The sequence below is a fragment of the Hypanus sabinus genome, chromosome 3 (assembly GCF_030144855.1).
Source record: "Hypanus sabinus isolate sHypSab1 chromosome 3, sHypSab1.hap1, whole genome shotgun sequence".
Classification (NCBI taxonomy): domain Eukaryota; kingdom Metazoa; phylum Chordata; class Chondrichthyes; order Myliobatiformes; family Dasyatidae; genus Hypanus; species Hypanus sabinus.
In genome coordinates, this window is record NC_082708.1 from 77,879,124 (window position 1) to 79,032,556 (window position 1,153,433).

Sequence of the window (1,153,433 nt, forward strand, 5' to 3'; positions counted from 1 at the left end):
AACAATTCCTGGAAGAAATTTGTACGTTCACCCATTCCACATGGGCTTCCTCCCACAATGTTCGCTTAAAAGGTTATTTGATCACATGAATTTGATTGGGTAGTGTGGGATCGTTGAGCCGGAAGGGCTTGTTACCATGTTGTATTAATACTTCCTTTTTTTGTTTTCAGGGACATTGGTAGCTATATTAACATTTATAGCTTATCCCTAATAGTCCTTGAGAAGCTGGTGGCAGCCTCCTTGAGCCATTGCGGTCCTTCCAGTGGAAGCACTCCTGCAATACGGTTCAACAGGGAGTCACAGGATTTAGCCCCTGTAGCGATTAAGTTACAGCCAAGTATCTCCAAGTCTGGATGGTGACTTACTATCCTGACTGGCACAGTAGACACATAGAAAACCTACAGCACAATACAGACCCTTCGGCCCACAATGCTGTGCAGAACATTTACTTACTTTAGAAATTACCGAGTGTTACCCATAGCCCTCTATTTTTCTAAGCTCCATGTACCTATCCAGGAGTCTCTTAAAAGACCCTATCATCAGCAGCCCATTCCACACACTCACCACTCTCTGCGTAAAAAATTTACCCCTGACATCTCCTCTGTACCTACTTCCAAGCACCTTAAAACTGTGCCCTCTCCTGTTAGGCATTTCTGCCCTGGCAAAAAGCCTCTGACTATCCGCATGATCAACGCCTCTCATCATCTTATACGCCTCTATCAGGTCACCTCTTGTCCTCTGTCGCTCCAAGGAGAAAAGGCCAAGATCACTCAACCTATTCTCATAGGCATGCTCCCCATCCAGGCAACATTCTTATAAATCTCCTCCGTACCCTTTCTATGGTTTCCACATTCTTCCTGTAGTGAGGCGACCAGAGCTGAGCACAGTACTCCAGGTGGGGTCTGACCAGGGTCCTGAATTGCTGCAACATTATTTCTCAGCTCCAAAATTCAATCCCATGGTTGATGAAGGCCAATGCACCATATGCCTTCTTAACCACAGAGTCAACCTGCGTAACAGCTTTGCGTGTCCTATGGACTTGGACCCCAAGATCCCTCTGATCTTCCTCACTGCCAAGAGTCTTACCACTAATACTATATTACATCATCATATTTGACCTACTGAACTGAACCACCTCACACTTATCCAGGTTGAATGCCATCTGCCACTTCTCAGCCCAGTTTTGCATCCTATCAATGTTCTTCTGTAACCTCTGACAGCCCTCCACACTGTCCACAACACCCCCAACCTTTGTGTCATCAGCAAATTTACTAATCCCTCCCTCCACTTCCTCATCCAGGTCATTTATATAAAATCACAAAGAGAGGAGGTCCCAGAACAGATCCCTGAGGCACACCAGTGGTCACTGATCTCCATGCAAAATATGGCCTGCCTATAACCACTCTTTGCCTTCTGTGGGCAAGCCAATTCTGAATCCACAAAGCAACGTCCCCTTGGATCCCATGCCTCCTTACTTTCTCAATAAGCCTTGCAGGGGGTACCTTATCAAATGCCTTGCTGAAATCCATATACACTACATCTACAGCTCTACCTTCATCAGTGTGTTTAGTCACATCCTCAAAAAATTCAGTCTGGCTCATAAGGCACGACCTGCCTTTGATGAAGCCATGCTGACTATTTCTAATCATATTATGCCTCTCCAAATGTTCATAAATCCTGCCCCTCAGGATCTTCTCCATCAACTTACCAACCACTGAAGTAAGACTCATTTGTCTATGATTTCCTCGGCTAGCTCAACTCCCACAAAAGGGAGAAACACCCACAACCCTCCAATCCTCCAGAACCTCTCCTATCCCCATTGATGATGCAAAGATTATCACCAGAGGCTCAGCAATCCAACTTGATGCTTTCCAAAAGATCCAGCACATCCTCTTTCTTAATGTCTATATGGTCAAGCTTTTCACTCTGCTGCAAGTTATCTCTACAATCACCAAGATCCTTTTCCATAGTTAATACTGAAGCAAAGTATTCATTAAATGCCTCTGCTATCTCCTCCAGTTCCATACACACTTTTCCACTGTCACACTTGATTGGTCCTATTCTCTCATGTCTTATCCTCTTGCTCTTCACATACTTGTAGAATGCCTTGGGGTTTTCCTTAATCCTGTCTGCCAAGGCCTTCTCAGACCCCTTCTGGCTCTCCTAATTTCATTCTTAAGCTCCTTCTTGCTAGCCTTATAATCTTTTAAAACTCTATCATTACCTAGTATTTTGAACCTTTCATAAGCTTTTCTTTTCTTCTTGACTAGATTTTCAACAGCCTTTGTACTCTACGGTTTCTGTACTCTAACATCCTTCCCCTGTCTCATTGGAACGTACCTATGCAGAACTCCACGCAAATATCCCCTGAACATTTGCCACATTTCTGCCGCACATTTCCGAGACCATCTGTTCCCAATTTATGTTTCCAAGTTCCTGCCTGATAGCCTCATATTTCTCCTTACTCCAATTAAACATTTTCCAAACTTGTCAGTTCCTATCCACTCCAATGCTATGGTAAAGGAGATAGAATTGTGATCACCATCTCCAAAATACTGTCCCCCTGAGAGGTATGACACCTGAACAGGTTAATTTCCCAATACCAGATCAAGTACAGCCTCTCCTCTTGTAGGCTTATCTACATATTGTGTCAAGAAACCTTCCTGAACCCACCTAGCAAACTTCACAGCATTTAAACCCTTTGCTCCAGGGAGATGCCAATCAACATCTGGGAAATCAAAATTGCCCACAACAACAACCCTGTTATTATTACACCTTACCAGAATCTGTCTCCCTATCTGCTCCTCAATGTCCCTGTTACTAATGGGTGCTTCTATAAAAAACACCCAATAGAGTTATTGACCCCTTCCTTTTCCTAACTTTCACCCACAGAGACTCAGTAGACAATCCCTCCATGCCTTCCTTTTCTGCAGCCATGACTCTATCTCTGATCAACAGTACCAAGCCCCCACCTCTTTTGCCTCCCTCCCTGTCGTTTCTGAAACACCTAAAGCCTGGCACTCGAAGTAACCATTCCTGTCCCTGAGCCATCCAAATTTATGCAATGGCCAAAACATCATAGCTCCAAGTACTGATCTACACTCTAAGCTCATCCGCTTTGTTCATAATACTCCTTGCGTTAAAATAGACACATCTCAAATGGTTAGTATGAGTGCATCCCTTCTCTATCACCTGCCTATCGTCCCTCTCACACTGTATACAAGCTTTCTCTATTTGCGAACCAACCACCCCTTCCTCCATCTCTTCAATTTGGTTCCCACGCCCCAGCAATTCTAGGTTAAACTCTCTCCAATAGCCTTCGCAAACCTCCTTGCCAGGATATTGGTCTCCCTCAGATTCAGGTGCAATCCGCTGTTTTTGTTCAGGTCATGCCTGCCCCAAAAGAGATCCCAGTGATCCAGAAATCTGAATCCCTGCTCACTCCTCCAATCCCTCAGCCACACATTTATCCTCCACCTCATACGATTCCTATACTCACTGTCACGTTGCACAGGCAGTAATCCCAAGATTACTACCGTCGTGGTCCTGCTTCTCAACTTCCTTCTCAATTCCTTGTAGTCTGTTTTCAGGACCTCCTCTCTTTCCCTACCTATGGTGTTGGTACCAATATGTACCACGACCTCCGGCTATTCTCCTTCCCACTTTAGGATTTCGTGGACGTGATCAGAAACATCCTGCACCCTAGCACCTGGGAGGCAAATTACCATCCATGCTTCTTTCCTGCATCCACAGAATCACCTGACTGATCCCCTATCTATAGAGTCCCCTATCACAGCTGCCATCCTCTTCCTTTCCCTACCCTTCTGAGCCACAGGGCCAGACTCTGTGCCAGAGGCGCGGCCACTGTTGCTTCCCCCAGTTTGGTTGTTCCCCCCCAGCAGTACACAAACAGGAGTACTTATTGTTAAGGGGGACAGCCACAGGGGTACTCTCTAGTATCTGACTCTTGCCCTTCCCTCACCTGACTGTTACCTACTTATCTATCTCCCAAGGCCCCGGTGTGACTACTTGCCTATAACTCCTCGCTCTCCCTGACCAGATGAAGGTCATCGAGCTGCATCTCCAGTTCCCTAACACAGTCCCTAAGGAGCTGCAGCTCGATGCTCCTGGTGCAGATGTGGCCATCTGGAAGTTGTCCTTGTTGTTCCATACAGGTGAAGCCTTGGTCCTTACTGTTGAAATAAGTCACCAGTTTGGGAGGTACTGTCAGAGTAACCTGAGCAAGGAATTGTGATGCATTTTGCTACTGATGCATATTGTAATCAGAGGGAATGTATGAGTAGGGCCACCGGTCAAGGGATTGCTTTGCCTGGATGGTGATAAGTTTCTTGAGAGTTGTAGAACTTGCACATCTAACCAAGCAGAGAATATTCCAGCACATTCTTGATTGTGGCTTGTAAATGGTATCAGAGAATTTAGGGTGTTTGGATTTCCATCATTTAATTTGGCCTTCACAGTGTGCTGGGGTGTATTAAATTTTGTAAAAATATTAGCTGAAAGTCTGAACAATTCCAAGTGACACTTCAATCCTTTGTGAGCTCACAGCATGTAAGGTGTCTGTACAAGTTAACTCTGTAGCTTTGTTAATAGCGGCTGGATTCTTACACTGTAGCTTTGTTAAATGCTTGTTAATAGCGGCTGGATTCTTACACTGTAGCTTTGTTAAATGCTTGTTAATAGCGGCTGGATTCTTACACTGTAGCTTTGTTAAATGCTTATTAATAGCGGCTGGATTCTTACACTGTAGCTTTGTTAAATGCTTGTTAATAGCGGCTGGATTCTTACACTGTAGCTTTGTTAAATGCTTGTTAATAGCGGCTGGATTCTTACACTGTAGCTTTGTTAAATGCTTGTTAATAGCGGCTGGATTCTTACACTGTAGCTTTGTTAAATGCTTATTAATAGCGGCTGGATTCTTACACTGTAGCTTTGTTAAATGCTTGTTAATAGCGGCTGGATTCTTACACTGTAGCTTTGTTAAATGCTTGTTAATAGCGGCTGGATTCTTACACTGTAGCTTTTTTAAATGCTTGTTAATAGCGGCTGGATTCTTACACTGTAGCTTTGTTAAATGCTGGCTGATAGTGGCTGGATTCTTTCCTGGCCTCAAGGCTTCAGTGGCATGAAAAAAAATCATGAAATCGTTTGTCTGTATCTGTACCCCTCACTGTGCTCAACCACAAGCTGCTCTAAAAAAACATCTCACAGGCATCCTACAAATTCCCTCTTGTGGTCCAGCACAAACCTGATTTTCCCAGTCTTCCTGCATATTGAAATCCCCATGACGATCGTAACATTACGCTTATCACATGCTTTTCTATGCCCAGTTGTATTTATATCCCACATCCTTGCTACCATTCGGAGGCCTGTAGATAACTCCCATCAGGGTCATTTTACCCTTGCAGTTTCTTAACTCTACCCACAAGGATTCTACATCTTCAGATTCTATGTCACTTTGAGGATTTGATTTCAGTTTTTTTTTACCAACAGAGCCATCCCATCCTCCTGATTGCCTGACTGTTCTTTCGATACAATGTGCATCCTTGGATGTTAAGCTCCCAACAATGATCTTTTCAGCCACAACTCAGTGTCATTCCTCTAACGGTGCTACAAGTTCCATACACGGTGTACACTCAGATATTAAACCTTCATTCCTATATTCACCACCCTTCCCCATATTTCACTGCAATGCATCCCACTGACTGCAATTTTGCCCATCATCTGCCTATCCTTCCTGACAGTCTCACAGTACACTTACATCTAGTTGTAAACCAACGGCCCATCCTGTGCCCTACCACTCTGGTTCCCATGCCCTTGCCAAACCCCCAGCAGCTCTAGCAAACCTGCCTGCAAGGATATTGGCCCTACTCGGGTTCAGGTGTTAACCCATCCTGATTGTGCAGGCCATACTTTCTCAGTGATCCTGAGATCTGAAACCTTGCCCCCGGCACCACTCCCTCAGCCACTCATTCATCTGTACTATCATCTTATTCCTGCCCTGATTAGTACATGATCCTGGGAGTAATCCAGAAATTCCTACCTTGGAAGTCCAGCTCCTCAGTCTCTTCCCCAAATCCTCGTACACGTATTTCTTTCCCCTTTCCACTATGCCCTTGGTGCTAATGTGCACCACAACCGCTGGCTGCCCACTCTCCTTCTTGAGAACCTTCTGCAACTGTTCTGAGACATCCTGGACCCTAGCACCTGGGAGGCAACACCCATTGTGGCTTCTTTTTCACGGCCACAGAATCTGCTGTCTGTCTCACTAACTACTGAGTCCTCTGTGACTCCTCCTCTGCCTGACTCAACCCTTCCCTGTTGGTCTGGCTGCTGCTCTGATAGATCATCCCCCAGCAGTATCCGAAGGGGTATATTTGTTGCTTGGGGGGGGGGGGGAGGAGAGGAACAACTACAGAGAAACCCTGCTCTAACTGCTTACTCCCCAAGCTCCTCCTGGTGGTCACCCTTCTACTATCTAAAGCCCTGGGTGTGATCACCTCAATGAAAGTGTCATCTGAGGTTTTCAGCCCTCTGATGAATCAGAGCACATCCAGCTCCAGTTCCCTGACCTCATCAGTCAGGAGCTAAAGTTGGGTGCACTTCTTGCAGATATAATCATCAGGGAGACTGTTAGATACCCCAAAATCCCACATCTCACAGGAATAGCTTTCCACTGCCTATATAACAACCCTGTCTACGCTTGTTATGTCTCTTAACCTCTCAAGTTTAAGCTCTAGCTTGCACCTGCTTTTGCCTGTTGAGACAAAGCCTGACCACTCTAACATTGGCCCATTCACACAATGGGCTCATACCTCATTTTCTTTTATTGGCTCCTGCTGAGTGCCTAAAAGATCGTGATGATTGCAGCCTTCAGTAAAGTTTGGAAAAGCTCCGAGCTCTTTTTAAACTTTGCGCAGCCTCGCCAAAGAATGACTTTGCGTGATGACTGCAGCCCACTGAAAATCTCTGATAGGCATCGGGCCTTTTGTAGACACTCCAGCATATTCAGTGATGTCCTAGGCTCCATATCTCAGAAACACAGCAGAAAAAAATATTCCATTCTGTGCCACTCTCAAATAGGAAGTACACCTGCTATGAACTTGGCCAGAGGTTCAGAAAGTGAAGCACTCACTGCAATTGGCCCATGTTCCTGTGCTGGGTTCCCTACAAAACCTTTCTCTTTTCTTTCATCATACCATTTAATTTTTCCCTTTAGGCATCTGCCTCAGCTGAATAGTAGCATAATTGCCTGAGGTAGAAGGTTGTCCATTCGGACAGCAATGCAGAAAGTGGTTCTGCGTGAGTATAAAAGATTGCCAGAGGGACCATACTTTGGTATGTAAAAATAGAACTTCACCTAAGGAAGACCCCAAACCCCAGTGCCATTATTCAAGCAGTAGAGAATTTCTCTTCAGTGACTCGATCAACCTGTAGCAGCGAAATTACTTTGCTAAATATGACTCGATTATTTGGTCTATATTTCTTCAGTGTCAGACCTTGCACATGCTTCTCTGCCTAACATGATAGCTGTAAAATACTTCATGATTTCCAGATTATTTTTGTTTCATCTGTTACATACCCCATAACTGGGTGTCTGACCAGCAGAGAAAGAAGAATCCATTGGAGTCTGGTGGTACTATATTTAAAGGTGTTTATTAGTAAAATAAGCAAATCAATATCAATAATGCAAATATATAGATAATACAAGTTAGCAATAATAAACCTAAAAGTGTAGGAATAATAATAAGCAATAATAAACAAGCTCTATCAATGTCTAGGGGTAAATGAATTGTCATAAAAAAGTATGAAGTTCAGTTCATGAGTGTTGAGGTAGATATGGTTGTTGTGCTGTGAGGGGGAGAGGGGGAGAGGGGGAGAGGGGGAGAGGGGGAGAGGGGGAGAGGGGGAGAGGGGGAGAGGGGGAGAGGGGGAGAGGGGGAGAGGGGGAGAGGGGGAGAGGGGGAGAGGGGGAGAGGGGGAGAGGGGGAGAGGGGGAGAGGGGGAGAAGGGGAGAGGGGGAGAGAGGGAGAGAGAGAGAGAGGGAGAGAGAGAGAGAGAGAGAGAGGGTAACAGCCACTGGAGCCAAACCTTCCTTTGATTTCTTAATCTGTCGCACCTTTGTGGTCATTCAGTTATGACCCCTTTGTCATTCAGCTAGACCGTTCTTCTGTGGAGGACTCATCACTTTAGCATGAGTGCACACACACATGTCCCCACCAGCCCTGCTGTAACACTGAGTTTAACTGACCGATCTCCTGGTTTGGTCTCCGATACCCCCACCTTTCCTGTGGGTTCCAACACTCAATCAGTGTCCACTGGTGTGTCTGAAGGGTGTCTCTCCAGACCTGACTTTTGTCCCTACTCACAGGGTCTCAGCTATCAATCAATTTTGAATGACTGTGTCCATCGAACCAGCCCACTCCTGCAGTCCACTGAGGAATTTTAATGGACAAAATGGTAGAAGATAAATAACCCTTGCAGAAGTCATAATACAGTAAATCAACAAGTCTCTCTCCCCTCTCTTATCTATAGCAGATGTTCTTGCATGTTTTTTTTCATCTCTTTCTCTCATGAGAAAGCATAGCAACAGTAATGGTTCAAGATTCTCAAGGAGGGGGGATGGGTAACTCTGCACCCCATTGTCCATCAGATTGGTTCATCACTCATAACACATCAACACAGGTAACAACTTCATCTTAGAAATTTCTTGTTCAGTGTCTCAAAGAAACTAGAAGAGTCTTAAAAGTATGACAGAAAATTGGAACAACCTGTCCTTACTTTGTGCCTTGTTTTTAGATATATAACCATATAACAATTACAGCACGGAAACAGGCCCCCTTGGCTCTTCTAGTCCGTGCCGAACGCTTACTCTCACCTAGTCCCACCGACCTGCACTCAGCCCATAACCATCCATTCCTTTCCTGTCCATATACCTATCCAATTTATTTTAAATGACAATATCGAACCTGCCTCTACCACTTCTACTGGAAGCTCGTTCTACACAGCTACCACTCTCTGAGTAAAGAAATTCCCCCTCATGTTACCCTTAAACTTTTGCCCCTTAACTCTCAACTCATGTCCTCTTGTTTGAATCTCCCCTACTCTCAATGGAAAAAGCCTATCCACATCAACTCTATCTATCCCCCTCATAATTTTAAATACCTTTATTAAGTCCCCCCTCAACCTTCTACGCTCTAAAGAATAAAGACCTAACTTGTTCAACCTTTCTCTGTAACTTAGGTGCTGAAACCCAGGTAACATTCTAGTAAGTCTTCTCTGTACTCTATTTTGTTGACATCTTTCCAATAACTCGGTGACCAGAACTGTGCACAATACTCCAAACCTGGCCTCACCAATGCCTTGTACAATTTTAACATTACATCCCAACTCCTATACTCAATGCTCTGATTTATAAAGGCCAGCAAAAGCTTTCTTCACCACCCTATCCACATGAGATTCCACCTTCAGGGAACTATGCACCATTATTCCTAGATCACTCTGTTCTACTGCATTCCACAATGTCCTACCATTTACCATGTATGTCCTATTTTGATTAGTCCTACAAAACGTAGCACCTCACACCTTTCAGCATTAAACTCCATCTGTCATCTTTCAACCCACTCTTCTAACTGGCCTAAGTCTCTCTGCAAGCTTTGAAAACCTACTTCATTATCCACATGCCACCTATCTTGGTATCATCTGCATACTTACTAATCCAATTTACCACCCCATCATCCAGATCATTAGTGTATATGACTAACAACATTGGACCCAGTACAGATCCCTGAGGCACACCACTAGTTACTAATCCCTTTCGTGTTCTCACAAAGCTCTTCACAGCTGAAGTAATTCTGAAGTGGACCAATTGTTTTGATATTGGAATGCTTTACTGATTAAGATGAATAAGGAAACACATATTTGCATTGCAAGATCCAACATACAGAAATGAAATAATGGCAGATACAATTTGTAAACATGATGCATTACAATAAATAAGACTATGCAGTTGTGACTTATTGCATGATGTAAAATTCACTTGCATCAAATAGAGCTTCAACCTTCGCTCAAAATAATTCAGTTGTCCATTTCACTATAAAGGATAGCTATCAGAGGATAAGGTTTTAAAACAAGAAATGCATACTTCTAAGTCATTACCTGCATTGTATCTTTAAAAACGAAAAGGATTAGGACAGTCCACATAACGTTATGACGGTGACTTAGGCTGCTCAATGTACTGTGCATAATGATGCCCTGAAAGCAAACACTGCACTATTGGCTTCATTTGGCGCTCAGTTCACACAGAGAAACAAGGGATAAAACCATAAAAATAACAAGAATAATGAAACCCAAGTAAAGAAAACCATTAAATTTGAAGGAATTGTCAAGGTAATTTAGGAGAAAATCTAAAAATGGCAAGTTAAAAATGACAAATAGGATCCAATATGGTGACTGACTTTGCAGTCCTGGTGTTGAAAATGTTGACAATCATTATGAAAACAACAGTGATTTTAGATTTTTCACACATATACGTTTGTCAAACAATGCTGAAACTGCCTTAAGTGATTTAGGGGCCATTCTGTCTACAAACTGCAATTGAGGCAAATCACTCAAAATCAAATGAATTTCCTAATGAACCAGTTCTGCTAAAAGAATATCCTAACATTTTATGACATTACATGAGGTGCCTGAGCATTTAATGGCACACTATATTAATTTTTATTACTTTGTAAGCTCATGTTTTAAAATCTAATTATATGTTTACATGTTGCAATACATCCTTTTCCATAATACAAGTGATATAAGAATTCTAAAATGTTATTAAAAACTGTGGATTGGCTTCCTGCTTGAAATGCAACCAAAGACAAAGGGGCTAAATATCCCATGAGGCTTTGGGAGGACACTGACGAGAAAGATGCCAGGAACCAGAGAGAACAAGCACACACTGAAGAAGAGCTGTAAGTCAACAGCTTGTCAGTAAATCTGACAAAATGGAGTTGTGCCCACAAAGAGCAAAACTTGGACACAGAACAAGTAAATGAGAACGTTTTGGAACTGCCATCTTGCAAGCGAAGCAGTGTGAAGAATGGCAAAAGCACAAACAGGCTCCCTTCAGGAACTAAATAGCTGAGGTAGATGGGGAATGATGCCTGAGAGAATTTGAAGGAGTTGTAACATACTTTAAATGGACGACTTCTTCAGGATTGTATGAAAGAAATGAGCATGCTATCTGAAGAGAAACATACATGTTTTGTTACTCAGTTCATGAATGAATGACAATATGAATGATTTACTTCAAAGTCATGAGGATCCTGGACAGGACCAAGAAGAAAATGCTTTAAGGACCAAAAACAAAATCATAAATGAGTTCTCAGAAATATCTGTAATTACAACCCAGGAACAACCACGATAAGGAGAGCCCTGAGTTCAGAACTCGGAGAAGACCACAATTTTCATCAGAGTGAGTCTGGCCAGCTTATTTCACACAGCTAGTATTCAAGTCTAGTCCAAGAGTCATGCGATTTAATCCCAGAAATGATAAGTTGGAACAGTAAATTAAATTGGACATCGTGAGATGTCAGTGGTATACATGCATGCTACACATTGCGAGAGGCCACAGGGTTGTAGACTCACAACCCTCCCTCGAAGACATCTTCAAGAGGTGATGCCTTGAGAAGTGGAATGCATCAAGGACTTAAAGGATCCAAACTGGACATGGACATGTATTTGTAGAGGCTTAGGAGACACTATGATAGAATTCCCAAGGACTGGGTGGGTAGGAGAGGCTGTATCCTACATAAGGGAGTTTTACCCAGAACTGAATTTGCACAATTGGCTGCACTGGTGGCCCCTTATAAAAGTTTTGGAATTGGGACAAGACTAAGGAGTAAATATCTGTACAGTAATTGCTTTTGGGATAGTATATGTCTACAGTGTTGTGGGCTAGAAGGGATTCATGACTACTAGTTGGGCAGAAGTAGAGAATGTGGACGAGATATGGAAGCTTGTCACTTCCTAAGGAGTATCCCCAGGAAGTGGCTATCATAAAGGTTTAAATCACACATTGAGGCTGTGATGATGCCTTGATGTTTAAGACAACTATTTCTAAAACTAGATATAAGACAAAATGCTGTATCTCACTAAAACAATATTGGTCATGGCAGAGATAGGGCTGAGATGTGGCCAAATATTGCCAGAAATGTATTATCTGTGCAAAGAACAATGAAGGTGGGAAGCGTAGGGTCCAGATGGGCCATCGGCACTGCCACTAGGACCCTGGGAAGACATACACGTCGACTTCCCCAGACCTCTTAAACTTGACAGAAATGTTTCATTTAGTTAGTAATAACCATTTTACAAAGTGGATTGGGGCTTTCGTCACACATGACTGTTCCATGAATACAGTGATTATCCCAGGTGGAGTATGCCAGTACATATTGACTCTTAACAATGGAAAAACATTTCACCAGTAAGAGAATGAAAAAAAAACACCTTCGAACTGCAAACCTTCATCCAGTCAAAGAAAAGATCTAGAGCTTGGGACTGGTGGAGAGAAAACACTGTACCCTAGTGGGGTGCAGGCCAGAGCCATACAGGAAACTGGTAAGGGAATGGTCACAATTTTATTACCAAAGGTATTGTTGAGTTTAAGGGAAACACCTGGAACTAAAACTGGATTAACATTATTTGAGGTAATGACAGGTAATTCCATGAAATTGCCAGGAGGCACAATAACTGAGGCAAGTTAGAGGCACAATTAACTACACTGAATGAAAGAATACTTAGTTAAGAAAGGAGATCAGGGAAAATATCAAAATGAGTGAGAGAACAGGAGATTACAAAGACCAATTTCTGCATGAAAATGTGCCAACATTGCCCTCTATTGGAAAGAGGATAAGGAGTCTGGAGATTCAAAAGAAAGGACTGGGTTCCCTTTGGAGTGGAACAAAACTCCAACATGTGTTTGTTTAAAGGAACCAACTGGGATGTGATGGTCACAGATTAAGGGATATGAAATTAAACTCATCTTTTCAACCCCCCCCCCCCCCAACAGGATGTAACACTCTAAAAATGACCAAGTTTGACTAGACCATTGTTCCATCTACTCTTGAGAACAAAGATAACAAGGTAGGCAACACTCTGGGTCGGGATTGTGCTGAATTTTAAGTGAGAGGAGAAGGGTCTGATGTGTTGTCTTAAGGTGATTAAGCTATTTGTTCCATCATGTCTGCTCTGCCATTCGATGAAGGTTGATTTATTATCCCTCTCAACCCCATTCTCCTGCCTTCTCCCTGTAACCATTGATGTCCACACTAATCAAGAACCTAACAACCTCAGCTTTAAATATACCTAATAACTTAGCCTCCACAGCCATTTGTGGCAATTAATTCCACAGGTTCACCACCTTCCAGCTAAAGAAATTTCTCATCTGTGTTCTAAAGGGATGCCCTTGTATTCTGAGGCTGTGTCCTCTGGTCCTAGACTCTCTCACCTTTGGAAACATCCTTTCCATATCCACTGTACCTAGGCCTTTCAATATTCAATAGGTTTCAATGAGATCCTCCCTCATTTTTCTAAACTCCAGTGAATGCAGGTTCACCGCCATCAAATGCTCCTCATAGGTTATCCATTTCATTCTTGGGATCATTTGCATCCACCTCCTCTGGACAATCTCAAATGCCAGCACATCCATTCTTAGATGAGGGGCCCAAAGCTGCTCACAGTATTCCAAATGTGGTCTGATCGATGCCTAACAAAACCTCAACATTACATCCTCATTTTTATATTTCAGTCATCTCCAAACAAATGCTAACATTGCATTTGCCTTCTTTACCACCAACTCAATCTGCAAGTTAACCTTTTGGGAATCCTACACTAGAATTCCAAAGTCCTTTGCACCTCTGGTTTCTGAACAAGCTCCCCCCTTAGAAAATAGTCAATGCTTTTATTCCTTCTACCAAAGTGCATTACCATACACTACCCTACATGATATTCCACTTCTTTGCCCATTCTCCGAATTTGTCCAAGTCCTTCTGCAGACTCCCTGCTTCTTCAACACTAACTGCCCTTCCACCTATCTTTGTATCACCTGCAAACTTGGCCACAAGGCCTTCAATTCTGTCATCCAAATCATGGACATATCACTTTAAAAGCAGTCCCAACACCAAACCTTGCAGAACACTACTAGTCACCAGCAGCAAACCAGCTCAGGCCCCCTTTATTCCCACACTTTATAAAAGTGAAGAAACCATGGTAGTATCTGTTGGGCAGGGCTTACAATGTGCCACTAGGCTGAGTGTAACTGAATTAACCATGTAAACACATTCATATGAACTACAATCCAGGACTAAAGTGAATGAAGAGGCGCCAAAATGTAAAGTTGAAAAGATAACAGGAATTGACTAAGATGGGGCACCCTGATAGTGACAACATGATGGGGGATTAGATAATTTATTGCTAGATAATTTATTTGGACTGCACAAATAATACTACAATACTGACAGCTGCGCCAACATCACTGACACACTGGAGTGTGATGAGAAGGTCTCAAAAGTGACTGGTCACAAAATGGTAATGAAGAAAGGTAACATTGGTACCATATTATCAACACGTACGAGAGATCTTGAACTTAACTGGTCTTGCGATTTCCACGGTGCCCCATTCATACACGATGAATATTTCAACACTTGTTGAGTGAAGAAATAATGGGGAAAGGACTTAGGAACCAAAGAACCCAAAGCTGGTGAACTAGTAGGGGCAGGATATGCAGCAGGAATATCAACAGTGAACATTCTAGAGAGAGTGGGATTAAACAAACAGATCTAGCAGTTGACCAGTAAAATTAAATGTGAAAGCCCAAGGTTACAAGGATCTGACGGAGATGAGGAGAAAAGGCAGCAAGAGCACTCCTGAACGAGGTAAGGACTCTGAAGCCTTACGAGGAAACCATAAATGATATTATAGATAGACTGGGAACACATCCCAAGAACATAAGGAATGTATGTGCTCTATGTATTCTGAATGGCTACTTTCCCAGTGCAAGGTGGTTTGCCATGATCAGCTGGATATCAGCTAGAAAGTTTAGACAATGGAGTAATGACATTCAATCTGACTGCCACCTTCAAGGCTTAACCATGGTGAGACAGGTGGATCTAGTTTGTCAGGGTTCACAAGGGGAATAGATCATTGGAATAATAATGCAAAATCCCTCACCAGCTGCAAAATAATCCCTTTGCCCTTTACTGAATTCACAATATCAGGGAATATAATCATGGGAATGGATTATAGTGCATGATGTCCCAAACCACACTTTAATAACTGATAGGAAACCCAGTGGGGTGAGATCTTATTTATGCCACCAACAAGGAACACATTGGACTTGTCCAGAGGAAATAATAAACCTGAAAGAATCCATATATTTACCCATTACAATGACTATCGCCTTGTGGTTTATGTTAACACTGATGCCTTTTTCCATCAGTATTGCTTCTTCACAGGAAAATATTACAAAACAACTTTGGTTACTTGGTATGCCAAAGGCGGACTTAACTGTATCCCTCCAGGACATGACTATCTGAGGACTCGCACAACCAATCTCAATCAGAGAGAGGACACCAACGGTTTCAAGGACAGGAACAACTGAGACAACCAACTTAAAGATCAGAAGTAGCAATAGTGAGTTTCTGAGAAAATTTGTGGCTACAGAGTTACCACCCATATCACATCTCCAAGTTGACTGGTAATGATTGCCAAAGGGAGGTAGACAGTTAATACACGAGCAGTCAGAAAGAGAACACATATGCAAATTCAGAAGGGAAGCAGAGGAGATACGATGTAAAAAGACAATGCTTGAAGAGGTTTGGTATTGGAGATTGAATATTAACTTCCACATTTGGGTTGGAATTGCAACTCATATCTTAAATGGTAGTCGCTAGTGGTATTGGCACTTCATAATGTTTGGCTGTTGCAGCAGTAGATATAGTAGATTAGAGTCATTACTAATTTTAAAAAATAAGTAAAAATGGTAGTTGAAATAAACATGGGATTGGAAGAGTATATGGGAAGACATGTTTGGTCAATGCTCTATAAACCATTCTGGAGGTTGCTTGAATTGGTGAGACCCAAAGTCCTGATCAACTGAAAGGGAGAATGTAAAAGAGTGGCCATTGCATCTATTGGCTAAATCTTGGCCAAAAGGGGGATTATGTGCAGGGAATATTAATTTCATTGTAGGGAATAGCAGACACCAGAAAGAGATAGGGGTAAGGACGTAGCACTGAGATAAAAGTGGCCCCCAAGGGATTGGTTCCAGGCAGTGGAAATCTGGTCAGAATCACAAACTGTAGGATAAAATGAACTAAAGTGAACTTGGGCCTGGATAGCACCGCTTCACAAAATTCAAGGATGCAAGCTTGTCATTGCACACATTAAGTAAAAGGGGAACTACACGCAGCTCACGTAGCACACAGGTACTGAAGCTTGACAGTGCACAAGACCAACCTCAGTCTCCAGTATACACTTGTACATGCTGGGTAAAGACAGTGATGGAAGATTAGATAAGAAATTGTATAAGAATAATTAAAGCTTTGGATTGGAGAGCGTTCATTCCAGGAGAATTGACTCCCCTGTTGAGGTCACGTTTTAATAAAAGGATAGTTTACCCTGGACGTTGTGTGAATTCTTTTACCCACAGAATGAAGGTGGAGGAACCTGCAGACTCACACTCAGTTATTCTGAGCTGCTTCTTCCCCTTGCCCTCAATTTTTTGAACGTTCCATGAACACTAACTCATCACCAAATAAATAGTGAACAAAAGGTAATTTATAAACAAAGATTCTACAGATGCTGAAAATCTTGAGCAACATACACAAAATGCTGAAGGAACTCAGCAAGTCAGGCAGCATCTTTGGAAGGGAATAAACAGCTTACATTTCAGGTTAAAACCATTCATTAGAACTGGGAACGAAGGAGACAGTAGTCCGAATGAGAAGGTGGGGGGAAGGGGGCAGGAGATAGATGGAACGGGTGTGGGGGTAAATGGATGGGCGAGGGAGAGGAAATGAAGTAAGTTGGGAGCTGATAGGTGGAAAAGGTAAAGGGCTGGAGGAGGAGGAATTGACAGGAGAGGACAGTGGACTATGGAAGAAGGGAAGGAGGAGGGACACAAGAGGGAGGTAATAAGCAGTTGAGAGAAGAAAGGGCGAGGGGGCACAAGAAGAGGAAATGGATAAAGAATGAGGGGAAGGGTGAGGGAATTACCAGGTTACAAAAATCAGTGTTCATTCCAACAGCTTGAAGCTACACAATTTGAGATTGGCCGCATCATGACAGCAGGGGTCATGGTGCAACACGTCAGAAAGTGAATGAAGTCAAACTGAAATAGCAGCCCACCGTGGAATCCCGCTTCTGCGGCAGATGATGCAAAGGTGCTAAATGAAGCCATCAATCAGTCTATGACAGATCTCACCGATACAGAGGAGGCTACACCAGGAGCACCAGATACACGACCTTGACAAACTCACAGGTGAAGTGTTAGCTCACCTGGAATGTCTGGGGCCCTGAATATTGGTGGAGGAGGAGATGTAGAGGCAGATATAGCAATTATCCTGCTTGCTGCAACAAGTGCTAGGAGGGAGATTAGTGGGGAAGAACATGTGACCAAGGGAGTCATGTAGAGGGACTACATGTAAGCGATAGAGAGTGGGGGGGGGGGGGGTGAGGTGGAACAGTCTACACTCCAAGCCACTTCCCAACTCTTTCTACAATACATTGATGACTAAGCTTGTTAGTTTCAAATTTGCTTGGTCCATTTCTAACCCCTCTCTCAAGCTTTATCTCTGGAGACAGACTATCTTTTATAAATCTACTATCTTAGTGATACTCTTTCTCACACTGTTGCTTGTAAAAATGCTATTCCCTGTTCTCAGCTCCTCTTTCTCCACTGTATGTTCTCAGGATGAGACTTCCCATCTGAGAATAACTGAAATTACCTTTTTCAAAGAATGGAGGTTCCCTTCCACCACCAAAGCTGCCCATTTCCAAACCTCCTCCATTTCCCACCCATCTTTCCCTTTCCTCCCAGCACAACAGAGATAGGTTTCCCTTGTACTTACCTACCTCACCACGTTCAGCACAATTCTCTGTAATTTGTCATCTCCGATGGGATCCTACCACCAGCCCCCCACCGCTGACTCCAATTTCCATATGGATCACTCACTACATGACTCTCTTGTCCACTTGTCCCTCCCCACTGACCTCACTCCTGGCATTAACCCTTACACTTCCTTGCTCGCCACTACCAACAGTCCTTCCAGATGAGCTGCCACTTCATCTGAGTCTCTCAGGGTCATGTACTGTAGCTGGTGCAGCCTCTTCTACATCGCTGAGACCCAGTGTAGATTGGGGGTTGTCTTGTTGAGCACCTTTGCACTGTAAACCGCATTGGGATTTTCTGGTGTCCACCCATCTTAATTCAACTTCCCACTCTGACATCTGTCCATGACCTCCTCTACTGCCAGAGGCCACTCTCAGTTTAAAGGAGCAAAACCTCATTTGTCTGGTTAGCTTCCAACCTGACGGCATGAACATCTATTCCTCCAACCTGGTAATTTCCCCCCCCCTCCCTTTTTTTCCATTCTCCACTTTAAAACCCCTCTCACCCTTTCTTCTCAACTGCCCACCTCACCGATTCTCCCCCCCCCACACACCCTTCCCTTTCTTCCATAGTCCATTGATCTCTTCCAGATTCCTTCTTCAGCTCTTTATCCCTTCTACCAATCATCTTCTCCCCAATCACCTATCACATTCAAGCTTGGACTCCTTTCCTTCTCTCCCCTTACCATCTTATTCCGATTTCTTTTCCTAATCTTTCCAGTCCTAATGGAGGGTCTTGGCCCAAAATGTTGACTGTTTATTCCTTATTCCCTCCCCATAAGCTGCCTGTCTTGCTGAGATCATCCCGGGGAGGGGTTGTACGTCTGTATGCGTACATCAAGTCACTTTTTATTGTCATTTCGTGCATAACTGCTGGTACAGTACACAGTAAAAACGAGACATTTTTCAGGACCATGGTGTTACATGATACAATACAAAAACTACACTGAACTACATAAAAACAACACAGAAAAAACTACACTAGACTACAGATCTACTCAGAACTGCACAACGTGCACAAAACAGTGCAGGCGTTACAATAAATAATAAACAAGACAATAGGCACAGTAGAGGGCAGTAAGTTGTTGTCAGTCCAGACTCTGGGTATTGAGGAGTCTGATGGCTTGGGGGAAGAAACTGTTACATAGTCTTGTCGTGAGAGCCCAAATGCTTTGGTACATTTTCCCAGACGGCAGGAGAGAGCAGAGTTTGTATGAGGGGTGTGTGGGTCCTTTGTAATGCTTTTTCTTTTGCGGATGCAGCGTTTAGTGTAAGTGTCTGTAATGGCAGGAAGAGAGACCCCGATGATCATCTCAGCTGACCTCACTATCCGCTGCAGGGTCTTGCGATCCAAGATGGTGCAATTTCCAAACCAGGCAGTAATGCAGCTGCTCAGGATGCTCTCAATACAACCCCTGTAGAACGTGTTGAGAATGGGGGGTGGGAGATGGACTTCCCTCGGCCTTTGCAGAAAGCAGAGACGCTGCTGAGTTTTCTTTGCTATGGAGCTGGTGTTGAGGGACCAGGTGAGATTCTCTGCCAGGTGAACACCAAGAAATTTGGTGCTCTTAACAATCTCTACCGAGGAGCCGTCGATGTTCAGTGGGGAGTGGTAACTCCATGCCCTCCTGAAGTCAACAACCATCTCTTTTGTTCACATTCAGAGACAGGTTGTTGGCTCTGCACCAGTTGGTTAGTCACTGCACCTCATCTCTGTATGCTGACTCGTCGTACATGCATGTCTGCATCTGCTCAGGCATAATTTATAGTCATTTTATGTCTTTGCACTATGCTGCTGCAAAACGACAATGTCACATCATGGAAGACAGAAATAATATACCGGATTGTGATCCATCTGGAAGATACCCTCTTCACCAACAAGCATTAATAAAGATGAAGTTGCACAAAACCTCAATTTAGGTTGTCTTTGATCGACATGTCAGTGGATACCCCAAGAGTTAATAGGTTCAACAGAAGTCTGTTGGGATTCAGCATCAGCTTAATATCACCACCGCAGTGCAGCAGTGATCCAACAGAATTGACCACTAGGTGTAATAAGAAATTACTGCCACTGAACTTAAATAGGCCTTAGTAAAGAATTCCCACCCCAACCCAACAGGTTAAAGGAGAGCACCACTGCTTTGCCAGGCCAATATATTAAAAAGTAAATACATTTTTTAAAAACCAAACATTTACACAATGAATAAAGCAAAGTTTCATCACAAACTTTTAAACCTTTGGGCACAAATTACAGCAAAGTAATTGCCCATCGCAACTGCAAGTCCATATAGTGGGATGGCAGCACCAAATTTAGAAACTACACTTAAAGATGCTATTAAACATCTTTCAAAGATAATCACAAAGGCAGCATGCCAGCTGCTCTACCTATTAGGAGTTTAAGGAGATTTAGTATGTCACCAAGGACTCTTACACATTTCTATAGATGTACAATGGAGAGTACTCTGACTACTTATGTCACTTCTTGGTATGAAGGCTCCAATGCACAGGATCACAAGAGGCCGCGGAGGACTGTAGACAGCATCCATCATTAAAGACCCTCACCAACTGGAACATGCCCTCTTCATTACTCTCAGGGAGGGGGTACAGTAGCCCCAAGACCCACACAATGATCCAGGAAAAGCTTCTCCACCTAGATCCTATTTCTGAATGGTCCACAAACCTCTGAAAACCACCTCATTATTCCTTTAATTGCATTATTTATTCTGTACTTATAGCAATTTTGTCATTGCACAGCTACTGCAAAACTAATTTCACTTCATACAAGACTGTTAATAAACCTGATTCTGATTCATAGAAGATGACAGCCTGTTGAAAGTTTCAGCCTAGCCACATCATGTAATTCCATTATGTACCAGACAGTTTTTTGGCTTCTATCACCTTTTTTTTAACCAAGAAGTAAATTTATGATTTGAAGCTAAAAGCTCTATGTGGTTGAAAATGTTGATTTTTGTTTTATATACTATTTGGAAAGAGTTGCAAAGAATTGATATTATCACTGAAGCTAGATTTTGCTATTGTACATTTAATGATTATGCTACTAATACATTATCTGAAAACAACTTAAATTTATAATTAATTCACATATTAAGTGATAAATCTCAAGTCTGTACTTATCCCCAAAACCAAACTGCATGCTTTAAAATGGTCTTCAAAATGTGGCATTACTTTGAATTAAGATTTTTAATACTAATCCCTCCAATTCCCACATTCATATTTTTCCTTCTTTCTCATCCCTAATAATTTTCAAGAATCACATTATAATCCTTAAATATTAAATAAATTTTACTGATGAACACAAATAGGAAGCCAAAAATAAATTCAGATTGTAATGAAGCATTTTACTCTTGTGGAATATTGCACTGGAATAATACACCAAAGGCAAAATATTATCACAGTACACTAAGTTTTATTAATAGGATTAAAAATTACATGTACAAAAGTTCTTTATGCTGTACATTTTGGAACTAACATCCTATATTGAGTGTCCAGTATTTTCCTTTGCGCAATACATCTTCATTGTTTGTAAGTCATTCAGCTGGAAACAAATGAAAGCACACTCCACTTCTGCATTTCCAGTTGTGTACCTAAAACAAGGATGAGATAAAAAGCTCACAACCACCATGTGACATCTTCCGCCATCTTTAATAAAGAGCTGTATGTTGGATCATGAGATATTCAAGTTAACAAAGTAGTTTAAACATTCTCTAACCTCCAAGTAAATCACAAATATGAAAGACAAATAGAGATTCTGGAAGAACAGGCAGCGAAGTGGAACTGTAGTTAGAGTGTGCCACACAGCACCAGTGGTATGGATTCTATCTGCATTAAGTTTGCACTTTATCTCTGTAACCACGAGGGTCTTCTCTCATATCATAAGTGTTGGTAGGTTACATGGCTGCTGGAAATTGCCTTCTTATAGGTGGTTGGCATGAAAATTGGAGCAGGGAGGCAGAGGAAATGCACTTCAAGATGATAGGTTACAGGGAAATAGTATTCATGTCCATAAGACATAGGAGCAGAATTAGGCTAATCAGCCCACGGAGTCTGCCACCATTCCAGCACTTATCCCTCTCAACCTTATTCTCCTAACATCACCCTGTAACCATTAACAATGTTATTAATAAAAAAACCTATCAGTACCCACTTTAAATTTACTCAAAATGACTTGGTCTCACCCCTATCTGTGGTAATGATTTCCAGATTTACCACCCTCTAATTAAAGATGTTCTTCCACATCTCTGTTCCAAGGGGACATCCCTGTTCCAGGGGCTCCCAACCTTAATCGAGGGGTCTGTGGGCCTCAAGTTGGGATCCCCTGCATTATTCTGAGGCTGTGCCCACTGGTCCTAGACACTATTATTATAGAAAACATCCTCTCCACTTCCACTCTATCTCCGCCTTTCAGTATTTAATAGGCTTAAATTAGATTTCCCCCTCCCCCCACACCATCATTCTAAACTCTAGAAAGTGCAGGCCCAGAGCCAAATACTCCTTGCACATTAACCCTTTCATTCCTGGCATTGTATATGTGAACCTCCTCTGGACCCTCTGCAATGCCAGCACATCCTCCCAAAGGGGTCAGAACTGTTCACAACATGCCAAATGCAGTCTGACCAATGCTTTATAAAGTCTCTGCATTACACCTTGTTTTTAATATTCTAGTCTTTAAATGAATGTTAACATTGCATTTGACTTTCTTGCCACCAAGCTGATGAAGTTTTAGGAAATTCTGATTTCTGAATTTGCTCTGCTTAGTAAAGAGTCTAACTTTATTGCACAAGACCATAAGACAGAAGAGCAAAATTTGGCCATTTGGCTCATCGAGTCTGCTCTACCATTCAATCCTGGCTGATCCCTTTTTGTCCTCCTCAGCCCCACTCCTCGGTCTTCTCCTCTTAACCTCTGATGCCGTGTCTTATCAAGAAGTCATTAAGCTTTGCCTTAAATACATCCAACGACCTGACCTCCACAGCTGGCTATGCTAATAAACTCCACAAATTCACCACCTATTCCTTCTGCCACACACTACACTGTCGTGAAATGTAATTAAAGTTAGTAATAAATGCCAGTCAGCCTATACCATTTGTTTTTAAGTTTATTCAGCTTCCAATATTTCAAAGAAATCCAAGGAAAATGAATCAGTGCATTCCTTCAGTTATTTGCAAGAACTAGTTTATTTATTCAGATCTATGCTGTGCTTTAAAGTAGTGTGATACTGAGCCCACCCTACACCTTAAATGAAAAGCGATACAAAAGTTTGTCAGTTTGCAAAAGGAGAAACTGTACTCTTTATGCAGACTTCAGCCTGGGCTTGATGGTGGAAGGATGTCTGGTACAAGTTTATAATTATACCTAGAGACTTTTTCTTCATCTTTTATTTTATAATTTGGCGACTTAACTTAAAATCTGGTTTGATTCTATATTGCTTACAGAGTTAATGTTTCCATCACACTTCAGGATAATGGCCTCCTGTTAGGCATATAATGAAAGGTTGTTGATCAATTTTTCACTGCACTGCACAGTGTGTTGCCCAACTTATTGAGTATTTCCAGCGTAGTTTTTAAATTTGAAATTCACAATGCTCTAGTGGGTTTTTTTTATTGGATACCAAAGTTATCTCGAAAAGGGTCCATATGGAGCTCTTGATTAAGGTTTTGATTTCAGTAACTGGTTGACAGTTTATATAAAATTCCCCCAACGGAAATGTTTTCTGTGCATAAATGTGCATTTTCAATACATACAGTTATTTTGAAGCATTACAAGCCTGCAGTTTTTTTCCTGGCTGTGATATTAGCAAACGGTATAATTACAATACCATCACTTTATACTTACGTTAGTTGCCTAGCATATTTTGTTCAACAAGTTTTAAGTTCTTTATACTGCTGCCAATCTGATAACTTATATGTGCAGAACTTAGCTGGAAAATAACATCAAATCAAGCAACAGCTCCAAACTAGACGTGACAAAAGATACCCAGGCTTCTCTTTTCTTCACCCACTCTTTTTTTTGATTTTCTCTCAGATTTGGGACATGAAACATCACATTAATTTCTGGTGGATGCAAAGAATAACCAAGTACCTTGTATTCATGTGACCACACGTCATGGTCTTGTCCTACAGACTCACCAACTATATGCTGAACATGATCTGCAGTGATGCATTTCCACTTACCTGCATCACTTCCTTGCTCCTGGTGGTTGATAATACTGTTGAGTAGGTCTTGTGGAACGCCTTTGTTGTCCATTTCCACCATGACAAAATTCTAATGTATTCTCAAACGATTCTTCATCCTCTTCCTGCATGCATATATTTAGAAGTGCAATCAAACTTCAAAGTTCATATTAAAATACTTACTAAATCACATAAGACACTGATTATTCTTAGGTTCAATTTCTTCTCATTACAGAAAGAGAGAAGGTGCTATCAATTAAACGAGCAGTTTAATTTAAACAATATCTGCAAGCATATTGCACTATTCAATTAGAAAGTGGCCAATTTGCATTTTAGTTCAATCTTCTCATTGCTTTTTTCCACAATCCTTAACAGCCTTGCCTTAGAACAACCCAGCAATAATTGCTTCTGGTGTACAGTTGCAGGAAAAAGTTTGTGAACCCTTTGCAATTACCTGGTTTTCTGTATTAATTATTCATAATGTGGTCTGATCTTCATCTAAGTCACAATAAGAGACAAACAATCTGCCTAAACTATTAACACACAAAACAACTATTTCTTGTCAATACTGAGTGTACCATTTAAACAATCATAGCCTAGGCTCAAAAAGTGTATGAACCTCCGGGTAATGCCTTCAATAAAAGCTAGATGGAGTCAGGTGCTCAGTCAATGAGATGAGGTTGGAGGTGTGGGTTGCAGAGGTGCCCTTCCCTATAAAAAAAGACAAAGTCAGGTTACTGACAGAGTCTGCTCTTCTCAAGAAAAATCTGTTTATGTGCACTATGCCTCGATCAAAACATTCAGAGGACCTTAGAAGAACTGTAGAGATGCATCAAGCTGGAAAAGGCCACAGAAGTATTTCTAAAGATGAGTGTTCATTTGTCCACAGTAGGAGAAATAGTCTACAAATGGAGGAAACTCAGTCCTGTTGCTACTCTCCCTAGGAGTGGGCCCCCTGCAGCCATCATACCAAGAGCACAATCTGAAAAATGCTGAAAAAATAACCCAAGGATAGCAGCAAAAGACCTGCAGAGATCTCTAGAGCTCGCTAAAGTCTCTGTTCATGTGTCTACTACAAGAAAAACTTGAAACAAAAATGGTGTTCATGGGAGGAATAACAGACCAAACCATTTCTTGCCAAAAACAGACACATTCGCACATCTTAAGTTTGCAAAAGACCACCTGGATGTTCCACAAAACAGGGACAACATTTTGTGGACAGATGAGACAAAAGTTAAAAACTTTTTGTCAGAAATATACACTGCTATATTTGGAGGTAAAAGGACACTGCACACCTACATCAAAACCTCATCCCAACCTGTGAAGCATGGTGGAAGGTACATCATGGCTTGGGACTGCTTTGCTGCCTTTGGGCCTGAACACTTGCAGTCATTGGGGGAATAATGAATTCAAGCCATTTTTCAAGAGATTGTCAGGGTAGCAGTCCGTCACAAGAATTTTAATAGGAGTTGGATGATGTAACAACATAATGATCTGAAACAAGAGTAAATCAGCAACAGAATGGTCTCAAACAAAGAAAGTTTGTGTTTTGGAATGGTCTAGTCAGAGTCCAGACCTTAACCCAATTGAGATGCTGTGGCATGACCTGAAGAGGTATCCCAGAAATATTGATGAATTGAAACAGTTTTTATATGGAGTAATGATCTAAAATTTCTCCTCACTGTTGTGCAAGTCTGATCAGCAGCTACAGAAAATGTTTGGTGGAAGTTATTGGTGCTAAAGGAGGTTCTACCAGTTATTAAATACACGGGATCACATTTTCTTCTGTCTGGACTGTGAATGACTAAACAATGTGTTCAATAAAGATATGAAAAGTACAATTGAAGTAAAATTGTTTGTGCGTTATTGATTTATGCAGATTGTATTTGCCTATTATTATGACCTAGATGAAGATCAGACCACATTTTATGAGAAATTAATACAAAAAACACGTGGTTGCAAAGAGGTCACAAACTTTTTCTTGTTACTGTAAATATCTTGACTTTGTTCAAAGTGTTTCTTTTTACAGCCTGAGCAAAAGCCTAGCTATACTTTCCATGTCATTGCCCAATTTATGAGAATTTTTTTCTTCAATACGTATTTAACCTTTTACACGTCAACTGTTCTATTAACCAACCTTCTGCACTCAAAGAATTTGAAGCCTAGTTTATGCAACATGTCTTTGTACTTGAGCTTCTTCAGTCCAAGTAACATCTCAGATTGGGAATCTGGACTGCCCTCTGCCCATGGATTAAAACATTCTACCACAATTTCTGGAACCCAGATACCAATAGTAGTTAATTCCAGTTTCATCTTCCCCTTAAGATGACTAACAGGCCACAAGTCTTTTTCAATAAGTTACACTTCAACTCCAATTTCAGCAATTTCTACACAAACATCTGAATCTCTCTGCTCCTTCATAGTTAATATTTAGAAAATACTTTTCTTTGCATGTATCACACCTGGTAGATTGCAGTTTTACTTACTGAATTCCTGAATATTTCTTCATAACAATCAGTTCACATCAACACTATTTTATGAAGCATACAACACTGGAAGCCTGGACATGTGGCGCTTTACCTACTTAACCAAATTGCTGAAAACCATAACTGCAGTTGTAGTTACATCCATGGAGGATACCATTATTAGCAAAGGAGAAATTCTCATTCACCTGCCGATTAAATACTTAAAACATGAAAGCGAATCTTGGAACCAATTCATCAACTGTACTAATGAAGCACTGAACGAACATCCAATTACTCTACTGTTGGTCTTTAACTCTTGACTAGCTAGTATTGTTCAGCTTCTACACATTTTAAATTGGGACACGAGGATGCAATACAAGTAGTAAAACTGTTTCCAACTGATTGCTCTCACCTAGAAGAAATGCCAAGTTTTCCTTTTGTTAAAAATACGATCTATAATGGATGTGTGACCTTCCAAGCACCTTGCTGTGCTTCATCCAAAGGGCATTTAATTTCCAAAATTCAACTCTAACACCTTAGATCACAGGAATCCCAACCATAGGTTATTTTCTGTATGACTTTTGAGTGAATATCCATACTCTACTTGGCAGCACTAAGTTTAATTGAATAGAAACATTAAAACACAGGACTATCATGAAAAACAAATTTACTCACCACAATATTTTTTCAGTTAAGAAGTACTGATGTTATCCCAATTATGTTTCAGTTAACAATTTTAAAGGAAAACTCACTTTCCAATGGAAGTATAGCAAATTGTAGCCAGCATATTTCTGCAGCTAATGGGTTAAAAGAACTTGCAAAAGTAGCCTCCAATAAAATATTCAATACCGATTAGAAACTGGCACACAAAATACCAGTATTCTAGTAATGTTATATATAACAGAATCACAATATATTTTGATTCTTGTAAAGTAAGAACATTTAGATATTTTGTTGTAGCTTCAAACCATTCTATTTCTTGTACCTTATTTTATTAATTGGGTCCTCCTGCAGCTGAAAGTTCTGCAGGATCCATGCTGTGCAATAATCATGTTGCAACATCTCCATCTCAGTCTAATGAGACGAACATTTGTAAAAATTTGAAAAGAGAAACAGAATTATACAGTATTTTAGAGTTCCAGTTGCCTTCCCTGCCTTCAGAAAAAGGACTTGAGACATATCCAGATATGTCACATTTCTGTCAGTGATGCACAATGGGGAAGACATATGATTGATGCTAATCAACTGCTGGGGAAATGCAATTTTAACCAGCCGATGCAACCACCAACAAATCAAGCTATTCATGTCACACCAAACTTAAAATTTCCTACTCCAGTGACTTGACCAGTTTACCAAGATGCAGTCAACTTCAAGGTTGAAGTTTGAGGCACTTGAAACGCCAGAAGTGACAAATACATTGATTCCTGGGTGATCATATCACCCATAGTGCAGCTGGAGCATCTGTGGAGATTAGTTTGCAGTGTGGATACCATTACACCGGTTGTGGAAGTGCACTCCTCCAATTATTCTGTCAAAATGGATGAAGCCAGGATAACATAGTCATCCATTTTGCAGCAACTCCAGTATCCTTTTCACATATACACTTCAGGAGTTCCACTTCTCCATTCAATTGAACAGGGCTTCAAGGGCAGCACGCTAGGGTCTTCATTCTTCTCTTCAGTCATGAGCTACATCCATTCCCTCGCTGAGGGGCTCTAGGTACTGACCCAGTTACCTTAACATTCATTCAAATATGTAAATGGAATCTGATAGTGCTTCCTCATGAACAATGTAGTCCCAAGATAAATTGTTTTCATTGCTTCTGGATAAGGATCTCATGTTCAAGCAGAGTTCATGAAAAGAAATGAATTGTTGAGATAAAAATAAACAGATGAAACAAATATTAGCTGGAATTTGGCTGAAGGTGTATTCATCAAGAAATGGGTGGGGAGGAGTTATAAGAATAATATATGTAATCTTCCTGTTTACTCTACCAACCACACCATCACAAAAAGTCAACCTACGTTCTTCCACTGAGGTGAATTCCATGAACTCTTCTGGCAATTCTGCACTCCGTTCTCAAGCAAAGCAAGTGGATATCAAATATAAAGAACACTGCATATGGTGAGAGACAGCCAAATGTAAAATGAGTATCATATCTTACATGAACATCTGCTTGTGAATTGGAAAGGTTTGTTGAAGAGGGGGTTAAACAGGCCAGAAGAGATAAGATTTGGCTGCTGCTGTTGGCAGCAGTGAAAGGAGGAAACAGCATGTGAGCAAATCTGAGGTGGTGAAAGGCATCATCATTTGAGACGAAAAACAATGTAAATATTGCTGGAAAAATGAGAGCGAGTTGTAGGAGATGCTCAAACAAGGATGTGTCCTGATGCAGTTAAGACATTTAAATATTTCTTTCACTTAATTCAGGATTTCAGTACTACAATGCTGCTGGCTGATGATCATGGTGATCTAGTTCCGTGACTGTGACAAGAATCGTCATCCTACATTTGCAGAACATTCTATCTCATTACTTTGGCTGTATCAACCATGATTTTCAGGAAGTGCTACTGAAGGCCAACTTTCCACCTTTAGAACACATTCCCCCCCCTCCCCCCCCCCCATGTCAGTCTGTCTATGATTTACAATTCTTTCTCCAAAATGCCAAGCAATCATTTCACGGAAGTGCATAAAATGGCCCAATATCAAGTCAATAACTCCCTTTTTCCCCTCATCTCCAAAATTAAAACTTCAATCTTCTCAATCAAACACCATATCAAAATGCAGGATGCCAATATAATAATGAATTTGTATCCCAGATCTTCACAACAAAAACACAGTTACACCCAAGAATTTAAACATTCTACAAACTCCATGGCCCTGAAATGAAAGAATTCTCTGCAGAAAAGCACTCCACTTCAAGTTCTTCTTCATGCTCAACAACCTGGCTTGCATTTTCCAGCAGATCTCACATTTACTTCAGAAGGAAATGACAGCAACACAAACTGAGCATGCGTTTTCAATTTTTTGGTAAACGCCAAGCATGGGGGGGGGGAGAGAATCACCAACCCAAATTTACTATCAGTCAACTGACAAGTCCTCACAACTACAAACTTCAGTTGTGCATAATACTATGCATTTTCAAAAGAACAAAGATGAAATAAAAATATACAAGAGGGATTGATGCATGCTTCTATTTTGCAATCAGTATACTAATTGAAAAAGTTCAAATTTGGTTAAGCTGCCAACTAAAAGTTTGATATAACTATCACATTCTTCAACTAAAGGAGTACTTAAATCACTCAAATTATACAGAATCCCAGCCACCACTTAGTTTGTCCAGTGCTGTCATCATCTAGAACCTAATATGACTGAATGCTGCAGTTTAGTGTTATAATCTGAGTTGCCAGCAACTTGGCAATTAAGAAATTCAATCATTGACATAATATTAATGATACTCCTTAAAAAGTGAGAAAGTGTACTGTGTACTCTGAAAAATCTCACTAAAATTGAAAAGAACTGATAAATCAGTAATAAAGGATTAGATATTATCAGCCTTAGCAACTTGACAATTGTAGGAACAAAGAAATTAATGGTTTCAGTTTTAAAAGCTTTGGCAAAATGATTTAGGAATATAAGAATATAAAATGGGAGAGGAACAAATATGAAAGTACACAGAAACATTCATACTGATTGGACATACTTTGATATTCAACTAAACATAAGTCAGAGGTAATTATTTTATCTACATCTTTGACATGTAAAAAGGAATGAAGTTTCATTCATTCTTATAGAACTACTACAGAATTCAAGCATAGTAAGCAAAATTTTAAAATCACATTCATAGTTAATAGTGCGAAACAGAATGCTACTCTGAGTGAAAAGTGTTAATGTTAACATTATTGTTTTGTATAAAAATGAAAATATTTCACATGTAAATCTTAATTCTGATTAATTCAGTGCCCAACTTAGCAGTTCTAGAATAATCATTGACCTTGAACATTCATTCTAGGCATTACATTGCTGCTAAGAACAAGCTTTCTTATTAACTTGTTCTAATTCCAATCTCAAAATAAATGCAGAATCTTTCAATTTAAAATTACAATTCTACAATAAAACATTTGACTTATGAATTTTCACTTACATTATCTTTTGTATACCATAAATACACTGAGTATAACTGTACTGAATGCGCACTGACAATAGCTTAAATGAACTGCACAAATTGATTGTGTTAATCTCGCTGAAAATATAGTCCAAGCACAATTTTTTAAATGGAGCCCATTCAAGGTAAAAGAAAAAGACAGGCACTCTTTAGTCAAATCAATGGAATGTTAAAATAATGGTTATTTTCTTTAAAAATTACAAGAACTTTCTATTTCAGTCAGATGTACCCTAAAATTTCTGGTCTTATGAGAGTGGCCTTAAATGAACAGCTGCTCTGCAGCCACCAGAACATATCACAACAACAGACAGATTTCACTTACATCAGTTTGATCACTGAGCTTGTCTACCAGGAAGTCTGGAGTTCAACATAGTTTTTGTTCCAGGGTGCAGTTTGGGAGCTGCGATTCACTTCCTAAACTAGAAGCAGACAATGCTTGCTGAGTATTTGGAAAATTAGTATGTGCAATTCTAAAAGGATTACAATGGTTAGACCACATACAAGTAACTTGTAAGTAAACAAAACTTCAACAATGTTTAATTGTTCCAAATAATGTCGTAGAGTACCAATAGCAGCAAACCTTTGCTTTATATTTTCCAATTGAAGCTGGAACAAAGAAAAATCCTGAACTCCATCTCCTTCATAGTTTCTCACTCCCCTCCACCTATAATCCCCATGAGCCAGCTAAATGATTTCCAATGTGGTCATTAGTTTGATTTGACTCTTCTGGGCAAAATGTGTACTGCAAAAACAAAATAGCCAAACTATCATGTCAGTAGACATTTGTGCTCCAATCAAGGAAATGGAATATGTCAAAACTCCTTGAACAAGAAAGCAAATTTTACAAAGAAAAATCCATGAAGTGTGAGTGCTAAGCAAGCTTTTAGACTGGGCAAGACAGTTGTAAAGGATTGGGAAACACATTAGAATAAATGAAAATGGAAAAGAAGGGATAAAAATGAGGAAAAGATATCTACAACAACCTAGTTATCAAATGAATGAACTGACTAAGGGTTTCAGGAAATAACTTCAGGCCTCAATCTATTGAAGTTGATTGAACTTTATTTTTTTTTATAAGTTAAATTCACATTAGTTGTCCAAGTGATGTGTATTGACAAGCAAACATGCAAAAGAAGAGAAATTGCAAGGAAACAGGAAAGGTTGTGACAAAATGTATAAAACTTTTATTGCAGAAATACATTTAGTACATTTTTTCACTGTTTAAGATTCAAGTTTTTAAAGAGCATTCAAGCTGTGATCTGAAATTGGGTCATCTCAAAGGCTGCAATCGTCGGTGAACAGTCCGATATGGTCGAGGACTAGGGATCCTTCATTCCAATAACGCATTCTAAAATATGGTGAATAAAATAAAATGTTACCTGTTGTGGCCCGTTTTGTTCAACTAGCTTACTGAATGAATCCAAAATGAAACTAGTTGCTCTCAGCTCAGTGTTATTTAGTTCAAGCAGAGAATGACTGGCAGATGTAACCTTGCCAGTTCCCACAATTAAAAGAATAAAAATGTCCTTTAGAATATCCATCTCAATGCTAAAAAAAACTTGCAATCAGCAGAACACATCTGAATGGATAACCAAGCACAGAATTAAGTACAATTTTCAAGAATGTTGAGTAACTCTGCATAGTCAGATTCAGAAACTAGATACTTAAGTACTACTTTCAGATGAACTAAGTTGGAAACTAAAGTGCTTCATTATAGCTCAAGCAACACACACAAAATGTTGGAGGAACTCAGCAGGCCAGGCAGCACCTATGAAAAAAAGTACAGTCGACGTTTCGAGCCCAGATACTCCAGTCCGAAAGGGTCTTGGCCCAAAACGCTGACTGTACTTTTTTATCCCCATACATGCTGTCTGGCCTGCTGAGTTCTTCCAGCATTGTGTGTTGCTTGAATTTCCAGCATCTGCAGATGTTCTCTTGTTCATTATCGCTCAAGAGCTTGTAATGCGACTTGAACATGGCACTAATAATTACATAAGTTCTGATATGCAGAAGTGAGCATTCATCTACCACCACCTCTCATCTTATCAATTTAGTTAGAGATTACTTCTAACTCTTTATGAAAAGAATTGTTAACCCATTATATTGTTCTGTTGACTCAGGAACATGATTTTTCACATGGCAACTTGTAATAATGCATTTCCACACCACTGCCGCAGAATATGATATATAATGTGTACTGTGTTTTCAGCTATACAAAACAAAAACAAAACAATTTCATGATCATGGTCTGAGGCACCACAGTTAACATGATCATGCATTTGTCTGGTGAAATCATAGATGCAAGGATAAATAAAATGGAAGATGCTCAAACTACTCAGCTTGTCAAACTTGCTGGAGGGAGAAACAAATATTTGGAGTAATGACTTCGCACACTAGACTTGTTGAGTATTATGTTCTTATTTCAGATTTAAAGTATCTGTAGAATTTGTTTTTGGTTCATTACTCAAAATCATTCATGGAAAGTTGATGACACACAAGGAGGCTATTATGGTCTATCACTTCAGCACTTACCAAAAGAATCTTTCTTTCAGCATTGGTCTGTGACCCTACCAAGTCCAAATACTTCTTTGAAAGAAATACTTTGTGGGTTTCTGCTCCGAGTTTGTAAGCTCTAGTTCCCACTTTGCACAACCCTTGCACACCACTCCTGCTGCCACATCTACCTTCCACTCACGTATAAATCACACAAATTCCATGCCATGCTTTTTGATCAATCTGAGGAAATTTCATCTGGGTCCCTTTATCTTATGCACTTCATTTGAGCTTCCTCCAACCGTTCCCCATTCCAAAGGAACAACTTCAGTTAATCTAAACTTTTGCTCAAAGTGAAAATGTTTCCTGCCTGGCAACATCTTTAACTTCAACTGCACTATTGCTAGTGCAATTTCATCTTTTGTGTAATGTGGTGGCCCTTAGAGGAAGTGGATGCCTAAGGCTTATGATTGCCAGACCATCCTGTACCATTTCAGTATTTTAAACCTATACACAATAAATGATCTAAGACATGACAGCATATGAAAATAAATTCTTACCTACCCAAACATTAGCTATCACTTCACTTACAAAAATAATTCCAGTCTCCTAAGTTCTGCATCATATTAGTATCCTCTACACCCATGCTACCATTGTATTTCCAAACTCCCCACCCCCCCATCACCACAAACACACACTTTCAACCCAATGGCCACTACATCCAATGACCGGCAACAAGATGTCACCAGCCATTTATTTTAATCCCTTCAGCATTTAAAAGATGACTTTCGATCTGGCAGACCAGTTAGCTTCTCCATTACCCCCAAGAGACCTGTCTATTCCCATTGAAACATTGGAAGATGCAGTAACTGCTTTTTTAACAGCTCTCTTCCCACTACTTTCTTAGATTGAATATCCCAAGGTTTTCTTTCCAATTCCAAATCAGTACAGGGACCTGCCTATTCACAATGGATTTGAATGGTGACTGCTTGGGATAATACTCAGTGCACACATCTGACTCAAAGCTTCTAATACAATCCTTCTAATGAATTCCTTCGTCCATTCCAACCCCCCTCCCATCCCACCTCCAGTCTCCTAATGTACCAGTGAAAAGTAAAATTAAGCTCAAGGATCAGCACCTTTTCTTCCAAAGTGAGATATTACTTCCTCTGTACCCAGTATCAAGTTGAATCATTTCAAATAATTGCCATTTGCAGCATTTTTAGTTCCGATTCACAGAATTCATTTGGTAGTTTCTGGATTCAAATTTTATGTCACTTATCTTGCATAGTTTTCCTTTTATGTCACCAAAGAAACAAATATCTACAGATGTACAGTAGCATTTCTAACTGGCTGCATCTCTGCATTAGTGAGTAGGATGCAAAGAGGCTACAGAGGGTTGCAGGCTCAGCTAGCTCCATCACAAACAAAACCTTTCCCACCATCAAAGGTGTCTTCAAAAAGGTGGTGCCTCAAGAAGGCAGCTTATAATTATTAAAGACCCTCATCATCGGTGACACGACCTCTTCTCGTTAATGTCACTGCAGAGTCCACACACCCACATCATCTTCCTCTCCACCAGATTTCTGAACATCCATGAAAACGACCTTAACTATTCCTCTTTTGAACTTTTTTTGTAACTTATAGTGATTTTGTGTCTTGCGCTGTACTGTTGCCACAGAACATTTCACAGCATATATCAGTGGTAATAAATCTGATTCTGAAGAGATCTATGATGTCTTTTCACCCCATTAAAGAATTTCCCCTTTGCTTACTCCTCCCTTCTCCTCTTCCCTGCAGATAAAGTCTTTATTTTGCTTTATATTCTACCAGTTTTGATAAAAACATAATATCACAGAATACTGGTCTAAGTATTTATACCATTTTCATTTAATATTATGATAGTCAAATCTCAATTTTCTCAGATTGAAAAATAATTCATAACATTGAGGCACAGTGGATGTCTTGTAAAATTTAAGAGCAATTTTAAAATAAATTTGAATTCCTCTGTAGTATCCTACAGTGTAATTCATGAACATTGATACATATCAAGGATAGGATCAATCCAAATGTTAATTGCCTATAATCAACCAGGCTGGTAATCTATATCATTAAGGCTCACACTAAAATGAAAAATCAGTAACAGGCACCAAATTTGGGAGAATATATCAAAAAAAACTTTGCATAAAGTAAAATGCATACAAGTCATTTGTTTTTTTTAAAATCAGCCTCTGTATACAGTGCCTTGAAAAAGAATTTAGCCTCCATCCCTTGCTCCCACAACTGAGGATTTAGATCAACTCAACTGAGAATTTTTATTTGACTCAAAAGCCCAAAAAAACAAGGAAAATGACAGCAGTTCAAAGGTGATGGAGCAAGATTTACCCATTTCTTCTTGCAAAATTGCTCAAGCTGTGCCAGGTTAGTTGAGGAGCAGCGGTGAACAGCTTAAGATTTTGCCAGAGAGTTTCAATCAGGTCAAGGTCAGGACTCCTACTGGATCACTCAAGTACATCAAATTTTTTTCATTTGAAGCATTTCCATGGTTGCCCTGGCAATGTGCTATGGGTTGTTGTCCTGATGAAAGACAAACTTCATCCCCAGGTTAAGCTTTCTGGCAGAGGCTAGCAGGTTTTTATTCAGGATGTGTACTTAGCAGCATTCATTTTCCCATCAATCCTGGATTTCCCGTCCCTGCTACTGAAAAGCATCCCAACAGCATGATGCTACCTTCACCGTATTTACAGTAGGGATGGTGTTACCTGGATAATGTGGAGTATTACATTTAGTCTCATCCAAAGACAAGACCTTCTTCCAAATCTTCACTGTATCATACAAGTGCGCCTTGAAAAGGCTTTACAGGTGAAGATGTTTTTTTAAAGCCAGGGTTGTTTTCCTTGCCACTCCTCCATAACTACCCTTTTTGTACAGGGCATGAGAGATTGTGGATCCATGAACTGCATCTCCAGTTGCAGTCACTGAGTTCTGCAGCTCACTCAGAGTGATGTTAACATCACAGTAGCCTCTCTTACAAATGCCATTCTTCTCTGACAAATTTTAGAAGACGGCCTGACCTAGGCAGTGTGGTGGTGGTGGTTTCAGATTTTTTACATTTTTTTTTAGTGAACTGCACTCTGAGCTATGTTCTGTGCCTTTGAGATGGTGCTATATCCTTCACTAGATTTGCACTTCGCTATTATCATTTCCCTGACTTGCCTTGATTGCTCTTTTGTCTTCATTGTGGTTTGGTCTGTTGACTATCTACCATACCGTTGAACCTTACAGACAGAAGGAGTACTTATTCTTATGGATTTATTGAAAACAGGTGATCCTCCAATTTTCTGCATCAACAAATCGGGTGAGTTAGTAATACGTATATTGCACCTGAGGAAAATTAGCATATTAATTACAAAGGGGATGAATACTGTTTTAGCTTCAATTTTGGCTTTTAATTTTTAGTAAACTAAAAAAGTTTTTGCAATTCTTTTGATTTGACATATTTTGCACAATGTTTTGAAGATCAGCTCAAAAAATCCTTCTTCAGTATATTTTAAATTTAGAAAATGAGACAATAAAATGTGAAGTAGTTGTGGGGGCTGAATACTTTTTCCAAGGCACTGTGCAGCGATGCACAAATGCTTGTTAATATAAGCAAATAACCACTGAATATTTCCCAAATTAAACCACCTCAAATTGAGAAATATTTATTCAGTGGCTGCTTGCTAATGTGGACAGTTGTTTTCCTTTAACCTAAGAATTATTAATTTATTCTTTTAAATCAGCCAATACTCACATGCCAAAAAAGAGAAAATAAAATCTTTCAGACTCAAGATAGCAAGCTGTTCATGGGGGTAAGATTTCAAAATGAACAGTTTAAGAGGATGAGAAGTTTTATTTCCAAAGACATTTGATTAGTGGAGGTAAAGCTTTTCAAACTCCTGGGCTTCCCCAGTTAAATATCTTACTTTGCTCAATTAAAGCACCATAGAAACATGCAACTTTTAGTATGTTATTAAAACTAATAAGCATAAATGCGATTCCCACTCATGAACAGTAATAGTCTCTGCTAAAATAAGAACTTTTTTTTAAATGGTAAAGAGCTATTAGAAGTTTGTATTCAGAGGTCAATGGGTGCCCCTATAAACAAAGCAAAAGTTGACAATTATACAAGCAATTAAGAAGGCAAATAATGTTGGCATTTACTGCAAATGAACTGGTGCACAAGGCCTTGTAGTTATTCCCAAACATGTTTCCAATGCTGCACTTCAATGAAATTTGCTTGCTCTGCTCACTTTGCATAAAGACAGGGAAAAATAGTTGTTTATGTAATTGTATCCTCCTGTTGCAATGTTACCACATCCTCTGGAGGAAGTAAATCATCTTCTCTGAAAAGAAGGACTTTAGTGATGACTTGCCAAAAATCAAAGTGTCCAATTTTTGGTTTGTGTACAGCAGGAATCAGACTTGGCTTACAAACAATGCAATGATGAATCTTATTGATAAGATGATTATGTATCCACCTTAAAGCAGTGATCACACTTTAAAGCACGTTTCTTAAAAGTTATGAGAGACACTGCAGAGGGTCTTTTTCTTTCTTTCCTCCAGCTCCTCCTCTTGACCACCTTCTCAAAAACAAACAATCCCTACACTTCCCTTCTCGTTTAATTCTTTTGCTGCACAATATAGGAGATCACAGCACAACCTTGACACTAGTAGAGTCTTGACAAAGTTAAAGTAAATTTATTATTAAGACATGTACACGTGCTTTGTATATGCAGATGCCAAAAACACATTGTCATATCTCCAGACACTCAATGACTAATGCGGGTGAAATTGCAAGTTCTGTTGCACTTCATTGTTTCAATTCATGAACCAAGTTTGAAGAGGGAATAACTTGAATGAAATGAGGCACTTCTCAGGTGACCTGCCTGGAACAAGCAGCTCTGGAATTTCGAATTGCGGTAACATTAAGATCTAGGGGTAGCTTCCACCTAATCCACAACTGCAACACTAATAAATATAAACTCTTGTAAATCATACAAGCTCCACTGCTACAGCTATGCTCACATTTCCAAGCTCATTTATAATTAATGAAAGGTTGTCCTCTCAGTGGCTTTTCTCAGCATCAGCAAAATTTAAGCATCTGTCAGTACTTGTTTCTTATGAGAAACTACAGAAATTCAATTGTTTAAATCAGAAAGAATGTTTTTGTTTATTAAATAATGTCAATTCTACTGAAATTGTCACTTGGTAGTATAGGCAAAAATGTACTCCTCATCACTACTCCCAACACGGTCAAAAAATTTCAGGGACCGGCACCATCAGAGACACTTTTCTTGGACTATAGTTTCTGCTTCTTCCCAGCCATTAACAGTAATTTTGATAAAAGCAAAAAGTTACAAAACAATTTCAAGGATAGAAAAACCTTAAGGTCAAGATTGCTTCCCTTCAACCTTGCTCGTGTAAATTGGTAATGGAACAACACTGTTCACGAAGCCCGACAACTTGTGAATGTGGAACTGAGCCACAAACTATGCAACGTCTCCTGCAATGCCCATTGCTAGAGGAACACTGTACTGTTGCAGATCTTGCCGAATTCAACAAGGCGCAAAAATGTGTCCAGTTCTGGCTGGGCCATGTATAGACTGTCCTTGACACAGTAAGATGTGAATTGGTCATGCAGTTATTCACTTAGATTATCAATATAATGTGCTCAAACACGTTAAGAATAATTTATCAAATAATAGATAAGATTAAAATAGAACAAACATTGTTTATGCAAATCCATGTCTTAGAATGCAAAAATAAAATCCACTGATTAAGATTAAATACAAGTTCTAAAATTGAGGTCCAGGAGTTAAATATCTTCAGTGATGAGGGAAAATAGACTTCATCATAAGCCAAGGAGTTAAACATCTCCCAAAAAGCAGACATAGTGCAGCACTTGTTCAGTAAATCAAGAGCAGCTCAGTAATTATCATGGAATACCAGCAGCTCACTCAGAGACAAGAAGAAAACCAATGGAGCGAGTCAAAGCTTGCACCTAAATTAGCACCACATATTCAGATTGCTTGAATGAAGGAGGCACAGAAGGGTTCCAATTATCAAATTCCATAAGTATATTAATTAGGCCAATGCAAATTTGGGCCCAAAAGAGATTTTGCATTTACAAGGGAAACAAACTAAAAATGCCATTCAAGAATAAAACTCAAGCTCTCCCTTATTTGCCTTTACCTCAGTTGATTCATTGCTTATTTTCTTTCATCTCCCTTTGTTGAGATTAACTTTCCTTCTCATCCACTCAACTTATACCTCCCAAAATTTACTCTAACACATCCACCGCACCAACAACCTCAAAAGTTATTCCTCTGGCATTCTTCTGTCCTTGTTGTTTTTATTTTGTCTTTAAAAGTATTATCTTTTACTGTATGTTTGTAGTACCAGAAATAATTATTTTGGTACTCAAAGTCAAAAGGTGATAAGGAATTAAAGAAACATTACAATGAGAAGGAGCAAATCTATAACAAGGATTCTATACATGCCAAAGATAGATCACGGATGGTCCAAATGAATAATGGCGTGAAAGGGCAACAAACGTTTTTCGCCAACAGCATTTTTCCACTAATAGCAGAGATTAACAGAGGTTATGGACATAGACTGTTGATAATTTGTTGGCATTTATACTCAGGCCTCATGTAACAGTAATTTATTTTAATTGAGACTGCAATTTTGAGAAGACAAAATGAATTACAAGATGTCCACTTAAAAATAAAACTCAGTTCTATGGATAACAGAGCACCAGAGGGGAGAAAAAAAAAATCACACAAGTAAATACAGGATACACAAAGAATGAAAGGTGTACCCACCCAGAATTCCTCCTGAAGTGGTTTAATATTACTGAGAAGTACTTCCTCATAGTTTCCATAGCCGCTGAACACAACAACTGCTGTCACTCCTGAAGGATGAAGTGCCTTGATGATGGCACGATAAAACTAAAAAAAAGCGGAAAAAAACAATAAAAGTGAAATTTAGGCTAAACAACAGTGTAGTAGTGCAGCATGCACACAGCATTACAAAGCATTTCAGACTTCTCTGTTGCTCCTTAAGCCCCAACTTTAATAAAAATATAGAATGGTAACCCAAATCGGATTACACTGGGACCTTCAGATCTGTCAGAGATAAATAATATTTACCTCAAAATACAAATACACAAGAAATCAAAAAAAAATTGAATAAGCCACCTAGACCTTCAAGCCCATCCATTACGGCTGAAGTATACAAGGTCTGATCTTGTCCGCTGTACCGATGTTCCAGTCTTCAATTTTGCAAAGTGCATTTGCCACCTCTTTAAATACTTTAATACTACAATATTCCACCCAGTATTACAAAAAATTCCTGCACCTCACTTTTAAATACCTCAAGGAACTCAAAGATCAACTTTATTTGCCATGCACATTTACATAGACAGTGGATTCCAGTTAATTTGCTTAACACCAGCTTATTTTGGCCCAATTTAGTGGCTGCCTCAATTATCCAAAGTTTCATGGAGCAGTTTTGAAAAAGACAAATTGCCGTTTTAATGAGCAACAAATTATGTACTTAAATCAAATACAGAACAAATCAGAACACTAACAATACTACTGCAGTACTATAAAACTAGTTCCTAATCATTATCGATGGAGCAATTTGCCCAGTGTATGCTGCCATGTTCTTTTGATTGACTGTACATGAACAAAATCAGTGCAGATGATAGACTGTCTTCACACAATGCTTTCGATGATTGCATGCTCCAAATCTTCATTTTCATTGTAACATTCAAGGTGACTGCAGATATCCTCAAGTACTTCATAGCTCCCAACTTGTAGTAGTAAAATAGTTTAATTTTCAATCCTGGTTGTTTGTGGCATCTCCAGCCCTGAATGCTGAAACTGCAGTGAATTGTCTAACTGCCCATTTCCCATCAACTATCAATGACAAAATTCACTGCTTTTAAAGACATAACTGACACTGTTTAAAAACTATTCACTCTAAACACTAAGCAGTGTACAAAATGTACATAAATAGCATTCATTTACAATGTAAACTTTATAAAAAAGTGGTTTAAAATGTTTACAGTGCAGTGATTAAGATAACATAGCGCGGTGTGGGGACATAACTAGAATGGTTGATCTTTTTAAATGGCATGACACTTTTGTTTTAATAGCCCTATATAGTGCTTTCCAGAAGGGAGCTTTTGGAAAAAGCAGATTGCTAGGTGGGGAATATCTGCAAAGATTTTTCCTGTCCACTTCTTTGCCCTGGGCATACACAAGTCCTGCAGTGATGGTATTCTGTAGTCAATGATATTTTTTCTGCTGACCTGACAGTTTGCTTGTATACTGTGAGAGGATGTTGTACCAAAATGGCTGATATGAGGATGCCCTCTATGATGACAGAGTTGAATTGCATCAGTATGTTCCCCACCCACTTAAAACAATATCCTCTCATTCCAAGTTCTAACCTACTTAGTCAATTAATATCCTGTTGCAAAGGAAGAGTCCAAACCAAAAAGGATAATTTCACATCATTGAAAGGTCCACAGATAGGAACAGTTGGACTCACTTTCAAGGACTCTTCATCTCATGTTCTCAATATTTGTTGCTTATTAATTAATATTTATTTATTTTTGTTTTGCAGTTTGTCTCTTTTGCACACTGATTGAACACTCAATTTGGTGCAGTCTTTCTTCATTTATTCTATTATGGATTTATTGAGTACAGCCACAAGAAAATGTATCTCAGGGTTGTATCCAGTTACATAATAAATTTAATAAATTTACTTTGAACTTTGAGAAATTCAAACCTCACAAATTATAAGTAATCAGTACATTTAACCACATTAGAAACACTGTTCAATAATACATATTATGTCATGGCCATCCAGAGGCAAGAGTTAAAGGTTCCACATTTTTAGTAAAAATGAACGCTTTCAACGATCAAGCACTGCACAAGTTAAATACGTGTACATTGTTTGTTAGTACTACTCCTCAAACTAAAAGGGTTTCTGAAAGAAATTAGTTTGCTGTTCAATATTAAGCTACTTATGTTACTGCATCTAAGCTTTTTTCTCTCTTAGAAGGGAAATGACAAACTGAATGTGTTTAAGGTATAACTCTTCACCTTTCATGATCTTACTCTTTCTTTTATTAAGTGCAATCGTGAACAAAGCCAGATCAGAAATGCTGATCAAGTCAACTAGTTCCCAAAGAGAACTTTGATAGGCCAATCAGATGGTTCACTGCCGCTCATCGACAGAACATTAAAAAATCATATGTACATTTAAGAAACATTAAAACTCTGCTTCATTAAATGCAGAAACAGAAGAGCTTACCAGGACTTGAGCTAAGAATAAAAAGAGGCAACCCCAGCATTGTGCAGAGACAAAAACATCTGCAGTGTCCATGATGGGGTGCAATATTTTGTTGCAGTCCTACAATATACTGAGTGCATCTGAACCACTGAATGAAGGGGGAAAAGAGGATAAACTGATAAACATGCAGGAGATAGAGGAATAGGTCACACCTTCCATCCAAGGATCAACAAAAATGATACAATTCTCAGCTGTTTCTCAAATGCCACATACTTGGTGAAACAATGTTGTTTCAGAACTGTGACCATTAATAAAAGCAGCAGTAAATCACATTTTGGGCAGACCTACTTCTAGCTAATGCATATACTTATGCCCAGATTCCAGAGGGAAAAAAAATTCATGGAGGTTTCATTAACGATAGGAGAGAATTTATGTTCCTTCAAAAACTAACATGATGTGAAGCCAGATTAACCAAACAGGATAGGACAATGAGAAAATTGTTTCTTAACATTCCTGACAAAAACTAATTATCACTGTCCTCCTGAGAGACATGGAAATAGTCAAAGCTTAGTTTGTCTGATGTAAGAAGCAAAGTATGTGCAAAACTATACACTTGAAAAATACAGCTGAGGAATAAGACCTCTGGCCAATGACGTTGATGCCAAATTAAACTGAAACCACCTACCTGCACATAATCCATATCCCTCCATTTCCTGCATGTCATGTGTTGGTGTAAATGTCTCAAACTTATCATGCCTGCTCACACCACTACACCAACACCAAAAAAATCTTATCCCACACATCTTCTTTACATTTACCCATTCTCAGAGTAAAACTACACCATTGAGTATTTAACATTATTATCTTGGAAAAAATACCTTATTTATGTTTCTTTTCTCAGTTTCCCACATAATATAAAACAATTCAAATTTGACTAATCTTTCTAATACTTTCCAATCCAGGCGGCATCCTGGTGACCACTTTTGCACCTTCTCTAAAGCCTTCCTGTTAACAGATGGCTTTAGAGAAGGTAGAAACTAGATCAAAAGTAGACAGAATACTCTAAATATGGCTTGACCAATGTTTAATGCAACTGCAACATGACGACTCAGTGCCCCAAAAAACATAAGCATGACAGCTCTACTTCCTCAGGAGTCTGTGGAGATTCAGCATGTCATCAAAACCTTGGCAAACTTCAATAGATGTGCAGTAAAAGGTGTGCTGACGAGCTGCATTATGGCCTGGCATGGGATCTCCAATGCTTTTGAGTGGAAAATCCTCAGAAAGTAGTGGATTCAGCCCAGTACATCACAGGTAATATCCTCCCAACCACTGAGCCAATCTAAATGAAACGTTGCTGTAGGAAAGTAGCATCCATCGTCAAAGATCCTCGCTACCCAGGGCATGCTCTTTTCTCATTGCTGCCAACAGGTAGAAGGTACAGGAGCCTCAGGACTCACCACCAGGTTCAAGAACAGTTACTCCTGCTCAGCCATCAGCCTCTTGAACAAAAGGGGATAACTACACTCATTCCATTTCAGGAGTTTTCCCACAAACAATTGGTCTCACTTTAAGGACTCTTCATCTTGTTATTTTATTTCATGCTCTCATTATTTATTGCTATTTATTTATATTTGCATTTGTACAGTTTGTTGTTCATTGATCCTGTTTACAGTTACTGTTCTATAGATTTGCTAAGTATGCCCGCAGGAAAAGAAGTTGCAGGGTTGTATGTGGTGACATGTATAGACTCAGATTTAAAAAAAATAATTTGAACTTTGAACTACTCTGGTCTGTGGTGGAACAACTTTGCAGAAATAAAATTGACTTTTCTGCATGTATTTAGCTATGCTATTTTTGACTAAGGGAATATTATTATGATACCGAGCACCCAGAATGGGTACATTTCGATTTCTTTGTACTCTTCACTAAGAGAAGCAGAAAACATTTGTATCTGAAAAAAACTACAAACTCTATCAATTAAGCAAATGTCACGCCAACCAATCCTACCTTGTTATCTTCCCAGTAGAGAGCTAGACAATGATCTCCTGGTCTCCAATCACTCAGTGTTTTGGTTGACAGTACAGGAGCAGAGTTCTCCATTTCATAAGGCTTTCCCCATGTTCTTTCCCGCTTAATTGGTCCAGTTCTTTTCTTTGACACTGAATCATAAATTCCATTATTGCTTGAATATTCAGCAAGCTTTGACTGGACAGATTCTGTGGATTTTATAGGTCCTGTTCTTTTTCTCAGAAAGGGATCTATTTGGCCATTCGATGTATTATATGCACCAATAATCTGCGCACTGTACTTGTCATCAATGTGAAAATTGAAATCCTTTTCATTATTCACATTTCTAGAGATTCCACTACCTATTATTTGCGAAAGTTCCATGGCTTTCTGCTCATTGTAAATACTATAATTATGTCGCTGGTTTTCAAATTTTGCTCTTTGAGTATTGTTTTCCAGTTTATCTTTTTGACTCAGGCCACCTTTAAATTCCATTGAATTTGGACCATCTCCAAATTTACTTGTGTTATCTCCCTTACTCTTTCGAGCTGTTTCATTATCCAAGTGAACAACTTGTTGTCCATGTGCAGCATAATGCCTGCCACCTCTTCTTCCATCATCTACCCAGTTACTGCATCCTGCAGAGGTCTGTCTATCAGGACCTCTGCCCTTCGGTGGCCCACAGTTCTCAGAGGCTTGCTTTGCCAATATATTCTCCCTTTGGAAACGAGGTGGTCTGTCATGTTTCTGCGGCCGATCATTATTCCAGGGTGTATTCTTCTGCTGATAGCCCTTCACAGCAATATCTTTATCAGCACCTGAATGGTGTGGAGGCTCCATCTTTGACTCTACAAAAAAAACCAGCAGAGCATAACTGAATTATACTTTTTAACTTTCGTTCATATTAACACTATACAAATATGATTCACAACATTTGCAGTGTTTCAAGACTTTTCCTCCATCCATTGCCAAAACTATGTGTGAAGGTAATAAAATTATACATAATTTATGTATAAAGAGATTGAGATAGAAATTCAGCTGGGTCAACAGTGTTGAAGCACACATTGGTATAGTATCTGCTCCACCTCTTGTTCAACCACAACATCCTATTCTATAGATCCCTTATATCACCTTTAAGCATTGCCCACTTTCACGTCTACCCAAGCTCAAATAACTAAATTTTTCCCTTCAATGACAATCACTTAACTGCCGAATAAACATGACTGATTTCTGCAGCAACTTAAAGCAATAACAATATGGCGATGGAAGGCTCAAAATTCAGTATTCCAATTCTCAACAGCTTTCCAATATTTAAAATACAAGGAACTGAATCGTAAACTTAAAAATATATGCAAACAAAATACAATAAATATTGAAGTCTTCATCTTTAATATCCTTAAAGCATAATGTTGACCTAATCATAAGGGTTATTTTTATAACACATCATGACTCACATATAGAAATTACTCCTGTGCATTTCCCACCGGCATTCAATTACCCAACAACATCCATATTTAATACAACAAGCTCAATAAATGTTCAGGTGATAATATCCAGCACTGTACTTGTTTGAGAAAATTGGTTACTTAATAGCAAATCTGAAAGATAGTCATATTAAATGTATGTTTGGGTTAAAGACAATTAAAACATCAAGAGGCTTATGACAACATGAAATGAACAGCTCAAATCCACATGCAGTTCTGTAACCTTGGATATGTTGGAGACATTTAGCATGTCATTTATGGATCACTACTATAATTGCTTTTGCATCTTACTAAGATTTCTTCAAAATGTTTTGACAGAAATTCCCACTTTTTATTTTAGTAGTAATTTGAGACGCTGACTTACTTTCTAAATGACATTTGCATCATCAAAAGTTATAGATATAGATAGCTATAGATCGAGACCTCAGCTAAATAAGCCCATTCTTGTAGCACTGAAAGGAGGCACCCCTTCATCCTGCTTTGAAATTATCAGAAAAATTTAAAGGAATCCTGGAGTGTTAGGAACAGCATGTTACCTTAACAAGGTAAAAAGGATCACAAACGATAAGAGACTTTTCAAGAAAGACGAAGAGTTTGGATGTCAACAACTTTTAAACGTATTAGGAAAAAACAAAACTATATTAGGAGACACAGAGAACACCACCACCACTGTTCTTGGTAAAATTTCATGTGACAAAGAGACATACAGGGGTGAGATAATTTGGCCGGCTGAGAAGTGTCACAACAAACTTGGAACTCAATGTCAGCAAGACCAATGAATTGGTTGTACACTTCAGGAAGAGGAAGTCAGGAAACACACATCAGTCCCCACTGAAGGGTCAGAAGTGGTGATAAAGTATGTAAAGGGTTAACACAGTCAGTTAAACATAGCAGGCTGTTTTTCTGAAAGAAACCACTGATGATCATCAGAAGTGCTATTTAATGCTGAGCAATATTTCTTCTCGAAGTTAGCCAGTGTTTCAGGGTCCTTGTTCTTGTGCAATCATGCGCAGAGATAAGACAGCTCCAGTCTGTTTTGTGTATGTGAGCAATTATGCCTATTCTATAATTTGTCTTTCGGGACTATCATGTAGTAGGTAAGTTTGGCTCCAGCCTGTCTTGTGTGGGGGTATCTGAACAACTATATCCATTCTGTAAGGGGAATTATGAGTTAGTTGGTGGACTGGGCAGGAACAGTCACAGATATCAGAGGATCTATCCTGGGCCCAATAGAATGATGCCATCATCAAGGCATGCCAACAACCTGACTTTGTTAGGAGTTCAAGGAGATTTTATGTTACCAGAGTCCTACAAAGTTCTAGAGAAGTACTGTGGAAAGCATTAACAGGTTGCATCATAGCCTGGTGTTGGCCAGACAGAACTACAGTCAACAAATAAGTGAACAGGAATGAGGTAAAGGCAGTGGAAACAGACAAAGCAAAAGTCTGTGCTCTTGCCATGCGGTTACAGGAATGGAGTCAGCCATTTTATGAGACTGTCCTTGCATCCACCATTTTGTGAACTGGTTCTTGCTCAGAGATGGTTATTCAGCAATTGAACTCAATGCTTTCTGCTGATGTGCTAAACCTGCGACCACTCTCAGACAAGAAGTTTTTATTATGTAAAATGGCAGACTTGCAGAAGGGACAACCTGTTCTCTTTTTGGGCCCAGTATTCATCTAACTCAGATGGGCTAGTTTGAACCAGTGATGGAAAGAACAAACGGAATTATCCAGGGACAAGGTAGGAGGAACAAGCCATGAAACAATTCTGCTTGCAGCCTTGGACCACATTCAACGAGAAGCTTACACAAGTCAGTCAGGTGAACTTGAGGCACTACAATTGAAACACAAGAGTTAGTTGGATAAGGAAAAGAATTGGAATGGACTATTTCAGGGGCACAGATAGCAACAACTTTGTGGAGACCAACCGTCACTGAAGCAGATGGCCCCACATTAGAAATGTGGAGATTACAACAGGATCAGTATTACATTGCTTCAGTATTCACTCGGGAAAAGGACCTTGGCAATGGTGGGGATGACTTATAGTAGACTGAAACACTTGATCATATACACATTAAGAGGATGTATTGGAGCTTTTGAAAAGCATTGTTCAGTAAGTCACCAGGACTGGACAAGATATACCCCAGGCTACTGTGGGAAGCAAGGGAGGAGATTGCTGGACCTCTGGTGATGGTTTTTGCATCATCTATAGGAACGGGAGAAGTACCAGAGTATTGGAAGGTTACAAATGTTGATCTCTTATTCAAGAAAGGGAGTAGTGATAAAGCAGGAAATTATACACCTTACTTCAGTGGTGGGCAAGTTGTTGGTAAAGATCGTGAGAGGCAGGATTTATGAGCATTTGGAGAGGCAATCTGATTAGGGTTAGTCAGAATGGCTTCATCAAAGGCAGATCCTGCCTCGCAAGCCTAACTGAATTCTTTGAGGATGTAACATTGATGAAGGTGTACTGGATTTCAGTAAGGCATTTGATAAGGTTCCCCATGCAAGGCTCATTCAGAAAGTAAAGAAGCACGGGATCCAAGGAGACCTCGCTTTGTGGATCGGGACTTGGCTTGTCCACAGAGGGCAAAGAGTGGTTGTAGATGGGTCGTATTCTGCATGGAGGTTGGCGACCAGTGGTGTTCAGCAGGATCTGTTCTGGGAACCACCCCCCCCCCCCCCCCCCACCCTACACACCCCTCTGCAATTTTTATAAATGACCTGGAAGTAGAAGGGTGGGTTAGTAATTTTGCTGATGACACAAAGGTCGGGGATGTTGTGGATAGTCCAGAGGGTTGTCAGAGGTTACAACACGACATTGATAGGATGCAGAACTGGGCTGAGAAATGGCAGATGGAGTTCAACCCAGGTAAGTGTGAGGTGGTTCATTTTGGTAGAGCACATATGATGGCAGAATATAGTATTAATGGTAAGACTCTTTGCAGTGTGGAAGATCAGTGGGATCTTGGGGTCTGAGTCTATTGGACACTCAAAGTTGCTGCACAGGTTGACTTTGTGGTTAAGAAGGCATACAGTGCATTGGCCTTCATCAACTGTGGGATTGAGTTTAAGAGCCAAGAGATAATGTTACAGCTATATAGGACCCTGGTCAGACCCCACTGTGCTCAGTTCTGGTCACCTCACTACCGGAAGGATGTGGAAACTATAGAAAGGGTGGAGAGGAGATTTACAAGGATATTGCCTGGATTGGAGAGAATGCCTTATGAGAACTTGGCCTTTTCCCCTTGGAGCAACGGAGGATGAAAGGTGACCTGATAGAGGTCTATAAGATGATGAGAGGAATTGATTGCGTAGATAGCCAGAGGCTTCTTCCCAGAGCTGAGATGGCTGTTACGAGGGGCAGTTTTAGGCTGCTTGGAAGTAGGGTCAGAGGGGATATCAGGGGGCAAGTTTTTCCACACAGATGGTAAGTGCGTGGTGGAAACTGATACTATAGGGTCTTTAAGAGACACTTAGATAGGTTCTTGCTTAGAAAAATAGAGGGCTATGCGGTTGGGTAATTCTAGGGAGTTTCCAGAGTAGGTTACGTAGTCAGCACAACATTGTGGGCTGAACAGCTTGTAACATGCTGTAGATTTCTCTGTTCTATCAAGAAGAACACCGGCCAGTGCAGACTTTTTCCTGGGTCTTATTCTTCTATCTACTTGGAGCCACAGATGAGAGCTGCTTGGATGCAACTGTAGCCACACGCCTGTAAACCGCCTTGACAGGTGCGCTAAACCAAATGAGCGCAGCTGGTGGGCCTCATACCCCAGTGAGATAGGGACACGCCAGTCCTAGTTTGTGAAGGCAGCTTTGGTGGACGGGGCAGATGAGATCTACAGTGAGATCCAAAGGCCAGGATGGTCATTCTGCAACGCTTCACGGAGCGTGAAGGGCATGACAAGGACATGGTCATCTACCGCAACCAAGGAAGACCTTTGACGACCGACTATTCATGCAACTGGACTTGGACTTCTGAGGCCAGGAAAGTGGAAATGCCCCACTGCAATAGCTTACAACTTTAAAAATTTTCCTGCACAGGTCTCCTGTCATTGCTAGATCTGACAGACAACCACTGCCTTTTCTATTCTTTGACTGGTCATGGAGGTTCGGAGAAAGCAAGTGGGTGTGCACACAGATATTTAGTTTGTAATTTCACATGTTTGTTAGTTCAGACATTGGGAAATACAGATTCTTTGTGCTTAGCTGATCATTACTGTTGAAGATTAATACTTATTATATTGGTATGGAGGCCCCAATGCACAGGATAGCAAAAATCCATGGAGGGTTCAAGACTGAGCCAGCACTGTCACAGGCACCACTTCCCCACCATTACAGACATCTTCAGAAGACGATACCTCAGCAAGGCAGCATCCATCAATGAGGACCCTCACCATCTGGGGCATGCCCTCTTCTCGTTACTGCCACCAGGCGGGCACAGAAGACTCATACTCAATGATTCAGAAACAGCTTCTTTCTCTCCACTATTAGAATTCTGAATGGTGCATGAACCCATGACCAATAACTCGTTATTTTTTTAGAACACTATTAACTTTGCAATTTATAGTAATTTTTCACTCCGCACTGTACAGCTACTGGAAAACAAATTTCACCTCATACAAGTCAGATAATAAACCTGACACTGAAATGGACATAGATGAAGACAAGTAGAATTTGATCACCTCTAAAATTTGCAATATTTAAAGAGATTTTCATTTAAAGTCTTTTTCTCTTTGTTAACTGGCAGTTTTTCAACCTAAAATTAGGTTAACACCATTCATCAAGTTTTAACATTCAATCAATCACAACTAACAACAGTGGAGCGTGAAAGCTTAATGCTCGGCCAAAACTTTTCAAACATTCCTTACCCCCCCATGTCCCCAGCACTTCTGCATAAATGACATGCATGACACTTTAATTTATTCAAAAATATCTTCAGCAAGACCAAAAGTTATTAATTTCTACTCCTCCCCCCTCAAATCCCCTTACTCAATTCTTCAGATAAATACAAACCTTCAACAGTTAACGAACTCATCTTTGATTCCAAGAAGTCAAACAAGGTGCTTGGTGCAGATGGTCTGGCACCTGCTACATCTTCATCATCTTCAGACCTTGACCTCCCTCTACCTCTTCCTCTCCCTAATAAAAATTGTAAGTATGCCAATTAAAACATTAAAATGTGCACATGGATTAAGCATAAACATATTGAAAAATCAACATTGTATTTGAAAAACTCACTGAGGTGCAAGACTGCTAGTAAGTTTCATAGAAAACTATTGCCTTCAATGGCAAAGTGAGTAAAAGCAGCTACCTAGTTCAGAATTTGGTCAGCATCTCAAATACAGGTGGTCCCCGTTTTTCTGAACGTTCGCTTTACGACAGCTCACTGTTACAAAAGACCTACCTGTTTTCGCTAACCAAAGGGGATTTTCGCTTTTACGAAAAAAGGATGCCCACTTTATACTCGCTTACCCCAAGAAAGACTACCATGACCCTGAAGCTTTGTACGGGCAGTTATGTGTGCATGTGTGTACACGCGTGGGTGCGTGCGTGCAGATTTTTTTTCTCCAAATCGATTTTGGCTCGCTCTTCCTGATTCTGATAAATGAAACTACACTGTACATACAATATTTCTACTTTATATAAGCTGTATATTTATCATATACTTCCTGCTTTTACTACATGCTCGTGTTATTTTAGGTTTTGTGTGTTATTTGGTATGATTTGGTAGGTTATTTTTTGGGTCTGTGAACACTCAAAAATTTTTCCCATATAAATTATGGTAACTGCTTCTTCGCTTTACGACATTTCAGCTTACAAACGGTTTCATAGAAACTCTCAACCTTCGAATAACGGGGGAAACCTGTAACCAGTTCCTTTCTCTGCTCCATCTCCAGATGTGACAGCCACAACATGAATGTCTTGCACTTCTACAGATGAAGAATGTGATAAACTTTACAGTCTACACCTCAGGTCACACAGATTCCTATCACCTGCACTCACTGTCCGTCCTGTACTATTTTTCGAAGGTGTAAAATTTAATCACATTTTAATTTTCTAATTTCTTCTTTTTTTTTTCAAGTTAACTCTTCCAAAACTCAAAATCTGCTCATGTTTACCCTTGAATTTCATGAAACATTCATTTCAATACATGTTCAATGATAATAACATGTTGAACGCCCTGGCAAGGAACTCTGTGCTGAGACTTAGGTTTCCAGCAAAAAATTCCCAGTCCAGCAATTTACCAACATATAAAGAATCATAAAAATTTGACCTTTTGAGGCAACAGCAAACTATGTGGATAAACACACACATCTTAACAGGCATTCATCATAAAACACAAAACTACACAAGACAATGAGGAACCTTCATGGACCAAACAGTATGATTACATTACATAAACATTAAACTCATTGTTTGTTTACATATAATCCAAGTGAAAGCATATACAAGAAGTCTTCATCTATATTTTTTAATTTGGTGTCTCAGAACACCAAGTCATTAATCAGAAAATGTCCAAAAACACACAATCCAACTGTGAGCATTTATTAATTTTACCTACATTCAGATCATCCTTGCAATTTAATAACAAAGATGTATAACAAGTCATCGCCCTCAAATACACATGAACTGTCACCTATCCTCACATTTAACTTGCATTATCAATAGCTAATAGTTGAGCTTTGCATTCGACTTACTCATGCAATAGCAGTAAACTGATTTAAGTTTACATTTACCTCAATTTTGCTTGCTTTCATGCAACTTTTAGGATTATCTACTGGAGACCTTCCATAAGTATTAAGGATCAAAACCATTTCCAAAAGTTCTATAATCCACATCTCCCTGCTGTTAATGGTCAACTACTGCTTTCCCTTCTATTACTTAAAAAGTCATTTTTACAGTTGAATCATTTAAAATCTTCTGATATTCACCCTGAATTTCTTTTCTAATGAATTAAATTTTGTGAATATTTGTTTGTATTCAATATTTACTATGTGAAGTTACTGCATTTACCAGTCTTACTTAACTCCTCATCACACAAAAAAAATCACGTTGCCAGTATGCACTAGAGAACTTAAATTTTCGTATTAGGATTCATGTCTCAGAAATCAGAAATCAAAGTCTAAAATGCTTGTTTGAACAAAGCTCTTTCAAAATTTAAGCAGTTTTAACCTACTTAGACATTAATAATTTGATGAGAACCAAAACACCAAACTTAATCCAATTACTTCTCTTCAGTGAAGGAATATGTTGAACGCAGAGATCACAAAAGAACCTGGACGCAAGATAACACATATTCCACAATTAAACCACTTCAGCAGTCATTTCACCTACTTACCTTTAAAGATGCAAGTTTCTAGAGAAGTGCTGAAAGTTAACACTTAGCAGCTTTTTCCAATTTCCTAACTTCTCAGCCCTAATATATCTTAAGTCGCTGTGTACAATTTATCCATTACATGTTCAGAAATCCATTTTATACCAATTGTTAAGAATGTAGCAGGTTTTTCACTGAAATATTGAAATTCAAAGAGAACACCAGCCTTTACCAGAAAGTATGGATAATATATAATTTTAGATAAAATCTGCTCATTAGATTCTAATTTTAGTAATTTGTAAAATATTTAACATTTAAAATATAATCATATCCAAACTTGGAACTTGTATCCTGGTATTTTGTTTTAAATGACTTGTAACATGTTCAGCATTCTTGACTACCCTTTTCCTATAAATTGTTGTTACAGTTCATAAACCAGTAATCTTTCTACTCCCAGATTAAAAGCAAATACTCAAGGTGCAATGAAATCGCAAACTGAATTTGATCTTCATTTCATCACAGAATGGAAATATGGCCTTCAGACTGCCAACTGCATCAACAACCCACTTACTCCAATCCTGCATTTATTTACTTATAAATCACTCCACATCCTTATCAAATTGTCTCATATTCTACCACTCACCTGCACACAAGGGGCAATTAAAAGTAGTTTAATTGGAATGACAGGAAACTAGAGCAACCTCAAACAGGCCCATGAAGAATGCACAATCTCTATACTGACAGCACCCAAAGTCAGGCATCGTAATGAAGCACTTCCACTAGCTGTGCCATGGTGCCACCAATTTTTAACAGTTTCAGATTAAAATAAAGGATGTACATTAAGTGCAAAAGCAGAAACAACACAAGCAAAAAAAATTAAATACTCCTAGCAATTCAATCAGTAATAAAAATTGCCTGGTGATTAATTGTGCTGTACACCATGATTCTCTGAAAATCACAGTTGACAATCAAAGATTGTAAAAGGTAAATATTAGAAGAGCTAGGAAACTATCCGAAATACCAATGATTATTAGGCATTGACAGTAGATCCAACCATATGCAGCTGCATTGAAGAAATAGTTTAAAAAATTAAAGAATATAATAAATGCTCAATTTTATGGTGGGGATTCAGAAATTAAGGAAATTTGAGTCAAACTATAAACATACAATTTGTTTGATCTTACCTCTCACAGGGTTATGCACAGGGGGTTGTGTTTTGCTGCTGTTGAGAAGAAAATTCAATGCATTTTCCAAACTACTGCTGTGCTCCATCAAAGCTTGTCTTGCTTCCTCCTTGCTGAAACCCATCTCAATTATGTGCTGCAAAGCTCGCTCATCAACCTGTGATAGAGAAGACATTAAATGATATAAAATTACTGTACTTCTACTACTGTTCAATAAATGCAACTCCACTGTACTGCTTTTTAATTACTTAGCACATTTGATGGATGTTTATTAAAAACAAAGCTTTTAATCACTTTTAGAAAAGTAATTCAAGTTGTTAAAGCTGAAGATTAAGATACAAGCATACTATGCCTTCAGAAACCTTAACTACCAGGCAACCTAATTCCATCAGACAAAACAGGAAATGCTTCATACTAGTACATCTAGAAATTCTATCTAATTTCTCGAAATGAAAACAAACTCAAATTCAAATCAATAGACCTGTCAACTATTTATTCATTTCCACAGATGCTGCCTGACCTGCTGAGTCCCTCCAGCATTGTGTTGCAACACATCTCAGATGCTAAGCTATTCCATGCACAAAATAATTTAGTTTCTGAAAATGCTGATCCACTCATCCCTTAAACTCTGTAAAACTGCTTCTCTCATTCAAACAGTAACAACCTTTAATCATTCCAAGTGACAAAGAAAACTATCTGAAATACCAATGATCATTAGGCATTTTCAAAATAATCAAAGTCAATTACCTTCAGAAACCATATTAGCTTGCATATTCATGTAACCTGAATCCTTTCAAATTGCGTAGGCATCCAAAAGAATTTGCAATATTTTCAACAAATCAATCTTCGAACAAAATTGTGTTTAATTGGGCATTTTAAAATTTCTTGCAATGAATGACATTTCAAAGATTTCCAATATGCACATCTAGAACTAAAATAGAACTCTGATAATATTCGTAATTCACGATGCATTATTCAGATTCAGTATGGAGTAGGTCCTTCCAGCCGCACTGCCCAGCAACCTTGCCGAATCACGGCAATTTACAATGACAAATTAACTTACCAACCAGTACCTCTTTGGACTGTGGGAGGAAACTCACACTATCATGGGGAGAACACATAAACTCCTTACAGACAGCAGCAATGTCTATTCCCCACTGTGGTCTCTTACCTCTCCGTACCTGCCAATCATCTCTGGTGCCCCTCCTCCCTCCATTTATTGTTTGGTTTTCTTGCCTCAATCAGATTCCTTTCTCTCCAGCCCTCTACCTCTCGTACCTACCCAGCTTTTCACCCATCACTTCTTCCCTTCCCCCACCTTTTTATTTTGGCATCTCCTTCCTTTCCAGTCCGGCAGAAGGGTCTCAGCCTGAAACATTGACTGATTATTTTCATGGATGCTGTCTGACCTGCTGAAAAATCGAGGCAACATACACAAAATGCTGGAGTAACTCAGCAGCACAAGCAGCATCTATAGGAAAGAGTAAACAGCCAACATTTCAAGCCAAGACCCTTCAAAAAAGTAGATCAAGCAAAAAGGTGGGGGGGGGGGGGGGGGAGGCAGAATGAACCCAACAGACTCAAGTCCACTTTGGCAGGACAAAAGCAAAGAAAGCTGCACATAGTCTTATTTATTTAGAGATATGATGCAGAACAGGCCCTTCCAGCTGAATGAACCCCACCTTCCAGCAACCCACCTACTTAACCGTACCCTCATCACAGGACAATTAACAATGACCAATTAACCTCCTAACCAATACACATTTCAACTATGGGAGGAAATCAGAGCATCCAGAGGAAACCCACATGCTCTCAGAAAGAACACGTGAACTCTCTTTTTAAGGCTGATTTATATTTGTGCATACAGGCTACGCCGCAGCCTGCGCCGTAACCGATTTTCACTTCTGCAAGCATGCGTTGGTGTGTGCCAAAACGCTAGTTGGCAGTGGGGTTTCTATGCCACTGCGTTGAGTTTCTTCGTGATCGACATGGATGAGGAACTGCATTGCAAACATTTTTGCATGTCGGCAGGTAGATTTGATGATTTGGTTCATCTATTTCGTATTGGTGTACACATAGCCTACAAACATGGCGGAGAAGAAGCAACCGGAAATGTGTAGGAGGAAATGCGATGCTACCAAGCATACCAATCACAGTTGCTGTGGTTTGCATCGCCCCGACACGAGTAACTTTTCTGGAGAGGCGCACATCACCCTATGGCGTAGAGTACAGCATATGGTACGTGATACCTATGGCGTAGATGCAACGCACAAGTATAAATTAGCCTGCAGAGTTGTAATAGCACCATGCTAACTGTGGTCACCCAGAGATGAAATTATAGGTATCCAAGAAGCAGATCTATCTGGCTGTCCCAGTGCAAGCTGGTATTCAGACAAGGCAATTGATAAAACTAATGGTCCACAATACAGAAAGTAGGGAGTTATTCTTCAGCTATATGAGCATTGATATGATGATATCAAGAGCAATGTATAACATTGGTTGTCTCAGCAGTCCAGATTAATGCAGTGTGGAAAGGTGTTAATCCTTTGGAAATAATTCACATTTGTTTTGACTGACACATGAAAAAGGCAGTTTTTCTGAGGAATGATTAGACAGGTTAAGCTCGTATCAGCTGGAGTTTTGAAGACTGAGGGAGAGCTTAGATGAAATAAGATCGTGAGTCACGGATGTTTCCTTGAAATATGGACTACTGTTTAAAAATAAGACAAATGAGGGAGAAGGTCTTAAGTTCCATCAAATATTTTTTAAAAGAGGTGATCTTTTAATAAGCAAAGGAACAGATGGGCACAAGGATAGGCATGACATTTTCTTGAAAATTTCTACGGTCCAGCATAAGATGTTTTCAAAATCCTTACATAAATAAAAACCTATGCAAATACCCTTTGATAAATGCCTCAAACAAATCTCTGGTTTCCAGATACATGCACGTTATTAAGGAATAGAATAAACATATGAACAAATACCACATACAATTTCTAAATAGCAGATATAAAAATACATATCTTATTTGCTGAAGAATACATTTATGCCTTTGATGTTTTATCTCAATTCAGATTAATATGGAGGAATATCAATTCCTCAATCATGATGCAAAACTTTAAACTATTTTCTTGGTCATATTTAAACCAATGCAATTAGTGCATGCACAGTCTTGAATAAACTTTCAGCATAAGATAACTTCCTGCCCTGAATGCCCTTGTGCTACCATTTCTAGGTATATAGTGCCACTGATGGGAAAGAAACCAGAAACAATAGGATTCCAAGAATATAACCATACCAAATGCTTGTTGGCTTGTCCATCACAATTGTCCCAATTTCAGCTCAAGTTAAAAGATATTAGTGAGAAGGATAAAGATTTTGTATGAGCAATCAAGGCTCATTCCCTGAATCAATACCAGGTAGTTCTTCGGTTTCAATATTACTCACAGTTTCGAATTGTTATGTGACCTACAAGACAGTTAGGATTATCACTGTCACAGATCTTCTATTAAATAGGAATATAATAACTCCTTCTCCAAAACATTACTGAATCCATTTTTTTTAAAACCAAACCTTTCAAAACTTAGCATTTCTATTTCTTCTCCAAAATCATTTAATGGGCTGAATTAAAAATTGGGACACACTTCTCCAGCTTACCATCCATTAATGTAAATATATACTTCTTTTCATTTATTCACAGATTGCAGACTCACTGTCCAGACCATTAAATGCCCAATGGCAATTGGCCTTTAGTCACAGGATTTGCTAGACCGTTTCAGAATGTACTTGAAGTCTAGCCTGGAAGACTAGCACACATTCAGGGTGCCAGATTTTTGCGGATCTGGAGACTGGTTGACTGAGGCATCGCAGGAGAACACAGAACTTCGGGAGTAGCGGGTTAGCTGCTGTGGGCAGTGTGTCCAGAGACCTGAGCCTTTCTGGAGCCGAGTCTCTGGGCACAGAGCTTGGAAAAAGTGATGCAACAGACTTCTAACATCATAAATCACTGAGGTCTTTGTTACATCTCCCCGCTCACTGGGAAACAGGGACATCTCTTTTTCCCTTATTAGGGAGAGAGCGCGAGTCTGTGATATGTCGAGTTACTGAGCAAATGAGTATCTTTGGGGTACTGAAAGTCTATGTCTTTATTGATGCTTGAGTGCTTGATGGGGGCACCGATGCTTTCTTGCTAGTGGGGGGGAGGGAGGGTCGTTGTCTTGCTGCTCCTTGTACGTGGAAGGGGGAGCTGAGGCGGGGCTTTGTGGTTCCAACATAGAACTGTCATTCATTCTTTGGGGCACTCCTCTGTTTTTGTGGATGTTTGTGAAGAAAAAGAATTTCAGGATGTGCATTGTATATGTTTCTGACATTAAATTGAAACCTATTGAAATGTTAGGTCCTTCGTTCAGAGATACACTTCATTCAGGACAAACAATTTCATGATTTTCTAGCATGGAGTTTGGTATCGGTCTTCAGCCAGCAGAACAGGGTAGTACCAAGTTCAAAAAAGTGATTTCATAATTTGTTGAAATCCCACCTCTTTAGAGGCATGCAAAAATATTTTAGGAGGCAAACAATTAATACTTAAAACAAAAACTAAAATTTTGTATAACTTTTACATGAAAAAAAATGAAACCTAAAGCCTTACCAATTCTCGATATACTCCTTCAGGTTTCCCATCCACTCTTTGATTTCTTTCCTCTCTGTTCTTCTGAAAGGTATCCTTGCTTCTGTTACCAACACCACTTGAGTTTAAATTGCTCCGGGCATTGCTCCCACCACCAAATGTCTTTGCCTTGATTACAACACAAGGGAATTAGTTTGCAAAAGTCCTCTTCTCTTGACCATACTTCAATGTAGATTTGAGAAAGTTCTTAAGTGCAAATTCTTAAAAATGCCACTTGAAATTTTGACCATTAGTTCTATGCTGCATAATTTCAACCGGTAAAATGAAGCAATAAAGAGCATAGATCAAAAAGATGGTCTCAAAGGTATTCCATGCTCAAACTAAGTGAATCTTAATCAAGTATTTCTGAAACAATTGAAACTACCTAATTTGCTGAGTGTAATTTACTAAAATATTTTTATTTCAATGATGGGTTCCAAAACTCCAAAGACCACTTCTAGAATACAAAGTCACAATATGACAAGCAGAACTCATGCTTTTGCCCCACTGCCACCAGCAAACCCCTTTTCCAAAGGAGTTCTATTTCTACTGCTGAATGCATTGGAGGACCAGGTCTGGTGCTATCACGATAGTATTTTTAAAGAATGCTTTAAACAAAACAGGCACAGGCACAATGGGTTACCGGATTCTTTGAAATACATTCTCAGTAAAAAGCTTTTTCCCAATTTTACTTGCTTGGTGTGAAGTTGCAATACTCAAAAGTCAAACAGACAGTGCAATGTATGCTGGTTACAAGGTGGATCACAGGGAAATTAATCCAGCTTTCTCTTCTACTGGAGTTGGAAATATTGCCCTCAAGAAATGTAAACTAAAATCTTACTAAAACAAAAAGCACACGAAGCTGCTTTTTTTTCTTCAGTATTTTTTTTACCCAGAATAACTTAGGTTGTTGCCTTTAGAATTTGCTTCTACCTCAAGGATTTTTTGTTACAACTGAGCTATTTCTAATAATAACCAAAAGGCAAAGCAACTTAGATATACATAAGGAATGATGGAGATGTTGAAAAGTACATATTGGACATCCGAAATATAAAAAAAATAAGTTTTTGTGGAGAGAAAAAGTCAATATTTTGCACTGATGAACTTGCACATGTGGCATCCTCTATATTGGCAAGACCAAGAATAGAAAAAACAAGTGATTTGTAGAACACCTGTGCTGTTTGCAGTGGATGTCCTGAGCTCCCTGTTCCATGCCATTTCAATTCCTCTTCCTCTTCCCATTCCCACACTTACACCTCTATCCTCAGCCTTTTCCACTGCCAAGGTGAAGCCAAATGCAAATTAAACCTCTTATTTTGAGCCTGTGTTGTCCACAATCCATGTTCAGATCATTGCATTTTCCATTCTCAATTTACCTCCTGTGCAGCCCATCCTCACCCCAACTCCAAAACAACTTCTCGTCTTTTTTGTTCATTTTCCCAAACTCCTGTTCCAAACAGCCATCAACCACTTCCACACCCCTCCACCTTCTACCTATACATTTCATCCACCATATTCCTTTCCACACCACCCTCTCCCCCAAATCTGGTTCCATCCATCAACTCTCCCTTAATGATTCCCATTATCACCTTGCATGCATCTCAACTTCTAGCTTTAGCCTTTGTATCAGTGCCTTCACCTTCTAGCTCGACTCCATCTTGTCTGTTATATCTATCTACTTGTCACTGTTGTCCAGCTCTATCCCACCCTTCCTCTCTCATACCACCCATCATTATTCACCTTTTCTTATCCTTCCATCACCTATCACCCACCTCATCCCTCCACTTTACTCGTTCCACTGGCCTTCCTCCCTTTCTAAACTCAATCCTGATGTCATGGTCATGACCTGAAATAATAACAATCCTACCCCACCACAGATGCTACTTGATACGTTAAATTACTCCAGCAGTGTTGTTCAGCTTTGAACTTTCATCAATTCTTATGTAAGGTTACTGATACAGATGCTGCCTGAATTCTGATTCCAGTATTATGCAAAAGGCCATGATGTGAGAATGATAGAATAAAACAATGAGGTAGCATTGGATCAAGAGACAAGGAATATCTCATTGTACAGCTTTTGTACAGTTTAAAAGTGTATTTTTCTTGAATGATCCTTGAAACTGGTATTAATTGCAAATCTGGCTCTTTCAGTTGGGGGAAAAGAAAGTGTTCATAGATAAGGGAAAATCTGCACATGGTAGAAATCCAAGCAACACACACAAAATGCTGGAGGAAGCAGACAACATCTATGGAAAACAGTACAGCTGACATTTCGGGCCGAGACCCTTCAGCAGGACTGGGAAAAAAGGTGAGGAGTAGATTTAAAAGGTGGGAGGAGGGGAGTGAGAAACATAAGGTGATAGGTGAAACCTGGAGGGGGAGGGATGAAGTAAAGACCTGGGAAGTTGATTGGTGAAAGAGATTTGGGGCTGAAGAAGAGGGGGAATCTAATAAGAAAGGACAGAAGGCCATTGAAGAAGGAAAAGGGAAGGAGGAGCACCACAGGAAGCAATGGGCAGGCAAAGAGACAAGTTGAGAGGGGGAAACACGGAATGGGAAATGGTTAAAGGGTGGGGGGGGGGGGGGTGGCAAAACCTGGTTTGAAAAATTAATATTCATGCCATTAGGTTGGAGGCTACCTAGACGGAATACAAGGTGTTGTTCTCCAACCTGAGTGTGGTTGCATTACAACAGTGGAGACGGCCATGAACTGACATGTTGAAATGGAATGGAACTGAAATTAAAATGGATGGCCACTGGAAGATCACACTTCTTCTGGCGGAGCGTAGATGCTCGGCGAAGTGATCTCCCAATCTACATCAGGTCTCATCGTTATACAAGAGGCCACACCGGGAGCACTGGACACAGTGTATGACCCCAGCAGACTCACAGGTGAAGTGCCGCCTCACCTTGAAGGACTACTTGGGGCCCTGAATGGTAGTGAGGGAGGTTGTGTAGAGGCAGGTGTGGCACTTGTTCTGCTTGCAAGGACAAGTGCCAGGATGGAGATCAGTTGGGGGGTGGGGGGGGGGAATGAATTGACAAGGAAGTCACAACGATCCCTGCGGAAAGGGGGGTTGAGAGAAACAGGGAAAGATGTACTTGGTGGTGAGATCCCGTTGCAGGTGGTGAAAGTTCCAGAGAATTATGTACTGGACGCAGAGGCTGGTGGAGGGGGTAAGATGAGGACAAGAGGAACCCTATCCCTGGTAGGCTGGCGGGAGGATGTGAAATGGAAGAGATGCAGTTGAGGGCAGTGTTAATGGTGGAGGAAGGGAAGCCCCTTTCTTTGAAAACGGAGGACATCTCCTTTGTTCTGGAATGAGAAACCTCATTCTGAGAGCACATGAAGGAGTTGAGAGAAGAGGATGGTGTTTTGACAAGTAACAGAGTAGGTAGAGGTATAGTCCAGGTAGCTGTGAGCACTTCTGGGTTTATAATGAACATCATTAAATAAGCTGTCTCCAGAGATAGAGACAAAGAGATTGAGAAAGGGGATGGAGGTGTCACAAATAGACCAAATTTGAGGGCAGGGTGGAAATTGTTCATAACTTGTTTAACATGACTGGACACACTGGCTAGAATAGAAATACTAAATAGACAGCCTTCAAAACTCTGGTTTGAGCCCCAAACAACTTTCAGCTCCTGATCCACTAAGGTATCAGTGCATATTAGCAAATACCGACATCTCTCCCAACTGCACCCATGTTTATCAGTAATTCTGCCTTCATTCCATCATTCCTCTACTTGTACCTTTTTCTCTCCCTGGCTTCCATCAAGTCATCCAGTACATCATTCTTGACCTCCTCTTACCACATCCATCTGTTTCAGTGCTATCGACCTCTCCATATTCTCTTCTGCTTTCCTTCTTCACTCATTTCCTATCACTGGGTCAAAAGAAGCTGATACGGTGCTGAAATTTACAAACAGAGGCTGCAATACTGCGGGCATCAACAATGACTCAAGTAGATTTAATCATAATAACCAGATACAGCCACAAACAAAATCACTATTTGGCATTCAAAGAACCAACAGATAATCAAAACAACTGTCTGGTTTATCCATCTTTGTTTCCGATAACTGTGGCAGTGAGGAAGAGGAAGAGGAGATAGAAACCAAAGTACTTGTCTACAGAGGACCACGAACGTAGATCACCAAAACTCTGGTGTAGACAAGTGGGATCAAAAGCAAGACCAGATCAGCAACCTACTGGCTAAGAAAGAGATGGGATAAGTGAAAAATGCTGGAAAACAACTAGAAAGTCTGGATGTAAAATCTCAAACAGGTCAAGGAATAAAATAGGCTGTGAAGAACTCCGCATACATAACCAAATTGGACTACGTACCATTTGACTGGCAAGGAAAGTGAATGGGTATGCTGAAAAACCATGAGGAGGACATCTCAATACCTCTCCAGAGTAATTTCAATCTGCGCAAAATCAAGTTCAACTCCCCAAAGTCAGTGCTGTGATCTTCAATTTATACCCTAATGCTCTATTTTAGATACCTTCTCAGATAGCCTCTCAACAAAGCTAAGATTGCTTGTGAGAGGAACAGGGAATCAGAAAAGGCATCTTTAAAATTTTAGAAGCCCTTCCACCTGAAATCATAAATATCTTAACCAGCCATAGGATATTATCATCAAGAGTTTTACATAGTACCTCTTTATTCTTGCTAATTTCTGCAATAGCAGCAGTCCTTTGCTTTTCAAATTCATCACCACCCACAGTTTTATTTGTACTAGCAACTTGCAGAGTTTTCCTTTTATCAAGATCTCTGCTATCAACTTGATCACGAGACATGCATTTCTGTAAAAAAGATACAATGCAAGATTACATCTTAATCAACAGATCAACAGACTACTTACTAATATAAAATTAATACCATCAATTGTTCAAAATAAAACAAATAATGAGTCGATCAGACCCATTTCTGAACGAATGCTTCAAACAGACGACTATTGAAAATGGGATACAAAATGTCACGCTTCCATGTTATCCCCACATAATGATGGGGAGCAGCAATCAAAAGCTTGGGGTCATGCAGTATTTGCAGATGCACTGAAATGCGAGTTATTTATATTTGATCTTTTTATCAGTTAACATTTAGCAACCTACATGAGCAACAAATTTGAGTTTCAAGTACAACTGGAGCATTGTTTCACCTCAAAAAGTCAGACTTTGTAAAGTAGTTGTTAGAAGCAAACAAGTCAAAAGACTATTTGCCACAGGTAACCACCAACTCAACAACCATTACTAATAAAACAAATTGACCAGAATTTGCTAAACACAAAATTATATATCTGCCGAAATTCATTATACAGAATAGTTTTACTTACAAGATACTATATAAATGCGAGGACTTCGCCTTCAAAAATGATCAACTGAAAAATAAAGCATAATTTAGTCATACCTGTCCAAATGGGACAAAAGGAGGTGGTCCGCCTTCAGCTCCAATATTACTTCTATTGTATTTTGCTAAACTCTAGGTGGAAAAAAAGAGATTATTGTTGCTTTTCAAATAAATAATGAAAACAAAGTTATAGCTAATTTTCTTTTGACAAATTAAATCCAAAATTTAAGAGGCAAAAAATGGACGGCTGAACAGAGAATTAAAATATTTCTAAATATAAAACTGAACGCAAAGTCACAGCTTGTTAATTTGCAGTTTAAAATGCTGAAGCATTGAAAAACTATTTTAATTGATTTGCCTATAAACGGCAAGAGAGAATGTTTTTACATTTTAGTGTGATAAACTACTGACAGTTGCAATTAACTCCTTCAGCTCAATGTTGAGAAAGACAAGATCCATGTGAGAATCATGGCACAAACTAGGATCCAGTAGATTTTTACTCAAATGTTACTTTGTTAATTCTTCAGCAAATAAAACGTGACTGTTCCAAATAAAGGTGCAACACTTACTCGGCAACAGCTACAGTTTTATTGGCATGTATTACTTTCAATTTACCACTTGATAATTATTCCTCAGAGGAAAAAAAATGACAAAACTGAACAACTTCAATCTTCATTGACAATGTACAATTTCATTAAATTATTGGTCCCATTTTTAACTTTTTTTGGCACAGAAACTAAGAATTGCTGAAAGTAGGAACATTAATGTTACTTCACCCTTTGCAGTTTCCATTTTTCAATCAGTTGATCGACGTCACCACCAAGTACAAGAACGTTCGTGTCGTGCAACAACAGAAATCCATTTCTCATTTTAATCGTTCCACATAGTCTTACTTTTGTTCCAGGTGGGGTATTGAGGCTACCAGGAAACAATTTAGCAATAATATTAGACAAGAAATCAGATTTAGTTTTAAAATTTTAAGAACCATTTCAATAATTGGCTCTGTAATGTTAACATATTAATAGCAGGAAAGTGCTTTTTATTATGTCATCATTAGCAGTGTTTCTTACTTCCATTTTTACTAATTGCACAATGTGATCTTAAGCATATAATTAGAAGTATTGCAGTATATGCAGTGCCAGTAAGTAATAGAAACAAATTTAAAATCAATGCGGGCATACTACAATGCAGTCAATTCAAACATATATTGACAAAACATCACGATAGTAACAAAAGATAAAATGAATGTCTTTCCTAAAAGAAAGGTGTACAGCGAAATTTCAAGAAAATGTACCTATCCCAATTAGAACAACCAAGAACAAATAGTAAGGAGATTTTCACAGTACAACCTCCATCACTAATGACATCCAATAGTTTGCTGCCATCATGCAATACACTGCTTTCTCAACACTTCAGACTCTGAGAAACTACTTGTATCAGCAGCAGCCATCCAACAATTAAAATTGTAAAGAACTTAACCCATAAGCTAGCCAGCTCACAAAGTGCAAGGATTAAACACACTTTTAATCTAGTTATATCTAAAGTTCTCAGAACAATTTTGTAATTTGATTTTGTAGTCTCATGATTCAGAGCTACCACACCACATTTTACTTACAAATTTGGAGATTATCCAAGTTTATTACCCTTCAATGTCAAGTTTTATTCACAAAATGTTTACAATACCCTCTGACAACTCTCATTTTATTCTTGACACACTAATATTTAAAATACACTTCCAACTCCAATTCAGTGACAATCCTACAATCAGATGGATTAAATAAAATCCAAATTTTAACTACATTAGTTATTTGCATGGAGACAATGAAAACAAAATGAACACGAAGGTGGCAAGATAATTTCTTCTGACAATGAAGTATCACCATCAGTGCCAGCTTACTGTAAGTGTTCTCATGTAATGGAAGAGAAACAAGTCTTCTCTTGCTCTTCATAGGGTTAAGAAAAGGAATTTGGATCAAAAGTCATTAGCCTGAAACAAACTCTTTTACATCCCCTCGAGAGTTGCTGCCTGATCCAATGCACATCACTAGCATTTTCTATCTTGATGACAAAAAGTCTATTCAATCTATAGCAAATAAAGTGTGCATGTGGGGGAAAAAGATTCGAGATGTAATTTGAACTTGCTTTAATCTCCTCCACATGACATTTATGTTTTCCATTTTTTTTAAAGTTAAATAGTTATCCCAAATTATCAAATATACTACTAAATGTACATAACCTGAACATTAAGAATACTTGGTTATGTTCACAGAAACAAAAAGTCCAAATGTAATCAGTGCTAAGAGGGTTTGTTATCAAGATGCAGAACTGTCAGCATTCCTACATGATACGATGTGAACCTTCACCCTTATGGCAGCTGTATGCTATACCACAAATAATCTGTCTGAGGGTTCAGCCCTTCACTGGTGCTCTCGCATCAATGGAAGTCAAAGGAATCTTATCACCATATTGCCTGGTGGGAAGTAAGCGATCCAGGCAAACTGCAGAGGCTGCATGCAAGGGGCAATCTTGGCCAGTAGCACAGCTGTGAGTTGAGATTCATGCAGACTGGCACGGCAAATAGTGCACTGCAGACAAGCAACCACTACTCCATAGTATTGCTAGACACCCAGAATCCAATGGCCTCCATCAGCACCTCATGCCGCATATACCAGAAACTGCTATCTTCTGTTCTGTCTGGGTGGACATCTCTTTCCAGCAGAGATTTTGGTACAATAACAAGGTTAAAAGCAGGCATTTTAAGTATTGTAATTTGATTGTAACATCTGCTCTACTTTCCCACTTATGCTGGAGTAATCTTCAACTCCCTTGCTTATCGAGAATCGAACTCCAGTGAAGTAAAATCTGAAAGATCTGGAAGATTTTACTTCCATTGCTCTTCAAGGAACTGCGTTCCAAATGGCCCCCACAAAAAAGAAATTCTACTTCTGTCCGAAATAGGTGCCACACTATTTTTAAACACTGACCTCTTACTTCTAAATTCTCCCACAAGAGAAAATATCCTCCCCACATCAACTTTATCAAGACCCAACAGGATTTTATACATTGTAATCAAGTCTATTGCTCTTCTCAATTTCAGTAGATACAGGACAGGCCTGTCCAACCTTTTCTCATAATGTTTGATTGGCAGTTCCAAATTGCCGTTAATGTGCAAGTGAAAGGTAGAATGTGGTGATTTTTGGAACATGCACTACAGTGAGAGGAAAATTTAAAACATGAATTAAGGTGTGATTACTGTAAAAGGATATTTGAGGGTCTACACTGACTTGCTGGACTATTCCCATGCTCTTTCTAATTCACCCATTCTGAGGATATGCATAATAAATTCTCTCCAGCTGCTGCTCATGTATTTACTTCCTTCTTTTAAAACAAAAGTCCAAATGCAGTCTTTCCATTACACAAAGCACACTGCAGACACTGGGGTCAAAGCAACACATACAACAAGCTGGAGGAACTCAGCAAGTCAGGCAGCATCCGTGGAAACAAACAGTCAACATTTCAGGCCTAGACACTTCGTCAGGGTCTCAGCCCGAAATGCTGACTGTTCGTTTCCACGGATGCTGCCCGACCTGCTGAGTTCCTCCAGCTTGTTGTATGTGCTGCAGTCTTTCCATTGCTCTGTGTAATAGAAGCATTACAGCCACCTCCCTCCCCTCAACCCCGCCCAACTCAATTCCTTAAATAGTAATATTTTATTGCCTCTCCCAAATTAACTTGTTTATGGCCTTCTCCACTTCTAGTGTCATCTCTAATCTATCAAAGTCAAATAGCACAGAAACAAGCCCTTCATCCCACCACATGCATACTAGCAAGTACCTTTCTATACGAATTCGTAACAACATCTGATCCATAGTGTTGTATACCTTGGCACATAGTTATTTGAATTCTTAAATATTGCAAGCCTCTGCCTCACCATCCTTCAGTTTGTGTTCCAGATTCCAATCATGCACAGATTCCCTCTAAAGCTCTAATATCCAGTTTTAACCAAAACAGAGATACCTAGCTCAAGCCCTCAAATTACTCGTCTAAAATACCTGACAACAACCATTTATTCAGTCAATTGCTAACTTAAAAAGCAGGTCAACTTTGACCATAATGAGGAATGAATGCTTGATGGTCGACAGAGACTCAGTGGGCCGAATCGGCTGTTCCATGGTGTTTTCAACTCAATAAATAGATATTATATAAAGTACTTACCTTATTTTTGATAGATTATTGAACTCTATGCCTATGCAATTGACATGTCCATCTGTCAATTGTATACGCAACATTCTTGGTGCAGCTTGAGACTCCTCATGATCTTTTGGCGCAGAGATATTCCTGATCTTTTGGATTTGTAAGACACATGGGCCGTCAAGCTAATTGTTATAAAAGAACTAGGATTAAAATTAGAGAACAGAAATTTGAACACAGAAGCTTTTTACTTTCTAAACTAGAAACACTAACTTGAATAGCAGCTTAAACATTCTACATTATACACTGGCACTGATTACTCAAGGCCAAGAGAAACATCAAATACAAAACATTTCTTAGAAAACAAAGAGAAAACCTTCAACAAATTGTTATACAACAGGATACTTAAATAATATTGAAGCACAAAATATTGTGGTGGAAATTGGAGAAGTGCTGCTGGTTGTTACAGGAAATGATGTTGGGGACCAAGTTCACAATTTCTACCCATGATTTGGAAAAGAGAAGTGTAAAACATACTCAAGATTACTGATCATTCAAAGTTGTGTAGTAATGTCGATTGTTCTGAAGATACAGACATGTTTCATGGGAACATGGTCGATTAAGGAAATTAAGGATGATACTAAGGTAGGAGGTGTTGTGGATAATGAGGTGGGTTTTCAAAGTTTGCAGGGAGATTTATGCTGGTTAGAAGAATGGGCTGAACGTTGGCAGATGGAGTTTAATGCTGAGAAGTGTGAGGTTCTACATTTTGGCAGGAATACTCCAAATAGAACATACAGGGTAAATGGTAGGGCATTGAGGAATGCAGTGGAACAGAGAGATCTAGGAATAACAGTGCATAGTTCCCTGAAGGTGGAGTCTCATGTAGATAGGGTGGTGAAGAAGCCTTTTGGAACGCTGGCCTTTATAAATCAAAGCATTGAGTACAGAAGTTGGGATGTAATGTTAAAATTGTACAAGGCATTGGTAAGGCCAAATTTGGAATATTGTGTACAGTTCTGGTCACCGAATTATAGGAAAGATATCAATAAATCAGAGAGAGTGCAGAGACGATTTACTAGGATGTTACCTGGGTTTCAGCACTTAAGTTACAGAGAAAGGTTGAACAAGTTAGGTCTCTATTCATCGGAGCGTAGAAGGTTGAGGGGGGATTTGATCGAGGTATTTAAAATTTTGAGAGGGATAGATAGAGTTGACGTGAATAGGCTGTTTCCATTGAGAGTAGGGGAGATTCAAACGAGAGGACATGATTTGAGTTAGGGGGCAGAAGTTTAAGGGAAACACGAGGGGGTATTTCTTTACTCAGAGAGTGATAGCTGTGTGGAATGAGCTTCCTGTAGAAGTAGTAGAGGCCAGTTCAGTTGTGTCATTTAAGGTAAAATTGGATAGGTATATGGACAGGAAAAGAGTGGAGGGTTATGGGCTGAGTGTGGGTAGGTGGGACTAGGTGAGATTAAGAGTTCGGCATGGACTAGGAGGGTCGAGATGGCCTGTTTCCGTGCTGTGATTGTTATATGGTTATATGGAAATGGGCAAGAATGCGTCAGATTTGATGTAATGCAGAAAAATGCAAGATTGCCCATTAGGATGGGAAAAAAAAATCAGTAGTTCCCAACAAAATGACTAAAGATTGAAAGAGGCTTAGGTATCGCATTCACAACATATTGAAAGTCATTAAGCAGGTACAATAAGCAGAATGTAGACAACAATGAGTAGAGGTATCTTGTTCCAATTACTGAGGTGTCTGGTGGAATTTTGCCTACAGGTCTGAACTCCAAAACTACAGAATATATTTTTGGTCAAAGGACTACAGCAAAATTCACAAGATTGATTTCTGGAATAGCAACCATTTGCTTTAAGCACAAGTAGACCCTGTTCCCAACTCGCTTCAATTCTGAAGAACAAGCGATAATTTCAAATGAAACTTGCAACACACACAAAATGGAGGAACTCAGCAGGGCAGACAGCATTTATGGAAAAGAGTACCATCGACGTTTTGGGCTGAGACCCTTCAGCAGGACTAGAGAACAAAAGATGAGTAGAAAAAAATGTAAAAGTCACCTTTTAAATCTACTCATCTTTTTGGGAGCCTTGCATGCCTTAATCTCCTCAGGAAGTGTAGGTGCCACTGTGCCTTCTTGACTAATGAAGAGCTGAGAGTCCAGGTTAGATCATCCGTTTTGTGCAGAACTTTGTGCTCTTCACTCTCTCCACGGCCGAGCCACTTATGTGCAATAGAGTGGTTAACCTGCACCTTCTTGAAGTCCAAAATCATCCATTTTGTCTTGCTCACATTGAGACTTAAGTTGTTTTCACATTACTTGACTCGCCTTTCTACCTCCTCTCAGTATGCCAACTCATCATCGTTGCTGATGAAGCCAGCCACTGTTGTATCATCAACGAACCTGAAGCAGTTTGAGCTAGATTTCGCAATGCAATTGTGAGACAGCAGTGGGCTGAGCACACAGCCATAGAGTGCACCAGTGCTCAGCGTGATAGAGCTTGTGATGTTGCTGCCAACAGGAACAGACTGATCCTGTTAGAGAGGGGTGTTGAGAGCCAACAAGGACTGAGGTACTCCATTTGTCCAAAGCATTCTGTTCAGACGGGTCCAGTACAGACAACAGCTGAAGAGTATTACTTCTATTTCTGGTATACTGATCTTACTACCCTTCTCACAGCCATCCAGATTTATAGATCATTCCACTGATGAGCACACTGCAAAGTTCACAAGTTGTTTCTGGCAAAAACCGGAACTGTCCATGGATCTACCATGGAGCAGTGCACAGACAAGAGAAATTGTCTGTCATGGTTGTGGTCAATCAAACTGAGAAAGCTGCACAACACAAAGTGCGGAAAGACTGTCATACTCTAGTGACAAATCCTTCTGCTGGCTATTCACAGGAACTTAAAAAAATATATCAGAATAGATTCACTACCTTTCAAATCTGCTGGAGTGCCCCAAAAATCTGCATCCTGTAAGATAACTAATGCATCCATAGTATTTGGAGATAATTCTTCAGAGGTTCGGCATACATGCACAAGAGATAGCGATGCCTTAACTTTTAATACTTGAAATTCTTCAGTTCCTTTTCAACTTCAGTCTGTCGACTAATGATTAAAATGGCATTTCATAAAGATAATTCACGTCTACCAAATAAATAATCTGCTTGCCAAAAAATTTTTTAAATCACAAATTCACAGATTGTAACAGTTAAGCCATGTACAATTTTGCATCGTCAATGTGTATATTCAATATTTTTCAGTGAAAAACAAATATTCTACAATTTGAATGATTATTAAAATTTCCTGTTTAAAAACTGCACTGGCATATGGAACAATATCATTTATTCCAAGATGCCAGGATAAATGAAGTTTTTATTTTAAATTGTGAATTTCAAAGCATAAAAATATCTAGAAAACATTAAAGGACAAGTGTTGCGATACAATGTTATTCACACTGAACTAAAAATGAAATTTACTGGTCTCCACCTTTTAAAACTTTACATGTTTATTTCCTAACTTTCATTTATTATATTGCCATAGATGTTATTATAACTCTGCTGAATATGCTTCAGCATTTAGTTTTTACTTCACATTTCCATATTTGCAATATTTTTGATTTTCCATTAATGCAGTGTTTTCAGTTCATTAAAACTATTAAAAGAAATATTTTGTATTTTCTCAATATAGCTGACCATTTCAAATGCATTATAAAACCAAAAGGAATGAAGAATGACGAAAAGAAGAGATATACTTTTAACCATACATTAATGGAAACCTACTTTACTGAACTGAAGACAAAAGAACAAGCTGCCTGCTATTACAATAAGAAACATTAAAAGCAGGGAGATAATAGAAAAATGGTTCTAAAATACATAAATATGAAGCTAAGCAGACAATACAATGGATCAGATTCAACCTTAGCTACCCCTGATGGAAAAATTCAACTTGTTCACACACACAAAATCGTGGAGGATGGTAGTATCTCTAAAAATAAATAAAGTCAGTGTTTTAGGCCGAAACCCTTCACAAGGACTGGAAAGGAAGGGGGAAGAAGCTAGAATAAAGGTGGTGGTTGGGGGGGGGGGGGGTGGGGAGGAGAGAGAGAGGTGATTGATTGAAGCCAGGTGAGGGGTGGGCAGAATGAAGCAAGAAGCTGGAAGGAGACAAGTGCAAGAGGCAAAAGGCTGGAGAGAGAATCTGATGAGAGAGGAAAGTGGATCATGGCAGAAAGGGGCAGGGGAGTGGCACCAGGGGGAGGTGAAAAGGGATAAGAGACCAAAGTAACAAAATGAAAAAGGAAAGACAGAGAAGGGGAAAGAAATACCAGAAGTTGGAAAGATCGATGTTCATGCCATCAGGTTGGAATCCATCTGGAAGGGATATGAAGTGTTGTCCTCAAATCTGAGTGGCCTCATTGTGACAGAAGAGGAGCCCCCCGATCAACATGTCAGATTTGAGATAGGAATTGAAATGGTTGTCCACTGGGAAATTCAGCTTTTTGCAGTTGGAGCCAAGGTGCTCGACAAAGTGGTTCCCCAATCTACACTGGGTTTCACCAAAGCAGAGACTGCTGCATCAGGAGTACCAAGTACATTAGACAACCATAGCAGATTGGCAGGGTAAGTGTTAACTTACCTGGAAGGACTGTTAGGGGCCTTGAATGGAGATGAAGGAGGGGGTGAATGGGCAGGTGTAGCACTTCTGCCACGTAGCGGGATAAGTGCCAGGAGGGAGATTAGTGGGGAGGGACGGGTGGACGAGGGAATCACAGAGGGAACAATCCCTGCGGAAATCAGGGGAGTAAAGATGTGTTTGGTGGGAAAGTCCTGTTGAAGATGGCAGATGTTGTGGAGAATGATGTGTTGAATGTGGAGGCTCATGGGGTGATAGGCAAGGACAACAGAAACTATCCCTGTTAAGGCAGCAGGAAGATGGGGTGAACTTGTACATCTGGGCATTTTGTGTGTTGCCCTGGATTTCCAGCATCTACAAGATCTCAAGTTAAAATTTCCCATATTATATTACTGTATGGAATTACACCCTTCCTAATTTCTCCTGCTTATGTACATTTCAGCTTTCACTCTCAAACACAGTGCATGTCGACAGGCATTATGCAACCAACATTTAATGGAGAATATTCTGTTCAAATAATTAACTAGCATTAAGTGATGTCCAATTAATCAAATAGCGTAGAGGAGGAAAGCATTCCATTCAGAATTCAACATTCTACAACTGAATTTCACTCTTACTCCTAAAAAAACAAAATAACACAAGTAATACTACAGTGGTTAAACAGCAAAATCAGTTTAAAACATAAATACTGGAAATTCATTTCTTTAAACAGGATGCTGCAATAACCATTAACGATATTTAATAAAATCAAACAAATGCAATTCAATCCACATGTTGCTTCCCATTAAATTTACCATTATATCAACATGGGTACTCTGGCCTGTTTGACTTCAATTACACAAACTTGCTGCACTTTCATCCACTTAAGGTTTCTTCCCCCTCACAGATGTCAGTTATGCCCACTCCCCACCATTCACAATTCTACTTCCACCATCATTTAACAGTCCATCAGAAAAAGCAATCTCTCCCACTCTAATTATCCCACATGAGAACACATTATCCTTTCCCCTCCAGATGCTACTGTCACAATGCTCTCAGTCTAATCAGCTTTTGTAAACAAAGTTCTCCCAATGCCCAAAACTACACTGAGCTCTGTCAGCAATATGGACTGCCCTAAAATAACTTCCCTTATGGATGTGTCCCAGCAAAACCAAAGAAAATCAGTCTCAACACAAAGAGAACACACCACACAGACAGCTGGAACCCTCTCAAATAATGCTAAGGACCAAGTGCTAATAAATATGACAAGTACAGATGGGTGCTTGTCATAACTGATGGGGTGGGCCAAAGAACAAGCTTCCCATGCCATATTACGAATTACTGGTGTATAGTTACACTTACATACACAACTGCATTCTTTGAAAATTTGTGCACAAGACTGAATCTCAGATTCAGAAAATTTGTGCACAAGACTGAATCTCAGAAATCTGAGATTTACCTGTCTGAATCTCAGTGCATGATTTAAACACAGAAACATACAAAATAGGTGCAGGAGTAGGCCATTCAGCACTTCGAGCCTGCACCGCCATTCAGTGTGATCATGGCTGATCATCCAACTCAGAACACTGTACCTGCCTTCTCTCCATACCCCCGATCCCTTCAGCCACAAGTTAGCCATATCTAACTCCCTTTTAAATATAGCCAACGAACTGGCCTCAACTGTTTCCTGTGGCAGAGAATTCCACAGATTCACCACTCTGTGTGAAGAACTTTCTCCTCATCTCAGTCCTAAAAGGCTTCCCCTTTATCCTTAAACTGTGACCCCTCATTCTGACCTTCCCCAACATTGGGTACAGTATTCCTGCATCTAGCCTGTCCAATCCCTTTAGAATTTTATATGTTTCTAAAGGGATCGGACAGGCAAGTTGCAGGATGATTGCTTTAATTTGTTTCACTTGCTTTAGATGTGACAATAAATGGCCTAGTTTGGTTTTGCATTGCTTTCCTCCACGTTCACAGCCATGAGGGAGAAGGATGTAATCTACAAATGCATTATCGAGTCTAATGCTGAATAGCTTTGTTTCAAACATAAGCTGAATGAGGATTGAATTCAAACAAAAACATACCAAACTTGCGAAACATTCCAACGTGTGTACTACAATCTTGGTGTACTGCAAGACTTTGAAATGGGATATTCACAGTTGATAGCACTTTGTCTGGTTCAGTGCGCACACAAACTGCATACTTTAGCACCCTCTGGTGGTAAGATCACAAGTTTTATACTGTACAAAATAAAAACACAAAATGCTGGCAGAACTCAGCAGGCCAGACAGCATCTATGGGAGGAGGTAGTGATGACACAACCTCCTCCCATAGATGCTGTCTGACCTGCTGAGTTCTGCCAGCATTTTGTGTTTTTATTTGTTTCCAGCATCTGCAGATTCACTCGTGTTGCCTTTTATACTGTACAAGTTTCTTTCATCATAAAAGCTGCTTTCCCTACTGATAGAAAAGTACTGGGATATAGATTTTAAATAAATATTTGCTCTAAATTGCTATACCTTCCAATTCTGAAGTGTGGTCAGATGACTGAATATGACTGCAATTTTCTTGAAAAAAATATGGGAACCAATAAACAGAAGCTTTGAAGAGTGCTTTATTTCAAAGAAAAAAATGATGAGACAAAACATTAACAAAGCTCATATACATTGCTGTTTAAAAGTAAACCACATTAAACCAGGCCTCTAAATCTCAGGAGCCTAAATTCTTTTCCAACTCTGCTCTCATTGCGTTCAGTTACTCTCAAATATATATGCGCATATACAAAAGCAAAATCAAGTAAGTTTTTGTTTTACTGACAAGATTTAATTTAATTGCACTGTAATGCTACAACTGCCACAATGCATGATAAATTAAATGTAAAGACCTTGGCAAAAGCAATGAACATTCAGATAAATGGATGCGAGCAGAATTTCACCATGAGCTCAGTTTGTCCACGTTTCTCCATACGTCACTTAACTAGCTCACTTTCACCTTCAAAGATCACACAGAGCTAGTACTCATACAACTGTGCACATATTACAAATGGATCTAGAAGCTTTAAATAAAAAAGCTTACAGTGAGAAAGCATTAACACTTTTTATTCTAACTGAAACCCATTAAAGGGTAAACCAATCTCATTTGTGACAACTTCATACGATGACGATTCTGCAACAGCACCTACCGCTTTCAGCAGTCATTAAGTTGCTGCTCATCTCAATGCCAAAGGAAAGAGGAGGTTGAAAGATATTGGTGTTCAAAGGAACTTGTGTCCTTTGAACAAATCACGGAAATTAAATGAGCACTCGGAAGAGGAAATATTTGAATAACAGAAATGTATTGCTGCTACTGCATACAGCTCTCTATAATCCTGTATATAGGACTGGTCTCCCTATCTAAAGGGTAGTCTTAAGTGCAGGAGTGTAGAGAAGTTTACCCATCTGATTCCTGGCATGGTGGGTTCATAATGTGGAGAGTCAGAGCAAACAGCAATCATATTCAGAGTTAAGGAGGTGATTTCACTGAAAAGATACACAGCTGATATTTCTGAGCTAGGCTGTCTAAAACCAGAGATCACTGTCTAGAAAAGGTTGAAAACAAATATCTTCACCCAGAAAAATGAGTAAAGGGAATTCCCTGGATTCAAGATGGCTGTGGAAGCTCAATAACCAAACCTAATCAAGTTGGCCCTCCAAGAGATCCACACCCTTGCCGCAGTTTGGAGGATTGCATGCCTCAACGACCCAGATAGCTATGCTGGCTAAATTCAGGGCATTATGCTTTGACCTGATGAGCATGGGTAACCCTACAAAGCACCAAAGAGTGGAGGCCAGACGAAGTGGTCACCAGTCCTCCAGGTTCTGGGGTTCAGCTCAGGACTAACAACTGACTGGTCAAACAAAATTGTTACAGAAACAGCAACAAAGAATCCTTTTACATCTGAGTAGCTCAGGACAGACAGATGGAGAACTTTTATTGCTGCCCTAAACACCAGCTGGTGTAATGAGCAGCAAGTTAGAGATCTGTGGATCGTTGGGACATTTTGGGAATCAAGGGACAGAAGGTTAATAAGAATATAAGAAATAGAAACAGGAGAAAGCTATCTGGCTCTGCAAGTCTGGTCTGCCATTCAACAACATCATGGCTGATCTGGCCAATGGACTCAGCACCTAACCCTTAATTACCCTGTTATACAAAAATCTAACTAACTCTGCCTTAAATATATTTAACTGAGGTAACCTCTACTGCCTCACTGAGCAGACAATTCCATACATTTGCTACACTCTGGGCAGAGGCTTCTCCACATCACCACCCTAAATCTATTCCCCTTAATCATGAGTCTACGTACCTGACCTTTAGACTTATTTAACTGTGGAATCAACTTTCCAACTTACCTATCCCTACTAGGACCACTATTTTGCGCATCAGCATCTTTTTAATGATCCTCACCTCCCATCTCAACCATAACCTCTCTTTGGCATACCAGACATGTCCTCCACTGCAAAGAGGACACAAAATAGTCACTTGAGGCCCCAGCCATTTCCACACTACCCAATATTAATCTTCACTTTGTTTTCCAAGGGACCCAAGTTCACATTAGCCATCTTTTTCCATTTTATATCATTATAAAAACTTTGCTCATGCAAATGTAGGAAAATTAAAGAAGAAAAGTTATTCTCACTGAATGGCAAAGGAAGCAAAAGAGGTCAAATTGTTTATTTGTGCTTTTGTTTTGCTTTGATACTTGAACATCCAAATATAACAGGTTTAAAAATACCTTTTTGTTTTCACAAAGGCAGAAACAATTAAAACTCATCTTAGACCATGAGTTTATTTGCAACTATAAAAACCAATTACAGCTATAACTTGCTAAATTCCAAGAAAACCTTTGGTACTGACTTACACAATGGTTAAAATGGTAGGCATTGAGCTACATAGCAGCTTTTCCTTTTATGTAATCCAGAACTATGTCTATTTAACTCTTCAATAATCTTCAGTCAATTTGTACAATATAATGTGCTGGAGGCTACATTATTTTTACATGAACAATTTAAGCCACCGACACCCCATTCAATATTAAGACGTGTAATCAATTACCAAAAAGTCAGAAGTAACCAAACATCTTGACATTTGTTGGAAAAGTTATCAGACTGACCACTGCAGAGATATCAAGGTAACAGTTCACAAAGGGTAACATTTTGCAACAAATAACTCAAGTTTCCCATAAAGATGAGACAAGCCACACACTGATAAACCAACTAATTAAATATTTTGCTCTAAATCTTACCTGTTCCATTCGTCCACTATTGATTTCATTTGGAAGAAACTTTTTCCCAATCGTTCTTAGATCACTCTGAGGACAAATATGAAAAGAAGTTCAAACCACTACATAGAAACGATTGATACTTTTTAATGTATGTAACACTGAATAATATAGCAAAACATGTCCTACCAAATATAGTGGATTCTGGTTAACTGGGCCATCGGTTAATCTCGGCAGCCTTTTATTTTGGACAAATTTTAAAGAACAAAAGCTAAGTTGAGAAAATAGCCAGGATTCCCTTCAATTACTTGGGACACTAGCTTAATTGAGACAGGAGTCTGTTGCTAAACATTTTCAAACTGGTATCAATTGCATGCACTTGTGCAGCTGTTAGGCACTGCACTGTGCTTAGGACGGTCAGTTTTTAAATTGTCAGTTGCGTGTGGTTATGTTCAAAAACCAGTCATAATAAATGTAGTTAGTTAGCGAGAAATAAGCACAAAGACAATTCAGAACGGTTTTGCTCACTTCAGGCTTGGATATACCAGAAATGGCTAGGAGCAAAAATGAAATCATTTCACTACCTTAGTAAATTAGGAATTACAGAAGTAACGACAATCATCTTAAATGTTACAGTGAAAATGACGATCTTGAGGCAATTATCTAAAGCATTGTTTGAAGACAGTCCATTATCTGTACAAATTTTGTTCATTACCAGTCTAAAAAAAACAGACAAGTTCCTCCACTGATAACTACTAGGAACTAACAGTTTTATAGAACTGTAAAGGTATTGGTAGTGTTCTATTTTGTTCAGTATTTCATTTAAATACATTTTTTTACTCAATTAAGCAGTAGTTCCTTTTTTCTACCTATTTTTTCAGTAGTTCCTTTTTTCTAACTATTTCCATGAAACTTCAGCTATTGTGCCAGCCGCTTTATTGAGCCTAAATATACTGGTCCTGCTTTGTCCTAATCAACTGAAATTCACTGTTTTCAGAAGAGGTTCCTGAAGTTAATTAAGATTGTTAAATGCAGGTATTCCAATCTTCTGATAAGTTTTCATTTTTTTTAAATATTAAGATATTTGCAAGTGTGAAGATGTGGCAGAAATAGAAGTGAAAGAAGGGAATTGCTTTTGAACAAGTGACAAGTTGGGAAGAGCAATAGTCAAGTTAACTGAGAGTAATCTGTTGTCAGGATGGGGCTTTCCATTGAACATCTGAGATGTCCTCTTTTTTCCCCCCAAAGAACAGGGGTTTCTCTTCCATCACCATCGATGCTGCACTCACCCACATCTCCTCAATTTTCCACACATTTTCATTTAACCCATCCGCCCACTATCACAAGGATAAGACCATAAGACACTGGAAGAGAAAAAGGCCATTCAGCCCAGAGTCTATTCCACCATTACATCATAGCTGATTTTTAATCCCTTCCATCCATAGTATACCTTGTGCCCCTAACCGCTCACACACTTACTGATGAAGAACCAATCAACATCCTCTTAAATATATAAGTGTGGAAAAAGGCAGCATACATGTTTAGGAAGCAAGGATCAGATGAGGAATATAGGGTAGCAAGAAAGGAGCTTAAGAAGGGGCTGAGGAGAGCAAGAAGGGAGCATGAGAAGGCCTTGGCGAGTAGGGTAAAGGAAAACCCCAAGGCATTCTTCAATTATGTGAAGAACAAAAGGATGACAGGAGTGAAGGTAGGACCAATTAGAGATAAAGATGGAAAGATGTGCCCGGAGGCTGTGGAAGTGAGCGATGTCCTCAATGAATACTTCTCTTCAGTATTCACCAATCAGAGGGAACTTGATGACAGTGATGACAACATGAGTGAGGTTGAAGTTCTGGAGCATGTTAATATTAAGGGAAAGGAAGTGTTGGTGTTGTTAAAATACATTAGGACGGAAAAGTCCCCAGGACCTGATAGAATATTCCCCAAGCTGCTCCACGAGGCAAGGGAAGAGATTGCTGAACCTCTGGCTAGGATCTTTATGTCCTCGTTGTCCATGGGAATGGTACCGGAAAAATTAGAGGGAGGCGAATATTGTCCGCTTGTTCAAAAATGATAGTAGGGATAGTCAGGGTAATTATAGACCAGTGAGCCTTACGTCTGTGGTGGGAAAGCTGCTGGAAAAGATTTTGAGAGATAGGATCTATGGGCATTTAGAGAATCATGGTCTGATCAGGGACAGGGCATGGCTTTTTGAAGGGCAGATCATGTCTAACAAGCCTGTTAGAGATCTTTGAGGAGGTTGACCAGGCATATAGATGAGGGTAGTGCAGTGGATATGATCTACATGGATTTTAGTAAGGCATTTGACATGGTAGGCTTATTCAGAAAGTCAGAAGGCATGGGATCCTGGGATGTTTGGCCAGGTGGATTCAGAATTGGCTAGCCTGCAGAAAGCAGAGGGTCATGGTGGAGGGAGTACATTCGGATTGGAGGGTTGTGACTAGTGGTGTCCCACAAGGATCAGTTCTGGGAACCCTACTTTATGTGACTTTTATTAATGACCTGGATGTGGGGGTAGAAGAGTGGGTTGGCAAATTTGCAGACAACACAAGGGTTGGTGGTGTTGTGGATAGTGTAGAGGATTGTCGAAGATTGCAGAGAGACATTGACAGGATGCAGAAGTGGGCTGAGAAGTGGCAGATGGAGTTCAACCCGGAGAAGTGTGAGGTGGTACACTTTGGAAGGACAAACTCCAAGGCAGAGTACAAAGTAAATGGCAGGATACTTGGTAGTGTGGAGGAGCAGAGGGATCTGGGGGTACATGTCCACAGATCCCTGAAAGTTGCCTCACAGGTAGATAGGGTAGTTAAGTAAGCTTATGAAGTTTTAGCTTTCATAAGTCAAGGGATAGAGTTTAAGAGTCACGGGGTAATGATGCAGCTCTATAAAACTCTGGTTAGGCCACAATTGGAGTGCTGTGTCCAGTTCTGGTCGCCTCACTACAGGAAGGATGTGGAAGCATTGGAAAGGGTACAGAGGGGATTTACCAGGATGCTGCCTGGTTTTGAGTGCATGCATTATAATCAGAGATTAAGGGAGCTGGGGCTTTACTCTCTGGAGAGGAGGAGGATGAGGGGAGATATGACAGAGGTATACAAAATATTAATAGGAATAGAGTGGACAGCCAGCACCTCGTCCCCAGGGCACCACTGCTCAATACAAGAGGAACATGGCTTTTAGGTAAGGGGTGAGAAGTTCAAGGGGGATATTAGAGGAAGGTTTTTTACTCAGGCTATGTCCACACTAGACTGGATAATTTTGAAAACGGCAGTTTCGCGTAAAAACGATAGGCGTCCACATGAAGCATTTTTTAAAATATCTCTCTCCACATTAAAATGGATATTTTGGCGAATCTCCTCCTACTGCACATGCACAGGACACATCTACCGAAAACAAGTGACATGTTTGGTGTCGAATCTTGCCGTGAAATACTGGGTGTGCTTTTGCTCAGTTACAGACTAGAAAAACTTAAATGACGGACAGCTGCTGGCTCTCACGCAGGAGGACTTAAAACTAAAAAAAAACAAATACTGGAGCGTATGGAGGCAACCGACAGGGAGTTCACGGATAGTCTGACCCGGCTGACGGTTGCATTAATAAAGCCCTTTGTTAAATGTATGAAACATGTCTGCATCAGTATTATCTAGTATTTCCATACAATGTCACATTAGGCTGTTACACATCTATTGTCAGAGAAGTACTTGCATAAATAGGTAAACCGCCTTCATACGAGCAAGGACAGAAAACAGGGCAAAGTGAGTATACTTATTTATTCAATAAGTATTTGGTGAGTACATTTCTAGCTCCTCTGGCTTCAGTCTCATTGCTGTCTGTTCTGAAATTGTTAGGTTGTGTTCAAGAAAACAATGAAATGGCACGCTGTGGTCACCATCTGTTCTGGCACGTCATGACAGCATTTTTAGATTTCTCCAGTTACCCCATCCACACTGCTCTACCCAATCCGGCGCTTTCAAATTTACACACTCTGGAGGGCATTTCTGAAAAGCTCCATTTTCAGGGGACAAAAACACTGTTTTAGTGTGGACAGAGGGTAAAAATGAAGAGAAAAGGCTTTGGTTACGGATTTATCTAGTGTAGTGTGGACATAGCCTCAGTGAGTGGTTGGTGCGTGGAATGCACTGCCTGAGTCTGTGGTGGAGGCAGATACACTAGTGAAGTTTAAGGGACTACTAGACAGGCATATGGAGGAATTTAAGGTGGGAGGGATATATGGGAGGCAGGGTTTAAGGGTCAGCACAGCATTGTGGGCCAAAGGGCCTGTATTGTGCTATGTGCTATGTTGTTCTACGTTCTACATGGGCTACTTCAAAAGCTAGATCCTTAAGCATTTTGATCTTATTATTAAGAAAGCCAAACGCAAATTGGCACTGGCATGAACAGACGAGGAAAGTTAGATTGCTTTGACCTAAGTAAAGGGCACTAGCACCAAGACAAAAAGGAAGACGAGGCAATGGCCTCATGTGTTGAAAAACAGTTGTAAAAAATATTAATATTTGGAAAGGAGAAGGGAGGGAACAACAGAAACTGGGTAATGATTGAATCCAGAGTATTTGTAAATAAAATAATTTACAACCAGGAGAAAATTTAAGTGATAACAAAATTTCTCAGCTTTCTGAAGCCAGAGAAATTAGATGATGTTCAAACATACTTTCGTTTTTAAAATATGAAAAGTCTAAGATACCACATTAGTGAACAAGTTTACATGCCCACACCTAACACTGGATCAGCAATTCCAGTGGGAAATCTGCCTTTTGGACGTGGCAAAGTTTCAGTAACTCTATATCATACAGTATATTCCAATGGAGTAAAATGGTCCAAATGATGTATACTTTTTGAATAAATCAAATTAAATGTATTTCATTATTGTAAATGTTTTCATGTTCTTTTAATTTTAAATATATCTAATTTTAGCTATGATTCATTTTTAATCACTTTGAATGTTTTGAAAAAGTAAAAAGTGGATGATGTAAAAATGTTTTTATATTAACAGTCAGAGGCCTTGCCTTCCACCACACCTCATTATTAAAGCTAGAATCAGCAAAATTTACATTTGCTTTGCTTAATACCAACTCAATCTGCAAGTTACCTTTTAGGAATCCTGCACATGAGCTCCCAAGTGCCATTCAAGTGGAACCTGTCCTTTTTGTACAAGTCAAACCTTCCGCAGAAGAGATCCCAATGATCTGCAAATCCGAAACTCCGCCCCCTACACCAATTTTGCAGTCACACATCCATCTGCCAAATCATCCCTTTCTTACCATCACCGGTGCATGGCACAAGCAATAATCCAGAGATTACTACCCTTGAAGTCCTGCTTTTCTGCTTCCACCAGAGTTCAAAATACTCTCTCTTCAGGACCTACCTATATCGTTGGAAGCAATATGCACCAAGACTTCTGGCTGTTCACCCAATGCTTTTAAGACTGCCGTGGACCGTATCTGAGACATTGCTGATCCTGGCAACTAGGAGGTAATATACCATCCTGGCGTCTCTTCAACGTTCGCAGAATTCCCCTGGCCTTACCTACTATCCCTCTATATGCAGCACACCATTCTCTCCCATGGCATCCTATCACTAAGCATATCTATCCCTCCTCCCCCTCCCTCACATTCTGTAGGGATCACTCTGTATTCGACTCCCTTCTCCCTCCCCACTTGCCTCCCTTCCTGGCACTTACCTCTAAAAGTGTGACAAGAGCTACACACCTGCTCCTACACCTCCTTCCTCAGCACCTATCAGGAACCAAATCAGTCCTTCAAGGTGAGGCGACGTAACACCTGCGAGTTCGTCAAGGATCCGGTATTGTATCCGGTGTTCCTGCTGTGGCCTCTTCTGCATCGGTGAGAATCAGCACAAATTGGAGGACTACTTTGTCAAGTACCTTTGCCAAGTCAGCCATAAAAAGCAGGATCTCCCGGTGGCTACCCTTTCAATTTGGCTTTCCATTCTCATTCTGAAATGTCTGCCTGTAGCCTCCTCCACTAGCGTGATGAGGCCAAACAGGTTGAAAAAGCAACACCTCTTGGTAACCTCTAACCCGCGAATTTCTCTGGCTTGGCAATTTCTTCTTTTCTCTTTTTCCATTTTCTAGTCTAGTTACCCTCTCTTCGATTTCTTCTCAGCTGTCCATCACCTCCATCTGGTTCCCCTCCTCCTTCCCTTTCTTCACGGTCCACTGTCCTTCTTTCAGATTTCTTCTAATTCAGCCCTTTACTTCTTCCACCCATTACCTCCCAGTTTCTCATTTTATCCCACCCCCTTTCCCCTCACCTGGCATCACCTATCATTTGCCAGCTTGTACTCTTTCCCTTCCCCACTTCCTTATCCTGGAGTCTTCCCCCTTCCTTTCCAGTCCCAATGAAAGATCTCAGCCAGATAGTTCCCTCCCAAGATGCTTCCCGATTTGCTGAGTTCCTCCAGCATTGTGTGTGTTGTTTAAGATTTCCAGCATCTACAGAATCCCTTCTGTTTCAGGATTATGACTACGTTTCTTAAAAGTAAAAGATTTATCCCATCAATTCATCTGGTTTGCAAAGAAACCACAATAAAAGGATTTCTTAGGTGAGAACAATTTGGTGTGACATTGGTGAAAAGGTCTTGCACAGGTACTTTGTGAGAGCAATCTAGGGGAATTTCAGCTCATTCTTAAGTACAAATCAAAAGGCATAATTAAAACACTAAAAGAAATGACTAATCAAGCAACTAATGATGCTCATGTACATTTTGATCAACAGCAGACAGAAGGATGCAACTTATCAAATAATGAAATGTTAGAGTGTAGAAATAAATCACATAATTTAGTATTAAACAAACAAAAAAAATCAAGTTATGTCCAAGCATAAGTTACTTACATTTAGTGCAATATGAATGATATCTTTTACATCAGACTTTGTGGACAAAGTAATACAGGCTTCAATTCCTTCTTGAGAAAGATACCTGGATTAAAGAAAAAAAAGCACTTACTGAACATTTTATAAACTCCTTTGTATACATACATTGACTATTTTCTAGCAAATCCAATACATTTCCTTTTGTGGATAAAACTGTAAACAACAAACTATTAGTTTGGATATACTGATCAGCTTTCTTAATCAAGTTCTGAGGAATAGATTAGATTAGATTCAACTTTATTGTCACTGTGCTGAGTACAGATACAAAGCCAAATGAAATGCAGTTAGCATCTAACCAGAAGTGCAAAGAATAGGGTTATTTACAAAATAACTGCAAATAAAAAGTGCTACAGCACACAAATACAAAAGTATTGAGACAGTACAATATGGGTGCAATACTGCTTAGCGCTGTGATGTGAGAATCAGCAGGTCACAGCCTCAGGGAAGAAGCTCTTCCTGTGCTTGCAGCGCCTACCGGATGGGAGGAGAGTAAAAAGTCCATGGTTAGGGTGCGATGCATCATTGATAATGCTTTTCGCCCTGCTCGGGCAGCATTTATGGTAGATGTTCTCAATGGTGGGCAATTGGGTGCTGATAATCCACTGGGCAGTTTTCACCACATGCTGCAGTGCTTTGCGGTCCAATACAGGATAATTGCCATACCACACTGAGATGTGGTTGGTGAGTATGTTCTCAATGGCACAGCAGTAAAAGTCCATCAGTATCCTGGGACAGAGGTGAGCTTTCTTGATGCTCCGCAAGAAATAAAGGCACTATTGCACCTTTTTGATCGGGATGGAGGAGTTCAGGGATCAGGTGAGATCCTCAGAAATGTGGACACCAAGGAATCTGAAGCTTGATACACGCTCCACTACAGGTCCATTGATGTAGATGGGGGCGTGAGTGTGGCTCCTAGAATGCCTCAAATCCACAATGACCTCCTTGGTCTTCTGGGTGTTAAGGACCAGGTTGTTGTCAGCACACCACACTGCCAGGTGCTGGACCTCATCCCTGTAGGCCGTCTCGTCATCACCTTTGATCAGGCCAATCACCATGGTGTCATCTGAAAACTTGATTCTGGAGTTAGAACCATGTACAGGAACACAGTCATACGTGAAAAGGGAGTACAGAAGAGAGCTCAGCAAACAGCCCTGAGGCACGCTGGTGTTCAGGGTGAGAGTGGAGCAGGAGAGGTTGTCTAACTTAACAGATTGGGGTCTGTTAGTCAGGAAGTCCAAGGTCCAATTGCAGAAGGATGAGCTGATACCAAGCTGGCGAAGTTTGGCGAACAGCTTGGGGGGTGGGGTAGGGTCACAGTATTGAATGCTGAACTAAAGTCAATGAACAGCATTCTGACTAAGAGTTGGACCAGGGCAGAGTGAAGTGCTGTGGAGATGGCATCCTCTGTTGACCTGTTGGTGCGATTGGCAAATTGATGGGGGTCCAGGGTAATGGGCAGACAGGATTTCGGATATGATCGAACCAATCTCTCAAAGCACTTTGCAATGATGGGGGTGAGTGCAACTGGGCAGAAGTCATTCAGGCCCGTGGCAGCGGAATACTTTGGCACTGGCACGATGGTGGTGATCTTAAAGCTTGTGGGGAGGACTGCACGGGCCAGGGACAGATTGAAAATGTCCGTGAAGATCCCGGCCAACTGCCCCGCACAGACTCTGAGCACACGGCCAGGACCAGCTGCCTTCCGTACATTCACCCTGCTCAGGGTGGCGCAAACATCGGAGGTGGAAAGTGAGAGGCAATTCACCAGGTGGGAGATCCGCTTTGAGGGTGACCTCCTTGTTCCCTCGGTCAAAGCGAGCGTAGAAGTAATTGAGCTCATCAGGGAGGGAAGCAGAGCTGGAAGGGGGCACAGTACTAGGTGGTTTGAAGTCTGTAATGACCTGTATGCCATGCCACGTGCGCCGGGGGTCCAAGGAGTTGAAATGCTCCTCGATTCTCTGTTTATATATGTGTTTAGCCTAAGAGATTCCCCTCCTCAGGTTGGTAATACTTTGCATTACAGAAGTAATTTTGGATTCATCAACTGAAATCAAAATTTAAATTAGTTCAAACATTTTAAATGTTAAACCTTGGTATGGATCTGGCTGAGGAATATTGGGCAAAAGCATTGAATAGGGTTCATTCCTCATCATCATGTGCTAGACTAGGGCTCATACCATTTAAAGTTTTACACAGGGTGCATTTAAGTAAAGCCAGGCTTGCTGACATATATCCCGGGACAGACGCTAGCTGTGACAGGTGTTCCTTTTCTCCGGCTGGTTTAGTGCATGCATTTTGGTCTTGCCCTCGGCTCGATGGCTATTGTGCACTGGTTTTTAAAATTATCAGTGAGGTTTTGGGGGTGACACTGAGACCTTGCCCACTTATAGCTGTATTTGGTGTGGCAGATGATGGTTTGGGTTTAAATGCAAGTCAGTCGGATATCGTTGCATTTACATCGCTTTTGGCCCATAGGAGAATCTTGATGGTCTGGAGATCTGCCACTCCCCCATCTGCTGCTGCTTGGTTAGAGGATGTAATGTTTTTTCTGAAATTAGACAAGATTAAATTCACTTTGAGGGGGGTCTGTGAAAAAGTTCTATTCGAAATGGGGACCTTTCTTGTCATACTTTGGGAGTCTTAAGGAATTACCTACTAGTTGAGGGCATCTGATTGTACTTGGGAAATTGCCTCTCTTTTAACATGCATATGGTTTACCTTACGGGGTATTTGATGAATTGTAATACAAGTATATTCTGGATCATCTGACATGTTGTGGATGTGTGTGGGTCTTCATCTTGAAGTAGTGTGAGGGTATGGCTGCGAAATGTCCGTACTTGTATTTGTGAATTGTTGTATTGTAAATACATTAGCTATCATGGTATGTTTGGGCAGGGAGGGTGAGGGGAGGTTTGTTTAGGGGTAAGGTATATAAGCAAAATGGAGGAAAATGTAATCCATTCTGTATTGTCATTCCTTCAATAATATATTTTAAAAAACATTTTAAATGCTTAATACCAACTTTTAGCATAGATTTGTGACTTTAATTTGAAAACTACTTAAAACAGAAGCCTTGTACAACTTTACAGCATTAAGCTGGCCTTGTGTACTGGCCACAAGAAAAAAAGCCCCGAGATGCTGGCTGGAGAAATGAAACATGGTTTCCAATGAAACAAAGTGATTTCTACTTTGCTATTTGACAAGAGCAACCATTTTGCAATAAATACACATAAGTAAAATAGAAATGCCAATATAATCAAAAGGGCAACCCTGATAACCTCAATTTATGGCCAGATGGAATTGTCAGCATTCACCACCACTAATCAATGAAGAAAAATTATGTTTTCAATATGTACCTATACTGTTATCAAAAATCCAATAGTGAATCCTTGCTCTCCTATAGGAACCATCTCCAACTTTTCAACGATCCTTCAAGTTCTCATGTGGAACAGAATTAAGAGTGCTACCAATTCTGGCCAACAGAATGGCACTTTCACAAAGTACAAGAGAATGTTTCGATCTTAGACTTGAGAGAAATCAAACACGAGGTAAATTGCTTTTTTTTTTAAATTGATGTAACACGCTGTAAGGATTCACTGCAAATGTAATGGCCTCTCTATAATGTTTCACTGCTATGGTAACGGTTTCTCTGAAGCAGCAATGTTTGGGTTATGACTGGAGATAACGGGGGCTTTGGAATGTATGCTAGGCAATGAGAGGCATGTTTTTCTTTTCTGCAGGTCTGGGAGCAGGGATTTTGCAGTCTTTTGTAGGCGAGAGATCAAGAGAGGAGACGTAAGTATAAAGATTTGGTAGACTACTGCACAGAGTGGACGGAACGAGGGTCTAAAGGTCAGCAACGCTTGGAGAAGGTCAATGGGGAATGACTGGATGAATCCATGATCTCCAACATGCACCTTAGACTGCTTCATTAAAATGAGCCCTTTTTATTTTTATTTTCTTTACTAACCCTACAGTCAGGTAAAGATTTATCAATTTCAAATGTTTAATTGCATATGGTGCACTGTCTGATATTTTGCAGTTCAGATTTGTAATCAGGCAACACATCATGCAGCATCTACACAGATGAGATTTCTCAGGCTATCTTCCCCTGGACGAACACATCCTTGCCGAAACAATGGTTACATTGAGATTCCCGCATTTCCAAGTCCTCCATAAGCTTAGTTTTTAAGTTCTGGCATTTGGAGCTAATCTCAGTCATCAGTGTTGCCCAATATTATTGATGAACCAAATATGGAGAGTATTATATTTTTGGATTTTTGTAAATATTGAATTCCAAGATAATGTAATCTTAATGGCAGAGTTTGGATATTAAAAAGTGTATGTTCTCATTTGAATTTATCAGCAACCCACAAAATACATTGAGGCATAAAAATAAAGATCTATGCATTGCAGTACACTCTTCTGTCTGGCCCCAAACACATTCACTCTGACACACATCTATCTGCATGAGGACACCAACCAGGCTGGATCTGAGAAGTGGGAAATAACATCAGCATAATATTGTGACAGATAGGAAATTTGAGGAAGCATTATGATAAACATTGATTCGTCAGTTGACAATGCTTGGGCAATTAGAGCAGATCAGAGGCTGAATTCCTGTGGAAGATAGCTTCTAAATTCTCAAATGTCTTAGCATCACCAAGTTACAGATAGTTAAAAGCTTTCTGTTAAGTATTGAATATCTAGGAACTCAAACCAAATTTTTAAGCGGTTAGTCCGGGGGTCGGCAACCTGCGGCTCCCGAGCCATTTGTGGCTCTTTCACCTCTGTGCTGCGGCTCCCTGTGGCTTTGGGAAATAATTGGTCAGTATTTAATTAAAATGTATTTTATGTTAGTTTGTTAGCTTTTGAAATGTAATTCTAAATTTGAAGATTATGGTGATCTTGTACAATCTAAGTGTGGCGACACATTTCCTGGCACATCCGAAACGGCTCACAATTAGCCAGCATTCCGGCTAAGGGAGATAGCCTACGGGGGTTTGTGAGTACGCGTCTTTTGCAGCATCTGCGTCCATGGGGGCTGGGTTGAGGGAGGCTTAAAAGCAAGGCTGTTTAGTTCGAATAAAGTTATTCGACTGCAGTTTACTGACTGCGTGAGCACACCGCTACAACGTGTTTTTATCGCTATTAATATACGTCACCACTGCCAATACCTGACACCCGCCAGTGCGCGATTTCTTTAATTTTTCGATCCAAGGTAAGCCAACTATGGAGAATTCTAAAAAAAGAAAAGTGACTGAAGAAAACAGAACGTTTAATGATACGTGGACAGATTCATTTGCTTTCACTGTTGACGAGACTGGTTTACCGGTATGCTTAATATGCAATGAGAAACTAGCAAACAACAAAAAGTCAAATGTCGCAAGGCATTTCCAGAGTGAACACGCAGCCTTTGCTCAAAAATATCCGGATGGAGATGAGAGAAAAAAAGCCGTTTCGGAACTGATGCGGAAGGTTGATCTGAGCAAAAATCATTTCCAGAAATGGATGAAGTCTGGAAAATCAACGACATACGCCAGTTATATTGCCGCTCAGGAAATAGTCAGGCACGGGAAGCAGTTTACAGATGGTGAATATATAAAAGAATCTTTCATTAAGATTTCAGAACATCTATTCACGGACTTTAAAAACAAGAGTGAAATTGTGCAGAAAATCAGGGATATGCCCCTCTCTGCAAAGACTGTCAAAGACAGAACCATAAAAATGGCAGAAGACATCACAAGACAGCAAATTAAAGACATCAATTCAGCTGTGGCCTACTCGATTGCCTGTGACGAGTCTAAAGACAAAGGTGATATTGAACAAATAGCGTTGTTCTGCCGGTATGTAAACTCTGCCGGGCCACAGGAAGAACTGATTGAATTGATACCTCTAAAAGACCAAACACGGGGGGAGGACATCTGTGAGGCTGTCTTGAATTGTTTAAGAGCCAAAGGAATAAAGACCACCCATCTGGTGTCAGTAGCTACTGATGGGGCTCCGAATATGACGGGAACGCACAAGGGATTTGTGGCTTTACTGCAGAAGTCGCTGGACAGAAAGCTGCTGACTTTTCACTGCATCTTGCACCAAGAGGCACTGTGCGCTCAAACATTTCCTCCGGAATGCACAGAAGTAATGGATGTTGTCATTCAGATTGTCAATAAAATAATGGCAAAAAGTTTAAATCACCGTCAATTCCGTTTGTTACTGGACGAGATGGAAAGCGCATATTCTGATCTCCTGCTGCACAACAAAGTCCGGTGGCTGTCCAAAGGGGAGGTGCTGAAACGCTTTGTCGCGTGTCTGGAAGAAGTGAAAACTTTCCTGGGCAGCAAAGGGCTCACCTTTCCTGAGCTGGAACAGCCAGAGTGGCTGGAAAAGCTACACTTCATGGTAGACATGACAGCGCACCTGAACACGCTGAACACAGCTCTTCAGGGGAAAGGACGCACAGCCCTGCACATGTTGGAGGATGTTTTGGCATTCGAGCGCAAGTTGACAGTGCTTGCCAGAGATTTACAGAAAGGCACTTTGTCTCACTTCCCCAATTTGAGAGAGTTCAAACAAGGTCACGACATGATAATTTCGGAGTATTTACATTCTGCAATCATCGCAATGCAAACATCGTTTGGGAAACGCTTCTTTGAGTTCAGAGAGGAAAAAAACACATTATCCTTCCCGGTCACTCCCTTAAGCATCGATCCTTCCCTACTGAATACGACTGCATTGGCAGGTGTGAGTCAACCTGATCTTGAGATGGAACTGGCCGACATAGCCGACAAAGACATATGGGTGTCCAAGTTTAGACGCTTGACAGCAGACCTTGAAGATGTTGCCCGTCAGAAGGCCGTTCTTGCTCAGAATCACAAATGGAGTGATATTGAAAACCTTCCAAAACCGGACAAACTTGTGTTCGAAACATGGAATGCTATGCCCGACATTTATGTAAACATGAAAAAGTATGCGCTTGGAGTCCTGTCGATCTTTGGATCCACATATGTATGTGAGCAGGTGTTCTCCAACATGAACTTTATTAAAAACAAACATCGCGCACGCCTCACAGATGACAGCTTGCGATCCTGTGTAAAGATGAAGGTGACGTCATACAGCCCTGATGTGCAGACGCTGTGCGCTGAGGTCCAGGAGCAGAAATCCCATTAACCAAGTATGATAAATATTTTAATTGCCTATTATTTTATGTATATTCATATTTTTTCATTGTTCAGTGAAATAGTCCTTTTATTTTTCAGGCTGACAGCTGGCTGATGTTATTTTTGGTTTGCTGCTGGCGGCAAATTTAAGTTTGGCGTTTTTCATAAATACAAGAAGGACTCAAATAGACGTTGAGTATTTTACTTAAAAGTAACCTTCAACCCAACGTCTTTTTTTCGGAGTTCAAAATGTTTTTGTTGCATGCAGAAATGTAATTTCGTTTTCTCTGCAGGAGTTCATCAATTTCATAAATGCAACACATTATAGTTTGTTTATACATAGCATAAAGGCAAAAAAAACGTTGTATGCAGTGTTATTTCATTTTAAATGTCAAACGGGTTTTGCGGCTCCCAGTGTTTTCTTTTCTGTGGGAAACGGGTCCAAGTGGCTCTTTCAGTGGTAAAGGTTGCTGACCCCTGGGTTAGTCACACAAACTAACTGTTGCCTGACCCTCAAGTTTCAGATTTTATTTGACTATACACACTGAAAACATTTATGGCTTAAAAGGCCTGTACTTGGCCAGGCCATGCCATGTCAGTAAATAACAACACTTTACCAAGGTCAAGATGAGTAAAACAAAAACATTTCAGTATGATTTAATTATCTTTCCAGCCTGAAACATCAATAGCATCATACTTGTGGCCATGATCAGGTGAAGTATGGAAACACTTTGTACTCAGGCCTGGGTTGGGTATAGACTGGCTATGGTCAGGTTGGGTTGGGCTTCAGGTTTATAAATTAAACCTCTACAAACAGGTCAAGCAGTGAGCTATGAGCACAGACACTGTCATATTTATCAGCCTCTACCTAGGCTCCACAACAAAAGTACAGCAACAAATATTACCCTTCATTTACTTCAGAATCCATTTAATATACATCAGCTCAAATGCAAACAAGAAATGTCCCACTGGTTTGCATTGGAGCTGATTAATCACAACTTAGAAAATTCAATGAGGCATAGAACACCTTCTGTGGGGTGGAATTTAATTTTGTATTCTAAAACCTGCAATTCCATCCTGCTAATTTGCTTCATTTATCACCTAAATTCTCAAGTCCATGTGCAACATACAATACCAAAGTCCTATTTAGACATCACCTCTAAGCTCAGCAACCAACATTATAGCTTGGTCCAACACAAGTTCCAGTTTAGGTGCTTTTCCTAGATATCAAATGGTTCCCTCCTCCTCCAAAATCGTCAAGCACCACGCAACACTTCTGACTAAAAACTGATACATCACTCCAAAACCTTAATTATAAACATTTTGTCCGACATCAAAAAATGAAAGATCTCCTCGTAACTGGACAAAATCACTGGTCATCTACGTGGACTTTTGTAAGCTGTTTGACCATTTTACTGTAAAAATCTACTGGATCATGACGTTTCACATTAAACAAAACACCATATATGAGAAGCAGCAAAGGATAATAGTGTGCAAAATTTTAGTGACCAGGAGGGCTATCTATTAGTTCTCGAAGGCTTTGTTTTTGATATTTTAATACCAAGCACTTAAATGTATGAGTCAAAAATCAAGAGGTTTGCTAATAACAGCAAAACTAGCCATGGGAAATAAAGTTTTACCCAGAAAACAGACAGGTCAATTAAATAGGTACAAGCCTGGCAAACAGAATTTAATCTGGAATGCAATCATCTTGATGGTGAGGGAAAGTAAGAAGTAGTAAATAATTATAATACTAAGAAAGCAAAAGAAAAAAAATGCGTGCATCTACAGATCCTTAAAGATTGCAAAATAAAACAAAATGGTAAAAAAACAAATTACATAAAATGCTGAGAACAAAATAAAAAGCAAGTATTGGAATTACTTGGCAGATTAGGCACTATGTTTGGGAAAAACAAATGCATGGCATTTCTGATTTATAATGTTTTAAAGTTTTGATCAGGTGATTACAATACCACATGCAATCATTGGATTAAATGGACAGGGCACAAAGTAAAAGAGCAGAGATGTCATGCTAATTCTGACTTAAATAATAATTTGACCATAGCTAATTGCGTACAATTCTGGTCACCATGCAACAGAAACATTAAAATGGAAGTGCAGACTCGGCTAAAGAACACATGCCCTGGGCAAGAGAATTCTAGCTTCAACAGAGGACGACCAGGTTTGGTGTTCTTTGGAACAATCCTGAACATTGAATGAAGATTTAAATGAAATGTACAAAATTAGTTAAGGACTACACAAGCTGAACAGCAACAACCCATTTCCTTGAGGCAAGGGCAAAACAATTTCACTCAAAGAATACTCTGGATCTACAACAAACTTCTAAAGGAAATTAGCAGCAAGTTCTCTCATTGCATTTAAAGACCTTGAGCACTTGAAGAACCATTATATTCTAACTAATAGTTCAAGTGCTAGCCAAAATATCCTACCCGAAATTATTTGTATGGCAGGTTTGGCTATGACGTTTTATCTATGCTGTGAATTTCCCATAAAGTCTCATCCTCTACCTCACTTCAACATTCTTCACTACTTCTGACCACTGTCTTTGCATGGAAATGAAGAGTTATTCAGGTCTTCAGTACAGATTTTTCCATGTACTAATCTAAGTTTAATCTGTCAATTTGTTTATATAACTATAAAAATAATGATATAATACTTCAATAGAACCACCTGCAAATCTTTCCTTAAACTTCTTTACTCTTAAGAACAATAGTTTATTTCATCTCACTATGAAACAAAAGCATTGCATTCTCCAAAATCATTCTACTAAATCTCCCTCACATAAAGAAAATTATTTTTTTCTGGAAATGGACACATGCTCCCAGTAGGGACTAATTGGTGGTCCAAGGACAAACAAATCCATTATTTTTTAACTCTCACTTTGCAAAAAACATTTACAACTTTTCCTGCATTTCCAAATATTTTGTTAACCCTAAGTACTTCTAAACACTTTTTACATTTGCACAATTTTGTCACTCGTCTTTCATCCATAACTACATCTGCCATGCCTATTGTTTCCACAAATTTGTTGCATGGCATCACACAATGTCTCCAATGTCAAGCTCCAAGTCATCTGAACACCAATTATGCAGAATACAAGCTTGCAGTTCAGATGGGGGGAAAAAATCAGATGAAAAAGGTGTGAAAATAACCTATAGAGGAACACTACTGTACATGTCTCTTCAATCTAATAAACATTTAACCCCTCCTAAAGGATAATGCTACATCACATACAAATAAAGGATGAAACTTACTTTTATACAACACCTTTTGCAACCTAAAATTGCTCACATGGAAGTTACAACAAATTAATCTTAAAGGTGTCATGACAGGTGAAAACGGAAATACAGCAGCCATTTGTGCACACAAGATATTTCAACAATCTTCATGTGGCGAAAACTGTAGTCCATGACATTGGTCACAGGAACCAAATCACTTGCTGTCCAAAATGGTGCATTTACAAGGACAGGTGTATAAAAAGGGCCCATAGGATCATTGGGAACCCAAGCCATCACAACTACAATCTAATCCAGCTGCTACCATCCAGGAAGCGGTACCGCAGCATAAAAGCCAGGTCAAACAGGCTCTGGGACAGCTTCTTCCACCAGGCCAACAGACTGATGAACTCACGCTGACTTGAGTGTACTCTATATTATATTGACTGTTCTATTTATTATAAATTACTGTGCACATTGTACATTTAGATGAAGATGTAACGTAAAGATATTTATTCATGTATGTGAAGGATGTAAGAAATAAGTCAATTCAATCCAAAAAGTGGTGACGACATCAGCACAAATTTTCCTCAATGCTGCACAGGAATGTCAGCTGGAAATAAGTGCTCAACACTGACTACATTACACTTACAGATAACAGTTTGCTTCAGAGTCAATGTTCAAATATTAACTTCACTGTATTTTTCACCACACAGTTGCCTCTTGCATAAAAATTTTAACCTCCCCAGATCTTGAGCTTTCAGAATTACAATAAGAACTTCCCATTCATGCTTCAAAGCTTTATAGTGATTTTTTTTTTAAAAAGGACAAATATGTTTCCCCCAAGAAAAAAATTAATTAATATCCAAAATGGCATTGGTGACCTCTAGTGATATTTTGTGGGCAGTTCACAAAACTACTATATATAATTCTGAACTGTAATCACTGCAAAATGCAGCCTGTAGTTTCCCTTTAAGAAATATACTTTTGAACTGTCTAAATAAACTCGTGATTTTACCATCTCCTGAAGTATACAGCGAACTTGACTCTCAAGAATGCAGGCAAGGCCATTGCTTTCGCTGGACTCCATGCTGAGTCCTGAGATCAGGAAACAAAACTATGCTCAGCTCCGCTACTCTGCGCCGAATAAAACATTGAGCCAGGTGAAAGAGGCAAGGCCCAAGAGGGGAAAACGAACCAGTGTTCAACGTTGTCTAACTGCACTTAACTCATCTTTCCCTCTTCTCGCTACCATCATCAAGCACAAGATACAGGAGTCTTGGGTGCCATGCCCCTAAGTTCAGGAGTAGTTGTTACCTTGCAGTCTTCAGGACCAGCCTCACTCGCCTCAGTGCTGCACTGATTCCACAGCCTGTGGATTCACTTTCAGGGACTCTGCAGCTCATATTCTGTGTATTATTTGTTCATTTTTCTCCCCACTATTTGCACAGTAATTTGTGCTCTTTTGCAAATGGGTGTTTGGCAGTCTTTGTTGTGATCAGTTTTTGGTGGATTCTATTGTTTTCCTGTAAGAAGATGAATCTCAAAGCATGTATATGATATACATGCTTTTATAATAAATATGAACTACAAACTTTAATTTTGAGTTTCCAATATTTTCTCTCGTTTCTTCAGAGTATAAAGAAAGATGTATTACAGAAAATCCTACATTGGTCCAATTGAAGGGTCTCAACCTGAATGACAACTTTCCTTGGAATTTCACTGTCCATTTCCCTCCACAGATGCTGCCTGACCTGCTGACTTCCTCCTGCCACTATTTTGCCAGTTTTCAGCATCTGCAGTTTCTATCTCTCCAATACCAGATTGAATATTTGATGCTTAGCTTTATCCAATGCTTAGCAGGAAATCATTCCTGGGGTTTAACAGTATTAACTTTGTGACGTCACTCTCATATTTTAACAAAAGGCTACTGCTGTATGATAACTACAACATACTCAAGTTAATTGATGACACACTATCGTAGGGTGAATCAAAGGTGGTGATGAATCAGCATATAGGAGGGAAACTGAAAATCTGGCTGAGCTATGTCTTAACAACAACCTCTTACTCAATATCAACAAGACCAAGGAACTGATTATTGGCTTCAGCAGAAGGAAGCCAGAGGTCCAAGAGCCAGTCCACCCCTGATCCTCCAATGAGAAGAGGGTCAGCAATTTTAAATTCCTCAGTGTTAATATTTCAGAGAACCTATCCTGGGCCCAGCATACAAATCCAATTACAAAGAAACCACAGGAGCGCCTCTACTTCTTTCGAAGTTTGCAAAGATTCAGCATAACATCTAAAGCTTTGACAAACTTCTAGAGATGTGTAGTAGATAGCATGTTGACTGGCTGCATCACAGCCTGGTATGATAACACCAATGCCCCTTTACAGAAAATCCTATAAAAAGTGGTGGTACGGTCCAATCCACCACAGGTAAAGCCCTCCCCACCACTGAGCACATCTACACAAAAACACTGCAGGAAAGCAGCATCCATCATCAGGAACTCCTACCAGCCAGGTCATGCTCTCCTCTTGCTGCTGCAGTCAGTAAGGTGATACATGAACCTCCGGACTCACACCACCAGGTTCAGGAATAGTTATTACCCTCAACCATCAGTCTTTTGAACCAAAAGGGATAACTTCACTTGCCCCATCACTGAAATGTTCCCACAATCTATGGACTTTCAAAGAGTCTTCATTCTAAGTTCTCAATATTTATTGCTTATTTATTATTCTTTCTATTTGTATTTGCAGTTTGCTGCCTTTTTCAGACTGGTTGAACACTCAAGTTGATGTAGTCTTTCATTGAATCTATTATGGATTTATTGAGTCTGCCCGTAAGATGAATCTCAGGGTTGTACATGTACAGTACTTTGATACTAAACTTACTTTGAACAAAACAAAGGGAAAAACGAGTAAGGCTACCATCAAGTTCAAACAAGGCAAGGTGACTTCTAGCCGGGTGGAACTTAAAGTCATCCTCCAAAACACTCCAGACAAATAAAGCAAAATTTTAAGCTAAGTATCTTGTCTCACAAGATCCATCAGCAAAGAACAGGTGGGAGTCCTCAACAATGACTCCAGACCAGATGACATGTCATGGTATCAGGTTAAATACAGACAAGGAAAGCTTGTTCTGATCACCAAGTTTCACCTTCACCATCAAACGCTTCAAGGCCTGTCATCTTCTACCTCGACCTCTGACATCAGGCCAAGATAACTTCAAATGGCCAGCATAAGACACGCCTAAAAATGAAGTGCCAACCTGGTGAAGCTGAATGCAGCCAAAAACATCAGAACATTGCTCTGAGCTCTCAATTATCCACCACCTTTAACAAACAACAGATAATAGGAAGGGAAGGCTCCATGAACATCTCAGTATCAGACTTATTCTCACTGAGATACATTATGAAATTTAAAGTTCAAAGTAAACTTACTATCAAAGCACACATCACCATATTCAACCCAGATATTTATTTTCTTGCAGGCAAACACAGCAACTTGCAAAATAAAAAGTAGAATCAAAGACTGGACCCCATAGCATGGACAAACAGCCAATAAGCAAAAGACAAAACTTGCTGTTAGTGACAAAAATAATTAATAATACAAAAGAGGATCAGCGAGATAGGTTCATGGACCTTTCAAAAAACTGATGGCGGAGAAGCTGTTTCTGAAACATCTTCGTTCTCCTGTATCTCCACCCCAATGGAAGTCATGATAAGAGGGGATGTTCTTAAACAAGGCACGTCGCCTTCTTGAGGCACCATGTTTCGAAGATGTCCTTGATGATGGGGGGGATTTATGTCCACGATGGAGGTCAAAGTCAATTGGATTGAATTGACTTTATTTCTTACATCCTTCACATTCATGAGTAAAAATCTTTACGTTACGTCTCCATCTAAATGTGCAATGTGCAATCATAGTAATTTATAATAATTTATAATAAGTAGAACAGTCAATGCAATATAGAGTACACTCAAATCAGTGCAAGTTCATCAGTCTGATGACCTGGTGGAAGAAGCTGTCACGGAGCCTGTTGGTCCTGGCTTTTATGTTGCGGTACCGCTTCCCAGATGGTAGCAGCTGGAATAGATTGTGGTTGGGATGACTTGGGTCCCAATGATCCTACAGGCCTTTTTTACACACCTGTCCTCGTAAGTGTCCTGACTCATGGGAAGTTCACAACTACAGATGCACTGGGCTGTCCGCACCACTCTCTGCAGAGTCCTATGATTAAAGGAGGTACAGTTCCCGTACCAGGCAATGATGCAGCCAATCAGATGCTCTCGTTGTGCCCCTGTAGAAAGTTCTTAGGATTTGGGGGCCCATACCAAATTTACTCAACCATCTGAGGTGAAAGAGGCACAGTTGTGCCTTTTTCCACCACACAGCTGGTACATACAGACCATGTGAGATCCTCAGTGATGTTGGCGCCGAGGAACTTCAAGCTGTTCACCCTCTCAACTCCAGATCCACTGATGTCAATAGGGGTTAGCACATCTCCATTCCTCCTGTAAACCACAACCAGCTCCTTTGTTTTTCTGACAATGAGGTACAGGTTGTTTTCTTGACACCACTGTGTCAGACGGATGACTTCTTCCCTGTAGACCACCTCGTTATTGTTTGAGATAAGGCCAATCAATGTAGTGTTGTCAGCAAATTTAATTAGCAGATTAGAGCTGTGGGTGACGATACAGTCATGGGTGTACAGGGAGTAAAGGAGGTGACTCAGTACACAGCCCTGAGGGGCTCCTGTAAGATACATATACATCCCTACATATCACTGAGATTCACAAAAAAATACAATACAATGAAATAGAATGAAAACAAAAACAAATCATAGATATACAAACTGATAAGAGTTGGAGTGCTTAAAAGTGAGTCCAGATGTTGTGGAATCAGTTTACTGTTGAGTTGAGTGAAGTTATCCATGCTAGTTCAGGAGCCTGATAGTTGCAGAGTAATAATGACTCGTAAAACTGGTGGTGTGGAACCCAAGACTCCTGTACCTCTTCCCTGATAGAAGTAGAGAGAAGAGAGCATGCTTTGGATGACGAGGTTCCTTGATGACGGATTCTATTTTCATGTACCAACATTCTTTTTAAATGTGCTCAATGGTGGGGAGAGCTTTGCTTATGTCGCACTGGGCTGTATCCACCATCTTCTGTAGTGTTTTTCTGTTCCTGAGCACTGGTATTTCCATACCAGGTCATGGTGCAAACAGTTAGAATATTCTCCACTGTTCACATTTTAGATGACATGCTGAATCTATACAAAACTTCAATGGAAGTAGAGGTCTACCATACCTTTGTGATGGCAGTTACGTACAGGTCCAAGAACAGAACCTCTGATACCTCCAAAGATTTAAAATTACTGACCCTCAACTTCCAATCCCCAGAAGAGGACAGGTTCACAGAAGTGAACAAACTTGTTGTTGAAGTGAACAAAAGAGTATACAACCCTCTGCAGTCTCTTTCAATCCTGTGCATCAGTACTTCCATGCTAGGTGATGTTGAAACCAGAATGCTCCCCACCATACAGCTGTAGAAATTTACTAGTTTTTGATTAATTCTCATTTAGAATTAATCTCCTTTAGATCAACATTTTGGAGCACAGGACAATAAGGAGCCATCTTCGAGAAATGTTTAAAATTTGAGAGATAATTGAGGTGAATAGCAACAGACATTTCCCGGGGGGTCTCAAGGAGCAACTTTTTTCATGCAGGTGGCAAGTATATGGAAAGAGCTGCCTCAAGAAGTGGTGGAGGTGGGTACAATAATGTAAGTTAAGAAACACTTGCTTAAGTCCACAGAAGGATGGGAACTGGAGGGGTATGCGTTAAACGCAGGAAATTTGGTTGAGTTGGGTGGATACCAAGGATTGGCTGAGCTAAAGGGCCTGTATCTGTGCTGTACTGCTCGACAACCATGACTCTACTTGCCTCTTCATGTGTTAAGTGGCATAAGGATAACAAAACATGTCTACCATGTGCCAAATTTAATAAACAGCTTTATATCTATGTTTTAAAGCGAGCCACAATATTCAACATTCTTTTGCCTGAAATGATTTTACAAACTATGAGGGTTTAAAATACATCTTGCAGATCCCTTTTTTTGTAGCTATTACTCATTGTCAATATTTCCTGCATTTTGTAATTCACCCATGTATTTCGATAAAGTTCCTCTTGGTAATTAAGATGCATGGGATCCAGAGCAAATTGCAAGCTTTGCTTATTGGTTTGCTCAAAGACAGAAAGTAGAGGTGGAAGTCCGTTTTTCTGGCTAGAAATCCATCATCTGTGGTATTCTACAGTGAGCAGTACTAGAACTCATTTTGAGTTTTATATAACCTTGGATGAAAATGTACGTAGCTGGATTAGCAAATTTGCAGATGACACCAAGATTGACGTAAAGGTCTATCAAGGATACAGATCAGTTAAAAATATGGGCAGAGAAGTGGCAGATGGAATTTAATCTGGGCAAGTCAAAGGCGTTGCACTTCGGGATATAATGGTAGACCTCTCAAAACATTGAATATTGGGATCCAGGTGCACACTTTACCGTAAGCGGCTAAGCTATTTGATCTGATGGTGAAGAAATGTGTGAAATGCTTGCTTTCATTGTAAGGGTTTATGTATAGAGTAGAGAAATTATGCTGCAGCTATATAAAGCTTTAATCAGACCGCAGCTCTGATCACCCCCATTACGTGAAGTATGTGGAGACTGGAGTGGATGCAGAAGAGATTTACCAGCATGCTGCCTGGAAATGATCTATTAGGACAGGTTGGACAAACATGGTTGTTCTGACAGCATTGGAAGTAGAGAGAAGATGTGAAGTTTTTAAAATTATGAGAGGCATAGTTAGAATCATTTCCACGTCAAAAATTAAAGAACATGCTTTGGGGGGGGGGGAGGGAAGGGAAGTTAAAGATAACATAAGGGGCAGGTTTTAATGCAAAGATTAGTGGGTGCCCATAATAGGTTAAAAGGGGTATCGGAATGTTTGGTGGTATTGAGAGACTTTTAGATACACACATGTAAAATGAAGAAAACGGAAGATCTTATTCAACAGTACTATACCAAACCATACAGTAGATCTTATTCGAAAGTTTAAAGTACATTGATTTGGGAAGAATATATTGAAAATCAGTTAGACACAGAGCGAGAATAAACAGGTCTTTCTCAGGTTGCCAGAGTATTTCTAGGGGCACAGCTACAATTTGATTCCAACTATTCATAATCTATATTAATGACCAAAATCAAACAACATTCTCTTTACCTGCTCTCCCACACTCCACGGATTGATCCCCCTGTGTATTTCCTTGTGTATTCATCCTTCCCCACCAATCACCTCGTGGCACCTATCCCTACAAGAAGTGCTACACCTGCCCATTCACCTCCTCCTTCACCTCCATTCAGAGCCCCAGAAGTCCTTGAGTCAACAATTCATCTGCATTTGTAGGGGTTGTCCTCTGAATCTGGTGCTCCTGATGCAGCCTCCTCTACATTGATGAGACTGGACATAGATTGGGGGAAATTGCATTGTCAAGCACCTTTTTTCTTCTGCAAAAATCAGAATATCCCAGTGGCCAACCATTGTAATTCCAATCCCTATTCTCATTCGGACATGTCAGTCCATGGCCTCCTCTTCTGCCACAATGAGGCCACATCCAGATTGGAAGAGCAACATCTCACGTTCTACCTAAGTAGCCTCCAACATGATGGCATGAACATCAATTACTCCAACTTCCAGTAACTTTTTCCCACTTCACGGCTTCTATGTCACACTCTAAACTCTTACCTCTTCTCACATGCCCATCACCCTCTGGTGCCCACAAGGCTTCCCTTTCTCCCATGGTCCATTTGCCTCTCCTGTCAGATTCCTCCTTCTTCAGCCATCTACCACCTATCACGTTCCAGCTTCTTACTTCATCCCTCCCCACCCACTCACTTCACCTGTCAGCTTCCAGTTTATACTCTTCCTCCCCCCCTCCACCAACTTCTTATTCCAGCTTCTTCCACTTCATTTCCAGTCCCAATGAAGGGTCTCAGCCTGAAACATCGATAGCTTATTCATTTCCATAGCTGCTGCCTGACCTGCTGAGTTCCTCCAGCATTTTGTGTTTGTTGCTCTGGGATTCCAGCATCTGCAGAATCTCTTGCTTACAACAGGTATACAAGGGGAAACACCTGTTGTCACGGGGTTAGCTCGTTAATTAGTTTGTTAGTTTTGCTATGTATTCATCTCATGACGCAGTTTTGTTTTAAAGCGGAGTTTTACTTTCTATTTTAAGGTGGAAACATTATTGCCGGCAGTTTCCCCAATCGCTGCCAGTCTTTGTCTGTACACCATTGTTTTACCTCTGCAGTCTAGAATCGGAGAGTGAAGACCTTACCGAAGTACGGGAATCCAAAAGATTGAGTAAAGTTGGTGTAAAGCATAGATGTCAAACTCAAGGCCCACGGTGGAATTATCTTTGGCCCGCGAGATAATATCTAATTACTATTAAAGCTGGCCCCAGTAATCGAAGCACCTATGGCATATGATATGGCTAATGCTGAGTTTATTCAGGTACCAGGTTTTCAGGGTTTTTAGTGTTTATTCGGTTTCCCTGGTTTATTTCCTGAATATCATTAATGAATAATTTTTTTCTCTATTAGAGCTGGCCCGCTGGTATATTGCATGCACCACTAATACTACAAATCCCACAATGCACTGCCAGTGCATTGCTCGCGCTTGCCTTACGTCTACATTTGTGTTCGCTAATGCTTGATTTCAAACAGTTTATTAATGGAAAAGGTATGGCTCCCAAAACAAAGCCGAAATAGCATTGTTTCTTTCTCGTTGCCTACTTTCTTGTAATCTACGTCTGTTAGTTAATACCAATCATAAAAAGAATGCTTGCTAGGCAATCTGCTTCATAAAAAACGAAATTTGTAGAGTGAAACAATTTTAGATATAGCAGAGACTGAAACACATGAGAGAAGGTTGAAAAAATGAAGGCAACGAAAGCTGTGGGAGCACGTGCGCGTGCACAACTGATCCGGCCCGCATGAAGTCGCATTTTTCTCAATCCGGCCCGTGACCGAAAATGAGTTTGACACCCCTGGTGTAAAGGATCAAACTTTTTGAATCTTTGTTCAGGAATAGTGGCCTGCATCTGATTTAACCTCTGTAAGAAAAGGAAGGTTTGTGCAGTGTTCACCCTCCAACAAAAAGGTCAGTTCCTTTAAGCTGTTTTATTTCCCTCATCATGAATCCTTTGGACAAGGCATCTCTCAGCTGGATCAGCAGTAATGTCACGTTTTCGAAGAAATCAATTCTCAGTTAAGTCTCTCCTTACTGACTGTATAAATCACTTGGACTTTTGAATTTACCAGTTTAAGACTGTGTTCAAATTTACCACTTTAAGAACCATTCCAGGGTTTGGCTGTTTGTTAAATTGCCATATAGCAGTTAACTTCTGGTAAGTTAGTCATTTATTTACTTTTTATTTTTGTGGAGCAGAGTTTAATAAATGCTTATGTTTGTTTATACAAACTGAATCAATTCTATAGTCATTGTTGCCGACCACATAACATATCTTACTGACGTTGAGTGGCAGGTTGTTGCTGCGACACCACTCCACTACTTGGCATATCTCATTCCTGTATGTCCTCTTGTCACCACCTGAGATTCTACCAACAATGGCTGAATCATCAACAAATTTATAGATTGTATTTGAGCTATGCCTAGCCACACAGTCATGGGTTTAGAGAGAGTAGAGCAGTGGGCTCAGCACATACCCGCGGTGCACCAGTGTTGATCGTCAGCACAGAGAAGATATTATCACCAATTCGCACCACTTCCAGTTAGGAGGTCAAGGATCCAATTGCAGAGGGAGGTACAGAGGCCCAGGTTCTGCAACTTCTCAATCAGCATTGTGGAAATGATGGTACTGAATGCTGAGCTATAGTCAATGAACATCATCCTAACACAGGTGTTTGTGCTGACCAAATGGTCCAAAGCAGTGTAAACAGCCATTGAGATTACATCTGCTGTTGACATATTGCAGCAAAAAGCAAATTGCAATGCGTCCACGTCCTTGCTGAGGCAGGACCTGATAATCATCTTCACCACCTACTTTAGAATTTTCTGCTAACTTAGCAAGGCCTTGTACATTCTCATCCAAATTATTGATGTAAATGATAAACAGCAAAGGGCATGCAGTCCACAAAACCAACTTCCACCATCAACTTTTGCTTCCAATCAGCAAGTCAGTTTGGTGTACAATTAGTGAGCTCTCCCTGGAACCCATTTGATCTAACTTTCCATGACTGGCTACCACACAAAACCAAATCAAAGTCCATTGAGATGGTATTCACTGCCCCAACCTCACCTACCCTTTTGGTTATTTCTTCAAAACTCAAATCTTGTCCTTTTTCCACCACTTATGGGCCCTAAATATTCCTCCATAACTTAAGAAACAAACACAGATTGAACAACCAACCTTCAGAAACTTCTTCAGATCACAAGCTTCCTGTTGCTTATCACTTTAATCTTCCGTTCTAACCAACATGTGGGGCTTCCTACATTTCCAACAGAGCCACTATAATCGCAATGGAGTATACTTCATTTTCTAACCAGATCCATCTCAACCTTCAGGGCAATATTAAATTCAACTTTTTTAATCAGCTGGCTTTTTCTGTGTGCACCTCAGCTGCTGAAATACATCCCTAACATTGTTTATTTTCCTGCACAAATGTTGCCTAACTTGTTAAGAACTTCCAATAGACTCTTCTATCCACCATCCCCCTGCCCACCTTCCCATTTTAAGATCGGTCGGTGACAACACAGTCAAACATAGGTAGCAAACTGCAAAACAACTTGATCACTCCTGATGAAGGGTTTCGACCCGAAACGTCGTCACTACCTCAGCCTATACATGCTGTCCGGCCTGCTGAGTTCTACCAGCATTTTGTGTTTTTAACTTGATCTTCACTCGTTTTAAGAAGGAATTCTGACCAGGACACAAAACCAGGTGCCTTCAAAATTGGCAAATTACGTAAAGGAATAAAGAATACATACGAAATATAAAAACGTTCAGTTAAGTAAATATTTGCTGGGAAATCAAGTAATAAACCGACTGCTGACTGGGTGAGACGGGAGCAAAGGTGGAGGAACTTTGGCAAAACCCTTTACTTACCACTGCTACAAGAATAACTAAACCAAGCTCGGTTTAACATCACAAAAACAGCTGCTAGCGGAATGTAAACTCACCACCCTAAGTGTGTGTCATGGGAGAGGATCTGTCATTGAGCCAAACTGGCACAGACTTCACGAACATTACAGGAGCAAAGGTCCGCATTCACACAAACAAACTCCGCAAAGATTGTTGCACGAATGAAGCCAACAGCAACGCTTCAGCACCCAATGGTGGTAACGGGGCTGCCGGACGCACGGTGCCCACCGCAGCCCCGCGGCGCTCCTCTCCGCTCACACAGCACTCACCAGCCTTCCCGGGCCAGAGCCGGGCCCACGTCCGCCATCTTTACCAAGTCGCCTCTTGCATGAACGCAGCAAAGCCAGTGCACGGAACGTCGGCAGGCTGCCAGTCACAACGGGGCACCGAGAAGCAACGCGCGAACCTCATATTCAAAGGCAGAGAGCAGGAGGCCGAGCACGCAGGCCTCGGCCCTCTTACCACGTCCCCCCCCCTCACGTCACTACGCAGGAAAACGGCGCCGCACGTCACGGGCGTGATCATGATTGACGGCGAAATTACCCAATTGACGCAGGAGATTTGCACATGCTCAATTACCAGCTGCCCGTTTACAGAGGACAGGCATTGGAGTAAAGGATAGTTAGTGACATGCTATTGGGTGGCTTCCTTCAGGCAGGAAGGGGAGGGAGTAGAGACGACAGGAAGTGACAGAGGTGGTACAGGGTAATAGGAATGTCTGGAGGCAGGAGAATGGCAAGTTTCTCGGGAACAGAAGCGGCCGATTGATAATTGTACTGGCTATCGTTCAATGATGAAGGCAGTAGGCAGGATTGAAATAAAAGAAGGAATTGAAGGTTTAGATGAGTTTTGAATGTGGACCTGTTACTGATGTTAATCTAATTAGACTAACCAAGCATTAGGAAATATCGTGGGCGCAAAACCTTCGTAGTTAAAGAGCTATGGGAAAGGAAAGTAACACCAAGAAACTATATTGAATGGCATTGACTTTGGAGTGTAATCTCTGGAGTGCCATTAGATGTATCCACGCACCAAGTTAAAAATCATTTAGTTGGGGGAATGTTGTGGATGTTAAACGCTTAAAGGGGATTTGTGATGGAGTTAGAACAAACAGCTTAAATTTGGTGGGGGAAAAACGATGTCGGTTGGGATTAATTTAGGTTATGTCCTTCGAGTCTATGTGCACAATCCCTTCTGTTTTCAGTCCCAGAAGTTTGGTCATGTAGCAGCTGTGTATAAGGGTTAAAAAGTAATGTGTTAGATGTGGTGGTGAACATGATAATGGCATTTGTGGAGAAGGCAACAGGCTAAATTGTAGTAATTGTGGAGGAGAACATGGTTGTGCTTACACAGGCTGACCTATTTATAAGAAAGCTGTGGAAGTGCAATATGTTTGGATGGAAATGGATATATATATATATATATAAATATAAATGGAACCTATTAATATCCAGAATACAGATTAAAGATGATGTGTACTGTAAAGTGCATGATTGTATAACAAAGTATTCGCTGATTGTTGATAACTAAAGTTGGTCACTTTCATATCAGATGTGATCAATTGTATAGCGCAAAAAGCAGAGAAACATAGAGGTAAAAGACTTAATTCTACAAGTTATTAATGAAGGAGGAGTAAATAATGTTTAGGCTTTAAAGGAGGGTATTTAATGCTTCTTCTAATTTTACAGTGAAATGTGAGAAGCCTGTTAGCTAATGGTCAAGAATTTAAGAAATTTATTGTAAGATTTACTAAATAATCCTATTGATGTATGTGTACAGGGAACTTAGTTGAAATTGTGTCTGTTTTAAAATACAAGGTTGTGTTGATATAAGGCACAGTTGGAAAATGGGTAATGGAGGAGGAGTGGCCACCTTTGTCAAAAATGGATAGCAGATCTGGAGATTGGGGTTGTTTATGAGTCAATTGTGGTTGAAATTTTGGGGGAAAAACAGATAATTTTTATAACACTTGTGAAGGGTTAACACCTGATATATTGGAAGTGTGTGGTAATGGGGAAAAAAACGAGGTTATATGGTGGGATTTTAATGGACATTGTAGTATAGGGTTGTACTGACACATGAAATGGATGGTGATGGAAGATTTTCTGGAAAACAATACATTTGGTGTGCTTGGATGATGGTAGAAGAGCAAGGATAAATATATTTAACAACACTGCTTCTGATCACTTGGTTTTGGAGGATATTGAATTGAGTAATATAGTCAATTCAATAGAAAATGTCTCAATTTCCAAATCATTGGGAGATAATAAAAGGAGAGCTGTTCCTGGTTGATGTATGAATGTAGAAGAGCTGTGAAGGAGTGGAATAAAGCTTTTCTGAAAGTTAAGCAGTGTTTCTCCACTTCATTTTTCATACAGTATAAAAGAGCTCAAGTTATAGTGAGAAAAGTAGAGAGAAGGGCAAAGAAAATGTATTGGAAAAGTTATTGTGGTAGCATTGGGAAAGAGATCCAGGTTGGGGAAGTTTGGGGTTTGATACAGAAAATGGGAGGGAGTTAGAAAACTTGGTTTTGTATGGTGGTGAGGGAGGTAAATGACTGAAAAAAGCAGAATTACTAGCAAAAACGTACGTCAGTGAATATAGATCAGCCAATTTAAGTGAAGAAGAGAGGTCTTGCAGAGAAATAGTTTAAGCAAGCAATCCTCAGATTGTCAAGAGAAAATAACGTTCCAGTACCTGCTTGGATCTCAAATTTACATTGAATTTAAAAGGGCTAAAAGTTGCTGGTCAGACATCAGCTGGGAACCATGATACTTGCTAGGAACATGGAAAACCTACAGCATAATACAGACTCTTTGGTCCACAAAGCTGTGCTGAACATGTCCCTACCTTAGAAATTATCTAGGGTTACCCATAGCCCTCTGTTTTTCTAAGCTCCATGTACCTATCACAGGCAGCCCATTCCACACTCTAACCACTCTCTGCATAAAAAAACGTACCCCTGACATCTCCTCTGTACCTACTTCCAAGCACCTTAAAACTGTGTCCTCTCCTGCTAGTCATTTTAGTCCTAGGAATGAGCCTCTGGCTATCCACACAATCAATGTCTCTCATCACCTTATGCACCTCTATCAGGTCACCTCTCATCCTCTGTCGCTCCAAGGAGAAAACGCCGAGTTCACTCAACCTGTTTTCATAAGGCATACTCCCCAATCCAGACAACATTCTTGTAGATCTCCTCTGCACCCTTTCTATAGTTTCCACATCCTTCCTGTAGTGAGATGACCAGAACTGAGCACAGTACACCAAGTGGGGTCTGACCAGGGTCCTATATAGCTACAACATTACCTCTTGGCTCTTAAACTCAATATCACGATTGATGAAGGCCAATGCACTGTATGTCTTCTTAACCACAGAGTCAACCTGCGCAGCAGCTTTGAGTGTCCTATGGACTCAGACCCCAAGATCCCTCAGATCCTCCACACTGCCAAGAGTCTTACCATTAATACTATATTCTGCCATTATATTTGACCTATCAAAATGAACCACCTCACACTTAACTCCATCTGCCACTTTTCAGCCCAGTTTTGCATCCTATCAATGTCCTGCTGTAACCTCTGACAGCCCTCCACACTATTCACAACACCCTCAACCTTTGTGTCATCAGCAAATTTACAAACCCATCCCTCCACTTTCTCATCCAGGTCATTCATAAAAATCACAAAGAGTAGAGGTCCCAGAACAGATCACAGAGCTACACCACTAGTCATGGACTTCCATGCAGAATATGACCCGTCTACAACCACTCTTTGCCTTCTGCTGGCAAGCCAGTTCTGGATCCACAAAGCAAGATCCCCTTGGATCCCATGCCTCCTTACTTTCTGAATTAGCCTTGCATGGGGTACCTTATCAAACGATTTGCTGAAGTCCATATACACTACATCTGCTGCTCTGCCTTCATCAATGTGTTTAGACACATCATCAAAAAATTCAATCAGGCTTGTAAGGTACGACCTGCCTTTGACAAAGCCATGCTGACTATTCCTAATCATATTATGCCTCTCCAAATGTTCATAAATCCTGCTTCTCAGGATCTTCTCCATCAGCTTACCAACCACTGAAGTAAGACTCACTGGTCTATAATTTCCTGGGCTATCTCTACCCCCTTTTTGAATAAGGGAACTACATCCTCAACCCTCCAATCCTCCAGAGCCTGGCCCGTCCCCATTGGTGATGCGAAGATCATTGCCAGAGGCTCAGCAATCTCCTCCCTCACCTCCCACAGTAACTTGGGGAACATCTTGTCCGGTCCTAGTATCTTATCCAACTTGATGCTTTCCAAAAGCTGCAATATATCCTCTTCCTTAATATCTACGTGCTCAAGCTTTTCAGTCTGCTGCAGGTCATCGCTACAATCACCAAGATCCTTTTCTTTAGTGAAGTAAAGTACTCATTAAGTATTTCTGCTATCTCCTCTGGTTCCATACACACTTTTCCACTGTCACACTTGATTGGTCGTATTCTCTCATGTCTTATCCTCTTGCTCTTCACATATTTGTAGAATGCTTTGGGGTTTTCCTTAATCCTGTCCTTTCTCTTCTTCTTGACTGGATTTACAACAGCCTTTGTACACCATGGTTCCTGTACCCAACTATCCTTTCCATGTCTCATTGGAACATACCTATGCAGAACCCCACACAAATATCCCCTGAACATTTGTCACATTTCTTCCATCCGTTTCACTGAGAACATCTGTTTCCAATTTATGCTTCCAAGTTCCTGCCTGTTGTAATATGTTTACATGTTTATCGGATTCAAAGCTTATGCCGGTTTTGAAAGTCTTGAATTCAAAAAGGGTTGAATGGTGACTTCCTGCTTCCTGGAAAATAGCAGTTGTCATCCCTATTTTTAAACCTGGTTAGGATCAATCAGATCCTTCCAGTTATGGACCTATTTCACTAATTTCACATGTATATGAGATAATGGAATGAATGGTTATAGCAAGGGTTTCTTATCTTGCGGAAAGTAGTGGAAAATTAGTTGTATCAATCCGAATTTTGTAAAGGGAGAATGATCATGGACGGTGTGTTAAGTTTACAATCTGGTATCTGTAAGGCCCAAGTTAATAAAGAATTAGTGGTAGCAATTTTTTTGATGTAGAGAAAGTATATGATATATTATGGTCATGAGGATTGCTGCTAAAAGTGGAAGAGATGGAAATACTTGGTAGAATTTTCAATTGGATTAAAGATTTTTTATGTGATAGAAAGATATAAATTAGGGTGGGAACAACATTCTCAAAGGAATATAAGACAGAGAATGGGATTCCACATGTGTGTGTGTGTAGCCCACTCCTTTTTATTATTATGATTATGATATTTTCTTTGATGGCTCAGTCATTTCCAAATCATTATGTGCTGATGATGGTTCAGTGTGGAAAAGAGACGTGAATATGAATTATATAATTAGGAGAATACAGACAGCTACTAATGAGGAGGAGGAATGGAGACATTCAAGGGGTTTTAAAATTTCTGTTGCAAAGACAAGTGAATTATTTTTCTAAAAGGAACACTGCATCCACGAAGTTGTCTAATAAATCTCTTAAACAATACAGTGGTAAAGTTTCTAGCTATGTGGATGGATACAAGGCTGAGATGGAAGGTGCATGTGAATAAAACTCTAGAGAAGTGGAAAAAACCCTCAATATGCTTAGGTGCTTGGTTGGGTGTGACTGACTGAGTTGCGATTAGGAGGTCACTTAAGCAAATTTAAACTGCTTTAATTGGTTCTGTCTTTGATTGTGGATGTGTTGCTAATGGGTCAGCCTCACCAGTGGCCTCAAAGCCCCTTGATAATGTTCGAGCTCAAGCATTGAGATTATGTTGTGCTGCTAAATCATCCCCAAATTCAGCATCAATGGTAGAAGTAGGTGAAGGACCTTAACTTTACACAGGTTACAGTCAGCAGTGATTTACTGGGTTAATGTAAGAGGACATAAAGTTGTTCATCTAATACAAGCAACATTAGTAGAGTGTTGAGAACACTGTATTCATAAGGTCTTCAGTTTTGGGTGTATGGAAAACGAATGGCCTCAAGTTTTTGGTTTGTTTAATGTGGATTATAGACCCAGTGTACCCCTTTCTGTCACTCCTCCATGGTTTTCCCTGTGCCTGTGGTTGATGTGGGTCTTCAGGAAAAGATCAAGATGAGTGATTGTTTATCAGTGGCACAGGAAGTTCTGCAGTACATACAAGGCAGATATTCTGGATTCTTACGTATCTGCACAGATGGATCGAATGATCCAGTGACAGCTTATTCAGGTCTTTTGGTTAATCTTCAAAAGTTTCAGATGAGCATAAAGAAAAATTTATCAGGCAAAGTATCAGTATTCACGTCTGAGGTGGTTGCTATCATTTTAACATTGGAATGGGTCAAAGAAGTGCACCCTGATGATGTACTTCTGTGCTCTGTTTTGTTCTCGGTCTTGGCATCTATTAAAACAGGTACTTCAAATTGTCGACCAGGCATTCTTCTTGAGGCTGAACAACACCTGTTGTGGCTGCAGGGTTTAGGTTTGTGTATACATTTCATATGGATCGATACTCATATTGGGGTGGAGGAAACAAGATAGCAGATATTCCTGCCAAGCAATCACTTAAAATTAAGGACATAAATGTAGTGGTGCCTTTGCATAAGGGGAGATGAAAGCAATAATTAACATCAATCACTGTGGCAACAAAATTTGGAAAAAGAAAAGAGAGGATAGCAGTTGTATAAAATTCAAAGAACAGTGAGAACTCGACTGTAAGCTGGGTATAAAAAGAGAGAAGTCATACGTGTACATTTGCATATTAGACATCCGATGTCGAATAATTCCTTGTTCAGAATTAATATGCATGATATGGACAATTGAAGGGAGTGCACTTGTCAAGAAGCGTTGCAGCATGTATTGTTTAAATGCAGTTCCTATAAGGTGCAAAGGAAACATCTAATTGCTAAATTGAGATCTTTGGGACAGACACAGTTTAACATAGAAAGTTTGTTAGGGTGTCACTGCCATTGGAATGTATATAAATGTGTATTTGACATTCTGAAAAGCAATAGACTTTTCAATATTATTTGAGTTTTTTGGGGAGGGGAACTTAATGGGTACACTTCTTGTGTCTTTGCTCCACACTCCAACTCAGTAGGTGGCTCTAATGCACAAACCACAATTAAGCTTTACTCCTTGCATTTGTCTGCTTTAAATTCCATCTGTCATTCTTCAGCCCATTTTTCCAACAGGTGCAGATCGCACTGCAAGCTCTGATAGTCATTCTTACTGTCCACCACACCCGATATTCTCAGTATCATCAGAAAATTTGCTGATCTAGTTAATCATCTTATCCAGATCATTGGGAGAGATGACCAACTGTAATAGATCCAGCACCGATCCCTGCAGCACTCCACGAGTCACAGGCTGCCAGTCAGAGAGGCAACCACATACTGCTCCTCTCTGGCTTCTCTTACAAAGCCAATGTCTGATCCAATTTACTATCTCATCCTGAATGCCAAGCGACTGAACCTCCTTGACCAACTTCCCATGTGAAACCCTGTCAAAGGCCTTGCTAAAGACCATGTAGACAACATCCACTGCCTTGCATTCATCAACTTTCCTGGTAACTGCCTCAGAAATCTCTATAAAATTAGTTAGACATGACTTTATCGTGCACAAAGGCATGCTGACTACCCCTAATCAGACCAATGCTCAAACAGTTTCTTCAATTCAGCCTCATAAGCGGAAATGGATTCCCCTTTTGATTTCGCTTACGAAACCTAAAGTATTCTGCAATCAACAATGTTTTTGGTTCTAAATGTTCCTGCATTACGTTTATGATATCAGCAAAGCACATTTCAGCTGGTTTGGTTGGAGTAGTTGAACTTTTGAGCAAACTGTATGCTTTTCCAAATATTGCGAGCAGTAACACTGGCACTTGCTTTTCACTGGGTATTTCATTTGTTTCAAAATATTGCTCATACTGCTTAACTTATTCATTATACATGATCCAGTTATTTGTTCTACAGTCAAATTCATTTATCTTTCTGATATAGCCAGCCATTGCTCCTATTTATTGATTTATTTGTTTATTTATATTTATTATTGCCTGGTACTTGCTATTTATGAACCCATGAAGTTCAACCAGTATTTTTCACTCAATCATCTTTCTTTTCCTCTTCTGAAGGAAAAAAACATGCTGCACTTTTTAAAAACAAAATTCAAATGTCTCGCTGCACTTCAACAGGTAGGTAGTCATCTCAGGTTCATTTTAAAAGTTACTTGTCACCACTGTTATGTTTTGTAACTCCAGAAATTAATCAAAAGAAAGACATGGGAGCCCAGGATAATGTGTCTACTTTGTTTTTACTTTAGTGACTGTGCGCACTAATGACGTGGTGGTGTAGTGACCTCTGCCATTCACGTACTTGGACATATAACCCTCAATTAATTATGTAAACAACAATGCTAAACAAAACAATAGATTTACAATATTAATAAATATTACTGAAATATTAAATACTCAACATACTTTATTTCCTATGCATTAAAAGGCGAGAAGCCCGAGACAACTGGTTAAATTCTGATTTCAGAACAAGTGATTTCAAGGTAACTGGTGTATAATATAAGAATCTCATTTATCTCCAAGGAATTTGGAGAGTTTACAAAGCGATGCAGGTTTACCACTATAATTTCATCCTGATGGAAATGTTCAGTCAAGGGATCACTTACCACATTCATAAAAACACAAGGAAGAATCACACCTTACTTCTACTAAAAGCAACACCTCGAATTGGAGTAAAATTAATTTAGATCCAATCTCTCTTTCTCTCATATATTCTGGATTCAATCTTTATTGGTATATTTCTTGATAAGTGTTGTAAAACACTATTTTCCAGGGAGATTTTTGATTGACTAATGATGTTTGTTCTTTTCAACTTTTCAGGTCATCCATGAACCACGTTTTGAGAGACCACTTCTAGCTTCTCATCTTTGTGGACTTCTCTGATTTTATGTTTAATTTCTATCACATTTATTTGATAAGCATTGGACTCTCACCTCATGTCTTCCTGAGTGGTATCTGTTAGCCCCATTTCTTTTTGTGGTTTGTATTTTAAAGTGAACTCACAACCTTGAGTGATTTTTACCCAAGCCTTTCATAGTGGCCTTTATCTATAAAGAGACAACCCTTCCATAGTAGAATGGCAAGTTATTCACAGTGCACACCATCTGCTTAAGTTTGTTAAAATGAGTTGCAGGAGATTGTGACACTGATATGCTGCATCTTCTCTCATTAGTTCTTTCAATTTTTCTGTAATGACATACACTTAGTGGCCACTTTGTTAGGTACACCTGCTTGTTAATGCAAATTTCTAATCAGCCTATCATATCAATGCATAAACGCTTGGTGAGATGGTCAAGAGGTTCAGTTGTTGATCAGACCAAATATCAGAATTGGAAACAAATGTGATCTAAGTGGCTTTGACTGGAATGGTTGTTGGTGCCAGACGGGGTGGTTTGAGTATCTCAGAAACTGCTGATCTGGGATTTTCATATACACCAGTCTGTAGAGTTTACAGACAATGATACAAAAAAAAATCCAGTGAGTGGCAGTTCCGTGGGTGAAAACACCTTGTTAATGAGGGAGCTCAAAGGGGAATGCCCAGACTTCGTCAAGCTGACAGAAAGGGAAAAATAACTCCTATAACCACACGTTACAACAGCGGCATGCTGAAGAGCTTTTCTGAATGCACAGCACATCAAACCTTGAAGTGGATGGGGTGAGGGTAATGGTGCTGATGGTGGAAGAGCAAAGGAAGGGGAGAATCAGAAGTAGGTTCATTATCATTAACGTGAATGATGTGGCAGGGCAGTACGTGCAAGGAATAAAAATTACTGCTACAATGATAATAAAGTAAATAAATTACTGCAACAGAGGAATAACAAGCTAATGTTCCTGGTTCATGGACCATTCAGTAATTTGATATCAGAGGCAAGAAGCTGTTCCTGAAACCTTAAATGTATGTCTTCAAGCTCCTGTACCTGCTCTCTGATGGTAGTAATGAGGCAATATCCTGGTCGGTGAGGGTCCTCAGTAATAGGTGCCATTTTTGGAGTTGGCTAAGTCAACAAATCTCTGCATCCTCCTCCAATCTTTTGCATTGGTGCCTCCATACCAGACAGTGATGCAGTCTGCCAGAATGCTCTCCACTGTACATCTGTAGAAATTTACTGTGTACCAAATCACAAACTCCTAATGAAGTACTGTGTATCTGCCATTGTACCTTCTTCATAAATGCATCAACATGTTGTGTTCTCCTGACTTCTCCTACCTGAAGTCCACAATCAATTCCTTGGTATTGCTGATGGTGAGTGTAAGGTTGTTGCAGCACCATTCAACCAGTCGGTCTATCTTGCTCATGTGTGCTGCCTTTTTGGCATCTAAATTTCTGTCAACAGTGGTGTCATCAATGAACTTATAGGTGGTGTTTGAGCTGTGCCTAGCCATACAGTTATGAGTGCACAGCAAGTAGAGCAGTGAGCCAGGAGTAAATCAAAAATTAAAATACGCATAGAAACAGTTAAAACATTGAATAAGCTCGAAGAATGGAGTAAGTACAGAACATTTCAGCAATCCCCACCAGTCAATCAACATCTGTGGAAGGAAGGAAGAAAGTTGCAAGTTTCAGATCGACAGAATCAATGAATGTAGTAATTGATGACCTTTGGTTTGTAACAGTAACAACAAGTAAAATAAAGGTTTCTCAATGTATAGCAGTCATCCAACTGTAATATTAGCTCAGCTTTGGTTCTTTTACCTTTTCTCTTTTCCTCTGGGAGTCGAGGGTTGGCCCAACATTATTTATCTCCTATATCTTACTGCTCTGCATTTAACAACTGCATTCCTTTGTCTATGTCCACAGTCTCTAACTGTTTGTATATACTCATATTTATAGCTTATTTACCATCATCTCCCCAATTTCACCCTATCGGAAATGCCCATACCTCATGCCCTCTGCAATTTAACGAACTACTTTTGTTCTGAAAAAGAGCCTTCAACCTGAAACATTTATTATTTTTTTCATTCTGTGATGTTATCTGAGCTGCTGAATATTTCCAACATTTTCTGGGGTTTTTTAAAATACCAAGCATATGCAGGTATTTTTCTTTCTGCATATTTTTATTTTGAGACCATACACGAACAGGCCCTTCCAGCTCACTGAGCTGAGCCACCCAGCAAACCACCTATTTAACCCTGGCCTAATCTCAGGACAATTTACGATGACCAATTAATCTACTAACTGATACGCCTTTGGACTATAGGAGGAAACCAGAACACCTGGAGGAAACTCACACTCACACAGGAAGAAACCACAAACTTCCTTACAGAGGATGCTGGAATTGAACTCTGAACTCCAGCACACCAAGCTGTAATAGTGTCATGCAAACCACTCTGCTACCATGGTGCAATATCAGGCCTAACCTGCAGAACTGTTGGGATTTAGAGCAACTTCACATTCCAATGGCATATTTACTAGGGCTATCTAAAGCTGCCATTACTGCAATTGTTTACATAAATGAAGGGTCTAAACATGGACAAGGTGATAGCCTTTTTCCATTTGGAGATGCTTTTACAATTGTCTTATTTATGTCTTTCTTCTATTCAGTGTTTCTGCTGTTTCATTGAAACATCTTTTTCACCAACAAACCATTATATGATATATTTTAAGAACATTGCAAGTCATCCAACTTCAATTGTAGGCAAGTTACTGCAGGCAATGAGCTTGACTTCGATTATGGGGGAGTTACTGGAGAGGATTTCTTTGGGACAAAACCTACCGTCACTTCAAGGCCTGATCAGGAATAGTCGGTGTGGCTTTTTGTGTGGGAGGTCATACCTGATGAATCTTTTGCAGTTTTTGCAGAGTTAACTAATGAGATAGGAGAAGTTAGGGCAGTTGTCTGAATGACAAGCCATGGTAGGCTTTTCTGGATTCAGGGTGAGCAAGTGAAGTGGATTCAGGATTGCCTCGATGATAGAGAGTGAAAGGTGATGGTTGAAAGTTGATTCTCCTGCTAGAGGCCTGTGACTAGAGAGCTGCCACAGGGGTCATTTTTGTGACCTCTGTTATTCAATATTTATGTAGATGTTTCGGATGTGAATGTACATGGTATGATAAACATATTTGCTGATAGTGAAGTGGGTTGTGATGAATTACGAAAAGATCTTGATCAATTAGGGAGATAGACTGAGAAATGGCAATGGATTTCAACAGATAAGTGTGAAATGATGCATTTCCGTCATTCAAATCAGAGTACGACCTATACAGTGACTGCCAGTGCACCGATGAGCACTGTGGAACAGAGTACAAGTGCACAATTTGCAGAAAGCAGCCACACAAGTAAGTAGGTTGGTGAAGAGCATGTTTAGCGTGCTGGCCTTCATCAGTCAGAGGGACATCATGTTGCAGTAATACACATCATTAGTGAGGCCACACTTGGAGTATTGTATACCATGTAGGTCACCCTTTTATAGGAAATACACTGTCAAGTTTGGAGAAGATGCTGAAGAGATTTATGAGGATGCTGCCTGGACTATAGGGCCTGAGTTTTAGGGAGAGGTTGGCAACAGTAGATCTTTATTCCTTGGAAGAAAGGAGAATGGGACATGACCTCACAGCAGTTTATAAAATCATGATTGATTAGGTGGTCTTTTCCCCAGGCTTGGAGAGTCCAAAACAAGATATGAGAAGATACAAGAAGAGAGATTTAAAATTGACCTGAGAGGTACATTCTTGACACAGAAAGCGGTGAGAGCCTGTGGCCATTTTTCAATATCCCTAGGACTTGGCCTCAAAGACGAGTGCGCCTTCAGAGTTCTGAGGATTTGCAGCCCTGGGGAACGAGATGATTCCATGTCAGTGAAGTGTCACGAGAGACAATGGAACAGTGGATCAGCTGTCGGGGGCTCTCATTGGTGGGGGAGAGTTTATCACTGATTTTTGAGTCAGAAAACTCAGAAAAGAGCAATGTGGCAGACTTTAACACTGTAAATCAATGAGTTGTTTTGTTTATGTCTCCCCCTCACTGTGAAAGGGTGACACCTCTCTGTCCCTTTAATAGGGAGACAGAGAGAGAGAGCCTGTGGTATGTTGAATTGTCAGGTGAACACCTGGTTTCTGATATACTGCAGATCATAGATTTTCCTGGGGGTTTTGCCTTTGCTTGCTTGGTGGGTGGAGGTTAAGTGGGGAGGGGGAGGGTTGTTACTTTGGTGGGGGAGGGGGTTGGGATTCTAACATTTTTATTGTCACAAATTCTTTGGGGCACTCTTCTGTTTTGTGGATGTCTGTGAAGAACAAGGATTTCAGGTTGTATATTGTATACATTTTCTGATGTTATATAGAACTATTGAAATGGAACTAATAAGAAGTTGGCAAGGACCAGTTGTACCAAAGGGGCTCTTCCTGGCTGTATGACTCTATTACTCTATAACTTGTAGTATTATCAACCTGGATATGAGGGTTTAGATGGAAACATGAAACACTCCAATGAACTTCATGACAGAACATTGGATTTTGTTGTGGTTATATTTGGAATCAGCCCTCGTCTAATAAAGAGTTGGGTGAGGCTTCATATATTTATAAGATACAAAATGTTCCTCGAAGCTAACAACCCAATCCAATGTGATGGGAAAATAATGCAGGCACAAAATACACATGGTGTATATTGCTGTCAAAATACCAAAAGTGCAAGGCTTAGTGGCAATCAGATTATCATTTACACATCTCCAACATTGAACAAAGGGGTAAAATGTAGGGAGCTATCAACAATCATGGCTGAAGTTAGAGTTATTGATCAAGTCGGTCAGGTTGAAAGTACGCTCATTCTGGACTAACTGTCTGAAGAATGTTCATACCACAGCAACTATCAGCTAAGCTGGTGATCCGCAAATTGATAATAGCTTCACTGTTTTGAGAGTAGAGGACTGATTTGTGATCTTAAAGCAGTTGATGTGATTTATAATGGTAGTAAGTGCATTGATAGTATCTGAAGAAGGTGTAACACTTCAATGAAGCTATAAATTTAAGGTGCCTGGCCATCTGTCTTGTTATGTCACAAAATCGAACTTGAGCAGAAAGAAGTTGGGAAAATTCTCATCCTGCACATTGGTTCCTGTGTATAATTGATTCTTTATAACCTTCCTTTTTGTTATTCTAATATTATTTTTCTCTTTCATTTCTCAAGGTTAAGTTTGGCCCAAAACTTAACAATGTTCTCTCTCCCTACAGAGACAGCTGTCATTAACCCTTTATAATCAAGGCTGAAATCATTTTAAGTTTCAGTTGCAAATAATGTTTACTGCAGGTATGTTAGGTTGCCCTTTAACAGAGACTGCAGCTTTTGAAGTGTTTTCTCCCCCCAATAATATGATTTAGGTATTGACAGAGAATAAGCTACTCTGATGGCAATATTACAATTGCAGGAACTATCTATTAGATTAGAATCAGGTGTAGTATCACTGTCAAATATCTTGAAATTTGGTACAATACATAAAAATGAAGTCTATAATGAAATAAGGAGTGCAAAAAACAAACAAAATATTGAGGTTGTGTTCATGTGGTCATGAACCTTCGGAAGTCTGACTCTGAGAGGAAGAAGCTTTCCTAAAATATTGAGTGTGTTTTCAGGTTCCTCCACCTCCTCCTTGATGGTAATAATAAAAGTGCATGTCCTGAATGGTGACACTCCTTCATGAGGCATTGCCTTTTGAAGATGCCCTTGATGGTGGAGAGTGCCCATGATGCAGTTGGCTGAGTTTACAACCCTCTGCAGCTCTTTCCGATTCTGTACATTGACACCTCCATACCAGACAGTGATGCAACCAGTTAGAAATTCTCTCTATGGTGCATCTGTAGAAATTTGCAAGAGTCCAAGAGTCTTTAGTTACATACCAAATCTCTTCAAGTATAGCCTCTGCCATGCCTTCTTCTGTAATTGCATCAATATGTTGCACCTGGGATAGATCCTCTGTGATGTCACCTAGGAACTTGAAGCTGCTCACCTTTTCTACTGCTGACCTCTGTGTGAGAACTGCTGTGTATTCTCCTGATTCCCTCTTCCTAAAGTCCACAATCAGTTTCCTGTGATCTTAAGGACATTGAATCCAAGGTTGTTGTTCAGACACCAGCCAATCTAGATAATTCCTGTGTGCATCCTTGTCCTCATCTTATATTTTGCCAACAACATTTATGTCTTTAGCAAATTTATAGATGGTGTTTGAGCTGTGCCTAGACACAGTCATGAGTGTTGAGAGAGTAGAGCAGTTATTAAAATTTTAAGGAGTAGGAATGACAAATTATTTTTAATTAAGCCCAGTGCAAGTTGTTGGATATTGGGAAGTCAAACTAATATAGGACCTCCAACATTCAGTTTTGGACCCTTGTCATAGGAAAAATTTCATTAAGCTGGTAAGAGTGCAAAGTATGTATACAAGGATGCTGCCAGGTCTTGGTGACCAGTGTTATAGCAATAGGCTAGGATTTCATTTGTTTAAACATAGGAAACTGAGTGGAAAGCTGATCAAGGTATATAATGTGAGGGGTGTAGATAGGGTGAAAACATACAAATCCTTTTCTCAAGGAGAGGAAATCAAAACCAGAGTGCATCCGCTTAAGGCGAGAGGGCAAAGAATTAAAATGGATCTAAGGAGCAACTTCAAACAGGGTGGTGAGTATATGTAATAAGCAGATAGAGGAAGTGGTTGAGGCAAGTACAAGATATTAAAGACACTTGGATAGGAACATGGACAGGAAAGATTTCAAGTGTGATCAGCATGGATAATGAGCTGGAGGGACTGTTTACATGCTGTGTTACTCTCACTGTCTGAGGGAGGGGAGACATATAGACAACAGTGTTTTCCATTTAAATAAAAGTATTTTATTAAAATAAAAGATTTTTACAGGGAAATTAAGACAAGGTAGAAATGGCTGGTAAGTGATTTATTTAGTAGGAAACACTATATGGAAAGCAGATACAGGAGGACTGAGTCAGCAGCACTGTTTTGATAAGAAAAATATATGCTAATTGACAGCATGGAGGTATAGAAAATAGTCAAATATTATTACTCTGATATAGAAAGGCTGGAAATGTTTTCATTAGCCAGAATATTATGTGATTACTGCGCTTGGGTTTACTAGTGACCCTCACACACATAACAACTTTGAGCAATTTTCTACACTCTTAATAAACCTGCCATTGACTTTGAACTCTACCTTCAAGTTCAACCTTTTAAAGTGCATCTCTTTTTCAGATTGAACTCCATCTGTCACATCTCAGCCAAGCTCTGCATCCTATCAATTTCCATCAAAATTGCAACCTAAGTTGATGGGTTAGTTATGAAGTTGTATGGTATGTGGGCCCTCATTAGTCAATGGATTGAGCTCAAGGTCCATGAGATAATGTAACTAATGACAACCTTCTACACTACCATCAATACTACCAAACTTAATGTTGTCTGTAAAATTACTAACACATCCTTCCATTTCCTCATCTAACTCAGTTATAAAAATCACAGAGGTTAGAGGTCCCAGAACAGGTCACTAGCAGAATACTCTCCATCTGCTACCACCCTCCGCCTTCTATGTTCAAGCCAATTCTGGATCCATGTCCCTGGATCCTATACCTCTCAACTTCCTGAATATGCCTGTCATATGGAGGGCATTGGGAGTGGACCCAAATGCAAGACACAGACACTGAACTACCAGGAACAGGACTAGGTGTGAGAAGGAAGCAAGAGAAGAAAGGAAGAAAGGACGCTGGACACGACACAGGCCCTGGATGAGACAAGGACTCCGGGCCTGTGCTAGGACTTGACTAGGACAGAGGAACCAGGACATGGAACTGGGAACTAGGAGCCTGGGCTTGGACTCCGAGCCAGAGACTGGACAAGGACCCAAAACCTGGGTCTTGACTCGGCTCGGACTCCAGAGCCAGGGGAGGACAAGACGTGGCTACAGGACAAGGAGAGGCACAGGACTGGACATGAGACTCCTGGACAGGACAAGGGAATCACAGCACCAGGCTGGGCAAGGTACTCCAGTGCTGGGCAAGGCACATGGACATGATGAGAACACAGATCCTTGGTTCGGGAGGACAGGTACGCAGAGCCCTGGGTCAAGGAAGAGACAGGAACATGGAACACCAAGCCTGGACCCATCCTTGGGTACAGGACGTAGGGCCAGGACTCAGAACACAGAATGCTGATCATGATGAGACAGTTCCCAATGCTAGGTAGCTGCAAAATGGCCGTACCTCCCTAGCAAAGGCATGGACATGGACAGACAGTTCCAAACAGGACAAGACTCCAGGCAGAAGCAGGGCAAGGCGAGGCTCCAGGCAGAGGCAGGGTGAGGCGAGGCTCCAGGCAGAAGTGAGGCAAGTCTCCAGTCAGAGGTGAGGTGAGGCAAGGCTCCAGGTAGAGGCAAGGCAAGGTGAGGCTCCAGGTAGAGGCAAGGCGAAGCGAAGCGAGGCAAGGCTCCAAGAGGAAGGTGAAGAGAAGGGATACAGGCAAGGTGTTTGGACAGGAACAATACAGCAGCCAGAGGCTGAATCCTTAAGCTATTTATGAATAGCTATTTATCAGCAGTCTCAACAGAAACTGGGGAAACCCAGAAAACCTGGAATAAGGAGCATGGACCGGACCACGACAGTGCCTACCATGGAGAACCTTGTTGAAAATCCATATATAGTACATCCACCTTCATCGATTTGCTTTGTCTCTTACTTGAAAACATCAGTCAGGCTTGCAAGGCATGACAAAGACATGCTGATTATCCCTCATCAGACTATGCTTCTCCAAATGCTTGTAAACTCTGACTTTAAGGATCCTCTCCAATAGCTTACACACTACTAATATAAGACTCACTAGTTTATAATCCTCAGAATTATCCCTAATACCTTTCTTGAACAAAGGATTAACATTTGCTGCATTCCAATTTTCTGGTATAGTTTATGGCCAGGGAGAATGCAGAGGTCATTGTGAATGCCCCAGAAATTTCTTGCCTCATTTCCTATAATAATCTGGGACATATCCCATCCATCTATGAGTATTTATCCAACCTAATGTGTTTCAAAAGTTCCAAGGTATCAACATTCTTAAGCTCAACATGCATTACACATTAACTCACACATTAACCTGTTCTATACTGACGTCAGATGGGTCAAGGTCACTATCACTGGTGAACTCAAATGCAAAATATTCATTAAGGACCTCTCCTAGCTCCTCCATCTCCAGGCTGATGTATCCTCCTTTATAGCTGATTGGTCCTACCCTCACTGTAGTCATCTTCCTATTCCTTGTATTTTTCTTTAATCCTACTCACCAAAGCCTTCTCATTTCCCTTCTAGATCTCCAAAGTCCCTTTTTAAGTTCCTTCCTGGATACCTTATAGCTCTCAAGAACCCCATCTGATCTTTGTTTCCTAAATCTTAAGTATGTTTCCTTCTTCCATAGTCAACCATGGTTCCTTCACCTTACCATCCTATACGTGGCTCAATGGGAGAAACCAATCCAGGACTCAATACAATTGCTCCCTAAACAACTGCCATTTCCATTGTAAATTTCCCTGAGAACATGTTCCCAATTTATGCTCCCAAAATCCTGCCTAATAGCATAATAGTTAACCCTCCTCCATTTAAATACTTTCCCTTACCAGCTGCTCCTGTGCTTGTCCAAGGCAATGCTAAGGTCAGGGAGTTGTGGACACTGCCTCTGAAATGCTCACCCACTGAGAGATCTGTTCATTGCCTAGTACCAGATCCAGTATGGCCTTTCCTCTGGTCAACCAATCTACATATTGCAACAGAAATCCTGGCTAAGCCGAACAAGTTCTAAATCTCTTGCAGCAAAGAGGCTGATAATCAATATTGGGAAAGTGGAATTCACCCATAACAACAACCCTGTTATTTCACACTCATCTAAATCTGCCCACTGACCGTTGCTATTGGGGGAGAGGACAGGCTATAGCAAACTCCCAACAAACTGATTGCTCTCTTCCTGTTTCTGAACTCCACCCACACTGACTCAGTAGACAATCCCTCCACAATGTGGATCCTTTTTGCAATTATGATACTACCCTTGATTAGCAATGCCTCTCCCCAACTTATTTTACCTCCCTCCCTGTCCAATTGAAACTTCTAGCAGCCATTCCTGCCCTCGTGACAGCCAAGTCTCTGTGCACCAACCACCCCATTCTCTGCCTCTTCACTTCTGTTCCCATCCCCCTGCAAATCTAGTTTAAACCGTCCCCAATAACCTGAGCAAACCTCCCTCCCAGGATATTGGTTCCCCTTCAGTTCAGGCGCAACCTGTCTAACGTGTACAGGTCACCCCTTGCCCAGAAAAGGTTCCAATGATCCAAGAATTTTAAGCCCTGCCCCTGCAACATCTCTGCATCTGCACTTTCTTCCTGATCTGAGCTTCAATAGCTCATGGCACTGGGAATAATTCAGAGATTACCACCTTGGAGGTCCTGCTCTTCAGCCTCCTTCCTAACTTCCTAAACTTAATGCGCAGGAAAACTACCCCTCTCCTGCCTATGTCATTGGTACCAACATATATCATGACTTCTGGCTGCTCATCCTCCCCTTCAAGAATATTCTACGTCCACACTAGACCTGATGAATCTGTAACCGAAGCTTTTTCTCTTTGTTTTGACCCTCCGTCCACACTGAAACAGCATTTTCCTCCCCCGAAAACAGAGCTTTTCTAAAACACCCTCCAGGGTGTGTAAATTTGAAAACGCCACTTGGGTGAAGCAGTGTGGATGGGGTAACCAGAGACTTCTAGAAATGCTGTCACGGCATGCCGGAACAACCTACCAATTCCAGAACAGACGGCAACAAGACTGAAGCCAGAAAAGTTAGAAATGTACTCACCAAATACTTTGACCCATAACTTACTGAATAAATAAGTATACTCACTTTGCCCTGTTTTCTGTCCTTGCTCGTATGAAGGTAGTTTACCTATTTATGCAAGTACTTCTCTGACAATAAATGTGTAACAGCCTAATGTAACATTGTGTGTAAGTACAAGATAACACTGATGCAGACATGTTTTATACATTTAACAAGGTGCTTTATTAATGCAACAGAGTTTCAGTTTTTCAATGTTCGTCATCAGCTGGGACATACTGTCCGTGAACTCCCTGTCGGTTGCCTCCATACGCTCCAGTATTCGTTTTTTGTTTACTTTTAAGTTCTCCTGCATGAGAGCCAATAGCTGTCTCTCATTTGGCAATTTCCTTTTAAGTTTTTCTAGTCTGTAACTGCACAAACGCACACTTTCACAGCGAGATTCGGCACCAAACCTGTCGCTACTTTTCTGTAGATGTGTCTTGCGCATGCCCAGGAGGAGGAGATTCGCCCAAATAACTGTTTTAGCCCAGATTTTTTTACCTTTTATCTCTGATTGTCTTTGCACTTGCTGCGTTTTTTCATTGTTTTGCAGGCACCTCGTTTGGGATCATAGGAATTGTTAAACTCTCTTTGTATTTATCATGTTGACACAATTTAGGATAACTTCATTACCACAGTATTTTAAATATTTGGAACTCCTACATGCTCTGAGTGCATGACAACCCCTCTTTGTCGGGCCATTGTGGTTCCTTGTCTGGTGAAACTCAGACTGAGTTTTTCGAAACAAAACACACAAAATGCTGAAGGAACTCAGCAGGTCCTGCTGAAGGGTTTCGGCCAGAAACGTCAACTGTACTTTTTCTTTCCAAAGATACTGCCAGGCCTGCTGAAGTCCTCGAGCATTTCGTTTTGGATTTCCAGCATCTGTGGATTTTCTCTTGTCTTGTATCGTGAGTAATTTCAATTCGTCAAGATTCTTTAAGGTTCACCTGAGCACCTGTTAGTTTTTTCTAGCTAATTTTTGTAATAGATGTTTAATTTTGTTTGAATTGCCAAATTCTCCCTGATTTTGCTAGTGACCCTGACAGTATGACCCAAGCGGGAAAAAAAATGAATTCAGCAGGATCCGACATACGATAAGACTTGGCAAAGCAGAACGCCACGGTCAGTAGACGCGAGTAGTAGCTGCGGGAAATGGCCACATCTCTTTCTGCCCTCGAATCGGGTAAGCCACAACCTCAGGGCCAGGGACAGAGTAGCTCTCTAACATCTGCGTAATCCAGAGTGCTCCCAGGAGTCCCCAGTCATGCGTGGGTTTATAACCCAGTGTTCTCTGGTGTTCCAACTGATGCCGCATAAGTTTCTTACCGCCCAAAATAAATTATTCCCCGGTAATGGCTGATGGAATGGGCAATGGCTAAGTGGGAGAGAAAGGATCCCAGATGTTCCTTTATTGACCCATTTATCGGCATCCTAAAGAGTGTATAATCACCTCCTCATCAATGGGCAGCAAGTGACTCCGAGAGTTGTTGGCATAAGGAAGGGGTCATGGTGGACTGTTCAATTGAGTTCAGAAGTTTGGCTGTAGAGATTGGATGGAATGGCAAAGCTCTGGTGGCCATGTTCTACAGAGGACTCAACAACAACCTTAGCAATTAACTAGGCGCTCGTGATCCGGTACCGGACCTGAATGGGCGAATTGATTTAACCATTCCTCAATTTCCCTCGGGATCAAAAAAGTATGTCTGTCTGTCAGAACAGTGGCGAGAGTGGCATCAACAGTTCTCCAACTTCTAACCTCGCCCTCCACCAACCTTGCCATTTCCCCCTACAGAGCCATCGTTGACCTACTTGCTGGTTGCCGTGGGGCCCATTCATTTGGGCAGAACACAATTCTTGGCTGCCACACAGTTTTAACGAGCGATGTTTGTTCTGTGGGGAACTGTGGTATCTTGCCACGTGTCCCAAGAGTGTCCAGGGGGCCGCCCAATGAGGGGAGATCTGTGACTGCCTCGGGACTTCTCCCATAAGTTGTCATATGGAGTTGTTGGGAGTGGACCCAAAAGCAAGACACAGACACTGAACAGCCAAGAACAGGACTCGGCATGAGAAGGAAGCAAGGGAAGCAAGGAAGAAAGGGCTCTGGATATGACAAAGGCCCCGGAGAGACAAGGAATCCTTGACAAGGATAGCGGAACCAGGACATGGAACTGGGAACTAGGAGCCTGGGCTTGGACTCCGAGCCAGAGACTGGACAAGGACTCGGACTCCAGAACCCGGCGAGGACAAGATGGCTACAGGACGAGAAGAGGCACAGGACTGGATGTGAGACTCCTGGACAGGACAAGGGAACCCCAGCACCAGGCTGAGCAAGGCACTCCTGGGCTGGGCAAGGCACATTGACAAGACGAGAACATAGAGCCTTGGTTAAGGGAGAACAGGAATGCAGAACACAGAGCCAAGGGAGAGACAGGAACATGGAACACCGAGCCAGGACCCCTCCTTGGATACAGGATGTAGGGCTGGGACTCATCACATAGAACGCTGAACACAATGAGATAGTTCCCAAAGCTAGGTAGTGGCAAAACAGCCGGGCCTACCGAGCGAAGGCGTGGACACGGACAGACACAGGACAAGGGCAAGGCTCCAGACACAGGTTGCAGGGTGGGGTAGCAAGCAGGGCTTCAGAGGGAAGGAAGGGAGCAGTCCAGCCTCAGGGTAACAGCAGCCATGGTCAGACTTACCATCAGGGGGTAACAGCAAGGGCAGCCTGACTTACCCCATGGAGGCGAAGACAGGATACTGACAAGGCAAACCCCACAGAAACAAGGACAAGATACTGACAAGACAAACCAGCCACCACCAGCCAGTGACCCCAGGGCCACTTATATTCCAGGCCCCGAGACAAGAATCAGGTACCTACTATTAAGGCCAAATGAGACAAGAGACAGCCGGAAGACTCGGAGTCTGGAGTTCACGGACCGGATCATGAGCCGGAACGCAGATTTCACGGACCGGACCATGACGTAAGTACTTTTTCGGGGTTACATTTACCCTGTTGTTTGATAGGGAATCAAAAGGAGTTTCCCATTCGGGTATGTATTGACTCTGGTTCAGCGGGTAACTTAGATTTAGGGGTGGCATGTGGAGTCCCTGTCTCTAAGCTTGATCATCCCCTTACTGGCACTACCCTGGACGTAGACCTCCAGAGCCCGGTAAGGGTTGTTTACATTTCCGGACCATTGGGCTTCTGGATAGAGAGTCACCATGAAACGTGAAAGTTTCACTTGATTCATTCTACTGAGATCTCTCTTGTCCCTGGGCACCCATGGTTATTTCAGCTTGTCCCTGTGTTTGATGAGTCTGGGGAAGATTTACTGGTTCGTCCCCTAACTGCAAGATAGTTCATTATTCATCGGTTTCCCAGAATCAAAGTCGGTGTCACGAGCACTCGAGGTCAAAATGAAGGTCCCTGAACCCGTGTCCAATGTTCCTGAGTTAGAAGTTAAAAAGATTGAGAGCGCGTCCTGACTACACAGATCTCCTAGCAATTTGCGCTACGCCGCTGCCACCCCATCGTAATTACGATTGCGCCGTTGCGTTATTGCCGGGTTCCTGGCACTGTTCTCCTGTCTGGTCCTGAGAGACGGGCTGTGGACGATGACCTGAGAGGCAGATGGCGGAGGGGTTTATCTGACCCTTGACCTCTCCCGCAGGAGCGGGGTTTTTCTTAGGACGGCAGCCTGAGACCCTGCAGATTACCATTAAAAATCGTTACCCCTGCATTTGAGTTACTGCAAGTGGCCAACATTATCACTAAATTGGATCTCAGGAATACCTACCACCTAATTCAGATTTGTCAAGCTGCTGAATGGAAGACAGCATTCAACACCCCTACGGGGTATTATGAATGCCTAGTTCTGCCCTTTGGGCTGGTTAACGCCCCCGCAGTTTTCCAGGCATTCACTAATGATGACTTGAGGGAGATGTTAAACATTTGTTTTGGTGTACTTGGACGGTGTTTTTCGAGTTCTTAGTAGCAGCATGTCTCTCACATTTGTCAGGTTCTTTGGTGTTTATTTATCAAACTAGAAACATGTGAATTTCATGTTCGTGAAGACTCCTTTATAGGATTTATTTCCCAAGGAAACCTATTAATAGATCCGAGTAAAACTCGTGCCGTTCAGGACTGGCCCACTCCCACTTCTGTAACGCAGAGATTCTTGGGGTTTGCCAACTTTTATAGGAGATTTATTAGGAATTTTCGCTCCAGGGCTGCTCCCACGATTAATCTCACCAAGAAAAAGTCGGCTTGTTTCTGTTGTTCGGCAGGAGCGGAGTCGGTCTTTAAGACCTTCAGAATGGTTTTGTCACTGCCCCCGTATTGCACCCCCCCGCCCTGATCTGCCCTTTGTTGTGGAGGTGGGCGCTCCCGACATCGGAGTGGGGGCCTTATTGCCACACCACCATTAAAGAAGTTGCATCTCTGTGCTCACTTTTCGAAACGGCCAACTACCGAATCCAGTGATGATCTCGATTATCGGCGGTTGTTAAACTGGCTTTAGAAGAGTCGCGGCCCTGGTTGGAAAGGGGTGAACACCCAGTATAATTCGGACGTGATGCACCATCAATAAGTCACACTGAGACGTAAGGCGAGATATTGGCTTTTATTGACTGAAGAAGGAACCAGCAGTGAGTGACCATCATATTACATCCTGGAGAATGAGGCAGAGGATCAGACCTCGATCGCCTTTATACAGGGGCCTGTGGGAGGAGCCACAGGAGCAGTCAGAAGGAGGCGTGTCCAGACAGGCACGTAGTTCTCCACAGGACGATCATAAAAATTAGCTGGTATCCGAAATGACAAGAGACGTGAATCATGGCAAGCCCGTACAGCATTTTCATAACCATTTTAATTTTGTCATTATTTGTCTGGGTTCCAATATAGTCCAAAGCCTGGCTCCCTATTTTGGCAATTTAATTCACTCCCCACCCCACCCCTATTCGATACATAGGCCGGAGTGGATACTTTCCGAGAATAAATTTATGGATCTTGACACTTGGGATATTGATTCTCAAGTCAGATAAGCACTCCAGGGGAGTAATGTTCCCCTAGGCTGTCTTTAATAAACCTGATTCTGATTATTTTTGTTGCACCCGAACTTTGGTAGGAGGCCCTCAAATGGGGATATGTGTCCTAGATAACAGCCCAACCTAGAAGTCATGAAAAGACATCATTGGTGGACAACATGTCACTTGTCCAAGCCTGTGACATTTGTGCCAGTTCCAAATAATCCAGTTCTCCGCCTCCGGGTTTTTTGTTTTGACCCACCCCTGGGCTCATCTCTCTCCAGATTTTATCATTGGATTACCTCCTTTGTGTTCTATTATGTTATTTAAGTCGTAGTTGATCAATTTTCCACACCTTGTAAATTTTTCCCCTCACTAAGTTGCCTATAGCCCATGAAAACGATGAACTTTTGGGGCAGCAGGTGTTTGGGGTACATGGATTTCTTTCTGATATTGTCTGTGCCAGTGGTTCACAATTTGCATCCAAGTTTTGCAAGCATTTTCCAAACTTATTGGAGCTACCTCTAACAAACAAATGGTCAGGCCTAGAGGACTAAACAAGATTTGGAATGCACTCTTTGTTTCTTATAACCAGCCTTCTCTGAGTCACCAATTAATGTGGGCAGAGATAGCTCATAACACTTCACATGTCTAACATTTGTTTGACATATCTCCTCTCAAATGTCAATTTAGGTTTAAGCCTTCTCTCTTTCCCAAACAGGATGTGGAAGTTGGTGTTCTATCTGCTAAACAGTTTATCGAGTGCTGTAGACAGTGGTGGCTTTAAGCCAAGAGGACATTGGTACTTGCTTCGGCGAGGCCAACAGGAGGAGGTGTCTGGGCCCTTCTTTTTGCATGGGTCAGCCGGTTTGGCTCTCTACCCAAGATCTCCTTAAACTGAGTCACAGAAGCTAGCTCCTTGCTTTGTTGGGCCCCTTAAGGATTGTTGAGAGAATTAATCCTGTACTTTGTAGATTGCAGCTTCCAGGTCTCTCCAAATCCATTCCAACATTCATGTCTCTAAACTTGAACCCCTACTCTCGTCCTTTAGCTTCCATTCCTAAACCTACCATCCCCCCCCCCCCCCCCCCCCCAAAATGGAGCACCCATTTACACTGTCTGCCGATTGCATGACTCCTGGCAGGTTAACGAGCAGTTCTAGTACGTAGTTGATTAGGAAGGGTATGCTACAAAAGAAAGTAATTGAGTTCCAGTGTGGGATATTTTGGATCCTAATTTGATTATTGATTTTTTTTGGCTTCACTCTGATCGCCCTAAGCTGCCAGGATTCAGTTTTAGAAGGGGGGTGGGGTGGCTCTGTCACAACTAGGAAATTTTAAAAAGAATGTTCTGTTTTGTCAGTACGTGGTCTGTATCTTCTCAGTGTCACCTCATGGGCATGTGCTGCCCTTGGATTGTTTGCCTTTTATGTCCAATTGTTTGTCTTTGCACCAGCTCAGGTTTTCCACTGTTTTGCACGTATCTCATCTGGGATCGCTGGGATTGTTAAGCTCTGTTTGTATTTATCACTTTTACTCAATGTGGGATAATTTAATCAGCATGGTATTTTCAATGTCTGGAACTCCTATGTGCTCCAGGGTGTATTTGGGGGTGGAGGATGGGGCATACCAATCACTTCTTGTTGGGTCATTGTGGTTCCTTGTCTGGTGAAACTCAGACCAAGTTCTTCTGTATATCAAATATTCAAAGGTCAAATTTAATGTCAGAGAAATGTACATAACATACATCCTGAATTGCATCAGGAGTAACTTCAGTTTGTCAAGATTCTCTGTTGCTTGCCTGAGCTCTTGTTAGTTGTTCTAGTTAATTGTTGATATCCTCAATTTTGCTTGAATTGCTGAAGTGTCCTTAATCCCTGCTGTTGAGTTCATTTATGAATCTGACGGGTTTCGATTTCTCCGCAGACCTACTCCAACAGCTCTAGCAAACCTGTCTTCAAGGTCACCTCAAGTTCAGGTGCAACACTCAGCTCCCTTTTTTTTCAACAAATCATACTTTCCCCAAAGAAATCCCAATAATCCACAAATCTCAAATCCTGCCCCTTGCACTAATTCTTCATCCAAACGTTAATCTGCCATATCATCCTATTCTTACCCTCACTCGCACTTGGCACAGGCATAAGATTCCTGTGATTTCAGAGTCTTGACTTGGTTGTGACTGCCTCCCTGGAGTTCCTGTCAATTAAACACTCATGACACATAGCCCACTCAACTCCAGTTCCATAACACCATCTAAGGAGCTGCAGTCAGATGCACCTTGCAGGTGTAGTCATCAAGGAAACAAGATATCCCTCCTCCATCATCGAGGACCACTACTATCCATCCATGCTCTTGCTGCTATCATTGGGGTGGAGGAACAAAGCCTTGGGTTCCATACCACCAAGTTTTGGAATAGATATTATCCCTCCATTCAGCTCCTGAACCAGCATGGATAATTTCACTCACCTCAACTCTGAACCGATTCCATAACCTTTGGACTTGCTTTCAAGGACTGTACAATACATGTTCTCAGTATTAAACATTTATATTTGCAGATTGTTTTTGTCAGTCTTTGTGTGTAGTTTTTCATTCATTCCATTATATTTCTCCATTTACAGGGCCGATGGGATTTGTCCCAGGTTATTGAAGGAATGAGATTGCTGGGGTATCCACGGTATCTTTGTGTCCTTTCCAGCCACAGGTCAGTCCCAGAGTACTGGCTAGTGATTAATGTACCTCTATTTAAGAAGGAAACAAGGGGAAATCTTGGGTACTGTAGACCAGTGAGTATCACATTAGTTTTAGGGACATTGCTGGAAAAAATTCTAAGAGACAGGATATATGAGCATTTGGAAACCCATGGCCTAATTAGGGGGAGCCAGCATGGCTTTATGCAGGATAGGTCATGTCTTACCAACTTGATTGAGTTTTTTGACAAGGTGACAAGAGAGAATGATGAAAGCAAAGCAGTGGATGTTATCTATGTGGATTTTAGTAAGGAGATTGACAAAGTCCCTCATGGGAGGCATGGGATCTATAGCAAATTGTCTGTTTGGATTCAGGATTGGCTTGCTCATAGAAGACAAGGTATTGGTTGAAAAGACTTATTCATGTTGGAGGTCTGTACTTAGTAGTGTTCTGCAGATGTCTGTGCTGGGACCCCTGCTGTTTGTGATGTATGTAAATGACCTGGATGAAAATGTAGATGGGTGGCTTAGTAAATTTGCAGATTTGGTGGAGTTCTGGATCATGAAGAAGACTGTCAAAGAATACAGCACAATATTAATCAGTTGCAGATATGGGCACAGAAATAGCAGATGTAGTTTAACCCAGATAAATGAGAGGTGTTGCGCCTTAGTTAGGAGATAGTACATTGTTAAGGGCAGAGAGATCTTGGGATCCAAGTTCATAACTGCTTGAAAGTGGCTACACAGGTCAATAGATTGTCTAGGAAGGCTTATGGAATGCTTGCAAGACATTAAGTTCAAAAGTCAAGAGGTTATTTTGCAACTTTATAAAACTCTGGTTAGGCGACGTCTGGGATATTGCACACAGTTTTGGTCACCCCACTACAAGAAGGATGTTCATGCTGTGGAGAGGGTATGGAAGAGGTTTACCAGGACATGCTATCATGGGAGCCTGGATAAACTTGGGCTGTTTTTTCTGGAGGCTGAGGGAAGATCTGGTAGAGGCTATAAGATTGAGAGGCATAGAGTGGACAGAGCGTATCTGTTTCTAAGGTTGAAATGTCTAATGCCAGAAGGCATGCATTGGAGGTGAGATGGTTTAAAGGGGGGGGGTGTGAGGGGTAAGTTTTTTTTACTCATGTATGGAATGCACTGCCTGGGATGGTGGTAGAAGCAAATACATTAGAGGCTTTTAAGAGGCAGTTGGATTGGCACGTGGATATAAGGAAGCTGAAGGGATATTGACATTCTGTGGATAGGAGTGATTAGAGTTTGGATGTTTTTGATTTGCTTTGTAGTCAATCAGCACAACACGGTTCCTGTGCTCTACTGTTCTGTTCTATGTACTGTGAATGGCTGAAATTAAAGTAGCCTCAAGGTTGTATATGGTGACATGTAAGTACTTAGATAATAAATTTACTTTAAACTTTGACTTCCCACGTTGTGCAAGGGGAGCATGCACTGAGTGGAGCTCCATTCTCACTGTTCTTCCTAAGCAATAATAAAGAAAAGGAAACCCACTTTGGCCTGTTTGGCTGCACTACTTTGACCACTACTAATAACATTGTGCAATTCTTTTTTTTTGAAAACTAATACCTCTTTCTCATCATAATGGTACAAATGAATCAATAATTTAACTTCCACCATATTTATGATGTACCTAAAACTTAATAATGGACTTATTAATGGACTGCTGGACTCCAATCTCCTTTCACTTTAATTCAAAATTACATCAGATCAGATAAATATTAAGTGGAGATTTGCGGCAAATATGGCTATATAATATATATATATAGAATCTAAAACACATCTTATGGAAATGTTTGATGATGAACTTCAATAAAAAATAACTTACAAAATAAAGAAAAAAAACCAATTACATCAGAAGCAAGCAAATGCCAAATCCCGTCAACATGAATCCGACAGCTGAAATTCCTGCTGAGGGATTGATTACCAGGTTGACCGAGTGGTCAACAGGGAAGGAGAATCCGACAGACGTCATAGCAAGGGTATCACGGTATTCGTCGAATGGTCGGTGGTCCAGCGATGTGATTGGTCTGTGGTCCAGCGACGTGATTGGTCGGTGGTCCAGCGATGTGATTGGTCCCTGCGCCCAGCGCAGGCGGGTTGTGCGTTCTCAGTTTGAAAAAAGCCGCGAACTGGCTGTCGATCGGGGAGTGCTGCTAATTAGCGTTTTTTGGGAAGTTGCTGTGTTTCCGCGTGAGCCGGATGAAGCGGTTGAGCTTCGCGCGCCAGGAGTCGTTGATCTGATCCCGGTCGGGGGTAGCAGCGAAGGCCGCTCGCCTCGTTTGTCCCGCACCCGTGCAGCCGCCGCCGCCGGGCGACTCGCCTCCACATGCACAGGCACCAGGAGCAGCGATGCCGTTCTCCTCAGCGCGGCGACAAGTTCCAGCGGAAAAAGCTGTTAGGAAATTCGGGCGCCTCCAACAGGGAGGCTGCCCTCTGGCCGCAACGCGAAGAAGCAGAAGGAAAAAACAAATTTGTAAGTGAATTAATTTTTTTTTTGTGAGGGGCTGTATGTGGGCAGTGCCTGCACGATCAGGAAAATCTATTCCTAATATTAAACGCCCTGCATGCTAGTAATTTTGTTTTACTTTACTGCTTAAAGATAATGGCCAAAGTTACCCCGCTGACATTGATGTCTACAGAACAAAACATTACTTTGAACAAATTCTGAGACGTTGATCGACGCATACAAAATACATTTCGTGTGTTGTTCCAGGTTTCCAGCATCTGTACTGAGATTTGTGTTTTCCTACCTTGATTATTCAGTAATGATCTTCCAAGATCATTGAATTCTGATCGTGATTTGTGGTCTTTTGGAAGACGTGCACCTCTTTTGCCACAAATTGAAACTTTGTATTTTATTAAAATGGGAAGTGTGATTGCCCAACTCGCGTATAATTACCGAATTCCTTCAGTACAGACAGATAGTACATACGATCGCTTGGCTCAATTTCAAAGACCCGCGAGTTGTCCCTTGTGTGTTAATCAACTAACATCCTTTCTTCAAAGATGTAATCACTGCGATCATGAATCTTGATGTGCGCTTCTTGCACATATGTATCATTATGGCAAGAATGTGAAGAATATGTGACGCTTGTACAGCGTGCATATTTTTTCTCTGCTGTCATACATTCAGTGGCCGCTTTACACGTGTACAGTACACGTCATTAATGTAAGTATCCAACCAGTCATTCCTGTGGCATTGCTGGCATGGTCAAGAGGTTCAGAATGGGGAGGAAATATGAATGAAGTGACCTTGACCATGAATGATTGTTGGTGCTAGACAGGGTGGGTTTTGAGTATCTCAGGAAACTGCTGATTGCCTGAACTTCTCATGCACAAGTCTCTGGGGTTTAGAAAATGGTGTGAAAAACAAACACAAAATTCAGTGAGTGGCAATTATGTGGGTGAAAACACTGTTAGAAACCGGAATGGCTAGATTAGTTCAAGTTGGTAGGAAGGTGACAGTAACTATAATAATCACGCAATACAAAAATGATGTGCTGAAGGCATCTCTGAATGCACATGTCGAACCTTACAGGAGGTACCTAATAAAGTGGCCAGTGAGTGTATACTGAGACACAGTGAAAAATTTGTCTTGCATATTGTTCATACTGACTGATTTCACAGTGCAGTTCTTGTGTTGACAAGCAGAACAATAGTCTTATCCAGATCGAAAGCTTTGGAATTGACATGACAAATTACTTAGACCTCCTGAGGCAGTAGAGGTGTTGGTGAGTTTTCTTGACCATGGCGTTGATGTGGTTGAACCAGGATAGGCATTAGTGACATTCACTTCTATGAACTTGAAACTGATGAGTGAAGTCACTGAAGAAAGTGTGCTATTCATAGCTTTCGGTCATGCTTTCAGTGTCTTCTGCCTTTGTGTTTGCTGTGGGTGTGTTTCCATCAACTTTGGTCAGGTCTGGTGTGGCCGGCTGGTGTTCATCTCTTGGGTTCTCTGTAATGATATGGTTACTGGGTACGCTTGATCTCCTGCTCTGTCTGTGGGAGCAACGAGAAGGTGAGTCGTATGGATTAACCTGAGTCCAGTGTTCCCACTGGCTGCCACGGTGAGTCTGCACAACGACACGGGTATCACTTGTTAGAAGGACCTGCTGTGGTCCTATACATCTGGTAGCAAACCCTGCCCTTTTAGGCAGCACCATCACCATGACTGGGTCACCTGGCTGTGTGAGGATGATCTCCTTTTCCTCCGGCTCTCTGATCAGCAACGTGCTGCTGTTGCTTTGCTCGGCTCTTCAGCACGTTAAGTTGGTTACAAAGGTCTTTCACATACTGTGTCATTCTATCCCTGTAAGCTCCTGGCTTCCCACAACCCGTAATTACCCCATAAAGGAGTGCATTGCTCGACCTATCAATAATTCTTAGGGAGTGAGACCCAGAGTGCAGTTTGAGGTTGCTTGCTGTCTTACCAAGATTCCTGGTAATACATCAACCCACATCTTCCCTGTCTCAGTTATAGCTTTGGCTAAGGTGTTCTTGATTGTTCAGTTCATTCCTGATCTCTGAGGGTGGTAGGCTATATGGGTCTGTTGTCAAACTCCCAGGTCAGTAGATTTCACTTTTCCTGTGAAATGTGCTCCCTGAACAGAGTTCTCCTGGACTAAGGTTCTGCACCCTGGGAGGATTTCCTAAACCAGAATCTGTGCAATAGTGCAGTCCCTTATTGGGAAAGACTCTACCTACCAGGTGAAGTAATCCATAATTACTAGACGGTAGCTTTTCTCATCTTTTGGCAGGGGCCCTGTGAAGTCTATCTGGATGTTTCCCCGGGGTCTCCTCAGCCAAAGCTGCTTTGCCAGCTGTGGCTTTCTGCTCTTACTGGGGTTATGCCGGGCACAAATGATACAAGGGTGGCAGAATTTCTTAACATCCCTGGCCACCACCAGTCCTCTCGGAGGGTCGGGATCACGCTTTGTCTTCCCTGATACATCACAACATGATATAACTTCAGTCGTTTCTGCTGAATTCATGGTGGGGCCACCACGACCCCTTCCTCCCTGTGGGTCCAGCTCCCACCTGGTCCCTCCTTTGCTCCCTTTCTCCTTCTCTTCTTCCTCCACCTCTTCATATAATTTTCCTAAACTGGCTTCAGTCTTTTCTTCCTGTACACTTACAATTCAAATTACTTCTTGTTCCTTTGCTGCCCTCTTGGCACTGATGTCTGCCCACCCATTTCCTTTCTGCTCCTCACTCTCCCCGTTCTGGTGAGCTTTTACTGCCACCACTGCTGGCAGACTCGTAGCTTCCAGCAATTCTTCTATTAGGTGTCTGTGCTGAATACCTGCGCCTGTTGAGTTTGCAAACCCTTGTTGAGCTCATGTCATCAGATAATGATGCATCACCCCAAAGGCGTACCAGCTGCCTGCGTACAGTGGGTTTGCTCGTCTGCCTTTCGTGCTGTGCTTCTACCTGGGCCAGGGGTCAGCAACCTTTACCACTGAAAGAGCCACTTGGACCCGTTTCCCACAGAAAAGAAAACACTGGGAGCCGCAAAACCCGTTTGACATTTAAAATGAAATAACACTGCATACAACGTTTTTTTTGCCTTTATGCTATGTATAAACAAACTATAATGTGTTGCATTTATGAAATTGATGAACTCCTGCAGAGAAAACGAAATTACATTTCTGCATGCAACAAAAACATTTTGAACTCCGAAAAAAAGACGTTGGGTTGAAGGTTACTTTTAAGTAAAATACTCAATGTCTATTTGAGTCCTTCTTGTATTTATGAAAAACGCTGAACTTAAATTTTCCGCCAGCAGCAAACCAAAAATAACGTCAGCCAGCTGTCAACCTGAAAAATAAAAGGACTATTTCAATGAACAATGAAAAAATATGAATATACGTAAAACAATAGGAAATTAAAATACTTATCATACTTGGTTAATTGGATTTCTGCTCCTGGACCTCAGCGCACAGCGTCTGCACATCAGGGCTGTATGACGTCACCTTCATCTTTACACAGGATCGCAAGCTGTCATCTGTGAGGCGTGCGCGATGTTTGTTTTTAATAAAGTTCATGTTGGAGAACACCTGCTCACATACATATGTGGATCCAAAGATCGACAGGACTCCAAGCGCATACTTTTTAATGTTTACATAAATGTCGGGGATAGCATTCCATGTTTCAAACACAAGTTTGTCTGGTTTAGGGAGGTTTTCAGTATCACTCCATTTGTGATTCTGAGCAAGAACGGCCTTCTGACGGGCAACATCTTCAAGGTCTGCTGTCAAGTGTCTAAACTTGGACACCCATATGTCTTTGTCGGCTATGTCGGCCAGTTCCATCTCAAGATCAGGTTTACTCACACCTGCCAATGCAGTCGTATTCAGTAGAGATGAATCGATGCTTAGGGGAGTGACCGGGAAGGATAATGTGTTTTTTTTCCTCTCTGAACTCACAGAAGCGTTTCCCGAACGATGTTTGCATTGCGATGATTGCAGAATGTAAATACTCCGAATTTATCATGTCGTGACCTTGTTTGAACTCTCTCAAATTGGGGAAGTGAGACAAAGTGCCTTTCTGTCAATCTCTGGCAAGCACTGTCAACTTGCGCTCGAATGCCAAAACATCCTCCAACATGTATAGGGCTGTACGTCCTTTCCCCTGAAGAGCTGTGTTCAGCGTGTTCAGGTGCGCTGTCATGTCTACCATGAAGTGTAGCTTTTCCAGCCCTTTGCTGCCCAGGAAAGTTTTCACTTCTTCCAGACACGCGACAAAGCGTTTCAGCACCTCCCCTCTGGACAGCCACCGGACTTTGTTGTGCAGCAGGAGATCAGAATATGCGCTTTCCAGCTCGTCCAGTAACTAACGGAATTGATGGTGATTTAAACTTTTTGCCATTATTTTATTGACAATCTGAATGACAACATCCATTACTTCTGTGCATTCCGGAGGAAATGTTTGAGCACGCAGTGCCTCTTGGTGCAAGATGCAGTGTAAAATCAGCAGCTTTCTGTCCAGCGACTTCTGCAGTAAAGCCACAATTCCCTTGTGCGTTCCCGTCATATTCGGTGCCCCATCAGTAGCTACTGACACCAGGTGGGTAGTCTTTATTCCTTTGGCTCTTAAACAATTCAAGACAGCCCCGTGTTTGGTCTTTTAGAGGTATCAACTCAATCAGTTCTTCCTGTGGCCCAGCAGAGTTTACATACCGGCAGAACAGCGCTATTTGTTCAATATCACCTTTGTCTTTAGACTCGTCACAGGCAATCGAGTAGGCCACAGCTGAATTGATGTCTTTAATTTGCTGTCTTGTGATGTCTTCTGCCATTTTTATGGTTCTGTCTTTGACAGTCTTTGCAGAGAGGGGCATATCCCTGATTTTCTGCACAATTTCACTCTTGTTTTTAAAGTCAGTGAATAGATGTTCTGAAATCTTAATGAAAGATTCTTTTATATATTCACCATCTGTAAACTGCTTCCCATGCCTGACTATTTCCTGAGCGGCAATATAACTAGTGTATGTCGTTGGTTTTCTGGACTTCATTCATTGCTTGAAATGATTTTTGCTCAGATCAACCTTCCGCATCAGTTCCGAAACGGCTTTTTTTCTCTCATCTCCATCCAGATATTTTTGAGCAAAGGCTGCGTGTTTATTCTGGAAATGCCTTGCAACATTTGACTTTTTGTTGTTTGCTAGTTTCTCATTGGATATTAAGCATACCGGTAAACCAGTCTCGTCAACAGTGAAAGCAAATGAATCTGTCCACGTATCATTAAACGTTCTGTTTTCTTCAGTCACTTTTCTTTTTTTAGAATTCTCCATAGTTGGCCTACCTTGGATCGAAAAATTAAAGAAATCGCGCACTGACGGGTGTCAGGTATTGGCAGTGGTGACGTATATTAATAGCGATTAAAAACACGTTGTAGCGGTGTGCTCACGCAGTCAGTAAACTGCAGTCGAATAACTTTATTCGAACTAAACAGCCTTGCTTTTAAGCCTCCCTCAACCTGGCCCCCATGGGCGCGGATGCTGCAAAAGACACGTACTCACAAACCCCCGTAGGCTATCTCCCTTAGCCTGAATGCTGGCTAATTGTGAGCCTGTTCCAATGTGCTAGGAAATGGGTCGCCACAACGTCTTATTTAGATTGTACAAGATCACCATAATCTTCAAATTTAGAATTACATTTCAAAAACTAACAAACTAACATAAAATACATTTTAATTAAATACTGACCAATTATTTCCCAAAGCAACAGGGAGCCGCAGCACTGAGGTAAAAGAGCCGCATGTGGCTCCGGAGCCGCGGGTTGCCGACCCCCGACCTGGGCCATCAGTTCTGTCTCCTGAGCTGAGCAAGCCCCTGACAAGTGCTCCTGAAGCTAATTCTTCACCTGCTTCCTTTACCACTGCCCACCCAATTCGTGGCTTCCTGTCTATGTATGCCTGAGATCCATCTATAAAAAAAATCCCTCAGCTTCCCTTTCCAGAGGTGTTTCCTTCACCCCGATGTCATCTTCTTGCTCTATTTCCATTTGGCACTCGTGAGCCTCCCCTCTGGGATCCTGCTTGCAGGATTCCTTCCAGTGACCCTAACTATCATTACTGTCTTGTCAATAGCTGTCAGTGTGTCAGTTTCTATAGGATACCACTTACTGGGTTTATGTAGGCTGCCCCCTCCCCCCCATTTTAACTGGGTTTATCTTTATTCGACCATGATCTTGCTTGTATCTAGCCCATGCTGTTGGGAGCAGCTGACGAAGTAACTCATGGACACCATTGTGTCTCCAGTCCCTGATTGGAGTGGCTGCAGCTATGCTGGCTATGCTGTATACTCTGGTCATATATGCTCGCTACCCCTGACTTGTCCATATTGTTTTTCCCTTTCCTGAATCAATAACGGCCCCTGCTTCCCTTAGGAGTCTCTTCCAAGGATAGTATTGTCCTTACTTGGACAGACCCAGAAATACAATGGAAGCTGCACGCCACCAATTTTGAGTATCTGTGACCTGCTGCTTTCTGCTTTCAGCGTTTTTCCTTATACACTTGTAATAGAAATAACCTGTCAGGGTGTTGGCGAGGGCTAGCTCAGTTATCGATACCAATGCCCCGTACCAACGTGCATATTGCATTGGCGGCCCCTAACAGTTCTGCTGTGTTCATCCGCAGTCACCAGCACTGGCAGTGGAGGCTGCCCCCTCATCTTTTTCTGACCAAGAAGCTGTCTTCACCAGCTCTATGATCTGATCGACAGATTGATAGACTGGCCCCTGATGGGGTGAAAGATTGTGTGTCTGCCATGACTTTCACCTGCTTTTTTTTTTACTCTGCCTTTAATCGTGTCCTGAAAGGCCACAGCTGTGAATATCAACTCTTTTACCCTCCCACATCCATTCCAGCAGTTCCTTGGTACGTACCCTGGCTGCCGGCACACAAAACAAATCCTCTGTGAGGTCACAGCAGCTGTGCCCATTATAGCACTTCACGATTTCCCACATACTTACTGTGATCTATTGTACTGGCCCATGAAACTATCACAGAGTTGGTCGACCCCTCCACTGTCCCGAAATCTAAAACTTCTTGGTGGATTGAGTTCAGGCTTTCCTTCACTTTTAGGTAGATTGGGTCTTCCCTCCCCGGATTATCCACCCAAGGTGAATACTCTTAGCTCGATATTTGTGTTCTGCATAATCCATGGCTGTCTCACAGTTCTATGAATCAATGCTATTATTGTTCCCCATTACTCTCACCTCCTCTCGTTGCTGCCTCACTTCCACTTTAAAAGAGCGATATCTTTCTTCGTTGCTGAAATTCCTTGTAAATCTTTAGATGAATCTGGTGAATCTTGTAAATCTGCTGAATTTCAACTATTTCCCCGAGTTTGTACCAGAATTCTGAATTCACACATGTGACTAAATGAAGGCAACTCTGACAAAATGCTCTGCTTCTCCCTGGGGGTGAAGGGCTTATGAATGCTTGTAATTGGGGTCAAGGACTGGCTCAGATCATTGGGGTTCTTGACCTGACATTACCTGACCTCAGTTGATGCCATCCTGACAGATATATCTGGGTAAAACCCCTGTCTGTGTATTCCCACATACACAAAATATAAACAGTACATACTATACGTAAAAACTGCAGAGTACATGCTTCTCAATCTGCCATTTTTGTGCACCCAAATGCATGCCTTTGCATCACACTCTCAAAATGCGTATGCTAAAATGTAGCTCCCGCATTGAGTATGCATGCCCCACTGGCATCCTGAAACTTCAATAGCTACCCTTTGCTACTTGTGGCTCCCGCTCACTAAATTAAATGTTAATAATCTGTTCAATGTATTTATGGAATGATCTAACCTTTTCATCTGTGAGATGTGCGATTTTGGAGTACCCAGTGGTCTCCCTGATTCTAAATCTGCAGGAAGTGCACCCAACTTTAGCTCCTGACTGAAAAGGTCGAGAAACAGGAGCTGGAACTGGATGTACTCAGGACCGTCTGTGAGGCTGCAATCATCAGAAGTGAGTCTTAGTTGAGCCAATAAAAAGAAGTGGCGTGTAAGTGGAGCAGCCATTGTATCAGCAGGCCAGTGTTTGAGTGGTCAAGCTTTGGCTCAACGAGCTTTGGCGAGAGCAGATGTAAGCTAAAGGTGGGGAGTTTGAATCATTTAGTTGATTCTAAATTTAAGTTTAAGAAGTTAGAGCTAAAAGTGTAACAAGTGCAGACAGGATGATAGTTAAGGCAGTGGAATGCTCCTCCTGTAAGATGTGTGATTGTAGGGTGCTAAGTGGTCTCCCTGACAACTACATCTGCAAGAAGTACACCCAACTTCAATTTCTGACTGGCAAGGTCAAGGAAATGGAGCTGGATGAATGCAGGACCACCTGGAGGCCAAAAACCATAGGTAAGATGTTTATGGACATAGTCACAACCAGAGTGCAGGCTCCAAAGTAGATTGGTGACCTCTATGAAAAATAAGAGGAGTAAGCAGTTAGTCCAGGGTTCTCTTGTGTGTCCATTCCCTTCAACAACAAGTATACCCCTTGGATACTGCTGGGAGGTGGGATGACGACCCAGCAGGGCACAACAACAACAACAGCAGCAGCAGCAGCTAGGCCAGTCAGAGTGTTCAGTTCTGAAGCTCAGCAGTGAAGGGAAAAGTCAGTCAGAGTGATAGTGATGGAAGACTCTGTAGTTAGGAGAATGGACAGCAGATACTGTGGCTGCGAAAAAGAAGCCAGGATAGTATGTTGCCTTCCAGGTGCTATGGTCCAGGATGTCTCAGTGGCTGCAGAAGATGGTCAAGAGGGACAGTGGAAAGGGAGAAGAGGTCCTGTGCAGTGAGTATAGTGAGTCAGTGAAGAGACTGAAGAGCTGGACCTCCAGGGTAGTAATTTGTGAATTACTCCCAATACCTTGTGTTAGTCAGGAATAGGGTGATAATTCAGATGTCCAGTATCTTTTCTATCTGAAGGAGTGGTTCAAAAGGCAGATCATTGGTAGGAGCTTGATATCAAAGAATACACTTTATATCAAAAGGACAGGCAGAGAGTGTGGGGGTAGCTCTTAAAAATTATATCAAATCATTAGGAAAGAGGTGACAAAGGATTGAGACATGTGAAACCTTGTGGGTAGAGTTAAGAAACTGCAAGTGTGAAAAGTCCCTGATGGGAGTTGTATACAGACCTCTGAATAGAACATGGAATAGTACAGTACATTTCAGGCCCTTTGGCCCACAATGTTGTGCCCTCAAACCCTTCCTCCCATATAACCCCCCACCTTAAATTCCTCCATATACCTGTCTAGTAGTCTCTTAAACTTCACTAGTGTATCTGCCTCCACCACTGACTCAGGCAGTGCATTCCACGCACCAACCACTAATATCCTCTAAAAAACCATCCTCTAATATCCCCCTTGAACTTCCCTCCCCTTACCTTAAAGCGATGTCCTCTTGTACTGAGCAGTGGTGCCCTGGGGAAGAGGCGCTGGCTGTCCACTCTGTCTATTCCTCTTAATATCTTGTACACCTCTATCATGTCTCCTCTCATCCTCCTTCTGTCCAAAGACTAAAGCCCTAGCTCCCTTAATCTCTGATCATAATCCATACTCTCTAAACCAGGCACAGATTAGTTAGTCAGATGTATCAATATTTAAGTGAATTAGAGACATGAAAGAGGAGTTGGTAAAAGTTGATTGGAAAGGGACATTATCAGGGATGACAGCAGAGCATCAATGGCTGGAGTTTCTGGGGGCAAACCAGTTACAGGATAGATTCATTTCCAATGATGTAGTATTATACCGGGAGGATGAGGCAACTGTGGTTGACAAGGGAACTCAGACAGCATAATGGCCAAAGAGAGGGCTTAAACAGCAAAAAAATAGTGGGAAGTTCAGAGTTCTATGATGTGGAAACTTTTAAAAGCTAACAGAAGGCAATTTAAAAAGCCAGAAGGAGAGGGAAGATGAAATATGAGAGTAAGTTAGCCAATAATATAAAAGGGGACACCAAAGGGTTTCTCAGATTTATAAAGAGTGAAAGAGAGGTGAGAGGCCTGCTGAGTTCTGCCAGCATTTTGTGTTTTTTATTTATTTCCAGCATCTGCAGATTCACTCGTGTTGCCTGGAGAGGTAGTAATGAAAGACAAAGGCATGGTGGACAAACTTAACTTGTGCAACACAAACAAATGCTGGAGGAACTCAGCAGGCCAGACAGCATTTATGGAAAAGGAAACAGTTGACATTTCACCCTGCTGAAGGGTCTCGGCCTGAAATGTCGATTGTACTTTTTTCTGTTGGTGCTGCCTGGCCTGAATTTCTCCAGCATTTTGTGTATGTTACTTGGCATAGACTCATTTCTAAGTGGGGAGCAAATTCAGAAATCAGAGGTTGACAGGGACTTCAGAGACCTTGTGCAGGATTCCCTAAAGGTTAACTTGCAGATTGAGTTGCTGGTAGGAAGGCCAATGCAATGTTGCTGTTGATTTCAGGAGGACTAGAATATAAAAGCAAGGATATAATGCTGAGGCTTTTAAGGCCTCGGTCAGACTATACTAGGGAGTATTGTGAGCAGATTTGGCCTCCTTAGTCCAGAGGAAGTTCATGAGAATGATAGCAGGAATGAAAGGGTTAACATGAGCATTTGATGACTGAGCCTCTACTCGTTGGAGTTTAGAAGAATGAGGGGAGATCTGATTGAAACCTATCAAATATTGAAAGGCCTAAATAAAGTGGATATGGAGAGGAGAGTCTATGATCAGAGGGTATATTCTTAGATTAAACGGACATCCATTGTAGTGAACTACATATACCTGTCTGGACATGCCCCCTGCTGACTGCTCCTGTGGCTCCTCCCACAGACCCATGTATAAAGGCGATTGAGGCCTGAGCCCGGCCTCTCAGTCTCCAGGATGTAGTATGGTGGTCAGCCACTGCTTGTTCCTTCTTCCAGTCAATAAAAGCCGATATCTCGCCTTTACGTCTCAGAGTGAGTTATTGATGGTGCAGCATCCATTTTGAACAGAGATGAGGGATTTCTTTAGCCTGGGGGTGGTGAATCTGTGGATTTTATTGCCATGGACGCTGTGGAACCCAAGTCACTGGTTATAGTATTTAAAGCTGAGGTTTATATATTCTTGATGAGTACGGCACTCTCCCATTGGGCAGAAGATACAAATGCCTAAAAGCAGATACCACCAAGCTCCAGGACTGCTTCTACCCATTATGACAAGACTATTGAATGGTTTCTAATACCATAAGATGGCCTTTTGTGCTCAGAATGTACCTCATTATGAATCAGTAATTAGACTTTGAAACTAGTCTTAAAAGCAACAACATATGCATAATGAAACTGGAAGCCCTATTTTACTGCAGTCATCTTACAAATACAGGTAGGTCTTCCACCTCTGCTTTATCTGCAGAAAAAACAGAATTTCCTGGGAGTCAACCATTTTAATTCCTATCTCCATTCCCTTTCTGCCATGTTGGTCCATGGCCACATGTTCTGCCATGATGAGGCCACTCTCAGGTTGGAGGTGCAACACCTTGTGTTCTGTCAAGGTAGCCTCCAACCTGATAACATGAACATTGATTTCTCCTTGCAGTAATTTTTGTTTTGTCTTTCTCTTCCCTTGTCTTCTATTGCCCACCTTGGCCTCTTGCCTCTTTTGCTCAGCTGCCTAGCACCCCCTCCCTCCATGTTCCCCCCTCCTTTTCTTCCCCCATAATCCACTCTCCTATCTGATTCCTTCTTCTCCAGCCCTTTGCCTTTTCCAATTACCATCTCCCAGCTTCTTACTTCATCCCCCTCCCCCACCCATGTGGCTTCACCTATCACCTTCCAGCTTGTCCTCCTTCCCCACCCCCCAGCTTATTTAGGCATCTTTCTCCCTTCTTTCCAGTCCAGATGAAGGGCCTCAGTCTGAACCGTTGACTGTTACTTCACTTCCATGGATGGGCCTGACCTGCTGTGTTCCTCTGCTGCTCTAGATTTCCAGTATCAGCACCATCTCTTGTTTATGGTTGCCTTGTTGTTTTCTTAAAAAGCCTACCAATCCTCTTAGCTTTCCATTAATCTTTGCTACATTGTATGCTGTCCTTTACTTTTATCTTGTACCTTTACCACTTCACCCCTTAATCTGTTATATTCCAGGGAATTAAGTCCTAGTCTATGCATTTCCTCTTGTTAGTTATGCTCGCAAGTCCAGTCCACATCCTAATAAATCATTTCCGCATTCTTTCCAGTTCAAGAAAATCCTTCCTGTAAAAGAGTGACCAAAACTGTACACAATACCCCAAGTGTAGCCTCACCAATGTGTTAGCTACTACAACACAATTTCCCAACTTCAATATTCATTGCCCTGCCTAATAAACAATAGACAATAGGTGCAGAAGTAGACCATTCGGCCCCTCGAGTCTGCACCGCCATTCTGAGATCATGGCTGATCATTCACTATCAATACCCAGTCCCTGCCTTGTAAAGCCTGGTGGGCTCACACCCCCATTTACTTGTGATGCTGCTTTTGGCAAGCTATGCACTCGGACTTGCAAGTCCTTCAATTGCATTACACTCCCCAGGCCCAACCATTCGCTGTGTGATTCCTACCCTGGTTTGATCTCTGTAAATGCAGCACCTCGTTTAACTGGATTGAATGCCATTTGCCAATTCTCAGTTCACATATCCAACTGATTGAGATGTTCTTTTTAATTTTGAATCCTTTTATACTGTCTGCATCACCAGCTATTTTAGTATCATCTGTGAAAACCTGCAAGAAAATTAATCTCAGGTAGAATATGGTGACATCAAGTCAAGTTGCTTTTATTGTCATTTAGACCATAATTGCTGGTACAATACACAGTAAAAACGAGACAACATTTTTCAGGACTATGGTGCTACATGAACAATACAAAAACTATACTGAACTATGTAAACCAACACAAAAACTACACTAGACTACAGACCTATCCTGGACTGCATAAAGTACACAGAACAGTGCAGGCATTTCAATAAATAATAAATAAGACAATAAGCACAGCAGAGTGCAGTAGGTTGGTAGTCCGATGAGTGGCGGCATCCGGGATTCCATCCGTTTCTGTACGCTGAGTATATCGTTGCCACAGATGTTGTCCAATTTAATGTCCATTGGAGAGCAGAATGGATGGGAGAGCTGGCTGGCTAGGACTTGCTTTTTTCCTGGCACGGACTCCTGCCCGCTTGCCTCGCTTCTGCTTCCTCGAACACCGTTTACGCTGTCCCCACCTCCAGCCACTGGCATCAGGCAACTCCGAGGACAGCAGGCCTGATTCTGTCAGCAAGCCAAGGTCGCACAATCTAACCAGCAGATTTTCATGAAGGTTTGTTTTTGGGCAATCTTTGTATTGTAGCGTATCTGGTGATGGTAGATAGTCGCTCTGTTATCCATTGGCCTAAACCCTAATTGTACCTTAAAATTAAATTAATAAAAATTAAATTAAATTAAAAAAACTAAACTAAAGTAGCACCAGATCCGAAAGGCCGCTGCTGCCTACAGGAACATATACATACTACAGGAATATATACATACATTGATAATTACTTCTACTCTCATGTATCCTCTTGGTTATAATCTCAAGATCCCAGTGATACAAGAACTTGAATCCCTGCCCCATGTATCAGCTCCTTAGCCATGCATGGATCATGAGCTATCTTTCTATTTCTACCCTCTCTGCGATGTGACTCTGGGATTAATCTTGAGATTCCTACTCTTGATGCTTTACTTTTTAAGATTCTCATCCCAACTCCCTAGATTCACTGTACAGGACCTTGCTTGTGCCATTTGTAGAAGCATGCACAACAACCTTTGGCTGCTTACCCTTATCCTTCCATTTGAAAATGCTTTGCAGCTGCATCCTTGGCTCTGGCACCTGGGAGGCAAAACATCACATTCCTTTATCTTGTTTCCTTAGCTTCCATAATTTTCACATCATCCTAGCATCTGCTTTGTGGTTAAAAAATGTCTCTCTAACCCATTGAGACTTTTAGTGCCACTAGCTTCTGCTGCTGTGCCCTGAAAGGTTCTTTCCCCTTCCTCCCCAGACACCAGCTCAGTAATATCAAAAAGGGTATACGTGTTTCTGAGGGGAATGGCTTTTGGCCTGCACTCTTTCCCATACTTCATCTGGTGGACACCTAACTATCTGTAGCCTGAACCACCTCATTCATGTTGCTTACAGCATCTCAGATAATTTTAACGACACCCAAGTTCAGCTTCAGTTCCTTAATCAAGTCAGTCGGGAGCTGTGCCTCAGCCCAAATCCAGTAGGCATAGTATTCAGACATGCAGTCTCCCTGATCTCCCACATCCTGTAGGAGGAGTGGAGCATAGCCTTAACTGACATCTGAATCACACTTATTCGGAGCAGTGAATTTTAAAAAGGATTTCCCACCATTTACGTCCTCCATTCAACTGCTTCTCCTCATGAGCCAAAGCTTCAGCAATTATTCCTCAAGTACTGTCACTCCTGCCAATTGTCTTCTTTTGATTGGCTAATGTGTAAAGTGGCTAGCCAATCAAACCACACAGCTTTGCTTCAAGCCTCAAAGCATGCAAGTTCAGGTCTCCTCTGCAGGTCATTCATATTTCTGCTGTTTCTCTTGCCTGGAATATACTTGGTCTTGTAATTGTTATCTGTTAATGTTTCTCAGCTGAACAAAATTAGAGTATGTAATAGTTAAAACATCATTCTTGCCACCAAGAATATGAACATTAAGATCGAAGTACAACGTAAATTTATCAAAGTACATGTATATCACCTTATACAAATCTGAGATTCATTTTCTTGTGGGCATACTCAGTAAATCCAAGAAACGTAATAGAATCAATGAAAGAATGTACCCAACAGGACAGACAAACCTTCAATATACAAAAAACAGTTAGCTGTGCAAGTACAAAAGAAAGAAGTAATAATATCAAGATGAAGAGTCATTGAAAGTGAGTCTGTAGGTTATGGGAACATTTCAGTGATGGAGGTGAGTGAAATTGAGTGAATTTATCTCCACTCAAGAGCCTGATGGTTGAGGGGAACTAGCTACCTGTTATTAAGTCAAGGATGTAAAGTAGTTAAGCAGAAATGCATGAGTAATAGTTTGGAGAAGAAAGACTGATTTCCATTTTGTGTCCAGGAAAGTTTTAAAAATTAAATCCCATTAAGTTCTAGGAATCAGAGCACTTCTTTTAATTGGTGTGATGTGGTAGTTACTACTGAAGATGATCAATCTGGAGAGCTGAGTGTACCAAGCTAACATCTATAAAAAGATGAAAGAGCAGAATTGTTTATTATCATACGTGCAAGAAGAAGAAGAAAGCCCTTAACTTTTGAGTGGAGTCATTGGGATGCCGTTGTGACGGCGTTTTTTTAAAATAGCAGGCTTTCTTATTTTTACGAGGCGTTTTTTACGAGTTGATAGCTCGACGTTCAACCCAGTACGGATGGAAAGTGTGCAAGGGAGCTGGCTGGATTTGAACTCCGGAGCCTTTGCTCCGAAGTCCGGCGCTGATGCCACTACACCACCAGCCAGTACATCATATGCGCAAGTGCAATGACAAATTTTGCAGCTTTATCACATAAACAGCATTCTCAAGAAAGCAATAAATTAAACATAAATTGTGCACAACTTTTACAGGAATGTAATTAGAGCAGACAAAAGACCATTTCAGTGTGAAGTGGTCGAAGTGCTGCTAACATCTCATGATTAGGCTTGTGCTGGTTGGTTGAAGAACTTAAGATTGGTATCATTTCTAAGATTTTAATGAGGTGACAGAAGGCTGGGGAGAATTTGTGGTTGGAATTAAAGCACCAGCAAGCAATTTAGACATTTGCAGGATCTGTAATTAGCAGCTGGACATGGCATAATAGTGAAGTAGTGTATTAAGTGTGCAGCAACAGCTGTGTAGATTTATTGGGAGATCTTAACTTGGCAAAGGCATTGAGCTAAACAGGAATGAGCTTAGGTTTAGCAAATGCAGTGGATTCTGGTTAATTGGGACACAGGGACCAGTACATTTTAACTCAGTTAAATGGCTGCCCAAATTAACTGAATTTTCATGGAAATAATTAAGGTATTATAAAAAGACAAACTACTATTTAACTGAGTTTCAAATTGTTCATTTAAATGAAATATCGAACAAATTAGATCACTGTCAACACTACAGTTGGTTGTTCATCATATCTGTCGATGACAGGACATCTGTGCGGAAGAGTTTTTAAAGTGGCAAAGCTGTTGCACTGGGGCAGTTCCATTCTTTTAACCTCGGAAGTCCAGGTCCAGTGGTATGAGTAGATGTGACAAGTGGGGACTTCCCTGGTTGCAGTGGATGATCACGACTTCTATGCCATGTCAGGCCCTTTGCTCTCCACGGAGTGTTACAGAACCAATTCCCTTCCTGGCCATTGGATTTCACAGTAGGTCTCATCTGCCCAGTCTGCTGTAGCTGATGTCACATGCTAGGTCAGGCATGTCCCTATCTCACTGGGGAGTGAAACCTGCTGGCTACCATCACCTGGTTGAGCCTATCTATTGAAATAGTGTACTGGGGTGTGGCCACTGTCACATGTAAACAGCCACTTGGAGCCATGGGTGAAAGGAGTGTCAGGTGGGGGCAATAGTTAACATTCAAAATGGTGGCCAATATCTTCAAACTAGTTTAACTTGAAGTAGAGATTGGAGTACCCAAAAACACCTTCCTTAATTATGGTCTCCAACATCTTCCCAACCCTTGAAGTCAAGCTTACTGGCCTATAATTTCCTTTCTTCTGCCTCCCTCCCTTCTTAAAAGGTGGAATGATATTTGCAATTTTCCAGTCCTCTGGAAACATTCCAGAATCTAGTGATTCTTGATAGTTATTAATGCCTCCACGATGTCATCAGCTACCTTTTTCAGAACTTTGGGTGGTAGTCCATCTGGTTCAGGTGACATCTTACTTCAGACCATTCAGTTTTCCAAGCACTTTCTCCTTAGTAATAGCAACTACGTTCCCTTCTGCTCCCAACACACTTGAATTTCTGGCATACTGCTGGTGTGTTCCATAGTGAAGACTGGCACCAAATACTTGTGTTCTTTCCCCATTTCTTTGTCTCCTGTTATGACCTCTCCTGCTCATTTTCCATCACACCTTCCCACATAGCCTACACCCCATCCTCTGCATTATTCTGTATACTCATCCTAGAGGTCACAAGTCTACTTTCTGAAGTCTGCACTCTGATTTGACCACCTCAATAAACATCTCACTATGAGGTTTTCAGCCTCCCAGAAGGTCTTGTGCACATCCAGCTCCAGTTTCTTGATTTTTGTCAGTCAGTAGCTGAAGTTGGGTGCACTTCTTGCAGATGTAGTTATCAGGGAAACCATTCAGCACCCTGCAATCCCACATTTTACATGTAGGTTTCTCAGTAATATTAACTGTTAATTGCTTATAATAAAATGGCTTCTCTGTAATGTTCAATATGAGGTAATGTTCTCTGTAGCTGAAATGCTTGGGTTATAACTACTGAAAATGGGGGGACTAATCAGTGGGGATCTTGTTATTTTATCTGTATGTGTAGAAGCTGGGATTGATGTGTGGGAAGTTCGGCGAGGAGAGCGAAGAGGGAGGACGTGTGGGAAGCACTCTGGTAGATTACTATGGTTGGTCCCAGTCTGAGGGTTGTGGAGTTTGGAGGAAATCGAATGGTGGACCGAGATTATTGCGCGAGCTCCAATGTGTGCATGAACTGTATAATCTCTAGTCTTGGCACATTTTTGTTTTATATTTTTGCTTCTCTACTAACCCCATAGAGTAAAATTTATGCAGTGTAATTGTTTAAACATACTTTGTGTACTGATTGATATTTTACGTTGTGGGTTTGTGCTAGGGTGCATACACAGCATCTACGCAAACGTAAGACACAGTTTGGCGGGCAGACGGCAGTTTCCCCTAGATGAACGTGGGTTGATAGAGCTGAGTGTTACATACAGGACGAGCATTCCACTGCCATAGCTATCATCCTGTCTACATTTGTCACACCTTTGGTTCCAACTTCTTAAACTTAAGTTCTACAATCAACTAAATGACTCCAAATGACTCAGCATGTTTAGCTTACGCCTGTTCACACCAAAGCCTGACCACTCACACTGGCGGCTTCCACAATGGTGGCTCTGCTTACACCTCCCTTTTTATTGGCTCAAATACAACTCACTCCCGGCGAGACTTGCTGTTTTCAAATGCCTCCTGCCTTACTCACTACTTCAAACAATGACTATCTGAAACTCTGCCAACAATAGTTGTGTCTTTGGCAACAATATATATAGATTGTGTTTGAGCTGTGTCTAGCCCCACAGTTGTGGGTGTAGAGAGAGTAGAGCAGTGGGCTAAGCACATATTCATGAGGTATGACTGTGTTGATTCTCAGCGAGAAGGGGATGTTATTTCTGATCCACAATTACAATCTTGCATTGAGAAAGTCAAGCATTTAGTTACAGAGGGAGGTACATAGGCAGGGTTTTGGAGTTTGTTGCTTAGAATTGAGTATGATTATATTGAATACTAAGTTGTAATCAGCACATCCAGAGTTGAGCCCGTAAGGCGGTTGGAAGTCATTGAACATCTTTCTAGCAGCTTCTGCAGCCAAGTTGGTGCCAAACGTTTTGCTTCATAAACTTTCCTTTGGACTACTCTGGCATCTCAGGATCTCCATACCTTCTGCCCAGGCTTATGATAATGATCATTATCACCCATTGTCCTCCGAGACAGTCAAATGCCAACCACCACTATCAGTAAGCAGCAGTCTGATGTAGGTATTGCTAATGTCTATGTGATCCTAGGCTGAGTGGAGAGCCAGTGAGATTATATGCACTGTAAACCTATTGGGGCAATGGAAAAATTGCAATTGGTTCTGGACCTTACTCAGGTAGGAGTTGGTTCTGGCAATAACCAACCCCTCAAAGCACTTCATCACGGATGTGAGTGTAGCTGGGCGATAGTCATCAAGGCAGCTCATCCTGCTTTTTTGGGCACTGGTATGATTGTGGTCCTTTAGGAACAGTTAGGAACCTCTGACTGCAGCAGTAAGAGGTTGATGTTGTTATTGAATACTCCTGCCATGTGATTGTCACAGATTTTCAGAGTCTTACCAGATGATGTTCCGATGTCGGCTTCTGAGACGGATCACCTGGTTACTAGATGCTGCAGGTATTGGCACAGGTGTAGATTTATTCTCCCTTTCAAAATGTGCATTAAGTACTTCAAGCTCATCTGGGAGTGAAGTATTAGAGCTATTCTCGTTGTTAGGTTTTGCCTTGTAGTGAACCATGCCAGAGCTGATCCGGATCCAATTCCATCTCTAACTTCAATCAGATTTTGTTTCTCACTCTTAAAATAGCCTTCCATAGGTCGTGCCTAGTTATTTTGTGTAGTTGTGGATCACCAGTCTTGAATACCACAGATCTAGCCTTCAGCAGAGTTTGAATCTCCTGGTTTATCCACAGCTTTTAGTTTGGGTATGTTCAAAGCCTTTAACCAAAGCTCATTTGATCAAGACAAATTAAGCATTTTAAAAGACATATACACATTCAAAACTAGTAAATAAATCTGTTAAAAGAAGAAATGTTGATCACTAGCATATTTCTAATCCAAAATCTTAAGTCACAGCTTTGTACCTGGTTACATGTCATAAAAGTGATCCAACTATTGTTAGGCTGAAAGTAATTAAAAGAAAAAAATTAGAACATCACAATTCTTCATTTTATTTCAATTTAGCTTATGACTTTTTATATCAATGACAATAATAACGAAGATGTGTTTTTTATGAAGCTGCTGCAAGCAATTTGCAGGATACAATATGTTTCATACTCACATGGACTTAAGCTCTGTAGATGATACATCGAAGTGCAGAATATTCAGATCTCCTGCTTGGGGTGTGAGGAAAAAACACTGATGATGTGGATGAAGCCAAGCATGGATCAGTCATCATGTTAATGGAGAGCAGAGCAGTCTGAAAGAACCTGAAGATCTAAATACACTGCTATGTTGAAACCTGAAGCAAAATCAGGAAATACTGAGATAATCAGCAGGTCAAGCAGCACATGTGGAAAGAGAAACAATTAACATTGCAGGTTCAAGACTCTTCCCCACAACTGGGAAAGAGGGAAAAAACAAGCAAGCTTGATGTTGTAGAGAAGGTGGGGTGGAATGGATGAGGGAAAAACAGAGAAGCCAAAAATGTTGATTTTGCAGAGACAGGCATGGTATAAATTGGCTGTGTTCTACTAAGAATATTTAACAGCAAGTTTAATTTGTCAAATTAGAACAAAGCAAACTGTTACAATACACCCCCACACCCCAAAGCATTTGTCAAAAGCTTTTCAATTTATTCAATGGAAATCTTCAATGTAGTTCCAAAGTGAACAGGGCAATTGTTGATGACATTAATGTTAAGAAATTTACGAACAAAATAACTTCAAATGTCTCTGGATTAATTCTGTAGGTGTCAACTTTGGATCAAACTGCATCTGATACTGCCTTTCAACCTACTGCAGAGTATAAAATTACAATCATTGACAAAAAAAAACTATTTTCATTAAAATGCCTATTTCTAATCACGTCTTTTACTGATATTTTAGTTGAATTAGTGACCTCCATGGAAGTTGTATTAACAAAGACAGCTTTCAAAGAAGCCACTGTTCCGAAAGATATCCGAGGGGTGATTTTTAACTTTGTGGCCTAAGGTGAAAGGAGTCAATTTTAGAAAACCTAGCACATTTATTTTTCAAAATAGTCCCCTCCTACATGTACACACTTAGTCCAGAGGTCATGGAGCATTTGCAGAAGTGGTCCACAGCAGAGGTGATTGATAAGTTCGTAGCCTAAGGTAGAAGGAGATGAGTTATAGAGCTCTTGTTACATGCACATGCAGTTCAATTCTTTGAGTGAAAATGCAGAAAGTTTGAAGTTAATAACTCAATCTCCTTTTATCTTAGGCCACAAACTTATCAATCACACCATGCTGTGGACCACTTCTGGAGGTCCAAGACGCCGACTTCTACAAAGAAGGGAACTGTATGCTCCATGACCACTGGACTAAGTGTGTAAACGTAGGAAAAAGAAATGTTCTACGTTTTCTAAAATTGACTCCTTCCACCTTAGGCCACAAACTTATCAATCACCCCTCGTACACATTTGTGTTCAATATCTTTACACTGTAAGTGTGAATGACTGAGCAATTTCAGAATGGTTGGCTAAGTATGTAATTTACTGTAAATAGGTGTGAAACCTACTACCAGCAGAAACAGGTAACCTGTCACAAATATTTTAAAAACTATGATATTTAACACATTGTAACATCAGTACCAGAGGGCCCACCACTAATTTATGTCATATTACATCACAATTTAGCCTTAACAAAATGCTGGTTGGTCATATCTGACAGGCAATCATATATTAATCGATTTTCATGCTTTATGGGATGTAATGCTTTTTTTTCTTAGGATGGGGTGGCTCCACTAACCGATCTCAGTGGGAATGCCAATAATTCAGATAAACCAAATGTTACCTCCACATGGCTGTTTCCAAGTGGCTCTTCAAACACAACAACCCCATTAACTCTACTCCTTACCCAGTCTATTCCATTTACATCTTAAAAAAAAACAAAAACTACACAACCAACCTTGTTGAGGCATTTAAATGTGTGTTCCTTTGATATTTCAAACTTTTATTTATTTTATAGAGTTGCACTTACAGTTTTACAACTTAGTTTGTTTTGACATGACTGCCTAACTCCAATTGTTAAATGAATTTTTATAGGAAAATTGATTTGCTTAATGTTTTTTCAGTTAAAACATCTCCCTGCAACACGTCTCAATGAGCTAAGTGTATCAAATCAATTTCAAAAGATGAACATGCAAATAGGAAGAGAGTCAATGTTAATGATTTGAAAAATGATTAAGTGAAAGCAGATTTTTTTTTGAACAGGCGAAGACTCTGTTACTTAACAAATTTTGTATGTTCTTCATTATTCCCTCTGCAACTTTTTATAACCTGTTGTGACCACTTTCCCTCAAAGAAAGAAAGGTTAACCTTATTTCTCTTATGCATATTGAAAAACTTGAGACATATAGTGAAATGCAATGCTTGCATCATATCAAATCAGCAAGAATAATGCTGGGGACAGCCCTCGAGTGTCGCCATGCTTCCGGTGCCAGCATGGCATATCCACAACCTGCTAACCTTAAATGCAAGTCTTTGGAATGTGTGAGGAACCCGGAACACCAAAAGGAAACCCACTCAGTCACGGGAAGAATGTACAAATTCCTAGCAGACAGTGGTGGGAATCGAACCCCAATCACTGATCTCTGGTGCTGTAAAGTGAATGTGCTAACTGCTACACTACTGCACAAAATCAGCCTCATGTGCATTACCTTTTTTTTTTTGCAATTATTTGTTCCCTAATTATTCAAAAATCATGACACTTGCTTTCCTTCATTTACTGTTTACTGAACAAAAAGCTGAAATCTGAAGACTGAAGTCCACAAAATCTAAGGTATGACTCCTGTTCAATAATTGATGTGGCAGATTTAGATTTATTTATCACATGTACATATAAACATATAGTGAAATGCATCATTTGCATTTATAACCAACACACCCAGAGATGTGCTGGGGCAGCCCTCAAGTGTCACCACACATTCTGGCGCCAACATAGCATGCCGCAGTGTTCAACAGAATACAAACAGCTGCAACAACAGAACTCTGTCTCTCTGTTTGTCTCTCTCTTTCTATCTGTCTTTATTCTGCCCGTCCCCTCCCCCCACCTACAACCCCATGGTGGACCACTGGACCACTATTCTTTGAAAAGACTCACAGATTGAAGCCATCAATCAAGACTGCAATTAATTCTCACTTGTGTATCACCAGATTCATATGCAGAGGTTTGGACTCCAGCCCCACCTCTAACAACTCCACATCCCTGTCCCTAAACCCTAATCTCTAACCTTCTTTAACAACTCCATTCTGTTTTCCCAGATTCTCTATCTCCAATGTATCTGTTCAGATGATGAAGACTTCTTTTTCCTTTAGTTGACATGGCACTCAAATATGTCTCCTTGATTTCCTGCATCAACGCCTTCAAGGACAAGGATGCAGTTCCCCCTCATCTTCACCTTCCATTCCACACCTTCACATATTTCCTTTAAATCTTGGCCAAGGCTCAGTCATTATGACACTATGATTTGTCCATTGTTATTTCAGATACTTTTTACTAAGTCCCTGCCCAATTTACTGTTAGATTCCTTGAGAATGCCAATCATCCTCTTTCCTTAAATATTGATACTGTAATAACTGAACTTTATTAGAGTCAGAGAGAAGTACAGTATAAAAACTGACCTTTTGGCCCATCTAGTCCAGGCCAAAACCATTTAAACTGCCTTCTCCTGACAACCTGCTTTGGGACCACAGCCCACCATATCCCTACTATCCATGTACCTATCCGAACTTCTCTTAAATGTTGAAATTGAGCTTGCATGCACCACTTGTGCTGGCAGCTCATTTCCACACTCTCTCAACCCCTGAAATGAAGAAGTTTCCCCTCATGTTCTCCTTAAACTTTTCACCTTTCGCCCTTAACCCATAACCTCTGGGTGAAGCCCCACCCAGCCTCTGAAAAAAGTCTACTGTGTTTACTCTATATATACCTCTCAATTTTGTATACCTCTATCAAATCTCTTAATTTTTTAAGTTCCAAAGAATATAGTCCTAACCTGTTCAATCTTTCCCTATAACTCGGGTCCTCCAGACCTGGCAACATCCTTGTAGATTTTTTTTCTGCCCTCTTTCAACCCTGTTTACATCTTTACTGTAGGCAGTTGACCAAAACTGCACATGATACTCCAAATTATGCCTCACCAATGTCTTGTAAAACTTGAACATAACATCCCATCTTCTGTACTCAAAGAGCCAAAAGCTTTCTTTTTGACCATATCCCCACGTGACACCACTTACAATGAATTATGTACCTGTATTCCCAAATTGCTTTGTTCTACCATATTCCTCCGTTCACTGTGTAAGACCTAGCCTGGTTGTCCTACCGATTTCTACTTCTATGGAAAGAGTGAGCAGTTTCGTGTTCCTGTGTGTCAACTTCTCTGAAGATCTATCCTGGGCCCATCATATTGAAGTAACTACAAAGACAACATTACGCTGGCTCTTTTTATTGGGAGTTTGAGTAGACTTGGTTTGTCACCACAGACTCTTGCAAATTTCTACAGGTGTACCATGCAGAGCATTCAAACCAGTTGTATCATTGTCTGGTAGGGAGGGTCCGCTTTGCATTATCGGAAAAAGCCGCAGAAGGCTGTAAACTCAGCCAGCTCCATCATCGGCGGTAGACTCCCCAGCATTCAGTATGTCTCAAAAAAGCGGCATCTATCATAAAGGACTTTGATCTATCACCCAGGATGTGCCCTTTTCTCATTATTGCCACCAAGGAGGAGGCACAGGAGCCTGAAAACACACACTCAATATTTCAGGAACAGCTGCTTCTCCTCCTCCATCAGATTTCTGAATGGACAATGAGCATGTGTACACTTTTTTTCTTTTTTGCTTTTTTGCACCACTTATTTAATTTAGTTTTGATATATATTTCTGATTGTAATTTATATTTTTTAATCATATATTACAATGTAATGCTGCCACAAAACAAGAAATTTCATGTGCCAGTGATATTAAACCCGATTCTGAAGTGTTCTGCTTAATAACAAATGTGCATTGCTCATGTAAATATCCACAGAGGCATTAAATTCGATGTGACATAGACTAGATGTAGTCATTGTGATGTGTGTTATCAGCATGACTGGATTTGGCCCAGTTAAGTGTAAGTCCAGATGGAGGACAATATTTGACAATTTGACCCATGCACTGGAACTTTGTCCATGAGATACAGCACCGGTGAAATGTCTAAGAAGTGAATTGTATGGTATTGTAGATCTGTACTGCAGGTGTGATTTGATTTTTACAAATGTGGAAAAATAAACATTGGTTTTGGGGATGAAAATTGGCTGTTAAACTAAGCATTGATAATGGAGTTTCTTTATTTTGTGTAGAAAAGGGCACCGAACAACTGGAGACATTTGTCTGCAAGGAAATTTCACTGAGTTGCCACTTACTCAGGCCAAGATGAGCTTCAGTACCTGCTGGTGTGCATGTAATATTTTAGTAATAGTTGAGTAATATTGTAAATATGTTGTTTGAGTAAGCATACTTGTTCATTTAAGTAATTCATTGCAGGTTACATGTTTAAAAAAACACAAGTGAATTACATTATGCCATGACACTGTCACATCATGCATGTCTGCCTTGCTTGAAGTGAAAAGGAAGACTCACATTCCTTTCAATTAGTTTTTATGTTTTGGAGTTACATAACATAACACTGGCGATGAACTCGAGATGATTACCTACCTGTTGAAGTGCACTAAGTCACTGAAGTTTAAAAAAAAGCGTAGTGAGGAGGGGAGAAAACGAAGACGTTTGAGTTTTAAAAACGGCAGGAAATGAACAAAATTCACAGGTTCATAAACAGTAAGAAGGGGGTGATAATAAAAAAGCAGAACTGACTGGTTACATGAGAAAAAATTGATACATTTGATTACTCGACAGACAACTGGATACAGGTGTCCCCTGCTTCACGAATGTTCGCATTACGCCACTTCACTTTTACAAGAGACCTACATTAGTAACCTGTTTTCGCATTACAAAGAGGATTTTTGCTTTTAAGAAAATTTTCCCATATAAATTAATAGTTCTTTGTTTTACGCCATTTCGGCTTAAGAAAGGTTTCATAGGAATGCTCTACCTTTGTAAAGGAGGGGGCACCTGTATTGTATGCTGAGCAGATCGAGTAGTATTTTAAAGCAGATGAAATAGCTGATGAGAGGACCAATTTTGCTGAGTGCATTGGATTTAAAGGCATACAGTTTGCCTGGAAGTTTGACTTCTACACTCAAACCAGCAGAAATGAGCTTTGTTGATATCATGAAAGTAATACAGGAACATTTAAAACCAAAGTCCTTGTTGATTGTAGAGCACTGTGGGTTACATAAACAGAATCAAAATGAAGGGAAGGCCATTTCAGTGTACAAGCCTTAAAGGTGGGCTTAATGATGCATCAAGAGTTTGTTTACTTTGTAGAATCTTACAAGAAAGCATTCAAAGACGGCTTCTAACTGAAGCACAACATGCATTTAAAAGATCAGTTAAAATGGCTGTATTAATGGAAGCAGCAGTCAGAGATGGAAATGAATTGCCTGGCTGAACAAATTGTTACTGTTGTGTTAGGAGTTCACATACACCAGACAAATGCAGGTTTAAAGGCAAAAATTGTAGAAAATGTGACAAAGTAGAACACGTACAAAGAGCATGTTGGACAGACAAAAATAAATGGACTACACAGGTAAGATAAAAACACAAGTTGCAGTTTCTAAAAGAGCACTAATCTTCATGATGTTGATGAAAATCTAATAATGATGAGTGACGTAGGACTGGGTAGCCTTGAAATTTATAATATGAAAACTAATAAGACAAGCAATATGGCTTACATCAGAAGTGAACGGCAAATTGATTAAAATGGAATTGGACATTGGCTGTGCTGTTTCAGTCATTCCACAAAATGAGTTTGAATGGCATTTCAAAGATATTGAACTGAAGCCTTTTGATATCCAACTAAAAACTGATATTGGAGAAAAGATAATTCTTATGGGAATGACATTCATAACAGTGAAATACAACTACCAACAAGCCACATTGAGCTTTCTGTGGTAAAAACAGGAAAGCCAGCATAGTGAGGTCATGATTGGCTGAGACAATTACAACTTGATTGGAGATCCATCCACCATTTTCAACTGAAAGCCCATGAAGAAAGGAACTGGATGATGCCACAACTGTCTGAAATAGCTGCTGTACACCAACAGAGGACAAATAAGTGTTGGTAGCAAACTTTGTGCCTTTGGTTGGGAAGCATATTGGACCAATGAAGGACAATGCTGCTCAGAACCACTGCCTGTAGACTCAGTCAACTGTTACAACCACCTTGCAGGGGGCCCCAGAACCAGAGATTGTTTAACAGCCTCAAGCCAAGCAGAGTGACCCCCTTGTCGGGAAAGATGTTATCCCACAAGAGTGAGAAATAATTTACAGCGATTAAACCTTTAGACCTGAATGGGACAATTTAAAATTTTATTACACCGTGGATGTCTAAAGAGTTGTTTTATTATATAGTATACTGTATATATAATGTATACAAGTTGAGATGCATTCTATATTGAGTTGGAGTTTATAGCTAAGCAGGGTGGAGTGTTGTGTATTTAATATTTCAGTAATATTTGATTAAGCATTCTTGTTTATTTAAATAATTCATTATTGGTTTAAAAATAAGTGAACTGCATACATTATGACACAGCCATTTGATATGTGAGCCCCTCGCGTGAAGTAAAAACTAAGTTAGACTTGCATTCCAGGCTCTCTTTTCCTTTAAATTAGTTTTTATGTTTTGCAGTTACAAAGCATAACACTGTAATTAAAATGCAAGTTTAACATTATATATTGGGATATGTGCACACAGTTCTGTTATTAACATTGTTTGAATATGCCTCAGCAAAATGTTTATTTTCCTTCCAAGGGGCTTAACATTTTGCTTTGGATTAGGATATCAGTATTCAGTGGTAAATCATGGTATTATTGAATCAAAGTTTATTTTCAAGATTTTGTGGAATTTGTTCTACAGTGTTTAAAATGTTCTGTGAGCCTGTAAAAAATCTATTTAATACAGTAGTTCATTGGTAGCATAGAGACAGGCAGTGGCTGCATAATGAAATTATGTTTAATATTTCAATGATGATTAATTTAAAATTGTAGCTATATATTGAAATGAAAATATGTAATTAACTTATTGAATATGCCGTCTGGACACAGATATTTGTGGACCAAATAATCTGTCATCTCCATGCTATGGAAGTTCATCACCGTGGTGCTGTAATTCAATGACTGGCATGCATGCTGGAGTTCAGGACAATGGTGAGACTTTCTCCTCAAACGGGGTCAAGCAGGGCTGTGTCTTGGCTCTATCCAGTCTGGTGGTTTCTACCATGTTGACTGACGCCTTCAGAGATGATGATGTAGGCACTGGCAAAAGATTCCACACTAATGGGAAACTTCAGGAGGCTCCAGGCAAAAACTAAGGTTATGACAGACATCATCAGAGACATCCTTTTTGCAGATGACTGTGCCATCAATGCTGGTTCAAAAGATGATATGCAGTGCTGTGTTGACAAATTTTCTGATGTATCAACTTTGGGCTTACAAAAGAAGACTGAAGTATTGCATCAACCAGTTTCAGGGATCACAGTCAATGGTCATAGACTTAACCCAGTGAATAGGTTCATGTATCTTGGCAGCACACTGTCCCAGAACATTGTCATTGATGATGAAGTAAATGACAGTATCGTCAAAACAAGTGTAGTCTTTGACAGGCTTCATACCAATGTCTGGAACAGAGAGGCATAAATTTACAGATGAAGCTGAAGGTGCATAGGGCCATAGAACGTAACGCTCTGCTTTACACCTGTGAAACATGGTTAGCTTACCAATGACATGCCAAGAAACTGAATCAGTTCCACACAGTTTGCCTCAGAAAGCTCAACGTTAAGTGGCAAGACAGAATCCTGACTTTGAGGTACTTAGCAAGGTGGGCTGTCCCCATCCTGTGGTATTTTCCCCATCCTGATGTAGTTCCAGTTACCTTGAGCAGGCCACATGGCTTGTATGCCAGACCATTGGCTGCTTCAGAGCTGCTTTAGGGCGAATTACAGAAAGGAAAGCATTTCCATGGAGGCCAAGGGAAATGCTATAAAGACACCCTGAAATTTGGCAAAAAGTGTTTGGCATCAACCCAGAATCCAGATACATGGGAAGATATCACCCAGGATCGGGTTAAGTGGCGTTTTTCCCTTGATAATGGTGCAGTGATGCCTGAGGCAGAAATAACAATTGTAGCAGAGAATCAGGTTTAATATTGCAGGCATATGTTGTGAAATTTGTTAACTTAGAGGCAGCAATACAATGCAATACATTGTGGCGACCTACTTCCTAGCACACTCAAACCGGCTCTCAAATAGCCAGTGTGCAGGCACAAAGGCAAGGTCAGCAACAAAGGGAGAAAAAGCCTGCGGGGGTTTGTGAGTACGTGTCTCCTGGAGCATCTGCGCCTGGGGAGGGCGGGGTGAGGGAGGCTTTAAAGCAAGGCTGTGAAGTTCGAATAAAATTATCTTTGACTGCAGTTTACCGACTCCGCGTCGTTATTCTAGCGCTGCGTGTAGCACACCGCTACAATTGGTGACCCCGACGGTCCAAACGATTTTGGACTGGAGATGACCGACGCCGCATCTGTTCATGTGGTTTCATTGAAACTGCCAAGCTTCTGGACGCTACGACCTCACCTATGGTTCCAGCAAGCAGAAGCCCAATTCCACGTTCGGCAGATAACCTCAGAGGACACCCGTTACTACTACGTGGCGAGCTCTCTCGACCAGGATACAGCGGCCCAGGTTGCGGAATTCGTACAGTCTTCCCCGGCGGACGGCAAGTACACGGAATTCAAAGCCATGCTCCTAAGGACTTTCGTACTCTCATGGCGCGAGCGAGCTGCCCGTTTACTGCACCTGGATGGCTTGGGAGACGGACATCCATTGGCTTTAATGAATGAGATGTTGTCTCTGGCCGGTGGACACACACCCTGCCTCATGTTTGAGCAGGCATTCCTAGAGCATCTGTCCGAGGACATACGCCTGCTGCTGTCCGACGTGGATTTCAGCAACCCCCGGAAGGTGGCAGCCCGGGCGGACTTGCTGTGGAACGCCAAGAAGGTGAGTGGGGCGTCCATCGCACAGATCACCCAGCCACGCGCCCAGCAGGAAACCAGTTCAGGCCCGGCCACAGAACCCGCTAACCCCAGAGGCAGGGGTGGGGAGCCCAACGAACAATGGTGTTTCTACCACCAGTGGTGGGATGCAGAAGCCCGCCCTGCCAGTTCCCGGGAAACGCCAGGGCCAGCCGCCGCTGATGGCTACAGCGGCTGGCCTTCGGGATAGCCTCCTGTATGTGTGGGACCAGTGGTCGGGATGCCGTATTTTGGTCGACACTGGTACCGAGATCTGCGTCTTACCTCCGACAAGTTACGACACCCGCAACAGGGCACCGAATCCCCCCCTGAGGGCCATGAATGGCAGCACAGTAAGGAACTATGGCACCCGTCAGGTGCAGCTACAGTTCGGCTCCAGCCAGTTCACGTGGGACTTCACACTGGCCGCCGTAGCCCAACTGCTTCTGGGTGCAGATTTTTTGCGGTCTCACAGCCTACTGGTCGACCTGCCCAGGAAGAGACTGGTCCACGCCGAGACCTTTCAGACGTTCTTCCTGGGTGCAGCCCAGTTGCCAGCCCCTCACCTCGACTCCATCACGCTGTCCGACAACTACTTCACCAGGGTCCTGGTGGATTTCCCATCGGTTCTGGCACCGCAGTTCACAGCAGCCATGCCCCAACACGGTGTACAGCACCACATCCCGACCCAGGGACCACCCCTCCACGCCCATGCTCGGCGGCTTCCCCCGGACAAGCTCCGACTGGCGAAGGAGGAGTTCAAGAGGATGGAGGAATTGGGGATCATCCAGCGGTCCTACAGCCCATGGGCCTCCCCCAGCACATGGTGCCCAAAGCGACAGGGGGCTGGAGACCGTGCGGCGACTAACGCAGGCTGAACGAGGCTACCACAGCGGACCGCTACCCTGTGCTGCACATTCAGGACTTTGCAGCAAACTTGCACGGCGCACGGATCTTCTCCAAGGTAGACCTCGTCCAAGGATACCATCAAATCCCGATGCATCCAGACGACGTCCCCAAAACGGCTCTCATCACCCTGTTCGGCCTTTTCAAGTTCCTCCGCATGCCGTTCAGCCTGAAGAATGCCGCACAGACATTCCAGCGGTTAATGGACGCGGTGGGACGCGACCTGGACTTCGCGTTCATCTATTTGGACGACATCCTCATAGCCAGCTGCAGTCGTCAGGAGCATCTGTCCCACCTCCGTCAACTCTATGCCTGGCTACGGTCTAACAATCAACCCGGCCAAATGCCAGTTTGGGCTCGACACCATTGACTTCCTGGGCCACAGGATTACTAAAGATGGGGCAACCCCTCTGCCCGCTAAGGTAGATGCGGTCCGCCATTTCCTCCGACCCACCACGAACAAAGGCCTTCAGGAATTTGTAGGTATGGTCAATTTCTACCACCGCTTCCTCCCTTCAGCTGCCCGGATCATGCGCCCCCTGTTCGCCCTGCTGTCCGGTCCGGGCAAGGACATTACCTGGGATGAGGAGTCCGCCGCCGCTTTCATTCAAATGACGGAAGCCTTGGCGAACGCCGTGATGCTAGTACATCCCAGAATGGACGTCCCTACCGCCCTCACAGTGGACGCATCTAACACGCCAGTTGGTGGGGTACTGGAGCAGCTCATTGCGGGCCGCTGGCAACCCCTGGCGTTTTTCAGCAAATACCTGCGGCCACCCGAGCTCAAATACAGTGCTTTCGACTGGGAACTGTTGGTGCTATACCTGACAATCTGGCATTTCAGGTACTTCTTAGAAGGTAAGCCCTTCACCGTGTTCACGGACCACAAACCGCTTACCTTTACGTTCACGAAGGTGTCCGATCCCTGGTTGTCCCGCCAGCAGCACCATCTATCCTACATCTCTGAATACACGACGGACATCTGGCACGTCTCGGGTAAGGACAATGTCGTGGTGGATGCGCTCTTTCACCCTAACATTCATGCCCTTTCCCAAGGGGTAGACTTTGAGGCGCTGGCAGAGGCAAAGCAGGCAGATGAGGAGATCCCGAGTTACAGAACCGCAGTCTCCGGTTTGCAGCTCCAGGACCTCCCCGTAGGCCCAGGTGAGAGGACCCTACTCTGTGACGTTGCCACTGGCCAGCCCCGTCCCGTCGTCCCGGCACCTTGGCGGCGACGTGTTTTCGACTCCATTCATAACTTGGCGCACCCCTCCATCTGGACAGTTGTCCGGATGGTCTCCAGCAGGTTTGTTTGGCACGGACTCCACAAGCAGGTCAGTGAATGGGCCAGAACGTGCATGCACTGCCAGATGGCCAAGGTGCAGCGGCACACCAAAGCTCTGCCGCAGCAGTTCCACCCCACCCACCGGCGTTTCGACCACATTCATGTGCATATCGTGGGCCCCCTGCCTGTGTCATGCGGAGCACTGCACCTCCTGACTATCGAGGACCGGTTCACAAGATGGCCAGAGGCGATCCCGCTCACCGACACCACCTCCGAATTTTGTGCCCGAGCCCTGATCGCCACCTGGATATCTCGCTTTTGTGTACCGGCCCACATTACCTCTGACAGAGGTGCCCAGTTCACCTCCAGCCTGTGGTCAGCTATGGCCAGCCTTTTGGGGACTCAGCTGCACCACACCACTGCCTAACCCCCACAGTCGAACAGACTAGTGGAGAGTTTCCACCGTCACCTAAAGTCGGCTCTCATGGCCCGCCTGCGAGGAGCTAACTGGGCGGACGAGCTTCCCTGGGTCCTACTCGGCATCCGCATGGCGCCCAAAGACGATCTGCACGCCTCGTCGGCCAAGTTGGTGTACGGCGCACCCCTGGTCGTCCCCGGGGAGTTCATACCTGCCCCAAGGGGGCAAGAGGAAGAACCCGCAGCAGTCCTGGGCAGACTACGTGAGAGGCTCGGTGACCTGGCCCCCATACCCACTCCGCAGCATGGGCAGAACCCGACCTGCGTACCCAAAGACCTGCAGAACTGTAAGTTTGTGTTTGTACGAAGGGGCAGGCATTGGCCACCGCTGCAACGGCCCTACGAGGGGCCGTTTACGGTGCTCTGGAACAACGGGTCCACGTTCGTGCTGGACGTTGGGGGGAGAGAGGAGGTTTTCACAGTGGACCGACTGAAACCAGCCCACGTGGACCTGGCACAACCGGTCGAATTTCCGGCACCGCGGCGCAGAGGCCGACCTCCCAAACAGGGTCTGGCCCAGACTGTGGACATTGGGGGGTGTATCGCCGGTTCTGGGGGGGGGAGAGGGGTTATATGGTGACCCACTTCCTAGCACACTTGAACCGGCTCACAAATAGCCAGCATGCAGGCACAAAGGCAAGGTCAGCAACAAAGGGAGAAAAGCCTACGTGTCTCTTGAAGCATCCGCGCCTGAGGAGGGCGGGATGAGGGAGACTTTAAAGCAAGGCTGTGAAGTTCGAATAAAATTATCTTTGACTGCAGTTTACCGACTCCGTGTCATTATTCTAGCGCTGCGTGTAGCACACCGCTACAACATGATAAATATAAAAATAAATTTACAGTAAGTGTGTGTGTGTGTATCTGTTTCTAAGATCCCCCAAAGTCATATGCATTGTCTGGGCAATATTATCTATTCACTGTAGCCTCTGTTGTCCTCTCCTCCTTATCTTCTGTTTTACCCAACATGAGAGTCTTCACTAAGAAATCTTGTTTTCTCATGATGTGGCCAAAATATTTGAGCTTTTGTCTCATAATCAAGACTCCTACTGAGCAGTCTGGCTGTATTTCTTTAAGTATTGACTTCTTGGATCTTCTTACTGTCCAACGAACTCTTAACTCTTTCCTCCAGCATGCAAGTTCAAAGGCGTCAATTCTCTTGTATTCAGCTTTACGTCACAACTGGAAGTACCATAGACTTGACTATACGGATCTTCGTAGACAATGTTATGTCTCTGCTCTTCAGTATTTTATCTAGATTTGCCATTGCTGCCATCTCCAGAAGTAAGCACTGTTTAATTTCGTGGCTGCAAGCACCATCTGTAGAAATCTTTGAACCGAGGATGACAAAATCCGTCACTGCTTCCACTTCCTTTTCATTTATTACCATGGAGTTAGTAGGTCTGGTTGACATAATCTTGGTTTTCTTATTAATGAGCAACAAGCTAGCTTTTTCACTCTCTTCTTTCACTTTGATTAGAAGCTTCCTCAGATCCTCCTCACTTTCAGCCATTAGAGTAGCATTATCTGCATATCTGATTTTGTTAATATTTTGGCCAGCAATTTTGATTCCAATATTGGAGTAATCTAGACCAGCCTTCCCCATGATGTGTTCAGCATATAGATTAAATAAATAGGGTTTCAGTATGTAGCCTTGTTGTACTCCTTTCCCAATTTTAAACCAGCTTGTTGTTTGTGTTCAGTTTTAACTGCTGCTTCTAGATCTTCATACAAGTTTCTAATAAGGCAGATCAGATGTCCAGGTATCCCCATTTCTTTAAGGATTTGCCATAGTTTATTATGGATCACACTGTCAAAGGCTTTAGAGTAGTTAATAAAACATGACGATAAATACTTTTCTGGAATTCCCTCAATTTCTCCATTATCTAGCGTAGGTTAGCAATTTGGTCTCTGGTGCATCTGCCTCTTCTAAAACCAGCTTGTACATCTGGCAGTTCTCATTCCATATATTGCTGGAGTCTTGCTTGCATGATCTTTAGCATTACTTTGCTATAGCATGCAAAATTAGTGAAATTTTTCAGTAATTTGAACATTCCTTCACATTTCCCTTCTTGGGTATTGGGATATAAACTGATTTTTTTCCAGTCTGAAGGCCATTGTTGAGTTTTCCAGATCTGCTGGCAAATTGCATGCAACACTTTTACAGCATCACATTTTAAAGTTTTAAACAATTCAACTTGAATCCTGTCACATCCTGCAGCCTTATTATTGGCAATGTTTTCTATTGCCCATTCGACTTCACTTTCCAGAATATCCGGCTCTAGATTGGTAAGGGTGTCATTGCAGGTGTCTTCACTGTTGGGATCTTTCCTGTACACTTCCTGTATTCCTATCATCTCTTTTTGACGTCTTCTGCTCCTGTAAGGTCCTGCCCTTCTTTGTCTTTTACTATACTCATTTTTGCATGAAATGTTCCTTTGACTTCACTACTCTTGAATAGATCTCTTGTTTTTTCAATTCTGTTGGCTTCTTCAGCTTCTTTGTATCGCTCCTTTAAATGTTTCCTTATCTTTCTTTGCTATCTTCTTGAACTTTGCGTTCAGTTGGAGGTATTTATTCCAATCTCCATTGGCCTTCAGTTCTCTCCACTGCTCAGCCACATGTAGAGCCTCTGCAGAAAGCCATTTTGGTTTCTGGTCTTCTTTTTGTTTGTAATATTTTTTGTTACCACCTCTTGTATAATGCTTCTTACTTCTATCCATAGTTCTTCTGGCTTTCTCTCCACCAGGTTTATTCCATTGAATCTGTTCTTCACCACCATGTCATATTGTTAAGGGATGCTATCAACATCAAACTTTGCTGGTACATTAATTTTCCTGATGCTCTTCAGTTGCATTCTGAATATTGCAACAAGCTAATCATGGTCTGAGCCACGGTCTGCTCCTGGTCTTGTTTTAGCTGACTGTACAGAGCTCTTCCTTCTCTGATTGCAAAGTATATAGTCAATCTGGTTTTGGCATTGACCATCTGGTGATGTCCATGTATAGAGTCGCCTCTTAGGCCGTTGGAAGAGAGTATTTGCTATAACCAGAGAGTTAATTCTACAAGTTGATCTCCTCCTTCATTCTGTACTCCAAGGCCAAAGTTCCCCGTTATTCCAGATGTTCTGTGATTTCCAACTTTGGCATTCCAGTCTCCATTGATAACAAAGTCCATTTAGAAATCAGATGACAGAGAAGAAGAATCTGATCCTGACTCAATGAGCGTGGGCCTCTCGGTTTCTACCTCCTTTCTGATGGCAACAATGAGAAGAGAGCATGTCCTGGATAATGAGGGTACCTAATAATGTACACCATCTTTTTGAGGTACTGCTCCTTGAAGATATCTTGGATATTATGGAGAGAGATCAGTACCCAAGATGGAGCTGTCTAATTTTACAACTTTCTGTAGCTTCTTATGATCCTGTGCCCCCCCTCCCCCCCCCCATACCAGACAGTGATGCAACCTCTCAGAATGTTCTCCAAGGTACATCTGTAGAAGTTCTTGAGTGTTTTAGCCTACAAACCGAATGTCCTCAAACTCTGAAGGAAATATGGCCACTGCCTTGCCATCTTCATCGGTGCATCAATATGTTGGGACTAGGTTTGATCCTCAGAGATCTTGACATTCAGGAACTTGAAATTGCTCACTCTTTCCACTTCTGATCCCTCTATGAGGATTGGTTCATATTCCCTCATCTTACCCTTTCTGAAGTCCACAAGTGGCTCTTTGGTCTTCCTGACATTGAGTTCAAGGTTGTTGCTGCTACATCACTTAACTAGCTGGTATGTTTCACTCCTGCACACCTTCTGGTCTCCATTGAAGATTCTTCCAACAATAGTTTCATCATCAGCAAATCTATAGAAGCCATTTGAGTTATGCCTAGCCACACAATCATGGGTACAGAGAGAGTAGAGCAGTGGGCTAAGCACACATTGCTGAGGTATGCCAGTGTTGATAGTCAGTGAGGAGGTGGTGTTATCAATCCTCCCCGACAGTGGTCTTTGGTTTGGAAGACAAGGAACCAGTTGCAGAAGGGAGTACAGAGGCCCAGGTTCTGGACCTTTCTGATCAGGACTGTAGGAATGATGGTGTTAAACACTGAGCTATAGCCAATGAACAGCATCTTGACATAGGAATTTGTATTGTCCAGGTGACCTAAAACCGCCAAAAGAACCATTGAGATTGCATCTGCTGTAGATCTATTGTGGCGATAGACGTGTAGGCTGGCCAAAACAGCTTGAGCCAGAAATCCCTGACCCAACGTGGCTGCCATCTTTTGTCCACCCTGCCAAACAACTTATTGAGTTGAAAATAATTTGGAAAATATGTAGCTCAGCTAGTTGATGGTTGGGTTGAGTTGTTCTCTGATCTTGGCAATCCATTTGCAAATGTTTCTTCATCATACAAGGAGGCGTCATCAAATATCAAGTGAACAGCACACTGACGATGTCTCCTTGTGTGGTGACAAAATGTTTGCAAATGGATTTCCAAGGTTGGAGAACAACTCAGTCCAACTAACTTTTTGAATATGGGTTGGCCTCTCCAGCCCACAGACTAGTACAGCCCCTGCAAATCGTGGAGGATTAGAGCAGTTCTCATCATTGCACGATGGACAAACCAACATCTTCATTACTGTTATTGTAGTCATTACAAATTTTATGGGTCTCAGTGAATGGTGCAAACTTGCTGTCAGCTGCTAACTTGAGTAATTATTTAATGCTGCTTATGGATTGTGTATATAATTATTTATTTGCACAGTGTGAACTGGAGAAATAATTAAGTCATGTAGAATGGGAATGTTTAAAAACTTCATTTGGGGTGGAAACAATTATAATGTTCATACTTGTATCTGCTGTTTTTCAGTGTTTAATTTTAATTTATAACACTGACTTTTTAATGCTGTGTAATTAATACAAATTTATATCTATTGTGAAGTGACATAATTTTGCCATGAGTGTTAAGATCCAGGAAGCAGGCTGGTTTGAAAAAGTCTTTGGGAGGGTGAGAAGCTAAAGCTAAAGTTGATGTTTTATGTGGCTCAGATGTCCATGTTTTGAGGTAATCTCAAAATGCCAAATTTCTCTCTCTGACTTTTAGGTTACGAATGATAGGAAGTATTAGTGGAATAAAGCCATTTAATCCCTTGTGCCTGCCATGCTCTTCATTGAGATCATTAACTCCATGCAACTAACACTGAGTTTAAAAACTGTCGATTTCTGTCATCAGTATACTCAGCAGATGAATCTTCAGTTGCCTTGGGTAAAATGCAGATAATATTCATTATCTTTGGGGGAAGAAATTCTGTTCCATCCATGAATTTCACTGACTGACCCCCTCTTTATTTTGAAATTAACCCCTTCTGGATATCCCAGCAATTGAAACATGAAATCAGTAAAGATCCAGAAAATCCCCATGAGAATTTTGCATTAATTACCTTTATTCGTGAACTAAATGGAAAATTTGCACCAGTTAAGGGAATGTTGGCATCAGTTTGCTTAATTTCTACTTGAAGTACACTGTCATTCCCAGAGATCTATTTGATGAACCTTTGCTGCACTGTTCTCTATGCAGGTGTATCCTTCCTTGCGAAGACCGGATCACTGCTTGAAACCTGTTGATGACTCGCTCTGTTAATCATTTGAGTATCATTTCATCAACAAGCTTGACTCCTCATACCAATCGTTGGTGGCATATGAACAACCGGGGCTCCAAACTCATTCCTGTCAAAGCATCTCAGCCTAAAAATGAAATGCTTTTTCCAAGCTTTGTTTTGTTTGCTAACTGATCCTTGGTCCACATTAGTGTATCATCCTCAGTATAGTTCAGACTAACCTCGTTAAATAGAGTACTTGACAAAAGATTATCAAATCTTCTTAAAGTTCAAAATTAACATGTTAACTGGATTGACCTGAACTGAATTACAAAATAATTGTCATATATAAGTTTCCCTAAGTCTACTTTGACCCTGTCCAGTTATTATGTTCAAGTAGTGTATTACTGCTTACTTACTAGATGCCAATGTTTTGCTTGTTACTGAAGTTAGGTGAGTTGATCCATTACCTCCCCCCACCCCTGACCCACGTTATCATTCACATTTCTTTAATAGTGGGGTTCCGTTTGCCACCTTCTACTGTTGGAACAATTTTAGAATGTGGAATTTTGGAAGATGATGAAAGCCTGTTTTATTGGGTGCCTCTGGAAATGCGGCTTGTTAGCCTCTAACTCATCGCCACTGGACTCCATGATGAGAAACCCACCTTTCTCAGGCTTTATAAGACTGTGATCCTGCTAAACCCTTGAGATTGGGTGTCGTGCCCACCCAAACCCCAGTTTGTGTGAATGCTGTGTGATTTTCTGCCCCCAGAAAGAAATAACAGATTGTACATTGCATATAATTCTAAAGAAGTATATTTCAGAATGTTAAACAGTTATTAAATGGGAAAAAAGAAAAATGCAATAAGGACCCATTACTCTTAAACAGTAAAATGTGCACTTAAATTGGAGCTCTTGAATTTGTCTGTCACTCACACGCTGGACCCTCAGTCTGCATGAAAGCACACGTAATGTCTCTTAAGATGCACCTCAAACAAATGGGACTCCCTCTGAAATATTGGTCCTTCCTCCTTGAAGCACCTTGGGCATCCTCCGCCATCTTTCCTCCTGTCTTCTCCCGCCTCTCGCTAACCCAGCATTCTCCAGAACCTTCTCCCAATTCCACTACCCTGATTGGCTGGCAGCACATTCCCAGGTTGAACAACAATCTTAACTCAGCTCAAACGCAAACAGGCTGAAAGCAGTATAGACTGCTCTTACATAACTGCTAAAATGAATAACATCCAGCATAACAGTGTAATCCTAAACCAGGGCACTGCAATGATATGAGTAAATCTGTGTTCTCCATGTCTAACATAGAGATTATTACTTCTATTAAAATAATTAATTTCCTCAAAAAATCTAATTGATTTCCACAGTACTGGATTTTTAATCATAATTTATTTGAGTTTTGTGATTACCTGTAGTCCATCACTACAGTATTTACAGAAAGTTCATTGTCTTCCCTGAAGTTGGACATAAACTGTATAATTTCTCTAGCATTTTGTTTGCACTTGTGCTCCCCCCCGCCAGAATTATTTCTTCTGTCACAGTCTGTAGGGGTCCCACATTAACTTTAACTAATCTTTTCCTTGTTATGCATGTATTAGAAATGTCTACAAATGTTTCTTTACTTTCCCTTATCAAGTGGGGGCTGGTAAAATTTAGGACTTGGCCCCATGCTTTCTTTATATCAAAACATGCATGTCAAATCATTAAAAAAAACACTTGATCAATGAGTTTGCTGATGCTATGAAAGTTAGCCTGTGTAGTTTATGGTGAGGCAGACAGCTTTTGACTGTGTTGATGGGTTGGGTCAATTGGGGAGAAAAAATGGCAAGTGGAAATTAATCCAGCTCAGGTAAATTATGCATTAAGAGGCCTTGTAAATTGAGGGGTATACAGTAAATGGGAGACTATTTAATGGTGGAGAAATAAAGGATCTAGTGTGTATTTGCCTGCTAATTATTGAAGGGAGATGGGTTATTAAGGCCCTGCTGACCTCAAGATAAAGAAGGCAGGGATAAAGGAGCAGTATGGTAGTGCTAGAATTATATGCACAACACTAATTTGGCACATCTGATTGCTATAGGAAAGATGTGAGTAGGCTGGATGGGATGTAGAGGCAATGTAAGAGATGGGCCAGAGGTGTACATGACCAAATTGGGTGCAAAAGTGTTGAGAAGCAAGACTGAGATGTATTTTTGTTGGCCAAATAGTCATAATGTAGAAACTTTAAAGTGGTTGGTTGAAAGATGATGGGTAATGCTGTTTTGTATTCTGCCTGGAGTGATAAGAGCCTGGAACCCCTTGTCTGAAAGAGTGATACATATAAATATATATAGCTAAGGTGCCTAACACTTTTGCCCCTTACTGTAGTAATCTTAAGTATTGCACTGAACTGCTGCTGCAAAAGAGCATGTGATGATAAAACTGATTCTGATATGGGTCTCTGTTGTGGACTGAGAGTGGGAAGGGGCGGGGTGGGGGAAGAGGGAAGGATAAAGAGACATTTTATACTGATCAATAAACCAATTGTTTGGAGTCAAGTGACCTCACCTGGTGTCTCAGGGTTGGGTGCGCCTGCACCTGTGCCACACCCCACCCTGGCACTCCTCTTCTGCCAACTGTCCCACGCCCCTCCCTTGGCACTCCACCCTTACCATTCCCAACATCTTTTGTTCCCGTCGGATATACGAACCTGCTCTTTGCACCACTGACAAATACAATACTGTGCATAGAAATTAAATGGACAGAGTTTATTTTTCTTTTTTGTTTTATACGATTACAAGTCATTTTCACCTGTAGCAGATGGCACTGTGAACCATTTTTGAGGTTGCTTCATCCCAAATGGAAAATTGAGCATAACTCTTCCTAGTTTTGGTCACCTTAGTGACTGATTTAATTTTACTATTGAGTACATGAGGTAATGTTGTTCCTGATACACCTTTTTGTTTAGAACATTTAGAAAGCATTGCTGTTTGTTCTTCTGATGCTGTCCCAAACTAATGCAGTGTAACATGTCAACAGTACATTCTGTGTGTGTGTCTGTACTGTTGACAGGTTATACTGCATTTTTTCTGAAATACAGCAAAATTTGCTTGTTGCATCAAAAAACACCAGTTGTTAAAGGAAAAATAAATATTTGTTTATTTAAAATTTTAAACAACTCTGTCATAGTGCATTTTATTCTATATCTCAAATATGTGGATAATGATAAGTGAATTCTGTGAGGGCAAAATTTCTGTAACTTGAATGGCTGTAATGTCAGGAGGGATGTCACCAATATCTGACATCATACCACTGTTATTCACATCAATATAACTCCTGAGTCATTGTACTTCTCATACTGTAATGTGACATGATGCAGAGAAAACCATTTTTCAAATCATTTTGTTTTCATCTGAGCTATTCTTTGGGCACACTATTTTCTCTTTGACAGTATTGGCTAATATACCTGGAAACTTGTGCTCATGATCTGAGTGGCCATTACCCAATGTGTTTTGATGATGAGGTTTATCTTTGGATTTGGATTTATTCTTTGGATTGGCTATATTCTAGCTGTGTTTGTGTAGGAATTTAATTTTGTTCCCAAATAGAATTGGAGAACTGCAATGGCTTTCAATAAGGGCTTCTTTATTAACAAATTTCATGACACATGCCAGTGCTAATAAACCTGATTCTGATTCTTTGGTGATGCTGTATCTTTCCTCTTTACTTGGGGCCCATTTTTTTTTTTAACTTTTCTGCTAATCTGAGCTGAACAGGCCAATTGAGTGATGAACCGGTGTGATAGGTATTCTCATTTAATGTAAGATTATGAGTGACATGGCAAGGTATATTTCTGAAGACGTCTCTCCTGGTGAGGAAATCAAGAACTTGGGTACCAAGTTTTGGTTTAAGTAAAAGGTTATTTAAGACTCAGATGATGAGGGATTTCTTTTCAGAAATTGTAGATCTTGAATTACCTAGTGTGGAGAGTTGAGGGTGCTGATTAACTGGAATATTTTGAAGGAAGAAAGTACTTGAGGAAGAATTTTGGCAATCAAGGAAAATGAACGTCAAGCCAAAAATGTGATCATCCTTGTTCTTGCTGATTGGAGCAGGTTTGCGGTGTGGTGTGCTGTATGACCTGCTCCTGTTCCTGCTTCTGCTTAGTAATTTTCATCAGTTGTTTCTGCAAAATTGTGATTAAAGTTGGATGTAATTTCTGTGGAAATCTTTTGTTTGGTCACACCAATTGAGTCATTGGATTCAAATGTTGGAATCCAGATTTTAATGGCTTCACAGGGCTTTACAGCTGGCCAGTTTTAGCATAATTAAGTTTTTCATTGTGCAAATTAGTTTCTTGTCCTCACTAAGGAGTGTTTTTCACACTTTTATATTTTTCTGCTACTGTAAATGCCTCAGGTGAATGGTATTTTTACTTCTTGAATGCCAATTGGTTCAGCCTTTTGACACGAATTGTAAAACCTTTTTTATTTTATTAGCTGTTTATTGCATACATTTCCTGGACTTACAAATTTAAGTTTGGAAATCTGGTTGCATTTATTCTGCCAGTTTCAAGATGCCTTTGGCAAACTGTTGAAGCTTAATGCAAAGTATTTGAAAGAAGACATGAAAGATTATAGTTTGGATGTGGCTTTTTTCAAAGAGCAGGTTTTTGTATTTGTAGTTTTAGTTCAGTATTTTTTTTTCTGTTATTGTTTGGCAGAAGTTGGTATTTGGTGGATTAAATATCTTATTACAAGAGCACCTAGAAAAGGGGTGGCAAACATTTTTGAAATTGTGTGCCCAAATTGGCGATTAAACTTCTTAAAATTCTCTTGCATGCCATGGTAATTTTGAGCAGAGATTATCAATGATGAATGAAATAGTAACAATAATTATGGATTTAAAGAAAAAATTTTTGCTTTTTTACATGTATTCATCATGTTTTATTATACCACAGATTGAAATAAATTTTAAAACCTGTTCAATAATTATCATTATTAATCTTTTCAAGACAATTGAAGAATAACTTTATTTCTAAACGGTATTGTTTTTATACTTAAGAAATGTGTGCGCAGAAGTGTAAGCTCTGGTGCACTCTCAAAAGATTGAGGAAGGGAAAATAACATTTTATTCTCAGTGAGGCTTTTTCTGCAGAACTAATGATGATAAATATTTTGTAAATGCCCTGCATTTGGTTTTTTAAAAATTCTGCACATAGCACTGATGATAATGATGGCATCCGTCTGGCCCGAAGGACAATAGATAGTGTTACTGGATCAACCTCTCCAGGGCACAAGCCTGGGTGGAAGGTCTTGGGATGTCCACTTGTCCGGATCCCCCTCTCGGCCTCACTGGTGTAGTCCAAAGGAAAGTGAAGCTATAGTTTGGCACCAGCTTGGCTGCAGGAGCTGCTGGAAGGTTGTTCAGTGATGTCCAGCTGCCTTAGGTGCTCCACTGCAGATTTTCTAACTGGGTTTACTCCACCAGCCTTCATCTCTCTTGAGGCTGCCCACAAGGCAGTAGGGCTATTTACCCATAGCGGGGATCTAGAGAACATTGCACTAGTTTCATCACAAGTTTGCAACTATAGTTAGACCTGACCAAGTTCATCACTGAAAACAATGACTCACATTAAATGTTGATGAAAGTACTGTTAATATTGCCATTGTAAGATTTTTCAGTTAAACGTTTTGGGAATGGAGTTCCAGAGCTGTAGAAACTCATAGTATGGATTGTTTAATGCTTTTATCTAGTTACTAAAGGATCTCTTTCAGTATTTTCGAGTTACAGCTCTTGAGTTGAGAAATGTTTGCCTCCAAATTGGGCTGCTTTGTAAACCAATCAATTGCACTTTACAATGATCTAAATCAATCCACAGCAAGATTTCCAAGTTTGTTTAATATTACGCTGCGTACTTTATGAATTTTTCAATTTCCTCAAATGACCTGAATTTCTAATTCAAGATTTTTTGATGTCCAACATGGTTTGTAAACAGATTGACAAAACCTGCTTATTTACCAGTCATACTGGGTACATCATCAGTTGTCACAGAAACTAATTTTGAAAGGTTAACTTGTCGACCAGACAATTCTTTAATTCCTACCTTACACATTTCAAACCCTTTGTGTTCTGGTAACACTACCCAAGTTCACCAGTTCTTGACATATTTCATTATCCCTACAAAATCAAGCAATTCTGAGTAGCTGAGCTGATGTAGCACAAGAGCTCTTGTCAAGAGTAATGGGGGGGAAAAATACACAAACTGTATCTTTTGTTAGTTGTTCTGCTCTGTTTTTACCCATCATTAGAGCATAAGACATAGGAGTAGAATCAGGCCATTCAGCCCATCGAGTTTATTCTGCCATTACATCATGGCTGATCCCAAATCCCACTCAACCCCATGACCTGTCTTCTCACCATATCCTTTGATGGCCTGACTGATCAGCAAATGATCAATTTCCGTCTTAACTATACCCATCGACATGACCTTTACTGCAGTCTGTGACAGAGCATCCCACAGATTCAATACACTGGCTAAAAGATTCCTTTTTACCCCTGTTCTAAAAGGTTGCCCCTCAATTTTGAGGCTGCGCCCTTTAGTTCTGGATACCCCCCCCCCCCATGGAAACATTACATCCACCCTATCTAGTTCTTTCAACGTTTGTTAGTTTTCAATGAAATCCACCTGCATTCTTCTAAATTCCAGTGAGTACAGCCCCAAAGCTGGCAAATGCTCCCATGTTAACCCCTTCATTCCCAGAGTCATCCTCATGAACCTCCTGGACTCTCTCCAATGACAACACATCCTCTGAGGTATGGGGCCTAAAACTGTTGCCAAGTGCAGCCTGACCAGTTTCTTTAAAGCCTCACGATTATCTCCTTGCTTTTATATGCTATCACACTTGAAATAAGTGCCAACATTGCATTTGCCTCCTTTAACCACAGACTCAACCTGTAAATTAACTTATAGGGAACCTTGCACAAGGACCCCTAAGTCCTTCTGCACCTCTGATGTTTGAACCTTCTCCCCATTTAGATAATAGTCTGCACTATTGTCCCTTTTAGCAAAATACATTATCACACGTTTTCCAACACTATTCCATCTGCCAGACTTTTGCCCATTCTTCCAATTCTTCCAAGTCCTGCTACAATGGCATTGCTTCCCCAGGACTACCTACTTCTCCACCTATCATTGTATCATCTGCAACATTTGCCATAAAGCTATCAATTCTGTAATCCAATCATTGACAAACAATGTGAAAAGTAGTGGTCCTAATACTGAATCCTGAGGCAGCCAATCAGAAAAGACCCCCTTTCTTCCCACTCACTGTCTCCTGCCTGTCAGCCATTCTGCTATCCATGCCAGTATCTTTCCTGTAATTATGTGGGATTTTATCTTGTTAAGCAGTCTCATGTGTGGCACCTTATCAAATGCCTTCTGGAAATCCAAATAAATGACAGGAACTGCCTCTCTTTTGTCCACAGTGCTTGTTACTTTTCTGAAGAATTTGAACAGATTTGTCAGGCAAGGTTTCCCTTACACAATCCATGCTGACTGATTTATCTTTTTAGTTTCTAAGTACCCTGAAAGCTTATCCTTAATAATAGACTCCAATACTTTCCCAACCTCTGAGGTTAGGCTAACTGGCCTATAATTTCCTTTCTTTTGCCTTCCTCCCTGAAAGAGTGGAGTGATATTTGCAATTTCCTAGGCCTCTGGAACCATGCCAGAATCAAGTGATTCTTGAAAGATCATGATCAATACATCATTATCTCATTAATATTCTATCTTTTACTGTGTTTCTGCTCACTGGCAAATTCCCTAATGCACTGAATATTTTTTCTTTTCTGGAAAACCGTTGAAATAGAAAGAAGCACACTAGCCATGATTTTTTTTTTCCACATACTCCCTGTCACTGAGTGGTTTTCTATGTTGATCAATAATCTTTGAAACCCTTAATACTTGCAACAACTAAGTTGGAAATCTCAATTTTTGTAGGATTTTTCTTTCATGGTCATTGGTGTTTTTATACCAAGCTGTGAAGCAATCAGAAAGGATACTGACCCCAGTGTATCTACAGAGTTTTAACAAAGTTTTAGAGGACATTCCAAATCTCTGCAAGCTTCTAAGAAAATAGAGGCATAGTAATACCTTCTTTGTGATGGCACTTACATGCTTGGTCCCAGGACAGATCCTCTGATAAGATAGTGCCAGGGATTTAAAGTTACCAACCTCTCCATCTCTGATTCCTTAATGAAAACTGACTCATACACTTCTGGTTTCTTCCTCCTTGAGTCAATGATCAGCACTATGGTTTTACTGATGTTGAGTTGGAAATTGTTGTTGTGGCAGCACTCAATCAGATTTTAATATCTCCTATCTGCCAATTTGTCATCATCTTTGATTTGGTCAACAACTGTAGCACCATCAGCAAACACAAATATGGCATTGGAGCTGCACCTAGCCTCGCAGTTGTTGGAAAGAAATGAGTAGAGCTGGGGGCAAGCGCACAGCCTTGTGCATCTGTGCTGATTGTGGTTGTGAAGGAGGTGCTGTTGCCAATCCACAGTGACTGGGGTCTGAAAGTGAGGAAATCGAAGATCCAGTTACACAAAGAAATATCAAGGCCAAGGTCTTGGAGCTTATTGATTAGTTTCATGCAGACGATGGTGTTGATTGCTGAGCCATAGTCAATGAAGAGCATCCTGATATACACATCTCCACAGTCCAGATGTGCCAGGGTTGAATGAATAGTCAATGAGATAGGCAAATTGAAGCAGATCCAGGTCACTCCTCAGGCAGAAGTTGATATACTTCATGACCAACCTCTCAATGCACTTCATAACAGTGGATGTCAGTGCTATTGGACAATGGACATTGAGGCAGGTTATCATCTTCCTGGGTGCATAGGCAGTGGTATCCTCAAGCAGGGCAAGGTGATCCACCACTCTTGAAAATCTTTGCTGCTTCTATCATTTGAACATTTTTTTTGCTGGTATCTGATATTCTGAACAATTTAAAAATATCTCAAATCAGAATCGGGTTTAATATCATCGGCATATATTGTGAAATTTGTTAAGTCATCAATATACTTATGTAGGGTTCTCAGTACCGGTAACAATGGTGTTAACTGTTCAGGCTAACAAAATGGCTTCTCTGTATTTTATAACGAAATGACTTCTCTGTAATGCTGCAATGGGATCCTGTGTCTCATATGTTTGGGTTATGGGTATTGATAAGGGGAAAACTAACCAATGGAGAATTGTTATGCTATCTTGTCTGTGTAAGGTGAGCGGGAGTTCCGGTCTTTTTCGGGAGGAGAGCGAGGAGGACGGACGTGTGTAGAGCGGACAGCGGTTCCAGAGCAATGGTACTGGACGTCGGCAGTTCAGATGGTGGCCGAAGGCTCGGAAGGTTGTTGTGGAAGGGAACTGGAGGCGTGAACTCCAACGTATTGAAATATGTGCGCAAACTGACAAACTGATTATTACTTTGGCGCCTTTAGGTTATCTGTTTCTACTAACCCATCACTAAGAAATCACTATAAAGTTGCAATTATTTACTTGCTTTTGGGTATTGTCTGGTATTTGTCTTGTGAGCGTGTACGGGGGGGGGGGGGGCATTACACCGTATTTGCACAGAAGTATTACACTACTGGCGGGGCGACGGCGGTTTACCCTAGGCGAATGGGGTTCAACTGGGGGTATGGAGGCTACATTGTGGGGTTTCTCATTCCGGATTGAATTTGTCACATACTGGGTAATTTGCACCAGTTTAAACGAGGGGAGATGGATTCGGATAAGATTGAACTCTGGTGTGAGGTAGAGGGAGTACCGTTTAATCAAGCCTGCGTATTAAGTGGGGTGGACATGCGTATCTCGGACGGAGTGTTAATTAGATGTTTGAGTACAGTTAGAACTATTGGTTAGGTCGGACTCGTAGGCAGAAAGATTGGTAAAATGGGGGATTTAGGCTATGTGTTAGCATGGATTGGTGCTGACGTCTCAGTGGTGGGACTGCCACCGTCTATCAGTGACCTCACTGAGGCGGGGCTATGGGACATACACATTGTCACACAGGAAAAGTTTGATGTGTGTTGGGACACCAGAGGAGTTGCCAGCTGCTGGGGGCGGAGATTTTCGAGAGCGGGTCGGATCGTTTTTCAAGGATGAAGGAAGGGAGTGGTCAGATTTGGAAAATCTCATTGGTCCCCCTCTTCCATGGAAGGGGGAGGGTTTGGAGTTGGCATCAGCCATTAACTCCTTGGTGAACAAGTCAGCGGGTCCTCGTCAGAAGTTAAGAATTTTTTCAGGGCGCACCCCTACCTTGGACAGGGAAGAAGATTATGAGTCTTGGGTAGAGCACGTCTCTCCGCTGCCGGGCGAGTGGCAGTGTTCTGAGGAAGAGAAGTGGCAGAGATTGGTTGACAGCTTGCGAGGGGTGGCAGCTGAGGTAGTGAAGGGCAGCAACCCCTTGGCTACCTGGAGGGAGTATCTGGAAGCATTGGAGGAGGCTTTTGGTCTGACAGGGGGCACGGTGGATCTTTTAGGGGGTCTTCGGGGCCTACGTCAGGAGAAAGGGGAAAAGCTTCCTGAGTATCTTTTCCAGGTAGAGCAAAGGATAAGTTGTTTGAGATGACAGGGGTCATTTCGGAATGGGAGGTGAATAAGATTAGGATAGACCAGGTAGCCCGGGGTGCCTAGAGGCGTGATATGACTGCTACGAGTCTCCGGCAGTCCCATAGATCGCGGGCCCCCCCATCCTTTGTTCAGTTGCTCAGAGAGGTGAGGGAGGAGGAGGACACATTGGAGCCGGAAGAGGGCTCAGTCAGTACGGTGCAGTCCTCCGTGGTAGCCCCTTGTAGTGAAGTGACCAGGGCCAGCTCCAACTGGGAAATGGTGAGGGGAGTCCCTCCGCGTGAGGGGACTGGCAGAGATGGCCCCTCCCTGAAGGGACGGACTGCACAGAGGCCCGGGGGAGGCTGAGGTGCCACGAGATGGGGTACATGTTATAACTGTGGGGAAGAGGGGCACTTCAGGCAGGAATGTGATCGGCCGGGAGCCCCTCGGGGGGAGACTCCACAGATGTCCAAGCAGGAAAGGGGTGGTTGGGAAACTTAGAGGAGACCCAGGGAGGGAACTGCCTGGAGTCTCTGGGAAAACACGTTCCCAGCAATGTGCCACGGGACCCCTGAGAGGAAAGGACCCTATCCCAGAAGGATTGGTGGGACCCCGATCCAGCGTGTCAATCTAGATAGAGGGAATAGATGCAAAAGCCATACTCGATACGGGGCCACAGGTCATGCTATTGTACCGGTCATTCTACGATCAGCATTTGTCGCATTTACCCTTGACGCCCTTCGGTGCCCTGGAAATTTGGGGTATCAGGGCTGGTGATTACCTATACGATGGGTATTTGTCCGTGAGGCTGGAGTTTCTCGAGGCCGAGGTGGGAGTGTCTGAGGCTCATGAGGCCTTGGTGCTGGTTTGCCCGGACCCAGTTGCGACTCGAGGTGTGTCGATTCTGGTAGGGACCAACACCCCTATTGTGGAGACTCCTGGGGGCCTGCAAGGAGAAGGCGGGTGAGGATTTTTTGGAGATCCTGTCGGTGCACCTCGTGTTTCAAGCTGCCTTTAAAGAGGTATGTGGTCGCACCGGGCAGGACACGGCATTGGAAAGAGGAACTGTATGGTGTGCCCAGTAGAAGCCCAGGGTGGTACTGCCCGGTGAAGTAGCGAGAGTGATGGGGATCCCCAGGTATTCCGGAGGATCTCGAGGGGGATTGGAGATTCCCAGCTTGGGGTGCTGGTGAGGCCTGAGCTACAGAAGCTCTCGGTGGTGCAGGCAGGCCGGGTGCTGGTGAACATCAGGAACACCACGCAATGGGAGATCACTTTGAAACGAGGGTTGCCCCTGGCACATTTGTTCTCGGTGACGGTGATGCACGGTGCCCCCGTGAGGATCGTGGGAAGAGAACCATCGGAAAACAGGGATAAGTTGATAGCTGGGGCGTTTAACCTTGGGGCTCGCCTGTGCCGGAGAGTTGGAAGCGGAGGATGGTGGAGAAGATGTTGATGTTGAAAGATGTTTTTTCCCTTGATGAGTTTGATGTGGGCTGCTCCTGGAGCACTTGCCACAGCATCCGGGTGACTGAAGACAACCCGTTTCGAGAAAGGTCGCGGCGAATGGCCCCTGCAGAAGTGGACAGTGTGCGGTAGCATTTGAGTAAGCTGAAGGAAGCTGGGGTAATTTCGGAGTCCCGCAGTCCTTATGCATCCCTGATAGTCATGGCCAGGAAGAAAAATGGGAAGATTCATATGTGTCTGGACTATAGGACCCTGAATAGGCACACCATCCCTGACCAGTATACGGTCCCCAGGGTGGAAGACACACTGGCCTGTCTGAGTGGGGTGAAGTGGTTCAGCGTGTTGGGTTTGAGGAGTGGATATTACCAGATCCCGATGAGTGAGGCGGAGAAGGAGAAGATGGCCTTTATATGCCCTCTGGGATTTTACCAGTTCGAAAGGATGCCCCAGGGCATATCGGGGTCTCCTGCCACCTTCCAGAGGGTCATGGAGAAGACTGTAGGGGATATGAACTTGCTTGAAGTGATGGTATATTTGGACGATCTGATAGTATTTGGATCCACCTTGGAAGAACACGAAGTGAGGCTAATGAAGGTGCTCAATTTGCTGAAGGATGAAGGGTTAAAACTTTCCCTGGACAGGTGCCAGTTTTGCCAGACGTCTGTTAGCTATGTTGGACATATAATCTTACGGAACGGGGTAGCTACAGATCCGAGTCAAATCGAAGCGGTGACCACCTGGCTAAGACCCCAGACTGTGAGCGCTCTGCGCTCGTTTTTGGGGTTCTGTGGATATTACTGGAGATTTGTGAAGGGCTACACCAAGGTGAGCCATCCCTTGAACCAGCTTCTGTGTGGGTACCCCCCTCTGGGACAGGAAGGAAGGCTGGAGAATATTTGAACCCAGCAGAGTCCTTCGGACAGAGATGGGATGACAAATGTGAAGCGGCTTTTAAGTTCCCGAAGGAGATGCTGACTCAGGCACCAGTGCTGACTTTTGCGGACCCCTGATTACCCTATGTGCTACACACTGATGCCAGTCGGGAGGGGTTAGGGGCCGTCTTGTGTCAGGATCAGGGTGCCGGGCTGAGGCCAGTAGCGTTTGTCAGCCTGAGTATGTCACCGTCCGAAAGGAACTACTCCCCCCACAAGCTGGAGTTTCTGGTGTTGAAATGGGTGGTGGTGGATAAGCTGAGTGACTATTTCTACAGGGCAAGTTTGAGGTGCGGATGGACAACAACCCATTCACCTACATCCTGACCTCGGTGAAACTGGATGCCACCTGTCTGCATATGATTTTAACCTGAAGTATCGGCCAGGGAACAGGAATGTTGATGCCGATGCTCTGTCTCGACAGAAGCATGAGGACGAGGAATGGGAGAGCGTTCCTGCATCCGGGGTGAAGGCCATGTGTCAGTTTGCTATCACTGCACAGGCCAAGGAAAAGGAGAGGCCAGATCGTACCATGGACCTGATGACGCCCTGCCCCTAGTTTACTGTGACATGACTGCTCTGAAGACCCAGCAGCTGCCAGAGTTGAGTCCTGGAGAAAGTGCAGCTGCTCAGCAAGATGACCCTGGCATTGGCACTACTTGGGATGCAGTGGGGAGGGGGGACGTGGCCCGGGTGGGGAAGCCACAACACAGCTCAATGTCTCTGTTACTGACAGAATGGCCTCGGTTGAGGTTGAAGAACCAAATGTTAAACCGGGTAACGTCACCCCCGGACCGACCTCAACGTTGGCAGCTGGTCCTGCCTGAGAAGTATCGGAGGGTTGTGATGAAGTCACTGCATGACGACTCCGGGCAATTGGAGGAGGAGAAGACCTATGGGTTGCTCGAGGACAGGTTTTATTGGTCCTGAATGAGGTCAGAGGTTGATGAGCACTGCAACTCCTGCATATGTTGCATATGCCGGAAGACGCTGCCTGTGCCGGCTGCTCCGTCGTCGCGCTTGCAGAGTGCGGGGCCTTTGGACCTGGTGTGTATGGATTTCCTGGCCATAGAACCTGATACCAGCAACACGGTGAATGTCCTAGTCATCACGGACCATTACATCAGGTACGCTCAAGCGTTCCCCACCAAGGATCAGAGGGCGACTATAGTGTCAAGAGTGCTATGGGAGTAGTATTTTGTGCATTATGGCCTTCCCCGGCGCATCCATCGTGACCAGGGATGGGGCTTCGAGAGGAAACTCATCTATGAGTTACTGGATATGCTGAGGATTGAGAAATCGAGGACCACCCCCTATCATCCGCAGGGCGACCCCCAGCCGGAGAGGTTGAATTGGACCCTTCTAGACATGCTCGGGACGCTGGAGATCAGTAAAAAGAGTCGATGGAGACAACATATTGGATATCTGGTTCACTGCTACAACTGTACACGAAATGAAGCTACTGGCTACTCACCCTATTATCTGATGTTCGGGCGCGAGGCAAGGTTGCCCATTGACCTCTGTTTTGGGACGGCCGCGAGTGAAGAATCGCCGAAACCTTACTTGAAGTATGTGGCTGATATGAAGAAGGAGCTGCAAAGGGCTTATGAGTTGGCTGGGGAGGCGGCTGCCAAGCAGAGTCAGGGAAATAAGAAGCGGTATGACCAGAAAGTGAAATTCTCCCAGCTCCTGCCGGGAGACCGAGTCCTCATAAGGAATCTGGGATTGCCTGGGAAGCACAAGCTGGCTGATTGCTGGTCGGGCACTCCCTGTGTGGTGGAGAGTCAGTCTTCTGAGTGCGGCCCGAGGATGGGAGGGGGCCCGTCAAGGTTCTCCATCGGAATCGTCTGTTGCCTCTGGGACGAGACGTACAAGTAGAGCGGGAGCTCGAGATGCCAGCTGCACCTTGTACCAAGACTTTGCATCCATGCAGGGTGGAGGAAGAGCCCACACAGGGAGAGGCGGGCCTGGGCTCAGCCCCTGTGGGTGATACTGACTCGGAGCAAGATGACTTCGATGATTGGTTCATGCTGCCGTTTGCTGATGCCTCCGTGGTGGAGGAGGAGACTCCTGGCCCTTCCCCCACTGGGTTAGACGGGGTAAGGGGGGCTAGTGATGGGCTGTCAGGAGTGCCAGAGGGCATTGGCGAGGAGGATGTGGGGCCTGAGCAAGAGATGGAGGGTTCCGAGGTGCAGAGGAGTTTGGGTGACCGCTCGCTGGAGGGTTCATCTCGTAGTTTCCATGAGCCTTCTGTAGTGTCCGAAGTGGAGGAGTTAGAAGAGGGAGTGCGCAGGTCGCACAGAAGTAGGCACCCTCCCGATAGGTTGGCCTATGTTGCATCTGGGGAACAGGGTGTGATCTCCACTGTTTTGGGGAGTTGCGTCACTGCTTTCTGCACTTGGGTTGGCCTTTGTGTATTGCAGGAAAGGTTGGTAAATTATTTGAGCATCATGAGGGCATGACTAAACTTGGTGGGGGGAGAGTGTAGGGTTCTCAGTACTGGTAACAGTGGTATTAACTGTTCAGGCTTACAAAATGGCTTCTCTGTATGTTATAATGAAATGTGTTCTCTGTAATGCTGCAGTGGGATCCTGTGTCTCATATGTTTGGGTTATGGGTGTTGATAAGGGGAAAACTAACCAATGGAGAATTGTTATGCTATCTTGTCTGTGTAAGCTGAGCGGAAGTTTGCGGGTTTTTTCGGGAGGAGAGCAAGGAGGATGGACGTGTGTGGGGAGTGGGCAGCGGTTCCAGAGCGACGGATACTGGACGTCAGCTGTTCGGACAGTGGCCGAAGGCTCGGAAGGTCGTTGTGGAAGGGAACTGGAGGCATGAGCTCCAATGTATTAAAATATGTGCACAAACTGATTATTACTTTGGCGCCTTTAGGTTATCTGTTTCTACTATCCCATCACTAAGAAATTACTATAAAGTTGCAATTATTTACTCGTCTGGTATTTGTCTTGTGAGCGTGTACTGGGGGGGGGCAGGGTGCATTACACCGTATTTGCACAGAAGTATTACACTACTGGCGAGGCGACGGCAGTTTACCCTAGGCCAGGGGTCAGCAACCTTTACCACTGAAAGAGCCAATTGGACCCGTTTCCCACAGAAAAGAAAACACTGGGAGCCACAAAACCCGTTTGACATTTAAAATGAAATAACACTGCATACAACAGTTTTTTTGCCTTTATGCTATGTATAAACAAACTATAATGTGTTGCATTTATGAAATCGATGAACTCCTGCAGAGAAAACGAAATTACATTTCTGCATGCAACAAAAACATTTTGTACTCCGAAAAAAAGACGTTGGATTGAAGGTTACTTTTAAGTAAAATACTCAATGTCTATTTGAGTCCTTCTTGTATTTATGAAAAACGCTGAACTTAAATTTTCCGCCAGCAGCAAACCAAAAATAACGTCAGCCAGCTGTCAACCTGAAAAATAAAAGGACTATTTCACTGAACAATGAAAAAATATGAATATACATAAAATAATAGGCAATTAAAATATTTATCATACTTGGTTAACGGGATTTCTGCTCCTGGACCTCAGTGCACAGCGTCTGCACATCAGGGCTGTATGACATCACCTTCATCTTTACACAGGATCGCAAGCTGTCATCTGTGAGGCGTGCGCGATGTTTGTTTTTAATAAAGTTCATGTTGGAGAACACCTGCTCACATACATATGTGGATCCAAAGATCGACAGGACTCCAAGCGCATACATTTTCATGTTTACATAAATGTCGGGGATAGCATTCCATGTTTCGAACACAAGTTTGTCCGGTTTTAGGAGGTTTTCAATATCACTCCATTTGTGATTCTGAGCAAGAACGGCCTTCTGACGGGCAACATCTTCAAGGTCTGCTGTCAAGCGTCTAAACTTGGACACCCATATGTCTTTGTCGGCTATGTCAGCCAGTTCCATCTCAAGATCAGGTTGACTCACACCTACCAATGCAGTCGTATTCAGTAGGGATGGATCAATGCTTAGGGGAGTGACCGGGAAGGATAGTGTGCTTTTTTTCCTCTCTGAACTCACAGACGCGTTTCCCAAACGATGTTTGCATTGCGATGATTGATTGCAGAATGTAAATACTCCGAATTTATCATGTCGTGACCTTGTTTGAACTCTCCCAAATTTGGGAAGTGAGACAACGTGCCTTTCTGTAAATCTCTGGCAAGCACTGTCAACTTGCGCTCGAATGCCAAAACATTCTCCAACATGTGTTGGGCTGTACGTCCTTTCCCCTGAAGAGCTGTGTTCAGCGTGTTCAGGTGCGCTGTCATGTCTACCATGAAGTGTAGCTTTTCCAGCCACTCTGGCTGTTCCAGCTCAGGAAAGGTGAGCCCTTTGCTGCCCAGGAAAGTTTTCACTTCTTCCAGACATGCGACAAAGCGTTTCAGCACCTCCCTTCTGGACAGCCGCCAGACTTTGTTGTGCACCAGGAGATCAGAATATGCGCTTTCCAGCTCGTCCAGTAACAAACGGAATTGACGGTGATTTAAACTTTTTGCCATTATTTTATTGACAATCTGAATGACAACATCCATTACTTCTGTGCATTTCGGAGGAAATGTTTGAGCGCACAGTGCCTCTTGGTGCAAGATGCAGTGAAAAGTCAGCAACTTTCTGTCCAGCGACTTCTGCAGTAAAGCCACAAATCCCTTGTGCGCTTCTGTCATACCCATCAGTAGCTACTGACACCAGGTGGGTGGTCTTTATTCCTTTGGCTCTTAAACAATTCAAGACAGCCTCACAGATGTCCTCCCCCCGTGTTTGGTCTTTTAGAGGTATCAACTCAATCAGTTCTTCCTGTGGCCTGGCAGAGTTTACATACCGTCAGAACAGCGCTATTTGTTCAATATCACCTTTGTCTTTAGACTCGTCACAGGCAATCGAGTAGACCACAGCTGAATTGATGTCTTTAATTTGCTGTCTTGTGATGTCTTCTGCCATTTTTATGGTTCTGTCTTTGACAGTCTTTGCAGAGAGGGGCATATCCCTGATTTTCTGCACAATTTCACTCTTGTTTTTAAAGTCCGTGAATAGATGTTCTGAAATCTTAATGAAAGATTCTTTTATATATTCACCATCTGTAAACTGCTTCCCGTGCCTGACTATTTCCTGAGCGGCAACATAACTAGTGTATGTAGTTGATTTTCCAGACTTCATCCACTTTTTGAAATGATTTTTGCTCAGATCAACCTTCCGCATCAGTTTCAAAACGGCTTTATTTCTCTCATCTCCATCCGGATATTTTTGAGCAAAGGCTGCGTGTTTATTCTGGAAATGTCTTGCGACATTTGACTTTGTTGTTTGCTAGTTTCTCATTGCATACTAAGCATACCAGTAAACCAGTCTCGTCAACAGTGAAAGCAAATGAATCTGTCCACGTATCATTAAACGTTCGGTTTTCGTCAGTCACTTTTCTTTTTTTAGAATTCTCCATAGTTGGCCTACCTTGGATCGAAAAATTAAAGAAATCGTGCACTGGCGGGAGTCAGGCATTGGCAGTGGTGACGTATATTAATAGTGATAAAAACATGTTGTAGTAAACTGCAGTCAAAGATAACTTTATTCGAACTAAACAGCCTTGCTTTTAAGCCTCCCTCAACCCGCCCCTCATGGGCACGGATGCTCCAAAAGACACTTACTCACAAACCCCCGTAGGCTATCTCCCTTAGCCTGAACGCTGGCTAATTGTGAGTGGTTCGGATGTGCCAGGAAATGGGTCGCCACAGAGTTTTATTTAGATTGTACAAGATCACCATATCTTCAAATTTGGAATTACATTTCAAAAACTAACAAACTAACATAAAATACATTTTAATTAAATACTCACCATTCATTTTCCAAAGCCACAGGGAGCCGCAGCACAGAGATGAAAGAGCCGCATGCGGCTCGGGGGTCAACTGGGGGCATGGAGGCTACACTTAAATATCAGTTTTACTGATAAAAATTTAAGTTTTTGCAAAAAAATTGATGAACTACTGTACATACAGCATTTAGCATTATTATTAGTGAATGTCCAGTGTTCACTCACAGACAACAAGAGAAAAAAATTTAAGCATGAATGTAAAGCCAGTGCCAATTGGCTGAATTGTTTACATTCCAAGTATTGATGTGTACACCAGGGCTATGAGGATTTCAAAGCTTAACATGCAATGCCATGTGTTCTCGCAACTGTCTAGCTGGTGCTGAGTTGGCATGAGTTGTTTCCTGTGAAAGCACTTCACTGTTCTGCGGTTGTAAAATATTATTTGCTATTTCATTTGATTGACGGTAAAGATAATAATTATGGATCTTTTAATTATGAGTGGTGTTTAAAGAACCGAGAGTCGTAGATTTGTCACTCTGGATATACTTCATTTAATTTAGAAAATTACAAAAGTCCTATATTTTCTAAGACACCTGTAATTGTCTTTTTCTATACCAATGTTTTATCTCCTTAAATTGTGATATTGATTACTGGTATATTTTATATTATCTGCACAAGAAAAGAGAAGCAGGTGATCCTCACATTACAAAGGGGTTGCATTTTTGGAACACAATCTGTGCTGCAGTTTTCTGTAACCTGAAACTCATTATAAATTGAGTTATTTCCTACAGGATGCTTTTCTTTCAGTGACAAGGAAAACAGTTGCTGGTTCATGTGGTTGGGGTGGGGTGCAATTCAGAGATTTGCTTGGAAACTGACAAGGCAATCTATTAAGTGGGTAGAAACTGTGTTTGGAAACACAAGTGAATGTGGATGCTTATCCCCTCCAGCCTTCAGTTTGAATAATGATTTACATGTTTAAATGCATATCAAATAAAGGTAATTCAATTTAATTATATAGCTGCAGGCAAACATCTGGTTATTCAGGTTGATAACCTGCATTTAAATTTGTTGGCCTGTTTCAGACATGCTGAGGTAAATAATGTGTGAAAACCTCTGGAGGAGGTGAGGGCGGGGGAACGAACCTGCTGGACAACAAGACCTACCACACTTAAAAAATACATTATTATCAGCATATGCATCAGAAAACTCAAGCTACAAAATATAAAGAGAATATTTTATTTCTTTTTGTTATCCTCCCTGCACACACTCTGTCAGAGCAAATTTGATTTAGTTTCTTGGAATTTTAGATAATGATTTGTGATTTCTGATAGGACAGGCATCTGCAACCTGAGTGGTCATAATGTGGAGTTTGCCTGTATCCTTAAAATGCATCTTTTTATTGGTGTTTTTAATTTTTATAAAAATTAGGTCTTCAGGGGAAGTTTAAAAAAATTATTTTGTGTAAAAGCAGCAAATTGAATCTGTAAACATGATATAGCACCAGAGCCTCAGGCTGTCAGAGCATCAGCTTCATGAAGCTGATTCCACTCCCAGTAGATATGTTGAAACTATCATCTGAACCTCTATAAAAGTTGTAAAAAATTTTGGTGATTTGTAAAACAAAAAAAAATATCGTTTAAACATGCCACAGGGCTATTTAATTGCTTAACTGCTGAATGCTCAGAGCTTGATATTTTAATTTCTTATGTTTGGTTTAGTACTGGGCTTTTGTTAATGGTGATCAAAATAGTTCATTTTCATTTTAAATTCAGTCCATAAGGTAAATCAATTGTCTTTTTCTGTAAGCACAATTAAATTGGAAGAGCAACAAAGAAAGACAGAAGGTTCTCTGCTCCATCATATTAGCATCAATGCTGAGAATTTCCACAAGTGTGTCTTGCTTTTTGAACTCTGACCATGGTGGACTGAAGAATCCTAGAGAGAGTTCTCTTTGTTCTTGCCTTCTACCTTACTTGCCTCTGTTTACAATTTTGTCTTTAAACTAGGGAGGCCAACTGTTAGTTGGGTGGTGACTTTGCCATGATTTGGTCTTCAGGAGTGATCCGCTGCTTCCTGTTGCCTGCTATTTTATTTCTTCATTCCTTTCCCACTTTAACCAGTTAGTGGCCTTCTGCACTGTTAAAATGAAGTACAGTGCAAGCTTGAGGATCACCACTTTGTATTCTGTTTGGTTGTGTTGCATCATTCCTAACTCAATATTGTACTCTCCAACCTCAGTACCTGCAGGTGAGGAACTTGCTGCTTTTCATCTTTCTTTTGATGCTGGTTTCTAACTGCAGTGTATTTTGAACGTACTGTTTGCTGCCACTATGTTCCCAGTTATGAGTAAGTGAATGCTCAGTCAATGCTGTGTGCTATTCAAGTGAGCTGTTTTGTTCTGGATGGCAGTGATCTGTGAGAGAATTGTTGGCATTGTATTTAATCAGCAGACTATTGGATCACACTCCTGCCTCATGACTTCTGCCTGATGGAGGTAGGTCACTCACCCCTGGATATCTTTGTCTCTGACAAGCCCTGTAGATACGGTACCTAAGTAGATGGTCTAATTGGTTATGGATAAGGATGTGGAAGAAATAATGTTCTGTTAGTCTATGAATTAATCACAATATTGATAAAAGCATATATAAAATACAAATGTCTGACAACACCTTCCCAAGTCTCCCCCTTAGACACTTGTTGAATTGAAACATTGAAAATCAGATTGTTGCAATGATTTCCAGTATATGTTCCTGTTATGAGGTGCTCACCTTTTTGATTTTTGTAAAGAGTTTATGAATGCTACTGCAGAATAAATTGGATATGTGCATGCAACTGAACATTGAAACATGGATAGCAACCAATTTAAATTGTGATTATGTCCAAATGCTTTCATGAACTATTTGTGGAACTGGTAACAATTAGGGATGTGATTTTATTTTTTGATCAGAAAATAAAAAGAGAAGAGTGGTTCCATATTTTCTGTATGTCAAAGTAGCTGATGAATGAGTGAACGTAAATGAGTGGGTTACTGCTCAGTTAAGTCCAGAAAAAGGCTGACTTTTGTTTAAAATGTACTGCCTGCTGTAAATTCCCAGGTATTTTAATTTCTGCAGTGACCTTGACAGCTGAATTTTTGTGAAATAGGTCGACAGCCAGGGAGGTTTAAAAACTAGAATGAAGTTTAAAATTAAAGTTTTATTCAATGCTTATTTTTATTACTCAAATTGGCAATCGTGTTTTGTAACTGAAAGTAGCATTATGTGGTAACAAGAATTTTTTTTTCTCTTTCTGCAGAACATGAATATCAAAATGTTGACTGATGATGTGGTAAGGTTTTTTAGTGCACTTAATGTAGCATCTTTGCTTTGATGATATAATTTTAGAGTTGTAATATAACATGTGTTTGCGTTTTTTATATGACAGCTGTTCTTCTGTGTGCCTTATATAGGGATTGATATTAATATGGTATCATGTATTTGAATCAATGAATTGCTTTGGAATAAATTGTGCAATTATTTCGTTTCAGCCAATCATTTTAACTTTATAGTTCACCAGTGCCCAGATTTACAGCCTTTAATCTCAAAAGTTAGACACTTAATTTGATACAATGTAATTACCAATTCTTTTTTTTTCTCCAAAATACTTTTTAACGGGTTCTCTTTTCAAGTCTGTACGTAAAAAAGAACTCTTTCAACTTTGTGATTCTTTTGAAAAGAAGCATTTTTGACTTCATTAAAATCAAATACTGCACCTTGCATTGAGTCATACTACTTTCTTGTCATATGAGAATGATATTACTTTTTATTATCAAACATCATGCTATACATTTGGCACTTCCCTGGATAACACCCATATTACAATAAAACATCTGTCACTGTGCTAATATATAACTATGCTGTTATTTGCAAGTATTGGTTCTATAAGCGATATTGGATTGTCTTTTTAAGCTCCTGTCAATTTGTGTATCTTTTCTGAAGTTTAGATTTTAATTGACAGGTTCCTAAAACAAGATGAATATTTGATTTCATTTTTCACTTTCTTGTAGCTGGATAAATTTGCAAGTATTCGAATTCGAAGCAAGCGCGGTAGAGCACCTCTTCCAAATGTTAAACAGCCTCAACTTCCTAGGAATGATTGGTCTGGAGTATCCTCCGAAAATGAAAACTCAAATCAGCTGCCAGAAAAGGAAGTTATTTTACTGTTTGAAAGAATGATGGTAAGTTGATTTCCTTTTAATTTAGTAGAACGATGTGCATATTATGTTTTTTTAAATATTGTTATTATTTTGAAAAGAAGCATGTTTGATTTAATTCAAATCAAATATTGCGCCTTGCATTGAATAGCATAGAGCCAATTTGCTAAAGATCTTATGTTTTTACAGTCATGCAAATCTTTGTAAATATTGTCACAGACATGCAAAATTTCACTTTAACCATGGGTTTAAAATGTTTGTGAAATTTGGCAGTTGACTTGCGGACCAGTCTCCTGTGGAATTTCAGTGGTGTCAGTAACAAGTGGTTGCTGAATCTTGTTGATCAGTATTGATGCTTATTTTTGGTTAATCCTTTTTTCATAGCCCTGATGGGTTTTCCAGCAACTTCTTTTGTGGCAATTGCCTTGATCACATCCACAAACCTCACCATAGTCCCTTTCAATGAACTTTCATTCTTTGTAACTGTTGTCTTCCCCGATTCTGACTGACTTGCACTGTGTTTTTAGTATTTCTAAATCTTATTTAGGATGTCCAGCATCCGCAGTTTTTTGCTACATTTATGCTTCTCAATGAATTGAGGTTTGAAGTGGGCAGCTACTGAAAGGTTGATAGCTGGCATGATGTTTGCCTCTTTTTGGGATTGAAAGTGAGTTAAGCCCTGAAAAAAATAATTGACTTTCTGTTGTGAATATGTTCTACAAGCTGGTGTTGTTTGTGTTGCTATTGCTAAGTTATTGTATACATTGAGAACTTCAATATACTTACTGATCTGAATGTAAATATACAAACAAATTTAGCTGTTTATATTTGCATTATATCTCAAAAACAATTGTTTTTCTCCCAGTTGCTCTCCAGTTGTTTTCTCAATGTATTGGTCAAAAATAATCATGTACACTTTCCAGGAATTCTTCCTTCACTATTTATAATGATTTTCCTTAGCCAGTGTGGATGGTTGACATTGCAGTCTTTTCATCATTCACCATCAACACCATTTAACTTCCTTTCCATTTTTGCCTAGCTTTCTGAAGTATTGAATGCTCTGTGGTGTTCAGTTCTTGTTCTGTATTTGGTCACCTTGCAGTCATGTCTCTGGTGCAGCAACAACATCATTCTCATTTATATTTATTTGCACTTGTTAATTCATTTTGTAAATACTGTTCATTAAGGAACGTTGCATTTAGAGTTGTCTTTTTAAACACTTGTCAGATACAGGCAGTCCCTGGGTTACGAACGAGTTCCGTTCCTGAATCCGTCTTTAAGTCAGATTTGTACATAAGTCGGAACAAGTATATCCGGTATTATTTAGCGTCAGTTAGTCAAACGTTTGTCTTAGTATATAGTATATACTTCACCTTTCTATGCATATAAAACACTTAAGAAATGTATGTATTCCAATAATTAAACCACTGCATTGCTTAGTAATAATTGTAGCTTTCATCGGGGCAGGGTCTTTCACATGCTCCATTATTCTCACTTTATCCTTTAAAATTGTTCCGATTGTTGACCGACTGTAACCTAATGCTTTTCCAATGACCGATGGTGTTTCACCTCTTTCCGATCGTTTTATTATTTCCACTTTATTTTCAATGGCGATCGTTTTTCATCAATGGAACAGAAACACTGTGGGTGGCTGTTCCTGATCTCCGCTGGCTCCCGAGGTCTGCTGGGTCCTAAGGACCACCACACTGAATTCTCCGGGTGCAACAGTCCATGGCACTGAGACAGGTTAAATGGGACATGTGGGGGCTGTGCTGGGTTTGGGTATTTGATCCTCCATAATATTCCACGTGGGAATTTAAACTGGAGGAGGCAGTGTTTTTTTTTAAACGAGGGTGGGTTGCGAGCCGGACATCAACCCAGCACGGATGGTACGGGAGTCACTGGATTGACATCAACCTGGCACGGGAACGGTCGGTCACTTAATCGAACTTGGAAACCTCCGTTCTCCAGCCCGGCGCTGATCTCACTGCGCCACCACCCGACTGGAACGGTGGAGGGGGGTGCGGGGTCAAGGTGAATCTTGCTAAGGAAAATATAAGCCAAATACAAAGTTACACATTGAACACAGAGTCAACGGCAACGACTTAAAATGGTGGACGGTGTCGCAATCTGACTTACAATGGCGGATGGCGTCGCGATCTGACTTAAAATGGCGGACGACATCTTCCTTCCTCGGTTCATAAGTACGAGTTGTCCATAAATTGAATGCTTGTAACTCGGGGACTACCTGTATTTCTTTGCACAATGTCCCTCTTAGGTTCTTAACCTTTGTTATTCTGCCTTCCTTTCCCTGTCTTTTGTTTCTTTCATATCCAATTTTTGCTTGCCACAGCTTCCTATGGCCTTTTACAGTGTTATAGGTATCTGAATCCCTCTCCTGCACACCATCTTCCTTTGTCGACAAATTCATACTTAATATCTTTGTATCCTACTCCTTCAACGGGAATACCTTAAGTTACTAACTTTGAGATCTACCTTTTCGTTTACCATAGCACATTCTGTTTGCGGGTTGTAATTTTTTGCTAAACCTGTGTTACCTGTGGTACTGATCGATTATGGGAATTAGCTGTTGTACTTTCCCACCCGAATGTCTAGCAGTTAGCGCCAGAAACGTAGCCCATCATCTGTAGTCTAGTTGGTGTCTGATCTGTTCCCTGTATGACTGATTCCCATCTATTGCCTTCCCACTCTTTTTCCTTTCCTACTGTGTAGCGAATATTTTAGCTTGGGTACCTTCATGATAACTATACGAGTGAAAAAGCAAAGTAATTTTAGATAATGAATATGGGGAAGGGAAGAGAAGAATGTACAGAAAAGAAAAGAATGTCTGTGATAGGAAACAAACCACAGATGTCATGGTGGTAATTATTTAAAAAGAATTGTAGCTGATGATAGCAGAGGAAAATAAAACTAATTGTAACTGAGAGATACTGTCACATCTGTGGTCAGGGTGTGAGGAGTTAAGTTCATTAAATTCAGAATGATGATGCGTTGTTCCTTAAGCACCATATGCAATACACTAAGTTGGAAGAAATGCTACTGAATTGCAGTTTCACCTGGAAAGACTGTTTGGGTTCCTGGCTGGTGGTAAGGGTAGAGTTAAAAATATGGGTATTGCATTTCCAGATGTATGGGCAAATGGCACAAAGAGGGTAATGGTCTGTGGAGGTGGAGGAACTGACAGTATGCTGAGGAAGCAGAAAGTGTTAGCTCTAGAATTGTACAATGAAAAAAGAAAGATTAATTAATCATTCTGCAGTTAATAGGGGAAAGTGATCATATTGTAAAAATCTGCCTGGTTCACTAATGAGGTTCAAGGGAGCTAATATACTAAATGAGCAGTTTCGCTCTGGAGCCGATGAAATGTGTTGTGTTATCAGATGTCCTTTGAGATGACTCTTGCAAACCACTTGGTTCTATCAAATCATTCAATTGCAGTAAAGAGAATAAGACTAGATGGATGACTTGGTATCAACCAAGGCATTGATTTTGTATGTTGCAAGTTTGATTCCAAACAACTCCTGGAAATCCTCCATGGGAGATGGACCATAAAACCTAGGGGCAGAATTAGGCCACTTGGCCCATTGAGTCTGCTCTGCCATTCCGTCAGGGAAATTTTTGCCTTATTACCTTGTTTTGGCTTCTCTGATGTAATTATGCTTGACAGGTCTTCAGATGATGCCGGACTTTTCAGAATCAGGTTTAATATTACAGGCGTTGTTTTGCTGCAGCAGTACATTGCAATACTTAATAAAAATTGCAGTATACATTACAAAAGGAAGTATATACAGTCGGCCCTCCTTATCCGTGAGGGATTGGTTCCGGGACCCCTCGCAGATACCAAAAAATGTGGATACTCAAGTCCCCTATTCAGCCTGTCTCAGTGCAGTGGACATTAGGCCCCAGCAGTGGAACTCTGAATCTGCAGTGTTTCTGTTTGTGAAAATAATCAAGATTGAAAATAAAGTGGAAATAATAACGCGATTGGAAAGAGGTGAAACGCCATCAGTCATTGGAAAAGCATTGGGCTACAGTCGGTCAACGATCGGAACAATTTTAAAGGATAAAGTGTGAAAGGCCCTGCCCTGATGAAAGCTACAATTATTACTAAGCAATGCAATGGTTTAATTATTGGGTTTTGGGTTTTTGATCCTCCACATCAACCAGGCACAGATGGAAAATGCGCTCGGAAGTGGTCTGTCACTGGATCGAACTTGGGAACTTCTGTACCTAAGCCCGGCGTTGAAACATACATTCTTAAGTGTTTTATATTTTTACAAACCCTGTAACTGGGTCACTTACCAGCAAAGATAGAGAGGTCCGTTGAAGTCTGATGATACTATTTTTAACAGTATTTATTGGTAAAAATACACAAAAATAATATCAATGCAAATATACAGATAATATACGTAGTCAATACTAAATCTAAAAGTGTGGGTATAATAATAATCAATAAGAAATAAGCTCTATCGTTGTCTAGGGGATAAATGTATTGTCCGATGGAAAGTTCACTCAGTTCATGCATGCTGCAGCCTTTGGGGACCGCTGTATTTCAATAGTTGGAGAGAGAGAGAGATTTTTGGGAGAAAAACTTGCTGGCTTTTCCTTTCATGATTTCGATCCATCGGGAGTCCCATTGGTGTGGCCGTTCACTTGTGGCCTCTCCTTTAGCTAAAGCCGTTCTTCCGTGGTGAGGCCGCCAAACCCAGGCAAGGGAAGGATGCACACGAGCCCCCCACTGGCTGTCGCTATTAAATGCTGTCACGGGATATCTAGCGTTTCTGCTGGTGCGTCTAAAGGGGTTGTTCCCCAGACCCTCTTTTATCCTTACTCACGGGGTCTCAGATGTCAATCAGGTTGGGATGATGCAATCCCTCAACCAGCCCGCTCTGGTCATCTCCTGAGGGGCTTCAATGAATAGTACAGTACTCAATACACAATTCTGTCTCCAAGAGACGATGGCTGTTATCAGGGGCTTTGTTTCGCTGAGCCCAGGACACATTCCAAACCTTGTGGATTCTCTCTCATTTCCTGGGTCCCAGACCCGAATTAATAGCGATCTTGCGATTCTCAAAAAGAAGGGGGTGACTTTGTACCCTTCGGCCCCTCAGAGTTGTGGCACATTCGTAACCCTTCTGTTTTCGAACCCGGCGCTGAAACATACATTCTTAAGTGTTTTATATGCATAGAAAGGTAAAATATATACCATATACTTGGACAAACGTTTGATGAACTGATGCTAAATAATACTGGATGTACCTGTTCCGAGTTACTTAGTAAGAGAACGTCTGATTTTTTTTTTCCCGATCCTGATCCACAGTAACCGACGCACATCCTCCCGTGTAATTAAATCATCTTTAGATTACTTATAATACCTAATACAATGTAAATAGTTGTTATACTGTATTGTTTAGGGAATAATGACAAGAAAAAAGTCCGTACATGCTCAAACAACAAGTGCTGGAAGTGCACTTCTGGTTTTCTTGATTTGTAGTTGGTTGAATTCGCGCATGCGGAACTTGCGGATAAGGAGGGCCAACTGTATGGAAAAAATAAAATCAAATAAGTTGTGCAAAAACAGAGGTAGTGTTAGTGGAGGGGAAGAAGCTCTTGAAACGTTTAGTGCAGGGGTGGGCAAACTTTTTGACTTGTGGGCCACAAAGGGTTCTAAAATTTGACAGGGGGGCTGGACCAGGAGCAGATGGACGGAGTGTTTTGGTAATACACCTCATAAGAGAAAATAAAATATCATGGGATATGTAGAAAACGTGTGCTTTAATTTCAATTGAAAATGAACAAATGCATTACAACAAAATATCTGTCTTTGAAGTCCCATGGTATTTAGCTATTTATTGAAATGACTTTTAAAACACTGAAAATTAAATGAATAAAATACAGCTTTTTTTTAATAGTAACAGTTATTATTTTAAAGCACTGAAAATTCTGTTATCCTTCAAGATATTATCATCATCACTCTCCTCCTGCCTGTCTTTATTTCAAAAACGTTAGGAGATGCAGGTCTACTTGTCCTGCTCCTTCTTATTCAATTATCCCCTGTGCCAAAACTCAACAACGACCAGCACAAGGACAGAACAGTGACAGCGCGCCAGTATGCGGAGCGCGTTATTTGATCTGGAGTGCATTTTTTATTTTGAGAATGTACATGCACCTGCGCACAACTCATGTCCATCACTTAACAGAAATGACATGTAACATGTAAGGCTTATTGAAAAAAATATTTTCAAATGCATTTTTTACATAACACAATGAAGAAACTTATTTTTAATTTCAGTGGGAACAGTGTTGTTGGTCTCCCTTTTTAGCCAGCGCATTAAAGTCTGGATTTAGTTTTGTTGTGGTGATTCTCAGGATGGATCTGAGGTGTTGGTCAGTTAACTTGGATCTGTGGCTGGCTTTTTTGATGTTCATGACGCTGAACGCCTGTTCACACACATAGGTCGAGCCGAACAAAGAGTAAAGCGCAAATGTGGAGTAATACGCTGCACCTCAACAAAGGTCAATGTGTAGCGGTGTGCTACATTTACGACACGGAGTCGGTAACTGCAGTCAAAGAAAAAAACTTTATTCGAAATCTCCAGCCTCACTTTTAAGCCTCCCTCAACCTGCCCCCCGTGGCGCAGAGGCTCCAAAGCTCTGTGCTCGCAAATCCCCGCAGGTTATCCCCCTTAGCCGGAACGCTGGCTAATTGTGAGCCGGTTCGGATGTGCCAGGAAATGGGTCGCCACAAATGTATATAGAGTGCGTCATCTATTGGGAAAACGCCAGAATTGCGGGGAAAAAACGTTAACAAGGTTTATTAATATAATTTCATCAAGTTCTGCGAGCCGGATTAAAAAGCTTAACGGGCCACATATGGCCCCCGGGCCGTAGTTTGCCCATGCCTGGTTTGGTGTGTGTCTTCAGGCTCCTGTATCTCATCATTGATGGTAGCATTGAGGAGAAGGCATATCATGGATGATGGGAGTCATTAACGATAGATGCTGTCTTTTTGAGGCATCGCTGTTTGAAGCTGTCCTCGATGCCAGTGAGGCTAGTGCCCATGATAAAGCTGGCAGAGTTATAACTTTCTGCAGCTTTTTCGAATCCTGTGCAGTGGCCCCTCCATACCAGACAGTTATGCAGCCTGTCAGAATGCCCTTCATGGTACATCTATAGAAATTTTTGAGTGTCTTTGGTGACATAACAATTCTAAAACTTTTAAAGAAATGTAGCCATTGTCGTGCCTTCTTTGTAATTGCATCCGAATATTGGGCCCAGGATAGATCCTCAGAAATGTTGACTCTCAGGAACTTGAAACTGCTCACCCTTTGCACTTCTGGTCTCTCAATGAAGACTGACATGAGTTCCTTTGTCTTCACCTTCCTGAAAACCAAATCCATTCCTTGGTTATACTGATGTTGAATGCAAGGTTGTTGCTGCAACACCATTCCACCACCTGATCTATTTCGCTACTGTACGCCTTCTCACCACCATCAGAAATCCTTCCAACAATAGATGTGTTGTTGGCAAATCCATAGGTGGCATTTGAGCTGTGCCTAGCAATGCAATCATGGGTGTAGAGAGAGTAGAACAGTGGGCTAAGCATGCATCCTTGAGGTGCCAGTGTTGATTAGCAGTGGGAGGGAGATATTATTTCCAATCTGCACCAGACTGTGGTTTCCTGGTGGCCATTACACCCATGAGACAAAACCACCAGCTGACCAGCACCAGCTTCTTCTCAATGCTACCATCAATGATGAGATACAGGAGACTGAAGACACACACTAAACGTTTCAAGAGCTTCTTCCCCTCTGCTAATAGCTCACAGTGGAGGAGAAAGAAACTGTGCAAGTCCATAACTGAAGATCTGCTGAAAGTGGTTTTCCCCTCTTGTCTTTCAGTCCAATTGAAGGGTGTTCATCTAAAACATCAACTGTCCATTTCCTTCTACACATGCTGCCTGAATTGCTGAATTCCTCCAGCAGCTCGTTATTTATTGTTCACTGTGCTGTTTGCGAGTGGGGGCCGTGGGGGATTGTTATCGTTGTTGTTTTTTCTGCGAGTGAGGGGTTGGGGGATTGTTATTGTCGATTTTTTTTTTCCCTGCAGGAGAGGATTCGTGGATTGTTATTGTGGCTTTTTTCTGCAGGAGAGGGGGTGCAGGATTTTTGAGTTTGCGAGTTTTGTTTTGCTTTTTTGTGTGGGGGTGGTGATATCTTTTCTGTCAACATCTCCCATGGTCTTTCCATATTTCCTGGCTGTCTGGAGAAGACAAATATCAACGTTCTATTGTACATGCATACTTTGACAAAAGAATAAACCTCTAAACCTTTGTATTCTAGCATTTACCATCCTCATTATAAACAACAGCCGATTGTAAGAACTATGGAATGTATTAGTTGTATAGTGGATGAAAGCTGATTTGCATTTAAACAAATGTATTTCGAAACTAGTTCCTGGCCGGATCAGATGCCATGAAATAAATTAGAATTAAATAACAATTTGAATGATGTGGCTCATTCGTTTATGTTAGATTTTGATGATCCTTGGATATTTCCTTTCCTACAATAACACTAAAGGGATCTTGCCTTATCAGGAACGCTTCATGCCAAAAATTGAAAATTTTGCAAAGTTATTTGCAGATCTTGGTTGTGCTACCAGGCTCATGTTTCCCTTTCGTGAAAAGAAATCTGTCATAGCAAGATCTGGTTGCTTCTCTTTATGAGTACTGGTGGTGATTCACGGCAAAAGCATTATTTTGTGTGACATGACCATAAAGACAACCACAGTTGAGTTACCAGCTTTAAAGGTTTATCTAATTTCTTGTAAATGGAATTGGTTTATTATTGTCACTGTACTGAGAAACAGTAAAAGATTTTCAAGCCATCAGTGTAGATAATTTCACAACATAAGTACATCGAGTTAGTGCAAGTGAACAGCAATAACAGAATGCTGTTCAGCTTACAACAGAGGAAGTGCAGTTCAGGTAGACAGTAAGGAAGAAGGTCAGCGGGAGACGCTCATGGAGTGAGTACTGTTTTGGATTCGCTCCACAACCTTTACTTTTTTTTTAACCTTTGATCACCCTTATTCAGCTTATTTTTACCTATATCGAAAGTTTCTTTGTTATTTTTTTTGAACTTACTGTTAAGAGTTTGTCGTGAATTTTTGAAGATATGCAAACAGAAATGTCTCTCAGGTCTAAAGGATGAGAACCTGGACGCAATCCGAACGGTAATGGAAAGAAGCAGGCTCCGCCACAACACACTCAATTAACTTATGAATTGTTTATGGAGGTTTTGGACAAAAAATTTGATGAACTATAACAATTTTTTAAACAAGATGTAAAGGCTTTTCAAGATTACATGGTTCAGACGGATTCAGTAATTAACCAGCAGCAAGCTCTTATCGCATCTCTGTACGAAGATGCACGGAAACGAGATTTGACTATTGAAAAACTGCAACAGGATTTAATTTCGACCATTAAACTGATGGAAGCACTTAAAGCCAAGAGTGACGATTTTGAGAATCGGTCCAGAAGACAGAACCTACGTATACTTGGTCTTCCAGACGGCATAGAAAAAGATGACCCTTTGAAATATTTTGCTCAACTATTAAAAGAAGCGTTTCCGTCGATTTTCCCAAATAACCCTCCTTTATTGGATCGCGCACATAGAATTTGGCGTCGATCACCGAGTGCTACAGATAAACCTTCGGTTGTAATTGTCTGGTTTCACTATGTACACGACAAAGAACAACTTATTCGTGCAGCTCGTCGGGCAGGAATGGTTAAATTTCAAGAATGCTACTTCCGTTTGGTTGAAGACTTTAGTCCTGATCTTATGAAAAAAAGGCTTCTTTTCAAACCGTTGATGGCTGAATGTTATGAGAAAAATCTGAAACCTGTGCTCCTATACCCTGTGAAGCTTCGAATCTCTCCGCCAAATGTCCCTCGTCAGGTTTTCCTTTCAACTTCAGAAGCGAGAAGTTTTCTGGAGAAGAACTTCCCTACTGCTACAGACACCAGTCTCTAATAAATGAACGATTCTGATCGTGTAAGATGGTTCTTGATTTCTTAAACCAGAATTAATCTCTGGTTATTGGTGTAGGTTTATCCGATACTTTATACTTAAGTTAAAGTGTGTTTTCGTCATATCAATTGCTTTGTCTTATACACTTTAACCATTATACTATATTCTTGTCTATTAACTTTGTTCCTTCGAAGGTATATTTTTAACCCTTTGAAGGTGAATTCTTTTTGATTAAGATGGTGGTTTTTTGAAAAAGATTTTTGGTTTTGTTTAAGATGGTGTTATTTTTTTTTTCTTTCGTCTTCTTCCTACAATGCATCGCTTATCATAGCTTAAATATTTTTTGTTTTGTCTGGGCTAGAGCCCGATTTATAAGTTTTTAGTGACTATATTCTTATTTTTTTACAACTAACTATATTTAGAAATATGGTTTTTAGTATAGCGATTTTAATTTTTAAAGTTGGGGTGGTTTTTTTTATGTATCCTTTATATACGGAGTGGTCTTCTGCTGACATAGGGGCAGAATTAGTCTCATTTTTTCCTTTTTCAAGCCATATTTTGGCTTTTTCTCTTGGGGGGATGGGGGATGGTCTGTTTTCTAATTTTATTTTCTTTCCATCAGTTTGTGTTAGTTTTTTCAGTTGGGCTGTTTTTGAACTTCAAATATGTCTGCGTTGTCTGCACTTCCGGGTCCTCTCTTTACTTTTGTTCCTCTTCCGGGTTCATGAGTTTACAAGTTGGTTAACCCTTTCTATACCAAAGGGTTGATTTTAGAATTATGGCTCAGACCATTAATTTTGTGTCTTGGAATACTAATGGTTTAAATCATCCAATTAAACGAAAGAAGATTTTCAAAGTATTCCAAAGACTTAATGCTCATATAATTTTTGTACAAGAAACTCATGTGAGGAAGGAGGACAAACCTCGTTTTTTTAGGTTTTGGCGGGGTCAACAGTATCATGCAAATTCGAACGCTAAAGTAAAAGGAGTTTCAATTTTTATTGACTCCTCTATTCCATTTGTTCAACATGATATCTTTACGGATCCGAATGGTAGATTTTTGTTAATTGTGGGTTTATTTTGTAATAAAAAGGTTGCTTTGGTTAATGTTTATGCTCCAAATGTGGATTGTCCTGACTTTTTTAAGTCCTTATTTACGTCTTTACGCAATCTAAATGAATATAAGTTAATAATGGGTGGTGACTTTAATTGTTGTTTAAATCCTTTGATGGATAAATCTTTATCTATTCAGACTTTACCTAACAAGTCAGCCAATTGTATTAACTCCTTTTTGACTGATAATGGAGTTTTTGATGTTTAGAGATTTCGGCATCCTAACGACAAAGAGTTTTCTTTTTTCTCACATGTCTATCACTCTTATTCGAGAATTGATTATTTTTTTGTAGACACTTGTTTTATTCCATCGGTAATCGGTTGTAATTATGATATTATAGCTATCTCTGACCATGCTCCATTAATACTTTCTATGAAATTTGCGGATACAGTTTCTAATGCCAGACAATGGTGATTTGACTCTACCTTATTGCAGGACTCGGACTTTATAAAATTTATGAAGGAGCAGATCAATTTCTTCTTTTCAACTAATTCCACAGATGATATCTCCTGCGGAACACTTTGGGACACTTTTAAAGCGTATGTACGTGGACAGATTATCTGTTACTCCGTTGGTTTGAGAAAACGTATTAAGAAGGAAACTCTTTTATTGGTCGATAAAATTAAAGAGATTGATAAGAAATATTCGATTACTCCTAGTAAGGAGCTTTACAAACAAAGGGTTGAACTTCAAATGGAACATAGTTTATTACTTACATCCTCGATTAAAAATCAATTAATGAAAACCAGATCTGATTTTTATATACATAGTGATAAATCTGGTAAACTGTTAGCTAGTCAATTGAAGAATGCTTTGGTTAAATGTCAAATCACTAAGATTCGTCAGCAGAATGGGAATTTGACAGTTAATCATGATGAGATAAATAAGGCATTTCAAGACTTCTATACCTCCCTCTCTCAATCTGAATTCCCTCAGGATCGTAATACCATGTGTGATTTTCTTGGGAAATTAAATTTTCCAAGATTATCATCTGATGATCTTTCAATATTGGATACTTCTATTATGGATGTAGAAATTAAAGGGGCTATTTCCTCAATGAATTCTGGGAAAGCACCGGATCCAGATGGTTATACAGTAGGTCCAGCTGGTTATACAGTAGAATTTTTAAAAATTTTTTCCGCTACTCTTTCCCCTTGGTTATGTAAGGTTTTTGAGGAAGCAATTATATAACCATATAACAATCACAGCACGGAAACAGGCCATCTTGGCCCTCCTAGTCCGTGCCAAACCCTTAATCTCACCTAGTCCCACCTACCCGCACTCAGCCCATAACCCTCCACTCCTTTCATGTCCATATACCTATCCAATTTTACCTTAAATGACACAACTGAACTGGCCTCTACTACTTCTACAGGAAGCTCATTCCACACAGCTATCACTCTTTGAGTAAAGAAATACCTCCTCGTGTTTCCCTTAAACTTCTGCCCCCTAACTCTCAAATCATGTCCTCTAGTTTGAATCTCCCCTACTCTCAATGGAAACAGCCTGTTCACGTCAACTCTATCTATCCCTCTCAAAATTTTAAATACCTCGATCAAATCCCCCCTCAACCTTCTACGCTCCAATGAATAGAGACCTAACTTGTTCAACCTTTCTCTGTAACTTAATTGCTGAAACCCAGATAACATCGTCTCTGCACTCTCTCTAATTTATTGATATCTTTCCTATAATTCGGTGACCAGAACTGCACACAATATTCCAAATTTGGCCTTACCAATGCCTTGTACAACTTTAGCATTACATCCCAACTTCTGTACTCAATGCTTTGATTTATAAAGGCCAGCGTTCCAAAAGCCCTCTTCACCACCCTATCTACATGAGACTCCACTTTCAGGGAACTATGCACTGTTATTCCTAGATATCTCTGTTCCTCTGCATTCCTCAATGCCCTACCATTTACTCTGTATGTTCTATTTGGATTATTCCTGCCAAAATGTAGAACCTCACACTTCTCAGCATTAAACTCCATCTGCCAACGTTCAGCCCATTCTTCTAACCAGCATAAATCTCCCTGCAAGCTTTGAAAACCCACCTCATTATCCACAACACCTCCTACCTTAGTATCATCGGCATACTTACTAATCCAATTTACCACCCCATCATCCAGATCATTTATGTATATTACAAACAACATTGGACCCAAAACAGATCCCTGAGGCACCCCGCTAGTCACCGGCCTCCATCCCGATAAACAATTATCCGCCACTACTCTCTGGCATCTCCCATCTAGCCACTGTTGAATCCATTTTATTACTCCAGCATTAATACCTAATGACTGAACCTTCTTCACTAACCTTCCATGTGGAACTTTGTCAAAGGCTTTGCTGAAGTCCATATAGACTACATCCACTGCCTTACCCTCGTCAACATTCCTCGTAACTTCTTCAAAAAATTCAGTAAGGTTTGTCAAACATGACCTTCCACGCACAAATCCATGCTGGCTACTTCTAATCAGATCCTGTCTATCCAGATAATTATAAATACTATCTCTAAGAATACTTTCCATTAATTTACCCACCACTGATGTCAAACTGACAGGTCTATAATTGCTAGGCTTCCTTCTGGAACCCTTTTTAAACAATGGAACCACATGAGCAATACGCCAATCCTCCGGCACAATCCCCGTTTCTAATGACATATTAAAGATCTCCGTCAGAGCTCCTGCTATTTCTACACGAACTTCCCTCAAGGTCCTGGGGAATATCCTGTCAGGATCCGGAGATTTATCCACTTTTAAATTTCTTAAAAGCGCCAGTACCTCCACTTCTTTAATTGTCATAGGTTCCATAACTTCCTTACTTGTTTCCCACACCTTTCAATATCCTTCTCCTTAGTGAATACCGAAGAGAAGAAATCATTCAAAATCTCTCCCATCTCCTTCGGTTCCACACATAGCTGACCACTCTGATTCTCTAAGGGGCCAATTTTATCCCTCACTATCCTCTTGCTTTTAATATAACTGTAGAAACCTTTCGGATTTACTTTCACCTTATTTGCCAAACCAACCTCGTATCTTCTTTTAGCTTTTCTAATCTCTTTCTTAAGATTCCTTTTACATTCTTTATATTCCTCGAGCAATTCCTTTACTCCATGCTGCCTATATCTATTGTAGACATCCCTCTTTTTCTGAACCAAATTTCTAATATCCCTTGAAAACCATGGTGCTCTCAAACCTTTAACCTTTCCTTTCACCCTAACAGGAACATATTCTGTACCCTCATAATTTCACCCTTAAATGACCTCCATTTCTCTATTACATCCTTCCCATAAAACAACTTGACCCAATCCACTCTCTCTAAATCCCTTCGCATCCCCTCAAAGTTGGCCTTTCTCCAGTCAAAAATCTCAACTCTAGGTCCAGTCCTGTCCTTCTCCATAATTATATTGAAGCTAATGCTATTGTGATCACTGGACCCGAAGTGCTCCCCAACACATACATCTGTCAGCTGACCTATCGCCTTCCCTAACAGGAGATCCAACACTGCCCCATCTCTAGTCGGTACTTCTATGTATTGTTGCAAAAAACTATCCTGCACACATTTCACAAACTCTAAACCATCCAGCCCTTTTACAGAATGAGCTTCCCAGTCTATGTGTGGAAAATTAAAATCTCCCACAATCACCACCTTGTGTTTACTACAAATATCTGCTATCTCCTTACACATTTGCTCTTCCAACTCACGCGCCCCATTAGGTGGCCTATAATACACTCCTATCAGTGTTACTGCACCTTTCCCATTCTTCAATTCCACCCAAATGGCCTCCCTAGAGGAGCTCTAGGAGTGGTACTTTTGAGACTTCTATTAAATTTGAAAAGTTATGGAGACCATTTATTCAACATTTTCATATGATGTAATATGACCCTGTGCCAAGTACATTTGATTTCCTAGCTTTTAGCTTATGTATTTTGAGAGGACCGGAAGTGACGGCATTGATGAATACTTATTTTTGCGAGATATTATAAACAGCCCACTTTTTTTTTCTCCTTCTCTTTTGTTTGTTTTTCTTTTTTATATTACTTATTAGTTATAGTTATTAGATTAGATTAGTTAGTTTTGCATTATATAAATTTTTTTTTGTTTTTTTTTCTTTCTTTTTTCTGTTTTTTTTATATTATACATTATGAAATATTTAGATTTACTATGTCCGTACATATATCTTATGGCTTATGTCTTGGTAAACTCATTTATATTGTAACTATTATGTATGTTTTTTTTTCATATGTAATGGAATGTGTATGTTGGTAATTTCTTTATCAATATATCATCTGTATTCTGTCCATATTACTAATATTAATAAAAAGATTTAGAAAGAAAGAAAGAAAGAGGAGCTCTCTAATCTATCCTTCCATAGCACCGCCATAAGATTTTCTCGGACAAGCAATGCAACACCTCCTCCTCTGGCCCCTCCTACTCTATCACACCTGAAGCAACTAAATCCAGGAATATTTAGTTGCCAATCACACCCTTCCTGCAACCATGTTTCACTAATTAGATTAGTGAATAATTAGATTGGGGAATTTGCCACAATCTTTTTATAGAGCTTCCATTTCTCTAATATTGAAGAAAGATAAAGACCCTACTGATTGTGCATCCTATAGACCAATATCTTTATCGAATGTAGACTCCAAGATTTTTTCCAAGTTACTGGCATCCAGATTGGAGAAGGTATTACCCAAAATTATTTCAGAAGATGAAGCCGGTTTTATTAAAAATCGCTATTCTTTTTTCAACGTTAGGAGATTACTGAATATTGTTTATACTCCCTCACATGACATTTCAGAATGCGTGATTTCATTAGGTGCGGAGAAAGCATTTGATAGAGTTGAATGGCCTTACTTATTTAATGTGTTGGAGAAGTTTAATTTTAGTCCGACATTCATATCTTGGATTAAATTGATTTATCACACTCCAGTAGCCTCAGTGTTTACCAATAATCAAAGATCTCCCTTTTTCGCCTATTTCGGGGCACTAGACAAGGATGTCCTCTTAGTCCATTGTTATTTAACATTGCCTTAGAACCTTTGGCAATTGCCATCAGAGAATCACAGGATATTTTGGGTATTAATCGTGGGACAGACATTCATAAGATATCTTTGTATGCAGATGATTTATTACTATTCATTTCTAACCCTGAGAAATCTATTCCAGCAGTTTTATCATTGTTGGCTCAATTTAGTGAGTTTTCTGAGTATAAGTTAAATTTTAATAAAAGTGAATTGTTTCCTTTGAATAGACAGGTCCCAATATATGGAAATTTACCTTTTAAATTAGTTAATGATTCTTTTGTTTATTTAGGGATCAAAATCACAAAAAACCATAAAGATTTATTTAGGTTTAATTTTTTACCCTTAATTGATCAGGTTAAAGGCTTATTTACTAAGTGGTCACCATTATCTTTATCCCTAATAGGTAGGATTAATGCTATTAAGATGGTTATTTTACCTAAGTTTTTATATATTTTTCAAGCGGTACCAATTTTTATTCCGAAATCTTTTTTTACTAATGTTGATTTAAAAATTTCCTCATATATATGGCAGAATAAAAATCCCAGGTTAGGTAAAATATATTTACAGAAGACAAAGAAGGAAGGCGGGTTAGCATTACCTAATTTCAGATTTTATTATTGGGCAGTTAATATTAGATATTTGTCATGTTGGTTGAAAGATTGGGGTGGATCTTTTGGCCCTCATTGGGTGAGTTTAGAAATTAAATCTGTATCAGCTTATCCTCTGGGTTCTATTTTAGGGACTTCTCTCCCTTTTGCTCTCTCTAAATTGCCGAAACGAATTGACAACCCGATAGTTAAACATACTTTACGTATATGGTTTCAATTTCGGAAATTTTTCGGGTTGACTCAATTTGTTTTAAATAGTCCTATTGTATTTAATTGCTTTTTCTACCCTTCAAGCTTATCAAGCTTATTTGGCTTGGAAAACTGAGGGATTGCTAAGATTTTCTGATTTATTTTTGGACAATTGTTTTATGTCTTTTGAGCAATTATCCAACAAATATAACTTGCCTAGATTTCATTTTTTTAGATACTTACAGATTAGACATTTTTTAAGTACTGTACTCCCTACGTTTCCAAATTTTGTGCCTTCAGATATTTTGGAGAGTTTGTTTGAATTAGACCCTTTTCAAAAAGGGCTTATTTCAAAACTTTATAATATAATTATGAAGGTACGTTCAGAGCCCCTTTATAAGACCAAAAAGGATTGGGAAAGAGAGTTTAACCTTATTATTCCTAGTGAGAATTGGGATAGAATTCTTCAATTAGTTAATACATCATCGATATGTGCCAAACATTCATTAATACAATTTAAGGTCGTACATAGGGCCCATATGTCCAAGGATAAATTAGCTCATTTTTACTCTTATATAAATCCTATTTGTGATAGATGTCAATCTGAAATCGCGTCTTTAACTCATATGTTTTGGTCATGTTCATTTTTGAAAAAATATTGGAAAGATATTTTTGATATTATTTCTGCAGTTTTGAATATTGATTTACAACCTCATCCTATTACCGCAATTTTTGGTTTACCAATGATGGACTCACTGCATTTATCTTCTTCCGCCTGTCGAATGATTGCATTTCTAACTCTGATGGTTAGAAGACCTATATTGTTGAATTGGAAGGAAATTAACCCTCCCACGGTATTTAATTGGTTCTCTCAAACTACGTTATGTTTAAATTTAGAAAAAATTAGAAGTGGTGTTTTTGATACTTCTATTAAATTTGAAAAATCATGGAGACCATTTATTCAATATTTTCATATGATGTAATATGACCCCGTTCCAAGTTCATTTGACTTTCCAGCTTTTAGCTTATGTATGTTGAGAGGACCGGAAGTGACGGCATTGATGATGATTTATTCTTGTGAGATATTATAAACAGCCCTTTTTTTTCTTCTCCCAATGTTTCTTTTTTATTCTTCTTTTTTTTTGCTTCTTTTTTCTTCTTTATTAGTCATTAGATTAGTAGATTAGCTAATTTTGCATTATATATATTTTTTTCTTTTTTCTGTTTTTTTATATCATATATTATGAAATATCTAGACTTACCATGTTCATACATATACTGTATGGTTTATGTCTTGGTAAACCCATTTATACTGTAACTATTGTTTATGTCTTTTTTCATCTGTAATAGAATTTATATGTTTGTAATTTTTTTATTAATATATCATTTGTATTCTGTCCTTATTATTAATAATAATAAAAAGATTGAGAAAGAAAGAAAGAAAGAAAGAAAGAAGGAGCATAAGAAATTGATATCTATGCAACATTCTTCTGACTACCCACATAATGACAAAATCATGACTATTTTAGTTTCTCAAGAAAGCCTTTTTATTAAAAATTGACCTGTTCTGAGGGAATTTGCCTAATTCTTTATGAAGGTTTTCAAAAAAAAATGTATGTATTGCAGCTGGCCCTCATGAATAGAGAACTACTTGAATTATTGAATTCCAATGAAGAATTCATTTACCTTGTATCCATCTCTTATTTTAAAAATAACTAACAGCTGCGAGGCCTTTGTTGGATTTCATTATTCTCCGAATTCAAAATGTATCTAGGAGACTCTCATCTGAACCAATCACCTAGCATGTTTGCATTTGAATATGTGGCTTTGTTTTCTCACTGGAGCTCTCTGCTTACCAGATCAATGAATAGCAATTGAAGTGTTGTGTTGATTTTAGCTGTGGAAGAGGTTCTGTTCATGCATGTGGTTACCCAGTCTACTAAATGAGCTAAGATAAATCAAAACTAACGTGCTTCATTTCTCATCACAGTTTAAAAAAAACTTATATTTGACTTGTGCTTCCTCAATAATATTAATGTTATTTGTAAATGTTCAGTGTGGGTTCCATATCTCTTTTGGAGAGAAGATAAAGGGAGCTCTCAAAGATGATGTCTGAAATCACAGCTATTGGAATGTGGAAAAAGAAACCAAAATGAAAAACGAATAAGGAAGACAAGAGGGATGAAATGAAAATAGAAGTATAATGTCAGCAGAAAGGAAGAGTATTTTCTATTCTAAGTTTAGAAGTTTCTAGTTTCAGTGGAGGTGCAAGATAGAATCTGGAACAAAAACAAGTGGTGGGGAAGAACTCAGCAGGTCAGGCAGAATCTGTGGAAAAAAATGGCAGGCAAGTTCCACCAGCAACTTATATTTTGTTCCAGTTTTTGCTGTTTTTGTTTGGACTTTGATAAAGTGAGGATGAATGTGATATAAGTGAGAGTATTATGAAGTGTGAGAGACCCAGAACAGTAATCTGCAAGCAACAGGCAAAAAGGAGGATGCAGTGGAAGTTTATGGAAAAAGGAAAAGAAAATGGATAAGGTATGAGACTGGGTGCAGGCAGTACAAATTCAAAAAGGAAATGGTAATAAAGGAATGGTATTGTTTTGTAGGAAAGTTACAAGTTATGGAGAACAGAAAATTTGTAGATGCTGGGAATCTGAGCAACACACAAATGCTGGAGGAACTCAGCAGGTCAGGCAGCATTTATGGAAAAAAGTACAGTTGACATTTTGGGCTGAAGCCCTTTTGTAGAAGTTTATGAAGAAGGTTTTGGAACAGGAAGGAAGCACTGCATAGATAGAAACTTTATTGATCTCAAAGGAAATTACAGTGTCACAATAGCATTACATGTTCACAGATATACAAATATTAGAAGAGGAGTAGAAAAAATAAAAAATGTTTTCTCAAAATAGTGTAACAGGAGGAGAATCCTCACATCCCTGGCTATAGGTTGACACATAGAGCTTAATGGACGAGGGTAAAAATGAACTCATATAGCACTCTTTGGAGCAGCCCAGTTGCCTTTGTATATTGCTGCAAGTGCTCCTCTGTTCAGCCAAGGTGGCATGCAGAGGATGAGAAACATTGTCGCAGGGTCCTCTGTTCTACCACAGTCTCCAGTATGCTCAGTTTGACTCCTATAACAGAGCCAGCCTTTCTAATCAGTTTATTGAGCCTGTTGGCATTACCCACGTTGATGCTATTGCTCCAGCGCACCACCATGTAGAAGATTGTACTGTTGAGAATAGACTGGTAGGGCATGTGAAGGAGAGGCCTGCATACTCCAAAGGACCTTAGTCTCCTCAGGAAGGAGAGGTGACTCTGGCCCTTCTTGTACACAGCCAATGTGTTGGTGCTGCTCTCAAGTCTGTCATCCATATGCACCCCCAGGTACGTAAAGGTCCTTACCACATCCACATCCTCACCATCAACAGTAACAGGGAGCAGTGCAGGCTTAGTCTTCACCATCTCTTACTGATGTTAAGCTTGTACCATTTGACAAAGTCCTCCACCAGGGCCACCAGGCCGATATATTGCTCGGAGGAAGTAAAAGCCAGTAAGGAGATGGAGTATGTTGGGGCTGAGTGACAAACAGCCGGCAGAGAAATAGGTGGTAATGAAAATGAAGATGGACTGCAGAAGAATGAATGTGCGGGTAGTGAGGCATAGAGGTTGAGTTTAAAATAAGTTGCACAAATGTGGTAGAAAGAAGATTGCAGAAAGAAGGTTAGGAACAAAAATATTACAGAGCAAAGAGGCAAACTTGAACCTAGCATTTATTTTGATGAAGTGTGCTTCAGAAAATGCAATGCAGGTTTAGTTGTGATTGGCAAAAAATCCAGTAATTCAAATGTGTTATTGAAGAGCCTGCAATAAAACTCTGATTATCATGCTGCTCATGACTTTGGTGTTGAACTGGCAGATTTTCTGGATGATGGGGATGATTATTCATATTAGTACCCAATTCTTATTTTAATTTTTAGATACTTCAGAACATAGTAATACCTGTTTTAATTAACTTAATTAGTGGAAAGAGAAGGAGCCCAGTGAGTTGAGGGGGATTACGACATATATTGTCTGGTGGGCCAGATATGGACTTCCATATGTTTAGAAAGTGGGTTATTGGAGTTTGAATGTCTCTCTCTCTCTCTCTCTCCTGCTCTCATTCATTTAAAATAAAATCATTTGAGGGTTTTTAAAAAGGGAAAATAAAAAGCACAAATCCTGTTTTCTTGTTGAAAAGCAATAAATAATTTTGAGACTCAAAATTCTGAAAGTGTGCTTTGACAAATTACCCATCTCATCCTTAATTTTTCAATTGAGGCCTGACTGGAGATAAAATTACTTGAATTTGGAGAGGCATCGTTTTCCTTCCAAGTTTCTTCATTGCTTGTCGCTGACGATAATATTTAGTATTCAAGCAACACACACAAGATGCTGGAGGAGCTCAGCAGGCCAAGCAGCGTCTCTGGAAAAGAGTACGTTGAAGTTTCAGCCCTAGACTCTTTATCAGGACTGGGGGAAAAAGATGAGGAGTCTGAGTAAGAAAGTGGGGGGAAGGGAAGTAAGAATCACAAGGTGATGAGGTGAAACCCGGAGGGGTGGAGAGAGGTGATGTAAAAAGCTGGGAAATTGATAGGTGAAAGAGAAACAGGGCTGTAGAAGGGGAGTCTGATAGGAGAGGATAGAAGGCCATGGAAGAAAGGCAAGGGGGAGAGAAACCAGAGGGAGGTGATCGGCAGATAAGGAGATGAGGTGAGAGAGGGGAATCGGAATGGAGTTCGGTGAAGGTTGGGGTGCCATTATCAGAAGTTCGAGAAATCACTGTTCATGCCATCAGGTTGGAGGCTACCCAGATGGAATATAAGGTGTTGTACTTCCAACCTGATTATGGCCTCATCACGACAGTAAGGGAGGCCATAGACTGACATGTTTGAATGGGAGTGGAAAGTGAATTAAGATGGGTGGCCAAAGGGAGATCCAGCTTTTCCTGGTAGATGGCAGAGTGGTTTCCCAATCTATGCCAGGTCTCCCTGATATACAGGAGGCCACAGCGGGAGCATCATGGCCCCAACAGACTCTCAGGTGAAGTGTTGCCTCACCTGTAAGAACTGTTTGGGGCCCTGACTGGTCGTGAGTGAGGAAGTGTAGCACTTATTCCGCTTGAGAGGTTAAGGGCCAGGAGGGAGATCAGTGGAGAGGGACAAATGGACAAGGGAGTTGCGTAGGGAGTGATCCCTGAAGACAGCACAAAGTGGGAGGTGGGAAAGATGTGCTTGGTGGTGGAATCCCTTTAGAGATGGCTGAAGTTATGGAGTTTGCATCATATACTGGGGAGATCTGTTCAGTTACCTGATGAAGTAACTGAGGCAGATGTCATCAGCTGGTGGGTCAACAGTAGTGGCCAAGTCACTACCCACCTGCTCCTGACGTCCAGCTCAACTCCTCGCCTGCTCCGTATTAAGAAAAAGGCTCTTTCTGCTTCCTCCCCCATCCTGCGAGCTGCTTGGCTTTTGTTTTTTCCCATTATTCAGAATTATGTGCTGGCCACGGAGGCTGGTGGGGTGTAGGCAAGGACAAGAGGAACCCTATCCCTGGAGGGGTGGCGGGAGGATGGGGTGAGGGCAGACATGCGTGAAATGGACTAGATGTGGATGAGGGCAGCGTTGATAGTGGAGGAAGGGAACTCCTTTCTTTGAAGAAGGAGGACATCTCCTTAGTTAAGGAATGAAGAACCTCATTCTGAGAGCAGAGACAGTGGAGACGGTGGAATTGCAAGAAAGGAGGGGATGGTGTTTTATAGGAAACAGGGTGGGAAGAGGTATAGTTTACATTTAGTATTCACCTGCGTTTTGGAATATAATTTTTAAAATGTATTCTGATTTCAAAAATGATTGTAGTTCTTGGTATTAATTTGATGCTGTTTAGCGAATAATGTTGTAAGTGGTTTCATTGCAAAAATGAATCCTTTGTTAAGTAACAGGAGATGATTAAAATCTATGTAGAATACTTTGACTTATTTTTCAGTATATTAAAATTATACACAAAATCTTTTGTAATTGATCAATTGTTGACAAGCCTTTTAGTTACCAAGATCTTATTTTAAGTTAGCATGAACTCAGAACAACGTGTTAAAATCTGGTTTGGGGATTTTAGTCATGAACAAGCTGGTGACCACTTGAAATGGATGGTTTTATGAAAATGCATTGTCTTTTTTGGCCTAGTGTACACTGTTGCACATCCTGTGATAAAATCCTTTTGATTTTATTTTTTCTGCTGCATTAGAATTTTTTTTTAACTGAAAAGCTGCCTAAGTTATGGGCTGCCAAAGGTGGAAAAAGCATCATAAATGTTATTTTGGCAAAATCCTCTTAATCCATTGGCAGGACATGTGAATCAAAGCTATAGTCCTCTTCTGGGCCAACTTCCTCACCACTGAGGCTCTTGTCACACACAAGTTCTTATGGGCAGTCTTTATGCCTGATAGCAGACTTCCTAAATGGGTATTTTGTGCTGTTTCATGAGGACACAAGATTTCTGGTAGGACAGGAGAAACTATAAAGGTGTTTATAAAGCCTCTTTTGACAATGTGAGGAAATCCATGGCCCATAACTTTGGTCCAGGAAGGTGCTCAGCAACTTCATTCTCCTGGGGAGAATGAAAAGACTAAGAGATTATGCCCAAGGGAGTTGAAAATCTCAACCTTTGTAAGATGGCAGATGAAGTAAGAAAATTGATAAGCTATTGCATTTACTCAGATGATGTTCAGAAGAAATTGCAGATTGCCGTGCTGTTTGCTTTGGTAAATATGTTGTGCAGCTTTAAAAAAAACTGAGTTCTGTTTCTGTGCAAGGTAATATTTCATAGCCAAAATCATGAATAGCTACTATGTGCTGACTTCCTTGTGTCTAAATTGCTGCTGCATTTGCCTGAAGTCTTCAGTTGCTATTAAATTAAGAAAAAAAATTACTTTCTGTGACCCGCTTGGAGAATTAAAGAGAAATATATCAGGGCAAATTCTGATTTTTATCACCATGTTTCAGTTCTAGTCAGACTTGTGGAATATAAAAAATCAAATGTTGTTCTTAGATGTGGTCTGTGATTTGGGGTTTCAAAAGTGGAATTTAGGTGATTCAAAAGCAATATACAAAGTTTATTAAGTCAGCTTAAGTGAATCGTTCTCTTCACAGGAAGATATGAACTTAAATGAAGATCGAAAGGTTCCTCTGCGCGAGAAGGACATTGATACGAAAAGAGAAATGGTTGTCCAGTACATTGGTGCATCTTCAAATACCGTGAGTGAGCTTTTACTTTTAACTGTATGATGTGAATTTCAGCATACATTCTAATGATTGCTTTTAGAATTTCATCTGTGTTACTGGGCTTTGTAGATGCCAACTAGTTGACTGTCTTGGCTGCATTTTATTTCAAAGAAACTTGGCTTTCTTTAGATGAAGTAAAGTCAAAGTATCCTGTGTGTGGCAAACATTTCAAAATAATAATCCAGTGTTCTCCTTTCTTGTTTGTAATGCTTTCATTGTTTTGCTATGTTACTCCTTTTATATAATAGAAAAATGGGCATTAATGGTAACTAACCTTTGAATTGAGGTTTTTCAAATGGAATTAAATAATATTCTCTAAGATGATAGAATTTTGGCTAAGAGTAAAGATTTTTTTAATAAGCCAAGTGTTTGGTGCTTTTATTTGTGCAGAGGTAACCTTGAAAGTAAATGGCCATAATGTTTGTGAATGGTTATTATATTCACGAATAATAACTGCAAGGATTTTTCAGGAACTAAAGTAGCATTTGAGCTTTACTGCTAACATTAGTCTATTTCTTTCTAATAAATCTACCTTAACTACAAGCTTGATTGACGTTCAGTGCATTACTTTTTTCCTAAGTGGTACAGATTTCTACTGACTATTTCATCTGACCTGTTAGGTATTTCGAGATGCAGGGGTGAATTTATTACCAGTCCTGATAAACTTTTGCCAACATAGTCTTTTGGTACATAACAATTGTAATTTTACTTGGCTTTATTGGTAATTTTGAAATATTGGCTTTATTAATGTATTAACACGAGTCTGATTTTTTTTTAGTTGAAAAGAATTCTTTTGCATTCCTCATTGATTTCTTTGTGAAAAGAATGAACTTGCCTACCTTTGCTTTGGTCTGCAAATAGTAAGAAAGAAAAGTTTACATTTATGATCTCAAGTTTGAAGTTCAATGCAAATTTATTATCGAAGTACATAAATTTCACCATAAACAACCCTAAGCTTCATTTTTTTGTGAGCATTCATACTAAATATAAAGAAACACAATAGAATCAATGGAAGACCCCGCCAAGAAGGACAAACAACCAACGTGGAAAGATAACAAACTATGCAAATACAAAAAGGTAAAAAACGCAATAAATAGCGAGAACATGAGATGAAGAATCCTTGTAAGTGAGTCCATATATTGTGGGAACAGTTCAAGTGAAGTTATCACCTCTGGTTTAAGAGCCTGATGTTTGGTAAGAGTAATAACTGTTTCTGAACCTGGTGGGATGGATCCTGAAACTCCTGTACCACCTTCCTGATAGCAGCAGTGAGAAGAAAGCATGTTCTCTGACGGATGCTGCTTTCCTGCAACAACACTGTGTGTAGATGTGCTCAGTGGTGGGGAGAGCTTTACCGGTGATGGACTGGGCCAATTGTTTTCATAACCGCTTAATGAAAGAGCTTCAATCAAATTTATCTTTCTCTATGTGGATATAGAACACTACTATCAGTAATTCAATTCAGTCGTTGGCTTGGGGCTTCTCTAATGTAGATAGAGAATTGCATGATAATAAAAATCTATGAAAACATCATAATTTTTTTTTGTTTTTGTTCCTCAAGAAAAAAGCCTGTGTTTTTAAGATTCTACCGTTTTGCATTTATAACCTCAGATTATGGTTATATGGCTAGTACTCAATGTATGTAGATTGCTCTTTTCAAACGTGAACATGGCTGCCTCTTCAAAATGTATAGCATTCTTTGGCTTTTTAAAGTTATTTTGCCTTTTTTAATGTGTCTGATTTGCAAATTCATTGTTCCCAGTGTTCCAGTGGTTCAGCTGTCTGCAGAGTTAAGTTTCCTGTCAAGCTCTGCTGTTGACAAATTTTGAAACTGTGCTGGTATTTCTGCATGCAGGTTGGTTATGCACGTGGTGAACAGTAGTCCTCTCAATTTGCAGATGCAGATAGAGAAGTATAGAGTACCTTAATAAAAATCTTTTTGAATATCCTAATATCTTAAGGTAGAAATTTGTCTTCAGCCCCTAATGCTTAATGTGCAAAATTAAGTCCTATTTATTCAGTCAAGGAGAGAGATTAAATCAAGATCTTCAATCTTATATTTGTAATAACACAGAAAGAATCATTTAGGTCATCAGGTCCATGCAGCTCTTGGGGAATAATCCCATTATTCCCACTTCACTACTTAATTCTTTGTATTCCTGCAACTTAGATTTCTCATGTGAGAGGCAAGAGACTTCCAACAAGACAAAGAAAATGGTCCAACTATGCATCTGAAGCCATGCATTATTCTTCAGTTGATTATGTAGGAACATAAATTGAGATGTTAATGATTAAAAATTATATGCAGAATATAAAATAAAATTTCAGTGAATAACTTATTGGGCCAAAGAGCCTGCATCCATGCTGTATTGGTTTGAGAGACTGGTCAAGGACTACATCTGCAGCATGCTGCCACCCACACTGGATACCCTACAGTTCATCTACCGACACAACCGATTGACAGATGACGCAATCGCCACAGCTCTACACACCATCCTTACACATCTGGAAAGAGAGATGCTTACGTGAAAATACTGTTCTTGGACAACAGTTTAGTATTCAACACCATAATTCCCTCCAGGCTCAACAAGAAGCTCAGAAACCTCCACCTTCATCCTGCCTTGTGCAGCTGGATCCTGGACTTCCTGTCAGATCACCGGCAGGTGGTAAGAGTGGCTCCCTCACCTCTGGACCTCTGACCCTCAACACAGGTGCCCCTCAGGGCTGTGACCTCAGCCCTCTCTTTTACTCTCTATATCCGTGACTCTGTTGCTACCCACAGCTCCAATCTGTTAATTAAATTTGCCGACGATGCTACATTAATTGGTTTTATCTCAAATAATAACAAGACAGCTTATAGAGAAGAAGTCATCACCCTGACACAGTGGTGTCAGGAGAACAACCTCTCCCTCAATGTTGCAAAAACAAAGGAGCTGGTTGTGAACTACAGGAGGAATGGAGAGAGGCTAATCCCTCTTGACATCAATGGATTTGTGATTGAGAGGGTGAATAGCTTTAAGTTCCTTGGCATAAACATCACCGAGAACCTCACGTGGTCTGTACGTACCAGCTGTGTGGTGAAAAAATTGCAAAACATTGCAAATTCAGATGGAGATGTTAGGTGAAGATTTTTACTCATGTATGTAAAGGATGTAAGAAATAAAGTCAATTCAATTCACTTTATAACTCCAACTCTAAGATCAATTTGGGCAAGGTATGTCTTGTATCCCTGAATAAAACAAGATCTCAGTGTGAATTTTTTTTGTATTACTTCTCAGAGTGGTTTGAAAAACAAGCAGTACAGTGCTACATTACCCCATGAGTTCATCTATGAGCTAAGAATGGCTGCTGGAGATGAAAGACTTCTTGCTTCTCTGGAATCGCTTCGTGTTTCATTGACCAGCAATACTGTCAGGTAAGGAAGATGATCCCAGAGGTGCAGTTGGACATTCGCAGAAAACATACAGAATATGATTTAGTCGTTTAACACATGACCAACTGAGTTTGTTAAAACTTGTACTTTGAAATCAAGTTTCCATACAAGGTCTCAATTGCAGTGGATTCCAATTAACCAGGGACACATCAGGACCAGTACATTTCAGCCTAATTAAGCAACTGCCCAATTAGCTGGTTTCATGGAAATGGTTCAAAAGATATAAAGAAGAGAAATTGAGTGAAAAATTGCATCTTTAAATGAAACATGGAACAAATTAGAACACTACCAATAGTAATACAGTATTATAAAACTTTTTTTTTAGTTCCTTGTAGTTATCAACGGAGGATTTCATCCAGTGTATGCAATGAACAAAATCATACAATTCATACAGTGAATTTGGAGGATGATTGCGTCCTCCAAATCTTCATTTTCATTGTAGCATTCAAGATGATTGTCAATACCTTCAAATTCTTCATAGTGCCTAACTTGTTGAAGTAATGAAGTTATTTCACTCTGCGCTGTTTCTGGAATCTCTGAGCCTGAATGCTTGAAACCACAATTAGCAAAACAGTTCTGAATTATCTTACTGCTTATTTCTCGCCACCTTTTAGTGAGAAAAATAACTGCTCTTTGATAACAAAGACACGCAATTGATGTTTTTTAAAAACTGATTACTTGAAGCATTGTTTAGCAGTCCATGGCAATGAATTCCACAGATTCATCACCCTCTGGCTAAAGAAATTACTCCTCATCTCTGTTCTAAATGGATGTCCCTTTACTCTGAGGCTGTGCCCTCTGGTCTTATGCTCCCCCACTATAGGAAACATTCTCTCCACGTCCACTCTATCTAGGCATTTCAATATTTGATAGGTTTCAATGAAATCTAACCCCCCCCCCCCCCCCCCCCAATTCTTCTAATCTCCAGCAAGTACAGTCCCAGTGCCATTAAGCTCTCCTCATACATTCACCGTTTTGTCCTGGAATCATTCTTGTGATCCTCCTCTGGATCCTCTCCAATGTCAGCACATCGTTTCATCGATAAGGAGCCCAAAACTGCTCACATTACTTCCAGTGCAGTCTAATTAATGCCTTATGAAGCTTCAGCATTACATTCTTTCTCTTATATTCTAAGTCCTCTCAAAAATGAATGCTAAACATTGCATTTGCCTTCCTCACCACAGACTCAATCTGCAAGTTAACCCTTTGGGAATTCAGTACAAGGATTCCCTAGTCCCTTTGCATCTCTAAGTTTTGAATTTTATCCCCATTTAGAAAATAATGTAATCCTTTGGTTCTTCTACCAAAGTGCATGACCATACATTTCCCTACACTATATTCCATATGCCACTTCTTTGCCTATTCTATCAATCTGTCTGAGTCCTTCTGCAGATTGCTTCCTCAACACAACCTGCCCCTTCACCTACCTTTATATCGTCTGCTAACTTGACCACAATGCCATCAATTCCATCATCCAAATTGATGATAGATAATGTGAAAAGCCGTCTGAATACAGAACACCTCTAATTACTGGCAGCCAATCTGAACAGGCTCCTTTTATTCTCACTCCTTTCCTCTTGCCAGTTAGGCAATCCTCTATCCATGCTAGTATTTTTCCTGTAATACCATGGGCTTTTATCAAGATACCTCATGTGCAGTGTCTTGGTGAAAGCTTTCTAAAAATCCAAGTAAGCAACATCAACTCATTCTTGTTTGTCTATCCTGCCTGCTATTCCCTCAAAGAATTCCAATGGATTAGTCAGGCAAGATTGTACCTTAAGGAAATGATGGTGGTTTGACCTACTTTATCAAGTGACTCTAAGTATCTCCAAATCCCATCCTTAATAATGGACATCAACATCTTCCCAATCACTGGTCAGGCTAGCTGGCCTATAATTTCCTTTCTTCTATCTCCCTTCTTAAAGAGTGGAGTGATATTTGAAATTTTGCAGTCCTCAGGAGCCATTCCAGAACTTGGTGATTTTTGAAAGATCATTGCTAATGCCTCCACCTTCTCTACAGCTACCTCTTTCAGAATCTTTGGGTGCAGCCCATCTGGTCTAAGTGACATATCGATTGTCAGACTTTTCAACTTCCCAAGCACCTTCTCCTCAGTAATTGCAACTACACTCACTTCTTACCCCCTGACATTCTCTGGCAAATGGTGTCATCCACAGTGAGGGTTGAAGCAAAATACTACTTCAGTTCATCTGCCATTTCTTTGTCCCCCATTACTAACTGTCCAACATTATTTTCCAATGGTACAGTATCTACTTGCCTCTCTTTTACTCTTTATGTCTGAAAAAAACTTTTGGCATCCCCTTTAATATTATTGGCTAACTTCCTCCCTCCTCTCCTTGTGGCTTATTTTGTTGCCTTCTGTTGGTTTTTCAAAGCTTCCCAATCATCTAACTTTTCACTAATTTTTGATAGACTTTATGCCTTCTCTTTTGCTTTTATGCTGTCTATGGCTTACCTCCTGACACATGGATGCCTCATTCTCCCTGTATAATGCCTCCTCATCTTTGGGATGTATCCATCATGTGTCTTCCGAATTCCCCCCCAGAACCTCCAGCCATTGCTGTTTTGCCATCGTCCCTGCTTGTGGCTTCTTCCAGTAAACTTTAATCAGCTACCCTCTCATGCCTCTGCAAATCCCTTTACTCTACTTTAATACTGATACCTCTGACTTCATCTTCTCACACTCAAACTGCAGGGTAAATTCTGTCATATTATGATCACAGTCTGTTAAGGGTTCCTTTACCTTAAGCTCCCTAATCAAATCTGCTTCTCCACACAACACCCAATCCAATATTGCCTTTCTAGTAGTGGGTCAACTAAAAGATGCTCTAAAAAGCCACCTCATAAGCACTCGACAAATCCCTCTCCTGGGATCCAGTACCAACTTGATTTTCCCAATCTACCTGTGTATTGAAGTCCCCCTTGACTATCGGAATATTGCCTTTATTAAATGCTTCTTCTATCTCCAGTTGTAATTTATACACCACATCCTGGCTACTGTTCAGAGGCCTATGTATAACTCCAATCAGGGTCTTTTTACCCTCGCAGTTTCATAGCTCTACCTGCAATGATTCTGCATCTTCTGATCTTATGCCACCTCTTTCTAAGGATTTGATTTCATTTTTTTTAATCAATAGAGCCATCCTGCTCTCTCTTCCTACCTGCCTGCCCTTTTGATACAAGGTGTCTCCATGAATGTTAGGCTCCTACCTATGATCTTTCAGGCATGACTCAGTGATGCTGACAATGTCATACCTGCCAATCTCTAACTGCGCTACAAGATCATCTACCTTATTCCATATACTGTATGCATTCAAGCATAACACCTTCAGTCCTATATTTATCACCTTTTCAACTTGTTTGCCAATTGCCCATTCTCAATCTTATCATTCCAGTTCACTCCCACCCCCCAGCACCTGGGAGGCACACATTATCCTGGTTTCTTTTTCAAGGCCACAGGACTGCTGCCTGAACTATCGAGTCCTTTATGACTATCGCTCTGCCTGACTTTAGCCTTCCCTGCTGAGCCTCAGAGCTGGCAACAGTACCATTGTCCTGGCTGCTGCTGCTGTGTCCTGTTGGGTCACCCCCCCCCGCCTCACTCCCAGCAGTTTCCAGAGGGGTATACTTGTTGCTGAGGGGAATTGGGCACAGGGGAACAGGGACTGATTGTTTACTCTCCTTACTTACTCCTAGTGGTCACCCATCTCTACTGTCCAAAGCCTGCAGTCTTGGTGTGACCATCTCAGTAAAAGTCTCATCTGTGGTTTCCTCATCTGAGGTTTTCCAGTTTCCTGAATGGGTCCTGGGTACATTCAGCCCCAATTCTTTGACCTTGTCAGTCAGGAGTTGAAGTTGGGTGCATTTCCTGCAGATGTAGTCATGAGGGAGACTGTTTGTTATCCTGAAATCCCATATGTCACAAATGGAGCATTCTATTGCCTAAATTACTATTGTGCCTACACATATCATACCTCTCAAGCTCAGGCTCTAGCCTTTGGCTGTTCTCACCCAAACCTGCCCACTCTCACATTGCCTCACTCGTACAGTGGCCGCTGTGCTTGCACCTCATACTTTTTATTGGGCCTGGCAGAGTGCCTGAAAGATTGTGATGATTGCAGTCCACTGAAAAGTTCCAAACGGCCCTGTTTTTTTTAAAAACTCATGCTACCTCACTAACAAATGACCTGCCAAAAGTGTTCTAACTTCCACTGTATTCCAATGTCAGAAGTTAATTAACTGTACTTATTTGCCAAAATGTTGAGTCTGAGTCTCTTTCTCAGTCCATATTAACCATTGAGTTTGGTGGGAAATGCACGTTTTTGAAATTCCCTTTTGACAACTGAGGGAGGATATGCATAAGCAAAATCTAGACTTTAAACTAGAGTGTACTTAGTTCAGTTTAGAGAAGGAAAGAGAAAATATAGATTGTCCATATGTAATAAACTTGAATTTTACAAAAATTGACATGGTATCTCTGTAAATTGGAAAATTCACATGATAATTTGAAATGGTAACCAGAGTGGCATCAGAAGTCATAACTAATAAGAAAAAAATATTAGTGGAAGGAGGTGGAGGAGGGAAGGGACTAGTTCTGTCTCTTGTAGCAATAAATCAGAATCAGACTTTAATCGCCAAGTACCTGTGCACATACAAGGAATTTACTTATTTGTTGTCTCTCTGTTCATAACAATAATAATGATAAATATAAATGAAAATATAGATTATACATACAGGTAGTGAATCCAAGTAATAGTTAGCCGATAGTTAACCGGAAGTTAACTGTTCAGCAAAGTGACTGCAGTAGGGAAAAAACTTCTCCAGTGCCTATTAGTCTTAGCCTGGAGGGATCTGAAGCGCCTACCAGACGGAAGCAGTTCCAACAGTCCGTGCGCAGGATGGAAGGAGTCCTTTGTGATGTTCCCCGCCCCCTTCTTCAACTTGGAAGAGTACAGGTCCACAATAGCGGGCAGGGAGGTTCCAATGATGCGCTCAGCAGTCCTCACTGTGCGCTGTAGTCTGGTTCCATCCTGCTTGGTGGCGGCTCCAAACCACACAGTGATGGAGGTGCACAGGACAGACTCAATGACTGAAGTATAGAACTGCAGCAGCAATTCCTGAGGCAGACCATATTTCCTCAATAAACAGTGTATATTCATATGTTGAACTTTGAATTAAATAATATTATGGAAGCTTGTATATACAATACGTAGGTTGTATATTAGTCAGGTGTTCTTAATGGCTTGTTTTATTTTTAGAGTACAGATCATTTTGTGATGTAACAAATTCTCTCCTTATGCTCAAATAGCCAACTGCTGTTCTTGCTAAAGTTAGAGTCTGGTGTAACACCCTGAGATGGATCCTGCCCATATCTTTTTCTTCCCCCTTCTGCTCTCATATTACTGCTTAACAGACATCTTTCTGAACATCACCTTCATTCCCCTTCAGAGTTTGATCTCACTCAGCTCCTTCTCCCCTTGCTCTTTTTGTTTTCCTATTACTTCTTTGTTTCTTCATTGCATCAGAAGCATTCTGTTTGGTTTATTTTTATAACTGAAGGTACTAATGTAATAGAATTGATCTAAGTTTAGAAATTAAATAGGTACCATCAATATATTCTGACTTTAGTGTGAATCGATTTTAACTGATCTTGAAGTCTTGAACCACAAAAGAGGTTTATTAAATATTAAACTGATAATCTTAACTGTTAATGTTAACTAATTTTCCATCAGACCTTTCATTCATTCATTTCCAGGAAAAGGCAGAATATTGTTGAATCCTCTAATTGAGTTTAGAAAATGGTGTGGTACGAGGCTGGATCTTAACTTCTGTCTGTGTATATGGTGCTTCAGCCTTTGGATAGCAGATCTCATGCATATATCTTCTGTGCAATCCTTATTGACTCCTAATTTCTACCCTGACTACTCAGCCCTGCCCAACATCAAGGAGAAATGATATGGGAACACCTGGGCATTCTTGAGAATTTATACAGAGTAGGTTTCACATTGAGTCCCAACAGAGTTTGTGTCTACTGTGGACAGTCCATGATTGCCAAGTTGACACAGATTCTTTGGAATTTGACCACAGTCAGCATTCCTTTTTCAAATTTCGTCACGTCACCTTTTCTTTACTTCCTCAGAAGTTTACAAAGTTTCGGCATATCTTCCAAAACTTTGACAAACTTGTATACATGTGTGGTGGAGTGTATATTGACCAGCTGCATCACAGCCTGGCATGGAAACACCAATGCCCTGGATTGGAAAATCCAACAAAAAGTAGGGGTTGTGACCCAGTCCATCACAGGTACAGCCTCCCCCCCCCACTAAGCATATTTACATTGAGTGCTGTCACAGCAAAGCAGCATCCATCATCATGGGCCCCCCATCACCCAGGAAATGCTGTCGTCTTGCTGCTGCCTTCAGGAAGGAGGCGCAGGAGACTCAGGATCCAGAACATCAAGTACAGGAACAACTATTACCCCTCAACCATCAGGTTCTTGAACCAGAGGAGATAATTTCACACAACTTCACTTGCCCCATTACTGACCTGCTCCTATGATCTATAGACTCACTTTCAAGGACTCCATCTCATGTCCTTGATATTTATTGTTTATTTATGTATTTTTATTTTTGTACTGCTTTTGCACGGATGTCTTTTGCACATTGGTTGTTTATCTGTCCTGTAGGGTTTGGTCTTTCATTGATTCTACTATGTTTCTTTTGTAATTACTGTGTATGCCCTCAAGAAAACAGTATTTTGCATGATGACACATATATACTTTGATAACAAAATTACTTTGAACTTGGAACTTTAATGTGGTGGTAGGATAGGCATCTCTGATATACCCTTGAAGACTTCACAAAATCAACTGTTAGTACTGATTTTTCTTCAAGATGCAGGAATCAACTGACAGAGGAAATTACATTTGCAATTTCCAGTTCAGTATCCACTGAGACCCTAATGTAGTTGATGAGCTTCAGTTTCTGGAATAATTACATATCCCTTGCTTTGGAAGGACAGATGAAATGGGAGTAATACATGATCATTTAGAGCTTTGAATCAGCTCTGTCCTTTATCAAAGTCATGGCAGATGTTTTATTTCTTGGTGTTTTCTGGCATAATTCTTACATCAAGTTCAAGTTTATTGTCATTTAACCATACACATATATACAGCTAAATGAAACAGCATTCCTTAGGGGTCAATGTGCAAACACAGTACCTATAGCACATAACGTTATGATTCAGCACTTGCAGTAAAAATACTATTAACATTGTCTCTTGTGGCATGGCATGAAGATTGACAGGTTGACATAAAGTGTCAGATGCATGTTTGTTGCACAGTACAATGTTACTCACTCATAATAAAATAAGCAGTAGTATATGTGTAACAGCAATAAAAGATGAAAAGTAACTGGAGAAGTATGAAATTGTGTCAGTGAGTGGGGGGTGGGGTGGTAGCAGGGCATTCAAACAGGGTGTACATACATGTTGGGTGGAAGAGAGTGTTTAAGGTGTTACCCAGCTTGACAATTCTGGTTCTTAGGCTGCAGTACTGTCTGCCCGACAGCAGGAGATCAACGAGCTTGTGGGAAGGATAGGAACGGTCTTTGACAAAGCTGGAGGCATTGTGATGTATGCAGTGCTTCTTATAGACTGTATGTCCTGAATGGGGTGGGGGGGAGGAGTGGGTAGAGAGATCCAGATGAAGTTTTCAGCTGTCCTCACTATCCACTGCAGGGTTTTGAGATCTGATGCATTACAATTCCCATACCAGACGGTGATGCAGCTGGTGCTTTTGTGGAATGTGGTGAGGATGGAGGTTATCCTTGCTTGCCTGAGTCCCTCAGAAAGTGGAAGTGTTCTGTGCTCTCTTGGCTAAAGAGTTGGTGCTGAGAGACCAGATGAGACCGTCAGTAATGTGCATGCCAAGAAACTTGGTGCTCCCGACCCTCCACGGAGAAGTGTTACGTACCCGTGGGTATCTTGTACTTGTCACATGACAGTGGTGTTGAAGATATGCTGGACCTAAGGTAGTGGTCTTGTGATGGTGGTGTGATGTCATTTTCCCACCAGTAGAGGTCATGTGTACAGGTGTTTTTTTTAACAGGGTATAAAAGGAGGACCCCTCCCTGTGAGGAGGGGCAGTTCGTGGCTGGATTTGCCATTTTGACTCCATGCCACTGCATGGTCCAATATTATGATGCAGTTTGGTTGAGAGGTGGAGTTTTATTTAATGCCTAAAGTTTAAAAGGCAATTGCCGGCAGTTTCTTTATAATACTGCCAGTTAAAAATCAGTGGAGAGTGAAGATCGGAGTTCGGGAGTTAAAAGATCGAGGAAATTTGATTTCACAGGTTAAACAGGTTCGACCTTGTTTGATCCTCATTCGGAAAGAATTCGTTGGCTGTGCCTGTGTTAACCCCTGCGAATAATAGCAGAAAGGTTTGGGTACAGTTTTGTAACGGAAAAGTCAGTGCCTTTAAGCCGTTTCATCTTCGTAAATTCTCTGGGAAAAGTATAGTTCGACTGGGAACCGCAGCAACACAACGTGAAAGAAAATTTAAATCGTCTAAAAAGTCTCTCCTTTAATGGACTGTAAGCATTTTGAACTTTTGCAGTACTACTTTGAAGAACTGTTTTTGCAAATTTGCTTTAAGAACTGTTTTCGTTTTATTCCTTTAAGAAACCCTAGCAGAACAACATGAGAGAGGTCTGGAGTGGGATGAGGACCATCACTGGGTTCCGGCAAACTAGCAACAGAGGAGCTGAAGGCAGTGTGGACAGGGCCAATGAACTTAACCTGTTCTTCAACAGGTTTGACACTGTGGCCCCGCCCATCCCCCACATGATTCATCTGTTGTCGGCCCCCAACCAACACATACTCCACTCTCCCCTCCTATCCCTCCTCACAGCCCCCCACCCTCTCTCATGACTACACCCCTCCCCCATCTGAAACCACCACGGTGGGCTTCACAACTGAACAGGTGAGAAGACAGCTGAAACGTCTCCACCCAAGCAAGGCTGCAGGCCCGGATGGTGTCAGCCTTAGGGTGCTCAAAGCCTGTGCCCCCCAGCTATGTGGAGTACTTCACCATGTCTTCAACCTGAGGCTGAGTCACCAGAGGGTTCCTGTGCTGTGGAAGACGTCCTGCCTCGTTCCTGTACCGAAGACGCCGCGCCCCAGTGGCTCCAATGACTATAGACCGGTGGCTTTGACATCCCACATCATGAAGACCGTGGAGAGACTTGTTCTCGAGCAGCTCCAGTCTATGGTTAGGTCACACTTAGACCCCCTCCAGTTCGCCTATCAGCCCTGACTGGGAGTTGAGGATGCCATCGTCTACCTGCTGAACCGTGTCTACGCCCACCTGGACAAGCCAGCAAGCACTGTGACGATCATGTTTTTTGACTTCTCCAGTGCGTTCAACACCATCCGCCCTGCTCTGCTGGGTGAGAAGCTGACAGTGATGCAGGTGGATGCTTCCCTGGTGTCATGGATTATTGATTACCTGACTGGCAGACCACAGTATGTGCAATTGCAACACTGTGTGTCATACAGAGTGGTCAGCAGCACTGGGGCTCCACAGGGGACTGTCGTGTCTCCCTTTCTCTTCATCATCTACACCTCGGACTTCAACTACTGCATAGACTCTTGCCATCTTCAGAAGTTTTCTGATGATTCTGCCATAGTTGGATGTATCAGCAAGGGAGTTGAGGCTGAGTACAGGGCTACAGTGGGAAACTTTGTCACATGGTGCGAGCAGAATCATCTGCAGCTTAATGTGAAAAAGACTAAGGAGCTGGTGGTGGACCTGAGGAGGGCTAAGGCACTGGTGACCCCTGTTTCCATCCAAGGTGTCAGTGTGGACATGGTGGAGGATTACAAGTACCTGGGGATATGAATTGACAATAAACTGGACTGGTCAAAGAACACTGAGGCTGGCTACAAGGGTCAGAGCTGTCTCCATTTCCTGAGGAGACTGAGGTCCTCTAACATTTACCGGACGATGCTGAGGATGTTCTACGAGGCTGTGGTGGCCAGTGCTATCATGTTTGCTGTTGTGTGCTGGGGCAGCAGGCTGAGGGTAGCAGACACTAACAGAATCAACAAACTCATTTGTAAGGCCAGTGATGTTGTGCGGGTGGAACTGGACTCTCTAACGGTGGTGTCTGAAAAGAGGATGCTGTCCAAGTTGCATGCCATCTTGGACAATGACTCCCATCCACTCCATAATATACTGGTTAGGCAAAGGAGTACATTCAGCCAGAAACTCATTCCACCGAGATGCAACACTGAGCGTCACAGGAAGTCATTCCTACCTGTGGCAATCAAACTTTACAACTCCTTCCTCAGAGTGTCAGACACCCTGAGCCAATAGGCTGGTCCTGGACTTATTTCCACTTTGGCATGATTAACTTATTATTTAATTATTTATGGTTTTATATTGCTCTATTTCTTCACAATTCTTGGTTGGTGTGGCTGTAATGAAACCCAATTTCCCTTGGGATCAATAAAGTATGTCTCTCTGTCAAAATCTGTTGTTCATTAATAATTAAATAGATAAGATACAGATAATATTGTAAGCTATGAATTTTTCAGTTTCAATTATAATTCTTTTGGTTCAGGTTATTTAATTGAAATACCTAACTGGCTTAATTCATTTTTTTAATGAGGTAACAGGAGTCACCTATTAACCTATTAACTTCTGAACCCTTTCCAAAGCCTCTACATTCTCTTTGTGATGGGCAACCAGAACTGCACATTGTACTCCAGGTGCAGCCAAACATGTATTTTGTACAACTGCAACCTGACTTCTCATACTCTGCCCCTTGTGTTGAAGGCAAACATGCATTTACCTTCTGAATCATTTTATGAAGCTGTAGATTAGACCCTAAATCCCTCTGTAAATCAATGCTGTGAAAGGTCCTGCCATTTAACTATATATTTTCCCCTGACATTTGACTTCCTAAAGTGCAACAGCTCACACTAACACAAATTAAAGCTGCCATTTCTCCCCCGATAGCTGTAACTGATCTATGTCGTGCTTTATCCTATGATGACCTTCTTAACTCTCTGCAACTCTACTTATTTTTATGTTGTCTAACCAACCCATCTTTGTTTTTATGTCAGTGATTTATCTGCATTACCAACAACAAGGAAACAACTTTTCACTTGCTAGGAGTCTGGAGCTCTTTGCTTTCAAGGGTGAAAAGGTAGAGGTTTCAATTTTTTTTAAAAGTACTTCAATATGTCGATGGAAAGCTGTGATCCTCCAGGGTCTTGCTTAAAGACTCTGGTTCTTTTTAGACTGGCATGATTTGGTTTAATCATCTCTATTGGATTTTCTAATGTTCTAATATTTAAAAGCAGATAGTCCAACCCTATAGGTTGAGTCAGAAAGTTTTTCTTGATTCTCATCAGTGATGTTCTGAGTCCAGAATATATGGCCGCCATGCAGAATTTACATTTTAATTCAGAATGCTGTCCATTGTTTTGAAAGTACAGGCAGTCCCTGAGTTACGAGCATCCGACTTATGGACAACTCGTACTTATGAACGGCCTGCCATAAAGCCTATTACATTGAAAATCTGAGTTACTGTAAATACAGTACAATGGTTCGTAGTAACGAATGCACGCACTACCATGTGACACTGATGAAAACATTGCGTGGCTTCAGCTCTTCTTCGCCTCATGGAAAGCTGTCCTGCCGTTTTAAGTCGGATCACGTTGCCTTTGACACTGTGCTGAGTGTGTGACTTTGTATTTGGCTTAAATTTTTCTCGTAATTACCCTGTAAAGCATAAATCCGATGCAAGTATTGGTGATGCATCAAAGAAAAGGAAAAAGATCATGATTGGGGAAAAAAAAGTGGAAATAATAAAGCGATTGGAAAGAGATGAGACGCCATCGGTCATTGGAAAAGCATTAGACTACAGTCTGTCAACTATCGGACCAATTTTAAAGGATAAAGTGAGGATAATAGAGCATGTGAAAGGCCTTACCCCGATGAAAGCTACAGTTATTACTAAGCAATGCAGTGGTTTGATTATTGAAATGGAAAGGCTATTGTTAATTTGGTTAGACAATCAAAATCAGTGTAATATTCCTATTAGCCTTACATTACTGCAAGAAAAGGCTCAAAGCCTTTTCCATGACTTAAAAGCTGCACGTACAGCAAGTGAAGTTGCTTGTGATGAAGAATTTGTTGCGAGTAGTGGTTGGTTCAATCGTTCTAAAATGAGGGCAAATTTACATAATATTAAAGTGCAAGGTGAAGCAGTGAGTGCCGATTTAAGTGCTGCAAGTGATTTTCCTGAAATGTTTTAAAAAAAAATTATTGAGTAAGGAGGTTATTTGCCAGACCAAATATTTAATGTAGATGAGACTGGCTTATTTTGGAAAAAAATGCCTGAAAGGAGATACGTTTCAAAAGAGGAAAAAAGTGCACAAGAGCATAAGACATCGAAGGATAGGCTAGCGATATTGCCTAGCGGTAATGCACCCGGGGATTTCAAGCTCAAGCCTTGTGTATCGCTCCCTAAATCCGAGGGCACTTTGCCATATCATTAAGGCATCTCTTCCCTTTAGAAGGCAAGTTTAAAGGCTTGGGTTACAATTGCCGTCTTTGAAGATTGGTTCTTGAACCATTTTGTTCCTGCCGTTGAACGTTATTGCTTGGCCAAAAAAATTCCTTTCAAGATTCTCCTTGTGCTTGACAACACACCTGGACATCCAGGCACTTTAGATGACCTTCACCCCAATGTAAAAGTCATATTTTTACCCCCCAACACCACATCGCTACTTTGGCCCATGGATCAGGGAGTCATAGCCTCCTTGAAGGCATATTATTTATGGCGGACCTTCTCACAAGCAGTCAGAGCTACCCAAGATGATGTGATGAGCTTAAGGGAGTTCTAGAGGGATTATAACATCTATGATGCCATCAAAAATATTGCTGATTCTTGGGATGAAGTAAAGCAGTCAAATGTGAAAGGAGTGTGGTTTAAATTGTGCCCCCAGTTTGCGCATGCTTCTCAGGGATTTACAGCCGACGACATCACCAAAGCCAGGCAAGCTGTGGTTGATACTGGTGATGAACTGCAGTTAGACATCAGTGAAAATGATGTAGAGTTGCTCGTCTCCAATGCTGAAGAACTGACCAATGAAGATCTTATGGAACTAGAGCAGCAGATGATAGCGTTTGAGAAAAAAGAAGACTGTGACCTGGGAACACCAGAACCGAAAAAGATTGCAACGAAAAAGTTAGCTGAAGCCTTTGGTCTCATTGAAGCAGGGATGGCAAAGTTAGAGGAGCAAGATACTAATACAGTGAGGTTCGCCAAAGTTTACCGTGCTGTTACCAAGAACCTCAGCTGCTACACGGCCATTTATGACGAACAAAAGAAAAGCTGTGTACAAACCTCCCTCCCTTGATGCCTACTTCAAGAAATTGACTCCAGTAGTAAACCTGCCCTCTCCAGCAGCAGAGTTAAAACCTGACTCTCCAGCATCTGGTCCATCATAATGTTACCTCACGAATGCCCCTTCCGGTATGCAAGGCATCGATGCAACCGTATATAGTTACTTTTATTATTATGTACAGTACTGTATTATTATGGTTAAGGTGTTTTAGTGTATGTATTTGGGTCAGCACTGCCCCCATTTGTCCCATTTAACCTGTTGCAGTGTGGTGGATTTTAGGATCCGGGGCAGCTCAGTTTGAGTCATCCATGGTGTACAGTACAGTACGTACTGTTCCGTATCTGTTCCATTGACGGAAAACAATCATGGTTGAAAATACTGTAAGGTGGAAATAATGAAGCTATTGGAAAGAGGTGAGACGCATACGGTCATTGGGAAAGCATTAGGCTGCAGTCGGTCACCGATCGGAACAATTTTAAAGGATAAAGTGAGAATAATGGAGTATGTGAAAGGCTCTGCCCCGATGAAAGCTACAATTATTACTACACAATGTAGTTTAATTATTGAAATACATACTGTATGTTTCTTAAGTGTTTTTTATGCATAGAAAGGTAAAATATATACCATATACCAAGGCAAACGTTTGACTAACTGACTCGAAATAATACCGATGTACCTATTCCGACTTGCGTACAAATCTGACTTGAAGACGGACTCAGGACCAGAACTCGTTCGTAATCCAGGGACTGCCTGTATACATACGGATGGCTGTCAAATGTATGACAGACATTTATCAACCCTTTAATACCAAACTTTCCTGAGGTACCTGATAAAAATGTTGTGGATTTGTTTCTTCGTATGGTCCCATTGGATAAAGGTTTAATATCTACTATTCGAGATATGTTAGCAATGTTGAGGTGAGCCCTCTTTGATACTGTTAAAACTGCCTGGGAGCATGATTTAAATTTTCCACTGTCTGATGAGGTTTGGGATTCAATTCTCGAGTCAGTTAATTCAACTTCTGTATGTGCTCATCACTGCCTTTTACAGTTTAAGGTTATACACAGCGTCATGTCTAAAACTAAATTATCGCGGTTCTATCCTGATATTAGTCCCTGTTGCGATAAGTGTAAAGGGGGCGATGCTTCCTTTATTCATATGTATTGGGCTTGTCCTAGCTTGGAGAAATTCTGGAGAGATTTTTTTTAACTTTATCTCATATACTTAATTGTTGCTTGGAACCTAACCCTCTGATTGCTCTTTTTGGCACCTCGGGAGAAGTTGACCCACATCTGACTCCGACTAAGCGTAGTACATTGTCTCTCGCCTCTCTTTTGGCCAGACGTCAGTCCTTCTTTGGTGGAGAGATGCTGCCCCACCCACTCGTGCTCAATGGCTCAGAGACATTATGTCCTCCTTAGACCTTGAAAAGATTCATTATTCAGACATAAAGTTCCAAAAGGTGTGGGGACCTTTCCTTGAATATTTCACAATTCCTCCTTAGATTAAGGGTGCATCCCTCCCTTTTTTCTTTTGCATTTAAATCTCTTACTTCCAGCTTCTTTCAGTAGAGATTTATGGTTTCTTTAGATGTGTAAACATATTATAGGTCGGGTCATAGGCAATATATCTTATAAATACAGCTCTGTGGTGATAAAAGTTCTGATTAACTTTTTTATATATATCGTAAAGTTGGCTTGGAGTTGGGCAGTGGGAGGGTGGGGTGGTACTAGCTTTTTATATGATTCTTCTATGGATGCTTTTTCCTAATTGTTATGAACTGTATATTTGATATGTTTGTTTTGCACTGTATAAACTTTTTTTAACTTTTTTTTGTTGCATTGTAGAAACTCAACAAAAATTTTTTTAAAAATGTATGGCATTCATTAGTAGCAGGATGGTTATGGAAAAACACTTGCAACTCTGTTGCCCAGCAGAAATTTTTATTGTAGGCATCACTGGCAGAGGCTTCGCAGTAGTGAATTTAAAGAGCAAACACGAGGGTCTCGGCCCAAAACTTCTCCGTATAGATGCTGCCTGACCTGCTCTGTTCCACCAGGATTTTGTGTGTGTTGTTAGAAATTTTAATCAATAGTATCTGGTATTCAATGAAGCAGCCAACGATTTCTCTTAAACAAAAGTGAGAAATTGTGACTAATGAAAATACTTACAATTGTTAAACTTATTTAATTTCAGATTGCAGAGTTGGCTCCAACAGTGTACATTTGAATAAAGCATAAGCATGAATGATGAAATCCATTTACCTTAATAAGAAAATGACTTAAGACGAGCTTTTGATTGCTATGACAATGGCCCCTTGTGTATTCCTTTAAAATTGGGATAACCAGTTGTCAAAAAGAAATAGCTTGCAGAATCTTCATGGGCAGATCACATTAACCAATGGCTTTGTAGTTATTTTGATTTAGTCACAAACAGACTGAAAGTTGCTTGATTGATCTCTTTGCAAATGGATGGAACCTAGGGACCAGGGAGAAATGAATCCTTAAGATCTTTAGTCTTCTGCCATCTCTTCTAAACTGTCTTTTTGGATATTAAGTTGAGTCATGACATCATTGGGTACACTATATAAGCATTCTTGACTACCTAGGGGATTCTTGGCTTTGCCCTGGTTTCATCCCCATCTTGTCTGGTTTTATGGGGAAATAATTAATATTTTGTTTTCAACTGTAGAAATAAGGCAATCCTTGTTGGACATAATACAGTATTTCCAAAGCTGCTTGTAGAGTGCTTATCAAAGGGAACATTAACTTCCGGGTCCATACTCTTAAAAACAGGAAGATACTTCCTTTTTGTTGCTTTGGTATAATGTATTTATGAAATTTTTATATATTTATGTCTATTTATTGCAGAAGCCCTTGTAAGAGCTTAACACGAGGATGCCATGCTTATAGTTATTTGTTTATAAAGAATTAGTGCCTTTTACAAAAGGGTACTATAATTTGTAAATATGAGAATCTTAAGAACAGAAAAATTATAATGATCATCATTTCCAGATGCATTTGTCACTTGTTTCTGAAGCATTGATATTACCTATCCAGCAGGCACTTCAAGTTCTGTTTGTCAACACCTTGCACATTTAAATTATATGTAATGTATCCAGTTCGCAACTGAGTTCTGCATAAATGGTTATTACACTAAGGTACTACAGTGGATTCTGATCAATTGGGACACATTGGGACTGCTACATTTTGTCCGACTTAAGTGGCTACTCCAATTAGCCAAAGTTTCAAGGAAGAAGTTAAATGATCTAAAGAAGATAAAATATCTATCATTTAACTGAGTTAACAAAATTCTGTATCCTTCTCATATTTGCTCTTATTTGTTTTGTACATTCCATTTATTCTTTGGTAACTGCTATGTGCCATCTACCAAGATTTAAGGAGTGTTCCTTGAACTTGTTAGTCTTTACAGTTTGCTTTGGTTTTAGATTTCTGGTGCTTCCTTTGGTTATTCTCAATGATCTTTATAATTTTCATGGTAATTTTTTTTATGTGGTCTTGTCTAGTTGCTTATTGCTTATTGCTGTTTGGGTCAAGCTTCACACTGGAAAACACTTAAATCAAGACTCTGCTTATACTCTGTAAATAATTTTTATTTTCCTTAGCTTTATGAGATGTTTAATAAAATCAATCATCAGAAATATAATTAACTACAATTAATAATCAAATAGAACTGCAGGATGAATTATTGAGTTAACTGTAAAAATATCTGAAAAGCTTGAGGCATAAAGCAGAGATAATGATATGCACTCAGAGTGGCAGACTGTAAGTGATCATATCCTATAGAATATGTTTAGGGGCTGTAACTCATCATTGCATGTGTATATGACTTGTCTAGTGGCAACAGGCAAGATTACCAATGAGATAAAGGATGCCACAGTAGCGTAATGGTTAGCACAAAGCTCTGAAAGATCAGGCTGTTCCTGAGCTTGGAGTTCAGTTCCAGGATGATCTTTCAGGGGTCTGTATGTTCTCCCCACGAACCGTGCGGTATTCTCCAGGTGCTCCAGTTTCCTCCCACAATCCAAAGATGCACTAGTCAGTAGGTTAATTGGTTATTGTAAATTATCCTGTGTTTAGGCTAGTGTTAAATAGGTGGGATACTGGGCAGTGTGGTTCACTAGGCCAGAAAGGCCTGTTCCATGCTATATCTCTAAAAATAAAAAATAAATAAAAAGATACATGACACTCCAAATAATTTCAATGGAACCATTAATTTCTTGACTGCCTTGATTGGGAGAAATTGTTCATACAGTTCTATTTGTACATTATTGGTTTTAGTTTTCGTGGACCTAAAAAAAGTACTTTCTGAATAATGAAAACTAGACATGATCAAGTAGTACAGGGTAAATCTAGGGTAAAATATTAAGACCATAAGATATAGGAGCTGAGTCAGGCCATTTGGTGCATTGAGTCTGCTTAGCCATTTCATCATGGCTGATCTGTTTTCCCTCTTGGCCCCAATCTCCTGTCTTCTCCCCATATCCCTTCATGCCCCTGATTAATCAAGAATCTATCAACTTCTGCCTTAAATATATGCAATGGCTTGGTCTCCACAGCCACCTGTAGCATTAACTTCCACAGATTCACCACCTTCTGGCTAAAGAAATTCTTCCTCATCTCCGTTCTAAGATGACACCTCTCCATTCTGAGACAGTGTCCTCTGGTCTTAGACTCTCCCTCCATAGGAAACATCCTCACTACGTCCACTCTATCAAAGCTTTTCAGCATTTGATAGGTTTCAATGAGGTCACTCCTCATTCTTCTGAATTCCAATGAGTAGAGGCCCAGACCTATCAAATGCTCCTCTTATAACAAGCCTTAGTCATATTTGTGAACCTTCTTTGAACTCCCTCCAATGTTAGCACATCCTTTCTTAAACAAGGACAGCTCACAATTCTCTGTGAAACCTTACCAGTGTTTTATAAAGCTTCAACATTACATCTTTGCTTTGATAATCTAGTCCATTCAAAATGAATGCTAACATTGCATTTGCCTTCCTCACATCTGAGTCAACCTAAAAATTGACCATTAGGGAGTCCTGCACAAGTATTCCCAAGTCCCTATGTACCTCAGATTTTTGTATTTTCTCTCCATTTAGAAAGTAGTCTACACTTTTATTTCTTCCACCAAAGAGCATGGCCGTACACTTCACGACACTGTATTCCATCTGCTACACCTATGCTCATTCTCCTAATCTGTCTACGTCCTTCTGTAGCCTCTCTACTTACTCAAAACTGTCTGCCCCTCTACCTATCTTCGTGTCGTCTGCAAACTTATCCACAAAGCCATCAGATCCGTCATCTAAATCATTAACATATAATGTGAAAATAAGTGGTCCCAATGCAGATCCCTGTGGAACACCACTGGTCACTGGCAGCCAACCAGAAAAGGCTCTTTTTATTTCCACTCTTTGCTTCCTGCCAATTAGCCAAAGCTCTATCCATGCTAGTATCCTTCTTGTAATTTCTTGGGCTCTTAACTTGTTAAGTAGCCCCATGTGTGGCACCTTGTCAAAGGCCTTCTGAAAACCCAAGTACACAACATTATCCGATTCTCCTTTGTCTATCCTGCTTGTTATTTCTTCAAAGAATTCCAACACATTTGTCAGGCAAGATTTTCTCTTGAGGAAACCATGCTGACTACTGCCTATTTTATCATGTGCCTCCAAGTACCCTGAAACCATATCTTTAACAATCAACTCCAACATCTTCCCAACCACTGCGATCAGACTACTGGCCTATTATTTCCTTTCTTCTGCCTCTCTTTCTTCTTGAAGAGTGGAGTGACATTTGCAATTTTCCAGTCCTCCGGAACCATGTCAGAATCAATGGATTCTTGAAAGATAATTACTAATGTCTTCACAGTCTCTTCAGCCATCTCTTTCAGAACCCTGAAGTGTATACCATCTGGTCCAGTTGAATTACCTATCTTCGGACCTTTCAGTTTCCCAAGAACCTTCTCTGTAGTAATGGCAATTTCACAAACTTCTCTCCCTGGCATTCTTGAACGTCTGGCAGAATGTTAGTGTTTTCCGCAGTGAAGACAGATGCAAAATACTTATTCAGTTCGTCTACCATTTCTTTATTCCAATTACTAGCTCTTCTGCATCACTTTCCAACAGTCCTATATCTACCCTTGCCTTTCTTTTGTACTTTTTTTATCTGAAGAAACTTTTGATATCCTATTTCATATTATTAGCTAGCATCCCTTCATATTCTATCTTTTCCTTCTTAGTGACTGTTTTAGTTGCCTTCTGTTAGTTTTTAAAAGCATCCCGATTTTCCTCTAAGTTTCCATTAATTTTTCTTCTATTATATGCCCTCAATGGTTTTTATGTTGGTTTTGACTTTTCTCTGGTCAGCCATGGTTGTGTCATCCTGCCTTTAGAATACTCCTTCCTCTTGAGGATGTATTCCCAGTGTTCCTCTATAATCAATTTTGGCCAGCTCTTTTTTTTTAATTGATTTTTTAAATGCATTTTCTACAACACTACGAACAAAATAAAACCCAAAAACAAAGTAGGAAATTAGTACAGTGCAAGATAAACATACAATAGTAATATAATACAAAATAAGATAATTGAGAAAGCACCAAAGTTGAAGTCATCTAAAGTTAGTGTCCACCCCAAGCCCCACAACAAAAAAAAACTCCAGACCAACCAAAACAAAATGTAGAAAATATAAATCAGAACATTCAAACCCCCAAAACTGTAAATACACTTGAAAACAGAAGATAATAATGCCTACTACCAAAAAAAAAAGAGCTGAAAGCAAGGGACTGAAAAAAAACTTCATAAAGAGGAAAATTATGAAAATACTCAATAAAGGTCCCCAGACCTTATGAAACTTTATATCCGAATTAAGAATTGAATAATTAATTTTTGCAAAGTTTAAACAGGATGTGATATCATTAAGCCATTGAGCATGTGTGGGTGGGGCAACATCTGTCCATCTAAGGAGGATTAGACGTCAAGCCAGGAGAGAAGCAAAAGATAATATTCATCATTTAGTCGAACTCAAGCGTATATCTGTCTCACCCAATAAACCAAACAGAGCAATTAAAGGGTTAGGTTCTAAGTGGCGATTCAGAATACAGGGTAAGGTTATAAAAACATCTTTCCAAAGTTTCTCTAAGCTAGGACAGGTCCAATACATATGAATAAGAGAGGCCTCACCACTTTTGCATTTATCACAAAGATGACTAATATTAGGGTAAAATCGAGATAATTTAGATTTGGACATATGGGCCCTATGAACAATCTTAAACTGTAAAAGACAGTGGCGAGCACAGAGAGAAGTTGAATTAACCGATTTGACAATCGAGTCCCAAACCTCATCAGATTCAGGGATATTTAAGTCATGCTCCCAAGCCATTCTCATTTTATCCACATGGGCATGCTGTAAGGATACTAACTTATCATGGATAAAGGATATTAAACCTTTACCCAGTGGATTAATAGAAAGAAATAAATCCATAGCATTTTTTTTGGGCATTTCAGGGAAGTTAGGAATTAAAGGATTGATAAAGTGTCTGATTTGGAGATATCTAAAGAAATGGGGATTAGGCCGATTGAATTTAGCAGAGAGCTGTTGAAAAGAAGCAAAGCGGTTATCGATAAAAAGATCTTCAAAATGCCTAATGCCCTTCCTATACCAATCCTGGAATGCTGAGTCATACGTAGTAGGTAAAAAAAGGTGATTATGTAAGATAGGGCTAAAAAAGGAAAAACCATGGAAACCATAAAATTTCCTAAACTGAGCCCATATACGCAAAGTGTGTCTAACAAGGGGTGGCCAAGATTTTAACATCAACATTAAGCAAAGAGATCTGCTTGTACGAGGAACACTCTGTTGGGTCTTTACCCTTTTTTAATAAAAGAATAATACATGCCTCATTAAATGAGGGTGGCAATTTACCATAGTTAAACGAGTCAGATAGTACTGAAAGTAACTGAGGTGAAAGAAGTGAAGAGAATGATTTATAAAATTCTATGGGGAACCCATCAGGTTCAGGAGATTTGCCTGAAGACAGTGCAGAAATTGCAAAAGATATTTCTTCTAATGATATTGGCTCATTAAGTTTTGCTTTAGAATCAGAAGAAAGCGAAGGGATATTCAGAGTATTTTAAAAAAATCAACAGAGATATTCTCATTCAGAGATTCAGAGGAATAAAGCCGAGAATAAAAATTTTTAAATACGTCATTGATTTCTGAGTGATTCAATGTAATATCCTCGTTCTCCTTCCAGATCTTTGTGATATGTTGTTTAGCTTTAGAACACCTCAACTGATTAACTAGAAATTTACCAGGTTTGTCACTGTGAATATAAAAGTGACTCTTACTTTCAAGAAGTTGACGTTCAACAGGTTGAGTAGAGAGAAGGTCAAATTTAGTTTGAAGTTTTAATTCTTATATAATTCAGGATTATTAGTTTGAGCATATAATTGATCTAATTCTTTAATCTGATTAATTAGGTCTAATCGATCTATACGGGACTTTCTATTAAGATTTGCTGTATATGAAATTATTTGACCCCTCAGATATTCTTTCATAGCATCCCAGACAATCTGGGATGACATTTCAGATGACGTATTAGCGTTTAAAAAAAAAGGTTAACTGATCCTTAATAAATTTTAGAAAATCATCATCCAATAATAACGTCGGGTTAAAACGCCAATGTTTATTCCTCTGAGAGAGACCAGGAAAATTTAGAGACAAAGTAATTGGGGCATGATCAGAAATCAGTATACTCTGATAGTCACAAGAATGAACAAATGAAATAAGTTGATTATCAATTAAAAAATAGTCAATTTTAGTAAAGGTATGGTGAACATGTGAAAAAAATAAATAATCCCTCTTAGTAGGATGAAGGAAACGCCATATATCAGAGATACCATAATTAGAAAGAAAAGAGTGAATAGCTAAAGCAGATTTAGTAGATGATCTAGTAACGGGACGATCGATCCAAATTTGGATCTAACCAGCAGTTAAATTCACCACCCAATATAAGAGAATATGAATTTAAATCTGGTAATGAGGAGAAAAAACATTCAAAAAAATTAACATTGTCAGAATTGGGAGCATACAGGTTTGCTAGTACAACTTTAGTATTATATAATTTACCAGTAACAATAATAAAGTGGCCATTTGTGTCAGATATCTTACTATGGAGTTCAAAAGGAATATTTGAGTTAATAAGGATGGAACCCCCCCCCCCCCAGCTTTGGCCGGGAAGGATGAATGAACATGCTGACCCACCCACTTTGACATAAGCCGAGAATTATCAAAACTACGAATATGAGTTTCTTGAAGGAAAGCAATGTCAGCTTTAAGTTGCTTAATATGGGAGAAGACCTTCCGTCTTTTAATCCGTCAATCCCTTTACATTCCAGCTCATAAATTTCAGTGTATTAACCATTATCAATTGTTAATACGTAAAAGGTAGTAGGCATATATAAAATCAAACATTGCAATAACAGCCTGGGAGCAAAAATATAAGCATAAATCAGTAAAATCAGGACAAAAACATGTCCTGAATAACAAGGGAAAACAGAAAAAACAATAAATAGTTTTGGAACCCACCCTCACATCCCAAAACTAGATGGCTACCCAAAAAAGCAGCTAGCTCTACAAAAAAAAAAGATACCCCAAAAATAACTTCCAGTAACGTATCATTGGTCTAGGCTCCGTAAAAATAATATAGCAAATACTAACTAATTTATGCACTAGAGAGCAAAATTACAAATAAGAACAACTTCGTCAGAAACAATATAAAACTTAATACAAAAAAAATCAAACAAAAACTAATCTACCCGCGAGAAACTATGAAAAATTGAAAGAGAGATAAAGGGGGGAAATTTTATATTTAAAGAGAGTACATGTCAGCTGCTTTAAAAAAAAGGCAAGTCTTATACCATAAATCGACAGGGAGGCCTTCAATAAGAAACTCCAAGCCTCTGAAACAAATTAAGACCAATTGTAGTTCTCTATAGTTAAAGTTATTCAGAAGTAGAGTAAATTACACAAGTAAAATCTAAAGTCCGCAGGGAAACATTAAATTTAGATAATCTATTTAAGAAAATCGCACCGTCCAGGAAGAGACTAACTAGAACCCTTAGAATCTCAGTAGTTAATGTCTGAGTTATTCAAGTAGAATCTGAGTTCGCAAAAAAAACTTTAATTCAAGAAGTACTTATCAGCCATTTTAGAAAATCAAACCGGGTCTGAAGAAGTTAAGATGGCTGGAAGATTTCCAAAAAAACCACTCGGCCTCTTTCACTGATTTAAACCACGTATATTCTCCAGTAGTAAGCGTAATTCGAAGATCGGCAGGATTACGAAGAGAAGGTTTGAATCCATGATTAAAGAGCTCTTTCATAACGCCTTTGAACTCAGCATGCATCTTCAGAACCTGGGGGACATAATCTTCCACGATACAAATGGTATTATTTCAGAAGGTCAGAGTACCTCTTCAGCGTGCCTCCATAATCAAATGGTTTTTCACCTGATATCGATGGAAACACAGGATAATTGGCCATGGTCTAGAACCCAAAACAGCATGAGGGACATAAATCCTGTGAGCCCTTTCTAGCTTAGGTGGAGTCGGGAGAAATTCTTTCCCGAAAATCTCACAGAGAAAAGAAGAGAAAAATTCAACGGAAGAGCCCTTTTCGGTGGCTTCTGGCAAACCGAAAATTCGCAGATTGCAGCGCCTGCTCCGATTTTCAAGTTCCGCCATTTTGGAAGTAAGTTTACTGTTTTGCTCCGTTAGGTTGGAGCAGAGTTTCTAGATGTTGAACACGGCATTCTAAATCTTCAGAGGTTAGGTCGATACAAGATAGATGTTCAGTGTGGTCATCCACTCTGGCATTAATCTGATCCAATTTTGACTCCAGCAGACTGATAGAAGCTCTAAATTTAGTCTTGATATCAATTAGAGTGCCTTGTCGATGCTGTTCCAGGATAGAGAGAATCTCAGCCGACAGAGATGTGGGAATTTCTTTTTTCCTGAGTTTAGGACTTTTTGTAGCAATTATAAGATAGACGTATTCGCAGGCAGATAAAAGAAAGCAAATAAAATAATGAACTAAGGTTTAAAAAGGGAGACACATAGTGCAAAGATATGAAGTATAACGGAGCAAAAGTTTGAAGCGACTTAACAATTGCCATCTTACCGGAAGTCTGGCCAGCACTTCTTTCATGCCTCTGTAATTCCCTTTACTCTACTGTAACATCTGACTTTAGCTTCTCATCAGATTGCAAGGTGAATTATGATCACTAGTTTCTATGTGTTCCTTTACCTTAAGCTCTGTAATCAATTTTGGTTCATTGCACATCACCCAATCTAGAATAGCTGATCTTCAACCATGAGCTGCTCTAAAAAGCCATCTTGTAGGTATTCTAGAAATTACCCTTTGCGATCCAGCACCAACCTGATTTTCCCAATCCCCCTGCATATTGTAATTCCCCATGATTATTATAACATTCCTATTTTGACATACATTTTCGATCGTTATAATTTGTAGACCACATCTTTACTGCTGTTTGGGGACAGTTGCAGAAAGTAGACAAAAGCTAGCTTGCTTAATATTTTAAAGCTTTCAATTTAAACTCAATTCAACGAATGTATCTTGTACTTCATTCCTTGCTTATGTTTGGATTTGTTTTTTTTTCCCCTCTCGATTTCCCCCATCAATCAGCAGATTTAAGTCTTCTGTGTCAATATGTGCATGATTTAAAATCAGACTTCTGGCATTTCCCTTAAAAATCCTGACCAATCTATTTTAACACTGATGAGAACTAAACTTCGGGCAGGCTATTTATTGATTTCCAGTCGTCATGGTGATAAGGGAACATGAGAAAGTAAGGCAGAATTTTCAATTTGGTTTCATATGGAGAGTTTCAAAGCAAGCTCTTTTTCCAATTGAAGTAAGCCACATTTTGAAAAAAAAAGATCTGTTCACAGTAAACGCTATTCAATTGTTAATAGTTGACCTTATTGACAGGATGAAGAATCAAAGGAAACTTGTAGCACATAATAATGCTAGTGTATAAAATTAACTGGTAAAGGCTCCACATTTTCACTTAACAGAAGAGCTAGGAAAAAACATTAATTTTTTTTATTTTATTTTATTTTTAATTCAATTTTGCCAAGTGCATGTTGTTGGCGAGGCCAACATTTGTAACTGTCCGAAACTACCATTATGAACCACTTTGAACTGCTGCAGTTTTTCTCGTGGAAATGCTCCTTCAATGTTGCTCGATATGGATTTCTAGAATTTAGAACTAGTAACAAAAGAAAGTAAGAAATAGAAGCTGGGGTGAGCTATTTATTCCTTTGTACTTGCTTAGTTTTTCAGTTGGAGTTTAATTTCAGCGCAAGTTTCTGGGTCTCATTCCTTGATTGCAGCAATGATGAAGAATCATTTGAAATCTGGTTTGGATGTCCTCAGTGACTGAGCTTTGACCATATCCAGGGTAGCTGAGTCCACAGCTTGGCTACACTTCAGTTGAAGAATTTTTTTTTTCCATCTCAGTGCTTAATATGTGACTACTATTTCAGGCTTGGGCTGAAACGAACAGTCCAGTGCGTTCTCCCAGCATTTTATGTGTGTTGAAGCCAGGGAAATATCAGCTCTGATTACTTTGTCAGGCCCATAAGAACTCCACACATCTATCTAAATTTTAATATATATAATAAAGCCCACTGATCAGAGGCATCCAGTCACAAGATGAGTCTTCTGTCATCTCCTCTTCTCCTATTATTAAGCCAATTTTGAATCCACTTTGCCAATTTCCATTGGATATTAATGGCTCCTGCCATTAATCCCCCCCTTATCATCCCCCTAATCACACCCCCATCCCTCCTCATCCCATCCCTCTCCTCTACACCCTTTACTCTGTCCCTACTTTTGTCTACCCTCCGCTCTTCCCCGCCATCTCCCCATCCCCATTCTGCTCCTCCGCTGCTTTGCACCTCCCCCATTTCGCTCCATCCTACCCCTTCCTCTCCCCTTCCTCTCCCCTTCCTCTCCCCTTCCTCTCCCCCTTCCTCTTCCCCTTCCTCTCCCCCTTCCTCTCCCCCTTCCTCTCCCCCTTCCTCTCCCCCTTCCTCTCCCCCTTCCTCTCCCCTTCCTCTCCCCTTCCTCTCCCCCTTCCTCTCCCCCTTCCTCTCCCCCTTCCTCTCCCCCTTCCTCTCCCCCTTCCTCTCCCCCTTCCTCTCCCCCTTCCTCTCCCCCTTCCTCTCCCCCCTTCCTCTCCCCCCGTCCTCTCCCCCCGTCCTCTCCCCCCTTCCTCTCCCCCCCTTCCTCTCCCTGCTCACTTCTCATTCTCTCCCCGTCTCCACATAAATGCTTGCAGTACCCATGTATCTCTGTCAGTAATCTCAACATGAGTTAAATCGGAACAGTCTGGCTATATATAGTGGAAATTAGAGATTAATCACATTTATCTGAGTTCATCTCTAATTGCTCAGTAACTCTAAAACAATTTGAGTAATTTTATGCTCGTTTGAGATTCTTAAACAGGCTTGACTCAAAATGTTGAAGTTTTTTCTTGCTTTTACATACTTCAGCCCAGTTTGACTGAAATCCAAACTTTCCTTTCTCAATTTCAAGCCACAGATTTTTACCAACCATATACAGGTGTCCCCTGTTTTTCGAACGTTCGCTTTATGTCAACTGGCTGTTACCAAAGACCTACATTAGTTACCTGTTTTTGGTAACAGAAGGTGTTTTCACTGTTATGAAAAAAGCAGCGCGCGCGCGGAGCAGCCAAGTTCCTTCCCCGGCACTGTATTCTAGCTGGCATTGCTTAAACATGTGCCTGTGAGCATCTGTGCTTTATGTCGATTTGTTTTGTGCAACTGTTAGCAAGATGCGTTCTAAGGTATTGGAAAAGCCTAAAAGAACTTGTAAGGGTGTTACACTTAGCTTAAAACTGGACATAATTAAGTGTTTCGATTGTGGTGAACGAAGTAAGGATATAGTGAGCAAACACGAGGAAATCTGCAGATGCTGGAAATTCAAACAACAACGCACACAAAATGCTGGTGGAACACAGCAGGCCAGGCAGCATCTATAGGGAGAAGTGCTGTTGACGTTTCGGACCAAGGCGTTGAAGAGGTTTTGGCGTCCCATGACCAAGAACTGACAGATGAAGAGGAAAGGATAACAATTGAAACCACACGCAGTAGCGAACGGCCCGGAAGTGAAGTTGCCCAGGAACTGAACATGAAGCAATTGCGTGAGATTTTCGCTGTGATTGACAATGCTGCAATGATTGCAGAAAAGTATGACTTTAATTTTGAAAGGGTACGTAGGTTTAAGGCATATTTGCTGGATGATTTGAGTGCTCATAAAAAACTATGATAGAGAGATGCGCAAGGCTAAGCAGTCAAGCATACTGTTGTTTTTCAAGCCTTCCACATCAGCCACAGCAGACGCCGAAACTTGACCTTTGACATCGAGACAGGCAGATATAGATGGAAGCAGATGATGATGAGATGACACCCTAGTCTCCCACCACCCCAACCTCCGATGGCTCAGCCTAACACACCATCATCAGTGTGCTCACTGTCTTCCTGATTGCAGTCAGTGGAACTGCACTGGGTGTACATTATTTCTACTTTATATCACCAGATGTGGGTGAATACTGTCGAATGTACCAAAAATAGTTAAAATTTCTTTCCTCAGATGCTGGTGAAGAAGCAATAGTAACAGCTAGGGATTTTACTAAAACAAATTGACATGCATCTGTCAGTGTAATTTTGTTGCTGCAGATAAAGCTTATGAACAAGTTTGTATTTTGCAAAGAAACTGGAAAAGGCATTTAGTCGAGTGTCATTGTTATTCCTATTAATAGTGCTGATTTCAAATTAAAATTTACACTCAGTGGCCACTTTATTAGGTACACATGTACACCTGCTCTTTAATGCATATATCTAATCAGCCAATCATGTGGCTGCAATTCAAAACATAAATTTATGCAGACATGGTCAAGAGGTTCAATTGTTGTTCAGGCCAGACATTAAATGGGTAAGAAATGTGACCTAAGTAACTTCGTCAGTGGAACGATTGTTCGTGCCAGATGGGAATATCTCAAACTGCTGACCCGCTGGGATTTTCACACACAACAGTTTTTAGTGTTTACAGAAAATGATGCGAAATACAAAAAAAACCCAGTAGGCAGCAGTTCTGTGGGTGAAAACTCCTTGTTAATGAGAGAGGTCAGTGGAGAAAGTCCAGGTTGGTTGAAGCTGAACTGAATTGGATCGACTTTATTTTTTTACATTCTTCACAGATATGAGGAGTAAAAATCTTTATGTTACGTCTCCATCTAAATGTGTAATCATAGTAATTTATAATAATTTATAATAAATAGAACAGTCAATGTAATAAAGAGTACACTCAAATCAGTGTGAGTTCATCAGTCTGATGGCCTGGTGGAAGAAGCTGTCCCAGAGTCTGTTGGTCCTAGCTTTTATGCTGTGGTACTGCTTCCCGGATGGTAGCAGCTGGAATAGATTGTGGTTGGGATGGCTTGGGTCCCAATGATCCTACGGGCCCTTTTTACACACCTGTAAATGTCCTGAATCATGGGAAGTTCACAACTACAGATGCGCTGAGCTGTCCGCACCACTCTCTGTAGAGTCATGCGATTAAGGGAGGTACAGTTCCCGTACCAGGCAATGATGCAGCCAGTCAGGATGCTCTCAGTTGTGCTCCTGTAGAAAGTTCTTAAGATTTGGGAGCCCATATCAAACTTTCTCAACTGTGAGGTTGTAAGAGGAACTGTTGTGCCTTTTTCACCACACAGTTGGTGTACAGGCCATGTGAGGTCCTCAGTGATGTGGGGACCTCTCGACCCCAGATCCATTAACGTCAATAGGGGTTAGCCCATCTCTATTCCTCCTGTAATCCACAACCAGCTCCTTTGTTTTTGCGACATTGAGGGAGAGGAGGTGTAGGGACAGGTGTAGCACTTAAGCTTGCATGGATAAGTACCAGGTGGGAGATCTGTGGGGAATACCCACCTGGTACTTATCCCTGCAAGCGTAAGTGCTACACCTGCCCCTACACCTCCTCTCTTACCACCATTCAGGGCCCCAAACAGTCCTCCCAGGTGAGGCAACACTTCACTTGTGAGTCTGTTGGGGTAATCTATTTCATTTGGTGTACCCGGTGCGGCCTCCTCTACATTGGCGAGACCCGACGCAGATTGGGGGACCGCTTCGTCAAGCACCTCCGCTCTATCTGCCACAACAGACAGGATCTCCTGGTTGCCACACACTTCAACTCTGTTTCACATTCCCATTTGGATATGTCCATACATGGCCTCCTCTACTGGCATGATGAGGCCAAACTCAGGTTGGAGGAGAAACACCTCATATACCGTCTGGGTAGTCTCCAGCTCCTTGGTATGAACATCGAATTCTCCAACTTCCGGTAATTCCCTCCCTCTCCCTTCCCCCATTCCACTTTCACTCTGTCTCCTCTTCTAGCTGCCTATCACCTCTCTCATGATTCTGCCGCCTTCTACCCACAGTGCTTTCCCCTTACATTCCTTCTTCACCTATCCTGCCTATTCCCTCCCTGCTTCCCCTCCCCCACCCTTTGATCTTTGCTCTGATTGGTTTTTCACCTGGCACCTTCCACCCTCCCCCCACCTTCTTTGGAGGGCCCCTGCCCCCACCTCCTTTAGTCCTGACGAAGAGTCTCAACCCGAAACGTTGACTGCTCCTTTAAACGGATGCTGCCCGACCTGCTGCGTTCATCCAGCTTGTTTGTATGTGTTTATTTGACCACAGCATCTGCAGTGTACTTTGTGTTTACTATTGATCCAGGCTTTCTGGTTCCCTGACCGACTTCTAGGGGGTGGCGACATCGTCGATGCACTTTTGGATGAAGCATATGACTCCATCGTGTGACTACACAGAAAAGTGACAATAACTCAACCATGCGTTTTGGCGGTAGTGTGCATCAAGGCAATTCTGAATGCATGGACCTTGAAGTGGATGGGCTACAGCGGCAGAAGATCACAAAAATACACTCAGTAGCCTTTACAGGGGGTACCAAATAAAGTGGCCATTGCGTGTATTTCTGTAAAGTGTTTCTTTATGTTAAATCTTAAAGGATGTACAACTAGTATTCTACTGCCTAATATTTGAAAGTGAAGACGGTGCAAGACTCAATAATTGTTTTAGACTTGGGTGATAAATGTCTTTGACAGTGGAGAGGAAATTGCTTTTTGATTTTGTTTTGAAACTGACCTTCTCGCAAAAAATAGTAGATATATTATTTTGTCATGCATTTTGGTCATATACTCCAGTTTAGAATTATACCTTGTGCCTGTGTATCTGTTTGGTTGACGAAATAAAGTTCATTAAAAAAATGGAGGTTCATGTTTGATAACTACGCTAAATACAATTTTGTTATTAAAATATAGTCTTATCTGTTTATTGAGTGCAAAATGAGTGTTTTCCAATGTTGGCATAAAATGCTAATTTTCATTGACAGTTGACTTCATCAAGATGCCTTTTAATATCCCATATTGGAAGGAGCTGTAGTGCAATGTTCCTGAAAATGCACGTATTAACTGAAATGTTTTTTAACAGAAAAAATCAACTCCACTGCCACCCCCCCAAACCCCAAATGTTGAGGTTCTTCTGTCCCAGCAGAACAACACCTCGTGACGTTCATCATTGTGGTATACGCTGATTTTCTTTTTGCCAACATCCCCTAGAAGCTAAAAGAGTGTGTGGCAATATACCTTGTCAGTGTTTCTCCTCATGTTTTTCGCTGTCACCTCAAGCATTCCTTCTGGTGGAGATAATCTAAATCAGGCATTCCCAACCTTTTTCATGCCATTGATCAATACCCTGAAGCTAGGGCTACGTAGATCCCAGTTTGGGAGCTCCTGATCTAATCAATGTACGGGTTGTCTTTGAGTCTGTCATCTCTACTGCAGAACCAAGATAATTCTGTTCAGCATAGAATTGATGGTTGTCCGTAAATGCACACATGGAGATTGAACTCATTGCATTTATGGAAGCAAGTAAGAGAATAGCATTTACACTTAACATTGACAGAAATAATTTAATCAGCCTGCTTTTGTTTGACATTTAAAATTAAAGAATCATCATGTCACCTTGAAAACATTGCAAATCTGGGCTAGTGTTTGGGTACCTCTTATCAATGGCTATGATTGATAATAAAATTTGCCTTTGCTTCAGCACTGCCTTCAGCTTACTTGATGAATAAAGTGTTTGAATGTTAATACTTCCAAGGCCAGCAGCTCTATCCTGCAGTGCTATCTTGGACATAGATTACCTGTAGCAGAAGTCTGTGAGGATAAAGCGAAAGCCAATTTTAATTGAGTTACAACTTATTTTATGCCATGACAGTTTCAAAGTGTCAGGAGGCTGTAAAGTAGTCAGTTTCCCATTTATGCCTAAGCCTATTACCACTTTGTAAGACTTGTATCATTGCATGAATATCACCACAGTTGAGAAGTATCAACTAACTGGGTGTCGGGGTTCGTGCGACATTATTAGAGTACAGGGAGTCGCAGTTCAGAGTTAAATCTTGGTGTCTTCTGTAAGAAAGTTTGTATGTCTTTCCTGTGAAGTGTGTGGGTTTTCTCCAGGTGCTCTGGTTTCCTCCCACAGTCTAGATATACCAGTAGGTTACAAACAAGAGAAAATCTGCAGATGCTGGAAATCTGAGCAACGCTGGAGGAACTCAGCAGGTCACACAGCATGTATGGAAAAAAGTACAGTCGACGTTTTGGGCCGAAACCCAGTTAGTTGGTTGATTGGTTTTGTAAATTGACCTGTGATTAGGCTAGGGTTAAGTCAGTGTGTTTCTGGGAACTGAATGGTTTGTTCTGTGCCGTATCACCAAAATAAAAATAAAAATAAATACTGGGGAGGTATCACTAATACTGTCTCTGCAAAATACTTAAACGTTGTACACAAATATCCACGTCCTTACCAATAGTAATGAGATCCAAACTTTGCCTCTGATGGGCAGGTCACACAGCTGACACTGGCGTCAAAGCACAGATATTTAAGAGTTCATCATAGGAAGAATTTATTTCTATAATTAAAACAGTCAACTATCAAGGGAAGTGGGTGGAATGAAGACCTCCAGTTTGATCATTAGGAGCACATAGCCCTGTGTCAGTAGCTGCAGGAGCATACTACTGTCCAAACTATAGGCACACTAGCCTTGTTGAGCATCATCTTCCCTCACCTCTTCTAGTGTTTGGGAGTCGGATGTTCGTCTCTTCGTCCCTCTTTGAACCCTCAGAACAGGGTTGAAACAAGTCATTCTCGAGCTCCAGGATCTGTCTGAGAAGGAGTTATGCTGACTGGGTTCACTAGTTTTGTATAGAGTTGTGCAGCATTGTGTCTGCAAGAGGGCTATGGCTGACTGCTGGTACGTTAACTTTGAGTCTTCAGCGTTATTAGAAGCTTTTGAGGGGACAGTTATTCAGACCATTGATACTGAAAATTTCTCTAGGAATTAATGTTAAACACTACAGTGTTGATGTCATTTGAGTAAGCTAGACAGCAATGAAACAGGCTTAGGTACATGGAGATCTCTCCACCACCACCCCCCTACCCCCCAAATGCAGTTAACTCTGATTAATTTATACAAAAGTAGTTAATGTTGCAATGCAATAATATTCCTTGTAAAACTTCTTCTTCTGACAGGGACCAGATGATTTCTAGGTCTAGATGTTTCATTTCAACTACTCAAAAATTTATATTCTATAATTATTTAACTATAATTAATTTTTAGGTTAAGCAATCAATTGTGATTATTTTTGTCAGCACATGAACTGTCTTAAATAGTACCATGACATTTTGGTATTTCAGCATCTACTGAGGTCGCATGTACATTGCAGACTTATTTAGAACTCCGCATGATATTTAGTAATTTTATCAAAATGGTGTATGTGGATTCTTTGTCATCAGTGAGGAATATTTGTATTTGACAGCTGGATTATTACTGATGAAATTCAACAGGATGATTCCAGCTGATGCCATATTGCACCATATTGGAGGAGAGGATGAAGTTTTTGCCAAAGGCATTACTTTATCTTTATTAAGAATGCACTGTATAGCCAGTGGTGAGTGCAGTTGTTCTTTTATTGTTATTTGCTTGTACTCTCTCAATGCACTGATGTGATGAACTGTTCTGTATTTATTGGTATTCAAAACAGTTTTCACTATCGCATGTGACATTCATAAACTGAGTTATTTGAATTTAACTTTTATTGCTGACTGCCAATTATGAGTGATTAACAGTTGACCAAATGAGAGCAGCAGAATGGTGAGCGATTGCAAGAACTTGGCTATTCCTTTGTATTGCAAATTGTATTGCTAGTTATCTCTTAGAAAAGCACGGGTGATCTTTTTAAGGACTTAACACTGGACAAGATGAATATAGAAGCAGGCATAGAGAAAATATACTTGAGCGTATTCTGATTGACTGAGCTTGTTGATCTGCAAATATGATTTTTAAATTCCCCCTTAAAGATGTATATAGTGAAGACATTCCTGGTTGACATCCTGAAGGAACCCTCAGTCTGATACATTGTCTTATCATTTGGGTAGCAAAGTGGCTCAGTAGTTTGAGCTATTGTATTATTGACCTGGGTTTAGCCTGTGCGTGCATGTGTGTGGCAGGTAGGAAAATTGATGTGAGTTGATTGGCACATTAGAGAGAAAAGATAATAGCGAAGTGAATAAGGGAATGATATCAATGGAGATGATTTGACGATAGGCTGAATAGCTGCCTTTTATGTCATGGAGAATATGAGGCTGTGAAGCATGTTAGATCATGGCTCATCTGTGACCTTAATCCAGATAATCCTTCATATTCTGATGTTCCCTAATATCTTTTGATGACAATTTATAAATATCTATTGCTATTTTATAAAACTGTCATTCTATTTGGAATTGCCTGTCTCAAAATAACGTCTTTAATAAATGAAACAGCTTGGCATCTTTTCATGTCAAATATTGTAATTCATTACTTATTTTGTCGAGGGACTGGGGAAGGCTGTAATACTGCCTACTTTTATCACTAGAGAAATTGTATTGATGTATTGAAAGAACTTTTATAAGTTTATATGGATCCATATTAATCACTTCCCATAGTGATCAATAGCAATCACTTTCTTTGTGGGCTGTTTCCTGATTTTCCTCATGAAAACTGCACATGCATTAAAAATGAGAGTTGACAAAAATTTAACACGAGGAAATCTGCAGATGCTGGAAATTCAAACAACAACACACACAAAGTGCTGGTAGAACACAGCAGGCCAGGCAGCATCTATAGGGAGAAGCGATGTCGACGTTTCGGGCCGAGACCCTTCGTCAGGACTAACTGAAAGGAAAGATAGTAGGAGGTTGGAAAGTAGAAGGGGGAGGGGGAAATGTGAAATGATAGGAGAAGACCGGAGGGGGTGGGATGAAGCCAAGAGCTGGAAGAGGTGATTGGCGAAAGTGATACAGAGCTGGAGAAGGGAAAGGAACAAGGGACAGGGCCATGATCCCATGATCCTTTCCCTTCTCCAGCTCTGTATCACTTTTGCCAATCACCTTTCCAGCTCTTGGCTTCATCCCACCCCTCCGGTCTTCTCCTATCATTTCGCATTTCCCCCTCCCCCCACGACTTTCAAACCTCTTACTATCTTTCTTTTCAGTTAGTCCTGACGAAGGGTGTCGGCCCAAAACGTCGACATCGCTTCTCCCTATAGATGCTGCCTGGCCTGTTGTGTTCTACCAGCATTTTGTGTGTGTTGTTGACAAAAATTTGTTGTGTTATTGTCATTTTTTCACATAAATTTTGAGAGTGAATTTTATTGAGTTCCTTAAATTTTTGGGAATGGTTTTGTGAATTCTTCAAAGGTGAATTTCTGATGCCTCAACAGTTATAATGCAGGGGTTGCCTGTAAGCATTTATTGATTATTATGATGTCTTCACCAAATACTGAAGTAGAAAAGAGCTTTCATGCAGCTTCAATCTAATGACAGGTATCAATAGATCAGGTTTCTATTGTACACTTTTGTTTGGGAACCATTCAATTAATAATGTAGGAATTTGTGTAATTGTAATGAAACAAACTTGCTTCATTTTAATATACTAATGGGTGGGACAATGATTCAATTTATTTCAAGTGAGAAATTTTGTTACCACATCTCTTTAATTTTTGTGCATTTTTGCACTTTGGTCATTTGGGTCATTAACAAAAATACGTTTCATAATTTAAATTATGAAGGCTTAATCATTCAATGTGTTACCCCTGCGCCCCCTCCTTTTTGAGAATCGCAAGATCGCTATTAATTCAGGTCAGGAGACCCAGGAAATGAGAGAGAGACATTTGGAATGTCTTGGCCCCTCGGCGATACAAAGCTACGGGAAACGGCCGTTGTCTCTTGGAGACGGAATTGTGTATTGAGTACTGTACTATTTATTCAAAGCCCTCAGGGAATGACCAAAAGTGGGCTGGTTGAGGGGAGGCATCCCTCCACCCTGATTGACATCTGAGACCCCGTGAGTGGGGATAAAAGAGGGTCTGTGGGAACAGCCCCTTAGACGCACCAGAAGAAATGCTAGAACTCCTGTAACAGCGTAATAGCGAAAGCCGGTGGAAAAGCCCACGTGCGTCCTTTTCCATTTGCCTCGGAATTGGTGGGTCTTGCCACGGAAGAACGGCTTTAGCTAACGACAAAGGAGAAATCAGCCCCAATGACTCTCGAAGGATCGACATTATAAAAGGAATTGACAAGTTTTAATCCGTCTCTCTCTCCAACCAAAAGCTGCAGCTTGAATGAACTTGAGTGACTTTTATATTTCCATCAGACAATACATTATCCCCTAGACAACGATAGAGCTATTTCTTCTTATTATTATACCCGCGCTTTTAGATTTAGTATTGACAACATTTATTATCTGTATGTTTGCATTGATATTATTTTTGTGTATTTTTATCAATAAATACTGTTAAAAATAGTACCATCAGACTTCAACGGACCTATCTATCTTTGTTGGTAAGTGACCCAGTTACGGGGTACGTAACAAATGTCTGAGCTCATCTTGGTAGAATACTGCACAGGTCCAGGGCTGGCAGGTGTAAGGTTTAGATGGAATCTAGTTGTATCTGTAACTCTCTCTTCGGCTAGTAGTTTAATATAGAGGGTGATAACCCCTGGTCTGGCCAAACTTAAGAAATCTTGTTTTGTTAGATGGTGCGCGATGTGTCCCGTTACAAATCAGTACTCCGAAGATACTAACAGTACACAATATGCGATTAAACAATTAAGCTTTATAATTCTTACTTTGACTATATGGTTAGTAAAGAAACAAAAAAAAAGAAAAGAAGGCCCAATCTTATTAAACAGTCTGTTGCGCAAAGTTGGAGCTCACTGATAAGCCGATCGTTGCTGCCCTTCGGACCCTCGCTCCAAGTCCACCCCGTCTGGCGGTCTACCAACTCTCTCCATTTGTGTCTTCTCTCCTCATCTCTCCCCCGGCAAAAGACTGTGAAAATCCCTCTTCCAACTCACAAGAAAGAACAACAGCATTCCAAACCCCATTATCTCTAGTCATAACCCAAACATTGCTGCTACAGAGAAACCATTACATTATCATTGAAACCTTACAGCATGTTACATATAATTTTAAATGGTTTAAAATATTAGCTTTCTCATTTATTTCAAATTTAATTTAATGTATTTCTTAATAAAGATGAATAGATTTTGAATATTAATGAAATTGGTTATTGCAGAAAGGTGGCATTAAGGTATGCCATTAAATTTTGAATATCAAAAGAACTGAGGGATATGGGTTCATGCAGGGAAGTTGAGCTAAGGTGAGATATTAAATCAGTGAGTTGTTTTGTTATGCCTCCCCTCACGCTGTGAAAGGGGCCAACTCTTTTTCCCTTTATTAGGGAGCAAGACAGCCTGTGGCATGCTGAGTTGTTGGGTGTACAATTACTTTTTGTTGTACATGTTTGTTGATCATGGCCTTTATTGGAAGCCTTGCTAATGCCAGCCTGGTGGGTGGAGGGTGCTGATGCTATATTGTGGAAGGGGGTAAGTGATGTTGCTTTGCTGCTTGTGCGTGAGAGAGGGGAGTAGGGGTACTTGGAGTTCTAATGTTTTTACTGTCACTCAATCCTTGGGGCACTTTTCTGTTTTTTTTGGGATATCTGTGAAGAAAAAAGAATTTCAGGATGTAGTATACATTTCTCTGATATTGACTAACTATTGAACTATTGATATTATGATCTTATTGAAGGGTAAGGAAGTTGTAAAGTGTACTTCTGATTGCCTAATCCAAATTCTTAAGTTCTTACAGAATTGGTATTTTTGCCTTACACAGGTGTCCCCCACTTTACGAATATCCACTTTACACCACTTCGGCTTAAGAAAGGTTTCATAGGAGTGCTCTACCTTTGTAAAGGCGGGGGGGGGGGGGGGGGGGGGGGGGGGGCGGGGGAGACACCTGTATACATTGTGCAGCATCTTTCCTACTCAATTGACTAAGTATTGGAAGGAATGTTTAGAACAATATCCATTCTTTAGACTTGATCTTCTTCTCATATTCATTAAGTGACACTAAGTTGTATATACATGAACCTGAAAAGGGTGCAGTGTCCTCGGGTGTTATAACAGTGAATATTTTACCAGAAAGATTTAGAGAGAGAATGGTTGTAGTCTGGGAAGATTTTAGAGAGAGAATTAAAAATTGTATCCTAGAAAACTGAAGGTATAGCTTATAATGGTGAGAATTATAAGTTGGTGCACGAGGTGAGAAGTCATGGAGCATCCCATCTATACTGTATATTTATCAAAATGTATTTTAAGTGTTGTTAATATATTTGTGTCAATCACCACTACTGGCAGTTCGTTGTATTTACATACCACCCTCAGGTTCCTGTTTAATCTCTCCTTTCTCACATGAAACCTATGCTCTCTATTTTTTTTATTCCCTAACCTTGGACACACTATCCCCGCCCCCAACAGTTCAGAAGTAGGCCATTCGGCCCGTTGCGTCTGCTCTGCCATTCAATCATGGGCTGATCCAATTCTTCTAGTTATCCCCACTCTTCTGCCTTCTCCCCATACCCTTTGATGCTCTGGCAAATCAAGAACCTATCTATCTCTGCCTTAATTGTACCCAATGACTTGGCCTCCACAGTCGCTCGTGGCAACAAGTACCAAAGATTACCACCCTCTGATTAAAGTAATTTGTCTGCATCTCTGTTCTAAATGGACATCCTTCAATCCTGAAGTTGTGCCCTCTTGTCCTAGACTCCCCTACCATGGAAAATAACTTTGTCATATCTCATCTGTTCAGGACTTTTAACATTTGGAATGCTTCTATGAGTTCCTCCCTTATTCTTCTGAACTCCAGGGAATACAGCCCAAGAGCTGCCAGATGTTTCTTTTGTGGTAACCCTTTCATCCCTCATTCTCCTATGCTTCAATGAAACAAATCCCAACTTGTTCAACCTCTGTCCATTAATCTTCCTCATAATGCATTTCTGTATATTGACCAGATTTTGCAAAGCTTTGGTAACTTTCCACTGGGTTAAATGCTTGAGATTTCTTTTCCCTCTTAGCTTAAATTGACAAGATGTCCAAACTTCTGCCATTCCTTCATGTCTGATCATCTTAGGCTGACAATGTTAATGTGGTTTTATCAAATGTGAAATACAATTGAAAAGTTAAACTGCAGCACTTTCAGTTTATAAACAGGGTTCTGTAAAATGATTTATAGTTGATACTATAGATTCAACTATAGCAGCAACTAAAGCTCTGGTTTCAAATATTAAAATACATCTCTCAATTAAGGTCAAGATTAAAATAAAACTTGCTTTGTTTTCATCCTGTAACACATTGGTATTAACTAAGGATAGCTCTTTGTGGAGCCTCATACTGATGATTTTCCAGAATGTGATGATTGGCATGCTGGTAAGCATGTTGATTTTTGTGATTGCTGATGAGCAAGCTGTGAGCCAGTAATGGGCTATACAGGATTCTGATTTCTTGAATGCTCTTGTCAATGCTTTAGACTTGTCAATGCTCTCTGTCCGAACAACTTATTTTTGTGGCATCTTATCATTTTTCTGGTAAGGCTAATGAGACATATCAGAAATATTGATGGTTTTGATCTAAACTTTTTGCTCAATAAATAAGCACATTACAAATTCTGTATTCATTGTGAATACCATGTAGAAATGTACCATTTCAGAGTAGAAAGCTAGAAATATAATGTCCCTTGCTGCAGCAATCATGTTGCATTCCTGAGCATTTAGTCACACATCTAACACAATGAAATTAGAACTTGTCTTCTGGAAGAATCTTTCCACATTTGGTCCATAATGACAGATGGGAGGAAGCTTTTTAAGTTAACAACAGTTTTATTGTGATATACACATGACCTGGAGAATGAACCCAAACAGTCTCACACAGACGGGGGAGGTGACCATCACACACCCTGGTTACAGTTAGGGTGACCCACAAATACACAAGCAAATAACTATATAACCCAAGCTAAAATGTAACAATAAATGATCTGGAACTTCCCACCGTAATCCAACAAAAACATTTTAACCTAAGAGCAATAAACAGTACTGGTCATGAGAAATGCAGGGGCAGGCTGTCGACCATGCCCCCACCCAGAAAGTCACAATATTTTTTAATGAATCTGCGTGAAACTTAAGTAATATCTGAGTTGAGTGCAGAATCAAATGTTTCTTCTTTCATTTTTGTTTGTGATGTTTGTTCATACATTGCAACTTTGCACAGTGCAATTTGATGCTATAGATGCTATCAATTTAAACTTGTGAGATTCAAAAAAACCTTGGCATCAGAAACAAAGGTCGATTTGGAAGATGCTTAGTAAATTTGCCTCAGAAAACATTTCACTTGCATGTAAACCTTTGTAATAAAGCTCTGCAATTCAATTTCATTCCAGGTGAGCAAACTGCATACTACATTTTTAAGTAAATTTTCTTTCTTGTAATTCTTTTATTTTGGTTGAAGCAGTTGTACCACAGATAGCTGGCTGGTGGTGCAGTGGCACCCACACTGGACTTCGAGGGTCCTAGGTTCAAATCCCGTCAGTTCCTTGCACGATTTCTACCTGTGCTGGGTTGCGTGTTGAGCTGGCAACTTGGCCTCATAAAACAAAAGGAGACGAATGCTAATGAAATGGCAAGGTTGAAGTCCGATGCACTACAAGGCATGGAGAAGAACAAGAAGTTGTACCATAGAGAACATATTGAGTTTTGAATTGAAGTATTAGAATTGATCAATTTAAAGATTCTAAAATAATGATTATCAAAGGTATTATGCAGTTTAAAGTATGATTAATCGTGGTGAACATTATATAAATGTCCATATGGCTTAATTCATTCTAACTGAAGTTTACTGAAGTGGAAATATTAAAATTAAAGATTCTTTAAATTTGATGGTTTGAAGAATGTTCAGTTCTCTGCTCTGATTGATTTATTTCACTTTCCATATTTCAAAAGGTTTGTAACTGTATTAAATTTTTTCCCCAGTTGGGTTGAAAGCTTTGGAAATGAAGGTTTGGGTCAGCTGTTGGATGTCCTGGAGAAATTGCTTGATAAAAAGCAGTGAGTACGGGTTTTAAAGTTACATTTTCTTATCTGATAATGTGCATATTGTGATTGTATTTGCTTTCTCAACTGCAATATTTTTTTATTTTCTGCTTCTGACAGTAAAGAAAAAAATGACTTCAAGAGTCAACATAAAGTGATTCAGTGTTTGAGGGCATTCATGAACAATAAGGTAACTGAATTATTCACAAGTTTTGTTGCCCTGACTTTTGAGCTAATTTTAGATTTTCCATATGTAATAACTCATATTTTCCAGATCTTTGTTGTAGAGTAATGCTTTTGCCTTTTAAGGCTTTCAGGTTCAATATTGGCCTTTTGAACTTGATTATATGAAATAAGCATTGTCCATTGAAGAGGAACTGAAAGCAAAAGGCTGTTGGAGGAACCCAACAGTCAAGCAGCCTCTGTAAAGGCAAAAGAAAATAGTGTTTTCGGTTGCAGCCTTGCATCAGAATTGAGAGTTTAGAGGGGAGATAGCTAGTATGAAGAAGCGAGAGCAGGGGGATGGGGGGTGAGGTGAGGCAGCTGATCGGCAAATGGAAACAGTTGGGCTAAGGGGTAGAGTGGAGTCAGGAGACTGGCTGGTAGTGGAGACGGTAAAGAAATAGAAAATGAGGGATGGAGTCATGTGGAGGGAAGAGAGGGTGGAAGTAGAGATGAATGCTAGAAGATGATAACTGGAAGCAAGAGACTACAGACAAGGAAACTGATAAGGAAGGTGATAAGCAAAGCTATATATGGCAGAGATGATGGGCAGATGGAAAAGGTCTGGGGAGGGGAACGGAGTGGGTAGTTCGGGAACGAGAAGTGGAGAAAAATGAGAACAGGGAGCATGGGTTACCTGGAGAACGGTGGGGGGGGGGGGGGGATGAAGTAAGAAGCTGGGAGGTGATGGATAGAAAAGGTAAACAGTTGGAGGAGAAGAAATCTGATAGGAGAGGAGAGTAAAACATAGGAGAGAAGGAATAGGGAGGGGCACCATCGGGAGATAATAGGCAGATGAGGAGAAGTCACAAGTCATCTATCTCCTCCCAGCTTCTTACTTCATCTGTGCTCCCCCATCCATCTGGCTTCACTATCACCTTTCAGCTTGTACTTCTTCCCCTCCCCGCACCTTATTCTGACTTCTTCATTCACCTTTTCCAGTCCTGATGAAGGGTCTCAGCTTGAAACATCAACTGTTTATTCATTTCCATAGATGCTGCTTGATCTGCTGAGTTCAGTTTTCAGTGATACTTAGTAGGCTGTTTAGCTTGATCCTCTTTGTTTCTAATTTAATTTGTAATTTACGGCAATTACACGAAATACTGAAAATATGATAGTCATAGTGAATAATTCTAATCTTTATAATTTATCTTTCTGCATAATTATGTACAGTAATTGAAGCTGATGCTTCTACAATAATAGCAGAAACGAACTTAACACAAAATAACTTTCAGCACTTTGAGAAAATAATGGTATTTAGTATTGATCACAAATTTCAAAGTAATTCTGAAAAGAAATACCTTTTTGACCTAACCTGGCCCCTTGTTAATTTCAGTATGGATTGGAAAGAATCTTGGGTGAAGAGCGAAGTATATTCCTGTTGGCCAGAGCTATTGATCCCAAGCAGCCGAACATGATGACCGATGCGGTCAAGCTTCTATCTGCTATCTGTATTGTTGGAGAAGAACATAGGTAAGTACATGGTTGATTTTTTTAAATTGTTCTTTTGAGTAAGATTCACAGCAAGGACCTTTTGAATAAATTTGTATTTTCATTAAACCGGAAATTAAGTTACAGAGTGATGACGAATATTTATTTTTTGTTTGAATAACTTTTTCAAAAGAAACTATGCATCAAACCACTTTTGGACTTTAGTTTTTTAATAACATCCCATTTTTAATGTATTCTTTCATTCTGCAATCCGATGCCACTTTATTACTCTATCCTGCTTATTGTTTATATATCAACTCCTCATTACAGAGGCTGTTCATGCATTATGATATTGCTGTTTCTGGGGATTTGCTGCTGTATTCCTTGTGTTCCATATTCATGTTATATATGCTCACAACATAAACCATGCTTGCTCTTCCAGCAGCCCATTCACTCACTAATTTCCTGGTAAACATGTCTTTTGCATGTGTCCTTTAACTTTAAACCCAGCCTTTTCCTACCCCTTGATTTTCCAACTAGCCATCTCCACTTTGGGTAATTACATGTTCATTGACCTGGCCAAGTAGCACCCCTTTGCAATGTAATAGGAAATGGGAGCACATTGGGAAAACCCAGGGGTTCACAGGGAGAACAGAGAAGCTCCAAACAGATGCCAGTAGAGTTCAGTGTTGAATGCTGGTGCTGTGAGCCATTTGCAGCTCTACCATACTGCATTGCCAGTGCTGACCATAGGCAATTAAAAGGGTGGCATGGTGGCATTGTGGTTAGCAAAATCACTTTATAGGGCCAGTGATCACACATTGGGTTCAATTTCTGTTGCTGTCTGTAAATACTCTACATTCATCCTGTAACCGCATAAGTTCCTTCTGCCGCATTCCAAAAAGACGTATGATTAGGTTGTGGAGTAAAAACGGCTCACTAATTTTTTTTCTCTATTATTGAGATTAAAATTTGATTCTTGACTGCATCAACAGGAATGTTTTTTGCCTTTTAGTTGAAGAGTGAACAAGTTTCCAGGCTACTGAGCATGTGTAGCTTTTTGGAATGCCTATCAAATTCCATCTGAAAGAAAAGTACATGAGAATCAGTGGGTGGATGTAATTTACAGTTTAAAGAAAAATATAGCGAGTATTGAAAGAAAGGTTGAGGAATTGTGCAAAGTGGATGGGTAGATAGATGCTTTGTCTTCCATGTCTCAACATTGAAAAGTGTTGCTAGTTATCATCTATTTAAATGAACCAGTTATGAATGTAATGTGGTTCTTTGACAAAAAGTAGGGGAAAATAACATTTTGGAAGGTTTTTGCAATATATGTCAAGTAATAGCGTCAAAAATTGAATGGTTAAAATAATGAGCTTCAATAAATACATTGAATGTCACAGGGCTCTTCAGGGTCTCTAGCAGGACATCATATAAGCATGGAACCAGAAGAAATAAAGATTGGGGAAAATAGGTTTTCAGTGGGCATTGGGAGAAAATAAATGCTAATTTGCAAACATGTGGGTGAGATATATAATAAGAAGGGGAATTTTGTTATTTATATAAATGTCTGAATAATTTTTTGTTTCTAGATTGTATTTACTCAACTTCCAATTTGGAAAATGAAGATGATGTTTGTTTTACTATCTACAAAATAAGAAGTGATATTTAGTCTTGAATTATGATCCCTTTCAATTTTTTAAAAATGAAAAAAGTAATGGCTCCTGTAATTCTGCCACCATAACTGTCACCGCTGTAGAGTACTCGGCCTCAGGAAGACAGTTCATTCAATACTAATTTAATTAAATAAAACTATGCATAAGAATGTAAGATATAGGAGCAAGAGAAGATCATCAGGTCCATTGCATCTGTTCCACCATTCAATAAGGTCACGGCTGATCTGACTGTGGACTCAGCTCCTCTTACTTGCCTTTTCCCTATAACCCTTAGTTTGACTGCTATGCAAAAATCTATCGAACTGTGTCTTAAATATGTTTAAATAGGTAGCTTCTATAGCTCCCCTAGGCAGAAAATTTCACAGATATTCTACTGCCTGGGAAAAGCAGTTTCTCCTCATCTCTGCCTTAAATCTAGAGGCCATGTCCCCTCATTTTAGCCTCATTTACCAGTGGAAACAACTTTCCTGCCTCTATCTTATCTATCCCTCTCAGAATTTTATATGTGTCTGTAATATCCCCTCTCATTCTTATGAATTTCAGTGGGTATGTTCCCAGGCAACACTTCTCATAGGTTAGCCCCACCAGCTCCAGAATCAATCTGGTGAACCTCCTCTGCACCATCTCCACAGTCAGTATGTCTTTCCTCAAGGATGAGGACCAGATCTGCATGCAGTACTCCAGCTGTGGCCTCACCAGTGTTCTGTGAAGTTGCAGCATAGCCCCCCTGTTCTTAAATCCAATCCCTCTAGCAATTCTTGATAACCTGTTGCACCTGCAAATAAACTTTTGCAATTCATATGCAAGCACACTTAAGTCCATCTGCACAATAGCATGCTGCAATTTTTCATAATTTGAATAATCAACTGATCTCCTAATTTTCTTTCCTAAGTGGATGACCTTGCACTCCATCTGCCAGGCCTTTGCTCATTAATTTAATCTCTCTGAAGTCTGTCCGCATCCTCTGCACAATTTGCTTTTCCACTTAAGTTAATGGCATCTGCGACTTTAGATATTCTACACTTGGTCTCCTCTTCTCGATTTTTAATATATACCATGAATAGTTGCAGGCCCAACTCCAACCTTGTGGCACTCGACTCATCTCTAACTGCCAACCAGAGACAAGTGCATTTATCCCAAATTTCTGCCTTCTATGATTAATCAGCCCTCTATTCATGTTAATATATTACTCCAACTCCATGCATCTGTATCTTATAGATAAGTCTTTTTACCTGACACCTGAAAATCCAAATATCCAACAATTATCCCTCTCTCATCCACTATGCTCATTATATCCTCAAAGAACTCCAGTAAGTTTGTCAAACTGGACCTGCCCTTCATTAATCCATGCTGTACATGCCAGATGGAAACATTTCTATCCAGGCATCCAATTTCTTCCATAATGATAGCTTCAAGCATTTTCCTGACTACAGAATGACTACAGATATTAAGCTAACTAGCCTGTAGTTACCCGTCTTTTGCCTGCATCCTTTTTTAAACAGTGGCATGACACCTGCTGTCTTTGTACCCTTCGGCCCCTCAGAATTGTGGCACATTTGTGACACACCCTTCCTTCAAAGATTTTTACCATCGGTAAAAATGATTTAATACAGAGTCTTACAGGATTTTAGAATCTAACACAATAGAAAAGAGTTTTTTTTTCACTACAGAGTAATACAGTTATACATTCAATTCAGCATCTAAACAGTTAACGATTACATTGTCACTTCCTTTAATATCTTACCATCTTGTACCTTAATAAATTCTTGTAGCATCAGACTCCAATTCAATAACTACCTATTTTTATTCCTTTTCTTCAGCAAAAAAAAACCTAAAGAGTTGTGATCTTAGCTTACGTGTATACTACAAAAGTTCATGCAAATACTAATCTTTATTTTACTTTCAAACTTAACAGTCAATCTTCCATGGGGGTTGTCTTTATTATTCACATGCTTTGTCGAAATCCCTTAAAACTGGATCCTGTTATTTAAAATGGCATACTATCAACCCTCGCCTCTTTTCCAGTTAACTCCCACGTGGTTAACTTTTATACTAGTGTGGAATAAGCTTTTGTATGCTCCTTTCACAGGAGTTATTTTATCAACAATGTGTTCCAAACTTAGACCATTTTCCAAATCACCACACAATTCTTTAAGTTTAAGCAAGTTGCTAGTTTTCTCTTCAGGACCCTTCATGCTATTAGTTTTCAGTTTAAACTCTGCAAGCGATATCCCTTTGTTCAAACCGCATTTCAAATTCTGCCTCGTCACAGCACTCTCTTGAATAACAATAGTGTGTGGGACACCTTTACATTCCAAATCAACCTGTAATTGATTCGCAGGCACCCTGTTACCAAACCATTGTCTCTGTAACTTGGTTTTTGCTTCTGACATCAATCCAGACTTTAAATTTTCTTCATTCAATTTAGGAACTACACTTTTCCCTTTTCCTTCAATAATAATATTCACCTCACCACCTTTTATCTCCTCACTAACTTTTAACACACCTTTGAACACAAACTACTGGGAATTCTCACTTCCCACTATTACCAAGGTTAACCCTTTCTTCACTGAACCAAGTCCATCTGACCCACAAGGACTGCATTCCTTTTCAACTGAATCAAATACCTCAGACTTTTTATGAGCTCCATTACTAGGTTCAGTACCACGTGCATCCACATCTTGAACGCACTCAAACGGGACATCTGCCTCTTCCAGGCTTTCAATACCCGTACCCTTTTCAAATTCTAAATTCCCCTGATCCTCCCAGTTACTCTCTGGGCAACTTCCTTCCAGAGTAAACTCAACCCTGCAGGCTGAAACAACCTAATCTGCCAACCCAGCAGACTTCTTCAAGGTAATGGCATCCTTTTCATCTAGGGCTGCCCTCATTTCATTATCGGGAACACCTTTAGAATTTTCAACTTCTTCAAACAGTTCTGCCAAGCCAGACAGATCATCCATGTCCAACCCTGAACCTTTTAACAGCCTTATCTGTTTCTCATCTTTACTCCGTGCCTCTATAAATTTCCTCCTGGCTAAGGGCAGGTCTACCTCCTTTCCCTTAATCTCTTTCACTTTCCTATTCTCCGTTTTACCAACCGTCACCACCAGCTAAATCGTTACCCAGAAGGATGGCTACGTCAGTTCTCGGGAATTCTGATCGCACCCCTATTTCAACTGGTCCAGATACCAGCTCACAATTTATAATGATCCTATGCAAGGGCACCACTTCTGTCCCTTTTCCTATGCCTCTCAAAGCCACCTCTCCAGTCTTGCGGCCAAAATCCAGTACCTTACTGCTAATCAATGACAGCTCAGGTCCCGTGTCTCTCCAGATCCGCACTGGAACTGGTGTGTCTCCCTCTCTCACAGACATGGTTCCTTCTGAAATACATTTCTCAGACCCTTCTCGTCCTCTGTCTACCTGGGGTTCTCTCGTCGATTTACTGATTACCACAGCACATCCTATAGGGACTGCTGCTTTCCATTTTCCTGTCTCCTTCCTCAGAGCAAGGCACTTAGATGCAATATGACCCACTTTTCCACAATTAAAACAGGTCAAGCCAGGACCTCTCCTGCTGTCTTGCCTCTCCTCCTCAATTTTACCACTAGCTCCCGGCGGGATCTCTGCCTTAGCCGGCGGGCTTTCTCTACCGTTCCCACGGTTTCTCTGGTAACTTTTATTCGAGGAAAACTTTGTCTTGTGGGATAGGGCATATCCATCTGCGAACCTAGCAAATTCGGAGATGGACTTATTCGGCTTCTCATTCAAATACATCTGGATATCATCCGAAACACAACCTTTAAATTCCTCAATCAGAATTAACTCCCTGAGACGCCAAAAATCTTCTTCCACTATTTCTGCTGCACACCAAAGATCCAAGAGCACACCCTTCTCGTAGGCAAACTCGGTATACATCTGATTCCACCCTTTCTTTAAATTTCTGAACTTTTGTCTATAGGCCTCAGGTACCAATTCATAGGTCCGAAGAATGGCCTCCTTTACTTTCTCATAACTCTCAGACTCCTCCTCCATGGACAACGCCACATATGCCCGTTGTGCCTTCCCTTTTTAACACACTTTATAATAATGCCACCCATTGCTCTTTGGGCCGCTTCTCACTGCCACCTTTTCAAAATGCAAGAAATAACTATCAACATCTGTCTCCTCGAATAGAGGTACTAACCTAAACTCCCGACTAACATTAAACCGCACCTATCGGTCTGACCCTTGAGCTCTTCGCTCTTGCCTTAACTTCTCCATGTCCAAGTCATGTTGCCTCTGTTTCTCTGCCTCCCTCTCCTTTTCAGCCCTCTCTTTCTCTTTTTCAGCTGCTTCCAGCTGTTTTAACTGAATTTCATGCTCCCTTTCAGCTCTTTCCTGCTCCCTCTTCACCTTTAACTCCTTGAGCTGGAGCGCATGTTCCCTTTGCTTGTCGGCTCTTTCTTTTTCTTTTTCAGCCCTTTCTTTTTCCTTTTCAGCTGCTTCCAGCTGCTTTAACTTAATTTCATGTTCCAACCTTAATTTCTCCAACTCTAACTGAGCCGTCCCACTAGCTGGTACCTTTTCAGGGATATTTTCCAATACGTCAGTCGAAAACACATTCTTCACAATATAATACTGAGTTATGGCCCTCCGCACATCCCGCTTTTTCATCGACAACCTCACCTCTGCGAGGTTTAGTCCTTTTGCAATATTTATCAATTCCGACTTTGTGGCCGCCTCTAGTGCCTCCAGATTCGGGTTTTCTATAAATTCATCCACGTCCATCTTTGCTGGTTTCCCATCTGGCTACCCGCGCAACCAGACCCACGTTTGGACTTAAGCCCGATTCACTGGCCCTCCAATTTGGTATCAAATCCCGAGACAAGATCCCCACTTTGTTACGAACCCCGTAACTGGGTCACTTTCCAGCAAAGATAGAGAGGTCCGTTGAAGTCTGATGGTACTATTTTTAACAGTATTTATTAGTAAAAATACACAAAAATAATATCAATGCAAACATACAGATAATATACGTCATCAATACTAAATCTAAAAGTGCGGGTATAATAATAATCAATAAGAAATAGCTCTATCGTTGTCTAGGGGATAATGTATTGTCCGATGGAAATATAAAAGGCACTCAGTTCATTCAGGCTGCAGCCTTTTGGTTGGAGAGAGAGAGAGAGAGATTTTGAGAACAGAAACTTGCCGGCTTTCCTTTATCTGATCTTGATCCGTATTCGTCCTTTAGCGAGGCCGTTCCATGGAGGACTTGTCATCCAGGCAAGGATGGACACACACTCAAGCCCCCACCGGTCTCAAGGGTGTGTCTAAAGGGGTTGTTCCCCAGACCCTCTTTTATCCTTACTCACGGGGTCTCAGATGTCAATCAGGTTGGGATGATGTAATCCCTCAACCAGCTCACTCTGGTCATCCCCTGAGGGGTTTCAATGAATAGTACAGTACTCAATACACAATTCCGTCTCCAAGAGACAATAGCTGTTATCAATGGTTCTGTCTTGCTGATGCCAGGACACATTCCAAACCCTGTGTATTCTGGACGTCTCTCTCTCATTTCCTGGGTCCCAGACCCGAATTAATAGTGATTTTGTGATTCTCAAAAAAGAGGGGGCTACTTTGTACCCTTCGGCTCCTCAGAGTTGTGGCACATTCGTAACACATGACACCTGCTGTCTTCCAGTCTGCCAGAAGCTGTCCAGAGAATTTTGGGAAATTATCCCAAGTGCATCTGCTATAACCTCTATTATTTCTTTCAGTACAGTGGGAGGCATCTCATCAGGATCAGGGCACCTGTCTACCTTCCAGATCGCTAGTTGCTCTAAACTGCCTCTTTAGTGACTGTGATTATATCGAGTTCCTCACTTCCCATTGCATCCATAACATCTCTCTTTGGCATGTTATGTGTGTCTTCCACCATGAAGACCGACACAAAAGAGTTATCCATGGTCAATTAATACCCAATATTAATTTCCCCTTCAGTCACACTAATCTAGTTTATCTAATTATACAACTTTTTACTATCTTTTTATATTTTGTGGTAGTTTACTTTCATAATCTAAATTCCCTTTCCTTATTTTTCCTTAGCGTAGGAACAAAAAAGTGGAGAAGTAATAATGACTTGTGCATGTTGCAGGCATAGATGGGCATTGAGCAAAGAAACGCAAAAACATGGAATGATAACCATTTAATTAATCTCAACACATGTGAACTTAGTTATACAAGTAGGCTTGATTCTTCAGCTGTGAAATGAATGTAAGCCGAAGGAGGCAAACCAGGATCCTGCTCAAAATCTACCCACAGGGAAAAACTTGAAGCCTGGGATTGATCTGTGGTCATATTGAATGGGTGAAGAATATTTTGGGTCTGAGTAGCTGCGCTTGATCTTGTTTTATTGTATTTTTTTGATTCATTCCTTAGTTAGCATTTCCTTATCTGTTTCTGTTGTTTGATGACTAAACTTTATTTGTTAACAGTTCTGCCAAGGGTTGTGGGGTACTAGCAAATGTTAGAGAAACTACATGGGCAGATTTTTGCTTTGAATTTGATGGCATGATATGCTTGAAGTTTATTGGGGTTCATTATTCCTTTTCAGGGAATGAGAAAACATTAGTTGTTTAAGATTCCATATTAAATGAAAGGTTAATCATATTATCATATAGTGAACTTTTGCCAATGAGGTTTTTTTCCCCATTTGACACTGAATTTTGATTTTTCTTTTAGCCTTGAAAAAGTTTTAGAAGCCATAACTACAGCAGGAGAAATAAGAAGATGGGAAAGATTTTACCCCATTGTGGAAGGTCTACATGGCACTTCTGTGCAATTACAGGTTTGTTGAGTCAATAGTGGGGCACAGGCAGAAACTCTCTAGTACTCACCCTTGAGATCTGACTGATGCTGGACCACAGAAGTTCCTGGATCATCTTTTTCTGTTTTTTTTTAAAGTGCAGGACAGACTGTGGTTTATCGGAGGGTTCTGTTCCTGAGTAACCCATCAGTCTGTACCATCAGTAACCCAAAGCTTATGTTAGCTGGAAATACTGTCTGTTGAGATTGCCATCGATTAGATTGCAGAAGCTATACCAGTAGGTTAAATAGATAGTGATCAACAGAGGTATAAGTTAATTTCATGTCTCAATTACTTAATTAGTACAGATCTATACCATAGATCCAGAACATGATAGACCATAAAACACTAGACCAGAGAGTTTCAACCGGTACTGTATTATCGTAATATGCTTATTAGTCACTAATTATTTTTCATGACACAACGTTGAAGCATTGCATCTTAATGAATTTCCATCATCAAAACTTTCACCGAGATGTCAAATGTTCATTGTTAATCCTGTAATTAAGTATGCTTGAAGCTGAATAGTGCACTGTTGAAACATTTCTTTCTTTCTTTCTTTTTCAATCTTTTTATTGAGTTTCATATATACATATAAAAAAACATAACATAATAATGAGTAAATTATGAATACAATAGACTTGAAGTCGCATTAATAATAAGATAACAATATCCTATTAAACATCAACAGAAGAAAATACCTTAATCAATCAAGTCCATATGATTATATATGAAAAAAAAAACAAAAATAACCGTTAAAAGAAGAAAAAATTTAAAAATATGTGAAAAAAATATATATTAAGAAAAATAAAACACTAAACTAAACTAACATGGGCAATAATAATAGTTTACAAGTATATGATAGTGTCAAAAAACTCCAGAACTCCATACCTGAACATGAATAAGCAGAAAGAAGGTCTGAAAAAGGCCAAATTAATTCATATGAAAATGTCGAATGAACGGTCTCCAACTTTCTTCAAATTTAATTGATGAGTCAAAAATAGTGCTTCTAATTTTTTCCAGGCTCAAATAAGAAATAGTTTGAGAAAACCACTGGAATGTGGTAGGAGGATTTACTTCTTTCCAGTTTTGTAATATAGACCTTCTGGCCATTAATGTTACAAAAGCAATCATTCGTCTGATTGAAGGGGAAAACTGATTACCATCTTCATTTGGTATGCCAAAAATTGCATTAATAAAATGAGGTTGTAAATCTATATTCCAAATTGAGGAAATGGTAGTAAATATGTCCTTCCAATAGTTATGTAAAGTGGGACATGACCAAAACATATGGGTCAATGAGGCCACTTCTGAATGACATCTGTCACATTGAGGGTTAATATGAGAATAGAATTGAGCAAGTTTATCTTTAGACATATGAGCTCTATGTACAATTTTAAATTGTATTAAAGCATGTTTAGCACATATAGAAGAGGAATTAACCATTTGTAAAATTTTTTCCCATTTATCTGTTGATATATTATATCGAAGTTCTTTTTCCCATTCTTGTTTAATTCTAACTGATATTTCTGGTTGTATCTTCATAATCATATTATAAATAAAAGCTACTAATCCCTTCTGACAAGGGTTTCAGGTAAAAATCAAATCTGCAAAATCCACTAAAGTTGAATTAGGAAAAGATGGTAAAACTTTATGTAAGAAATTTCTAATTTGTAAATATCTGAAAAAATTAGATTTAGGTAATTCAAATTTGTTGGAAAGTTGGTCAAAGGACATCAAAGTATCTTCAAAGAAAAGATCACGAAAACATTTTATACCTTTCCTTTTCCATATGTTAAAAGCTTGATCTGTCCAAGAGGGTTTGAAAAAGAAATTAAGTAAGATAGGGCTATCAAGAACAAAGTTTTTCAAAGTAAAAAACTTACGAAATTGAAACCAAATTCGTAATGTATGTTTAATAACAGGATTAGATATTTGTTTATTAAATTTAACTAAATCAGCAAGAAGACAAGAACCAAGAACAGAGAATAGAGAATATCCCTTTACCTCATTACATTCCAAATTTACCCACTGTGGTGAATCCAAATCTAGTTTCCAATACATTAAGTTACGAATATTATTTGCCCAATAATAAAATCTAAAGTTAGGTAAAGCTAAACCACCATCTTTTTTAGATTTTTGTAATTGCCTTTTACTTAACCTAGGGTTTTTATTTTGCCACACAAATGAGGAAATTTTTGAATCAATGTTATCAAAAAAAAGATTTAGAAATAAAAATTGGTAAGGCTTGAAATAAGTATAAAAATTTTGGTAAAATCATCATTTTAATAGCATTAATCCGACCAATTAATGATAAAAATAAAGGAGACCATCTTGTAGTAAGTTGGTGAATTTGATGAAGCATAAGTAAAAAATTCAGTCTAAATAAATCTTTATATTTCTTGGTAATTTTTATACCTAAATAGGTAAAGTTATCAGTAACAACTTTAAATGGTATCCTATCACTCAATAAAGTTTGTGCATTTAAGGGAAATAATTCCCTCTTATCTAAGTTTAGTTTATAACCAGAAAAAATACCAAATTGAACCAACAAGGATAAAATAGCGGGAATAGACCTATCAGGGTCAGAAATATATAACAGCAAGTCATCAGCATAAAGTGATAATTTGTATAACTTCTCATTACGGGTAATACCAAAAATATTAGGAGATTCACGAATAGCAATAGCTAAAGGTTCTAATGCGATATTAAATAATATAGGACTTAAGGGACAACCTTGTCTCGTACCATGAGATAATTGAAAAAAAGAGGATCTATAGTTATTTGTAAGAACAGAAGCAACAGGTTTATAATATATTAATTTAATCCCTGATATAAAGTTAGGACTAAAATTAAAATTTCTCAATGTATTAAATAAGTATGTCCATTTAACTCTATCAAAAGCTTTTTCAGCATCTAATGAGATAACACATTCTGGGATTGTGGGTGGTGAAGTATGAATTATATTAATCAATTTTCTAACATTAAAAAAGGAATACCGATTCCTCATAAAACCAGTTTGATCTTCTGAAATAATCTGTGATAGTACTTTTTCTAATCTAATGGCTAAAATTTTTGTAAGAATCTTAGAATCTACATTTAATAGTGATATAGGGCGATAAGATGTACATAAAGTAGGATCTTTATCTTTTTTAAGAATTAGAGAGATATTAGCTTCATAAAAAGATTGAGGTAATCTCTTCTTAGCAAACGCATCATTAAAAATTTCACATAACCAAGGAGAGAGCAAAGAAGAAAAAGTTTTAAAAAATTCTACTATATAACCATCAGGACCTTTCCCTGAATTCATTGATGAGATAGCCTCTCCTATTTCAACCATAGAGATAGGAGCATCTAACAGGCTATGGTCTTCATCTATCAGTTTAGGAATATTCAAATTGTTAAAAAAATTATCCATCATGGACTGGTCACCATCAAATTCTGATTGATATAAAGATTTATAAAAATCTTGAAAAGTATTATTAATTTCTTTATGATCAGTAGTTAAATTACCGTCTTGTTTACGAATTTTAATAATTTGTCGCTTAGTCGAAATAGCTTTTAATTGATTAGCTAACAGTTTGCCAGTTCGATCACTGTGAATATAGAATTGAGCCCTGGTCCTAATTAATTGATTTTCAATTGAAGAAGATAATAGTAAACTATGTTCCATTTGAAGCTCAACTCTCTTCTTATAAAGTTCTTTGGTAGGAGTCACGGAATAAATCTTATCAATTTCCTTGATTTTATCCACTAATAAAGCAATATCTAAATATCTTTGTTTTCTTTTACCAACAGAATATGAGATAATTTGTCCACGGATAAAAGCCTTAAAAGAGTCCCAAAGTATTCCTCTGTCGATTTCTTCAGTATAGTTTGTTGAGAAAAACAAGTCAATTTGCTGTTTTATGTAGGTGATAAATTCTGGGTCTTGAAGCAAAGTAGCGTTAAGCCTCCAAGATCTGATATTATTGGAATAGTCCAAAATCTTAATAGATAACTTCAAAGGTGCATGATCCGAAATAGTAATAGAATCATATTTACAATCAATAACATCCGTTAATAACCGATGATCAATAAGAAAATAGTCAATTCTAGAATAGCTATGATATACATGTGAAAAAAATGAAAATTCTTTATCTTTAGGGTTCAAAAACCACCATATTTCTGTAATTCCCGAATCAACCATAAAAGAATTAATAAGTAAGGCTGATCTATTCGGAAGAGTACGGATAGGTTTAGATCTATCCATCGAAGGATTCAAACAACAGTTAAAATCTCCACCCATTATCAACATATATTCATTTAGATTAGGAAGGGAAGTAAATAAACGTTTAAAAAATTCAGGGCAGTCAAAGTTTGGAGCATAAAGATTAACTAGAACAACTTTTCGATTAAAAAGTGAGCCAGTTATCAACAAAAATCTACCCTGTGGGTCAGAAATAATTTCATGATGTATAAACGATATTGAGGGGTCTATAAAAATAGACACACCCCTGATTTTGGCGGTACAATTCGAGTGAAATTGTTGACCCTTCCAGAACCGAAAAAAACGTTGATTATCCTCCCTCCTGATATGGGTCTCCTGTGCAAAGATAATATTAGCGTTCAGTCTATGGAATACTTTAAATATTTTTTTACGTTTAATTGGATGATTTAAACCATTAGTATTCCAAGAGATAAAGTTAACAGATTTATCCATCATGCTAACATTAGTTGTGTGTATCATAAAAGGTTAAAAAGACACATAACCCATAATTCAGGAAGGAGGAAAATTGATTCAGGAGCAATCGGAGAACATGACACCTCAACAATATTAATAATTTAAAGTCGGCCCATAAACTAAAAGCAAAGAAATAAAGAGCAAAAGCGTGAAAAAAGATCCCTACCCCCTCCCCCCACCCTTTGAAAAAAAGCCAAGCGGCAGGCGCATAATCTAATACTAACATTACCCCCATTTCAAGATGGCAGCTCTATAAAAAGATTAAAAGAAAACTATATAACACCCAGATTAAGATATAGAGTTGCAAAAAGAAAATATATATCAATCAGAATAAAAAAAACTAATATAATAAAACAAACAATCATTAATAAAAAAAGTATAAACATCAAAATTTGAAAGTGTAATATACCTTTAAAAAAAAAAATCCCGTGTTCAAATACAAGAAAGATGACGTTTCAAAAGCAAAGACTTATGGGAAGAAGAAACGCCATTTTGAAAAAGCCATATTACTAAATAGAAATGTGAGTTCAGCAATCTATTAAAAGACAAAATAGGATTAAAAAAAAAAGGATGTAATAAACAGTACAATATATATAAAAAAAAAGACCAAAAATCCAAAACATTCGTCCCATTTCTAAGTACAGGCAAACAAATAAATGCTTACAAAAAACAGAATCTTACGGGAAAAAGAAACGACATCTTGAAAAAAAAAGTAAATCATTATTGCAAAATATAAACGTATATGTCCAAAACAGAAAGAAGAAAAAAAAAGATATTATAAAAATTAAAAGGAACATCTATAAACAATGATGATAGTAAAAAAAACCAGACCCGTAGATCAAAATAAGAAGTTATAACCCAGCTTCATAGGTTAAAACTTAAAGTAAAAAGATATCCTCTCTCCGAAAAATCTTCCACATAACACATAGTTCAAGTTGCACTAGAAGATCGAAATTCTTCAGCAAATTTCTTCGCTTCTTCCGGAGTGTTAAAAATTTGCTGACTGTTGTCGTTCAGCGTAATTCTAAGCTTCGCTGGATACATTAAAGCTTGTTTAAGTCCAATCGAGTAAATCTCTGCCATCACTGGTTTAAAAGCGATTCTGGCTCTCATCACCTCGTATTTGTAATCCTCAACAATTCGAAATGTGTTGGTATTGTAAGAAATCATACCTTTTTTACGAGCTAATCGAATTAGAAGCTCTTTTTCACGAGGATAATGAAGGCGAACAATCACCGCTCGTGGTTTATCAGTCGTAGACGAAAACCTCGCAACTCTGTGAGCGTGGTCGATAACAGGTTTAGTTTGCAAACCTTCATCACCGAAAATTTCCCACAGTAATTTAGAGAAAAATTCAGTTAAATCACCGGACTCAACTCTTTCGGGAAACCCGATAATTCGCAAATTCTGTCTGCGAGATCGGTTTTCGAGATCAGTAATTTTAAACTTATACTGATCTACAGTTTTAAGAGTCGATTGTACCTTCTTATCCAATACTTCAATTGTACGTACTTTTTCAACAATTAATTTTTCAAGAGTCACCAACTTATCTTCATGCCGCTGAATATCCGATGCCTGCGACTGAAGCTTAGTATCAAGCGATCTAACAACTCCTTCAGGTTCAGACATTTTCGTGGTTAGCTTGTTTTCCAAACTTGCCATTTTACTTTCCAGCTTGTTTTCCAAACTTGCCATTTTACTTTCCAGCTTGCTTTCCAAACTTGTAAGTTTAGTGTCCAGAAGATTAGAAATTGCATCGGTAGATAAAGGCTCCTTAGACGATTTCTTACTTGTAGCCATTTTAAGTTCGACAGAGTTAGATCAAATATAGTTTTAGGAAAAAAAAGTCAATCGAAAATATCAACTCATTTGATTAAATTCGAAAAGATTTGATTAAAGGGTGATTATAGTTAAAAAAGTGAAGAGCGCCTAAAAGGCAGGTATTTACGTCGCCATCTTGAAACTCCACCCCAAACATTTCTATCAGCAATGCTTTATTTTCCATCTATTAATTTAAATATTATGTTGTTTTTGTTGTAAAGCATTTGATGGTTTCTACATTTGATGATTTAATTGCGCATTTCATACTGTTATGCCTTTAGGTCTGTTGGGTTTTTAACTTGTGCAAAGGTAGTTGATCTAACGGTACATAACCATTTAGCTATCATGATCTAGATCCAAAATGTAGCTGAGTTTCCCTAGATCTGTTGTAACAGAACACAGTTAGACAGTTAGGGGAGCTCTACATATCCATCCTAGCTCATTACTGTAGGACAGAGTTTAAGACCAAGCCAATAGTGGAACTGATATCGACAACATTAATGCATTGTGATCTTGTGATTAGAAACTATTGGTTTTATTAGCAACATTTCATTACAGTTATTATTCTCTTCCTTTTAACACTGTTGTAGAAGCACTTAGAATCTGCTTTTATCTTTCTTGTCGTTAACTTATATTTGTTGTTTCCTTTTTTCTCTTGAAACATTAAACAGCCCCATTTAAAGTCATGGAGTTGTACAGCATTGAAACTGGTGCTTTGGGTAAACTTGTCCATGCCAACCAAGTGGTCTTTCTGAGCTAGTTCTATATGCCACCATTTGGGCAATATCTCACTAAGCCTTTTCCTTATCTCAATACTTGTCTAAATGTATAGTATATATATATATCTAAATATAATTGTCTGGCATCTTGTTCCATATATCATTTCCTTTTCTATTAAAAATAGCACCTCAGTATCCCCTCTCACCTTAAACCTATGGTCTTTGGTTTGAAAGTCCATTACCATGGATCCCTGGTGATCCAACCTTCTGGAGCAGCTTACCAAGAGGGACCTTGTTAAAGGCCTTGCTGAAGCCAAAGCAGTACCATGGACTTGTCAATCCTCTTCATCACCTCTTCTAAAAACTTAGTCAGACTTGTGAAACATGATATCCCTTGCAGAAGGGTCCTGATGAAGGGTCTCGGCCCAAAATGTCGACAGTGCTTCTCCTTATAGATGCTGTCTGGCCTGCTTTGTTCCACCAGCATTTTGTGTGTGTTGTTTGAATTTCCAGCATCTGCAGATTTCCTCGTGTTTGCTCTTTTCAGCTAGGCCTTTTGTCTCTGCTTGTTCCCGCCCCACTGAACTTGTGCCCTTATATCTTGACTCCATTCTATCCCACTTGGTTCAGTCCTTTCCCACCTCCATCCGCGATACTTCTCATGCTCTCAATCACCTCGCTAACTTTCAATAACTTGGCCTGGACTGTTTCACTTTCACCGTGGATGTCCAGTCCCTATATACTTATATCTCCCATCAAGAAGATCTTAAAGCTCTCTGCTTCTTTCTCAATAAAAGAACCAACCAGTTTCCCTCTACCACCATCACCCTCCATCTGGAAAAACAGGTCCTCATCCTCAACAATTTTTCCTTCGACTCCTCCCATTTTCTTCAGACTCGAGGGGTAGCCATGGGTCCCAGCTGTGCCTGCCTTTTTGTTGTCTATGTAGAACAAACAGTCCATGTAATGGTCTGCTCGCTCGGTCTTCCTCCACTATATTGATGACTGCATTGGTGCTGCTTCATGCACACATGCTGAGGTTGTTAATTTCATCAACTTCGCCTCCAACTTCCACCCTGCCCTAAGTCTATTTCAGACACCTCCCTTCCTTTCTCAACCTCTGTGTCCATCTCTGAAGACAAACTGTCAACTGCCATCATTTATAAACCTACCATAGCTATTTTGACTATACATTTTCTCACTCTGTCTCCAGTTAGAATGCTATTTCCTGCTCTCAGTTCTTTTGTCTCAACTGTGTCTATCCCAGTTTGAGGCTTTCCTTTCCAGGACATCAAAAAACAGGATCTCCCTTCCTCCTCCATTGATGCTGCACTCACCCACATCTCCTCAATTTCCTGAACATCTGTGCTTATCCCATCTTCCCACTGCCATTATAGGGATAGAGTTCCTCTTGTCCTTACCTACCACCCATGAGCCTCCAAATCCAACAAATTCTTTGTAAGTTCTGTCTTCTCCAAAGGGATCCTACCACTAAAAAGATCTTTGCCCCCCCCCCCACTTCCCACATGGATCACTCCCTCCGTGATTCCCTTGTCTGTTTGTCGCTTTCCACTAATCTCTGCCCCAGCAAGCAGCCAATGTGCTACCCCTGCCCATTCACCTCCTCTCTCACCTCCATTCAGGGTCCCAAACAGTCCTTCCAGGTGAGGCAATACTTCACCTGCGATTCTGATGGGGGTTATTTATTGTGACTTGATGGGACCCCCCCTGTGTTTGTGAAACCCACCATAAATTGGGGGACCACTTCATTGAACCCCTCCACTCTATTAGCCAAAAGTTGAACTTCCGTGTGGCCATACATTTTAATTCTATTTCCAGTTCTCATTCTGACATTTTGGTTCGTGACCTCCTCTTGTGCCATGATGAGGCCATGCTCACGGTGGAGGAACAACACATTTAATTCTGTCCGGGTAACCTCCAACCTGATGGCATGAACATTGATTATTCCTTCCTGCAAACGAACAAATGAATAAATAAATAAAAATACTCTCCCTTCCCTCTTCTTCTGCTCCCCACTCCAGCTTCCTACCTCTTCTCACTTGGTCCTTTACTTTTCCTACCCATCTGGCTTCATCCATCACCTAGCTATCCTCTTTCCCCTCCTGCCACCTTTTATTCTGTTACCTTCCCCCTTCTTTTCCAGTTGTGAAGAAGGGTCTCGGCCAGAAAGGCCAACCATTTATTCATTTCTGTCGATGCTGCCTGACCTACTGAGCTTCTGTGGCATTTTTTTTGTGTTGCTTTGGATTTTCAGCATCTGCTGACTTTCTTGTGTTTGTGATTTTCAGTAATTTCTATTTTTCCTGTAATTTTCCATCTTCTGTGATTATTTTGATCTTTCCAAGGATCCAACCCAGAATACCTCATCCTATCACAGCTGCTTGCTCTTTGTAATGGCCATCTGCAAATTGTGACATCAGCATCAGCATTGTGACAGAGCATTTCTGCCTCTGACTCAGAAGGGAAGGGAGCTGTGATGATAGGGGTTCTTTGGTTAGGGGACTGGACAGGAGGTTCTGTGGGCGACAGTGAGATTCCCGGATGGCATGTTGCCTCCTTGGTGCCAGGGTCTGGGATATCTTGGACTGAGCCCTCAGCATTCTTCAGTGTGAGGGGGAACAGCCAGAAGTTGTGGTCCATATAGGTACCAATGACATGGGTAAGATGAGTGTCAAGGTTCTGCTTGAAGAGTTAGGTGCTAAGTTCAAGGGCAAGCCCTCCAGTGTTGTGATCTTAGGATTGCTGTTTGTGCCACATGCTAGTGACGTTGAACTCAGAAGATTATCTAGTTGAACACATGGCTAAAGAGTTGGTGTAGGAGGGAGGGCATAAGATTTTTGGATCATTGGGCTCTCTTCCAGGGAAGGTAGAATCTGTACAGAAAGGATGGTTTTCACCTGAACTGGAGGAGGACTAATATCCTAGTGGGAAGGTTTGTTAATGCTACACAGTGGGATTTAAACTAGAGTTGCAGAGCGGTGGAAACCAGTATGCCAGAAAAGTTGGTGGTGAGGTTATGGAGGCAGATGTTAGTAAGACCTCAGACAGAGTTAGGAATCAAAAGGTTGAGCATGCTGTGACAAAATCAGAAAGGGTGAATACTGGATTGAAAGTGTATCTGATTATGCTCAGCATAGTTGTAGATTGGCAGGTACAATGTTGTAGGCATTACTGAATCATGGCTGAAAGATTATATCTGGGAGCTTAATGTCCAAGGATACACATTGTAGTGTAAGGATAGACCGGAAGGCAGTTGCTCTGTTGGTAAAAAAAAATGAAATCAAATCATTAGAAAGAGGTTACATTGGGCCAGAACATGTTGAATCATTCTGGATAGAGCAAAGGAACTGCAAGGGTAAAAAGACCCTGATGGAAATTGGATGCAGACCCTCAAGCAGTAGTAAGGACGTTGCCTACAAATTACAACCAGAGATAGAAAATGCATGTCAAACGGGTAATGTTACAATAGTTGTGGGGGACTTCAATATGCATGTAGACTGGGAAAATCAGGTTGGTGCTGAATTACAGGAGGGAAATTTCTTTTCAGAGCAGGTTGTGGATGAGCTCACTAGAGGATCAGCTATTCTGGATTGGGCGTTGTATAATGAACAAGAATTGATTAGAGAGCTTAAGGTAAAAGAACTCTTAAGGGAAAGTGATTATAATATGATGGAATTCACCCTGAAATTTGAGAAGGAGAAGCTAAAGTCAGATGTTTCAATAATACAGTGGAGTAAAGGGAATTACTGAAGCATGTGAGAGGAGTTGGCCAGAATTGATTGGAAAAGAACACTGGCAAGGATAATGGTTCAGCATCAATGGCTGGAATTTCTGGAAGCAATTTGGAAGGCACAGGATATATAAAATATATAAAGAGGAAGAAATATTCTAAAGGAAAAATGATACAAGCATGGCTAACAACAAAAGTCAAAGCCAAAATAAACACCAAAGAGAGAGCAAAAAATAGTGGGAAGTTAGAAGATTGGGAAGCTTTTGAAAAGCAGCAGAAGGCAACTGAGAATAGTAACTAAGAAGGTAAAGATGGAATACGAAAGAAAGCTAGCCAATAATATTAAAGAGGATACTAAAAGCTTCTTCAGATACACTCCAGGGTTCTGCATGGAGTGGCTGAGGAGACTGTGGAGGCATTAGCAATGATCTTTCAAGAATCACTAGATACTGGAATGGTTCCGGAAGACTGAAAAATTGCAAACGTCTCTCCACTATTCAAGAAGGGAGAGAGGCAGAAGAAAGGAAACTATAGGCCAGTTAATCTGATTTCTGTGATTGGGAAACTGTTGAAGTTGATTGTTAAGGATGCATTCTCAGGGTACTTGGAGGCACATGAAAAATGGGCAAGATTTTTGAGGGAAAATCGTGCCTTACAAATCTGTCGGAATTCTTTGAAGAAATAACAAGAAGGATAGACAAACAATCATTGGTTAATGTTGTGTAGTTGGATTTTCAGAAGGCCTTTGACAAGGTGGCACATGAGGCTGATTAACAAGCTACGAGCCCATGGTATTGCAGGAAAGATTCCAGCCTGGATAAAGCAGTGGCTGATTGGCATGAGGCAAAGAGTGGGAATAAAGGAAGCCTTTTCTGACTGGCTGCCAGAGAATAGTAGTGTTCCTCAGGGGTATGTGTTGGGAGCAATTCTTTTTACATTGTATGCCAATGATTTGGATGATGGAATTTAATGCTTTGTTGTAAAGTTTGTGGACAATATGAAGATAGATGGAGTGGACGGTAGTTTTGAGGAAGGAGAGAGCCTACAGAAGAACAGACAGATTTGGAGAATAGGCAAAGAAGTGGCAGATGGAATAGTGTTGGGAATTGTATGGCCATGCATTTTGGTAGAAAAAACTTTTCTAAATGGAGAGATAATTCAAAACTCTGAGGTACAAAGGGACTTGAAGTCCTTGTGCAGGCTTCCATAAAGCTTATTTGTAGTTTGAGTCTGTGATGAGGAAAGCAAATACAATGTTAGCATTCAGTTCAGGAGGACTAGAATATAAAGGCAGGGATGTAATGTTTAGACTTTATAAAGCACTGGTGAGGCCTCACTTGGAGTATTGTGTGCAGGTTTGGGCCTCTTATCTTACAAACGTGTTTGTAGAAAGAATGCATTGAAACTGGAGTGGGTTCAAAAGAAGCTCACAAAAATCATTCTTGGATTGAATGACTTGTCATATAAAAAGTGTTTGATGGCTCTAGGCCTGTATTCAGCACAATTCAGAAGAATAGGAGTGACCTCATTTAAACCTATTGAATGGTGAATGGCCTTTTAGAGTGGACCTGGAGAGGGTGTTTCCTGTAGTAGGAGAGTCTAAGACCAGGACATAGCCTTGGAATAGCAGGACGTCCTTTTAGAATGGAGATGAGGAGGAATTTCTTTAGGTAGAGAGTGGTGAATCTGAAATTCCTTGCCACATGCAGTAGTGGAGGCCAAGTCTTTATGTTTTTTTAAAGCAGAGGTTGATAGATTCTTGATTTAGCAGGGCATGAAGGACATGGGGAGAAGGCATGAGATTGTGGCTGAGAGGAAAATTAGATCAGCCATGATGAAATGTCAGAGCAGATGCGATGGACCAAATGGCCTAATTCTGCTCCTATATCTTTGGGCATTTCATTTCTAGCTCCTGTCCTAGCCACTCTATCTGTTTCTCAAACTATCTGTTCACTAGTCTGTCTCATCTGAGTTGCAATTGAAAAAAGGAGGTTGCAGTTTCCGGAGTATGCTGGTTCTTTCTCCCTTGCTTTCCTGTAGGTATTTATGATATGATCATGGCTAGTAAAATTACCAGTTATTATCCAACGTAACTTGCTCTTACAGATGGTACTTGGATGCAGCCTTGAATCCAAACAGTTCTTTGGGTTAAGGTATAGATGCAGGTTCAGCATGTTATAACATCATTTGTTCTGTGCTGCAATGCATACTACAGAGCTTGGGGTCATGTAAGTTTTTGCTCTGAATAGTTGAAATTGAAGGTTTGTTGCAACTGCACTTATTCTGACAAGCAGTGAGTATTCTAACATATTTTTTACTCTCTTGACCTTGGAGAGAGTTTTGGATTTTCTGTTATAGCCATGGCATTTCTGTGTCTGCTGATAGTGTCTTTTTAGTCACTAGAGGTATCAGTTGTTTGTAATTGCTATTTGCTCTTTAACATCTTGGAGGTGTGGATCAGACTCTCCCATTTTGGGGATTGCTATACCTGGCACTAGATTGCTCCAAATTCTGTTTTGGTCATCACCCTGAACCAGAATTTAACTCGTATCTTACTTCTTGTAGATACTATTCTAAGGGATTGAACACCAGGTGATTGTCAATGAATTGTGTGGGGTCTGATTTTTTTCTAGTGTAGGGATGAAATATTGAGGATAATTTTGTGCAAGAAACCATGTCGAGGAACCCTTATAATAAGCATGCAATGGAAATTATGAAGGAATGTTGACGTGCCGTAACAGGGTGAACAAGCTCTAAAGCTTGTAGAGCTAAAGCACTTTATTTGCAGAAATCAATATGTGGTGACTGTGTCTGTTCTGTCAGGGGAAAGATTATTTATTTTTAATTTATTGACATATAGCGCAGGGTTGGTTCTCCTGACCTTTTGAGCTACACTGCCCAGCAACACCCCAATTTAATCCTAGCCTAATCATGGGACAACTTACAATTAATCTACCAAATGGTACATCCTTGGACTCTGAGAGGAAACCAGAGCATTTGGAGGTCATGGGGAGAACATACGAACTCCTTGCAGACAGTGGTGGGAATTGAACCTGGGTCACTGGTACTGTAAAGTGTTGTGCTAACCATTATATTACCATGCTGCCCCACGGTAATGTGCAAATAAAACCAAAACAAAGTGTATGTAGTACGCATGAGGCTCCTGATGATAGTATATTACAGATTTGAGAATGGATTCTCTGAAGTCCTGATCGGGCACAGTAAATTCTTTCAGAACGGCATTAGTTGTTTGTACAACAATATAGTAATAAAGATGCAGTTTTACTAGGTAAAAGAAAAAAGCAACCCCCCCCCCCCCCCCGCCCAAGGCTGAGATGATCATCCTCTTGCAGCTACAACTATCATCCTTTGTGCCATGTATGACTTCAATGACTGAGAGTTTCTTGGATTTCCATTGACTTTTATTTATTCCCTGCTTCTCAATACCTTTCTTAGTCAAATTGTTCCTTCAAATCAAAGGCCGTCACTCACACCTTGTGCCCACTGTGGACCAGCTCTGGTATCCTATCTTGGACTAAGATTTTAAAGTCCTGAAATAAGGAAGTCTTGCTGAAATCAATAAAGATCCTGGAAGAGCATTTGCAAGTGCAACATAGTAGCACAACTGATGGATTACTTTTCTGCTGATGATTGAGCAGATGGCTAAGATGGTATTACAGTAAAACTAATTATTCGCTATTTAATGATTTGGAATTCCTGATGGTTTGGCATCTGCTTCACCAGGTGATGTTTGCCATACTCCCTTCCCACTCACTGAGGGCCCAGTGTGTGGAAAAAATATTATAATAATATACAATCGCAAAAAATAATTAAAATATGTTGAGGTATTTATAGAATCAACATGAAATGCAGGTCAGCACCACTGAACCTCTAGGTGAGCTGGATGATTGAAGTTGTACTGTAGCTGCTATGGATTTTTGTTTTTTTATGCAAAGGATATTTTTGACTACTTCTACATATTGTGTGGATGCCAGTTTGGTAGCTGCGCTGCAGCAGTTTGACAAGCAGTACAGAGCACATGTCTTCATCATATTGCCAGGGTGTTGTTGTGCCATTCTGCTGTTGTATCCAGTGCACTTGTTCATTTCTTGAATACACACAGGGTGAATTGAATCAATATAAGACCTTCTCCTTTTGTCATGTGAAGTCTCTGAAGTATTATCCACTTTAAACTACTAGCTGAAAATTGTTGCCAGTCATTCCTTTGACTCATGTCGGCCTCCACCATAGTTGAGAATAGGGATGGCAATGGAACTTGGTAATTTGTTATTTTAATTCTTTGGCATTCATCAGGATGGAATGTGATAGAACGGAAGAGTTTTGACCTGACACGTTGGTTTTTCTACTGCCTGGTCATTGTATTACAAACAAGCAGGCTTCTGTTCTATATTGCAGACTTGCTTGTGTGGTACCTCATTTTTAAGTACTGCAATTGACAAAGTGTTCTAAATTCATCATTGTATCAAGCTTGTCCCTTGCCTTAATGGAATGAATTTGTTGGGTCTTGATATTTTAGATTCTGCTCCTGCTGATGGCCATTAGCACAGGTATCCAGTTTGGAATTGCCGTATCTGTCCAACTTAATTCTGTAGTAGTAGCAATTAACATGACAGTTCAGTACATACACAAAGAAATTGCACTTGGCTTCATGACAGCTGTATGACAGTGATGATGATTAGTGTTTGATGTTGAGATTAGGCTGCTTGGTCAGAGATGATCCTACCACAGCAAAGCTTGTGATGGACATTGCTGTGCCACCCCGAGTGCTTTCTAAATTCAGCTTTCACCGTGTAGTACTCATTTTCTTCAGAAAGAGGGTGCTGCATATGCTGCTGTCTACATCAACTGTGTTGAGGTTGAGAGCTTCAAGTTCTTAGATGTCCTGTTCCAACCATGTTGATGCTTCGACCAGGAAAGCTCACCAATGCCTCTATTCCATGAATAGGTGAAATAAAATTGGCATGTCCGGTCAACCCTTACCGACTTTTATTGATGCACCATAGAACACATTGTGTCTGGATGCATGACAGCTTGATAATGACAACTGCTCTGCATGTGACCGCAGAGAGTTGTGGACATTAGCTCAGCACATCTTTGGAACCAGCCTCTGCTCGATGGACTCTGTCTATACTTGCTGCCTCAGTAAAGCAGCCAGCATTATCAAGACCCCAGCCACCCTGCACATTCTCTCTTCTCTCCTCATCCATTGAGCAGATGATACAAAAGCCTCGAAATACTTGGCAGCAGGCTCAAAAACAACTATCTTACTGTTATCAGACTTTTGAACAGGCTCCTTGTATGATAAGGTGGACTCTTGACCTCACAGCCTATTCTGATCTTACATTTTATGACTTACCCGCACTGCACTTTTTTGATAGCATTTACACCTTATTCAGTATTGTTATTGTTCTACCATGTTCTAACTCAATACACTGTGCAATGATTTGATCTACAGGAGTATTAAGCAAGAACAGCTTTTCGCCATATCTTGGTACATGTGGCAATAATATACCACTACCAGTTTGTTATTTAAAATCTCTATAATACTCATTGTTTTTCTGAATTGCATCTTATTAATTCAATGACAACAATTGTCCTCAGTACTGGAAAGCTGTGACCTAAGTAGTGTTGTATACAGTTCTAGCACACCTACTTGCTTTTATATTCTATATTTCAGCCAACAAAGGAAAGTAACTTGCAGGTCCTTTTAACCACCCCAGCGCTTTGACCTGCTGCCTTTAAGAATTTATGGACATCAACTTGAAGGTCTTTGTTCCTTAACTACACTATCCTTCCATTTATGATGTATATCTTTGTCTTGTTGCACCTCTTCAAAAGTATTGCCCTTCATTTCTCCAGGCTGAATTCCACTTGTCATTTTGCAGTTTTTCCTCCCAAATTAATTGTATCTGGATCAGGCATCCAGTGTCAGTTGTTAAAGAGCTGTTTAAGTAGCATAGCTGAAGGAGAGATAGCAGGTTTCCTTCTTTCAGTAGCTATGAAGTTGTTTGAAATAGGAATACCTGTTTATCGATTGAGATTTTTCAATCTACCAAATGTTTGAGTAGCTTTTATATCTTTTAATATATTCTTGCTTACTATTACACAACTTGTAATTTTAGTTTGAGCTTTATATAGGTGTACAAATGTATGATGATTGTCCCTAATGCTTTTAGTGCACATAATCATAATGCATACATTAGCTATTTAATTCATGTTACAGTCTGCTTTGTGCATAATGTGCATTCCTGTTCATTGGAATCAAGAAGTGTGCACTGCTGCATTGGAACTAAGAGATAATTATATAAAATATAATCTACAGTGTATTATTGTTTATGAGAATTTAAGTGCAAAGTATACAGGTCACTTAGAATCATAGAGAACTACAGCACAGAAATGAGCCTTTACGCCCTTCTAGTCCATGCTGAACTGTCATTCTGCATACTCTCATTCACTCATACCTGAACCACAGTTCACTGTATCCCTCACATCCATGTACTGATCCAAGATTCTCCTGAATGTTGCAATCAGACCTGCATCTACTGCTTTCGCAGGCAGCTAAGTGAAGAAGTTTCCCCTAAGGTTATCCTTAAATATTTCACCTTTCGCCCTTAACTTATGACCTCTAGTTCTGGTCTCGCCAAACCTCAATGGAAAAAGCATGCTTGCATTTACCTTGCCTGTATACCACTTGTAATTTTGTATTGTTACGTATTCAGGCAACAATAAATATATGAGTTCGGCAAGGGTTTCTTATAACAAACAACACGTTTATTAAACACAGAAAACAAACCCCCCAAAAGTAAACAAACACTACCGTAACCGGAAACAGCTGCTGAGCGGCTGTTCAAACAGTTCGTAAAGTGATATTGCAAAAACAGTTCTTAAAGTGATATTCCAAAACAGTTCTTTAAAGTGGTATTGCCAAAAGTTCGATATGCTCACAGTCCATTTAAAAGGAGAGACTTTACAGGACGATTTAGGTTCTCTTTCACGTCGCTTGCTTCGATCCCCGACATCGAACTTCCCACGAAGAATTCACGAAACAGAACGGCTTAAAGGCACTGACCTTTCTTTCTCCACTACCTTCAATCCTTTCTAGGTAAACCTAGGGATTAACACGAAGATAGTCAACAAAATCCTTCCAAATAAGGATCAAACAAAGGTCGCCCCCGTTTCACCTTAGAAAGCGATTCTCCTCGATCTTTAACTTCCAACTTCGAATCTTCACTCTCCTCTAATTTCCTCGAACTAACAGAATCATAAAGAACCTGCTGGCAATAACCTTTTAAACTTTAGGCATTAAATAAAAACTTCATCCTTCAACTAAACTGCGTCATCTCTTAAAACACGCAGTGGCATGAAGTCAACCTGGCAAATCCAGCCACGAACTGCCCCTCCTCACAGGGTGGGGTCTGCCTTTTATAACCTGTACAAAAAAACCCGTCACATGATCTCTACTGGCGGGAAAATGACATCATTCCACCATCACAAGACCATCACCTCAAGTCCAGTACAGCTTCAACCCCAGTCACATGACAAGGGCTCCACTGTCATGTGTCACGAGTACGTAACAGTATACAATCAAATCTTCACTCATTCTCCTATGCTCCAGGGAATAAAGTTCAACCTTTCAGCCTTTCTTTAGGTCCTCAAGTCCCAGTAACATTCTTGTAGATTTTCTCTGTGCCCTTTCAATTTTATTGCTGTCTTTCCTGTAGGTAAGTGATCAAAACAGCACATAATACTCAACTTTGGTGTCAGCATTGTTTCCCTAACCAACCTCGGCATAGCATCCTAACTCCTATCCTTGATACTTTGATCTATGAAGGCCAATGTGCCAAACCTCTCTTTACAATCCTATATATCTGTGATGCTACTTTCAAGGTAGCATGGATCTGTACTCCCAGATCTCTCTATTCTACCATATTCCTCAGTGCCTTACTATTCACTGTGTATGTTCTACTCCCGTTCGTTCATCATAAGTGTAGCATCTCACACTTGTCTGCTTTAAGTTCCATTTGACATTTTTCAGCTCATTTTTGCAACTGATTGAGCTCCTGCTGCAAGCCTTGATAGCCTTCCACAAAGTCCACTTCGCACCTCACCTCCCCTACCCCTAATCTTTGTGTCACCTGCAAATTTGCTGATGCAGTTTACCACAGTATCATTGATGTAGATGACAAACAACAATTAACTATCCCTAATCAGGCCCTGTCTATCCAAATACTTACATCCAGTCCTTTTGAGTGCCATTTGATAATTTACCCACAACTGACATCAGGCTCACCAGCCAAAAATATTCTCTGTTAATTCTTAAGACTTGAACAACAGAGTAATATTAGCTGTCCTCCAGTCCTCTGGCACCTCACCCGTGGTTAAGGATGTTTGAAATACTTCTGCTGGGGCCTCTGCAATTTCTGCACTAGCCTCCCACAAGTTCTGAGGGAACACCTTGTCAGGCCCTGGGGATTTATCCACCCTCATTTGCCTCAAGAAAACTTGTACCCCCTCCTTTGTAATCTGTATATGGTCCATAACTTCACTGCTGTGCTGCCTTAGTTCTGTAGATTCTGTGCTCGCTTCCTAAGTAAATACAGATGCAAAATAATCCATTAAGATCTCCCTCACCTCTTTTGACTCCATGCATAGATGACCACACTGATCTTCAAGCAGAATCAGGTTTATTATCACCGGCATGTGTCACGAAATTTGTTAACTTAGGCTACGTCCACACTAGACCGGATAAATCTGTAACAGTCCTGACGAAGGGGCTCGGCCTGAAACGTCAACAGTGCTTCTCCTTATAGATGCTGCCTGGCCTGCTGTGTTCCACCGGCATTTTTTGTGTGTTGTTTGAATTTCCAGCATCTGAAGATTTCCTCAATCTTCTAAAATGCTCTCCAGAGTGTAAATCTAAAAATGCCGATTGACAGTGTAATGTGTTTGGGGTAACTGGAGCTTTTTAAAAACTCCGTCATGACGTGCTGGAACAGATGGTAGCGGCAGCATGGCATTTCATTGTTTTCTTGAACGCAACCTCCAACACCACAACAATGGCAAACGGCTTCAGGAGACTGTCCCTGAGCAGAACGTTACTGCAGCTTTGCAGTATGACAGAAGATTTCAACCCTCCACAACTTTACTATTTGAGAACAGATGGCAACGAGGCTGAAGCCAGAAGAGTTAGAAATGTACTCACCAAATATTTTGACCCATAACTTACTGAGTAAACAAGTATATTCACTTTGCCCTGTTTTTGGTCCTTGCTCGTATGAAGGTGGTTTACCAATTTATGCAAATACCTCTCTGACAGTAGATGTGTAACAGTCTAATGTAACATTGTATGGAAATACAAGATAACACTGATGCAGACGTTTTATACATTTAACAAGGTGCTTTATTAATGTATTGCTTGTGCAAACATTCAATAGATCCAATTGTCACTACTTCCAAAATGGCATTTTTAAGTAGTAGCTTATGTTTGGCATAGATGTGAAAATGTTAAGGCCAAAAAAGGAAAATTGTAAGTTTCACTTTTACTCAGGTAAAAACAAAATCACTTTTGCCCAGTAACTCGTTTTATTGCACATGTTAAATACAGCAGAATAATACAGAAAGACATGGCAAAAGTAAAGGCAAACAAATGAGGTAACAGCAAATTTCACTTTTGCCCAGTAACAAGCTTTATTGCATTTATTCGTAGCTGTCATCCCTTTCATTGCTGAAGAAACTATGGCTGTAGGAAATGTTTCCAAAGTTAGTCAGTTTTTTAGTGTTCATCGTCAGCCAGGTCATTAACTCCCTGTCGGTTGCCTCCATATGCTGCAGTATTTGTTTTTTCAGAGCTAACTGCTGTCCATCGTTTGGCAATTTCCTTTTAAGTTTTTCTAGTCTGTAACTGGACAAACGTGCTCCAAGTCTTTCACGGCAAGATTCGACACCAAACATGTCGCTTGTTTTCTGTAGATGTGTCCTGCACATGCCCAGTAGGAGGAAATTCATCCAAATATCCTTTTAATGTGGACGGAGGTATTTTCAAAAATGCCTGGTGTGAATGCCTATCATTTTTACGCGAAACTGGCTTTTTCAAAATTATCCGGTCTAGTGTGGACATAGCCTTAGTAGCAGCAGTTCAATGCAATACATAACATAGAAGAAAAAGATAATAATAAATAAATCATTTACAGTATACGTATATTGAATAGATTAAAAATCATTCAAAAAAACAGAAATAATATATATTTAAAAAGTGCGGTAGTGTTCAAGAGTTCAATGTCCATTTCGGAATCGGATGGTAGAGGGGAAGAAACTATTCCTGAATTGCTGAGTGTGTGCCTTCAGGCTTCTGTACCTCCTACCTGATGGTAACAGTGAGAGAAGGGCATGCCCTGGGTGCTGGAGGTCCTTAATAATGGACGCTGCCTTGCTGAGACACCGCTCCTTTAAGATGTACTGGGTACTTTGTAGGCTAGTACCCAAGATGGAACTGTCTAAATTTACAACCCTCTGCAGCTGCTTTTGGTCCTGTGCAGTAACCCCCACCCATACTAGAATGTGATGCAGCCTGTCAGAATGTTGTCCACGGTACATCTATAGAAGTTTTTGAGTGTATTTGTTGACATACCAAATCTCTTCAAACTCCTAATGAAGTATAGTCGCAGTCTTACCTTCTTTATAACTGCATCGATATGTTGGGAGCAGGTTAAGTCCTCAGAGATCTTGATACCCAGAAACTTGAAACTGCTCACTCTCTCTACTTCTGATCCTTCTATAAGGATGTCTGTGTTCCTTCGTCTTGCCCTTTCTGAAGTCCACAATCAGCTCTTTTGTCTTAGTGATGTTGAGTGCCAGTTTGTTGCTGCGACACCACTCCACTAGTTGGCATTTCTTGCTCCTGTACCAATCTTGTCCTTTGCTATCCTTTTTCTCTTAATATACCTGTAGAAGCCCTTTGGATTCTTGTCTGCTTGAGCAACTTCATGCCTTTCTTTATCCCTCCTGAATTCCTTCTTAAGGCCATTGTTACCAATGTGGACCATGATGTCTGGCTGCTTCCCCTCCCTGTTCAGAATGCTATGCATTCGATCCACGATGTTCCTGATCCTGGCTCTTGGTGTGTGGGGGGGTGGGGGGAAGCAATGTACCATAAAGGAATTTCATTCTTGTCCACCGAAACTGCTGTCTCCATCTGACCAATGAATCCCCACCACCATTACTGCTCCCTTCTTATTCCCCTTCCCTTGTGAATCACACCTAGACTTAGTGCCAGAGACCTGACTGCTGTGGGTTTCTCTGCTAGGTTCCTTACCACCCCCTCCCCTAGTTATATCTAAAATAGTATACTTGTTATTCAGGGGAACCACCATAGAGGTACTCTGCACTGCCTGCCTTTCTCCTTTCTCTCTCCTGTCGGTTACCTGTTACCGGTGTCCTGCTCCTTAGGTGTAATTAGCTCCCTGTATTTTCTGTCAATCAACCCCTCTGCCTCTCAAATGATGCAGAATTTACCCAGCTCCAACTCCAGTTCCCTAACACAGTCTGCAGGAAGCTGCAGCTGAATGTACCTCTTACAGATGTAGTTATTAGGGACACTGGAAGTCTTGCTGTTCCCACATCCCGCAGGAGGAGTACTCCTCTGTTCTGACTGCCTTTACCAGTACTCTAACTGTGCAAGAAGAAAGAAAGTTACCAGAAGCTTATCTTATACTCTGCCCTTTCTCGTTAGAACTTGAGCCAAAGCCTCAGATCCCCATTCTAATGCTGGCCCACTCACATTAAGACTGCACCCACAATGGCCATTTAGCTCAAACCTTACTTCTTTTTATCAGTCCAAGTGCTTAATAATCCAAATGATCTCAAACTCCACTGGGAGTCCCAACAGGTCCTGCTCGCTTTTTAAGCAGGCTTACTCACCACAAGCAATAGCTCAAAAGATCTCATGCTCCACCAAACGAACAGACCCTTAAGTGATTTTACATCAGGCCTTTTAATGAATGATGTTCAGGGATTTTTCTGATGAAGCCATTGTGAAGAAACACTTGCTTGATTTTCACTGTTGTGCAATAACTTTGCAATTGGATGACTTTTAAATCAAGTAAAAGAAAATCTTGAAGAAACCCAAATTTCTCAGAATTTTAAAGATACCGAGGTTTAAGTTGTGCACTTTAGAGTGAATTATATTGGTTCCGAGCTAATGGTGTTAACTTTGCAACTGAAGTTCATTTTCAAATGCATAAATTGACTGTGCCTGTCTTACAGCTCTCCTTGATCCACCTACAGATCTTACAGCTCTCCTTGATCCACCTATCACCTTGGAATCTTTTCTCCCAACTTCCTCCTCCTCTTCATGCTGGCCATCAGGCCTCTTCACTGTCAGTCCTAATGCAGGCGTTTGATCTGAAACAGTGACAGTTTCTTGCCTCCTGATGCTGTATAATACAGAATTGGAATTAGTTTCATGTCACTGGCATGTATCGTGAATTTTTTTGTGGCAGCTGTACACTGTAATATATAATAATTAAAAACTATAAATTACAATAAGTATATATAAAAAAAGAAGATTAAATTAAGTAAGAAATGTGAAAGGAGAGGGAAAAATATTGAGGTAGTGTTCATGGGTTCATTGTCCATTCAGAAATCTGATGGTGGAGGGGAAGAAGCTGTTTCTGAATCATTGAGCGTGTGTCTTCAGGCTCTTGTAATTCCTTGATGGCAACAATAACAAAAGGGCATGTCTGGGTGATGGGGTTCTTAATGATGGATGCCTCCTTTGTGAGGTATTGCTTTTTGAAGGTGTCCTGGATGCTGGGAAGGCTCATGTCCATGATAGAGCTGGCTGAGCTTATAGCTTTGACATCCTTTTCTGATCCTGTGCAGTGGCCTCTCCATACCAGATTGTGCTGCAACCAGTTAGAATGCTGTCCAAGGTACATCTGTATTCTTCTCAAACTCCTAATGAAATATAGCTGTTGCTGTGCCTTCTTTGTAATTGCATCATTATGTTGGGCTCAGGATGGATCTTCTGCGACCTTGACAGCCAGGAACTTGAAACTGCTCACCCATTCCACTTCTGATTCCTCAGTGAGGACTCCAACACATCAGTTTGGATTCTAGCACCTGTAGTCTCTTGTGTTCTCTCCCTGTTATCAGTTGATTTTTAACTGGGAGACTAATCAAAACAGTTTGCTCCATTATATCTTATAGAGATTTTGAGAAAGCTCATGACACATCTGTGTTATATATGTGCTGTGAAGAGTTTGTACATTTAATTAAGGAAGGCTGAAACAGGGTGAAGTGAACAGTCAACAAGCTTAGATTGAAGAATTAAATGTGGTGTGATTTTCCCAACTTATGTCAACAGTTTTAGTGCTGAAGTATTAAGCAGTATTTTAAACTTTTTTTTGGAATGAGAAAAGCACATTTATTTTGATTTTAGTTTGGCTTTCATATATATTTATAAATGGGCAACTTCTGCACTTTGTATTAAAATTGTGTAAAATAGGTTACAATTTTAGCAGGACTGGACCAACAAAGACTGATAAAATTTGACAGGATAATTTGAAATGCAGTGATCACTCACACTTTAGCTATTTAGCTGAGACAAATGAATTTATACTGCGAATTTACTGGCTTAAGATTGGACAGATATCTGGCAAGACAGAACTGACAGGACAGAAGTTTTCTGTTTGATTTTCACTCATGTTGGTCAGAGTGTAAATCTGATGTGTTACAGTATGTGCTCTTCTTCATTTATTCTGCAAAGAGTAATCTAGAGCAGCCTTTCTCAACCTTTCTGCCCTGTAGGAACCCTTGAAATAATTTTCAGGTTTTAGGGAACCTCTGCATAAAATATCTACAGCTCACAGTATGTTAGCGTGTTCAGTAAATTGCAGATACAATAGAACAAAAATAATTGTCAATGCTCTTTTGAGTAAAGAATGACTTTTTAGCCAACCTCTCTTGAAAAACAAAACATTTAATTAGTTAAGCTTAACTTACCTTTCTTGAAATTAATCTCTTGCTTTCCCTTTTATACATTTAAAAAAACTCATAAGGACAATATAATAAATTTCTGTTAAATAACTGGCTTAAGCCAAAATAGGATTTAATCTAAAGGCAAGCTCGGTAGATTTAATTTAAGTAAAGGTTGTAAATTGATTTTAATTAAGGCTATTTACAACATGAAAATTTATCGACAATGTTGAATAAATGAAGTAGTTAAAAACCATAAGCCAAAGCAATATGAATAAAAATATAGCCTAAGACACAATTTTATATGAGACTTTGAAATACATTTTCTTACTAAGTGACATGATCAGGCTCAAATATAGGCTTAGCATGTGAAACCTGTGCTTGTTTTTTGCTGCATAAATGCTCAATTCTGGGTCAAACCAGATAAGCACACATGGATTTCACCTTCAGCTGAAATTAGACAATTTCTATCCTTGTTCTTGATGCTTGTTAAACAAGAAAAAGTTTGCTCATACACGTAAGAAGTTGAAAACGGCAGCAAATGTTCATTGCTTTCTATGAATGGCAGGATACTCTTCACGCACAGAAATCTAGAACATGTCCAGGGGCAGGTCAGAATCTCATCTTAACTGCATGATTAGAATCCAGCTCACAACATCTTCCTCCTCTCTCAAAATCAAGTTCTCAGGCTGAGCCAAAAATTCAGAGAAAGGGTCCCTCACCCAGTCATACACTTGTGTTGAAAGGGAGGGAAAATACTGTTCAATTTGCTGTGCAGTTCTTCCAGGTGGTTTTCAGTAAGACTCAATACTTACAAATATTGTTCCTCACTCTCGAGCCCACACAGCATTGAAAACATTTCAAGGTTTCCTTTTGCAACATGATTTGTCTAAAGATTTAGTTTCCTTTTAAAACTTAGAATCTTGTCACTTGAAGTCAAAACATTTTATTCAGGACTTACAGAGACTTGTTCTACTGGTTCTTATGATGAAAAATGTTTACTCAGTAGGCTAGTTTCTGCAGCCATTCTTCATCTTCAAAACACTCAGCAAAATCTGGCTTACTATTTTCTTGTAAGTACACCTGCAATTCACCTTTCAGCTCAAATGCCATGTTGAGAACTCTTCCTCTGCTAAGCCACCAGATTCCTGTAAGTAGCAGGAGACTGGTGTGCTCTTTATCCAGGTTTTTACACAGTTTGTTAAACATTCTTGAGTGAACTGGTCGTCGTTTAATAAAGTTAACCATTTTGTAGCGTCATCCAAAACTTTTTTTCATTTAATCTCCCAAGAGTTTTTGACATCAGCACCTCTCTGTGAAGAAAGCAGTGTGTTGTGACAATGTCAGGATTTCCTTTCTTTACAAGAGAGACGAAACCTCTCATAGAGCCAACCATTGATGGGGCACCATCAGTGCAGATGCCAGCACAGTTCCTCCAAGACAGGCCTTTTGTTTCCAGATGTGAAGACAAAACATTTAATATACCTTGGCCTTTGCTTGTTTTGGGCAGCTCTTTGCAACAGAAAAAAAATTCTTGAATTTCATCATAATTTACAAATCTTACGCATGACATTTATTGGTGAAATCTGTCGACTCATCAACCTGGATAGAGAAGCTGTTGTTGGTCAGTTTATCACACGAAACCTCTTCAGCATAATGTGACATGTCATCAACATGTCAACTTATCGTACTGTTTGAGAGTGAAACTTTTCAGTTTCCTGTACTGCATCTTGTCCTAGCATTTTACCCACTATAATTTTATATGATGGCATTATTAGATTCTCACCAGCTGTGTGATTTTTCCTTTTCTGGGTTAAAAGTTCTGTTCCTAAATAATTTGCTTCCTGAATCTTTTTACTGACTGCGACTTTATTAGCAAAAGCATTTTTCTGTTTGTTTTGAGATTCCAATAGCTGTTTAAAATAATCAGCACTTTTACATGTCATATGACTGTGATTTGTAGTTTAGTGTCTTTTCAACTTTGCTGGAGCCGTTGTTAAATTTGTACATTGTTTCCCATAGACGGGGCACAATGGAACAGGACAACTTGGATCACCAGTCCCTGTAAAACCCATTGACAGTAGGTTTCATTGTAAAGATGGGACTTGTTTTTGTGTCCACTGTTGCACTAGTGTAGTGGAATGACTCAAGATTTTAATTCTTCATCATTAGCCTTATCAGAATTGTCCATTGCCCTAGGCCTTGGCCTAAAATCCTGCTCTTCCATTTCTCACTTTCATTTCAAAAATCGCCACATTGGAACTTCTATAGAATGAAAATTTCCTTCCAATTTTCTACTACACTGGTAGAGCTTGTTCACTCTCTTAAGTCAGTCAGTGGCGCGTAAGGGGAAGTTGGTGGAGAAAATTTGGGAGGTAGAGGACTCAATTAAATAACCATGATCCTAATGTGCACTGCCATACTGGGCTGAGAGACCTCTAGCGCGATTGGTAATGGGGGTTCAATCACTGCGAGCACTGACTGCATTGTGTGAAGTTCAAAAAGCAATTTATTTTTTATAATCGCAATCTCTCGTGGAGCCCCTAGCGATCTCTCATGGAACCTTGGTTGAGAAGCCCTGATCTAGTGTATGGCTATGTATTTCTTTTGACCATTGTGTGATTGGACATGCAAAAGCAATCATCTTCCTTTTTTGTATTAGTTGTCCACCTATTATTTCATTATATTTGTTTATTTAACAAAGAATATAAGGTGATTATAAATTGTTGACCAACCACCTGTAGGGTTGATCGACCTGGATTGTTCGTGGCATAGATTTTCTATTCTGTATAAGCAAAGTACACTTTGAGTCTTGCAGCTATGCCAATGACAAGCTCATGCTTTCCTTCAATTCAAGGTTACCTTGCTGATTGTATGTTATCTCGTTATTCCTCACGCAGGTCTGTTTCTTATCTGTTAATAATTGCTCTTCCAGTTTTCCTCATTTGTCTATTTTTTGTATTTCTTAATGAACTGCACAAAGTTTTGCAGAAGTGGACTTCTTTATCCAGGCTGAAAGGAAGCCCTGCTGAAGAGTTTTGGCCTGAAATGATGGCAGTACTTTTTAACCATAGGTGATGTCTGGCCTGCTGAGTTCCTCCAGCATTTTGTGTACATTGCTCGAATTTACAGCATCTGCAGATTTTCTCTTGTTTGTGAAATAGCTTGAAGTTCCTTTCAATGCATATCATCAAAAATTTCATATGGTTCCTCCATATTGACATGGTGACCAGGAAAGCACATCAGTATATTTCCTTTCTTAGGTGTTTGAGAAGATTGTGCTTGTTTATGAGGATTCTCCTGAGTTTCTACATATGCTGTCTAGATCCTGACAGACTGCATCTTAGCCTGGTAGAGTAATTGCTCTGTTCTGGAATAATGGATTTTTCAGAGAGTGGTAAACATAGTCCAGTCAATCAAATGTTTGTTATTTCCTCCCATCCAGTCCGTCTTTGTGGTTCATTGCTTCAGGAAGACCAGTACTATTGCCAAGGATGCCCGACACCTTGACCAATCCATGCTCTCTGTTCATCATTCTAGAAGGTGGTATGGGAGCTTGAAAGCAATAATGTCCAAATCAAGAATGGTTTCAGACTTTTGAACAAAATACCTGTTTCATATCCCCTTCCCAGTAGTGCTGCCATGTTCTTGTACACAGAATTCTGCATCTCTTGGTTTTCTGTTATTGTTGTTAAAACATTTCTTTATGCACTACTTCAGATTGTACTGCAATCTTAGTGCCATTCTACTGTTTTGTACTTGTTTATGGTGTAATTATTATTGCATGTCCTCAGTTTATTCCGCGAGCAAGTAATTTTGTTACATGCTGATTATGTAGGAGTTACTAAATTTCTTTATCCTCTTGTGGAAGTAGAGATGCTGGTGAGCTTTCTTGGCTGTTGTATCCATATGTTTGGATTAGGGCAGGCTTTAGTTGTTGTTCACACCGGGGGACTTGACATTCTCAACCCTCCTAACATACTGTTGATGTACTTTTCCCCCCAACAACCCTCCCACCACCACCACCATCCAGAAGCCAGCTCCTATGCTGTCACTGAGGGAAAGGTTGTGGTGATGACACCATGTCACTAATGATCTCATTCCTGTCTGACTCATTGTAATTTGAGATACTGCCTGCTATGGCGGTATCATCTGCAAATGTACAGATAGGGTAAGAGCAGAATCAAGGATACAGCATTGTTGGGCACCCGTGTTGAGAATGATCATGGTGGAGGTGTTGCTGCCTGTCCTTACTGATTGCAGTCTGTTGGTTATGAAGTCAATGATTCAGTTGCAAAAGGAGGTGTTGAGTCCTATGTCTAAGAACTAAATTTGCTTGGAATTACAGAATTGAAGACGGAGTGGTAATTAATAAACAATCATCTAACGTAGGTGTCTTCACTGTCCAGATGCTTCAGGGACAAGTGTAGGGTCAGAGAGATGCAACTGCTGTAGACCCAATTAGATGCTAAACAAATTGCAGTGGGCCAGAGTTGTCTGGGTGGCTGGAGTTAATGTGTGCTGTGATCAGCCTTTCAAAGCACTTTGTAACGGTAGATGTGAGAGCCATGAGGCGATAGTCATTAAGGCACGTTACCTTGTAATTTTTTAGGTCCTGGGATGATAGTGGTCTTCTTTGGAACTTAAAATTTAAGCAGGGAGAGGTTAAAAATGTTTGCATATATCCCCATCAGCTGATTTGCAGAGATCTAAGGACATGGCCAGGGACCCCCTCTGGACGAGATGCTTTCCATGAAGTTATTCTCTGAAAGATGAATCTTAAGTTTGCATCAGTGTTTGTGGTTTGCCTATCATGTCATTAGGCAGTTGCAAATTAACTATATACCCTTCAAAAACATGAATCTTCTGTGAGAGCTAGCCAGATTGTCCTGTATTCAATTGCATGTGTTTGAGGGTTTATCTAACCTTTGTAGTTACCTGTAAAGGCATGTAGCAAAAGGGGCCTTATCAGCATTTTTGTGACCGTTTGATAACTGAATGAGCCATAATCGAAATGAGCATTCAAGTTGGGGTTCAGGGATCTTGCATTTTTTGTGAATACACACATACATTTGTATGACCTGTAAAGCAGAACTGAAATAGATACAGTGCACTAACTACTCTTTTAGCAACCTTTGCGAATGTGAATCATCTCCTGTCCTATTCCAAATACTTTACCTTCAACATTTCCCACTCCTAGCTTTAGAACATACAACATGGAACACAGAACATTACAGCACAGTAAACACAAAGTACACTGCAGATGCTGGGGTCAAAGCAACACGTACAACATGCTGGAGGAACTCACCAGGTCGGGCAGCATTGATTACAGCACAGTACAGGCCTTTGCCCTTTGATATTGTGCAGACCTTTTAACCTACTATAAGATCAACATAGCCCATCCCTCTTACATAACCCTCCATTTTCCTATCATCCATTAGCCTAACAAAGAGTTTTTAAAAATACTCCTAATGTATCTGCCTCTAACACCCACCATTCTCTGTGTTAAGAACCTACCTCTGATATCTATGCTGTATTTTCCTCCAATCACCTTAAAACTATGCTCCCCTGTATCAGCCATTTCTGCCATGGGGAGAGTCTCTGGCTATCCACTCTATCTATGCCTCTTAACATCTTGTAGACCTCTATCAGGTCATGTCTCATCCTCCTTTGCTTTAGGAGTAAAGCCCTAGCTTGCTCATTCTATCTTCAGAAGACATGTTCTCCAGCCAGATTGTCCTCTGCACCCTCTCTGAAGCTTCCACATTTTTCTTATAATGGGGTGATCAGAGATGAACACAATGTTTCAAGTGTGGCCTAACCAGAGTTTTATAGAGCTGCAGTATTAGCTTATGGGTCTTGAACTCCATCCCGAGTGATGAAAGACAATATACCATATGCTTTGATAACAACCCTCTCAACTTGCACAACAACTTTAAGAGATCTATGGACTGGACCCCATGATTCATCTGTTCCTCCACACTGCAAAAATCCTGTCATTTGCCCTATATTCTGCCTTCAAGTTCAAATTTCCAAAATAAGCTACATCACACTTTTCTGAACTGCAGCAGCCACTTAACAGCACAGCTCTGCATCCTGTCAATGTCCTGTTGCAACCTACAACAACCCTCCACACTATGCACAACTCCATCAACCTTCGTGTCATCTGTAAACTCATTACCTCACCCTTCCACTTCCTCATCTATGTCCTTATCCATGTCATTTATAAAAATCACCAAGTGCAGGGGTCCCAGAACTGTTCCATGCAGGACACCACTGGTCACTGATGTCTGAGAAAAGAATATTTCTACTTTCTTCCTTCTCTGGGCATGCAAGTGTATCCACACAGCCGAGTTTCCCTGTGTCCCATGCCTCCTGACTTTCTGAATGAGCCTGCCTTACTAAAATTATTCCAAGTGGAACAGCTACAGAACCACTCGGTTGAATGCAAGAAGAATTGATGGATATTTGGGTTTTCGTTTGGAGAAGGAAGTCGGAGGATCAGAACGGGAGTGTGGCGTGAGCCATCTTGAATTTTTCTTATTCTCCTCGGAGTTAAGAGAGGCTGGACTGCGCAGGCGTGTGACAGTGGATAGTGAAGCGGGGAAGATTTAAAAAGGATGCAGCCTTATACAGCAGGCAGCATCGTTTGTGGGCAGAGGAGTGAGCCGGGAGCAGAGTGAAAGCTTAAGGACTTGGGCTCAATGGGCTTAGGCGGAATCGGGCCAGGCAAGGTAGTTTTAGGTTTCTGTTTTTCCTGTTATTTGAGGAAAGGGGAAGTATGAGTGTGAGGGCAGCTTGTTGTTCTCAGTGTCGGATATGGGAGGTCCTGGAGTCTCCTAGCTTCCTGGACGTCCACATCTGCACCAGGTGCGCCGAGCTGCAGCTCCTAAGGGACCATGTTAGGGAACTGGAGCTGCAGCTCGATGACCTTCGCCTGGTCAGGGAGAGTGAGGAGTTGATAGAGAGGAGTTACAGGCAGGTGGTCACACCAGGACCACGCGAGGCAGACAGGTGGGTCACAGTTGAGGGGGAAGGGGAAGAGTCAGGTACTAGAGAGTACCCCAGTGGTTGTACACCTTGACAATAAATACTCCTGTTTGAGTACTGTTGGGGGGGACAGCCTACCTGGGGGAAGCAACAGTGGCCATGCCTCCGACGCAGAGTCCGGCCCTGTAGCTCAGAAGGGTAGGGAAAGGAAGAGGAAGGCAGTAGTAATAGGGGACTCGATAGTTAGGGGGTCAGATAGACGATTCTGTGGACGTGATCAGGAGACCCGGATGGTAGTTTGCCTCCCTGGTGCCAGGGTTCAGGATGTTTCTGATCATGTCCAAGATATCCTGAAGTGGGAGGGTGAGGAGCCAGAGATCGTGGTACATATAGGTACCAATAACATAGGTAGGAAAAGGGAAGAGGTCCTGAAAGGAGAATATAGGGAGTTAGGAAGGCAGTTGAGAAGGAGGACCACAAAGGTCGTAATCTCGGGATTACTGCCTGTGCCACAAGACAGTGAGAGTAGGAATGGAATCAGGTGGAGGATAAATGCGTGGCTGAGGGATTGGAACAGGGGGCAGGGATTCAAGTTTCTGGATCATTGGGACCTCTTTTGGGGCAGGTGTGACCAGTACAAAAAGGACAGGTTACTCTTGAATCCTAGGGGGACCAATATCCTGGTGGGGAGTTTTGCTAAGGCTACTGGGGAGACATTAAACTAGAATGGTTGCGGGGTGGGAATCAATTTGAAGAGACTATGGGAGAGGAGGTTAGTTCACAAATAGGGAAAGATAGTAGACAGTGTGTGAGGGAGGATAGGTAGGTGATAGAGAAGGGGAGCGCTCAGACTGAAGGTGTAAGGGAGAAGGAAGAAAAAGATAATAAAGTTGATTGCATCGTTAGGGATAAACAGAGAGGAAGAGGTGGAGAGTTTATTAAATGCATCTATTTTAATGCTAGGAGCATTGTAAGAAAGGTGGATGAGCTTAGAGCATGGATTGATACCTGGAAATATGACGTTGTAGCTATTAGTGAAACATTGTTGCAGAAGGGGTGTGATTGGCAACTTAATATTCCTGAATTTCCTTGCTTCAGGTGTGATAGAATCGGAGGGGCAAAAGGAGGAGGTGTTGTATTGCTTGTCAGAGAAAATATTACAGCGGTGCTTTGGCAGGATAGATTAGAGGGCTCATCTAGGGAGACTATTTGGATGGAATTGAGGAATGGGAAAGGTGTAGTAACACTTCTCGGGGTGTATTATAGACCACCTAATGGGGAGCGAGAATTGGAGGAGCAAATTTGTAAGGAGATAGCAGATATTTGTAGTAAGCACAAGGTTGTGATTGTGGGAGATTTTGATTTTCCACGCATACACTGTGAAGCCCATTCTGTAAAAGGGCTGGATGGTTTGGAGTTTGTAAAATGTGTGCAGGATAGTTTTTTGCAGCAATGCATAGAGGTACCGACTAGAGAAGGGGCAGTGGTGGATCTCCTGTTAGGGAATGAGATAGGTCAGGTGACGGACCTATGTGTTGGGGAGCACTTCGGGTCCAGTGATCACGATACCATTAGTTTCAATATAATTATGAAGAAGGATAGGACTGGAACCAGGGTTGAGATTTTTGATTGGAGAAAGGCTAACTTTGAGGAGATGTGAAAGGATTTCGAAGGAGTTGTTACGCATTCAGGCAACAATAAATATATGAGTTCAGCAAGGGTTTCTTATAACAAACAACACGTTTATTAAACACAGAAAACAAACCCCCCAAAAGTAAACAAACACTACCGTAACCGGAAACAGCTGCTAAGCGGCAGCCCAAACAGTTCTTAAAATGATATTGCAAAAACAGTTCTTTAAAGTCTTATTGCCAATACAGTTCTTTAAAGTGGTATTGCCAAAAATTTGATATGCTCACAGTCCATCTAAAAGGAGAGACTTTATAGGACGATTTAGGTTCTCTTACACGTCGCTTGCTCTGATCCCCGACATTGAACTTTCCACGAAGAATTCACGAAACAGAACGGCTTAAAGGCACTGACCTTTCCTTCCTCACTATCCTCAATCCTTTCTGGTAAACCCAGGGATTAACACGAAGATAGTCAACGAAATCCTTCCAAATAAGGATCAAACAAAGGTCGCCCCCGTTTCACCGTAGAAAGCGATTCTCCTTGATCTTTAACTTTCGAACTTCCAATCTTCACTCTCCACTGTCTCGAACTAGCAGAATCGTAAAGAACCTGCTGGCAATGACCTTTTAAACTTTAGGCATTAAATAAAATCTTCATCCTTCAATTAAACTGCGTCATCACTTAAAACACGCAGTGGCATGAAGTCAACTTGGCAAATCCAGCCACGAACTGCCCCTCCTCACAGGGTGGAGTCTACTTCTTATAACCTGTAAAAAAAAAACCCGTCATATGATCTCTACTGGCGGGAAAATGACGTCATTCCACCATCACAAGACCATCACCTCAAGTTCAGTATAACTTCAACCCCAGTCACATGACAAGGGCACCACTGTCATGTGTCACGAGTACGTAACACCTCCCTCCAAAAAAAACATTTTTGGTCTGACAAGAACAAAAATTTTTAACAATTGCTTACAAGAAAAACAAAGGTATAAATTTTATAACATATACAATACACAACACCATCATATAACAGCTTATAACTCACAATACAGTAGGAGTGTTACAATTGAAAAAAAAACCACTCCATAAAACAAATTACAATGTACATTCAACATCGAGATAGACAATCAGCAACCACATTATCTTTACCTTTAATATGAGTAATCACAATATTGTACTCTTGTAACATCAAACTCCAATTTAATAATCTTCTGTTTTTGTTTTTCATCTTACTCAGAAAAACTAACGGATTATGATCAGTGTAAACAATAAGTGGTTTTTGAGTTGTACTAACATATACCTCAAAATATTCCAAAGCTAAAACAAGAGATAACAATTCTTTCTCTATTGTCAAATAGTTTCTTTGATGCTTATTAAATTTCTTAGAAAAGTAAGCTACTGGATGATCAGCCTCATCACCCTCATTCCTTTGCATTAATACTGCTCCTGCAGCCTCATCACTAGCATCCACAGCCAATGAAAAAGGGTTTCCAAAGTCAGGTGCCTTAAGCACAGGTTGTTGACATATCATTGTTTTCAATTTTTCAAATGCTTCTTGACAAGGCACCGTCCATACAAACTTCTCATTCTTCCGCAGAAGGTTATTTAATGGAAGGCCAACATTAGCAAAATTCTTACAAAATTTCCGATAATATCCTACCATTCCCAAAAACCTTTTGAGAGTCTTTTTCCCCCTTGGAGTGGGAATCTCTAAAATTGCCTGAACTTTTGCCTGAACAGGAGCTACCTTACCTTGACCCACAACATAACCAAGGTAAGTCACAGTGGCATGTCCAAATTCACTCTTAGCTAAATTAATATTTAAGTTAGCTTTTGAAAGCCTTTCAAACAATTTCTCCATCGCAATAATGTGTGCTTCCCAAGTATCATTTCCTGTCACTAAATCATCAATATAAGCATCAGTATCTTTCAATCCCTGAATCACAAAGTTAACCATCCTCTGGAAAGTACCTGGGGCATTCTTCATCCCAAATGGAAGAACATTATACTCATATAACCCAGATGGAGTTACAAATGCAGAAATCTCTCTACCTCTGTCCGTTAATGGAACAGACCAATACCCTTTCAATAAATCAATCTTTGTAAGGAACTTTGCTTTTCCAACTTTATCTACACAATCATCTAGTCTAGGAATTGGATATGCATCTGTTTTCGTTACAGCATTCACCTTCCTATAATCCGTACAAAACCTAATACTACCATCTGGTTTTGGCACCATTACACATGGTGAACTCCAATTCGAGTTAGAATGTCTAATGATACTATTCTCTAACATATGTAACCCCCTGGGTCGCCTCAGGCTCGCTCAGCTCGTTCTCGTCTAGGGGGAGCAGCCTTCGGCCCCGCCAAACTGGGTAATCAGCTGGTGTGGATGCTATGTGATGTCCCCGCCTCGCCCAAAAACAGATGGTACACCATATGCGATTAAATGAGTACAATTTATAAAGGTTACTATAACTAAGTGATTAATAACGATACAGTATATATGAAGAGCAAATTAAAGAAAAGGCGCCAAACTTATCAAAGTCCAAACCACTTAGTGCACAGCCGTTGGAGCTCAATTACTGAAGTCTTCTGGCCACCATTCGATCCCCTCCGAACTCCTCGACTCGCAGCTCAGGACCCTCCGAACTCCTCGACTCTCCAAACAGCTCAGGACACTCCGAGTGGTCAACCAAGCACATCTAGCTTCATCCCCCGCCCCCCTCGGAGAATCTCCCGGCCTCGGACCCCCCTTTGGGGTCCGATCCTCGCCCAGCTTAGAGCATTGCGTCCTCTCTCTCGACCCCCTCGCGCCGATCTGCCCAAAAGCCCGTCAACAAAAGCTTACAGACTCAGAAGAAAGAACATTAATCCCCATTTGGTTTACAAAGGAATACCATTCTCGTTATCAGTAAATTAGCATTCCTGCTAGTTAACAAAAGGAAACCCTTTCCCAACAGTAACGAAGAAAAAAAAGAAACCCCCTTTACACACTTCCTCCACCAAATAAAAGTCATGTCCTCATGACTACTAAATAACTCGCCACCTTTCCTGCCAACACACCGTAACCCAAGCACAAACAGTGACATCTCCTCCCCACACAGTAACCCTCACGCCCTGTTCCTCAGGCGCTACTTAGGCCAACTATCTGGGAGTTCCCTAACCCTTCTGAGATCTCCGTACCCCCTCACTTAAACCCTTCAGGCTCGGACACAACTGGGGATACCTTGGGCCCAATACTAACTCCTCTCTCAACCTCTCACTCATGCCCCACACTGCACACAGCTAACCCTCCCCGCTACACCTGACTCAATGGGAGAAGGGCCAAAGGTCCCTTCCTCAATCGAGGGAAAGTCAGCAAAAGGCAGCATGTACCACACATCCAGCACATCATCCATCGAATCTGTATTCTTCCTCATTCCTGTGATCGGTAGCTGTTGTTTGATCTTCTCCAAACGGAAACACGTGGCCTGCACTGCTCCCGCAGTCTCTTCAACCTCCTGTTCAGTATTCACTGCACTTCTTTCCAGCTTTTTCTTCCTCATGACTTCTTCCAGATCAACTTTCAGGTTCCCTTCAAGCTTCCGCTTCTCTCTTCTGAGATTTGTCTGTAATTTCTTCACCTCCGCAAACTCCCCTCTCCGGGTTCTCAGTTTGCTATTACCCTCAGTCAGACAACTTTCTTCATTCTCTCCAACTTGTAAGTCTTCCGAATGGTTCCAGATCACTTTCTCCAGTCTCTCCGTCTTCATTTCAAACTTGATTCCGTAGAGACCGTCACTCACGAGCTGCGACCTTCGCCAGCCCTGGCACGTGTCCCGAAAACACTTTAACTCGGTAGTTCTCAGCTGCTCCTGCAACGACCTCACTTCATATTCTCCTGAGGCAAATCCAAAAACCAAGAGATCATCCACATTCACCAAAACTCGAAACGCCTCCACATCCCCTATGGTCTTCCACCTGCCCAGCAGGAAGGTTGCAAGGGCTCCAGAAATGCCCTGTGGCATCTTTTCGGACCCGAAGACTCCTAGGGAATTTATAACGGCCGTCTTCTCCTTGTCGGCCCCACTCATCGGGATCTGGCAACATCCACTCCTCAGATCCAGCACCTTAAACCATTTCGCACCACTCAGACAGGCCATCGCCTCTCCGGCCCTCAGGGCCATATTCTGGTCACTCACAGTGCGCCTCTTCAATGCAATATAATCCAAACACACGCTGCCTACGTCTACCACGGCTTCAGGGGCCAGTCGCCGCAACCTCTCTCTCTCCGAGGTGTCTTCAGCAGTCAACTCCGCTCCCTCGTGGTATTTTGCAGCGTCCACTAAGAGGGTCTCACCCTCAGATACTTCCCCCAGGCCGTACCGCCACTGGCTCTTGTTTGAATTCGGTATCAGCCCAACGCTGCTACACACGTCCACACAAGCAGCTCGAAACTCTGGGTGCATCGACAATTCCTCCAAACAATGCTCACCCGCCTCCTCCGGGCAGGCCCCCAAGCACACCAGCAGGGTATTGGTTCTCTCTAGAACAGAAACGCTGCCCGTCTCAACAGGGTCCGGACACATCAGCATTAACGATTCCTGAACCTCAGTCTCCTCCACATTTGCCTCCAAGAACTCCATTTTCACTGACCAACAACTGTCGTCTGGATAATCACCGGCACTGGTACCCTGAATCTCCAGTGTTCTCAATGTCGTCAAGGGTAAATGCTTCCAAAAACGGTTATAAAACAAACTATACAGCAACTTAACCGGCGCCCTGGTGCCGAGGATGGCTTTAACTTGACTTCCATCCATCCGTAACAACACCTGTGCACATGGCCCCTCTAAGCCTTCAGGAATAGAGTCTGTTCCTTTTGGGAGTTCCTTGGTACATTGCTGGGAACGTGCTTCCCCAGAGACCCCAAGCCGTTCCCCCACTGGGCCTCCTCTAAGTTTCCCGACACCTCGCGAATCAACGGAACAACTGATCCCCTTGACAGATTCCCTTGGCACCACAAGCAATTTATCTGCCCCCCTAGGCAAAAAGGAATACCCTAAAAACTTCCCACCAATCTCCTGCCACGGATATGATAAGCCCCCCAGCTGCGGCATTTGACTTCCAGTCGAACCACACGCATTTTCCCACACTTTCCCAGAACTGGCAGCGGTCACTTCGAGGTAATTGCGCCCGACAATTCTAACAAAGTCACCAGCCCGCCTACTCAAACTTTCAACCCGTCCCTGTCGCTTTCCCTCAGCCAAGCACTGCCACTCACCCAACAACTGAGGGGTCCGCTCTGCCCACGCCTCCGCCCCTTTAGGGCTGGACGTTATTCCAACAACCGGGCGGAGCTCACCACTGCTGAAACATCCCAACCTGTCACTCCTCACTCTCCAAACAGTACGGACAGCCCATGGTCCCACCACCATTTCGTCAGCACTAGTCGGAACTCGAACAACAACCTCCAGGCTAGCAACAGCAGCCACCCCACCCAACACACACATAGCGATAACCAGCAATCACACACCCACAAAGGCACACCAGCTCTTCGCCGCAGACACAATTTAAAGAGGGTGATCACACAGCTTCCACAGAAATCAATCCCGGACGAGCACCCCACAATGTAACCCCCTGGGTCGCCTCAGGCTCGCTCAGCTCGTTCTCGTCTAGGGAGAGCAGCCTTCGGCCCCGCCAAACTGGGTAATCAGCTGGTGTGGATGCTGTGTGATGTCCCCGCCTCGCCCAAAAACAGACAGTACACCATATGCGATTAAATGAGTACAATTTATAAAGGTTACTATAACTAAGTGGTTAATAACGATACAGTATATATGAAGAGAAAATTAAAGAAAAGGCGCCAAACTTATCAAAGTCCAAACCACTTCGTGCACAGCCTTTGGAGCTCAATTACTGAAGTCTTCTGGCCACCATTCGATCCCCTCCGAACTCCTCGACTCTCCAAACAGCTCAGGACCCTCCGAGTGGTCCCTTTGGGGTCCGATCCTCGCCCAGCTTAGAGCATTGCGTCCTCTCTCTCGACCCCCTCGCGCCGATCTGCCCAAAAGCCCGTCAACAAAAGCTTACAGACTCAGAAGAAAGAACATTAATCCCCATTTGGTTTACAAAGGAATACCATTCTCGTTTTCAGTAAATTAGCATTCCTGCTAGTTAACAAAAGGAAACCCTTTCCCAACAGTAACAAAGAAAAAAAAGAAACCCCCTTTACACATATATTGAATTTCTTTCTCAGCAAGTTCACATTTTTCCATGTTCATCCTATATGGATGTTGTTTAATAGGTTTGGCATCTCCAACATCTACATCATGTGAAGCTATAGTAGTCCTTCTTGGAACATCTGGAAACAACTCCTTATACTTAAAAATCAACTCCTTCATCTGTTGTCTCTGCTCTAACTGTAAATGTGCTAATTTTTCATCAATATTTTCCAGAATGGTTGAATTTGGTAACCTAACAGAAACAATGTTGGATTTAGAATGAAAGTCAGATGATTCATCTATCATGTTCCTAATTAAATCAAACTCACTCTCACTAACCACAACAGTCACAGTATCAGATTGTTTCTCAAAATATGGTTTCAACATATTTATATGGCAAAGTTGTGTTGACCTTCTATGATCTGGAGTTTTTACCACGTAATCCACATCATTAATTTTAGACACAATTTCATAAGGACCATGAAATCTAGCTTGTAAAGGATTTGTCTGCACTGGCAAAAGAACCAACACCTTATCTCCAGGCTTAAACATCCTCATCCTAGCTTCTTTATCATACCAAGTCTTCATTTTCTCCTGAGCCAACTTTAAATTTTCCTTAGCTAAGCTACAAGCTTTATGTAACCTGTCCTTAATGGACTAAAACCTAAAGATTCCTGTACCGATTCCCTTACTGCAAATAAAAGTAAGTTTATACCCTCATTCCAGTCACTTTCATTTTCCACACACGATGTCCTAATCATATTCTTGAGGGTAGAATGAAACCTCTCCAAGGCACCCTGCGATTCCGGATGGTATGCAGACGATGTGATTTGCTTAGCTCCCAATTTATAAACTATCTGTTGAAACAATCCAGACATAAAATTACTGCCTTGATCAGTTTGTATCTCCTTAGGTAATCCAAAATAAGTAAAAAAATTTCTAAGGGCCTTTGTCACAGTCTTAGCTTTTATATTCCTAAGTGGTACTGCCTCTGGAAACCTAGAAGAAGTACACATGATAGTCAACAAATACTGATAACCAGTTTTTGTCTTTGGTAATGGACCAACACAATCTACAATAACTTTAGAAAATGGTTCACCAAATGCTGGGATAGGTTGTAATGGAGCTACTGGTGTAACCTGATTTGGTTTACCCACAATTTGACAAGTATGACACGTTTTACAAAACATTGCCACATCTTTTCTTAGACCAGGCCAGTAAAAATGTTTTAAAATCTTGTCCACAGTTTTCCTTACCCCTTGATGTCCACCTAAAGGCACACTATGAGCTAAAGTCAAAATCTCATTTCGATAAACTTTCAGAACAACTACCTGGTAAACAACATTCCAATCCTCACTTGCAGGAATTGTAGGTGATCTCCACTTCCTCATCAACACTCCTTTTTCCAAGTAATATCCTACTGGCACCTTATCAATTTCACTATCTAGTAAAACCTGCTCTCTTAATTTTATAATCTCAGAGTCTCTATTCTGTTCTGCTATCATCTCCTTCCGAGACAAAGATAAATCTTTATAGTCAGACTTACTCCCAGAATCTTGTTCAAACAACGAAGATAAGAAAGTCTCTGACACATCCTCAAAACTCGAATCCTGAGTTGAACTGTCCTGAATAACAACCTCATTCTGTGCATCAATCTTTTTAGCCATAACTCTAGTCACAACACAGGAAGAATCTGTGTTAGAATTCAACTCTGGTTCCTCTGACTCCTTTGTCAATTGCACTTCAGGAAAAACTTGTCCACCTGCCAAGTCATTACCTAACAATAAAGAAATACCCTTCACAGGTAAGCTATGCTGTAATCCTACTTTAACAAATCCTGTAACTAACCCTGACTTTAAATTTACTTTATGTAAATGTACAGGCATAAAATCACTTCCGACACCTCTTATGTAATTTACCTCATCAGTATCAGACTCTGCATTAAACTTCAACACACTGTCTAACATCAGTGATTGAGAAGCACCAGTATCTCTAAGGATTTTTATTGGCACCAGAGTAGATCCTTCTTTCAAGGATACAAACCCTTCAGTTATAAAATGATCATAACCCTTTCTAACTTGGTCAGACTCTAACAAAACCTCATTTGTGTTTATCAAACCCTGTAACTTTACAGGTGCTTCAGTATGTTGCACACAAGCATCTGGAACTGCTTCCTTCTCTTTCTTTTTCAATTTGAAACAGTTAGCTATTACATGGCCAGGCTTCTTACAATAGTTACAAGTAAGACCAAACTGTCTTTCCTTCACAGGCTTTCCTTTCTCATCAACTTTCTCATTAACCTCTGATTTAATTTCAGATTTACCTGGAGTCTCCATGTTATTTTTCCTCTTAAAATTTCTGCCCTGAGGAAATTTATTCTTATGGATTAAAACATACTCATCAGCTAATCTAGCACAGTCCTGCAATTTATCAGTATCCTTCTCATTTAAGTAGGTCCTTACTTCAACAGGAATGCTTCTTTTAAATTCCTCCATTAAAATCAGCTCTCTCAATGTATCATAGTCCCCATTTACATTTTTAGAAGAAACCCATCTCTCAAAACACATAGCTTTATCATAGGCAAATTCCACATAAGTTTTCTCCACAGACTTTTTCAAACTTCTGAATCTTTCCCTATAAACTTCTGGGACTAACTCATATGCGTTTAAGATATGCCTCTTTACAATATCATAATCAAGTGCTTGCGCAGCTGTTAAAGCTGTGTAAACTTTTTGTGCTTTGCCTTTAATTACACTCTGTAACAACACTGACCATTTATCTTTCGGCCACTCTGACATCCGAGCAATAGTTTCAAAATGTTGAAAATACCTTTCCACTTCTGATTCACTAAATGGAGGGACCAATTTAATTTCTTGACTAGCAACAAATGTTTTTTTAGAACCAGAAGACTGATTCCCAGACTTTAATTCGTCCATTGCAAATGCAAATTCTCTCTTTTTCTGATCCATCTCCAATTTACACCTCTCCAAATCAGCTTTACTTTGTTCCAATTTCATTTGTTCGATTTGCAACTGCATCTCCAGATTACTTATTTGAAACGACTCTAAAATCGATTCATCAAAAACACCCGAGACCACATAGTGTGACGCGATTTTTCTCTGTATCACAGCCTTAGATGTAGTCTGCAAAATACCTTTAAGTTGCAATCTACTAGCTATCTCAAACACCTCAGTTTTTATCGCCTTCGCCAACACCTCCGCAGCTGGTGAAGCCAGAAACTCATCAATATTCATTGCTGCCGAATACCACAACAAGCCAAACAAAAGAATCGAGTAATCCCCGTTTCCAAAACACCGATTTAAAAGTTAGCAAGTATTTAAACTCAAATGATTCAATCCAGATGCAGCCCCCATATTTAATGTTACGCATTCAGGCAACAATAAATATATGAGTTCAGCAAGGGTTTCTTATAACAAACAACACGTATATTAAACACGGAAAACAAACCCCCCCAAAAGTAAACAAACACTACCGTAACCGGAAACATCTGCTGAGCGGCAGCCCAAACAGTTCTTAAAATGATATTGCAAAAACAGTTCTTTAAAGTCTTGTTGCCAATACAGTTCTTTAAAGTGGTATTGCCAAAAGTTCGATATGCTCACAGTCCATCTAAAATCTTTATAGGACGATTTAGGTTCTCTTTCACGTCGCTTGCTCCGATCCCCGACGTCGAACTTCCCACGAAGAATTCACGAAACAGAACGGCTTAAAGGCACTGACCTTTCCTTCCTCACTATCCTCAATCCTTTCTGGTAAACCCAGGGATTAACACGAAGATAGTCAATGAAATCCTTCCAATTAAGGATCAAACAAAGGTTGCCCCCATTTCACCGTAGAAAGCGATTCTCCTCAATCTTTAACTTTCGAACTTCCAATCTTCACTCTCCACTGTTTCGAACTAGCAGAATCGTAAAGAACCTGCTGGCAATGACCTTTTAAACTTAAGGCATTAAATAAAAACTTCATCCTTCAATTAAACTGCGTCATCACTTAAAACACACAGTGGCATGAAGTCAACTTGGCAAATCCAGCCATGAACTGCCCCTCCTCACAGGGTGGGGTCTACCTCTTATAACCTGTAAAAAAAAAAACCATCACATGATCTCTATTGGCGGGAAAATGACGTCATTCCACCATCACAAGACCATCACCTCAAGTCCAGTATAACTTCAACCCCAGTCACATGACAAGGGCTCCACTGTCATGTGTCACGAGTATGTAACAGAGTGGATTGGGACAATTTGTTTTATGGGAAGGATGTAATAGAGAAATGGAGGTCATTTAAAGGTGACATTTTGAAGGTACAGAATCTTTATGTTCCTGTTAGGTTGAAAGGAAAGGTTAAAGGTTTGAGAGCGCCATGATTTTCAAGGGATATTGGAAACTTGGTTTGGAAAAAGAGGGAGATGTATAATAAATATAGGCAGCATGAAGTAAATGAGGTGCTTGAGGAATATAAAGAATGTAAAAAGAATCTTAAGAAAGAAATTGGAAAAGCTCCTTGGGACCTGAAGCTCCACCTGAAGAGCTCCTCTGTAGAGATCGTTAAGAGCACCAAATTTCTTGGTGTTCACCTGACGGGGAATCTCACCTCAACACCAGCTCCATAGCAAAGAAAGCCCAGCAGCATCTCTACTTTTTGCGAAGGCTGAGGAAAGTCCATCTCCCACCCCCCATCCTGATCACATTCTACAGGGGTTGTATTGAGAGCATCCTGAGCAGCTGCCTCACTGCCTGGTTCGGAAATTGCACCATCTTGGATCGCAAGACCCTGCAGCGGATAGTGAGGTCAGCTGAGAAGATCATTAGGGTCTCTCTTTCTGCCATCACGGACATTTACACTACACGCTGCATCCGCAAAGGAAACAGCATTATGAAGGACCCCATGCATCCCTCATACAATCTCTTCTCCGTCTTGCCGTCTGGGAAAAGGCTCTGAAGCATTCAGACTCCCATGACCAGACTATGTAACAGTTTCTTCCCCCAAGCTATCAGACTCCTCAATACATGAAGCCTGGACTGACACCTTGCCCTACTGTCCTGTTTATTATTTAATGTAATGCCTGTGCTGTTTTTGTGCACTTTATGCAGTACAGTGTAGGTCTGTAGTCTAGTGTGGCTTTCTCTGTGTTGTTTTATTTTGTTTTTTACATAGTTCGGTCTAGTTTTTTGTACTGTATCATGTAATACCATGGTCCTGAAAAACGTTGTCTCATTTTTACTATGCACTGTACCAGCAGTTATGGTCGAAATGACAATAAAATTTGACTTGACTTTACAGAAGATACAAAGTTGCTTTGGCAAGTAAGGTGAAAATAAATCTGAAGGGTTTCTACAGTTATATTAATAGCAAAAGGATAATGAGGGATAAAATTGGTCCGTTAGAGAATCAGAATGGACAGCTATGTGTGGAGCCGAAAGAGATGGGGGAGATTTTGAACAGTTTCTTTTCTTCGGTATTCACTAAGGAGAAGGATATTGAATTGTGTAAGGTAAGGGAAACAAGTAGGGAAGTTATGGAAACTGTGACAATTAAAGAGGAGGAAGTACTGGCACTTTAAAGGAACATAAAAGTAGATAAATCTCTGGGTCCTGACAGGATATTCCCTAGGACCTTGAGGGAAGTTGGTGCAGAAATAGCAGGGGCTCTGAGAGAAATATTTCAAATGTCATTGGAAACGGGGATGGTGTTGGAGGATTGGCGTATTGCTTATGTGGTTCTATTGTTTAAAAAGGGTTCTAAGAGTAAACCTAGCAATTATAGGCCTGTCAGTTTGACGTCACTGGTGGGTAAATTAATGGAAAGTATTCTTAGAGATGGTGTATATAATTATCTGGATTGACAGGGTCTGATTAGGAATAGTCAGCATGGAATTGTGCGTGGAAGATCATGTTTGACAAATCTTATTGAATTTTTTGAAGAGGTTACAAGGAAAGTTGATGAGAGTAAAGCAGTGGATGTTGTCCATATGGACTTCAGTAAGGCCTTTGACAAGGTTCTGCATGGAAAGTTAGGAAAGTTCAATCGTTAGGTATTAATATTGAAGTAGTAAAATGGATTCAACAGTGGCTGGATGAGAGATGCTAGAGAGTAGTGGTGGATAACTGTTTGTCAGGTTGGAGGCCAGTGACCAGTGGTGTGCCTCAGGGATCTATATTGGGTCCAATGTTGTTTTTCATATACATTAATGATCTGGATGATGGGGTGGTAAATTGGATAATTATGCAGATGATACTCAGGTTGGTGGCGTTGTGGATAATGAAGTAGGCTTTCAAAGCTTGCAGAGAGATTTAGGTCAGTTAGAAGAGTGGGCTGAATGATGGCAGATGGAGTTTAATGCTGATAAGTGTGAGGTGCTGCATTTTGGTAGGAATAATCCAAATAGGACATACATGGTAAATGATAGGGCATTGAAGAATACAGCAGAACAGAGTGATCTAGGAATAATGGTGCATAGTTCCCTGAAGGTGGAATCTCATGTGGAGAGGGTGGTGAAGAAAGCTTTTGTTATGCTGACCCTTATAAATCAGAGCATTGAGTATAAGAGTTGGGATGTAATGTTAAAATTGTACAAGCCATTGGTAAGGCCGAATTTGGAGTATTGTGTACAGTTCTGGTCACTGAATTATAGGAAAGATAGCAACAAATTCGAGAAAGTACAGAGAAGATTTACTAGAATATTACCTGGGTTTCAGCACGTAAGTTACAGGGAAAGGCTGAACAAGTTAGGTCTTTATTCTTTGGAGCGTAGAAGGTTGAGGGGGGACTTGATAGAGGTATTTAAAATAATGAGGGGGATAGATTGAATTGACGTGGATAGGCTTTTTCCATTGAGAGTGGGGTGATTCAAACAAGAGGACATGATTTGAGAGTTAGGGGGCAAAAGTTTAAGTTTACTCAGAGAGTGGTAGCTGTGTGGAATGAGCTTCCAGTAGAAGTAGCAGAGGCACGTTTGGTATTGTCATTCAAATTGGATAGGTATATGGACAGGAAAGGAATGGAGGGTTATTGGCTGATTGTGGGCCAGTGGGACTAGGTGAGTGTAAGCGTTGGCACGGACTAGAAGGGCCGAGATGGCCTGTTTCTGTGCTGTAATTGTTTTATGGTTATATGGTTATTTACTTAGATTTTCGGAAGGCTCTTTGCAAGATGCCATACAGAATGCTGCTAAAAAAAAACAAGAACCAATGGTATTAGAGGTGAGGTTGGCAGACGGGAAGAAGTAAGAAAGTAGGGATGAAGTGGTATGGGTGACTCTTAGAGTTTTGCGGAGATTATGGTTGGAGCAGAACTTTTCACTTTATACATTAATAATTTGAATGAAGCAACTTATGATATTGTGGCCATATTTGCAGATGCTACCAAGATAGGTGGATGACCATGTAATTTTTCAGAGTCAAGAAGTCTGCTGAAGGATGCGAACAGATTAGGAGACTGGGCAAAGAAGTGGCATATGGAATACAATGTATGGAAATGTGAGGTTCCAAACTTTAGAGGGAAGAATAAAGATGTAGACTATTTTCGAAATGGGAAGAAATCTGATGTGTAAGGGCACTAAGGAGTCCTTTTTTGGGATTTCCTTAAGGTTAGCTTGTGTGTTGAGTCGGTAGTAAAGAAGGCAAATGCAATATTAGCATTCATTTCAAGAGGACCAGAATATAAAAATAAGGATGTACTTCTGAGGCTTTATATGGTGGTAGAATATTGTTCTTTCTTTTTCAATCTTTTTATTATTATTATTAATAAGAACGTAATAGGATTAATACATAGATAGTGGAATTACAAATGTACAAATTTATACTGAACATGAAAGGATACACAAGCAATAGTTACAATATAATTAAGTCTTCCCAAATCATGAATGATACAACTAACATATAAACAAAGCAAAACTAGGTTATATCATAATATATACTTTCAAAAAAAACAAAAAAGAGAAAAAGAAAAAAAATTATGCTAGAAAAACTAATCTAACAACCTAATAAATAATAGAGAAAAAAATTGGCTGTTTGTAATATCTATATAAAAAATACAAAATCATCAGTGTTGCCAACTCCAATCCTCTCAACATATGTATAATCAAATGAATAGGTTTGGAACAGGGTCTCATTACATCATATGAAAATATTGAATAAATGTTCTCCATGTCTTTTCAAATTTAATAGAAGGATCAAATACAACACTTCTAATTTTCTCCAAATTTAGACATAACATAGTTTGAGAAAGCCAATGAAATACGGTAGGGGGATTAATTTCTTTCCAATTTAACAAAATAGATCTTCTAGCCATTAATGTAAGAAATGCTATCATTCAACAAGCAGAAGAAGATAAATGGATTGAGTCCATCATTGGTAAACCATAAATTGCAGTAATAGGATGAGATTGTAAATCAATGTTCAATACCGTGGAAATAATATCAAAAATGTCTTTCCAATATTTTTTTCAAAAGCGGACATGACCAAAACATATGAGTTAAAGATGCTATGTCAGAATGACATTTGTCACAAATAGGATTTATATAGCAATAAAAACGAGCCAATTTATCCTTGGACGTATGAGCCCTGTTCACAACTTTAAACTGTATTAATGAATGTTTAGCACATGTAGATGATAAATTGACTAACTGAAGAATTTTATCCCAATTCTCAATAGGGATAGTAAGGTTAAGTTCTCTTTCCCAATCATTTTTAATCTTACAGAAGGGTTCTGAACGTATTTTCATAATTATATTATAGAGTTTTGATATTACACCTTTCTGAAAAGGATTTAGTTGTAACAAATTCTCCAAAATACCCGAAGACTCAAGATTTGGAAAGGTAGGAAGTACAGTATTTAAGAAACTCCTAATCTGTAAATATCTAAAGAAATGAAATCTAGCAAATTATATTTATTAGATAATTGTTCAAAAGACATAAAATAATTATCCAAAAATAAATCAGAAAATTGTAGTAATCTTTTAGTCTTCCAGGCTGAATAAGCTTGGTCAATAATAGAAGGATAAAAAAAGAAATAGTATACAATAGGAATAGTTAAAACAAACTGATTCAACCCAAAAAATTTCCAAAATTGAAACCATATATGTAAAGTATGTTTAACTATTGGATTGTCAATTCGTTTCTGCAATTTAGAAAGAGCAAAGGGAAGAGAAGACCCTAAAATAGAACCCAATGAAAATCCTTGTACAGATTTAGTTTCCAGGTTCACCCAATGAGGGCTAAAAGATAAATCCCAATCCTTTAACCAACATATCAAATATCGGATATTAACTGCCCAATAATAAAATCTAAAATTAGGCAATGCCAATCCACCTTCCTTCCTTGCCTTCTGTAAATATTTTTTACCTAATGTAGGATTTTTATTCTGCCATATATATGAAGAAATTTTTGAATCAACATTACCAATTTTTGTTCTGAAATCTTTTTTTGCTATCGCTTGAAATATATATAAAAACTTGGGTAAGATAATCTTAATAGCATTAATCCGACCTATCAGAGATAAAGATAATGGTGACCATTTAGTGAACAAACATTTAATCTGATCAATAAAGGGTAAAAAATTAACCTTAAATAACTCCTTATAATTTTTCGTAATTTTATTCCCTAAGTATATAAAAGAGTCATTAACTAATTTAAAAGGTAAATTTCCATAAATTGGAACCTGTCTATTTAAAGAAAACAATTCACTCTTATTATGATTTAATTTATACCCAGAAAAATTACTAAATTGAGCCAACAATGATATAACTGCAGGAATGGATTTCTCAGGATCAGAAATAAATAACAATAAATCATCTGCGTATAATGATAACATGTATATCCATCCCACGAGTAATGCCAAAAATGTTCGGTGATTCTCTAATAACAATTGCCAAAGGTTCTAAAGCAATATCAAATAATAATGGACTAAGAGGACAGCCTTGCCTAGTACCTCGAAATAAACGAAAAAAGGGAGATCTTTGATTGTTAGTAAAAACCGAGGCTATTGGAGTGTGATATATCAGTTTAATCCAGAAAATGAATGTCGTAGTAAGATTAAACTTCTCAAGCACAGTAAATAAGTATTGCCATTCAACTCTATCAAATGGTTTCTCCACATCTAATGAAATGACACATTCTGAGGTGCTATGTGAAGGAGTATAAACAATATTCAATAATCTCCCAATATTGAAAAAAGAATAGCGATTTTTAATAAAACCAGTTTGATCTTCCGAGATAATTTGAGGTAATACCTTCTCCAGCCTGGACGCCAGTAACTTGGAAAAGATCTTGGAGTCTACAATAAGGATATTGGTCTATAGGATGCACAGTCAGTAGGGTCTTTATCTTTTTTCAATATAAAAGAAATGGAAGCTCTACAAAAAGATTGTGGCAGTTTACCCAAACTAATTGCTTCTTCAAAAACCCTGCATAACCAAGGAGAAAGAGTAGAGGAAAAACACTTAAAAAATTCCACTGTATACCCATCTGGACCTGGTGCTTTCCCAGAATTCATAGAGGAAATAACCCCTTTAATTTCTGCATCCGTAATAGGAGTTTCTAATATTGAAAGATCATCTGATGATAATTTTGGAAAATTCAATTTCCCCAGAAAATCATACATGATATTATGATACAGGGAGGTATAAAAATCTTGAAAAGATTTGTTTATCTCATCATGGTTAGCTGTCAATTCACCATTCTGTTGACGAATCTTAATAATTTGACGTTTAACCAAAGCATTCTTCAATTGATTAGCTAACAGTTTACCCGATTTATTACTATGTATATAAAAATCAGATCTGGTTTTCATTAATTGATTTTCAATCGAAGATGTAAGTAATAAACTGTGTTCCATTTGAAGTTCAACCCTTTGTTTGTAAAGCTCCTTACTAAGAGCAGTGGAATATTTCTTGTCAATTTCTTTAATCTTATCAACCAATAAAAGAGTTTCCTTCTTAATACATTTTCTCAAACCAACGGAATAGGAGATAATCTGTCCACGTATATATGCTTCAAAAGTGTCCCAAAGTGTTCCGCAAGAAATATCATCCGTGGAATTAGTTGAAAAGAAGAAATCGATCTGTTCCTTCATAAATTTAATGAAATCCGGATCTTGCAGTAAGGTAGAATCAAATCGCCATTGCCTAACACTAGAAGCTGTATCCATAAATTTAATAGAAAGTTTCAATGGAGCATGATCAGAGATGGCTGTAATATCATAATTACAACCAATTACAGATGGAATAAAATGAGAGTCAATAAAAAATAATCAATTCTGGAGTAAGAATGATAAACATGTGAGAAAAATGAAAACTCTTTGTCCTTAGAATGCCAAAATCTCCAAATATCGAAAATTCCATTATCAGTCAAAAAATAATTAATGTAAGTGGCCGACTTATTAGGTAAAGTCTGAGTGGATATAGATCTGTCCAGCAAAGGATTTAAACAACAATTAAAGTCACCACCCATTATTAACATATACTCATTTAGATTAGGTAAAGAAGTAAATACGGACTTAAAAAAATCGGGATAAACCACATTTGGAGCATAAACATAGCAACCTTTTTGTTAAAAAGTAACCCAGTAATTAACAAAAATCTACCATTTGGATCCGAAATAATATCGTGTTGGACAAATGTAATAGAAGAGTCAATAAAAATTGAAACTCCCTTTACTTTGGCATTCGAATTTGAATGGTACTGTTGATCCCTCCAAAACCTAAAAAAAGATTGATTGTCCTCTTTCTTCACATGAGTTTCTTGTACAAAAATAATATGTGCTTTGGAATACTTTGGAAATCTTTTTCCATTTAATCCAATGCTTTAAGCCATTGATATTTCAAGAGACAAAATTAATGGTGTGAGCCATATTTCTAAAATCAACCCTTTGGTATATAAAGAGTTAACCAAATTATGAACTCATGCACCCGGAAGAGGAACAAAAATAAGGGGCAAACCCAGAAGTGACAACATCGCGGACATTTTAGTAGTTTAAAATCAGCCCAAATGAGAAAACTAAAAAAAATGGTAAAAAGAACAATACATTTAGAAAAGAGACCCCCACCCCCCACCCAAGAAGAAATAGTTCATCCCGAGCCTGCAAAAGACTGGGAAAAAAATAGAATGATACTAAATCTACCCCCGTGTCAGCAGAAGGCAACTCCAAATATATAAAGGAGAGAAAAAAAGATCCACCCAAACTCCAAAAAAGTAATTATCACTATACTAAAACAAACTACTTAATATAATTGCTAGTAAAAAAAACCCAAAAAGAATATAAACACTAGTAACTTATAAATTGGGTTAAAACCCAAACCAGAAGTTAAAATATGCTAAGAAGTGCATTATAGGAAGAAGACAAGAGAAAAAAAATGGGGAAATCAAAAAAAAGCAAGAAGTATTTTAGAGAAGAAACCACCATCTTAGTCATACAAAAAATGAAAAGGATATATATCAAACTGTTAAAAAAAATTCACCTTCAAAGGGTTAATAATAATGACCAAAAATAAAGTACAGTGGTTAAAGTAAGTAAAATAAGAAGATTAGTACGTCGAAAAAAAACTTTAATTAGAATATAACCATATAACATATAACAATCACAGCACGAGAACAGGCCATCTCGGCCCTCCTAGTCCATGCCGAACTCTTAATCTCACCTAGTCCAACCTACCCGCACTCAGCCCATAACCCTCCACTCCTTTCCTGTCCATATACCTATCCAATTTTACCTTAAATGACACAACTGAACTGGCCTCTACTATTTCTACAGGAAGCTCATTCCACACAGCTATCACTCTCTGAGTAAAGAAATACCCCCTCGTGTTTCCCTTAAACTTCTGCCCCCTAACTCTCAAATCATGTCCTCTCGTTTGAATCTCCCCTACTCTCAATGGAAACAGCCTATTTACGTCAACTCTATCTATCCCTCTCAAAATTTTAAATACCTCGATCAAATCCCCCCTCAACCTTCTACGCTCCAATGAATAGAGACCTAACTTGTTCAACCTTTCTCTGTAACTTAAATGCTGAAACCCGGGTAACATCCTAGTAAATTGTCTCTGCACTCTCTCTAATTTATTGATATCTTTCCTATAATTCGGTGACCAGAACTGTACACAATATTCCAAATTTGGCCTTACCAATGCCTTGTACAATTTTAACATTACATCCCAACTTATGTACTCAATGCTTTGATTTATAAAGGCCAGTGTTCCAAAAGCCTTCTTCACCACCCTATCTACATGAGACTCCACCTTCAGGGAACTATGCACTGTTATTCCTAGATCTCTCTGTTCCACTGCATTCCTCAATGCCCTACCATTTACCCTGTATGTTCTATTTGGATTATTCCTGCCAAAATATAGAACCTCACACTTCTCAGCTTTAAACTCCATCTGCCAACATTCAGCCCATTCTTCTAACCGGCATAAATCTCCCTGCAAGCATTGAAAACCCACCTCATTATCCACAACACCTCCTACCTTAGTATCATCGGCATACTTACTAATCCAATTTACCACCCCATCATCTAGATCATTTATGTATATTACAAACAACATTGGGCCCAAAACAGATCCCTGAGGCACCCTGCTAGTCACCGGCCTCCATCCCGATAAACAATTATCCACCACTACTCTCTGGCATCTCCCATCTAGCCACTGTTGAATCCATTTTATTACTCCAGCATTAATACCTAACGACAGAACCTTCTTAACTAACCTTCCATATGGAACTTTGTCAAAGGCTTTGCTGAAGTCCATATAGACTACATCCACTGCCTTACCCTCGTCAACATTCCTCGTAACTTCTTCAAAAAATTCAATAAGGTTTGTCAAACATGACCTTCCACGCACAAATCCATGCTGGCTACTCCTAATCAGATCCTGTCTATCCAGATAATTATTAATATTATCTCTAAGAATACTTTCCATTAATTTACCCACCACTGATGTCAAACTGACGGGTCGATAATTGCTAGGCTTACTTCTAGAACCCTTTTTAAACAATGGAACCACATGAGCAATACGCCAATCCTCCGGCACATTCCCCGTTTCTAATGACAGCTTAAAGATCTCCGTCAGAGCTCCTGCTATTTCTACACAAACTTCCCTCAAGATCCTGGGGAATATCCTGTCAGGAACCGGAGATTTATCCACTTTTAAATTCCTTAAAATCGCCAGTACTTCCACCTCTAATTGTCATAGGTTCCATTAACTTCCTTACTTGTTTCCCACACCTTACACAATTCAATATCCTTCTCCTTAGTGAATACAGAAGAGAAGAAATCGTTCAAAATCTCTCCCATCTCCCTCGGCTCCACACATAGCTGACCACTCTGATTCTGTAAGGGGCCAATTTTATCCCTCACTATCCTCTTGCTTTTAATATAACTGTAGAAACCTTTCGGATTTACTTTCACCTTATTTGCCAAACCAACCGCGTATCTTCTTTTAGCTTTTCTAATCTCTTTCTTAAGATTCCTTTTACATTCTTTATGTTCCTCGAGCAATTCCTTTACTCCATGCTGCCTATATCTATTGTAGACATCCCTCTTTTTCCGAACCAAATTTTTAATATCCCTTGAAAACCATGGTGCTTTCAAACCTTTAACCTTTCCTTTCAACCTAACAGGAACATAAAGATTCTGTATCCTCATAATTTCACCCTTAAATGACCTCCATTTCTCTATTACATCCTTCCCATAAAACAACTTGACCCAATCCACTCTCTCTAAATCCCTTCGCATCTCCTCAAAGTTAGCCTTTCTCCAATCAAAAATCTCAACTCTAGGTCCCGTCCTGTCCTTCTCCATAATTAAATTGAAGCTAATGCTATTGTGATCACTGGACCGGAAGGGCTCCCCAACACATACATCTGTCAGCTGACCTATCGCATTCCCTAACAGGAGATCCAACACTGCCCCATCTCTAGTCGGTACTTCTATGTATTGTTGCAAAAAACTATCCTGCACACATTTCACAAACTCTAAACCATCCAGCTCTTTTACAGAATGAACTTCCCAGTCTACGTGCGGAAAATTAAAATCTCCCACAATCACCACTTTGTGTTTACTACAAATATCTGCTATCTCCTTACACATTTGCTCTTCCAACTCACGCTCCCCATTAGGTGGCCTATAATACACTCCTATCAGTGTTACTACACTCTTCCCATTCCTCAATTCCACCCAAATAGCCTCCCTAGAGGAGCTCTCTAATCTATCCTTCCAAAGCACTGCCATAAGATTTTCTCGGACAAGCAATGCAACACCTCCTCCTCTGGCCCCTCCTACTCTATCACACCTGAAGCAATTAAATCCAGGAATATTTAGTTGCCAATCACACCCTTCCTGCAACCATGTTTCACTAATAGCTACAACATCATAATTCTATATATAAAATATAGAATAAACCTACACCAATAGCCAGAAGCAAAATCTGGTTTTGGAAACAAAAACTATCTTGTAACGATCAAAACCATACATTTATTAGAGATGAGAATCCGAAGCAGTAGGATAATTCTCATTCAGAAAGCTTCAAGCTTCAGATGTGGAGAGCAAAACACGTCATGGTGCAGTTGGAGGCGAGATTCTAAGTTTCGCAGGGTATAAAAGCGCTGGTTTTAGATTTTTCTTATAACATTCGGACATCAGAGGTTTAAAAAGAAGCCTTGCCTTCATTACTTCTGGGCTAAAGTCCTCCACTAATCTAAACTCAAAATCTTTGAATTTAACCATCCGTAAACGCCGAGCCACACGAATAAGTTGCTCTTTGACATTCACATAATGAAATCGAACAATTACAACAGGTAGTTTAGATGAAGAACTTAGTGATCGACGCATAATTCTGTGGGCGCGATCAAGTAACGGAGGACTGTCTGGGAATACAGAAGGGAACGCATCCTTTAAAAGTTGGGCAAAATACTTTGAAGGGTGTCCTTGTTCAATACCTTCCGGGAGACCAAGTATGCGTAAGTTCTGTCTTCTGGACCGATTTTCAAAGTCAACACTCTTGGCTTGTTTAATCGTCGAAGGTAATTTCTGCTCCAGTTTTTCGATTATCAAGTCTCGCTTCCGAGCATCCTCTTGCAAAGTTACGATTAGAGTTTGCTGCTGTTTAACTACTAAATCAGTCTTATCCATAGAATCCTGGAAAGCCTTTAGATCTTGTTTGAAAGTTTGTCGTTGTTCATCAAATTTTTCATTTAAAAGCTCCAATAACATAGCATAAGTCAATTCAGTACACTTAGGATCGGTCTTTTTTTTTCTTTCCGTTGCCGTTAGAATCTTTCCCAGGGTCTTGCCCTTTAGATCTCAAAGCCATTTCTGTATTAATTTCTTCAAAATTCACAGTTACTCTTAAAGATAAGTCCACAAAAGTAGCAAGAATCTTTTGGTGTAGGTAAAAGTAAGTTAAACAAGGGTGATCATAGGTTAAGAAAAGTAAAGGTTATGGAGCGAATCTGAAACAGTACTCACTCCATGAGCGTCTCCTGGTGACCTCCGGTGCTAGAATATTGTGAACAATTCTGGATCTTCTATCAAGAGAAAGATTCATATTCAGTTTATTGTCATTTATAAACCACAAATACAATGCAGTTAAAAAATGAGACAACGTTCTCCCGAATGATATCGCGAAAAAGCACAAAACAGACCACACAAGAAAAACCACAGAACGTTTGGTAATCCCTAATCCAGAGTCCGGAGAGGTTGCTGCATATCGATATCGCGCTACTGTTTTCGCATGTTCCCCAGAAAGGGAACTGCAAACCCATCAGACAAACCTAAAGCTACAAGACCTACACAAAACCACATAGTTACATATAGTTATAGTTAACATATAGTTTCAACAGTGCAGACAATACCATGATTGATAAAAGACTAACTGACAAAGACCACATAGTTATAACACATAGTTTCAACAGTGCAAAGCAATACCGTAATCTGATAAAGAGCAGTCCATGCACGGTTTAACAAAAGTCTCAAAGTCCCGACAGCCCATCATTTCATGTAGACGGTAGAAGGAAGAAAAACTCTTCCTGCCATGAACCTCCAGCACCGCAGCTTGCTGATATAGCACTTTGGGAGCTCCAACCACAGCCAACTCTGAGTCCATTCGAAAACTTAGAGCCTCCGACTAGCCCTCCGACACCGAGCACCATTTCTACCGAGCGCTTCTACCTTGGCACCGGCCACCAGGCCACAGGAAAGCCGAGGATTTGGGGCCTTCCTCCCGGAGATTTTTCCGATCGCACAGTAACAGTGGCAGCGAAACAGGCATTTCAAAAGTTTCACCAGATGTTCCTCCGTGCTTCACACGTCCGTCTCCATCAAATCAGGATTGTACAGGCTTAATATGTAAGGAGTGCTTGATATCTCTAGGCCTGTACTTAATGGCTTTCAGGAGGATGCAGATGCTATCATTGAACAGGCTGATAAGTCTGAATAGAGTGAATGTAGAGAGGATGTTTCCATTAGTAGGAGAATCTGCGGTCCAAAGGCATAGCCTCAAAATAAATGGACATTCTTTTAAAACTGAGGTGAGATAGAATTTTTTCAGCCAGAGAGTCATAAATGTGTGGAATTAGTTGCTCTAAGAGCTGTAGTGGTAATCATAGAGTGTATTGAAAGCGGTGGTTTATTTATCGATTTAGTGATATAGTACAGAGTTGGCCCCAATGGCTCTTTGAGCCACTCCCCCTGACAAACTTGAACTTAGACACAGGACAATTTACAATGGCCAATTAACATGCTCTTTGCATTGTGGGAGTAAAAAAGGAGCATACTTGAAAACTCACATATTCCAAGGGGAGGACGTACAGATTCCTTACAGGTGGCACTGTAATTGGACTCCAAACTCTGGAACGCCCCGAGCTGTTATAGATTCGCGCTAACTGCTATGCTACCGTGTGTTGATAGGTTCTTGATTGATCACTCTTTATTTTAATTTAAAATTGTACATCGTTAGTATTTGACAAAGGAGAGATCGTCTAAAATGTTGATAGTGTGACAGATGTAAAACCGAGACAGCCACATTGACACATATGTTTTGGTCGTGTTCTGTACTGAAACATTTTTGAAAGTCTATTTTTTCTACAATTATCAAAAATGAAAACATTAAGCTTTGATCATTTGAGGTAGATTTTCAGTTAGCTGACATAATTCTCTAGCTGTATTCAATTATTTGGCACGTCCATTCCATGAGAGAAAAAGAGTGTCAATTGTGGAGTTAGAGGAGAAAATGATGGAAGTATTCAGTGTGTGGAGCAGCATCATAGAGAGAGAAAATGAGCTTTCATTTTAGATAATTTCCCTTTCACTGGAAAAGTGCTGATGAAGGGTCAGGAGCCTGAAATGTTAATAACTTTTCTCTTCACAACTGTAGCCTGGCCTGCTTAGGGTTTCAGCAGTTTGTACTTTAGTTTCAGATTTCCTCCATCTATGGTACTGTCTAACTTTGTAAATCTGACACACTTGGACGATGCTGTATGAGCAGACTACCTAGACCAGGGGTGGGCAAACTTTTTGACTTGTGGGCCACAAAGGGTTCTAAAATTTGACAGTGGGGCCGGACCAAGAGCAGATGGACGGAGTGTTTTGGTAATACACCTCATAAGAGAAAATAAAATATCATGGGATATGTAGAAAACATGTGCTTTAATTTCAATTGAAAATGAACAAATGCATTACAACAAAATATCTGTCTTTGAAGTCCCATGGTATTTAGCTATTTATTGAAATGACTTTTAAAACACTGAAAATTAAATGAATAAAATACAGCTTTTTTAATAGTAACAGTTATTATTTTAAAGCACTGAAAATTCTGTTATCCTTCAAGATATTATCATCATCACTCTCCTGCTGACTGTCTTTATTTCAAAAACGGTAGGAGTTGCAGGTCTACTTGTCCTGCTCCTTCTTATTCAATTGTCCCCTGTGCCAAAACTCAACAACGACCAGCACAAGGACAGAATAGTGACAGCGCGCCAGTATGCGGAGCGCGTTATTTGATCTGAAGCGCATTTTTTATTTTGAGAACGTACGTGCACCTGCGCACTACTCATGTCCATCATTTAACAGAAATGACATGTAACATGTAAGGCTTATTGAAAAAAATATTTTCAAATGCATTTTTTACATAACACAACGAAGAAACTTATTTTTAATTTCAGTGGGAACAGTGTTGTTGGTCTCCCTTTTTAGCCTGAGCATCAAAGTCTAGATTTAGTTTTGTTGTGGCGATTCTCAGGATGGATCTGAGGTGTTGGTCAGTTAACTTGGATCTGTGGCTGGCTTTGTTGATGTTCATGACGCTGAATGCCTGTTCACACAAATAGGTCGAGCCGAACAAAGAGTAAAGCGCAAATGTGGAGTAATACGCTGCACCTCAACAAAGGTCAATGTATATAGAGTGCGTCATCTATTGGGAAAATGCCAGAATTGCGGGGAAAAAACGTTAACAAGGTTTATTAATATAATTTCATCAAGTTCTGTGGGCCGGATTAAAAAGCTTAACGGGCCGCATATGGCCCCTGGGCCGTAGTTTGCCCATGCCTGACCTACACTATCAAATGTTATTGAATTAATATTCCATTGGGCAACCAATACCCTAGATTTATAGAATCTGCAGTTCAAGGGTATGTGTGAACAAGGGCTCCAGTGAGTTGAAGGGAGTAATTAACTAATAGTTTTTGAGCATGAATCTCCAAGTGAATACCACAATGTGGTGAAATGGCAATGACTTCAAAAGCATTGATAGCTCTGCTCTGGGTTGTTGCTGAGTTATCAATGACTTCAAGTTGTGGGCATCAGAGTTGCGGTTGAAAGATCACAACTGGAAGCTTAACATTCAAGGATACACATCATATTGAAAGGACTGGCAGAGTGTCAGAAGGGGTGGTGTGGTTTTGTTAAAAAATGAAATCAAGTCCTTTGGGAGAAGTGACATAGGTAGGATTCAAAAATATAGAATCCTCCGTTGATACCCCTGCCTCCCCCCCGCCTTATCCCAACCCTATCTATAATTTTAGTCTGGTTCTCTTTCTCTCTCTTTTTACCCCCTCACTATAATCTCCCCCCAGCCCTACCTTTCTCTTTTATTTCCCATAATTCTCCACCTTCCCCCCCAGCCCATTTCCCTCCAGCCTATCACTTCCCAGCTCTCTACTTCATCCCTCCCCCCACTTCTTATCCCCCCTTGATCATCCCATGTTACTTCACTCCTGATGAAGTGTTTCGGCCCAAAAGGTCGTCACTACCTCCTCCCATAGATGCTGTCTGGCCTGCTGAGTTATGCCAGCATTCTGTGTTTTTATTTATTTCTAGCATCTGCAGATTCACTTGTGTTGCCTTAGAATCCTTGTGAGTAGTGTTCAGGAGCTGCAAGGGTAAAAAGTTCCTGATGGGAGTTATATACAGGCCTCTGAACAGCAGGCAGGATATGGGGTACTAATTACAATAGATAGAAAAGGGCGGTGTTACGATGGTCATGGAGGATTCCAGTTTGCAGATATATTGGGAAAATCAGGTTGCTGCTGGCTTTTTAGACCAGTTTGTGGTCGAGCCCACTAGGGAAATGCAGTTCTGGATTTGGTGTGGTGTAATGAACTAGATTTGATTAGGGAATTTAAGATAAGAGTATGCTTAGGAGGCAATGATCAAGAGACATAAGAAGTTATGCTGCAGTTTGAGAGGGAGTAGCTAAAATCAGATTTATTGGTGTTACAGTAGCTAGAGAAATATGACAGAAGAGCTGGCCAAAGTGATTGGAAGGGGGTACCAGCAGGGATGATGGCAGAATAACAATGGCTGAAATTTTTGGAAATAATTCAGAGGATGCAGGTTCTTTGAAAAGAAACGGTATTATAAAGGGAGGATGAGGCAACTGTGGCTGACAAGGGAAATCAAAGCATAAAAGCAAAAGAGAGGTTGTACAATATAGCACAAATTATTGGGAAGCTGGAGGATTGGGAAGTTTTGAAAACCAACAGAAGACAACTTAAAAAAACAATAAGGAGAGAAAAGATTAAATGTGAAAGTAAAGCTCGCAAAGAATATAAGAGGATACCAAAAGTATTTTCAGATATATAAAAAGTACAAGAGAGGTGAGTGTGGATATTAGACCATAGGAAAATGATGCTGGAGTGGTAGTAATATGTAACAAAGAAATGGCAGACAAACTGAGTAAGTATTTTCCTTCAGACTTTCTGGAAGACACCAGCAGCATGCTAGAAATTTGAGTGTCGGGGCAGAAATGAGTATAATTGCTATTACTAAGGAGAAGGTGTCTGGGAAGCGTCTTCTGCCACTGCCAAAGAATAAAATACCAAGACTGTATTCAAGATGCTCACATAAGGGAACTGGGGTGTTTTAGAAGGAATAACATGGAAGCAGTTTTCCAGGATGAGGTAAAGTGAGTTCAGTCTTAGACAGAATTTTAAATTTGGTGTCTTGTGTTGCATAATGTCCAGGAAGATTGGATTAATTGACCCTGTATTAAAGGAATTGGGTGATTTTACAGGTGTGCAGCCCATACAGTTTGTGTTGTACAGATAAAAAAAAAAATAACCACAAGTTTAGTGTCCTTGCAGTGCGCATGAAATACTGGAGAAACTCAGCAGGCCAGGCAGCATCTGCAGAAAAAAGCACAGTTGACCTTTGGGCCAAAACCCTTCGAGCACTAATAAGGATTGTGAATGTACAAGTGGGATCAGAGTGACAAGGAGTGAAAGTAAATTGACACATTAATCATGCCTTTTCTTGCCTGACCCATATAGTTATCGACTGTCTATTGGCATATAACATTCACAGGCTGTTGTAAAATAGAGGCTGACATCTTTGAGGAAAGTTCCTGAGCATATGGAAATGCAAATAAATGAAAATAATTAAGTCAGGTACAAGTCCTTTAGAAAATGGGTGAAAAGTTTGTACAGTTATACATGGCATTTCAAAGTCACCATGGATGCAGCTCAATTTGAACAAAATACAGTCTGGGAAGTTCTTAAATCGAATGTTATCCTCTCAAGGAGGCATAGTTTTATATGGTTTTCCAACTTCAAATCTTATTGATGTGAAGTTACCCTTTGTAACAGTTAAAATTGTGTTTGATCACTTGGAATTTAATTCAGAATATAACTTGGGAACATTTAAAAAATTGTATTAAGCACTGATAGAACAGACCATAGAGTAGAAATAAGCTGAAACAGATCAGAGTGAAAACTCAGATTTCAGTAGTTTATGGCTAGTGGGGTTTTATCTTGAAATTAAGTACTCTTGAATCAGAATCAGGTTTATTATCACTCACATGTTGTGAAATTAGTTTTTCTGTGGCAGCAGTACAATGCAATGCATAAAATATGCCAAAAATTACAATAAGAAATGTATACACAGTGGCCAGTTTATTAAATACACCTGAACACTGCTCATTAATAACTAATGCTTGTTAATCTAATTAAGCAGTCACATGGCAGCAACTCAATGCATGATCAAGAGATTCAGTTGTGCAATCCAAACATCAGAATGAGGAAGAAATGTGATCTAAAGACTTTGACCATAGAATGATTGCTGGTGCCAAACAGGGTGGTTTGTGTATCTTAGAAACTACTGATCTCTTGGGATTTTCACACAAGTCTCTAGAGTTTATAGGGAATGGTGCAAGAACCAAAAACCTTCCAGTGAACAGAAGTTCTGTGGTGAAAATGGTCTTGTTAATGAGAGAGGACTGAGAAGAATAGCCAGACTAGTTTAAGCTGACAGGAAGGCAACAGTAACTCAAATAAACATGAGTTACAACAGTGGTGTGCAGAAGAGCGTCTCAGAACGTACAACACGTTGAGTCTTGAAATAGGTGGCTATAGCTGCAGAAGACCATGAATATATGCTCAGAGACCATTTTTTTGGTACAGGAGGTACCTAATAAGGTGGCTACTGAAAGTATATTAATTAGTGCATTGGGGTTGTGTTAATGGTTTCATGAATCTGATGGAGGGGAAAAAGCAGTCCCTAAAATGTTGAGTGTATGTGTTCAGACTCTAGTATTTACTACCTTGACAGTACTAACAGGAAGAAGGTGTGTCCTGAGTGGTAAGGATCCTTAATGATGGATGTGGGCTGCATTTTTGAGGAATTACCTTTGACGATGTTGTGATGATGGGGTGACCAGTGCCAATGATGGAGCTGGCTGAGTTTAAAATCTGTAGCTTTATACGAACCTGTGCATTGGGCCCTCCATACTAAATGCTATTGCAACTAGTTAAAATAATTTCTACTGTACATCTTCAGAGATTTTCTGGAGTCTTTGGTGACATTCCAAATCTCCTCAAAACTCTATATGAAATATGACTACTGTCATTCCTCCTTTGACATACATACTTTATTGATCTCAAGGGAAATTGGGTTTCGTTACAGTCGCACCAACCAAGAATAGTGTAGAAATATAGCAATATAAAACCATAAATAAATAATAATGAGTAAATTATTCCAAGTGGAAATAAGTCCAGGACCAACCTATTTGCTCAGGGTGTCTGACACTCCGAGGGAGGAGTTGTAAAGTTTGATGGCCACAGGCAGGACTGACTTCCTATGACGCTCAGTGTTGCATCTCGGTGGAATGTAATTGCATCAATATAATGAGCCCAGGACAGACCTTCAGAGATGTTGACACCAAGGAACGTGAAACTACTCACTTCTTCCACTGCTGACCCCTTGATGAGGACTGATGTGTTTCCTCGACTTCCCCTTCCTGACGTTCACTATCAATTCCTTGGTTTTACTGACATTGAGTACAAGGTTGTTGTGACAGCACTGAAGCAGCTGATTTCTCTCACTCTTCTGTGCCTTCTCATCACCATCTAGATTTTGCTGACAGCAGTTGTGTCATCAATGAATTTATGGATGGCGTTTGTTCTGTGCCTAATGACACAGTCATGGGTGTAGCAAGAATAGAGCACCTTGCCAAGCATGCCTACTTGAGGTACACCCGTGTTGATTGTTGGCAAGAAGGAGATTTTATTTCTGATTCGCATTGATTGTGATCTCCCAATAAGGAAGCCAGTGATTCAATTGCAGAGGCCCAGGTTTTGAAGCTTGTTAATTAATACTCAGGGGATGATGTTGTTGAATACCGAGCAATAATCAATAGACAGCAACCTGATGTAAATATTGCTGCTGTTCAGGTACAAGAAAGGTACTGTATTCAAGGAATAGTAAATTGTTCCACAGAGTCAAAGTTATACCTTAGTAAATTGTTAGTGAATTGATTGCTGGGATGGGCATGTATATTTACAAGTTATGTCTTGTATTTAGGGATTAAAAGGAAACACAGGATGTTTTACTGTTGGTAATGATATCACAAAGTGACCTCAAATAAAAGTTATTTCATGACAATGAGAAATTATGGTTGATACAATTGAGTGCAGGTGCTGGAATCTGGAGCAACATACAAAGTGCTGGAGGAACTCAAATGTGTCAGGCAGCATCAGGAGAGGGAAGTGGACAGTAACACTTTTGGTTGGACCTTTTCGTCTAGCAGTGCCCAACCAGTAAGCCCTCAGGGCAGTTTCTTTCCTTCTGCAAAATAGACTAACTGGTTCCCCTCCATTGACTCTTTTCTCTGACTGACAAGATTTGTGTTTGCTCTCAACACCTCTTTGGAGGCTGCCACATTTTCCAAACCAAAGGTGTAGCCTTGGGCACTAGCATGGCCCCCAGTTGTGCCTGCCCTTTTTTTGCTTGCATGGAGCAATGCATTTTCCAAACCAACATCCCCACTTATGCTACGTTGAAGACTGAATTTGTGCAGCTTCCTACACCTTTGTGGAGCTTGTCCAGTTCATCAACTTTGTTGGTAGCCCAGATGAAGGGTCTTGGAAAAAAGCTCAGTTGTCCATTTCCCTGTAGCTGCTGCCTGACTCAGTGAGTACCTCCAGTGCGTGAAGAATTATTATAGTTTGTCATTTTATGAAAAATCCTGAAGCACTTGGTTTCCAGCCCATTGTAAACATGTAGGCAGGGAAGGTGAAGACACCAGACCTCCATTAGTAGTTAATACTGAACTGGGTGCATGCAAGAGTGTTGAACAGGTTGGATTTGATGGCTATTAGATTGGATTAGAGGCTAAAATGATCGTGTTCTAGATGTGAAAATCAATTTTGAACTCTGTTTAGATTTAATACTCAATGTGGAGTTGAATCATTTGCTCTCATCTTAAAAATTAACAAAAAAAGTAAGTTAAATTTGGTGTAATTGAAGGACATTATGGTGAGGCTCAAAGTAATTGTTAATGACTGATGTAATGATGGATCTTTTTATGGTTCATTTAGAAATAAAAGACAGTCTGGTATAATAGTATTGGTTCAGGAACTGAGAATGGTGCAGTTCATTAAAATAGGTGCATGCCAAAACTGACTTTGTATCTGCCAGTCATGATGGTGTAAATGATAGATGTGAACCTGTGAACAAATAAATTTGGGTGAAGAGTAGGCCATTCAATTTTTCAAGCTGACGTCACCATGATTGTCATGCTCAATGTCGAGTTGAATTATTTGCTTCCATCTTAAAAAAATAACAAAAAAATGAGTTGGATTTGGTGCCAGTTATCTGACGGGGGATGGGAACCAGAGTGATAGTGCTGAAGATGATATGGTTGGTTTACAAACAGAGGCAATGTTTAGTGAGGAGAGACTGTTGATAGGGCAACATAGCAGTCAACAGGATGAGTTGCAACTTAAAAGACAGACAAAATCAAAAAGGGTGAATACAGGACTGAAGGTCTTATATTTGAATGCAGGCAGTATACGGAATAAGGTAGATGAGCTCGTAGCAGAGTTACAGATTAGCATGTGTGATGTTGTAGGCATCACTGAATCATGCTTGAAAGAAGATTATAGCTGGGAACTTAATGCCCAAGGATACACAGTGTATCGAAAGAACAAACAGCAAGGCAGTGAGGGTGGTATTGCTCTGTTGGTAAACAATGAAATCAAATTATTAGAAAGAGGTGACATAGGGTCGGAAGGTGCTGAATCACTGTGAATTGAGCTAAGGAACTGCAAAAGTAAAAAGACCCTATTGGGAGTTATATACAAATCCCCAAACAATAATTATATAGTTTATAAATTACAATGGGAGATAGAAAATGCATGCCAAAAAGGCAATGTTACAATAGTTATGGGGGGATTTCAATATGCAGGTAGAGTTGGAAAATCAGGTTGGTGCTGGATTCTAAGAGGGGTTATTTCTAGAATGCCTACAAGATGGCATTTAGAGCAGCTTGTGGTTGAGCCCACTAGGAGGATCAGCTATTCTGGATGAGGTGTTGTGTAACAAACTGGAATTGATTGGAGAGCTTAAGGTAAAAGTAGCATTAGGGGAAAGTTATCATAATATGATTGAATTTACCCTGAAATTTGAGAAGGAAAAGATAAGGTCAGATGTATTAATATTGCAGTGGAGTAAAGGGAATTACAGAATCATGAGGGAGGACTTGGCCAGAATTGATTGGAAAAGAACACTGGCAGGGATGACAGTAGGGTAGCAATGGCTGGAAATTTTGGAAGCAATTTGGAAGACCCAGGATATATACATCCCAAAGAGGAAGAAGTATTCCAAAGGTGGGATGACACAACAGTCACTAAAAAAATGAAGTCAAAGCCAATTTAAAAGTCAAACAGAGGGCACGTATTAGAGAAAAAAATGGGAAGTTAGAAGATCGGGAAACTTAAAAACCAACAGAATGCATCTGAAAAAGTCATCATTTTTAAGAGATAGAATATGAAAGTAAGCTAGCCAATAATATTAAAGAGGATACCAAAAGCTTCTTCAGATACATAAAGTGAAGGTGAGAGTGGATATTGGGCTGCAGAACAATGATGCTGGAGAGGTCGTGATGGGGGACAAGGAAATGGTGGATGAACTGAATAAGTATTTTGCATCTCTGTGGAACACACTGGCAGTATGGTGGAAGTTCATAACCTCTAACACCTGAACTTCCACCATACTGCTGTTTTTTTTCCACATTGATGACTGATGCAAAATGCTTCAGTCAGTCTGCCATTTCCTTAACAAGTTTAACAGGCTACAAGCCCATGGTATTACAGGAAAGATTCCAGCATGGATAAAGCAGTAGCTGATTGGTGGGATGTAAAGAATAGGAATGAAGGGAGTCTGTTCTGGTTGGTTGTCAGTGACTAGTGGTGTTCCACAGGGGTCTATTTTGGGGTCGATCCTTTTTACGTTATGTATCAGTGATTTGGATGATAGAATCAGTGGCTTTGTTGCAAAATTTGCAGATGATATGAAAATAGGTGGAGGGGCAAGTAGTTTTGAGGTAGTAGAGAGGTTACAGAAGGACTTAGATTTGGAGAATGGGCCAATAAGTGGCTGATGGAATAGAGTGCTGGGAAGTGCATGGTCATGCACTTTGGTATAAGAATTGAAAGAGTTGACTATTTTCTAAATGGAGAGAAAATGCAAAAGAACTGAGGAGCAAAGGGACTCGGGAGTCTGTTCAGGATTCTCTGCAGGTTACTTTTCAGGTTGAGTCTGTGGTGAGGAAGGCAGACGCTATGCTAGCATTCATTTGAAGAGGACTTGAAACGGGATGAAGGCTGGAGATTGTAGCTGAGAGGAAAATTGGATCAGTCATGATGAAATAGTGGAGCAGACTCGATGGGCCAAATGGCCTAATTCTGCTCCTATGTCTTGTGTAGGTTGTGGTCTCATAAATGCATTAAATAAACTCATCACCTTTTGTAATCAATTTCCATAGAAACATGATGGCATGATGCAAACATTCTGAATTAATTGCTCTTTTTGCTTTTTGCAGGTCATGCATAAACACACAGATGCCTCTGCATCTCAAACATGTGCAGTGTCTTGCCACTGAGATTAAATTGTTTAGTTTTCTTCACTAAAGTGGATACATTCTGATTTTCTTATTTTATACACTTATTTGCTACATCTTTATCACTTTTTATACAAATGATGTAGTTCAAAGCACTTTACAATGGGATAAAGCACATACCTGAAAATAAAAGACAAAACTATGTTAGTTAAAAGCAAGGTTAAATAAATAGGCTTTGAGCTGGCATTTAAAAGTGTCAACTGAGTCTGTATCCCTCATAGTTTTAGGCATTGGATTCCAAAGTTTAGGAGTGTAATTCAAATAAACTGACCTGCCAATTATTTTTTGGGAAGATTGTTTAAATTTACGAGGCTGGTGGAAGAACACCTGAGAACTCGGGCACTATTTTAAAACAAAAGCCATTCTGTGATGTGCTCTGGTTCCAGACCATTGAGACCTTTAAAACAAGAAAGAGAATTTTAAATGATAGAGGAAACCAATGCAGTGCATTTGGACAGGAATGATATGCTCCTGGTTTTAGTGGCTCTCTGAATGAGATGATGTTTGTTAGTAGATTACTTTGGAAGGCCAGTAAAAAGTGCTTTTCAGTAATTTAGTTCATTTGACATAAGGCGTGAATTAGTTTTTCAGCATAATTATGTGACAGAAACAGAAGTGCAATATTTCTGAAGTGTAGAAGTGCTGCTCTGGTGGCTTTCTTTCCATGGAATTTAAAATTCAAATCTGAATCAAGTATAACACCTAGGCTTGTTGCTTCTGATTTTTACAATGGAAACAAGTTCCCCTTGAGAGATATATTTGACCTCTTGCAGACCTTGGGGTCAAGGATGATACTCTCACTCCAATTTTGCGAGTTCCATATTGGTTAATGAGGCCAATGTGGGAGCTGGAAACCTTTTCACAGATGAGACAGTATGTGGCAGTGTGAATGAGTTGGTAGTTTGTGAGGTGTGGTATACTACTCTCACAATTTATACAGAACCTCTGTGCTCCCAGTGCTTGAATCTAAGGCTCTCAATGTAATCCTGAATCCTTCTTTCATCACTTCAGACAGTCATATCTTTGATATTCCCAGGAGTTAGTGGGAATTTTGCATTTCTTCAAGCACAGTCTTTCTTTCTGTATGACTGATAATGTAGCAAAGGTTTTGAGCCAGAAACATTGAGCTTTAAATACCATTTTCCTCGAGTAATGAAAGACCAAAGCTGGTATTTTACTTTACTTTTACTTTACTTTATTGTCACAATGATATTTGTTTCTGCGCTTCATGCTCCCTGAAGTACAAATTAAAGTAAATATAATAAAAATTTAAATTATAAATCATAATTAGAAAATAGAAAAGGGGAAGTAAGGTAGTGCAAGTCAGGTCCAGATATTTTGAAGTTGGTTCTAAATTACATGACAATGACAGTCTTCGGCTACATCCACACTAGACCGGATAATTTTGAAAACGCTGGTTTCGAGTAAAAATGATAGGTGTCCACACTATGCGTTTTTGAAAATATCTCTATCCACACTGAAACGGAGATTTCAGCGAATCTCCTGCTCCTGCGCATGTGCAGAACATATCCACGGAAAACAAGCGACATGTCTGGTGTCGAATGTCACTGTAAAAGTGTGCGTTTGTGTAGTTACAGACTAGAAAAACTTAAAATGACAGACAGCTGTTGGCTTTCGCGCAGGAAAACTTAAAACTAAAAAGCAAACAAATACTGGAGCATACGGAGGCAACCGACAGGGAGTTCATGGACAGATTGACCCGGCTGATGACGAACATTGAAAAACTGTTGTATTAATAAAGCACCTTGTTATATGTATAAAACGTGTCTGCATCAGTGTTATCTTGTATTTCTATACAATGTTACATTGGGCTGTTACACATCTATTGTCAGAGAAGTACTTGCATAAATAGGTAAACCACCTTCATACGAGCAAGGACGGAAAACAGGGCAAAGTAAGTACAGTATACTTATTTATTCAGTAAGTTATAGATCAAAGTATTTAGTGAGTGCATTTCTAATTCTTCCGGCTTCAGTTTCTTTGCCGTCTGTTCTGAAATTGTTAGGTTGCGTTCAAGAAAACAATGCTGTCTGATAGGGTTTTCAAAAGTCTTCGGTTACCCCGTCCACTCTGATCTGCCCGAGCAGCGTTTTCAAAAATACCACCCTGGAAATCGTTTCTGAAAAGCTCTGGTTTCGGGGGACAAAAACACCGTTTTAGTGTGGACGGAGGGTAAAAACGAAGAGAAAAAGCTTCAGTTACGGATTTATCCAGCGTAGTGTGGATGTAGCCTTCATGAATATATGGCCCCTGAGGTATGGGAGGTGGCCCACATTTTCTAGGGCTTCGCTGTAAAATTTAGTTGAGAAGAAATGTGATTCAGCAGATGCAAGTTGGTGTAGCTTTGTCTTGCTGATATTGAACGCAAGCTCTATCCTTACATATATTTCTGTGTAGGGGCTCTTGATGGGTTTGAGTTCAGTCTTTGGTCATTGAAGCGACATATTGCAAGGCCCATAGACTTTACCTCTTCCTCTCATACCTTCAGCTCTACTGTTTGAGGTAAGAGCTTGAGGTCTGGGCAAAACCTTGAGGGTCTTGAGGTTCGGAAATATAGTGAACATTTTGTTAATCTGGAATGTCAAATATTTCAGATTACATTGCAGTGGATCCCTTGGGCTGATGTCACTTTTTATGTATTTATGGCCATTCTAGAACCATTTTTTTTATTGCGGTTTTATTGATGTACTACCTTCAGTTCTAAGTAGTTAAAATAACCATCTGCTCCTAATAAATATGAACAATCATATGAAAATTAAGTTCAGTGCAAAGAAATACAGTTTTTTTCGTTGTGGTTATTTGTGTAAAGCAGTCTCAGGCCACAAACTTCATATTCAGTCGTAAGTTAATGCTTTACCTAATTTATGCCTCATTCCTAATTTTTGAATATAGGCACTAATGTCGTAAATATATAAGTAATAAATTTTGAATCACCTTCTGACTGTAAATATTTTAACTCACATCTAGGTGGCATGTATGCAACTCATAAATGCACTTGTGACCACTCCTGATGATTTAGATTTGAGAATGCACATTCGTAATGAGTTTGCACGCTGTGGTCTGAAAGATCTACTTCAAGTAAGAGCAATCTAAGTTATTACCTCTTTGTAATAAACTGTATTGTTATACATTATTGAGTCAGTGCACGTTTTCATTATGAAGATTTTGTCCATGGTGTTATGTGGCACTACTTTTGTGTTATGGGATAGAATCCAAGTCAGTAAGCATCACCAGATGAACATCTGCTAAGTACAGTAGATTATCTGCAGTAACAATACTGTTTACATTGAAATTTTCTGCCTCATGTTTTGACATTATTTTCACTTATTATTATTGTCATTGATGAGGTGACAAACCCTGGTTCAATGAGCATATTGTTATTTTTATATTGTTATTCGCAATGAACCCTGGTTCATCGCTATTGCAGAAACTGCCTCCACCCTCTCCAAGCCTGGTTTGGGATGGGTAGCAAATGCTGACAACACAAACTTGATAAATTGCTATGAAAAATTGTTGACTTGTTCTTGAAATTTTGAGCTTTCCTTGTACCCAGTCCAGAACCACACTTTTTTATAGTTCCTGAAATTATATGATTTATCTCTTAAGTTAAAATGCATTACTTTTTCTCACTTGCTTTCCACAGGAGTTAGCATTAATTGAAAATGATGCATTGGATATTCAGCTGAAAGTATTTAATGAGCACAAAGAAGAAGATATGGTTGAGTTTTCACATCGGCTAGGAGATATTCAATCTGAATTAGAATATCCTTTTAATAGTAAAACATTTCCATGATTGTTCTATAAAGTGCCACATTTATTGTATGAGTAAAAATAACTGGATAATAATATTAATAATTTAGTTTGCATTGTAACTTGCGTGTCTAAAGTCATCTGCTGGCTGCTTCAGAAATTGCTTGTCTGTTTCCAAAGCAAATCTCTTAAGTACCCACCCACTGTGAACCAGCAGCTGCATTTCTAATCATTACTGTTGAGAAAAAGCATCCTGTAGGAATGTATCTGTGTGGTTCAGAAGGATACAGAATTTTGAATTTTGAGCAATGCTGGCTCTCGGTAATGTAGGTGTTGCCTGTATTCCAGATTTTACCATTACACAATTAATGCAAATGTCACAAATAAAGTCAGAACTGAGATTCAGTATTTTGATAAAGAAGAGGTTTTGGAAGTATCACACACATTAGTTTTATAGCAGATTGACAGTAACGGCACAGGTCTTCTATTATTAAAATTTTTTATGTTGTTAGAAGCCTTCTCTACAGTGCAAATCAATAGCTGGACAAAATGCTGTAGAGGTGGTGTATTGCTTTTACAAACCAGTTTCTAAATTTTTATCCATTGTGCTTTTAAAAACGTAGTGAATATACAGTCATTTATTATTCTGTAATATATTTTCCCTTCACTTCAGTTGTACTGACATAAATGATGTGTATAGTCTGCTATCTAACACAGTGAAGGACACAGAAGCTGAAAGTTACTTCCTGTCCATTCTTCAACACATGTTGTTAATCAGGAATGACTATTTTGTCAGGTAAGTTTTTAATTTTGCTGTTATGTCTGGATTTGCTGCACTTGCCTGTCATCAGTTTACATAATGTGTAAATGTACACCAAAGATGCTGGAAAACTACATTGCACATTTGGTAGCATCTGTGGGCAGATGAACAATTCCTCCAAATGAAAATTCTGTACATCTTCTTACGAGATATGTGGCGCATTCTTTATTTCATTTCTGCTCATGTCCCATCTCTTTCTGTTACATTAGAGACCATTGATGCAACTTTCACCTCTTAGGCAGGACTCAAAGGTTTCATCACGTACTGGCTTCTACTTGGCCTCACTTTTATACTGTCTGGACTCTCTCTTCTGTTTCTTGTTTTTCTTTCTTTTTTTCTTTGCAAGGGGGAAGATCAAAAGATCTTTGGAAGATCAAAACATGACTTATGCTGAATAAGTCAAGAGGGAGATCACTGACATCTATTAGATTTAGTGGTAACTTGCAGAATTTATAAGGGCAGGCCAGTTGACATGGTCTATTTGGACTTTAAGACCATTTTTTGAACTTTAAAACCATTTTTTTGATAAGGTATTACACAAATCTATTGAACAAAATTATAGTGCACTATTTTGGGTGTTGTATACTATCATGATTCAAGAATTGTTTAATAGACAAAAATTAGAATTGGAATAAAAAGGTTATTTTTAGTTTAGGTGGCTGTGACTTGTAGTGGTTGTGATTAGGGGATGCTGATGTTGTCAATATATGTTAATGATATTGTGCCATCTTTTTTTCAGCTGCCATTAGGCAGGAAGTACAGAAACCAGAAATCCCACACCACTAGGTTCAAGGGCAGCTTCTTTCCTTCAACCCCTCTTTCCTCTTTCTTTGAAATTTAAAATCCTTTCATAAATCCTTGACTGTCCAAATTCAGATGAAAGCTCATCTATCTAAATGGTTATCTCTGGTGTCCTCATATTCAGATGCTACTTGACCTATTGGGCATTTGCAGCATTTTCCGTTTAATGCAGATGTACCTCCCTCTAACTCGCATAAATCTGTCGAGTTTGGAAACTAAATGGTTTTACGTTCCTCCTTGATTGTGAAGAAGAAACTGAATAATTTACAAATTTTGATTTTGTGAGGTTGCTTTACTGATGTGGATTTTCACTGAATTTGAGAAACTTAGTTATTGAGGTAATTTAAATGGCTTTGCTACTATAGCACTAATGTTTTGCTAATTACCCCAAGACAGCATCAAATCTGCATACAGAACCTTTCTTGCATTTTAGGCAGAAGTCATTTAATCAATTAACCCATTTGGGAGCAAAATTAGTTTGTATGTGCCTTTTCTCCATATACTGTCTGCTCTCTCCTTCCTCTGGATCTTTTGTTCCTCTCTCCCTCCCAAAAAAAAACACATACACAGTCTGACTCTTATATGCATCCTCATAGCTTAACACCCGTGCTCTCACACTTTCTCTTAGGCATGTATTCTGTTTTCAAATACAGTGGATTATGGTTAATTGGGACACATTGGGACCAGTACATTTTAGCCCAGTTAAGCAGCTGACCATGGAAATAGTTGAAATGTATCACAAATGCAAACTGCCATTTAACTGAGAAATAAAGTATGCATTTAAATGAAATATAGAACACTACCAACGCAGTGCTATAAAACTGTATTAGTTCCTAACAATTATTGATGGAAGAATTCATCTGCATGTCCACTGCTGTCTTTTGATTGGCTGTAAATGAACAAAATCCGTGCAGACACCAAGTGCAGATAATTGACTGCCTACAATGTCTTTCTGCATAAAGTCAAAATAAAAAAAACACAATTATCAAAAGTCACTGCTTTTTGAATTGCTATCCGTCAGCCTAAATGGATTACATAACATAAGCACACACAACTGATGCTGGTTCTTTTGATTGAGTGCAAATGAACAGAATCAGTGCAGACACCGAATGTAGCAAATATATTGCCTTCCTGCATAAAGTCAAAATCAAAACAAAACGATCAGAAATCACTGCTTTTTGAATCAGCATCTGTCAACCCAAATGGATAACATAACACAAGCACACGCAACTGATGCTATTTAAAAACTGTTTAACAGCCACACAAGTGCACGCGACTGACGCTAGTTAGAAACTTTTCGGCAACAGTCTCCTATGCCAATTAAGCTGTGTTATGTCCCAAATAAATAAAAGAAATACTGGCTATTTTCTTGATGACTTTTTTCTTTAAGATTTGTCCCAAATAAGCTGCTGTCCCGATTAACTGATGACCTATTTAAACTGGAATCCACATTTCATTTCCTGGTCTGGAATCCCTATTCAAATGAACAGCAATTCTGTTCCAATGTCAGATAGGATGCCACAGTGTTATGCTGAGTAATGGTGCTTTATTACACCTAAACAGTGGAAAGTCCAGGACTTCTGTACTTGCACTATCAAACAACAATAATTTGTAATGGATCTGGAATGCTGAATCTGTCATTAAATCTGCTGCTGAATTCTACAAGGAGTTGAGCAGGAGATCAGTTTGGAAAAGATTTTCAACTAATAACCTGGTGATTTCAGAATGGACTATGATTTAGGAAGTTTAGTTGCAAATAATTAAAACCATAAAATCAAAATACTTAACATCTTTTTAAATTAACTTCATTTTTAGTTTAAAAAATTTTTTTTAAATTGGAGACAGCTAAAATCTATCAAAATTCTTCACATATTTTTCAGCCAGCAAAGCTTGCAGGTGAACTTTTCTAGCCTTTCCACTGATGAAGCCATGTTCCTGGAGTGTGTTTGCTCAGGCCCTTGGGCTGATAAATAGAAGGCTGTAGGTGAACCTGAGTCTGGGAATCAGTAATATCAGCCTATCAGTTCCATCTGACCTTTCAAGTTTGCCAAACTGTTCAGTAGTGGACTTGCAGTAAAAGTTCTATTGCTATGTCTCAGTTCTAGTATTTTCATTATGCATAGGAGGGGACAAAGCAGATTTACTGTTTTCATGTCTGCCAGTGGCAAATCGCTGACTTTTTAAGCTTAATTTCCCACCCTGCTACATGTACAGCTCTTTTGGAGGGGTCTTTGGTGGGCTCCAACCATTTAATTGATTGTTCCATCGTGTGGATAAAAATTTACATTACTTTGATTGACTTTGTCTACTGAGGTTAATGTATAAAATTTAAGAGGCCATATATTAAAATATGGAAAACATGTAAAGCAGCAGATGCTCAAATCTGAAACAGAAGCAGAAATGCTGGAAGAACTCAGCCAGTCAACTATCATCTGTGAAAAAAGAAGCCCTTCATTATTTTGGTGCAGCAATGGAGTGTTTTTTTTACAATTAATCCTTCTGTAGTTTTTACAATTTTTTTTTGACAGCATTGTTTGAAATTCTTTGTGTGTTAGCTGAATCAAAAGACAAAGCAAAAGATAGGTTTCAAATAGTTCAGATTTGACCATAGAAAAACATTTTCTTCTTTTATTTTCTAGACCCCAGTATTTTAAGATAATTGAAGAATGTATTTCCCAGATAGTGTTACACCGCAGTGGGATGGATCCTGATTTTACTTACCGCAGACGATTGGATGTAGATTTTGAACATCTCATAGGTAAGATTGGTTATTTATACACTATTGTTATACCAATTTGGAGCAGTTTGAATAGATCATGCCTGTATACCTGCAGTAGCTTTTCACTGACTTAGTTATCAATGAGATATCTACTTATGCCTTCAAAATACTTGAAGATTTTTCAATGCATATTAAAGATAGTTTTAAAGACTTCCTTCCTTTCTGTTGTAAATGGCCACTGCTTCCTCTTAAAATAGTTTAGAGACTCTATCTCTTTAGAGATGAAACCTGTTCAGCCACAGCATGAAGACTCCAAATGGTCTTGCATGTTGCAATCCAGTCTTGAGCTGATGTAAACCCAGCCTGATCAACCCATCTTCTTAAAATAATCTTTCTATTATTGGTATGGTTCAGAGTCGAGGGTTGAATTCTCATTATACAGACAGGACTGAGGAGAACTTTCTTTGAGAAGGATAGTGAATCTATGGAGTTTTCTGCCACAGGAAGTGATGGAAACCGAGATGCTTGAAGTACTAATATACACAAGGATCAAGGGGAAGAGAGCATGAATATGGTACTGGGAGAAACGATTGACCACATTTATATTGTGTAGCAGAGCAGGTTGGAAGTGTCACTTGGGCTTCTCCTATTTTCTGTGCTTCTGAGTTTTAATGCTGTACCCAGTATTAGTCTCCCTAATGTTTTCTATAACAGAAGCATAACCTCCTTACTTTTCTATTAATTTTCCCAAGCGTAACATCCCATCAACTTTCCACCTACTTGTATACCTGCATGCCAGTTATTTTGTGAATCATGCATTAAGGCAATTGGACCCTTTTGCATCCATCCATCCAGTTTTCATTGGAATTTATGATAATATTTTAATGTCTTGTACTGTGCTGCTGCCACAAAGCAACAATTTCACAACGTATGTCAGTGATAATAAACTTGATTCTGATTTTGGTTCTGCTTCTGCTTTGAAATGTCTCATAATTTGGGTAATATTATCTTATTTTTCTTGTCAAGGTGGATAATTTCACATTTTTCCACATTATACTCCATTTGTCAGATCTTCTACCATTCACTTTAACTATCTATATTTCTTTATATCTTCCATATGTCAATTTTGCAATCAATTTTACCACGTATCTGTTGATTGTAAATAAATTTAACAGCCATACTTTCACTGTTTTCTACCAAGTCATTTATATAAAATATAAACACAATCATAACATAGTTATTCAGCAATTCCAGAAGCATGAAGAATATTTTTGTTACAAATATTAAGCTGGATAATGTGCTTATGTTTTTATTTATAGATGTTTGTGTTGACAAAGCAAGGGTGGATGAATGTGAACAAATGGTTTCAGAATTGACTAGAAAGGTAAAGAACACTTTGACCCTTTAAGTGCTGTTGTCATAGGAACTTATTTGCTCTCCAAATTATTTGATCATATCAATTATGAAAAAAATAGTGGTAACGAGGCCACTTAAAAGATTATTTGATCAGAGAGAAATGTTTGAAGGGTGTTTTTGTAATTTCTTTGGAGTGTCCAATTTAAAATTATATGAAGGAAAGATAACCTATTGTGTTTTATTGTAATGGATAAAATCGATGAAATGTTGAAATCAACAATTATAAAGTGTATATTGTATTGAAATCAGAACAAATGATAAGAAGTTAAATTCACTAAATTTGTAGTGAAATTAGAAACAGATTCTTATGGTTTATGTCTATTCAGAGGATATCATCTAAAACATGCTTCAAATGCAAAAAGAGTAAGTTGTTTCAAATACGAAAAGATGCAAGTCTTCTTTAGATCAAATCACTGTTATCAGAGAAACCTGTATTTTATGTTTGTCAATCCACTGCAGGTTGTTTTAAACAAGTGTCACTGATGAATTACAAAAAATATATTCAAAACTATTCAATGTTGAATTATTCAGGCTTTACTGTACTTTCTGAAATCAAGCCATATATATTAGTTCTATGATCTGTTTGGAATCAACAGAATGTAGTCCAGTTGGCATAAAGGTAATTTTATCTTCCAGTTTGATGAAGAATCTACAGCCCGGCAAGAGGCACAGGCTCAAATGCAAAAGAAGGAAGAAAAAATCAATCAGCTTGAAGCCGAATTGAAGAGTCTCAGAGCTCAGGTAATGAAGCTTGCCGAATAATTTCTTTTACTTACAAACTGTTGTAAAACCCTTTGATACTCTGCACAGAAGATGCAAAAGGAGATTTACTTTGCTATTCAGCTGCTATTTGTGACGATCAAAATTTTGTCAGCTGCCATTTTGAGAGTTTCTGTCCAGAATGCAAGAGATACACAATGTTAATTGTTTTTTTTGGGTTCAAAATTGATTTCAGATTTTGTTTTTGACATCTTGTTAATTAAACTTGTTGCCTATATTTTCAGTTACTGTTAGCCCATAGTGTCACACAATTGCTGAGAACTTAACCACAAAAGATGAAGGGCCACAATATTTTGATTTTTTTTTGATCATATACAGATAGTTAATATTTATACCTTGACCCCATTCTTCGTGTTTTGTAAGTACATTTATTTAAGGCAATGACAAACTGTGTTTTGGGAGCAGTTTGCTTAATCGGTAAGAAGGCTTTTATGTGTCTTTCTTTGGAAAACTTTTTCTTTCCTATTTTGAGCTTTTTAAAATATTTCAAATAAATAAGGAAATAAAATAGTTGATCAATCAAGTTAAAAATAGTGTTGTATTCCGGTGATCTTTTTTGTAATGTCTTGATTGCCAATTTGTAGCCACGTTTAAATATGTCTCTCCCTTCCTTAACTGGAGCACTTCAATATAATTTAACTGTTTAATGCCCAATATTGACAGAAAGTTGAAGGTAACATGTACTGAATTGCAGTTGAGTGCTGAAATGAAACAGAATGGTACTGAAATGCAGATTTTGTAATGTTGAACTCAAGACTACTTGATGTCAGGAGGAATCGTGGAGGCTGAAATCCTGGTTATGCTGGCTTTGCAAGTTAAGGCAGAGGGCTCAGTATTGCACTTACAGGCAACTGGTGAGACACTTTCCAGCAAAGCTATTGCCAAATAGTAATTGATTTGGGTAATTGTACTTCATATTTGCATAACCACCTCAACTATTTAGGCATCAATAAAAGCTATAGAGGTTTAGAATTGGGTGAAACACCTTGAATGTATTTTCTGATGTTAAATGGAACCATTAAACCATTGAATTTGATGCAGAGGTAGAGTTATTAATGAATAATTTGAAATCTTGATTAAAACAACCTTATTGTTCTACAAACTCATAACATTTTGAAAATATTTTTAAAAATCTGGTATCTGTTACATAAACTAAAACATTTTTCATTCTATTTATTTTGCAACAAAAGAAAAGTTATGGAATATTATTCTACCCCTTGTGCAGGACCTGTAATCTGACAAATTTATCATAAATGTTGGTTTGTATTGACAATTAAAATATGTTTTCAAGCCACAGAGAAGACACATAAAAAGTATTTGACATAGTTACAGGATGAATTTATTTTGAACTTGAGTGTCAAAGGAAGCTTAATATGTGTCTGTTTAAAATGAATAGAACTTACTAATCACAACTCTAAAAACGATGTTGTGTCTCCCTGTTGTACAGGGATGATCAGATGGCAGCAAGATAATTAACAAAGATATCACATTAATTATAAAGCAGAATTGCTTGTCAAATTTAACAACAAACATTAAAAATATAAGTTAATAACAGACTGGAATGAAAACAGGTTACCATGTTCATATTAGCATAGAAAATTTATGTTCCAGAAGGAGGCCATGAGGCCCATTGTGTCTATGTGAGTCACAAGAGAGATATCCAACTTACTCCCACTTTCCAGCACTTGGTCCTTAGCCCTTTAGATCCTGGTTCTTCCATATGCAGACGTAAGTGTTTTCAAATGTGGTGAGGATTTCAGTCTGTCCTATCCTTTTAAGTAATGAGCTTAAGACCACCACCACCCTCTAAGTTTGCAGAAGTGGGGAAAAAATCTTCATCTTTTCTCTGTCCATCTGCCAATTAATTTGAATTCATCCTCACAGTTTTGTTTCTGATTCCTTGACAAAGAAAGCTGATTATCTGTCCAATTTTATCTTGGATCCTTGAAATTTTACAGACAGACAGACAGACGTACTTTATTGACCCCGAGGGAAATTGGGTTTTGTTACAGCTGCACCAACCAAGAATAGTGAAGAAATATAGCTTTCTTTATAGCTGATAAATAATTAAATAATAATAAGTTAATCATGCCAAGTGGAAATAAGTCCAGGACCAGCCTATTGGCTCCGAGGAAGGAGTTGTAAAGTTTGATGGCCACAGGCAGGAATGACTGCCTAAGACCCTCAGTGTTGCATCTCAGTGGAATGAGTCTCTGGCTGAATGTACTCCGGTGCCTAACCAGTACATTATGGAGTGGATGGGAGTCATTGTCCAAGATGGCATGCAACTTGGACAGCATCCTCTTTTCAGACACCACCATCAGAGAGTCCAATTCCACCCCCACGGCATCACTGGCCTTACAAATGAGTTTGTTGATTCTGTTGGTGTCTACTCCACCTGCTGCCCCAGCACACAACAGCATACTCACTTAAATCTCTCTTCAGTGTTTTGTGTTCAGAAATTAGTAGTCCTTGTCTCTCCTATCATTATTCATTGTAAAACTTATCTCTTCCTGGCAACTTTGGCATATATCTACTCTCCTCTTTCTCCAATACAATTGCATTTTCCCTGTAATATGCATAATGTTCCTATATAAGGCCAGTCCAGAAGGCTAGAATACTTGGGGTCCATGACACAACAGTCACTGTGGATACAAAATTAAGTTGGTGGTAGGAGGCAGAGAGTGCTTTTCAGCTTGGACATTGATGGCTGCAGGGGTTGGCGCTAGGTCCTTTAATAATTGTCGTACTTTATGTATTACAGATTTGGAAGAGAAAGTAAGTAGCATTGTTAGTTAAATTTCCCTCTATAAAAGCTGTCTAACTTGCTGAATTCCTTCAGCATTTTGTTTCTTGCACGAATAGTAAGTTTGCAAATCACACTAAAATTGCTGGTATACTGAACAGGGAAGAAGGTTGTCTAAGGCCACAGCAAGATATCAATTGCAAATGATCCATTTCAGTAGTTCCATTTAATATCAGAGAAATCTATACATCCTGAAATTCTTGTTCTTCGCAGACATCCAGGAAAACAGAAGAGTGCCCCAAAGAATGAATGACAGTTAGATGTTTGAACCTCAAAGCCCCCCCCCAGCTCCCACTCCCACGCACAAGCAGCACCCCCCCCCCACTCACCCCCACCGGCAAAAATGCACCAGCACCTTCCACCGAGCACACAAGTGTGCAGCAAAGCATCAATAAAGACACACACTTGCAGTACCCCAAAGACTACTCATTCACCTAGTCCAGGGGCTGGCAACCCTTACCACTGAAAGAGCCATATGGACCCGCTTCCCACAGAAAAGAAAACACTGGGAGCCACAAAACTCATTTGACATTTAAAATGAAATAACATTTTAATTAAAATACAATGTTTTTTATTGCCTTTATGCTATATATAAACAAACTATAATGTATTGCATTTATGAAATCGATGAACTCCTGCAGAGCAAACGAAATTACATTTCTGCATGCAACAAAAACATTTTGAACTCCGAAAAAAAGACGTTGGGTTGAAGGTTACTACATCGTTAGCCTACCTTGGATCGAAAAATTAAAAGAAATCGCGCACTGGCGGGTGTCAGGCATTGGCAGTGGTGACGTATATTAATAGCGATAAAAATATGTTGTAGCGCAGCGCTAAAATAACGACACAGAGTGGTTAAACTGCAGTCAAAGATAACTTTATTCGAACTACACAGTCTTGCTTTTAAGCCTCTCTCAACCTGCCCCCCGTGGGCGCGGATGCTCCAAAAGACACGTACTCACAAACCCCCGTAGGCTATCACCCTTAGCCGGAACGCTGGCAAATTGTGAGCCGGTTCGGATGTGCCAGGAAATGGGTCGCCACAACGTTTTATTTAGATTGTACAAGATCACCATAATCTTCAAAATTAGAATTACATTTCAAAAACTAACAAACTAACATAAAATACATTTTAATTAAATACTCATTTATTTTCCAAAGCCACAGGGAGCCGCAGCACAGAGTTGAAAGAGCCGTATGCGGCTCCGGAGCCGCGGGTTGCCGACCCCTGACCTAGTCATTCGACATATCAGAGGCACTCTCTCTTCCTAATAAGGGAAAAAGGAATGTCCCCATTTCACAGTTAGAGGAGACATAACAAAACAACTTACTGATTTACAGGGTTAAATCGGTCATGCCACTTTTTCTCCCCCCAAGTTCTCTGCCTGTAGAATTGGCACAATCTCTCACCCACCAATGAGAAAGAGAGAGAGAGAGAGAGAGAGAGAGAGCACAACACATTGAGTACACAGCCTCTGATAGCTGATCCACTGTTTCCAATATTCCATTCTCTTCTGCGATGCTTCAGTTGGCTGCTTCAGTTTAGCATCAGTCCCGTCCACAGGGCCATGAAACCCCTGAAGCACGCTTGTCCTTTGTGTCTCATCCGTGGGAAAAGTGACCTGCCGTGGGCCCCTGGGAGCAGGTCCCGCCACTGCAAAGAACCAAAGTCAGAGTGGAACTCTAGGCCAGGGTCTTCAACAGAACCTCATCCAAATGAGAGACATCAAAGGTAGAAATCAAGTAGTTTTCATAGATGAGCACAAAGGTGCCACCATGGAACGACATTTTGGAGAGCTAAATAAGGCTAGAACGATGGTCTCAAGATGGCGCTTATGGAGTAAACCGCTTTTGGCTTTGCTCCAAACCTTTTACGTCTTTTTAACCTACAAACACCCCTTAAATGTTCTTTTTTTACTTATTCTAAAGGGGTTTAAATATATAGAATTTTTCTTTTTAACTATTCGATCTATTTTCAACTCGCTGAAATGTCTAAAGCAAAAGAATCAAAACAGACGAAAGAACCGATAACTTTAGAAACTATTGCAAAGCTTATAGAAGATACATTTGCGGGTCTGGAGAGAAAAATTACCGAACAGCTTTTTGCGTTTGATGAGCGTTTAAAATCATTCGAAGGAGAACTTAAAACACTTTCACTGGAACTACAAAAACAACAAGCAAGTATTTTGGTACTTGAAGAAGCCGCTCGGAAGAAAGAACATATCGAAACTTTGAAACAAGAGCAAGCTTCGACTTCTCAACAGATGGATCGTTATAAATCTAAAATTACTGATCTTGAAAATCGCTCTCGAAGGCAAAATCTTCGGCTAATTGGGATTCCGGAAAAGTTTGAGAGCGGTGATCTTACCGTTGTATTTTCTAAACTTCTAATGGATGTCTTTGGTTCAGATGTTCTGGACTCTCCTCCAATAATCGATCGTGCTCACCGTGTCTCTTGCTATCATTCTGATTCAGACAAACCATGGCATGTAATTCTCCGGATCCATTACCCTCATATCAAAGAGCGACTGATTCGAGCCGCTCGGAAATTGGGTATGATTAACTTTCAAGAATTCAAATTTCGTATTTTGGAAGATTATAGTCCTGAAGTTTTAAGGGCAAGAATGGCTTTTAGACCGGTTATGTCTAAATTTCACCAGGAAGGCTACAAGCAAGCGTTGTTATTTCCAGCACATCTGAGAGTTACTTCTGGAGACGGAACTGTTTGGCTGTTTAAATCTCCAGCGGACACTCAAAGTTTTTTGGAACAATGACACTCTATTGCATTGACTAATGTAATAATTAGTCTATAAATATCGATCTCTTACAGAAAGATGGGTTTTTTTTAGGTATGGCTGTCATGTATTTTTTATATATTGTAAATGTTCTCTTTTTTTTGGTCTATTCTGATTTTACTATTTTTTTATATTTTACTAATTTTATTAACCTTGAAAATAACTGATTAGGGTTCCTTTTTTAAGTTTGTATAAGCTTTTTTTATATTTTTAACATTTAAATATTAAGATTAAAAAAAATAATAATAAAATGGCGTTTCTTCTTCCCGACAGACTTTAGTGCCTGGAACGTCATATTCGTTTTGATGAGTTTGAAAGTTTTAAATTCTCATTTAAAATACTATTTTAGTAGTATTTATTTATGGGTTTTATCAATTTAATTTTTTTAACCCTTTTGTTATATATATATATATATATATATATAAAATACTAATTTTATATTTTAACCTTTGTTATATTAACCCTTTCTTATAATATGGGTTGTTTGTATTTTTTTCAATTTTTTTTTGTCTGAGTTGCCGTCCTGAGACACGGGGGTAATTTTAGTATTAGATTGCCTGCTTGCCTCTTTTTGGCTTTTTCCCTGGGGTTTCGAGGATGGAGGGAGGGGGATTTTTCTTTTTCTTTTTTCTATTTTTGCTTGCTTTTTGCATAGTTTTATTTCATGGGCCTATATGAAACTACAAAAATGGTTGCAGTGCCGTGACTTCCGGTTTCTCCTTGAACTCACTTCTTTCTTCTGGGTTCATGAGTTCACTTTTTTTTTAAACTTATGTGTTAACTGTAATAAATATTGTCAATATGGATAGGATTATTAATTTTGTTTTAATTTTGTGGGCAAGTAGCTATAGTCCATTCTTGTGTCCAGAATATTAAATACCGTATATTGACTGCCCAATAGTAAAATCTTAAGTTTGGTAAAGCCAAGCCGCCCTCCTTCTTAAGCTTCTGTAAATAATTTTTACCCAATCTAGGGTTTTTGTTCTGCCACAAATAAGAAGATATTTTAGAGTCAATAGTATCAAAAAAAGCTTTAGGAATAAAAATTGGTAATGCTTGAAATAAGTATAAGAATTTAGGTGGTATCATAATCTTAATAGCATTAACTCTACCAACCAATGACAAAGATAGTGGAGACCACCTAATAGCAAGTTGCTTAATTTGATCAATTAAAGGTAAAAAGTTAACCTTAAATAAATCTTTATGTTTTTTAGTAATTTTAATACCTAGGCAAGTAAAATAATCTGTAACAATTTTATATGGTAAATGTTTATAAATTGGAACTTGCATATTTAATGGAAATAATTCACTCTTGTTAAAATTCAATTTATAACCAGAAAAATTACTAAATTGAGCAAGCAAAGACGAAATAGCAGGGATAGATCTTTCAGGGTCAGATATATATATAATAACAAATCATCAGCGTACAATGATACTTTATACGTCCTCTCCCCACAGGTAATACCCAGAATATTAGGTGATTCCCGAATAGCTATAGCCAACGGTTCTAAAGCAATGTCAAATAGTAAAGGACTTAAAGGCAACCTTGCCTTGTACCACGAAATAACTGAAAAAAAGGGGATCTTTGATTATTGGTAAAAACCGAAGCTGAAGGTTTATGGTATATTAATTTAATCCATGATATAAATTTTGAACTAAAATTAAATTGTTGCATTGTAGTAAATAAATATGGCCATTCAACTCTGTCAAATGCTTTTTCAGCATCTACAGAAATAACACATTCTGGTATTTTAGATGAAGAAGTATAAATAATATTAATTAATTTTCTAATGTTAAAAGATGAATAGCGATTTTTAATAAATCCAGTCTGATCTTCAGAAATAATTCGAGGTAATATATTTTCTAATCTAATAGCCAAAATTTTACTGAAAATCTTAAAATCCGTATTTAATAAGGATATAGGCAGATAGGATGCACATTCAGTAGGGTCTTTATCTTTTTTAAGAATTAAAGAAATAGAAGCTTCATAAAAAGATTGTGGTAATTTACCTACACTTAATGCACCTTTAAAAATTTTACAAAGCCAAGGAGAAAGTACAGGAGAAAAAGATTTAAAAAATTCTACAGGAAAACCATCTGGACCAGAAACTTTACCAGAATTCATTAAAAAAATAGCCTTTTCTATTTCAGACTCCGTAATAGGTGTATCTAAAATTACGTTATCCTCAACAGTTACTTTTGGAATATTCAATTTCCTTAAAAATTCATTTATTATAGAAGAGTCCTTAGTGAATTCTGATTGATATAAAGAGTTATAAAAATCTTGAAAGGCTCTATTTATCTCTTTGTGGTCGATCGTCAGAGTACCATCTTGTTTAAGAATTCTAATAATCTGTCGTTTATCCGAAACAGTTTTCAATTGGTTAGCCAATAATTTACCAGACTTATCTCCATGCATATAGAATTGAGTTTTTGATTTAATTAACTGACTTTCAATCGAAGAGGATAATAATAAACTATGTTCCATTTGAAGTTCCACTCTTTCTTCATAAAGTTCTTTACTAGGGGTCATTGAATAAATCTTAACAATTTCTTTGATTTTATCAACTAATGTTAATAGTTTAGAATTAGTTCATTTCCTAACTCCAGCAGAGTATGAAATAATCTGTCCATGAATATATGCTTTAAAAGTATCCCACAAAATTCCACTAGAGATCTCTGCTGTAGAATTTGTTGAGAAAAACAATTCAATTTGTTGTTTAATAAAGTTAACAAAGTCTAAATCCTGCAATAAAATAGAATTAAACCTCCAAAATTTAGCATTGATATATGAATCAGTTATTTTAATAGATAACTTCAGAGGTGCATGATCAGATATGGTAATACAGTTATATTTACAATCAGTAACATCTGTGAGTAAATGGTGATCAATGAAAAAGTAATCAATTCTTGAGTAATTATGATAAACATGGGAAAAGTATGAAAACTCTTTGTCATTAGGGTGAAGAAAACGCCAACTTTCACAAATAGCTGAATCAATCATAAAAGAGTTAATAAGAGAAGCCGATTTATTCAGAAGAGTTTGGGTATGCTTGGATCTATCCATCACAGGGTTTAAACAACAGTTAAAATCCCCACCCATTATCAGTCTATATTGATTCAGATTAGGAAAAGATGTAAATAAGCTTTTAAAAAATTCAGGGCAATCAGTATTTGGAGCATAAACGTTAACTAAAACAACTTTTTGATTAAAAAGTAGACCAGTAATAAGCAAAAATCTACCTTGTAGATCTGAAATTGTTTCATGATGTATAAAAGAAGTTGATGAGTCTATAAAAATAGAAACACCTCTTACTTTGGCTTGCGAATTTGCGTGATACTGTTGGTCCTTCCAAAACCTAAAAAAACGTTGACTATCCACCTTCCTTACATGAGTCTCCTGCACAAAAATAACATTAGGGTTCATTCTATGGAATATTTTTTTCCGTTTGATCGGATGATTTAAACCATTAGTATTCCAAGAAACAAAATTAATAATCCTATCCATATTGACAATATTTATTACAGTTAACACATAAGTTTTAAAAAAAGTGAACTCATGAACCCAAAAGAAGGAAGTGAGTTCAAGGAGAAACTGGAAGTCACGGCACTGCAACCATTTTTGTAGTTTCATATAGGCCCATGAAATAAAGCTACGCAAAAAGCAAGCAAAAAGAGAAAAAAGAAAAAGAAAAATCCCCCTCCCTCCATCCTCGAAACCCAAGGAGAAAAGCCAAAAAGAAGCAAGCAGGTAATCTAATACTAAAATTACCCCCGTGTCTCAGGATGGCAACTCAGACAACAAAAATTGAAAAAAATACAAACAACCCATATTATAAGAAAGGGTTAATATAACAAAGGTTAAAATATAAAATTAGTATTATATATATATATATAACAAAAGGGTTAAAAAAATTAAATTGATAAAGCCCATAAATAAATACTACTAAAATAGTATTTTAAATGAGAATTTAAAACTTTCAAACTCATCAAAACGAATATGACGTTCCAGGCACTAAAGTCTGTCGGGAAGAAGAAACGCCATTTTATTATTATTTTTTTTTAAAATCTTAATATTTAAATGTTAAAAATATAAAAAAAAGCTTATACAAACTTAAAAAAGGAACCCTAATCAGTTATTTTCAAGGTTAATAGATTAATAAAATATAAAAAAAATAATAAAATCAGAATAAACAAAAAAAAGAGAACTTTCACAATATTTAAAAAATACACGTCAACCATACCTAAAAAAAACCCATCTTTCTGTAAGAGATCGATATTTATAGACTAATTATTACATTAGTCAATCCAATAGAGTGTCATTATTCCAAAAAACTTTGAGCGTCTGCTGGAGATTTAAACAGCCGAACAGTTCCGTCTTCAGAAGTAACTCTCAGATGTGCTGGAAATAACAGCGCTTGCTTGTAGCCTTCCTGGTGAAATTTAGACATAACCGGTCTAAAAGCCATTCTTGCCCTTAAAACTTCAGGGCTATAATCTTCCAAAATACGAAATTTAAATTTTCGAAAGTTAATCATACCCTTTTTCCGAGCCGCCCTATTCAGACGCTCTTTGATATGAGGGTAATGGATCCAGAGAATTACATGCCGTGGTTTATCTGAATCAGAATGATAGCGAGAGATACGGTGAGCACGATCGATTATTGGAGGAGAGTCCAGAACTTCTGAACCGAAGACATCCATTAGAAGTTTAGAAAATACAACGGTAAGATCACCGCTCTCAAATTTTTCCGGAATCCCAATTAGCCGAAGATTTTGTCTTCGAGAGCGATTTTCAAGATCACTAATTTTAGATTTATAACGATCCATCTGTTGAGAAGTCGAAGCTTGCTCTTGTTGCAAAGTTTCGATAATATGTTCTTTCTTACGAGCGGCTTCTTCCAGTACCAAAATACTTGCTTGTTGTTTTTGTAGTTCCAGTGAAAGTGTTTTAAGTTCTCGTTCGAATGATTTTAAACGCTCATCAAACGCAAAAAGCTGTTCGGTAATTTTTCTCTCCAGACCTGCAAATGTATCTTCTATAAGCTTTACAATAGTTTCTAAAGTTATCGGTTCTTTCGTCTGTTTTGATTCTTTTACTTTAGTCATTTCAGCGAGTTGAAAATAGATCGAATAGTTAAAAAGAAAAATTCTGTATGATTAAACCCCTTAAGAATAAGTAAAAAAAGATCATTTAAGGGGTGTTTGTAGGTTAAAAAGACGTAAAAGGTTTGGAGCAAAGCCAAAAGCGGTTTACTCCATAAGCGCCATCTTGAGACCCAGAATAGCTGATCTCTTAGTGGGTTCAACCACAAGATGCTCTTAAAAAACCACCTGTCAGCATTCTACAAATTCCCTGTTTTGGGATCTTGCACCAACCAGATTTTCCAAATCTACTTGCATTTGAAATCCTGCCTGAGTATCACAACATTTCCCTTTTGACATGCCTTTTTTTATTACCCATTGTAATTTGTGGCCCACATTCTGCCCACTGTTCAGATGCATGTGTAAGGGAGATTGTGGTCCAGACTGAGCGAGTGAAGAACTGAAGCAGTGGAGGAAAATGTTAGGTCAGGGTTGATTGCGGTAAGGTGCAATTTGGCAATTAAGACCTGGGCCACTGGGGCATTGAGGGCAATGGATGCAGTACGATGATCATGGGATTTTGATAATAAGATTGATGGACTAGTGCCTGAAAGCTAAAAGGTAAATAATGGTGATGCCTTAATAACTTGGGACTGTTTTGGTAATGACTAGGCCAACCTTGTCAAATTTCCTTAATAATACTCCAAAATAGCTTAAGAATAAAGTCATCTGATGTGGCAAAGCACAGATGTGTCCAGCGGAAGTTCTGCAATGACAGTAAATAACTCTGAACTGGTCCATATGCTTACATTAAGGTTACTTCCTTATGTAAAGCATTAAGCTAAACCCCAGCACCCAGGACATGCCCACTTCTCATTGCTACTGTCGGGAAGGAGGTGCAGAAGCTTAAAGCCTGAAGGCACATACTCAGCGATTCAGGAACAGCTTCTTCCACTCTGCCATCCGATTTCTAAATGGACATTGAACCCATGAACACTACCTCACTTTTTTTTTTGCGCTAGTTATTTTAACCTAACTATTTAATAGACATATACCTGTATCGAACTGTAATTCAGTTTTTTCTCTGTATTTATTTATCATGTATTTCTTTGTCCTGCTGCTGGATGTTAACCAAATTCTTGATGTATGCTGGTGATACTAAACCTGATTCTGATTCTGACCTCTCAACGAAGACTAGTGTGTGTGCCCTCGTCTTACCCTTTCTGAAGTCCTCAATCAATTCTTTGATCTTGTTAATGTTGAGTGCAAGGTTGTTGCTGCTATAGCACCAAGCAGATAGGGGACTGGGACATTATTTGGATGCAATTCTGGACTATAATTGTTTTTGTCTACTTTCTCTCTTTTTTTGTTAAGCTGACAGGATCACCAGTAAATGTACTGGCTGCAATGTCCAGTGCAGAAGGTGTAGTCACAAAAGAAAATTCTTCATGTCAGATTGGAGTGCCACCAGCAGGACCAGGAGTCTTTCCTCCCCCTCCTCCTCCTCCTCCACCACCACCACCGCCCCCACCTCCACCACCTCCTCCGCTTCCAGGATTTGCAGACGGACAGTGCTCTTCAACTTCTCTTTCACTGCCACATGGATTGAAAGCGAAAAAGGACTTCAAACTGGATATTAATATGAAAAGAATCAACTGGTGTAAGGTATGTGTCTTTTTGTGAAAGAAATTTGAGTGGAAGCTGTAGTGAAGAGAAGGAATCTTTCTGGCAAACTTAAGAACAACATAGTATATACTTTTATTGATGAAATTTCAATATATTACTTTACCTTATCTACTCTGAGTAATAAACTCATACACCTTTGCTTACTTTCATTCAACTTTGCTTGCAGGATTTCAATTTTGACATTTATTGCCATTAATATGTTTGAATTGTCAATCATTGGATCCATTGTTCGTTCTTGGCAGTTTTAGACTTGTGCAGTTCATTCGATGTAAAGTATAACTGATTACCAACAGAAAATTGGTTGGAAGCATTTAATCAAAATTCATTTGGATGAAAAAGGTTTAAAGTCATTATTCTGCCAGCAATTTGATAATGATACATGTATATTGTTCACGATTTAAACAAAAAGTGAACTTTTTAATTTAGATTCTTATTAAAGCATGGAAAACGAGTACTTATTTTTGTCTTCTGTTGTTGTGTCATGTTAGTGACCAAACACATCAACTTGCTATGCCTAGCAAACTGAAGAAGCAAAAACATGCAAAATATCACTGTTTTACAATGGAAAAACTTAGTGGGAAAAGGAAAACTTTTACATTTCTTTTCCTTAGTAGTCGCATCTCATCTCTTGCTAGCCCACTGTTCTCTTAGACTTAGCTTGAAGTTCATTATAATTGTTGAAAAGGAACGTGACACTTCTGTATTTGACAGTGTTTTCTTCAGCAGTTTGATCGAGGAACGACTGTGGAAGTGTGTGTACATCAGCAAGTTAGACCAGTGTCAAGCATTTAAAAGGAAGACAGCTTTATAGAGTGGTTGTTAGTGCAACAGTGGAAAAGTGTGTATGGAAATGGAGGAGATAGCAGAGATACTTAATGAATACTTCAGTATTCACTATGGAAAAGGATTTGGTGATTGTAGTGCAGACTGAAAAGCTTGAGCATGTAGGTATTAAGAAAGAGGATGTGTTGGAGCTTTTGGAAAGCATCAAGTTGGATAAGTCACTGGAACCTGATGAGATGTACCCCAGGCTACTGTGGGAGGTGAGGGAGGAGATTGCTGAGCCTCTGGCAATGATCTTTGCATCATCAATGGGGACAGGAGAGGTTCTAGAGGATTGGAGGGTTGCAGATGTTGTCCCCTTATTCAAGATAGGGAGTAGAGATTGCCCAGGAAATTATAGACCAGTGAGTCTTACTTCAGTGGTTGGTAAGTTGATGGAGAAGATCCTGAGAAGCAGGATTTATGTACATTTGGAGAGGTATAATATGATTAGGAGTAGTCAGCATGCCTTTGTAAAGGGCAGGTTGTGCCTTTCAAGCCTGATGTGACTAAGCACATTGAAGAAGGTTGAGCAGTAGATGTAGTGTATCTGGATTTCAGCAAAGCATTTGATGAGGTACTCCATGAAAGGCTTATTGAGAAAGTAAGGAGGCATGGGATCCAAGGGGACATTGCTTTGTGGATCCAGAACTGGCTTGCCCACAGAAGGCAAAGAGTGGTTCTAGACGGGTCATATTCTGCATGGAGGTTGGTGACCAGTGGTGTGCTTCAGGGATCTGTTCCAGGACCCCTTCTCTTTGTGATTTTTATAAATGACCTGGATGAGGAAGTGGAGGGATGGGTTAGTAAGTTTGCTGCTGACACAAAGGTTGGGGGTGTTGTACATAGTGTGGAGGGCTGTTAGAGATTACAGCAGGACATTGATAGGATGCAAAACTGGGCTGAGAAGTGGCAGATGGAGTTCAACCCAGATAAGTCTGAGGTGGTTCATTTTGATAGGTCAAATATGATGGCAAAATAGAGTATTAAATACTCTTGACAGTGTGTTGGATGAGAGGGATCTTGGGATCTGAGTTCATAGGACACTCAAAGCTGCTGTGCAGGTTGAGTCTGTAGTTAAGAATGCATACAGTTTATAGGCCTTCATCAACCGTGCGATTGAATTTAGGAGCTGAGAGGTAATGTTGCAGCTATATAGGACCCTGGTTAGACCCCACTTTGAGTACTGTGTTCAGTTCTGGTCGCCTCACTACAGGAAGGATATGGAAATCATAGAAAGGGTGCAGAGGAGATTTACAAGGATGTTGCCTGGTTTGGGGAGCATGCCTTATGAGAATAGGTTGAGTGAACTTGGCCTTTTCTCCTTGGAGCGACAGAGGATAAGAGTTGACCTGATAGAGCTGTATAAGATGATGAGAGGCATTGATCATGTGGATAGTCAGAGGCTTTTTCCCAGGGCTGAAATGACTAACACGAGAAGGCACACTTTTAAGGTGCTTGGCAGTAGGTATAGAGGAGATGTTGCGGTAAGTTTTTTACGCAGAGAGTGGTGAGTGCGTGGAATGGGCTGCTGGCAACGATGGAGTAGGGTCTTTTAAGAGGCTCCTATATATGTACATGGAGCTTAGAAAAATAGAGGGCTATAGATAACACTATACGTAATTTCTAAAGTAAGTACATGTTTGGCACAGCATTGTGGGCTGAAGGGCCTGTACTGTACTGTAGGTTTTCTGTGTTTCTATATTTCTATATCATGAGAAATCTGGATTGAAGAAATTGTATTTTTTTGGGCTGACTCCACGCATTATTGCTGCTTACTGCTGTAGTACAGAGTTAGCTGGTACAATTTCTCATACTCTAATCACACATTTCCTGTGAATTAGGGTATGGCACTCAGTGGGGTAAAGTTCAGGCTATGCACATTTGAATGGACTTGACAGCATTTCTCCAGCCCATAGCCCAACTGAGATATTGCTGCCCCACTTTATGTACTTTCAGGTAGAGAGTCAGATTTTGCCTGAGCAATCATGATATCACAACTTTCTCCTTTACTGGTCACAGGGCTTTGTGTTTGAATTAAACAATCAGTGATTGACTGTGGAATTAATTCATAATGAAAGTGGCAGAAGCAGACTGATTGAAAAAGAAGTGTAGGCTGTATAGTGCGGATTAACTGAAATATGGATTTTTACCAGCACCAAGCAACTAACAGCAGCCGACGTGTTTGTTGTGTGAAAAAGTTTCTTCAAATACGGCAATGAAACCATTCGGGCACCTTCAGCATCTCTTGAGAATGCGCTCTGATAAAACAACCAAGAACTTGGCTTATTTTCAGTTTCCTTGTATAGAAAAACTCTCAAAAACTGAAAACTCTTCAAAACATCTTTGCCAGCACTTAACAATAAAACAGTGATGTTTGCATTCTTCATACAACATTTCATTCCCCAAAAAGTGGAGAAGAACTGATTCTACTAGCAGTAAGGGAGCTTCCGAGTATGGTTTTGTATAAGTATCCAGACCAAATAATTAAAACAATTCTACTCAGCGACAACTGTTTTTAAATACGAATCGGTGCAATGTTTGAGAATGTGGAAGATGTATTGAGTAGCATATGTGGGACAACAAAATTTGCTCTGCAGCTGAGTGAGTCAACTTTGCCAGGCATCAAACCTTCATGAAAAATGAAAGCATGTTTCAGAAGTCATTATAGTATTTGCACGAGAACTAGAAGCAGATACAAAAGGGGAGTCAATCTTTCGGGTTTTTGAGCAAATTTTCAAAGAGAAGGACATTCCACTCACCAACATTCTTGCATGTGCAACAGATAGGGCACCTTCAAGGACAAGAGAAAATCTGCAGATACTGGGAGTCAATGTAATACAAACAAAATGCTGGTGGAACTCAGCAGGCTAGGCAGCATCTATGGAAAAGAGTAAACAGTTGATGTTTTGGGCTGAGATCCTTCATCAGGCCCAGAAAAAGGAGATGAGGTGGAGGGAGGGCGGAGTAAAGAGCTGGGAAGTTGATTGATGAAAGAGATAAAGTGCTGGAGGAGGGGAATCTGATACGAGAGGATAGAAGACAATGGAAAAAAAGGAAGGGGAAGGAGCGCCAAAAGGAACTGATGGGCAGGTAAAGAGATAAGTTGAGAGAGGGAAACAGGAATGATAAAGAGGGGGGTTTATTGGAGGTTTGAGAAGTCGATATTCATGTCATCAGGTTGGAGGCTACCTAGACAGAATATAACGTGTTGGTCCTCCAACCTGAGTGTGCCCTCATTGTGGCAGTAGAGGAATCCATGGACTGACATAGATACCATCATAGACAAGCTGTCACCTTGATCTTATTATTTTCTTCATAAAAGCTGTACCTAACATATTTTCCATTCACTTTGTAATTCATAGACAACATCTTGTTGTAGAAAACTGAAGTGATCATCTGCAGAAATCATTAAATACTTTTATCAGAGTGATAAATAAAATCAGGTCCCATGTTCTCAGTTCTTGACTATTTCCAGAGCTTGAGAATGATGAACAGTTTGAACACTTGCTATTGCACATAGAAATTACAAGACTCTCAATAGGAAACTACTTGAGACACTTTTATACAATTTTTGAAAGTGTGATAAAATTCTTTGAAGACTCAAATGCTTTACTCAGTAATCTGCCCAAGAAATTTAGGCATGACATTGCTTTATGTCAAAATTATTTGCAAAGTTTAATTATATCTGTCTTCAATTGCAAGGGAATGATGTGAATCTTATCAAGGTCAAATAATTTCTTTTCAAGTTAACCTATTTGAGTGTAACATTGGCCATCAAGGCCTTTTCCAATTTCCAAACTCCTCTGAGTTGCAAGAATACCAGATCAACACCCACAAAAATCCTGCAGGAACTCAGCAAGTGAGGCAGCTCCTTTGAAAATGAACAAGCAGTCGACTTTTTAGGCTAAGACTCTTCTTTAAGCCTGTAAAGGAAGGGGAAAGATGCCAGATTTAAAAAGTGGGGGGTGGGGGAGAGGGAAAGGAAGATAACTAGAAAGTAACAAGTGAAACAGGGTGGGTGTAAAAGGTAAAGGGCTGGAGAGGGAGGAATCTGAAGAAAGAAAGGGAAGGAGGAATGGACCCAGGGCAAAGTGATAGGCAGGTGACAAGTTGTAAGCGGCCAGAGCAGGGAATAAAAGAAGAGGGGAGGGGAAGGAGGAATTTTTTTTTTAGTTTGATAGGGAAATCAATATTTATTCCATTAGGTTGGAGGCTACCCAGACAGAATATAAGGTTTTGCTCCTCCATCCTGAAGGTGGCCTCATTATGGCACAAGGGGAATCTGGGAACTAATATGTCAGAATGGAAATGGTAATTGATATGTTTGGCCACTGGAGAGTTCTGCTTTTGGTGGATGGAGCAGAAGTGCTCGACAAAGCGATTTCCCCCAATTTCCGACAGGTCTCAACAAGGTGGAGATGATTGCATCGGGTGCATCGGACCCAATACCAGATACAAGACAAGACCTTCAAGCATACTGTTCCAGCTGGCTGAGCTGCATATAGCCATGTCAGTAAGATTTCAGGGTCTTCTCTTAATCCACATTCCAGATCCATTCCAGAGTACTTGTAATGAGGAATTTATAGAAAAGATGAAAGATGAACCATTCTTATTACAAAATGAGTTTTAGCTGAGGCCAAGGTTCAAAAGAATCAGACTGACTTTTGCTTGCAGATTGAAAGCTCTGAACACTGTCCTGCAATATGAAAAAAGGTCTAGGTGTCTTATATTGCCTTTCCAACATCATATTTGTTGCACAGTTTTGCCCACTTACTTTCAAAGCAACAAAGCTAACTGCAAATTACTGAACGTGAGGATCTGAGACTCCTTCTGAGCGGCAGTCAGCCCCATGTTGAGAAAATGCACTGCACCAAGCCCATCCATCTCATTGAAAGGTGAAAAAGCGATGAATTAGTGAATAGTCGGACTACCAATGTACTCTAAAGTTGTTGATGAAAATTGTTTTTATAGTAATTAAGTAAAGAAATAATTTTATTTGTAGCTTTAAATAGATTTGAATAATTTTTGCAGTTATTTGTCACTGCTTTGAATTCGGAGCTCCCATTTTCTTTCACTTTGCCTCATTAATCAAAATATATTTATAGTTTTTATGTAATGGCTGGAAAGGGAGAGGGAGATGCATGTGGTCTGGAAACCAAGTGGTCACTAACCTAAAAATGTTTGGGAACCACTGGGCTAGATAAAGCACTTTGCACTTTGAAGTTCAGAAGCATGAGAGGTGATTTCATTGAAATTTATGGGGCTTAATGATTCTCCTGTCCAGAACAAATTTATCACTATCTCAAAATGAGGGGAGTATTCATTCAGGACAGAGATGAGAAAGTATTTCTTCAGCCAGAAGGTTTTCCTGGTGTTTTTGTTTCCTTCCATTTCCCAAAGATATGATGGTTGGTTGTTTAATTGGGCTACTGTAAATTGCTGGTCATGGAGGAGGACTGGGGAGGGGTTGATTGATATGTTGGAGAGAATGAGTAACAAGGCATTGGTGGGTAATAAGACTAATGTGAGTGCATTGAGAGCCAGCTGATACGAGATAACTGAATGGCCTCCTTTGTAATGAGAAAATATGAAAACACAAAAGTTGAGAATAATGCATTTTCATATGTTAAGGAAATCTGAGACAAATGGGTTAGTACAGGAAAGTGTGAGTATTAAAATTATCGCTAATGTTTAAATAGCTACCTTTGCTTTTATTTTTTTTCTAGTGTAGTCTTTGAAAGAAGTTGATTTGCAACCACTTTCCCAATCCAGTCGTATTTCCAATGTGCATATTAATTTAAAACAGAATTTGGAGAGAAACTGGATAATTGTCAAGAAATCTGATTTCATGTTGAAGTGTTAATATATGTTGTTTGCCTTGAAAACAGCTGGCAGCGATAATCAATGCAACACTTGAGAATTGGACTTCCCTTTTCCTCATGTCAGTTGCTGTTACGTAAGTCCAGACGAATCAGCAAAGATATTACCAGTCTGGCTGAGTGTACAGTCCCATTGAAACATTTTCACTGATAGAAACCAGAGAAGAAATGTGTAATTTTTAGCTCCACCACTCAGGACATGCTCTCTTCTCACTGTTACCATCAGAAAAGAGGTGCAGAATCATTTTACAGACAGAAAAATAAAGCTTGTAATATACTCTATACAGAAAAGTAAGTTTGACGCTGAAATACCATGAATCAGCTGTGCAAAAAAACAAATGATAAAATGTAATTGCACCACTTCCCTCTGGGGCATGCAGCAATGGTTTGCTAGATCCCTGGGATTGTAAGAATATCCTTTCAGGTTAATACCAAACTAAATTGAATCAGGATCAGGTTTATTATCACTGGCATATGTTGTGAAATTTGTTAACTTTGCGGCAGCAGTACAACACAATACACATTAATATAGGGAAAAATGTAAATTACGCTAAGTATATATACTTACAGTATATCTCATAGTTAAATTAAGGAAGTAGTTGTTGAGTACCATTGAGTAATCGTCAACCCTATGGATAGTGTAGTTGTCCAAGATATGGAAGATAATCGTGGCAAGATACGGAAGTAGATTGCTAGACCTTTCTTCCACGCAGATACAGCTGATGCCCAGGTTGGGACCTGGCCAGATTTGAACTTGGGGTCATCCACCTCGAAGTCCATTGCTGATGTAACTACGCCACTGGCCGGCCCATAAATAAGTAATACAAAAACATAAATTTTAAATAAGTAGTGAGGTAATGTTCATGGTTTCAATGTCCATTCAGAAATTGGATGGCAGAGGGAAAGAAGCTGTTTCTGAGTTTTCAGAGGGAAAGAAGCTGTGTAACTTCAGGCTTCTGTACCTCCTTCTTGATGGTAACAGAAGGCATGTCCTGGGTGGTGGAGATCCTTAATGATAGACGCCTCCTTTTTTTGAGGCACCGCTCTTTGAAGATATCTTAGATATTTCAGAAGCTAGTACCCATGTTGGAGCTGATTAATTTTACCTCTCTCTGCAGCTTACTTCAATCCCTGTGCAGTAGCTGCCTCCCCTCCCCCCCTCATTTGCGATGGTGATGCAGCCAGGCAGAATGCTCTACTCAGTATATCCATAGAAATTTGAGTGTTTTAGATGACTTTGCAAATCTCCTCAAACTGCTCATTAAGGATAGCTGCTGTCTTGCCATCTTTATAGTTGCATCAGTATGCTGGGACCTTAGGTCCTGAGAGATGTTAACACCCAAGAACATGAAATTAGTCACTCTTTCCACTTCTGCTCTCTCTGTAAGGATTGATGTGTGTTCCCTTCGCTCACCCTTTCGAAAGTCCATAATCAGCTGTTTCGTCTCCCTGACATTGAGTGCAAGTTTGGTTTCTGTGACACCACTCAACTAGCTGGTATATCTTGCTCCTGTATGCCCTCTTGTTACCATCTGAGATTATGCCAACAATGGTTTATCATCAGCAAATTTACAGATGTCATCTGAGCTGTGCCTAGCCACACAGTCATGGGTGTAGAGAGAGTAGAGCAGTGGACTAAGCACAGATCCCTGAGGTGCACCAGTGTTGATTGTCAGCAAGATGGAGATGTTATTACTAATTGGCACAGATTGTGGTCTTCCAGTTAGGAAGTCGAGGATCCAATTGCACAAGGAGGTACAGAGACCCAGGTTCTGTAGCTGCACGATCAGGACTGTAGGAATGATGGTGTTAAATGCTGAGCTTTAGTGAAGAAATAGCATCCTGACATAGGTGTTTGTATTGTTTGGTGATCGAAGGCTGCGTGGAGAGCCAATGAGATCGTTTCCACCATAGGCCTATTGTGATGCTAGGCAATTTGCAGTGGATGCAGGTCCTTGCTGAGGCGTGAGCTGATTCTAGCCTTGACCAACCTACTGGATGATGGTTGTCAAGGCAGCTCACATTGCTCTCCTTGGGCACTTGTATAATCATTGCCCTTTTGAAGCAGGTGAGAACTTCTGACTGGAGCAGTGAGAGATTGAAAATGTCTTTGAGCAATCTCACCAGTTGGTTAGCACAAGTTTTCAGAGTCTTACCAGGTACTCCATTGGAGTCTGTTGCCTTGAGAATGAGAGGTGAACTTTTTAAAAACTTAACAATCTGGAAGTTACCTTAAGTATATTTTCCTGCTTGAATGTTTCAAATTAGATGATATAGCATCTGACAAGCAGTTTTGACTGAACTGAGGAGGAATTTTTTTTTTCTCAATCTGTCTTTGGAATTCTGTATCACAAAACCTCTGAATATTGAATTATTAAGCATATTCAGGTCTGAGATGGATAGATTAGTAAACTTCAGGTGAATTGTGGATTAAAGCAATACAATAAAAGTAGGCAATTGAGAGATTAAAGTTCACCTATGCCAGGTTCTTATTCAGTGGCAGAGCAGATTTGAGTGGCCAAATGACTTGCTCCCCTCTCTTATATTCCCATATGAAGCAATTTTTATCAACACACATAAATTTGTTTCCTGAGAGGCAAAGTATTTGCTCCACAGTAATTATCATTTATCATTCTGTTTTAAAACTCATTTAGATCTCATGCAACAATGTGTTACATTTTCAGGATACTTGAGATGAGTTCATGGACATCTGAAGTTCTCATTTCAATAGACAGTTCTATAACTGAAGTAGCAGAAGCAAATCAGTTAGTTATAATAGTTTAATGTAAATAATAGTGATTAACATCACCTTAATAAACAATCACACCTATATCTCACAATTCATTTAAAAATATAATAAACAAGACCAGTTGCTATAGAAGTAGAATGAAATTGTCAAAGTGGTTGCAGTGACTTAGCAAAAAGTTTGTGAAAGGTTGAGGTGAGATTTTGGGAAAGATTTGTGAAGCTAGGTGAAGAAGCTTAGGTGTTAAATGAATATTTATGGTTTTTAAGGAGAAAGACCTGAGATTTGGAGAACTCAAGGAGCAGGGGTATGAAATGAACAGTGAAATTCTAAAACACTTTATCATTAGAAGGGAGAATGAAAAGTAGTTTTGATGGGTTTAAAGTTCTGTGGTCCTGCTGAAACGTATCTTAGGCTGCAGAGACAAGAAAGAAGATTGAGTTGGCATTGAAAGAGATCAGATTCTGGACTTTGGTGCACTTCATTGAAGAAAGGCATTGAAGAAAGCCAGGTAGTTATAGGCCTGTTGGTCTTCAGGGAAGTTATTGGAGAAAGATTCTGAGGGATGGAGTTAACCTACACTTGGAAAGTCAGGGGGTTATAAGAGATGGTCAGGATTGAATTGTCCATGGTCGATCCTATCTGACTAATTTGATGGAGATGCAGGTTTCCCCCGCTATCTGAAGGTAGAGCATTCCTATGAAACAGTTTGTAAGCTGAAATGTCATAAAGCAAAGAAGCAATTACCATTAATTTATATGAGAAAATTTTTTGAGCGTTCCCAGACCCAAAAAAAAGCAGCATTGGTAGTTAATGCTGTGAAGAAGACATTTAATTACCTGATGCATAGAAAAGAAGAGAATGAAGATCATGATGCAATTTATAAAACATTCCCTGTCGACCCATAACAATTTTTATTGATGTTCCTATCTGTGGCAACTGCTCTGCACGTGACTGCACGAAATTACAGAGAGTTGAGGACACAGCTCAGCACATGAAAGCAGCCAGAATAATCAAAGTTTCTCTCCCATCTCCCAGACATTCTCTCTTCTCCCCTCTTCCACTGAGCAAAAGATACAAAAGCCTGAATAAAAACAACACACACAAAATGCTGGAGGAACTCAACCATTTAGGCATAATCTACGGAGAGGAATGAGCAGCAACATTTCAGGCTGAGGCTCTTCATCAACTCCAGATAAGAAAGGGGATGATGCTGGAATAAGAAGATGGGATGCTGTGTACTGTTCAGCATGTCTTCTAATATACAGTAATAAACTGCAACAAATTCAGTGGATAAAATTATGGACAACACACATTATTGTCTGCAAAATAGTTTCAATCTTGTCGCTCAAAGAAGCCACTATTATGCTTTTACAGAGAACAGTAATCAAGTTGTTCCATTCCATAAACATCCCATTCAAACCAGTGAACAAGCATAGCATTCTGGGATCTCATAGGTTCCAGTTTGTCACATTACATTTTATAAAAGTTAGAAATTCATTAAGACTTCAGAGTTACAGCAATGTATCCACATTCCCTCATTTTTGTCATTTCATGACAACATCAAAATTTTCAAGACACAATTTTTAAGGTATTAGTACAGTAATCAAAGTGATTTCAGATATTTATATAATGATATAGATAAAGTCTCAGAACTTTACTTAAGTAAAATCCCCTTTACCTAGTTCGGATCAACGGGTGCCCATTTTCAATATATTCTCCTTCTTACTCCTACTATACCACATAAAAATTGTAAAAAAAAAATCCATTAGTTTGATATTAAAGATTATACTGTAATGTAGGATAGTCACCCACCATTCTCTTGCTGGAGTGTTATATTTGTGCAACTGATCTCTCATTTAATATTTTTGGTGGTCTCTCCGATATGATCCGCAAATTGAGTTATGTCTTCTGATTCATCTGGTGTATAAATACAACATTCTTGTCCAATCAGGACACCCAACCCCCCTTTGTTGGATAAAACAAGGTCTAACACCATTTGATTTTGCAAAGCCTCTATACAGATCACCACCAATACTGTCAACAATTGAGATATTGCTTATTGAGTTTGCAGTTTCATTTGCTGGCTTTTTCAAAGCTTGATGCCATGTTAACCAGTTCCTGTCTGCTTTACCAGTTTCATTGGTGTTACCTTTCCCAGGACAACACAAGGTTCTTTTACTCTGGTGTTAACATTGTTGTACAGAGATATATATCATCCTCTATAAAACTCGTTGTTGCCAAATTTATATCACCATCTTTCTCCAGTGATATTTTGGCCTAACTTGATGAGTTCCTCGGGCATTTTGTGTGTGTTGCTTTGGTTTTCCAGCATCTGCAGGTTTTCTTGTGTTTGTGATACTAACTTATATATATGTATGTGATCATGCTAAATACTGCTATATCATTTCAAAGGATGTAGATAGGGTTTAAAGTGAGAACATTTTTTCCATAATGGGAAAATCTAAAATTGGAAGGCATAGGTTTAAGGTGAAGAGTTAAAAGTTAGGGGATTTTTTAACCAGAGAGTGGTTGCAATCTGGAAGCACTACTCAAGAAGGTGATGAGGACAGGTAGCCTCAACATTTAACAGGTATCTTAACGTGCACTTGAATTGTCAGGACAGAAACGTCTACAGACCAAGCACTGCTAAATGGAATTTGTGTAGATGTATTTAATACTCAGCATACATGTGATGGGCTTAAGGGCCAATTTCTGAACTGTATGACTGACGGCCAGAAGCAAAGGCCATCCCTGAGTTCTTGTTCCCAGAGCTCCATGAGGGTCATCGCTGAGCCCGGCAGAAACTGCAATGTTTATGCATCAAACCCTAATTTATAAGTGGCTCCAACTCTGATACTTCAAGTATATTTTTAGTCATATTTGCAACTTACAAGACAGCACTTGAAAGCAGCAACATTTTGCATGCGGCTCCAAAGGGAATGATCAAATATTCCCATTTGGCACTGCTACAGTTGAAATCCACAATCACAACCATGGGTACATCAGTAAGCAACATTGTTTTCAGACATTCAAAAATTCTATTGATCCCCAAAATTGTGTGTGCAGTTCCCCTTTAAGGAAAAGGAAATGAGGAAAGCCTACTAACATGCAAGTAAGATTGAACTGCAAAGCCCTTAAACCCATTCTTCCTACCACACTGCTGGGGAATGTAAAGTGTCTGGGAAATAAAATTTTCAAAAATCAGAGCAAAATTGCAGTACCAGAGGGATATCAAGGACTGCTGTCTTCTTTGCTTCCCGGAAACATGGCTCACCATCCACTACAGAGATAAAGCAGTTGATTTGTAAAGGTAGGAAGGCTTAGTATGTTTTATTGCACCATTGTGGGTGTGCAGATGTGCCAATTCTATATCAGTCCTGCCACCTGATCTGGAACATCTACTAGTCAAGTGTCATCATTTTTATCTGCCAAGGGATTTCCACCACCATCCTGGTAGCGGTGTACATTCCACCCTTGGCCATTTTCAAGCAGGTAATGGAGAAGCTGATGCTCTCCCTGTCATTGTGAGACAATTTCAACCAGGCCAGTTTGAAGAAGTCTCTGACTAATTACCACTAGCACGTCACCTGTGGAACCTGAGGAGCCAACACACTTGAACACTGTAACTCTACTATCAAGAAAACTTAAAAAGTGCAGGCACACCACCCACTTTGAAAAGTCAGATCATCAGGCTGTACTTCTACTCCCGGTGTACAGGCAGAGACTGAGGACCACAACAACAGTGGTGAGGGCCATGAAGTAGGGTGGTGGATGACTGCTTTGAATTCATTGACTGGGCAATATTCAGGAATTCATCTTCAAATCTGTATATGCCACAGTTGTCACTGACTTCATCAGGACCTGAGTAGATGAGTGTGTGTCTTCAAGAACATACCAGACATACTCAAACCAAAAGCTGTGGATGAACCAGAAGATTTGTAATCTGCTGAGGGCTAGATCTGTGGCGTTAAAGACCAATGATCCTGAACCATACAAGAAGTCCAGGTACAACCTATGAATGACTATTTTTGGAGCGAATAAACAATTCCAACCCATTGAAGTTAGAAACTGAATCAGATAATCATTGCTTTGGCAGGGTTTGCAGGCCATTGTTTCCTCAAGGGGAAGCCTAACAACATGAATGGCTCTGAATGGCTCATTCTTTTATGCATGCTTTTAAAGGGAGCGTAAAACTACATCTGTGCGAATCCCTGCAGCATCTGGAAACCCTGTGATCTCTGTCTCAGAGCATTTTTCAAGAGGGTAAATTCTCAATAAGCGTCAGGCCCTGATGGTGTACCTGGTTGGGCACTGAAAACCCATGCCAATCAATTAGCACAAGTATTTAAGAACATCTTCAGTCTCTCACTGATGTAGTTCAGTGGTTCTCATCTGCTCATCTCTCAAGTTAGGAAGTGACAATCATACTAGTGCCCAATAAGCGCAGTGTGAACTGCCTCAAGACTATTGTCCAGTTGCACTCACATAAACTGATATGTTGGGACCAGGTTAGATCCTCACAGATATTGACCACCCAGGAACTCGAAACTGCTCACTCTCTCCACTTCTGATTCCTCTGAGGATTTGTTCATGTTCCCTCATCATACCATTTCTGAAGTTCACAATCAGCTCTTTGGTCTTACTGATATTGAATGCAAGGTTGTTACTACTACACCACTCAGCTAGCTGGTATATCTCATTCCTGTACACCTAGTCTCCCTTTCAAATTTTGCCGAAAATGGTTGTATCATCAGCAAATTTATAGATGGAATTTGAGCTATGCCTAGTCACATAGTCATGGGTATAGACAGCGTACAGCAGTGGGCTAACTGCTTGCGGTATGACAGTTGATAGTCAGTGAGGAGGAGTTTTTATTACCAATCCACACAGACAGTGGTCTTCTGGTTAGGAAGTCAAGGATTCAATTGAAGAGGGAGATACAGAGACCCATGTTCTGTAGTTTTTTGATCAGGATTGTTGGAATGATGGTATTAAATGCTGAGTTATAGTCATTGAACAGCATCTTGACATAGGTATTTGTATTGTCTATGAAGAGCATTGTAACTGGTATCATCACCATCTGGTATGGAGGGGCCACTGCACAGGTGTGGAAAAAGCTTCATAAAGTTGCATACCCAACCAGCTCCATCATGGGTACTAGCCTCCCCGGCTTCGAAGACATTTTCAAAAGGCAATTCCTCAAATACAACATCCATCATTAAGGACACATATAGTAATATATGTTTTTAAAATTATGTATTGCAATGTCTTGCTGCTGCAAAATAACAAATTTCCCTGTGTATGCCTGTGAGATTAAACCCGATTCTAATTCTTCTGATACAGAATCTGATTCTGATTTGACCTGAATGCTATTTAGTCTCTCATTCATCAGACTCATGTGCTTGATGCATTACTGATATTACTTCCTGTATGATTGTGACTTTATCCTACCACAAATACATTTGCATTGCCGTCTCCACTTGAACTGAAGTCCTTCAGAGTATCTTCTATATTTTTCTACAAGATCCCTGGTTTGCTATGTTTCTGCCATACAAGGTGTTAGTCAGTTAAATCTGTACTCAATGGCTTATTTGCATCCATGGCAAGTTTATTGACAGTATTAAATTCAAGTAATTCCCAATCCTTCTGCACAGCTTCTCTGTACAAAATATGTCCATGTGCTTTTTCGTTCCTGAAACTTTATCCAGCATATAATGTCAGGGATCATCTTGACAGTTTTCATGTTAGTTCAGAACTTAAGTCTTCAAACATTTTCTTAGAATTCCGCTTTCCTTTTACCCTTTAATTGGTTTGTGTGTACTTCTGCTTCGTGTTTTTTTTCCCTTTGATCCTGATACCCTGTAAGCATCATTAAGTCACAGAATGTTTATTCAGTAATATGGAGTCCCTCTGAACTTCCAAATCTCACTGTCAGTCTTTCTTATTTTCTCCTGATTCATGTCTTGCTCTACAGCAAAATGATGTTTCTTCAATTTCCTTTCACTCTCTTTTCTTGATTTGCTTTTATTGTGAATTAATATATTTAATATTCAGTCTCTGGGGGTTTTATCACAGCCATTTAATTCTACCTGTTTTGCATTTTACTTGATTGTCTGTGAAACTGTTATTTCTAATTTGGGGAATGCCATTATTAGGGAATCTTCCCTGCTCACTTGTACAATGGAAAGGGTCTGCTCTGACTGTAATTTTTAGACTTTAATAAATCATAATCCTGAAAATTTTGCAGCTTCATAATGCGCAAGAAAATTCATAAGACATATTGACTTATCTTTTGGTTTCACTGTAGCCATCTTCTTTGCTGCTTCAGAATGGATCAGAATAAATTTGTATTTGTTGGTTTGCCTGAGCTTACAAACAAGTTCCCATTTGGACCAAACTCTTGTCAATCTTTTGCAGCTAAATTAACTATTGAGTTGCATTTATTCACTTGTCAAAGCTCAGGCAGTCTTGAATCGTCACACATTTTTTCCCCCCACAGTAAATACTCAAGATAATGCATGATGATGCATTTTGGTAAAAAGAACAATAGTGTGGACTATTACTTAAAAAGGGAGAAGGTCACTCAAAGGTGCAGAGGGACCTAGGAGTCCTCGTGTAAAACTTCCAGAAGGTTAATTTGCAGGCTGAGTCTGTGGTAAAGAAGGCAAATGCAATGTTGACATTTATTTCAAGGGAAATAGAATATAGAAGCAAGGAGATAATGCTGAAGCTTTATAAGACACTTGTCAGACAGCATTTGGAATATTTTCAAAAGTTTTAGACTCCATATGTCAGAATGGGTGAGTTGTCATCAGAGAGAGTCCAGAGGAGGTTCATGAGGTTGATTCTGGGAATGAAGGAGTTTACATATAAGGAGCGTTTGGCGGCTTCGGGCTTGTACTCAATGGAATTTAGAAGAATATGTGGGGATCTCACTGAAACCTACCAAATGTTGAAAAGACTAGAGAGGGTGGATATGGAGAGGATGTTTCCTGTGGCGGGTATCCAGAGTTAGAGTGCAAAGCCTTAAAACTGAGGGGCGATCTTTTAGAACAGAGGTAAGGAGCATTTTTTTTTAGCCAGTGAGTTATGAATCTCTGGGATGCTCTGCCACAGACTGCGGTGGGAGGGCAGGTGCATGGGTACTTTTAAACTGAAAGTTGATCGTCTCCTGATTGGTCAGGGCATCAAAGGATATGGCAAGAAGGCAGGTTTATGGGGTTGAGTGGGATCTGGGATCTGCCATGATGGAATGGCAGGGCAGACGTGATGGTCAAAATGGCCTAATTCTGCTCCTATGTCTTATGGAGACCAAATCATTGAAAGTACTCAATGAAAAAAGCTCAAGTATTGGTTTTCAGGGCATTTTAGGGTTATGGGGAACAAGGGAGAAAAGTGGAACTGAGGCCATGAACAGATTAACTGTAATCCTGGTGAACAGTGAAGGAGAATGAAAGTGCATTTACCTAATTCACATTTTCCTTTAATTTTGTTATTACAGAGATAATACATAATTTTGGCTACAAATTCAATATTTCAGTTGCTAATATTTACAGCACAATTATGGTTGCTTTGGTCAGGATTCAATGCTGTTTAAATTTTTTTGAAGGTCTTTTACTGTTTGCGTGTTCAAATCTAATCCATATTGTTGAGTTAAATCCATTTAAGTAAAAGCATGAATTGTTCTCTTTATTTTTTGTGAGAATGATTAATGTTGATAGGACCTTAAAAAAAAACCCTTGAATTATGTGACTACCAATAAGAAGATTAATTGTGGAATTTTAGTCTCTGAGCTGTTTTAAGCTTGATATTTGCTTCAAATTTGGTGAGGCAAGTAAATTGGCGTCTAACCTTATTTGTCAATGCCAAAGAACTAAAAGTTGAAAGAATTACCAGAATAAAAAATACTAATTTCATATGAATTTTGATCTCCAATTTAGAACACAGAACAGTGCTGAACAGTCCATTCAGCCCACCATGTCTGCACTGACTAATCTGATTTGCCTGAACATAGTTAATATCCCTCTATCCTTCTGCCTGTCCATGTATCTCTCTGAGTGTCTCTTTTGCGTTACTGTCCTACCTGCTTTTATTGTCGACTGTGTCAGCATGTTTCAGGCACTCACTGCACTTTGTGTAAACAAGAAAAAAATTGCCTGGCATATCTCTTATATTTTCCCTCTTTCACTTTAAATAGGCTGTTTAGAATATAGAATGTTACAGAACAGGACAGGCCCATCGGAGCCATGCCTGCCCTTGAAGCTAATCCAAGATTAATCTAACCCTTCCCTCCGGCACAGCCCTCCATTTTTCTCTCATCTATGTTCTTAACTTAGAGTCTCTTAAATGTCCCTAATATATCAGTGTCTACCACTACCCGTGACAAAGCATTCCTTGCACAGCAAGTTCAAGTTTGGTTGTCGTTCAACCGTATATCAATATAGGCAAATGAAACACCAGTCCTCTGGGACAAAGATGCAAAGCACATTACCAACAGCACATTGCACAGAGCACAAAAAAGCATAATTATTGCAGAAAATCATACAGTTATATTAAAAAAAATAGAGCCCAAATCCCTGAATGGCATGACTGCAGATTGTCCTGGTCCAGCTTGTTCTTCCATGGAGCGAACACTGGAGGGCAGCATGGAGCGAACATGGAGGTTAGCACCAACGGGAAGGGCCAGCTCCCAACTCAAAATGAATTCCATTGCACACATCGAGGCCTCCAGTGTCCCCTCCCCTGGTTGACTGCAACAGGTGATCCTTTAGTGAAGCCTAGTCCTCACCACAACTGAAGCTTCCCCGTTGTTGGTCTCGCCAATGAACCTGTGAAACCATGCACAGTCACGTGCACCACCCACAGTCTCGACACAACAATATGCAACAAGTTCAGGCAACAACACAACAACAGTACACCATAAATGTAGTTCCATTGCTATCCATTGCAACTTGCTGATGGGATGGTTCTGCAGTGCTTGATGTTCTTGGTCTCCAGCAGTCATGAAAAGGACATAAGGGATGAACAAATACACCTTTGTTTGGACCAGCGTATCCCCTGCATCCAAACACACCACCATCTGTATACAAAATACTGCTCTGAGTGCACCATTCTCTTTAAAAAAAAACATCTGCCATCCCCCCTTTCCACTCAGTGGTTACTTCATTAGGTATACCTCAATAATGCAAATATCTAATACCTTGTAGCAACTCAATATATAAAAGCATGCAGACATGGCCAAGAGGTTCAATTGTTGTTCAGACCAAGCATCAGAATAGGGAAGGAATGTAAATTAATTGACTTTGACCATGGAGTGATGGTTGGTACTAGACGGGGTGGTTTGAGCATCCCTAGAGTTTACAGAGAATTGGAGCAGAAACAAAAAAAAAATTCAGTGAGCAGCAGTTCTGTGGGTGAAAATGCCTTGTTAAAGAGAATGGTCAGAGAAGAACGTCCAGACTGGTGGAAGTTTACAGGAAGATGACAGTAACTAAAATAACTACATTACTGCAGTGACGTACAGAGAGCAATTTCTACTCCACCTCTATCGCCTCACCCTTCTTATACTGGCTATTTTTCCTCCATCCTTTCAGCCCCAGATTAAGTGCTTTGACGGAAAATGTGCCTGTCCGCCTCTCTCTCCAGATGCCGCCTGACCCACGTTTACATCCAGCAACATCCTTTGGTCACTATTTTCAATTCCAGCTGTTTTGATATCATCTGCAGATCTACTACTTCGATCACTCACAATTTCATCCAATCACATGTATATATAATATGACAAACAACAGAAGTCCCAGCACTGATTTTTGTGGTGAGAAGCCTGGAGTGAGAGAAGAAAAATGCCCTTCCAGCACTGCTCTCTGTCTTGTGTCCAAGCCAAATTTGTATCAAATTTACTTACCATAAATCTCTTGTGACCTGAGCTTCTGGACTAACCTACCACAAGAAACTTTCTCAAATGTTTTAAAAAATCAGTGTAAAAACATCCTCATTAATCATTTTCATCATTTCCTCAAGTAATTCAATCAAATTTGTGAGATAGGACCTCTGCTGCACAAACCATGCTGACAATCCTGAATAAATCCATGCTATTTTGAAGTGTGAGTAAATCACGTTCCATGAAATCTTTTCCAGTAGCCTCCTTATCACTGATATCAGATTCATCATTGTATAAGTCCCTGGACTGTCACTTGTTGCTCTTAAACAATGGAAAAATATTGGCTGTTCTGCAGACTTCACCTGTAACTAAAGAGGATCTCTGTTTCGGTCCCATGCAATATCCTCTCTTAACTCCCTCAGTATTCTAGGATAGATTCTATCAGCTGCTGGGTGCTTTTCCACCTTAACATTTTTCAATATATTGCTTAATATCAGCATATCCTAGAACATAAATACCTCACCCCCATCTCACCATTATTCATAACCCTCCATGGTGAATATCAGTGTAAAGACCTTGACCACTTTCTCTGGCTCTGCACATGTATTCCTTAGTTTGACCTTGACTGGACTACCCTTCCCCTTGCTACCCTCTTGCTTCAGAATAAAATGTCATGAATTATCATTAATCCTACTTGCCAAAGACAGTTCAAGACCATTTATTATTTTTACTCATTCCGTGTTTGCGTTGTTTCCTGTTTCCCCATCCATATCATCAAAGGCCTTGTCCAATTTAAGTTTCATCAAACTTGTGTATGTTTACATTTCCTTTTTGATTAAACCAAGAATATATCATAACTTCTTTCTCTTTCATCCTCATCGGAACATCCTGGTCATGAACCCTAATCAGCTAGAATATGTTAGATTAACACTCATACAGCTGCTCCAAATCTTATTTCCCCAGTTCCTGTTTAATAATATTGTAATTGGTTTTTTACTAATGCAACACTTTCATCTTAAGATCAGTCTTACTCTTATCCATAATTATTGTAAAACACTGTTCCTAAAAAGCTCTCATGATAAAACTTTGATCGCCTGCCCAGTACATGATCCAGTTAGCCTATCTACATATTGTTTCAAGAAACTCTACTGCTTGCATCTAACAAATTCTACACCATTTAAGTCCCTGGGGGAGTACCAGTGAATGTTAGGGAAGTTAAAATTACCCACAAAACAACACTATCACATCTTTGGATAAGAGTAGACAGTCGACTTTTCAAGGCCTGTAGAAGGGTCTTAGCCCGAAACGTTGATTGTCTACTCTTCTGCCTGACCTGCAGAGTTTCTCCAGCACTTTTTTGATTCTGCACCTATATCTTGTGGTCTATAAACTTGTGTGTGTGTGTGTGTGTGTGTGTGTGTTGCTTTGGATTTCCACCTTCTGCAGAATTTTCTCGTGTTTGCCTTTTATGTCTTTCCATGATCAGCATATGTATCAGTTTTTCTACTACCTGCTTGTAGCATAATCCCATCATAGTGATTGTATCAAGATTCAAAGCACATTTATTATCAAAGAATGTATAAATTATGTACTTTGCAATTTGTCTGCCTATAGCAAAAAACTCTAATAACCCAATTAAAAATAGTCCAAAAACCACTGCTTGCAGAAAGAGAGAATAAACACGCACACACACACAAACCACCCCCCCCCCCACCTCCCGCAAAGAACAGAAGTAAGCCAACAGCATCTCAAGCCAAACTGTGTCTCTGATCCTCTCCCGGCCCCAGCCTTGGTGCCCTGTTCAACACACCAGCGGGGCAGAAATGCACAACAGCTAGATTAGTTCACAGCCTCGGTGCTGCAGAGAAAGGAATGAACATTCGCGGAGAGAGAGTGTAATCAGTCAAGGCTTGCCTCCACACCTGACACCCAGGCCTTTAGTCCACCTGTGCTGGTGTTTAAATTGTCCAAGTGCCAAGTAGTGCCTTGTTCCAGGACCCGGATCCAGATGCCCTGACACATCTGGGCCACCTGCCTGAAACCATTCTTAATCTCACTAAATTGGCTTGGTGCTTGGAGCGATCCAACCTCACATCTGGCTTAGGTGACGGGCATTGGAACTCCTCTACATCGATTCCTCTCCAAATTGCGCACTCCATCTCCAACAGTGATACAAACTCTGTCTGCGATCATGGCGACTCGAATATGGTATGCCTCACAATGCCCCAGCATGGCTTATTCCCCTAACCACCTGCCTCCTCACTGTCTACGACAATAATTCACCATAATTTGCTTCGGAAAAGATGTCATAAGTAATGTTTTTAGTCGTATCTCTTGTCTTATGAATTACCAGTAAGCTGTCTCACATCTTTGGTAGCGCCATCTGAAACTGGAAATCTTTCCTGTTTGTGAGCTCCACTGGCATGTCCTCACAAGACGAGCCCTGCAAGATGTCCTCTCCAAGTGCAGGTGTGACTTTCAGCCTAATCAGTAATGCAGTGAGAAATTACTCATGGAAGCACCCAAAACCATGTAAGTGGTTACTAGTGATTGTATAAATGCACTACTTAAATTGGACCAAGAAATGAGACACAGGAAAGCATAACTCCATGGTCTCAGTCAAAAAGCAAATTGGGCCCACTGGTTCTCCTCACTGTTGGGTTTCTTTGATTTTGGGGTTCATGCCATCTCCAACTGCTGATTCAAAAGAATAATAAATGTTTTCAACCTTTGTATCATGAACTTCCCAAATTTAGACTGGCTTATGAAGGTCATTTTAATCTGTGCATACTTGGAAACATTTGGATTTATATTTGGAATTGAGTGAAGTTGGACTGAAGTACAGTAAATGATTGGTTATAGGAATCTGTCATCAACAAGGCCCTTTGATTGAAACTTATTTCAGTGTGTCACTGGTTTGGGATTTCAATCAGTATACTTGGGCAATGCACATAAAATGCTGGAGGAACTCAGCAGGCCAAGCAGCATCAATGGGAAAAAAAAGTACAGATGATGTTTTGGGCCGAGACCCTTCGGCAGGACTGAAGGGAAAAAGATGAGTTAATTTAAAATGTGGGCGGAGGGGAGGGAGAACCACAAGGTGATAGGTGAAACTGGGAGGTTGAGGGATGAAGTAAGGAGCTGGGAAGTTCCAACAGGATCTCACCACCAAACAAAACTCCTCCCCAACCCACCCACTTTCTGCTTTCCACAAGGATTGTTCCCTACACGACTCCCTTGTCCATTCATCCCTCCCCACTGATCTCTCTTTTGGCACATACCCTTGCAAGTGGAACAAGTGCTGCACCTGCCCCTGCACCTCCTCCCTCACTACCATTCAGGGCCCTAAACAGTCCTTCCAGGTGAGGTGATACTTCACCTGTGAGTCCGTAGGGGTCATATACTGTGTCCTGTATATTAGAGTAACTCGATGTAGATTGGGAGACCACTTCCCATTCCCACTACGCTATGTTCATCCATGGTCTCCTCTACTGTCACGATGAGGCGACACTCAGGTTAGAGGAAGAACACCTTGTTTTCCATCTGGGTAGCCTCCAACCTGATGGCACGAACATAGATTTCTCTCCTGCCCACTCCTTCACCATTCCTCATCCCCTTTTCCCTCTCTCATTTTATCTCCCTTACCTGCCCATGGCTTCTCTTTGGTGCTCCTCGACCCTTTTCTTTCTTCCATGGTCTTCTGTCCTCCTATCAGATTCCCCCTTCTCCAGCCCTGTACCTCTTCATCCCTCCCACTCCCAGTTTCACCTATCACCTTGCGTTTCTCTCTTCCTTCGTCCGCATTTTAAATCTACTTCTCATTTTTTTTTCTCTCTCCAGTCCTGTTGAAGGGTCTCGGCCTGAACCATTGACTGCACTTTTTTCCATAGATGCTGCCTGGCCTGTTGAGTTCCTCCAGCATTTTGTGTGTGCTGGTCGGATTGACAGCATCTGTAGATTTTCTCTTGTTTGTGATTAAAGTACTTGGGCATGTAGGTTATCACATTTGTTGCATATGCATCTTTGTTCCATGAATAAAAAGTCAAAGCCACTTTTATGTTTAAGGGTCCACTACGTTTTTTAAGTGGCAAATGGTCAACAACAACACTGCATGCTAATCGGTTGGGATCACAGTTTTATGATACAGACTATCTAACATAAAACAATTTCAAGTTTATGTTTGAGGCAATTATAATATTGTGATGGTGCAGCATTTTTGTCAGAGTAAATGAATTGTATACAATATGAATATTCTTGGCTCATTTCTTGGTCAGAACCTTTATTCAATCCGTTGAATCAGCAGTTGGAGGCATGTTTTATTTGATGTTGTTAGCATTTGTAATTTTAAGCAGATTTGCCAAATGCAATATATGGAGAACAGTTATTTGGTAATACAGTTTTTCTACCTCTTATCTGCCTCAAAGCAACACATTTTAATATGTCAGTGATAGTAAACCTGGTTCTGATTTTGATGTTAGGCTGCTGTTCATCTACTACTGATTGGAGTTCAACACAAACAACGCCACCAAATTTATCACCAAGCTTCAATACCTCCTATTGCATCTGCGTCCTCGACTTATTCATTGGATGACTTCTCTAATGAAGATTGAGAACAACATCTTCTCACTGACCATCAAATTAGGTGCACTTCAAGGCTGCGTTTAGCTCCCTGGTTTACTGTTGGTACACCCATGACTGTGTGGCTAAGTACAGCTCCAATACCATCCACACAGTTGATAATGGCACCACTGTTGTTGACCAAATCATGGCTGGTTAAGAATCAGTGAACAGGAGTGAGGTAGAATACCTGGTTGAGTGATTACCTGTTCTGATCAGAGGGTTGAAAGTGAAGAGAGGTAGCCCCTACAATTTCCTGGGTCTAACATTGTGAATGACCTGTTCTGGGACCTTCTTCAATCATGAAGAAGGCATGCTAACATTTTACTTTCTTAGAAGCTGAAGATTTGCCACGTCATGATTACTCTAACAAACTTTGACAGATGCATTGTATCCTGATTGGTTGCATAATGGTCTGGTACAGCAATCCCAAAGCATGGGAACATTTCAGACAGTAGTGGACACAGCCCAGTCCATTATGGCATAGCCTAGTCTGTCACGGAATAGACCCTCCACCATTGAAAACATCTATATGAGGCACTTAATCACGAAGGCATCATTTATTATCAAGGGTTCTCACCATCTACTTCACACCATCTTCTTGCTGCTGCCGTTGGGCAGAAGTTCCACACAATCAAGCTCAGCATAAGCTACTTTCCTGCTACCATCAGGATCTTGAACCACCCTGCAGAATGCTACCTCAGTGTTGGAACACCACGAGCACCTCTTGCACTGCCGTCAACCTATCTCCCATTACGTTTTTTTTGTGCTTATTTACACAGTGTTTCCTTCACTGTCTTGTGTAGTATATGTTTGCTGTGTTTGTATGTATCTGTACATGCCTGTAATGCTGCTGCCAGCAAGTTTCTTGTTGTATCCCGTACCTCACTATTGGGGAGCATGTGACAATAAACTCAACTTGACAAAAATTGAAGCTGTTTTTCTAATGCAAACTAAACGTACAAAGTAAGTTTGTAAATTGAATACTTTGTATATTCTTGCCTAAAGTGTTTTGAATTGCCCTTCTTCTGTCACTGCCATGAACTTCATTGGCACATACATTGTCTGCAGGTGACACTTGCCAGTTATTCATTACTATATCAAGAGGTGCCAGCCGCTGGTTCTTCATTGCTGCTCTTCTCTCCTGCGTATTCCTATGTGTTCTTAGCCCAGTTTTCAATAGGTGGCTGGCTCCAAGAACATCCATGTGACATGCTACTGTGCACTATCTGTGCAAAATTCAGAGAGTCACAAACCATTCAAAAGTAACTGAGAAATATGAAAACCAAATTAACGGTTTTTTAACAATTAATATTTAATTTAAATTAAATTAAACTAAATTGTCTGTCTACCATTCTATAGGCAACGTTTTCTTTCCCTTGATTCCAATTGAATTAGTGCTCTATAGTCAGGTTTAACCTGGTGGGATTCAGTCGACAAGTGGTCTGGGAGCTGGGACTCTGTTGAAGTTTACATTGTCCTGTTAAATTCACTAGTGCGGCATAAGGGCATCTGGTAACATAAGCGGCATGATGCCTTTCACAGCTTAAATTTCTATCTGTGTTGAACTTCTGGCTTTCAATCAGTAATTTAATTTGTTCAGTTTGAAGGAATGAAATAACTTAAGTAGAATTCAGACATGTCTTAGCCTGATATTTTAATAGTCCATTGTTCATTTATCATTTGTCCCCACAGATCAGACCAGTTGAAATGCCGGAGAACTGTTTCTGGATAAAAGCAAATGAAGACAAATATGAAAATCCTGACCTGTTTGCTCAGATTAGTGTAACATTTGGTGCACAGAAACGAGGTACTTTGTTGATTTTTATTGCAAAAGTTCTTGTCTGCGCATTTGCAAAATCCGAAACATTGTTGACAATTTCTATGTCTGACTTTTGTGGATAGGTATGTCGCATTTAATTCTTTGAAAATTGAGCATATTTTTACTATTTGATGACAACTTGTTCATTGTTAGTACATAGAACAGTACAGTACAGGTCCGTCAGCTCACAATGTTGTGTTGACCTTTTAACCTGCTTTAAGATCAGTCTGACACTTTCCTCCCACAAAGCCATCTATTTTCTGTCATCTATGTGTCTATCTAAAAGCCTTTTAAGTGTCCCTAATGTATCTGCCTCTGCCACTACCCTGGCATCATGTTCCACGCACCCACCACTCTGTGTTTAAACAAAACCTACCTGACATCCCCCTCCTATACTTCGCTCCAATCACCTTAAAATTACGCTTTCTTGTATTAGCTATTTCCACCTTTAGAAAAAGGCACTTGTTGTCCATTTGAACCAAACAGGATGAATGCAGGAAATGCTGTGACCTGATTGAATACAGTGCAGTGAAAGGAACTAAATGACCTTTCTGTGCAATTTCTCTTGTTATTATGTCAGTAATTGGTTTATTATTATTATGTGAACCAAGGTAAAGTGAAACACTTTGTTAGCATGCCATCCAGGTGGATCATTTCAAAATATAAGTACATTGAGGCAGTACAATGTGAAGAGCAATAATAAAACGCAAAATGTATGTTAGAAAAAACATTACAGAAAGTGCAGTGCAGTTAGACAATCAGTTGCTAGGGCCACGGTGAGTTAGAGTGGAGGTCAAGAATTCTTCTTTATTGTATGAGAGGCCCATTTAAGAGCCTTATAATGTAGAAGAAGTCCTTTATTCCCATTGCGCTTGTTTTCAAGGTTTTGATTCTTCAGACTGATGGAAAGGGGAAGAAGAGAGAATTTTCTGGGTAAGAGAGGTTTCCGATTATGCTAGCTCCTTTCCTGAAGCTGTCAGAAGTGTAGACAGGGTTCATAGAGGGGAGGCTGGTTTTGTGATGGACTGAGCTATATCCAGAACTCTGTGCAGTTTCATGTAGTTTTCAGCAGAGCAGTTGCTATACCAAGCCATGAAGAATCTGGGTGTTTTCCACGATGTATTTGTAAAAATTGGTGAGGGTCAGTAGGGACATGTCAAATTTTCTGAGGAGGTAGAGGTGCTAGTGGAGTTTCTTGACCATGGTTTCTGTATGGCTGGATCAGAAGAAACTATTGGTGATGTTTATTCCTAGGAACTTGAAGCTTTCAGCCATCTCTGCCTTGATCCAATGACACATACAGGGGCACACACACTGCTTTCTGAAGTCAATGATCAGCTTTTGCTGACATTGAGGAAAAGGTTATTGTTATGATACCATGCTATTGGGCTCTCCTTCCTATAACCCGACTCTCTCTATAAGGTCTGGCCCACTACAATGGTGTCATCTGCAAATGTATCATTGGAGTTAGAGCAGAATCTGGCTACACGGTCATAGCTACATTGGGAGTAAAATAGGGACAAAGGACGCAGTCCTGTGGATCACTGGTTGAGGATAATAATGGTGAAAGTGTTGCTTCTAACCTCACTGGTTGTAATTTGTGAATCAAAAGTCAAGGATCCAGCTCCAAAAGGAGTGCCGAGTGTTATCCTTGGAGTTTGTAAATGAGTTACTTGGAATCATGGTGCTGAAGGTGGTAATGTAGTAACTAGTCGTCTGACGTAGGTGCCAGTTGCTTAAGAGATGACTGTAAAGTCAGAGAGATGGCACCTGCTGTGGAACTGTGTGGATTTGTGGCATAATCTCTGTTTTGAAGCATCTCATAATGGTGGGTGATAGCCTTTAAAGCACGTTGTACAAAATATGAATTAGTTGCTTGATTACACATTTTTTAGTTCATGTAAGGTTTCCATTTTTGAGATTCATAGATTTTCTTGAAAGTCAGTATTGCAGAGGCAGACATTAACCAAGAAGATAATGAATTCTGATCCTGAAATTCTTCTTTGAACTCTCAATAATGTGCTGAAATGCACCGTTTCTATTAAAAAATTAGACAGAGATAACCACTTAAAATAAGAACTATGGCAAAGCATAGTTCTGAATGACTTATCCTGTTACTTAAAGGCAATTTTATTGGTTATTTTTTGTAATATACTGGAAATCACAAAAACTTTTGTAGATCTCTCAAGCTTGATTTGGGGAAACTGATTTAGATGAGATTGGAATGAAAACAGAACATTCTGGCAATACTAAACAATTTGATTAACATCTCCAAAAAGCGCCAGTTAAGATTCATTCCAGCAGATTACCATTGGTCTCATAAATATACACTAATTGTACCTTAACAGGAAGGCCAGCACTTTTAGAGTCCCAAATCGAATTTGTTCTTTCGTATCCTCTAGCACTGAGACAAATTTGGTGTTTCTTCTAATCCTTGCATGAATTAGATTACATGTTAGATCTGATAAATTTAAGCTGATTTTCATAGTGATGCGATATTGTGGATGAATGGAAGGGCATGATGCACTTTCTTATTGCGTTCTTGAGCTTGATAATTCTTATCTAAGCTTTCTGTGGTGATAAATTATCACCAAAAAAAGGATCTAAATTTGTCTGGAAGAACTTGTACTGTCATTAGTCCCTGTTGATGTAGTGAAAATCCTCTATACCTCTACCACCATTTCCACAATGCCCTTATATAAACTGAATGTGTCAAAATTCTATCTTGTGTGCTCAGATCTCTGCGCCTTGATTTCAATTTACTCTCATAACTGTATCATCCATTCTTTAATACTTCTCTTGTGAAGTCTCTGTCTATCTCTTCCTAAAGGAGAGAGAAATTTCTTTGGCCTTTTGGTTTCTAGCTGCAGGGTCAGACGTTCTTTATATATCATTGATCTGCAGGCTTATGTGTTCTGCTGTCCATTTCTGTCACTTTGCTCTTTTTGTGAGATGGTATTCCTCTTCATCCTCATCAAATGTCTTATTTATAATCACCAGCTAGAATGTAGGAATAGTCAGGTAACTGGATCATCTGATGATATTTCTTGCTTTATGTTTCTTCTTAATTTCCTCAGAAGCTTTATTTTGATTTTTACTCATTTCCTTTTAGATTGGTAGTTATTGATTTATGATACTGGTTTGTCGACATTAGGCTTATTATTTGGTTTGCCCTTGCACATCTCCCCTATATTTTTCTGTCTGTTCTTTTGTATGTGATGCTTGAACTTGGCAGTTTGTGTTTGTAACATATTGTTGATCTTAATATAATGATTGTTCTCTTCTGGTTGACATCACCTCTATTTTTTTATTTGCATGCTGTGCCCTTCACTATTTTTATTCAATTTTGATGAGTACTTCAGCAGTTTTTCACTTTGCGTTATTAACACTATTATAAAACACACATTTCTTCATTGGGATGTGTTCATATATAGTGTCTGCATATGGATTTGATTCTTTGAAACTAGTCAACTCCTGCAATAAATACAAAAAATCGTCAAATGCATTTTCACTGTTCACCAATAAAATGTTGAGTTCTCAGGTTGATTTTCAGAATCCGATTTATATCATTAACTTATTGTCATGAAATTAATTGTTTTGTGGTAGCAGTGCAGGTTTTGATGTTTCTCTGAATCACTCGATCTCTTTAATGCAGTTTGCAGTATCTCTTGTGCCTCCTTAGCCTTTCCAGGTTGTGGAGGCTTCATCTACACATCTTCTGAAAATCCACTTATTGAACAAGGTTTGTTTGTTCTTTAATGTTACTCTGATATAGAAAGCTTAATATTGTTGGTTGCAACTTATATTAAAGAGATCATTGCTGATTGCAGTTATTGAAGCAATACCTATGGAATTGAGTGTTTAGTTTGATGTCTTAGCAATGAGATATTTACAGCGTCTATCTTCTGTAATTCTTTTTTGTTAATTGCCATATTGAGGATCCCTTGCTACTGGTAACATCCAACTGAAATGCAGTTGAACTGATACCAGTGCTCTATATAAAATCTTATAAATTTTGACTTGTGCAATTCTTATCTAATTTTCTCTTAATTTGTCTGCACTACTCTAAGATATTGCAATGCCATGAAACTGTCTTCCCTTGAATCAGTAGTGTAGAATTTAAAACTCATTTACAATAGTATCCAAGCATTTTGATGCAAACTTGTAATTGAAAGTATAGGGATAAGATGCCCTTGACGCAGGTCTGATATCGTTCAGAGATGAATCTCCTTTTTTTGTTGAATCTCAAATTCTCCCAAAATCTAAGTGCTAAATAAAATTGGTATTAATATCTTATTGTCACATGTAGCAAGAGACAGTGAAAAGATTGACTACAATAAGGTAGAACAATAACAAAGCAGAATAAAGTGTAAAAGCTACAGAAAAAGGGCAGTACAGTCATAAGTCAGAATCTATTCATTTGTTAATTTAGAAGAATGCCACTGCAGTGCTGGCATTTATTGCCTAATTCAAATTCCCCTTGAGAAGAAGGGGAAGGAATACCCATATTGTTAGTGAGTAGGGAGCTCCAGGGTGGTTATATTTCCAAGTCAGTACAGTGTTTCACTTAGAGCTGATCCTTCAGGTTTTGACGTTCCCTTCTACCTACTGCCCTTAACCTTCTTAATGGGAAGAAGTGTGACTTTGCAAGGTACTGTCAAATGTCCTGGGTGAGGAACTACATAGCATTTTGTGGATAGTACACTTTGCAGTCACTGATCCCCTTTTCTGTAGGGAAAGAACGGTCAGAGTGGTTAATGGGATGCTAGTTATGAAGGCTGCTTTGTTTTGGAAGTCAAGCTTCTTGAGCATTGTAATCTCCAGGAAGTAAGGTATTTTTTGCAGGCTCTGACCTGCTCTTGTTGCCATTGTTGGGTTTCTGATCACTGGTGACTCAGGGTTTTAGAAACTTGTTGATTGTAATGCCATTAAATGTCAAGGATAGACATTTGTAAGACTCACAGTTGTTGGAGATTTCCTGGTACTTTAATGATCAAATATTATCTTTCTGATTAATCGTGTCTGAATGTTTCTGAGGTCCAGCAGTATGCAGGCATGCACTACTTCATTTGCTGAGGTATTGTGAATAGAATTGAACATTGTACGTCATTGGTGAGTAAGTGGCACAGTCAGTAAAACTTTTCATCCTTCAGGAATGATTTGAGAACTTGGAACATTCCATAGCAACAAGAACAGAATAAATGTCCTCTAATTGGGAAAGCACAGACAAAATGATTCTCTGTTATAATTAATAAAAATAATTCCCATCTCTGTGTCTTCTATGGCATAAAATCTCTGAAAACCTCCCATTGGAAAAAATATCATATAACCATATAACAATCACAGCACGGAAACAGGCCATCTCGGCCCTCCTGGTCCATGCCGAACTCTTAATCTCACCTAGTCCCACCTACCCGCACTCAGCCCATAACCCTCCACTCCTTTCCTGTCCATATACCTATCCAATTTTACCTTAAATGACACAACTGAACTGGCCTCTACTACTTCTACAGGAAGCTCATTCCACACAGCTATCACTCTCTGAGTAAAGAAATACCCCCTCGTGTTTCCCTTAAACTTCTGCGCCCGAACTCTCAAATCATGTCCTCTCGTTTGAATCTCCCCTACTCTCAATGGAAACAGCCTATTCACGTCAACTCTATCTATCCCTCTCAAAATTTTAAATACCTCGATCAAATCCCCCCTCAACCTTCTACGCTCCAATGAATAGAGACCTAACTTGTTCAACCTTTCCCTGTAACTTAAGTGCTGAAACCCAGGTAACATCCTAGTAAATCGTCTCTGCACTCTCTCTAATTTATTGATATCTTTCCTATAATTCAGTGACCAGAACTGCACACAATATTCCAAATTTGGCCTTACCAATGCCTTGTACAATTTTAACATTACATCCCAACTTCTGTACTCAATGCTTTGATTTATAAAGGCCAGCGTTCCAAAAGCCTTCTTCACCACCCTATCTACATGAGACTCCACCTTCAGGGAACTATGCACTGTTATTCCTAGATCTCTCTGTTCCTCTGCATTCCTCAATGCCCTACCATTTACCCTGTATGTTCTATTTGGATTATTCCTGCCAAAATGTAGAACCTCACACTTCTCAGCATTAAACTCCATCTGCCAACATTCAGCCCATTCTTCTAACAGGCATAAATCTCCCTGCAAGCTTTGAAAACCCACCTCATTATCCACAACACCTCCTACCTTAGTATCATCGGCATACTTACTAATCCAATTTACCACCCCATCATCCAGATCATTTATGTATATTACAAACAACATTGGGCCCAAAACAGATCCCTGAGGCACCCTGCTGGTCACCGGCCTCCATCCCGATAAACAATTATCCACCACTACTTTCTGGCATCTCCCACCTAGCCAATGTTGAATCCATTTTATTACTCCAGCATTAATACCTAACGACAGAACCTTCTTAACTAACCTTCCATGTGGAACTTTGTCAAAGGCTTTGCTGAAGTCCATATAGACTACATCCACTGCCTTACCCTCGTCAACATTCCTCGTAACTTCTTCAAAAAATTCAATAAGGTTTGTCAAACATGACCTTCCACGCACAAATCCATGCTGGCTACTCCTAATCAGATCCTGTCTATCCAGATAATTATTAATACCAACTCTAAGAATACTTCCCATTAATTTACCCACCATTGATGTCAAACTGACAGGTCTATAATTGCTAGGCTTACTTCTAGAACCCTTTTTAAAATCATCATTGCACTTTTATTTGCTCTCTGTCTGTTCGCTGTGGAAGAAACTGCACGCGTACAAAAAGCAACTTGAACTCCCAAGACTGATTTGACTGCACTGAGAGTGCTCTGCACAGTTCTCATCACACCACTGTAAGAAGGATGTGATTGCACTGGGGAGTGTGCAGAGGAGATTCACCAGAGTCCTGCCTTGATTGGATGACTTTAGTTATGGGGAGATAGGCTGGGCATGTTTTCCCTGGAGTGAAGGAGGTTGACAGATGATGTATACATGACTTTAAGAGACATGGATAGGGTAAGGAGTTAGAATGTTTTTCCCTTGACAGAGGTATAAAATTCATAAGGGCAAAGGTTTTTTCGTTTTTGTTCTGTTTCATCAAGAAGGCAAATCCACTTCCCCTCTTACCTACATGTCTGTCATGCTTGTGGCATCTGTACCCTGGAACACTGAGGTGCCAGTCCTGCCCATCACTTAGTCATGTTTCTGTTGTGGCTTTGATATCTCTTTTCCCAGAGGCAACCCACATCCTGAGTTCACTCACCTCAGCTGTCTAGCCACTTTCATTGAAATACATGCTGTTTAAACCAATGGCCTTTCCACTCCCTTTACTGGGTTTGTGTATCCTGATGACTAACTTTGCTCTCATTGACTACAGTTCTTAATCCGTGAATTTTTCATTAGCCACGATTGAACTGCAATTAGAATTAATCACTGGACACTAGTAAATTAAAAGGGTAAAGCTTTATCCATTTAATTCTTCATTCTGTTATCTCTACATGGTTCTGGGTGATAAATTTACATGAAGAGAAGACAAATGAATAATTGAACCTTCCAGTTCAAACATTCTGTCATTGCACAAAAGGGGTTCATGCAACCCACTATGTCTGTGCCGGCTCCCAATAGTGCAGTCCACTCAGTTCTGTTCTCCACCTTTTTATTTCCCTGCAGTGGTGAAAATTTCCTTTCTTACAGATTATTTATGCTTACTTACTGCAGTAGTTGGGGAAGCAGAATACATTGGAGTGGGGACACCATGGAAGTAATTACAGCTCGGGGTATTGGAGTTCGGTGTTCAATTCCAACGTTGTCTGTATGTCATCCCGATGAAATGCATGGGTTTTCTCCGAGTCCTCCCATTTTCTCCCACAGTCCAAAGATATACTGGTTAGTAGGTTAATTGATCATTGTAAATTTTCCCGCAATTAGAAAGCGTAGAAAACTTGCAGCACGATATAGGCCCTTTAGCCCACAAAGCTGTGGTGAACATGTCCCTACCTTAGAAATTACTAGGCTTACCCATAGCCCTCTGTTTTTCTAAGTTCCATGTACCTATTGAAAGGTCTCTTAAAAGAACTTATCGTATCGGCCTCCACCACCGTCACCGGCAGCCCATTCCACACACTCACCACTCTCTGCGTTTAAAGAAAAAGAGAAAAAAAAATACCCCTGACATCTCCTCTGCACCTTAAACCTATGTCCTCTTGTAGCAACCATTTCAGCCCTGGGAAAAAGCCTCTGACTATCCACATGATCAATGCCTCTCATCATCTTATACACCTCTATCAGGTCACCTCTCATCCTCTGTTGCTCCAAGGAGAAAAGGCTGAGTTCACTCAATGTGGAATTCAATGTGGAATGCACTGCCTCGGTGGAGGCCAATTCTCTGGATGCTTTCAAGAAGGAGCTGGATAGATATCTGATGGATAGGGGAATCAAGGGATATGGGGACAAGGCAGGGACTGGGTATTGATAGTGAATGATCAGCCATGATCTCAGAATGGCGGTGCAGACTGGAGGGGCCGAACGGTCTACTTCTGCACCTATTGTCAATTGTCTATTGTCTAATGTGTTTTCATAAGGCATGCTCCCCAATCCAGGCAACATCCTTGTAAATCTCCTCTGCACCCTAGGGTAAAATCAGGAGTTGCTGGGTGGTGCACTTGAAAAGCTGGGAGAGCCAATTCCACACTGTACCTCTAAAATAAAAAATACAGGGATTTCTGAAAAATGTCATCTTGCTAACATACTGAAGAATTGTTAGCATGTGCAAAGAAAAAGCTGTTTGGAAAGTATGACGAAAATGAGACATAAATATTTATAATATGTGTACAGCTGTGTTTTCTCTACAGCTCTGGATAAATACAGGATCTGTGAATATCCGCCATCTTGATTTTTCTTGTGTTATGTGTTGCTAGTTCAGTCTCATTGAATCACTGATATAAAATTGACTTTTTAACACCATGATTAATCTTTTCAGCCAATTATCCAATAAAAACTCTTTTAGAAGAAATGGAATATTTTGGTGTAACTAATAACACAATGCAATAACAGAGGTGTTTCAAAAAACTGACACAATGGCAACTCTTTGAATAGATCAACTAAAATTTAATAATTACAGTATGTTAATTAGATAATTACACAATTTAAGCTTCAGTGTAGTGAGAAAACATAATAACACAATTGTCTCAGAGCAAAAGTGATTTTTGATAGCAGCTATCTAGTTTTCAAGATGAATTTGATGTTTTGCGTTTGGTTGCACTTCTGGATTGTTGATTGTACCCTTTCTGTTTGTGGAAGCTTAAATCATTGCATAAATGGTGGAGTTTAAGGTACTGTTTATTTTTTTGGTGGAGGGGAGAGGAGTAGGGGGGAGAGAGAGGGGTGTGGCGATGAAGAAGAGGATGAGGGGTGGATGGTGGGATGGTGATGAAGGTTGGGGTGGCTGGGTTAAACAGTCAAAATGTAATCAACAACTGGTTGTATTGAATGTAATTTGCTGGTGTTGCAATAAAAGTTAGTGATTTAAAAAAAAAGTACTGTTTATTTTTAGACCAATTATTTGTCTCTAGTACTGAGGTGGAGTGGCATGATAAATATAAAAGGTTTAAATAGAGTATTGGGGGATAGCAGAGAAACTGATCGCTTGGCCAAACCAGCTCATGAAAGTCACAAAATATTTCTCCTCTAATTTCATCAGAAGTGCAAATGATGATGAAATTAGGGAAGAACTATTTCAAGGGATATACAAGTACCTCTCGTGTATTAATTTAGCTTCCCTTTAAATACATCTGTGATTTGGCGTAAGCTTTCATCTGTAAATGTGTCAGTACCACATTAATAAATGTTAAAAAATTGCAGTTGTAATGTCAGAAAACAAGCAACCAATTTGCAAGGCACAGTACTAGAAAACAGCAAGTGAATGACTATATCTGCTTCGCGTTGTTAAAGGATTAATTATGTGTTGGACATCCAGAGAATTTAATTGCTGTTTGAAACACGCCCAAAATGCCAGAGGAACTCAGCAGGTTGGGCAGCATTTCTGGACAGAAATAAGCAGTCAACGCTTCAAGCCAAGACCGTTCATGAGGACTGGAATGAAGGGGGATGAATAAAGTGGGGGGAGGGGAAGGAGATCAAGCTGGCAGGTGATAGGTGAGGCTAAGTGATGGGGTATTTAGGTGGGTGGGGAGGGGGAATGAATATAGAAGCTGGGAGGTAATAGATGGAAAATGCAATGGACAGAGGAAAAAGAAATCTGATAGAAGAGGAGGCTAGACCATGGGAGAAAGGGAAGGAGGAGGGGTACTAGAGGGAAGTGATGGACAGGTGAGGAGAAGAGAAAGGGATAAGAGGGGGACCAGAATGGGGAATGGAAAAAAGAAGTGGGGAGGAGAAATTACCTGAAGCTAAAAAAATCCATGTTCATGCTGTCAGGTTGGAAGCTACCCAGATGGAGTATGAGGTGTTGCTCCTCCAACCTGATAGTGTCCTCATCACGTCAGTAGAGAAGGCCATACACCAACATCTCAGAATGGGAATGGGAAGTAGAATTAAGATGGTTGGCCACCAGGAACCTCTGCCTGTTGAGGGCAGAGTGAAGGTGCTGTTTGAAAAGTCTCCACAATTAATTTTATAAGGTGCCAATCACCAGAATATGCATGATCTTTAAATAACATGCTTGTTTCAGTGGGACATGTTAAATGGGATGGTGCACTGGTGGCATTCCTATGGCTCACTGCTGGTGTTGTGTGAGTTGAACATGTATTAGCTGTATTGGTGATGTCTAATTTCGTACCACTGGTGTCAAGTTAGCTGAACGATAGGATTGACAGAATATTTTGCTGCTCTCCATATATATGTGGGAACTGTTTTTGATTTCAATTCTTTTGTACCAAATGCAGTGCTTGAGATGGTTCTTGCCAAACATGTTCATGTTTATTATTTATGTCCTTGCACCTCAAAGCTGAGCACTGCAGAGCTTCAGTTTTGTAACCAGTGTGTCTCGTGTGGCATGCAAGCTCGCTGAAATTTTTAAATATATAACAGATAGCCTACTATATACGTTCACCAACTTATCGCTAACAGGCGATGGAACTTAAAAACATGGAAGAGCATCTCTGTAGACTTAGTATAGATGCTAGAAAACAATATTCTTTTTCTTTACAGTCATATTGACGATAATAAATTTGGTTGCAAACGAGGATATGTAGTGAAAGGTATTCTCATGGAAATATTTCCTGCCTTTTAAATCGAACAAATGTAATCTAAACAATTTTCAATTTTAGTTTTAAACTATCAATTCCAAATGCCCACATCAGTAAAAAAAATTAGCAAATATTTTGTAGACAGTAAGCATCCTAATACTTGAAATGGCATTTGTAATGTTTCTGCACACTTGTGGAAGGACGTTTTATAGATTGTTAATATCTCTGCCATTTGCTTTCAGTGGCTGTAGTATGTTCCAATTACAAAAAGCAGTGGAGTTTCTCCTCAAGCCTTTACTGATTAATTTCTAAATCCATATCCATAAGGGCAGCAAATACTTTGGAACTGTGCAACCCTGTGGGTTTCTTGGAAATGTATTGATGCACCTTTTTTTGTTGCTCAGTCTAAATCTATAAACTCCTTACAGAACTGCATTGTGGATATACCTTCAGCAAAAGGACTGTAGAGGTCCAATTTTGTGGTACGCCAACACCTACTGAAGGGCAATTAGGGTTGGAAAAATAAATTTTGGTATTGTTAGTGTAGCATAATCCTGAACTCATTACATTTTGACAAGGACTCATTTCATGTCATGTCTTTATTTCTATTAGTCAGCCAATCTTCTCTTCATACTTGTACATTATATTTTACATCACAAGACAATAAGACTCTATGAGACATGAGCAAAATTAGGTATTATAGCCCATCGAGTCTGCCCCACCATTCTATCATGGCAGATTTATTACCCCCACAACCCAATCCTTGGGCCTTCTCCCTGTAATCTTTGACACCCTTACTAATCAAGATCCTGTCAACCTCTGCTTTAAATACACCCAATGATAAGGTCTCCACAATCACCTTTTGCAATGAATATCATCTGGCTGAAGAAATTCCTCCTCATTCCTGTTCTAAAAGCACAACTCTCTATTTTGAGGCTGTATCCTCTGGTTCAAGAATGCCCCACTATGGGAGAGATTCTCTCTACATCCACTCTAACTAAGCCTTTCAATATTCAATAGTTTCAGTGAGATCCAACACCCCCCACGATTCTTCTAAACAACAGTTAAAACAGGCCCAACTGGTATGGAACTGTACCAGGTAGTGGAATGGAAACACCAATGCTCTTGAACTGAATATCCTACAAAAAGTAGTGGATACAGTCCAGTCCATTATGGGAAAGCCCTCTCAATGGTGAGCTGGAAAGCTCCCAGTTGTGATTTATTTTCAGCCATGACTCAATGATGCCAACAATGCCATACCTGTCAATTTCTACCTTATTTTGTACACTGCATGCACTCAGTCCTGTATTCATCAATCTTTTCAATCTTTTCTCCATGTTTCCGCAAGTAAAATTCTTATCCCTTTCTTAACTTTTTGTCTTTTGTTTTATTCTGGAGACTTAATGTAACTTCTCCTCCACTGCCCTTCCCTTTTACTTCATCCTCACTTTTCCAAACTGTTGAATCTACTCCCAACCCCCCACTCTCTTAGAGCCCTATCCAGAGCCCTTGTAGCGTGATTCACCAAGACCTTGGTCCCAGCATGATTCAGATGGAGCCCACCCCGTCGGAACAGCTACATCCTTCCCACGTGCTGGTGCCAATATCCCTCAAACTCGAACCCACTTCTCCATTTAACTCTTTGATCTTATTAACCCTGTGCCAATTTGCATATGGCTTTGGTAACAATTCAGAAATAATACATTTTTGGTTATATATTTTAATCAGTCCCTCGCTGCTCTAATTCCCTCAACAGAACGTCTTTCCTTGTTCTTCCTATGTCATTGTAACCCACTTGGACTATGACAACAGGATCTGTCCCTTCCCACTTCAAATTCCTCTGCAATTCAGATGAGATATTCTGAACTCGAGTACCAAGCACAGAACACCACCTTCATCAGAACTCCTAATCTTTGAAACAGATAGTTGTGTCTATTCCCCTGACTGTGCTATTCTGAATTACTGCTGCATTTGTCTCCTCTCCATTCCCAGCCCATCCCTTGAATGGTTCCCTGAAGATGGTGGCATGGTTTGATAGCTCATCCATCCTTTAGTTCCCACTCCCATCATCTTAGGAAGCTTTTATATTCTGCAATAGCTTCTGAAGTGACACAGCATCAAATACTTTCTGGCAATCTTAGAAGGCTTATTCGTTCTCCTTTATCTATTGCACATGTTACTTCTACAAAGAACTTAAATAGTTTGGTGGAACTTGATTTTCCTTTCATCATATAACATTTCATTCGCTCAATTATTTTGAATTTTTCTAATTGGTTTGTTACAACATCTTTAATATAAATATTTTCCCTTTGGCAGATGTTTAGTTAACTGGGCTGTAGTTTTCTTTCCTTTTTGCATAAATCAGTTATTATTGTTGTTTTCCAATCTGATGGAAGCTTCCTTGAAAATGGGGAGTCTTGGAAAGTTAAAACCCATTCATATACGATTTCACTACTTTTCTGACCAATGGTGAAGTCCATCAAAACTCAGAGATTTGTCTGCTCGCAGCTCTAACAACATGCTCATCCCCACCTCCTTGATGATTGTAATTCTCCTGAGTCTCTGCCTCTCTCCCTCTTTCTACTTCATAGCTATTGCTACGGATGTAAAGGTTAATGTTGTACCTCAGTTTACATGCCCTATTCAGGGAATTGTTGCTTTCTCATTTTTAATTTATTTTCACGGTGATGAATCAGTAATTAATACTTGGATATAAAACTTTTCTTTCAGATGTATCTAAATTTAAACTTGTCCCCCTCCCCCTTTGTGTAAGTGGAAAGAGTGTTAATGGGGCTATTCTCTAAATTTTGGAGAAAGTGAACATGCACATACTAGTTATGGGCTATTAGAGTCAATGTGCTCCCAAATGTTCATAACATAATTTGATTTTTTTTTCTGGTCTACCAAAGCAAGCCTCGATTACAATTAATTGAATTTGGCTATGTATGTTTCTTGTAAGTAGCTCCTTTACTTTAATTTTAACCTTGTCAAATGTATCAAATTAAGACTTAAACATGAAAAGCTAATTATATTATATTGCATTTAATGTAAAGCTTTGAGAAGGTGCCATGCACCCCTTCCCCCCAACTCCCAAGCTGCTCACAACTAACTTATGGGCAGCCTTTGCTGGCTGGATGGATGTTATGGCTGCGGGTGGAAATGGGCCAATTCCATAAGCATTTCTTGCATTTAACACCCTCCCCCAAACAAATCCAACAAGTTGCAACAACTGAACAAAGCAAAATGGTTGCTCTGAGCAATCTCACTTGTTCACACTGAGCCAGTTAGGCTGACCAGCAGCTGCTTTCCCCAAGCTGTGCACTCTCCTGTGATCCACTTCCTTATACATTTTCCTGGGTTGTAAACAGTTCACAGGAATGGAAGCCTGTTGCACTCCGGGGAGGGCCTCATGATTAATGACAGCCAACAGCTGTGGAAGATTCTAATCCAGGCATTCCCAGTTTCCTTCCTTTAATTGTCAAGGTGCTCATTTCTGACGTACTGGACGTGAACTTAACAAGGCAACGTCATAGGCAGAAAATTTGTTGGGTTGGGAAGGTGACTGAAGCGGTATCATAAACAAGGACAGTGTCAAGAAGGATGAGCTGTTGGTCGGGTAAGGGTAGCTCGTGTTATGATAAGGAGTTGCCATGGTGAAAGTGTTCTGAAATTGGACTGGATGGGTCACAGGGCCCGATTCAGTGCTGTAGTGCTCTCTAAATCTGTTCTAGGGCAATATAAATATAAGGATTTTCCTATTATTGGAGTTTCTCTCGGCTTACTAATTAAAATAACACCTGTTTTGAGTGTGACCACTGATTATTGATTAACAATTGCTTTCAGGGCAATATTTAATTTCCTATGTTACAATCCAAAAAAGATACTGCTCACAAAATTATGTCATAGATATATGCCAATTATATGCCAGTGCAAGACTGGAGCTTTGATCACAAGTATTCAGTCACATTTCTAAATGTTGGCAGCCCCTACTTTGTCACTGGTTTATGTTGACTCCTGGCACTGAAAAAGCAGCATGTCAGATCCAATATATTTTGTGCCAAGAATGGTTAATGTTTGTAAAAGATGCTTGCTAGTTGCATCAGTGTAAAGATGTTCGTGCAAGAGTTAGCAGTGACAATTCAATGTGACTCTAAGCAAGTCGTCAATCTAAAACTGGTGCATTTGAAGCTAATGAGTTATGTCTTATTAATATACAGCACCGAAGCTTGCAAGGTAATGCTCTGAAGGTGGTGAACTGAGTTATGAGGAGTTTGTAGTTTTCAGCACAGTAGACAAGAAAAATAAAGATGTTACATCCGTACTTGGCATTGGTTCAGTATAGCAGATGGGACTGATCAAGGTAAATGGACAATGATAGCACTATGAAGATTGATTCAGCACAAGCAGTGACTTCAATTCTCAGATGCATTCTCAGATGTCTTTCAAGGAGCAGGGAAACTGGAAGACAAATACCTTTTTGTTCTGGATGAGCAAGCATATGCTGGGCTGATTAAAAATGTTAAGTTTCGTAGGATTCAAGAGAATGACAAATTGGATCCAAAATTTGTGTCTGGAAGGAAGTAGAGGATAATGACAGGCAGGCATATTTGTGACTGGAAGGTTCTTATCTGTGGGGTTAGCAAGGCTGTACTCTTGTCCCGTGTTGTATATATTAATGAATTGGATTTAATCAAATTTGCTGATGATATTGGTTAACAAGGGGCAAAGGTTTTGACTTAAGAAGTGTTTAGAAATTCTTGTTAATTGAGGTGTAAAGTGGCAAATGGAACAATCCAAAGAGGTGTGAGGCATTTTGTGAAAGGGAACAAGTTGAGAGAATATTTTATAAATAGCAGAATGTTGAGAGGTGTGGAGGAATAGGGATATTGCAATATTTATTCAGAGTTCCTTATAGATAACAGGAGGGACAAAATGGTTAAAAAGGATTTTCTGACATTAAATACGATGAGGGTAGTTATGCTGGAATCATATACAATACAATGCTTCTTAGATCATAGTTTGAGGGTTGGTGAATAAATAGAAAGGATGTATTTTCCTTGCACGTGATATCAAAAACTGAAGCATATTGGTTTAAAGTAATTATTATAAGAATTAGAAAAAGAATTAATACTCCATAACTGTCTCCCTGAAAAAAATGTATTTTTCTATAATTCCTTAATGCATTATAATTTTATTCAACCTAATTTTCCTCTGTTGCAAAAGAAATCTATGCTAGATAACCCCATTTTTGCTCATAGCAAAATTTCTATTGTTAATATCTGACAAGTCCCATCTGTGCCCTTGGGTGTAATGACATCCTTTCTGCTTTGTGGTGATGTGAACAGCACAAAGACTTGCACTGTGATCTTCTATTGTGTATAGTTTATTATAGAACTCAATTCAAGATGAGGAGCACTCGGTTTGAAAGTGGACAGCTGAAGATATTGTATGTTCATGAAAAGGTCCATTGCATGACTTTTTAGATCTTTCATTCTGTAGGAAATGGGATATGAACTCCTATCCTTGTGGGTGTTATCAACCCACCCAAATGCTTAGCAGCTTGAGTAATTTTGAGTTTGAGGGAAATTGCATTTAAAATTTCAACCAAATCTATGCAAATTACAGATTTGGATTTCAATAGGTGTTTACTATTTATACTGCAACTGTGTATCTAGCTAAGGAGGAATATAGAGATAAATTTGCTGTGTGGTTAGGAGCAGCTAGAAGACCACCTTTGCTCCAAATTAAGTTTGACTGCTGTAGTTACAATACCCACAAACCCCTTTCTACAAGCATCAGATTAACCCAGCAAAGAAGAAATCTATGACAATATACACTACAGATAAGATCTACATTTCGAGCATTTGGAATTGCTGCAGCAAAATAGTTATCTTACTAAGATGAACTTTAATCTTTTCCTTATCACCATCAGATTTCTGAATGGAAAATGAACTCATGTACACTACCTCACTTTTTTTGCTCTCTTTTTGCATTACTTAATTTATTTATATTTCTTATTGTGATTTATGGTTGTTTTATTATGTATTTCAAGTACTGCTGCCACAAAACAATATATTTCATGACATGTACCAGTGATATTAAACCTGATTCTGTTTCTTATTCTAATTTGCCTAGAATTTAGATCAGCTGGACCCACTGAATAGTTCCAGCTCCTTTGTGTGATACTCTTAATGTTGTGTGCTGCATAATCCAATTTGTATTAAATTCAGGGACCTGCAATGAATATCAAAAACTAAGAGTTCTCTTATGGGTTGTGAAGTCTGATTTTTTTTTTTGTGGCCTTCTTTTGTTTTCTTTTTAAATAACACATGAAGGATGTCAGAATACATTTTAAGATTCACTTATAGGCATTGTTCATCTGCTCAGTACTTTCTGGATGCTTGTTCTCATGGGGATGACCTTTCTGACTCAAGGGCCACATCTGTACAAACAGGCTGTTCCACGTCTCATGAGGCCCAATTGTGCATCACTTAAAGAAGACCTTATTGAGCACTGCTTTGATTGAAATGAACCCCCTTACGTTATTTACCCAATGGCTTATCGCATCTATCTCTAATCTTGAAGACTTCTTCCAAGGCAGCAACCAAGTCAAGAACGATGAGTGAGTGTTCTGGAGAATATCCTCATTTGTGTCTTCCAGTGGGCACTAGCCACCTATTAGCCTTAATGAATCCTTTCATTGTTTCAATGGAGGCATGCTACTTGGTATATTGGTGAAATTGATGGAATCCACACATCCTAGTAGTCTGGGTGAAGGATTTCGGCCAGAAATGCCAACCATTTGTTTCCTTGTAAGGATTTTGTCTGATTTGCTGAGTTCCTCCAGCATTTTGTTTGTTTTGTCAGCTAGTTGTATCTCCTGCACACTGTGATGTTTAACAGGGTTTTCGAAACAACAATTAGAAAATCGAACTTCCAATATCTGTTCAGCAAAGATAAGTAATCACAGTTTAAGGTAAGTCAATTATATTTTGCTTTCTGAAAAGCTAATTTTCTAGGTAAATTCAGCTTTCCATAACTAAGCTGAATATAGCTCCAGTGAGTTTGTTTGTGTGTGTGTGCGTATTTATTTGGAGTACAGTCTGATGATAGCACCATTACAAATGCTCAAAATAAGTCTGAGCAGATTATGAAATTCTAAGCAACGCAGGGAAAGAAATCTGAAATAATTATGGGAACTCTGGAAATATTAATCAGCATCTTGGAGAGAAAAACAGTTAACATTTCTTATCATTGACTTTTCATCAGAACCAGAAAAAGTTGGAAATCAAAGCTGTTTCAGGTTGTCATGTGTAGGGCAGGCATTAGGGAATAATGGGACTGTTTAGAAACTGATTGATATGAACTGTGTTGATTGTCAATGTTGTTAGTACTGGAGTAGGTTGGCTGGATGCATGTTGTGTTGCAAACTACTCCACAAATATTCCATTGCTAGGTATGCCCTGTTTGACTGTCAGTCGTAGCCTACTGAGGTGCGAGCAGGTGGCATCCATTTCAGAGGAGAAAACGCAGAAAATACTCACCATTGATTCTGAATACCAGTCATTGGTATTATTATGTGTAGATGAGGAAACCTGATTTACACTTTACATAAACTGATTAATCAGGAAGAAAAATTAGGGTAGCATTGAGGGTAGAGAATTCCTTTGGCTTGAGGAATTCTGGTGCTTATTCCATCAGCGAGAGTGGTTTATAGCAGAGCTGGCTGAGTCCTAAATGACCATGTTGGCAGAATATGTATGCCATGCAGTGAACCAATGTGTAAGAGAAATTTATCTGACCTTCTTTCTCAGTAATCAGTCTGTTTTAGATGAATGTGTTCACAAAAGTAATCACTGCATGGTGGTATGGAGATGCTATTCTGCAGATACCTATGTGGACATCTATCATTGCTAAATGAGATTATCATTCAGTTTTGAAACATTGAGATGAAATGAACTAACATCAGTAGCAGCACTAGATTATCTTGCCATAATTTGTAAGTTCATGGCTTACAAATTCCTCAGTCTGTAGTTACCAACAAGCCAGAGGATGGATTTTGGCTAAGTGAGGAATGTAGAAGAGCATGCTACTAAGAGGATGAAATGTACATCAAAGTTTGATGCCAGTTTGTTTAAACTGTAAATCAAGATATCTGTATGTTAATCATAAAGCACAGAAACAGGCTGTTGGGCCCAACTGACCAGCTGGGCCCAAGAGCCTCAGTTGCCTGTATTCAGCCCATAAACATCCAAGCTCTTCCCATCCACTTACCTATCCCAATGTCTTGGCCTCTCCCTCTGGCGGCTCATTCCAGATATTAACTACCCTCTGTGTAATGAAGTTGCCTCTTGGGTCTCTTTTAAATCTCTCCTCTCTTGCATCAGTGCTTTCTAGTGTTGGATTCTTCACTGATAGGGGAAAAGTGTATGACTATAAGTTCAAAATTATAAGTAAATTTATTACCAAAGTATAAGTAAAATAAAAAGTAAGTAAAAGTAAGTTTATTGTCAAAGGTGTCATCATCTCATAGGATCTGTCCTGGGTCCAGCATGTAAGCGTCATTACAAAGAAAGCACTTTTTAGAAGTTTGCAAAGATTTGGCATGTCATCCAAAAAGTTGACTAACTTCTGCAGATAAGTGTTGGAGAATATACTGACTGATTGCATCACTGGCTGGTATGGAAATACCAATCTCCTTGAATGGAAAAGCCTACCAAAGGTAGTGGATGTAGCTCAGTCCATCACAGGTAAAGCCCTCTCCACCACTGAACACATCCACATAGAGTGCTACTGCAGGAAAGCAGCATCCATCATCAGAGACCTCCACCATCCAGATGATGCTCTGATCTCATTGCTGCCATCCGGAAGGAGGTGCATGTGCCTCAGAACCCACACAACCAGGTTTAGAAATAGTTATTACCCTTCAACCATCAGGCTGTTGAACTTGAGGGAATAACTTCACTCAATTTCATTCATCCCAACACTAAATTGTTTCCACATGGACTCATTTTCAATGACTCTTCATCTCATGTTCTCAATATTTATTGTTTATTTATTTATTAATACTTACCTGTGTTTTTCTTTGTACTTATTGTGAATGCGAACAAGAAAATTAATCTCAGGGTTGGAAATGTTGACATATGTATCTTAATAAATTACTTTGAATTTTTGAACTTTGAACATGTATGTTGCCATGTATTACTTAGAGATTATTTTTTTTTAATCCTTTTACTGGAAGAAATAAACATAATAGACATTTGACAAGGTACCCCATGCAAAGGCATTTGTCAAGGTACCTGTGCAAGACTTATTGAGAAAAGAAGGAGGCATGGGATCCAAGGGGTCATTGCTTTGTGGATCCAGAACTGGCTTGCCCACAGAAGGCAAAGAATGGTTGTAGACGGGTCATATTCTGCATGGAGGTCAGTGACTAGTGGTGTGCCTCATGGATCTGTTCCAGGACCCCTTCCCTTTGTGTTTTTTATCAATGACCTGGATGAGGAAATGGTGGGATGGGTTAGTAAAATTGCTTGATGACACAAAGGTTGGAGATGTGGATAGTGTGGAGAGCTGTCAGAGGTTACAGCGGGACATTGATAGGATGCAAAACTAGGCTGAGAAGTTGCAGATGGAGTTCAACTCAGATAAGTGTGAGGTGGTTCATTTTGGTAGGTCAAATATGATGGCTGAATATAGTATTAATGTTAAGACTCTTGGCAGTGTGAAGGATCAGAGGGATCTTGGGGTCTGAGTCCATAGGACACTCAAAGCTGTTGCGCAGTTTGATTCTGTGTTAAGAAGGCATATGGTGCATTGGCCTTCATCAATTGTGGGATTGTGTTTAAGAGCTGAGAGGTAATGTTGCAGCTGTGTAGGACCCTGGTCAGACCCCACTTGGAATACTGTGCTCAGTTCTGGTCGCCTCACTACAGGAAGGATGTGGAAACCATAGAAAGGGTGCAGAGGAGATTTACAAGGATGTTGCCTGGTTTGGGGAGCATGCCTTATGAAAATAGGTTAAGTGAACTCAGCCTCTTCTCCTTGGAGTGATGGAGGATGAGAGGTGACCTGACAAAGGTGTACAAGATGATGAGAGGCATTGATTGTGTGGATAGTCAGAGGCTTTTTCCCAGAGCTGAAATGGTTGGCACGAGAGGGCACAGTTTTAAGGTGCTGGGGAGTAGGTACAGAGGAAATGTTGGGGGTAAGATTTTTTGTGCAGAGAGTGATGAGAGCGTGGAATGGGCTGCTGGCAATGGTGGTGGAGGAGGATACGATAGGATCTTTTAAGAGACTTTTGGATAGGGACATGGAGCTTAGAAAAATTGAGGGCTATGAGTAACCCTAGGTAATTTCTAAGGTAAGGACATGTCTGGCCAGTATTGTGGACCGAAGGGCCTGTATTGTGCTCTAGGTTTTCTAAGTTTCTATTAGAATTTTATGAAAATTATACATATACGAAGACAGACAACCAATATGCAAAAAAGACAAACTGAAAGTAAAAATAATATTGAGAACGTGAGCTGTAAAGAGTTGTTGGAGAACGTGAGCTGTAAAGAGTTGTTGAAAGTGAGTCTGTAGATCAGAGAATTAGTTCAGCATAGTGGTGAGTGAAACTGACGGTCGTAGCAAGAAGAGGATAAGGCCCAGATGGCGGGATGTTTGATGATAGACGCTGCTTTCTTGTGGTAGATCTTCACGTAACTGTACTCATTGGTGGAGGGGGCTTTGTCTGTGATGGACTGGGCTGTATCCACTACTTTCTGTAGCCTGTTCTGTTCCTGGGCATTGGTGTTTCCATACTAGGTGATGATACAACTGTTGGGATAGTCTTCACTGTGCATCTACAGAAGTTCTTCAAAGTTTATGGTGACATTCTGGATCTATGCAAACTTCTAAGAAAATAGAAGTTGCATCTTCTTTGTGGTGACACTGATGTGATGGTCCCAGTACAGGTCCTCTGATATGTTAACACCAGGGAATTTAAAGCTATTGACCCTCTCCATACCTCTCATGATATTATAAACTTGTGTAAGATTACTTCTTATTCTCCTGTGCTCCAAGGGGAAAAGGTCCATTGAGGCCAACCTCTCCGTATAACTCTCACCCTTTAGTCCAGGGAAACTCGTAAATCTCTCCTGAACCCTCTCCAGCTGGACAGCCTCTCCTGTCTCCTGTAAACTGTACGCAGTACTCACCAATAAGTTTGGGAGTAGGGACATTATGTTATAGTTATATAAACCAAATGTTCTGACTAATCAGTTAATATTGCTTGAAGAGCTAAATTATTATAGAGCTTGTATACCATATGAATTCAAAACTATAGCACTGACACACCCACATCCAATGGTGTTAGAATATTTATGCTCCAAGAACATTCTCACTTTCTATCATGATAGAATCTGTCAGGTAAGTGCAAAAATAATGTTTGAAGCTTCCAGAATTATCTTCAGTCAGAAGTAATTTGATTTACTGCAGCCAGTATCAATATATGACTGAGTGCACTGTGTACAGCAAAGTCTGTGCGCTTGGGCAGCATCCTTGTTACACTGCTGAAGCCTTGGACTTTTGCCATGTTGCACTCTGACATCCACCCAGCAAAATGGAAAATTTGTCATCCGTGTCCTGTTGACAAGAAGCAAGATGAATCTGATCCGGCTAATTACCACCCCATCAGTTTACTTCCAGTCGTCAGCAGAATGAGTCAAAGTGGTGTTGACAAAGCATTTAGTGGCACTTACCAATAACCTGGTCATGACTGCTCACTTTGACAAGTTGGTTTTGAACTTGAGTACTCCCTCAAACAGAAGAGTTGGATTTGAAAGGTGAGGCAAGATTCACAAATGTGCATTAAGAAGCCCAAGTAAAATTGAAGTTAATGGAAACCAAATGAAAAACTCTCCACCTGGCACAAAGGAAGGTTGTTGTGATTGATTAGGATAATTAAAAAAAAAAAGAATCCAAGGAAAAGAGGTAAATCTGAATAAAGATTGATTTTGTAGGTGAGGACAAATGGTCATGGCCAGTGGTGACACAAGTGACTGCAGATGCTGGAATCTGGAGCAACAATCAATCTGCTGAGGAAACAGTTGGGTGGAAAGGAATTGTCAGCATTTTGGGTTGAAACTGCATCAGGGCTGAGAGTAGAGAGGGAAGATGGTCAGTATGAGGAGAAGAGAGGAGGGGTTGAATAGAAACCAGCAGCTGGATTGAGGGGAGGTGAAGAAAAATGGGCAAATATTGACAGTGGGAGAGGGAGAGGAGGAGGGGACATGGTGGAGATGAGAGAGACAAACAGATGAATCAAAGATAGAGAGAAATGAGGAGGAAAAGGAAAAACAGATGGAATTAGGTGGGGGAAGAGCAGAGTTAAGGTGGAAACTACTGCTAGAAAGAGAAATGGAAACACAAGGCTGCAGGTGCTGAAATCTAGTAAGTAAGAAAGGTGATAACGGAAACGTTAGGAGAGAGAAGCAAATGACGGAGGGGGAATCTGGTGGAGGGATGAATATTGGTGATGTGGGGACTGGAAGTGAGTTAAGGGAAAAGGGGAGAAAAGGAAGACAGCAAGTTGATCAGAAGTGGGGGGGGGGGAAAGATATGAGGTGAAGTCTATGTGGAATTGAAGACTTCATTGTTTGCACCATTGGCTTGTAAACTACCTAGGCATCATGAAAGGTGTTATTTACTCTTGTTTGTCTTGGGCTTTGCCCTAGCAGTGGAGAAGTTCAAGAGCAGGTAGGGTGGTGTGGGGACTTGAAATGGTATGCCACTGGAATGGCAAATGCAGAGAGTTGCATGTGGTTTGCATAATGGTTGCCTAGTTTGTGCTTGGTCTCATATCAAGAGCACTGAATGCAGTAGACAAAGTGCACATGAATCTTTGTCTCACCTGATGATGGTATGGGAGGAGGCATGAGAACAAGTATGGAACCTCCAGTGTGCAGGAGAAAGTGCTGGGGAAGGAATGAATAGAACCCAGGAGTCACAGAAGGGGAGGTCCCTGTGGAAAGTTGGGAAGGGTGTGTAGTGGTAGAATCTCATTGTTGCGAGCAGAAGTAACAGAAGATGATGTGCTAAACACGGTGACTTGTAGCTTGAGAACTCAGGAGTAGGGAGCCTCTCATGTTCGAGGAGAAGTGTGTCAGAGCATTAGCGTGACAAATGAATGAAACGCATCAACCACAGTAGAACGGAAACCATGTTTTCTGAAGGAGGAGGACACTTTGTCTTGTAACAAAAAGCCTCACCTTGAGAGCAGGTGCTGTGGAGATGGAGCAACTAGGAGAAAGGGATGGTATCTTTGCAAGAGATCTGGTGGGAGGAATTGCAATCTGCGCAGATGTGGGAGTTGGTGGGTTTACAGTAATTTTCAGTGTACTTGTTAACGATCAGTGGGTGTTTTAGTGATTGAAAGGTAGTTTGTAATTGAGTTTTGCATTCCTCTATCATTCTGTGGGTAAATATAAATAAACTGTTCTTAAGTGCATCAGTGATGATTGAAAGCATTGTCCATGATATCAAAACTGCTGGCCTGGTTTCACCTGAGGGTTAAAGTTTGAAACAGCAGGAAGGTATCAAATTCCATGCTAGGTATAAACGTGGAATTTAAATTTGATGAAGTTTAAGGTAATGAATTTGGTGAAAGAATAGATATTTACCTGTAGCATTATAAGCAGAGGAACAGAGACCTTGGAGTGTAGGGGCACAGGCCACTGAAGTTATCAAGATGTGTATTAAATGGTTATGAAGGCAAATCGGGTCCATTATTGTCCAATATACTGAATGAATGCAATCAGATTTAATATCTCTGGTATAAAATTTGTTGTTTTGCAGCTTGCAACAGCAATACATAATAATAAAAAGGATAAACCACAATAAGAAATAGATAAACAAGTGTGTGTGTGTGTGTGTGCTATTTAAAATCTTAGGACATAGCATAGAGATCTTGAGGTGGAGGTTTGTAGCAGATGCTTCCCAGGGGCCATCAGGTGGGCACCTCCCTTAGATGTTTTGTCAGTTTACACTACATCACCATACAGCTTGACAGTACGATCCAGCATCCCAGGTGCACCCGCCTTCATATCTGGCCACCCATGGGTCATTTTAGGGCCCAGCTGCCATATTCCTCTTCATCCATAAACAGTGGCTGCTCCACTCGGCTACCTCCAAGGGTTCTTTTAGAGCTTGCCACTGGCCCTGACCTTGGACTCCCAATCCCTTCAGCAATCTGACCATGAAAGTAGCCACAAATGCTCTACAGCCAACCTCTACTCGGAAACTCTGCACCTTCCATCCATGCTGCTTAGCCTCTGTGGCCAGCTCAACCTATCTTACATGTTTCCGCCCATATGCCTTGCAGACTGCATCTTCCCAGGGCACTGTCAGCTCTGCGATTACTACAGCCTTCAAGACTGCTGGACCACAAAATCAAATCTGATCTGAGGGTGGTAGTGGCTAACTGGCTATCTCCGGAGGAAATATTAGCCTTTTGTCAAGGCCGACAGTCATGTTCTAGTCACGAGCAGGCTTCAGTATGCCTGACACCAACCGTGTCACTGAGGGTGACACTGCCAGTCCTTGTTGGACAAAGGAGATGGTGGTTCTTCCAGTCAGATGGGGCTCAGAGTTGTTATTCAGCCTTTGATTCTTCACAATGGATGCCAAACCTCTGAGGACCTGGTCGTTCCTCCATGTGCATCTTCCTTGAGTGAAGCTTACTTTGCAAGATGAGAGGATGTGCTTCAGGTTTGCTGTTCTTCCACAGAGTGGATGAGCTGGGTCTTCTCCGAGCCACTGGTTCAGATATTTGGGAGTTGGGAGAACATCATAAACAGCTCTTATAAGGAAGCTTATCTTTCTTCCTTCCTTTTCCCGTCAGTCTTTCCAGCTGAGTTTTCTTTTCTCAATATTTTCCCACCTTGTCCACTGTCCTTGTTTTGCCTGAGACATTGCTCCTGCATATCTCATCTGCTGCTCCTGTCGCTGTACTCCCTCCTCCACCATAGCTCATCTTTGCTTTTGTGTTGTCGCCTTTTGCCAAGTGGACCTATTTGAGCTCGTGCCAAGGCCGCCTCTTTCAGATTGCACCTGGCCCACCATGTCTGCGAACCTGAGTGCTGCTTTTGCCTGTTTTACTGACTCTGCTGGACACCACTTTCTCCCTGTTAAGGTCCCGGGTGTAGTATCCTGGTCAACACTGTCACAGGTTCCAAGAGAGTCATTTCAAGCTTCACCTTGGCACACTTAAACTCTTCAATCAGCCCCGTGACAGGCAATTCCAGAGCACCTTGCTATGCAGGTAGATGTTACTTGGTGATCTTGGTAGGCCAATCCACTTCTTAATGAAGGAACTAACTGTCTTCTCCAACTTTTCAATATGAGTGATGGGGACTTCATACAGAGTCAGTGGTCACAATACCCGAGAGAGTAATCCAAACTGAAGGCACCAGAGCTTGAGGTTTCCTGGCAGCAAGTTGTTATCAATGGCTTTGAGCCCTTTGATGATTTCTTCTCTCAGCAGTTCCACTTGATTTGTATCGCTGAGGTTTTACGTCTTTCTTACGTCCAAGCTTTTAACTGGCATTTCTGACGCAGTAGGAATTACTTTCCCATCTACATGGAACTTGTAGTCAGCCGGCCTTCCCTTGACTATAGAAATGCTCCTAGACCGGGGGTCGGCAACCTGCGGCTCCCGAGCCATTTGTGGCTCTTTCACCTCTGTGCTGCGGCTCCCTGTGGCTTTGGGAAATAATTGGTCAGTATTTAATTAAAATGTATTTTATGTTAGTTTGTTAGCTTTTGAAATGTAATTCTAAATTTGAAGATTATGGTGATCTTGTACAATGTAAGTGTGGCGACACATTTTCTGACACATCCGAAACGGCTCTCAATTAGCCAGCATTCCGGCTAAGGGAGATTGCCTACGGGGGTTTGTGAGTACGTGTCTTTTGCAGCATCTGCGTCCATGGGGGCTGGGTTGAGGGAGGCTTAGAAGCAAGGCTGTTTAGTTCGAATAAAGTTATTCGACTGCAGTTTACTGACTGCCTGAACACACCGCTGCAACGTGTTTTTATCGCTATTAATATACGTCACCACTGCCAATACCTGACACCCGCCAGTGCGCGATTTCTTTAATTTTTCGATCCAAGGTAAGCCAACTATGGAGAATTCTAAAAAAAGAAAAGTGACTAAAGAAAACAGAACGTTTAATGATACGTGGACAGATTCATTTGCTTTCACTGTTGACGAGACTGGTTTACCGGTATGCTTAATATGCAATGAGAAACTAGCAAACAACAAAAAGTCAAATGTCGCAAGGCATTTCCAGAGTAAACACGCAGCCTTTGATCAAAAATATCCGGATGGAGATGAGAGAAAAAAAGCCGTTTCGGAACTGATGCGGAAGGTTGATCTGAGCAAAAATCATTTCCAGAAATGGATGAAGTCAGGAAAATCAACGACATACGCCAGTTATATTGCCGCTCAGGAAATAGTCAGGCACGGGAAGCAGTTTACAGATGGTGAATATATAAAAGAATCTTTCATTAAGATTTCAGAACATCTATTCACGGACTTTAAAAACAAGAGTGAAATTGTGCAGAAAATCAGGGATATGCCCCTCTCTGCAAAGACTGTCAAAGACAGAACCATAAAAATGGCAGAAGACATCACAAGACAGCAAATTAAAGACATCAATTCAGCTGTGGCCTACTCGATTGCCTGTGACGAGTCTAAAGACAAAGGTGATATTGAACAAATAGCGTTGTTCTGCCGGTATGTAAACTCTGCCGGGCCACAGGAAGAACTGATTGAGTTGATACCTCTAAAAGACCAAACACGGGGGGAGGACATCTGTGAGGCTGTCTTGAATTGTTTAAGAGCCAAAGGAATAAAGACCACCCATCTGGTGTCAGTAGCTACTGATGGGGCTCCGAATATGACGGGAACGCACAAGGGATTTGTGGCTTTACTGCAGAAGTCGCTGGACAGAAAGCTGCTGACTTTTCACTGCATCTTGCACCAAGAGGCACTGTGCGCTCAAACATTTCCTCCGGAATGCACAGAAGTAATGGATGTTGTCATTCAGATTGTCAATAAAATAATGGCAAAAAGTTTAAATCACCGTCAATTCCGTTTGTTACTGGACGAGATGGAAAGCGCATATTCTGATCTCCTGCTGCACAACAAAGTCCGGTGGCTGTCCAAAGGGGAGGTGCTGAAACGCTTTGTCGCGTGTCTAGAAGAAGTGAAAACTTTCCTGGGCAGCAAAGGGCTCAACTTTCCTGAGCTGGAACAGCCAGAGTGGCTGGAAAAGCTACACTTCATGGTAGACATGACAGCGCACCTGAACACGCTGAACACAGCTCTTCAGGGGAAAGGACGCACAGCCCTGCACATGTTGGAGGATGTCTTGGCATTCGAGCGCAAGTTGACAGTGCTTGCCAGAGATTTACAGAAAGGCACTTTGTCTCACTTCCCCAATTTGAGAGAGTTCAAACAAGGTCACGACATGATAATTTCGGAGTATTTACATTCTTCAATCATCGCAATGCAAACATCGTTTGGGAAACGCTTCTGTGAGTTCAGAGAGGAAAAAAACACATTATCCTTCCCGGTCACTCCCTTAAGCATCGATCCTTCCCTACTGAATACGACTGCATTGGCAGGTGTGAGTCAACCTGATCTTGAGATGGAACTGGCCGACATAGCCGACAAAGACATATGGGTGTCCAAGTTTAGACGCTTGACAGCAGACCTTGAAGATGTTGCCCGTCAGAAGGCCGTTCTTGCTCAGAATCACAAATGGAGTGATATTGAAAACCTTCCAAATCCGGACCAACTTGTGTTTGAAACATGGAATGCTGTGCCCGACATTTATGTAAACATGAAAAAGTATGCGCTTGGAGTCCTGTCGATCTTTGGATCCACATATGTATGTGAGCAGGTGTTCTCCAACATGAACTTTATTAAAAACAAACATCGCGCACGCCTCACAGATGACAGCTTGCGATCCTGTGTAAAGATGAAGGTGACGTCATACAGCCCTGATGTGCAGACGCTGTGCGCTGAGGTCCAGGAGCAGAAATCCCATTAACCAAGTATGATAAATATTTTAATTGCCTATTATTTTATGTATATTCATATTTTTTCATTGTTCAGTGAAATAGTCCTTTTATTTTTCAGGCTGACAGCTGGCTGATGTTATTTTTGGTTTGCTGCTGGCGGAAAATTTAAGTTCGGCGTTTTTCATAAATACAAGAAGGACTCAAATAGACATTGAGTATTTTACTTAAAAGTAACTTTCAACCCAACGTCTTTTTTTCGGAGTTCAAAATGTTTTTGTTGCATGCAGAAATGTAATTTCGTTTTCTCTGCAGGAGTTCATCAATTTCATAAATGCAACACATTATAGTTTGTTTATACATAGCATAAAGGCAAAAAAAACGTTGTATGCAGTGTTATTTCATTTTAAATGTCAAACGGGTTTTGCGGCTCCCAGTGTTTTCTTTTCTGTGGGAAACGGGTCCAAGTGGCTCTTTCAGTGGTAAAGGTTGCTGACCCCTGTCCTAGACTTATTGGTTTTAATTGCTTCTCAGGCAACCATTTGGTACATGGGATAGTAGTTGTCCGGACAGTTAAATCATCCATAAATGCCCGGATTGGTGGTAGGCGTAGTCCTGACTTCGGTTGTTCTCCTCCTACTACCCCTTTTGAAGCACTAATAATTACTTCTGTTGCCATAGTAAAGGCCAGCAGAGAAATTGTGCAACCTGCCATTTTGCCTACCTCCACAGACTGTGTTGTACTCTGCAGTTATCAATGAGAACTGGAGATCTTGAAAGTAGCTTTGAGCAGTGGCCTGCTTTGTCATTGCATCAATATTTTGGACCCCGGATAGATCTTCAGAGATGTTGACACTGAGTAACTTGAAACTGCTCACCCCTTCCACTGCTGATCCCTCAAAGAGGACTGGATTGTGTTCCCCTGACTTCTCCTTTCTGAAATCCATAATCATTTCCTTGTCTTACTGATGTTCAGTGCAAGGTGGTTGCTGTGACACCACTCAACCAGCTGATCTGCCTCGCTCCTGTATCCCTCGTCCTCATCATCTGAAATTCTGCCAGCAATAGTTGTGTTATCAGCAAATCTATAGATGCTATTTGAATTGTGTCCAGCCACACAGTCATGGGTGTAGAGAGAGTACAGTGGTGGGCTAAGCATACATTCTTGAGGTGCACCATGTCGATTATAATCAAGGAGGAATGTTACTTCTGATCCACGCAGTCTCCTGGTGATGAAATCAAAGATCCAGTTGCAGTGGGAGGTACAGATGCCCAGGTTTAGGAGCTTTTTGATTAGAACTGAGGGTGTGATGTTGTTGAACGCTGAGCTGTTGTCAATAAACAGCAATGTGACATAGGTATTACTATTCTTCAGGTGATCCAAGGCTGACTGGAGAGCCAGTAAGATTGCATCCACTGTAAACCTATTGTGGCAATAGACAAATTGCAGCAGGTCCAGGTCCTTAGGCAGGAGTTAATTCTAGCCATGAACAACCCCTCAAAGCATTTCTTCACAGTAGATGTGAGCACCACTGGGTGATAGTCACTGAGGCAGCTCACACTGCTCTTCTTGGGTACTGGTATGGTTGTCAACCTTTTGAAGCAGGTGAGAACCTCCAACTAGAGCAGTGAGAAATTGAAAATGTCCTCGAACACCTCCATCCAATTGGCTGACACAGGTTTTCAGAGCCCTCCGAGGTTCACCTTTGGGGCCTGACACCTTGCAAGATTTCACCCTATTGAAAATGTTCTGACATTGGCCTCCATGATTGAGATCTCAGGGTCACCAGATGCTGCAGGCATACACAGGCGTAATTTTATTTTCCCTTTCAAAACATGCATAAAAGGCGTGAAGTGAAGTGTCACAGCTATTCATGATGTTGGGTTTCACTATGTAGAAAGTAATGGTCTGTAAATCCTGCCTGAATTGGCATGCATCTGATTTCATCTCTAACCTCAGGTCAAATTGTCTTTTGCCCCTAAATTAGCCTTTGTAGGTCATATTTGGATTTCTTTTTTTTTTGGGATCACCATTTGTGAATGTCCCAGTTCTAGTCCTCAGCAGGCTCTGAATCTCCTGGTTCATCCACAGCTTTTGGTTTGGGTATGTCCAGAATGTTCTCAAAGGCACATACTCAACCACAGAAGTCGGTGCCAACTGTGGTGTATTTATTCAGACTCAAAGTTAACTCCACCTACTTGAAGCACCCCTTTTCTTGAAGGGGAACTGCTCATGTGACCCGAGTCCATCATCTGAGATTATTTGATTTTAAGTAGCTATGAATTAAAATGATGCTGCTTATTGAAGAACCCTTGACTGTGACTATGGATTTCAGTTGCGGTAGTCCTCAGAGAAAATTTAATGATTCCCATCGGAGCTGCATGCAAGAAATCACCACTCAATGGCACCATCTTACCAGCAGCTGGAAGGTCAGGATTGAACCTCTACCTTAAAATTTCACTTCCTCCGTTCTGGATGTATCATTTACAATCTGAAATACAGTACCCACAACAGCAGTTGTGAATAGTGATGTCCGAAACTCATAAAACCTTTTTCTTGGAATGCCACAAATTTTTGGCAAGTGGGGTAGCAACTACTCCTCTCAGTCTCACAGTATTATAGTGTGGTCGCGTCGTGCTGTTCTTTAGCTGGGTCAATGTCCTGAATTTGCCTTCCTTTCCGATCTTGATGAAAAGTCGCGGCACAAAACGTCAACTGTTTATTCTTCTCCATGATGCTGCCTGACCTCCTGAGTTCCTCCAGCACTTTGTGTGTGTTGCTGTGGATCTTCAGCATCTGCAGAATCTCTTGTGTTCATCATAATGAAGGATTCCCTTCACCATAAAGCCTGCATGAAGTTTGCTGGTTGTGTATTTTTTTCCTCTTGACTAAAGTGGGACAAAAGAATGGAGAAATGTAGAAATTCTTAGGTTAGCAAGATACAGGTCACTGCAATGTGGCATAAACACATTTTTGAATTAATTTCTGGAACATCGTTCTATTTTAAGTATTTGCTTAAATTCTCACCATGAAGATGCATAAATTGTTTAAGGATGCAAATTTATCAATAAGTGACAAAAAGAAGGCAGCCCATTGGGCAAAAATCAGTGAACAAATCTGAATGACAAGCAAACTCAAAATGAGGATTTGTGGTTTTGCAAAGAGATTTTAGATGGATTGTTGCTGAGGAATTCTGACAGATCTCATGAAGGACTTCACGATTGTGAAATGTTAAAATGTAGTGAGTTACATTGTTTAAAGTGGTTCGTAGTTGGCACAGAATAGCCAACTCACAAAGAAAACAAACTTGATGCTCTCCGCTGTGAAATATATTTTCCTGTATTCTGATCCTCAGTAAGGTCTTTTGCAATGTACTTGCAATGTGGAAATTCTAGTAAAGGATTGTTGTAATAGCAGATATAATTGCAATTGTAACTCTTTGTTTGAATTCCTTTCTTTTTCAATCTTTTTATTAAATTTCATATATAAAAAAAAACAGCACATAATAATGAATAGATTACAGATTCAATAAACTTGAGATTACATTAGTAATAGGATAATAATATCCTATTAAAACATCCATCAACAAAAGGTACATAAATCAATCAAGTCTATATAAATATGTATGAAAAAAAAACAAAAATAATCGTCGAAAAAAGAAGAAAAAAAAAATTGAAATTATATATGTGAAAAAATATATATTGAAAAAAAATACTAAACTAAAACTAACATGGGCAATAATAGCATTTTATAAATATATAAAGGTGTCAAGAAAAGAACTCCGGAACTCCATACCTGAACAAGTATAAGTAGAGAAAAGGATCTGAAATAGGCCAAATTAATTCATATGAAAGTGTCGAATAAATGGTCCCCAGGTTTCTTCAAATTTAATTGAAGAATCAAAGATAGTGCTTCTGATTTTTTCCAAACTCAAATAAGAAATAGTTTGGGAGAACCACTGAAATGTAGTAGGAGGATTTACTTCTTTCCAGTTTTGTAATATAGACCTTCTGGCAATTAATGTTACAAAGGCAATCATTCGTCTGATTGAAGGGGAAAGCTGATTGTCATCTTCATTTGGTATACCGAAAATTGCAGTAATAAAATGGGGTTGTAAATCGATATTCCATACTGAGGAAATGACATCAAAAATGTCCTTCCAATAGTTATGTAAAGTGGGACATGTCCAAAACATGTGAGTCAATGAAGCCACTTCTAAGTGACATCTGTCACATTGAGGATTAATATGCGAATAAAATCGGGCATGCTTATCTTTAGACATATAAGCTCTATGTACAATTTTAAATTGTATTAAAGCATGTTTAGCACAAATAGAGGAGGAATTAACCATTTGTAAAATTTTTTCCCATTTATCTATTGATATATTACATCGAAGTTCTTTTTCCCATTCTTGTCTAATTCTATCCGATATTTCTGGCTGTATCTTCTTTTTCTTTCTTTTTCAATCTTTTTATTGATTTTCACATATACACAAAAAAAAATAACATAATAATAAGTAAATTATAAATACAATAGACTTGAAATCACATTGATAATAAGATAATAATATCCTACTAAACATCAACAAAAGAAAGTACCTTAATCAAGTCCACATGATTATATGAAAAAAAAACAAATAACCATTAAAAAAGAAAAAAAAATATTAAAAAATATGTGAGAAAAAATATATATTAAAAAAAATAAAACACTAAACTAAACTAACATAGGCAATAACAACAGTTTACAAGTATAAGATAGTGTCAAAGAACTCCGGAACTCCATACCTGAACATGAATAAGCAGAAAGGTCCGGAAAAGGCCAAATTAATTCATATGAAAATGTCGAATAAACGGTCTCCAAGTTTCTTCAAACTTAATTGATGAGTCAAAAATAGTGCTTCTAATTTTTTCCAAACTCAGATAAGAAATAGTTTGAGAAAGCCACTGAAATGTAGTAGGAGGATTTACTTCTTTCCAATTTTGTAGTATAGACCTTCTGGCCATTAATGTTACAAAAGCAATCATTCGTCTGATTGAGGGGGAAAACTGATTGCCATCTTCATTTGGTATGCCAAAAATTGCAGTAATAAAATGAGGTTGTAAATCTATATTCCAAATTGAGGAAATAGTAGTAAATATATCCTTCCAATAATTATGTAAAGTGGGACATGACCAAAACATATGGGTCAATGAGGCCACTGCTAAATGACATCTGTCACATAGAGGGTTAATATGAGAATAGAATCGAGCAAGTTTATCTTTAGACATATGAGCTCTATGTACAATTTTAAATTGTATTAAAGCATGTTTAGCACATATAGAAGAAGAATTAACCATTTGCAAAATTTTTTCGGCTGTATCTTCATAATCATGTTATAAATAAAAGCTACTAATCCCTTCTGACAAGGATTAAAAGTAAAAATCAAATCTGAAAAATCCGATGGAGTTGAGTTAGGAAAAGATGGAAGAATTTTATGTAAGAAATTTCTAATTTGTAAGTATCTAAAAAAATTAGATTTAGGTAATTCAAATTTGTTGGATAGTTGATCAAAAGACATCAAAGTACCTTCAAAAAAAAGATCACGAAAACATTTTATACTTTTCCTTTTCCATATACTAAAAGCTTGATCTGTCAATGAAGGTTTAAAAAAAAAATTACATAAAATAGGGCTGTCCAGAGCAAAGTTTTTCAGATTAAAGAATTTGCGAAATTGAAACCAAATTCGTAGTGTATGTTTAACAACAGGGTTAGATATCTGTTTATTGAATTTGGCTAAATCAATAGGAAGAAAAGAACCAAGAACGGAAAATATAGAATATCCCTTAACCTCACTACATTCTAAATTTACCCACTGTGGGCACACAGGTGAATCCAAATCTAGTTTCCAGTACATTAGGTTACGAATATTATTCGCCCAATAATAAAATCTAAAATTAGGTAAAGCTAGACCACCATCTTTTTTAGACTTTTGTAATTGCCTTTTGCTTAACCTAGGATTTTTATTTTGCCACACAAATGAGGAAATTTTTGAATCAATATTATCAAAAAAAGATTTAGGAATAAAAATTGGTAAAGCTTGGAATAAATATAAAAATTTCGGTAAAATCATCATTTTAATAGCATTAATCCGACCAACTAATGATAAAAATAAGGGAGACCATCTAGTAGTAAGTTGCTGAATTTGATGAAGCATAGGTAAAAAATTCAGTCCAAATAAATCTTTATATTTCTTGGTGATTTTTATACCTAAATAGATAAAGTTATCAGTAACAACTTTAAATGGCATCCTATCACTCAATAAAGTTTGCGCGTTTAAAGGGAATAACTCACTCTTATCTAGGTTTAACTTATAACCAGAAAAGCTACCAAATTGAGCCAACAAGGATAAAATAGCAGGAATAGACCTACTAGGATTAGAAATATATAACAACAAATCATCAGCATAAAGCGATAATTTGTATAACTTCTCATTACGGGTAATACCAAAAATATTAGGAGACTCACGAATAGCAATAGCTAAAGGTTCTAATGCAATATTAAATAATAAAGGACTTAAAGGACAACCTTGTCTCGTACCACGAGATAATTGAAAAAAAGAGGATCTATAATTATTTGTAAGAACAGAAGCAACAGGTTTATAATATATTAATTTAATCCATGATATAAAATTAGGACTAAAATTAAAGTTTCTGAATGCATTAAATAAATATGTCCATTCAACTCTATCAAAGGCTTTTTCAGCATCTAATGAGATAACACATTCTGGGGTTGTAGGTGATGAAGTATAAATTATGTTAATCAATTTTCTAATATTAAAAAAGGAATATCGATTCCTAATAAAACCAGTTTGATCTTCTGAAATAATCTGTGGTAATACCTTTTCTAATCTAATGGCTAAAATTTTTGTAAGAATCTTAGAGTCTACATTTAATAATGATATAGGGCGATAAGATGCACATAAAGTAGGATCTTTATCTTTTTTAAGAATTAAAGAGATAGTAGCTTCATAAAACGATTGAGGTAGTCTCTTCTTAACAAACGCATCATTAAAGATTTCACATAGCCAAGGAGAAAGCAATAAAGAAAAAGTTTTAAAAAATTCTACAATAAAACCATCAGGACCAGGAGCTTTCCCTGAATTCATTGATGAGATAGCCTCTCTTATTTCATCCATAGAAATAGGAGCATCAAGCAAGCTACAATCTTCATCTATCAGTTTAGGAATATTCAAGTTATTAAAAAAATTATCCATCGTAAACCGGTCACCGTCAAATTCTGATTGATATAAAGATTTATAAAAATCTTGAAAAGTGTTATTGATTTCTTTATAATCAGTAGTTAAATTACCGTCTTGTTTACGAATTTTAATAATTTGTCGCTTAGTCGAAATAGCTTTTAATTGATTAGCTAACAATTTACCAGTTCGATCACTATGAATATAAAATTGAGCCCTAGTCTTAATTAATTGATTCTCAATTGAAGAAGATAATAATAAACTATGTTCCATTTGAAGCTCAACTCTCTTCTTATAAAGTTCTTTGGTAGGAGTAAAGGAATAAATCTTATCAATTTCTTTAATTTTATCCACCAATAAAGCTATATCTGAATATCTTTGTTTTCTTTTACCAGCGGAATATGAAATAATTTGTCCACGAATAAAAGCCTTGAAAGAGTCCCAAAGTATTCCTTTATCAATCTCTTCATTATAGTTTGTTGAAAAAAATAAGTCAATTTGTTGCTTAATGAAGGTAATAAATTCTGGATCTTGAAGTAAAGTAGCATTAAGTCTCCAGGATCTAGTATTGATAGAAGAGTCCGAAATCTTGATAGATAACTTCAAAGGCGCATGATCCGAAATAGCAATAGAATCGTATTTACAATCAATAACATCTGTTAATAAACGATGATCAATAAGAAAGTAATCAATTCTAGAATAACTATGATATACATGTGAAAAAAATGAAAATTCTTTATCTTTAGGGTTCAAAAACCGCCATATTTCAGTAATTCCAGAATCAACCATAAAAGAATTAATAAGTAAAGCTGATCTATTCGGAAGAGTTCGAATAGGTTTAGATCTATCCATCGAAGGATTCAAACAACAATTAAAGTCTCCACCCATAATCAACATATATTCATTCAAATTAGGAAGAGAAGTAAATAAACGTTTAAAAAATTCAGGACAATCAAAGTTTGGAGCATAAATATTAACTAAAACAACTTTCCGATTAAAAAGTGAACCAGTTATCAACAAAAATCTACCCTGTGGATCAGAAATAATTTCATAATGTGTAAACGAAATTGAGGCGTCTATAAAAATAGACACACCCCTAATTTTAGCGGTACAATTTGAGTGAAATTGTTGACCTTTCCAGAACCTAAAAAAACGTTGATTATCCTCCCTCCTAATATGGGTCTCCTGTGCAAAAATAATATTAGCGTTCAATCTATGGAATACTTTAAATATTTTTTTACGTTTAATCGGATGATTTAAACCATTAGTATTCCACGAGATAAAGTTAATAGATTTATCCATCATACCAATATTAATTGTGTGTATCATAAAAGGTTAAAAAGACACATAACCCACAATTTAGGAAGAAGGAAAATTGATTCAGGAGCAACCGGAGATCCTGACATCTCAACAATATTAACAATTTAAAGTCAGCCCATAAACTAAAAGCAAAAAAATAAAAAGCAAAAGCATGAAAAAAGATCCCTCCCCCCTCCCCCCACCCTTTGAAAGAAAGCCAAGCGGCAGGCGCATAAACTAATACTAAAATTACCCCCATTTCAAGATGGCAGCTCCATAAGAAAATTTTTTAAGAAAAAACTATATAACACCCTAATTAAAATATAGAGTTGCAAAAAAAAATATATATATATATACCTACATATATATATATACACATACACATACACACACATATCAGACAAATCAAAAAAAAACTAAAATAGTAAAACCAGAAAAATCATTAATAAAAAAAAAAGAACATTAAAGTTTAAAAATGTAATACATCTTTAAAAAAGAAATTCCATATTCAGATACAAAGATGACGTTTCACAAGCCAAGACTTATGGGAAGAAGAAACGACATTTTGAGAAAGCCATATTACAAAATATGAATATAAATTCAGCAATCTAATAAGAAAATTTAGTAAAAAAGTTATCAAAATAGAATTTTTTAAAAGAAAAAGATTTAATAGACACTACAACATATATAAAAAAAAACTAAAAAAAAAAGAATTCAAAACCTTTGTTCCATTTCTAAATACAGGCAAGCAAATAAACGCTTATAAAAAGTAAAGACTTATGGGAAGAAGAAACGACATTTTGAAAAAATAATTCATTATTACAAAATACAAACGTGTATAAAAAAGGATATTATAAAAATTAAAACAGCATCTATAAGCAATAATAATAGTAGTAAAAAAAAGACCCAGACCCATAGTTCAAAATAAAAAGTTATAACCCAACTTCCAGGGTTAAAACTTAAAATGAAATGACATCCTCTCTCCAAAAAAAAAATCTTCAATGTAACTCATAGTTCAAGTTGCACTAGAGGATCGATATTCTTCAACAAATTTCTTTGCTTCTTCAGGAGTGTTAAAAAAGTGTAGACTGTTGTCGGGCAGCACCATTCTAAGCTTCGCTGGATACATTAAAGCTTGTTTAAATCCAATCGAATGAATCTCTGCCATCACTGGTTTAAAAGCGATCCTGGCTTTCATTACTTCATACGAATAGTCCTCAACTATTCGAAATGAGTAATTTCTGTAGGAGATCATACCTTTTTTACGAGCTAATCGAATTAGAAGCTCTTTCTCACGAGGATAATGAAGGCGAACAATCACCGCTCGTGGTTTATCAGGCACAGACGAAAGCCTCGCAACTCTATGAGCGCGGTCAATAACAGGTTCATTTTTCAAACCTTCACCACCGAAAATTTCCCACAGTAATTTAGAGAAAAATTCAGTTAAATCACCGGACTCAACTTTTTCGGGAATTCCGATGATGCGCAAATTCTGTCTGCGAGAACGATTTTCAAGATCAGTAATTTTAAACTTGTACTGATCTAAAGTTTTAGCAGTCGACTCTATCTTCTTCTCTAACACTTCAATTGTACGTGCTTTTTCACAAATTGATTGTTCAAGAGTCGTGATCTTATTTCCATGCTGTTGAACCTCTAACGCCTGCGACTGAAACTTAGTTTCAAGCGATTTAACAACTCCTTCAAGATCGGATATTTTCGAAGTAATCCTCCTTTCCAAACTTAACAGTTTACTGTCCAATTTACCTTCTAGTCTGCCTTCCAGACCCGCAAATTTAGCATCCAGTTTATTGTCCAATTTACCTTCCATACCCGCAAATTTAACATCCAGTTTAATGTCCAAAAGACCAGAAATTGCGTCGATGGATACAGGATCCTTAGCCGATTTCTTACTTGTAGCCATTTTAAGTTTGACAAGATTAGATCAACTATTATTTTAGGAAAAAAGGGTCAATCAAAGGTAGCAACTCATATGATTAAATTCGAAAAGATCTAATTAAAGGGTGATTATAGTTAAAAAAAATAAAGAGCGCCTAAAAGGCAGATGCTTACGTCGCCATCTTGAAACTCCACCCCCCTCTTTGTTTGAATTCCAATGCTGAATTTCCAGTTTGTCCATGGTCATTTATTGGTAATTTGTAATTGACTTATATTTCTTACACCTGACTACAAACTTAACTGGTCATTTCTGACACTTTCCTTCCCTTTCTTAATCTCTGTGTCTCTATCTCTGAAGACAGCTTATCTACTGATGTCTATTACAAACCCCACGGACTCTCACAGCTACCTGGACTATACCTTCTCCCACCCTGTTGCTTGTAAAAGCGCCATCCCCTTCTTTCCATTCCTGTATCTCTGCCACATTTGCTCTCAGGATTAAGGCTTTTCATTCCAGAACAAAGGAGATGTTCTTCTTCAAAGAAAGGGGCTTCCTTTCTTCCACCATCAATGCTGCCCTCAACTGCACCTCTTACATATCATGTACATCTGCTCTTACCCCATCCTCCTGCCAGGGATAAGGTTCCCCTTGTCCTCATCTCCCACCCCACCAGCCTTCGCGTGCAGCATATAATTCTCCGAAACTTCCACCATCCCCAATGGGATCCCCCCACCCCCCCACCCTCCTCTTTCCACAGCGTTTGCTCCCTACGCAACTCCCTTGCCCCTCCCCACTGATCTCCCTCCTGGCACTTATCCTTGCAAGTGGAACAGGTGCTACACCTGCCCCTACACCTTCTCCCGTTCAGGGCCAAACAGTCCTTCCAAGTGAGGTGATACTTCACCTGTGAGTCTGTTGGGGTCGTATACTGTGTCTCGTCCTCCTGGTGTTGGCTCCTCTATGTTGGTGAGATCCCACGTAGATTGTGAGACTGCTTCGCCAAGTACCTACACTCCATCTGCCAGAAAAAGCGGGATATCCCAGCGGTCACCCATTTTAATTCCAACCTTCCCATTCCCATTCTGATATGTCTATCCACGGCCTCCTCCACTGTCATGATGAGGCCACACTTAGGTCGGAGGAACAACACCTTATATTCTATCTGCGTAGCTTCCAATCTGATGGTATGAACATCGATTTCTCAAACTTCTGGTAATGCCCCCCGCCCCAATCCTTCACCATTCCCCATCCCCTCTTCCCTCTCTCACCTCATCTCCTTATCTGCCTATCGCCTCCCTCTGATGCAAGTCAATCCTTTTTTTTCCATGGGCTTCTGTCCTCTTCTATCAAACTCCCCTTTCTCCAGTCCTGTATTTCTTTCACCAATCAACTCCCCAGCTATTTACTTCACCCCCCCTTCAAGTTTCACCTATCACCTTGTGTTTTTCTCTTTCCCCTCCCCTCCCTTTTAAATCTACTCCTCAGCTTTTCTTCTCCAGTGCTGCCAAAGGATCTTGGCCTGAAACATCGACTGTACTTTTTTCCATTGATGCTACCTGGCCTGCACTCTGTGTGTGTTGCACAGACTTATTTTTCTGTTTAACTTGATCTCAACAGTATCTTCCATTTATGGAACTATTCACTTGATTTCTGTTCTAAATAGTTTTCCTAATAATACCTTATCAGGTATATTCCAACGCAATCATTTTTGAGTATTTGCCCAAGGAAGCATAGATTTGATTTCTATGTACACGACAAAATGTGTAGCAAATACATACAAGGGCACCTTTTGAAATGACTGATTTCTGAAGTGCAAATATTTATTTTCCAAATTATATTCAATACAATAATTAGTGAGGAGATTAATCATTTGATTTTTTTTTAAAGAGTTGTTTCTATGAGAAATGAACAGAGGGATATTAACTTTTGCAGTGACATAATCAGAATCAGGTTTATTATCACCGGCATGTATTGTGAAATTTGTAAACTCAGCAGCAGCGGTTCAATGCAATATATGATATAGAAGGGTAAAAATAAAATACTGTAAATAAATCAATTGCAGTGTATGTGTATTGAATATATTAAAAATCGTGCAGAAACAGAAATAATATATATTAAAAATGTGAGGTAGTGTTCATGGGTTCAATGTCCATTTAGGAATTGGATGGTAGAGGAGATTAAACTGTTCCTGATTTGCTGAGTGTGTGCCTTCAGGCTTCTTTATCTCCTACCTGATGGTAACAATGAGAAAAGGGCATGCCCTGGGTGCTGGGGATCCTTAACAATGGGCGCTGCCTTTCTGAGGTACCACTCCCTGAAGATGTCCTGGGTACTTTATAGGCTAGTACCCAAGATGGAGCTGATTAAATCTGCGTTCCTCTGCAGCGTCTTTAAGTCCTGTGTAGTACCCCACCCCCACACCAGACATAAATGTACATCAGTAGTGCCTGTTGGTGATATAGGAGGTCAAGCTGATACAGTCTCGATGTGATTTTTATTTTGTTGATATTTAGAAGGCTTTGATTGAATAATACAGGGTATAATTAATACTTTTGAAAAAGTTATGGACTGCTTATGGAATTTATAATGTGTATTATGCTTGTCTCTGAGCTTTGATAAAATTCCTTTGATCACTTTTTCTGAATAAATCATTTTAAATAGAGTTCTAGAAGAGCCCACCGCTTAACTGAAAATGTGATAAAGGAACTGATTCAGGCAAAACAAAACAGCCGTTTTGATAAATGGCACTCTGATTACAGGTTAAATATTCAAAAGGTGAGGACACATTTTAACAATATATCTTAAGAAAACAAAGAAAATTTTCATTGTGACAAAACAGACATTTTTAATATAATTTTTCTATATAATTTATCTTAGTAGCTCATTGAAATGCAGTCACAGGACATAATGTATGTAGGGACAAGCAGAACTTAAAATCTATCACTACTCCTGACTGAATATCGAGCTGAGTTATTTTTGAGCTCCATTTATGCACATGATATCTATTTCTTTGAATGTGTTTGTTGGCTATTCAATTTCAGAATGTCTTGATAATAAATTATAGTGGCTTGTAAGCAGCTATGTTTAAGGCAACATTTATTTTCTGTAATAGTAAAATGTGAAGAAAAAGTTTTCGATAAGGATAGTTGAACATCAGATTGAAAATTTTATTCTGAAGAATTAGATGGAAGATAATGTGTGTGTATGTACTGTAAATGAATCCTGCCATTGTTAGCTCTGTGCGTGTGTGCGTGGATGCATACACATGCATAAAATTTGTTTAATAATTCAAGTAAAATAAGAGGTTGTAATGATCTTGCGAGAAATCCATTTGTGGAGCGGAGTAATTGCTGTAGCAGATAGCTTATTACCCTAGTTTCACTTTTATTTAATGCAGATTAAATCGGGTTTTCTTGTGTGAAACATAGTTTTGTTTTCCCTAGGCAGAAAGTGGTTCCACTGCCTGTTCCAAATGTCCACTTTTGTCCAGGAAAAGTGCCACCTGCTCGCTTTGTATCTTATACCACTTAACATTGTTCTTCCCATCGTTCTTAATCAAACCAGCTACTCACTGTGGTTACCTGGTTCTGGATTTTCTATGCTATTTGTTCTGTAGGCATAACTCCACCTCTTTGAAAAATGTTGGGGCTAAGGTAAAAGCAGTGTTGGGCCAATGATGCAGTCTTGCTTTCTACCAGTCTTCACTGAAATTGGAAACACGAGGAAATCTGCAAATACTGGAAATTCAAGCAACACAGACAAAATGCTGGTGGAACGCATCAGGCCAGGCAGCATCTATAAGAAGAAGTACGGTCGACGTTACGGGCCAAGACCCTTTGTCCATTCTGATCTGTGTCCTGACGAAGGGTCTCAGCCCGAAACGTCAACAGCGCTTCTCCCTATAAATGCTGCCTAGCCTGCTGTTTTCTACCAGCATTTTGTGTGTGCTGTTTGAATTTCCAGCATCTGCAGATTTCCTCGTGTTCCATCTTTGCTAAAGTAGATTTGAAGAAAATCCATTGTTCCTGTCCGTGGTCATGCTTCTCCACTCTCATGGGGGGCGGTTGTGAGGGGAAAAGGTATGTTGGGGTTACAAACTTGTTCAGTTATTTTAGTTTAAAAAAATCACATTGATATGAGATTAATTGCTGATAGTTGTTTGAAATCAATGTAGGAACAATGTGACCAGTGTTGCTTTTCAATTAGGAATCAAACTAGGCTCAAGTCTTTGGAAACATTGCATCAAAGATTGCAAAGTTATTTCTGCAGGTTCGTAGTGGTGTAAGGAATACCACACAATGATCTTACAATGCTCCAAAAATGGAGTAAATGCATTTCCATTTTAATGATATTATGCATTGACTGTTTGTCAACACTTCAAGCAAGTATTATTATCAAATCCACTTGTGCTGCCCGACCTACTGAGTATTTTCAGCATTTTCTATTATTTAATACTGAATTGTACAGTTAGGAATTTTTGGAAATATTTTAGTATTATCAAACTGCACATTGCTATTATAATATTTTTCATCCCCTACATCTGGCTAAATTTGAGTCCATGCTGCCAACACTTCCTTTTGAATTTGTAGTTTTCTCCTGCATTAATCTGGTCACCACTTCTATCTTCAAGGAAATGAAAAGGGAAAGTTAGAATAAGGCCACATGTGAACCGAAGACCTAGCCTGGATTTTAAAAAAATTCTTAATCTGCCAATGCACTGTAATTCTTTGCTTTGCCCGTTCTTTATCATCCTTGTCTCAATTTTGGCTTTATCTTGTTTGTGTATGGAAGTTAAACATTGAAATAATGAGGGATAACATGCTGGATTTCTGGAGCAAATTGGGCAATTGTTTTTGTACCCTGCTTTTTGTAAAATTATATCAAAATCTCATTAGAGTTAGTATTATTTTCAGTGCATTTATTTTGAAAAAATACTTTATTATGAAGTAACACTTGCAGAATCATTGATAATAAATCCAGGGTTATTAACTTCATGTGTTTTAAATCTTACATGCGGAATATATTTTGGCGGCATCTGTAATACTTGTGGCTCTTTAACCTTAAAAGCTTTATCTGGAGATTTTAAAAAGTGGCTTGAATGACAAAGTGTGGTGGTATTTTTCTCTTGCCATTTCATATTAAAGCCACGCAAGAAAATTGAACATCACATTACCTCTGACACAAAATTCTGTACAACATCAGAATTGATATCTTCAAAGGATTCACATTGTCAGATGGGTTTACCACAAAGCTTCAGGCCCAATTTTCATTTGATTTGTTTCAGGTATAATACATAGAAAAGTCACAGTAGGGGATTATAGTACATCTCTCTGCTGCATTGATGCTGCCATCAACATTTACCTGTCAGAAACTGCATTTGGTTTGGGACCCCTCCTAATCCTTGCAGCACAAAAGAGACATAGGAATGTGAAATGCATGCCCTGGAGATTTCTACTTTTCAGCTGCTGGGCTCTTTCTGAAACAAAGTGCTCAGCAGCCATTGCTAAGTCTTTATTACAGTAAATAAATGTAAAATTATATGCATGCCTAAAGTAGTTTTAAATGTGCAGTAAATGTTTTGCTATTCATCATCCTTTGTAATTCCATCGTCAAATTATTAAATTCAAACTTTTGTAACCTTTCATTCTAAATATGCTGTAATAATACCAAATTTATTTTAAATGTGGCAGAATTTTATCAGCATTCAGTTTTCTAATAACAATGACTTTTTGTTGGTCCTGTTGTATGTCTAAAAATAAGAAAAAAGTAGAAAATGCTGTGGATACTCAGCTTTTCACTGTGCCTTGGTGCATGTAAACCAAGCCCAATGTTCATATCCTTCCATTTCTTGCACATTCATGTGCCTATCTCAGAGCCTCTCGAACATATCTGTCATACTTGCCTCCTCCACTACTCTAGGCAGCACGTTTCAGGCATCCATCGCTCTGTGTGGAGAAAAAAAACAAGCTTGGCCCACGTATCTCTTATAAACTTACCCCCCACCCATCCAGCCTCAAATGCATGCCCTTTCATATGGATATTTCATCCTTGGGGGGGGGGGAGGGGAAGATGCCTTCTATGCTTCTCATAATCTTATAAACCTCTCTTGGATCTCCTGCCCAGTGAAAACAATCCAAATTTGTCTCAGGGTGTTCCGGAGTTCAGAGTTAAAGTTCTGCTACTGATCTGTAAGGAGACTCTGTATGTCCACCCTGTGGATTGCGTAGGCTTTCCCTGGGTGCTCTGGTTTCCTCCCGCAGTCCAAAGATGTACCAGCTAGGTTAATTGGTCATAGTAAATGATCCAGTATTTAGGTTAGGGTCAATTGTGGTGTGGGATTGCTAGCGCAACAGGGTTCGAAGGGCCAGAAGGGCCCCACTGTATTGCTAAATAAAGTAAATAACTAAATAAGTTTCATAAAGCTGCAACATAACCTCTTGACTATTGAACTTGGCCCCTCATCTATTAAGGCCAAGCATGCCATATGTCATCTTTACCACTGTCAACCTGTGCAGCCACTGTCAGGGGGCTAGGGACATGGATCCCAAGGTCCCTCTGCTCATCAACATGGTTAAGGGTCTTGCCATTAACAGTTACTGTCTCTTTATGTTTGATCTCCCAAAGTGCAACTGCTGATATTTGGCTAAGGTAAGCTCCATCTGCCATTTCTCCACACATATCTGCAAGAGATCTCTTTCTTGCTGTATTCTATGTATGAATATGCTTAGAAAACTGGCAATGAATACAGCAAGAAAGAGATCACTGCCATTAATAGTGTACTGTCTCTTTACATTTGATCCAATGTACTGTCTGCACACCTACTAACCCATCTTTCTGCATTTTCATTCAAGTCATTTGTATGTGCAGTGGATTTCTGTTAATTGGGCCATCAGTTAATTAGGGTAGTTGTTTATTTAGGACAGCTCTTAAAAAGCAGAAACTAATCAAGAAAATAGCCAAGATTCCTTTTGTTTATTTTGGGAAACTATGCTGCTTAATTGGAGCAGGAGACTGCTGCCGAACAATTTCTAACTAGTGTCAGTCACATGCACGTGCATTGTCTTTAGACACTACACCATGATTAGAGCGAAGAGTTTTTAAATAGCGTTAGTTGTCTGTGTTTGTGTTCAAAAAGCACAGATTTTTGTCACTGATAGTTGGCGAGAAATAAGCAGTAAGACAATCCTGAGTGGTTCTGCTCATTGCAGTTTCAAACATTCGGGCCGGGAGATGCCAGAAACGGCTGCGAGTGAAAATGAAACAATTTCACTACTTCAAGTTAGGAAGTATGAAAAATTTGAAAGTATCGGCAATCATCTTGAATGTTACAATGTAAATGCAGATTTGAAGGATGCGACCATGGAAAGCATTGTATGAAGGCAGTCCATTATCTGAACTAGGAGCCTGCTAATTTTGTTAATTTACTGTCAATAGTAAAAACACGGCAGCATACACTGGATGAATTCCTCTATTAATAATTATTTGGAACTAACACACTGCACTGTAGTACTATAATAGCTTTGGTTGTGTTCTAATTTGTTCTGTATTTCATTTAAATACATAATCAGTCTGTCCTTTTTTGTATACCTTTTTAACTATTTCCATGAAACTTCGGCTAATTATGGCAGCCGTTTAATTGGGCCAAAAAGTACTGGACTCAATGTGTCCCAATTAACTGGAATCCACTGTGTATGTAATATATTTATAAACTGAATGGCATCGGTCCCAGTATGGAACCCTGTGGAACACTACTTCACAAGCCTCTGGTAGAATACGTCCCATAGGCCATTCTCCTCTGTCTTCTATGGACAGACTAGTTTGGAATCTAACTAACAATTCACCATGTATCCCATACACCTTAATCCTCCAGATGAGTCTCCCATGAGGAAAAATATAAGACCTTATATGTTCTTAGGTAGCAGAGTGGCACTAATATAGTTTCCTGAAGCTGCTGTATGAGTAGATCATGTGGAAAGATCAGAGCAAAACTATTCATGCTCACAGAGAGTGGTTTGAGTGATGTGTTGATGTGTGTTAGAAGTTTGCAAAGATTCGGCATGACATCTAAAGCTTTGACAAACCTCTAAAGATGTGTGCTGGTTGCAAAACAGCCTCGTATGGAAACACCAATGCCTTTGAAAAGAAAATCATACAAAAAGTAGTGGATATTCCTCAGTACATTACAGACAAAACCCTCCCCTCCATTGAGCACATCTATACGAAGCGCTGTCACAGGAAAGCAGCATCCACCACCAGGACATGCTCTCTTCTTGCTGCTGCCATCAGGAAGAAGGTACTGGAGCCTCATGACTCACCATCAGGTTCAGGAACAGCTATTGCCCCTGAACCATCAGGCTCTTGAGCCAGTGGAGATAACAATTAAGCTTCACTTGCCCCATCACTCAAGTGTTCCCAGAACCTATGGTCTCACTTTCAAGGACTCTTCATCTCACATTTTCAGTTTTTATTAATATTATTTTTTCTCTTGTATTTGCAGTTTGTTGTCTTTTGCACATTAGTGTGATCTTTCATTGATTCTATTATGGTTCTTGGATTTACTGAGCATTTTTGAAGAGAAAACAAACCTCAGTTTTGTTTATGGTGACATATAAAGTTGCTTAGAATTTCGATTGTCAGTGATATCTTGCACTGATATTCTGTAGTACTGAATTTACCTGCCATTGCTGTATTAAGCATACTGTGCACGCAACGTCAGTCAAGCATATAATTAAATGTTTATAAATTCAACTATTGCTTTAAAGAATTCTGAAGATTAAAATTCTGTACTCTGCACAATGTTTTTGCATGTTACATTTTATAATTTAATTTATCAATAACTACAGTTAGTTACCTACCATGTGCTTATTTTTGCTGCTTTGTTACTTCTGGGTCCCAGAAAACTTCTCAATACAGGTGATTGGATATTTGTTATGACACCTAACAGGATTGCAAACAACCAGGGGTTCCACAAGTTAATTAAGCATAAATTCCTCTTATCAAAGGGTTTTTAAAGAAAAAAAAGTTCTATAAGCACCTGAAGGTTGGTGCCTGACAAAATATTGTGAACTGGAGAACGGTTGATAAATCGAAAGAACACGGGAGATCCAGCAATCACTGACAGTCAAGACACAGAAACATAGAAAACCCATAGCATGATACAGGCCCTTCGGCCCCAATGCTGTGTCAAACATCTACTTAAAAATCACTCAAGGTTATCCATAGCCCTCTATTTTTCTAAGCTCCATGTACCCATCCTGGAGTCTCTTAAAAGACCCTTTCATATCTGCCTCCACCACTGTCGCTGGCAGCTCATTCCATGCACACACACTTGTGTATATATATATATAAATCCACAGCATCTCTAGTGGACTTAAAGAAATCTTATTTGTTTTGATCTGTCACAGACAGTGCCAAGAATGATTCAATTAGCAGCTTAACTTATTAATGTCCTTGATTGCTAGAGTCAATGTGAAGAAATTATCATTAACTCTAATTAAGGCGTTGACAAATTTAGACAATCATTTGAAGATCAGGGTCATTTTCAATTTGCAAGCTTGTTGTCTCTCAACCTCCCATATTCTATTATACCCGCCATTCCAAAACAGTTGTTAAGAAGTTGAATTTCATAGTTAATATCTTTGAGTAGTTTTGAGAAATTCTTGTATTGTCTGATATGAACTTGCTTTTCTGGATGAACAAGACTTTCATTTGAGCAGCAAAGGAGACCCAAACTCAGGTGATTTACCATGAAGTAAAAACATTAATGGACTTACTTTAGGTGTCTGGTCATTGCATTGTGGTTTTGTTTACTGTGCTGTGAAAGTGTGTATAAAATAATATTAGCATTCTATTGAGAGGTAAAATCTACCCCTACATTTAAAAAATATTCAAAGTGAATCACATCACTACCGAGTCTCATTTAAGAAGCATCTGAAGGCCCAGCAGTAATGATCTTAACAACAATTTTGTTTCTTAAGAGTTAGTGTAAAGATAGGTTTAGGGTCAGAAGAATTATTTCAAAAATTTATGTTACTTAGTTTTTTATTTTTAGTATTTACTTGACATTTGAACTTCTCCCATAACCTTACCCATGTGTGCCAATTCTTATTTCAATCTCAATAAAATGTTTGAAAAGGAAAGTATTTTTTTTTAATCCTTGTTTGCTGTTTCAATTTACTATACCTTGCTGTGGCTGAACATCAGTAATCCTCAACACCTGACAGAAATTGATCTTGGGCAAGCAGAAGCTTGTATTGAGGTGGATTACTGGGTGTTTGTGGGGTAGTTTGAGGTCGGAATCGTTTTGCTGTGGACCATAATGTTAAGTTTAGATCTTGTCGCACTAGATATAAAAAGATTTGTTCTTCAGCATGATTAATATAGATGCATTTATATCTATATATAAATACAATGTTGAGAAATGTACAGTTGTACATTTTGGAAGAAGAAATAATCGGGCAGATTATTATTTAGATGAGGAGAAAATTCAAAAATCAGAAGTGCAAAGGAACTTGGGGGTCCTCGTGCAGGATACCCTAAAGGTTGGATCAGCAGTTATTAAAGCGAATGCTATGTTGACATTCATTTCAAGAGGAATAGTGTACAAGAGTAAGGAGGTGTTGATGAGGCTCTATGGGGCACTGGTGAGTCCTCATTTGGAATACTGTGTGCAGCTTTGGGCCCCCTATCTTAGAAGGGATGTACTGATGTTGGAGAGAGCTCAGAGAAGATTTATGAGGATGATTCCTGGAATGCAGGGGCTAACATATGAGGAGCGTTTGTCGGCTCTTGGACTGTATTCATTAGAGTATAGAAGAATGAGAGGGGGTCTCATAGAAAGATTTCGAATGTTGAAAGGGTTGGACAGAGTAGATATGGAAAGGCTGTTTCCCTTGGTGGGTGAGTCCAGGACAAGAGACCACAGTCTTAGAATTAGGCAGTACCCATTTAAAACAGAGATGAGGAGAAATTTTTTTAGCCAGAGGGTCGTGGATTTATGAAATTCATTGCCACATACAGCTGTGGAGGCGTGATCATTGAGAGTGTTTAAGGAGGAGATTGGCAGGTATCTAATTAGGCAGGGTATCAAGGGATATGGGGAAAAAGCCGGAAATTGGAACTAGATGGGAGAATAGTTTAGCTCATGGTGGAATGGCGGAGAAGACTCAATGGGCTGAATGGCCTACTTTTGCTCTTTTGTCTTGTGATTTATACGCTCTCTTAGTAGGTTCTAAACTTCAGAGCCAAGAGCACAAAAGCAAGCATATAGCCACTGTATCTATACCAACCATCAAGTCCTGTCTATAGTAACCCTATTTAGATTCAAAAAACTTTATTGTTATTCTAACCATACATCAGCTTTGCAGGGCAGAATGAGACAGCGTTTCCCAGGAGCAGTGCAATCATAACATAACAAACGCAACACTAAATAATAAACATATTTAGTCCATAATCAATTGTGTTTTAGTGTTAAAAGAGCTCCTTCTGATGCTTCTTAAATGTTCTGGTAGTACCTGCTTCAGCTTGAGATCTCAAAATATTTGCTTTGGAAACTGACAAGCCATGTTTCCTCCATTTCTTTTTACAGCTGCGCAGTCCAACCATTGCTCTGAGCAGGAAATTTTTACATGGCCTGAAAACCACACAGCACTTTACGTTTTTGTTCGTAATTTGCACATCAAACATACTCAAACTGCAAGTAAACAATGTCAGGCAGTCAAAACAATGAACAGGCATAATGGTAAATGTAAAATGTTTTGACTTGATGGTGTTAGTGTTTGGTGGGCTGACAGTTCATTAATAATGAACTGCCAACTTCCATTCTGGGTTTATTGTTACTATTTGTAGCTGAGTTGTAACTTGAGACACTGACAATGTAAATACGTTGAAGCTCTGAAATATTTCAAAGTAAAGGTTGTGGTACTATTATTTAGAAAATTTATGAATTATATTTATTAACATAATTACAGGGTATATCATAATTATATTAACATTATAAAAAAGAAAATTCCAGCTGTGCTGTAACAAAGGCTATGTGCAGCAATATTTCAGTTACTGCATGGCCACATACCCATGCAGCTTGGAGGGAAAAAGTGCTGACAAGGCAATCACTTTAGTTGACACTTGTAAAATAATATTTCATAACGTACACTCATTGACAATGTAAGAACATCAAAACTAACTGTTGGGTGTGGAACATTCTAATTCTGTGCCTTTTTTTTAACAGAGCTTGGGAAGATGAGTTTAAAAATGGCCATGTAAATTGATCCTCATTGAACCTGTTTACTTTTAACTTACTATAATCTGGGAAATACCTAAACATGATTTACCCTTATTTGACAGCTCACCTACCCATCCCACAACCTTTCCCACCCCCACGAATACATCACTTTGTATTTATCAGGATTAAATTCCATCTGCTATTGCCCAGTCTAACTTACCAACTAATAACTATTATTCTATGTTTGAACTACTAACCTCCTCCCTGTCATTATCAACAACAGCTTTCAATTATTTTCTTGTAGCATGATTTTGGTTCAGGCAGTTACACCTGTCATTCAGATTTTTGTACAATATCTCAATCTGTTTTAAAATTACTTTTAAAGTCCACAGAAAGTGTTCATTTGGTGAAGTTCAATTCATTTTTGTGTGTAATCTTTTTGCCAAATTGTAATTACTTTAATTAAGTTTAACTGTTTCATTTCTGTTTCCAGTAAACTAATGATTTGCATATAAGTGCATAGGAATTGTTAGTTCATTTGCTTGAAATGCATTTTGACAGGGTAAGATAAGCTTGAAATTTAGTGATGCACACTATACACAACAATAGGTAGAATTGGTGTACTAAAGTACTATAATATAAACTATCTGTATCAACAGATGAAAAAGATGAATATCAGGAGAGAAAAAACATGAAGAAGAAAATTAAGGAGCTTAAGGTCTTAGACCCAAAGATAGCACAGAATCTCTGTAAGTATGAAAGGTTATTCTGGAAGTGGTTTTAATATACTCATAATTAAAATTCTGTTTCATTGCAGAAAGTAATATATTTGTACCAATGTTTTCTGTAGCTATTTTTCTTGGATCTTTCCGGATGCCTTATGAGGAAATTAAAAAAATTATTTTGGAAGTAGATGAAGACCAATTGACTGAGTCCATGGTCCAGGTAAATTACCAACTCACTGTCAAATTTGCATGGGAGATAACTCGTTGATAAGCGGATGATTATATTAAATAAAATGGTATTTTGAATTTGTCTTTTCATTGATTACTTGGATTAATGCATATTGACTGTTTAAATCATTGAATTAGAAGAAGTTAATGTTAGCAATAATCTATTCAAGTGGTAGTTTATACTTAGTAGCAGGAATTGTTTGTTAAAGTGTCATTCATACAGAGTGAACCTAATACCAATACCAGTTGAAAATACACTCAGTGACCACTTTGTTAGGTACCTCATGGTTTTCTGATGTTGTAGCCCAAACATCAAGGTTTGCCGTGTTGTCCTCTTCTGCATACCATTGTCCTTCCTGTCCTTTTAAACTAGTCTGGCTGTTCTCCTTTGACTTCACATTATCAAGGCATATTTGCCCACAGAATATATTTTTTTTTATTTTTGGCACAATTCTCTGTAAACCTTAGAGACTGTGGTGCATGAAAATCCCAGGAGATCAGCAGTTTCTGAGATACTCAAAACACCCTGTCTGCACCAACGATCACTCCACGATCAAAGTCACTTAGATCACATTTCTTCCCCGTTCTGATATTTGGTTTGAACAACTACTGAAACCCTTGACCATGTCAGCATTCTGTTATGCATTGAATTGCTGTCACATGATTGACTGATTAGACATTTGCATTAATGTGCAAGTGTACAGGTGTACCTAATAAAGTGGCCACTGAGTGTGCACAGCATTACATAAGCCATTTTTAAGGTATCATATTCTCATGAATGCTATGAATTATTACTCCTTTCAAGAATTGGAGGCCAAACAAACATATTAAAAACTTATTCAAGGTGTGCATATATTGATCAATCAATTTTTTAGCAGGACTGTTAGCCATTGTGTCAGTTCATTTGAAATCACCCAGGTTGTGTTTTCAAATTAACATAAAATTATGCAAATAGCACTTTTTAAATTATTGTTTATCTGTGATCTATTTTCAGATAAAGTGAAAAAAGTAATCAAAGTAAAATTAATTTTCATTTTGTCCTTCATGTCTGTATTGTGGATTTTGTGAATGATTTTTGACCTATTATGTTGATCAGTGTACAAATCCTCATTGTTGGCATAATATATGAAGCAACCTCTCCTCTGTTCTTACACCCTAAACCTATTATATCATCTTGTTAACATGAGCACTCATCAAAACATAGTTTCTGCAAACTTACAGTATCAAACCTGCTTAATGGTTTTAGTTGAACATAATTCTGTCATTCTTTCAGTTGAGTCAATAACCTGTTTCAGTTTACATTATCCATATTGTTCTTCCCTTTATATTGTTATCTGAGTACCATAAGTTCTGCATTGGATAGCACCGAGAAGCAAGCATTTTAAAACACAGTGCAGGACGCACCTTAATGTTTTATCATTTGGATGCATCATTTCAATGATTAGCAAGTGGAAGTTGTGTTGTTGCTTCTCAAGAAAGCAATCCACATGGCAGCAAGCATCAGTTAGAGCTAAACAACAAAGATCAAAACCAATCTCTCTTTTTTTGGCTGAAAAAACATGCTTTCTTGGCACCTCTGGGGAGTTGGGACTTCCTGGATATCATGGCTTAATGAGAATGAGATGGTTCCTCCCTAATTTGTGGAATGTATTGAAGCGCTTGTGATAAGGTTGAAAAGGAGAGATGCCCTATCCAGTGAGGTTCAGAAAATCTTCGAAGTTCAGAATGAAGGGCAGCAGTTGAGGATGTGTGCAAAGGGAAGTGAATACAGTGCAGCCGGCAGTTTATGTCATTGGTGAAATAAGTGTCATGAATATAACATTAAATCCCACCTGCCCTCAACTGTATCATAAGCATAAGGTGTTCCCTCATACAAAATTGGAGGTAACAATTGCTTAATGACTGCTGAATCTGAGATGGTGTGTTGATTCACTTTGATGATACACTTCTGGTAATCATTGTAATAATCAATGCACTTCTGGTTACACAACACTTTGAGATTCTCATGGGGCACCTCAGACTGATGTGATTGGTGTCAATAACTTCCCTGCAAAATGCATAATCCTGACTGAATCAACATATTTATGTTGCCTGCTATTCTATTTCTGAGAAAAAGGTAAATAATTCCTTTCACCGGAGCTTGTGTACCACTTGGGCTCGTTAGCTAACCCTGCTAACAGCCACGTGACTCAGTGGCGAGAAGGCCGCATGTCGTAAGCAATATGCACCTAGGATCGGTATGATTAGGGGCTCAACCAAACAGGAAAGCTGGGATGTTCCTAGAGACACAGCTTGTAACCCCTTGCTAACAGCCACTGAAATCAGCAGTGAGAAAACCACCTTTCTCATACTCTATATGTCCAGGGTCAATATGACTTGGATCCCACCTAACCAGGGAAGTTGGGAAGTCTCGTTTACCCGACCCCGATCTGTGTGAATGCTGTGTTCCTTACTGCCCCATATGCAATTCCCCGTTGGCAAGAAATAACGGACCATACACTCTATACAATTTTAAAGAAAATATATTTTCAAATGTCTGCTTTATCAGACAGTTGGTAGGAAAAGAAAAGGAAAAAAAATGAAAGGGGCCCACTACGGTTAACCCAGTCCAAATATGCACATAAGTTGAAGTTCATCTTGATGTTGTTTTTAACTCCCATGCTGGACCCACGGCCTGTGTGAAGGCACACACCACCTTTCAAATGTCACTCAAAATCCACCTCAAAAAAGTGGGTGCCCCACTTGAGTATTGGCCCTTCCTACTTGAAGCCGTTCATCTGCACAAAGCACCTTCTGCAACAGGGACACCATCCTCAGTGATCTTACCCTCGGCTTCTCCCAGCTCCCGCCAAAAAGACCTCGAACCACACCAGTGTCCGTCACAAAATCCTCTCCACCCAGCATTCTTGATCCTTCTCCCAATTCTACCATCCTGACTGGGTGACACAACATTCCTAAGCTGAACAACATAGCTACTTAACTTTAGCTCAAACCCACGGCTGAAAACAGAACAGGCTGCTCGTACAGAACTGCTAAAGTGAAATACCTACAGCTTAGCAGTAAAAATCTTAACCAGAGCGATAAATAAAGGTGAATAAAAAAATAAATAGGTAAATAAATTTGAGTGAATGCTGTGTAACTACACAGTTGTATATTTACCAAATTTACAGTTACAGAAAAGAAAAGAAAAATAGATGGGCCCTTATAGTTAAACCAGTGCAATGTGCACATAAACGCTGGAGCTCATTTCTGGACCCACAGTCTACATGACAGCACCCGCCACAGTCTGAATTTCCCTCAAAGACCATATTGAATGAACTGGCTCTCTCAGGAGTATTGGCCATTCCTCCTTGGACCCATTCATCTGCACGAAACACTTCTTGTAACAGGGATTCTCCTTCCAACTGCATTCTGCGGCATCTTCCCATGTGTCCCCCTCCACAGCTCCCACCCAAAAGGACCCCAAACCAGACTACAGTCTTTCGGAAATCTCTTCTCATCTAGCTTTACATCCCACAATCCTGACTGGCAAACATAACATGGCTCTTTACCTTTAGCTGAAGCCAAAACACTTAGCAGCAGGGCACACTACTTTTACCAAAAACTGTTAAAATGAAATATCTCACCGCATAGCAGTAGAAATCTTAACCAGGGCATTACATATAGTCTCTGTGTCCTCCCTTACTCAGTGTGTTGTTCCTCTTTGCACCTTTTGGCACATCGGGCAGAACCTTGCCATTTCTTTAGCATTTGTCTGTTTTTTATGAGGCTGAGTTACTAGCTCGAAGCTTAACCCAGCACGAATGGAAAGCGTGCAAGGTACCAGCTGGATTCAAACTTGGGACCACTCACCTTGAAGTCTGGTGCAGATCTGATGTGGGAGCAGAACATCAGCTCCATCCTGAAGAAGGCCCAGCAGCGGATGTACTTCCTGCGGCTCTTGAGGAAATATGGTCTGCCTCAGGAATTGCTGCTGCAGTTCTATACTGCAGTCATTGAGTCTGTCCTGTGCACCTCCATCACTGTGTGGTTTGGAGCCGCCACCAAGCAGGATGGAACCAGACTACAGCGCACAGTGAGGACTGCCGAGTGCATTATTGGAGCCTCCCTGCCCTCTATTGTGGACCTGTACTCTTCCAGGTTGAAGAAGAGGGCGGGGAACATCATAAAGGACTCCTCCCATCCTGCGCACGGACTGTTTGAACTGCTTCCATCTGGTAGGCGCTTCAGATCCCTCCAGACTAAGACTAATAGGCACTGGAGAAGTTTTTTCCCTACTGCAGTCACTTTGCTGAACAGTTAACTGCCGGTTAACTGTCGGCTAACTATTACTTGGATTGCACTACTTGTATGTATAATCTATATTTTCATTTATATTTATCATTATTATTGTTATGAGCAGAGAGACAACATCTGCCGGAAGTAAATTCCTTGTATGTGTACAGGTACTTGGCGATTAAAGTCTGATTCTGATTCTGATACCTCTACACCAGCTGCTGGCCCTTTACTCAGTACTTTGCTGCAAATCGTAGAAATTTGACCATGCACACTGCTTCAAAGTTTCTAATAGTTCTTCTTTGCTTTGCCTGAGCAAGCCTATACTTCTATTTCATAATCTAACTGAATTCTAAGTGTACTCCTATCCAGTCTAAGTACTTCATATTCTGTATGTTGGCTTCTAAAATGCAGACTGGGGCATTTGTTATTTAGTCGCATGTCAAAGTTGAAGTGATTTTTGTTTGGTATGATTTTGACCTAGAATAATCACTTTAATCTAATTATTAGAAATTATTCTTTTGATCATTCTATTTGTGATATTTCCATAGTTACATTGTGTTTGATCTCCTGCAAGTAGTTTCATTCTCATGATATTTCTTTGATAGCTGTTTTTCATCACTTGATTTTAATTTCGGGATTCCTCCACAACTTGCCTATGATGTATTAAAATGTCATTTAAATAATCACTCAGTATCAGACGATTTGGAGGCAACAAAACACTTTAACAAAGCATCCTTTATATTATTTCTTTCCTTTGTCAACAGAATTTGCTGCACCATCTACCAGAACAGGTGGTTACCTTGGCACGTTTCAAGGACGATTACAATAATTTGTCAGAACCAGAGCAATTTGGAGTAGTGGTGAGTATTCTGTGCAAATCATCAAACTGAGATTTTAAGAATCTTAATTATTTCTATAAACTTCAATCAAGAGAGTAGTTCTGATTTCACATATGATTAATTTGACTTCATTAATGTTGCTACATGATTTGACGCCGATAAATAGAAAATAGTTTTTTTTATCCCAATTAAGAATTCCTGTCTTGAAAATTTTCCTTGCCAAAAAAAATCTATTCACCTATACAGGACATACCCGCTTCTCATTTCTACAATCTTGGAGAAGGTACAGAAGCCTAATGGCACGCACTCAATGCTTTAGGGAAAGCTTCTTCCCCTATGCATCAGATTTCCATGGACATTACTTTATTATTTTGCTTTGTTTTTGCAGAGCTTTTTTCATGTAAGACGATCTCTGGTGTTGTGAAATGCCAAAAATCAGCACAGACCAGAAGCGATTGTTATTAGCAAGCTTGACAACATCTGTGGCAAGAGAATCAGCCGAAACTTCAGGTCCACATAGGAGATTCTGCAGCTGCTGAAATCTTGAGACAGACACAGAGAGAGAGAGACACGCACACTCACACACACTCACAGACATATACACACCCTTGGAGGAACTCAGCAGGTCAGGCAGCACCAATGGACTGAGTTGTGATGAAGTTTTAGCTGACAGAATGATGGGGATTGGATTCACAGACAATGGGACAATTGTGACACAGTGAAGGTAGGGTTTTGGTGATAACTTAAAGAGGTCATCTTGTCAGTCGATGGGTTAAAGGGGACAATTAAATGTAATACTACAAATGGATGTGTGAAAAGTTGAGAAATGTTGGGCTGTAAGACGTTCCCAGGAAAGCAGGCTTTGCTAATGGAGAGAGCTATCATGGATGACTTGCAACAGAAATGACACCTGAAATTGTTGAATTCATTATTAACTCCGGACAGCTGTTTTGTGCCTGTAGTTTCTTCTTCAAGCTTTCATTTGGCCTCCTTATAACAATATTGGGAGTCACAGACAGACAGGCCAGTCCTGATACAATGTCTCAGCCTGAAATATTAACCATCCCTTGTCACCAACAGATGTTGCTTCACCCACTGAGTTCTTACAGTGTTTTATTTTTTGCTCCTGTCTTTGACAGATAGGCTAGTTGTGTGATAAAGAATTAAACTGGTGGCCACTGTTATTCTACAAAAACATTTGACCATTCAAGTCCAAGTGAGTTACTGCTTCACCTGGAAAGGCTTGGCACAACCAGGGTGGTAGAATGGGAAAAGGTGAAAGAACAGGGTCGTATCTTCTGTAGTTGTATGAGAATGTGCTCTAAGAAGGGGAATGATTGATGGGAGTGGAAGAGCAAAAGGACCAGTGATCATTGCTGCAGTTTTCAGTTTGTGATCTTGAAACCATACTAGTGATTTTTTTTAATGACTACAGTTAGGTGTTCACATTGTAGTCATAACTTATTAATATAATATTATTTATACAGAAATAACAATGAAAAGCTTATGCACAGGGAAATAAAATCTTATAATATATGGTTTTCTGGCCTGTAGAACAGTTCCAGTTCAAGATGAGAAAAGATTCAATCTGTTGGATGCTTGTCATGCTGTTCATTTATATCTTTCCTTTATTATTAAGAACTTTTAACATTTTTTACTTTTTACGGTAGAGAAACAAAACAGGCTGCTCCCATTTAAAAGTCAAGTTCATTGCAGGAAGTAGTGAAGCAAAGTGCTTTTTAATAAATTCAGTGAGGATGAATTTCTACAAATCTAATGACTACATGAGCCTGTATTTTAATAATTATGCAGAATTGTTCTGGGTCATTTTGATGGCTATTATAATAGGCTTGATCAGACCCAAACTATTCGAACATCCAGGAGATGTGGTAATAAGTGTAAAAGCACTGCAAAATAACTTAATTTATTATCATAAAATAGAAAGCACAAAGAAACCACAGAAAATATTACATGATAAGTCACTAAGATTTCTGCGCTCACAATTCTCAGTCACCACTTGATTGCCGCTGTTGTCGGAGGAACTCTGCATTCCAACTCACTCATGAATCCACCTCTGGGTCACAAACATTGATCACGATTTCTGGTCCTCTGTTGGTCCGATAAACCCAAGGAAGTTACCCCACAAATATGAGTTTCACAAGCATTGGAAGACACACTGAGACAGTTAAACTCTTTGATCTTTTGTTCTCCTGCCAATAACTCAGCCTTGTTTCTTTCAATCAAACAAGAATTAAATACTTTAATGGTCACACCTTATCCATTGATCCACCAATGTTTTGTACATAACATTCCCAGACTACAAATAGTATTAATATTACATATAAGTGATAAAGCCAAATGCAAAAAAGATTATCCATCAAGCCAACTTGAGACAGACACGAAGAAAGAATACATCAACCTAGCTCTCAAAGTGACCAACAGACATTAAGTCGTTAACAGACATCCTCATGTTAATGGTGTCTGAGACTAGGAAAGACTCCTGCTGCCATCAGCAAACTAGATATTAACAGGCTTACAGTGTTCAGACATTATTTTTACATAGTTTTTTTTTGAATTATTGAAATGCGCTTGCTGTTGGGTACTTGGCCTTGTGAAAAACAGACAAATGCTCAAGAAGTGGCAAGGTTGCCGTTGATGCACCACAAGGCACAGAGAAGAACTTAGCAACAACAGCAGCAATTCATTTAGCATCTAGAGCTAGCAACATGCAAGGATTATTCAGAGACAAACTTTAGATTGTAGTGCACATTAAGCAGAATCATGCTAATTTAATGATTTCAAATATCTGAGGAAAACGTATATTTTTTTTGCTGAGTCTCTCTGTGGCTCAGAAGGGAAACAGAGACAAAAGGAGAACCGTAGTGATAGGGGATTCCATAATTAGAGGAGAAGACAGCTGATTCTGTGGATCTGAAAGAGGCTCTTGGATAGTATGTTGCTTTCCAGGTGCCAGGGTCCGGATGTACTTAATTCTAAAGGTTGAGGATGAACAGGTGAAAGTCGTGGTATATATTTGACCAGAAGACATTGGAGCAGAATTGGACCATTTGGCTAATGATCTGCTCTGCCGTTTGATTGTGGCTGATTCAGTTCCTTCTCAACCCCATTCTCCTGCCTTCTCCCTGTTACCTTTCACACCTTGACTTCTCTGAACCACCACCTTAAATACACTTAATGACCTGGCCTTTGCAGTTGTCCTTGGCAATGAATTACACAGATTCACCACCCTATGGCTAAAGAAATTCCTTCTCATCTCCTTTCTAAATGGACGTCCCTCTATTCTTCACATCCACCCTATCTAGGCCTTTCAACAGGCTTAGACAGACTTAGTGTGTAGAAGATATTTCTTATAGTGGGGGAGTCTAGGACCAGAGGGCACAATAGAGGCACATCCATTTAGAACAGATGAGAAAGAATTTCTGTAGCCAGAGGTGAATCTGTAGAACTCATTGTCACAGCCAGCTTTGCAAGCCAAGTCTTTAAGTATATTTAAGATGGAGAATGATAGATTCTTGATTAATCAGGGCTCACGGATTACAGAGAGAAGGCAGGAGAATGGGCTTGAGAGGGATAATTAATCAGCCATGATGGAATAGTGGAGCAGACTCGATGGGCCAAATGGCTTAATTCTGTTCCTTATCTTCTGGTCTTACAATATTTTAATGTAGTATTTTTATAATATTTTAAAAATGTATTTGTGAATGCAGCACACAAACTAGGAATTATATACATTTTCAGTATTATTCACTTGACAAATGCTGTTTGCTATTCTGATGATTCACACGTAATAGATTTTGCAGAGATTTTTAATTTTGTATGCATTTGATTTGAAAAATTTCAATAAATTTTATGTTTTGCAGAGGCAATTGAAGACCATAACAAATGAGTTATTTTCTAATAGTATTGCATATTTGGTTAGAGTTTGGTTCTAGTCAAGGGGTTCAATTTGTGATTTAACTCTCGAGCTGATACAAAGCACTTTATGAATATCAACATTCTGAGTTTTGTTACAGTTGTCAAGTACTGTCTCGGCCATCTGGTTCATGGAGCTTGTTATGATATTTGAAGCTCTGAGTATTCCCAAAGGCCTCAAAAACTTCTTCTGCAGTAATTGAAAGATTTAAAGTTCCAGAGCTCTGTCAGAGAAACATAAGAATAAAGACATTTAAAGCAATTTGGTCTAATGTACTAGGTTAAAAATGTAATTCATTTTTGTCTGAATGTATTCACCACACTCAGGATATCATGAACTTTTGTTTACCTCAAAGTTATATTATCAGCTTTATATTTGAGCCATCAGTAGTGTTAATCTATTTAAGTGCACACATTTGACATATATTTGGATTTGGGTTAAATGAAAACCTTGAATCCTCCTTATGCTGATTAAATATTCTGCACATTTGTCATTGCAATAGGATTGTTTTAATTACATAAAGATGGAAGTCCTTGAGAGGCTGAAAATCTTAAATGCCCAGATAATATACTTAGTGGCCACTTTATTAGGTATACCTGTGCAACTCATTAATGCAAATATCTAATCAGCCAATCATGTGGCGGCAGCACAATGCACAAAAGCATGCTGATATAATTGAGGTTCAGTTGTTGTTCATGCCAAACTTTAGATTGGGTTTAGAAATGTGATCTAAGTAACTTTTACTGTAGAACAACTGTTGTTGCCTTATGGGCTGGTTTGCATATCTCAGTAAATGCTGTTCTGAGATTTTCATGCGCAAGTTTCTAGAGTTTACAGAGAATGGTGTGAAAAACCACTTCTGTCAGAGAAAACGACTTGTCAGTGAGAGAGTTCAGAGGAGGATGGCCAGACTGGCAATGCAAAAGTACTGTAACACAAATAACATTGTGTTACATAATAGTATGCAGAAATGTATCTGAACATACAGCCGATTGAATCTTGAAGTGGGTTGGCTACAGCAGCAGAAGGCCATACTTGATACCTCTCCTGTAGCTAATAAAGTGGCCACTGAGTGTATGTCATTTAACATGAAGTATCTGTTCTTGTAAGAAGGTTTGCGATGCACTGACAATTAATTTGAGTGAGTTGCAAGGATTCAGTAAATGAATACTGTATCACCTGTACTCTTGGAAGGTGACTCCATAGGTGCAATAAATAATAGACTAATTAACATGAATCCCACACAATGCAAAGTGATAGAATCAATCATCATTTGTGTGGTGATTTGTTTAACAATTTAGTGAACATAAGTTAGGCTTCTTGCTTTCTGTTCTTTTTTGAATAAATGAAAACGTAGAAGATGTTTTGAGCTGGAGCTATGAAGAGCAGGTTGAAGACAATAACTGCTGCAAATGCTGGAAATATGAAGCCAAACCAGAAAATACAGGCAGTGTTCAAGAGGTCTGGCACTGGCTGTGTAGAGAGAAATTTGTTTACCATATCAGATCAGTGACCTTTGATCATTACAGGAAAAGTTGGTACAGCTACAGGAAAGGAGAATGATGAAGAGATCAAAAGGAATGTACCGGGTATATGTTAGGGTGGACGCAAGAGATATTGCAAACCAGTTCTCTGAGATAAAGACAGAGGAGTAAGAAAGCAAGGGAAGGGCCAGAGATGGACTAAACAAAAGTGTGGACAGGTTGGTAATGAAGGTGATGAAACCAAGAAGCAGCACCGATGCAGTCATCAGTAGAAAAATAGATGTGGCAGGATCCTGAGCAGCACTGAAACAGTACCTTTTAATGTGCCATAAAGTATATAGCTATTAGGCTGAAATAGATTCAATTATTAAATTATACCAAATTATTCATTAATTGAAAAAGGCATAAGGAGCTTGACTGAACTTAAAAGGAAATATGTCTCTGGATTGAAGCAATTTTGACGAGTGGTGACAGCAGGTTTAAAGAGGAGAGGGAGTATTCATCTAGAAGGGAATTAACATTTGAAACAACTTGAAAGTGATTTTAAGAGTGGGCAAGATAAATTAGAAGAGCACTTATGAAAAAGGAGACAAATTGCAGTGGATGTAGACCCAACTTGGACATGATGGCATCTTGGGGGATATTATACTACATTAAAGCTTTTGTAGAAATCCAAGTTAATGCTCCAGGATGGATGAAGGTTAAAATTAAGGAAAGGGAAATGGCAGAGGCACCTGAATGAAGCATGAAAGAAACCTAGTGACTCAGTTGGTCTGTGGGGGCCTTGTACATGTTGCCTTACTGAGAGAAAAGCATGTGAAGTGCTGGAGAGGCAGGATTTTCCATTTAAATGCATTTGAAAGAATTATAAGGCATGCTTTTACAGTCATCTCAAAATCTAATTGCTATTTAACAGTGAATATTGCTTGTTCTTTCTTTAAAAGGTAGGGTACACCTATCTGAATAAGATGTAATATTTACAAATTTTTTACAAGAATATTGCAGTAGTCATTGAATTTCTTACCAGTGGGTGGCAGTGGAGACAGCTATAATTATGTGGCCAGTGGAGCAGCAGGACATTACCAACTGTTCCAATTAATGTATGTGGGAGTTTAAACTGAAAATACTTTCATTGTTGAGTCTTTTATTCAAATTTCGTTATGAAATTCCTGTGATCCTACATAATACATTATTCTACCTAAGGCTAAGTACTTTTTTTCTCCTTATAGGAGGAATTTTTTTTTTTTTTTTTAAAAGGTATTCTTTCCCCTGCTTATTTCCCACTGTCCCAAGCTGATCTTTTATTTTGATCAATGAATGGAAAAGCATTACGAAGCCATTGAACTTACCAAATAGTATTTATGAAACTAGTGGGCTCAACCACAGATTGCTCTGAAAAGCCATTGGATCAACATTCTCCAGATTCTTTCTCTTGGGATCCAGCACCAATCTTATTTTTCCAATCTACCTCCATATTGAATCCTCCACATGACTATTGCCACATTGCATCTTTTCTATCTTCTATTGTGATTTGTATGCAATATCCTGAGTCTTTTTACCCTTGCAGTTTCTTAACTGTACCCACAAAGATTTTCTGCTTTTAATCCTACTATTAAGTCTTAAGGATTTGATTTAATCTTTTACGAACAGAACCACCCCACCTTTCCTGACTACTTGCCTGTCCTTTTGATAGAAGGTGTATCCTTGGATGTTAGGCTCCCAACTATGATCTTCTTTCAGCCACGGCTCAGTGATGCCCACAGTGTCATACCTGCCAATTTCTAATTGCATCACAAGATCATCTACCTTGTTCTGTATACTACGTGCGTTCAAATATAACACCTTCAGTCCTGTATTTATTACCCTTTTCAATTTTGTCCCACGTTACACTTAAGCACATCCCACTGACTGCAATTTTGTCCCATCGTCCTTCCTCATGGTCTCACTGCACACTGCATCTAGTTGTATACCAACTGTCTCATTCTTGGCTCTATGTCACTGGTTTCCATTCCCCGACCAAATTAGTTTACAGCCTCCTTAATTGCTCTAACAAAGCTGCTTGCAAAGGTATAGGTCCCCTTTGGGTTCAGGTGCAACACATCCTTTTTTATACAAAATCATCTACCTTATTCCATATACTGCGAGCATTCAACAATAACACCTTCAGTCCTGTATTCATCCATGTTACCAGAAGTACCAGAATTTTGCCTTCATATTACTGGAAGTGAAATTCTTATCCCATTCTAAATTTTTTGTTTTTTTTATTTATTATGAAAATGTTCATAACCTATCCTCAAACTTCAAAGTGAATTTTATAATCAAAGTAAGTATATGTTAACATATACAACCCCATGATTCATTTTCTGCTGGCCACGTTCATTAAGTCTATACAATAATAACCATAACAGAGTCAATGAAAGACCGCCCAACTTGGGTGTTCAAACAGAGTGTAGAAGACATCAAACTGTGCAAATATAAAAGGAAGAATTAATAATAATAAATAAATATGCAATTAATACTGAGAACATGAGATGAAGAATACTTGAAAGTGAGTCCATGGTTTGTGGGAATATTTCAACAAGGGGCAAGTAAAATTGAGTGCAGTTACCCCCTTTGGTTCAAGAGCCTGATGGTTGAGGGGTAGTAACTGTTTCTGAACCTGGTGGTGTGAGTCCTGAGGCTTTACCTCCTTTGTAATGACAACAGGGAGAAGAAAGTATGACCTGGGTGTCCACAGGACCTCAATTTTGTTCTCCATCCACTGCACATTTGCGAACAAGGTTATAGGTAGAGGGGGGGGGGGGGTTCTCAGCTCTCTGTGTTTCACTCTGGCTTGGAGATTCCATTCCTGTCTCGCTTCTGGCCATGGTAGTGAACCTTTGCCGGCTTAAAAATACTGTACTTGCTTGGTCTGCCGAGACCTTCACAGGATCGTGAAATCTATAGATTATTAAGTTGATTTTAAAGTTCATTACTGCAGATTGCAGTGAGAATTATTCAAGAGGTATATTTAGTACTCTGCGTAGTTTGCAGAATGCACCATCTTGCTCGTGAACCACTGTGAGTGCATCCTGCACTCCCCTTCCCTTTTACCTTGTCACCTTTCTAAACTGAACATCCCCCCCCCACCACTATTTAGTTTAAATACACACATCAACCCTTCCCACTGACTGCAATTTTTCTCTATCAGTTTCCTATCCTTCCTCACAGTCTCACTACTCCAAGAGTTCCCAACCTTTCTTTATACCATGGACCCCTACCATTAACCGAAGGGTCCATGAGTCCCAGATTGGGAGCCGCTGCACTACATGCTGCATCTACTTGTATGACAACTGCGCTTCCTCTCCCCTATTATTCTGGCTTCTATCCCCTGGCAAATTAGTTTACACCCTCCCCAACAGCTCTAGCAAATCTGCCTGCAAAGGATACTGCTTCCCCCTCAAGATCAGGTGTATCCTGTCCTTTTTGTACTCAGAAGTGATCCCAAAGTTTCAGGGATCTGTAACTTTGTCCCCTACACAATTCCTCAGCCCCACACATTATTGTTACCCTCACTGGTGCATGACACAAGCAGCAATCCAAAGATTGTTACCCTTGAGGTCTTGATTTTTTGCTTCTGACCTAGCTTCCTGTATTTTCTCTTCAGGACCTCATCCCTTTCCCTACCTCTAGTGTTGGTACCAATATGTAGCACACCTGCTCTCCCTCCCCCTTCAGAATGCTGTGGACTCTATTTGAGACATCCCTGATTCAGGGAGGCAGTATATAATCTGGTCCTCTTTGTCATGCCAACAGAATCTCCTGTTTGCTTCTCTAACTATGGAAACCCCCTATCACCACTACATTCCTCTTCTCTTTCATGCCCTACTGAGCCAGAAAGGCAGACTCAGTACCAGAGACCTGGTCACTGTGGCTTTCCCCTGGTAGATCCCCCCCCTCCCCCGCCAACATTGTCCTATGCAATATAGACAATAGACAATAGGTGCAGAAGTAGACCATTTGGCCCTTCGAGCCTGCACCACCATTTTGAGATCATGGCTGATCAACTACTATCAATACCTGGTTCCTGCCTTGTCCCCATATCTCTTGATTCCCCTATCCATAAGATACCTATCTAGCTCCTTCTTGAAAGCATCCAGAGAATTGGCCTTCACTACCTTCCGAGGCAGTGAATTCCAGACGCCCACAATTCTCTGGGAGAAGAAGTTTTTCCTTAACCCTGTCCTAAATGATCTACCCCTTATCCTCAAACCATGCCCTCTGGTACTGGACTCTCCCAGCATCTGGAACATATTTTCTGCCTCTATCTTGTCCAATCCCTTAATAATCTGATATGTTGCAATCAGATCCCCTCTCAATCTCCTTAATTCCAGCGTGTACAAGCCCAGTCTCTCTAACCTCTCTGTGTAAGACAGTCCAGACATCCCAGGAATTAACCTCGTGAATCTACGCTGCACTTCCTCTACAGCCAGGATGTCCTTCCTTAACCCTGGAGACCAAAACTGTACACAATACTCCATGTATGGTCTCACCAGGGCCCTGTACAAATGCAAGAGGATTTCCTTGCTCTTGTACTCAATTCCCTTTGTAATAAAGGCCAACATTCCATTAGCCTTCTTCACTGCCTGCTGCACTTGCTCATTCACCTTCAGTGACTGATGGATAAGGACTCCTAGATCTCTTTGTATTTCTCCCTTACCTAACTTTACACTGTTCAGATAATAATCTACCTTCCTGTTCTTAATCCCAAAGTGGATAACCTCACACTTATTCACATTAAACGTCATCTGCCAAGTATCTGCCCACTCACCCAGCCTATCCAAGTCACCCTGAATTCTCCTGACATCCTCATCACATGCCACACTGCCACCCAGCTTAGTTTCATCAGCAAACTTGCTGATATTATTCTCAGTGCCTTCATCCAAATCGTTGACGTAAATCGTAAACAGCTGTGGTCCCAATACCGAGCCCTATAGCACCCCACTAGTCACCACCTGCCATTCTGAGAAACACCTATTCACCGTTACCCTTAGTTTTCTATCTGCCAACCAGTTTTCTATCCATGTCAATATCTTCCCCCCAATGCCATGAGCTTTGATTTTACCCACCAATTTCCTATGTGGGACCTTATCAAATGCCTTCTGAAAATCGAGGTACACTACATCCACTGGATCTCCCCCGTCTAACTTCCTGGTTACATCCTCAAAAAACTCCAATAGATTAGTCAAGCATGATTTACCCTTGGTAAATCCAGACTGGCTTGGCCCAATCCTATCACTGCGATCTAGATATGCCACTATTTCATCTTTAATAATGGGCTCTAGCATCTTCCCCACTACTGATGTTAGGCTGACAGGTCGATAGTTCTCTGTTTTCTCCCTCCCTCCTTTCTTAAAAAGTGGGATAACATTAGCCATTCTCCAATCCTCAGGAACTGAACCTGAATCTAAGGAACATTGGAAAATGATTACCAGTGCATCTGTAATTTCCAGGGCCACCTCCTTTAGTACCCTAGGATGCAGACCATCTGGACCTTTGGATTTGTCAGCCTTCAGTCACCTCAGTCTACTCATCACCGTTTCCTTCCTAATGTCAATCTGTTTCATTTCCTCCGTAACCCTATGTCCTTGGCCCATCCATACATCTGGAAGATTGCTTGTGTCTTCCTTAGTGAAGACAGATCTAAAGTACTTATTAAATTCTTCTGCCATTTCTCTGTTTCCCATAACAATTTCACCCAATTCATTCTTCAGGGGCCCAACATTGTTCTTAACTATCTTCTTTCTCTTCACATACCTAAAAAAGCTTTTGCTATCCTCCTTTATATTCCTGGCTAGCTTGCATTCGTACCTGATTTTTTCTCCCCATATTGCCTTTTTAGTTAAGTTCTGTTGTTCCTTAAAAAATTTCCCAATCATCTGTCCTCCCACTCACCTTAGCTCTGTCATACTTCCTTTTTTTTAATGCTATGCAATCTCTGACTTACTTTGACAACCACTGTAGTCCCTTCCCCCCTTTGAATCCTTCCTTCTCCAGGGGATGAACTGATTTTGCACCTTGTGCATTATTCCCATGAAAACCTGCCATTGCTGTTCCACTGTCTTCCTGCTTGGATATCCGTCCAGTTAACTTTGGCCAGCTCCCACCTCATGGCTCCATAGTCTCCTTTTTTCAACTGCAACACTGACACCTCCGTGCTGCCCTTATCCTTCTCAAATTGCAGATAAAAACTTATCATATTATGATCACTACCTCCTAATGGCTCCTTTACTTTAAGATCGCTTATCAAATCCTGTTCATTACATAACACTAAATCCAGAATAGCCTTCTCCCTAGTCGGCTCTTGTACAAGCTGTTCCAAGATTGCATCCGGCAGGCACTCTACAAACTCCCTATCCAGCACCAACCTGATTCTCCCAGTTCACCTGCATGTTGAAATCCCCCATAACTACTGCAACATTACCTTTGCCACTTGCCAATGTTAACTTCCTATTCAACTTGCACCCAATATCCATGCTACTGTTTGGTGGCCTATAGACAACACCCATTAGGGTCCTTTTGCCCTTACTGTTCCTCAATTCTATCCACACAGACTCCACTTCTCCTGATCCTATGTTCCCAACCCCCCCGCCCCCCCTTGCAAAGGACTGAATCTCATTCCTCACCAACAGGGCCACCCCACCCCCTCTGCCCACATTTCTGTCCCTACAATAGCACGTATACCCTTGTATATTCATTTCCCAGGTCTGATCCCCCTGCAGCCATGTCTCTGTTATCCCAACAACATCATAGTTACCCATTTGCACCTGAGCTTCAAGCTCATTCTCCTTATTTCTGACACTTCGTGCATTCAGATATAAAATTTTTAGCCCATTTCTCCTCTCTCTGTTTGAATCTCTGCCTATTCTGCTTAACCCAGCTCCCCGAACTCCCATCGGGCTATACACCCCTAGAATTTTGTTGTCCTTCCTACATTTACTTATTCTTTCAACACATGTTTCAACTCCACCATCTCTCTGTACAAGTGTCCTCCCTATCACTTGTTCCGCCTCTCCTTTCTCTACTACACACTTAATATTCCGGAACTGTGTAGTCTCCACCTGTCCTTTGTTCTTCATCTCGCTATCCCCTCTCTCATTCTAGATCCCCGCTGCCTGCAAATTTAGTTTAAACCACCCCCAAGAAGCACTAGCAAACTTCCCTGCAAGAATGTTAGTACCGCTTCAGTTCAGGTGTAAACCGTCCCTTCAGAACAGATCCCACCTTCCCTGGAACAAAGCCTAATTACCTAAAAACCTGAAGCCCTCCCTCCTATACCATCCTCTCACCCACATATTAATCTGTATAATCTTTCTGTTCCTTGCCTCATCGCATGTGGCACAGGTAGCAATCCTGAGATTGTTACCCTGGAGGTCCTGCTCTTCAGCTTCGCACCTAACTCCCTGAACTCCCTACGCAGGACCCCCTCACTCATCCTACCCACATCGTTGGTCCCTACATAGACCACAACATCTGGCTTCTTGCCCTCCCTCTCGAGAATAACCTGCACCCGATCTGAGATGTCTCAGACCCCGGCACCAGGGAAGCAACATACCATCCAAGACTCCCGATCTTCCCCACAAAATTTCCTATCCGCCCCCCTGACTATAGAATCCCCTATCACTGCTGCTCTTTTCTCTTCCCTCCTCCCCTTCCTAGTCGAGGGTCCAACCTCAGTGCCAGAGACAGGACCACTGCAACTTGTTCCTGGTAGGTCATCCTCACCAACAGTATCCAAAACGGTATACTTATTGTTGATGGGAATGCCACAGGGGTGCTCTGCTCTCTCTGTCTGCTCCCCCTGCCTCTCTTGACCGTCACCCATTTGCCTACCTCCTGACTTTTTGGTGTGACTACCTCCCGATAACTCATATCTATCTCTGCCTCTGCCTCCCGAATGATCCGTAGTTCATCCAGCTTCTGCTCCAATTCCCTAACTCGGTCTGATAGGAGCAGCAGCTGGATGCACCTTTTGCAGGTATGGTCATCAGGGACAACTGTGTTGACCCTGACTTCCCCCATACTGCATACGGAGCACACCATTGCTCTGACTGTCTCCCCCATTACCTGATCCCAGATTAGTCAGAATAAATGAAAAAAGAACCTACTGACCTTACCTTTTTACCTCAGCAAGCATGTACTCAGGCTCACTGATTTCCTCTCACTTGCGCCGAAGCCCGCTGAGCCAAAGCCCAGCACTCTGCTCCCACGCACTCCGCTGCCCGCACCGACACTGCCCGCTCCTGAAAGTGGGCCTCTTTTTAAAGCCCGCACTCGCTGCTGACGTCACCCAGGCCTGCGCAGTTTTACCTTCCTCCTCAGGTACTCTCCAGGTAGGTCCGAGGGTCTCAGCCTACTTACAACGGCTGATCCTCCAATCTCCAGTCGTCTATCGATCACGAGCACTCCTTACTCTCGCTCCGCTGCCCGCACCGACACTGATACTCAGTAAAGCATAGTGACCAAAATCAAACTTAATCTTGAGATAGCAGTAATAAAATGGAACTGGAAGAGTGAGGGTCTCTGGATTTGGTAGCTCTCACAGTATATTTAAGTATATAAGAGCCCAAAGAAGGAATGATCTTTAATAACAAGATCAGAAAGCAGGATCAGTTCAGATAGTCAAGGTGTTGGAATAGCCAACCGGAGTTCAAAATATCATTAATGCTCTTGGAGAGACAAGTATTCTGAAAATTGACAGGTTTTAATAAAGATCATTCATTCATCATTGGGACTCAAACCTTCATTCAGAGTGGATGTATCAAACTGGAAAAGTAATCCAGAGAATGAGTTCTTAAAAGTGTTTTCTGATATTCTCAGAGCAATATTTCATGAAATTAACGGTAAATCACTTTATTGTTGTCAAATGTACCAAGATACCATGAAGAATTTTTTTTTTGCATCAGTATCAGTACATAGAGGTAGAACAAGGCAAAAGCAATAACAGAATGTGGAATCAAGGGTTACAGAGAAAGTACATTGTAGCTACTGTAGACAACAAGATGTGAAGGCCAATGTGAGGTAAATTATAAGGGCAAAAGTCCATCTTATCATAATATTGGATCATTCTTTAAGAACAGCTTTCTTTGAGCCTGGTAGGGCATGTATCTAGGCCTTTGCATCTTCTATCTGAGGGCAGAGGGGTGGAGAAGAGAGAATGTCTGGGGTGGACAGGGGTTTTAGATTGTTTGTTCTTTATTGAGGCTGCAAGAAATCTAGACCATGGAAGAGAGGCTGGTTATCGTAATGTGCTGAGCTGTGTCCACAATTCTCTGCAGTTTCTTGTGGTCTTGGGCAGAGCAGTTGCCATGCCAAGCAATGATGCAACTGGATCAGATGTTTTCTATGGTGCATCTGTAAAAATTGGTAAACGTTAAATGGGGTGTGCTGAATTTGTTTAGCTTCCCGAGGAAGGAAAAGTACTACTATTCTCTTTTTGGCTAGAGTTGGACCAGGACAGGCTATTGTGAAATTCATTCTCAGAAATTTGAATTTCTTAGCCCTCTTGCTCCACACCACTAATGTGAACAGAAGGTTGTACTACACCATTACCTCCCTGCCACTCTTTGTGAATAAATGACCAGCTGATATTGAGGAAAACCATGCTGGTATGCTGTCTATCTCTTTCCTGAACTCCAACTCATTTAAGATTTCACCCACTTATCATTTTATTGCAAACTTGTCAATGGGGAATCTGGCCACCATTTATGAGTGTATAGTGAGTAAAATCAGGGGTTGAAGGGCACCAGCGTTCAGGATAATCCTGGTGGAGGTGTTTGCTGCCTATCATTGCTGATTGTGGTCTGTTCGTCAGGAATTCAAGGATCCTGTTATAAAGTGAATTGTTGAGTCCCAGACCTAGGAGTGGAGATGAATTTGCTTGGAATTTTGGGACTAAATTCAATAGGCAGTAGTTTACATAGATGTCCAGATACTCCAGAGATGAGTGAAGGATGAGGACGGTGTTGTGTGCTGTGGATCTATTCTGGCTTTAGATGAATTGCAGTTGGTCGAGTTTGTATGGGAGACTGAAGTTATTGTGTGCCATGATCAGTTTCTTGCCGCATTCAGGCATGTTACCTTACTTTACTTTGGTACCAGTATGATAGTGGTCTTCTTAAAAGTAGCTGGGAACCTTAGATTGAAGCAGGAAGAGGTTACATATGTCTGAAAATACCTTGGCAGATGATCTGCACACAGTCTAACAACATGGCTGGGGACTCCATCCAGGCCAGCTGTGGATGAACAATTAGTGAGGCTTGGTCACAGGAGGGGCTGGACTGGCAGCTCAGTATTCTGGGATTTCATTGTTTGAGATATTGTAGAGAGGGAGGGATGAAAGGCAGAGAGATGGCATTGCTAGTCAGGGAAAATGTCCTGCCAGTGCTCAGTCAGAAATGAATGTAGAGCTTGTCTAGTGAGGCCTTACAGTTGGAACTGAGGAATAAGAAAGGTATGACTGTTAATGGGACTCTATTGTAGACTGTGAGATTTAGAGAACCAAATTTGTAGTGAGATCACAGACTATTGCAAGAAACATGGGATTTTCTGATAGTAGGTGATTTTTAACTAGAGTATAAGAAATGCATGAGAACATTTAAGAAACACTTAATCAGGAGGACCAAAAGGAGTCACGAGGTTGCCCTTGCAGACAAGGTGAAGGAGAATCCTAAGGGCTTGTACAGTTATGTTAAGAGCAAAAGAATTGTAAGGGACAAAATTGGCTCTCTGGAGTTCAAAATGGTCATCTATGCATGGAGCCAAAGAGATGTTGAATGGGTTTCTTTCCATCTGTATTTGCTCGAGAGACAGGCACAGAGTCTATAGAAGTGAGGCAAAGTAGCAGTGATGCTATAGATCCTATATAGATTACAGAGGAGGAGGCGCATGACGTCTTGAGGCAAATTTGGGTGGACAAGTCCCTAGGGCCTGACAAAGTGATCCCTTGGACCATGTGGGAGGAAAGTGCAGAAATTGCCAGGGTCCCAGCAGAGATATTTAAATCATCCTTAGGGACAGGTGAGCTTCTGGAGGATTGAAGGATAGCTAATGTTGTTCCACTGTTTAAGAAAGACTCTAAAAATAAACCAGGAAATTATAGGCCAGTAAGGCGGATATCAGTAGTGGGAAAGTTACTTGAAGGTATCTTAAGTGATCGGATAAATGACTATTTTGATAGACAAGGACTGATATGAATAGTCTGCATGGTTTTGTACATGGTAGGTTGTGTCTAACCACACTTATAGAGTTTTTTGAGGAATTTACCAGGAAAGTTGACAAAGGCAAAGCAGTGGATGTTGTCTATATGGACTTCAGTGAGGCATTTGATAATATTCTGCATGGGAGGTTGGTCAAGAAGGTTCGGTCACTTGGTAGGATGAGGTAGTAAATTGGATCAGACATAAGCTTTGTGTGAGAAGCCAGAAAGTTAGTAGATGGTTGCCTCTCTGACTGGGGCTTGTAGCTAGTGAATTGCAGAAGAGCCTGCTTGCTGTCGTTTTCTGTGACTGAGAACTTTGCCTGGGTGATCTCCCACCAAGTGCTGTAAGTTTGAGTTTACTTACCTTTAGTGTTCAACTTGGATAAGTATATTTGGTACCAGTAGACAAGGATAACAGGAAGGTACTTGAATTAGCAGGCTGTGATTAATAAGGTTCTATACTGGGTCATATTAAGTTATTTGTAAGCAGCTGTATAGAAGCAGACTCAGAAAATTATTAGTAGTAGCTTTGGAATGCTGGTCTTGGGCAAAGTGGTGGCACAGCAATTAGTGTTGTAACCTCTCAGCCCCAGGGACCTGAGTTCAAACATGATCGTAATTGCTGGCTCTGTGGAGTTTGCACTCCTCCTGGGACCATGTGGATTCTTCTGGCTGCTCTACTTTCCATCCATTAACAAAAGATAACAGCATAAGCAGAATAAACAATGCTGATGTAGAAGTGTGAGAGATAATAAATAAATGACTCAGAGAAATAATTGAAATTACAAGTTAATCTGCTACTGCACAAAGCTTTAGTTTGACTAGTCTATGGTGCTATGACCAGCTCTGGACTTTTGTCCTCAGAATGCATGTTTTGGGCTTTCTATTAATAAGCTAAAATTCTTCCTGGGAGCAGTTAAATTTTGAGCAACGATGCACAAATAAAAGTTACATTCATTGCAATTTAGTGAGTAATATTATTGTATTTGAAGTTCTTGAGATACTAAGGATATGACTTTTCAAGAATGAAGTTATGAAATACCTGTCCATAAGAATGATGAAGTCACCACCTCAAATATGCCAGCATAATCTTTAACATCTGAGAAAATAAATACTTTAGTTTCTGAACTTCAGGCTTGTGGTCATTCCTTCCCCTCTGAAACCTGGATGCTAAAGTATTGGAGAGAAATCACCAATGTTGTCTCAGTAAATTTCTCCAAATCCATTGGCAGAATAAGAAAGCCAACGTTAATCTTCTTTCCCAGCATTGGGACCTTAATTATATTAAATTAATTCTGATAGACCGATCCTATCACTCATATACCTGACTAGATCATATAACAGACTCTTTATTTTGTGTCCATTGGAATAAGAATATTAGGTAGACAGGGGAAATGATTGAAAGGTTTTCTTGAAGCAGTTTTGAAATAATGTAGCATCCCTTTTGACTTATGATTATGAATCAAACTCATTATCAGTTACGACCATTTAACGTGGAGAAGGAACAAATAAGATGGTCTCATATATACATCAAGGGCAGACAGAAGTGCTGTGTACATAGGAGGAGACCTTTCTTGCTCTGTCAGGTATCTCCTGTCCCTGGTGTAGCAGAGTTTGCAGTTCCCACATTGGTCTCATCACTGAATTGAAATAGAAGCCAGTCAATTTTGAAACTAATGGACACTCAAAGAAGGAGAAATGAACACAACAAAAAATTGGGATGACAACAAATTGTTTTCTTAGTTATTTATGGTCTGTGTATAAGATTAAGGTAATTGCTTGAAAGCTGTAAGATCTTGTGTAATTGCACCTGAAACACTGGATAAATATATTTGGAGTTGGTGAAACATAGTGATTATCGATGAGGAGATGGTTGTGTATATTGCTTTACAAGACTGAATGATAACTTCATTAAAACTTAGTTTTTGACAGAGGATGAAGCACATAAAGTTTGTGAGTCTATTTTCCTGGACTGAAGCATCTAGGATAAAGATAGTATTCAAAAGTAGAGTGGCTTATACAGTATCCATTAAGTCCCATATTGGACAACATACTGCAAAATGAAATGAGCATAATTCAGAAGATGTGTCCCTTGGGTGGTTGATGGTTGGATTGAGTTCTCCGATCTTGGCAATTTGCTTGGAAACATTTCATCACCATGTGAGGAGACATCATCAGTGCGCTGTAGATTGTGATGTGCTCTCTGAATGCTTGGACTTCATACAAATTTTAATCAACTGATTGGCTGTGTGGTGAACTTTGTGCATTGTGGTCTGGAATTTTATCTACATCAACTCATAAAAAGGATTGAGGACCGCAGCAAATATTACTTCGGCCAAACTGGGAGAAAGTTATCCACAAGGATCCATGAACATCAACTGGCTGTAAAGCAGTGTGACCAGCTCTCGGTAGTCTCTGCCCACGAAGGTAGAGAGGGGCACAAATTTAACTGGGCATCAGTGAAAGTCACGGTGCAAGCAAACACATGGCACACATGCAAGAGTATTCCTAGAAGTGTGGTTTTCCACAAACAATTCTGTAAACAAATGGGTAGACCTCGATGCTATTTATGAGCTGGTGTGGGCAAAATTCCAAATCACAATGCATGAAGTTTGCCACACAGCAATGAGATTTCCTCCCCACGTCACAATTGAGTTTCCAAAATGACATGCAATCAGCTGAGCAAAAAGTATATAAAGGCCAATCATTCAGAGGACACACCACAATCAACAGTGTACTGGTGATGTCTCCTCGCTTGCTGACGAAACGTTTTGCAAGTAAATTGCCAAGGTTGGAGAAGCAACATTTTATATGCCATCTGGGTAACCTTCAACCTAATGACATGAACATCAATTTCTCAAATTTCCTGTAATGCTCCCCCTTCTCTATTCTCCATCCCTTTTTCCAGCTCCAGCCTTATCTACTTACCCATCCATCACTTCCCTCCGGTGCTCCTCCCCCTTTTTCTTTCTTCCGTGGCCTTCTGTCCTCTCATATTAGATCTCCCCCCTTTTCCATCTCTTTCACCAATCAACTTCCCAGCTCTTAACTTCACCCCTCCTCCACCCAGTTTCACCTTGTGTTTTCCTCTTCATTTCTTCTGACTCTTCATCTTTTTTTCTGCAGTCCTGCTGAAGGGTCTTGGCCCAAAACTCCAGCTGTACTCTTTTCCATAGAAGCTACCTGGCCTACTGTGTTCCTCCTGCACTTTGGTTGTGTTGTATATTATCAACTAGCAGCATGAATTGTTTTGCAGGCTGTAAGATTCAAGATGACTATGACCCTCACTTCTGGCAGATATCTGTCACAATATGTGGCTGGAGGCTAAGATTTCTGAGGTATTTCTCTTTGGAGAGTTGGAAGCAGGAGCAAGACCCTTGACATAGGTTTCCTAATTCAAATCCTCTTTCAGTGCCATCTGCAAACCCTATCTTCCAGCTCATGTTAATTTGGAAATCCAACAAGATTTGTGAATTGGATCAATGAAAAGAGTTTGGATGAAAAGGCCATATTGCTTATCTAAACTCTGATTGAGTTTTGTATGTACTCTCCAATCCTCCCAATGAACTTCAACCAATTCTGCAACAAACCTGAAGGATGATGAGCCTTTAATGGGAAATGTGAAACATGATTCCTATGTGTCTAATAAACACGGTTTGAAAAGGAATGCAATTAATGTGGGAGAACATAGCAAAGAGTAGGACTCAACATCAGATAAGAATAGGCATAGCATGACTCATAATAAACTGTAGATTACCTTATCTTAGTTGAGTTAAAGGAAGTTTAAACCTGCATTTCCCTGGCTGGTTGTGAATATATATTTAATGGTTTGGATTGTTCTGCTATAACCCTCCAGCTTTTCTCAATGAAGGCTATAAATTTAAGTTTAGGCTCAAACTTTGCCTAATTTGAAATTATTAACTTCATTCTTTTGTATTTCTGTATAAGCAATGTCCTGTTTAATTTTATCCAGTCAATAAAAACCTTTCTTTCCCAGCTCAGCAATAACTCTTTATAACCCAATAGGTTTACCATGTCGCCCTTTTCTGATTGCTTTGTTACTCTGGGTCATAAGCACATATTACTTTATATGATTTAGTGTTTTGGCTGACTGAATTGATCTATAGTCGGTTTGTGTCTTTTATTACTTCTACACTAGTCATTGTAAAATAAGCTGTTGGTATTTCCTCCACAAATTGAATTTCAATTGCTTCCTCAAGTGTCTTTTACTCCTGCATTCATTTATCTCAAATTTAAAATATAAATTTCTACTACAGATTGCTAACACCAGTGGATAAACTACAATTAGATTCATTTGTTCTGAAGCTAACTCAGTAAGTATGTCTATTTTTTCCCTTTCTGATCAGATGAGCAGCATCAAGAAGCTGCGTCCACGACTGAATGCTATTTTATTCAAGCTTCAGTTTGAAGAGCAGGTAAATAACATCAAACCTGACATTATGGCTGTCACTACTGCTTGTGAGGAGATAAAGAAGAGCAAGAACTTTGGCAAGATGCTGGAGCTGGTGTTGTTGATTGGAAACTACATGAATGCTGGGTCTCGTAATGCTCAAACATATGGCTTCAACATCACCTTCCTGTGCAAGGTGAGTCCATGGCTCAGTTTAAATCTGAATTAAACTGAGTAATTTCTGAAATGCAACAACACGTACAGTAAATGTATCAGGTCAGTAAATTATGGAATGGCACAGTGGAGCAGTAGGCAATGTTGCTGCTTCACTTCTCGTCCTGTCTGCATTCAATTTATATGTTTCCTATGTGACTATATGAGTGTTGTCCTGGTGCTCTGCTTTCCAATTGTATACTAAAGATGTTCTGGTAGGTTAATTGTTAAGTTGTAAGAGGATTGTGATTGAGTGATAGGTTTAGGGAGGGTTATGTTTATGGTGAAGTAAGAGAATAAGTTGCAGGAAAATAGTGGGTTTTTAAGAGTGTATTTGCTCTGAGAGCAGGCACATTGTGAAATATGAAAAACCTGTAATCCTGTTTTGTACTGCATAAGTAATTCCTTTTCAAAGGTATATTTACAAGTGTTCATGTTTACGAAAAATAATAATGTGTAACCAGGGCATATGTAATTAGATACACTTTTCTCTCCAAAACATCCATCCTTAATGGTAGTGCAAAATGATATTGGTGTATTAAAATCACAGAGTCCTTACAATCTCAGTGAACATTATAAATAGTGTATCTTTAACCAGTGGAAGTGATTGAGATGTAAATATGTGAGACTAAGATTAGGTATGAATTTGCATGGGTGAAATTATTGTATAGGGAGTTTTAGAAAGAAAAAAGGAGTGAGAGAAAGAGACAAAGAATATATAAGAATTAAATGTAAAATTTATCTTCTTAATATCTTCATCTATAACCTCCATCCTAATGAAAGGAATTTCTCCACCTAGGGTGGAGAAGTTTATCAGCTCTCATCAACAGTTGTTGTGCCATTAAAACAGTACATAAACAGTGCCTATAAAAACCATTCATCACTCTTGGAAGTTTTCATGTTTTATTATGCACATGCAGTTCAACTTTTAGTGTGATTATGCAGAAAGTTTGAAGTTAATAACTCATCTCCTCCTACCTTATGCACAAACTTATCAATCACTCCTAATGAGTTATTAACTTCAAACTTTCTGCATAATCACTCAGAGTTGAACTACACATGCATGTAACGAGAGCTGTATAACTCACCTCCTTCTACCTCAGGCCACAAACTTATCAATCACCCCGGCTGTGGACACATTCTAAAGGTCCAAGATCCGTATGCTCGACGACCACTGGACTAAGTGTGTAAATATAGGAGGGGACTATGTTGAAAAATAAATGTGCTTGGTTTTCTAAAATTGAATCCTTCTACCTTAGGTCACAAACTTCTCAATCACCCCTCATATTGTTAGTCTCACCATTAAGCAGCCGCGTAAAAATTGTGGTGGCACGAGCTGGTCAGAAGCTACGTATCCTGCAATGAGTGACTCAGCTGATGATATCTATCTGCTTGGCACAAGTCAGGAATACCATTGAATTATCTCTATCTGCCTGGATGAATACAGCACTAGTAGCTGTCAAAAGATTTGACTAACTAAGACAAAACAACCTGTTTGACGAGCATCCTAACATCAAATCAACATATTTATTCCTTTTACAATTGGTGTACAGTATCTGCAGTGTATTCAATTCACAGAATGCACCAACGTCACTCAGTTGGACTGTTATGACAGCACTTCCCAAGTCTGCAAACTCTGCCACCAAAAAAGGTCTAGAGTAGCAGACACAAGGGTGCGTTATCACCTGCAGGTTTCTATCCAAGGTGTATGCCATATTAATTGGAAATATGCGGCCCAGTTTTCGTCACTGGACCGTTAATCCTAGTACGCCCTCATCAGCAATTCTTCAAGAATACAAGGACAATTAGAGATGAGCAATAAGTGCTGGCATTGCCGGCAACATCCAAGTCCTGAAAAAATGAATAAACGTCGCAAATTGCACCACATGCAGTAGGTGAGCCATCCACCTTATTTGATAACCTCTCCCCATCTTGAGCAGTTTGGCACACATTTATCTATAAAGGTACACAATTCCCTTTGTGTCTTCAGCCTCAGGTGCTACTGAAATTTGAATCTGTTGTGATCATTAGCATCCTGCTACAACATTCATCTAGTACAGATTGTTCTGGAACTTCTATTTGTAAGAACCTTATATCCCTTATTAATTAACTATATCATGAACAGTTGGGGAACCATTTCTCAAATATCTTTAGTATTAACATATAAATATTTTTCTTTAAATATATAATCTCAAGATGAACATAACATACTAAAATGTGTAACATTCTGCTTCCAGAATACAGAGAAAGAATTTATTTTATCGCATGTTAAGCCATCTACTCACAAAAATCACAGTGAATTACCGTAAATTCCGGACTATAAGCCGCTATTTTTTTCCCACGCTTTGAACACTGTGGCCTATACTACGGTGCGGCTAATGCATGTTTTTTTTTCATGCTGCCAAAAACATTTTGCCTCGTAACAGTAGACCAATAAAATTGTTGAGTAGTTCACAGAGGTCCAATGAATTTGTATGATAAATCAAGCGCACTTTCACAATTAAATTATTGTAAATCAGTCATTTGTACTCACCCCATCAACATGGAAAACACTCGAAGAAAAGCATATGATGCAGCTTTTAAGTTAAAGGCGATCAATCTGGCGGTTGAAGAAGGAAATCGAGCTGCTGCACATAATCTTGGCATAAATGAATCGATGTTGAGACGGTGGAGACGCCAGCGTGAAGAACTGAGTCAATGCAAAAAGACGACAAAAGCTTTCAGAGGTAATTATAGCAGATGGCCCGAACTTGAAAACTTTCTTGAAGACTAGGTTAACACACAGAGAGCAGGCGGCTGCAGTGTTTCCACCGTGCAGATCAGACTGAAAGCTAAAGCAATCGCCACCAAAATGAAAATCGAAGATTTTAGAGGTGGGCCATCGTGGTGTTTTAGATTTATGAGACAAAAAGGCCAGTCCGTCAGGGTACGCACGACTCTGTGTCAGCAGCTCCCTCCCGACCACGAGGAAAAGCTTGCTAACTTCCGCACATTCACTCAAACAAAGATAGCGGAGGATTCTATCGGGCCAGATGATATCATAAATATGGATGAAGTACCTTTGACGTTTGACCTGCCTCTCACTCAGACTGTTAATAAAAAAGGTGACTCGTCCATCACACTGAAAACAAGTGGCCATGAGAGAACGCATTTTACTTGTGTTCTGAGCTGCACAGCATCCGGACTAAAGCTTCCACCGATGGTGATTTTTTAAGCGGCTGACAATGAAAGTTCAGTGAAAGCTGCCATCAAGAGTACAAACTCAATTCCAGCTGTGATTCCTGGGGGCACCACGAAGTATTTGCAGCCACTGGACATCAGCGTGAACCGGGCATTTAAAGTGGCGCTGCGCGTTGAGTGGGAGGCTTGGATGACGAGCGGCGAGAAATCCTTTACCAAAACAGGACGCATGCGAAGAGCATCTTTAACTCAAGTCTGCCAGTGGATCCTAAATGCGTGGAGCCGTGTCACAACATCCACCATCACCAGCGGGTTTCGAAAGGCTGGACTGCTGCGTGAGGAAGAGGACCGCGTGCGCTCAAGTGAGAGCGACAACGAAGAGACTGAACTGAGTGACGAGATCCTGAGGTTGTTCAATTCGGACACTGAAGGACTTTGATGGTTTTAGTGCGCAGGAGGAAGATGAAGAAGGCGATCAATAACTTTTCCTGGTAGGCTGCAGTATATATATTTTTTTTACCAGTCGTTAGGAGATATTGGAATGTTGTTTGTGCACTGTTCAGTAAAAAAGTATACGCAACGTAATTTGTGTGTTACCGATACGTATGTATATTTAAAAGTAGCTGTGTTACAGGCACTGTTCGAAAAAAAACATTTGCAATATATATTTGTTTATGTTACCATACGGATTTAATTAAAAGTTAAAAAATCCTCACGTGTAATATCTTTCTGTGTAAATATCTCATATTACAAAGTGGGACACCTGCGGCTTAAAATCCGGTGCGGCTTGTACAAGTACAAAATTGATTTTCTTTCTAAAATTAGAGCGTGCGGCTTTTAATCAGGGGCGCTCTGTAGTCCGGAATCTACGGTAAGTGACAATGCTGATATTACAGCCCATGCCTTTTTTTCCCACTAAACAATAATTTTTTAAAAACCCAACCAAATAACGATTAGATTTCATTTGGTATTTTAGTACGAACTAAAAACTGAATTTACTGATCATCCATCCAATTACATCTCTCACAGCATTCCACATTGCCTTGTCTATTGCAAATGACAGTTGCTTAGAAAATTTGATTTTAAGAACGTTATGTTTTTCCAACATTACGTGATGGGAAACAGTTTTATTGATGAGCATCTCACATGCAGCTTAAATTGTACCACTCCAAACTGTTAACCAGCTGCTTCAAATTGCAGTGCACATGTTGCCAGGCTTAGACCATTGCACAATTATCATGTCATTTTACTTGTGTCTATAGTTCATACCATTTGTAACATAACCTGAACTAGCGACCTGCAAGTAATAACTGTTGTTTGGCAGTCAACAGAGAACAAGTATGTTGCCATAATTTTGCATGTTCTATTGAAACACCATTTGAAAGGCTACTCCTACTAAAATGAGAAACCTCACACACTACTGCAGGGCTTCCTCGAGGCTGTTTACACATGCTGAAAAGTATTTGTTATCACTACATGATCTAAATTGGACACCTGCAAACTATTTGCAAGAGGTATCTCAGTGATAATCATGCTGGCAGTATGTTTCAGGGGGAGCTTCAGGCCAGATCTTGCAGGTGCATGACATGAGATTACACCGAAAAAGGAAAGGAAAATGCAATCATGCAAAGACCTCACCCCACAGTCTACATGTGCACATTAATCTTTACCTCAGTGCATAAAATAAAATTGGAATAGCTTATCAATGGAAGCAAGAGGAGAGAAAATGTCTTGTTTTTCCAATGATCCTTTTGGTATCCTTTTGAAAAGAAACAAGCTATCAGTTTAATATTTCATCTGAAAGAGGTGGAATATGTTATGGTGGATAATAATTTATGTTGTAGTCTATCAGCCAATATAATTTAACTCAGTCTCCGTGGACATGTTTTATTTCCATAGCATGGGAAGATTTTCCTGTTTCTTCCTTGGGCTGTGCTGGCACAGCAGGGTACCTTGATAAAGCAGGTTGAGCATAAGCTTGTAAATTAAATTATCCATTTTACTCATCTGAATCTATAAATTGGATAGACTTTCTCACATAATTCACTCTGAGCTGTCCACGTACCCAAAGATCAGGTGTGTCCATGCAGAAGTTCAGGAGAATTCCACTGTGATATCAATATCCCACATTCACAACCTCAAGGGGCTCTTTGAATAATTTAGTACCTTTTTAATTATATTTTTAGCACCAAACGTAGTAAGTGTTAAGGGGATAATCTGATAGAGTTCTTAAAAGTGATGAAATGTTATGATCAACACACACAAAGTGCTAGAGGAACTCAGCAGGCCAGGCAGCATCTATGGAAAAGAGTATAGTCAGCATTTTGGGCGGAGAGTCAACATATAAGGCCAAGACTCTTCATTGGGACTGGAGAAAAAAGATGAGGAGTCAGAGTTAGAATGCAGAGGGAGGGGAGCTATATAAGGTGTATCGGAGGAGCAACACCCTGTATTCTGTCTGGGTAGCCTCGACCTGAAGGTGTGAACATTTCGATAATGCCCTCCCACCTCTTCTTCACTATTCCCTATTCCCATTTCCCTCTTTCACCTTACCTTCTTATTTGCCTATCACCTCCCTCTGGTACTCTTCCCCTTTTTCTTTCTTCCATGGCCTTCTGTCCTCTCCTATCAGATTCCCCCTTCTCCAGCCCTGTATCTCTTTCACCAATCCAACTCTCAGCTCTTTACTTCACCCCCCTCCCATTTCACCTATTACCTTGTGATTCTCCCTCCCTCCCCTCCCCGATCATCTAACTCTGACTCCTCATCTTTTTTTCTCCATTTCTGATAAAGGGTCTCAGCCCAAAACATCGACTGTTTATTCCTCTCAAAGATGCTGCCTGGGCTGCTGAGTTTCTCCAGTATTTTGTGTGTGTTGCTTGGATTTCCAGCATCTGAGACTTTCTCTTGTTTGTGAGATGTTATGATCAGGTAACTAGGGAATGATTTGCTTCTACCAGTCTAAACGCGTTTGAGCAAATGGAATAATCAATCTGAGAGAGAGAAGATCTTTAAGTGGAAAGTGGTTAAATTTTACAAAGCACTGGGTACTGATGCTGAATCAAGTCAATAAACTACAGTGAGTTACTTAAGATGAAAGGGTTTGTGAAGTAAACAGGACAAAGAACTTAAGAGTAGAAAGTCATGAAGAAAAGCTCCAGTGCATTTTTCAGGGACCTTAAGGCCAGTTTCTATTTGTTTTTAAGATGGTAAGCCACAGAGGATTTGAGGCTGCATCCCAGATATCAAGAGTTCCTAGTTCACAGCTGATCTGTGTGTCTGAGGCATTTAATCACTGTTAAGATCCAGCTTTACAGTCAAAAGATGCAACACAGATGAATTCCTCTGTCGATAATTATTAGGACCTAATATGTACACAGTTTTATATTACTGCAGTAGTATTGGTAATGTTCTGATTTGTTCTGTATTTCATTTAAATATGTAATTTGTTACTCAGTTTGTTGTTTTTATCCCTTTTTAACTATTTCCATAAAACTTTGGCTCATTGTGGCAGACGCTTATTTGAATTAAAATGTATTGGACTTGATGTGTCCCAATTAACTGGAATCCACTGTGTAACAACAGTTGAATTCATTAAATAGAGAACTAAGAGTGCATATGCTGGAAATCTGGAGCACACACAAAATGCTGGAGGAACTCAACAGGTCAGGCAGCATCTAATCTGTATGAGGGGTTTCAACCCAAAACATTAACTGTCCATTTCTTTCCATAGATGCTGCCTGACCTGCTGAATTCCTCCAGGATTTTGTGTGTTATATGAGTTAAATAATAGTTATTATAAATTTATACTATTGAAACAACAAAAAACGTGTTCCAACATTTTTCATTCTAATAATTGCTAAGTCAATAAAGCTGGAAATGTACAGCAATGATTCTGATCTTTAAAAAAAATCATTGGAAAAGCTATGGAGGTGAAAATTTAAACTGTGTCTTGCAAATTAACGCAAAGTTTTGTATCAGAGCTTATCTTCCTTTTTCATATGCAGTTGATGCAAAGTCTGTAGGCATAAAAATGCTAGTGCACTGAAAATGATTTATTATAACAAAATACCACATGATGGAAGTATTCTTAAATCAAAAAATACTTTGCTTTTTACAATCTTCAGCTGAATGATACCAAATCAACAGACCAGAAAATCACATTTCTGCATTTCCTAGCACAAGTTTGTGAGGAGAAGTATCCAGATGTTTTGAAGTTTACAGATGATCTACAAAATGTGGACAAGGCTGCAAAAGGTACATGTTTATATTTGACATTCTAATGCTACAAAGAATATTATCAACTAAAGATGGAGCGTGCATTTCAAATATTATGTTTTAAATAATCGAAGTAGTGGATGGTTGTTAAATATTTATAATTATGTACAGGTTGTTTGAAGAATGAGATTATATTGATTTATGTAGTTGGCATTGCTAAATAGTGAGCTGGGTGCAGTAAAATTAAAAAATGCTAAGTACTTTGGTGGTTGTAATGCTTATTCCCCACTACAAATCATTCAGGTGTATCAATAATAATAGTTATTATATAAACTTATACTGTTGAAACAACGCACAATGAAGTGTTTAACATTATTGCTCATTTTACTAATTGCTAATACGGGCCACTCTGAAAGAAGTAATAAATGAAAACAAGGAAGAGGAGAGAACCAAGCAGGAAGGTATCTTAAAATGTTTCAAATAAACAAAATTATAAAATCACATTCCATTTATCATGACGTCAAATCTGGGTTATGAGACAATCACATCCACTTTCAACAGCCCATGTTATCACGAAATCTCAGTTTTTATGATTCTAACAAAAAATTGTGCACAGATCTCTTAATTTTTATCTGGTTTCATTCAAGACAAATGACTTAATTTGAGTCTCAATGGCATCTTACAATACAGAGGGATCTTGTTTAGTAAAAGAGCTCTTCTTCCTCTCCTCCATAGGTAGAAGGAATGATACCTTAGAGCTTGGACTATTTTCATTTCCCAAAGAGTACTGCCTTTAAGTACAAATTTACCTATTTAATTTATTTTATATGTCACAAATGGAATACTGTCTTGGTGGTATGAAGTTCTCACAAGTTAGCAGGATGAAAAGATCACAGGGTTCCCAATTTATACCTGGAGTTTAATAAGAAGACTTCGTACCCAGTATTTCACATTTGTTCTCTTGAAACTGCAAAAACGTATTTTAACACTAGTTTACAAGTACTTTAACTTAGTAGAAGGAAGGTCATCTAATAATAGGTCATATGATAATCCACTTACAGCAGCTCTAAGAGACACAATACTGTGCTGTGAGTGGATTATCATGCTACCCATTGTTAAATGGCTTTCCCACTACTGAGCCAAAGACCCTTCTCCATTCTTATATAAAATATTTAGAATTGCCAAAAGCCGGCACTGTTGCAATACATATCCAAAGAAAATTAAACATATTGGTAAGGTTATCTCTATCAAACAAAAGCCATCTCTGTTAGCTTAGTGCCTTCAGCATATCAAAAATGTGCCATAGGAAGGTTCTCAAAAAATTTTTAACACCCTATAATGGGAAACAATTAGGACACCAAAAAAAGGTTTGCCCAAAAAGTTAGATTTTAAGGTCCATTCATGGTCCACTCTTCTATCATATTCCTTCTTTTTAAGTCTTTTATGTCATCCACTTATCACCTCCATGCTTCTCCCTTCATCACCTCTCCCCCTCCCCCACCCATCTTCGCCCTCATCTGGTTTCACCTATCAACTGACAGCTTGTACTCCATCCCATCCACCCTTCTTCTCGTCCTGGCTTCTCCCCTCCCTTTCCAGTCCTGATGGAGGGTCTTAACCTGAAATGTCGACTGTGTATTCCTCTCCATGGATACTGCCTAACCTGCTGAGTTCCTTCAATATTGTGTGTGTTGCTTTGGGCTTCCAGTATCTGCAGATTTCTTTGTGTTTGGATTTTAAGGCGTGTTTTAAAGGAGGGAAGAAATCTGGGGAAATATGGGAGAGAATTCCAGAGGTTAGGGTGTTGTCTCTGAATGGATTATGATAAATAATATTGTTTACTTGGATTTTCAGAAGGCTTTTGATAAAATACCACACGAGGCTACTAATCAAGGTAAGTGCCCATGGTATTACAGGAAAGATGCTAGCATTGATCGAAGTTTTGATGACTGGCAGGAGAATGGGAATAGGCCTTTTTTGATTGGCTGTCAGTGACTAATGGTGTTCTGCAGGGGCAGTGTTGGGATAGTTTCTTTTCACATAATGATTTGGTTGACAGAATTGATGGCTTTGTGGCCAAGTTTGCAAATTTACGAAAATCAGTGGAGGGGCAGGTAGTGATAAGGAAGCAGGGAGTTTGCAGAAAGATTTAGATTAGGAGAATGGGCAAAGAAGTAGCAGATGGAATAAAGTGTAGAGAAGTATATATGCATTTGGTAGAAGGAATAAAGGTTTTCTAAATGGGAAGAAAATCAGAGTTGCAGAGTGATTCATGAGTCCTCATGCAGGATTCCCTAAAGGTTAACTTGAGTTTGAATTGGTGATAAGGAAAGCAAATATAATGTTCGTATTCATTTTGAGAGAACTAGAATATAAAAGCAAGGATGTAATGCTGAGGCTTTATAAGGCATTGTTCAGAATGGATTTGGAGTATTGTGAGTGGTTTTGGGCCCCTTATCTAAGAAAGGATGTGCTGGCATTGGAGAGACTCCAAAGGAGGTTCACAAGAATGATTCCTGGAATTAAAAGGTTAACATATAACACCTTTGATGGCTCTGGGACTGTACTTACTGGAATTAGAAGAAGGGGGTGGGGGGGGGTATCGCATGAAACCTATTGAATGTTGAATGGCATAGAGTGGATGTGAAGAGGTTGTTTTCTGTAGTGGAGGAGTTGAGGATCAGAAAGCAGAGACTCAGACTAGAGGGATGTCTTTGCCACATATGGGTGTGGAGGCCATGTCATTGGGTATATTTAAAGCAGAGATTGGTAGGTTCTTGATTAGAAAAGGCACCAAAGATTGTGAGGTGGAGGCAGGAGAATGGGGTGGAAAGAGATAATAAATCAGCCATGATGGAATGGCAGAGCAGACTGGATGGGCCAAGTGGCCAAATTATAATTAAATTCAGAAATTAGTGAGTCCCCAGAATTGGGGGCTATAGAAAGATATATGGCTGGGAGCTTTTACAGAAATAGGGAGAACCAGAACTAAAAGTTAAATGCGGGCTAGCAAAAGTCAGCAAGCGCAGCTAATGGGTGAACAAGTTGTGTGTTACAATGCAGTGCCATAGACAATTAGGTATGTATGCAACCAAGTGAGTGTGGTTCTATCATGCATGTTTATGGTGGAGCTGGAAAGTGTGGAGAACCCTGCCAAAGGTTGAGATCTTCATCACAATATGGGGCAAACTCAATTAAACTAACAGTATTGGTAAATAACTTCTTACAATTTCACTGGATGTGAAAATGAATGAGACAGGAGAGCAGGTTATTACAGGCATTTTCTTGAGTTTGTCACCTTCTTGTTTTAGTAGAATATTGTAGCAATGTATTACATACAGAGCTAGAGACAATGACACACAGTCGGTAAGTCGTTTAGAGACTAGTTTATTCAAACTTTGCGGTGCTGGCATTTAATCCCTAGCGCCCACCCTCTCCTGGTGGAAATGACGTCAGAGGTGCATTACCAAAGTCTCTCCCCGCATGCTGGCTATTTGTGAGCCAGTTCGCCTGCGCAGAAAGTGGGTCGCCACATAACCCCCCCCCCCCCCAAGAACCGGCGATACGCCCCCCCAATGTCCACAGTCTGGAGATCAGCCTCTGTTTGGGAGGTCTGCCTCTGCGCCGCGGTGCCTGAACCTCGACCGGCTGCGCCAAGTCCGCATGGGCTGGTTTGAGTCAGTCCACCGTGAAAACCTCCTCTTTCCCCCCAATGTCCAGAACGTACGTGGACCCGTTGTTGTTGATCACCTTGAACGGCCCCGTGTATGGCCGCTGTAGCAGTGCCCGGTGTCCGCCCCTTCGTACAAACACAAACTTACAGTTCTTCAGGTCTTTGGGTACATGGGTCGGTGTCTGTCCATGCTGTGGTCGGTACGGGGGCCAGGTTGCTGAGCCTTTTGTGTAGTCTGTCCAGGACTGCTGCGGGTTCTTCCTTTTGCCCCCTTGGGGCTGGTATGAACTCTCCTGGGACAACCAGGGGTGCGCCGTGCACCAACTCGGCCGACAAGGTGTGCAGATCCTCTTTGGGCGCTGTGCGAATTCCAAGCAGGACCCAGGGAAGCTTGTCCACCCAGTTAGGGCCTCTCAGGTGGGCCATGAGAGCCGACTTCAAGTGACGGTGGAAGCGTTCCACTAGTCTGTTTGACTGTGGGTGGAAGGCAGTCGTGTGGTGTAGCTGCGTTCCCAACAGACTGGCCACAGCTGACCACAGGCTGGAGGTGAACTGGGCGCCTCTGTCAGAGGTAATGTGGGCCGGTACCCCGAAGCGTGCTACCCAGGTTGCAATCAGTGCTCGGGTGCAGGAATCGGCAGATGTGTCGGTGAGCGGGACTGCCTCTGGCCACCTTGTGAACCGGTTTACCATAGTTAGGAGGTACCGCGCTCCTCGTGACACTGGTAGGGGGCCCACAATATCCACATGAATGTGGTCGAACCTCTGGTGGGTGGGTTCGAACTGCTGCGGCGGGGCTTTAGTGTGCTTCTGCACTTTGGCTGCTTGGCACTGCGTGCACGTTCGGCCCATTCGCTGACCTGTTTGCGAAGTCTGTACCACATGAACTTGCTGGAGACCAGCCAGATGGTTGTCCTGATAGAAGGGTGCGCCAAACCGTGTATGGAGTTGAAAACAACGATGGGGCGAGGTTGGCCGGTAGCCACGTCGCACAAGAGGGTCCTCTCACCTGGGCCTACGAGTAAGTCTTGCAGCTGCAAACCCGAGACTGCGGTCCTGTAGCTGGGCATCTCGTCGTCTGCCTGCTGCGCCTCCGCCAGTGCTGTATAGTCCACTCCCAGGGACAGGGCCTGGACAGCTGGTCTGGAGAGTGCGTCTGCCATGACGTTGTCCTTTCCCAAAATATTCTGGATGTCCGTCGTGTACTCAGAGACGTAGGACAGATGTCGCTGCTGGCGAGCCGACCAGGGATCAGACACCTTCGTGAACGCGAAGGTCAACGGTTTGTGGTTCGTGAACGCGGTGAACGGCCTGCCTTCTAATAAGTATCTGAATTGCCAGATACAGTGCCAACAGCTCCCAGTCGAAGGCAGGGTACTTGAGTTCAGGTGGTCGTAGGTGCTTGCTGAAGAATGCCAGGGGTTGCCAATGCCCCTCGTTGAGTTGCTCCAGCACACCACCGACTGCTGTGTCGCATGCGTCCACCGTGAGGGTGGTCAGAACGTCCGTTCTGGGGTGCATCAGCATCGCTGCATCTGCCAAGGCTTCCTTGGCTTTAACAAAAGCTGCCGTGACCTCTTCATCCCAAGTAATGTCCTTGCCTTTACCTGACATCAGGGTGTATAAAGGGCACATGATACGGGCTGCTGAGGTGAGGAAACGGTGGTAGAAGTTCACCATACCAATGAACTACTGTAGTTCATTTGACTATGTTCGGCCGAGCAAAGTGGTGGATCACGTCTACCTTGGCGGGCAGAGGTGTTGCCCCGTCTTTAGTAATCCTGTGGCCCAGGAAGTCGATGGTATCGAGACCAAACTGGCATTTGGCCGGATTGATCGTGAGGCCGAAATCACTCAGGTGGGAGTAGAGTTGGCGGAGGTGGGACAGATGCTCCTGATGACTACTGCTGGGTATGAGGATGTTGTCCAAATAGATGAACGCAAAGTCCAGGTCGCGTCCCACCGCATCCATTAGCCGCTAGAACGTCTGTGCGGCATTCTTCAGGCCGAATGGCATTCGGAGGAATTCGAACAGGCCGAATGGGGTGATGAGTGCTGTTTTGGGGATGTCTTCAGGGTGTACCGGGATTTGATGGTATCCCTGGTCGAGGTCTACTTTGGAAAAGATTCTTGCCCTGTGCAGGTTTGCTGCAAAGTCCTGTATGTGCGGCACGGGGTAGCGGTCTAGAGTTGTAGCCTCGTTCTGTCTGCGGTAGTTGCCGCATGGTCTCCAACCCCGGGCTGCTTTGGGCACCATGTGCAAGGGGGAGGCCCATGGGCTGTTGGACCTCCGTACGATCCCCAATTCCTCCATTCTCTTGAACTCCTCCTTCGCCAGGCGGAGCTTTTCCAGGGGGAGCCTTCGTGCGCGGGCGTGGAGGGGTGGTCCCTGGGTTGGGATGTGGTGCTGAACCCCGTGTCTGGGAATGGCTGCCATGAACTGCAGTGCCAGAATTGATGGAAAGTCCACCAGGATTCTGGTGAATTCGTTGTCCGACAACGTGATGGAGTCCAGGTGTGGGGCCGGCAACTTGGCTTCACCCAGGGAGAAAGTCTGGAATGTCTCGGCATGCACCAGTCTTTTCCCTTGCAAGTCGACCAGCAGGCTGTGAGCTCGCAAGAAGTCCGCCCCCATGAGTGGTTGGGCCACGGTGGCCAGTGTGAAGTCCCACATGAACCGGCTGGCACCGAACTGCAGCTGCACTGTGCGGGTGCCGTAGGTCCATATTGTGCTGCCATTTGTGGCCCTCAGGGTGGGTGTTGGCTTCCTGTTGCGGGTGTCATACCCCGTCGGGGGTAAGACGCTGATTTCCACTCCGGTGTCGGCCAAGAAGCGGCGTCCCAACTGTTTGTCCCAGACGTACAAGAGGCTGTCCTGGTGGCCAGCCGCCATAGCCATTAGCGGCAGCAGGCCCTGGCCCTAGCCCTTGTAGGGCGGGCGACAACAACGGGCTTCTGTGCCCCACCGCTCTGGTAGAAACACCATTGTTCACTGTCCTCCTCACTCCTGCCTCTGTTGTGTGCACCCCACTGCTGGGCCAGGTCTGGTCTGGTCTGCTGTTGGGCACGTGGCCTGGTAATCTGACTGACGGACGCCACGCTCTCCCCTTTGGCTTTCCACAGCACGTCTGCCCGGGCCGCCACCTTCCGGGGATCGCTGAAATCTGCGTCGGCCAGCAGCAGATGTAGGTCCTCGGGCAGTTGCTCTAGGAACGCTTGCTCGAACATGAGGCAGGGCTTGTGTCCATCAGCCAGGGCCAGCATCTCGTTTATTAATGCTGATGGCGGCCTGTCTCCCAATCTGTCCAGGTGAAGCAGGCGGGCACCCCGCTCATGCCGTGAGAGGCCAAAGATCCCAATGAGCAGCACTTTGAATGCTTCATATTTGCCTTCTTCCAGGGGCAACTGTATGAAATCCGCAACCTGGGCGGCCATCTCCTGGTCAAGGGCGCTCCCCACGTGGTAGTAACGTGTGGAATCAGAAGATATCTGCCGAATCTGGAACTGGGCTTCTGCTTGGCTAAACCACACGCGTGGTCGCAGCGTCCAGAAAGTCAGCAGTTTTAGCGAAACTGCGTGAACAGATGAAGAGTCGGTCATCTTTGGTCCAAATCCCGTTTGGACCGTCGGGGTCATCAATGTAGCGATGTACTGCATACAGAGCTAGAGACAACGCCACACAGTCGGTAGGTCGTTTTGAGACTAGTTTATTCAAACTTCGCGGCGCTGGCATTTAATCCTTATCACCTGCCCTCTCCGGGCGGAAATGACATCAGAGGTGCATTACCAAAGTCTGTCCCCGCGCGCTGGCTATTTGTGAGCCGGTTCCCCTGCGCAGAAAGTGGGTCACCACAATATCACAATTCTATCATTGAGGTTCCACTGGTAACTACTCCTGTAACTTAATGCTTATTTCAAAAGTCATCTTCCTTCCCTTTACTCCTACCTTCACCCCTGCTTCCTCTCCTCTACCCCGCCCTCTTTCCTCCTCATCTGATCTTTTCTCCCATCTTTCTCTTTTCTTTTCCTGTATTTCCTCTCTTTTTTTCTTTCTTACTCCCTCATCATCCATTTAATCAGTGAATCACATCTCTCAGCATTCACTGACTTGCCCTTGGAACCTTCTTCCCAGAACCATAACTTACTGGCCCTCCCCCCGAGTACATTTTCCTTCACTTCATTCCCCCTTTGCCTTCTGTTGCCAATTTCCACTTTCCAACTTTGCCTTCCTCCTTTTCTCTTTGCTACTCTTTATCCCTTTCCTCTTTTTTGTCCTCTTTCTCTATTCTTTCTTCCTCTCAAATTTCTCCCTTTTTTTGGCTTATCGTCTTTCTGCTCCCCCCCCATTCTCCACCTCAATACTAATCCAGCCCTCCTCTTCTTTCCTCCACAGATTTCTTACACTTTTGTCTTTACTTTTCCTTATTTATTCCCACTTTCCTCATATCTACTGCCTTCCTCATCCGTTTCTTGTACCCTTCCACTCCTTTGAAGTCAGCAGAACATTCCCTTCTTCCCATTTGCAAAGCATCTTGATCTTTGAAACTCCCTGCTTTAGTTTTACTCCAGTTTTGTTTTTTTGGCATTTTCTCCGCATCATAAGTGCCGCTTTGTTTTCTGTTTTATTCTAGAACATTCCATTCTTTTAAGCATCATTCAGTTTTTCCATCTTTCAGTTTTCCTTGTGCCATCCCACCAACATGATCTTTATTTGCATTCTACCCAGTTTTGATAAATAAATAATGTGAAATCACCTTTATCTTTTCTGCTAATGTAAGTACTAGAGCCATATGTATCTTGTGTGTGTGTGTGTGACCAAAATCAAGCAAAAATATTGCAATTAAGACCTGTTCAGTTCCAATAAAAACCTGATTAATTTAAACTGGCTGACTGGAGAATATGTGCTTTATGGCTTTTCAGTAATATCCTTTTGCTGCAGGCAACACCCCAGGCAAATTCACAATTGAATAAAATTCTACCATAACCGAATACAGTACTTGTAAAAGTTTAGAAACTGCTACATTGCAAAAATTGCGTTCTCTTTTTAAGAGGAAGCAGAAGTAGACCACAAGATTTTGGCTCCTGTATTTCACGACACAACTGCTTTCATTCAGCTAACATCTTTTATGATGTTATTTAATCAATTGTATCGCTAGGTCATTCAATATTCTGTTTTACTTAAGGAAAATGCATTTCTTCCTCTGTATACACATAACTCTCATATTCTGGGCTACGATGTTCAAATATGCGCAGTCATTTTTTTCCTGTCTCATATCCTGCTCAATTTACATGCAAGTGACTTTGCTATTCAACTTAAAATTGATCAGAATTGCAATACAATGTCTTGTATTTTATTGCCCAAGCTGCTATTTGCAGTGTTTTCCTTCATCACTTTATGATCAGCGACACAGATGTAAGCAAAGGCCCAGACATATGACTGGAGGCAAATTTCCCAGCTCAGAAATATAGTTTCAAGTGGTTAATTGATTGTTAATTTTATTTTAACACATTATGCATGAAATGATTATTGAAGTTGATAAACTGCATATATGAGAAAGGAGAAAGGTTTTGAGAAAGAATTCTTAACACAACATGTGGGATATATTTTTTCCCCTGAGATGCTGCCTGACTGGATGAGTTCATCCACTTTTATTTTGTTACACTTACGACAGTGTTCTTGTGGCTAATCCCATTAAATACTAACAATATTAGTAGAAGAGGACTAGTTACATTTTCCATGGGGAATACCATCCCTGTGTTAACCTCTATGCCTAAACAATCAATTTTCTTTTTGTTAGATTAGAATCTTCCTTCAGATTTTGAACTCAGTATGCATTTAACTGTGTCCAACTGGCGACATATTTATTGTTAGGCCTCAAATTAGACTCTCACATGAATTAGTATAAATTTACATTGTTCAATTATTTTTCATTCCTAATTAATTTTAATATGAACCAAAACTATTACTAATCATAGCAAAACATGTTACTTGATCTGTGATCTGAGTTGTGCTTCTTCCATAGTGATTGTTGATTTAATACTTAATTAAACTGCTTGGACTTCTGCATTACAGCCAGTGTTAATACGCTTATTTAGTCTACACTGCCAATGTTCCAGTCAGATGTCTTGTTGCCTATATTATCAAACAAGTCAGTCAAACTGAAGCAACAGAAGTGATTAATCTCACAATTACTGTTCTCTTCATGGTGTTGACATGATGGCAGATGTTCTAGGAAACTCCTGTGGGGAATGGTGCAGACAAAGGCCAACAGTCATATTGTAAAATGTAAACATTCTATGAACCATTGCAAGGTTCAGATTTTTTTTTACTGCCATTAAATCAATTCCTGGAATTTGAAATAGTCCACCTAATGGATCTACCAATCATAAAAAGAATACAAATGTTTTTGCTGTCAGCGAGAACACTTTGGAGACAATGACAAAAAGTTATTAGGCTGTATTTTGCCAGATAAATGGGTATTTCTGTGAATTATCTAAATCATTCAAAACCACCCATTTGAACAAAAAATTTTCAACATTTTCAACCTTGGCAACAATTTTGATAGAACTTGTTCCAACAAGTTTTGTACAATGCTGTAAATTGCACTAATCCACACATATCAACAGGGGGAACGGTGCACTGCAATGTAGACTGTATATCCAGTAATGCTGTATTTGTCTCATGGGAAAAGAATCAATTATCAATAAAATCTAGAAGTGGAAAGACAGTTGCTCTTTCAACATGATCTGGTATAAGTTCTTAGTACTGATTTTTTTTATGCTGGCACATGCTATGCAAAGTGCTTTAAGTAAAATTGGACAGAGGTTAGGAATTTTAGTAAGCTGCACACAACAAAGACGAACAAACCATCAATGACCAAAATAGAACAAATTGTGCAAATACAAATAAAGAAAAATTAATATAATAAATTGATAAGTAATAAATATCAAAAACATGAAGTGTAGAATTCTTAAAAGTAAGTCCATGGGTTGTGGAACCAGTTCAGTGTTGGGATGAGTGAAGTTATCCTCTCTGGTTCAAATACCTGATAGTTGAGGGGTAATAACTTTTCCTGAACCTGGTGGTGTGGGAATTGAGGTTTCTGTACCACCTTTCTTATGGCATCAGCGAGAAGGGAACATGGCCTGGATGGTGGGTGTTGCTTTCCTGCAACAGTGCTCCTTGTACATGTGCTCAGTGGTGGGGGTGGGTGGTTACTCATGGACTGTATCCACACTACTTTTTGTAGGCTTTTCCATTCAAGGGCATTGGTGTTTCCATACCAGGCCGTGATACAACCAGTATGTATACTCTCCACCGTGCATCTATAGAAGTTTGTCAGTTTTAGATAACATGCTGAATCATTGCAAACTTCTGTGAAAGTAGAGGTGCTGCCATGCCTTCTTTGTAACAGCACCTATACGCGGGACACAGGACTGATTGACTGAAATGATAATTGTGAGGAACTTAACTCTCTCTACCTCTGATGAGAACTGGACCATGGGCCTCTGGTCTCTTCCTACTGTAGTCAGTAATGAGCTCTTTGGTTTTGCTGATATTGAGCGAGAGGTTGTTGTGGTGCCACTCAACCAGATTTTTAATCTCCCTCCTGTGTGCTGATTTGACACCACCTTTGATTCAACAAACAGTGTTCTTGTTGGCAAAATTGAATATGGCACTGCAGCTCTGCTCAGCTTCACAGTGATAAGTATAAAGTGATTAGAGAAGTGGGCTAAGCACAAACCATTGTGGTGCACTTGTGTTTATTGATGTACATTGTGAAATAAGCCCTGGCCGTTTGAACCATGCCACTCAGCAGTCCCCCGATTTTAATTTACCATGACCAATTAAACTACAGTCTTTGGACTGTAGGAGGAGACCAGAGGAAACCCACACGGTCACGGGGAGAACATATAAACTCCCTAAAGGCAACGGTGGAAGAAATGCTATTGCCAATCTGAACTGACTGGATTCTGCAAGTGAAGAAATCGAGGATAAAATTGAGACCCAGATCATGGAGCTTGTTGATTAGTTTTGAGGGGAGGATGTTTTATGCTGATTCATTGCCACTTTTGATTTGGCCAACAACAACAAATGTGTGGCTCTGACTGTTATGCCTTTGGTTATGATGACTTCAGGATATTAATGATGGGAAATGGGTAATGATGATGCTAAATATCCAGAATATTCAGCAATCTTAGACATTTTTGTTGGAGATGACTATTGCCTGACACTTACATAACTTAAATATTTCTTGTTTATAAACCCAAGTCTTGTTGCATATAGAGCAGAACTGTTTCATTGTTTCAGAGTTGGCTGCTGAATTATACATGGTGTAATCATTAGCAAGGATTCTTATTGCTGACACAATTCAAAGGAAGGGCATTGTTGAAGATAATTAGACCAAGTACCCTGCCTTGAAAAAATGGGCTGTGCTCGAGGGCTAAAACTTCTGGCTTCCAGCTGTTTTTACACTTGGTTTGGCTTTCTCTCAGTGGCGGTATTTTTGCTTTAAAGGTGACTTCTCCATATTTTTTTTCATGCCCAACTCGTTTGCTATCTTGTTACTAGAGCGGCTATGGCATTTTGCCTTTGTAATTGAGTTATTTCATTCATGTTTGGACTGTGCTGAAGTGAGGATAGAATCAAGTGATATACTGGAACTAATCCAAGCCTTAATGAACATTGCCAATGAGTAGGCATCCCTTGATAGTATTATTATCAACAACTTCCAGAACCAGAAGCCCTAGATGAATCATGAGATCCATAATCTGATGAGGGTCATTCAGGTCTGGTGACCAAATAAAATACAAGAGGTTCAGGTACAACCTCTGGAATGCCATCTCACATATGAAATGGCAATTCCGCACCAAACTTGACTTGCTGAAAGATGCTCAACAGTTGTGGCTGCGCTTGAATGCTATCACCCCTTATAAAGTAAAACTAACAGTCAAAGTCAGTTTTCTTATAAAAGTATATATACCACCATATACACAAAGTACACTGCAGATGCTGTGGTCAAATCAACACAAACAAACAAGCTGGTGGAGCTCTGCAGTTCGGGCAGCATCTGTTGAATTGAGCAGTCAACGTTTTGGGCCAAGACCCTTCGTCAGGACTGAAGAAGGAGGGGGTAGGGGGGACGGTGCCAGGTGAAAAACAATCAGAGGAAAGATCAAGGGGTGGGGGAGGGGAAGCAGGGAGGGAATAGGCAGGAGAGGTGAAGAAAGAATCTAAGGGGAAAGCACTATGGGTAGTAGAAGGCAGAATCATGAAAGAGGTGATAGGCAGCTGGAAGAGGAGGCAGAGTGAAAGTTGGATGGGGGAAGGGAGAGGAGGGAATTAACAGAAGTTGGAGAATTCAATGTTCATACCAAGGGGCTGGAGACTACCCAGACGGTATATGAGGTGTTGCTCCTCTAACCTAAGTTTGGCCTCATCGTCACAGTAGAGGAGGCCATGTATGGACATATCCAAATGGGAATGTGAAGCAGAGTAGAAATGGGTGGCAACCGGGAGATCCTGTCTGTTGTGGCGGATGGAGCGGAGGTGCTCGATGAAGCGGTCCCCCAATCTGCGTTGGGTCTGGCTGATGTAGAGGAGGCCGCACTGGGAACAACGGATGCAGTAGATGATTCCAAAAGACTCACAAGTGAAGTGTTACCTCACCTGGAAGGACTGTTTAGGGCCCTGAATGGGGGTAAGAGAAGAGGTATAGGGACAGGTGTAGCACTTACACTTGCAGGGATACCGTGTGGACCAGGCAGTCGTGGAAGGAATGATCCCTGTGAAAAGCGGATAGGGGTAGAGAGGGAAAGATGTCCTTAGTGGTGGGGTCCTGTTGAAGGTGGCAGAAGTTGCAGAGGATAATATGCTGGATCCAGAGGCTGGTGGGGTGGCAGGTGAGGACAAGGGGAATACTGTTCCTGTTGTGGTGATGGGAGGATGGGGTGAGGGCCGAAGTGCGGGAAATGGTGGAGATGTGGGTGAGGGCATCATTGATGATGGCAGAAGGGAAACCACGATTCTTAAAGAAAGATGACATTTGAGATGTCCTGGAATGGAAAGCTTCATCCTGGGAGTAGATGCGGCAAAGACGTGGGAACTGGGAATAGAGAATAGCATGTTTACATTTGGCAGGGTGGGAAGAGGTATAGTTGAGGTAGTTATGAGAGTCCCTGCTTCCCCTCCCCACCCCTTGATCTTTCCTCTGATTGGTTTTTCACCTGGCACCTTCCCCCCTCCCCTCACCTTCTTTATAGGGCCCCTGCCCCTCCTTCTTCAGTCCTGACGAAGGGTCTCGGCCCGAAACGTTGACTGCTCGTTTCAACGGATGCTGCCCGACCTGCTGAGTTCCTCCAGGTTGTTTGTGCGTGTTGATGATTCCACCATATACAACTCTGAGATTTATTTTCTTGTGGGCATACTCAGCAAATTATAGAGTAGTAACTATAAAAGGGTCAATGAAAGATCAACCAGAGTGCAGAAGACAAAAAACTGCACTTTTTTTGTGCACTTTACGCAGTCCTGTGTAGGTCTGTAGTTTAGTGTAGCTTTCTCTGTGTTGTTTTTTACGTAGTTCAGTCTAGTTTTTGTACTGTGTCATGTAACACCATGGTCCTGAAAAATGTTGTCTAATTTTTACTATGTGTACCAGCAGTTATGGTCGAAATGACAATAAAAGTGACTTGACTTGAAACTGCAAGTGCAAATATAAAATAGCAATATATAATGAGAACATGAGATAAAGAATCCTTAAAATGAGAAAATTGGTTGTAGGAACATTTCAGTGAAGGGGCAAGTGAGTGTAGTTATCCTCTTTTATTCAAGAGCCTGATGATTGGGAGGGACTTAACTGTGATGTACTGGGCCAAGCGACAGGGAACAACAGGTTTTGCTCCCAGATGAGCTCAATTCCTTTCATGATTACTTTGACTGTCAATACATGGAGGCACCTCCATGAACTCTACATCACCTCCCCACCACCCCCCACCCAGTGATTTTAGTCTGTGTGGCAAGTGTGAGTGCATCCTTCAGGAAGATGAACCCACAGCAAGTATCCTGCCCAGATGGGATATCTGGCCGAATACTAAAGACCTGTGGTGATCAATTGGCTAAAGCGTTCACTCATATCTTTAACCTCTTGCTTTGGCAACTGAGGTACACCAGATGTTTCAAGCAGGCTTCAATTATACCAGTGTCTAAGGAGGACATGGTAACCTGCCCCAATGACTATCATCCAGTAGCACCTACATCTACTGTGATGAAGTTCTTTGAGAGGTTGGTGGTGAAGCATTTCAACTTATATCTGAGAAGCAACTTGTACCCTTTCCAATTTGCCTACCATTACAAGTCAACAGCAGGTGCCATTTCGTTGGCTCCTTATTCAACTCTGGAATAGCTGGACAGTGATGATGCATACATCAGGACGTTCTTCATTGACGACAGTTAACCCCTTGTGGCTATTAATTAGCTCCATAATCTCAGCCTCAATACTTCCTTGTGCAACTGGACCCTCAATTGCCTCAGTTGCAGACTCCAGTCAGTTCAGATTGGCAACAGCATTTGCTCCTGTTACGAATGTGCCACAACTCTGAGGGGCTGAAGGGTACAAAGTAGACCCCTCCTTTGTGAGAATCACAAGATCGCTATTAATTCGGGTCTGGGACCCAGGAAATGAGAGAGAGACATCCAGAATACACAGTGCTTAGAATGTGTCCTGGCCTCAGCGAAACAAAACCACGGATAACGACCATTGTCTCTTGGAGACGGAATTGTGTATTGAGTACTGTACTATTCATTGAAGCCCTCAGGGAATGACCAGAGGACTGGTTGAGGGATTGCATTATGCCAACCTGATTGACATCTGAGACCCCGTGAGTAAGGATAAAAGAGGGTCTGGGGAACAATCCCTTTAGACACACCAGGAGAAACGTATGAGACCGGTGGGGGCTTGTGTGTGTGTCCATCCTTGCCCGGATGACAAGTCCTTCACGGAATGGCCTTGCTAAAGGACGAATATGGATCAAGAGCAGATAAAGAAAAGCTGGCAAGTTTCTATTCTCAAAACCTCTCTCTCTCTCCAACAATTGGAAACCCAGTGGTCCCCAAAGGCTGAAGCCTGAATGAACTTTTATATTTCCATCGGACAATACATTATCCCCTAGACCAGGGGTCAGCAACCTTTACCACTGAAAGAGCCATTTGGACCCGTTTCCCACAGAAAAGGAAACACTGGGAGCCACAAAACCCGTTTGACATTTAAAATGAAATAACACTGCATACAACGTTTTTTTTTGCCTTTATGCTATGTATAAACAAACTTTAATGTGTTGCATTTATGAAATCGATGAACTCCTGCAGAGAAAACGAAATTGCATTTCTGCATGCAACAAAAAAATTTTGAACTCCGAAAAAAAGACGTTGGGTTGAAGGTTATTTTTAAGTAAAATACTCAATGTCTATTTGAGTCCTTCTTGTATTTATGAAAAACGCTGAACTTAATTTTCCGCCAGCAGCAAACCAAAAATAACGTCAGCCAGCTGTCAACCTGAAAAATAAAAGGACTATTTCACTGAACAATGAAAAAATATGAATATACGTAAAATAATAGGCAATTAAAATATTTATCATACTTGGTTAATGGGATTTCTGCTCCTGGACCTCAGCGCACAGCGTCTGCACATCAGGGCTGTATGACGTCACCTTCATCTTTACACAGGATTGCAAGCTGTCATCTGTGAGGCGTGCGTGATGTTTGTTTTTAATAAAGTTCATGTTGGAGAACACCTGCTCACATACATATGTGGATCCAAAGATCGACAGGACTCCAAGCGCATACTTTTTAATGTTTACATAAATGTCGGGGATAGCATTCCATGTTTCGAACACAAGTTTGTCCGGTTTTAGGAGGTTTTCAATATCACTCCATTTGTGATTCTGAGCAAGAACGGCCTTCTGACGGGCAACATCTTCAAGGTCTGCTGTCAAGCGCCTAAACCCATATGTCTTTGTCGGCAATGTCAGCCAGTTCCATCTCAAGATCAGGTTGACTCACACCTGCCAATGCAGTCGTATTCAGTAGAGATGGATCGATGCTTAGGGGAGTGACCGGGAAGGATAGTGTGTTTTTTCCTCTCTGAACTCACAGAAGCGTTTCCCAAACGATGTTTGCATTGCGATGATTGCAGAATGTAAATACTCCGAATTTATCATGTCGTGACCTTGTTTTAACTCTCTCAAATTGGGGAAGTGAGACAATGTGCCTTTCTGTAAATCTCTGGCAAGCACTGTCAACTTGTGCTCGAATGCCAAAACATCCTCCAATATGTGTTGGGCTGTACGTCCTTTCCCCTGAAGAGCTGTGTTCAGCGTGTTCAGGTGCGCTGTCATGTCTACCATGAAGTGTAGCTTTTCCAGCCACTCTGGCTGTTCCAGCTCAGGAAAGGTGAGCCCTTTGCTGCCCAGGAAAGTTTTCACTTCTTCCAGACAGGCGACAAAGCGTTTCAGCACCTCCCCTCTGGACAGCCACCGGACTTTGTTGTGCAGCGGGAGATCAGAATATGCGCTTTCCAGCTCGTCCAGTAACAAACGGAATTGACGGTGATTTAAACTTTTTGCCATTATTTTATTGACAATTTGAATGACAACATCCATTACTTCTGTGCATTTCGGAGGAAATGTTTGAGCGCACAGTGCCTCTTGGTGCAAGATGCAGTGAAAAGTCAGCAACTTTCTGTCCAGCGACTTCTGCAGTAAAGCCACAAATCCCTTGTGCGCTCCTGTCATACCCATCAGTAGCTACTGACACCAGGTGGGTGGTCTTTATTCCTTTGGCTCTTAAACAATTCAAGACAGCCTCACAGATGTCCTCCCCCCGTGTTTGGTCTTTTAGAGGTATCAACTCAATCAGTTTTTCCTGTGGCCCGGCAGAGTTTACATACCGGCAGAACAGCGCTATTTGTTCAATATCACCTTTGTCTTTAGACTCGTCACAGGCAATCGAGTAGGCCACAGCTGAATTGATGTTTTTAATTTGCTGTCTTGTGATGTCTTCTGCCATTTTTATGGTTCTGTCTTTGACAGTCTTTGCAGAGAGGGGCATATCCCTGATTTTCTGCACAATTTCACTCTTGTTTTTAAAGTCCGTGAATAGATGTTCTGAAATCTTAATGAAAGATTCTTTTATATATTCACCATCTGTAAACTGCTTCCCGTGCCTGACTATTTCCTGAGCGGCAACATAACTAGTGTATGTAGTTGATTTTCCAGACTTCATCCACTTTTTGAAATGATTTTTGCTCAGATCAACCTTCCGCATCAGTTCCGAAAAGGCTTTATTTCTCTCATCTCCATCCGGATATTTTTGAGCAAAGGCTGCGTGTTTATTCTGGAAATGTCTTGCGACATTTGACTTTTTGTTGTTTGCTAGTTTCTCATTGCATACTAAACATACCGGTAAACCAGTCTCGTCAACTGTGAAAGCAAATGAATCTGTCCACTTATCATTAAACGTTCTGTTTTCTTCAGTCACTTTTCTTTTTTTAGAATTCTCCTTAGTTAGCCTACCTTGGATCGAAAAATTAAAGAAATCGCGCACTGGCGGGTGTCAGGCATTGGCAGTGGTGACGTATATTAATAGCGATAAAAACACGTTGTAGCGGTGTGCTACACGCAGTCGGTAAACTGCTGTCAAAGATAACTTTATTCGAACTAAACAGCCTTGCTTTTAAGCCTCCCTTAACCCGCCCCCCCATGGGTGCGGATGCTCCAAAAGACACGTACTCACAAACCCCTGTAGGCTATCTCCCTTAGCCTGAACGCTGGCTAATTGTGAGCGGTTCGGATGTGCCAGGAAATGGGTCGCCACAACGTTTTATTTAGATTGTACAAGATCACCATAATCTTCAAATTTAGAATTATATTTCAAAAACTAACAAACTAACATAAAATACATTTTAATTAAATACTCACCATTTATTTTCCAAAGCCACAGGGAGCCGCAGTACAGAGATGAAAGAGCCGTATGCGGCTCCGGAGCCGCGGGTTGCCGACCCCCGCCCTAGACAATGATAGAGCTTATTTTTTATTGATTATTATTATATCCGCACTTTTAGATTTAGTATTGATGACGTATATTATCTGTATGTTTGCATTGATATTATTTTTGTGTATTTTTACTAATAAATACTGTTAAAAATAGTACCATCAGACTTCAGCGGACCTCTCTATCTTTGTTGGTAAGTGACCCAGTTATGAGGTTCGTAACACTTCACATTCTCCATCAGTACTGGTGCACCACAAGCAATGATTTGTAATGATCAGCGTGCTCAGAAGTCTTGTGTGCTGCAGTTTTTTGCCCAATGACAACATGTATACACTGAATAATTTCTTCAATAACAACAGTATAAATAAGTCAGTTCTAAAATATGCAGACAAATTATCGCAAGCTCCATGTTATCAACACCATCCACATCAGAAACCAGAAAATGAAACATGATTATGTATGATGGTAAAATATACTTAATATGCCCATGAGTAGAGGGTGACAACCTTTTGTGCACAGTTTAAATTCCTTTGTGCATAAGTAGCAAACAAGGTAAGCGCACACAGACGCACACACCTTAGTGGGAACATTGACCACAAGGTTATGTGCTTATTCCCCTGCTCTACTCGCTTTGCATTTATGAATCTTGCAACAATATAACTGCTGCACCAGAGTGATGAGAGAGGAGGCGGTGCACAGTTCCGTGAGCGAAGTTTAAAAGGGGAAAGCTTTGTGGGACCTCGGCTACAACTGACACATCAATCATGAGCTAAGAGAGCGACAAGAGAGGAGGCATTGACATTGGTTTGAAAAAAAGAGGAGGTCCTCCTGAAGAGAGAATTCAGGAAGTTGTGGGGGGGGGGGGGTGGTGTGGAAGTTGAAAAGCAAGACCTCCAGGGTAGTAATCTCAGCACTACTGCCTGTGGCACGTGCTAATGCGCTGAAGAATAGCAGGCTTATTAATGCGTGGCTGAGAGACAGGTGGTAGGTGGTAGATATTGGGGCTTCTTCTGGGGGAAGAATTTCATGTACAAAAAGGATGAGTTAAACCTGAACCCAAAGGGGTTCAATATCCTAGCAGGCAGGTTTAATAGAGCTGTTAGGGAGGGTTTAAACCAATTTGGCATGGGACGGGAATTAGAGTGATAGAGCTGAGGAAGGGGGAAACAGAAATAAATCAAAGATAGCGTGCAACAGCGATGATAGAAAGGACAGACAAGAGATGAGGCATAATCACAGCCAGTAGGATGATTTACAAGGCAATAGAGGTGTGGTGCAGTTAAAATAGAAAGTAACAAATGCTGGACTGGAAGTGTTATATTTGAATGCACACAGCATAAGAACTAAAATGGATGATCTTGAAATTCAGCTACTGATTGACAAGTATGATGTTGTGGCCATCTCTCAAACTTGGCGAAAGGATGGCTGCCGTTGAGAGCTGAACATCCAAGGATATACGATGTATCGGAAAAATAGGTTAATAGGCAGGAGGGGTGGTGTGGCCCTGTGGATAAGAAATAATATCAAATCATTAGAAAGGGATGACATAGGATTGGAAGGAATAAAGTCTCTATGGATTGAATTAAGAATTGGCAAGGGTAAAAGGACCCTAATGGCAGTTGTATACAGGCCTCCAAACAGAAGCTGGGATGTGGATTACAAATTACAGCAGGAGATAGAAAAGGCGTGTCAGAAGGGTAATGTCATGATAATTGTTGGGGATCTTAACATGAAAGTGGATTGGGAAAACCAGGCCAGTACTGGCCCTCAAGAGAGAGAATTTGTAGAATGCCTATGTGATGGCTTTTTAGAACAGCTTGTTGTTGAATCCACTAGGGGATCGGCTATGCTGGATTGGGTGTTGTGCAATGATCTGGAGGTGTTAAGATTAAGGAACCTGTAGGGGGAACAGAGATCACAATATGATCGAGTTTACTTTGAAATTTGAGAAGGAGAAACTGAATTCCAATGTGTTGGTATTTCAGTGGAAAAAAGGAAATTACAATGGCATGAGAGGGGAACTCGCCAAGGTTGACTGGAAAGTGACTCTAGCAGGAAGGACAGCAGAGCAGAAATGGCTGGAATTTCTGTGAAAACTGAGGGGAAGTGCAAGACAGATATATTCCAAATTAGAAGAAATTTTCAAATGGAAGAAGGATCCAAGTGAAGTCAGAGCCAAAGTAAAAGCAAAAGAGAGGAGATACAAGGAAGTTAAAGCTAGTGGGAAGATAGAGGATTGGGAAGCTTTTAAAAACTTGCAGAGGGAAACTAAGAGGTCATTAGGAAGGAAAAGATGAATTATGAAAGGAAGCTGGTGACTAATATCAAAGGAGATACTAAAAGCTTTTTTAAGTATATAAAGGGTAAAAGAGGATCGAGGGTTGATATTGGACCAATAAAAAATGATGCTGGAGATATTGTAACGAGAAATGCAGAGATGGCAGAAGAACTGAATGTTTATTTTGCATCAGTCTTCACAGTGGAAGATATCTGCAGTATACCGGACATTCAAGAGTGTCCAGGGAAGTGAAGTATGTGCAGTGAAAATTATCACTGAGAAAGTGCTCAGGAAGCTTAATGGTCTGAGGATGTATAAATCTCCTTGACCTGATGGAATGCACCCCTGGATACTGAAGGAAGTAGCAGGAGAGATTGCAGAGGAATTAACAATGATCTTTCAAGAATCAATAGATTCTGGCATTGTACCGGACAACTGGAAAATTGCAAATTTTTAAGAAGGGTGGGAGGCAGCAGAAAGAATACTATAGACCTGTTAACCTGACATCAGTGGTTGGGAAATTGTTGGAATCGATTGTTAGAGGTGAGATTTTGGAGAACCTGGAGGCACATGACAAGATAGAACTAAGCCAGCCAGCATGGTTTCCTGAAAAGAAAATCCTGCCAGACTAACCTACTGCAATTTTTGAGGAAATCAGGAGGCTAGACAAAGGAGATGCAGTAGATGTGATGTACTTGGATTTTCAGGAGGCCTTTTACAAGGTGCCGCAATGAGGCTGCTTAGCAAGATAAGAGTCCATGGAATTATAGGGAAGTTACTAGCGTGGGTGGAGCAATGGCTGATCGGCAGAAAACAGAGAGTGGGATTAAAAGGATCCTACTCTGGCTGGCTGCCTGTTACCAGTGGAGTTCCACACGGTTTGGTGTTGAGACTGCTGCTTTTTACGATGTATGTCAATGATTTGGACTGTGGGATTAATGGATTGGTGGCTAAATTTGCCAGTGATGCTAAAATAGGTGGAGGAGTGGTTAGTGTTGAGGACACAGCGAGCCTGCAGGGAGACTTAGATAGTTTAGGGGAATAGGCAAAGAAGTGGCAAATAAAATACAATGTTGGAAAGTGTTAGGTCATGCACTTTGGTGGAAGAAATAAACGAGCAGTCTATTTAGATGGGGATAGAATTCAAACTGCAGAAATGCAAAGAAATTTGGGAGTCCTTGTGCAGGATACCCTAACGATTAATCTCCAGGCTGAGTCAGTGGTGCAGAAGGCAAATGTAATGTTGGCATTCATTTCTAGAGATATAGAATATAAGAGCGGGGATGTGATGTTGAGGCTCTCTAAGGCACTCATGAGTCCATACTTGGAGTATTGTGTGCAGTTTTGAGCTCCTTATTTTAGAAAGGATATTCTGACAATGGAAGGAGTTCAGCGAAGATTCACAAGAATGATTCCAGGAATGAAAGGGTTACTGTATGAGGAATGTCTGGCAGCTCTTTGGCTGTATTCTCTGGAGTTCAAAAGAATGAGGGTGGATCTCATTGAAACTTTCCAAATGTTATAAGGCCTGAAATGATTAGATATGGCAACGTTATTTCCCATGGTAGGGGAGTCTAGGACAAGAGGGCACGACATCAGGATTGAAGGACGTTGATTTAGAATAGAGATACGGAGAAATCACTTTAGTCAGAGGGTGGCAAATCTGTGGAATTTTTTGCCACAAGTGGCTGTGGAGGCCAAGTCATTGGGTGCATTTAAGGCAGAGATAGATAGGTTCTTGACTAGCTGGGGGATCAAAGTGTATGGGGAGAAAGCAGAGGAGTGGGGATGACTGGAAGAATTGGATCAACCCATGATTGAATGGCAGAGCAGATTTGATGGACCAAATGGCCTATTTCTGCTCCTGTACCTTATGGGCTTATGGAATGTGAGGCTAAGTACTGCTCCAGTGCCATATTTTCATTTGCTACCAATACTACTGATTATTGACTCCAGGAGGAGGAACCCAGATGTCAGTGAGTCAGTCCTTATTGGGGGAGCAGAGGTGGAGAGAGTCTATGGTGTTATCATCTTAGAGGATCTGTCCTGGGTCCAGGATGCAAGTGCCATTAGAAAGGAAGTGCTGCAGTGCCTCTACTTTCTTAGAAGTTTACAGAGATTCAGTGTGTCTCAGACCACCAGTTTCAAGCAGTTATCATCATTGGGCTCTTGCAACAGAGAGGATAACTTCACTCACCCCATCAGAACTGAACACAACCTGTGGACTCGTTTTCAAAGGCTTCATCTCATGTTCCCCATATTTATTGTTTTTTTTCAATTTGTATTTGCACAGTTTGTTGTCTTCTGCGCACTGATTATCTGTCCATCTTGTTAGGTATAGTCTTCTATTGATTCTATTGTGTTTCTTTGTATTTGCTTTGAATGCCTGCAAGAAAATGAATTGCAGTTTTGTATATGTGACGCATATGTACTTTTGTAATAGATTTACTCTGGTTAAAGGGAATGAGGAAACAAATCACCAGTAAGTTTCAAATAATCCATCCAAGAGGTCAGTGTGGACATAGTGGAGGATTACAAATACCTGGGGATATGAATTGATAATAAACTGAACTGGTCAAAGAACACTGAGGCTGTCTACAAGAAGGATCAGAGCCGTCTCTATTTCCTGAGGAGACTGAGGTCCTTTAACATCTGCCGGATGATGCTGAGGATGTTCTACGAGGCTGTGGTGGCCAGTGCTATCATGTTTGCTGTTGTGTGCTGGGGCAGCAGGCTGAGGGTAGCAGACACCAACTGTGCTGTCTTTACGACAGTTATTTAGTTTATAATATTTTCGCTTAGTAATTCATTCAATAGTATTTTCTAGTTAGAATTAGAAGTGTTTAAAGTATATTCATTGCATGTAAAATATATCGGCATGCGATGACGTCACATCCGGTTTCGCCGCGTCTTGTGGGAAAATACCGGTTTGAAATTAGCGCGAGGGTGGGGGCTTACCACGAGGCTCACCTGAGCAGAAGTTGTTTTGCAGGCATGAGAAATCACAGTGAGAGCAACGCTGTAAGTTAATAGATAATCGATATATTGAACTAAGATGTTAATGCCGATCCTGTTAGAAGTAACGACGGTAGATAATGTTTATGCTTTCGTTAGTTAAAGAGTCGCGGATAGTTTGCATGGAAGTGTATTTAAAGTAGTCAATGGAGCAGGTAAACTCTCCCTGTATACTGCACCTTAGTGTAATGTAGTTATAGTCACCTTTGCAAGTATTTACACTTGAAATGTGATATTAAGGAAGGAACAAATACTGTATCAATCTTGTATTGTTTTATCAACAGTTTTCACCATATGTTAATGTGAAGAGTGAACAGTAAATGGTTAATCTTACTGCGATCTGGTTCTTATTAACTGGTTTATCTCGACGTTAAATTTGGCGTTCGTGACACGCGAAGGAGAACGTTACAGTGAAAAAGCGGCATTATCAGGTGTTTCAAGTGCTGCAATGTCAGCTCAATCCAGCATCAAGTCGACGCCGCCCTGCGACAAGGGCAGTAAACCGACATCAAGTAAGCCCACCCGGGCGTTATCAGGTGTTCCAAGTGCTGCAATGTCAGCTCGATCCGGGATCAAGTCGATGGCGCCCAGCGACAAGGGCAGTAGAACGACATCAAGTAAGTCCACACAGGCAAGAGCCAAGGCAGAAGCCGCCAAGGTGCGACTGCGTTACGCCAGACAAGAAGCAGTTTTGAAAATGAAACAGGCCACCAGAGAAGCCGAAATCCAGAAAGAAAAGGCTGCCAGAAAAGCCGAAATCCAGAAAGAAAAGGCTGCCAGAGAAGCCGAAAGGGCCACCAGACAAAGAGCAGAGGCCGCCAGAGAAGCCGAAACCCAGTTGGAATGGGCCGCCAGAGAAGCCGAAACCCAGAAGGAATGGGCCGCCAGAGAAGCCGAAACCCAGAAGGAATGGGACACCCGAGAAGCCGAAACCCAGTTGGAAATGGCAAAAATATCGACAGAGTTGCAAGTGCTGCAGCTAGAAAGAGAAGGAGAAGCTGCCATGGCGGAAGCAGAGTACATAGAAGAAGCTGAAGGGTCGCGTGATCTGACCGAAGCAAGATCTACTTTAGAAAGGAACAGACTGGAACGCACAAGCGACTATGTACAATATCAAACAGACTGGCAGGCTCGTCTCCCCTCTCCATACCTATTCGATAACTTCCCCAGCTACGAGGAAGAAAATTTACCCTCGCGGCTCCGTGATGAAGTCAAGAATGAAAGAGCTGACAACCGATATTCTTTGACACCAAAGTTACAAAGTTCGATGCGAAGAGACGCGGAGGTCGAATCCAGGATGGCAAATTCCATGAGAAACGTGCGTTCTCAGTCATATAGGCGCCAACGTACTTCTCCAGCCCGCATGCCGCTTACAGCCGATCCCACGCTGCAGTATTTAGCACGACGGGATCTCGTCACTTCGGGACTGTACCAGTTTGACGATAAACCCGAAAATTACCGTGCATGGCACTCCACATTCACCAACGTGATCGACGGGGTCCAGCTCAGTGCAACCCAAAGGTTGGACCTTATGGCGAAATGGCTGGGGAAAGAATCACGCGACCAGGTGAGACGCAAGCGTTCAGTGTACATCAACAAACCCGAGCTAGCCTTAAGCGAAGCGTGGGAGAGACTTTGGGAGAGATATGGGGCCCCCGACATTATTGAAGCGGCGCTATATCGACGTCTGGAAAACTTTCCTAAGGTGTCAGCCAAAGATCACTTTGAGTTAAGAGAATTCGGAGATTTACTCATGGAGATCCAAGGCGCCAAAGAAGATGGCTATTCAGCTGGTCTAGTATACCTAGATACTCCATCCGGGATTAGACCAATTGTGGACAAACTTCCATTTGGGCTGCAGGACAAGTGGCTGACTGTTGCCTCAGAGTACAAGGAAGACCACGGTGGTCGATTTCCTCCCTTTGAGCACCTCACTGAGTTTGTGCGCAAGGAGGCGAAGAGGCGAAACGACCCTAGCCTCGTAGGTCCAGGAAGCAGTTCGATTTACACCAAGCCAGGTAGATCCTCTTTGAATGTTTTCAACATTGATAAACCCGTGTCAGTGCTCAAGACCGAAGCCCTTACAACTAACAACGACCCTGGCAAGTATTGTCCATTGCATAACAAACCTCACCCCCTGAAAGCATGCAGAATGTTTAGGGAAAAACCCCTTGAAGAGAGGACGGCTCTTCTCAAGGAGAAAAGAATATGTTTTAGATGCTGTTCCTCAACCTCTCACCTCGCCAGAGAGTGTACGATCGCCGTGAAGTGTCCGGAATGTGATAGCCCAGATCACGTCGGGGCCATGCATCCCGACCTGTCACCGCAAACCGAGAGCGCTCCTTCACCCCCACAACAGGACGGCGGGGAGGGAAAGGCTCACTCTAGGTCAACAGCTGTCAGCACGAACTGTACAGAAGTTTGCGGTCAAGCTCAGTCAAGTCGTTCTTGTTCCAAGATCTGCCTCACTAAGGTGTACCCTAAAGGAGCCAAAGACAAGGCCATCAAAGCCTATGTGATTCTGGACGATCAGAGCAATCGTTCACTAGTCAGTCCAGAGTTCTTTAAATTGTTCAACATTGAGAGTGAGCGGTTCCCATACTACCTCAAAACTTGCTCAGGCAACATGGAAACTCAAGGAAGGAAGGCAGAAGGCATCCAGATCGAGTCCCTGGATGGTAAAGTCGTCATCTGTCTCCCTCGGCTCTTAGAGTGCAATGAAATCATGAATAACCGCGCTGAGATCCCGACACCAAGTGCGGTGCTACACCAGCCGCATCTCCACCACATCGCCAAACACATCCCAGAACTGGATCCGAAAGCGGAAGTACTCCTGCTATTAGGAAGAGATGTTATCCAGGTACACAAGGTTAGGCAGCAGGTCAATGGACCACTCGACGCCCCCTTCGCGCAACGTCTGGATCTGGGCTGGGTGGTGATAGGAGAGGGGTGTCTCGGTGATGTACACAAACCGACGGTCGACACACTCAAGACCAATGTGCTAGAGAGTGGCAGCCATTCGATTTTTCAACCCTGCACAAGTTCCATGTATATCAAGGAAGCACAACAAGGCGTTAACAAGCGCGAGGCAAGCGACGAGTCGCTGGGCCAGTCAGTCTTCGCTCAAATGAAGTATGACAATAAACTTGCTCCATCAGCTCAAGACGTCTTCTTCTTAAAAGTGATGGACACCAAAGTCTTCAGGGATGAAGCAAATAATTGGGTCGCCCCACTACCCTTCAGAGAACCATGCCAGCGGTTGCCAAATAACAGAGAGCAAGCGGTCAAGCGGTTCACGTCCTTACAAAAAACCCTGAACCGGAAACCCGAGATGCAACAGCAATATATAGCATTTATGGGAAAGATCTTCGCTAACGGACATGCCGAAGTAGCACCACCACTGCCGGAAGGCGGGGAGTGCTGGTACCTCCCAACATTTGGAGTTTACCATCCACAAAAACCCAATCAGATCAGGGTGGTCTTCGACTCCAGTGCCCAGTGTTCCGGTGTCTCCCTAAATGACGCGCTTCTCACAGGCCCCGACCTTAACAATACCCTACTCGGGGTCCTGCTGCGCTTCCGGAAGGAGAAGGTCGCAATCTTAGCGGACATCCAGCAGATGTTCCATTGCTTCTTAGTACAGGAGGACTATCGCGATTTCCTCCGTTTCTTATGGTATAAGGACAACGACATCAAAGAAGTTATCGAGTACCGGATGAAAGTCCACGTTTTCGGCAATAGTCCGTCACCTGCCGTGGCCATCTATGGGCTGCGAAGAGCCATCAGAGAGGGTGCACAGGAGCACGGTGACGACACCGTTAAGTTTGTAGAAAGGCACTTCTACGTCGACGATGGTTTGATATCACTACGGACAGAAGAGGAAGCAATCGATCTGCTCCGACGTACACAAGCCTCACTCGCGGAGTCAAACCTCCGCTTGCATAAGTTTGCATCAAACCGTCAGGCAGTAATGGAGGCCTTTCCACATGATGACTGTGCTCCAGCAATCAAAGACCTAGATTTAGATGGAGAAACCATACCTACACAAAGGAGCTTGGGTCTCCTCTGGGAGATAACGACCGACTCGTTCACATTCTCTGTGCCGACCGTGATCAAACCATTTACCCGCCGTGGAGTCCTCTCCACTGTCAACAGTATTTTCGATCCTTTGGGCCTACTGGCACCAGTTACGATTCAAGGAAGAGCCCTTCTCAGAGAACTTACGTCTGAGCCCTCTGACTGGGATACTCTTCTGCCTGAAGACAAGCTAAGCAAGTGGGAGGCTTGGAGAGATTCACTCCCGGATTTAAAACAGCTTCATATCCAACGCAGGTACACTGTGACCTCACCCACCGAGGCAGCGCTCACAGAATTGTGTGTTTTTTCGGATGCGTCCACCAAGGCCATCGGCGCTGTGGCTTACTTGAAAGTAGTCGGAAAGGACGGCCAAGTCGAAGTGGGATTTGTAACGGGTAAGGCGAAGCTCACTCCTCCGTCGGAGCCGACGATTCCAAGGCTTGAACTGTGCGCAGCCGTCCTGGCCGTGGAAATGGCAGATCTTATCCAGGACGAGCTGGACCTACGGTTCGACGATATCAAGTTCTACACGGACAGTAAAGTCGTGCTTGGTTATATTTACAACGAATCAAAACGCTTCTACGTGTACGTTCATAATAGAGTTCAACGCATCCGCCTGTCATCAAAGCCCGAACAATGGCATTATGTACGTACCGAGGATAACCCTGCAGACCATGCATCAAGATCCTTACCTGCATCCCGTCTGGCTCAGACAACCTGGCTTACCGGACCCCCCCTTTCTGCATCAGCCACCATCGGAAAGGACTCAAACGAACGAGATATTTGAACTGATCGAACCCGAGAGAGACTCGGAAATTCGGCCGCAAATACAAACAGGAGCCACCAACCTCACGGAATCGATACGTACCAACGAACGCTTTCGGCGGTTCTCCACTTTGAATTCTTTAGTGAGAGGACTTGCGTTCCTCATTCATATGGCCAGATCACACAAACATTCAGCCCGAAACAGTAAATGTAGGGGATGGCACAAATGTACTTTGCCTCGCACCGCGGACGAATTAGCCCAGGCAAAGGATGTCATCTTCAAAGCAATGCAAAGAGCGGCTTTTGCAAGGGAGTTTTCAGCTCTCCAAGTCAACAAACCAATACCAAAGGGCAGCCCTTTGAGGAAGTTCAGCCCGATCCTGAAGAACAATATCATCTGCGTTGAAGGCCGGTTAATACACTGCCATCTTCCGGCCGCAGAAAAGAGTCCAGTACTCCTGCCCAAAGGCAGCCATGTATCCTTACTGCTCGCCCGCCATTATCATGAACAGGTAAAGCACCAGGGCCGCCACCTTACCGAAGGAGCAATAAGAGCAGCGGGACTGTGGATCTTGGGAGGTAAATCACTGATCAATTCGGTACTTCATAAATGTGTAACCTGCAGGAAACTACGAGGCAGATTAGAAGTTCAACGCATGGCGGACTTCCCACCTGAGCGCCTTGAAGCCTGCCCTCCCTTTACAAATGTGGGGCTCGACGTATTCGGCCCCTGGTCTATCACTACGAGACGCACCAGAGGAGGACAAGCAGAGAGCAAGCGGTGGGCCATCATGTTTAGCTGCATGAGTTCAAGAGCGGTACACATTGAGGTCATCGAATCTTTGGATACCTCCAGCTGCATCAATGCTCTCAGGCGGTTCTTTGCGATAAGAGGCCCTGCAAAACAGTTAAGATCTGATTGCGGAACGAACTTTGTAGGAGCATCAAAGGAGCTGGGGATGGACAGAGCAGTGCAAAGGTACCTCAGTCAACAGGGATGCAACTGGGAGTTCAACACACCACACGCCTCCCACATGGGAGGCGCATGGGAGCGGATGATTGGGATCGCCAGAAGAATTCTGGATTCAATGTTTCTGCAGCAACGCACCCGATTGACCCACGAGGTACTGTGCACCCTAATGGCAGAGGTCACAGCCATTATGAACTCACGACCACTCCTGCCTGTGTCCTCTGACCCAGAAAACCCCTTCATCCTTTCGCCATCAATGCTCCTTACACAGAAGGCAGGAGCACCTCCTCCACCAGGAGACTTTTCAGACAAGGATTTGTACACAAAGCAATGGAGACAAGTCCAGGCTCTGGCAAATCAGTTCTGGTCCCGCTGGAGACAGGAATATCTACCCTCGTTGCAACAGAGACGAAAGTGGACAGAACCCCGCAGGAATCTTCAAGTTGGAGACTTAGTCCTGCTCAGGGACAAGCAGATCACCCGCAACAGCTGGCCAATGGCCAGAATCACTGCTACATTCCCTAGCGAGGATGGACATGTCAGGAAGATCGAATTGAAGACTATCGACCAAGGCGATGTGAAAGTTTACCAAAGGCCAGTTACAGAAGTTATTCTACTTCTACCCAATGACTGATTAAGAGACTAAGTTTTGTACTCTGCTCATTGTGACCTTACGAAGGTCAAGCGGGGAGTGTGCTGTCTTTACGACAGTTATTTAGTTTATAATATTTTCGCTTAGTAATTCATTCAATAGTATTTTCTAGTTAGAATTAGAAGTGTTTAAAGTATATTCATTGCATGTAAAATATATCGGCATGCGATGACGTCACATCCGGTTTCGCCGCGTCTTGTGGGAAAATACCGGTTTGAAATTAGCGCGAGGGTGGGGGCTTACCACGAGGCTCACCTGAGCAGAAGTTGTTTTGCAGGCATGAGAAATCACAGTGAGAGCAACGCTGTAAGTTAATAGATAATCGATATATTGAACTAAGATGTTAATGCCGATCCTGTTAGAAGTAACGACGGTAGATAATGTTTATGCTTTCGTTAGTTAAAGAGTCGCGGATAGTTTGCATGGAAGTGTATTTAAAGTAGTCAATGGAGCAGGTAAACTCTCCCTGTATACTGCACCTTAGTGTAATGTAGTTATAGTCACCTTTGCAAGTATTTACACTTGAAATGTGATATTAAGGAAGGAACAAATACTGTATCAATCTTGTATTGTTTTATCAACAGTTTTCACCATATGTTAATGTGAAGAGTGAACAGTAAATGGTTAATCTTACTGCGATCTGGTTCTTATTAACTGGTTTATCTCGACGTTAAATTCGGCGTTCGTGACACGCGAAGGAGAACGTTACACCAACAGAATCAACAAACTCATTCGTAAGGCCAGTGATGTTGTGAGGGTGGAACTGGACTCTCTGACAGCGGTGTCTAAAAAGAGGATGCTGTCCAAGTTGCATGCCATCTTGGACAATGACTCCCATCCACTCCACAATGTACAGGTTAGGCACAGGAGTACATTCAGCCAGAGACTCATTCCACCGAGATGCAACACTGAGCGTCATAAGAAGTCATTCCTGCCTGTGGCAATCAAACTTTACAACTCCTCCCTCAGAGTGTCAGACACTTTGAGCCAATAGGCTGGTCCTGGACTTATTTTCACTTGGCATGATTAACTTATTATTATTTAATTATTTATGGTTTTATATTGCTATACTTCTTCACTATTCTTGGTTGGTGCAGCTGTAATGAAACCCAATTTCGCTCGGGATCAATAAAGCATGTCTCTGTCTGTATAATCATGTAAAAACAGAAGCAGGTAAGATTCAAGGGCATGCAGGAAATGGAATGAAGTGAATTCAAAATGGGTTCAGGAATTTGAACAGTGGGAAGTTTAAGGGAAACTTGGGAACCTGAAGCCAAAAGCTTATTTGAATGGAAGCAGGGCTTTGATTTGTGCAAGGGAGTGCAGGAAGCAGGGCCTGAGGGTATCAGTGGATATCTGGTATGTTAATGAAGACGAGGAAGTTTCTACCAATATACCATGAGGAGAATTCTGACTGGTTGCATCATCACCTCATACGAAGGCTCAAATGCACAGGATTGAAAGATTAAACCATGAACACTACTTCACTATTCTGCTTTTGCCTGATTTATTCATTTTATTTTTATTGTAGCTTACAGTATTTTTATATCTTATACTGTACTGCTGCCACAAAAACTAGTTTCACAATATATGTCAGTGATAACAAACCTGATACTGATTCTGAGAAGGGGCATGGGAATCACTATCTACTGAACCAGATGCCAAACAATCAGGATTTCCAAATAGTTGAATAGCCGTTTTTATTGAACTTGCATTATAATTGCAGAGATTTTGTACAATATGAAAATCCTGTATTTTATTGGAGAAGTTTCTGAGATGTTCTTAATCAAATTGTTCATCGTTATACAGAATGTGTGTTTTTTTAAGCACTGGATTCTGTATTGATATTTTTGCACAAAATGTCAATTTTGTTATTTGTAAAGAGACTTTGGAATAGGGACAGTGGAGAAGTATATCATTTTTCTACATAATGCACATGCAACTGACAGGCAGATGGAATGTGTGTATGTCACCTTTAGTTAAATTTGAAATGATTTCAGGGAAGTTACTACATTCTTAGTACTGAGGGTATGATGCACCCACACCAAATGTGAAGTATTTACTTTGTTTCATTCATTACCTGCAGACTTAAGTTGTTTGTCTTGTTGGAAAAGAGAGAGAGATACCGCTTCTACCTCTTCCAACGATTCTGAGTGAGGCACAGAGAGATCTGTATTTACTGACAATTGCCTTTATTGTTCAAACTAACTAATATGTGAATTCATACACTAAATACCTTGTGCACACACCTGCTAAGTGCCCCTGACTTTCCTGGATAGTCAAAGAATAGCAAAGGTATTACCCGGGCGGAGGAATTTACGCTGGCCAGGCGCTCCTTGTTCCTCGTGGTCCCGACTCGCTCTCCACGTGCTTCACGCAGGATTCTTCTTGCTTGTATCTGCGATGATTATTCTTCGAAGTTACTGCCACCAGTACCCACAAAGCATCCACTTTTATATCCATTGCTTATCAATTCAAATGTTGCATTCCCGTGTCATTGGCCGCAGGTCATGTGTCTGGCCTTTAGCACCTGGTCATTGGCTCTGGTCCAAAGCAGCATCCATATATTGTCCTCTCCCCATCAAGGGACAGTTGCTGACTCATGGCTCTTTGTTCTCAGTCAGCAATGAGCTCGAATCACCTCAGGCATTCACAAGTCTGCATGTTATAGCCAACCAAAGAACACCTCACAAACAACTCCTTATTTGGAAATGACCTCCAGTCCAGCATGTCAAGCTCACAAAATGGAGAATCGAGTGTCTTCGCAAAATGGCAGCCTCCATCCCCCAAGCACACAGCAAGAACAAAGACTGTCCTTGATTCATTTGAATTCACTGATTTGAAGATTGTCATTCTTTCTGGCCAGCAGTCTGATTTGTTTTGATGTGAACGTTTCTTCCATTTCTATTTCTTTCTGTCATCTGTCAGCATGATCCCAGTAAGCCTAAGCAACACCAACACTCAGTGCTGGAGGAACAGTTGATGTTTTGGGCCAAGACCCTTCAGTAGAACTGGAGGAAAAAGAAGTCGAAGTTAGAAGGTGGGGGTGGGGCGGAAGAAATACAAGTTTATAGGTGATGAGTGAAACTGGGAAGAGGGAGGAGAGAAATAAAGAGTTGGGAAGTTGATTGGTGAAGGAGATACAGTGCTAGAGAAGGGGATTTCTGATAGGAGAGGACAGAAGAACATGGAAGAAAGAGAATGAGAGGAGCACCAGAAGGGGGTGATGGGCAGTTAAGAAGATGGGAATAGTGAAGGGGGTGGGGGTTCATAACCGTAAGTTCGAGAAATCAATCTTCATACCTACTACCCAGACAGAATATAAGATGTTTCTCCACCAACCTGAGTGTGGCCTCATCATGGAAATAGAGGAGGCCATGGATTGACATGTTGGAATAAGAATGGGAAGTAGAATTAATATGGGTGGCCAGTGGGATATCCTGCTTTTTCTAGCAGACAGAGGGTAGGTGCTCATCGAAGCGGTCTCCCAATCTACTTCGGGTCTCCTGATATACAGAAGACCACACCAGGAGCACCGGATGTAGTAGTCCCCCACCTGGAAGGACTGTTCGGAGCCCTGAATGCTAGTGAGGGATAAGTGCCGGGAGGGAAATCAGTGGGGAGAGATGAATGGACAAGGGAGTAACACACAAAAGGTGTAGCCGTGTGCACTCACATGCATCCCAGCTATGCCTGCCTTTTTGTCGGCTACATGGAACAGTCTCTCTTCCAAGCCCACACTGGTATTACTACCCAACTTTTCCTACACCAAGCCGATAACTTCATTTGTGCTGCTTCCAGCACCCATGTGAAGCTTATCGACTTCATGAACTTTGCCCCCAACTTCCAACCTGCTCTCAAATTTGCCTGGTCCATTTCTGACACCTCCCTCCCCTTTCTCGATCTCAGTGTCTCTGTCTCTGGAGACAGCTCATCTACAGATGTCTTTTATAAACCTGACTCTCACAGCTACCTGGACTATAGCTCTTCCCACCCTGTTACTTGTAAAAACACCATACCCTTCTCTCAATTGCTCTGTCTCCACCGCTCTCAAGATGCTCTCAAGATGAGGCTTTTAATTCCAGAACTAAGGAGATGTTCTTCAAAGAAAGGGGCTTCCCTTCCTCCACCATCAACGCTGCCCTCAATTGTGTCTCTTCTATTTTGCTCAAATCTGCCTTCACCCTATCTGGGTTAGGATTCCTCCTGTCTTCACCTACCACCCCACCAGTCTCCGCATCCAGCACATAGTTCTCTGTAACTTTCACCATCTCCAACAGGATCCCACCACCAATCACATTTTTCCCTCCCCTCCACTTTCTGCTTTCCACAGGGCTCACTCCCTATGCGACTCACTTGTCCATTCGTCCATCTCCACTGATCTCCCTCCTGGCACATCCTTGCAAGCAGAACAAGTGCTACACCTCCTCCCTCACTACCATTCATGACCCCAAACAGTCCTTTCAGGTGAGCCAACACTTCAGCTGTGAGTCTGTTGGGTTCACCTACTGTATCTGGTTCTCCTGGCGTGGTCTCCTGTATATTGCTAAGACCCAAAGTAGATAGAGAGACCACCTTGCTGAGCACCTAGCTCCGTCTGTCAGAAAAAGCAGGATCTCCCAATGGCCACCCATTTCATTTACCATTCCCATTCTGACATGTTAGTTCATGACCTCCACTACTGCCATGATAAGGGCACATTCATGTTGAAGGAGCAACAGCTTATATTCTGTCTGGTAGCCACCAACATGATAGCATGAACATCAATTTCTTGAACTTCTGGTAATATCCCTCCCTCACCATTCCCGATTCCCATTTTTCCCTTTCTCTTTTTATTTCCTTATATGCCTTTCACCTCCCTCTGGTGCTTCTCCCCCTTTCCTTTCTTCCATGGTCTTCTGACCTCTGCTATCAGATTCCCCCTCCAGCACTTTTATCTCTTTCACCAGTCAACATCCCAGCTCCGCTTCACACCCTCCCCCCACACATCCCTGTTTTATGTATCACCTACTATCTTGTACTTCCCACCCCCCCCCCCCCCTACCTTCCCACTCTGACTTCTCGTCTCCTTTTCTCCAGCTCTGATGAAGGGTTGTGGCACCAATGTGCCAAGATGCAGCCTGGCATATGCTAAGTTCCTCCAGCATTTTGTGTGTGTGTGTGTGTTGCTTGGATTTTCAGCATTTGCAGATTTTCTCTTCCCAGTAAACTTAAATTTGCTAATTGAATATAACTAGGGCAAAACTTAAGTACCAATGTATCCAACTACTAAATTGTAGTAAGTTCTTCCCGACTCCAAAGTCAGCAGAGGTTTGTTACATCATGGTTGTGTCTTCTCTTTGAAATGAGTTCCTTATGTTTTTTCTCCTATCTGAAGTGAATTTTGAAAAAATTAGATATTTGTGAAGACTTGAGTTTGGGAGGTCAAGGAGGATGCTGTCAAAATCATGCTGGAGGCAATAAAGGCATCAATGAAGTTTTTAATGGTACGTAACTGGCTAGAAGATACATTACAAAGCTGAAAATGAGCTGTCTTTGTGATGAATAGGATGTGAGGTTTGAGGCTCAACTGGGGATCAAATCGAAAATTAAGCTTGTGCACCAACTAAGTGAGCAGCCTGGCAGATGAACTGTAAAGGAATTTTTTTTGCCAGAGGCTAAAAGTAATGACTTGAATCTTTTTTGAAAACTTCATTGAAGGGTAAATTCTGGCTCATTTGTGGCGGAATATCAGGCAGGCAGTATGAATCTGTGCAGGTGGAGTATCTGGTGAATGTACAGCCAAAGAAGGGTATTTGTTGTTATACAGAATATGTAAAAGTACTGTTTCAAGGTTCTAGATGTTTCCCATTTATTCAATAAATTTGCAAGTAGTGTATTTATCAGATTCTGTGTGCTAAATGAATGTGTTCTTCCCCAACTCGTTTCAGTACTTCCTGGAACCAGTGAACGTTTTTCCTTATGTTTTTTACTTTCGTGGCTATATCTAAATGTGGAGCCTAGATGGACTGCAGGGTCTTCCCGCATTACGATGATGGTGGCAGGGGAAGGATGGCAGGGTGATGGAACCATGGCTGACAAGAGACGTGGAACCTCTCATCAAGAGGAGAAAAGAAGCATATGTAAGGTTTCAGAAGCAAGGATCAGACAAGGCTCTTGAAAGTTACGAGGTAGCCAAGAATGAGCTTACAGCGCTTTGGAGAGCTAGATGAGGATACAAGAAGATCTTGCAAAGTAGAATTAAGGAAAACCACAAGGTGTTTTACATATACGTGTTGAACAGGATGACTGGTATGAGATTAGGACCAATCTGGGATAAAAGAAAGTCAAAAGAGGTAGGGGAAGATCATAATGAATAGTTTGCTGCAGTGTTCACCATTGAGAGGGACCTTGACCATTGTGAGGACAGCATAAAACAGGCTGAGATGCTACAACATGTTGACCTTAAGAAAATAGATGTGCTGGACTCTAGAAAATGTTCGGACAGATTAGTCTGTCCAGTTGAGCATGGGAGCTCATTTCTCTAGTAGCTGGGTGTATCGCCATACTCACGGCGCTGAATTTTCATCAGCAGCCGTAGGTAGAACTTCCCTTCTTGGAATCCTTCATTTCATGATGCACTCCTTGGAATTGGGCCTCCTCTTTGAATGGGATCCTCCCGTCGTCTTCCCTGGTGCTCTTCTCCCTGCACTTCCCAGCAAAAGACCCCAAACCAGACTGCTGTCTTTCAGAAATCTTTTCACGGCCAGCTCTCCAGAACCTTCTCTCACATCCCACAATCCTGATTGGCCGATACAATATTTGTAAATAGGAATGGCTCCTGATCTTCAACTGAAGCTAAAACAGTCTTACCAACAGGTCACACTGTTTTTACTGAGGGAAAAAAAACTCAGAACAGCAGAAAAAATCTTAACCAGGGCATTACATTCTAACTCCCCTCCCCACCAAAAATAGTCATGTCCTCATGACCTTGGAACTTGTTAAACCATTATTAATAACACATGTAACCCCCTGGGTCGCCTCAGGCTCGCTCAGCTCATTCCCGTCTAGGGGGAGCAGCCTTCGGCCCCGTCAAACTGGGTAATCAGCTGGTGTGGATGCTGTGTGATGTCCCCACCTCGCCCAAAAACAGACAGTACACCATATGCGATTAAATGAGTACAATTTATAAAGGTTACTATAACTAAGTGATTAATAACGATACAGTATATATGAAGGAAAAAAAATAAAGAAAAGGTGCCAAACTTATCAAAGTCCAAACCACTTCATGCGCAACCGTTGAAGCTCAATTACTGAAGTCTTCTGGCCACCATTCGATCCCCTCCGAACTCCTCGACTTGCAGCTCAGGACCACCCGAAGTGGTCAACCAAGCACATCTGTCATCGTCTCCACTCCTCAGGGTACCTCCTGGCCTTGGACCCCCGCTTGGGGTCCATTCCTCGCCCAGTTTACAGCATCACGTCCTCTCTCTCTCACCCCCTCGCGCCGAACTCCCCTAAAGCCCGCCAACAATAGCTTACAGACTCAGAAGAAAGAACAACATTAATCACAATTGGTTTATAAAGGAATACAATTCTCATTATCAGTAAATTTTAACCCAAACAAGCTTCCAGCACTCTCTCGCAACAGAAGCATTCCTACTTTTAACAAAACAAAGAAGCCATTTTGATTACATACACGGTAACAAAGAAAAAGAAGAAATCCCCTTTGCATACAGTATTCAAATGAATTTTGTGATTTCAAGATCCCCCAACCCACTTGTAAATGGCAGTAACGTATCCCACTATTGGGATGGACACAACCCTTTTTTTTCCCCCGGTGCATCATATGCCAGCCTAACTGGGGGTTTCCTGACTCTCTTGAGACTTCCTTATCTCGTCTTCAGCTTTTCAGCCTCAAACATTTTGTGACTGCTCCTGTTTACTTGGGGATGACTCTCCCTGTTTATCACCCGTACCTTCCGGCAACTCAGGCCCCCTGCCACCAGACTGAACTCAGCCTCATCTGCAACCCAGTTTCTCCTCACTGTCTATCATCACGTCTGTCTGTCCACTGATAGTCTTTCCGGCTACATCTGAGCCAGGGTTGGCAGATTCAGAAATCTCTTCATCAATTCTTGGGGAGTTGCATAAGGTAAATATTCCACGCTACCATTTCCTCATCCTGTGAGTCCATACAGTATTCAGTGGTCAGTTCCTCTTCAGGTCTTTCCACTGAAATCGCACTATTTTCAGCTAGTTGCCTTTCTGTTCTCCTCCTTCTGTGCAGAGTTTGCCTACTAGGTGTAAATTACATGTTAGGCTCTGGGTCAACACGTTTCCAGCCCTTGGGGTAGAAGGTGATTCTGATGGAGACCATTTATATCCTCTAGCTTCACCCAGAAAACTTGAAGATTTGGCACCTGGCCTGCAACTATGTAAGGCATAGTCACCCAGCATTTGGACAACATATACTACCCTGCTATACCCAAATTTCTTATTAAAATTTTGCCTCCAGGCATCAGTTGAGAGAATCTAATCTTTTCATCATTTCTTCTCTTGTTTCCATGGTTTTGCTTGGGAGTAGAAACCACTGCTATCTCATAAGCTTTTTGCATTTCTTTCCTCGTGTCAGACACGTACTTGAGATGTGTCTTCTGCTGCAAGTCTTCACCACCAATTCCAAAGCAGGGATCTTGCTTCGCACCCGAACATCAAATAGTGTGGTGAGAAGCCAGTAGCTTCATTTTGTGTACAGTTGCAGCAGTGAACCAAATGCCAATATGTTGACTCCACTTGCTCTTTTTGTTGGCATCCAGGTTTCCGGCCATGTCTAGCAATGTCTGGTTGAACCTCTCAGGCTGAGCATCACCCTAAGGGTGATGTGGTGTGGCCCTTGGCTTCTCAATTCCAAGCATGCTCAGTAACTCATGAATGAGATGACTTTCAAAATCCCTTCTCAGATCACAGTGTATCCTTCTTTGGAGATCATAATGAACAAAATACTTCTATAATACTTTTGCAACTGTGGATGCTCTCTGATCCTTTGTGGGGAAGGCTTGAGCATCTCTTGTAGTGATCTGTGATGACCAAGACATTCGCAGCATTACTGGAATCAGGCTGTACGGAGAGGAAATCCATACACACTAAATCCAGTGGTCCTGTACTCTGTAAGTGAGATAATGGAGCAACTCTCATGCACAATATCGTCCTCCTAATACATTGGATACATGACAGGGCTAATGGAACCAGTCTTGGACCAATCCATAGGTCTTATCAAATGCCAAATGACATGAGTCATCATGAAGTGACTTTAATATAATCCTCTGGTACTTCTCAGGCAAAGCCAACTGGAGACACCAAAGTCTGGCTGGAGGAGGTATGACACTGTATAAAATTTTGTTCCTCAGCTCCTGTTTGACCCATTTCCTCATCAATATGGGTATGGTAAGGTGTTTTGTCTTCTCAACTTGGGCCATATCCCCTTTGACAACAGATGACCAAATGGCACCTAAACAAGGATCATCTCTTGGGCTGCCTCCAATTCCGCAGGCCTGAAGGCAGACAACTGCTTCACATCCAGAGCGATCAAGTTGCAATATGCATGTGGAATGGCATGAGTAGAAGCTCCCAAATGACCCACAGCTGTATCTTTCTATAGCCTTGCCTCTGATTTATCCCCACTGTAGAAAACAGGCACATTGCTTTAACACCAGGGATAGGAATGCCCGCCCACTCTCTGTCCATTTCCAGCACCTCATGCAGACGTCAGGATGACACAACCGCATCAATGTTCTGGCTTCCCGCCCAATATTTAAAGCTGAAATGAAAAGCAGACAACACCGGCCACCAGCAATGACCTGTGGCATCCAACTTTGCCAAGGTCAGGATATGAGTCAATGGACTGTTCTCAGTCCTCACCTCGAAATTGACACCATATAGATAGTCACTTAACTTACCCACCACAACCCATTTCAATGCCAGAAACTCCAATTTGTGTGTGGGGTAGTTTTGTTCGGAAGGTGACAGAATCTGGATGATGAAAATAAAAGGTTTACCTTAGGTTTACCCTACTCTTGATGCAGAATACCACCTAATCCTTCACGGCCCGGTCTGTATGCAGTACATAAGGCAACTGGGGTTTGCAAAGGCCAGCATTCGTACTTTAGTCAGCAACTCTTTCAGCAGCTGAAAGGCCTCTTCAGACTTTGCATCCATTCTTTATCTGAAAGGCTGTGAAGGGCTAAGATAAACCTTGCCTTCCTCTCCTTTCATTCTCTGCCCTTTCTTCCCCAAAGGAGGGTAACCACACAGAAGCCAATTCAAAGGGTGACTTCCTCTGAAACAGTTCTTCACAAATCTCCGGTAGTACCCACAGAATCCAAGGAACTAAAGAGCTTAGGCTATTTACAGTCTTGGGCCTTGGTCTTGTGGTCACCGCCTCTATCTTGGAATGATGCATAGCTACTCCATCCTGTGAGACTGTGTCCAACATAGTTGACTGATGTGTTACAGAACTGGCACTTGTCCAGTGACAATTTTAACCCTTCAACTTTCGGGCAGTGTAGCACCTTCAGTAGCCTCGTCTCATGGTCCTCCAGTGTAGACTCGAACACTATGAGATCATTCAAATACATCAGTACCTCAAACAAGCTCATGTCCCAAACAACCTTCTCCATAACACATTGGAAAGTAGCTGGTGCTCCTGATGTGCCCTAGGGCATTCTTTCAAACTGAAAGAATCCAAGTGCTCATAAGAATGCCATCTTCTCTTTATCTACATCACATGTGGCTATCTGATAATACCCACTCCTTAGATTCAGCACACTGAACTATTTTGCTCTACTCAGACAGGCTAGAGCATACTCAATTTGTGGAACAGTATACTGGTCGGGTACTCTTAGTTGGTGACTGTCCAATAATCAACACATATTCATACCTTCCCATTCTTCTTCATCTCCACCACTATGGGTGACACACAGGGACTTCTCAACTCAGTGATGATTCCAGCTTCCTTCAGGTTCAGCAGGTTCTGCCAAACATCTTCCACTTCCACTGGTGGTAACTGTTGAGGCCTCTCTCTGAAAGGGGTCTTCCGTTACTCTAATAGTGTGGTGAGTACTCTTGGAGCAACCCACATTAAACTCGTCAGTAGAAAAGACACCTTCGAGCTCAAGATCTTCTAAGTTAGTCTCCTTTTCCATTCCTTGAGTACTGGGGAGTCATGAAAGTTGAATAGTCCAGGAGACTGTTTCACTCTCTCTCGGTTTTCTCACCAAAAGATTGGACATTACCCTCACAGGGAAAAGATGTGTCATCAGGATCCCACGTCAGAGGGTAATGTCTCTCTCTGAGGTGTTCCTGACAATTATTGTCATCCTGTTTGCGTAGACAGCTGAAGGTTTCTGCTGTTCATGTCTCAACAGAACTCCAGCAGGTAAGACTGACTCTTCACCACGATTCTCCAGAGGATCCACTAGCAGGGCCTTGGCATCAGGCAGTCCAGGGAATTTAGGGTTTCCCATCACTCCCCAGGACGTAACACAATCGGTTTCTACTGGGTATACCATACCATTCCTCGTTAATGGTCATCATCCTGCTTAGGAGGAACTTGCACCTTTTTAAAAGCAGTCTGAACACCGGGTGAATGGGCAAGGTTTTCTAAAACTCCTCTCCATTTCTCTTCTTGCATCCTCCCATGAGCTTTCTGACAATGGGGGTAGTTGTTCACACAATAATGGAAGTTTCCCTTTTTGAACTGGATACGGACAGACCAACACTAATATATCAAGGCTCTCAGCTACTCCAAAGTCTACTTCCAAAAACTCCAAGTTTCAACACCAAGTAACTATCATAAGGCTAATCATCAGTACTAAGGCCCCAAATCTCAAAGATACTGACTGGTGTCAATGGTAAATGCATCAAGTACCAGTTGTAAAAGGATCTGTAGAGTAGAGTAATTTGGGAACCTGTGTCAATTATGTTTCTAGCAAAAATACTGTCAATCCATATGGATACTTCCAAGCTTGGTCCCATGAAACCTTCAGAAATAGGGGTTTGCACTTCAGTGTTTCCTTTGATGCATTAATCAGAATGTGTTCTCTCTAAGACCCCAGGTCATTCTCTTACTGGTTCCTTCTGAAGTTTCCTGACTTCCTTTTCTAGTTAATCAACTGCTGGGTTACTTTCTGAAGGTCTTCTTGATCTTCACATTCCCGCTTGAAACATCCATCCTCTCCACAGTTATAACAGAAAGTACAGGTCACTTTCCTCATCAAAATACCCCTTTCAGCAGCATCCCTCTGCTTCATACATCCTACAGGTGGGTTAGGTTTCCTTTCGAACTTGTCATACTTTGTGGCAGTACTAGCCGACATCAACTGAGATACTTTTGCTTGTAGGCGTTTTTCGTTTCATCTTGCAAAACCCCCACTTGTGTTACATCGGGGCTCACGAAAGCAACAGAAGCTGCAACTGAGGACCAATGGAGGCCTCCCACTCCTCCATCATATTTTCCTCTCTTACTTCTCTGATCAGCTCAACGAACAATGGAGGGGGATGCATCTTATGCGTCATCTGAATGGAATCATGTCACGCCACAGCACCTCCTTCACAACTGGCACTTTACGGCACAAGCAATGCAGCTGTCTCGCCTGAAAATGTAGGTGGAATGTTTCTCCCCTTTCTCCTTGAATCTGTGCCTAAACCTTTTCATAAGCTCCACTGAGCTGGCCATTGTGCTAATAACACTTTCTAATGCTTGCATGTAGCCCACGGATGTGACCAATGGGTTTTCTGCCTTTAAGGACTTCACCACCACAGCAGCTGGACCTTCTAGACTTTACTAGTCGCTGTTTTTTCATATTATCTGAGAACTGCCACTTATCCAGTAATTGAGATGTCGACTCTGTCCAAGCCTCATATTCTTCTTCTTCCATTGGCGGTGTGCTTGACTGCAGAAAACTCCCTCAGCCTACAATAACTTTATCTCTCTGTCGGTACACTTTGGCATTCGTCAGCCAGTGACATAATTGCCAAAACCAGCTCAAAATTTAAATCAACTCTTGATGGACCGATTAGACATTCCACATCAGACAGCTCCTTTCCTTCACTTCACAGAAATGAGAACAGCTTTTCTTCACCCTCATCTATATTCCCCTCTTTAGAAATATGGACTGCCCATGATCCCACCTCCCCAGGCTCCCCTATCTTATCAGGCAGCATGACTTGTCATGTCATTTCTGTCATAGCTGGATGGATTGCTTTACTCATGGCGCTGAATTCTCATCACCAACCACAAGTAGAATTTCCTTTCTTGGAATCCTTCCTCTCATGATGCACTCCTCATAATAGTGTCTCCCCTTCGGATGGGATCCTCCAGTCATCTTCGCCGGTGCTCTTCTCCCACCAAAAATTCCTAAGCCAGACTACTGTCCTTCAGAAATCCCTTCCCACCCAGCACTCCAGAACCTTCTTTCACATCCCCCAATCCTGACTGGCTGACACAACATTACTAAGTTGTACAACATAGTTTTTTATCTTCAGCCAAAACCAAAACACTCTTACCAGCAGGACCCACAGCTTTTACAGAAAACTGCTAAAATAAAACACCTCACAGCATAGCAGTAGAAATCTTAACCAGGGCATTACACTTGCATTTACTCTTTCTATATTTCCTATAATTTTATATTCTGCTAAGAAGTCTACCCTCATTCTCTTGCACTTGAGGAAATAAAGTCCTAACCTATTCAACCTTTCCCTATAACTCAGGTCCTCAAGTCCTATAACATCATTTACATTTTCTCTGTACTCTTTTAATCTTATTGATAACTTTCCTGAAAGTCAGTGACCAGAATTGCACACCATACTCCAAATTAGACCTCACCTACACCTTGTACAACCTCAACGTAACATCCCAACCCCTGTACTCAATACTGTGATTTATGAAGGCCAATGTGCCAAAATTTCTTTTAATGGCCCAATCTACCTGTGATGCCACTTTAATGGAATTATGGGTCTATAGAGGTGTGCAACACGCAGCGCTGAAATAACAACACGGAATCGGTAAACTGCAGTTAAAAAAAGATTTTATTAGAACTTCGTGGCCTCGCTTTAAATCCTCCCTGATCCCGCCCTCCCCGGGCACGGATGCTGTAGGGGGCACGTATTCACAGTCCCGCGTGGGCTTTTCCCTTTGTTGGTGAAGCAGACTTGGCGCCCTTTTGGGACAGGCCTTTATGCTGGCGCGTTGGCTATTTGTGAGCCGGTTCGAGTGCACTAGGAAGTGGGTCCCCACAGGTCTGTATTTGCTGATCCCTCTGTACAACGAGTTCTGAGAGGTCATGAGAAGATCATAGATTCTAAGATATTGTGTTCCTGACATTGGAAGCTTGAGCAGTGCTTTTTGTATAGTTCGAAGAAATTGAACTCACAGCAGCCTGCTCCAATTTTCCAAATGACATAAAATTCAACTGTACTGTTGATAGTTAGGAGACTAGCTGTAGGCTGCTCATGACTTTGCTCAGTTGGTAAGATGATAGAGGGACAGAGTAACAGAGGGATCTTGGTATATACAGCCAAATATCTCTTAAGGTGGCAGCATAAGCAGTTTAAATGATGAAGATGATATACTAGATTATAGTCTTCATCATCCAGAGGATAAAGATAAGAGCAAAGAGGTTATAATGCATTCTTATCAAACATTAAGTAGGCTTACCTTGTTATTCTGTGCATTTCTGGTTACCAAGCCATAGGAAGGTTGTGATTGAACATAACCATAGAACATAGAAATCTACAGCACATTACAGGCCCTTTGGTCCACAATGTTGTGCTGACCATGTAACCTACTCTTGAAATTGCCTGGAATTTCCCTAGCGCATAGCTCTCTATTTTTCTAAGCTCTATGTAAGAGAAATTATGTATTAAGAGAATCTTAAAAGCCCCTATTGTAAACATCTCCACTTCCGTCACTGGCAGTACATTCCACGCACCTGCCATTCTGTGTGAAAAACTTACCACTGGCATCCCTTCAGTACCTATTTCCAAACTCCTTAAAACTATGCCCCCCTGTGTTAGCCATTTCAGCCCTGGGAAAAAGCTTCTGGCTATCCACATGATCAGTGCCCCTCATCATCTTATATGCCACTGTCAGGTCACCTCTCATCCTCCACCACTCCAAGGAGAAAAATCCAAGTTCACTCAACCTATTCTCATAAGGTACGCCTTCTAATCCAGGGAACATCACAGCAACACACCATATGCCTTCTTAACAACACTGTCAACCTGTGCACCAGCTTTGAGTATCCTATTGATGCTGACCCCAAGATCTCTTCGATTCTCCACACTGCCGCAAGTCTTACGATTAACATTATATTCTGTCTTCAAATTCGACCTATCATGATGAACTACTTCACACTTACCTGGGTTGAAGTCCATCTGCCACATCTCAGCCCAGTTCTGCATCCTATCAATATCCCACTGTAACCTCTGACAACCCTCCACACTATCCACAACACCCCTAAACATGTGTCATCACAAAGATAGCACGAGAGAGGAAAGATTTACCATCATATGAATATAGTGGATTCTGGTTAATTGAGGCAGCCATTTATTTGGGACCACTCTTAAAGAACAACAATTAAATTGAGAAGATAGCCAAGATTCCCTTAATTTATTTGGGACACTATGCAGCTTAATTGGGACAGGAGACTGTTGCTGACCAGTTTCCCACTTGCATCACTGTTGGACACTACAATGTGCTTGGAGTAATCAGTTTTTAAATCAAACAACACACACAAAATGCTGGTGGAACACAGCAGGCCAAACAGCATCTATAGGGAGAAGGAATTTGAGGAAGAACATCTTCACACATTGAGCCGTTTTAGTCTGGAACTCCCTGCCTGAGTGGGTAGTAAAATTAGGTGATGTCACAATTAAGTAGTAAAGATTAGCTTTATTTATCACATTAACATCAGAACATGTAGTGAAATGTGGCATTTGAATCAAATCAGATCAGTGAGGATTGTGCTGGGGACTGCCCACAACTGTTGGCATGCTTCCAGTTCCAATGCAACATGATCACAACTCATTAACCCTAACCGTACATCTTTGGAATATGGGAGGAAACCAGAGCACCGGGAGGAAACCCACACAGTTTCAAGGAGAATGTACAAACTTCTTACACACAGTATCGGGAATGAAACCCCGATCTGTGATCACTGGCGCCGTTTAGCAATTTTGCTAGCCACTACGCAACCATGCTGACCATACTGTGCCAACTCACCAATTGTGAGTCAGAGAGCTATGACAGAGGAGGTCTGGGAGCGAAGTTTAAAAGGGAGAGCATTGTGGGAACTCAGCTATAACCGATGCACTATTTATGTGTTGGAGAGCAGGGCAAGTTCCAGTATATAAAGGAGACACTGCCTAGCGGAGCTGTCATCAAAGGAGTGGTCTGAGTTAGAGTGCTAGGGCTTTAGCTCATTCGGGCTTCGGCGGGGTAATGGTCTTTGTTTTTCCGTGCATTTTTTGAGGGATAGAGAGCATGTCTGCAGGGTTAGTACCTTGCTCTGAGTATCAGATGTGGGAATTCTGGGAATCTTCCAATCTCCCGGAGGCCATATCTGCACCAGTGGCACCGAGATGCAGCTCTTGAGAGACTGTTAAGGATCTGGATCTGCAGCTTGATGACCTATTGCTCATTAGGGAAAGTGAGCAGGAGATAGATAGGAGATACAGGGAGCTGTGCAGGAGTTAGATAAGTGGATGACTGTTAGGGAAGGGAAGAGCTCAGAAAGTAGAGAGCACCCCTGTGGCCATTCCCCTCTGTAATCATTATCTAGTTTTGGATGCTGTTAAGGGGGGTTGACCGGACAGAGGATGACCACGGCGATCAGGTCTCTGGCACTCAGCCTGGTTCCGTGGTGCAAAAGGGAAAGAGGAAGATGAGAAATTTGGTAGTCATAGGGGAATAGACAGGGAGGTTCTGTCTGCCTGATGGTGTGTTGCCTCCCAGGTGCCAGGGTATGGGATAGGGTGCACAATATTCTGAAGAGAGAAGGTGAACAGCCAGAAGTCTTGGTACATAGGTAGAAAAAGGGAAGAGGTCCTGAAGAGAGAATTCAGGGAGTTAGGTAGGAAACTGAAAAGCAGGACCTACAGGGTCAAGGAAGTGAAGTATGTGCAGTGCAAGTCATGACTGAGAGGGTGCTCAGGAAGCTTAATGGTCTGAGTGTGGATTAATCTCCTGGACTTTATGTAATGCACCCTCGGGTTCTGAAGGAAGGAGCTGGAGAGATTGTGGAGGCATTAACAATGGTCTTTCAGGAATCGATAGTTTTTGGCATTGTAAGGATGACTGGAAAATTGCAAATGTTACTCCGCTATTTAAGGAGAGTGGGAGGCAGCAGAAAGGAAACTATAGACCTGTTAGCCTGACATCAGTGGTTGGGAAGTTGTTGGAATCGATTACGGAGAACCTGGAGGCACATGACAAGATAGAACTAAGCCAGCATGGTTTCCTGAAATGAAAATCCTGACTGACTAACCAACTGCAATTTTTTGAGGAAATTAGAAGCAGGGTAGACAAAGGAGATGCAGTAGATGTGGTGTACTTGGAATTTCAAAAGGCCTTTGATAAGGTGCCACACATGAGGCTGCTTAGCAAGATAAGAGTCCATGGAATTACAGGGAAGTTACTAGCATGGGTGCAGCATTGGTTGATCAGTACAAAACAGAGAGTGGGAATAAAGGGATCTTATTCTGGCTGGCTGCTGGTTACTAGTGGAGTTTCACAGGAGTCGTTGTTGTGGCTGCTTCCTTTTGCAATGTATGTTAATGATTTGGACTATGGGATTAATGAATTTGTGGCTAAGTTTGCCAAAGATACAAAGATAGGTGGAGGAGGGGGTAGTGTTGAGGAAACAGAGAGCCTGCAGAGAGACTTAAATAGTTTAGGGGAATGGGCAAAGAAGTGGCAAATGAAATACAAAGTTGGAACGTGTATGGTCATGTACTTAGGTGGGAGAAATAAATAGGCAGACTATTATTTAGATGTGGAGAGAATTCAGAACGCAGAGATGCAAAGGAACTATGGAAATCCTTGTGTAGGATACCCAAAAGGTTAACCTCCAGGTTGAGTCAGTGGTGAGAAAGATGAATGCAATATTGCCATTCATTTCTAGAGGTTTAGAATATAAGAGAAGGGACATGATGTTGAAGCTCTACAAGGCACTCATGAGACCACACTTGGAGTATTGTGTGCAGTTTTGGGCTCCTTATTTTAGAAAGGATATACTGACATTGGAGAGGGTTCAGAGAAGATTCACGAGAATGATTCCAGGAATGAAAGGGTTACCGTATGAGGAATGTCTAGCAGCTCTTTGGCTGAATTCCCTGGAGTTCAGGAGAATGAAGGGGATCTCAGAGAAACAATCCATAAGTTAAAAGGAATGAACATATTAGATATGACAAAGTTATTTCCCATGGTAGGGGAGTCTAGGACAAGAGGGCACAACTTCAGGATTGATGGATGTCCATTTAGAATAGATGCGGAGAAATTACTTTAGACAGAGGGTAAAAATCTGTGGAATTTGTTGCCACATGAGGTTGTGGAGGCCACGTCATAGGGTGTATTTAAGGCAGAGTGAGATAGGTTTTTGACTAGCCGGGGATCAAAGGGTACGGGGAGAAGACAGGGGAGTGGGGATGACTGGAAGAATTGGATCAACCCATGATTGAATGGCGGAGCAGACTCGATGGGTCGAATGACCCACTTCTGCTCCTATATTTTATGGTCTTGTATCTGGATCTGCATGAGCATTTGAAATGCCAAGTCGCAGAAGGCTATGGAACAAGTGCTGGTAAATAGAAATAGTATAGTTAGGCACAAGATTGATGGCATGAATATGAAGGGGAAGGCGTTGGTTGAGGTTACAAGCTTGTTTCTGTGCTCTGTGTGTGAAATACAACAATACTCCATCCAAGTGGCTGGGAGCAATCAATCGTCCTTATTTAATAAATGTTAATTGATGTGTTGTTATCTTTTTACACTTATATTTACTTGTATTATTATTTTTACTTTAAATTAAAGAAACATATTAATAATTTTTAGTTTTCAGTAGTTTCCTGTTAATTTTCAGAAATACGTAACACAAACATCTTTGACAGCTGGTGAGCCAGGAGTCAAGAAGTTGTTCGGTGGGTCCAGCCAGCTGCCTGCTATAAGCCAGCCTCTGTGCTGTATTGATTTGGTTGGATGCATACTTCAAATGATTGCTGAGCCCAAGGTCAAACAATGAAAATCTACATCTAAGACTGCTGTTAATTAATATTTAAAAGAGAAATCATGAATCGAGTTTTCTGAAATCTGTATCGATGAATAAAAAAGTAAAAAACAGCAAATATGCCAAGTGTTCATGAATGGAAAATTCTGATATTTGTAGAACAGTAGAGTTCCATTATTCATTAGTATGTGATATGATGAGAGTTACTTTGTGTAGTTAAGACATTCAAAAATACGTAGGACAAGAGTGCTGTAAATACTACGAAACAACAGATTGCTAGCATTTTGCATATTGTCTTGGCTGAAACGGTTATTTATAAGCTCCATATTTGCATCAAATGCAAAAGTTATGGACCAGTGATATCATTGCTAGTAAAAGATCAAAGACCAGATTACTGCTGATGAGACATGCATATTGTGCCACCTGTTGCAAAATGTGTGAATTTCTTATTACAATTTGAAGATGGTTTACTGTTGAAACAGAAAACGTCACAACTATAATGAATTAAAGTAGCATGATTTTTATTTTGTAGTGTCAGCACCAATATACTTAAAAACTCAGCAACAAAATAAATACAAATGTATGTCCCATCCACTTTGTGTTTGGCTAATTAGTTGTGTTTATTGATGATTTCAACCTGCCAATCAACCTTCGAAGTTGCTTTATATCTATGACTTAGTAACTTTAGAATGAATTATAGGAATTGTCTACTGGGAAAATAATTCCATCATTTTTCTTTTTTAATATTTGAAGTTACAGCACTACTTGTGTGCTGAAGCTTTCATAATGAATGAAATACCAGTAAATTGAAACTCTGCAGCACCAAGTCTATTTATGAATGTGAACGGACAGCTGGACAGCTAAACAGCTAAAAGGAGGAGGAGGAAGCTCCAAGTACAACTTCTCCTGAAAGAAGGCAGGGATAAACATGACAGTTCTAAAGAAAATGTCAAGACATACATAATCATATTCAGCTGAAGGTGATCTATCTTAGCTTTCTCCTGAGATCTGCATCACAAAACTACTCTCCATCCAATCTGATGTGCTCCATGCTATATCAAGAAATAGCTGAAAGCACTGGAAATAACAAATGTTACAAGAGCAAACAGTATCCCAACTATACTAAAGATCTGCACTCCAAATTTTGCTATGTCCTTAGATCAAACTTGTGCAGTGCAGAGACAACACTGCCATTTTCCTAAAAATGAGAAAATTCCCAGCTGATAATTTTCACAAAAAGTAAGCCAAATTCAATCCAGGGAGTTACTGTCCAAGTATTCAATTTCCAATAAAAAACAAAGCAATAGAAGCAATTGGCAACAGAGCTGTCAAGCAGCTCATATTTGTGAATATGAGCTTGTTCAGCCATATCTAATACGAAGGAAAATATCACCTTCGTACTCCAACTGTTCAAAGCTAGGACAGTATTGATCATTGGTTAAATGTCTTGAAATCAGTTTAATTTTTCATTTCAGACTTTCTTCAAAGCAACTGACATTTTTTAGTTGAATCATAAACCAGAGAAAATCTGTAGATGCTGGAAATGAGGGAGAGAGAGAGAGAGAGAGAACCTCTCTCTCTCTCTCTCTCTCTCTCTCTCTCTCTCTCTCTCTCTCCTCTCTCCCTCTCCCTCTCCCTCTCCCTCTCCCTCTCCCTCTCCCTCTCCCTCTCCCTCTCCCTCTCCCTCTCCTCTCCTCTCCCCTCCCCCTCCCCCTCCCCCTCCCCCTCCCCCTCTCCCTCCCCCTCCCCCTCCCCCTCCCCCTCTCCCTCCCCCTCTCCCTCTCCCTCTCCCTCTCCCTCTCCCTCTCTCCCCCTCTCCCCCTCTCTCCCTCTCTCCCTCTCCCTCTCTCTCTCCTGGAGGAACACAACAGGCCAGGCAGCATCCATGGAAAAGAGTACAGTCGACATTTCAGGCCGAGACCCTTCTCCAGTCCTGATGAAGGGTCTTGGTCAGAAACGTCAACTGTTCTCATTTCCATAGATGCTGCCTGGCCTGTTGTGTTCCTCCAGGATTTTGTGTGTGTTGCTAACATTGTTTAGTTCTTTTGTTTTCATCTCTCCACAGATTTAAAATGTATTTTCTTTCACACTTATGTTTACTTGTGTTGAAGGTGCAGTTTTCTTCTCACAACTTTTGAGTAGTTACTTCAGTGTTCTTTATTGATGCCTACAATTTAACAGTGGTTCCAACTATTTTGAAGGAGGATTTATGAACAGATCTGCATTTGCTTTCACTGAGATAGTTTGATTGTCAAAATCCTTACCAGTGCAAATTCGGAAATGAGAATCACTTTAGAAAGTGGAATAATTATGTTTTGTGTTTTATTTCTCAAAAATAATCCACGTTTAAAGATTCATTATTACCTACCTGTTCTTGCTAGTCACCAATATGTTATTAATATGACTGGAAAAATCATATACATCAGTTATTTAATTTTCTGTGCAAACATTCTTCATTTTGACCTGTTGCATTTTTTATCCCTTTAATTAAGATATATGCTTATAGTGCAACAGAGTGAAGTTAGCTGCTAGACCTTCAATTCTTTTTGTTTGAGATGAGTTTAGCAATCATTACTTAATGTTATCTTGAGCAATACACACAAAATGCTGGAGGAACTTAGCAAGTCAGACAATATGTATGGAAGGAGCAAACTGGATGTTTCAGGCCAAGACCCTTCATTAAAACTGCATTTGGATGTATTATGATGCTATTTTTGAGACTACCTTATCCCAGGTTTGTTATCTATGGGAGAAACTGCCTAGATTGTTCATGGTTCTCCCAGTGTTTTCATTCCATGTGGCTGATGAAAATTTATGACACATGCTCTTTTATATACATTGTTTTTCAGAACTTAACTAAAAGACTTGTATCGAAGGTTCTGCTTTTTAAATTGTCCAATTAACATACTAGCTTAATATGGTTTTGGTTTGGTTATATATTGGACCATCTATTGTGCTATAATATTAGGTATAAATTATTAAATATGATTTAGATGTGATATAATTTTTTAATCAGTGGATAGTTTTGTAGAACATCATCATTTCATGTTCTTGGACTACTTTATTATGTTTATAAATGGTAGTTTGCAGTTGCAAAAATAGAATTTGTAGAAAACTGTTTCATCTTAATTCCCAACAACTTTGATTGTTGGCTTTTATGTTCATTGACAATACTTAAGCTTTACTTTCTTGTTCTTCTGTTTTAGTTCAGCAACAAAATTCATATTGGGGCCAAATGTCATTAACTACCCTGAAGCCCGAGCTTAATAGATGAACTAGCACTGGTTGCAGCTTGTGCCTTGTGTTCACCATTCACAGGATGCCCATGATCATGTTGTGGTGGATGCCAATTATCTCTATCCTTGTTCATTGGCCATTCAGTTCTGGTAGAGTTTGCAGGCCATTACCTCCTACAAGATTAAACATACATCATAAATGGCTGTGATGCTTCTCTCCCAGATGAGCAAAACCCCTTTTACGCATGCTTTCAGAACGACACCTGTGCGAGTCCCTGCAGCATCTGGTTACCCTGTGATCTCTGTTTCCAAAGGGTGATTCCTCTCAAGACACCAGGCCCTGATGGTGTACCTTTTAGGACACTGAAAACCTGTGCCAACCAAATGGTGAGAGCGTACAAAGGTATCTTCAATCTCTCACGGCAGCAGTTGGAGGTTCTCACTGCTTCAAAAGGGTGACAATCAAAAGTGCCCTAAAAGTGCAGGGTGAGCGGCAACAACTATTGCCCAATTGCACTTAAATCTACTGTAATGCAAATGATATGAAAATAGGTGGAGGAGCAGGTGGTTTTAAGGAAGTAGAGTGGCTAGAGAAGGATTTGGGCATTGGGAGAATGGGCAAAGAAATGAGAGATGGAATACAGTGTTAGGAAGTATATGGTCATGCACTGTGGTAGAAAAAATGGAAGTGTTGGTTATTTTCTAAATGGAGAGAAAATACTGAAAACTGAAATGCAAAGGGACTTGGGATTTGCAAGTTGAGTGTGGTGAGGAAGGCAAATGTGATATTAGTATTCATTTTAGGAGGACTAGAATATGAAAGCAAGGATGTAATGTTGTGATTTTATAAAGCACTGGTGAGGCCTCACTTGGAATATTGAGAGCAGTTTGGACCCCTTGTCTTAGAAAGGATCTTAGAATAGAGGGGTTTTAAAGGAGGTTCACGAAAATGATTCCAGGATTGAAAGGCTTGTCATATGAAGAGTGTTTGATGGCTCAGGGCCTGTATTCACTAGAAATCATAAGAATGAGGGGTAACCTCACTGAAACCTATCAAATGGTAAAAGGCCTTGATGGAGTGGATGTGGAGAGGAGAGGATAACAACTTCAAAAAAGGGAAATCCTTTTAGAACAGGAGGAATTTCTTTAGCCAGAGAGTGGTGAATCTTGGCAGCTGTGGGGCCCAAGTAATTATGTATATTTAAGGCAGAGGTTGATAGATTCTTGATGGTTCAGGGCATGAAGGAAGGCAGAAGATTGTGGCTGATAGGAAAATTGGATCAGCCATGACAAAATGGTGGAACAGACCCGATGGGCCAAATGGCCTATTTCTGCTCCTATAACATATGGTCTAATGGCATTGAAGTGCTTTGAAGAGTTATGGCTAAAATCAACTCCTGCCTAAGCAAGGACCTGGATCCACTGTAATTTGCCTATCACCACAATAGGTCTACAGCAGACGCAATCTCATTTGCTCTCCACTCAGCCTTCGATCACCTTGAGAATAACATTACCTCTGTAAGGCTGCGTTTTATTGATTACAGCTTAGCGTTCAACATAATCATACCCACAATACAGATCAGCGTCATTCAAAACCTGGGCCTCTGTGCTTTGATCTGCAACTGGATTCTTCACTTCTTCATTGGGAGCCCACAGACACTGGATCGTAAATAACTTCTCCTCGTCACTGGCAGTTGACACTGGTGCATCTCTAGGATGTGTGCTAGCCCAAAGCTCTACTCTTTGTACAACTATGACTGCGTGGTAAGCACACCTCAAATGCCATCTATAAATTTGCCGGTAATACAACCATTGTTGGTAGAATTTCAGATGGTGACAAGGAGGTGTGCAGGAGTGAGATTGATCAGTTTGTCGACTGATGTTGTAGCAACACTCTTGCAGTCAACATTGCAAGGAATTGATTGTGAACTTGAAGAAGGGGAAGTTGAGGGAACTCATAATCAGACCTCATTGAAGGATCAGCAGTGGAAAAGCTGAGCACGTTCGTGGGAGTCAACATCTCTGAGGATCTATCCAGGATGTAACATATTGATGCAGTTGCAAGGAAACCATAACTATATCTCATTAGGAGTTTGAGGAGACATGGTACGTCACCTGGTCTCTTACAAATTTCTATGAATGTACCGTGGAGAACATTCTAATTGGTTGCATCACCATCTGATATGGAGGGGCCAATTCACGTGATTGGAAAAAGTTGCAGAAAGTTGCAAACTCATGGGAACTAGCCTCCCCATCATTGAGGATATCTTCGAAAGGCTATGCTTCAAAAAGGCGGCATCCATCATTAAGGACCCCCATCACCCAGGACATGCACTCTTCTCATTGCTACCATCAAGGAGGAGGTGCAGGAGACTGAAGATACACACTCATTGTTTTAGGAACAGCTTCTTCCTCTCTGCCGTCAGATTTCTGAATGGACAATGAATCCATGTACACTATTTCACTACTTTTTCTTTTTTTTTGGATTTTCTTTGCAATCTTTATATATGTATTTCTGGGTGTAGTTTATATTTTTTATTGTTATGTATTGCAATGTAATGTTATCATAAAGCCACAAATTTCACGACGTGCCAGTGTTACTAAAACTGATTCTGATTCTGATTCAAATGGCTGATGAGAATTTGTGTTTGTGAATTGTGACCAAGCTGGAGATAGTGGAAACCATGGCCTTGCCTTATGATCTTAACCCTAAACCTAATCCTGGTAGCTTAATGACTGATTATGCTGTTAAGAATCCTTTTCCATCACTTGAAACAGTTCAAATACATATACAGTAAATAATTTTAAATGTTAAAATATTAAATATTTCCAAGTATCTTTAACTTTTTATACATGAATATTTATTTAATCCTCTTTAAAGAAAAAACTCACCTTTTTGTGCAGGTCATCAACCCCATTCAAATGGTATACTAGATAAGGGGTTCCTCTGCTCAGTTAGTTTGAGAACACTCCCTTGTTGTACTGGCAAAACAAATGCTCCCTCATCTGGTCGGTGTTTCTATATCAAACCACTGACTGGTCAATAAAAATCAACTTCTATATATTGTTAAGTATTGTATTACTAAAGAATATTAAAGTGCATAAGTTATTATTGACACTTTCGAGTTGCAGCATTTCCAAAACTCTAGTCGTATGTTTCAGACATTCATATTACCTTTTTTAACAATGTGCAGAAAGGCATAGATGTTTCCATGGTGACAGGACCATCCTCCTGTAGCAATAACCCTTCTTATCCACTAAAATCACCACCATCCTGATGTGAATGATGAATTAATGCCATCTCATCCTTATCTTCTGTCTTGAACTCACTAAGTCTTCATATTTAGCTCAAGATTAAAATGTTTAGTCTTGAATTAAATCGGGGTTACCAACTTTTTTATACCATGGACCCTTACCATTAACCAAGCTTGGGAACCCCTGGATTAAATCCTTTCTCCTCATCCCACCTCCCCATGGGCCACTGTTACAATGATTGTGTGCGGCCTTGAAATCTGTGTTTCTGAACCTATAGTCTGCCCACTTCCATCTGCAGAATAATCCTTTATCGTGAAGGAGTTTCTTCTTTAGTGTCTTCAATAATTCTTAAGTGCATTAAAACCTGTAATTAAAACCTTTTACCTAATGAGCTAATGTCACAGAGGAACTGTTAATATATCCTGGAGGTGGCAATGTAAAGCCTCTGTTTGAAAATGGCATTTCAATCATTATAGTTTTATTGCTGCACTCTTTGTATTCCAAGAAGTTCTGATGCATGCAGATAAGTAAAAAAAGAAAGTATGCATTATATTCAAGTGTCTAATGTGCAGTGGATTATACACACTAAGGTACTTAATACAATATATTAATCTGTAGCTTGCTCAAATGTAATTTCCCTTCATAAATGATTTTCCTTTCAATGTGAGAAATTTTTCTTTGCATTTATGAGCCATTTATGAGTAATTCTGAATTGAACATGGCATTTATTTGTCAACAAGTTGTGCAACGTTTCTAAATTTGCCTTTAAATTTAGTCCTTTTATTCATGAACTCATTGTTACAAAAATAGCTTTCACCTTTACATATGAAAGTGGCATAGGATGGTAGAAGTACTTTTTAAACTCAACTCATCCAAACTAAAATATTTGAATAAAGAATCAAAACACAGATGACGTGTGCAAATGCCTTATGCAATATGATATTTTAGTTGTGTAATAGTTTCATAATTCATATGTTAATACTGTAAGATGTCCCTGATGTTTCTGTATTTTAATAGGTCAATAGGTATACGTATTTAATGCCAGAGAAATGTGTACAATATACATCCTGGAATTCTTTTTCTTTGCAAACATCCACGAAAACAGAGGAATTTTCCAAAGAATGAATGACAGTTAAACATTAGAACCTCAAAGGACCCCCCCAGCTTCCCCCCTCCCACGCACAAGCAGCACCAAGGCAACAACCCCTCCACCCCCCAGCAAACAGCATCAGCGCCCTCCACCGAGCACTCAAGCATGCAGCAAGCATCAATAAAGACGCAGTACCCCAAAGACTGCTCGGTCAGCTGGTAATTCGACATACAACTGGCGCTCTCTCGCCCTAATAAGGGAAAAAGAGGTGTCCCTGTTTCACAGCAAGAGGGGTGATGTAACAAACAACTTGCTGATTTAGGATGTTAAAAGTCTGTTTCATCATTTTTTCCAAGTTCTGTGCCCAGAGAGTTGGCCCCAAAAAGGCACAGATCTCTGGGCACACTGCCCACGGCAACTAACCCGCTGCTCCCGATGTTCCATGTTCTCCCATGACACTTTAGTCAGGGGCACCGGCCTAGAATCAGCCACGAAAATCTTGATCTCTGAAGGCATGCTAGTCTTCCAGGCCCACTTTCTTGGGATATCAAAAAGCAGTCAGTCATGAGGTCCTGACAGTAGGTCCAATTCTCGCAAAAAACCGAAGTCAGAGTGTAACTCCAAGTCAGGGTCTTCAAAAGAACCTTGAAAAGAAAAACAAGAGATATCAAAGATAGAAACAGAGCTGTTCCCGAAGATGCAAGCTAAAGAGTCGTCATTTAGCACCATCTTGACTTTGCTCCGCCCCTCCAAGGTGGAAATATCTTGTTTGGTATCTCAGTATCTGTGCTAAAAGCAAATTGTTCAAGGAAAATTAGAGTTTTATTTTAATTTGCCAGCAGCCTAAGGGTTAAATTATATCACCACAGCCCGGTAAGATTTTACAAATGACTATCTCCACAATTGTGAGCAAGTGATTGAATGTAAACAATATTTAAATTTTAACTGAATTTATCCTTGTGATAGAAGGTGATGGTTTTTCTCTAATGATATAGATTAAAAATTTTAATATTGTTATTGTCTTCCTGTTATAGTATGTGCAGAAAACTTGGACAAGAGCCTTAAGCAGATGGAGAAACAGCTTCAACAGCTTGAAAAGGATTTGGAAACTTTTCCTCCAGCAGAGGACATGCATGACAAGTTTGTGACAAAAATGTCCATATCCTTCCTGACAGCTAAATAGCTCATAAAATGACCGTTAGTTAAGCTATTTAACTTTTTAAGGTGCAGCCTGATTAAGCAAATATTTCATATTAATCTTTATCAAATGCTGAGGGACCTTTTTTATAAGTCTGTCAATAAGTGAAGGATTATTATTGAAAAAATTGATTTGACAGAACACTTGTCATTCAAAATATTCTGTATATGATCTTTAAGCAAAATACAGTTCATTGCACTCTTTGTTGTGCAGAAGTGGAAGGTAGGTTGTTAATGACTAACTGTAGTTACATTATTCTATACAGCCAGATGATGTCTGAACTGTCTATGCATAACATTAGGAGAATGACTAAACTGTTGAACTCTGAGAAAAATTGTTCCCTTTTCTCTTCATAGATATACATACATCTTCTAAACTGAATGGTTTCTGTTAATATACAATTATTTCGGGGGTAGATAGGAAATCAATTGTGATAATTTTTAAACACAGCAGATTTTTCAGTGCAACAAGAAAGTCAAATACTTTTGAAGTAAATATGTAAATGTTTGTTCTTCCAGCTGGTAACATTTTGCAGGAGTTAAGTAACAATCATTAAAAGAAAAGTAGATTAATCATTAACTTCTGTTGAAATCAGTTTTCAGAAGTTAAGTAGTAGACATGAGAAATGTATTCACAATATTTAAGCAAATAAATTAACCTCTAACAGTACAGGTGTTTGTTGAGAGACTCAATAGATGAAAGACAAAGGGAAATCAGAAGGAAAAACCTTTGGTAAAAACAATTCATCATCTTTAAAACAGTGGCTTTCCATGATCATGCCGGTCTACTTTTGTCACAGTGCAGTTATAAATTGCGTGGGTGTGAAATGTAATGTGATCTGTGGTTTAACTTGGCTAACTATTATTTATTAAATATTGTAATAAAGTAGTCACACTTAATTTTTTGGGAAACATTAAATGTGATGTGATAATATACTTAAACTAATTTTATATAAGGCAGCAACATTAAGCATAAAGATGTAATTGACTTCATTAAGAACTGCAACAATTATTTGCTTTAATTAGCTTTGATAGAGCAAAACAAAGAGTAGCAGTAAGTTTCACTGGTGTAAATTTGGGACATGAGTCTAACCTGATTATGCACTCATAGAGGGGAGCTGGCTGGAGTTAATGGGAAGGGGCCGCTAGCAGGGATGATGTCAGAACAGCAATGACTGGAGTTTCTGTGGGCAATTTGGAAGATGCAGGATAGATGTGTCCCAAAGAAGAAGAAGTATTTTAAAAGGAGGATGAGGCAACTATGGCTGACAAGGAGGGTAAAAGGCAGCATAAAAACAAAAAGTAATGGGAAGTTAGAGGATTGGGAAGCTTTAAAAACCAACAGAAGTCAACTAAAAACTCTAAGGAGAGAAAAGCTGAAATATGAATGAAAGCAAGTCAAAAAGAGGATACCAAAAGTTTTTTCAGGTATATAAAGAGTAAAAGAGAGTTGAAAGTGGATATTGGTCCACTTGAACATTGTACTCTCGAGGTGGAAGTGCACAAAGAAATGGCAGTCCAGTAAGTATTTTTCATCAGTCTTCACTGTGGAAGACACGAGCAGTGTGCCAGAACTTCAAGACTGTTGGGGCAGGAGTAAATGTAGTTGCTATTACTAAAGAGAAGGTGCTTGGGAAGTGGGAATGTCTGAAGGGAAAATAAGTCATCTGGACTGGAAGGAATATACCCCCAGGAATCTGGCAGAGGTAGCTGAAGAGATTCAGGTATGAGTAATAATCTTTTAAGAATCACTAGATTCTGGAATGATTCTGGAGTACTGGAAAATCGCAAACGTCACTCGACTCTTTAAGAAGGGAGGGAGGCAGAAGAAAGGAAATTATAGGCCGGTTAGCCTGACTTCAGTGCTTGGGAAGACCGCACTTGGAGTATTGTGAGCAGTTTTAGGCCCTTTATCTAAGAAAAGCTTTGCTGGACTAGGAGAGATTCCAGTGCAGATTTCACGAGAATGATTCTGGGAATGTGAGAGTTAATGTATGAGGAGCATTTGGTGGCTTTGGACCTGTATTTCCTGGTGTTCAGAAGAATGAGGGGGAATCTCATTGAAACCTATCAAATATTGAAAGGCCTAGATAGAGTGGGTCTAAGACCAGAGGACACAGCCTCAGAACAGAAGGACTTTTATTTAGAACAGAGTTAGGGATGAATTTCTTTAGCCAGAGGGTGGTGAGTCTGCGGAATTCACTACTACGAACACATGCAGAGGCTAAGCTGTTGAGTGGAGGTTGATAGTTTCTTGATTCGTCACAGGTTACAGGAAGAAGGCAGGAGACCGAGTAGAGAAGGATAATAAATCAGTCAAGATAGAATGGTGGAGCAGACTCAATGGACCAAATGGCAAAGCCAAAAGTTCCAAAGCCTTATGGTCTTCTGGTCAAACTGTTGACAACAAAAATGGCTAGGTATCTTCTGAAAGTACAATAGGTGATATGTATTGTTTCCTTAATTCTGTATTAACCTTGCTGTTTCTCTTATTGTAACATTGTATCCAATTTATTTGACCTGGAGGCAGCCATAATTTTTATATATTAAATCTCGTGAGGGTTTTTCATTGTTGCCAAACAGCTAAAAATGACAAAATACAATGTTTGAGCAATTAAAAATAATATCTCCTGACTTTAAGTGAGCAACCCATTTGTTGACTTCTATTCCTCAGCAAATATTGTGGCAATTTTAGGACATATCTAGAACCTTGCAAAGTATTAGAATCAGTTTTCATTCTCTGCACGGGGCAGAATTTGCAGGAGCACACTGAAAATATGAGTACAGCACGCACATAACCATATTCATACTGATGTCCAGATCTTGACCATTGTGGTAACATATTAAAATGCATGAAAAAGACAGCAGCTTAACTTCTACAGTTAATACCCCTCAACCATCAGGGTCTTGAACCAGAGGGTAACTTCACTCAATTTCATCTGCCCCATCACTAAGGATTCTTCATCTTGTGTTCTCCAAATTTATTGGTTGGTCGGTTGGTTGTTTTTTTTTATTATTATTATTTCTTTTTTTCCTTTTTGTATTTGCAGTTTGCTGCCTTTTGGACACTGGTTGTCTGCTTTGTTGGTGTGGTCTTTCATTGATTACAGTTATAGGATTTATTGAGTATGCTCACAGGAAAATAATCTCTGGGTTGTTTATGGTGCCACGTATGTACTTCGATAATAAATTTACTTGGATCTTTGAACTTTTGAAACTTGAGTCCTTTGAAATGAGAAGGGGTCTAAGGCAATTTAAAGGTAATAAGAGTGCCAGGGTGGCGATGCATCTCTACCAACGGAGGTGTAAGGCACTTCTTCCCTCTGCTATCCTGCAGGTCACCCTTGGGTAAGGTGTAACACCTGCTTAGCACCAGCCCCCCCCCCACCTCCCGAAGCCGTGGGGGCTGGTGGTGAATATCACAAGTCCTGGTAATGTGACTACTGACACTAGACAGACAATCTCTGAGGAGCAATGATAGTGGTCATCTCGTAAAGACACTGTTCAGAAGAAGCCAATGGCAAACCACTTATGTAGAATTTGCCAAGAATTATCATGGTCATAGACCATGATCACCCAAATCATACAACTCATCACATAATAATGATAATGAAAGGACAGAGATTGCCCTGTGTGTACTCAGTACTTTGTGTTGTAGTATTTGGTGTGGTAGTCAGTCCTTTGAAGTCTGCTGTAGGCCAGTTTGAAATAAATCATGAAATCCCTTTGAATGTTTTGCGTTATTCAGCAAAGTATTAATGCTTCACAAGTACTGATGAAAGATCCTTTGTTTAATTTTCTCCTTCCAACAATATTCTCCCCGAACCCCTGCCTATTCTCCCATCTTCAACTTCTTGTATTGGAATGGCTAGACTTTATGGTGTTGGAATTCCTACTCTCTGTAATTGCAAAGCCTTTCGAAAAGCTTACACAGCTTGGTAACATAAAGCACAAAGGATAGACATGAGAAATACTCCAGCTGCTGGACGTCCAAAGCAACATACACAAAATGCTGGAGGAACTCAACTCAGCGGGTCAGCAGCATCAATGAAAATAAATAAATTGTCAATGTTTTGGGTCGAGACCCTTCTTCAGGACTGGATAGGAAGGTGGAATATGGAATGAAACAGTGGGGGGTGGGAGGAGGATAGTCAGAAGGTGATAGGTGAGGCCAGGTGGGTAGGAAAGATAAAGGGCTGGAGAGGAAGGAATCTTTCAGGAGAGGAGAGGGGACCCAAGGGGAGTTGATAGGCAGGTGATAAGAGTTAAGAGGCCAGCGTGTGGAATAGAAGAAGGGTTTTTTTTAAACCAGAAGGAGAAGTAGCTCTGTTTGTGCCTGGGGTAACTGGTATTATTGGTCCAAGGTTCATTCTGTTTGATTTTCACTTAGTGATTATTTTTATTTGGAAATCAGCCTCTTTAGTTTGGGAGACTACTTCTGCATGTGAATGGAATATATGGAGACAAAGTAAGAAAAGTGCATTTGAAGCATATGAATTACTTGATTGAATGATAAGAGTATGCCTACTTCTGTTCCTTTTTATTTTTCTATTTCTATAATTTTTTACAAATGTATAAAGGTACATTATGTACCAAATGAAGGATATGGTAGTTTATTTTTGAATAGAATTCTTAACCTAACTCCATTATTGAGCTATTCCCCACTCTGATCTTTTACCTCTTCTCACCTGCCTTTTACTCCTCCCTGTATCCCCTCCTCCATCCATTTCTCATATGCTCTCCTATCAGATTCCTCCTCCTCCAGCCCACCTAGCTTCACCTATTCCCTTCCAGCTAACCTCCTTCCCCTCCTCTCACCATTTTATTCTGGTGTCTTCTACTTTCAGTTGCAGTCTTGAAGAAGGGTTTTGACCCAAAATATCTACTCTTTATTCATTTCCATAGATGCTGCCTGACTGCTGAGTTCCTCCAGCATTTTGTTTGTGTTGTTTCAGTTGGTGTCTTTTTTAAATAATTTCAAAGCAGGCATTTCACATAACTCTCTTATCGAGTAGGATCTCATTATATCCACATACATGGAAGCACAGAGTATAGCATACCCTTGCATGTATAAACACTACATTTATACTTTAGGTCCACCTCACTGCTGCTTCCAAACTCTTGGCCTTGTTTATAAATCCCTTGAGGTCTTGCCCATCTGTACCTTTGTGACTTTCTCTAGTTTAACCACTAACATGTCTGCTTTTTCTCAACTGTACTCTCCTGATTTTAAAGACGACATCATTGAAAACTTTGGCTGCTGAGACTGGAAGCTTAAGTCCAGAAGTCAATACATCTTTCATTGACTAGATAAGGATAACAAAATTACTTTTCTAAAGGAAAGGATTTGTAATGATAACTTTTTTTCTTTGAATTTAAATTTCCTAACTGGTTGGAATTTAGCTCTTGTCTTTGGTCTAAGCTTCTGGATGTTTTTCCTATAACCATCTTGTACACCACCAAGCAATGGTGTCTGCTTTTGTCACCACTAACTCAGATATTTCAAATAGAAAGTTCAGAGTAAATTTCTTATCAGAGGACATAAATGTCATTATATACTGACAACCCTGAGATTCATTTTTCTGTTGGCATTCACAGTAGAGGTAAAGAAATACAATAGACTCATTGAAAGTCTACACACACACACACACACACACACACACACACACACACACACACACACACACAGATGGACAGACAACCAATGTGCAAAAGAAAACAAACTGTCAAATACAAATAATTAACAAACAAACCAATAAGTAAGTAAATGGATAGATAGATAGATAGATAGTATTGAGAACATGAAGTTGTAGAGTCCTTGAAAATGGATTCATAGGTTGTAGTCAGTTCAGTGTTCGGGTGAATGAAGTTGGCCATGCTGGTTCAGGAGCCTGATGGTTGAAGGGTAAGAACTGTTCCTGAACATGGTGGTGTGGGATCTAAGGCTCCTGTTACTCCCTCCTGATGGAAACAGCGAAAAGAGAGCATGGCCTGGCTGGTGGGAGTCCTTGATGATGGATGCTGCTTTCTTGTGGCAGCGCTCAGTATAGAGTTCTTTACCCAGCACTAACATGCTTAATCTTGATTAAGAGTACAAATAAGAGGATGCTGATTAAAGAAGGTGCCAAAAGAAAATTGTACCAGCTTGTATACATAGCCTAACAGAGCATTATTATTTGTTAATTATAATTGTTGGTTTCTATTAACACAGGTTTCAAGATAGTGTGCAGAACTTCAGATTTCAAAGATAATTACGCTGAGGTAGTACAATGAAAACTGAATGCAGTGTTACAGTTACAAAGAAAGGGCAATGCTGGCAGGAATGTAAAATGTGAGGGCCACGATCAGATCAGAATCAGGTTTAATGTCACTGGCATATGTCATGGAGTTTTTTGCTTTCCAGCAGCAGTACAATGCAATACATAATAATTTAAAAAAAACTGAATTACAATAAGAAATATATTTTTAAAAATTGACTCAAATAAGTAACACAGAAAATATTGAGGTAGTGTATATGGGTTCATTTTAGATTGAAGTAGATTGGGAGATCTTCAAGAGATCGTAGTTTAGCATGAGAGGGTCTCATAATAGTGGGATAGAAGCTGTCCTTGAGTTTGGTGGTTCGTGCTTTAAGCTATTTTTATCTTCTTGCTGAAGGGAGAGGGAGAAAGAGAGAATGACTGATGTAGGAGTAGTCCTTGATTATGTTAGCTGCCTTCTTGTGACAGCAGAAGTGTACATAGTGTGAGTGGTGGGGAGGTTGAATTGGACTGTGTTCACAGTTGTCTAGTTTCTTGCAGTGTTGGGCTGAGCACTTGCCATTCCAAGCTGTGATGTAATTGTACAGGATGCATCGATAAAGATTGGTCAGAGTCATCAGGGACACGTTGAATTTCCTTAGCCTTCTGAGGAAGTAGAGGTATCGCGCTTTCTTGGCTGAAGTGTCTATATGGCTGGACTTGGAGAAATTGTTGGTGATACTTAGGCACCTGAAATTCTCAACCATCTCCACCGCAGTACAATTGATACAGACAGTGATGTGTGCTGCATTGCACTTCCTGAAGTCATTCACTAGCTCCTCTGTTATGCCAACATCAAGGTAAAGGATGTTGCCTGGACACCATATCACTGAATTCTCTATTCCCTTTTACTCTGTCTCATCATCGTTTGAGATCCAGTCCACTAAGGTGTAGTCATTTGCAATCTTGTAAATGGACTTACAGCAGAATTTGGCCACACAGACTGGTGTATAAGGGGTATAGGAAAGGTTTGAGCTTTCACCTTTGTGTAGCATCAGTGTTGAAGTTAATCATGGAGGAGATGTTGTCTTCTATCTTCACTGATTGTAGTCTATTGGTCAGGAAGTCAAGGATCCAGTTGCAGAGTTGTAGCTCTAGAAGACTGGAAAAGAGTAGAAGGCAGAACTATAGTCAATACATAGTAGTCTAGTTGTCTTTGCTATCCAGATTTCCAACGATGAGTGCAGGGCCAGGAAGATGGTGTGTGCCAGAAACCTACTTTATGGCACACAGCATGGTGGTGGTAAATGAATTGCAGTGGATTGAATTTTCTGGCTTCCTGGACTTAATACATTTATGACTAGCCTGTTGAAATTCTTCCCAATGATGGATGTCAGAGCCATCAGAGAACAGTTATTAAAGCTCATTATCTCATTTGTCTTTGCCACCGGAATGATGATGGGCTTCTTAAAGCAAATGAAAACTTCTAATTAGAATAGGCCAGGGTTTAGGATGTCAGCAAATATTCCCACAAGCTACTCTGAGCAGGTTCAGAGGATACAAACCAGGAATTTCATCCGGGCCAGTTGCATTCTGTGGGTTTATTGTTGGGATGTGGTTGGTCTCTGTTATGGTGTCTGGTACATTAAAGATTGCCAGTGCAGGCAGCATCATTTCATTGACCTTCTGTTTGAAACAAGTCGTAGAATGCATTGAGTATTCAGGGAGGGATGCACTGTTGCAAGTGATACTGCCTGACTTTGTTTTTGATGCAGGTGTTCTTCCTTCACAACAGTAACTGGTTCAGCTAAAAACAAACATGGTAAGTCATACAAAATTAAATATCGGTACACTAGATTTTTTTGATCCACCCTAGCAGTCAAGGAATAGTAAAGGTAATACCCAGAAACAAGAGTTCACATTGGCCAAGAATTACTCTTGATCCAGGCCTAATCTCCAAATCCCTGAAGTGGGGTCATCTACTTCAGCAATGGTTGATCTCTGGAGGTTTTACTGCTTCTACACTTGAAATCCTTCATTCTTATCCTCTTTCTTATTGGATTCAACTGTCCTGTTTGAATTTTGTTGGCTCTGTGTCAGCCTGACATTGGATCTAGCCTGAAAGCTACCTGCATCTTTACTTGATTGCTCATCCACCAGATAAGTGCATGTGCCTCACATAACTTTTTTGTTCAAGTCAGGTCAGCCAAACACATAGCTTAGGCTACTTAGGCTATTTGGTGCATGGCCAAGTGGTTGAGGCATTCATCTAGTGATCTGAAGGTCGCTACTTCGAGCCTTAGCAGAGGCTGCGTGTGTGTCCTTGAGCAAGACACTTAACCACACATTGCTCTGCAATGACACCGGTGTCAAGCTGTATCAGCCCTTGCCCTCCCCTTGAACAACATTGGTAGCGCTGAGAGGGGAGACTTGGAGCTTGGGCAACTGCCGGTCTTCCATACAACTTTGCCAAGGCTTGTGCCCTGGAAATTTTCCAAGGCACAAATCCATGGTCTCACGAGATTAACGGAGGCCTACACACTTCTGGTCACAGGCTACCCATTTCATGGGCCTGAAGTTTCTACCTTACCAAATGAGATCACAAACTACTGCTTATTTAGCAATGTACTCTAGTTCAGCAAATTATTGGTAGGGGCCCCATTGTGTGTACTTTCAATTGTTATAATCAGCCATTCCTGAGCAAGAACCAGTTCACAATCTGATAACCACAAGAACAGTTTTACAAAATGGCAGCCTTCATTCGTTGGCATGCAGTCCTCTATGCAATTACTGATGAAGTCTATGATGACATTGGCAATATCATTTAGGTTAGATGTTAAGGTCTTGATTATGAACCAGTCCACCAACTTGAAGCAGTCATGTGGAAGCTAATTTATTTTCTCAGTCCAGTACTGTACATCTACAATCCTTTGTACCAGATTCTCACATTTTAGTTTCTGTTGTAAGCAAGGAGAAGAAAAAGAGCTGTTGGTCAAATTTTCCAAAATGCAGACCAGATGTAGGTAGACATCTTTCATTGTTGGTTGATAAGCAAGATCCTGGTCTCTAGCACTCTCAAAGTGTCACTCTTGCGTATGATATGTCCATAAGAAAGTCATAAGCAAATATATGTAAAACATCTCAGTAATTAGTTATTCATGGTATAACTTCAAAAATGAATCAAATATCTGCTGACAAAGATATAGGTTTCATTGGACTGGAAAATTATTCAGAAGGGAACAACAGAATACAAAACAAAAGTTATATACAATCTATTTTTATCTATATTGGAAAATAAAATTTTGGCTAAATTTCAATCATTATTACCCCACATTGCCTTGTGAAATGTTTCAACATCTGCATTTATGTATTTTAAATGGTTTTGCACACTTAAATATAAAAAAGTTCTAAAAAATTATAGAAATCATTATTTTAATTGTCCTGATTCATTATCACCTTTTTAAATTTCATTTTCTTTCATTTAGGGTGCTCCCACTGCTGAGAGCCAATGGTGATATGATTTAGCGGTTAATTGTGGGGAAAATAAGCATGCAGTTATTTATCTGATCTTTTTTATTAAGTAATTAATCACATGCTTTAGTAACATGCTACAAAATCTTATTCTTCAGATCACCTAAAGGAGATGAATTAGCTATCAAAAATAAACTTGGTTATGTTAGGCTATAAAATGTTATTTTTTTAAATTAGTTTTCCCTTTTTTTTGAACACCAGTATACAGAAATTCATTCTCACTAGTTTAAGTTAACTATGCCATATAGTCCTGGAAGGAAAAAATGGGTAAATTTAGGAACCAATGTACCATGTATAATTGAAGCTATGTTGCATATTTTGTGGAAGTAACTAACAATGAATTTCTGTTCTGGAGTCCTGCAATACCAAAGGTTTGCTGGAAAATCTTTCCCCTTATATGCTTGTTTAAAAAAATACTCAATTAATTTATAGCACCAATAAGCACATCAATACTTTCATATGATTTTAACCCACCCCTCCCTATTATTAAGAATTATTTGCCTTCTGCAAAAAAATATAGGCATATCATCCTCAAAGTGATATTCCTGCTACTCCCTTGCAAATGTTGCAATGCTGAAGAGGAAAAAAACGCAAATTTGTTGTCCAAACATTAAAAAATCAAAATGGCAAATGCTTGAAAGGAGAGTGATAAAAATTTAGTATTGTCTGTGAATTGTATCCACCAGTATATAAAATTTGACAGCACATCACTTAATCTTCTGTCTTTTATTCAATTAGTTCATTCTTGTTCAGGATCTTCTCTCTTGATATTCCAGGTAAACTTTGTGGAATATTCTGGAGTTTTCCTTGCAGATGGACATCTTTTTTGAAGGCACTCAATTTAAGAGTGATGATTAGCTCATATTATTTGTTCCGTCCATTCCTGATGATACTGTCTCATATTTCCCGCCAGATTTTTTTTTTGGAGCTTCAAAAACTGCAACTTCTGAGTCAAGTACCGCTGAAAAGAGAAGACATTTCTTGTGAACAGCCACATTCAGCGTTGCAGTTAATGTCTACCTGCAGCATACATTCTGTTTATGCAAAGGGCCCCTCTGCTAACCTACCACTGAAGAGAATTATATTTAGCAAAGCAGGTTGATTTTTTTTTATTATTAGTTTTTCAAAACATTTTACAAATTAAAAACCCCAAATCCCAATGAGGAACATTAAAACAGTGCAAAATTAAGCATACAATAACAATATGCTACAAAGGAAGAGAATTTAACAAAATAAAGCACCTAAATTAAAGACAAGTAAGCTTAGTGTCCTCCCCAAGCCCCACAACACAAGAAAAAACAACAGCAACTCCAGACCAACCACAAGACAATATAGAGAGTATAAGTCAGGACAGCCAAGCTCCCAGACTGTGAATACACTCAGCAACAGAGGATAATAATGCCTTCTACCAGAAAAAAAAAGAGCTGAAAGCAAGGGACCGAAAAGAAAAATAAAAAAAAACCCTAGTCAAGAGGAAGATTATGAAAGTACTCGATAAAAGGTCCCCAGACCTTATGGAACTTTAGATCCGAATTGAGAACTGAATAATGAATTTTTTCGAGGTCCAAGCAAGCCATGATGTCGTTAAGACATTGAGCATGGGTGGGTGGGGCAACATCTCTCCATCTAAGGAGGATCAAGCGTCTAGCCAGGAGAGAGGCAAAGGATAATATTCGGCATTTGGTCGGACCCAGACTTAAATCTGTCTTGCCCCAAAAACCGAACAGAGCAATTAAGGAGTTTGGTTCTAGGGGCTGATTCAGAATACACGATAACGTAGTGAAGACATCTTTCCAGAATTTCTCCAAGCTAGGACAGAACCAGTACATATGATGAGAGAGGCCACGCCCCTCTTGCATTTATCACAGAGCGGACTAACGCTAGGGTAGAATTGAGATAGTTTAGATTTAAACATATGGGCTCTATGAACAATCTTAAACTGTAAAAGGCAGTGGCGAGCACAAAGAGAGGTTGAGTTAACCGATTTGAGAACTAATCCCAGCCCTCCTCAGATAAGGAGATTTTTAAATCCTGCTCCCAGGCCATTTTGATTTTATCCATGGGGGCCCGTCGTAAGGCTGCTAGTTTATCTCGGATGATTGATATTAAGCCTTTACCTAGTGGATTCATGGAAATAGGTCCATTGCATTTTTCGCAGGCATTTCAGGAAAGTTAGGAATTAAAGGAGCAATAAAGTGTCGGATTTGGAGATATCTGAAAAAATGAGCATTGGGCAGATTGAACTTAACAGAGAGCTGCTGAAAAGAAGCGAAGCGATTATCAATGAAAAGATCTTCAAAATGTCTATTGCCCTTCCTATACCAAACCTGGAATGCTGAATCGTATGTAGTAGGTAAAAAAAAGGTGATTATGAGCAACAGGGCTGGAAACGGAAAACCCCTGGAAACCATAGCATTTCCTGATCTGAGCCCATATATGCAAAGTGTGTCTAACAAGAGGATTAGCTATTGATCTGGGCAGACTACTAGGGAATGCAGAGCCAAGAAGTGCAGAGATAGATAATTCTTTAGTGGAGCTCAGCTCCATCGCTACCCAGTTAGGGCACTCGGGTTGGCCATGGAAGAAAGACCAAAAGGTAGCACAACATATATTAGCTGCCCAATAATATAAACGAAAGTTAGATAAAGCCATGCCACCCTCTTTTTTAGATTTTTGGATCTGAATTTTATTAATTCTACAGCGCTTATTCTGCCACAGATATGACAAAATAATAGAGTCTAAGGAATCAAAAAAAAAATTAGGAATAAAAATTGGGATAGATTGAAATAGGTATAAAAATTTGGGGAGAACATACATTTTAACAGCATTAATACGACCTACTAAAGACATAGATAGAGGTGACCATTGTACCAGACCCTGTTTTATAGCATATGAAAGATTGGCAAAGTTTTCACGAAAGAGATCTTTAAACTTCCTTGTGACTGTAATTCCAAGATAAGTAAATTGATTATGGACTACTTTAAAAGGGAGATCACGAAATGTTAGTTCTTGTGCTTCTTTATTAATTGGGAGAAGTTCACTCTTATGTAAATTAAGTTTATAGCCAGAGATCTGGCTAAACTGGTCAAGAAGTGAAAACATTAGAGGTAAGGATGTAGACGGATTTGAGAGAAAGAGTAATAAGTCATCAGCATAGAGAGAAACTTTATGCTCAACACCCCCTCTCCAAATCCCAGTCAATTCAGGGCAGTTTCGAAATGCTATCGCCAGAGGTTCCATAGCCAAATCAAAGAGAAAGGGACTTAAGGGGCATCTCTGGCGGGTGCCACGTTTGAGATTAAATACTTGGGATTTCTGAAAATTAATTAAAACAGAAGCGGTAGGACACAGGTACAGCAATTGGATCCAAGAGATGAAACTTTGGCCAAGGTCAAATTTTTCTAAAACTGCAAAAAGGTAGTTCCATTCTATACGATCAAATGCTTTCTCCGCATCGAGGGAAATAACACATTCAGGAATAGCAGGTCGATTCTGATGAATTTTGCCCAGAAATCATTGGGAAATTGGATTGTACAAGGGCTGATTGATAAGTTTGTGGCCCAAAGTAGAAGGAGTCAATTTTAGAAAATCTAGCACATTTATTTTTCAACATAGTCCCCTCCTACATTTACACACTTAGTCCAGCAGTCATGGAGCATACAGATCTTGAGCCTCCAGAAAGTGTCCACAGATGGGTGATTGATAAGTTTGTGGCCTAAGGTAGAAGGAGATGCTCTCATTACATGCACATGAGGTCAACTCTTAGTGTGATTATGCTGTATATTTGAAGTTAATAACTCACCTCCTTCTACCTTGGGCCACAAACTTATCAATCACTCTTGCTGTGGACACTTTCTGGAGGTCCAAGATCTATATGCTCCACAACTGCTGGACTAAGTGTAAATGTAGGAGGGGACTATGTTAAAAAATAAATGTGCTAGGTTTTCTAAAATTGACTCTTTCTACCTTAGGCCACAAACTTATTAATCACCCCTCGTAAGTGGAGATAGACTTGGAATGTGAGCCCCACTAATTCAAAGCTTTGTAGTTCACCATCAGCATTGTTGAAATGTTCTATTTCCACTAACAAGGTATGAATGCTTTAATACCAGTATATCATTCATACTGTTGTTGTTCTACTATACATGGAACTGTTGAGCTCTTAATGTCACCATAGATCAGAAGTGGAAAAGGTCAGCAACTTTGAGTTCCTTGGTGTTATTATTTCGGAGGACCTGTCCTGGGCACAGCACATAAGAGCAATTATGGAGAAAGCCCAGCTGCTGCTCTGCTTTTTAGGAGTTTGCAAAGATTCAGCATTATATCTAAAACTTTGACGAAGTGGAGAGTATATTGACTGGCTGCATCACAGCTTAGTATGAAAAACACCAGTGCCCTTGAATGGAAAATCAGACAAAAAGTAGTGAATATGATCCAGTCCATCACAGGTAATGCCCTCCCCAACATTGAGCACATCTACACGAAACATTGATGTAGAAAAGCAACATCAATCACCAGGGACCCCACCACCTAAGATAAACTCGCTTCTCGCCTTTGCTGTCAGGGAGATGGTACAGGAGATTTGAGGCTCAGGAGATTTCAATTCCTGGGCTTTAACATATCAGACTACATGTCTTGGACCCAGCAGATAGATGCATTTACAAGGAAGCTGCACCAGAACTTTGCTTAGAAGTTTCAGAGCTTTTGGCATGTTACCGAATACTCTAATTAACTTCTACGTATGTACTTTTAGTTGCATCATGATCTATGTTCAAAGATCCATACCATCTGGGTCATGCTATGTTCTTGCATCTACTATTGGGCAGGTGGTATAGAAGCCTGAAGTCTCACAGCACCGGGTTCAAGGACAGTTACTTTCCTTCAACTGTTACTTTCTTGTACCAACCTGCGAGACACAAATCACTAGCTCAGTAGAGCAACACTGAGACTACTTTGATCACTTTGCTCTACAATAGACTTGTTTTTTTTTTCTAATCATGTTCTTCCTTATAAGAATGTTGTATCCCTTATATTTTTCTTATGAATGGTGCTTATCTGCTGTTATGTGCCTGTGGTGCTGCTGGAAGTAAGTTTCTCATTGCATATGTGCATACATGTATTGGTGCATTTGACAATAAGCTCGCTTTGCATGGTAGGGCTTCCACAAAGCAACAAACTTGATTACATATGTCAATGATAATAAATCTGATTCTGACCCTAGAGAGGAATACATAGTTCTAGAGCAGGTAACTTGCTTAACACCATTCAACAAAATATTTATGTGACTACACTTATTCTACTTTACAACCTACATTGAAAAGAATTTAACAAATTTAATTCATTGCACATTTCAAAACTCAGAATTTACGATTAAATCATTTAGAATAAGAGTTTTTTTTAATCTTCTAGCCCTTTCTCAGTAAATGTTTTGATTGAGTCATTCTTTATGTTTGCACCAAATTAAATCTTTGATTAGATTGCTCTGACTGAATAAAAATAAAAGCTAGTTGATGTTAATAATATAAATAATTATTTTATGTTTAAAGTATATTTATCAGTTACAATTATATTGTAGGGAGGAATCTTCTTTGTAGCCTGCAATTCCTGCTTTGTGCCAGAATCTTCTTGTCCTGTACAGACCCATGATTGGTCAAGCTCACATCAAAAGTTCCTGAACTTGTCAGACACCAGTTTTCCTTGAAGTGCATATATATGGTTCAAAATCTCTTGGAACACAAGTTCCAGTATTGCTCACACCACAGCCAGATGTCAAATATCAAATGTCTGTTATCTAGAAGGGTCAAAAGACGCAGGTTTGCAGTAACCCTCTTGAGATTCTTGTATCCATTTTCAGCAATTAATAAAGCATTTTGTGGGTCAAAATGCTTCATGGAAGAAGAACACAAATCTGAAGCTGATCAAACGTGTGAGAGCAGGTTGGAGGGTAGGGTATGCAACAAATATATGAATGTAATTGTTCTAAGGAGTACAATTGGAACCCATTTGATTTACTGCTTCCCTGATGCTGGGTTCAAAGACACCATATCGAGAGTGCAGAATATTTGACAGGAAGAGGAAGAATTTAATTAGAAGTGAGCACTGCTATTAAAGCCTTGCATTCAATCTATAAGATGTGGAAATACTCTCAACCTTGTCTTGTATCAATGATATTTAGTAGTTTTGTTTCTGTTAATCAAATAAAAATTAATGAAATAATTCAGGGTGAAAGAAATCATTGAAAAATACAAGCATATAATCTCTTTGAACAACAACTCTATATTTCCTTAATAATAACATCACAGCTTTGCCAGATATGTCCACGAAGTGTACCAGAAACTGGCCAACATGCATGAGAACATGGAGAAGCTTTACCTTGATTTGATGCGCTATTTTGTTATCAATCCAAAGAAAGTCACAATAGAGGAAGTTTTTAATGAGATCAGTAACTTCAGATCCATGTTTTTGGTATGTTCTTACTGTGCAACACTTTGAATGTGAAACAACATGCATTTCAAATTTACCTTGCTGCAATTTTTGAGTTTAAAATTTTTGTAATGCTACATTAATTAAATAAGAGGAATATGAAGTTCATACAAACCAATTAGTGGTTGTTTGCTTTGCTAATATAACACTTCAGTATTATTACCAAAGAGATTTATCAGATTAATTTTCACTTTTTAATTTGCAATCAATAGTAATTATGAATTGTTAAAAGACCACTAAGAATATATTTCATAAGGTCAAAGAAGAGTAGATTGCACCATTGTATTTATTTGAGCATAAATAACAGCCTCCCTTCGTGTAGTAATCAAATTTCAAACTATTTTCCCTTTGGAGTCTTGAAAACTAAGAACAATAATTAAGACAGCTGCTTTGGGCCATTTAAATAAAATCATAAAGCATACACATTCTAATTACTCCTCCTCAATTTATTTTTGGCATATTTGATTTTTTTTCTTTAAAGATTCTTTTAATTTTGTTTTACTACAGCAAGCTTTTAAAGAAAATGTGCGGCAGCGAGAGGTAGAAGAAAAGCTGAGGCGTGTCAGGATGAACAGAGAGAAGGCAGAGAAGGAAAAGCAGGAGAGACAGAAAAGGAAGCAGCAGCTGCTGGAGAAAAATTCAGGTAAAAATACACACACACGTTCCCACATTAAATATAATAGGAAAGCAAGGAAGCATTTAATCATTTTGTCTGTCATCAAGTAGTTTGCTTTGAGCACTTACTATACATCACAATGTGTGGATCAACAAGAACAAAATAGATTGAATCCAGCCTTACTGTAGACTGATGACATTTCAATGCTTTTCGTTAATAAATCACAGATATCCTACTTCATTTTGTTTGCTCAACCATGCAGTGCATATCTGATATGGGAATGTTATTGTTAGATTGAGGTTTTTAATCCAAGTTTACTTAGCAAGTCAGGAAAGAGGCACAAATTGTTGTTTCATGGTAATTTTATTAAGCATTAACAGAACAAAGAACATCTAAAACAGAGAGTAGCAGGAGCAGAGGCTGGTAGCAGAGGGGAGCGGCAAAGAAAGAAGATGGCAGTCAATGTAGATCAGCTCTTTTTATACTACAATAAAAATTATAGTAAATAATTCCATTCAGATTTGGAAATAAGAATCAGCCAATCATAAAACCCTTATTCAAACATTGCAAGAACAGAAACTCCAAGAACCTCCCAGAATCATACAAATGTAACTACTAGGGGATATAAATAAACAGCTGCATATACATACTGTGATCACTAGGAAGCCTACTAAGCAATTACTTGTATATAATCATATATCAATTACAGTATGGAAACAAGCCATCTTAGCCCTTCTAGTCCGTGCCGACGCTTACACTCACCTAGTCCCACTGGCCTGCACACAGCCCATAACCCTCCACTCCTTTCCTGTCCTTATACCTATCCAATTTTACTTTAAATGACAATACTGAACCTGCCTCTACTACTTCTACTGGAAGCTCATTCCACACAGCTACCACTCTCTGAGTAAAGAAATTCCCCCTCGTGTTACCCTTAAACTTTTGCCCCCTAACTCTCAAACCATGTCCTCCTGTTTGAATCTCCCCTATTCTCAATGGAAAAAGCCTACCCACGTCAACTCGGTCTATCCCCCTCATTATTTTAACTATCTATCAAATCCCCCCTCAACCTTCTACGCTCCAAAGAATAAAGACCTAACTTGTTCAACCTTTCCCTGTAAATGAGGTGCTGAAACCCAGATAACATTCTAGTAAATCTCTCTCTACTCTCACTATTTTGTTGATATCTTTCCTATAATTTGGTGACTAGAACGGTGCACAATACTCCAAATTCGGCCTTACCAATGCCTTGTACAATTTTAACATTACATCCCAATTCCTATACTCAATGCTCTGATTTATAAAGGCCAGCATACCAAAAGCTTTCTTCACCACCCTATCCACATGAGATTCCACCTTCAGGGAACTATGCACCATTATTCCTAGATCACTCTGTTCTACTGAATTCTTCAATGCCCTACCATTTACAATGTATGTCCTATTTGTATTATTCCTACCAAAATGTAGCACCTCACACTTATCAGCATTAATGTTCCTACCGCTATCTTTATTAGTATCTGCTTAATATAGTAACTTAAACAAGAATAATCAAAAGTTAACAGTGTTAAGAGTATACATATGTGTAAATATAACTCCCAAACTATTGAGCTTGGGGGCACCAGGCTTAAAATCTTGAGTTGGTGAGGTATGAAAGTTCAGTTCATCCATGGATTAAATGATGTGAGAGAGATATTTGTAATCCAAGGTGAATGTCGAGAGAAGGCATTTTTGTTGTATTCCACCGGTTCCATGGTGGTAAAACAGGATAACAATCACCCCGTAGGTTTTATCCATTGTCGTTCCAAATCCATTTATGAATTATCACCAATAGTAGCTTATCACAGGGGTACCATCTTCAAAGGGAACTACAACCCAGGCTAGGGTTAACACACATAGGTAGATTCCACAAGGTTGCCCTAATCACACAACGTGATAGCCACTTGTCGATGTGCTGGGTCAATGCTCAACCCACCCTTGTGGGCACTCGAAAGTTCCAACCAGTGACCCCTTACTCACTGGCTTCCTTCCATTGTCCGACTCCAACTGCGACTGTCTGTGTGTGAGTGAGTGTCCTTGCTTAAATCAAAACAAGCTGCAGAGTCAAATAGTTCCACCCCTCTCTCTCTCAGTAAGAATCAAACAGGAGCTGAGAAAGCCGGCAGCTGACGTCACTCAGGCACTCTCTCTTAAAAATGACAGTTCATGGCAAGATAAACCTAGGGGTTCATCACATGTCTCAAAGTCATGTGATAGACAGTGAGACTGTTGTGAAGTCCTTGTAACCTTGTGCACTGGTATTGTTGACCATCAACTGTGAAACCCAACCATGGTTGACATTCTGGCGGTAGTGGTACTGACCAGAATCCATTGCCATATCAGTAACTAAACTGCTTGTGTGGTGGCTTCAGGGCATTGAAAGTAGTTGATAGATCTACCACAAGAGGGATTAGCTTGTCAATACATTGATTAGCAACAGTTTCATTTTCAGTCCCACATGTCTTCACTTGTTTAGTCTTTATTGGAACAAGCTGTGACATAGCTGTCAGTCTTACTGTTTCATCACGATCCTCCTCACTTGAGTTGCTAGAGGCAGCTATGGAGTATACATCCTGGAATTCTTCAAATGGTGGCGCTCTGTTGGAAGACTGTCCAATAAAGGCTGTAATTCTTCGGAGTTCAGATGATGTCGCTGTCTCAGGAGACTTCAATGCAAACTGTAGTTCTTCATTCTTCATGGAAGGGCGCCAGAAATAGCATCATTGGCAGCGCCTCCAGAATTGTCGCTAGCAAGATCGACTCCTTGAAGACTTTCCTGTGTCTTCTCATAATGCTTCTAAGACCCAAACCTTGCCCTTCAATTTTGTTTTACCTCATGTTCGGTTAAGGAAGAGATTTGTTCTTTAGACTTTCCATTGTGTTATAATATATATTATAATATTATTGGTTTTTTTTTGCATATTTCACGTTTCTTTCCCAATCGATTCTTAATAATCTTTGCTTGCCCCGTTAACTTTTTCATTTGCCTGTACATTCGATCAAACCAACTATGTGGTCTTATTTCTAAAGCACATATTCCACAAATTGATTTTAACCGATGCTTCAATGTCAGTCTTTGCCATCTTCATCAGGAGTTATGCCTAGGTATGTTTGATCTGGTGGTATATTATACCCCTATCATCCATGCTTCCTGATTGGTTAGTCCTCAACCAATCAGGCTTCCGCTGTCCCACCTTGTTTTCAATCGAATTCCAGGTCTTACTTAGAGCGAGACCTTCATCTTTGTTTAAAAAAAAATGTCTCCAGTTTTATCTCAATGGCTTCCTTCACCAGGCAGTCCCAATAGCCATTAGTATGGCACAGTAGTTTTGAGCCATCGAAGTCAATCCCAGGCCATTGCACGTGCAATGTTCTGCTACCACCAATTTGCGGTTAACCCAAGTGGATACACTTTCTATGCTCCTTGTTGTGGGTTTCCATCATGTACCCCATCTGGCTGATATATGCTTCTCTGTATAACCATATAACAATCACAGCACGGAAACAGGCCATCTCGGCCCTCCTAGTCCGTGCCGAACTCTTAATCTCACCTAGTCCCACCTACCCGCACTCAGCCCATAACCCTCCACTCCTTTCCTGTCCATATACCTATCCAATTTTACCTTAAATGACTCAACTGAACTGGCCTCTACTACTTCTACAGGAAGCTCATTCCACACAGCTATCACTCTCTGAGTAAAGAAATACCCCCTCGTGTTTCCCTTAAACTTCTGCCCCCGAACTCTCAAATCATGTCCTCTCGTTTGAATCTCCCCTACTCTCAATGGAAACAGCCTATTCACGTCAACTCTATCTATCCCTCTCAAAATTTTAAATACCTCGATCAAATCCCCCCTCAACCTTCTACGCTCCAATGAATAGAGACCTAACTTGTTCAACCTTTCTCTGTAACTTAAGTGCTGAAACCCAGGTAACATCCTAGTAAATCGTCTCTGCACTCTCTCTAATTTATTGATATCTTTCCTATAATTCAGTGACCAGAACTGCACACAATATTCTAAATTTGGCCTTACCAATGCCTTGTACAATTTTAACATTACATTCCAACTTCTGTACTCAATGCTTTGATTTATAAAGGCCAGCGTTCCAAAAGCCTTCTTCACCACCCTATCTACATGAGACTCCACCTTCAGGGAACTATGCACTGTTATTCCTCTGCATTCCTCAATGCCCTACCATTTACCCTGTATGTTCTATTTGGATTATTCCTGCCAAAATGTAGAACCTCACACTTCTCAGCATTAAACTCCATCTGCCAACATTCAGCCCATTCTTCTAACTGGCATAAATCTCCCTGCAAGCTTTGAAAACCCACCTCATTATCCACAACACCTCCTACCTTAGTATCATCGACATACTTACTAATCCAATTTACCACCCCATCATCCAGATCATTTATGTATATTACAAACAACATTGGGCCCAAAGCAGATCCCTGAGGCACCCCGCTAGTCACCGGCCTCCATCCCGATAAACAATTATCCACCACTACTCTCTGGCATCTCCCATCTAGCCACTGTTGAATCCATTTTATTACTCCAGCATTAATACCTAACGACTGAACCTTCTTAACTAACCTTCCATGTGGAACTTTGTCAAAGGCTTTGCTGAAGTCCATATAGACTACATCCACTGCCTTACCCTCGTCAACATTCCTCATAACTTCTTCAAAAAATTCAATAAGGTTTGTCAAACATTATTCACAGGGAATCCTGTGAACATCAGCTTTCCCGAGTCCCAGGTCATCTTTGATAAAGATGGCAAAGTTTGTCACCGAATGTTAGTTAAAATCGACACCTTATACCCAGCAGGTAGCCTGAGAAGAGTTTATTTGTCATTTATGCTGGGAAAGCTCTAGACCCTTTTTTAATTGGTATATTTCATCTGGACTTTTTCATTAATTTTATCAAATTGAGATGTTTTATTTGGGCAAGATCTCTCAGTAGGTTTCACAACTTTGGCTATTGTTTTGTTTAGTTCTTAATTTGTACCTACTTTTTACTACTTTGCGATCTTGAAATATTGATAGATTGCAATTGAGGTTGAAATAAGTTGTCCAGCAACCAAATTAATAGATTGCATAACCAAAGTTTCACTAGGTACCAAAATAGATTGCTGTGCAAATGAAATAGATCACTCTGTGGCCAATATACTCCAATATTCTACCAGCTCATATGACTGAGCCCGATAATAATTTCAGTGTTCATCTCAATTTTTGCTGATTTGTATTTGTCAAATAACAATGTAGTAGTTTCCTCACTCCTAATTTCCATCTACTATATTGAAGCCAGAACTAGTTTTCTCTCTCACACAAGTTGGAACAGAGAAATTCTTATCCCTTTATTTACATGCTAAAAATCAGAATCATGTTTAAATTCTCCGGCATTTGTCATGAAATTTGTTAACTTTACAGCAGCAGAAAATGCAATGCATAATAATATGTGGAGGGGGCTAGGAACTGCTAATTACAGTAAATATATGTATCTATATCAAATAGTTAAATAAGTAGTGGAAAAACAGAAATAAAAGAAGTAGTGAGTAGTTTCACTGTCTATTCAGAAATTGGACAGCAGAGGGAAAGAAGCTGTTCCTGAATCACTGATTGAATTCCACTTTGTCTGCAATTCTTACTAGTCCTTAAATCTTTGCAGTCATGCTTGCCTACGATGGCAGTTACTGGGTTCTGATGTTTTTAATCCAAGGTTCTTTCGGAAGTCAGGAAAGAAACACAAAACCCGTTGCTTCACGATTATTTTATATTGTGCTAATAGAACAAAGACCATTGAAAACATAGTTACAGGAGCAGAGGCTAGTAGAAGGGAGAGATAACAGGAAAAAGTACCCAATGGGGAGCAGCTCTTCCGAAACTACATTGATAAGAAAAAATCCATTCAAATTTACAGATAAGAGTCAGCCAATCAGAAAACCCCAGAATCTCCCAGAACTTTCCAGAATTATACAAATGTAAACACTAGGGATGTAGTAAACAACTGCATATATATCGTGTGACCATGAGGAAGCCTACTAAGCAGTTACTTGTATATAAGTAATCTATATACTACTAAAACTCTCATTTTCTGTTTGTCTGGTTGTGACCTCCAATTAGCATAAATGGTGCATTACAGCGGCACTATTTTTGGCTAAATCGACTTAAAATGCGCTAACTTACAGGATGCAGGCAAAGTTCTGGGTTATATATTCATATAAAATTGTTCATTCCCCAAAATCAATTTCCCCGTTTTCACCCAAGAGCCGATCCGCCATCATGGAAATTGGAACGTGGCACCAAGACACGTGCATGGCCAGCCTCAGCAGTGACACCAAATGGAGCAAAAGGGCAGGGCAGCATATCTTATTGAGCTGTCACATATCACCATCAGAATGTGCAGGATTGGGACAAATCTAACTGCCACCCATCAATAAGAGATCAATAAATCTTATTGTAATGATGCACTTCTCTTTCAATATTTTTATTAGTTTCTGCATAAAGAAATAGAGTACTAGAAGATATATATTATAAATCAAAAGAAGTACCAAATACATTATATTAAAAATTCAGTTACAATCACAAAACTCTGTATTCGTAAAAATTAAATCATAATATTGAAATATAATAATATTGTTATACAGAAAAAAATCTAAACCCACTACCAAAGTTAGAACTGTTAGGAAAAGCAAGAAAAAAGGGGAAAAAAACCTTATCATATAATAAAATATATTATTAGCCACTATCTGTACTTCTACAACAAATCAAAGGTTTTGAAAATAACTCAGAAATGGTCACCACAATGTATAAAAGTCTTCACTGGATTCAAAAACTGAACATCGGATCTTCTCTAAATTTAAGCATGACATAACATCCCGTAACCTATAATGACGTACTTCAAGACATTCATAAAACCCTTTGCAGCAGTTAAAGGACAGCGCTGACTATATCACATCCATTTAGGAGAGCACCAACCACATAATCAATAATAATCAGCTTCCTTTGGTGTTACTGCTTCGTGTCTTATATCCAGCATTAGGGTAAAAAAAAATCTGGTCAGCCTAATTATGCCACGTGGAAAGAGAAGGGGGACATTATGGTCAAGAGATGACGCCAAACGTCATTGGGAAGCGGCAAGGAGAGGGAGAGAACAAGCATCGGATGAGGCCAGGGCTGCACAACACCAGGATTAAAGAGTCAGGACAAAAGGATGAGAGAAGAAGAAACAGAGAAGGAGAGGCATGCACGTCTCCAAAATGACAACAACAGGCACAGGAGGAGGAGAGGGGAAGAGACAAAGGAGCTGAGAAATGCACATCTCCAAGATCAGAGTCAAAGAACAAACAGCAGAAGAGATGAAGACACCGGGCATGAAAGGACTGCATGTCTCCAAAATGACAACAAGAGGCAAAAGGGTGGCAGATCAACCAGAAATGATGCCATCAGAAGTGTCCTTCACTAAACGAGAAGGAACTATATTTTCTTCTTCAATAAACTGTTTTTTCTTCTTCAATTTCCAAAGCAAAGCAATACCTATAGTATTCAGGAAAATTTAATGTTCATTCTGGTCACATCAGACTGCACTACCTTCTTCTCAAAGGGTGCCCCAATGGGTCAAATCATTGTCTAGTTGTATATAAAGTACAAGTGGACATTTGTTAAACTGCAAAGAAAATGACCAGTAAGCAGTTGGATCCACCATTCTTTTCTCATTCAATATCAGAATGTATAAATTGGTGGCATTTATTTAAAATTTTATGCTGAATGTATACAGCTTATTATGAATATTTTCAAAATGTAGTAGACTGACTAACTTAACCCAAGTACTGACATTTACTATTTTAACATTGATAAGGTTGCATCCTTAAAATTAGATGCTTTTCAGTGCACTTTAGCCACATTCTTGCTTTATTAAACAAAACTACTTTGATTAGCATTTGATATCTCGTAAGCTTCAAGATGATGAATAAAGTGGAATTGGGATAGAAAGCTCCTCGGCTCGCATGGACACAGCAAGCTTCCCTTAATGTGGAAATAAAAAAATAATAATTTAGCATGTTCCTTTACTGCTGCCTTAGCTGACTTAAGATCAAACTAAATATGCTATCAATATATGAAATGTCAGAAATTTAAAAAATATATAATCTGCAGCTCATAAGAGCTCTTTGTGTGATTCATTTCATAATTAATCATGAATGCTTCCATCTCATTTGCAGCACCCACTCCCCACCTTTTTTTTTTGCCAAGTCGTGGATTGTAGACAATACTAAGCTATCTTTCTGTTAAGCTAATCCATATTTCAGTTAACATACAACACATTTAGTTCCTGTTATACTTTGCTGTTTGACCTTGGAAATCTGTTTATTACTTTGATTCTGTATTCCATTATTGCCACTTATGCAAACAGCAGATGTATGAAAAATTGTTTTCAGGATTTTTTTTCTCTTCTACAAGTATGCAGGGAGTACAATAAAGGTGTGGATCATTTAGCCATTAAGTCTTTACTATTCTCCACCTTTGAGTGTGAGTGGTACACTAAAGTTATAATTAGTCCTATGTCTGTAACTCTTAATAACCTTTCCCAAGAAAAACTTTGTAGCAGGAAGGTTTGTTAATGCTGCACAGTGCGGTTTAAACTAGAGTTGCTGGGGGATGGGAACCAGAGTGCTGGAACAATTAGTGGAGAGGTTGTGAAGGCAGATGTTCGTAAGACATCTGAAAAGGTTAGAATCAGAAGGTTGAGTATGGTGTGACTCGTGTCCTGAGCTGTATATATTTCAGTGCAAGAAGTATTGTAGGAAAAATGGATAATAGTGCTGAAGATGAGATAGCTGGTTTACAAACAGCCATTGATAGAGTATAATTGCAGTCAACAGAATGAGTTGCAACATAAAAGGCAAACAGAATCAAAAATGGTGAATACAGGACTGCAGTAGTATTTGAATGAGCACAGTATACAGAATAAGGTAGATGAACATGTCGCATAGTTGCAGATTGGCAGGTATGATGTTAATGGCACCACAGAATCATGACTGAAAGAAGATAACAGCTGGGAATTTAATGTCCAAGGATACACATTGTATTGAAAGGACAGGCAGGAATCCAGAGAGGGCAGTGTAGCTCTGTTGGTAAAAAATGAAATCAAATCATTAGAAAAAGATGACACAGGGTCAGAATATGTTGAATCATTGTGGATAAAGCTAAGGAACTGCAAGAGTAAAAAGACCCTGTTTGGTGTTATATACAGATCCCCAAACAGTAGTTAGGATATGACCTACAAATTACAATGGGAGATAAAAAATGTATGTCAAAAGGGCACTGTTACAATAGTCATGGGGGACTTCAATATGCAGGTAGACTGGGAAATCGGGTTGGTGCTATATTCCAGGAGGAGGAACTTCTGGAGTGCCTATGAGATGTCTTTTTAGAGTAGCCTGTGGTTGAGCCAACTACGGCAACAGCTATTCTGGATTGGGAGTTGTGCAATGAACTAGAATTGATTAGAGAGCTTAAGGTAACAGGACACTTAGGAAAAAGTGAAAAGAAGATGATCGAATTCACCCTGAAGTTTGAGAAGAAGATAAAGTCAGATATATCAGTTTACAGTGGAGTAAAGGGAATTACAGAAGCATGAGAGAGGAGTTGGCTAGAATTGATTGGAAAAGAACTCTGGCAGGAATGGTGGCAGAGCAGCAATGGATGGAATTTCTGGAAGCAATTTGGAAGGCACAGAATATATACATCCCTAAGAAAAAGAAGTATTCTAAAGGAAAGATGACATAACAGTGGCAAACGAGAAGTCAAAACAAACGTAGAAGCCAAAGTGCAAAAATTAGTGGGAAGTTAGAAGATTGGGAAGCTTTTAAAAACCAACAGAAGGCAACTAAAAAAGTAATTAAGAAGATAAAGATGGAATACAAAAGTAAGCTCGCTAATAATATTAAAGAGGTTACCAAAAGTTTCTTCAGATACATAAAGTGTAAAAGAGAGGCGAGAGTGGATATCGGACTGCTGGAAAACAATACTGGAAAGGTAGTAATGGGGGATAATGAAATGGCAGATGAACTGAATAAGTACTTTGTGTCAGTCTTCACTGTGGAAAACACTAACAATATGGTGGAAGTTCCCGGTGTCAGGAGTCATGAAGTGTGTGAAGCTACCATTACTAGAGAGAATGTTCTTGGGAAACTGAAAGGTCTGAAGGTAGATAGGTCACCTGCACCAGATGATGTACACACCAGGGCTTAGAAAGAGGAGGCTGAAGAGATTGGGGAGGCAATTGTAATGATCTTTCCAGAATCACTAGATTCTGGAATGGTTGCAGAAGACTGGAAAATTGCTAATATCACTCCACTCTTCAAGAAGGGACAGAGGCAGAAGAAAGGAAACAATAGGCCAATTGGTCTGATCTCAGTGGTTGGGAAGATATTGGAGTCGATTATTAAAGATGGTAAAATAGGCTGTAGTCAACATGGTTTCCTCAAGGGAAAACCTTGTCTGACAAATCTGTTGGAATTCTTTAAAGAAATAACAAACAGGACAGACAAAAAAGAATCGGTTGATGTTGTGTACTTGGATTTTCAGAAGGCCCTTGACAAGGTGCCACACATGGCTGCTTAACAAACTATGACCCCTTGGTATTACAGGAAAGATTCTAACATGGGTAAAGCAGTGGCTGATTGACAGGAGGCAAAGAGTGGGAATAAAGGAAACCTTTTGTAGTTGGCTGCAAGAGACTAGTGGTGTTCCACAGGGGTCTGTGTTGCGACTGATTCTTTTTATGTTACAAGTCAATGATTTGGATGATGGAATTGACAGCTTTGTTGCAAAGTTTGCAGACAAAATGAAGATAGATGGAGGGTCAGGTAGTTTTGAGGAAGTAAAAAGGCTATAGAAGGACAGACAAATTAGGAGAATGGTCAAAGAAATGGCAGATGGAATACAGTGTTGGGAAGTGTATGATTTTGGTAGAAGAAATGAAAGGGTTGACTATTTTCTAAATGGAGAGAAAATACAAAAATCTGAAGTACAAAGGGATTTGGGAAGTAATTTTGCAGATTGAGTCTGTGGTGAGGAAGGCATTTCAAGAGGACTAGAATATAAAAGCAAAGATGCAATGTTGAGACTTGATAAAACACTGGTGAGGCCTCAGTTGGAGTATTGTGGGTCCCTTATCATAAGAAGGATGTGTTGGAACTGGAGAGCGTTCAAAGGAGGTACACGAAAATGATTCCAGGATTGAATGTGGCTTGTGATATGAAGTGTATTTGATGACTCGGGGCCTGTATTCACTAGAATTCAGAAGAATAAGGGGTGACCTCATTGAAACCTATCAAATGATGAAAAGCCTTGATAGAATGGATGTGTCCTATGGTGGGAGATCCTAAGATCAGAAAACCCAGCCTCGAATAGAGAGCATCCTTTTAGAACAGAAATGGGTGGGAATTTCTTCAGCCATAGAGTGGTGAATCTGTGGGATTCTTTGCCACAGGCAGTTATGGAGGTCAAGTCTTTATATATATTTAAGGCAGAGGTTGATAGATACTTGATTGGTCAAGGCATGAAGGGATATGGGGAGAAGGCAGGAGATTGGGTGTGGCTGAGAGGATCATTGGATCAGCTGTGATGAAATGGCAGAGCAGATTCAATGGGCCAAATAACCTAATTCTAATCCAATTCTTAGGGTCTTATATTCTAAAAATTGATGAAATTTTAGAATATAAATTTTCATATGGCTTTTTTTAGAAAGTATTTTGGAGGAAGAGTTTCATATTCTCACTACTCATTATTGAAGAATAATTGCCTGATATCACTTTTTTGAATATTTGTATTCTAATTTTAAGGCTCTTTTAAAATCCATTACCTGAGAAAGTAATGCCACTTGATTTGTTTTCTAAAATTCTTAACTGTTTCAGAACTACTCAAAACTATCTGTCTTACGGCCAAAGTCAGCAAGTGACCTCCTGTTACCCAATTATTGAATCTATCAATGTCTTGTGCAACTTCTCCCTGTTCGCATTATTTACTTCATGCGAATGCCTGACATAGTGCATGCATGAACTTCCCAAAGTATCGCAGAAGCAAAGATTAAAGTTGATGAGATGAAAGAAGCAGTGGATGGATACAACTTACTGTTGGGCAGAAGATAGAATCTGGTTTTTCTGATGAGAGAAAGACACAGTGGTATCCCTTGAGTGTTATAAGAATGGGGCAGCATGATAGCGTAATACTATCACAGCACCAGCGACCCAGGTTCAGTTCCCACTGCAGTGTAAAAGGAGGTTATACACTCTCCTTGTGATCTTGTGGATTTCCTCCTGATGCTCTGGTTTCCTCTCACATTGCAAAGATGTATGGGTCAGCAGGTCATATTGATGTAATTTGGCAGTGCAGGTTCATTGGTCTGGAAGGGCCTTTTATTGGGTTGCATCTCGAAATAAAATTACGTAAGGAACAGGAGCAAGAGCGGGCTAATTGGCCCATTAAGGCATGTTGAATATATTCAATAACCCTTGACTCCATAGGGGTTTTTTAAAAATTGCAAAGAACCACAATCACCTGAGAAAATTCCTCTTGATCTCCACCTTAAATGCGCAATCCTTTTATTCTGAAATGATACCACCTAGTTCGAGACATGTCCACGAGGATAAACATCCTTAGCAACATACTGTCAATTTCCTCGGAATCTTTTATGTTTTGGCAAACCTACCATTCTATTTTAAAATTCCAGTGAATATAAGCCTGTATATCAGCTCTTGATCCAAGAATAAACCTAGTGAGCCTTCTCTGCACTGCTCCACTGCAAATATATCATTGAATAAATATGGGGACCAAAGCTTTACTAAGTGCAGTCTCATAAGGAGCTATAAATTGGCATCAAAACTACTGTATTTTTATTATTTGGAAAGCCAACTTTCCACCAATCTTCGTAATCATTTGCTGAACCTGCATGCTAACTTACTAAGATACTCCAAATGCTAGGTACCATGATATTTTGTCATCTCACTTCATTTAAAAATACATTTCACTTTCATTTCCCCTTCCAAAATGAATCACCTCACGTTTTCCAGCACATTGTTTGCCATCTGTCAATTTCTTGCCAGCTCGCTTAACCTAACTATATCCTTTTGCCCTCTCATAATTTGCTCACTCACCTGGCTTTTTACCATCAGTGTATTTGCCCCTAGTACACTCAACCCCTTAATCTATTGTACTATTATCAGCAGTATTTTGGACTACCAGTCCAATTATAACCCACCATCCATTCTGTTTTCTGTTAGTTTTATGCCATACATGCTAGTAATTGATGGCATCCGTTAGTCTCATGAGACCATGGATCTGCACCCAGAAAGTCTTGCTTCAGTCTCTGTTGGTAGAGCAGCATCTGTTGTGGTTGGAGAGGCCCACACGGGAGTGACAGTCTCGGCTGCAGTGACTGCACTTGAAGGCACTGTCTTCTGGTGTTGTCTTGGTGCTGTTTTCTCGGTGAGTGCGCTATTTCACACTAATTCCATGTGTTGTTACCTTGAGTAGTTAGTGTTCATTCTATTGTGTGTAGGCCTCCGTTAGTCTCGATAGACCATGGATTTGTGCCTTGGAAAGTTTCTAGGGCGCAAGCCTGGGCAAGCTGCAAGTCTCCCCTCTCCACGCCACCAATATTGTCCAAGGGAAGGGCATTAGGACCCATACAGCTTGGGACCAGTGTCATCACAGAGCAATGTGTGGTTAAGACCTTGTTCACGGGACACACACACAGCCTCAGCCAAGGCTCGAACTAGCAACCTTCAGATCACTAGACGAACGCCTTAACCACTTGGCCACAAGCCAACGTTCATTCTATTACTCTTATTTTAATTTAACTATTTAATATACATACATAAATGCATATATACACTGACTGTAATTGTTGTATTTCTATATTTATTATGCATTGCATTGTACTGCTGCCACAAAGTTAACAAATTTCATGACATATGCCGGTGATATTAAACCTGATTCTGATTCTGATTTGGTATTTATGACAGAATTCAATACAGGGTATAATTTTAAAGCTTGTAGAAATATTCAAGAAGTAGTTAGCAATATTAGCAGACTTTAGAAATACATACTCAGTGATCACTTTATAAGGTACCTCCTGTACCTAATAAAGTGGCCACTGTGTGCATGTTCGTGGCCTTCTGCTACTGCACTCCATCCTCTTAAAGGTTCGATGTGTTGTGAGTTCAGAGATCCTCTTCTGTTGTATCACATGGTTATTTGAGTTACTGTCACCTTCCTGTCAGTGTGACGAGTCTGGCCATTCTCCTCTGACCCCTCTCATTAACAAGGCATTTTTACCCACAGAATTGCTGCTCATTGGATATATTTTGTTTTTCACACCATTCTCTGTAAACTCTAGAGGCTTTAGTGTGTGAAAATTCCCAGGACATCAGCAGTTTCTGAGATGCTTGGACCACTTTATCTGACACCAGCAGTCATTCCACAGTCAAAGTCACTTAGTTCAAATTCTTTCCCCGTTCTGATGCTTGGTCTGAACAACTACTAAACTTCTTGACCATGTCTGCAGGCTTTTATGTATTTGAGTTCCTGCCACATGATTGGCCACATGATTAAAGTGCAATTGTAAAGAGATACTTAATAAAGTGACCACTTCAGTGTAACTTAAAGCTTGTAGAAAAGTTTGAGATGTAGCTAACAGAGACATATTAGCAGACTTTAGGAATATATTTATCAGATGATGAAATGGACAGACTGATGTATTGTACGTACTTGAAAGAAAATATAGCTGTTTTTGATTTGAAAGGTTGAAGAAGAACCTGCAATGTAAACCAAGAGCTGAAACTTCAGTATGGATGAGGGAACAAAGAGTTGATGTCTGAGCACATTAGGAAGGATGCCAGGCCCTTGGAGAATCCAGAGAATCAATTTTCTAAAATGGCAACAATGATCAGGGATGGTAAGACGGGAGAAACTGAGATTGTTCACCTTGAGAAGGTGAAGTTTAAGGAGATTTTTAATGGATGCATACTAATTCATGAAGGGTTTTGATAGAGCAAATGAGAGAGAATTGTTTCCATTGACAAGTGTTCATTAACCAGATAATACAAATTTAAGGTATTAGCAAAGGAGCCAGAGGTGAAATGAGCATAGTTCTGCTACAAGAAGAAGATTCTGTCGGTTTGTGATGACGAACAGGAAGTAATTGTGAGTGGGTTCTTGGTGACAATGAGGGCAACATCTGCAGCTTGCTAGTTATATCTATCTCATGCACCATTGCACTGTTAGCCACACAAAAACTTGAGAAACCCTAGACTTTCTTAAGCAAAACACAAAATACTGGAGGAATTCAGCAGGTAGGGTAGCATTTATCGAGGAAAATGGATAATTGATGTTTTGGGTTAAGACCCTTCCTCAGGAGTCTTGTGTCCCCATTCTGATGTTGGAATTAATTCTGTGGATTCCTGCACATAGCCTTGAGATAATCTTCATATTTCGGGTGTTTAACTGTGTGTGACATACAATACATCTACAATTTCAGATGATGTGTCATCAACTTGCTACATCACTCTGCTTCCTTTTCCACTGACACTGCCAGACAGAGATACTTTTGAGGTTGTACTGAACAGTGTAAACAAATTCAAAAAGAGTATATGGACTTTGAGAAAGCCTTCAATAACACATCACACAGAAGCTTATAAAACATTGTATTTGGATTAATTTTTGTTTGGTGTACTGAACACACTTAGAATAGTCATGTCCTCCTAACCACGAGTACTGGTCCTGAGCAAATTTTTTCTGCACTAATCTCTATATACAGATGACCCTGTGTTATGAGACAACCTTCCATACTATGATTTTCTGTAACATTTCCTATTGAAACCCATATTCTAAGTGGAGATATGTTTCCTGGGGATGTCTTCCTCTTGGCTGTAATGATAAGTACCACAGTTGCTGTAAGAGATTTGCTTTGGAAACTGGCAAAGCAATTTCTTAAGTGGGGAGTAGCTTTGTTTAGAGACAGGTGCTCAACACTTCCCTGCCTTTATTTTGGATGGAAACCTACATATTTAAGCTTATATCAAATGTAGATGGGATAGTTTAATTGTATCCTTCACAATAAATAACAGTGGCCATTTAAGCCGTTTAGTACTTCAAATTGCTGGCCATATTTCAGACATCTAGAGGGTAAATGGTATGGAAACACTTGGGGGTTGGGGACAAACTGCTAGATAGCAAAATGAAAGCACTATGCTTGGAAAACTGCCACATTATCTGCACATGTGAAAAGAACTGAATTGAAAAAATATTAAATGGATAAAATTAACTTTATGTTTATTTATTTTCACTGCCACATAAATTTGGTTAGAGTGAAATTTATTTTGCATCTCAGACTTTTGTGAAAACTGTAGAGATTAATTTCTGTAACCAAAATGGCTGTAATGTAAGATTTGCTTCTGTTCACTTCTTCCACTTATCGCCGCCCAGTTTCATACTTCATCCACTTCCCCCAAACACTTTCCTTCCCCCTCACCTGCTTTCACCTATCCCCTGCCAGCTTGTTCTCCTTCCCCACTCCCCACCTTCTTATTTTAGATTCTTCCTCTTTCCCTTCCAGTCCTAATGAAGGGTCTTGGTCCAGAATACTGACTGTTTATCCCCCTGCATGGATGCTGCCTGACTTGCTGATTTCTTCCAGTACTTTATGTGCCTTGCCTCTATTGCTAGTAACCAGTCAATTCACTGGATACCAGAATATCATAAGTAGCCAGGGTCTCTTACTGTGTGTTGCTGTGATATTGTGAAATAAATCGCATCCTGAGCAGACATCAGTCTGTGCTTTAGCACAGGAGGGTAGTGTTGAGGAACACAAAGAATATTGATGTTCTAGCAAGAATAAAGAACAATAACTAGCAAGAATAAAGAACAATACTGAGAAGTGAATAGGAAGGCATGTTTTAGTCAAATCGGTGTAGGCTAGTTCTTAGATTTATCAGCACATTGCCCTTCATGAGAGCCTTCATGGATAACTTAGCTGCCACAATTCCTGCATTGCAACTGTCAATACACTTCGAAAAGTACTTCATAGGATATACAGTTTTGGTGATCCTGTATTGTGGTTGTGATAGCAACCTTCTATAAAGGCAACTGAGTTTGATGCTTTAAGTAGTTAAATCTAGAACTGTAAAAGATTCATAAATGGTAGCAGAGATATGGTTGACTGAAGGCAGTAACACTGAGAATAGGAGGTGCATTAGAAATAGAAAGAGATGGAATGAAATGCACTACTGATCTGTGGTCTTTGAGGAGATACTTGATCATGATATCAGCAAAGTAACATCAGCTCTAATTTGCACCTAAGCTGAACCTTGATCAGATGAACTTCCATTCTATTTTATTGTGAAGAACACAAGAATAGCTTCGATGGTAAGAATTTGACTTTCTTGAAGGAGATAGCGAACTTTCATAAACATATGTTGTAACAGTTCTACATATTTGCCTATTAATATGCATTAAATTTGCCTAATAATGAGCCATCTGAGCTTGCCAGATGCCCATCTGAGTGAGCCCAATGAAGTGTCTTCTAATAGGAAGTCAGCTTCCACCACTGCACAAAGCTCTGTGCAGAGCTGATCCTTTCTCTTCAAAACTGACATGCAGCTCTTCCATGAATGCTATGTAAGCCAGTAAAGCCTCTATGCAAGAATCAGCTGCTGTCAGAAAGATCACATGTAAGTGTATAACATTAGCAATCAAAATCATCCAAAACTTAAGACTTCTGCTTTTCCCCTGGGAGTCCCTTTTGTGTGGTTACATGGGTAAAACCCGCAGTTTCACGTTATGGTTCTGGTTGTTATGCAGAAGATCTGATGCGCATGTGAAAATTTGTTTAGATGTCATTTCAGTGACCAGTGGGAGTCAATAGAAAATAGTCTGCCAGGTTTCCTCATTTCAAAAAAGCAAAATAATTGTAGTTGAACTAATGGATTTCCGTTCTTTACTTACATATGCCTGTATCAGATAATATGATTAGGCAAAGTTCCATGTGAGTTATTTCCTAATAATATTTGTGAGACATTTAATCTAAAAACTAATTTTTTTTAAAATGATAGAAAATTTGCTTGGTTGCATCACCTAATTATTTATTAGCATGGCAAGCAAAATAGGTATGATAGAAGATAACAGAAAAAAAGTTTATTGTATGCAATTGGAAATTGGGAATATTTGATAGGTAAATCGTATATAAGGAGATACCATCCATTTGGATGGACTGCATGCATTGGTACTAAAAGAATTTAGGAAAGAGATAGCTAAGACATCATTGCATATATATTAAGACTCATTAAAAACAAAGGACTGGCAGATAGTTGATGTAATTCCAAAGGTCAGCTGATATAATTCCAAAGGTCAGAAAAGAATATCCAAAGGAAATGCAGTTTCTGAATTCAAAACCCTTGAAAGCTTGTCACAGTGTATATATTCCTGAGTCAGATTAGAATATATGAAGGTGGGACAAGTGCAAGAATCTTGCTAGAGAACAGAAAGTAGAGGTTAATTAATCAACACCAGCGAGGATGGTGCCTCTCACTGTCTGTAAGAAGTTTGTGCTGAGGCAGCGGACACGTAACACTCTGCTGAAGTCCTGGGGAACTAGGCTTCCAGTTGAAGGGTATGTTGAGAGCCAGGCTGGAACGAACAGTGTGATGTCTGGCCAGGCAGATAGCAATTTTACACAATGGAAAACAAGTCAATACAGACAAGGCACTTTATACGTTTACCATATCAAAATCTACACAACATGAAAGTTCCAAGTATCAAAGAGAACTCTTCAGAAGCTTGTTTGCAATGCAATCTCTCAGCAGGCATACAGATGATAACTTAAATTTAAAATGCTACTTCTTCTTCTATTCCTTTCAATATACATTTATCTGCTGTTTGATTCTTCTCCCACTGCTATGAAACCCAGTGTTTTCCTTACATTTTTTGAAGCTACATTAAGCAGCGTTGCCACTTCTGTGTATCTGCATGTTTAGATCAAGCTTTTTCTGTCCCATGGAATTCAAGTAGAAAGGGACATTTTTAGCTTTCCTATCAAAATAGAGTGTAGAATGCTTATTTATAGTACTGTGCAAAAGTCTTAGGCACATGTACAGAGCTAGGGTGCCTAAGGCTTTTGCGCTGTACTGTATTTGTCAACATGGAGCACAGAGAGAGTTTGTAAATCTGACAGGAGCAAAGAATGTTGAGAATGGCAAGGATGGAGTGCTGTGGGAGTGGAGTGGGTCATTTGGCAGAGAAGGAGAGCCAGGTGTGGGTGCAGACACACCCAGGCCTGAGACACCAGATAAGACATTTGATTCCAAGCAATTGGTTTATTGATCATTACAGAATGTCTCTCTGGTGCTTCCTGCTCCCTCCCCCCCACCTTCCCTTTTCCCAACCATGATTCCCTTCTCCCAACCCCTTTCCCACTCTCAGTCTACAATGGAGACCCATATCAGAATCAGGTTTATCTCAGTACTGTGCAAAAGTCTTAGGCACCCTAGCTATGTATATATGTGCCTAAGACTTTTTCATAGTACTATATGTTTATTTATTTGAATTGGTGGTATCCGTTAGTCTTGCGAGACCATGGATCTGGGCCTGGAAAGTCCACTGGGGTGTCCTCTCCAGAGCACTGGACTGGGCAAGGTTGTATGGAAGACCGGCAGTTGCCCAAGCAGCAAATCTCCCCTCTCCATGGCACCGATGTTGTCCAAGGGCCGATACAGCTTGGTACCAGTGATGTTGCAGGAGTTGCCAGAGTGAGGATAAAGGCAACGTGGGACTGTCTTAGGGACTCCAGCTCCAGATTTGTCCTCAGGGTTTACTCCCGAAGACTTCCCCATAGTGGGATTGGCTGCAAGGCAGCAGAGTTTTGAAATCAGAGTTTTCCCTCTCTTAGATGGACTGCCTTCCCAGGTTGATGAGCTCCATCTACCTGAAGCTTATTTGAGTTACTGCATGGTAACAAGCCCTTCTGGCTCAATGAGCTGGTGCCATCCAGTTACTCCCGTGTGACCAATGATGTCCTGGAAGGAAAGCCTCATCCTAGCAACACATACGGCGAAGGTGTGGGTTTCCTATCACATCAGAGGTGTCGTCCTCCTCCAAAGTACAGGATCTCCTTTCCTCCACCATTGATGCTGCCCTCACCCACATCTCTTTCACCTCATTTTTCCCCCACCTTAACAGGGATAGAGTTCCTTGTTTCCTCACCTACTACCCCATGAGCCTCCACATCCATTTCATCATTCACTGCAACTTCAACAGGATCCTACTACCAAATACATCTTCTCTCTCCCCCCCCCCCCCCCCCCACACTCCACTCTCCTGAAAGATCACTTCTCCATTCATCCCTCAACCCTGCAAATGCAGAAGTGGCAAATGCATTCACCTCCTCCCTCATCTCCATTCAGGGCCCCAAACAATCCTTCCAGGTGAGGCAATACTTCACCTGAGAATCTGTTGGAGTCATCTTCTAAATCTAATGCTCCCGATGTGGCGTCTCTGCATTAATGAGACCCAGTGTAGATGGGGAAACCGCATTGTTGAGCACCTCCATTCCATCCACGAAAATGGAATTTCCTGGTTGCCAACCAATTTAATTCCTATGCCCATTCCTGTTCTGATACGTTGGTTCATGGCCTTCTCCTCTGCCAAGATGAAGCCACTCTCAGACTGGAGGAGCAATACCTCATATTCCATCTCGGTGGCCTCCAACCTGATGGCATGAACCTATCACCTTCAAATTACTTACAATACCCATGCACCTCTAGTTCAGCTCTTGTCCTAGAAGCTTCAATTGTTCAATGTTTTAATATATTGAATGTAAGAATTTTGCCTGAAACCTGAGCTATATGAAAATTGATGGTATTAATGAGGAGATGAGTTTTTCTATCTACAGTATACACCTTGTTTCTGGATATTGAAGTTCTAGCCTAGAAATTCAGGGTCACAGTAGTGTTTTATTAGTGATATGGAAAGAAATATTATGTACCTTTGGAATAGAATGTGATTACAATTTGCTACACTCCAAAAATTTGACAGACTCTTCTGGTCAAGAATCACCCACACGTGTGACATAATTTCTGTTGCAGACACAGTCAAGCTAATATCTTGCCGGTGATTTGCTCATTTCCATTGCTGCTCAAGAAATTAAGTCACAGTGTTCTCTTGGGTATCCATTGTTTTAAACACCTGAGGCAACTGGGCTTCCATGGCACTGCACCCTCAGCAACAGCGCTATTGTTAATTCACCTCCATAGACACTGCCTTTTGGAGTAGGTCCCTGATGTATTTGTTAAAGTTAAACCAAGCCCTAAGCAGTAATACCAGCAAATTTCCACGAGCCCTCATTTTCCAGATCCAGACCTGACTCACTATTTTTAAATTTGCATGAGCAGGACTTTAATCCATGTGCTTCAGGTTTTGCTGAATCTTGCAACAATGGTCCTACAATCTCTGCATTCAGAACTGTACCATGCAACAACCCTTTTCTCTGCCATTAATGAGACAGATACATTCCCAGCATCACTGTCTGTTCAAAGATTACCAGCAGATGTATGATTTTATTATATTGTGCACTCCTCTTCCCACTGCATTCAGTTGAGCACCGAGTATTAAGTTTTATTAATGAGAGAAATTCTGCAGATGCTGGAAATCCAAAGCAACACACACAAAATGCTGGAGGAACTCAGCAAGCTAGGCAGTGTCTATGGAGGTGTATAAACAGTTGACTTTTCAGGCCGAGATCCTTTCAGGATCAGAAAGGAAGGGGGAAGACACCTGAATAAAAAGATGGGGAAAGGGGAAGGAGAATGGCTGGAAGGTGATAAGTGGGTAGGAAAGGTAAAGGGCTGGAGACGAAAGAATCTGATCAGACAGGGAAGAGGACCACAGGAGAAAGCAAAGGAGGAGGGGCACCAGGGAGAGATGATATACAGATTTGAAGAGGCAAGAGGCCAAAGTAGGGAATAGAAGAAGAGAGAGGGAAGAAGGGAATTTCTTTTATCTGAAAGAATAATTGATATTGGAGGCAATCCAGATGGAATGTAAGGCATTGCTCCTCCACCCTGAAGGTGGCCTCATCATGCCACAAATGGAGGCTGTGGACTGATGTCAAAATGAGAATGGGAATCAGTATTCAAATCAAATCAAACCAAGTTTAATTATCATTCAAATCATACATAGATATGGCTGAATGAGATAGTGTTCTTCGGGGGCCCAGTACAAAGCATTTAAAATAGCAAGCAAACATTCAAAAATAGCGAGTTTCATAATTAAAATGCTTGGCCACCAGAGGTTTGGCTTTTGGCAGATGGAGCAGAAGTTCTCAACAAGTGGTCCCCCAATTTACGACAAGTCTCACCAATGTACTGGAGGCTGCATCGGGAGCACTGAACACTATAGGATGGTCCCAGCAGATTCACAGGTGAAGTGTTGCATCACCTGGAAAAACTGGTTGGGGCCCTGAATAAAGGTGAATCTGAAAGTATAGCACTTTAGCTGTTTGCAGGGATAAATGCTGGGAGAGACGAATGAAAACAGAGAGAGGAGGTGAGGTGAAGATGTGTTTTGTAGTAGAATCTCTTTGGAGATGGTGGAAATTGCAGAGAATGATGTGTTGGATGCGGAGGCTCATGGGATAGGCCAGTAAGGACATGATAAATTCTATCACTATTAAGTTTAATGTTGGCTAATCTTACACAGACAAAATCAGAATTGTTTTCAACTTGAACTTTCTTGTTAGAGAGAAAAAGTGACATTATAAAAACTTGGAAATAAACTGTCCACAAAAATTTCCCCTCTTCTGACATGATACTACAATTCCTTTTGCATCATTGGTTTCCAGCATGAGTTCCCTTCAAGCTATTGAACAAATTAAAGAGTTCTCAGACAGCAAAGGTATTAATTTATTTAGCATTTAAACATTTTTCAGACAGAAAAAATAAAATTATAGACATCTACATGGAATTTAATTTTCATTCACCAAGTGTTTAGGGTTTGGAATGCATTGTTTTATTTTGGCAAGGGGGGGGGTGGATTGAGAAGGCAGAATCAGTGATAACATTAAAAAAAAACAACTGGATTAAATACTCAAAGGAAAAATTAAGCTTCAGAGTATGAGGAGAGAGCAAAAGTGGATCAATTGGTCCACTTCGCTGCAATTTTGTTGCGATTAAGGTACAAGCTGAAATAACATAACAGTGAAAATAGCTTTGCTTGTTGGTATTAGCAACAGAGAATTTGTAAATTCTTTTCAGTGGTGATCACTATTCACAAATAGGGAATAGAAAGTTAGTTTTTTTCTTACCCAAAGAGGTTGCTGAATAGGAAAGATGGTTTAATGTACTTTAAACTCAATTTTCTACATTTCCTTATATAACATCAGTGATCATAATTTGAAAATTCTTCAATGGCTGTACAGAGCTTTGCTGCAATGACAGGTTGAGAAGAGTGCTATTCAAGTTTGTCCATTCTTTTACCTTTCCTTCCTGGGTGTCAATTAAAATGCTTAGTAGCACTTGCCTCGATGGTGATAAAGTGGTTTGAGAGGTTGGTGATGAAACATATCTACTCCTGCTTGAGAAGCAACTTAGATTCCCTCCATTTACCTACCAGAGTAACAGGTCCACAGCAGATGCCATCTCCCTGGCTCTTCACTCAACCCTGGAACATCTGGAGAGCAAAGCTGCCTATATCAGGATACAGTTCAGCATACAATGCCATCATCCCCTCAAAAATAATCAGTAAGCTTCAAGACTTTGACTTCAATGCATCCTTGTACATTTCCTCAATTTCCTCACTTGCAGATCCCAATAAATTTGGATTGGCAACAACAGTGACATCTCCTCCACTGAAACGCTATGTGCTTAGTCCCATGCACCACTCACTTTACACTTATGAGTGTAAGGCTAAGCACAGCTCCAATGAAACATTTAAATTTGCTGACAACTCCAGTGTAGTAAGCGGAGCCAAGTGCATGTAGGAGAGAGGTTGAAAATCTGAGTGGTGCCATAACAACAATCTCTTGTTTACTGTCAGCAAGACTAACGAGCTGATTATTGACTTCTGGAAGAGAAAACCATAGGTCCATGATCCAGGGGTCAGCAACATTAAATTCCTTGGTGCTATTATTTCAGAGGTCCTGTCCTGGACTGAGCAAAAAAGTGCAATTCTGAAGAAAGCACAGCAGTGCCTTTACTTCCTTAGGAGTTTGTGAAGATTCAGGATGATATCTAAAACCTTGACAAACTTCTGTAGATGTGTAGTGGAGAGTATATTGACAGGCTGCATTACAGCCTGGTGTGGAAACACCAATGTCCCCGAACGGAAAATCCTCCAAAAGTAGTGGCCCACGGGTAAAGCCCTCCCCACCATTGAGCATATCTACATGAAGCATTATTGTAGCAAAGCAGCATCCATCATCAGAGACCCCTACCACCCAGGACATGCCCTCTTCTCATTGCTGTCATCAGGAGGAAGGTATAGGAGCCTCAAGGCCTGGGTTCTACCCCTCATTCATCAGGCTCTTGAACCAAAGGGACAACTTCACTCAACTTTACTTGCTCCATCATTAAAATGTTCCCACAGGCAATGGACTGACTTTAAAGGGTTCTTCATCTCATGTTCCCCATATTCATTCATTCATTCATTCATTCATCTATTTATTTATTTTTGTGTTTGGACAGTTCGTTGACTTCTGCACTCTGATTGAATGCCCAAGTTGATTCTGTTATGGTTCTTATTCTATGGATTTATTGAGTACACCCACAAGAAAATGAATCTCAGGGTTGTATATGGTGACTTATATGTACTTTGTTAATAAATATGCTTTGTACTTTGAAATGTTAAGGTCACATTTGTTAAATATTTATCAGTACAACTGGCAGTACATTTCAGGACACCCAACAAGGAATTCACGGGCTTACTGATCTGGGTCAGTAGGATAGTGCCCCTGAATGGATGTTGCTGTGCTTCACCACCATTTACTTTGGGAAACCTGCAGCTGGGTCTTTCACTGGGGTAGATCTACAGCCCCATTGATTTCATTGTTGTTTATCTAACTGCAAAGATAGGGAAGAATTGGGTAAATTGCTTCTTCAAAGTAATGGTGTAGTTTATTTAATGTTCCTTTTTAAATTACTTAATTAAATTAATACAGCGGACTCAGGTTAATGGACCAGTATGTTTTGGCCCAATAAAGTGGCTGCCCCAATTAGCCAAATTTTCATGGAAATTGTTAAAAAAAGTATAAACTGTTTTATAAGTTTAACTGAGAAACAAATCATGTATGTAAATGAAATACATAACAAATTAGAACAATTCTGAAACTATTACAGTATTATAAAACTGCATATTAGCTCATAATAGTTATCGATGAATAAATTCACGCGGTGTTCGCTGCTGTGTTACTTTGACTGTAAATGAACAAAAACAGGGAAGGCACCTAGTTCAGATAATGGACTGCCTTCAAACAATGCTTTCAATTATTGCATTCTTCAAATCTTTATTTACATTGTAATATTCAAGATGATTGTTGATACCTTCAAATTCTTTGTAGTGCCTAATTTGTTGAAGTAGTAAAATCATTTCATTTTAACCCACAAACATTTGCCTTCTCCAATCCTGAATGTTTGAAACCACAGTAAGCAAAACAATTCTGAATTGTCTTATTGCTTATTACTTGTCAACTGTCAGTGATAAAAATCACTGCCTTTTGAACACAAAGTGATGTTATTTAAAAACTGTTCACTTCAAGCACAGTGGAGTGTCTAGCATGCCTGACACTAGTTAGAACCTGCTTGGCTACAGTCTCCTGTCCCAATTAAGCAGCATCACATCTCAAATAAATGAAGGGAATCCTGGGTATTTTCTCAGTTGTTTTTCTCTTGAAGAGTTGTCCCAAGTAACAGCTGCCCCAATTAACTGATGGCCCAGTTAACCAGAATCCACTGTATATTTTAAATGTTTCAGTGATAGAATGTACAGACACTTTTATTCTTTAGATATACAATAAAGCTGAGCTTGGAACTTCACATGAACTCTACGGACAGTACTTGTCTGGCCTGCCAATGTCACTCCATTGCTTTGTCTAAAGCCTTGCTTTTGCACAGCCGTGGAACCACCTGTCAAAGCAAGGTGGGTCTTCCACATGTGACTGAAGAGAATTGACTTTTTGTGAGTGCCAGGCACATGACAGTAACATCCATGCCACAGTTGATTGCAGTACAAAATAGTGCAGAAGCACATCCCACCGAGAAGCAAAGAATCAATGGAACTTCCTTTATTATGTGTGAACAGTCATGAAAAACAGTTGTCAAAGTAGCACCAGTGAATGATAACAGTTGCACAATAATAACAACCACTCAATTTCAATCACTGCTATTTAACTCTAAACAAAATATTAGATGGTAAAGGAAATGACAAGATATGAGATGCCTTGAATTCAGGTTGAGGCTTGGAGCTGTAGAATGGAAGTTCTGCATTGTGCTACCACTGTAGGCAAATCCAATGCTTGCCTGTAAAAAGAGAATATTCATGTCATTCTCTGAGCCATAACTGAATCAGTTATACATAAATAGCTATTTAAAAAAATATTTTTCAGTTTTATTCCCAAGTTATATACCCTGTACAACCAAATGCCTTTCATGTCATGAATTTCACCAGCTGCTGACTTATCAGAGCTGGAAAAGCCTCCCCATCCAACTTCCCTCCTTCAACGTCTAGTTGCATTCATGAATTCAGTAGTGCTTGGTGTCTACCATCTTTTTTGCTTCTTTCTAACTATTCCTCCTATTGCACTGTAGTGGATTTTCCATAGCAGCACTGCATTAATTTCTAGAAAAGTGAGCTGGAATTGTAAATGAGTAATTATGTTTATTTTTGATATACTTAGAGAATGAAGAAATGAAAATGCTTTTCTTAAAGATATGCCTGAACTAATGTTGTAGAAACAGTTTATAGGAGTAATTTATTATTACATTGCCATTTGGGAGTATCTGTATGACTTAATTTGATCCATGCTGATGCAATTTTGTTAAATTTGCTATGACAACTCATTGTTAAATTAATTAAAAATATTTATCTGATTACAAGGATTTAATTAACACAAAAGATTAGCAGGGCAAAGGCCCTTTAACTTATTGAATGTTTGTTGTCACAATATCCACTCCATATAAACCTTTCTACCTGTTAGCTGAAAAGAAATGTGTTTTTTTTGCCTATTAGAATTATTCCACTGGCTAACCAATTTTCAACATCTAATGATGAGAATCATTCTGAATGATGGCAGATTTCAAGGGAAAATGTAATGAGAAGGAAAAATAAAATTTGTTCCTCTGAGGAATATGAATTAAGTTGGCAGGGTGAGAAAGTTAACCCCTGGTCAGAAGTTGGTATGAGATGAAAAAGGTTAGAACTATACAAAAGCTGCAGAAGTGAGAAGTATAAAACATAATTTGAAAATGTTAGAAACTCTGGATTAGTCAGACAGCATCTGCAAAGAGAACAAATAAATCATTGTATCACTGGAAAGCCATCAGTTAATTGGGGCAGCCGTTTATTTGGGACGACTCTTCAAGAGCAAAACAACTGAGAAAATAGCCAGGGAAATTAATGGTAGGGGACATGGAGATAGCGGAAACGCTGAACAAATATTTTGTATCAGTTTTTACAGTAGAGGACACTCAAAGTATCCCAAAACTGGATAAACAGGGGGCTCTAGGGGGAGAGAAGCTAACTACGATTCAAATCACCAAGGAAATGGTACTTGATAAATTAATGGGACTGAAGGTGGCTTGCATCCTAAGGTCTTAAGGGAAGTGACGGTCGGGATTGTGGATGCATTAGTGATAATTTTTCAAAACTCGCTGGACTCGGCAATGGTCCCGGCAGATTGGAAAAATGCTAATGTAACTCCTTTATTTAAAAAGGGCAATAGACAGAAGGCTGGGAATTATAGGCCAGTTAGCCTAACATCTGTGGTTGGCAAAATGTTGGAATCGATAATTAAGGAAACAGTAACAGGGCATTTGGATAAACATAGCTTAATAGGACAAAGTCAGCATGGCTTTACAAAAGGGAAGTCATGTTTGACAAATTTGTTGGAGTTCTTTGAGGACATAACATATAGGGTAGATAAAGGGGAACCAGTGGATGTGGTGTATTTGGACTTCCAAAAGGCATTTGACAAGGTGCCACACCAAAGATTATTACTTAAAGTAAAAATCATGGGATTGGGGATAATATTCTGGCATGGGTGGAGGATTGGCTTTCTAACGGAAAACAGAGAGTTGGGATAAATGGTTTATTCTCAGACTGGCAGTTGGTGACTAGTGGTCCGCAGGGGTCGGTGTTGGGACCCCAACTCTTTACAATCTATATTAATGATTTGGAGAAAGGGACTAAGTGCAACGAATTGAAGTTTGCTGATGACACAAAGATGGGAGGGAGTGCGGAGGACATTGAAACCCTGCAGGGGGACATAGATAGGCTGAGTGATTGGGCAGACATTTGGCAGATGAAATATAATACTGACAAGTGTGAGGTCTTGCACTTTGGCAGGAGAAATAATAGAGCAAGTTAGTATCTAAATGGAGAGAAACTGGAAAGTGCTTCTGTGCAAAGAGATCTGGGGGTCCTGGTGCAGGAAACACAAAAAGTTAGTATGCAAGTGCAGCAGGTGGTCAAGAAGGCCAATGGAATGCTGGCTTTTATTGCTAGGGGGATGGAGTATAAGAAAAGGGAGGTCTTACTGCAGTTGTACCGGGTATTGGTGAGACCACACCTGGAGTACTGCGTGCAGTTCTGGTGTCCATATTTAAGAAAGGACATACTGGCTCTCGAGGCAGTGCAGAGAAGGTTCACTAGGTTAATTCCGGGGATGGGTGGGTTGATGTATGATGAGAGGTTGAGTAGATTGGGACTCTACTCATTGGAGTTCCAAAGAATGAGAGGCGATCTTATTGAAACATATAAGATTGTGGAGGGGCTTGGTCGGGTGGATGCGGGGAAAATGTTCCCAATAATGGGTGAAACAAGGACTAGGGGGCATAATCTTAAAATAAGGGGATGCCATTCCAGGACTGAGATGAGGAGAAATTTCTTCACTCAGAGGGTAGTGGGGCTGTGGAATTTACTGCCCCAGAGAGCTGTGGAAGCTACTATACTCAACAAATTCAAAACGGAGATAGACATTTTCCTGGATAAAAGTGGCATTAGGGGATACGGTGAGCGAGCAGGTAAGTGGACATGAGGCTAGGTTTAGATCAGCCATGTGATGTCCTGGACCAGTTTTCGATAGCCTGGATGAGTCGGAGAGGAATTTTCCAGATTTTTTTCTCCTCAATTGGCAAATCGTTTTTTTTTTCCCCAGGTGATCACATGGGTTTGGGCGGGATGAATAATAAAATAAAATGGGCGGCATGGTGCCCTGTTGGTTGGCACTGTTGCCTTGTGGGATTCGGTGAAAACTGCAGTTAAGATTGGATCAGCCATGATCTTGTTGAATGGCGGAGCAGGCTTGAGGGGCCGATTGGCCTACTCCTGCTTCTATCTCTTATGTTCTTATGTTCCCTTCATTTATTTGAGACGTGATGCTGCTTAATTGGGACAGGAGACTGTAGCCAAGCAGGTTCTACCTAGTGTCAGGCATGTTAGACACTGCACTGTGCTTAAAGTGAACAGTTTTTAAATAGACGCGGAGCCTATTGTATGAGTATCCTGCTTCCCAGCATATCCATGAAAAACCCTATTGTTCAGTTTTTGGGATACATTACACCAAAAATACAATCGTGCAGTGTATTATTTGATCACCTTATACAAATATTCCCACGTTCATTTTACCTTTACCTTCATTCAGGCCGGAATTCTTTTTGCTTTTATCCACATTGCTTTTATAACCATCTATTTCCTCCCATCCTTAGCTCCTCCCTGACAAGTTCCTTCTAAACCTCTTTTGTAACATCCATGACTCTCAGGTGTATTTCATCTACATTTCGTGTACTTATTAGTTGCAATCTTTATAATAGTTTTGAACATTGTGAGAGTTATCAAATAAACAAACGTGTGAGAGACAAGCCGGTACATAAAAGAACTGGTAAAAAAGACCCTATAAAGTAGAGCACAGAAATTCTGAAAAAATATTTGCTTTGTAAGGAAAGAGAGAATAAATTAGCTCCTTTTAGAGCTTTAAGGAGATGCATGTTATTTTATTGATAATGATCTAATTTAGAAATCTGGTCATTGTTTTACTGAAAAAAGCATAGCAGATATTATGACACAATTATCCAGCATGTCAAACCATTCCTCAAAATCATACTGAATAAACAACCCAATAAGATCTTCTGGTTTGGGATTTGATCCTTGGCCTTCGCAGTGAAATAGGATTGCCACTGCTAAGCTGTACCTCGTAATATGCATGGAGCAGCACTTTATCTATTGCATAATTTGGATAATCTATGTTACTGGGCATGCATTCATTTTTAAAGTTAATGTGGGTGCAATTAGGTGATTATCTTCCTCAGATATGAATCAGAATTAAGGAGCAATTTATATTTCTGGAAATATCCCAAGTTTCTGAATAAACTGAAAGAAACATCTTCAATATGTAACCTGCCCAAAGGATTATTATTTAATCTGCCTAATTCTTCTGAGGGGGATTTGAAAAAAATAGATGTTCATTATTGTGGCCATTGTTCCTCATGAGGCATTGTGAAATTGTTTTAATATTCTTTGTCAATCCTTTTGAATTAAACTTACCGATTTATGCAATCACTATAGGCAGTCCCCTGATTACTAGTATTCTGGTTCTGAGCATTGTTCATAACCTGAACTGTTCACAATTTAGAAATGAACGACTATGGATTTTGGAGGGGAAGCATGCAGAATTGCCCCAATCCCAGCTGGAAGGCAATGCCTGCTACCTCACAGTAGTCATCCAGTCCAACTCTATCCACCCCACTAGTCTTAGGAAGGGTTGAGCTCTGAGTAACACCTAGTATAGACTAACTAATCTTACTTCTGTGTTTTCTCACTCTAAGATGCATACAAAGCTTGGCAGTATAGATGGATTGAGTGCACTAACATTGGTCTGTGGTTTATAAAAATGGTTTAATTTAATTAAGGTGAGAAAGTTCATGACATTGATGTGTTTGTAAAAGATTTCACTGATGGACCAAGGCACATTTGTGTTTAGCCAATGGTTGTGAAAGGAACTGCCATACTTTCTATTACTCATTGTTCAGCTCTTTGCAATTATCTGCACCTAAGGTCAAAAATGTGCAAGTTGGAGATGTTAGATGCCCTTCTGCTGCCAAGCTAAGCATAGATGGACAGATGTACTGAAGAGAGAATACAATGTGCATCTGACCCCTTAGCTGATACCAGCTGTGTTTGAATTGAATTGACTTTATTTCTTACATTCTTCACATACATCAGGAGTAAAAGGAGACATTTAACCACAGTTCAAAAGCCTTTCACTAAGGCAGGCAGTCAGAGCATTTGAGGTAAATGTCAGCATTTAAACTTTGAAACATGGTAACTTGACTGTGGGACCAGAGAATCAGCTAAGTTAGTTCTCCAGAACAGTTTAGTGTGAGCAGCATGGACAGCACATTCAGGCAACAAGCAGATTCAAGATGATCTAACACAGCATTTTCACACTGTAGTCAGTATTTTTGTACAGTAGGTGAATTGCGCTGTGAAATTACTGCTAAGTTAATTTTAAAACCACAAACATGAGGAAATCTGCAGATGCTGGAAATTCAAGCAACACACACAAAATGCTGGTGGAACGCAGCAGGCCAGGCATCATCTATAGGAAGAAGTACAGTAGACATTTCAGCCTGCTGCGTTCCACCAGCATTTTATGTCTGTTGCTAAGTTAATTTTTACTGCTTTTAATGAAATTGTCAATAAAAAAAAGTAAGAGTCAAACAATTCAAATCAAGGGTCCTGAATGGAATGCAAAGCAATCAACACTTGCTTTTTCCACTGCTGTTTGTATTTTTTTCTGACCGATTAATGTTCCAACTCTTTCCTCAATTTTGGTTACTACCTATTTTATATTTCCAAAACTTTACTAGAGACGAGGACCTGTAGCATGGAAATACATTAAATATTGTAATTGCTGGAGACCTGAAATAAAAGTTCAAGGTGTTGGAAATACAGCAGTGTAATGTAAATTCCACTTGAATTTCTAATTTATGTGGAGGAAATGGTGGTATAATATTGAGGGATGTTGAGACTTTAGTCAAATATTGTTTAGTTTTAATGGAATTTGGTTAATAATACATACAAAATTCTGCAAAAAAATACACAAGAAATTGTGCAAAATTCAAATGTTTTGTCTGAGCACACCAGACGAGCATGCAGTTGACAATTTTGGTCATTTTTTAAAAGACAATTATTTTTTGTGTTTTTACATTTTAGTAGAGCCATTTAATGAAAAAGAATTCAGACTTGTATAAATATATTGTCAAGGTATCATTTCAAAGCAATGCTCAGTTCACTTTCGGAATCTCACAGTTGCTGGGCCTTGCTTGTTAATTCTAACATCAGCAGTAGCAATGGAATATTGCCGCAGAACACCTATGTATGGTGCTTGAGGGCCATTTGCTAATTACCAAGTTCAATCAAGACACAAAGTGAAAATTCACTCATGTTTAATTTAATCTAATTTGTTGCAGACTAGCTTTTGTTTCTTACTTTTTGATTTGAAAAACCATTCCTGCTTCTTCCATTGTTTTCACGATCCTTAACATAACCCAATTAGCTTGCCCAGTCTGTGAAAATAGTAATTTTCAAGATGTACTTAATTTGGATTTTTTTCATTTCAGTGTCCTCACCTTTTAAAATTATTTCAGTGAACCTTTCTCATAACAACAGAATGAATTCTCTGGTATTAATAAAAACCTAATTAAATGAATTAACTATTTAAATAAATCAGTTAGCGAGTGCAGAATATTCACTGACTGGCATAAAATGTATTTGCCTCTTTAACTTTCTTTGTGTCTTTCAAAATAGTGGTTGTGGTAAGAAACAAGGAAATCCTCACAATAGATATATTCTTTAGATATCGGCAAGCCCTCACAATAGATATATGCAGGGTTAATCAGGATTCATTTTTAATTGCTCAACAATCCTAATTGCAAGTTAATTGTAATGTTAATTGCACCATTAAACATTAATAAAATATCACTATTTTTGAAGGCTTCAGAAGAAAACACTATGATTTTAAATTTGAATGCTATTGAAAATCCTTTGTGTTCAAATCATTCAATGATTTTTAAAACTGAGTTCTTGATTTTCAAATCCCTCTGTTGAATTGACCCTACTTGTCGCAGCATCCTCCTCCAACCCTAAAATCTTCATTTTTTTCATTTGTCCAGTTCTAGCCTTTTACATAAGACCATAAAACATAGGAGCAGAATTAGGCCATTCAGCCCATTGAGTCTGCTCCACCATTCCATCCTGGCTGATCCCGGATCCCACTCAACCCCATACACCTGCCTCCTAGCAATATCCATTGATACCTTGACCAATCAGGAAACCATCAACTTCTGTTTTAAATATACCCATAGACTTGGCCTCCGCCAGAGTTTGTGGCAGAGCATTCCACAGATTTGCTACTTCCTGACTAAAACAAAATCATCCTTACCTCTGTTCTAAAAGGTCACCCCTCAGTTCTGAGGCTGTGTCCTCAAAGTTCTGGATACCCCCAACATAGGAAACATCCTCTCCACATTCACCCTATCTAGTCCTTTCAACATTTGGTCGGTTTCAATGAGATTCCCCCCCCCTCCACCCACTTCATTCTTATAAATTCCAGTGAGCACTGGCCCAAAGGTGCCAAACACTACTCATATGTTAACTCCTTCATTCCTGGAATCATCCTCTGGAACCTCCTCTGGACTCTTTCCAAATGACAACACATCCTTTCTGAGATACGGGACTCAAAACTTGACACTACTAGTGTCTTATAAAGCCTCAGCATTATCTCCTTGCTTTTGTATTCTATTACACTTGAAATAAGTACCAACATTGCACTTACCTTCTATACCACAGACTCAACCCGTAAATTAACCTTCTGGGATTCTCCTAAGTCCTTCTGCACCTCTGATGTTTGAATTTTCTCCCCATTTAAATAATTGACTGCATTATCATATCTTTCCCAACACTGTATCCCATCTGCCAGCTTTTTGCCCATTCTTCCAGTTTGTCTAAGTCCTGCTGCAATTGCATTGCTTCCGCAGCATTACCTATCCCTCCACTACCTTCATATGATTTGCAAAATTTGCCACAAAGCCATCAATTCCATTATTTAAATATGAAAATTAGCTTTCCCAATACTGACCCCTGAAGAACACTACTAGTCACCAGCAGTCAACCAAATAAGGCCCCCTTTAATTCCCACTTACTGCCTCCTGCCTGTCAGCTATTCCTTGATCCATGCCAATACAGTCGGCCCTCCTTATCAGCGGATTCCATATGCGCGGATTCAACTAACCGTGGATCAGGAAAACCCGGAAGTTCTCTCTCCAGCACTCATTGATTGAGCATATACAGACTATTTTTTCTTGTCATTATTCCCTAAACAATACAGTATAACACCTATTTACATAGCATTTACATTGTATTAGGTATTATAAGTAATCTAGAAATGACTTAAAACCAGTCCCCGGGTTATGAATGAGTTCCATTCCTGAGTCAACTGTATCTTTCCTGTTATGCCATAGGATTTTATCTTGTTAACCAGCCTCATGTGGCACCTTATCAAAAGCCTGCTGAAAAATCAAGTAAATTACATCTACTGCCTCTCCTTTGTCCACCCTGCTTGCTACTTCCTTGAAAAACTCTTAACAGGTTTGTCAAGCAAGATTTCCTTTTACAGAAACCAAGCTGACTTTGACTATCATAGATGCTGTCTGACCTGCTGAGTTCCTCCTGCATTTTGTCAGTGTTGCTTTGATTTCCAGCATCTGCAGATTTTCTCTTGTTTGTGACTTTGACTTACTTTATCATTAGTCTTCAAGTACCCCAAACCTCATCTTTAATAATAGGCTCCAACACTATCCCAACCACTGAGATTAGGCTAACTGGCCTGCCTCCCTTCATAAAAAGTGGAGGGACGTTTGCAATTTTCCAGTTCTCTGTGACCATTCCAGAATTAAGTGATTCTTGAAAGACCAGGACCAATGTATCTGTTACCTCTTCAACAACCTCTCTCAGGACTCTAGGATGTAGTCTATCTGGTCCAGGTGACTTTTCAACCTTAAGACATTTGTGTTTGCCAAGCATTTTTTTCTTTGTATTAGCAATGACACTCACTCCTGCTTGCCGACACTTACAAACTTCTGGCACACTGCTAGAGTCTTCTACAATGAAGACTGATGCAAAGTATCCATTTAGTTCATCTGCCATTTCTTTGTCGCCCATTACTACCTCACCAGCATCATTTTCCAGTGGTCCAGTATCAACTCACCTCCCTTTTACTCTTTATATAACTGAAAAAACTTTCAGTGTCCTGCTTTATATTATTGGCTAGTCTGCACTCATACTTCATCTTTTCCCTTTTTATAGCTTTTTAGTTGCCTTTTGTTGCATTTTAAAAGATTCCAAATCATTCAACTTCCCATTCACTTCTACTAGCTTATATGCCCTTTCCTTGGCTTTGCTACAGTCCTTAACTTCCCTTGTCAGCCATGGTTGCCTACCCCTGCCATTTGACAACTTCTTCTGTGGGACATATCTATCCCGTGCCTTGTGAACTATTCCCAGAAACTTCAACCATCTCTGTTCTGCTGTCATTCCTGCCAGTATCCTCCTCCTATCCACCTGGGCAAGCACCTCTCTCATGCCTCTGTTATTCCCTTTATTCCATTGTGATACTGATATATCTGATTTGGGCTCCTCCTTCTCAAATTGCAGTATGAATTCAATCGTGTTATGATCACTGCCTCCAAAGGGTTCCTTTACATTAAGCTCCCTAATAAGATCTAGGTTATTACACAACACCCAATCCAAGATAGCCTTTTCCCGAGTAGGCTCGAACAGACTGCTTTAAAATGTTATCTCATAGGTATTCAACAAATTCCGTCTCTTGCGATCTGACACCAACCTGATTTTCCTAATCCCCTTGCATATTGAAGTCCCCCATTACAATTTTGACATTACCCTTATTACATGCCTTTTCCAGCTCTCTTTGCAACTCAACCCCACATCTTAGCTACTGTTTGGAGGCCTATATTTGATTCCCATAATGGTTTATTTTTACCCTTGCAGTTTCTTAACTTCTTCCACAAAGTTTCAACACTCTCTGACCCTGTGTCACCTCTTGCTAAAGATGTAATTCCAACTCTTAGAAACAGAGCCACATCACTGCCTATGCCTTCCTGCCTGTCCTTTCGATGCAAAGTATATCCTTTGATGTTAAGCTCCCAACTATGGCCGTCTTTCAGCCACGACTCAGTGATGCCACAAATTCATACCAACCAATCTCTATTATGCCATGAGTTTCTCCATCTTATTCTGAATATTATGTGCATTTAAATACAACACCTTTGGTCCTACGTTCTTCACCCTTTTGAATTTTGCCTCCAGTGATGCAATTTAACTCTTTGCTCCGTCTCTATTTGCACCCAGTCATTAGCTTGACCTTCCTTTTATTCATGTTACACCCATCTTCTACTTGTAAACCTGTGGGCTCATCCTCAGCTGTATCATGATGGCTCCCATCCCCCTGCCATATTAGTTTAAACCACTCCCAACAGCTCTAGTAAACCTGCCTGCAAGAATATTGGTTCCCCTCAGATTCAAATGCAACCTGTCCCTTTTGTACAGATCGCAGCTGCCCCAGAAGAGGTCACAATTATTCAGAAATATGAATCCCTGCCCCCTGCTCCAATTCTTCAGCCATGCATTTATCTGTCACCTCATTCTACAGCATTAAAATTTCATCTTGCGTTAAAAACTCAATTGTTATTCATCCATCATTGGTGAGATTATCACCTGTTCTTAATGGTCATGGTTGAACCTGATTCTAAAGTTGCACAATAATAATATTTTTCTTGGGAGACAAATTTTAAGAAATGAGATTTTTAGATGATGTACACAGCATTCTTGCTGTACAGAACAGAGAGAATAGGCTGATCAGATCTGGTGAACCAGCTTTAGGCATTCCTTGGAACGAAAACAATAGTACTGTTCATTCACAGAGTGTCTTGAAAATTTCATGGAATGGAAGACACTTGGCTGGTCTCTGTTGCATGTGACGGAATTGCCATCTCAGCTCTTATTTGCATGACATTAACATGCAATTTAATATACAACCTTAATAATACAAAATATATTTACAGCAGAGTCACCAGAGACTGCAGATGCTGTAATTTGAAGTAAAGAAAAACTGCAGGAGGAAATCAGTGGGCCAGGTAGCATTTGTGGAGGCAAAAGCACAGTTGATGTTCCAGGACAACACTCTATATTAAGATTACAGTATTTTGCTTTTGTTCACATAATTTCATCAACTTCAATATCACGTATTGTTCAAATTGTTATTTTGTGTGCCCTGTCTCTTTCCTAGACTAAAAAATCTTATTCTTATATCAATGTAATGTTCTTCCTTTTGAATCTTTTTATTTAGATAATTGTGGAACAGCCCTTTACAGCATCAGGCTGTACTTTATAAAGGAAATGCCTGAGTCTCATTTAATTTTCAAATGGCTTTATATAGTTTGTTCAGGTAAAATTGGCTAACACAAAATTCAATGAATATTTAGTAATTTGTTTGCTTGAATCGACAGATGAATTCGTGAGTCAGTGATTCTATTTAAAATGAAGTACAGTTAATAAAGGTCAACAATGTACTCAACCTTTCACAGGTGATTCTTTTAGATAAAGCATTTGTTTCCTGGTAAAAGGCAGTCTGTCTGTAAAACAAAATGCCAATACTGGAGGTATTAGCTTTTGAGATATATTAAAGAATGATTGATAGCATTAATGCCAGGCTCATCATCTCTGTGAGACCAGTGAAGTGTAGAGAGAGCGGGACAAGAATATTACATAAATAGTAGATTGCATTGACCTTTATTTCTGATCTCCAGAATCAGTCCTTTCATTTTCCATGACAATTGTTCAATCAACACTTCATTCTATTAGTACTGGAGCTCTTTAATATGCAAAATGTAGCAGCCAGTGCTAGTTGTTATGCATCTCATTGTGTGACAAAATCTGTTCAAGGTAGCTGTTGATCTGCCAAACTGAAAGCAATGCTTACAGGTGAATTGCTTCCGTTTCGTTCTTTATTTATTGGCATTGAAAAATGTGGTGTGACTAATCTTTGAAAAATAAAGCTGATTTATGACCAAGGTAAAAATTTGTCTATTTCTGAATTTGGTGATTTTAATAATGACACATGTTTTTTTTTCCTTGTTCTCTTTGACATTGCTCTGGTAACCCTCTGGAATAACAGTACCCCTTGAATCTTTTTCCACAGAGGGTGATGAGACAGGAGTGATGGATAGCCTGCTGGAGGCGCTACAGTCGGGTGCTGCTTTCAGAGAACGAAGGAAGCGGACACCAAGGCCTAAAGGTAAGAGTTGTACATTTTTGATCTCATTTCCAAGGAAGTTTAGGCACTTAGCTCCCTTGAAAGGAGATTAAAATAGAGAGGGATAGTGCTGTAGGGCTCAAAACCCTGTAATGCCAGGAATGCCAGGAAAACGTTAATTTTATTTGGCTGTTGTCAAGACTTGCTTTGAAATCAATGCTGCAGGGTAAACTTTGTATGTTGAGAGGTTTCATGCTTTCAAGTGTGTATCTCTGTTGCTCTAATAGAATTATCAAAATGCAGAAAGTTGTCCAATAAGTGAAATACTAAATGTCTGCGCAGGCTATTTGTAATTTCCCGAGGGAGATCCTAAAAATGTATTTTTTCATATTTTGGGGACACAAATACACATGCTGAACATTTAAAATCCCATTTCATCTGTAACTAAGCATTCTGTTATTGCTTTTCCCTCTATAATACCTTGATGAAGTTAATGCTCTTGAATGATCTGAATGGGTAGCATGCAAAACCATGTTTTTTTACTGTATCCAGCTGCATGTGACAATACTAAATCAATTAATTACCAATTACTAATTTATTTTCCTTGTATTGCTGCTTTTACAGATACTCGGCAGAGTACAAGCCCGAATTCACAATGTTCTGTTTTGAAGACATGGAACCAAGGTAAAAATTATATGAATGTTTCTGTCTTTGTTTCTAACTAACATGATTATTTCCTGGAATTGAGTCATTTCCTTCTGATGTTGTACAAATGAAATGTCATAAATTTTCAATGTTGTGCTTGGCTGTTTCAATAGCCCACCCTACTCTAAACTACTTTTATCATTCACAAGATGCAAATTAATCTAAGGTCAAGTGAATGCTTTCTTCCAGGGCACAAAAGGGAAATATTGAACATTTCTAAAGTGAGATATAATTAAGAAGGGCTTGAATTTTTAATTTTTTTTTGTTTTGTTCAGGGTCTTTCATTGTATATTATGTTAGGCAACATTGGATAAATTTAGTCATTTAGAAAAATTTGGGTAAGTGCATCAGATATTTATTTCTGTAATTGCAAGTAAATTGGCAAAGACACTAATGAGCCTGAAAAATAACATCACCATTAACTTGGAAATTGATGAAGCTTTAGATCTAACTTTTGATCCTATTGCATGACCTATTTGTGAATTTCTGCAGTCACTAATTTATTTCTTAAGTTTGCTTTTTATCTTGATAATACTGCCATTCAGGACGTGTTCCTGGAAATGAGCAAAAAAGGTATTCAGTTCTAAAGTGCTGGGTATCTGCTGTTAATCACTGCCCTCCCTGATTGTGCTCTGGCAACAATGAACTGTCCACAGCTTGGTGTACGGAGTGTGGGATTCAGTATGGTTACTGAGAATTTCAATGAGTGTGTTCAGGATTGATTTCTAGCTCAATAGCCAGCTTGAAACCACAGAGAAATCTCAACACTGAGTGGCTGAGCCCTTGCAGGCAGCCCTTCCACTCCAAGTCGTGGGCAATGCTTTGCTGTTACAGCACCAGCAAGGAGCAGTGATATACCCCAGCAGTAGGAAAGGCATACTAAACTCCCAAAAAAGCAGTGTCAAGTCTGAGCCTAGGTACATGGAATATATACTCGTGAGTTTTTGAGCTAGAGGATCAAAGATATAACTATTCAGTGTTCAGGAGTTATCACCAAGCAGGATGCCAATATACAGTCATAGAATACTACAGCACAGAAACAGGCCCTTCGGCCCATCTAGTCTTTGTCTAGTTCAGTTGACTTGCACCTGCACCATAGCCCTCCATCCCACTCCCATCCATTTACTTATCCAAATTTCTCTTAAATGTTGAAATCAAACCTGCATCCACTATTTCTGATGGTAGGTCATTCCACACTTTCGCCACTCTCTGAGTGAGGGTGTTCCCCTGCATGTTCTTAAACATTTCACCTTTTACCCTTAATCCATGACCTCTAGTTCTAGTCTCACCCAACCATACTGGAAGAAGCCTGCTTGCATTTAGACTATCTGTACCCCTCATAATTTTGTATATCTTCTTTACACTCAGTTATGCAAGGTGATGATGAAGCTTTAAGAAAATAATGCTGGTGTTTTATTGAATCCTAGTAAAGAGAGATACTATTAAGTCTTGCAAATCCCAAGGTTCAATGTGTTCTGAATCTGTCCTATTTAACTAATTCTAACTAACCTCTAACTGAGGTCTCTAGTTAACTAAGATCTATACTAATCTGCAGCTAATTAATTTTATGTGGTCCGGACGAGTCAGATCCCAAGGGTGTCAGACTGGAGTTTCAGTCTCTTCTAATTTTGTTGTAACTAAGACTGGGTGAAAAAAAGTGCCTGGTTACATGGAATAAATCAGTTTGTCATTCTTCATCTCCGTCAAACAAAATACAATTGCAAGGAAAAGTCTGTGAACCCTTTGTAATTAACCGGTTTTCTGCATTAGTTACTCGTAAAATGTGGTCTGATCTTCATCTAAGTCACAAAATGGACAAACACAATTTGCCCAAACGAATAACACAAAACAATTGTACTTTTCATGTATTTATTGAAAACATTGGTTAATCATTCACAGTCCAGGCTGGAAAAAGTATATGAATCCTTGTATTTAATGACTGGTAGAACCTCCTTTAGCAGCAAAATCCTCCACCAAATGTTTCCTTTAGTTGCTGATCAGACTTGTACAATGGTGAGGAAGAATTTTAGACCATTCCTCCATTCAAAGCTGTTTTGGTTCATCAATGTTTCTGGGATACCTTGCATGAACAGCCTTCTTCAGGTCATGCCACAGCATCTCAATTGGGTTAAAGGCTGGACTCTGACTTGGTCATTCCAAAACATGAATTTTCTTCTTTTTAAAACATTCTGTTGTTGATTTGCTTTTGTATTTAGGATCATAGTCTTGTTGCATCATCCAACTTCTATTAAGCTTCAGGTGATGGAGCACTATCTTGATATTCTTCTGTAAAATGTCTTAATACTTTGAATTCATTGTTCCCTCAACAATTGCAAGCTGCCCAGGCCCTGAGGCAGCAAAGCAGTCCCAGACCATGATGCTTCTTCCAAAGTTAACTCAATACTGATGACCTGGACTATGAATGATTAACCTATGTGTTCAATAAAGACAATGAAAAGTACAATTGTTTTGTGTTATTAGTTTAGGCAGATTGTGTTTTTCTATTATTGTGACTTAGATGAAGATCAGACCACAATCTATGAGTAATTAATGCAGAAAACCAGGCAAAGGATTCACAAACTTTTTCTTGCAATTGTATACTTAAAGTTTGTAATTATTAAATACAAACCAGGAGTCTGCAGTTTTCACTGTTTTGCATTCGTATCATCTAACATAAATGTACACTAACAATACTCCGCAGAAGTAAACCCAGCCTGCTGAGGGAATAGGTGTTGCACTGTGTTATCCTTGCTGTCATTTCAGGAGCCTGTGTTTGAATACCAGATCAATACTTATATTTTTTACTTGCTGTGAAGATACCAAGTGAAATAATATTAGCAAATTCTAAACTAATTCATTGTTTCTCTAAACTGGATGTGCTTGAGTGTATCAACACATTATCGATTGAGAGCCTTATTGCAAAAGACTTCAGTTTTACTGATGTGACAACTAAAAATTCAGCAGTGCTGAAGCAACTACGTCCACTGTTGGAGGAAGAAAGACAGTACTTTAAATTAATGAAAAAGGACAAGACTCGGTGCTTCAATATAATATAGCTGTCCCCATTTCCAGAATAATCCTTCTGTCATTAAGCATATTTTAAGAAAAGTACACAGTGCAAAAAATATTCATAATGTACATTTGACCAGAATATTGATATGTAAATTGATATTTGATATTAATCTAAACAATAAAGCCATATCATATTTATCTCTTTGTGAAATTGGCTATAAGTTCTCAGTTTTAATGAGAAATGACTTGATCCTGGATGGTCTTTTGTTGTCAAGAAAAAGTCTGAAGATGTTTGCTTTGCTAAAGAAATGGTTTGGAGCTTTAGGGGATTTACAATGCATTCTTCCAGGGCAAATAAACTATTGTGTAGAGGTGGGGGGGATATGCTGAATGTGTGCAACTCACTCTATATTTGGCTATAGCTCACAAGTTAATCTGGTTTTCCATGATGATTAGGGTCAGCTTATTTTTTTTGTCAAAACACCGAATTAAAGCAGAATTCTTGCAAATATACTTATGTTATATTTATATTATTTGACAGCAAATTTCAGTTTTTGCATTGTATTATGTATGAGGATTGATTAACCGTGAGTTTTATGTGACTAATTTTGTTAGTTTTTATATTATTATAAAAGATACATGATAATACCATATCAATACAAAGAGCCAGAATTCAGGAAAGGATACTGAAGTTCTGATAAATATTTACCCTTTTTTTAAAACTTAATGTGAGCTGCTTCTACAAATTGTACACCTACCTCTCGCTAATGCTAGCAATGATGTTTATTGACTTGGTGGATATTCACAAGTTGCAGGTGCCAAATGTGTTCCTACTAGCTGCTTCTAATTGAACCATGCCTGCACTTTCCTGCTGGAATGGCATATTGCTGGAGGTTATTCAATAATGCAAAGGTTGGCAGAACCCATGGTAGACAGCATGTATTGTATTCCACTTTTTTCAAAAGCATGCTGACAAATAGGAAAAATGTACTTTAATTGCAAAATGCCCTAGAAGCTATCTAGATAGCTTGTAAGGAAGTTTTGCTCAAGTCTCTGTCATAGAAAAGTTTAATAGGCTTATTTATGAACAAGCTCAGTGGCAACATCATGGCCAGCATCTCAGTAACTGACTCACTTGTTCAACGACAATCCCTTTCTGTCAGGATTGTTGACTAGCATTACATTCAAACAGATATCACTCTCTAGTGTTACCCCAAGCATCACACTCATACCTTCACTTCCTTATCAATGTCACTGAGACTCACTGACCCAGTTGCGTACTTCTGTAAGGCCTGGTTGTATGTAGCCTATGGCAACAACAATAAGCTACCAGGGAGTACCTATGCCCATTAGTACAACATTTTGTGATGGAAAACTCTGGATGTTATATCTTGTTGTGACTTCTGCAGAATCTGTAGCTGAACATTTTGTGGGGCTCATTATAGATAACAGTATGTTGACACCTAATCTGTTTTATTGCATCTCATTTCCCCATTGTTCCATATTCTCTTCTAGCTTACAAGCTGCACATGGTTTTATATTCAAGATTCATGATTTTCTTAATGTAATTCCCAGTACTCAAGTGTAAAGGAGAACAAAATAATTGTTAGTCCAGATCTGAAGCAGCACAAGGAAAGAACACAATAAATTAAAGATCACAATAATGTTAAAGAACACCATAAATATCAACACATAAGCTTATAGATACATAGATTGTTTGTATGTCCATACAGTGACTCTATGCACAGAAAGGTCTGTACATAAGGAGACTGATAGGAAATGATAAAATACTGGCGGTGAGGGGTGGTTAATGGGTGTTGATCAGCCTTACTGTTTGGGGAAACCAAACTGTTTTTGAGTCTGATAGTCCTGGTGTGAATGCTATTTTGCCTTCTCCCTGATGGGAGTCCATGGTGGGGAGTGTGGTTGGGATCCTTCATGATATTACTGGCCCTTTTCCAGCATCTTTCTGTATATACAGTATGCCCCTGATGACAGGTAGACTGATACTGGTGAGGTGTTGGGCAGTATTGACTATGCATTATAGAACCTTCTTATCTGTCGCAGTGCAGTTTCCATACCGTGCAGTGATGTAGCATGTTAGATTGCCCTCTGCTGCACATCTATAGAATGACGTGAGTATACATATGCATAGGCCAGCTGTCTTAGCCTCCTCAGAAAGTAGAGCCATTGATGAGCTTTCCTTATTGTGTTCCATGTGTTTTGGGATCATGTGAAACATACACTCCAAGCAGCTTGAAACGGCTCACTGTTTTCTCTGCTGTGCCACCAATGTAAAGAGGTGGGTGTGTGCTGCAAGTTCTCCTGAAGTTGATAACATCTCCTTTGTCTTGTTGACATTGAGGAACAGGTTATGCACCCTTTACTTGCCCTTGTCCCTTGTGGTTCTACCCTCATAGCTTTACTTTTTGCAATAAAAGGGACAATAGCTACTGATCAAGAAAAAGGGAAAAATTAAGAAAGCAACCACCAACACAGGCTTTGTGAAGGATGGTGGACATGCATGACAAGTTATCATAAATTTTGTCCAAAACTCTGGGCAAAATATCAAAAAGCATGGGCTTAATCTCATTGCTAGGCACTGTGTGGAGAATGGAGCCTATTCTTTTGGTCATTAGAACAGTGATCAGTGCTATTTAATGTAGATCTAGCCATTACAGAGTATATAATGAGCTAGGTATTAATTTCCATTACAATACAAGCAGAAATCAACATCAGACTGTTGCATCCAAAGCTTTGACATCCATGCTCAGGTAACTAACTTCATGCTTTTAGATTATAATATGAAGCTTCAAGATGGTGCTGGTAAACCATGGTGCCATCTTGTGGGCTACATACAATCCTTCTAAATATACCTGTTTTGAATTATTCTCACTGCAATCCACAGCATGTAATTTCCCTTTAAGCAATATTCTTTTAAATCAACTTAATGATCTAAAGATTTCACCTTCTTGTGATGGACTTGACAGACTTAACTCTAAAGTAAGCAGGAACGGCACCTTTAAGTGGATGAAGGTTCATCTTCATGGCCAGAACCAAGGTAAGGGAGGGAGACTCCAAGCCATGATGAAACACAGGAATGAGATCCCCTGTATTCAGCATTTTGTTAGCAAATGTTCAATTGTTGGAGAACAAAATTGAGAACCTGAGGGCAAGATTGCTGTATTGGAGGGATATGAGTTCTACGTTTGAAACAAGATGTGCAATCAGAACCAAAAGTTACTCGATACACAGAATGGACCAAACTGCTGATTTGAAAAGGCAAAAGGTGGAGGTATGTGTTTCATGATAAACTCTCGGTGGTGTTCTGATATAGCAGTTTTGTTGAACTCATGTTCCCCTGACCTTGAACACTGAACGGTCAAATGCTGTCTGTTCCATTTATGGAGGGAGTTCTCTTCCATAATCCTGACCACAGTTTGCATACCACCAGCAGCCCACTATAATAAGGCACCTGTGATACTGCATGATGCCAAATCCAAACAAGAAGCAGTCCATCCAGACACATTTGAAATCATAGTCCGGGACTTTGATGAAGGTTGTTTGAAGAAAACCCTACCCAACTACCATCAGCATATAACCTGTAACACCAGAGGTGCCGAAACACCGGGACCCACTGTTATACTAAGATAAGAAATGCCTACCATTCCATGCCCACACCATATTTCAGTAAATCTGATCACTTGGCTGTCCTTCTCCTACCTGCATACAGGCAGAGGCTAAAGAGCAAAACTCCAGAGATTAGGACAACAAAGAGGTGGTTGTGGGAGGCAGGGAGGCAGCTACAGTACTGCTTTGAGTCGATGGACTGGGCCATGTTCAAGGATTTGATCTGAATGAATACACCATGGTTGTCACAGACATTATATTAAAAGGATTGGAGATGAATGTTTCTCAACAACATCATTCAGTCTTCCCCAGCTAGAAACCCTGGATGAACCATGAGGGCCGAATCAGAGGTATTCAAGTTTGGTGGCCAAGAAAGTTACAAAAGGTCCAGATACAATCTCCGAAAAGACATCTCTCGGGCAAGGTGGCATTTCTGGACCAAACTTGAATCAATGAAGGATGCTTGTCGGTTGTGGTAGGGCTTGAATACTATCACCTCTTATAAGTTAAATCAAGCAACATGGGTGACAGCAAGGCTTCAGTTCCAAATAAGCTCAATGCATTTTATGCTCACTTTGACCGAAAAAAATGGAGGAACCATCACAAACTCCCTCAGCCCTGATGAACTTGTGATCTCGGTCTCTGAGGCCAATCTGTGAGCAGCCTTCAGGAGGGTGAACCAACAAAAATCATCCATCCCATACGGGGTAGATGACCAAGAACTAAAGATCAAGCTGGTCAACTAGCTGGAGTGTTATCAGATTTTTAACCTTTCACTTCAGCAGTATGGGGTATGCATCTGCTTCAAGCAGGCTTCAGTTATACTGGTACCGAAGAAGAACATGGTAACTTAGCTCAACGGCGGTCATTCAGCAGCACTTACATCCACAGTGAAGTGTTTTGAGAGGTTGGTGAAGAAACATATCAACTCTTGCCTGAGAAGCAATTTGAATCCTCTCCAATTTACCTACTTGAGCAACAGATCCACAGCAGATGCCATCTCATTGGCTCTCCACTCAACCCTGGAACATCAGGACAGCAAAGGTGCATACATCAGGATACTCCATATCAAATATAGCTCGGCATTCAGTACCATTATCTCTTCAAAACTAATCAATAAGCTTCAAGACCTTGGCCTCAATGCACCTTGTGCACTTGGATCCTGAAATTCCTCACTTGCAGGCCCAGTCAATCTGGATTGACAGTAGCATCTCCTCCACAATCTCCAGCAGCACATGTGCACCACAAGGCTGAATGGTGGGGAGGGCATTACCTGTGATGGACTGGGCCATATCCACTACTTTTTACAGGATTTTCTGTGCAAGGGCTTTGGTGTTTCCATACCAGGCTGTGATGCAGCCAGTCAATATACTCTCCAGGTTGCAAGAAACCAGCATCCATTATCTGGGACCCCCACCAACAAGGCCATGTTCTTTTCTCATCGCTACTATCAGGAAGAAGGTACAGGAGCCTCGCAACTCATGCCACCAGTGTCTGAAACAGTTGCTACCCCTCAGGCTCTTGAACCAAAGGGGATAACTTCACCCAACTTCATTTCCCGCATCTTTGAAATGTTCCCACAACTAATTGACTCAGTTTCAAGGACTCTTTGTTTCATGTTTTTGATATTTATTGCTTGTTTCTTCCTTCCTTCCTTCTCCCCTTCTCCCCATCTCCCCTTCCCCCTCCTTCCCTCCCCCTCCCCCCTTTCCCCTTTCCCCCTTCCCCTTCCTTTGTTGCAGTTTGTTTGTTGTCTTCTGCAGTCTGTTTGAATGCCCTAGTGGGGCGGTGTTTCATTGATTCTATAGATCTTTTGAGTATGCCCACAAGAAAATTAAGAAAATTAATTTCAAGGTTGTATGTGATAACATATATGTACTTTGATAATAAATTTACTTTGAACTTTGAATTACTGCTTTGAAGATCTTCAAAGAGAGATGTGTGCCACAAGGATTTCCCTTGCAGTGTTTATATTGCCTTACCATATCTTGTGACAGTTTGACTTTTGGATAAGATCTGAATAAATATTTCACACAGACTTTGCTATGTTGAAGCCGAGTGTATACACAGTATTTACAGATTCAATAGCTGTCTTTTGAGTTTGACCTCTTGATTGCTTATTTGCCTCAGGTGTTTAAATTGTTGCTGGTACTGAGAAACCCAGAAGCATTTGATTTGACTTGTTACTATGATGTGCCTCTTGAATAGCAAGTTGTCTGTGTGAGTGTCAGGGCAGCAGAAAGGTACCTCAAGGCTCCAGCAACCTGGGTACAACCCTGTGGAAGGAAATAAACTGTCAGCATTTTGGGTTGAAACCCTGCATCAGGACCCTAATTACATCCAAAGATCTTCTCTCCATGGCCTCCAACCTGATAATGCCCCAAACCAGAATTTTCCACCTCTACTTCTTTCCAAAATCCATAAACAGGACTGCTGTTTATGTGTTTAGAAACTTTGTCTCATTTTTCTGTACATTGTATGGTTATAGACATGTATGCAGTTAAATGACAATAAACTTCACTTGAACTTTAGTAGGTCCATTGTTCCTGCCTGCTCTTCTCCTATGAAACTTATCTCCTCATACTTGAACACCACTCTGTCTTTCCTCATCCAGTCTCTTCTCACCTACATCCCAGACATCTCAAACGCCCTCCACCATCTGGTCAACCTCCAAATTCCTGACCCCCACTGCCTCATATTCATAAAAAGGCCTTGACCTGAAACATTGACAGTTCCTTTTCTCTCACAAAAGCTGCTCAATCCAGTGAGATCCTTCAAAAGATTGTTTGTTACTTCATCTTCCGACATGTGCAGTCTTTTGTGTCTCCAATTATAATCCTGACCTTTAATGCTGTCTGTTGTAGAACTAGTACATGCTCCTTATGACCATTTGGGTTTCTTCTGGATGATCCAGTTTCCTCCCATATCCTGTGTTAATTAACTAACCATTGTAAATTTCCCCTAATGTAGGTGGGTGATAGACACAATGGGAATGTGGGGAGAACAGGTTACTCTGGGAATAGGATTACACTGTAAACACAGTGGATCAAATGGCTTCCTTCCATATTGTAAGACAATTAGGAAAAGTGATAACTGATTTATCTTCAGATGTTATCTTATTGCTGACAGGTAAGCTATGATCTTTGTTTAACTAAATAATAATGACCTGATTTGCAGTACAACTCAGTATAGTAAAACTGATAAACCGGTATCTGATCATTGAAATTCTCAACAGTTCAACATGTAGCTTGCCAATTGGTGCACTGATTGCTCAATCAGTCTGTCAATCTGCATACTGAAGTGCTCAATCATGCAAAACTGGAAGTGTGGTTTGATGTGTGGCATTGGGATCAGAAAGTGTGAGAATGCAGTTGAGTTTACGAGCAGAGATAAAAATATGGTTTGAGCAGGGGACTGGAGTGCTTATTTTTCAAACAGGCTCTTTTTCCCATTATCTTTAGACTCACTGGATTCACTACAGTGCAGTGTTACATTTAGAAATGAATGTAAAAGATGTTTGCTGAGAAAATACAAGTAGCATTGAATACTAGTATTGTACATCAAAGTGAGCACCATGAGGGTGCCAGATTATTCCTTTCATTAGTGCAAACTTGGACGATCTCACTGAGGTCCAATTCTTAAAGCATGTGTTTGTTCACCAATTGAATACATATATTCTCAGTCAAAATTACGTTTCTCTCCCTTTAAATATCACCAAGTGTTACTTGTGACACTTTAAGTGTTACTTTAAATATCATCAAGTGTTACTTACCTACCCTCCTCTGTATGATTGGTTGTACTCAGCTGAATTGTATGCAAATTCAACAATGCACCAATATTGTAGCTCCTTTGGCAGTGTGAGGATTACATGGCATCTAAAGAGGAAGCTGACCAGTTGTTGATGCACCATGAGGCTCGTGTAACTTTGCTGCATCAGCTTCTGCATGGCTTCTTTTGTATCTGTTGCCCAAAGCAGAATGATATGGAGGAAACAATAAATGTTTGATTCCTTTACTTCACAGTTTTTTTGCATAAATCCCTCAAATAAACGTAAGGCACTGTGATCCCTCATAAGAAAATAAATTTGCTGATATTCCATGCATGTCAATGATCTGCTTCAACATTGTAATAGTACATTTTACTGTTCTACCAAACCATGAATGCCTTACTTCATCATTCATTTTGGGTGGGTTTCAATGAGTACAAGGAGATGATCATATCTCATTTGACATTGGATTGATCACATCAGTATTTAAAAGATTCGATTCATGATTTCAGGAGCATTGTTCCACATTAAATAACTGTAAATATGGATGCAGTTTTTGCCGATTCATTAACAATGCTGAGGTTACAGACAAACTTAAAGTATTTTTGTTCTGTAGTTCATTCCCTCCTCCTCTTCTTGAGTACATTTGAAATGATTAAGGAATAGGGGCAGGAGTAGGCCATCTGGCCCATTGACCCTGTTCCACCATTCAATAAGATCCTGGCTGATCTGGCCATGGACTCTGTTCCATCTACCTGCCTTTTCTCATAACCATTAATTCCCCTTCTATGCAATAAATTATCTAACTATGTCTTAAATATGTTTAATGTGCTAGGCTCTACTGTTTCCTTGGGCAGAGAATTCCACTGATTCACTTCTGTCTGAGAAAAGCAGTCCCTCCTCATCTCCATCCTAAATCTATTTCCCTGAATCTTGAAGCTCTGTCCCCTAGTTCTAGTCTCAATTACCAGTGGAAATTTTATCTGTGCCTCTATCTGTACATTAACTTCTAATTTTATTTTTTTATGTAATTTGTTATTCTTTATAATTGTTGAAAATTGTTTTTTGTTGCATGTCGCACCAACCCACACAGCAAATTCCAAACACATGTAATTGGATATGACGTATAAACTTGATCTTTGATCCTCTCTTTCCCATTTATATGAATTTCAGCCATTATATTCCTAGGCAACTCAATCTCTCATTGCAGGTTAACCTCATCATTTTCAGAATCAATATGATAAATCTCCTCTGCAATGCTCCAAAGCCAGTATATCTCTTCTCATGTAAGGAGACCAGAACTGTACACAGTACTGCAGGTGCATCTTTAATATACTATATTTCGTGAACAGTTGCAGGCATAGGACTGAATCCTGCAACACCCTGTGCACCATTAAATGCCATCTAAAGGAACACCCATTTATCCCAATTCTCTGTCCATTCTAATACATTACCTCTATCTGCATGCATCCTTCTTTTACGGCTAAATCTTCTAATGTGGCACATTATCAAACACCTTCTGGAAATCCAAGTATACAACATTTACCTGTTTCCCTCTATCCTCAAATGCACTCATTATATCCTCAAATAACTCCAACACACCACAGCAAATTTCTAATAGGGCCTGACTTAATCAGTCAAACAGGACTTGCCCTTCAAGAATCCATGCTGTCTGTCTGATGGAACCATTTCTATCCAGATGTCTTGCAATTTCTTCCTCAAACATTTTCCTGACAACAGACGTTAAGCTAACTGACCTAGAGTTACCTGCATTTTGCCTACATCTTTTTTTAAACAGTGGCAATCCACCAGGGCTTGCCCAGAGTTCAGAATTTTGATGATTTATTTTTATGCTTCTACCATAACTTCCACCATTTCTTTCAGTATCCTAAGGTGCATTCCATCAGGACTAGGGAACTTATCTGCTTTAAGGCCCAATAGTTTTCTCTTTAGTAATAGTGATTATTTCAAGGTCCTCACCTTCCATCAAATCCATAACATCACTCTTTGCCATGTTAGATGTGGCTTCCACCATGAAGTTCAACACAAAATAGTCATTCAAATCTTTAACAATTTCCACATTTTTTTCCTTGTCAGTTATGCCGCTGGTATTTAGGATAGCAGTGAAGGTCTTCCTTCTGTATCTGTCCATGGCCACTCAGATGTAGAAAAATTCTTCATTGCTGTTTCCGTAACAATTTTGTTTTACTAGAAAGGGTTGTTAGCCCTCAGCTGAACCCCTGAACTTGGAGGATCGGTGCACCACTCATAGTCTGGCCTCCACCCATTGATCTTTTTGGCATGGGTGACTCTACCTAGAGCCAAAGCATAAAGCCCTGACTCTAGTCAACATAGCTCTCCGGGTCATTGAAGCATGCAAGACTCCAAGTTCATGGTCCTCTTGGAGGAATTTCAACATTACCCAATATTAATTTCCCCCTGTTGGCTTCCAAGAGAACTATGTTCACTTTAGCCACCCTTTTCTGTTTCCTGTGATTAAGTAGGTTTTTTATATCTCCTCTTGTATTTCGTGCTTCTTTACTTTCGTAATGTATCTTTCTTTTCTTTATTGCTGGCTTAGCAATTGTTTGTTGCTTTTCAAAGTTTTCCCAATTTTCCAGTTTCCCACAACTCTTAGCAACTTTATATGCATGAACTTTTAGTTTGATTCCTTCCTTTATTTCCTTAGTAATTCAAAACCAGTTCTCTCATTCTTACTGTCCCTGCTTTTAACTGTAATATACTGTTGAGAACTGTGATCAATCGCTTTGAGAGTCTTTCTTTGTTCCTGAACTGCCCCACCACATAGCTTGTCTTCCCAGTCTACACTAGGCAACTCCTCCTTTATTCCAGTGTAGTCTTCCTTGTTTAGACATCATACACTGATTTTAGATCAAACTGTTGCACCCTTCATGTATATGAGAAATTAATCCTACTGTCATCACTCTTTCCAAGAGTTATTCCTAACTACAAGATCATTAATTTTACCTGTTTCATTGCACGGGACCAGGTGTACGATGGCATGTCCCTTGTTAGGTTCAGTAACAGACTATAGTTACATAAGAGCTATTATAGATGTTTTCTCTGAAGTTCTCTTCATGACTACCTCGACCAAACTGATTCACCTAATTTATGTGCAAGTTTAAATTCTCCAATGACAACTGCTGTTCCATTATTTAATGCATCTGATATGTTTGGTCTATTGCCTGCACCACTGTAACGCTATTTGTTTTATAGCTAGTTAACAACTCCCACCAGTGAATATAGATTATTCCTAATCTCTATTCAGATGGATTTAACGTTCTGCTCCTTAGATCTTATATAATCTCTCACTATCGCCCTGTCATCATGATCATTAGGTCACACCTGGAATTTCCAGTTGGTGGACAATTTCCCTCCACGCTTCTCTGTCTCCACACTTGTCCACAACATCCCTAGTCTTGTCCAGCTTGGTCCAATCCTTGATGTTATCCGGCCACATTTTTCTTTGCCTTCCTCTTCCTTTCTTTCCGTCCACCTCGGCATATAGCAAGTCCAAAAGATGTTACCTCTCCATGTAACATGTCCACAATAAGCAACTTTTAACTTCATAATCTTCTCCAGCAATGTCCGTGGTCTATCAACTTTGAACAAAACCTTCTCATTGAAACTTTCACTACCCAGCTAACCTTCAACATTCGTCAATAGCACCACATTTCAAAAGCAATAATTCGTTTCATGTCATCCTTCTTCAGGGTCCATGTTTCTGATCCATACCACAGCACTGACCATACGTAACTCTTGAGGAAGCGGATTTGCCCTGATCTCATCCTTAATTACAAGCACTACCCATCTCCTGCATATCTTGCCTTCCCTTCCATATTACCTGACACCATTGAATATTTAATTCCCACCAATCTCCACACTGCAATCACAATTCTGTAAGGGCACAAAATCATACCCCTTTGTACTGATTTGTGTCGCAAGTTCATTGACTTTGTTTTGAATACTACAGGCATTTGGATAAAGCACCATCGTTCTTTTAGAACCCAGTAATTTTTGTTTCTTTTATATTTGGCTTTCTGTGCGCCGCTTTTTTTTTCTAGCTTTTGCTTTGGTCTGTACGGCTTCCCTCTATCTTTCTGCATAAATTCCCATCGTCCTGAGAGTTTAAGCATTCCCCAACAGTACAAGCAAACACTTTCTCCTAGGCATTGATCCTAATGCTATACAGGTGTAGATCATCTAGCTTGTACTGTTCTCATCTCCCCAGAACCAGTTCCAATACCTCAGTAATCTGAAACCCTCCCTCCTGCACCACTACTCAACATTTCTGCTATTCCTACTCTCACCAGCATGTGGTACAGGTAGCAATTGAGATTGCTCCTTTTGACGTCCTTTTTAGTTTATCTCCTAGTTCCATGAATTCAACTTGTAGGACCTCATTGTGCTTTTTTCCAACATCTGTTTCCAACAACTACAATTGACTGTTCACTCTCCTCTTCTAGAATGCCCTGTAGCCATTCCAAGAAATCCCTGTCTCTTGTACCCAGGAAGCAACCCACCACCTGAGAGTCCAATTGTGGTGACAGAAGCTCTTATCTATTCCCTTTTCCATAGAATCTCCTACCACAATAGCTCTGTCACTCTTTTTCCTGCCCTCTTTTGCAGCAGAGTCACTCATATTGCTGCAGATTCTCAGAACCAAGCATACTCAGTTGATCAATCAGTCCTTTGACTCAAGGGCTTTGTGTGGATGCTTATCGAAGATGGTCCAGTCTCTCATCTTACTGAGCTGTTTGCCCACTCTTAGTGGCTGTTCAGTCCAAAAGTTTCATTGTGCACATTGAAACTTAAATACCAGTATCAGACAATTTGTGTGGTGAAAATCACAGATTTTGGAACCCTGAAAAGAAAACAGAAAATGCTAGAAGTACTCAGTACATGTGGAGAAAGCATTAAGTTTATCATTTTAGGTTGAAAATCCTTCATCAGAATTATTGGTTTTCTCAGAGCATCAGTTTGTGTAGTTAGCACTTAGGCCAATCAATTTCTGGTCTTGTTACCAATTTTACCTCTATTATTGGTCACCCAATGAATTGAATTGAATTGAACTGAATTGACTTTATTAATTACATCCTTCAAATACATGAGTAAAAATCTTTAAATTACATCTCTGTTCAAATGTGCAATTTATAGTAATTTATTATAAATATTATGTACAACAGAATAGTGAATATAACATAGAAATACAGTAGCGTCAGCATGAATTAAGCAGTCTGATGGCCTGGTGGAGGGAGCTGTCCCGGAGCCTGTTGGTCCTGGCTTTTATGCTGCTGTACCATTTCCCAGATGGTAGCAGCTGGAAAAGTTTGTGGTTGGGGTGACTTGGGTCCCAATGATCCTTTTTACACGCCTGTCTTTGTAAATGTCCTGAATAGTGGGAAGTTCACTTATACAGATGCACTGGGATGTCCGCACCACTCTCTGCAGAGTCCTGCAATTGAGGGAAGTACAGTTCCAATACCAGGCAGTGATGCAGCCAGTCAGGATGCTCACAATTGTGCCCCTATAGAAAGTTCTTAGAAATTGAGGGGGTGGGGGGTGGCACACCAAACTGCTTCAACCATCCGAGGTGAAAGAGGCACTGATGTGCTTTTTTTCACCACAGAGCCGGTATGTACAGACCACATGAGGTCCTCAGTGATGTTTATGCCGAGGAACTTAAAGCTGTTTATCCTGTCAACCCCAGATCTATTGATGTCAATGGGGATTAGCCCGTCTCCATTCCTCTTGTAGTCCACAACCAGCTCCTTTTTTTTTTGTGACGTTGAGGGAGAGGTTGTTTTCTTGACACCACTGTGTCAGGGTGACAGCTTCCTCTCTGCAGGCTGCCTCATTATTATTTGAGATTAGGCCAATCAGTGTACTGTCATCAGCAAATTTAATTAGCAAATTGGAGCTGTGAGTGGCAACGCAGTCGTGGGTATACAGAGAGTAAAGGGAGAGGGCTTAGTACACAGCCCTGAGGGGCACCTGTATTAAGGATCAGAGGGGCAGAGGTGAAGGAGCCCACTCTTACCAGCTGCCAGCGATCTGACAGGAAGTCCAGGATCCAGCTGCACAAGGCAGGGTGAAGACTGAGGTCTCTGAGCTTCTTATCAAGCCTGGAGGGAATTATGGTGTTGAATCCTGAACTGTAGTCCAAGAACAGTATTTTCACGTAAGCATCCCTCTTCTCCAGATGTGTAAGGACGGTGTGTAGACCTGTGGCTATTGCGTTGTCTGTCGATCAGTTGTGTCATTAGGTGAATTTTTGGGGTCCAGTGTGGGTGCCAGCAAGATGAAGATGTAGTCCTTGACCAGTCTCTCAAAGCATTTACTTATTATTGAGGTGAATGCAACAGAATGCCAGTCATTCAGACATGTTACCTTGGTCTTTTTAGGTACAGGGACAGTAGTGGATGTTTTGAAGCAGGAGGGCACTCCACACTGGGAGAGGGAGAGATTAAAAATGTCTGTATGCACACCTGCCAGTTGTGCCGCACACATCCTGAATACTCGCCCTGGGACTGTCTAACCGTTCGAAACACCTATGTAATCAACTCTATGGGTAACCTGAGACATAGGCTATTGTATCTAGCTATAAACTTTCAGTTTTCCTGAATAAATCTTAAGACAGACCTTGTGACAGGTGACTAAGCTACTGGTTATTTACGGCTCTCCCTATAACAGTGTACATTGTAGACATGTGGGTTTGCATTGAAAAGGGTTTTCCTTCTAGTAGATCATAAATCCTGCTATCTGATACTATTGTTGTTTGTAACATAGGTGCTATATAAAGTAAATTCCTTGTCATCTGATTGCAATTAATTGAACTTGAGTTGAATATTGTGCAAATTACCTTTAAGTGACTTCTATGAGAAACTCATTCTCTCAGTGCTGCTGGTGCATTGGCAATGACACTCCTGTCAGTTGTTTAGTGTTTCGTTTTATAAATTTGTTCTACCTTCTAATGTGAGCAGAGTTGAGATGCTTTAAAAGAATAGTTGCATGGCATTCATTGATCTGTGGTGACGAGTTACTGTCTGTTTCTTAGCCAAATCTTTGGGAGTTGTCCTTTGTCTGTAAGCCACATGTACAAATGACAAAAGGTGGCATTTCTTGCATTGTTGGTTGCCATCTCCATTGAAATCCCTCTCTTACACATCAGATCAAGCTTGAGGTCAATCAGCTTCAACTCAATTCCTTTGCTTTGCAGATCACATTTAAACCCTCTAAAGGTACATCACCTTGATAGATATTTGAGTACAACAATGTGACCCTTCACCCTTCAGTCCAGCTTTTACTTGCATGTGCCAAATTTATAGCTGTATGACTTCTTAAGTAGCTTTGGGTTAAGTATTTATCCAACCTCTTACCTACTTCTGCAAGCAAAATAACTACAGCAGCCAGTGAAGATTCTAATTTAGTAAAAGCTTGACTTACATATTTTACAGCTGCTTTCCAAATGTAATTTTTTTCCTCATTCTAACACCATGGCTTGCAATGTTTGTGTACTTTCAGTGCTGCCTTCCAGCTCAAGGATATTATTAGGTATGAAGAACATCTTCATCTTCTTCATGTAGGATGGGATACTCCTCCAGGATGTTTATGCAACCTGCTTTCACTTACAACTGTTATTTCCTTCCTCATCCTCAGCTTGTTTCCCCTGTTTACACATCTTTCTGCTTTGATTATATTTTAAAATTGCCCAGCACCTGTTAACTTGTTTGCAACTGTCTAGCAAGAAAATGGACCTGTGTGGACTTCTCATTGATCTGACCTGCATAAGGTAGACTGACTCAGCCTGCAGTCAGGCTATTTGACTTTCAAGACAAGCTTACTGCTTTTTTTGTCCTTGTAGCCATAAATATTTCACACAGTTCATGGGTAAGAAGGACAATGCTGACTTTTTTTTTCTCCAACTGTTTTTTTTAACTTTCCCAGTCTTCATTTGTAATCTATCCTGAGGTGGACATTGGATACTGCTTCAGTGCTTGTTAACTCCTCTTGCAGTAGCAGTTACAGGGCACGTACAAGGGTGTATGCTTTATTTCTAACAACAGCAAAAGACCTCTTACATACTGGGTTCTTCATTAGAAATGCACGTACACATGACGACATCCCCTTATCCTGGACTTGCATTAAACTGTTTACAGCCCCAACCTGGAATGAAATGAACAATGCAAAACAATTTAGTGCTATTGAAGTTTCGTCCAAATTTGGTCTTGAAATATTGGTCCTGCAGCATGTGTCAGATCTCTGATACAACCTGTTTAGAGAATTCTGCCTTCTCTAAGAGTTGCACTTTAAACATATTCTCTGTATGTACTCTGACAGGACAGACCTTCCTTTGAAGAATGTTTCTCCCTTTTCTGGTCATTTCACCTGGTCCCTGAGCTACCTTATCTCCTTATTATCATGTTAGTTTGCCAACTGAAAAGCTCTCATTTATGACAGATAAGGGGAAAGCTGCAGTATTCATTCGAGTTCCATCTTAAATATTCTGTGAGATATGAGGTTTTACCTCCTCAGCAAACATTGGTATTCTGGCCTCTTCAGTATCAAACAAATCTGTAAGTCACTGAAGTTTTTCCTCCTTACTGTTGGATGGCAACTCCCTGAGTGTCATTTCGTGGATGTTCTGGCCAGTTTGGCACATGACAAGCAATGTGTCAGGAGAAATGATAACTATTGAACATCTCCAATGTGTATGGTCGAGGATGTTAAACCGTCCTCTTTAATTTACCAGTTAACCTCTGCTAAAAGTACACCAATGAGTAGGAAGCAATGTATCAACCATCATGCAAAAGAATCAGAATTAAGCAGCCTAAACTAGTCCCCTTGATATTTAACTGAAGTAAATCATGAGAATTTTAAGATAGCAGGGGTATGGTGGCACCTGCAGTTCAAGTTTAATTGTCATTCAATCATACATGAACACCCATGAATATAGCCAAATGAAACAGCATTACCCGGGGCCAACATGCAAAACTCAGTACCAATAGTCACACGCAGCACAAGGCACGTATAAGATAGGAAGCACATCAAAGTCACAAATACAGTCACACAAAAACAGTCCAAGACCCTGAGTCCATGAATGTTGCAGCAGTCTGCAATCAAACACAATCTGGCTCATCTTCTACTGAGCAAGCACTGGGGACAACACCAATTCCAGCTTGGACGCCACCCTGTACCGCCTTTGGCATTCTGGTGCAGGGAACCAACTCCAATGCTTCTCTTTTGGGTGTTGGACCAGAATATCCACTAAATGATCTGTGTTGAAGAAGTAAGATCTCCTATCTGCACAGAATGCTTTGGATGGAACACGAATGAACACTGCAGTTTTCCTCTTATCAGTCTGTGTGAAGTATGCATGTTCACTCTGTGATTGGATGGGGTTCTGCCAGGTATCCTAGCTTCCTTCCACGTCATAAGAACGTTAATGGGCAGTATGTGGCAAAACGAAAAGAGGAATTGATGGACTTGTAATGGAGTATACTCATTACTTTGATCTATGAAGGCTGATGTGCCAAATTTTTCCTATCTACCTGTGATAGCATGTTAAATTAATTGTGGATCTTTATTCCCAAATCCTTCTGTTTGACTACTCTCCTCAGCCAACTGCTCACTTTGTAAGACTTAACCTGGTTGGTCCTCCCATAGTGCAACACCTCACATCTGTCTGCATTAAATTCCATCTGCCATTTTTTCAGCCCATTTGTTAGCTGGTCCCACTGCAAGCTTTGATAGTTTTCCTTGCTGTCCACTACACCCCCTTTCTTGGTGTCATCCGCAAATTTGCTGATCTAGTTAACCACTTTTATCATCCAGATCATTGATATAGATGAGAAACAACAACGGACCCAGCACTGATCCCTGCTACACTCCATCTAGTTACAGGCCTCCAGTCAGAGAAGCAACCATCTACGAACACTCTCTGACTTCTCCCACAAAGCCAATGTGTAATCCAATGTACTACCTCATCTTGAATGTCAAATGACTGAACCTTCTTGACCAACCTCCCATGGTGGGACCTAGTCAAATGCATTGCTGAAGTCCACGAAGACAACATTAACTGCCATGCCTTCATCAATTTTCCTGGTAAATTTCTCAAAAAACTCATTGACCCACCATGACCCACCATGCACAAAGCTATGCTGACTATCCCTAATCAGTCCCTGTTTATCGAGATATTCATATATCTGGTCCCTTAGAATACCTTCCAATATCCTTTCTATAATTTCCTGGTTTAATCTGAGACCCTTTCTTAAATAGCAGAACAACTTCTGTTATCCTCCAATACCTCACTTGTTGCTATGGAAGATTTAAATATCTTTGCTATGGTCCATGCAGTTCCTGCACTTGCCTTCCACAGGGTCCGAGGTAACACCTTATCAGGCCCTGGAAATTTATCCACCCTAATTTGCCTCAAAAGAGCAACTCTTTTGATCTTAACACACCTGTAGGTGCCCTGAGGGTTCTCCTTCACCTTGTCTTCTCGAACAACCACATGCCTTCTTTTAGCCCTCCTGATTTCTTTCTCAAGTGTTCTCTCGCATTTATTATACTCCATAGCCACTTCATTTGTTCCTTTCTGTCTATTCCTGCCATGCACTTTTTCTTTTAACCGGGACCTCAATGTCTCTCGAAAACCAAGGTTCCCTAAACCTGTTATCCTTGCCTTTTATTCTGACAGGCACATACAAGCTTTGTACTCTCAAAATTTCTCTTCTGAAGGCATTCCACTTACTAAGTACACCTTTTCCAGAAAACAGCCTGTCCCAATACACACTTGCAAGATCCTTTCTGGTATCATCAAAATTGCCCTTTTTCCAATTTAGAATTTCAACTTGAAGACCAGACTTATCTTTTTCCATAATTATCTTGAAACTAATGGCACGAGATGCAAAGTGTTCCCCTACACAAACTTCTGTCTCCTGCCCTGTCGCATTCCCTAATAGGAGATCAAGTACTACACACACTCTTGTTGGGATATCTATGTGCTGATTAAGGAAACTTTCCTAAATACATTTGACAGTCTTTATGCCATCTGTTGTTTTGCTGTATGGAAGTCCAGGTCAATATGTGGAAAATTAAAATCACCTACTGTGGCAGCCTTAAGTTTCTGGTAACAGTCTGCAATCTCTTTACAAGTGTGTTCCTCTAAATCTTGTGGTCTATAATACAGCCCATTAATGTGGTCTTATCTTTCTTATTCCTCAGTTCCACCCACAATGCCTCACTAGATAAGTTCTCCAGTTTCTCCTTGACGGAGCACTGCCATGACATTTTCCCTAACTAGTAACACCACCACTCTCCCTTTAATCCTTCCCACTCTATCACTTATAAAACAACAGAACCCCAGAATATTCAGCTGCCTGCCCTGCCCCTCCTGATACCTAGTCTCACTAATGGCTACAGTATCATAATTTTAGGTGTTGATCCAGGTGCAGAGCTAATCCGCCTTTCCTACAATCTTCTTGCATTGAAATACACGCAACTCAGGACATTGGTCCCACCGTGCTCAACCTTTTGATTCCTGACTTTGTCTGAGGTCTCAATAACATCTATTTCGACAACCATTGTTCTGGCACTCTGGTTCCCATTCCCCTGCAACTCTAGTTTAAACCCTCCCCCCAAGCAGTACTAGCAAACCTTCCTGTTAAGGTCTTGTCCCCTTCCTGGTTAGATGCTGATCCCACATTCTGTAGAAGAGATCCCAATGATCCAGAAGTCTGCAATATTCCCTCCTGCAGCAACTTCTTGGCCACGTGTTAAACTGCATGATCTTATTATATACATGACATGTGTAGCAATCCAGAGATCAAAACCCTGGAGGTCTTGTCCTTTAACTTGACACCTAACTCCCTGAACTCACCTGCAAGACCTCGTAGACTTTACAAGGCTTTTGAAAACATCCAGCATGGTAGGCTGATCTACAATGTTACATCACATGGAATCTAAAGGGAGTTAGCCAACTGGCTACAACTATGGCTCATTGGAAAGAGTTCGAAGGTGGTAGTGTAAGTTGACTTTCGGATTTGAGGCCTGTTACAAGTGGTGTGATTTGGGGTTTGTTGCTTAGTCCACTATTAGTTGTTGTCTACGTTAATGATTTGATTGTGAATGTTGCTAACATTGTTAGTAAGTTTACATAAGACACCAGAATTGATGTCACTATGTGCTATATTTTGTAACTTCAAGACATTAAACTAATTCAAAGGAAGACATGGGAGTCCGAAACAGCGATTTCAACTGCTCTTTTAAATGTAAGTTGTGTTTCAGTTAGGAGCCATTTTTGAATGCTTTCTTGTAACATTCCACAAACTAAACTATCTCTCAGAACATCGTTAAGTCTATTACCAAACTGAAAATGCTCAGATAATCTCATCAATACAGTCACGTAGGCTGAAATGGACTCCTATTCCTTTCTGCAACCAACAATAGAAGTTTATAAAAGTATAAAGAGCATAGATAAGGTGAATGGTTACAGCCATTCTCCTTGGATAGGGGAATTTAAAACTAGAAGACATATATTTAAGCAGAGAGGGGAATGATTTCACAGGATCTGACTTTTTTCACATGGATAGTGGTAGAAATATGGATAGAGCTGCCAGAGGAAATTATATTTAGATAGGTACATGTAAAGGAAAAGTTTAGAGCAGGGTCCACAACCTGAGGTATTTGTCCATGGCATAAAAAAGGTTGGGAACCACTGGTTTAGAGGGATGCTGACCTGAAAAGGATCTTGTAGAAAATCAAAGTATGCAATTAGCAAGCCTATTTTGCTTTTTAATTGTATATGTCAATTTTTCACAGAAAAAAGAGCGAACTAAAAAGATTTCAAAGTAAGGTCATTCATTTCATTTAGAAGATATTTGCTTTTCATAGTTAGGTGTCTTTATTAAATATTGATAGTTGTAAATAAGGGGTCTTTTTAATAAAATTTGCTACAAATCAACCAAACTAGTTCAATAGGTTAAGGAAATAACAAATTGCATGCTTGCTGGGTTTCAAACTATCCCCACCAGGAGTTGACACTGCCAACAAAATTGGCCTTCTCTCACATCAAATTAATCACCATTCAAATTGGTTAATTGGCTGATCTTGAATTGGTGCCTGTGATATTTTTATAAAAGCTTTCAACATTTTATTTTAAATTCCTGAAGAATTGACTATTGTGCACCAATGTGTGCTGGAAAAGTTTCCTTTATCCATTTTAAAAAATAATATATTTGAAATCAGTTTATTAAAGGTTTCTTATACAATGATTTTAAAAATGCTATATATATTTCATTGAACACGCTATGTTCACCAATCTTTAAATGAGTTTGAACAGAAATTTAAGCAAAAAAATTCTTCATGTAACAGGATATGTATCCAGTTTATTGATTGTTCTCAAAAGCGAAGGCCTTAACCATTGTCTTTAACTTTGAATCCTCAATGTTGTGATATTTTGGAATTAGAGATATGGTGTGGAGAAAATAACTGGCTTCCTACATTGTCGCATTACTTTTTAATTAAGTATTTTCTATTCAATGTAACTGTTGCATTGTAAAATAATATTGCATTGTAAACATAGTGGAGGAATACAATTTTGAAAATTCTTAAGTTGTGACCAAACAACTTATATTACGTATTTATACTTGGTATCAGTGTTGGGGATTAGAAGCCTAGAGGACACTGTTCACTCCCATTGTTGCTCAGAATGGTTATGATATAATCTGTATGCCAACCAGTAGTCAGATATAATTGACCTTTGTGCTTCCACCTTATCATATATCACAACGTATGCCAGTGATATTGAAACCTGATTCTGATTTATTGGAATGAAAATGGAACAGCTGCAGTCTGAACATTATCTCTGTTTCATGGAGGATTTTTGTTTATTCAATAAAAAGTTATTTTCATTTATAAATGAATAGTTGTTCACTTTGGTGAATATATTCACTTGATATTTTCTATGTAATCTGGACAAAAGTATCGACACAGACGGGACCATTAAAACATTAGATCAACTTACAAGACTATCACAGCATGAATGAATACAAGTCGAGGTGTTTGGTAGGTCAGGTCTGTTTTAATGATTTTCCACATTCATGGACCAAAATTGCACTGTGAAGTTTAAACAAGATATAGTGGAATACATCTAGAGATAATTGTTCAATTATGAAAAAAATCTGCTTATATCGCTGTAAAGATATTAAAGATTTTCCAAATGTATTATGATTGATGACCATTTCGGTTTTAGTGTTAACTGCATTTTCAGGAATAGCCTGGTTCAAAAAATATTATCTTAGAATCTCCTTAACGTATTCTGTTCACATCCCAAAATGGGAACGTCAGGTGTCAAGAGCAAAAGCAACAAATATGTCTAGAGGATTTGATTGCTGATAATAGTGAAGCAATTTTAATTTGTAATACGATTCATAAATTAAAAAAAATCACAATTAAAATTTTGAATACACATATACCTAGAAAGTAACAGACAAACTAAGTTATCCTACAAAGGATAAATAATTGATAATTACATAAATAAACAATTGGTAAATAAATTAGCTAACATACTAACACAATACAGCACAAAATATTAATATCAACATAAATATCTTTAATCTAGTTTCAACCTAATCTGCAAAACTTGGATTAAACGTTTTGTTTGTCTCTAAAACAGTGAGAATTGAAGATTGCTTAATAATTAGAGTCTATTCTCTTTAAGCAGTGCCATCTTTTGAGGATCTACTATTTACTATAATCCTAAATGAGTGGCTTGTTTTGTTATTTGTTCAATGACAATGGTCTCCAGGCCACACACTGACACCAATTTCATTGTTAATTCAGTCAAGCATTTCAACCTCATTTGTGTCAAAAAATTTCTGTGTATTTTGCTGTTTGATATATTCTGTAAATTGTTTTCAAGTAGTCCTTTTCTTTTGTTAGGATTGCTAAATTAACATTAAAAATGTTTGTGTTGGAAAATAAGACTCTTGGATATAATCTGTCTTTGTCTAATTAGCTTTCTAAAATATTAGCTGTCGAAAAGCAGTTATTTGAGAACAACGACAGATTAGATACATAAAATGACAGAAAAAGCTTCCTAAACTACTGATCATTAAATTGGCATCGTAATGCACACAGTTTGCTGGAGGAGCTCAGCAGGTCAGGCAGTATCTATGGATGGGAATAAATAGTTAGCATTTCAGGCTGAGACCTTTGGTACAATAATATTATTTTTATATTACAAAGGAACAATTACTGCAGAGAGTTTTACTTTCCTTTAACACAAGAACTTCTACAGATGTTGGAAATCTTGAGCAACACACAATCTTGATGGATCACTCTTGGCCTGAAACATTAACTGTTTATTCCACTCCATAGATGCTGCCTGACTTGCTGTGCTTACTTTTCTTTAACCTCCTTGTATTGTCTACAGTTAATCGGAATTGACAAGGGAGTTTATTTCCTTATTTGGCATTTTCAAAAAATGCTGGTAAGCACCTTAGAATCCATTTTAATGCCATTTGATTCCTGCATTTTTATATATTTGTTTTTATGTGATATAGCAGGCCCTGCCATCTCCATAAGCGTGTGCCATTCAATTATACGTATGTGACAAATTAATCTACTAACCTGTATGTGATTGAAATGTGGGAAGAAACCCTCGGAGCACTCGGAGGAAACCCACACAGTCACAAGCAGAACGTACAAAAGCCCCACAATCTGGGTTTCTTCCATCCTTATGTTGAAATACTTTCTGCTTTTGCTTTTCAAATACTGTTGTACAGTGATAATCTCAAATGCCCTAATAGTCAGATAGAGAAATAGCTTTTCTCTATCTAGTCTATCGGTTCCCCTTAATATCTTGAAAAATTAGATCACGTTGTCCTTTAAAATTCTTACTTCTGGGTTATGTAACCCTAATTTAGATCTTCATTGTAGCTAAACTCATGCAATCGATACACTAACTACTATGCTGTCTTGATGCCCTTGTTTTAATAGAAGATTGGGAAAATTGCCCCTAATATGTGATTTCATGCACTCTGCAGCATGGAATTGCATGGACTTTTTTTAAGGAAACTTAATATGTTTATTTTACTTTTGCAACCAAACATTGATAGACAAGAATGTAATTTAATTATTTGGACAGTGGCCAAGATATATAAGCCTCATGAGGACAACAGGCCATTTAACTAGTTGAGCCTATTCTGTCATTTAGTAATAAATGGATGATCTGTGACCTACTTTCATATCTTTGTCTTTTAATAGCCTGTCTTTTAATAACTTGAATTGACAACGATCCATCATTCTTAGATTAAATCTGAAAGTTGATTGTACAATGGGGTTTCAAATTCTTCCATCCTTATTTTGAAATAATTTCTGCTTTTGCTTTTCAAAGACCATGTAACTGTTGTACTGTGATAACCTCAAAAGCCCAAATAGCCAGATAGAGAAATAGCTTTTTTCTATCTCGTCTATCAGTTCCCCTTAATATCTTGAAAAATTAGTAAGGTGTTCAACACAGACTCATGGTAGGCTCATTTGGACAATTAGGAAATGACTAGTTTGGTTATTAGTGATTAGTGAACTGACTGTTTGGATTCAGAATTAATTTGCACTTAGAAAACAAGAAGGAATGAGATTTCTTCTGGCTGGAGAATAATGACATGTGATGTTCCACAGGGATCCATGCTGGGACCTCTAACTTGGGCTGATTTTGATAGTTATAAATGACCTGAATGAAAATGTAGATTACTAAGTTTGCAGATGATTTGAAGATTGTTGATGGTGTGGATTGTATGAAGACTAGCAAAGGATACAATATGATGTGGATTGTTTGCAGATATGGGCAGAGGAACAGCAGATGGAAGTTAACTCTGCAAAACATGGAATGTTGTGCTTTGAAAGACCATTTATAAAGGAATAGTACACTGTTAATGACAAGACCTTAACAGCATTGATATGCAGAGGAATCTTGGGATCCCAGTCCATAGGTACCTGAAAGTGGCAACACATTGATGAAAAAAAGCATTCTTTATTAGTCAAGGAATTGAGTTCAAGAATTAGGAAGTCATGTTGAGGTTTATAATACTCTGATTAAGCTTCAGCTAGAGCATGCTTTCCCAACCCGGAGTCCACGGATCCCTTGGTTAACGGTAAGGCTTATTGTCATAAAAATGGTTGGGAACCCATGATCTAGCATATTTAGTCCCAGTCACCCCATTATTGGAAGGGTGTCAAGGTTTTGGAGAGGTTACAGAAGAGGTTTCTTAGGATGATGTCTGGATTAGACAGGCATGCGCTGTAAAGTTTAGTTGTTCTCTCTGGAGCTGCAGAGGCTGAGGGGAATGTGATCGAGGTTCAATGAGAGGAATAGATAGAGAGATCGAATCTTTTTTCCATAGTCAAAATGTCAAACACCAGAGTGCATACTTTTAAAGTGAGAGGGGGTAAATTCAAGAGAGGTAAAGTCAATTTTTTCACAGAATGGTAGGTGCCTGATGTAGTGGTGGAGAAAAATAAAGATTAAAAGGTTCCTGTTATTATCAAAGTATGTATGCAGAATACAACTCTGAGATTTGTCTTCTTCAGATAGTCATAAAATACAGAAAAAACATAGAAGAGGTTGAGAGGGAAGACATCAACCCCCTCCGCACAGAAAGAAAGAAACAAATACTCACAAACCTCAACCCCCAACCCCACCTTTCCCTCACACAAAAGCTAACAGATTGCCCACACGGAAAAACAGCAACAAGAGCATCAAACCCCAAACCTCCAGCCCACCAGTTGGCAACAAGAAAGAATAGGCAAGAACATGAGAAGAACTGGAACAGGCCAATATGAACTTCAGTACAATCCATAAATCCTAGAATTTCAGTAACATCTCAGAGTGCTTCGAAACCAGTGACCCTTCCAACAGGAGCTACTTGAACCCAGCGGCCCAGTTGAGAGGAGTGACTGAAACCCTGCTGCCCCTCTGAGGGGAGTGACTCAAACCCAGCGGCGCCAGGGTTCGAGTCACGTTCAGGAGGGTTTCAGATAGGCACATAAATGAGCAGGTAATGGAAGGGTATGGACATTGCAAAGACAAAAGAGATTAGTTTAATCATGCATTTGATTACTCATTTCTTTTCAATCTTTTTATTAAATTTCATATAAAAAAAAACAACACATGATAATGAATAGATTACAAATTCAATAAACTTGAAATTACATTAGTAATAGGATAATAATATCCTATTAAACATCATTCAACAAAAGTTACATAAATCAATCAAGTCTATATAAATATATATGAAAAAAAAACAAAAATAATCATCAAAAAAGAAAAAAAAATTGAAAATATATATGAGAAAATATATATTGAAAAAAAATACTAAACTAAACTAACATGGGCAATAATAACACTTTATAAATATATGAAGGTGTCAAGAAAAGAACTCCGGAACTCCATACCTGAACAAGGATAAGTAGAGAAAAGGATCTGAAATAGGCCAAATTAATTCATATGAAAGTGTCGAATAAATGGTCCCCAGGTTTCTTCAAATTTAATTGAAGAATCAAAGATAGTGCTTCTAATTTTTTCCAAACTCAGATAGGAAATAGTTTGGGAGAACCACTGAGATGTAGTAGGAGGGTTTACTTCTTTCCAGTTTTGTAATATAGACCTTCTGGCAATTAATGTTACAAAGGCAATCATTCGTCTGATTGAAGGGGAAAGCTGATTGCCATCTTCATTTGGTATACCGAAAATTGCAGTAATAAAATGGGGTTGTAAATCGATATTCCATACTGAGGAAATGACATCAAAGATGTCCTTCCAATAGTTATGTAAAGTGGGACATGCCCAAAACATGTGGGTCAATGAAGCCACTTCTAAGTGACATCTGTCACATTGAGGGTTGATATGCGAGTAAAATCGGGCAAGCTTATCTTTAGACATATAAGCTCTATGTACAATTTTAAATTGTATTAAAGCATGTTTAGCACAAATAGAAGAGGAATTAACCATTTGTAAAATTTTTTCCCATTTATCTGTTGATATATTACATCGAAGTTCTTTTTCCCATTCTTGTTTAATTCTATCCGATATTTCTGGCTGTATCTTCATAATCATGTTATGAATAAAAGCTACTAATCCCTTCTGACAAGGATTAAAAGTAAAAATCAAATCTGAAAAATCCGATGGAGTTGAATTAGGAAAAGATGGAAGAATTTTATGTAAGAAATTTCTAATTTGTAAGTATCTAAAAAAATTAGATTTAGGTAATTCAAATTTGTTGGAAAGTTGATCAAAAGACATCAAAGTACCTTCAAAAAAAAGATCACGAAAACATTTTATACCTTTCCTTTTCCATATGCTAAAAGCTTGATCTGTCAGTGAAGGTTTAAAAAAAAAATTACATAAAATAGGGCTGTCCAGAGCAAAGTTTTTCAGATTAAAGAATTTGCGAAATTGAAACCAAATTCGTAGTGTATGTTTGACAACAGGGTTAGATATCTGTTTATTGAATTTGGCTAAATCAATAGGAAGAAAAGAACCAAGAACGGAAAATATAGAATATCCCTTAACCTCACTACATTCCAAATTTACCCACTGTGGGCACACAGGTGAATCCAAATCTAATTTCCAGTACATTAGGTTACGAATATTATTCGCCCAATAATAAAATCTAAAGTTAGGTAAAGCTAGACCACCATCTTTTTTAGACTTTTGTAATTGCCTTTTGCTTAACCTAGGATTTTTATTTTGCCACACAAATGAGGAAATTTTTGAATCAATATTATCAAAAAAAGATTTAGGAATAAAAATTGGTAAAGCTTGGAATAAATATAAAAATTTCGGTAAAATCATCATTTTAATAGCATTAATCCGACCAACTAATGATAAAAATAAGGGAGACCATCTTGTAGTAAGTTGTTGAATTTGATAAAGCATAGGTAAAAAATTCAGTCCAAATAAATCTTTATATTTCTTGGTGATTTTTATACCTAAATAGATAAAGTTATCAGTAACAACTTTAAATGGCATCCTGTCATTCAATAAGGTTTGCACGTTTAAAGGGAATAACTCACTCTTATCTAAGTTTAGCTTATAACCAGAAAAGCTACCAAATTGAGCCAACAAGGATAAAATAGCAGGAATAGACCTATCAGGGTCAGAAATATATAACAGCAAATCATCAGCATAAAGCGATAATTTGTATAACTTCTCATTACGGATAATACCAAAAATATTAGGAGACTCAGGAATAGCAATAACTAAAGGTTCTAATGCAATATTAAATAATAAAGGACTTAAAGGACAACCTTGTCTCGTACCACGAGATAAATGAAAAAAAGAGGATCTATAATTATTTGTAAGAACAGAAGCAACAGGTTTATAATATATTAATTTAATCCATGATATAAAATTAGGACTAAAATTAAAGTTTCTCAATGCATTAAATAAATATGTCCATTCAACTCTATCAAAGGCTTTTTCAGCATCTAATGAGATAACACATTCTGGGGTTGTAGGTGATGAAGTATAAATTATGTTAATCAATTTTCTAATATTAAAAAAGGAATACCGATTCCTAATAAAACCAGTTTGATCTTCTGAAATAATCTGTGGTAGTACCTTTTCTAATCTAATGGCTAAAATTTTTGTAAGAATCTTAGAGTCTACATTTAATAATGATATAGGGCGATAAGATGCACATAAAGTAGGATCTTTATCTTTTTTAAGAATTAGAGAGATAGTAGCTTCATAAAAAGATTGAGGTAATCTCTTCTTAACAAACGCATCATTAAAGATTTCACATAGCCAAGGAGAAAGCAATAAAGAAAAAGTTTTAAAAAATTCTACAATAAAACCATCAGGACCAGGAGCTTTCCCTGAATTCATTGATGAGATAGCCTCTCTTATTTCATCCATAGAAATAGGAGCATCAAGCAAGCTACAATCTTCATCTATCAGTTTAGGAATATTCAAGTTATTAAAAAAATTATCCATCATAAACCGGTCACCGTCAAATTCTGATTGATATAAAGATTTATAAAAATCTTGAAAAGTGTTATTGATTTCTTTATAATCAGTAGTTAAATTACCGTCTTGTTTACGAATTTTAATAATTTGTCGCTTAGTCGAAATAGCTTTTAATTGATTAGCTAACAATTTACCAGTTCGATCACTATGAATATAAAATTGAGCCCTAGTCTTAATTAATTGATTCTCAATTGAAGAAGATAATAATAAACTATGTTCCATTTGAAGCTCAACTCTCTTCTTATAAAGTTCTTTGGTGGGAGTAACGGAATAAATCTTATCAATTTCTTTAATTTTATCCACCAATAAAGCTATATCTGAATATCTTTGTTTTCTTTTACCAGCGGAATATGAAATAATTTGTCCACGAATAAAAGCCTTGAAAGAGTCCCAAAGTATTCCTCTATCAATCTCTTCATTATAGTTTGTTGAAAAAAATAAGTCAATTTGTTGTTTTATGAAGGTAATAAATTCTGGATCTTGAAGCAAAGTAGCATTAAGTCTCCAAGATCTAGTATTGATAGAAGAGTCCGGAATCTTGATAGATAACTTCAAAGGTGCATGATCCGAAATAGCAATAGAATCGTATTTACAATCAATAACATCTGTTAATAAACGATGATCAATAAGGAAATAATCAATTCTAGAATAACTATGATATACATGTGAAAAAAATGAAAATTCTTTATCTTTAGGGTTCAAAAACCGCCATATTTCAGTAATTCCAGAATCAACCATAAAAGAATTAATAAGTAAAGCTGATCTATTCGGAAGAGTTCGAATAGGTTTAGATCTATCCATCGAAGGATTCAAACAACAATTAAAGTCTCCACCCATTATCAACATATATTCATTCAAGTTAGGAAGGGAAGTAAATAAACGTTTAAAAAATTCAGGACAATCAAAGTTTGGAGCATAAATATTAACTAAAACAACTTTCTGATTAAAAAGTGAACCAGTTATCAACAAAAATCTACCCTGTGGATCAGAAATAATTTCATAATGTGTAAACGAAATTGAGGGTCTATAAAAATAGACACACCCCTAATTTTAGCGGTACAATTTGAGTGAAATTGTTGACCTTTCCAGAACCTAAAAAAACGTTGATTATCCTCCCTCCTAATATGGGTCTCCTGTGCAAAAATAATATTAGCGTTCAATCTATGGAATACTTTAAATATTTTTTTACGTTTAATCGGATGATTTAAACCATTAGTATTCCACGAGATAAAGTTAATAGATTTATCCATCATACCAATATTAATTGTGTGTATCATAAAAGGTTAAAAAGACACATAACCCACAATTTAGGAAGAAGGAAAATTGATTCAGGAGCAACCGGAGATCCTGACACCTCAACAATATTAATAATTTAAAGTCAGCCCATAAACTAAAAGCAAAAAAATAAAAAGCAAAAGCGTGAAAAAAGATCCCTCCCCCCTCCCCCCACCCTTTGAAAGAAAGCCAAGCGGCAGGCGCATAAACTAATACTAATATTACCCCCATTTCAAGATGGCAACTCCATAAGAAAATTTTTTTAAAGAAAAAACTATATAACACCCTAATTAAAATATAGAGTTGCAAAAAAAAAAAAATATATATATATATATATATACATACATATATATATATATATACATACACATACATACACACATCAGTCAAGTCAAAAAAAAACTAAAATAGTAAAACCAGAAAAATCATTAATAAAAAAAATGAACATTAAAATTTAAAAGTGTAATACACCTTTAAAAAAAATTCCATATTCAAATACAAAGATGACGTTTCAAAAGCAAAGACTTATGGGAAGAAGAAACGACATTTTGAAAAAGCCATATTACAAAATATGAATATAAGTTCAGCAATCTAATAAGAAAATTTAGTAAAAAAAAGTTATCAAAATAGAATTTTTTTTAAAAAAAATATTTAATAGACACTACAACATATATAAAAAAAGACTAAAAAAAAGAATTCAAAACCTTTGTTCCATTTCTAAATACAGGCAAGCAAATAAACGCTTATAAAAAGTAAAGACTTATGGGAAGAAGAAACGACATTTTGAAAAAATATTTCATTATTACAAAATACAAACGTGTATAAAAAAGGATATTATAAAAATTAAAACAGCATCTATAAGCAATGATAATAGTAGTAAAAAAAAACTCAGACCCATAATTCAAAATAAGAAGTTATAACCCAACTTCCAGGGTTAAAACTTAAAATGAAATGGCATCCTCTCTCCAAAAAAAATCTTCAATGTAACTCATAGTTCAAGTTGCACTAGAGGATCGATATTCTTCAACAAATTTCTTCGCTTCTTCCGGAGTGTTAAAAAATCGTAGACTGTTGTCGTTCAGCACAATTCTAAGCCTCGCTAGATACATTAAAGCTTGTTTAACTCCAATCGAATGAATCTCTGCCATCACTGGTTTAAAAGCGATTCTGGCTTTCATTACTTCATAAGAATAATCCTCAACAATTCGAAATGAATAGTTTTTGTAGGAGATCATACCTTTTTTACGAGCTAATCGAATTAGAAGCTCTTTCTCACGAGGATAATGAAGGCGAACAATCACCGCTCGTGGTTTATCAGTCGCAGACGAAAACCTCGCAACTCTGTGAGCGCGGTCGATAACAGGTTCATTTTTCAAACCTTCACCACCGAAAATTTCCCACTGTAATTTAGAGAAAAATTCAGTTAAATCACCGGACTCAACTTTTTCGGGAATTCCGATGATGCGCAAATTCTGTCTGCGAGAACGATTTTCAAGATCAGTAATTTTAAACTTATACTGATCTAAAGTTTTAACAGTCGACTCTATCTTCTTCTCCAACACTTCAATTGTACGTGCTTTTTCATAAATTGATTGTTCAAGAGTCGTGATCTTATTTTCATGCCGCTGAACCTCTAACGCCTGCGACTGAAACTTAATTTCAAGCGATCTAACAACTCCTTCAAGATCGGATATTTTCGTAGTAAGCCTTTTTTCCAAACTTGACAGTTTACTATCCAATTTACCTTCTAGTCTGCCTTCCAAACCCGCAAGTTTAGAATCCAGAAGGGTAGCAACTGTGTCGATAGATAAAGGATCCTTAGCCGATTTCTTACTTGTAGCCATTTTAAGTTTGACAAAATTAGATCAAATATTATTTTAGGAAAAAAGGGTCAATCAGAAGTAGCAACTCATATGATTAAGTTCGAAAAGATCTAATTAAAGGGTGATTATAGTTGAAAAAATAAAGAGCGCCTAAAAGGCAGATGCTTACGTCGCCATCTTGAAACTCCACCCCCCTTGATTACTCATTTAATTACTGCAAAACAACATTTTGGACCAAAGGGCCTGTTTCTTTGCCATATTTTTCTATGTTACTAGTACGTTTCCTGATGAGTGGTATGCACAATTATCCACAGTGACTCGCATGTGAGGTGGCAGAAGCTTTGTATTGCCTTGACTACCTCGAATTGTAAACTTCCAGGTTCATACAATTGGAGAAAAAACTATCCATGTGACTATATTGCATTTATGTCAAGAATCCATTGGGTTATTATGCCCAACATCACTTGATATTACTGTAACTAAGCATTACAGATTCTGTCAATGATCTTTGTAATTTTTATTTTAATTGGTTATTAAAATCCTGTACTATATTCAAGGCTTTTTCAGTTTTCAGAAAACTAAGAAGTTGGAATGGGGAACAGTTGTGGCTGACTAAAACTGGGTCACAAAGAAGTTGGAACTGGGAAAAATAAAATTATTTGTTCACTCAATAAACCTCCAGGAGAGTGAGAGTCTAGGACAGGGGTCGGCAACCTTTACCACTGAAAGAGCCATTTGGACCCGTTTCCCACAGAAAAGAAAACACTGGGAGCCACAAAACCCATTTGACATTTAAAATAAAATAACACTGCATACAACGTTTTTTTTGCCTTTATGCTATGTATAAACAAACTATAATGTGTTGCATTTATGAAATCGATTAACTCCTGCAGAGAAAACAAAATTACATTTCTGCATGCAACAAAAACATTTTGAACTCCGAAAAAAGACGATGGGTTGAAGGTTACTTTTAAGTAAAATACTCAATGTCTATTTGAGTCCTTCTTGTATTTATGAAAAACGCCAAACTTAAATTGTCCGCCAGCAGCAAACCAAAAATAACGTCAGCCAGCTGTCAACCTGAAAAATAAAAAGACTATTTCACTGAACAATGAAAAAATAAGAATATACGTAAAATAATAGGCAATTAAAATATTTATCATACTTGGTTAATGGGATTTCTGCTCCTGGACCTCAGCGCACAGCGTCTACACATCAGGGCTGGATGACGTCACCTTCATCTTTACACAGGATATCGCAAGTTGTCATCTGTGAGGCGTGCGCAATGTTTGTTTTTAATAAAGTTCATGTTGGAGAACACCTGCTCACATACATATGTGGATCCAAAGATCAACAGGACTCCAAGCGCATACTTTTTAATGTTTACATAAATGTCGGGGATAGCATTCCATGTTTCGAACACAAGTTTGTCCGGTTTTAGGAGGTTTTCAATATCACTCCATTTGTGATTCTGAGCAAGAACGGCCTTCTGACGGGCAACATCTTCAAGGTCTGCTGTCAAGCGTCTAAACTTGGACACCCATATGTCTTTGTCGGCTATGTCAGCCAGTTCCATCTCAAGATCAGGTTGACTCACACCTGCCAATGCAGTCGTATTCAGTAGGGATGGATCGATGCTCAGGGGAGTGACCGGGAAGGATAATGTGCTTTTTTTCCTCTCTGAACCCAAACGATGTTTGCATTGCAATGATTGCAGAATGTAAATACTCTGAATTTATCATGTCGTGAGCTTGTTTGAACTCTCTCAAATTGGGGAAGTGAGACAATGTGCCTTTCTGTAAATCTCTGGCAAGCACTGTCAACTTGCGCTCGAATGCCAAAACATCCTCCAACATGTGCAGGGCTGTGCATCCTTTCCCCTAAAGAGCTGTGTTCAGCGTGTACAGGTGCGCTGTCATGTCTACCATGAAGTGTAGCTTTTCCAGCCACTCTGGCTGTTCCAGCTCAGGAAAGGTGAGCCCTTTGCTGCCCAGGAAAGTTTTCACTTCTTCCAGACATGCGACAAAGCGTTTCAGCACCTCCCCTCTGGACAGCCACCAGACTTTGTTGTGCAGCAGGAGATCAGAATATGCGCTTTCCAGCTCGTCCAGTAGCAAACGGAATTGACGATGATTTAAACTTTTTGCCATTATTTTATTGACAATCTGAATGACAACATCCATTACTTCTGTGCATTCCGGAGGAAATGTTTGAGCGCACAGTGCCTCTTGGTGCAAGATGCAGTGAAAAGTCAGCAGCTTTCTGTCCAGTGACTTCTGCAGTAAAGCCACAAATCCCTTGTGCTTTCCTGTCATACTTGGTGCCCCATCAGTAGCTACTGACATCAGGTGGGTGGTCTTTATTCCTTTGGCTCTTAAACAATTCAAGACAGCCTCACAGATGTCCTCCCCCCGTGTTCGGCCTTTTAGAGGTATCAACTCAATCATTTCTTCCTGTGGCTCGGCAGAGTTTACATACCGGCAGAACAGCGCTATTTGTTCAATATCACCTGCTGCATTCGAGTAGGCCACTGCTGAATTGATGTCTTTAATTTGCTGTCTTGTGATGTCTTCTGCCATTTTTATGGTTCTGTCTTTGACAGTCTTTGCAGAGAGGGGCATATCCCTGATTTTCTGCACAATTTCACTCTTGTTTTTAAAGTCCGTGAATAGATGTTCTGAAATCTTAATGAAAGATTATTTTATATATTCACCATCTGTAAACTGCTTCCCGTGTCTGACTATTTCCTGAGTGGCAACAAAACTAGCATATGTAGTTGATTTTCCAGACTTCATCCACTTCTTGAAATGATTTTTGCTCAGATCAACCTTCCGCATCAGTTCCAAAACAGCTTTTTTTCTCTCATCTCCATCCGGATATTTTTGAGCAAAGGCTGCGTGTTTATTCTGGAAATGTCTTGTGACTTTTGACTTTTTGCTGTTTGCTAGTTTCTCATTGCATATTAAGCATACTGGTAAACCAGTCTCGTCAGCAGTGAAAGCAAATGAATCTGCCCACGTATCATTAAACGTTCTGTTTTCTTCAGTCACTTTTCTTTTTTTTAGAATTCTCCATAGTTAGCCTACCTTGGATCAAAAAACTTAAAGAAATTGCGCACTGGCGGGTGTCAGGCATTGGCAGTGGTGACGTATATTAATAGCGACAAAAAACACGTTTTATTTAGATTGTACAAGATCACCATAATCTTCAAATTTAGAATTACATTTCAAAAACTAACAAACTAACATAAAATACATTTTAATTAAATGCTCATCATTTATTTTCCGAAGCCACAGGGAGCCCCAACACAGAGATGAAAGAGTCGCATCCGGCTCCGGAGCTGCGGGTTGCCGACCCCTGGTCTAAGAGAATCCCGCTCTTGATTCGCTATGTTATATTTCTTCAACACAAAGATCAAACTAAAGTAAATCAAAGTTCAAAGTAAATTTATTAACAGAGTACATCTCTGTCACTCTATACAACCCTGAGATTCATTTTCTTGTGTGCATTCTCAATAAATCATAATAGACTCAGTGAAAGACTGCACCAACTTGGGAGTTCAACCAGTCTGCAAACAACACAAAATGTGCATATATAGAAATAAATAAATATAGAGAACATGAGATGAGGAGTCCGTGAAAGTGAAGTCCATAGGCTGCAGAATGATTTCAATGATGGGTCTAATAAAGTTGAGTGGTTGTTTGAAGAGCCCGATGGTTGAGGGTAATAACTGTTCTTAAACTTGGTGGTGTGAGTCCTGAGGCTCCTGTACCTTCTCCTTGATGACAGCAGCAAGAAATAATGTCCTGGGTGGTGGGGGACCCTGATGATTGATGCTGCTTTCCTGAATCAATGTTTCGTTTAGATGTACTCAGTGGTGGGAAGGGATTTACCTGTGATGGACTGGACTGTATCCACTACTTTTTGTAGACCTTTCCATTCAAGGGCATTGGTGTTTCCATACTGGATGCAGCCAGTCAATATACTCTCCGCTACACATCTATAGAAGTTTGTGGAAGTTTTAGATGTCATGCCAAATCTTCACAAACTCCTGAAGTAGAGGTGTTGCAGTGCATTCTTTATGATTGCACTTACGTACTAAGCCCTGGACAGGTCCTATGAAATAAATACACCAAGGAATTTAAATTTGCTGATCCTCTCCACCTCTGATCCTCCGATGGGGACTGGCCAATGGACCTCTGATTTCCAACTAATGAAGTCAATAATGAGCTCCTTAGTCTTGCTAATATTGACTAAGAGATTGTTGATATGGCACCACTCAGCCAAATTTTCAATCTCCTTCCTGTATGCTGATTTGCCACCACCTTTGATTTGGCCTGTGACAGTGGTGTCATCAGCAATCTTGAATATGGCATTGGAACTGTGCTTGGTCATACAGTCTAATGTAAAGTAAATAGAGCAGGGGATAAGCACACAGCCCTGTGGTTCACCTGTGCTGATGGAGATTGAGGAGGAGATGTTGTTGCCAATCCAAACTGACTGAGGTCTGCAAGTGAGAATATCATGGATCCAATTGTACAAGGAAGCATTAAGGCCAAGATCTTGGAGCCTATTGGTTAGATTTGAAGGTATGTTGGTGTTGAATGCTGAGCTGTAGTCAATAAAGAGTATCCTGATATATGCATCTTTGCTGTCCTGATGTTCCAGGGTTGAGCTTAGAGCCAATGAGATGGTATCTGCTGTGGACCTGTTGCTCCAATTGGCAAATTGGAGTCACTTCTCAGGCAGGAGTTGATATGTTTCATCACCAACCTCTCAAAACACTTTACTTCACTGTGGATGTATGTGCTACTTGATGATGGTCATTGAGGCAGGTTGCCATGTTCTTCTTAGGCACTGGTGTAATTGCAGCCTGCTTGAAGCAGGTGGGTAGCTCAGACTGCTGAAGCGAGAGGGTAAAGATCTTAGTGAACACTCCAGCCAGTTGATTAGTACTTGGCCAGGTACCCCATCTGAACCAGATCTTTTAGTGGGTTCACCCTCCTGAAGGCTGCTTGCACGTCGTCCTCAGAGACTGAAATCACAGGATCATTGGGGGCTGTGGAAGTTTGTGATGGTTCCTCCATATTTTGACTGGTTCTCAATTACTCCATGATGATACTATCCAATGCTATTCACCTCCAGATAATGATCCCTTAGAATGATCAGTAGAAAGGGTAAAAGAACAACAATGGCAAGCGGCTCCTCAAGTAAGGTGATATAGCAAATATCCACATTGCATTCACTATTGTCTTTGTTGATGGCATTACACATGCACTATGATTCATTAATTCTTTGGTACAAGCCTTTGTGTTCTGGAGGATTTTTACAATAAATTTACATTACTTTGTTGGTGTAAATTTTGGTTTAATTTCTGTGTGACTCTGATTGAAGAAGTCCATATTTGCAAATGTTTACTTTAAACTATACACATTGCCCAATAAAACTTTAAGTGAAAGGCATGGTGCAGCAGTTTATACACACGTTTCTCAGTACTTTTGATATTTTTCTACCAACTCCAACGGTTATAAAATAGGAGCAGGCATTAGCTCTATGTCTAGAACTGAATTTTGGAGATTATATCTCACCAAAGTAACACAAAATGCTGTTTAAGAACTGTATACCTAAATATAAACCTGCTCTGGTATTTGTTCTAAAAAGTATATGTGGAAATTTGATCTAAGTTTCTTGTAGATCGTGACTTGATCAGTAATTACATTCACTGAGTATAACTTACTGCATAAGTAATTGACTCTTATAGTTAGTGGCCACACCACACAGCCAGAGTCAGAATTCCTTATTCATTTTAATTAGCTATTGTTGTTGTCAATTTTCCTTTCCTTTTGGTCTTTCTGCATATTAATACTGTCACACTTGCAGCACATAAATGAAGGAAATGGTGAAATCCAATAAAGTGTCATCATTTTTTTCCTCAGGAGGTACTTGATGATATTCTCTAATTTATAGATAGTTTCTAAAATCCTGCTACTGCTTGTAGATGAATGGACAATATCTATGTGCAGTTAGTTAGTTGGGAACTTTTCATATTTCTGAATCATGGCTGACTGCCTTCTCACCCTGCAGGCAGTGAGTGATAGGAAATAACATCGACAGTTGTGGAAGTAGTGCGTGAATTTTAGGCCTCCACTAATTATTCTCAAGGAAACCTTTTGTGTCACAAGCACTCCAACCTTAATCAAACAATCTGGATATTGAGAGTTGAAAGTGTGAAATCTGGCTTGCAACATCAACAATTTTTTTAAAAGTTGAGTGAATTTCCTTGAGTTTTTATGTATTGGTTGTTCATCATGTCTGACGATGCCAGGAAATCTGTGCAGGGGAGTTTTTTAAGTGGAAAAGTCATTGCGCTGGGGCAGTTCCATTCTCTCAACCTCGGAAGTCTCGGTCCAGTCGTAAGAACAAGCATCATAAACTGGGGTCTTCCTTGGTCGCGGTGGATGACAAGGCTAAGTTTTTAACAACAGTGTAACTACTAGACCATGTTGAATTATGTTCATACAGGACATGAACTGTAGCTGTGTAGAAGTGTAATCAGTGCTATGCATCCCTGAGTTTTATCCAGAGCTTGGCATGGGGTGATACTTCAAATGCATCTTTTTAATGCACATATTTTCAGGAGCACGGACAGGGATAGCATTTATTGCCCATCCTTAAGTAGTATATTTTCAAGATGATACTGAGCCATCACCTTGAACTGCTAGTATGCTTCTGGTGAAGCTACTCTCAGAGAGAGTTGGGCATTGAGTTCTACGAATTCCACCCAATGAGAATGAGAGAAGATATAGTTCCAAGTCAAGATGACGTGTGACAAATATCACCTGCAGGCGATGATGTTCTTTTGCATTTTTTGCCCTTGTCCTGGCCTATAGGGCTCATAGGTTTGGGAGATTCAGTCAGAATAGCCTGTGTAAACAACACCAGTCCATTTTATAAGTAGTACACATCACTGTCACAAGGTTGAAGGAAGGAATGTTTAAACAGCTTGATGGGTGGCAGTCAAGTAGGTGGCTTTGCCTTAGTTGGTTCGGTGTTTTCTGAAAGTTGCTATTATTGCACTTAACTTATGCAAATGTAGAGTAATTCCATCACGTTCCTGGTTTGTTCCTTATAGATTGTAGAAAGGCTTTGGGCATCTAGAGATGTGTTACTTACGGCAAAACCAAGTGACACTATTCCTACAGTTTTTATGACTGGTCCTATTATGTTTCTGGTCTATGACGGCCTCTGGAATATTGATGGTGGGAGACTCAGGAGAGATATTGCTTTTGAATTTCACAAGGAAATGGTTAGATTCTCTCTTGCTGGAGATGGCCATTGTCTCGCACTTTCTTCATTTGTCACACAGCACTTCATTAAATGTCTGAAAACATGTTCATTAAAAATTTCAGCAGTAATTCACAACAAGCTTTTATTTCTAAACCTCTTAGCCCATTGCAATATTACCTCATTTCATCTCTATGGTGTCCTCTGTCTCCATGTTCTACCCCCTTTCCCGGATTGAGTCCCTCACTTGCAAAAGTTGTGGAATTAAGGATTAGATTGATAGGAACGTGCACCTTTATCCACAGGAGCCATGTGCTTTTAGCTGGCAGCCATAACTTTTGCAGCAATGTTGTTACAACAGAGGGAGCAGAATTTCATTGCAGAGCAAAAAGTAAATTCCATAGTGAATGGTGGGTGAGAGTGATTTCAAGGCAGGCTACTGGCTGCCATTTTTAAACAACAGTATCTGCCAGTTGTTCTTTAAGCATATCTATTAAGTTATGATACATTGGATGAAACCATCAAATGGGAGAAGAAAAGTGTCTTTTTCCTTGCAGTTGTAGTTATACTTGTTTCTCTAAAGTGCACATCTTTAACTTGTGCATGCTTAGAATATATGAATGTGCCTTTGAAATTTATAGCACGGCAAATGACCATTCAGTCCATCATATCCACAGTGGTTAGCAAAGCTATTTAGGTTGAACTCACTTCACTCTGTAGTTTACAGTATTTCAGTACTTCTTTCCCAATGCCCTCTAAATTTGATGAGAGGTGTTTCTCAGTTGAGGTAGTGAGTTCCAGATCCTACCAATATGAATTGAGTTTTTTTACTCAGTCTCGAATCTTTCTATTGATCTTAAATCTATGCCACTTGGTTATTGACCTATGTAGTTTTTTATAGACTGAGTATATTTTTCTGGTGCTTGGAGTAGACCATTTTTTCCATGTATAACTAAAGTTTTCCTGAACACTGTGTTAGTCACAATCCAGTTTTCTCTTGCTCTTTCACCTTTTGTAATATTCTTTTAACTTTAGGCTTTTGAATGTTTTTCAGTTTTCACTCATACTTGTTCCTAGTCATTTATAATAATTGATGACATTCTACATTTTTTCGATTCTTTGCCTCAGTGATCATTGCTGTTGCTCTGACTTTCCATTTAATATTTCACTGAACTCTCTATCTTAATTAAGGATGTTAGTATTATTATTATTTTTCGCCTGTGTCATTGTTACTGTTGGGGTTTCCTTCCAATTGTTTTCCACTTGGAACCTGAAACACCAGTTCAGAAAGTTGCCTTTTATTTCTGTTAAGTTCTGCAAGAAATGTGAAAATAGCTATAGGCTGTAGTAATTGATTTCTATTCATGCAAATCTTTGAAGAACAGAACTGTCTTCAGGCACAATCCTTTATTTTTAACAAAAACTAATTTCTAAGTTTCACTCAGTCATTCAACAAGGTCTGTCTTCTCATTTTTTTTAGCTTAAAGAATGTTGTACCTTGGATTAAATTAAAGGTAGACAAAAATCATGTATAGATTTGGGGTCAGTTATATTCCTTTAAAATATTCTGTGGCCCCTGTATATATGAATTCATTATATCTTTATAATCACAGTTGTTTACAATTTTTATGGAAGCCTCATCATGATACATTAAGTGGAGGAGATATGATGAACACCAAGCAAAGCTCTGGTTTTCCTCACCTGGAGAGTCTTTCCACCATATTATCAATGCAAGTATAGTTTGGTTCCTTAGGTACCAATCAAATATCAGCTATTTATTTCCCTTCTTCTTCTCTGCAGGGTATTTGCACAGATCCTGCAAAGGCAGAGTCAGAGCCTAACTGAGATTAATCTGTTTCTTACATAGTTCTACAGTTTTTAGCTCCAATACTCTATCTGCAAGGCCATTCCATGTATTGATCTACACACATAAATCTTCTGTTCAGGTGGCACCCTATGGGTGTTCAAATCTTGTAGATTTGTATTTTTTGTATTTATTTCTTCTAACTCATTCAAATAATTACTACTTCCATTTTAAACAATAACTCAAACTCCCATATAGAAAAGTCACAATAGAGAATACAAAAATTAAACCAAGTGTATGCTGATTCTTTGTAAAGCAATCCAATCAAATCAGTACCATTCATCAGAATTTTGCCCTTAGCACTATTTTACCTTTGGTATCAAATTCTCTCTTTGAAGCCTATTTGACTTTTGTTCTGTGTCTCTTACAGGGTAGATAAAGTTTCTCTTGATCCTTTCTCTACCCACACCCACACTGTATCTTTTGCCTGTTTCTTTGCAGACCGTCAAATTATCTACTTACAGAAAGAGCTTGTCTATACTTTCCCTCACTAAACCAATCATAAGCTTGTACATTTCCATCAACTCTCCTCTCAACCTTTTTTGCTCCAAAGTAAAGAAGCTCAGCCATGCCTTCTAACCTTGAAGCTGAAAATGATCATGCCTGTAACTCATACAATAAAGCTATACTGCACCAACTCAAGTACCTTAGAATCCTTCCTAGGGTGAGAAGATCAAAAATGGATTCAGTGTTCTGGTTGTGGCCTGCTCAGTGTTTTATAAAGGACCAAACTAATCTGTCTACTTTTCTATCCCTACCCTTTTAGGAATGCCAGTTTCTCCTGTGTTTGGTTCACATTCTCAAATATGTCCTATTTTCTTCATTAATTAGTATAGGGAAAAAGATTCCAGCAACTTGTACATGCCGCTTATAATTTAATATCTCTATTGGGTCAGTCTCAGCTCCGTCACTCTACAAGTAAACAAACACAACCTGCCTAGTCCTTTCATATAACTGAAGTCCTTCAAACCAGGCGCATTTGGTGAATCTCCTCCGCACTTTCTCCAGCATATTCAGGAGTGCACACAATGGTCCAAAAGTGGTCTATTTACTGTTATTACCTATTGATTATTTTTCTGAATTATTATTTCTAAAAGCTTCTCTGTTACTAAGGTTAAATTAAGTGTCAATTAATTGAACAAGAAAGGCCATTTTCTGAATCAGTAAGATTTTTCAGTACTTGTACAGCATTGGAAGATTACATGATTGGCTTCTACAATCACAATCCAAATTCTCCCAACAACCTAAAAGGCATTCTATTCAGACCTATATTTGGAATTTGGATCCACTTTCACTTTTTTTATGATTAAAGTTGTTCAATGGTATAGCATTGGTATTATTTAGAAATTGTTCCTATTGTGAGATTGGCTTGAACTGTTATGAGCAGTTAGCCTTTTCCCAGCATAATTTGCAGTTATTGATGTATCTGTGTATTATCCATTTCCAGCTTTAATGGAATGATTTTTTGTGTCAGTTGCCACTCTCATTTGTCATCACAGCCATTGTACCTCTTCCAGCTTTGTGCATGATTTGAAGAACACCACTAACATGGGGACAATTTGTTGAAAGCTTCAGAACCCACTGAAGGCTGCTCAAATCCTTTGCATGTTCTTTTCCTGGATTTGATTTGCCTCATACTCATGTAACATGGGCCTCAGGAATAAAGGAATTGGAAGCATATATCGAAAAATTAAAAAAATGTAGTTCCTGGAAATCTGAATTAACACAAAAATGCTGGAAATACTCAACAGGTGAAGCAGCATCTATAGAAAGAGGAACATGTGATGTTTCAACTCTCAGACCTTAAACGCAAGTGTTTCAGACATGAGACATTAACACTGGCTATTTGTTATTAGGGGGGCTAATGGTGAGTGTAGGCCATATAAGTGTGCTGAGCCATTTGATAGATGCTCCCAAAATGAAACCAATTCCTGCTGTATCCTATTTAAACCCCTCTGATTAACAATGTATTTGCAGCCTTAAGTTTTCAATAGATGTAATCACAGAGGTATATGACTTACTAAAGAAAAACCTTGGACCGTGTTGTTTTTGTCAAAGCATTGTCATTTCACTTCTTTGTCTAATGATGATTCCATGTTGCTGCCAAAGATTTCTTCTGTTTATGACTTTATCTACTTTGATTTAGGTGAGCTTCATTGAGCAGTGGCTTTTATAGACATTTGAACATCTTTAAGTGATAATTATATTATTATTGTATATATAGTGAAAAACTTGTCTTGCATATTGTCCATACAGATCAATTCCTTACAACAGTGCCAAGTAGTAGAAGGTAAAACCATGACAATGCAGAATGAAGTGTTACAGTTATAGAGAAAGTGCAATGCAGGTAGACAGTAAGGTGAAAGGCCACGAGCTAGATTGTGTGGTCAAGAATCCATCAGTTGAACTGGGGAACCATTCCAATAGCCTTTTCAATCATCTTATAACAGTGGGATAGAAGCAGTCTTGAGCCTGGTGGTCAGTCTTTAGTATCTACTGCCCAAAGGGAGGGTGAAAAAGAGAGAAGGTCCAGGGTTGGTAGGATCCTTAATTTTACTGGCTGCTTTATTGAGGCAGCAAGATATGTAGCGTCCATGGAGAGAAGGCTGGTTTCTGTGATGTTCTGTGTTTTGAACACAGTGAGTGCAGTCACAGGCAGAGCAATTACTGTACCAAGTCTTGGCGCAATGAGATAGGATTCTTTCTATGGTTCATTGATAAAAATTGGTGAGGGTCAAAGGGGACATGCCAAATTTCTTTAGCTCCTGAAGAACTAAAGGCACAGGTGAGCTTTCTGGTTGCAGCATTAGTGTGGTTGGACAAGGACAGGCTACTGGTGATGTTACTGTTAGGAAATTGGTCTCAGCACCATTGATGTAAACAGGAACACTGTTTACTGTTATCCTTCCTGTACTCAATAACCATGCTCTCTATCTCCTCCTTGTACTCCAGCTCATTATTATTTGAGATACAGCCCACAATGATGGTATCATCTGCAAACCTTTAGAAAGAGTTAGAGCTGAACCTAGCCACATAGTCATTCGTGTACAGGAAGTAGGTAGGGGGCTGAGGATACAGCCCTATGGAGTGCCATTTTTGAGAATAATTGTGATCATTTTGAGAATTATTCACGCTAATTTGCCTCAACTAAATGGTAAGTAATAGGAAATAGTAAACACCTTCTGCACCTATACTCCATGACCTCTCTGCTGTTTTGCCTCTCTTTTATAAACTGTGTCCATCTCCCAAATAAATACAGATGCAAAAAAATCCATTTAAGATCTCCCCAGTCTCTTTCGGTTCTGTGCATAGATAACCAGTCCGATCTTGAAGAGGACCAATTTTGTGCCTTGCTTTGCTTTTGCTCTTAATACAGTACAATCTGGTTAACTGGGACACATCAGGACCAGTGTATTTTGGCCCAATTAAGTGGCTGCACCAATTATCCGAAATTCAAGAAGAGAACTCAAAAGGTATTAAGAAAAGACAAACTGACATTTAACTGAATAAAACAATTATGTATGTAAATGAAATACAGAGCAAATTTGAACATTACCAACAGTACTACAGTACTATAGAGCTGTGTCTTAGGTCCTAATAGTTATTGACAGAAGAATTCACCCAGTGTTGAGCCAAGGAGTGGTAGTGGGGACAAGCTCCCACTAACTAAAAATGCTCCTCACAGCATGCGCCTCAAATAGCCTGTGACAACCAAGTCCAACTCCTGGCCTTCTCAGTGTGGCTTAGCCTCTAAACCCAGCAGAACTGTTTCTACTGAAAGGAGAAGGGGCAAAGGCAGGTCCTGGCACTTTAAAACCAGTGCTTCGGGTAGATGGAGCTCGTCAGCCTGGGAAGGCAGTCCATCTGAGAGAGGGAAAACTCTGATTTCAAACCTCTGCTGCCTTGTGGCCATACCCACTCATGGGAAAGGCTTTGGGAGTAAGCCCTGAGGACAAATCTGGAGTTTGAGTCCCTAAGGCAGTCCGACGTTGCCTTCAACCTCGTTCTGGTAACTCCTGTGATGTCACTGGTGCCAAGCTGTATCTGCCCTTGCTCTTCCCTTGGACAACATCAGTGCCATGGAGAAGGGAGACTTGCTGCTTGGGCAACTGCCAGTCTTCCATACAACCTTGCCCAGGCCTGCGCCTGGAGAGGACACTCGGACTTTCCAGGCGCAGATTCATGGTCTCACGAGACTAACAGCTGCCAACACTTTGCCGTGATCTTTTGATTGCCTGTAAATGAACAAAATTAATGCAGACACTGAGTCTAGAGAGAAAGGACTGCCTTCCTAGAAAGCTTTTGATGATTGCATCCTCCAAATCTTCATTTTCATTGTAACATTCAAGATGATTATTGGTATTGTTAAATTCCTGGTAGTTCCTTACTATTGAAGTTGTTAATTTTTTTTTTTCATTTTCACTCCCGGCTGTTTCTAGCCTCTCCAGGCCTGAATATTTGAAACCACAGTGAGCAAATATTTCTGAATTATCTTACTGCTTATTTCTCAGCAACTATCAGTGACAAAAATCACTGCTCTTTGAACATAATGCTATTTAAAAATTGTCCAGTCTAAGCAGTGTTTTTTCTAATGGCCACATAAGTGCATGTGAATGACACTAGTTAGAAAGTGTTCAACAGGCTCCTGTCCCAAATAAGTGGCATAACATTCCAAACAAGTGAAGTGAACCTTGGCTATTTTCTCAATTAGTCTTTTTTCCTTAAGCTGTCCCAAATAAGTGGATGCCCCAATTAACCTGAATCCCCACTGCACTGTATATCTGTATAAGTTCTTGGGATTGTCCTTCACCTTGTCTGCTAGAGCAGCCCTATGCCTTATTTTAGCCCTCCTTATCTCGCTATTAAGTGTTCTTTTGCATTTCTTATACTTTTCAAGTACTTCATTTGTTCCTGGATGCCTATATCTGAAATTCACCTCTTTCTTCTTCTTAACTATGGTCTCAATATCTTTTAAAAACCAAGTATCCTTATCCTTGCCTTTTGAAATCCTCCAACTTACCAAGTAAACCTTTGTCAGAAAATAACCTAACCCAATCCACATTTGCCAGATCCTTTCTGATATCATCAGTATTGGCCCTGCTCCAATGTGGAATCTTAACCCAAGGACCAGATCCATCCTTCTCCATAATTACCTTGAAACTAATGACATTATGATTATTAGATCCTAAGTGTCCTCCTGCACACAATTCTGTCACCTGGCCTGCCTCTTTCCCTAATAGGAGGTCCAGCATTGCACCCTCCTTAGTTGGGACCTCTATATATTGATTAAAGAAACTTCCCTGAATGCATTTGATAAACTATCCAATCCAACCCTTTTATAGTATGGGAGACCTAGTCAATATGTGGAAAATTAATATCACCTACTATCACAATGTTATGTTTCTTATAACTGTCTCTGATCTCTCTATAAATTTGCTCCAATCCTGCTGATAACTGGGTGCTCTATAATATAATCCATTACTGTGGTCATTCCTTTCTTATTTCTACGTTCCAGCTATATAGGCTCAGTAGATGAGCACTCTATTCTGACCTGTCTGAGCACTACCGTGACATTTTCTCTGCCTATTAATGCCAACCCTCCCCTTTTAATCCTTCCCGCTCTATCTTATCTAAAACAAAGAAACCCCAGAACATTGAGCTACAGACCTGCCCTACAGCCAAATCTCACTCAGTGTTATAAATCCTCATGCTGATACATGCTCTAAGCTCATCTGCCTTTCCTACAATACTTCTTAAATTGAAAAGACACAGCTAAGCATGTTCAACCTTTCATTCCTGACTTTGTATGTAAGCTTAACATCTTTTCCCACAACTACCTGCTCTGGGGCTCTGGTTCCCAAGCCACTGCAACTCTCATTTAAAACCCTGTTGCAGCACTAGCAAACCTTCCAGCAAAAATACTAATCCCCTTCCAGTTCTGGTTCAAACTGTCCCATCTGTTTAGATACCACCTTCACTGGAAGAGAGCCCAATGATCCAAATATCTAAAGTCCTCCCTCCTGTACCATCTCCTTAGCCATGTGTTAAACTGTATTACCTTCCTTTTCCTGACCTCACTAACATGTGAGACAGAAAGCAATCATGACATCTCAATGCTGGAGGCCCTGTTCTTTATTTTAGCACCCAATTCCCTGAATTCACTTCGCAGGACTTCATCACCTTTCTTATCCATGTCATTGGTACCGACATGGACCACGACCTCCAGCTGCTCACCTTATCACTTAAGAATGCAACAGACTCAATCCGAGATGTCCATGACCCTAGCATCCAGGAATCTCATCCTTGTCCTCAGTATCTCCTATCTGTTCTCCTAACCAGCTGAAGGTCGTGTTAATCCACTGCACAAATTGATTATTTCATAAAGGCAAAACTGGTTCTAGTTACAACAATAGGTGTATTGATTCACAGAAATCCCAATAATTGATCGGGTCAATTTGATCAATGTACTGTGCAATTTCCCTATACAATCTATCGCTTAACAATGAACCTGAGCTTCCACATTTTCTCAAATTTTCTCCCTTGCAAAATCAGACTCCTGACCCGAGGAGCACTTCCATTTCCACAACTACCTATAAAGCAGCAATCATAACTAACAAGAACATAAAATTAGCAAGGGGAGAACATATGGGAGAAACAATATAGATTATATAATTTATATAAATTAAACACCTTCACGCTCAAAATATTTTACTACCTTTTACCTGGATCTACATGTCCCGTAGTTAATACCAGTGCGTCCTGGGTGCAGTAGTCTGCCAACTGGAAGACTCCCTGTCCCATCTAGTCCACACAGATGTGTTAAGTATAAAGATTAGCTTCATTTATCACTTATACATTGGAACATCCAAACATACAGTGAATTGCATCAATGACTAACACAGTTCAAATAAGTGCTGGGGGCAGTCTGCATTGACTACATTGAACAGAAAATACTCTATCAAACTTTTCTGCCCTTTAGTCATAAGAGAGATGTCTTTTGCAAAAGCAATCAGTCACCTCTGGAGCGGAGGATGAGCTCATAAAATGCTGATTGTTTTGAAGTGCCTGAAGTTATAAAATGGATATTAGGGTTTACGAAAAGTTAAATTGGAATTTGAACAGGTAAATTGAATATTGAAGAAGCCACTTAGATGTTATCCATGGAAACACGTTCAATTTTCCATTGCACTGGGAAATTCAACCTAACCAACACCTTTTTCTTTACAGGAAGCTTTGCTGGCACTGCTTTCAGGGTTTAAACTAGAGTGCCAGAGCAGCTAGCAGAGTGGTTGTTGGGAAAGTAGTTTTAAGCCTACACACAAAGACAGGATCTGAAAGGTTGGTCATGGTGCAATTAATGTTCAAGTTACATCTATTTCAATGCAAGGAACATTGGAGTAAAACAGATAAGCTTAGAGCATGGATCAGAATATGGAATTGTGACATTGAAGGAGGGCAGGACCTGCAGCTCAGTGTTCTGGGGTTCTGTTGTTTTAGACATGATAGAGCAAGATAAACTAAAAGGGCACGGATGGCATTACTAGTCAGAGAAAATATCATGGCAGTGCTCCCACAGAACTGACTGGAGGGCTTGCCTACAGAAGCTATAAGAGTGGAATTAAGGATTAAGAAAGGGAGGCCACGTTAATGGGTTTATAATTATAGACCTTACAATAGTCAGCAGGATTTAGAGAAACAAATTTGTAGACAGGTAGCACATTTTGTAGACAGTTGCAGAAAAATAAGGTTGTGATAGTAGATTGAGTTTAACTATCCATATATTGACTGTGTAACAGCTGAGGCACTCAGCAGGTGGTGGTGAATCCTTCAAGAGCAATGATGTCATCTGTCTGGGCAGAGATCCTCACCCCTAATCACTGAGACAAATCTCAATTGGATTATGACACACCTGAGACTAATTGAGAGGTGTTTTTGGCTGGTGGTTGTGTCTATCATTTGCTCCATCTTGATACTTGTTAGAATCAATTGCTAGAGTTAGTTATTCTCTGTGGAATTACTTACCCCTGTCAATACTGAGAAAAGACTTAGCTGGGACCTAGCCAGTGGAAACACCCCCTTTGTTTTGTAGACTGACTGCCTGATTTTCTCCTGAAGCACTGGATCTTGTGAGACAGCTTATCTGAAGTATTTTTTTGTTAAATTTTCTGTGTACTCTTAGGTTTCCTCTGTATTTTAGTTGGAATCAGAACAAGTGAACGTGTCAAGACAATTGTACTGAGTGCTTCTGACTGTTGAAGTAAAGTTTGAAGTCATTTGACTGAGCGGTCTCTGTCTCTGTCTGCAATTCTGTTCAGACCTACCTGCATCGTTACAGACTGGGACTCCCATACTGTAAAAGGACTAGATGGGATGCACTTTGTCAAATGTGTTCAGGAAAGTTTTGTTAATCAATATGTAGAGGTCCCAGTTAGAGAGAGTAAAATACTGGATCTCTTATAATGGAATGAGACAGGGCAAATGACAGAAGTGTGTGTAGGGAAATACTTTGCATCGAGTGAACATAATTCCATTAGATTAAGATAATTATGGAGAAAGGCAGGACTGATCCTCTGGCTGAGATTCTAAATTAAAAGATAACAATTTTGATGACATCAGAAATGATCTGGCAGGCATGGATTGGGACAGGTTATTTTCTGGCAAAGAGATACTTGGTAAGTGGGAGACCTTCTTAAGTGAAATATTGAGAGTACAAAGTTTAAATGTTTCTGTTGGGACAAAAGGTAAGATTAGCAAGTTTAGAAATCTTTGTTTTTGAAGGATATTCCGGCCCTAGTTAAGAAGGAAATGTATGCCAAGTATAAGCAGCAAGGAACAAATGAGGCTTTTGAGTATAAGAAATGCAAAAGAACACTACAGCATAGAAACAAACCATTCGGCCCATCAAATCCAGGCCAGACTGTTATTCTGCCTAATCCCATCGATGTGCATCTGGACCATAACCCTCCATACTCCTCACATTGACATGATTAACCAATCTTCCCTTAGCCACCGCTTCCCCTGGCAGCTTTTTCCATACTCACACCACTAAGTGAATAAATTCCTCCTTGGGTGCCCCTTAAATATTCCATTTTTCATCCTTCAACTATTTCTATTCTTACCCTACCTCAGTGGAAAATCACGAGAAAAATCTGCAGATGCTGGAAATCCAAGCAACACACACAAAATACTGGACGAGCTCAGCAGGCCAAGCAGCATCAATGGAAAAGAGTAAACAGTCAAGGTTTCATGAGGGCTTCAGCCTGAAAGTTGCCTGTTTACTTTTTTTCCATAGATGCTACCTGGCCTGCTGAGTTCCTCCAGCATTTTGTGTGTGATGCTCAGTGGAAAATGCTTGCTTTTCAAGACTCTATCAAGTCTCCCCTCATTTTCCTATACTCTTGGGGGGTGGGGGGAGAATCCCAACCATTTAACCCTTCCCTATAATTCAGGTTTTCATGTTTCAGCAGCATTATTTATTTATTTATTGAGATGCAGCGCAGAATAGGCCCTTCTGGCACTTTGAACCATGCTATCCAACAATCCTGCTATTTAATCCTAGTCTAATCATAGGACAATTTACAATGACCAAATTAACCTACCAATCAGTATGTCTTTGGACAGTGGAGGAAACCAGAACACCTGAAGTAATCCTACACAGTCCTGGGGAGAATGTACAAATTCCTTGCAGGCAGTGGTGGAAATTGTGCCTTGGTTGCTGGTGCTGTAAAGTGTTGTGCTAACCACTACACTATCACGGCACCCAGAATGTAAATTTCCACTGTATTCTTTCAATATTATTGATATCTCTCCTGGAAGAGGGAGATGGATGGAGGCAGACAATCAACATTTTGGGTTCAGGCTCTTAGTCTTGAATGGAAATTAAGAGGGTAGATAGGTAGGAGGGGGAAGGGGTGAGCTGAGAATTGGTGGGTCCAGGTGAGAAGGGGAGAAAGAGGGAGAGTGGAAACACTATAAAAATCTGAGAGATGATGAGTGAAAGAACAAAGGGTTGAAGAAGCTGGAATCTGATCAGAGTGCAGAGAGCCATAGAGGAGAGGAGGGGAACTAGTAGGAGGAGTGTGTAGGTGATTAGCACATAGAGTAGGTGGGGAAGGGTAAAGAAATAAGGTGGTGGGGGTTGGTGAAATATATGGGGGGGTGGGGTTAGTGGTTACCTGAATTTAGAGAGAGTGATGTTTGTGCCATTCGTCTGGAGTCTACCAAGATGGAATGTGAGGCTCTCTTCCTTTAATCTACATCAATCCTCAATTTGGCAGTAAAGGAGGCCATAGAAGATATGTTGGTGTGAGAGTGGGAAGTGGAAATAAAATAGCTGGCCATTGGGAGATTCTGACTGGTACTGCAGATGGAGTGAAGGTGCTCAATGTTGTGATCACCTAATCATTGTGGAGGAGATCGCACTGGGAGCACCAGGTGCAATGAGGTGAAGAACTGCATCAGCTGAAAGGACTGGATGATGGACGAGGGAGGAGGTATAGGAAAATATGTAACACTAAAGGCCAATTTATACTTATGTGTCGAATCTACGCCATACCTACGCTGTAGGGTGACATGCACCTCCCCAAAAAAGTAACTCGTGTCGCGGCAATGCAGACCACAACACATTGGTCGCATCACATTTCCTCCTACGTACTTCTGGTTGCTTCTCTGCCACATCTGTACACCGATGCGAAATAGATTAATCAAATCTACCTACCGACATGCGAAAATGTTTGAAATACATTTCCTCATCCATGAAGAAGCTCAACACAGTGGCATAGAAACCCCACTGCCAACTAGCGTTTTTGCTCACACCAATGCGTGCTGGCTACGGCGTAGAGCCTATGCAGAAGTATAAATCAGGCCTACGGCGTAGCTCATATGCAGAAGTATAAATCAGCCTCTAGTGTGGCTGCAGGGTTAAGTGCCTGGAGGGAATCATTGGGGAGGGACTAGTGGACAAGGAAGCCATGGAGAAAGCATCCTTTGCCACCCCCACCTCCCCTCTTTCTTTCAGGTGCTGATAAAGGGTCTCAACTGAAACACTGACTGACCATCTCCCTCTTTTAATGTTGCCTGACCCACTGAGTTCCTTGTGTTCCTTTGTGTGGTGCTCTAGATTACCGGTATCACAATCACTTGCATCTCCAGTTAATCAAGTATTAGCATATATTTTATTTTCTTTCCATTAAAGCACAAGAGATACTGCAGATGCTGAAAATCCAGTGTAACGCATACAAAGTACTGGAGGAACTCAGCAGGTCAGGCAGCATCTATGGAGAGGAATAAACAATCAATGTTTTGGGTTGAGACCCTTCATCAGGACCTTTAAAATTAAGGCAGTTGATCTACTGTAGTTTACAGAAACAGATGAAATTTGTTTAACTAGCATAATGGACACTTTCAATCATGATGTCAAATTCTCCCTCTCTGAATCACTGACAATTACTTGATAAGGTCAGCATTTTAGTCTTTTTTTTATATGGCATATTAGTACGGTACTTCAAGAAAATGAGAACAATATAAAGGGTCTCTCCTAATGAGTGAATTGGGAGTACTTCACAACTTTAATTTGGGTATGAGTTTGAGAGTGGGGTTGATTTTAGTCTAATTAAACTTGCATAGGTACATAGAACATGTAACAGTGCCATAAAGTACAAACCCTTTGACCAGACGATGTATTGCTGTCCCTGTAGAGTTGGATCTGGAGACAATATTGTTTAAAAGATTCTTCAGAAGTCAAGAATGAGGCTCATATCTTGTAGTTACAGCCCTTTTATTAGATGTTCATAACAAAGAATTAACTACAAAACACAGCAGCAGGTACTTAACTTTAATTGTAACCAACTCACTCTACTGTAAGTAAGGAAAGAGAGAACAAAGAAAAAAACTTTGCCTTGTGGTCGATCTTTATACTGAAAACTAGCTCAAACTGGATGGACAAAAGAATTATTTTAATAAGAACAACCTATGAGAAAACAAAGACAGTCTCTGATTTACTGTCATGACATCCAAGGCTTACAGGCAAAGAAACCACAAAGATACAGAACTAACTATTCTACAGCTTTACTGACAAACAGCTGATTATATAAATATATAAGCAAGCATTAAGAAATTTGAACTACAAGTAAAATGACAATTTAAATTGTAATCCAATCTTAGTTTTAAGGGCAAACTTTCTCTTTTAAGTTCTTTAATTTCATTTGTATTTATCTGGCACATGGTACACAGATTAGACTGAAATCTGGGCCAGGAAACAGCATGAGTGAGCATCTCACTATTGTTTAGTGTACAGTTCTTAGTGACATTAAGTGACTGTTCTGCAAAACACTTGTGTTCAGTCTAGAAGGGTGATGATGTTCCCTGTCACTTTAAATCTCCATCTTATTCACATAATTTTAAGGTGAAGTCCAATGTAAACTCAGGCAACAACATTTCAGGTATGCTACCAGTGTAAGACTCAACAATGAAATCTGCAATGGCCAATTGTGATGAAGGGTCATCTATCTTTAAAGTTAACTCAGTTTTCTTGTCCTTAGATGCTGCTTAACCTACTGTGTACTTTCAGCATACTCTCCAATTTCAGATTTCCACATCTGCAGTGTTCTCTATTTTACAGTTCCAGCATCTTTTCTCTCTCCTTTTCACATTTATCTATTTGTATTTACATCTCCTTCTAAAAGACAATCAGCAATTCAGAAGCTTTCATCACTTTCACTTAGTTTGTTCCAACACCAATTGTGCCCTTCAGCCCACTATCACAGTCATTCCCTTTATTTTCTCCACCACTCTCCCCTTTTTTGCAGTTTAGAATATATTTTATTTCTAACTTCTTATTTCAATGAAGGACTATTAGCCTTAAGTGTTACCTGTGTTTTTCTCTTTACAAATGTTGTCTGACCTATTAAATATTTCCAGGAATTTCTTTTTATTATGCATCACCTATTATTCAGATCCTAGTTTATTATGTTATGCCCTGAAAATTTTTACATACACTTTTAAAATTCCAGGAAAATATTTGCAGGCAATTGTATTCTATTTCAAATTAATTGCTACTTTGCTTCAGGATAATTAAATTGTACTTGGTTCTTATCTATAATTTCCAAGCAAGTTATTGCCCAACCACATATATCAGGCAGATTTTGTTGCTACTAACACTTGTGTGATGTGACTTTGGCTCTTTCATATCATTCCTTCCTTTCCTCAAATTCTTTGAAAACAAGCATTGTACTTGCAAATGGCTTTGCATGTTCATAGAAAGTCTATATTAGGCAGACTGGCAAAATGCCAACCTGTTCTCTGTCTTTAGGCAGATGTATTAAGGGTATTAAATTGCTTCCAGTCATGACAATTAACATCTTTATGCTTTGTTTTCTGCCTTCTTCAAAGCCAATTCCAGTCGCTGTAAGCAGAACATGAATGGCCATATTTCCATCATCATTTTGTATCACAACATTATTGTGCCACATATCAAAATTATTTTATTTATTTATTTAGAAATACAGCATGGAATAGGCCCTTTGAGTCACGCTGCCCTGCAGCCTCCAATTTAACCCTAGCCTAATCACAGGACAGTTTACAATGACTGTGGGAGGAAACCAGAACACCCGGAAGAAACCCATACGTTCCACAGGGAGGGCGTACAAACCCCTTACAGGGGATGCTGTGATTGAACTCTGATACCCCGAGCTGTAATAGTGTTGCACTAACTACTACGCTACCATGGCACCCAACTATTATGCAAACTATGAAGATAAAAAGTACTCTGTATTCAGCCAGAATCCCGTATCACTTAGTTACCCTAGTTGCCATGGTGATGGAATTCTGCTGCAGAGTAAGGCAAATGCTAATTGTAGCCATTTGTTGATCCTTCTGTCATTCTTTTAACTTACACAGTTGCAGGGCTGCCCAAGTCTCCAAGCTCAGAATAAAAAAAAGCATGAAACTGCCCCCTAAATCACTTCTGCTGAAGGCAACTGGCTGCTTTGTTCAAAATAGTTGAAGCAGCAAGACCTGCTTGCAGTACTGCTACGTGGGCAGAAGGATATCTTGGATTCACTACTGTCAACTGTTGATCAGGGATTTGCAAACGGATGCTGGTTAGAACCTTTTGGGGGAAATTGACTGATGACAGGAAGATTAATTTGACATTAGGCCCTCTGAGAGCAGCCCATGTCAGATTTGAACAACAGTTTTATAAGACAGCAGCACAGCAGTAAACAAAGGAGATACCCAAGAGGGATTAAGTACAGATGTCGTGGGCATTCTGTCTCTTCCAGTGTCAGTTGAGGCCATTGGGTTAGTTGAGAAAAAAGAAAATTCATGCATTTGGCACCAAGAAAAATCTACTTCCGAATTACCCTAAACTCATATTTAGTGCTGTGGCAATTTAAAATTAATGGCATTGCAAACAATTAATGTGCAATTTACAGTGCATATCTAAATATGAAAGTAGAAAACAAGGTAATGTTAGTTCAAAGATATGACAGGAAAAATATGATGATATATAATATTTGTTCTATTTGCATGTATAAATTGATTTTGTATAATCTCAGTAATACAGCTATTTGTGAAGCAAACTTACTGGGATATTTTCAGGGGAAATAAGCTGTCCGTCACTGGTGAATTGAGCATTAGGTATTCTTGATCTTAATGGATTTTTCAGTCTGACTTGAGCAATATTGTTTACATTAGAACACAAAGAAATGTTGGTTCAACAAGTGACAGAAACTGATTTATCTTTTTCTTCAGAGACAAATTATTTTTATGTACGTTGGAGAGAGAAAGGTGAACGATTTATGATATGAATGTAAATAGGTATTATTGCTAACAAAAATTGGATATAAGAATTGTGTTATCTCTGCAGGTAAATAATAGAGTGATGGAAAATTGACAAGTGTAAAACATATAAAATGCCTGTGCAACTAAATAAGTAAATTCAAAGTGGGACTAAGTTTCACATAGCAGTCAGTACGCACATGGTAACTAATAGTTCACTGCAAAAGGGTTAGCAACACAGACCTTATTTCAAATCCAACCTGTGGGAAAAGAATAGAACAGAGTAATTAGATATGTCTATGAGCACATTGCCTTTTCTAAACCCAAGACTATAAAACACCTTTATAGTATGTGAAGGGTTATTTGGTTAAATAGGTAAGTTACCAGTAGAATTCTCAGTATATTAATGATTGTCCTTTACCAAGGTGAAATCAAAGTTCTGTAGAGAATTCACTGGGCAACTTTGAAGTAAGTTTCATACAAACTTCCCCTTCTATTCTTTTACAGAAGTCACAACCTAATCCACTACGGACTTTATTACATACTGTAGTTTAATACTAAATAGAAATGTAGGTTTCTGTCTATCATTGGCAGTAACTCATTAGAAAAATAGAGATGTTTATTTTCTCCATCAACCGTTTTTAATCTGAGTTGAATGAATTTGTTAAGTATCTGTATATGTTATCCTCCATAGGCTGCTAAATGGGAGACAGAGCAGATGAATGAGGGTACAGACTTCCACACAATATTATTTCTGCACAAAACAAGTGAACAGGCACAATGTTAATAATTTGAATTAATTGGAGAGGGGAGTAAGCAAACTTTCCATCCTATGCAAAATGCTGAATGATGGTTTATATAAGCTCCAACAAAATCATTGACCTAAAATGTAGGTATGAAGAGCAGAGTAACTGCTACTTCCTTACAGAGATAATTAATGGAATCGGGTGACCTTGATAAATAGAGTAGATACAAGGAGCACCCTGGTCACAGGGCTTGTCAGTTAAGCACATTGCAAATCAGTCACAATGAATGGTATGGGGTTTGTTGCAATCTTTCCCAGGACAGGTGAATGAAGATGCTTACATATAACTGAATGTGTCACTGGAGCTAGGTGTTAAACAGTGTACAGAGCAGCCAGGGCAAACTATCTTCCTCATACACATTGTGCAAGGACATGGGCAAATATTGTTAGTGAAATTCATTGGCAGTCTTCCATAAAGCAGATTGGTACAGTATCAGGCATTCTCTGGATACTAAAAGCAAAAGAAAAAAAGCCACTGTAATACAATTAGCATTTAACGTGTCTTTTTATTATTTGCTAGTTTTGAAAATTTGTAAAATGCAGACTTCCCAATATGTGGATTTTAATGATTTAGAGTAAAGAAAATTACTCTCTATTAATTCAAGCACGACTGGAAGTGCAATCAACATTTGTTTTTAGTTTTAAATGCTTTTAGCCACTTGTATTTTGCTTTCATGCCACAGCATGTGTCCATCTTTATCTGTTCTACATTGTGTGTTCTTAAATATATTTTATACTAGAGCTTATCACATTTTGAAAGAGGTAGTGCATTTAAAATTCACAAGGCAACTTGAAAGCAAATTTATCATTATTCAGTGATTTGTGTTCTACTTCTCACCAGGCAAGTGGGCACTGACAATCTGGTATCATGGGTTATGCATCCAATCATTCTGCTTTGTATATATACCACTTATAAGCTAGAACTCCCTACATTCCAGGGAGCCTGCCATGAATATGTGAAAGTCTTGTGCCCATGTGAATTGTACTTCTGAAGTATATCGGTTCTGTTATCAAAAACAGTTTATTGTCATCCTCGTTTACGTCAGCTTTGTGAAGGATATTTTTATTTACTGATTCGTTTGTGTCTGAAAATGGCAATGCACAGATATTAAAAGTAATCAGTTATCATCTGAAATCCGAAAGAGGATTTTGCTGCATTCATAAATGGTTTACTACTCTGTGCCCTTATCAGAGCTGTTGGATTCTCATCTCACCCAAAGTTCAAAGTGTATTTATTATCAAAGGCATGTATACATGATAAAACCTTGAGATCCATCTCCTTACAGGTAGCCCCAAAACAAGAAACCCAAAAGAACCCATATAAAAAACCTGATAAACATCCAACGTGCAGAGCGGAGAAAATAAACAAATTGTGCAAACCATCAGAATAAGTAAATAGCATAGCAAATAAGCAAACTACAGAGAGATTAGATGCTTTCTGACAATAAATCAAGAGAGGGACTCCTTTAATGGTTGCCTGACTTTCTACACTACCTTCTGCTTTTACATACTTGGCAAGGTCTGTGGCTACATTATGATATTGTGACTGAAGTAACATCAGAGAAGCTCTTCAGGTTATTTTGCAGATTTTCCTAGAATGATCCAGGCAATAAAATCTCATTTTGAGAACACAAGCAGGCATTCTCCATAATGATCCCTTTAGTTGCCATAAGACATAGGAGCAGAATTAGGCCATTCGGCCCATTGAGTCTGCTCCACCAATCCTTCATGGCTGATTTATTATCTCGCTCAACCCTGTTTTCCTGCCTTCTCTTTGTAACCTTTAACATCCTGACTAATCAAGAACCTAACAACCTCTGCTTTAAATATACCTAATGACTTGGCCTCCACAGCCATCTATGGCAATGAATTCCACAGAGTTAATGCTCTCTGGCTAAAGCAATTCCACCTTATCTCTGTTCTAAATGGACGTTCACTCGACCCAGGCTTTTCAATATTCAATATATTTCAAAGAGATCCCTCTTTATTCTTCTAAACTCCAGCAAGTACAGGCCCAGAGCCATCAAACGCTCCTCATATGTTAATCTTTTCTTTTCCTGAATCAAGCTTATGAACCTCCTCTGTACTCTCTCTAGTGCCAGCACATCTTTTCTTAGATAAAGGACCCAAAGCTTACAATACTGCAAATGCAGTCTGACCAATGCTTTATAAAGCCTCAGCATTACATCCCTGTTTTATATTCTGGTTCTCTCAAAATGATTGCTAACATTGCATTGTCTTCCTTATCACCGACTCAACCTTTTAGAGAACCCTGCAGAACTACTTGCAAATCCCTTTGCACCTCTATTTTTTGATTTTTTGTTTTACCATTTAGATAATATTCTACACCTTTATACCTTCTACCAAAGTGCATGGACATCCACTTTCCTACCCTATATTTCATCTACCGGTTCTTGCCCATTCTCCTAATTGGGAGTCTTTCTGCAGTCTTCATTGCCAGTTGTCTCCACCTTCTTACCACCCACAAACATGGCCGCAAAGCCATCAATTCCATCATCCAAATCATTGGTATTTAATGTGAAAATAAATGGTCAAAGTACTTCTGAATATCCATGGAAACCAACATTCATTGACTCTCCTTTGTCTATCCTGCATGTTGTTTCCTCAAAGAAACCCAACAGGTATGTCAGGTAAGATTTCCCTCAGGGAAACCATGCTGTCTTTGACCTATTTTATCATGTGCCTTCTAGTACCCCAAAACTTCATCCTTAATAATAGACTCCAACATCTTTCCAACCTCTATGGTCAGACTAACTGGCCTATAATTTCCTTTCTTTTGCCTCCCTCCCATCTTAAAGAGCGAAGTGACACTTGCAATTTTTCAATCCTCTGGAACCATTCCAGAACCTAGTGATTCTTGAAAGATCACTACTAATGCCTCCACAGTCTCTTCAGCTACTTCTGTCAGAATCCTGAGGTATAGTACATCTGGTCCAAGTGACTTCTCTACCTTAAGACCTTACAACTTGCCAAAGCACCCTCTCCTTAATAATAGCAACTACACTCACCTCTACCCCACTTACACTCTCGAATTTCTGGCATACTGCTAGTGTCTTCCGCAGTGAAGACAGTCACAAAATATTTATTAGGTTCATAAACCACTTCTTTGTACCCCATTACTGCCTCTCCAGCATAATTTTCCAGCTGTCCGATATTCATTCACACATCTTTTTTACTCTTTGTATATCTGAAAATAATTCTGGTATCCTCTTTTATATGATTGCCTGCTTACCTTCATATTTCATCTTTTCTCTCCTTATGGCGTTTTTTGTTACCCTGTTGGTTTTTAAAAACATCTCAATCATCTAGCTTCCCACTAATTTTTGTTGCATTGTATGGTCTGCCTTTTGCTTGTATGCTGTCTTTAACTTCCCTTATTAACCACTGTTGCCTTATCCCACTCATCCCATAGCTGTAAGTTATTTTCCTAAGACCCTACAAAATGTATTTAAAGAGCAGGTATAAATCCACAATAATTGGGAGGGTTTATGAGGCACAACTTTCAAGAAACACTGAATCCCTCTGTTGCAATGCTCCATTGGGGATTTTTTTTTTTTGCCTTACCTCTATAACATGAGTAGGATAATTAGGTGATGTTTTTAGATCTCAAGTTCTATCCTAACAAGAAACATGCTGTGACAAAATTTTATTTGCTGCAATAGTGAAATCATTCAGGCCTCATTCCCACTGTCCCAGTTACTTCGAGTGGCTTTTCATCACATGTAAGCACAGTATAGTACAATCAAATGTGTGAAGGGTTTAAACCAATTCAAGTAAAAACATGTTTTTGGTTTAAGAAATCGTTGTATTGTGACAGAACATTCCAAAAGCACAGTGCAGCTTGGGAGCAAAACAAGCTGATAAATGGTCAGCACAGTTGTGTATTTCTTGTACCTAGTACCCTGACAACTCCTCCTGAATCGATGTTTCCATGACTAAGCAATAATCACATAAAAGCAGAAATTACAATTCCAAGTTTGCTGCAAACTTCCTCCATTTTAAAATCATAACATTGTCATCATTGATTGGTGTCAATTAAACATTCTTTGGAATCATTATTAACAATAAATACATTATACAGACATAATGAAAGCAATTTTAGTATACCTTTCTTTCAATAATAATGTTTACATTGCTCCATCAATTTTAGCTGAAATTTAAACCATGAGTAAAAAAAAATTGCTTAAAGAATTTCTGAGTAAATAACACAAAATGCTAGGGACTCAGCAGACCAGACAGCATCTATCCGAAACGTCGATTGTTTACTCTTTTCCATAGATGCTATCTGGCCTGCTCAGTTTCTCCAGTATTTTGTGTGTATGGCTTTGATTTCCAGCATCTGCAGATCTTCCCTTGTTGCTGAGTAAAACTGTTTTATCCAGCAGTGGTAGGTTTGGAAGTTCTCAGTGTACAAAATCTTCAGTTGTTATCTTTCTTCTCCATAGCATTTCTGAAGAGTGTAGTTGTCGTGTTTTCCCCCCTTTTTAGGAAATTATATTGTTTTGATAACGTGTTATTAGTTTTGAGCTGCATGTGAGTCCCGTGGTAAAAGTCTAATGATACATGTTGATACTGTGCTGCATAGAATATTTTGATAGTTATTTGTTTGTGTATAAACATTGTTAGGTGTTGAAATTACTCTGTAGATTTATCCCCGGTTTGCAAGGGATGTAGATGTATGATCGTTAATGCTGAAAGCTATACTTCCTGCTGTTAAGGGACACTGTGTGATTTAATAAATTATCTCTTATTACGCCAGTCCACAATTGATCCAATATTTTCTTGTTTTCCAAGCCATCCTTTCAATTTTCTATAATGCAATATTCTTTATGGAAAGGAAATGAGAATACAATCCTGCAATTAAAGTAAAGCCATGCTTTTAATTATAATTCAAATATTTATTCCTTTGGTTTGGGATTCATCTTTATCTTTGGAGATTTCTGTAATAAAGGCATCTAAATGCATTTTGTTATTGTTGCAATCTTTGAAATCCCACTCGAAATGATATTGGCATTTAGCCGAAATGTACCTCGTCTGTTACTGCTCTGATGCTGCTATACTGTAGCTCTCTCACCTGAAAGGAAGTGATCATGAGTGCTTTTTATGAAGATCTATTATTCTAGCTGAAAGCCCCAGCTGTTGTCTCCAATGGAAGATTTGATACACTGAACTGCCTTATACCTGCATCCATTTTTCTTTGCAAATTGAATTACCTGGATTGAAATATCTGTTATAATTGGAGCTGTGCACATAGCTCTTTGGTTGTAAAGCATACTGAGCCCGTGGAAAATGCTTCCACCTAGTATTGTGAAATTGGAAAGAAAAATAAACAAGCTCAATAATTAAGGATGTTATTTTCAGGTACATCATTATTTCAAGGATTGTTGCAGAAATTTAGTGGACTTAAATAAGGGTCTTTCTAGAACCAAAATTGCTTCTTCAAGAGCCCCACAAATAAAACTTTATTAATTTTTCCCTTTAAAATTTAATAAAATTTAATTTGGCATTAGATTCACAATATTACGCAGGTGAGGATTATCAGAATAAATATATATTTTGGGGGGGAAAGTGTGCAAATTTCCTTTTTTTAAAAATATCTCGCAATCTGAAATACACAACACAGACAGCAACAAAGATACACGAGAAATTTTGCAGATGCTGGAAATGCACAACAACACGCACAAAATGCTGGGAGAAGTCAGCAGGTCAGGCAGCATCTGTGGAAATAAGCAAACAGTCGATATTTTGGGCCAAGACCTTACTTTAGGACTGGAAAGGAAAGGAAAGATGCCAGAATAAAAAGGTGGAGGGACGGGAAGAAGGATAACTAGAAGGTAATAGGTGAAATCTGCTGGGTAGGAAAGTTAAAGAAGAAGGAATCTGATAGGAGAGGACAGTGGACCATAAGAGAAAGGGAAGAAGGAAGGGACCTGAGGGAGTACTAGGCAGGTGAGAAGAGGTAAAGGGCCAGAGTGGGGAACAGAGGAAAAGGACAGTGGGAAGGAAAACAATTACCCGAAGGAGAAATCAATATTCATGCCATCAGGTTGAAGGCTACTCAGATGGAATAGATGCCGCTCCTCCACACGAGGCCATGGACTGACATGTTGAAATGGGAATTGGGCTCAGAATTAAAATGTTTGGCCTCAGTTCGGCTTTAGGCATGGGTAGCAAAGGTGCTCGCCAAAGCAGTCCCCCAATTTACAATGGGTCCCACCAATGTAGAGGAGGTCGCATCAGGAGCACCAGACACAGAAGACAACCCCGAAACGTTGACTGCTCGTTTCAACGGATGCTGCCTGACCTGCTGAGTTCATCCATTATACATCTTGATTTGACCACAGCATCTGCAGTATACTTTGTGTGTAACCCTAACAGATTTGCGGGTGAAGTGTTGCCTCACCTAGAAGGACTGTCTGAAGCCCTGAATGGAGGTGGGGGAGAAGATGAAAGGGCAGGTGTTGTGTTTTGGCTGCTTGCAGGGTTAAGTGCTGGAAGGGATGAATTGGACAAGGGAATCATGGAGAGAGCGAGAGGGGGAAAGTAAAGATACATTTAGTGGTAGGATCCCTTTGGAAATGGTGGAAGTTGTGGAGGATGATGTGATGGATATGGAGGTAGGTAAGGACAAGAGGGAACTCTATCCCTGTAAAGGCAACGGGAAGATGGGATGAGTGCTGATGTTCAGGAAATGGAGGAGATGTGGGTAAGGGCAGCACCAATAGTGAAGGGAAGGAAGTCCCGTACTTTGAAGAAGGAGGACATCTCTGATGTCTTGGAAATGAAAGCTGTATCCTGGGAGCAGATGTGGAGGAGGTGATGGAACTGAGAAGAGGGAATAGCATTTTTAAAAGGGGGTAGGGTGGGAAGACGTTTAGTCAAGATAACCGTGGGAATTGGTAGGTTTATAAAAGATGTCAGTTGTCATTTTGTTCCAAAGATGATGACAGAAAGATCAAGAAAAGGGAGTGAGGTGTCAGAAATGGACTGTGAATTTAAAGGAAGGGTGGAAGTTGGAGGGAAAGTTAATGAATTTGATGAGCTCAATATGGGTGCATGAAGCAGCACTAATGCAGTCGTCAATGTAGTGGAGGAAGGATAGCACAGTATTACCAGGGAAGGCTTTGAACATGGACTGTTCTATGTAGCCAAAAGAGGCAGGCATAGCTGGGGCCCATGTGTGTGCCCATGATTAGTCTGGCGAAAGTGTGAGGAGCCGAAGGAAAAAATTTATTCTGCCAGGTGCAGGAGGGTATTCGTGGAGGGAAACTGGTTGGATCTTTTATTGAGAAAGAAACAGAAAACTTTAAGACCTTCTTGATGCAGAAATAGAAATGGAGAGGAACTGGACATCTTTGGTGAAAATGAGGCAGTCAGGACCAGGGAACTAAAAGTTAGTGAGCCGATCAAGAACATGAGAAATTGTCACAGATGTAATTGGGAAGAGACTGAATCAAGGGGGATAGATGGCATCACAGTATGAGGCCTCGAGTTCATTGGGGCAAGAGCAAGCAGAGACAATGGGCTTACCTGGACCTTCAAAGGCAATAGTTATTTTCATCAAAACAAAATTCTGCAGATGCTAGAAATTAAGAAATAGAAACAGAGAAAGCTGGAAATGGTCAGCCAGGCAGCATCAGTGGACAGAGAATCTTAGTTAACCAGGTTGATGCCCTTTCTTCAAAACTGAAAAATGGTTAGAAATCAACCATGTTTTAAACTGCAGAGAAGAGAAAGGTGAAAGAACAAAGGAAATGACCATGACTGGGCAGAGAGCAAGAGTGACTGAATAACGCAAATAGTTGAGGTGCTGCCAGATGAGGGATGTGATGAAGACCTGGTAGACACACCAACCTTTCTGAAGGAGATGTCAAAGAGTAAAAAAAACTGAGAAGTAGTGGGAAAGGAAATGTTTTAAAAATCACAGAAAATGGTGAAGATGGTGCCTTGACTTACCAAAAACCAGAAAGAAAACATCGATGTTATATATGAAGAAAAGATATTGGAAATTCTCAGAAAGGCAGTTAGTTATGATTACATCTGCAAAGGTTGGTTATCTGGATTATCTAGTTCAGTACTGAGTACTGTTGGCTGCAATGTGTCAGGTCTGAAGATGAGATGCTACTCCATAAGCTTACATTTGTTCTTGGTAAGAGGCTAATGACAGGGAGTTGAGAGTTAGGGTGTGGTGGAGAATTGTAGTGACAGGCAACACAAAGATAAAGGCCACTTTTGCCAATTGAAGGCATGTTACAAAGAGGTTATTCAATCTGCTTTTGATTTCTCTATTAGAGAAGAGTATATGTTGAGCACTAAAAGTGGTGTGATAAGTTGCAAGAAGAAAAAATGAATTACTGTTTACCCGGAAGGAACGTTTGGTCTCCTCAACCAAATCATTGATAAAGATTTCTTTAGGTCCAAATGTGCAATTACACTGGCAAAGGCCTGCCAACTTGAGAACGTCCTACTTATTTGCGCATTAGGTTACTCGTTTCTTAATCCATTTTACGATATTGGTCCATTTGCACAAATCATCTGGCTTATTGAAAGCCTTCTGAAAATTAAATATCACATTTGATTTTTCCTCCTCTTTTACTGTATCAGAAAGAGCCAAGATAGTTTGCTGAGATTATCTGAAGATCTAATAACTAATTAGGCTCAAAAGCAAGGTGATTAGAAGGTATACTCTTCCTTAAGGGGGAATAAAAGTCCAATGGCAAGCAGAAACTGTGACCTAGAGAAAAAATGGTGGGCGTAAAGAACACACAGCTCCTTAACTCAGTGAAGCACAGAGTTCTCAGTATGGCTAAAGCTATCTAAAGCAAAAAAAAAGGGAGGTTCCTGGACGTATGCCCTGCTGAATGAACAACTTTGAAGAACTCCTTAACCATGACTCTGTCCTTGACATATTTACCTATGATTCAGTTACTCAGAAGTGTATTTGATCTGGATTTGACATCACTCCTGACAGACATATAGTCAAAAAGTTACTTGCCAACTACGTTTGTAAGTACACAAGAATGCTTTAGGACAGATGGTACCTGCTGAAGTTTAGAAACTCAACAATGAACAGCTCCAGTCCGCACCTCATTATCCATATATAGGAAAAGGAGGATACATCAGGAGCTTCATGTCTGGAACACATGAATGGTAGACAGAATAAGCAGTTTATTTTAAAAGTGCAGAATTTGAAAATCTGAAATAACAGCAAAACGCTGGAAATAGCAGGCCATGCTACATCTGTTAGACTTCAGGTCAAAGAATTGAAAGAGTGCGCCACTTCACAAACCATCGTTCTTTCGGGTACCTTTTTATTAGCTTTGTCAATAACCTGAGAATTTCAGTGAGAATAAGTTTTCCTTAATCCTAAAGAGCTACCTAAGAATAGAAGTGAAGAACTCCAAGATGAAGGTATAGAGTAGAAGCATACAATTATCCACCATGGAAGTAGCCCCTTTTGGCCCAACTCATCCATGTTGACCTGAGCTAGTCTCATTTGCCCATGTTTGAGCCATATCCATCTATTCCTTTCCTGTTCATGATTGTCCAAGTGTCATAACTGTACACTCCTCTACTGCTTATGCCATATACTCTCAACCTCTGTTTTTTCTTCACTTACATAGCGATGGATCTTTGAGGATATTTACCCTGTGGGCTGTCACTGAGTCTGTTCTGGGCACAGGGTGAGATGTAGATTTAAGGAGTGTAGGATTAGAGTAGGAAAGTGATGCTAAGGCTATAGTCTTAGTGAACAGTGGACAGACCTGAAGAGCGAATTACCTCCTATTCCATTTCTCATTTTCAACCATCTGGAAGCTGGATACTGAGCAGGGTGAGCACAGAGGTTTCCTCTTGTTCCTCGGGATCACAAATTCTTCTGACATATGGGGAACATAATAAGTCCTTCACCAGCATTACTATTTGAGACCTAGAGACGTGAAAAACCAGGTTCCCTATCCACACGTTCTAACTTCTCCCGAATCTTCCCACTTTCTACAAGTCAAAGATATAGCCATGGGCACCCAGACATGCCCCAGCTACACCCATCTTCTCAGTAGCAATGTGAAGCAGTCCTTGTTCCAGACTTACTCTGACACCCCTCCCCAACTCTTTGCCTACCACACCAACAACTGCATTCGTGCTGCCTTCTGCACCTTCATTACCTATTTTCACTCTGCTCTCAAATTCACTTGAGCCCCTCTGACACTTCTCTTCCATGTTAAGAGATGGACTCATTATTGACACCTTTTAACAACTTGTTATCACAAAAGTTATCACAACTCCTACAAACCCTTCCTGTAAGGAAGGCAACCCATTTCTCAATATTCCCTTCACCACATCTGTTCTCAAGATGAAACATTCTGTTTCCAAGCTTCTGATATGTCCTTGTCTTCTGATAGTTTGGCTTCCCTTCTGCCATGGTTAATGGAACCTTCCCATGCATTTCCCCTATTTTCCACGTAATCTGCTCTCACTCCCTCTTCCTCCAGATAGGACATAGACTGTGCTGGACTACTGAAGGTTACTGAAGTATGATTTTCCTTCCATAATTCTATTTTGACTCCATTCAATCATGCTATTTCCTAAATGTTTTGATGTCACATCCAGATTAAAGTCTGTTCTTTGCACTTAATGTTATCTTTGATTTCCTTCTATTCCATATTTATACCAATTTTCCTGTTGTATATATGTACCTTAAAGAAAAGTGCATTTGTTTCAGATCATGTCTCATTTAAGTGCTACCAGGGCCTGTCCACTGTTGCACTCTTTTCTGTAGTTTTCATTCCTACCATAGCTGTTTTACCCCTTGTACTTTCAGGGGTTTCTGAGGTTCTAACTCAACGATAGCTTGATAAACCTTTTTTAAAATGTCATATTATGGCTGCTTTGTTGTAGGTTCCATGTTTACATCAAGATAATTAATCCTTTCTAGTTGCACAGGACTAAATCTAAAATAGCCTGTTCCTAATCAGTTTTTTAATGTTCTGGAGAACAATCCTGTATACAGTGAGAAATTCATCCTCTATGGTTATTGTTAGTTATGTTGCCCTGTCTTAAGTGTTGACCTAAGTCCCCTTTGATCACTGTATTACCCTGGTTTACATGCATATCTATTTTTCTTATTTATACCAAGCTCTACATCATAATTCTCATGGAAGTAATATGGAACACACACTTATTTATTACAGGCTCTCACTTTTTGTGATTTAATCTCTCCTTAAGTGAATATCTTAAGTGACAAGTTGAACATTTCTCACATTGTTGTTTGTCATTTTAATAATGTAATACTGATGTCATATATCAATACAAAAGGTATGCATATTTTTGTTTCTTGATTTCTAAATCTGATAATGGTTGCATTTAGGATAAAGATTTTACTTAATTTAATGTTATGACAGTTTGTGTTTGAAGATAAAGATGTTAGATATGGCACAACAATCATTGCCTTTTAGGCTGCAGTGATCCATGTCCTCACATGCTTCTGAGATCTGGACTACCTACAGAAGGGATCTCGAGGCACTGAGTAGATACCATAAATACTGTCTTCAGAGAATCCTCCAAATCAAGTTGAAGGAAAAGCAAGCCAATGTTAATGTGCGCTCTGAGAGCAGCATTCCCAGCCTGAGGCCCCAGTCAGCTCCGTTGAGCACATTATATCCTTCATATGCCTGATAGCAGACAGTCCAATCTGAGTTCCATCACAGAGAGAAAGTACTGGATGGACGGAGCTCAAGGACTCTACAATAAAACATAGGAACTTTTGGAATCCCTGGTCCATGACTGCTGAAGGCGGAGTGGGAGCATTTGGGATGGTTTTGAGATTACATAGAGGCTATGCTTAAAAGGCAGGAGCAAAACTTCTCACAGGCTGCGCTGTTGGGCACCTCCTGCACCATCTCACATTGGCATCATACAGTATGTCACCTCATCACCTGAAAATCCATAGCAGAAGCAAGAAATGCTTCATTCTGAGCCACTGCCGAAGAAGAACAAGAAGAGTGCATGTCATATAGAGCAAATTTCAGCCCAACGTGCATAAATTAACAGAAGGAATAGTTCCACACTTGCACATTGCAATCCTGGTCATGTGTACACAAACAGAAGCATCAAGGGAGATCAACTGCTGTTCAGTCTGAAACAAATGAAGGTGTGCTGTTCACTTAACATTTGGTCATACAAGCTGAGAAACCCGATCATGTGGAGCCTGAAGTCAGTTTTCTCTGCTTACTGTTGTTATTTCCCCGATCACTGTGTCTGAATGCTGAAGTTGTTTGCTACCTTGCCTGATACTTCAAGGTAGTGTTAATCTTGCATGTACTATGAATTCCAAATAGTTAATATTATGTGCTCTCTTAAATCAGTAGGATTAGCACTGTGCCTAGCAACTCGGTAATCTACCTGGGAAAGACTGGATCAAATTATATATTACAGGCATTCTATTATTGTGTCAGTTGCTTTCCATGTCCTGCTGGTTGCTATAATAAAATGTGCTGATTCCAACAGAGTAGAGGCAAATAGACACAAAGCTATCTTTAACGTTCTAAAGGTTGCCATATGTGAAAGAAACCTACACGTACAAATTTCTAAAGATGTACGATCAGTCATATTGGGCATTGATGAATGTGATAAAAAGACTGGATTTCTCCTAAATAGAAGCACTTTGTGGACAATCCATGTTATAGAGCCATGCAGTGTGGATTGAAAAGCAAAAAAAAAAACATGCCGGAAATCTGAAATAGAAACAGAAAATCCTGGAGAAACTCAACATGTCAGGGAGGAACATCAGTGGTGAGAGAAGCAGAATTAATGCTTCAGGTCAGTGATCTTTCAGCAGAGCTCTGATGAAGGGCCATTGACTTGAAACTTGAATTCTTTTTCTCACTCTGCAGATGCTACCTGATCAGTTGAGTACCTCAAGTAATCCCAGGGTAACCTGGACATAGTTTTTGATTGCAACCCTTGCAAAAGCATTCAGGCACATTTGCAATCCCCAATAGTTCCTGATGTGACAATGGACAGAGGTTCTAACAATTATTATTGAATTTAGTGCGGCTGCTGGCACTTTCTATCACTGTCCAATTAACCCTCTCCCCACATAGAGTAACTACAGGTGTTCCTTGCTTAGATCAGGAGGGAGGGAGTGAATGTGCCTTCCATAATATCACCTCCTATTCTTTCTGATTATGGTATGGGAGGTGCCATCAAGGATTGGCCAAAATTAGCCACAGGGCTGTCCTCAGAGACTTGCCACTTGTGAGTGGTGGTGGAAGGAAGGCTGTAATCCAAATGGACTTCTATAGTAATAAAAAAACACAGGAAAAGTTGGCACAATCAGCAATATTTTATTTATTCACACATGGACAGATGATGTCCAGGGAAAAAGCTCCTCATCTGCAATTGTCTGTGAACTAAGGTGGCAGTTAGCCATCAACTACATTGCTGGACCTGAACTGGATAAGGATGGTTGGTTGTAAACACAAAAAAATAATTCAGATGCTGGAAATCTTGAGAACACACCAGATACTGGAGGAACTCAGCAATTCTGGCAGCATCCATGGAGGGGAATACACTGCCAACATTTCAGGACATTTCAAGACTCATCATCAGGCTGGAGGGGGGAGGGGCAGAAGCCAGAGTATAAAGGTGGAGGGAGGGGAAGGAATACAAGCAGGTGAAACCAGGGGGTTTGAGGGGGGTAGGTGGTGGAATGGATGAGGTAATGAAGTAAGCTGGATGGTGATAGGTGGAAGATGGAAAGGGCTAAAAATGGAATGTAATAGATCAGGACAGTGGACCATGGAAGAAAGGGAAGGAGCTTCTTCCTAACTGCACTTACATGCCAGGCCTAAGACAGGTCTGAAATAATAAAACTGAGGTATTTGAAGTTGCTGACCCTCTCCACCTCTGATCCTCCAATGCAAACTGGCTCATGGACCTCTGTTTTCCTCCTTCTGAAGTGGGTATTTGCTCCTTGGTCTTAATGACATTGAGTAAAAGGCTGTTGTTTTGGTACCACTCAGCCAGATTTTCAATCTCGCTCCTATATGCTGATTTGCCAGCACCCTTGATTCGACCTACGGCAGCAATGTCATCAGTAAACTTGACTTTGGCATTCAAGCTGTGCTTAACCACGCAGTCAGAAGTGTAAAGCGAGCAGAGCAGGGGTCTAAGTACACAGTCTTGTGGTGCATCTGTGCTGATGGTGATTGTGGAGGAAATGTTGCCAGTCTGAACTGACTGAGGTCTACAAGTGTGGAAATTGAGGATCCAATTGCACAAGGCCAAGGTCTTTAAGCTAATTGATTAGATCTGAGAGGATGATGGTATTGAATCCTGAGCTGTAATCGATAAAGAGCATCCTGATGTATGTATCTTTGCTGTCCAGATGTTCCAAGATTGAGTGAAGAGCCAATGAGATGGCATCTGCTGTTGACCTGTTGTGACAGTAGGCAAATTTGAGCAGACTCTAGTCGAATCTCACGCAGGAGTTAATATGTTTCATTACCAACCTCTCAAAAGGCTTTAACACTGTGGATGCAAGTGCTTCTAGATGATAGTCCGTGTTCTTGTGAAATTAGGTAGTAGCTAGGAAGAGTTCACTAGGAAATAGCTGTTTTTGTACAAATCCATTTCCAACATGTGAAGGGTGCTTAAAGACCAACTAACTGCATGGAGTACAGGGTGCTTAAAGACCAACTAACTGCATGGAGTACAGGGTGCTTAAAGACCAACTAACTGCATGGAGTACAGGGTGCTTAAAGACCAACTAACTGCATGGAGTACAGGATAGGTATGATATGGTCAGAAGGAAGGACAAGGATGGCAAAATAAGAAAACTTTGGATGTCCAGAAAGGTGATGAATTTAGTCAAGAATTAAAAAGAAAACTATGTAAAGTTTATGAAGTTCGAATCAAACAGAGCCCTTGAGGGTTATAAAGAAGTCAGACAAGAACTCAAGAAAGGATTAGGAAAACCAGGAGGGACATGAAAAGCTCTTGACATATAGGATTAAAGAGAATCTCAAGGCGTTTTATACATACATAAAGGGCAAGGGGAAACTAGGGAGAAGGTTGGACCTGTCAAGGATAAAGGGGAAATATTTATTGGATGCAGAATATGCAGATAAGATCTTTAATGAGTACTTATTAAGTATTGATGAGTACATCAGTATTTACTAAGGAGAAAGATGTGGCGGGTAGGGAGATCTGTGCTGAGCGTATTGATATTCTCGGTCATTTTGAGTTAAAGGAGAGAATTGTGTTGGGTCTCTTAAAGAGCATAAGGTGGATAAGGTCCCAAGGCCTGATGGAGCATACCCCAGATTATTGAGAGAAGCAAGAGAAGAGATTGCTGTGTCCTCTCTAGCCACAGGTGAGGTCCTGGAGGACTGGAGAATAGCTGATGTTGTTCCATTATTCAAGACGGGAACCAGGGATACTCCTGGAAACTATAGACCGGCAAGTCTTATGTCAGTGATAGGGAAGTTACTGGACAGAATTCTTAGGGATAGGATTTATGAGCATTTGGAAAATCATGGCATTGTGCAGGCAAGTCATGTCTTATTAACCTTCATCATTTGAGAAGATGACAGGGGTAATTGATGAAGGTAGAGCTGTGGGTGTTGTCTACATAGCTTTTAGTACGGTGTGGGACAAGGTCCCTCATGGGAGGCTCAAACAGAAGATTAAGGTGCATAGGATCCATGGTGAATTGGCTGTTTGCTGATCAAACAGAACTGGCTTGCTCATAGAAGACAGAATGTAGTGGTCAAAGGGACTTGTTCTAGCTGAAGGTTGGTGAATACTGTAGTTGTGTTCCACAGGGATCTGTACTGGGTCCTCTGATGATTCTGATGTAAATAAATAACCTGAATGAAAATGTAAATGGGTGGGTTAGTAAGTTTGCATATAATACAAAGATTGGTGGTGTTGTGGATTGCATAGGAGACTGACAAAGGATACCATGGAATATAGATCAGTTGATTATTTGAGCAGAGAAATGGCAGATGGAGTTTAACCCAGTCAACTATAAAATGTTGCACCTTGGTAGGTTAAATGTAAAGAGGCAGTACACTGTTAATGGCAAGACCCTTAACAATGTTGATGAGCAGAGGGATCTCTGGGTCTAGAGCCCTGAAAGTGGCTACACAAGTTGATAAGGTTTTTAAGAAGACATATGGGATAATTGCCTTTATTAGTCAAGGCAGTAAGTTCAAAAGAAAGGAAGTTGTGTTGCAGCTTTATAAACCTCTGCATTTGAGGCATTGCATACTGTTTTGTTCACCCCATTATTGCAAGAATATTGAGGCTTTGGAAAAGGTGCAGAAGAGGTTTACCAAGATGCTGCTTTGTTTAGAGGGCATGTACTGTAACAAGAGGTTGAACAAACTTGGGTTGTTTTCTCTCGAGGAAGGGGAGATCTGATAGAGGTTTATAAGATTACAAGAGGTACAGATAGAGCAGACAGACTTTATCTTTTTCCCAGGGTTGAAATGTCTAATACCAGTGGACATGTATTGAAGGTGAGAGGTGGTAATTTGAAAGGAGATGTGATGGGCAAGTGTATTTTTTCAGAGAGTGAAATGTGCCGCCTCGGGTGGTGGTAAAGGCCCATACATTGGGGCTTCTAAGGGATGTTTAGATAGACACATGAAAATAGAAAGAAATGGACATTGTGTAGGCAGAAGAGAATAGTTTAATTGGCTATTTGAGTACTAATTTAATTCGTTTGGCACAACTTTGTAGGCTGAAGGGCCTGTTCCTGTGCTGTACTATCCAATGTCCTTTTTGGGGTTTTCACAATTCAGTAGTTCCATTGGTCATCAGTACTAATATCATTTTTGTATTACATATTTGATAAATGAATTACATTTAAACTATGCAGCTGCCATCTTGGGATTTGAACTTGTGATCTCAATCTTGGGATATTGGTGCAATTAGTTAATCACAATGTCAAGGGAGGATTGAAGCATTGGAAGTAGATTCTGGCTGTGACACACTGCTTCAATGTTAAGACTCTTCAAATTGCAATTTATGTAATGACACGTGTGTACAAGCAAACAGAAATCTAGTCAGGCAACCAGACATTGTGGCACTTAGAAATCAATTTTTCCCTTAGTTTTCCAAGCTGACATGCTCTGGCACATTTTCTCACAGACTAGGAGGGAAGATCCTATTGCTGATGGCTGTTGAGGCATTGTGAGCTCCAGCAGCTGGTACTACTGATAAAATGACAAATTGGCTGGTACATAAGCAACTTATTTATGGTCTTTCTATGGTGCTTCCTGCACCCATGCTGAACTTGTCAATTTCATCAACTTTGCTTCCATCTTCCTCAGATTTACCTGGTCCCTCTCTGACACTTGCCTCCCTTTTCTCGATCTCTCTATCTCCAATTCTGGTGACAGACTGTCCACTGATATCCTTTGCAAACCTACTGACTCTTACAGCTACCTTGACTATACCACTTACCACTCTATCAGATGTAAAAATTCCATTTCCCTTTCTCAGTTTCTCCATCTCTGACACATCTGTTCTCAGTTTGATGCTTTCCATTCCAGAAAATTTGAGATACTCTCCCTTTTCAAGCAATGAGGTTTCCTTTCCTCTACCATCAATGCTGCCCTCACTCACATTTCTTCCTTTTCCCAGACATCCACCCTCAAACTTTCTTACCACCACCATAACAGGGTTAGCCTTCCCCTTCTCTACCACACAATGAGCTTCTTCATCCAGCACATCATTCTCTGTAACTTCTATCATCTTCAAAGGGATCCTACCACTGGACTCATCTTGCTCCCCTCCCCTCCACACACACTCTGTTTTTTTTTGCAGAGTTTGTTCTCTTAATGACTCCCTTGTTGTCTCTCCTCACTGATTTCCCTTTTGGCACTTCTCTGTGCAAGCAGGGCAAGTGTTATACCTGTCCCTACACCTCCTCCCACACCACATTCAGGACTGCATATGATCCTTCAGGAACATTCAGGTGTACCCAGTGTGGCCTCCTCAACACAGGTGAGACCAACCCTCTAAGGTGTGCATGTGTGTATGTATGCACATCTTTTGCTACTAGTACACAAAGGAATTTAAACTGCACTCAAAAGGTTGTCACCTGCTACCTCGTTGGCATGTTAAGTATATTTCACGATTGTACACAATCACATTTCCTTTTCCAGTTTCTGATGCGGACGGTGTTGACAACCTGCAGTTTACGATGATTTGTCTGCAGATTTTAGAACTGGCTTATTTATACTGTTTTTATTGAAGAAATTATTGATTCATCATGTTGAAATCGAAAGAAACAAAGGACTGGAAGAGCAAAAGAACCGCTAGTTCACTTAGGCTACATCCATACCATGCCGGATAAATCCGTAACCGAAGCTTTTTCTCTTCGTTTTTACCCTCCGTCCATACTAAAATGGTCCCCTGAGACCGGAGCTTTTCAGAAACGCCTACCAGGGTGGATATTTTTGAAAACGCTGCTCGGGCAGATCAGTGTGGACTGGGTAACCGGAGACTTTTGAAATTACTGTCAGACGGCAGCGCGCTATTTCATTGTTTTCTTGAATGCAACCTAACAATTTCAGAACAGATGGCAAAGAGACTGAAGCCAGAAGAGTTAGAAACATACTCACTAAATACTTTGACCCATAACTTACTGAATAAATAAGTATACTCACTTTGCCCTGTTTTCTGTCCTTGCTTGTATGAAGGTGGTTTACCTATTTATGCAAGTACTTCTCTGACAATAGATGTGTAACAGCCTAATGTAACATTGTATGGAAATACAAGATAACACTGATGCAGACGTGTTTTATACATTTAACAAGGTGCTTTATTAATGCAACAGAGTTAGTCAGTTTTTCAATGTTTGTCATCAGCCGGGTCAATCTGTCCGTGAACTCCCTGTTGGTTGCCACCGTATGTTCCAGTATTTGTTTTTTTAAAATTTTAAGTTCTCCTGCACGAGAGCCAACAGCTGTCCGTTGTTTTAAGTTTTTCTAGTCTGTAACTACACCAATGCGCACTTTTACCCTGAGATTCGACACCAAACATGTTGCTTGTTTTCGGTAGATGTGTCGTGCGCATGTGCAGGAAGAGGAGGTTTGCTGAAATCTCCGTTTCTGTGTGGATAGAGATATTTTTTTAAATGCATAGTGTGGACGCCTATTGTTTTTACGCAAAACCGGCGTTTTCAAAATTATCCGGTCTAGTGTGGATGTAGCCTTAAAACTGAATGGCTGAATGAAACAATAGAAACTGCTACACTGAAAGCTCATGAGGTCAGGAACATGCAGCTATGAGAAATATTTATGTACAATACAGAAATTGGTGTTACCTGTGTGTATCGTGAAGCAAAAGGTACTAGAGAATTTGCAAGTGGGAAGAAGTAGAGTGTATTTGGAAACTTGACTTTTTAATGTGCCATTTAACAAGCAAATCACATATGAACGGTGTGCAAAAGCTCCAGTGAGAAAGTCCTTTATTACCTGCTACAAGTCTGCTGTGTATGTTTTGTGAGAGTGAAAACTATTAAACCCAAGGAGATCTAAGTTCTTATTGACAGTTATTTTATTTATTTTAAACAATGAACAACAAACTGGACTTGGTAGTTTATTATCCTTATACTAGCTTCAGGTTTACTTCCAATTAAAAGTTCAGTGCACACATGTGTTGTCACTGGACAAAAAATTGCACAGCAGAAGATTTTTGTGCACACTGGTCATTACAACTTAGAAGAAATATTGGGTGAGATCTGATGTAGATTGGGGGACCACTTTATTGAGCATCTTCACTCTGTCCTCAACAGGCGGGATTTCCCAGTAGTGACCCACTTTAATTCTACTTTCCTTTTCCATCCCAACATGTTGGTCCATGTCCTCCTCTATGGTCATGTTGGGGTATTCCCAGGTTGGAGGAGCAACACCTCATATTCCATCTGGGTAGCCTCGATCCTGATAGCATGAACATCAATTTTTCTTACTTCTTCCTCTCTCCCTTCTCTCTTTTTCTATTCCCTATTCTGGCTGCTTTTTACCTCCTTCTCTTTTCCTTACCTGCCTATCGCATCCCTATAGTGCCCCCTTTCTCCTATGATCCACTCTCCTCTCCCTCTGGATTCCTTCTTCGGCTCTTTACCTCTTCCACCAGTCTTCTCACTTAGCTTCACCTATCATCTGTGCTCCTTTCCCTCCCGTCACCTTCTTATTCTAGGTTTTTCCTCTTCTTTTCCAGTCCTGTTGAAGGGTCTCAACCCAAAACATCAACTGTTTATTCCTCTCTATAGAGGCTCACTGACCTGATTTCGTTGCTTTGGTCTTTGAAGATCTTCAATGAATATTCTGAGGGAGAGTATCTGCATGTACTGCCTATTTCACAAACATTACCAAGCACCTGTCATTTCCACACTCTTTGTGTCTTTACCTCTACAGCAGATTCAAAGTCAACAAGTCATCCCCACTAACCATAGAGAAGCTTGAATCATTTGAGGAGGAGGAAGAATGGACATTTATTTTCTTTGACAGCTTAAAGCACTAGTTCAGAACTGGCAGCATGGTGTTCAGCAGATTAGGTTAAGATGACATCAGGAACCAATGAGCTGTAATCAGACTCGAAGCAGAGGTTATACTTATATCATGTTGTAATTTAATGGAACATATATGTTGTGCTGAGTTTTTTGGGGGTGAGGGGAGTGTTTTCACATTAGTAATGCCTCGGAGAGCTTGTATTAAGAGTATAATAGTGAGGCTGCTGTGACATGGGCCACTGACAGAATCCAGAGACTCCATGAAACATGAAAGAATGCAGCTTCCCTAGATGGTAATTTTTATGTACTTTAATATGAATGAATGTTAATGTTATGAATATATATATATTTCACCTACCCTGAGATTTACAGTAAACACAAAGAAACTCAATAGTATCAATGAGAAAGTGCACACAAGACAGACAAACAACCAATGTGCAAACACAAAAAGAAAAATAATAATAAATAAATAAGCAATAAATATCAAGAACATGTGATGAAGAGTCCTTACATTAAGATGGATTAGAAGAACGCTACTTAAAGGCTGAAGACTAAAGATTGCAGCAATAGTAGTCAGAAGAGGTATATCTAGATGTTTTGTGAGCAGCTCACAAAACATCGTGGTGAAGATGATGATGGAGAACAAAAATTCAGTCTGCAGAGATACAAGTACAGAATAATTACCTGAAATTAGCAGATATCTGCGAAATGAATGCTGGAAATCTGAAATAGTGACAGAAATGCTGGTTATCTGAAATTATGTCTGGGGGGCTGTGTTAAGGTTTTATGCATGCTGCAGTGCTTTAATTTGAGCATTAGTTGAGATCTGATGGCACAGTGAAGGAGGTTGAAGACCAAAAAGGTCGGGGTGAGTGGGATGAAATGAAAATGAGTTCAGGGGCATGGATGGACACAGATTGGAGATATTCAAACGGGTTAGAAGGTGTAAGGAATGCAGGAAGCTGAGAAATTGGGGAAGTGGATCTGGTGCTAATGCCATCTTGACAGTTTTAGAAACTGCAGGAAATGATTAGCTGAATGAGAAATTTGGTCTCATGGAACCCCAGTGGACATTCTCCTCAACCACAGGTTTACTGCTTTGGATACTTTTTGATGGAGAGGGGTATGACAAAGCAGAGGAAAGCCACAGCGGTCAGGTCTCTGGCATTGAGTAGTTCAGAAGTGGAGGGGGGAGAGGAGGACTGCAGTATTGATAGGGGATCTCATAATTAGTGGAGCAGACAGGAGATTCTGTAGATGTGAAAAAGAGACCCTCATTTCATATTGCCTACAATCTACTAGGGGCAGGGATTTCTTAGGCTGGGTCCATAGAATTCTAAAGGGGGGAGAGTGGGCTTCTGGAAGTTGTGATATATATTAGTACCAATGACATATATAGGAAAAGGGAGGAGATCCTGAAGAGAGAATTTGAGGAGTTAGGTAGAAAACTGAAAAACAGGACCTCCAGAGCAGTAATCTCTGGATTGCTTCCTGCACCACACACCAGTATGAATTCCAAAATACCTGAAAATATTTTGGAATATCAAAATATCATAGAATTAATTTGAACAGACAATAATTTGTCTGTTCCCGAAACTGAGAACTATTGACTTCAGTAGTGCTGTGTTTTGGAAGAAGAATGCAAAATTGCATATTTACTGTAAAAACCAAGCACAAGTTTCTACCTTGAATCTTACAAGGAAAAATCTTCAGATTGTTACATTGGAAAACAGGTGAAACATCTAAAATCATTAAACACAATGTGTAGCATTTCAATCCTGCCTTTTGTTATTCACTATAAAGTTGTAATCAGGTTTACTGGAAATGCTGTTCATCTGTCTTCTTTTTGGCATGAGTAATTTTTTAATAATTTAGGAGGAATCATTAAATGCCACTGGGCTACTGAATTAACATAAAACTACTGGACATGATTCCTGTTCGATTTGAGTGAAAATTAAATTTGTATGAAAAGATTGTAGTCCTTTATGAAATTTCATTTTGTTCATATTCCCACCTGAGCTTATTTGTCTGAAAGAAGAAAGATAATGTTAACTAAAATGATCATTCAGAATATGAAATGATGATTATACTGAAAGTAATTACATTTGGAATTGACTTTGTTTCTTTTGCATTCAGTAAATTCATCTAACAGGTCAGAATCCTTCCAGAATGTTCTTCCAGAATATTTCTTTATAGCTTATAGGATTTCTATGTAAAAGCAAAGCATATATATTTGTATGAAAGGAATCACTTGAATAATGAATTCAAGTTCCAAAATAAAAAATGATTTGTTCAATCTGTTGTAATTTTTAAATGCTGTCCTTCACTATAGGCTAGTTAAGCTGTTAACTTTCTTCTGACAGTCTGGCCTAGAAATTCATAAAAATATGCAGTAACATTGCATTTCATTGGTGACATGCAACTATTTTAATGGTAGCGTGGCGGTTAGTATAACACCATTACAGCCCAGCAACCCGAGTTCAATTCCACTGCTGGCTGTAAGGATTCCATATGTTCTCCCCATGACTGCATGTGCTTCCCCTAGCTCCTCTGGTTTGCTCCCATGTTCCAAAGACATACCAGTTTGTAGGCTAATTGGTCACAATAATAAAACTGGGTGGTGCAGGCTCATTAGGCCAGAAGGGCCTGTTACCTTGCTGAATCTGTAAATAAATCTGTTACGAGACCATTTATGTCCGCACCTCTCACCCAAAGACTTGGAATACACAGTTGTTTACATATTAAGAATACAACTGCTTCAGCACCAGATTGTTCACAAATAACAACTATCATGCTCGTGGTTAGTGGTGTTCCTCAGGGGTCAGTGCGAGGTCCATTGCTGTTTGTCATCTACATCAATGGTTTGGATGAGAATTTAGAAGCAATGGTTTGTAAGTTTGCAGTTGACACAAAAATATCTGGTGCTCTAGACAGGTGGTTCACAGATGGGTATGATAAACTAAGTAAGTGAGCCACCAAATGGCAAATGGTGTTCAATTCAATTATGTTGTATTGAGATATTACATTTTGGGAAGGCAAACAAGGTAGGGTCATTACAGTGATTGCTAATCCTCTTGCCAATGTTGTTGAACAGAGGGACCTAGGAGTACATGAAAGTGGCATTGCATGCAGACCGGGTGATGAAGATGTCTTTTGACACACTGGCAGGGAATTGTGTATAGAAGCTGGGACTTTGTTGCAGTTGTGTGAGATATTGGGTAAGCCCACATTTGGAGCATTGTGTTTTGTTTTGGTCAGCCTACTAGAAAGGACAGGTATGTGGGTAGAGGGGTTGTGGTGCCTCTATTGGTAAGAAATGAAATCAAATCCATAGATAGAAGTGACTTAGGATCAGATGATGTAGGTAGAGTTAAGAGACTGCAAGAGTAAAAAGATCTTGATATAGTTCTAGTCCGTGCCAAAAGCTTACTCTCACCTAGCCCCATTGGCCCGCACTCAACCCATAACCCTCCATTCCTTTCCTATCCAAATACCTATCCAATTTTTTTTTAAATGACTATACTGAACCTGCCTCTACCACTTCTACTGGAAGCTCATTCCACACAGCTACCACTCTCTGAGTAAAGAAATTCCCCCTTGTGTTATCCTTAAACCTTTGCCCCCTAACTCTCAACTCATGTCCTCTATTTTTAATGTCCCCTACTCTCAATGGAAAAAGCCTATCCACGTCAACTCTATCCCCCTCATAATTTTAAATACCTCTATCAAGTTCCCCCTCAACCTTCTACGCTCCAAAGAATAAAGACCTAACTTGTTCAACCTTTCCCTGTAACTTAGGTGCTGAAATCCAGGTAACATTCTAGTAAATCTTCTCTGTTTGGTTGATATCTCTCCTATAATTCGGTGACCAGAACTGTACACAATACTTCAAATTTGGCCTTACCAAAGCCTTGTACAATTTTAACATTACAGGTAGTCCCTGAGTTACGAACGTCCGACTTACGGACAACTTGTACTTACGAACTGAGGAAGGAGAACACTATCTGCCATTTTAAGTCGGATCGCGACGCCGTCCGCCATTTTAAGTCCTTGCCGTTGACACTGTGTTGAGTGTTTGTATTTGGCTTAAATTTTTCTTAGTAAGATTCACCTTGACCCAGTAACCCCCGCCGTTCTGGTCAGCTGATGGCGCAGTATGATCAGCGCCAGGCTGGAGAACGGAGTTTCCTGAGTTCGATCCAGTGATGGACCGCTCCAGTGCCAGGTTGATGTCAATCCAGTGACTCCCGTACTATCCCTGCTGGGTTGATGTCGAGCTCGCAGCTCAACCTCGTAAAAAAAAAGTACTGCCACCTCCAGTTTAAATTCCCACACAGAATATTGTGGATGATCAAATACCCAAACCCAGCACAGCCCCCATTTGTCCCATTTAGCCTGTCTCAAGGCAGTGCTCCTTAGGACCTAGCGGACTTCGGGAGCTGCTGCCCGCAGCGTTTCGGTTCCTTTGATGGGAAGCGAACGTGATTGCAAATAAAATGGAAATAATAAAGTGTTTGGAAAGAGGTGAAACGCCATCGGTCGTTGGAAAAGTGTTAGGCTACAGTCGGTCAATGATCAGAACAATTTTAAAGGATAACGGATAAAGTGAGAATAATGGAGTATGTGAAAGGCGCTGCCCCAATGAATACTACAATTATTACTGAGCAACACAGTGGTTTAATTATTCAAATACATACATTTCTTAAGTGTTTTATAAGCATTGAAAGGTAACGTTTGACTAACTGACGCTAAATAATACCAGATGTACTTGTTCCAACTTCCGTAGAAATCAGACTTAAAGACAGACTCAGGAACGGAACTTGTACGTAACCCGGGGACTGCCTGTACATCCCAACTCCTATACTCAATGCTCTGATTTATAAAGGCCAGCATACCAAAAGCTTCCTTCACCACCCTATCCACATGAGATTCCACCTTCAGGGAACTATGCACCATTATTCCTAGATCACTCTGTTCTACTGCATTCTTCAATGCCCCACCATCTACCTTGTATGTCCTATGTGGATTATTCCTACCAAAATGTAGCACCTCACACTTATCAGCATTAAACTCCATCTGCCATCATTCAGCCCACTCTTCTAACTAGCCTAAATCTTTCCGCAAGCTTTGAAAACCTACTTCATTATCCACAATGCCATCTACCTTAGTATCATCTGCATACTTACTAATCATCCAGATCATTAATGTAAATGACAAACAACATTGGACCCAGTACAGATCCCTGAGGCACGCCACTAGTCACCGGCCTCCAACCTGACAAACAGTTATTTACCATTACTCTCTGGCATCTCTCATCCACCCACTGTTGAATCCATTTTACTACTTCAATATTAATACCTAACGATTGAACCTTCCTAACTAACCTTCCCTGTGGAACCTTGTCAAAGGCCTTACTAAAGTCCATGTAGACAACATCCACTGCTTTACCCTCATCAACTTTCCTCGTAACCTCTTCAAAAAATTCAATAAGATTTGTCAGACATGACCTTCCATGCACAAATCCATGCTGTCTGTTCCTAATCAGACCCTGTCTATCCAGATAATTATATAAACCATCTCTAAGAATACTTTCCATTAATTTACCCACCACTGACATCAAATTGACAGGCCTATAATTGCTAGGTTTACTCTTAGAACCCTTTTTAAACAATCGAACCACGTGAGCAATACGCCAATCCTCCGGCATCATCACCGTTTCTAATGACATTTTAAATATTTCTGTCAGAGCCCCTGCTATTTCTATACTAACTTCCCTCAAGGTCCTAGGGAAATCCTGTCAGGACCCTGAGATTTATCCACTTTTATATTCCTTAAAAGCGCCAGTACTTCCTCCTCTTTAATCATCATAGTTTCCATAACTTCCTTATTTGTTTCCCTTACCTTACACAATTCAATATCCTTCTCCTTAGTGAATACCGAAGAAAAGAAATTGTTTAGAATCCCCCCATCTCTTTCGGCTCCACACATAGCTGTCCACTCTGATTCTCTAAGGGACCAATTTTATCCCTCAATATCCTTTTGCTATTAATATAACTGTAGAAACCCTTCGGATTTATTTTCACCTTACTTGCCAAAGCAACCTCATATCTTCTTTTAGCTTTTCTAATTTCTTTCTTAAGATTCTTCTTATATTCTTTATATTCCTCAAGCACCTCATTTACTCCATGCTGCCTATATTTATTGTAGATATCTCTTTTTTTCCTAACCATGTTTCCAATAATTCTTGTAAACCATGGCTCTCTCAAACTTTTAACCTTTCCTTTCAACCTAACAGGAACATAAAGATTCTGTACCCTCAAAATTTCACCTTTAAATTACCTCCATTTCTCTATTACATCCTTCCCATAAAATAAATTGTCCCAATCCACTCCTTCTAAATCCTTTCACATCTCCTCAAAGTTAGCCTTTCTCCAATCAAAAATCTCAACCCTGGGTCCAGTCCTATCCTTCTCCATAATTATATTGAAACTAATGGTGTTGTGATCACTGGACCCGAAGTGCTCCCCAACACATACCTCTGTCACCTGACCTATTTCATTCCCTAACAGAAGATCCAACACTGCTCTTTCTCTAGTCAGTACCTCTATGTATTGCTGCAAAAAACTATCCTATACATATTTTACAAACTCCAAACCATTCAGCCCTTTTACAGTATGGGCTTCCCAGTCTATGTGTGGAAAATTAAAATCTCCCACAATCACAACCCTGTGCTTACTACAAATATCTGCTATCTCCTTACTAATTTGCTCCTCCAATTCTCGCTCCCCATTAGGTGGTCTACAATACACCCCTATAAGTGTTACTACACCTTTCCCATTCCTCAATTCCACCCAAATAGTCCCCCTAGATGAGCCCTCTAATCTATACTGCCAGAGCACCGCTGTAATATTTTCTCTGACAAGCAATGCAACACCTCCCCCTCTTGCCCCTCCGATTCTATCACACCTGAAGCAACGAAATCCAGGAATATTTAGTTGCCAATCACACCCTTCCTGCAACCATGTTTCACTAATAGCTACAACACCATATTTCCAGGTATCAATCCACGCTCTAAGCTCATCCACCTTTCTTACGATGCTCCTAGCATTAAAATAAATGCATTTAAGAAATTCTCCACCTCTTCCTCTCTGTTTATCTCTAAAAGTATAAAGAACTTTACTGTCTTCTTTTTCTTCCTTCTCCCATACATCTGTTCCTACACTCTGGTTCCCCTCCCCCCTTGTATCTAGTTTAAATCCACTGGAGCCTCTCTAGCAAACCTACCTGCAAGAAAATTTGTCCCCATCCAGTTCAGATGTAAACGACCGTGCTGGAACTGGTCCCACCTTCCCTGGAAAACTGCCCAATTATCTATAAATCTGAAGCCCTCTCTTCTGTACCACGTCTTCAGCCACGTGTTGATCTGCACTATCTTACTATTTCTAAACCCACCTGCATGTGGCACTGGTTGGAATCCTGAGATTACTATCCTGGAGGTCCTGTACTTTAACTTGGCACCTAGCACTCTAAGCTCACCTTTTAGGAACTCCTCACTCTTCCTACCCACATCATTGGTTCCTACATGGACCACGACATCCGGCTGCTCACCCTCCCTCTTGAGAATACTGAGAACTCGATCCGAGATATTGTGGACCCCGGCATCAGGGAGGCAACAGACCATTCGGGATTCTCAATCTCTTCCACAGAACTGTCTTCCTATCTGTCCCCCTAACTATCGAATCCCCTATCACTATTGCTCTCCTCTTTTCCCTCCTTCCCTTCTGAGCTGAGGGTCCAGTCTCAGTGCCAGAGACATGACCACTGCAACTTGTCCCTGGTAGGTCGTCCCCACCAACAGTATCCAAAACGGTATACTTATTGTTGATGGGAACGGCCACAGGGGTGCTCTGCTCTTCCTGTCTATTCCCCTTCCCTCTCCTGACAGTCACCCAACTACCTGTCTCCTGACTCCTAGGGGTGACTATCTCCCTGAAACTCTTGTCTATTTCTGCCTCTGCCTCCCGAATGATCCGAAGTTCATCCAGCTCCAGTTCCAGCTCCCTAACACAGTTTGTCAGGAGCTGCAGTTGGATGCACCTTTTGCAGGTGTAGTCATCAGAGACAACAGTACTCGCCCTGACTTCCCACATACTGCAAACTTCCCACTCAACTGCCCTAACTGCTGCCTCCATTACCTACTCCTAAGCTAATTAAATTAATTAAAGGAGCTTACCCTGCCTTACCTCACCTGGAGTGAAGCTCGTACTCAGCCTCTGCTCGCTTTTTAAATTACCCCGCTGATCTCAGAGATTTCATACGCCTGCACAGTCCAGCCTCTTTGCCCCGATCAGTTAAAAAAAACAGCTTCTCTCCGAACTTCTTTTACCTCTTCCCTCTTGCTTTGATTTAAAATCATTAGAAATCTTTCCCATTTTCTTTGGTTCCACCATAGATGTCCATACTGTTCTTTGCGGAACCTAAACACCACAGATAATGCTGTCTTTGAAGAGTTTATTGTTATTTATATATTGCTCTAACTTAATTACAGAAGAACTGTGCAAAAAAACTTGGAAAACATAACAATTAAAGGTCCATCCACTGCAGTGTGGGACAGTATGTCACTGTGGAAAAATTTATGGAAAACTCGTTTTTAGCAATCTTTTATTTCAGTTTATCAAGTGATCGCCCTGGAATGTCCTACCAGTGTTAGAGTAAATTGAGGTTTGGTAGGGATCATACCAACATGAAAAATTAATTTAAAAAAAACTTTAAGAATATTAACTCCAGTCACAACACACAGTTAAGTACCTGTGCTTTAAGGTTCAAACTGCATTCATTTCTAATGGATTTTATGCATTAGGATAGAAACGTTCAAGTGTGGTCTGAAACTGGTGCCAGATCAAACATCTGTACAGCAAAGAATGATGGGGTGACAGTAATTCCATGGAACTGAACAGACTACCACAGATTAATACGGGAAGCAAGGGAAAAGATTGCTGCACTTTGTCAGTGATCTTGTTTCCTCATTGGCTATAGGAATAGTACCAGAAGATTGGGGGTGGCAAATGTTATTCCTTTGCTCATGAAAGGTAATAGGAAATTATTGATTATTGACCAGTGAGTCTTATGTCATTGGTGGACAAGCTATTGGAGAGGATTCTTGGAGACAGGACTTATGAGCATTCGGAGAAACCAGTCCAGTTTGGAATACTCTGTGTGGCTTTGTGAGGAACAGGTCATGCCTCACAAGTTTGACTGAATTCGTTGAGGAAGTGACAAAACAATTGAAGGTAGAGCAGTGGATGTGGTCTATAATGATTTTAGTAAGGCATGTGACAAGGTTTCCCTTGGTAGGCTCATTCAATAAGTCAGGAGGCATGGGAAACTTGGCTACAAGGATTCTGAATTGGTTTGCACGTGAAAAGTGGTGTTCCACAGAGATTGATGTTGAGACCACTTCTTTTTACATTGTATGTCAGTGTTTGGATGACAGAATTGATGGCTTTGTGGCCAAGTTTGCAGACAATTCGAAAATGGGTGGAGAGCAAGTAATGCTGAGGAACAGGGAGGCTGCAGAAGGACTTGGACACATGAGGAGAATGGGTAAAGAAGAGGTAAATGGAATACAATGTTGGGATGTGTATGGTCATGCAGTTTGGTAGAAGGAATAAAAGTATAGATTATCATCTTAAACAGAGAGAACATTTTTAAAAACTGAGATGCAAAGGGACATGGAGTCCTTCTGCAGGATTCCCTAAAGGTAACTTGCAGCTGAGCCAGTGATGAGGAAGGCAAATGCAAATATTAGCACTCATTTTGAGAGGACAAGAATATAAAAGCAAGGATGTAATGCTGAGGCTTTATAAGACACTGGTGCGGTCTCACTTGTGAGCAGTGTTGTGAACAGTTTTGGACCCCTTATTTAGGAAAGGATTTGCTAATATTGGAGAGGGTTTAGAGGAGGTTCACGAGAATGATTCTGAGAATGAAAAGCTTATCATATGAGGAGCGATTCATGGCTCTGGGCTTTTACTCTCTTGAATTTAGAATGTGGGGGATCTCATTGAAAGGGCCTAAATACAGTGGACATGGAGAGGATGCTTCCTATGGTGGGAGAGTCTAGGAACAGAGGACACAGCCTCAGAATGGAGGAACATCTACCTAGAACAGAGATGAATAGCTCCTCTTGCCAGAGGGTGGTGAATCTGTGGAATTCATTGCCATAGGCCTCTGGTGTCCAGGTCATTGGGTGTACTTAAGGTGGAGGTTGATAGGTTCTTAATAAGTCAGTATGCGAAAGATTATGGTGTTGAGAGGGCATGGATCAGCCATAGTGAAATGGCAGAGCAGGTTCAAATGGTTCTGCTTATTATTGGAGAAGCTATATAACCAGAAATACTTAATCTTCACAGGCATCCACGAAAAACAGAACCCCAAAAGAATGCACAACAGAAAAAAAAACAGTTAAACCCCAAAGCCCCCTCTCCCCCTCCCATGAGTAAGCATCAGCAAGTATCAGTGCAACAACTTCCTCTCCCTCTACCCATTTTCACAGCGAAAGGGGAGACTAACAGTTGCTGTTACAATATTAGTCTGCCACGTTGCTTTTTATTTTGAGATTCAGCAACTCCTGAATCAGCAGCAAACTCTCCCCACCATCACGAGAGAGATAGCTCTCGTACAGAGACCTCTGTCCCTACATGTGCTACAGCGAAATCCTGACATTCCTTTTCCCATGGTGCTTCCAGTCAGCAATACCAGCCTGGAATAGGTCATTCACAGGGCTGCACCCTGGAGTCACCATCTTCCACGTCACGCCTGGAGAATGTCAGGAAACAGTCAGCTGGCAAGCTCCAGGAGCGGGAACTCGGCTACCATTAAAAACGCACAGTTTGAGTGCCGTTGCTGATCAGGACCTTGATAGAACCCCAGCCACCTTGAAAAAAGAGACATTAAAGAGAGGAATTTAAGCTGTTTCTGCAGATGAGCTCGAAGAGGCAGCCACTTTGTGCATCTTAACTCTGCCCACTCAATGGGCAAATGACCTAATTCTGCTCCTACGTTTTATGGTATAGTAACATAAACACATACTGTTGACACACTCAGAACTATCAACTCCCCGCATCTATCATTTAGTAATATAATTTAGTAAAAATCTACAGCGGTAGAAATCTAAAACAAACCCAGAAAATGCTTGAAATACTGAGCTCATAAACACATCATCCGCGAACAGAGAACTGAGTTACTATTTCATCAGAGCCAGGAAAAGTTAGAAATTAAATGCTTGTGATTTATATCTGAACTGCCTGGAGGTTTACTAAATGGAAGAGGCAAAAAATGCTGTAAATGTGGAATACAGTCTAGATACCACAAAACTGCACTAAAAGAAGTAATACACAAAAATTTCAGTCAGTATCTGTTGAGGAAGATAAACTGCGTTCATAATACTGTTTGATAACTTTTAAGTCTGCTCTAACACAAACTCAGGAGTTTTTCCTGAACTAGTTGAATTAATTGATGAGTCTGAGAACCATGATGTCCTTTGCCAGAAGATGAAACATTTATCAAGCTCTCTGTGGTCGTTATTGGAATAGTGTAAAAGCCAAAATTAAAAATCAGAGTGAAACTAGGAATGAGATTTAAAGTGATGAACAGCAGCAAATTAGGTTTGCCCCAGCAAATGGAACGGAAGTGTTCTGCAAAGAGCTCATCCAGCATTCATTTAGTTTCTCCAAGGAAGAGGAGATCACACCATAAACACTAATGCAGTGCAGTAAATCTCCTCAGACCGATCAGCTGGGTGTAATAAGCCCCAGTAACATCACTAAGCAGGCAGCATTGACTTCTGTGTTATTCAGTTTCTCTGGGTCTCCATCCTTTCCTAGACATTGCTTTTATTCACCCCTTCCTTCACTCCAACTTAAAACATGCAGTTTCTTAGTTCTGATCATTGATCTGTAACATTAATTCTGCCCTGCTGCAAATATACTGTATGCTCTATTTGCATTTTATCTAACACCCATTTATATTCTCAATGTCAAATCACACCTATTTCAGCTCTCTGTGCTAGCTCATGTATTTCCCTCCATATTCACCCTCCATTCTAGTTACTCCATATCCATTATTTATTCTATGTAATAGATTAAACTATACCATTATCTCTATTCCTGTTACCATTACTTTTACAGCAAGTCTGTCATTTTCAAAACCAAAGGAAGCAACTTGTTTTTTTTAGTAAAGCAAGTGACATGAACTGAGCTTGAAGACTGCAATTTTTTTCACCAAAGCTAAAATGAAGGTTAATGTTTAGAATTCAAGGTTTTAGCAGAAACACAATAATTTAGGGTTCTCGCGTCTACACAGCATGACCATTTCCCTATCCAAAACCATGTATTTCCTTATGCTTTCACTACATTTACTTTACTTGATTCCCAACTAAATGCTGTCATCTACTCAGCTTCGTTAGCCACTGAATTTTCAGTGTGACAAATGAATTATTACATCGTTCTTGCATCGTTACATAAAAAAGTATGTACTGATATTTACACTGTCTCCTAAGACATTGAAACAGGCCCTCTGGCCCTCTGTGTCTGTGCTCACCATCTACATTAATCCCATTTTTCATTCACATCCCCATCAGCTGCCCCTCATTCCACCTCCGAATCACTTGGCATACACCTTTTTTAGGGGTGTTTACAGTAAAATACTAACCTACCAACCAGCACTCCTTTGGCATGTGGGAGGAAAGCAGGGCATTCAGAGAAACTTCCCCAGTCACTGGGAGAGCGTGAGGACTACACACTGAGAGTGCCTAGAGTCAGGATTAAAGACAGGATCTAAGAGACAGCACTGTATGGTCTGGTTCATTTGAAAAATATTTTGCCAAATTATTCTCCCTTCTTTAGCTTCCTACGGCCCCAGATCCTATCATTGTATATTTGGAGAATAAGCTTTAAATGCTGCCTACCATTCAGGAGCAAGTAATTTCAAAATAAAGTGTGTAAGTCAAGTCAAGTAGCTTTTTATTGTCATTTTGACCATAAACTGCTGGTACAATACACAGTAAAAACAAGACAACATTCCTCATGGTGCTACATGAAACAACACAAAGCTACACTAGACTATGCGAGACAACTCAAGGCTATACTAGACTACATAAAGCAACACAAAAACTACACTAAACTACAGACCTACACAGGACTAAATAAAGTGCACAAAACAGTGCAGGGCAGAACAATAATTAATTAATTAATTAATAATAAAAAAGACAATTGGCACAGTAGAGGACAAATTTCAGTATAATAATAATAATAATAATAATAATAATAATAATAATAATAATGTAGTTGTCATCTAGACTCTGGGTGGCTTGGGGGAAGAAACTGTTGCACAATCTGGTCATGAGAGCCTGAATACTTCAGTACCTTTTGCCAGGTGGCAGGAGGGAGAACAGTTTGTATGTGGAGTGTGTGGGGTCCTTCATAATGCTGTTTGCTTTGTGGATGCAGCGTGTAGTGTAAATGTCTGTAATGGTGGGAAGAGAGACCTTGATGATCTTCTCAGCTGACCTCACTATCCGCTGCAGAGTCTTGCGATCCAAGATGGTGCGATTTCCGAACCAGGCAGTGATCAGCTGCTCAGGATGCTCTCAATACAACCCCTGTAGAATGTGATGAGGATGGGGGGTGGGAGATGGACTTTCCTCAGCCTTCGCAGAAAGTAGAGACGCTGCTGGGCTTTCTTGGCAATGGAGTTGGTTTTGAGGGACCACTTGAGTTCTCCATCAGGTGAACACCCAGAAATTTGGTGCTTTAACGATCTCTACCGAGGAGCTGTCGATGTTCAGCGGGGAGTGGTCACTCTGTGCCCTCCTGAAGTCAACAACCATCTCTTTTGTTTTGTTCACATTAAGAGACAGGTTGTTAGCTCTGCAGCAGTCCGTTAGCCACTGCACCTCCTCTCTGTAAACTGACTCGTTCTTGCTGATGAGACCCACCACAGTTGTGTCATCGGAGAACTTGATGATGTGGTTTGAGCTGTGTGTTGCAGCACAGTCATGGGTCAGCAGAGTGAACAGCAGTGGACTGAGCACGCAGTCCTGGGGAGCCCCCGTGCTCAGTGTGATGGTGTTGGAGATGCTGCTCCCGATCCGGACTGACTGAGGTCTCCCAGTCAGGGAGTTAGGATCCAGTTGCAGAGGGCGGTGTTCAGGCCCAGCAGTTTCAGCTTTCCATTCAGGTGCTGACTAAGGATTGTGTTGAATGCTAAACTGAAGTCTATGAACAGCATTCGAACGTATGTGCCTTTTTCATCCAGTTTTACTATTAGCAATTTTGAAACAAGAGAAAGGGCCACAAAAGGCATTTAAACAGTTCTTATAATGATATAAATGAGTAATTTTCCTTTTTAATAAACAGAGCAACAGTGGTCAAATTTTCAATATGTTCAAATGGTAAACTTTAAGATCTTTTTATAATTTATTTAAATTATTCAAAAATTACTTTTGTTCGTCCAATTTCCTTTAAGCTTCTTTTGATATACAGAATTGAAGTAAACTCACCTAATTCACATTTATTGTAAATTTTATGTAAAAACATTTTAGAAATTTAGTTCAGCCAGACTGTCTTCTTCCAAATGTAGCAAGTTAGATAATAAATCCCAGTAAAGTGTCTGTAAATTGCATTGTTTAATTAGAGATGCAATCTATAGATGTTTGTGAATTATGCTTGAGACATTCTATAATATACAGCCAGCTAATACTTTATTGTCATTATTGTAATGCCCTGAATGTTTTCAGGATATTTCTAGTAGAATGTAAATGTATTGAAAACATATTTCAATGTTTGCCATTGTAAAAATAGTTGCATAATTCAGTTAAGATTAAAAGGTTCCATTTAGACTAAGTGTTAACTACTTAAATGAATGAATTGCAACAGCAGTATTTCAGAGATTCTCACTAATAACTACCTGTCATACTTGACAACAATTTAATGGATTACATTAAGAACATGTCTAGATCATCAGAACAGTGCGTTTTAAGAGTGTAGCAGAGAAAAAGGCAATATAATGTTGCAACATGTTCAGAGATTTTGCAAACCTAAAGGAGTAGATAATACTTGGGCAGATAAGGATGCAGGATTATCTTTGCAATTTGTTATAGGGAATGCAGCATTGCAGCTATTCAGCCATTTTCTCTTTATCAAAGAAAGAACAATAGTCCTATTCCACTTTCTAGCTCGTAAACTGTAGAACATAAAGTGAACATCTAAGTATTTAAAAGTTAAGTGCAAATCCTTGCTAATGTAAGCCCCTTATCAATCAGAGGCTGAAAAAAAACCTCTTCTCCCCTCAACTGTCAAAGTTATTGATTGTTATGTTTGTAAGCAGGAGACTTTATATGAGTCTTGTGATATGTTACTAAATTTGATGTCCCTGGCACAAGCATTTTGTCAACCAGTAATATTTACTATGAACCATTGTGCGAATTTTAGGTACAGAAGAAACATCCTTGAGTTCTATGAGCACTTACTTTACTGGCTAGTTCAACAAGTGAAATCATGTCTTTAGACTTGCAGAATCCACCTAGACTACATAAAATAAGCCATCCACATTAAGTGTCAAAAATCAATCAATTGGCGAGACAAACTTCCTAAAGCAAATCCATGGTGGCTTTCCAAAAGGCAATAAATGTCATACAATAAAATCTAATAATCTACAAATCAGCCATTCAAAAATTACAATGCTTCAGTAAATGGCTCATAAGGTAATGTTTGTGCAGCTCCACTTAAAGTCACTGGGTCATGTTCCTGCACTCTCTTCCCATGCAGTGTGTTTCATTCTCACTCACCTGGCCCCTATACCCATGCTCTCTTCCTACAAAAGACCCAAAGCTATATCACTGTCCCTTCAAAGTCTGAAACCCACCCGGCTCTCCCGAATGTTCCACAGCATCCCACTGGACAGACTGTTACAACATGCTACCAAGACTAATCCAATTGGCTGACACAACGTTCTTAAGTTGAACAATTGGATCCTTATGTCAGCTGAAGTCAAACACGCCAGTCTATGAAACTTAACTAACTGAACACCATAGACAGTTTTATTTTAGAAAACTGCTAAAATAAAATGCCTAACAGCATAGCAGTATAAATGCAATTTCAACCAGGACATTATATGCAGATTTGCTGACAAGATGCTGTGTAGAGGGTGTCTCGTCTCCTGGCTTGGAGTGTCCCCCTCTTCCCTTGCTTTCAGCTATGACAATGTACCTTTGTCCACTTAAAGGTGCTGTACCTGCCTACGTGACAGTTAAGTCTACTGAGTCTTTCAGAAGGTCATGAAATCTGTAGTTCATTAACTTGGTTCAAAAATACATGGTTTAAAGGAAAATTACTTACTGCACATTGCTGTGAGAGTAATTCAAAAGAGGTATAGTATATGTAGAAGTTTTGTAAGCAGCCCGCAGAATGTTGCTGTGGTTCACCGGCACCATATCATCAACAATATAAGGAAGAAAAAAGAAGAATAAGAGGCAAAAGAAGAGAATTCTCACCAACTACTAACCTGTAAGACACAGGAGCAGGAGAGTATAAGGCATAGATAAGGTGGATGCTTACAGCTTTTTTCTGGGGTACAGCCATCTAAACCTGGAGGGCATAGTATTAAGCTGAGTGGGTAAAGACTTAAAGGGACCTAAGCGGGAGGTAGGTTACTCACATTGGGGGGGGGGGGGTGGTTAATAGATCAAGGAAGTGGTAGAAGTAAGTAAAGTTACAATATTTAAAAGACATTTGGAAAGGTTCATGGATTGGTTTAGAGAGATATGGGCCAAAGGGCCTGTTTCTGTGCTGTGTGAATCTATGGTTCTAGTATTGTTAAGGTATAACCTTGTAGACATATACCTACACCAACCTTTTCTTGTATGAATTACCTTGACCCAGGAATAATAGCTCCATTTCCTATGCCATCATTCAGGCCGTATTTCCTTCTATTAACATTGCTCTGACACCATTTGTAATTGATAGTTATCTTTTAAAACCCTGCATTTTCCTTAAAATCTGCTTGCAGCTCCTCATCCCACATTCTCCTTCTGTTATTGACACTGATATCCATGACTTCTAGCTCTAGACTTTCTCCCTTAAAGTTTTCGGCCGCCACTCAGTAATTACTTTGATTATAGCACCAGAAACCATTTCCACTGACAGAAAAGCCCATTTATCCACTATGATTTTGATACCTATTTTAAGAAGCAAAAGAAGTGAATTCTCACCAACCACTGATCTATAAGACCATAAGATATGGGAGCAGAATTAGGCCATTCAGCCCATCAGGTCTGCTTCTCTATTTATTTTCTTCTCTCAATCCCATTCTCCTGCCTTTTCCCCTTACTAATCAAGAACCTATCAACCTCCACTTTAAATATACCCAATGACTTGGCCTTCACAGATTTCTGTGGCAATGAATTCCACAGATTTGCCACCATCTGGCTAAAGAAATTCTTCCTCAACTCTCTTCTAAAGTGACATCTTTCTATTCTGAGGTTGTACTCTCTGGTCCAAAACTCTCCTACTATTGGGATTATTCTCTCTACCTTCACTCCATCTAGCCTTGCAGCATTTGGTAGGCTTCAATGAGATCCCTCCTCATTTTTCTAAAGTCCAGTGAATAGGCGCAGAGCTATAGAATGTTCCTCGTACGTTAACACTTTCATTCCCATGATCATTCCTGTAAACCTCCTCTGGACCCTCTCCAATGCCAGAACATCCTTTCTTAGATAAGTGGCCCAAAACTGCATACAATACCACAAACGTGGTCTGACCAATGCCTTGTAAAACCTCAGCATAACATCCTTCCTTTCATATTCTGGTCCTCTTAAAAAGAATGCTAACATTGCATTTGCCTTCCTTACTATTGACTCAACCTGCAAGTTAACCTTTAGGGAATCCTAAACTGGGACTCCCAAGTCATTTTACACTTCCAATTTCTGAATTTGCTTCCTGTTTAGAAAATAGGCTATGGCTTTTGTGGTGAACTACATATACCTGTCTGGACACGCCCCCCCCCCCCCTGCTGACTGCTCCTGTGGCTCCTCCCACAGACCCCAATATAAAGGCGATTGGAGGCACTGCTCCTCCCTCAGTCTCCAGGAAGTTGTGTGGTGGTCACTTGCTGCTTGTGCTTTCTTCCAGCCAATAAAAGCCTACCTTAACCCACGTCTCAGAGTTATTGATGGTGCATCAGCTTTATTCCTTCAACCAAAGTGCATGACCATACACTTCCCTACACAGAATTCCATCTTCGATTTCTTTGCCCATTCTCCTAATCTGTCCGTCCTTTTGCAGACTCCCTGCTTTTACAATATTACTTGCCCCTCCACCTATCTTAGTATCATATGTAAAGTTGGCCATAAAGCCATCGATTCCATCATCCAGATCATTAACATATAACATCAAAAGTAGTGAACTCCACACTGACCCCTGTGTCCAATCTGCAAAGCCCCCCTCTTTTCCCCCTCTTTGCCTCCTGCCAGCCAGTCAAACTCTCATCCATGCTTTCCTGAAATATCATGAGCTCTTATGTTGTTTAGCACCCACGTGTGTGGTACCTTGTCAAAGGCCTTCTGAAAATCCAGATAAACAATATCCACTGACTGTCCTTTGTCTATCCTGCATGTTATTTCTTGAAAGAATTCCAACAGATTTGGCAGGTAAGATTCCCCTTTAACGAAAGTATACTGACCTCCTCTGTTTAATTGTGTACTTCCAACTACCCTGAAACTGCATCACCATCTTCTTTTATATAATTCACTAGCTTACCTTCATATTTCATTTTTTTTCTCTCCTTATAATTTTTTTTATAGCTGCCTTCTGCTGGTTTTTAGGTTCCCACTATTTTTTGCTGTATTATACGCCCTCTCTTTTGAGTTTATGTTGTCTTTGACTTCCTTTGTCAGCCACAGTTGTATCATCCTGCTTCTTCTTCCTTAGGATGATCCAATCTTACATCTGAATTGCTTCCAGAATCTCCAGCCATTGCTGTTCTACTGTCATCCCTGCTAGTGTCCCATTCAAGTCAACTGTGGCCATGCCTCTCAGTTACCTTTCCTCCATTGCCATCAACAGTACATATTAGCACAAGTTTATAAGGATGCTAAGAAGACCTATTGTGTTTCTGCTTTCAACAGTCAGCGGATTAAGTTCAACAGTTGCAAGATAATATTGCATCTCTATAAAACCCTGTTTAGAATATTGTGTTCAGTTTTTGTTGCCTTGTTGTAGGAAAGATGTAGAAGCTTTAGCGAGGGTGCAGACAAGATTTGCCAGGATGCTGCTGGACTAGAGAACATGTCATAACAAGATAGGTTGAGCGAACCAAGGCTTTTCTCTTTCATGTAAAGGAGAATGTAAAGGAGAAGGAGTACTTGAGGTGTACAAGGTGATAATAGGCACAGATTGAGTAGATAGATAGCCAAAGACTTTTCCCTGGGGCAATAATGGCTAACACTAGGGGGCATAATTTTAAGATGATTGGAGGAAAGTGTAAGAGGTGTCAGAGGTAAGTTGATTACACAGTATGTGGAATACCCTGCCAGTTTTGTGGTAGAGGCAGCTACAATAGGGATATTTAAGAAACTCTTAGATAGGGACATGAATGATGGAAAAATTGAAGGCCACGTAAGAGGGAAGGGTTAGATTGATCTTAGAGTAGGTTAAAAGGTCAGCACAACATTGTGGACTAAACTGTGCTGTGCTGTTCTATGTTCTCTCTGATTTTACCTTTTTCCTCTCAAACTGCAGGGTGTATTCTATCATCTTATGGCCACCAACTCCTACTGGTTCCTTTACCTTATGCTCCCTATTCAAATCTAGAATTGCCCTTTCCTTAATGGAAAAGCTGTTCAAAAAGTCATCTGGTAGGCGTTCTACAAATTCCTTCTCTTGGGATCCAGCACCAACCTGATTTTCCCAATCTACCTCCATATTTAAACAACCCCCTGACCATCATAAGATTGCCCTTTTTGCATACCTTTTCCTGTAAATACTGTAGCTCCCATCAATGTCTTTTTACCCTTTCAGTTTCTTAACTACCCACAAAGATTTTGCATCTCTGTCACTTCTTTCTAAGGTTTTGATTTCATCTTTTACTCTCAAAGCCACCCCCCCCCCCGCCCACCTGCCTGCCCCTTTTGATACAATGTGCACCCATGGATATTCCCAGCTGCAATCTTTCAACCACAGTCTTCTTTCTGTTATGCCCACATCATACCTGCCAATTTCTAACTGTGCTACAAGATCATTTACCTTTTTTTGTGCATGAAATATAACTCCTTCAGTCCTTCATTCACCATGCTGCTATGATTTAGTTTAAAACCCTAACCACAGCCTTGGCTATGCCATTCACCAGGACCCTGGTCACAACATGGTTGAGGTGAAGGATCTCCCTGTAGCCAACCATTTCAATTCCACTTCTCATTCCCATTCTGACATGTCAGTCCATGGCCTCCTCTAATGTCGCGATGTGGCCACATTCAGGTTGGAGGAGCAGCACCTTATATTCTGTCAGTTAGCCTCCAACCTGATGGCATGAACATTGATTTTTCGAACTTCCTGCAATTGCCCACCACCCATTTACCATTCCCATTTCCCTCTCACCGTATCTCCTTACTTGCCCATCACCGCCCTCTGATGCTCCTTCCCCTCCCCTTTCTTCCATGGTCTTCTATCTTCTGTCAGATTTCCCCTCCTCCAGCCTTTATCTCTTTCACCAATCAACTTCCCAGCTCTTTACTTCACCCCCCTCACCCTCTCCCAGTTTTGCCTATCACCTGCAATATTGTACATCTTTCTCCCCTCCCTCCACCTTCTTACTTGACCTCATCTCTCTTTTCCAGTCCTAATGAAGGGTCTCAGCTTGAAGCAGCGACTGTATTCTTTTCCATAAATGCTGCCTGGCCTGCTGAGTTCCTCCAACATTTTGTGTGTGTTGCTTTGGACTTCCAGTATCTGCAGATTTTCTTGTGTTTATGGTTCAAGTGAAGCCTGTCCCTTTGGAACAGCTCCTTTTATCACCAGTACTGGTACCAATATACCACAAATTCATATCCACTTCTCCCACAACAATCCTTGAGCCATACATTTAACTTTCTGATCTTATTAACGCTATGCTAATTTGCAATACGCTCTTGTAACAATCCAGAAATTATTAGCTTTCTGTTTCTTCATTTTAATTCAGTTCCTAACTGCTCGGCTTCCTACTTGTTCCACTTGACCTAGTTGCTTTTGAATAAACCACTCCTTTGTGTATTTTTGCGAATGTTTTGCATTCTTTCCTAAGATTCTTCTTTCCCACACCTGTTTTTATCTGTGCTGCTCTCTCCCAGGGGGTACTTTTGTTTTCATCCTGGCTATTGGTATCCTCACCATGTGGAATTTCTGTCTTGGGCTGTTTGTGCAGAAAGGTATTGGAGGTCCAGTTCCGTTATATCAGAGCTTTGTCCATTTTGTAATATATACTTCTTCTGTTTCTTATCAACAAGATGTATCTTAGCCTGCTGAAATAATAGTTCAATTAGAAAAACAATTTGTTATTTATGTGGCTAAGAAACTATTTTACTATTAGGCTTTCAACAGTTTCTGGCAGATGTATTTTGCTTCTCATTCTTTGTTCAGGAGACCTTGTGATCAAGCGAACTGGATGTTTTAAGTGTGTCTTAGAATGGAGGCAAAACAGGACTAAAAGGTAAAGGATATTGAATCAGAGGAGAAAGTTGGTGGAGTTGTGGATAACAAGAAGGTTGTCAATGGCAGGATATGGAGAATGGCAGATGAATTTCATCCGAACAAATTCTATGCATTTTTGGAGGTTAAATGCATGAAGAAAGTAGATAGTAAAATAGCAGAACCCTGCCAGGGCGCTGGAGCAGAGATCCAATTGCAGACCCAGTACTGTGTACACAGTGATATTAATTGAGTCACAAATCCCAAGGTACAAACAAAGTTGGCATCAAACTTCAGACTGAAATACACTGAGCAATAAACGGAGAGGCAGATAATAGGTGGAGCACAATGAGACACAGGTGGCAGCAATACAGGTAATAATGAGGAACAGATGAGAGATGGAATACTCAGTAATACAGGGCCGGAGTAGAGAAGGAGCACATAGCAATACAAAACCACAGACTATGAGAGCTAGGGGGAAACACAAAAAGGCAAAGTTCAACTGGAGGTACTGACAAGCCCTAAGGAGCATTGATTTACAAACGAAAAGTCCATAATTCTGTGAAAGGAACAAATGGATAGTATGATAAAGAAGGCATACAGCATTGGTTGGGAAATTGAGTATAAAAATGGCCATTCATGTTGCAGCCATGTTTGGAATATGGTGCAGTGAGGTTGCATTCCTAGAAAGTTACTTCTACAAATTTCATTGTGAAAGGTATTGTGAAGCCACATTACCTGCACATACACTAAGAACCAACATAAATTAGGAAAAGATAAATTTGGTGTTTATTTATGTATTTTTTGCATGCAATTTTGTGACAAAATTTTAGTCCGTTATCTCAGAATTTTTTTGTTGGTGATTTGTGAGCTTTGTGGGGGCAAATATCTGTAACCCAAATGGCAAACTATAAATACCTACACAATTTGAAAGATGGGGAAGCTTTCAAGAAGGTACAGAAGAGATTCACCAAGATGTGGCCTGGATTGGAGTAGATAAGCTAAAAGGAGATGGTGGACAAACTTAGCTTGTTTCTCTAGAGCTTTGGAGGCTGATATGTTAATATTATGGGAAGCATAAAAAGAGTATATGGAGTCTTACTCCCAGTGGGGAAATGTCAATTGAAGAGTTTTAACATGAGAAAGGGAATGTTTAAAGGAGGTTCACGAGGCTAGTTTTTTTGACAGATTAGAACTTGATGACTAGAACTTGCTGTCAGGGATGTGGTAGTAGATACAACAGCAATGTACAGTGTTTATGCGGAGGCAGGGAATAGAGGGATTCGGACCTTGTACAGTTAGGTGGGATTAGATTAGTTCGGCATTGTGGTTACACAGGCATAGCAGACTGACGGGCCTGTTCCTGTGCTGTAACACTGTCACTAAGGAAGGGCCTGCATACCATACTAATTGTTTAAAAATGGCTGTTTAAATAAGGTTTTTAAATAAATGAGATAACTTTTAAGTAACCTTTCAAACACACAAAAAAGCATGCTTTTAATGAATGGAGTTTGTGTCACAGATTTCTTACAGGCCTAACTCTTGCATTGCATTGTTCTGACACTGACGTGGGTGCTCTGTTGAAATGGTGGCTGAATGATCTGTAGCATTCCAGGCTGTACTGTATTGTAATATCTGAGCTTCTGGAAACATTAAAAGAAGTTTTCAGTGGGTATTTGAACAACCATGTCATTGAATTTGGTAACTGCATTAACCTGCCAGTACAGGGAGAATGGCTTTAGAAAAGCTTAATATAAATACAGTATGTTATTTGTCAATTTCCAGGACCTAGCTATCCACTAATTCAGATTCAAATTTATCTATCAGATGTACATCGAGCCGTACATAATTTTCATTAACAACTAACACACCCAAGGATGTGCTGGGAGGGCAGCCCGCAAGTGTCCCCCCCTGCTTTCTGGTGCCAATATAGCATGCCCACAACAACAAAAGCAGCAACCACGACAACAGAACCAAACAAGACCCTTTCCACCCTTTCTCACACACAGACAAGCATCCAACCCCAAGACAGACAACATCTAGGCCTCCTGTCCTTGGGCCTGGATTCTCAGACCCGTAGTCATCGGACTCCACCCTCCATTTCCAGGCTCAGATGATGTACAGACACACCAACTTCAGCCTTTGACCTTCGAGCTTTCTACCTCTGGACTTCAACCATTGTCTTTGCCCTGCAGACTTCACCAACGTTTGGGTATTAACCTCAGGACTCACTGATCAAATGACCTTTGGACCTCAACTTCCTACCTCTCACCCCGGTGACCTGGGGGGAGGTTCACTGGACCTTGTGACTCCTGCCTGCAAGAACCTCCGACTCAGGACTTGCCAACCTGAGGATTGCTGGTTTCCTCAGCACCTGCCGGGATCACTGACCTTTGACTTCGGAGCACTCCAACATGAACTCCAAACACCTGCTTCTACTCCTGGCACTGTATTCTCCCTCATACCTGTCCCTAAACTCTAACCTGAGCACTACTCCCCTGTGCTGCTCCCTGAACCGTTCTTACAAACCCCAAAAACAATAGTCTGAGCCATGACATAGATGAATGTCACAGCTTGGCACCATCTTGACCAGGAGATTCATCAGGAGACAACAACCAAGGGCATCAATTTGATTTTGTAGCTTCTGAAAGTTTGTTATGCAATTATATCTATTTGACATAGTCTCAGAAAGGTATAAAGTTCACTGTACAAAGCATCAGTTTGAAAATAAGGGCTCACTTCCTAATCTCTCTATTGAGAGCGAAATGTATGCAAAATTTTCTTGTACTGCTTATTTTATGCAGAATCCATGTTGCAAATTGTTACAATGGAACTGATCTACCCACGCTTGAAAGACAACTCTGTGCCTTACTTGGCATTCAATGCATTTTTTCACCAGCATTTTAGTAATATAAACAATTTATAGCACAAGCTGTTCAGCTTAACCAGATCTCACTGGTTCCTTAAATGAAACTTGCCCTCTCCCTCCATCTGCAGCCTTTTGAGTACAATTCTCCATTCACTTGGTCCACAGATTCTTGGCACATCTGTGTTGTTTGCCTTAATTACTGCCTCTTTTGCCGTGCTCCGCATACTCACCAGTGTCTGGGTAAGAAAATATAGCTGAGAAATTGGATCATTTGATACACTTGTTTTTTTTTGTAATGGACAAATCACAGATAAAAACAATATTAGAATAGATTGCACCAGTAATCATTTTGGGATGAAATTTGTGTCAAATGAGATTTTTTCAGGCCTAAGTACAACTCACTTTGGCATGACAAAGGCTTTTTTGGCACTTAATGGTGTCACTACAAGTGTATTTCAGGTTTCCTCCACTATTGACACAAATCAGAGCTTTGGGGTTGTCTGTAACCACCATACAAATGGAAAGATGTTATGCACTGTATTTATGTCTTTTAAAGAATAATATCATATGCCTAGTTGAGCAACTTCAAAACCAATTACAAATTGCTCAAACACCTGCCAAAGTTTACAAGGTGCACTCAAATTAACAGGGAATGTTCCCCCCTCCCCCATCTCCTTCAATGGATGCCTCAATGGTGACACCATTGGTAGCAATCCATTACTGGTAATATCCATATGGCAATGACAGACAGAGCATACAGGGCAGAAGCTACAAGTGCATCCAGGAGTAAAGTTACTGTAGAGAGACTTCCTGTATCTCTCTGAAGAACAACAGTGTAAACTGACATAGGAAGCACACTTCCGGACTGCTGTCTAGATGTGGGTCAAGGTAACCTTCTCTCTAAGCAGGATCTTTTCAATTGACCATAACATATCTCTGCAATGTCCTGCAGTTTGCAGCTAACTGCAGAGTACTGAAGTCAAACAGACACTATTCGTGTATATAATTTGATCTGAATAATGGCCAGGTGGCATCTCAGCTTCCCATGAGCGGAACAATCAGCCAACTATATTTTCTGCAACGTTTACTACTTTTACCAATTGATTTAAATATATGCTCCACCCACTATTTTTATTCCATCCACTGTTTCAGACTCTTCCTCTTTAAACCCAATTTCAGCTTCACATCCCATGCCCAACCTTTTGTGATGATAAGCGCAGATTATTCATTGATAACCTTACATCCTCTGCAGCCAGACGTAGATTGTCCTTTTGATACCTATAATGCCTTCACTTTCCCTGATTTTCCTCTTGCTCTTTAGATACAATTATAAAGGACATTTTATTATCTCTGATTTTATTTGCCAGTATTTGTTTTATAAAATTTCACTGCTGCACTTTCTATATTCTTTATCTTTCTGTTTTCTTAAGCTGACAACTGACAAAATCTTCTTTCCTCTATCTTATCCTCAATACCCCTTGTTACCTTGGGGGCTCCAGATTTGACAGTCTTCCCCTTTTTCTTTATGAGAACATGTTCACCAGAAATTTTTGACTCCATTTCTTGGATGCTTCCCATGACTGAAATTAATTTACCTTCAAATAGCTTCAAGCAGTTTACTATACAATTTTCCTAACTTACTTCTCAGCCTGATAAAATTGGCTTTGTTGTGTATTTAATATTTCGGTAATATTTGAGTAATACTGTAAATTATTGTTTGATTAAGCATTTTTGTTTACATAACTCATTACAGATTATATGTAAGAAGCATGTGAATGGCTTACATTATTATGCCAGCACGTTATAAGCACCGATTCACTAAAGTAAAATGACGAGCACACACATTTATTCCTGACGGCAATGTGTTGTACTTTCAATTACTTATGTTTTGGAGTCACAAAAGATTTTAAACAAATCCAAGACGATTACCTACCTGTTGAAGTGCAGTGGGTTTTTCTTTGCAAGAGGAGAGAAAGGGTCAAGTAAAAAAAAACGCGACACATAGTTTCTTTGGAAAAGGAGAGAAATTGTCAAGTTTTTTTTAAAAAAGCAGGAAACACGAAATTCACAGGTTCATGTACAGTGCCTGAATTTGGCTGCCATGAAAAAATATGCCTTTGAGGACTGTGGTCCAAACTCCATGCCAACAAGATGGAGAGCCTAATTGAACTTGGGTTACTGGAATACTGAGACAGCTGCATTACCTGTGGCATCACTATGCCACAAAGGCACCTGTCCTCATGCAGACTCGATGCCAGCCTTACCAGATTGAGCTGCAACGATCCAGTTCACACTATTTAATCACACATGGCGCACCTGGAAAATAGCAGAGGAGCATGCTCTCTCCTTTCATTGTCCTCAGTTTTCCCTTTTATTTTAACTTACATGTTTTCTCATTGGTGCATAGTTTCTTTTCGATTTTTAGTTGGAATACTTCCAGAGCTTGGAGTATGATTTTATCTATTTTACATTCAGAATTTTCATTCAAACAGTTCTGACATGTCTGTTGTCTTGATCTTTGTGCTTTTATTCTTCTCAATTCATATCCAAAATAGCAATATGTTTATGTCTATTGCCCATATGCTCCCTTTTTTAAGATTTCTCTGAAGATTTAGTTTATTTTTCATTACTAATTCATGAGTTATTTCATTCTATGATATGGGTTGTTTTTGCACATCCTGGGTTGGAATATTGTTTGTACATATTGTTGACATTATCTCCTTTATCAACTTTCTTTGAGCCAGTTGAAATCTCAGTGAAACAATTTTTTAGAATTGTTAAAATCTCTCATGTTAAAATTCAACTTCTCTTTTTTTGCATATTTTTTTCTCTACTTCTTTACCAATTTAAAGTGATCTATTGTTCGATGTGATTTGATCCTTAGTTCTATATTTGTGTTTAGCATGTAACTTTACTACTTCCTGCTACTGTTATATTCTGTCTAGGAGCCATAGCTAATCCACCACCCTGTTTTCTACTCTCCTTTCTTCTAATGTTATAACTGGTCCTGTTTAAATTCTGGTCCTAATTTTTCACTAACTAGACTTCAGTAAATCCAACTTGATCTCAGTAAATCCAACTTGATCTGGTACATTTGCCTCCTACCCCCATGTTTTGTTATGAATACTGTGTATTTCTGTATGGTTAAATTATTATTTAATGCCAATTTCCCTTTACTGTCAATGTTTTTTACATTCCCGCAATATAGCTTCATTTTAAGTACTCCTGTTCTTTATTCTGCCTTTCCAATTTGTTTTAGTTCATTCTCCTCTCCCTGCAGCCCTGATTTACTTTGAAGCTCCCTACCTCCCAGGGCAGTTCATTGGGAGCCTATCTTATCAATACAGCCACAGTGAGGTTGGATCAATCTAAGTCCCAGGCCAGTTTGGAAAGGTCAGATACAGGCCAGACCATGGCTGCAGGGCCCAGGTCCCAGTGTGCGGGATGATATGGTGTTTGCTCAATTTAAATGCTGGGTCAGATGAACTGAAAAGGCAGGATGTCGGGACCAGTGGTGAGGGTCAGGCCAGTTGTGCTCACTGCTCTGCTCACCGGCACTGAGGTTGAGGCTGTGGCCTGGTCCAAGCTTCCTGTTTGTGAGCTTCACGATGATTTGCTGTGCTGTGTGATGAACTGAGGGTAAGGCTATGGGCCTGATCTGAGCTTTGTGTCTATGAACTCACTTTTGTTCTAAGTGCTTTTGCTTGCTTTTATTATTTGAATGACTTCTGTTTTTTTTTTCTTTCTCTCCTCACATTGGGTGTTGGTCTGTTTTTTATTGGATTCTTTCAGGTTTTTTGTTTGTGGCTGAATGTAAGTCATCAGATCTCAAGGTTGTATAACTTATACATGCTTTGATAACTTTGACCATTCTGTTACAGAGTTAGTGCCCTGGCCCTGTGAAGCTCTTTTCCACTTTCCATCCAGCTTTTGCTTTTGTTCACTATAGCTGATGTAGATAGCATAACCCTTAACTGAATATTTAAATACAAGTAGCTGGTTTATTTTTCTTGCTTTTACTCTTTTCATGTTAATTAATTTTGAAATATTTGTATTTTGTTAATGTTGTGCGATGAGTTTTAAACTAGAATTGGAGGGGGATGGAAACCAGTGTGACAGTACAATTACCAGAGAGATTAGATGTTTGTAAGAATTCAGTCTAAGTTAGGGATCAAAAATTTGAACATGGTGCGACTAGTGTCCTGAGCTGTGTATATTTCAGTGCAAGAAGTATCGTAGGAAAGGCAGATGATAGTGCTGAAGATGAGGTAGCTGGTTTACAAACAGAGGTGATGTGTAGAGAGGAGAGGGTATTGATAGGGCAAAATTGCATTCAGCAGGATGAGTTGCAATGTAAAAGGAGGACAAAATTGGAAAAGGATGAATACAGAACTAAATGTGTTATATTTGAATGCTTGCAGAATAAGGTAGATGAACTAGCAGCACAGTTGCAGATTGGCAGGTATGATGTTGTAGGCATCACGGAATCATGGCTGAAAGAAGATGATAGCTGAGAGCTTCAAGTCTAAGGATACACAGTGTATCAAAAGGACAGGCAGAAAGGCAGAGGGAGGGGTGTTGCTCTGTTGGTAAAAAATAGAATCAAATCATTAAAAGAGGTGACAAAGGGTCAGAAGGTGTTGAATCAGCTAAGGAACTGCAAGGGTAAAAAGACACTGATAGAACTTGTGTACATACCCAAACCGTAGTAAGGATGTGGTCTACAAATTACAACGGGAGATGGAAAATGCATGCCAAAAGGGCAATGTTACAACAGTCATGGGGGATTTCAATATGCAGGTAGATTGGGAAAAGCAGATTGCTGCTGGAATCCAGGAGGGGGAATTTCTAGAGTGCCTATGAGATGGCTTTTCAGAGCAACTCGTGGGTGAGCCCTCTGGTGAAACCGACCATTCTGGACTGGATGTTGTGCAATGAACCAAAATTGATTAGAGAGCTTAAGGTTCTGGAAAATGATCTTAATACAATCGAATTTGCCCTGAAATTTGAGAAGGAGAAGCTAAAGTCTGATGTATCAGTATTACAGTGGAGTAAAGGGAATTACTGAGACTTGAGAGAGGAGTTAGCCAGAATTGATACAAAAAGAACACTGGCAGGGATGACGGCAGAGAAGCAATGGCTGGAATTTCTGGAAGAAATTTGGAAGGCACAATATATATACATACCAAAGATGAAGTATTTTAAAGGCAAGATGACAGAACTATGGCTAACAAGAGAAGTCAAAGCCAACATTAAAGCTAAAGAGAACAAAAATTAGTGGCAAGTTAGAGAATTAGGAAGCTTTTAAAAACTAACAGAAGGCAACTGAAAAAGTTATTAAGAAGGAAAAGGTAGAATACCTAAGCTAGCCAATAGTATTAAAGAGGATACCAAAAATTTCTTCAGATACATAAAGTGTAAAAGAGTGCCGAGAATGGATATCAGACCACTGGAAAACGATGCTGGAGAGGGAGCATTGGGGCACAAGGAAATTTTGAATGAACTGAGTAAGTATTTTACATTAGTCTTCACTTTGGAAGATATTAGCAGTGTGGTACAAGTTCCAGATGTTAGGGGTCATGAGGAGTGTGAAATCACCATTACTAGAGAGAATGTTCTTGGGGAAACTGAAAGGTCTGAAGATAGATAAGTCACCTGGACCAGATGATGTACATCCAAGGGTTCTGAAAGAAGTGGCTGAAGAGATTGTGGAGGCATTAATAATGATCTTTCAAGAATTGCTAGATCCTGGAATGGTTCTAGAAGATGAAAAAGTTGCAAATGTCACTCCATTCTACAACAAGGGAGAGAGGCAGAAGAAAGGAAATTATAGACCAGTTAATCTGACCTTAGTGGTTGGGAAGATGGTGAAGTCAATTATTAAGGATATGATCTCAGGGTGCTTGGAGGCACATGGTAAAATAGGCAGTTGTCAGCATGGTTTCCTCAAGGGAAAATTTTGCCTGACAAATCTGTTGGAATTCTTTGAAGAAGTAACAAGCAAGACAAACAAGCCCTTTGACAAGGTGCCACCAACGAGGCTACTTAACAAGCCACAAGCCTATGGTATTACAAGAAAGATTCTAGCATGGATAAAGCAGTGCATGATTGGCAGAAGGTAGAGTGGGAATACTGACTGGCTGCCAGTGCCTGTGTTGGGACTGATTCTTTTTACATTATATGTCAATGATTTGGATAACAGAATTGAAGACTTTGTTACAAAGTTTTCAGATGATATAAAGATAGGTAGAGGGGCAGGTAGTTGTGAGGAAGTAGAGAGGCTACAGAAACACTTAGACAGATTAGGAGAATGTGCCGAGATCTAACAGATGGAATACAGTGTTGGGATTTGTATGGTCATGCACCTTGTTAGAAGAAATGAAAGAGTTGACTTTTTTTTAAATTGAGAGAAAATACAAAAAACTGAGGAGCAAAGGGACTTGGAAGTCCTTGTGTAGGATTCTCTAAAGGTTAATTTGCAGGTTGAGTCTGTGGTGAGGAAGGCAAATGCTATGTTAACATTCATTTCACGAGGACTGGAATATAAAAGCAAGGATATAATGTTGAGACTTTATAAAGTACTAATGGGGCCTCACGGAGTATTGTGAGCAGTTTTGGGCCCCTTATCTTTAGAAAAGATGTGCTGAAAATGGAGAGGGTTCAAAGGAGGCTCACGAAAATGATTCCAAGATTGAATGGCTTGTCTTATGAAGAGTGTTTGATGGCTGTAGGCCAGTATTCACAAGAACTCAGAATAATGAGGGATTACCTCATTGAAGCCTATTGAATGGTGAAAGGCCTTGATAGAGTGGATGTGGAGAGGATGCTTCCTGTGTTGGGAGAGTCTAAGACCAGAGGGCACAGCCTCAGATGAGAGGGGCTTCCTTTTAGAATGGAGATGAGGAAGGATTTCTTCAGCCAGAGAGTGGTGAATCTGTGAAATTCTTTGCCACTGGCAGTTGTGGAAGCCAAGTCTTTATGTATATTTAAGCAGAGGTTGATAGATTCTTGACTGGTCAAAGCATGATGTGATACAAGGAGAAGGCAGGAGATCGGGGCTGAGAGGAAAATTGGATCAGCCATGATGAAATAGTGGAACAGACTCTGGGCCAAATAGCCTAATTCTGCTCCTATGTTTCAAGGTCTTATTTTTTAAATAGCTTGTTAGTGGTCTGTATGCTCTGTCTGAGATTGTCAGAGGCCTTTGACAGCAGTGAGATAGATATCATCAGGGTGCTTTCACATCTGTTCCACGAGGTAAGTTAAGATAAACACAAGAGTTTCTGTGGATGCTAAAATCGAAGAAATGCAGGAGGAACTCAGAAAATCAGGCAGCGTCCATGAAAATGAACAAACAGTCGATGTTCTGGACTGGGACTCTTCTTCAGGATTGGAAAGGAAGAGGAAAGATGCCAGAATAAAGGGGTGGGAGGGAAAGAAAGGAGGACTAGCTAAAGGTGATTGATGAAGCTGGGTGGGAGGGAAAGGCAAAGTGCTGGAGCGGAAGGAATCTGATAGGAGTGGAGAGTGAACTGTTGGAGAAAGGGAAGGAGGAGGGGCACCAGGGTGAGGTGAGTAATAGGCAAGAAAGGGTAATAAAAGAAGAGGGAGTGGAAAAAATTACTGGAAGGAGAAATAGGTGTTCATGGCATCAGGTTGGCAAACACATTGGCTTTGTGAAAAGAGTGTCATTGTGTCCACATAGAACCATTCACTTGTGCAGCAATGCCTAGATAAAAACCCACAGCACAAATTCTCTTCGAAGAGCCCAGAGTGGGGAATAGAAGACGAGGGAAGGTGGAGGGAAAGATTTTTTTTACCAGAAGGAGAAATCAATATTCGTGCCATACGGAATATAAGGTGTTCCTCGACCCTGAGGGTGGCCTCAAGAGGAGGCCATGGACCAACATATTGGAATGGGAATAGGAATTAAAATGCTGGAAAACTGGGAAATTCCAATTTTGGTGGATGGAACAGTGGTGCTCAATGAAACGATCCCTCCACCATTGTAGAGAAGGCCACATTGGGAACACTGGATGTAATAGGTAACCCTAGTAGATTCACAGATGAAGTGCTGCCTCAACTGAAGAACTGTTTGGGGCCCTGAGCAGAGGTGAGGGAGGAGGTGAATGGGCAGGTGCAGCACTTTGGCTGCTTGCCGGGGTAAGTACTGGGATGGGGATTAGTGGGGAGGGACAAATAGACAAGGGCAAGATAAGATTGTTTAATGTAATTTCTATTACACAAGTGTAAAGGAGATGTAGCACAAAGAAAAATGTAATAACATAAAGAACACCATAATAAAAATGCACAATAAATATAAATACATAAAATAGCTTGTACACATAGATTGCTTCTGGCAAGATGTGTGCGGCTCCAATGGGAATCATCAAATGTTTAGGTCTACTACAGCCATGGGTACTCCAGTAAGTAGTATCTTTTTGGGGCATTTAATGAACATATCAATACTTTAAATCAGCAGACCTCAGAATGCAGTTCCCTTTAAGAAAAGAGAGGTGGGGCATTGAGCCTGTCTACAGGTACAATTGAAACACAGAGGCTTTAGACTTCCACTCCTGACTATCCTGCTGACGAATATAGTCTCTAAATATTAAAATTGAAGACTTCAGAGCAAGATTGCTATACCCAGAGGGACATCTGCTTTACTCTGCTGTGCACTCTGCTTTACAGAAACATGGCTCACCGCCACTATTTTGGATTCAGCGCTGTAGCTTGATGATTTCACCATTCTCTGCAAAGAGAGGACAGCTCAGTCTTCTAAAGGCAGAGGAAGTGCTTTTTGATTAACTCATTGCAGTGCACAAACTTGGCAGTTTTGCCTCAGACCTGCTTCCCAACCTAGAACATCCAGAGGTCAAAAGTCATCCATTTTATCTGATGAGGGAGTTTTCCACCTCAGTCCAAGATCAGGCAGGCAGTGGACGAGCTGAGCAATGTAATCAGCAGGCACAAAGAGGCCCGTGCACCCTAATGTCTTCCCTATCATTGCAGGCAATTTCAACCCATTTCCAGCTGCTGTTTGTTGATCACTGAGCTGTAGTCAATACAATCTTAGCCACAGCTGTAATCAACAAGCTGCAAAACCTGGGTCTCTGCAACTGGATCCTGGATTTCCTCATTGGGAGATCACAGTCTGTGCAAAGAGGAAATAGAATCTCCTATTTGCTGACAATCAACACTGGCGTACTTCAAGGATTTGTGCTTAGCCCGGTGTTCCACTCACTTACACCCATGACTGTGTGGCTAGGCACAGCTCAAAAGCCATCTAAATTTGCTGGTGACAGAACTATTGATCGCAAAGTTTCAGATGATGATGAGGATGGGTACAGGAATGTGGTAGGTCAGCTGGTTGAGTGGTGTCACAGCAACAATCTTGCACTAAACATCAGTAAGACCAAGAAATTAAATGTGGACTCCAGAGAGGGGAAGTTGAGTGAACACACACCAGTCCTCATTGAGGGATCAGAAGTGGAAGGTTTGAGCAGTTTCAAGTTCCTGGATGTCAACATCTCTGAGGATCTGTCCTGGGCCCAACATGTTGATGCAATTGCAAAGAATGCACAACAACAGCTTTATATCATTAGGAGTTGCAGGAGACTTGGTATGTCACTGAAGACGCTCGCAAATTTCTTCAGATGTCCCATGGAGAGCATTCTAACTGGCTGAGTCAGTGTTTGGTATGGGGTTGGGCACCTCACAAGATCAGACAGAATAAACTGCAGAAAGCTGTAAACTCAGTCAGCTCCATCAAGAGTACTAGCCTCCCCCTCACACAGAAATGCCCTGTTATCTTTGCTTCCATCAGAGGAGGTACAGGAACCTGAAGACAACACTCAATGATTCAGGAATAGCTTCTTCCCCACTGACGTCAGATTTCTGATTGGACATTGAGCTCAAAAATACTTCTTCATTTTTTTTCTCTCTTTTAGTTCTACTTATATAATTGATATGTGTACTTACTGTAATTTATAGTTTCTATTATTATGTATTATGGTATACTACTGACACAAAAAAACAAAATTCAGCATAGAGGGCTATGGGTAACCCTAGGTAATCTCTAAGGTAAAGACATGTTCGACACAGCTTTGTGGGCCAAAGGGCCTGTATTGTGCTGTAGGTGTTCTATGTTCTATATGCCAATGATATTAAACCTGATTGTAGTTTTATGTCCGTAAAGTGAAGTTAGACACAGGAGTGTCTGTACATAAGGTAACTCTGACTTTAAATGATAAAGTAATGGTGGGGGGGGGGGGGTTGAGGTTGGAGGCGTGGGTTAGTGGGTTGAAGTGTTGATCAGTCTTATTGCTTAGGGAAAGTAACCATTCTTCAGTTTGGTGATCTGGGATTGACTGCTATGTATCCTCATTCTTGATGGGAGTGGAACCTTTGAGCAGAGTGGATGGGATCCTTTACAATTTTACTAACCTTTTCGGGAACCTTTCTGCATATATGTTCTTGACGGTGAGTACACTGGTGCCAGTGATGCTTTGGTTATTTTTGACTACCTGTTATAGAGGCTTCCTGTCCGCCGCAGTGCAGTTTCCATATCATGCAGTGATGCCGCATGTTACTGCACATCTATTGAAGGTGGTGGTATTGAAGTGCGTAGTCCAACTCAGCTCAGCCTCCTCAGAAAGTAGAGATGTTTGTGAGCTTTCCTGTTTGTGTAGGATGTATTCTGGGACTGAGAGTGTCTGGCCGAGATGTATACTCCTAGCAGTTTCCACTGCTGTGCTACCATGTAAAGAGGATGTGAGTAGTGCAAGTTCTTCTGAAGCCGATAACTATTTCCTTCGTCTTGTTGACATTGAACAAGAGGTTATCTGCCTAGCACCAGGCCTGGAGTTCTTCAACCTCCTCTCTGTAGACTATCTCATTGTTGTTGCTGACTGTCGTGTCATTGGCAAACTTGACAATATGATTACTCGAATGTTTGGCCATGCAATCATGTGTGAGCATAGTGTACAGCAATGGGTTCAGCACACAGCCCTCAGGGGGCATCCTTGTTAAGGAAGCAAGCACGAGCAGCCTCAAGCAGAAAACCAGAGATGGGGTGCAGGGCCATGATCAACTCCATTTCTCACCGATTGAACCACCAAGGAAGATTGAAAATTCAAGGCAAATGCGGAGGAGGCCACTTCAGTGGCCACTCTCCGTGAAGGTCAGGAGGTCGCAGGTCAGCAATTGCTCCACACGGAAGGGCTAAGTTCGACCTATCGCTCTCCTCAATGCTGACGAGACGTGATTATTGGTGTGGACTGTAGTTAATATGGTCTCCTTCAGTTTTCTATGTTTTCTTTCTTGTTGCTGTTTTCTGCGTAGGTGATTTTCCGGGTAGCTAATATGTTGGTCTTTGTGCAAGAGAGGAGTTGGGGATTTGGGGTCTGATGTTCTTGTTGATGATTTTCCATGAAGGTGATCTGTTAGCTTTTTATGTGGTAGAGAGGGGATTGGGGTTTGATGTTATTGTTGCTGTTTGTTTCTGTAGTGGAGGTTTGTGGTTTGACGTTCTAGCTACCATTTCGCAGGTGAGCATTCTGTTAGTTTTTGTGCGAAGAAAGGGTTGGAGATTTGAGATTTGTGAGTTCTGTTTCTTTTTCTTTTCATACGGGGTTGGGGGGTGGTTGATGTCTTTTCTTTCAATGACTTCCATGATTGTTCTGTATTTATGGCCATCTGGAGAAGGCGAATCTCGGAGCTGTATTCTGTGTACATACTTCGATAATAAAATGTGCTCAGCATGATGGAACTAGGGATGCTGTTGTCAACACGGACTGACTGTGGCTTTTCTGTCAAATACAAGAACCAGTTACAGAGAGAGGTGTTGATATCGATCAAGGAGAGTTTACCCACTAGCTTTGGAGGGAAGAGGTATTTAATAGCATCCTGGCATTTTCCAGTTGGAACAGGACAGAGCAGAGTGCAGAGCTTTGGCATCATTCATGGACCAATTTGAGCAAAATGCAAAAATTGAGCAAAAGGGTCCAATGTACCAGGAAGATTGGGTTTAATGCAATCTATAACCAGCCTCTCAAAGCGCTTCATTATTGTTGAGGTCAGTGCTACTGGATGGTAGTCATTGAGGCAGGGCACTGTTGCCCATTTGGGCAATGGGATGATGGTGGCTGCCTTGAAGCTTGAAGTCGCTAGCGTTTACAAAGAATGGTGCAAAAAACATCCAGTAAGCAGCAGCTCTAAGGACAAAAGTGCCTTGTTAATGAGAGAAGTCAGATGGGTTCAAGTTGACAGGAAGGCAACAGTAATTGAAATAACTGTGCATTCCAGCAGTGGTGTGCACAAATGCTCTCAATGCACGGCACGTCAGACCTTGAAGTGGATGGGTTAAGCAACAGAAGACTAGAAAAATACACTCAGTGGCCACTTTAGGTACAGGGTGTATCTAATAAAATGGCCACTGAGTGTATATCACGAACAGCTGTCCTAGGACAGGTTGTTGCTGAACATCACTAGTCACAGACCTCCACCCAAACTACTATGCTCTTTCTTATATGGGCAAGCCAGTTATGATTCCAACTGGCCAATTCATCCTGGATTCCAAGCATCTCAACCTTCAGGATGAGCCTCTTATGAGCAGCTTTGTCAAAAACCTTAATAAAATCCATGTAGATATCTCCCACAGCTCTTCCTTCACCACCTGCTTGAAAACTCAAATTAGTAAGCTACGACTTCTCCACACAAAACAATGCAGACTGTCCCTAATTAGGCCACGATTTTCCAAATGCTCATAAATCCTATCCCTCAGAATCCTTTCCCGTAGCTTCCCAACCACTGATGTGAGACTCATTGATCGATAGTTTCCAGGATTATCCCTCTTTCCCATCTTGAATAACGGAACAGCATTATCCACTCACAATTCCTCCTGTAGCTCAGGAGGACATGAAGATATTGATCAAGGCCACAACAAACTCGCCTCTTGTTTCTCTCAGTAACCTGTGCAATACCCCATCAAGCCCCGGGGATTTACCCACCTTAATGTTCTTCATGAGACCCCACACTTCCTCCTCCTCTACTTGAATTGCACTTGCAATTTAGCTTGCTCCCTACTCATCTCCCTATTCTCCATGTCCTTGTCCTTAGTAAATACTGATGCAAAGTACTCACTTAGGACCTCGTCTACATTCTCTGCCTCCAAGTACACGTTTCCCTCCTTTATCCTTCAGTGATATAGAATTAATATGGGCAAGTAGAGTTGGTATAGAGGTATAGATAGGTCTGGTGGTTGGGTGGATGCTGTGGGGGTGCTTTATGCTGTGCAACTGCATGATCGTGAGCATGAAGTCCAGTATGAGAGTGCGATGTTATGCCAATTCATTACTAATGATGGGAAATCCCTTCCAAAACTACAGCCAGTTTGGCCTAAGCAAGGAGCTCATCCCTTTGATTTCAATGGAGGAGAATTGTTCTGAGTACATTTAATGTTTGTGTTTTAATTTTTGACCACATTTTTCAGTAGCTTTAATCATTGAATAGTTTTGTGTTTCTGAAGGTTGGAAAAATTCCGTAGCATTCAGGATTTTGACAGTTTCGATAAACAGCTAAAGGCCAATTTATACTTCTGTATTGAATCTACGCCGTAGGTATGGCGTAGCCCTGTACCCTATGCTGTAGCCTGACACGCACCTCCCCAAAAATGTAACTACGTGTCGCAGTGATGCAGACCGCAACAACTGTGATTGGTCTGCTTGGTAGCATCGCATTTCCTGCTATGCATTTCCAGTTGCTGCTTCTTCTCCACCAATCTTTGAAATGCATTTTCTCATCCATGTCTCTCAGTGGCCAGAAAAGCACATTAAATTCACCCTCCTTCTGCCTCAATCCATTCAATGGTCATACACACCATTTCCTCCGCGTCTTCTCTCTTTTCTGCGTTGCAGTAATTTCAATAAAAGTAACTCTTGTTCAACATTTATTAGCTCCAACTCCAACATGATGCGCTCAGTTTCAGTCGCCATTGTTTGAAGTACACAAAGAAACTCAACACAGTGGCATGGAAACTCCACTGCCAACTTGCATTTTGGCGGTGAATTGCAGAGCGACGCAGACACAACAACGCACAGGTATAAATGCTCACAGTGGCATAGGCCACTTGCGTAGGCTACGGCGTAGAGCCTACGCAGAAGTATAAATCAGCCTTAAGACAAGCTCTTGTTTAACTTGAAGAGCAAAATGCTACAATTCATAGAATCATAAAAACATAGAAAACCTGCAGCACAATACTGGCCCTTTGGCCCACAAAGCTGTGCCAAACATGTCCCTATCCTAGGCTTACCCATAGCCCTCTAAGCTTTTCTAAGCTCCATGTACCCATCCAAAAGTCTCTTAAAAGACCCTATTGTATCTGCCTCCACCACCATTGCTGGCAGCCCATTCCACGCACTCACCACTCTCTGCATAAAAAAACTTGCCCTTGACATCTCCTCTGTACCTACTTCCAAGCACCTTAAAACTATGCCCTCTCGTGCTAGCCATTTCAGCCCTGGGAGGCACGATCAATTCCTCTCATTATCTTGTACACCTCTATTGGGTCATCTACAAATGCTGAAAATCTAAAATAAAATCAGGAAATGCTTGAGATACTTGTGAGGTCAGTCGTGTATATGGTGGGGAAAACTGAGATAACATTTCAGATGTCTGCTGAGCAACAAAAATCGCACCATTTTCTGTTCACATCATCTTTTTTGTCTGTTTCAGTTATTCCCAGCAAGTTTATACTCAGAGCTTATTCTGGTCACTGATGTCACAGTAGTTTTGTTAGTTCATAGGGTCTTACTGGTGAGGAAATGAATAATTTTATTCAGGTTCACACTGGAGAGAATCCAGTGAGCTAATCCAGCAGTCTTTTATTACAAGTCACTGCTGTGCATTTGTGAGCCCTTCATACAAATTTAGGGTGTGCTGTTTACAAGGGTAATAACCAGTGCTTTTCAACAGCTTCTAACAGCCCTTTGTCAATTTCTTTCATGGTGGGTGGGCAGGCTGAGCAGGAGAATGTTCCAAACGGGGTATTTTACTTGTTGGCTGTTATTACTTAAGGTATTTTTTGTGAGCAATCTGACAAAGAGCTAAATGCTGTGTTGCTATTATATGGAATATCTACAAGCATTATTTATACATTCCTGCTCTGAGTAATGTGTTTTTGAGAACGCATCCACAAATGTTTTGCATTTCCTTTTCATTCACATCAAATACATATTTAATTTCCATGCTTAATTGTTTAAAAGCCCAGGATAATATTAATATTTCATAAAATACTATTTTTAAATGTTAGTTATGCATGAGCAGGCTTATTTTTATTCTCCATATTTAGATGAAGCTACACACACAGTTTAACAAGTACTTGCCTGAAACCAGCTGACCAGCTGGATTGCTTGTTAAAGTTGATTTCAGACCAGATTAAGAATGTACATCAATCATACGTGAAGTCTAAGGTAAATGACAATATTTTGTGGAGCTAATCTCTAGTGTCATGACTTCAGTGAACTTAGAAGGGAGATAACTAATCTGATTTTTAGGCACACCAATACTTTCATGCTGCTCTAAATCTAAACCTGCGATGTTTTAGAGCAAAAAGCAACAGTAACCTTTTCTGGTCTTGGTTATATGCATCATTACCTAAATAAATTGTATATAATACATGCACTCATCTTTGATGTTATTTACATTTGGCAATTATTATTCACATATTACCTCTCTGTTTCTATAAATTAAATCTTTTTGCAATATTTTACTATGGAGAGCTATGCATTAGATTATGATCATAAACTTACATCACTCTATTCTAATTGTTCAATCTAATTCCCTATATTTACTAATCCGGGTTTAAACTGAATTGTCAATATTTCCACATGGTTCCATTGCGAACTTGGATTTGGAAGGCAATCGCATTTCTGGCTTCATTCTTGTTTAGTCGTATGCATACAGCTTGTAGACGTGGTGCTCCTTGTATTCTCTGTTATTTCATATTCTGATCTTTTGAAAATTGTCTTTGGATTTCTGCATCCTTTCTGATAATATGATAAAAATACCAGATAGGTTATCAAAGTAAAATGTCCCTTCTCAAAACAATTTCAAGGTTCACTAACAAGCGTATTTTTCATAAAAATAGATAAAGTTATCATAAACTATGTTTTACAGCTGTTAAAGAACCTTTTGATAGTTTAATATCCTGGTAAGTGCAGTGACTATGAAGACTTGAATCCAGTGATATATTTGGTTAATTTTTAAAATGTCTTATTTTAATTGTGTGTGATGTTTAAATGATCAAAAATATTTTCTACGATGAAGTCTTTTGGCTGTCTGTCAAACTTTGGTGAAATCTTCTACAAATTACTAGTGAAATTAGGCCCCTGTAGAGTTGAAGAACCTCGAAGCTGCCAAAATGGTTCAGTGATTTAATGTCGGTATCCCACAGCTTCAGATGTAATCAGCAGATGCTCCCATATTAACATAAATGTTTTTCTAACCTCAGCTGTCGGAGAGGAATAAAAGCTTCCTGTCTGTTTCTGATCAAATTCATTTTGCTTGCTTTTGCATGATTAAAGTCCCTTGACGATGCCTAACCTTTCTTTCTAATATCAAATGTTGGTCCAGGCAAAATCCATGCCAGACTGATCAATCAGTATGCAGTATGTGAAAAGAAATTGAAATAGATTTTACACAATCTCCTGATTTCTAATAATTAGCATTCCATGCATGAATTGCAGAAGTGAACAGCATAATGTTATTTTGTTCTTCCTCCACTGCACACAAGGTGCCATTTCATAAGGTCGTTTGCTTTATTCTTCCTAACATTTTACCGCTTGAAAATGATGGCATTCTGATTCCATCCTGCACATTCTGAGACAAATAATTGTGGAGTTTTACAATTAGTCTTCAAAATGCCAAACAGAAATCTCCAGTTGAAAAATATCTACAGGAGTCAGCTCCTGTATTTGGTATTTTAAAGACATCAGAAATGTAAGCTGGAATGGGCCATATGACCTTTTGAGATTTTGTAATGTTAGTATCAATGCCATAATATTTAAAATATTTTTTCCCTTCTAAAGCTGTTAGGATCAATTCAATTTAAGGTAACTCAGGAGTATGCAAGCTGGACTTAACAACAATAAATCAAAAATATAGAAATTTATCTTTAATATGTTAATATAGATGAGCACACCTGGAACACGTGTGTTTGCTTCCTGCCTACATATGCTTTAATGCATGGGAAGAGGAGGGCCTTCCTGATGTTGTGGGTGGAGATATGCTACAAAGTATTGGCATTCGACAGTGCATCACAGTTCAGCATTTCATGCTGCTGCCCCAATCCCATCACTGACTGATGTTTTTACTCCAATAATGACTGTAAGATATCTATAGCCAGCGTAGCAACTAGATTTTGGGAAAGGAATCTATTTTCCTGCCTGTGGTCTTAAGGTGATCATACTGCAAAGGTTTGCTGAGACTGTCCAAGCCATGAGTAAAATATTCATCCATCACAGTGAACCCTCCTGGTCATGAAATGACAGTACAGTAAATATCTTCAGTAGAAGCCTTTTAAAGTACAAGCTGTTTTCTGTAGGAATTTTCAGCTTTCACATAAAACATACGGTCATGAGTGACTGCTTTCTGTTCCAAAGTCATTACTGTTTTGGATGATAGAACATCTTTCAGAGAATAATCAAAAACTTTAAATGTCATATCAAGTTTGTTGAAGCTGTTTTCGGTCTATGCTGAAGGTTACATGAATATGGAGTGTCCGTTTTTTATAGTTGAAGATGTGAAAGAGGATAATTCATAATGTTTGCTTGATGTCTGCAAACCGGCTGATAAAATTTCTGTCTCTTACTCCTATGGAAAGTCAATCAGCCAAAGCCATTTGATCCTTGACTGTACATCTGACTACTATCGGACGTATGATGAGTCATAAACACTGTCCCCTTTTAGTAACGTGCAGTAATGATATCAGATAGATAGAGAACGCATTGTGCTTTATATATAAACCCAGCTTTTATAGTACTAATTCTTCAAGATTTATATTCAAATCTGGAAAGTTTACAGGTACAAAACAAATTATCTTTTGTTTGGGAGTTACTAAAGGAAGTTGGTGCTAGCACTTTTTTTATTATGTTCCCCCTTCCTGCCATATTCAATATGCAGATACTTGTATAGATGCTAATCAATTTACTAGAAGTTCATTCTTCAATACAATCATTCTCTTGGGAGTACTTCAATGAGAGGCAACCCTCCAAAATAAGTTAATCAAATTTATGCTATCAACCCTCTACTCACCTAGTGATATTTAATTGACATTTCATATTGTTTCTGTCACCTTTATAGTTTGCATCCCTGCTGTATACATACTGTTTGATCCAGATATTTTTGCATTATGTTTTTTAAAGTACGTTGAACTTTATCCTGTGATTTAATTTCCCAATTTATGCTTTCTCGCTGCAGAAAATCAAAAGGCTCAAATGGAAAGGTCACGTTCTCGCCAGAATATCCACTTAAATACAACAAGAATTCCGTTCAGCAAGGAGCTCAGTTATGAAGTAGAGGCTCATTCATCTAGCACAAGGAGCAAAGTGGCCAGCAGAAGAGATGGACATGCTTGTTTAGACATGAGGGAGAAAGAACTGAAAGCTATTAGTTCCAGTGCTAAGGGTGCTGCTGTTCCTGAAGTAGAAGCACTTTTGGCTCGGTTACGTGCTCTGTAGAGCCAAGATCAACACAGATGTAATTCTGCAGTCATACTCAGGTCACTATGAGACCAAGCCAATGGATCCTGTCAGATACAAGTCCTCAAGCTCTTGGTGTAGCACTTTGTGAATTGAGAAAGCCAGTAATGATTGAAATTGAGATTAAGGAACAGAAGCTATTTTTCAGTATGGTGAAGCAAAGCTGCAAGACCCTGTGCCTGCAATTATATATCTCATTTATGTGGAAATTTACTGATCCAAATTGTCTTCCATTTTCCTTACTATTGATACAGTATCCTGCCTCTAAATCAGGTGATGCTTCAACTATTTTCAATTTGTAAAGTAACATAGCCAGTGTGTTTGGAGAAAATCAACAAGACATCAGATTGGGATGTTTATATAAATGTAAAACATCACATAAACATTTCTCAAATCAGTTTTAATATTAATCACCTTTTAAATCAGAAATACAAGATGTCTTTCAACTGCAGTAGTGAATTCTTCAATATATAATAGGCAGAGATTAAATATGGAACTAACTCAGTACCCACTGTGTGAACAGAGATATTTTGATCATTCCATTATTTGCATCACACTGAAATATAACTTGTTTTTAACAATGCTATACCAGGCAAATACTCATAGAAGATAATATAAATTATACCAAGCTTCCTTACCACCTATCGCAAAAATAATTGTTTTAGAAAATACACTACAGTTTGTGGTGTGTTTAGCGGCATATTACAATGACATTGTTTATGTACCAAAGAATATATAAACGTCATAAAATAGAATTTAAAACATTATATATAACATATGTAGAACTGTTTTCTCTATAATATTCATGTATACATCTACATATATATTATTTATATTCATTTATGTCACATGATTGTTTAGATCCGGGGTTTAGAACCTCGGGTCCACGGATCACTTGCTTAATGATATTGTTCCATAGCATATAAAAGATAGGGAACCCCTGGTTCAGATTGACTGTTAGAGCAACGTTTTATTTTATGATACTTTTATTCTTTGAAACAAAAATGCATAAGTATCAAAGCGATCTGGTTACACACAGTGTAAGATAGTGCTCACCACCATTGCATCTTTACAGTAATAGCTATTGATTAGAATTTGATGTATGTTAATTTGTTATCCATATATTCTGAATGAGCTATTTATCACATCTGAATATATAGATGTCATCCTATTTTTATATTCATTTGCTTCATGCTCTTCCCAATTTTGCATAAGCTGTTGTTTTCCATTGCAAGTAGGCTGCTTATCCCTCCTTGTATTGTCAAATCACTTTCAGCTGGCTGCCTTCACTTTTCAGATCAGCGCTGATAGGAAGAAAATAATACCTTTGCATATATTATACAACATAATAAAGGTCACTGAATGTATGGCAGAAAACTTGCCTTTTAAGTTTGGGTTTATTTGAGCCAATGATTTACTAGAACTAACATTTAACCACACACGTCTGTTATTCAATATACATATCTATTGTTTTATACCTGAACACTGCAGATTAATGAATGTATTCATAGCCAAAATCTACTTCAAACTATAGTTTGTACAAAATTATGTAACTCTTTCAGTGATTGACATTGCAAATAACTTGCACAAGGTAATTTAATATTTACAGATTACACCAACACTTTGTGCTGTAAAACATATATAAATGTATTAGTAAGTTTCTTGCTTATAAAATTTGTATCTGCTCTATAGCAGAACAGAATTATTAGACATTTATATGTTCCAATAAGGGCAATATTCACTTTGTTATTACGCTTGCTGGTCTGACTTACTGTCTTAATTCCTCAATGTAATGGGTAATAGATCATTTAGTTGATAAAGGAAGAGGGCTTATTAAGTAGAATTGAAATATTTCTTTAATAAAAATTATCAAATACACTACAGCATTTTTTTAATTTCACAGTGGGATAACAAGTGTGATGGAACAGGAACATTAACTGACTTAATTCCAATTAGTCTTTTTTCTTAAGCAATTACCCATTAAGTATTGGTTTCCCTTTTTCTCCCTGACAAGGTAGACTGGATATTTGCACTGCAAAAGCTCTGTCAAATCTTAACAACAAATTTTTCAAAATCCTGTTTTAAGCCAGTACAATTACATTTAAAAGATAAAGTGAGTTGTATTCTAATTTCAGATAAATGAATCTGCTGCACGACACAATGTTATGACCCTAACACAGCCTACTGCTTTAATAGGTTCCTTTATTATTGTCCATACTGCCGAAATCACTAGGACAGATGTATCGTGTACTTAGATTTGCCATTGATGCATTTTCAGGATCAAGCTGTCTATGACTAATGGTTGCTGAATGTTTACCCACTTGCAGATTGTTTTACAACCCTACATTTACTCTCAATATTAAGAGCTCCAAAATGCCAAAAATGCTTCAAAATGCTGCACTCTGGCCACGTCTCCTGTCAGAGTATTCTGGGGGTGGACCCCACTGGTATTCAACTGAGGCCTTGCTTCAGATTGTCACCTGACTACAGCATCAGACAGCAGAGATGATTGGATCCAGGTGAAATTAACTTCAGAACATATATTGGTCATGGCAGTAGGTACAACAGCTGGGATGTCATGTTGCAGCTGGATAAAACGTTGGTGAGTCTGCACTTGGAACACTGTGTGAATTCTTGTAACCTACATATAGAAAGGATGTCTTTAAGCTGGAAAGAGTACAGAAAAGTTTCACTGGGATTTTACCAGGACTGGAGGGCTCAAGCTCTAAGGAGACAGTGGAAAGGCTGAGGAGGGACCTTATTCAAAAGGGCCGTAGATAAGGTGCATGGTCACAGTCCTTCTCAGAGTAGGGGAGGCTAAAACAAAATGGCATAGTTTTTAGGTGAGAGTGGAAATTGAAAAGGGATCTGAGGGACACCTTTTTCACACAGAGAGTGGTAAATAGGTGGCACAAGCTGCCACATGAAGTAATAGAGGTGGTACAAATACAATGCTTAAAAGCCTTTAGACAGGTACATGGATAGGAAAAGCTCACAGGGATATGGGTCAAACATGGGTAATGAATGCCATTCAAGGAGACAACTTGGTCAGCGTGAACAGGTGGAGCCAAAGCAGTACGACTATGACACTGACATATTGTGCCCAGTGTTTAAAAAACTCTCTTGTTCCATCTGGGATGATAGAAAAGGCATTTAAAAAGGGCAATGGTATGATAGTCATGGGGGATTTCAAAATGCAGGTTATTGTCATCTTCATTATGTGACGTGGGCGATTACGGTCTATGACCATGATTGTTCTTGACAAATGTTTCTACAGAAGTGGTTTGCCATTGCCTTCTTCTGGGCAGTGTCTTTACAAGACAGATGACCCAAGCCATTATCAATACACTTCAGAGATTGTCTGTTGTGGTTGTCACATAACCAGGACTCATATTGCCCAGCTGCTCATAAGACCATCCACCACCTGCTTCCATGGCTTCACATGACTCCAATTGGACACTAAGCAGGTGCTGCACCTTGCAGAGGGAAGGAGTGCCTTACACCTGTGGTAGAGACATACCTCTACCCCACCATTCCAATGTGCAGGGAGATTTGGCAAAAAGGTTGGTGCTGGATCCCAAGATAGAGAACTTCTAGATGGCTTTTTAGAGCAGCTTGTGGTTGAGCCCGCTAGGGGAAGGACAGTCCTGGATTGGGTGTTGTGTAATGAACTGTATTTGATTAGAGGACTTAAGGTAGGAGACAGTATGATAGAATTCACCCTGCAATTGAGAGGGGGAGGCTAAAGTCAGAAGTATCGGTATTACAGTGGAGTAAAAGGATTTATAGAGTCCTGAGAGAGGAGCTGCTGAAGTTGATTAGAAGGGGACACTAGCAGGAATGACAGTAGAGTAGCAATGGCTGGAGTTTCTGGGGACGATTCAGAAGGTGCAGGATAGATACATCCCAAAGATGAAGTATTCCAAAGACAGGGTGATACAACCGTGGCTGACAATAGAACATAGAATTCTACAGCACATTACAGGCCCTTCGGCCCACAATGTTAGCCCAGCCATGTAACCTACTTTAGAAACTACCTAGAATTTTCCTACCACATAGCCCTCTATTTTTATAAGCTCCATGTACCTCTCTAAGAGTCTCTAAAAAGACCTTATTGTATCCACCTCTACCACTGTCCCTGTTCTACAAACTCACCATTCTCTGTGTGAAAAACTTACTCTGACATCCCACTTGTACTACTTTCAAGCACCTTAAAACTATGCCTTCTCATGTTAGCCATCTCCTCTGCACTCTCTCTATAGTATCCACATCCTTCCTGTAATGAGGTGACCAGAACTGAACACAGTGCTTCATGTGGGGTCTAACTAAGGTCTTATATAGCTGTAACATTACCTCACAGCTCTTGAACTCAATCCCACAGTTGATGAATGCCAACATTGCCATGCACCTTCTTAACAACACTGTCAACCTGTGCAGCAGCTTTGAGTGTCCTGTGGACATGGACCCCAAGATCTCACTGAACCTCCACACTGTCAAGAGTCTTACCATTAATATTATATTTTGTTTTCAAATTTGACCTACTGAAATGAACCACTTCACATTTATCTGGGTTGGACTCCATCTGCCTGGTTCTGCATCCTATCAATGCCATGCTGTAACCTCTGAGAACCCTCAGACTATCCACAACAACACCAACTTTCATGTCATCAGCAAACTTACTAACCTACCCTTCTTCTTCCTCAGCCAGGTCATTTATAAAAATCACAAGGAGGAGGTGTCCCAGAACAGATTCCTGCAGAACACTCACTGGTCACCGATCTACGTGCAGAATATGAACCGTTTACAACTACCCTTTGTCTTCCGTGGGCAAGCCAATTCTGGATCCACAAAGCAAGGTTCCCTTGGATCCCATGCCTAATTACTTTCTGAATGAGCCTCTTATGGAGAACCTTATCAAATGCCTTACTGAAATCTATATATACCACATATACTGCTTTACCTTCATCAATGTGCATTGATATATCCTCAAAGAATTCAATCAGATTCATAAGGCATAACCTGCCCTTGACAAAGCCATGCTGACTATCCCTAATCAGATTATGTCTCTCCAAATGCTCATAAACCCTGCCTCTCAGGATCTTCTCCAATGACTTGCCCACCACTGAGGTCAAACTCACTGGTCTATAATTTCCACGGTTCTCTCTACTCCCTTTCTTGAACAAGGGAACAACATTTGCTACTTTCCAATCCTCTGGCATTTCTCCCATCCTTATAGATGACGCAAACATCATCACCAGACGCTCAGCAATCTCTTCCCTTGCATCCCACAGAAGCCTGGGGTTTTTTTCTTTCAGTCCTGGCGATGTATCTAACTTAATGCTTTTCAAAAGCTCCAGTACTTCTTTCTTAATGTCTATACACTCAAGCATTTCAATCTGCTGTTAATCATCCCCACAACAGTCAAGTATTTCACTTGTGAATACTGAAGCAAAGTATTCATTAAGTACGTCCGCTACCTCCTCTAGCTCCATGCACATGTTTCCACTTTCACTTCTGATTGATCCTATTGTCACACAGCTCATCCTCTTGCTCTTCAGATACTTGTAGAATGCCTTGGGGTTTTCCTTAATCCTGCTCACCAAGGCTTTTCATGGTCCCTTCTAGCTCTCCTACTTTCATTCTTGAACTCCTTCCTGGCACCCTTATAATTTTCTAGACCTCTAACAGAACCTAGGTTTGTGAAAGTTTTTCTTCTTAACTAGATTTTCTACATCCTTTGTACACAATAGTTCTTTTATCCTCCAATCCTTCACATGCCTCAATGGAACATACCTATGCAGAACGCCATACAAATGTTCCCTGAACATTTGCCACATTTCTGCAGTGCATTTCCCCCTTCCCCAATTAAATGTTTTCCCAAATTGTCTGCTCCTATTCCTCTCCAACACTTTGGTGAAGGAGATAAAGTTGTGGTCACTATCTCTAAAATGTTCTCCCACTGAGACATCTGACACCTGATCAGGTTCATTTCCCAATATAGCCTCTCCTCTAGTTGGCTTATCTACATATTGTGTCAAAAAACCTTCCTGAACACACCTAACAAACTCCACCCCATCTAAACCCATTGCTCTAGGGAGATACTAATCAATATTGATGAAATTAAAATCTCCCATCACAAAAACCCTGTTATTATTGCCCGTTCCAGAATCTGTCTTCCTATCTGCTCCTGGATGTCTCTTACCATTGGTGGGGGGCCAAATCAATAAAAAGAAACAGTAGAGTTATTGGCCCTTTCCTGTTTCTGAATTCCACCCACAATGACCCACAGTAGACAATGCCTCCGTGATTTTCTCCTTTTCCTCAGCTGTGATACTATCCCTGATTAGCAATGCTGCTTCCCACCTCTCCTGCCTCCCTCCCTGTTCTTTTTGAAACATCTAAACTCTGGCACACTCAGCAGTCATTCCTGCCTCTGAGACATCCAAGTTTCTGTAATGGCCATAACGTCACAGTTCCATGTATTGGTGCACACTCTAAATTCATCCACCTTGCTTATGATACTCCTGCATTAAAATAGACACATCTCAAACCATCTGGCTGAGTACATCTTTGCTTGATCGTCTGCTTATCCTTCCTCACAAACTCCCTACAAGCTGTGTCTACTTGTGCACCAACCATGCCATCCTCTGTCTCTTCACTTTTGTCTCCATCCCCATGCAAATCTAGTTTAAACCCTCCCCGATAGCATTAGCAAACCTCCCTCCCAGGATATTGGTTCCCCTCCAGTTCAGGTGCAACCTGTCCCACTTGTGCAGTTCACCCCTTCCCCCAGGAAAAGTTTCAATGATCCAAGAAGTTGAAACCCTGCCCCCTGCACCATCTGCTCAGCCACTCATTCATCTGTGCTATCTTTCTGTTCTGACCTTCACTAGCTCATGGCACCGGGACTTATCTGGGGATTACCACTTCAGAGGTCCTGCTCTTCAGCCTCCTTCCTAACTCCCCAAACTTACTGCACAGGACCTCTACCTCTCTCTTGCCTATATCTTTGGTATCACAACCTCCAGCTACTCACCCTCCCCTTCAGGAATATTCTGCAACCTCTCAGAGACATCCTGGACCCCAGTACCCGGGAGGCAACACACTCTCCTGGTGTCTCTTTTACTGCCGCAGAATGTCCTATCTGTCCCCCAAACTATTGAATCCCCTATGTCTATTGCTCCGCACTGACTTCACCCTACCCTACTGAGGCTCAGAGCCGACCGCAGTGCTATTGGTCTGGCTGCTGCTGCCTTGCCCAGTTAGGTCATCCACCTCAGCAGTATCCAAAGGGGTATACCTGTTGCTGAGAGAAATAGCCACAGGGGGACCCTGCACTGACTTCCTTCTCCCTGAGTTCACCCATCTACTCCCCAAATTCTGCACTCAGGGTGTAACCACCTGCTCAAAAGTCATATCTATCAATTGCTCTGCCTCCTGGATGATCCTAAGTTCATCCACCTCCAGCTCCAGCTCCTTAATGCGGTCTTTCATGAGCAGGAGTTGGCTGCACTTCCCGCAGGTGTAGTCATCGGGGAGATGATCAGGTTCCATGAGTTCCCACAGCCTACAGGAGGAGCATTCCACTGCCATATCTGCCAACCTACCTGCACTGTACAACAGGTAACCAAGACCAAATCCTCTAAAACCTCTTTCTTTGGCCTCAGCCTCTTGAGTCAAAGCCCTGACTCTCACCGCTGGCCTACTCCCAACAATGGCTGCCCCCCCCCCCCGCCCTCCTGTACTTTTACTTAATTCGCAGTGCTCTGCTCCCGACGCTGACCGAGTCTCCGAAATGTACGAACGCCCGCTAAGTTCTGCTTTTATACAAGTTTCGCCGACCTGCGAGTAACCTCTTTGAAGTGCTCTGCTCCCGACGCTTATTGGTCGCTGGAAGTCAAAGACATCATAAAAGGAAAAGAGAGGGCATATAATCAAGCAAAGGTTTGTGTGGTTAGGGGATTGGGAAGTTTTTAAATACCAACAGTAGGCAACTAAAGCCAAAGGAGGTAAAAGATGAAATTTGAAAGTAAACTAGCCAAAAGGTAAAGGAGGATACCAAACAACTTTTCAAAAAATATAGAGTAAAAGAGAGGCGAGAGTAGATAGTGAACTACTAGAAAATGAAGCTGGAGAATTAGTAATGGTGGACAAGGAAGAATCAGATGAACTGAATAAGTATTTTGCATCAGTCTTCACTGTGGAAGATTCTAGCAGTATACTGGAAGTTTGACAGTGTCAAGGGGCAAAAGTGGGTGCAGTTGCTGAAGGAAGGTCTTGGCCCAAAACATCGACAGTTTTTTAAAACACTTGGCCCAAAGTACTTCCATAGACACTGTCTGATCTGCTGAGTTCCTCCAGCATTTTGTCTGTGTTGCAGTGCCTTTATTAGGGAGAAATTGCTTGAGAAACTAAAAGGTCTGAAAGTAGGTAAGTCACCTGAACCAGATGGACCACAGCCTAGGATTCTGAGGGTGGTAGATGAAGATATTGTGGAGGTATTAGAAATGATCTTTCAGGAATCACTATACTCTGGCATGGTTCTGGGAGACTGGAAAATTGCAAATGTCACTCCAAGAAGAGAGGGAGTCAGAAGAAAGGAAATAATAGCCCAATTAGCCTGACCACAGTGGTTGGGAAGATGTTGGAGTCTATTGTTAAGGATGAGGTCTTAGGGCATGTAGTAAAATAGGCCAAAATCACCATGGTTTCCTCAAGGGAAAATTTTGCCTGACAAATCTGTTAGAATTCTTTGAGGAAATAACAAACAGGATAGACAAAGGAGATTTGGTTGATGTTGTGTACTTGGATTTTCAAAAGGCCTTTGACAAGGTGCCATACATGAGGCTACTTAACAAGTAGCCATGGTACATATTACAGGAAAAATATATAGAGGATTAGCTGATTGACAAGGAGGCAAAGAGTGGGAAAAAAGTTTTTTAGATGGCTGCTGGTAACTAATGTGTTCCTTGGAGGTCAATGTTGAGGCTGCTTCTTCTCACATTATTTGTCAATGATTTGGACGATGGAATTGATGGCTTTGTGCCCAAGTTTGTGGACGATACAAAGATAATTTGAAGGCAAGTAATGTTGCGGAAGCAGCAAAGCTGCAGAAGGACTTAAACAAATTAGGAGAATGGACATAGATGGAATACAGTGTTGGGAAGTGTATGGTCATGTACTGTGGTAGACTATTTTCTAAATGGGAAAAAGATTCAAAATTCCGAGGTGCAAATTCCTTAAAGCTTATCTTGCAGGTTGAGTTGGTGGTGAGGAAGGCAAATATAATCTTAGCGTTCATTTAAAGAGAACTAGCATAGAAAAGCAATGACGTAATGTCAAGGCTTTATAAAGCACTGGTGAGGCCTCACTTGGAATGTCGTAAGCAGCTCTCAACAGGTACATTTCATGTCAGGGAAACGTATACAATATACATCCTGAAATTCTTTTTCTTCACAAACGTCTATGAAAAGCAGAGGAGTGCCCTAAAGAATGGATGACACTTAAATGTTAGAATTCCAAAGCCCCCCAGCTCCCCCCTCCCACGCACAAACAGCAGCAAAGCAACGACAACCCCTCCCACCAGCACCGAGTGCTCGAGTGTGCAGCAAAGCATCAATAAAGACACAGGCTTGCAGTACCCCAAAGACTACTCGTTCACATGGTAATCTGACATGCCACAGGCTCTCTCTCCATAAAAAGGAAAAAAGAGGTGCCCCCATTTCACAGCGAGAGGGGGGACTTAACAAAATAACTCGCTGATTTATGATGTTAAAAGTCTGTAGCATTGCTTTTTCTGAGCTCTGTGCCCAAAGAACTCGGGTCTCCGGGCACACAACAAACAGCCAGCTCGCTGCTTCCGATCTTCCATGTACTCCCAAGACTCATCAGGCGGCAGCACCGACATCAAATCCAGCCGCCTCCAGAGCCACGAAGATCTGGCACCCTGAAGGTGTGCTGGTCTTCCAGGTCCTTGGCATATCGAAAAGCAACCGGTTGTCAGGCCCTGAGAGCGGGTCCCATTCCCGCAAAGAACTGAAGTCAGAGTGTAACTCTAGGTCAGGGTCTTCAAAAGAACCTTGAAAAGGAAAAAAGAGATATTAAAGATGAAAATAGAACTGTTTCTGAAGATGCAAGCAAAGGAGTCACTGTTAGGCACCATCGTCCTCAGCTCCACCCTCCCTCTGAGCCCCTGAGCTAACAAAGGTTGTGCTGACATTGTAGAAGGTGCAGAGGAGCATCACAAAAATGATTCTGAAAATGAGCAAGTAATTGTAAAAGAAGTATTTCCTGGCTCTGGGCCTACAATCACTGGAATTTAGAAGAATGAGGAGGATATGTCATTGAAACCTATCAAATATTGAAAGGCCTATATAGAGTGGATGTGGAGAGAATGTTTCTAGAGTGGGAGAGTCTAGGACCAGAGAGCACAGCCTCAGAATAGAGGAACATCGATTTAGATTGGAAATGAGGAGGAATTTCTTTAGCCAAAGGGTGGCAAATTTGTGGAATCTGTTGCCACGGGCTGCTGTGGAGGTCCCGGATACTGGGTGTATCCAAGGTGGATATTGATTGGTTCTTGATTGATCAGGGTGTGAAAGGTAACAGGGAGAAGGCAGGAGAATGTGGTTGAGAGAGAAAATGGATCAGCCTCCATAACATGGCAGAGCGGTCTCACTGGGCCAAATGGCCTAATTCTGCTCCTATGTCTATGGTCTTATGAAAGCTCTTAAGATGAATTACATAACATTGAATTGTCAACATAGATTGCAAATGGGAAAAGCTTGCTTGAATAACATTTTTATGAGAGGTAACACATGTAATTTATCTAGACTTGTGAAAGGCTTTCAATCAAGTAATAACGTAGTGAATAAGGTAAAGAAAATGTAGAGTCAAGTACCAGAGATTCAGAGTACCAATATCCACTGATAGCTCCACATATCTAGTAAGGCATTTGATAAGATTCCCTATGCAAGCCTCCTTCAGAAAGTAAGGAGGCATGGGATCCAAGGAAACCTTGCTTTATGGATCCAGAATTAGCTTGACAACAGAAGGCAAAGGGTGGTTGTAGATGGTTCAAATTCTGCATGGAGGTCAGTGAGCAGTGCTGTTCCACAGGGGTCTGTTCTGGGACCCCTCCTCTTTGAGATTTTTATAAATGACCTGGATGAGGAAGTAGAAGGGTGGGTTAGTAAATTTGGGGATGACACAAAGGTTGGGGGTGTTGTGGATACTCTGGAGAGTTGTTAGAGGTTACAGCGGGACATCTATAGGATGTAGAACTGGGCTAAGAAGTGGCAGGTGGAGTTCAACCCAGTTAAGTGTAAAGTGGTTCATATTGGTAGGTCAAATTTGAAGACAGACTATAATATTAATAGTAAGACTCTTGGTAGTGTGGAAGATCTGAGAGATCTTGGGGTCCATGTCCATAGGACACTCAAAGCTGCCGCGCAGTTTGAAAGTGTTGTTAAGAAGGCGTATGGTGTGTTGGCCTTCATCAATCATGGAATTGAGTTCAAGAGCAATGAGGTAATGTTACAGCTATATAAGACCATGATCAGACCCCACTTGGAGTACTACAGAAACATAGAAAACCTACAGCACAATACAGGCCCTTTGACCCACAAAGTTGTGCCGAACAGGTCCCTACCTTAGAAATTGCTAGGCTTACCCATAGCCCTCTATTTTTCTAAGCTCCGTGTACCTATCCAAAAGTCTCTTAAAAGACCCTATCGTTTCTGCCTCCACCACCGTTGCTGGCATCTCATTCCACGCACTCACCACTCTCTGAATAAAAAACTTACCCCTGACATCTCCTCTGTACCTACTCCCCAGCACCTTAAACCTGCGTCTTCTTGTGGCAACCATTTCAGCCCTAGGAAAAAACCTCTGACTATGCACACGATCAATGCCTCTCATCATCTTATACACCTCTATTAGGTCACCTCTCATCCTCCTTTGCTCCAAGGGGAAAAGGCTGAGTTCACTCAACCTGTTTTCATAAGGCATGCTCCCCAATCCAGGCAACATCCTTGTAAATCTCCTCAGCACCCTTTCTATGGTTTCCACATCCTTCCTGTAGTGAGGCGACCAAAGCTTTCAGTTCTGATCGCCTCACTACAGGAAGGATGTAGATACTATAGAGAGAATGCAGAGGAGATTTACAAGGATATTGCCTGGATTGGAGAGTGTACCATATGGGAATAAGTTGAGTGAACTTGGCCTTTTCTTATCACCCAAGGAGGTCCACGAGGACATGGTGGCAACATTAGGGGAGGGTGAAAAATAAATGTGCCAGGTTTTCTAAAATTGACTCCTTCTACCTCAGGCCACAAACTTATCAATCACCCCTCGTAATGTCCCAGAAGCCATCCTAATTTGTTTCCATAATCACAGTCTTCTACCAATCAACACATTGTCATTGAAACTTACTGTTTGCTTGCAGCCTGCAATTGCTTAAATTGGGAGTTCTATCAATGCAACCAAAATTAGGTTTAAGTCTAATGTCAATAAGCAAAGTGTTTTAAATTGTTCAAAAGGATTTTAAAAGCTATAATGAACAAACTGCTAGTTTTATCAGTGTGCACTTATAAGATCGTTAATATTTTTAGTATTAAAAAACTTCTGGAATTACACCATTGGTGACTGTGCTGCTGAAAACACAACATTAATTTAACGAGGCTCCTTAAGTTGTTGCGGTCTGCAGAATCTCATCATAATCAGTATTCCACTCTGGGGACTGGGCTAATATTGGCAGTGAGCAGCTACCGGTGTAATGTTTTTTAAATCGCTATTTGAGAATGCGCAATCTCAATTTATGTTCAATGGAACCTCCTCTAAAATTCCCCCATTTGTTTCATAGATTTGGACAAATTCATCTGGATTACACAACATACAGAAATTCCCGCCCTCCGTGCATACAGATAGCTTAGTATTTTGCGTGTTACATGTCAGTGCTTTTGGAAAAGATCCTTGTTTAATTTTCTTCAATATAACTTCATCATAGTCTTTTTATTAACTTCTGGTTACTGGGATTTATCTCTTTTTAAATAATTGTTCCAATAATAAGTTCTAAAATGCAAAATGGACTTGGGTATTCAAAATGATTTATGAAGCAGACTTTTGTAAATATGGAGGGTCAGAATTTGCTAGAGCAGGGAATTTTGTGGCATGCTCTGTTATTTAACTATACAATTTGACACACACAAAGTGCTGGAGGAACTCAGTAGGGCAGGCAGCATCTAAGGAGTTGTGCTTTGGGCCGAGACTGGAACGGAAGGGGGAAGAAGCCAGAATGAGAAAGCCTGGGGAGGGCATGGAGCACAAGTTGGCAGGTGACCGAGAAGTGGGTGTGAGAGGAGGGATGAACTGAGAAGCTGGGAGGTGATAGGTGGAAGAGGTGAAGGGTTGAGGAGGGAATTTGCTAGGGGAGGAGAGTGAACCATGGGAGAAAGGCAAGGAGGAAGGGCACCAAAGGGAGGTGATAGACAGGTAGGCAATTCGAGCATTTTTGGAATCGTAAGGTTATACGAACATAAGGGACATTGCAGAAGAATGAACCAAGATTAAAGGATTTTAGAAGTAAATGGAAGAAGGATTGATAAGGAATTAGTGAATGCATGTCAAATAAATAAAAAAAGAAAACAGAATGTGAGCTTTTTTTTAAACAACTCACATCCGAAGGAATGTCACTTGGTTCAATTAACTCAGTTACTTGAGTTGGTTGGAGTCATTAATAACTACCTCACTTTGTTAATTAAGCACATAAAAACTTAAGATAGCAGCAATGTGCGACATAGCCTTACTCCACTTGTATACATACATTTATATATCAGCACCACTTTCCTCACTTAACCCACGTGCTTTGATTTCTTAAATGTCCACCATCTATCAATCTCACTCAAGTAATAAATATTTACAACAGCTCGGAGAAGAGAACTCCAATCACTTCTAGCCCTTTGTATGAAATTATTTTTCATTTGTCCTTAAAGGCTGATCCCTTTTCAGCTTTAGAATTTCTTGCCAGTTGAAATACTCTCTTAGCACCTTTCCTTTATGATTTTATTCTTTTTGCTGAGATCATCCTTCGGTTTTCTAAACCAGAGAAGTTACGTCCCACTTACTCAATTTCTATTTAGAGTAGATTGATCAAACCATAAATCAATCGAGTAATCTTCTGTCACACCCTTGTTGTATCCTTGTTTAAGTAAGGAGAGCAAGGCTGGGAGCAGTCCCACATGTAGTATACCTAAAACCTTATAGAATGCTAATTTTTATGAATCTTGAATCTTAAAACAGCCTTTGGCATTTTCTTTCTTTGATTTAAATTTAAGAAATTCATACTTTCTCACGTTATATTCAATTTATTAGACACTTGTCTAATCAAATAGCTATTTTTTGTGCATTGCCTTTATGTCCTCCTGTTATGATCCCAGCCCCCTCCTTTGTGAGAATCGCAAGACCACCCATTGAGGGGGGAGGGGTCAGTAGACACAGGAAGTGGGAGAGAGAGAGAGACGTGCCGAATAGCACGTTCCACCCGGGATGCCAAAAAAGGCGACAGTGACTATTGTCTCATGGAGACCATGTGTAAAGCCCTCAGGCAAAGTGGGCTGGTTGAGAGAGAGATTGCATCATCCCAACCTGATTGACACCTGCGACCCCGTGAGGAAGTATAAAGGAGGGTCTGGGGGGGGGGGGGGACAACCCCTTCAGACGCACCAAGAAGACACGAGAGTGATCCCGCCATAGTGGGAAGCCATTTTGAAGGAAGCCACGTGCGTTTAGATTCCGGGATTGGAATCTGTGGCTGGAATCACGGAAAACCGCTTTTAACTAACATCGGGGAGGGGGAGCCCGCTCTCCTGATTCAACAGATGCTTCATAAGGACCTGGCAAATCTTTCCTTTTCTCACCAATCTCTCTCTCTCTGTTGCACCACGTGAAACCCAGCGATTCCCAAAAGGCTGAAGCCTGCAGACTTCTGAGTGACTTTTATATTTCCAACGGACAATATATTATCCCCTAGACAACAGTAGAGCTTATTTCTTAATGATGATTATTACGATACCCGCGCTTTAGATTGAGTATTGACGACGTGCATTATCTGAATGTTTGTATTAATCTTACTTTTGTGTCCCTTTATAAATAAAAACGTTTGAAAATCGTGCCATCAGACTTCAACGGACCTCTCTATCTTTGCTGGTAAGTGATCCAGTTACGGGGTACGTAACACTCCCAATTGTCCTACCCAATTGTGCATCATGGTTGTGTCTTGTTCCTCAACGCAAATCATTAATAAAAGGTTGTGAATAACTGAGGTTCACACATTGTATATTCTTTACGTACAAAATATAATCAAGTGCCTTCTAAAAATACAAAATTACCAAATCTACTGACTGCCCAGCATCTACACACACAGCTACTGTACATCCTGAAAAAAAAACTAAATTATGTCAACACACAGCTCATAAAGCATAATGTCAGTGTTTTTCCATGGCCTTGTTACAATGTTCTTTTTAAGGTTCTGACATTTTCTCTCCACTCATTTCTAACTAAGAGAATATGTTTTCACTCTTCCCCTTTCTGACAATCCTTATCTGCTTCTAATTTCAATCAGTAATTACCAGATTAGTCAATGCGTAATTAATGTAGAAATACAGGCATTTCATGCAAACTAGGAGAAAGTTAAGAAAAAAGTATTATTCTCACCAGTGGGTATCCCCTCCCTGCCACAAGTTGTTGAATTATTTTCACATTAATAACACACTGCACAATTCAAATAGCATTTTTTTCAGTATTTGGGAAAAAAATCATCTTGTTGAATGTTGGTCTTCAGGCTTCAGCATTTGAAAAACTACTTTTGGCCTGATGGTAGTAATAGAAAGAGGGTGCATCCTTAGTGATTGATGCCTCTTTCCTGAGGCACAAACTCTTGAAGATGTCCTTGATGGTGGGGAGTGTTGTGCCCGTGATGGAGCTGGCAGATTCTACAATCCTCCGCGGCCTCTTTTGATTCTGTGCTGGAGCACCCAAACCAGGTTGTGATGCACCCAGTCAAGGAAGGAAATCAGATTCCCGAATGGCCCATCAACTCTACTCTGTCTTGTTATTCCTTCTTTTTGCATTATCTGTTTATTTTTTAATTTATGGATTTTATGTCTTTGCAAGACCAAAAAAAAACACATACCATTTGCCAGTAATAGCAAATCTGATTCTGATAACGTTCTCCACCAAGTATCTATAGAAACCTGCAAGTCTTTGGTGATATGCTAAATGTCCTCAAACTCCTAACAAGTACACTGAAAACATTGTCTGTATCCACATTCAAAGACCTAGGCCATTCTTTCAGTGTTGGTTTCTCCATAGAAAGGAGACCCAACCTGTTCACCATTTCCAGGTGTTTTCCATCAGCCTTTTTGATGTTTGCGTCACCCTTTCCTGTACCTCTATTATTTTTATAAGCCAGCAATCAGAACCATGTTCAGTACCATATAGGTATGATTTTTGTTTACCCATCATTTTCAGTTCTGCCCCCCAAGAAATAAATGCTAGCACTTGGCTCTCAACTTACTAGATATACATAGAACATAGAACATAGAAATCTACAGCACATTACAGGCCTTTGGCCCACAATGTTGTGCCGACCATGTAACCTACTCTAGAAACTGCCTAGAATTACACAACTGCATAGCCTTCTATTTTTCTAAGCTCCATGTACCTATCTAAGAGGCTCGTAAAAGACCCTATCGTATCCGCTTCCACCACCACCACCGGCAGTCCATTCCACGCACTCACCACTCTCTGTGTGAAAAACTTATACCTGACAACCCTCGGTACCTATTTCTAAGCACCTTAAAACTATGCCCCCTTGAGTTAGCCATTTCAGCCCTGTAACTCATCCCCTTCTAACTTAGGCCACGAACCTATCAATCACCCCTGCTGTGGACCACTCTGGAGGTCCAAGACACCAGCTTCTACAAAGAAGGGATCTGTATGCTCCACAACCGCTGGACTAAGTGCGTAAATTTTCAGAAGGCCTTTCACAAGGTGCCGCACATGAGGCTGCTAAACAAGATAAGAGCCCATGGAATTACGGGAAAATTACATACGTGCATAGAGCGTTGGTTGATTGGCAGGAAACAGAGAGTGGGAACAAAGGGATCCCATTCTGGTTGGCTGCCAGTTACCAGTGGTGTTCCACAGGGGTCCGTGTTGGGGCTGCTTCTTTTTACGTTGTATATCAATGATTTGGATTATGGAATAGATGGCTTTGTGGCTAAGTTTGCTGATGATACAAAGATAGGTGGAGGGGCCGGTAGTGCTGAGGAAACAGAGAGTCTGCAGAGAAACTTGGATAGATTGGGGGAAATGGGCAAAGAAGTGGCAAATGAATTACAATGTCGGAAAGTGTACGGTCATGCACTTTGGTAGAAGAAATGAACGGGCAGACTATTATTTAAATGGGGAGAGAATTCAAAGTTCTGAGATGCAACAGGACTTGAGAGTCCTCATTTAGGATACCCTTAAGGTTAACCTCCAGGTTGAGTCGGTGGTGAAGAAGGCAAATGCAATGTTGGCAGTCATTTCTAGAGGAATAGAGTATAGAAGCAGGGATGTGATGTTGAGGCTCTATAAGGCACTGGTAAGACCTCACTTGGAATACTGTGTGCAGTTTTGAGCTCCTTATTTAAAAAAGGATGTGCTGACATTGGAAAGGGTTCAGAGAAGATTCACTAGAATGATTCTGGGAATGAGAGGGTTAACATATGAGGATCGTTTGACCGCTCTTGGACTGTACTCCTTGGAGTTTAGAAGAATGAGGGGGGACCTCATAGAAACATTTCGAATGTTGAAAGGAATGGACAGAGTGGATGTGGCAAAGTTGTTTCCCATGGTGGGGGAGTCTAGTACAAGAGGACATGACTTGAGGATTGCAGGGCGCCCATTCAGAACAGAGATGCGAAAAAAGTTTTTTAGCCAGAGGGTGGTGAATCTATGGAATTTGTTGCCACGGGCGGCAGTGGAGGCCAAGTCATTGGGTGTATTTAAGGCAGCGATTGATAGGTATCTGAGTAGTCAGGGCATCAAAGGTTATGGTGAGAAGGCTGGGGAATGGGACTAAAGGGGAGATTGGATCAGCTCATGATGAAATGGCGGAGCAGACTCGATGGGCTGAATGGCCGACTTCTGCTTCTTTACCTTATGGTCTCTTATAAGCCCTTGAGACCGAGGTAGTGGATGACTGCACGAAGGCCAGTGTTGTCCGTTTTCTCAGATAGTGCTTACTTGCAATTTTTAATTATCTGAAGCAAAAATACCACAGAAGTTACTAACTTCAAACTTTCTGCGTAATCACTCAAAGAGCTGAACTGCGTGTTCATGTAACGAGAGCTGTATAACTCATCTCCTTCTACATTAGGCCACAAACCTATCAATCACCCCTACTGTGGACCACTCTGGAGGTCCAAGACGCTGACTTCTACAAAGAAGGGATCCATATGCTCCACAACCGCTGGACCAAGTGTGTAAATGTAGGAGGGGACTATGTTGAAAAATAAATGTGCCAGGTTTTTAAAAATTGACTTCTTCTACCTTAGGCCACAAACTTATCAATCACCCCTCGTACTTTGTTCTGTATAAAGAGCACAATTTCAAGCAGTTTACATTCAGATTGCCAGTCTGATCCATATCAGGACGCTGATGGAAAGAGGTTCATCAGACACCTAACCTTACACAAACACGAAGAGCTGGAAGAACTGTGTCATAGTTTATTTGCAACTTATTCTTGTTTTTGATGACTTGATCACAAAAGGGAAAGTCCTGGGAAGTTTTGCTTGGAACACATTGTCTCCCTTGCCTTCCATGGTATTTGAGCAAAGGTCCATTATATTCTCTCCTCCATTATTCTCTGGCCAATATTTTTTGCTGTACTTATTTCCACAGACTTGGAAACACAAGACTTATTGTGCTTAGGTATATAGATATTATCCATGCTTAGCTCTGTGTCACTTACATTCTATTTCAGAAGATCCCCACTGTTATATTCATAAATGCTGTTGCCTGGAGTTTATTCCACATACCATTGTTCTCATTAGGTGCATAATTTTGCATTTTTTCTTGTATCTACAGTTACTTTCCAGCTTGCTTTAAAATATAGTATACCTTGCAGCATTTTAAAAACTTGGGCCACATCTTTTAATTTTCCTTTTCTATAATGAAGTGCTCTAAGTTCTGTGTGGCACAGCTTAGACTCTTTGGTCTCATTAAAATTCTCATCCATCTTCTCTGAAAATCTCTCTCAACACATCAGATACTTCTTCAGAGAAGGTGGTGATTACCTCAGAGTATTGTATCTACAAGCCCAAATCCCTGGGAGGTAAACATCTTGGACCTCCTCCAGAACAAAACTGACCCAGGTATTCAATCCTGAAACCATGGCAACAAACATTCAATGCTCTATCATGTTAGGGATTTACTGCATTGAGTGAAATATCTTGGAGATCAGAAAATCTGAAGTTACTTTTGTGTTACTGTCTGCTAAACCAGAGTTCTTAGAAACTAGACTGCAGACTTGCTGAGAGCAGTTGGAGATGGTAACCAAAAAAAAGATTTGGAATGAAATTTATTCCGCAGGTTTTTATCAAGGCATTGCAGCACAAGTGAATGGACCCATGTGGAGATGTTAGCACTTTTCAAAAGTCAATGTGTTTGTCAACCTGATGGCATGAACATTGATTTCTCCTTCCAATAATTGTCCCCTCAGCCTTCCCTACTCTTCTATTTCCCATTCTGGCCTCTTACCTCTTCTCCTTAGCTGCCTATCACTTCCTCTTCATGCCCCTCCTTGACTTTCTCCCATGGTCCTCTCTCCTCTTCTATCAGATTCTTTCTTCCAGAGCCCTTTATCTATCCCACCCACCTGACTTCATCTGTCACCTTCCAGCTGGTCTTCCTCCCCCCCCACCAACTTTTTATTCTGACATTTTCCCCCTTCCTTTCCAGTCCTGATGAAGGGTCTCGGCTCGAATTGTCAACAATTTATTCATTTCTATAGATGCTGACTGACCTGCTGAGTTCCTCCAGCATTTTATGTGTGTTACTTTGGATTTCCGGCATTTGCAGAATATCTTTTGCTTATTCATGGATAGTGGAGCATTTGAAACATGAATGAACTCATAGAAGTTCACTATCTACCTCAATGAATTGCTACGACTTCCACACAACTTAATTCTCACCTCAATGTTACTTCACCAAAGTATCATGCATGGCATTGAAAGAAAACTTTAAGCACATTAATTTGTGTTTGAGTATCTATCTGGATGCCATTCAAATTGCACACGTTATTTTTGATCTCCATTGATATAGTTGCCATCCTGTATGTCCATGAAGGGTGACTGATAAGTTTGTGGCCTAAGGTAGAAGGAGTCCATCTTAGAAAACCTAGCACACTTATTTTTCAACATAGTTCCCTCCTACATTTACACACTTAGTCCAGCAGTCGTGGAGCATACAGATCTTGGACCTCCAGAAAGTGTCCACAGATGTGTGATTGATTTCGTGGCCTAAGGTAGAAGGAGATGAGTTATACAGCTCTCGTTACATACACATGCAGGTCAACTCTTAGTGTGATTATGCTGAAAGTTTGAAGTTAATAACTCATCTCCTTCTACCTTGGGCCACGAACTTACCATTCACCCCAATGAGTTATTAACTTCAAACTTTCTGCATAATCACTCAAAGAGTTGGCATCCACCAGATGGTTCATGAAACAAGTTCTTGCATTTCTTTTACGTCTTCTTGTTCTTTCAAGTGTGTCTCTGCTACCGTTGGAGCCTCCGATCTACACTTCGGCCATGTGTTTTCAGGCCGATTGAGGGATCTGGCACTTTGCAGTCTTTGAGGGTGTTCCATCAGGCCTTGAGAACAAGAAGCCTGGAGATGGGAAGCGAGCCCATGATCGACTCCATTTCTTGCTGATATTGCCAATTGAAGCACTAAGGAAGACTGAAATCCTCGACGTGGGTGTGGAAGACAAGTGGGTGTTCAGCACCACTTACCAGCCTCTCTCTTGCTTGTTGCTGTCAGAGGAAGGTGTTCTGCATGTGACGGTCTTTCTCTCTCCCTTGATGCTGTCAGGATTTGGTCCTTGGGCAAGGTTTCATCGATGTGCTTTGTGGAGTGGACTCTAGCTCACGTTATGATGTGCTTCTGGATTGCGCCCATTCCTTTTTCTGTTGCTATTTTGGATCAGGGCAGCCTGCAAATAATGAACACTGAGCTGAACTGAATATGCCTTGACTCTTTCAATTTTGTGTTTCATATTCTATGTCTTTTGCTCATTTTTTCACTTTTTGCATGCTTTCTTTGAACGTGTGCCAAGGTTTTCTTTGTTTCTTGGCTATCTGTGAGGAAGATAAATCTCGTTTGTTTTCTGCATACACACTTTGATAATAAATGTACGTTGAATCTTTGAAACAGGGGCAAGATGCTCAAGATACTCTTTGCTTATTGTCCATACCATTCATTCACATTTATCAACTCACTCTCAATGACGTACTTCCACCACTTAGCCATTATGAATATCCTGACATGCAATCATTGTTTGAAGTGGTTTCTTAGAGTCATCTTTTTGACATGGTGAACATTTAACGTGATCACTTTCAACCTTGAGGATAAACAGAAAGTCGGACAGGAATAAGTCATTGTAACTTTAAGACGCCTCTCAATGTGACCATGTCCGAACCTTTATTCTAATGCCATACTCATGCTTTGTCCCACACCATTTGATAGCATATGTATCGAGAAAATTGACTGTCTACTTAAAAATAGTCAGTGACTACACACTCACCACATCCTGTGAGAATTGTGTAAATTTTAACTTCAATCTTCAAGGTCTACAAAATGCTATGTAAGTCCATTTAATATCGCCTCATACGGTAGTTCCAACATTGTAAGAATCAGTCTAGTGAACTCACTGCATTACCTTCATGCGCAATATTAAAAAATTCTAAACTGTACACAATACTCCATGTGTGGTTTCAGCAGGGCCATGTTTTATAATAGCAGGGCATCTTTGCTCTCGTACTCAAATTATCTTTATATGGAGTCCAACAGATTATTTGACTTCTTAAATGGTTGCTGCACTTGCTGGGATCTGGAACCATGAAGGTAGTCTGGCAGAGAGCCAGCATGGGCAGAATGGCTTCCTATTGTGCTGTAACCATTCTATGAATCCATATGGAATTTTATCAAAGCTTTTTGAAAAATCAAATGCGCTGCATCTTTCTGATTATTCCTTACATACTTTACCAGCTGCATCCTTAAAATATCCAGCAAATCTGTCAACCAGTTTCTCTTTCAGAAATTGAAATTGTTTACTATAATCCCGTTGATTTGTTTTTCTCCCTAAGTGTCCAGATGCATCTTCCTTTGTAACCTCTAGCGATTTCCCTCTTTCTGATGGCAAGCTTGCTATCTGTAGTTTCCTGTTTTATCTCTCTCTCTCATTTTTGAAATGGTGCAAAAACATTTATTACCCTTCAATTTACTGGATTTATTCCATAATCTGGGAGATGATGACTGATGCTATCTCCTTTAGTACTCTGAGATATGCATTATCAGGCCCTAGGGATTTATCAGCTTTCAGTGTCATCTATTTTTCCAGCGCTATTTTCTTACTAATACAGTACTAAATTTCTTTCATTCTTCACCTTCATTAGATTCTTGGATTTCTAATTTTTCTGTAAAGTTACTTCTGTCCTCTTCTGTGGACATAGAACCAAAATATTTATGTAATTACTCTGCCGTTTCACTGTCTCCATCATGATTTTTCCTCTCTCAGACTATTGGGGACCTGCACTTAACCTCGCTAATTTTACAGTCCACTTTTATTTTTCTTTCAAGTATTATTTTGCTCTCATTCAATATCTTTGTCCCTCTTTGCTGAAATCTAAACGGCCCCCTGCCCTCAGGGATTATTATTTTGTCGGGCAATCTTTTTCGATTCATTTTTTGGATTCATCACAACTCACCCACTGAACTTCACAGCACTGGACTATTCATTTTAGTTGATGTGGAAACTGGGGTCACAGTCGAGGGAAGAAATAAATAGAAAAAATCTGGTTTAAGGAGAGATCAACCTCAAGGATCTGCACATAACTACTTAAGCACAAACTTTTCATGGACTTATTTGAATGCTGCAGGGCAACAGAAAGTCAGATATCATTGTTGACCCTTTCATGCATTGCATCCGTGCACTGATGTTTAACATGTTTCCAAGCTCCTCATCACAGCAATGGAGGCAAGCAGTCCTGGGCCTCTTGTACAGCCCCTCCAGCGGCTTTTTTGTGAACGGGCTGACCAGATCGAAACTCATTTCAGATCCTTAGTAAGAATTTGAGTTAGGCGTCTATAATTCAGAGCAACAATGATCACTGACGTCTGTAGTTCTTGCCCTTCCCAGTTCAAAAAGATCTGCTAAGGAACTGCACATCAGTAGGTAAATGTCAGGAAATTTGTCCTGTCTTTGAGAGTAATCCTACATCCATTGCCTATTCCACTCAGATGACCTGGACTTTACTAGTCTTCAGATGCACCATTGGGGCTTTATATAAATCTGTAGCTGCTGGAGCAACATTTGATGCAGATAAGAAGTGCCTAAAGGTTAACTTACAGGTTGAGTCCGTGGTGACAAAGGCAAATGCTAAGTTAGCATTCATTTCAAGAGGACTAGAAGATAAAAGCAAGGATGCAACGTTAAGACTTTATAAAGCACTGGTGAGAGCTCACTTGGAGTATTGTGAGCTGTTTTGGGCCTCTTAGAAAAGGTGTGCTGAAAATGGAGATGGTTCAAAGGAGGTTCACAAAAATGATTCCAAGATTGAATGGTTTGTCATACGAAGAGTGTCTGATGGCTGTAGGCCAGTATTCACTAGAATTCAGAAGAATGAGAGGTGACCTCATTGAAGCCTATCGAATGGTGAAGGGCCTTGATAGAGTGGATGTGGAGAGGATGCTTCCTGTGGTGGGAGAGTCTAAGACCAGAGGGCACAGCCTCAGATGAGAGGGGCTTCCTTTTAGAATGGAGATGAGGAGGGATTTCTTTAGCCAGAGAGTGGTGAATCTGTAAAATTCTTTGCCACTGGCAGCTGTCGAGCCCAAGTCTTTTTGGTATATTTAATGCCGAGGTTGATAGCTTCTTTATTGGTCAAAGCATGAAGGGATACAGGGAGAAAGCAGGAGATCAGGGCTGAGAGGAAAATTGGATCAACGATGATGAAATGGTCGAGCAGACTCGATGGGCCAAATGGCCATATTCTGCTCCTATATCTTATGGTCTTCTATTACGCTTTTTTAATGTTGGACTTCCTAGCTTTTCCTTACACCACTGCCCAGGAGTAGCTCCTTCTCTTTTCCTACAGTGTGAGTAGTGACACAATTAATGCATTACAAAGTCTCACTTTGGCAACTGGTCAGGAGAAATTTTATGAACCAGTGCTTCTGGTGTGATGGTGAAATTATTGGACGCACTTTTCAGGCATTTGAGCTGCATATTAGGTGCAGATTTTTAGTCATAGAACACCACAGCACAGAAACAAGCCCTTCAGCCCATCTAGTCCATGCCAAAATATTAATCTGCCTAGTCCCACTCTCCAGCATTTGGACCATAGCCCTATATACCAGCCCTATCCATGTATCTATCCAAATTTTGCTTGAATGTTGAAATTGAACCTGCATCCACTGCTTCCACTCACAGCTCATTCCATAGTCAGAGCTCCCTCGGAGTGAAGAAATTCCCTCTCATTTCCACCTTTCACTCTTAATCCATTACCTCTTGTTCCGTTCTCACCCAACCTCAGTGGAAAAAGTCTGCTTGCATTTACCCAGCCTTTACCCCTCATAATTTTGTATACCACTTCCAAACCTCCCCTCATTCTTCTATGTTCGAGGGAATAAAGTCCTAACCTATTCAACCTTTCCCTGTAACTCAGGTCCTCAAGTTCTCACTGCACCCTTGTAAGTCTCCTCTGTATCCTTTCAATCTTACTTACATCCTTCCTGCAGATAGCTGATGAAAACTGCACACAATACAACTTAGACCTCACCAGTGTCTCATACAACTTCAACATAACATGTTAGCTCCTGTATTCAGTACTTTGATTTATGAAGGTCAATCTGCCGAAAGCTTTCTTTATGACCCCATCTACTTGTGGCACCACTTTCAAGGGCTTAAGGATCTGTATTTTCAGATCCCTCTGTTCTACCACACTCCTCAATGCACTAACACTCACTGTGTAGGAACAACTCTGGTTGGTTCTCCAAAAGGACACCTCACACTTCTCCCACTTTTCCAGCTGACCTAGATCCCATGGCAAACTCGGATAGTCTTCCTCGCTGTTCACTACACCCCCAATCAGAATCCCCGGCACGTGTCATGAAATTTGTTAGTTTAGCAGCAGCATTCGATGCAATACATAATATAGAAGAATAAGTAAGTAAGTAAACCAATTACAGTATATGTATATCGAATAGATTAAAAATCATGCAAAAACCAGAAAATAATATATATTTCAAAAGTGAGGTAGTGTTCAAGGGTTCAATGCCCGTATAGGAATCGGATGGCAGAGGGGAAGAAGCTGTACCTGAATCACTGAGTGTGTGCCTTCAGGCTTCTGTACCTCCTACCTGATGGTAACAGTGAGAAAAGGGCATGCCCTGGGTGCTGAAGGTCTTTAATTATGGATGCTGCCTTTTTGAGACACCACACCTTGAAGGTATCCAGGGTACTTTGCAGGCTAGTACCCAAGACGGAGCTGACTAAATTTACAATCCTCTGCAGCTTCTTTCAGTCCTGTGCAGTAGCACACCCCCCACCCCACCAGACAGTAATGCAGCCTGTCAGAATGCTCTCCACAGTACAACTATAGAAGTTTTTGAGCGAATTTGTTGACATGCCAAATCTCTTCAAACTCCTAATGAAGTATAGTCACTGTCTTGCCTTCTTTATAACTCCATCGATATGTTAGGACTAGATTAGATCCTCAGAGATCTTAACATCCAGGAACTTGAAGCTGCTCACTCTCTCCACTTCTGATCCCTCTATGAGGATTGGTGTGTGTTCCTTTGTTTTACCCTTTGTGAAGTCCACAATTAGCTTTTTCGTCTTACTGATGTTGAGTGCCAGATTGTTGCTACGACACCACTCCACTAGTTGGCATATCGCACTCCTGTACGTCCTCTCGTCACCACCTGAGATTCTACCAACAATGGTTGTATCATCAGCAAATTTATAGATGGCATTTGAGCTATGCCTAGCCACACAGTCACGGGTATAGAGAGAGTAGAGTGGTGGGCTAAACACACACCCCTGAGGTGCACCAGTGTTGATCATCAACGAGGAGGAGATATTATCACCAATCCACACTGATTGTGGTTTTCTGGTTAGGAAGCTGAGGATCCAATTACAGAGGGAGGTACAGAGGCCCAGGTTCTGCAACTTCTCAATCAGGATTGTGGGAATGATGGTATTAAATGCTGAGCTATAATCGATGAACAGCATCCTGACATAGGTGTTTGTGTTGTCCAGGTTGTCTAAAGCCGTGTGAAGAGCCATTGAGATTGCCTCTGCCATTGACTTATTGTGGTGATAGGCAAATTGCAATGTGTCCAGGTCCTTGCTGAGGCAGGAGTTCAGTCTAGTCATGACCAACCTCTCAAAGCATTTCATCACTGTTGATGTGAGTGCTGCCTCTATAGATAACGCTACCTATAGATAGCTACTCTATAGATAGATATAGTGAGTGCTACCTCTATCTCTTATAGATAGCCGGGTCAAGGGATATGGGGAGAGGGCAGGAACGGGGTACTGATTGTGTATGATCGGCCATGATCACAGTGAATGGCGGTGCTGGCTAGAAGGGCTGAATGGCCTATTCCTGCACCTACTGTCTATTGTCTATTGTCTACCGGGTGATAGTCGTTAAGGCAGCTCACATTATTCTTCTTAGGCACTGGTACAATTGTTGCCTTTTTGAAGCAAGTGGGAACTTCCGCCTGTAGCAGTGAGAGGTTAAAAATGTGAGATATTCCAGGTCTGATGAGTAGAATTGGACAGCACTAACATATTCGTGGACTAAGGACAGTAGATCTTGAGGTGTACTCTTCCACCTCTGCTTTTGAGAGACTCTATAGATCTGTCCTGACTGTGTACAGTAAACCCCTCGATCTGAATTGCTACATCCGGTATGGAAGGGGTTAACCAGGATTCTGTGAAACAAAGGATATGCAGTCCTAATGTCCCTCTGATTCAGCACCCTAGCTCCGAGATCATCGAGACCAGAGACTGCACGTTCGCCAGCAAGATAGTCGATATTGGGAGTTTAAAACCCCATTTCCTTAAATGCACTTGTATCCTTGACCTGCAGCCACATTTCCTGTGTGGAATCTGGCAAGGAGTACAAATCTCTTTCAATCTTGGTGTCATCCACAAATTTGCTGACACAATTCACCACACTATCACCCAGATCATTGATATAGATCACAACCAACATCTGATCTATCACTGATCCCTTCGGCAGACCACTAGTCACAGGCCTCCATTAAGAGAAGCAACCATTTACTAACGGTCTCTGGTTTCTCCCTGAAAGCCAATGTCTAATCCAATTTACTATCTCATCTTGAATGCTAAGCACTGAACCTTCTTAACCAACATCCCATACCGAACCTTGTCCAATGCCTTACTGAAGTCCATGTAGACAACATCCACTGCATTGTCTTCATCAACTTTCCTGGTAAATTCCTTGAAAAACTCTATACTTATTGGTTAAATGCAAACTATCATGTCCAAACCCATGTTTGTTATCCCTAATCAGTCCTGGTCTATCCAAATACTCATATATCCGATCCCTTAGAATACCTCTCAATATCTTTCCCATAACTGGTGTAAGGCACACTGGCCAATAATCCCCTAGCTTATTCTTAGATCCTTTCTTAAACACCAGAACAATAGCTTTCCTCCAATCCTCCAGCACCACACCCATGGCGAAAGATGTTCTAAGTTTCTCTGCTAGGGCCCCTGCATTTTCTTCGCTGGCTTCTCAGAGGGTATGAGGGAACACCTTGTCAGGCCCTGGGGATTTATCCACTCCAATATGCCTCAAGACATCAAACACCTCCTCTTTTGTCATCTGTACACGGTCCATTACCTCACTACTGCTTGCCTTTGCTTCTATAGAGTCCATGTTCATCTCTCGAGTAAATACAGATGAAAAAATCCATTTAAGGTTTCACCCATCTCTTTCAGCTCCATGGATAGGTGATCACTCTGATCTTCCAGAAGACCAAATTTGTCCCTTGCTATCCTTTTGCTCTTAATATATCTGTAGAAGCCCTTAGGATTTTTGTTCATCTTGTCTGCTGGAGTAACCTAATGCCTTCTTCTTTGTGCAGACTATATTCTAAATGGGGAGAAAATCCAAAACTCTGAGGTACAAAGGGACTTGGGACTCCTTGTGCAGAGCACCCTGAAGGTTAACTTACAGGTTGAGTCAGTGGTGAGGAAGGCAAATGAAATGTTAGCATTCCTTTCAAGCGGTCCAGAATACAAGAGTGAGGATGTGATGCTGAGGCTTTATAAGACACTGGTGAGGCCTCACTTGAGTATCGTGAACAGTTTTGGGCCTGTCATCTTAGAAAAGATGTGCTGGCATTGGAGAGGGTCCAGAGGAGGTTTACAAGGATGATTCCAGGAATGAAAGGGTTATCAAAAGAGGAACATTTGATGGCTCTAGGTTTGTACTTGCGGGAGTCCAGAAGGATGAAGGGGATCTCATTGAAACCTTTCGAATGTTGAGAAGCCTAGACAGAGTAGATGTGGAAAGGATGTTTCCCTTTGTGGAAGAATCTAGGACAAGAGGCCACAGAAATTGCTTTAACTAAAGGGTGGTGAATTTGTGGAATTTGTTACCACAGGCAGCTGTGGAGACTGGGTCATTGGGTGTACTTAAGGCAAAGATTGATAGGTTCTTGATTAGACATGGCATCGAAGGTTACAGGGAGAAGGCCGGGAACTGGCATTGAGGAGGAGATAGAAAAAAAGGATTAGCCATGATTGAATGGCAGCCAGACTCAATGGGTCTGATGGCCTAATACTGCTCCTATGTCTCATGGTCCTTTAACCCTCCTGATTTCCTTTTTATTGTGGTCTCTTGCATTTCTTACACTCTTCAAGTACCTCACTTGCTCTTTCTTGCCTATACCTGCTACACACCTCCTCCTTCTCTTCCTTCTTCTTAACTAGGGCCTCAATATCTCTTGTAAACCAAGGTTCCTTAAACCTGTTATCCTTGCCTTTTATTCCGACAAGAACATACAAACATTGTACTCTCAAAGTTTCATTTTTGAAGGCCTCCCACTTACCAAGTACCCCTTTGTCTGTCCCAATACACATTTGCCAGACTCTCACATATACCATCAAAATTGGCCTTTCTCCAGTTTAGAATCTCAACCCAAGATCCTTCTCCAAAATTATGTTGAAACTACTGATATTATGATCACTCGATGTAAAGTGTTCCCCTACACAAATTTCTGTCACCTGCCCTGTCTTATTCCCTGATAGGAGATCTAGTATCACACTCCCTCAAGTTGAGACCGCTGATGAAGTAAACTTTCCTGAGCACATATGACGAGCTCTATCTCTTTTACAGTGTGGAAGTACCAGTTAATATGTGGAAAGTTAAAATCACCTACTATCACAGCTTTATGTCTCTTGCAACAGTCTGCAATCTCGCTACAAGCTTGCTCCTTTAAATCCAGCAGACTGTTCAGTGGTCTATAATATAAATCCCATTAATGTAGTCATCCCTTTTTTATTCCAAATTACCATCCATATAGCCTCAGCAGACAATCTTTCCTGCCTGTCGTGTCTGAGTACTGTGATGTTCTCCCTGACTAGTGTAACCAGGTGACTATTGAATGCTATTCATTATCATTAAAAAGTGTACTCAGGCATCCATCTGGGTAGTGCTAGAGTAGTTGTCTATGCCTTTAAGTGGAGATTGTGACGCCATTATGCACTCATGGGATAATGGGGAGACCATTTTGTTTTCTGCTGAAGTTGCTGGTGGGGCTGTGGAATTGAGCTCCTCCCAGAGATACTGGGCATGGTGAGGAAAGGTGAGCATTAATTTACAATATCCATGTGAATTCGGTTATGCTTGTTGGTGAATCGAGAATATCGGTAATTTGACATGTTTTACATGTGGATGCTTTAGATTTTCACGAGTGGAGAACTCGATGCTGGATAGTGTGGTTTGCAAAGTTCCTCACCGGCCAAGTAGGTCAGTCTTCCTGTGATTTAACTACCAGGCAAAATCTTGTGCCAAAGTGTACCTTTTGTCTAACTTTATTGTATCATGAAGGATTGCTCGTGTAATCACGTAACGTGAATGTTCAGTCTCCGTTCGGGGTTCCAGCACGTGTGTACTAAGAAGTAGTAGACATCTTAGCTGAGATGTATTTGCTTACATTTTCGCTGCGATGTATAAGATACAGGGTTGGGGGGATTCTAATGTTGTTTGTATTGTGTTGCTTCAGAATTGCCACCACCGTATTAGTACTGCATTAGTTTTGTGTGATTTTCTTTATATGTTTATACTGCATACGCAATTTGTCAACACACAAGTGTGTGGATCGAAGGTGAAACTGAGATTGTAACGGCAAGAATCGGTTGTAAATTTATTTGTTTTGTTTTGAGAACCTCTGCTGGCACTTAAACATCTAAATCAGATAAAGGAATTAAAACCCAAAAAAAGTGTTTGTTGTCCTGAGTGTGTACTTTTCCCTAGGCTACAAAACTAGTAATGCCTCCCTTCCCCCCTAAAACAACGGAACCTCAGAGCACTGAGCTACCAGTCCAGCCCCGCTTGCAACCAATTCTCACTGATGGCTACAATGTCATACTTCCACATGCTGATTCATGCCCTAAGCTCTGGCGTTTTCATTCCCATTCCTCTGCAGCTCTATTTTAAACCCTCATGCTGCACTAGCAAACCTTCCTAAGGAATTTCAGTCCTCCTCCAGTTCAGGTGCAAATCTGTACAGATCCCACCTTCCCTAGAAAAGAGCCCAATCATCCAAAATTCTCCCGCACCATCTCCTTAGCCACGTGTGTTAAACTGTATGATCCTTGGCATGGGTAGCCATCCTGAGGTCACAACCGTGGAGGTCCTGTCCTTTCACTAAGCACCTAACTCCCTGAACCCACTTTGCAGGGCCTCGTCATTCTTCCTACCCACGTCACTGGTACCAGTGTAGACCACGACCTTTGGCTGCTCATCCTCCCACTTCAGAATGCTGTGGACTCGATCCCTGACCCATGTCCGTCAAAATAAAATGCAAGAAATTAAAGGTGTGAAGTCACTTACTAGCTTTCATGACTAATTACAACTGTGCATTCCAACCAATTTCAGCTCGATGACATAGGCCTGAATTTCTAAATCTTATTCCATATTTTACTGATTTGCAGTCTATGAGCAAGCTACATGTTTTAAAATATTGTGGAATTTTGGTCAAATGGTAAGAATCTGGACAGTGAGCACTTATGGTCATCTGCTACTAAACTCCACTAACCTTGAGTGAGCCCCACTGAGTGGACTTCCTCTAGGATTTTCCTCCTGCCCAGTCAGGAAGTCCCTGCATATTATTAATGCCCTTCGTGTTAACAACATCTAAAAACATTCATGGTCTGTTGAACATTCAACATCCTATTAGAAATGTAGAAAAATAAAAGTGAAACACTTAAAACAGATTCAAATCATCTTCGATAAACCAAACATTGGGGTGCACAACACTATTACGGGTCAGGGCTTTATTAATCAGAGTTCAATCCTGGAATCCTCTGTAAGGAGTTTGTACATTCTTCCTGTGGAATGTGTGGTCTTTCTTTGGGTGTTCTAGTTTCCTCCCACAGTCCAAAGATGTCATTGTTAGTAGGCTAATTAGTCATAGTAAATTGTCCTCTGATTAGGTTAGGGTTGAATCAGTGGGTTTTTGAGGGTTGCTGGATGGTGCAACTTGAAAGGTCAGAAGGGTTTATTCCATGCTGTATCTCCAAAAGACAAACAAACAATAAGTAAATAAATACAGCAATGCAAGTTTTAACTTACTCTTTCTCCTGGCAGCCAGCTTTTTGCTTCAAGTCTAACATGCAGCATGCATATTTCCGGTTCCAAGTAATGGATAACAGCAGAAGTTTACTACGCCACTCCACGAGTAATCCAACACCAGGGTACAACAGGTAAACCACCCCCTCCCAGAAAAAAAATCAAACCTCTACTTAGCTGGTCCACGGGGATTTCCTGGCTGACCATCACATTATTGAGAGATGAATAAACTTTTGCTTGGTTATACCGATATGGTAAAACTTGGATTATTCACCCCCCCTGGGGTTTTGGTAGTGCAAGGCCAGCAGATTTTCTGGACTGTTAGATGTTACTTCTATTATTATTGGAGCACACTATGTGTCATTTTTGATGTTAGGCGTTAATAAATTATACTGAGAACTGAGAAATTGTAAGGGCAAAAAAAGACCCTAATGGGAGTTATTTACAGGCCCCCAAATAGTAGCCTGGATATAGGGTGCAAGTTGAATCAAGTGCTAAAATTAGCATGTTGCAAAGGTAATGCTACGGTTGTAATGGGGGATTTCAACATGCAGGTAGACTGGGAAAATCAGGTTGGTACTGGACCCCAAGAAAGGGAGTTTGTGGAGTGCCTCCGAGATGGATTCTCAGAGCAGCTTGTACTGGAACCTACCAGGGAGAAGGCAATTCTGGATTTAGTGTTGTGTAATGAACTGATAAGGGAACTCGAGGTAAAGGAGCCATTAGGAGGTAGTGACCATAATATAATAAGCTTTAATCTACAATTTGAGATGGAGAAGGGAAAATCAGATGTGTCAGTATTACAGTTGAACAAAGGGACTATGGAGCCATGAGGGAGGAGCTGGCCAAAGTTGACTGGAAGGAACCCCTAGCAGGGATGACAGTGGAACAAGAATGGCAGGTATTTCTGGGAATAATACAGAAGGTGCAGGATCAGTTCATTCCAAAGAGGAAGAAAGATTCTAAGGGGAGTAGGGGTGACCGTGGCTGACAAAGGAAGTCAAGGACAGTATAAAAATAAAAGAGAAGAAGTATAACATAGCAAAGATGAGCGGGAAGCCAGAGGATTGGGAAACTTTTAAAGAGCAACAGAAGATTACTAAAAAGGCAATAAGAGGAGAAAAGATGAAGTACAAAGGTAAGCTAGCCAAGAATATAAAGGAGGATAGTAAAAGCTTCTTTCGGCACGTGAAGAGGAAAAAATTAGTTGGGCCCCTGAAGACAGAAACTGGTGAATTTATTATGGGGAACAAGGAAATGGCAGATGAGTTGAACAGGTACTTTGGATCTGTCTTCACCAGGGAAGATACAAACAATCTCCCAGAAGTAATAGTGGCCAAAGGAACTAGGGTAATGGAGGAACTGAAGGAAATTCACATTAGGCAGAAAATGATGTTGGGTAGACTGATGGGACTGAAAGCTGATAAATCCCCAGGGCCTGATGGTCTGCATCCCAGGGTACTTAGGGAGGTGGCTCTAGAAATCGTGGATGCATTTATAATCATTTTCCAATGTTCTATAGATTCAGGACCTGTTCCTGAGGATTGGAAGGTAGCTAATGTTATCCCACTTTTTAAGAAAGGAGGGAGAAAGAAAACAGGGAATTATAGAACAGTTAGCCTGACATTAGTGGTGGGGAAGATGCTGGAGTCAATTATAAAAGATGAAATAGCGGCTCATTTGGATAGCAGTAACAGGATCAGTCCAAGTCAGCATGGATTTACGAAGAGGAAATCATGCTTGACTAATCTTCTGGAGTTTTTTGAGGATGTAACTATGAAAATGGACAAGGGAGATCCAGTGGATATAGTGTACCTGGACTTTCAGAAAGCCTTTGATAAGGTCCCACATAGGAGATTGGTGGGCAAAATTAGAGCATATGGTATTGGGGGTAGGGTACTGACATGGATAGAAAATTGGTTGGCATACAGGAAACAAAGAGTAGGGATTAACGGGTCCCTTTTGGAATGGCAGGCAGTGACTAGTGGGGGTACTGCAAGGCTTGGTGCTGGGACCGCAGCTATTTACAATATACATTAATGATTTAGATGAAGGGATTAAAAGTAACATTAGCAAATTAGCAGATGACACAAAGATGGGTGGCAGTGTGAAATGTGAGGAGGATGTTATGAGAATGCAGGGTGACTCGAACAGGTTGGGTGAGTGGGCAGATGCATGGCAGATGCAGTTTAATGTGGATAAATGTGAGGTTATCCACTTTGGTGGTAAGAACAAGGTAAATTACTATATGAATGGTGTCAAGTTAAGAAAAGGGGAAGTACAACAAGATCTAGGTGTCCTTGTTCATCTGTCACTGAAAGTAAGCATGCAGGTACGGCAGGCAGTGAAGAAAGCTAATGGCATGTTGGCCTTCATAACAAGGGGAGTTGAGCATAGGAGCAAAGAGGTCCTTCTGCAGTTGCACAGGGCCCTGGTGAGACCACACTTGGAGTATTGTGTGCAGTTTTGGTCTCCAAATTTGAGGGACATTCTTGCTATTGAGGGAGTGCAGCATAGGTTCATGAGGTTAATTCCCGGGTTGACGGGACTGTCATATGTTGAAATATTGGAGTGACTAGGCTTGTATACACTAGAATTTAGAAGGATGAGAGGGGATCTGATTGAAACATATAAGATTATTAAAGGATTGGACACGCTAGAGGCAGAAAACATGTTCCCGATGTTGGGGGAGTCCAGAACCAGAGGCCACAGTTTAAGAATAAGGGGGAGGCTATTTAGTTGAGGAAAAACTTTTTCACCCAGAGAGTGGTGGATCTGTGGAATGCTCTGCCTCAGAAGGCAGTGGAGGCCAATTCTCTGGATGCTTTCAAGAGTTAGATGGAGCTCTTAAAGATAGCGGAGTCAAGGGATATGGGGAGAAGGCAGAAACGGGGTACTGATTGTGGATGATCAGCCACGATCACAGTGAATGGCAGTGCTGGCTCGAAGGGTCGAATGGCCTACTCCTGCACCTATTGTCTAAATATTAGTATATATTTTGCAGTGAAGCTGGTGAGTTTAAATAAAGCAGGGTATGTACAAGCTCTCTAAACAAAATCCGAATGAAGACCTTCCCACTCTGACCACACACCCAGTCTAAGTCCAGAAGCCAAGTTCAGCTGTACTCCAGAACCCTCAGCTTTGGTTGCACACCCCACTTTCACTTTGAACCGTTAACTCACCTTCTGTACAAGTGAAAGAACAATCGGGACTTCTGAACAAACTGATGCTGGATTATCAGAGTTCCACTGTAAATGCCAGGAGGTCTTCCCAGAGCTCCAAGAATTTCGATGGAAGATTTGGGCTAATATTAATAAATTCCTGTAATGATTTACATCCATCAAATTCTTCTTACAGCTGAATTTTGGCCTGACTGTGAAATGCAAACAGACTGCAATTGCATTTCTTGGTGACTTCCCAACATTACAATTAGATTTTCATGCACAACATGGAACAAGTCAATTTTGTGTCCGCTTAATTGCAATTTTTTTTTGCTGGTTCTTTTTAAATGATCCTCACTGTTTTCTGAATTATATATCCTGTTCTTCTAATTCATTTTTATGGTATTAGTCACATTAAAATTGACCTGTTTCCTCAATTGCATGTTCTTAAACTAGTGCCTACAGTACATGAATAATGGTTATAGGAGTTAAAACATAAATTTTAAGACTGAATAAAGAAAGACTCTGATGCCGGTGTTAAGTTTCCTTTCAATGTATTATTGTAACGTGTTGGGTTGATCACATCCAAAAGACCCAAAACAAATCAAGTGTCCAAGAGATGTGGTAATAAGCAAACAAGAACAAACTAACTTCAGCCGAATTTATGATCATAAAACAGAAAACATGAATAAAACACACTAAATACAACTTAGTAAGTTACAAAGATTACAGGGCTCACATTTCTCAGCCACCACTGGATCGTCGCTGTTGCTGGGAGGGCGAAACTCCAAGCTCCGACTTCTGAAATCATCCTGGGTCCATCGTAGGCACCTATTGATTGTCATCCTTGGTCTAGGTGACCAAGAACCAAGTGAAAGGTGCCTCAATAAATAGGGGTTCAATCCACAATCATTGGGAGACAGGCAGAGACAGATAAATTCTTTGTTTTTTTGTTCTCATGCCACTGGTGCCCGAGGCTAAGAAAGAATCCAGAAGCTATTAGCAAACATTTAGCAAATCTAGAGTGTAAGAATTAAGCTGCTATAAATGAGCAATTAACAAATCTACAGTATTTAATAGAACAGACACCTGGCATGCTGCAAGCTCACAAAGAGTTAAAATGTCATTTGAAATTGTTCAGACTTTGTCTAATACTTTTACAAAACTTAAAACACCACAACACATATATGCTTACCTACATCTTATGAATTTGCCCTAATTTTTTACACTTAAATTTGGAGTATACTTGAATCTAATTTTTGATTGGATTAAGGGGCTTGGTTCTGCCCAAAAAAAGGTAGGTAGTTCAGACTATGGCATTTCTGTTTACTATGCTCATCAGAGGGATAAGATAGATCAGGAAGCCAATAGCATTTTTTTAATCTAAGGGAACATTTGCTTGTCAAGTCTAATGTGGGTTAAATCCATAAGAGACTAAACCAATTTTAAGAATATCTATGTTCAAATAAAATACACCAACATTGGCATATTAAGGCAGAATGGTCTCCACAGTGGTGTATCATTACATAGTTTGAAATGTAGGGGCGAATGATCAGTTCATGCTGTTGTATTAACATTGTTATTAACTGAGGCGATGACAAAGGGACAACATAATTCTCTTTCCATGTCATTCCTAGAGGCTAATTAAAGAATAGTTAAGCCATTATAGCATGTTTCATGGTGTAGATAAGAGTATGCAAGTTATAGATAAATATTGAAATGGAAAGGAAATTTTAAAGAAATCTGTGTATCACAATGGCTAATGAAAGTGCTGTTAGCACTTTAATCAAATCAATAGGTAACCAGTTTAGTTTTAGCTTCTTTGCTCAAACATATCATTATTATTGGAAAGCATCTATCTTTCTTAGCACAAATTTGCTCCCTGTTACAACTCAGTGCCAAGAAATAACAGACAGCACGCTCCATATGATTAAAGGAATTATATTTATGAACCTTAACTAAACTAAAGGGTTAGTAAAGAAAAAATGAAAAAAAAGACAAAAAGGGCCCATTATAATTAAACAGTCAAATGTCCACAATTTGGAGCTCAAATCTTCCGAAATTCATACATATTTACTCATCTGTACTCAAACTCGGCACTTGTCTCCATCGAATCACGGACCCCACTGGGTCAAATCCTATGACTGGCTCTCTCCAGTATCTTTTTCTTCATCTCCCACTGAACAAAAGACCCCACTCACACACCAAAGCACCCGTTATCTCTAACCATAACCTGAATACTGCTCCTACAGAAAGACCATTATGTTAGCAGTGAAACCATTCCCAGAGAGTTACATTAGCAATCATAAACAAGAAAATCTGCAGATGCTGGAAACACCCACAAATTGCAGGAGGAACTCAGCAGAACAGGCAGCATCAATGGAAATGAATAAACAGCTGATGTTTCAGGCCAAGACCCTTCTTCAGGGCTGAGAAGGAAGGGAGAAGGTGCCAGAATAAAAAGGAAGGCAATAGGTGAAGCCAGGTGGATGGGAAAGGTCAAGGCTGGTGAAAAACTAATTTGATAGGAGATGTGAGTGGACCATGGGAGAAAGGGAAAAAGTAGGGGACTCGGGGGTGGGGAGGGAAGTGATGCGCATGAGAGAAGAGTTAAGAGGTCAGAGTGGGGGACAGAAGAAGAGGGGCAGGGGAGAGAATTTTTTTTACTGAAAGGAGAAACCAATATTCCTGCCATCAGGTTGGAGGCTATCCAGACAGAATATAAGGTGTTACACCCCCACCCTGAAGGTGGCCTCATCTTGACACAAGCAGAAGCTGTGAGCCGACATATTGTGATGGGAATTGGAATGAAAATATCTGGCCACCAGGATGTTTGCTTATGGTAGATGGAGCAGAGATGCTGATGAAGCAGTTCCACAACATACAACAGGCCTCACCAATATAGAGGAGGCCGCATCGGGAGCACCGGACACAATTGATGACCCCAGCAGATTCGTAGGTGAAGTGTTGCCTCACCTGGGAAGACTATTTGGGGCCCTGAATGGAGGTGAGAGAGGTGGAATGGGTACATGTAGTACTTTGTCTTCTTGCCGGGTGGGTGGGGGGAGATTAGCGGAAAGGAACGAGTGGACAAGGGAATCATGGAGGGTGAGATCCCTGTGGGAAGCAGAGATAGGTGTGGAGGTAAAGAAATGTTTAGTGTGGGATCCCTTTGGAGTTAGTGGAAGTTCTGAAGGATGCTGTGTTGGCCCATTCTGAAAACTCTTAGAATCAGAATTAGGTTTATCACCGACTTGTGATGTGAAATTTGTTAACTTAGCAGCTGCAGTTCAATGCAATACATAATATAGCAGCAAAAATAATAATAAATAAAATACAAATAATAATAAAAAATAAACAAGTAAATCAATTACATACATTGAATAGATTTAAAAAGTGCAATAACTGAAATACTGTATATTTTTTAAAGAAGTGAGGTAGTGTCCAAAGATTCACTGCCCATTTAGGAATCAGATGGCAAAGGGGAAGAAGCTGTTCCTGAATCGCTGTGTGTGTGCCTTTAGGCTTCTGTACCTCCTACCTGATGGTAACAGTGAGAAATGGGCACGCCCTGGGTGCTTAATAATGGATGCTATCTTTCTGACACCCCACTCCTTGAGGATGTCCTGGGTACTTTGCAGGCTAGTACCGAGGATGGAGCTGACTAGATTTACAACCCTCTGCAGCTTGCTTCAGTCCTGTGCAGTAGCCCCTCCCCACAATATCAGTCAGTGATGCAGCCTGTCAGAATGCTCTTCATGGTACTGTAGAAGTATAGGCAGATATATATGCTCAATGTCCATGACTCAGTACCACAAAACTCACTATGATCTCCCTCACTCGATTTACACACCTCAGTACTTAACTGAAATATATGCTATACTGTATATTATTTAATTTCTAACAAATTTGTCAGAGTTTTCAAAATGAACAGTTGTTCTGTCCTTGCCTGGAGTTATTAAAAGAAACATTTTTATTGATTGCGAATTTGCAGCCATACTGTTGGTGATGTCAATCATCATCAGTGACACTGAGTTTCACACCTACCCTCCAACACCAGTCCAGAGATGTTAGACCAGAAATTGTTGTGAAATTAGCAACACAGCCGGTGCCATCTCAACAGTTTAGGTACAAGTTCCACAGCGACTTCAGGTAAGGATATAGAAACAGGAAATTTTAGGTCTAACATGCTCTATACTGTCTTTAACTTTCCAAAAAAGCATCTTCATGCCTTTTCAAATGTGCTCAGTGACATGAAGTTCCTCGAGTGGGCAGGTATTTTAGAAAACAAGTCCACAGAAATTTAAGTCATTTCAGAGCAAGACACTGCATTAGCAATGTTATGTTAGCTGTCTTTATCCTGCTGTGAAAATGAAGTGCTTCAAAAGATTGGTTATGGATAAAATTAACTATTTCTGAGCAAGGACTTTGGATACCCTGCAATGCGCTGACAGCACATACAATCTCACTGGCTGTCCACTCTGCTTTAGAACACCTGGACAACTGTGAAACATATTTCAGGAGGCTATCCATCAATTACAGCTTTGTGTTCGGTACTGTCATTCCCTCAGTGCTAAAATTATGAAAAGTGTAGATGCAAACAGGCTTTTGCTACTGAGGTTGGGTGGGACTACAACCAGAGGTCATGAGTTAAGGGTGAAAGGCGAAAAGTTTAAGGGGAGCATGAAGGGAAACCTCTTCACTCAGAGGGTTGTGAGAGTAGAATGAGCTACCAGCACATGTAGTGCATGTGACCTCGATTTCAACATTCAAGAGAAGTTTGGATAGGTACATGGATGGTAGGGATATGGAGGGTTATGGTCCCAGTGCAGGATGATGGGAGCAGGCCACTTAAATGGTTTGGCATGGACTAGATGGGCTGAAGGGCCTGTTTCTGTGCTGTATTTCACTATGATTCTAATCATCAAGCTTCAAAACATTGGTCTCCTTACCTCCATCTGCTACTTGATCCTCAATTTCCTCACCAGGAGACCATGGTCAGTATAGATCAGTGATAGCATCTCCGCCCCACTGACAAACATGACTGTGTGGCTCGGCATAATTCATACACCATCCATGAATTTGCAGATGACACTACTGTTGCTGGTAAATTCTCATATGATAACAAGGAGGCACACAGGAGTGGGAAGGACGAGCTTGTTGAGTGGGGTTGCAGTAGCAACATCATGCAACGTCAGCAAGACCACCAAAAGGATGTGGACTCCAGGAAGAAGAAGTCCTCATTGAGGATTGAGGGGTCAGCAGTGGAAAAGGTGAGCAGTTCCAGTTCCTGGATGTCAACTCTCTGAGGATCTGTCAGCACACTGATGCAATTACATGGAAGGCATGCCAGAGCTTTACTTCATTGGGAGTTTGAGGAGATTTGGTGTATCATCAAAGACTCTTGCAGTGTTCTATAGATGTCCCGTACAATTTTCTTTCCTGGTTGTATCACAGCATGGTGTGGAGGCCCCAATGCACAGGATCGCATGTTGCTGCTGTGAGCTGCCGAGTCAGCCAGTTCCGTCACTGGTGCAGCCCTCCCCACATCAAGGATGTCTTCAAGAGGGCAGCGGCCATCATTATGACCCGCGCCCTCCAGGACATTTCTTCTCATTAGTACCATCAGGTAGGAGGTATAGGAGCCTGAGGAGCCACACTCAATGATTCCCTTCTTTGATCAGATTTCTGAATGCTCCATGAGTCCATGAATACTATCTCATTTTCCCTTTTTTTTCTCTCTATTAATTTTGTAATTTATAGTAATCTTACTTCTTTGTACTGTCCCACTGCTGTGTAATAACAAATTTCTTGTCATACAGTATCAGACAGTGAGAATCCTGATTCTGAAATTAACTATGGCAAATGTGCAGTCTCACAGGTTTAAAAAAGGCATTTTATTTTCTCTCTTTTTTCCTCTCACAGCCTTATCATGAGCAAGATTTTACACAGAAGCCTAATCTGATAATGACCCTTTAATTGCCTCATTATATCTCATCCAATCAGAGTAAATCCCATTGTTTCACACAGCCCTGGGCTCTGCTATCTAAACTAACTATTGCTATTTCCTATTTCTGATGGAGGGCCCCGGACACAGAACATTAAATATTTCTCTCTCTATTCAGTGAGAGGTGTTATGGGGAGAGGGTTGCTTGGCTGAGAGATAAAATCTCAGTTAACCAGTACAACATCAGCCTTAGGTATGCTTTGGAGTAGAAAGTTATCCTCACTAAGGCTCAGTAAACTGCAGATGCCAGAATCAGGAGCAAATATCTCGAGGGACTCAACTGGCCAGACAGTAATTGTGGAGGAACAGTCAATGCTTAGGTCGAGACCCTTCACCTATTCTCACTGATCTTTCAATAGCCGCTTTTAGTTCGGCAAAATGAAAAACGGGGAGAAGTCAAAAAATGCAGAATTCATTGCAAATGTTTCTGTTTCATTGCTGTAGACCAATCATCTTGAAATAATCTGCTTTGTGAAGTTTATTTTGAAAAAGAAATATTGGGATTAATTTTACAGATTTTGCTCAGATTGACTCCCTTTAAATAAAGATTGTTTGTCTTTGCAGTGGGTTCATTCAGATCCAAGACATCTGACCTAGAGGGAACATTCTTGCCTCTTCCTCCTGAGCCATGATTATTATGTTTTTAGTCACTGAAAAATCTATGTGATTCATTCTCTAACTGCCGGCAATGGTACCCTGTGGACAAATTCTATTATTTTGAAAATCACTTAGATTGGATTTAAAACTGAGTAAACATTCAAAATAGAATCATACTGCACAGAAACGGGCCAGTGGTCACCCATCCCTATCCATCCGGGCTTTCATCACTTGGCCCCTCAAATTCAATGCCCAAGTGCCGTTAAACACTATTGGTGATATTGCTTCCGCTGCTCTCTCCTGTAGTGCAATGGATCCGAGTACATGCTACTTTCTGGGTGAAAAAGATTTCCCTCAGATCCCTCCAAAATCCTTTATTACTTGCCCTAAACCTAAATTCTTTGGCTTCATTCTCCAATAAAAGGAAAAAATTTAGCCTATCTATAACCCTTATAATTTTATCCCCTCCTAACATCCTTTGCTCCAGGGAAAACAATTCTAGACTCTTCAATTTTTAAGATTTTAAATTTTGAGATGAGCTTTATTTATCGCATGTACTTCAAAACCTACAGTGAAATGTGTCGTTCTGAGTTGACGATCTGCACAGGCCCAGGATTGTGTTGGGGATAGCCTGCAGGTGGCGCCACCATGTTCCACCTAAGCTACATGGGTCCACGGCCGCACAGTAGCTGAAATGCTCCCACACACATAGCCTTTGTTGCCGCTCTGCTGGAATTTTCTTTTCTATAATGTTTTACTAAAGTGCCGCAGAATTTTCAGCCCGTGTAAAAAAAATTCCTGCTTAGAGCAATGGTTGGATTGTGCAGCCGTAATAAAAATTAGAGGGAGCATTGGCTGCCTTGCTTCTACTGCATGCCCACAGCTCTCTAGCCCTAATCCTAATGCACAAACTCCTTACAGACAGTGGCAGGAATGTCTCTTCTTGTAAGTAAAATACTGCAACCCCAGGCAGTATCCTGGTTATTCTCCGCTGCATCCTCTCTATCGAGATCAGTCTGCTCTCTCCATGAAACTGCAATAGTGTGTCATCTCAACTATTATTCCCAACCTGCAGCCTTGGTTCAAATATTTGAAAATGTTGTTATTGTTTTGCCTCTAAACCAAGAAGTTCCGAAATCCTGAAAACAATCCTTACTTACCCTTTATTCAGCTTGTTTACACGCCTTTAGCCTCCAGTCTTCTTGCAGCTTTTTCATGTTCAGACTGTTTGATTCCAATGATCTTGTCAAATCCAACAACTATGACAAATATTAATTCATAGCAAAATATAAAGCATGCATACATGTTTATTTCAATTCAGTCTTAGGAAAACATATTTTGGTTTTCTGGGAAAAATGCTTAACTTTTGGCTAAAACAATAAGTTAGTATTTGCTGGTTTCTGGCATGAATTATTCTGCAAGTAATTATAGTGTTGTGCACTTGATGCATGGCAAGCTAACAACGAAATTGACATTCTTGTGAATGTGACTCCCCATGCAAAAGCAGAAGGAAAATATAGAGCACACGTTTAATTGGGGTAAAATGGAATGGTCATAAATTTACTTTAATGAATGAAGACTTCTGAATTGTTCATGTACAATCCCCCTGTGAAAATTGTATACTAATGTATTTTGCCTTTGTCAAAACATACATTTTTTCAGTAAGATAGCCTGTGCAAGAACAATTTTAAAACATGGATTATATTTTACAAGATATTTCCCCACTTTGTTCTGTGCATGAAGTACCTTCACTGCATTCAATGAGCTGGAGCAAGCTCACAAATTAGTATTTTCCAGAGAACAAAGGTTTCACTTAGATGCAAGGTAATTCTCAAAGTAATTTCACTTCATCGCCGACCATGATAGAACTGGGTAATATCCATCACTATGGGCTCTATCTTTGAAAGAGATCAATCTCAAGTGACAAAAATAGGCACTCATGTTTAGAAGAGAAATATTTTACATGAAGTACAGTATATGTCTTTATGCTCCGTATAGATGTATCTTTGGCCACGAGTCAGAGATAACAGCTGTGCACTTACGGGTTCATTGAGCCTCATGTGCTTTTTGGCTAGTCTACAATCCAGAGGGAATATCTTATAATTATTACATTTCAGGTCCTCTTCTAAATGATAGCAATTTTTATCTCATTTTCATATGGAGGTCATATGACCCCTCAGGTTACCCTGTTGTGAGCATTCCAGATACAGAAGGAGTACTTCTGCAGAAAGGAGCAAAATGCCTTGTAGTTTTGTGAACAGCTGTTATTATCAGCTGTCACTGTTGCACAAAGTAAGTCCCTTTGGATAAAGTTTGTCTGTAGAACAAGTTACCTTTCACACAGCTACCTATCCCAGCAAACCTGTGGATCAAGGTATGTATTTACAGATATACGCATTCTGTCCTATTTTCTCCAATCCTTAAGTAAAAGTGCAGTGGAGACCATCTTTTAAAGTTGTTATCGATTGTAGTCTGTTACATTATATAGAACTCCACAACACTAAGCTATCAGGGGCTATGGAATGGAAAAGTAAGCCTTGCATTCTTTTAACTGCTTTTATGAACTCAGCAGACCCAGACAACACAAATGTAAACTGGAGAAAATGACAACTAATTTGATACACAAGCTTCTTTAGATATTTATTTCAGAGGATTGGTTTGGTCCATTACAAACTTAGGGTATCAAAATCTATGCTTCCCACTCTGTTGCCTGTAAGGAATCCTTTCAAGTATTTCCATTTCTCCATCTCTGTAACGTCTATCCCAATGTTATTATTTTCCACAGACATATTTCTGATGTAGAGTCATAACATCATTGAGTTATACAGCACAGAAACAAGTCTTTTGGTCCAACTCATCCAGGACAACCAATGGGTCTAAGAAGGCTTGTCCCATCTGTCTGCATTTGGCCCATATTCCCCAAAAACTTTTCTATCTGTGTGACTTCCTAAATGTGTTTTAAATGTTTTAATTTTACTCACCTCTATCACTTCTGGTATCTTACCGCCTGCTGTATGGGAAGAAGTTGCCCTCAGGTCTCCTTTAAACTTTAATTCTATGCTTTCCACTTTTAGACACCCCTACCTTGGGAAAAGGACTGTGACCATCTACCTTATCTAAGCCCCCTATATTGGAATAAACATCTGAGGTCACCCCTCAGCCTTCTCTTCCCTGGGGAACAGCTCCATCCTCTCGAGTGTCTCATTATAGGAGCGTCCTTGTGAGTCTCTTCTGTGCCTTCTCTAGCTTAATCATACCCCTCCTCTCATGTGGTGGCCACAACAGTACACAATAATCAGTAGTTATTACACCATGCAGTGTATTTCACACTTCCTGCACGTTCCTTTTCTTTGCACTCTCTCTCTAACCTCGTTAAGGCATCAACCAGCTAATTTTGTTCGCAGTTTATCACCCTGGCCATAGCCTGTTGGGGATATTTCCTTCATCCTCAACAATTAATATTAGTTTCCCTTTCCACAGGAACTTTGACCTGAAACATTAACTCAGATTCTGCCTGAACTGCTGATTCTTTCTAGCAAAATCTGTTTTTATCCTTTCTTTAAAAAAATACTGTTCATTTTTACCATGGTTGACATGAGGTTCTCTCATGTACTTTATTGTGAAACCACTTGACCTCCAAGACATCCAAACTGAATAATGAATTCTCCTAAATCACCAGTGTCTCCATCATTATTCCAAGCACCACCAGTTGCTCTTCACAGAAACGTTCTTGGCCCCTTCAACTTTTCTTCATATCAAACCTTTATTTTCCTTCCTTGTAATTTGGTTTGCATAAAACCTTGCTATCCCTATCAAAGATTTATCCTGATATTGTTCAACTTCTTCCTCCTAACTCTACTAAGAGAACTTTGGTGAAAGTTACTGTAGATAATGGAGCCCATTCTTGTGTGGTATTAGCTCTCAGCATTGATTGGCTGCTATTCCAACCTTCCCTTTAGTTGGCTGTGCTGGGAAGAGGTTGCTGCAGGGTGATGGAGGTAATTAAGGATTGTGGTAGCCATGATGGGTGGTTTCTGCCCTCAGAAACTTCCAACCTAATTTGTTCCAACGGAACGAGTTTATCATGTTTTGTGATTCCAAAATAGAAACTAATTTAAAGGAAATCAAGGGATCCAGGAATAAGAGCCTAACTTTGTTATTATTTTAAGCGGGACATGTTTGCATGATGTGACGCTGTAATGACGTATGCAGTTGCATACTTTCACATATAACCCGTAGCTGGCCACTGGTGTAGTGGCATCCGCACTGGACTTCAACGCAAGTGGGCCCAGGTTTGAATCCGGCCGGCTCCCGCCATCTATGCTGGGTTCAACGTCAAGCTGGCAACTTGGCATCATAAAAAACAGACAAAATGCTAAAGAAATGGCAAAGTTGCCAGCTGATGCACCACAAGGCGCGGAAAAGAGCAACAATATATAACCCCCAGAGAATTATTTAAACAAACAAGAATGCTTAATCAAACAATATATTTACAATATTATTCAAATATTACTGAAATATTAAATACATAACACTCCCCCCACTTAGCAATAAACTGCAACTCAATATAGAATGCACCTCAACTTATACAGACATATACACTATGTATATAAATATACATATTTACACACATATGTACTGTATTGTCATCATGGAACAGAAAGTTAGTTTGTAAGTCTGGCAGGAGCAAGGGATGTTGTGAATGGTAAGGGTGGAGTACTATAGGAAGGCTGTGGGATAGGCTGTGGGCAGAGAAGGAATGCTGAGGAGGGGGTTGGCACAGGTGCAGACACACCCAGCACTGAGACACCAGGCAAAGTCACTTGATTCCAAACAATTAGTTATTGATCATTACAGAGTGTCTCTCTGGTGCTTCCTGTTCCCCTCTTCCTTCCTCTTTTCCCAACCATGATTCACCTTTCCCTGCCTCCTTCCCACATTCAGTCCACAGTAGAGACCCATATCAAAAACAGGTTTATCATCACTCACATATGTCATGAAATTTTTTTTGCAGCAGCTGTACAGTGCAGTATGTAAAATTACTACAGTACTGTGGGTGTATATACCTGTATATCAGTATATATTCACGGGGATGGAAAGCCACTGCTTCTGTCATCTTCTGGATGTGTTGGTGTCCCACGCAGTGCATGGGAAGCTGCTCAATCTGGTGGTCTATCCCAATCACCAGACAAAGCTTAGAGCCAACACTTCCATTTCGACCACTTCTCGATGACCATCATGTAGCTCCTACAACACTTTAGCTCTCTGCTTCGAAGGTACACCAGCTCTCAATCCCCGCATAAAGCAACCCCCATTAAGGGCAAGCTCATCTGGTGCTGGTAAAGATGGGAGAACTGGAATTTCTGTTGCACATTCCAGCCAGTTTAGGAGGCCATGGAGACCAGAAAGAGTGTGGGGTCTATACTGGTTCCCTTTTGCTGTAACTGGGAGACTTTTGATTTGCAATAGGGATAATACATCAAGATGAGTAATTTGTTCAGGTATTTCCTTTTCCAAGGGTAAACGTGGCAATCTATCAGCAGATTCATGATTAATCATCCTCTTGAATTCAAACTTATTGTCATGTCCTCTAAGAAACAGAGCCCATCTCAGCATACGTTCTGCTGCTGTTAGTGGAATAACCTTCTGTGGATTGAAAATGGACACTAGTGGTTGATGATTAGTAATGAGGGTAAACTCTCTCTCATCCAAATATTGGTTGAAACATTTTACTCCCCAAGCCAGACTCAAGGCCTCTCTGTCAATCTGTGTGTAATTTTTCTCTGCAGCAGTAAGGGAACGTGGTGTAAAGGTGTTCACTTCCATCGCTCATAACTACATGACTACACCAGGTGAGGTATCACAGCAATCTCTCCAGTGTTTATGGCGAGAAACACTTTGGACCCTTCCACCTCCATCTGTATGTAAGCCTCAGCTAAGTTTACTTTGCTGCAGTGTTTTCCTCCAGAACGGTCTGCCCTCTATCCTGGGCAGGTGGCATTGATCTACTATCAGTGCTGGGTTGATGGTGATCTTAAAATCACTACAGATCCTGACCTATTCTTCTTGGCTACTGGGACCACTGATGTTGCCCTTTGGCTCCACTCTGTATTGGAAAGAATTCCTTCAGTTTCCATGCGATCTAGCTCACTGTCTAATTTATCCCGGATGGGCTTTGGAAAACTTGGGTGTGGCATTTTCACTTAACACTATTTTACTCTTTGCATGCTTGAATTTTCCAATACCATCCTTGATTACTACTGTGGCATTGTCCCATACTTATACATACTTATATTACAGGGGATGTGGCATGCAAATGTTGGATGGATCTCCAATCAAGTTATAGTTGTCTCAGTTACTCATGTCCCCATAATGCTGATCCTTCAGTTTTTAGCACATTCAAGACCAATGTGGTGTGTTGGTTGTTGTATTTCATTGTTATGAATCTCATTCCCACAAAAGTTACCTTTTCTCCAGTGTAAGTTCTTAGTTAAATATCTGTAGGCTTCAGTTCATATCATTGAAATGCCATTCAAACTCATTTTGTGGAATAACTGGAACGGCCAAGCTAATACCCAATTCCTTTTTAATTAATTTGTCATTCACTTCTGGTGTAAGCCATATTGCTTGTCCTGACAAAGGGTCTCGGCCCGAAACGTCAACAGTGCTTCTTCCTATAGATGCTGCCTGGCCTGCAGTTCCACCAGCATTTTGTGTGTGTTGCTTGTTTGTCTACTGTTAGCTTTCACATTGTAAATCTCAAGGCTACTCAGTCCTGTGTCACCCACATCATTATCATATTTTCATTAACAGCATGAAGATTAGCACTCTTTTTGAAACTGCAACTTGACATTTTATCTTTTTCTTTTCCCTGTGCAATCTGCTTATTTTTGTCTGCCCAACATAGAACCATAGAACATTGCAGCACAGAAACAGGCCTTTTGGCCCTTCTTGGCTGTGCTGAACCATTTTTCTGCTTAGTCCCACTGACCTGCACCTGGACCATCTCCCTCCATACACCTCTCATCCATGTACCTGTCCAAGTTTTTCTTAAATGTTAAAAGTGAGCCCACATTTACCACTTCATCTGGCAGTTCATTCCACACTCTCACCACCCTCTGTGTGAAGAAGCCCCCTCTAATTTTCCATTTAAACTTTTCCCCCTTCACCCTTAACCCATGTCCTCTGGTTTTTTTCTCCCCGAGCCTCAGTGGAAAAAGCCTGCTTGCATTCACTCTATCTATACCAATCAAAATTTTATACACCTCTATCAAATCTCCCCTCATTCTTCTAAGCTCCAGGGAATAAAGTCCTAACCTATTCAACCTTTCTCTGTAACTCAGTTTCTCATGTCCCGGCAACATCCTTGTAAACCTTCTCTGCACTCTTTCAACCTTATTAATATCCTTCCTGTAATTCGGTGACCAAAACTGCACACAATACTCTAAGTTCGGCCCCACTAATGCCTTATACAACCTCACCATAACATTCCAACTCTTATACTCAATACTTTGATTTATAAAGGCCAATATACCAAAAGCTCTCTTTACTACCCTATCTACCTGTGATGCCACTTTTAGGGAATTTTGTATTTGTATTCCCAGATCCCTCTGTTCTACTGCACTCCTCAGTGTCCTACCATTTACCTTGTATGTTCTACCTTGGTTTTTCCTTCCAAAGGGCAATACCTCACACTTGTCTGTATTAAACTCCATCTGCCATTTCTCAGCCCACTTTTTCCAAATCCCTCTGCAAGCTTTGAAAACCTTCCTCACTGTCCACTACACCTCCAATCTTTGTGTCATCAGCAAATTTGCTGATCCAATTTACCACATTATCATCCAGATCATTGATATAGATGACAAATAACAATGGACCCAGCATTGATCCCTGTGACACACCACTAGTCACAGGCCTCCACTCAGAGAAGCAATCCTCCACTACCACTCTCTGACTTCTCCCATTGAGCCAATGTCTAATCCAATTTACTACCTCACCATGTATACCTAGTGACTGAATCTTTCTAACTAACCTCCCATGTGGGACCTTGTCAAAGGCCTTACTGAAGTCCATGTTGACAACATCCACTGCCTTCCCTTCATCCACTTTCCTTGTAACCTCCTCGAAAAACTCTAATAGATTTGTTAAACATGACCTACCACGCACAAAGCCATGTTGACTCACCCTAATAAATCCTTGTCTATCTAAATACTTGTAGATCCTATCTCTTAGTACTCCTTCCAATAATTTACCTACTACTGAGGTCAAACTTACAAGCCTATAATTTCCCTGATTACTTTTAGAGCCTTTTTGAAACAATGGAACAACATGAGCTATCCATCAATCCTCCGGCACCTCACCCGTGGATACTGACATTTTAAATATATCTGTCAGTACCCCTGGAATTTCAACACCAGTCCCCTTAAAGGTCCGAGGGAATACCCTGTCAAGTCCTGGGGATTTATCTACTCTGATTTGCCTCAAGATAGCAAGCACCTCCTCCTCTTCAAACTGTACAGGTTCCATAACCTCACTACTTGTTTGCCTTATTTCCATTGACTCCATGCCAGTTGCCTTAGTAAATACAGACACAAAAAAACCATTTAAGATCTCCCCCATTTCTTTTGGTTCCATATATAGCCGACCACTCTGATCTTCAAGAGGACCAATTTTATCCCTTACTATCCTTTTGCTCTTAATATACCTGTAGAAGCTCTTTGGATTATCCGTCACCTTGACCGCCAAAGCTGCCTCATGTCTTCTTTTAGCCCTTCTGATTTCTTTCTTAAGTTTTTTTTTTGCACTTTTTATACTCCTCAAGTACCTTATTTGCTCCGTTTCCTATACATGTCATACATCTCTCTTCTTCTTTATCAGAGTTCCAATATCCCTAGAGAACCAAGGTTCCTTATTCTTATTCACTTTGCCTTTAATCCTGACAGGAACATATAAACTCTGCACTCTCAAAATTTCTCCTTCGAAGGCCTCCCACTTACCAACGATATCCTTGCCAGGGAACAACCTGTCCCAATTCACACTTTTTAGATCCTTTCTTATTTCTTCAAAATTGGTCTTTTCCGGTTTAGAACCTCAACCCAAGGACCAGATCTATCTTTATCTATGATCAAGTTGAAACTGATGGTGCTATGATCACTGGAACCAAAGTGTTCCCCTACACACACTTCTGTCACCTGTCTAACTCGTTTCCTAATAGGAGATCTAATATTACATCCCCTCTCTAGTTGGTACTTCTATATATTGATTTAGAAAACTTCCCTGAATGCATTTTACAAACTCTAACTCGTCTAGACCTTTAACAGTCTGGGAGTCCCAATCAATATGAGGAAAATTAAAATCCCCTACTATCACAACTTTATGTTTCCTGCAGTTGTCTGCTATCTCTCTGCAGATTTGCTCCTCCAATTCTCGCTGACTATTGGGTGGTCATATCTTTCCTGTTTCTCAGCTCCAACCATATGGCCTCAGTAGACAAGCCCTCTAATCTGTCCTGCCTGAGCACTACTGTAACATTTTCCCTGACTAGCAGTGCTCCCCCCCCACCCTTCATCCCTCTGCATCTCTCACGTCTGAAACATTGGAACCCTGGAACATTAAGCTGCCAGTCCTGCCCCTCCTGTAGCCAAGTTTCACAAATGGCTACAATGTCATAATTCCATGTGTCAATCCAAGCCCTCAGCTTGTCAGCCTTCCCCACAATACTCCTCGCATTGAAATAGACACCCCTCAGAAGATTATTACCACTACACACAACCCTTCTATTTGTGACTTTGCATGAACCCTTAACATCATTTATTTTCACCCCCGCTCCACTATCTGCTCTGGCACTCTGGTTCCCATTCCCCTGCAAATCTAGTTTAAACTCCCCCCCAACAGCAATAACAAATGTCTCTGCAAGGATATTTGTCCCCCTGTAGTTCAGGTGTAACCTGTCTCTCTTGTACAGGTCCCACCTGCCCCAGAAGAGGTCCCAATGATCCTGAAATCTGAAACCCTGCCCCGTACACCAGTTCCTCAGCCACGTGTTCATCCTCCAGCGCATCCTGTTCTTACCCTCACTGGCACGTGGCACAGGTAGCAATCCTGAGATTACTACCCTCGAGGTCCTGCTTTTTAACTTCCTACCAAGCTCTCTATACTCACTCTTCAGGGCCACCTCACTCTTTCTTCCTACGTCATTGATACTGATGTGTACCATGACATCTGGCTGCTCACCCTCCCATTTCAGAATGCTGTGCACGTGATCAGAAACATCCCTGAGCCTGGCACCTGGGAGGCAACAAACCATCTGGGAGTCTCTGTCGTGACACAGAACCTCCTGTCTGTACCTCTAACTGTCGAGTCCCCTATCACTACTGCTCTCCTCTTCCACCCTCCCTTCTGCACTGCAGAATCAGACTCAGTGCCAGAGATCTGGCTTCCACAGCTTATCCCAGGTAAGTCATCGCCCCACAACAGTATCCAAATCGGTATACTTATTGAGGGGAATGGCTACAGGGGAGCCCTGTTCTACCTGCCCTTTCCCCTTCCCTCGCCTGACAGTAACTGAATTACCTGTGCGCGGCTCCTTTGGCGTAACTACCTCCCTGCAGCTACTATCTATAAACTTCTCATTCTCCCGAATGATCTGGAGGTCATCCAGCTCCTGCTCCAGTTCCCTAACATGGTTTGTCAGGAGCTGCAGCTGGATGCACTTCTTGCAGGTGTCGGTGTCAGGGTCAGGGACACCAGAGGTCTCCCTGACTTCCCACATCCTGAAAGAGGAGCATTCCAACATCCTGCCTGGCATTCTCTCTACTCTAAACAAACAAAAATAACTTACCAGAACCTACTCTCGCCGCTGCCTGTTCACGCTGAAGCTTGTTGAGCCAAAGCCGCCCCACTGTGATGATGGCTGTTGCACATGGCAGTCTCTTTTTAAACCTCTGGCATGCTACATCATGCGCCTGCACAGTCTAGCCTCTTTCCCCCGATCAGTGAAAAGAAGGCTTCTCTCCGAGTTGTCTTTAGTCCTTCACTCTCAGCCTCTTGCTTCGATTTAAAAGACCGTTGAAAAATTCTTCTCCTTTTTAATCCTTTGGTGAGCTCATTGTATGCTCATTGCTCATTGTAGGTGTCCTACAATGTGGGTTTTTCTGCAAGTTTCCCCTTTAAGCTTGCATTGGTCTGGTGTGTGAGCCCCTGTCACAATGGTAGCACAATTTGTTTCTCCAGGCCAGTTTTGTTCACTTTCATTCCTGACTGCAACTCAGTTGCACCTCTATCTGCTATTTCAACTGCTCTTTAGGGTTTGAGTTGTGCTTCAGCTAGGAGCTGTTTTTGAATGCTCTCTCATAAGGTTCCACAAACTAAATGATCCCTCAGTGCATCATTAAATCCATTACCAAACTAATAATGCTCAGACAACAACTCAGCCACATATCCTGAAGTGGACTCTTCTTCCTTTTGATTTTACTTATGAAATCTAAAGCATTCTGCAATCAACAATGGTTTCAGTTCTAAATGTTACTGCATTACTTTCACAATATTAGCAAAGCTCATTTAGGATGGTTTGGTTGGAGCAGTCAAACTCCTAAGCAAACAGTAGTCAGCAAAACTGGCACTGATTTCTCATTTCCTATTTCATTTGCTTTAAAATACTGCTCAATTAGCTAAGCATACAAAATCTAGTTATCTCTTGTGCAATTGAATGTGTCAATTGTTCCAATTTTGCCTGCCCTTTCTGCTCTTTTTTAAGTTTATGATTATTATCACCTGATACTCATTGTTTATGAACCCATGAATTTGTCCATTTCTGCCTTTTTTATAAAAAAAACCTGACTGTGTGCTTCATCTCCTTTCCAAAAAGACACATTGCTGCATTGCTTTTATTTTGGTTTTGCTGCACTTTTTTTACTTAAACTTCTTGTTGTACTTCAACAGTCATCTCAGGTTTATTTAAAACTTCCTCATCACCACCATTATGTTTTGTAACTCCAAAATGTAAAACCTAATTCAGGGGAAATAAGGGAGCTGGGAATGCAGGTCTCACTTCGTTTTTACTTTAAGTAAGGTCCGTAAGTATGATGTAGCAGCGCAGTTACGTATGCCATTTACATAGTTTTATATATAGCCTGCAATGAATTATTTAAACAAACAAGAATGCTTAATCAAATAATAAATTTATACTATTACTGACATATTAAATACACAATAGTGTATATCCGGCAAAGTTCTCTCTTTTCACATAGAGTCATAGAGGACTACAGAACAGGAACAGGTCCTTTGGCCTATCTACTTATTGCTGAACTATTCTGCTTAGTCCCATCAACCTGCCACTAGAACACAGCCCCTCCCATCTATGTACTTAATCCAAACTTCTCTTAAATGTTGTAATCCGCCACTTCCACTGGCAGCTCAGTCCACACTCTCACAACATCCTGAGTGAACAAGTTCCCCTAAAATCCCCTTAACTGTGGCTGAAAGATGATCATAGTTAGGGACTTAACATCTGAGGATTCGTATTGTCTTGAAAGGGTGGGCAGGTTGGCAGATATGGTGGGTGGCTCTGTTTATAAACAATAAAATCAAATCCTTAGAAAGACTTGACAAAAGATCGGAAGATGTACTGTAGAATCTTTGTGGGTAGAATTAAGAAATTGCAAGGTTATAAAGACATTGATGGGAGTCATATACAGGCCTCCAAACAATGGTGAGGATATGGACTGCAAATTACAATGGGAGATGGAAACACAAGAAAAAAGGGAAATGTTAACATAATCATGGGGGATTTCAATATGTGGGTAGATTGGGAAAATCAGGTTGGTGCTGAATCCTATAAGAAGAAATTTGAAGAATGCCTGCGAGATGGCTTTTTAGAACAGCTTGTGGTTGAGCCCAGTAGGGAAAAGGCAATTCTGGATTTGGTGTTGTGTAATGAAAGAGATTTGATTAAGGAGTTTAAGGCAAAGGAAACCTTAGGAGGTATTGGTCATAATATGATAGAATTCACCCTGCAGTTTGAGAGGGAGAAGCTAAAGTCAGATGTATCAGTATTACAGTGGGGTAAAGGGAATTACAGAGACATGAGAGAGGAGCTGGCCAAAGTTGATTGGAAGAAGACACTATCAGGGATTATGGCAGAGCAGCAATGGCTAGAGTTTCTTGGAGCAATTCAGAAGATGTAGGATAGAGACATCCCAAAGAAGAGGAAGTATTCTAAAGGAAGGATGAGGCTAAGGAAGTCAAAGAGAGAATAAAAGTAAAAGTGAGGGCATATCATATATTAAAAAATGGGAAGTTAGAGGATTGGGAATGTTTTAAAAACAAACAGAAGGCAACCATAAAAGCAATAAGGAGAGAAAAGATGAAATATGAAGGTAAGCTAGCCAATCATATAAAACAGGATACCAAAAGATTTTTCAGATACAGAAAAAATAAAAGAGAGGCGAAAGAGGAAATTGGACCTCTGGAAAATGGTGCTGGGGAGGTAGGAATGGGGAATAAAGGAATGGCAGCAAATTTAATAGTATTTTGCATCAGTCTTCATTGTGGAAGACACCAGCAGTATGCCAGGAATGCAAGGGCACTGTACAGAAATGAGCATAGTTGCTGTTACAAAGGAGAAGCTGAAAGGTCTGAAGGTCACCTGGACCAGATGGACAACACCCCAGGGATCTGAAGAGTAGTTAAGGAGAATTGTGGATGCATTGGTAGTGATCTTTTAAGAATCACTAGGTTCAAGAATGATGCTGGAGGAATGGAAATTTGCAAACGTCACTCCATTTTTTAAGGGAGGGAGTCAAGAGAAAGGAAATTATAGGCCAATTAGCCTGATTTCAGTGGTTGGGATGATTTGGAGTTCATTATTAAGGATGAGGCTTTTAGGTACTTGGAGGGACATGATAAAATTGGCCGAAGTCAGCATGGTTTCCTCAAGGAGAAATCTTGCCTGAAAAATCTGTCGCAATTCTTTAAAGCAGGCAAAAAAGACAAAGGAAGGTCAGTGGATGTTGTTTATTTGGAATTTCAGAAGGCCATTGACAAGGTGCTGCACATGAGGTTGCTAAACAAAGTAAGATCCCATTGTATTACAGAAAGATTCTGGCTTGGGCAGAAGGTTGACGGACTGGCAGGAGCAAAGAGTGGAAATAAAGGGGGCCTTTTCTGGTTGCCTGCTTGTGACTAGTAGTATTCTGTGGGATCAGAGTTGGAGCCACTATTTTTATGTTATATGTCAATAACTAGGATGACAGAATTCATGGATTTGTTGCCAAGATTGTGGACAATACGAAGATAGGTGGAGAAGCAGGTCGTGATGAGGAAGTAGGGAGTCTGCAGACGGACATCGACAGATTAGGAGAATGGGCAAAGAAGTCGAAATGTATGGGCATGCACTTTGGTAAAGGCATAGACTATTTTCTAAACAGGGAGAAAGTACAGAAATCAGAGGTACAAAGGGACTTAAGAGTCCTTGTGCCAGTTTCCTTAAAGGTTAGCTTGCAGGTTGAGTCGGCAGTAAGGAAGGCAAATGCAATCGTAGCATTCATTTTGAGAGGGTTAGAATATAAGAACAAGAAATGTAAAGCCGAGGCATTGATCAAACTGCACTTAGAGTATTGTGAGCAGTTTTTGGCCCCTTATCTAAGAAAAGATGTGCTGGCATTGAAGAGGGTCCAGAGGAGGTTCATGAGAATGATTTGGGGGAATGAAAAGGTTAATGTGTGGGAAACATTTGATGACGCTGGGACTGTACTCAATGGAGTTTGGAAGAATGATGGGGAAATCTCATAGTAATTGAATATTCAAAGGTCTAGATGGTGTGGATTTATCCTTTTGTGGGGGAGTCTAGGATCACAAGGCACAGCCTCACGATATAGGAACATCCCTTTAGAACAGAGATGAGGAGGAATTTCTTTAGTCAGAAGGTAGTGAATCTCTGAAATTCATTGTCTGTGGAGGCCAAGGCATTAGGTATATTTAACACAGAAGTTGATAGTTTCTTGATTAGTAAGATCATTGGTTATGAGGAGAAGGCAGGAAAATTGAGTTGAGAGGGATAATAAATCAGACGTGATGCAATGGTAGAGCAGAGTTGTGGGCTGAATGGTCTAATTGTGCTCCTATGTCTTATGGTCTTAAATATTTCATCTTTTAGCCTTAACCCATGATGTCCAGTTCTAGACTGACCCAAATTCAGTGGAAAAAGTCTGCTTGTATTTACCCTGTTGATACCCCTAGTCATTTTGTATACTTCTGTCAGATCTCCCCTCCTTCTCCTGTGCTCCAGAAACTTCACTTACTTATGTTCAGGATATTCTTGCTAGCACCCTGATCCAGCCCCAGAGCACCATTTTCCACATTCACATGCTGCTCCTTGTATATATTGGCCATTCCCATACAATCAGTGAATGTGCAAGTCGGGCCATGAGCATCATCAGTTCCACAAGCTTCACTGTGACATATACTTATCTCGCACCAATGTACAGAGGGGTTTCCCGTTGAACACTCTCATTACTGGCTGCTCCCTAGAGACTCATGAGCTTGACCTGAACTCTTTTCTCTTCCACAACTGTTCACTCACACTAGGCTGCGGGTGTTGTGTGAATAAAGTCACTGGGGAGAAGTACTGGTAGAAATGAAGCAGTCTCTTTACTGGAGAAAATGAGACAGAGCAGGCATCATATTGAAGCATCTTTCAGAGAAAAATGGCCTACTCGACCCAATGCTATATAACATTTTATGTGCAAAGATCAAAGGATAATTCCATATTTACAATACACCCACAATGCTTCCTTTGAACTAAATATAAAATTCACACCTCGCGCTTCGCACCCGCTCCACAGACACCTAAATGCATTTTTATCAGCATTGTCTGGTCTTTCCATTAACTGTGGCTTACAGCTTTTAGGAACCCATTGTTCAGAGCTGCATTTTAAATTTAATCTACAGTCTATATTCATATTTGAAGATTGGTGGCTGAAGTTATTTGCTATATGTGCTAACTCCCAAAACGCCCTAACAGTGGGTACTTGAACTGAATTTCAAACTATATCCTTCTAACAGATGTTAACGTTCAATGCAATTTACCTGTGAATTGTTATAAAATACTGTGGTATCACACTATGGTGCTTTAGATTACACAATTAATAATATAATACATTTGTGCATTACACTGTAAATAATATCTCTCCATTGTGTAGTTATAATAATAAAATCTTCCAGCACAGGAGGGGGTAATTAAAAACTTGTTTTAGATTATTGAATTAATTTGAAGAATAGTCTTACTTACCAGTCATCCCATTTGAGTGAGATGGAGATGTCACAGGGTTATTTCCATTTTTGTGTTATTTGAATCACTTTCTAAAACAGAAGGGGAGGGTTTGTGCAGATTATTGCATGTTCAATGCAAGCTCCTTAATATTCTTCCTGTGTGCATCTGCCAAGGTCATGGATTCTTCCATTGTCCCTGTCAGTGGTTCGGGTTTATTTCATGAATAGTAATAGCAGGATTGGTAGAAGAAACCTCCCATGATTATGAGACAAACACTCCTGCTGTGGCTTCACTCCTTAAAGATTTGTTCCGTTGTGACTAAACAGATTTATTTTAGACCTGGTGATGAAATGGAACTGGGCTATTTTTAAAAAAAGTATCCAAAGTAGGTCAATAATGGGATTGTTTATTGTCTGAACATTAAAACATCAATTTGATATATTTCATCTCATCACAAATGTCAAAAGTATAACAAAAATGCTTTACTTCTATCCAACTGTTCTAGGGAGCTAATCTCATTAGGAAAAGAGCAAATGAAGAATTGAAATTCTGTTAAGCAAACATCACTAAGAGGATTATTCTGCTGTCTAACATTCTTGCAGGGCAGCTTCAGGATCAGAATCAGAATCAGGTTTAATGTCGCTGGTACATATTACGAAATCTGTTGCCTTACAGCAACAGGAATACATAACAAAAACAAATTACAAAAAGAAATATAAATAAATAAATAGTGCAAAAAGAGAAGAAATAAAAGAAAAAAAAGAATAGTGAGTTAGTGTTCATGGGTTTATAATCTGATAGTGGAGGGGAAGAAGCTGTTCCTGAAATGTTGAGTATATGTCTTCAGGCTCCTGTGTGTGTCTCTTCGGCAAATAGAAGACAGCATTTACTGGGGGATGGGAGTCCTTAATGATGGATACTGCCTGTTTGAGGCATCACCTTTTGAAGATGTCCTGGGGAGGTGCTGGGGAGGCTAATGCTGAGTTTACAACCTCCTGCAGCTTTTTCTAATCCTGCGCAATAGCCCCTCTAAGCCAGATGGTGATGCAACCAGTTGAAATGCTCTCCATGGTACACCCGTGGAAATTTGTGAGTCTTGGGTGACCTACCAAGTCTCCTCAAACTCATAAAGAAATATAGGCGTTGTTGTGCCTTCTTTGTAATTACATCAATATGTTGGGTCCAGGATAGATTTTCAGAGATGTTGACACCCAGGAACTTGAAACTACTTGACAATTGTGTCCTACGTAACACAAGAGCACTGCAGTACGTCTCTGGAGAAGCAGAAATACCCTTTTATAATCACTCTCCACAGGTCACTTTTTTTGCATTAATCAAATTGTTTTACAAGAAAATCTCCAAAATTATTCTGCAACCTGCTAGCATATTACAAATGAAATAGGATAGACTTGTCAGTTCTTTGCAGGAATGGGACCCGCTCTCAGGGCCTCACAACCGGCTGCTTTTTGATATCCCAAGGACGCGGCCTGGAAAGCGAGCGCGTCTTCAAGGTGTCGATTTCGTGGCTCTGGAGACAGACTGATTCAAGGCTGGTGCCCCTGACTGAGGCATCATGGGAAAACACGGAGCATTGTGTCAGCTGCCGTGGGCTGTGTGTCCAGAGACCTGAGCCCTGGGGCTGACTCCCTGGGCGCAGAGCTCAGAAAAAAACGACACAACAGACTTTTAACATCATAAATCAGTGAGTTGTTTGTTATGTTTCCTCTTTTGTTGTGAAACAGGGACATTTCTTTTTCCCTTATTAGGGAGAGAGAGAGCCTGTGGTGTGTCGAATTACCGGGTGAATTGTTGTCTTTGGGGTACTTCAAGTCTGTGTCTTTATTGATGCTTTGCTGCACACTTGAGTGCTCAGTGGAAGGTGCTGAGGTTTTTTGGCTGGTGGGGGTGAGTGGGGGGGGTCATTGCCTTGCTGCTGCTTGTGCGCGGGAGGGGGGAGTGGTGGGGGGGCTTTGGGGTTCTAACGTTTTAACTGTCATTCATTCTTTGGGGCACTCCTCTGTTTTCATGGATGTTTGCAAAAAAAAAGAATTTCAGGACGTATATTTTATACATTTCTCTGACACTAAGTGTACCTTTGAAACATACTGAACTTCCTTATTAATTGTTCAAGAGCTTCTAAATGCAAGAGGGTGAGTTTAGTCCTTGGTCATGATGCAAAAATGTATTAGCAAATTGGTACAACAAATCCAGTGGGGCTATTAACTACTTTTATGACTGGCTCAAACACTACCTTAGCCATTGTCAGAGCTTAACTCAGTAAAACTCTTCTTGACAATAGCAGGCATATTTAACTAGGTACCTTTCTGCCATTATTCCCAAACTGGGAGGGAATATCTTTAGCAACACATGCAAAGTGCTGGAGGAACTCAGCAGGTCAGGCTGTATCCATGGAAAATGAATAAACATTTGACGTTTTGGGCCGAATCCCTTCTTCATGACTGGAAAGGAAGGGAGAAAAACCCAGAATAAGAGGGGGGGAGGGGAAGGTGACAGATGATGATAGGTGAAGCCAGCGGGGTGGGAGAAGGGGGGTAAGGTAAAAAGTTGGGAGGTGATTGACAGAAAAGGTAAAGGGCAGGAGAAGAAGGAATCTGACTGGAGAAGAGAGGCACCAGGTGGATATGATAGGCAGATGAGGAGATGGGGGAGGGCAGAGTGGGGAATTGTAGAAGAGGGAGGAGGGAGAGGGAATAAGCTGGAAATTAGAGAAATCAATGTTCATGTCATCAGGTTGGAGGTACTCAGATGGAATACGAGGTGTTGCTCCTCCAACCTGAGAGGGGCCTCATCATGTCAGGAGAGGAGGCAATAGACTGACATGTTGGAATGGGAATGCAGATTGGCTATAGAGCGAAGCTCTTAACTGCGTGGTCTTCCAATCTCTGTTGGGTCTCAACAATATAGAGGAGTCAGCATTGGGAGCACTGGATACAATAGATGACCCCAAATGATTCTTAGATGAAGTGTTGCCTCACTTGGAAGGTCTGTTTAGGGCCCTGAATGGAAGTGAGGGAGGAGGTAAATGGGCAGGTGTAGCACTTCTTCCACTTGCGGGGATTAATTGCCAGGAGGGAGATCAGCGTGGTGGGATGAATGGACAAAGAAATCATGGAGGCAGCAATCCCTGTGGAAAACAATGAGTGATGGGAAGAGGAGGTAAAGATGCATTTAATGGTAGGGTCCTGTCGCGGATGGCAGGAATTGTGGAGAATGATGTGCTGGATGTGGAGGCTTATGAGGTGGTAAGTGAGGACAAGAGGAACTAACCTGTTAAGGTGGTGGAAAGATGGGGTGAGTGGAGATGTTTGGGAAATGGAGGAGATGAGAGTGAGGGCACCATCAATGGTGGAGGAAGTGAAACTCCATTTTTTGAAGGAGGAGGACACCTCTGATGTCCTGGAGAGGAAATCCTCTTCCTGGGAACAGATGCAGTTGAGATGAGGGAACAAAGAAAAGGAAATCGCATTTTAACAAGAGAGTGTGGGAATCGATAGGTTTATAAAAGATATCAGTTGACAGTTTGTCTCCAGAAATGGAGACAGAGAGATCAAGAAAGTGTAGAGAGCTGTCAGAAATGGGCTAAATGAATTTAAAGGCAGTGTGGAAGATGGAGGCAAAGTTAACAAAATTGACGAGCTCAGCATGGGTGCATGACAAAGCAGTCATCAGTGTCGTACTTTAAGAGTTGGGGAGCGTAACCAGGGAATGTGTAGAACATGGACTGTTCCATGTAGCTAAAGAAAAGGCTGGTGTAGCTGGGCCCATGAAGTTGTTCAGGGTTACACTTTGAGTTAGAGAAAGAGGGAGGAGCCAAAGGAGAAATTGTTGACTCTGAGGACCAGTTCCGCCAGTCGGAGGAGGATAGTGGTGGAGGAGGACTGATGAGTTTGAAGGTCTTCTTCATGGGTGATACAAGTGTACAGGGACTGAATATCCACGGTGAAAATGAGGTGATCAGGGTCATGGAACTGAAAGTTTATGGGGACATTGAGAGCATGTGAAGTGTCATGGATGTTGGTGGGAAGGGATGTAAAGTGGAGTTGAGGTACGGTTCTGAGTGCAGTAATTTTCAAGGAGTAAGTAAGAGGAGGTGTCTGAGAGTTGCCATCTAGACTCAGTGAGGTACGGGGATTGGTCTGCCTGATGACTACAGCACCCTCTTTCTTTGCGGTTTTGATGGTGAGATTGGGATTGGGATTGGTGTGGAGAGAGTGGAGGGCAGTGCTTTCAGAGGGGGTGAGGTTCGAAGGGGAGTGAGGAGTGCTAATGTCAAGATGGCTTGATCTGCAACTGGAGATGAAGAGATCCGGGGCAGTCAGAAAACCAGAGCGGGTGCTCAAGAAGACGGGGAGAGTTGGAAATGGGAGAAAGGGTTGTCAGTGCAGGGAGGGGAATCCTTACCAAAGAAGTGGGCTTGGAGACGGAGGTGATGGAAGAAGAGCTCGGGGTCGAGGCAGGCATGGAACTCACTGAAGGGGGACAAAGATAAGGCCCTTGCAGAGAACAGAACATTCTGCCTCAATGAGGGGAAGATTGGAGGGAATGGTGAAGACATGACATTGATTGAAGCCAGGATCAGAGGAGGGAAGAGATTTGGTGGCGTTGGGGGGGGTGGGTGGGTTTGAAATGTTCAGGGAATGTAGGGTGGGAGGAAGGTGAAGGCTCTGAGAACCTAATGGATGATGGGGGATCCTGGGAGACCAGCGATTGGGGTGTAGTGGTAGGGGGCGGAGAACCCAGGGGCCCAGCAGCAATTAGAAAGATCTCAGCCTGGAGGTGGAGGCGGGTGAGGATGGGGCTCGAGCTGGAGTCTGCGTAATTCATGGTCTGAAGGCGACCTGGGTCTGGAGCTGTCTGGGGTCATTGGAGCCAGACTTGGTGACAGTGGGATCCACAGTCTGGTGCCGTCTGAGTGAGTCACGGTGCAAGCCAGAGGCAGCAGGGGCCACAGCTGGAGGCAGTTCGGCATAAGAACTGGGGAATATCTTTATTTTTCTACAGCTGTAATAAGTAACACTTGCTGTTAGCAAGCATACAAGGATCTTAGATTTCTTTAGCATGAGTTTCAATTTATTAACAAATTCAATTAAATTATTCATTAAAAATTAAGGTATATAGGGTGCGGATGGATTAGAATAATGTTACTCCATTTTGGGGCATCAAGTCAGCTGTGAGGAGGACTACTGGTGTTGAAAGGTTGCTCTGTTTACCAACAACTTGAACCATCTGAGCGCAGTTCAGGCCCCACTGTGCAAATATCCCCATGGTGGGTACCAGATTAGACTTTCAAAGTGAGAATTCAACAAATGTGGCTAAGGGAAAAAGTCACACTGAGTGCTTATCAAGCTGGCACGGAGCAGGTAGATTTCACTTGCATCTGGCTCTGCTACCTCTGTCCAAGAGTTTTTTGATGCTGACAGGCATGGAGGCCTAAAATAGAATTTGTCCCAGTTCCTCAATGCTGCTTATGATCACGCTGATATACACAAAAATTCCATGTGTTGTTTTTCGGTCCTGTTTAATTAGTGCATTCTCTGAGGATGAATTTAATGGCCTGGTCCAAGCAAAGAGCAACAGTCTGGGTGCTGTGATATTCCTGAATCTGATAAATATGTAATGACTAAAATATAAAGTACTATTAATTAAGTATGCTACAATTTTAAAAAAAATATCAATATTGTGTTAGATTGTATCCATCCAAATATCAAAAACCTAGAAAAGTGCTCAATATTTGTTTATTAAGTACATATGTGAGATGCTTTTGAGCTTCGCAGTGCAGCCTGGCAGCAGGTTTTATCTGCTGAGAGTCTTTAGGAAGTTATGCTTCAATGAGGACCAAGTCTTGAAAGGTTTGCATTTCAGCAGAGCCAGTAGTTTAAACCTGCCAACTGCTGCAGCCACAGTTCCATATTCAAAGAAGGCTGATTTTGGCTCATAACTCTATTTCTGGTCCCTTCTGTGTTGGAAATCAAAGCAATTGCGAAAGTTTGCAGTGCACTACTACATAAGGAGGTTTGTCAGACTTCATACAAAGAGAGGCAACTTCATCTCCCTCCTCTTGCCAGACCGAGAAATGGAAGAATTCCTCATGGAGCTGGACTGCCTCTGACAATGTGCAGACTGCTTTGAGTGCACCTCATGTGATCTCACTGATTTTCATGAGCTGAAAAGATTTTACTCCCTCAGTTCATGACTACAAGGTAAAAATCCTACAGGTAAAGCTTTGTCTCAGTGGCAGATGTCATGATGTCCACAGTTGGTGGAACCATGGCATTGTATATTTAATATTTCAGAAATATTTGAGTAACCTTGTAACTATATCATTTAACTCGCTTAAAATAAACACAAACTACGACTTGTATCTCTCAGCTCTCTTGTTTTCCTTTGAATTCGTTTGATGTTTTGGAGTTACAAACTATAACAGTGATACTGAGGCAGTTTAAAATCAAACCCAAAATGGCTACTGACCTGTTGAAGCACAGAGAGGAACAGTCGAGTAAAAAACAGCATAGCACGTGCAGAGACAAACGTGTTAAAAAAAGGCAGAAGCAGAAGAATTAAGGGATCATAAACAGAGAGCACCAGGTGATAATAAACATTTAAAAAAATCAGAAATGGCTGGCTACATTCGAAAGATAGACATGTTTGTTTGCTCAATAGATAACTGGTTTAAGTACACTGAGCTAATTGAATAGTATTTTGAAGCAAATGACATAGCCGATGAAAAACAGGTAGCGATTTTGCTGAATGCATTTGTGTACAGTTTACTGTGACGTTTAACTGCTCCAACCAAATCAGCCAAAATTAGCTCTGCTGATATTGTAAAAGTAGTGCAGGAACATTTAGAACCAAAACCATTGACAATGGCAGACACAAGAAGTACTGCAAATACTGGAAATCTAGAGCAATGCCCACGATGTGCTGGAGAAGCTCAGAGGTTCAGATATCATCTATGGATGGGAATAAACAATCAACATTTTGGGTTAAGTCCCTTTGTCATTGCAGATTGCAGAATGCTTCAGGTTTCAAGTGTGGAATCAAAAGCAAGGGGAGTCCATTTCAGCATACGTTGCTGAATTGAAAAGATGGTTTAATAATTGGCTTATTGACACATTGAAAGATCATTCAGTGTTTGGAATCTTGCAAGAAAACATTCAAAAACAGTTCCTAAACAAAGCACAGACCACATTTAAAAAAAAACAGTTGAAATCACTGCTTAAATGAACACCATAGACAGAGATGCAATTGAGCTGTGGTTGTAGAATTGTAGTTGTGAGCATAAAGAAAACTGCAGTGTCTAAACAGAAACTGGCCTGGCTGAACAAATTGTGTTGCCATTGTGGCAGAGGCTCATATACACCAGACCAATGCAGATTTAAAGTTGAATTGTGCAGAAAATGCAACAAAGTAGGACACATACAAAGAGCATCTCATGCAGATGTAAATAAATGGACTGCAGAGAGAAGAGAAGAAGATAAAAAGTCAATTTTCAGTTTCAAAAAGACCATTAATTTGCAAACTACTGATGAAAAATGGGATAACGATGAAATGATGAGAGTGATGCAGGACTGAATAGCCTTATGATTTACAGTATGAAAACTAACAATAGACAAGCAATATGTCTTACACCAGAAGTGAATGGCAAATTAATTAAAATGGATTTGGACACTGGCTTAGCTGTTTAAGTCATTCCACAAAATGAGTTTGAACAGCATTTCAAAAATACTAAACTGAAGCCTGCAGATATATACTGGAGAAAAGATAACTCCTGTGGGAATGACATTTGTGGCAGTGATTTACAACAACCAACAAGCCACATTAGGTTTGTATGTGATAAAAACAGGAGGACCAGCATGGTGCGGATGTATGTGGCTGAGACAACAGCAACTTGATTGGAGATCTATACATTTGCAATTCATATCCCCTCCATAGAGTCAACTGAAAATGTTAAGAAAGGTACTAGAGGATGCCACAACTGTCTCCATCCTGTACTGCATGAACCATTGCCCAACAGATGGCAAACAAATGTTGGTGCCAACCTCTGTGCCTCAGATTGGAAAGCATATTGGACGAAGGAAGGATCAAACTGTGCAGAGGAACCATGAAAGCAATGAAAGTAGGTGTCTGACAAGAACAGTTTTTGTAGGTAACATATCTGAGAAAGCTTATGGTATGTTTATCAAGGAACTTCAGGAAAGTTGCAAGTATTCAACTTTTGTGAGTATAAAGAACCAGAATCCACTCCGCGTGCATTGTTACTGCATGAACTTCAAGTTGGAGACTAAAAGCTGCTTGTAAAAATAGAGGCTAAAACCAAAGCCCAGCTGGATAAATGGAAGACCAAGGAAAAAAGGAGTGAATCGTGATATAAAAACAGAGGATTCGACAGATGATGTTGTGGATGAGGAAACCAAGAGGAGAGATCAGATTGTAAAGGCAGCAATTGAAGGATTATTAACAGAATACTCCAGCGAACTAAATGCAGCTTCCCAAGATCAGGATGCACAAACTCAAAGAAGAAAAAGGAGAGAAGAGGGAAAGAATGTGAATGAGAAACAGAAAGGTATGAAAAAGAGAAGGAATGTGAGAAAGAAGAAGAAAGGGATCGAAGTAGATCCAGAGAAATAAAGGCCGAGAAAAGGAGAAGAAAAGTGTTTGGAGCTGTCAGAACCACTCTAGCAGTCTCAGAGTCAACTCCCGCAACCAACCCGGAGGAGGCCCAAAACCTGAGATCGTTTCACGGCCACAAATCTCACCTGCCAAACAGAGTGACAGGAAAGACATTATCTCACAAGAGTAAAAATTCTTCCAGACAATTAAATCTTCAGGCCTGAATGGGACAATTTAAAAACTGACTATGCTGTGGATGTATGTGTAGCAGTTATATTATATAGAGTACTGTGTATATAGTTGAGACGCATTCTCTATTGAGTTGAAGTTTACAGCTAAACAGGGAGGAGTGTTGTGCATTTAATATTTTTGTAATCTAGGTAAATATATCATTTGATTAAGCATTCTTTGTTATTTATATAATTCATTATGGTTATATGTAAAAATACATGAATTACATATATCAAGACGCTACCACTTGATACGTGACACCTCAAAGCAAATGTGAACCAAGACTCATATCTCTTGGCTCTCTTGTTTTCCTTTGAATTAGTTTAATGTTTCAGAGTTATAACACATGGCAAGTCGATGACAGCAAAGTTTATCCATCCAAGATGGAGCTCACAAAACTGCTCTGGAACATGGGCACAGAGCACATCTCATGTCCCCAGGTAATGCTCTGGAGGAGTCCCAGAATGCTGGCAGATTAGGGATCAAGGATTGCAGAGTTACATTGTAGAGGAGGGAACAATCTGTATTTCCTTCCATTTAGCTGAGGGAAATGTGGAGACACAGCCTAATTCTGTCCAGCGTCCATGCGATTCAATAATTCATGAGCAAATCCAATAACCTCATTAACACATTCCATCCACCAACAGCCCCCTTCTTTACATTTCTTTCATCACTGGACATCACATTGTCCACTTCATAACATGAGAGAAATAATTAAAAAAAACAGAATTGCCCATTCCAAAACAAGTTTATAAATTCAGTCATAATATATGTGTAAAGGTAAGTTAACCAGTTATGTGCCTGATTTCTGTGTACCTTTGCCTGTCATACTGTTCGGACACAGATTTTCCCCAGTGGCTGCAGAGCTTCCAGGCTCCAAGAGAGGAGACCAGATGGTCTGAGCCCAGAGAGCTGTTGCAGCAGCCTGTGCTGGCAAACAAGCTGGAGCAAGGGAGCTGAAGGAATAGGGCGAGGATGTGCTGCTGGGGTCAAAACAGGCATGATTCTACTGAATGGTGGTGATAAATAGCCTACTTCAACTTCTCAACTTCCTTTTCATCCTACCCATCAGCAGAGTTGGTAGAGAAAGTGCTGACCCAATAAGGGAGGCCTGTTGTTCGTGCTCCATAGCTGGAGAGTTGTTCTAGTTAATGAGTGATCTTTTTGCAGGACGTTGCAGGACTGTCATGAGACATTGCTAACCTGATACACTGATACCTAAGCTTTGGCACCAGTCATCAGCATTGGGTGGAATTTGTGGCGCTGGCCATGGTGCTGAATTCCACATGTCTGCTGAGGGAGTAGGTCATCTACTCCACATTGGCAGCTGTGGATTTCAGGTTTTGTATAAAACCCCAGGCCAGGTCAGTGCTAAACTCTCCATGCCTCTTGGCATTGAGCGCAGGCTTCCTTGCAGATCTTCCTCAGCACCCCACAGGTTTATAAGTACACTATTCAGCTTTCTTCTGTGAGATGTCTCCCTGAAATACTCATCGGATCTGCTTGCAATGAAACTCATGCAAACTTCCCTCCCAGATTGTGGTACTTGTTCTGGCACAGGTACACTTTTACAAGCCCATCCCTCCGCATCGTAACTGTACATCGGCATCTGAGTTGTTTTGTTGTTTGTTATTCCTCTCCATGCCTCGCTGTTTCTTTAGCATTTTGTCTATTTTTAACAAGGCCCAGTTGCTAGCTCGATGCTCAGCCCAGCGTGGATGGAAAGTGTGCAAGGGGCCAGCCGTATCTGAGCCTAGGACAACTCACTTCGAAGTCCGGAACCGATATCACTACACCACCAGCTGGCATGTCTGATTTGTTAGCTGCTGGCATTCCCACCACTGCCTGTAAGGAGTTTGTACATTCTCTCCATGTACTGTGTGGGTGTGGGTTTCCTCTGAGGCCTCCTACTTCCTCCCACAGTTCAAAGAAATACGGATTGGTAGGTTAATTAGTGATTGCAAATTGTTCCATGCTTAGGCTAGGATTGGTGGGTGGTGCAGACCAGAAGGGCCTTGTCCACACTGTGTCTCAATAAATAAATAAATTAGTTAAATAAATAAATAAATTAGTTGAATGGCGCAACATGCTTCCTTCATTGTTTTTTTCTCTGAATGGTAAGATTTTGGTTTGACGACGGTTTGGTTTGGTCATCATCTGAGACGATGATGCCGAGGGTTGGCTATCGTGAAGAGTACTCAGAATCAGGTTTATTATCACTGGCATGTGCCATGAAATTTGTTGATGTCCGGTGAGATGGAGGAGCACTCTCTGAGTCCGAACAAAGGCGTAATGGTTCATCCTTTGTCTTTTTTACGATTACAGGACTCTGTTGGTTACCAAGAATATCAAGTACTACAGGTCTACTCCATCAGCGCGTTGCTTGATAGTGCTGGAGCTGGGATTGTTGTATACTGCATTGCAGCCTGCATCAGCCACCCAAGGAAGGAGGCGTCAGAGGTGGTGTGTGGTCCAACAAACAGCAGAAATGCTTGGCTTGGACATTTTTAAGGTGATCTCAGAACCCAGTGGACATTGGCAATGTAGAATACTTGAGTCTGATTCACTGGTTCATTGGTGAGACCAATGGTGTGGAACCTGTGTGGTCTCAGTTGTGGCATGGATCGGACCCTTCTGCCTCAGAGCTGGCTGTTGCTGCCACCAGGGACGAAGATATCCAGTGGCTGGTGCTGCTGGATTCTGTGCTGGGTTTGGGCCCCTCCCATCAGTGCTGCTCTCCAGTGTTCGCTCAGTAGAAGACAAGCTGGATTGTGTTCATCGGCAGCTGTACTTGCACGAGATGAGGTACTGCTGCGGGTTTGTTCTTGCAGAAATGTGGCTCCAAGATACCATCCACGTACCATCAATCTACAGGCCATGACACTCAGGGACTTGGGCTAGAGTTTTTTTTTGACTGTATGTTTTCTGCTGTCGTAATTATATGTGATATGTGTTGTGTGCTGTGTGTGATTGCTGGTACAATGTTTTGCACCTTGGTCCCACAGGAACACTGTTTCATTTGGCTGTATTTACTGGAAGGCTGAATGACAATTAAACTTGAAGTTGAGATGTATTTGCACACTGTGGCCTTATTTTTCTGTTGGCATCCCTCAGGCTCCCAGCCACTATTCCCTTCTTAACTTGGAACAAGTGCAGCTTCAAGTGACTCCACAGAAGTGCCAGCATTTATGTCAGTTTCTTCTAAGAGAGGTTTTACTGCTTTTTAATTGTGCAACTTTAGGCTCACAGACCTATGCTGAAATTATACATGTTGTAAATTCAAAACTTGCTTCTTGCTGAATAGTGTTTATGAAGTTATAATTTATTTTAATGAGACTACATTCCCAAACCCCATCTTCCCTTCCTCCTCGCATTCTAGTCCTACTCCTTCCCCTTCTACCCCCTCTTGTTTAAACCCCCTACCCCTTTTCTACCTCTTCCCATCTGAAGAGCTGTGCTTTTTACACCACACCGTAAAATCAAAAACACCTGAGTGGCTGTAAAGAATATTGGGATGTTCTGTGATCACAGATGCCGCAGCCTTTTGTCTGCCTCTTGCGGTTCGAGTGGATCCCCATCGGAGTGCAATGCCATTCACCCAAATGGAAGTACAATCAAGTTCTGAAGGTAGTGGTAATCTGTAGGGTGATGGAGGAGTGCAAAGGCTACAGTATGCTGTCACATGGAATAAACAATGGAGGAGGACAAGGGCTACGGTACGCTACCACATGGAATATCCCTGGCTGATTCTTCGTGAGCACTCCACGTGAAGCTTTGGCATGATGTTATGATGAAGTGTCTGCACTTGATGCAAAGTGAGAATCTCTGTGGGTTTGATTGAAACATACAAGGTTTGACAAGCTTCATTGGGAGAGGAGATTTCACCATGTGTGGACATGAATACAAATTTATTGTTATAATCAGTTCTGCCATGGTATTAAGTAGGGTGCAGGCTCCAGATGTCGAATAGCTTAACTAATATATTTGTACCACTGTTATACAACAATCAAGAATGCTTACCATGACATCCCATTCCCGCACTTTGGTAAGTCCGATCACCTGCCTGTACTCCTACTCCCGATGTACAGGTTGAGAATAAAGATGGCAGCAGCAGTAGTGAAGACCAAGAAGGAGAGGAACACTTACAAGACTGCTGTGAATCAGTGGACAGGACAATAATCTGGGATTCATCTTCAAATCCGAATGAAGATGCAACACTTGTCACAGACTTCATCAAGACCTGTGACTTTGTCAACACACCAGGCATAGCCTAAGCAAAAGCCATGGATGAACCAGGAGAGCTAGAATAGTGGCATTGACGATCAGTCATCCAAAACTCTACAAGGAGTCCAGGTGTGATCTATAAAAGGCTATTTTAAGATGGAAAAAACAATGCTGATTGAAGTTAGAGATGGAATCAGATGCAAATCAACTCTGGCAGGGTTTGCAGGCCATTACTTACTGAAGAGTGAAACCCAACATCATAATAGCTGTGAAGCTTCCATTCCAGATGAGCTCAATGCCTTTTATGTACACTTTGAAAGGGCAAATAAAACTATGCCTGTGAGAAGCCCTACAGCATCTGGTGACTGTGATCTCTGTTTCAGATGCCAAAGTCAGCACATCTTTTGAGAGAGTGAGCCCCCAGAGTCAGGACCTGATAGTGTACCTGGTAAGGCACTGAAAACATGTGCTAAAAAAACTGGCAGGTGTGTTCCAGAATATCTTCAATCTCTCACTGCTGTTGGCAGAGTTTCCCACCTGTTTCAAAAGGGCAACATCACACCAGTGCCCAAAAGGAGCAGTGTGAGTTGTCTCAGTGACTATCTCCCAGTTGCACTCACCTCTATTGTGATGAAGTGCTTTGAGAGGTTGGTCATGGCTAAGGTCAACTCCTGCTTAGACAGGAGTTACAGCTCAGTGCTCAACACCGTCATGTCCTCGGTATGAATCAACAAGCTCCAAAACCTGGGCCTCTGTACCTCCTTCTGCAACTGGAACCTCGACTTCCTCGCTGGGCGACTACAATCTGTGCAAATAGGAAATAATATCTCCTCCTGCTGACAATCGACACTTGCGCACCTCAAGGATGTGTGCTTAGTCCACTGCTCTACTCTCCATACCCATGGCTGCATGGCCAAGCACAACTCAAACGGTATCTATAAATTTGCTGATGACACAACTATAGTTGACAGGATTTCAGATGGTGACAAGGAGGCATACAGGTGTGAGATAAATCAGCTAATTCAGTGGTGTTGCAACAACCTTGCATTCAAAGTCAATAAGACCAAGGAATTGATTGTGGACTTCAGGAAGCGGAAGTTGAGACAGCACACACAAGTCCTCATTGAGGGATTGGCAGTGAAAAGTGTGACCAGTTTCAAGTTCCTGGGTGCCATCATCTCTGAAGATCTATCCTGCACCCAGAATATGGATGCAATTACAAAGAATGCACAACTACTGCTTTATTTCATTGTGAGTTTGAGGAGACTTGCTATGATACTAAAGACTTTTGCAAATTTCTGAAGATGTATGGTGGAGAGCATTCTAACTGGTTACATCACCATCTGGTATGGAGGACCTAATGCAAACTGCAGGAAGTTGTAAACTCAGCCTGTTCTAGCATGGCACTAGCCTCCCTAGATTGAGAACATCATCAAAAGGAAGTGCTTTCAAAAGGCACCATCCATCATTAAGAACCACCATCACCCAGGACACATACTCTTCTCATTGCTACCAACAGGGAGCTTGAAGACACACTCAACTTCAGGAACATCATCTTCTTCTCTGCCATTAGCTATCTGAATGGACATTAAAGCCATGTACACGACCTCAATTCTTAATTTATTTTGCTCTCTTTTGTAATTACTTAATTAATTTAATTTTTAAAATATGTATTTCTGTTTGTAATTTATAGTTTATTATGTATTGCAATGTACTGTTGCTGCAAAACAACAAATATCATGACATAGTAATCACGAAGTACACTGCAGATGCTGTGGTCAAATCAACACGTACAATGCGCTGGAGGAATTCAGCAGGTCAGGCAGCATCCGTTGAAAGGAGCAGTCAACATTTCGGGCCGAGACCCTTCATCAGGTCTCAGCCCAGAACGTTAACTGCTTGTTTCCACGGATGCTGCCTGACCTGCTGAGTTCCTCCAGCATGTTGTACTTGTTGAAATATCACAACATATCCCAGTTAAATTAAACTTGATTCTGATTCTGAATCTGTATCAATCTAGTTGTGAAAGGTTACCAGCATAGTGCTGAATCTTACTAACTCCTGAGCCTTGCAGATTAAAATCTTCTGAATATATTAGCGGTTTGTAGGTCACCTTAAAGCTGTAATTTGAAGTTTGCTGCCCAGAATCTGCACTCTCTTGTACTTGTTACATCTGGACCACAAATTGATCTTGCTTGGTTGGACATCCCTATTGTTGAATGATGAGTCCAAATGTGGCGGGAGAGCCTCAAAGTGCAATCCTGCTGACAACTCATCTCTGGAAGCTTTTGACAGACAGCAAGGCCTGGGTTTCCCAGCTTTCTGAATGTCTTTGACTGGTAAAATAAAGAATTAACATTTATTTTAATTAGTTTGAACTTAAAACTTAAATGCTGTGGAGTTTTACAAGGCAGACATTGGCCAATAACTGCTCAGTAAAACTAGAGCTTCCATTTTGATGGGAGGGTCCCAGGTTGAGGAATGTTGGCAGCCTGTGCAGAGCTTCTGGCTTTTCCCAGTGAAATCAAGTCCATTGCCTTTGACTCCTGACTGTTATGTGTGGAGCAAAAAATAATTATGCCTCTAAGCCAGAAGTCTGATTTGAAATGTTTCCTTCTAGTTGTCCATCTTACCCAACACTCTGCACTTCAACTTCCCCTGTTCCATGGCGTATTTACTTGCAAACTTTCCATTCATCTGCAATCTGCAGCCAACCACTGAAAGGCGCCCAAGAGCCATGAAGTTCTTTCACAGATTTCTCTTGTGCAATCCCTGTCACTACCTAAGGTTCTCCAAATCATTCTTTCCTCTTCCAACGTTCCTCACTCTACCCTCCTTCTCGCCTTCTAATCAACACTATTGCTATGAATTTTTCCCCACGTCCCTCAATTACTTTACAGTCTAATTTTAAATGCATCTTGTTGATTTTGGATATATTTAAAATCTCTTGTATGTTACAGATTTTCTTTTGGTAAATGGGACCTTTGTGCGATGCCTCAGGACAAATGTTTACATTAAAAACCTTTACCGTTGCAAATTGTTTTTTTTCTCACTCAATCTTTCTCTCCTTGCTGTGGGCAAGTACCGAATCTCCACTCAACAGTTTTGATCAAAGGTCACTGGATTCCAGAGGCACCGGCTGATTGTGACAAGCAGTTGTCAATGATTTCAAAGCAGAAATTGTACTTGGCACTTGGCGAACTGAGAGCTCTGGTGAGCAAGGAGGTGCGCATGGTTGTCAAGAGGCAGGATGGAGGTCAGATTCTTGAGTAGGGATTGATACATGTGTGAGGTCTTGTGTGTGTTAATATCAAATTTACTATCACTGACATATGATGTGAAACTCATTTTGCAGCAACAGTGGATTGCAAAAACATAAGAATCTGTAAACTACAAAAATAAGTAGTGCAAAATTAATTTAATGCTGCTCCCCAAAGACAATCAAATTATTGCATGCCCCCATCATCCCATTCTCAATACTCTGCCTTGAAATCCAGAGCACTTATCACTCAATTAGTTTTCCATAGAAATGCATAGACTATCAACATCAAATGCTTGAAATTTCATACACTTCAATGTGTTTTAAACAACTATTTATGCTGGTATGTCCTTGGACGAGTATTCAAGGCTCTGAATTTATTCCAGTGGCGTATTCAGCCCATAATACTTAACTAATTTTAAAATGTTCTCCTGTTACAGTATCTTGCAATTGAATTATTTCTTGTGTCTGTCTCTGGGGTCTGTCAAACAAATGGCTTTTAACCATTGTTACTTTAAAATATTGTTATATATTGACAAGGCCCTCTCCAGAGATTAACCTTTCCAGATCTGTTCAGCAGCGAGGAATGCATCGCTACTTAGAAGGAGAGTACGTGCCACACTGTTTATCCAAAGGAAGCTAACAGCGTAAGGTTCTGACATTTCTTCCTGTCGGGTTATTGTTTAATATCCACCCTGGTTGTGCTGCAGTTCCTATCCTGTTGTTAGTGACCAATTTAGTTTGATCACAGGCCTGTCTAGTCATCTGTGTCCTGCTTCCTGTCTTCTATTGTTTTGCACACTCTTCCTCCTAACTCAACATTCCAGTTTCAGACGCTGCTCTGAAGTCACCCAGGTTAAGTGCTTTTGTCCCTGTCTGACTTGATCCCATAGGAATACTGTGATCATAATAGAAGCATATTTTTTTTCCCATTCTGTCACAGAAGATTGCTTCTAGTAATATAGTCAATATAAAAAAATAAAATATTATTGCTTCTAGCTCATGAAAATATTGCAAGCAATGTTTTGCTTTCAAGTGTTTTGATAGGCGAACTTTGAAAACTGTAAATGCTATGCTCTGTGAGTACCTTAGCAGAAAAATGGTATTTGCTTCAAGATGCTGAAAACCCTATTTAAAGCAATTTATTTTAGTGTACATAGAAAAATAACCAAATATGCCATGTACCGTGGATATAATGTTCGACTTAACTTCCTAAGTACAAAAGTATCAAAGTGAATCACAGTTTAAAATCTGCTCAGGAAAACTAAGCTGACAGTATTAAGGGATAAGCTACAAAACATATACAGTTATTTAAAAATTAATATGATGCATAAAAATCAGTGAACCAAAGCAACTAAGATAAAATTAATGATTGCCAAATGGATAGTTTAGCTCAGTGAAAAGGGAATATCTCCACCTACAGACTGTAGAACCCAATGAGATGGAAGTGGATATTTGACTTGCCTCTATTTAAGTATTTGTTTTTGCAATTGATTTAAGAGATTTGGATTTTGCTATTGAAGTTAAATTACTCTAAATTGGCAGAAAGACTCTCTTAGCACATATAATACAGCCTGATCAAAATATAATGGAATCCATTGTCAGAATCAGAATCAGAATATTGTTTAATATCACTGACATGTCATGGAATTTGTTGTTTTGTGGCAGCAGTACTTTGCAATACATAATAAGTATGTAGAAGAAATAAATTGTATAATAGTGCAAAAAGAGAGCAAAAAAAGGAATATTGAGGTCGTGTAAATATGCAATTCTCTTTTCTCAGCTCCTTCGTCCCTGCCGTATCTGTTCCCAGGATATGGCTTTCCATTCTAGGGCATCAGCGATCTCCTCCTTCTTCAAAGAACAGGTTTACCTTCCTCCACCATTGATGCTGCCCTCACCCACATCTTCTCCATTTCCCTAACATCTGCGCTCACCCCGTCTTCCCACCAACTTAACAGTGACAGAGTTCCTCCTGTGCTTACTTGCTGCCCCATCAGCCTCTGCATCCTACATATCATCCTCCACAACCTCTGCCATCTCCAAAGAGGTCCCACCACTAAACATACCTTTATCTCCCCCTCCCTCTGTTTTATGCAGGAATCACTCCCTTTGTGAATCTTCTGTTCTGTTGTCCCTCCCCATGAATCTCCCTCCTCGCACTTATCCTTGCAAGTGGCCAAAGTGCTACACCTGCCCATTCACCTCCTCCCTCACCTCAACTCAGGGCTCCAAACAGTCCTTCCAGATGAGGCAAGACTTCACCTGTGAATCTGCAGGGGTTACATGTTGCTTTGTCGACTTTCTTGTGACTTTGAGGTGGTGTTTGTGGGTTCAATGTCCATTCAGAATTCTGATGACAGAGGAGAAGAAGCTGTTCCTGAAAAGTTAAGTTTCAACATCCGTCATCAGGGACCCCCACCACCCAGGTCACACCCGCTTCTCTTTGCTGCCATCATGAAGAGGATATGGGATCCTCAGGACTCACATGAGCTCTTGATCCAGCCAGGGTGACTTCATTCAACTTCACTTGCCTCGTCACTGAACTGTTCCCACAACCTATGGATGTCACAGCCACGGATTCAATAGTGCATCAGTTTCAGCAATTGTGCTCATGAATATGCCCATGTCAGCTAATTATTACTTCACTGTGATCGTATTTAACCCCATTCATTCCATCATAGTATTTGTTGGCACCTGGACTCAGCAAAGCTTCGTTATCTGCATTCTGCCTTGCCTGAGAAATTGGACTGTGGAGTCAACTGAGTCTGAGGACTAGCGGTATTTGCTTAATTCTTAGTTGTTCTTTTCTGCTGCAGTGTCGGTTTTGTTTTCCATTTTAGTTAACAGCCCTGTTTGGCCTAGTGTTTATTGTTTCCTTTCCCTGTAACACTGTTCGCATTAAAGTCCGTGAACTCTCGACTCACATTGGTGTCTCTCAAAGCGCTTCATCACAGAATATGTGAGTGCAACTGGGCAATTGTTGTTGAGGCAGCTCACACTACTCTTCTTGGACACCGGTGTGATCATCGCCATTTTGAAGCAGGTGGGAGCCTTTGACTGCAGCAGTGAGAGACTGAAGATATCCTTGAACACTCTGCCAGTTGACTGACACAGGTTTTCAGTGCCCTAACAGGTGCTCCATCAGGGTTTGATGCCTTGCGAGGGTTCACCCTCTCAAAAGGTGTTCTGATATTGCCTCTGAGACAGTGATCGCAGGGTCACGTGATGCTGCTGGGATGTGTATAGTTTCACTCTCCCTTTCCAAGCATGCATAAAAGCTCATCTTTTAGCTCATCTCGGAGAGAAGCAGCACAGCCATTCACATTAGGTTTCACCTTGTAGGAAGTAATGGTCTGCAAACCCTGCCAGAGCTGATGTGTGTTGGATTCCGTCTATAGCCAGACTTGTTGTTTTGCTCTTAAAATAGCCTTCTGTAGGTTGTGTCTAAACTTCTTTTATAGTTCCAAATCACCAGTCTAAAACGCCACACTCCTAGCCCTCAGCGGACTACAACTCTTCTGGCTCATCCACGGATTTTGCTTTGGATATGTCTGGTATGTTCCTGAACGCACACACTTGTCCACTCAAGTTCTGATGAATTCGGTGGCAACTGTGGTGTATTCATATGGACTCAAAGATCAGTCCCTGAATATTGTCCAGCTCACCAACTCAGAAGTCCTATAAACACCCCTCTGCCTCCATTGATCATGCCCTTTTGCTCCTCACTACTGGTGCTGCGGCCCTTAGTCCCTGCCTGTGTGCTGGGTGTAGAAGTACAGCCAGGTGTGACTTCTTAAGTGTGGGTGTGGGATGACATGGGAAGCATTCTTGATGGTGGTGTAGCAGTGGTCAAGGGTGTTGGCTCCTCTTTTTCCATAGATGGTAGTTGTTCAGAGACTTCTTCAAGCTGTCCTGGTTCAAATTCCCCACAATGATATGGAAGACATCAGGGTGAGCTGTTTCGTGCCTGCTGATTACAGAGCTTCACTCCTCCAATGCCTGCCTGAGGTGGAATGTACTCTGCTACCAGGATGATGGTGGAAGACTCGGCTCAGTAGAAAACCGCTAGATGTTTCTGGTTGGATGAACAGGACTGAGACAGAATGGCCAGGTCCGTGCACCACGGTGAGCTCATCATAAAGCATACTCCATCTCCTCATCTTTAAAAGTCTGAGCTATCCTGTCTTTACAGTGACTGGCAATGACATTGAGCTGCCATGCTACATCTAAAATAGCAGGGGACAGCCATGTTTTATGAAGCAAAGGACACAGCAGCCTCCGCTGTCCCTCTGTTGCTACAACCTTGCTTTGAGATTTTCAATTCTGACAGTACATTGGCCAGAATGATTGTAGGGAGTGGGGGGGGGGGGGGTCTAAAGCCTTTGCGTTCCAACCTTACTTGCAGCCCCGTGTGCTTTCCACGTTTCCTCTTTCTTAAAGGGAAACTGCACTCACGACCTGAGTCTGCAGTCTGGGATCCACCGATTTTTGAGTATCGATACCTTTTTAAAAAACATCTTAAAACAATGTTGCTTGCTGAATTACCCATGGCTGTGACTGTGGAATTCCGCTGTAGTGGTCCTGAATGGGAATGTTTGATGAATCCCATCAGAGCTGCACGCAATGAGTCGCTCTTTATCAATAATGCTTTAATAATGCTTTTTAAGCAATTAAAGGTATTTAATCCTGGAATATTACCAGGACATTAATGATATTTAGATGTGAAGAATGCCTCTCTTTCACATTCGATAGGAAAAACCAGTCTGTCTTGTTAAAAGGTGAAATGGTTTGTAAAATCTACGAGATTCTGTATGGGGCCATAAACATAGTCAAACATATAGAGCCAGGGCTGGAACAGAATATCCTTCACTGAAGACAATTACTCTTAACTGGACCGCAATATCTGGGTACAATAATGAATTGGATCTGACCTGTGATACAAGCCAGTTCTCAAAAATATCCTACTCTATTTCTTCACCTTTAAAAAGAAAAGAAACCCATATAATCATTTAAATGTTTGACAGTGGTGGTTAAAATTGGTTAATTATAGAGCCGATATGCAATCATTAATTTAGCAATTATAAATTCATTCAATTCTTGGTTTTCCCACTGTTGAAATTTTTCGCCGTAAACTCTACTGCGCACGTGCTCATCTCTGTTATGTCCAGTCCAAGCATTAATGATTCCAGTTCTTCATACAATTTTCATTCTCACAACATTCTTTGCAATCATTGGCTGATAAAATTGTCTTCCCAATTATGAAAATGTTTTATGGTATATTCTGTATCAGCATTTCCTCAGAGACATCTGTATATGCTGAACTGACAGCATAAAATTTAACATTCTGTCCAGTATCTTTTATCAATGACTTCAATAGTTAGAATGACACTTTATATTTGATGCATTATTGGGTACTGTTAGTTCAAATGTAACAATCTCTGTCTTGCTTTTTGAAGCTCTATCCTTGTACCTCTGCTTTGACACTGCTTTGCTTCCAGGTTTCCTGCTGATTCATGTAGCCAATTTCATACCTACCATAAACTTTTGAATAAGGAAGTCCTCTCCTCTGACTTTCTCTTCTCTTTCTGGATCATTGCCAAAGCTTTCAACTTGGACGTGACTGTTTTAATTATGTTCTGTTGCACTCTGGATGTGCTGCGTGGCGTTGACAGGAGTAAGTCCACGTTCACTGTGGCATCCTCCAGAGGACCTTCAGAGTTTTGGAGCTGCCTCCAACTACAATGCAATTATCTTTGCAGCACCTGACTCCGTTTCGGCTTGATTTTGTCCTTCACTAATTCTTAAAACAGCAAGAATCTTACAGACATTGAGTTCTTCCTGAGATACTGCACACCCAAGACTTTGCACAATTTCATCTATTTTCTCTGTATCATCTTTGCCATTCTCGATGACTTTTCACTTTATTACAGCACCTAATGCTTAGTCTATTGCTTCGTATCTTGTTTGTAAGCTCTTGAAACGGCACAGCTGCTTTCTTCGAGCTTCTGTCAACTGACCCTTCCAAATTGTCCAAGTAGTTTATTCCTCTGAATTGTTGCCTGCAAGCTTTGTAAGTATTCCCATTGTTCTGATACTGTGAAGTTACTGTCGAAGTGATTATTTTGATTCAGACTTATCACTGGCCCTAAAGTAAGAGCATCTTTTTTTTATATTTTCTGGGACAGATCTCCTTGGTTCAAATCTCTGACTAGCTCATTATTTTGCAGTATTTTGATTTGATCTGAAGTTTCCTTCACAGGCACTTCTGCTGTCAAAGCCTGCCCCAGTATTTCTCAACCATCATGAATGTTTACTTGCTGACCAGTGGCATGAACATATATATGCCTTCTGTTATATTTTTGTCTGGCAGCTGAACACACAGCACTTTAAATCCATAATTCCCAGAGAGTATGCATCTGCCCTTGGATACCACCATGTTGTTTCAATATGTTCCCTGGTTCTATGCCACTTCTGCTCAGTTTTGTTGGCACATTGTACATATAAACCTCTACCAACTCCTCCAAGGAAGCCTTTGTTTAAACTGCCTGACTTCCCTTCCCAGCCTAAGCTTTGTAATGCCTTTTCAATGGGCTATCTCTAGGTTCCATTTGTACTGTTGCTGCTGCCCTAGCAGCCACTCTGGTCACCATACTCAATCCCATGGTCTAATCCCCTAACGTTACTTCAGTCTAAACTTGTCCTCTCCTTAATCTCCGTCTTTTCACTGTATCAATAGATTACTTCCATTCATGAGATCTACCAGAGTTTCTCCTTCTGAAGTGACTGTTAATTTCACTATAGCCATTAAATTGCTCTTTCCTTGCCTGCACATACCTCTTTCACATGTTTCTGCTGGTTGGAGACTTCCTGGTGACTCACAAGCCCATCAGTTGTCTGCACAGTAAGGTCTAGGGCACCGCAGTTTGATTGGCGTCTGTATCTCCTCCATCCTACAGGCTCACCTCCTTTCAAAAGTACTGTCCCTCAGTCTAAGTGACCCAATCTACTCTACTGTCATGACTGACTGTGCATGCCCATGCCTATAACTGGCAGCAAGATCCATTTGCCTTTAACAGCAAATGAATGTTCACTTTAGAGGTGACTTATGCAAGTACCCAACAATATCTTGCTGTGCCGCAGTGGAAAGGGCGAAGGATTTAAATTATTGTTTTTGGCCTATGACAGTCTGATTATGACAGCTTCCTTAGTCAACAGTGTCTTTAGTGTAGTATCTTTGCAACTTTTCTCAAACACTTGATAGATACAGTAAACATCCATGTAGTGAATTTCAATGCAACAGTGAGTCGTATTTTATCCAATGCAACAGTGAATCATGTTCTATTCAATGCAACAGTGAATCGTGTTCTATCCAATGCAACAGTGAGTCGTGTTCTATTCAATGCAACAATGGATCGTGTTCTATCCAATGCAACAGTGAATTGTGTTCTATTCAATGCAACAATGAATCGTGTTCTATCCAATGCAACAGTGAATCGTGTTCTATCCAATGCAACAGTGAATCATGTTCTATCCAATGCAACAGTGAAACGTGTTCTGTCCAATGCAACAATGTAACGTGTTCTATCCAATGCAACAGTTCTGCATTTGCAAATGCAAATTGCAAATGTTCTGTCCAAAGCTGTAGTGAAATATGTTCTATCTAACACACTAGTGAAATGTGCTCTATTCAATGGAGTAGTAAGACTGGGCCTTGTTGAATAGAAGGTAGAAGGTACTAGTATTATAGAACATTTCTATTTGTTTCATTTACAGGGCAAGTGGTGGAATCTATTGCTATTTTACATTCTTCCTGATGGATCCAAAATGTCTATTGTTTGCTCTCTTCTCCAAACATATTCCAACTCATAGAACTTTATTCCACAACTTTTTCAAGAGAATCACATGCTTCCTATTCTAGCAGGCAGCAACATCCCCTTCTCCATGTCAGTATAGTGCTTGCACTGTTGGTTCAAATGCAGACCATATGACTGAGGCAGGGCTACTGTGGGTCAGAACATCCTTTAAGTAAGCCAGTATCTCCTGACTCAACTGCAGTGTATAGATCCAACAATAATCAGAATCATATCGCAGACAGTACAAAGCGTCACAGCTCCTGTACTTGGGATTTAATCCTGGCCTCTGGAGCTGTCTGTGAGGAGTTTGCACGTTTTCTCGTGGTGGTTCTCTGGGTGCTCTATAGTCCTCTCATTCCAAGGATGTGGTGGTGATTAATTAACGCACCAGAGTAAGTTGTCTCCAGTGAGGTGGGAAACGTGATGTCAATGTACAGGGAATAAAAGAGGGTTCATGTAGTGAGTGTTCAGCGCCATCTACCAGCCTCTTGCTCGCCGCTGCCGGAGAAGGTGCCTGCGTGAGGCAGTCTCTCACTCGCTGCTCCTGAGGGTCGGTCTTTGCGTTCAAGTGGTCTCTCTCTCTCTCCCCCGATGCTGGAGGTGGTGTCTGAGCAAGGTTTCATTGATGTGGACTGTAGGTTTGGACTAATTCAGTTCTAGTGTGATAGCTTGAGTTCTGGTCACTCCGTTTGTGTTACTACTTTTGGGTGATTTTTAAATCAGGGCAGCATGCAGATAATGAGCACAACCTGAACTGAACTGAAATATGTCTCTTTTGATTTTTTGTTTCATGTTCTGTATTTTCACTTGTTTTTCTTGTCGCCATTTGCATGGTTTCTTTTGTGTGGGGGAATGTCTGATGATTTAGTTCCATGGTGCTTGTTTGTTTTGTGGCTGTCTGTGGGGAAGATGAATTTCATATTTTAATAATAAATGTACTTTGAGTCTTTGAATCTTGATTAGTGTAAGTGTGGGCTTCATGGTCAGTTGGACGCTGGGCTGAACGTTTTGTTTTCATGCTGTCTGATTCTTTAACACTATACAAAATGATCCTTTAATGAATCCTTCCATGAAAGGCATAAGTAACAAAAGTAAGGCACTTTTGTATCTGTTTCCAAGAAAATGTTAATTTGTTCTGAATCAGTGGTAAGAATTGCTATCAGACCTCCAACAGCATTAGCACAATGTCAAAGTATTTTGCTCTTTGTTGCCCATGTTTTAGATTTTAAAAATTCCTGTATTTTACGGTCAGTCAGCTCCACCTGAGCAAATGATTATTCTGAGTAAATTCAAATGCAGTTTATTCCCTATTTGCTCTCTTATCAATAAAAGAGAACTCCATCACATCAATGCTTATAATGAGGCTCCACTACTTTACAAATGACTTAACTTACAGAAATCTGACATTATAGAAACTCTTCCATGCATTTTCAAACCAGTAATACTTCATGGTATTCATTAATGTCAGGACACAGTATATATTCCATTAGTTTAATTACATGTAGCATGAGGGTGATTATTCAATGAAATAAAACAACTATAGCAAGTGGGTTATATGGAGACTGGACATTTCTGATTTACAGAGAAATCAAGTTATGGTTACTTCTCAGGAATAGAATCCTCATGTAACCCTGAGATAGCCTCGCCTGTACACTTGAGGTGCCATGGGACTCCATGACAGTGCACTATGTACACACAAATGTTAATTCTGTGTTCTGTGTACTGCCAGTGTTCCCACAATTTACAAAAAGGTGACAACAGATTTACGGGAACACAAAGTGGCAGTACAGAGGCATGATCAATTGTCGCTGATCTCAGTACATGAAGACCACTTTAATTGGGACACCACAGAGGTTCTGGGGCAGGTGAAATGAGGCAGGCACGAGAATTTTTAGAAATGTGGTTCTCTTCCAATAACTCCCTAAACAAATATATTGAAGTAGACATCATCTATGAATCTCTAAGAGACAAAGAAACACAAGCAAATAGAATTCAAAGGTCAGCTGAAGAGGTAGCCAATCAGGACTGAGGCAAGCAAATGCGGGACTATATGAATGTGAGCACTCCCAGAGAGGAACACCAACAACTGTGCACTGAGGATGTCATGTCGACTGGTGATGAAACGTCTGCAAGCTAGTTGCCAAGCTGGGCAAACACTGCAAACGCCTCAACCCCAAGCTACCAATATTCACCATGATGATGCTATTAAACTCCACCATCAACATATCTGTTTATTAATGCTATTCAACTTCTTCACAACAGACATTATAAAAATATGGTTACTCTCGAAAGAAAGCAGGAAGCATTCATTAATGCCAGAGTTTTCGTAAGCTTTTCTTTACATGCAAAGAGTACAAGATGAAGTCAATAGTGTAACTAACCTAGAACGTCCATGTACAAGACTATTCAAAGGTTGAAAAGTTCAAAGTTTCATTTATTATCAAAACATGTATCCAAATACAACTCTGAAATTCATCCTCTCCAGATAGCCACGAAACAAAGAACATGAAAGTCGTTCAGAGAGAAACATCAAACTCCCTCCCGTACAAAAAAGAACAGCATCATGATCATCAACTCCCTAAGCCCCACCCTTCGTACAAAAAAGAACAAAAACATCAACCCAAAAAACAATGCCTCCCCCGCACAAAAAACCTAACAGAACACAACAGACCGTCAACCCCCCCAAATGCTCTCCTGTCGTACAACAAAACAGAAAAGGAACAGGTGATTAAAAACACAGAATATCAAAATCATAAATCTGAAAATGTTCACAGTCCATAAGCAGAACAGTCCAATTCATAAACGTAGAACCATGATACCATCCTCCGATATCACTGACATTCATTGAAAGAGAGGCCTAACCATCTGTCACAGCAAGCCACACAGCAAAAGGGCTCTTACAGTCTCTTTTTCCATCAGAGGTGGAAAGAAAGACAGTCAGTGCTGAACCCTTACTCAATGTCTCAGTCTTCCCCAGTGTTTTAATTGGTGATTAATCAATGCTCTAATTAGCAAAATGGAGGCAAACATCAGCTGGCATCCCATCTTGAAGTTTCTTTGTCTTGAGGCCGTCCGAGTATGCGCTTGCTTCCCGGAATCTTCTTGGAGAGAGCCAATTGCTGGATCACTCAATCAATCTCCAAACTGTAAATCACAGGCTCTAACTGATCCAAAATAAATGTAAAAGAAGTAAAATAGACATTTTCGTAGGTTTTCTGGAAGATGTCAACCGAGGGAGCATTGTACACTGGCGCCATCTTATTTTGTGTTTTTTTTGACAAAATGAATATTTGTCAGTGCTGAGTTTTCTGTTAGAATCTGAATACTGGAACAAATCATTATTATTCAATGCATTTCTCTAAGAGAAACACATCAGTTTTGTGCCAGACTTCCTGTCAGTTGCATTCTTCATAAATGCAATTGTCATACTGGGAACAGTGAAGCTTCTAGGCATCAATATAACTAGAATAGTAACAATCAATGATAACACTTCAGGCCAGTGCCAGTGATTGCCATGAGTCATCATTGATCAAAGCTATTTAGCTTAAAAAAGTCATGAGATCTGTACTTATTGGCACCCTTGTTTATTGGATCTTCTGGAGTTTTCACCACCCTTGTGGTCACAGTTTAGAGGATTGATTACTGATGGTGTTGAGGTGACTTGGAAAGTGATCAGCTAGAGGTCTCATTCATTGTCAGCTCGGTGGACTTCTCATTGAATGATTTTGCAAGTCCACAGATTGTGGAAGAAAAGTCAGAATGATTGTGGCTTGGTCATTGTCTCTAAGATTAATGCTCTAGCACTCTGTGCCACTGTTATGAGCAAATTCAGACTGCATGTGGTTTTACAAAAATAGGTCTGGTGCATTGGTAAGGCTAGTGTTTATTGTTTGCCTCTAATTGCCCTTAGTGGGTGAGCAGTCTTGAGCCATTGTAGTTCGTGTGCTGACAGTGCTTTCAGAGTTCTTGTTCGTAATCATTGTCCCAATTATTTCTTCAAAATTACCTCTATTATTCTTCAAAGATCTACCTTTGCTTTCCCTTTACTATTTTTTCCCATGGCGTATTTGTGATAGTATTCAAAAGCAATTTTCACACATGCAGTCATCAAACCCAATGTATTTCACACTACCTCTTTCAAATCTACCTTGCTTCCCTGACATTCAATTATAAGCTTCCAATTATGAGTCTCCTGCAGTTTCTGTCACCATTTCTGAACCTAAGCTCTTGACCTCATCCCTCTCCTGGCAACTCTTTTGAAGAAGGTACAGAATGGGCTCAAATATGACACTGATGTGTTTACTGATGATGGCTGTCCTTCTCCTACCTGCATACAAAGAGCAAATCTCCACAGATAAGGACAATGAGGAGGTGGCCGTAGGAGGCAGAGGAGAAGCTGTGGGATTGCTTTGAGTCAGTGAACAGGGCCGTGTTCAATGGATCTGAATCATTATACCAGGGTTGTAACAGACTTTATTAAAACAGCTGTAGATGAGTGTGTCCCCACAAAATCATTCCAAGACTTCCCCAATCAGAGGCCCTGAATGAACCATGGGATCTATCTGCAGAGAGCCAGATCAGAGGCATTCAGGTCCAGTGACCAGGAAAGTTATGAAAGGTCCATGTACGATCTCTGGAAAGACATCTCTCCCGTGAAATGGCAATGCTGGACCAAACTGAATCCAGGAAGGATGTTCAACAATTGTGACAGGGCTTGAATACTATCACTCCTTATAAAGTAAAATCAAGTGACATAGGCGACAACAGGGCTTCACTTCCCGATAAGCTCTATGCCTTCTACACTCAGTTTGACTATCAAAACATGGAGGAACCATCACAAACTCCCATAGTCCCTGAGGGTGAACATATGATGGGGTACCTGGCCAAGTCCTAAAGACCTATGTTGAACAACTGGCTGGAGTGTTCACTGAGATCTTTAACCTCTTGCTTCGGCAGTGTGTGGTACCCACCTGCTTCAAGCAGGCTTCAATTATACCAGTATCCAAGAAAAGTGTGTGGCCTGTCTCAATGACTATTGCCCACTAGCACTTACATTCACAGTGATGAAGTGCTGGTGATGAAACATATCAGCTCCTGCCTGAGAAGTGGCTTGGATCTGCTCCAATTTACCTACTTGAGCATCAAATCTACAGTAGACGCCATCTTATTGGTTCTTCACTCGACCCTGGAACATCAGGACAGCAAAGATGCAGACATTTGACTGGCTGCATCACAGCCTGGGATGGAAACACCAATGCCTTTGAACAGTTTGTTGTTTTCTGCACTCTGGTTAAACACCCTAGTTGGATGGTCTTTCATTTATTCTGTTAATCTATAGATTTATTGAGTATTTCCACAAGAACATGAATCTCAGGGTTGTATATACTGACATATATGTACTTTGATAATAAAGTTACTTAGAACTTTGAACCTGCATCACAACTGTTCCAGGATAATCCTGGAACATAAAGGTACTTTCTAATTTCTCCTCTGTACTGCACACCATCTGGCATTCACCTCCTACAGCCTACTTCAACTTGGATAATAGTACCAGACTACTAAAATGCTCTTCCATATCGTTATTACATCAGTGACTTATTTTGATAAACTCCTGGCAAGCACCCTTCCTGTAAAAACTGAATATCTGAAATTGTCCAACACTCCTGTTGTCATCTTGTTTACATTACCCATGTGCCTGCTCATTTCTTTGGCTTCTGAAGTTTCTCATTCTTCTTGAAATACCTTTATGTTCTCATTTTTTTAGAAATACCTTTATGCTCTTATTTTCTCTGTCTCCATGCCCACAGTGCGCCCTCCCAACATTTGCACTCTCCCAGTTCTAACCTGTTGGTCAGCTGTGAATTGAATTGCCCTACAATGATGTCTGTGCTTTGGCTGCTAAGAACCTAAGCTGTAAAACTCCCTTCCTTTACCTCTCTGCTTTACCTAGGTCTGATTTAAAGGTCCTTAAAACCTACTCCTATAACATAACTTCTGATCACCTATTTCAGTAATTTCTTGCCATTGAAGTCCATCCAATAATGCTCTGTGGAGTACCCTGTATGTTTTGATGCACTAAAAATGTGAAATTCCATGCCGATATTTGTATCCTGAATGTGGGATTATTGGATTTCCACCTTGTGTGACGTGGTCTACTGATGAACAGTGGTGGACTAACATAGTTCATTATCACAGAGACATTGATTTCTCAGGCACTGGGCTGAAAATTCCTTTGCTTGGAAGACTTAGACACCTCACCCTATCATTTGCCTTTAGTTCCCCTTGACATCATTTGGTAGAGTTTTTGCTTTTTGGTTCCCTCCATGCTGAAACTTTAAATGCAAAATTATACTATATTGTACAAATCGCAAACAAGAGAAAACCTGCGGATGCTGGAAATCAGAGCAACACACACACAATGCTGGCGGAACTTGGCAGACCAGGCAGCATCTATGGTACAAAGCACAGTCGATGTTCCAGGCCGAAACCCTTCGGCAGGGCAGGACTATTTTGTACATCCCTGATAGACCACACAACAGCAGCCTGTCCACGTGCTGTAAGAGGAGGAACCCTGGTTTCAGTTCATTAGAAGTGGGTAGCAACTCAGATGGGTCCATGCATCTGCTTCAGGTCAAGAGTTGCATAAAGGTAACAATCTTTATGTTTTACTTCATAAAGAAGAGCAGCACCTCACCTTTGATCTGTTTGAAATGGCTCCACCATTCAATTAACCACAGCTCACCTTCATTTTAACAATTTTTATACTTTGGATCCGTACCTTGACAATTTGAAATGAACAATGACCTCACCACCAATAAATTTTTAGTAAGTGATTTCAAAAGATCACTAACCAAATATGTTTTTGCTCTGTTTATAAACTCCAAGATGCCATTGTTATTAATCTTTACTTTTCTCTGCTTTCCATTAATACTTCTGTAATAAATCTTAGGCATTTCAAATCATTTGATTATCCGAATGGTGGGACAGGCCTGAGGAGCTAAATGACTACTTTTCTAACATTCTATCTGAATGGATATTTACATCACTTGCAGGGTAGTGTAACTGGTGGAAATATAGGTAATTCACAACCATTGGCATTGAATTGGGGTTTTACTTTAAGAGGTTGGTCTGAGGTGATGATGCAATTACTTAAAGAACTTTTATTGTGCTTTGTGTTCGGTTTTTGGTGTTCAATAAATGTTTTTTTCTTAAGCATGAAGCCGTTTTATTTAAGTTGCTCATAAGAAAGCCTAACATTACTGCATTCTGATTTCAGCTCCTAAAGTAATAAGAAACTATAATTTTGATCCGCATGACAGTTATGAATCTATGGTATTAATATTAATGGTCTATTCAGTTAGTTTAATTATGCATTAAATACTGAGTCCATGCTGGCTGTCTGAGCAATTCCATCAATCCCACATACTCACTTCTCTGTAACCTATTATCTTACACATGTCCATCAACTTCCCCTTGCTTCTCCTAACGCTCACATAGACTAGTGATTATCTTCAGCAGTGAATTAACCCACCAACCAGCAAGCTTTTGAAATATGGGAGGGAATTTGGATCCTCAGAGGGAAACCCACAGGGAGACAAAGCAGACTCTACTCAGGCACCACTAGAAGTCAAAGCCGGATGTGGCGTTATGATTTACGAGACTGGTACTCACTCTATCAGCAAAGTTCTCAAAGTACCTTTGCACGTTTGCCTCTGATGGAATTGGATTTTTAAAATTTTCCAGTGAAGTATCTGCATTTCATTATTTAATATTTAATTCCTTAAAAATAACTGCTACTTATAATATGAAAAGGCAAGTGTTGTTATATTTAGTAATTTGATGTGTTTGACATGTGGCAGGTTTGCTAGCTTTTGCATAATCATTGCATTTCATATTAGGAAAAGAAATTGTTTTGAATTTGTTGCCCCACTATCCTAAACCAGTCTGCGCACTATTCTGCAATAAATGTGACTGAATGCGATTCATTAGTTCTAAATGCAGCACCATTGTGGAGAAAATTTCACATTATTTTCCCATGACCAAAGCTGATCAAAACATCTATTTGCTTTCCTGACTGTATTTTTCAAACCTCAAATTTGTCAGAAATTCTCATACTAAAAAAAAGCAGGTAACGATTTCAATTCTCCACAAATGTGGTTCTGTTTTCAAAAACAATACTTGCAGGGCCTCTCTACTGTTACTGTGGGTTGATTTGACTTCAGACTCTGAAGATTTTGGATGTAAATCCCAGCATATAGTTAAATCTCAGTCTACATTACTAAAGCTGTCATATTGCTGTATGCAAATTGACAGCTGTTTTGCTACCCTGGAACAGTGGTGACCCCAAAGTAACTGAACCAATTTCTTCTTTCCCATCCTCATGCCAGCTTCTCAGACCAGCTTCAATCTCTCTTGATTTTTCCATCATTGTCACTTCAACGTTTCTTTTTTCTGTTGTTTCAAACTGTACTACAATCTTTGCGCCATTCTGTTGTTCTGCACCTGTCACTGTACTGTATTTATTGTTGTATTAACACCAGTCCCACACCGTTTACACGGTCAGTTTCAGGAGAGCACGGGATTTCATTGGCCCCTTGTAAACTGATCCGATCAGAAATGCTCTTGTGAAAGAGGCTACATAAATGCACGCCACTTTTAATGTAGTAAAACAAAGCAAGGTATCTGCAGGAAGAGCTCAGCGGGTCGAGCACCAGCAAGGGTAAATACATCGTCGACGTCTCAGCTCGACACGTAATAAAAGCCGAGCCGAACCGGTGCTGATGCCTTCTCTCGCCGATGCCGCTCCACCCGCAGATTGTTGCCCCAGATTTCAGCATCTACAGACTCTTGTGTCTCCCCAAATATATATTTCACCGTCTGCGAGTTGGAGACCTCATTCTTTTGTTCTTGAGTACTTTGGGAGTCCTTGTCCCCAGGATTCAAATGATAGTGTCAATGGTAGGAAGACAACGATACAAGTGACTTTTGCGTCAGAGGGGAGGTTTTCATTATTTGACAGCCGGCTTCATCCGTCGCCTTCCCTCCCTGAACCGGGTGCTCACGGGGCGAAGGGCGCATTACACCTTCGTGAAACGAGTGCAGGACGAGCTGTCTACGAGAGTGAGCTTGTCGGGATGCTTTGTTAGTACAACACGTGTGATCAGAGGTCCAGCACTGAGAGGGCATTTAACATGTATCAAGCATGCCATCTTTCTAATGATAAGAAACAACTTTTGTCACGTTTAGCGAGTCTAGATCGAAATTACTGACAACTGTCACTATGCAAAGACGCTGAATGGTGATGTAACACTCTGCTTTGCATCAGAACAACCGAAACGCGACTAATTTCCGCTGCACACCGAAGTCAACAAGCCAGCCCGACGCTGCAGCCGGTTTTCGGACTGTGTCGGTGCCAGGTACACCCTCTCCCCAAGCCCACGCATTTCTGCAGCCTGTTTCCATCAGTGCAGAGCGGCTGCGCCGGCACATCATTCATTTACATAAGCGATTTCTGAAAACCGGAGACCTTCACGTGTCATTGGTTTTTTCCCCAGTCGCTGTTGGCGTGCGTAAAATTAAAATTACGCTCCTGCAGGAAATCAAGGGGATTGAGAGTAGGGCTGCGAACCCCGGTGATGTTTGTGAATGTGTTTGCTAAATTGCTGCTTTATGTGGCATGTTTATTACCTGCCTGCAGGATCTAGGATTTCTGATGAATTCACCATGTTATTTTCACATTGAAGTGGCACTATAAATAAAACACCGCCTGGCCCTGTCCGATGTTAAAGATCAACATTAAAAATTGTAGCTTGCTGCTTCATTTCGTGGCGGCGCAGGACGCGATTTATTTCCACTTCCCTCCAGCCCTGTTCCCAGTCGCTGCCGCTTTCGAGCGCTGGGAATAACGCCTGGAAAAATTAACCTTGCTACCAGGGGTGTAGACAGGAGGCTTAAAATAACACCGTCTCCTTCCAAGTGGTGCTCGGCCGTGCCATATGCCAACATGCAGTAGGTGTTCTAAATGTGCCTGCCGACTGCAGAACGCTTTACATTATACATATTGACGGATATTTAAAGGGGAAAGCTTTTCTCCCTGAATACTGAAGCTGTTAACTTAAATCGAACCTTCACGTTTACAGAACAGGCTTTGCCATGTTTAACTCCGATGAGTTTTCACTGTTTTTGATCATTCAAGGAGTTTTCAGTGTTACGGTTCAACAACCGGCCAGATGCAATTAACAAAAAATAGAATTACATAAGATTTACAATGCCTTAATGTTGGTTCTACATTTTCTCCTTGAGTTAATGGACTGTCTCCTCCAGAGGCCGCCTCTGCCTCGGCGAGCACGCTCCCGCTGCGCCGCTCTGTGTGCGCGCGTTTTGTTTTCGCCACCTGTGCCTTACACTTGTTGACATATTATTCGGTTCGCCTGTACAACGGCTCGTTAATGGAAATATCTAATCAACCAATCATGTGGCAGCAACTCATTGTATAAAAGCATGCTGACAGGGACAAGCGGTTCAGAATGGGGGAAAGAAATATAATCTAAATGGCTTTGGCCCTGGAATGATTGGAGGTGGCAGATGGAGTGGTTTGATTATCTCAGAAACTGCTGGGATTTTTACGCACAACAGTCTCTAGAGTTTGTAGAGGACGTCCAAAAAAAAAAACAACCAGAAAAAGAAACACCCAGTGAGCAGTAGTTCTGTGGACCTTGTTAATGAGAGAGGTTGGAGCAGAATGGCCAGACTGGTTCAAGGTGGCAGGAAGGCAAACAACTACATGTTACAGCAGTGGTTGTTGAGAAGAGCATCTCTGAATGCACAACACATCGAACCTTGAAGTGGATGGGCCACCACAGCAGAAGACCACAACCACACACTTAATGACCACTACGTTATGTACTCTCCTGTGTCTAATAATGTGGCCACTGAGGGTTTAGACATCATTCCATTGTATGAGACAACAACTTGAAACTGCTTGTGTCAGGTTTCAATCTAGACCATTCCTTGGAAAAGCCAGTCAAGTATGAAGAGTCGTCTTCCATTGCAACCCTATCCAATAAGAAGTAATTTTCCAACATATGTGTCCTTCAGAGACTTAGGATGTGGTTGTGACACTGTTAGGATGTTGGAAAATTCAGCAATCTATTTGTTCAGAGCAAATTCCACAGACAATGAAGAGATACTTTAATGAGATAAAGATAATATTGGACAAGACACAGGGAGAACTCTGCTTTTCATTAGTTGGACCATAAGTTCTTTTACATGACGAAGACAGTTAGGTCTAGTTCAAAAGACAGTATTTCTGAATGATCTGTGGAGATGGGCTCCAGTTACTTTCTTGTGACACAGATGGAAATGCCAATACTTTTTGTCATTAGAATGAAGGTTCACACCAGTACTCCACTGCTTTTTCATTCTCTCTTTGGAGTACTACTTAATCTAGGCAAAAGCATAGTTGGGTTGAGGAGGGAGCAGAGGTAAATTGAGGATGTGTAGACAATAGGCTACCTTTGAATTTTAATGTTCACAAAGAAAAGTTTTCAGAAAACCAAATAAAAAGTCATCAACTCAGCCAGGAGCTAATGTGGACATCAGGAGGGCTTCCATATGAGCAATTAGCTCTGTTGTTCACTCCTTGCGTGTCAATAGGCTTGCTGGGTGTTTCTGGCAAGCACTACCCATTCAGGTTACCAACATCTGCAGTGCTTTGCTCCTGCTTTTGCCCTGATCAGTAACACTGCAGGTCCATTAAATTCTATTGAAAAAGCAACTAAAGGTCTCTTTTTAACATTTAGACCATTGAATTCTGCAGGAAATCTCTACTTTCTGTTGTGCAGGTATTTCACTAAAGTGATGAAAATTGCCAGTGTTCTCTCTCCCATGCTCTAATTCCAACACCTCCTCCCTTCAGTGTGTATTAAAACTTCAAAAGATGATATGAAGATTTAGTTTCTGCCTTTGGGATCCAAACTTTAACTTTTCAAGTGAATCATCCAAGTTAGGATTGTTTTTAGCACCATTGTTCTTAAAGAGAAAGTGCATGTCTCTGAATTGTTTAATTGTTGTAGTATTGTAATTGAAGCTCTTTCTGCAGCTGCAGGAGTTCCAAACTTTCATTCAATCCATGCTTCACATGCTTTAGATCTGCTGGTTGGAAGAATGTGTGGTGCAGCTGATCTGAGCGACTTATTCTTTTGAGAAATTCTGCTCTAGGAAGGATGTGAATTCTGCCTTAGGTCCACCATATTCAACTCAAAAGACATGGCTATGGTTGTTGTAACATCAGAAATTATGCTTGCAGCTTTTATTTCCAGAGTCCTGTGTTTAAGCCTAAAACTAAAACAGAAGAAAGATTGAGAGGTGTCAGTAAATTGCAGTTATCACTATCTTGATAATTATGGCAAGAAATTTCTCCAAGAGTTGGGTATCTCTCAAGGGCAAGTCACTGGAGAATACATGACATTGCCCATGGGATAAATGGAAAATGTGCCCCAGTTTCTAGCTATTAGTGATTCGGCCAATTCAGAGGAATATTTTCTATTTTATGTTGTGCAGACTTATTTTGGGAATGAACATGCACCTGCCATTTCAAAATTCAATTAGCAGCATACATGTATAATCCAGCACATTAAATTAGGAGTCTTCATTTTAATTACAGCACATCATCACTGCTCTCTGACAGGGTCACAGGCAAATTGGAAAACGTGTGCATACTGGTCGAGTAAAAATAATTTTTTTACTGGCTTTACAGCAGTTTTTCTTGATAAAATGAAATTTTTTAATTGATGTGAGAAAGTAATCAAAGTTTATGCGGGATCCTGGGCAGAATAGAAAGAATTAATGATTGTAAGAGTGTTTAAAATTAATCTAAAAGTAATCTCCTGGTCTTCCCTGTAGCTCCGTTATGTAAATAGAACAATTTATGTTTTGCAGCTCTCTGCAGAGGATTTATGGAGTGCAGAATCATTTGAAAAGCTGAGGCAGAGATCATTGTATCTTTTAAAGGAAAAGGGTAGAACTATTTAAAATACTACACAATTTTGGACTATTTAGGGACAGTTGATTTCAGATAGATCTATGATAATGGATAATATTTCAGATACTACTTATTAAAACAAAACTACCAGAATAGACAGTGGCAGCAGATTGATATTGACTGTGGTGTGTATATACTGCAGGTCACTGGAACTTTCTTCAGGTATAGAGCTAGGGAAAACCAAGGTTACAGTGGATTTTTAAAAATATCCTTAAATTAACAGGATATGAGTGGAGGTGTCCTCCAGTAAACTCAACTGGAAGGGTCAACGTTGTATTTGTCAATGGCTTAGACAACACTCATCTGTCCCTTTTGAGTCCAGCTTGTGTATAAGAGCTTTCAACTCCTAGAAATGATTCTAATCCTTAAGTAATGCAGTGGGTACTTGAAAATAAAACAACTGAAATGGAAAATCAGGCAAAAAATAAGAACCTAAATCGATTTAACAAATTTTCAAAAGAAATGTCATATTTTGCTGCATTTATTATTACTATTACAATGTAATGTATCACTAGTGCTGCTGAGTGATTACAAACTGCCTGGTGATTATTTGCAAATGATATGTGGCACTGTTAGACAATAATGGAGCACAAATGGTTTTCAAAAGAGGGGGAATGATAGGTGGGGGAGCAGATTAGATTTAGGAAGGCAAGGGGAGTGGGAGGAGAGGAGAAGCAGGAGGGGTAGAGGGCAATGGGTAGTGGAGATGTGAGAGTGAGAGAAATAAGGGTGATCTAGAGTGGAGGAAGAAGGAAATGCACTGAGGATGGAGGCGGAGAGAAGGGGAGAAAGTAGGGAGTGACATGGAGAGAGAGAGATGGGGGAGATAGGAAAGTGGAGAAGATAAAAGTATGTGCAGAGGAGGAAAGAGAGTAGAAATACAAGGGAAGAAGGAAGATAGGAAGCAGGTGAAAGAAGGAGAGAGAAAGAGAATGGAGAGAGAACGGGAAGAACTTTCCATCCTCTTTCTAATTCTTACATCTTTTCTCTCTTTACCTTCTTCCCTCACGAGCATGATTTTCTGTAAGATTCTTATCTGACAAAACATATAACTTATCTAAATTCAAAGTGTAAAAACAACCTTAAGAAATATGACCACCTCTAGACTTGATTCATATGTTTGATAAAGTACCAGAATGTCTCAATTATTTGTTGGTGACATTGAGTTGGAAGTCAAATTAGTAATACACTGTAGATTGGAGCAGATAGATGCAACAGTACCTTGGCAGTGACTGTAAAACTTCCAGAGTTTAAACCGTGATCTGTTTCTTTGGACCAGGTATAAAAAAAATCAGAAGGTTTTTAAATGGGATGAATTAAGATTACAGCAGAGCCATGCTGTTAAGCAGGTGAAATGGGCAGTGGTGGTAGCACTGAGCTTAAATTAATATTCTTAAACTGTGTGATCATAGAAGAGTTATATACCTTTATTCAGTGCCTTTGCCGTAATAAACCAATGTTTTCTTGTGCCCACTAAGTGCTTAGACACATGGTGTGCAGTTTGCACACTGTGCCCAATTCATTTCCACAGACACAAAAACACTAGCAGCTGGTAATGTGGTTATTGCAACAGTTCTACTTGGGTTACACCAGCCATCTGGAATTATTTTAATTCAAAAATCCCTAATTGGAGAAAGTGTGATCTATGAGATTTATTGATTGGATCCTCTTGAACCGTGGCTGTATGCCTGTTCATCATACTCAGGACCCTAGGAAGTGAATGTTGGCAGAGAGCAGAGATATTACAAACAAATCTAATTTTGCCCTCAAGTAACACTTGACTTTCCAGGAAGCAGCCAATGGACGATGATCAAGGTTGGAAACCATGCCTGTTTTCTCTTTCCCCAGTAGAATATCAGGCTAACTAGAATACGTGTTCCAAGACCAGCCAGTTCAGTGCAAAGAGAAATCAAACGCAGAACCATGAGGGTCTCTGTAATTCAGCACTGCTTCAACCAGTACACAAGTGAGTGAAAACCTTGAATCCTTAGTCCATTGTATTCTGCCCATTTTAAACAATGATCTCAGAATATATTGTACAGTATGAGTCACTTTGATGCAACTTGAGAAATGTTTCATGCAGCACAGAGGAAATTTATCAAGAACAGAATGAGTATTTGCTTTCTATAATGCATCATCTACAATACCATATGTGCGTTTTAGCAAGCTCTAATTTGCTAATGAGTGTTTTGGGTGGGCATTCTTCCTTTAGCCTAGTGCTTAAAACCAAAGCTTCCAAGTTTAATTTCCATTATTTCTAATGAAGGAGCACAATCTGCTGTCCTGCTGACTGATTTCTAAGAATATTGGCATTAATAGGTTTCTGAAGATTTTCTTCTTTCACAAGTATTTTTTATTGAAATGCAATTTTATTCGCCACATGAGTAAAATTCAGAGTAGTCTTGTTTAAGAAGCAATTTGTGCAATTTTTCTGCCAGCTGTTATTTTAAATAACAGATGTTCTTAATTCCATCTCTCCTCCCCATCACAATACTCCTATACTTCGAACAATCAGTAGAGTGAATCAACTTTGAAATAAACAGCTAATGAACAATACCTTCTTTAGCAAAACTCCACATCTGTCACATAATGTCAAATAACATATTTATTAAAGTCTATTTTAATGAGTTTTGAGCAAAGAAATACATTAGCAATTAATCTTGTGGGAAATACTTAAATTTTGTTTTTTTAATGAAGTTATCAAGCAATCTGATGAAATTGTTGTTTCTGATCAGCCCTTTAAAACTTATTTCAGATTATTTCTGATGCCTCTTTCTGTTGTTTGAGAATAAGAATTGATACTCATGTGCTGGCACAGTGTCAGTTCAAGGGTATCGATACTGCAGTTCCAGTCCCACTTAGCAGCAGAAAATGAAATTATTGAATGTGTTGTTGGGGAAGAACACAGCGAATCTCAGAGTTTTTTCTTCCCTAAGGGTAGGAAGAAAAATAAATAGAAGATTAATTATTTTGATTGCACTTAAATACGTATGCTCAGCCTCTGGTGCTGGAGCTTCCTCCTGTGATTACTATATGACACAGGGAGATCTGAAAAGCCTGGATGATGGAACAAAGTGCGTGGATGAGGGCTATTTGCTGAGGTATGGTTCACGTGGACTTCTGAAAGGCCTCTGATAAGATCCTACATGGAACACTGGTCCAAGTGGTTGGGGTCCTGGTGACCCAGAGCAAGTTGTTCGGCAATAGAAGACAGTGATGGTAGAAGGCTGTTCTTGTGGTTTTATTCTTTAGGGACTGATGCAGAGATCCTTTGTGTTTGCAATATATGAGAAGTATTTGAATGTAGGAGACATAATCAGTAAACTTACAGGAGACTTAAAGATTGGTGGACTAGTTAACTGTGAGGGGGGTGGGGTGTTAGGCTGAAGGATGATATTCATGTTTTGGTAAAATGGAAGGTGGAGCTTATAATAGGAATCATTTTGGAAGTACTTATGAGGCTAGGACATGCACCATGAATGCTGGGGTCCCAGGGAGCACTGAGGAACAGAGGAACTTTGGTGTGCTAGTCCAAGGATTCTTGAATGTGGCAGTGTAGGGAGATAAATGTGTTTTAAGGAGGTTTATGAGGTTCTGGTCGTTGTTTGTTGGGGCACTGAAGACAAGAGTGGGGAGATTATGCTACAATCTCTTATAGTTTTTGTTTCCTAGACTTCACTTGTGTCCCCTGTGTTCACTTCTAATTGCTAAACTATAGGAAGCATGATAGCACTAGAGAGGGTGCAGAGGAGGTTCACCGGGATGGAGCATTTGAGTTATCAGGGAAGAATGGATCTGATTTCCCTTGAGTGGAGAAGGTTAAGAAGGGTCCTGATTGAAGTGTAGAGGATATGAAGGGTACACACAATTTAGACTGCAGGAAACTTACCCTGGTAAAAGCTGTAGCTAAAACCAGAGGGCATAGATTTAAGGGTTGGTGATAAAAGATTTCAAGGGAATCCATTCTCACCCATTTGCCTGGAATACTCTTCCTGAGAGAGTAGTGGAAGCACAATCAATATTCACAAAGCATTTGGATTGCTTAGAAAATAGAAAACTGCTGGACAATGGGATTAATATGGATGGGTCTCACGAGTCAGCAAGGATGTGGCAATCTGTTTTCCTGTGTCTGACTCTGACTCAATAACTTTGGTCTTAAACTGCACGTTGAAACAACAGAGATTGACAGAGAAACTGATTGAACAACAGATTTCAGATCCACTTGTTAATCTGTGGTGAATTAGTGGATCTGAAATGCGGTGGAGGAATTTAGCAACACGTCTGGAATAGGGTTTCCTCTTCAAGGGAGTCATTGCATAAGCAGAGGCTCATTTCCTGCTGTGGTGCCATGGTAACACATTCCATGAGAACATGGAGGGAAGATAACTAAAAACAAAATGATATTTAACCAATTCAGATTTGTACATTGAAATGTTTCAAGAGATCAAATGCTGTACTTTTCAATTGGAATAAAACATGAAAAATGACTCAATATTTCATGTACCAGAAACTCTAGAGTGTCGGGGGCAGAAATGAGGCTAGTTACTACTACTAAGGGGAAGCTGAATGGTATGAAGGTTGTTAAGTCACCTGGACCAGATGGACTACACCCCAAGGTTCAGAAGGAGGTAGCTGAAGAAATTGTGGAGGGATTAGTAATGACCTTTCAAGAATTGTTAGATTCTGGAAGGGTTCCTGAGTGCTGGAAAACTGCAAATGTCACTCAACCCTTTACGAAGGGAGGGAGGCAGAAGAAAGGAGATTATAGGCCAGTTATCCTGACATCAGTGGATGGGAAGATTTTGGAGCCCATTAAGTTTGATGATGTTTCAGAGTACTTGGAGGCTCATAATAAAATAGGCCAAAGTCAGCATGGTTTCCTTAAGGGGAAATCTTGTCTGACAACATTTTTGGAATCTTTTGAGGAAATAACATGCAGGATGGACAAAGGAGAGTAAGTGGAATGTTGTTTACTTGGATTTTCAGAAGGCTTTTGACAAGGCGCCACACATGAGGTACCTTGTCAAAACAAGATAAAATCCCAGAGTATTCCAGAAAAGATACTAACATGGATCTTTGGCTGGCTGGCAGGGGGCACAGGGGGCAAAGAGTGGGAATAAAAGGTGTATACATTAGGATGCTCTTTATCAACTACAGCTTGGCATTCGATACCATCATCCCTTCAAAACCAATCAACAAACTCTAAGAACTTGGCCTCAATATCTTATTATGCAATTGGATCTTGGATTTCCTCACGTGCAGACCCAAGTCAGTTCAAATTAGAGCAACATCCCCCCCACAATCTCCACCAGCACAGGTGCACCACAAGGCTGTGTGATTAGCCCCCTGCTCTATTTGCTTTAAACTTATGACTGTGTGGCTAAGCACAGCTCTGATGGTAGATTCAAATTTACTGAAGGCACCATTATCATAGGCCGAATCATAGGTGGTGATGAACCTGCAGATAGGAGGGAGACTAAAAGCCTAGCTGAGTGTTGCCACAACAATAATCAATGCCAGCAAGACAAAGAAGCTGATCATAGACTTCAGGGGAAGGAAGTGAGAGGACCATGAACCAATCCTCATTGCAGGATCAGAGGTGGAGAGGGTTAGAAACTTTAAATTCTAAAGTGTTATTATTTCAGAGAACCAGGCCTTGGCCCGGCACATAAATGCAATTATGAAGAAAGAATGCAGAACCTCTACTTCCTTAAGAGTTTGTGAAGGTTCGTCATGACATGTAAAACTTTGATGAACTTCAGTAGATGTGGAGTAGAGAGTATACTGACCGGCTACATCACTGACTGGTATGGAAACACCAATGCCCTTGAACAGAAAACCCTACAAAATGTAGTTGATGCAGCCCAGTCCATCATAGGTAAAGCCCTCCCCACCATTGAGCAAGTCTACATGATACATTTTCACAAGAAAGCAGCATCCATCATCAAGGACCCCCCACCACCCAGGTCATGCTCTCCCCTTGCAGCTGCCATCAGGAAGGCCAGGTTTAGAAACAGTTACTACCCTTCAAACATCAAGCTCTTGAAACAAAGGGGATAACTTCACTCAACTTCACTTGCCCCATTATTGAAACATTCCCATAGCCCATGGATTCACCTTCAAGGACTCTTCATCTCATGTTATCAACATTAATTGTTTATTTATTTATCTATCTATCCATCTATTTATTTATTTATTTATTTATTTATCTATCTATCTATCTATCTATCTATCTATCTATCTATCTATCTATCTATCTATCTATTTATTTATTTATTTATTTATTTATTTATTTATTTATGTATGCATGTACGTATGTATCTATCTATCTATCTATCTATCCATCCATCCAGCAATTAATCAATCAATCAATCAACTAATTAATTATAATCATTTCATTCTTTTTGTATTTGTACAGTTTGTTGTCTTCTGCCCACTGGTTGAACAGCCAAGTTGGTGCGGTCTTACATTGTTTCTATAATGGTTATTATTCTTTTATGGATTTATTAAGCATGCCCACAAGAAAATGAATCTCAGGATTGTGTATGGTGACATATGTATACTTTAGTAATAAAATTTATTTTGATCTTTGAGCTTTTTTGGTTGGCTGTTGGTGACGAGTGGTGATCTTCAGGGGTTTGTGTTAAGACCGCTTCTTTTTATGTTATGTTTCAGTGATTTAGATGATGGAATTGATAACTTTGGGCTCAAGCTTGTGAATGATACAAAGATAGATGGAGAGTCAGGGAGACTGCAGAAGGACTTAGAAAGATTGGGAGAATGGACAAAGAAGTGGCAATGGTGAAAGGAATTGTATGGTCATGTACTTTGGAAGAAGGAATAAAGATGAAGATTATTTTCTAAATGGGGAGAAAATTCAAAAATTAGAAGTGCAAATGGACTGGGGAATCCTTGAGCAGGACTCCCTAAAGGTTAACTTGCTGGTGGAGTCAGTGGTAAGGGAGGCAAATGCAATATTAGCATTCATTTCAACAGGACTAGAATATAAAAACAAGGATGTAATTCTGAGGCTTTATAAGGCATCGGTAAAAGAGCACTTGGAGTATTCTGACTAACTCTGGGTCACTTATCTAAAAAAGGTTATACTGGTATTGGAGATGGTCCAGAGGAAGTTCATGAAAATCATTTCAACACTTATCCACAATCTCTACAATTAGCATTGATTTTAGTGAGAACCCTGCTAGGCAATTAATCTAGGCTTAACCTTTGCTCCATCTTTCCTGCCATTGTGATGATGGCACTGATTTCTTGAGTAGGACTTGATGCTATCCATCTCTGAGTGATAACAGCTTTTGTCTGCTTTAGGTGATGTGTAATGGAACTGTCAAAAGAGCTAACTCATAAACAGTTCTTTCTTTCTTTCTGAAGATAGTATACTAAACTCCAACTAGCCACAGAATGAATGAACGTATTTAGTCTAATAGTATGATGCTACTGTGGAAGCTGATTTTTAACTGAGAGATTTGTTGGAAGTTAGTATCTGCCATGACTGAGATAATTTTAAAGGACTCAGTAAATATATCCGTTGCTGGTGAAAATACAATACATTCTCAAGAGAACATCTTACATTTATTTAAGGATGCAAAAAACATTGTAAGGCTCACTCTGAACCACCCATAGGTGAAATTCTGGTGTCCACTGCATTATCAGGGAAATCAGTTTACCTTAAAAAATGGGGAGAGTTGGAAACCAAAGGAAAAGCTCTCTTGTGCTCTGTGCTCTGGTTGTAGAGTGTTATTGGTAGGGGCTGGGCACAGATCCTGGGCCACCACTCCAGGTTGGGAAAGGACATCAAAACACTTGAGGAAGATCCCATTTGTCCTGATCTTAGAAAGGATGTGTTGAAACTGGAGAGGGTTGAAAGGAGGTTCACAAAAATGATTCCAACATTGAATGGCATGTCATATGAAGAGTGTCTATTGGCTCTAGGCCTGTATTTACTAGAATTCAGAAGAATGAGGGGTGACCTCATTGAAACCTATCGAATGGTGAAAGGCCTCGATAAAGTGGATGTGGAGAGGATGTTTCCTACAGTGGGAGAGTCTAAGACCAGAGGAACAGCCTCAGAATAGACGTCCTTTTAGAATGGACATGAGGAGGAATTTCTTTAGCCAGAAAGTGGTGAATATGTGAAATTATTTGCCACAGGCAGCTGTGAAGCAAAGTCTTTATGTATATTTAAGGCAGAGGTTAATAGACTTGATTGGTCAGGGCGGGAAGGCTTGCAGAGAGAAGGCAAGGGATTGGGGTAGAGAGGAAAATTGGACAAGATCTGACACCTTAAAGTGATTCAAATTAAAATAAGTGTAGCATTGCTTATAAGTTATAACCTTAATGCTGGTAAACCTTTGGGATCAATAAAGTATCTATCTATCTATTTAAAACGTTCCAATGGTGAGGTTGAGTTCTAAGTCTACAGCATTTGCTGCACTCTGATCTTATGCCCAGTAAATCCTTATATTGATGAGTATGGCTTTAAACAGACATGGCTGATGTTTACATTTAACACCTCATCCACTATGGTGGGTCGTTGATGCTGCTGAATGGGAAATTTGAACTTTACAGAGATCGCATAGCTGTACTACCCTTGAATTCCTGTTATTTATTTATGGTCTGTTAGATTTTGTGGTGTCCCTCATAGATGATTCATTTCTTGAGCTCAACTTTTCAAGTAGGTAATGTTTGATAGCGATGAGAGCCTCATGTAGTGTACTGTAGATTTGGAAAGGAGCTCGCAAGTAACGAGGTGGCCTACAGGAAGGAAATCATCTCTCTGACACAGTGGTGTCAAGAAAACAACCTCTCCTTCAATGTCACAAAAACAAAGGAGCTGGTTGTGGTTTACAGGAGGAATGGAGACAGGCTAACCCCTATTGACATCAATGGATCTAGGACTGAGAGGGTAAATGGCTTTAAGTTCCTCAGCATCCACATCTCTAAGGATCTCATGTGGTCTGTGCACACCATCTGTGTGGTGAAAAAGGCAGAACAGCACTCCGTTCACCTCGGACAGCTGAGGAAGTTTGGTATGGGCTCCCAAGCACTAAGAACTTTCTACAGGGGCACAGTTGAGAGCATCCTGACTGGCTGCATCACAGCCTGGTATGGGAACTGTACCTCCCTTAATCGCAGGACTCTGCAGAGAGTGGTGCGGACAGCCCAGCACATCTGTAGTTGTGAACTTCCTATGATTCAGGACATTTACAAGGACAGGTGTGTAAAAATGGCCCATAGGATCATTGAGGACCCGAGACCCCAAACCACAATCTATTCGAGCTGCTACCATCAAGGAAGCAGTACCGCAGCATAAGAGCCAGGACCAACAGGCTCCGGGACAACTTTTTCCACCAGGCCATCAGACTGATGAACTCACGCTGATCTGAGTGTACTGTAGCGGTGTGCTACACGCAGCGCTGAAATAACGACATGTAGTCGATGAGCTGCAGTTTCAAAAAGAGATTTATTTGAAGTTCACGGCCTCGCTTTAAAGCCTTCCTGATCTCGCCCACCCCGGGCGGGAATGCTGTAGGGGGCGTGTATTCACAGTTGCGTCCCGTGCGCAGGCTTTTCCCCTTGCTGGTGAAGCAGACTTGGCGCCCTTTTTGGGACCTGCCTCAATGCCGGTGCGTGCCAATTTGTGAGCCGGTTCGAGTGTGCTGGGAAGTGGGTCGCCACATAATACCCCCCCAGAACCCCCCCCCCCCCCATGTCCACAGTCTGGATCAGCCTCTGTTTGGGAGGTCTGCCTCTGCGCCGCAGTGCCGGAAACTCGACCGGTTGCGCCACGTCCACATGGGCTGGTTTGAGTCGGTCCACCGTGAAAACCTCCTCTCTTCCCCCAATGTCCAGCACGAATGTGGACCCATTGATTCTGATCACTGTAAACGGCCCCTTGTAGGGCCGCTGTAGCGGTGCCTGTCCGCCCCATTGTACAAAAATGAACTTACAGTTTAGCTGGTCTTTGGGTACTCAGGTTGGGTTCTGCCCATGCTGTGAAGTGGGTATGGGGGCCAGGTTACCAAGCTTCTCGCGTAGTCTGCCCAGGACTGCTGCGGGTTCTTCCTCTTGCCCCCTTGGGGCTGGTAGGAACTCCCCGGGGACGACCAGGGGCGCGCTGTATACCAACTCGGCCGACGAGGCGTGCAGGTCGTCCTTGGGCGCTCTGCGAATGCCGAGTAGGACCCAGGGAAGCTCGTCCGCCCAGTTGGCTTCTCGCAGGCGGGCCATGAGGGCCGACTTCAGGTGACGGTGGAAACGCTCCACTAGCCTGTTCAACTGTGGGTGGTAGGCAGTGGTGTGGTGCAGCTGAGTCCCCAAAAGGCTGGCCATAGCTGACCACAGGCTGGAGGTGAACTGGGCGCCTCTGTTGGAGGTAATGTAGGCCGGTACACCAAGGCGAGATACCCAGGTGGTGATCAGGGCTCGGGCGCAAGATTCGGAGGTGGTGTCGGTGAGCGGGACCGCCTCTGGCCATCTTGTGAACCGGTCCATGATAGTCAGGAGGTGCCGCGCTCCTCGCGACACTGGCAGGGGGCCCACAATATCCAAATGAATGTGGTCGAAACGCTGGTGGGTGGGGTGAACTGCTGAGGCAGAGCTTTGGTGTGCCGCTGCACCTTGGCAGTTTGGCCCATTCACTGACCTGCTTGTCGAGTCAGTGCCAAATGAACCTATTGGAGTCTAGGTGTGGGGCCGGCAACTGGATTTCACCCAGGGTGAACGTTTGAAAGGTTTCGGCTTGGACCAGTCTCTTCCCTTGCAGGTTGACCAGTAGGCTGTGAGCCCGCAAAAAATCCGCTCCCAGGAGCGGTTGGGCTATGGCAGCCAGTGTGAAGACCCACGTGAACTGGCTGAAGCCGAACTGTAGCCGCACCGTACGGGTGCCGTAGGTCCTTACTGTGCTGCCGTTCGCGGCCCTCAAGGTGGGACCCGGTTCTCTGTTGCGGGGGTCGTAACTTGTCGGAGGTAAGATGCTGATCTCGGCTCCAGTGTCAACCAAAAAGCGGCGTCCCGACCGCTTGTCCCAGACATACAGGAGGCTATCCCGACGGCCAGCTGCCGTAGCCATCAGCGGCGGCTGGCCCTGGCGTTTCCCGGGAACTTGCAGGGCGGGCTACAGCGACGGGCTTCTGCGCCCCACCGCTGGTGGTAGAAGCATTATTGTTCGTTGGTCTCCTTACCCCTCCCTCTGGGGTTAGTGGGCTCTGCGGCCAGGCATGGTCTGGTCTGCTGCTGGGAGCGTGGCCTGGTGATCTGTGCGACAGACGCCCCACTCACCTTCTTGGCGTTCCACAGCAAGTCCGCCTGGGCTACCACCTTCCGGGGGTCGCTAAAATCTGCGTCGGACAGCAGCAGGCGTATGTCCTCTGGACGCTGCGACCTCACCTATGGTTCCAGCAAGCCGAAGCCCAATTCCATGTTCGGCAGATAACCTCAGATGCCACACGTTACTACTACGTGGTGAGTTTCCTCGACCAGGAAACAGCCGCCCAGGTTGAGGAGTTCATACAGTCTCCCCCAGCGGACGGCAAATACACGGAATTCAAAGCCTTGCTCATAAGGACTTCCGGACTCTCACGGCACGAGCGAGCTGCCCGCTTACTGCACCTGGATAGTTTGGGAGACAGGCCACCGTCAGCTTTGATGAACGAGATGCTGTCCCTGGCCGGAGGACACAAGCCCTGTCTCATGTTTGAGCAGGCGTTCCTGGAGCAGCTGCCCGAGGACATACACCTGCTGCTGTCCGACGCGGATTTCAGCGACCCCCGGAAGGTGGCAGCCTGGGCGGACTTGCTGTAGAAAGCCAAGAAGGAGAGTGGGGTGTCCATCGCACAGATCATCAGGCCATGCTCCCAGCAGCAGACCAGACCAGGCCCGGCCACAGAGCCCGCTAACCCCAGAGGCAGGGGTGAGGAGACCAACGAACCATGGTGCTTCTACCACCAGCGGTGGGGCGCAGAAGCCCGCCACTGTAGCCCGCCCTGAAAGTTCCCGGGAAACGCCAGGGCCAGCTGCCGCTGATGGCTACAGCAGCTGGCCATCGGGATAGCCTCCTGTATGTCTGGGATAAGCAGTCCGGACGCCGCTTTTTGGTCGACACCGGAGCCAAGATCAGCCTCTTACCTCCGACAAGTTATGACACCCGTTACAGAGAACCGGGTCCCACCCTGAGGGCTGCGAATGGCAGCACAGTAAGGACTACAGCACCTGTACGGTGCGGCTACAGTTCGGCTCCAGCCAGTTCACGTGGGTCTTCACACTGGCTGCCATAGCCCAACCGCTCCTGGGAGCGGATTTTTTGCGGGCTCACAGCCTACTGGTCGACCTGCCAAGGACGAGACTGGTTCACGCTGAGACCGTTCAAACATTCTCCCTGGGTGAAGCCCGAAAGTCCTTATGAGCAGGGCTTTGAATTCCGTGTATTTGCCGTCCGCTGGGGGAGACTGTATGAACTCCTCAACCTGGGCCGCTGTTTCCTGGTCGAGGGAGCTCACCACGTAGTAGTAACGTGTGGAATCCGAGGTTATCTGCCGAATGTGGAATTGGGGTTCTGCTTGCTGGAACCATAGGTGAGGTCGCAGCGTTCAGAAGCTTGGCAGTTTCAACAAAACCGCATGAACAGATGCGGCATCGTTCATCTTTGGCTCAAATATCGTTTGAGCCGTCGGGGTCACCTATTGTAGCGGTGTGCTACACGCAGCGCTGAAATAACGACACGAAGTCGATGAGCTGCAGTTGCAAAAAGAGATTTATTTGAACTTAGCGGCCTCGCTTTAAAGCCTTCCTGATCCTGCCCTCCCTGGGCGGGGATGCTATAGGGGGCGCGTATTCACAGTCCTGTCCTGCGCGTGGGCTTTTCCCCTTGTTAGTGAAGCAGACTTGGCACCCTTTTTGGGACTGGCCTCAATGCCAGTGCGCGCCGATTTGTGAGCCGGTTCGAGTGTGCTGGGAAGTGGGTCGCCACAGTCCTCTATATTACACTGACTGTTCTATTTATTATAAATGATGATAAATTACTATCATTGCACATTTAGACGGAGATGCAATGTAAAGATTTTTACTCCTCATGTATGTGAAGGATGTAAGAAATAAAGTCAATTCAATTCAATTCATGTCAGTAGATAAGATGATTGGTGCAAGCCCTGAGGTGGGTCCATTTCTTTAGAGCAACCTGACATTTGTGTTGGCCTTTGGTCAATTGTGGCAGGTTTACTTGGTGAATAGTAGCATTTGGATGAGCGGAGAGACTGTCTGCCAGATTTGTGACTTTGAGACTTGTGCTGTGGCTGCCACTACAGTGAGATTCAAAAACACTACCACAAACAAAAATAGGAAACTATCCCAAGATTAATATAAGATATATTATTTTAATTGATAAATAAATCCAAACAGGATGTCATTCTAGAGTGAATACAACATGCAGATTTATTTTAAAAAATTAACTGAACCAGCCTCTGGGTAATTAAATATCACACACATTAAGGAGCAGCTAAGGTAACTGAGAAGTTTTATTTTATCGTCATGTTCATTGAATATTAACTAAACAGAGAATTGAAAAATGATGAGTTTGCTGTCACTCATAACCCTTTCCAGCCTTTTCCCTGCATGCTTAATGTCACCTATTGTGTATTAATGATGCATAATTTTTTGACTACTGTGCATTACTTTAATATGCCATTGGAAGGCCCATTTATGTCCAATATTCTTGAATTTTTTTGCTGTGTGCTTCCTACATTAGTATCACCAGTTTATGTCAGGATCACCAGCTCACATCAGATGAGGCTTTATGAAACTCTTTCACCTAATATTTGTGTGCAATTTTGTATAGGTACATTCCAATGAGACAGGGAAGTTATGGTAGGGTACAGGAAATGTGGTGTACAAAGGCTGTAATAAATCTGGTCAAGAAGAAAAGAAAAACTTACAAAAGGTTCAGAGAGCCAGGTAATGTTAGAGATCTAGAAGATTATAGGGCTAATAGGAAGCAGCTTAAGAAGGAAATTAGGAGTGCCAGAAGAGGCCATGAGAAGGTCTTGGCGGGCAGGATTAAAGAAAACCCCAAAGCATTTTACAAGTATATGAAGAGCAGGAGGATAAGATGTGAAAGAATAGGACCCATCAAGTGTGACAGTGGGAAAGTGTGAATGGAACTGGAGGAAATAGCAGAGGTACTTAATGAATACTTTACTTCAGTATTCACTATGGAAAAGGATCTTAGTGATTGTAGAGATGACTTGCAGCAGACTGAAAAGCTTGAGCATGTAGATATTAAGGAAGATGGTGTGCTGGAGCTTTTGGAAAACATCGAGTTGGTTAAGTTGCCAGGACCGGACAAAATGTACCCCAGGTTACTGTGGGATGCGAGGGATGCTGAGCCTCTGGCGACGATCTTTGAATCATCAATGGGGACGGGAGAAGTTCTGGAGGATTGGAGGGTTGCGGATGTTGTTCCTTTATTCAAGAAAGGGAGTAGCGATAGCCCAGGAAATTATCGACCAGTGAGTCTTACTTCAGTGGTTGGTAAGTTGATGGAGAAGATCCTGAGAGGCAGGATTTACGAACATTTGGAGAGGCATAATATGATTAGGAATAGTCAGCATGGCTTTGTGAAAGGCAGGTCGTGCCTTGTGAGCCTGATTGAATTTTTTGAGTATGTGACTAAACATATTGATGAAGGGAGAGCAGTAGATGTAGTATATATGGATTTCAGCAAGGCTGATAAGGTACCCCATGCAAGGCTTATTGAGAAAGCAAGGAGGCATGGGATTCAAGGGGATATTGCTTTGTGGATCCAGAACTGGCTTGCCCACAGAAGGCAAAGAATGGTGGTAGATGGGTCATATTCTGCATGGAGGTCGGTGACCAGTGGGGTGCCTGAGGGATCTGTTCTGGGGCCCTTACTCTTCGTGATATTTATAAATGACCTGGATGAGGAAGTGGAGGGATGGGTTAGTAAGTTTGCTGATGACACAAAGGTTGGGGGTGTTGTGGATAGTGTGGAGGGCTGTCAGAGGTTACAGCGGGACATTGATAGAATGCAAAACTGGGCTGAGAAGTGGAAGATGGAGTTCAACCCAGATAAGTGTGAAGTGGTTCATTCTGATAGGTCAAATATGATGGCAGAATAAGGTATTTATGGTAAAATTCTTGGCAGTGTGGAGGATCAGAGGGATCTTGGGGTCCGAGACCATAAGACGCTGAAAGCAGCTGTGCAGGTTGACTCTCTGGTTAAGAAGGCATATGGTGTATTGGCCTTCATCAATCATGGAATTTAATTTAGGAGCCGAGAGGTAATGTTGCAGCTATATAGGATCCTGGTCAGACCCCACTTGGAGTACTGTGCTCAGTTCTGGTCGCCTCACTACAGGAAGGATGTGGAAACCATAGAAAGGGTGCAGAGGAGATTTACAAGGATGTTGCCTGGATTGGGGAGCATGCCTTATGAAAACAGGTTGAGTGAACTCAGCCTTTTCTCCTTGGAGCGATGGAGGATGAGAGGTGACCTGATAGAGGTGTATGAGATGATGAGAGGCTTTGATCATGTGGATAGTCAGAGGCTTTTTCCCAGGGCTGAAATGGTTGCCACAAGAGGACACAGGTTTAAGGTGCTGGGGAGAAGGTACAGAGGAGATGTCAGTGGTAAGTTCTTTACTCAGAGAGTGGTTTGTGTGTGGAATGAGCTGCCGGCAACGGTGGTGGAGGTGGATACGATAGGGTCTTTTAAGAGACTTTTGGATAGGTACATGGAGCTTAGGAATATAGAGGGCTATGGGTAAGCTAGTAATTTCTAAAACAGGGACATGTTAAGCACAACTTTAAGGGCTGAAGGGCCTGTATTGTGCTGTAGGTTTTCTATGTTTTTAGGTTTCAATGTTAAGATGTAGTACCTGTGTCCCTGTGTCCATCCATGGCCTCCTCCACTATCGGGATAAGGTCACACTTAGGTTGGAGGAAGAACACCTTATATTCCGTTTGGGTAGCCTTCAACCTGATGGCATGAACATTGATTTCTCAAACTTACAGTAATGCCTCCCTCCCCCACCTCACCATTTCCCATCTCCTTTTCCCTCTCTCATGTAATCTCCTTGCCTGCCCAGCACCTCCCTCTGGTGCATCGCTTCCTCCCCCCGGCCTTTATTCCATCCTTAGCTGTCTGTCTCTTTCACCAGTCAACTTCCCAGCTTTTTGCTTCATTCCTCCCCCTCCAAATTTCACCTATCGCCTGGCGTTCCTCTCTTCCCTCCTCCCATCTTTAAAATCTACTCAGCTTTTTTTCTCCAGTCTTGCTGAAGGGTTTCAGCCTGAATCATCAACTGTACTTTTTTTCTATAGATGCTGCCTGACCTGCTGAGTTCCTCCAGCATTTTGTGTGTTGCTCAGATTTCCAGCATCTGCCGATTTTCTCTTCTTTGTGTGATTTGTCCTACTTTTTAAATCAGTTTCTTACCCTGTCCCATGTTCCATCTTGGATACCATTGCCTTTTAGTTAATTAACAGCCTTTCACATAAACTGCTGTCAGAGGTTTTCAGAAACTGCAGCAAAGTCGCGGCCTGAGTTTTGTGGTGATAATATTGACAAAACTACCGGCATTACTGACATTCCACTGTGAAACTGATAGCAGCTTCGGGATTTTAACAAATGCAGATTAACATGGAAATTCAACGTTTATTGTCAGTGATAGGGAACATCTCCACAGGCTGTGCTGTTTGAAATCCTTTTTATCACAATCCTCGAGAAAAAAGTGATGTGAATTTAAATACAGACAAAATAGTTCTGCTTTAAAATTCACAGAAAATCTTTTGTTTTGTTACATGAAATCTAGTTGAATATTAATGGCATTCTAGACCTTAATGACATCTTTTAACAACCTGTCCCCAAGAAACTTCTTTTGAAGCTTGTCATTCCTTTCTATGAATATTTAAAAACAGGAATTTAAAAATTTGAAAATCGAGTTAAAATGTTTAGTGATGATGTTTCAGCTTTTGCCTTTATTGTTCGGATATGTTATTTGGGATTCTGTATAAAGCTTAAAAACTTAATCAGAAATTTAGTCTTTTGCTTCTGGGAATGTTTCTCTGAGATTGCTCTGTGATTGTTCAAGTTACTTGATAACATCACAACTACTGAACTTGCCAGTCCCCATTGAATGTATGTGAACATTGGGGCCACTTGCAATTGAATTTTTTTTGTTTGAGAGCTTGAATATTTTAATGTTTTCAAAAAAAGGCACCTTTGCATCTATGCTGACAATATTTTTCAAATTATTATTTATACGGATTAATAACATGCCTTCCAAATTTCCTGCCTTTAATAGTCATGGGCTTATCAGTTTGTGGTTTCTTGTTTCAGATGGGTCAGACTGTTCTTTTTCATATAGGCAATGTTCATTAACTTTCAGTACAGTAGAAAATACACAGAAAATACAATAAACACATATAATTTGTAATATAGACACATTATAGACAACAGTAGAAATGAAAGAAAGAAGTGTTAAATTTTCCTCACAGCCTCCTTCCTCATCCTCTGAGTCCCTCACTAAGAGTGAACTCAATAAGGTCACCAACCAACAGCGAAACATTTGCCTACCCTTCCCCAAACATCTTTACTTCCATCCTGTTCCAAAATACAGATCTGGAAAATATAACCCAAAGATAGAACAGTATTTCCACACCTTCTTGAGAAATTCTATAACCGGAGGTTTACCTTGACACTCAAGTATGTTTGTTTCCTCTAAAATCTACTCTTATTAATGAAACAGCATTCATATGGCAACTCTATAGGAATGTAAAAGCTTTCTGCAGTCATCTGCATGCTTACCTTTCTGTTCTTGGCACACATTCAGTTTTTGAAGCCTTCTACATCCTTCTTAGAAATTGTTAATGGTTTCATTCAACTTAAACAACTCGTGTATATACATATATATTATATATTAACCTAGAGATGAATAAACAAGAGAAAGAGAAAATTGTCAGAAGAATAGGTCACCAGATCTTGGCAGCAATTGGTTCTTTATGATGAAAGTCCAAATACTTCAATTATTTCTACATAGGCAACATTAAAAATTGCTCATAAATATCAATTTATTAGCACAATAAATGGAACCCAAAATTATATTAGTTACAATCTTGAAATTGAAGCATTTTGCAATTACTTGCAGTTAAGATGATGCCAAATGGCTGCCTTTTTGAGCTCATCTGTGGAAACAGCTTAAATTCCTCCTGTAGTGTCTCTTTTTCCCTTTTCAAGGTGGCTGAGGTTCAGTGAAGGTCCCTGATCTGCAACCTCACTCAAAACTACCGTTTCTCATGGCGCTGAGTTCCCGTTCTTAGAGCTCACTGACCAACATTCTCCAGGTGCGGTCCAACACGGCCCTGCGGATGACTGCTTCCAGGCCAGTGCCTCTGACTGAGGCATCACGGGAAAAGGGACATCAGGATTTTGCAGCAGCAGATGTTGTGGATAGGAAGTCTGTGTAGTTGAGCGGCCTCTCTCTCTCCCTCTCTCGATGGTGTGGAGGGAGAGTTTGCTACTGATTCTTGAGTTGGAGAATCTTGGAATAAAAAATGACGTAGCGGACTGTGATATTGTAACAGTGACTGTCAGTCTCCCTTTTTGTTGTGAAATGGGTGACCACTATTGAGAGCTTCTGAAGGCTAACAAAGGGTCAGCATCAATCACACTGGCTGGCAGCATATTCCAAAGCCATACTACTCGCAGGAAAAAGACAAACTTCCAAACCTCTGTAATGACCTTGAACATTGTTTACCTGAACTGCAACTTTTCTGTGGTTTTTATACTTAAATCTGCACTGTTATTGTTTTACTGTTTTCTACCTCAACACACTGTGAAATTATTTGATTTGTATAAACTATTCAAAACAAGCCTTTCATTGTATTTCAATAAATATGACATAATAAACCAATTACAATTCTGTTCTTGTGCTTTTTTAGAAAGTGATTAACCTTGTACAAACTCTTTTAATACTCCTCCAAACATTTTAAAACAATGAATTACAAAGATTTGCAAGATCCTATTTAAGTATCAGCAGATTATCATCCCCAGTGGTGTAACCTGTCTTTCTGACTCATCAGAACATGTACAGTTCATCTGATTTGGATGAGCTGGCTGGGTGATGCTGAGGGCCAGTGTGCCTACTTTTGACTCTTTCAACTAGATGACCTTAAAATTAATTCTTCATTTACAAAACCCCGCAGCATTTGAGAAAGTCATTACTTCTGTATCTTCACTGATCCTGGTTTCTTTTTCAATACTGGGAGTTCAATCAATTGTAATTAGCAGCTACTCTTCTGCCAGAGGTAAAAATCTTATGAGGAGTTTGCACAGGAAGAGTTAATTCCCTTTGGAAACCACATAGTATTTAAGATTTGTCATGTTTTTATGTTTACCCCTCATGTTTTCTATATAACACATTTATTAAAGTTTGAAATTCTTAGATAGATATGTTTGAAATTCTTACTTGTGTCCTTCTCTTTATTTTCTGCTTCCATCCTTTTCTATTCAGGGCAAAAGAGGTCCCGCCCTGTTTTCAATGGTATTACTATTATGGCTGGCCTGGATCTCCTCCTGGGTACCTGCAGTACCCAGTATCCTCCTGCAGTAAGATACTGCATTTATTACAATTCTAATAACATAGCTGATCTAATAATCCAGAGGTGTGAATTCAAATTTCAGCATTGCAGTTGGAAAAATTAAAGTTCAGTTACACAAATATAGAATAGAAATGATCAGGCTGAAGATGATGAGCATCAAATCTCACTTCTTTTAGTGTTCCAAATGTTATGTTTTTGTTAGGTTGAATAAGATTTATGCTTCACTCATTGGTTCTCTATACCAAATGCCACTCAGTGCATGACACAGAATATGGAAGGAATAACACATTCTGAGACTTGAGCCATAGATCTGAGTCTGAAAATCTAGTTAACAGACTGTGTTTTGGAAAACAACCTGACATTATACAATGACAGTGATTAAGTATGTAAGCAAAAACAAAACATATGATCTAGTGCTTGTGGTGACTGTTGATGTCTGTGTGTGAAAAATACCTGAAGATCTCTTGCCCTGGGTGAACTTAGAAAACAGCGATGTGAAAGAATTCAGAAGATCAAAACAAAACTGTAAAGTGGCCTATAGTAGTTTTCTGAAAGATGTGAGTGGTGAAGAAGTGGTTAGCTATATTTTTGGTAGTCCTCAAGGGAACAGTTGGATAAACAAGGAGCAACTGGGTGGGTCTTACTTCAGAGAAATGAAATCCCCACAGGAATCCAAATATGAAAATGTTTAAGAAGGAAGCTCACAACTGTTAGGATTAAATTAAACTTAGATATAAGAACACAAAGTAACATGTATTCCTGAAAACCTGAAAAATCTAAAATAGAAACTGGGAAGGAAAAGGTGCTAGTGGGATCACCATCCTGATTGCTGTCACAGGAAAAGCAAGGGAGGCGAGGTCTCGGTTTGGCAGTACATCACCTGGTGAGTGTGGCACAACCATGCCTTGTGCAGATGAAGAATCAGATGTTTTCTCTCAGGTGATTCAGGGACTGTCTTGAAAATAGAATTGAGCAAAGCTGGTAATATGATGTCTGTAGCCAATCAGAGAAACCTCACCGGGAAATTGGATTCTACAGGCAGAATCCAGAATTATCATACCCCCAAAATATAGGGAGATTTCAGAAAGTACTCAATTGCCACATTTGCACAGGGAAATGCCAACTAGATCTACGTCAGATATAGACTTGCCTGATACCGATAGTGGTAGAAAGAAAATTATGTCAGTATGTAGTGTAGCCAGAAGCAGAGAAATGTATGCCAGAGGGGGATTGCTGGCTACTGAGATCCTTTGGTCATGTCATTCCATTGGCGAACATACACAAAATGTTTTTGGGGCTAATTTGTTTTCATGCTCCCAAGAATGGTACCTCATGGTTGACTCTGCTACTCAGAAGGATGAAAGAGTTGCAATAATAGCCACAGGAATTCCAATCCTGGACTATAGAATAAAGAACCTTCAAGAAGCTGACATGGCAATAGGTTCGTAAAGGGATAGGTCCAAAATAAACATGGAGAGACAAATGAAAGCCCATATCTTGCCATACTGCCACATAGTTATTTTTCTCAGGACAGGTATGGAGTTACCAGCTGAGCCACACAATGGCAGATAACTGTTTTGGGCAAAATACATCTGACATGAGTCCATGGAGAAAACAGCCATGATCAGATACTCAAATGAAAGTCAGCCAATGAACAAATAAAATTATTACCCAACTTTGGGAGCAAATAAGCAGTGTATATCCTAGATCCAAATATAAGCACCTGTAAGGACTAGCTGAGAGTAGGCATTCGGCATGGACGAGAAGGGCTGAGATGACCTGTTTCCGTGATGTAATTGTTATATGGTTATATAAGTATGCTTCAATCATTACTAAACCCAATGCCCAAAGTTATATTTCATTAAGACTAAGACTAGTTTTCCTGGCCTGCTGAGATGGAGAACACTCGGTAAACGTACTCTGCACGTACATGCATTCACTCACACACAATCATTGCCTCGTCATTCTAATGAAGTCATGCTGAATGTGCGCACTTCAATGTCTTCCCTGGGTTACTCTCACAATTTGGTTTTCCCTCTGGCTTTCTGCATACTGTACATGCAGAATCAATCGCCAGGCAGCAGTGTGATGGCTACTTGCGAAGTACGTTAGGTTCATGGGTTGTGACCAAACAAGAAATAGCTAGAGTTGCTTAGTACTTTAGTGCAAGGGTGTTTATTAGCTGTGTCAAAAATCAAACTTACAAAAAGCAGTGAAAATCAGCAAAAATATTGATAAGAAAAATGCTAATATTTACAAAAAGTTATTTACAATAATAACTCTGTACTTACCCTTGTCCAGTGTGAAGTCCTGGCATCCCCTATCACTCTCTCATACTGAGGGCAATGAACATCTTTTATTAGACGGTAGGACATACCATCATTAATTATCAACAAAATTAATTTAAGACCACACAAGAATCAGAATATGAAGCACTGCACAAAGTCGGTACAATCATATTATAAAATAAACTGAATCAGAATCAGCATCAGGTTTATTATCACTGGCATGTGTCATGAAATTCATTAACTTAACAGCAGCACTTCAATGCAATACACGATAAAATAGACACAGTAAATAAATAAATAAGAAAATTAATTACAGTAGGTATATATACATATATTAAATAAATTTAAAATAATAAGAGCATAAGACCATAAAGTATAGGAGCAGAATTAGGCTATTTGCCATTTGACCCATCGAGTCTGCTCCACCATTTCATCATGGCTGATCCATTTCCCTCACAGCTACAATCTCCTGCTTTCTCCATATATCCCTTCATGCTCTGACCAATCAAGAATCTATCAAGCTCTGCCTTAAATATACACAAAGACTTTGCTCCACAGCTGCCTGTGGCAAAGAATACCCCAGATTCACCATTCTCTGGCTAAAGAAATACCTACTCATCTCCATTCTAAAACGATGTCTTTCTATTCTGAGGCTGTTCTTCTTATCTTAGAATTTCCCACCATAGGAAACATCCTCTCCATATCCACTCCATCAAGGCCTTTCACCATTCAATAGGTTGCAATGAAATCATCCCTCATTCTTCTGAATTCTAGTGAATACAAGCCCGGAATCAGCAGACGCTCTTCATATGACAAGCCATTCAATCCTGGAATCAGTTTCGTGAACCTTCTTTGAACCCTCTCTAGTTTCAACACATCCTTTCTAAGATAAGGGGCCCAAATCTACTCAAAATACTCCAAGTGAGGCCTCATCACGGCTTTATAAGGTTTCAACATTACATCCTTGTTTTTATATTGTAGTCCTCTTGAAATGAATGCTAACATTGTATTTGCCTTCCTCACCACAGACTCAACCTGCAAATTTACCTTTAGGGAGTCCTGCACGTGGATTCCCAAATCCCTTTGTGCCTCAGATTTTTGTATTTTCTCTACATTTTGAAAAGTCAACCCTTTAATTTCTTCTACCAAAGTTCATGACCATAGACTTCCTGACACTGTATTTCTGTCCATCTTCCATTTCATTGACCATTCTCCTAATCTGTCTAAGTCCTTCTTTAGCCTCTCTACTTCCTCAAAACTACCTGCCCCTCCACCTATCTTCATGTTGTCTACAAACATTGTAAGAAAGCCATCAATTCCATCATCCAAGTCATTGACATATAATGTGAAAAGAACCGATCCCAACACAGACCCCTGTGGAACACCACTAGGCACTGGCAGCCACCCTAAAAAGGCTTGCTTTCTTCCCACTCTTTGCCTCCTGTCAATCAGCCATCATTTTATCCATGAAAGAATCTTTCCTGTAATATCATGGGCTCATAGTCTGTTAAAGCAGTCTTATGCGTGGCACCTTGTCAAAGGCCTTTTGAAAATTCAAGTACACACCATCAACCGATTTATCTTTCCTGCTTGTTACTTCTTCAAAGAATTCTAAAAGATTTATCAGGCAATGTTTTCCCTTGAGGAAACCATGCTGACTATGGCCTATTTTATCATGTGCCTCCAAGTACCCTGAGACCTCATCCTTAATAATTGACTCCAACATCTTCCCAACCACTGAGGTCAGACTAACTGGCCTATAATTTCCTTCCTTCTGCCTCTCTCCCTTCTTGAAGAGTGGAGAGATATTAAATATTTTCCAGTCTTCCAGAACCATTTTGAATTTAGTGATTCTTGAAAGATCATTACTGATGCCTCCACAATTTCTTCAGCTACCTCTTTCAGAACTCTGGGGTTTACACCTTCTGGTCAAGGTGACTTAACTAACTTTAGACCATCAGATTCCCAAGAACCTTCTCTCTAGTTACAGTAACTTCACACACTTCATGCCCCCGTTACCTGGAACTTCCACCATAATGTTTGTATCTTCCACAGTGAAGACTGATGCAACATACTTATTCAGTTTGTCTGCTATTTCCCATTACCACCTCTCCAGCATTGTTTTCCAGTGGTCTGATATTCACTCTCACCTCTCTTTTACACTTTATGTATCTGAAGAAACTTTTGGTAACCTCTTTAATATTACTGACTATATTACCTTTGTATTCCATCTTTACCTTCTTAATGACTTTTTTAGTTGCCTTCTATTGGTTTTAAAAGCTTCCCAATCTTCTAACTTCCCACTAATTATTGCTCAATTATATGCCCTCACTTTGGCTTTAATGTTGACTTTGATTTCTCTTGTTAGCCATGGCTGTTCCATCTTTCCTTTAGGATACTTCTTCCTCTTTGGGATGCGTATATCCTGTGCCTTCTGAATTGATAACAGAAATTCCAGCCATTGCTGCTCTTCCATCATCCCTGCCAGTGTTCTTTTTCAATCAATTTGGGCCAGCTCCTCTCTCAAGTGCAAAAACATAAATAGTATATATTAAAATAAAAATGAGGTTCAATGACCATTTAGGAGTTGTGTGGCAGAGGATAAGAAGCTGTTCCTGAATTGCTGAGTGTGTGCCTTCTGGCCAATCCGAGTTCATCACTTTGGTGTAGGACACAGATGATGACATGGAACTGCTGGGAGATGACGGCATGAACCAGCAGAATGCCCAAAACAATTGCACACTTACCATTAATTACAAGTAAAGAATGAAAGGAAACTCAAGTTTGGTGTCTGACTCTGAATGTATGTAGCAATGTGAGTTGGGGGTGGGGGTAAAGAATGAGAGTATACCAGGGAAGACATTGAAGTGTGCACACTGGCATCAGAATGACAAAGCAATGTTTGTGCATGGGTGGAGGTGCTTGTGTAAGAAGTGCATTTACCGAATGCTCTCTGTCACACCTGCCTAGTGCTACCTCACTCTCTTTCTACCAATGAGCCTGGAGTGACCACTTCTTGGAAAATTAGTGATTCATGTAATTGCACCTCCTCTAAGATGTCCTGTTTTGAGTAAGCAAATGCTGCACACCTAACTATAACACACTTCCATGATCTATGGCCAGCATGTCATTTGTCTTTCTATTTATGGCACCTACATTCTCCATGCTTGTTAAAGAGGTGTACGGTAATGTAATTAATGGAAATGTGCATAATTCACAGCCACCAACATTGAGTTGGGGTTCACCTTAACAGCCTTGACTGATGTGATGACTTAAAATTACCACTCTTTGTGTTGTGTTTGGAGTACATGGATAAGTGGTTTTGGTTTTTCTTAAACATAAAACATCTCACACCATTTTATTAGTAAAAATCTACACTGGTGACCCCAATTCTCATCATCATTCCAGAGATGATACCAGATTTATTGAATATGCTGGCCAATGTATTCACTTTGAAACTGCCAGAATTTTGGGAGCAAAATGCCATCACTCTGTTTGTACAAGCTGAGGTCCAATTTGTGCTGTAAGAAATCACCCACTGACAACAGCAACTATTTCTAGTTAGTGGTATTGCTCAGTAATTCTATGGCTGTGAGAGTGGTGAGTTTGCTAGAACACCTGTCTGAATACGATAAATACCAATTGCTGAAAACTCACCCTTTTACAGACTTGGACTGTTGGAGTGTCAAACATTTGTTCTCTTTGCCCGGCCTTGAGGTTGCCTACCCATTGGAGTTAATGGACCACATGCTGTCTCTTTTGGGAAATCACCATCCTTCTTTTATTTTTTAAAAACTCTTCATGCATCAAATGCCTGATCAAGTTCACATAGTCCTCACTAATGCACGTATGAAGGACTATAGGGTGCTTGCTAAAATGGCTGATAGTCCACACCAGTGTTTCCCAACTTTTTTGGTCCAACACCCTCAAAGCACTTTCATACTTGCCAATGCCCCTCATAGGCACAATACACTTTCCGGCGCCTGCATAGTGTAAAAACATGTCTACCATATGCTGACATGAGAAAAATGATTCTACTTTAAATTTTTATTTGCCTTGAAACCTAGCTTACACAGTATTGTGTGCTGTACAGCAGCTTTGATATCAATGCGATCCTTGAGCTTGATGGATTTTAGCAAGAGTTGAAATATGTGGTTCAAGTTGTAACAGCAAAACCCTTAAGTCCCCACACATAACAATGTCCAAACAGTTTCTGTTTTTTTTTTGTGAGTATGTGGTTCACTGCACTGAAACCTCTTTCAACAAGGCAGGAGGATGGAAATGCAATGAAGAACAGTTTGGCTCTTCTCCAAAGACCAGGAAACTTCATATGACAATGTAGTGACATACCACAAAAGCTCGCATTTTTGAAAAGTGTTTTTTCTTCTTCATCATTCTGAATTTCGATAATTTCTTCTTGCAAGCTTAGTTCCTGTTCTTCCACTTTGCAAAGAAATAGGTTAATTACCCAGTCTGGAATTTCCAGATCGTTCAAATCCTTGAATTAGTTCTGAATACCCTTCTTCAGCAACTGCAGGTGTAAGCAGTACCCTTGAAAATCACCATCAGTGAAAGAGAGTGCTGTACTTTCCATGCAGGGAAACTGTGAAAACATTCTCCTCCCAATATTTTGCTTATATATTTTCAATTTTCTGATAAAAGTAAACACTGCACTTTTTGCCAGGATTAAATTGAAATTCTCATACTATTGTTTCATATTTAGAACGTTCATTTTGCCAGACAGATCAGCTAGGTATGCCATGTCTCCATGTAGAAGTTCAATCTTGTCAGCTTTTAGCAAAAACTCAACCACGGTGTCAAGAAGATCAAAGAAACATTTTAAGCAGCAGCTTTTTGATGACAGCTAATGCACTTCAGCGTGAAGAAGCAAACCTTCAAACTCTTAATCGTTATCTTGGCATAACTGGCAAAATACTCTGCTATATATATGGATGAGCTTTAATTTTGTTGATAGCAGATATTACAAGAGTCATGCTTGAAAAAGTCACTGGCTGAGGTTTTTGGCTGCAAGATGTTGATGATGATTTACACAATGGATTACAATAGACTTGGGATTTCTTTTCTTCTACTAAACCAACATATATGGGACCTATTATATATGGTGCTCCATCTATTGCACAAGAAATCATGTTCCTAATCAGTAAATTTTTATCCTTAATATACCTTTTGAGCTCATCGTAGATTGATTCTCCACTGATATTTTTGTTTTTAACTGTTTACAAAAGAGAACCTCTTCATAAACTTTTCCATTTTTGATAAACTCTGCATATGCCATTAGCAATGTTTTGTTGTCTTGCACAGTTGATTCATCCACTTGTATCCAAAATTCTGTTTTCTGTAGCTCTGCGCATAGTTGATGCCTAATGTCTTCACTCATTTTGTCAATATGTCAAGCTACACAGTTATTACTGATTTTAAAATACTGGTATCCATTTTGAGGACAGTGGTGATACTTCTGATACAGCAGGCATTATTAATCTTTCACCAATTGTATGAGATTTTCCACACTTTGCTAATGGTATAAGAAGCAATGAGACCACAATCAAGGTCATTTTTAGCTTTCTAGGGAAATGTCTTAAACGCACAATGCCTTTCAAATGTTTCTTTCATCTTCTGGAACTGAGTAATACCATAAGTAACCTTTTCAGGATATCTTTTACGCATGCGTTCCTACAATCTTGATGGTTTTATGGCTTTGTTAGACAGTGCAGTATTACAAATAACAATGACAAGGATTCAGATTGGAATCTGATTGTTAGTCAGGACAGAGCTGGTGTTCGGCAAACTACCTTTATATTATTCTAGTTAGTGCAATTGACCAATCACATAAGGTCTCATAATTCCTAAAGCTGTTCTTTGCCTGCACCCATGAAGCCAAGGTCACTTTGAATGTCTTAAGAGGAATCCTCGGGGTCGGCAGATTCACTGATTGGCCCTATTTCACCAGTTGGCTCTGGCCAGCGCTGTACCATTGTTTTCCTGTTTTCCGTAGATCTGCAGAGAAAGTTGAGAGAGCGTACATAACTTATTAACTGTTAAATTGCATGAACTTGTTCTGTGCCACAAGTCAAGGGGAACTGTTGGGCACTCTGCTTGCTAATTTATGCATCCCCAATAATGTTTGATTGGCTGGTAAGGTTGGATGAGATTGTCCAGTTTGTGATGTTGAGTGCTCATCGCCTGCAGAGCTGTGGCTCCTCCTGTGTTCCTGCGCCTCGTCCTTTTTTTGGAAGTGCCTGCTCTACTAGTGGTTGGTCAGGTCTCGTGTCTCAAGTTAGGGTGCCACTTACTGCCCCCCTCAAGAATCTTGAATGCCCCCAGATGATTTCTATTTCCCTTAACGTCCCCTTGGGACACATAACCACCCCCCTTGCCAATCACTAGTCGGTATCATTCCTCCTCCTTTCCCTACCTCAATAAGCCCGGTGAGCAAGGTTTCTATCTAAAGGATGCCTGTGACTGTGAAATACACAACAACAGGCCTGTGCTTTTTCCACACTTGCTTTGGTAGGAACATCAGGAAGCGTTGACTGCCTTGCAGATTCAACAGTGCCAGCGCATGGGGACATCAGGGATCCGTGAACACCATGGGTTCCAGCTGCCAGGGTCATCTACTGTTCACCCTATGGACACCCTTTCAGGGCGACACTTCCCGTGTGAGACCCGTGCTCAGGCGAGTGTGCTGCCTATTGACGAGAAAGCAAAGAGTGACAAAATCTTGCTGGAGGCCGCCCATGATGGGAGGATCCGGACCCATGGGATGCAGCGGGTAACTCACTGATTTAGAGGGAAACTGTCCGGGCTAAAGTGGCTAGGCCTTTGCTCAGTGCCGACTCCCTGTGTGCTCAACTCGAACTGCCGGCTTGAGGATGTCAAAGACTTTGGGTCATTACCCTGCTCCTCCAGTAAGTTCACCCCACAACTCTGTCAAGTACATGCACCATCGCAAGTGAGTTTACTCGACTGCTGGGTGAACTCCCAAACCTCACCAAGCCCACATTCTCCGCTACCATTGTAAACCATGGAGTCAAGCACCACCTTTCTACAACTGGCCCACCAGTTCATGCCCGTGTGTGTAGACTGGACCCGGGAAAGCAGGCAGCTGCATAGTCTGAGTTTGCCAGCATGGAGTGACTTAGCATTGTACGCCGGTCGAATGGCCCCTGGGCTTTGCCCCTCCATATGGTCCTTAAGTCCGATGATGGTTACCGCTCATGCGGTGATTGTTGATTCCTTAAAGAGGCCACCATCCCTGATCGTTTCCCAGCCCCACACATCCAGGCATGTTTACCGGAAAGTTAATTTTTTTCAAGGTCAATCTAGTTAGGGGCTAGGTTGAGTGCCTGTGTGCTTCGAGGACATTCCCAAAACGGCTGTGATACTCCATCTGGTGCTTTAAGTTTTTGCATGTGTCATTTGGGTGAAAAATGTAGCATCAGGCTTTCCAACAAATGATGGACTCTGTACTTAAACACAGATTTTCTTTCTGTTTACCTTGTCACCAGAGCATTCAAATCTGAACACCTATCCCATCTCCGCACACTTTTCAAGTGCTTAACCCAATATGGGTTGACTATTAACCCTGCTAAATGCCGTTTTGGGTTGTCAACCATTGACTTTCTCGATCATCACATCTCTGCAGAAGTTGCGAACCCCTCCCACCAAAATTCACCATTATTATGGATTTCCCACCGGCCCCATACTATGTAAAAACAACAAGAGTTTTTAGGCACAGTGAATTTCTATCAGCGCTTCATTCCATGAGCTGCTGGACTTATGCTTCCCTTGCATAGTATGCTTAAAAGTAATAGCTCAGGTCAAGTACTTGACTGGCCAGCAGACATGACCAGGGCAGTTGATGACACTAAACTAGTTCTTTTCAATGTGACCTAACAGCACATCTGCTCCCCAATGCAGCCCTAGTCTTTCCTACTGACACCTCAGACTCTGCTGTGGTTGCTGTGCACAAGCATCTGGCCAGAGATGTGCGGTAGCCGCTCGCCTTCTTCGGCCGGCAGCTCTGCCTCCCGATCGGAAGTATAGCACGTTTGACTGTGAGCTTTTTGGTCTCTATCTGGCTGCCCACCATTTTTGTTTTCTTCTAGAGGATCGCCATTTCACAACGTTCATTGACCACAAACCCCTCGTGCATGTGATGGCCAAAATATCAGACCTTTGGTCTAATGGCAGCAACATCACCTGGCCTACATATCTGACTTCACGACGGGTATACAACACATCAAGGGGAAAGAAAATGCCGTGGCTGATTGCCTCTCATGGCCATCTGTTGAGGCCGTACACACAGGGGTTGACTATGCCAGCATGGCAGCTGACCAAGCTACTGACCCAAAGGTCCAGGCTTACTGAAATGCAGTCACGGGCCTACAGTTGGCTGCCATTACTTGGAGAAGCTGGGGTTTCTCTTGCGTGGTGTCTCAACTGGTCACCTTTGCCCCATAGTACATGCAAGCTGGAGGCAGACTGTTTTTTGACTCTGTACGTGGCCTCTTGTATCTGGGTCAGTAGGCCTCACAAAAACAGGTTGCACTAAAGTTTGTGTGGCACAGCCTCAGAAAGGATGTGCGTGACTGGACTGCAGCCTGTGTGGAGTGCCAGCGGGCAAAAATTGCCAGTCATTTCCAGGTGCCATTGCCACCTTTTGAGGTCCCTGAGTGACGGTTTGACCAAGTAATTGTGGAATTTGTTGGCCCTCTTCCCCTCTCCTGCGATTTCATGCACTTCTTCACCATGGTGGGCTGTACCAGTAGGTGGGCAGAGGTCGTCCCTCTAGCACTGACGACAGCCACAGTTGTGGCTCGGGCGTTCATCGGCACCTGGATTGCTCTTGTTTGGTACCCCATCTGATGTTTCCACTGACTGCGGTTCCCAATTTATATCAGACCTCTGGGTTACATCACACCACAGCATATCACCCACAGTCTGATGGCCTATTCAAGCAGTTTCATTTCTCCTTAAAGGCTACTCTCTGAGGGCTTCTCTATTGGAAGAATATTGGCATGATTGTCTCCTGTGGGTCCTGCTGGAGTTCAACAGTTTCAAACAGGACACGCAGTCATCTGCGGCTGTGTTGGTACATGGGCAGCCATGATGGATGCAAGCTGATTTCATTCCTGATGCCACAACTGCCTGGTCAGCCTCTCAATAGCGTTCCACCCCCCCCCCCCAGTAAATTTAATGCCTTTGCACCTATTCCTACCTCCCATCATGGAGTACAGCACTCTTGGGTTCCTGTTCATCTATATTCCACTTCATTTGTTTTCATCTACCATGAAGCACACCAACATCCCCTCAACGATGGCCTGTTCCGCATTTTCGGAAGATCGCCTTAAACTGGCCCATCAAAACTTGGAGCATTCTGCTGCCATGCCCCTGGCATCATGACATGACCATGAGCGTGTTAACACACCTCTGGACGAGCCACAGGCACCTGCTATTCCCCCACCCATTGAACACAGGAGCACGTCTGAGCTCCAGACAGGCTCATAATGCTGGTTTTCGTGAATGCTTGGGGGAGGGGAGCTGTGTAGGGTAATGTAATTGGTGGAAATGTACATAATTCACAACCACCAACGTTGAGTTGGGGTTCACAGAGAGAGGCTGTTCTGACGTGATGATGTAATTACATAAACTATTTTTATCACGATCTGTGTTCAGTGCTTGGAGTACAATAAATGAGTTGTTATGGTCTTTCTTAAACATAAGGTAGGTCTGTAGTCTAGTGTAGTTTTTTTGTTCTGTGTTGTTTTTTACATAGTTCAGTCTAGTTTTTGTACTGTGTCATGTAGCTCCATGGTCCTGCAAAACATTGACTCATTTTTACTATGTACTGTACCAGCAGTTATGGTCGAAATGACAGTAAAAAGTGACTTGACTTGAAGTCACCAAGAAGAAAAAATAAAACACCACGCACCACTTTATTTGCACAACTACAGAAGTAATGTCAAGGAGATCATCTCTCATAAGCTCTGTGGGCAGTAGTTGCATTCTACTACAACGTTTCTTGTTGGATAGCCATCTCATCCTTAGAATTAATCTAAGGCTTGTACATTCTTCCTTAAGTAAGGAAGCTGAACTCTGTACTTATCCACAAGTGTAGTCTCAGCAGGATTCTACATAATTCCAACAAGCTAAAAGCTCGTAAATGTTCAGAAACATCTGTTGATAGAGAAGCAACCGCAGTATTTTAGTTTGATGACTTTTGACATCTTTCGTTTATGAAAGCACACATGCTGAAAAATGCACAATGCACCCTCCTCACCAAATATCTCTCAATGCCAGCACTAATCTCACAGGGTATATAAAAAGTGAATTTCTTTTCTTCCTACCAAAGATGAAAATATCATACTTTCCTCCATTGTACTCTACCCACCTTTGGATAACCTTTCCTAGATGATTCTACTTGCTTACATTCATGCCGCACACAGCTTTATTACATCTTCCAAGGATGCTGGTGAGTGATTTACTATTTCTTGAAAGCCACCCTTGAAATGTTACATTTTAGGAATATTTGATGGCCAGGAAGAAGTGACATTTAAGTGTGTAGGAAAGCTACTGATACAATTATTGTGATCAAAATTTTCAAGGTTACACATTCAGCTGGCTGGTAATGCAAGGAAAGGCATGACAGAGATTATTCAGGCTTCAAATTGATAGTTGGTACTTCTTAAAATTCAGATTTATTACCTCAGAAATCTCAGGAGAATGGGTTCTCTGCAGATAGGCATATCATGTTTTCTGTTTGTATAGATTTGAAGATTATTATTCATAGGGTGAAATAGATCTTTTTCTTTCAACAAAGATTCACCAGGAATTTTGGAAGCTAAGCTGAATGGTGATGTAAAAAAATTGTTCTGCTACTCTGTTGAGTAATTAGCTTACCAATATGCAGGCAGCACGCAAAATTTGTGCTCCAAACTCATTAATGTGTCAGTGACTAGCCTTTGTCAACCTTGCTGTTTATTGCCCTAGCACATCACTCACAGGACCCGATATCATGGTTGGCAAGCATTTTCTTCAAGCTAGCCAAGTGCCAGTTAAAGGCAGCCCACATATTCTGAAAGGAAGAAGCATTGTGGCTGAAAATGGTTATGGATGCCGAGCCTTCTGAAAGAGATTGCAAAGCACAGGGGAGACTCCAAACACGTAGAACAGGTTCTGAGGTTTAGTGAGGTAAGGAGGAGAGAGGTCATCTAATCATGGTAGCACAAGCAGCAGGCAGGGTACATAGTGAAGAGGCAGAGGGTGGAGCGAGGAAGTGAGGTGAATGAGAGAAGCCAACCCTCCATGGACGTGAATGCAGTGTCACAACGAGTTCAATAACCTCATACAAATAGTCAGGATCAGTGAATCCATTAAAAAGTCCCATCAGTCACCAAGTGCAGCACAGCTCAACACAATACGTTTATATATCGGTGAGACCCGACACAGACTGGGAGACCGTTTTGCTGAACACCTACGCTCAGTCCACCAGAGAAAGCAGGATCTCCCAGTGGCCACACATTTTAATTTCATGTCCCATTCCCATTCTGATATGTCTATCCATGGCCCTCTCTACTGTCAAGATGAAGCCACACTCAGGTTGGAAGAACAATACCTTATATATTGGCTGGGTAGCCTCCAACCTGTTGGAATGAACATTGACTTCTCTAACTTCCATTAATGCCCCTCCTCCCCTTCTTACCCCATCCCTGACGTATTTAGTTATTTGTTTTTTTTTCTCTCTCTCTGCCCATCACCCTGCCTGTTCTCCATCTCCCTCTGGTGCTCACCTCCCCCTTTTTTACTCCCTAGGCCTCCCGTCCCATGATCCTTTCCCTTTTCTAGCTCTGTATCCCTTTTGCCAATCACCTTTCCAGCTCTTAGCTTACCCCACCCCCTCCAGTCTTCTCCTATCATTTCATATTTCCCCCTCCCCCTCCTACTTTCAAATCTCTTACTATCTTTTCTTTCAGTTAGTCCTGAGGAAGGGTCTTGGCCCGAAATGTTGACAGTGCTTCTCCCTATAGATGCTGCCTGACCTGCTGCGTTCCACCAGCATTTTGTGTGTGTTGCCTCAACACAATACAACCTTATCAGTGACTTATCAATGATCTTGACTGATGTGTGCCAAGCTTCAAATACCTGATCATATGGCTTTCTTCTGTGTGCTCTGGTTTCCGCCCATGTCCTGGGGGGGATGGGGGATGACTAGTGCACCCAGGGGAAACCTGGCAGCTTAACACACACAAAGCACTGGAGGAGCTCAGCAGCTCAGGCAGTATCTATGGAAATGAATAAAAAGTCGGCATTTTGGGCTGAGATCCATCATCAGGACTGAGAAGAAGGGGAGAAGAAACCAGAATAAGAAGGTGAGGAGAAAGCAAAGAGTACAAGCTGGTAGGTGATAGGTGAAACCAGGTGGGTGGGGGGGGATGAAATATGAAGATGGAAGGTGATAGGTGAAACCAGGTGGGTGGGGGGGGATGAAATATGAAGATGGAAGGTGATAGGTGAAACCAGGTGGGTGGGGGGGGGGATGAAATATGAAGATGGAAGGTGATAGGTGAGACCAGGTGGGTGGGGGGGGAATGAAATATGAAGCTTGAAGGTGATAGGTGAGACCAGGTGGGTGGGGGGGGATGAAATATGAAGATGGAAGGTGATAGGTGAGACCAGGTGGGTGGGGGGGGGATGAAATATGAAGCTGGAAGGTGATAGGTGAGACCAGGTGGGTGGGGGGGGAATGAAATATGAAGATGGAAGGTGATAGGTGAGACCAGGTGGGTGGGGGGGGGGATGAAATATGAAGATGGAAGGTGATAGGTGGAAAAGCTAGGTTAATTGACCACTGCAAATTGCCCTTGGTATGTAGATGAGTGGCAGTGGTAGGAACAAGTGGTGGTGGTGGTGCTCGGTTGGTGATGGTGGGGAGGGGGGTTGGGCACTATTGGGAGAAAAATGGGATGGGTTAGCATTTACGTAAAATTGGGTTCATAATGGTTGGCACGAAGTGTGGGTTTGTTTCTGTGTTATAGCTCTCTAAATCTCTATCTCATCCTTCACTGGTCACTTTTCATCTGTTATTTTCACCTATTTCTACTACTGTTTGTTTTAATGTGCCAGTAACATTATCACTCACTCACTCATGGCTTGGCTTCGCGAATGAAGATTTAGCAACGGGGCTGCCCATGTCTGCTGCAGGCTCGCTGGTGGCTGAAGAGGCCAATACGGGACAGGCGGACCCGGCCGCAGCGGCTGCAGGGGAAAATGATGTTAGGTGGAATGCAATGTGCGCGGTACTGGCCCCACCCTTTACACCTAGGGGTCATCTGCCATAGCCCAGCAAGCTGGAACGGTGACAGTGAGGCCCTCGGGTAGAAGGAGTTACATTAGAGTGTCCTTCTCCTAGGTGGATGGCCAGACCAGGCTGACGAGACCCACCTGCCCGGGTTTGGAGTCAGAGTTGTCCTTCTCTTAGGCTGGCTGTCAACCAAGGCTAATGAGCCCAGCCTACACATCCAGTTATACCGCTGGACAATCGGTCGCACCGTGACGTAGCAAGCTCGGTGGAAGTGGGGGGCACCAACAAGAATGTCTTGTTGCGGACGCAGTAGTGTAGGAGAGGCTATTTGCAGTGGCCTCCTGCTTAGCAAGCAAGACAGTGACCATGGGGCGATCTATGCTGGGAGAGGAGAGACGTGCACTCTCCCTGGGTGAGCAGGACGTCAGGCCCCGACCTCACCTGCCCCCAAATCCCACCCTGCCAGTCACACTATACTCCCTGATATAAACATGTACCTCCCACTTTATGTCAACCTGTCAATCTTCAGGTCTTGCCACTCAGGGACTAGTGCCAATATTATTTTGTGACCATGTGAGTTGGAGTGTAACTATACCGTATGTGTTGTGTGTGACTGTATGTACAGTGTTTAGCACCTTGGACCCAGAGGAATGACACTTTGTCAAGCTGTATACCTATGTATGGCTGAATGACAATAAACTTGAACTTGGACTATTTCCTTCCCATTAGGTTTTTCCCATAATTCGATGGTTGCAGCTATTGATACTAGCCTTTTTATTCTAGATTGATTTAATGAACTGAATTTAACTTCTCCAGTTGCCATAGGGGGATTTAAACTCAAGAGTGCAGCTCATTAGTTCAGGTCCATTAACCACTGGAGTCAAATTCTTGAATTTACTACTTTGCTTTTGTATATAAAAATAGCTGCCACAGGAACCCTAGGTTAAGCAGCATCTGTGGAGGCAAGGAATAGTCAGTGTTTTATGGTTGAGACCCTGTGTCAGACTCTTTCACACCATCGTCACCACGTACTGCTTAACCCAATGGTATTCTCCAGCACTGTGCTTTGTTTCTGCTCCAGACTGCATTGTCTGCGGTCTCTTCTGTTTCCACTTTGCTGTTCTAATGTGAAAGGAATACAGAAACTAGGTTCTATTCTGACCACTTTACATCCACTCAGCTGATGATCTCTGCACAATAAGTAAACAGGGCTACATCACTTAATTGATACTTCTATGATTTGTGCTGATACTCATGCAATAAAGTATGTCTTATGAATTGGAAATGGGCTTAGGCATAAATGGGAAACTGATTATGATATAGCCTCCTGGCACTTTGAAGCTGTCATGGCACAAAATAAGTTGTAACAATTAAAATATGATTTTGATTTATTCTCATGTTCTTTTGCCATGCCCTAACCTTGAAGTTGTCACTGATTTTTGACTACATAATTAAAAATGAAAAGAAAGTTTTCTCCAGTCTGGGTCAGATTGTATTTCAAGTAAACTTCTGTCGAAGGCAGACTCATCCAATTGCATTATTCTTAAGAAAAGAAGAATTTCCATACCCCCTATTTATCTGTCAACCTGGTCCATCTGGTCCTTATGCGGTAGCTTACTATGCACAAAATGGCCACTATCTACACTTAACTGTTCTTGTAAAACTGTTATCGGCTGTGAAACTGGGATTTAATATCATAAAATGTAATACAATAATGTAAATGTTTTAATGTTAAGATGACGCAAGAATAATCTCAATTAACTAAGAGGGAGGCATCTCTGTGAAAGCAATCAGACCTTTTGATTTGAATATAACATTTTTTTATCCTAGACCAGGGGTCGGCAACCCGCAGCTCCGGAGCCGGATGCGACTCTTTCATCTCTGTGTTGGGGCTCCCTGTGGCTTTGGAAAATAAATGATGAGTATTTAATTAAAATGTATTTTATGTTAGTTTGTTAGTTTTTGAAATGTAATTCTAAATTTGAAGATTATGGTGATCTTGTACAATCTAAATAAAACGTGTTTTTTGTCGCTATTAATATACATCACCACTGCCAATGCCTGACTCCCGCCAGTGCGCGATTTCTTTAATTTTTCAATCCAAGGTAGGCTAACTATGGAGAATTCTAAAAAAAGAAAAGTGACTGAAGAAAACCAAACGTTTAATGATACGTAGGCAGATTCATTTGCTTTCACTGCTGACGAGACTGGTTTACTGGTATGCTTAATATGCAATGAGAAACTAGCAAACAACAAAAAGTCAAAAGTCGCAAGACATTTCCAGAATAAACACGCAGCCTTTGCTCAAAAATATCCGGATGGAGATGAGAGATAAAAAGCCATTTCGGAACTGATGCGGAAGGTTGATCTGAGCAAAAATCATTTCAAGAAGTGGATGAAGTCTGGAAAATCACCTACATATGCTAGTTTTGTTGCCTTTCAGGAAATAGTCAGGCACGAGAAGCAGTTTACAGATGGTGAATATATAAAAGAATCTTTCATTAAGATTTCAGAACATCTATTCATGGACTTGAAAAACAAGAGTGAAATTGTGCAGAAAATCAGGGATATGCCCCTCTCTGCAAAGACTGTCAAAGACAGAACCATAAAAATGGCAGAAGACATCACAAGACAGCAAATTAAAGACATCAATTCAGCTGTGGCCTACTCGATTGCCTGTGACGAGTCTGAAGACAAAGGTGATATTGAACAAATAGCGCTATTCTGCTGGTATGTAAACTCTGCCGGGCCATAGGAAGAAATGATTGAGTTGATACCTCTAAAACACCAAACACGGGGGGAGGACATCTGTGAGGCTGCCTTGAATTGTTTAAGAGCCAAAGGAATAAAGACCACCCACCTGGTGTCAGTAGCTACTGATGGGGCACCAAGTATGACAGGAGCGCACAAGGGATTTGTGGCTTTACTGCAGAAGTCGCTGGACAGAAAACTGCTGACTTTTCACTGTATCTTGCACCAAGAGGCACTGTGCGCTCAAACATTTCCTCCGGAATGCACAGAAGTAATGGATGTTGTCATTCAGATTGTCAATAAAATAATGGCAAAAAGTTTAAATCACCGTCAATTCCGTTTGTTACTGGACGAGCTGGAAAGCGCATATTCTGATCTCCTGGTGCACAACAAAGTCCGGTGGCTGTCCAGAGGGGAGGTGCTGAAACGCTTTGTCGCGTGTCTGGAAGAAGTGAAAACTTTCCTGGGCAGCAAAGGTCTCACCTTTCCTGAGCTGGAACAGCCAGAGTGGCTGGAAAAGCTACACTTCATGGTAGACATGACAGCGCACCTGAACACGCTGAACACAGCTCTTCAGGGGAAAGGACGCACAGCCCTGCACATGTTGGAGGATGTTTTGGCATTCGAGCGCAAGTTGACAGTGCTTGCCAGAGATTTACAGAAAGGCACATTGACTCACTTCCCCAATTTGAGAGAGTTCAAACAAGCTCACGACATGATAAATTCGGAGTATTTACATTCTGCAATCATCGCAATGCAAACATCATTTGGGAAATGCTTCTGTGAGTTCAGAGAGGAAACAAACACATTATCCTTCCCGGTCACTCCCCTAAGCATCGATCCATCCCTACTGAATACGACTGCATTGGCAGGTGTGAGTCAACCTGATCTTGAGATGGAACTGGCCGACATAGCCGACAAAGACATATGGGTGTTCAAGTTTAGACGCTTGACAGCAGACCTTGAAGATGTTGCCCGTCAGAAGGCCGTTCTTGCTCAGAATCACAAATGGAGTGATATTGAAAACCTCCCCGAACTGGACAAACTTGTGTTCGGAACATGGAATGCTATCCCCGACATTTATGTAAACATGAAAATGTATGCGCTTGGAGTCCTGTCGATCTTTGGATCCACATATGTATGTGAGCAGGTGTTCTCCAACATGAACTTTATTAAAAACAAACATTGCGCACGCCTCACAGATGACAGCTTGCGATCCTGTGTAAAGATGAAGGTGACGTCATACAGTCCTGATGTGCAGACACTGTGCGCTGAGGTCCAGGAGCAGAAATCCCATTAACCAAGTATGATAAATATTTTAATTGCCTATTATTTTACGTATATTCATATTTTTTCATTGTTCAGTGAAATAGTCCTTTTATTTTTCAGGTTGACAGCCAGCTGACGTTATTTTTGGTTTGCTGCTGATGGACAATTTAAGTTCGGTGTTTTTCATAAATACAAGAAGGACTCAGAAAGACATTGAGTATTTTACTTAAAAGTAACCTTCAACCCAACGTCTTTTTTTCGGAGTTCAAAATGTTTTTGTTGCTTGCAGAAATGTAATTTCGTTTTCTCTGCAGGAGTTCACCGATTTCATAAATGCAACACATTATAGTTTGTTTATACATAGCATAAAGGCAAAAAAAGACGTTGTATGCAGTGTTATTTCATTTTAAATGTCAAATGGGTTTTGTGGCTCCCAGTGATTTCTTTTCTGTGGGAAACGGGTCCAAATGGCTCTTTTAGTGATAAAGGTTGCCGACCCCCGTCCTAGACAGTTCATTGTATGAGAAAAGAAATAACCTAAAAGAGTACTTTGGCTATGAAAATGAGATTAAATATGCAGTGGTAACGATTATGACAAGAGCCATTTTAGTTCAATGAAGTATTTCTGTGCTAAAATCCCAAGTGTTATCAAACTTGGATGAGTTTTTGTAATTAGTTTTGTCCAGCTTTTCTAAAACTGTGCATCTACTGCTATCATCTCTTGATTTCCAACTTTGATAAAACAATGCGATTATTTCTCTCAGTACAGTAACATTGATCATTAGTTAGGGATTATTTTAGTTAGAAATACAAGCCCTTCTGGCCCAGCGATCTGCACTGTTCAGCGAACCACCTATTTAATTGTAACCCGATTGCAGGACAAAGTACATTGACCAATTAATCCTCCAATCAGAATGCCTTTGGAGTGTGGGGGAAACCTGGAGGAAACCCACGAGCTCATTGGAAGGATATACAAATTTCTTACAGAGGAATGGAACTCTTAAATTCTGATGCCCTGAGCTGTAACAGTGTCATGCTAACTGCTGCGGTACAGTGACGGTCTAGTAGATCATGTCCCTATTATGTACAGAAGGGCCTCTTTATCTTCTCTATTTTTATTGGTAATAATACGGCAATTTCTTTCAAGTTAGCTGTGAAGAACTATTGCTGTATTCTTTTCCATTTGATAATTTTGTACAGGATTTTTATTTTCAATTGCTTGAACAAGCCATGGACCTTTTACCTGTAATAGTTTGTGGTTTGCACCTGTATTTATTTTCTAAAATTGAGAAAATGCCTGATAGAAATCAACCCTCAAATCTTCTTATTCTGTTAATCATTGTAAAAATGCTTAATTCAAATACAGTGGTCTGTAGCAAACTTAAAGGAAAAAGGCTAACAAAAGAATTCATATTTGGAATTAAAATGAAAAATTCTGTTTAAAGTATCAGGCATTTAATTACTATTTTATGCATATAATAACAACACTACACAGGCGCAATAGTTATTTAATTACACCAAGCATAGTTTTCCCATGAGTGTCACTTGTTTGGAACACTGTCTCCACTAATTACAAAATAACCTTGAGATTTTATTGCTTCTCACGAGGAATGGTCTACTTTGCAAACTCAAAGCCATCAGTGAATATACTTAGAATGTATGTTGGCTGTAAAGTGCCTTGAGACTTACTGTCATAAATAGTAAGTAATCAGAAGCATATATTTTTAGGAAAACTTTGTAATTGTTGACTGAGTAATAGTACATTAGGCAATATCAATCCCACGTTACATTTCAATCACATCCTTAGAAGAACATTATTTATCAGGATCTCCCAATGTGTGCATAAATTTTCCCTGAAATGAGTTAGTGCCTGGCCTGATGCACCACCTACCTTGAAAAAAACAATCTTGCTCTGGGAATACCTAATAGATTTTGTTTTTACAATACTGCCACTGTGAAATGCATGCAGTCTTTCATATAAATTGTCTCATCTAAAATTAAGGCTCAAGTTCCCCTCTTTGGTCAAGATAGAACGTAAAGGATAAACAATATTAATCAATATGAAGCTCCATTATTGAAACCATTCATATCACACGCAGGCCCTGTTAATTAGACGTTGATTCTTGTGCAATGAAGTTTAACAATGTGATTCTGTTTTCTAATAACATTTAGTTTACAGGTCAGATCAAATTCCAACGAGCAGAAGCTTCATCAGCTGCAGGGAGAAATGGCTTTCCGAAGACAAGTTAAATCAGCAACCTTATTATGCTTTACTATTTTCAGCAGTGAAACGTTTATAATGGTGATGTTACAACTGAGTACTACAATAGTGGTTTTATTTGTACCTGACTGTACATGAGGGTGAAACTATAGCTGGATATATTAATACTAACTGAAAGTGGCCCTGTATATAAATTTTAGAAATTCACGCTCTAGGCATGCAGCTTTGTACAATAGTAAAAACTTTGGAAATTCATTTTAATGAACAATAACTGAAACTTGATGTGCCAATCTCAGTACCACTCAGTTATTTTCTCCACTAAGACCATCCTCCAGAACGGCCAAGTTGAGGAATAAATAAAACCCACATCCATGTATCTTTAAGGATATTGGATATACTTTAATGAAGCACACACAGTGCTGATGAAGTTAGGTTGATGAATTATGCTGCGCAAATTAACTTTGGTAAAGCACACATTAAAATTGGCAAAACTGAAGCTCGAGGAGTTAAATCTCTAGCAACATGAAAAAGAGATTAACAAAATGGAGAGCAGTAGTGAATATTTATCTTACACACTGAAGAGGAGTGTACATAGGGCTTACCCTATGACAACTACATTTTATAAATGTGGACCTGAACGTGAGCATACAGGCAACCAAACTAAAGCATACAAATTTCAGGAAACTTAGAAATATTAAAAATAATGACGATGATGACAATACACCTTTGGAAGCATGTTCTGGTCAAATGAGCAAATAATAAATGGCAAATGCAAATTTGCACAGGGCATTTTGAAATGATCAGTTTTAATAGGAAGAATGAGAAGTAGAAATATAACCAAGTCACTAGAGGGACAGCTGGATCATCTGGAACTTGGCAGCTGTTAGAGAGACCAGGTGTTCACAATGGACTTCCTGTGTATACTTAAGTATTGGATACTGGCAAGTTAACTTGAAAAAAGATGTGTAAAAACACGTAGGATCCTTGGCAGACAGCACAATAGTGAGGAAGTCATACCAAACCTTTTGATAAAACACTGTTTAAGACTCAGTTGGGGCACTGTGTCGAATTCAGGTCAGCACGGTTTAGGAAATGATGTTGAGTCTGAAAGAGGACGGAGTAAAGATTTCTTTGGTCTGTCAGGCTGAATGGACAATGTTAGTAACAACGATACAGAGGGAGGCTGAATAGACCTTACCAGCCCTAGAAGAGCAATCCCATCAGGATAATGAAGGACACGACCCACCCAGCCAACACATTTTTTGTCCCTTTTCCCTCCGGGAGAGGGTTCAGGAGCTTGAAGATTCGTACGGCCAGATTTATGAACAGCTTCTTTCCAGTTGTGATAAGACTGCTGAACGGATTCTGACCTGGATCTGGGCTGTACCTTCCAAATATCCAGACCTGACTTGCACTACCTTACTTTCCCTTTTCTATTTTCTAATTATGATTTATAATTTAAATTTTTATTATAATTACTTTGATTTGTACTCCAGGGAGCACGAAGTACAGAATCAAAATTCACTGTGATGATTGTACGCTCTAGTATCAATTGTTTGGTGACAATAAAGTAAAGTCACATTCCCCCTTTTCTTATTTTTCTCCAGCCTTGTGCCTTATACTTTCTCACACACCCATCTACTCTACTTTGATTTTTTTTGCCATCTTCCCCTCTATGCTGTATCAGTCTGTAATGATATTATATGTTGAGTACTTACTGGTTGGTGCAAAAACATTTGTGTGAAACCTTTGTATTTTAGGAAAACTCAATTTTCCTGCATGTATTTAAGTTCTCCTTTTATATTATTTATATCATTATATTTTTTACCCCATTGAATCTCCTGCGAGAATCTTCTGTGTAAATACTCTGATTTGCAAAACTGCTGATTATGACACACTTCCTTTTTTTCCCATTGTACAGCCTTGATATGCTGTCACTTACAGGAAATAACTCACAAGCTTTCCTTCTCTGAGCGTGAAATAAATTATTGTATGCCATGACTTGGTGCTGTCTGACCTGCCGAGTATTTTCAGCATTGTATGCATTTATTTTAGATTTCCAGCATTAGTATTTTGTTCAAGTACCACGGATTATTTGATTATCTCAATCTACATATATTTATAGACTCTGATTTTGTTTCAGGAAAGAATATGCATTCAGTTCTATTCTAATGTTAATATATACATAACAGATGTACTAGTAATGTGAGCCACAGTTATTGAACCTTGAGGATAAAATGAATACCACAATGAAAATAAAAGAATAAGAATGCAAAATAATTTGAAGAATTAGAGGAAATAGAAATATGTTTTTATCTCAAGGATACTTGTAAACAAATTTGTTTTGAACAGTCATCATGATTTGAAAGGGGACATGATTGCCTTCTGTAGATGATATGGTCTCACTAACAGCCTCCTGGGCCTCAAGGGCTTGGTGCACAATATAATACATTCACCTCCTTCTTCCTAGGCAATTCCTTAGGATTGAGAATAACATGTTTTATTCTGTTTCTGCGGATATTGAGCTGGCTGATAGGACCCATATCAGAACTGTAGATCCTTCCTTAGTTGGTGTAGGATATAGTTAATGGAATTGGAAGGTAGGTAGTTTGGGTACCCATGTGCTCTTTCCTCTGGTTACATTGGGCATCTTTGTGCTCCCAACCAAAGGATTTACAATTTTCCACCCCACGTACTTCTATTCCATTTTGAGTGCTCAGGAATACCATGAGACAGAGGGGTGGATATACTTTTTTCAAGAATGGTCTGAGGATATTCTTGAATGCTGTCCACTTAGTAATATTACTGTGACAGAGCTTGAAATAGTGTGTCTCTTCTGGGAGACTAATATCGATTATGTCTGTCTTACGGTGCTGATTGAGTGGAACTGGGCCCTCAGTGCTATTGACATTAGCCTGGGAGAGGGTGCTGATGTTAAATCACAAATCCTGCAAGTGAATTTGGAGGGTTTTGTAGACTGCCTCTCTATCTGTGATAAATTTGCCTCTGTTCTTAGCCTTTGAGAGGCTACAGATAGACTCAACCATGCAGAAGAATATACGTTTGTCACAGTTTTCAGCAAGTTGCTGGACCTCCCTCATTCCTTCTGTTCAATGCCTATCCTTTGGATTACAGCTTGTCAGATCTATCACCCAGCTTCTCACTACCCACTTCTATATAAGTGGGTAATTTTTCTACTTCTCCTTCCTTGTGCACTTCAAATTCATGTTAGAATGGCATTTTAATTCAAGATAGCACTACAAGGAGCTTCCAGACTTTTCAAAACACCTGAACCTCAACTGGGTCATTTTGTTCTTTGAATCCAAATCTTCTCTGTTCATTTGTAGCAGTGCATTTCTAAAGGGGGCCATCAGCCTTGTTGGAAGTGGTTCTCCCTTGTCTCCAAACAGCTTTCCTTTAAGCTAGTGCCAATGGAAACATGGCTGGGGTTGACCTTGTGAGCAGTTTTGTTGGACTGATGTAATACGAATGAATCATGACAGTTGCATGACCACTTGGTACATACATGGTATGAATCTTGTGAATGTAGATATTTATGCTAATAGATTGAAAAGCCCTTGAAAACAAGAGATGCTCATTGCTGGTTGAGTATTCCCTGATGGTAATGTGTGAGTATTCTTTATAGTCTTGGAAATCAGTTCAGAACCACAAGCCACATGCTTTTACCATCTGATTACCTTTCATTAATTTAAAAGGAGATACTGTTCATTGACAAGTAATGTTAACTAACACTGCAGTCTGATATATTTGTGAAACAACATTCTCCCCCAGCCCCCAGCCCACTCGGGATCTGCTAAACTGGCATTCTGCTAGGAATGTGAAGTAAAGATTTGGGAGCGATGGTGACTTTCTCTGCTTATTCAATGCACCACTTCCTCACGCTGAAACAGTGGTTCACAGCATGTCAGCCTCCTGAAACACTGCCATGTTTTAAGGAACCCTTTCCATCACCTAAGGGGTGAGTGAGGTTTGCTGCGACAATATCCCTTCTGTTAACAGCCCCTCTGTAGGTCCTTCTTGCTGTTACAGCCTCTGACCCACCTAACTCTGATAGAGCAGCTCCCATAATCGGCTTTGCCATTTTTAAATCCTCTCTCATATGCAAACCAAAACAAATGGTGAATAACAAATAGATTCACAGCCCACAGTGAAGCCGACAATCCCTTGTGAATATTGCAACTTGATTTACATTGCTGTCCCTTTCTCTTCAGCACACTTGTGAGTCAACATCAGATGACCTTGGTGACCCGTGCAAAACCTTTGCTGCCGTTGCTGGGTCCCCAGTTGCATCGTGATTCATATCTATCTGTGAACTCCATGCAGCTGGAGCCCTGCTGAACCTGATATTCTCCACTTCTGATAGAGCAGAGAGCAGAAATGCAGAGTGTGTGGTGTTGATCAATACCCAGATTTTAATCCCACTTAGTTCTTTTCCTCCTAGCAGGAGATGGAATTAACTTCAAGGCCAAAACTGATCTTTTTCAACATTGCAATTAGAATTAAAATACTGTTAAAACCCTGAAGTTATATGTTATTGATGTTAGGTGCTTTTGAAGACTGTTTTTAACTGTTAGTGAGCTACTGAGTGCGGGCATGCTTCTATTTACAGGACTTTTGTGGCAGTTTGGTTTCACGTTGAACTATTTCTTCACATCTGTCTTGTTCTCTTTATAATTATTAAGCAAGTGTACTGTGGAGCTTTCAATCCTACAACATTAAAGTATAAACCTGATTCACAGTTGGACTGATAAACTTTTTCACTGGATTTCAAATTAGCCAACCCGAGCTACCAATATTCTGCAATACTCCAAAATTGTTTTATAGTTATTAACAATGGAGATGGGGGCCATTCAGCAAACTGGATCCCTGCCAGCCCAAGTTTTACTCTTTTTACTTCCCTTTACCCCTATGAGATATTGTCTTCCACTTACTCATTAACTCACTTTGATTCTTCTTTCAGTCAATTAGCCTGCACTAAGAAATAATTTGTACCTAGTTGCATTCTGGTCAGGGACAACAATTCGATTGTGCAGGAATGTAAGAAACCACAGTGTAGTGGGCTCAACCCAGTACATTACGGGCAACTCCGTCCCCACCAGGTGATGCTGCCTCAACAAGGCTTCATCAAAGATCCCAACCATTCTGGCAATGCCATCTTCTTGTTGTTACTGTTTGGCAGAAGGTACAGAATCCTGAAGTCCCACACCACAGGTTTAAGAACAAGGACTTCCCTTTGACCATTTGGTTATTGAACCAACTGGCTTAGCAACATTTTGACTGCTTTGATCGTTTTGCTTTAAAATGGACCACGTTGAATTTTTGTTCTACTTATGAATATAATTTATGTTAAATTTCTTATTGATTGCTGTTCATCTGCCATGATGTGCATCTGACGCTGCTGCCAACAGGTTTCTTGTTGTACCTGTTCATACGTGTACCTGTACATATGACAATAAGCTTGACTTAAACTCTGGACATCTGGTTTGGAGAAAAATATCTTGGTTCTGGGACCTCCAGACTGATTCTGGGTGTGATCAATCTGAGGTGAATGTCTGCCCCTCTTTGGTTATGTTTGCAACTGGAGAAATATCGTGTGGTGTCTGATAGCTTACTGGCGGTCTCTTAGATTCTCCAGGCACTACAGGGACTGGAGTACGACTTGGACAAGTAGGATTTTACTCTATTATAGTTTAGTTCTATAGTCCTACAGCCTTTAAACCAGTCCTTTTCCCAGCACATCCAGTGAGCACCCATCTGTATTAATCTCATCTTGTCCATTGCCTCAGTGTTTCAAGTGTTCTTAAATATTGTCACTGTCACTGCTCCCACCACTCTCTCAGACACTGTATCCCAGATATTTACCACTCTCTGTGTGGAAAAAGGTCCCCTCTGAATCTCTTACCCCATATTCCAAATCTAGTATTATTCATCTCTGATATGTGGAAAAACTTCATGTAGTTGCCCTGTTTATACCCCTCATAATTTTATATCCTCAGTGGTAGCCGCCAGAGAAAGTGGTTGAGGTACGCACAATAGTGTCATTTGAGAAGCTCCTGGGCAGATAAATGGAAGGGCAGGGCTAGGATTTGGAGGAGTATGGGCTCAAAATAGGAAATTGTGACTAGCATGGACTGGATAGGCCAAAGCATCTGTAGCCAGGAATAACTGGTGTACATTTTTCGTTTTACTTCTAACAAGACACGCACATATCAGTCTCAGATTCTGGTACCTCCTCTGAGGTGGTTGTAGGAATTGACTCTGGGATTGCAGGAGATGGTTCTGACAGCCCTGAAGTTGACTCTCAACACCTTTCTTCTGGAGGGGCTGGCATCCTGAACAGTGCACAACAAGCTTCACGAGACAATGTGGATCATAATGTATGTGTACAATATCTGACAACATCATCATCTCCTTTGTCTTTTGGAAAGCCACCTCACACTGCTTTGTCCATTGCCATTTCTTCCCAATTTGAGGTAAGGAATTCATGGGGTGGAACGTAGTAGCCAGGTTTGACAGGAACCTGATATAGTGATTGACAAATCCTGAAAAAGACTGCAGCTGTAACACATCCTTTGGCCTTGGGGCATCCACCACTGCCAACCAGTATACAGTACTTGTATAATCATTATGCCACAGTAAGCGATGCTTGATTTAAGGATTTCACACTTGTGCTGTGCTCTGAGCCCATAACCTTCTATTCATTTTAACACTGTCTGGAGCTTCTGGAGATGTTCCTTGTCATCCTCATTGGTATCAATGATGTCATGGTAATGGTAACACTGAGCTCCTGGCCAGCCTTGCAGCACCTGGTCCGTACCTTTTTGCAGAGTGCAGAGTGCCAGTGCTACTCCATAAATAAGCCTATTATGGCAACAAAGTCCTTTGTGAGTGTTTATGGTGAGAAACACCTAGGACTCCATCTACACCTGTAGGTAGGCCTCAGTTAATTCCACTTTGCTGAAGTGTTTCCTTCCAGGAAGGTTTGTTAAGATATCCACTATCCTGGTCAGAGGGTATTGATCTACCTTCAGTACTGTGTTGATGGTAATCTTAAAATCACCATGGATCCTGACAGACCCATTTTTCTTGTCTGCTGGGACCACTGGCTCTATGGGCTTCACTCAGACTTGGAAAGAATTACTTCAGCCTCCATGCGATCTAGCTGACTAGCTACTTTATCACAGATGGTAAAGGAACTGGCCAGGCCTTGTAAAACTTGGATGTGGCATTTTCATTTCACATGATTTTACCTTTGACATGGTTGAATTTTCCAGTGCCATCCCTGTACACTGCTGTGGCATCACCCAGTACCTTTTTACATTTGCTTTCAGTTGACTCTGTTGCAGGGGATGTGGCATGTAAATGGTGGATGGATCTCCAATCAAGTTGTACTTGTCTCAGTCAAATATGTCCCCACAAAGCTGGCCCTCCTATTTTTTCATGTACAAGCCCAATGTGGTTTGTTTGCTGTTTTATTTCACTGTTATGAATGTTATTCCCACTAGAGTTATCTTTTCTGCAGTATAAGTTCTCAGTTGGATATCTACAGGCTTTACTGCAGATGTGCAGTATCTTTGAAATGCCATTGAAACTCATTTTGTGGAATGACTGAAACAGCCGAGCCAGTGTCCGAATCCATTTTAATTAATTTACTGTTCATTTCTGGTGAAAGTCACATTGCTTGTCTATTGTTAGCTTTCACATTGTAAATCTCAAGACTACGTTATCCTAGGTCATTCTCATTATTATCAGAATATTACATCAACAGTATGCAGATTAGTTCTCTTTTTGAAACTGCAACTTGACTTTTTATCTTGTTCTCTTCCCTGTACACTCCATTTATTTGCATGCTCTTTTTGTCTGCCCTCCTTTGTTGCATTTTCTGCAAGTTTTGCCTTTAAACCTGCATTGCTGTGGTGCATGTGAGCCCCTGCCACAATGGCAACACAATTTGTTTGGCCAGGCAAGTGTAGATGTTGCGATTTTGTTCATGCTTGCTTTCAGTTCAACTCAGTTGCATCTCTGTCTGCTATTTCCATTGATACAACTATTTCAGCTGCTCCTTTAAACTTAAATTGTGCTTCAGTTTAGTCTGTTTTTGAGTGTCACCAAAGGTCTTGGTGGTAAGTGTTCCTGCATTACTTTCAGTAAAACTCATTTCAGCTGGTTTAGTTGGAGCAGTGAAACCTTTAAGCAACTGTATACCTTTAAACCCAATGCACTCAGCAAAACTGGCACTCGGTTCTCATTGGCTATTTCATTTTTTTCAATATACTGTTCAATTTGTTCAGCATCCATCAGCCAGTTATCTGTTGTGCAATTGAATGTGTCAATTTTTTTTTCTGTAGCCAGCCATTTCTGCTTTCTTAAACTATGATTATTATCTCCGGATACTCACTGTTCATGAACTCATGAACTCATCTTTCTTCTGCCTTGTTTTTAACTCAACAGTGTCTTCTCATCCAAAGAACATGTGCTGTTTTTAACTCAAAGGTCATGCTGCTCTCCAATAGGTTAACAGTCACCTTGGGTTCATTTTAAAACTTAGTGGCACTCACTGTTATGTTTTGTAAGGGAAGCAGATCCTTTGTATTTTAGCTGATGTTTTAATAATGAAATTCTACAAACACACAATGTAATATACATCTTTTCTCAGGATGAGGCCTTCCACTCCAGAACATCCAAGAAGTCTGTTCTTCCCCGAAAAATCAACCAGTGATGCTGCCCTCACTCACATCTCCTTCATTTCCTGCATGTTTACCCTTACCCCATCCCACACCTGTCCCTGAACATAACTGGGATAGGGTTCCCCTTTCTCTTAACCTACTACCCCACAAACTTCCATGTTGAGCACTGCATTCTCTGCAATTTCTGCCATCTCCAATCGGATGCTACCACCTGGTATATATTTCCTTCTTCTCCCAGCTCCCATCACCCTCCACGTGGCTCCTGTATCCACTTGTCTATCCCCACAGATCTCTCTCCTGGCACTTATCCCTGCAAGAGCGACAAGGGCTATACCTGCCCCTACACCTGCTCGCTCACCACCATTCAGGATCCTAAACACTTACTCCAGATGAGACAACATTTTACTTGTGAGTCCATTGGGGGTCACTTTTTGTAAGTGGTGCTTCCAGTGTAGCCTACTCTACATTAGTGAGGCCCAGCACAGATCGGAAACCACCTTTCCTCTGTCTGCCATGGCAGCCAGGATCCCCTGGTGACCACCCTTCTCATCTCCATACTGACATGTCTGTCCATTGCCTCCTCTACTACTACTTGGGTTGGAGGAGTAAAACCTCTTATTCCATCTTGGTAGTTTTCAAGATGGCATGAACATTGATTTCTCTAACTTATAGTAACCATTCTCCTCTTTCTCTCTCCATCCCATGTTCTTTTCTTTTTTGTTTTTATTGTTTTCTTCCCCATTCTGGGTAGCCTCTCCCTCTTCCTCTTCTCCTGTCCTGTCCTCATGACCTGCCCATCACTTCCCTCTGGTTTCCCACCTCCTTTCCTTTACTCCATCAACCACTGTCCTCTCCTATTAAATTCCTTCTTCTGCAATCCTCTATGTCTTCCACTGATCAGTTCCTATCATTCCACCATCGTTCTCTCCCTCACCTGGTCTCACCTATCACCTGCTGGCTTGTACTCCCCTTCTCACCTTCTTAAACTTACCCTTCTGCCCTCTTCTTTTCCAGCCCTAAAACAGCCTGAAACATCAATGGTTTATTTCATTCCATAGATGCTGCCTGACCTGTTGAGTTCCTCCAGCATCTTTCGTGTGTATTGCACAAAATGGGGACTAGGGGTTAAATATCATTCAGTAAGTACATAAAGACTCATCGAGTAAGCTCTGCAAATCTTGGGAAAATTCCAATCCCCAATCAACTTTAATCAACTGTTTACACCTCTCTGAAGTGTGAACACCTTAGTAATGAGATTCTGTGTGTACCTGCTAACATCTAAGAGATGAGTTGCTAAGTGAGATTTCCTCAGTTTTAAAATACGTTAAAAACATACTGGGTAACTATGTACTGGTGTCAAATTAACACCAAGTTGCCCACCAGGAGTGGGGAGTATGCTTTGTCATGTCACTTGCCATTCATTGCCTTCTCCCCTGTCGAGATGAGGTAAAAGATGGTTACCACGATCTTCCACCAAGTAAATGAGGCAATTTAAGAAAGAACTTTAACAGCACAGGTGATTTTACAAATCCAACAGTTCCATGATTAAAGTCAAGAACTTAAGGTGATAAGCAAGCACAATGCTTAAAATCAAATGCTCCTCTCATTTATAGACTCATTTTGAAAAATGTACGTTCACAAATTGCTGAGAAATGTAATCAGCTCTATAAAGTTTTCGGCAGCCTTACTGAAATCTCTGTTAATTTTCCAAGCAAGAATCTGTAATATTAAGCTCTTGATGTGAATACAATTTGCAGTATTTTCTCAGTTGAGACAGAAGTTGTAAGTCACATGAAACAACAACAATCTGCTGGAGAAACTCAGTGGGTCAGATAGAATCTGTGGGGGAGGGAGGGGAGGGGGTGAAGGAACTGTCAGTGTATGGCCAAAATGCATTGAGTGAGAAATAACATGGCTGCTTCCTGAATAATGAGGACAACAACACAAGGGAAAGTCTCATAAGTTTGTACCACAAACACAAGGAACTCGGCAGATGCTGGAAATATAAAGCAAGACCCACAAAGTGCTGGAGGAACTCAGCAGGCCAATCAGCATCTATGGAAAAGTCAAGTCAAGTCAAGTCACTTTTTATTGTCATTTCAACCATATCTGCTGGTACAGTACACAGTAAAAATGAGACAATGTTTTTCAGGACCATGGAGCTACATGAAACAGTACAAAAACTACACTAGACTATGTGAAAACAACACGGAAAAAAAGCTACACTAGACTACAGACCTACCCAGGACTGCATAAAGTGCACAAAACAGTGCAGCCATTACAATAAATAATAAACAAGACAATCGGCACAGTAGAGGGCAGTAAGTTGGTGTCAGTCCAGGCTCTGGGTATTGAGAAGTCTGATAGCTTGGGGGAAGAAACTGTTACATAGTCTGGTCGCGAGAGCCCGAATGCTCTGGAGCCTTTTCCCAGATGGCAAGAGGGAGGAGAATCTGTATGAGGGGTGCATGGGATCCTTCATAATGCTGTTTGCCTTGTGGATGCAGCGTGTAGTGTAAATGTCCATAATGGCAGGAAGAGAGATCTCGATGATCTTCTCAGCTGACCTCATTATCCACTGCAGGGTCTTGCGATCCGAGATGGTGCAATTTCTAAAACAGGCAGTGATGCAGCTGCTCAGGATGCTCTCAGTACAATCCCTGTAGAATGTGATGAGGATGGTGGGTGGGGGGGGGTGGTTGGAGGTGGACTTTCCTCAGCCTTTGCAGAAAGTAGAGTCGCTGCTGGGCTTTCGTTGCTATGGAGCTGGTGTTGAGGGACCAGGTGAGATTCTCTGCCAGGTGAACACCAAGAAATTTGGTGCTCTTAATGATCTCTACTGAGGAGCCGTTGATGTTCAGCGGGGAGTGGTCGCTCCGTGCTCTTCCGTAGTCAACAACCATCTCTTTTGTTTTGTTCACATTAAGAGATAGGTTGTTGGCTCTGCACCAGTCCGTTAGCCACTGCACCCCCTCTCTGTAAACTGACTCGTCGTTCTTGCTGATGAGACCCACCATGGTTGTGTCATTGGAGAACTTGATGGTGTGGTTTGAGCTGTGTGTTGCAGCACAGTCATGGGTCAACAGAGTGAACAGCAGTGGACTGAGCACACAGCCCTGGGGGGCCCCCGTGCTCAGAGTGATGGTGTTGGAGATGCTGCCTCTGATCTGGACTGACTGAGGTCTCCCAGTCAGGAAGTCTAGTATCCAGTTGCAGAGGGAGGTGTTCAGGCCCAGTAGGCTCAGCTTTCCAATCAGTTTCTGAGGGATGATTGTGCTGAATGCTGAACTAAAGTCTATGAACAGCATCCGAACGTATGTGTCTTTTTTGTCCAGGTGGGTTAGGGCCAGGTAGAGGGTGATGGCAATGGCGTCATCAGTTGAACTGTTGGGATGGTACACAAACTGCAGGGGGTCCAGTGAGGGGGGCAGCAGGGTCTTGATTTCCCTCATGACGAGCCTCTCGAAACACTTCATGACGATGGATGTGAGTGCAACAGGACGGTAGCTATTTAGGCAGGACTCTGAAGACTTCTTCAGCATGGGGACGACGGTGGCGGCCTTGAAGTACATTGGAATGGTGGTGCTGCTCAGGGAGATGTTGAAGATGTCAGTGAGAACATCTGCTAGCTGGTCTGCACATCCTCTGAGCACTCTGCCAGGGATGTTGTCTGGTCCAGCAGCCTTCCTTGGGTTGATCCTGCACAGGGTTCTCCTCACATCGACCATGGTGAGACACAGCACCTGGTCATTTGGAGGAGGGGTGGACTTCCTCGCCACCACAAAACGAGCGTAGAAGTTATTCAGTGCATCTGGGAGGGAGACGTCACCCGCACAGGCAGGTGATGTTGTCCTGTAGTTGGTGATGTCCTGAATGCCCTTTCACATGTGTCACATGTGGCCGCTCTCCTGGAAGTGGCTGTGGATTCGCTGGGCATGTGCACGCTTTGCCCCTCTGATGGCTCGGGACAGTTTAGCCCTTGTTGTTGTTAGGGCTGCCTTGTCGCCTGCTCTGAAGGCGGAGTCACACATCCTCAGCAGCGCACGCACCTCCGCTGTCATCCATGGCTTTTGGTTAGTGTGTGTAGTGATTGTCTTGGACACAGTGACATCATCGATGCACTTGCTGACGTAGCTAGTCACTGCTACTGTGTACTCCTCTAAGTTGGTAGAGTCGCCATCGGTTGCAGCCTCCCTGAACATGTGCCAGTCAGTGTGCTCAAAGCAGTCTTGAAGAGCAGAGATGGCTCCTGCTGGCCAGGTTTTCACCTGCTTCTGAACTGGTCTGGAGTGCCTGACGAGCAGTCTGTATGCTGGGATTAGCATAACAGAGATGTGGTCTGAGTATCCGAGGTGGGGGCAGGGTTCTGCCCGGTACACATCGGGGATGTTTGTGTAAACATTGTGTAAAGAGTAAACAGTTGAAGTTTTGGGTCCAGACCCTTTGTCACGCCTGGAAAGGAAATTTGTTCTCCTGCCCTAGATCTTCAATGGTGGTTGTGAAGCTCAATAAATGTGACAGACATTTTTATTCAGCAAGTCTTCATGCAGATTGAACCTTAAATACTTATTCCTGGTGATGAAGCTTGAATATGAGAACTTCTAATTGCTGGAGTGGGTTTCAGTCAGTTGGGCTGACTTTGTAGATAACAAAATAGGATGGAATATCCTTCAGTGTTGAAAATTTAGAAGCAGTGGCAACCTATTGAGTGTTAGGAGAGGCCACTTACAAGGAGCACATTACTAAACGCAATTAAAAAGATTAACCTTTGCTGGCTTTTGTGTCTGGAGGAATAGAGCACAAAGGTGTAGAAGTCGTAGCATAGCCATTCAAAGCCATTGCAAGACTCCACCTCAATTACAGTGATCAGTTATGGGCACCACAGCAAATGAACGGTACGTGTATAATTCTTGGGGGCAGTACACTGTAGACACGTTAGTCAGATAATCTGGACAGAAAGAATCAAAACTGTTTTTGCAGAAGGCTTCTGCAGAGATATGTCCTTAATGTAAGCATGTACCTATAACCTTATTTTTTTGATGATTATTGAAAGTGGTGGTTGCTGCTTGCTGCCTTTTCCCTGTGCTCCCCTTCCATATGTGATAAGATGTACTCTTGACTTCACAATCTATCTCAGTATCATCTTATTGCTTACCTGCATTGTAGTTTCTCTGTGGCTATTAAAGTTTATTCTGCATTGATTTTTTAAAATTTGTTTTGCTTCAATACACTGTTGTAATGATTTGATTTGTATGAACAATATGCAAGGCAAGCTTTTCACTGTATCTCAGTAAAAGTGACAATAATAAACCAATTCCAATTCCAATTCTCCTGCCAAGGGGTATATTACAAGAACAGATTACAGAAATCAGGGCATTAGAACTTAGATTGAAGTTTTCAAGATGTTAAAGGAAACTAATAAAATAGATGGCAAGAACTTGCTGTGACCCTCGGTCAAGGGTATTTAGACAAAACATTGGACTACACACCCTAGTCCTGGTCGTGAAGTTAGGAAACACTTCTACATACAGAGAATGGTAGTGTACTCTGTTGCAAATTAATTCATGATCAGCCAATGTTCCAAATCTGAAATTGATAAGTTTTGATTAATCACAGACACTTTTAGGGATGTTGGGGAAAGTGGATTGTCAGGATCTCGTTGAATGTTGGAACTGGCTCTCAGGACAAAGGGTTCCCTTTTTCCTAGTTCCCCAGCGTGACAATAAAGGTTAGAACTACAATATTCAGATGTAAGTGAATTTTTAACAATGAGGTATGTCATAATTACTGCCAAGTCCATTCTCATAGGAGACAGTTGGCCTTTAAATTTATGATGAGGCCATGTCGCTTGGAATTAGCTACAATTTAAAAGTCAATTCTGTCCAAATAGGTTTTCCTTGCTTCAAGAAACCTTAAGGCTAAAGGGAGACAAAAATGAAATAAGCACCTTCTGGCTATCCCAAATTCAACTCAGCAGCTTCACCTTTGGTCATTCTATCCAAACCTCCTAATTTTGTCACCAACACCAACCATTCCTTCTCTGGTTCCAATCTCCCAACGCAATTAAGTTGGAATTCTCAAAGTATTTAAGAGGTACCTAGACCAACAACTCACAAAGGCATTAAAGATTTCAGTTCAAATGCTGGTAAAAAGAATTAACATAGATAGGTAGTTGATAGTTGGCTTTGGCATGATGGGCTGAAGGGCATATTTCTGCACTGTAGGGCTCTTCTGATTACAACAATTTTTTTTTTTGCAAGTGTTGCTTCCTCAGAAATTTATTTTGTTATGATAGACTGCTTGAAGCTGAACATAAATATAATTTCAGAATATTTGTATCTCATAGGAATCTGGAGAAACAAGAAATTAACTTTTATTGAATATAATTCATTTAATTACATAACAGTGCTGATGCTTTGCAATAGTTCAACTAAGCTAAAAATGTTTTGTTGATGATTTTCATTTGCAGTCAGTGTCCGATACATCTCGCTTAACAATAATCAGCCAGCATCGATGGATTCCAGTTATCCTGATAATGTTTCTCCATGACCGCAATGTCCTGGTGACATACTCATCACTGACAACACCAAGATTTGCCAGGAAGAAGTCTAAACGGGAATACAGAAAATGCGTCTTTAGTGACACACTGCACTTCATGGTTTTGCTTGCTTGAAGCATGTTGTCAACCAGCTGAGCATAGTTTAATGCTCTGTAGTTGCCAAGAAAATTTTCTACAACATCCTTGAATGTGTTCCATGTGATTTTCTCCAGTCCCACTAGAAGTTCTTCGAATTGCCTATCATTGATGACCTGTTTGATGTGTGGACCAACAAAAATGCCTTCTTTAATCTCGGCATCAATTACTCTGACTTGAATTAATTGAAATAACAAATATGGGCTATTTTTTAAAAACATAGTGCATGGTAAGGAAACTTAATGGTGTTTCACAATAAGCAGCCCAAACTTTGTAAGATATACCCAGCAGTATTCAGGAAACAAAGTATTTGTTGTTCAATGTTATTGCTCAAAGGCTTATTAGAATTTTTCTGAAATCTTCTCAGAACCAATGCTAATTTCCTTGACAGCAGTAATCTCTGACCTCTCCCTGTTGATGACCAACATCATCCCTCCGAACTCCCTCTGAGGGCACTATGATGGATTTCCACATATTAACATAATGGAATAGAAATTCATCCTCAATCACTTAGGTTGAATGGAAAATAAAATAAAGGTGTGGAGCTTGGATCCATCGTCTTCATTTAACGAACAACATATAATTTCGATTAGCTTTCCCAAATTAGCAATGCCAAATTGGCACAAAGACTGGGATTTACTGCACAACAAGTGCACATTTATTGCAATAATTTTGGTAGAAAGCTGAGAAATTATGGATTTGGCAACAAATTGAAGAAATTGTACAGTAATCAAAACTGGCTTCTTGAAAACTAACAACTCCAACAAAGGCTCAGCGTATGACTGTTGAAGTAGAATTTCTGACCCCTTTATGCCTGTATGTTAAAACTGTTTCTTGCTGACCGCAGAAAACTGAAAATCTGTGAGGGTTGTGTGAATCTAGAAATGGAGGTCATAGGTTAAAAGTGAAAGGTGAAACATTAAGGGGAACCTGAGGAGGAATGCCTTCACTCTGAGGGAGGTGAGAGTGTGGAATGAGTTGTCAGAAGAAGTGGTGGATGTGGATTTGGTTTTAGTTTGGATAAACATCCGGATGGGAGGCGTATGGAGGGCATTTATTAGATGGGCTGAGGGGCCTACTTTTGTGCTGTGTGCTCCATGACTCTATGACTATGAATTTTAACAGTCATCTGATTATTTAATCAACAGGTGCATGTTGGGAGAGATGCCAGTAATCAGGGGCAGTCTTCCAGGAGTGATCTTTTTCTCTTCAGTGTTTGAAATTAATGAAAATTTTTGCTGCCAAGGTCTTGGTAGGCTTGGATACCATATTAATCAAGTTTTCTTCATAATTGCCTGAAATGGAAGGAGACTTCCAGAACTAACACTCCCCACTGTTCCTGCATGGATGGTAGTTGTGACTAAATTAAAAATAATTAACTAAATTAATTACATATTGTCTGCAATTATATTGTAAGTGTACAGAACACTCCAGTAAAAAGGTCAGATGCGCAAGCTCATCTGAAAGAATGTTGCCAACAGATATCACGTCCAACATTTCAATCAATTTCTGAGGAAGCAGAGTTGTACTGAATTGAGGTTAGACCAGAGAACAGTGACCTATATTCCTCAATCTGGGTGTTTGCATTGCCAGAACATGAAGCACTCTGCTGGATATTCATTCCTGGGACCTTTCAGAGAAGTTGAAGTATGAATCCTTTGACTTCTCATGCTATCTGGCCAACATTACTAGATTTACCCTAGGAAATGAAGAAGATTGTGCTAATTGACTTTGGATGGTGAATAACAAATGTGAGAATCCAACTGCTGACGGCTTCTTTGTCACTGAGGGAGAGAAATACTCTTTCTCAAAGTGGTCATTAAAGGTCAGCTGCAGCTGACAGGCTCTAAATGCAAAAAAATTCTGGGCTTGGATAGGGATATAGTGACACAGAAAAGAAAGGGCAGTCACATTGTGGGTTTAAGGTCCCATGGCTTCTGGAAGTGAAAAGGCACGGAGAGGAAAACTATTTACAACCACAAAGCAGCAGTTCCTAGAAAAAGGCATTGCACAAGATTAGTGCGTCATCAGTTAACATGTAATATCAGAAATGCTTCTATTACCCCCACTCGGTCTGACAAACAAACTAAATAAACCTTGAACAACAACACACACAAAATGCTGGTAGAACACAGCAGGCTAGGCAGCATCTATAGGGAGAAGCGATGTCAACTTTTCAGGCCAAGACCCTTCGTCAGGACTAATGGAAAGGAAAGAAGAAAAAAAATAAACCTTGAGCTGTAGTTAATCACAAGTTAACACTGGAAATGTAGCTTACTTCCATGGTAAAATATTACATACAATTTAAATGCGGGGCCTGATTGAAAAGGGAGAGCCTCGGGCCCAGAGGCAAGGGTTGGGCCGGTTTTGTTTGCTGCTCTGTGACGTTTACTCGGCTCTGCACTGAACTGACGCTGCAGCCTGTTCCCACTGTCTTCATGCCTGGTTTCTTGTCTGTAGATTCACTTTCTTTCTGAATGCTATTTGCTTACTTTTATTGTCTGCACAACTTGCTTTGTCTGCACATTGTGTGTCCGATAGCCTTTTTTGCTACTGAATTCTTTTGGGTCTCTTAGTTTTGTGGCTGCCTGTAAGGAGATGAATCTTAAAGTTGCATAATGTCTACGTACTTTGATAATAGATGTACTTTGAACTTAGAACATAATATGAGGAAAAATGATTGACCACATCAATCTTCCCTAGATTTTGCATATCTCCTTTTCATCTACACTCCATATAATTTATAAATGGAAGATGTAATCGAGTACGCAATGTACACCATTAAACCTCAGTCCTCCAAGAACGTTGCTGCCTTGAGCTGCTGTACTCCTTCAACTCTATCTATTCAGTATAATAGGGAGTTCAAGGTTGTGATGGTGGTATTAACACTCAAGGATTGCTGAACGTGTTGTTGCTATTGGTTCCTGGATAATGTGCTGATATTGTTAACCATTACTGAAATGCTAACATTAGTATCCAAGCAACTAACCTTACACATCACTGCTGTGGGTCATTGGGAAAGGCAGATTTCAATGGAAAAGAAAATCGGGGTGTATATAACAGGTAGCTGACCCAGTACCACCCATTTGGTGCCTTTACCAATGTTTATTGTTTAAAGTATGTTTCTTAATAGGAATAACATGGACACTAGACACTATTCATGATATTAAATTGAGCTGTTCCTATTTCAGAAATTAATATTTTTCATGCTGCCAGCTCGTCTCTTTGAATTAGGTTTGGCTGTTACACATGTGGTGAATAAAATATAATTTACAGATTTTCATAACTTCTCTACTTTATCTGCTGACAAGGGAGGTGCACAGAACAGCAAGTTAGCTTCTGCACCTGTGAATACAAATGTACTTTTGGACACTATTGCACGTCCTCATTGAATCCAGACTAGCAACACCATCAGATATATTTTACTGGATGGCCTTTGAGCACACTGCTTTCTGAGTGTTTGAAGTGAAGTACAGCAAAATCTCAAGGTTTTAAGTAACCAATATGGGCACTGTAATAGACATTTTTATACACACTTACTTTCACGTTTTCTTTTCATTCCCATGTTTCGATCATTTCTTTTGATTTTACACTCTAAATGTATCTTCCTACCTAACTTCTGTGTATTTATTTATATATTAATGTTTGATTTCCTTCGCTGCTTTTAGCAGCCTTCCACTTACCTAACTTGGCTTCGATTCTTGGATTTCACAGCATGAAGATTATTTTTCAGGTCACAAACTGTGATGATGGTGCATTGAATTTGCTCTATGTGGTGAATTGCAGGGGGAGGAATTCAGATGAAAGTGATATTAATGCACTGCTTGCAATGCTATTGCTAACATTGCTTCATGATATGGGTCCATCATTAAGCACCCCCATCACCCAGGTTGTGCCTTCTTCCCATCAGGAAGGAGGCACACACTCAGCAACTCAGGAACAGCTTCTTCCCCTCTGCCATCCAATTTCTGAATGGACATTGGGCCCATGAATGCTAGCTCACTAATTTGTTTTTATTTATTTCTGTGTTTGCACTACTTATTTTAACATAACTGTTTAAAAAATATATATTTTCTGTAATTCACTTTTTTCTATATTTATCATAAATATTTTCAATTCTTTTGTTCTGGACACCAGTGACTACCAAGAATAGTCTGGTTGGCAACCGGGAATAGTCCAGTGATAGCATGGAGAGACTGGGGACAGCCAGGAAAGACAGGCACTGGGGGTTTCAGGATTGGCAGTCCGGGCACCAGCTCAGAAGAGCACCCACCGCTTGAAGCTTCTAGTTTACACAGAGAAACATACCCTCGGGATCCTCCGAGAGGAAGGGAGAATGATGGACCGAATCAGATGAATGCAGTTAATTACAGGGAACGACTATGACCAAGAGCTAGGATAAGAGGCTCTGAGTGTCCAATGTGTTGGTGTGGGAGACCGTTTTCCAGCATTAAAGGTTTACGAGTCCACCAAGCAAAGTTGAAGTGCTATTCCATCCCAGTGGATGAAGATGACATTACTGCACCAAGCACAGAAGATGTGGTCTTTTCAACCACTGATTCACAAGCCACAGCGATTCACTCTGGAGAGAGTCATCATACTCCAGGTCAGGTTGCAGACCACAGTACCCAGGTAGATCCTTCGCGGTGGTGAGGAGGTAGAGAAGAAGAGGAAAGTCAAGTGGCCAGCAATGGCAGATGAGAAGGCTTGGCATGTTTTTGATGAGGATATCAGTGTGATGTTGGAGAACACTCTCAGGGGAACATCAAAGAGAAAGTTGGAGGTGATGGGCGATATGATTTACGATGTTGGAAATTACCGGTGTGGTTTGGTTGAGTTGAAAAAGCAAAGCCTACACAGCAACTAAGCAGGTGCCAGAAGGAGGTTAGTAGGTTGAGGAGGGAGCTTAGATCGTTGAGACAGAGGTAGAAGGTAGTAAATGAGGATGACAAGCCAGGGCTCGCTGATTTCCAAGAGCAGTTTCGATTAAAGTTAGCATCACTCCATCGTGCAGAGTCACAGCGTAAAAAGATAAAGAAGAGAGAGAAGGCAAGGAAGACGTTCTTTGAGAACCCTCACCAGTTCACAAAGAGATTATTTGAACAAAATAAGAGCGGGAAGCTTAACATCTCTCAACAAGAACTTGAGGATCACCTGTCAAGCACTTACTCTAACGAACAGCGGGAGGCTCCTTTGCTTGACATTTCCGGGCTTGTGAAGCCTACCGAGCCAGGAGTGAAGTTTGATCTGTCAGAACGCAAACTGGCAGAAGTCGAACCATTCATCAGAAAGGCAAGGTCAGGTTCAGTGCCAGGACCTAATGGAGTGCAGCATAAGGTGTTCAAGAAGTGTGAAGAGCTGAGGAAATACTTGTGGAGATTGTTAAAGGTGGTGTGGAAACAAGGTGTTGTTCCTTGGTCATGGAATGAGGCTGAAGGAGTATACATCCCGAAGGAAGTGAATTCTACTACATTGAATCAGTTCCGACCAATTTCACTCCTGAATGTAGAGGAGAAGATTATGTTTCTAGCAGAAAGTATATCTTCATTTGTGATAGAGAATGGATTGGCAAATACATCTGTGCAGAAGGCAGGAATACCAGGCTTCCCGGGATGCCTTGAACACACTAGTATGATATGGCATACCATCCAGGAGTTGAAAAGGTTGAGAAGACATCTGGCTGTAGTTCAGCTTGATTTTGCAAATGCGTATGGTTCTGTTCCCCATGTCTTGACTGAGTTTGTGATGGAATTCCTATGGAGTCCTGCTAAGGTGAGGAGTTTCGTTATGCAGTACTACAATGATTTCCGGATGAGGTTTTCCACTCAGCAGAGCTTAGATGTTGGAATCCCAATGGGATGTGCGATTTCACCCATCCTTTTTGTGTTAGCCATGGAGGTCATTGTGAGGGCTGCAGAATCAGTGGGACCAGGTGTCGCACTTGATGGTGGAGGGGAGTCACCACCAATATGAGTGTTCAAGTAACAAACTCACCGTTTTGGGTCCTAGCACAGAGGCAGTGAGAAGTGTACTATCTAGACTCGAGGAGCTAATGGATTGGGGAAGAATGAAGTTCAAGCCCAAGAAGTCAAGGAGCCTTGTTCTTAGGAGAGGAAAGCTGGTTGACTTTCATTTCACCCTTTGTGGAGAGGAGATTACATCCATTCAAGACCAACCAGTTAAGAGCCTTGGGCGATGGTACACAGAGGAGCTGAGAGACACCAAGAGGATCCAAGAGGCAGGAGAACAGATCAGCAGAGGTCTGATGTCTGTCGACACGTGTGGCTTGCCTGGCAAGTTGAAGTTGTGGTGCTTGCAGTACAGACTGATGCTACGGATAATGTGGCCACTAACTGTTTATGAAGTGGCAATGTCCCATGTTGAGGCAATGGAATGGAAGATCAACAAGTATGTGAAGAAGTGTCTTGTTGTACCGAGCAGTCTCACTAATATTGCAATCCACAGTAGCCAGACAAACCTTGCCATCCCAGTGCAATCCCTTGTTGAAGAGGTCAAGGTAGCCAAGGTAAGATCATTCTTGATGCTTTGAGACTCAGAAGATCCTGCCATCAATAACATCCAGCCGGATGTGAGATCAGGCAGGAAGTGGTCAGCCCGGGCAGCAGTTGATGAGGCAGAGTCTAGACTGAAGCACAAGGAGACGGTTGGGGCTTCCCAGCTAGGCCACCAGGGACTTGGATGGACAACCCACAAGTGGTGGCCATCTTCTACAGGTAAGGAACGCCTTGAGCTTGTAACGCATGAAATACAAGAGGTAGAAGAGGAGAAGGGATTAGTTAAAACAGCTGGCCTGACCAAACAAGGGGCTTGGACCTGGTGGGAAAATGTTGAACAACGATATTTGTTCTTGGAATATCCTGTGGCAGATGGAACCGCTCCACATTTCTTTTCTATGCATAGCAGCGTACGACCTGCTCCCAACACCTGCCAGCCTCAGCACCTGGTATGAAGATAAGACAGACAGGTGTGCTGCTTGTGGTGAGAAGGGAACACTTTAACATATTGTGAGTGCATGCAGAGTCAATCTTTCCAGCGGCATGTACACTTGGAGACATAACAACGTTCTCAAAGTTGTAACAGAAGTGGTTGAGCAGAGAGTGCTGCAGCACAACTTATCTTTTGCCCCATGCTGCACAGAACATCGCATATCATTTGTGAAAGAGGGCTCCAAGTCAAGGGTGTACAGCGCAGGCCCACGATCAAGCATACTTTCTTCAGCCAAAGATTGGTGTGTCAAGGCCGACCTGGATGGGAAAGGCAGTTTTCCGGAGCAAATAGCTTTCACCACATTGCATCCAGATATAATCGTCTGGTCAGACAGCAGTAGAGCAGTGGTTATTGGTGAACTCACAGTCCCCTGGGAAGACAACATCGATGAAGCCCATGAGCACAAGTTAACCAAGTATGCACAATTAAGATCAGAGTGCAGAGACAGAGGGTGGAAGGTCTCATGCCATCCATTTGAAGTAGGTTGCTGTGGCTTTATTGTGTTCACTTTCCAGAAGTGACTGTGTGACCTTGGCTTCACTGGAAGAGAGATCAAGTCAACCAGCAGGGCTGTAGCTGAGGCAGCAGAGACAGGATCATCATTGGTGTGGACCAAGTACGTCCAGAGGGGCAGATAGTCGGACAGTGTATCCATCTTTTGCAAATCCTTCAGTAGCTGCATAGATACCTGAAGAGTAGACTATCTGTTGGATGGAAGCGACCAACAACTCTGATAGAGGCAGATGCCAAGTTGTTAAGCTCCTCAGTGGGAGGTGGTGCTTTAGCACTGCTGGCCCACCACCTCGAGGGAGTCTTGATCACAAACGGGCCGAAACTCCTGAAGACAGATGGCAGATCAACTGATGATCCCACTGGTGACAGCACAGGATAGTTAACATCTTAGTCCACGTGTATTTTCAATTCAATTCTATATTGCATTCTTCTGCTGCTGCAAAGTTAACAAATTTCACAACATATTGCCAGTAATAGTAAGCCTGATTCTGATTCTGACTCTTGGATGAATTAAAGAAGAACTATGATGATCTTGATGCAGCCACAATAAATGTTATCCTGTGTATAAATGAAACCAGGTTGCATATCAGTATTGGGCTTGAACAGGGTTGTGTGGAGATCTAGTTTCTAAATTATAGCATGGTTCATTAAACATTATTCTATGCGTGTATTTATCAGAGAAAATAAGTCTATTAAAGTTTCCCTATTTATGAATGAAAGCCATAAAAATCAGAACATGGAAGGAAGACAAAGCAAACCTGTAGAAGCATAACGTCCAGTGCAAACAGTCTCAACTATACCCTTACACTGGGCTATTCTTTCCAAAACGAGTGTAAATCTTCCTGTAGCATGCTGACATTTGAGCCTTTATTATTAATACTGCTTATTTTGCATTCATAACATTTGGGGGATAAAATGCATCAACTATGAAGCTTAATAAAATAGAAAAAATTGTTTTTATTATCTTTCATGAGAGGTGATTGACCTGAGCCTTTCTCCCAGCTGAAAACCTTCAGCACTTTCTTTTTGTTTTTCAGGTTTTCCAGCATCTGCCTTGAGATCCTGTGCTGATCGTTACCTAAGATGATACTGAAGATGTTCTAGCAAGGGCTACTTCAGCACGCCTCCCACCTTCTGCTCATAGGCACACGGACAGGAGAACCTGGTTCAAGCATTGCAGATTTACTTTGACCATGCTTTCTTCAAGAGTGGATCCCTACTGGGAGGCAAAATTGGTGATATCGACAAATTTATTCGCTGTTATTGACTTGATGCTTTATGCAAGTGAATTAAATAGCAGTTGGAGGATTGTGCTGCACAAGACGTATTTGTTATCAATTTTTAAGACTGGCTCTCCATTTTAAGGCAATTTATGGTATTTTTGTCATTCACTTCTGCTGCTGTTGGATTGTTGACAGCTGTCTGTTAATGTTGCAGTTGGTTAGTTAACGCCTGTTTATGGACGTTGTGAAGCACAAAGCCTCACAGCAGTTTCTTTCACAGCTAAAGGTGGAATTAAGCAATAGGAAACTGAATCTGTTAGAACTGAGGCTGAAGCACAAAGCAGGAACAAACAGCACAACCAGACCTTAAGAAGTTATAGGCTTAATGCTGAATGATTGGGAGAGAGCAGGTGGTTGGTCATTATGAACGGTTTTGTGCTGAGAGCACATCTCTGTGGGAAGCCCATATTTCTGATAAATCTGATCCCAACAGCCTGCTGTTTATCTCTTTGCAATCCTTCTGCTTACACATTTCTTAAAGCAAATATATAGAGCTGGCAAAATAAGGAATGAGAAAGAAATAAGTAATTGCCTGGGAGCTTAGTAAATAGACATGGAGCAAAGTAGGAAAGAGAGGAATCCATCTTTACTTCTGTACTTCCATGCAAAGTTTTTAATTTGAATGAGTCAGGAGGTGCAAGGGACATTCAAGGACAAGGTAGAAAATCATTACTGATATATGAGAAACACGCAGCAAACACGCAGCTACAGGTATTTGTTCTGAACATTTCCCCCAACTTTCCTCTGCCCTTCTCCTGACTGAAGCCAGTGCTCAAGGCATTGTCCATTGAATTAGTATATTAAAGTCAAATTGCATCTACATTCAATGGCCACTTTCTCAGGTACACACATACAACTGCTAGTTCATGCAAATATCTAATTAACCAAGCATGTGGCGGCAACTCAATATATAAAAGCAGACTGACATGATCAATGGGTCCAGTTGTTGTTCAGGTCAAACAACAGAACAGGGAAGAAAGTGACATTGACAGTGGAATGATTGTTGGTGCCAGACGGGGTGGTCTGAGTATTTCAGAAACTGCTGGTCTCCTGCCGCCACATGTCAAACTTTGAAGTGGATGGACTTCAGCATCAGAAGACTGCACTGGGTTCCACTCCTGCACCTAATAAAATACCCAATGATCATATGTTACCATGTACTACCTCGAGAATAATTTACTTGCAGGCATTTACAAGAAAATAAAGAAATACAATAGAATTTATGTAAACATGTACATAAGCAAAGACTCACAAACAATGTGTAAAAGAAAACAAGTTGCCCAAATAAATAAAATAAAAACAGGAATTGTAGAATCATTGAAAGCTGAGTCTGTAGGTTGTAGACTCAGTTCAAAGTTGAGGTGAATGAAGTTATGCATTGCTGGTTCAGGAGCCTGATGGTTGTAGGGCAATAATAATATATTACTACAGGGTGCAGTTTTAAGGATCTCTGCACAAAAGGTTTTTGGAAGGTTGCATAGGATATGGAAACATTTGGAAGTGAGTAGGCATCCAAGTTTACTGTCAAAGGGAGGGGTCAGGGAGTCAAATAAATGCATTATGAACTGCCAAAGGCTGGGTGCATTACGTTTTGTAACTCTAAAGCATAAAACCAACTGAAAGAAAAACACAGAGCCAGGAATAACATGTATGATCTTCGTTTTACTTTCCAGCGAGGTGGTGGCATAGCAATGTACTGCTGGCAGTTATCAAAATATCAATGACTTTGCAACAGTAGCACAAACATTGCCGATGTTGATAGCATACTCATATGTTCTTCTCCTTCTCACATTCCGCCTCTCATTTATCCCACAATTACTAATGAGCTACATGATGCTGTGATGTAAACATGAATCCTTCCTCCAGGTTCATCAAGACTTCAAATAGGTCAGAACTATCAGCTGACTAGACAGCAGGCAGTGAACTAGTGAACAGGGAGAAATTTCTTTTTGTTACTCAGTTATTTCACTCTTGTTATAGCTGATCTCTTTGTGCTCTTTGTGAACGTGTCAGGAAATGTAGAGGAGGCTTGACTCAAACACAGAGCGGTGGAGATGATTTAGAGATGAGCTATCACTTTTAATAATAAACTGTAAAATAACAAACCATGAGGGGCCACCAAACAAGAGAGAACAGAGTCTTAACATGACAAGGTAACTAAGTAACTGAACTGGTTGAGGCTGCCTGGTTCGTATGAATGAACAAGGATTGTAGATGAGAGCTGGGTTTAAATAGGCTGCAGGTGATGAGTTGGGAATGAGTGACAGATGACGCCTATTAGCTGGATGGAAACTGCAGGGGGGGGGGGGCACCACCTGTACAGCCCTGACGGGAACCCTTTCCTAGACTGGCACCTGACTGTCAAGGATGATCTGGATGGGCCCAGTGGAGCTCCTCATTGAACGATGGATGCAAACTAATACTGGATGGCACCCAAGACCTCTCCTCTGGGCTACACCCTTCAACTTAACCAGGTACTGTACACCCCATCTATGAAGATGCAAATACATCAACTGGCAAACTGTGTACACTAGATCACCTTCCACTATCCTTGGTTCTGGAAGTGCAGGCTCAAGTGGTTGTTGTTGTGGATATCCCTTGAGGTCGAGGGTGATGGTCTTCGTTCCGTTGATCTATCATAGAGCGAAGACGCCCGTGCATGTATATGTTTAACGTTTACTTGATGTTGCACTCCAAGAAGCACACGATACTTCACAAGTCAACCAACTGATTCCAATGGCATGGAAACCACGACGATTGGAGCTGATGGATCTGTTGTAGCCTTCATCCGCCTTCACAGCCGTTGAGTTTGAAGTAACTTCATCTGCCTGTTCCACCATTGAGGTCTTGGTTGGATTGTTCTTTGTCAGGACCTCACCCTCGACCTTACCACCATGGGTGACCCTACCAGGAGTATAGCTCTAGACAGCACCACTCTCAGGATCTCAGGACCACACAAGCTTCTCCAGCACAACAAGGTGACAGTACATGGAATCAGGTGTTTGAGTGGTCTATGAACAACAGGCTTGATGTAGCACAGGTGGAAGGTAGGTGTGATCCTGAGGAATGGTGCCAGCTGGAGATGGTAAGTGACTGGATTGACACGATGGGTAAACTTAAAAAGACCAATAAAGTGGGGTGTGAGCTGATGGGTAGTAGGTGAGCAGAGGCAGATCTCGGGTGGCGTAGTCTGGCTGGGCATTGATGGTGGCTAGAATGGTTCTCTATGCCTCTTCCAAGTATTCCAGCAGTGGAAGATCAGCGCCACCATTGGGATCTCCATTGGTGGCTCCTCTACAGGGAACAATGGGGGATTGTAGTCATGAAGCATGTCAAAGGTGACATACTCATTCAAAGTTCAAGTTGAAAGTAAATATATTATCAAAGTATGTAAATGTCACTATATACAAAACTGACATTTGTTTTCTTGTGGGCATACACAGTAAATCTACTAAACACAATATAATCAATGAAAGATTGCACCCAACAGGAAGGACACATGAACAATGTGCAGAGGATGATAAAATGTGCAAATACAAAAGAAAAAGAAATAGCAATATATAAATAAGTAATAAATATCGAGAACATCGGATGAAGACTCCTTGAATGTGAGTCCATAGGTTATGGGAGCAGTTCAGAGATGGGGTAAATAAAGTTGAGTGAAGTTATCCCCTGTGGTTCAAGAGCCTGATGGTTGAGGGGTAACAGCTGTTCCTGAACCTGCTGGTGTGGACCCTGAGTCTCCTGCACCTTCTTCCTGATGGCAGTAATGAGAAGAGAGCATGTCCAGGGTGGTGGGGGCCCTTGATGATGGATGCTGCTTACTTATGACAGCACCCATTTAGACGTGCTCACTGGTGGTGTGGGCCTTACCCATGATGTACTGGGCTGTATCCACTACTATTTGTTGTTTCTTTCTTTGAAGGACATTGATTTTTCCCTACCAGGCTGTGATGCAACCAGTCAATATACTCTCCACCATATCCCTATAGAAGTTTGTCAAAGTTTTAAACATCATGCTGAATACTTGCAAACCTCTAAGGAAGTAGAGGCACTGCTGTGCTTTCTTTGTAATTTTACTTATGTGCTGGGTCAAAGCAGATACTCTGAAATGATAACAGCAAGGAATTTAAAGTTGCTGACTCTTTCAACCTTTGACCCCCTGATGAGAACTGGCTCCTGGACCTCCAGTTTCCTCTCCTGAAGTCAATAATCAGCTCCTTGGTCTTGCTCTTCCATGCTGATTCATCACCTCCTTTGATTCAGCCTACAATGGCGATGTCATCAGCAAACTTAAATATGGCATTGGAGCTGTGCTTAGCCTCAGTCAGAAGTGTGAAATGAGTAGAACAGGGGGCTAAGCACCCAGTCTTGTGGTGAAGCCGTGCTGATGGAGATTTTGGAGGAGGTGTCATTGCCAATCCAAACAGACTGGGGTCTGCAAGTGAGAAAATCGAGGATCCAATTGCACAAGGAGGTACGAGGGGTGGTTGATAAGTTCGTGGCCTAATGTAGAAGGAGCCAATTTTAGAAAACCCAGCACATTCATTTTTCAACATAGTCCCCTCCTACATTTACACACTTAGCCCAGCGGTCGTGGAGCATATGGATCTTGAACCTCTAGAAAGTGTCCACAGCATGGATGATTGATAAGTCCGTGGCCTAAGGTAGAAGGAGATGAGTTATACAGCTCTCATTACATGCATGTGCAATTCAACTCTTCAAGTGATTATGCAGAAAGTTTGAAGTTAATAACTCATCTCCTTCTACCTTTAAACTAGATTTGCAGGGGGAGGGGAACCAGAGTGTCAGAGCAGATGATGAGGTGGAGGAGGATAAAGGTCATGCGAAGACTGCTTGTGTGGACAGAAATCAAAGGTTTGCATGTGATTGGAATATTCCCAGGTGCCAAACTGAAGAGACTGGGGAAGAGGCGTCTGGCTCTCAAATAGAGAAAGACAGGAGACAACGTGTGAGAGAGGATAGGCAGGTGATTGAGAAGGGATGCGCTCAGACCTAATGTTTGAGATATACCTACTTTAACGCAAGGAGTGCTGTGAACAAAGTGGATGAGCTTAGAGCATGGATCAGTTATAGAGACTTGGATGGCTCAGGGACAGGAATGTTTACTTCAAGTGCCGGATTTTAGATGTTTCAGAAAGGACAGGGAGGGAGGCAAAAGAGGTAGTGTCATGGCTGCAGAAAATGCGGACGCCATGGAGGGATTGTCTACGGAGTCTCTGTAGGGGAGTTTAGGAACAGGAAGGGGGTCAATAACTTCACTGGGGATTTTTTTATAGGCTGCCCAATAGTAACAGGGATATCGAGGAGCAGAAAGGGAAACAGATCTTGGAAAGGTATAATAATAACAACAGAGTTGTTGTGATGGGAGATTTTAATAGATTGACATCTCCCTAGAGCAAGGGGTTTAGATGGGGTGGAATTTGTTAGATGTGTTCAGGAAGGTTTCTTGACCCAATATGTAGATAAGCCTGCAAGAGGAGAGGCTGTGCTTGGTCTGGTATTGGAAATGAACTTGGCCAGGTGTCAGATCTCTCAGTGGGAGAGCATTTTGGAGATAGTGATCATAGTTCTATCTCCTTTACCATATCATTGGAGAGAGATAGGAACAGACAAGTTAGAAAACTGTTTAATTGGAGTAAAGGGAATTATGAGGCAATCAGGCAGGAAATTGGAAGCTTAAATTGGAAACAGATGTTCTCAAGGAGAAGTACAGAAGAAATGTGGCTAATGTTCAGGAACTATTTGTGTGAAATTCTGCATAGGTACATTCCAATGAGACAGGGAAGTTATGGTAGGGTGCAGGAACCATGGTGTACACGAGGCTGTAATAAATCTGGTCAAGAAGACAAGAAAAGCTTAGAAAAGGTTCAGAGAGCTAGGTAATGTTAGAGAGTTAGAGATCTAGAAGATTATAAGGCTAACAGGGAGGAGCTTAAGAAGGAAATTAGGAGAGCCAGAAGGCCATGAGAAGGCCTTGGTGGACAGGATTAAGGAAAACCCTAAGGCATTCTACAATTATGTGAGGAGCAGGAGGATAAGACATGAAAGAATAGGACCTATCAAATATGACCGTGGGAAAGTATGTATAGAACTGGAGGAAATAGCAGAGGTACTTAATGAATACTTTACTTCAGTATTCACTATGGAAAAGACACGGTGATAATAGTGACAACTTGCAGCAGATTGAAAAGCTTGAGCATGTAGATATTAAGTAAGAGGATGTGCTGGAGCCTTTGGAAAGCATCAAGTTGGATAAGTCGCCAGGACAAGATGATATGTACCTCAGGACACTGTGGGAGGCGAGGGAGGAGATTGCTGAGCCTCTGGCAATGATCATTGAATCATCAATAGGGACGGGAGAGGTTCCAGAGGGTTAGAGGGCTGCGAATATTGTTCTTTTATTTAAGAAAGGGAGTAGAAATAGACTAGGAAATTATAGACCAGTGAGTCTTGCTTCAGTGGTTGGTAAGTTGATGGAGAAGATCCTGAGAGGCAGGATTTATGAACATTTGGAGAGGTATAATATGATTAGGAATAATCAGCATGGCTTTGTAAAGGGCAGGTCGTGCCTTACGAGCCTGATTGAATTTTTTGAGGTTGTGACTAAACATATTGATGAAGGAAGAGTAGTAGATGTAGTGTATATGGATTTCAGCAAGGCATTTGATAAGGTACCCCATGCAAAGCTTATTGAGAAAGTAAGGAGGCATGGGATCCAACGGGACATTGCTTTGTGGATCCAGAACTGGCTTGCCCAGAGAAGGCAAAGAGTGGTTGTAGATGGGTCATATTCTGCATGGAGGTTGGTCACCAGTGGTGTACCTCAGGGATCTGTTCTGGCACCCTTACTCTTCATAATTTTTATAAATGACCTGGATGAGGAAGAGGAGGGATGGGTTAGTAAACTTGCTGATGACACATAGGTTGGAGGTGTTGTGGATAGTGTGGAGGGCTGTCAGAGGTTACAGCGGGACATTGATAGGATGCAAAACTGGGCTGAGAAGTGGCAGATGGAGTTCAAGCCAGATAAATGTGAAGTGGTTGATTTTGGTAAATCAAATATGATGGCAGAATATAGTATTTGTGGTAAGACCCTTGGCAGTGTGGAGGATCAGAGGGATCTTGGGATCCGAGTCCATAGAACGCTCAAAGCAGCTGCGCAGGTTGACTCTGTGGTTAAAAAGGCATACAGTGTATTGGTTTTCATCAATCATGGAATTCAATTTAAGAGCCGAGAAGTGATTGAAGCTATATAGGACCCTGGTCAGACCCCCCTTGGAGTACTGTGCTCAGTTCTGGTCGCATCACTATAGGAAGGATGTGGAAACCATAGAAATGGTGCAGAGGAGATTTACAAGGATGTTGCCTGGATTGGGGAACATGTCTAATGAAGATAGGTTGAGTGAACTCGGCCTTTTCTCCTTGGAGGGACGGAGGATGAGAGGTGACCTGATAGAGGTGTATAAGATGTTGAGAGATGTTGATCATGCGGATAGTCAGAGGCTTTTTCCCAGGGCTGAAATAGTTGCCACAGGAGGGCACAGGTTTAAGGTACTGGGGAGTAGGTACAGAGGAGATGTCAGGAGTAAGTTTTTTTACTCAGAGAGTGGTGAGTGCGTGTAATGGGCTGCCGGTGACGGTGGTGGAGGCAGATATGATAGGGTCTTTTAAGAGACTTTTGGATAGATACATGGAGCTTAGAAAAATAGAGGGCTATAGGTAAGCCTAGTAATTTCTAGGGTAGGGACATGTTCAGCACAAACTTGTGGGCCGAAGGGCCTGTATTGTGCTGTAGGTTTTCTATGTTTTTATATTTCACCCCGATGAGTTATTAACTGATGCATTATTAAATTCATACATACTGCATAATTACCCAAAGAGTTGAATTGCATGTGCTGTATAACTCATCTTCTTCTACACTAGGCCGCGAACCTATCCATCACCCCTGCTGTGGGCACTTTCTGGAGGTCCAATATCTGCTGGAATAAGTGTGTAAATGAAGGAGAACTCTACGTTGAAAAATAAATGTGCTAAGTTTTCTATATTGACTCATTTTACCTTGGGCCACGAATTTATCAATCACCCCTCGTATTGAGGCCAGGAGATTGAAGCTTATTGATTAGTTTTGAGGGGATGATAGTGTTGAATGATGAGCTGCAGCCGATATAGAGCATCCTGATGTTTGCATCTTTCCTCTGCAGATGTTCCAGGGTTGAGTGATGAACCAATGAAATGGCATCTGCTGTGGACCTGTTGTGCCAGTAGGCAAATTGGAGCAGATCCAAGTTGCTTCTCAAGCAAGAGTTGTGTTTTATCATCAACTTCAAAAAGCTCTTTATCACTGTGGATGTAAATGCTACTGGGATATAGTCATTGAGGCAGACTACCACATTCTTTTTAGGCACTGGTATAACTGAAGTCTGCCTGAAGCAGATGGGTACCTTAGATTGCTGAAGTGAGAGGTTAAATATATCCAGCCAATTAATCAGCAAAGGTCTTTAGTACTTGGCCAGGTACTCTGTCTGGACCGGGTGCTTTCTGTGGGCTCATCATCCTGAAGGATGCTCTCATGTCGGTCACAGAGACTGAAATCACAGGATTGTGGTTTCCTCCATGTTCCTCCGCATGGCAGAGGAGGTGGGTAGAAGGTGGCATAGTTTGGGCCAGAGTAGATACTTACGCTATGTGGATGGGTTAGAAGCAGTGAAGCATTGCAGAAACTTCTCCATTTGCTAATTTACTCTTTCTGATTGCCCATTGGTCTGTGGATAATAGCTAGTGGACCAGCAGAAGATGCATTTTGGGTTCTGATCTGACACGATCTCCTGGGGGAAGCTGTGGAGGCAAACGTTATGTTGGAGAACCAGTTCCACTGTCTCAGCACCTGGCGGAAGTTTTGGGGAGGGCAACGAAGTGGGCCACTTTGGAAAACTGGCCCACCACTGTCATAATCACCATGTCCCCATCGGATTGTGGCAAACCTGTGATGAAATCCATGGTGATGTGGGAGCACGGGTGTTGAAGGACTGGTATGAGATGCAGGATCTCAGAGGGCCACTGGTTGGAGGAATTAGACTGGCCTCATTGAAGGTAGGCATCAAGAACTGATGTACATCTATGATCATAGTGGGCTACCAGCATCGGCACGCAGAAAATCCAGAGTCTGTCATGTACCTGGGTGGCCAGAGAGGGTTCAGGAGTGGGCTCCTGGAGTGCCACAGAGTGCACAGTCATCAGTATGTACATGCAGTTGTCAGGTGTGTTGGCTAGAGTAGACTCCTGCTGTAGTGCCTGGCCCATCTGGTTCTCAAGGTCCCAGACAATCAGCTTGAGGATCCGGAAGGATGGAATAATTAAATAATAAAATAATCCATTTCAGCTGTGTCAAACTGTCCACCTTAGTGTTCTTGGAGGTGGGTTGGGAGGAGATGGTGGTTGAATTGCTCAAGAAAATGGCCCAGTGACATGGGTTGAGTTGGATGGATATGAGGTTGGATGGATATGAGGTTCTGGTGGTCAGTCCAGATCAAGAAGGGCTTGGTATTCCACATCGGCCAATGTCTCCATTCCTCCAAGTCCCATTTAATGATGAGTAGCTCCCTGGCTCCTATTCTACATTGGTGGTGCATAGAGTTGAAGCTGCGCAAGATGAAGGCACAAAGGCATACCTTCCCATTTGATCCTCACTAGGGGAGGATGGCCCCAGTGATCACATCAGATATGCCCACCTCTACCACAAGAGGTCCAAAGGGATTTGGATGGTTGAGAATGGATGTGATAGTGGAGGGTCCTTAGAGCTCCTTGAAAGCATGGTCCACGGCAGCAGACCAGGTTATCCATGAGGTAGGCGATTAGGTGAGGGTGACAAGAGAACTGGTGATTTGGCTGTATTTCCTGATGAAACAATGGAGGAATTTGGAGAAACTCAAGAAGTGGTGTAGCTGTTTGAGGGATTGTGGTTGGGGGCCACTTTCTCTGGGTCCATGGTTATGGTTTGGGGTGAAAGGATGTATCCCAGGAAGTAAATGACTAGGCTGTGGAATTGGCATTTCTCTAACCTGCAGTCGAGTTGGTTTTTGAGGAGATGCTGAAAGATTGAATGGAGGTGACAAACGTGGTCTTGGGGGTCCTTGAAGAAGAGGAGGCTGTCGTTGAGGTAGATGATCATATACAACTGTAGCACATCTCGGAGGATCCTGTGAATTAAGGCCTGGAAGGTGGCTGGATGGTTGAAAAGTCCAAAAGGCATCATCAAGTATTGATAGAGGCCAGAGGATGTGATGAACCCTGTCTTCCACTCATCCCCCTGGTGGTTGGGGATGAGGGTGCATGTGGTCCTTAGGTCCAAATGCATTATCCATCAAGGTAGCAGTTCTTAATAGAGATCTAGAGTTCACAGAGGCTGATGCAGGGAAGGAGACCCTCAGCTTTCTTTTTGACAAAGAAAAATCCTGCAATGGCTGGAGACAGGGATGATCGAATGAAGCCAAATACCCATTTGTGGCTTGGGTCTCAGGAGGGGAGAGGGAGAACAGGTAACCTCTGGGAGGGGTGTAGTGCCTGGGAGAAGATTGATCACGCTGTCGTGTGGTCTGAAAGACAGCAAAGTGCTGGATTCCCCTTTACTGAAGGAGATGGCTAAGTCATGGTATTCCTGTGGGAGTTTGGTGAGGTTGAGAGTTTCCTCTGTCTTCGTGGATTTACGGGGTGAGGTCACCTGAGGCTGCAGGCAGGTCAGTGCCCAACTCATCAGGGAACCAGATGACCAGGTGAAGGGAGTGTCATAAGTGGAGAGTAAGGGGTAACCCAAAATGAGCGGAGTGCAGAGTGAGTCACTAAGGAGGAATTGGATGGACTAGTACTGCTCTCCGATGCACACGTCCAAATGTCATGTGCATGACCATCCAAGACCCCCAGGCGTGTCTGTCAATGCCGTGATGCAGAAGAGAGCTCGTACATACTCCAAAGTGCACGCACAGAGTCCGGTCCAGAAGGTTGCCTGCTATGCCAGAATCCACCTGAGCCCCCTGTGCGTATAGAGCTGTCGAGGTGTGGAGCAGGACAGAGGGAGTGAGTCAGGCTAAGGTGCTGGAACAAGGGTCCAGAGGCAGCTTACCAGATAGAAGGCCCCTTGTGTCTACCTGGTGGTACCGTTTCCCCAGACGCAGAGGGTGTTTGATGTGTGGCTGATTGGTTGCTCTGCAGTAAGCATGCAAGTTGCTTCTGCGTCTATGCTTGTGCTCTTGAGGGGGTTAAAGGAGCTCTCCTGAACTGCATGGGTTCTGGAGGCTTTGCAGATGAGGGTTCTACAGCTCAAATGCATCTGGGAATGGAACTGGGTTTTTGTCTGATGATCTGGAGGAGGAGTCATTCCATAAGATGCTTGTCAATTCCGAGGGGTCAGAGCGATGAGGCTTTAGCGGTTGGTGGACATCCTGGGTTGACAGCTTGTCCTTCAAGTGTGCTGAGAGGTTGTGATGGTAGTGGGACAGCAACGATTCTGCATTCCAGCTACTCTCCACCATGAGGGTCCTGAACTCCACGGTGTAATCCAGCACTTGACGCAGGCAAAGCATCTGATCCGCTGCCTTCCTTCCACTTGCCAGGTGGTCAAAAACCTGGCGTGTCCCAGTGGTGAATTCCTCATATTCATCACAGGTGGTGCTTTTATTGTCCCGGTTAGCTCAGTCAAGAGAGAGATGACAAAGGCAACCTTGTCGGTCCCTAGAATATGGAGATGGCTGCAGCCTGAAGGACAGGATGCACTAGAACAGGAAGCTACAGCACTCGGGAGCTGCCAAAGTGTTCAGGCACTGGAATCCAGTGTTCTGAGGGAGGAGGGTGACTGGTGCAGGTCCGTTGTAATGAGATGGAGAGTGCCAAGCAGATACTCGTTGGTTTCTCGATGCTTGTGTTGGCAGATGACTTCCTTTAAGCCGCCAGGTCAGTGGCTGGTCCACTCATCCTGTCAAGAAACGTACTGCAGAGGAGGCCTGCCCCAGACACAGAGCAATGGAAATAAAGTAGCAGTGAGTGATTGGTTTAATAACGTAATGCAAAATAACAAACCATGAAGAGCTACAGAACAAGGGAGAATGGAGACTTAACATGACAAGGCAACAAGGTAACTAAAGGCTAGGAGAAACTGGTGAGGCTGGCTGGTTCATATGAGTGGACAAGGATTGTGGATGAGAGTTGGGTTTAAATAGGCTGCAGGTGATAAGTTAAAAACAAATGTCAGGTGACGCCTATTAGGTGCATGGAGACGGGGAGGTGACTGACCGTGCAGGCCTGGTAGAACGTTTCATTACAGTCCTAACAGTTGTTTTAAAGATTATGAAAAGACTTCGGAGAGTTGAGAATTGAGTCTCTTGTTACTGATTATTCAGCTTTAGACCTGTGCTATAGCCAATGCTCTGTTAAGGTTCAATTGTGTCTGCCTCTTCCACCTCAATGGATATTTATGGAGGCATTCAAAAGAGTTAGTGATTTTTAATGTCAGCGTGGTACCGTTGTTAATGAGGGTCTGGTTTTGTTGCAGGAGAGCACAGATTCTATGTCCACTCAGGTTTTTCCTCACTGCAAAGCACATTACTGTCATTGTTCTAAACAAGGCAGCCAGAAAGAGCATTGACATTACCTCTTAAGTTTTTCTTCCATTTCCACTTCATACATCTCCTGCTTCCAGGAGCTATCAAGGACTGAGCCATCATGATCAGATGGTTGTGAACCGTCTGGGGTGGAGCAGATTGTCATTTTTGGCAAGGAGTGGTATAGCAAACGATGGCACAATAAAGGCATTACCAAGATGTTGGTTATTCAAAATTCTTTGAGTGTGGACACTAAAGGGGCCATATTCTTTTATATGTAGAGACATCTAGATAGGGAACCTCCACAACCTCCCTTACACTGTAATCTGAGAAACGTGACATATCTTCAGCAGCAGTCTGGAGCAATTGGAACTTTAAGTACTTTTGCTGGCTGCCAGTCTGACTACAGCATGTGGCAGATCTCTACGTGGTCCTCCAGGGATAAGCCACCTTGTGTACTAGTTTTCTGACAGAGAGGTGAACCCATCATGGTTCAATAGGATAGGGATAATGTGTACTGTCAGAATGCTTCTTCCTCTCTATCTCCTATCTTTCCTGGCATATCATCCCATTACCCTGATTTCCAAATTTAGTTGGTGTAGATTGAAATCTTTGCGCTAAGGGCCAAGATTCCTATCCATAACTCACATGGAAGAAAATCTAGACCGAGACAATTGAATTTGGCAAGGCTTGTGTTAACTCAGCTTTGCTTGAGATGTGATGTCACCTGTACTTACCTAGCAGATACCATTAGCTCAGCAGCACTTTGCACTAAATGGTGGGAAAATGTCAGGTTGAAACATTCTGATGTACATTATGAGTAAAAACCAGTGTCTGGTGCTAAGAAAACCACTAAGAGATCCAATTTTGCAGACAGAGTCTTCAACAATAAGTTATTCACATATCTTTTAACCTGATTACAGAGTTTAAGGGAAAAAGGGTTCATGATTTAGTCAGGCACAAATATTTTATTCAGAATGCCTCAATACAAGTTTTACTTGGCTCTAAATGAGCTCAGTGTCATGAACACAACATGTAACAATGTGTAAAGGAATTTAATAAAAAGCTTTGAATTTATGTGGAAATTAGTTTCTATCTTGCTGAAGAAGAAGATCCACAAATCCACAGAACTTTCTCTGGAGTCTTTCCTGGTTATAGTTATGGTATCATTTAATATGGAAACAGGCCTTTTTGCCCAACAGGCTGATACCAAACAAGGTGCTCCATCCAAGCTAGTCCCATTTGCCATTGTTTGGCCCATAACCTCCAACACCTTTCCAACTGATGCTCCTATCCAACTCTCCTCAACAGTTTTGATTGTGCCTGTCTGAACTACTTCCTCTGATAGCTGATTCTACATATAATGGATAGTGAGTACACACAAAGTGGATTGCCTTGTGTAAGGAAGTTTCCCCTCGAATTTTACTTAAATCTTTTCCCTTTCACCTTGAACCTATGCCCTCCAGTTCTCGATTCCCAAACCATGGGAAAAGACTGAGGGCCTTCACCCTATCTATGCTCCTGATGATGTCATATACTTCTATAAGATGACTTCTCAGTCTCCCATACTCTAAGAAATAAAGTTCTAGCCTGTCCACCCTTTCACTATAGCTCAGTTCCTACAGTCCTGGCAGCATCCTTGTAAATCTCTTCTCAGTTTAATAGCATTTTTTCTGTAGCAGAACTGAACACAGTGCAGCCTTATCAGCGTGCTATACAACCACACCACGATCTCCCAACGTATATATTGAATGCCTTGAGTTATGAACTCTGTCTAAATGGGACTCCACTTTCAGCAAACCATGTATTTGTATGTCAAGGTCACTCTGTTCTACAACACTACCCGAAACCTGCCGATTACTGTGAAAATGATACCTGGATTTGGCTTTGCAGAATGCAACTTAATAATCCAAATTAAACACTACTTGCCATTCCTCAGGCCACTTACTCAGCTGATCAAAATTCCCTTGTAAGTTTTGATAACCTTCTCCATTGTCCAGTATACTACTTGCTTTAGTGTAATCCGCAAACTTACTAACCATGCCTTGTAAATTCTTATCCAAATCATGGACATAGAAGACAAAAGAAATAGGCCCAGCACCAGCCCCATAAAGCACATCACTATTTATGGGCCTTCAGTCCAAGAAGCAGCCATCTATCCTCACCCTCTGCTTTCTGCCATCAAACCAAATCATCTCCAGTTTAATTATCATTCAAACCATACATAGATGCCGTTGAATGAGACAATGTTCCTTTGAGGCCAAGGTGCATAACATACATTCAAAATAGCAGAATAGAGAAAAAACAGACACCGTGATGCAAAAAAATCACATGTGTCGTCCAAGTTTCTGAGCAACATGCAAATTGATGTAATCCAGCCTGCCATTCCATTAGCTGAACACTGGAGGGCAGCACTGATGGCAGAGGCCAGGTTCTCAAACAAGCATGGACACCATGCTACACCGCCTCTAGCACCTTCTCACCTGGACTGCAGCAACAAGCAAGCCCAAGTCTTAAGGCCTAGTCCTCACTACGACCGAGGTCACACTGTTGCCTCACTGCCTGTCTTCCCAGCAAACAAGGGAAACGGACCTGCAGCATCTCACATTATCAATGTCCAACAGCGTCTGGCAATCACAAGAGAAATGTTACAGTTACACAGCATGCTGCTTTCGTGCACCAACTCTGATGTTTTTGAGTAGCAGGCAGCAACACAGTTTGCACCCAGGTCAGCTCCTCTCAACCATCTTTGGCCTGTCCACCGGCTTCTCATTCTCTGGCCTGTCCAGTGGCTTCTCCTTTTCCAACCCAACTGCCAGCTTTTCCTTCTCTGACTGACTGCCGGCTTCTCCTTCACCGACTCATTTGTCAGCTCCTTCAACACCTGCTCTGATCTTATGATTACAAAAAAACATATTTTAAAAAGAGAAGTATGCCTTTGTTTGTCCCCTGAGAGGCCACTGCGTTTGAACATCCCATCATCTTACCAGAAGAACCAATTGCATTATCCATCTAGTCAGCTCTCCCTGGATTGCAAGCGATCTAGCCTTACAGAGTAGTTTACCACCAGGACCTAAGCCAGGGCTGCCATCCTCCCCTCAGTGAACCTTTTTGGTCACCTTATCGAAAAACTCAGACAAGTTTGTAAGGCATGATCTCACATGCACAAAATCAGCCCCCGTCTTTTCAGATACACATGTATCTTATCCCTCAGAATCTTCTCCAATAACTTAACTTCCACAAACTTTCAACTTATTGGCCAGTAATTCCCAAGCTTGTCCTTCTTAGCTAAAGGTACAATATTCACTACCCTCTAGTCTGACATCACCTGACCGTGGGTGATCACAATGTAAATATCTCAGCCAGGGCTCCTGCAGTTTCTTCTCTCACTTCCTAGTGAGGCCATGAATTTCTACCCTCGTACCTTTTAAAATATCTAATGCCTACTTTTTTTGTAATGCGGATTATCTCTAAGACCTTCCCTTCTACTTTTTTTTAGTTCTGAAGTCTTCAAGTCTTTCTCCACAGTAAAAACAGAGGAAAGATATTCATTAAAAATCTTGCCCATCTGATCAGTTCCACATAAAGATGTCCCTTTTGGTCTTTGAGAGCCCCTATTCCCTCTCTAGTTGCTCTTTTTCTTTTAATATACTTATAAAATCTCAATCCTTAACCTCCTCTGCCAATTTTAGAAAGTTTGTGAACCCCGCAAAATTTTCTGTACGTCTGTATAAATATGACATCAAATGTGATCAGATCTTCACACAAGTCCTAAAAATAGATAAAGGGAACGCAAATGAATAAATTACAGAAAAACATTACGCTTGTTCATTTCACCAACAAGAGAGAATCTGCAGATGCTGGAAATCCAAGCAACACACACAAAATGCTGGAGGAACTCAGCAGGTCAGGCAGCATCTATGGAAAAAAAGTACAGTCGATGTTTCGGGCCGAGATCCTTCAGCAGTCCATTTTGTATGTGATACTTGTTCATTTATTTATTAAGAAAAACGATCCAATCTTACATGTATTTGTTGGAAAAAGCATGTGACCCTCCTGGGTTATGCCTTCTACAAAAGCTAATTGGAGTCAGATGTTTTAGTCAATGAGATGAGATTGGAGGTGTGGGTTGCCTGATAAAAAAGACACACAAAGGCAGGTTACTGACAGAGCCTGCTCTTTTCAAGAACGATCTGTTTATATTCAATGCCTTGATCAAAACAACGTTCAGAGGACCTTAAAAGCAGAATTATAGTGACGCAAAATGCTAGAAAAGGCTACAAAAGATTTCTAAAGACCAGAGTGTTCATCGGTCCACAGTAAGAGAAATTGTCTACAAATGGAGGAAACTCAGTACTGTTGCTACTCTCCCTGGGAATGGACACCCTGCAAAGATCACACCAAGAGTACCATGTGCAATGCTGAAGGAGGTGAAAATGAAACCAAGGGTAACAGCAAAAGACCTGAAGAAATCTCTAGAACTTGCTAAAGTCTCTGTACATGTGGCCATTATAAGAAAAACATGGAACAAGACTGGTGTTCATGGAAGGACACCACAGAGGAAACCACTGCTCTCCAAAACCAACATTGCTGCATGTCTCAAGTTTGCAAAAGACTGTTTAGATGTTCTACAATGCTTCTGGGACAGTGGACAGATAAGACAAAAGTTGAACTTTTTAGCAGAAATGCACACAGCTATGTTTGTAGGGAAAAGGGCAATGCACACTAACACCGAAACCTCATCCCAACTGTGAAGCATGGTGGAAGGAGCTTCATGGTTTGGAGCTGCTTTGCTGCCTCAGGGCCTGGACAGCTTGCAATCATTGAGAGAAAAATGAAGTCAAAATTTTATCAAGTTATTTTACAGGAGAATGTCAGGGTAACAGTCCATCACCTGGCACTTAATAGAAGTTGAATAATGCAACAAGACAGTGATCTGAAACATAAGAGTAAATCAACAACAGAATGGTTTAAAAAGAAGAAAATTCATGTTTTGGAGTGGCCAAGTTAAAGTCCTGACCTTAATCCCGTAAAAAAGTTGTGGAAGGACCAGAAGCAAGCAGTTCATGCAAGGAAGCCCACCAACATCCCAGAACTGAAGCAGTTTTGTAAGGAGGAATGGCCTAAAATTCCTTCATGTCGATGTGCAGGATTGATCAATGGTTATTGGAAATGTCTGGTTGACATTATTGCTGCACAAGGGAGTCACACTAGTTACTGAAAGCAAAGATTCACATACTTTTACCAACAAATAAATGAAATACTGAATCATTTTTCTCAATAAATAAATGAACAAGTGTAATGTTTTGTGTTATTTATTTAATGGTGTTCTCTTTGTCTAGCTTTAGGACATGTGAAGATCTGATCAAACTTTAGGTCATATTTATACAGAAATAGAAAAAAATTTGCAGAGTTCACACATTTTCAAGCTCCTTTGTATAATATATATCCCTTTTTTCCCTCCCAATTTCCTACTTGAATACACTTCTGCATCCTTTATATTTCTCCAGCGATTCACTTGATCCCAGTACCCTGTAGCCGACTCATGTCTTCATTTTCTTGGCCATGGCCTCAATGCCTCTCATCATCCTAGATGCCCTACTCCAACCAACCTTTGCAAGCTCCTGTCTGATAACAGCAAAATTCGTCTTGTTTTAATTTGGAACTTGAACCTGTGGACCAGTTCTATACCTTTCCATAAAAATTTAAAGTTAGTAGAACTGTGGTAACTGGTGCCGAAGTGCTCTCCCACTGTCATCTCAATCACTTGCCCCACCCTATTACCCAATAGTAGGTTGAGCTTTGCCCTCTCCTTAGTAGTGTCATCTACCTATTGCCCAGCAAGGAAATAAGGAACTTCCCTGAATGCTGTAGACAAATTCTACCTCATCTTATCAGTAAGGCAGTTCCAGTCTATGTATATGAGGAAAGTAGAATACCCAGATATGACTAGCCTATTATTGTTATACCTCTGAACTATCTCACTGCATATCAGTACCAGGTAATCAATATACCTGGTACTGCTAGAATAAGCTAGAATAAGCTGGAATTACTAAGTGAAGTGGAAAGATGCAACCTTGTATGTCAGCGGAGGTCAGGAAGCTGTAAAAATCATAAGAATGAAGAATTGTGGAAGAGTGGGTAACCACACAGAGAACCCACTGGTTCTCTTGATAAGTAAAATCACAATGGTTATCATAGTTATATTAATAAAACTGGAATTGTCATAGATCACTGAGGAGCCACCTCAATAACTGGAATGATCCTAACTCTCTCACCAAAGCTCTTTGTTCATTGTTATCTACTTTTTTCTTGAATCACTATTTGTGCTGTAAATGAAAATTTACCCTTTCACATTTTTTAAACATTTACTCATGCTCCTTTGGGCTCCATTCTCTCTCCCATTCTGTTCTCTCTTTATTTCATCATCTTTCTCCAGTCACACTGTAACCAATCCCTTTTCATAATGATGATTCCACTTGACATTCATCAATTCAGTTCAGACAGCCTGAGCGCTTTCATGATGCAGTAAAACAACCTTTATATCTTTCACAGGGCAATGAAAATTCTGCTTTTGTTAATTCTTCAAGAGCACAATCTCCTCACGTCTCCTTAATGAATGGTTAACTTCCCTTACCATTCAGAGCTCTTCTCCTTGCTTGCTCTTTACCTGTCATCATTCCTGGTCACACCCTATCCATGAACCTTAAAGAAACTCCACAACTCCTTCTTCATTGCTAACCATTGTCAAGGAATCTAGTTCCTCTTTTTAGCAAACAAACACTTGTCAATGGGTTATGGAATGCTTTGCTTCCAAGATATCGTTTCAGAATGTACAAGCTAAGTCCGTCCCAGAGCTAATTTTGAAGTCATATTTGGGATTGTTTTATCATTGGATGTTGGCAAATGTCAATTTGACAGCTCTCCATCTCTAAGCTCATTTCCTTAATTACAAATTTCATTTTTATATTCTGTCAACATTAACATTACTTCTACTCATTGTAGCAGCAAAAGTGACACCTTAAAATTTTGCTCTTGGAAATATAAAACTTGGAGGTAATTAATAGAAACAATCACACCTGAATATAGAGTGTGTCTTTGATGTCACAAAATGTCTAAAGACTTTTCACATGAGTGTTACTGAACAATATTTGACATCAAACCACATAAGAAGATAAAAGGGATGATGATCAAAATCGTGATCAATGAAATAGGTCATTGGAGGCATCTTAATGGAAAAATGGGAGATTCAGACGCAGAAAGGACATGGGAGGGAACTCTGAGACTCTCAGCACTTAAGACCTTGACAGATGACGTGATTAATGATGCAGCATTTAAGCTTGTGAATGAATGAGAGACCAGACTGAAGAAGAGTTGAACTGGAGTCTTGATTATAAAGCTGGTGGTGATTATATAGACCGAGGCCAGGCAGCTCTACTGCCTTCACTCTGCGTGTGGACACAGCTATGCGTCGAAGTTAGCAACTTCTCAAAAGTCTCCTGAGATGGAAGGTTTATTTCAAGGTTTTTAATGGGATTTTTTAAATTAAAAAAATATTGCTCTTTCAAGGGCAAACAAAGCGTGGATGGAGATGAATCTCTTTCCATGTGTGCTTCATATCAGAATAAAAACTAATCCATGTAGGATGAGGTATGAAAAACAGCTTACATATGGGAAGTGACACTCATACAAAATGAACTGTGCCTCTAGAGGCCAGAACACTCACATAGGATGTCAAACTTACCTACTGAAACTAAAGATCAAATGATCACTTCACAACATTTTTGGCAAAAGAAGGATAATCTCATAGACTGGTCGTGAAAACAGTCTTAGTACATCATTTTTAACTGTGAAAAATGCCATTTTGAAAATGTCAGCCTTGATGACACTTGCTCATGGTAATGTTTGATGAGAAGAGATGTGACATGGAGCCTACCCAGAATAACGACTGGGTGAGTTACCTCTGAAGTGAGTGGTGCCTCCTTTATACATCCTCCAGCCCGCTGTAGCCATTCAGAGTCAAGAAATGGACAGAGTTTAATAAAGGGACTTTGTTTTGGGAGAGGTTCCTGCTTTGGGCAACAAGGAGAATTCTAACCTTTGTCCAATTCAGTTGCTCTGTGCTGAGAAGTTGCTCAGAAATGTGCCAGCCTCTGCAAAGGTTGTCTTTGGCTACTCCTGTAAAGGAATGGGCAACATACTAGAGCTGGGCAATTACTCTGGTAAGTGACTTCCAGCTTAGAAAATGCTCAAAGTGTGCTCTACCATGTTGAAGCAGTGATAAATGAGTAGCATTGGTCAACACGAGGGCATATTTCTACACGTGCCTCAGGGTCAGTGAAGTCGAAAGCTTCCTGCTGACTATGTTCCCACTGAGGATCAGCAAGAAATGCTGGGCCAGTTAAGCATGAGGAAACAAGCAGCTGATTAGCCTGGAGCCCTTTGTGGCATGATCAGGCAGGTTGATACCAATGGGAACATAGTTCAACTGGCTCATCTGGGACGATCTCCTGCTATGTTGGTTCCTATTATGTACAGAAATGTAGAATCCCCTTATATAGTCAAGCAGAAGCTTGCTGTCGGTAAAGAACTTGTGTAAACTGTTACTGGGATTAGGCCTACAAGAGCCTTGTGTGTGTGCCTTTGAACTGCGAGCTTGAATCAAAGACAATTCTCATTTGTACAGGTACCTGTGCTTCGTAAGCACCAAAGTTGGGCAAATACCAGTTTTCTTTGTTGGGATCTGATGGAGGAGCTCGCTCAGCATGATTGTTCCTGAAGAGTCTCTCCATGAAATCCACATAATGATCTTTCATTTCTGGCTTCCTTCTCAATGTTTGACTGAGGCACATGGGTCGATTAAGGCCCTGCTGTATTATTTGTTAGAGGTTGTCATAGAGAGCAGAAAGGAAAGTGAGGTACCCAACTGTTTGACTCAGCTTTGCTAAACTCTTTGTTCATAATTCGAAGGAAGACCTTGGCTCCGATGAACTTGCCAATTTATAAACATTCTGCAAGTGCTAGAAGACCAGCTTGCCTAAATCTGGTTGAGCAGATGTAAGTATGTCAGGGCATTTTGTTTGCTTACTGACAATCTTCTCTTATATAGAGATTATTTTCACAGGACATGAAATGACTAGGGGGCCCATTCTCAAAGATTTTAGTCTTAAATATCTCAAAGTGGGTTGATGAGATCCATCGAGACAGACTTCATCCAGTATGACCTGTTATAATTTGTCTCCAGCAACGATGAATATTGAATTGAGTCAGGTTTTTTTTAAACAAATAAACATTTTATTAAACTCTGCTCAACAAAAATGAAAAGTGAACAAACGACACCTAAGTGTGAGGTTATGCACTTTGGGAGTAAGAACAGGAAGGCAGATTATTATCTGAACGGTGTAGAGTTAGGTAAGGGAGAAATACAAAGAGATCTAGGAGTCCTTGTTCATCAGTCACTGAAGGTGAATGAGCAAGTGCAGAAAGCAGTGAAGAAGGCTAATGGAATGTTAGCCTTTATTACAAAGGGAATTGAGTACAAGAGCAAGGAAATCCTCTTGCATTTGTACAGAGCCCTGATGAGACCACATCTGCAGTATTGTGTACAGTTTTGGTATCCAGGGTTAAGGAAGGACATCCCGGCTGTAGAGGAAGTGCAGCGTAGATTCACGAAGTTAATTCCTGGGATGTCTGGACTGTCTTATGCAGAGAGGTTAGAGAGACTGGGCTTGTACACGCTGCAATTAAGGAGATTGGGAGGGGATCTGATTGAAACATATAAGATTATTAAAGATTTGGACAAGATAGAGGCAGGAAATATGTTCCAGATGCTGGGAGAGTTCAGTACATGGTTTGAGAATAAGGGGTAGGTTCATTTAGGACAGAGTTAAGGAAAAACTTCTTCTCCCAGAGAGTTGTGGGGGTCTGGAATGCACTGCCTCAGAAGGCAGTGGAGGCCAATTCTCTGGATGCTTTCAAGAAGGAGCTAGATAGATATCTTATGGATAGGGGAATCAAGGGATATGGGGACAAGGCAGGAACTGGGTATTGATAGTAGATGATCAGCCATGATCTCAAAATGGTGGTGCAGGCTCGAGGGGCCGAATGGTCTACTTCTGCACCTATTGTCTATTGACTAACTTAACCGGAAGTTAACTGCTATACGCAACTCTGGAAGTTCTTAAAGTGGTAAATGTGAATACAGTCTTAAACATGGTAGATATGAAAGTCCAAGTGATTTATACAGTCAAATAACAAATTCCTCGACAATGTGACGTTACTGTTGATCCCAGCCGAAATATGCCTTGTTTGAAGGATTCACGATGAAGGAAATAAAGATGGCTTAAAGGAACTGACCTTTTTCTTGGTGAATGAACACTGCACAGCCCTTTCTACTCTTACAGGTAGGGGTTATCTCAGATGCAGGTCACTATTTCTTGAACGAAGATCCAAGAAGGTCGTTCCTATATTACCGTGCAACTTTACTCGATCCTTTGGGTTCCCATACTTTGGTAAAGTCTTCACTCTCCAATACTTAGACTTTAAAATTAAGTCAAAGGTACATCAAACATAACTGGTAGCGGTTTGCAAAACTGCCGGCACAACAATTCTATCTATACCTTACAGTAGAAAGTAAAACTCCACTTTAAAATGAAACTGCATCATGAGACCAAATATGCCGCATAACGGAGTAACTGACAAATTAAATGACGACTCAACACAAAAACTCTTGCGTCACAGCAGGCTTTCCCATTTTATACCTGTTGAGAATATGTCATCACGTGACCTCACGCTGGCGGGAAATTACATCACCCCACCATCACAAGACCATTACATCATGCTCACAAGATACTCAATTACATCATGGTCATCAGACAGTCACAAGATATCCATGGGGTATGTAACAGACCCAACCCAGGTCTAGTCATTGGGCACAAGGTGCATTGTGCTGAATTGTTAAGTGGTGTTTTAACAACAACCTTACACTCAATGTCAGTAAGACAAAGGAATTGATTATGAACTTCAGGATGAGAAAGTTGAAGGAACACACACCAGTCCTCATTGATGGATTAGCAGTGGGAAAAGTGAACAGTTTTAAGTTCCTGGTTGTCAACATCTCTGAAGATCTATCCTGGACCCAAAATATTACAAACAAGGCATGGCAGTGGCTACATTTCATTAGGAGTTTAAGAAGACTTGGTATATCACTAAATATACTTGCAGAATTTCTATAGATATACCATGGTTGCATCAGTCTGGTCTGGAGGGACCACTGCACAAGATTACAAAAAACTGCAGAAAGTTGTAAACTCAGTCAGCTCCATCATAGGCACTAGCTTCTCCAGCATCGAGGACATCTTCATAAGGCGATGCTTCAAAAAGGCAGCATCCATTATTAAAGCACCCCATCACCCAGGACTTACCCTCTTCTCATTGCTACCAACAGGAAGGAGGTGCAGGAGCTTGACGATGCACGCTCAACATTTTGGGAACAGCTTCTTCACCCCATCATCAGATTTCTGAAAGGTCCATGAACCCATGTAAACTACCTCACTATTTTATTTCTTTCCTTTGCTCTCTTTTGCACCGCTTATTTAATTTAATCTGAATATATATTTCTTATTATAAGCTATAATATTTTTATCATGTATTGCACCATACAGCTGCTGAAAAACAACAGATTTCACAACATATGCCAGTGATATTAAACCTGATTCTGACTCTAGGTCATGTACCATATGTGCACAGATCGTGCTTCTGCCAAGCAACAGGAAAATCTCAGACTTGTCAAGTACAGGGGACCTTGTCAGCTATGGGATTAAGATGTGAATGGCCGCTTGCAGCTTCAGGAGTTGGGATTTCATCCCTGTTGCTGGGAATATGGTCACACTCAATGAGGTTTGCCAAGGGTAAGCAGACCTCTGCTCAATATGTCTTTGTCCAACCTCTGTCACAGTATTTGTAATCTTGTAGCTGGATTATTAATATGAACTGCTCTTACATGTTGCAGAGATTCTTCGCAAGCCATTTACAGAGAAGTTCGAGCTCTTCACTTAGCTTGCTACTTAGTCCTTTTATGGCATTGTGAAGACCACTCCACAACAATGCACTGACTCTTCTTCATCAGATGTTCCAGATGTATGGGGAAAGGTAACGTTTTTTATTGAGAATGTCAAAGAGTGTTGATTTTGCCAATGACACATTGCTCTGATCATCTAATATCACATATGCCTTTATGTTTTGATCAGGATGTCCTTTCAGGTAGATGTTGACTAGACATATTTTAGAGCAGTATTTGCCTTGGAAGCCTTTCCAGCATACTCTGCATGAGGAAGTAGCTATGTCTGATACACGCTCTGCTGTGGGTGAGCTGGAATTAGTAACAGGACAAGGTGCTGGCCCTGAATGAACTGTCGAAATGTGCTGGTCACTGTTGCAATCAGAGCAATGTATGATAGCTTTATAGTCTCTGGGTTGTGTGCTGTTGAAGCACAACACCTGAAACATATTGAGTGCTCTTTTAGAAAATGTTTTCCATCTTCATGCAGTTTCTCTCTGAATCTTCTGCGTTTCCCTGAAGGCTGTGGTTTTTTCTTACTGACAGGGTATAGTCTATTGGGGGTTATAATAGAGTTTTCTACATCAGTTTGCTGACTGTTAAAGGCATTTTGATTTTCCATACTTTTGTTGGAGACCTTTCCTTGAACAAGTTAAGGGCATAAAACTAGGGTCATTTCAAAATTCTGTGGGTTGGCAGACAAGGTCCACAAAGAATTAAGATGGCTGACAGGAACCATGATTCTTCATTTTATACTTGAAACCTTTATTTATCCACTGTTCTTTGATCTTGTTCAGTAGTTTCTCCACTATAGGGTTTATTTCTCTTGCAGTGTCCAAGAAAATTAGAGATAGTAAGTTACCCACTATTTTTGTCGTTTGCAGATCTGACAGCAAATCTGCAGGTTCCTGTAGCTTCTGTAGTTGTTTGTGAGAGGACTCTGGGAAATTATCACGTCTAGGGAAGAGAGGTTCTTTGATTGCCTCTGAAGATCCATAGTCTTTGTCCAGCCTCTGTCACAGTATTTGTAATCTTGTAGCTGGATTATTAATATGAACTGCTCTTACATGTTGCAGAGATTCTTCGCAAGCCATTTACAGAGAAGGTCGAGCTCTTCACTTAGCTTGCTACTTAGTCCTTTTATGGCATTGTGAAAGCTCGACTTCCAGGACAGATATCTGGCAACCAGTTGTTGAACACTTTTAGATCCCTGTGACCAGGTCTTGACAAGCCAGGTGTAAAGCCAAATCTAGTACACCTGTATGAGAACGTTGCGGAGATAGGTTTGCCAACTGCGTGTCCGATGATGGATGGAGGGTCAGTCTGTCCATGTTAGTGCAGATGGGATTGACGTCAGTAACAACGCTTGACTGAGGAGTTTCAGTGGTGGAACTGTGGAAGGTGGGAGGGTGTGTGTTGTGTGCCTTTGCTGCTGGAACTTGACTATCAATACCTGGACCATGTGAAAAGCATGTTGGCTCTGTGGTACGGACAGCTTCTCCTTGTAAAGCTGAGGTACTGTCATTTTTATAGCCAAAATGCTTTTGGACATATTCTTTATTTGCTTATGTTGGCTGTTGTTGATTCCAGTTATAGACTGACAGCTGTCTGAATCTGCTGCTGCTCCATGCACGTTTGCCTCTGCTGGGGCAGACTCAATATCACGCTCATCCCTGAGCGCACTTAATGTAGTCTCGATATGTACTCTCTCCAATTCCATACATGCTTTCTCCGGATCTATACACAAACATGCACTCTCCACTTGCACCTCCATTTCACGCTTAGCATACGACGCTCTCACTTTACTGCTTTAGCTTTGGCGTGAGCTCACGCTGCAGCTATGCTAGTTGTGGTTTCATTTGAGCATCGTGAAAACATGGTCGATGAATCACATTCTGTCCTGCCCTCCAGGTCTTGGCAGTCAGAATCTGGCATTATCTTCTGTGGCATCAGATGTTTCTCTGGTCTGGCGCGATGTCTTTGAAGCAGAGTAATCTCTTCACCCCACTGCCCTCACTGTGCATGTGGACACAGCTATGCAGTGAGCTAAATAACTTCTCCAAGATGGAAGTTTTCTTTCAAGGTTTTTAATGAGATTATTTTTTTTTTGAGAAAAGATATTGCTGTTTCAAGGGCAAATAAAGAGTGGATGGTGATTATTGTCTTTCCATGTGTGCTTCCAATCAGAATAAAAACTAATCCATGCAGGAAGAGGTATAAAAAACAGCTTAGGAAGTGATGCTCATATAACATGAACTGCTCCTCTAAAGGTTAGAACAGTCAATTTGACATCATTAATGACCACTTGAAGATCAGTGGACCTTATCCAAGAGCTACTCTAGGTCATTGGAGATGATGATCATGAGTGTGCGAGTTAGGACAGGCAGAGCAGGCTTTTCAATGTCCACCTTTTACTGAGAGTGGAATGAGGGATGTTTGTCAGGGGACCATGGGAATAGTCAAACTAAGTGTTTCAGCAATAGTTGAGGAGAGGCAGGGCAGAGCTGAGTGATGATTTGAGGTGAAAATAGATAGACAATGACAGATAGATAGATAACGATGCAGGTATACAGTTCAAAGTTCAGATTGAGACGAAATTTGATAGCAGGCTTGCATACAATTCGTTTCAGTTTCGGATATCTCCAGTCATCACTGGGAAGAAATTTCCACTCACTCAGTTCTTAATGTTGAACAGTAGTTGAAGAATTTACAGACATTGTAAGAGTTGAGAGACAGTTACTCTCATCATAGTCATGTGGGTGTCACCAGTAACACTGAGAAGAACTCTTTCAGTAAAGTGGAATACAGTAGTCCAGTAGTTTCATTGCAGGGCAATAATTCAGAGACCAACACTAATGATTTGCAAACACAAATTCAAATCCCGCCCTAGCCCCTGGAAATTTTAAAATCTGAATAAGTGCCAAAACTGAATAAAATGCAGCAAAATTCTAGTAACATGTATTGGTGCCAGGTGGAAATAAAATTACTATATTGTCATAAAAATCCATCTGGTTTTCTTATGTCCTTTTAAGTGCCAATTTCAGCTGGCAACCAATAGAACAAGCCACTGCCTGAAAATGTAATTGCATAGCAACGTTTCTTTGAGTGTCACGCGTTGAAAATTATTTATTAATGGTGATAACAACTATTTCCAGGATGTTTCACATTACTTGGAAAATTCATCTGGGCACTCACTGTTGAAAGTCATCCTTATGACCCAGAATAATACGTGTCAAGGATGCAAGTGATTGCATATTTCTGCATAATGCTTCTTTATGCAGCGTTGCTGGAGTATCTGAACCATGTTGTCCTGGGAGTGCCTGTGAAGCCCAGTCTTTATACTTCAACACTTAGGCTAATAATATCCAGTTTAAGATGGTGCTTCCGAAGATGTGCAAAGGCTTACTGTTAAATTATAAGGCAAGAGAATCAGCTAAAAACATTACTTAAATCATCTTTCACGAAGCCAGTTGTGGTGAACCATTGCTGCAGTGAGAAGGCAGGTGGAAGTGGGGCTGGTTCAATAGACAATAGGTGCAGAAGTAGACCATTCGGCCCCTCGAGTCTGCACCGCCATTCTGAGATCATGGCTGATCATTCACTATCAATACCCAGTCCCTGCCTTGTCCCCATATCCCTTGATTCCCCTATCCATCAGATATCTATCTAGCTCCTTCTTGAAAGCATCCCGAGAATTGGCCTCCACCATCTTCCGAGGCAGTGCATTCCACACCTCCACAACTCTCTGGGAGAAGAAGCTCTTCCTCAACTCTGTTTTAAATAACTGACCTCTTATTCTCAATCCATGCCCTCTGGTACTGGACTCTCCCAACATCTGGAACATATTTCCTGCCTCAATCCTATCAAATCCTTTAATTATCTTAAACGTTTCAATCAGATCCCCTCTCAATCTCCTCAATTCCAGCGTGTACAAGCCCAATCTCTCCAATCTCTCTGCGTAAGACAGCCCTGCCATCCCAGGAATCAACCTAGTGAATCTACGCTGCACTTCCTCAACTGCCAGAATGTCCTTCCTTAAACCTGGAGACCAAAACTGTACACAATATTCCAGGTGTGGTCTCACCAGGGCCCTGTACAAATGCAAAAGGACATCCTTGCTCTTGTACTCAATTCCCCTTGTAATAAAGGCCAACATTCCATTTGCCCTCTTCACTGCCTGTTGCACTTGCTCATTCACCTTCATTGACTGGTGAACTAGGACTCCTAGGTCTCTTCAGACCATTCAGACAATACTCTGCCCTCTTGTTCCTGCTTCCAAAGTGGATAACTTCACATTTATTCACATTGAATGACATCTGCCAAGTATCTGCCCACTCACCCAGCCTATCCAAGTCTCCCTGTATTCTCCTAACGTCCTCTTCGCATGTCACACTGCCACCCAGTTTAGTATCGTCAGCAAACTTGCTGATATAGTTCTCAATGCCCTCATCTAAATCGTTGACATAAATCGTAAAGAGCTGTGGTCCCAATACAGAGCCCTATGGTACCCCACTAGTCACCTCCAGCCAGTCCGAGAAACACCCATTCACTGCTACCCTTTGCTTTCTATCTGCCAACCAGTTTTCTATCCATGTTGAAACCCTGCCCCCAATGCCATGAGCTCTGATTTTACTCACCAATCTCCTATGTGGCAGCTTATCGAATGCCTTCTGAAAATCTAGGTACACAACATCCACTGGCTTACCCTCGTCTAACATCCTTGTTACACCCTCAAAAAACTCCAACAGATTAGTCAAGCATGATTTGCCCTTGGTAAATCCATGCTAGCTCAGCCTAATCCTATTACTGCCATCAAGATGTGCCACTATTTCGTCCTTAATAATGGACTCAAGCATCTTCCCCACAACTGACGTTAGGCTAACAGGGCGATAGTTCTCCGTTTTCTCCTTCCCTCCCTTCTTGAAAAGTGGGATAACATTAGCCACTCTCCAATCTTCAGGAACTGATCCTGAATCTAAGGAACATTGGAAAATGATTACCAATGCATCCGCAATTTCCTGAGCCACCTCTTTTAGAACCCTCAGATGCAGACCATCTGGACCCAGGGATTTATTAGCCTTCAGTCCTACCAGTCTACTCATCACAGTTTCTTTCCTAACGTCAATCTGTCTCAATTCCTCTGATATCTTATGACCCTGGCCCATCCATACATCTGGGAGATTGCTTGTGTCCTCCCTGGTGAAGACAGGTCTAAAGTACGCATTAAATTCTGTTGCCATTTCCCTGTTTCCCATAACAATTTCTCCCAATTCATTCTTCAAGGGGCCAACATTGTTCTTAACTATCTTCTTTCTCTTCACATAGCTAAAAAAGCTTTTGCTATCCCCTTTTATATTCCTGGCTAGACTGAGCTCATACCTGATTTTTTCTCTCCGTATTGCTTTTTTAGTTAAGATCTGCTGTTCCTTAAAACTTTCCCAATCATCTGTATGCCCACTCATCTTAGCCCTGTCATACTTCTTTTTCTTTAATGCTATACAATCTCTGACTTCCTTTGTCAACCACTGTGGCCCCTTCCCCCTCTTTGAATCCTTCCTTCTCATTGGAATGAACTGCTTTTGCATCTTTTGTATTATCCCCAAGAATATCTGCCACTGCTGATCCACTGTCTTTCCTGCCAGGGCATCCGCCCATTTAACTTTGGCCAGCTCTTCCCTCATGGCTCCGTAGTCTCCTTTATTTAATTGCAACACTGACACCTCTGATCTGCCCTTATCCCTCTCAAATTGTAGATAAAAACTTATCATGTTATGATCACTACTTCCTAATGGCTCCTTTACTTCAAGATCACTTATCAATTCCTGTTCATTACACATCACCGAGTCCAAAATAGCCTCGTTCCTGGTTGGCTCAAGCACAAGCTGTTCCAAAAATACATCCCTTAGACACTCCACAAACTCCCTATCCTGGGGTCCAGCACCTACCTGATTCTCCCAGCTCACCTGCATGTTGAAATCTCCCATAACGACTGCATTACCTTTAGCACATGCCAATGTTAACTCCCTAATCAACTTGTACCCAATATCCACACTACTGTTTGGGGGCCTGTACACAACACCCATTAGGGTCTTTTTACCCTTACTGTTCCTCAGCTCAATCCACACAGACTCTACTTCCCCTGTTCCCAAGTCACCTCTTGCTAAGGACTGAATCTCATTCCTCACCAACAGGGCCACCCCACCCCCTCTTCCCATATTTCTGTCTCTACGATAGCACGTATACCCTGGTACACTCAATTCCCAGGCCTGATCCCCTTGCAGCCATGTCTCCGTTATCCCAACAATATCATAGTTCCCCATTTTCATCTGAGCTTCATGTCTTATTTCTGACACTACGCGCATTCAAGTATAGAATTCTTAGCCCATTCCTCCTTTCTTTGCTTAAAACACTGTCTATTGTACCTAACCCAGCTCCTTGAACTTCCATCGGGCTAATTGCACCTTGAATTTTGATGACCTTCTCAAGATCACCCAAACCTTCTACACATTTAACCCCATGCTCCTTCTGACCAACCCTCTGGATCTGGATCCCTGCCCCCTGCACATCTAGTTTAAAGCCCCCCGAGCAGCACTGGCAAACATTCCTGCAAGAATGTTAGTACCCCTCAGGTTCAGATGTAGACCGTCCCTTCGAAACAGATCCCAATGTCCCTGGAACAAAGACCAATTATCCAAAAACCTGAACCCTTCCTTCCTGCACCATGCTCTCAGCCTCGTATTAATGTGCATAATCATTCTATTCTTCGCCTCACTCGCACGTGGCACAGGTAGCAATCCCGAGATTGTCACCCTGGAGGTCCTGCCTTTCAGCTTCACTCCTAACTCCCTGAACTCTCTAAGCAGGACCCCCTCACTCACCTTACCTACATCGTTGGTCCCTACATGGACCACTACATCTGGGTTCATGCCCTCGTTCTCAAGAATAGCCTGCACCCGATCTGAGATGTCCCGGACCCTGGCACCAGGGAGGCAACATACCATCCGAGACTCCCGATCTGCCCCACAAAATCTCCTATCTGCCCCCCTGACTATAGAATCCCCTAAAACTATCGCTCTCTTATCTTCCCTCCTCCCCTTTCTAGTTGAGGGTTCAACCTCTGTGCCAGAGGCAGGACCACTACAACTCATTCCTGGTAGGTCATCCCCATCAACAGTATCCAGTACGGTATACTTATTGTTAATGGGAATGGCCGCAGGGGTGCTCTGCTCTCTCTGCCTGCTCCCCCTGCCTCTCTGGACCATCACCCATCTGCCTACTTCTTTTTTTTTTGGTGTGACTACCTCCTGATAACTCCTATCTATCTCTGCCTCTGCCTCCCGAATGAACCGTAGTTCATCCAGCTCCAGGTTTGAGGGATGAGTTGGTGTGCTGGGGAATTCTGAGGTGCAACATGTTTGAGCCGCCGGGGGAGGAGCTGGAGTTAGTGTCACTACCGGAGATGGAAGGAGCGATTTGAAGAGGAGTCGATACAGGAGAGTGTTGATGCCTCTCCACTTCGCCTGGGTGCGAGGGAATAGCTTCGTGCCAGGCGGCCTGGGTGTTTCCGCCATGCCTGGCACTGGGAGTGTTGCTCTTCTCAGTGCTTAAACATCGGCCAGATAGATTGGAAGCCTGTGTGTCGGGTACGGAGGCAAGGGTTGGACTGGTTTTTGCTCGCTCTCCCGCGAATATTCATTCTTTTCCTTGCAGCAGCAAGGCTGTGAACTGATCTGGCTGCTGTGCATTCCTGCCCCGCTGCTGTGAAAACTGGGGACCGAGGCTTGGCTTGGGCCTACTCTGGCTGTTCTGGGTGCGAATCCGAGACTCAGCCTGGTTTGGGACACTGTGGGCTTGCTTCTATTGTTTGCACGATGTGATTTTTTTTCTCTCTTCCTCTGTGCTGTGGTTTTTGGCCTTTTTTTTAAACAATTGGGTTCTTTGAGTTTCTTGCTCGAGTTGGATATTTTCTGATCCAATGGCGCCATAAAGATTGCATTGCTTCAAGAAAGTGTCTGAGTACCAGAGACAATTAGGGGTGGATGTTCAGTGCAGGCCTTCCTTCTGATGGCCACATCCAGTGAATGACTGAATGTCACAGAATTTCAAGCACTTAGGACTTAACAGCAGGGTAAAGAAATTTTGCTTGGCACAGCTGTATTATTCAGGCTCTTTGCCAACAATCATTTATAACTTTGTAAACTGCACATCATCAGGTGTTTTGGCATTGGGGATGTTGATCATGCATGAATTAAAAATGAACATTTTCCTGGTTGATTTGGAGTAAGTCTATTATTAATTGAACATCAGGTGGTCTCCTGACGGGAAAAGTATGCTTTGGTAGCTATATAGGACTATAAGACAAAGGAGCAAATTTTGGCCATAAACTCATCAAATCTGCTCTGTCATTCCATCATGGCTGATTTATTATTCCTCTCAACACCGTACTCCTGCCTTCTCCCCGTAATATTTGATAGGAACCCATCACTCAGCCTTCAATATACCCAATAACATGGTCTCCACAGCTGTCTATGGCAAAGTATTCCACAGATTCACAACCCTCTGGCTAAAGATATCTTTTGTCATCCCTGTTCTAAATGGATGACCCTCAATTCTGAGGCTGTGTCCTTTGGTCCTGGACTCTCCCAATATAGGAAACCTACTCTCCACATCCACTGTATCTTGGCTTTTCAATAATCAGTAGGTTTGTATGAGGACCCACCCCCCATTTCTTCTAAACTCCAGCAAGTACAGGCCCAGAGCTATCAAGTGCTGCTCATTGGTTAACCCTTTTTGTTCCTGGGATCATTCTCATGAACCTCCCCTGGAGCCTTTGCTAATGTTATATTTCACAACTCCAAAAGCTGATCTTTTAATGCAAGAGCCAGGAGATACTTGTGTTTTTAGTTTTTCTTTCCTTTTCTTTAGTGAGGCATGCACATTTGATGTGGTACCATATGCCATTCATGTGGCTCTGAAAGAATCTTGGGTTCTGGAGCCTCCTTCGTGAGGTTGCAGGAGGTGACTCGGACCGTAGGAAGTGGTTCTGAGAGCTCTGGACAACTTTCTTCTCTGAGAACAAACCCTGCTCTCCTCAACTTATCCATGTGTCACCTCCAGATGACATCATACTCAATTTCCACTGAGTAGGAGAGTGGTTTAGTTCTGTCCTTAAACTTCACAAATCCCCACTTTTGATCACCTGCATCGTCCCTCACCAGGACTGGTTGTTGGAGTGAAACATCGAACCTCTTTCTTTGAGGAGCCCTCAGTTTGTCACACCTCGTTGTCCTGCATACTTCCCCAGAGTCTGGGTTTGGGGAGATGAATGCAAGGTACTACCCAGAAACAGCATAGCTGGTGAGTTACAAATACAAAATGCTGGAGGAACTCAGCAGGTCAGGCAGCATCCAGTGAAATGAACATACTTCTGGGCTGAGACCCTTCCTCAGTGGGTTTGTAGTGCGCTGCACTGCGAAATGCAAGAAAGAAGTTGGAGAGCTTCTTACTGAGTGTTGGTGTAGTGTGTCCCACTGACATTGCTTGCAGTGCTTTCTTTAGACTGCAGGCAAACCTATCTGCTAAGATAGTTGTGGATGGATGATATGATGCGGAAGACTGATCTGTTTTCAGGAATGACTGAAACTGTCCTGCAACAAGCTGTGGTCTATTGCTACAGACTGAGTGTTCTGGAGCACCAGTCCTTCTAAAGAGGCTTTTCTACCCATCAACAGTGTGTGAGGCTGCAGAGGAAGTTACTGGGAACACTTGTAGCTGCCTCCACTGCAGCCAAGAAATTTGTGCTCAGGAACGATCCAGCAAAATCCACGTGAATCCTCTGCCAGGCCAATCCCGGCAAGGGAGAGGCGCTGCTCTTGGAACCTTCTGGACGTGATGGCATCCCAATCAGTGCATGGCAAGCTGCTCGATCTCAAATAATAACAGGCCATCAGACAGAGCTTCGAGCAAACGCTTTCATTTCGCCAAATGCCTAGTTGACCAGCATTGAGTTGACTTTATTTCTTACATCCTTCACATACGTGAGAAGTAAAAATCTTTACGTTAAGTCTCTGCCTGAACGTGTAATGTGCAAATTATAGTAATTTGTAATAAATAGTATGTATAGTGTTATGCCTGCAGCTCCCTCCTTTGTGAGAATCGCAAGATCACTGTTGGGTTGGGTCAGGGGGCCCAGGAGAATGAGAGAGAGACGTGCAGAATGTCTCGTTCCCGGTGATGTAAAGCTACGGGACATGGCCATTGTCTCCGGAAGGCGAATTTTGTGGATTGGAGACTGTACTACGTGGACGCACTCAGGCAAAGTGGGCTGGTTGGGGGAGAGATTGCATCACCCCCAACCTGATTGACATCTACGACCCTGCGAGTCAAGATAAAAGAGGGTCTGGGGGAACAGCCCCTCAGACGCACCAGAAGAAATGCTAGCACTCCCGTGATAACGGGAAGCCATTTGAAGGAGGCCACGTGCGTTCAGTTCCGTTGCCTGGTACTGGTGGCTTGTAACATGGAAAGCAGCTTTTAGCTAACAACGGGGAAACCAACTCTCTGACTCGAAGGATTGGCATCATAAAAGACCCGGGCAAGTTAAACCGTCTCTCTCTTAAACCCAAAATGGTGCAGCTTGAACGAACTAACAGTGACTTTTATATTTCCATCGGACAATACATTACCCCCTAGACAATGTTAGAGCTATTTCTTATGGATTATTATTATACCCGCGGTTTAGATTTAGTATTGATGACGTATATTATCTGTATGTTTGCATTAATCTTATTTTTGTGCCCCTTTATCAATAAATACTTTAAAAAATAGTACCATCAGACTTCAACGGACCTCTCTACCTTTGCTGGTAAGTGACCCAGTTAAGGGGTTTCATAACAATAGTAAGGAGAAAACCAGAACAGTCAATATAGCTTAGGAGGATAAGTGGCGCCTAACGGTGACTCCTTTGCTTGCATTTTCGGAAACAGTTCTACTTCCATCTCTAATATCTCTATTTTTCCCTTTCAGGGTTCTTTTGAAGACCCTGACCTGGAGTTACATGTTGACTATGGTTCTTTGCGAGAATGGGACCTGCTCTCGGGGTTTCACGAATGGCAATTATTTGGCATGCCAGGGGCAGAGAGCTTGAAAAAAGCAATGTCATAGATTTTTAACATCGTAAACTAGCAAGTTGTTTGTTATGTGTCCCCTCTCACTGTGAAACAGAGACACCTCTTTCTCCCTTATTAGGGAGAGGGAGAGAGCCTGTGGTATGTTGAATACCGGGTGAACGAGTAGTTTTTGGTGTACCGCCAGTCTGTGTCTTTGCTGTTGCCTTGCTCACACTTGAGTGCTCGGTGGCGGGTGCTGATGGTTTTTTTTGCCAGTGGGGAGAAGGGGATCGTTGCTTGCTGTCGCTTATGTGTGGAGGGAGAGGAGCTGGGGGTTCTAACATTTAACTGTCATTCATTCTTTGAGGGCACTCCTCTGTTTCTCATTCATAGTTGCAAAGAATTTCAGGATGTATATTGTATACATTTCTCTGACATTAAATGTGCCTTTGAAATACAATTTGGTCAGTATGAATTAAGCAGTCTGAAGGCCTGGTGAAGGGAGCTGTCCCAGAGCCTGTTGGTCCTGGCTTTTATGTTGCGGTACTGTTTCCTGGATGGTAGCAGCTGGAACAGTTTGTGGTTGGGATGATTCGGGTCCCTAATTAACTTTTGGGTACTTTTTACACACCTGTCTCTGTAAATGTTCTGAATAGTGGGAAGTTCACAACTACAGGTCCTGTACCAGGCAGTGATGCCGCCAGTCAGGAGGTTCTCAATTGTGCCCCTGTAGAAAGTCCTTAGGATTTGGGGACCCATACCAAACTTCTTCAACTGTCTGAGGTAAAAGAGGTGCTGTTGTGCTTTTCTTGCCACACAACTGGTGTGTACAGACCAGGTGAGGTCCTCAGTGATGTGGATGCCGAGGAACTTGAAGCTGTTCACCCTCTCAGCCCTTGATCTATTGATGTCAATAGCGGTGAGCCTATCTCCATTCCTCCTGTAATCCACAACCAGCTCCTTTGTTTTTGCAACATTGAGGGAGAGGCTGTTTTCTTGAGACCACTGTGTCAGGGTGATGACTTCCTCTCTGTAGGCTGCCTCATTATTATTTGAGATTAGGCCAATCAGTGTACTATCATCTGCAAATTCAATAAGCAGATTGGAGCTGTGTGTGGTGACACAGTCATGGATATACAGAGAGTAAAGGAGGGGCTTAGAACACAGCTCTGAGGGTCCTCTGTGTTGAGGGTCAGAGGGGCAGAGGTGAGGGAGCCCACTCTTACCACCTGCCGGTGATCTGACAGGAAGTCCAGGATCCAGCTACACAAGGCAGGGTGAAGGCTGATGTCTCTGATCTTCTTGTCAAGCCTGGAGGGAATTATGGTAGCTCGTTCCTGTAGCTCCTCCAATTCAGCTTGGATGGTACAACAACTCTCAATCCCCAAATAAGGCAACTCCCATCAAGGGTACGTTCAAAGATTCAAGGTACATTTGTTATCAAAGTATGTATGCACTGTACAGCCCTGAGATTCGACTTCTCACAGGCAGCCACAAAACAAAGAAACACCATGGAACCTGGTCAAAGAAAAACACCAAACACCCAACATGCAAGAAAACAACTCATGCAAATGGCAAAAATGAGCAAAGGTACAGAATGTAAAACACCAAACCACAGAGTCATTGAAATAGTCCAGGAATGTCCAGTTTAGTTCAGTTCAGTTGAATTTAGCGTTGTATTATTTGTAGCCTGCAGGCTGCAGAACCAGTCCGCTCGGATCAAAATTGCACAAAATAACAATAAAAAAGGAGTAAACAGAAAGCAGAAACACATCACAACATGAACTATAATGACCAATCCAGAAAGCACATCGACTAAACCTTGCCCAAGACCAAAGACTCAAAAAAGTTCATCCTGACGCTGGTAAAAATCAGGTAACTGGAGGTTTTGTTGTGCATTCCGGCCATTTTGAGTTGTCCTGTAGACCTGAGACAGTGTGGGGTCTTTTTAGTGTTCCCTTTGCATCAAATCTGCCATAATAGAGATGCTGTCAATTTGCACTAGGAAGAATAGGTTGAGGAAAGTGTACTCTTTCGTAAATTCTTCAGGTATTTCTTTTTCCAAGGGTAAATGGGCGATCTGTCACCATCTCCATGATTATTCATCCTCTTGAATTTGATCTTGTAGTTGTGTCTTCCATGAAATAAAGCCCATCTCTGCATCCGTGCTGTAGAAGGCTGTTAGTGGAACACCCGTCTGTCGACTGAAAATGGATACGAATGGTTGATGATCAGTAACAAGCGTAAACCCTCTCCCATACAAGTACTGGTCGAAACATGTTACAGGTAGTCCCCGAGTTATGAATGTCCGACTTACGGAAAACTCGTACTTATGAACCGAGGAAGGAGACTGCCGTCCACCATTCTGTTGGATCGCGACGCCGCCCACCATTTTAAGTCATTGCTGTTGACACTGTGTTAGGTGCTTAACTTTGTATTTGGCTTAAAGAGTGGAGTGACATTTGCGATTTTCCAGACATCTGGAACCATTCCAGAGATTCTTGAAAGAACATTGCTAATGCCTCCCCAGTCTCTTTAGTTATCTCGTTCAGAGCCCTGAGGTGTAGCCCATTTGGTCCAGGTATCTTATCTACTTTTAGTTTCCAAGGCACCTTCTCCTTAGCAACAGCAATAATACTCACTTTTGTCCCCAAACACTCTCGTTTTTGGCATTCTGTTGGTGTCTTCCACAGTGAAGACTGATGCTTCAGTTCATATATATACCTATATATATCTCTGAAAAAAAAGACTTTTTGTTTCCTCTTTTGTGAAGGCTAGCTTGCCTTCACATTTAGCCTTTTCACTCTTTACGGCTTTTTAAAATTTGCCTTTTGTTGCTTCTTAGGAGGTTCCCAGTCCTCTACCTTCCCACTAATTTTTACAAGATTATATGCTCTCTGTTGCTTTTATGCCGTCTTTAATTTCCCATGTCAACCATGGTTGCCTCATCCTCCGTTTAAAATACTTCTTCATCTTTGGGATGTAGCTATCCTGTTCCTTCCAAAGCTCTCCCAGGAACACCACCCATTGCTGCTCTGTCATCATCCCTGTTGGTGTCCCGTTTGGCAGGCTCCCCTCTCATGCCTCTGTCATTTCTTATACTCCACTGTTAAAGTTTTAGCTTCTCTTTCTTAAACTGCAGGGTGAACTGTATCATATCATGATCACTGACTACTAAGGGTTCCTTTACTATAAACTCCCTAATCAAATCAAACACATTTCATACATTTATTTCCTTTTGTTACTCTTTATCAGATATATCACAACGGAAGTAATAATAGGGCCACTTGGATGTTTGATTTGACCTAAAGCCACACAGTTAATGTCATCTGACAATTCATAATTCTAAAATAATAAAACTTCAATAATACTCAACCGTATTGAACAGTAACTGTAGCACAAACAATATATAAAGGTGATGTTGGATATTGAACTTTGTTCTATGTTCGAACAGACATTCTGAATTACGCAAACACTGTCAAATTCATTGTTCTGCCCAGACATGGGCTGTCAATCAAATTCATTGCTCATACTCTATAACATGAGAAATGGTTAGTTTAAATTGAATTTTTGTTAGACAAATCATCTTTCACTGAAAACAATAGTACCAGAATTACAATATTTTAAAGCAAAGTGGGGTCCTGGCAGTTTGGTTATTAAGAATGAAAATACTTGTTTCAATGGCAGTAATTAGTTGACACATTAAATCTAAAAAGACAGCAATGAATCTTTCCCTCAACCTAAAATAGGAATGTCATAGGTTTAAAGTCTGTATGAAGTGACACTTTAAAAAGGTTATTGTTTGTGTCAAATTAAATTGCTTAGGGATTTTGTATAAGTGCATTTAGCACGTGTAGCCTAATTAGTAGAAGGTAATACAAAGGAAAAAGTTTGCAGAGCATACTGCATAGAAATAACACATTCAACCTTACCATTTATGCTGGCATTTAAGTTCCGTAATAGTTTCCTCCCAGTCTACCTTCATCATCTGAATGATTTACCATGTTCTCTCTTCTCTTTACTCTATGCCCTCCTACTCTAGTTTCCTTCTGAAAGTAGCTAAGCTATTTGTCTCAGCCATTTCCGTAGTAATAGTTTCCATCTTCTATGTTTCCCTAAGCACTGGTGTTGTCTAGGGGCTGTGGAATGCAGCATAAAAATGCAAGACTCCCTTTCTTTGAGTGCAGACATTTAGTAATCTTCTTGCATTTATGACTTCTGATTGTGATGTTTCTCAAAAGTGGAAGCAACCCTTTCTGCATCAATTTTGTTCAACACATTCAAAATCTTTAAGATGGCCATCAAGTGTTCTCTTTTTCAAAGCAAAATGCCTTGACTGATCCATCTTTCCCAATCAACAGAATTTCATGTTTCTCAATACTTCTTCAATAGAATGGAAATCAGAAATACATACAATGTTACCTAACTCCACTAGTTTTGAATTCACTTCTCCAGACGAACATTGGTTTCATCCAAAGAAACCCAAAAAGTCATTCCTAGTTCCAAAACCACTTTCAGTAGATAGGAAAGAAAGTGAGTTATGCAGAAGCAGGCAAGCTGGTTCTTTAGGTTGCTATGTAGGCATTTGTCATGTATATAAGTGTAAAGGTACCTTTGAAAACTAAATGTACCATGTGGTACATTTAGTGTTGCATCTCAGTGGAATGAGCCAGAGACTCATTCCACTGAGATGTAACACTGAGCGTCATAGGAAGTCATTTTTGCCTGTGGCCATCAAACTTTACAACTCCTCCCTCAGCGTGTCAGCCAATAGGCTGGTCCTGGACTTATTTCCACTTGTCATAATTTACTTATAAACTTTATTATTTAATTATTTATGGTTTTATATTGCTATATTTCTACACTATTCTTGGTTGGTGCAATTGTATTGAAACCCAGTTTCCCTCGGGATTAATAAAGTATGTCAGTCTGTCAAACTGGACGCAATTACTTAATTGAGAATTTATTGCCTTCAGTTAAGGATTTTCTGTTGACGGCTCTGTTTTAGTTACCTGGTTATGTAAACAGTAAGATAAAAGAAGCCACAGACATCACAATCACATTGAGGTCTAGAATTGCTTCTGAAGGAAGTAAGCAGATCTAATGCAAAGAAATTAGAGAATGTGGTTCTTTAAGCAGAGAACCACATATTCTGGTAAGTTCACAAGAAATGAGCAGACAGCAATATCTGGAACAAGTAGGAAAGCCTGTGACCATGAATGATGTTGTCGGGAACTATGGGTGGGTGTGATAACTTGCGCATGCTGGAATCAAGCCACAAACTACTGACTGGATATATTACCTACATACTCATCTGCAAAGAGAAAAACTATGTGCAAATCAAAAAGAAGGTTTCTCCTGTCACATTTAAGATTATTCAGTTTTACAAGTTTCTGGATTGTAAGCATTTCACTCTTGCTTGAACCAATGCTGGCCAATCTGACTGCATGCTTGCAATATTGTGCAAACTTTCTTTTGCACCTGGATTGCTCAAATGAATATTGCACATCAAAGCAAAATTATTTTTCCTCATGGCCATATCTGCTGTTTGAGGAGATAACAACCTTTTGGAATGAGGCATTTTTTCAACTGTGAATTGTTGATTTTGGTTTCTTGAGGAGATTCCCAGGGCCATCCCAAAATAAGTGATGTGAATCTGCTCTTCTGGAAAGGAGTAAATCTACGATGGGAGTGAGGAGAATAGACCCTTTTAGAGAATGTGATATGAGTTGTTGGTGAATCAGGTTGCCTAATGTTTGAGCATAAATCAATGATTCCAAAGGTGCTACAGGCTTGTGCACCAAAAACTGTTGATGCTCCGTGCACAGGAACTGTTGGCATAAATGTGACAGCCAGTGGCTTTGTTTACAGGCTCAGGATTGGAGATCTAGTGAAGCTTTCTCACAGCGTCCCAGAGCTCCGCAGCAAACACGCTGATTGCTTTCTTTTTCCTTTTCTGTAGGAAGCATGTTGACATTTTGTTACCCAGCTGGGCGCAGGGCGTTTCCTCCTGCTGGTTGATGGCCTCATGTTGGTTGGAAGTGTTGCTATTTGTGTTGTGTATCTCTTTAGGCTGGACCACAGAGATATTGAGGTCAGCCTTTGAAACCATTGAACCTTTTAGGGAATTGGTTTTTGACAAGGGTCCACAAGTCATGGTGGCCTACCTTGTCAGCTATCTCCATTTTAATGGAACCTGGCACTACTAGATGTTCCTTAACCATCTAGCATCTTGTAGAAGGCTGAATCATCTCTCCCTTTGATAAAGACAACAACAAAGAGGTCCATGAGTTTTGGTTTAAGTGTGGAACCAGTCCTCATTCCGCCACATGGCACTTCCTGTTTGAGACACTGATAGACTGATGTTTGTAGACACAACTGAACTTAGTGCAACCCAACTTGGAAGGATGGATGGAGGAAAGGAAGAGGAGCCAGATGGGATAGCTAAAGTCACAGGTGGATAGAGGCTGTTTTATCTTTGAGACACTGTAAGAGTACTCCTGTCTCCATGCCATAGAGGGTATTAAAAATGGAGCCTTGGAAGGATTGTGGAAGCACTAGGAGTCAAGAACCATGTTTTAAAGGTGGGCCAAAGGATTCAAAATGTTCATGTAAATTATTGAGTATTTGCATTGACACCTCAGTATTGAGACCTGCAGGTTCAGGATAAGTATGGGTCTAAATACAGTGATGTAGATATTGCCCAGCAGGGCAGGGCTCAGAATGAAAAAAAGATAGAAAAACTATTGGCTGACATAGAGCTTCAGAAGGATGTAATCCATTTGAAAGGTGGAGTGGTCACAACTACGTGTTAACAACTGCAACTTTGTAGTTGAGGAGATCTCAGTGGTTAGGAGGAACCATTCGACTGACTGAATATGTAATTGGTTGAAATGATAATGTTTCTTACCAAGGTAAATTTTTACCCTGTTGTAAAACTCCTTTACTGTAAATAATTGATTATGCGAGTATATTTCCTTCTAAATGAGAGAACCAGTGTATGCAAGTGAGAACTGGCCATACTAACATATAGTATGATCTTGCTACATTTTTGTACTGGACATTGCTGATATTGAGGGCTTGCTACTTTCAATAAAGGTCATTCCTTGTCATTTCCATTCCATTTCAACTCCACCTGTATTATTCGCTAATACAAGCAGATATACAGAATAGCCCGTTCAAGAGCTTTGAATGTGAAAATGTCAGCCCAGTTTCAACTCAGAAGCTTATAATTCCAAGTTTCGACCCAGAATTTTAAGAGAACAATGCATTACTTTGTCTTTCAGTCTGAGGTAATAATAAATAGGTACAACTGCTGTGGTATAATTGCAAGAAATCGACCAAAACTAGTTTATCAAGTAACGATATTGGTAATAAATTATACCAGTTAGAAATTTTAAATACCCCTGCAGCTGCTTTCAGATGTGAAACTAGGGATGTATCTGCAGTTTCTGGTGGATGGAGCATCTCCTACTGATGCACCATCAATAACTCACTCTGAGACGTAAGGCGAGATATCGGCTTTTAATGACTGAAGAAGGAACCAGCAGTGAGTGACCACCATATTACATCCTGGAGAATGAGGCAGAGGATCAGACCTCGATCGCCTTTATACAGGGGTCTGTGGGAGGAGCCACAGGAGCAGACAGAAGGGGGCGTGTCCAGACAGGCACATAGTTCACCACATTCACCCCCCCTTTGTTTGAAAGAGTCCCCATGTGGCGAAGTTTCTTACAGGTCAAGTCTATCAGGTGGTCGAATCTGTCGCTGCGATCTACGTAGCACTGGCTGTGATTGCACCGATGCCAGCAACATTGGTGATTGCACAGGAGACGGAGGTTGTGCTGGTTCCAGCTCATGCATGTGCGAGGCACCTGGTATAGAAATGTCATGAGGAGTCCATGTAGGGCCTGGTGAACACGGTGTCACCTCGGGTACAGGGTTCATAGTTACCGGAGAGTGTTCAGGGTAGTGGTCTGCTGCACCTGCGGGCGCCAGGTCGTGGATGGAGACCGTGTCCTCCCACCCATCAGGTAAGACCACGTAAGCATACTGGGGGTTCGCATGCAGAAGGTGAACCCTCTCGACCAGCGGGGAGTATTTATTGCTCCTCACATGTTTCCGGAGCAGCACTGGCCCCGGGGACATCAGCCAAACTGGTAGAGTGACAGACTTCCTGGGAAAAGAGAATAGGAGTTCGTGGGGGGGGGGGGTGGGGCCACCATCCGACCACCTGGGCCCTCCAAGGGCTTGTGTTTGGCTCAATGATCCCCTCCCTGAGCAGCCACTGCACCGGTTTACAGTCGGGGTCAGGTTGGCGAACAGCGGCGGGGGAGGGACCTCGAGAGTGGAGAGACTGCAAGTGGTGTTGGTAGCGCAGCTGTCGTGCTGGATGGGATGTGTGTGTCGCTGTGTGTGTGTGTGGTCAGTAGTGATGAAGTCCCACAGAACTGAGGATTCCGGACAGTGAACGGTGGGAGGGGCCCGTCATATACCATAGTCACACTTTCGAGGTGGCTCTGGAAGTCCAGCCCCAATAGCACAGGTACGAACAGATTAGGCATGACCAGTAGCGCAAAGTTCCGATACTCTGTGCCTTGCACCACCAACGTCGCTACACAACCCCCCCAGATGTCTGTGGAATGCGACCCAGAAACCAAATGGATCTTCTGACTTACTGGCCGTGTTGCGAGCCCGCAGCGTTGCACTGTGTCTGGGTGAATAAAACTCTCAGTGCTGCCCGTGTCAAACAGGCATCTAGTCCTGTGCCCCTCCACCCGGATGTCCATCATGGACTTTGCAAGCGGGTGTGGGGCGCTTTGGTCGAGGGGTACAGTGGCCAGAATTGAATCGCCGTCGGGCTGCCCGGTAAGCATCGGAGGGTCGGGGGCGGGGCATGCTGACGCCGACAAAGATGGCCACATCCGGGCATGCAAGATGGCGGCCCCCACGTTTCACCGGCAGTGCTGCACTCCGCTCGCTGTTTAGACTTACAGACCTTGGCGAAATGGCCCCGCTTTCCGCAGCTGGAGCAGGTCGTTTCTCGCGCTGGACAGCGTTTACGAGGGTGCTTTTTATGGCCACAGAAATAACAAAGCACAGGCTTCTGATGGGCCACCACTGTGGTCGGGTTCGGGGAGCTCGTGGAATCTCGACTGGCAGCAGCGATTTCGCTTGCGGGAGCCGGCGGTGATGGGGTCTGAGGCATCCACGGAACCAGCGGGGAATCGTGCGACTGGACAGCGTCGGCGTAGTGCAGCGCAGCTTCCAGAGCGTTGGCTGTCTCGATCGCCGAGTATAAGGTAAGATCGGAGTGTTCCAGCAGCCGCTGGCGCATGTACTCTGACCTCAGTCCCGTCACAAAGGCGTCTCGCACCAGCAGCTCCGCATGTTGTTCTGCCGTGAGCGTCTTGCAATCACAAGCTCAGACGAGTGTCTGTAGTGCTCGGAGAAACTCAGCGCACGATTCGCCAGGCTGCTGTTGCCAGGTAGCTAAATGATGTCTTGCGTAGACGGTGTTCACCGGCCGCAGGTACTGTCTTTTGAGGGCGTCCAGTGCCCCTTCGTAGGTCGGCAGGTCCCGGATAATGGAATAAACTTTTGGGGTGACCCTCGAGAGGAGAATTCTGTACATAACGGCAGGGTCAGTCACACGAAGCTCCGCCAAGTATGATTGGAAGCATGCAAGCCAGAGTTCAAAAGCAAGAGCTGCTTCAGGGTCTTGAGGGTCCAAATCCAATCGTTCCGGACGTAAAACGGTTTCCATGTTTTAAAACTTTCAGTCAATAAAATTGATGCACCATCAATAACTCACACTGAGACGTAAGGCGAGATATCGGCTTTTATTGACTGAAGAAGGAACCAGCTGTGAGTGACCATCATATTACATCCTGGAGAATGAGGCAGAGAATCAGACCTCGATCGCCTTTATACAGGGGCCTGTGGGAGGAGCCACAGGAGCAGTCAGCAGGGGGCGTGTCCAGACAGGCACATAGTTCACCACACCTACTTCATTAATTTCAAGATGAATAGGGGAGTCTGAAAACAGAAAGGGTTCACATGGAGTCCAGGATGTTCCTTCTCAGCAAACTTTCAGTTTATTAAAAGCTGACATGAATGGGGGAATTACTCATCCTACAATGAGTACTTCCCTGTTCAATGTTTTCATTATTCTCATATGATCTTATCTTCCCACCCACCCCCACTACCTTACCACTCATGCATAGAGTAAGGTTGGCTTTTTGTCGTGTCAAGCTTCTGCACCTGTAAGCCATGTGAACTATGTGTAATTCCACTTTTACCAGGATGACAAGCTTTGATCCTGTGGTTTTATGAAACTGTTGCTAGGCTAGTAGTCAGGCTATCTTTTACTTTAGCTTACACCTTGTTAAAGCATTTCATTGTCTGGTGCTAACTCTGTAGGGGCCCTCATTATCTCTCTGCTACAGACTCATCCCCCTATATCTCTCGGATGTGCTACAGAGCCAAGAATTCACTATTCCTTACTATGAGTTTACTATCTCCTACGCCAAGTCATCCCCCCCTTTGTTTTGATCAATCTTATGCCCAGCCATGCTCATTAGTAAATATATTACCTCATCATGGTCGTGCTGCTTACTGGCTCTTCCTGGTATCATGTTGCATGTAAATTGGTGGCTACCATCTGGGATATGCCCACTTCTCCATACTACCACCCAGATGGAGGTACAGGATCCTGAAGATCCACACTCTACAATGCAGAAACAATTTCTTCCCCTTAGCTATCAAGTTTCTGAATGGTCCGTGAATCCATGAACTCTACCTCATCATTCCATTTTTGGCACTTCTCATTTATTTTGTAACACAGTAATTTTATATCTTTGCACTGTGCTGCAGCAGCAAAGCAACAAAATTCACATAAAACAGTGAGAATAATCCTATTTCAGATTCAATTCCCACCTTTGTCAGTGGAAAGACTTCAGAAGTACTTCAGTGGGTGGAAGGAACTTTGTGTTCGTAGTTACAGAAGGGCTGACCTAAACATTGAGACCAATCAATAAGTTTGGTGGAGAGCTCAGGAAGTAATTGGTCCAGCTTGGCTTTCTGCATCTCTGAAGTTATTCAGGATAAAAAAAAATGAAAATAGTGCACATCACTAAATTAAATTGAAATGAAAATTTGCAATACCAACCGTTCAAAATGCACCTCCATAAAAAAGGCACATTTTTATAACTCTGTCTTCCACTTTCTCAATACAATCTTTCTGTCTCTGGTAAATTGCTAGCTTCCTTGATTCAGATTTTAATCAATGGTTCTCAATTACATGGCTTGAAACATAATTTTTTTTCTGGTAGCATCTTGTCTACTTATGAAAAGTGTGCCTCTCAAAGGTTGGAAAAGCCTGGCATTAGGCAGCTCAGGGGAATGAGTTGAGAATTTAATAACCATTGTGGACTTTGAATGATCAGCTGTGCTCTCTACAAGTAAACATCAGGCTTTGAATGAAATATAGGTTGAGATTGAAAAAATTTAAGAGCTGCTTACATCATTTGACACTGCTAACCCTGAAACTAATGACAGAGTGTATTGTATCCAACACCATTATGACCAGCAACTATATTTGTTTTCTGGTTTTTGAACCTTTGGATGATTTAAGTAAAACAAAATTCTTAGAATATTAAGTCCAGCATGGGATTAGATAATGATGGCAGTTTTTGAACATTGGCTTACTTGATATGCATTGCTACTTTGCTTTACAAGGTGGACCATTGTGCAGATACAAAAAATAATTTAATAGGGAGTTTTATAATTTAATATACTGGGAAACACAAGTAATTCAGTACCAGGATTGGTAAATGATTCCACGATGACCTCTTAGTCTGGTTTTAGAAGGCAACACCAGTCAGTCCTTTTGATCTCTTTTTGCAAAAGACCTGAATCGTGTTCATGAAATAGAGGTCATGCTCCTCCTGGGACCAGAGAGCACACAGCTCTCATTTTCACTCATCCTGACCAATGTGAACAGTGAGGCGTGTTATGAAGATGGCTAAACAGGTGATGGATTGTTTTCCCACAGCTTTCCTGGCTCTTTCCCATTTAATTATTATGATTTTGGCAAGTGGAGGAACCAATTAACATGTGAAAGATGTAGTCTGATCACATCATTATCACTATTTTCATTTAAAGTCATGGGAGGTCTTTGAACCAAACCCTCCAGCAAAAGCTGGTGCGAGGCCAAGCCAACCTTTTTGATTTGATTTTGTGAGAATTTCTTACAGGTGAAATTGAACACAAAGCCTTTTAGCAAACCATGAAGTCTCTTTGGACATGAATTCCTTTCCCTTCCCACTAGCAAGAGCATTTTGGAAATACATCTGTGTCCCAAAACTCTTATCATGTTGTGCCCTTAGGTTAGCTTTGTGCTTGATACCCCATTCAAGTCCACCAGCTTTTATTGGGATACAAATGTTGTGCCTTTTGTTGAAAAATACTTAGGAACTTCTTTCTACCGTGCCTAGAAATGCCATGGTTTGCTTTCAGAGGACAGGATCCAGATGTGGAGGAAGGGCAGGCTTTCTCGGAGGTCGCTGGTGCTGAGTCAGCTCAGGAGCTGCAGGCCGCAGGCACACGACTGGAGCCAGGCCAGGAGCAGAGGAATGGCAGAATCCCCAGGAGGAAACGGAAACTAGAGGTTAGACATAGGAATGCCTACAGAGTCTCGGAGGAGAGTCTATCGGCACTGTGACTCAATTCATCCTCTCCAACACAATGACTCCTCTAAGGCACTGAACGAGAGTCTGCTTTAAATAATCATAGGCTGTGGGAAACCCATGCCAGTCAAATAAATCTAACAAGATTAAACCAAACAGCTCTAGTTAAGATAACAATCGGTAAATACAGGCACACCAAAACCCTAGAAGCTCAGCACTCTATGATAAGCTGCAGAGACTGTTGGGCTCATGCATAACAAGAAGCTTCCATGAGAGAATACATGAGAGGACAACTAAAGCAAAACATTGGACTTTTAGAGCAACTTACATAATACTGGAGGAATTTCACAGGACAGGCAGCATCTAGGGAGGGGAATAAACAGTCGACATTTTGGGCCAAGACCCTTCAACAGGACTTTGGGCTTACAACTAGCCACCAGGTTGGAGTCTGAAAGCCCTTTGGAGTTACTCACCTCTTTACTCTCTAAGGCACGGGTTCCCAACCTTTTTTATGCCATGGGCCCCTACCATTAACTGAGGGGTCTGTGGATCCCAGTTGGGAACCTTTGCTCTAAAGCCTTTCCACCATGTACAAGGTAGAAGTCAGGGTTAGGATGGAATATTCTCCATTTATCAGAATGGATGCATCACCAATAGCACTCAGGAAGCTGGTATTATCAAAGTTAAGGCATGCCACTTGATTAACACTTCATCCAGTACCATGAATGACCATTCTCTCCACCTCAGGTCAAAATCTGAACCATCTATCTAATACGCAATAGTTATCAAAGCTACTTAGATTTAGATCTGCTTTAATTATCACATGTATCTGAATCAGAATCAAGTTTATTATCACCGGCATGTGTCGTGAAATTTGTTAACTTAGCAGCAGCAGTTCAATGCAATACATAATCTAGCAGAGAGAGAGAGAGAGAGAGAATAATAATAATACTACATCAAATAAAACATAATAAACAGGTAAATCAATTATGTATATTGAATAGATTATTAAAAATGTGCAAAAATACTGTATATTAAAAAAAGTGAGGTAGTGTCCAAAGCTTCAAAATCCATTTAGGAATCGGATGGCAGAGGGGAGGAAGCTGTTCCTGAATCGCTGAGTGTGTGCCTTCAGGCTTCTGAACCTCCTACCTGATGGGAACAGTGAGAAAAGTGCATGCCCTGGGTGCTGGAGGTCTTTAATAATGGACGCTGCTTTCCTGAATCACCGCTTCCTAAAGATGTCCTGGATACTTTGAAGGCTATAACCCAAGATGGAGCTGACTAGATTTACAACCTTCTGCAGCTTCTTTTGGTCCTGTGCAGTAGTCCCTCCATACAGCCTGTTAGAATGCTCTCCATGGTACAACTATAGAGGCTTTTGAGCATATTTTTTGACATGCCAGATTGCTTCAAACTCCTAATAAAGTATAGCTGCTGTCTTGCCTTCTTTATAACTACATCGATATGTAGGGACCATGTTAGATCCTCAGAGATCTTGACACTCAGGAACTTGAAGCTGCTCACTCTCTCCACTTCTGATCCCTCTATGAGGATTGGTATGTGTTCCTTCATCTTACCCTTCCTTAAGTCCACAATCAGCTCTTTCATCTTACTGACATTGAGTGCCAGTTTGTTGCTGCGGCACCATTCCACTAGTTGGCATATCTCATTCGCTCCTGTACGCCTTCTCGTCGCCACCTGAGATTCTATCAACAATGGTTGTATCATCAGCAAATTCATATATGGTATTTGAGCTATGCCTTGCCACACAGTCATGAGTTTACAGAGAGTAGAGCAGTGGGCTAAGCACACACACCTGAGGTGCGCCAGTGTTGATCGTCAGTGAAGAGGATATGTTATCACCAATCTGTACAGACTGTGGTCTTCCGGTTAGGAAGTCAACGATCCAATTACAGAGGGAGGTACAGAGGCCCAGGTTCTGCAGCTTCTCAATTAGGATTGTGGGAATGATGGTATTAAATGCTGAGCGATAGTTGATGAGCAGCATCCTGACATGGGTGTTTGTGTTGTCAAGGTGGTCTAAAGCCGTGTGAAGAGCCATAGAGATTGCGTCTGCCGTTGACCTATTGTGGTGATAGGCAAATTGGAATGGGTCCAGGTAATTGCTGAGGCAGGAGTTCAGTCTAATCCTGACCAACCTCTCAAAGCGTTTCATCACTGTCGATGTGAGTGCTACCGGGTGATAGTCGTTAAGGCAGCTTATGTTATTCTTCTTAGGCACTGTTATGATCGTTGCCTTTTTGAAGCAAGTGGGAACTTCTGCCCGTAGCAGTGAGAGGTTGAAAATGTCCTTGAATACTCCCACTAGTTGGTTGGCACGGGTTTTCAGAACCTTACGAGGTACTCCATTGTGACCTTTCACCTTGTGAGGGTTCACCCTCCTTTAAAGACAGTCTAACATCAGCCTCTGAGACAGAGATCACAGGGTCATCAGGGGCAGCAGGGATCTTCACAGCTGTAGTTATATTCTCCCTTTCAAAGCGTACATAGAAGGCATTGAGTTCATTTGGTAGTGAAGCATCGCTGCCATTCATACTATTGTGTTTTGCTTTGCAGGAGGTAATGTCTTGCAAACCCTTGCCGTGCATCTAATGTCGCATCCATCCTCATTTGAAATTGTCCCTTCGCCCTTGAAGTAGCCCTCCGCAAATCATACCTGGTTTCCTGGTACAGTCCTGGGCTGCCAGACTTGAATGTCACAGATCTAGCCTTCAGCAGACGACGTACCTCCTGGTTCATCCACGACTTTTGGTTTGGGAATGTACAGTAAGTCTTTGTAGGCACACACTCATCCACACAGGTTTTAATGAAGTCAGTAACAACTGCAGCATACCCATCCAGGCTCGTAGATGAATCCCGTGAACAGTGAAATGTCAAAACATACAGTGGAATTTGACATTTGCCTCGGTGAGGAATCCAGTCCCTGGATGTGTTGGTGAAGCCCACAAGTGTTGCCATGCTTCTGGGACCAGCACAGCATGGCTGCTACTTACCAACCCTGAGCTGCGTGTCATTGGAATGTGAGAGAAAAGGAAACCCACACGGTCACTGGGAAAACGTACAAACTCCTTACAGCCAGTGGCAGGAATTGAACTACTGTACGGTGTTAAATTAACCATCACAATACAGTGCCATATTTTACCCACACGTCCAAAACCTACAACCGCTTCTGTCAAGAAGGATAAGTTCATTTGGTACAAAGGAACACCAGCCTCTCTAGAGTGTACACTATCATTGTTTTGAATCCTTCATCTTCACTGGGGCTGAATCCTGGAACTTGCTTCCAATAGCCCTGAGCAAAAGGATGGGCCAGGAAAGTGACCATCTGAGCTGCAACTCGGGTTGGGGAGAAAATGATCATTCTTCCAGTTGCCCCACCACACTAATGAATAAATAGTTTCATCAATAATTATAAAAACGACTTGAAAATGGGGAACAGAGCAGAAAAGTATCCTTCACAGTTGTAGAATAATTCACCTGTAACAACCACAGAAGTGTTGTGTCTTCCAGTGCAGGTTAGAGGCTGTGTGTAATGCAACATAGGACACAGAATAATATTGCAAAGGAATATAACCTTTGGCCCATTGTACCTGTGCCAAACATGACTGAACTAAACCAAATTTCTTCTACCTATCCTTGAACCATATTGCTTCACCCCAGCATATTCATGAGTCTATCTTCTTAAATGCCACTATTCTATCTGCTCTGACCAATGACGGTGGGCATGCCTCATGATTTCTTTACCACTCAATTTGCATAAATTTTCACTTTCAGGGAGCTATAGATTGAACCTCACTGTAATAAGACTATTGAACAGTCTTCAGGATGATAAAATAGACATCATGATCTACCTCATTATGGCCCTTCACCTTATTGTCTACCTGCACTGCACTTTCTCTGTAACTGTTCTATTATTATTTTTAACTTGTAGTACCAGAAATGCAATGTGGTAAGGAATTGAACTGTATGGACAGTATGCAAGGCAGGTTTTTCACTGTATTTTGGAACATGTGACAATAATAAAAAGCCACACAATTTACCATTTATGTTCTTGCTTTTGCCTGTCAGTCTCTATCCATTCTCTTTTTCTCACTGTTTCCGTTCACTGTTTGACCAGATTACCATGTTTACAGTACGTTCACCTTTGTTTTTACCTGTCAGAGACCACTGCCTCACTCTCCCTCTGAAGCTTTACAAGTTTCTTTTGACTCCTTTTCAGTTCCGAGAAAGGTTGAAATGTTGACTCTGCTTCTCTTCCCATAGAGGCAGCCTGACCTTGATCAGCCTTTTCAGCAACTTCTGTCTCTTACAGGGTTAAATGTCGGTTCCCCCGCTCAGTATCAGAAGCTACTGTTGTAGCATTCTGTAGAAGCGTTAGGACAGGAAAGGTACACAGAATACAGAATCAAAGAAAGTACATGGGATAAATGATTGATACTTTAACGTGTGATCAGGAGTAAAATGATTAATTTGTTTTGACATTTATTTAGCAAGGTGCCAAGAGAACAGTGGCAATGGGAAGGGAAGGTGAGACTCCTGGTGAAAGGGGACTGAGATTCTGTTTACTGTACAGGTATCTCAGTCAAAATTTCCTGAGCTGATAGGGCCTCCTCTCTTACTTAGACCTTAAGTCCATAAGAGATAGGAGCAGAATTAGGCCATTTGGCCTAATTCATCATGGTTGATCCATTCTCCCCATAACCTTTCATACCCTTACTATTCAAGAATCTAGCAACATCTATCTTAAATTTTCTGCCCAGTGACCTGTCTCCACAGTCACCTGCGTCAGCAAATTCCATGGATTCACTATCCTCTGGCTAAGGAAATTCCTCCTCATCTCCATTCTAAATTGATGTCCTTCTGTACTGAGGCTGTGCCCTCTAATCCTAGACTCCCCTACCATAGGAAACATCCTCTCTGCATCCAGACCTCTCAGTATTCAATAGGTTGCAATGAGAACTCCCCTCATTCTTCTAATCTCCAGTGAGTACAGGACCAGAGCTGTCCAACACACCTCATATGTTAACTATTTCATTACTGGGATCATTCTCGTGAACCGCCTCTGGGTACTCTCCTGTGCTAGCTTATCTTTTCTTATATAAGGGCCCAAAACTGCTCACTATGCACACCAGTACCTAGTAAAGCCCCAGCACTACATTCTTGCTTTTATATTCTAGTCATCTCTAAAGAAAAGCTAACATTGCTTTTGCCTTCCTCACCACTGACTCAACCTGCAAGTTGACCATTAGGGAATTCTGCACGAATACTCTCTAGCCTCTTTGTGCCTTGGATCTTTGAATTTTCTTCCTGTTTAGAAAATAGTCCATGCTTTTGTTCCTTCTACCAAAAGATGACCATGCACTTCCAGACATTGTATTTCATCTCCCACTTCTTTGCCCATTCTCCTAATCTGTCTAAATTCCTTTGCAACCTCCTTGCTTCCTCAACACTACCTGCCCCTCCACCTAATTTTGTATCATCTGCAAATTTGGCCACAAATCTATCAATTCCATCATCCAATTCTTTCACATAAAAAGAAGCAGGCCATCACTGATCTCTGCATAACACCTCTCGTCTCCGGCAGCCAATCAGATAGGGCTCCCTTTATTCCCACTCTTTTCAGACCAAGGGTGTAGCTATGGGCACTCGCATGGGCCCTAGCTATGCCTGCCACTTCGTGGGTTATGTGGAACAGTCTATGCTCCAAATCTATACTGGTACTGCTCCCCAACGTTTCCTTCGATACATTGACGACTACATTGGTGCTACATCCTGCACCCATGCTGAGCTCATCAATTTCATCGACTTTGCCTCTAACTTTCACCCAGCCCTCAAATTCACTTGGTCCATCTTGGACACTTCTCTCCCCATTCTCGATCTCTCGGTCTCCATCTCTGGAGATAGACTGTCCACTGACATCTTCTATAAACCCACCGACTCCCATAACTACTTTGATTATACCTCTTCCCACCCTGCCAAATGCAAAAATTCTATTCCCTATTCCCAGTTCCTCCATCTCCAACGCATCTGCTCCAAGGATGAGGCTTTCCATTCCAGGACATCCTAAATGTCCTCTTTCTTTAAGAATCGTGGTTTCCCTTCTGCCGTCGTCAATGATGCCCTCACCCGCATCTCCTCCATTTCCCACACTTCGGTCCTCAGCCCATCCTCTCATCACCACAACAGGGACCGTGTCCCCCTTGTCCTCACCTATCACCCTACCAGCCTCCGGATCCAGCATATTATCCTCCGCAACTTCTGCCACCTTCAACAGGACCCCACCGCTAAGCACATCTTTCCCTCTCTACCACTCTCTGCTTTTCGCAGGGATTGTTCCCTCTGCGACTGCCTAGTCTACACATCCCTCCCCACAAATCTCCCACCTGGTACTTATCCCTGCAAGCACAAGTGCTACACCTATCCCTACACCTCCTCTCTTACCACCATTCAGGGCACCAAACAGTCCTTCCAGGTGAGGCAACACTTAACTTCTGATTCTGTTGGGGTAATCTATTGCATCCGGTGCTCCCGTTGCAGCCTCTTCTACATCAGTGAGACCCAATGCAGATTGGGGGACCGCTTCGTCGAGCACCTCCGCTCCGTCCGCCACAACAGACAGGATCTCCCGGTTTCCACCACTTCAACTCTCCTTCACATTCCCATTTGGATATGTCCATACATGGCCTCCTCTACTGCCATGATGAGGCCAAACTTCGGTTGGAGGAACAATATCTCATATACCATCTGGGTGGTCTCCAGCCCCTTGGTATGAACATCGAATTCTCCAACTTCCGGTAATTCCCTCCCTCTCCCTTCCCCCTTCCCACCTTCACTCTGTCTCCTCTTCCAGCTGCCAATCACCTCTCTCATGATTCTGCCTTCTTCTACTACCCATAGTGCTTTCCCCTTAGATTCCTTCTTCACCTCTCCTGCCTAACCTCTCCCTGCTTCTCCTCCCTCACTCCTTGATCTTTCCTCTGATTGGTTTTCCACCCTCCCCCCACCTTCTTTATAGGGCCCCTGCCCCCTCCTTCTTTAGTCCTGATGAAGGGTCTTGACCCAAAACGTCGACTGCTTATTTTAACAGATGCTGCCCAACCTGCTGAGTTCATCCAGCTTTTTTGTACGTCTTGATTCCCACTCTTTGCTTCCTGCCAATGAGCTCTATCCATGCTAGTATCTTTCCTGTAATACCATGAGCTCTTATAATGATAAGCAGCCTCATGTGAGGCACCTTAACAAAGGCCTTTTGAAAATTCAAGTGCACAATGTACACCAATTCTCCTTTGTCTATCCTGTTAGTTATTTCCTCAAAGGATTCTAACAGAATTTTTCAGACAAGATTTTCACTTAAAGAAGTCTTGCTGATTTTGGCTTATCTTGTCATGTGCCTCTAAGTACTCAGTGACCTCAGCCTTAACAGTCAACTTCAACATCTTCCCAATCACTGAGGTCAGGCTAACTGGCCTATAGTTTCCTTTCTTCTGCCTCCCTCCCTCCTTGAAGAATGGAGTGACATATGTGATTTTCCCATCCTCCAGAACAATGTCAGAATCCATTGATTCTTAAAAGATAATTTCTAATGCCTCCACAATCTCTTCAGCTACTTCTTTCAGAACCCTTGGTTGTAGTCCATCTGATCCAGGTGACTTATCTACCTTCAGTCCTTTCAGTTTCCCAGGCACCTTCTCCCTAGTAATAGCAACTACACTCACTTCTGCCCCCTGACACTCTCAAACTTCTGGCATACTGCTAGTGTCTTCCACAGTGAAGACGGATGCAAAATACATATTTAGTTCAACCACCATTTTCTTCTCCCCCTTTACTACCTCTCCAGTGTCATTTTCCAGTGGTCCGATATCTACTCTCTCTCTTTTTTACTCTTTATGTATCTGAAAAGAACTTTTTGTATGCTCTTTGATACTAATGGCTAGCTTACCTTCATTTTTCATCTTTTTCCTCCTTTTGGGTTTTTTAGTTGCCTTCTGGTGGTGTTTAAAAGCTTCCAATTGTCTAACTTCTCACCAAATTTTACTGTATTATATGCCTTCTCTTATGCTTTTATGTTGTTTTTGACTTCCTTTTTCAGCCATGGTTGCATCATCTTGCCTTTTGAATACTGTTCCTTCTGAATTGCTCCATGAATCTTCAGACATTGCTGTTCTGCCATTATCCCTGCTAGTGTCCCCTTTCAATCAACTTTGGCCAGCTTTTCGCTCAAGACTCTGTAATATTCTTTGTAATACTGATGCATCTGACTTTAGTGTCTCCCTCTCAATTTGCAAGGTGAAGTCTATCATATTATATTCTCTACCTCCTAAGGGTTTGTTTACCTTAAGCTCCCTAATCAAATCCAGTTAATTACATAACACTCAACCCAAAATAGCCTTTCCCCTAGTGGGCTCAACTACAAGCTACTCTAAAAAGCTAACTTGCAGGCATTCTACTCATTCACTTGGGATCCAGCTTCAACCTAATTTTCCCAATCTACCTGCATATTGAACCCCTCCCCCCATGACTACTGTAGCATTGCCTTTTTGACATACATTTTCAATCTCAAGTTGTAATTTGTAACCCACCTTCCCCTTTTAGAATGCCATGGACCCCGATCCAAGACATCCCTGACCCTGGCACCTGGAGAGATATTGCATCCTTTGTCTCCTTGACTTCCTCTGTGTAGTCTTCCTCAACATCCTCCTAACCTTGCTTCCATTCTTATTCCTTAAAATCATAGAGTCATAAGATAGAGGAGCAGAAGTTTTGCCCATTGAGTCTACTCCGTATTCATAGAGCAGCACAGCACAGGAACAGGCCCTTTGTCCATTTAGTTCATGCCTGCCTAGTCCCACCTACCCAGAGCTGGACAATAGCTAACCACACCATGTGTCAACCCAAACTTTTCTTAAAAGTTACAATTGAACCCACCTGCACCACTTTCACTGGCAGCTCGTTCCACTCTTCAACCACCCTCTGACTGAGGAAGCTTCCCTTATATTCCTCTTATATATCTCATCTTTTACCCAAAACTCTAATTCTATTCTCACCTAACCTCAGGGGAAAATCTGCTTGCATTCAACTTAGTTGTACTGCTGATAATTCCCTATACGTCTATATGATATCTCCTCATTCTCCTGTGCTCCAGGGAATAAAGTCCTAACCTATTCAACCTATCCCTGTAACTCAGGTCCTCAAGCTCTGACAACATTATTTTCTCTGTAATCTTTCAGTCTTATTGATACCCTTCCTATAGGTAGGTTACCAGAACAGCTCATCGTTCTCAGTATTTGGACCCACCAACATCTTGTACAACTTAAACATAACCTCCCTCAGTGCAACACAGACAAAATGCTGGAGATCAGGCAGCATCTATGGAAATGAATAACAGTCGATGTTTCAGGCTGAGACTCTCCATCAGGACTGGAAAGGAAGGGGGAAGATGCCAGAATAAAAAGGTGGTGGGAGGGGAAGAGGATAAATGAAGTCAGGTGGATGTGAAGGGTAATGGGATAGAGAAGAAGGAATCAGATAAGAGAGGTGAATAGACCATGGGAGAAGTGGAAGAAAGAGAGACACCAGGAGAAGACAGGTGAGGAGAAGAGGAAAGAGGCTAGAGAGGGAAATAAAACAAGAAGGAAAGGGAAGGGAAAAAAATTACCAGAAGGAGAAACCAGGTTCGAGGCCATCTAGAGGTGGAATGTGAGGTGTTGCTTCTCCACTCATTGTGGCAAAAGAGGAGGTCATAGACCGACATGTTAGAATGGGAATGGTGATAGGAATTAAAAAGGTTGGCCACTAGGATATTCTGCTTTTGGCAGATGGTGAGGAGGTTCTTGACAAAGCTGTCCCCCAATTTATGCCAGGTGTCACCGATACAGAGGAGGCCGCATCAGGAGCACCATAAATAATAGACGATCCAAACAGATTCGCAGCTGGAGTGTTGCCTCACCTGGTAGGACTAGTTGAGGGCCTTGAATTGAGATAAGGGAGGAGGTGACTGGGCAGGTGTAGCATTTCTGTTGCTTGCAGGGATACGTACCAGGTGGGAGATCAGCGGCGAAGAAAGAATAGACAAGGGAATCATGGAGGAAGCGATCCCTGAGGAAAGTGGAGAGTGAGGGGAAGTAAAGATGCATTTGTTGGAACAGTAGGATCTTAATGAAGATGGCAGAAGTTGTGGAGAATGATGTGTTGGATGCGAAGGTTCATGGGGTGGTAGGTGAGGACAAGAGGAACTCCATTTCTGTTAAGGCGAGGGGAAGATGTGGAAGAAAGTGGAGGAAATGGAGGAGATGTAGGTGAGGGCAGCCTCTGTTTGTACATACTATTTGTTATAAGTTGCTATAAATTGCACAATGCACATTTAGACAGCGATGTAACATAAAGATTTTTAACTCTTCATGTATATTTTAGGATGTAAGTAATAAAGTCAATTCAATTCATCATGGTTTAAGGAAAGGACACCCCAGTCTTTGAAGAAAGAAGACATCTCTGATGTCCTGAAAGGAAAGCTTCATCTTGGGAACAGAAGTGGTGGAGACGAAGGAACTGAGGTTTATACAGGAGACAGGGTGGGAAGGGATATTGTAAAGATAGCTATAGGAATTAGTAGGTTTATAAAAGGTGTTGGCAGACAGTTTGCCTCCAGAGATGTAGACAGAGTGATTGAGAAAAGGGAGTGTTCTGTGGCTGGTCCATCTTGCAGTTAGAGGCAAGGAATGTGTTTTCATAATGGTATTGTTACATGCTTAAAGCCAGACACCAGTTCAATCAAATATTGCAGTGACTCCTGGCTCAATCCAGGTCCTGGAACTATTGCTTCCCAATATTTCTGGCTTGTGTGGCTTTATAGCGTGTATGTCACCCATCTACATGTGTGTTACATATCAGAATCATGGGAAGCATCAGCAGATTGTCCTGCTTGCACAGTTTGGTTTTCATTATGTATTAAATGCAAGCAGCATTGCTGACTGTTAATAACTGAAGATGATGTGACTGCTACCAGGAACCCGGGAATTGACATGCCAGAAATGCCCACGCATCCCAGAGTGGACAGGTAGAACTCAAAAAGTTGTGCATCAGTGCAGACAAAGGCACCTTCACCATGAGTAAGCCTGCAACCTTTGCAAATCAGCATTTTCCTCCACCCACTATTCTCCACTGCAAGAAAATAAATGGCATCAGTTCTCTTGGAATAGATAGTGTCAAGGTCAGTGACACTGCTGCCTGTGAAAATGTTGCCAGCCCTGGTCTAGAAGATATGCATAAAAATTAATGGCTACCATTTCTGGCAGAAACTGTCAATGTTCTCCTTGTAATGTACCTTGGTTGAAGCAAGGACACTCTTACTGAAGCAACAACGTCTCACAAAATATTCCTTGCTGTGGTTCAGATGGTAAGATTCTTCAATAAAGAGCATCCTGCTGAGAGCTCTCCTCTCCTTCTCCTTTTACCATCTTAACCTGCTCTTCCCAGACCCTGTCCACCAAGGCTATGGAGAAGGGGATAAAAAGGGAGAAATTAACAGAAGTTAGAGAAATCAATGTTCACGCCATCAGGTTGGAGGCTATGCAGGCAGAATATGAAGTGGTGCTCCTCCAACTTCAGTGTGGCAGTACGAAAGCCATAGACAGATACCGTCTCACCCCCTTCTCCCCTCCTCACCTGTCCACATGACTTGCCCATCATCTCCCTCTGATTCTCCACCTCTTCCCTTTGTTCCTTGTTTCGTTGTCCTCTCTGATTAGATTCCTTGTTTTTTCAGCCCTTTACCTCTTCCACCTATCAACTCACAGCTTCTTACGTTAACCACCTCCCTTCTTGCCTGGTCTGACCTATCATTTGCTAGCTTGTACTCTGCCCCTGCTTCCACCTTCGTATTCTGTCTTTCTAGTCCTGACGATGATCTCCACCCCAAATGTTGACTGTTGATTCCCCGCCAGAGATCCCATCCCATCTGCTGAATTTCTCCAGCATTTTGTGAGAATTGTGCAAGAGAGCATTTAATTAATGGGCACAGTTTAAAATTCCAGATCTGGCAAAATTTAGATCATGGAGTTTATCTTCCTCATACAACATTCTAGTACTTTCTCAAAATAAGAGGTCATATTTTTATAATTAGATATGCTTTTCTGAATTCTGATTGATCACTCTTCCATCATTGAAGAATGCTTTTATCAGATTCTTAATGCTCCAAATCAGCTAAGATTTGTTTAGTACCAGGTACTTCACAGGAAGAATGGTTACATCTCAGATCAGGAGGTTTTAATAGCTGGGGCAGTAAGATTCAGGTCTGGATCAGGGTACTGTCATGCACACAGGATGCAATAGAATTCCTAGCTCACTTGAAGCCCATGGTACACAGCGTACATGGAGATAATAAGTACTGCAATAAATATATTGAAAAAGCATTTCAGGATGTATATGATATGTATTTCTCTGACATTAAATTGGACCTTTGAACCATTGAAATGTACAGAACAATGGAATGGTACAAAGTTCAAAGTAAATTTTATTATCTAAGTACATATATGTCACCATATACAACCCTGAGATTCTTTTCCCTGCAGGCATACTCAGCAAACCTATAGAATAGCAACTATAACAGGATCAATGAAAGATCACCAGAGTGCAGAAGCCAAACTCTGCATGGTACAAACTACAATTGCAAATATAAATAAATAGCAATAAATAACAAGAACATGAGATAAAGAGTCCTTAAAGTGAGATCATTGGTTGTAGGAACTCTTCAAGGGTAGGGCAAGTTATCCACATTTATTCAAGAGCTGGATGGTTGATGGGTAGTATGTGTTTTTGAACCTGGTGGTGTGAGTCCTGAAGCTCTTGTACCTTCTACCTGATGGAAGCAGCGAGAAGAGAGCATGGCCTGGGTGGTGAAGATCTCTGATGATGGATGCTGCTTTGCTATGATAGTGTACCATGAAGATATGCTCAATGGTTAGGAGGGCTTTATGTGTGATGTACTAGGCCAAATCCACTACCTTTTGTAGGATTTTCCATTCAAAGGCATTGGAGTTTCCCATATGAGGCCATGGTACAGCTAGTCAATACGCAGTTCACTACACACCTATAGATGTGCATTTATACTAGTGTAAGCTAAAGTGGTACAAAAACAGATGCTAAATGTGTAATAACAGAAGTGGTGGAATTCAAAGTTCAGTTTCATGGCAGAACCACTAGGAAGGGGATGGGAAAGCGGTCATTGGTTCAGACGAATATTAGCTTTTGGAAAAAGTATCATCTTTCATTGGTGTAAACAGCTTAAAACCACAAGGATCAGGCCTTCATTAGTGGTCAGACTTGCTAGAATGAGGTGAATCATGTGATCTAAATCAATGATTAAACAATTCCCCAATAAACTAAATGTTTGAGCAGCAAGCCATATACTTTCTGATTAGTTAGTGGTTAGATGGGGCTTTTGGTCAGACTTAACATTAAATGAAACAACTTCTGTCGTTAATAACAAAGTTTGGTTGCATAAGATAATGTATTCTATCTGCATAATGTTATATCCATCAAACAGCAGATTTACTGAATTGTCTCTGAAGTCATTAGGGAAATTGTAACACAGATGGTATCTCTGCAGGAAGGTTACTTCCATTAACCATTTCACTGGCCACTTCTGATCATGCAGAAAATCCCAGTTTGGCATGGAAATCTAGCTCTAATAAAGTTATCTTTCAATTTGGCTCTTGCTTTTTACTTACTGCATTATTTATTCGTTAGATGTGGGAAAGAATTGCACTTGTTCTGTTTAAAAGCAGAACACTATTTTAAATGTACTGAGAAAACAATGAAATCCCAAAGTGAAGGTGGAAAAATAATAATTTGTTCCAAATTAAAATTGATTTCCACATGAGTGGGAATTAACAATGTGTTAGAGAAAGGGGTAAATCATAATTTGGTTTCATACATGAGAGAAAATTAATATTTACTGACAAGACTGCTCATTCTTTCCACAAAAGCCTTGCTTCACATTTTAATTGTTACTTATTCAAACAATCATGGCCATAGACAGCAGGCAAATATATGATGAATAAATATCACTATATTATAACATAATAAATATGACATTACTTATACCTGGGACAAAAGATACATCCGAATTTACAAAATCAGTGTCTTATCTCTGCTCTGTTTACTTGGGTTTTACTGATCTGAGGTAATTTTGAATACACCTGGTGCAGCCGGCCGTGACTAACTGAGAAATGTAACAAACTTTCTATTGCTTGTTAAGGGATGTGATTTATTTTTAAAATGTGAAATAAATACCAAACAAAAACTCCTTATCTGGGAAGAAATTAATTTTCCAGCACCTCAGCCAGCCCCATCACAATGTGAAATCCATGTGGTAGCCAAGGTGTGAACAGATTTTCATTTTTGATTTAGCATCAAGAAGCAATGTGCTCTCCTGCACATGAGAGGAATCAATGTTGTCCAGAAAAAAATCTCTGCTTTTCGAGAAGCTGGAATAAACACTATTATAAATAATGCATCTTGTTTTCAGTGTGCACCTTGCTTCATAGCAGTTCCCCCATTTGCAATAGTTTGATTCTTTGTCACAAATATTTCATTTTTTACATGTTATAATCTCAAAAGAAATGGTTAAAATATGTTTGCTTAGGATTCTTTGTCTAATAATTACATCACTGCAATTGTCACCTTCACAGACTCCTAGCCTTAGAACCTGGAGATGTTAGTGTGGCTGCAGAACGAGGCATTATTGATAGACCTGAGCCAAAGCATGAATACAGATTGTCTGTTATCCTGAAGCTCTTAACACTACATGACCTCTAATAATGTTTATTCAGTAAATGCATCTTGGTGACATAGTGGATGAGCTTGCGACAGTGCAAACCATTTTGTGTAGCTGCTGTGCTGTTTAGAATAATTGTCATGAAATGTTTAATTAATTGCTTTTAATTATTTATGTTATTTTGCATGGATTCAATCACATCAACTGATTTCCCTTCAGTGTATTGGAGAAGACAAGTTAGAGTTGAATTTCACCTTTAATCTGATAAAATGTTCCATAATACATTACCGGAAATTACAATGTAGGAACGTTGACAAAGAATGAAATCAGGGGACATTCAGCGGTGAGACCAAAATTTTGATCAGGGAGGTTCACAGGAATATAGTCAGGAATGTTCAGAGCTAAGGGCCTCTGTTTGTAAAGACACAATTGCCAATGATAGGTCAAAGGAAATGGAGAATACACAATAGGCCAGTTCCGGCAGAGTCTGGTGGCTCTGACATTGAGGTATTTGACTGTAGGTTGCAAAGTTTAGCAGGAATTCAGAAATGAGCAGTTTGCATTGGGGTATTGATGCAGGTAATCATATTGCTGCTGTATAAAATGTTGTTAGGTCTCATTTGGAATATTGCATGCAGTTCTGGTAACCCTTTGCAGGAGGGGTGTGGGGGCTTTGGAGAGGATTCAGAACAAGTATATTGGGAGGCTGCCTAGGGTATGAGCTAAAAGGAGAGGATAAGTATACTTGGGGAGCTTTCTCCAGAATGTTGGAAGCTAAGAGGAGTCCTGTTTGAAGTTAATAAAGCAATGAGAAGCATTGATAGGGCAGACAGTCGGAATCTTTTTTCTCAGGGTAGGAATGTCAAGTACTGCAGGATATGTTTTTAAAGTGAGAGGGAGAAATTTAAAGGACATGCATGGGGTAAGATTTTTAAAACAAAATGTCTGTTGCCTCTAACAGGCAATGTCTGTTGCCAGGGTTAGTAGTGGAAGTAGAAACAATACTGGTGTTTCTGACTTGCTCCATGGACACAACACGCCTTTGGTTGGCATCTTCTGGATAGATTATGAAACCATATATTTCACTTCTTTTATGTCCTTTATGTTTATTTTTCATCTCGGGTGTTGTTCTGGAACTGTCTGAGCCTGTAATTTGGAGATCGTTTGGGTGTTCCAGCACTCAGCAGTTTCCAAGAGGCAGCAAATGTGAATCTCGTGGCGAGAAGGCTGCGGGACAGGGTGTGAGCCAATATTTGACACTATTTTTCTGGTTAAAGCTTCTACTGTTCACCAAATAAAGTGATGAGGAATATTGGAACATTGAGGTGAATCTGGAAGGGCAGCGTCAGCTGCCGGCCTTTTGATCACTGAGGAATTGCTTTGTGCAGGAGAGGGGAGAGCCTGCCACTCTGCCCAGAGAATGTTACCCCGGTTTCCTGTTTTTTTGATGTAGGCTTGGACTATAGACTTCTTTTCAGTCATATAGTTTTTAATATTCTGTGTTTTTCACCTGATCTTTTTCATTCTTTTGTGCAGGGGAAGGGGATTTGCGGGTTGTTGATTGTGATGCCATTCCTTACTTTCTTGGTTTCATGACTATCTGGAGAAGAAGAATTTCAGAGTTGTGTACTTTTATACTAAAAGAGACTTTGAACTTTTGAACATGAATGTTCAGAAAATGGATGGATATGGATGATGATACAAGTAGAAAAGATTTAACTTAATTAGGCATACATTTTGTGGGTTAAAGTCCCTGTTTCTGTCCTGTATTGTTCAATGTTCTGAAACCGTGATGTGTAAAACTTTCTCCCATCTTGTACCTTTCTTCAATATCTCCAAGGTCCACTAGTAGCCTTTTGTTGCAGCTTTATTGCACCTTCCCTTTAAAAGGTTATGACTGGCTTGATGTGGTGGAGACCACATTTAGGTAATGCCTGCCAGTCGCAAAGTTAATTCCTATGCCGAAGCAATAAACCAATAAACAACCAAATCTGTGATTCCTTTCTGGAGGCAATGGGTGCACTGAGCTACTTGAGTTGAAATTGTTACAGATAGAAAATTTAAAGTTTGACTGAAGAATTCCTTATTGTAACCTGTACAACTGTGTTAAAAACCTATTGTGTATTCTTTGCATGCTGCATGAGAACTGTAATAAAAATTAAATTTTAAAAAGTTGTGGTCTTACCTTAATCTGATCAGGCTTTCACCTACCAGGACCATGTACTTCATTTGGAATTTCCACCCTCTCTATTTGAAAGATTTATGGCTCTGTGAGGACATTTACAACTTACATTATTGTTATAAATGCCTCTTATGCAGTTTCTGTGACTTATCTTCAGATGGGGACTGGCTGAAGTACTGGGATTTGAGGTAAAATAATTTGCTGCTGTTCTGCTGTGAATCTGAACATGTTCTTTTGTGCATCAGATGCTTCTTTCCAACTGTGTCTAGTTCCAAGTATTTTTTCCCTTGGCTTAGAAACATTTCATCTAGTTACAAAATGAAAAGCTTTTTGGTAAACTGGAAATATGCATAACCTTCTACAGTAGGTATAATTACATTAGACTGCCTTATTGAACAAATTGTTGCCCCTTTCTCCTTCTTGGATAGTTATGCTGAATAAATGTAGTTTCGTTCATATCAGGATAATTTTAAATGCATTACAGCTTTTAACTAGCTTTCAAATGTAAATACAGCTGTAAGAAACACAACAGCCAATTGAAGCAACACACACAAAATGCTGGAGGAACTGAGCAGGCCGGGCAACATCTATGGAAAGGAGTAAACAATCAACATCTCGGGAAGGTCTCGCCCAAAACGTCGACTCTTTCCTCGTTTCCATAGATGCTGCCTGGTCTGCTGAGCTCCTCCTGCATTTTGTGTGTGTGCTTTGGATTTCCAGCATCTGCAGATTTTCTTGACTTTGAGCCCATTTAAGCAGAAGGTTTCCCAAACAATAAGGAGATGATGACCAGAAAGTTTTTGATGTCAGTTAAGGAAAATTTTAAAAAATGCAAACAGAAGCAAGAAATGCAATCTAAGCCTCTTCTAATTCATGGAAACCGTTTGATTACAGCAACTGGAAGGGATAGTGGAATACTCTTCATCTTCAGCTGTCCACAGAAATTTGTCTCCATTTTACATTTCTCCAAGACAGCATATAGGTCGGATACTGACCAACAGGTTAGCAACAGAACCAATGCCAGTGGAGATCACTGTCAAACAAGGCCGTGCCATTGCCCAAATAAAACATTTCTCAAACTTTTTATCTCCAACAATCCTTCCACAGGTGTTGAGCCATTTTTCAGAACTAATGGGAACTGCTCAACTTATAGTTTCTATGCTCTAGAACCAAAGTCCCTAAATCTCAATGTTAAAGCTGCAGTGTGCAGATGGTGTTTGCTTTTGTTGATGTTCAGAAGCCAAGCTCCAAGCAATTGCCCAGTGAGAGGATGAGAGGATGGGCTTGCATACATTATCCTCATGACAAACAGTATCCACCCACCTGCCCCCAGTGCACACATTAGACAGAAAAGGTTTCTGATTAAACTGTAGAAAACACAGACTACCTGTTATCTCTCACCAAAGGCAGATTCAACTACATCTTCAGTACACCAGCACATTTGATTAACAGAGAAACAATACTTGAAGACCAAGATCTTATGCCTGACATAAAGGTCAGGCAGCATTAAAGCTCTTGATCTTTGGGCAGTAGGGATCGCTGATCTTCTATGTGTTTCTGAAGTTGTACTGCCTACAGCAGGCAGCTCAAAGGTCTGGAAAGATGCCACCAATGTGCATTCTGCAAAATTTTCCACATCATTGGAAGAATAAATGCACCAGCTTAGTATTTTCTTCCAGGCCAACTATATCCCATCTTCAGTAATTACACGCAGTTGGTTACATATCCCATCCAACAGTAATTACACTCAGTCGGTTACATTCAACTGAATACATCATGTGGATACCTGACACCAGATTCCTGATATTGACACTCTTTTCCGACCATGGCAAGTGACTACCTGGATAGATGGAAAGTTATGATGATGAGCTGAAGCCTTCTTGAAGAAATGCAGTATACTACCAGTCCCTGGAAATTTGTCCATCCTCACAATGCAAAGAGAAAGCATTTGGAATGTTATTGAGTACTTCAAAGCCATGTCCTTGGAACACAAAAAAGCAGTGGAATGGCAGCACTATTTTACCTTCAATGTCTGGCATCTTCTGCTCTGTCTGTAGTCTTCACACTGATTTCAAAGGCTACCTCAGAATCCTAAAACTTTACCTGAGATAGAGAGGAATGGCAGATGAGTAAGATACTGGTCAGGCACAGGGTTGATGCCCCAGCTCGCATTTTTACATCCACCTGAAAGGGCAAGGAGGGCTTCTAAAAGGTGACACTGAGCACAGTACAGTTCTTCAGTACAGCACTAAGGCATTAACCAAGGATTTGTCCTCATGTCTCACCAGTCTCTAGTAGAATTACAACTCACAAACTTTTGACTTAAAGGCAACTGTACAAAGAACACAGCCAAATATAAAGTCTTGAATGCGCTCCTAAAACAGGCCAGTAAAAGCAATACCTGAGCAAATGCTTCCCTGAATTTACCGAGCCTTTGGACGAGGACTGTTACTGTGGGAAGCAGCTTCTTCCCCCGGGCTGTCAGACGACTGAATTCCCTGCCGCTACCCAGGTCTCATCATGTGTGAAGCACCAGTTACTGTACATTATACTGTTTACTTTTAAAAATGTGTTGCAAATGCACCTTATCTATATAGCATTTCTCATACAGACTATGTAGTTCAAACTGCTTTACAATAGGATAAAGTGCAAATGTGAAAATAAAATAGAAAAAAAACATGAAAATAAAAAACAAGAAGTTGTTAGCTATGAGCAAGATTAAATAAATAGGTTTTGAGCTGGCATTTAAAAGTGTTAACTAAATATGCATTCCTTATAGTTTTAGGTATTGAATTCCAATACCTAAAAAAAGCTGACCTGCCAATTATGTTTTGGGAAGATTGTTTAAATTTAAGAGACTGGCGGAAGAAGACCTGAGGACTTGAGCAGGATTACAAAACAAAAACGATTCTGTGATGTACTCCGGTCCCAGATAATTACAAGCTTTAGAGACAAGCAAGAGAACCTTACAATAAATTCAATTTAAATCCAATTGAAATGTCAGTCTTCTGGAATGTATTTTATTATATGTTAATTTATTTGTGGTAATATTACTGTAGGTGTTGTATGCGAGTTATATGTACTGTGTTGTACACCTTGGTCTGGAGGAATGCTGTATCATTTGGCCGTGTATGTGTATACGGTTGAATGACAATAAACTTGAATGTGAAGCAAAACTCAATCTTTCTTTTTAATCATATAAAAACTGTAGCAATCAATGGCATTAATTCTACAAATTCCACTAGAGAAGGGTAGAACCAAGGATATCGTCTGGAGGATGTGTTTATTATCTATGAAAAATCATACTTTCATTCTGTATAATAATACCCATTTTGTGATAATGACATTTATTGTGGATGCTCGCTTTTCATTGCACAAGTTTCCAGCAAATTAAGACCAATAAAATATTTATACAACTGAAAAAAATAAAAGTCTTGTTACCATATCATCTGGACAATAGCAATACCTATACCAGGCTGCTGTTTATTGAGTACAGCTCAGCGTTCAATACAATCACACCCTCAGTTCTAATCAACAAGCTCCAAAACCTGGGTCTCTGTACCTCCTTCTGCCACTGGATTCTTGCCCTCCTCACTGGGAGACCACGGTCAGTGCAGCTCAGAATTAACACCTCACAATCCACACTGGCACAGTTCAAAGACACCTGCTGGTGCACTACTTTGCTCTCTCTACACTCATGATTGAGTGACTAGGCGTAGTTCAAACTATAAATTTACCAATGACACAACCACTGTTGGCAGAATTTCAGATGGTGACAAGGAGAAATCCAGGAGTGAGATAGATCAGTTGGTTGCATGGTGTCACAGCAACAACCTTGCACTCAACGTCAGTAGGACCAAGGAATTGATGGTGGACTTCAAGAAGATGAAGGTGATGAACACACACACCAGTCCACACTGGGGGAGCAGCAGTGGAAGAGTGAACAGTTTTAATTTCCTGCATGTCCTGCATGCAATAACCTAACATATTGATGCAATTAGAAAGAAGGCACAGCAATGGCTATATTTCACTTGGAGACTTGGTATGTCAGCAAAGATTCTCACAGAGTTCTACCAATTTACCACAGAGAGCCTTCTAACTGGTTGCATCACTATCTGGTATGGAGGGGCCACTGCGCAGTATTGGAAAAAGCTGCAGCAAGTCATAAACTCTGCCAGCTCCATCATGGGCACTAGCATCCCCAGCATCCAGGACATCTTCAAAAGGCAGCATCCATCATTAAGGACCCCCATCATCCAGTACGTGCCCTCTTGTCATTGCTATCATTAAGGAAGAGGTACAGGAAGAGACACACACTGCACGTTTCAGGAACAGCTTCGTCCCCTCCACCATCAGATTTCTCAATGGACAATGAACACTATCTCACTTTTTTTTTGCTCTCCTTTTCACTTGTTATTTAGTTTTACATATTTTTTATTTAGTGTGCTGTCTTAGGCACACATATATAATGAGAATGCCAAAGACCTTTGCACCGAACTGTAGTAATTGTATGTTTTGCTCTGTACTGCTGGAGCAAAACAAAATTCACAAGAACTTTGAGAGTGATGATAAACCTGATTCTGATATAAGACCTTAAGATAAAGGAGCAGAATTAAGCCTTTTGCCCATTTGAGCCTGCTCTGCCATTTCATCATGGCTGATCCAATTTTATTCTCAACTCCAATCTCCTGCCTTCTCCTTGTATCCCTTCAAGCCCTGACCAGTCAAGGTTCTATCAAACTCTGTCTTAAATATATATAAAGACTTGGCCTTTACAGCTGCCTGTGACAAAGAATTCCACAGATTCAGCACTCTCTGGCTAAAGAAGTTCCTTCTTATTTCTGTTCTAAAAGGGCACCCATCCCTTCTCAGGCTGTATTCTCTGGTATTAGACTCTCTCACCAAAGGAAGGAACCTCTCCATATCCACTCTATCAAGGCCTTTCACCATTTGGTAGGTTTCAGTGAGGTCGCCTCTCATTCTTCTGATTTCTAGTGAATACAGGCCGAGAGCCATCAAACGCTCTTCATATGACAAGCTGTTCAATCCAGAAATCATTTCTGTGAATCTCCTTTGAATCTTCTGCAGTTTCAACACATCCTTTCTAAGATTAGGGGCCCAAAACTGCTCACAATACTCCAAATGAAGCCATACTTTATAAAATTTCAATATTATATCTTTGATTTTATATTCTAGTCCTCCTGAAATGAATGCTAACATCACATTTGCCTTCTTCACCACAGACTCAGTCAGCAAATTAACCTTTAGAGAATCTTTCATAAGGAATCCCAAGTCCCTTTGCACCTCAGTTCTTTGTATTTTCTCTCCATATAGAAAACAGTCAACCCTTTCACTTCTTCTACCAAAGTGAATGACCATACACTTCCTGACACTGTGCTCTATATTCTACTTCTTTGCCCATTCTTCTACTCCGTTTAAGTCCTTCATAGAGCCTCCTAGCTTCCCCTAAACTACCTGCTCCCCATCTATCTTCATGTCACCTGCAAACTTTGCAACAAGAGATCAATTTTATCATCCAAATCATTGACCTATAGCTTACAAAGAATTGGTCCCAACACAGACCCCTGTGGAACACCACTAGGCACTACAGCCAGTCAGAAAAGGCCCCCTTTATTCCTATTCCTTGACTTCTGCCAATCAGCCACTGTTTTATCCATGTTAAAATCTTTCCTGCAATACTGTGGGCTCAAGGCCGGTTAAGCAGCCTCATGTGTGGCATCTTGTGAAAGGTCTTCTGAAAATTCAAATACACAATATGAACCGATTCTCGTTTATCAATCCTGCTTGTTCTTTCTTTAAAGAATTCCAACAGGTTTGTCGGGCAAGGTTTTCCCTTGAGGAAACAATGCTGACTACAGCCTATTTTATCATGTTCCTCCAAGTACCCTGAGAACCTCATCCTTAATATGGACTCCAACAGTTTCCCAACCACTGAGGTCAGACTAACTGGCCTATAGTCTCCTTTCTTCTGCCTCTATCCCTTCTTGAAGAGTGAAGTTATATTTGCAATTTTCCAGTCTTCTGGAAACACTCAAGAATCTAGTGATTCTTAAAAGATGATTACAAATGCCTTCACAGTCTCTTCAGCTATGTCTTTCCAAACCTAGAATGTACATCATCTGGTCCAGGTGACTTATCGACTTTCAGACTTTTAGTTTCCGAAGAACGTTCCCTGTGCTAGTGGTAACTTCACACTCTTCAAGGCCCATGACACCTGGAAATTCCACCATACTGTTAGAGTCTTCCACAGTGAAGTCTGATGCAAAATACTTGTGCAGTTTGACCACCATTTCCAGAAATTCCAGCCATTGTAGCTCTGCCATTATCTCTGCCAGTGCTCTTTTCATTTCAAATCTGGCCAGCTCCTCTCTCATGCCTCTGTAATTCCCCTTTTCTCCACTGTAATACTGATACATCTGATTTTGCTTCTTCTTCACAAATTCAATCATATTTTGATAAATTGCCCTAAGGGTTCTTTTACCTTGAGCTCTCTAATCAATTCTGGTTCACTGCACAACACCAAATCCAGAATGGCTGATCCCCTAGTGAGCTCAACCACAAGCTGTTCTAATAAACTATCTTGTAGGCATTATAGAAATTCTCCCTCATGGAATCCAGCACCAACCTGTTCCAATTCCCATTCTACCTCCATATTGAAATCTCCCATGACTTATTGTAACATTGCCTTTTTGGTATGCATTTTCTATCTTATGTTGTAAGCCACATCTTTACCACTGTTCTGGGGTTTGGTACAACTCCAATCACGGTCTTTTTACCCTTGCACTTCATTAGCTCTATCCACTATGATTCAACACCTTCTGACCCCATGTCATCTCCTTCTAATGATTTGATTTGATTTTTACCAACAGAGCAATGTCATCCACTTTGCCTGCTTGCCTGTCCTTTTGATAGATCGTGTACCCTTGGACATTAAGCACCCAGCTATAACCTTCCTTCAGCCATGATGAGCATCATACCTGACAATCTGCAACTGTGCTACAGATTCATCTATCTTATTCCGTTTACTGCGCGCATTCAAATATAACACCTTTAGTTCTGTATTTACCATTTTCGATTTTGTCCACCTTTTACATTGCAACTCATCCTGTTGACTGCAATTTTGCCCTATCAACAGCCTCTCCTCACTACACATTGCTTCCGTTTGTAAACCAGCTGCCTCATCTTCAGCACTATCATCCGCCCTTCCTACGATACTTCTTGCATTGAGGTATCCGCAGCTCAGGACACCAGTCACACCATGCTCAACCCTTTGATCCCTAACTTTGTCTGCGGTCTTACCAACATGTGCCTCCACAATCTCTCCACTGACTGATCTGGCACTCTGTTTCTCATCCTCCTGCAACTCTAATTTAAATCCCACCACACAGCGTTAACAAACCTCCCCCCTAGGATATGAGTTCCCTTCCAGTTCAGGTGCAATCCACCCCTTCTGTGCATGTCTCACCTTCCCTCGAAGAGAGCCCAATGATCCTAAAATCTTATGTCCTCCCCCCTACACCAACTCCTTAGTCACTTATTAGACTGTATAATCTTCCTCGTGCTAGCCTGACTAGTATGTGGCATGGGTAGCAATCCTGAGATTACAATCCTGGAGGTCCTACCCCTTAACCAGGCATCTAACTCCCTGAACTCCTATGGAGAACCTCGTCACTTGTCCTACCCATGTCATTGGTACCTACGTGGTCCATGACCTCTGGCTGTTCACCCTCCCACATAAGAATGCTGAGGACTCGGTCCAAGATGTCCAGGGTGCTGGCACCCAAGAGGTAACATGCCATCCGGGAATCTTGTTCTTATCCACAGAACCTCCTGTTTGATCCCCTAACAAATCTGCATTCACCACACAGTGCCTCTTCTCTCCCCTTCCTGTCTGTGTCACGGAGCTGGGCTCAGTTCCAGAGACCTGAGCATTGTGAATTTCCTCTTGTTAGGTCAACCCTCCACCCACCCCAACAACATCCAACATGTTGTTGAGGGGGATGGCCACAGGGGTACTCTGCACTGGCTCCTTAACCTCCTTCCCTTCCCGACTGTCACCCAGTTTCTGTGTCCTGCACCTTGAGTGTAACTACTTCTCTATATGTCCTTTCTATCACCCTCTTCAGCCTCCCGAATGATCTGGAGTTCATCTCATTCCAGCTCCAAGTCTTTAATGTGGATTGTTAGAAGCTGCAGCTGGATGCAGTCCTTACAGCTGTAGTGGTCAGGGAGACTGGAGGTCTCCGCAAGAAGAGCATTGCACTGTCATCCCTACTGAGCAGATGTAGAGAAGGGAAGGCAAAAAAAAAATTGAGCTTTCCTTTCGTTTGCATTCTCTGACTGAAGCTTTTCTTTGCTGAAGCCTCAGAGAGCTAAAGCCTCACCACTCTGACTCTGCCCACTCAGACGATGACTGCTACACCAGTGTGGTGTCTCCATTGTGGACTGAGACCGGGAAGGGGGCAGGAAGAGGGGAATCATGGTTGGGAAAAGGGTAACGGAACTGGAAACACCAGAGGGACAGTCTGTGATGATCAATAACCCAATTGTTTGGAATCAAATGACCTTACCTGATGTCTCAGAGCTGGGTGTGCCTGCACCCATTCCACCCTCTCCCCACCTCACCCCTGGCACTCCTTCTGTGCCACCAGTCCCACACTCATCCCACAGCTCTCCACACTCGCCATTCCCAACAACCTTTGCTCCCACCAGATATACAAACGTGCTCTCTGCTCTTGTTTGACAAATACAGTACTGTGGCACCCTAGCTATATATTCTGTATGTGTATGAGACTTCTGCACAGTATTGTAGGCAGTTCCTATTGTAATTTAATTTTTTATAATGCATTGTAATGTACTGCTGGTACAAAACAATGTATTTCTCAAACTGATTTTGATTCTGATTCTGATATCTCCCAGAAAGTTACTGCAGCACTAGGCGGTAGGATATGCTACACTCAAGACAGGATGTTCCAGTATAATTACATCTCACTTACTATTGCTATATGCTTTCATTAAACAGATGGAGTGTTGAAACGATTGGCCCTCTGTTGGAGCATAATGTAAAATATTATCTTAAGAACACGTTTCATTGAATTTATCAGCATCCAGTTTTCTTACATGCTGTCTAATTTAAAATTTGCTTCTTGCAATCTTTATAGCTTCCCATTTTGTTTGTTATGTCACCAATGAAAAATCTATTGACTCTTGTCATGGAACAACAGGGATTTCAACTGAACACAACACTTGAACCTCTCCACTCAATCATTCAGCCTGTTTCTTCATTGTCTCAGGTCTATGTGTTTAATCTATCAGTAAACTCTTCAGTTTATATCTATCCAATAATGTTTTGCACCTTATAATATTAAGCAAGAATTTTATTCACTTGTACGAAGCCTTGTTTACTTTCATTCAAGATTAGGGTAGGACAGTCGCAAATTTTAAAGTGCACAAGGCACCTGTTTAATCTAACAATTTAAGGTGTCAGACATTTCAGAAAGTTAGTTGTCTTAGACTGCCCTGCATGATCTTCCTTACAAAGGCAACTAAAATATTGACAACAACAAGTGCACCATTTAAAACAGAGAAACAGTAGAACACAGATAGAGTGCTGCTCTGTTGGAGATGTCTTTCTTGCTTCTTTTGGTTAGACAGTCAGAATGTTTTCCCCAGGGTGGGAATGTCAAGTACGTGAAGACATGTGTGAGGCAAGTTCTTTTACACAGGGTGTGCTAAGTGCCTCGAGTGTGCTGCTAGAGTTAGTGGTGAAAACAGAAAAAATAGTGAAGTTTAAAATGCCGTTAGGTAGATGCATAAAGATGCAGGGTGGAAGGATATGTTTCCTGTACGGACTCGCAATTCAGCATGATGTTCAATGCAGAGAACTTAGGTCCAGGAGCCTGTTTGTCTTCTGTATTGCTCTATGTTCTATGTGTGTCTTTCACACCAGTTTTTAATCTTAAGTGTGTTCCTGGAGCTGCTCGAGCTTTAGAGATCGATTGAATGATCCAGCATTTTGCTGTCTCCAAGAAGATTCCAGGAAGTGAGTTTGAGCGCCCTCAAGGCGAGCCAATGTTCAACTCATTTTCTCTGACTGAAGTGTCCATTAATGGCCGATCAAAGCGATGAGGCAGATTGAAACATCAAAGCAAATGTGGAAGGTGATTGGGGTTTCAGTGGTGATCGATGATGGGACCCCTGTGCTGCGGTTTGCTGTGCCTGGAGGGTAGGCCTCCACTTTCGAGTGCTGTCTCTCTCTCACTATGATGTCAGAGGATGTGTATGGATTGGACTGTGGACTACGGACTTGCTCAATCTTATGGTTTTTATAATCTGTGTTTTCGTCTGTTCGTTCTTGTTGCTTTATTTATGCAGTGGGAGGCTGGGAGACAGTTTGGCGGGTCAATGCTTTTGTTGCGCTTTGTATAGGGAGGTGGGTTTGGGGTTGTTGTCTTTGTGCATTTCGTTAGTTTTTTTGTGTGAGGGAGGGGGGTTTGGGGGGGTGATGATTGTGTTGCCATTTTTCTTGCGCAGGTAGAGGGCTTGCTGTTTTCCTTTTGAATGACCTTCCCTGGTTTTCTTTGTTTCATGATTATCTGGAAAAGATTATCTCAGAGTTGTATAGTGCATACATGAACACTTGACTTGGTAGCTCTTCCCTTCACATCTTTATACTGGCTTTCTCCTCTTTATCTTTCGGTGCAGATGAAGCGTGTTGACCTGAAACATTGATTATACATTTCACTCCACTGACCCCCATACCGACAAATTCCTCCACAGATGCTTTCTGCACAGATTCTGTGTGAAATATATCACTGTGTGCAATGGATCATTTGCCAGTTGTTACACCAGCCCTCCTTTTCTCTTCTATATACCAATCTTGTCCTCTTAACCTTTCAGTCTAGATAAGGAGTCTAAACACAAAACATTGATTGTACTCTCCCTCCACAGATGCTGCCTACCCACAAATTCCTTCAGCATCTTTTTTTTGTTACACTCTGTTTTATTGAATGTTTTTTTATTGAATATTTTATTGAATGTCCTGCAGCCATGAACGATGCTATAAAAATTCAATTCCTTTTTTTTTGCTCTTGTTATGTACTGTTTATCGAGGATCTGTAAGGTAAGTTACCAAAAAACATCTCGTGACTGCTTAAGGAATGTGACACATGTCAACAGGAATGCTTTGTCCACGGTTGTATGCTGACTCAATGTCTAGTGATGTTTCTGAGGAGCTTTGTTGAATCAGGAAATGTAATGTAACAGCATAAGGTCATTTTTTTTTATCAGGGAGATTGAGCTGGGGCAAAATAAACTTCTACCAACATCAAAGTAAACTCTTCTGTAGGTCAAATGTCCAAAAGTAACTAATGACATGAATAACTCAAATTACTGAAGCACATTGCCTGTTGCAACTTCCTGCCCCTCAAACTGCTTCCCTAAAGGAAATCTGTAGATCTTAACTTAATTGTCTCTAAAACAAGAGTTTGCCTGAAATAACCTCATCACTCTTATGTTATCTTATCCACACATTGAAAACAGATTTCCAACTGAATACTTTTCATTTTGGTGTTAACAGGCATAAATGGTGCACAAGAACTATGTACCCCCAAATCATTGTCTGGATAGTGTGGAATCTATAAGTACAATCACTCTAAGTGAGGCTAACAAACCATGACTATAACCAATTCCAGTAGGATTTCAGAACAAAATCTCCATCCATCCATTTGTTTTAATTACCTGAAATTCTGATAATCACATTTTGGTAGATTTATTTAAAAGTTTTGGAAGTTAAAATATTGTTAACACATTCCAGGTTTAATAATTTTTGTGATTACATTATGAGAATTAGTGCTGCATACTTTCCATTAATTTGTTCAAACCTGCATTATAGAATAGTCTGGTGATGTGATCTGTAATGCATACAGCAAGATTTATTATTGCCTTTCTTACCCATTAATATATGTCTGCTAATTGTCTGCAACTTTGGGAATTTACTTCAGGGGAGCAAAGGTAACATTTTATTACTGTCTAATTCCCTCTCATTTCCTTCTGTAATGTATCCAAGTTTGTAATGGCTATTAGTGTGGTTAACATAATTGATTGTGCATCAACTCGTTAGGCCAGATTGGCACCTATTGTACATCCCCCTGATTTTTATTCAGTGAACTTAATAGGTTGAATGAGTCGGAGGATATGTGATCTATTCATACAAGCTAATGTTCCGATGACAGCACTGGAAATGAGCCAATGGTGTTTGTATGGTCCACTCACAATGACTCAGGCACTCCCCAAAGTTCAAAATTCAAAGTGAATTTATTATCAAAGTATGTACTGTACAGTATATACTACACTGAGATTTAATTTCTTGCAGGCATTCACAGTAGGACAAAGAAATACAATAGATTCAATGAGAAGCTGCACACAAACGAAGACTGACAAGCAACTGATGCACAAAAGAAGCACATACAAAAAAATAAGAAAAAATTATTCACAACAAGCCACTTACAACGATTCTCAGTCACCCATCTCCAGGCGCCCTTTCAGTTCCTTATCAGAATACTGCTGTTTACCACAGGACTGAAGTTAAATTCCACGTTACGTTGACAAAACACAACTTTTCCTCTCCTAATTCTACTTCTCACTTCTCAGACTGCTTCTCTGCCATCAAATCAGGATAGGCTGCAGTTTTCCGACTGTTGAACATTGTAAGGGCTGCTGTTCAGACGCACCTCAAACTGCCTATCTGTTCCTCTGGCTCCAATCCTCATTATGTCAAAGTCTAAGGATGAGACTGACTGCTTCCAACCGCAGCTTCTTATTCAATGCCCAGGTGAACATTCCTGCACTGAGCCTGCAGAACACTGCATTCTACGTCAGGATTGGCTTTGCATCTCATGCCCTTTGATACACAATTTGGCATTGGACTTTGAGTGGCTGAAACCCCACACTTCTGATTACTCTTCATTTCTCCATCTTCCTCTCCCCTTTTTATAATAATGAATTATTACAGCAGGTTCTGTAGAGGGAAATGATCAGCCAGTGTTTCAAGTTGAGATCCTTTATCTAGACTGTTTGGATGTTCTGGGCCAAGGCCTTGGTCTTCTCTGTGATGTGTCCTGTAATGTGGCTTTAGTTTAAAGGTGCTCTATGATGGGATTTGTTGTTGTTTCCCATTCTTCAGTGGCATGGCTGAAGTTCATGAATTGCAGTATGGAGATATCTACCTCTTCATGGGATAATTCCATTCATGGAATCATAACTTGCTTTTTTAAAGATCTTACATGAATCCCCTCTGTCCTATTGAATAAAAAGACATACTTCCACCTCAGTCTTGAACTGTCCAATAGATGTTGCAATTCATAGTTATAGTTTGAAGGTTAACATTATGCTTGGTTGCAGCTTTTATGTGAAATACCGTAAGTTACTTTGTTCAGTTTGACTGAAGTGCACTGAAGAGACACATCATTAAAATTTGGTTAATTTATTTTTGCAAGGTGTCAACTATACCTCTAACACTGCTTTGAGCTTCTAAACTCTTCTGCTGTTCGGCTTTATAGGCAGGCAACATCAAATTATACAATGCTTTTTGTGTTCTGCAGAATAGTGTTATTAGCTCTAACTTGTTAAAACTTTTGCAGTCCCTCATGAACTCCAATGCACTCTTCCTTCCAGATATTGAATCATCAGAGTGCTTGATTAATGTTTTCTCAAGCTTCATTTTTTTTCTACCAGTGAACCTATTCGAATCAGTCATTTTACCTATATTGGTGCTGCTAATCCCCCTTCCTTCTTTTGTCCCAGAGGAAAATACTCTGCATCACCTTATGCCCTCCTACATTGTTTATTCAGTCTCTGGTGAACACTTCATATCCTTGGGAGTGTTATGTACTTTTTTCTTCTACCATATTAACCAATAACTCTTACACTGATGTGGGCATGGTGAATGTATTTTATAAATATTTATCATGAGCTGGAAATAGAAAGAAATTCTTTTTTGGCCTTTTGAGTTGACCAGTATTCCGATCTTCTTAAGATCCATCTTCAGTTTGCTCCTCCATCTCACATGATAGCATCATGTCAATGCCTCTCAACAGAATCTGAGTTCTATAACAGGTCACTGTTCAGTTGGTGTAAAAATAATTTATAATCTACAGTGAGTTTGCTGCTACCTCATTATCTAGTTTATTCAATGATTCTGCCTATGGTTTACAAACTAGAATGTAGACAGATGACTAGGGCTGTGTACTATGCTTCACAATGTTGGCCTTACCAACACTTTATACACCTTCACTGTAAAAACATCCTAATATTGTACTTAATACCCCAATTTATGAAAGGCAATGTGCCCAAAGCTCTTTTTATAATCCTATCTACCTGTGACAGCACTTTTAAGAATTATTGATCTGTATTCCCAGATCCCTGTGTTCTACTGCTCTCCTTAGTGCCCTAACATTCACTGTGTAAGTTCTACTTTGGTTTGTTCTCCCAAAGTGCAATTCTACACACTTGTCCAGATTCAATTTCATCTGCCATTTCTCAGCCCATTTTTCCTCCCGGACTAGATCCCACTGCAAGCTTTTATCGTCTTCCTTGCTCTACACTATGCCCCCAGCCTTGCAGTCATTCACAACTTTGCTGATCCCATTTACCGCACTATCATCCAAATCATTAATATAGAAGACAAGCAATAATGGACCCAGCACCGATCTCTGTAAGCACACCACTAGTCACAGGCCACCTGTCAGTGAGGCAACCATCTACTACCACTCTCTGCTTTCCCACACCAAGCGAATGCTGAATCCAATTTACCACTTCATTGTGAATGTCAAATGACTGCGATTACAAGTGCACTTTCTACCACTGATCAATAGATGGCACTCAGGACAGATGTAACTCATTCTGCTCTGTTCCAACCTGGAGCTGGAGTCCAAAATCCGTGTCCCCACCACTAATGCCAGTCAACTCATTGAAGGTCATGGATGAATCTGAAGCCCTCCTCATTAGTATGGCTCAGAAACAGTTAACACACGCCATTTTACATAAAGCTAGAAGCATTGCCTCTTCGGAATAAATCCAACATACAACGGGACAGTTTTTATTCTGCAGAGTAATGTCATCAGCCCATTTTAAATAACTTACAAATTTTATTTCCATAAAAGCCAGAAGAGATACAAAGTGGTTATCCAGTGTTAAAAGTAATCAACTGTTGTAAATTGATACTTTGTAATAATGTTGTATTATGAATATTATTGAATTCCTTTAGGAAGTTGGCTAAATTGAAAAGCGCTATATGAATTCACTTTACCCTGTATTATCCCTTACTGAAATGTTACACACTTCATCAAAGATCAGAGCCAAAGTTAGTGTTGTTATCAAGCACTGCCGAGCAATGTTACAAAAGAAAACATGGCAGCACATCTACTTTCTTAGGAGTTTGCAAAGATTCAGCATGCTATCTAAAACTTTGACAAACTTCTATAGATGTGTGGCGGAGAGTATATTGACTGGCTGTATAATAACTTGGTATGGAAAAGCCTAGAAAACGCAGTGGATGTGGCCTAGTCTGTCACAGGTAAGCCCTGCCCACTGGTGTGAACATCTATATGGAGTGCTGTCACAGGAAAGCAGCATACATTACCAAGGGCCATGCTCTCTTCTCACTGCAGCCATCAGGAAGAAGGTACAGGAGTCTCAGCACTCATACCACCAGATTCAGGAAGAGTTATTACCCCTCAACCATCAGGCTCCTGAACCAGAGGGGATAACTTCACTCCTCTTCACTTGCCTCATCACTGAACTGTTCCCACAACCCATGGACTCACTTTCAAGGGTTCTTCATCTCATGTTTTCAATATTTATTGCTTCCTTATTTATTAATATTATTATTATTTCTTTCTTCTCTCTCTCTCTCTCTTTTCGTATTTGCACAGTTTTTTTCACATTGGTTATTGTCTGTCCTGTTGGGGGCGGTCTTTCATTGACTCTATTGTGCTTCTTGTATTTACTGTGACTGCCCACAAGAAAACGAGCCTCAGGGTTGTATACTGTGACGTCCATGTACGTTGATAATGAAATTACTTTGTGCTTTGAACTTTGAATATCTACATCATATTTGTTACTGCCTGTTTTTACTAAGCCATTTAATTTGTATAGGCCACTGGATACATTAAGGTAAGAAAAGGTGTTGTTACATAAAGAGACAACAGTAGAAGTAAAACCTGCATTTCCCGTTGTGGAATTTCTGCGTATTTCTCGTCCAAGTGTAGAAGTGTTGACTTGTCATGTACATGAGCCATGACAAGGTGACAACGTGGCCTACACATCATAGGCCAGAAACATCTTGGCCTCCTCACAGCTTCAGCAGTCACAAGCTACAGACATCTTGTGCTACAATTAATAATAAACTTCATCTTTTTTGGTTTCTCTTCTCTAGAACCTACCGTAAGTGAAAAAAGACCAGAGGTTACCGATGTAACGATGCAGAACAGCTGACATGCAATACAGATGCCATGCTCCACGCTTCAAATAATTTATTATATTCCAATATGTTGCTTGTTTCTAAGATGTTTCTCCTTCTCCATGGTTTTGTGCATTAGAACCATTGTACAAAACCCTTGTGATAGTTTTATGACGCTTTATTTCATTATTCTCTGTCTGTCTTCTTTATCTCAGTAAATTAATTTGGTTTGTGAGATCTTTCACAATCTTGCCCATGTAATCCTTCCCTTTTCAAATAAAGAGATCCAACATTCCTCAGATTAGGGAGACTGCTCTTTCCAATAAATAAAGGAATGTAATGCAGCTAGTAATTACAGTGAAGAACCTTCTAGCACTTTACTGAACTCATTCATTTAGCTCCATTATTCTTTTGGATTAGTTGTATATTAACTGACTTTAATGTTTCATTACCCTTTATTCCCTTAAAGCAAGCTGATTTATTTCCCCTGGCCCAAGGTCGATATTCCAGAATTATCACAGTTAACAATTTAAAATGGTAAAACTCAGCAATGACAAGATTGCACCCACATATCTTATTTCTAAATCTTTATCTTGGCAACATTTCAATGATATGCTGTATGACTTCCTTTCAAATATGACCTTATCCTGATTTAATTTCAAGGATTCCTCTGGTACAATAAGATTTCCCTTTCCTGTCTATTTTTCTCTCCACGCTTCCTTTCTATTTTATACTAATGCAGTATTAAAAATATTAAACCAGTCCATAGCATTTCGCTACTCTCTGGTTTGAAGTTTGTGTATGTTAAATTAATTCACCCTCAGAAACAATCTCAGTTTTTATGTAATTTTCTTTTTCTTAATCCTGAGTGAAAGTTAATTCAAATTAAGCTCATCTGAATCTTGGGAACTCATAACTTAAATCACAACATGTTCTATTCAACAACCAGTCCCATGTTCCCAAATACAATTAAACAATGCATCCATTTAAAATGTTCAGTCTCAGATAGAATTCTCTCTATTTCTTGTATTATTCATGTTGCATTAAAAGGACAAATGGCAAACAATTCTGAATAAATACTGATCTTGTCAATCTATTCAGTGGTATTTGGTGATGCCGGAGGTATGGTAATTGTACATTTAGTGTAAGAACACTGGATGCTGGTTAACTCTGTGATGAACAGATTGTATTGCATTTGCAAAAGGCATTTCTGAGGCAAAGTGTTGCAAGAACTTGTTATGGACAACCTACATCTTCTACATTAATTGAAGAGGAGGAATCCCCACATAGTATCCTCTCTTAAGTGCTTGCTTGTGATGTTACTGGCTCAGCAGCTTTCACCCCATTCATTACTGCCTATTAATCTGGTTCAAAACAGTGTCTTCTTCATTCTGGAAAGACTGTTCCTTCTGCCTGTTAATAGAGGCATATTTATAACTTCATTGGTAGTTTTGAATCAGACAACATCTATAAGTAACTTTGGAGTGCAATGAGATCTCCCTACGTATTCATTCTGCAACATTTCAGTACTTATCTTGCTCTGACTTCTTGCGCCCTCCTGATTTTAATTGCTACACAGTTGGAAGCGGTGCCTTCAGATGCTAATGACTAAACTCTGAAATTTAACCCTTTTCTATCTTCCTTTCTCCTTTAAAATTCTTTTGAAAGCACTACTCGGACTGGGCTGTTTGTTACCAGCTTTCATATTTGCCATATAACAGCAGCAAGTTCTGTTTGATAATGTTCTCGTGAAACACTTTGTGATGCTTTAGTGATGTCAAGAGTGCTACATGAGCACAAGTTGCTTTTGCTGTTCATCATCATTTTCTTATCAGCTGTCTCTATGCATCTTCCCCATGGAGAGTGTGTATTTTCTCTGCATCCTCTGGTCTCCTCCCACTGTCTGAAGACATACTGGCTAGATTAATTGGTTATTGTAAATTGTCCTGTGATTAATTGGGACACCATAGCTGGAAGGAATGGAAGGGCCTACTTCACACTGTATCGCTAAATGATAATAAATAATATTTCAGTCCTAATCAATAACAAGTTTCGTGATTTACATAATATTAAGTAAATATCCCAAAATGGGCACTTGTGTCAAGTAAACAGTCATTTAATGTGAATGGTGCCCATTTTATATTGCTGACTTCCTCTTTGTTCTGTAAGATTTAGTTAATGGAATGGTTCAGAAAATTGAAAATAATAGTCTGCAAATTGGATTCTGGCTTATTTAGTTTCAGTAGTTATCTGTTGTCTCTCTCAAAACTGCCTCCTTGCCCTTCTCTCAAAAACTGCCTTTCCAAGAATCCTGTGCTTTACTACCTTCTCCCTCCAGTTTCTATTTAGAATCAGAATCAGGTTTATTATCACTGGCATGTTTTGATAACTTAGCGGCAGCAGTTCCATGCATTATGTAATATAGAGAAAAAATAAGTTAATCAGTTACTGTATACGTATATTGAATAGATTAAAAATCATGCAAAAAGCAGAAATAATATGTATTAAAAAGTGAGGTAGTGTTCATGGCTTTAGGAAATGGTTGGCAGAAGGAAAGAAGCTGTTCCTGAATCAAGTGCCTTCAGGCTTCTGTACCTCCTACCTGATGGTAACAGTGAGAATAGGGCATGCTCTGGGTGCTGGAGACCATAATAATGGACACTGCCTTTCTGAGACACCGCTCCTTGAAGATGTCCTGGGTACTTTGTAGACTAGTACCCAAGATAGATCCAACTAAATGTACAACCCTTTTCAGCTTCTTTTGGTTCTATGCAGTAGCCCCCCCCACCCCCCCATACCAGACAGTGATGCAGCCTGTCAGAATGCTCTCCACGGTACATCTATAGAAGTTTTTGAGTGTATTTGTTGACATACGAAATCTCTTCCAACTCCTAATGAAATATAGACGCTGTCTTGCCTTCTTTAGTCCACTGCTCCTCAATTTTAGAATTTTACAATTTTCTCTGGAATTGGGCCCATGACTATGTGAAGAAACAGTACTTCTCATTTAACAATATAGTCATTGAATGCTATCTGTTCCTGTGTAAGAGATCTTTTGGCTATTTCCTGCCTGCGGTTCAGCACACTAATGATGTGCTAACCATATGTTTCTGTTGAAGTGGGAATTTGGGAATATATTCTTTATGAATCAAGTACAGCTCTAGCCAAATTTTCATTGATGATGTAACTACATTTGTCAGTAGCATATCTCTATTTGTTGTTACAACTCATAGAGTCACCAGAGATTTGAATTTTGTTTGGGATATCATTGACTTTGAACATTTAAATTTCCTCTTGGGCAGCCAATACTGAAGTGAATAGAATATTTCTGATGCTGATATTACAATCACAGTTGTCAGTCATTCATATCATTTGATTGATATGTCAGAATTTATAAAGTTTACATATAAATGCAGGAATTTGTGGAGAAACTCAACAGGTTAGATGGCATCTGTGGCGAGAGAAACAGTTATCATTTCAGATCAATCATTCTTCATTACCTCTGGGAAAGTAAACAAGCAAGTGTTATGTGGCTGAGGTTGCAAACTTTGACAAAGAGCAGTTGCCAATGAGTGGAAACAAAGATTGCCCAGGGTGCCGGTGCCATCCAGGAGAGGGTGAAGAATGGTTTGTAATCATGGCTGGTCTGCCTGGACGAGCTTAAAGTGAGGGTAGAAGAGAAAGGAACTTATTTGAGTATTGTGAGATGCAGGCCACAATAGTTCATGGAAATCTGAGAGAAAGGAAAAGAAAGCTAGAAATGTTGAGCTGATCAGGTAAACTGTGTGGAGAGAGAATAACTGAGTTAATCCTGCAGGTGGATGAGAAGTGACTAGTCATGACTCAAGCAGCAAAGTTTACAAAACTTACATGGTCGTGGGATCTTTCAATCACAAGTTCCATCCTGTTCTTTGTGGATGATTTGGGACTAGCTCTTCATGTGGCCTACAACATACACTCAGTGGCCATTTTATTAGGTACACTTCTCGTTAACACAAATATCTGATTAGCTGGTCATGTGGCAGCAATTCAAAGCATAAAAACATGCAGACATGGTCAAGAGGTTCAGTTGCTGTTCAGTCCAAGTACCAGGATGGGGAAGAATTGTGATCTAAGTGTCTTTGACCACAAAATGATAGTTGGTGGCAAACAAGGTAGTTTGTGTATCTGTGAAACTGCTGATCTCCTGGGATTTTCACTCATTGCAGTCTTAGAATCCTCCTTGAATCACTTTGGATCACCTCCTGCCTTGGCTCCCACACCTTCAGCCATCCGTGAATCCTACCCCCAAATTAGAGATTACAGAGAATGGTGCAAAAATCAAAAATATCTAGAGAGCAAAAATGCCTTGTTAGTGAGCGAGGTCAGAAGAGAGAAGCCAGACTGGTTCAAGCTGACAGTCACTCAGATAACCACATGTTACAGCAGTGGTGTGCAGAAGAGCATCTCCGAACCTTGACAGCAGAAGACCTCAAATATAACTCAGTGACCACTTCATTACGTACAGAAGGTACCCGATACGCTGAGTGTATGTTACTTGCTTTCCACAAACATCTGAGTGAGTAGGTGTAGCTTAATCGAAGGGTGGCCCATGGCATTGGATGCCATGACAGCCATGTGAGTCCTTTCATGATGCCCTGACATCTGGGATAACCTTCAGGCAGGCTTAGTTCTTAATAGATTAATTAGGGGATGTTAACAGGTTCTGTTATCAGAAAGACCCCAAGGGCTATGAGATAGACAAAGTTCTGTGCCCCCTTCTGTTAAGTGCAAAGTTTAACTGTCAAGCATATACCTTTAAACTGCATTTTGGTTGCACTGATTTCAGATATGCAGCTGCTATTTCACAGCACATTCAATGCAAACAGCCATGAATGATTTCCTATGTCCTTATTTTTCAATTGTGAGTTCATTTAATCAAAGTTCTTCCCCTTAGGAAAGAGATTTATTAATACATTCCTATATGCTAAAATGTATTGACCCTGGTTCTTATTTTACCTCTTTGCCCACAATTTATTCAATAATTTGCTCAGATAAGAAATCAAAGAATTGAAATAAAATTACTCAGGCCCTCAAGAGATCCATTGATATTGGTAACAAGTGGAAGTGCAGTTTATTTTATGATATTTTCCTTTTGATCAAACTCCAATATTTCCATTTGAATATCATTTCATCCTCTGCCCATGTTTACCTCTCAGGAATTTAAGTTTTCTTACATTTTCAGCATTTTATAAAGATAATTTGTTTTCTTGAAAGGTTTGTGTTCCAAAGAGATTATATAACAATCAATATCCCTGATTCAGTCACCTCCAGGGAAGGGTGTCTCATTCTTTAAGTTTTGTCTTTTTATTTTGTTTTCTCCGTCTTTAATCTCAATAACATTCTCTGACAAGTATTCAGTGTGGCTATTGTTAGCCATTTCAGATTCTGTTGTTCTTTCTTTGAGAAATCAAGGTTGTTTACTTCCCTCACTTTAAATTTGGCAGCTTTGGACTCCATCCCTCCCTCATCTTTAAATTTGTTGCAAATTATACAAGATTTAAATTCTTCTTCAATACAAGCATTGCAAAGAGCCGTGTATTAGATTATACTTTCTTATCCAGTGAATATTTTGTTCGGATGGAATTCCATATTCAACATTGCATACCACGAAGTCCTGATGTAGGTGTTTTCTATGAAGTATTATGATATCTTAGCCAGTTTTTGATCTTTAGGCATGGAAGTGGTTAGTGTTGGCAATATGGAAAATGAGAAAGACATGAAATAATATAACACTTAGCACTATTTCACAACACCCCAAAATGATTTAAAACCAGATAAAGTGGTTTTTGATATGCAGTCATTATTGTCATGCAATGGCAGATGAATGGTCTGGGATAGATTCCAGCCTATGGATAAATGAACCAAGCCTCATTGGGGGATCAGAGGTGGAGAGGATCAGCAACTTTAAATTCCTCGTTGTTATCATTTCTGTGGATTTGTCATGGGTGCAGCATGTAACTGTCAATATGAAGAAAGCATAGCTGCACCTCTATTTTCATAGAGGTTTGCGAAGAATTGGCATGTCATCTAAATCTTTGAAAACCTTCTTTAGATGTGTGGTGGAGAGTATATTGACTGGCTGCATCACAGCTTAGTAAAGAACCAATTCCTTTGGACGGGAAGTCCTACAAAGAGTAGTGGATACAGCCCAGATCATTACGGGTAAAGCCCTCCCCACCACTGAGCTCACTTACTGTACATGGAGCGCTATCACAGGAAAGTGGCATCCATCATCACTCAGGACATGCTCTCTTCTCGTTGCTGCCATCAGGAAAGAGGTACAGGAGCCTAAGGACCCATGCTACCAAGTTCAGGAACTGTTGTTACCCCTCAATCATCTTGAACCAGAGTGGATAACTTCACTCAACATGACTTGTCCCATAACTGAACTGTTCCCAGAACTTATTGTCTCACTTTCAAGGACTCTTCATCACATGTTCTTAATAATTATTGCTTATTTATTGATTGCTATTATTTTATTGCTTTTCTTTTTGTTTCGGTACAATTTATTGATTTTCTGCAGATGGTTCTTGTCCATCCTGTTGGGGATGGACTTTCAGTGATTCTATTGTATTTCTTGTAGTTACTGTGAATACCTGCAATAAAGTAAATCTCAGGGTTGTAGATGGCGCCATCTATGTACTTTGATATTAAATTTACTTGGTGATCTTTGAACTTTAAAAAGGTAACCTGTTTGTGTTGAGAATTGAAGGAAGCAGTTGGCTGCACTATTGGGTTAGGGTTAGGGTTAGGGTTAGGGTTAGGGTATATGGCAGCAGGACACCTTACAACTAACTGGAGGGCAAAGAGGGAACAGTTGAGAACACTGATGTGGAAGTGTGGAACTCCTTTAGTATTGTATCAGATCTCTATAATGTCCTTCTCAGAAGATGTGAAGATACATAACTCCCATCGTGGCGGATTGGGAATTTAGGTTTATAAAATAATCAACTAATCTGCAATCACTTGATCTCAACAATACCGACCATGAAGTTAAAAGATTGTTATAAAAAAGAAAATCATCTGTTTCACTAATGTCCTTCACAGAAGGAGATTCACCACAATTCTCCACTCTGGTCTGCTTGCAACTGCAGACGGAGGGTAATGGGTGGGTCAGGTTCACTCTTAAATACCCCTTCAAAAGGCAGGTGAAGCATTTTGTTGGTTCAAGTTGTCAGACTTAAAGAAGATCCAACACTGAATCAGATTTAGACCTGGCAGAGTTACTACCAGGTGAGATGTTTTTCCCAAGTCCTCTGAGGTGACCAAGTTTGGAGAGCTCTTACAGATCCTTTTCACAGAATGATGTACTGTATTTCTGTCAAAGTCCCAGACTCCTCCATCATGATCCCTGTTCTATCAGCAGGACAACCCACCAGAAGTGACTCTACAGTGAGGAATGAGTGGCCAAGGAGTTCTCAACATTGATTCAAGGCTGCACGAAGATTCAGAACATCAAATCAAACACATGCAAGAGACCTTTCTGCTAACTTGCATCTACCATCCTCCGTCAAATGATAAATCAAGATTTCTTCATAATAGAGAACCCCTGAAAGAAGAAGGAAGGGTACAGACATGCTCAGGATGAGAAACTGGATTTGTTAGTTATCACCACTACTAACTGACTTGGTTGAGTTCTGAAGAACGTAGCTGTCAGATAACGTGAGAGAACTTACCTTCTTCACCTCAACCTTACCAATTCACTTGTGTCAGGCACATCTGTCCATGACAATACTGATAGAATTCACCACTGCACAGCACTTGAAGAAGCAAATTTATTTCTTCACACCTCCATTACATTGTGCATCCTTATGGTAACAGGAATAGAGATATAACATACTTGGTAGCTCAAAAATATGGGCTAAAATACTGAGATCAGTAGTAGCACATTGTATCTTGCCACCCTCTTTAATCTCATGGGTCCACTTATTACCATCAAAATGGTTCAATATGACCAGCACCTAAAAATGAGATGCCAAGCCAGCAAAGGAACGACACATGCATACCCAGAAACAAGAGCTGTTTGCAATAAATGAGGCCATAGCGAGCCAATCAGATTAAAGCTCTGTGGCTCTGCCACAGCAGAATGTCAGTAATCGTGGTGGGCAATTTAACAGCTAATGGGAAGAGGAGGCTCCCAGAGTATTCCCAGCTTCAGTTAGCAAAGCTTGGCATGGGATTGACAGGGGCAAGTTTCGAATTTGTTCAGCTACCTGCAATGAGAAGATCTGTCTCAGTTGCCTTGCCATCACAAAAGCTGGTCTTTAGCCAGTTTATCCGGCTCCAAATGGTTATGAGAACTGACTGCAGCATCTGCAACTCCTGAACAGGTGAAGAAACCCATGCTTGGGGGAGGGTGGGGCCAGCATTATTCAGTAGATATTGGGGGCTTAAGATGGATCAGAGGCTTGGTGTCATGTGGTATGTAGCTCATCTCCTGACTCCCCAAGGTAATTCCGTCATCTGAAACACAGCAGTCAGGAGGAGGATGGGATTCTTGCCCCTTGCTGCCCCTGTGCAACAACATTCAAGACATCTGCCAGGACAAAGTGACTTGCTTGATATTGTTCATCACTCTGAACATTTATTCTCTCAAAGACACATCATGACATTCAATCCACAAAATTAACTGCAGCAATTCACCAAGGCTGCTTTGACACTACCTCTGAAATCCATGTTCACTGCAATGGAACCGTCACATTTAAATCAGCCACACTGCTTCTGAAAGTGCTTGAACTATTTCTCCTATTCAAAACAGCTTTTATAAAAGAGTTTCTCTCCATGCAATTTGGTAAGCAGTTATGAGTAATAGGCAAGCATTAAAATTATTTTACTGTAACATACCTGTCAATTGATGGTAGTGAATAGTGATTTTACTCTCCATTGAAAGCAATGGCCATGTGTCTTCTGATGCCATTATTCTGCTAATATCAGGCTAAGTTGCCTCTCTGGTGTCCACAGCAATTCTTACCAGATCAGATACTTGCTCCAATTATAGAGAGCAGATCAAATTTCATGACAAAAAAACATCCCTAAAAATATAAACACGAGGAAATATGTTCATTATATCTAATATTAAGAAATTGGTTTGATTCTTTGAGAAACTGTTATCCATTTGACCCAGGCTGCCATGTGTATCTTTAAAAGAGAGATTCCTGCTGCAGTCCAACACCAAAGAAAACAATTTATATTTATAATATCTCCCTGTTGTGAACATCATTCTCCAACCGCTCTTACCCTGCAGGCGCAACAGAGTAGAACATTGCATGAAAAGATAAACCCTTGTATTGACTGAATTCTGCTCTTCTATATGCGCTCTTAGGCAAACTCATCACAATAGTTTTCCCAGCTATGTAAATGTAGAAACACTGTAGACTGAATTGCAATTTTCTAGGTGATGATCAGAGAATGAACATAAAAAGAAAAAGATATCAGGGTCTTCTTGATATCTGCAAAAAGATAGTCTTGATTTACGAAGTCCTGAAGAACGGTCTCGGTCCAAAATGTCGACTGTTTACTCATTTCCATTGATGCTGTCTGACCTGCTGAGCTCCTCTAGCATTTTGTGTGTGTTGCTCTGGATTTCCAGCATCTGCAGAATCTCTTGTGTTCTTGATTTACAGAGCACTTTGAAAGCTTCAGCACAACCCTAAACATTTTACAACCACAAAATATTTCTCTATTATGATTCTGTTTTAATTTAGGAAACACAGCAGTTAATTTACGCAGCAAGCTTCCACACTGTGATAATTATCATGTAATCTATTTTTTTTCTGATGTTAGTTTAACAATAAATAGTGGAAGAGCACTGGGGAGAGCTCCTCTTTTCCTATTTGAATAAAGCTTTACATCGAAATACTGGGAATCAGTATCACAGTGTAGATCTTCCACATTATGATATTGGTGTGTCATCTTAGTTGCCGATTTCTAGAGTGGGGCTTATGTCCTCAGTCTTCTAACTCAGAGCCAAGGTTGATAACCTTCACATCACAGCTGCTGCCAACATTTCAGGTAGGAAATATTTCTGGCATGTCAACTAGCAGTTAGGACACAGAAGAACAAATACATAAAGAAATTGCTGAGAAATCCAATCATTAGTTTATGATGTTAGGGGCTTTGAACAAAGCTAACAGATATTAGAGTCTTATTAGAGAAGGGGAAAATAATAGGTAGAATTTCTGGTGTATATTACCAATCAGAAGAAGAAGTAAAGTGAAAGAGGACGTTCAAGAGTATTAAATTCTAATTAAAATATTTTGGGAACAGTGACTAAAGCCTTGTTTAATTATTGAATAAGACGGGGATTCATTAAGAATAAAAGTACTTATCTAGAAGAAAGCCTGTTTACTAGGTTGAAAGTGGATTCAGCTAGTATAAACTGAGAATAAATTTGTCTGGCAAAACTGTAATTGAACAAGAGTTGGAAAAGGCAATGTTCTGGGTACAGTCTAGGTACATTCCTAACAGCAGGAAAGGAATAAAAGAGTAGGAGTGGTAAAGGGAAAATAAAAGAGTATGCTGACAGCTCACATAAAATGAAATAAAACTATCTTCTGTAGGCATGTAAGTAATTATTATGTACTTTGGGGAGGAAAGGGAATTATATATTAAAAATCCAGAAAAGGTTTATGCAAGAATACAGAGGGTTTGGCAGAGATATTAGTGATTACTTCTATCTCTTTATGAAGAAAAACAATGATGCTAATGTCATAGTAAAGAGAAGGATGTTGAAAGAATGGATGGGTTAAAAATGAATAGAGAGGGCAACAGTAAGAAATAAAAAGAAAATGTTGGATGCAGTCAATAGATCAAGCAACAGTAGTGGAGAAAGAGTCAATGTCTTGGGTTCTGTCACATAATGATGCTAAAAAAATGAGATCATGCCTTTATATTGAATAGACTCAATAACTGCAATGCACTTCTTATTGGCCTTCCAAAGCAACCTATTGACTAACTTCAACCCATTCAGAACACCGCTGCTGGACTTTTAACTAAAGCCAGGATGAGTGAACATATCACTCCAATCCTAAATACTCCACATTGACTTCCTGTATCTTTTAAAATCAATTTTTAATGTTTCTTACTTGTTGCTAAAGCTCCCTCAATGGTCTGGTCTAGCAAACATCACACAATTGCTTCCATTTTATAATCCTGCTCGAGATCTCAGGCCTTCTTCTGTTGGTCTCTTAAATTTAAAGCATCTCCCTCAAAATATAATTGGCAGTAAGGCATTTTCTGAACCATGCTCCTAAACTGTGGAACTCAATGCCTAGAACTGTAAGGGATGCAGCACAGCTGACACTGTTAAATGCTAGTTGAAAACCAATTTATTTAATCTTGCTTTTAACTGACATCACTTTGTCTTTTATTGACTTAATCCCATTTTAAAGAATTTTGAACTATATTGACTGTATGAAAATTGCTCTATAGAAAAGTTATTATTATTATTGTTGAATTGTTTTTTTTCTTAACTCAAGCTGGTAAAACCTGAAGTATTGTCATAGGCAAGCACATTCATTTCTCAATTACTAGGAATTTTCAGACAATTCTGGTGGTGTTGAGTATTGTGGCCTTCTGGAGCTATTCATAAATATTACTGTGTAGGGCTACTGTTTAATACTATTGCATAGTCACTTTGGGATGATAGCAGTTGTAGATGTTACTATTGGTACAATGTATACCCTGTTCATGATCCACAGTCTTTCAGTTTCCTCTGTTAAGTCAGCATATTTCTGGTGTTTCTCACTTAGTGATTTCTGTATGTTATATTTGTTTGGAGTGTCGATATCTCTTCAGTAAGTTGTTCTTGTTTGCCTATCCAGTAATGTTATATCCGGATGGTTATTATGGCTTGACCTATCTGCAATAATATAATTTGTAGGATTCTGACTCTGAAACTGGACCAGGCTTTTATTTATAGTAAGGCAAGGTGTCTTTTATGAGTTTATGTTTTAAAGCAAGTATTTAGGTAACTGATATTTGCCACTTGAATGTGCCTGTGTAATTAGTCCGATTGAGTTTAACTGCTGTGGGATCATGTAATGTGTTGGATTGCTTTTGGTTTCTCTTGGCATTTTCTGCATTGACCATCTTGAATTTGTTGGTCTTTTATTATGCATTTTTGAATTTTTTTGTGTTAACCACCTGGTTCTGTATTGCCACATTGAACCCATTTCTGGGAAGAGGTCTCCAACTCTGAGGGAGGCATATGTTGCCTCCTTGTCGAAATCCAGTCGCTCAGATCTGGATGTCTTCAATGGAGGCTATGCTCTTCCATTGGTTAACTTTTTCTTAAGACCATAAGATCATAAAATGTAGGAGCCGAATTAGGCCATTTGGCCATTAAGTCTGCTCTGCCATTTCATCATGGCTGATACATTTTCACTCTCAGTCCCAATCTCCTGCCTTCTCCCTGTATTCCTTCATGCGCTGACCAATCAAAAATTTATTACCCTTTGCCTTAAATATACCCAATGACTTGACCTTCACAGTCATCTGTGGCAACAAATTCCACAGATTCACCACTCTCTGGCTAAAGAAATTCCTCCTTATCTCCGTTCTAAAAGGACGTCTCTCTATTTTGAGGCAATGTCCTCTGGTCTTAGACTCCCCCACCATGGAAAATATCCTCTGCATAACCACGCTATAAAGGCCTTTCTACATCTGAAAGGTTTCAGTGAAGTCACCCCTCATCTTCTGTAGTGTTAATTTCTTTATTTTTCTGGATTATGCTTTTGTTTATGTTTAATGGTGTGTACTTTCTTATCAGAATTGCATAAACCCAGTGGAGTGCTAAATTCTGCTTTGGTAGATGAAAATATACCCTTAGAATTTTATCTGACTGTTGAGTAAATTTGTTATTCCTCTTCCTCCTTCCGATCTAGGTAATATTAATCTAATTGTGTTTGAGTGGGCATAGTGTTTTCTAAAATCTGTCATTTCATTTACTTTTCTTTGTAAATTTTCCAGATCAGTTTTGGACAAAGATATTACGTCAAAAGAAAGCATTAGTATGGGCAAAGTGAAAATATGTATTGTTTTTGTTATACTATTGAGCTCTGTTTGGCAGATTTTCAAAAGCCTTCGAGTAAATTCTGTCGAGAGATTTTCCTTTATCACACTATGATCTATTTTTTTGCTTGTTGATATTACTTACATGTTTCCTATTCATCCATCTGTTGTATTGTAACCTGCTGCTCTGTTTTATATTCTACCAGCTCTATTGCACTTCTTCTTATATTTAATATTCTGCTCTTATCTTCTCCAATGTTCTTGTTTATATCTTTAGAAAACTGTTCTACTATTTGAATTAATTGCTTTAGCTTTACTGATGAGGAAGGCATAATTTCAAAGCGTCCATCTATAGAAGGTGTGTCAAGGTATAATTCGTTTAGTTGGCTCTGATTTGATACATTATTTTTGCCTGATTTTAGTAAATTAGAGAGAGGGTTTAAAGCCAGCCAAAACCAGATAGTGTCACTTTGGAAAATGCTTCGGTTTATTTTGCTAGCAGTAGTTGTTCTTCAATGGTTGCTAATAGATTGTGTGATTATAGTATGCCAATGCTTCATCAGATGTTGAAGGAATTTCATAATAAATAATAATAAATTATTATTACTGGATTACAATTGAGAAAACAAAATGGGGATGGGGGGTCGGGAGAGGTGAAAGAAAGGAGAGATTGTGTGCAGTTGAGAGTTACCAATATAAGATTTACTATAAAAACTCATAGTTAGAGACAAAAAAGAGAAAAAAAGGAACAAATTGATGGAGAAACCAAAAATGTCCTTATCTAATAGTGTAAAATAATTCATTAAGTCCAACACATTATAGTAAACCCAGTTGAAGGATTAGGTGTCATTCCACAAGCTTACATCCGTCATTATTGGAACATTGTACAGTAGGAAGAAGTGGTAGAAAGGACAGTGAGCACGTAGAACAGAGTATTAAAGGAACAGATCTTGCACACTAAATGAAGATATTCAACAAAAGTATCATCTAACCTGCATTCATTTTTCTCAGTGTAGAGAGAGACTGAATACAATAATGTACAACAGTACCAGAGAATTGCTAACACACCTGGAAAGTCCACTTAGGTCCCTGAATGGTGAGGAGGGAAGAGGACTGTATTTAACAAGTTTCCATGGAAAGTGAGAAGGGGAGTGAGTAGTGGGGATGGAAGAGTAGACCATGGAGTTGCAGATGGAATACCGAAAGAGGAAAGGAGAACATGAGTCTGGTGGTGGAATCAGGTTGGAGTTGCCAAAAATTACAGTAGATAATCCATTAAATGTGGAGGTTGGTGGGATAGGAGATGAACTTATGGGAATCCTCTCGTCGTTCTGGCTCAGAGGTGAGATGGTGAGAGCTGGAGTGAGTGAGAAACAGAGAAGATATGGTTGACAACACATAACAACTAAGTAGAGGCAAACCACCAAAGGCATACAACTTAAAGGTACTGACATAACCAAAGATATAAGGGAATTCAAAATAAATTCATTATTAAAGAGCAAATACCTCACCATACACAACATCTAGCTGTATACACTACCTTTTGGATGCTTTTCAGTACAAAGGCATTAATGTTTCCATACCAAACAGTTAAAATGCTCTCCAGCAGGTATCATCAGAAGTTTTAGATGACATGCTGAATTTTCACAGATTTCTAAGGCAACAGAGGCATTGCAGTGCTTACTTCATAATGACACTTGAATGTTGGACTGAGCACTGATCCTTTGAATTATTAACACTGAGGAATTTAAAGTTGCTGACCCCCTCTACCTCTGATCTCCCGGAGAAGACAGGCTCATGAGCGTTTGGTTTCTTCCTCCTGAAGTCAATAATCACTTCCTTAGTCTTGCTGACAATGAGTGAAAAATTGTTATTGTGGCACCACTCAGCCAGGTTTTCAGTCTCCGTCCCATATGCTGATTCATCATCATGTAATGACAGTGGTGTCATTGGCAAACTTAGATATGACATCAGAGCTGTGCTTAGCCTCACAATGATAAGTGTAAAGTGAGTATAGAGTAGAGTGCTAAACAAACAGCCATGTGATGCACCTGTGCTGAGGGAGATGTTGTTGCCAATCTGAACTGACTGGGGTCTGCAAGTGTGGAAATCAAGGATCGAATTGCACAAGGAGATACTGAGGCCAAGGTCTTGGAGTTTTTTGATTGGTTTTGAGGTGATGATATTATCAAATGCTGAGCTGTAGTCAGTGATATTCCAAGATTAAGTGAAGAGCCAATAAAATGGCATCTACTGTTGACCTGTTACAAAGGTAGGCAAATTGGAGTGGATTCAAGTCATGTCTGAAGCAGGAATTAATATATTTCATCACCAACATCTCAAAGTACTTCAGCACAGTGGATGTAAGTACTACCAGGTGATGGTCATTGAGGCAGGTTACCACGTTCTTCTCATGTACCAGTCAATCGAAGCCTGCTTGAAGCAGCTGGTAGCTCAGGCTGCCAAAGCAAGTGTTTAAGGGTATTGGTGAATGCTCATCCAGCTCATCAGCAGGTCTTTAGTACTCAGTCAGGTACCCCGAATGGGCCGGATGTTTTCTGTGTGTTCTGATGGATGCTCTAACATTAGCCTTAGAGACTAAAGTCACAGGGTCATTGGGGGTAATGGGAGTTTGTGAAGCTGCTTGTCTTAGTTTGATGATCAAAGTGAGCATAAAGGGCATTGAGCTTACCTGGGAGTGAAGCAGTGCTGTCATTTGGTTTCACTTTGTAGGAGGTGATAGCATTCAAACCCTGTCACAGCTGTCGAACAACCTTTAGTGATTCAGGTTTTGTCCAGGATTGGCTCTTTGCACACGAGATAGCTTTCCAGAGATCAACTTGGACCTCTTGTATTTAACTTGGGTGCCAGACTGAATCCCACTGATCTGGCCGTCTGCAGATTACAGATCACATGGTTCATCCAAGGCTTCTGGTCAGGGAAGACTCCGAATGATTTTGTGGGGACACATTCATCTATGACTGCCTTTGTAAAGCCCATGACAACTGTGGTGTAATAAGTCCTTCCACGCAGCCCAGTCCACCAACTCAAAACAATCCCACAGCCACTCTTTTGCCTCCCACGACCACCTCTTTGTTGTCCTTGCTCTTTAGCCTCTTCCTGTATGCAGGTAGGAGGAGGAAAGTTGAGTGATCAGATTTCCTGAAATGCAGTCCTGACGTGGAATGGAGGCCTTCCTCATCACAGTGTAACAGTGGCTGAGTGTGATGGAACCCCCTGGTGCTGCAGGGGGTACAAATGTGATGTAACATTGAGTTTGTGAGGCTCTACCGAGGCTTGAGCAAGAGGGTGTCTGTTTGTCATGATGAATAAAGACTTTCATATCCACCAACTTCACCAATTTCTCCAGTCACTTAGTCACAGTCACAACAGTAGATCTTAGAGAGGAAATGAAAGCTGGCTGCACAGGGCTGGTGATTATAAGAGAGGGGGTATGCAGGGAAGATTTTCTAAAGGGATGGGTCATGGTCCAATGGAAGAATTGAGGGGATCTCTGAAAACTGACGTTCAGGTTCTACAAATCTGAGATCAGTTTGGTAAACTACAACAGCGGTGTCCTTGTCAGGGTTGGTCCTTCGTGAGCACAGATCTAAGTGTTAAAGTGTAGGTAAGTTAAAATGAGTAAGGGTGGTAGAAAAAAATAAGATGGTCAATAGCGGTTTGAGAATTAGTGAAGAAGAGAGGACAAGAGATCAGAGAGGAAGAAAGGGCAAGAAATCAGAGAGGAGGATCTTCTGTTTTATTTAAGTATCACAGTTGTGGCTGTACCACTCTATTTGAATATGTTTCTCTTTCATTTCTATCTCTATGGACAGATTTTAAAATAAACAACACATAATCACAGAATTTCCTTCTATTCTCTCCACCTTCCCCTTCTCTACATTTCAAAGCATGCCTGTTTTCTCATTGTTCCAGTTCTAATGAAAAGTTCTTAGCCCAAAATACCAACTCTGTTTCTCTCCTCCTGAAAGCTGCCTCACCTACAAAGCGTTTCCAGAATCGTTTGTTTTTATTTTGAATTTTCAGAACCTGCAGTTTTTTGCTCCAAGGTATCAGAAATGATAGATGAATTAAGCTTGATAATTCGCCAGGCCTGAATGGGATGCAGACTTGGTTGTTAATGAAAGAAAGTAGCAATCTTCAGGAAGTTCTTACAATAATCTACAAATCCTACTTAAGCACTGCAGTGGTTCTAGGGAACTGGAGGATTTTATTCAAAAAAGAATGTAAGAAAAATCCCAGTAAATGCCAACCAGTCGGTTTAGAGTTGATGGTGGGAAAGTTGCTGGAAAGGATAGCCAGGAGTAATTCTGAAAGGGAGCTGGTATATACCTGAGGGAGAGATGATGACAAAGCCATTGGGTAAGAGCTGATTAGGTACATGGAGCTGGCCTGGCCTCAATGGATTGAAAGACCTCCATGTATACTTTAACAATTCTATATTTTGTGATTCTAAGAATGCACATTGCTACTGGATACAAACTGTATAGAGTCCAAAGAAAATAGAATTGATCTCTGTAGAGAAGTGAAAGTTAAAGCAAGATTCAATGCAGCTGTTTAAGATATTGAATGAGTTTAGATGAAAGAAATTGCTCTACAGGCAGGAGAACTGATAACCCAGAAATCTAGGTTGAAGATATTTGTTGACAGAGTCACAGGAGGAGAGGAAATTTCTTTCTAAGATTTAGATTTTGTAATTGAACCTCAAGGGAACTGTACTTTGTCTGTCACACTTGAGGTCGGATCTTGACTTTATGCTTTCACACAATTTTCTGCTTTATATTTGGATGTTGCTGGTAGAGATTCTTGCATCGAGAACGTAGAATAGTACAGTGCTGAACACGCCATTTGGCCCAAGATATTTATTCAGTCTTGGTGCTAATTTACACTAAATTTCATCCTCCTCTGTATCATCCAGCAACAATCCCACTGGTCACAGACCTCCAGCCAAAATAACAGCCTTTCACCACTACTCTTGGTCCTCTATGGGCAAGCCAGTTCTGAACCCAAACTTGCAATTCACACTCGACACTGTACCTCCTTACCTTCTGAATCAAGCTATCACGAGGAATTTTATCAAATGCCTTACTAAAGTCCATGTAGATAATATCCACAGCCTTGCACTCATCAAGCTCCTTTGTCACTTCCTCAAAAAAAAAACTCTGTGGAGTTTGTAAGGCATGTTTTGTCCTGCATTAAGCCTTGCTCACTGTCCCTAAGAAGGTCATGCTTTCAAAGTGCGCATAAATCTTATCCCAACAGGTGTCCTCACCTGTTGCTTGTGAGGACACAGATCTTAGTCAAAGACCCAGCTATCTCCTCACTTGCTTCTTTCAGTATTCTGGGATATAAACCATCGCTTTTCAGAAGACTCAGCGCTATGTCGTCTCTAACCTCAAAATGTCAAGGCACATTAACATGCCCACTCTGTCTTCATTATCTTCCAAATCCTTCTCCTCGCTTCATACATCTGCCATTTACTTTGACTCCAAGCACAAATTCTTTCCTTTGCCCTTCAGCAGATCTACCCTCTCCTCAGTATCCCATTTTTCCTAATATGTATAAAACACCTTGAGATTATCCCTAATCCTGCTCACCAAGGGCATTTTACGGCCCCACTTGACTTTCCTGCTATCTTTATATTCCAGTCTGATTTTGGCTTCCTATACCTTAATTTAGGGTGTCTTATGTCATCCAAGGTCTCCTCTCCTTACCATTCTTATCCTTGCTCCTGAAATCTGATCAGCTGGTCTTTAAACAACTTCCGTATGTCCAATGTGCAGAGGGTGAATTTTCAACTCTAGAGGGTTATGAATGTTAGAAGATCATTGGATATACTTAAAGAGGGGGACAATATATTTTTGAAAGGTTGGAAAATTCAGGGCTATGGGGAACTAACACACAGAGCAGTTAAACCATCCATTAAAAATCAGAAAGCTGATAAAGAAGTAAATGGGATGCAAAACAAACATATTCCCCTGAGACAGAAAGTTTCTTGGATGAATAAAAATGTGGATGCCAAAATGAAACATAATATAGCAGTTTCATTACATATTGACCTTAAGGTTGTTATAGTCAGGATAAGCTCCCACTACCTATTAAATGAGGACAATATGAAGGGAATAATGAGGACAAGCTACTTACTTATTAAATGCCCCCAGTGGTGTGCGCCTCAAATAGCCTCTGAGAACCAAGTCCAGCTCATGGTCTTCATGTGCTGCTTAGCTGCTCAGCGAAATGATTTCTACTGACAGGAGAAGGGGCAAAGGTGGGTTACTGGCATCTTAAAACCAGTCGGTTCAGGCAGGTGGGGCAAGTCAGCCATAGTTGGCAGCTCATCTAAGAGAAGGAGAACTTTGATCTATGGAATGTCATGTGGATAGGGTGGTGAAGAAAGCTTTTGGTATGCTAAACACAAAGTACACTGCAGATGCTGTGGTCAGATCAACACATACAAACAAACTGAATGAACTCAGTAGGTCGGGCAGCATCCGTTGAAAGGAACAGTCAATGTTTCGGGCCGAAAACCTTCATCAGGACATACATTTTGGTATGCTGGCCTTTATAAATCAGAACATTGAGTATAGGAGTTGGGATGTAATGTTAAAATTGTACAAGGCATTGGTGAGGCCAGATTTGGAGTATTGTGTACAGTTCTGGTCACTGAATTATAGGAAAGATGTCAACAAAATAGAGGGATTACAGAGGAGATTTACAAGAATGTTACCTGGGTTTCAGCACCTCAGTTACAGAGAAAGGTTGAACAAGTTAGGTCTTTATTGTTTGGAGCGTAGAAGGTTGAGGGGAGGCTTGATAAAGGTATTTAAAATTATGAGGGGAATAGGTAGAGTTGACGTGGATAAGCTTTTTCCATTGAGAGTAGGGGAGATTCAAACAAGAGGACATGAGTTGAGAGTTAGGGGGCAAAAGTTTAGGGGTAACACGAGGGGAAACTTCTTTACTCAGAGAGTGGTAGCTGTGTGGAACGAGCTTCCAGTAGAAGTGGTAGAGGCAGGTTCGATATTGTCACCTGGGACCAGGTGAGAGTAAGCGTTCGGCACGGACTAGAAGGGCCGAGATGGCCTACTTCCGTGCTGTAATTGTTATATGGTTATATGGTTATATGCACTCAGGGGAGGCTGCGGGATTAAACCAGTGCTGGAGTCCCTAAGGCTTGAATTCATTGCTTGACTGGCAACTCCTGCGACGCTTCTGGTTCCAAACTGTTGGTCTGTGCCGTCGTTTTGGGTTCATCAGATGTGCGGAGGGTGCGGTGACTGCTACGTGGGCAACAGCTTGCTGTCCGTATCATACTGTCCAGGCTTGTGTATCTGAACAGCCAGGATACAAAATCCATGGTCAACTCCGACCAATGGAGGCTTCGGACTCAGACTGAGACACTGGAAATGCAGTAGTGGGAATTGCAGGGGATCTGATCATAACCATTCCAACCCTCCTTTGTTAAAGTGAAAGTATCAGAAAGTCGGAGTTTTGAAAATGCTGTCTAAAAATGGCAAGGCCAAGTCCAACAACTATAAGCCACACAATTTGCTATTATAATTGTGGGAGTTCAAGAGACAAGGTCAAGATGCAGGCAAAAAATAATTAGTATCTGGAAAAGTAAATCAAGAAATAAAAATTCAGCACTAGTTTGTTGAGGCACTTGACTAATTGGTCTGGTTTGACTAATTTGATCAAGTTCATTGTTGGGACAGTGGGGAGAGCTGAAAGGGCAATGGAATTGACGTGTATATTAAGCATCAATGACAGTTGAAGAAGTGCCATATCATAGACTACTTTGCAAAATGGTGATCTTGCATGGAAGTTGTTTTATTTACATTAAAACAGTCCTATAAATAGATTAATCTTTGATTGATATATACTTAAGATAGGATGATTTGGGTTTCCCTCTCTAACAGTGCCCAGTGTCATGAAATGAAGAAAAAAACTCAGAGCTGATGAATTAATTAAGGATGTTGACTTCAACTGTTAGCTCCTTTTTTTCCTACAGATGCTGTCTGTCCCAAGCAGAGAAATGAGATCATGATTGTTCAGCTGGGAGACATTATAGACTTGATGAACTGCAGCCTTCATTACTTTAACAATTCTATGTTTCTATGGTAAATGTGAAATGACAGAAAATAGTAAATTGTAGTAGTAATAATAGAAACTAATTTTCAAACTAGAGGGAAGCTTACAATGGTGATTTTTATTGGCTGGTATTAAAATCAATTATTTTACTTATTTAGTTCAACACATTACAAAGTTTCTTCCAGAATCCAGCAGGGAAATTCTATTAGTCCTATTCACCCTCACTGTATTTCCCTCCAACAACTTATTCTCCCTCACAGGCCTGAGAAAAACTTTCAATCCTTTGAGCTATTGACTATATACAGCAGCCAATTAATCCACTAGTGGTCAGGAGAGAATATAGAAACTCCACGCAAACAGCAACTGAGATCAGGATCATTCTCATCTAAGTATGTTAGTGATTGAAACCATAGGATGTATGGCTTAATTTCAAGTGAACGACAAAATCTTTAACAATGGAATCATTAAAATTTACTGGGTGGATGGGACTGTGTTGAATCTTCAAGAAGTTATATTTTCTCTATTTGTTGATTATCATGCATCTCTCTTATCCACAGGGGCTAGGAAATTTATTTTCCAGCAGCCTTTCATACAAATTTCCAGATCCTAATAATGATCTCCTGATCTTTCCTCCACAACTTTTGCCAATTTTTTTTTAAATCCATGACTTGTTTGCTTCCTTCCATGGTTCAATTTTTAGAATGTTCATTTGTCACTTAGAAAGTTGTAGGTTCAGGGTCTACCCTTACTTAAGAGAATAACATGAGAAACAGGGACAGGAATAGAATATTCAGCCTTTTGAACCAGATCCACCATTTATCAAGAACTTGGCTGGTCTTCCAACTCAGCACCATTTTCTAACACTGTTCCCAGATTCATTAATTCCTTTAAAATATAGAAATCTATCCATTAATGGATGTAATGTTAGAACTTCCACAGAGGTCCAGAATAGAGAATTCTGAAGTTCACCATCTTCCAAGTTAAGAAATTTCACCTCATCTCAATTGTAAATGGCCTGCCCAGATTCTCAAATTGTGACCTTAGTTCAAGTCTCTTTAGGGTAAGATCTGTACCCTAAAGACTAGAATCCCAGCTTTCTCAGTCTTCCTTCATATCAGAGCCTGCCATCCCTGGCATCAGTCCAGTGAATCTTTGCTTCTGTCCCCCTAGAGAGTAGGGGAGTAGGACAAATTGTTACCTCTATCAGAGATAGATCAGTTACATTGGATGATTAGACTACTTCCTGATGGCATAACTGAATGTAACTAAGTTAATGCTTTCATTTGGTTCAGAAGTCCAATTCTTCATGTCAGAAGTATTGGTATTGTAATCTTTAAATGTCATATTCATAGACAGGAACAATCCAAACTGGCTTGGTGGCAATATTCTCATCGAATGAAACTTCCAGTGAGATAGATGAACTGGATGTACAGCCCAGTCCCGAGACCAGCTCTTCAGAGGCACCAGTCTAAATAGTACAGGATGCCACTATAACTGCATACAGAGTAACATAATGGACCTGGGGTTGTCTCGGATGTTAATTGCTGTACATTATATTGGATATTGCCAGAAGTCTTGAAACTTTCTGTGTGATGATACAGCACATTTTTAGGGTCAATCATGCAGAGCTTGCTAGGATTGTTAGTAGTAACAGTTGAAGGAGAAGGGTGCTGTTTAGCAGAGACACAGGAAAGCCTTAAAGTTAGGTGGGGTGGGATTTGTGATCATGGGTTGGGGCAAAGAGGTTTGCTTGGATCAGCTTGATCAATCAGGTGTTCTGAGACTTGGGGCTGGCTATTGAGGGCAATGAGCTGAATGGTTGATCAAATAGTGGCCTCACAGTCTCAGTGGATGATTGCAGGTTGTTGGCTATTAGGCTATGGAGATTGGCAATTGGCACTGGATGTTATAAAAGAGAGTTGGCTTTTAAGGCTGAGATAGTTAAGTTGATGGGTTAATTATGATATATGGAGAGGATAGGGAGTTGCTGTTGAGTTTTGAGAACATTGGGCTTTGGAGCATCAGGAGTGATGTTTGAGTGTGGATCTTACTTTGGCTCTGCATGCAGACATGGTGAAGAGGTCCAGATGTTGTTCAGACTAAACATCAGAATGGGAAAGAACTGTAATCTAAGTTACTTTGACTGTCAAATGATTGTTGGTGCCAGATAGAAAGTTTGAGTATCTCTGAAACTGCTGATCTCCTGCGATCTTCACGCACAACAGTCTCCAGAGTTTACAGAAAATGGTGCAAGAAACAAAATGGGTGAAACTGTTTTTAAAATAGTATTGATATCCCTTTGGCATGCATGAGACTGCTGTCAGTAACTGTGAACAGAATGCTACACTTGCTGAACAATCACTATTACACTTCTAAAGTATTTCACCATCTGTAGATTGCTTTCAGATTCCCTGTGGTCATGAAAGGCACTATATAAACTAGAGTCCTATTTCATTCTTGCATGTATACTTGTTGTAAAAATCAGTGTCAAAGAACTAAAGTCTAATGTGTCAGGAAGTGGCTTTTTCAATAATGCCACTGAAATCGGCTGCAATGAAAATACTTCGATTGATTTTGTTAATATGTTGAAATGGCTAAACTATCCAGTTCAAAAATATTGACCCAGAGTAAATATTGGTCTCATTCTCAAGTGATATCTGCATCCGAATAGTGTAAATAGTTAGGAATTTAAAGAAATAATGACAAATAATTTAAAAAAAATTTGGATTCATCCTCAAAGAATTATGAGTAATTTATCTGTGGTTAATTTTTGTTGATCAGCAATTAGTATAAATGTTTAGATGGGTCCTGGCTAACCAATTTCTGTGGTAACTTTAGACCATAAGACCGTAAGAGATAGGAACAGAATTAGGCCATTTGTCCATCAAATCTGCTCCACCATTTCATCATGGCTGATTCATTTTCCTTCTCAGCCCCATTCTCCTGCGTTCTTCCCGTAACCTTTCATGTCCTGACTAATCAGAAACATATCACCCTCGACCTTAAATACACTCAGTTACCCTGGATTCTCTAGACTGTTAAGTCCGCATTGGTGGCAGTTTGTTACTTTGGACCCACACCTGTTAACAATCCAAATTTTTATTCACAGCCAACAGAAATGAAGAAAAAAAATTTGGATTTGACCCTAGAGCTTGGAGGTGGAAGGAAATATATTTATTTGCCATAAAATCTACAGATCTGATGGGAAGATATATCTAGTTTTTATTATACAGTTCAGGATTTAAAAAAAAACAATTTTTCAGACTGATTTATTTTGCAAGTCATTCTATTGATTTAATAGCAGAGAGCCAAGCTATTATGCAAAGTGAATGGGAACCTCAATACCTTGTTTTATTTCTGTGTAGTCCCTCTGCAATTTACTTGTATTGCCTCTGATACGCTACATATATTTCTACTGTCTGGTAGAAGGGTGTATATAGTAGGGACCATCTTTGTGATCATTGATGTAATCCATGGACTGTTGGGAATTGGTCCATCAGATAATGTGAAATGCACATTGTGCTGGTGGTCAAACTGTTTGCTGGTGTCCAGCAGGAGATACATCGGTAGAATACTTGTTTCGATTAAAGATCAAAGTCAAAGTAGATTTATTATTACCCTATAAAACTCTGAGGTTCAGCTTGTTGTGGGCATACTCAATATATCCATAATAGAATAATAACCATACTAGAATCAAAGAACAACTGCACCAACTTTGACATTCAACCAGTTGCATTCAAACTGTGCAAATACAGAAAGAAAGAAATAATAATAATAATAATAAATAAATAAGCAATAGATATCAAGAACATGAAATGAAGTGTCTTTGAAAGCGAGTCTATCGGTTGTGGGAAGATTTCAATGGTGGGACAAGCAAAGTTGAGTGAAGTTATCCTCTTTGGTTCAAGAGCCTGATGGCTGAAGGGTAAAAACTTTTCCTGAACCTGGTGGTGTGAGTCCTGAGGCTTCTGTACCTTCTTTCTGATGGCAGCAGTGAGAAGAGAGATTCCTGATGATGGATACTGCTTTCCTACGACAACGTTTCGTGTAGATGTGCTCAATAGAGGGGAGTGCTTTACTTGTGATGGACTGGGCTGCATACACTATGTTTTGTAGGATTTTTCATTCAAGGGTATTGGTGTTTCCATACCAGGCTGTGATGCAGACAGTCAATATAATCTCCACTACATATCTACAGAAGTTTGCCAAAGTTTTAAATTAACTGCCAAATCTTTGCAAACTCCTAAGGAAGTAGAGGCACTGCTGTGTTTTCTTTCGAATTGCACTTATGTGTTGGGCCCAGGACAGGCTCTCTGAAATAATAATACTGAAGAATTTAAAGTTGTTGATCCTCTCCATTTCCGATCCTCCAATGAAGACTGGTTCATGGACCTCTGGTTTTCTTCACTTGAAATCAATAATCAGCTCCTTGGTCTTGCTGACATTGAGTGAGAGGTTACCACTCAACCAGATTTCCAACCTCCCACCTATATGCTGATTTGTCACCACATTTGGTTCTGCCTACAACAGTGGTGTCATCAGCAAACTTGAATATGGCATGGGAGCTGTGCTTAGCCACACAGTCAGAAGGGTAGAGCGAGTAGAGCAGGGTCTAAGCACACACCTGTGCTGATGGAGATCCTGGAGGAGATGCTGTTGCCAATCCAAACTGACTGAGGTCAGCGAGTGAGGAAATTGAGGATCCAGTTGCAATTGATCCAATTACTGCACTCAGTGAAAATTCTGATAGAGCTCTCTCTCTGAAGATCTTTGAGATAGCTACTACTTTTATGGGGCCTGCTTGAAAGCCCAAGTTCATGTCTATAAAAAGTGAATGCACCCATGGCCCAGAGAATAGTTCCAATGTCAAAACAGATGACATTTTGCTTGGGTTCCAGCACTGATGTATAATGCACAGTGGTTTTTGTCTTTCGTCATCGAAGCAGTTCCTTGAAGTAGAATGTGTTATGCTTCCCCAAGCTCAATGCCAGAGCAAACGAAATTACTTTAAGTCACTTGTCTGTAATGCAATGAACTTGCCGGGAAATCCAAGTGCAGACTGAGTAAGGATAAGGGAAGCTATGTCAGTTAAATCCAACCACCAATCCTAGGAAGTTGCTACTGCTCCACCCTCTCATTGCCCCCTTCCCTCCTACTAATTCTTAATGTAGCCAGTGAGTAAATTGGATTTCTCCAGCACTTATAGTGACAACCTATCAAGGAGTCCATGCTCTCAGGAGAAAAATGGAGGAAGAAACAAGACCAAGAAAAATAAACTGGAGAAGCCAAAACTCAAAAGCCACACGGACATAGTCAGAGTCCTATCCAAGCACACAGAACTAGGATGCATCTTGGAAGTGGTATAGATTAAGGCAGGCCACAGTTGGAGTGATTGCTACTGATTGACTGCCAACCAGATCCCAATATTTGTATAGTCAAGTGCAAAGTCAGTTTACTCAATTATTCAGCATAATTGGATTGAGTTACTGCTGAGCCATGACAACATTCACTCCAATTCACTGCATTCTTACCTGCAAACAGTAAATTAAACTACCTAATAGGAATCTGCATGAAGTTGTTCAAATTTATTGCCTTAATAAGCAAACCAGAGAAGGCTGACAACATGAAAAATCATAGTGTTTCTGAAATAAAGGCCAGAAAATAATTACTAAACAAAATGCATAATGCAGCGCATGTTTTGTTGGGAAACACAAGTGAGATTGTGTCTCCCCCTTTCCCCTCACTCTGCTGAACTGTTGTGCATCCTTTGGTATAATTAACTTGTTTCTTACAACAGATTTCCTCCTCTTTGTTTTGCTTGATTCTATCTTTATCCACTGGATTGTTTCTGGGTGATCTCTTTTGTCACTCTCTTTTCCTGCTTTTGCAGCAGGATGCTCAGTATCAATTATTATGGAGCGAGGAGGAAGACTTGATGTGAGGCAGATAAGTCACGGTTGGATGGATTAGAGGCTGCCAGGCATGGGACAGGAAGTATTTGTGGAGGGTTTTGCATCAAAGACAGAGTGTTCCTGTCTGGATGGCAGATTATGTTCTGTGGCCAGAAGGAGAGATCTTGTTGGTGTGGGAATTGAGAAAACATTCTGTAAAATGAGGTGTCATTGTGCCTGCTGATCAATGTCCATGTTGCTCTGTGAGATTCTCAGCCTTGGATGGACTGTCAATGAAAACTACAACTATATCCTGTCTCATTGAACCAGGCAGGTGCCTCAATTGCCAAAGAAAACGGCATACTCATAGCACTACTGATGTCAATTCCACTGATTAGATTTTAATTTTCTTTCAAGCTTCTGAAGGTCAAGAATAATCAATAATCCATCCTATTCCTTCCCCTACTTTTCAGATAATCCCCATCGTTGACCGACCATACTGCCACCACTGCTCAGCACAGCGACATGACCAGCTGGATGTCACTGACAACAGAGTATTGGCTTTACAGCTCCCATATCCCAGGGTCACTCCTGCCCCTGGATGCTACCTCTTTGGGATTTTCATGTTCTCCCTGCATTTCCTCTGGGTGCTTCTGTTTCCTCCTGTGTCTCAAAGGCACGGGAAGTTAATTGGCCGTGATAAATTGCCCCTAGTGTATACGTGAGCAGTAGGATCTGGAAGCAGTTAGTGGGACAATCTGAGACCCAATGCAGACTGGGAGACCGTTTTGCTGAACACCTATGCTCTGTCCGCCAGAGAAAGCAGGATCTCCCAGTGGCCACACATTTTAATTCCACGTCCCATTCCCATTCTGATATGTCTATCCATGGCCTCCTCTACTGTCAAGGTGAAGCCACACTCAGGTTGGAGGAACAACTCCTTATATACCAGCTGGGTAGCCTCCAACCTGATGGCATGAACGTTGACTTCTCTAACTTCCGTTAATGCCCCTCCTCCCCTTCTTACCCTATCCCTGATATATTTAGTTTAGTTTTGTTTTATTACCCCTCCCTTTTTTCTCTCTCTTTCTGCCCATCACTCTGCCTGTTCTTCATCTCCCTCTGGTGCTCCCCTCCTCCTTTCTTTCTCCCTAGGCCTCCCATCCCATGATCCTTTCCCTTCTCTAGCTGTGAACCCCTTTTTCCAATCATCTTTCAGCTTTCAGCTTCACCCCACCCCCTCTGGTCTTCTCCTATCATTTTGCATTTTCCCCTCCCCCTCCAACTTTCAAATCTCTTACTAACTTTCCTTTCAGTTAGTCCTGACGAAGGGTCTCAGCCCGAAACATCGACAGCGCTTCTCCCTATAGATGCTGCCTGGCCTGCTGCATTCCACCAGCATTTTGCGTGTGTTGCTTGAATTTCCAGAATCTGCAGATTTCCTCATGAGAGGTACAATTAGGGTAGGATTAACCGAAAAATTGATGGCCGTTGCCATGCTGGGACTCCCAGTGATGTTACAGCAAATACATCATGTGCGTTTGTCATTACAAAATTGTTATTGAAGTTGCTTTTGCTCAAGAGCTGCAGAGAAACGGCCTAGGAGGAGCACCTCCAACACTCACTCTGTAGGTGAGGAGCATCCTGCAGACTTCCGGTGCGGTATGGGTGGAGCTGAGGAGTGGGGCAATCGCATCCTGCAATTTCTGTGGCTGAGAGGGGTTAGGGTAGAAGTAGATGGATACATGGGTGTTTCTTCTGGTTGGCAACCAGTGGTGTGCCATAGTGCTGGGCCTGCAAATATTCATGATACACATTAACGATCTGGAAGAGGGGTCCGAGTGTAGTGTATCTAAGTTTGCTGATGGCACTAAATTGAGTGGAAAAGCAAATTGTCCAGAGGATACGGAGAGCCTTCAGAGAGATATAGGTAGGTTAAGTGAGCAGGCAAGGGTCTGACTGATAGAGTATAATGTTGGTAAATGTAAGGTTATCCATTTGGAAGGATGCTGGAGAGATTGAATTTAAGAGCAGGAGGTTATGCTGCAACTGTACAGGGTACTGGTGAGGCGGCACCTGGAGTACTGTGTGCAGTTCTGGTCTCCTACTTGAGGAAGGACACACTGGCTTTGGAGGTGGTGCAGAGGAGGTTCACCAGGGTGATTACAGAGATGAGTGGGTTAGATGATGAGTACAGGTTGAGTCGTCTGGGACTGTATTTGCTGGAATTCAGAAGAATGAGAGATCTTACAGAAACATATAAAATTATGAAAGGGATAGATAAGATAAAGGCAGGAAAGTTGCTTTCACTGGTAGGTGAGACTAAAACTAGGGGACAGAGCCTCAAGATTTAGGATGCAGATGAGGAGGGACTACTTTTCCCAGAGATTGGTGAATCTGTGGAATTCTCTGCCCAATGAAGCAGTGGAGGCTACCTCAGTAAATATACTTAAGGCAATGTTGGATAGATTTTTGCATAGTAGGGGAATTAAAGATTATGGAGAAAAGGGAGGTAGGTGGAGATGAGTCCATAGTCAACTCAGCTATGATCTTATTCAATGGTGGAGCAGGCTGGACGGGCCAGATGGCCTACTCCTGCTCCAATTTCTTATGTTCTTATGTAATAAGATGCCAAGGGTTTATTTGGTAAAAACTAGATTGCAGGGAGAAGGGGGTTGTGGGTGTCCTTCTGGAGTTTAATAATAATAATAACTTTATTTATACTGTATAGCACCTTTCATACTGTACATTAGATGCAGGCTCAAAGTGCTTTACATGGATTGTAAAGATAAATCTAGATAGTCTAAAATATGAAACAAAATTAAAAACATAAGTAAAGACAAACATATAGAATAAAATGTAATCGAATGTATCTGATGCACCATCAATAACTCACACTGAGACGTAAGGCGAGATATCGGCTTTTATTGACTGGAAGAAGGAACCAGGAGTGAGTGTCCATCATACTATGTCCTGGAGACTGAGGCCGAGCGTCAGGCCTCAGATCTCCTTCATACAGGGGCCTGTGGGAGGAGCCACAGGAGCAGTCAGCAGGGGGAGTGTCCAGACAGGCACATAGTTCAGCACAGTATCAAATTATATAAATGTAATCAACATCAACAGACACTAAATAAGTAGGCCATATAAAAAAGGTAGGTTTTTAAGAAGTGCTTAGATGTGTTTTATGCTACTAGCCTGGCGTGTGTCAGTCAGTGGAGAGTTCCAGATTATTGGTGCAGAATAGCAAAAGGCTGCTTCACCAGTTCTTAGATGCTTGGCTCTAGAAACACTAAGCAAACCAGCTTGTAACACAAGATAACCTAGAAATAGTCCTTAACCTGCTTCACATATGAAAGCATTTGGAGGTATGCAACTTTATTTGGCTGTATCATGGATATATTTCAATACCGCATGTTAGCCCTTCAAAACATACATTGCATGTTAAAACTGCACATAACAGTAGTTTTAAAAGCTTTGATATCAAACAGCTAGTGATAATTCTAGAGAGAGAAACCCACACCAACCATTATCTGTAGGCACAGTGTGGAGGCCACACAGGCTCTGAGCATCTTCATTGGAAGAAGGTGTTATAAGCATCCTGCAGGAATCTGACAAGACCTCTCTTGGGTTTAGGCAATTGCAACTCCATTTGAATCCACTGGGAAAAGAAGATGATGAGATCCCTTGTCAATTTCAGGATTTTCCAGTTTGACTTGTGAGGATTTGTGAACTAGTGAAGCTTGGGCCTCACAGTGTTTCAATGTGCAATGTTGTGGATCACATGTGTTACAGTATTCAGTAAAAGACCACTGATTAAAATGATTTTCAGGTGCTGAACAATCTCAAGTTAGTCATTGTCTTACGTGGGCTACAGACATGGGCATATACACTCTTGGTCACAAAATTGCTGAATGACAAATGGGAGCATGTCTGTTACTGTAATGCATCACTGGACTCCCTGCAGAATCCACTGATAGGGTCCAATTATACTGATATTACCACTCAGATCCTAACCCAAGTGAGTTTAATTTGAATGGGGATTCGAGGATTAAGGGTTTATTTTATTGGTTTTTCTTTCTTTCTAAGTGCTTGGTGGTCTTCTTATTAATGCTACTATTATGAAAACTTTATATTGTGTATTCATAATGTCTCTGACACTTGGAGAGTATAATTTGTACAGCAGGTAGAGCTTTTCAGGGATGTTATGGAAAAGTCTGATTTGCTTCTCGGACTCTGCTGCCCTACTCACAGACAGTGGGCTCAGCTGCACACACTCGGCCCAGGTCAGAGTTGTTTAGCTGGACGGCAGGTTGCAATGCCAGACGGTATGCTATATTATCAAGATCCAGCCTTCTATCTGCTATTGTTTATTTTCAAGGAAAGTGCCTTAAACAGGTGTGAGGGGTAGGGATGTAAGGAGTAAGATTTTACTCCTTTATTTCAGTAGTGAGGCAGTAAAACTATTGTCTATTATCTCAACTGAGCTCAATATCCCAGCATTGCCTGACGTCCTGGCAAAAGGCAAGCTGATATCAATGACAGATTTGTGTCAGGCAGTGCATTCACTGACAGTACCACCAAGGAGGCATGGTGCTCCATTTCTGATGTTGTTAAATGACCCAGCTATTACACTGATTGTGCTTAATGGTGGTAGCACAGGAGTCTTTTTTAAGATTATGTTCTTTAATATGAAGTTTCTTTTTCACCCAACTTTAGAGTTATTGTAAATCAATCCATTCCAACAGAATCTGAAATAATAACTGCAGCCTGTATTATTCACACCACCATTAGACATTTGTCATTCCAAGGATTTAAGTATCCAATCCAGGCTGACTGTGCTGAGGAATGCCATGCTATTTTTCTGAAGATGAATCAAAATAAAGTCCTGCTTCTCATTATAAAAGTTTTGGGCACTACTTGAAAGAAAGCAGCAGATTGTGCCATAGTGTCCCAAGCCCATAAAAGGCATCATATAGAATCAATCTTCCTTGTTCATTTTTCTCCTTCCTTTCTTTCTTTTAGTTCTTTCAGACTTCCTTTTCTTTTCTCATCAACCTTCTTCCCATTCTTCCTGACATCATCAGTTGCCTACAAATGTCTGTCATTATTCTCCCAAGATCGTATACTGTTTGTTTTCAGAAAAATGGAAAACACTTATTTTGAATCTTTTTGATTATATTTATATGAAATTATGAAAATAAATTAAACAGAGACATTAGCTTCTATGGGAGTACCGTGGTAAGCCTGATATTTTCTTGCTTTCCCTGAGGCATAACCATATTACAAAGATGAAAGAATGATTTTTTCTGCGATGCCTCTTATCCATTGTTATTACTGTAATTGTAATATATGAACAAGTAGAATAGATGTAAAACCCATTTACTCTATCGAAATTGAGAAGAACATTTGTGAAATTCAGTATTTCTCAGTTCTTTGCAGCTTTAGGCATTTTGTACAGTTGGGTTCTCATAGAGTCATTCAGCACAGAAACACATTAAATCAGCAAAGACCATCAAGTACCTATTTATACTAACCCTCTATACTGATCCGATATCAAATTCTCATCAAGTTGCACCAGGTTCTACCCCTGCCCCACACATTAAGGTGAATTTATAGTGGCCAATTAACTTATCAGTCTGCACGACTTTGGAATGTTGGAGGAAAGTGGAGAATCCACACTGGAAGAACATCCACACTGGAAGAACATCCACACTGGAAGAACATGCACACTGGAAGAACATCCACACTGGAAGAACATCCACACTGGAAGAACATCCACACTGGAAGAACATGCACACTGGAAGAACATGCAAGCTCCGCGTGGATAACAATGGAAGTCAGGACGGAGCTCGGCTGAATGGAGCTGAGACAGCAGACTTACGAGCAACGCCATGGTGTCGCCCTAATGGAAGATCACTGTAATATTGTGCCATAAAGTCATACAGCACGGAAACAGGCCCTTTGGCCCACTGCTCTGTGTGGGCCACCGCACACCTACTTTCTCTGCAGATCTTTTTATTCTACTTAATTGTTCAGCAGCTTGGTTTGCTGTGTGCATTTCCCTGGTTGCAGATATGAACTATAGAACTTATCGACATCATTAACAACAAAGTAAAAGAAATACAATGCACTTTTCAGAATGCATTAGCCTGGACATTGTAGATTAAAGCAAGTGGCAGAGGAGAAAGCTGCCCACAAAGATCCACCACACAATGTCCATTAATAGGTATCCCAATAGATCCAACAAGTCCTGAAACCTAGCTGAGTTGTTAATTAGACTTATCAAAGACATCAGCTGGGATGAAGAATGGACTTAAACATTTCAAAGCAGGTGTAGCGTGCTGTAGGGTTTCACTGCTAATGTAATGGTTTCTCTGTAGCAGCAATGCTTGGGTTATGAGTAGAGATACCGGGGGCTTTGGAATGTGTGACATCCAATGAGAGACATGTTGTTTCTTTCTTGTGGGGCTAAGAGAAGGGATTCCGGAGTCTTTTGTCGATGAGAGATGAGGAGAGAAGACGCGAGTGGAGAGAGTTGGTAGACTGCCAGACTGAGTGGACTTCGAGCAAGGGTCTGTGAGTCGGTGACACTCAGAGGTGGTTGATGGGGAACAAATGGACAGGAACATGAGCTCTAATGTGCACATCAGAGTGTTTCATTAAAATGGACCCTTTTTCTTTTTATTTTCTTTACTAACCCTATAGTCATATTAAGACTTATAAAGTTTAATTGTTTAATTGCATTTGGTGTACTGTCTGATATTTTGTGGTTTGGATTTGTAACCGGGTGACACATCATGCAGTATTCACATAAATGAGATTTCTCAGTTTGCCTGGGCCAGAGGCTGTCTTCCCCTAGATGAACGCGTGCTGGCCGAGCCCGAGGGCTATAGTTGTGGGGGCTCATCCAGGATTGATTCTGTTGGTTGCCCTGAGCATTGAACCAGTGGGTTGTGTGTTTAAGTCTGTGCCGGTATGGATGCTGCTGGGGAGGAGTGGTGGTGCGCCTCCACTAACTAATGTGTGTGTGTTGAGTGGGGTGGATATTCTTATCCTGAATTAATTGTTAATTTGATTTTTGAGTACTGTTAAAGCTGTTGGCAAAGTTGCTGTTGTAGGGCGGAGAGTATCTTAGCTCGCTGGAGCCCTTTGAATCGAGGTGGGATGCAAAATGTGAGGAGGCCCTTCAGTCACTGAAGAAGATGCTGACCCAGGCGCCGGTGCTGGCTTTTGCAGACCCCTGTGACTGGACATGGACGAGGAGTGGGAGAGCATTCCTGCCCCTGGAGTGAAGGCCATGTGTCAGTTTTCCATCACTATGAAGGCAGAGGAAAAGGAGAGGCAGGATCGAGCAGTGGATCAGTTGGGGGCTTCTGATGATGCCATACCCCAAGGTCTGAAGACAAATCAGCTAATGGAATTGAGTTCTGGGGAAGTGGCAGCTGCTCAGCGAGATGATCCAGGCATTGGCATTATTTGGTCCGTGGTTGAAAAGGGAGACATGGCTCAGGCGGAGAAGACGAAACACGCTTCACTGCCTCCATTACTGAAAGAATGACCTCGGTTGGAGTTGAAGAACCAGATCTTATACCGGGTCACGTCACCCCCAGTCCGACCTCAGCATTGCTAGCTGGTTCTGCCTGAGAAGTATCGGAGGACTGCATTGAAGTTACTTCATGATGTTTCCTGACATTTGAGGGAAAGACCTATGGATTGCTCAGAGATTGGTTTTACTGGCCCTGAATGAAGTCACAGGTTGAAGAATACTACAAGCCGTGCTCTCGCTGCATACGGCGGAAGACGCTGCCTACACGGGCAGCTCCTCTGTCCCACTTGCAGAGTTGCAGGGCCTCTGTCAATAGAACCCGATGCGAGCAACATTGTGAATGTCTTAGTCATCACTGACCACTACACCAGATATGCTCAAGCTTTCCCTACCAAGGACCAGAGGGTGTCCACTGTGGCCAAAGTGTTATGGGGGAAATATTTCAATTATTATGGCCTCCCCAGGCAGGTACACAGTGCTCAGGGACAGGATTTCGAGGGCAGTCTCAGCCATGAGTTACTGGGCATGTTTGGAGTTGAGAAGACGAGGACCATGCTCTATCACCTGCAGGGTGATCCCCAGCCAAGAGAGGTTTAATCAGACCTTGCTAGACACGCTTGGGACCCTGGAGATCAGCAAGAAGAGCAGGTGGAGTCAACATATTGGGCCTCTGGGTCACTGTTACAACTGTACGTGAAATGAAGCTACTGGGTACTCGCCATATGATCTGATGTTTGGGCGCAAGGCGCAGTTGCCCACTGACCTTTGTTTTGGGACTGATGAGGGTGACCTACCACCGAAGGCTTATCTGAAGTATGCATCTGATATTAGAAGAGGGCTGAAAAGGGCTTATGAATTAGTTGGGGTCACGACTGCCAAGCAGAATCAAGGAAATAAGAGGAGGTACAATCGAAAGGTGAGGTTCTCCCAGCTCCTGCTGGGAGACCAAATCCTCATTAGGAATTTGGGGCTACCTGGGATGTCCTATGTGGTGGAGAGTCAGATGCCAAACAGACCAGTTTTCTGGGTGAAACCAGAGGAGAGGAATGGAACTGTCAAGATTCTCCATTGGAACCACTTGTTGCCCCCGGGACAAGAGGTGCAGGTAGACCCAGAGCCCAACATGGAGCCTACACCTAGTAAGAGGACTCTGCGAAAACGCGGGGCAACAGCAGGGTCCACAGCAGGAGAGGCTGGGCTGGCCCCCACTCCTGAGAGGGATACTGATTCGGAGGATGAGGACCTGGATGTGTGGTATATGCTGCCTTTTGCTAACTCCCCATTGATTGAGGAAGAGACTCCCAGACCTTCTCCCGCTGAGTCAGGTGAAGTGGGGGTGGGGCTATCTGTGGGCAGTCTGGGTTGCTGTGGGGCCCTGCAAGGGATGAAGCGGGGGTTGGCCAGGGGAGAGAGGGGTCTGAGTTGCCAGTGGGCATGAGAGAGGCTGGGGTAGGCCTTGTCAGGTAGATCAGAAGTATCCCTAGTAGTCTCTGAACCTGACAAGTTAGGTGAGGGGGAACAGAGGTCTCAGAGAATTAGGAGACCACTGGATAGGCTGGCCTATGTAGGGGAACAGAGTGTGGCCCCTTCCATTTTGGGGAACTATGTCACTGCCTTTTACACCTGGACTGGAGTTTGTACTTTGCAGGGAGGGTTGGCGAATTATCTCAATGTCATGAAGGCATGACTAAATTTGGTGGGGAGAGAGTGTAACGCTCTGTAAGGTTTCACTGCTAATGTTTCTCTGTAACAACAATGTTTTGGTCATGACGAGAGATAACAGGGATTTTGGAATGTGTGCCATCAATGAGAGGCATGTTGTTTCTTTCTTGTGGAGCTGAGAGAAGGGATTTGTGGTCTTCTATCGGCAAGAGATGAAGAGAGAAGATGTGAGTGGAGAGAGTTGGTAGACTGCCGGACTGAGTGGACTTGAACTCTGAGGGTCAGCGATGACTGAAGGAGGTCGAGGGGAACGGATGGAAGGAATCGTGATCTCCAACGTGCATATTAGACCGTTTCATTAAAATGGGCCCTTGTTCTTTTTATTTTCTTTAAAACCGGATAGCCAGATTAAGATTTATAAAGTTCAGTCATTTAATTGCTTATGGTGTACTGTCTGATATTTTGTGGTTCGGATTTGTAACCGGGCAACACATCACGCAACATCCACACAAATGAGATTTGTCAGTTTGGCTGGGCCAGAGGCTGTCTTCCCCTAGACGAACGCATGCTGGCCGAGCCCGAGGGTTGCACAGGCAAAACAGAGAATGAAAAATACATATGCAATTAAGTAAGAAGATAAATTATATCTAATAAAAACTGCTTTTGTCATTTTTAAATGCATTAACCTAAAAATTCTGTTTTGTTGCACAATGTTTGGGGCATCACGTGAGAGAACAGTATCAAATGTCTAGCTGGTTGATGTGATTGGATGCACAGTACTGGCTGAGTTTCCAGGCTGATAACACATACCTGCAGGAAGGTCATGCATAGTCTGGTGAAGCAATTCTCATTTTAATGTAATGCATGCTAAATTGTACTGAACAGGTGAGGCCTGACAATCTGATAGATGTCTAAACTCTTTAGGCATTATATAAAATGCCTGGCGTTTTGTAGTCTGATATCTGCCACCTCAGGAACGTAAGAAAAGACAAACGTATAAACATGAAGCAGCAGTAGGCTACTTGGTGCTTTGAGCTCGATCTTCCACTCTATAAAATTGTAGCTGATTGACTATAATCTTAATTCTGCATTCCAGCCTACCCCTACTAAGCTTCTATTCCCTTATTTACCACACAAAACAGTAATCTCAGCTTTGCAAATATTCAAAGACTTTGCTTCTAGTGTCCTTTTCAGAAGACTCATGACCCTTTGGAAGAAAAATTTCCCTGTCATCCCTAACTGAAATCGTTGATCTCTAATTTTAACAGTGAACCATAGTTCTAGGTTCACCCACGAGGAAATATCCTCTCCAACTCCATTTGGTCATGAAAACTCAAGATCCTATGTGTTACAAACATGTCATCTCTCAGTCTACTAAATCACAGTGGATACATCCTTAATAGTGCAACCTCACCTCCTGCTACAATTCACACTTTCCATGTATCAGCTCAGTACACCTTTTCTGAACTGTGTTCAATGCATTGCATGTATCCCTAAAGAAGGATTTCAAACCGAACACAATAATCCAGATACGTTATTTTCATTTATGATCTCTTTGTCTTCTTCATGACTTGCCTTTCTATCATCAGCAGCCACAATTTCAATGCCTTCATCCCAAGCATTTATATACAGTGTGAAAAGATGAGCACCAGCTTTGATCGTTGTGATATACCACTTGTTACTTCTTTCCAACTAGAAAATACCGTGTTTGTGTCTTCGCTCTGCTGTTTATCAGCCTATCTTCTACCCCTATCAATGTGTTCCTTCCTACATCATGAGCTTTTAATTCTATGATAACTTCTGTTGTTCCACTATCAAATGCCTTCTGGATATCCAAGTACATTCACCATTTCCGCTTTAATAGACTGTTCAAGCATGATATTACTTTTACAAAACTATGTTGACTTTACCTGATAACCTTGAGTTTTCCAAGTGCTCAATCATAGCATCTAGCAGGTAGATTCATCTTTCATTTTTTATTTTGTGATTGCTTCCACATAACCTCTCCATTCCTCAGGCTGATCTCCATGAGACCCTCTCCCTCAACAACAAACTATTGCCTTAGTCAACATCTTACTCCAATGATCAGTTTCCCCTTTCACAGCATCTCAAACCACTGTCCAAATGATACCCTCTGTGAGAATCAGGATCCACTCTCTGTATTAGCAGAAACTTGCTACAAAAAAAAAAATCACACAATATTTTGGATATCCCATGTGAGAGAAAATGTCTGACAGAGAGCTTTTCATTTGCAATGGATATTCACTGTCTAGGGACAGGGAGCCTTTTTTGCTAAGCTCAGCTTTCTAAACACAACGGTTACAATCTTCTAAAGATCAAAGGGACGTTTTTAAGTAAGCTAAACTTCCAATAAATATCCTTTGTTTAGCATCTTGTTGTAAACAGGAGCCAGTCTTCAATTCTTAATGTAAATTAGAAGCAGTAATCAGCCGGAAGTTAAAAGGACAACTTTGCAAAACAAGCGTACTGTCTATACAGCACAGGATGCTGGCTCACAGCACCTTGCTAAATGTTCAGGAGTTGCAGTGTAAAGCTGTGGCGTTATCTTATTGGGCTTGATTCAAACCAGACAACGTGGCTAGATTATTTACTTCAATGAAGCTTGCAGACCAGATTGATACTATCACTGAGCACATTGAAAAGTTGATTCATTAATAGTTGGAACCTTTGTGCACTCAGATAGTCAGCATCACAGCACTGATTGTGGGTACCTGGGAACTCTGTCCCCAGAAGATTTTGGACACGTGCGTGAAAAGCTATCTGAAAAAAAAAATCACATGTGCCTGAAGTCACCCCAGTGGCAGAAAAAACAGTATAAATGTAAGTGAGCAGACAAGTTTCTCAGGAATGGCTGTGGACCACCAAGAATCTGTTAATCTACCTTTGATTTCCGTGACAGATAATTTGTTCATCTGTAACTTGTTGGAATGTCTTTTTAGTTTATAGGAATTGTATCTGAGTTTTGGAAATCTCCTGTGATTTAGAAGTTGTTTGTATTTTGGAAATTTTTTATAAGATAGAAATTCTCTGTGAGATTTATTTTTATCTATTCACTTATGGGATGTGGGCATTACCAACTAAGCCAGTATTTATTGCCCATCCGTAGTTGCCCTTGAGAAGGTGGTGATGAGCTGCCTTCTTGAACCGCTGCAGTCCCTGAGGTGTAGGTACACCCACTGTGCTGTTATGGAGGGATTTCCATGATTTTGACCCAGCGACAATGAAGGAACGGCGATATGTTTCCAAGTCAGGATGTTGAGTGACTTGGATGGGGATTTACCAGGTATCTATCTGCTGCTCTCGTCCTTCTAGATGGTAGTGGTCATGGGTCTGCAAGGTACTGCCTTAAAAACTTCTGTGTGTTGCTGCAGTGCATCTTGTAGATAGTACACATTGCTGCAGCTGTTCATCAATGGTGGAAGGATTGGATGCTTGTGGAAGGGGTACCGATCAAGTGGGCTGCCTTGTACTGGATGGTGTCAAGCTTCCTGAGTGTTGATGGAGCTGCACTCATCCAGGTGAGTGGTGAGTATTCCATTACACTCCTGACCCGAGCCTTGCAGATGGTGGACAGGCTTTCAGAGTCAGGAGGTGAGTTACATGCTACAGTGTTCCTAGCCTGTGACCTACTCTGATAGCCATGGTCTTTTTAGGCTAGACTAGTTCAGTTTCTTGTCAATGGTAACCCCAGGATGATGATAGTAGGAGATTGAGTGATGGTGATGCCACTGAATGTCAGGGGACGAAGGCTAGAGGCTCTCTGGTGGAGATGGTCATTGCTTGGCACTTGCATGGCTCGAATGTCACTTGCTACTTGTCAGCCCAAGCCTGGATATTGTCCAGGTCCTGCTGCATTTGGGTATGAACTGCTTCACTATCTGAGGAGTCATGTGTTTTAAGTATTTTGTCTGCATTTAAACATGTATCACTAGAACTAAATGAACTGTGTTAGCAAGTTAACAACTACATTGTTAGCTGACAGTAATGGGGGAACCTCTCAAATAATGGGTGTTGACAGCTAAACTCACTGGAGGATAACCAGGAAGTAGACAGATATTTGAAGAGCAGGCACCTACAGTTTAGTGAGGGTACCCATTGCTATTTATATTGGAAAGGACTTAAGATCTTTTTTGAGTATGGAACATCAAGGTCAGAAAACCCAATACCAGCACACATTAATTACAATGACATGAAACCCTCCTCTCAGCAAACCTTTGTAGGTATGTATATCTTCTAGCTCACGATATTTTGAAATAGGTATCTGTGGAATCTACAATCCAGTGAGATTCTTAAGCACAGAATGTCATTAACTTTTAATAAAGGATGCCATTAAAAATCAATTGCACCGCATGCAACTAAACCAAACATTTTCAGGGCTTGTTACAGGGAGACTGGTTTTTAAGTTCCTGAAAGTTTCAACAAATTATTGATTTCCCTTGACCACAGTTAATAAAGTATCAGAATAGCACGGTCTGTGGAGAAGTGCTGGCTCACTGAAAGCTGCTTTGGGATTTCTCTGCTAAGCTATGCATAAGTGAAACCCAAAATTGCTACCAGTTTCAAGGTATTTTGATGGTAAAAGCTTATCATCCAAACTAACTCAAAACCGAGGCTCTTTTTAAACATGTTTGGGAAGTTATTTAGTAACTGTCCAATGAATAGCTTCACAATACCAACTGTGCCGAGGTATTTAGATAGAAACTGTGATCTGACAAATTACAAACATGAGGAAAGCTGCAGATGTTGTAAATTCAAGCAACACACACAAAATGCCGGTGGAACGCAGCAGGCCAGGCAGCATCTATAGGGAGAAACTCTGTCAACGTTTTGGGCCCTGAAATGTCGACATTGCTTCTCCCTATAGATGCTGCCTGGCCTGCTGCATTCCACCAGCATTTTGTGTGTGTTATCTTATAAATTATATAGTTTAGATTCCACTTAGCCCCCTAAACCAACAGACCCAAGACCTCAAAGAACAAAGGCAGCAAGGGCTTGGGAACTACTACTGCTACAAAATGAGTCTCCAAGTCATATCCACCAGCCAAACTTGGATACACTGTGTATTAGCATTCCCTTTCATCAAATCTCAAAGTTCCAGAAAATAATAAAGGTGCTTCATCACATGGAGCAGAATGGCTCAAGATGAATGCTCAGGACTAGTTTTCCAAATCAATAAATGTCAAGGAGCATACATGTCTGAAATGATATAATGATGTAAGAATAGGAAGGTAAGACTAAACAAAGTTAAATTAACTTCACAGTTTCACCATATGCTTGAAATCTCTCCCATCTATAAATGTATCTTCTGTGATAACTTAAAAGTTGCTACGTTAAGAGTGAACTTAATTTTTGTGTCCATTGAGTTCATCACAGCATATACTTATTTTACCCTTTATGCCTCATTCAGATCTATTGCCACTTCTCTTTCCTCTGGAGTTTCAGATTTTCCATCTTTCAAAACTGCACAGCAGTCAATAATTATGTATTTGACAGATGCAATTTAGCAGAGCTTCGACATAAGAGAACTATTAGTCTCATTGTCTTCACGTGCTGGAACAAATTATAATAAAGGATTTTCATTTGCTTTCTTAACAAAGTGGCCTGAAATTTGGAAAGGGTGAAGTATGTTTTAGTCCTTTAAGCATCATAGGATTCTCATTCTACAAGTTATGACAGTCACCGTGGTCGATAAGTTTGATAATGAGTGTCTACCTAGAGTCAATACTGAGCTCTGATCCCTGAAAATATTGCATTGCTTTATTGATCCTTTTGGTGGTAATTTGTATTATAAGACAAATAACATGATTTTGAGATTTAAACAACTTAGACAGGCATTTAAGGATTATATTAGGAAAAAAAGCCACCTGATGCCAAATGAATCAGCAGACATTTACTTGTCTGTTTTTTAGGTCAATTCTCAAGTGCTAAATAAGAATGAAGACTCAATAACATTTTAAGGTCTGTAAGCTGAAGGAATTCTAAATTTGCATTTAGCAACTCTTACGGATGAAAACATTCAGTTTGCTTTGAACGGTTCCCATGTTTTGCTGACTTCTGCAAGTTCATTGATTGAAACAAGGCTGGCTAGTGAATAACAAGGTGAACTATGAATGATTGATGCTGACAAGATGCTTAAATGGATTTATTTCTTTGGTTTGATTCGCTAATGCAACTGCTGCTATCTCTTCCACAAGGGCATGCTGTGAATTAGAGCAGGACCTTCATGTGGATTATGAGAGGGTAAAACTATTTCAGTGTTCTCAACTCGGAGAAGTAATGGATGATATTTCATTATTGTTCATAGTTTGCTTTCATTGTTCATTTTTGCTGTCATATTAGAGGACCTTTTTGCTGAGAAATGTCTTCAGCTTTCACAACCCACACTCGCTCTTGTTCTGCCTGTTGATACCATTTCTGGATAATCACCCTAGCTTCAGTCACAGTATCATGATGTTGATCTTCCAAGGTTACAAGCCTGCTTACAATTTCACCTCTTCCCATACTCAGGCCAACTATTATTTGACTTTGACCAAATATTTCCTGGAAATTATTGGATGTCTGTAAAGGAAGTAATGAGTAGATCTGTAGAGAGCAGTTTACAAGTCACCACACGCTGACGCCATCTTGCAATTTCCCATTGAGTTCTGGTGTAAATATCTGTATTCATTATTCCCAGTTGTTGTAATTATGACTTCTCAGTGATAAATTGAACTACTCTGTTAAAGTGAAGCACACAACGGCATCTCTTTCCCGAAGAATAATAACCACAAGCAGTGATAAGCACAGATATGTGGGTGAATTGTTTATCACTGATAAACAGTTATTACCTCAGATAAGCAAAATGATCCACAGCTGGCGTTTCTTTCAATTGAGGGCAATTTACTAAGACGATGGGCGCGTGAAATACTTTGTTTATGTAAGCTGTAAAAGTGATAAATCTCTCTCCTATTGGTGCATTAACTGGCTGGAGCTGCCTATCTGTTGATCTAATCAGAACTGTTAAGAGGGTTCACAAAGATTAGATTCCTTCCCGCAACATGACATTTAAAAAAAAACAAGCTCATTGCAGCTGCCTTAAAAATGAAAGTTTCAGTTGTCATACGCTGCACCTCTAGGCTGAACCTTTGTGGGTTGTAAACTTGCTACACCACGTTCGCATCCACTTCCTGCAATGGCAAACTTTCCAGGGGTTGCCCGATCATTTAGAAGCTACCTTGTGGCCTTTATATAGGTGGGCACAAGCCCAATTTCGGGCATTGTTTTAATGTCTGTATGTTCTTAACAGTTGTGACTCCAGTGGGTAGAACAAGCATCATGTTGTAAACTCCCAACCCACCCTCATATTCGGTCCACTCGAAAAAGGATGCTGAACTGTCATAGAGAAAAAATTAAATGAGACTTCACTTTTTAGTAGACAGACCAAATGGAATGACTGCTACTTAATGACTTTGCACTGTACAGCTTCAAGAAAGCAATAAATCTCTCATCACACAAGACTGTGATAATAAACCTGATTCTGATTCTGGATGCACCTACTTGGTGTCATTTGCCTTATTAATAAGGTAAACAAGCTTCACCAACCCAAAGACTCTGGATCATTGTTGTTTGCTAGAACACTGGCCTTCAACAAGGTTTAGAGTTGGAGCTGAGGACAACAAAGACATTTGTGGTTGTGTTGGAAACACGTCGCATTGAGGCAGATGGGACAAGTATCAACTCATGTCTCAGGTTCAGGCAGTGTGAGCTGGCCAGACTTTTATCTGATGCACACATGTCAAGGATCCAGAATCAGGTCTAATATCACTGGCATATGTCGTGCCATTTGTGGAAGCAGTACAATTCAAAATATATTAATATAAAAATATGAATTACTGTAAATATGTATTTATATATATTAGTGCCAGTAAATATATAAACACATGTATAAGTAGTGCACAGAATAAATTTTAAAAAAGTGAGGTAATGTTCATGCGTTCAATGTCCATACAGAAATCTGATCGATGGCAGAGGGGAGAAGCTGTTCCTGAATCAAGGAAACAGGGGATTGCACTCGGTTGAGATACCGCGGACTTTTGGACAGAGAGCTTCAGGCTCTCAAACTATGGCTCAGTGGTTTAATCAGTTGTCTTTTATTCCTTGAATTCTGGAAAACTGTTGTCAAGCAATAAAATCAACAGCAGTTTCTATCAAGCTGTATGAAGGCTCTTCACAGGAAACGCATCAGGCAACATACTAATCAAACCAAAGGAGAAGAAAAGGTTTGATGGAAGAAATAGAATTTAGGAGCACCTTAGAGAGAGGTGGTAGGATGGTAGGATTAGGGGATGAGGTCTGGAGTTTAAAGTTTAAATAACGGAGGGCATTACAGTCACATTATGGACTGCTGCAGCACAGAAGGAGATAGTGACCATTCCACTCATTCAATCTGCATTCACTCCTTTAAAAAGAATGAAAGGTATCTTCCTGTAGTTTGTATTTTTGTTTCTTTTTCAGCTGTTTTTCTCATTCCATATAAATGGTATTTGCTCCAAAACCCAAACTTTCAAAGCAATTTATATTTGTGCTGCCTTTGGCTCTGCTTTGGAATCTCTAAACCCTATGTTATTGCCTCTAAATACTGGGAACCTTTACCCTTTATGCTATCGAAATCCTTCTTGGTTTTAAACACATCTAACAAATCTCATCTGAGCTCCCTCTCCTCCCAGAACAATAGCCGTTAATTCTCCCAAACTTTTCTCAATCCTCTGCTGCATTCCTAGTGGGTACTAAATCAGAGATTTCAGGGGCCGTAACGAGCAGTGATCCCATATCGGGAAATGATAGCTGGGGGGATTTTAATATCATGAACTGATTTTGATTCTTTTTAATTATCTGCCCATGTCGTCTTCCCATTCAACAAGGGAAAGGAAATCATGGACTTCATCAGCTGCTGCTGTTTGCACTCAAATCTTTCCCTGGATCTTGTTCACTTCCTGCTTTAAACCACCAATATGTCTTGACTATAAGATCTGCCTCCTGATGTCTCCCAGCAATCTGCCTGGCTTTCCTGTCATTTGCAGTGATAGTTTTACTATTTATTGTCTTGACTATACTTGACTCTTTCCTTTAAACTCCGTCCTCATACAGGTCCTTATAACACCACTCCTGTTTCGCCTTTCCTTGCACTGCTCTTTGGGTGTTTCGTGGTCCTTTTTTAATGGGATCTTTTGGGTTTCTTTGTTTTGTGGCTGCCTGTAAGGAGGTGGATCTTAAGGTTGTATCATACTTTGATCATAAATGTACTTTGAACTTTAAAGTTTCCTGAAGCTCATAATAATATAAAAATTCTGAAAGGTCTCGGCACGAAACGTCAATTGCACTTTATTTTTTCATAGCTGCTGCCTGGCCTGCTGAGTTCCTCCAGCATTTTGTGTGTGTTGCTTCGACTTCCAGCATCTGCAGGCTTTCTCTCGTTTGTGATAAAAAATAGGAGCAGGGTTAGGATAGTTGATGTCTCGACTGTCAAGAAGATTATAGCGGATCTACTTCAACTCCATCCCCCTGCGTCATGTCATATGTGCCGGGTGAGACAGAGGCTAGTAGGCGATAGACAGGACCAGATGGTGGGAGGGAAAGGTTTGAAGAAAGGGCCAGGTGGGTAATGGGGCTGTGGAAGTGTTGAGACAGAAGCTGGCTTCATCTGCCTGATTTCTTTCCTTATGTGCCCATCTCTAAGCCTCTGCTTCCACCTTCTGCATTCCCTTCACCTTCTATCTCTGTCTGTCTAGTTTTGTTTATATGTTTCCACCTGTCACGTACCAACATCTCTCTGAGCACTGCCTCTCCCTCTCCCCCACCTGGCTCTGTCTGTGTATTGTCCTTTTCCCCCTCCCTGACCCCTGTCTCATCCCTCCCATCTGTGCATTGTCCCTTTCCCCCTCCCTGACCCCTGTCTCATCCCTCCCAATCACTCCTATGTACTGGCTACCTTCCTTCGACACTCTCAGATCTGGTGCAGGATGTGGATCTGAAATACCGACCATCCCTTTGCCTCCGTAGATGCTGCTTGACCTGCTGAGTTCTTCCAGCTCAGTTATTATATACTGTAGGTTGCCTACGCATGCTAGATGAACACAGTTAGCACAGTGCCAGTTATTGGGATGGGCAGTAAGAAGGTGCATTGATGAGCAATTCAGGGTCTACTCTATCCCATAATTTCCAGTTGTACTGGTTTTCCAAATGAAACTGAATAAGATGGGCCAACTTCTGAAGGGTAGGAAGAACACAATTTATGCAGCCAGAAGGAGGGAGAGAGACAGCGGAGTGAGATGTTGGGATAAAGCGGAGAAAGAAAGGAGAGATGATCCCAGAGAGAGAAAATTATTTGTGTTCAGGCATGATTTGATACTCAACTATTTCCAACTGCTTCCCCAATTTAATGGAATACTTCAAGTTTCTCCCTCTCTCCCCTTCATTCCCAATTTCTTATCCCACTCCTTCACAATCTTTCATTCTCCCCCTCCCAACCCCCATCACAATTGTTCTACTTCTTTTCCCCTTTCTCTGTCTGGCTCTGAATCTCTTTTCCATATTCTTTCATAATAGTTAGTTTGTTGGTCAAGGTGATGCTGAGCAGCTGGCTTCAGTAGTGAACAAGGTAAGTGGGAAACAATAAAGTCCATGATGGTGGTTCTTGTAGAGAGGGCGCCACAAGTTATCATTCTGGGGCTCGATGGTTCCTTTGCCAGATGATGTTAAATGACCTCACAGTTGTGGTCAAGGATATCTACTAATGGTCCTTCACCACCCACAGTACGAACCACAGAGACACTGCAGCATGTGCTCTTTCTCCATCAGCCATGTTCCAAAAAGTGCAGGCAATTGCTGCACATAAACAGCAGGAGGAAATCAGCATCCATGGATGAGGTCAGGCAGCATCCAGGGAAATGAGTCAACAGTCATCATTTTGACCTGAGACTGTTCTTCGGAACTGGAAGGGAAGGAGGAGGATGCCAGAATAAAAAGGGGGTGGGGAGAGAAAGGGGGCTAGCTGGAAGGTGACAGGTGAAATCAGATGGGTGGAAAGATAAAGGGCTGGAGAAGAAAGAATCTGACAGGAGAGTGCACAGCAGGAGAAAGTAATAGGCAGGTGAAAGAGATAAAAGGCCAGAGTGGGGAATAGAAGAAAAGGGGAGGGGGAAAAGACCCTGATGGGATTTGCATACAGACCTCAAAACAGTAGTATGGATGTGGTGTACAAAGTACAATAAGAGGCATACAGACCTCAAAACAGTAGTAAGGATGTGGTGTACAAAGTACAATAAGAGATAGAAAATGCACGCCAAAAAGATATGTTATCATAGTCATGGGTTCTTCAATATGCAGATCCATTGGGAAAATTAGGTTGGTGCTGGATTACAGGAGGGGGAATTTCTAGAGTGCCTATGAGATGGCTTCTTAGGGCAACTCGTGATTGAGCCCATGAGAGGATCAGCTATTCTGGATTGGGTGTTGTGCAATGAACCACATTTGATTAAAGAGCTTAAGGTAAAAGAACCCTTAGGGGTAAGTGATCATAATATGATCAAATTCACCCTGAAATTTGAGAAGGAAAAGCTAAAGTCAGATGTATCAGTTTTACAGTGGAGTAAAGGAATTACAGAGGCTTGAGAGAGGAGCTGGCCAGAATTTATATGAAAAGAACACTGACAGAGATGATGGCAGAACAGTAATGGCAGGAATTTCTGGAAGCAATTAGGAAGGCACAGGATATATACATTCTAAAGAGGAACAAGTATTCTAAAGGCAAGATGACATAGCCATGGCCAACAAGAGAAGTCAAAGCCAATATAAAAGCCAAAGAGGGCATATAATAGAGGAAAAATTAGTGGGAAGTTAGAGGATTAGGAAACTTTTAAACACCAACAGAGAGCTACTAAAAAGTCATTAGGAGGGCAAAGGTGAAACATGAAAGCAAGCTAGCCAATAATATTAAACAGGATGCTAAAAGCTTCTTCAGCTACATGAAGTGTAAAAGAGAAGTGAGAGTGGATATGGGACCACTGGTAAATGATGCTGGAGAGGTGGTAATGAAATAGCAGAGAAAATGAAAAAGCATTTTGCATCAGTTTTCACTGTGAAAGACACTAGCAGTGTCAGAGGGGCATGAAGTCTGTGAAGTTACCATAACTAGAGAGAAGGTTCTTAGGAAACTGAAAGGTCTTCAGGGAGATAAGTCACCCAGACCAAATGGTGTACACCCCAGAGTTCTGAAAGAGGTGGCTGGAGAGATCAAGGAGGAGTAATGATACATCAAAAATCATTGGATTCAGAAATAGTTCTGAAAAACTGGAAAATTGCAATTGTCACTCCACTCTTTGAAAAGGGAGAGGCAGAAAAAGGAAACTATAGGCCAGTTAGTCTGACCTCTGTGGTTGGGAAGACGCTGGAGTCGATTGTTAAAGGTGAGGCCTCAGGGCGCTTGGAAGCACATGATAAAATTGTTACAAGGAGTGACTGGGGATGAACACAAGTGCTGACACAGGCACGGAGGCAGGGTCAAGAGGCGCTAGCACAGTCGTGAACGTGGAACAGGTAACCAGGGGAGTCTTGACTCAGAGACAAGGTTTATGTAGAATATCCAGGGAATGGAGCGGAGCTTAGAAATAACAGTCCTAAGGGATCAGGAAACGAGGTTTACACACACTAGAATTGACCAACGAACTGGCGACCCATCATTGTGATGCCAGAGTTCTTATCCTATATTCTCTAATGGGAACCAGGTGTGCTGTAATTAATCAAACTATCAGACAACGGGAATTAAGGCATCATCAAGGAGGTAGGAGTGAGATGGGGGATAGCCAGACGGGACCATGATAGTACCCCCCGCCCCCACAATGGGAGCCTCCAGGCGATCCTCCATGCTTGTTTGGATGGTCCAGATGGAAGTCATGGATAAGGGAAAGGTCCAGGATGAAGGAGTGGGGAACCCAGGAACATTTCTCTAGGCCATGCCCTTCCCAGTCGACCAGGTATCGGAGGCTACTGCCCCAATGGTGCACATCCAGTAGCCTCTGGACGGTGTATGCCAGGTGTTTGTCGATCGTCCGGGCGGGAGGAGGGGTTTCGGTCGGAGGACACAAGGGGCTGACGGAAACTGGTTTTAATTGGGAAATGTAGGGTGGATGTGCATAGATTTAGGTCATTCAAGTCAGACTGCTGTAGGGTTGATGATACTTTTGGTCTTGAAAGTTCCCAGGAAGCAAGGGGCGAGTTTCTTAGGCTCTTTCTTGAGAGGAATGTCTTTGGACGAGAGCCACACCTTCTGCCCAGGTCCATACTCAGGTGCAGGAGTCCAATGGCGATTGGCAATCCTCTGGTTACAAATGGCTGATCGGAGAAAGGCCGTACATGTGTCCTCCCAGACCTTGTAGCATCGATCGATATGAGCCTGAACGGGCCTGAATCTCCTCTTCTTGAGCAGGGAACAGTGGGGATTGGTGCCCAAGGGAGCATTCAAAAGGAGATCTTCCAGTGGCAGTCCTAACCAGAGAGTTGTGGGCTTACTCTACCCATGTGAGGTGGTCCCTCCAGGTAGACGGGTTGTTGGTTGTTATGCAATGTAGCGCTGCCTCCAAATCCTGGCTGATCCATTCCATTTGCTCATTCATCTGTGGATGGAAGCCGGATGATAGGGTAACGGAGGTACCCAGGGCTTGGCAGAAGATGAATTGGGGACCCCAATCGGAGATGATATCTGCAGGAATTCTGTGGAGGCAAAATATGTGGTGGACGAGAAGCTCTTCGGTCTCCTGAGCAAAAAGGAGTTTAGGGAGAGCTACAAAGTGCATCGACTTGGAGAACCGATCTACCACGGTGAGTACTGTGGTGTTTCCGTGTGAAGGGGGTAGTCCCGTGACAAAATCTAGGGCTATGTGTGACCAAGGATGATCAGGGACAAGTAGAGGACAAAATAATCCAGCAGGTGGCCAGTGGGAGGCTTTTCCGCGGACACAGACAGAACATGCAGAGACATAGGAACCGGTGTCCGCCTTCATGGAAAGCCACCAAAAGTGTCCTTTCAGGAGAGACAGTGTCCGATCACTCCCGGGGTGGCAGGCGAACCGAGACGTGTGCCCCCCTCCTGAGAACCTGAGACCTGACAGAATCAGGCACAAACAGGTGATTGGCGGGTCTGTTGCTGGGGTCGTGGTCATCCCATTGGGCCTCTTTTACAATAGACTCAATTTCCCAAGTGAGGGCTGCAACCACACAGGATAGTGGGAGGATGGTCTCTGGGCTGGAAATGTCCTCCTTGGAATTGTATCAGTGGGAGAGTGGATCAGACTTCCCATTCTTGGATGCCGGACGATAGGTGATTGTAAATCTGAACTGACCAAAAAATAATGCCCAACGGGCCTGGCGGGAATTCAGCTGTTTGGCGGTTTGGATATATGCGAGGTTCTTGTGACCAGTCCAAACTATAAGCGGGTGTTCCGCCCCCTCCAGCCAGTGCCTCCATTCTTCCAACGCCAGTTTGACTGCCAGTAGTTCCCGGTTCCCCACGTCGTAATTTCATTCAGCGGGAGACAGCCGGCGAGAAAAGAAGGCACAGGGATGAAGCTTCTGGTCAGAACTTGAATGTTGGGACAGAACTGCTCCCACCCCAGAGTTGGAGCCGTCGAGCTCCACAATGAATTGACAGGAGGAGTCTGGTTGGACCAGGATGGGAACGGATGTGAAACGCCTCTTCAGTTCAGTGAAAGGGTGCTGTTGGTGAAGTAAGTCGGGTCAGGAACCGCTGAAGTTGCTTGCAGGTCGTGGGTCTCGGCCATTCCTCCACCACCCAGATCTTCTCAGAATCTGCTCTCACCTGCCCGCTCTCGATAGTGTAGCCCAGAAAGCTGACCGAGTGGATGTGGAATTCACACTTCACAAATAACTACAGTCTCTGCAGGACTTGACGGGCATGATGAATGTGGCTCTGGAGGCTTTTGGAGAATATCAAGATGTTATCTAGATAGATGAACACAAAGTTGTTAATAAAGTCCTTCAGCACATCATTAATCAGGGCTTGAAAAACGGCTGGGGCATTGGTGAGGCCAAACGGCATGACCAGGTATTCAAAGTGACCAAACAGGGTATTAAATGCCATCTTCCACTCGTCTCCCTAGATGGTAGGCGCTTCGAAGGTCCAACTTCGAGAAAATGGTGCCTCCGTGAAGTGGTTGAAATGCAGAGTTTATGAGGGGAAGTGGGTATTTGCTTTTAATGGTTTTGTTATTAAGGCCTCAGTAATTGATACAGGGGCGTAGTGACCTATCCTTTTTCTCCACAAAAAAGAAACCTGCACCCACCAGGGAGGAAAAAGGTCGAATAATACCCGCCGCGAGAGACTCACTAATGTATTTCTCCATGGCTTCTCTCTCAGGACAGGACAAGTTATACAGGCGACTGGTAGGTAACGAGGCCTCAGGGAAAAGGTTGATAGCATAGTCATATAGGTGGTGCGGAGGCAGGGAGAGAGCCCGTTTTTTGCTGAATACCTGTCTCAGGTCGTGGTATTCTGCAGAAACTTTGGACAAGTTAAAGGGTTCCAAGACCGGCGAGGTTGCGGTAGCCTCCCTAGGGGATGCAGCTGACTGCAGACAATTGCCATGGCAAAACGGGCTCCAGCTGGCTATCCTCCCAGTAGACCATTCGATGTGGGGATTGTGGTGGTTCAACCATGGGCGTACCAGAACTATAGGGGCTTGAGGAGAATGAACTAGATTAAATTGTACCTTTTCTCAATGGTTTCCGGACAGAATCAAGGTCAGGGGTGGCATACAGTGGGTGACCTGAGCCAGAAGTCTTCTGTCCAGCGCCCGGGCCTCCAGAGGGGTACTTAACAGCTCCCGAGGAATTCCAGCCTGGGAGGCTATGTCCTCATCCAACAAATTTCTCTCAGCACCGGAATCCATCAAGGCGGATAGGGACAGGGACTGTTGGTGATAGGTCATAGTTGCCTGGATCTGCATCCGGGTTTGGCGCACTGAAGGGTGTTGTCTGGCCTACCAGAACCCCCTTTCTACTGGTGAGCCTTCCCTTTTTGGTCGAAGGGGTTAGGTATCCCGCAAGTGTCCAGGCTGGCCGCAATAGAAACAATCCGCTGATCTCCATCTCCGAAGTCGCTTGGTGGGGGAGAGACGGTTCTGTCTCAGCTGCATTGGTTCTTCCCCCCAGGGTAGTGGGAACGGTCGGAGCAGGACCTGCACTAGGAGCAGATGGGGGAGAGAGGCTGGTTGAATATGGCAAGGTGGGCCGTGGGATGACCCAAGGAGCAGGGCGACCGGTCTTCTATCTCAGACGCTCTCGAAGCCGATTGTCTAGCTTGGTGGCTAGAGAGACCAAAGAGCCCAGGCTGTCCGCGTCATCCCTTGCCGCTAATTCATCTTTTATCTTGTCAGAGAGACCCTGTCGAAATACTTCTCGTACTGCCTCGTCATTCCACCCAGAGTTGGCTGCTAATGTACAGAACTCTATGGAGTATTCAGCTACGCTTCGCAAGCCCTGACGGAGAGTCAGTAGGCGCCTAGCAGCGTCCTTACCGTGAATAGGTTGTTCTAAAACCTTCCTCATTTCGGAGATGAAGGTGGAGAAGGAGGAGCAGATCTCTGGCTGGTTGTCCCCGATCACGGTGGCTCATGGGGCAAGGAATCCCCTGGTAACAGCCCCATGATGTATGCAATCTTCAATCTGTCTGAGGTGTACGTCTGTGGCTGTTGCTCAAAAACCATGGAGCATTGTAGTAAGAAAGCCTGGCACTTCCCTAGGTCCCCAGTGCAGGTTTCCGGTTCGGGTAAGTACGGCTCTCAAGGTGATCGTATTGCAGGTGCCATCCCAGGCTGTGTGGGTTGGTCAGACTGGGTTCTCGGAAGGGACTGAATAAGGGGAGTGGATACCTGGTCAACCTGCTCACTGACTTTCTTTACATCCTTGGACGGGGCACGAAAGTTTTCCATGACTTCTCGGAGCAGTTGATTGTGTAAGCCCAGTAGGGAGCCCCGGCTGATGAGGGCCTGTTACGCGGGGTCTGTGTCCACTGGGTTCATTCTTGGTCAGTTTGTTCTTTTGCAAGAGAGTGACTGGGGACAAACTCAAGTGCTGACACAGGCACAGAATCAGGGTCAAAAGGCACTAGCACAGTCATGAACGTGGAACAGGTACCTAGGGGAATCTTGACTCGGAGACAAGGTTTATGTAGAATATCCAGGGAATGGAGCGGAGCTTAGAAATAACAGTCCTAAGGGATCAGGAAATGAGGTTTACACACACTAGAATTGACCAACGAACTGGCGACCCATCACTGTGATGCCAGAGTTCTTATCCTGTATTCTCTAATGGGAACCAGGTGCTGTAATTAATCAAACTAGCAGCAAATGGAAATCAGACAACAGGAATTAAGGCACCATCGAGGAGGTAGGAGTGAGATGGAGGACAGCCAGATGGGACCGTGACAAAAATAGGCTGTAGTCAGCACAGTTTTCTCAAAGGAAAACTTGTCTATCAAATCTGCTGGAAGTCCTTGAAGAAGTAATAAGCAGATAGTCAAAGGAGAATCGATTGATGTTGAGTACTTGGATTTTCAGATGGCTTTTGACAATGTGCTGCACATGAAGCTGCTTAATAAGCCATGAGCCCATGGTATTATATCTCTAGCTTGGATCACATTCAACCACAGCGGTTATGGTGCCCAGGTCCTGGTGTTTGCATGGCTGACACCAGACTCCTGAAGCTGTCACTCTGTCATAAAGTGGACGGAAAAATTGCCTCCAAGATGTTTTTAAAAATTCCTTTAAAAATAATCTCATCAAATCAGTATCAGAAACTCCTTCGCTCCAAGGAGAAAAGGCCGAGTTCACTCAACCTATTTTCATAAGGCATGCTCCCTAATCTAGGCAACATCCTTGTAAATCTCCTCTGCACCCTTTCTATGGCTTTCACATCCTTCCTATAGTGAGGCAACCAGAACTGAGCACAGTACTCCAAGCAGGGTCTGAACAGGGTCCTATATAGCTGCAACATTACCTCTCAGCTCCTAAATTCAATTCCATGATTGATGAAGGCCAATATACCATACGCCTTCTTAACCCCAGAGTCAACCTGCGCAGCTGTTTTGAGTGTCCTATGGACTCGGACCCCAAGATTCCTCTGATCCTCCACACTGCCAAGAGTCTTACCATTAATACTTTATTCTGCCATCATATTTGACCTACCAAAATGAACCACTCCACAATAATCTGGGTTGAACTCCATCTGCCACTTCTCAGCCCAGTTTTGCATCCTATCAACGTTCCGCTGTAACCTCTGACAGCTCTCCACACTACCCACAACACCTCCAATCAGCAAACTTACTAACCCATCCCTCCACTTCCTCATCCAGGTCAATTATAAAAATCACGAAGAGTAAGGGTCCCAGAACAGATCCCTGAGTCACTCCACTGGTCACCAACCTCCATGCAGAATATGACCCATGTACAACCACTCTTTGCCTTCTCTGGGCAAGACAGTTCTGGATCCACAAAGCAATGTCCCCTTGGATCCCATGCCTCCTTACTTTCTCTATAAGCCTTGAATGTGGTACCTTATCAAATGGCTTGCTGAAATCCATATACACTACATCTACTGCTCTACCATCAATGTGTTTAATCACATCCTCAAAAATTTCAATCAGACGCATAAGGCATGACCTGTCCTTGACAAAACCATGCTGACTACTCCTAATCATATTATATCTGTACAAATGTTCATAAATCCTGCCTCTCAGGATCTTCTCCATCAACTTTCCAACCACTGAGGTAAGACTCACTGGTCAATAATTTTGTGGTCTATCTACTCCCTTTCTTGATAAAGGAACAACATCTGCAACCCTCCAATCCTCCAGAACCTCTCCCATCCCCATTGATGATGCAAAGATCATCGCCAGAGGCTCAGCAATCTCTTCCCTTGCCTCCCACAGTAGCCTGGGGTGCATTTCATCTGGTGCCGTTGACTTATCCAATTTATGGTGACTTTCACATCTGCAGGAAGTCTTAAAGCACTTCACAGCTAATTGCACATCTGAAGAGTAGTCATTGTTTTATTGTAGGCAATGAGGGAGTCAACATTCACGCAATAACTTCACACAAACTACAGGAAATAAGTGAATTGATCACCTGAATTAGATGTTTGGTACAGGGATAAATATTAGACAGAAACAAAGAGGAATTCCATCATCTTCTTCCATGGGATAAATTGCATCTGCCTGAGAGAGTAGATTGAGCCTCAATTTAAAGCTTCATTCTTTAAAGCTTCAGCAGAGAGATATATCGACAGAGATTGAAAATAATTTCAATGGATAGGAATTTTCATTAGCAATTTTGATTGGATTGTAGTAAAGTTAATGTTAAAGTCAAAATCTTACACAAGGATCTTTGTTATTTGAATGTGTCTGCAATGAATATTATCAGCTAATTTTGTATAATTATTATTGTTACTATTTCAACATTATTATAATTTACAGTAAGATGTTAAAGTCACTGTGACAAGGAAGTTAAAAATCGTGTTCATACCTATTCAAGATTCCACTTTCACGAAGCATATTATACAGAAGTAATTGAGTTTCTCAAGGTGGTAATGGAAAGCTTGTAGACAGTTATCGAGAGTGTTATTTGACATTATTATTATTTACTGCCAGGGCTTTCACATGCATTAAAAGAGCATAATCCAGAAATTCAACAGTCTGAAAATATTTGTAAAAACGGTACTGCACAGGGATCTGTCCCAATTTGCCCTACCTTTGATGGCAGCAGATTTTCATGCACACAGCTTATGAATTGATTTGATCCTTTAAATATGAAGTACAGGTACAATGAAAAACTTGCCTACAACAGTTTTAGAGGCATGTAGGTACAGACAGCACACAGATTATATATTGTACATAAATTATACATAATGTACAAGACAGTGAAAAAGAGTAAAAAACAGTCTGCAAAATCAAGATCTTAGTGTAGCAAGAAAGGACAGGATCAAACACAAGTCCACAGGAGTGCAAGAGTGGTTTGAAATGTTCTATTGAAGAGGTAGGATTGGCATTGTGCTGGTCAGTTGATTGAGAAATCTAGGATCACATGAAGCTCTTAACATGATACAAGTACTCGCTATCATTCACTGAATGTGAGGAAACCTATTGTGAAACAAATATTCTTGCTTGATATTGAGTTTCTTTTCTATTTGTCTTGCTTTGTAATGGCACTGTGAATGTAACAGAGAACAGTAGACTACGGCACATTGTAGACAGCAGATAGGCTGCAGCCACCAGGATTGATCTGCAGTGTGAGAAGTTTGGGATGGTGGCATTCTTTGCACTCATAACTAGAACAATCAAGCGTAGATGTATGATTACATATCAAGGATTGGAGTAAGCAGTTCTTGAGTTGTTAGAGTTGAGTATCTTTCACTGTGGCAACTTCTGGTGAACCTAAGCAGTGGCCTTGCCAATACTATAGAAGTTGCAAGAAAGGGAAACAATACAAATGCAATGAAAACTTTCAAGGAGAAAAGCAGCACCTCTACTTCCTTAGGAGCATGACATCTAAAACTTCGACAAACTTCTATAGGTGCGCAGTGGAGAGTATACTGACTGGCTGCATCACGCCAATGCCCTTGAACAGAAAATCCTACAAAAAGAAGTGGATATGGCCCACTCCATCACAGGTAAAGGCCACACCAGCACTGAGCACATCTACATAGAGCATTGTTGCAGGAAAGCAGCATCCATCATCAGGAACTCCACTACCAGTTCATGCTCTCTTCTCACTGTTGCCACCATGAAGAAGGTACAGGAGCTTCAGGACTCACATCACCAGGTTAGGAATAGTTACAAACCTTAATTATCAGGCTCCTGAAACCAATGGGATAACTTCACTCAACTTCACTTGCCCCATAATTGAAATGTTCCCACAACCTATGGGCTCACCTTCAAGGCCTCTTCTTCTCTGTTACGTACTCGTGACACATGACAGTAGTGCCCTTGTCACGTGACTGGTGTTGAAGCTATACTGGACTTGAGGTGATGGTCTTGTGATGGTGGAGTGACGTCATTTTCCCGCCAGTAGAGATCATGTGACAGGTTTTTTTTACAGGTTATAAAAGGTAGACCCCACCTTGTGAGGAGGGGCAGTTCGTGGCTGGATTTGCCAAGCTGACTTCATGCCACTGCGTGTTTTAAGTGATGACGCAGTTTAGTTGAAAGATGAAGTTTTATCTAATGCCTAAAGTTTACAAGGTTTGCCAGCAGGTTCTTTACGATTCTGCTAGTTTGAGACAGTGGAGAGTGAAGATCGAAGTTCGGGTGTTAAAGATCGAGGAGAATCGCTTTCTACGGTGAAACGGGTTTCAACCTTTGTTTGATCCTTATTTGGAAGGATTTCATTGACTATCTTCGTGTTAATCCCTGGGTTTAACCAGAAAGGATTGAAGGTAGTGAAGAAGGAAAGGTCAGTGCCTTTAAGCTGTTTCGTTTTGTAAATTCTTCGTGGGAAGTTCGACGTCGGGGATCGAGGCAAAGCGACGTGAAAGAGAATTTGAATCGTCTTATAAAGTCTCTCCTTTTTAAGTGGACTGTGAGCATATCGAACTTTTGGCAATACCACTTTAAGAACTGTTTTTGCAATTTCGCTTTAAGAACTGTTTGGGCTGCCGCACCGCAGTTTGTTTCTGGTTACGTTAGTGTTTGTTTACTTTTGGGGGGTTTGTTTTCTGTGTTTAATAAACGTGTTGTTTGTTATAAAAAACCCTTGCCGAACTCATATATTTATTGTTGCCTGAATACGTAACAATCTCATGTTCTCAAATTTCATTGTTTATTTATTTATTATTATTGTTTCTTCTTATTGTATTTGTACTATTTGAGGTCTTTGCATTGTTACGTACCCCATAACTGGGTCACTTACCAGCAAAGATAGAGAGGTCCATTGATGGTACTATTTTTAACAGCATTTATTGATAAAATACACAAAAATAATATCAATGCAAACATACGATAATATACGTCATCAATACTAAATCTAAAAGCGCGGGTATAATGATAATCAATAAGAAATAGCTCTGTCGTTGTCTAGGGGATAATGTATTGTCCAATGGAAATATAAAAGTCACCCAAGTTCATTCAAGCTGCAGCTTTTGGTTGGAGAGAAAGACTGATGTTTAACTTGCCCATTCCTTTTATGATGTCAATCTTACGAGAGTCGTTGGGGGCTGATTTCCCCTTTGTTGTTAGCTAAAGCCATTCTTCTGTGGCAAGGCCCACCAATTCTGAGGCAAATGGAAAAGGACGCACGTGGGCTTTTCCACCGGCTTTCGCTATTACGCTGTTACAGGATTTCGAGCATTTCTTCTGGTGCGTCTAAAGGGGCTGTTCCCACAGACCCTCTTTTATCCCCACTCACGGGGTCTCAGATGTCAATCAGGTCGGGGAGGATGCCATCCCCCAACCAGCCCACGTTGCCTGATTCCTTGAGGGCATCGATGAATAGCACAGCGCTCAATACACAATTCCGTCTCCAAGAGACAACGGCCATTATCAATGGTTCCGCCTTTCGGGGGCCAGGACACATTCCAAACCCTTTGTGGATTCTGCATGTCTTTCTCTCATTTCCTGGGTCTCCTGACCTGACTTAATAGCGATCTTGCGATTCTCAAAAAGGAGGGGGTCGGGAGCACAGGCGTAACACCCCCTTTCTTCAATGTGTTTTTTTACCATCGGAAAAAAACGAAGTAATACAGAGTCTTACAGGATTTTAGAATCTAACACCATACAAAAGTTTTTTTTTAACAGGGTAATACAGTTATACATTCAATTCAGTATCTAGATGGTTACCGATTACATTGTCACTTCCTTTAATATCTTAACATTTTTTTTACCTTACTAAAGTCTTGTAGCATCAGATTCCAATTTAATAACCACCTATTTGTAGGTCTTATTTTTCTTAAACAAAAACTAAAGAGTTGTGATCTTAGCTTACGGGTATACTACAAAAGTTCATGCAAATACTAATCTTTATGTTGCTTTCAAACTTAACAGGCAGGCTTCCATGGGGTTGTCTTTATTATTCACATGCGTTGTCGAAATCCTGTAAAACTGGCTTTTGCTATTTAAAAAATGGTGTCCCCATTAACCCTCGCCTCTTTTCCGGTTAATTCCCACGTGGGGAGCTTGTGCACCCTGACGAAATAGGCTTTCATCCGCTCCTTCCATAGGAGTTATTTTATCAACAATGTATCCCAAAATTAGCCCATCTTCTGACTTTCCACCCAATTCTTTAATTTTACACAAGTTGCTACTTTTCTCTTCAGGAACCTTCAGGCTATTAGCTTTCAGTTCAAACAGCATTTCAAATTCTGTCTTTTCACACCACACTCTGGAATAACAATAGTGTGTGGTGCCCCGTTACCTTCCAACTCAATCTGTAATTGATTCACAGGCTTTGTGGTACCACACCATTGTCTCTGTAGCCTGGTTGCTGCCGTTGATATCAGTCCAGCCTTTAAATTTTCTTCATTCAATTTGGGAACTACATATTGCCCTTTTCCTTCAATAATAATATTCATCTCCCCACTAACTTTTAACACACCTTTGAATACAAACACCTGGGAACTCTCACTTCCCACTATTACCAAGGTTAACCCTTTCTTCACTGAACCAAGTCTATCTGACCCACAAGGACTGCATTCCTTTTCAACTGAATCAAATACCTCAGACTTTTTCTGAGCTCCATTACTAGGTTCAGTACCACGTGCATCCACATCTTGGATACACTCAATGGGACATTTGCCTCTTCCAGGCTTTCAATACCCGTACCCAGTCCAAATTCTAAATCCCCCTGATTCTCCCAGCTACTCTCTGGGCAACTCCCTTCCAGAGTAAACTCAACCCTGCAGGCTGAAACAACCTCATCTGCCAACCCAGCAGACTTCTTCAAGGTAAGGGCACCCTTTTCATCTAGGACTGCCCTCATTTCATTATCGGGAACACCTTTAGAATTTTCAACTTCTTCAAACAGTTCTGCCAAACCAGACAGATCATCCCTATCCAACTCTGGACCTTTTAACAGCTCTATCTGTTTCTCATCTTTATTTCGTGCCTCCAGAACTTTTCTCCTCACTAAGGACAGGTCTACCCCCTCTCCCTTACTCTCTTTCACTTTCCTTTTCTCTGTTTTCCCACCCTCCTGGTACAGGGTCGGTAAAAACGTCTCGGCCAAATCGATACTGGCCTGATTTAAACTGCTCTCTGTCTCAGCTGCCTTTCTCGACATGCTGCGAGTGACCGCACATGCGGGATAGATCTTGGAATCTAGGGGTGGAGCCTCAACACTCACAGGCTGTCTTGTCAGCATCATTGCTGCCCAAACCTTACCACCGGCTAAATCATTACCCAGAAGGACGTCCACGTCAGTTCTCGGGAATTCTGATCGCACCCCCATTTCAACTGGTGCAAAGGCTAGCTCACAATTCATAATGACCCTATGCAAGAGCACCATTTCCGTCCCTTTTCCTATTCCTTTCACAGCTACCATTCCCGTCTTGTGACCAAAATCTAGTACCTTACTGCTGATCAATGATAGTTCAGCCCCCGTGTCTCTCCAGATCCGTACTGGAACTGGTGTGTCTCCCTCTCTCACAGACATGGTTCCGTTTGACATACAAGTCTCAGACCCTTCTCGTACTCTGTCTACCCGGGGATCTCTTGTCGATTTACTGATTACCACGGCACTTCCGATAGGGACTGCTGCTTTCCCTTTTCCTGTCTCCTTCCTCGGAGCAAAGCACCTAGATGCAATATGTCCCCCCTTTCCACAATTAAAACAGGTCAAGCCCGGAAATCTCTGGCCATCTTGCCTTTCCCCCTCAATCTTACCACTAGCTCCCGCTGAGACCTCTGCCTCAGCCGGTGGGCTTTATCATTCCCACGGTCTCTCTGGTAACTTTTCTTCGAGGAAAACTTTGTCTTGTGGGTTAGGGCATATTCATCTGTGAACCTAGCAAATTCTGAGATGGACTTATTCGGCTTCTCATTCAAATACTTCTGGATATCCTCCGAAACACAACTTTTAAATTCTTCAATCAGAATTAACTCCCTGAGACGCCAAAAATCCTCTTCCACTATTTCTGCAGTACACCAACGGTCCAAGAGCACACCCTTCTCGTAGGCAAACTCAGTATACATCTGATTCCACCCTTTCTTTAAATTTCTGAACTTTTGTCTATACGCTTCAGGTACTAATTCATAAGTCCGGAGAATGGCCGCTTTTACTTTGTCATAACTCTCCGCCTCTTCCTCCTCCATGGACAATGCCATATATGCTCATTGTGCCTTCCTTTTTAACACACTTTGTAACAGTGCCACCCACTGATCTCCGGGCCACTTCTGATTCACTGCCACCTTCTCAAAAAGCAAGAAATAACTATCAACATCTGTCTCCTCGAACAGAGGTACTAACCTCAACTCCCGACTAACATTGAACCACTCCTCTCGGTCTGACCCTTGATCTCTTCGCTCTTGCCTTAACTTCTCCATCTCCAAATCATGTTTCCTCTGTTTCTCTGCCTCCCCATACTCTCTCTCCTTCTCGGCTCTTTCCTTCTCCTTCTCGGCCCCCTCTCTCTCTCCTTTTCAGCTGCTTCCAGCTGTTTTAACTGAATTTCATGCTCCCTTTGTTTCTCAGCCCTGTCCTGCTCCCTTTTCACCTCTAACACCTTTAGCTGGAGCTCATGCTCCCTTTGTTTGTCGGCCCTTTCTTTCTCTCTCTCGGCTCTCTCTTTCTCTTTCTTGGCTCTTTCTGTCTCCTTCTCAGCTGCTTCCAGCTGCTTTAACTTAATTGCATGTTCCAACCTTAATTTCTCCAACTCTAACTGAGCCGTCCCACTAGCTGGTACCTTTTCAGGGATATTTTCCAATACCTCAGCTGCAAACACATTCTTCCCAATACTGAGATATTGCCCTTCATACCTCCCGCTTTTTCATGGACAACCTCACCTCTGCGAGGTTTAACCCTTTCGCCAGATTTATCAAGTCTGATTCGGTGGCTGCCTCTAGCGCCTCTAGAGTCAGGTTTTCTATAGATTCATCCACGTCCATCTTTGCTGGTTTCCCATCTGGCTACCCGCGTAACCAGATCCAAGTTTGGACTTACAAGCCCAATTCACTGGTCTCCCAATTTGGGGTCAAATCCCAGACGAGCCCCCAATTGTTATGTACCCCGTAACTGGGTTACTTACCAGCAAAGATAGAGAGGTCCGTTGAAGTCTGATGGTACTATTTTTAACGGTACTTATTGATAAAAATACACAAAAATAATATCAATGCAAACATACAGATAATATACGTTGTCAATACTAAATCTAAAAGCACAGGTATCATAATAATCAATAAGAAATAGCTCTATCGTTGTCTAGGGGATAATGTATTGTCCAATGGAAATATAAAAGTCACTCAAGTTCATTCAAGCTGCAGCTTTTGGTTGGAGAGAAAGACGGAGGTTTAACTTGCCCATTCCTTTTATGATGTCAATCCTTCGAGAGTCGTTGGGGCTGATTTCTCCTTTGTTGTTAGCTAACGCCATTCTTCTGTGGCAAGACCCACCAATTCCGAGGCAAATGGAAAAGGACACACGTGGCTTTCCACCGGCTTTCGCTATTACGCTGTTACAGGATTTCGAGCATTTCTTCTGGTGCATCTGAGGGGCTGTTCCCACAAACCCTCTTTTATCCCCACTCACGGGGTCTCAGATGTCAATCAGGTTGGGGAGGATGCCATCCCCCAACCAGCCCACATTGCCTGATTCCTTGAGGGCATCGATGAATAGCACTGCGTTCAATACACAATTCCGTCTCCAAGAGACAATAGCCATTATCAATGGTTCCGCCTTTCGGAGGCCTGGGCACATTTCAAACTCTTTGTAGATTTTGCATGTCTTCCTCTCATTTCCTGGGTCTCCTGACCTGACAATTGCGATCTTGCGATTCTCAAAAAGGGGGGGGGGGTGGAGCATAGGTGTAACAGCATCCTGTTTGTGCAGTCTTTCATTGATTCTGTTATGGTTATTATTCTCTAGATTTATTGAGTATGCCCACAAGAAAATGAATCTCAGGGTTGTATATGGTGACATATACAGTATGTAATTTCATATTAAAGTTTATTTATTTTGATCTTTGAATTCTGAAGCTTATTTATTTATTTTATTTGGAGATACATCACAGTAACAGGCTCTTCTGGCCCAACGAACCCATGCCTCCCAATGACAGCCATGTGACCAATGACCTACTAACCCATACAGCTTTGGAATGTGAGAAGAAACTGGCGCACAAGTTTCATCCAGTGAATGTGCCATGTGAGTATCTCCATGGGTTCATTTAGAGCAGGTTCGAATTGGAACAGAAAAAGAGAGCCCTGATTTAGAATTCTTGGCATTTACTATGCTTTGTGGACTACCAAGTAGCCAAAGATAATTTCCTCAACAATTTGACATCACTATAATTAATCATATTGATTATAAAGAAAGTACATACCATGTTGATTAAACTGCATTACAAAATTCCTTTAGTGCTAGGATTGCATGTGCATTTCATTAAAAGCTTTTCTTTCATTAAAATGTTTTGATTTATGGACACATGCCTCTCCACCATCCTGTACATGAGGTGCTGCCTTAAGAAGGCGACATCCATCATCAAAGATCGCACTGTCTTTTTACAGCTATAATTGGCAGGAGCTACAGAAGCCTTAGGTCCCATACTACTAGCTTCAAGAACAGCTACTTCCTTTCAACCATTCAGTTCCTCAACCAAGCAACAGAGCAGTAACCTCTACAGTTTAGCAGCACTATAACCATTTTTAGCACTTTGCATTAAGCAGATTTTGTTTTCTTTGTTCTAATTTCATTCTTGTAAAAATGTGAATGATTTATGATTTCTGATGAAGGCTGCTTTTACGATGTTACGTGCTTGTAATGTTGCTGCAAATAAGTTTTTCATTGCTCCCATTCATACGCATACTTCCCCGACAAAACCAAAAACTAGTCTTCATACAAGTCTGAAAATACAGCTAGTAAGATAAAGTAAGATTTTATGGAAATCTAGTGAAAGTTAACTTTACTGCATAAATTGCAATTATTAAATTTCTGAACTACATAAAGCAATTCTCCACAAAAGCTTAGTAAAATGAATGGACAACCCATATGGGCAATGCCAGAATACGATTCAGACTGAAAGGGCAAATAAAAAATGGAGAAAATGACATCTCTCTTTGTAAACCTATAAATATTACTGAAATGTCATTAACATGCCATTGCTATGATTTGTCACATTGGATATATTGAAAAATATTGAAGTTGTTAGAAAAGAAACAGTATTATAATCTGTTTATATTTTTTACAACTGCTCATTCCCATGCACATCTAAAAGAAATGGCATATCCTAAGGTCATCAGAAATATTTACAGAAATAACCTACTCATCACTAAGATGTCAAATTATGACAGCAGCATTTAGTTCATCAATAGATTGTAGATTGAGTTTTAGCTGCATGTGAAGGATGCTTTTATTTCAGAGGAAGTGAAAGGGATGAAAAATTCAGTATATATTACCTTTCTTTTTAATTTTCAAAGTTGACTGGGCTAAGCATGTCTCATTAATTGGTTTCCATATGCCCCATTAATTATATTTGCTGTTGTGTTAACTTGGATATCCATTCCATTTTTTGAAGATAAATTATGGAATTTACTTGTTGCTGGTGAATTACAGGATTCAATTCATGCATCGAATTAAAAATCAGCTCTTTGCTGTGTATATTTCTTTGTCTTTTGCTCTGAAACAAATAACTTTAAACTCCTGTTTTAATGAGCACAGCTTTTCTGAACAGATTTTCCTCAGCACCTCAAATGTTCTGTTCTTTGAAATGTCACCATCGCTTTTACAAAAATCTCAAAAGTACAAAGCATATGTGTATGATTTAACAGATTCAAGTGTGAAAACTTATTTGATTCTTTATCAAAAGAAACAACTGTTTAAAAAGACATGTTGCCTCAAAGCACGGGTAGAGATTTGTCTTTGAGTGTTAAATGTTCAAACTGGTTAAAAGCTGTTTTTAAAAAAAACTAAGTTTCTAGAAGGAGATTGCAAATATGTGCAACTAATTCATATTCAATATGGAATGAAGTTCTATCCATAATGACTATAATGAAAATTATTGTCTTTTATATATATATATATATATATATATACACACACACACGCACATACACTCAGCATATTCATAGGGAGCTTTTATCCATAGGCAATATGGTCTATTCACCTTCTGTTGACTCCATGCAAGGTTTATGCACACCCTCTCATTAGTCCACTGATTATTTTGCTTGGCAGCTGTGTATCCTGTTCTTCTTACAGCCTGCTTCATCAGCCTTCCAGATTTCAAAGTGAATTCCAAATTGTTGTAAAAAAAATCTTATATCCAATGTAATCTTTCCACCAATTATTTAAAATCTGAGTCTTTTGACTACTGACCCACATGCCTCCAACGTTTTTCTCCTTATTTCTTCTATTATTAACTCATAATTTTGAACACTATTAAATTTGACATGCGAGCAATACAAGCTCTCAAAAATTACTTTCAGAGAAACAGCAGTCATATCACTAGCACTTCAAGATAAAACAGGTGACCAGATATTCGAACTTTCAATTATTTGTGAAATAATTGGGGTGGAATTACTCACAACAATTTAATATTGAGCTTCCAAAAAATGAAATTATAATGCCAAGTAGTGAATTGCATAATACCTAAACATCTTGACCGAAATGTCAGGAAATAGATTTTACCACTTTGATGCATGAAGAGGATGGATTTTCACAGCAATTGTACCACTGCAGGGACTGAAGTTTCTAAATACAAACCACTATGTAATTGCACCATTGATTTGAGAGAAACACACCAAAATAACAATATAAAATCTCTAGAGGCCGCTAGATTCAGTTGTATTAGTCAGGAGCCAATATGGAAAAACAAGAGTCTCATATTTACAATCAGAAACCAAATCGCTTTTCCAACAGATAAAACCTATTGTGTGATAAATAAATCAATAACAAGATGTAGCTGTAAGAAGAATACTGTCATTTCTAATTTATGTTATAATCTTTCCTCATCTTAATTGTTTAATTTTGGGGGAAGATTACTCTTAAGTATTTTTCCAGCAGTTTTAATTTTCTCCAAGAAATGACGGCTTGCTTTTTCACACTGAATTTACAGTGCCATGAAAAAGTATTCAGCTCCCACAACTACTTTCACATTTTACTGTCTCATTTTCCAAGTTTAAAATATATTGAAGAAGGATTTTTAAGCTAATCTACAGAACGTTGTGCATCATGTCAAATCAAAAGAAAAATACCAAAACCTGTCAACAATTTACTAAAAATTAAAAACCAAAATTGTGAGGCTGAAAATATATTCAACCCCCCTTTGTAATTGCTCTGCTAACATTCCGCAAGGTTAATACTATATATAACTTAACCAACTCACCCAATTAGTTGATGTAGAAAATTGGAGGATCACCTATCTCCTCTCTCTGTAAGGTCCAACAATATGGTAGATTTTCAACAGGCTAAACCACAATGAAGACAAAAAAGCATTCAAGACAAGTCAGGGAAATGATAATAGAGAACCACAAATTTTGGGACAGTCTCAAAGGCACTGAGTTTACTTTGGACCTCAGTGCAGTCCATCATGAAAAAGGAGAAAAATTATGAGACCACAGGCATGCTAAATAGGTCAGGCCATCTCTCTAAACGTCACTTGTATGAGAGGCCACTGTGATGCCAGCAGTCACTCTGAATGAGCTACAGAAGTCAGTGGCTGCAACTGGAGATGAAGTTCATGGATCCATAACCTCTAAGGCCTTGCACAAAAAGACTATTTATGGAAGAATGGCAAGAAAGAACCAAATCTTGCCCATAAAAACTTTGCAAAGAGTCACTTAGAAGATACTGTAAAGATGTGGAAGGAGGTCTTATGGTTGGATGAGACTGAAGTGGAATTTTTGTCTCAAAACTAAGCAGTACATATGGTGTAAATGATGCTGTGCAACAACCAGGTGACAACATCTGTACTGTAAAGTATGGTGGAGATTAGCATCATGCTATGGGGATGCTTTTCAGCAGCAGGGACTGGAAATCTGTTCAGGATTGTTGGAAAGATGAATGCTGCTAAATACAGAGACATCCTGATAGAAACCTGCTAGCCTCTGCCAGATAGCTTAAACCAGGGAGGAAGTTCATCAATCAGCAAGACAGTGACCCAAAGCACACTGCCATGGAGTGGCTTCAAATGAAGAAATTGATGTCCTTGAGTGACCCAATCAGAGTCCTGACCTTAACCTGTTCGAGAACTCTGGCAAGACCTCAAGATTGTGTCCAGTGCCGCTCCCCAAATAGACTGGTAAAGCTTGAGCAATTTTGCCAGGAGCAATGGACAAACTTTGCTCCATCATGTTGTTCAAAGCAAGTAAAGGCTATTCCAAAAAGACTGCTGGCTGGTTCAACTAAGTACTGAGTAAAGGGGATGAATACTTTGAACTGCTGACATCACAGTTTTTTCAGTTTTCCATGTTTACAAATTTTGGGCTCTACAGTGAAAAAAGGAGCATATGACTCACAAATAAAAATTTTCAGTTAAACTGATCAGAATCCCTGGTTGCGATACTCATTTGTGTGAAGTAAGGGTTGGGGTGGGGGAATACTTTTCCAACCCATTGTAACAGAACATAAACAAATTGGATTATATCTGGCTGTGGTATCTCTTCTCTTGCAGTAAGGAGGGAACATTTCTTTGTATTTAAAATATACACAGGAAGTAAGAATTAACTAGGATTGGAAAAGGTCTAATGATGCAGGGGCACTTTATGTTCTGCTTCTTGGTGCCAATTTTGCTTCAAAGGGTGTTCAATCACTTCACCTTGATTCAACTTTCATGTTCAGTTTTGCTTGTTCATCTCTTGCCCAATGCTGCAGTGGGGCCTGGTCTCTGCAGAACCCACAACTTAGTATCACCACCTAAGCTACTGGTGAGTCAGTGCTGCTTTACTGCACAGTTTATGATGCTTTCAATCACTTTGCTGATGATTCAGAGATGCGAGAATGATTGGATGAAGTGGATTTACTGTGCTTTGCTTGTCAGAATGTGTGCAAGTTACAGATGGTGTTGGAATAGTTGTTCTTTGTTATTGGTGGCCCACAACAATTTACCTGGAGTCAAAATTGAGGATGCTCAAGAGCTCTTCCTCCTACAGATTGGTTTTACTGTTGGGTTGGGACAGGGAAGATAATGCACAGTCTGGGACATTGGCTGAAAAAGTCATGAAAAAGTGCCACATGCAGTAAGTATTTCTCTAGTCTCTGAGATTGTTCCTAAATTTTGGTATAAAATAATAGATGTAATACATTTGATCTGCATTCTGACCTTGATATCCTTCACACAATATCTGCCAGTCTCTGTTTCTGAAATTCATTGGTTGTTCCATCACCGATTACAGCCTTCGTATGCAGTGCAGGTCAGAGTTACCTGCTCCGATCATCTTCAACTCACAGGGAACAATTTGCCAAGTGGCTTCCAACCAGGCAGGTAACTACATGGGGTGGAGGGAAGGTGGTCTCACTCAGGACATTGAATTTGTCTCCTCCCCCACCTTGTCCGTTGCTAACATTGGGAGTGTTTTATCTGGTACCTTTCCTAGTGTTCAATGTAGCAAGAATGCATCACATGGGAGCTTTTTATGCAGCTCCCAAAGGAAATCATGCAAATTATAACCTAGAGAATGGACCTACTTCATGATATTTGAGGGAGTCTAATGGTGCACCCAGGCAATGTTCAACATATATTTAGCACTTCAAAAATGGGTGAAATCCAAATTTTGGAGCATTGGTACATTTCTTACAAAGGGAAACAAAGTTCCTTTCTTTTACAAATGCAGGTAAGACAGTTACATGATACATAGACTATTTTCAATTGGCATTATTGACATCCAATTGAGATATTACCCTGTAAATCACAGGGGAAACGTACAAGTGCTCCTTCAAAGTAATGGAAACATTCTATACCATGCTTGATGCCTTTTAAGGGCGGAGATTGCAAATTTACATCAGCTTACTTGTACTGCAGTATAATAAATAATCCAAACTTTTATTACAGATATATTACACACCTCATGAATTATTGAATTGGTAATTTATAAACTTTCAGGCACATGGAATGGTTGACCTGATGAACTAATGGTATTGTGCTTCTAACATAGAATACATCAGCGGCTCTTTGTTTTTGCCATTTGAGCGTAACTACACGTTCAGCCAGTAAAATTTATGTCGTGTAATAATTTCATCCAGATAATATGAGTATTAAAGAGCAGTCTGTCAAGTCTGCTATGAAGTCTGATTACAAGCCAGTTGTTGCAGTCTTCTGGTTCACTCCTCCTTTTCTTTTCTAAAGACATGGGGATGGGTGCGGGCGGGAAACAAAGATGAAGCATCAGGAAGATTTCAAATCCCTAAGCCACGCTGTTTGCATTTGCCATTATAAGCAGAAAATTGTTCCAAGATGGTGCAAGTTGTAAGGGAGTAACACGTATACATTCTGTACAAGATCCTTTGTAAATGAAATATAGGAAATGTTCAACTACAGCACAGGATACGACTGCCGCCTTCAACCCAGGAATAAATTTCTGTATCTTACAAATCCAACACTGTCCCTGCTTTCTGGTGTTGAATCATTGTTTTGATTCAATCTGAAAGAAAATCTGAATGGCTTCTACTTTATTTGGCCAATCAACAATTTTATTTTTGAGTTGGGGTGTCAAATTGATAACTTATCTTCTACCTCTTTTGACTGGTTTGTGGACATGTTACGAGGAAAATAGCAACAAGTGCAAAAGTGAAAAAATTCGAATTAAGAAAAAGAATTTGAGCTGACAACCCATCAAATTCACAGATTCTTCCATCTCTGACTCCATACTGCCACACCAGAGTGGAAGCCAATTATGGACATTCTTCACCTCTCATGTAGTGCAAATGTTGGCATGTCGTCCTTCAGTGGCTGGATGTTCCGTAGTTTCTGCCTTGTCTTCTCATACAGGAGGAATGCACAGTGTTAATTGGTTTCTGCAGTCCCCAGAGCCTGTATTACAGTCAGTCAGAATTCCATGAGCAGATGGCCGTCAGGATAGGTGTCAGGGAGAAGAGCCTAGACTGCAAGAATCCCACGTGTTAGCTTGCAGGCTATGAAATACTTAGCAGGGAAATGGCCAGGTGACTTTGCTTCTGGGACAAGGGGAATTGTAACATGATACACTAAAGAGCATATCTTGACTATTGAACAGGATATACCTTACCACTTCATTGTGAATCTATTGTATTCTTTCTTATTCATTTGAAGATACTAGTGGGATTCTTTCAGCATTGCAAGATAGCTGTCGGGACTATGTAGTTTCCTCTTTTAGCTGCAGGCAATTTACTTCCGTGCTGACTTGTGCTGCTGCAGACGATGGCCTTTGTCCTGAGACTGCAGCTACTGCAACCCACTCTTCTCTAATTCTCTGCTGCACAACTTGCACAGTGACCTCAGTTTGATTAGTCTGTCTTGTTTCATTAGCTGCAGCCTGTTCAAACCCTCTTTCAAAAGCTTGTTCAAGCCAATAATTGGACAGATTATAGGAACGCTGTGCTCTTGATCTTCTGGCTGCTGTAATTACCCTATGGGATATGGTTTTCTGCTGGTGGCCTGCTGCCTTTCCCAATAACATCACGTTAGCCATCAGTAGTACTTCTTTTGGCTTCAGCTTGTTGATTCCTGCAGCGTTCTGTGTGTGTTGCTGTTGATTATCGAGCACATTTTCCAAGTTGCTGGACTTATGATGGCAAAACAATACTCAAGGAATTTCTGGATACTGAACCTAGTGGACAGAAATATTTTAAAGCCTTCACATGGATGTGATAAATGTACTGGAGGTTTTTGTTGAAAAATAAGAATGGAGTCTACTTAATCTGGGGCACAGATAGGTATTTCTATGGTCACAATGGAGACACTGTTTCCTTTCTGGTGTCAGGGTCGAAGACAGCTCTGAGCAGGCACAGGACATTCTGAAAGAGGCAGGTCAGCAGTTAGAGGTCATGGAGTCTTGATCCAGACTGGTGCTAATGACACAGGCAGGAAGAGCAAAGGGGTTCTGCAAAGAGATTCTATAGAGGTAGGAAGCAAGTTAAAAGACAGGACATCTAGGGTTGTAATCTCAGGATTACCTCCTGTGCTATGTGCCAACAAGATCTAGCAAGATAACACAATTGAATGCATTGCTAAGGAGCTGGTGCAGGGGCTGGGACTTTTGCTACATGAATCACAAAGGGCGGTTGAACCTAAACTGGAGGGACACTAATATTCTTGCTGCGAGGTTTGCTAGTGCTGCTTGGGGCAATTCAAAAAAGCATGGCGGGGGGTGAGAACTAGAGCAATTGGTTATCAAATGGAGGGATTGGGGCAAAAGCAGAGGCTAGTTCAAGTCTGAAAGGAAGAACACCCAGGACCAGAGTTAAGAAACATAGGGGAGTGATTGGTTAAAGAGCATTTATTGCACTGCAGGGAATATTATGGGTAATGTACATAGATTTAGGGTCTTTATTAGTACTTGGAGCTATTAGTGCACACAATTTATTGTGATCAGTACATGGACTTGGATGACAGATCAACATTGTAGGATCCAGATACTATCAACGTGATAGAGCAGGCTGTAAAAGAGGTGGGAGATTTGCTTCTGATGAAGGAGAAGACAATAGATGAGTGTCTTCCATCCCCCCCCCCCCCCCACCAAATCAGTCAGAGTCTTTCCTAACCAGAAGCCCTGGATGAACTATGAGATCTGCAACCTGTGGAAGGACGGATTAGTGGCATTTGGGTTTGGTGATCAAATTAAATGCAAGAGATCCAGATATGAACTCTGGAAAGACTTCTCACGTGCCAAGTGGTAGTTCTGGAACTTGAATCACTTGAAACACTGAACGATGCTCAATGGAGCTTGTATCAAAACACTTGGATATGGCACAAGTGTGGAGAGAGAGAGAGAGACACTGAAGAAGGTCAACAGTTCACTGCCTTTAATGAGAATTGTCGCAGAATTCAAAGGAAAAGGAAAACAATTAACATGAGGCTAACAGGGCCTTTAACTAAAAATCTCAAACTGTAAGTTAATGGCAACACTATGGCTGGAAGAAAAAATACGAAATATTAGATTCCTTTACAGTGTCGGTCAGAACAAGAGTCCTCTTTCCCAGACAAGGATGAGGGTAATCAGGGGGTGCAAATGTTGCTGAGCTTTTGTCAAGTCTCAGCAAGACCAGAACACAAAAAAAGGAGCTAAATGCCCCCATAATGGAATACTAATTAGCTGGAACATCCATACTCAGGAGTGTGACTGTCAAAGCTGTTGGGTAGCCCCCCTACATGGTGTCATAGACATGTAGCAAAGTTCATGGCTGTGGCAGCTTGAGTGCTATCTTCTCCTACAAAGTGAAACCAAGCAAGCTCATCTTCCAGATGAGCTCAACACTCACCTTGACATGGAGGCACTTTCACGATCCCTTACAACCCTAGTCTCCCTGTGATTTCAGTCTCTGATGCCAAAGTGAGAGGATCCTTCAGGAAGGTGAACCCACAGAAAACATCAAGCCCAGGTGGGTTACCTGGTCGAGTACTAAAAACCTGTGCCAATCAACTGGCTGAGTGTTCACCAATATCTTTAACCTCCCGCTTCATAGTGTGAGATACCCACCTGCTTCAAGAAGGCTTCAATTATACTAGTGCCAAAGAAGAACATGGTAGCCTGCCTCAATAACTATCACCTATGTAGCACCTATGTCCATGGAGATGAAGTGCTTTGAGGGGTTTGTAATGAAATATATCAACTCCTACTGTGAAACAAGTTGGATCCATTCCAGTTGTCCTAGTGCCCTAGGTCAACCACAGATGCCATTTCACTGGCTCTTCACTCAATCCTAGAACATCAGGTCAGTGAAGTTGCATATATTAGGATGCCCTTCATTGACTACAGCCCAGTAGTCAGCACTATCATCCCCTCAAAAATAAACAATCTCAGTCTCCATATCTCCTTTTGCAACTAGATCCTCAATTTCCTCACTCGCAGGCCCCAATCAGTTCGGATTGGGAACAACATCTCCCCAATCTCCATCAACACAGGTACACCACAAGGCTGTGTGCTTATCCCCTGCTCTACTCGCTTTATACTTATGAACATAAGGCTAAGTACAGCTTGAATGCCATACTGAAGTTTATCAATGACATCCTGTCATTGACTGAATCAGCATATGTGAGGTAATTGTAAATATGGCTGAGTGGTGGATCAACGACAATCAACTCATTATCAACAAGGCCAAGGAGATAATTATTGACTTCAGGAGGAGAAAACTGGAGGTCTATGAGTCAGTTTTCACTGGGGAGTCTGAGGTAGAGAGGGTCAGCAGCTTTGAATTCCTTAATGTTGTGGCGACCCATTTCCTGGCACATCCGAACCGACTCACAATTAGATAGCCTACGGGGGTTTGCGAGCACAGAGCTTTGGAGCCTCTGTGCCACGGGGGGCAGGTTGAGGGAGGCTTAAAAGTGAGGCTGAAGATTTCGAATAAAGTTTTTTCCTTCGACTGCAGTTACCGACTCCGTGTCGTAATTTTAGCGCTGCGTGTAGCACACCGCTACAATTGGTGACCCCGACAGTCCAAACGATTTTTGGACCAGAAATGACCGACGCCGCCTCTGTTCATGCGGTTTCGTTGAAACTGCCGGGTTTCTGGACACAGCGCCCGAACCTATGGTTCCAGCAAGCAGAAGCCCAATTCCACGTTCGCCAGATCACCTCAGAAGACACCCGCTACTACTACGTGGTGAGCTCCCTCGACCAGGACACAGCGGCCCAGGTCGCGGAGTTCGTACAGTCGCCCCCGGCAGACGGCAAGTACACAGAATTCAAAGCCCTGCTCCTCAGGACTTTTGGACTCTCACGGCGCGAACGGGCTGCCCGTTTACTGCACCTGGATGGCTTGGGCGACAGACCTCCATCGGCTTTAATGAATGAGATGTTGTCTCTCGCCGACGGACACACAACCTGCCTCATGTTTGAGCAGGCATTCCTGGAGCAGCTGCCCGAGGACATACGCCTGCTGCTGTCCGACACGGATTTCAGTGACCCCCGGAAGGTGGCAGCTCGGGCGGACTTGCTGTGGAACGCCAAAAAGGTGAGCGGGGCGTCCATCGCACAGATCTCCCAGCCACGCTCCCAGCAGCAAACCAGTCCAGGCCCGGCCGCAGAGCCCGCCAACCCCCGGCCCAATGAACACTGGTGCTTCTACCACCAGCGGTGGGGCGCAGAAGCCGGCCGTTGTCGCCCGCCCTGCAAGTTCCCGGGAAACGCCAGGGCCAGCTGAGGCCTTTGATCGTGTTGGGTCGGGGAAAGAGGCGGACTGCATCTACCTTAGCGGCCATTGGGATAGCCTCCTGTATGTGTGGGATAGAAGGTCGGGACGCCGGTTTTTACTGGGGCTGAGATCAGCGTTTTACCCCCGACGAGTTATGACACCCGCAGCAGGGCACCGGGTCCCCCCCTGAGGGCCGTGAATGGCAGCACAGTAAGGACCTATGGCACCCGTCAGGTGCAGCTACAGTTCGGCTCCAGCCAGTTCACGTGGGACTTCACACTGGCCGCCGTAGCCCAACCGCTTCTGGGTGTGGAGTTTTTGCGGGCTCACAGCCTACTGGTTGACCTGCCCAGGAAGAGACTGGTCCACGCCGAGACCTTTCAGACGTTCTCCCTGGGTGCAGCCCAGTTGCCAGCCCCTCACCTCGGCTCCATCACGCTGTCCAACAACGACTTCACCAGGGTCCTGGCGGATTTCCCATCGGTTCTGGCACCGCAGTTCACAGCGGCCATGCCCAGGCACGGCGTACAGCACCACATCCCGACCCAGGGACCACCCCTCCATGCCCGTGCTCGGCGGCTTCCCCCGGACAAGCTCCGACTGGCGAAGGAGGAGTTCCAGAGGATGGAGGAATTGGGGATCATCCGGCGGTCCGACAGCCCATGGGCCTCCCCACTGCACATGGTGCCCAAAGCGACGGGGGGCTGGAGACAGTGCGGCGACTATCGCAGGCTGAACGAGGCTACCACACCGGACCGCTACCCTGTGCCGCACATTCAGGACTTTGCAGCAAACCTGCACGGCGCACGGATCTTCTCCAAGGTAGACCTCGTCCGAGGGTACCATCAAATCCCGATGCATCCTGACGACGTCCCCAAAACGGCTCTCATCACCCCGTTTGGCCTTTTCGAGTTCCTCCGCATGCCGTTCGGCCTGAAGAATGCCGCACAGACGTTCCAGCGGTTAATGGACACGGTGGGATGGGACCTGGACTTCGCGTTCATCTATTTGGATGACATCCTCATAGCCAGCAGCAGTCATCAGGAGCATCTGTCCCACCTCCGTCAACTCTGCGCCCGACTGAGTGAGTACGGTCTTACAATCAACCCCGCCAAATGCCAGTTCGGACTCGATACCATTGACTTCCTGTGCCACAGGATTACTAAAGACGGGGCAACCCCTCTGCCCGCTAAGGTAGATGCGGTCCGCCTCTTTCCCCGACCCACCACGATCAAAGGCCTTCAGGAATTCGTAGGTATGGTCAATTTCTACTGCCACTTCCTCCCTTCAGCTGCCCGGATCATGCGCCCCCTGTTCGCCCTGATGTCGGGTCCGAGCAAGGACATTACCTGGGACGAGGAGTCCGCCGCCACTTTCGTTCAAACGAAGGAAGCTTTGGCGAACGCCGCAATGCTAGTACATCCCAGAATGGACGCCCCTACTGCCCACCGGTGTTTCGACCACATTCATGTGGATATCGTGGGCCCCCTGCCAGTGTCACGCGGAGCGCGGCACCTCCTGACTATTGTGGACCAGTTCACAAGATGGCCAGAGGCGGTCCCGCTCACCGACACCACCTCCGAATCTTGCGCCCGAGCCCTGATCGCCACCTGGATATCTCGCTTTGGTGTACCAGCTCACATTACCTCCGACATAGGCGCCCAGTTCACCTCCAGCCTGTGGTCAGCTATGGCCAGCCTTTTGGGGACTCAGCTGCACCACACCACTGCCTACCACCCACAGTCGAACGGGCTAGTGGAGCATTTCCACCGTCACCTGAAGTCGGCCCTCATGGCCCGCCTGCGAGGAGCCAACTGGGCGGACGAGCTTCCCTGGGTCCTACTCGGCATCCGCACAGCGCCCAAGGACGACCTGCACGCCTCGTCGGCCGAGTTGGTATACGGCGCGCCCCTGGTCGTCCCCGGGGAGTTCCTACCAGCCCCAAGGGGGCAAGAGGAAGATCCCGCAGCAGTCCTGGGCAGACTACGCGAGAAGCTCGGTAACCTGGCCCCCATACCCACTTCGCAGCATGGGCAGCACCCGACCTGCATACCCAAAGACCTACAGAACTGTAAGTTTGTGTTTGTACGAAGGGGCGGGCATCGGCCACCGCTGCAGCGGCCATAAGAGGGGCTGTTTATGGTGCTCCGGAACAACGGGTCCACGTTCGTGCTGGACGTTGGGGGGAAAGAGGAGGTTTTCACGGTGGACCGCCTCAAACCGGCCCATGTGGACCTGGCGCAACCGGCCGAGTTTCCGGCACCTCGGCACAGAGGCCGACCTCCCAAGCAGGTTCTGGCCCAGACTGTGGACATTGGGGGGTGTATCGCCGGTTCTGGGGGGGGGGGGGGTTATGTGGCGACCCATTTCCTGGCACATCCGAACCGACTCACAATTAGATAGCCTACGGGGGTTTGCGAGCACAGAGCTTTGGAGCCTCTGCGCCATGGGGGGCAGGTTGAGGGAGGCTTAAAAGTGAGGCTGAAGTTTTTTCCTTCGACTGCAGTTACCGACTCCGTGTCGTAATTTTAGCGCTGCGTGTAGCACACCGCTACAATGTTATCATTTCAGATTATCTGCCATGGCTCCACCATGGAAGTGCCATTATGAAGAAAGCATGGTAGCTCCACCAGTTTCTTAGAAGATTGCAAAGATTCAGCATGTTATCTAAAACTTTGACCAACTACTATAGATGTATGATGGAGAGTATATTGAGTGGTTGCATCATGGACAGGTATGGAAACTCCATTGCCCTTGTACACACAAGGTAGTGGATATGGCCCAGTTCACCACTGGTAAAACCATTCCAACCTTTAAGCACATCTACACAGAGCGCTGTTGCAAGAAAGCACCATCCATCATCAGGGATCCTCACCATCCAGGCCATACTCTCTTCTCTCTGCTGCTATGAGGAAGAAGGTACAGGAGCCTCAGGACCCACACCACCAGATTCAAGAACAATTGTTATCCTTCAACCATCAGACTCTTGAATGAGAGGGGATAACTTTACTTAACTTCACTCGTCTGAACACTGAACTGTTCTCGCTGAATTAAATTCACTTTCAAGGACTCATCGCATTTCTTGATGTTTATTGATTGATTGGTATTTGCTTGTTGAATTATCTATCTATCTATCTATTTACTTATTATTTATTAATTATTGTTTTTCTCTTTCTTTTTGTTTCTGTACAGTTTGTTGTTTTTTTGTAGCATGTTGGTTGTTGTCCACCCTGTGAATGTCAGAAGTATTCATCTTTCTTTGTTCAGTACTTAGCTGAACCACCTTTTGTAGCTATTACAGTCTTTTTTGGACAAGTCTCTGTCAGCTTTTCACAATGTGATGGAGCAAGATCTGCCCATTCCTCCTTGCAAAATTGCTCAAGCTGTGCCAGGTCAGTTGGGGAGCAGCGGTGGACAGCATCTTGAGATCCTGCAAGAGATGTCTGATCGGGTTAAGGTCAGGTCTCTGACTGGCAAACTCAAGGACATCAATTTACTTCATTTGAAGCCACTCCAAGGTGCTCTGGCTGTGTGCTTTGGGTCATTTTTCCTACTGATTGAACTTCCTTCACAGTTTAAGCTTTCTGGCAGAGGCTAGCAGGTTTTTATCTAGGATCTCTCTGTAATTAGTAGCATTCATTGTCCCATCAATCCTGACCAGGTTGCCATTCCCTGCTGCTACCTTCACTGTACCACTTAATGTTGAGGCCAATTCCACTTTATTCTCACCCGACCACAAGACCTTCTTCCTCATCTTTACAGTATCTTCTAAGTAACACTAAGTATTTATGGGCAAGGATATGCTTTTTTTTTAGCAAGGGCTTCCTCTTTGCCACTTTTCTGCAAATACCCCCTTTGTGCAAGGCCTTAGGGATTCTGGAGTCATGAACTTCATTTCCAGTTGCAGCCACTGACTTCTGCAGTCCATCAGAGTGACAATAGCCTCTCTTACAAGTGCCATTCTTCTCCAGCAGGGGTGGCCTGACCTAGCTGTGTGGCTGTGGTCTCGTAATTTATCCACATTTTCATGATTGATTGCACTGAGCACCAAGCTATGTTCAGAGTCTTTGAGATAGGGCTGTACCTTCCCCAGATCTGTGTTTCTCTATTGTCATTTCCCTGACGTCTTGAATTCTCCTGTCTTCGTTCTGGTTTGGTCTATTGAAAATCTGCCATAGTGTTGGATATGTTGGCGTTCAACCTAGATAAGTGTGAAGTGGTTCATTTTGGCAGGTCAAATATGATGGCAGAATATAGTATTAATGATAAGACTCTTGGCAGTGTGGAGGATCTGAGGGATCTTGGGGTCCGAGTCCATAGGACCCTCAAAGCAGCTACACAGGTTGACTCTGTGGTTAAGAAGGCATACAGTGTATTGGCCTTCACTAATCGTGGAATTCAATTTAGGAACTGAGAGATAATGTTGCAGCTATATAGGAACCTGGTCAGACCCCACTTGGAGTACTGCTCAGTTCTGGTCACCTCACTACAGGAAGGATGTGGAAACCATAGAAAGGGTGCAGATGAGATCTACAAGGATGTTGCCTGGATTGGGGAGCATGCCTTATGAAAACAGATTAAGTGAACTTGGCTTTTTCTCCTTGGAGCATCAGAGGATGAGAGGTGACCTGATAGAGGTGTATAACATGGCAGCATTGATCGTGTGGTTAGTCAGAGGCTTTTTCCCAGGGCTGAAATGGTTGCCACAAGAAGACACAGATTAAGGAGCTGGGGAGTAGGTACAGAGGAGATGTCAGGGGTAAGTTTTTTACACAGAGAGTGGTGAGTGCGTGGAATGGACTTTTGGCAATGGTGGTGGAGGCAGATACAATAGGGTCTTTTAAGAGACTTTTGGATAGGTACATTGAGCTTAGAAAAATAGAGGGCTATGAGTAAGCCTAGTAATTTCTAAGGTAGGGACATGTTTGGCAGAACTTTGTGGGCCGAAGGGCCTGTATTGTGCTGTAGGTTTTCTATGTTTCTTAAGAATGGACTTAATATGGATAGATCACATGGCTTTGTGCAGAGAAGGTCTTCTCTAACAAACTTCAGTTTTTCAAGGAGGTGAGAAAGATGTTTCATTAGTATAGGACACTGGGTGTTGTATACACATTTGACAAAGTATTTTACACAGAGAGTGGAACATAACATGCATGAGCTTCCAATGGAGGTGATGGAAGCAGCTATGACAGTGAGGTTAGACAGGTACATGAATAGGCAGGGAATGGAGGGATGTGGACCATGTGCAGGCAGCGAGGATGTTCAAATTAATATCATGGTCAGTACAGACATCTTAGGCTGGAGAGTTTGTTCCTGTACTCCTCTCTTTCTATATTCAATGTATGTCATTAACCTTGGCTCAATAGTGGCATTCTTAACTGTGAGTTAGAAGGTTGAGAATTCAAGTTTCATTCTGGAGTTTTAAACCTGTACTGTAACAATACCAAATACATCTGAAGAATATATTATGTATAATGTGTCTGTATTATGTATAACGTACATGTCATAGACTATCCAAATATTAAGTTTTTAACATTCCATACCTGTGCAACCTGCAGCTTTCGGGCTGCCTTCACAGATAGGTCCGTGATGGCTTGCCTCTGTGCAGTATGTTGTAATTGGTATTGTTGTGTGTAACATTTCAGATGCTGGGGTTAGTATATGCAGAGTATCTGAAGAAAGTGCAGGAAGAAATGCTCACCTCTGAATGTGCAGTAAAATTAAACTTGCAGACCCTTTAAGACAAGCAAATTCTTACCTAAGGAAGCATGTATCAAGAAAAGGCACACGAGTGAATCTGCAGATGCTGGAAATAAATAAAAACACAAAATGCTGGCAGAATTCAGCAGGCCAGACAGCATCTATGGGAGGAGGTAGTTGACGACGTTTCAGGCTGAAACCCTTCATCAGGAGTGAAGTAACATGTGATGGTCGACGGGGGATAAGAAGTGGGGGGAGGGATGAAGTAGAGAGCTGGGAAGTGATAGGCTGGAGGGAAATAGGCTAGGGGGGGAAGGTGGAGAATTATGGGAAATAAAAGAGAAAGAAAGGTAGGGCTGGGGGGAGATTATAGTGAGGGGGGAAAAAAGAGAGAAAGAGAACCAGACTAAAATAATAGATAGGGATGGGGGTAAGGGGGGGGGCAGGGGTATCAACGGAGGTCAGTGAGTTGGATGTTCATGCCAGCAGGAAGGTGGCTACCTAGGCGGGAGATAAGGTATTGCTCCATCGACCTGCGTGTGGCCTCATCTCAATTCCACAGACCACTCCCACTCCGACATGTCTGTCCATGGCCTCCTCTACCGTCAAGATGAGGCCACACGCAGGTTGATGGAGCAATAACTTATCTCCCGCCGAGGTAGCCTCCTACCTGCCCGCATGAACACTCAACTCACAGACCTCCGTTGATACCCCTGCCCCCCTTACCCCCATCCCTATCTATTATTTCAGTCTGGTTCTCTTTCTCTCTCTTTTCCCCCCTCACTATAATCTCTCCCCAGCCCTACCTTTCTTTCTCTTTTATTTCCCATAATTCTCCACCTTCCCCCTAGCTCATTTCCCTCCAGCCTATCACTTCCCAGCTCTCTACTTCATCTCTCCCCCCACTTCTTATCCCCTCTCCACCATCCCATGTTACTTCACTCCTGATGAAGGGTTTCGGCCAGAAATGTCGTCACTACCTCCTCCCATAGATGCTGTCTGGCCTGCTGAGTTCTGCCAGCATTTTGTGTTTTTATGTATGAAGAAAACTTTTTGTACATTTAATAATACCGTATACTTAACAACTCCTTTTTAAAAAATTACATTTGCCGAGTCACAAGGGTATTCTTGATATCTCTTATATTCTCTTGGGACATAGAACAAGATTTTTTGGCCCATCAAGTCTGTGTCAGCTCTGGGAGCAGTGCCATTGGCTTTTTCTCCTCATGTTGTCTCTTTCATACACCCATCAATTTCATCCTGATTGCCCTACTTTGACCTCTGCCAAGGGGTATTTGCAGTAGCAAATTAACCTTTCAATCAGCATGCCTTTGGGATGTGGGAGGAAAATGTAGCAAGCAGGGTAATCGGGCATGTCACAGGAAGAATGTGCAATCTCCGCAAAGCGTTAGGTGTCAGGAACAAACTTCCTAGGGTAGTGCTACAGCAACATTCCTATAAGCTTCACGTAAAATAGTCCACTGAGAAACTGTCTGTCATTATCATAGGTCAGGGTTTTCAGCTTTTGTTTGTTGGGTGGTGAGGGATTTGAGAAAAGTGCTTCCAAATTCCATCAAGATCATTTACTTCATGCAGGATTACAAAACTGCAAGTCTACCTGACAGATGAGTCGCTGAAACTCTTTGTCATCGGTACTCGTCTCCGAACAGGATTGTACCCATTTTAGTATGCTAAAACACAGCTGTGTTTGGCACTAACGAGCCATCTGGCTCTGTAAACAAGTTATGAAATTGGTCAAACAGGAGCTGAAATTATTTATAGGATGATTTACACCCAAAAGCGAGGGCAGGGTTAACTGAATGCAGGCAATAATTCTTTGCACGAACAATCACAGAAGTTTATAAGCTCTTAAAAGCACATTCTGAATGGAAGCAGACGGCAGCGGCACGTACCAGGTAGCATAGAGGACAGAGGGGCTGCTGCTGAAAGGCAGGAAGCATCATCCCAGAGAGAAGGAGAAACCAACATCTTTTAAACTAAGATACCTGCTCGGAGCAAAGCAGTCATTCAACGTGCGGGTGTGGGGCAAATGCTGGTTGAGGAAGACAAGTCAAGAGGATGATGAGGGTTTGATGATGAGGACAGGGATAGGTTGACTGCCGAGATACTGGGGGATGAACCGATTAACTTAAGGTCCACCGTGTCACAGAAAGCAAGGTCAGCTACTGAAAGGTACGGTGGGCAGAGAGTGTCCGGTGTGAGAACATGCAGGACAGGATGCGATCATTTACAGTACACGGATGAGCACGGGGCCACAATTGAGACAATTTCGTGGCAAGGCTGTTGCAGACACGCGGCGCAGTTGGCGTGTGGTCAGGCCTGGCGAGCCTAGAAGGAGAACTGTGGGAGCTGTCCCCAAGCTCCTGGTGGTTGTTACACTGATCCAGTAGATAATGAGCCTCACGTTGGAGACCACAAACACTTTATCGGAGACGGAGCTGACTGTCACAGTGACAGCTGCTGTGTGCAGGCATCGCCGGTGGATGTGTCGCCTTCCTGCTTCTGTACAGCCTCGCCATTATCCTCTTGGAAATCTGGTCTCTTCCACCTGGGAGCAGCTTGAGACTCAGGGGGAGCGTTGATTTGCCACCAGGGAGGAGTCGCTGATGTAATCACCGAGCAGTGAGATGGCATTTGTGAGCAGATTGCTGCTCTCAGCGGACGCGGGGACATTACCCACGAGCAGTTTGCTCTGTTGAAAGCTGCCTGCTTTCTCATCTGTCTGACCAGAGATGCAGTATGGTGTAGGGGGGCCTGTCTGTCCTCTGCAGGAGTGGAAATCTGCTCGTCCAGCTATCAGCTTATTGCCGACGCGTTTCCTCAGCGTGGGCCGAGTCCTGCTGACGAATGCAGAGAGGTGACTCAGAGCAGAGGAGTGAAGGCAGTGAGGAAGCGTGGAGAGGTCAGCATGTCCAGAAGCAGCTCGCTATTGACCGGAACCAATGGGCGGAATGCTCCTGGTACACCTCCGAATCTCCAGCTTTTCACCAGCCCCTCTGTTACAGAAGATAAATGAACCCGAGTCATTTGTTTGCATTTACTTTATTTTTTATAAATGTCAGTTTCGTGAATTTACATGTTGAATGTATTTTAGAATCAATTTGTTGTCGCCTGTTTTTTTAGTTTTATTTTCAAAGCAATAAAATAGTTCAAACATATTTCAGCTTTTTCTAAATATCATGTTTTACTTCCTTCTGTAAGTTACATGCAAAAGCACCTTTGTGATGACACGGCAGCACTGTTCACCGTGGATAAATTCTTCACACTGAGGCGCAGTCAGTGAGAGCACTTGGCGGGTTTTCTTTGCCGCTTGCGGTTTCCATCGCTCCCCAGTCCGTGCGACTGAAAGCCAGCGCAGCCCGAGGAAACTAGCACAGCCGCGGTGCGAACCCGCAAACTCCGTGCGGGTGTCTGCGTGCGCTCAGTCACTAACACTGTGGGGCAGCTGCTGCACTGCTGTCCCGTCCCACCACAACTTCTCAATTTTGTGGAATGCGAAGTTCAAAGTAAATTTCATTATCAAAGTACATATAAGTCACCATATACAGCTTTGAGATTCATTTTCTTGTGGGCATACGGAACATATCTATAAAATAATAACTACAACAAAATCAGTGAAAGACTGCCCACCATGGCATTTAACCAGACGACAGAAGACAACAAACTGTGCAAATACACAAGGTAAAAGCAATAATAATAATAATAATACATAAATAAGCAATAATATCAAGAACATGACATGAAGAGACATTGAAAGTGAGTCCATTGGTTGTGGGACAAGAGAAGTTATCCCTTTTGGTTCAGAAGCCTGATGGTTGAGGGGTAATAACTATTCCTGAACCTGGTGGTGTGAGTTCTGAAGCTCCTGTGTCTTTGCCTGAGAGCAGATGCGGCAGAGGCGGAGGGGGAGGAATTGAGAGCAAGGGATAGCATTTTTGCAGGAGACAGGGTGGGAGGAGGAATAGTCTAGGTAGCTGTGGGAGTCTGTAGGTTTGTAGTAGACATCGGTGGATAGGCTGTCTCCAGAGATAGAAACAGAAAGATCTAGAAAGGGGAGGGAGGTGTCGGAAATAGACCAGGTGAATTTGAGGGCGGGGTGAAAGTAGGAGGCGAAGTTAATGAAGTCGACGAGCTCAGCATGTGTGCAGGGAGCAGCACTGATGAAGTCGTCACCCACCCTGTCTCCTGCAAAAATGTTATCCCTTTCTCTCAATTCCTCCACATCTGCTCTCAGGATGAGGACTTTCATTCTAGGACAAAGGAGATGTCTTCCTTTTTTAAAGAAAGGGGCTTCCCTTCGTCCACTATCAACTCTGCCCTCCATCGAGTCTCCCGTATTTCACGCACCTCTCCCCTCATCCCATCCCCCCTCCAGCCCACCAGGGATAGAGTCCCCCTGGTCCTCACCTATCACCCTACCAGCCTACAGATCCAGCGCATAATCCTCCATAACTTCCGCCACCTCCTACGTGATCCCACCACCAGCCACATCTTCCCTTCCCTCCCACTCTCGGCTCTCCGCAGGGATAGCTCCCTACGTGACTCCTTTGTCCATTCATCACTCCCATCCCTCCCCACCGACCTCCCTCCGGGCACTCATCCCTGCAAACGGAAGAAGTGCTACACCTGCCCCACACTTCTTCCCTCACCAACATCCCAGGCCCCAGACAGTCCTTTCAGGTGAGGCACCACTTCACCTGCGAGTCAACTGGGGTGATATACTGTATCCGGTGCTCCTGATGTGGCCATTTATACATTGGGGAGACCCGCTGCAGACTGGGAGACCGTTTCGCCGAACACCAGCGCTCGGTCCTCCAGCAGTGGCGGGATCTCCCTGTAGCCACATACTTCAATTCCACAGACCACTCCCACTCCGACATGTCTGTCCATGGCCTCCTCTACCGTCAAGATGAGGCCACACGCAGGTCGATGGAGCAATAACTTATCTCCCGCCGAGGTAGCCTCCTACCTGCCCGCATGAACACTCAACTCACAGACCTCCGTTGATACCCCTGCCCCCTCTTAACCCCATCCCTATCTATTACTTTAGTCTGGTTCTCTTTCTCTCTCTTTTTTCCCCCCTCACTATAATCTCCCCCCAGCCCTACCTTTCTTTCTCTTTTATTTCCCATAATTCTCCACCTTCCCCCTAGCCCATTTCCCTCCAGCCTATCACTTCCCAGCTCTCTACTTCATCCCTACCCCCACTTCTTATCCCCCCTCGACCATCCCATGTTACTTCACTCCTGATGAAGGGTTTCGGCCCGAAATGTCGACACTACCTTCTCCCATAGATGCTGCCTGGCCTGCTGAGTTCTGCCAGCATTTTGTGTTTTTATCCTTAAATTCATTTGTTGCTCCAGTTCAAAGCATAAAGCAACCATACAAAGAGACAATGTAATTGTAGATCTTATAGATTTAATGTCTGGAGTGGTGGATGAGATGATTTCGAGATAACAACCTAAACATTCCTGTGGAATATAAGGTTTACTTTATCAATAAATTCCAAGAATTAAGTTTACATTTGTTATATTGAAATAAGTTAAAGTGTAAAGGAAAAATTGAATCTGAAATTATTTTATGAGTTATCAGTGGAAATTAAATTTTTTTACTAATAATTAATTTTACAATGTAGAAGTTATTTTGCATTGGTCAAGGGAAGTGCTGCTGGTTGTTTTATAAAATAACTAATGGGTTTTAATACTTATGTGGTCGATTTAAATTTGGTGAAATCTCAACAGGTTGCATAATTCCTCATTAAAGTACTGAAATATAATATAGAAAGATGTAATATTATCAATTTAGTAGAGAAATAAATGCATTTTTAAAGGGTGAGAAATTGGAAGGTATTGGAGTTCAGATGGACTTTGGCACCTGAGTATATAAAAAGTATAAATGTAGATACAACAGGCAATTGGGAAAGTAAATTTTGTTTTGGTTGTCATTTCAAGAGACTTTGTGTAAATGATAGAAATATCATGCTCAGTTTGTACAGAGCCCAGTGAGTTCACTTGGAATATTGTGTACAGGTTTGATCTCAGCATTATCTATTGTGAGAGAGGGAGTACAGTGAAAATTCACCAGATTAATTCTTGAGATGGGGGAGTTGTCCTATGAGGAAAGATTAAGCTCAGAGGCTTAACTCCTTTGGGCCTAAAGAGTAAGAGATGATCTAAATGGAAAGTGCAAAAGTCTTAAGGTGATTGAAATGGTAGATGTAGAATTCATGTTTTTCTTGGTTTCAGTGTGCATAACCAGTGATCATTATCTCAAAATAAGGACAGAATATCTTTATTGAGGGACTATAAACATATTGAATTCTCTAGTTAAAAGGGGAATGGAAAAAGAAACATTGAAGACAGAGATCAGTAGATTTTTAACTTTGAAAAAAATTCAAGGGATATGAAGTTAATGAAGAAGGTGGCACTGAGGTAAAAGTTTAGTCACGAGGGAACAATTGTTCTGTCCTTGCTTTCTATTTCCTATGTTCTTATCCGTGGGTCTAGATTCTGTAACATGCACACAAAGCTATAAAAATAATGGATTATTCTGGTTTAATTGTTGAAGTATTTCAAAAAGTGACAGTATCTATAAAATTCAAAACATAATTCAAAACACAGAATCCAATAACCATATTCAGGGTGAAACAACTAATTGAAGTGGATACATCAAACAACAATGGTTCAACTATTTCTTTTAGCTGGAACTGCTATTGTTTACTGATTGCCCTGCGCTTAGGAGAAAAAAGATGATTGATTCATGCACTTTTAAAGTGAAATGATTGCAGCGAAACTGAAGGAAGAGTAATATCTAGTCCATTTCACTTAGTCTCCATTCTACATGAAAAGCCACATCTTATGATATTACCTCTGAAATGATAAAGAAAAAATGCAATTTGCAGGATGCTGTGAATGACAGAACATGTAGAAGACAGTGACTTAGCCTGAAATGAACTATTAACCACAGATCTATCTGATGCCGCGTGTCTTCAACTGGATTGTTCAAAGGTGAAAGCATACGGCCTCCTGAAAATGTAAATGCAGAAAAGCCAAGTCAAATTCACTGACCTAGTTGTGGAAAATAAAGTTCAGCAATTCTATCAGTGAATTATTATATTTTCAGTTATTTGTAGTATAACTTTTGCTTTAATTCTTATGAACTCTGAGTAACATGTGTAAATTTGCATCTCAATAGAAATATAAATGGAAGAATGAGAAAAGGTTTGATAAATTTCTAAAACAATAATCTGTGAATGCCTTAATTGAAGATATTTGATCAGCCTTTCCTTCATGAGTTTGGAGAACAGGTGTATAATTACATATCAAAACATCTATATCATAACTGACTGTTCTCTGACACCTGATTGTAATTGAACATTTGTCTTTGTACTGTGCGCTGATTGCTCTGATAGAAATTCTTATCTCAACACACAGAAAATCAGAGCTTCCCAAAGTTCAATAGCATGGGTATGTCACAGATAAGCAATGATTGCAATAGGTAGATTATTGGCTGGAAAATAATTTGGTATTTGGTCATGTTTAAGTGAAGTCATAAAACCAGCCTTTATACAAACCAAATATTAACATGAGATATTCAATTAAATGACTTATGTGTAATATTTTATGGACTAAATGCCAACATTTATACTTAATCTTCCTTCCCAGCATGAACACTTGGATGGTCATTTTAAATCAGATTAAATGTTCGAGTTTATTAAAGCAGCATTTGAAATCATCCTTGATTTTTAAAAGTGTGCATATTGGCTGGGAACTATGGTTAAAAACCACACGAATCTAATTGTATTTTGCTCTATGATAGCTCATTGTTTTCTATTACAGTTAATGCTTCAGCAAATTGCCAACTGGAGAAGAATAACTTCAAACTGATGATTTATTTTGCTATTTTTCATTTCCTGCAGCTGGTGGCGTTCTTATATGACGGATGTCCTTGTCCTGCTTGAGGGTGCAGGTCATGGGTTTGGGAAGAGCTGCTGGAGAATAACTGCAGTGTATTTTGAGATCTGGGGACTCAGATGCTGAGCATGAAAATGACCTTGACTAGCAGAGTATTGCGGATGTACTTGTATTTTCATAGCTGTGATGACTGTCTTGGTAAACCTCAACCTTTGCAGACATTGGTCCTCGGTACTGTTGAGATCAGAGGATAATCTCTGCAGTGAACATTTCTATACCTCCTCTCTCATGTTATTCATCTACATCTCCTCTCTACTTCTATGTCTTCCAGCACAATCAGTGAATTCATGAGAGTCAGGACTAGAGGTCTCAGAGGGAATGCACAGTAGGGAGCTCTTTGCCTTTTTTCTGCTGTGTACTTTCATGCTTAAGATGATGGCATAGGTTGTTTTTGCATGGAATTATTGAAGACTTCATGGGCCAGATAACTGATGCACCATCAATAACTCACTCTGAGACGTAAGGTGAGATATCGGCTTTTATTGACTGGAAGAAGGAACAAGCAGTGGCTGACCACCATACTACATCCTGGAGACAGAGAGGCCGGGCTCAGGCCTCAATCGCCTTTATACAGGGTCTGTGGGAGGAGCCACAGGAGCAGTCAGCAGGGGGCGTGTCCAGACAGGTATATGTAGTTCACCATAATAACATACCAGTTGGTGAGAGTATTTGACTGGAGTTGAGCTCACTTATTCTGCTTTGGAGTCAGACAGCATAAACTGGAATTGCTGGAAACGGTAATAGTTTTGTATACTGATTGGACGAGGGTGTTAAAACACAACAGTCATGATAGTTTAGCGCAGAAATATTTTCTTTATTTTGTAGTTGCAAAGCTGATACATAACCTACAGTTCAGGATCAATGTTTATCTTTTTGTTTATTATTTTCTGTTATGGCTACCTGAACATGAGTAAGATTGTGGAAACCAATCCTCTTGCATAGTGCTCTGCAGCTTTCATTCTCAGCCTAATAGGCATCTGTGGTGTTCCAGAGATATAGGAATGGTAATGTTGGAACGGGAAAAAAATGGAAGAGTTTTGGGTCATTTGTCCTCGCATGCCTGCTGTGCTATCCAGTAAGATCATTCTCACTCAGTGCCTTTCCTGCACTAACCCCATATCCGATGAATCTGATAACAGCTAAAGATCTTATATCTGACTTGAATACAACTGAGCTTCCACAGCCTGTTTGGACAGACAGTCCTAAAGGTTCACGGCCACTATATTATTATTAAGATTGAACCTGGGCTGGTCTCTTTACCATCTCATTTTGTTAAGTATTTTTTTTAACTTTACTCGGGCTTTGTACCCGTTTGGTTTCTAAAATGTTAATTGTTCACTTTAATTAACTCTTACCAACTGTAAAATCTGCCACTGAAATAAATGCCATGAAAATTGTGCAATTATAGTGACTCATATTTTAAATCATTGTACAAATTAGGGAAAGGAATTTGTTTTGCATTGTGATGATGTGCGGGGGGGGGGGGGGGAAGGGATTGGGGAAAATGAGCCATGGTATCAGTAGTCAGACAATTGACAGGAAATTACTGAAATAAACATTGAAATGGAAATGGAAAATATCTGTACTTTTGAAATTGAGGTAATAAGATGGATATTCAAGGCTTTTGTTCAGTCTGATAGTTCACTGAAAGCTTTGAGAAGTAAACAAGCAAATAAGCTCTTAAAAGTCACTGAGTGATTAGATTGCCTGTGTCTTGCTCAGAACACCTACATTTTTACTGGCATTTCCAGATGGGCAGTAACATTTTCTGGAAAATCTGCAGGATTCTTCTTTTCACTCGGCTACCATTGAGCTTCAGCTGGAATTCTGAGCTCCATATGCAGAATTCCAATGGCATTCCCATCAAGTAAGGAGACAGCCAGAAGCAATGGGAGCCATTCAAAGAGAATTTTTAAAATTTCCTTTATGGGACAAGGAATTCAGGAGCCTCGTTATCCCTGAATCTCTTTCCTCTATCCCACAGAAGCTCCATTCCATATTGAAAGGTCCTTTTCTCCTCATGGTCACATGATAGGTGGTAGATGGCTGAGGTAGTCTTATTTCGTATTGACCAGTGGTTGTCTGTTTCCAAATGTTAATGGGGTCTGCTGCAATATCATGATGTGGTTGGTCTTTGGAGAAGAGCTACTAACTTGCTGTCAGACTACTGAATCTTCTTCTATTGCACACTACCCATCCCGACTCCTGCCCAGCTCCGACCAGCTTTCCAGGAATTGATTCCAGACCAGAATGACATATTACATTAGAAATTCTTAACATTTCCAGATCTTATTCAATATTTTTAAATCCGTACCTATTAGTTACTGAACACCCCACCAGTGGACATTTCCCTGTTCTCTTCATTCACTGTTTAACCTTAACGGTGAACAATTCAAGGTTCCAAATGCTTCATATGTCCCTAAATGGGACAATTAGGTGGATGTCCTGGTCAGCATGGACAAGTTGGGTTGAAGAGTCTGTTTCTACACCCATGGTTTGACTGTTTTATGTCGTCTTCCAAACTTAACAACAGTCTAAAAATATTAAACTCAATTAGCAAGGAAGCTGTTGCCTTGAGTCAATGAAATAAATTTACTGAAAGATTACAAAATGACTCATGTACAAGATGCTGATAAATGGAGATAAAGCACCAGCTATTTGATCCTTGAAGCATCCCTGGACTGCAGGTTCACTGGTCTGTTGTCAGTGGATTTTACACTGGTCGCTCTTAATATATTCCATGTGTGACCCTATGAATAACCATTTCCAGTCCAGTGCGTGGTCTAATATTATTAGGCTGTACGTTAAATGAACTAGCTCACCTCCCTCTTCCAAATAGGTACCCGATTAGCAACTCAGTGAGTTAAGTCCATTGAAAATATAAAAAAAAACTTTCTTATGTATATAGTTTAAATGCAACGAAAGGAAAAAGTAAATCCTAAATTTTAACTTAATATAACAGCAAAGGTGAGGTACACTTGTTTTGGAAATTTGGAAATCACCGTTCAAGCTACTGGCCTTCCTCTGTGACTGGTGTTACTCTTGCATGCAAGATGCTTCATATTCTGGTCCTGCAAATCATTCTACACCTCAGACACCACCTCAGACTTTGATTTTGCTCTCTTTATTCAAACCTTAGTATAAGTTGGCAGCTTGATTTTGATCATATTTATTGGTTGGTAAAGTTGTCTCGTTGCAATAGCTGTGTATAGGTTATAACTATGCAACATTTAAGAGCTTGCAATCAAACACTGCAACAAATGTTATAACTTTCAAAGCATGTTAGCAACTAATTATGTCTTGTTCTTATAAACATTATGGTTGAATGGACAATATATTTCTGTTTAAGGGAGTTTATTAAGATAAAATCAGAAAATGTTTGAAAAAGTCAGCTCGGCAAGCAGAATCTGCAACTAGAGAAGCACTCAATGTTTCAGTCCAAATCCTTCATCCAAACCAGTTTTCTTTTTTGGATTTTGAAACCTATTTTGACTCTCATTTCTGTGTCTCCAAACTTTTCCTAGATAACAAAAAGTTGAATTTGTGGGAGAGGAATTGAAGCAAAAATTGGAATTCAATTGTAGGATAAATTCCCTCTCAGGCAAAAAGAAGTATCTTTCAAAGTATGATGGGCAAAAATCGTAAAATATGAAAATCGTCAATGCATTTCACGGTACAGATCTGTTCATTTGCTATTGGGTCCTTGGATGATCTTCATAATGAAAAGAGAAAAGCAATGTTGCCAAAAACAAAAGGATATCACTCTCTGATGGATGTGCATTCCTGAAAACTTGGGCATCTGGGTGCCACAGAAGTGTAGCGAGCAGCACATTTCTATTACAGCTCAGGGCATCAGAGTTTGGAGTTCAATTCCAATGTCAATGACCAGCGACCAATCCAGAGTTTGGAGAGGTGGGGATTTCAATCAGGTCGACTGCCCGAGTACAAAAGGCAGGAGTGGATCGCTAAGGCGAGAAAGAGCTTTGACCAGCATTTGGGATAGATTAGCAAGAGCAAATTAAAGGAAAGCAGGGGCGAGCAAAGTGGCCATTGTTGCAGCGGACATTGTCTGAGTGGTGATCTTGAGGCTTTAGGTCTTCGAGGCTTCAGCAAAGAGAGGCTTCAGTCAGAGAAAGCGGAGAAAAGAAAAGCCTGAGGTTGCTTTTTTTTCCCTTTCCCTTATCTGTTCAGTTAAGACGGTAGAAATGCAAGGCAGTTGAGTGCTCTTCTTGTGGGATGTGGGAAGGCAGGGAGACCTCCAGTGTCCCTGACCTCTACACCGGTAAGAAGTACATCCAGTTGTGGCTTCTATCAAACCACATTAAGGAGTTGGAGCTGGAACTGGATGAACTCCGGATCATTCGGGGGCTGAGTGGGTGATAGGCAGGACACATAGAGAGGTAGTTACACCCATGGTGCAGGACATAGGAAACTGGGTGAGAGTGAGGAAGAGGAAAGAGGTTAAGGAGCTAGTGGCAAGTAGCCCTGTAGCCATCCCCTTCAACAACACCCTCAACAACAACACTTTGGATACTGTTAGGGAGATGACCTAACAAAAGGAAGTCACAGTGGTTGGGTCTCTGGCATCGAGTCTGCCCCTGTGACTCAGAAGGGAAGTGTCAGGAAGAGGCACACATAAGATAGGAGATTTGTTAGTTGGGGGAATGGATGGAGGTTCTATGGGAGAGAATGAGATTCCCAGATGGTCTGTCTCCTGGGTGCCAGGGTCTGCGATATCTCGGATTGAGCCCTCAACATTCTTAAGTGGGAAGCTAGTAGTTGTAGTCCATGTAGGTCCCAATGACATGGGTAGGATGAATGATGAGGTTCTGCATAGGGAGTTAGGTGTTAAGTTAAAGAGCAGGATCTTCAGGATTGTGATCTCAGGATTACTACACATGCCATGTGCTAGTGAGGCCAGAAAATTATATAGTTTAATACATGGCTAAGGAGTTGGTGTAGGAGGGAGGACATAAGATTTTTGGATCATTTGGGATTCTTCCAGGGAAAGTGGGACCTGTACAGAAAGGGTAGTTTGCACCTGAGCTGGAGGAAAGCTAATAACTTAGTAGGAAGGTTTGTTAGTGCTGTGCAGTGGGGTTTAAACTAGAGTTCCAGGAGGATGGGAATCACAGTGCTGGAACAGTTAGTGGAGAGGTTGTGGAGACAGATGTTGGTAAGATCTCAAAGTCAGGAATCAAAATGTTGAGCATGGTGTGACTGGTGTCTTGAGCTGTATATATTTCAATGCCAGAAGTATCATAGGAAAGTTGGAAAATAGTACTGAAGATAAGGAAGCTGTTTATAAACAGAGGCAATGTGTGGTGAGGAGAAGCTTTTGATAGGGCAGAATTGCAGTCAACAGGATAAATTGCAACATAAAAGACAGACAAAATTAAAAAGGGTGAATACTGGACTGAAGGTGTAATATTTGAATACGTGCAGTGCAAGGTAGATGAACTAGCAGCACAGTTGCAGATTGGCAGGTATGACGTTGTGGGCATTACAGAATCATGGCTGAAGAAAGATTATAGCTGGGAGCTTAATGTCTAAGGATACACATTGCATTGAAAGGACAGGCAGGAAGGCAGAGGGAGAGGCGTTGCTCTGTTAGCAAAAAAACAAAATCAAATCATTAGAAAAAGGTGGCATAGGGCTAGAAGGTATTAAATCTAGAGCTAAGGAACTGCAAGAGTGAGAAGACTTCAATGGGAGACCCCCAAACAGTAGTACAAATTGCAACGAGAGATAGAAAATGTATACTAAGAGAGTATTGCGATGATCGTCATGGGGGATTTCAATATGCAGGTAGATTTGGAAAATGTTGCCTCTATCCGATGAATGCTGGGAGCTGCATGTGGTTGAGCCTACTAGGAAATCAGCTATTCTGGATTGTGTTCAGCTATTCAGTGATCCAGAATTGATTTGAGAGCTTAAGGTAAAAGAACCCTTAGGGGAGAGTGATCATAATATGATTGAATTCACCCTGAAATTTGAGAAGGAGAAGCTAAAGTCAGATAGATCAGTAATACAGTGGATTAAGGGAATTACAGAGACATGAGAGGGGAATTGGACAGAATTGATTGGAAATGAACACTGGCAGGAATGATGGCAGAGCAGCAATGGCTGGAATTTCTGGAAGCAATTTGGAAGGCACAGGGTATATACATCACAAACAGGAAGAAGAATTCTAGAGGAAAGATGATACACCCATGCAAACAAGAGAAGGAAAAGCCAACATAAAAGCCAAAGAGAGGGCATACAATAAAGCAAAAAATAGTAGGAGGATACAGGATTGGGAAGTTTTAAAAACCAGCAGAAGGCAACTAAAAAAGTTATTAAAAAGGTAAAGATGGAATACAAATGTAAGCTTGCCAATAATAGCAGAGGAGATACCAAAAGTTTCTTCAGATATATAAAGTGCAAAAGAAAGACTAGAGTAGATATTGGACTGTTGGAAAATGATGCTGGAAAGCTAGTCATGGGGACAAGGAAATGCAGATGAACTGAAGAAATATTTTGCCTCAGTCTTCACTGTAGAAGACAAAAGCAGTATGATGGAAGTTCCAGGTGTTGGTGTCATGAAGTCTGTGAAGTTACCATTACTAGGGAGAAGGTTCTTGGGAAACTGAAAGGTCTTCAGGGAGATAAGTCACCCAGACCAAATGGTATACACCCCAGAGTTCTGAAAGAGGTGGCTGAAGTGGAAATGTTAGTAATAATCTTTCAAGAATCACTAGATTCTGGAAAGGTTCTGGAAGACTGGAAAATGTCAAATGCCAATCCACTCTTCAAGAAGGGAGAGAGGCAGAAGAAAGACAGCTGTTTGCCAGTTAGTCTGACCTCTGTGTTTGAGAAAACGTTGAAGTCATTTATTAAGGATATATGGCAAGGTACTTGGAGTCACGTGATAATATAGGCCGTAGTCAGCATGGCTTCCTCAAGAGAAAATCTTGCCTGACAAATCTGTTGGAATTCTTTGAAGAAATAAGAAGCAGGATAGACAAAGGACAATCAGTTGATGTTATATACTTGGACTTTGAGAAGGCCTTTGACGAAGTGTCACACATGAGGCTGCTTTACAAACTACAAGCCCATGGTATTGCAGAAAGATTCTAGCATGGATAAAGCAATGACTGATTAGCAGGAGGAAAAGAGCAGGAATAAAAGGAACACTTTCTGGTTGTTTGCTGGTGACTAGTGGTATCGCACAAGGGTCTGTACTGGGACTGATTCTTTTTCTGTTATATGTTAATGATTTGGATGACGGAATTGATTGTTGGTTGTTTCAGGGGCAGTGAGCCTTGAAGGGCCAGAATGTCTACACTGCATTGTATCGCTAACTAAATCGCAAAATAAATAAATAAATAAATAAACCTGTACTCGGAACTTTTATTAACAATCACAAAGAAAGCAGGCATCAGTGACATTACAAAGGCAGGTCTCTTAGCCATAATGGTGATGTGCCAAATTCCCATGCCCTGCTAGACTTCTAAATCTTTTCAATCTAAATCGTTCCACATAATTTCAACAGTACAGCAGAAGTGACAGTCTCATTTCCTGGTCCTGTCAGTGCATTGTTATGAAATTAGTCATGCTCTTATTGAATGGTGGAGCAGGTCTGAATATGTTTTAATGAGCTCAGTTATATTTTGTATCTTCAAAACATTAAACTAATTCAAAGGAAGACATGGGTGTCTTAACTGAGTCTAACTTCGTGTTTACTTTAAGCAAAGTGTGCAAGTATCACATGGTAGTGTGATGTGAATGCAATTTATATATTTATAACCATATAACCATATAATAATCACAACACGGAAACAGGCCATCTCGGCCCTCCTAGTCCGTGCCGAACCCTTAATCTCACCTAGTCCCACCTACCCGCACTCAGCCCATAACCCTCCACTCCTTTACTGTCCATATACCTATCCAATTTTACCTTAAATGACACAAATGAACTGGCCTCTACTACTTCTACAGGAAGCTCATTCCACTCTGAAGCTATCACTCTCTGAGTAAAGAAATACCCCCTCATGTTTCCCTTAAACTTCTGCCCCTGAACTCTCAAATCATGTCCTCTCATTTGAATCTCCCCTACTCTCAATGGAAACAGCCTATTCACGTCAACTCTATCTATCCCTCTCAAAATTTTAAATACCTTGATCAAATCCCCCCTCAACCTTCTACGCTCCAATGAATAGAGACCTAACTTGTTCAACCTTTCTCTGTAACTTAAGTGCTGAAACCCAGGTAACATCCTAGTAAATCGTCTCTGCACTCTCTCTAATTTATTGATATCTTTCCTATAATTCGGTGACCAGAACTGCACACAATATTCCAAATTTGGCCTTACCAATGCCTTGTACAACTTTAGCATTACATCCCAACTTCTGTACTCAATGCTTTGATTTATAAAGGCCAGCGTTCCAAAAGCCCTCTTCACCACCCTATCTACATGAGACTCCACTTTCAGGGAACTATGCACAGTTATTCCTAGATCTCTCTGTTCCTCTGCATTCCTCAATGCCCTACCATTTACTCTGTATGTTCTATTTGGATTATTCCTGCCAAAATGTAGAACCTCACACTTCTCAGCATTAAACTCCATCTGCCAACGTTCAGCCCATTCTTCTAACCGGCATAAATCTCCCTGCAAGCTTTGAAAATCCACCTCATTATCCACAACACCTCCTACCTTAGTATCATCGGCATACTTACTAATCCAATTTACCACCCCATCATCCAGATCATTTATGTATATTACAAACAACATTGGGCCCAAAACAGATCCCTGAGGCACCCCGCTAGTCACTGGCCTCCATCCCAATAAACAATTATCCACCACTACTCTCTGGCATCTCCCATCTAGCCACTGTTGAATCCATTTTATTACTCTAGCATTAATACCTAACGACTGAACCTTCTTAACTAACCTTCCATGTGGAACTTTGTCAAAGGCTTTGCTGAAGTCCATATAGACTACATCCATTGCCTTACCCTCGTCAACATTCCTCGTAACTTCTTCAAAAAATTCAATAAGGTTTGTCAAACATGACCTTCCACGCACAAATCCATGCTGGCTACTTCTAATCAGATCCCGTCTATCCAGATAATTATAAATACTATCTCTAAGAATACTTTCCATTAATTTACCCACCACTGATGTCAAACTGACAGGTCTATAATTGCTAGGCTTCCTTCTAGAACCCTTTTTAAACAATGGAACCACATGAGCAATACGCCAATCCTCCGGCACAATCCCCGTTTCTAATGGCATATTAAAGATCTCCGTCAGAGCTCCTGCTATTTCTACACAAACTTCCCTCAAGGTCCTGGGGAATATCCTGTCAGGAACCGGAGATTTATCCACTTTTAAATTTCTTAAAAGCGCCAGTACCTCCACCTCTTTAATTGTCATAGGTTCCATAACTTCCTTACTTGTTTCCCACACCTTAGACAATTCAATATCCTTCTCCTTAGTGAATACCGAAGAGAAGAAATCATTCAAAATCTCTCCCATCTCCTTCGGTTCCACACATAGCTGACCACTCTGATTCTCTAAGGGGCCAATTTTATCCCTCACTATCCTCTTGCTTTTAATATAACTGTAGAAACCTTTCGGATTTACTTTCACCTTATTTGCCAAACCAACCTCGTATCTTCTTTTAGCTTTTCTAATCTCTTTCTTAAGATTCCTTTTACATTCATTATATTCCTCGAGCAATTCCTTTACTCCATGCTGCCTATATCTATTGTAGACATCCCTCTTTTTCTGAACCAAATTTCTAATATCCCTTGAAAACCTTGGTGCTCTCAAACCTTTAACCTTTCCTTTCACCCTAACAAGAACATAAAGATTCTGTACCCTCATAATTTCACCCTTAAATGACCTCCATTTCTCTATTACATCCTTCCCATAAAACAACTTGACCCAATCCACTCTCTCTAAATCCCTTCGCATCCCCTCAAAGTTAGCCTTTCTCCAATCAAAAATCTCAACTCTAGGTCCAGTCCTGTCCTTCTCCATAATTATATTGAAGCTAATGCTATTGTGATCACTGGACCCGAAGTGCTCCCCAACACATACATCTGTCAGCTGACCTATCGCATTCCCTAACAGGAGATCCAACACTGCCCCATCTCTAGTCGGTACTTCTATGTATTGTTGCAAAAAACTATCCTGCACACATTTCACAAACTCTAAACCATCCAGCCCTTTTACAGAATGAGCTTCCCAGTCTACGTGTGGAAAATTAAAATCTCCCACAATCACCACCTTGTGTTTACTACAAATATCTGCTATCTCCTTACACATTTGCTCTTCCAACTCACGCGCCCCATTAGGTGGCCTATAATACACTCCTATCAGTGTTACTGCACCTTTCCCATTCTTCAATTCCACCCAAATGGCCTCCCTAGAGGAGCTCTCTAATCTATCCTTCCAAAGCACCGCCATAAGATTTTCTCGGACAAGCAATGCAACATCTCCTCCTCTGGCCCCTCCTACTCTATCACACCTGAAGCAACTAAATCCAGGAATATTTAGTTGCCAATCATACCCTTCCTGCAACCATGTTTCACTAATAGCTACAACATCATAATTCCAGGTATCAATCCACGCTTTAAGCTCATCCACCTTTCTTACAATGCTCCTAGCATTAAAATAGATACATTTAAGATACTCTCCATCTCCTCCTCTCTTTCCATCCCTAACAATGCATTCAAATTTATTATCCTTTTCTTTCTTCTCCCCTACATCTTCGGGCTGAGCGCATCCCTTCTCCATCACCTGCCTTTCCTCCCTCACACACTGTCTATTTACTTGCTCCACTGGTGAACTAACCTCCTCTCCCATAGTCTCCTCAAATAGTCTCCCGCCCCCCCATCTTACTAGTTTAAAGTCCGCCCTGTAGCCCTAGCAAACCTCCCCGCTAGGATATTGGTCCCCCCACAATTCAAGTGTAACCCATCCTTCTTGAACAGGTCACTCCTGCCCCAGAAGAGGTCCCAATGATCCAGAAACTTGAATCCCTGCCCCCTGCCCCAATCCCACAGCCACGCATTCATCCTCCACCTAATTCTATTCCTACTCTCACTGTCGCGTGGCACAGGCAGTAATCCTGAGATTACTACCTTTGCGGTCCTTCTTCTTAACTGCCTTCCTAACTCCCTATACTCTTGTTTCAGGACCTCTTCCCCTTTCCTTCCTATGTCATTGGTACCTACATGTACCACGACCTCTGGCTCTTCACCCTCCCACTTCAGGATATCTTGGACGCGATCAGAAACGTCCTGAACCCTGGCACCAGGGAGGCAAATTACCATCCGGGACTCCCGGTCACCTCCACAGAAATGCCTGTCTGAGCCCCTGACTATTGAATCCCCTATTACTATGGACCTCTTTCTTCTAACCCTACCCTTCTGAGCTACAGGGCCGTCCTCTATGCCGGAGGCTCGGCCACTGTCACTCCCACCAGGTAGGCTGTCCCCCCCAACAGTACTCAAACATGAGTACTTATTGTCAAGGGGTACAGCCACTGGGGTACTCTCTAGTACCTGCCTCTTCCCCTTCCTGACTGTAACCCACCTATCTGCCTCCCGTGGTCCCGGAGTGACCACCTGCCTGTAACTCCTCTCTATCACCTCCTCACTCTCCCTGACCAGGCGAAGGTCATCGAGCTGCAGCTCCAGTTCCCTAACTCGGTCCCTCAGGAGCTGCAGTTCGGCGCACCTGGCGCAGATGTGGACGTCTGGGAGGCTCGGAGACTCCAGGATCTCCCACATCCGACACCGAGAACAACAAGCTGCCCTCACACTCATACCTCCCAAATAACTGAAAATACAAGAACTAAAAGATAAGCCTACTGTGCCCTCTTCCGTCTAAGCCCTCTGAGCCCAAGCCCTACACTCTGCGCCCGGCTCACTCCGCTGCCCGCTTCTTAAGGCGGCGTTCTTTATATATCTTCCCTCCTTCCCGGGCCTCCTTCACGCGCCTGCGCAGTCCCGCCTCTCAGGACTCCGATCTGAGAAGCAATTGGACAATTTGAAAAATGGCCGCCGCCGCACTTCCTCTCAAGCCTCGCTGTCCTCTTCCAAAAGAGAACTACCTTACTCAGTCTCTCCTTTTATTTATACATATAACCTCGAATTAATTATTCAAACAAACAAGAATGCTTAATCGAACAATATATACAAGATAACTCAACTATTACTGAAATATTAAATAGACAACACGCCTCCCTGCATAACTAGAAATTCCAGCTCAACAGAGAATGCATCTCAACTGTATGCACAGTATACTATATAATACAACTTCTGTACACACATCAACAGATTAGTACATTTTAATTTGTCCCATTCAGGTCTTAAGATTTAATTACTGTGGAGGATTTTTTATTCTTGTGGGATAATGTCTTTCCTGATGAGGGGGATCGCTCTGCTTGTCAGGTGAGACTTATGGCTGTGAAACAATCTCAGTTTCTGGGGCCTCCTCTGGGGTAGTTGTAGCAGTTGACTCTGAGACTGCAGGAAGTGATTCTGACAGTAGAAGCCACGCTTCTTCTCTCTCCTTTTTCTTCTAGTTTGTGCATCTTGATCTTGGGAAGATGCATTTTGTTCACTGGAGTATTCTCTTATTAATCCTTCTATTGTTCCTTTTATGATCTGATCTCTGCTCTTTGGCTTCCTCATCCACGACATCATCTGATGAATCCTCTGTTTTCACATCTCCATTAATTCCTTTCCTTCTGGCCTTCCATTCATCCAGCTGGGCTTTGGACTTTGCATCTACTTTTACAAGCAGCTTTTTGTCTCCCACTTGAAGTTCATGCAATAACATTCATGCATACAGAATAGATTCCAGTTCTTTATACTCACAAAAGCCAAATGTTTGCAACATTCTTGAAACTCCATGAACTCTCTTCCAGCTTAAAACCAAGCCTCATTTCAACAAGTGACTGATTAACATATCTGAAGCTTTCTCAGATGTGTCTATGATGGCTTTCAGTCATCCAGATCATTGTATATCAAGCAGGAGTAAATCAAAGCAACTGGACTTGATGTGCTATCTAGAAGATGCTTTGCCACTTATCCGAGAGGCTTTTTGAGTTCTAATGAAGAACTGAAGAAGCCACTTCCATGCTTCCTCTGAGCAGCATGGTCCTTCCTTGGTCCCATATACTTTCCAACCAGAGGCACAGATGTTGGCATCAAAGTATGCTTGTCCCCTGTTGACAATGGTTCATGTGTTCAGCATGGAGACAATTATAGTATTATCCAGTACCTTTCTTAATTTGCTTTCAGTTGGCTTTATTGCAGGGGATGTGGCATGCAAGTGGTGGATGGACCTCCACTCAAGTTGTAGTTGTCTCACCCCATCATGTCCCCACAATGCTGGTCCTCCTGTTTTCACCCCATTCAAGCTCAATGTGGCTTGTTGGTTGTTGGATTTCACTGTCATGAATGTCATTCTCACAGGAGTTATCTTTTCTCCAGTACAAGTTCGTAGTTGGATATCTGCAGGCTTCAGTTTAGTATCTTTGAAATGCCACTCAAACTCATTTTTTGAAGGACTGAAACACTTGAACCAGTGTCCAATTCCATTTTAATTAATTTGGCATTCTCCTCTGGCACAGGCATATTGCTTGTCTATTGCTAGTCTTTACACTGTGAATCTCAATGCTAGCTTTCGTCATTCTCATCTCATCAACAGCATGCAGATTAGTGCTCTTTTTGAAACTGCAACTTGACTTTTTATCTTTTTCTCTTCCCTTTGTAGTCCATTTATTTTTGTCTGCCTGACACGCTTTTAGCATGTGTTGTTGCATTTTCTGCAAGTTTCTCCCTTAAACCCACATTGTTCTGGTATACGTGAGCCTTTGCCACAACAGTAACAAAATTTTTTCAGTCAGGCCGATTTCTGCTTAGACATTGCAATTTTATTCACACTCACTTTCATCCCTGACTGCAAGTCTCTGTTTGCAGTTTTCAGTGAAACAGCAATTTCAACTGCTTTTTAAAGTTCAATATGTGCTTCAGTTAGGAGCCATTTTTGAATGCTTTCTTTTCTGATTCCACAAGCTAATCAATCTCTAAGTGTATCATTAAGCCCATTACTGACTGACAATGCTCAGACAATCTCTTCAATTCAGCCACCCACTCTGAAATGGATTCCCCTTTCCTTTAGATTCCACTTATGAAACCTAAAGCTTTCTGCAATCAACAATGGCTTTGGTTCTAAATATTCCTGCATTACTTCAGTAATATCAGCAAAGCTCATCTTTGCTAGCTTAATTGGAGCAGTTAAACTTCAAAGCAATCTGTATGCCTTTAAGCCCAATATTTTTTTTATCAAAATTGGTACTTGTTTCTCATTGGTTATTTAATTTGCTTCAAAATATTGTTGAATTAGCTCAGTATACATATTCTAGTTATCGTTTGTATAATCAAGCACATTATTTTTTTCTGCCATAGCCAGCCAGTTCTGCTGTTTTTATGATGATTATTATCACCCAGTACTCACTCTTCATAAGCCCATGAATCCTTCCATTTTCTGTAGATAAAAAATTGATCGTGTCTTTCCTTCTGAAGAACGTGTGCTGTGCTACATTGTTTTTTAGATCGAACTTCTCACTGAGTTTCCACAGGTCTGTAGAGTCTTGGGTTCATTTTAAAATTACCTTGTTGCCACTGTTATGTTTTGTATCTTCAAAACATTAAATAAATTTACAGGAAGACATGGGAGTCTGAAATGTGAGTCTGACTTTGTGTTTACTTTAAGCAAGACATGCATGTATCATAGTAGTGCAATGACGTATGCGATTCACTTTTTTATATACATAACCCATAATGAATTATTTAAACAAAAAATGCTTTATCAAACAATATATAAAGAGCCTATAAAAGGTATTCACCACCCCCACCCCGAGAAGTTTTCATTTTTTATTGTGTTACAACATTGAATCACAGTGGATTTAATTTGGCTTTTTTGACACTGATCAACAGAAAAAAAGCTCTTTTGTGTCAAAGTGAAAACAGATCCTTACAACGTGATCTAAATTAATTACAATTATAAAACACAAAATAATTTATTGCATGAGTATTCACCCCCTTCAAATCAGTATTTAGTAGATGTACCTTTGTTAGCAATTACAGCCTTGATTCTGTGTGGAATGGTCTCTATCAGCTTTGTATGTCTGGACACTGCAAGTTTTCTCCGTTCTTCTTTACAAAACTGCTCAAGCTCTGTCAGATTGCATGGGGATCTTGAGTGAACAGCCCTTTTCAAGTCTAGCCCACACATTCTCAATTGGATTGAGATCTGGTCTTTGACTTAGGCACTTCAGGACATTCACTTTGTTGCTTTTAAGCCATTCCTGTGTAGCTTTGGCTTTATGCTTGGGGTCATTGTCTTGCTGGAAAACAAATCTCCCAAGTTGCAGTTCTCTTGCAGATGCATCAGGTTTTCCTCCAGGATTTCCCTGTATATTGCTTCATTCATTTTACACTCTACCTTCACAAGCCTTCCAGGGCTTGCTGCAGTGAAACATCCCCTCAGCGTGATGCGGCCACCACCGTGCTTCATGGTAGGGATGGTGTGTTTTTGATGATGTGCAGAGTTTGGCTTAATGCCAAACATAGTACTTAGTCTGATGGCCAAGCATCTCAATTTTGGTTTAATCAGACCATAGAACCTTCTTCCAGCTGACTTCAGAGTCTCCCATAACCCTTCTGGCAAACTCTAACTGAGATTTCATATGAGTTTTTTTTCAACAATGGTTTTCTCTTTACCACTGTCTCATAAAGCTGCAAATGGTGAAGCACCAACACAACAGTTGTTATATGCACAGTCTCTCCCATCTCAGCCACTGGAGCTTGTAACTCCTCTAGGGTTGTCATAGGACTCTTGGGGCCTCCCTCATTAGACCCTTTTTTGCATGGTCACTCAGTTTTTGAGACGGCCTTTTCTAGGCAGATTTATGGCTGTGCCATATTCTTTTCATTTCTTGATGATTGACTTAACTGTCCTCCAAAGGATATTCAGTGACTTGGAGATTTTCTTGTATCCACCTCCTGACTTGCACTTTTCAAAAACCCCTTCGTAGAGTTGCTTGGAGTGTTCCTTTGTCTTCATGCTGTAGTTTTTGCCAGGATCCTGACTCACCAGCAGTTGGACCTTCCAGATACAGGCGTGTTTTTACTACAGTCAATTGAAACACCTTGACTGCACACAGGTGATCTCGTTTTAACTAATTATATGACATCCAAAACCAATTAGCTACACCAGTGGTGATTTGGTGTGTCATATTAAAGGGGGTTAATACTTATGAAATCAACTATTTTGTGTTTTATATTTGTAATTAATTTAGATTGCTTTATAGAGATCTGTTTTCACTTTGACACAAAAGAATATTTTTCTGTTGATCAGTGTCAAAAACAACCAAATTAAATCCACTGTGATTCAGTGTAAAACAATAAAACATGAAAATTCTGGGGGGAGGGTGTGGTGAATACTTTTTATAGGCACTCTATATACAAGATTACTCAAATCTTACTGCAATATTTAATACACAACAATTTCCCTCCAAAATCATTGCTAAGAAACACTTTCAAGAAACCAAGCATGTGAGGGTGTGTAGCTGCACTAAAACTGAAGAAAGACTGAGGTGGAAAGACCAAGTTCCTTTGGATCTCTTACACCATCTCAGCCAAAGAGTGAAGCATTGCCTCTTCCTCGGCTTTGTGTTCAGGTGTTGTATTTGACGTTCAGTTGCTCAAGAAATGAACTCAGGTTTACACTTTCACCCAATGGCCACTTTACCAGTTACACCTGTACACCAGCTCATTAATGCAATCAGCCAATCACGTGGCAGCATCTCAGTCATGGTCCAGAGGTTTAGTGTTTAGACCAAACATCTGAATTGAGAAGAAATGTGATCGAAGTGACTTTGACCATGGAAGTTCAAGTTCAAGTTTATTGTCATTCAACCATACACATGTACAGAGCTAAATGAAATAATGTTCTTCCTGGAGCCAAGATGAAAAACATAGTATATACAGTCATGCACAGTGCATAGTACGTATATTTTTCATTGCCCATAGAGTCACAAAATAATATTAGCACAAGTCCCTGAGTGGCATGGGCAGTAGGTTGATGGTGCATGTGATGTTGTCCTGGAGCCATGTTTCCTAAAGACCAAGTACACAGCAGTTCTTCATCTTGTACTAGTTCAGCAGCAGATGAACACATCACAGTTTGGTGTCAATGGAATGAACACTGGTGAGCAAACGGACAGGAGAGACAGCTCCCAACCCAGCATGCCTGCCATGCCTTTGTTCTTACCCATACTGCCACTGGTGCCTCCTCCCCTGGGTGGCTGTAACAAATGATGACATGGCATGAGAACCTGGTCCTCACAACAACCAAATCCATGCAGTTACTCCAACGTAGATAGATTGCCAATGTCCAACAGGGTCTGTGATCACATGAAAACATTTAAGACACACATTTGCACCATTTGTTGGACCCAGAGAAGTTGCTGCAGCCAAGCATGCCACTGACTTACCGGCAAGTGGAAAATGATCGTTGGTTTCAGATGGGGTGGTTTGAGTATATCAGAAACTGCCAATCTCTGGGATTTTCATGCATGACAGTCTCTAGAGTTTACATATAATGGTGTAAAAAACAAAAAAATTCCTGTGAGCAGTAGTCCTGCGGGCGAAAATGTCCCATTACTGAGAGGTCAGAGGAGAATGGCCAGTCTCGTTCAAGCTGACAGGAAGGTGACAATAACTTAAATAGCCTCACATTACAACAGTGGTGTGCAGAAGAGCATCTCTGAATGCACAGCATGTCGGAACTTGAAGTGGATGAGTTGTAGCAGCAGTAGACCATGAACATGCATTCTTTATTAGGGTCAGGTGAATGCCTCTAGACTTGAACTCCACTGATCACATTATATAGCCCAACGTTCTATTAACCTTCTGTGCATTGACTAGATGTTGGTAGTGATGAGTTTACCAGGACACCCAAATCCTTCTCATACAGTGCACTTTCTAACTCAACAGCCCCCATTGTATATTTATGGCTAATATTTCTACTTCCTATATAATATTTTACATTTACTTACATTGGATTTAATCTGCCATTTATCTGCCCATATATGGATTTTGTTTAGACAAAACTGTATTGATTCTGCTGCCTGAATGATATCAGCCTTCCCCTCTAATTTTGTGTCCTTGGCAAATTTTACTCTTTTATTTGTTATGTGTTTATCCAAATCATTAATGTAAATTGAGAACACCAATGGACCCAAAATCAATCCCTGAAGAATCCCTCTTTTAACACCAACTGGGTGTGAAAATGACCCTCTCACCATAACTCATTGTTCACTGTTCTTGAGCCAATTCTGCACCCATTTGCGAACCTTTACTGTGAATGTCTACATCCTAGAATTTGATTATTAACCTCTCATGGGGTACCTTGACAAAAGCCTTCTGAACGTCCAACTAAATGATATCAACCGCTCTATTGTTATCACAAATTTTAGTTGCTTCTTAATCGAACTCTAGCATATTGATAAAGCATAATTTCTTCTTTCTGAACCCATGCTGGCTTTCTGCTAACATGCCTGTTCTTATCATCTGATTTTCCTTCTCATTCTTTATTATTGTTTCCATTATCTTATCTGTGATAACACATTAAACTTACTGGTCTATATTTTTTAGTGTCAGTGCAGTCACTGGCACATTGCTAACAAATCTTTTCAGGTGTAACACCCTGGGAAAGGTTTCACTACTCATGTATTGGTCTTTCTGTAGAAGCAGTGTTTGGGTTATGGTTAGAGGTAATGGGTGCTTTGGAATGTGAGCCCTCCAATGAGGGGAGTGTGTTTTCCTGCTGTGGGCCTGAGACCGAGGTGATCTGGGTCTTTTGTTTAGCGGAAGTTAGAGAGATAAGATGCTAGAAGGGAGAGGTTGTAGACACCAGAAAGGAGTGGACTTGGTGTAGGTCCGGGATTTGATGAAGCGCAGGGAAATCAATGGAGGATCGGTGAAAGAGAAACCGTGAGCTCCAACTTGTGCACATTAGATTGTTTCATTAAAATGGGCCCTTTTCTTTTTGTTTTTTTCTTTACCGACCCTTAAGACAAATTAAGAACTACAAGGCTAAATCGGTTAATTGTGTATGGTGTACTGTCTGTTGATTCGTGGTACTGATTTGTAACAGGGGAACAAATCATGCAGCATCCACACAAACAGGAGGTTTTTGGGTTTTGCACCTCAATCTCACACGTTTGTCTTCCCTAGAATTACGCAGCCCACTGACGGAACCAAAGAGTTACAAGGTAAATACTTCAGCAAAATATCAGTTAACAGTATCTGCTACGTCCTTCTCTCCATAATTTAACATCCCATTGTTACTCCTAATACACTTGTTATGAGTGATGGACAATGGGGTGCAGAGTTACCCATTCCCCCCACCCCGAGAACCATGAACTATTGCTGTTGTTATGCTGCTCATGAGAGAGAGATAAAGCCCAGGCAAGAACATCTGCTACAGATAAGAGGGGGAGACAGACTGTTGATTTACTGTATTATGACTTCTACAAGGATTATTTACCTTCTACTACAAGGACTGTACTTTGCTCGTTAACATTCCTCAGGAGATAGCAGGAGTGGCCTGATTTGATGGACACGGTCATTCAGAGTTGATGGATAGCTGAGACCCCGTGAGTGGGGATAAAAAGTCAGGTCTGGAGAGACACCCTTCAGACACACCAGTGGACACTGATTGAGTGTTGGAACCCACAGAAAGGTGGGGGCTTCGGAGACCGAATCAGGAGATCGGTCAGTAAAGCTCACAGTGTTACAGCAGGGCCGGTGGGGACTTGTGTGTGTGTCCACTCATGCCAGAGTAACGAGTCCACCACAGAAGAACGGACTAGCTGAAGACCAGAGGGGTCATAACTGAATGGCCACAACGATACGACGGATTAAGAAAGCCACAAAAAAGTTTGCCTGCCGCAATTGTGGCTGTTACATCTCGCTCGCTCTCTCTCTCTCTCCAACGATTTCAATACAACAACCATAACCACCTCAGCATTTATGAACTGAACTCTATACTTTCCTATGACAATTCCTTTACCCCTAGACATTGATAGAGCTTGTTTATTATTGATTATTATTATTCCTACACTTTTACACTTTTATTACTGCTAACTTGTTTTATATGTATATTTGCATTTTTGATATTGTATTGTGTAGTTTACTAATAAACACCTTTAGTTTGTACTACCAGACTCCAACGGATTCTTCTTTCTCTGCTGGTCAGTCACCCAGTTACGGGGTACATAACACACTTAACTTCCTCCTTGACTTTTCTTTTACTACTTTAAGGTATTGAAAAAATCTCTTAGAGTCAATCTTAGCAATGTCAGAAATAGAGCTGACTTTTCCTTGGTAATTTTTTATTAAATCTATGCAGTTGATCTATTCTTTTTATTGCTTCTCCCTACTTTCGGTATGAACATCTCCTGCACTGAATGTATTACCTTTTTAATTCAACCCCATTGCTCCTCAACTGACTCAACGTCAAGCAGTTCCTTCCAGCTTACCTTTGCTGCATCTGCATGAACTTTGTCTTTCTGAAATGTGCATAGATATGGTTTTGCAGACTGTGATAGTGATCAATCTTCCACCAGCGTGGCTGCAGCTCACTCTACTTCTGCTTCTCACTCTACTAGAGGCAGAGATCCAGCAAAGCTGTTACTAACAGAGCAAGTAAGGATAACTGTCTTCTTCAAACATTGTTGAATTGGTAAGGTACCCCTGACCTCAAATGCCAATGATTACATTCATTAAATTCATGGCCTACTGGACTCCTGGCTAACAGCTTTGATAGAGCATGCAGGAGAGATGCTGAGGATAATTCTGAAGTTCAAAGTTCAAAGTACATACTGCATATGTCACCAAATACAACCAGTGAGTTCACAGGTCATGAGAACATTTCAATGATGGGTCAAGTGAAGTTGAGTGAAGTTATCCACTTTCTTTCAAGAGCCTGGTGGTTGAGGAGGAGTAATTGGTACTGATCCTAGTGGTGTGAGTCCTAAGGCTCCTGTACCTTCTGCCCTATTGGCAGCAGCAAGAAGAAAGCATGTCATGGATGGTGGGGGTCCCTAATGATGGATGCTTCTTTCCTGCAACAGTGTTTCCTGTAGACATGCTCAGTGGTTGGGAGGACTTTACCTGTGATGGACTGGGCCGTATCCATCTCTTTTTGTAGGATTTTCCACTCAAGGGCATTGGTGTTTCAACAGCAGTCAATATAATCTCCACTACACATCTATAGAAGTTTGTCCAAGTTTTAGATGTCATGTCAAATCTTAGCAAACTCCTAAGAAACTAGATGTGCTGCCGTGCTTTCTTTGTAATTGCACTTAAGTGCTGGACCCAGGACAGGGCCTCTGAAATAAAAACGCCAAGGAATTTAAAATTGCTAACCCTCCCCACTTCTGATCCTCCAAAGAAGACTGGCAGATGGACCTCTGGCCTTCTTCTCCTGAAGTCTATAATCAGCTCCTTAGTCTTGCTGACATTGAGTGAGAGGTTGTTGTTGTGACTCCACACAGACAGATTTTCAATCTCCCTCCTATAGCTGATTCATCACCACCTTTGGTTTGGCCTATAACAATGTGTCATCAGTTAGCATGAATACGGCACTAGAGCTGTGCTTAACTACACAGTCAAGCGAGTAGAGCGGGGCTAAGCGCCTGTGGTGCACCTTTGATGATGGAGATCGTGGAGGAGATGTTGTTGCCAATCCAACCCAACTGGGACCTGTATGTAAGGAAATCCAGGATCCAATTGCACAAGAAGGTATGAGGCCAAGATCTTGAACCTTATTGATTAGTTTTGAGTGGATGATGATGTTGAATGCTGAGCTGTAGTCGGTCAAGAACATTCTGATGTATGCATCTTTGCTGTCCTGATGTTCCAGAGCTGAGTGAAGAGCCAATGAGATGGCATCTGCTGTTGATCTGTTGCTCTGGTAGGCATGGATCTAACTTGCTTCTCAGGCTGGGTGGAAGGGTGAAACGTAATATGTTCATTTTGTCCTTCCTGTTTAGTGTTTGTGTGTTTGATGCAACTGTAGGTGAGCTTGTTTCACTTAAATAAACAACATGATCCATATAATTCCCCTTCCATCTCTATGGTAATTGTGCAGAAGGAAAGGAATCTTTTGTGGAATGTGTCTTAAGGGAGTACAGGCACAATCTTTCAGAGTGCAGGGAAGTGATTTTATTATGACAGCTCCTCTATTGGGAGTACAACGGCTAGTTTTTATACAAGGAAGCCTGGCTATTTACTGCTTTAGAATGCTGATGTTTCAGGCCTTTCCAGGGCATTGGGGCACAAGTAAAAGTCTGAAGATAAACATGTTTCTAATGCTTATGTCACTTTGCATCCTCAGGCAATGTAAACAGCTCCAAGCAGTGTTTAGGAAACACTAAGCGCACAGCCCATGACCACAGGCTAAACATAAAGTGGGTTGTTGGACTTTGCATACAAGGTGCATGCTGTCATGATGAATGCACACATGGAGAGAAGGTACTTCCATGATCAGGTTATTAAGTCGGGCTCCTGTTGATTTGATTTTTAGATAAAAGGTCTGCTTTCTTTTCTGGGGAGAAAGAATACGGTTTGACAGCTAGATAATTATGATTGGTTGCACTATAGACACGCACAACTTTTGAGACTGCGTTCCCAGTATGCTTTCAGGATGCAGCAAGGATTGAGACCAGCATTTTGAAAGTGATGGCTTTTGGCGTTGACAAGCGCACCAATCAACTTTCCCAATATTCAGTGGAACAGTCTCAGCCAGGTTCTCGAGGTTCATCTGTGAGAGGAATGATTGCTGAAAATTATAATAATTAGAAGCCCTTGAAAGACCCATAATTGGATTATGAAGCACAGACTACATACTTATTCCTGGATTACTTCAATGGGCTGCTGTGGTGAGAACCACAAGAGTAAATATATAGGGGAACCACAGAATTCTACAGAAATAAGGGGGACTGAATGCTAGGTGATTTAGAATTCCTTTAATTTAAATACTGAATGGCTCTCCCTTGGATTGACTGGTATTGCCTTAATTTGACTGGTTCTGCCTCACTTTGATTGACTGCCTCAGTTTGACTGGTTCAGATTGAGATTGAGTGGTTCAGCCTTAAATTGATTGCCGGAGATCGACTGGTTTGGCCTGAGATTGACTGGTTCTTCCCAAAGTGCATGACCATACATTTAGAATCATAGAACATAACAGCACAGAAACAGGCCTTTTGGCCCTCCTTGGCTGTGTGGAACCATTTTTCTGCCTCGTCCCACTGACCTGCACCTGGACCATATCCCTCCACACGCCTCTCATCCATGCACCTGTCCGAGTTTTTCTCAAATGTTAAAAGTGAGCCCACATTTACCACTTCATCTGGTAGCTCATTCCACACTCCCACCACTCTCTGTGTGAAGAAGTCCCCCCAATGTTCCCTTTAAACTTTTCCCCCTTCACACTTAACCCATGTCCTCTGGTTTTTTTCTCCCCTAGCCTCAGTGCAAAAAGCCTGCTTGTATTTGCTCTATCTATACCCATCATAATTTTATATACCCCTATCAAGTCTCCCCTCATTCTTCTAAGCTCCAGGGAAGGAAGTCCCAACCTATTCAACCTTTCTCTTCAACTCAGTTTCTCAAGTCCTGGCAACATCCTTGTAAACCTTCTCTGCACTCTTTCAACCTTATTAATATCCTTCCTGTAATTTGGAGACCAAAACTGCACACAGTACTCCAAATTCGGCCTCACCAATAACGTTCCAGCTCTTATACTCAATACTTTGATTTATAAAGGCCAATGTACCAGAAGTTTTCTTTACTACCCTATCAACCTGTGACACCACTTTTAGGGAATTTTGTATCTGTGTTCCCAGATCCCTCTGTTCTACTGCACTCCTCAGTGCCATACCATTTACCTTGTATGTTCTATCTTGGTTTTTCCTTCCAAAGGGCAATACCTCACACTTGTCTGTATTAAACTCCAGCTGCCATTTTTCAGCCCATTTATCCAGCTGGTCCAGATCCCTCTGCAAGCTTTGAAAACCTTCCTCACTGTCCACTACACCTCCAAGCTTTGTATCATCAGCAAATTTGCTGATCCAATTTACCACATTATCATCCAGATCATTGATATAGATGACAAATAACAATGGACCCAGCACTGATCCCTGTGGCACACCACTAATCACAGGCCTCCACTCAGAGAAGCAATCCTCCACTACCACTCTCTGACTTTTCCCACTGAGCCAATGTCTAATCCAATTTACTACCTCACCATGTATACCTAGTGACTGAATCTTGTGTCCCGTGCGGGACCTTGTCAAAGGCCTTACTGAAGTCATGTAGACAACATCCGCTACCTTCCCTTCATCCATGTTCTTTGTAACCTCCTCCAAAAACTCTAATAGATTTGTTAAACATGACCCACCATGCACAAAGCCATGTTGACTCTCCCTAATAAGTCCCTGTCTATCTAAATACTTGTAGATCCTATCTCTTAGTACTCCTTCCAATAATTTACCTACTACTGATGTCAAATTTACCGGCCTATTATTTCCCGGATTACTTTTAGAGCCTTTTTTAAACAACAGAACAACGTGAGCTATCCCCCAATCCACCGGCACCTCATCCATAGATACTGACATTTTAAATATATCTGCCAGGGCCCCTGCAATTTCAAAACTAGCTTCCTTCAAGGTTTGAGGGAATACCCTGTCAGGTCCTGGAGATTTATCTACTCTGATTTGCCTCAAGATAGCAAGCACCTCCTCTTCTTCAATCTGTATAGGTTCTATGACCTCACTACTTGTTTGCCTTATTTCCATTGACTCCATGCCAGTTTCCTTAGTAAATACAGATGCAAAAAACCCATTTAAGATCTCCCCCATTTCTTTTGTTTCCATACATAGCCAACCATGCTGATCTTCAAGAGGACCAATTTTATCTCTTACTATCCTTTTGCTCTTAATATACCTGTAGAAGCTCCTTGGATTATCCTTCACCTTGACTGCAAAGCTACCTCATGTCTTCTGTTAGCCCTCCTGAATTCTTTCTTAAGTATTTTTTTGCACTTTTTATACTCTTCAAGTAACTTATTTGCTCCCTGTTTCCTATACATGTCATACATCTCTCTCTTCTTTATCAGAGTTCGAATATCCCTAGAGAACCAAGGTTCCTTATTCTTATTCACTTTGCCTTTAATCCTGACAGGAACATACAAACTCTGCACTCTCAAAATTTCTCCTTTGAAGGCCTCCACTTACAAATCACATCCTTGCCAGAGCACAACCTGTTCCAATCCAGCATTTTAGATCCTTTCTCATTTCTTCAAATTTGGCATTTTCCAGTTCAGAACCTTAAACCGAAGACCAGATCTATCTTTATCTATGATCAAGTTGAAACTAATGGTGTTATGATCACTGGAAACGAAGTGTTCCCTACACACACACCTGTCACCTGTCCTAACTCGTTTCCTGATAGAAAATCTAATATTGCATCCTCTCTAGTCAGTACCTCTATATATTGATTTAGAAAACTTTCCTGAATTTATTTTACAAACTCTAACCTGTCTAGACCTTTAACAATATGGGACTCCCAATCAATACGTGGAAAATTAAAATCCCCTACTATCGCAACTTTATGTTTCCTGCAGTTGTCTGCTATCACTTTGCAGATCTGCTCTTTCAATTCTTGCTGACTATTGGGTGGTCTATAATACAACCCCATTAATGTGGTCATACCTTTCCTGTTTCTCAGCTCCACCCATATGGCCTCGGTAGACAAGCCCTCTAAACTGTCTTGCTTCAGCACTGCTGTAACATTTTCCCTGATTAACAATGCACTCTGCCACCCTTCATCCCTTTGCCTCTATCACGTCTGAAACATCAGAACCCTGGAACATTAAGCTGTCAGTCCTGCCCCTCCTGTAGCTAAGTTTCACTAATGGCTACAATGTCATAATTCTACATGTCAATCCATGCCCTCAGCTCATCAGCCTTCCCCACAATACTCCTTGCATTGAAATAGACACACCTCAGAAGATTGTTACCACTACACACAACCCTTCTATTTGTGAATTTGCATGAACCTTTAACATCATTTATTTTCACCCCCGCTCCACTATCTACTCTGGCACTCTGGTTCCCATCCCTTTGCAAATCTAGTTTAAACTCACCCCCCCCCCCCCCAATAACACTAACAAACCTCCCTGCGAGGATATTGGTCCCCCTGTAGTTCAGGTGTAACCCGTCTCTCTTGTACAGGTCCCACCTGCCCCAGAAGAGGTCCCAATGATCCTGAAATCTGATTCTGCCCCCTACACCAGTTCCTCAGCCACGTGTTCATCCTCCAGAGCATCCTGTTCTTACCCTCACTGGCACGTGGCACAGGTAGCAATCCTGAGATTACCACCCTCGAGGTCCTGCTTTTTAACTTCCTACCAAGCTCTCTATACTCACTCTTCAGAACCTCCTCACTCTTTCTTCCTACGTCATTGGTATCGATGTGTACCATGACATCTGGCTGCTCACCCTCCCATTTCAAAATGCTGTGCACGTGATCAGAGACATCCCTGAGCCTGGCACCCGGGAGACAACAAACCATCTGGGAGTCTCTGTCGTGACACAGAACCTTCTGTCTGTACCTCTAACTGTCAAGTCCCCTATCACTACTGCTCTCCTCTTCTTCCCCCCTCCCTTCTGCACTGCAGAACCAGACTCAGTGCCAGAGATCCGGCTGCCGCAGCTTGTCCCAGTTAAGTCAACCCCCCCCCCCCAACAGTATCCAAATTGGTATACTTGTTATTGAGGGGAATGGCCACAGGGGAGCCCTGCTCTGCCTGCCCTTTCCCCTTCCCTTGCCTGACGGTAACCCAATTACCTGTGTGCTGCTCCTTTCGCGTAACTACCTCCCTGTAGCTACTATCTATAAACCTCTCAATCTTCCGAATGATCCGGAGGTCATCCAGCTCCAGTTCCAGTTCCCTGTTAGGAGTTGCAGCTGGATGCACTTCTTGCAGAGGTCTCCCTGACTTCCCACATCCTGCCTGGCATTCTCTCTACTCTAAACAAACAGAACAAAACTTACCAGAACCTACCCTCGCCGCTGCCTGTTCACGCTGAAGCCTGTTGAGCCAATGCCACCCCACTCTGGCTCAGTCCACTCAGACGATGGCCGCTGTATATGGCGGTCTTTTTTTAAACCTTTGGCGCACTACGTCACACACCTGCGCAGTCCAGCCTCTTTTCCCCGATCAGTAAAAAACAATGTCTTCTCTCCGAGATGTCTTTAGTCCTTCACTCTCAGCCTCTTGCTTTGATTTAAAAGCAAGATATTGACTTCCTGGCACTTTATTCTATCTCCCACTTCTTTGCCTATTTTCCTAATTTTTGGAGCTTTCTGGAGCTTCTCTGCTTCCTCAACACTAACTGCCCCTCCACCTACCTTTGTGTCGCCTATAAACTTGGCCACAAAGCTATCAATCCTGTCATCAAAATCATTTACATGCAACGTTAGAAGCAGCAGTCCCAAACACAGAGCCCTGTGGAACAACATCAGTCACTGGCAGCCAACTGGAAAAGGCTCTCTTTACTCCCACTCTTTGCCTCCTGCCAATCATTGCATGGGCTCATACCTTGTTCAGCAACCTCATTTGTGGCACCTTGTCAAAAGTCTTCTGAAACTCCAAGTACACAACATCCACTGATTCTCCTTTGTCTATCCTGCTTGTTAATTTTGTCAAAGAATTCTAACACATATGTTAGGCAAGATTTTCCCTAAAGGGAAGCCTATTTTATCATGTGCCTGCAAATACCCTGAAACCACATCCTTACCAATTGACTCCAACATCATCCCAGTCACTGAGATCAGATGAACTGGCCTATAATTTCCTTCTTTCTGCTTTTCTCCCTTCTTGAAGTGTGGAATGACATTTGTCCCCTGGAACCATGTCCAAATCTAATGATTTTTGAGAGATTGTTACTAATGCCTCCACAATCTCTTCAGCCACCTCTTTCAGAACACTGGGGTATAGACCATCTGGTACAAGTGATTTATCTACATTCAGACCTTTCAGTTTCCCATGCACCTTCTCTCTAGTAATGTAACCTCACTTGCTTCTGCCTCCTGACGCTCTCAAACATACAACGTACTGATAGTGTATTCCAGAGTGAAGACTGATGCAAAATACTTATTCAGTTCATCTGCCATTTCCTTGTCTCCCATCACTACCTCACCAGCATAATTTTCCAGAGGTCCAATTTCTACTCTCATCTCTCTTCTAATCTTTATATTTCTGAAGTAACATTTGGGATCCTCTTTAATATTATTGGCTAGGTTGCCTTTGTATTCCACCTTTTCCCTCTTTATGACATCTTTAGCTGTCTTCTGATGTTTTTAAAAGCTTCTGAATCCTCTAACTAATTTTTGCTCTATTATGAACCCTCTCTTTTGCTTTGACTTCCTTTTTCAGCCATGGTTGCATCATCCCACCTTTAGAATACTTCTTCTTCTTTAGGATGTATCTATGTAACACTTCCTGAATTGCTCACAGAAACTTCAGCCATTGCTGCTCTGCCATCATTCCTGCTAGTGTCCCCTTCAAATCAATTTTGGCTAGCTGTTCTCTCATGCCTCTGTAATTCCCTTTACTCCACTGTAATACTGATAGACCTGACTTTAGCTTCTCCCTCTCAAATTGCAGCGTGAATTCTATCATATTATGATCACTGGCCTCTAACGGTTCTTTTACCTTAAGCTTTCTAGTCAATTCCGGTTCATCGCACAACACCCAATCTAGAATAGCTGGTCCCCTAGTGGCTCAACCACAAACTGCTCCAAAACATTTCTACAAATTCCCCCTCTTGAGATCAAGCACCAAGCAGATTTCCCAATCTACGTGCGTATTGAAATCCGCCATATTGTAATGTTGCCCTCTTAACATGCATGTTCTATCTTTCATTGTAATTTGTATCCCACACCTAAGAAGGAAATTAGGAGGGACAAAAGGAACCATGAGATATACTTGGTAGGCAAAATAAAGGAAAATCCAAAAAGATTATATTTGTATATAAAGGACAAAAAGATGTTTAGGGAGAGAATAAGTATCAGTGGGATAATTTGTGTAGATCAACTTTTAAAATAATATTTCTTGTCTGTATTTACCCATGAGAAGGTCATGGAAGCTAGTCAGTTCAGGAAGTATTATCAACATTATGAAAGAGGAAGTGCTGGATACCTTGAGATGCACGAAGGGTGATAAATTCCCTGGGCCTGAACAGTTTTTATGGAAGAAAGAGAGGAAACTGCTGGGGCCACAGATGAGGTCTGAAGACTGGAGGAGAGCTAACGTTATACTTTTATTTAAGAAGAGCAGAGGGATAAATCAAGGAACAAGAGGCTGCTGAGTCTTGTATCGATGGTGGGAAAATTATTGGAGGTGAATCTGTGTGACTGGATTCATTTGGAAAGGCAAGGGCTGAGTATGGATAAGCATTTTGACTTTGTGTGAGGGAAGTTGTCTCACAAATTTGACTGAACTTTTGGAAGAGGTAACCAAGGGGACTGATGAGGGCAGGGCACTAGATGTTGTGTACCTGGACTCGAGAAAGGTCTCCTACAAGGTTTCATCGTAGACTGGCCTGGAAGGTTAGATTTTATGGGATCTCATGTAAGCTAGTAAATTGGCTTGGTGAAAGGAGTCAGGGGGAGGTAGCAGAGAGTCATTTTTCAGATTGGAGGCCCGAGATCAGCTGTGTGCCACAGGGGTTGGAGCTGGAACCTTTGTTCATTGTCATATATATTAATTATTCAGATGAGAATGTTAGAGGCATGATTACTAAATTTGCAAATGGTGCCAAAATTGGTGGTGTGGTGGACAGGTAAGGTGATGTAGGATATCAGTCAGCATGGAAATGGGACAAGGGAATGGCTGATGGAATTTAACCCAGTGAAGCGCAAAGTGATGCACGCTCAGTGGCCAGTTTATTAGGTACACCTGCTCATCAATGCAAATATCTCATCAGCAGCATAATGCATAAAAGCATGCAGACATTGTGCTCAACACTGTGCTTACATTTTTGGACTTCAACATTTCTGCACTATTGTTGATATCTGTGACTTTGCCAAAAATGTCCTCAAAAGTAATCTTGGAACAGTGAAGGGGAGAGGGAAAGGGGCAGCTGTATTTCGCAGAAGGAACAGATAGCACCTTGTGTGGAAACAATTTGTCTTTGGTAGAATGAATGGGAACCTCGTGGAAACAAGATCCATTCCACCTGCTGAGGGACTTTTAATATAATTTTATTACAATTTCCAGGCTCCAGTTTGTTCAATTTAACTTCTAATTGGATTTAAAAGTTATCTAATGGTGGTCATTTAGATTTACTGTAAGTTCCTTCTTCCTTGATTATATCCTTCCTTTCCTTGTTCGGAGACTGGGAGTAGTTTCTTTCATCGACCATATATATACGATAAAAATGGGTTTTAAAATGTTCTCATTATATGTAAACAAATATAACTGGAAAGATAATTATGTAAAGCAAAAACATTGCTTTGCCTTCCAGTTGTTTCAATGTCTCACTATCTCTACCTGCCTAATGCACTAATGGTTAAATTGTGATGAAGTAGACCTTTAGCTGCGGCTCACCAGTTTCAGATTGTGGCTGCTGAATGCTCCTCAGTGACTGTACTTGTGATCTACCCAACAGAAGAGCTTGAATTGTTGTATATAATTTCTATCCCGCTCCTAGTCTGCCTCATGGTGTTTTCCTCCTATACCTTTACAGTGAGGTCAATGTAAGCCTGAGGAACGGTGGCTCATCTGGCACTTCCCTCCTACACCCTTCCAATCAGGTCAATGTAGATCGGAGGAATTCTGCTTCATCTTTCAGCCTGGGACAACCTATTGGGCAGTTTCAGATAGTAATTTTGCTTATGCTGTTTATATTGTTTCCATCCCTAACTTTTGCTTGTGCCAATACCAGCCCTTCTGCCTTGCAATATCATCCCTCTTGTCATTTAAAACTTCCTAACTTCTACCTTAGTACAGTCTGTTCCCTATGTTCTTCCCTCCTGCTTTTGAAATTTATTTATTCATTGTTTTTTTTCATCCCTGAGTAAGACTGACATGTTATCTTTGTTTTTTTTTTGTTGTTTTTCATCTGCTATTTATTAATGTGGGTGAAAGTTTCTTCTCATGATATTAATATGATGAGACCATGAGGTATAGGAGAAGAATTGAGCCATTTGGCCTATTGAGTCTGCCCTGCCATTTCATCATGGCTGATACATTTTTTCTCTCAGTCCCAATCTCCTTCCTTTATCCCTGACTAATCAATGATCTATTGACTTCTGCTTTAAATATACCCGATGACTTGGCCTCCACAAATTCCACAGATTCATCGCTCTCCGGCTAATGAAATTCCTCCTCATCTCCATTCTAAATGGACGTCCCTCAATTCTGAGGCTGTGTCCTCTGGTCTTAGACTCTCCCATCATTGAAAACATCCCCTCCATATCAACTCTATTGAAGCCTTTCAACATTTGATAGGTTGCAATGAGACCCCACTCCTGTTCTCTGAATTCTAGTCTCAACATTACATCCTTGTTTTTATATTCTTTTCCTCTGGAAATGAAAGCCAACATTGCATTTTCCTTCCTCAGCTCCAATTCAACCAGCAAATTAATCTTTATCAACACATTCTATCTTAGAAGGAGTGCAATACCAGGATGTAATTAATTATTGAGTAAGCTTTAGGAGTACCGAAGGCTGAAAAAGTTCTCCTGGTTGTTCTCCAGGGTGCTGCACATAATGCCATACATCCCACAACATAATCTGATGGCACATGATGAGCAAGGAATTGCAGCTTTGCATGGATGAAGAAAACTGTGACAATGACGACCAGAGCCCTGATAAAGAGCCATCAGGAAATATTGGCATCCATACAGCCAGAGATGCTTTGATCAATCTTAGATTCTGTTCGTCCAGTGAGAACAAATGAAGTAATAGCCAGAATTGGCAACTCAGACTTGCTCTGCTATTCAGTGAGATCTTGGCATCAGCTTTACCTACTGTCTGTTTCCCATAGTCCTTTTTTTCTTTGTAATGCAAAAAGCTGTCTGCATCTTGAGCATGTTGATTGATTCAACTTCATTTCTGTCTGACATAGCCAATTCCAATAGTTTCAGAACAGAGCGTTGCTCATTTAAGCCAAAGGCAGAAGAAAAATTTCCTTGTTTCTGTCCCTAAAGAATAGCCCCTTATTCAGAAACCATTTACTGCTAGTTTTAGATTCACTCAATAAGGGAGCTTGCTCTAGGAGACACACCTTCAGAATGAAACTTGACAATGGCCAGTTTCTGGAACATTACATGGACGTGTGACTAACAATGGCTAACAATGTTGTTCAAAGGGTGTTCAAGGATATCTTGAAACTCCTAATGCGTTGCTCTGAGGTTTCCACCTACCTCAAAAAGGCAGCAATCATACACGGTGCCCAACAAGAGCAAAGGGAATATGTACACGACTGATGCACCATCAATAGCTCTTGGAGACGGGAAGCAAAAGATAGGCTTTTATTAGCTGCAAACATGACCACGACATCTCGGAGACTGAGGGAGGAGCAGTGCCTCCAATCGCCTTTATACAGGGGTCTGTGGGAGGAGCCACAGGAGCAGTCAGCAGAGGGGCGTGTCCACACAGGTATACACATAGTTTACCACATTGACGCTGGAAGAACGCAGCAGGTCAGGCAGCATCTGTGAGAAAAGAGTAGCCAATGTTTCGGGCCGAGACCCTTCATCAGGAATGGGGGGGGGGGAAGAGGGGGCCGAACCCCAGTAATAGAGATCGGGGAGGGGAAAGGGCTAGAGGTGCCAGGTGGAAAACCAATCAGAGGAAGGATAAAGTGGGGAGGGGATAAGCATCAAAGAACTGTAGAGATAAAGGAGCAGAAAGTTGAAAGGGGAGAGAGGCAGAGGGACCTAGGGAAGGGGGAGGGGGAGGGAATTACTGGAAATTGGAGAATTCAGTGTTCATACCACCAGGCTGGAGGCTACCCAGATGGTAGATGAGGTGTTGCTCCTCCAACCTGATTTTGGCCTCATCATGGCAGTAGAGGAGGCCATGTATGGACATATCTAGATGGGAATGAGAGGCAGAGTTGAAGTGGGTGGCAACTGGGAGGTCCTGTCTATTGTGACGGACGGAGTGTAGGTGCTCAACGAAGCAGTCCCCCAATCTGCGTCGGGTCTCGCCGATGTAGAGGAGGCCGCACCGGGAGCACCGGCTGCAATAGACAACTCCAGCAGACTCGCAGGTGAAGTTTTGCCTCACCTGGAAGGACTGTCTGGGGCCTGGAATGGTGGTAAGGGGGGAGGTGTGGGGACAGGTGTAGCATTTGCGCTTATAGGGATAAGTGCCAGGTGGGAAATCTGTGGGGAGGGACGTGTGGACCAGGTAGTCACGGAGGGAACGATCCCTGCGAAAAGCTGAGAGGGGTAGGGAGGGAAAGATGTGCTGGGTGGTGGGGTCCTGTTGAAGGTGGCGGAAGTTGCAGAGGATAATGTGTTGGATCCGGAGGCTGGTGGGGTGGTAAGTAGGTGAGGACAAGGGAAACCCTGTCCCTGTTGTGGTGATGGGAGGATGGGTTAAGGGCTGAAGTGCGGGAGGTGGAGGAGATGCGGGTGAGGGCATCTTTGATGACGCCAGAAGGGAAACAATGGTCCTGAAAGAAAGAGGACATTTGAGAAGTCCTGGAACGGAAAGCCTCATCCTGGGAGCAGATGCGGTGGAGATGGAGGAACTGGGAATAGGGAATGGCATTTTTGCATTGGGCAGGGTGGGAAGAGGTATAGTCAAGATAGTTATGGGAGTCAGAGCAAAGGGAGCTGTCTCAGTGACTACTGCCCAGTAGCCATCACATCTATCCTGATGAAGTGATTTGAGAGGTTGGATATGGCTAGAATTTGGAGAGATTCAGCATGTTACCGATTGATCTTACAGATTTCTGTAGATGTTTGGCAGAGAACCAGAGACTGGTTGCATCACTATGAGCCTCCAATGCAAAGGCTGCTCAGGTTCGTAGACTCAGCCATCATAGGCACAACCATCACCATCTTTGAGGATATCTTTAAGAGGCAGCATCCATCACTGAGGACCCTCACCAACTGGGACATGTCCTCTTCCCATTACTTCCATTGGGGAGGAGGTATGGGAGCCCCAAAACTAAAAGCCAGCAATTCAGGAAAAGCCTCTTTCCCTCTGCTGTCAGATTTCTGAATGGTCCAAGAAATCATGAACTTTACCCTGTTATTCCTTTTATTTTTTCATTATTTATTTATTTTCTTAATTTGAAGTAATTTTGTGGCTCCCAACTGACTAGTGAGACTTGATGTATTGCTGGCACCACTTAGAGGAAGTGACAGGTCCTATCTCCTCAGAAACTAGAGGCCCTGCCTCAAAAGCGTCCAGTTGTCAATCTGCTATTGATCTATGAGCGTTTCATTCAAAGGCACTGAGAAAACAGAGCAGCTGTTAAGGAATAAAATGCTATTTCAAAATCACTGGACAACAAAGATTTTGCTTCCTGAATACTCTGGGTGCAGCTTATAGATTTAGAGCTGCTGATCAGGAGAATCATCATGAAATGTCCCTATCATGCAGCATTGTTTTTTGAAATCACCTATATTTGTTATTTCAATTCATAATTCATCAGAACAGCTGATGCCAAGATTAAGTAAGGCAATTCTGTTAGTTCAGAATCAAACAGGTCATCAATGACAGGCAATTGAAAGGACTTTCAGAGAGACCCGAGAAAATCGCATGGAAGGCATTCAAAGATATTGCAAAAATTGTTCTTGGCATCTACAGAGCAACAAACTACATGCAGCTGGTTGACAAAATGTTTCAGGCATACAAAACCATGTCACTAAAGATTTATTTTCTGCATTCCCATTTAGACTTCTTCCCTGCAAATCTGGGAGCTGTCAGTGACGGGCATGGTGGAAGAATTCACTGGGACATTCCAGTCATGCAGAAACAGTATCAGGGCAACTGAAATCCATCAGTGCTGGCTGATTGGACACTTAAGTGAGAAGCCTCAGATACTTGAAAATACAAATGAAAATCATCAATAAAACATTTTAGCTTAGTTGAACTATTGCAAAGCGTTTGCATCGTTAAGCAATTACACGCATTATATTCAATAGAAGTTAATTTGTTGTTTCTTCAAATTCCTACGTGATACAGACAGGCTGAGATTATTTTTGTGTTCAGCTTCACGTGGTCTATCACAGCCAAAAATAATTTCTGAGGAAGCAACACTTACAAAAAATCTGTTGTCCAGTGTTATTGGAAGTTTAGAAGAAAGAAAAAGAAAAGTGGCATGTAGAACTGTTGTCTCGCAGCTTCAGTTACCTGGGTTCAATCGTCACCTCCAGCACTGGATGGCAGTTTCATACTTCATTTGCTGTGATGTGTCTGCCCCTCTGGGTGTTCTGCTCTCCTCCCCCACATCGCAGGGACATGACTCTACGAAAGGAAATACTTAAAAACACTGAAATGCATTCCAATCAACTCAGTGAAATAAATTATGAAAGAGAACACCTTGTAGCCACTATTCTCTCCACAGGCATTTTTTTTATTGTTTCAAGGCTCAGCACATCCCTGAGGAGTCCCTCCACTGAGCCTCTGACGAGGTAGAATGCCAGCCACATCACCATGCAATCAATTGTTGTGCAGGCTATAGGAATGCTGAGAAGGCCTGCAGGCTCTCCAGGTTAGTTGTCAGGTGTTGCATGTTAAACTGTCCACTAATCCACAGTGCTCGGAAATCCTCTGATGTTTACAGAGTGCTGCTGTCCCAAGATCATTACATAGCTCAGCAGAGTCCCAAGCCTCTGCCTGTTAAGTAGATAAAACCTGCATTATTAACTCCAATCATCAGCAGGATATCCTGGCTAGCATTTTAACCCCCTGTGATCTACATATCCTTTCTCTTTCTAAGCCTACAACTTGCAGGTACGGTTTTCCATGTTTTTAGCAGGATCGGTTTCATAAGCAGTTCCTGAAGTTTAAGGGACACTGACACTGATGACTTCTTTGGTTCTGCCATCTGATACTAGGACATCCTGGTTAGTGTTTTAACCCCCTGTGATCCACATATCCTTTCACTTTCTGCCCCTACAACTTGCAGCTAATGTTTTCCATGTTTTTAGCAGAATTGGTTTTATGAGCAGTTCCCGAAGTTTAAGAAGATACTGAAACAGATCACTTCTTCAGTTATGCCATCTGATATCAAGGCATAAAGTTAGTCTTTGGTTAGCAGGTTGCATTTGTTACAAATGTGCCACAACTCTGAGGGGCCGAAGGGTACAAAGTAGCCCCCTCCTTTTTGAGAATCGCAAGATCGCTATTAAGTCAGTTCAGGAGACCCAGGAAATGAGAGAAAGACATGCAGAATCCACAAAGATTTTGGAATGTGTCCTGGCCTCCGAAAGGTGGAACCATTGATAGCGGCTATTGTCTCTTGGAGACGGAATTGTGTATTGAATTCTGTACGATGCATCGAAGCCCCAGGCAATGAACCGGGGGGGGGGGGGGGGGGAGGTTGGTGGAGGGATTGCATTATCCCAACCTGATTGACATCTGAGACCCTGTGAGTCAGGATAAAATAGCCCCTTGAGATGCACCAGAAGAAATTCTAGAACTCCTGTAACAGCGTAATAGCGAAAGCCGGTGGAAAGCCCACGTGCGTCCTTTTCCATTTGCCTCGGAATGGGTGGGCCTTTACCATGGAAGCACGGCTTTAACTAACCACAAAGGGGAAACCAGTCCCCAACGACTCTCGAAGGATTGACATCATAAAAGGAATGGGCAAGTTAAACCTCCGTCTTTCTCTCCAACCAAAAGCTGCAGCTTGAATGAACTTGAGTGACTTTTATATTTCCATCGGACAATACGTTATCCCCTAGACAACGATAGAGCTATTTCTTATTGATTATTATTGTACCCGAGCTTTTAGATTTAGTATTGACGACATATATTATCTGTATGTTTGCATTGATATTATTTTTGTGTATTTTATCAATAAATACTGTTAAAAATAGTACCATCAGACTTCAACGGACCTCTCTATCTTTGCTGGTAAGTGACCCAGTTACGGGGTACATAACACATTGGATAAACCTTAGTTGTTTTACAAGAATGACTGCTGCCTCCCGCAAAACATGTGTCAGGCAACAGTGCGTATCCTGCAAGTATTAACTTTTCTGAGCAGGCTTCATCCTCTGCCTCTGGGAGCTATTGACCTTTATCTAAAAAGGGGATACTTTGAATGAAAATGTCAATCTCCCTGTGAAGCACTTCGTCAACATTGTCAATGATCTGCAGTTTACTGTAGTCGAATCTACTTTGCAGAAATACAATTCTGAATGATCACTGTTGTCACACATCCCTGGTGGACATTGGGTCACAGTGCCCTCTTCTATGGAGTGAATTTTATATGCAGCTCATTTTTAATGGCTGCTCATCAGCTGAGGAAGTGTTCACAACGTCCTTTTTCCTTCATTATCTCCCTGGTGCTTTGCACCGAATTCCCCTAAAAAAAGGGTTTGGGGAAATCATTTTATCTCAATGGATACAGTGGGAACCGTGCAGACAAGAACCAGCACGAGAGCAATATATTAGCATCATGGTGTTGTTACTGAGCTTGCATCGAGAAGCTAGGACTACAGACCACGGTAACCAGGAAATTTAAATTAAAGTAATTCAATCAATCCATAATAACAAGAATGATAACTAAGAATGATAATCATACTGCAGGGCTGTCATTAAAAATCTATCCTGTCCACTAAACTTCTTCAGTTTCATTTACGTGCTTAGTCTGAACGATATTTGATCCCCAAACTATCGGCATGGTAGGTTTCCACTTGGCGCCTCATGTCAGGGTCAGCTAGGGATGACAGCCAATGTGGATATTACCCATGGCATAAACTGGCCATGAAGGAATAGGTAAAAAAGAAGCATATCAACTGAATGCTGAAAAATTCCAGAGCTTTGAGATGGAGGTGAATCTGGGTGTCCTTGTGCCTGATTCACAACAGGTTAGCACACAGGGATAGTGAGTAATTAGAAAAGCTAACAGAATCTTACTAGGTGAATTGAATACAAAAAAAAGGATGGCACTGCTGAGAATTTGAACCACGTGTACAGTGCTGGTCTCCTTATTTAAGGAAGGATATTAATGCTTTGAAAAGATTTGCTTGAAGTTTGCTGTTGGAAAAGCCAGACTTAAATCCACTACAGTGAAAATGGACTTGATCAAAACATAGAAGATCTTGAAAGTCTTGGCCAGGTGGATGTGGAAAAGTGCTTCCACTTGCGGGGAATTGAGAACCAGGAGGACTCACTGTTGTTAATGTGGTGTGGCTCATTTAAGACAGAGAAATTTTCTGTCAGGGATTTGAGAATCTCTTTTCCTCAAAAGCAGTTGGAAGCTATGACAGAGATGGATAGATAATTAACATCTGTTGGGTAAAATACACAAAATGCCGGAGGAATTCTGCAGGCCAGGCAGCATCTATGGACAAGAGTACAGTGACGTTTCAGGCAGAGGCACTTCAGCAGGACTGGAGTCAGAGCTAGAAGGTGGGTGGGGGGTGGGGGAAGGAAGAAGAACCACACGTTAAAACTGGGGGGGGGGAGAGTGGATAAGAAAAGAACTGGGAAGTGATTGGTGAAAGAGATGCATTGTTGGAGAAGGGGAAATCTAACAGTAGAGGACAGAAGGCCATGGAAGAAAGAAAAGGGGGTGGAGCACGACAGGGATGTGATAGGCAGGTAAGTAAAGAAGCTGAGAGAGGGGAAAAGAGGATGGGGAATAGAGAAGGTGGGGGGGGGAGACATTACCAGAAGTTCAAGCCAAGACCTTTTTAAATGGCTGAGCAGGTTAAAGAGGCTGAATAGTCGATTTCTGCTCCTAATTTGTAATTTTACATGTTTGATAAAGCCCAAAGAATATGAGTGGCATATCTCTGGGGATTGTGAAAGAAGTACAATTTCAAGCTGATTTCCATAGGTGGCTGTAGATTTCTACAAGAGCAGGGACGTGTGTGATTACTGGAAACTGTAGTGAGAGAAAAATGATGAGTGTGGCAAGAGCTGAAGGGTGAGAGGAAATCCAGTTGATTTTGATGAAAGTGATAATGAAGCTGAGAGTAGCAAGTGGTATTAATAAAGCAGAATGGACAAGGGAAAGTCGGAGGAAATGCCATGCTGGATTGATCATTATAACTGCATGATCATCTTTCCCGATAGGTCTGGTTACTGAACTGTGACACAGAAGCCACGGTCACTCTTTTTCCAGCCCTTGTGGACTGTAGTGGAACATCCAGAGACGGAGATCTCAGGGTAGTCTTTCCCCTACACAGAACTATGCTTGAAGTTCCTGGCTATTTTACTAAAAGTGAAAACAACAAATCACCTCCTCCATTTTATCTGAGCCATAACTTTAATTAAGGAAACTACGCATTGCAGATCTACATCACACCTGTTCATGTGCTTTGGAGATGCAGAACCCAAAAGTGAACGGAAATGTGTATTTGTACCTATTCCAGGAAGTTACATGATCTTCTCTTTTGCATCTCCATCTGTTCTCAAATCTTCCTTCATATTGGAGCCATGAAACTAGAACTCTTTGGCAGTAATTTATTAGGAAATTTGTTATGGAATCTATAGACATTCTACTTCCATCAGATACTGCGGTTCTTAATGATAAAAAACTGAATTATTGTTTCTTCTTTTTCTCTGTGGTGCCTATAGCTTCCTCAATTGCTTTTCTATAAACTTGAGATGAAATCTACTAATTTTTCCACATTATTTCAGATATAACAACATGATGAACATAGAAGGTATATGTCATGCGTTGAGTTCTCTGCAGAAATATAACCACTGGGTGCTTCATAACTTTACATGATGGGAAACCCTTCCTCCTGTTAGAATTGCTTGTTTTATTTTGTTTAGGATTATGAAACCCAGATCCAGCAACCTTTCCCTGTCAAAATCATTTTGTTCAGGCCGTCTACATTAATGAATTCATCCATCATACCTAAACAAGTGGAAGTTCTTAAAATTGAAAGAGATTTTCTGTTTAGTTTGATTTTCATAGCTTGGATAGGAGAAAACAAATCATTATATAACTAAATTAACTGTCAATACATCCATATTAGTCATTTCATATGCATGGCATTTTCCACAAACTGTATACTATCCAATACATCATCTCAAAAGCTTCCTGAATCAAAGCATATTGAGTCCTCATCAAGACAAATGAAGCTGTTCCATTTTTTCATTTAAAGATTGTTAAGTGAATATATGTAAGATTTACTTGATGGAACCAGATCTTTGTTTATATACATCTGTAGTCATTTGGAATTTTCTGTATAAAATCTCATAAGAAGACTGGTCTCCTTAGCTTAAATAATAAAACAAAATATCCTTTCATTAATGCCATGTAAATGAAGATTTTCATTATCCCATTTGTTGTGAAATCATGAATGTGTTCTCTTCAAACACTTCTATTGTTCCAAGATACATTTAAAGAACCAAAAAAGAGAGATCTACATAATGCATTTCATGATGTCCCAAAATTGCTTCAATGAAATAGTTTTTCAAAGTATGGTTGGTATTATACTATAGCAATTGGAGCAGCAAGCTTCTACATGGCAAGTTTCTGCAAGCAATAAAGTTCTACAAGGCCATATCAACCGCTTTCAGTTGCAGGACATCAAAAAGAAAAACTCCTCAACAAAAGCAAAATCTGATTTATAAATGAGGGTGACAACACTAAGACAAAGCTAATGCTGCACGTAAGCTTGTTCAAAGGCATTTTATTGAAAATAAAAATTGCACCAAATCAAAGAAAAGGTAACCAAAACCTTAATTAAAATATTGAATTTCAGGGATGAGATGAACATGGAATAAAACAGTAGATATTGGAGCAGCATTAGGCTGTTCAGTGTATCAGGTCTGCTCTGCCATTCCATCATGTTGATCTATTATCCTCCTCAACTGCCTTCTCCCTGTAAAATTTGACAACCTTACTAATCAAGAACCTATCAACCTCCACTTTAAATATACCTAATGAATTGGCTTCCACAACCATCTGTAGCAATGAATTGTACAGATTCATTACCCTCAAGCAAAGAAATTCCTCCTCATTTCTGTTCTAAAGGGACATCCTTGTATTCTGAAGCTGTGCTTTCTGGACCTAGACTCCTCCACTATAGGAAACGTCCTCTGCAGTTTTACTCTATCAAGGCCTTTCAACTCTCAATAATTTCAACAAGGTTCCTCTCCCTGTTCTTCTAAACTCCAGTGAGTACAAGGTCAGAGCTATCAAACGTTCCTCATACATGAACCCAGGATCATTCTCATGAGTTTACTCTGGACCATCTCCAATGCCAACACATCCTTTTTTAGATAAGGACCCCAAAATGCCCACAATGCTCCGTGTGGTCTGACTAATGCCTTATAAAGCTTCAGCATTACATCCTTGCTTTTATATTCTATTCTTCTTGAATATGGTTGAAGGAGTTGAAGATGAAAGAAAATGAGTTCTGAAGTTTGGAGCCTAAGTGATTAATTGAAATACAAAGTATTCTGTCTTTGCTTACCATGTTGCAACCAGAAGATGTTTTTCTCTGACTTCTGATATTTTAACAATGAAGGAGTGAAAATCCTTTTCACAGACTGGGAAATGGCTGCTCGATGTACTTCATTATCCAAATTAGTAATCCTGCAAAAACCCTCTACCTCACACAACAGCAAGTGTCAATTTTTCATTCTTAATTAGAGAGCAACTAGAAAGGTGCAACACCAGAGTTTCAACAAAGATAGTCTTCTAAAGACCAAGGATATCGATCATACCTTGATTCTGGTCACATTGCAACTGAAACCTATGGTCACTCATACATAACTAGCAAGAATCTTTTTGACTACATTATTGATGAATACAGGGATTATGCCCTGATCATCTGTGTTCCACTCTTAAAGGGTTATAGTGGACAATTAATTCTGAACTGTCGAAAATACAACTTTTCTTTTGATGTTTATGTTAATATATTTATTCTGTTCAGAATCATAAGATGAATATTTCTTGTATTCTTCTCCATGTTAGTGTTCTCACTATAATCCTGAGTGGAATACAAATGTTCAGGACATAATCCCTGTATTCATGAGTGATGTGGTAAAAAAAGATTCTTGCTAGTTATGTATGAGTGACCATAGGTTTCAGTTGCAATGTGACCGGAATCAAAGTGTGATCGATATCCTTCGTCTTTAGAAGACTATCTTTGTTGAAACCCTGATGTTGCACCTTTCTAGTTGCTCTCTAATTAAGAATGAAAAATTGACACTTGCTGTCGTGTGAGGTAGAGGGTTTTTGCAGAATTACCTAATTTGGATTCTATTAAAGAAAACCCAATCTAGACAGTCCCCAGGTTAAAAATTAGATCCAGATAAGTTCATCTGTTAACATGCTCAAAAAAGAATAAACTGTACTTCCAATTCTTCAGAGCTAAATGGGATGGGAAATTATATAAACAACAACACACACAAAATGCTGGTGGAACACAGCAGGCCAGACAGCATCTATAGGGAGAGGCACTCTCGACGTTTTGGGCCGAGACCCTTCGTCAGGTCTCGGCCCGAAACGTCAACAGCGCTTCTTCCTATAGATGCTGCCTGGTCTGCTGTGTTCCATCAGCATTTTATGTGTGTTGTTTGAATTTCCAGCATCTGCAGATTTCCTCGTGTTTGCTCTGGGAAATTATATGGATTTTTTTCCTTGAATGTTTGAAGCAAGGAAGTAATATTTACACAAAATATTCCCACTAATTCTGACTAAATCATCAAAAAACCTGAATTTTCATCAATAAAATTCAACAAAACTGATGTAACTTATCTAACTATACAGTATATACAGGGGAAAGTAATAGAGAATGCAAATATTCATAATAGATTCAATATGGAAAATGTGAAAGAACTGTGATCTAATTGTGAGGAGATGTAAACAGGATTTGCTCATTGTACCTGCTCACTCATTCAGTCATGTTATAAGTGATTAGTACCTCAAACCCATTTTCTTGGCTCTTTTGCAACTTCTTGGCTTAGAAAGTACAACTGACATAATATCTATTTAGGTCACGCCTGCTTATACAATATTCTTCCAAGTTTTCCTGTCTTTAATTTGGTATCTGTGTATAGATTTGTTTTAAATATTTTGAAGGAATTATTGGAGAATTAATGGACTCCTTTTAGAAGATTACATTAATATGAGATAGAAAAAAATGTCAGAATGACTAAGTACTGATTTGGCACACACAGGGTTTTAGCTCCATTGCCAGTTGTGTATTCATTAGTCTAATTATTCAGTCACTATGCATACCGAATTAATTTTATACATTTTAAAGTTAAGTACAAATTGTCTACTTATTAAGGAATTTTGAACTAAATTGACAGATTTTTACACTTACAAATCTGTTGAGTTTATGTGATATCACTCAAAACTTAAGCTGGTTTAAAAACCTACTGAATTAGCATCTGGTAGATCTGGCACCTTAAATAGTTGCAGTTTATGTTATTTTTATTCATCTTATTTGAAAGTTCAGCACAGAACAGCCACACTTCCCAGCAACCCCTGATTCAATGCCTAGCCTAATCACGAGACAGTATACAATGGCCAATAACCTAATAACTGGTCCATCTTTGGACAGTTGGGAAGAAAAGGGACAACCTGGAGATTGTTTACTTATTTCCATAGATGCTGCCTGGCCTGCTAAGTTCCCTCCAGCATTTTGTATGTGGCCTGGAGAAAACCTATGCTTTCCACAGGGAGAACGTACAAACAGCATCGGGTTGAACTCTGAACTCTGATGCATTGAGCTGTATAGCGTTGCCCAACCGTTACACTGTCAGTGTTAACTAAAGCTTTCCTAATCAAGGCCAGTAATCATCGATGGGTAGGCAGAACTTTTTAAAATAATTCTTTCACAATTTTTATTTCAATCAACTTAGCCTTTGAACTGACGGTATTTGGGAGTACATATGTCTTTATAAATCAAATTCAAATATCTTACTTAAGTACCACAATGCCAAAAATATGGTGATATTAAAAAAAGTTCTACTGCTTTCAAGAAGGACAGTACAGTAGTAGCTTATCTATGTCTCTAAAGCATCAGCTCCAAAACCCAAGCCTTTTACCATTAACAGTCAAAAGTAGCAGGCACATGGGACGTATTGAAAAATGTGTAATTTTGGGATCAAATCACATACACACCTTGGGTTGGACCTATGATATGCTCCTTTATTCATCCAAGGTCACCCTGATGGATTTGTGAGAGCACCTTTACATGGCATTTGTCATGGCTCAAGTAAGATGTTGCATCATCTTCCCAAGGTGGTGAAGAGCTTAATACCTTATGCCAGCTTATGTAGCTCAAGTCCTACGCAATCAACAAAAAAGGTAGATAAATTTTAAGTAGCAGAACAAATATTTACAACACAATTTAATGAACAGTAAAAGTTCTAAATGTTTTGTTGCCTTTGGCTCTTCTCATTTCAGCTTTTCTTCTCTACTTACGTTATTCTTAATTGTATTTTCCACAGAACATTGATCACCTTCGCTGACCTATTTTTCTTCACAACGGCTGACAGTTTTTTCTATTTTTTCCAATGTTAAATGCACTGTAGCTTCAACTTTAAAAGTTCAAAATTCAAAAGTTCAAGTTGGAAGGAAATTCTTTATCAAAGTGTGAATATATTATCATATGCTACCTTCAGATTCACTTTATTGCAGGGAAAATAAATATAAAAGAATATTACAAAGTACTATACATAAACAAAGGCTGAGAAGCACCCATGTGCAAGTAATATTGAGAACATGAGTTGTTAAGAGTTCTTGAAAGTGAATCCGTAGGTCATAGAATCAGTTTACAGTAGTGGTGAATGAAGTTGTCCACACTAGCTCGGTGTGCCTGATGGTTGTGAGGTAGTATTTGTTCCTGAACCTGGTGGTGTGGGACCCAAGACTTCCATACTTCCTGCCTGATGTTAGTAGCCGGATGAGGCCATGGCCTGGATGGTGCGTTATAAAGACCAATGACACCGGTGGTAGACAGTAATACTTTATGGGCAGCTCACAGAAAAGAGTTAAGACTTGTTCTTATCTCCAGCTTTTTCCAGTTCAGCCTGAAAAAGCTTTGCTTTCTCTTACCATGGGTGTTGCCTGCCTTGTTGAGTAGTTCCAGCATTTTCTGAGTGCTGAGGAAATCAGTTTCAGATTTGCAGAGAATGAGCTTCCAAGACCATTTTTCTTCAGACAATCAAACATGAAAGGCGAAAGATTAACTGCTATCTCATGAGGTATGACCATGCCAATATCTACTTGTACAAAAGTATGGCAAATTGAAAGATAACGGATGGTGCTGGTCAAGGATTACAACTTTGATGTGTGAAGAAAAATAAAATCTTGAAAATATGTTTGGCTGTATTTCTGGGCTTTGCTTTGCAAATTCTAATTATATTTTAAGTGTTTGTATTCTGTTCGTATAAGTACTGCCTGCTTCCTCAGGCACTTCCACATTGTTTGAGTTAGCAGTATATCCCAATATTATACAAGCCTGAGACTGAAGCATATGATTGTCAATGCAGGACAGAGAAAATGCTGCAGCATGGAGAAATGTCACAGAGGTGCAGTTGATGGTGCTGCTATCTTCCAGCGTCAGTGATTTGGGTTTGATTTTGATATCAGCACTGTTTTTGTGGGGTTTGTACACCTCCCTCCACCCCTCATTTTGCAAGGGTGCTTTGGCTTCCTCCCACATCCCAAAGGTGTAATTTTTCCTATAGCATATTCTCTCTCATATGCTCATCAACTGCAGCCTGGCATTACTGCCACTCAGAGTAATTTACAATTGATCAATTGATGGGATGCTTTGAGACTCGATGGGCTGAATAGCCTTCTTCATGAAGGAGATTATGAAAGTAAAAATCATAAATGGTGCCTGGTCAATTTTATATCATTGTGTAAAATCCAAATCAACTCCAAAAAAATACTCTTGTGGATTGCAAAATACCCTCCAATAAAATCTGGTTGGTTGTGCCTTAGTCATTTTAGATTTAAGGGTAAGGCCTAAGTAAGCCACAATCAGAGTCAAATGGTTCATTTCTACTTGGTTAGGTGACTCGTTTGTACGATTCTGCTCACGTACTTATTCAATTGGTTAGTTCACCACAGGCAGTAAATTACTATGGAAACAACACGTGCTAATCACAATTGTTCCAGCGATCAGTTCACCTGCTTTCAGAACTGGCCTCTGCACTTTAATGTGCCTAAAAATCTATATTTGAAAACAGAAAAACAAATACCCGCTGAAGTTATTAATTATTTTGGGGGGCTATATTAATAGTCAAACTCATTCATTGAAACAAGCTTGCTGACTTATTGCAGGAACCATGAGAAATGTTGCAATCAATAATTAATGGTTACAAACAATTCATGTTATGACATCTGGACTAAATTACAGGCTGAAATCTATAGTTAAGGATATTGAATCTCATGTTAAGTCAAGTGTATGTCCACTGTCCAGATCAAGTGACAGTAACACAAAGCATCATTCTCTTCCCTCTTTTATCAGGCAGAGGATTAAAAAAAAGCCTGAAGGCACATATCACAAGGCTCAAGAACAACTCCTGCCCCACTCTTATAAGACAACTACATAGTTCCCTAGTATGATGTTGGATTCTTAACCTCACAATTTACTTGTTATGTTGAAAAAAGCGATGAAACAGACTTTGAAGATGATAAACCAGCAGGTTGTTGTTGTGTCTCCTGCTCGTTGTGTAAATGAGGGACACCTCCCTCTCCCTTGCCAGGGAGAGAGAGAGAACTTGTGGTTTGTCGAATTTCGGATGAAAGGCAAAGCATCTGGGGTAACTTTGGTTTGTGACTTTGCTATGGCTTAGCATATGCTTGGGCTTGGTGTTGGTACCGATGCACGTTTATTTTTGCTGGTGGGGGGAAGGGGGATTGTTGCTCACGGCCGCTTACATGCAGGAGGGGAGAATGGGGGGACTTTGGGGTTCTCACGTTTAACTGTCATTCATTCTTTGGGCACATCTCTGTTCTCGTGGATGGTTGTGAAGAAAAACCATTTCAGAATGTATATTGTATACATTTTTCTGACATTAAATTTGACTTTCGAACTTTTGAACCTTTGCAGTTGTATAAGACATTGGTGAGGTCTGATCTGGAGTATTGTGTGCAGTTGTGTGCAGGGCTGTGTGCTCCATCCACTGCTGCTCAGTCTGCTGACCCACGACTGTGCTGCCACACACAGCTCAAACCACATCATCAAGTTCGCCAATGACACGACCGTGGTGGGTCTCATCAGCAAGAATGACGAGTCAGCATACAGAGAGGAGGTGCAGTGGCTAACAGACTGGTGCAGAGCCAACAACCTGTCTCTAAATGTGAACAAAACAAAAGAATTGGTTGTTGACTTCAGGAGGGCACGGAGTGACCACTCCTCGCTGAACATCGATAGCTCCTCGGTAGAGATCATTAAGAGCACCAAATTTCTTGGTGTTCACCTGGTGGAGAATCTCACCTGGTCCCTCAACACCAGCTCCATAGCCAAAAAAGCCCAGCAGCGTCTCTACTTCCTGCAACGGCAGGAAAGTCCATCTCTCACCCCCCATTCTCATCACAATCTATAGGGGTTATATTGAGAGCATCCTGAGCAGCTGCATCAATGCCTGGTTCAGAAATTGCACCATCTTGGATCGCAAGACCCTGCAGCGGATAGTGAGGTCAGCTGAGAAGATCACCGGGGTCTCTCTTCCCGCCATTACGGACGCTTACACCACACGCTGCATCCGCAAAGCAAACAGCATTATGAAGGACCCCACGCACCCCTCATACAAACTCTTCTCCCTCCTGCCATCTGGGAAAAGGCACCAAAGCATTCGGGCTCTCACGACCAGGCTATTTAACAGTTTCTTCCCCCAAGCTATCAGACTCCTCAATACCCAGAGCCTGGACACACCAACTTACTGCCGTCTACTGTGCCTATTGTCTTGTTTATTATTTATTGTAATGTCTGCACTGTTTTGTGCACTTTATGCAGTCCTGGGTAGGTCTGTAGACTAGTGTGGTTTTTGTGTTGTTTTACGTAGTTCAGTGTAGTTTTTGTATTGTTTCATGTAGCACCATGGCCCTGAAAAACATTGTCTCATTTTTACTGTGTACTGTACCAGCAGTTATGGTCAAAATGAGAATAGAAAGTGACTTGATCTGACTTGACAGCTCTGGTCACCGACCTGCAGGGAAGTTGTAAATAAGGTTGAGAGTGCAGAGAAAATTTACAAGGATGTTGCTGGGATTGGAGGACCTGAGTTACAAGGAAAGACTGAATAGGTTAGGACTTTATTCCTTGGAATGTCAAAGATTGAGGTGAGATTTGGTAGAGGTGTACAAAATTATGAGGGATATAGATCGGGTAAATGCAAGCAGGTTTTCTCCACTGATGTTGGGTGGGATGATAACTAGAGGTCATGGTTTAAAGTTGAAAGGTGATAAGTTTAAGGGGAACATGAGGGGAAACTTCTTCACACAGAGGGTTGTGAGAGTGTAGAATGAGCTGCCAATGCAAGTGGTGCACACGAGTTCAATTTCAATGTTTAAGAGAAGTTTCGCTAGGTACATGGATGGTTAGGGGTATGGAAGGCTATGATCTTGGTGGAGATTGACGAGAGTAGGCAGTTTAAATGGTTTGGCACAGACTAGATGGACTGAAGGGCCTGTTTCAGTGCTGTACTTTTCTATGATTCTACGGCTCACTATGATCTTATCATCTACCTGCACTGCACTTTCTCTGTAGCTGTTACACTTTCTGCATTCTGTTGTGTTCTATTTCAGTGCACTGTATAATTACCTGATCTGTATGAAACGTATGCAAGGCAAGTTTTTCATTGTATATGGGTACATATGACAATAATAGTAACAGCCCAAGAAACCAATTTTGTCAGGACATCTATTAAGCCATTGCCATTGCAGATCATATAAAATTGATTCACCTAGACATACTGTACTTCAGCACCAAAATAGGCACTGTATGCTGGCACTTTGTAAGGCTTCCAGCAGCTATAATCTATTATTTAATTACCTCAAAGGGGTTGTGTGTGATGGACAGACCTTGTGGCAATGTGCCATGCAAGTTCCTTCCTCCAGAAATCCACCATCTGCCTTGGTGCCATTGTGAGAGCACTAGTATGGGCCCAGTGGAGCAGATGGGAGAGATGGTAAGCTGCTACGAGGCTCAGGACATCAATAAATCAACTGAAAGTACAAAAAGGAAGAACAGTCAAAGGGACATTAAGAATATGGAGATTGGGGGATTGTGAAGATGAATAGGCCAGGATTCAAAAGGACATTTGAAGGTGCCATTGACATTGAGTCAATGGGATTAGACACCAAATAAAATTCCTAAGAGAACCTACTGTCCAGAATGCCAAAGCTTTGGCCTCCTTGGCTCCAAATAACACAAACCTAGATCCCTTAACTTAACTTGGAAGTGGTCAGCTATCCAGTTAAGATCTATTGGCCAAAGACAACAAAATTCAGAATCGGAATCAGGTTTACTATCACCAGCATGTGACGTGAAATTTGTTAACTTAGTAGCAGCAGTTCAATGCCATACATAATCTAGCAGAGAGAAAAAAAAATCAAACATAGTAATAAATAAACAAGTAAATCAATTACATATATTGAATACATTATTTGAAAATGTGCAAAAACAGAAATAATGTATATTAAAAAATAATGAGGTAGTGTCCAAAGCTTCAAAGTCCTTTTAGGAATCGAATGGCAGAGGGGAAGCAGCTGTTTCTGAATCACTGAGTGTGTGCCTTCAGGTTTCTGTACCTCCTTCCTGATGGTAACAGTGAGAAAAGGGCATACCCTGGGTGCTGGAGGTATTTAATAATGGACACTGCCTTTCTGAGACACCTCTCCTTAGAGATGACCTGGGTACTCTGTAGGCTAGTGCCCAAGATGGAGCTGACTAGATTTACAACGTTCTGCAGCTTCTTTTGGTCCTGTGCAGTAGCCCCTCCATACCAGACAGTGATGCAGCCTGTCAGAATGCTCTCCATGGTACAACTATAGAAGTTTCAAAGGTTCAAAGGTTTTAAGGTTCATTTCACTATCAAAGTATGTATTCTGTATACAACTCTGAGATTCATCTTCTGCAGATAGCCCCAAAACAAAGAGAAAACCACGGAGATGTTGGAGGATAGACAACATCCCCCCCCCACAAAATAAAAAGAAAAGAAACAAAAACTCACAACCCCAAACTCACTAAGTCCAAGCCCTCATCCACTCCCCGCAAAAAAAAAGACTAACATGTTACTTACACAGAAAAACAGCAACAAGAATATGAAAACCCAAACCCTAAATCCCCAACTCGGTCATACAAAGAAACTAACATATTGCCCACCCGGAAAATGGCATCAAGGACATCGAACCTCAAATCTCCAACGTGCCAATCTGCAACAAGAAAAAAACACAGAAAACTGAAGGAAACCAGTATGAACTAGTCAGTAGCCACATAAATCTCAGAATTTTGATAACATCCACCAACAGCATTGAGAGGAGTGACTGCCCGAACATAGAGGACTTCAGAGGAGAGCAACCGCTTGAACACAGCAGCACAGCCCTTCAGTAGAGGGTGACCGCCTGGTCTCCTCCACATTCGTCAAATTACATAGCCATTTAACATCATAATGCATACCAGCATTATGTGACATCTGTACAGGGAACCAGCAACATAACTTTGAAATGGTAGAACCAGCTCACCAAGGGTCCAGACATTTTTAATGAATAGTCAAGTAAATGAGACCTTCGTCCCACAGCCTCCATTTACACCAATCTAATTTTAGTCACTCTACATTAACTTTAACTGCTCCCTCCCCCCAGATCTGCACTACACATGAGGGGCAATTTACAGTGACCAATTCACCTATCAATTGGCGTGTCTTTGAGATGTGGCAGAAGATCGGAGCATGCAGGGGAAACCCACACAAACACAGGAAAAATGTGTGACCAGGGTGGCTAAGTTGTGAGGAAGTGGCACCACATGCTGCCCCAGGAAACTCTCTTCATTTTGTAGAAGGCAATTGGAGTGGGAGACTACTGGTGATTTAATATGCAACCTTTATTAAAGTGATTCATAGATCATCATCCTTGTAAATCTCTCTCTATAGTATCCACATCCTTCCTGTAGTGAGGTGACCAGAACTGAACACAGTACTCCAAGTGGGGTCTGACCAGGGTCTTATATGGCTGTAACATTACCTCACAGCTCTTGAAATCAATCCCACGGTTGATGAATGCCAACACACCATACACCTTCTTAACAACGCTGTCCACCTGCGCAGCAGCTTTGAGTGTCCTATGGACACAGACCCCAAAATCTCACTGATCCACCAGACTGCCAAGAGTCTTACTATTTATATTATATTCTGTCTTCAAATTGGACCTACCAAAATGAACTACTTCACATTTACCTGGGTTGAACTCCATCTACCACTTCTCAGCCCAGTTTCCATCCTATCAATGTCCCACTATAACCTCTGACAGTCCTCCACACTATCCACAACACCCCCAACCTTTGTGTCATCAACAAACTTACTAACCCATCCCTCTACTTCCTCATCCAGGTCATTTATAAAAATCATAAAGAGGAGGAGTCCGAGAGCAGATCCCTGCGGAACACCACTGGTCACCAGCCTCCATGCAGAATTTGAACCGTCTTTAACCACCATTTGCCTTCTGTGGGCAAGCCAGTTCTGGATCCACAAAGCAATGTCCCCATTGATCCCAAGCCTCCTTACTTTCTGAAGGAGCTTGGTATGGGGAACCTTATCAAATGCCTTACTGAAATTCCTTTACACTATGTATATCCACTGCTCTACCTTCATCAATGTATTTTGTTACATCCTGAAAAAATTCAATCAGGCTTGTAAGGTATGACCTGTCCTTGACAAAGCCATGCTGACTATCCCTAATCAGATTATGTCTCTCCAAATGCTCATAAACCCTGCCTCTCAGGATCTTCTCCAATGCCTTGCCCACCACTGAGGTCAGACTCACTGGTCTATAATTTCCTGGGTCATCCTACTCCCTTTCTTGAACAAGGGAACAACATTTGCAACCCTCCAATCCTCTGGTACTTCTCCTGTCTATATTGATGACACAAAGATCATCGCCAGAGGCTCAGCAATCTCCTCCCTTGCTTCCCACAGTAGCTTGGGGTATATCTCACCCGGTCCCAGTGACTTATCTAACTTAATGCTTTTCAAAAGCTCCAGCACATCCTCTTTCTTAATGCCTATATGCTCAAGCATTTCAGTCCACTTTAAGTCATCCCTACAATTGCCAAGAGTTTTTCCCCGGTGAATATTGAAGCAAAGTATTTATTAGGTATGTCGGCTACCTCCTCCGGCTCCATGCACATGTTTCCACTATCGCTCCTGATTGGTCCTATTCTCACATGGCTCATCCTCTTGGTCTTCAGATACTTGTAGAATGCCTTGGGGTTTTCCTTAATCCTGCTCACCAAGGCCTTCTCATGGTCCATTCTGGCTCTCCTGATTCCATTCTTAATCTCCTCCCTAGCAACCTTGTAATTTTTCAGAGCTCTAACAGTACCTAGATTCTTGAACTTTTTGTAAGCTTTTCTTTTCTTCTAACTAGTTTTTCTACATCCTTTGTACACCATGGTTCTTTGACTCTACCATCCTTTCCCTTCCTCAAAGGAACATACCTATGCAGAACTCCATGCAAATGTTCCCTGATCATTTCTGTTGTGCATGTCCCTGAGAACATCTGTTTCCAATTTATCCTCCCAAGTTCCTGCCTGGATTCCTTGATCCAGTTCAGGCTTCAAGAACTGATGGCCCATGAGGAATCACGTAGTGAAGTGTCGTGATGCACAGGAAACAACCAACAATCGGCACACATATAATTATACAGCACAGATAGAAACATTTCAAATGACAAATGGCATTATGAAAGTCATCTAATCCTTCTCCTTTTCCACAGCTCTGCATTGTTTTCCATACTCAACCTTTATAATTTACCTTGCAAATCTCTGTTGGATTTAATGAGCAACAACCACTACAAATCTGTAGTGTTCCACTGCTACCCTGACTGAATCCCATCCCACCATGCTTCCAGGAAGTACAAATCCCATTCTCCCTGTTGCTCCAGATTTGTTATAAATGTTTTGAAGGTAACATCGCCCACATCAGAACTTCTGAGACAACACCTTTATTCCTCAGCTGAGGTTAGCTCTTCTTCTTGATTGACAGGACTTCCAACCAATCATTCTGCATTTCAGCTCTCATGCCCTGAACTCCCCAGCACAGCAAGGGTGCAGTTCTTCCTGCTTTCACTTATTATCCCACCAGACTGAACAATTCCCCTCTGACTATCTCCATTTACACGAGGCAAATGTTCCAATTAAAGAACTTAATAAATGACAAGAGGCCAGAATTCCTTTTTCTGCAGTGATTTGCTTTTATGAGGTTAAGTGTTTACAGAAATATTAAAAACAGCATATGCAAAGATAACGTCTTCCTCTACCGTTCTATGTAATGAAGTGAACCCTGCATAGTCACGAGAGGGAAGCGGTGGGGTCAGTCTATCAATGATCTGATGACTTCTGTTCTCTGACCATATGCAGCTTACATTCTAGGTTATCACCCTGCTGTTTGTTGCTGGTGACTGATCAGGTCACCCCTCCCAGTCCGTTGAAACTCTGTAGCGGAGAATTTGTAGTTTAAAGTCAAACCCCACAGTCTATTAACATCTGGAATGGCAGATCCTCACTGATCTCGAACTCTGGACCTTTTGGTCTAAATTCAGCCGAACTCAACAGAAAGAATTCCTGGTTTTGTCTGCATTGTACAGTATCTGGTGTCAATTTTATCATGTACAATTTCAATAGATTATACACCCACAATTAAATTGCATTTCACCTCACAAGGAATACTGGGTGATTGTACATATCGTTCAGCACACAATATCTTTATCCTATTTGTTTAGCGCAATTCTCTGAGAAAGCAGTTCACAGTTATTAATAAAGGTCATTGTTTAATGTTTGTCTGTTTTCACAATAACAATGCTTTGTTGGGGGAAGGACTGGTTATCTGAAAGGCTGATGAATCGATTTTAGGAATCAGGTGTTTTAACATTTTCAAAGAGTGAAGGAGACATATCCAGCGTTGGTGGTTACTACACATTGAATAATAAACTCTGTTGTTCACCAGACCAAGGGGTTCAGACAAGAAAAGAAGTAGTTAATCGCAGAAAATGCACCTTTTCCCTCACAACTTGCAAGTTTATAGAGCCATTGTTTCTCTTGGAAAATGCTGTAATATTAAAGTTTGAGGATGTGTTGGTCTAACCTGTCTTTCCTGTGAATTCACCAAGCCCCATTAATGCAGTGCATGTTCTTGCTGCAGTCACCACATTCAAAGCACCTTCTGTAATTGCTGTCACAGCTAAACATAAATTCCCCCTCCCTACACTTTCAGCTTTCTTAAAGGACCTTTCCACCAGCATTTTTCTGGTTCGTGTCACTTCCATTACCTTCCTTCCCATTCAAATGCAGGAAGTGCAACAGCCTGGCATTCCCACAAAGGTGAAGCACTGGCTCTTCTGCAGTTCCTCCAAAGCTGTAGTTGCATTTGTGTGGTAATTTGTACAGCATGGTTGCGGCAGCAATGGAGAAACCAAATACAAGTTTTGTGACCTTTCCTTGTCTTCAGCCATTTATATATTTACAACAAAGCCCAACATAAGCACACACAACAACAGTTTACATTCTGAGTAGGGTAGTTGCAGTTCTCAGGAATCAAAAGTGAATTCACCATTTTCATAAGAATGTAAGAGATAGGAGCAAGAGATGGGCCTTCTAGCCCATTGAGCCTGCCCATATGCCAGCCTTACTTATAGATCAGAACTGGCCAGTTCTTATGAAAGTTTATAAATAAATAACATTAACCCCATATTTCTCACCATATATGTTGCCAGATGGCTGAATTATTCTAGTTTTCTCTTTTATAACCATATAACAATTACAGCATGGAAACAGGCCATCTTGGCCCTTCTAGTCTGTGCCGAATGTTTACTCTCACCTAATCCCACTGATCCGCACTCAGCCCATAACCCTCCATTCCTTTCCTGTCCATGTACCTATCCAATTTTTTAAAAATGACAATATTGAACCTGCCTCTACCACTTCAACTGGAAGTTCGTGCCACAGAGCTACCACTCTCTGAGTAAAGAAGTTCCCCCTTGTGTTACCCCTAAACTTTTGCCATTTTAACTCTCAACTCATGTCCTCTTGTTTGAATCTCCCCTCCTCTCAATGGAAATTTTAACTCATCTCCTGCTGTGTTTTGTGTCTCATGGTTTCAGAATTGATTTTTTTTCTTTCTCTTCTATTGCCATGCATTGTTCATTTCCATCTCCTGCAGACAGATCAACTGTAGCTAACAAGCCTTCACCACCCTCCTTCGACCAGCACTGCCGCTGTTTGTCATTGTTCCTCAGATTGTCCACACTCTCACAGACATTACACTTGTCCCCTTGCCATACCCCTTCCTCCTTGGGTAACTTAAAGCATTTGGTTTCCACCTGTTCTCAGTTCTGATGACATTCACAAACCTGAAAGGTTAGCTTTATTATAATCTGCAGAGATGTCACCTCACCTGTTGAGTATTTCCAACTTTGAAAATGATTGCTGTGCTGTCTTTACGACAGTTATTTAGTTTATAATATTTTTGCTTAGTAATTCATTCAATAGTATTTTCTAGTTAGAATTAGAAGTGTTTAAAGTGTATTCATTGCATGTAAAATATATCGGCATGCGATGACGTCACATCCGGTTTCGCCGCGTCTTGTGGGAAAATACCGGTTTGAAATTAGCGCGAGGGTGGGGGCTTTCCACGAGGCTCACCTGAGCAGAAGTTGTTTTGCAGGCATGAGAAATCACAGTGAGAGCAACGCTGTAAGTTAATAGATAATCGATATATTGAACTAAGATGTTAATGCCGATCCTGTTAGAAGTAACGACGGTAGATAATGTTTATGCTTTCGTTAGTTAAAGAGTCGCGGATAGTTTGCATGGAAGTGTATTTAAAGTAGTCAATGGAGCAGGTAAACTCTCCCTGTATACTGCACCTTAGTGTAATGTAGTTATAGTCACCTTTGCAAGTATTTACACTTGAAATATGATATTAAGGAAGGAACAAATACTGTATCAATCTTGTATTGTTTTATCAACAGTTTTCACCATATGTTAATGTGAAGAGTGAACAGTAAATGGTTAATCTTACTGCGATCTGGTTTCATTGACTGTGGTTTATCTCGACGTTAAATTCGACGTTATCACTTACACGCGAAGGAGAACGTTACAATTGCACTACACCTTCAGATGATGAATTCCTGATCAGGTCAACATGTGAACGGACAATGTCTCTGCATATCCTTATTTGTCCCTTCGTCTCTTTTAGTTACTGGTCCATCCGCTATTATAGTGTTTTTTTTTTGTGTCATACTCTGCCAGTGCCTCGGCGACCATTTGTTTTGTTTTTGTGAGTGGTTCCCCATGTCCTTCTCACAGCACAGTTGTTTTTTTTATGAGGCCGAGTTGCGAGCTCGACACTCAACCCAGCACGGATGGAAAGAGTGTCCAGGAACGACTGGATTCGAACTCGAGAACCTTCGCCCCAGCGTCTGGCACTGATGTCACCATGCCGCCAGCCAGCCTTATTGTAAATTAGGTCTCCTTTAAAGTTCAAAGCTTATTGTAAATTTTATTACCAAAGTGCATATATGCCACCATATACAACCCTGAGATTTATTTCCTTCAGGGCATAATCAGCAAATCTATAAATAGCAACTATAACAGGATCAATGAAAGATCAACCAGAGTGCAGAAGACAACAAAATGTACAAATGCAAATATAAACAAATAGCTATAAGTAATGAGAATAAAAGTAAGAGTCTTTCAAAGTGAATTCATTAGTTGTGGGACAAGTGAAGTTGAGTGTTTAGTTCAAGAACCTGATAGCTGAAGGGTAGTAACTGTACCTGAACCTAGTGGTGTGGGTCCTGAGACTCTTGTATTTTCGACCTGAAGGCAGCAGCAAGAAGAGAGCATGACCTGGCTGGCAGGGATCTCCGATGATGGATGCTGCTTGCCTATGATTCTAACAAAATCTGTCAGAATTTTAAGTGCAGTTTCACTTTCAGTTGGTCTTCAGTCCCATATTCTCCCACCTTGACTGATAATACTGGTAATAGCATAAACATGTCTGCATCCTTCCAATCATCTGTGCTTGCTTGGCAGACAAATGGCAGATGCATTGCAGCGTTATGATTTTTAAAACAACATGGAGCTGTAAAAAACTGGGCAGAATGAATAAAGACCTTTGTTACTGAATAATTGATAAATTAGTGGCACTCTAACTCACACAAAATTTTGATTATGGTCCACCTGTGATACATAGCTGGGCTGCGTTCAACTTGGTCTGTCTCTAACAGAATTGATTTAATAGATCCTGTGTGAAAGTTTAGCACAATTGAAGTCAACTGGACACTAATGGTCTGGGAAGGTTTTGTTTACTAGCAGGTATCAGTGAATCTTCAGGTCCTGTCCTTGGAGATGTCACTTTACTAAAGTGAGGAAACCACCATTAAATTGATTGTTTCCCATCCCAATTTTAAAACAGATTTGTAGGTTGCTTGGTTACTCTGCCATTTGAAGTACCCATGAAATATCCAGCCTCCCAGATAGCTAAATCTGTACTAGTGCACTGAGCTACAGCTCCTCAGAGAACATGTTGAGGAACTGGAGCTGCAGCTCGATGACCTTTGGCTCATGGGAAACTGGGGGAGGTGGTAGAAGCTATGGGGAGGTAGTCACTCTGAGATGACAGGTGGCAGGTAACCGGGAGACTGCCAGGAGAAGAAAGAGAAATGGGCGACATTACAGAGTATCTCTGTGGCTGTACCCCTCAATGTAACAGGGGAACAAAATTGAAAAGGGTGATGAACGAAGGACTGGAAGTGTTACATTTGAATGCATATAGTATACAGAATAACGGAGATGATCTTGTAGCACAGTTAGAGATTGGCAGGTGTGACGCTAAGGGCACCCACTATGTGGCTGAAGGAAGATTATATTTGGAACTTTAACATTGAAAGAAACAGGGAGGTAAGCAGAGGGGTGGGGTTGCTCTGTTGATAATAAATAAAGTCTAATCATTAGAAAGAGGTGACATAGGATTGGAAGATGTAGAATTGTGGGTAGAGCAAAGAAACTGAACGGAGTTAGAAATAGGGCCCCAAACAACAGCCAGGGTGTGGGCTGAAAACTACAGTGGGAGATCCAAAACTCAAGCCAAAAGGGAAATGTTACAATAGTTATGGGGATTTCAATATGTAGGTCAATTGGGAAAATCAGGTTGGTGTTGATTTTGTTTCCCAAGACAGAAAGTTTGTAGAATGCTTATGAGATGGCTTTTTAAAGAGCTTGTGGCTTAGCCCACTAGGGGACCAGCTATTTTGGATTGGGTGTTGATTAATGAAGCAGATTTGATTCGGGACCTTAGGATTAAAGGAACCCTTAGGAGACACTGATCACGACATGATAGAATTCACCAAGCAATTTGAGAAGGAGAAGTTAAAGTCAGATGTATCAGTATTAGAGTGGAGTAAAGGGAATTACTGAGGCATGAGAGAGGAGCTGGCCAAAGTTGATTGGAAGGGACACTAGCAGGGATAACAGCGGAATAGCGATGACTCAAGTTTCTGGGAAGAATTTGGAAGGTGCAGTATGGATACATATCAAAGATGAAGAAATATTCTAAGGGCAGGATGACACAACTAGAGCTGACAAAGGAAGTCAGAGCCAACATAAAAGCAAAGGAGAAGGCATATAATGGAGTAAAATGAGTAAACAGAGGACTGGAAAACTTTTAAAAACCAACCAAGGGCAACTAAAAAAGACATAAGGAGGGAAAAGATAAAATATGAAGGTAAGCTAGACAATATTATGGATGAGGAAACTGAAAGAAGTTTTTCAGATCTATGAAGAATAAAAGTGAGTAGATATTGGGCTACTGGAAAATTACACTGGACAGGTAGTAATAGTGGGGTGGAGGGGGGTGGACAAGGAACTGTCAGATTAATTCAGTAAGTATTTTGCATTGGACTTCAGTGTAACAGGCAGTAACAGAAGGCTGGAAGTTTGAGAGTGTCAGAGGGCAGAAGTGAGTGCAGTTGCTATTATAGAGAGAAAGTTCCTGGAAAGGTGAAAGGTCTGAAGATAGATAGTCAGCTGAACTAGTTGTACTCCACTTCATGGTTCTGAAAGAGGTGGCTGAAGAGATTGTGAAGGCACTTGTAATGATTTTTCAAGAATCACTAGATTCTGGTATGGTTCTGGAGGACTAGACAATTGTAAATATCACTCCATTCTTCAAGAAGGGTGGAAGACTAAAGGAAATTATAGGCCAGTTAGCTTGGCCTGAATAGTTGGGAAGATGTTGGAGTGGATTGTAAACAACATGTTTTTGGGGTACTTGGAGGCACGTGGTAAAACAAGCTTATGTCGGCATGGTTTCCTTCAGGGAAATTCTTGCCTAACAAACCTATTAGAATTCTTTGAGGAAGAATAGATAGACAAAGGAGATTGGAGGATGTTGTATACTTGGATTTTCAGAAGGCCTTTGACAAGGTGCCACACATGAGGCCATTTAGCAAATTAAGAATCCACAGTATTACAGGAAAGAAACCAGCATGGATAGAGCATTAGCTGATTAGCAGGGAGCATAGACTGGGAATAAAGGGAGCCTTTTCTGACTGGCTGCCAGTGATTACTGGTGTTCCACAGGGGTTGTTGCTAGGACCGCTTCTTTTGAAGTTGTATGTCAGTGATTTGTATATCAGAGTTGATGGCATTGTGGCCAGGTCTGTGGACATTACAAGGAGAGGTGGAGGGACAGGCCATGTTGAAGAAGCAGGGAGGCTGTAAGAGGACTCAGATGGATTAGGAGAATGGACAATAAAGTGACAGATGGAATACTGTGTCGGGGACTATTTTCTAAACAGGCAGCAAATTCAAAAATCCGAAGTGCAAAGCGGCTTGGGAGTCCTTGTGCAGGATTCCCAATAGGTTACCTTGCAGATTGGGTCAGTTATGAGGAAGGCAAAATCAATATTAGCGATCATTCCTTAAGGTCTAGAATATAAAAGCAAGGATGTAATGCTGAGGCTTTATGAGACGCTGGGGAGGTCTCACTTAGAGTATCATGAGCAGTTCTGGGTCCTTTATCCAGGAATGGATTTGCTGACATTGGCGAGGGTTCAAAGAAGGTTCACAAATAATTATTCCAGGAATGAAAAGTTTATTATATGAGGAGCATTTGATGGCACCGGGTCTTGTACTCACTGGAATTTAGAAGAATGAGGGGTGATCTTATTAAAACCAATGAAATGGTGAAAAACTTAGAGTGGATATGGGGAAGATGTTTCCTATAGTTGTGGAGTCTAGGATCAGAGGGACAACCTCAGAATAAAAGGATGTCCATTTAGAATGGAGATAAGGAATTTCTTTAGCCATTGGGTGTATTTAAGGCGGAGGTGGATAGATTCTTGGTTGATCAGGGCGTGAATGGTTATGGGGAGAATGCAGGAGCATGGGGGGTGAGAGGAAAAATGGATCAACCATGATGAAATGGTGGAGCAGACTTGATGGGCCATATGGTCTAATTCTGCTCTTGTATCCTATGGTGCTTTCTTTGACATAGTAGTAGATTTCATCAGCATATTTCATTTATTGAGAAAATGTCAATAAGCTTTCAATATGGAAAAGATTTATGGTAGTCTCTTTGCTTTTAGATCATGATTTAATTGTTTTGCTATTCACTGTCTTAATTAGGTATTTGTATTTATTTCCTGACATGAGATCTTTTAACATCTTTAGGATCCAGTCTCCACTTGAAAATGCTTTTCTGAAAGCATCTAATTTACAGACTTCGACAGTACATAAGGGTCAAGTAGTAAGAATTAATTGGGTTCATGATATTCTGTTTTTTTTTCTAATGGTCCCTTGCACCTAAGAACTTCTGTCCATGAATCCTTCTTTGCCAATCTACTTAGTTTAGGGAAATATTTGTGGAGTTGCTTCCCAGTTATCCACAGTAACCAAACAAAACTCTAAAATATAAATTCATTGTCATCTTTTGGCGAGTCCATTAAGTTGGATTCCAATCCTTTCACAATGCTGATGAATGTTTTTGGTCTAAGAATGTAGTTTCTCATTAACTGTATCTGTAGACTTAATGCTATAACTTATGTCTCTACCTTTTGTTTTCTATTTCTCTCTCTTTTAGGAAAGAAAATAGTAAAGGGGAAAAAGTATTCATCAATTTTAAGAAAGTATGTGGAATATTTTTTAGCTCTGCAACTAAATAATACCTTAAGGATTATTGTTACAATAACTCTTAAATCATAAGACAAATAGTCTTATTTTAATGTTATCTGCAGTGGTTAAAGGGATGTAACAGCTGGATGCATTAAGGAAGTATAAAAGCTTTTAGATTGAACTTGTCACATGAAACGTCCACATAATGGTTTCAAAGGATATAGACAATTATGTCAACTGTTGTTTTTATCCATGTGGCATCAGAAGTCCATTAATAATTGTTTCAAAGCAGGAAATTACATCTAATGAAAATGAGGGGAAACCTGCTATGTCAAGGAAATAGATTCCTGAAATCAAGGTAGTGTTAACCTTGATTTATTTTTGATTATATATAGCAGTAGAGTGATCACTGGAGTTGAGTGTGATGTTCCCTAAAGGGATTATCTATTGGTGGGTCCTCAGGTGGCTGTGGAGGCTGAGCGGGGGTCCACATATTCTGTTGCAGTGTGGGCAAGAGTAAGTGGTGGGTGGTTGGGTCTTCTGGTTGCTCCACCTCTCCTTTTACAGCTGCCGTTTGTTCTCTGTGGCCCAGCAGAAGCCATTCTCGTGCAACACACAAATCTCTTGTACAGATTTCCTCCAGGAGTACCTATTGAGTGCAAAGTCTTCTCGGTATTTAGATGTAATGTTGAATTTCTTATTGCAAGTCGCTGATCTCTGCTGCACTATTTCACTATCACATAGATTCCAAAAGCACATTCATTATAAAGACAGACAGTTAAACATGTGACCTCATCTTTGACTTTGGCAGTCAAGTTTTCCAGGGGCATATATACATTATTCAAACACTGTGTTACCTTTATGGCAGTTATTTAGTTTATAATATTTTCGCTTTAGTAAGTCATTTGTTAGCATTGTAGTTAAAGTTAAAAGCATTGTTTAAAGTAAATTCGTTGTCTGTGATATATCGCGGCATGCAATGACGTCACATCCGGTTTCTTGTGGGAAAATACCGGTTTGGAGAAACAGGAAGGAGGGGGCCACACATGTGCGAGTCCAGCACAAGAAAGGTTGTCTTTCTATGCACTAGAAACATAGTGGAAGCAACGCCGTAAGTCATGAGATAATCGATACGTTGAATTAAAATGTTAACGTCAATTCTGTTAAAAGTAACAACGGTCGATAAGGTTTATGTTTTCGTTAGTTAAAGAGTTGGGGTTAGTTTGTGTTGAAGTGTATTTAAAGCAGTCAATGGCATAGGTGGATTCTGACTGTGTGCTGCACTTTAATGTAATGTAGTAGTTGTAGTTTTACTTTTGCAAGTATTTACGATGCAAATGTAATATCAAGAAGGAAACAAACGCTGTACAAATCTTGTATTGTTTTATTAGCAGTTTTCACCATACGTTAAGATGGAAGAGTGAACAGTAAATGGCTAATCTTACTGCAACCTTGTTTTCATTGACTACGGTTTACCTCGGTGTTTAGTTCGGCGTTCTGTTGCACCCGAGCGAGAACACTACAAACACTCTCCCAGCTGAAAAAAAGATCTACTGCTCTCCCAGCTACTGGAAAGTGCTGCAGCTGCATGAAGAATATATATTGTAATAATAAACAAAAGAATGAAGTGTGCCCCACAGCTCAGTGACACCCAGACACTTAAAAGATCGTATCTGCAGCAGGTGTATTCTTTGTGCAAACCTTTCAAGATCAGTCAGTTTTTTTCTGGTTGAATATTGTCAGCTGTCTCTATGTGTAGTGATATTCTCTGAATAGCTGCACTTTGGTGAAAGCTGCATTTCTGATTATTTGGTAAAAGGAGATGAATTTGTTCCACCCTGAGTTTGGAGCCCATGTGACCTTCCCATCCCAGATGGAAATGGCAGTCAGTTGATGTGGCAAAACCTGTTCCTAAATAGCACTGTTCCAGGGGAAACAAGGTAAGGAAAATTCCAACAGTAAATTAATTGATTTTTAAGGACATTGTGGATGAATAATCTCATTGGAGGAACGATATGGTTTCACTATTGTTAACGTCATTTGGAGGAGTTTTGCATTGAGAAAATATTTTTAATGCTAGTTGCGATCTTGCCAAAAAGGTGAGAGTTGGATTTTGCACTGGATGCTAAGATGCACAGAAATGTGAATAATATTGTTTTACTTGGAGTTAAGCATATTTTCAAATGCAGCTTCATGAGAAGAAACTTTTGAGCCACTGTGCACTGAAATGTTGTTTTATATTTGAACTAATCAATAACAATTGTTTTCATCATCTCCCACTTGTTTGCTGAAGAGTTAGTTCTCAGTTTAACCTTGAATTACACTCTGCCATGGCTGCATCACAAGCTGTTGCAATGCCCTGTTGGAATTTTGCCCTGCGATTTTTACCAGGATATGGAGTTGCCTTGTATGTCAGTTCGTTAGCTTGCCAGTTATACTCAGGAACTTTCTTGGACTAAATAGAAAAAAAGTTATTTGGATGGAAGTAACAAAGAAACTAACTGCATTATGAGTTACATAGAATTTACAGCTAATACAGACTAATCAGCCTCTTTGGTCTTTACAGCATTTATAATCCCCACAAGCCTGCATCATATCAATCCTTACACCAACTTTTTTTTATGATTTCTGGTCAATATGGTGCCAGCGAGCCATGATTCCTCATTGCAACATATTCCAGATAGTTAACCTCTCCGATTATTTCACTTTTTCCATGCCTTCTGCTTGTTCTTTTTGTCTTGATTGTGCTATGATAACCATTGGAGCCTGTGGTGTACAGTTTGGAACTCAAAGCACCCAGCGCTGTGTCCTGAAAGCTGCCTTGTGGACATCAGAGGTGTGGGGGGGGGGGGGGTGGTGAATCAGTCTGAAACCATGAGCTCTCTCGTGGAAAAGATGAGGCGCTGGGTCATGAACGACTCCATCTCAAAGCTGCAAGGAAAGTTGAAGTGTCGAGATGACTGCAGAGGGGGTCAGCGATGGCTCCCAATGGACGAGAATGGTCAGCATGGTTCGGACCCCGGTTGGCAGTAATTTTTTATGGGAGGAGAGAGTTTGTGCGTCTGCTCCTCGTGTATGCAGACAAAGAGATATTTCCCAGAATTTGAGATTTATGTGATTATCGGACTGTACTTTACATTAGTTTTCTGCAGTTTTTCAGTGTTTCCTTTCTTGTGGATGATTGGCGAGGGGTGATCCGTTCACTGTTAGTCTGTAAATTGGGGGGGGGTGCTACTATTGCTGCTCTTTGCTGTGGGTGAGGGTGTCGGGGATTGTTGTTGTTACTGTTCTGTAATTGAGGGGGTTAGTGGTTGCTACTATGGCTGTTTTATTGCTGTGGGGGAGGGGAGATTTTGGGGTCTGTAAGCTTTGTTTCTTTTTTGTGCTGGGGCTGGGGAGTTGATGTCTCTTCTCTCTGTATTGAATGGTTATCTGGAGAAGACAAATATCAGAGTTGTACTGTGCATGACAATAAAATGAACCTTTGTTGCCATGGACCAATACCATTAAGCAAGGGTCTGTGGGCCCCAGGTAGGGAATTTCTGTCTTATACTATCCTTCTTTGCCTTTCATTCTTATTCTTACCTACTTCTTTTCCTTATCTAGCAACAATACTATTCACCTCAGCAACACCCATGTTCGAGCATTCTGACCCTCTATGGACAAAGACGGTGCTCTGAAGTTCTTACTGAATTTACTAACAACAGTCCAAAACTTACTACTCCTCGTTTTGCCCTCAGAAGTAGAATCCCCTTCTGACTATCTCATCAATTCCTTTCGCCATATCAAAGAGTCAATTAGGAACAGAGAATTTTTTCCAAAATAGATGAGGTCAGGAAATATTTTCAAACATTTCAGTTAGTTATGTGCGATAATTTTCACTGAGTTAGCTTTGACAAATAGCTTTGTCTTCCAAGGAGGAGCATTTAGCACCTCTTCCAGTAAAACCTTTGAATTATCATCCTGAAAATTGTCCCGGAAGTTGTATCCTCACCATTGTTGAAACCATTTATTAAATATCCTACGGTGCATTGGGACAATTTTCCTTCAATTAAGAGCAAAAATCTTTTATTTTTGTTAATGCATAGGTCCACAACCTATGGGCTCACTTCCAAGGACTCTTCATCTCCTGTTCTTGATATCTAGTGCTTGTTTATTAATTATTACTATTTTGTTTTTTTTCTTGTTTCTTTGTATTTACTATGAATGTCCATAAGAAAATGAATCTCTGGGTTGTACATGGTGACATAAATGCACTTTACTTACATATGCAATTTACTTACAACTTTGAACTTTTAAGCAAATCTGAATGCGCCTGGCAAAAATATTTCTCCTCCTCCCTTCTGGTGAAGACATACTTGTGCTACAGGCCCAGTTTGGCCCAGATTTACTATTTTGTGGAATCCTGGCCAATAAGCACTATGCAAGTAAACCAAAGCTTTAACATTCCTCAGAACCAGAGCACTCAGTGAATGAGATCCAGAAAACTCGGCCCCTGTCAGAAATCTGAAGCCGTTTAATCAGTATTTGAATTTAAATATTAGCAATTTCACAATAAAGAAAGAATTCAGCATTTTTCTTACATTTAAAGGAGAGTTTTGCAAATAACCTTTACAAAACAATAAAAAATGGCGATAGCAAAGTCATCAGCATGACTTTGAGGACAGGTTTCACAAACTCAATATGCATTTCCTTCAACATAGAAGGGGTGAATGGTGATAGAAAAGATTTGATAAGGCAAGAGCAAAGAGGCAATATCGAGGGAGAGATTTCCTTGACAGTATTGATAATGATCAGTTGATCTGTTCAATGAAATTGGTTAAGGGATAAACATATGTACCTTCGAGGTATAGCAAACTATTTGTAAAGCTTTCTGTAGATTTTGATAATTTAAACTTAATTATCAATCCAGTGAATCTCTGTCTGTAACACAGAACTGATGGCGAGATATCTGATGAGATATTAAGTTAAGATTTAGCCTGATGGATGTCAACATCCCAAAGATGCTATTTGCAGAACATCTGGAAATTCTCTGCAAGTATCCTGACAAATACTTTTTTCTTGGTCAAGATCACTGGAACAAATTATTTGGTTGCTATTGCATTATGGTTTGTGGGAGCTTGTTGTCTGCTAATTCTTACATTAGGTAGTGACTCACTTCAAAAGACATTGGATTGCTGCAGAGTGTTTTGGGATATCCTGAGAATCAGAACCAAGTTTAATACGTTGTAAACTTTGTTAACTTTGTTGGCAGCAGTACAGCACAATATACAATGAATATAGAAAAAACTGAATTCCAGCAAATATATATATATATTTATATATATATATATATATATATATATATTAAACAGTGAAATGAAAGTTAGTAGTGCAAAAACAGAAATGAAAAACATAGTGAGGTAGTGGAATGTTCTGTATCTGTAGAAATTCCTTCCTTCTTAGAAAGTCTTAGGATGCGTTTCTTTGGTCTGTAATTTGTGGGCTTTGAGTACACAACTTTATAATTTCTAATGTTATGGTGAGTTATTTATCTTAGTTCACTAACCAGCCTAGGGAATTCCTTTGTCTTTATCCAGTATGCTCTACATGTAACTTCAGCCCTCACTAATCTAGCTAACTCTGAGCTGCTTGCCAGCTGATATGACCTATCTATCAGCCACAGCAAGCCCAGGTCTCCTTGAATATCACCTTAGACATAAGCAATAAATGCCATGCTTGGCATCAAATTTAACACCATTGAATAAATGGAGGAAAGAATGTCATTAACTAACAGATAGTTTAAATTTGGAAAGAGCCTAGGAGCAAGAATGCATTTTCACTGTAGTCTCCCACACAGGACCATATACTTCATCCAGGGATTATAAATGGAACACTGAATCTACTACTGACGACAACAAGAGACTACATAACTGCTTAATTAGAATATCGGAAAGTAGAACTAAATTAAAATTAATATGATTAGTCTGAGGCCCAAACAAAATTAGGATTCACTGTCTTGTAAATTAGACTGAAGTTTAATATGATAATTTTCTACATTGACTTTTCTAATTGGTTCTGTGTAGAAGGTGATTTTATTTTTCTGCAAGAGTACTATTAAAATACTTTGGAGGGACAGGAATGAATTTGCTGCTGGTAGAGTGATCTTGTTCACACCGCACTGACAAGGATTTGAAACATTTTCTAGGGTGGACCTCACGAGCCTGTTGCTGGCAGCTTGCTAACTGGAGCAAGCACAGCAAGTACTCCAAAAGGATGAGGAAAATGGTGGTTTAAGGTTATTTATGGAGCATTCTGGTCAAAGAGCTTTTTACAACACCTGCAGAGGATCCTTTAAATGTCAAAAGGCAGGCCGCACAATGGATAGGACCTTTGCATGGATATGAAGTCAAAAATATGAAAGGATATTGGAATCTGGGACAGAAAATAAAGTGGTGGAAGAAATCCATGGGTCAAGTAGAGGCAAAAGATGTATGTTGGCGTTTCAGGTCAAGACCCTACATTAGGACCTCAGCCTCACAACCAGAACTGTTAACATACACCTTCTGCCTCCACCAATGCTTCTTGTCCTGCTGGGTTCTACCAGTGAATAGACAGAACATGCAGATTATGTTTGCCATTGATTGCATAAAATTGCATCAATTTCCCCCCCCCCCCCAAAAATGAGTTAATGATGTTCCTGAGAGCTTTTTTTCTGTTGTTTTCTGAATTATCACGAATTTCAGCAAATGGTCCTGACACTTTCAGGAATGGGATGTTTGCTCTATTGGTTGTTTTTCAACAAGGGTTTAAGAGTAGACCCCGAAAATCATCCTCCCCCCAAGTGGCAATTGAAGTGCTTCAAGACTCAAGAGGCTGAAATGGCCAAGTTCTCCACTGACACTGCTTGACTGGGTGGCAACTCTTATCAGGAAATATCATGATTTTCCATTCATTAACATAAAAGTGAGTCAAGTGCATCATTTACCATTGAGGTAGCAAGTAAATTTCCCTTATATAGCTTGTGTTTAGAAAATTGGCACTTAGCTTAGTTGAAGGTAAATTAACTGGGTAAAGCTATTAACAGCTGTAAGTAAAGATACAGTAACGTCTCTTCGCTTCTTAATCATCGTGCTGGCAATTGTGTATCTGATTAAGACAAAATATTGAATTCTGTCAGTGTTAGTGGACAGGTAAGAGAAAATGGAATTATCAGCAGATGGTGTACGGCAAGACTTTGCCAAAGGGACCTTACTTTCATCCTAGAGCACTTCTGTCTAAAGTAATTCAAAACTACTCAATGCCAATTCTTATCAGTGCAACATTATCAACCTTGTTTGTAATTCAGGACAACTCTACCACCATCTGTGCTTTGGTCTCTCAGGCAGAGTACAGCATGACCAGGGTTTGTAGCAAAGTCACTTCCAACCTGATCTGTTAAGAATTGTTCACAGACGGACATTATGTCAGGATTGGTTGAAATTGCTATTCCAGAAAAAGATGGACAGCAACATTTGTGGATTATGTAACCGTTTTGTCAAGTGGAAATAATTGCCAGAGACCAGCACTCAGTGTAGCCCATATCTAAGAGATTCTAATTAAGATAATGCATTGGCTTACACATCCTCAATACAACACTGGGATTCTTCCACAGATAGGTTCACTTCTTGCCTCCTTTATCTCAGTCCTTTTTGACAGAGCCCTCCACCACTTAAGGCCCTGATCTGTCTTCTGTTTGCTGGCAAGTCTTTTCCTGGCAACTCTGGGCTTTCTCCTGTCATTTTCTGATGCAATCCTTCACAAAGGCAAAGGTAATGTTTCTTGGATCTGCACCACTGTTACATTTTGCTCTGACGTGCTTACAACAAAATGGTTATGGTGCTTTGTGCAATGCCCAAAGGTATTGACTGTTCACCTCAATACCAATGGATTTGTAGCCCAAGGATTTGTATTGCTTCTTGCCTTTTCCCCTTGGGTGATGAGATTTTACAAAAAAAGGAAAGTGACAGATATTCAGTGCTGGCTTTAGGAAGCCAGGTTTGTAATCGCCTGACCATCTGTGTGAGAGTAAATGTATATTTAATGCACATGTATATTTAATGAGGTTTGTAAGGACTCTATTATAATGTTTCTGACCATCTGTATACGGCAAATAAATACTTAATGAAATTGAAAGGACTTTGGGTGGGATTGCCCAAGCTTTCTTTATATAATTAATAGCAGCGGCAATCTTGATGTATAACTAATTACGGGCTTGAACTTCTCTCATGTCATAAAATACTTTGATGCAGTAGTTGAAAAATATTATCTGAAAATAATGTAAATCAGTTTGCAAGTAACAAGCTTTGGGAAATTGTAATGCACAGGTTTATGCACCCACTAGCATCCATCCAGAAAAGTGTTATCAATTGACATATACCATAGCACCTAATTAACAGTACTGTTGCATTATTGTAAGTCAGATAGGTGCTTTGACTGACATGGACATCAAACAGGAGAGTTCACCTTGACTAAAGGACTATTCGGAATGAGTTCAGGGGTTTATCCTATCTGAGTATTATACATAAAGGTGATGTCAGAAATCTTCAAGGATGGTCCAAGTGAGGTCTAGCTCTCAGGGAAATCCTCCTCCGTTTCATGGTAGGATGAGCTAGCAATTATAGCGGTGATCATACCTGGAGTTCACTGCTCTAATAACATGGTCCCACCAGCCACTGAAGATGTGAATCTGACCCCTTTCACTCTGCTGTCATAGGAGAACAAATCTGCTCCAAAATGCTCCATCTGCTTGAAGCAACAGTTCCCTTTAGAGTCCCCCCCACCCCAAGGCAGCAGAATACACAGCACAATGTGTTCTTTGCATATCAACTTGAAAATTCCATGGTTCCTGCTTGACATGTTGAATGTTGTTACAGTATACACAACAGTATATTACAGTTTTCCACGAAGATCTCCATGCCACCTGATGAGGTTTAAATGGAGAACAATTTCTAATTCCTCCAGTTATTGTATACATGAAAATAAATCAGGATATTATGATAATGTAAGTAGAAAAACCTTCATTGTACATCAATGAGAGCCAAATCAATGTATTTGATCCAACTGATCTTCAGCTGGCAGTTCTACAGAGAAGTTCTGGCTAACTACAGTGTGTGGGGCTGATCTTTCCTGTACTAATTTGGAACTTTGCTTTGTCACATAAGAGCAGATGGTGCCTCAGTTGACTCTTCTTGGACCTCTGAGAGGTTAAAACAGCAGCATCCGTGTGAGCAATGCATTTCTGAGTGTAGGGTGGCAGAATTGCTTGGACTGCAGAGGTAAGAGATCAAATCCTCCTGCAATGGACTTATTGCAAGAACAAGGCGATGACACCCAAACCCTCCCCTCAGGCGTGCTTGTGGTGTCCTCATTAATGCAGAGGTTGCTTGAGGTTGCAGCAGTGGACCCCGGTCACATGGGTATCCAATGGCTATTCTTCCCACTGTCGTTGTAGTTGACACAAATCAGCCCTGCATCAATGTAACTATGCCTAGAGCATTCACCCATTCCATTGCTCCCCCCATTTGATCAGGCTGACCTCCGTATAATCTGGGACAACACTTGCCAGCATGATGAGTAAGAAGAAGAAACTATACTGTGTCTTTATTTAGAGCTGTTAATAGTTAATTTGTCTTCAACTAAAGCTATGCACCAATCTTCTAAACACAAACCATATACAAGAAAGTTACCTACTTCTTCTAATGGTAAATGATACACTTGATCCAACAAAAATTAGATGGCAGAACCCTTATTAACCTATAGTTTTAAAAGGAAATAATGCAATTTTCAAGTATCAATGGCAAAGCATAATCTGTACGTATTATCCATGTATCGGTAGAACACGGCAGGTCGAGCAGCGTCTGTGGAGACAAAAGGGTTATGTCGACAGTTCAGATTGAGTGACTGCATCAGGTTGAGGTTCTAATGCTGGCTCTGGACCTGAAATGTCAACATTTACTTTTTACAACCATAGATTCTACTTGACCACGGACTTCCTCTTTTGTTCCAGATTCCACTATCTGTTCACTCTTTTCATGTCTTCATGTCTAGGCATAGGGGTTTGACATTGAGCAACCTGGCCTTAGGCAGTTCAAGGAACCTTTGCAGGTATCAGGTAAGTTCTTCCACCAGAATTGTCCTTGAGTGCACAAAAATCAATCCCCTGACAGTATATAATCCTACACAACCAATGTCTCCTGGCTCAAAGGGTTGATCCATTAAAAGTTTGGAAGAATGGGGGAGGGGTTGATCTCATTGAACTTACCAAATATATTTAAAGGTCTACATAGAGTGAAAGTAGAGATGCTATTGCCCATAGTGGGGAGTTGGGGTGTTTAGGACCAGAGGGCACAGCCTCAGAATTGAGGGACATTCCTTTAGAACAGAGATGAGGAGGAATTTCTTTAGCCGGAGGGTGTTCAGTCTGTGGAATTCATTGCTACAGATGGTTGTGCAGGCCAGGTCACTGGGTATACTTAAAGCAGAAGTTGATAGGTTCTTGATTAGTAAGGGCATCAAAGGTTATGGGAAGAAGGAAGGCGAATAGGGCTGAGAGGGATAAAAAAAATCAACCAAAATGGAATCGCAGAGCAGACTCGATGGGCCAGATGTCCTAACTGCCGGTGGCTACAACCACCCAAGGAGGAAGGCATTAGGTGCGGTGTGCAGTCTAACAAATGGTGCAAATGGTCGTCTTGGACATTTTTCTTGCGATCGCAAAATGCTGTTGGACGTTGGTTGTGTAGAGTACTGCAAGTCCTGTTCGGTCGTTAACTGGAAAGATCGATGTCAGTGAAGCTGTGTGGCTTTGGTTGTGGTGCGGACCGTGCCCTCGTTCCGTAGGGTGCCTGTCGCAGCCGCCGAGCGAGGGCTATGTCGGAACCGGTGAGGGAGAGAGCTGGGTTGGGGGCTGGGCCTCCCACTGGTCCTGAACTCCAGTGTTCACTCACTGGAAGAATAGTTCGATTGCGTTCATCTGTGGCTGCACTCATGTGAGATGAGGGCTACTGCACCATCAATCTTCCGACCATGACACTCAGGAGCTTGGGCTATGTATATATTTCTGTGACTGTATGATTTTCTGCTATTGTAACTATATGTGCTGTGTATTGTGTGAGACTGTATTTTGCGTTTTTGCCCTGTTTTGTTTGGCTGTATTCCTGTGGATGGTTGAATGACAATTAAACTTGAATTTGAAGTGTTCTGCTCCTAAGTTTTATGGTCTTATGATCCAACATATTAAGCCATCTGCTCCCATATACAATAACATTGACCCAGTACCAGAGATATGTCGATTGATGTAGCAAAAACTTAGTGTACGTGGATGCTCAGTGGCACAGCCAGCAGAACTGCTGCCTTGTAACTCCAGAGAGACTTCCTCAACCTGACCTCAGGTGCTGTCAACATGGAGTTTGCATGCTCCCCCTCTGGCTTTGGGAGGTTTTTCTCAAGCTGCCTGCTTTCCTCCCACATGCCATAATTATGTGGGTTGGAAGGTTAATTGGCCGTTATAAGCTGCATCCTGTGAAGGTGAGTGACGTGACATAGGGAGAGTTGGGGGAATGAGAAGAGAATGAGTGTAAATGGGTACTCGATGGTCAGTGTGGACTCGGTAGATAGAAGATCCTGTTTCTGTGCAGTTACATTCTATAACTCTAGTGTCTCTCTCTACAATTTGCATCTAGCAATATTTGTTGTACATTGGAAGTCATGTGATTTCAGTCATTTTCTGATTAGGGCTTAGCAAATCAAGGTCTTTCTAAGCCAGTCTAATACTAATTCAAAAGATGCTGGTGTCTGACCTTGCCGAGGTTGAAGACAAATCATAAATGCTGGACATGCCAGGCATATCCACAGCCCAAGGATGATTTTTACCATGTGACTTTCATTGTATCTGTTCAAGTGCGTGATCGTCATCTAGTTTCTGAGTGATGGTCCTCTGCTTTGCTACAGACTGTAAAATGGCTAGCAAGAACTGACAAGTCAGGGCATATGTTAAGTTAAATTTTATCAGGGAAGGGAAGTGGATTATAGAGGATTGCCAGCACTAACTGGATATATTCATCTGCAGCCAGATGCCCCACCTGATCAAAGAGTTAGTTTTCCCATCTCAAACAATACTACAACGATACTTGCTTAGCTCTCAGGAGATATTGTCGTGAATGAACGTGTGAAAAGAGCACAAAAATAATATCACAAGGAAAGCACGACAACACCTTTGCTATAGAATTTGGCATAGATTTGGCATATCACCACAAACTTTGATAAACTTCTACAGATGCAGTGGAGGGTATAGAGCTACCAATGCCCAGGAATGGAAATGGCTACAGAAAGTGGTGGATACAGTCTAGTCCATTGCAAGCAGGGCACTCCCCTCCATTGAGTACATTCACATGCAGTGCCACCACAAGAAAGCAGCTTCCGTTATTAAAATCCTCCATCAACCAGGCAATACCTTCTTCTTATTGTAAGTATCAGGCAGAAGGTACAGGAGCCTGAGCTCCCAGACCACCAGGTTCAGGGACAGTTATTACCTTGCATCCATCAGCCTCCTGAACTGGAGTGGATAATTTTATTCACCAGAACTCTAAACTGCTTCTACGACCTACAGACTCACTTTCAAAAGACTTTTTACAACTCATGTTCCCAGTATTATTTTACATGCACAGTTTGTCCTCTTCTGCCATTAATGTTTGTCTACTTATGCATAGCTTTTCATGAATTTCTGTCGTGTTTCTGTTTTTCCTTGTAAATGCCTGCAAGTAAATGAATCTCAAAATAATATATGGTAATATATCCATACTTCAATAATAATTTTACTTTGAACTTTGAAGTCAGTACTAAAAGGGAATATTATAGGATAATAAATTAATTTTTGCTATTGACCTTGCTGCAGTATTGGGAACCTAGTTGAGAATGTGGTCCCCTGCTAGTGCTCAGTGATGAAACACTTATCATTGCATGACAGAGTGTGCAGTAAGCCACTGAGGCAATGTGCGAGGGCTGACTGTGAGAGCTGGCACTGGGCAGGACAAGGTGAGTGATAGAGTTGCTCAGTATGGAGATACAGGGTTTGGGATGAACTCTGCCTGTCATTGCTGAGGATCAGCAAAGCTGCTCTATGTGTTAAACATTTGCTCTGATCCGATGGCCTCCTTTGTCACTCCCTTTTGTTACGAATCTCCCCTTCACTATGTATGGCTGTAAGGTTATTGCTGGACAGTGAGCGTCTTCTAATAATGCCCGTGTGGAGAGAAGGAATAGAAACAGAGAGAGATGGGATCATGGTGCAGCCATGGCCAGTCCTCAGTAATGGCTCTTGCAGGCCTTGTGGACAGGGTGCACTCATAAGGGCTACATCTGAGTGCTGAGTGCCTCTGTCCAACACCAGCCCTCAGAATCCACTCTTGAACATTGCCTCCTTGGTTTGCTCTCCCACCAGCCACGTGCTTCAATCATTTCCTCACTGAAGCAACACCAAGAGAGGATGCCACCCTCAGCAAAGCTCCTGGCACGGCAGAGCAGGGTTCCTCACCAGCAAGGTTCCTCACCCAGCAGGGTTCCTCACCAGCAGGGTTCCTCACCCAGCAGGGTTCCTCACCAACAGGGTTCCTCACCCAGCAGGGTTCCTCACCAACAGGGTTCCTCACCAGCAGGGTTCCTCACCAGCAGGGTTCCTCACCAGCAGGGTTTCTCACCAGGCTCCCAGCACAACTAGCTACACGTATAGGTGTTTTTAAAGTGAGGTGGACCGAGAGTACCATAACCTATTCACATGTAGAGCAAAGTGTGAGTGTGATGAAACGTTCAGTAATATGATCATGCAGCGCTATGTATTTATTTCAATGCTGTGAAATTCTAACACCACCTTTCCTGGTGAGAGTTATAATTTCTGCTTCAGACTGACGTCCTTGTCCAGAGATTAATGCTTTGGAGCGATGCTGGAGAAAACAGACAATGTATTTCTCGGCAACACTGGAGCAGATTAGCTGTAATTCTGACATGCCATTCTTGACCACGCAAAAACACTAACCTTCCATCCTTCGCAACTCGAGCATCGTCCACTGGATCTCGTCATTGATTTCCAGATCTCTGCCATCACTGTCATTTTCCTCATCCCTGGCTCTGAATGGGCCTCCAGTCTGAGCAAAAGCAATCCTCTGAAGCTCTGAATGTGTCGTAGTGAGTCCCACAGAGACTGTTGTAGTTTGCCTCAGAGCATCCAAGGCTGACCAGCAACCACAAAGACCTTTTTCTCCTGCACAGTATCTCTGCTCTTTTCTTTTTAATGACCACATGAGCCTTTTCGTGGTTCTTTGCAGCTGCGAATGGAAGCTTACTTATTGCCCAGTACACAGCTGCGTTTGGGGCTGCAATGAAGGTCCTCCATCTCTGGTGGTGTTCACAGCTTCCTTCAGTGTGTCAGAGGCTTCCTCTTGGCTCCCACTACCATCAGTCATGCAAGTCCCAAGTGCACACTCAGATGTAAAATGTTTCTTCATTGCTGTTTCTGTAAAAAAAAACTATTCAGGGGTTGTTAGCCCTGAGCTGAACCCCCGAACCTGGAGGACTAGTGGACCACTCACCCTTTGACCTGTTTGGCATGGGTCACCCTACCAAGAGCCAAAGCATTAAGCCCTGACTCCAGCCCACTTTGCTCTCTGGCCTCCAAACCCAACGACAAGTTTATACTCCTCTTGGAGGTGAGATTGGAAAATTAATCTTTAATTAGCAGAAGGTCCAAGGCAGAATGAGAGACTTTGGTGATGTCAGGATCACATGATTGCTTTCTCATCAGTGTTCTATATTCCTCATGGTCCATGGGGATAACCAATAAGCTGGTGTGTGAAGTTTATGTGGAGAGTGACAGATTAGAAGAGGGATAGGTGGTGAAGAACTCAGAACCAAATGGGTAATGCTTAGAGGTAAAAGTTGACACTGGAGAATGAGAAGCGCAATAACTAAGGGGAGAAAACATGGAAGATGCCTCTGTGAATGGGAAGCAGGGAAAAAAATTGTAAAATGAAGCAGGGATGCCTGAAGAAAGTGAAATGCCCAATAGAGACCAAGTACCCGAGATGCAATAATCCTTGAAGAGAAAGTGAAATCTAAGGCCCTTGTCTCAAGAGAACAGCATAGAGGGAGATGTGTAGGAATGCAAGGAAAGCTGATTGATTGGACTCTTCTCTATAGTAGTAACACCCAGTGTGGTGTGTTGAATATGCTGAAGAGAAGAAAGACTCCTCAGTGAATGTGCTGGCTGAGTAAGTCAGCAGGGAAAGAATGTAACAGTTGGAAATACTGCATACACTGACTGTTTTTTGCACTAATATCTTGCTTGCACAGTCTTTTTCTATTCCTTCATTGTCTTACATAATTTATGTATAACTTCTGCTCTTTGTGCTGCTCTCTGAATCCTCTTGCCAGTGATGCTGCTTCAAACAAGTTTTTCATTGTACTTGTGCTTATGACAGGAACAAAGTTGACTTGATGTCAAGGGAGGAACATAGGGAAGTGGTAAGCTATTCTATACAGGAGCTGAAAGTACAACAACTTTGCATTTTCAATATGGAATTGGGCATCATCAACTTCTCTGGAAACAAGAACATCTTATTCACTATGTTCTCAATACATAGTGACAATATGCAACGACAACAAGAGGAACTTCTGGGGTTTTGCGCTCTTCTGGGGCTTTCATGTTTATGGTATCTCCCACAATTTGTTTCGCATTCCAGAGTATTTTTCATATTTTAATGCACTGATAATTATTCATGCAGCCAACTCTTCTATGTTATTTTCAAACTTTCTTGATATAAAATGCCTCAGCAGGAAGTAACCTCTTTCTATTAAAGCACTATTCCTGCAGATAAGATTATCACTTCCTTATGAAAATCTCTGAAAGTAGCAACATCAAATGCTGCCTGGCTAGATTAGAGCTCCTAATCAAATTCTTTCCCATTCCTTGTAACAATAAATAATAATGGAATGTCAATATCAATATGACCAGGATCTCAAAGGAAATTATGAAATCAATGAAAGTGAAGGACAATTCTGACTTTTCAGAATAACACACCAATCCATTGCATTCATCAAGGGCACAACCCTTTAATCCTCATACACACAACTTGAATATTGTTTTTTTTTCAATTCATGTTTTATATGTTGAAGAATCCATTCCTGTTCTATTACATCCTATCAATTTTCATGAATAGTGAATACCCTGAATGCAAAAAGTCCTCTGAATGTGTGAATATTTTCCCTTGCCTCTTGAATTGAGAATTTTTTAAGCGTTGTTCCCTATTGTGTCTCATCAAATGTGCATTTAAGACACGTAAATGAAAGTTGCTGTCAAATTTAAATTGAATCTTCCCCTAACAATGATTGCTTTCTCATTGCTAAATGCAAATATAAAGCAATCTTGAGTTTTGATTTGTTTTGTGCATGATGGTAAATTGTATCTCGTTTATTTTTTGAAAAGCATTCTCTAAAGCTATATAAGTGCAATATATTGCTTCAAAGCTAGGTTGCCCTACTTCCTTACAGATCAGGCATGGCCACTGTGAGCTTATTGTGTCTGTCATAGTAACAGAGTTTCCTGTGAAATGAGGTCAAGCTACAGTTGGATATGAAGACATGGCTGTAATTGTCAGTTGAAGACATGGCTGTAATTACCAACTGGGCAATGCAGAAATGTTGGGAATCATTGTAACTATTGATAGGAGAATCAAACAATATATTTTCTTAAATATACAGATGCTATTGTCCGTACAGTGTACAGTGCTTCAGAACTCGGAACTCTCAAGGCCTCAGGGTTGTATATTTGATATATTCATGCTCAGAAAATAAAAACACGAGCCCTTTATCATTACTGCATCGTTCAATCTACGCAGAATATAAAGAGAAGCTGCACTTACTGTTCATCAGTTTCACTGTGAGCTCCCATCTTAGCAAAGCCATTTCATTATACATGTATCATCAATCGTTGAAATGAAGTTGAGAACAAAAGGATCACTGATAGGAACCTCTCTCAGAATTATAACCATGCTTCTATTTAACGTGCTCAGAATGGAACTGAAGGTTCTGCTGTATTTGGGATGCCGGTTGGTGCAAATTTCCTCCGTGGGCCCCTGTCTCATTTGTTTCCAGGATTTAGTTTAGCAGATTGGGAGAGCAGCTGGCCACCAGAGGGATGGGCCTTCTGCACCTGGACTCAACCTAGGAGCTGAGATAGCCAAAGGTGACACAGTAGCCTGGCGGTTAGTACGCCACTCTACAGAACTGGCGATCACCGATTGGGGTTTAATTCCTGCCACTGAATGTAAAGGAGTTTGTACGTTCTCCCTGTGACCACATGGGTTTCCTTTGGGTGTTCTAGCTTCCTTCTACGTTCCAAAAACATACGGGTTCGGATTAGGATTAGTAGGTTGTGAGCATGCTATAGTGACACCTGCCAGCTACCCGAGCACATCTTTGGACTGTGTTGGTTGTTGACACAAACAATGCATTTCTCTATATGCTTTGATGTACACGTGCTGAACAAATCTATTATAATCTTAATAAAGTAGAGACAGGCCAAGATCAGAGCTCAAATAGATGATTGGAAGACAAGGAAAATATTCGAAAATGAAAGGATTGTTTTAAGGTCCGCTGTCGCCAAAAATGCTAATGATGTCATTGCTGATATCACTGTTACTTGGATGTACCAACTGCCAAAACTTACTAAAACTTGTAAGTCTTCATCTGCTTCCTTGTATGTTCTTCCTAGTATATTCAAGTTTTCCAGGAAGCAGATTAAGCACTGATAATAAGATGATGGAACAAGCCTGCGGGAAACTGTATAGTCAATCATCAGATGAGTGAAAGCTCCATAAAAGCAAACTACATCAAATCCAAATTTGATGAAATATAAGAGTCATTCAATATCTGCATGGATTGAAGGAAAATATTTTTCCAGATAAAGGGTATTATGGAAATAACAATTGAAAATGATTGTGTTCAAAACAAGGCCATTTAGGAATGGAAAATTGTCCTGGAGATAGGGATGGATACAGTAAATAGTTTGCTAGCACTTCACATGACAAATAATTTCCTATTGAGTTACACTGTTATGATGTGGTGAACACATTTAAAGTCAGCACCCATCAGAAGCCTTTGAGGAATATAAACTGAAGAAACCACTGAATTAAAAGTGTTGTAATGCTGTAAGTTTATGATGTTTCGAGATCTGGTGCTACGGGGTCAAGATTTACATGAGTGTGAGCACGTTCTGACAAAATCCTTCAAGGCACTGGAGTTCACTTCTGATCAGTCATGGGAAATCACTGCTGCAGTGCAAACAGCACTGAGACACATTTTTCAGTCAGTCCAGAATATAAATGTGAATGCAGGATGTAGGTTTATGGGAGTGCTGGGTTTGCCTCAATCAATCCAGGGCATGTTGGGCAAAAGCATTTTCAGTGAAAACCCCACTTTTGTAGTCAGGACAACTATTTGGTTTAACTTTACTTGTCTGGGACAATTTGTTGTTTTAACTGCAAGAAGACGGCATGCAAAGCCAATCAGATCATAATGATTGCATAGAGAGATTGTCCCAGAAACATGTCAGTAAATCTAATAAGCAATCAGAGAGAGTACTCTACATGCATGGAATGATTGAGGACCGTAAAGAGTGTAGTTTAATAGCATATATTCTATGGACAGTGACTGGATGACTAACAATGGTAATTTTAAGACCACTTCAATGGTGAAAGTTCAAGTTCAAATTTGTTGTCATTCAACCGCATATGGCTAAATACAACAACATTCCTCTGTGCAATAGAGCTAAGGTGCAAAACATAGTACCTATATCAGATATAAATATCTATATACAGGACATAAAATAATATTAACAGTAATTTAAAAAAATCTTGGGCCATAATCTTGGAAAATGAATGGTTAATGCTGCAGAATGTTGGAAGGGATTATGCTACTATTATCCCATTAGTGAGCAGCATCATGACACTAGGTATATTTATGGAGAAATATGAGTAGATCTTCTTAATGACCAAGAGTCAAGCCACCAATAATGAAGTCTGATTACACATGCAAACCTATCTGTTGCTAAGGACATTCTTGCTGGACTGGAAAATAATATTTATTAAATACATTTTACTGAGCTTGGAGCATGTAATTACAGACCACCACAGGAAACAGGATCAAGGGTTTGCTGTTTGTTGCCCTAAATCTTATCCACCATTTAGCATGAACACAATTAATCTTCTACTCATCATCATTTGATTATCATATGTCCATATTACTTGATTCCGTTCATATCCAAAATAATATTGAACTCTGTTTTAAATGCAAGTCATGGCTGAATCTCCACTCCTTTGGGAGAGAGAATTTCAAAGATTTGCCACTCTTTGACTGAGGTTCAGTCCTTTATTTTGAGAATTTGTTTTCTAGTTCCCAATTCCTTAGCTAGGAAAAACCTCCTTCCCTGCCCCCATGGCTATCAGTACTACCTCTGTATCTAACTTATTGAGCTCACCAACTACTTTGTCAGTTTCAATTTTTCTCATCGAACAGAACAGCCATCCCTAGAACCAATCTGGCAGATTTATGTTTTACTTTAAAGTTCAAAGTAAATTTATTATCAAAGTACATATGCATCACCATATATAACGCTGATATTTGTTTTCTTGTGGGCATACTTCATAAGTCTAATAACCATAATAAAATCACTGAAAGAGAGCACCAACAGTGTGGGCAACCAGTGTGCAAAAGAAAACAAACTGTGAAAATTCAAAAGAAAAAAGAAAGAATAATATTAAATAAATAAGCAATAAATATCGAGAACATGAGATGAAGAGTCCTTGAAAGTGAGTCCGTAGGTTAAGGGAACAGTTCAGTGTTGGGGCAAGTGAAGTTGACTGAAGTTACCACTTTGGTACAAGAGCCTGATGGTTGAGGGGCAATAACTGTTTCTGAACCTGGGGGTGTGAGTCCTGAGGCTCCTGTGCCTTCTTCCTGATGGTGGCAGTGAGAAGAGTGCACATCCTAGGTGGTGGGGGTTCCTGATGATAGAGGGTTCTTTCCTGCAGCAATGTTTCATGTAGATGTCTTCAGTAGTGGTGGGGGGGGGGGGGGGACTTTACCTGTGATGGATTGGGCCATATCCACTGCTTTTCGTAGGATTTTCTATTAAGGGCATTAATATTTCTATATCAGGCTATGATGCAGCCAGTCAATATACTCTCCACCACACATCTATAGAAGCTTTTCAAAGTTTTAGATGTCATGCCAAATCTTTGCAAACTTCTAGAGAAGTAGTGGTGCTGCTGTGCTTTCTTCATAATTGCACGTACGTGCTGGGCCCAGGATGGGTCCTCTGACATAATAACACCAAGAAATTTGTATCTGTGATCCTCTCCACCTCTGATCTCCAATGAGGACTTGCTCATGTACCTCTGGTTTCTTCTTCCTCAAGTCAATAATCAAATAATAACATATAATCATGGAATAATAATATATTTGTTCCTCTGGAGTAAATACATAGTATGTATTTTATTTATAAAGACCAGATCTGCAATCAATACTCCAGGTGTTAGTTCTTCAAGGCCCTAGATAATCTTGAATACACAGAATTGCTAAACTTTTCTCGTACTGACAGTTGTGGCCTGTATTAATCACATTCTGCAAGATACAAAATATGGAGAGTGTATTGCAAACTTTCTCTGACTTCATGGGGTTTCAGAGTGTATGAGTGTCATGTCAGGAATATATTGAGTTTCATATCAATCAAGAATTCTTGTAGGAATTGCTAAGGTTTTACAATGCACCAGAATCATCGCAGGTTGGTGTATTTCACAGCCTACACAGATCCTGCCAAATTTGTCGGGGCTTTCACAGTGCATCAGGGTACTACTAGTTGTCTACCGGGTTTGACAGTGAATCAGATTTGTGCCAGGTTTGTGCCATGTTTCTCAACCCACTAGGATTCTGTCATGAGTTTCTATAATTTTACAGTGTATCAAGAACCTGCCAGAGCGTATGCATTTCTGCAGTCCATCAGAACCCTGCCAGGAACATACAGTATTCAGTTCCATCATCTATAGGATTTTAGAAAATTGTAGATTCTTCCCAGACAAGACACACTGTGCCTAAATTACTGCTGTAATGTAAGGTCACAGCTGAAGCAGTAAATTTAGTATAGAATTTACATTAGATTTTGATCAACAAGAGTAATATATTTGCCCTGTGCAATTTCCATTTCCTCAAGCCATAGGGAACCGAAGCAAACCGAAGAAACTGGTGTTTTCATAAATAGACTGTACATCGGGGTAACTAAATGGTCTCTGTGGCCATCGAAAGGTATCTTTGAGCAAAGCAGAAGGTGTCCCCTGTCTACATCTCAAGATTTGGATGCGGTATTGGCAGGTGCAAAAATCTTCAGTAAACTTCTCCTACCTAACATGTTTGCTTAGCTGAGTGTAGACCAGGTGATAGGGCACAGTCTTAAGCATTAGTCTACTTATTCAAGAATATTGCTCGGGGTGAAATTGCCTCCAAAAGCCTTTCAAGCCATTATGGACAAGATATTGCGAAATGTTTGTTCTTAACTTTGCAATCAAGAAAATATATTGATCTGCACAGCAATGGGGGAAAAACAACTCGAGAGTACTCAAGGAGTATTTAAAAGATTCCTAAAGCAAAACATGGAAGTTGAAGCAAAACGAATACATTTTTTTCTCTCTGGGGATGTTGTATATTGAAGGCTGCTGAGCAGAAAATTTTAACAGTACTGAATGCCCAAAGGCCAGAAAGTGCTCTGCATCTAACCCTTCTTTAAAGTATACTACACTATGATGCCAATTTGTTACTAGATCAGGTAACCATTATTAACCTCTTTTAACACGCTGCCAAGAAAGGATGAACCATACAATCAAAATAAGGAATAAAATAGTGTCAGTGGCAAGTACAAAAGGAACATTATTAGTGAATGGAGGAACTCAGCAAGTCTGGTAGCACCCAGGGAGAGTAATGGTTACCTGAAGTTTCAGGCCAAGGTCTTTCATTAGGACTTAATGAAGGTTCTCACCCTGATGTTGGGTGTTGGCCTGAAATGTCAACTATTTATTGCTCTCCATAAATGATGACTGACCTGCTGAGTTTCTCCACAATTGTGTGTGTGTTGCTCTGGATTTCCAGCATCTGCAGAATCTATTGCATTAATAGAAGGATGCTAAAGCTTGCATGTGTCGATGTCGACACTTTGAGGTGGTCATCATTCCTGTTATGAATGCAGGTCACATGCTCATATGCTGACAGCAAAATTAATAAGATGCAAATCAGCAGAAACTTTAGTCTTTGGAAATGCCCAGTTTTATAGCACTCTACGAGGATAATCCTTTATACCCATGACAGGTCATGTCTCCATTATAGCAGGATACAGCAGCAAAGGTAGGCGTTTCAACTTCAAAGTACATTTATTATAAAGTACCTATGCCTGAGAATCATTTTCTTGTGGGTATTCACAGTAGATACAAAGAAACAGAATAGAATCAAAGCAAAACTACACACAAAGATGGACAAACGATCAATGTTCAAAAGAATACAAACAGTGCAAATCCAGAAACCAATGTTCAAAAGAAGACAAGCTGTGCAAATACAGAAAACAATGATCATCATCAGCATTATAAGCTGTGTCATATGACATGGGCAGTCATGGTCTACAACCATGTTTGTTCTTGGCAAGTTTTACAGAAGTGGTATCCATTGCCTACTCCTGGACAGTATCTTTACAAGATGGGTGACCCCAGCCGTTATCAATACTCTTCAGAGATTGTCTGCCTGGCATCAGTGATTGCATAACCAGGACTTGGAATATGGACCAGATGCTCACACAACCATCCAACACCTGCTCCCATGGCTTCACATGACCACGTCTAAGCAGGTGCTACACCTTACCTAAGGGTGACCTGCAGGCTAGTGGAGAGACAGAGCACCTTACACCTCCTTTGGTAGAGACTTATCTCCATCCCAACACCCAAATAATAAATAAGTAAGTAATAAAAAATATCGAGAATATGATTTGCAAAGTCATTAAAAGTGAGTCCACAGATTGTGGAACCAGCTCAGTGTTGAGGTGAGTGAAGTTATTGATGATGGTTCAGGAGCCAGATAGCTAAAGAATAAGAACTGTCCCTAAACTTGGTACTGTAGAACCTAAGGTTCCTGTATCTCCTTCCTGGTGGCAACAGTGAGAAGAGAACATGGCCTGGACGATGCTATCAGTGAATGTGATGGCACATGATTTTGAAGGTACAGTTATTTGTTCAGGAATGCAGAGTGCATTTACTGAGGGAACTGTTCCCGACAACCAGGTTGATTTTGATCAACCAATCCATCCATCTCGATCATCATCTGGCTGAGTGTAAGTGGGACTACATCAAGTGGTCGGAGAGGGCGAGCCCAAGCCCAGCTTCAACACATCGTAGTTCCACTCCCTGGCCTCAGCCCATGACCAGCCTGTCTCCTGCTCAGGATCCTGTCGAGCCCATACAAACTGGTGTCATACAGGGGGTGCTGGGAATGGACCCAAATGCAAGACAGACACTGAAGTACTGGGAACAGGACTGGACTAGAGTTCGGGACAGGACTGGACACAGACTAGGAGCTGGGACAGGAACACAGACTTAGGCTAGGAAAGCGGGACCAGGACAAGGAACTGGGAACTAGGAGCCTGGGTGTGGACTCCGAGCCAGAGACTGGACAAGGACCAAGAACCTGGGTCTTGACTGGGGCTCAAACCCCAGAACTAGGCGAGGACATGACAAGGCTATAGGACTGGACATGGTTTGGGTTCTCCGAGGCTTGGGTATGGACTCCGAGCCAGAGACTGGGCAAGGTCCCAGAACCTGGGTCTTGACTGGGGCTCAAACCCCAGAACTAGGCGAGGACATGACAAGGCTATAGGACTGGACATGGTTTGGGTTCTCCGAGGCTTGGGTATGGACTCCGAGCCAGAGACTGGGCAAGGACCCAGAACCTGGGTCTTGACTCAGGCTCAGCCTCCAGAACCTGGCGAAGACATGACTGACAAGGCAATGCTAGGGTTCTTCGAGGCTTTCCTGGGCAGGACAAGGAGCTCCTTCTTAGAGCATGGGGCCGGACCCCTTCCTTGGGCACCGGGCCGGGATGACTGCCGAGGTAAACCACTGAAGAAACTGTCAGTGATTCAGATGGGGAGGGGAAAAGAACAGTCCTGCCTCATGGTAATGGCAAAGTCAGCCTTGCTTACCCAACAAAGGCGAGGACAAGAAGGGACAGATCTAACCACAGGGTAACAGCAAGGATGGCCTGACTTATCCCACAGAGGCAAGGACAGGAAGGGAGCTCAATCCCTGAGGGCTACAAGTCTCAGGGCAGCCAGCAACCTTGGCTGGCTACGGAAACAGCCAAATCCTTATCTAGCTCAGCGTGGCAGACAGCCACTCAGCTAGCCCCGGAAACGGCCGAATCCATACCCCAATGACTACTCCAACTAGAGACAACAAGGCTCCATGAAGCAGTGGTCCTCCAACCAGGCCTAGAGATCATGAATGTCTGCTGTAGCCTTCTACCAGTGGGTTGCACCAAGGGGATACTGACGAGCCAAACCAGCACCCACCTCGATCCCATGGCCATTTATATTCCCAGTCCCGAGACAAGAATCAGGTGCCTATGATTAAGCCCAACTGAAACAAGGCAGAGCCGGAAGACCCAGAGTCCGGAGTGCACGGACCAGACTGTGACCTGGAATGCGGAGTTCATGGACTGGACCATGACAACTGGCCACATAAGAATCTCTGCTGGTGAGGGGCTCCAGCCTCAGAGTATTACTGTGGGGAAGCAGGTCACTTGTGGCCTGAATGTCCGAAGCTCCAGCCATTGGAAGGACAATAAAGACCATCTGATGTTGGGAGGACTATGACAGCAGCGGCCACTACCCCTAACCTCCCAGGTTTTGGTATCATGCTGAGGGTGGAGATCTCCTGGAGTATGATCCCACAAGAGGTGGATGCTTTTTGGACTCTGGGGCAGCTGGAGACTTCCTGGACTTGGGGGCCACCCATTTTCTCAACATGCCACAGCAGGAGCTGAGCCAGCCCATGCCCGCAACCATCCTGGACAGGTGTCTGTTTGATTCTGGGCAGATCCGGCAGCAGACGAGGATAGAGGGTTATGCAGAGGACATTGGTTTCTATGTCATTGAGTCTCCTCACATACCCTTGGCTATCCCAGCATAACCCTTTTGTGAACTGGAAGGGAGGGAGGATCATTGCATGGCCCAGTTGCTGTAAGAAGATATGTTTTCGGCTTGGTATTCCAATCCCTAGACTCTCCCAAGACCAGCGGCCAATGAGGGGACAGACCTCTGTCAGGGTAACCTGGAGGCTTTCAAGGGCAGACAAGCCGGCTCCAGGAACAGGCCTGTTTGAGTCCTGATTCCGTCCAGTCAGGTGTATGCAGGAACTAGATCTCTAGTGCATGAGCAAGCCAAGGAGATGCCCAAGGCCAAGCTCAGCCAAAGGACTCCAGATACCAGGTCATAACAAAGACCTTTTGAGCCTAGTCCCAGGAGCACAAGGACCATTTGTCATGCCTCACTGCTGATGTCTGAAGACACAGATGAGGATTTGAGCTGGAACTTGGCCTCTGTTTTCACTAAAGACTCTTGTGAACCTACAGAGGAGACTCTGGAGTCTGCCAAATCACCCCCGCTGCCTAAGGAACCCCAGGAGTTGGTAACTGCAGCACCCGTGCTGGTAGAAATCCCCTCTATCGGGATCTGGAAGAGGCCTTCAGCAAGGGAACGGCCTCAACTCTTCCATTGCACTGATCCTTCGACTGTGCAGTAGATCTACTGCCTGGCATTGTCCTCTGTGGGGTCAATTATACACACTCCCAGGCCCAGAGAAGTGCTGTGGAGGGGCATTCAAAGGAGGCTCATACTCTGGCATTCATTTGACTCTCTACCTCTCCAGCCAATGTTGGCTTCTTCTTTGTACAGAAAAAGGATGAGAGCCTGTGGCCATCTATTGATTATAAAAGGCTGAATTGCATAACTGTCAAGAGTCGTTAACCCCTTCTGCTCATGACCATTGCCTTCAAGATTTTCCAAGCGGCAAGAGTACACTCAAAACTAAACTTGTGGAGTGCATACAATCTGGTTCACATGAAGGAGGGTGATGAGTGGAAGATGGCATTCAACACACTAACAGGGCACTATGAGTACCAGGTCATCCCCATCAGCCTTGTGAATGAGCCAGCAGTTTTCCAGACACTTATAAATGACGTACTCTGGGATGCTGTCCATAAGTACATCTTTGTCTATTTGGACGACGTCCTCATTTTTTCAAAGTCCATGGATGAGCATGTCACTCATATCATAGATATTCTTAAGAGGCTTCTTCATAATGGACTTTACGTCAAGCTGGAGGAGTCTGAATTTTATGTAACTACCATTACATTTTTGGGTTTCATCATCTTTAATGGCAATCTCAAGTTGGACCCCAGTAAGACACAAGCAGTCAGAGACTGGCCAGAACCATCCAGTGTAAAATAAGTCCAAGAATTCTTGAGATTTGCCAACTATTATTGAAAGTTCACCGAAAACTTCAGCTCAGCGGCAGCTCTGCTGACAGCATTAACCGAAAGATCCATGGCCCCCTTTTGTTTGGCCGACCAAAGAACTCAAACAGCAGTTCACCACAGCTCCCATTTTGGTTGCACTTAACCCGGGCCTTCCCTTTATCGTGGAAGTAGAAGCTTCGGATGTCAGGGAGGGTGCAGAGTTGTTTCAACAGACACCTTGAGACAATAAACTACTCCTGTGTGCATTCTTCTCCAGGCAGCTATCCCTGGCAGAGGTGAACTACGACATCGGAAATGGAGAACTGCTCGCAGTCAATTTGGCTCTAGAGCGATGCTTCATTGGCTTAAGGTGGCCAAGAATCCGTTAATCATATGGACAGACCACAAGAACCTGGCTTATATTCAGGAAGCCATAAGACTTAATTCTAGGTAGGCCAGGTGGTCTCTTTTCTTCAACTGTTTTAATTTCATCCTGACATATTGACCGGAGACAAAGAGCCAGAAGCCAGATGCCTTCTCCCATCAGTTTGACTAACTCAAACAAGAAAAGCAGCCTACCACCATGCTGTCCAAGTTGCATGCCATCTTGGAAAATGACTCCCATCCACTCCATTATGTACTGTTTAGGCACAGAAGTACATTCAGCCAGACTCATTCCACCGAGATGTAACACTGAGCGTCATAGGAAGTCATTCCTGCCCATGGCCATCAAACTTTACAACTCCTTCCTTGGAGTGTCAGACACCCTGACCCTGGTCCTGGACTTATTTCCACTTGGCATTATTAACTTATTATTATTTAATTATTTATGGTTTTCTATTGCTATATTTCTACACTATTCTCGGTTGGTGCAGCTGTAATGAAACCCAGTTTTCCTCGGGATCAATAAAGTATGTCTGTCTGTCTGTCTTTTTCCCAAGCCAATCTGATAACACCAATTCACTGGGGAATCGACACACTTGTTTGCAAAAGGAGATTCCTGCAAATGTCTCTCCGGGTCAGATGTTTGATCCCAGTCCCACACAGTCTCAGGATCTTCAATGGGGACATGCACCAAGAGTGATCACTCACTTAGGTTGAGTGAGCCTTGAGTTCACTAAGAGAAGATATTGGTGGCCTGGTATAGCACGAGAAGTCCATCAATAGATGCTGGCACGCGAGGTGTGTGCATGTAACAAGGAGCCCCGCGCCCAACCTCCTTCACCATCTACCTATTCCAGACAGACCATGGGCTCACATCTACATGGATGTTGTCACAGGTCTTCCTCATTCCAATGGGAAGTCTGCTATCATGGTGATTGTGGATTGTTTTTCGAAGGCTTTCAAATTCATTGCCTTGGACAGACTTCCATCTGTGTCAGAGATGGCTGAAATTGTCCTGCATCAGGTTTTCAGGAAGCATGGTTTTCCAATCTTCATCATGTCAGATCGTGTCCCGGAGTTCATGTCACATTTTTGGAGAGCATTCAGTAAGCTGATTGGGGCAACAGCAAATTTTCCTCGGGATTTCACCCACAGTCTGATGGCCAGATGGAGAGGGTGAACCAAGATTTGGAATGAACCCTAAGGATCCTGGTCTCTAAAAAAACCAGAGGAGTGGTGTGACCATATGACCACTTTATGTCCCCTTTCGAATGCCAGTTTGGGTATTTTTCACCACGTTTCCCTGAGCAGGAGGCAGAGGTTGGGGTACCTGTGTCTGAAGATCTAGTTCAATGCTGCATGGAGAAATGAACAAAGGCAAGGGAGGTTGTGTTAGCTTCTACCCAGAGTTTCTACCCAGAAACTGATTGAAAAGCTGAGCCTACTGGGCCTGAAAACCTCCCTCCGCAACTGGATCCCAGACTTCCTGACTGGGAGACCTCAGTCAGCCTGGTTTGGGAGCAGCATCTCCAACACCATCACACTGAGCAGGGCTGTGTGCTCAGTCCACTGCCGTTCACTCTGCTGACCCACGACTGTGCTGCAACACACAGCTCGAACCATATCATCAAGTTCACCGATGACACCACTGTGGTGGGTTTCATCAGCAAGAACGATGAGTCAGCTTACAGAGAGGAGGTGCAGCGGTTAACATTCTGGTGCAGAGCCAACAACCTGTCTCTTAATGTGAACAAAACAAAAGAGATGGTTGTTGACTTCAGGAGGGCACGGAGTGACCACTCCCCACTGAACATTGACGGCTTTTTGGTAGAGATCGTAAAGAGCACCAAATTTCTTGGTGTTCACCTGGTGGAGAATCTCACCTGGTCCTTCAACACCAGCTCCATAGCAAAGAAAGCCCAGCAGCGTCTCTACTTTTTGTGAAGGCTGAGGAAAGTCCATCTCCCAACCCCCATCCTCATCACATTCTACAGGGGTTGTATTGAGAGCATCCTGAGCAGCTGCATCACTGCCTGGTTCGGAAATTGCACCATCTTGGATCACAAGACCCTGCAGCGGATAGTGAGGTCAGCTGAGAAGATAATTGGGGTCTCTCTTCCCGCCATCACGGACATTTACACTACACACTGCATCTGCAAAGGAAACAGCGTTATGTAGGACCCCATGCACCCCTCATACAATCTCTTCTCCTTCCTGCCATCTGGGAAAAGGCTCTGAAGCATTCAGGCTCTCATGACCAGACTATATGACAGTTTCTTCCCCAAAGCTATTAGACTCCTCAATACCTGAAGCCTGGACTGACACGTTGCCCTACTGTCCTGTTTATTATTTATTGTAACACCGGTACTGTTTTTGTGCACTTTATGCAGTCCCGTGTGGGTCTGTAGTCTAGTATAGCTTTCTCTGTGTTTTTGTTTATTACATAGTTCTATCTAGTTTTTTGTACTGTGGCATGTAAACCATGGTTCTGAAAAACGTTGCCTCATTTTTACTATGACATGTACCAGCAGTTATGGTCGAAAAGACAATAAAAGTGTCTTGACTTGACTTGAGAAGGCTGAAGTAAAGGCTAACCGCAAGAGAAGACGGGGACTAGTTTTGCAACCTGGACAACAGGTCTGGTTGTAGTCGCAGGATTTGCCTCTCCGAGTGCAGTCTAGGAAATTGGTGCTCAAGTTCATTGGACCCTTCAGGATTCTCAGGAAAGTAAACCTGGTGGCCTACATCTTACAGCTCCCCAAGACCCTCAAGACCAATCCAACTTTCCTCATTTTCAAATTGAAACCTATGAACACCAGCCCATTAGCCCCAGCACCATCACACCCACCACCACCCAGATATGTCACTGTGGAACAGATCTTCACCATGAGAAGCATTTTGGATTCACAAACTATTTGGGGTGTTCGGCAGTTCATCATGGACTGGGAAGGATTTGGATCCAAGGAATGGTGCTGGATTCCTGAAGGGGACATCTTGGATCCAGCTCTCTTCAATGACTACAATCATCATCTCTCTGAGCAGTCAGGAGAGGGGTCCTGTTACGACACACACCCAACTCTGCCAGCTTCTGGAGGTTTGATGCTCTAACTCTCCTGAATACGGATGGTTGGCACGGGCCTTTTAAGGACAGTCTCACTAATTGGCAGTCATGTTTTGGGTGCCAAGAATTGAGTATTTAAAGAGCACCTGAGTGGAGCCTCAGTTCTCAATCGTAAGCCCTTCTAGTGATATCGTCTAGGGTTTGTTTTGTGCTCAGTTCTCGATCCAGTTTGATATTGTGTCTCAATCCTAGCGTTTGGGTACAAACCATCCTCATCAAGGAATCTCATCACACAGGTTGCTGCACCAGGTCTATTTTGATAATTGTGAGAGCAGAGCAGACAACTTCCTGGTCCTACAGGACAATCACCCCTATTAGAAATCTGACATGTTAGCTCTTTGTCCAATACCAATAGAAACAACATGAATTGTGATCAATTTTTACACAAAATATCAGGATGTGATTATTGCCCTAGAATTATTGGACTCACAATTATCTATCATATTTTTAATGACAGACAGCCACCTGTCCAAGTTTACCAATAATCAATTGATCAGAATCAGGTTTATTATCACCGGCAGGTGTTGTGAAATTTGTGAACATAGCAGCAGCAGTTCAATGCCATACATAATATTGAAGAAAAAAGAAGTAAATCAATTAACATAGAACATAGAATAGTACAGCTCATTACAGGCCCTTCGGCCCACAAGGTTGTGCCAACCCTCAAACCCTGCCTCCCATATAACCCCCCACCTTAAATTCCTCCATATACCTGTCTAGTAGTCTCTTAAACTTCACTAGTGTATCTGCATCTGCCACTGACTCAGGCAGTGTATTCCACGCACCAACCACTCTCCGAGTGAAAAAACCTTCCCCTAATATCCCCCTTGAACTTTCCTCCCCTTACGTTAAAGCCATGTCCTCTTGTACTGAGCAGTGGTGCCCTGGGGAAGAGGCGTTGGCTATCCACTTTATCTATTCCTCTTAATATCTTGTACACCTCTATCATGTCTCCTCTCATCCTCCTTCTCTCCAGAGAGTAAAGCCCTAGCTCCCTTAATCTCTGATCATAATGCACACTCTCTAAACCAGGCAGCATCCTGGTAAATCTCCTCTGTACTCTTTCCAATGCTTCCACATCCTTCCTATACTGATGTGACCAGAAATGGACACAGTACTCCAAGTGTGGCCTAACTAGAGTTTTATAGAGCTGCATCAATGCATTGCGTCTCTTAAACTCTGTCCCTTGACTTATGAAAGCTAACACCCCATAAGCTTTCTTAACTACCCTATCTACCTGTGAGGCAACTTTCAGAGATCTATGGAGACCTCCAGATCCCTCTGCTCCTCCACACTACCAAGTATCCTGCCATTTACTTTGTACTCTGCCTTGGAGTTTGTCCTTCCATAGTGTACCACCTCACACTTCTCCAGGTTGAACTCCATCTGCCACTTCTCAGCCCACTTCTACATCCTATCAATGTCTCTCTGCAATCTTTGACAATCCTCTACACTATCTACAACACCACTGACCTTTGTGTCATCTGCAAACTTGCTAATCCACCCTTCTACCCCCACATCCAGGTTGTTAATAAAAATCACAAAAAGTAGAGGTCCCAGAATCAATCCTTGTGGGACATCACTAGCCACAATCCTTCAATCTGAATGTACTCCCTCTATTGCGACCTTCTGCCTTCTGCAGGCAAGCCAATTCTGAATCCACCTGGCCAAACTTCCCTGGATCCCATGCCTTCCAACTTTCTGAATAAGCCTACCATGTGGAACCTTGTCAAATGCCTTACTAAAATCCATGTAGATCACATCCACTGCACTACCCTCATCTATATGCCTGATCACCTCCTCAAAGAACTCTATCAGGCTTGTTAGACACAATCTACCCTTCACAAAGCCATGCTGACTGTCCCTGATCAGACCATGATTCTCTAAATGCCCATAGATCCTATCTCTAAGAATCTTTTCCAACAGTTTTCCCACCACAGACGTAAGGCTCAGTGGTCTATAATTATCCCGACTATCGACCTTTTTTTGAACAAGGGGATAACATTCGCCTCCCTCCAATCCTCCAGTACCATTCCTGTGGACAACAAGGACATAAAGATCCTAGCAGAGGCTCAGAAATCTCTTCCCTCACCTCGTGGAGCAGCCTGGCCTCTGTCAGGCCCTGGGGACTTATCCATCCTAATGTATTTAACAACTCCAACACCTTCTCTCCCTTAATATCAACATGCTCCAGAACATCAACCTCACTCATATTGTCCTCACCGTCATCAAGTTCCCTCTCATTGGTGAATACCGAAGAGAAGTATTCATTGAGGACCTCGCTCACTTCCACAGCCTCCAGGCACATCTTCACACCTTCATCTCTAATCAGTTCTACCTTCACTCCTGTCATCCTCTTGTTCTTCACATGATTGAAGAATGCTTTGGGGTTTTCCCTTACCCTGCTTGCCAAGGCCTTCTCATGCCCCCTTCTTCCTCTTCTCAGCATCTTCTTAAGCTCCTTTCTTGATACCCTATATTCCTCAATAGACCCAACTTATTCTTGCTTCCTAAACCTCTTGTATGCTGTCTTCTTCCACCTGACTAGATTTTCCATTTCACTTGTCACCCATGGTTCCTTCACCCTACCATTCTTTATCTTCCTCACTGGGACAAATTTATCCCTAATATCCTGCAAGAGATTCTTAAGCATCGACCACATGTCCATAGTACATTTCCCTGTAAAAACATCATCCCAATTCATACCCACAAGTTCTAGCCTTATAGCCTCATAATTTGCCCTTCCCCAATTAAAAAGTTTCCTGTCCTCTCTGATTCTATCCTTTTCCATGATAATGCTAAAGGCCAGGGAACGGTGATCATTGTCTCCCAGATGCTAACCCACTGAGAAATCTGTGACCTGACCCAGTTCGCTACCTAATCTAGTATGGCATTCCCCTTAGTTGGCCTGTCAACATACTGTGACAGTAATCTGTCCTGGACACACTTAACAAACTCTGCCCCATCTAAACCCTTGGAACTAATCAGGTACCAATCAATATTAGGGAAGTTAAAGTCACCCATGATAACAACCCTGTTATTTTTGCACCTTTCCAAAATCTGCCTCCCAATCTGCTCCTCGGTATCTCTGCTGCTACCAGCGGGCCAATAGAATACCCCCAATAGAGTAACTGCTCTTTTCCTGTTCCTGACTTCCACCCATACTGACTCAAAAGAGGATCCTGCTACATTACCCACCCTTTCTGTAGCTGTAATAGTATCCCTGACCAGTAATGCCACCCCCTTCCCCTCCCCCCCCCCCCCACTATCCCTTTTAAAGCACTGAAATCCAGGAATATTGAGAATCCATTCCTGCCCTGGTGCCAGCCAAGTCTCCGTAATGGCCACTACATCATAATTCCATGTATGTATCCAAGCTCTCAGTTCATCACCTTTGTTCCTGATGCTTCTTGCATTGAAGTACACACACTTTAGCCCTTCTACTTTACTACCTTTACACCCTTTATTCTGCTTCTCTTTCCTCAAAGCCTCTCTTATTGTTAGATCTGGCTTTACTCCATGCACTTCTTTCACTGCTCTATCGCTCCAGGTCCCATCCTCCTTGCAAATTAGTTTAAACCCTCCTGAACTATGCTAGCAAACCTACCAGCAAGGATATTGTTCCCCCTTGAGTTGAGGTGCAACCCATCCAATCTGTACAGGTCCCACCCTCCCCAGAAGAGATCCCAATGGTCCAAAAATCTAAAACCCTGCCCCTTGCACCAACTCCTCAGCCACGCATTCAACTGCCATCTCCTCCAATTCTTACCATCATTGTCACGTAGGAACTGGCAGCAATCCTGAGAACACCACCCTTGAGGTCCTGTTCTTCAGCCTTCTGCCTAGTTCCCGAAACTCACACTTCAGGACCTCATCCCTCTTCCTGCCTATGTCATTGGTACCAACATGTATCACGACTTCTGGTTGCTTTCCCCCTCGTACCAGGATGTCATGCACCCGGTCAGAGACATCCCGGACCCACCCTCTGGCTAATTTACTACCCTCTGCAGTTTCTTTCGGTCCTGTGCAGTAGCCTCCCCCACCCCCCCATACCAGACAGTGATGCAGCCCATCAGAATGCTCTCCATGGTATATCTATAGAAGTTTTTGAGTGTTTATGGTAACAGACCAAATCTCTTCAAACTCCTAATGAAATATAACTGCTGCCTTGCCTTCTTTACAACTACATTGATATGTTGGGATCAGGTTTGGTCCTCAGAGATCTTGACACCCAGGACTTCAAACTGCTCACTCCCTCCACTTCTGATCCGCCTATGATTAACGTTGCAGATGTAAGCATAAAAATGTAGAGATGCTAGTAGATTGAGTGGATACACAAAGCAGTTGGAAAATGGACCTTGATATAACTAAGTATGAAGTAGCTCTCTTTAATGAAGTGAGGCAAGAGTAGTGCAGCAAGTTGTGCATTCACCTCATAGCTCCAACAGTGATGGAGAATTCCTAACTTCCACTCTCTCTGTGGGGAGTTTGTCTTTTCTCTGTGACTTTTCTCAACATGCTTCCATTTCTTCTCACATCCCAATGACATGCTACTAAGTTCACTGGTGACTAAATTGCAGTGACAGGAGAGTTGGATGGGTGCGGGGTAAGCTTGAATCAATAGGCATGTAAAAGGGAACAGATTACCGGGAAATAACAGGAGGGAAGGGATTAGTTGGGTTGTTCTGAGAGCTAGTATAGACTTGATGGGCTGAGTTATGTGATGTGAAACGTGAAACTATTTCTGTAGTTTGAAGTCCTGGAATAGGTAATATAACCAAGCCAGGACATTTGGGATGGAGGTGAGAAATGCAACTGAGTACTTAGTTTAGAATCCTTTCTTGTGATTGACAATTGATGATAAGCCTATTAATTATACATGCTAAATTAATTTGTTTCAGTCAAACTTATTGAAGAATGTTGTTCAAAATGGATCTATGGAGTTAGGTCACAAAGCAGCTATGATCTCATTGTATGGCAGAAATCAGTAGCTAAGTAGTCTTCTTGTCTCCTTGTTGTTCCTGGAACATTGCTGATATGTACCTTGATTCCATTTAACAGATAAACTTGTATTTATATAGAGCCTCCAATTTTGTACATTTAAAGTGCAGACTCTGATATAATGAAGGAGAGGCATTATGGAAATGAATCAGGAACAGCTGCTCACTGGGCACAGCCTACATCCAGTTCTCTAATGCCCCTTCATTCTCCAGCAGGCAATATTATTCAACAAAAGAACTGAATGGCATTTTGCTTGATTATCGCGTCCCTTAATCTCTTGACAAACATTTGCTGTTTTCTAATATAGTAGTTGAGGCTAATAATCAAAGTAACATGTATTTTTATGGTGTCATACAGAGTGCTGCTGCACATTTCAAAGACAAGAGTAAAAGTTAGCTAATCTCATTCATTCATTTCTATAAAGGTTAATAGGCCCCTAAGCTCCATATTTGTTGTGGTGGGATAGGAGGAATACAAAAAAGGAGAACAAAACAGGATGAATAATTTATATATGTGTCTGGGGGGCAGGGGGTGAGGGGAGGAGGATAATACTGGGTGTGTGGGCTCACCTGAAACACTGGAAATTCTCAATGTTTCTAGCAGCCCTCTGTGGAGGCAAAAGATCTTAGTTGATATTTCAGGTTGAGACCCTGCACGAGATTGAGAGGGAACAGCAACGATTGCCAGTGTAATGCATGTTGGATGGAAATGGGGTGATGGGGAAGATGTTGGGACAGGGCCAATTTGGTGATGGATCAGGTGAGCTCACACACCCAGCATTCTCCTCCCCCAACACAAATTATTCATCTTGGCTTCTTTTTTTAAAAATTCCTCCTATCTCCTCCCATATTTTTCATCTATTCATCATCCAATCTGGCTCGGGTCACCTCCGGCTAGCCAGTCTGCTCTTTTCCCTCTGCCCACTGCCCCATGCTGCTAATTACTGGCAATCTTTCCTGTACAGGGTCTCAACCAGAAACACATAAGGTAGGACTGCTGAAGTCTAGTGACTACTTACTGGCGGTTAACAAAACAAGGAATACAACTAAATACTTTATTAATAACAGACTTTCTGTAAAACAAAAATCACTGCTAACAATGAAGAGGTGAGCCAAAGGTCAAATCGTACGGGTGCAAGGTGGAGTCGAAGCAAATTGAGGCATATACGAGGTGAAGTCAAGGTGAGCAGAACAAAGTCAGAGCAGAGGAGAGGCAGATTTAAGGCACCCCCACCTAAACCAAAAGCGAGGTTTGATAGATCTAAGCTGATTTGGAAAGATCAGGCATGGGCTGAAATGTGGTGGTGAGGTCCAGGCCCAGAGCATCTCAATGTGATAGGGCCTTAGAGTAAGGAACGACCCAGTGTTTGGATGATTTAAACACTGGGCCGGATGGATTGAAAATGCTGGGTGTCAGGACCAGAGGCAGGCGTCAGGATGGCTCTGCTCGCTCTCCACGATGTTTGTTTTGCTCCGCACTGCACTGATGCTGAGACCGGGCTTCGTGTCTGAGGACTCACTTTTGTTTTAAATGCTATCTGCTTACTTTCATTGTTTTCATGATTTGTTTTTCCTCTCTGCGTATTGGGTGTTTGGCAGTCCTCTTTTTATGGGTTCTCTTGGGTTTCTTGTTTTGTGGCTGCCTGTAAGGAGACAGATCTCAAGGTTGCATGATCTATATATACTTTGATAATAAATATACTTTGAACTTTGAGAAATTATTATTTGTATAAGCATGAGAAAGGAGTCTCTCTGGTTATTCTGGTGTCTAGAGTACTCTGCATCAGCTCGCTAAGCTGACGTTACCTGTTCTATCTGCATAATGTTCAGCTCAATGATTTATGGTCATTGGATCATTAGAAGCAGGGGTAAAACTTATAGATCTGCATCATATTCAATTAAATCTTTACCAGTGTACATCAAATCCTCACTTCACTATATATCCCTTGAATACTTGGATCAACAAAATTAAATCTATTTCAGTATTGAGAGCTCCAGTTATCTCAAAATCAATAGTATTCTGAGGAAGTGTTCCATTGCCCATCTCTGACCCTGCTTCAGTCTGTCAGTTGTTGAAAGCTTCAGTTTTCCATTGTCGCCAGTAATTAATTATTCACTTGTGTTCCTGCCTGGCATCTCATCTCCCCATTCCATATATGGAACTTATTCTAACTCTAGTCCATTCCCTCAGTTTCATTGGTACAGTTCTTGTTTGTTTTTTCATATTTACTTATGATATATAAAAAGGGTATTCCATACTAGCTGTCTGAGGAATCCCACCGATTCCAATCCCCCCTCCTGTTTCTTGTCCTGAAACGTTTAAGATGGCACTACTGAAGACCACCTACCCTTTCTTACATGCCCATCAATTTCGCAAGATTCTCTTGCCACTTACTTACACTGGGGGTAAGTTACAATAGCAGGCTGATCTATCATCATGCCTTTGGGATGTGGGGGAAACCCGAGCACACAGAAAGCGTATGCAAATTCTGCATGATCCGCTAAAGGCACAGCCAATATTGTGTTATTGGAGTTGTGTAGCAGTGGCATTAACTGCTGCTCCATTGTGCTGCCATCTCGACTCTGCTAACTGACCTAAAGTGCTTTCCAAATCTCTCAAACTTCAGATTTAAATTCATTAAAATTTGCAAGAACTGCTGATACATCTGGTTTCCCAGTCACAGTTTGTGTAGATGGTATATCCTTTCTAGCAATTTTGCTGACATTTGCCTTGTTGCTCCATCTGTCATCCTTGTTTTGCCTGATGTCTCTTCAAATCATGCCCTCTCTCTCCAACACTAATAATAAATAAGCCTGCATATTTGAAATGCCATTAACACTTCAAAGATTTCCTATAGATATTAGACTAGATTTTTTCATGTCTGTTAAAGAGATATGAGGATTGGTGGGGAAGCATTAAAAGAAGAGAGAGAGAGTTATGGAGATCAAGCAAGAGTTTTGGAACTAAAGACCTAGGCAACTGAAGGTACTGAAGTCAATGGTGGGGGTAATGAATCCGAAATGCACAAGGGCTGTGAATCATACTTCTCTGATGGCTGTAGTGCTGACAGAGGTTATAGACCTAGAAAGCATAAAGTCATTAAAGCTAAACCACTGAAGTTCCCATATTTCTGGGTAGAAACCAATGCAGAGCAATGAGGAGATGGGTCTCTGAATACATTTATTTTCTGGTTTCATTTTTTGAATCTAAATGTCACTGACAAAGGGAGCCTCCTCAGTCCATCCCTAAATGAGGTTGAGTGATGCACTGCAGTGCTGTTGGGTAGGGATTTCTGAAAATTATTGAAGTGACAATAATGGAACATCAATATTTTTTTCTGAACTGGATGGTGACATCCCCATGAGTCTGAAACCCTTTTCCTTCTTGGTGAAAGAAGTTATGATGCACTGTTGAAATAGTCTAGACAGGTAACTCCTGTGTATTTTGTAGCTGGTAAGTACAGCAGCCTCTGGGAGTGATGCTGGAGGGAATTAATGTGTAGTGATAGATGAACAGATGGGATACTCACCAAGTGGCCACTTTGACCTGGGTGATGCTGTGACCTGTCAGTATTGCTGGAGCTGCATTCATGCTGTCTTGTTGGAATACTCTACTGCACTGTTGATTTATGCCTTATAGATGATGTAAAGTCTTTGTTTAGGAGTGAGTCACTTGCAACTTGATTCCTAGTCTTTGATTTGCCCTTGTAGTAACGGAATTTATGTGGCTGGTCTGGTGGTGCTTCTGGTCCATGGTAATCCCTAAAGTATTAATGGTGGAGACTGGATGACGGGCAATTAAGTGTCCAGGGTGAATAGTTAAGCTCTGTCCTTTCAGAGATGGTCATTGTTTTATATATTTGAGGTGCAAATGTTAATTAACAGGAATCAATTGATGTCTAGATGCCTCCTGGGTCCTGCATCATGCTGATTCAATTGCCGAGGGGCTGTGATTCACAAGATTCAGAAACGTCTTACGACTTACTGATGGAAGGAACATGTATACTGAAGCAACTGGGGGCCTTCTGCATTGTATCCTGGATATGAGTTGTATGACCTTCAATAGTTACAACATTCTTCCTTTGAGGAGAATATGATATCAAACAGTAAACTATATTTTCTTGCTGCCCAGTGAATTCTCATTTACCAGAGCTCTTTGATGTCACAGACAGACAAGTGCTACCTTGATCTTAAGGATGTTCACCTCTGGAATTAAGTTCTTTAATCCATTTTCGGAACAAAGATTGAGCTGAGTAGCCCTGGTGAAACATGATCCATTATTGGAGGTGGCACCAGCAATTATTTTGCAGTCACATGATTGGGCAGTAATTAGATAAAATAAATGTCTTGCTTTTTGTGAACAAATAGGAATTTGCACAAGATAAGAAATGGGGCCTGTCAAGATGGACTGGTCAAGGGAGCATTGGACAATCTGATTGTGGAAGTGTTAAGTGCCTGGATGCAAGTTTTGCCAGTGAACACATTAAGGTAGTAGTGTGGCAGTATTGTTAATCATAGTCATTCTTCCATTCTGCATCATCACCCTTATGTCTACTGCCATTATTCTGCATTGTATTCCATTGCTTCCTTGCTAAAACCTAGCTTTACCACTTACAGTCATAGAACACTATAGCACAGAAGTAGGCCCTTTGGTCCATCTGGTCTGTGCTGACTATTCATCTGCCTAGTCCCATCGATCTGCATCCAGATCATAGGCATCCGTTCCCTTCCAATTCATGACCCTATCCAAATTTCTGTTAAATGTTGAAATTGGACCCACATCCACCACTTCCACTCGAGACTCTTTCCACACTGTCACCACCCTCTGGGTGAGGAAGCTCTCCCTCACGTTCCTCTTAAACATTTCACCTTTCATCTTTAACCCATGATGTCTAGTTCTTGTCTCACCCAACCTCAGCGGAAAAAGCCTGCTTGCATTTACCCTTTCTATGCCCATCATAATTTTGTAAACCTCTATCAAATCTCCCCTCAATCTTCTACGTTCCAAAGGATAAGGTCCTAATCTATTTAACCTTTCTCTGTAACTCAGATCCTCAATTCCTGGCAACATCATTGTAAATTTTCCCAGCACTCTTTCAATTTTATTGATATCTTTCCTGTAGGCAGTTGACTAAAACTACACACAATACTCTAAATCATACAATTTCAACATAACATCCCAATTCCTGTACTCAATACTTTGATATATGAAGACTTAATGTGCCAAAAGCTTTCTCTATGACCCTATCTACTTGTGACTCCTCTTTCAAGAAATTAAGTATCTGTATTCCCAGATCCTTCTGTTCTATCAACTCCTGAGTGCCATACCGCCTACAGTGTAAGTCATGTCCTGGCTTGACCTCCCAGAATCAGGTTTAGTATCACTGGCATACAGTTGTCATGAAATTTGTTAGTTTGCAGCAGCAGTACAATACAATGTGTAATAATAAAAACTATAAATTACAATATAGATCTATAAAAATAAATTAAATAAGTAGTGCACAAAGAAGAAAAAAGTACTGAAGTGGAGTTCATGATTTCATTGTTCATTCAGAAATCTGATGGCAGAGGAGAAGAACCTGCTTCTGAAACAGTGAGTGTATGTCTTCAGGCTCTTGTACTTCCTCCTCAATGAGAAGAGGGCATGTCCTGAGTGATGGGGGACCTTAATGATGGATGCCTCCTTTTTGAGGCATTATGTTTTGAAGGCATTCTCGATGCCGGGGAGGCAGTTGCCCATGATGGAGCTGACTGAGTTTACAACTTTCTGCAGCTTGCGCTGATCCTGTGCAGTGGCCCCTCTGCACCAGACGGTAATGCAACAGGTTAGAATGCTTTTGACAATACATCCGTACATATTTGTGAGTGCCTTTGGTGACACAGTAGTGAAGTTGCTAGCACAATGCTTTACAGTTCCAGTGAACTGGGTTCAATACCTGCAGCTGCCTGTAAGGAGTTTCTACGTTCTCCCCGTGACCGTGTGGGTTTCCTCCCGTGGTCCAAAGACGTACCGGTTGGTAGGTTAATTGGTCTTTGTAAATTTGGGTGGGGTTAAGTCAGGGGGTTACTGGGCATTGTGGTTCGAATGGGCAGAAGGGCTGGTTCCATGCTGTATGGCAATAAAAAAATATTCTCCTCAAAATCCTTATGAAATATAGTTGCAATCACGGCTTCTTTGTAATTGCATCAATATGTTTCCAGAATAGATTGTCAGAGATATTGGCACCCAGGAATTTGAAACTGCTCACCCTTTTCACTGCAGATCCCTCAATGAGTGTGCTCTCTCGACTTCCCCTTCCTGCAGTCCACAATCAATTCTTTGGTCTTCCTGATGTTGAGTGTAAGGTTGTTGTTGTGACGCAACTCAATTTGCAGAA

General features: G+C 40.9%; 2 protein-coding genes across 5 annotated transcripts; one reads left to right on the plus strand and one right to left on the minus strand.

Moving 5' to 3' along the window:
• Window positions 1–21,581: 21,581 nt before the first annotated feature.
• On the minus strand, window positions 21,582–107,983 carry tdrd3 (tudor domain containing 3). 4 transcript variants are annotated; one of them, XM_059964735.1, is made up of 15 exons: window positions 107,762–107,983; window positions 85,837–85,921; window positions 84,663–84,817; window positions 78,968–79,033; window positions 69,067–69,227; window positions 65,628–65,769; window positions 64,912–64,983; window positions 64,161–64,307; window positions 59,483–59,629; window positions 54,835–54,991; window positions 51,349–51,474; window positions 44,844–45,691; window positions 40,352–40,477; window positions 24,363–24,487; window positions 21,582–21,776 (listed from the first exon to the last, which is right to left on the minus strand). In XM_059964735.1, exons 4-14 carry the CDS (start codon window positions 78,974–78,976, stop codon window positions 24,368–24,370), a joined length of 2,055 nt encoding a protein of 684 aa, XP_059820718.1. In that variant the 5' UTR covers window positions 78,977–79,033; window positions 84,663–84,817; window positions 85,837–85,921; window positions 107,762–107,983; the 3' UTR covers window positions 21,582–21,776; window positions 24,363–24,367. The 4 variants fall into 4 exon arrangements, 3 of the variants coding, with proteins under 3 accessions (XP_059820718.1, XP_059820716.1, XP_059820717.1); XM_059964733.1 differs by lacking the exon at window positions 84,663–84,817; XR_009511228.1 differs by lacking the exons at window positions 21,582–21,776; window positions 84,663–84,817 and adding an exon at window positions 31,315–31,411.
• Window positions 107,984–137,341: 29,358 nt separating this feature from the next.
• LOC132391478 (protein diaphanous homolog 3-like) lies at window positions 137,342–720,593 on the plus strand. The gene is made up of 28 exons (XM_059964736.1): window positions 137,342–137,666; window positions 197,992–198,024; window positions 198,743–198,913; window positions 223,075–223,179; window positions 226,485–226,621; window positions 267,696–267,770; window positions 267,876–267,945; window positions 269,314–269,450; window positions 277,814–277,919; window positions 348,661–348,771; window positions 349,337–349,455; window positions 350,123–350,239; window positions 353,704–353,822; window positions 355,103–355,167; window positions 355,836–355,940; window positions 368,039–368,329; window positions 393,996–394,110; window positions 446,735–446,824; window positions 446,926–447,020; window positions 452,071–452,166; window positions 473,170–473,409; window positions 480,734–480,863; window positions 539,179–539,302; window positions 555,411–555,576; window positions 556,102–556,237; window positions 594,787–594,882; window positions 595,465–595,524; window positions 718,445–720,593. Exons 1-28 carry the CDS (start codon window positions 137,520–137,522, stop codon window positions 718,702–718,704), a joined length of 3,516 nt encoding a protein of 1,171 aa, XP_059820719.1. The 5' UTR covers window positions 137,342–137,519; the 3' UTR covers window positions 718,705–720,593.
• Window positions 720,594–1,153,433: the final 432,840 nt, after the last annotated feature.

Coding starts and splice junctions, on each gene's coding strand:
- LOC132391478 (XM_059964736.1), top strand. CDS start 137,520: ATGCACAGGCACCAGGAGCAGCGATGCCGTTCTCCTCAGCGCGGCGAC. Junction 368,330..393,995: donor AAAGAATCAACTGGTGTAAG/GTATGTGTCTTT, acceptor TTGTCCCCACAG/ATCAGACCAGTTGAAATGCC. Junction 473,410..480,733: donor ACATCACCTTCCTGTGCAAG/GTGAGTCCATGG, acceptor TACAATCTTCAG/CTGAATGATACCAAATCAAC.
- tdrd3 (XM_059964733.1), bottom strand. CDS start 107,799: ATGGCGGACGTGGGCCCGGCTCTGGCCCGGGAAGGCTG. Junction 79,034..85,836: donor TCATTCATATTGCACTAAAT/GTAAGTAACTTA, acceptor ATTTGTCCTCAG/AGTGATCTAAGAACGATTGG. Junction 51,475..54,834: donor TGTGCATAACCCTGTGAGAG/GTAAGATCAAAC, acceptor AATTTTTATTAG/GGAGAGGAAGAGGTAGAGGG.